The 850386-nt window shown below is 36.8% G+C and overlaps 2 protein-coding genes, 1 non-coding gene and 1 pseudogene across 3 annotated transcripts; 2 read left to right on the forward strand and 2 right to left on the reverse strand.

The window, feature by feature from the left end:
- The first annotated feature begins 158764 nt into the window (after window positions 1–158764).
- Window positions 158765–660482, forward strand: KCND2 (potassium voltage-gated channel subfamily D member 2). The gene is made up of 6 exons (XM_053553873.1): window positions 158765–161438; window positions 640728–640890; window positions 651915–652010; window positions 652873–652965; window positions 656123–656367; window positions 657829–660482. Exons 1-6 carry the CDS (start codon window positions 160324–160326, stop codon window positions 658004–658006), a joined length of 1890 nt encoding a protein of 629 aa, XP_053409848.1. The 5' UTR covers window positions 158765–160323; the 3' UTR covers window positions 658007–660482.
- LOC128560234 (tetraspanin-7-like) lies at window positions 341654–342447 on the reverse strand (annotated as a pseudogene).
- Window positions 579601–579703, forward strand: LOC128560567 (U6 spliceosomal RNA). Its single transcript, XR_008373060.1, has one exon. It is a non-coding gene; the product is annotated as a U6 spliceosomal RNA (small nuclear RNA).
- A 55251-nt stretch (window positions 660483–715733) lies between the features above and the next one.
- TSPAN12 (tetraspanin 12) lies at window positions 715734–781873 on the reverse strand. The gene is made up of 9 exons (XM_053608579.1): window positions 781736–781873; window positions 781322–781488; window positions 780194–780329; window positions 768268–768350; window positions 767042–767177; window positions 747444–747518; window positions 743654–743761; window positions 739016–739159; window positions 715734–717291 (listed from the first exon to the last, which is right to left on the reverse strand). The coding sequence occupies exons 3-9, from the start codon at window positions 780257–780259 to the stop codon at window positions 716986–716988; spliced, it is 918 nt and encodes a 305-aa protein (XP_053464554.1). The 5' UTR covers window positions 780260–780329; window positions 781322–781488; window positions 781736–781873; the 3' UTR covers window positions 715734–716985.
- Between the last annotated feature and the right edge of the window lie 68513 nt (window positions 781874–850386).

Here is an 850386-nt window from a genome sequence, read left to right on the forward strand (position 1 = left end):
CCTAACCACTGAGCAATGGGTGCTGGGCCAGCTAACACTATTTTAAACAGAAAAATATAGCAAGAAGAATCACTCTACCTGATGTAAAGGGATGACACAGAGTGACATAGTCAGGACAATTTGATATTGATGTCCTTCTTAGGCCAGAAGGATAGACACATACAGCACAGAACAGAATGAAGAAACAGAAACAGAAATACAAGTATGTCCAATGATTTTGTTAACGGTGCAACGTAATTCAACGAAGAAAAGGCAGACTTTTTTTTTTTTTTTTTTTTTTTATTGTTGGGGATTCTTTGAGGGTACAATAAGCCAGGTTACACTGATTGCAATTGTTAGGTAAAGCCCCTCTTGCAATCAACAAGTGGTGCTGGATAGTTATCCTAAGACAAAAATAAAGAAATTTGTCCTAAGTTTTACACATATAAAATTAAGTCAAAATGGACCTAGATTTATATGTAAAATGCAAAACAATAAACTGTTAGAAAAAATATGTAGTGGAAATTTCAGGAGATCTAGGGTTATGAGGAGAATCTCAGACATAACACTATAAGTTTTCAGATTATTTTTAATGCTTCTTGCACTGGCTTGTAACATCTTCATTTCTTGTCAGCCTATAGTATCACTTTATAATATAATTATTATTTTTAAAATGGTTTCCAAACTAAAAATATATTTAGGAACAAAGTGTCACAAAATCAAAAAGGTGGATTTTCCTCTCATCAACAATGGCTTGGGTAGTTTCCCTGGGGACGAATGGGCTCTGATGCTGCCGCAGCTCCAGCTATCCCCAGTGTAAGTCAGTTATTAGTTATTAGCTGGCAGCTTTTTAACATAAGCACATAGCTGGGGGGAAGGGGCAGACCTTGTCCCTCTGTCTAGCCATAGAGAACGAAGGAGCAAGACAGGCAGAGCTCACTTCCTCTGGAAGGGAATGGGGCAACCTGGTATTTTCCCAGTACCTTGAATATATTTCAACTCATGGTAACAATGTTACTATTACCTCCCTCCAGTTGTGTTCATGTGTGGACTCTGAGATCTAACACTTGCTCAGTCCTCATTACCCAAGATGAGCTTCAACCCCACAAGAGAAGTCTTCTGACAAAAGGTTTTGTGACGCTATCTTTACTTTTCTTTTTTTTTTTTTTTAAATCATAGCTGTGTACATTAATGCGATCATGGGGCACCATACCCTGGTTTCATAGACCGTTTGACACATGTTCATCACACTGGTTCACATAGCCTTCCCGGCATTTTCTTAGTTATTGTGCTCAGACGTTTACATTCCACCTTTACTCAGCTTCACATGTACCCCGTAAGATGCCCCGCAGGTTGAGTGATGAATTACTGTATGTCTTGCCTTCTAACTCTTATCTCCATACATTAAATACCCTCCATACTCTGTGCATGCTATTCCTTCTCCTGGAAATTCCAAACTTCAACCTTCTCTCATCTCTTCTCCATCGATCCAAATCTGTCATCTTTCAACACATTTCCCGACCACAAGCTCCAAGAGACCTTCCCTGAAGACTTCCAACATAACTCCGTGTCCCCTCTGATACCCTGTAACCACATGTGTGTCTCACATGTCACAGACTGCTTTCACCGAGCTTAGTTTCTCTTATGTCTAACCTCTACTAGACTTTTTTAACAAACTCCATCAATTTGAGCCTATTATCAGTGTAATATTGACTATTACAATTTCCGATTAGATAGGTACACATGTGTGTGTCTATACATACACACAGATCCATGCAGTGCTCTGACATTTTTGTGAAATCCGTTTGGATAAAAGTTCTTCTCAGTAACTTTGGATTCACACACCCGAATGTTTGCTTTTGGTTTAATGTAATCCATCGTTGCTAGAGGATGCTGTAATACAGTAGGTTGTTGGGAAGGATTATAAGCGTGTACATCTGTGTTTATGTGTGTTATGTGACTTTGTAGAAGTTTGACCCTAGAAATCCTGGTGGAACCTGTGGTGCACTGTGGTACGGTGTTTTTGTAGCTTGGGTAAATCATAAACTGTGTGATTTAGCACTTCACATGATTACTGTGATTCACACATATTTGAATTCACGCTGACGCTTGATGCTAAATTCAGTTAGATGCCAAGATTTAGAATTTGGGTGCATCCACAATATTTTTCTCTTTTCTGTTTATCTGCTTGTTGTGATTGGTGATTACCAGCAGCTGCTGTGCACATTTGTTGATAATGAGAGATGTTTAGTGTTCTGTTTTCCAGTTTCTCTTGCTTCAAACCCTCCATGATAATCAGCTTATCTGCATTTGGCTTTGGCACGATAAGATTATCTTTACCCGTGTGGGTTTAGTCCTTCCATCATAGCTACAAATCTTTGTGATTGGGCACACAGCAATGTTGGCTAGAGAACAGACAAGACTAGGCATTCTGGCTCATTCTGGTTTAGAAACAGCAATCAGCCCCTAGTCCCGGAAGAAAATACTTAGCTTGGTCATCAGACATGCTGGTCTGCATGTCCCCTCCTGTTAACTGATCCCTGGAGCCAGAGGACTTAACAGTATTTCTGGGAAGAAGGCCCCCACAATCACCCAGAATTGCGTAAAGAGATACAGAGAGATCACTCATATTCGGAGGTTAACGTGAGCGTGAGGCTGCCGGGAATGTTTCACAGCCGCTGAGCAGACATCCTTCTCTCTCATTTGCACAGTTCACTCATAGTATGGTGTATTCCACAAGGGTGTATCTGGAAGCAGAGCCTAAACACCCCCATGCTGTGCTAATGTCCCCATCCTTGTTGTGTCTTTTGTCAGAGTACAGTACAGTTACAGTGCGGTGCAGTAAGGCTGAGGTAGAAAAAGACAAATCCACTGATTGAGTGTGTTCTTCATTCTTCTTAAGGACCATCTCGTCTTTAATGAAACACACACATCATTTAGTTAAGCAGCGTGAAAAATGGTTCGTGGGCATTAAATTAAAATTTGGGTATTAAATTATTTATCTATGTAAGGAGCGTCCACTCAGTACTCTGAAATACATCAAATGTTTCTAAAGCAATCTTTGGTTAACTATGGTAAAGTGAGTTTTATTGCACTGATTTCCGCTGAAAGAGGGATACTTACTAATAAAGCATTTGTCGACTTGAGAATGATTAGTTAATTATTAATTCTTAAAATTTCTGTGTATTTTTCTGCATATTTCTTACCACGTGGGAAGCTTTGGACACTCCTATTTCCCAGGTTCCATTACCACTCCAACTAAACCATAATCCTGAAAATGGGGCCCAGGCATCAATGAGTCTTCTTCTTACAGGTAGTTAGAATGAGCAGTCACGTGTGAGAACTAGTGATTAATTAATCCTCTCAGTTATTCATATCAAAATAATCATCTCTTCAGGTTTATTGGGGTAGTTAGTTTCTGATTTTTTGTTCATCTTTAGCATATATACCATATTATATTATTATATTATATATATATATATATATATTACTACTTACTGCTTCCTTTTAACCCTTGTAAGCATTCATCTTTCGGTTAAGGTGTAAAAATAAAATACATTTTCCTCAAATCTCCTATTTCTATATCTTAATCTATCTCAATAAAACTCATGATTTCTTTTTTTCAGTTAGCTTTAAGTGTTGAGAGCACTTGGTACTCTGTTAACTGACCAATGAGACTGCCTCCCATAACAATGATATCCAAATTACAGTGATGGAAATGTGCCCAGGGTTTGTAATTTGATGGGATCACAGGGTATAATACTACTTACTATATACTGAACAAGATGATTTGTCAAGGTACTTCAGAGACATTTTCCCAGATCTGCCATACAATATCCGACACTCAATGCTCAGGTTTTATAGTGTCTTTGTGCATGTCTTTCTGTTACGCCTTTTGTCTGTTTCCTAGTACAAATGGAAGTATCCAGCTGGATGAAATAAAAATTTCTATCTGCCTCTTATTGTTTCTTGTCACAGTTGTAAATTAATAGTAATGTGTATTCGTGTGGTGTAGACACATCCTAATTTGAAGGTTTCATTTCAGGCACATATCTCTGAGATGTGAACACCGGCTGTCACACAGGAAACATTGAAAAGAGCTCTCATTTCGACACTTTATTTCACCTGTGGTCGGTTATTATTATTACCATTTTGTTGTTGATTTTGCAAAATACCTATTAAATGAATGTGTGTGGCAAGCCCAAACTGTAAGGAAGGGTTTTTATCAAGAAGCAAAGGCCTCTTCTTCATTCCTTCAAAGTTTTACTCGCTTCTGAGATATAACTTTTGAAAACAACAATATGAATTCATTGAAAATTGAAACTATAGCTACTACAATCATAAATAAACACACCTACATGCCTATGTAAGCATGAAAGATAAATACACCTGTATGCTTGTGTACGTATGACTCTTTATGTGCAGAGTTGTATAAATGCACATGTTAGTGTGCAAAGATATTGGGGAAAAACAAAGTTTTTTATCCTCCTCACTCTATTTTCACAGTCACTCACTGTAGCACAGAATGCTTTCAGCTCCAGGTGTGTGGTTTTCCTCCATAAGCAGTTCTGCAGTAGTCCCCAGCCGGCTATCCTCTAATTCAGTTCAATTCTGATGCTGTCTACCTGGACATAGGGTCAGATCCCACAGGCTTAGAGCTCAGTTACACAGCACTGGCTCCCACTTCAAATTCTTCCTGAAAGCACAGGTTATGATTTGTGCTTCTGACCCATGCCTTGGATATGATTAATTTGCTAGAACAATTCACAGAACTCAGAGAAACACTGTGTTTGTTGGTTTGTTGTAAAGGATTTTACCAAGGGTGCAGATGAGCAGCCTGACGCACAGGGCCAGGTATGTAGGTAGTGGTGTGGGGCTTCCATGACCTCCCAGGCTGTGCCCCTCTCTGGGTCTATTTACTTGTTCAACTAACGAGAAGCTCCAGTTCTTAGAATTCTTTTTGGAAGCTTCTTTACATAGGCAAGACTGATTGGATAGTTAGCCACTGGTGGTAAGCTTCACCTTCATCCCTCTTTTCACCCAGGAGACAGGGATGGGGCTGAAAGTTCCAACCCTCTAATCAAGCTTTAGTGTTTCTGGAGTCCAGTCTACATCCTGAAGCTCTCCAGAAATCCCCAGCCACCAATCATTTAACTAGCATAATAAGACACTTTTTATGTCCTTGGGATCTAGAGATTTCAAGAGTTTTAACAGCTATATGCCAGGAAATGGGAACTAAGAAAATCATCATGATTATATAGATAGATAGATATAGATATTTAATATTCTTATATTTTTAATAATATAATATATATTTTATATATTCTTATATATTTTTATATTAAATATATAATATTTGATATATATCATGTTAAATATATATTCTTACATATAAATATATATATATCCCAAAGTATCACAGTTTGTGTTTTAAATTGGATTGTGTTTTAAACAGGCATTGTTGTCTGAAACTTACATCTTTCTAACAGTATTGAAGACGCTTTCTTACAAGTAATTACTGTTTGCCTATCCAGTATTTCATTTTTTCTGAGTTATAATTACACACATTAAATGTACAGATCACAGTTCGATGACCGTTGGCAAATGTGCCCACTGTCTATATTAAAATATGGAATATTCTAGTGTTCTGATACACATGCACATGTACCCTGCATTTAATGACAGCATGATATTGGTTTGTGTGGAGATACTTATGACTTTGTTTACTGGTGTCTCCTTGATAAGCGTTTGTGCTCTTCCCGTTTTCTGCATTATAAAAATTAAAACCTAATGTCCACAGGCATATATATCTGTGCATGTGCTAAAGTCCTTCTTCAGGGTAGATACCCAAAGTACAAATGTTCACGCAAAACACCTGTACATATTTTCTTCTGATAATACCCCAACATTACCTCAGATTGTATTGCTTTGGATGGCAGGCCAGTTTTCCTTCACATTATAGAAAGACAGAGTCAGATGAAAAACCCTGTAATGATCAAACTGAGAATAATTTTACTTGGCATATAAATACTGTGGTGGGTTTCAGTCTGAGGTGGACGGACTTCCCTCCATTCTGTTACTCCTCCAGATGTATTGTGAAAATCTAGAGTTAGTTTAAGTCCCGCTGCTCTGTTTTTGTCTCAAATCCCAATAATCATGAAAGAAATTTTCAAGGCTTCCAGTTTAGGAGTTTGCCTGGAAGTAATTCAGCACTCCTCTAACCTTAAGTATCTATTTCTCAAGCAGTTCTTCAGTTAAGTACTCATGTGGTCTTGCCACAGCTCACTCTTCTGGGATTCTAAATGTGGAGTTTCTCAGTGACTTCTATGGTAAAGTTTGTTCTCACCCGTGTGACAATTTCATTTTGTACTTTTTTTCTTTTGCTTTCTTTTCTCAGCTATGATCTTATCTATTGTTTAATCTTCTAGAAAGTCCTCATTTGCATTAGTGTTCTTTCCTTTACTATGCCTTGTTCTATCACTACTGTATATTTAAAACAGATGTTTGTTCTGCTTATTCTATAAAATTAAGTTGAAAGTAGGTGGGAAGAAGAGATCAAGGCAATGCTCAGTCTGTTACCTGGAAACAGAATCTGTTTTGCTTCCAAAACACATTACTGCCTCACCTAGTTTCCGACTATGGTAACCCACAGTATGTTGTCTTGTCTTTATTCTCTTCCTGAAGATAATAGTTAATTATTATACCTATGTCGATTGTTACACCTTATCTTTGACACAGATAAAGGCGGTAACAGTTAATAAGAGAAAATACTCTTGATGGACTGAAGATTGAAATTGTCTGCTAATTGTTTAAAATTTGTATCTGAGCATGTTGAGTTGTTTATATGTGTATATGCATGAATGTTATATAAACATATGTTTCTTGGGGAGTGTGGTTCAGTTTCACATGGAGGTAGCAATTGACTCAGAGTTATTCACCTGGAGTGGATAAAGGATGGTTGAGTCCAGGGAGCAGATTATGAAAACACACACAGCTTTCTCTCCTCCTCTGAGATTCTTATAGCTATCTTTTCTGAATTAAAAAAAAAAAAAATAGCTTTGAGATTCTGAGATGTACCTGCAAATGCCAACACTTTTTATCCTAATTCTAGTTCAAGATAAGCTGTCTTACTTGGTTTCCATTAAAGTTGGCTTAGATGAGTTACAACAAGTTGCACTAAACAAGTAACAAGTGACAAGAGAAAAACAATAGAACATACTTCATATGAAGGCTATTTTCCATTTTCAAATTCTACTTCAAGCTAAATGAGGTGAAAATGATTTCTTTTTGCAGGGAACTGAACCTTTATTAAAGATCCCTTTGATAGAAGGCCCCCATCAAGAATTTTTGTGAACTTCCTTTCGTCTTTTTTGCTTCTCCATACAAAAAATAAGGTAATGAAACAGAAAGTAACTTGCTTCAGCTTATATAATGAAAACCCTCAGGACGTTGTCACGTGCAGAGCTTTAGACCACAGGCTGCCTGAAACTTTGACCTTGACTATCCATGGCATAACATAAACCGTCTGATAAATCAGAGCTCCTCCAGGAATCTTGGAAAATTCTTACAACTTTAGAGCCATGACTAGTATTAATAATCTTCCAATAAAGGGCAAAGATATTTTAATAGGATATATTTTTATAGCTTATTAATAGGTTTTACATTTTCAAATATTTAAAATTTTCTGTAAAATAATAACTGTACTTCAGAAGAAAGCACTTAAGTCCAGAATATCATATAAAATTCATTGAAACAGAAAAGAGAAAATTTAAGGTTCAAATTAGATTATTATCATTGGAATCAAAATTGAAGGGTTATAGAGAAATATTTTAAGAACCCGATTTAATGTTTAAAATATACAATGAGGAATAGTAGGGCACTTCAACCAAAATGAAGTCCTTTAAAGGAACTCTCCATTAAAATAAAACATTTTTTTCTTGAATTAAGAATACTATTACTGGTACTTATAGGTTTTTTACTTGCTTAAGTTCAAAATATCATTAGCTATAAAGCAAAACTCAATATACTATGTTTAATGGACTAATTTTTGATCTTATCAAAGCTGTTTCTTGATCTAGAGAAAAATGAATCATATTAACAGGCTACACATTATTTACCTTAATATAACATGTTACGTAAGTGACAATTTTGAGATTTTTATATCAGTTAACTTAAGCTGCCATAACAAACATTTTTAATGTTTAACAAAATGTTAAAGACTTAAGAAAAACAATATGTTTTTCTCCTAATTAATAATCCAGGGCAGGTATTACAGGTCAGTGAGAACAGATGTGTTTATGTGTGGTTGGGAGGGGTAAGGATGAGATGACGTTCTAGACTCAGGCAGTCAGGTGGAGTCTCACGCTAATAGTAACTCTTCCACCTTCAATACGTGGCTTCCAAGATCATGTTGGCTAATGTCATTCTGGGCAACAAGACTGGGGGAAGAGGAGAGAGGAATATACACACAGACCACCAAAGTAAAAGATCTGCATGTACAACATTGTAGCTAAATTAAAGATAATTAAATAACAATGAATATAGGCAAAGTAAAATTTCAAGTAAAAGATATTTAAAAAGAAAGCAATTTTGTATGTATTTAGAGAAGTTAAATTTTTAAGTAAAAATCAATTTGCTTTTCTATTTTGAGCCCAAGACTTTAAAACTAACAGTTCTCTTCAGAAGACTGGGTTGATACATTAACCAGTTTAAAATTACCAGCAAACTATTTAAATTAATATTTAATAGGATGATCTTAACTTTATCACATTATAACTAAGCAAACATGCACATTCCCAAGAACTCACATCTTGACAGAGCATGCGCCTGTCAAGTATTTTTGAAAAGGCTATCAAAATAACGGAGAAACTATTTTTTATGGAGGATATAATGGAAACTCAGAAATGCATTAGAACATCCTCTGCATATTCCATAGCTTAATAACCAAACTCATCTTCATTCAGCATTAAGGATTGAAGTAATTCTAAAACCAGCTTTCATACAAACACAATGTATCTCTTCAAATGATGAGAGCTGTCAAAATGCAAATGTAATATATTATATTACCTGAGCAAAACATAAGCCCCTTAACTTTGATGTCTCTTCACAGGTTTACCTTTGAAATGTATTGCCAGTGCAAAATCAGCTAAATGTTTGAAATCTTTTTTTTTTCTTTTATAGTGGAAGTGCAAAAAATCTAGCAATAACTAAAATTATATAAAGTTAAATAAAACAAAGCTTTATTATAAACAAAATGAGACATCTTTTCTTATAAATCTGTTTATTGGATACAGGTAACATCTTGTTAAATTCTCTCACTCTTTCTGTTTGTTTTGATCCTTCTCTTAGGGATAAAAATATCATTGACCTTGAGATACTGAAGAATCAAATGTTACCATGTCAAATTGGAAATGATAAAAGTAATATGTTTATCCAGTAATCAGGAACGTCTACTAATAGAGCAAAAAGTTTTTATTGGATAACAAACCCCTCAATTTTATATTTTTCGTTTATAAATAAGTCACCTGGCACTGCAAACTTTGCTTCATGTATCTTTCTCAGGGTTTAAAATGTCACTTTTAATAAGCAAATGACTCATAATTTACCTCTGGACATTATGAATTTTGAGTTATTTTCAGTAGCCACAATGATTTTCTACCAACTGATCTGTGTCTTTTCACTAGTCACCTCTGTTATAAATATCTTTATTTGATGGATTAGGTTTGAGTTAGTGACTTTTTATTTTTATTTTAAACACAACACTTTTAGTTTTCTTACATTGTCAACCCATTTTAAACGAAGTATCATAGGACATCTATATACTAACCTACATGAAGAGGTGATAAGTTGCATTTCAATTTTAGGATTTGGGTTTCTCTCTTGTCTAAGCAGTTTACAACCATTTCCCCCCAACACTTTTTCTACTTCTTTTAGTAAGATAATGAACTGGAGGTATTGAAGTTGGCAAACTCTTCCCTCCTGACTAGTCTAATATGGGTTGCCATCCTGATTTTCCCTGTTCAACAATCTATTCAATTCTGCAATTGTGATAATGATGTGTTGTCTTACAGAGCTATTGTGCTACCTAATTAATGTTTGTTACCTACCTAGAGATACTTGGAAAATAGATGATATTCCAATGCCAAGTGCATTATTATTCCATTAAAATTAATGCTTAGATGAAACCTAATGTGGAAGGTGTTGGCCTGGAAAGTGTTACCTATTACCGAGTGGAAGGGATATATTTGTTTGGCAGCTTTCTAGATACAGTGTAAGGACATGGCCATTACCAAACTGATACATAGAAGAGAAATACTTCATGCAGGCGATTTAGATTTTAATGAATTATAAATAAAGAACAAATATTCTGAGTTTATTTTTCTGGGTGTATCAATTACTTTGTAAGAGAAAAAAGGAAAACTACAAGAAGAAAATAGAGCTTCAAATTGGATTTGCCAAGAGGCTTACTTTACAGAGCAGTTTAGTGTACTGAAAAAGTATGAGCCTTAACTCGAAGAAGTTGGACCTGAAGTCAGGTCCATCAATGTTGAAATTCCTCTACTGTAGCTACAGGAGAGATTTCTATGGTGCTTTGTTGTGTTTTAGGCATATAAAATAATCCTGAACATGCACCAGTGACTCATAACTATTTTTAAATTAATAAAGAAGTTTGTGACCTTGGGCAAACCAAGTAATCATGCTAATATTAATGTGATATATGTCCTAAATATTAATAAAATATGCTCTTATTTTAAAACCTTTTGATATCACACATTTGCCACAAGACTTAAAATGAACAAATATGCTTTAATTAAGGATGTTTTTGTTGACTCTCTCCGGATTCAATTCTCTCCTTTCAGTTTCCACTCAAGGTCTGACAGATCTGTACATTCTGATACAGCAATAAAAACATGAATTAGCGCAGGTTAATTTAAAAAATGTTCATTGTAAAATTATGTGGCATGATAATATTCATAATTTAAAATAGATAAAATATGGTAAAAGATAAAGAATATATTTTGAAATAATTCCAATTAATATTACTATTTGGAGATAACATTTAAATATATTTCTTTACTGTGGCTTACAGACACTCAGACATTTACACATGGATGCTGTTTTCATTTCATTTTGTGAATCATTAAATATTCTTAAAAACACAATTTTGAGTGGCAGCTAAGTATACTTTACATCACTATTTAAAAATTAGTAATTAACTGAATTAAGTTTTCTAATATTTGATTAAAATAAATAATAGTGATGAAATGCATGTATGAAAAATGTGCAGTCATGTTTTTATTTCTTTAACATATATCACTTGAAGAATTATTTAAAGAGTGTGAATAATAACTTTGAGGCTCTTGATGCAAAATGTAAAATAGACCTCAAGATTGTAAGAATTAACACTGTCACCAGTGGTCCATCTGCTGATTAATGCCTATTTATATTTAATTTGTTGTAACATAGGTGTCCATATTCTTTGCCTATTTTTGACTATTGTGCTTGATTGTTTTTCTTTGGTATATAGTCAATTCTATGTAAATATAATACAATTTTACATATAATAAAAGTGTTAATTGTTTGTCATATATTTTCTCATTTAGAGCAAAAGCTCTTAGGGAAAAAACATGCCCAATGTGTTAGGAAAGCAGAAAAGTGATGACTCAACGTAGGGAGAAATGAAGAAAATAGTATTAAGAGAGGATAACATTTATAATCTACACTTAATAGTAAATGAGGTGAAGGCTATATTAATCAGTTTGATGTAAGTATTCCAAATTGTATATAAAATCAGTACATTGTACCCCATAAATGCATTAATGTATATGTTTATATATTTATGATTTAATAAAAATAAAAAAGGAGGGCGGTGCCTGTGGCTCAAAGGAGTAGGGCGCCTGCCCCATTTGCCCGAGGTGGCAGGTTCAAACCCAGCCCGGGCCAGAAACTGCAAAAAAATAAAATAAAATAAAATAGGATAAATAAATAAATAAACAAATAAGGAAAAAAAGAAAATGCTGCACCATTTGGGGACAGATATTTTTTAAAAAGAGAGAGATGATGACTCTGGTGGGGTATTTAGGCCAATGAGTCTTGCAAGACAAAGTGAAATCATTGGGATGAACTTGGAATGAAATTGGGAGTTGTTACATGGTTTTGAAGAGAGAAATCACCTGATCGCACTTAGGTTTTTAGAGGATTACTTTACTGTAGCTGCTGTCTTGAATACAGACTATAAAGAGGCAAGGTAAAGTGGCAAGGGAAGATACAAAGTGTTACAGAAATTAGAGGAGATGGGCGGCACTTGTGGCTCAAAGGAGTAAGGTGCCGGCCCCATATACCGGAGGTGGTGGGTTCAAACCCAGCCCCTGCTAAAAACTGCAAAAAAAAAAAAAAAAAAAGAAAAGAAAAGAAATGAGAGGAGAGTAATATAGTCTTTGTTCTGGTAGGACAGTGGTAAAGATGGTAAGAAATGGGCAAATTCTGGGTATGCTTTAAAGGTATTGCTAAGGAAGTATTGATTAGACATGCTTTCTGCTATGGTAAGTTGGAAACTGTATATACGAGTCCAGATTTCAGGAGAAAGTTCTGAGCTGGAGACGATGTCTCAGAATTGCTGACGCAGAGATGTGCAGTACTTAATGTGCTGGGATTGAATGAGATCTCCAAAAATGGGAAAGTAGGGAAGAAGAAGATGCCCTGAACGCTGGTCCACTTCAGGAATAAGCAGTAAAAAACAAACGGCTACAAAGAGGTGCAAAGTGAGATAGGAGCAAACCAGGAAAGGTTGAAGAATATGAATGAAGGAAAAAAGTGTAACCCGTAACCAGCTATAAGGAATGCTGGTGCTAGGTCAAGTACGGGGATGATTTGACAACACTAAGGTCATGAACAGAGTGTCTGTGGGGCAAAAGCCAATGGGGTTTGAGAGAGGATAGAAAAGTCGTTCAAGGATTATTGCTACAAAATAGGAGGAGAGTATGCAGAGAACTTGGCAGGGAGAGTGGATTTGAGAGAAACTTTTATATTTGATTTTACACTTAAAATAGGAGGAATAATAGCATAATGAAATGGTCTAGTAGAGAACAAAAATTTGAAAGTACTTGAGTACTATGCGGAGGAATCACTAGAGCAAAGTTGTTGAGTAGAAAAGAGGGGATGAAACTTGGTGCAGGAATAGAATTTGGTTTAACATAGGAGCAAGAAAAATTAATCTTTGAGGCATGAAATCAGGTGCAGCTGCTCTAGGTGTGTTCCGGGGAAATGAATATATAAAAATTACGTTCTCACCGTCTCTGGTCCTCATTTCACCTCATTTATATTTTTTTCTTGACTAAACACTTTGATTTTTCATGGTGTTAACTTCATCTATCTTTTCCTTTAGGATCTGTAGTTTTTCTGTCTTTCATTAAAGAGACTTCCCTTACTTGATGTGTTTAACATTTTCCCCTATACTACATTCTTCCCTAAGTTTTTATGTAGTCTTTTAATCCACTTGAGTTACTTATTTTGTTTTTGGAGTAAAACTAATAAAAAGTAGGAGAACATAATAGTTTAATATAAAATTTCAAAAATTAAAGATATATTTAGAGGTAGTAACATACTACTATTTTATATCGTAATAATGTGTACCTTTCCATTTTTAATTTAATACCATTTATTATGTTTTCCTGCACATATTTTGTTAGAGCTATTATAGGTCTTAAGACTTATTACATAAGACTGTAAGTGGTATACTTTATAAAAAGTAATTTAAGATATCTGATTAGGGCGGTGCCTGTGGCTCAAGGAGTAGGGCGCCGGTCCCATATGCCGGAGGTGGCGGGTTCAAACCTAGCCCCAGCCAAAAAAAATAAAAATAAATAAAAAATAAAAAAAAAAATAAAAAATAAAAAAAAAAAGATATCTGATTAAATGTTCCAAACTCAGAATAGTACAATCAAGGAATGTCTATATTTTATTCAAGGACTGTCCTTAAATTGTTTAATTTCCTTTGTTCTTCCTTCCTGAATGATTCCTAAGACAGAAGCCATCACTTTCAGTTGCAGAAACAAATTTATCTCAGTAATTACAACTCACTTTCGGGTATTAAAATAATGTATCCAAACAGAGTCCAATTTAAAATTTAAATCTCACTTCCTGTTCATGGATTTTCTCTTTTTCTAGGTCAAAGCTTACTTATTGCTTGGAGACTGGATTAAGAGATTCTTTCCCTGTCTCTTCCTTGTTCATTACTTTCCCATCCTCTCTGCAGCTTCGGGGTTTCTCTTCCTTCTGCAATGTGTGTGGTGTCCCAGCAAAAACTGAACCAGCCAAAGTTAAATAGACAAGAAAGACTATTCAAGACAGAGTGAGAGGGGCCAGAATTCAATCGGAGTTCAACACTACCAACTAAAAGGCGAGGTAGTTTTTAAGAATTGGGGGCGGGGGTCTTAGGTAATTGGTGCTTGTTATTGGCTTTACCCCCAAGGAAAAGTGAACTTTCTCTTATCTTCATGATAAGCAGTAGGTTCACAGTAGGAGCAAGGCTCCAACCGCAGTAGGAGCAAGACTCCCACAGAAACTGAGAGGTTGGGGCACTAAGGCCCTTGAGAATTACAGGTCATGGGGTAGGTCCTTAAGAAAGGCATTTGGTGGTTGTGAAACTGGTGAAAGGCTTTTTAAAAGATTTATATTTCAAAGGTGCAAAGAAAAAAATTTACACTTACAAACTTCTGAATTAAGTGCCCTAGGTCAAGCGAAGTAATGAGTCCTGGAGTCAGGAAAAAGCCTATGTCAAGTTTAGTCCATGGAGGGGCCTAGTAAGGGCCTGTTAGCCAGCGGGTCTGCGTTTCTTACTGTCTTGTCCTTGTACCTTAACTAAAATTTAGAAAACAGGAAAATCCCTTTTTTTCCATCTTAACTATTTCTAACAGTTTATGCTAGTGTTTAGGAACATGATTGATATGTAAATATTGACTTTTGTGCTTTTCCAGCAAGTTTGTGGAACTCATTTTTTCAATTATATTAATTTATCATGTATTATCACAGATATATGCAAGCAATTGTCTTGTCAGCAAATTATGATAGTTATGTTTCTTTTTTAATTCTACATCTTTTTTTTTGGTCATATTTTACTTCCTGTGTTCAGCAGAACTTCCCCTAAAAGGTTTAATACAAGAAATAATGGAACGCATTCATTTCTCTCCCTGATTTTAAAAGGAATATTTCACCATTAAGGATGAAACCTAATGAAAGTTTTGGGAAGAAGTCTGTCAGAAAAAGACAATACATTTATGTTCATATTTTACTGAAAATTTTTACCTAAGGACTGAATTTTTAAAGCTTTCTTTCCCCCTTTCTAAGGAGTTTAGAAATATAAATTTAATGTAGACAAGCAATGCTTTCCTTGTGTGTTTTTTTCTCTTAGCTATTTATGCATTTGCCATTCTAGGATGAGATGCAAGCTAGTATTTTTTAAATGTTACTTTTTGGATTTAAATATTTCATGGGTCTGGAATTAATGTTGATGACTGCTGTGTCATAGGTTCTATTAATTTCTTGATTTGAAGTTTCCTTTGGATCCTTTGTAACATTTGGTTTTATGGTGCGATCAGTTTGGGGGCCCTGTTGTTTATGATATAGTAATGATTATCACAGGCTCTCATACCAAACCCAGATTCTCTACCTTCGTTTCTGTCCTTGGTGAGTATTGAACCACTTGCTACCTAGTTTACTCATCTGTAAAACTGAAGTAAGAATAGTACTGTGGCTGGGAATTCTAAAGATGTCTCTAGGACATTCTCACCCCTGATTATTCAATCAAAAACTAACCTAAATCCTGCTGTGAGAGGACTTTACAAATGGAAATAAGGTTAAATTATCAGCTGACATTCAGGTAAGGAGATTATTCTGGATTATGTAAGTGGGTTTGAAGTCATTACAAGTACTCAAAAAAGCAGGAGAGAATGGTAGAAGAATTAAAGAGATTTGACTGAAGAAGGAAGCAGAAGAGAGATGTTGTGATAAAAAAAAAAAAGTCACAGAGGTAGCGTAGGTAAGAAGGTCTTGACTCCATGGTTGCTGGGTTTAAGATGGAGAAATAGTACTTCTTACGGAAAATGGGCAGTGTCTAAAAGCTGAGAATGATGCCTGGCTGGTAGATGGAAAAGAAATGATGACGGGAGAGAAGGGAACACTTTTACACTGCTGGTGGGACTGCAAACTAGTACAACCTTTCTGGAAGGAAGTATGGAGAAACTTCAAAGCACTCAAGCTAGACCTCCCATTTGATCCTGCAATCCCATTACTGGGCATCTACCCAGAAGGAAAGAAATCCTTTTATCATAAGGACACTTGTACTAGACTGTTTATTGCAGCTCAATTTACAATCGCCAAAATGTGGAAACAGCCTAAATGCCCACCAACCCAGGAATGGATTAACAAGCTGTGGTATGTGTATACCATGGAATACTATTCAGCCATTAAAAAAAATGGAGACTTTACATCCTTCGTATTAACCTGGATGGAAGTGGAAGACATTATTCTTAGTAAAGCATCACAAGAATGGAGAAGCATGAATCCTATGTACTCAATTTTGATATGAGGACAATTAATGACAATTAAGGTTATGTGGGGGGAAGCAGAAAGAGGGATGGAGGGAGGGGGGTAGGGCCTTGGTGTGTGTCACACTTTATGGGGGCAAGACATGATTGCAAGAGGGACTTTACGTAACAATTGCAATCAGTGTAACCTGGCTTATTGTACCCTCAATGAATCCCCAACAATAAAAAAAAAAAGAAAAAGAAAGAAGTAAATGAATTCCACCAACAATCTGATGGGGCTTAAAAGTAAATTTCTTCCCAGGCCTCCGGTAAGGAACACAGCTCTGAAAATACCTTGATTTTAGGCTGGCAAAAACGTTGGTGGACATAACAGCTACAGAAAATAGTGAAATAGTGAGTTTGTTTTGTTCTAAGCCACTAAATTTGAAGTAATTTGGCAAGATAGTAATATAAAAGGAAGACAAAGGCATACATAAAAGGATCGTTATGCACAGTAAATGAGTTTATTTGTGTAAAACACTATCTACCGACAGTACCCAGCAAGTATTAAGTGATAAATAAACTCTTACTTTGGCTACTCCCTATATTATTTCACCCAAATAACAACTTACTTATTATGATTTTATAGTTCATATCAGTATTTTTATGCCAATGTTTTCTCTAATTCATTGTCTTGGTTATCTAGACTGAGAGACAGTCCTATAGTTTCCATCTACATCACTGGTTCTATTTTAATTCATAAATGGGCATGAGATTTTAAGAACTTTTTAATTGTCCTTCTATCATAATGTTGTCATATCCTAAATAGCTCTTTCTCTGCCTCTCATAATCTTCCTCATCTTCATTTTTCCAAATAACTTTTCATTTGAATATATTATATCATCTTATCTTTCATGTATGTTTTAAGGTCAGTATTTCCTTAAATTTTTTAGACTATATGAGAATATATATATTTGTTATTTATTTCTATTGCTCTTTCAATTCTTATATTGATTATGTTTCGCTGGTTTTAATATAAAATTCCGTTACTATTCATTTGTTAATCCTAAAAGTGAAAGAGATGAGGATTGGTTTAGGCTTTGACACAGAGTGGGTAAATTATTACTGCTATTGTAATTCTTTGAATCAAAAATGAATCTGGATTGTAATATATGCATGCTTAAATCTCTGTTAAGGTTCATTTATCTAAGATGAATTTTGCTGAAATTAAAAGGCTTTCTTTTCTCAGTGATGGACATTTTTCAATGAAATATTAGAATAAGTCTGCAGTCTGTCCTTTTGAGAAACAGTATGTGAGCCACTGTAACCCTCAACGTATCAACATTTTCATCTCTTCTTTTCTCTGTAATGAACAGCACTTCCAAACACATCCCTGAATGCCCAGGTAAGACCTGAAGTGGAAATGAATAGAAACTAGAGTGCACAATGCTGTCACATTCATGAAAGAAATGTCAGCAATCTACTCCTGTAAGGTGTGTGCATTCATGTTTTGAGTGGAGGAAAAAAAAAACTAGATATTTCCCCTTTCTAGTCAGAGAAGATGCTTTTTCTCTGACAATGGGTGGAAATCTACCATCTTCTTTTAACAACTTTTTGTTTTTTGCTTTGTATTCTATCCCTGCTGTGGTTAGTGACATTTCTATCGGAAGCCAGTAGCCTGAAATAGCAGTCACTATCTCAAGTTGTAAGAAGACTTTCTTTAATTTTGCTATATATTTCATCAAACCAATAAGTAGCCAAAAATCATCTAAGATTCTGGCAATAGATTGACTGCTGGCCTTTCCTTTGGATGCTGAAAGTTTTGGAATTATTTTCTATTTTTCACTTGTATTTAAATAATTTTGTGAAAACTAGAAAATGCTACGTCTGGTGACATCTTAAATTCTAATTTTCACATTTTCATTTTTATGATCACCAAATATACCAACTAACCTTTCCATGTATTTTCAATTACTTGGTCATATGGAGAAGTCATTTTTGAAAAACTGTTGTGTGGAGTTACACTTTTTAGGGTATAAGTTTCCTAGTGAATAAAACAGCATAACCGGACAGCTAATAACATGGAGATATACAGACTGTCTTATTTTGGCAATTTTTTTCTCAGTGCAATGCAATCATGTCTAGAGAATTCTGTATGCAGACTGGAAGACTACATGTTATTAAACCCATTTTGCACATCGACATCAAGAAGACTTAAATGTTTGGGGCTTATTTTAAGCAAGTCACAAAGATATTTCTTACTCCTCAGCTCTGGTTATTGTTTTTCCATCTTATTCTTCTGAAAATAATTGACTTTCATGCATCCTTTCATCTTTTTAAAAGCTCAAGGAAGGCCTTGGAGCAGAAGCAAACTAGGCAAAAAAAAAAGGCTTCAAAGGGAAACTGAAACACAATTTGAAACTGTTTTGCAGAGCTGGGAGCTGCTGAAACAGAGTGTGCTCAGACTTTTGGACAGCAACCTGGAATGCAGCCTGACTTCAGGGATTGCCCCGGGGCGAGCTGTAAGCAGCAAAGCACTCACTAGGTCAACCCAGAGAAGTGTGGAGATCTATCTCTGTTAGTGCAGAGCTATAATTTGGTTAGCCATCACCCCCTTTCACTAAGACCTCTTATGTATACAGTTACTTTCCTTGTTTAGCATTGTTCCTCTCTCTAAACCCAAGAACAAAGAAACAGACAGTACATCAGAGGTTTGATAGGGAGAAACTGTGCAGTGCTATCCACATCTCTTTCCTCAGCTCATAGCTAATCTAGTCAAAACCACAGCTGAAATTTTATATATAGATATGAAAGTGTTATTAATAATATGATGAATTAATGTGCATTAATTATAGAAATTATTAGACAGCTAAGCGGATTCTCTCATGCCCATAGAACATGATCTTTTTATCTGTTGATAAGCTACAAACTACTGAATACAGTGTTTTAAACAGTAGCCATTTTCATCTGTCTCACTGTTTTGGAGTCATTATGAGAGCTGGGCTTGACTGGGTGACGCTTCTCTTCCTTGCAGCATCAGCTCCCCAGTAGTGGTATGTAGCTGCCTCTAGACTGATCTGGATGATTCACGAAGGCTTTGTGCAACATTATGTCTGGCACCTTAGGTGAGAAAGACTGGAGGGAAGTTCAACTGGACATCTTTTCTTCTCTAATTTAGGGCCTCTCATTCTGGTCTCTCCAGCAAAACAGCTAGAAAACTTACATGGTAACTCAGAGTTTCCAGAGGCTATAATGGAAGTTGCTAGACTTCTTAAAGCTTAACAGAGTGTTACATTTATTGGCTAAAGTAGTCTTGAGTCAGCATGAATTCTAGGGGAAGAGGAATATACTCTTCCTTGCAATGAAAGGGGAATATATTTTCACTGCTTAATAACAATATGTGGACTATTTAATGTCCTTCAATTGAGTTTCCGTAGGTGCATTAATCTCAATAGTACTTATCACAATGCCACTTGCAGGCAGGAATTCACATTTTGATGTAGTTACGACCATCCCCTCTCCTGTGTGCCTGCGCGCATGAGCAAGCATGTTTCTATCATCTATCCCTCTTTTACTGTTTATCTCTGTATCCATATCATTTATGTTAAAGAATGTATTTGAGGGTCCGTGTCCGTAGCTTAGTGGTTAGGGCACCAGCCACATGCACTGGGGCTGGCAGGTTCAAGACCGGCCTGCTAAACAACAATGACGACGACAACAACAACAACAAATAGCTGGACATTGTGGCAGGCGCTTGTAGTCCCAGCTACTTGGGGGACTGAGGCAAGAGAATTGCTTAAGCCCAAGAGTTTGAGGTTGCCGTGAGCTATGATGTCACAGCACTCTACCAAAGGCGACATGGTGAGACTCTGCCCCTCTCCCCGTGCGGAAAAAAAAAAATAAAAGTAATGTAGTTGAGGCAGCTAGTCTCCATTTGCGAAGTATATTAAAGTGGTATGTGGTAAGGGTTGAAAATAAGCATGAATTGAAGAAAATAACTTTTCTCTCTAGAAAACAATGAAGGATAAGGAGCTACCTATGCAGGCGTGGGTTAACCAAGTTTTTTTATTATTATTATGATTTGTTTGTTTCTAGAAATATAAATAAAAAACATACTGCCACAATGAGTGAAAAACTGAGACCCAATTTATCTAACCCATCATTTGTTTTATCCTAAGCATAAGACATTCAAGGGGAAGGATGGCAAAATAAGAGGTAGAGATTGGAATTGAAAGCAGTAGGTCAAGGTAAAGAAAGGACAGTTGAATGGTATTCCTATGTGTTTATACCTGATTACCATCAGAATAGAGTCACACAAAGGGAGGACGGAGGGAGGGAGGCAGGGAAGAATGCAAGAAAAAGAAAAAGGAAATTTAACAAAAGAAAATGAGAAATAAAGAGGTGGAAGAAGGAAACTCTTATCCATGTTACTTTCTTCATTTCAGACAAGAATTATTTGTTTCATACCAATTATGCAGCAACCCAAAATAAGCCTTTATTTCTGGGTAATTATTTTAAGTTATTTTTAACTACTAGCAGAAATGAATGGGGGGGGTCATTTCATCACTTTTTAGTACTTGACTCAATGTTGGGAACTGTGCCTTTATTAAACCCAGGTTAAATTAAAATATATATATATATACTTATTCTAAATATTTAAACAGGTTGGGATGCAATGAATAGATTACATACATTGACTGTCTCTCTCTCTCTACATATATCTGTATCTATATATGCATTTGTAGACATCTTCTAAGTAAAGAGTTGAAATTTTAATATAATTAGATTTGAGTGACTGGTAATAAAAGTACTTTTGACTGTCTCAAGAACTAATTACAAACTTGGTTGACAGGAAGGTTACCTGATGAATATCATGCCTATTTAGAATTAGTAATTTTTCACAATGCAGTTTCTCATATTCAACACAATGTTCGAAGCCACCATTGCCTGACAGCCTAATCCTGCCCATTTATGTAGCGTGCATTGTGACTTGCTTCCAAACCTTGTTTTTAGGAATCTATAGTGAGAATGCCATAATTAAAAAAGGCTGTTTTCTAAAATAGACCATATAATGTAAACATGTAGAGATACATTTTAGGTACACACCTTTCAGAATTTCATGCAAATCTAAAAATGCAACTTCACAAAGATTATGTGTAAGACTGTGTGAATGACTAACAGACATGATTTCTGGAAGGCAATTATCACATTCCCATGACCATGACTTTTTATTTCTTTTATGTCAGTTTCTGCAATTGGTTATAGTTTTAATATAAATATTTAAATAGCCCATATTTAAAACTATCACATTATAATAGCTCTATACAAATGTTATTAGTTACTGCAGCATTTTAATTTATGTGTGTCTGTGTGAGTGCGTATATATGTAATACTTAGTGTATATCTATGCATATATGTATGTATGTTTTTACAGTTCACCCTTGAGCAACATGGGTTTGACGTGTATGGCTCCACTTGTACATGTCTTTTTTCAATAAATATACTTGAGCATCTGTATCCTCGGGTTCCACAATCAAAAGCAGATAATAAATACGTTGCCCTTGAAGTGTGAAACCCGGGTCTGGTGAGGGCCAACTCATCACATACCCTGCTTTTACAGGGTGGACTGCAGGATTTGAGCAGACGTCTTTTCTGGTATACGTGGGAAGTCCTGGGACAAATCCCAAAGAATAACCACATATATGTACACGTGTGTGCACATGTCACTATACGTGCATACATTTGTAATTGTCAAAAGTTCCTTGAGAGGCCTGAAGATTTATTAGTGCTGTGTTATTACATGCATATCAGCCTAACGCAATCTGTATCACATATAGTGAAGAACACAAAACAAATGAGACTTTATTCATACAGCTTTTTCGTTCTATTAAAGCCATTCCTGGAGAGCAAGGTTTCTGCTTCATTATGACTCATTATTACTTAGAAACTTCTGATTTTTTAATTTTTTTTGCTAGTTCAGACAAAAATAAATTAATCTTCCCCTCAATTCCCTGGTACTAGAATACAGGAAATAAACTTTATATAGGATATTTTAGAAACCATTTGGGCATGCTCATCACCACCAACCACTAATTACAAAAGAGATTGAATATCACTGTATTCAAAGCTTTGCTACAACAGCATCTATGGCAGAACATTCTCAATTAAATTTTAGGATAATTGAACTTCTTTTCATTCCTCTTACTTTAACGTCTATAGCTAACTTTCAAAATTTAAATATATGTGGGAGAAAAGATATGCAGATTGCTTTATTACAAATAAACATGGAAATTAAAATTGTCATATAATAAAAATTTCAAGCTATTTAGATTAGTGTTTAAAATAAATCCATGCATATATACTTTGACAGATAACATAGTGCTTTTAACCATTTGTATTCATTTTGTGCATTTTATAGTTCAAGTGCTATACTGGGCCAGGGCTAAGAGTTCAATATTTAACATATACACTCAGTACAAACAGTTTATACGATTTCCTGCAAGAAAAAGTAAAATGCCTGTATTCCTAGAACTCTCAGAGGCCCAAGCAGGTGGTTTGCATAAGGTTGGGAGTTCAAGACCAGACTGAGCAAGAATGAAACTCCATCTATACTAAATCACAGAAGTATTAGCTGGGTATGGTGGGGCATATCTGTAGAGCTACATGGGAGGTTGAGGCAGGTGGATCTCTTGAGCCCAGGAGTTCGAGGTTGCAGTGAGCTAAGATGACGCCACTACTCCTCCACCCAGGGTGACAGAGTGAGACTGTGTTTCAGAAAATAAAAAGTAAATCATAATTTAGATCAAAGCATGCTCTTTTGTGAAGAAAAAATTTTCAAATATTATTTTTTAGTTCCAAAACATGCTATACATGTCTACAGGTTAAATCAAATATCAAATCAAAAATGTTTTAAATGCCTCAGTAATTCTCTCAAAATCAGAAAATATTTTAATTATCCTTTAATCAAATATCAAGTATAATGCACAAATCACTACATTATTCTTAACACATAAAAATCCAATTATTAATCCAAGCGGCAGTCCATTTCAGACCCTTCAGGTGTCTACCTGGCTAATTCTTACTTATACAATGAACTGAAACCAGTTGCTTATCATACTCAGATGCTTCGGGTGGGAAGATTCCAGTAATACAATTTTTTTATCTCTCTCACATTCAGGTAATCATTTTATTATTATTATTAATTATTAGGGGTACATAATTCTTAAAAAGATGTATATCTTTATAGAGTACATGTGATGTTTGGATGCAGGCATACAATGTGAATTAATTAAATTAGGGTAATTGTTGTATCCATCATTTCAAGCGTTTATCATTTTTTCGTGTTTGGAACACACCAATTCCATACCGTAGTTTTTGAAATTCTACCCTAACTTATTATTGATTATAGTCACTTTGTTGTGCTGTCGGATATTGTTCATTCTATCCAACTAACTACATTCTTTCACCCATTGACCAGCCTTCCTTCTTTGGTCCTTCCACGCTACCCTTCCCAGCCTCTGGTAACCATCATTCTCCTCTCTGTCTCCATAAAATCAATGTTCTTAATATTTAGCTCTCACGTATGAATGAAAACATGTAATATTGGTCTTTCTATGCTTGACTTGTTTCACTTAACATCACGTTCTGTAGTTCTGTCCATGTTGTTGCAATTTTTGTGGCTATAAAATATTTATTACGAATATGTACCACCATTTCTTTCCTCATTCATTCATTGAGAAATCTAACAGCAATTCTATCTACACTTAACTACAGCCCCCTCTGCTTTTAAACATTTTGTTGTTTCCATGTGTATTTTTTTATTCTATCTATCCCTTGAAAAGTTGTAGTTGTTTTTGATAGGTTCATCTTTTAGTCTTCCTACTCGGGATATAAGTGGTTTGCCTACTGCCACTAGAGCAATAGATCATTCTGGATTTGTGTCCTCACTGTTCCTCGTGAGTTGCAAACCTTCAGATGAACTCCCGTTGTTCTTGAACATCCTTTACTTTCAGATTTAAGAACTTCTTTTAGCATTTCTTGAATGACATGCCTGGTGTTGATGAAATCGCTTGGCTTTTATTTGTCTGAGAAAGTCAGACACCTTCATATCTGAAGATATTTTTGCAGGATATAATATTCTAGAGTTGAGGTTTTCTTCAGCCCATTGAATATGACATGCCGCTGTCTCCTGGCCTGTAAGTTTTCAACTGCTGCCAGACATCATGGGACTCACATGTTTGTTTTGTTTTGCTTTTTCGTTTCGCTTAAAACTGTCTTTTATCTGTGAGCTTCAGGAGCTTTATTATCAAATGCCTTGAGGTAATCGTATTTGCGTTATATCTGCTCAGTATTCTGTGAGCTTTTTGTGCCTGAATAGTGATATCTTTCTCTAGGTTTGGGAAGACTCTGTTATTATTTAGTAGAATAAACCTTATAACCAGATCTCTTTCTACCTGCTCTTTAAAGACAATAACTCTTAGATTTTCCCTTTTGAGGCTATTTCTAGAACTTGTGGTGTGCGTTGTTCTTTTTTGTCCATGTTTCTTTTTCTCTTTGTGTATTTTCAAATAATCTGTCTTCAAGTGAATTCCTTCTTCTGCTTGGTGAATTCTGCTGCTGTGAGACTCTGATGCATTTCTCAATTTGTCAAATGAATTTCTGCTTGATTTTTTTTAGTATTTCAATCTCTTTGTTGATTTCTAACAGGCTTATGACTTTCTTCTCTATGTTATTTTGAAGTTCACTAAGCTTCTATAGGACAGTTATTTTGAATCCTGGTCTGAAAGATCACATATCTCCATCACCCTTGGATTGGTCACTTATTTTGTTTCATGATGTCATGTTTTCCCGGATGCTCTTATTGCTTGTGGATGTTTGTCAATGTCGGAGCATTAAAGAGTTAGGTATTTATTGCAATCCCCTCAGTCTGAGCTTCTGTGAACCTATATTTCATGAGAAGACTTTCCAGATATTCAAAAGGATTGAGTGTTGTGGTCTAAGTCTTTGGTCACTATAGCTGTATCAGCACTGGAGTTCCCCAAACTCAGTAATTCTTTGATTCTCAAAGACTCCTGTTGGTACGGTTTATGTGAGATTGTGTAAGATACAGGAGAATTCCCTGGATTACCTGGCATTTTTTCTTATTTTCTTCCTTCACTCTTTGTGCTGGGCTGCTGGAGTTAGGTAAAGAATAATGTGGGCCCTCTCTCTTGGCCACCAGTGCCAGACCATGCCTGGAGCCAACTCAGTCTCACCAAAACCTGTTGACTATTATCTGGCTACCTGTGGTGTTTAATCAAAGCCCAAGGTTCTTTAGTCAGCAGGTGGCTAATTCTGCCAGAACTGGGTTCTTCCCTTTGGAACAGCAAGTTTCCTTCTGGCCTAAGGTGTGTCTAGAAATGCTGTCTAAATACTAACATCTGGACTCAAGGGCCTCAGGATTCTGCTTGATTCTTTATTTTGGTATAGTTGAGGTGGTACCCAAGTTGAAAAACAAAATCCTCTGACCTATTCACTTTCCTTTCTTCAGGTGGAAGATGACTTTCACTGAGCTGCACTGCCTGGACTTGGGGGACGGATGACACAGGTACCAGCTTGGCCAGCACTGCTGGTGTCTCACTGGGCCACATGTATCCCAAGTGCACTGGCTCTGATCCAGCACAGCCATAGAAATTACCCAAGGTTACTTTTTGTTATGCTTTGATAGGGTTAGCCATAACTTGAGTTTCAAGGGATAGGACTTCCCTCTGGTAGGACGGGTCTAAATGCTCCTTTTGTGGGCACCAGCATTATTCTGCCCTGTGTGCTGTGCTCTCCTGTGTGAGAGGCAGCCCTGAGTGCCAGTGCAAAGTCCCACAGTCACTTCAATTCCCTCCCATGGGCACACAGATTCTCTCCACTTGGCATGCTGGTGTGACTCTGCCCGGGGGTAGGGAAGGGGTGGTGTACACAATGCAAGTTTGTCTTTTCTACCCCCTTCAGTGCCTCTTTCCTTGATTTAATGGTGCAACCAGACACTGTGATCACTAACCTGGTATTTTTGGTTCTTCAAAAGCTTCTTGCTTGCCTGGAGAGTTATTGATTAGTGTTAATAAAGAAGGACAATCACTGGAGGTTTCTATTCAGCTATCTTGTTTTTGTTTGTTTGTTTTTTGTTTTTTAATTTGTCTCCTTCGCTGGACTAAAATTTCCACAAAGGTGGAGATTTTGTTTTGTCAACTGCTATTTTTGAAGTATTTATAACTGATCTTCCCCCCAAAAAATTGTCCCGTAAGTATTGGCGCATAGATGAACAAATACAGTCTAATAGACACAATGTAGGGTGTGGCGGATGCTGTTGACTAATCAGCACGATAGCCTTGGGATACCTGATTTCATAGGGAGCTACAGACAGTTTCGAACTTGCTGACTGCTTCATAACTTAAAGTTCTACATCTGTCTCTCTTTTCTGCCCAAGGTCTTTCTCCATCACCAAGTGAACTTACTCTCTCCACTGTAAGATGTAAGGCTACTAGTGGTGTGGTCAAGTAGCGGCTCCTCGGGGCAACCCTCAACAATACAAGAGTTAGTAGATAACTTGCACTCTGGTAAGACAATCCTGGGGTTTGCTCCAAGGCTTTCTTAGAAAGCCCTCAGGTCACAGAAAGACTGAGCCTCATTTATCCTCAGGTATAACTTGTACAGTTTTGTATTGTCTTTTCCCTGCCCCCCTGTCCACTATTCCTTACTTAAGCTTCTCAGTGCTGCACTTGGAAGAAACCTCCACTATGAACATGCAGGTCATCACGGATGATATTCCTTTGAGGGAATGCTTATTATTATATCAATTTGATTTTAATAGGCAGTTACATAAGAATTAATTTTCCTTATTTTGTAACATATCTAAAAAAAAATTTTGGAGTCATCAAAAATACACATTAAAATGGGTTTACTTCACCAATACTTAAAAGCATGAATAAACTTCAAATATATTTTGTACATAAATATCTAGTTCTCCTTATGCTCTACATCAGTGATTATAACTCTGATAGTTCCAATCGCCCTCCTAATTTTAATCTGGAGAGCACAATGCATCATATATACACATTTTAGGTTAATGATTTCATAGTTGATAATGGCCTTTGGAAAATGATATAGTATTTTAACACATTTCAAGATAAATATCTAAAACATAAAGAGTGAGGCTTTTAATCTTGCATGTTTCTTAGAAACAAAATTTTCAGACTTTTTTGTATGAAGCTGCCAAATATTATGTTGAGTATCCCTTGTTTTCCAATAAATTTTCAACTACATTCCATTTTTAAAGCACCTCTTCTGGAAAGGATAACATTTAAAAATGAAGATTAAATTTTGAATAACTCATTTTATCTTGGAAGAAGTTCAAAACTGGCCTATGTTTTTACATTATTCATAACTTAGTGGTCCATTTTGATGCTGATATATTTATTTTGTGTGATTTTTATAACAGAATGTAAAAGGGATCTGTACTTCTTATTATTTAAAAGTATTATTAGATAACCCATCTGATGAAAAAGTGAAAAAAAGAGAGATTCTACATTTGACAAGAGGCTTCTGTCCAAATGTAGGCATGTGCTATATACAACTGTATTATAAAAAGCACTATGCCTGGGTGGCTCCTGTGGCTCAAAGGAGTAGGGTGCCAGCCCCATACGCCAGAAGTGGCAGGTTCAAACCCAGCCCTGGCCAAAAACTGAAAAAAAAAAAAAAAAAATCACTACGCCTTGTGGCTAAATCAAACTGCCAAAATGTGTTTATTGGTGTTAATGTAAAATTTCACACAACATTGCTTGAAAAAAAAAGTTTATTTCATTTTTACATAATAGGTGTACATTAATAATCAATGTTTATAAGACAACTCTGTTCTACATGGACATTCAAAGACTGATTTCTTCTATCATGTTGCAACCACATCCTATAAAACATCCTCATTGTCTCAAGGATTGTAGTGAAATCAGTGTGGAGTCTAACTATTCTGTCCGTGGAAAGGTGTAAGACCACCATGGTAAGTAATAAACACAGAAGTGAGAAATATTCTGCTCACATTTCATTGACAATCACTTCATCATACAGAGGCATCTCAATGTAAGGGGGTGGGAAATAGATTAGCAGAAAGAAGGGAAGATGAAGTTTGGGGGAACACTGGCTATTCACTACACAAATCTTAGGGCTTAATCAATAATAGGCACAAAAGCATTTAATTTCAGAAATATTGAGATTGGCGTATGTTTAAAGGACTATACACACACACACACACACACACACACAGTTCATCCCCATCATGCTTTCTTAAATTTGACCAGCTTTTCTTTGAACAAAAATTGTGATTCTTAATATAAACAAATCAAATCTAGTACATGGCATATTTTATCAAATATTTATGTAAATCAATTGGAAACCTGTTGCTAGGGTTTGAATGGGTCCCTTCTAAAATCCAGAAGTTGAATATTAAAGGCTGCCAGATAGCATTAACAGGTGTAACCTGTAAGAGGTGATTAGGTCATGAGGCCTCCTCCTGTTAAATGGGAGGAAGGTCTTTATAAGAGGTACTTTAGGCAGGCTTCAGCTCTCTTGCTCTTCTGCCTTTAGCCATGTGGAGAGAGAGTCCCTCACTCTGGAAGATGCAGCAGCAAGACGCCATTTTGGAAGGAGAGAACTGGCCTCACCAGAAAACCAACCTGTTGGTGACTTGATCTTGAACTTCCCAACCTCCAGAATGGTGAGAAAAGTAATTTCTATTTTTTATAAATTACCCAGCTTTAGATATTTTGTATAGCAGCACAGACTAAGATACCTGCCGTATTTAAAGAAATTTAAAGTATTCCATGGAAGGAAGTCAAAGAACTGCATGAGCATGGATTTATTTCAGAGTTATTAGAGACTATTTTTGATTCAGAACATTGCTATGTGTTTGCAAAAGCTGAAGTGTAAAGATTAGAATTATGGCACACATTCTTTCCTGGTGGTAAAATTATAGGCAGAATGACACTGAGCACATGGGCAAAGATCACTTCATTTAGCAGTGAGCTTATGTGTACATTAGTAACTAACAAGCAAATAAAAATGCCCAGACTCTCACAATTACTAGCAGTGATTTGAGTTGAAAATATCAGCCTTTGTATTTTCTAACACAATGTATAGTTTGAGAAATTGATTATCAAAACACAGCTTCAATTTTGTTAGAAACATCTACTTGGTTTAGTCATTTCATACTCTTTAAATATTTCTCTATAATTATTATTGAATAATCGTTGCCTCAGTCTTTAGTTTCTGAAAGATAAAGCTTTTTTACATTGTTCTATTATACAGAGATTAAACTATATGTTTAAAGGGATGATTTGTGAATGAGATGACAGCATTAATTTTACAAAACAGAAAGCCACAGTTAGTTAACTCGATAATAGTTTTACCAGTTTGGTGAAATAATTGCAACAGTACTGATTTTTCAAATAAAGCAGGCTGCTGACAATAACATAAAAAATGTGAGGATGTTTATCTAGTTGATTCACTGTAGGCTGTATTATTATTATTTCTTTCTCTTCTGTATTATTTATTCATGATTCTTCTTTTTTTTTTTTCTTTTTCTCTTCATGGTTTTGTGTGGAGGGGGTATGTGGGGTGGGTTTGGAATCTTCTTTCCACTGACTTTTTCCTTGGCTGGGTAACTTTTTGACCAGTGGTATGTGGGCAGAATTTGTCAGGACTATGCAAAGATTTTCAGAGACATTGTAAAGTTCCACTTGTCACTCCTATTTTTTTCTATCTTCTAAAAAGAGAACAAGTGTCATGTAAGATATTCCCCCTTCACCCTGGTTCCCAATGTGGGCTTTAATCTCTGTCAAAGCTACAGCAAACCCTTAAATACTGAAGCAACAAGTAAATGCAAAGTGTTGTAACCCACAGTTTGGTGAGTGAATATTATGCAGATTTTTTACATAATTCGACTAATATAGGAATGGGTGCCAGATGTGGGATGCTGCCACAACCAAACCTAACATATGCGGCAGTGATACTGGTGATGTGTGCTTGTCCAAAATTAGGCTGTTGTTATACAGTAAAAAAAAAAAAAAAAATTCAACCTATGTTTAATAGTAGAACAAAATTTGATCAAATAGTAAATTGAAATAACTTGGGGATAGAAATTTCCTAATAATTCCTAAATTGAGCTGAAGTGATATGTGGTAGTTCTGAGCAGAAACATTAAGAGGCATTGCATGTTTATCTTTACCTCTTGCATTCTTCCCTCTTTGATGATTCTCTCCCAGATGAGAGCTGCTCCCTTAATCCCAGAATGAGGAGACATGTGTAACCTATTTAATCTTAACACTCAGCTTGAGACCAATCACCGCTGAAGTTAGCAGATAGAACCTCAGTATATCACAGTATCATGAGATAGAAAAGAAGCCAAAAATGCATACATCTATGAGCAACGAATAAACATTAGTTTCTGTAGCCCACTAAGTTTCAGTGTTATCTGTCATGCAGCACTATAACAACAAAACCTGTTGAAAATTTTACCCAGGCACCCTCACTAGTTAATTTCTACAGTATTATTAGTCAAGTCCTTATTTTTACTTTATTTTGGACTTTTAAAAAAGAAATAAAATCACATTGTTTCCTGACAATATTTGATCTTATACAAAAATGATTACAAGGAATTTTCATGAACAGTGCCTTTTAACATGAATAACGTTGCTTGAAAATAGGATAGAACTCTACAGAGAACTCCATTATACTCCTTAAGTTCTTTTGCCTGATTCTAAAGTGTGTGTTAAATTAAAACAATCTCAAGTGATCTGTATTAAGTAGTCTTGGGTGTTCTAATTATACATTTAAATTTTTGAATAATTTCATGCGTAACTTTAAATACTCAATCTTTCTGGTTATCGTTTCAAATTTAGAAACTTGATATTTAGACAAGGACATAAGTGAAATACAAATCATACATAAAGAAAGCTGAGAGACATTATGAGAATCATATAGACAATTAGATGCACTAGAATATTAGATAATTTTAGTAAAATATGCGAGACTGGTAATTTACTTAATGTAATATGAAAGAAAATACATAAAACTAGATTTTTGTTTTTTGACAATTTTATCATTACCATTCTTGTTTAAACTAGAAATCTTTGAAACTGTCGTTTTTGACCACAAGGAATATTAGGTATTACACATTGTTTATAGAGAAGAAATTTACTGCACCATTTTGGAAAAAATCAGAGCACTGTCTCATACAGACTTGGGCCAAAGTAATACAGCAAAGATCTAAAGAAAACCTGGGAAGTTTGCCTTTAACTTAAAGCTTACCACCATTATAGAATATTTTATTACATAAAAATCACTTGGCGGATATAATTAGATAATTAAATTTTCTCTTTTAGAGTCAGAAATGTATTAATTGTGTCATTAAAATATTGTAAAAAATGTTTTTGTCATTTTGTTTACTGTTTTATTAAAATATTAACAAAATGATTGTATTAATAGTCTAATGGAAATGTTCATCACTTTATAATTTTACATTTATACTGCTGCCCTATATTTTAGGGAGGATTGATAAAGAAACATAAACCTTTTTTAAAGTACAATTTTACCTAATAGGTGTTATGTTACACGTCTCAGATTATCACTTCAGATTCTTTAAAAGGAAAGTAAGTTACAATTTTCCAGTAGTGATTGAAGCAATTTTTTAAAGAAGCTTTTAAATTGTCTGAATTACATGCACTATCATATTCTCACACCGATAATTTACCTAAAGATAATGTTTTAGCAGGGAATGTTTAAAAGACTCAAGACCAGCGGTTCTCAGCCTGTGGGTCGTGACCCCTTTGTAACAATGAAAATATATTGCGGCATGAGGAAGGTTGAGAACCACTGCTCTAGACCAATGAATTATAAAAATCATTCCCCAAATCAGTCATTATATATAAAAGATCCCTTCAATAATTTTCTATTTTCAGATTTTAGATTGGTAATTGCAAGGTTTAAAAAGCTACCATAATCAGCTCTATGCCTACTGTATTTCTAACTAGAAATATTGAATACTAAATCACACTTTTCAAGATAGTTAAAAGGATAAACGTTTCAAAAACAAATGTGCTAATAGATAAAATGCAGAATTTGATGTAAATTTCAGGCAACAAAAAAGAAAGTTGCTAATAAGGAAAGGAAAATATGATGCTTTCAACTCCTTGTAGCGTGATTCCTAAAGTAACCTCTGTATCTATTTTGAGTAACCTGGTTTTCTCACAGATGGTTTTGTCTTTGTGTCAACCTTATATTGGGTCAATTCAGTATTACATAATATTAGGTTTAAATCTGAATCTCTTACTTAACTGTGCTAAACATAAGTGGATAGTATTAATACATATAGCTGTTGTTAGTAAACGTATTTAATACAAAGCAGAGTATCTGGTATATAATAGGTGTACTGCAAATATTTGTGCACTTCCATTTCACTAGAAAACCCCCATTTCGTCTCTATGTAATGACCACCATTGTTTCCCAAAGTCATACTTGTCAGCAAAAATAGTTTGTTCTTCAGACCTTAGTACTGCCTATGGGAAGTCAGCAAAATAGCCCAAAAGTGTCTTATGCAAGAGATCCATATGTATTTGTACCCATACCAGTGCTAATTATCAACAGGTTTATCATGATATATATGCAGCTGTATTCTTAGAAAAATGTATATGGCTATTTCCGCGTAGGTGGTTGTGTGTGTGTGTGTAAAACATATATTATTTGAAAGGATAGAGTATATAATTTGCAACAGGCAATACAGGCTCTGTGGAGTACAAGTGATAATGAAATAACAGTAGTCCTGTGTAGCGTTTGATTCAGGTGTTTTGTTGTTGTTTAGTTTCTGATATTTTGTTTTTTGAGACAGACTTTAACTCTTCACTCAGGCAAGAATAGAGTAGCAGGATCATAGCTCCCTAGAATCTCAAACTCCTGGCTCAAGCTAGCCTCCTGCCTCAGCCTCCTGAGTAGATATGATTACAGCCGCCACCACGCCCAGATTTTTTTTCTTGAGATAGTGTCTATGTTTGCCTCGGCTGGTTTCAAAAAATTTGGAGCATGCCATCCTTTGAACCAGCACTATATTTGAAGCCTGCTGTTCATGGAAGACTAGTGAACTAATGATTCCAAAAGTCAAAAGTGGTTTTTTTGTTTTTTATTAAATCATAGCTGTGTACATTGATATAATCATGGGGCATCATTCACTAGCTTCACAGACCGTTTACCAAGTTTCACATATACCCTTGTAAGATGCACCGCTGGTGTAATCCCACCAATCCTCCTTCCCTCTCCCCTTCCCTCTCCCCCCTCCCTCCCCTCCCTTTCCCCCTTCCCCCTATTCTTAGGTTGTAACTGGGTTATAGCTTTCATGTGAAAACCCTAAATTAGTTTCATAGTAGGGCTGAGTACATTGGGTACTTTTTCTTCCATTCTTGAGATACTTTACTAAGAAGAATAAGTTCCAGCTCCATCCATGTAAACATGAAAGAGGTAAAGTCTCCATCTTTCTTTAAGGCTGCATAATATTCCATGGTGTACATATACCACAATTTATTAATCCATTCGTGGATCTTTAGAACAACCTTATGGTTTCTTTAGAAATAAAATTTCTTCCCAGATTTAGTAGGCTCCATTTCTGCTTCCAATCATTTCATTCACCACCAAACCCATCCAAAATTCCCTCCCAATCATAGTTCTCAGATCTGCGTTATTTTTTGTTGCTTTGCTCCCATGTGTCCCCCAACTCAATATTGTGCTTTCTTGTTCTCCCTCCATCTCCTGTTCCTTCGGTAAATCTCTCTCCCACCTGGTGAAACTAAGATATTTTACCAGAACTTTGATTTGCATAGCCCATTGTTTGACAATTGAAATAATAGTTTTTTAACTCCAAAAGATTCTTTATTCTTTCACTTCTGACTGCGGACCGGCTGTTTTGTTCATGAATTCATCGACCACCTATGGTATGTTGTCTACATCCAGACCATAAACTAATACTCTGTCACAAGGTTTTGTATTCTAGTCTTGTTTTCTAGCCTCATTCCCTAGTCTGGCTGACTTGACAAACACATTATTTTCTTTATTATTGCAGATGATAATTAATAAATCATTTGCCGTTGCACACATGGATTATGATTTTCTTTAATCTCCACCGTAAGTTTTCTTGCTTCCTGTCATCCACTGTAGGTCAAGTCCACGTATTTTTAGGTTTTATTACAACAGCTTCCCATTTCGAGAGACACTTTGATATAGACCAGGGGTCCTCAAACTGCGGCCCGCGGGCCACATGAGGCGGTGTGATTGTATTTGTTCCCGTTTTGTTTTTTTATTTCAAAATAAGATATGTGCAGTGTGCATAGGAATTTGTTCACAGTTTTTTGGGTTTTTTTTTAAACTGTAGTCCGGCCCTCCAACGGTCTGAGGGACAGTGAATTGGCCCCCTGTTTAAAAAGTTTAAACTATGAAATCTCAGTTGCCAGATACAATGAAGACATTTTATAAAGCTCATGTCACCACCTAGTGAGGGTCAGGCAGTACTCTTTGGTGGCTCTGTCCTAAGCATTGGCCCAGCGGTCTCACCCCCTTTCTTTTTCCAGTGTCACCATCTTTAATGTGGGTCCTCCAAGGACCCCATGAAAAAAATAATTTCTAAATTATCATGGAGGGAAATCTGGCTAGGCCAGAAAGGAATAAGGATAATCCAGGCTAACTGCCAAAGAGTTTGAAAATTGTGGACTTCTTATGCATCCAAGGAAGACTAAAATAAAACTAGCCTGTTGAAGACAAAAAATTGTCTCTGCAAAGTCACATACCACTAGCATAAACATTTTCATAGTTCATATATTGCACCCAGTACAGTGAAATATATGAACAATACAGTATATATTCAATATATTTTAGTTATTTTGTTGCTGTAATAATCATTTTAAAATACTGAATGCATGAGTACTATTGGGAATTTATTCTTAGATTGTATTCAAACTTCATTTTAATTCATTTTTATGAATGTTAGTATAATTTAAAAATGAATGCAACATATTTTATTTCTAAGCTATGTATAATTTTTAATGAATGTATATACTAATATCTGTCCTTCCTAGACTCAAAACTCAATAATCTTTGACTTCCCTATAGTTAATACATTTCACAGCCACTCGTTTGCCAAACTCTACATGCATTTTACCCACACAATATTATGCTAATTCATTCTCAATTTCCAGGTCCCTTATTAATGTTTTTGAGACAGTTCCAGTAATATCTCTCCTCTTTGTCTATATATTTCTACTCTGTCTTTCTGAAATTCTACACTTTGTGGATAGGTGACTTTTCCTAAGTACAGCTGTGATCACATTACCACCTTCCTCAAAAACATACCGGTTTCCCACTGCCTATTAATTTTGACTTCATAATTCAAGTATTCGAAGTCTTTATAAGATAGCTGTAACCTTCTACCTACATTTTCCTTCCAGGATTTCTAGGAACAATGTGTTAAGAAAATGCAGTTCCTTTAACCTTCAGAGTATTTAATCTTTCTTCCTCTGCTCCTGCAGGTTCCTCAGAACATCACGCCCTGTTATATTGTCACATCTTTAATTCATCAGTTCTGACTTATCTTTGAAGCTGCTTACAAAAAGTTCATTGTCTGTGTTCACAGTAGTCCCATCATAGCTACTAGTGCAGACATACTGCTTTTCTTAGGGAGTGGGGGTGATCCTAGATATAATGAGACAATCCTCTTATCAAATAAATGATTTATTCATGATTTATTCACTTGTGAAACAGTTTTGCAAAACACCAGGAGGGCAGAGACGGCAATAAAGGGCATCTTGGGAAAGGTGCTTCAAGATTAGTGTGTCAAAATATAAGTACTTACCTATTGTTTATGTTGTATAAGAAAAAGTAGAAAATATTTTTTCTTGCATTGGTCATAGTAATTAACTATGTAATCTAACTAACCACACAAAAATCCCACAAGCTCAATATAATAAAGCTCGATTTTCCACATGTATTATATTCCAGTGGGGTCAGGTGACTCTTCTGAGAAGATGTCTTAAAAGTGAAATAGAAAAAGACTTCTCTCATCTTCTGGCTATGTTATCTGAAATACATATATCCTAAGGTATCCAAGGAGAAGAATGTATTCTAGGAGGGGAAGAAAGAGCTGAAAGATTGTGTAATATGATTTTAAGTATCAAGGCTGCGGTTGGGTTATATAACCACAGCTCACATTCCATGCCCAGAACTAGTCAAATGGATCTAAATGAATGAATTACACAGGTACAAGAGATTTTGGAAAATATGATGATGCTACTATCCCAGGAAAAGACAACTGTCTTTTGCAAAGAATGTTCTTCATCAACTCTGCCAGGGTCCTTAAATTCATGATTCTTAAATTCATATTCTTATTAATATTTTAGTTATAGCCAAAATGTATTTTTTGAAATGAAACTTTCTCACTATCTTAATCCTAATGCTTTCAAAAATTCAAGATAGAAAATTTGATGGCTTTGAAAGAACAGCAGAATTAGAGATTTAAAATTCAATACTCACGGGCGGCGCCTGTGGCTCAGTCGGTAAGGCGCCGGCCCCATATAACGAGGGTGGCGGGTTCAAACCCGGCCCCGGCCAAAACTGCAACCAAAAAATAGCCGGGCGTTGTGGCAGGCGCCTGTAGTCCCAGCTACTCGGGAGGCTGAGGCAAGAGAATCGCTGAAGCCCAGGAGTTGGAGGTTGCTGTGAGCTGTGTGAGGCCACGGCACTCTACCAAGGGCCATAAAGTGAGACTCTGTCTCTACAAAAAAAAAAAAAAAAAAATTCAATACTCACTCACATACACAAACATAGCTGTGTGCCCTAAAAATCACTAAAATTAAAATTATTATTATTGATTCAGGTCCATTGGTGGTACAAAGAATTAGGTTACACTGTTTGCACTTAAGTCCTTCTTATACTGTGTCTCGTCCCCAGAGGTGTGTCATACACCATAACCCCCATCCCTCTTTTTCCTCTCCCTCCCCCATTTCTCTGCCCCCCCACCTTGAATTAATGTGAGTTTTTCTCTTATGTGGGTATGTATAAGATTATCTACATGAAAAGAAACTATATTAAAAAGGAAAGGACTATACTTAATAATGAGAAACTATTCATCAAATAGCCTCCATGACAGTATTTCAATGAAGTCAAAAACAATATTCAAGAAATGAATTACGTTATAATAAATATGGAGAAAAGGCAAAATATAAAAAGTAGCACAAGAAGTAATGGGGATGAAAATATGATGAAGGTGATAGCTCCTTAAAAAAGAGAAATAAAAAAATAAAGATCTTTTTTTTTGAAAATTCCTTCATTGCATTCTTTCAAGAGTTTATATTTTTATATCTTTTTTTTGGTTCACAACAAAATTGAAAGTCCATAAATATCTCATGTGCCTCCTTCCCCTTGCATGCATACCCTCCACCATTATAAACATTCCTAACAGAGTGATACATTACAATGGCCGAAACTACATTGATGCATAATAATTACCCAGAATTCAAGTTCACAAGGTTGATTCTTGGTGTTGCATATTTAAGGAGTTTGGGAAAGTGTAAAATGATATGTACTTATGATTATAGTAACATACAAAATTTTTTACTGCCCTAAATATGCTGTATGCCCAGTGTATTTATCTACACTTCTCTCCTTCCACCCTACTTACTCTTGGCAACCACTGATCTCCATAGTTTTTCATTTTTCTGCGTGCATTATGTTTGGGATTATATAGTATGTAGCCTTTTCACATTAGCTTCTTTCACTTGATAATATGCATTTAAGATTCTCCAGTGTGTTTTCATAGCTTGATAATGCCTTTCTTTTTAGTGCTTAATAATATTTCATTATCTGGATTACCACAATTTATCCATTCACCTACCAAAGGACATCTGGGTTGCTTCCAAGTCTGGGCAATTATAAATAAAGCTGCCATAAATATCTGCATGTAGGTTTTTGTTTAGCCATATGCCTTGGACTCCTTTGGGTAGTTTCCAGAGTATGATTGATAGACTGTATGGTGAGAGTATGTTTAGGTTTGTAAAAAAACTGTGAAACTCTTTTCCAAAGAGACTGTACTATTTTACAATCTCCGAAGCATAAATGGAGTTCCTGTTACTCCTAATTCTCATCAACATCTGGAATTGTCAGCATTCTGAATTTTGGCAATTATCATGGGTATGTAGTGATATCTCTTTTTCTTTTTCTTTCTTTCTTTTTTTTTTTTTTTGAGACAGAGTCTCACTACGTTAGCCTTGGTAGAGTGCCCTGGAGTCACAGCTCACAACAAACTCAAACTCTTGGGCTTAGGCGATTCTCTTGCCTCCGCCTCCCAAGTAGCTGGGACTACAGGCGCCCATCAACAAGGCCCAGCTATTTTTTGGTTGCAGTTGTCATAGTTGTTTAGCAGGCCCGGACTGGGCTCAATCCTGCCATTCTCAGTGTATGTGGCTGGCGCTCTACTCACTGAGCTACGGGCACTGAGCCTCATTCTGGTTTTAATTTATATTTCCATGATGAGATATGATAGAGAGTATCTTTTCACATGCTAATTTATCATCTATATATTTTCTTTGGGGAAGTGGCTGTTAAGGTCTTCACATTTTTCAATCTAGTTGCATATTTTATTATTGTTAAAGTTTAAGAGTTCTTTGTATGCTTTGAATAAAACTTCTTCATTACATACAACTTGTTGCAAATGTATTTTCCCATTCTCTGGCTTATCTTCTCATTCTTTTGACCTTGTCTTTTTTGCAGAACAGATATTTTTAATTTTAATGAATTTCACCTCATCAATTATTTCTTTCATGGGCCATCCCTTTGTTGTTGCACTGCATTAAAAATACCAGTGCTTATGCATATATAACTAAATCTTCCTCCAGGTATCAAAGAAAAATGAAAACCGTCAAATAAAACAAGGAAATAATTTGTTTTTACTTTTGAGCCAACATTTTCACACAATCCTGACATTTTAGGACTGTAGTAAGTTACACAGAAGTTATTTAGAAATACCTTGTGATACTGATACCCTTTGAATCCGATAAGGATACTCAGTAAAAATTACCTTTAGATTAGTATTCGTATACACATGTATAACAAAAGATTAAAGACATCCAAGGCATTATGCAAGGTGGGGAGAAAGGCACAGTTGAGAGAGGATTTCTGAAACATAAATAGAAGTGTGGGGGAAATAACTCTGTTAAAGAAATGAACTTCAAAAAATTGATTTCTGCTAATGATAATAAATAGAAATGCTCTCAGGAAAGCAAGTTCAAAAGGTAAATGAGTCCCGGAAATCACACTAAAATCACTGTGCTACTTTCAGAAATAATTCTGGTTGTGTTTTCTAAGTGTTTAAACAGAAAAAGCACAAAAATAGACCATCTAAACTCAGAGGTACATAATGATGTGAAATGTATGTAAATCTGCTAACATAAGAACAGGAAACTAACAAAGGCCAAAAGTAGTTCAAAGATGCACTTCTCATGGAATAAAAATGATAAAAACATCTTTTAAAATTCATTTTGCATTTACTAAAAGGAGATTAAAATAAAGCAATGATACTTGATTTGAAGTAGATGAAATAATTACAAGTGATAGAAATTAAAGTTTATAGTTCTATTTATGTTTTAATTACATTTTATTTAATTTTCCATTGGTACTGAATACAATAGGGAGAAGCTAACTCAACTTTACCCCACCCCAGCTTCTCTTTATTTTCCCAGAGACAACCACTTTGCCTATCCTTGGTAGTGCTTTTGATGACAATCTCCAAGATAGTTTAGACACATATAAGCTCGTATACATATATGTCATTTATGCACATATACGTATTTGTTAGACAAATGTAGTTCACCATACACAATAGTCGATACAATTATTTATTTAATTAGCAATATATTCTGACGTTTTTGTATGATTGTGTACACAGATTTTCTATTCTTTTTAAAAGGTACATTTATAGGACTACATATATACAACGGAGTATAGCCGTGGCACATTTAAATATTGTCAAATCTTATATTTTTTAAATAACACAATTGCTATGTCAAAAGGTATGTGAAATATCAATTTTTTTTGTGGGTGGGGCATGAACCCACCACCTCTGGTATATGGGGCCAGAGACCTACTACTTGAGCCACAGGCGCCGCCCTGATACATCAATTTTGATAAATATTTCTAGCTTTATTGTAGTCGAACTCTAAAACATCAAGTAAGACGATGCTTATTTTCCTACTCCCTTTAAGGGTATATTATCAAAGTTTAGTTGTCACCTGCATAGACTGTGATAAATTTAAGTTAGCACATGACTTTAATATGATTTTTAAAAATTATAACTGAGAATTATACATTTTTATATATTTGGAAAGTATTTGTGTTGACTATAAATTAAATTGACTGTTCATATTCTTTGTGTTTTTTTATTGATCACCTTTCAAATATATTTAGTGATTGGAGAATTTAGCCCTTTTAATGTGTTATAATATTTCTGCTGCTACTGGGTCTTTTTTTTTTTTAATTGTTGGGGGTTCATTAAGGGTACAAAGAACCAGGTTACACTGATTGCATTTGTTAGGTAATGTTCCTCTTATAATTGAGTTCCCCCAAAAGGTGTGCCACACACTGTGACCCCCACCCTCCTCCCTCCTTTCCTCTTTCTGCTCTTCCCTTCTCCCATCTCCTCCCCCTTCCCTCTCTATACTCTCCTCTTCTCCCACCTCCCTCCCTCCTTCCTTCTTTCTACTCTCCCCTTCCCTTACCCCCTACCATGTACTAGGCCATCAACTGTCCTCATATAAGAATTGATTACATAGGATTCTTGATTATCCATTCTTGTGATGCTTTACTAAAAATAATTGTTCCACTTCCATCCAGGTTAATACAAAGGACATAAAGTCTCCATCTATTTTAATGGCTGAATATTATTCCATGGTGGCTGCATATTGATCAGACTGGTAGTTACAGAAGGTTGACCAGAAAACAAAAAGAGTTTTCACATCCGCTGACTCTTCCTTTCAAGGAAGATTTCTCTGTAGCATGTGATGTTATTTGAAAGCATTTTATCAACATTAGAACTTCTTTCAAAATTGGAGTCCATCCTCTCTAATGCCACCCCTACTATTTCAACTAAATTAATGAAACACTATAAATTCTTTGTTATCATTTCAACAATGCTTACAGCACCATCACCAAGAGTAGTTTCTGTCTCAAGAAACCTCTTTCTTTGCTTATTCATGAGAAGCGACTACTCATGCATTAAAATTTCATAGTGATATTGTAGTAATTGTGTCACCCCTTTATCTTTCTCTTGGTATTTACACCACATCCACAGTTACTTCCTCCACTAAAGTGTTGAATACCCTCAAAGTCATCTCTGAGGGTTGAAATCTTCCAAATTCCTATTAATGACTCCAATGAATCATGAATGTTCTTATTGGTATTTAAGATGGTGAATCTTGTTCAGCATATTTCAATTTACTTTGATCACATCCATGAATCCATAGCAGGTTCAGCATTAAAAAATTATTTCTTAAATAATATTTGTAAATCAAAAATTTTCTTGATCCTTTGGCTAAAGAATAGATGCTGTGTAAGCAGGCAGGAAGAAAACATTCTTCTTGTACATCTCCACCACAGGTCTTCGGTGACCAGGTACATGGCCAATAATCAATAATATCTCAAAAGGAATCTTTTTCTGAGCAGTAGGTCTCAACAGTGGGATTAAAATATTCAGTAAAGCATGCTGTAAATGTGCTTTCATCCAGGTTTTATTTTTGTATTTATAGAACATAGCAGACTAGATTTAGTGTAATTTTTAAGAGTGCTAGGATGTCCAGAACAGTATATAAGCACTGCCTTCAACTTATAGGTACCATCTGCATTAGCCCCTAACAAAAGTGCCATCCTGTTCTTTGAAGCTTTAAAGCCAGGCATTGACTTATCCTCTCTAGCTATTAAAGTCCTAGGAGGTATGTCTTCCAATAGAAGTGGGGGAGGAAAAGCAGAGAGAGGGAGGGAGGGAGGGGGGTGGGGCCTTGGTGTGTGCCACACCTTCTGGGGGCAAGACATGATTGCAAGAGGGACTTTACCTAACGAATGCAATCAGTGTAGCCTGGCTTATTGTACCCTCAATGAATCCCCAACAATAAAAAAAAAAAAAAGAAGGCTGTTTCATCTACACTGAAAATTTGTTGCCTAGTATAGCCACCTTTATCAATGATTTTAGCTAGACTTCTGGATAACTGGCTGCAGCCTCTATATCAGCACTTGAGTCTTCACCTTGGATTTTTATGTTATGAAGATGGTTTCTCTTTCAAAACCTCATGAAATAACCTCTACTAGCTTAATTATTTTCTTCCTCAGCTTCTTCATTTCTCTGTCCTCATAAAATTTAAGAGAGTTAGGGCTTTGGTCTGCCTCAGGCTTTGGCTTAAGGTAATGTGGCTTGTCTGATCTTCTATTCAGACTACTAAAACATTTTCCATACCCCAGTGAGGCCGTTTCACGTTCTTACTATTAATGAGATGACTGGACTAACACTTTTAATTTCCTTCAAGAACTTTTCCTTTGCATTCACAATTTGGCTAAGTGTAAGTTGCAAAAGGCCTAGCTCTCAGCCTATCTCAGCTTTCAAAATGCCTTTATCACCAAGCTTAAGCATTTCTAGATTTTGATTTAATGTGAAGATGTTCAATTTATCTTTTGACTTGAAAACATAGAGACCATCATAGAGTTACCAGTTGACCTAATTTTAATATTTCTTTTTTGAGCAATAGGGAGCCCCAAGGAGAGGAAAAAAGAGGGGGAAACAGCAGGTCTGTGGATCAGTCAGAATTCACACATTTATCAATTAAATTCACTGTCTTATGTAAGTGCAGTTCATAGCACCCCCCCCAAATAATTATAATAGTAACATCAAAGATCACTAAGATAGCCTTTCCAGCGTTATCTCAGTTACTGTGCCAAAACATTTACATTCTACATTTACCAAGTTTCGCAAATACCTCTGTAAGATGCAAGGCTATGTTAACCACTGTGATAAAAATGTGTCAAATGGTTTATGAAGTGAGTGTATGATGTCCCATGATCATATCAATGTATACAGTTATGATTTAATAAAAAAAAAGATCACTAAGATCACTGGTGACAGATCATAATCAACATATACAAGAATAATGAAAATGTTTGAAGTATGATGAGAATTATCAAAATGTGATGCAGAGACATGAAATGAGTGCACACTGTTGGAAAAATGATGCACAAAACTTCTTCAATAATGGTTGAAACAAACCTTCAATTTGTAAAGAAAAGCAATCTTTGTGAAGCAAAGACAAAAAATGTAATAAAACAAAGTATGCCTGTATAAAATTTTGGGATTCTTTTTCTGTTCCTTCCTGTAATAATTCCCTGAAAATATTCAATTTAGTGTGTAATAGTATTGTGTATGTATTTTGTTTGACAATTTGGAAGCCTTGCTCTTTTTATTCTTTCATTTCCCTCTAATCTTTGACTGTGTTTTTTTTTGACTTCTAATTTGTGAATAAGAAGGGCACATTCTACTTCTTTGATCCTGTTTCAAATACATTTGGATTGTCATTTTTTAATCAGACTTTATTTTTAATAATTTTGATTAATGAAAAATTTCAAAGGTAATACCCCTATAGTTTCAATACCCTTTTCCCTAGTTTTCCCTTTTATTAACCTATTACATTTGTATGGTGATTTTTTACAATTAATGAGCCAATTTTGATATATCAATCTTAACTCTTGACTACACTGTAGTCAGTATAATGTTTTTTAAAATCTAAAAATTATTTTGCTGCTTTAGAGTATCATAGAGGATACCACACTACATTTACTCATTGTAGCTCTTTACTGTTGGCTGTGATAGTCTTTTACTGTCCTCATTTTTAGTAATCTTGACTGTTTTGAGGAGTCTAGGTAAATATGTGGAAGGAATCTCTGTTGGCATTTATCTGATGTTTTCTCATGATTAGACTAGAGTTATGGTTTGGGGAAGGAAGACTATAATGACAAAGCTCAATTTTCATTATATCATATCAAGAATACATCCAGGCAATATGATTTACCACTGCAGATGTTGCCTGTGATCCACTTGCAAGGTAATAGTTGCCACGCTTATCCCATATAAAGTTATCTCTTTTTAACCTACTTTCCATATTGCAGTTTTTGGAAGGAAGTTACTATGTGAAACCTATGCTTACAGTGTGGGGATTTATGCCTCCCACTATACTTGAAAATGGAATATTTATATAAATTATTTGAAATTATTTTAAAAGAGAGATGCCTCTTCTGTTTCATTTATCATTTGTTCGATTGCTTAACTGTATTAGTATACATTCATGTACATTAATTTTATACTTTTGGTTATAATTCCATGCTAATATACACATTTATTTTATTGTTTAAATGGTTTCTGATTGCGTGGTTCTTGGGAGCCAGTGAAAGTGCTTTCATGTGGCTCCTGTGTCCCTTGACCTTCAGCAATAAACTTTTTTTTTTTTTTTAGCATTTCCTTACTTTCTTACACTGCAATATGTTCCAGGCTGATCTTATATATTTTCTGCCACAATCCTAGAATCCACCATTTTTCCAAGGAGACCTAGTTCCTTTTCTTGAAGAATGGTATCAAAAAACAAGATCTAGAAACTACACGTGCTTGTCAAGGTCAGAGTCGTTGTTACGAGGATCTCTCAGCTGACAGGGCACAATATACCTCTGTATAATAACCTAGGGACAGTTATAAATAATTCTATCTCTAATTATCTGTGTTTATTTTTTTATTTTTTAGATTCCACATATACATGATATCACACCACATGTTCTTTCTCTGTCTGGCTTATTTCACACAAACTAATGCCCTCCGATTTTATTCATGTGGCAAATGGCAGGATCTCATTCTTTTATAAGTTTATTTAATCACCAAATATGTGGAAATGTTTTAGCTTTTTGTTATTGATTTTTAGTTTAATTTTATTGTGCGGGATATCCTTTGGATTATTTCTATTCTTTTCAATTTAATAAGCTGTTTTATGGCCCAGAATGTGGTCAGTCATAATAAATATTCCGTAGGAACGTGAGAATGATGAGTGTTCTGCTGTTGTTGGATGGTGCTCTCTTCAAGTGCTATGTTCTGGATAGCAGCAATTTTTCTTATGAATGAGTTCTTTTATTTTTTGATTTCTTCTAGTCAACCAAGATCAGCAACTCTACGACTACTTATTCTGGAGTCTCTTTCGTTATTCCTGTCTTCTTGCCTCAATGAAAAAGTGATTGCTTGCAGATCCCTTATCTGTGTAATTCTCCAATAAACATCATCTCCTTTGCTTATCTTTGGGGACTTTTGAAATCAAATGTAATTATGCCAATATGCACACGCACACACAGAAGCACATACAATCTATACGATTTCAAAGATAATACAGTATGTTTGTTTAAAAAGAGAACTTACCCTTTTAGAGAAATTGCTTTTACAGTGATAAGTAGGTCAATATGCTGTGGTTAGCCACAGAGATATTTCCAACAGTTTTATCAGGCAGAGGCACTTAATAATATGAGAGTTGCTTGACATTACCCTAATAGGAGTAATCTAAACTATGTCCTGAAGTAAATACACTTGAAAAAGATTCTATTTTTAATAAATAGTGTATCTACATAATACATATAATGAAACTTAGATAAAATGTGTTCATAAATTGTAGGGAGCAGTGTAAGTACTTAGAAAAGCAACAAAACCAATAATTTAAGTTGCTCATTGAATATTTTGCCTGAAATGTTTATTGTAATGAATATAATGAAATACAGAACATGGATAAGGCAATGGAGGGTACGTGATCTCAACATTCTTTCTCTTAAACCGACAGTGCTCTACAACTATTTACGGTATGTAATTATTAACCTCCTAGAAGCTAAAACTGTGGCAGAAAATGATAAATGTCATAGACATTCAAGCAGTTGCTCCTGGCACTGAAATCTATATTATTTTAACTGAGTGTTATTTACTTAATAATCTATAAAAAAAAAAAAATTTGACTACTGCATAGATTTTTCTCATGCCAAAACCTATTAGAGTCTTTGCAGTGAAATATTAAACCCGTAAGTTACAAAACTTACATATGAGCCATTACTATCAATTAGTTCAGTACAGGTGCTATGTATGGGACATCTTTTGGCTAAAATGGCTTATAATATTTCACAGATAAAAATATCAATCCTATATAGCAATGATTTACTATGAAAAGAAGATACCATGAAATAACATACTTATTTTCCTTAAACAATGGTAAGATGTTAAAAAAAAATTAATTTTTAAACATTTTTAAAAGCAGTATATTACAAAATATATTCTGCAGTAATGAAATTTTTATAATGACTTGTATGTATAGATTATTCAAGTTTTATTGTAATTTATTCCCAGTGATGCCAGAGCAGGACTGGAGGTGTTATCTTAATTTATACCTATGGCTACATGACCAGCTCAAGAATAAAAACGGAAAATGAACAATTTTGTGAAGTGTGAAAAGCACAGAACTTTGGGTTCAGAAATCCTGATTGTAACTAAGCTTTGCTTCTAACCGTCTGTGTTATCTAGGCAAGGCATTTGACTTGTTGTATCGTCAGTCTTGCTATCTCTTAAACAAGGATTTTAGAATGTGATTTCTAAGGACAATCCTTGGGATATATTAAGTCCTCAATTATGACGTTCCCATTTTAAAAAACTGAATTTCAAGTTCAAAGAACTTCTTTATAAAAAAAAAAAAAGTACATCGATGTTTACAATGTCTAAATCTACCAGTAGTCTCAAACTAAGAAGGATCCCTAGCTAAACAATAGAGAGAAAACATCCATGTCCTCTTGGCTGATGCAGCAAGGATGAACACGTGTGTCGTACCCTGTGTATGTGCACGTGTCTACAAACATTTCATACGTACGTTTGCGTCTGTGCCTATATTTAGCTAATTTTGAGTTCATACTAATGTCTTCATTTTTTATCATTTATACATGGATCATTTCAGACATACCTTATTGCTTATTTGTAACCTCCCCTCTAAAACTAAAAAAAAACTGTCTCCCTCTATCTGCCATTCATAAGTCAATTTTAGTATACATGTAGGGTGATCTCAGAATTTCTATCAAATATCCCATGGGAACAGCTTTATTCACTAGACTGCGGTTCTTATGTGTAGTCCCTTTCAGTCTTACTGTCTCTATTCTTTTCTAAGGTGACTGAGGTCAGCACCTCTTTCTCTGACCCCATTAGATAAGGTTATTATATACACATGTACATTCTTTTTGTAGTGTGTATTCTATCCTGAGATCTCTTGACTACATAAATATTTTTTTCGTATTTGAATACATTAAGGTTCACTCTATGTTTGATGATATGTAATACAAACATACAGCGCCATATATTCTCCATTACAGTCCTATATAAAATAGCTCCACAACACTAACAAATCTCCTGTGGTTCCCCTATTCAGCTACTCTCTGCCCTGGGCCCCCTGGCTGGAAGTGATATGTTACCATCAGTTTATCCGTGCTTTTTCAGTGTGTCATCTACTTTGTTGAATGTTTCTATCTCCTCAAAATTCTATTTTGAAACCCTAACCTGCAAGAAATGGCATCAGGATGTGGGGCCTTTGGGAGCTGATAAGGCTCTTTCATAAATGAAATTAATGGTTTTATCAGAGAGATCTCTCTCTTCCTACGCCATGTGAAGACACTCCAAACAGACTGTCATCTGTGAATCGTGAAGTGGGCTCTCACCTGTGTCTGCTGGCAAGGTCTTGAATTTCTCAGCTTCCAGAACTATGAGAAATTTCTGCTTTTTATAGGTTACCCAGTTTATGGTATTTTTTTATAGTAGTCTGAATGAACTAAAAATATTTATAAGTGAAATCTTACAATATGTACCCTTTTCAGACTGTATTCTTACTTTAAGCCACATTCAAGATTTTTCCAGGTTTCTGCGCACCTTACTAGCTCATTTCCTTGTATGATTGTTCCACAGTTTGTTTGCTCATTCATCTATTGGGCATATCTTGGTTGCTTTCCAGGCTTAATGATTATGAAAAGGATCCTTTTAACATCCATGTGAAGGTTATTGTGGGGACATATATATCTAGGTCAGTTGGGCTAATAAGTAGGGGTTCAATTATTAGATTCCAATGTATGACAATGTGTAGCTTCGTAAGCAGAGGCCAGGCCACCTTCCAGCGTGTCTGTGCCATTTTCCATTTCCAATAGAAGTGAATGAGCATTCTTTCAGTATCCTCAGGTGCTATTGATGTTGACAGGGTTTTAAAATTTTGTTTTTAGCCATTTTAATAGGGAGGGAGTGGTACTTCACTGCTGTTTTGATTTGCAAGTCCCTAGTGACAAATGTGGCTGTGAGTGGAAAAAGCACAAACTGTTTAGTTTCTGTTTTCTCATCACAACAATCAACACAGGTGTCTATGACCACACGTGCAAGCAATCAGCTCTGCAGCAGACCCAAGCTAGAGGTCTTCCAATTCAATTCAGCTCTGACACTATCTGCCTGCAATAGTATCTCACAGGCTGCGGGCTCAGTCTTCAACCTTGCCTTCCACTTTAGATGACAACCTCAAGCCTCAGGTCGTTTTACCCGTGCTCTGAGCAACTGGCTATAAATTGGGAATCCCACAACACCCCCTTAGATTCCATTAAATTGCTAAAGTAACTCAGAGGCCTCAGGGAAACTATATACTTATGCCTACTGGTTTCTGACAAAGGATATTACAAAGAATACAGATACAGAGACGCATAGGGTGTGTTTTAGGAAGAAGTGTGAGGTTCCCACACCCTCTCCTGGCACACCATCCTCCAGGAAGCTTCACGTGTTTAGCAGTTCCAAAGTTCTCCAAATCCTGTCCTCTTACTGATTCATTAAACTCATCACCACTAGTGACCAACTAAACCTTCAGCCCCATTCCCTTTCCTGGAAGTTGTGGATATGGCGGAAAGTTCCCAAATCTCTAATCCTACCTTGATCTTTCTGGTGACCACCCCTCTCCTGAAGCCACCTGAAACTGCCAGCCACAGTCAGCTCATTAGAATACAAAAGACATCATTCTGGAGATTCAACGGATTTCAGAAGAATGTCAGGAAATGGGGTAAAAGGTCATATATATATATACAGGGTGGCTATAAAGTTCGTGTGCCATTTTAAATTGCACACTGTTTTAAACTGCACACAAACTTTATGGCCACTCTGTATATTAACAATGTCACAGAAGAATAGGAACTTTATTTCATATTTTTATCCAACTATATATGTTTTAGTAAAATATCTTTTCAGATCTTTTGTCCATTTTAAAATTGGATTGTTTGTTTTCTTACTTTGAGTTTAAAAGTTTTGCCTATTTTGGATGCAATTCTATATAAGATATATAATTTTTGAATATATCTCCCAGTCCGTGGTGTCTTGCCTTTTGTGTTGTGACAGTATCTTTTACAGAGTGAAAATATGGCATTTTAATAAAGTATAACTTATTTATTTCTACTTTCATGAATTGTGTTTGTGGTTCTTTTTATAATATATATATAATCTTATATAATATATAAGAAAGATGTGAAGTCTGTTTCTAGGTTTTGCGTGTTATTGATGAATATCCAATTGTTTCAGCACTATTAGTTGAAAAGAGCACTGAGTTATTTCACTGGCAGCATTCTTTTGCCAATATTGTGATGTCTTAGATGCCGAGCTTAATACTAATTCTTAAAATCAAATAGTGTGAGCTGTCCAACTGGGTTCTTCTTCTACGAAGAATTGTTTATATTTGTTAGCTTTGCTAGAATGTGTATTTTACCACATGAACTTCAGAATCAATTTGTCAGTATCTATAATTTATTTAGCTGGTATTCTAGTTCATCTTGCACTGGATGTACAGATCAAACTGTTAAGAACTGTAATGTTATTAGCACTGAATGTTCTGGTCTATGAACATGGCATATCTCTCCATTTATTTATATTTTTATTTCTTTCATCACAGATGTGTAGGTTTCCACATATATATTCTGTTGTATATATTCTAACAATACATGTTGTTTTAGACCAGGTATGCTGCTATAGCAAAGTACCTCAGACTGCGCAATTTATTGAATGAAATAAAAACTATTTAAGTATGTCCTTGACATACTTTGAGATAGCCACTCAGAAGGATTTTAAACACAAGAACACTCTGAAAAGTAGGTCTTTTATTGGGGAGATTTGCATCTATATAGGAAACAAAGCAAAGTAAATAATAGCAGAACCAAACAGGCTTTTCTGAGGTCCCCTTTTGTCTGGTTTTAGGAAAGATTAAGTGAGAGTCTGACAGCTTTGAATGTCCTTCAGACAAACTTTTACCACTGGCTATCATCTGTTACTTCTGAGCACTGCTACCTGTGATGTTTTATCTGCATAACAAGACTGTCTTTCTTTTAACTCTTTCCCATAATTTGCCTTGCCATGCACAAAGCTCTTATTCTTTCTGTAACTTATAAAAGCATCAACCATTCGGCTCTTCTTTTAGTTTTCGTATTTCATGTGACTTCTATGTTCATGTACACATGTTAATAAATTTTTATTCCTTTTTTTTCCTCTTAATATGTCATTACCAGTTTGTTTCATCAACTCAAATGATCAACTTTGGGGAGAAATTTTAAACTTTTATTCAACATAAATAATATTTTATTTCTGACAATTCTGAAGGCTGGGAAGTCTAAGATCAAGGCACGAGCAAATTCAGTAACTGATGAGGGCTGCTTTCTGCTTCCAAATGGTGGCATGAATGATACGTTCTTACACGTTAGAGGAGCAAAAGGGGCAAAAAAGGCGTAGTTACCTCCAGCCTTTTCCTAATGTCACCAATATTCATTTATGAAGGCAGAGACGTCATGGCCTAATTACCTCTTAAAGGCCTTGCCTTTAATATTGTTGCATTGCAATTAAGTTTTTAACATGAATCTCAAAGGGAATGCAATCAAACCATAGCCTTCTTCCCTGCTCTTCCTGCCCCATTTGTGTTCTTATTCGGTCACGGTTCAGGTGTTTGTCTAGGTTCTTGGTTCTTGGTGTACTCTTGGGTGAAGAATGACCAAGACACCCCAAAGTAAGGCAACCAGGAAACAAAGTTAATTGAGAATGAGAAAGATAGGTTTACAGAGGAACAAAAAGATACAGACTTACAGAGAAAGATACATTCACCTCTGACAATGAACTCTGTCCCCATCACGACAAAAAGGTCTTGGCTATAGTCTGGGGTCCTGTTTTATATCATCTGGATTGAGGTCACCCAGGGGTTTAGGTGTTACCTTGGATCTACTGAGTCTCACTGTATATGCAGACCTCCCATAAGCCTCTCTGAAACCCCAATGGGGATGGGAGGGATGGACTGCAAAGTAGACTGAAACTAACAACATAGTAGTTCACCTTGCAGTTATTCCAGATCACTGTCTATACTACCATACCTGCACTGCTTGGCCCGTGGGCTGGGGAGTCCTCTGCGTTCTTCTGCAGTTGGGATGATAAGTTTTGACTGAGAGATTGGTAGGACATTCCCACCTACCCTAGGTGTGATCAGTTTCTCTGGGCAAGAGTACGGTTGGGTAAAACCAGTCAGGGTTCCCACCCTTTGTCCCCCAGGGGGACCCAGATCGCCTCACTGTCTACTTAAGCTTCTATTCCAATAGTAGCTCCAAAAGTCTTACCTTGTTTCAGCACCAGCTCAGAAGTCCAGCATCTCATCTGCATCAGAAATGGGTGAACCTGATGGTACAATTGGTCCTGAGTAAATTTCCCTGTAGCTGTGAATGTATCGAGTCAAACAAATTATTGCCTCCGATTACAAGGATGGGTCAATCAGAAAACAAACATTCCTTTTCCAGAAGGGAGAAAAAAGCAAAAAGAAATAGATAACAGGCCACAAGTAAATCCAAAACCCAATAAGGAAAGAATACTAAATTTGGAGTCTTGAAATCAATCTTCTGTGACTCTATGTTCTGCCTTCTGGAACCACTGAGGTGAAGGTTTCGCCCCAAAAGACACAGGAAGCCCCATCCCCATGGCTTTGCTGCTCATGAAGCATCTGTCCAGTTTGATTCCAGTGTACCCGTGGCTGTCCCAGGTGGGCTTCATATTGTTGCAGGACAGGGAGAAAGAGCACCCAAACACCACGTTTATAAGAGGAAGGGCTTTATTCACCAGCCAGGAGCTTACAGCATAGAAGAATTCCAAATGGCCATACTCCCCGACTGGTTTGGTCTTTCCCTTTTTATTGACAGGCAAAAATTTCCACCCCACAGGTACCCTTCTCAGTGGCCAGTTTGAATCAAGTGGGAGATGCTATTCCAGCTCCTACAGAACTACAGGATTTCACAGAACTTGGAAATTTCCAAGTTTTAGGAAGTTAAATTTACAAATTCCTAAGAGCTGAGTCACCATGGAGAGGACCCTGCAGGTGTATCCTTGTGATCTCCTTGAAGAGACCTGTTCTCCTAGATATCAAACTTCTCAGGTTTCCTCTCTCAATATATCAGTGTCTCTATTGTCTCAAGGTTTTAGAAGTGACTCCAACCCCACAGTTCCACTGGGCATTGCACTAGCAGGGCTCTCTACATTGGCCCCATCCCTGTGGAGGTTATTTTCCTAGACATGAAGGGTCTCCTAAGCATCCCTTAAGCAGCCATGACTCCACAGCTTGTGCACCCTGTTAGCACCATGTGGGTGCTGCCAAAATATACAGCTTCTACTCTTTGGAGCAGTGGCCTGAGTTGCACCTGGGCCAAGTTGATCCATAGCTATGCAACCAGAGAGCACAGTGCTGGAATAGCAGGAATCTGAGGCAGAGCTGAGGAACTCAAAGGTACAAAAGGCATTGCCTTTGAAACCATTTTGCCAGCACGGCGGCCCTAGCATTCTTGGCCTTTGAGGGAAGTGGCACCCTCAAAGATCTTCAAAATGCCTTCAGGGTCATTCTTTCCTTATCCTGATGAATAGTATCTATCTTCTATCCATGCTAATCTCCTTACCAAACTTTTACTTAATCGCACCCTTGGTATTCTTTCTCTCCAGAACAAGCTTATTACTTTTTATGTGGTCATGCTGAGGATTTTCCAGATTGTTAAGTTCTGCTTCCCTTCTGGTCATAAATTTTGTCTTTCTTTCTCTCTTCTCAAATTTTATTGTAGTCAAGAAAAGCCCTATAGTACCTACAATTCTTGGCTTAGTTTGCAGTTTGCCAGGTCCCCTGGTTTTCCCTAAGGTCATTCTAGGTCACCTACCAGACTTGTACATCTGCCTTCTATAAAGCAGTAGGTCACAGATACAATTCAGCCACATTCTTTGCCCCCGTATAGCAAGGATGGCCTTTCCTCCAGTTTCCAATTAGATATTCCTTATTTCTGACTGCAACCTCATCGGAATGGCCTTTACTGCCCGTATGTCTATTAAGATCAAAACTCTGTCTACAGCTTGCCTCTTCTTCAGAGATCTCATCAGCATTTCCCTTAATGTATCATTTATAGCACTCAGGGTTTTTCTCGTGTCAACCTAAAAGGAAGAATCTGAGGTAAAAGTAATATAAATAGTTTATTTGGGGCACGCTTGAGGATTGCAACCTGGGAGTATGGATTCAAATTGCCCTGAATATATACCCCCATTAGCAAGAGTTACAAATAGGTATTTAAGGAAAATAAAAGACAATTCTTAAGTTTTTTACAAAGAATATACATGAAAATAATATAAGCTATTGATTGAATATACCTTGTTCTTTGTATCTTTGTGTGACAAATCCTGGGAATATGAAGATAATGGTAGAGGCAGATAAATCATGAACAAAACGACTTTAAACAATTGCCCAGGGTTTAGTGAGGGTGAGTGAGAGATGGGGTGGTATGACCGAAGTTCCATACTGTTGTCTCCCTGAGTCTGATAAATTTTGCCGGCTCCACATAGTTCAGACTGCTCTGAGTTGTTTTTCTTTTCTCACTAGCATACATCTCCAAATTCTTCCTGTCAGGGGTCTCCGACTCCCTTGAGCTGTTGGGTACACTTAGCCCAATTCACTCAGCAACACTAGTAAATTTGGCTGAGTCAAAGTGAAAGTGATGTATTGGGGAATGGAAAATAAAGCAGCCAGGACACTCTGGTGTGGCAGAATGGAAGGAAAGTTTATTTAAAGTAAAGAAAAAAGAGTACAGGTTATTTAGAGTAAAGCAGAGATAAGAATAGGCTTTTCTAGAGATATTGGAAAAGGGTCCTCCTCATGAGTGAGAGGAGACATGACACAAAGACAGTACACAAGAGTAAATATCTTAGTTCCCCCTATAATTATGTATAAGAGCCTCTCATTGGTCCCCCAGGTCTTTAGGTATTCTTGTCTACTTCTCCTTGGTCACAGATGGCCTCAGTTCCACGTGTGCCCATTTTCCTTCTCTTTTTGGCTATAATTGCTACTTGCTATTTTCCTGTCAATTTTATGTCCATTAGTCTTATGATGTTTGTGACATTGGATATGCACATTGTTCAGTAATAATGACTGTCACTCTTCTGTGATACTTTGTGATACAAGCTAGAGACTGGATTTCGTGGCGAGCAGGACATACTTGATCAACTAAGACACAAAGTTCCTGACACTCGTGGTTTGATTCAGGGCCCCTTTTCACTTTCTCGTCTAGGAGCCCAGGCTTGCCTCATCCTTCCCTGGAGCCCCTCTCTATATCAGATCACATCCACTCTCTACCCATTACCCAGTGCTAGAGACACTTCCACAGTTTTAGGTATGTGTTATAGTGACACTCCCTTGCTGGTACCATTTTTTTTTTTTTTGTCTCTGTCTATTTGTGCTTCTGCAATAAAAGATGACAAACAAGGTAGTTTATGAAGAATAGAACTTCTTTCTCACAGTTTTGGAGTTCTGGTATTGATTTTTTTTTAATCTGGTTGATCTATCAAATGCTGAATAATCATGACTAAAGCCTACAACTAAAATAGCAGATTTGTCATTTTTCTTTGAAAGCTATCAGTTTGCTTCATGAGTTTGAATGTCCTTTTGTTTGGTTCATGTACATTTATAATTTTTATCTTCCTACATGAGCTATTTATCATTATTGAATGTATCTCATTACTCAATGATCTTCTTTGTTCATCAGTTTGCTTTACCCCAGCATGATATTGTTAGATAGTGAGGACCTCCAGCTGTTCTAGGGACAGAGGTGGGCACCCTATCTTCTTGTTGCCTTGAGCAATTGCCACCTGTGGGGAAGAACAATAAGACAGGCACCCTACCTTGATCTTGCCCCACATTTATACCACCAGGAGAAATAGCTACAGCTGAATGAAGGAGAATGGCCAGTATTCCACAAAAGAATGCAGAAAATCCCTCAGCCCACTGGCCAGCTAGCCCAAATACAATAGTTGTCTAGAAAGTGACTTGGTATAACCTAAGACCTAGGATGGCTATGAACAAGGCACCAACACAAAATCATAAACTTACTGAAAACATCGTGAGGTTATTTTGTGATTTTTTGGGGGGGGTTTGTTTTTGTGTGTGTATGTAGAACTCAGTAGCACAGTTCTTAAGTATGAACTTCGTAGATGGAAACACTGCCACTGCATCGCAATGTCATGCAAACAGACATAAGCTCTTTGTATTTGTATACATCTGTGGGTACAATTATACAGACCAGTGTGGCCCCTGGTGAGCTACCTTCCATGTGTAGATAGTTAGATTAACACTATCAGATGCTACATGTGCTAGTACTTGGAGAGGCAGCAATTATCAAATCTATTCCAACCTACCATTTTAATGTTAGGTGTTTAATGTTACTTAGAAGTCAGGTATGAATTCTTATTTAACTATTAAGAGCAATGCCATACCTTGGTGATGCCATACACATCACCTGCCATGTTTTACAATCAGCCCTCCAGCTAGCCCTGGATCAGCGGCTGAGATGTGGAAGTCCCCAACCTTGCTTTCTATTTTCCTGTCAATTGATTTTCGTAATAAAAGTAAATATAGTCCCTTATCTATTATTCTTTTAATCTCAGAATGGCTTTTCAATGTCTCAGACAGAACCCCCAAAAGGAAAAATTACAGATAAAGGAAGATCGTTCAATGAAAATTAGATAGATGGCTACTTTTATTGTTGAGGCAAACAGAAAGATATTCTGCTTATTTTGTAGGGAATTCATGTAAGTCTTCAAAGACCACAATTTAAACAGGTATTATATACGAAAACATGCTGCCAAATTCACTGCATATGAAGGATTGTATTGTGAGGACAAAATAGTGAAACTGAAAAAATGTCTGTCTTCTCAAAATATTTTTTTAAAGTGGCAACTCAGATTCCATGTAAAAGTTAGTTATGTAGTAGCATAACTACTTTGCATTGCTTTGTTGTTGTTGTTGTTGCTGTTGTTGAGACAAAGTCCCACCCTATACCCCGAGCAGAGTGCAGTGGTGTCATAGCTCACTGCAACCTTGGGCTGTGGGCATCCCTCTGCGTCAGCCTCCAGAAGCTGCTGGGATTATAGGCACTCGCCACAGCTCCCAGCTGGGTTTTTCCATTTTTTCAGGAGTCGGGGTATCACTCTTGCTCAGGCAAGTCTCGAACTCTTAGCTCAAGCAATTCTTCCTCCTCAGCCTCCTACAGTGCTGGGATTACAAGCATGAGCCACTGCGCCTGGCACATATATATATATATATATATATATATTTTTTTTTTTTTTGTAGTAGCATATTTAATGGCAAGAAAATAAAAACCGTTTACTGATGGTGATTTTATTAAGCAATGTATGGAAAGCATAGCAGATACAATTTGCCCTGAAAAAGGGGGGAATATTTCTAAATTTAGTTTGTCTCCCCAGCCTAGGCACATTAAAGAAATTGGAAAATCTTGTAAAATTAATAGAAGATGATATAACTGTCCCCAAACATAAGTTTGATGAAGTATCAGTGCATACTACATCAAGAAAATTTATATACAAAAATGGATAACCTCATGTAAATATCGTCATCAAGACTGTGAATTGCATAAGGGCAAGTGATTGAATCATCTCCAATTCCTGGAATTCGTTAAAAGTATTGATACTGATGATGAAAATATCATTTATTTTTCAGAAGAGGGCTAAGTTAAGCCAAATGTTGAAAAGATTTTATGATTTGTGACATGTTTTCAAATCATTTATGGTAGCAAATCAAATTTGTGCCAAAATTTGATGATGGAGACTTGCTTATAGATATAGCATTTTTAGAGGATTAAACCACTCAATTAAATGAGTTAAACATGAATCTTCAAGGTGAAAACCAACTTATCAATACAATGTTCCAAATCATAACAGCATTCCAAATTAAATGAAATTATGGCAAGCTCAAATTAAGGCAAACTATTTTATGCATTTCCACACATCAGTTAAACACATTCCTGTGAACAGAGAAAAATTTGAAGCCTTGCTTTTTTATTTGATACAAGAATTTGAAAACAGATTTTAAGATTTGGGGGAAACTAATATTCGGTCTATTTATCACTCCAATTCAGTTGACATAAATAAGTTACCTGCCAATTTTAAAGTGGAATGCACATAGAGCTGCACTCTGACATTCAGCCTAAAAAAAAAAAAAAAAATCATGTCTCTTTATGGGACTTTTTAGGTCCTATCTTTCCAGTGAAAAATATCCCTTGCTTCACAATCACGCCTTATCCATGTCATTGCTTTTTTGAAGTCACTGCTACATTTTCAAGCAATTATTTTCAGGAATGAAGCATTTTAAGGGTAAAATTGAATCAAAATATTTGATGATCACCTTGAAAACTAATGCACTGAGAAGGTCCATCTACTTCCAGTGAACCAGATATTGATGCATTAGTTTCCCAAATATGTCAAATATTCCACTACTGTCATATTGCCCACTTTACTTTTACATTTATAATAAAAACATCAAAAAAGACATTTAACACTATTGGTAGGACTACGAACTAATAGAGCCTCTTTAGAAAGAAGTATGGAGAATCCTCAAAGAACTCAAATTAGATCTCCCATTCGAGCAATCGCATTGCTAGGCATCTACCCAAAAGAAAAAAAATCATTTTATCATAAGGACATTTGCACTGGATTGTTTATCGCTGTTCATTTTATAATCGCCAAGATGTGGAAACAACATAAATGTCCAGAAATGGATTAAAAGACTGTGTTATATGTATACCATGGAGTAGTATTCAGCCATAAAAAGATGGAGACTTTGCATCTTTTGTATTAACCTGAATGGAGGTGGAACACATTCTTCTTAGTAAAATATCACAAGAATGGAAAAGCAGATATCCAGTGTACTCAATACTTATATGAAGCCAGTAGATAATCTAATATATGCCCACATAAGAAAAAAAATCTCATTTCCTTTCAAGTTGGAGGGAAGGAGGAATAAGAGAGGGAGGAGGGAGAGGGATGGGTGTACTCTCACTTAATGGGCACAACGTAAGGGTTTATGGCACACCTCTTGGGTGTGGGACCCTACTACAAGAAGGACTCTAAATAACAAATGCAAACATTGTAACCGAGTTGTTCTTACTCTCACATTAATCTGACATTTTTAAAAGAAGGTATTTTATTACTTAGATATGTACACTTTTTATAGTAGCGATCACAAACTTGGAACCTGCTGAACGATTTTAAAAGACTCTCTGAATGAGCCACTGCATAACTAGGTGAGAACTCTTCTGCTTATTTGTTGTGATGGATATCATAAAAATTATGCACAAACCTTTTTTCTGGTATTTATTTTTAGTTTAGTTTTGTTTTTTCATCAGCTTTTGTTAGCGTTTGTGTATTTAATGTGTGGCCCAAGACAACTCTTGTTCTTCCAGTGTGGTCCGGAGAAGCCATAGGTTAGACACCCTTGATCTACACAGTACAAAACAGACCATCACCAGAACCTCTTGTTACAAAAGGGAGTCCATTCTTTGGTCTGTGCAAATGTATCTTGCTCTTGCTGTATAAACCTATCTTGCCTTTCCTTAATGAACTTGGTTTCCTTCTTGCCTTCTTTCAGTGTGTATGGTCATTCTTCAGCTGAGAGGACACAAAGAACAAAGAATACACCACAATCCCAAAAATGTAACTAACCCAAGTGTATTTTAATTAGTAGTACGTGGTGTATATTTCTCTTTCCCTTTGTTACCCATCTATCTATGTCCTTGAATTTAGTTAGTTACTTTCAGGCAACTTAGATCTTGCTTTCTTAATCAACCCTGACAATATGCTTTTTAATTGGTGCATTTAGATTACTCACATTTAAAGTAATTATTGATGTAGTTGGGAAAATATATACAATATTTGTTTCTGTCTGTTACACTTTCTTTTTCCTTATTTTTCTCTATTCTAACTTTTCTGGTTTCTTGTGTTTTTTTAACTGAGCATTTTATGAGATATCATATCTTAGCATACCAATTATGCTGCTTTAAAAAAGTTATTGGTTGCTCTAGAGCTTTTGACACACACATTTAATTGTTCTTTTATTAAAATTACTTTTTATTAAATCATAACTTTGCACATTGATGCATTTATGAGGTTCAGAGTACTGCTTCAATATACAATGTGAAATACTTACATTGAGCTAAGTAACACATCCATCACAATTATACTTATTTCTTAATAGTTTTGAAATGTACCATTGCATCATGTACATTAGGTAAAGTCCCCCCAAATATCCTTCCTTCCTTCCTTCCTTCCAATTATCCCTCCCCTCCCCTCTCCTCCTTCCCCTCCCTTCTCCTCCCTCCCCCTCTCTCTCCTCTTCCCTTCTACTTTCTGGACTATAGTTACGTTTTGCCATTCATATGAAGGGTGGGTGATTATATATTGATTTCATAGTAGTATTGAGTACATTGGATACCTTTTTTCCCATTCTTGAGATATTTTACTAAGAAGAATATGTTTCAGCTCCATCAGGTAAACATAAAAGATGTGAAGTCTCCATCCTTTTTATGGCTCCATAGTATTCCATGGTGTACATATACCACTACTGTTAATACATTCAAGAGTTGATGGAAACTTGGGCTGTTTCCATGTCTTGGCTATTATGAATTGGGCTACAATAAACATTCTGGTGCAAATGTCTTTGTTGTAAAATAATTTTTGATCACCTGTGTACATACCTAGTAGAGGAATTGCAGGATTGAATGGTAGGTTTACTTTTAGTTCCTTGAGTGTTCTCCAAACTTCTTTCCAAAAAGGTCATATTAGCTTGCATTCCCACCAGCAGTGTAGAAGTGTTCCCTTCTCTCTGCATCCACACCAACATCTGTAATTTTTGGGTTTTGTGATGTGGACTAATCTTACTAGAGTTAGATGATATCTCAAAGTGGTTTTGATTTGCATTTCTCTGATGATTAAGGATAATGAGCATTTTTTCATGTGTTTGTAGGCCATGCGCCTGTCTTCATCAGAGAAGTTTTGATGAGATATCATATCTCATAAGAAACTCTTGCACACAAAGAAATGGGGTTGTTATTTTCTTATTGAATAGTTTGAGTTCTCTGTAGATTCTAGTTATCAGACCTTAGTTGGAGGCATAACCTACAAAATTTTTCTCCCATTCTGAAGGTTGTCTGTTTGCTTCACTTACTGTGTTCTTGTCTGTGCAAAAGCTTTTTAGTTTGATTAGGTCTCAGTAATGTATTTTTGGTGTTGTTTCAATTGCCCAGGGGGTCCTCCTCATAAAATATCTCCCAGCCCAATTTCTTCAAGTGTTTTCCCTGCACTCTCTTCTAGTATTTTTATAGTTTCGTGTCTTAAGTTTAAATCTTTTATCCAGAGAGAATTGATTTTTGTTAATGGTGAAAGGTGGGGATCAAATTTCAGTCTTCTACAGGTCACCAGCTAGTTCACCCAGAACTATTTGTTAAATAGGGAGTCTTTCCCCCACTGAATATTTTTGATAGGGTTGTCGAAGATCAAATGACAATAAGTGGCTGGGTTCATCTCTTGGTTCTCTATCCTTTTCCATAAATCTACCACTCTGTTTTTGTGCCAGTACCATGCTGTTTTGATCACCATAAATTTATAATATATCCTGAGGTCTGATAACATGATACCTCCTGATTTGTTCTTATTTCTGAGTAATGTATTTGCTATTCAAGGTTTTTTCTGATTCCATAAAACAAAGTACTATTTTTTCCGGTTATTTAAAGTATGAAAATGGTGCTTTAATAGGGATTGCATTAAATTTGTAGATTGCTTTGGATAGTATGGACATTTTAACAATGTTGATTCTTCCCAGCCAGGAGCATGTATGTTTTTCCATTTGTTAACCTCTTCAGCTATTTTGTTTCTGAGTTTCATAGTTCTCTTTATAGAGATCTTTCACGTCCTAACAAAGGAATATTTGTTTGAATATTTTCCCAGATATTTCCTCTTCTTTGGCACTACTGTAAAAGAAATAGTCCTTGACTATATATTCAGCTTGACTATGGTTGGAATACATAAAAGCTACTGATTTGTAAGTATTGATTTGTATCCTGAGATGCTGCTGTATTCCTTGATTACTTCTAAGAGTTTTGAAGTTTAATCCCTGAGATTTTCTAGGTATAGGATCATATCCTCAGGGAAGGTGAGAGTTTGACCTCCTCTGACCCTATTTGGATACCCTTGATCGCCTTCTCTTGCCTGATAGCTAGGGCTAAGACTTCCATTACTATGTTGAATAGCAGTGGAGACAGTGGGCATCCTTGCCTCATTCCTGATCTGAGTGGAAATGTTTTCAATTTTACACCACTCAATATGATATTGGGTGAAGGTTTGCTGTAGATGGCCTCTATCTGTTTAAGAAATGTGCCTTCTATGCCTATCTTCTTAAGTGTTCTGATCATAAAAGGATGCTGTATATTATCAAAGGCCTTTTCTGTATCAATTGAGAGAATTATATGGTCTTTGTTTTATATTTTATTGATGCGATGTATTATATTTATAGATTTGCTCATGTTGAATCAACTCTGTATCCCTGGAATAAAACCAACTTGATCATGGTATATGATATTTTGATGTGTTGTTGAATTCTGTTTGCTATGATCTTATTGAATATTTTTGCATTGATATTCATTGATGGTATTGGTCTATAATTTTCTTTCTTTGGATTCTTTTCTGGTTTGGGGATCAGGGTGATATTTGTTTCATAGAATGTATTGGGAAGTATTCCTTTTTTTTATGCTTTGGAAAAGGTTGTATAATATAGGTACTAGTTCCTCTTGAAAGGTTTGACAGAATTCAGATGTGAAGCTGTCTGGTCCTGGACTTTTCTTTTTTGGGAGATATCATATTGTTGATGCTATTTCAGTGATTGATATAGTACTAGTCAAGATTTCTAATTCTTTCTGGTTGAGTCTAGGAAGATGGCGTGCTTCCAGGTATCAGTCCATTTCCTTCAGATTTTCATATTTCTGGGAAGAGATTTTTGTAGTAATCATTGAGGATTTTTTTGAATTTCTGAGGTGTCTGTTATTATTTCTCTTTTATTGTTTCTGATAGATGATATTAGACATTTTACTTTCCTGTTTCTGGTCAGGTTGGCCAAAGGTTTAACAATATTGTTATTCTTTTCAAAAAACAAACTTTTTGCTTTGTTGATCTTCTGAATGATTCTTTTGTTTTCAATTTCATTTAATTCTGCACTAATTTTAATTATTTCTTTTCTTCTGCTGGGTTTGGGGTTGGACTAGTCTTCCTTTTCCAGTTGCTTGAGATGTTCCATTAAATCATTGGCTTCCTCTCTTTCTCTTTACTTGATGAAGGCTTCCAATGCTATAAATTTCCCTGTTAGGAGTGCCTTTGCTATATCCCACAGGTTTTGATAATTTTTGTGTCTTCATTATCATTTTGTTCTAAAAATTTGGTAATTTCCTTCTTAATCCTGTCTTTGACCCAGTTATTATTCAGCCTAAGATTTAGTTTCCATGACTTTGTTTGAGTACGAAGATTCCTGTTGCTGTTGAATTCAACTTTTATTCCATGGTGGTCCGAGAAGATACAAGGAATAATTTCTATTCTTTTAAATTTGCTGAGGATAGACTTGTGACCTAGGATATGATCTATTTTGGAGGATTATCCATTGGCTGACAATTCAGTTTTATCAGGGTGAAGTGTTCTGTAGAGGTCTGTAAAGTTCATTTGTTCTAGGGTCAAGTTTAAGTTTTGACCCTTTAATATTTCCTTGTTTAGATTCTTCTTGGAGGATCTATCCAAAACTGTCAGAGGGGTGTTAAAATCTCCAAATATTGTAGTGCAGGAAGGTATCAAATTGTTCATATCCATTAGGGTTTGCTTTATAAATTGAGGAGAATTCTGGTAGGGTGCATAAATGTTAATTATTGAAATCACTTCATGTTGGGTGTTTCCCTTGACAAATATGTAGTGACCTTCCTTATCTTTCTTTATCTTTGTTGGTTTAAAGTCAATTGTATCTGCAGCTAAAATTGCAACTCTTGCTTTTTTCTGGTTTCCATTTGCCTGTAATATACAAGTCCATCCCTTCCCTGAGTCTATTTTTATCTTTTAAGATAAGATGAGATTCTTGCAGACAGCAGATATCCACTCTGAGTTTATGTATCCAGTCAGCCAGCCTGTGCCTCTTTAGAGGACAATTTAAACCATTCACATTAACTGAGAGAATTGATAAGCCTGGTTGTGTTTGGAATATCATGATTTTCAGATGTCCGGTGGACATTTTTAATCCTTTCACCACTGTGGAAGTTGGGTTTTGTTCAAAAATTTCTGGGTGAGTTTACTTTGGAGGTAGAGCATTGTTTTGGTCATTGTGGAGGATGGGTCTGAGAATATCCTGGAGAGCTGGTTTAGTAATGGCAAATTTCTTCAATATTCGTATGTCATTAAAGTATTTGATTTCTCCATCACAAATGAAAGTCAGTTTAGCTGGATACAGGATCCTGGGCTGGAAGTTATTTTGTTTTAGGAGATAGATGGTTGATGACTATCCTCTTCTGGCTTAAAATGTTTCAGCTGAGAAATCTGCAGTCATTCTGATATTTCTTCCTTTGTAGGTGATGCTTTTCTTACATCTGGCTGCTTGCAGAATTTTCTCCTGAGTCTTAACTTTGGCAAAGTTAATCACAGTATGTCTAGGAGATACTTTATTTGGATTGAGTCTTGCTGAGGTTCTGAAACTGTCTACCATCTGAAGTTCTGTATCTCTTGCAATGCTTGGGAAATTCTCCTCCAAGATCTCTTGGAATAGAGCATCTGTACCTTTAGATTTCCTTCAGAAATTCCTGTAAGATGAATGTTTGATTTTTTGGATTGATCCCACAACTCTCTGAGGGAATGATCAGTTTTTGCTCTCCATTTGTCTGCCTCTTTGAGCATTTAGGAATGTTCAAAAGCTTTGTTTTCAGTTTCAGAGATCCTTCTTCTGTCTGGTCAACTCTATTACTGAGGGATTCTACTGTATTTCAGAGGTTCTCAACTACCTTTTCATTTCCTTGAGCTCTGCTATCTCTTTTCTCATTATGTCCATATCTTTGGTGAATTTGTCTTTGAATCATTAATTTCTTGAGACAATCTTTGGCATTCAATTTCTATTTTTTCTTCCATTCTATTTATCTTATTTGCCATCCATATTCTGAATTCAATTTCTGACATTGGTGCCATTTGTCTATGCATGACATCTTCAGTTGTATCTCCTTTTTCAATTCTTGGGGTGGGGTGGGGGGTTGATCTACTCTGGTTATTTGTGTTGCCAGAGTTCTTCTATTGGGTCTACACCATGTTTATTTTCCACTGTTTGGTTATTAGAACTGGTAGGGTGAGATTGAATTAGGGTTCCCACTTAGTAGAGATAGCCCCTTACCAAAGTGCTAGGCTTTATAATTGTGGTTTATTTCCTACAACCTTACAAAGGCCCCTTTCAGAATTTTGATCAGAGACTCTGAGGACCTTCTTGATGAAATAGTGCAAGCTAGCTCTGTTTTGATATCAGCCAACCTCTACCGTATCCTAAGAAGGCACCGCATTAGGTTTAAATTTCAACTGTGAAGAGATACAAACAGCTGCAGTGCCTACCCCCACCCTTCATTTCTTTTCTGCTACAGAACTTTAAAGTTCAGCCTCAGAATGTCCCTGAGTGGACAACCCCAGACACGAGTTCCAATTAAATTGTCTCAGGCAATGCAAACCCTGCTCAGCAGAGAGGGTCCGGGGGTCTCCAATAGCACAATTTGAGCCAGGGATTGATACCCCCACCCACCAACTCAGTCCACACTGTCGTCCACTTCTCTGCTCACAGGCCCAGTTGGAGCCAGGAGCCACACTCCTTCCCACAGGTCTCAGTCCACACCCAGCTAGCCTCTGCCTGCCAGACCAGTTGGAGGCAGGGTACCATGCCCCCGCTCGCCAGTCTCAGTCCACTGCCTGGCAATCCTCTGATCACAGGCTCTGTTGGAGTTATGGCACCACACACTGTCCACAGGTCTCAGTCCTTCCCTGGTAAGCCTCTGCACACTGGCCCACTGGAGACTGGGGACCACGCCCTTGCCTTCACGTCTTGGTTCACACCCAGTAAGCCTCTGATTCCAGGGTTCTGTTAGAGTCAGGGGACCACAACCTTGACCTCAGGTCTCAGTCCATGCCTGGTAAGCCTCTGCTCACAGGCCCAGTAGGGGCTAGGGACCAGTCCCGTCTGCCAAACTCAGTCCACACAGGGCAACTACTCTCCCACTGTAGGTGCCATGAGAGCCAGAGGTTCTGCATCCCGTCCCACCAGACAGCCCGACCCAAGGGTCAACACCACCCCTGGCCAGGCAAAGTCATAACCAAGGGACTGCTCATCCTCCTGCTGAGCATCCCTTTCTTCCTGCACCTCTTTCTTCCCCATTAGTCACAAATTCCATCCTGATGGTTGACAGTCCACACTATGCCCAGATCTCTCAGGAAAAGACCAAACAGTCTGTGCTCTGCAGGGGGCAGAACTTCAGACTGTCATGCAAAGGGGAAAGGGTGGAATGTGAGTTTGGACTTGTGGGGGAAATTATCTGTTCAATTTTATCCCCGGCGAAGTGGTGGTTCATAAGTGGGACCTTCTTGGAGAAAGAGACCTGGTGGTTAGTGGCTCTCTCCAGCAAGGTAAAATGAGAGGTCTTTTGTTCCCTGCTTGCTCACAGATAGCCTGCTTTGGGCCTCCTGCTTGGGGGGAGGGGTCTCCCATCCTCTAGTCAGTAAGCTTTGTACCTGTAATTTATTTCTTGAATGCTCTTCCTTAGAGTTACAGCCTGTCAACCTTCATTCTTGGCTTAGCTCCCCACCTTTGGCTTAATAGAGTCCGGTTCCATCCAGTTTTTCTCCCTCTGGTCAGGAGCCTCTGCTGAGGGTTGCTACCAATCAGCCACCTTCCCAGAATCCCCTGTCCATTTAACTATTCTTAGTCCTTCTTCAAATAATATTATACTATTTTATGTGTAGTACAGATACATTATAACAGAGTTCCCAAATCCTCTTATTCCTTTTTATACTGATTTCATTTATTTTATTGATCCACATAGAATAATTCTCAAAACATTTTTAATAGTATTAATTTAAGAAAGGAGGTAGCATTAAGATCAATTAACATAATTGATAATTTATTTCTTCTTTGTGCTTTCTCTCATTATTTTGATTCACATTTCTGACCTATATCTTTCTTTCTGCCATAGAATATTGCCTAAGATTTTTTTTCAGGGAATGTCTGATTGGTAATGAATACATTCAAGTTTTTGTTTGTAAATGTTTTTTATTTAGTTTTTACTTTTGAAGAATAATTTTAATTGATATAAAATTTGTAATACTCTATACTTAAATGTATTTGGATATTTTGCTCTACTTTAGTCTTCCTTTTATGGTTTCAGGTGAGGTGTCTGTCTACTATAAATCTTATATCTATTCATCAATAGGTGAGATGACCTTTTTTCCCTCTGGCTTGAAGGATTCTTTGTTTCTTTTGTCTAAGAATTCTTTGTTTCTGGTATTATGCAGTTTAAATAGGATATGTATAGCTAAAGTTTATTTTTTGTAAGTAGTTTTTCTGTTTGGTGTTGTCTGAGTTGCCTAGATCTGAGTTTTGGTCTTTATTTCAGACATTATTACTCAATATATTTTATCTGTTCATTTTTCTTTTTCTGCTCCATGTGATATTACAGTTACATTTATTTTACACTTTTGAAATTGTCTCAAAGTTCTATATATTCTGTTTTTCTGTATTTTTCTCTTTTATTTATTCTATTTTCATTTCACTTTGATGGGTTAATGAGATTTGGGGAAGGAGAACATTCTATAATCTTCCAGTTAAATCTCATTATTTTAGTGGCCTGTTTTTCAGAGCCATGACTTTCACAATTGTTTCTCCAGTAATATAGCTTTTTATTATACTTTCCTCTGTTATCTATTTCCTTTCCCAGCTACACAGATCCAGAGCTCTGTTGTCTCTGTTTTTCTTTCCCCTTAGTGGAAACAGGAAAGCCATAAAGGACAAGTATTAGATTTCTTTAAGATTTGTGGTCTGTCATAGTCCCTCCCAGGAAAGTATGCCTTTATAGTGGTCAAGCTTATGGGAATATCGCTTAATGATCTCTGTTTTCCTCTTCCTATCAGAAACAGGAAGCCATCTTTGGATCCTCACTATGCCAAACTGGTGGTGCTCCTGGTCGTAATGTCCATGAAATCATTGTAGTGCTAAAGACTGTTCCTGAGGACTTTCTTACTCTCCAACTAGTCCCCACTCAACAATTCATCAGCATTACTCTTAGAATAATAAGTCTATGGCTCTAGTGACACTAAGTCCAAGTAAACCTTTCTTGATTGCTATCTCTCTGTGTGTACCTGTCTTTTCAGATTTGGGGTTCTGCAACTTCTTTTCTTCTGTAGGTCCTAGAAATCTTTGATTCTCAGCTTTTCCAGCTTTTTCTTATTTAAGGATGGTGTAATTATTTCCAAGATCTTCACAAGTAAGAAATGAAATCCAAATGTAATTGAACATTTTTAACTATAAAATCTTAACCAGTGGTGCCTGTGGGTTTGTTTGTTGGTTTGTTTCTTTGTTTTTTTTGAAAAATAGGAAGCTTCTTAGGAAAAAGAGATCTTTAGAGATTCTGCAAAGAGATCTTTCATATCTCTGAAGTGCCATGATCCAGACATCATTATTTTCAAGCTCCTTGATGATTCTTTTTACAACCAGGTTGTAGAAACTAATACTCTAGAAAATAGAAGTAATTTTTGCTAGAGTTATTGTCTTAGATAATTCAAGCTTCTATAATAAAATACCATCAACTAAGTGGATTATAAACACAAGAATTTATTTCTCATAATTTCAGAGCTGAGAAGTCCAAGATCAAGGCACTGATGAATTTGAAGTCTGGTCAAGAGCTCTCTTCCTTGTTTAAAGATGACAACTCCTGTCTGTATCCTCACATAATGAACATAGCAAGGAAGCTCTCTGGGGCCTCTTCCATGAGGAAATCAATCTTATCCTCTAATACCATCACAATGATAATTAGGTTTCCATATATGACTTTTAGGAGGATACATTCAGATTTTAGTGTTTATTAATTCATTATTGTCTATTTTGCACTTCTTTTAAGGTCTAAATATAACCTAACTTATTTTAAGGCAGTAAAAAAATATTCCATTGTTTTTATTTCTTCAAGAATTTTGTCCCACAGAATGCTATAATCAAAATTTAGGTATCATCGTTGTTCTTAAGTCTAAGATAGCACGTTGGATCACATTTGACTGGAAGGAAGGTAGCTATTAAAATTACAGAAAGATTCCCCAAAGATGATCCATGGAAGCATTAATCAGGTCCCTTAAAATGATAGAAGCAATCAATTTAGATCATTGGCAGGAAGGGAATACTAAAAGACACATTTAAAATTCTATAGAAGAAAATGGCTAAAATTAATTAGTCAGATATTAGGGGGCTGGAAAATTGGATATGTAAAATTCAAGTTGGAGATCATGCTTAACATTCTATTAATATAAAAATTAATTCAGAGACTGGGGTAGAATTGACCTACCTCTATACAATGCAAAGTTAAACACATAAATTGAACTCTAGAGTGATGAAATAAATTTATTATCTCAGAACTGGGCAATATTAGAGCAGGACAATTTGGGTATAGGTTTTTGTTTTTATCATAAACAATATATGATTGTGTGCGTGTATGTGTGTCTGTCTGTATATGGGTACTCACATGTCAACTTGTATATTTTTTTCATTAGAATAACAAGAAGAAAGATTAAAGGCAGGGGCAAGAGGAATGAAAGTGACTTATAAAATTATGTAAGTGAAGAATCTGGCTTTTATTTTCTTCTAGGTAATAGATGAGGAACATGGGAAGCATGCTATATCTTCTTTGGGATCTGAAGTTGTTAGTCCCACAGAGACTATCCATCTCAAGACTTTGAAATGAACAAAAAGGAAAAGTTAAAATTAAAGTTCCATATTACTAAAAATACTAATATCCCAAGTTTCAGAGAAGCCTGAGCAAAACATGATGTCACTGAACTAAACTCTGTGAAATATCTTAGCAACACTGGAGAATCTATTGATACAGCTAGGCCACCAGGGAGGACCTGCCTTGCTGTCTGTGTGGCAGTCCTGGGGATGTTGTTGAGGTGGGATGTGGGGAAGTCAGCGGTTGAGAACCAAGTGCAACATAGAGGGGTGAGTACTACTGATGCCTGCAGTTCCCTTGGAAGATGAGGGAGACCATGGCACAGCCTGTGCTGCTGCCCATGCCAACCCCAGAATCTCCCTTGGACCTAGAGAGCCTTCCTTTGGCTGTGCTACTGTCCTGTAAACATGTCATAGGCCTAAAGGTGATACAGGGTTTCAACCATTCAGGAATGAACAGGGACCCCCATTTCCTTGACCTGGACAATTTCATGTAAGTTTTCCAGCCCTGGACAATTTCATGAAGGTAATATTCATTCACCTTGCCCCTAGGGAAGGGACTATATCCATTTATTAATGCACTCATTCACCTTGCCAGAGCAGCAGGCACTGTATCCATTCATTTGTAAGGCTAAATATAACACTAGACAAAGGACCCAGGTGGAGATTTTTCAACTTGGGTCTTTCCCTCTGCCAGAAGCTCTGATGCTTTTTCCGCATTCTTTTTTGTATAATAAAACCTGTCTTCCCACTGATCTGTGGTCTGTGGGATCATTCTTCCAATCTCCAAGACCAAGGACCTACTGAAAAGAGAAATTCCAGTAACCCTATGACAGCAATAACTGTTTTGTATCCAAAGATGACAAGTATATAATGGTGGTAGCCTAAGTTAAAATTGTAGGGACTCTTATACTATACAGAGTGCCTAAAACATAAGCGAAATATATTGCTATTGACACATTGACATACTTCCTAGCCAGCATTTCTGAAATGAGAAAGTTAGGAGACAACATGATCAAGAGTCAAAAATACAATGATAACAATAATTCCCCCCCATCCTCTTCTCTAAATTTTAGTTCAAAGTTTTATTTTGAATTTACCAACACATGGCAAATTTGAATTGGTCCTCATCAATCTTTGGCTTCCCTCCCCCAACCAAAAATTAAATGTGTTTTACCACTGAGTGAGATAGAGGAGAGAAAATAAAATCATGTTTAATTATGTACAAAATGATATACTGAGGTTTGTGTGGTTTACTGCCTAACAATTACAATACCAACAATGAAAGTAAAACAGGACACGAATCGAGCAGCATGCTTATGATTGTAAACTAACAGCACTGAGCAGATACTTCACTAGTCCCATAGGGTAGATGCAAGCTCATTTAAAGTCAGCTTAACTAGCAAGTTGTCTTTATAGTATATAATAAGATTTCCGGTACCCAGGATAAGACTAAGGAGCTACCAACCTAAATCATACTACATGACACTTCAAAAGGTTTTTTATCTCACCTAATTTAAGATGCATAACTAAAGCCAGACTATGATTTTATTCTGACATTTCATCTGCTTAGCATAAGGAAGAGTCATCATGACCTCAGAATCTGAGCCAGCCACAGTCATTCAGCAATCTAATTTTATACTCAGTGGGCTGGAATATTTTCCATCATTCTGGAAATGTTCTGGTTCATCTAGGAAACATTGGTTCTTGCTTTTTATCTTCTAAAATAGATAATGGTGTAGTAGTGATCATGCAGATTAAGGGGATGTGTTTTAAAATGTAGATTTAAAAAATCTTGTTAATGAGAATAAACCTCTTCACTTATTTTACCAGCTGTTTGATAACAACTGTTCTCCTAGTGCAATTTATACTGACATATTTGCTTCTTGAAGTTTTCCTGATTAAGGGAATCAGAAGTACTTAGGATACAATTTACAGTTCTCTAATTTCAGAATAATCTTCAATGCAGATTGAATTAGAGTTAACTATTAAAAATGTTCATGTTTTCTTTTTCAAATATTTATATACTTAATATCTCCCCTTGGTGACTTTGTTTTAACCTGATGCAATTCTATGTAGCATATACAAACTGGTGCAGAATGGATAATCTATAAATTTTTAGAAGATTTATTGTACACATATCAGGACTCTAGCCCTTCTGCAGATAACAAATACATTTTGAATACAGTGATGAAGCCTGCTAAAATCTAGATAAAAATTGAGGCCCATTTATAATCAACTAAAACACTAACATACTTTGAATGAGGGCTTTGAGCAGGAGATCATGATAATAAAAGCTGTAGTCAGTGAGTTGGGTATATACCATATAAGATTTCTAAAGAGAAGCAAAATGGGAGAAATACTTGATTAAATAAAAATTTCTGCCAAGATTTACATAGATGTGAAATAATGCAGTTTCTTTTAAAATATTTTTTAACTTACCTTCTACAAACCTTCAAAGCAGGATACTATGGCTGAAGCAGAAACCTGGGAAGGAGCATCTGCCCCATCATCTGTTCCTTTTCCCTTCACTGTAGCCCCAGAAAAATCTCCAAAAAACCCCATAACCTTCTTGGTGACAGAATTAAGTAACTTTCACTTTTTAAAAATATATTTTATAAGCTGATTTGCAGTAGTTTTTTTCTAATTGCTTTTTTTAATATTATGCCTCTCAGCAGTGCTTTAAGAAGTGTCTCTTAAAGATGATGAGGTCAAAGACAGTCATGACATTTATTAATACTATGTAAAAGGTCAAAACCATAGTGCATGTGAAGCATGAAATAAAATAGCCTTCTATGGGTAGCTATAGTAATGCCTTAGCGTTCAGAGGGGAGTTGGAATAACCATGTCATCACTGAGGCTACAGGTATAAAAAGACATGGAGACTCACAGGCATGCACTGAACAGGATTAATAGTTCTGCAAATGTAATTTACAGGAAACTGGTTGTCCCCAAGGACATTGCAGGTTGTCTGCCAGCTTAGGTCTCTCTGTTAAATTAGTTTATATTATTTAGTTTGTTTATATCCTGCCTAATTCCAAAAGTGATTTGTACTTAAAATACATGCAAGAGGAATAATTGAGTAAATGAGCAAATTAGAGCTAAGATCCAAAAATAAGGCAAAGTATGATCTATCCATGGAGATGCTATTGGTTGATTGTACCATTCTCCAAGATCAACAAACAGAAGGACTGTGTTTCAAGGAAGTAGAGATGAGTTACATTTTAACAAATACAGCTTGGACTGCTTAAGAAAAATATAATTTATCTCTGGATTAAGAACCAGGCTGATTTTTCCCTGTGTTGTCTTTAAGAAAAGGCAGTTTAAGATAACACAGTAAGCAACATCTTCAAAACATCTTCACAGTAGATAACAAACCAAATTTCTTAGATCATTTAGTATATATTTCTCTACGTGGTCCAAAAATATTAAAATAAAGTTAAGTACAAGCAAATTTAAAGGTTTCCAAAAGCGGCTCGTGCAGCTTTTTTTTTTTTTTTTTAATACAGTGTATTTCTTTTACTGTTTTCCAAATCCCATTATTTCTTCTCTTTAAACAGGGCTCAAAAACTCAAAATTAATGAGAGCTGACCCCAATTCAATAAAAATCTATAGATACAAAGGATTGGGTTGTGGATAACTTTCTTCTTAAATTCTTTGGGTTATTATAATGGACAATTCTTCCTTTTGGGAATTATTGGGAAAACTATTTCTACCTCTGCCTTCACCTTTGTTAAGTACCTCTACCTGGGAGGAGCAGTTCATTTGATTGGTAGAATGATAAGAATCTCCTGGTGATGGTGCTATTTCTTCTATTAAATGTAGATGTGGTGAAGATGACTGTGTACAGTCTTCAGTTTTACTTTTAGGATAAAATAAATACATCCGAGTTGAGCCCAAGACTGGACTCAGACATTTCTACCTTTTAGAAGCTGGTTTTAGTTCTAGACTAATTTATCCTGACTTGGAGGGCAAGACAATTATAAAACAGGTATATCTTTAGGCTGAGTAATTGTCCAAACTGCTGACCAAACTTCTTTTCATGGGTCTTGGACCATGATTTTGTAAAAAAAAAAAAAAAGACAGAAATCCTTAATTTTTTCTGCAGATACAAGTTTTTATCTAATTTTGTTTTCTTCAGAAAAGAAAACTGATATTTTATTGTCAATCTGATATTTGCATCTATATTTGATAGATGACACACCTCTTCAAGGTGGGACATAATTATAGGACGGACTTTACCTAACAAATGCAGACATTGTAAGCTAATTCCTTGTACCCTCAATTTAAAAAAAGAATCTGTAGTTTTAGGAGTACATCTTGATCACACCGAAAAGAATCCAGAAGCAATTTCTGACTGGGATGAATTTGGTGTCCTTAGGAGGATGAATGACATACATTACACTCAAGCAGATCTATAGTGGCATTTTGTGAGTATTTCTCAATTATTATGGTACTTAGATTTTGCTAGAGAAATACTGGAAATGCATATTTTCCCAATTTCTAATCACATAAATTCAAACAAAATGTATCTGGAATAGAATCCAGTTTGTATCTTTTACCAGAATTACAAAATACTCAGATTTAGATATCCGTGAACCTTGTTTAAGAGACAACTATTTTCAGTTTGGGATCAGCATAGTGTATCTCTCACTCAAGCTTTTGTTAAATATGCATCTTGCAGTCTAAAACTTCACCTCGCCTTACAACTACCTTGAAAAATAACCTCCCCCAACCACTATGAATTGAAACAATATTGTCACTTGACCCAAAATTGATGGCTACCTATATTAAGAATTGAAATTATGAATAGGGCTGCAATAAATATTCATAATTTCAATTCTTAATATAGGTAGCCATCAATTTTGGGTCATGGAAAAAGCCCAAGTGCCCATCAATCCACGAATGGATCAATAAATTGTGGGATATGTACACCATGGAATATTATGCAGCCTTAAAGAAAGATGGAGACTTTACCTCTTTCATGTTTACATGGATGGAGCTGGAACATATTCTTCTTAGTAAAGTGTCTCAAGAATGGAAGAAAAAGTACCCAATGTACTCACCTTTATTATGAAACTAATGTAAGACCTTCACATGAAAGCTATAACCCAGTTACAACCTAAGAATAGGGAGAAAGGGGAAAGGGAGGGAAGGGGGGGAGGGAGGGGAAGGAGGGGGATTAATGGGATTACACCTGCGGTGCATCTTACAAGGGTATATGTGAATCCTAGTAAATGTGGAATGTAAAGGTCTTAGCAAAATAACTAAGAAAATGCTACAAAAGCTATGTTAACTAATGTGATGAAAATGTGTCAAACGATCTATGAACAAAGTGTATGGTGCCCCACGATCATACTAATGTACACAGCTATGGTTTAATAAAAATAAATAAAAAAAAATAATTAAAAAAAAAGAAAAGAAGTTAAAGAAGACCTAAATAAATACAAAGAAAAAAAAAGAATTGAAATTAAAAGGTAAGGGGGAAAAGAAATATTATTCTCTTAATAATCTGAAGTAGGAAACACAAAGAGAACAGTGAGCAATAGGATCAAAAGCCAAAAAAGTCATAATGTAGAGAAAAGCTTGGGTGTTTATTATCTTTCAATTAAGCGTTTGGGGAGCAATATACATATATTTATAAAACTGTAAAATGATTACAGAGAATAAACCCATTAGTAATAGTGCAAAAAGTCATAAAAGAAGTCATGTAAGAAGTCATGTCCAAGTTCAGTGATGCCAAAGCTACAGCCAAAATCCAGCCTACAGTTCTCATCTTAATGCTTGTGTATCTGTGCGTTAGAGAGAGAGAGAGATCTGTGGCCTATTAATCATCACAGTAAATTTATTGTTACTTTGGGTAAGTATTGTTTCTTTTTTTCTTAATGTCAAAACAGAAAAGGTGCCTGTACTGAGCATCATTTCATAGGTTTCTAATCCAGAGATCATTGATTTTATTCATTTATAGTTTTTATTTATAGTAAGTGATTTCATATAAAGAAGAAATAATCTTTTAAAATTATTTAATTATAAGTTATCTGATCAGCTAAAAACATCATTGCAGTATTCCCTTGTTATTTAATTTTTATAAATCACATCCACAACTCTCAGCTTTCTCTGATGCCTACTGTCTGACCTGAAGTGAAGTCCACTCACAGTGAACTGTGGTAAATGCAATTTGCAGAATCCCAGCAACAGAATCAGAGTGGAGTATAAAAGATTTCATTTGGCACTGAGAAATAATAATCTTTGTTTAGAAACTTAATCTTCTTTATATACTGAGGTTGTATACTGTACTTATAAAATATGCTTATTATTACAGTGATTCATTTTCCTTTGTGTTTGTCTACATGTTTTCATTTTAAGAGCTTTAGAATCATTGAGACAGTGTATAATGCATACATTATCAATAAAATTGTGATTATTGATAAAAAGAATAATCTTACATGAAAATGAAACTCTTCAACATGTAGGTCCTCATAATGCTTTGTTCTTTCTTCTTCCCCGATACATGCATTCAAAGCTATCAATCCCTCTGTATCCTCTGCATTCACCGCATCCCAAAAATTTTGAAAAGTTGCATTATTTATTCAGTTCAAACTATTTTATAATTTTATTGCGATTTTTGACCCATGTAATTATTATAAAATGGGATTAACTTATAAACATTTAAGGATTTTAAAATGCTATTCTGTTTTTGCTTTCTGTCCACTTTGATCAGTAACCCCTTCTGTTATTATGTCAATACTTTGAAATGTGCTTATGCTTGTTTAAGTGTCTAACATACAGTTCACATTGGGTAGTTTTCCATCTTTACTCACAAATGATGTGCATTCTACTCCTCTTGTGTATTCTGTGAATGTCAAATGAGAAAAGCTGGTTAATTGTGTTGCTCCAACATTATATATCCTTTCTGATTTTATGTGCTTAACAGTTGCTAAGATTTCAGTTCAAATTCCATCTGTGACTATAAATTGGTTTCCTGTACATATCTTCATATTTCTGCTTTTTGCATTTTGAGGCAAAGTTATTAACTATATGTAAACTTAGACTTATTAGGCTTTCACATTTATAAAGACCATTTATCCATATAAGATATCTTCCCTCAGCTCTAATGTTTCCTACATTGAAGGTTAGGTGTTTATATTACTATGGTTACATCATATTTCTTTTAATTAGTATCTGTGCATTTTCCTGGTTGCTTTCTTTCAATATATGTTTTCATTTAAGGTATGATTCTTGTAAAAGGAAAATGGGGCGTTCAATGCTTTATGCTTTATGAAAATATTTGTCATTGAATAAGGTTTTATATCTAATTGCTTATATAGATAGATTAAAATCTACCATCTTGCTATTTATTTTCAAAATTTTCCCTGTATTATCTCTTTATTCTTCTTTCCTAGTCTTCTCTAGAATAATCAACTATCTTTTATAATCAGATATTTATTTCCTTTATTCGTGTGTTATTTATACATCTTTGTATTATTATTTTAGTACTCAGCTTGAATTATGGAAGTGAAAATATGCAGTCTCGGCTGCTTATAGTCTATCTTAAATAAATACTTTTACCATTTCTCAAGCAACATGAAGACCTTACCGATTTAGCTCTATTTGACCCCTTCCTAACCTTTATGCTACTCTTTTTATGGGCATTGTTACTTTATTTGCTTTAAAACCCACAAATCATAGTTTACTATTCTTTCCTTCTGAATATAAAAATATATTCTTTTTTTATTTAGTTTGCATTTGTGAAACTCTTCATTTCTTTGTGCATCATGGATTTTTCATTCGGAATCATTTCCCTTCTGTACATAAATAAATATCGAAGAGGAACAAGAAGCCCCCCCCCCCCAGAGGTTTCCTGCAAGCCTTGCCTCTACAGATCTTTGGCCACCCTGTTCTCCCAGGAAGGATATGCAAAGTATAACCATTAGTAACTTGCAGTATCCTCCAAAAAAGTTGGGCAACCAGACACAGAAGAAGGTCAAACAGAAAATCTCAAATACAAAGAAAGAGCTAGCTAGATTTAACAAGCATATGAGGAAAGACAATAATATAACAGTTTATAGCAACAAACCAAAGTACAATTTCATAAAATATTATGAAGGTCTAACAAAAACAGAGTGAAATTCATCCCCTGGATAGCATAAATCCCAAATTTCAATTTGGAACTTTTATCTTGACGCTATGTCCTAACACCTCTGCACTAATTTTTATTATTTTTGTCATAATATTTAGCACACAGGAAAAAGCCAAATGCATTTGTTTTTCTTCACCAGAGGCATAGATACATTTTTGTTTTTAATGAACTCATGTTGACAACTATAAATCTCATAAAAAAATGACCTATCAGATTCAAATTTAAATTACATATAAATGATATTATAATCAAGATGGAAGTTCATTAAGGAAACTTCCATCAAATAAAAAATAAATGAGCCTTGTTAACCTATTTTTATACGTAATTCTTATGGGTACATAATAGTTGTATATATTTATAGGGTACATGTGATGTTTGATACAAGCAAACAATGTGGATTAATTATATCAGGATAATTGAGGTACACATCGTCCCTGACATTTATCATTTCCTTGTGTTGGGAATATTACAATTCCACTCTTTTAGTAATTTTAAATATGTACCAACTTATTGTTGGATATGATCACTGTGTTGCACTATTAAATAGTGTTGATTCTATCTGTCTATATTTTTGTGTTCATTGATCATCCCCATTTTAGATATCTCTCCCTGCTACACTCCCCAGCCTCTGGCAATCATCCTTCGACACCCTATCTCCATGAGATCAATTACTCTTAATTTACCCTCCACATATGAGTGAGAACATGTGAGATTTGCCATTCTGTACTTGGCTTATTTCACTCGACATGATGTTTTCCAGTTCTATCCATGTCATTGCAAATGGCATGATTTTTGTCTTTCTTTTCTTTTTTTGGTGGGGCTATATAATATTCCACTGTATATATGTACTGTGTTTCTTATCTATTAGTCTGTTGATGGACATGGAGTTGATTCCAAATCATGGCTAGAGTGCATAGTGCTGTGATAAACATGAGAGTGCAGATATCTTTTTGATATACTTAAGGTCCTTCCCTTCATGAATAGTTATTGAATTAGTTCTTTGTATGGAGGGAATGTTGCTCAAGGTTTCTATTCAGCCATCTTGCTCTATGACCTCTTATAAGTTCTTAATAAGAAAATTCCCAAAACATAAAGAAAATGTGATTCAAGAGAGAGAATTTGGTTTCAAGAAATATGAGCAAAGAAATTAGTCAGACTAAAAATTAAATATAAATATATATGTATAAAGGAGAAAAGTTAATCTAGAAATAAGTTGACAGACAAAATTAATATGAGAGGTAAAGGCTGGTTGTAAGAAACTGACAGACTCTTTCTGACCAAATATTATGGCAGATTAGCTACAGAAATCACAAACAAGATTAGATATTTGTTTTTCTCAGACATAGAATATAGATGCCGATTAATTATATAAATACTTGGAAAACATGAGATTTCTGATTCCTGAAGGCTACTGGGGGCAGAAAAAAGGCTCCTCTCCTATACAAATACCCTTGAATTACCACAAAACATACTTTTTAAACTATTTCTAGGCTTATAGGAAAGAAAGAGAAATCACGAAAAGAACAAACTAAACAAACAAATATATATAAACTAAGCTCAGAACTTTTAAATAAATTTCACCGATTATTTTACCTTGGGGCAAAGTCAACAGAAAGGCTAAATTCTAGAAATGGATCTTTCTGGGACAGTAAGGTGTGAGCACATAATGGTAGACGTTTTAAAGGGATTAACGTAGTTCCAGATAAGTAGCATCTTTGGCTCCTAGCAAAAGAAAATGAAAATGAAGATATCTCATCTAAACTCAGGCTCAATATATACCTCTAACTCAACTATTCCTTGGTCAAAACAAAACAAAAGACTCAGCAGCCACAGTAATGTTGTTTTACAAGAGGGAAAGTCTGAAGAAGTAAAAATCAGTCTAGAAAGAAGTAATGACTAAGGATCATGTACCTTCTTCTACTTGAAAATTTGCCAAAATATCAGAAAAACATCGCTAGAACACGTATTCTTAGAAAAGGCACTTTGCTTTTACAGAGGACCACTCAAGCTGGGAGCCATACAAAGTAAATTTCTCTAGCTCACAGTTAATCTGTTTCTGTTGCCTTGTTCTCATGCCTACACTCCACATATATCTTCCAACCATATATCCTTGAAGTAGCCCAAGAAATGCAGCATTACAATGGCAGTGGAGGATACTAGGCACATTAATCATTAGTTTGTCAAGATACATAAGAAAATGCCACAATACTACCATAACACAAATGATGCTTATTTTAATTTATTGTCCATGCCTTGCAACCACTTTCACTTCTGAAACAGAATACTAAGACCAGGCTAGAAAGAATAAAAAAAAGAAACTTTAACTCAAACAGAGGTAGAAACATGCCTATAAATCTTCATAGCTTACTTAGTTATTTTTCACAGACTACAATGACAAAATATGAGAAAGTTTATATACTTTGAATGACCCAATCTCCTATAAAAATGTTAGAATAATACCTAGATTAGGAAAAAGAATTGACTTAGAATGTAATGTCTATTTACATACTTATTTTCTTAGGTAAGCAATCTATTTTTGCTGAAACTTTTATTTTTATCGAAAGAAAAAAAACTGAAGAAAACACTAGGAAATACAGCTGGTTACAAAAAATGGAGAAATCTATAGTACAAATACTCTCATAAACAATTTGGTCTTAAAAATTTCAGGAGTACTACATGCATACATTGTTTGTTTAATAGTGATGGAAATAGAGATTGCACAGTAGAGAACTTGTTACGAGCTGTAACAATGTAATAAGGTACCTACTAAAATAAATTAGAAACAACAAGGAAGAAAGTCATTGCTGAAATCTGTATTGTCACTTTAGACACAGAGGAGAAGGACAAAGAGATTAAAGTGATGGGAATGAGATAATAGGTACAAAGAGACTGATGATCCAATGTAAGTTTCCTAAAATGGAGAAAGCATCAACTCTACCTGAAAAATGTATTCAGAGAAATGACACAGCAAAATTTTCCTGGAATAAAAATTGCATCAGTAGATTAAAATACGCCAATTATACCAAAATGAATTAGAAGATAAAAATCAACATCGGGTTATACACTGGATGTTATGAAGGTCAAGTGTCTTGAAAGTATGCTCTCTTCATCTACGTCAGAAAGGAAGCACCTGCAAAGAGCAAATCTGAACTCGACTCAGTCACAAAACCAGAAGCACTAAAATATATGAGGAAATATTGTCACCAAGAAAATTATATTCAACCTAATTCTCATTCCAGTATAAACACAAACGGAAAATATTCTCAAACACGTGGAAACTTGGAGAAGACAACATCAGGAGGCTTTTCTTAAAAAACTATCGAAATTTTGCTAACCAAAAGATAGTCAAAATCGAATATTCAGAAATGGAGAAGTCATTTAAAGGGGCTGGTGTTATTACTGAAATTATATAAATATAAAACTAATATTTCAAAACAAGGAGAATTGTAGTTGCAGACCAGAAATTTAAGTCTTAAAAGCTCTCACCAGGTAAAAATACATTCTAAAAAATAAGTTGTAGAAAGGGAGAAATTGGATTGAGGGTTATAGTGCTAATAGCTTTATCTTTTATAGATGAGAGTTAATTATAATAAAATTAACTAGTATAAAGTAGAAATATAGAATAGAATTGATATAAAAATAATGGCATGATAATCATATAAAATAGAAATAAAATTTTAAAAGGAAAATAAATGACTTTACTATTTCCCATTTGAGAAAAACTTTGAAAATGTCCGTGCTCACTATCTGTATTTCTCTCTTGAACTTGAAACCGATTGTCCACTACCCCTGCTGACCACAGAAACTGCCCTTATTGACATCACCAATGAACTTCCTATGCCTGCCCTTGTTAACATGACCAGTGAACTTTATATTATCACACCTTCTGGTCAATTCTCAGCCTGCATCTTATTTTCTTTATCTGAAGCAATTAACATTTTTATTACTACTTTCTCCTGACAAGACTTACTTTCCTTGGATAGGACATCATGGAACGTATCCCAATTTTCCTTTGACCTCATGGCTTGCACTTCTTTTTTTTTCTTTCTTTTTTTAAATTAATCCTTCTCAGACTAGTAGCTATAAATATTACAGTACTCCTAGATTTATTTCTGGAACTTCTTTTCTATCTATACTAACTTCTTTGTGAATCACATGTAGTCTCATTATACATAAAATGAATTGACAAAATCCATATGCTGTCAATTTTTAAACTTCTGTAGCCAGTTTAAACCTCTCCTTCCATTCTAGTCTCAACTATCCAACTACTTCCTTGATATCTCATTTTCAATGTCTCATAGACATTTCAAATTAATGTCTAACAAGTTCATACCAACCTCCAATCCTTTTTCTTTTCTTGATTTATTTATTTATTTTAAGTGAGACAGAGTCTCACTTGGTCACCCTTGGTAGAGTGCCTTGGCATCTTAGCTTACAGCAATCTCTAACACTTGGGCTCAAGCAATCCTCTTGCCTCAGCCTCCAAAGTAGTTGGGACTATAGGTGCCCGCTACAACACCCGGCTATTTTTCAGAGACAGGGTCTCGCTCTTGCTCAGGCTGGTCTGGAACTTGTGAGCTCAGGCAATCCACCTGCCTCAATCTCCCAAGTGCTGGGATTGCAGGTGTGAGCCACCACGCCCAGCTCCAATCCCATTTTTTATCCTGCTAAGTATCTGGCCTTCCTCCTATTGGTAGATGGTAACTTTGTCTTTCTGTTGCCTCCTTTTTTTTTTTTTTTTCCTCATATCTCATGGTGAATTACTCAGAAAATCCTGTTGGCTCCACCTTGAAAAAATGTGCTATTTTTTACTGTACAAATCACTATTGGTACAATCCCCTATTATCTGTCAAATGAATCATTTCGGTAGCTTGCTTACTGGTTTCCCTGCTTGTTTATAGTATGTACTCCTAGCAGAGCATCCACACTGTGTCTTTTAAAAATTCAATCTTATCAATTTACTATGTTGTTGAAAGTTCACTCATATATTCATGCCTGTCTCATAGTAAAATATTAATAATAGCACTAATAGTAACAATTATGACTTCTATTACTTTCTTTTGCCTGATTCTTATTCCCCCTCAAGATTATAGGGAATAACCTTTGGTTACCTAGAATTAAGTTTGTTGAGGACAAGACTTTGAAAGACCACTAAGTCAGTATCATAGTAAAATTAATTATATGTGATAAGGAGTAATCCAAGAAAGTTTTGGCAGGTTGTTTGTAAACATGCTGAACATTTTGAGAATGAACTATAAACATGAAATCCAAAACTCTCAGTTCAAAATCTAACCAGAAGATGAGAAATTCCCCTTGTTATAATAAGAGAATCAGTGGTAACCATACAATTTAATCTCCTTTTTATCAAAATACATTGGCTGAATTCATAGCTTTGACCAAACTCACATATGAAAAGAAAAGAGCCTGTGGAAAGGAACAACAGAGGAATAAGATTTGTCCTTGGAAATAGAAAAAAATCTTCTCTTATTTTGTGAGGCAGTTGGTAACCTTCCTTAAAGATCTTACGGTGATATCACTGAAAGCATTTTATTGACAAAGGGAAGCAAATTTTTTCGTTACTTACAAACACCCCCAAGGACTTTAGAGGGGGTCCAGTATGTCTCAAAAGAACAACATACATTTAAACTCCAAAATATAAAAACTGAAATTCCAGAATGTTGATACTATACATAGAAAACAACATGGGGACTATGCGGTGATGGATTCTATGATAATAGACCAGAAGGCAAAGTTTATTAATTTGGATGTGAGTATCAGCAATTCTGAATTCAAAAGGCTTGTAGGGCTTAATTTGTAGGGGTTGTTAGTTGACTAATACACAGACTGAGTCAGTCACCTGAGCTACAAGTAAATTCCCAGAATTTCTTAGTATGCCAAGTATGGTATACTTGGTTTCTAAATATGTCCAAATCAATATATTCCATCTCATATGCTCTTCTTGTGATTTTGACATTTCTCTGCCAAGAGGTCTGGGCCTGTGGTCTTTCCTCTTGAAATCCGGACAAACCTGTGACTATGTCAGAAGTAACATCTTGCAACCGAATCCTCGTGGGATACTTGCCCTTGGAATGCAGCCACCAAACTATGCTTATGCCAAGCAGCCACGTGGAAAGGCCAGATAGAACTGTTCCAGGCACAGCCTCAGCTGAGGTCCCCGTTGATAACCAGAATCAAGCACCAGCCAAGTGAGTAAGCAAAATGTCAAATGAGTCCAGATCACCCCAGCTGACACTGAGTGGAGGACGCCCTGCAAAACTGCCTTACTTATGAGCACAGTGTACATTGTCATTGTTTAAAGTTACTGGGTTTTGGTATTTTATATTACTCTGCAGTGGATAAAAGGACATTTGGTATAACGTATCATTTCTTGGCCTGTTTGAGCTCAGATCTAGTCCTCAGCTATATTCCCTGCTCTACTCTGCTCTGCTGCAGCAGGTATGAGTCCTGCAAACTGCAATAATTCTAGGCCCTGCAACTTGACTTGTCACTTAGCTCATGGCAAGCAAGAGGAACTAGAGATAGTTTAGAAGGGGGAGGAAGGGACATGACAGAATATTTAACTTACACATTCTCTGCAGCACACAGAGTCCTTCAGGATCCTTTTCCACTGATCTGGATTCCAGCACATAGTCCTGCTGTGGTCTTAGCTTCTTCTTCTTCACTCTGTGATCCTTGGCTTCTAGCAAAACTTCTTCCTTTCTCTTTCAACCAAGCTGATAGATTTTAACAGCAACAGCAAGAAGTTGGATTCTTATCATTTATTACATTATTTGGATTCTCAAATATTCCATTGCTTATTTAACAAATGGCATGTATTAAATTCTCTCCATTTTAAATAGTGAAACTGGTTTACTTCATGTTTCTCTTGTTCTGCTTGGCTTGATACTCATATAACTAATAGAATCCAAATAGAGACAGAGCTAGGACATTTAGAGTTGATACATCACGTGTGAGCTTCTTATTCATTTCCTAACCAAAGTACAGAGAGAGCATCACTGATGAGCTGAATTTTGTTATAGTGCAATTCCTACATGACTCAGCTGACCCTAAGTCTTGTGGGAGGCAGACTGGCTGAATTCCTTACGGACCTTCCAACTCAGGGTAAGGTGCCCAGTCAGTGGAACATCTACGTGACTATCCCTGCAAAGGGAAATCAGCAGTGCAGGCAGCTGAGACCATCAACCGGTAGCTTACATGAGAGAAGCTGAGATGTCTGCCTGAGGAGATGAGACTTGCTCTCTCCCCTTCTCTTCTCATTGGACCATTATCTGGGCTCTTCAGATGTTCACCACCCTATGCCCCTGTTTACCTTTTACAAAACCTTCCTGTAATCTCCCCTCTCTCCCATTTTAACCTTGACTCCTGACTACTAACTGCTGTGCATCCCTGCACATGTACTCTGTTCTGTACCCACTAAAAAGATTCTAGGAAACAGGTCAAGGGGCTTTATTGTTCTCATGATCCCACCAGGCACATGAAATAGTGTATGCCCTTACAGGCTTCCAGATTTATGCACTACATTTTGTGTAAGTTTCATGTTTTCCTCAGCACTGTCTCCCTTGCCGATTACTGTCCCAGGTTGGGGTCCACTAAATGTTCTTCAGAGGATAGTTGAATAGATTCATTTACCAACTCTGAGTATATGTAACTAAATTTGTATGAGGAGAAAAATGGCTCTCCTACTACTACTCAAAATAATAAATCTAAAAGAACTTTTCATCCTAGTAGAAAATTCTCAGATGATACTATCACATTCCCATTCATTTATTTATTTAAGATTAATATAATGGTACATATGATTAGGTTACATTGTTTGCATTAGAAAAAGTCAGAGTTGTATTTGAGTCCTGCACGCAGGAGGACTACCCCTAAATTGTACCCTTCGGGTGGGAGCTTACTGAGCCCTTTCTTCTCTTTCCTTCTTCCCTCTTCTTGAATTTAATTGTGTTTTTCCTCTTGTGTTGGCCTGTAGTTGTTCATCTATAGTTTCAAATTAGGACTGAGTATCTGGGATGCTTGATTGTCCATTCTTGAGATACTTTACTAAGGGGAATGTTCTTTGGAGAATGTTCTTTAACTCCATCCAGGTAAATACAAAAGATTTAAAGTCTCCATCTTTTTTATGGCTAAAAAGTATTCCATGGTATTCAGTTTATTAATCCTTTCATAAGTTGATGGATTGTTTCCATCAACTTGGATTATTTCCATGTTTTTTGGTGAATTGAGCTGTTATAAAGTACCTCAAGAATGGAAGAAAAAGTATCCAATGTACTCAGCCCTACTATGAAACTAATTTAGCTTTCATAGGAAAGCTATAACCCAATTATAACCTAAGAATATGGGGAAGGGGGAGAGGGAGGGGAGGGGGGAGGGTGGGTAGAGAGAGGGTGATTAGTGGGACCACACCTACGGTGCATCTTACAAGGGTACATGTGAAACTTAATAATGTAGAATGTAAATGTCTCAACATAATAGCTAAGAAAATGCCAGGAAGGCAATATTAACCAATATGATGAAAATATGTCAAATGGTCTATAAAACCAGTGTATGGTGCCCCATGATTGCATTAATGTACACAGCTATGATTTAATAATAAATAAAAAATAAAAACAACAACATTCTAGTGCAAGTGTCCTGATGGCAAAATGATTTATTTTTTTTTCTTCTTGGCACATACACAGTTATGAGCTGTAAGATCAAATGAAGATCTACTTTTGATTGTTTGAAAATTCTCCATACTTCTTTCAAAAGAGTCTGCATTACTTTTCTTTTTTATTATTAATATTAAATCATAGCTGTGTACATTAATGCGATCATGGGGCACCATACATTGGTTTTATAAACAGTTTGATACATTTTCATCACACTGGTTAATATAGCCTTCCTGGCATTTTCTTAGTTATTGTGTTAAGACAATTATATTCTACATTTACTAAGTTTCACATGTACCCTTGTAAGATGCACTGCAGGTGTAATCCCTCCCTCTATCCTCCCCTCTCCCTCCCCTCCCTTCCCTCCCTCCACCTATCCTCCCCTCTCCCTCCCCTCCCTCTCCCCATTCCCCGTATTCTTAGGTTATAACTGGGTTATAGCTTTCATATGAAAGCCAAAAATTAGTTTCATAGTAGGGCTGAGTACATTAGTTTTCAATCCCACCAACAGTGTATAAGTGTTCTTTGATCTCTGAATCTACAACTTTGGGACTTTGTGATGCAGGCTAGTCTCACTGGGGTTAGGCGATGTCTCACTATAGTTTTGATTTGCATTTCTTTGATGCTTGGGGACAATGAACTTTTTTTTACATGTTTCTTGGCCACTCTTCTATCTTCTTAGAAGAATGTTCTGTTCATTTTTCTTGCTCAGTGGTTAATTGACTTGTTGGCTCTTGTTGATTTGCTTGAGTTTTCTATAGATTCTGGTTGTTAGCCCTTTGTCAGATTTTCAACAGGTGAATGTCTTCTCTCATTCTGAAAGTTATCTATTTGCTTTATTTATTGTGTCTTTATCTGTGCAGAGGTTTTGGAACTTGATCAGGTCCCATTTGTTTTTGATGTTCTTGCAATTTTCAATGAGGTCTTGTTCTCAAATCTTTTCTAGGGCCTATATTATTAAGCATTTCCCCCCTGCTTTCTTCTGGAGTTCTGATTATTTTGTATCTTATATTTAAATCTTTTATCCAACATGGGTCTATTTTTATAAGTGGTGAGAGGTGTAGGCCCACTTTCAGTCTTTTATGTGTGGCTAACCAGTTCTCCCAGCACCAAATAGATGCTCTTTTCCCTATGCATGCTTTTATTTGGTTTATCAGAGATCAGATAGGGTGGTGGTGCCTGTGGCTCAAAGAAGTAGGGCCCCCAGCCAAAAACTGCAAAAAAAAAAAAAAAAAATTAGATGGGAATATGAAGTTGGTTTCATCTCTAGGTTTTCTGTTCTATCCCATAGATCTATGTCTCTATTTTTATGCCAGTACCATGCTGTTTTGTTCACTACAGACTTGTATTACAACCTGAAGTCTGGCAATGTGATCCTTTCAGATTTGTTTTTATTTCTTAGAATTCCATTAGCTACCCAGGGTTTACACTGCTTGTTTGGCCCGTAGAAAATAGTGCTGTTGATATAAATGTGATCTTTTAACTTGAGCAAATTATACAATCCCTTAGTCTGTTATGCATCCACTGACCTTATGAATCTGTATTTATTTTCCAATAAGAAAATAATACTAGACAGAGTCTGCTTTTACCAAGCAGGGACAAGAGTATGTCCTCTTCTTATCCAAATGTACATAAAATTTCTAGCTATTTACCATGAGTTAGTTCAAATCAATCTTAAATATGGTGGCATCATCACTAAACTTCAAAATTGTGCAGTATATTGATGGCATAATACTAGCATGTTCTCATGAATAAGACACAGAGGGTTGGTATGGTGCATGGATAGCAGTTGTAGGAAATAATTCCCATGAAATTATAGGTTTCTGTCATTTCAGTGGCTTTTCTAGTAGATCAAGGGCTATAGGATGTATCATGACAATTATTCCAAACTGAAAAGTACATTTAAACTCATTACACTAGTTACTGCTAAAAAAAAAAAAAAAAAAAAAGACTCAATGCTTAGTAGGCCTATTCCACTACCGAAGAAAACATATACAATACTTGGGTACTTATTCTACATTCTTTCAAAGAGGCAAATTATTTAAAAAAAAAAAAAAAGAAAAGAAAAGAAAAGAAGGGCTGATCTCTAGTTATGCTAGGCTGCAGTTAAAGCTATTCTACCTCTTGGCCTTTTCATTTCCCATTAAAGCCACCATGCTGCTAAATAGTCCTGAAGTACATCATGGTAACACATGGAGTCTCGTTCAGCTTTCATGTTATAACACTGAGAAGACCTTTTAAGTTTTGAAACAAAACCTTCAGAAAAGTAACTATTCTCTACCTTATATCTATTAAGTTGCTATTAAACCTTAATAAATTGATTCCCTGACCAGTGAATTTGAGAAGTCTTTGTGAATGGCTACCCTCTATAAATTAGGTATCATCTGATCCACCTAGTCAAAATGTCCAGTCCTCACAGCATCTCTTGTCAATAGGAGAGGCAATTATAGGACTGGGATCCAACAATTTCTGACCATCTCCCCACCTCAGATAAAAAACCGTTGCATCTACATATGATTATACTTATATACTATTCCTGCTATGTCGCTACATCTGCCTGAAAGCACATTGATAGCCTCATGAATACTGCCTATTACTATTAACCTTTTACAGTACTGCCTACCATGTCCTACTACAATATTCTCAGGAACAACAAAACTATATTGTTTGACAAATGCTCCTGAGGATAGGCTTAGATCTACTGTATTATTGCGATCTTATTCAGGTGTAGGCAGAATGAAAGCGATACCAAGGGGTATAAATCCAACCGATTCTCATAACCACCTTTGCCAGAAAAAGAGAAGCATGAATTCAAGGACAATATATAAGAGTATGACCAGATGTTTAGAGATTAGAAGGAATATCACTAAGGGATCAGTGGCATGGATTATCTATTAGTATATTCACATTACAAGAAAGGTTTGTCTCATTAAAACTCACCAAATTCCCTTCCAAACACCCCCCTGGTGATTGAAGCAACACGCAATATATTATTGGGATCTGATCAAACTAAAAAGCTTCTACACAGCCAAGAGCACAGTAAATAAAGCAGACAGACAGTCTTCAGAATGGGAGAAGATATTTGTAGGTTGTGTTTCTAACGAAGGTCTGATAACTAGAATCCTCAAACTAATAAGGAAAGAACAAATAACCCATTTCTTTGTGCGCAAGAGACTTGAACAGAAGAAGACAGGCACATGGCCTACAAACACATGAAAAAATGCTCATCATCTTTAATCGTCAGAGAAATGCAAATCAAAACCACTTCGAGATATCACTTAACTCCAGTAAGATCATCCCACATCACAAGATCCTAAAACCATAGATGTTGGTGTGGATATTGAAAGAAGAGAACACTTGTACACTGCTGGTGGGAATGCAAGGTAACACGGCCTTTTTGGAAAGAAGTTTGGAGAATACTCAAGGAACTAAAAGTAAACCTACCTTTCAATCCTGCAATTCCTCTACTTGGTATATACCCAAATGATCAAAAATCATTTTACAACAAAGAAATTTGCACCAAAATGTTTATTGCAGCTCAATTGATAATTGCCAAGTCATGGAAGCAGCCCATGTGCTCATCAACCCATGAATGGATTAACAGTTGTGATATATGTACACCAGGGAATACTACGCAGCCATAAAAATGGGTGGAGACTTTACATCTTTTATGTTTACATGGATGGAACTGAAACATATTCTTTTTATTAAAGTATTTCAACAATGGAAAAAAAGTATCCAGTACACTCAATACTATTATAAAACCAATATATAAGCACCTACACATTCATACAAATGATAAAACACAACTATAGCCCAGAATGAAGGAGGGAAGAGGAGGGAGAGGAGAAGGGAAGGGAGGACAGGAGGGGGGGAAGGTATTTCGTGGGACCTCACTTACTGTGCTCAATGCAATGGAACATTTCAAAACTATTAAGGGTAGAGTATAAATGTCTTACCACAACAAATAAGTAAGTGAGGTGATGGTTATGTTAATCAGTTTGGTGTAAGCATTCCACATTGTGTATTAAATCAGCACACTGTACCCTATAGATGTACACAGTTACGATTTAATAAAAAAGAAATGAGTATCTCAATAATGGCATGTACAAAATGATCCACTTTATGTCAATCAGCCAATATTTATTTATTTTTTTATTATTTCAAACAGAGTCTTACTAATATCACCCTCAGTAGAGTGCTGGGGCATCACAGCTCACAGAAACCTCAAACTCTTGGGCTTAAGCGATTCTCTTGCACCAGCCTCCCGAGTACCTGGGACTACAGGCACCTGCCAAAACACCCAGCTATTTTCTTGTTGCACTTGTCATTGTTTAGCAGGCCCAGGCTGGGTTCGAACCTGCCATCCCTGGTGCATGTGGCCAGTACCATTACCACTATGCTATGGGCGCCGAGCCCATCAGCCAATTTTTTCAGGCATACCAGTGTTATTCCATTAAGTTTGAAATTATCGTATATAAAAAAAAAAAAAGAAAGAAATTATCGTATATACTTTTACTTTGACATGGAATTCTCATGTCACTAAGGTTTAACTGGGAACCTCTGTCATCTATTAGGAATTCAATACATTTCACATTAGCACTCAAGTCTGAGATTTAAGTATAGTACCATACTCAGAACCACCAGGAAGCCCAGTGATGATGTGAAGATCCTACAGACTCCTTTCATCTGCGGAGGCAATAACTTTCCATCAATGGAATAGGTTTTTTTCCCTGAACTTAGGTTTCCCCTCATTTTTTCACTATTCTTTTTAACAGCATTATCTGTGAGGTTCTTACTATCTTCCATTCTAATGAAGGATTCCATAGAATATCATTCTGACCGAGAATCTATAACAAGAAAGACAATTGTCTGATTCTTAACAGATTTTCTAGTCTTTTGCCATGTGTACCATCATCCAGAACTAACTAGCCTTACAGAATGGATAAATAGCAATTTATGAGAAAAAAAAAGAAATACTGTGCTATTAATCCACTGTCCTGTAACATGCACTGCATATTTGGCATAGCAACCAATATAGGTGCTGTTCTCTTAAATCAAAATTCATGGATCAGTATAACAAAGCATGGAAGTAGGAGTTACATCTGTATGTTTAATTTTAGTGTCCTTGCACTGATTTTTGCTTTATGTTCCCATGATTTTGAGTCATGTTTGTTTAAGATCTTACTACACAAGGGAGGATTATTTCCACCCTTGAATACAAACTTTCCAATGAATTAAAAGTTCAAATTACCGTAGGCTGTTGTTAGAGCTGTAAAGATGCTGTAAAAATAAGCCAAAGTCCGGGGAGGGAGTTCTGATAATATGGTTTGGTGATTAATCATAATTCTTAAAGGGAAATTAACAGTAATCATAATTTAAGGAAAGGAAGGATTTTTTTTTAAAACTGGGAAATGAGAGAGTCCTTTGTGCTTGTCTGCTGCCCTGACCTCCCACAAATTTAATGCAGGACTACGGGGACTCGCAGAAATGTAGCTGTAATCCTTAGCTACTTTAAGAATAAATTTTTTGCTTTGTTTTGTTTGTTGTATTTTATCATTATCATTATTGAGTTGAGTTATAATTTACATATAGTGAAAGGGAAGATTATCAGCATACAGTTTAGTAAGTTTTGGCAAATGTATACAACTGCGTTAACTATCACCCAATCAACGTACATCATATTTCCTTCACTCCCTTCATGTACTTCCCAGTGAAACTTCCTCACCCCAAGTGTGATCACTATCACCATCCATTAGTATTTCCTGTTGTTGAATTTCATGTATGTGGCATCACAGAGCATACGCTCTTTTGTATCTGACTTCTTTTACTCAACTTTTTTTTGAGATTCAATGATGTTTTGTGTATGGTCTAATAGATTATTCTTTTCTTTTTGCTGTGTTGTATTCACTTGTATGGTTAAATTACAAACTGTGCGTTCACGCTTCTGTCAATGTCATCTGAGTTGTCTGTAGTTTTTTGCACATGTGAATAAAGCTACCAGGGATATTCTTGCACATGTATTCTTGCAAGCATATGGTTACAGTTCTTTTGAAGAATCACTAAATTGTGGCAATTTTATGTCACAGAAAAGATGAAAGTTTAACTTGATAGGAAACTGCTGAAAAGAAAATTCCAGGTGTTCCAGTTTTGATCCTAGCAATTCTTATGACTATAAAGTAGTATTTCATTATAGTTTTAACTTGAATTCCCCTAATGCCTAATGATATTAAGCCCCATTTCATGAGCTTAGGTCCATTCATGTAATATTTTTTGAAGTATCTTTTCAAGTATTCTGCCATTTTTAAATCAGTTGTTTGTCTAGTAGAAAGTCATTTAGATTTAGTACAATCTTGATCAGAACTTAGCAATCATTTTTGTATAAATGGGCAAGTCATTTCTAAAATGCATATGAAAATTCATTCAAAGGACGTAGAATAGCTAAAACAATCTCGAAAAGGAACATATTTGGAAGATTTATATTATTTCATCTCAAGACTTACCATAAAATCAAGATTGTGGTAAAAGTTTAAGTATAAACAAATAAATCAATGCCAAGAATAGAATGAGTAGAAATAGACCTGTATATACATGGTCAATTAAATTTTGACTAGGTTCAAAGCAATTTGATGGTAGAGTCTTACAACAGATGGTGCTGAAATAGTCAGATACCTATATGGGAAATTAATGCAACTCAACTACTACCTTATGCCACAAGAAAAAATAATTTGAGCAGCATCACAGACCGAGATCTAAAAGATAAAATAGTAATGTTATAGGAGAAAATTTGATGAGTATAATTGCAATTTTGAGGAATATAAAGAGATGTATTAGTACACAAAAAAATACTAAACACATAGGAAATGATTGATAAATATAGCCTCATCAAAATTAAAATTTTCTGCTTATCAAAAAAAAAACATTAAGAAAATAGATAAGCAAACCACAGATTAAGAGAAAAATATTCCCAGGGCAAAAGTCTGACAAGTAACTTGTATGAGACAATATTTTAAAAATCCTAAAACTTAAGAAAAAAAATGTTGGTCTGATTGAACAAGATTGCATTTGTAAGTCCTCCCATTGAAAGGAGGTAGCTGATACTGTGACTGCTACTGGTTGGTAAAATGCAGCACAATGTGTGGTGCACCATCTCCATGCTCACATACCAGGCAATCTTACAGGCTTCTTTCTTAGGGAATCCTAAGAATTCCTGTGCAAATAAGGTCAGGTTAGCCTGTTGGGACTGAGAGAGCCCTTGGAAAAGAGACAACTTTACCTCAATGAATCCATCTTCAACCAGCGTAGCTTCAGCCAATAAGTAGCTGACTGTAATTGCCTGCATGAACTCAACTAAGACAAAAAATTCACCCATCAGAGCTCAGCACACCTGTTGTTTTAAACCACCAATTTTTTTTTTGTAGAGACAGAGTCTCACTTTATACCCCTCGGTAGAGTGTCGTGGCCTCACCCAGCTCACAGCAACCTCCAACTCCTGGGCTTAAGCGATTGTCTTGCCTCAGCCTCCCGAGTAGCTGGGACTACAGGCGCCTGCCACAACGCCCGGCTAAAAACCACCAATTTTTATAAAACTCTTTCTTCTCAAAGGTTTACTCCTTTTTTGTGCGTTTTTCTTTAAATGTATGTAGAATCCACCAGTGAAGCTATTTGGCCTTTGACTTTTCTTTGTCATAGCAGGTGCTATCCTTTCATTGTGCCCCCCCTTATACTCAGTAGTTAAAGCAGAGTATACTGAATAAAAGGTTTGGGGATCAATTAAAGTCCAAGCAGATAATGGATAACACACTCAATTTAGAATAATTTAAGAAATGTTTAGTGATGGAAAACTTACTAGGTGGTATCAGGAGAGCTGATCACGAAGGATATTTTTGTACTGTGGGGCTAGCAACATGGAGGCCTTATCACGCTGATAGCCAAGGATCAAAAAGCACAGAGTGGTTACTAGGATCCAGAGGAAAAGAGATGTATACTTTTTGGGATACACCCAGCTCAAGCAAAGCTCACGGGAGGAGCTTCAGCTTTCCTTTCCTTCCTCTCTCTGTTCTTTTGTTCAGGCCTTTAAGTTTGAACCTAGCTGGAAGCCAAAAGTTAAAGGAGTCCATGCAGTTAAGCAGGTAATCCTTCTGGGACAGAGAACGGGATATAGAAGCATGTATGATTTACCTGGAAAATAAAAAGTTGTTATACCTGGTAAGGCACTCAATAATATGTATGTGTATATGGTTAATAAATGAATTAACAAATGGACAATGTAAAGGACGATATAATGATAATTATCTAATGAATGGAAACAAACCAGCTAAATGTTCTATTTCTACTAAGTTCCCACCAGTGTTAAACACAATGCTTTTGCATTTTTTAATAAACTACCATATAAATAACAGAATTAGTATTCAAGGTACTATCATGTTAGATATTTTAAACAAGTTATAAATGCATTATTCTCCATAATAAACACTTTCTTAGCACAGGTAGTTTAAAATGATAGGCATGGGGTTGGTGTGGTGGCTCATGCCTGTAATTCCAGCACTTTGGGAGGCTAAGGCAGCAGGACTTGTTGAGGCCAGAACTTTGAGAACAGACTGGACAATAGAAAGACCCCGTTTTGTGAAAAATATAAAATAAAATAATAATTAGCCTGGCACCGTGGTATGCTTTGTCATCCCAGCTACTTAGGAACGTGAGGCAGGAGAACTGCGTAAGCCCATAAGTTTGAGATTGCAGTGAGCTATGATGGCACCACTGCACTTCAGCCCAGTGTCTCTGTCTCTCTGTGTCTTTTTGTTTTTTTTCTGTTTTTCTCTCTCCCACACACACATACACACAAGAGAGGTGTTACTACTTGATATCTCAGCGAACAAATTAATGCAACTTAAATATAGTATATTTAAGTAATACAATCTGAGTAGAGAATAAAGATGCCATTTTCTTGTTAATTATACAAAATAAATCATATGAAAGTATAATCATAATGATAATTGCATAAACTTTACTTTTTTATTAATATTCTCAGTGAAGACAACTCTAGTTGTCTTCATCTGTTCAGGCTTCTGTAACGAAATGCAATAGACTTGGTAACTTCTAAACAACAGATATTTAGCTCTCACAGTTCTGGAGGCTGGGAAGTCCAAGATCCAGATGCCACCAGATTTGGTGGCTGGTGAGGACCTGCTTCCTCATAAATGGTGTTTTCTAACAAGGTAGAAGTAGCAGGGCAACTTTCTAGGGCCTCTTTTATAAAAGGACTAATCCCATTCATGTGGAGGCCACCCACGTGGTCTAGCTACCTCCCAAAGGTCCTACCTGCTAATGTCATCAGATTGGCGAGTAACATTTCAATACTTCAAGGGGTACACAGAGGTTGCAGTGAGCTATTAGGGAACCATTGCACTTGGCTATGATCCTTGGCTATCAGTGTGATAACATAGCTGTAGCTCATAACAGTAGTTCAATAGTAAATTGACACCAAATTATAGCAGGTGTTCTGCTGTTTTTCAATTATTCATCCTCCATATATAGGTAGAAAAAGTAATTCATGAAGTGACATATGGGCTACAAAAGGACAATTTATAACATAAATGAGATTATGTGATTTTTTTTCTCTTTCTTTCTCTCTCTATTTTTTGTTGTTGTTGTTGTTGTTGCAGTTTGGCCAGGGCTGGACTTGAACCCACCTCTGGTGTATGAGGCCAGTGCCCTACTCCTTTGAGACACAGGCACCACCTAATTATGTGTTTCTTTCTTTTTTTTTTTTTTTTACATATTCAACTACTCTCAACTTGATCAGTTCACCTTTCGGCATTTCTTGGAATAATGTATTTCTGATATATATGGAATAGGTCATATTTTATATTTACAAAATTATACAAAGACCTACAATTTCCTAATCAATTATTATAGCTCATTCCTTTAATTATAAAAGTATAAGTCTACCCATGACATATTTGTTACCATCAACAGCTAATTACTTAAAGAACATTCTATAACTTTGTAACTTTGAGCAATAAGCATCAATTTGAACTATTCTAAATAGTTCTTTTTGCTGCTGAAATATCTTCTCAAGAATACAGAACTTTTTTTCTCCCTTTTTACTGAACTAACTTTAGCTGCTACTGAAGTAGTAATTTTGTTATATATTACACGTATATTGGAATCTTGCCATATCCAAACTAATTTCAGTATAGTATACAAAAGCAGTTGTTTTTGATGCTTTTCATAGTTTTTATTACAGAAAGTATCAGATGGAAATGTTGTATCTATAAAATTACTGGGGTATGACTTTTTGTAAATGGTTATATTTAATCTGCTTACAGATAACCAAAATCATAAAGTAAGTCTGCAAAACACACATGAAATACAAAAAGTGTTTCCCTTTCAGACACAAAATAGTAAGACTATGAATGGTAAGGCTGTAACACCTGTATTTCCTACAAAAAATGAACCTTCTTGTCTCCATAATTATTTGATCACATACTTTTGTAAACAGAACATCCTAGTTCATAGTTTATTTTCTATGCATATACAATTTTTTTGCAAAAGACCAAAGTTTAATGAATTTCATTTACTATTTTAAAACCTGTCATATATCACTGTAGCCCACCCTTACCACAGCAGCAGACTTTAAAAATTGGAAAGGATATATTCATACCCCTTGCTGTTCTCTAACCATTTCATATTTCCCCAGACAGCAATGAAAAGGTGTGTATCTTGTCAGACTCTTTAAAAACGTGGGTCAGAGAATAAAGTCAAGTTTTCAAGAATTTTATAAAGTAAATATAAGAATATTAAAGTTTTTCTTCTCATTCAAACACACTGTTTTAAAAGTCATATAGGAATAAACAAAAGTACAAATCTAGGAGGTAATTCAGATGCAACTGTTCTTTAATTTCTAAAACATAATGAAAGTACCAAAAATTCCTTCCTAAGTCTGGATTAAGTATTACTAGAATGGAAAAAAAAGAATATGGTCAGCATCAAGGTGTTAAATTCAATCACATGGCATCAAACATCAACGTTGGGTCTGGTTAGACTGGTCAGAATGGGGACTTAGGCAGAAAATCATAATCAGTGCAGGTATGATAGGGACTGAATAGATTAACTGGGATGTTATGGTCTAGAGGTCTTCAGAAAAAATCAGATACAGTGGCTGGCCTAACAACTGGCCCAAGCCAGAGGAAATGTCCAGTTTAATCCAGTGGAACACGACTGCAAACAGAGCAATATGCAATGCTAAGTCAGACCTTGGTAGATCACTTGCAGTTTCCTTTTCAGGACACACCAAGTCTTCATTCCACACAAACAAAAATGAACATTAACTGCATTAGTGATGTTTGATTCTTCCCTGGAAGAGAAGTTCAAGGTCTCAGAAAATGAGGAGTTATAGTAAAATCCTGACAACATCTTCTCAGGTCGATACTTGGGACAACAAGGCTTATTCTCCCATTCCGAAGACAGGGATTTACTTACAAATTATTTCTCTCATAGAAAATATGTTATTTACATTCTCCTAGTATGCAGAATCAGTCAAAATTACTTTATAATGTTACATTAACCTTGACAAAATACCACTTCTTTGTCTCTGGGTATATTTGCAATGGTGTCTCTTCCTTTAGAGCAGTGGTTCTCAACCATAAAATAATTTTATGGTTAGGGGTCACCACAACATGAGGGACGGTATCAAAGGGTCGTGGCATTAGGAAGGTTGAGAACCACTGCTTTAGAGATACAGATGTTAAAAAGGGAAGAGATAACATGTACTAGCCCTTGCTCAGGTTCAAACAGGCAGTTGACCTGACTTCTCCTAATGTGTCTATTAACTGGATTTTACAAAAAGCAGTAGATCACCAACTGGCCCAAGGTTACAATAATTTGAATATAGGTCTATCAATGGTTTTTCTTTTTTCTAATAAATAACAATTTCTAGTAAAATAATATATATACATATAAATTCAAATAAAAACATGTTGAAATTATGAAAGTTTACTTAAACCACAAATAAGGCTGTGTAAAGATGACCTTGTTTAGAAACGAGGTGGGTGAAGATACGTTTATATATTTTCTATACAAGATCAGGCCTTCCAGGATTAAAATTGACCCTATATATTATAACTGGTGTCCTTATAGGAAGTCCTATGAAGATACGGAGAGGGGAAAAGGGCCACATGAAAATAGAGGCAAAAATTGGAGTTATATAGCCACGAGTCAAAGAATATCAAAGATTGCCAGCAACGTTCAGAAGGATGGCCCCATAGATACCTTGATTATCAACTTCTTGCCTCCAGAATAATGAGAGTAAATTTCTGTTGTTTTATACCACAAAGTTTGTGACCTTTGGAGAAAACCTTTTGACATATCACTAAGAAACCAACACAAAGATGGCTTAACAAAGAAAATATTTGCATCCCACACTACTATTGGAAGTAATCTTTTAGAAGATGCTTTCAGAGCTTGTTTTTCTTCAAAATGATTAAAATCAGTAATTCCCAATCACAGTGTTATTATTTATTGGATTACATGTTGTCTATCGCTGTGTTGAACTCCCTGGATTCCTTCTATATAGCCAAATCCAAGTATTCATCCTTGCACATTCTCGGTGCTCAAATATTTGTTGGACAAATGATTTTAAAAAGGGCTGTGAGAACTCATCGTTGACACCTACAGGGTAGACGTGTGGAAAAGCTGATGGGTCAAAAATCTTAATAACATTTTTGAGAAAACATTAAAAAAAAATGAGACAATATCACTGACTTTTCCTCTTACGTATACACAAAACATTTAAGTGTGATAAAATAGTGAAAACAACTTCCATCATTTTTACAATTTGAGAAAAATAATTCTGAGTGGGCCATCTCAGTAAAAAGGAAATTATTTGCAAGAAATATTTAGACACAACAGGGACCATTTCCCTAGAAGCTGGAAAATCTCAATAACAATAAAAATTGGAAAAGTAAACCCATTCAAATAGAAATTGCTATAATCCTGCAGATTAATATGTGAACCATAAATGATTTCAAAGAGACAGAATCATTCGAAATTGTGATCTACCTGGAAAAAAGTAAACGGATTTGAAATTGGCTTATTAGGAGAAAATTAGCGAATTTCAAAAATAAAAAGAATTCTGGACAGGACCAAGATAGAAGAGATCTCAAATGCCCTTAGTGAAGACAGCTTGGTAATTAATTATACAAGTAGACTGTGTGTGTGTGTGTGTGTGTGTGTGTGTGTAAATGTGAGTATATTTATACACACATATTTTTGTCTTTTATATTTATATTTAGTCATTTGTTCAGATAGTGTGTTTTCTACCATGCATCCTTTCTGTAGTCACTAAAACTGTTGTCTCCCTAGGCAGGAGGAAATAAAACTCACAATTCCAACACAGAAAAAAGAAATAAGTTCCTAAAGCTCATTTCTTCGGTGCTGCTGTGTGGTAAAAAGGAAATAAAATCCCTTCCTCCATTTATATATTGAATTTTTGCACTGTCCATCAGCTCTGTAAATTTATCACTTTAATCAAGCTCAAATAAAAGAACTCTGGCACAATTGGAAGCATTATCTAATAGCCTAAATTATCTTTGGTTAAAATCAATAGTTACCACGGCACCTCTGAATTTAGAAGCTGAGTCCAAGGAAGTACTAAGTGTGGTTGGGTTCATGTCTCCTGAATATCTAGAGCATCCCTGATGTTAACACCACAGGACAAGACAGATCTATCTTTATACACAGTGCACATCTCCACAGGGACAGCTCATTTTCTTTTGTTTTCTACATGCTACAAAACATATTTTCCTACAACTCAATGTTTAAAAAACAATATTATGTTGTAAGCAGTTGGAAATTGCTATAAACTCTGCTTATAGATTCATTGAACTTGATTACATCCATTCAAGAGTTCCAGTGTCTTTGACAATTTAAATAAGAATTACTAAATGGGTAAATTTTTCATCTGTTTTGACACATCACATTATGTAAGTACTTCCACAATGAAGATAAAATATCATATGCAAACATTGCTCATAAGATAAATCCTTGTGTAGACAATGTATTAAACTAGCAACCCCAATCTGAATTAACAATAATGTATAAGAACAGGACACTGAACCAGAAGCAGGCTCAGATTCTACTCCTTGCACCATTCTTAAAAATGTAACCACATGTGAGGAATTTAACCTCCCTGAGGTGCAAACTCCTATCTGAAAAGTGTGAATAAGACGAAATATTAGTTTGGACTAATAATTGTTTTATTAAGAGAGTTTAACAGGCTGTATAAAAAAAAAGCAATATGAAATAAGTGGATCCTTAAAATAGTTATCATTATTTTACTTCAAAAATGATTGTCTAATTTTTTTTTTTAACTAATTGAAGAATGTATTTGGATTTCACCAGTTTCTTCACCAAACTCTTTTTTCTATTTTAGGATCCCATATTGAGTTTAGGAATGTCATCATTTTTTATTTTTCTAAATTCCATATAGAATATACACAGAGAAACGTTATAGTTTTTACTTGGATTAGTCACACTGAATGCTGAGTAAGATTTATAAAGTCGGTCTACTTATACATGTGTAAGGAAACATTTCCTTATAAATTGTATGACAATTACAACATGAAAGTGAAGGGTACATAAAACGTGGAATAACACAGGGTACGTAAGTATGGAGAACTGTGGATCAGTCTCTTTTTCTTTAATGCTATGTTTTACTGTGATTCTTTTAATTTTGACAAAGAAATGTTAAATGCCTGAGGAGACAGATACCTCAGGTACCCTGATTGGATTAATTCATATGGTATGCTTGTATCAAAACATCACATATACCTTATAATGAAATATAATTATTATATACCTACAATTTAAAATATTCTAAATAATAATGTATGCCTTTAAAATACTGAGTCATGTTAAAAGACACATGTAAAAATAGTAATGTCTTTCTCCACAATTCTCTACCCCTAGTCACACTATATATCTCTAAATAATATACTTTTACCATTATTTTTCTACTTATAAATATCATAGAATATTTACTGGTATCCTGGTACAAGTACACTTTTGAATCTTCTAGTCTACTCTATATCCCAAACCTTTTCTTATTGTTGGATAGCTGCATTATTATTGATGTAATGTTTGAAGATTGGGTTCTTATTTTTATTAAATTTTTTATCTGAAGTTATTAATTTCCCATTTTGATTATCTGCAAGATCTGACAACTAAGTTCTTGAACTCATCATTGTGCACCTATGTCAGCAGCACTGTGCAAGTCGGTGAGGTTTCATAACCTTGGTATATCAGTGCCTCGCAGTTGCATTTGTGTTGGTGTGTAGCTGTGTCTTGCTGAGTGGTGTTGACTATTGTTATTATGTGTTTTTGTGTGCCATCACAACAACTCAACAGAGCTTGAGTTACAGGAACAAATAAATATTTGTAAATTTCTTGTTAAACTTTGTGAGAGAGGAAGTGAAATCAGGAACATGTTAGTCCAAGTTTGTGGAGATAATGCAAGAAAGGAGGTCAGGGCAGCCAGTAAAGAGCAGAATTGACCCCAAAATTGCAAAAATTCTTGTAATTGTGTGTCAAAATCATTGACTGGCTATAAGAAGCACAGCAGACCAAGTATACATTGATAGAGAAACAGGAAAGTCTTGACTGAAAGTCTTGACCAACACCTCATGGCACTTACATCACAATAGTGCGCCAGCTCACACACACTGGCTGTGAGGGAGTTGTTAGCATGTAAACAAATGACAGTATTGAAGCACCCTCCATAGTCACCTGCTCTGGACCCCAGTGACTTTTTCTTTAATGAACGTAAGGAAATATTGAAAGGAAGACATTTTAATGACATTCAGAACATCAGGGGTAATACAATGACAGCTCTGATGGCCAATCCAGGAAAAGAGTTCTTAAATTGCTTTGAAGAGAGGACTAGGCACTGGTTTTGGTACCTACCTTCCCAAGGGGAGTACTTCAAAGGTGACTGTTGCGATGTACTGCAATGAGGTTTGTAGCACTTTGTCTAGGATGAGTTCGTGAACTTAATTGTAGACCTTCATATATCTTTATCGTTATTTTTCATATATTCCCTCTGTCAAACACAATAATTATTCCAAATGCCTAGGTACGTCAGGTGCCTCCTCTGCCCCTGGATGGCACCATTCCACAGCTCTCTATCTTTTTACTCTAATTTTGACTGTACAGCTGTTGGTAGTGGGAATTCCTGCCAAGACTCAAGTTGTGTGAATTTTTTATTTCCTGTATACTATCTCCTTTTTAATGTTTTTTCCTTAGCATATTTTCCAGTATCTTCTCCCTAATATATACTTTCATTCCTTGCATGATTAAAAATGTCATAATGCATTCTCTCAACTGAGTGAATTTGATCAAGTAGAGATATCTCTCTCTCTCCACATTCAATGGATGGGCTACTGCATCCGAAGCTATAGGGGAAAGGGGCCTACAGAGTGCTACAGTCCTAATTCAATTGTCAAGTACACCCAAAGGCAAGAAATCCAATGTCTTCCAGCATAAAACCTGTCCTTGCAGGATACAGGTAAGTAGGACTAACAAAGCAATGTTACTCTACTAACTAGGACAAACATAAGATCACCAATCTCCACGCAGAAGATGAATTTACTTCCTACGGTTTAAAATTAAGGTCCTTGAGGTGATTACTGCACTGTCTTCTAGAACTCAGGATTGTTGTTCAGAAGTTTGATGGCTTTGAGATTCCCAGTTAGGATGTTTTTTCATTGTTATAAGGGTGGCCTTTCCCAAACAAAAGGCAGATATTCAGAAGTTTCAAAACCCACAAGCTGGAACTGATATAAGCAAGTATTCTTATGGTTTTAGCTTTTGACTTCTCACCTAACTCTCCATCCAATAACATGAGATCTGCTCGCTTCTCCTACCATATCGGCCTCCTTACATATGCTGAACGAGCTGGGTTTTAGGCTGTAGCTCTGCTTCTACACTTACTTCCTATTACATGATGTACCTCTTCAAATCTTTGCAGATAAACAGAACAACCTTTCCTTGACAACTTTTAGTCAACAGTTGGTATTAAATGGAATCCATCTGTTTTTTCTCTACTGTTTGTACTCTGACTTCTTTAATGCAAATCATTTTTTCTTCAGATTGATAGTGTGCTTATAAAAACCATTTTCATTTGAATTTGTTTAGTATATTTTATTGCCAATTTTACTCATCAATTTACTTCCTACAGTATAAAATTAAGGGATTTGAAGTCGTTACTCCCCTGTCTTCTAGAACTCAGGACTGTTGCTGGGAAGTTTGATGGCTTTCAGATTCCCAGTTAGGATGTTTGTTCATTGTTATCAGCATGGCCTTTACCAAACAAAAGGCGGATATTAATAGTAAGCTGCTCTTTCTCTATGGTCCAGAAACTTCAGGGCAGAAGGGTGTAATACATACAACATTCAGAAACAAAAATATCTTTGCAAAAAGACCTGGGGTTTCAATTACTTCACCTATTTTTGCATTCTCAAAGTTTAATTTCTGTGGGTGTAACAGGAAATAAACTTCATAAACCACACACACAAATATGGAGATGCTTACCAAAAAAACAAACAAAACATCTCTGGTAGCTAAAGTATCTTTATTATACTATAAATTAAACATGTAATACTTAGCAAATAACAATGTATTATTTATCTTTAAAACATAAAATGCCCAAAATTCAATTTAAATTGAAACAGATATCAAGATTCAGTTACTGGCCATTTTCATGCTCCATAGTAATTGACTCTTGATATTTTTTTCTTTTTTAAATCTACCTCAAAGAGATCTATGACCCTAAGGCTATCTTAAACAATGAGGAGAGTGGAAAATTATCAAACAGATACTAAAAATAAATATATGATCATGAATAAGTACCAAATTTTAAAAAGACAGAAGTACACATCCAAAATTTCATACATATTGGTCATCTGTACAATCTTAACTCACCAGGTAATTGTCAGCATTTGACCTCATTTTTCAACACATTTTATGGAGTAATAGTGAGAGTAAGAGAAATTTCCAAGTTCCTGTCCTTTCTGATCCATTGATTTGTTCTATGACCTTCTGTCTTGACACTGTTGGACCTCAATTTCACAATCTATAAAACCATTCCTGCTAGATTTACTACTGGATCCATTACTCTAGTCTGTAGGATACTTTAGATTAAAAAAGGAATGACACAGATCTATCTCGTCCTTTTGTAATATGCAGTTCAGAGATACAGTTCTATATTACTTGTATCGCCTTATAATTAGATGTTTTACTGATTGTATTTTTAATTATTTTCATGTTTTATACAAGTTTAAAAGTTTATGTTACTGGTGATTTTAAAAAGGAATCATTTTCAATCTAAATGTAAGTAATTAGAATACAGCTGGAAAACTGCAGAAAGTATCATAGAATATATGATGGCAAAAATAATTTTTCTAAAATAAAATTTTAAAATGTTTTTCCCAGGGGAGGGGAATGTTCTCTTCTGACGGCACAGAAGAAATAAATAATATCTAGAATTTCCTCTACAAAATACAACTACCCTGGACCCCTTATATAAATTTAATGTGCTATTCTCCTCTTTACATAATAGATAGAAGTATTTTCAGTTATTTAACATATGGGTTTTTAAACAGAGAAAGGGAAAACAAAAATTGCCTATAATGAACATTGGGGTTTTCCCACAAAACACATGGTAAAGACTTTACATATAGTTGGTTGGAAAATCTGTCTAGCTATACATGTATCTCATCTCATCAATTTTTTTTTTTTTTGAGACTGAGTCTGACTTTGTCACCCTCAGTAGAGTGCCATGATGTCACAGCTCACAGCAACCTCAAACTCTTGGGCTTAAGCGATTCTCTTGCCTCAGCCTCCCAAGTAGGTGGGACCACAGGTGCTGACCCACAACACCCTGCTAGGCTTTTTTTTTTTGGTTATAGTTGTCATTGTTGTTTGGCAGGCCCAGGCTGGATTTCAACCCGCCAGCTCCGGTGTATGTGGCTGGCTCTCTAAATTCTTGAGCTACAGACACCAAGCCTACTTCATCAATCTTTATACCTTTAGATGGTATTCACAAACATCATAATGAAGATTCCTAGAATATTTCCCAAACATTCTTTGTTCTTTATTTTCCCTTCTTAAATATTGAACATTATCATAATAAAATAGCAATATTATGACAGGATTGGTTGTTTTGACTTTTGCTGAAACTTCATAGAAATTTTAGAGGGAAAATAATACTTTAACAGCAAAACGTCCTATGCTCAACTAGCTATCAAAAAGAAATAAATAATGTTCTTTTTCCTTAATGACTATTGCTGACACCAAGATTCCAGTTTGTATCAACATAAAATTGTGTAAACAATATTTAATCTGGGCTATACTGGTATACAGAATTATTTGTTGGCTAGATTATAAAACATCCCTTCCTTCGAAAACATGTACACGTGAACACACACACACATTCATAAGCAAAATCCTATTATACATGCAATACATCTGAAATCCACATTGGAGATAGTAAAAAACAAAATAATACTTCCTAGATATGTTAATCAAGGACATGAAGAACAATTTTCAACATCGCCAACATAGAGATAGAAATCAAGCAAAATAAAATACAGGGATTCCAGAAAGAATGGGTAGGAAAATAACTAAAATATAAATAAGAGAAACTATAAATAACCAAAGATTTGAAGAAATTTCAAAAGAGGAAACACAAAGGGAAAAATACAACCTCTATGCATTTTAAAGCAGCTCACTATGCTTATGTACCATTGATGGAAGATTTATATAAATAGATCTCAGTAAAAGTTTTGAATTACAAAGATTAAAAAAAAAAGAAGGCCCAAGAGCATAAAGACAGGGAAAAGAGTCAGATTGTTTACACAGTTAAAGGAAATCATGACCGTCTCTCCTGTCTATGGGCAGTAAATATAAAACAGTATTATAGATGTAAACATCAATTTTATGACATAAACAATTTAAATATTAAACTTAACATTTAATATAAAATTAATAATGCTTAAAAACTTTAGTATCAAAATATACATTTGGTTTGAAAATATATATAAAACTACCATTAATATATTTTTATACGTCACAGACATTTATAATAAATGAGTGGGCAGAGATATTTAAGCAAATGCAAATAGAAAACATAAGAGGCAATACATTAATATGAAATCAAAGAAAAATATTTAAATAACATTAAAGTTGAGCATTTCTCAATACATGAATCATGATTACACACAACCAAAGAAACCAGTCAGAATTTGACAGATTAAGTATACAAACAAAGCTAGGTGCTGTGTGGTGTGAGCATGTGCTCTGAGCTATTCAGGAGGCAAGATAACCATTTAATGCTAGGAATTTGAATCCAGCTCGAATGTCCATCTCTAAATTAATTACTTAAAATAAGTAAAATACCCACACGTGGAAATAATTTACACATAAAATAATAAGCAATTTAAATGTACATATGAAATTTTTACTCCAAAACAAGAACTTACTATCAAATACCTAAAGTAAAAGTTGTACCCCAAGTTCTAAAACTTGACATAAGCCACAGTTTCTGAACTTAATGTAGCAAGCTTGGAAATGAACACTAAAAGGATGAGTTAAATCAATTTCTTAACTAATTCTCTAAAAACAAACCAAAACAGGGCGGCGCCTGTGGCTCAGTGAGTAGGGCGCCGGCCCCATATGCCGAGAGTGGTGGGTTCAGACCCAGCCCCGGCCAAACTGCAACAGAAAAATAGCCGGGCGTTGTGGCGCGCGCCTGTAGTCCCAGCTGCTCGGGAGGCTGAGGCAAGAGAATCGCGTAAGCCCAAGAGCTAGAAGTTGCTGTGAGCCGTGTGATGCCACGGCACTCTACCCGAGGGCAGTACAGTGAGACTCTGTCTCTACAAAAAAAACAAAACAAAACAAAAACAGCCTTCTGAAAAAACCATTTGGCAACTGTGATTTGAAAAAAAAATGGCATTAATATGCAGCTTTCAGTAATTGTTAAAAATGGATAAAAGAAAGAGAAAGAAGCTATAAAATATTTTCAGAAAATTTTATGTAATACTACATTAGTAAAATGTAAGTATATAAAATATATAAACACAAGATATTATGAAAAATCTTAATTTTGAACATTTAGGGAAAAATGTTAAAACATTAAATCTAAAAATGTTGCAAATACAAATGGTTTATAAGTAAGTTCTTGTAGAATTTCAAAATGATTTTTAAAATCTATCATGTTCCTCAGTATATAGAAAAAAAATGGACACCTATCACATTCATGATCTTAATTGAGCATAACTAAAAGTTGTATGCCAACGTCAAGCTCAACACAAAAGTTTTTTGTAGATTAGAAAAATGGTCAAAGGAAAGAAACATATAGTTTTTAAATTAAGAACTGTAAAAGTCCTTTGTAGTAGTATTTAATATTACCTTTACTCAAGCACATTGAAAGTTTATTATTTTGCCTTTCATCTTGAAAAATGCTCTTCAGAAGTATAATGTTATGTATTCCTGAATTGTAAAATGGGTGACTTCACAAATTTAATTTTAAATTGAGAAATAAATATTGTATATATTTATTAGGTACATCATAATGTTTTGATATATGTATACACTGTGGAATTACTAAATCAGACTAATTAACATATGCATTACCCTAGATACTTATTCTTTTCCTGTGTTTGGTAAGAACATTTAAATTCTACTTTCTTAGCAGTTTTCAAGTGCACAATACAGAATTATTAACTATAGTCACCACAATGTTCAATAGATCTCTCAAGCTTTTTTCTTTTATCTGCTAAAATTGTGTATGCTTTCAGACATCTCCTGAACAATATTTAAAAACTATGTTTTAGACTATATATGTAATAATATGTCAAATAGACCTTTATCTGTTCTCCCTAAACTGATAAATGGGCTTGAAAGCTGATATAAGGTCAATATGTATCACATATCAATCAGTTGGTGATAGCAGATGGAGAGAAGAAAGGCAGAATAGACCTGTAAAATACAATAGGACATGGCTGGGCCAAAACTACTATTCCAATCTTTTCCTCTTTCTAATCTTTTCCTTTAGCAAGCCTAAATATGTACAACTATAGTATGATGTCAGCGTTTTTCCCTTTCCAACATTGAGCCAAGTAAAGGAGCTCTCTTCAAGGCAAATGAAATAGGGGTAGGTGGTGCTTACCTAAGGATCTTACTTCACATCTTTTCGTGTAGTAGACTTGACTTTGCCTCCTGCACTCATTTGTACAAATGTTGCGGGGACTCTGGGAAAAACAGTAGGTCAGGGAAGCTGGGATGGATGAAGCTGCAATATCCCCATTGATAAAATAGGAAATGACTGTGGGTGAAGGAAAGGGTGCTGTGGTAGCCGGAGAGGTGGAGTGCAGGGCAAAGAAGCCTCCTCATAGAAAATTTGCAAAGATAGTGAACTGTGCAGTGGAGGTCCTCTGTGGTCCTCCCATAACAATCACACATGTAATTCAGCATTTGGAAACGGAAATGTGCCACACAGAGTATAGTGTCTGATGATCAGTGTCAGTGAAAAAAATCCTCTGCCATTCCTGGTCTCCATCACAGCTTACTGCAGGCATAGATACAAGAAGAAGAAGCATGAAGGCATGTGACTATTTTAGAGGGTGACTTCTTCATACTCACGTCATTGTGAGCCCACGTCTGAACAGGGTATGGATGAACCTAATGAGGTCACAGAACTCTTACCTAAATGTGGGACTGACACTTTTAAATAGACTAGACTACAGTGAAATTTATTAAAATTGAAAGAAATTAACATCTATGAATTTTCAAAAGACATCATATAAAAAAGAAAAGGGGGGCGGCACCTGTGGCTCAAAGGAGTAGGGCGCTGGCCCCATATGCAGGAGGTGGCGGGTTCAAACCCAGCCCTGGACAAAAACTGCAAAAAAAAAAAAAAAAAAAAAGAAAGGAAAAAGGAGAAATTCACCATCATGGTAAAGGCAATGGCTGGAGAAAACTAACCTATTTTTTCAGTAAAACTGATTACAAATTATTTTAAAAATTAGTTAACAGTAATTGCTTGACAAGAAAATGAGTAACAAAATATAGGCTATTATTATCACTTGTCAAACTTTACATAATAATTTTGATTATAGTCTTGGACAGGAACTATACTACGTAATTTTATTCAAATAGGTCAATTATTCAAAAACCTAAAAAATGGGGATGAAATTCTTTAAAACTAACATTTTATGGTGGCCTTAAGTTGGTTGGCTTAATACATCTTTATTTTAATTAAACTAGCTTATGTGTAATAGCCTTGGAATTTTGAAAAGTGAATTGCCTATTAAATCTGTGACATGGAAATTGAGAGTTTCAGCTAATTATCTGAATAAATATAAAGGTACCTTTTAAGAATAGTTTTGGCTTAGTCCATAGGTCCTCTAGAAACAATTCTTCAGGTTGAGGGGTGATGACACTTCCTGGAAGCAAATGCAGGCTCCTGACTTTATGACTTCATTCATTTGCTTCTGGGAAAGCACAGGGATCACCCATCAATCAATAACCAGGACAGGAACTTACCCAGGTCCTAGTGATTCGTTATAGCACAGTAATCTGAAGCAATAGTGTTAGAGCCAGACTGGGATTAAATTCCAACTCTGTCCTTTTTTGGCTGGGTGACTTTGGGCAAGTTATGCGATTGTGCCTCAATTTATTCATTTTTCTAAAAAAGAGCTAAAAGCTGTTTCACACCATAGGGTTATCATTAAAGTGAAAAAAAATGTACAAAAATCATTCTGTGTATCAATATTAACCAAGATATTGATTTTGAGAGTTATGGCTATAAGAATTCTTGACCAAAAAGTAAAACTATCAGTATGTGAGAAAGACTTTTAAAGAGTGATAAAGCATAAATTTTCCTAACTTTTTCTAAGTTTTCTATTTCACCTTCTGTTTTCACCTTCATATCAGAACCATATTACTTTCCCATTGTGACCTTTTTCTGGATTATACTTCAAAACTCATATAGCTCAGTATAAGAAATGGATAATAAAGGAGATTGCATGGGCCTGTTCTTTATATAAAATATACATAAGACGTCTATAATTGAATAGCAGTAAAATTATTCTTCCTCTTCTAACAAAAGTACATTTCCTTTCATCATGCAGTAAAGATAATATTCATTTTTTTTTTAGTTTTACATATGGGAAACAGAACATTGATAGTGAAACCATATTAAACTAGAATTTTTGTATAATAATTTTCAAATATTTTAACATTTTATTATTGCAATTAGAGAAGCTTAAGTTAACTCAAATCCTGTGTTGAAGCAGGAGGATTTTAAATTATGAAATTAATTTAGAGGATTATGTGTAAATTATGATCGAACTAAACTCCCATCCCATAGAACTATCATTTCTCTGCAGAGTGAAATGAAGTCAATTAGCATTTACCAGTAATATGTATAAAGAGCAGGGAATAATAGCTAATGCAATTTGCCTGTGATAAAAATCCAGCTATATCCTCTATTCTTGGTAGCTTGGATAGAGAAACAGAAAAAACAAAAAAAAACAAAAGAAAGTTTGAGACAGATAAAAATTAGAAAAAGAGGGGAAGATAGGAAGGGAGGGGTGGGGGAGAAAGAGAGCTAGAGAGATTGGGTTAGTTTAATTATTGATGCAAACATCATAGACCATAGAGTCACAACCACAGTCATTTATGGACTAGGGTTTAGAGGGAACAAGTCTTCCATGTATCTTGTAATGGTTTAACCACTATCAAGAATGGGGAAAACTTTATGCTACTTTTAATTGGGATAACACAGTTATCCATGGATTTACTGATGCACAATGCATGATTTCCAGAAGGAAAAAAATACATATACATACATATTTTACTTTGTTCAATACATTTTTTTTTTTTTTTGAGACAGAGTCTCACTATGTCGCCCTCCACAGAGTGCCTTGGCGTCAACAGCTCACAGCAGCCCCAAATTCGTGGGCTCAAAGCAATTCTCCTGCCTCAGCCTCCCAAGGAGCTGGGACTACAGGCGCCGCCGCAACACCCAGCTATTTTGTTGTTGTTGTTACAGTTGTCATTGTTGTCTAGCTGGCCGGTCTGGGTTGGCACCCGCCAGCCTGGGTGCATGTGGCTGGCGCCCTACACACTGAGTTACCCGTGCACCCTGTTCACCACATTAAACACAAACCCTTTGCATTACACAACAGCATACTCAATTTCAGTGTGTGCTGAGTTGAAAATTAGAAAGAAGATTCACAAAACATAACATGTACCCAGTTTAACATACACAAATGACATAACATGGAATTTATCCAAATAGTAATTGCATCAGGAGTCCATGCAACATCTCAAGTACAGCTGCTAGGCCCTTTGCCTCTGGACAAGCATTCAAGAACGAAATTAAAACACTATGACATAGACCAATACAATTTAGGAAAGATGCCACTCTCATTTGGCACTTAAATTTTATACTATTTCAAGGATCCTGTCTTGGAGAATATGCCAATCGAGTAAACCTACCAAACAAAGGTTTAATAACAATTATGATACCTGAGTAAAATTTACTTGATTCGGCATGAGCTAAGAACTCCACTATTATTCTAACACAGTACTTTTTAAAAGGTAGATATGCAAGAAGATAAATTTATAATTATATTGCCAGATCTCCCTGGATTTGGTGTAAGAATTCAGGAGATATGAATGAAACGCTGACAACTAAATTTTCTTAAGCATGTAAACATCATCTACAAATTTATTAAAACTCTCCAGACATTTTAAATTTGTGAGTTTATATGAGTGCTTTTGAACATTTCAAACATCCTAAATAGCAAATAAAACACATAGCAGAAATAAATAATACAAAAAGAATTAAAATGTTATATCACTTACATTATTTTTAAATGTCACCATGGAAAATATCTGTCTTTGCTATATCTCATATTTTCTTCCTAACTTTGTTTACAGGTTTCATTATTTTGATATTAATTTTGTTTTTTGAGACAGAGCCTCAAGCTGTTGCCCTGGGTAGAGTCCTGTGGCATCACAACTCACAGCAATCTCCAACTCCTGGGCTCAAGCAATTCTCCTGCCTCCGCCTCCCAAGTAGCTGGGACCACAGGCACCCACCACAACACCAGCTATTTTTTGGTTGCAGCCATCATTGTTGTTTGGCAGGCTTTGGTTGGATTCGAACCCACCAGCTCAGGTGTATGTGGCTGGTGCTTTAGCCACTTGAGCCACAGGTGCCAAGCCTATTTTGATCTTTATGGCTCTGGTAACATACACTTGTTCAGAGGGTTGCAGTATTCTAAATAGAAGTAAGCCTCAAAGTAGAACAAACCAAACTAGCCAGGATTGTCAGATCTGAGCTTCCACCTATTAATTATTGATCAAGATACAGTATTAGGATTATTTTTCTTTGGAAAGTCAAATCTGAGACACTTGCCATCTGGCTGACATTCATTTTAAAGTTAAAATTACTAAAAAGCAAATACAGGAACCCCTTTCATATCCCATACCCAAAAAATAGAGTCTGACAACCAGTAATGCTCAATAAATAAACAAATATTTGTCAATTTAATTAATGTGTTAATTAGAGGTTTTGTTTAATCATCCATACTGGTTTTACATTTTTAAACTTAATTTGAATCCCCAAATATATGCCGTTCATTTAAAATCTTGTGTTACCAACATTGCAAAATCCATTGTCCTAAAATCATTAGATGAGGTGGGACAAATAAGTTAGTTGAACTCATCTTAGAAAAAGTGCTACATATCTCGTGGCTGAATATCACTAAAGTCACCTTCAAAGTATTCCCCTTGGGAAGCTATGCACCAATATTAGTACCTAGTCAACTCTTCAAAGCAATTTTTTTATTTGTTTGTTTTGTTATGTTTTTTTTTTCTTTTTGAGACAGAGTCTCACTTTGTCACCCTGGGTAGAGTGCTGTAGCATCATAGCTCATAGCAACCTCCAACTCTTGGGCTCAAGTGGTCCTCTTGCCTCAGCCTCCTGCATAGCTAAGACTACAGGTGCCCGCCACAATGCCTGGCTATTTTTAGAGACCGGTCTTCCTCTTGCTCAGGCTGGTCTCCAACTCATGAGCTCAAGCAGTCCTCCCAGTTTGGCCTCCCAGAGTGCTAGGATTACAGGTGTAAGCCACTATGCCCAGCCTTCAAAACAATTTTGGAACTCTATTTCTGGAACAGCTGTTAGAGCTGTCATAGCAGGAGTTCTGACAATAAATCACATACTCATCTTTAAAAAAAAAAAAGTGCTTTGAAGGATGGACGAGGCACTGGTGCCGTGCACAGCTTCCCAAGGGGGTAACTGTAGTGATGTTCAGCAGTGAGGTGTGTAGCACTTTTTCTATACTAAGTTTGTGAACTTAACCACCTGGCCTTGTAGGCTGACCTTTCCTACCAGTCCTGTAAAAAATGTATGCATCCCTCATGAGTATTTTATGAAAATCAATAGTGTCATAGAAAATTATTCTAGGAGAAAAATGACTTACATATTTTCTATCAGTTCTTCCTGTTTAAGGTATTTGGCTAAAGAAACACTTTGATCATAACAAACAAATATTTTTCTATTTGTTTTTGACAACCAGTGCTGATTAACCATGGACCCTCTCACAGCCTGTTGCTGTTATTAGCAGTACTCATTAGATTCTTCCCTTCCCAATTAGTTATTGTTTCTAAAGCAACTAATGTTATAGTCAGTTCCCAGTATTTACTGGTTCCAATCTATACCTTATATATTTTTAATAACTTATTTTGTACCATAATTACTTTGATGATTTTCTATTATCTATTTTGGGCATGTACTACTACTCAGAGTGAGCAATGTTAGCTATGTAATATCCAGCCCTGAAACCTCAGAGGATTAACTATACAAATCTTCATTCCTTATTTATGCCAAAGAACAGAATGGTCCCCAGTGATGGCAAGGTATGGTTACAATTGGTGTAGTAATTCAGAGACCCAGTATAACTGAAGCTTTGCCATCTGTAATTCATGGCTTCAAATTCAAAGTGGTAACATCTAGTCAAGAGAGCAGGGAAACAGATTGAGGCGCAGCTCTTAACTGCCCCATTTTGTTCACAATTCATTGGTGGGAATGAGTCATATGACCCCACCTATAATAAAAAGGGCTAGAAAACAAATTTTTACTCAAGCCAAGGAAAAATTTGATGAATCCAATTGAATCTTGGAAACAAATTTCACATAAATGCTTAGATTTTACAGACTCAACTTGTTACAAATAATCATTGATTATTATTATCATCTTGATACAAAAATTGGTGTAACATTTCCCATATGAGCTTTCCACAGTTTCCAGGAACGATGTTAAATCTGTAAATATCCTTTCATTCTAGACAATATAAAGATAGAAGAGGGTCTTCTTGATCTTTTCTTCATCCAAGACAGGGATTCAACTAAGCTCCTAATTCCCTTTTTAAACAGAGGAGTAGTAAAACCAAACACAAGGGCTCTAGGGGCCAAGATTGCTGCAGGTGCTGGGTGAGTTTTAGCTGTTCCATAATGGAAGACAAACATATGCAGGGAGCGCCAAAAAAATGTATACACATGTTAAGGGAAAAAAGTACTAAAATTGTAATACTCAGGTTACTTTTGAGTTCTGCAATTATGAGAGACACAATATACCAGATAACAAACATTACCAGTATATGTTATTACAATCTTAATATAATACAGTTTGTCCTTGCTTAAACTGTGTATACATATTTTGGTATGTGTGTGTATCATCTTTAAGATTACGAACCAAAGATACTATATATCTTTCAGTTCAATATGTTATTATACTCTCTATGTACTTTTATTTTAAGTAGTGGTGTTTTATTAATAGCTAATTCTGTCTATATGACATGAACAACATTGACCTTGGATATCACCTAAAGCCCCTTTAGGATTAATTGAAAGTCTAATCAAAGTATTTCTGAGGGAATGGTGTTCAGTGATGTACAGAAATCTTCAGGCATTTCTCAAACACCTTTTCACTTATGACGGAAACCAAAAAGCCTTTCTGACTTCTATAACTAATAGCTAAAAATTATCTTTTAAAAATAAATGGTAAATTGCCCTAAAGATATACTATATTATCTCCTAGGAAGATTTCACCTTGCCGTTTGCTGTCACAAATTGTGATAAAACTCTTGAAAACTTTATGTAACTAAATTTCAGGTTTTCTTTTCCCCTTCGCACTTTAAATGGAAAGGCATCATCACTTATTTTTATTACTGAAGGCTAGAATTCTAAAAGTTATTTTGTCTGTTTCATTTGCTGGCCCTTTTCTATTCCCAAGTTCATTCATATGCAGAATTACCCATGATATTCTGAAGAAAACAGGATGTCATTCTCTAAATGAAACACTTGGAAAGAGGATTATTTCTATTTCAAGCCTCCAGTTTATTTTAATTTATTTGCTGATGGAGCCAAGATCTGCAAGGAACCAGTTCCACATTCTCCTGCTGATTCTAAGTGCAAAAATCCACATCATGGCCTTTGTATTAAAGGACATAATATATCTTTCAAAATAGAGTGTTCTAGCCATATGTGCCAGGGCGCTACTGGCTTCAAATCCAGACAGACAACATTACTACAGGAAAGCTTTAGTCTTGAGAAGACAGGCTTTCACATAAATGAATGAGAATTTAAGAAAAAAGGAAAAAGAAAAAAAGAATGGGCTGAACTTAAAATACATTGTCAGGGTACCAGAGTCCAAAATAGAGCGAAAATGTACGCCTCAACCTAAGCAGTTTTTGTCTGCCACTCATTTCATGGTTTATAATCTCACGCAAGTGAATATTGTCAAGAGGGTGCTTTTGTTGCTCAGAATTTATTTCGCCTGGGTGCTCCCCTGTGTGATCATGAGCAATTCTCAGACTAGCTCCAGAAGGAGGCCGAGTTTGCTACTGACATTGGGGCTACACAAGCTCCTAAGACGGGTTCAAATCAGTGATTTAAGAGCCTTGCCCTCTGCTCATGCTCCCTCTTCTCACTCTTCTAAGACCACAGAACAAGGTAAATAATCACTGGCACATTTGGAATAAACTAGAATTATTCAAAAGAAGTGAATAGCTGGTGTTTTGTTAGGATATATAGGTTGTCACTAATATATCCCTGGAGGTGACATGATTACTTAAAACGAGAAGGAACTGCTGAAATCATTGAGCATGTGGCTAGGAGGGAACTGAAGAGGCTTTTTTTTTTTTTTTATTAAATCATAGCTGTGTACATTAATGTGATCATGGGGCACCATACACTAGTTTCATAGATGCGTTTGACACATTTTCTTTTTTTTTTAAACATTTTTTTTTTTTTATTTTTTTTTGTAGAGACAGAGTCTCACCGTACCGCCCTCAGGAGAGTGCCGTGGTGTCACACGGCTCACAGCAACCTCCAGCTCTTGGGCTTACGCGATTCTCTTGCCTCAGCCTCCCGAGCAGCTGGGACTACAGGCGCCCGCCACAACACCCGGCTATTTTTGTTGTTGCAGTTTGGCCGGGGCTGGGTTTGAACCCGCCACCCTTGGCATATGGGGCCGGCGCCCTACTCACTGAGCCACAGGCGCCACCTATCGTTTGACACATTTTCATCACACTGGTTAACATAGCCTTCCTGGCATTTTCTTAATTATTGTGCTAAGACATTTATATTCCACATTTACTAAGTTTCACATATACCCTTGTAAGATGCACCGCAGGTGTAATCCCACCAATCCTCCTCTCACTGCCCCCCTCCCAGCTCCCTCTCCCCCTTCCCCCTATTCTTAGGTTGTAACTGGGTTATAGCTTTCATGTGAAAGCCATAAATTAGTTTCATAGTAGGGCTGAGTACATTGGATACTTTTTCTTCCATTCTTGGGTTACTTTACTAAGAAGAATATGTTACAGCTCCATCCATGTAAACATGAAAGAGGTAAAGTCTCCATCTTTCTTTAAGGCTGCATAATATTCCATGGTGAGGCTCTTAAAGGAATTGGCAACCTTGACATTTTCCTCACAGGACAGAGAAGGAGATCTCGAGTACAGTATCAATTAACAGTGCACAGCATTGTAGTTTACTACAGGCGAATGATTTCATTCGGTTCTCAACCTGTGGGTCGTGACCCCTTTGTAACAATGAAAATACATCCTGCATATTAGATATTTACATTCATAACAGTTGCAAAATTACAGTTATGAAGTAGCAACAAAAATAATTTTATGGTTACCACAACATGAGGAACTGTATTAAAAGGTTGCAGCATGAGGAGGCATTAGGAAGGTTGAGAACCACTGATTTAATACATTAACTTTTTGAGTTAGATGACATTTGTGTTATATACAATTTTCAGCTAAAGAAATGACAATTTGAGGAATTTAAATGATTTAACCTGTCTTAGTGTTAGCACGTGCTGGAGTGAGCATATTATTTTATAACTCTGACCCCTTGATTGTATCTCTGGAAAGGAACTCCAAGAACCACTGTAAGGGGGACATGGGCAGCAGAAGCAATTAGGCATATGGATAGCATCCTGCCTTACATCCATCAAAGCAGCTTCATTTTCTATTGGTTGTTTACAGCAGGATTTCATGTAAGATTACATTTAAAAATTTAAAAATAGCCCCTTTCCTTTATGACAAGACCCTGGCTTTTGGCCACAGATGATTTCATTAAGGTCGACATATAACCCAATCTGAGCCAATTTCATTATCTACTACACATAAAACATAGATAGGTAGGGCAAGTCAAAGTTGGATTTGATCTGAAAGTCTATACCTAAATATAGATATATATATAAACTTCAGATAAATCCAACTTTGACTTGCCCTACCTATCTGTGTTTTATGTGTAGTAGATAATGAAATTGGCTCAAGTTGGGTTATATGTCAACCTTAATTATATATGTCTAAATATATAAAGACACAGATATATATAAACTATGTATGTACATAGATATACATCTTCCTTTGATTCCTTTACATTCTCCTTTTATTGCTTATGTTAGCTTAAGGGTTTTTTTTTTTTTCTTCTCTTTTCATTTAACCACATCTCAAGAGAGCCATAGTTTTAAAAAGTAATTCTGAAGACAATTGTGTTTTGTAATCAGAAGTGTATTTTATCTTTCTATCCTATCCCATTAATTAATTAAAGGAAAGAATTTAATTCATATTATGTTAAGTCCAAATGCCATCAATAATTGAGAAATAAGAAAAACATTTTTACTATATTATTATAAAAAATACAAATGATCCAAATACAGGTAAAATTTGATCCCTATAAATCCTTTTAAATAAATCAATTGCAATGGTTTCCAGATATTAAATTCAATTTCTTTTTCCTTAATTTCTATCTCTAATTCTGAAAATTCACATTATATTTGAAGACTCTTCACTTTTTCTATGGTTATTCTACTTATTTCAAAGCACAGTAATTTTACAATACTGTCTCAAGTATGATCCTTATTGCATATGGCATTACATCTAAGTCCATACGTTAAAATAAAACTATTCTGAAGTGTTCAACATATAAAGTAAAATCCTGATTTATATCACACTCTGTTAGATGAAATATAAATTGTACAAAGAGAATAATGGTATAATTGTATTAAAATAGGACACCTAACACAACTTTAGCACCCATCAACATTTGATTGAATAGACTATTTGGAAAATAACATTCTCACACTAAATTGCTGAATTGGTTAACTCTGAAAGTTTTTTACTTCTGAAAGTTTCAGTTTTTTTTCTTATCAATCGTAGGTTATTGCCTCATATTTCCTTTGTTTAGGTATACATGCACTCAGTTTATTACAATAATCTCTCAACTCTGCCATAGCTCTGGCTCTTCTTTTCTTTCCATTGCAAGTCCAATTCAATGTATACCCAATCCATAAAATATTCCTCAAAAAAACTACATTCACCTTCCATTGTCTTATTAAGAAACAAACACCACCACAAACAAAAATACCATTTTTAGAAAAGAAATTAGTACTTTGGGAGGGTATTCAAGTTGATCTGATCTGGCCCAACACAAACTACTGTCATAAAGGCAGGTATCTTTAATGTATATATTTTAATATTCATGTGTTAAGACCATTTAGTTACTCCAGTTTTACACCTGAAGTAGCAGAGGCTCAGAGAATTTAATTGATTTTCCAAAGTTATGTAGCTAATAAGTAGACTTTGAAATACAGTCTGTTAGGATTTCATAAAATACTGCATGAGAAATAGGTTTCAATGTGAAATAAGTTTAGGACAATAATATATCATATATATCCATCATGGAAACTTAAAGAAATCGAAGAGTCCTACAATAACAAATGTGTCTTAATTAGATTAGTACTGTATTTCTCAAGAAAATTGGACCTCACTCCCTCTTTCCTGTTCCACTAATATTATCACTAGTAGACTATTATAGAAATATTTCTTCTCTGTCAAAGACACATGTGCGTGTCTTTTTTCTTGGCTTTACTGGTAACTTCTTCCTGCTATGTGTGACCAGTGTCATATTATCAATCGTACAACTGCCTTTCCCATCACATGGTTAGACACATTATTCCATTGGTTCAATAAGTGTAGCACAGACCCTGGACATAGTAATCGTTTCAAATCACTCCCATGATCTAAGCAAAACAAACTAGAGCCTTTCTTGCCTGTGTGACCTCTACATAGGCATCGTTATATCATGTGAATGTGGAATAAAGTCAGACAAAGTCAAGAGATGGAGAGTAAGGCACTGAGACCGAACTCTTAGGCCCATCTCTGTCTAAGGTAAACTTTGCCCTTGAAACACACAGGCCAAATATTTTCTTTCAAACTATGTTCATTTGAATTGTGGTTCTGTCACTTGCAACCAAAAATAGTCCTGACATAAAAACTTGGGAAGTTTGTGTACTATGCAATGCACAGTTTCAAAAACTACACAGATCTATGCTAAAAGTTGCACTTAATTGCCTTTTTGATATTGTAGATCCTGATAAGTAACTCCCCTCCCCCGACTACGTCTTTTCCACTATAATTTCTCTTGATGACATGCATATTTTACTACACACCAAAAGCCACCAAGGTTTTTTCTTATTGTTGTTGATCATTATGTTTACCCATAAAGACCTTGAATTATATTAGTATTTAGCTAGTTACAACCCAATCGTAGGTCAGATTTCCTAGAAGCTTGAGCCTGGATAAGGATTATTGTGCTAGTGACTCACAAAGGTACTACTGTTAGGTGAAAACAGAAGATAGTGAGAAAAACAGGAGAGGGGAAGAAAGCTAAAAGATGTACATGCAGATAAAATCTAGCCTCTGTGGCATCTCTTATGGAGTTTCAGCCCAGGAATGTCATTTTCCAAGGGTACATGTCAAATCTATTAAGTGTAGAGTATAAATGTCTTAACACAATAATTAAGAAAGTTGGGTGAAAGTTATGTTAACAAGTTTGATGTAAGCATTCCAAATTGTATATAAAATCAGCAAATTGTACCCCATAAATGCATTAATGTATACAACTATGATTTCATTAAAAAAAAAAAGTTTCTCCCCTTCCTGATGGCTATTCTGAGAAGAGCATAACTGCAACTGTCAGCGGCCCACACTCACAGACTCTGGGAGATGGGTGATCTCAGTCCAGGAAAGGTATCATGGCAAAGCAAAGAAAAAAAAAGCTGCCTCCAGACCGTCCTTGAAATAGCCTTAAGAAACTGTACAGAATAATCTACAAAGAACTCAGTTATAATGAGATTGATCCAGGTTAAATTCCAGTTCTGAAATTTAATTTTTGGGTTAACTTGGACCAGTTGTCTCACGTCTATTGGCACAGGAATAAGAATACATTTCTTTCCTTTATGATGATTAGAGGTAAAATATTTAAAGCTTTTGCCTCTACTAGGCACTCAACTAGAAGTGTAATGATGCATATAAAATTAAGCAGCTGGTTGATTTTTCTAATCTCATTACTAGCTAAAAGAACATTTATTATGTGATATAAAAAGTAATTTAAAAGTAACATTTTATTGAAGCTTTCCTCTCAAAAAAATAAGAAATAAAAAGCCAACAAGGATTATATACCTAATACATGTCAAACTATTTACAACTCTTCATTCTTCAACTCTGTTTTAAAGTCTACACTGCAAGGCAGCTGTGTGGAACGTCTTCAGTTCTTCTTCATTCTAGGCTCCCTGAAATTATATCCCACCCAAGAATGTAATGTATATTAGATTATCTTGCATTTTTTTCCTGCGTTAGTTTGCTAAGTCTGTACTAACCAAGTACTACAGAGTAACTGACATTAATAATAGAAACTTATTTTCTTATAATTCTGCAGGCTGGAAATCTGTGATGAGGATAAGGACAGGGTTAATTTCTTCTGAGATCACTCTCCTTGTCAAGGGCTGTCTCCCCCTGTGTCTTCCCATGGTGTCCCTTCTGTGTTTGTCTGTGTCTTAATCTCTTCCTAGGAAGACACCAGTAATATTGAATTAGAGTCTACCCTAATGATCTCATTTTAACTTAATTACCTCCTTTAAGGATCTTCAAATATGGTAATATTCTGAGGCATTAGGAGTTGAGACTTTAAAATATGAGTTTTGGGGAAAACACAATTCAACCCATAACAGCCTTATTTGTCCTACGGCTAACATTTATCAAGCACCCTCTGTTTATTCCAGTGTAAATCCCATTGGCCTTTCTGGCTTCCATTAGTTCAGCTTGGGCAGGTGAGAGGAGGCAAATATGAAGGGCCAGGACCTAAGATTTTTCCTGTCACATTTTATAATGAAATAGATTTAAAATTTTAAAAATGGATCTTGTAGAAAAAATATTTCACTGGGACTCAATCAATATTGGACATGTTAAAACAGGCAGTGACCATCTTACAAGGGGGTTAGGGGGAGATGAAACTAACTTAATTTTAAACCTGTGAGTATGAGTTGAGAAAAGGATGACTGTTTTGCCTTTTCTTTCATTGTTTTGGCTTTAATTCTAATCCAGAGTGGAAAATAGGCTGAACTCTTACAGAGATGGTGTTTATAAAATGTAAGACTCTCGCAAACAGATACAATTACTAGAACAGAAATTGCTAGATCCTGATTATTTTGTGTACATGTACATCGTGTTTAGGTTCTAGGCAGCATTGTGTTATGTTTACCTGTAACTATTGCTTGAAAGCAGAGTTGGAGATGGGCAGACTCAGGTTATCTGAGGCAGGGAGGGTCTCTGTAGTGGGAAGTCAATAGTCGGCCGCCTACCAGAAGAATGAAGTCATTTGTCTGGGAAAAGTTGCCTCTTCCAACTCAGAGTGGAATTCATTGTTAAAAAGGAAACACTGTAAGAGTCAAAATCCAAATCCAAATAATGAGGTGATAAAAAGTACAGACTATCAATTTACAAATTCCTAAACACTAAAACAGAGGAGAGAGAAAAACCAAGTCCTGTTATTGATGTTCTTATTTAAATTAACTCTCATTTCTTTTCATTTTATAAGCAATTTTCCAGTGTCTGCATGATTATTACTAAATAATCCAGAGCTTCCTATTCCTTTATTTCTTTCCAGTATGAATTTTTTAAAATGAGTTCAATAGCTCAGACTCTTCAGAATCATCATTAACTTACCAGTCATTTATTTATTCATGTTCCATTCTTACATCTTGTGCTCCCTTTTCTCTAAAGTATTTGTAAAATTCTATTCTTTTAAAACCCTTTGGCTACCATGAATTATTTCTGTCTTTTTTCTTGCATTGAAAACCACAAATAATGTTGCATGTCTTTGTTACATTTCTTTTTTCCATTTTCAATATCAGGTTACATTATAATAACAATTAGAACCACAATTATATTTTTATAAATTTATATTAATGATTTATATATTACAATTGGTCATAATTATCTATGTAATTATATGTAAATATTATATATGTAATATTTCTAGGATATTTGAAAATATGCATAAGACCCATCTAACTTATGCTGGATTGTTTCTCCACATACAAGTTCATATATAAAAGCACTTCTTATGTTTCTGGTGATATTATATACTAATACTAGCAACATACACTAGGTAATTGACAAGGGGTAATCTTATTTATGTTATGTTAATCTCACTTAAAATGTATGTGTCCTTATTGCAGTAGTTGGGTATGTTATCTAGATTGCCCTTCTAGACTGAGGCACTCCTCCCAGCTGCTGGGATTATTGGCTACTGATGGCTTTTAGATGGTTTCCTTTCAGGAAATTGTTTGCAGCTTAAAAGAATATCCTTTTCTAAGGTCACATCTCTCTCCTGAAGTCAGCAGGCATCCAGTGACTAATGGGTATAGAGATATAATCACCCAGTGATTTTGCCCCAAGTTGGAGCAATTCTGAAGCATTGTCCAATCTCAAGAGCTCCTACAGGATAAACTGACACCTTTATGTTGCTGCATAATAGTTGGATTCCTCACTCTGTCCAATCCTACTTCCTTCACTTCTCCACAGATGTTGATCTTCAGGGTAGCTTCTAATCCATTTTCAACATCAAAATCTCTGCCTCAAAATTTGTTTCGCAGGCTAGCTATCATTAAATTGTTAATGTCATTAATGGTATAAGGAAGGTTCTCCAACAGGATTTTGGAATTGGACAACCTCAAACCCTCATACAAAATAAGACCCATTGGTTATAGAATGCTGCAATGCAACTGTTAAATATTACCAGTGGCAAACTGAGATAATGTAGATTGCAGCAGCAAGTATAATATTTTGGGCTTTTAACAGGTTCCTTGGAAGTGCAAATTATAAGAACAATAGTATCCTGATAACTCTTGCTGGGTGCCATTTATGTACCAGCAGAAGACAATAAAAAGTAGGTGATTAATCACTGAATTATATAAAAGGGAGAAATCTTCTTTGGTAGCATAAAAAGAGACTCTTATCTTTTACAGCCAGAGGGCAAAAAAATCTGAAGAAGAAGTTCTTGACTTAATTATAAAGAGTACCAGAGTTCCAGGCAAGAGAGGGCAAAGAAATCTAATGAGTAAGACCTAGTTATATGAGTTGCAAAGTTCAGTGAAGATTTATTCTTAGCCCCTTCTAAGTGCCCAGAGGTCTCTCTGCCAAGCCCTGCTTGGGAAAGAATAGGTTTTTGAAACTTGGCGTGGGGATATCTGTTTTTTCATACTCAGAAAAAAAAAATCTTGAAACTTCAGAACTCACTGAATTGACTAGCCGAACGCTCTGCCTTTTAACATGTGTACCCTTGAGGATCAATCCACATCTCATCTCATAGTCAACCCCATATGTTTATGTCAAAACTGACATAAAAGGGCTCCAGTTATAGGCTAGGGCATATGCACCGCACCTTGAGGTCTACATCTTAGCAGATTTCAAGATGTTAGAGAGTAAGGGATGGGTAATATACAGTGTGGACTTTGTGTCACACTTCAATAGGAAAATCACAACGTAAAGTTCTGGAATAAGGCAAAACCACCTGGTATTGAGAATTATAGACTATTTTAAAAACAACCCCTAGCATTTCACCAAGTCTGACTGGGATAAAGCTCTTGGCTATAGGACAAGAAATGACCATGTTGCTAGAACTACTCATCCTTCGTGAGCTGGGTCTGCCAGAACCACCAAATCATGATTGACAGAGTGCAGCAGCCATTCTTTGTAAGATGAATGTGGTTCAACTAGGATCAGGAAAAAACAGAGACAGAGGCACGAGAAAGTGTCACGAGCATGTATTCTCAATCTCCACTGCATTTACCACCGTGAGACTGTTGCCCCTTCACTTCCCACCTGTTGCCGCATGGAGTGAGGGGAGGTGTATCACCAGGTGAAAGAAGAAAAGAAAGAATAAGCTTTGTTAACAGGTAGATTATCTCAGTATGTGAACGCAAGCTAAAAAAGATCTGGGATATTTCAGCCCCATGGAAAGACAGCAGGAAGGGGAATTCTCTCAATCGGCCACGCTTTAGGTGGCATGCTTAGTTATCACTTCATGTAAAAGGAGAAGTACCTCAAAGTAAGAATATAATACAGATACGTTCAGTGACAAATGGCTTGGCTGATTAGTCTAGGGTCTAAAAAGAGAAAAAATTGAAGACCAATAATAAGTCTAGGAAAAAGGCAAGTGGAAGGCATTATGGAAAGGACCAGTTGAGGGTCAATTCTTTGCCTTGTTCATTAACTCCCACCAGAGAGTAGCCACTACTGAATAGGAACTCAATAACTAGGAAAGCAGAGCTACTTGACTGCTGATTCTGACTTAGCCAGCCAGCCACTGTCATTGCATACCCCATAGCAGGCACAATAAATTCACAGAGGAACCCTGGTGGAAAGGTTAAAAGATATGCAGAGACCAACTGCATATGTTCCACCTGAGTGAAGCTGATTTAGTTACTCCTGTTGCTAAACAACCAAATGCCTGACACAAAGACAACAAGTCTGGATATAGCATCTTGTCTGAAGAAAATACATGGCCATAGGAAAATACATGGCCAATACTTTTGCAATTGGAAATAGACAACTATTTTAAATTGCACATGAACTCTATGGCCACCGTATAAATTAGCTACTCGGTGACATGTTGATTACATCAGACTCCTTTCTACCCTAGGGGTAAGACATGATTGCAAGAGGGACTTTCTCTTACAATTGCAATCAGTGTAACCTGGCTTATTGTACCCTCAATGAATCCCCAACAATAAAAACAAAAAAAGTCCAAAGGTTAATTCTGAATGGAAATAATGTATATCTCAGATATAAGTTTGCTTTTTAAACAACATCTAAAGTATTGCACAAACAGTTTAAGAGCTTAAAAACCATTTGATTCACAAACACAGACCGAACATGACTTTGCTCCTGAACCACATTATAGCAAAGAGGGTGCAGCAGGAGGCACATGACCTTTGAATACTCTGGTCTTATTAGATGCTGCAGTTCCCAGCAGCCATTCACATGCTTTGTCCTCAAGGAATAGGATGAGTATGTATGGAAATCTTGGCTGCCAGAAGCAGTGAATAAAACCTATACAAAAGCTCATAAATGTGCTTGTATGATTATTTTAAAAAAGGATTATGTAATTTTCCCTTGTTGAAACACCTACAAAAAAAAAAAAAAAGAATGAGAATTTCAACCTTGATCTCTTTCCACTATGAATCATTGCCTTTCCATATTTGCATCTAAAGTATTGCACAAACAGGAAAAACAGCAGGAAAAAAATAGTCTTTCCAGAATAGGTGACCAAGATTGCAGTTTAATGCCTCATTGATACATAAAAATGTTCACTTTTGTCTTAATTTTGTCAAACTGGAATCAATCTAAATCTTCATCAATAGGGAAATGGTAATATAAAATATAATGCATAAACATCATGGATAAGCGTGCGACCATTTAAAAATCTTATTTTTTGAGGCTGGGCATGGTTGCTCATTCCTGTAACCTCAGCACTTGGGAGGCCAAGGCAGGTGGATTGTCTGAGCTTACCAGTTCAAGACCAGCCTGAGCCAGAGGGAGACCTTGTATCTAAAAATAACCAGGCGTTGTGGTGGGCACCTGTAGTCCCAGCTACTTGGGAGGCTGAGGGAAGAGAATCACTTAAGCCCAGGAGTTTGAGGTTGCTGTGAGCCAGGACAGCACGGCACTCTACCAAAGCTGACAAAGTGAGACTGTTTAAAAAAACAAAAATCTTATTTTTTGTTGATTGATGTGCCTACTTAGTAAATAGTAGAGTCTAGCCTAAGACACACAAGGCACTCTCCCATCACCAATGCATTTAAGAACAACTCCAAATTGTGTGTTTTATTATATTTGTATATATTTTACATTGAAAAATGCAATCAAGACATAATTAGTAATCATTTTATGTGGGTATGATTCAAAAATAAGTTTTATTTCTTCCAGTGTTTTCATTCTTTTTTTTTTTTTTGTGGTTTTTTGGCCGGGGCTGGGTTTGAACCTGCCACCTCTGGCATATGGGACTGACGCCCTACTCCCTGAGCCACAGGCGCCACCCTATTTCTTCCAGTGTTAAAACCTACTTCCTCTCTCTTTCATTTTTTACCCTCTCTATCTCTTTGTCTCTTTCTTGTTTTTATTTCTCTTTTGATTATTTTCTCTAAAGGCTGAAAATTAAGTTAGGTTCTTGTATTTTGCATGCTTAAAAAAAATTAACTCCAATAATACATCTACAGTGACAGCAGTGAAATAAAGTTATACTGATACCAGAGTTTCAGGTTCTTGGTCTCCACAATTCGAAGAATGAATCGAAGGACCACAGATCAGTGGTAAGATAGGATTTATTCCCAGAAACAAATACAAAATCTTACAAAAACCAAAGGTCCTGGCAGAGAGAACCCAGGAGGGGAACAAGCTCTCCTGCTCCCTCTTAATGTCTGTCCCGGAGCTCTCTGCTCAGGGGTCTATACAGTCGCAGGGGGCTGTTTTGCCCAACTCAATGTTGACTTTTAGGGCATGGGTCTTTCTCAGTTACAGCCAGTTCATCCAATCAGCAGCAAAGTGCCAGAATCCTCAGTCCCTGGAAACTCACACTAGGAGACAGCAAGGTGCCAGTGTCTCCCCAACAGGTGTCCAGCCCTTCCAGCAAGCCGGCCACTGCAGCATCACCACTGCCAGGGCCAAGGCGGCAGGTGGTGGTGCCACCTGTCCTGCATCAATATGATCCAAGAACAGATGCTGCGAGTGACAAGAGAACTCTAATTTTGATATTACCACTAAGCAAATTTTAGCTTTTTAATATTTTTCAAAATTTTCAATAATTACTACTTTAAAGGAAGTATTGTTTAGACAAAAATGCTTTGAGCTGTTCATTAAAGATGAATATTTGTCACACCATTTTTTTACTATCAAGAAGTTAACATTCTAATATGCATAATGAGAAGTAAATAAGAACTTAAATCACACAATTTATGACTTAGAAACCATTGTGGTTTCTAACTTTCTTTTTGTGTTCTACCCAGGGACTGCAGCTACACTGGAGATAGAGCTCCTTCCTACAATTTTAGAACAATACATAAACAAATAAATGACCAGGATGCAGCATAATAATGTGTATCTTCCTTTTATGCAGCATAATTTCATAGTAGCTATGTCCAGGGGCCCAGTCATTTTGTGTTTTCCCTAACAATGTGCATGTAGTTAATTACCATAGTTGCTTTGCTCATTTGTGTAGTTGACAAATCTTGATATGCTAATAAACTCTATTTGTTACCTGAATAACCCCATTACATTTCAGGATAGCTTTGAAATTACTACCCATACTAAAATAAGCCCTAAAATCAGAAGGCAAGAAAATGGTTATTTAGTATCCAATATAGTTAATCATCTTCTACCATACCAGGCAGGGTTCCAAGAGATATCCATTAACACACTGAAAGTAGAATACTCGGGAGTGTTTGTTTATTGAATAGTTGTTTACAAAGTGGATACCAAGAAAAGGAACCAAGGAAGGAAGAGAAACCCTAGTCACTAAAATCTGGGAAGAAAGCGTTTTATAGAATTGAAAGTCTTGGAGGACAGTAGTCTTTGACTGAAGGGCAACACCCAACCTAGGGCATCCAAGCAGGGCGGAGCCAGATCACTTTCCCCCCACCTCTCTGGTTTCCTGCTATGGTTTTGAGTTTCTAAAACCCAATCTAAATCCAGAAGGCATGGAACTCCTTGATATAACCTACAAATTTCTTCTTTCTTCTGCCAGAGAAGAGATCAAGGGGAAAATGATGACATGTACATCAAGAGCAACAAAGACAGACACAGGATGAATTTTTCTCCTTTAACTTGAACATAAAAATGCATAACAATAACAATAAATTTACATCTGAAGAGAGCCTTGGTTGACTTTTATCTAATATGTACCTAATTCAATCTGATATGGTATCAAGAGTAGAATTTGGTTTTCTGGGGACTCACCAATAAAAATCTCTTAGATTTCCAGGAATAAAGATAGTAAAAAGATGCTTGCTTGGTATTTTACATTTGTTTAACCAGTAAAGAAAAGTCTGTATTTTTAAGTGTTTTCAAAATTATACAGGCTCTTCTGATTAATAAGTCAATTATGTAAATTTTTCTGTGATAATATAATTGTTCCCACCTGTACTTTCTTCATTTATCTTTTCAAATCAATTATCTTCAACTCTTTTGGAATTTATTCTTTTATCTTTGTATTCCTACATGACATTTTTGTATTCGGATTTTTTGATTGTTCAGTTTCAGGTATGCTATTAGTTTGCTAGGGCCGCCATAACAAAATACCTCGGACTGGGTGGCTTACACAACCGATGTGCATTTACTCACAGGTCTGAACCTGGAAGTCCAAGCTGAAAGTGCCAGAGGGTTATATTTTATCCCCAGAGGTCTCTCTCCTTGCCTTGCTGATAGCTAGCTTCTCCCTAGGCCATCACATAGTCGCCCTTAGTTCTGTATATTGCCTGTGTACTAGTCTCCTCTTCTTGTAAGGCCACCAGTCCTTCCGGGTTGGGTCCTGCCATCTGACTCACTTGATCTCAATTAACTCCATAAAGGCCCTATCTCCCCAAAAAGTGATGAAAGTGATGGCAAATGCATTTCCTATTCATGTTTCCTTATTTCTCCTGTTCTTAGTATATGATTTGTGTGCTCCATTGCGAAGGACATTCTGTCTTTTCAAAATAGGTATTATTGCTTACATTTGAGGTTTACAGTATGATGTTATTAGATAGACATGCATAGATAGTAAAAAAGTTAAAACAGTGAATTCAGTAAACATAGCTATCAAGTCCTAGATACTTTGGTGTGTCACAAGAGCAGCTAAAATGTTTTATTTGACAATTTCTAACCTACATATATATTATTTTGTATCCTTTGATCTACATCTTCCCATATCTTCCTCCCTGCCCCCAACAACCCCTCTTCTAGGTATACAAGTTCAGACAGTTAAGTTCGCGAACTCATCCTAGAAAAAGTACTACCTACCTCATTGTTGAATATCACTATGGTCACCTTTAAATTACTTGCCTTGGCCATCTGTTGACCACAATGATATTTGGCCATGAGGTATGCAGCACTTTTTTTAGAATGAGTTCAAGAACTTAATTGTCCAACCTCATATAACCAAAGGAGATGAAACCACCACTTACTAAAACTACCCTCCCATGTTCATCATGTCATTATTCCCCATAGCCAAGATATGGAGGCAGCACCTAAGGCTCAAAGGAGTAGGACGCTGGCCCCACATGCTGGAGGTGGCGGGTTCAAACCCATCCCTGGCCAAAAATGGCAAAAAAAAAAAAAAAAAAAACATATTATATATATGGAACCAACCTAAATGCTATTGATAAATGAAAGGATAAAAAAAATATAGTACAGTTGTTCCTTCCCTGTATCCAAGGGTTCTTCATCTGGGGGAATTCACTCAACCACAGATAGACAATAATCAAAACATAAACAATTGTGTTAGATATTACAGGTAATCTAGACCATATAAAGATTACACATATGCAAGTATTATGGTGTTTATGTAAGGGATTTGAATATCATCAGATTCTGGCATATGGGGGGGTGCTTTGTTAAAAGGATGGACTAACTCTGCTTTCTGCTTAGTAATTCACCAAAATGACAAACTCAAAGGGAAAGAGGAGAGGCACCCGATACACATTCTGCAGGCCTTTTAGAAAACATAGAGTTGTTCCTTTGGCCACATATATGCAAATCTACAAGAAAGGTGACATTGTAGACATCAAGGGAATTGGGTACTGTTCAAAAAGGCATGCCACACAGATGTCACCATGGCAAAACTGGAAGAGTCTACAGTGTCACCCGGCACGCTGTTGCCCTTGTTGTAAACAAACTAGTTAAGGGCAAGCTTCTTGCCAAGAGGATTGATGTTCATATTGAGCATATTAAGCTCTAAGAGCTGAGATAGCTTCCTGAAATGTGTGAAGAAAAATAATCAGAAAAAGAAGGAAGCCAAAGAGAAAGTTACCTGGGTTCAACTGAGGTGCCAGCCTGCTCCACCCAGAGAAGCTCACTTTGTGAGAACCAAGGGCAAGGAGCCTGAGCTCCTGGAACCTAAGCTTGCTATGCCTATTGTGCCATGAATTGAAAGGAAAGCTTCGTCACATTCAATGGAAAGGCCTCTCTGTGACCTACTGGAACCTTTTTCCTATGAATTCATGGCATAATGGGTACTAAAAATAAAGGACTACTGTAAAAAAAAAAAAAAAAGAAGAAGGACAAACTATGTATGTAGTATATACAGTAAAATATAATTCAGCCTTAAAAATGAGGAAGATCATAACATTCATAACATGGTTGGATTGGTGGACATTATGCTAAATATGATAAGATAGACATGAAAACAAACAAACAAAAAAATAAGATAGACATGGAAAGAAAAATATCGCATCATCTTCTATGGGAATATAGAAAACGAACCCCAGAGGTACTTCTGTCTGCTCTTCTGCTGCTCTCTGTGGTCTGGGAGAGGAAGTCTCGTAGGTGTGATAAATCCAGGCATACACATGGAGCTGACTGCTTATGAAACAGACTTAGAGGAATCTACTGATTTCAAACCTCTCTCGTTTTTGGAGATAGCCATGAGTGACAATGTCTAGAGTTTGGGGGATTATGTAATATAAATTTTACTATTTCTTGGCATTCCCTCATTACTACTTTAAATCGCACTTTCAATAGGAATGTTGTATAAAGACTTCTTTGCTTTTTTCCTGACCTCGTGAATCTATGTCCTAGAAATTTATCCTTTTATTGTTTAGTGGATTTTCTGGAGAAAGCAAAAGGGTAGGTGTATCCATAATCAGCCACTGCCTAAAAATAAATATTTCCATATCTACACTCATCTTCCTCCCCCAGACACGTGTCTTTCTCCTATTCCTCAATTTTCTGTTTAAAAATTATCACATCTGTGATTGGTCTCCTGCTGCCTCCTTCATCATTCGCCTTAGCTAACCCGCCAGTACATCTTACTACTTCTTCCTTTAAATAATGACTTAAGATTTCCACTTTCTTTGCTTTATCGATATCTCTATTCTGGTTCATCTGCATCCCTTTCAAATTCCAGCTTAGTATTAAAAAAAAAAAAGTTCAATAAATTTGGGTCAGATTACCAAATGATAGATTTTGCACACTCAATAATCCCTTCAGAAATGAATGCTGGCAATGTTAAATATCAAATTAAGGTAAAATCTGCTTATTCTAACTTAATCTATGTAACGCAATTTATTGTTATCTTAAAGGAGAAAGAGAAGAAATAAAAATCAAGTAAATAAATACTCATTGTTTTATTATATCTTCAGTTTAATTCAAATATCCTTTGGAAAACAGTTTTGCCAAATTTATTTTAAGCCCAATTGTTAGTAAAATAAAAGCATATTAAGAATTACTTACTGTTTTTTTATTATTAAATCATAGCTGTGTACATTGATATAATCATGGGGCATCATTCACTAGCTTCACAGACCGTTTACCAAGTTTCACCTAGAATTACTTACTATTGATTCAATATTTATTCAATCCTATTTTTTCAGTAACTACAGCGAGTCAGTTATGTCCTTGGGTTCAGTTGTGCTTAGAAGAGGACAGACATTTAAATATCAAAATTTTCATGTGACTACTTAATGTTCCGAGTCTAGTAGGAATAACAAGCTTTACCAACAGGAGAAAATTTGGTATGCCCAGTGTTATTACGAAGGTAGAAAGAAGGGAGTTGGGGAACATGAAGAGTATAATTTCAAGCTCCATCCACCAAGGCTATGGGGTAAAGGAAGGCTTCTCAGAGGAAGAAACAGCTGAAATTAGTATGGTAATATGGTAGAAGACATTTAAAGCAAAAGCATCAGCTAATGAGACAGGGTGACATATTCAAACAGCTATTTTGCTTACTTATTTATAAGTTATCTTTGTATTGTCATCACCTGGGACAGATCACAGCTCATATTATATACTTAAAATATTATTATTTTCATGACATTGCATGTATAGAAATTAATGCACCATACACTATGATTTCTTAAACATGATACAAAAATAAATTCCACAAGGTAGAGTTGGTCTTTCAGTACATTTATCTTTATTCTTGGAATTATACTCAGGGCATTGTAGTCCCTGCCCTCAGAATGACGAATAGCCCTGTTGGAGAAGACCGAGACTTGTGCACATAGACCATAATGGAATAATATGTCCAGTGTGTATGCAAAGCGGGAGGTTTTACTGTCAGGGTTGTGAAGCAGAAACCAGGAGAGCTAGGTTTCATACTGAGACTTCTTAATGAGCTGTGTGACCTTTTTAGAATCAATTATCATTTCTGTGTCCCATATTTTTAATGTAAAAGAGTGACTTATACCATATAACTTCTACATTTCCTTGCAGCTTTTAAGTTGTACCTATGTGTCAGTAAAATGATAAATGAACAATTTCTCTGTTTCTATTCCATCATAATTATGTCTGGCAAGGTTTGACCTTTGTTTCAAAGGTTGCCTCAGAAGCCAACTAGTCTCTCTTCTGAACTCCTCTGGGATGGTATTGCCAGTTCCCTGGGCGTTTAGTGTAGAATAAGATACAGAATTCAGGTTTTGGTTCCATTCTGCTTGGTTTTATTATATGACTTTGCTACTAAGTTATTAGTTAATTGTATGATCTGAGAAGAGTCTTCTAATCAATCTGTTTATTTCTTCATCTATTTAGTGGGCATTCTAATAATATCTACTTCATATAAAGTGTTTGTGATGCTTAGAAGGGCGAATGCTCTCCAAGTGTTTAGAAGAGGAGTTGGCAAAAAAAATGTGTTCAATGAATAATTATTATTTAAGATGTTTCCATTTTCAGTGGCAACTCAGCCTCATGCTTTGCAAAAAGAATTAGTAGGAGATAAGATAAATAAAAAGCTGAACCCTTTTGCAAGTGTAGAAGGGCAGAGGTGAAGTCTTACTTTCTCTCCCTCTATAGCACAAATACGTTTATTCTACTTAAATATCTTGAATGTTTGTCAAATTTCTCTACTTTACAACTATTCTTTAGATAGGATCAAGATGGCCAATGAGACAAATGTAGAAATGTGTCAGATCAGTAGATGAATTCTCACATTTTGAACAGATTGTTCAGAGAGAATACTAGGAAGCACCAAAAGTAAGAAACGGGTTTAGGGCAACTTGCCTGAGCAGAGGTGAGCTAAGAGCCCAGGAGAAGCTCTTGGATGCAGAGAAGCAGAAGAGAAGTTTATGGTACTCTACTTACTGAGATGAGCTTTTATAATCTCAGCTACAAGAGAAACCTCCAGCTCACATTGGTTTGGCGCCTAACATAGGGAGTTGCTTAGACATTTCACAGTGACATCTATCCAGAAAGGGAGGCATCTGAGCCTAAAGGAGCTGGAGATGGGTTTCATTCTGACAGCAAAGATACTGGGGAACTGCAGGGGTTCCTGTCGTCACTGTGCACCTGCAAGGAGAGAGAGAGACACTGAGGAGCTGTCATGCACTGCTAGGAAGGCGTCTACCACCTTGCTGTGGGCTGTAGGCAAAACTGAGACTTGCAGGAATTATTTTCCACAGTTCGTCACTCACACTGCCTGCCTGGGTGAAGCCCCAGCCTTTCCTGTCACAGATCCAGGAGGCCATTTTCATAGTAGATATTGGGCAGTGACCTGCCCTCAGGCTGAGTTTAGGTTCAATGCAGCTGCAGCCCCTGCCTGGCTGGGGAGGAGTAGAGAAATCTGACTGTCCAGAATGCATGGTGGGGCATCTTACAACCAGCTGCTATAGAATCAAACCTCAGGCAAGTTACAGTTCCCACAGTTTCCTTCCAGCACAATCTGTGTGAGAAGGGCCTCACTTTCTCCGGCTACAAGACCAGGGTGCCATTTTGGAAGTTCAAAGCTGGGTAGCACCCCGACTTGGGCTGAATTCAGACTGATGCAGAGCTGGCTAACTGAGAAGGGACAAGGAAGCCCAAGCTCTTCGACCTACTGTGAGGACAAGTACCACTGCCCTGCTACCAGCTTTAGTGAGACAGAGATGAGAGGGACTGGCACCCCACCCCCTAGCCCGCGCCAGCATCTTGTCCACACGCTTCACCTGTGAAAGCCCACACCACCTTTGGTCACAGGCCCAAGGCACTATTTTGAGAGTCTAAAGCTGGGCATTCCTGGAAGGAGTGTACAGGCAGAGACCTCCCCTCCTCCACACACCCAGTGCTGCGGACATAGCCACCTCTGGCCTCAAGCATAAGCTTCTGGTACAGGTGAATTGCTGGACAACCAGTCCTAAGCTGGCAGGAAGGTTTCCAATAGTCCTCTGCTCACCACACCCCAGTTTTGCATGAAGAGTGTGGCTCGCTTCCCTCCCTTCATGAACAGGCAATGTTTGTGTAGCTGTTCCAACTCAGGAATCACTCCACATTGCAGGGCCCACAACCAACACTCCTCAGCACACCCTCAGACCACAGCAGCCTGTGGGACCTGCAAGTCCCAAGGGAAACTGTGGGTTTCCCAGAGCCTGGAAATTAAGGTCAGGCCACTTCCAGCTGAGAGGAGAGTATAGCATGGCAGACTTCTCCTTCAGACAAAAGGAACAAAGAGGCACAATCTCCCCTCCTTTAGAGTCTCTCTTCTCCTCCCAAGGATCCGTGGCTGCTACTTGGGCCTGGTGAGGGCTCCACAGAGCAAAATTAAGCCACTTGAGAACAGCTGCCCTGCCTCTTCTAGAGCACTTACCACACTCAAGTTTCCATGAGCTTAGGATGTGCTCCCCAAGCAGAAGAAAGAATTTCAGAGCTTGAAGATAAGGTTTTTGAAATAATCCATCCAGTCAGATTTATATAAAAAATAATCAAGAGATAAAGAAAATCCCCCCAAAATATAAGATTATGTGAAACATCTGAACATCAGGATCATGGATTACTCAAGGGTGAAAAAGATAAAGCAAAAAAAAAAGAAAATGTGACCCATGACTAAGAGAAAAATCAGTCAATAAAAAAGGTACAGAAGAGTTCCCAAGTGAAATTCAAATTAAAAAATTAAACAATATGTTACCAAGATAAGACAAATCATATTATCATTTCAAAAGACACAGAAAAATTATTTCACAAATGGAAAATCCATTAATTTTAAAATATCTCAGCACATTAAGAATAAAAGGGAATTTCCTCAACCTGATGCTAATCAAGGACAAATACAGTGCTGCCATCACATGTAAGGGTGAAAGACCAAATGTTTTTTCTTCAAGTTCACCAACATAAAAAGAATGTCCATTTTTACCACTTCAGCTGAACATTGTGCTAGAGATTCAAGACACTGCCAAAATGTGAGTAAAATAAACAGGTCTTCTGATATATTTATAGGTAGATAACTGGAATATGTACATTAAAAATCCAAATGTATACAGCATGCATATATATATGTAAATGTATATTTATGTAGCCCAGTAACTACAAAAAACCTACTAAACTAGTAAATCAATTTAGCAAGACTGCATAATACAAAGTCAACAAAAATTTGTTTATATTTAAACTAGTAAGAAATGATCAGAAATGGAAATTTTGAATAAACCTTTACGAATGCATTCAATAATATAATTAGGTTCAAATTCAAAAACATACTCTGTAAATTATGAAATACAGCTGAGATAAATTAATACCCAAATAAATGGAGCTTGAAGTTCATTTATCATATACTAAAAATTGTCCTCAACGGATGTATAAATTTATTCTACTTTCAATCTAAACTTCCACAGGCATTTTATGTTGAAATTATAAGATGATTCTGAAATTTGTATGGAAATACAAAGTGCCTTGTGTAAACAAAATTATCTTGAAATTATGATCACATTTGGAAAACTGGGTTACCTGCTTTTAGAATGTATTATCTATTATAAAGCTAATATTGTAATGAAAAGTATAGTACAGATATAAGGATATAGTTATAAGATATAACTATAAGATATAAGGATATAGTTCAAAATAAATGAAATATACCCACTCATTAACTTTATTTCAAAAGGATTTAGGGACCTTTTGTGCATATGACCTTAAATTAAGTCAACGCAACCATCTCAAAAGTTACCACATCCTTTCGTATTCTGTGGTGTGAGCTCTACAAAGCCCAACCCTGAGAATGAGCCAGACTTCCTAGCCCCATTTTCAAATAACTTTTTCTTTACCAAAATTTTAAGATACCCCATAACGGAAGCTTCAGATTCCGCGGAGGGGAAATCCCATGTGTTCTCAGCATTTCTGGCCTCATGTTTCTACCAACAGTAAATTTGCTGATGGAAGCTTCAGTAGAGAAGAAGATACTCTCTTCATGGCATCCATGCATTTTACTGTATTTCAAATGAGGATTATGTGTTTGAATGTGAAAACAAATACAGAAAGATACAACTTTATAAGTTATTCCATCCAATCATAAATATATTGTCATGGGGATTTAAAAACATTCATCAAGGAATGTTAACAAAAATGTAAATTTAAGTTTCAGTTGCTTCCAAATGTTTGCCTCTCCTCCTTTTCCTACAAATTACTACTTTTTCTGAGTTCATAAGCACTGAATTAATCATGAGTCAGTAACTATGACAATGTAATCGAGACTAGACAAACCATATAATTATTATTCCTGTGTAAAACATTAACTTTTACTTTATTTCCATCAAGTTAAAGATATCATAGTAGTTTTTAATAATCACATTTTCTCTTATTAAAAGTATTTGCACATTGTTGTAAAAGTCAAATCTCAGGTTAGTTTTACTGATACCTCATCATAAAATGATTTAGGGACTACAGCAGAGCATAATTTTTATCTCACAAAGTGAAAACCATATATTGTGAGGAGCTACTGGCTTCACCCATTAACGAATGTGTTGACCAGACTATCTGTTATTCTCAGTTGAATGATACATACGTTAAAACGATCTTATTGGACTGAATGACTTATAATTTGCTGTATTTGTTTGTACATACAATTTAAAAACCTTTAGTAAGTTGAAAATTAATCGCTATATTTTGGTACAGATTTTTAAAATATGCATTTAGAATTCAGTGTAGTACCCACATGTTCAATTTTCAAGCTCCAGTATTATAGTTTTGGGTGGTGTACATTGTTTGCAAATTTCTTTGTTTTGCTCAAGTAAGAACAAAATTGTATGTAGGTGAATATATTCCTACAGGCTCAAGCACTGAATATAATCCTTCTGAAGAGTATAAGAGTCTGCCTAGAATAAAAATTCAATGATGAGTATGATTTGTAAAATGAAATTGATGAGGGAATAAATCTGTGTAGAGTCTAGACACTTTGAAGTTTGTGACTTGAAGTCAAATTGTATTTTCCTTTCCTAAAACATATTTGTGTGTAAGCGTAAATTCACTCACAATATTCTATTTATGGCAAAGAGTAATGCTACCAAGGTGTTGAAAAAAGAGAAGTGCATGACTCCGATGCATTTGGAAACGTCAAGCATCATTTACTATCCTTAATTCCAGCTCTAAGTAACTTGGCTAATTACCTAGCAGAAATACATATATAAGCAATGTTTTTTTTTTGAACTTATACCAGTAAATTATTTTTATAGAGCATTTAGGTCTCTCAATCAATTCTACAATCTCTCATTAATATCTCTGCCTATAAACATGACTTTAAAATGATGGATAGAGTCAAAGTTTTCTTAAGACAATGTTTTATTACCTTTTTGTAACTTAGCTTGTTTCAAATTATGTTTAGTCACTTGATAAATGTTTCTCATGGTTCCCTTTTCTTAAGAGGTAATGTGGCGTGAAGCTTTAAAAAGCACTACTTTTAGGGTCAGAAGCAAGCGCCTGCACTGTCAGATGAGATGAAAAGACAAATTAAACATCATTCCATCCTTGAAGAATTTAAAACATGGTAAATAGAATGATAGAGATGTAAAATTCTATGAGAGGAAGCAAGCAAGGTAGAGATCAGACAAAAGAGGAAAAAAGAAAGAAAATTAAGGAGTGAGCTATGTTTGAGTAGGAAATTGCCAGATAGAGAAGGAGAAAAATAGCTTTAAAATCAGAGGAAAGATCCATAACATTTTCAAAGAAACAACAAGAAGAAAAATACTAAAATTTGTAGTGTTATGACACGGCTATATTATGGTATGTACATATTAGTGGTGGTTTTGGGTGGGGGTGGGGGGTGCACCGTCCCAGAAAAGGAAATGCAACCACAGCAAAGACTACTAGAACTATGCTCCAGGTAGCAGTGAGCTCAGTAAAGGAGTGAAGTAAATCCTTTTTATTTATTTATTTTTTTATTTTATTATTATTATTTTTTTCTGCTGGGGCTGGGTTTGAACCCGCCACCTCCGACATATGGGACTGGCGCCCTACTCCTTGAGCCACAGGCACCGCCCAGTAAATCCTTTTTATTTTGAATTTCCAAATTATGACAATGCACTTTAGACCTTAACTGGGAGGAAAGGAAAGGAAATTTCTTTCAAGAAGGCCAATATCAGGATGCTGTGGCCACAGGCCACATGGAAGAAGGTTTCTAGAATGGTAGCAATGAAGAGAAATGAAGAGATTTGATCCTAATTGTATACATTGTTATACCACTTTACCTTTACTTAAAAAAGTAGCTACTCAGGGCGGCGCCTGTGGTTCAGTGGGGAGGGCGCCGGCCCCACATGCGGAGAGTGGTGGGTTCAAGCCCAGCCCCGGCCAAACTGCAACAAAAAAATAGCCGGGCGTTGTGGCGGGCGCCTGTAGTCCCAGCTGCTCTGGAGGCTGAGGCAACAGAATCGCGTAAGCCCAAGAGTTAGAGGTTGCTGTGAGCCGTGTGACGCCACGGCACTCTACTGAGGGCGGTACAGTGAGACTCTGTCTCTACAAAAAAAAAAAAAAGTAGCTACTCAAATTTCCATGACCTAAAATACAGAAGACATCTTAGTTTAAATTCTTACTTTATCTTACTCAATTTAACTTTTTCAAACATCCAATATCCACACTCTTACTGCTGGAAGAAATGCCACTGTTTTCCTCACTCCAGGTTTTCCACTCACTTTTATCATGATCTAAAAGTGGCTCATTTTGCTAGGATCATTCAGATCCTAACACTCAGATTTTAATAGATAAGATGCTTTTTTTCCATCTTCCCACCTAGGTCAGAATTCATTTTTCCTGCTTCTATTATTTCCATGCTGTATTGCTTATGTCTTCCATTCTAACCTTTATTTTTATTTTTTTGCTACTTTTAGCATATTATAGGTAGATACCCTGCAATAGTTGATAATCTGTGCCACACTTTCCCCAATCATAAACATGAAATAAATGTATGGAAAAAAAAGAAAATTAATTGATTCAAACTCAACCACAATCTAGATAATATTATCTCCAAGTAATAAGAAAATGCCGAATAATATCTGAGGTAGGATATACTATAGAAGCCCCAATTGTATAATTTTTATGGGTATATTCATCTTCACCATGTTTACATATAAAAGATAAACCTGGTTTTAAATCTCGCCCATACATTTTAGAGTTAACACTTGTTCTGAGATGCATTAATATAAAATCTCTCATATTCTGTTATAATTTTATCTCTAAAGTTTTATTATAATATCTTTCAGGTTGACTTATTCAAGTTACTATTTCTACTAATCATAAAATACTAGTCATATAGAATTTGCTGCAATTAAACAATCATATGCTTTCAATGACTAAAATGGAACATAGGGATGAAAGTTCATATTTCATTATTCCACAGTTTATTAATAAGTATTTGAGTAATGAGTTCTGATATATAAATTTAAATTTACCTCCATTATAAAGGCTATTTTGATATGAGACCTTGTTTTTCTTTTTTAGAAACTCAAGTCTTTAGTGCCTGTTCTCTCACTATTTCATAAACATTACACAAATTTATACCAAAAAATATGGTAATATTTTCCCATGCATTACACTAGTGATAGATAGTAGTTTTCAAACGTAGCTACAATATTTCCAATTCCACATGATCTTCTAGCTAGAATCTTGTCACTTTGCAATTCCCTCCCCTTGACCTTGAACATGCCTGTTCAGACAATAATAAAGTGGTAGTGACATTATGTGACAGCCAAGCTTAGTCTTTTGCTCTTGGATGTGTGCCCTTGGAAACAGGCCATCATGTTTTGAGGAAGCCCTGACCACAGGGAAAGGAACTGCAGCCTCTGGCCCTCAGTCTTGCCTAAGCTCCCAGGTCATGAACACCACCCTCAACTTTCTATGTTTATGCCATGTGACTTCCTCGCCACACCCTAACCACATTACAGAATAATGAACAAAATGAAATGACTTCTGTTATTTTAGGACACATAGTATGGGAGGGTGTTAAAAAGTAATAGTAATCTGAATAAAAGTAAATAAAAGCATTCGTTAGAGGCACATCTTGCATTATACAGCATTTCCTTGTAAGGTCTATGAATTCCTTGAATGTGAGCTCTAGGACAGCCAAGTTTGTTCTGCGTGGTTGACTTCTGTACTCTCAGTGTTTGGAACAAGGCTCAGCCCAAAGTATGGACTCAGCACATAAAATCATAGTGAATTGATAATGAGAAATATATATAAATCAGAGATAAAGGATAATAAAGGCTTTTTAAAAACATAAGTAAGCAGGGCGGTGCCTGTGGCACAAGGAGTAGGGCGCTGGTCCCATATGCCAGAGGTGGCAGGTTCAAACCCAGCCCTGGCCAAAAACCAAAATAAATAAATAAATAAGTAAGCAGAAATTTTGCAAACAAAAATTACTCAGAATATTATGTAAATTTATGAAAATGATAATACACATTACAATTAAAAAATTTGTGCATTTAAAATTATAAGAATCTTAAATGATATATATTGCTTTCACATTCAATTAATGTTTATTACTTATGCTGGCCCTCAACAGTGTATATAACTTTACATTTAATTGTATGTATCTGTTCACTTAATATTTTACTAGTACCTAAGATAGGAATTTCAATATCTCAAGTATATATTTTCATCATTTTTCAAATATCATGTAACACTTATAATTTAGATTCAAACAGTACTATGTTATTTTTACCAAAGCAACTATTCTCCTGATTTCTTTATTCATAATAAAAGTTGCAAGGTAGGATGTGTCTTTCTTAATGTTTTCTTCTACATGAAAAGGTCCTCGTAGACAATATCAATCCACAGATTCAGATTCAAGCATGTGTTTTTCCACTTGAGTTACTTGAAGCAAAGCATATCTTTTCTAAGGAACCCATAACATTTGGGGGGCAAATTCCATAACTATGAAAACTGTTCATTATTTACTCTGAATGGTGATGCAGAGCTCATTCCAAATGATTAACAAGAATACATGTTAGCTAAAGAGAGGCATGTACAAACCAGTGTGAGAAAAATTGAAGGATAAGACACTGAAAATGAAATTATTAGCCATTTGATATTTCTGTAATACAAATTTATCTGACATAACTCTTAAAAACTCCTGCAAGAATTTCATTCATATCTTAAAAATCAGCAAAAACTGTTTATTTATTGATTCATGTGATTTATAATCACTGGGCTTAATAAATTCAGAAGAAATAGTGCAGATTAATATTTTTGAAACAAATCTATTTGTAGCATCAAAATATCATCCTATTTATAGAAATTGAGACATAAATCCTATCTTGGACAAAAAATATGAAATGGCAGAAAATTATTTTATTGAATAATTTTTTCTATTTTATTTTACTCAAATAGATACAACAAATGCCTTAAAATTCATCGAAAGAGAAGATGTATCCCAAGTATATTATATATGCTCTATAGTTAATTTAAATTCAGTTAGCAATGTTTTCACTTTTAAATTATCTCCTGTGGGAAGTTTTTGACATTAAAAAAACAGAATAAAAGAACAACAAACCCCACGACTTATGAATTTAGTTCTAACCTATTGCTCTTAATCTTTATTTCCTAAGGTGGTTTAGTAAAGAATGAAGATGAAAAGCTTTGTTTTTCAAAGGCAAATGTTTAACAGCCTCATTCATAGAGACTTATATTTTAAGTTCTTGACATAGTTTTTCATTTTGTATATGTGTTATATATTGAAATACGGAATATTGTTAAAGTGCTAAACTGACAGATAAACACCCTAAAACATAAAAAAAACAAAATGCTAATCTCACTGAGTAAAGAATGACTAATATATTGCCTCTTCTGATATTTATCAAAATTTATAAATAGGATAAAAATTGTATCATCATGTATTGCAAGAAGCTGTCAAGTTGAAGAGAACATGTATGTATGATTCTACTTTTGAAAATGTAAAATACCAAATAGCTACACGATTAATGATCTTCCAGACTATCAAGAGTTTAAAAATACTAAATAATAGCATAAGTAATTTTGCTGAAAAGTTATGTTAAAAATGTATAATTTTATTCTTATGCTTTCCCAAATATCCATTGAATCTCTTTATTTTACTTATTCCTAATCCAGAATGTATTTTAAAGTATTGAGTAAAAACACTTCTCAGGAACTGAGGATTGCCATTTGCTTATATTTTCTGATACATTTCTTTAATTCAGAAATAATGAATTAATTATTTGTGGATCCATCTGTCCTCAACGGCAAGTAGATTACTATTTCCATGCTTTTGCTTATGTTATGTCTTCCGCCATTTCTGGGCTGATTTCTGCCCTGAATATTTTCTTTGCTGACAAAATTTGACTTAGTTTTAAAATCTTAGTGTAAGAGTGTATTGGGTGTCTCCAAGGTGATCCCCATAACCAGAGGTTCACTAGAAAAGCTCAGGCAGGCACTTTCTGCTTAGAATTTACCAATCCTCCAAACTCCCGGAAGGAAAGGAGAAGTTCAGTATAAACCAGTCGGGACACAGTGAACTACCTTGGTCAGTTAATTATTAAGTGAGGACCAAATTTCTAGCTGTCAGCTGAGGGCCAACCTTTCAAGCAGCCTTTCTGAAGATAGCAGTCCCAGGTCTGCTTTGCCAGTTCCTTTCTACGCAAGAAGTAATCCCTTAAATGACTACTTCTGATTCCTGGAAAGTTAGCTGCTGTTGTTCAGTGTTCACAAGGCTAACTGTCTTAAGTATTTCCTACTTTGAAGTATCACTACCAATTTATTGTGCCTTCTCTCCCATATTGCTCCTGAATTATCTTTCATGTGGAACTTGAACAATTGAAAGCACTTGGAGAAAAGTTTGTTGAAAATGAAATAATGGATCATTAAGTGTTATTTCTACCTGAAGTGTGTATAGCTCATTATCTTTCCTATCCTTTTCCCTTTCTGAGCAATTCAGTGGAGATGTCATTACATAATTTATCTTCTTTGCCACTGTTCTTACTATATGCAAGTGCATGTCAAGGTGTGAGGTAGAGAGAAAGTAGGTTGAGTTGTGGTGCTCTGAACCCAGATGTTAGAACTGAGTCAAGGAAGGAGAAATTCCATAGGGGAGGGCCAGACCAGCACAGCATGATGGAATCTCATCAGGGTGAGGAAGGTATCCCCTTTGGGAAGCAACTCAGCATGTTGTGTCACAGTCTGGTAGTGTGGGGAGGGCATCTAAGCACAGAGAGGCCCAAAGCAAGATTGTGGATCTTGGGATAGGGAAATAAGGGTGTCTACACAGGGGTGGGACAGTGGTAACAGCAATGGCAGAGAGTATTAGATGCTAAGTATGAGGAAGAGTGGCAGCAATAAGTTATTGGTTGCATGAAGGAAAATCAACGAATATATGTAAACATATTTAGGATAAGGTATAGGACTCTCATTATCTGATAAGGGCACTACAATTATGGAAGGGAAATAAACAATTAGGTTGGGAGGATCAGTATTAACTCATGGTTTTTAAGATGGGGAGAGGGGGAGAGAGACAAGTGCAAATTTATATAATATTATATGCATAAAATATTGCATATATTATTTTTTCCATCTCCTAAAAAGGTTTGGAGTTTTTATATGTTTTCTGTAAGTTTTGAAAATGTTATATGTGTAATTAGAGAGATAAATATATACATATATTTACATGAATATACTTAAATTTTATATTTATATCATTTAAAATACTACATAGTATACATATTTCTATTCTGTGGCCTAAGATATGTTAAAATAAAATATTTTTATTTTTTTAACCAAATATGACACTGGTTATTTTTTATTAGAATGCACATCTCAGTTATTAAGTAAATGGTATATGAATACCAGTCAAATGTATTACTGCTCTTAACCTCAAACATTTCTTTAAAGACACCCACCCCATTTCAAGATTAATTCACTCCATCTAAGAGGACTGGAAATGAATTGGAGATCTAGAACAGGATACTAATTTCCAAAATTCTATTTTTTATTTTATTTCAAATTAATATGAGGGTACAAATGCTTAGGATACATTATTTTTAATTCTAAGGTAAAGTTCAAGTTGCAGTTGAGCCCTTCACCCAGGGGGCGCTCTGAACACCCTCACACTGTGCACATTAGGTGAGATCTAGTCAAATGTCCTCCCTTCCACCAATCGTGCTCTCCCTCCCACCTCGCTTCTTGGCTCCTCCTCTATAGACTATACTAGTGTTTTTCTTTTGTGGGGGCATGTAGTTGTTTGCATATTAGTTTCATATTAGTACTGAGTACATTGTAATTTTTTTCCATTCTTGAGATACTTTACTGAAAAGAATGTGTTTCAACTCTATCAAGGTAAACACAAAAGACGTAAAGTCTCCATCTTTTCTTATGGCTAAATAATACTCCAGGGTATACATATACCACAGTTTGTTAATCCATTCATGGGTTGATGGGCATTTGGGTTGCATCTATGATTTGGTAGTTGTAAATTGAGCTGCAATAAACAGTAAAGGAATTGCAAGATCAAATGGAAAGTCCACTTTGAGTTCTTCAAGAATTCGCCTTACTTCAATCCTTTCAATACTTCTTAATAAAGATCGTATTGGTTTACAGTCCCATCAGCAGTATAAAAGAATTCCCTTTCTCCATGTCCACACCAGCATCTGTGGTTTTGGGACTTTGTGATGTGGGCTAATCTCAGTGGAGTTAGGTGATATCTCAGAGTGGTTTTGATTTGCATTTCTCTGATGATTAGAGATAATAAAATAAATACATACATATATTTGTATGAATACATTTACCTTATACATACATTATATATATAATTTAAAAACCTATATAGGATACATGTTTCTATTCTCTGAGGTCCTAAGATATAAGTACAACAGAATTATTTTCATATTCTTTAAACAAATATGGCACTGTTTATTTTTTTGAGAATGTACTTCTCATTTTTAAGTAAATGGTATGAGTGCCAGTAAAATGTATTATTGCTCTTGACTTTAAACTTTTCCTTAAAGACCCTCCTCCCCATTTCAAGATTAATTCACTCCATCTAAGAGGACTGGAAATGAAACTGGAGATGTAGAACAGGATTCTAATTTCCAAAGATTTAACATAACAAAAAACGAATCTCTAAAAGATACAGAAATCTAAGCTCATGTCTTCCATTAAACCATTCTATTTCCTATATTTAAAGCCTACTGCTATCTTACCATGTCAGTTATGGAAGACAGCGTCTTCTTTCCCAAAATAAATTTTCCTTCTATTTTCCTGTTTCTTATAATAATTCTCCCAGTCACTGGCCTCAAAATCTGTCACCTATCCTTTTCTTCTTAGCCATCCATTCTCAACATTCACGTAATGACATATCCTAAAATTTTCTTACATTTTCTCTTATCTCCATCCATCATTTACTTTGTTATTGATTGCACCCTTCATTTTAAGTGTCTTCTCTTCTCATTTAGATTTGTCCTGAACAGAGATATAATAAACTGAAGCATATTTGTTACTTTTCTCATTAAATCAGTTATAGAAATAAACACAAAGAGTGAATAGGAAGAACGTTAGAATATCTTTTCTCTTTTCTTCTCTAACTTTGTAATTTCTTTTTCCAGGTAAACAATACCTGCTATCCCTACAGTATCGTCAACTCACATTACACATTGTCCAAGCTTATTTTTTTCATATTTTGAGAGTTTTAAATATATATCTTATAACATAATTTTAAAATATTCTTTCTGTACCCTTTGGTCTATGCAGTCCTTTGCTAGGAGAGAAAAGCTATGCTCTCCAAATGTCTTCATTTAGAAAAAAATTCATATTTCAAAAAACATATTGAAAATTAGACACCTATGGACCAAGAACATAAAAGACAATTACTTAATAAGCATTCCAAGCTTGTGTTCTCCCCAAATCCTTATGCCGAGAGCTCTTTAAAGTCAATGGGAGTTCTGCCCCCATAAAGCTTTTACACAAGGTGAAAGGAATAAGAAAGCTCTCTCAGTAAGTATTTACCTGAGGGAATGAAACAGCTGCAATGTAAAAACATGTTTAATAACTCACCATTAAATAATTTTCTTTATTTAAATTAAAATGCAATACACACAAAGTCATAAACAAATAAGATTTACATAGTATCACGTTCTAAAAGTGGGGTAATACAGGGATCCTCTATTAACCTATTATTTTTAAGTATTGTAGTATTCTGCTGTTCTTTAAAGTCTACTACTTTGAGTAATTTACGAAAGCCAACCATATAATTGTGTCATCGAAATAATGAATTTAATATACTTTGTATATCAAAGTAGCTTGCCGGAGCATATTAAATAGTTTTAAAGAAAGTAAACAAGAAAATTAATTGCCAATTTTCTCACACAATGTGGCTTCTTAAATGATGTAAACTTTGTAAGACTTCTTCAAGGTTTTCAATGGCCGTAAACTATTTGGAAGTAATTTATCTTCTTTGCCATTGTTCCTACCATATGCAAGAATTTGCTTTTCTCCAGTTTTAGAAAAATAAAACTTTTGTCTCTTCAGAACTCTTGCTGCTTCTTTCTCATTTATAGTCACAATTCTCAGTTTATGGCACTGGAATTATTCCATAGCAATTAATCCCAAAGTTATAAGTATGATAATGAGTCCAAGAAGAAAATTTATGTGTTCCTTCTCATCTTTCCTCTTTCTCCATCTCTGACAAAAAAAAATGGTTCCTTAGAGGATGAAACACTTAGAGAAAAGATTCTGAAATTTGACTCATAAGCAATATTACCTCTGGATTAAAACACATGTTCATCCTCGGTCTCTCTCTCTTTCATTTCAGATTTCAACTTCCTTTAGGAAAGGTTGATGTTGAATAATTTGTGTCATTCTAATATTCAACTTAGTTCTTTGCACATTGTGAGTTATCAGTAATAACAATGTGTTAGAAACTGACTTTTCCTTATAATTTATCCCCTACTTTCTTAGGTCACAGGAACAACTACATCATCATTCATAACACTAAGAATATTGTAAAAACAAAAATATTCTTTTTAGCAGCTTTATTGAGGTATAATTGACATACAAACAGCGGCTCATATTTAATGTGTGAAATCGGATAAGTTTGAACACTGTAACTCATCCTCACAGTCAAGGTAACAGACATACCCAATACCTCCCAAAGCATCATCATGTTTCCCTTCACCACGGTTTTGTGGTAAGAAACTTAATGTGAGATCTACCTTCTCAACAAAAATATGCTTTATGTTAAAATAACCACTGAATTCTTTCAAAACGACAACGATATCATAGGCAGAGTTGAGGCTGAAATATAATGGTTAGATTTTGCACATCTATTTAAGGAATGTATTAGACTTACTGAGTTCTAATCACACTGACTGTGACACATTCTCTGAATAGCATGGTGGAAAGGCTATGTTAACCACTGTGATAAAAATGTGTCAAATGGTTTATGAAGTGAGTGTATGATGCCCCATAATCATATCATTGTATACAGTTATGATTTAATAAAAAAATTAAAAAAAAAAAAAAGAAAGTTGAGTCCATTTAATTATATAAAGTATATTTTAGATTTTCTACATATTAGGAATAAAGTCCCTGAAAATGGATTATTTTTAATAGGAAATGTTCAAGGTTTAAAACCTGAAAAGTAGAAGATCTTTTGAAAAGGATTTTGCAAGAGTTTGAAAGTATTAACAAAGGGGGAAAAAGAACTTGAGTTCAGTTGTCTTTTTAATAGGTGGTCCAAAGAAAGACACAGGGTCGCTGCCCTTTCCCTGAAAACTGTATTTTGGGGATATTGTAAAGTTTTTGAAATCTCAAATGAGTTTTAAGTATTGAACTAGCCTTAACTATGCTGTGACTTTCACATGTCCCCCTTAACTTACTAGTATATCAGATTTTATTTCCTACGGTGACAGAGGGTAGAAAAAGGGGAGAGAGAGCATATGTATATCTTCCAATAAATAAAGATTAAAAAAATACCTTAGGCTAAAGCACCTTGCCAAACTCAAAATAATACAGAACCCAGAAAATGAATAGAAATAATCTATATACTTTTTCTATAGAATGACAGTTGTTATGAAGTGTTTGCAATTTGTAATCAAATACTTTGAGGTAAAATGTTGATTTTTTCCCTTGATATTTAATGGTATAAACAAAGATGGTATTTTAAGAAAAAAATTTGTATATAAAACCTTAAGTTACTAGACTTTAATCAAAATTCAATATACATAATTTCAATTATTGGTTAAAGGTTTCATTCATTTTACAGACTGATAGAATTTCTTTCTTGACCCAGTGCTATTCTATTTAAAAAGAAAGGTAATACTATGTTTAAATTACCTAATATAGAATCAGTCATAAAAAAGTTGTCTGGAAAGAGGTTCTACAAATGTAGTCAGATATACTAAATTTATCTAAATAAATGTTTAAATTCATCTCTCTGGGGCATTAGCATAACTGGTTAAAATATGGGGTGAACAGATACAGGGCTACCCTTCCCCATGGTCACAGACTGATTTCCTACCCTGTCCAGAGACCTCACAGAGATGAGCCCCGGGGGGAAAACTAAAACAGTTTGTACCTATCTGTGCAAGTGAATCAGTAGGACTGAAAACAACACCACACCATGAAGAGACTTTACATACTGCAGATACTGGTGTATTTATATAGTTACAAGAAAATACGCTTTATGGTCAGAAGGACTGCAATGTAATCCTGGAAAATCATTTAATCTCTTTGAGCTTTGTTTCCTTTTGGGCAAAATAAACAGGAATACTCACCTCAGGAGGTTCTTTTGAGACTCAACTGCAGTGAATTGAAAAAAGCACTTTTTACAGAGTCATACACACGTACCTCATTTATTTCATTGGTAGGGTAAATTTTTTCCCAATGTCCATCTTGGTAGTAAGTCAACTTTATTTTCTATGATCATTTTGGGGAGTTACAATAAAATTCTATAATGCATAAGGTATATAATTAACTATCTAATTAAACTACTCATTCATTCATTCAACATTCCCTGTATTTCTACTATGTGCCAAGTAGAGTAACAGATACTTAAGAACAGAAATAAAAGACCAGTACTTTCCCTCAAAAAGGTTAAAGTGTAGTGGCTAAGAAACAAAAGACATACAAATATCCTCTAAGCCAGCAGTTCTCAAGATACGGGTCACGACCCACACGAACTATCTTAAAGGGTTGCAGCATTAGGAATGTTGAGAACCACTGCTCTAAGCTATTACATTCTCTGAGAAGCACATGAACTGGACATCACTTTGAAGAGGTTAGGCAATAATTCTTGGAGAATGTGACTTTTGAGCTGAATAGTTGATAATCGCAGGACAAAGGGGCATATACCAAGACCCAACATCAAGGTAAAACACACTAAATTCTGCAAACTAAAAATAGCTGAGCAAAACTATGAAGTAGACGAATGTTTAAAGGTGGTGAGATGAAGTTTATAGGGTAGAGGAAGTTGAGATCCCAAACAGTTCTGTATTCCCTTCTATGAATTGATATTTGAAAAATGGAGAGCTATTGATGGTGGTTGTGACATGATTATAAGTTAATAAACAATTCTCTAAATAAAATGATATACAGGTTGCAAAAGAAGAAATGAAATAGACTCTATTTGTAGGTGGAATAATTATATACATAGAAAATCCAAGAACTAATAAAGTTCAACACAATTGCAGGATACAAGATAAATACACAAAAATCAATTGCATTTCTATATGGTAACAATGAATATATGGAAGTTGAAATTTAAAAAAACCACAATACTATTTACAACTGGTCCAAAGGTAATACAATTTGATACACATGAAATAAAAACTTGTTCAGTGTCTTGAAAATTACAAAATGTCAATAAATTTTTTAAAAGACCTAAATAAACAGAGAAACATACCATGGTCATGGATTGAAAGACTCAACATAGTAAACAGGCTGAGCCTCCTCAAATTGATTTATAAGTGTACTATGACATCTACAAAATACCAGTCATGTTTTAGTAGATATAGGCAAGCTTACTCCAAAATTTTTATGGCAATGATATTTAATACTATTTTGAAAAAATCATAAAGTAGAAGGCATTGTTTTATTTGATAAGTTACTATTAATATATAACTTTAGCAATGAAGAAAGGGTAATGTTAGTAGGGATACAGATACATAGATCAATGGAGTAGAATAGAAAAAAACATAAATAAATCCACAAAAATATGTCTGATTGATTTCTGACAAAGGTGTGAAAGCAATCAATATAGAAAGAATAACCTTTTCAACAAATACTGCTGAAATAGGTGGATATATACAGCCAAAAAAAGAGAAACCAGAAGTAAACATTGTGCTTTATACAAAAAAATTAAAATAGATCATGGGACGTAAAACATTTAGGGAAAAAATAGAGAAAATTTTGGGACTTTAGGCTAAAAGAGTTATTAGACTTGACAACAACTGCAAGTTTCATAAAAGGAAACATTGAGAAATTGAACCTCACTAGAATTAAAGTTTTTGCTTTGTCAGGGACCCTGTTAAAAGGATGAGAAGACAAGCTACAGTCTGGGGAAAATATTTGCAAACATTGCATCTAAAAAAGGACAATTATTTAGAATATATAAAGAGCTCTCAAAAGTCAACAGCAGAAAAGCAAACAACTCAAATTAAAAAAAAGACAAAAAACAGGAACACACATTTTACTGAAGAGTATATACAGATGGCAAATATGCACATAAAAATATGTTCAACAAAATTAGTCATTAGAGAAATGCAAATAAAACCACAATGAGAGATCACTACTGTCAAAGATAAACAAAGCTAGATGGAAACTGGTTAAAGTGGTAAGGTCAGGTTTTAATCAGTAATATGCTATTGCAATAGAAAAAAGAGTTCAGCATGAACTGAACTCAAGTTTAATGTGTACGGAGGTGACTGGGCACTTTAAAGGGATAATAAGGAAATAGGTAGAGGGGTAAACAAAGACTCAGTAGAATCAGAGAAGTGGAAAATTATAAAAATGGAAAGAGCGGTTGATCCACGTGAAACCCATTTGGGTTTGTCATTGGTGATTTTTGAAGTTGGCTCCTACCTTCCCATAGAGACTGGGAGACAGGGGCCCTATCTTCAAATGTTGGCAGGAACAAACCAATTCTTTCAGCAGCCTTGACTTTTCTCATGCAAAGCAGTCTTAAAAAGGTTAAATATGGCTTGACACCCATAGCTAAGTGGTTAGGGCACCAGCTACATGTATCAGGGCTGGTGGGTGAGAACCTGGCCAGGGCCTGCCAAACAACCACAAAATAGGCAGGTGTTGTGGCTTTGGCGGGTGCCTACAGTCCCAGCTACTGGGAGGTTGAGGCAAGAGAAGAACTTAAGCCCAAGAATTTGAGGTTGTTGTGAGCTGTGACACCATGACACTCTACTTAGGGTGACATAGACTCTGTCTCAAAAAAAAAAAAAAGTTATATATGACATGATTCCTTTTAGATAACATTCTTGAACTGACAAATTATAGAGAAGGAGAACAAAGTAGTGGTTGACAGCAGTTAGGGAAGGGGGAAGGAGAAAGTCTTCTGTAGCTATAGAAGAGGATCCTGTAATGGGAATGCTCTATATGGTCACTGTGATGGTGGTCATACAAATGCACAGTTTCAGTCATGCAGACGCACATGTGTGATGACATTGCACAGAATTAAATACAAACAAAAATGGTTGTAATGCTGATGTTTTTGTTTGTATTTAGTGCTGTCCAATTTTATCACACAGGAGTATTTGCATGACTAAAACTAATGAAATATAAGATTAATGGATTGTAGTTGCTATGATCTGAATGTGACCCCAGCACACTCATATGTGGAAACCTATTCACCAATGTGATGGAACCAGGAGCTAGGATCCTTGGAAGTGACTAGGTCATGAGGATGATGATCTAGTCAGAGCTCTCATGATTGGGATCGCCTTCATTGTAAAAGAGGTGCCTGAAATCTGCCTCCTCCTCATATCACGTGACACAGCTAGAAGTAAGCCCTTACCAAACACCAAATTAACTTTGGAGTCGTCTGCCTCTGTAATGGTGACAAATACATTTCTGTTGCTTATGCCCCACCCGTTTTGTGGTATTTGATTATAGTCATTTGAATGGACTAAGAAAGTATCAATGTTGATTTGCTGTGTGTGATTGTATAATACAATATGCAACATTTCACTGTTAGGGAAACAAGGAATATGTAAGGGACTGCTATTATTTCTCACAACTCATGTGAAACTATAATCATCTAAGAATTTTTTTTTTAAATCACTCTAGGTACAGATAAGGACAGACTGGTAATGAGGGTGGAATATATGAGACTTATTGGGTCCTTGGCTGAGTGTATGTGATTGCTGGGGAGAAGTAGTGAATCACGAGATGAGCACCTTTCCTAGACTTCACTGACCAGGAGTTGAAAACCAAGGAAGTAAATTGTTGGAGAAGAGTGATTAATTCAATTTTGAGCTTGCTGAATTTATTTTTCCATGTAATCAAACAAGCAGAGTCCATAAATGAAAAGACAAGAGGAAAGAGCAAGAATACTTGTGCAAGGGAGACATGTATAGTTCTCTGTTGGATTTTGTAAATCTACTCTGCACACGCATGAATACATAGTAAAATGTCTGAATCAAGATATACAAGAAGAAGGGAATTTAGGAATTCAGAAGAGAAAATGCATCCATACACCTAATCACATTTCGGTCAAGGACAGAGCACACATCAGATGGTGGTCCCAGATATAGTGGAGCTGAAAAACTATCACCTCATGATGCCCTAGTCATTGAAACATCTTTGCATAATGCTTCAGTTTTGTGTCTGTGGTGATACTGGTGTAAACAAACCTACTGTGCTGCTAGCCATACAAAGGTTTAGAACATAGATTAGATACAGTGCATAATACATGATAATGATAATAAACAGCTATGTTACTGATTCATGTATTTACTATACATACCTTTCATCATTATTCCCATTACTGGGCATCTACCCAGAAGGAAAAAAATCCTTTTATCATAAGGACACTTGTAATAGACTGTTTATTGCAGCTCAATTTACAATCACCAAAATGTGGAAACAGTCTAAATGCCCACCAACCCAGGAATGGATTAATAAGCTGTGGTATATGTACACCATGGAAAACTATTCAGCTATTAAAAAAAAATGGAGACTTCACATCCTTCGTATTAACCTGGATGGAAGTGGAAGACATTATTCTTAGTAAAGCATCACAAGAATGGAGAAGCATGAATCCTATGTACTCAATTTTGATATGAGGACAATTAATGACAATTAAGGTTATGGGGGGGAGGAAAAGCAGAAAGAGAGACAGAGGGAGGGGGGTGGGGCCTTGGTGTGTGTCACACTTTATGGGGGCAAGACATGATTGCAAGAGGGACTTTACCTAACAATTGCAATCAGTGTAACCTGGCTTATTGTACCCTCAATGAATCCCCAACAATAAAAAAAATAATAATAAAATAAAATAAAAGTGCACTTCTACTTATATAAAAAAAAAAAGTTTACTGAAAAATAGCCCACGACAGTTCTTCAGTAGGTAGAACTGTTATCATAGGATGTGATGGCTCCACGAGTGTTACTGTACCTTCAGACCTTTCAGTGAAACAAGATATGAAGGTGGAAGAGTGATATTCATGACCCTGACCCTTTGTAGAATTAGGCTAATTATGTGTGGTGGTAAAAAGTGTTTTAAAAAGTGTAAAGTTTTAAAAGTGTAAAAAGTGAAAAAATATTAAAAATAGAGAACAGCCTATATAGTAAGTATTTAAAAGAAAACATTTTGTGCAGCTATACAATGTGTATGTTTGTGTTTTAAAGTGTTTTGGCAAAAGACTCAAAAGTTAAGAATTAAAAATTTTATAAAGTTATAAATGTTTCAGCAAACTAAGGTTAATTTAATATTGACTAAAAAACACGTTATTCTTTTTTTTTTTTTTTTTTACAAATTTAGTGTATCCTAAGTATACAGTGTTTTTCTTTTCGATTTTTTGTTTTGAGCCATTTTCTGTAGAAAAGCATGTACAGTTTTCAACGTCTACAGAAGTGTATAGTACATGTCCTAAACCTTCACATTCAATCACTACTGACTCACTAGACCAACTTCTAGCCCTGCTAGCTTTATTCATGGTAAGTGCCCTACGCAATTGTTACCATTTTTAATCTTTTCTATAAAAATTTTACTACTCTTTTTCGATGTTGAGGTATATAAATATTTACCATTGTGTTACAATTGCTTACAGTATTGAGTATAATGACATACTATACAGGTTTACAGCCCGGGAGCAACAGGTTATTCCAAGTACCCTTGGTGTAAAAGAGGTTAAATCATCGAGGTTTGAGTAAGTGGACTATGATGTTTTCACATCCAGAAAATCACCTACAGACACAGTTCTTAGGATATATTCCAATTATTAAGTGATGCATGACTTTATATGGAAGCATTTATGGGAATTCCAAATACAGGCTGGATAAAATACATTAGCATTATGTTTTAAAATAACTGAAAAAAGAACTAATATCGAATATCTTTAATGTGCTAAATACTACATTATTACTCTGTTTAATCCTCATGACAGACCTAAAAAGTTAAGTTTCGTTATCTGAAATTTCTAATCATAGAGGTTAAATAGCTTGCCAAATGAAACAAAGTAAGCTATTTCCTAGGCTAGAATTTGAATTAATTTATGTTTAAGTTCTTAGCTCATATTCTTTCCATTATATCAAGAAGCCTGTTGGTGGGGTGGGGGAGAGTAAACATTTTAAAAACTATCCATATTATGCTCTTTCTTATTTGAGGATTTTTGTGGATTTAAACTGCTACTTTCATCTTTGTAAGTTTTCGGTTTCCTACAGAGAGGTTTTAAAGGTTCTAACTGAGGTCACTTGCCACATCTTTACAGGATGGCATGCCAGTTGTGGCATTAATAGAAAATTCACAGCTCTCCATTCTCTGGATTCCATGTCCCTTACCTGTCACGGTGCCACCTTATTATCTGGATTAGGAAGGGGTTAATTTTCTCACATCAATTGGTAGGTAATTCTCTCACTTATATTTTCCAGATAACACGTCTGTTTGTTTCTTTTCAGGTATGCAAACTACATAGTTTTGTTAACAAGCATCTTTCACTTCAACGAATTCTAATAGATAAACAACAAGAGTCTTCAGTTGCGTGTCCTCAACCTTACACGGTGCATTAGCTCGTTAAACACTAACACAGGATTCTCTACACATCCAGATCTGTAAACAAATTAATGCTGTATTTCCATCTCTGCAAAAAAACAAAACAAAACAAAACAAAACAAAAAAACCCTGCACATTGTAGGGTTTCTTGTTCTTCTCATCTGGTCATTTTCTATTCCCTACTTTTAGTTTGTATGTTTTCTTTGACAGCATCCCATTTAAGATTATTAAGGTCGAGATATCATGATTATGATGTCTAGGGTTTAAAATCAATGTCTGTACAGTACGTCACAGTCCACTTACTTTATAAACCAAGGGCAGTCAAGTCAAGCCTCGAAAAGCAATTTTCAGGTAGAAATTAGGCTTCTCTACTTAACTGACATAGATGAAGCCTTACTATTTCCAAATCTCTTAATTCTTATGATTATGATTCAGTAATCTAGATTTAACTTTCTCATCCCACATCTACTAAAATGCAGACTCAAGCCTAAATTGTGTATCTCTTTCGGTGTATATACACCAAAAAGGTGAGTGGCAGGAGGAGTTAACCATGTTTGTATGATCCGATTCTCTGTTGGATCTGATAATTTTGATCTTTCACCTTTCTAAAGCATCCAAACCTTAGGTGCAGATTTAACTTCTCGCCATTCACGCCATCTAGTGGCTATAGATGTTATGTTTGGCTTTAAGGAAGATTCCTAATGACTGGGGGGCGGGTATACGAAAAACAAAACGGTTGGCTGTGACAATTTTCCAGTCTCTCTCCGCATCACTTACACCTCACACCGACACCTTTAGCTACTTTAACCATTTTAGAAATGTGGAGCGAAGCGCAGAGGGGATGAGGGGGACGCAGAGGCTCGGAGACGCACGCCCCTTGACGCTGACATTTAGAGAAGGGTTCCAAATCCCCTGTCATTCCTAAAGGACGGGAAAGGAGTTGTGGCAAGACCTACACCGAGGACACTGCCTGACTTTTCGGCAAGTTGGACAGATGACATATTAACCCCTGCAACGTTAACGTCTGGTTTGAATTAAAAAAAAAAAAAAAAAAGGCAGTGAGAAACCCTGCCGCGGGGCTCTGCGGGTCCTGCTACCCCGTGGCCCGGAGCAGACAACCAATTCCCGGGCGTTCCGCTCCCCCACCCTCCTTCCTGGCTCCTGTCGCTCCTTCTCCCCTTAGTCCCACGCTCGCCTTGAACCGAGACTCAGGAGGCAGAAGCGAGGCAGCGGTCCCCTTCCTCCTCTCCTCCTCCAAACACCGCAGCCGAGCGCGTGAAGCCTCCCTTTGTTCCTCCGAGGCTCGCTCTTCTCCCCCGGCAGATCCACCTGGATACTCTCGCTGGGTGACATTTTGCGCCGGGGCTGGTGGGTGGCTGGGGTGGAGCGAGAGAAGCTCGAGGGGGCGGGGGCGGAGAAAGGTCAAGCCGAGGGAAAGGCAGGAGACGCCTCTCCTAACCTGCGTGGCGGGGCGTGCGCGCGGTTATTTATTTATTTTCTCCTTATTTATTGATCTCACAAGCAGAGCAGCGCGGGGAGCCGGGGGAGATGCAGGACCACCCACTGGCTGGGAAGCAGCGAGCAGCTCTCCCGCGCCCCCGCGCCACCGAGCGCCTTCTGCCTCCGCGCTCGGACGAGAGCCGGTGCCCACCCGGGCCCCGGCCCCGCGGCGCCGCCGCCGCCCGCCCCGCAGCCCCGCGGCCCCGCTGCCCTGCCGCCTCGAGCCGCGCTGGCCGGGTCCCCTCCACAGGGGCCGCTCTGTAACTTGGCAGCAGCGAGTCCCCTCGGTTCTCGCCTCCCCCGCACCTTTTGAACTTGTTGCTGCCGCTCGCTCGCTTGCGCCCGGCTTTCGGAAGGTGAAAAGGAGGAGGGAGGCACGGAGGGATGGGGGAAGGGGAAGAAGAGCTGGCTTGAGCTTTATTTATGCTCCCTCGGTGCTTCGGATTCGGCTGCTCGCTAGCTGCTTTCTCTGCTTTTCCCTTTCCGGGGACACGGCGGGGAGAAAGTCTCTCTCTATGCAACTCAGCCCCGGCGCGCACTTTGCCAGGTATGTACCGCGGGCGAGGCGCGTTCTACGCGGAGGCAGATGCTGCAGCCGCCACGGCGGCGGCGGCTGCCAGCTCCTGGGCTCTGTAACTGTCACACTGCACCTGAGCTGAACTTGAGAGCGAAGGGACGATTGGGCGAACGCTTTTGGCAGACGGAGAGGGTGCTTGTAGACGAGCTGGAGGAAGACCTATTTTAACGCCCCCCACTGTGCCCACTGCCCATCATCTCTCTCTCTGCAAATAGAGGAGTAGAGGTGGCAACCGGACCCCAAAGAGAGACGGGGGCAGCGGCTGTGGCCACCTCTCCTAAGCCACAACAGGTCTTCCCCCCCCCACCCCTTTTTGAGACTCCTTTGGCGGGAATGGCTACTTGGAAAGGGAATGTTTGAAAGAGTGAAAAGAGAAGGTGAAAGGGTTCCCTGAGTCGTCGGAAGATACTACTGGGTGACTCTTCTTGGTCCTTTCTATCCTCCACTCCGTTGACTGACCCCATATAATCCAGACTGTGTCAGGGGAGAAAGCAAAGACACCTGTGTGAGGAAGATCCTGCTCATCTGAAATCACCTGTGTGCTTATCGGTGCCCGTGGGTGGCTTGGTCCATCCGCTGGAAGATGTTTGCTTAGATTCTATTGGGAGTGATTTTTAGGACAGTCTTTTTTTTTTTTTTTTTTGGATGGTGTTGGTTGTTATTATTCTAAATACCTGTCTTGAGGGAGACTTGCTCTTCAGAGAACTGTGACTTCACGTGGAGCCCTACCTTGAAGAGTGACACCTCTGGGACAAATTTTCCAGAAGTAGTTTGTTGGAGGAGAAGAAGTGGGTGATTCTGCTGCTTTGGTTGACCCTCTGTAGGAGCCTGGTTGCCCTTCTTTCCTCCACTTCCAGGAACCATGGCGGCAGGGGTGGCAGCGTGGCTGCCCTTTGCCAGGGCAGCGGCCATCGGGTGGATGCCCGTGGCCTCGGGGCCCATGCCCGCTCCCCCGAGACAGGAGAGGAAAAGGACTCAAGATTCTCTGATTGTGCTTAATGTGAGCGGCACGCGTTTCCAGACGTGGCAGGACACCCTGGAACGTTACCCGGACACTCTGCTGGGCAGTTCCGAGAGGGACTTCTTCTACCACCCGGAGACGCAGCAGTATTTCTTTGATCGGGACCCAGACATCTTCCGCCACATCCTGAATTTCTACCGCACTGGAAAGCTCCACTATCCGCGCCACGAATGCATCTCTGCTTATGATGAAGAATTGGCCTTCTTTGGCCTCATCCCAGAGATTATTGGCGACTGCTGTTATGAGGAGTACAAGGACCGCAGGCGCGAGAACGCGGAGCGTCTGCAGGACGACGCGGACACTGACACCACGGGCGAGAGCGCGCTGCCCACCATGACCGCCAGGCAGAGGGTCTGGCGGGCCTTTGAGAACCCCCACACCAGCACCATGGCCCTGGTCTTCTACTATGTGACAGGGTTCTTCATCGCCGTCTCGGTCATCGCTAACGTGGTGGAGACGGTGCCGTGCGGGTCGAGCCCTGGTCACGTTAAAGAGCTGCCCTGCGGGGAGCGGTACGCCGTGGCCTTCTTCTGCCTGGACACAGCCTGCGTCATGATCTTCACGGTGGAGTACCTACTGCGCCTGGCTGCCGCGCCCAGTCGGTACCGTTTTGTGCGCAGTGTCATGAGTATCATCGATGTGGTGGCCATCCTACCTTACTATATTGGGCTGGTGATGACAGACAATGAGGATGTCAGCGGGGCCTTCGTGACCCTGCGAGTGTTCCGGGTCTTCAGGATCTTTAAGTTTTCCCGCCACTCTCAAGGCCTGCGCATCCTGGGGTACACGCTGAAGAGTTGTGCCTCAGAACTGGGCTTCTTGCTCTTCTCTCTCACCATGGCAATCATCATTTTCGCGACGGTAATGTTCTACGCAGAGAAAGGGTCTTCAGCCAGCAAGTTCACGAGCATCCCCGCAGCCTTCTGGTACACCATCGTCACCATGACAACACTAGGGTAGGTCCCCAAAGGGAAGTCGGGTGGAGGTTGGTCATGGGTGAGGCGGTTGTGGACCCATTACGGTTACGTGATAATTCAGAGGAATTAATATTTTTCTCCTTCCTAAGTAGTTTTAGAAAAGCTTTGTCTAAATGCTTTGGCATAACTCTGAGTCTGTGAAATGGGTATGATACAGAGAACTAGGGAGTTGCTGGCAAATGTTGAGTATTGGTGAGTGAAAGTGATAAAATATATAACGTTTAGGATTCCCCCCTACAGGAAAATATTGCTACATATCTGTAGGAAAACATAACATATTATAACAACGAAAAACAATATTTGTGTCCTAATCAAGATATGAACATGTACAATGTATGACGGAATATCTAGAAAGTGCTTCAGTGCATTCAAATGGAAAGTTTCCCTGTATGTGTGAAGTATTATTTTCATACAGATAGATACTTACAGTGTACATTTTCCCTGTAAGAACTAGAATTCTTATTTTACAACATTGCAAAGCATAGATTGTAAGTATAATTAAGAAAGAATTTATAATATACATGCACTTCTAACTGTGGCTGACAGGTTATAGGTTATGCAGTGTTTCAGACTATCGGGACTGAAACTAATCAACTTTACAATGTGTAGTGGAATGATATTTGCAACTATTTAAAACACTAGGTTCATAATTTCAAAAAAAGAAGCAAATGACTGTCATCCACACATTTTTTTTTTTTTTTAGAAGCTACTGATCCCATCAGGCAACGGGCCCAGGCCCGTTAAATACACATAGAAGATAGAGCGGTGTCTGGTAAGACTGATGGTCACCAAAGGCTTGTCCGACTATAAAATGTTGGGTCGTAATTTCCTTCTAGAACTCTTCTGTAAATTCTTTTATTTGGGGGTAATGGCATTTTGCAACATAAGGGGCATATTCTGAATTCATGTTTTTAAAAATAGACTTCTCCAGCTAGAATTAAAGATTTTTTATACGATAGGCAAAAAGAAAGGTATTGAATGTTTAATAATGTTAATCAAACTCAGAAAGGTAGCAGCATTTTACATATGAGAGAGTCTAATAAAAAGAAGTGGTTAGAGTCTTTTACTTTTATGAGTTCTTAGATAAGCTGGGGAGTAATCTTAGTCCCTTTTCTTCAGGTTTATGTTGCTATTCTTGACTAGGTAATCAGTTCAATAGGATGGGGTAATGACTGTAAGAAAAAAAGTTATTCCCAAGGCTACTCTTTAAGTTATGTGTTTCTGGCTAATTTAATTGGCTCTTTTAAGTGACACGGTAGTTAAAGTCAACTTAATTTTATTAGATATATATGGTGTTCAGGATTTGTCATGTTGTCATTTGGCCAACTAAAGGAATATTTTCTAGGTGAAGAATTTTTGGCTAAGTTAATTAAGAAAGTATAGTAAAGTGAAATACAATGATATATGATTTTGATATATTCTCAAATATTTTGAAGATGTACTGCTCCAGTTTAATGAATAAATTAGTGAAAATCCATATTCTGCTTTTATTTCCCTTTTATCCTGTTGGGTAATTTTGTGATGGATTAAAACAGTGCAGTATACCTTAATAGAATAGGTGCTTATTCCTTATCCAAGAGGTTTTATTTGTTGCTTTTTTTGTATTATTACCTTTTCATCATTTGACATCATTATAAAGGACAATTCGGTAGTGTAAATCACTGTCATGACTTTAAATTGGAATGCAAATGAGGATTCTATGTTAAGAGGAAATAGAAGAAATGTTAAAAGGAAATACACTTTAAAATATTGTATATGGCATTGATTTTCATGAGATACAAGTGAGTAATTTTAATGTTGATATGCTGTCTATATGATTAGATACAGATTTTATGATGAACATTAATGAGATGCTGATTTCATTTAGCTAAAAGTTCTATACTACACTTGAGAAGTTAGTATTATTTCAAAATGATTCCTGAAATGACTTTCCATATTTTTAGTTTATTTTGAAGTTTATTTTTGTTTTCAGGAATAAAATGAGTAAATGTTAATCATTAATGCCAATTTTTATTATATAAATAAAATCCTTAAAGTAATTTACTTTTTGAAATCTTTTAGGAAACTGAATCATAATGTCCTAGTAAATTCATTCAGTGTATTTATTTCACATGTTTCATAAGTACGTGGATTAGAAGGAGTGAATACACATAGTTTCTCACAACTTAGAAGTAAATGGGAATTTACTTCTGAATTCTGAAATGTAGAGATGTTGATGCCATCAAAATGATGCTATGTAAGGATATTTAACAAAACATATACTTTATAATATGGCAAAGTTTCTTAGGAGAATGTCTTTAATTTCTCATAAAAATATACTCGTAATATATTTTCACTCCCTGGAGAAACAGATTCTTATAAAGGTTGCCTTTTGGTTGTCTTATCTTTGGTTTTATTGTGGCTCAACAGCATTATTTAAAAATAGAAAGTATTCTATAAAAGTTGTTTCCTAACTTTATGTTTTACACTATGGCTTTATACTTAGAGGATGAATTATGATATATACACTTTCTGGAAAATATGTAGTAGTTGGAACTAATACCAATCAAGCTGTATCTTAAAGACAATCAAGAATTTTTCACTTTAATTTCTGACCTTTTTTTATATGGTTGTTATTTTTTGTGGCGTTAATGTTCATCAATTACTGATAATGGAAATGAAAACGTGATCATAGATAGTAGTTACCGAAAATTCCAGCTCCTATCAACATTATCTACGTGAGATAAATAACCAAGAGCTTTGTCATTCAGGACTTGTGGATCTGCAGCGATGCTGGTCGTTTTAGACTATATTCAGCTAGTTTTTTTTTTTTTTTTTTTATTGTAGGGGATTCATTGAGGGTACAATAAGCCAGGTTACACTGATTGCAATTGTTAGGTAAAGTCCCTCTTGCAATCATGTCTTGCCCCCATAAAGTGTGACACACACCAAGGCCCCACCCCCCTCCCTCCGTCCCTCTTTCTGCTTCCCCCCCATAACCTTAATTGTCATTAATTGTCCTCATATCAAAATTGAGTACATAGGATTCATGCTTCTCCATTCTTGTGATGCTTTACTAAGAATAATGTCTTCCACTTCCATCCAGGTTAATACGAAGGATGTGAAGTCTCCATTTTTTTTAATAGCTGAATAGTATTCCATGGTATACATATACCACAGCTTGTTAATCCATTCCTGGGTTGGTGGGCATTTAGGCTGTTTCCACATTTTGGCGATTGTAAATTGTTTTTTTATCTGAAGAACTCAGCAGGTCTATCATAGATCTATGGTGATTCATCTAGTTTTTTGTTCCCTGAAATATGTATATCAACTATATCATTAGACTATACCTTGACCTTGCTTACTATGTAAGTAATTAATCAGCCAGCAAAATGAATACTTTAAAATATGGTGTAAAGACTGTCCCATTTCCTATTCATTAAAGTAGGAAACATCAAAAGTACAGATTTTAAAAAATCAATGAAAAGAAATGTGAGAAAGATTATAAAACAACAACATTTAGTGAGAGTGGTCAGGTAGATCTGGCTTCTCAATTTTATTCTTTCTTTATGACCTGTGCAGGGCCTTAAAATATCCTTTTACTCCTCTGGCTTCCCTTTCCATAACGTAAGCCTTAATTACTGTCTTAAACTGCGTAGGAAAAGAACCTGGAACTCTCCTCTTTCGTCCTAAAGCCTTTTGGAAGATGGTATCTAATTGTTATTTTCATTTAGATGGTAGAACTTAAACATTGCCAAAATTAGGAAATAAACAAATATTCATCAAAAATCAAAAACTATTTTGTAAAAATATATTCAACAGGGTGGAACTCCAGTTACTATGGTATCTTAGGCACGTGACTTGGGAGCTAGTGGTAGTGCCATGTGGCATATTAAATAATTTGAAGAGTTGTTATGTTAGGCAATATTTGCATTCTTGGTCATGATTACTAAACATTTGGAGAGTTTTTCCAAGGAAGACATTCTATGACTACTACAATAAAACTTAAGGACTTCGGAAATATATCTGTGGCCTGTACCACTTCTTTTTAACTTTAAAACACTGTTGTTTCCATCGAAATTTTCAATATGGGAAAGAAAGTTGCATAGATGGCATGTCTGTGATGTTTATAATGAAATTTTGTGATTTTAACTATATAAAACATACTTTGATTTCTAAAGAAATTTTGGAAAACAAAAAGTTAATTTATATTATATATTCATCTGAAATAAATACAATAGAACTACATCTTTGCTCCCAGAAAACAGTGTTATTGTCTGTTTAATAAGACCCTCCAACCTAGCTCTTTTATTTTTTCAATTTTTATAGGTTTTGGGAATTACTATTTTAAGAAACTAAAAAAAGCAAAATAATGTTTCACAGTAGTTTTCCCAACAATGTACTAGGGAAATACCTTTTTTTAGAGTGGCATAATTGGAGAGAATTTATTATGTACATATATATTTTTGTATCTATGATCAATGAGAATATTATGTTAGAAATAGTATTATTTAAAAAGAAGGATAAACTTGTAAGCAACAGTCTTCTGTTATGTATAACTATTATGATTACATAGCTTTGGGGTTGTAGGGAGTATATCCTCAGAATCATTTATGTGGAGATTTTCAGTGTACCCAGCTATTAGTGAAAATGGATGGAATTCTTTTTTTATTTCTCTATTGCTAATTTAATCTTCAAAGTGTGGGAAGCATCACCTAAAGTATTTTTTTTTTTTTCTGCTGAGGAGCTATACTGTGAGGTAACATCCATTTTTATTTTGACATACTACAAAACATTAGTGCAAAGTTCTTCATAGAAAATGTTAGTTGGGCTCAGTGCCTGTAGCACCAGCCACATACACCAGGTTTGAATCCAGCCCGGGCCTGCCAAACAACAATAGCAACTATAAGGAAAAAAATAGCTAGGTGTTGTGGTAGGTGCCTGTAGTCCCAGCTACTTGGGAGGCTAAGGCAAGAGAATCGCTTAAGCCCAAGAGTTTAAGGTTGCTGTGATCTGTGACGTCACAGCACTCTACTGAGGGCGACAATTTGAGACTCTGTCTCAAAAACAACAACAACAAAAAAAGAAAATGTTAGTTGATGAGAGTTGAAATGGAACTTCTAAAGAATGTAGAGAAATATGTTGGTATATATTCCTCTTAGCATTACAAGTAACCAACTCTTAAGTGTTTTCAGTGTGTTTTAGTCATCATTTGAATAAGAGATAATATTTGACCTAATATTTTAAAAATATGTATATTTTCTCAGCTTCTATATTAGTTGCCAGACAGAGAGGTTTTTTTAGAAAGAGATAATACGTGTTTTCCCAATGCGGTATCCTAGAGAAAGGGCCATTTGCTAATTTTTCATGAATCTGTTGTCTTATTATTTTTTTCTTTTCAGAGTTTTCCATTAGATTACGGATGTATTTTATTTTAGTTTTATAATTATATCATTTAATTCTGAATTTTCCTCCTAATTATACTCATCTTTGAAAGTAACTTAGTGAAGTTTAAATTTCTCATTACTTGCTCTCTTAATTCCTGGTGCAAGAAAATTGATTTTGTTATTTATTTAAATTCATATCACACATACAAAAATTTTGTGGCTTACCATGGTTATATAACTAAATAGCAGAAGTATTTTCTGAAATTTTATTTTTTACTCATTTTTAGCTGCAGGTCTTACATGTACAACATTATCTAGAAATGTGCTTTAATAATTATCAGGGTGTTGCTGCTAACGCTACCCAGTAAGACAGTGAATGGGTTGGCTATTTATTCCATGAATAGAGTTCATTTCTTTTCTTGTTCTGTTGTCTGTGACTCACTATTTCCACATTCTTCAGTATCACTACTGCATTGGTACTTAATCACACACCACTAGGGTTTATCCTGATGGCACCCAACTAATAGAGAAAAACCTTATGTCCTCATCCAGTGATCTTTCAGGTCATTCGGAGGCAAGCTACTCAATGGTGATTATGTTATCCCACCCAAAGGAAATATAAGAAAATCAGTTGTTTTGTCCTAATTGCCTAAATGAATTGGCCTCTGAGTCATTAGAAATGTATAATTTAACTTCCCTTGCATTGAAAGAATGAGTATGATGAAAAGCATATTCACTGGAAAGGGAGCATAATTTTTCCTTCAGAACTATAATAATAAATTGATACTACTCTCCGATATGCCTTACATTGTTTTATGAGCATAGAGATATTTATGTGTCTGAGTGTGTGTTTTAAAGTATTGTCTTCTGAGACTAGCTTCAGTAGTTAGATTTGATGTTATGCGATGTTGTCTAGTCCTGAAAGAAACCAGGGGTAAAACACCATTTCTGTGCACGTATACACTGCTCTTGACTTTCGTAGATTCCATTTGTATGTTTTGTCCTGTAGTTTTCTTCTTTAAGAATCAATCTTTACCTTGACATTCTCCATGAAAAATTCTCAACTTCCCAAGCACACATTTTCTATAGATGGAATTACCCTTGCCGTGTTAAATATAATTTATGGTTTTAATCTTGACCTTCCTAACTGCGCGGAAAAGTTTTTGAGGTTTGAGTTTATACCTTTTGGGAACTCATTACTTCGTCCAGTGTTGAAATGTAGAAAAATGTCTCTGTTAATATGTTGCTGATCATGGTGTGAGATGATACCTGCACACCACAGAGAGCTAGCTGCTTAGCAGAGCAGCTGGGCCATCTCAACATTAGCAATAATATACTAATCTAAGCCAATTAATTTCCCGTTGTTCAGTGGTAAAAGTATTTAAACTTACTAATTGGGGTGGCGCCTGTGGCTCAAAGTGATAGGGCGCCAGTCTCATATGCTGGAGGTGGTGGGTTCAAACCCAGCCTCAGCCAAAAACACACACACACACACACACACAAAAACTTATTAATTAAACATTTTGTCTTCTTATGTACTACACCCTTTTTGTTTTCCTCTTATAACTGCAAAGGATTATTAGACCTCCACTTTTTCACCCGTAACTGACTTTTCTGCACAGTTGGGAATTAATCAGCTGTTTGTGGCTCTTTTTTAAATCAATTTGCTTTCTGGTGAAGGCTAGGTAAATTGCAGATGCCTCTGAAAAGCATATGGAGATACTTCATGACAAGCGAATCAGCACAGAAATATACTTCTTTCTCTTATAAGCTTAATTCGCTATCTAAAGATGAGCAACTCAGGGAGCCCATGGGCCAAAAATGTACTTTGATGACACTTCATCTCTAGAAAGGCATTCTATTTCTTGCACAGTAACACTCATTTATGCATAAAATAGAATTGTTTAAAAATAGTGAACTATTATCTATAAATGACATGTGAGAGATGTAATATCTGTCAGAAAGAAGTTCACGTTCTAAGGGATTAAAAGGCAGGTGCAAAAAATGTAAATATAAATGTAGGTACATATTCTGACATAGCACAATCCATTTTGCTTTGGGAATTTTGACAAGTTTATTATGTAAAGATGATCCAAATCATAAAAGGTGTGGGGGGAAGTAGGGAGTGACTTATCAGAAGTTAGTAATGAGAAAAAAAATAACATTGAAGAAGTTGGATGACAGTTAAGTTAATGTCAAATAGAATGGTAAAGTGTTGTTCTAAAATTAAAAGATACCATCTTTTTAGATTTTCTGTGGACCTAATTCATCCATTTATTTCATTTTCTTCACTTTTAAGCATACCAGGAATAGTGCTATTTGAAACCAAAAGTAATGTGGTAACGTACTCTCAGGAAATCAAAACATGACTCGCAAGGTTCAATTCAATTTACCAGACTTTAGCTGAACGCTTGTGACCTGTCATTGACCATGGGAGTAAACGTTATGGCCAACTTTCCAACCTTAAGAACCATGGAGAACTATAATAGTGGGAGAAGCAGAAAATGAATGTTTAAATATACATATGATGCCAGGTAGAAATGGGTAAATCTGAGTAAGAAGCTATGTGGGATAGGGCATAGACAAGACCTTTCCAAGGGAGTGGCCTTTGAGCTGATGGTAATTGAAATGATGTATGAATGAAGAACTTTGGTGAAAGAAAGAAAAGAAATATAGTCTTCAGGGTGGGAGAAAGTTTGGTGTATTCCACCTAATGTCCCAAAGGAAGAAGGGGCTTAGTGGCAAATGAAATTTGAGAGGAAATTAGGAAGAAATGATGTGAGACATTCCAAGTCCTAGTAAAGACTTCTGTTTTTATTCAGGATGAAAAGTCTACATTAAAGATCTGTGAACATGGTAGGGGTGGGATATGAATTTCCATATTCAAAGCAGCAAACATGTAAAACATTTTTAAATGGTCATGTTAAAGTTAGCTTCGTTACCACATATAAATTTTCATCCTTCATTAGATTTGTTATACTTAACGTTAGCTTAAAATTTATATCAAATTATTCATGAGATTGTACAAAAATGAAATATTTTATAATATATAATTAAATTATTCCTCCCTAACAAAAATAAAACCAATTCAAATTAAAAAGTGAATTCTACCTTTTAGCTGAAAAGAATAAAATCTGGTGCTCCATACATAATGGAGGTGTTTGGGAACTGACTGTGGATAATTATTTATTTTGAATATAGATTTGCATACTTAGAACTGTCAATTCTAATATTAGTGTCAACAATAGCATATAAATTGGAATTCTATTTAAAGGATTTTCTTTCATTTTATTCTCCTTTTTTTCCCCTTTTTCACGTTGTAGTAGGTACATATTTATATCCTCTCAAAGTGTTTTGTAATTTTTGTGAGTTTGAAAGAAAGAAAGCTTATGCGTCTTCAAATCTATGATAATTTCCATAAGATGTGCATTTTCAATAAATCAAATTGGGACTATGCATACAGAAGATATATATTGAAAACTTGCAGAGTCAGTATTTTAATAATCATGATGTAGAGAATGAAACATAATCAGGAATGGATAATTGGGGGGATGGGTTTAGGAGAACAGATTGAGACTACAGTCAGCTATGTTCGTGCCATGGCACTTGTATGCAGGCAACAAAAGAAGACACTGTCTCAAAAAAAAAAGTGAAAAAATAATTCCTGAATATAAAAGAATCCCCTGTGTCTTCTTACTTTGGCCTGCTGTTTCCATGAAAACATCTCCCCTCCAGATGATTCTGCATCCTTCCCAGAAGTTCCCTCCATAGGTTTGTTCCCTGATTAAGCAAGCTAGGATTCATGAGGAGCATTGCAAAGGAAAACATCCTGGAATTCCCTGTCCTTTGCATGTAATAAAACTGGAAAATAATAGTTACACTCTCCTAATTACTCTTATTTGTCTGCTTTGAATGAGAAATCAGTTTACTTTCATCATGCTACAGAAATTTTAAGGCATCTAACCCTATATCCTCTTAATGCATTTTGGGAAAAGGAAATTCTTAAGCATATGTTGTAGATAGCACTTTGAAACTTATAAAAATATTTCCATTTCTCACCAAAGTGGTGTTTTTGGAATGAAAAATAAGCACGCAGTATTGTATACTTCTTAAATTAAATCAATCTACAAGTACTGTACTTTAGACACATTTTGCATCATAAAAGAACGAGCCGTGTAGATGTTCCCTAGAGTTTGATTTTCTGTTTTCTGTACTAGAATCTTGGAATTTTGACGTATAGGGCTCATTAGATATCATTTTGTATAACTTCTCAATTCAAACTTGAAGACACTTACAGAAGATATATGAAAACTTAGTAGAAGAAATTGAATTGATATGTAGTCATGAACTTTATATAAAATTCAGAATAAGTTAGGGGAAGAACCTAAGCTAGATTTCAGGGGGATCACTTATAGTCTAATGTTTTATACAGCACAGTATTCTGGAATGTTATTTCTCCCCCAATGTTTCTTTCTCTGCTTTACACTTATCTCCATAATCAAAGAAAATACTAAAAACATATCAAAACAATAATACTTCATAGTGTGTATGTAAGTCTAAAAGTTTCCCCATAATATAATTAAAATTCTGGTAATGATTCACACTTAATACATAATTTTAATCTAATGGGAGACTATTAACTAGTAATATAGATAAACAAATTCATGTTGTGATAAGAAATTAAGAATATTGCTCTCATGCTATTGCTTTGATCTTTTCGAGATGAGAAATAAATGTAAGTGTAGCAACTATAACTTGTATTTTATTAAACTCCATGATTTGTATTTGAACTCTTTTTTTTTTTTTTTTTTTTTGCAGTTTTTGGCCAGGGCTGGGTTTAGAACCCGCCACCTCCGGCATATGGGGCCAGCGCCCTACTCCGTTGAGCCACAGGCGCTGCCCTGTATTTGAACTCTTTACTTTTTCAGCCTGAAAATATATTAACTCTGATAAATGCTGCATTCATATTTTCACAATGTGAACTATTTTATTAGTGTCAACTGTGTTGTATTCAAGGGTAAACCTATACAAGCTAATAATAGGAAACATCAAACTTAAAAATAATTCTTAAGGCTTTGATTTACTTATTCTTGTGAAATTAAGAATGAATATTGTAATGTATATTCAATTTTTTTGATAATTTGTTATATGTTTTAAATGTTATATATATATTTGCAAAGATATACAGGCAAGAAAATGCTCACATTCTTTCCAGTAATATTGTCTACTTTATCAGAACATTGCTATAGTTAGAAAAAATGGGCTAATTTGAAAACATCTCATAGGCATTCAGAAAGGGATCCATCACTGCGAAATAGGATGTAAGGATAAATGTCAAAAGGGAATTACTTCAGTTTCAGTAAATTCTTAAAATGAGTATTATTTTTGATCTTTCACAATTTTTTCAGGCTTGTAATAAATGGCCGTTAGTTTGAATGAATGTGGAGTGTACGCATGTTCATCTGTTGTCTGTTTTTCTTCAGTAATACAGCATTTCTGCTTTTGGCTTAAAATTTCATGAATTTGATAATACAAAATGTCAGAATATAACACAGTCAATGTCCTATTACAAGGAAAAAGAATGTAATTTAGAAAAAGGCTACAAACTCTTTTTTATGGAAATAGGACACTTGACTCGGGGTTGGCATGGTCCTCGATTAGTGATAAGGAAAGTGCCTGTCAACTTTTTGAAAAGAACTTTATTATTTTCACAGAAAGAGTCCAAATGCATGCATAAGCAACGAAATGAAAAGGAAGATTGTTTTATTTTAAAAGAAGTTAGAGGGAGACATTTTTTTCAGTCAAATTGCAAATGTTGGCAATATGTTCTGAAATACACTATTTTAAGCCAAACTCTGAATAGATTTAAGAAATCACTTTACAGACCACTCAACAGTCCTCATTATTTTTCACATTATTCGGTGCCCAAATTTTGGATCTGCACATATTGTTTGAAGGTTATTAAAATATGTGTGAATGTGTAATGTACATTCAAATATACATATTAGAAAACACAGTCACAAATGTACATCAATACAAAATGTGTAGGTATGTAAATAAATATTACTTACACGTATATATGTTTATACACACATACGCACACACACATGCATGCTTTCCTTATTTTTGTGGAAAATTGCAAAATAAACTGTTGATGATGATAGGCATGAGTGAAAAACCGTTCGAAATTTTGTATTTTATATTTTGTGTTTTTTTAACATTAGCCTATAAAACTTCTGTTAAAGGAGGGCTCACTGGTAAGACTTGGGGCCTTTTTGCTTTATATTTTTCTCTATGAAAAGCTTATCAGATATTATTTAAAATTATCTATCCCTTCTCCTAAAATAATTCTTTGATAATTTGCTCAAAAATATCGTACATAAATAGGGTAATAAATTAAGAGACTGCCTAGATTTAAATATCAGCTCTCCAATATGCCAGCACAAGGATGTTGATCAAGTTACTTAAACTCTGTTTTGCCTAAGATTAAAAATAGGTTAAGATTTTTATGAAAATCAAATGTAAATATGTTAATTATTTGAACATTACTTTGCACATAGGTTCTATCAGAGGAGTTGTTATTATATTGTTATTATTGAACATATATTATAAAATACAGTGTCAAAGATAGTACATATTTCTCTTCCATATGAAAAACTCTGCAGTGGGTCATACCAGTAAACAGTAACTGATTGTGAAGAGTTCTTGATTGATGACATACCATAAATCAAGAGGCATTTCCCAGTTAGAAATGGGAATTTTGAGTCACCATACAAAGCTTTTTTTAGGTTGAAATGTCAGCATTTAATATATTTGGGTTACAAATTATAAAAATTCTATGTCTCTGACAAACTTGCTTTAAAATTATGTATGTAAGTGTTCCTTCATTATGTTTTACAGTGCCCATTTCAAAGATTTGAAACAGTTTACTGTCAAATAAACCAAAATGATTAAATAAGCAATGCCAGGTATTAAAGATGAAGGAAAAATGATGGAGAACACAACTTATTTATAACATATAACGTATTTAATAGATGATGTTTAATAAAGTATTACTGAGCATAAAATAATCTCTGAATTTCCTGGCAGCCAAAGAAAGGAAAGAGGATGTTTTATTTCATAAAGAGTTTTGTTTTTTTTTTTACAGTAAAGTCTAAGAGAAATTTGTGATGTAGATTGCAAATTTTTTAAATTAAATCATAGCTGTGTACATTAATGCAGTCATGGGGTACAATGTGCTGGTTTTATATACAATTTGAAATATTTTCATTGAACTGGTTAACATAGCCTTCATGACATTTTTTTGATTGCAAATTTTTTTTTCTAATTTTTTATTTTCTTTTCCCTCTCTTCTTCCCTCCCTTCCTTTTTTTTTTTTTTTTTCTTAAGACTTCACTCAATTGCCCAGGCTAGAGTGCTTTAGTGTCAATCTATCTCTCAGCAACTTCAAACTCCTGGGATCAGGTGATTCTCCTGCCTCAATCTCCTGAGTAGCTAGGAGTACCATGCCCAGCTGGATTTTTTTTTTTATTTTTTTTATTTTTTAGTAGAAACAGGGTCTTACTCTTACTTGGGCTGGTCATGAACTCCTGATATCAAGTGATCCTACCCCTTTGGCCTCCAACAATGGATTATAGGTGTGAACCACCACACCTGGCCCAGTAATATAGATCTTTATAAACAGGTTATTTACCAACACAGTGAACTATAGCTGCACCATTGGTTTCACAAAATATTTAAAACTCTTTCCGATTTGGTCATATCACATGAATTTTTGTCAAGAAAAGTAATAATATTGTTAGAATATAAAGATGTAATAGGAAATACAAATAAATTGATCATACCTTCTCAAAATTGAGAGATTATAGAGTTTAGCAAATCGAGAGTGGTGTTTCTTAGTGTAGGATTAAGGACCACCAGGATTCAGATCATCTGAGGTACTTATTAAAAATAGATGTGCTGGGGTTTCACCTAAAACAATTTAGTCTCTGGAGGTGAGACTAGGACCTCATTATTTTCACTTCTCACATCAAATCTGTGGTTCTGGAACCACTGATCTGGAAAATGCGTGTTCACAAAATCTCTAATATTATCATTTTATATTGACTTGAGCTGGGGAAGTTTGAAAAAAGGTAAAAATAAGGCATTTAAAGCTATAATCTAGAAAAAGGAGGTAAAATGCTAGTTTTCAGTTTTATTTATTAAACATGGATAGAAAATCTGAAGTCTTAAATATAGAAAATAAACCGATACCGGGCGGCGCATGTGGCTCAGTCGGTAAGGCGCTGGCCCCATATACCGAGGGTGACGGGTTCAAACCCGGCCCCGGCCAAACTGCAACCAAAAAATAGCCGGGCGTTGTGGCGGGCGCCTGTAGTCCCAGCTACTCAGGAGGCTGAGGCAAGAGAATCGCTTAAGCCCAGGTGTTGGAGGTTGCTGTGAGCTGTGTGAGGCCACGGCACTCTACTGAGGGCCATAAAAGTGAGATTCTGTCTCTACAAAAAAAAAAAAGAAAAAGAAAATAAACTGATACCTTATTGTAAAATCCATACCCTATCATGTGTTTAGGATTAAGTTTCATGGTTAATGGTTACAACAACCATTAGTCCTAGTCTTCTGGGGACCAACAGCCCTAAAGAAAGTGCTACAGCTTCCACTTGGGAATTTAAGCTTGGGAGATCTTAAAATTACTGATTTCCTATCATGGTCCGGAATAGGTGGACTGAACTATTTTTAATGGTGACACAGATAATGGACCAATGGACCACAGTGAAAATGAAGAACATTAGTTAGATTGAAGAAGCCTCTTAGAAAGCAAGGTGCTTATGAAAAATAAAATACCACAAAGTATATAGACACAATAAATATCATGAGATTAGAATTTCTTATGGTAAATTTTGGGCTTTTTTCTTTTACTGTTTTTTTTTTCTTTTCAAAAGCAGAAAGTGGATTTGAAAGGAATTATTGTCCAAAGAAAATTTTTAATCACATGTAATGGATAACATATGTAGGACCTAAAGCTAGAAACTAATTACTGGTTGTTTCTTAGATTATCATTGAGAATAAGGGAAGTTTTCTGTAAAACTCCGCTGAATGCTGATTTGATGTTGAGATTTTTAATAGGCTTTTCATGGATGTCAGCCTTCCAAAAGGACTTCATGTTCTCTCCAGCTACAGATTTATGGAAGTATAAAATAAACCTTTTTTTCATGATGTCCAGGTGCAAGAAGAACTGTTTTGTGAAAGGCTGATTGTAGATTAATAGGTCCAGAAATTTAAACTCATTTTCTTCATTGGAGGATGCTGTCTGATTAGCTGTGGTTTCAGGATTTTTGAACATCAGGTTTGCTAATAAAAGGGAAAGCTATAGTCAAAAGGTATGATGCATCTAGTAAATATAATCTTATGCACACCCAAATATTACATCATACCTGGCATGATGTTTCGAAATCTCAATTTGAAGTGAGGTTAGTTAGATCACATAGCTTTATCCAAGTCAGATAAATAGGGAAGGGAATATTGTAAGCACTATGTGATGCCTCTCTTCCTGAATGGGGTATATGTGGAGAAAGGAAAGGGAAGAGAGAGAAAAGAAGGGAAGAGAAAGAAAAACAGAGGGAGAGTTGGGGAGAGGAGAAGAGGGGAAGGAAAGAGAGAGGGAGAGGTGAAAGGGAACTGGAACAAGGAAAAGAGCATGCATTTATTGGGCCCCTGTTCTGCAGTGAGCACCACTCTGTGGACATATTTTTCATGCTATTATCCACTGATTGTTTTGCTACATGTGATTCCCATTAATAGGAGGTATGAATGCAAATAAGTTAAATAATTACTCAAAAGAAATGGAACCAAGTAAAATGAAATCAAAATAAGATCACTCCATTAAAAACATGTTTTTTTTGGTATGTACTGTTTTAATTTTTATTTAAAAACATGTAAACCTAAACTCAGACAATTGCTGTGTTCTTGTATCTGTTTTGGAGAAGAAATTCTAAGGACTTAGGTGAAAACTGTCAAAATACCAGTTCATCAGAAACTGTAGATTTTGTGTTCTAAAGTTAGGTAAATAATGATTTAAAAAGAGGAAATTAAATATTAGGAATCATAGAAATCTCTCCCTCAAAGAAGAAGGACCTCCCTTGAGTCTTTAATGTTGCTCATTAGCAATTATAAAAAAATACATCAAGGTCAGATAAACTGCACAACCTCTAAAGGAAAACATTGAGGGAATTAATGGGTAATTTTCACAGCTTCACTGTAAAGTCCAAGATCAAAAAGATAGTTATCTTTTCTAAGCCGTCCATAGATACACAAATAATGCATGCCCTTGTGGTTACTCTTCCAACTACTACCACAATCCCAGAGATTTCCTCATCAAGGAGCTCCATTAACTCAATGGTTCTACTTTTTCTTCTCCCTCTGAGAACAAATACTTTCCTAGCGGGATGGCTCTTTTCCAGCTTCCCTAAGAAGCAGATGGGCTGGTGGATGGACTGACTAAATGCTGGCATTGATGCACAACTTGGGTGACTCCATTACATCTACCCTGATGTGACACCAAAACCGTGGAAGGCAAGAAACACAAAGGGGCCACTAAAAACATGTTTAAGTTCAAATAGCCACAGCTAGCAAAAAAATCCAGAAAACACTTTTAGGTAATAAAAAAAGAACCTAAAGTTAAAAAAAAAAAAAGGAGAAGGAGAGTGTCTGAGAAACATCTGAGATTTGATATATGAAGCTTTTATGGGAGAATATCAGAGAAGGTTCAACAAAAAGTTCAAGTACTTAATCTCATGTCCCTGATTAGTTATCCAATAGGAGCACCTTATTCTTCTGGCAAAGACTTAAGCTTTAACCCACAAAATAAACAAGTCCTCTTATTCTTCTGCAGAAAAGATCAGTGCTTTTGCCAAGAAGAGCAGCTGTCCTTTCCCTGCACCTTAGGCCAGACAAAAACATCAGCCAAATACTGCATGACCATGTTTGAAAGTTCTAACCTGCAATTTAAATCTGAAATATTAAAAACAAAATGGCTTCCAACTGTTACTTTGAGATCTATTCTGATTTGATCTAGGATTCTTGTTCATCTTTATTTTAGTTGATGTAGACAAATCTGTTTCACTTAAGAGGTACACATATAATTAAATTTTAATAAGTTGTTTATTAGTTCATATTGTATTTCTGTTTATTTGTAGTATCCCTAGGAACTAAATAAGAAAAACGAATCTAATGTTTTATAATGCTTTCTGTAGAACCTGATTCTGTTTGAGATGCCTGCTGACAAAGTTCTCTTTTCAAAGAACCTCAGACTTTAGTTGAAATTTCCCCCACAGGTTTTATAACAATGCTGAGAACATTGCTTTGTGGATCATAGACACTGAATAAAGATTTTTTTTTCCTTTTACTGTAGAGTTAAAAGTCCACTTAATTTTAGGAATTTATATCACTTATAACACTTTCTAGTTACTTCTCCTTTAGCTACACATCCTCTGACACACAAATATCTATATCCAGAAAATAAATGTCCACAGATGTAAACTCTTTAGCACAACATACATTAAAAGTATTATATGTGAAATAAACTTTTAGAATTTTGAAACTTTTTTAAAATGTTGATTCATTCTTCCATGAAACTATTTTTTTCAAATATTTATTCATTCCCTTCAACCACTGAAAGAAACCCCCTACATTTCTGTGCTGCTTCTCTCTTATCTGTGCTGTTGGTTCATAGCTATACGTATCTGCCCTGGACCATTCTTCTTAGCTTCACATAAGAATTTCCAGATTTATGTCAGCAGGAAACGTTATGCCCTGGGCTTTTATGGACAAACAGCAGAAGAAATGGCCATATGGAGGATATTTCCAAATCTATTGAAAATCCATTGGGTGTAGAATGTTGTATAGCTCACACATTTCTGATTATTCCATACATTAACAGCTACACGTAACTGGGAACACACACACACACACACACACACACACACACACACACACACGTATTCTTGTATGCCAAGTCTATTTGTATGCTTTTGACATGACTGATGAGAAGAATTCTCAGGAATATCCAGAGTCACCAGGAATGGGTGCCATGATCAATTAGTGCTGTCAGTCATAGGTGGGGGGTGTATGAAGGAGAATTTCCTTATCTGACATAAGCAAAATGTCAGCGGAGTATATTCTGGGCAGAGTTAGTAGATTTATTTGGCACTCAAATATCTGTTGAATATTGATTGAACAAAAACATGGACATATTTGCCATTTTTTAATCTTACAGATTTTATCGTGAATAAAATATAGCATAAATAATAGCATAAATAATAATCCCTTAATTTATAAATTATATTTGTACTTCTTTTTTTTTTGTAGAGACAGAGTCTCACTTTATGGCCCTTGGTAGAGTGCCATGGCATCACACAGCTCACAGCAACCTCCTGTACTTCTATTTGTATTTTTGTCTTATATGTTTTTCCCATCATAAATGATCAATACATGTTCATGGAATAAATGAAAGAATAAAAAAATCTTGAGTATATAAAAATTCAATTTATTTATGATGGTAGACAAACATAATTCTATCAGGAAAATGGAACAGATTGCATTCAATGATATTTGAACCTTGTTTTATGGTCTTAACATGAGTCCTCCAAGTAGTGTGTGATATATGACATGGCATTACTTTATCTCTGTAGTATTGTTATCTATACCTGTCTCTCACCATCATTTTAAGATGATTATGGACAAATAATCTGTGGAATTCATATGAAATAAGTGTTGTATATAATTGAACACCCCGAACACTACTGTTTAGCAGCAACAAACATGATGCTCAAAAATACAGAAAAATAAATGCACAATCTTATACAAAACTTAGCAAGTAAAAACAGAATCCAGATTTCAGTTAATTCAATTTACTGACTACTCCAATGTGCCAGACATTATACTTAGCACTATGAAATAAACATAGCAGTAGGAGAGATTAAGTTGTGTGCAGACCTGGGATTTTCAAACAAAGAACTATGACTTCAAATTCTTGCTCTTACTGGTTGCTGATTCTACAGAGTCTGGACGTAGTTGAAAAATATGTTTACATTTGTATTATATAAAATTTGTAAAGAGCTGTTTAGTGCTCTGCAAAGACCAATTGCTAGCCTGAGTTAAAAGAATAAAAGTCAACCATCAATTGTTATGGTCAAGTTAGAGTTGACAGAAGACAGGAAATTGCAAAGATATTTGATCATGATTTTTCTTCTATCAGAGTCTCCTTTCCTTCTGTTAGTCCAGTCCTAGTAAATGGGGAATATATTGCTAGGATGCATGTAAACTAAATTTTGAACCATTGTCTACATGTGTTCTCTCTCTCTCTCTTTGCTAAAACATAAATAATCAGTGTTTTTTTCCCAGGTGGTTTAAGATTCTATCGGTTTTAGTTTCAATGATGGACAACACAAATTGACAAATAATGGAATCTTACCATTGAGAACATCACAAGGTCTGATAATTAACATCGCAATCTTATCCTGGGAAGAGTGCTAAATACCTCATTGCTCAGTATCACTATGGTCACCTTCAAAGTACTTGCCTTGGGAAGCTATACACCAATGCCAGCACCTTGCTCACCTTTCAAAGCAGTTTTGGAACTCTTCTTCTGGAATGACCATCAGCACTGTCATCATAGAACACACAAAAACTCCCAACAACAATGATTAATGCCACTCATCAAGACACCGCCACATGTCAACACGAACACAGCTGTGACACATGATATACTAAGGTTATAAAATCTTACCTAATTGTTTTTACCATGCTGCCAATGTAAGCACACAACAGCAAGTTTACAAACTTAATTGTCAGACCTCTCCTATGAGAACTCTATCAGAATGAATCGTATTTGTTATAAGTCTGACATTTTATAGGTAATTACATTGAAATACGTAGTTAACTGTAAATGTTCTAGTTATATTTCAAAAGAAAAATTTCTGTGATAAGAAATTAATCCAAATTGTTTTAAGTATTATTTATCATTTTTTTGTTTTTTTTTTTCTTTTGAGACAGAGTCTCACTTTGCTACCCTGCCTAGAGAGCTATGGCATCATAGCCCACAGCAACCTCCAACTCTTGGGCTTAGAAATTCTCTTGCCTCAGCCTCCCAAGTAGCTGGGACTACAGGCGCCCATCACAATGCCTGGCTATTTTTAGAGATGGGGTCTCACTCTGGCTCAGACTGGTCTGGAACCACGAGCTCAGGCAATCACCCACCTTGGCTTCCCAGAGTGCTAGGATTACTTATAATTTAGTGAAACAATTACTTCAAAAATTTCTTTGCTCTCTTTGTCTTAATTAACTTCCTTTCATTTACAATAAAAATCCCTTTTGATTTCATCTTGGTGTAGTAAATCATCCGATTTTATGATGTTATATAGATTTAATGATGTGTTTCATAGATACATAGATCTTAAGTAAGATTCTTCAAATGGGTAGTTTTTATATTCATAGAATTTCATAATCTTGAGACTGAAAGTTTCCTTGCAGGCCACCTAGTTCAAACTTCTGCCCATTTAAATCATCACTCTTTTGGTAGAGTGTGATGGTTCATTCCTGTAATTCTAGCAGTTTGGGAGGTGAAGGCAGTTCACCTAGAGTTCAGGAATTCTAGACCAGCCTAAGACCCCATCTCTACTAAAGAAATACAAAATTAGCTGGCTTCATGGCTCATGCCTGTAGTCCAGCTATGTGGGAGGCTGGCAAGAGGATCCCTTGACCCTAGGAGTTTGAGGTTGCTGTTTGTTATGACGCTATGGCTCTCTACCCAGGGCAACAGAGTGAGACACTGTCTCAAATCAAAAACAACAAAACAAACTCAAAACAAACAAACACCCCCAAAATTGAAAAACTAAAATCTCTCTTTCTACTCCATTCTCTACGTTTATATGACCTTCTATAAACTTTTCAAATAGACTGTGTAATTAGAATCTTAGGACAGCCCATTTCCTTCTACACCTCAAAATTTTTATGAAGTTTAAAAAAAAATGAGCTAAAAGATACAAATACAATTCCAACCTTACCCATTTATTCTAATTAGTTATTATGAGGTTAAACTGAAAATGTCATGTTCACATTCTTTCCAGGGTGGTACTTGGAAAAAGCTATCATTTTTCACCTTAGGCTTTCCTTTGCTGAGGTTAACTTCCTTCCCTAAGCCATTCAGACTTGTGCTGTATAATGTGATTTCTTGACCCCCTCATTAAGTTTATCGCATGTCCTCTGAACTGATCTAACTAGAAGAAAATACAGTGGAATCATCACCTGCCCTGACACCAACACTGTGTCTCTCTGAATAGATCCTGAGCACATTCACTTGTATCAATCTTGGGATAAAATAACCTATCCTTTATTTTTACTTGAAATGCTGTAAAACCTTTTTCTTTTTCCCTTATACTTTTGATTTATCTTACTTCAGGATAAACTCTACCATATTAAAAAAGTATTATTACATTTCCTTCTATGAGTTAATAAAAAAATGTATTATTTGTGTGTTACCTAGCTACATGGCTCAAATGTCTAAATTAGTCTAATTATATTATCAAAATTAAATGAAACACACAATAGCAGTATTCTTCTGGGAAAGCTATAAAGGAGTCTCCTCATCAGAGGAAGTGTTCCTTCCAGATCATTGTACCGGAAAGCATCTACCCAGTGCTACCAAACATTTAAAATTCAGTAGGGGAAAAGAAAAGGGAGAGTACTATTCTGCAAATTCTAATTGAATTGTTCTGGCCCCCATGGGTTATTCTGGTTCCCTTTGACAAGATGCTAAGTTTTGTTCAGGTTTCTGAAGATTTTCCCTTCACTTTCTAGGAAGCTCATTAAAAATGAGCCTATTGAGATAATTGGGAGGGATAAAGGACATGGGTCAGAGCTGCACAACTTTCCTGTTCTGTTTTTATTTTATTTTTTTCAGTTTTTGGCCAGGGCTGGGTTTGAACCAGCCACCTCTGGTATATGGTGCCGGCGCCCTACTCATTTGAGCCACAGGTGCCGCCTTGTTTTTCTGTGTTTGATCAAATTCATTCGAAGGGATGAAATGGCCATTATCTTCACTATCATTGTTATATCATGATCGCCATCACAGAAGTTCTCATTTAATAAGAAATTACCTAGAATCTGCATTATAACAGCTCTGCCTTTATGCATTCTTTGGTGACATGCGAATCTATAACATAGGTGTTAACTCTATTTCACAGGTAAACAAATGCGACTCAGAAATGATTGATGTTAGCTCTGTCTCCAAAATGTGCATTATCTGCAGAAACACATAGGCACAGAACTTTATATAGTTGTCTAAAAATTAGTAGTTGCAATCTCAACTGTCAGTTTAGAGGTGGAAATGCGACAGAGCAGGCTTCGTTCAAAGTATGTCAGGACCAGCAATGACAAAACCAACTCTGCTGCTCCTGAAGTGCATTTAGAGACAGTCACGATAAAGCATTCTAGCCACAGGGTCATTTGTGATTTACAAAGTTGAAGATTCCTAAATTAAGTCTTTTCAACAATGAAAAATAAATTCTCAATACAGCCATTTTAAAATAGTTTAGTGAATAGGTGGATAGAACTTGGAGTCTTGTTTGTCTTATCACAGAAGGAAAAGGACTAGATAAAATACATCTTTATTATGGCAGGGAGAATTTGCTATATTACCACTTTAGTAATGGTGATTATATTTAGTATAAGAAGTTATTTTTAGATTCTTACCTGACTTTCTTCTTGGTCATGTCAGCAATAATGGACATCCACTATGTATATTAAGTCTGATAATGTCAGCTTACCCTTGATAATGGACAAACAACATTTTTTAACAACCTAATTCTTTTCTAGAAATTGTACTGTTATAATATCTTTCATTTATAGAATTACTAGATTTGATAATAATTAGTGTCATATACGATAAAAAGTTATGGTTACAAAATACATGTTCATAAAGAATTTGTATATAACCTAAAATTTAGAGAAAACAGACATATAGTTTATAGCAGACATCTTAGAATGGTTTTAGAGTTTATGGAACATAGTTAGGGCTGGATTAAAAAATATTGTTACAATGAGAGCATTTTAAAAAAATCATTAATATGATGAAGATTATAAGAAAAATACACTTGTTAGGTAAACACTTTATCCTGTTATTGTATATTTACCTTGTCTACATTTCTTATCTATATTTCTATACATACACGAGAGACACACACACACATATATATATATCATATATATAGTGTATTTGCCATGCATCTGTGTTTATATATCTTATACTCTCTCCTATGTTACAAACTTTTAAAGATCAGGACCTGTATCTCACTTAATTTGTTCTACTATTCTGGGCATTGAATACATTCTTTTGTGGAGCTTTATGTTAGTTTTGATGAAAATACACAGTATTATATTTATAAAGGGGGATTATCTTCACTTGCAGATAATGATTTTCAATATGTAGTAAGAATTCCTATTGATGCCAAGGAGCAAACTCAATAAAACATCAGTGTAGTTTAGCTTTGCCTGCAAGAATATTATAATGTTCTGTTTCAGTAGCTATTAGAAAGTATCAAGATTCTCGTCTTTTCTTTATTCAGCAAATATTTGAGTGCCTACACTGGGCCATGTTCTTGCTAAGTGTTAAGGATACAAAACTTAATAAGGAATATTTTCTGCATTCAAAGAATATGCCATAGAGTAGCCTCTCTCTCTCTCTCTCTCTCACACACACACACACACACACACACACACACACACACACACACACATTATACGTTACCAGGCAAAGAGAGTGGTAATAAAGTTATGTCAGGAAATTCTGAAGCTCAGGGAGAGACACCTATTCTAGTATTATGTATGTAATACATACTATGTCCTAACAAGTACTAACCTTTGTAATGGAGTCTATAGTTGTCCAACATTTTTTCTTTTCTGCCTCACATTGGAAGAATAAGAGCGTCTTGGGCCACATATTAAAAACACAGATATGAACAAAAGCTGATTAGAAAAAAAATGAAAAGAAATTTCACAGGCTTGCTTATGGTAAGTCCTGAATATACTATGTAAGGGTGAAGATGAGCTATCAACAAGGATGGGGATGGAGGTTGAGAAGAATATTCCAGATGGGCAAAAGAGAATAAACAAAAGGGTAGGTAGACTATTACAGCAATAATATAAGTATTAGGTATCATGTGTTGAGTACTTACTGTATCCTAGCAACCGTACTAACCTTTGTAATGGATTCTATAGTTCCAGGGGTGTCCAAACTTTTTCCTTTTCTGTTGCACATCGGAAAAATAAGAGTCATCTAGGGCCACACATTAAATACACAAACACTAACAAAACTGATTAACAAAAAAGGTCCATGTATCCCTTTTGTGATATCCTGTACAACAAATAAGAGAAAGCATCCTCACAAAATAAGCAGGCAGTCATCAGGCCACAGGTTGGATACCCCTGGATGTTCAGATTTTTTCACTACTTTGCAGACAAAGTAATACAAACTCATGGTCCAAATGTAGGGGAAGCTGAGGCTCCAATGCAGGCAGTCTGACTATTAAGTCTCTCTGTACTGTCTTGTCATTTTGACATGGGAGATCTTAACAATACTGCGTGGCTATAAATTGTTTCCCAAGAAAGGACTCACAGATAAGCTGGAGTCCCACAGCAAATGTTAATGGAGATTTTTGAAGTAAACACTGAATACTTAAGTATAACCTACAATTTGAGTACTTTTCTAATGTATAGCATTAAAAATTTAAATCTGTTTTCAGCATTGAAAAGGTTAGTATATCTCTTTTTACTGCAGGAATATTTATATATGTGGTCTTTTAGTCTCGGTTTGGGAAGGTCAGGATCGCATTCACGTGCAGTATATAAGAAATTTAGCGCGGTGCCTGTGGCTCAAAGGAGTAGGGCACTGGCCCTATGTACCGGAAGTGGCGGGTTCAAACCCGGCCCCAGCCAAAAACAGCAAAAAAAAAAAGAAAAAAGAAAGAAATGTAAGTACTGCATTTGTGGTTGACATTCTTTCAACTTCGGAAAATGTTGTTTTACATGTCATGTTTTTCCAACTGACATGTTTAAGGTCATATTTCTAGTGGTGGTTTTTGTCATAAAATTTTCACAAAGATTCAAAGTGCTGGATCTCATTAAGTTTAATTTCTAGCACCATGGAGAGAGGAAATCTCTATTTCAATTTAATCTCATAAAAATGAATTTTCTATTTCAAATAATTCTCCTGAGAAAGACTTAGTGCTAATAATGAGTTTCACAGTGTCTTTCATTTTTAAAAGGCTAAACTCAATATATGCTTATAGTATGATCATATGGGAGTACTAATTGTTTATTTGAGAAAGCCTTTGTAATCTGTAGTAAAATAGTCTAAGATTAAATTCTTCATTGCTATGCTAATTATTTGAGGTGCTAGGTATTGCATTGAAAGAACACTTTAAATGCAGTGCTGTACTATACATATGTAGCTGCTGAAGGAAGTGGTTTTCCCAATGTGTAGAGAAATGAAGCGTCAAACATTTGAAATTGTCTTTGGATCTGTTGGCTGGGGTGGAAGAAACCTGAGCCAGACCTGGAAATGAGGCATCAGTTTTAAAAAGCCAAGAATAAACAACTAGAATGCCCAAACCCTAAGCCTTTTATCCATTTAGCAATTATTTTCTAAGGATTATTTAAGTTCTTTATTTTTTTAAGACACAATTTTGATACGAAAGGAGACATGATTCCTTTGCTCTTTTTATTACTTGGAAGACCTAACTGGATGTACTTTTATGGTGGCATTTTCAAATCAAATTAAAAATAAAAAACCCTTTCAGCATCATTATCATATTTTTCATAAACTTGATTTTAAAAACCATTTCTTTTTTCTTTTCTTTCTTTTTTTTTTTTTTTTGAGACAGAGTCTTACTATGTTGCTCTCGGTAGAATGCTGTGGCATCACAGCTCACAGCAACCTCAAACTCCTCGGCTTAAGCAATTCTCTTGCCTCAGCCTCCCAAGTAGCTGGGACTACAGGTGCCACAGTGCCCAGCTATTTTTTGGTTGTAGTTGTCATTGTTGTTTAACAGGCCTGGGTCAGGCTTGAACCCGCCAGCCTCGGTGTATGTGGCCGGTGCCTGGTACACTGAGCTACGGGCACCGAGCCAAAACCATTTATATTTATGTAAACTTCAGTTAGGTTTACCTTCTGTTAAAATCTACTTCTGTTTTATGAATGGCTATTAATTCTCATGGATTTTCAAGCCTCATATGCTATCACTGAAATACCTCAGAGACTTTCTTTTAATTTTATGTTTGACTTTTTGAGTAAAAGTCATTGTAAATAACATTAACTTTGAATTTCTAAATTGGTGCTCTTTCAAAGCGTGTCAATACGTGAAAATCTCGTCCAGCACTGTCCAGTAGAACATTCCGTGATGGTGGAAATAGTCTCTTCTGCGTTCTGCTTAGTACAATAGGCATTACCTACATGTAGCTAGTGAGCATTTTAAACGTGGTGGGGTGAATGAGGAACTGACTTTTTAGTGTTATTTAATATTAGTTATTTTAAATTTAAATGGTTACATGCCTAGCAGCCATTAATTGGATAGATCAGTTCTTATTACTCTATTTTAGTAATGTGCTTAGTAAAGTCCTGTGTCTCTAAAGATGCATAATTGAGATGCCTTACACTGGCATGCACGTCATGGGAAAAGTCTCTACAAATAGGTAGCATGGGCTTCTAAATGGGATAGCCCCCCTCTAGGTCAACAGTTCTCAACCTTCCTAATGCCGCGAACCTTTAATACAGTTCTTCATGTTGTGGTGACCCCCAGCCATAAAATTATTTTCATTGTTACTTCATCACTGTAATTTTGCTACTGTTATGAATCATAATGTAAATATATGATATGCAGGATGGTCTTAGGCAACCCCTGTGAAAGGGCCTTTCAACCCCTAAAGGGGTCGCAACCCACAGGTTGAGAACCGCTGCTCTAGGTGATCTCTTTGTAAAATTGGAACAGTCACCAAAATGGAATTCATTTAACTAGAACATCCCAATCCTATTACTGTGCCATGATGATATTGAAAACAAAAATAAGTTTTCACATGGAGAACAACCAGAAATATAAAATATGCCAGCCCGATTTTCTGGGTGCTTAGACTTTCGGTCTAGCTATTTAGTGATTGATGAGTTCTTGATTTTTAATTGAATATTCCATGGGACTTAGATGATGGATGATTGGAAGTCCTTCCTTGTGTAGCCATACATTTCTGGTGTCCCTGCTAATGACCTCCAAAAATAAGTGTTGAGAATGAGTCACAGAAGTTTTCTGTGATAGTGACATTGATTTAAGCATTCCCTTCAGTTTCTTCTTTATTAATTCAGCACATGTATGTTAAAGTAAGAAATATTTCTCTCAAGGCCTGATCTTTGTAAAACTACATAGAGCGTTTCTTATTTTTCTTCTGCATTTTCTAGTTAGTAATAACAGAGCAGTCATGTTAGAAAGTGTAGTTGTTACTACGTGTTTCCTGCAGCTGTGGGCTCTTGCTGAACCCTCAATGCAAATAAAAAGTTTGAGGATGGATTGACTCGTTAATACAAGATATATTAGGTAGGCTTACCTGTTATTATTTTGTCTTGTTACCTTATTAACATTTTGTATTGTAAAAGAAAGCAATAGGAAAATGTTAGTTACAAACAAAAAAAATGTATTATAATTAGTGAGTTAAGAGCTTAGCAAGGAGTGTGACTGTCAGGAGTCTTTGACCATTCTGCATGTGTATGTTATAATTCGTGTGTGAAAATTTTCCTGCTTAGTTGAGCTTTTCACTTTCTTATTATTTTAATAATATTCACTCATTTTCCAGCATAACATCTAGATAGTTTAGAGTTAGATTCAGCTATAAGTAAAAGAAAACCTGATATAAACATTGCTTAAACAAGAGAGACGTTTCTCGAATAGTCGGTAGTCCAGAACTGCTTTGCTGTTTCTTCATCAGGGACACAGGCTCCTTTTATCAAATTCTCTGCCAAATTCAACACATGGCTTCCACCTCATGGTCATGGTGGCTAATTAAGCTCTAGATATCACATTTGCATTGTAGAGAGTAGAAAGAAGAAAAGAGGCAAAGTCCTATGCTAGCTGTCATTAAAGAGATTTGTTGGTAGCCAAACAAAACTGTTTTGTTTTGTTTTTTTCCAAAGCTAAATATGGCCATGCCTACCCACAGGGTAGCTGACCCAGGCTTTTTTGACAGAAAAGATGAAACCTTTATGTCATAACAGTAAGGTTTCCTTTTGAAGATTAATGTTGAACTAGAATGATTTCCTGTCCTTATTGTAAAAATGGAATATTATTTTGGCACATATTAGAACTATTTATGGGATATACAGACAGAGATATGCAAGTAAAAGTACAGAACTTGCCGAGGGTATATGCCCTAGGTTGTAGCAAAATTAGCAATAACACAGAGCCACTGCACAAGGGTTCGGTGCCATTGAAAGGGAGTAATGAGACTAGGCCTTCGTAAAACTATGCTTGATGAAGGACAGACATTTTTAAGCCTCATTTGGAAAAATTCACTCCACTAGGTTGACTTCACATAGAATGGACTAACTCATTTTAGTGGGATATTTATAATTTTATAATTCCATTTTGTTGTATCCAGAAAATGCAAGTGGTAAAGAAAGCAAACACGATGAACTCCCTGCCACAAAAGGTGAAAGAACGAAGTGGTATGTCCAGAGAAATGGATCATAAATTTATATGCTAGCCCTGAACCCTGGATTTGGGTTCTGATTGCCAATTTGCAGAAAACTTTACAATATAAAGTGAGACCATTTGGATTAATTCTTAGGAACACTAATAATTATTGTTTTCATTTCAAATCATCGGAAGCATAGTTTTTTCTTCAAAATATATAGTGAACATGGATATTACTCACAGGAGAAATGGCAAGTAGTGAACATATGGTAAATTTATTATGTTTGGGCTAAGTTATTTTTATAGTGATTGATGCATTGTAAAATAGTCTCATTAATAAAACAAACTAATTATACTTACAGTGAAAGTTTTTATTGTCATCTATAAATTTAAAATCCAGTCTCTTCCATAAACTCCAAGTTCACCAAGATTGTGATATTCCCAGGCCAACTTCACCATTAAGCACAATAGGCACAGTGCTTGTGGCACGCATTACCTTTAGGGGGCTCATGAAAATAGCTGTTATTTAACTTTTAAAATAAGGAAAAATGAATTTTTAGCTCAGAGAATTCAGTATTTAATATTGAATACTAACCCTGTATTAGGTACTAACCTCTGTAAGTTGACTATACAAGAGACTACAACAAACTGGTCCATACACAGAGATGGTAAACATGAGAAATTAGGCCTGCCATCCTGCTAACACATGGGAGGCGTGTCTGGATTGTGAAAATTAGGTCAACGTAAGGAGGTAGTCAGTGTAGGGATGTGGTCAACTTTACAGGTTTTATTGTATTTATATTTATGTTAAGACAGTTATAAAATATAATTTTTAATTATTTAAGGGAGGAAGAGGCTCATAAAAGCAAAAATCCCTCAGGCCCACAAAAATCATACTGCAAAGTTATAATGCCAACCCTGGATAGCCAAAAAAGGATCTAGAGATACCTCCATTTGGCATGATGAATTATACACAACAATCAAGCAAAAACATAACAAACAATGATTAAAATTTAATGATTAAAATTTGTATAATATTAACAATGGCCAAATATTGCTTTAAACATTACACATATTAACTAAGAAAATGCCACGAAAGCTATGTTAACTAGTGTGATGAAAATGTGTCAAACGGTCTATGAACCAAGTGTATGGTGCCCCATGATCATATTAATGTACACAGCTATGATTTAATTAAAAAAAAAAAAATAGGGTGGCGCCTGTGGCTCAGTGAGTAGGGCGCCGGCCCCATATACCGAGGGTGGCGGGTTCAAACCCAGCCCCCGGCTGAACTGCAATCAAAAAATAGCCGGGCGTTGTGGTGGGCGCCTGTAGTCCCAGCTGCTTGGGAGGCTGAGGCAGGAGAATCGCTGAAGCCCAAGAGCTAGAGGTTGCTGTGAGTCCTGTGACATCATAGCACTCTACTGAAGGTGGTAAAGTGAGACTCTGTCGCTACAAAAAATAAATAAATAAATAAATAAATAAAAAATAAATAAACATTACACATAAATTGCCTATTTGTTACAAGCTTCTGAGGCAGGTATTATTATTATTATTATCATCATCATTCCCCTTTTATATGTAGTCTGACTTGTAGGTGACATCACACACAACCTACTTGCAGATATTAGCATCTGGTTTTGAGCAGTAAACATAAAAATGGTGCAACTGTTGGTATTATCCCCTCAGTAAACAAACGAAGCAGAATTAGTCATCAGAGGAATGTTCAGGTTTCCTGCCACACTTACAGAAGTTTCATTTTTGGTACCCCACTATCTAAAACCTTTACTAGGCTTTAAGCGTTATGGGGTTTGTTTTTTCAATCTTAATAAAATGTTAGAATTATTTTTGACAATTTTTTTAATCCTACAATTGCCTACATCCTTTTAAAATAAATACTATGAATATTGCCACCTTGTTGGGCCCAGCTCCATGGTAGCACAGTTTTGTCAGAGGAATAGTATATGGCAAATTGTGAAATTTTATTATTCCCAACATACCTTTTTGGATATAGTAACTGAACTTTTTCAACTTAAGAATTTTGCTTCAACTATGCATATAAAGGTGGCATTTGTATAAGGTAAGATTCAAGTAGAGAATATAAGTTGACTATGCCTTAAAATAATTAACTAGTTAATTAACCCAAGGATGAAAAAATATGCACAGCCGTCATTATGCATGACTCCTGTAATGCTTGCCTGGGTGGGAGGAGGCAGAGATCTGAAACAGGTAACCACGTGAGTTCTTTCTACCAAAAGCATGTCTGGGTATATGATTTCAATATTCCTGCATATGTCGTCCCTCTTTATCCTTTAGTTTACTTGTTAGAAGACAGAATACCAAGTTCCAGACAAATTAGTATTTTGGTATATTACTATAAGATTCTTTTGATCTATCATATATATATATGTGTGTCTGTATATATATGTATGTCTTCTCTATTTGTATATACAACATAGGCTACAAAGGACTATTTACCCAGTTAAATCATCCACAATAATCAATACTAGTAGTGAAGATTCCCTAAAAGCTCAACTAGTTCTGTAACCATGTATGTAGTTACACTATGACTTTGTAGTCATATGAGTGAATTATTGCTTGAATGATGCACTTTAAGTACTAGTAAATAATACACTAAATATACTATTAAAAGGGGGGGTCTGAACATGTGTTATATGCAATTGAAATGTTTGAATCATAAAAGAGTGATATAAAACAGCTTATTTATTTTGTTTATATCATGGAATAGAAGGTTCTTCGTGTTACAAATCATGTACAAACTGTGTTGGAAAGCACATTTCTGGAGTTGGAACCTTTTCAGGGGCCTTATCTGATTTCCTCTTAAGGCACAGCCATCCCAGGACCTCAGCCAGTTTATTAGAATGAATCATGAAGTTGGAGAGCCTGAGTAAATTTTAGAGGTTACCTGGTCTAATGTTCTTATTTTATGTGTGGAAAAAAAAATGAAGGTCCCCAAAATGTATATTTATTTGAAGACAGGAAAAGTGTATTCAAATTATGATACTACATACTGATAAAAAATGATGAATACAGCTCATGTTGAGCACCTCTTGTAATTGCAGAAATCAAACAGCTTTAGTGTTACAAATTGAATACGTGTTTTTTCCTTTCTTAAAATGTGTATGCATTTTTTTGCACCTTTGTTGTAAATGTGAAGTGATCTGAGGTCCCACAGCTGTTCAGAGACAGTATGGAACTAATACAAGGTCTTACAGTCTTTGTGTTCCCATCCTTTACACTGCTACACCTTACACATTTTGAAGTCCTATTACTAATAAATACTACTAGGCTTGGCAGACAATTGTTATAAAGAAAAGAATGAGAGATGGATATTTGGCAATAACATTTCCATGGATTTCAGCAGAGAGAGATGATGAAACAATTACTTCATGAAGAAAAAGGGTGCAGAGTTTGAGAAAGACTAGGTTTATCTCTAGAGATACAGGACCAAACTTACCTATAATTGTGAAAATACAGTTGTCTTACCTCTACATACTATGAAGCAAAGAATTTGTGATCTTTGGACATAGAAGTATACTTCTATTTCCAAACAGAGCTACAATTTTCCTTTTTTGAAAAAAGAGGTCTAAGAGGTTAAAGATCATTAAATGCCTGCCTTGAAAACCCAGAAATGAAGGCATTATATAGCTTAGGTGCTTTCTTCTAAATATATTGCCCTTAATCATCTTTAGCCTCCAAAGTAAAATTTAGAAAATAAGTTTGATTATTGCTTTTCAGTATTCTGGCAAGGACAAATTTTTTATCCTGGCAAGATTAGGGGAAAATCCTTTTAAAACTGGACATTCCAGTATTTAGAACTTTTTTCAGGGATGTTTCGAGCAGAAGGTGAGTTTAGTCTCTGCTCTCCTAAGCATCTTAGATAGGTGAAAGAGAGCATGTACCTCTGTGCTCTCTCTCTGAATGTTTGTGCCTATCTTTCTTCTTTGTACTAATGTTTCTTTTAAAATAATGACTGTAAAGAAAATAACCGTAAGAGGATTGATCTGACTGATAAAAAGCACAATGGGATCCTTTCTGTTCTCTTTAGGCTTTGAGGAGGATACCTAACAACAGGTAAAGCCATTAGTCATGTGCCTAGCACAGAATTAGTGCTCAGTTTCACTTGGTATTAATTGTGGTTGCAATGATAACTTTAGTGGTGTGTTAAGAAATCCTTTGACTCAGAGTGTGAAATGGTATTCTGAAACAACTAGATCAAAGTATACTTGTGCCAGTAATGAATGAGAATACCTGTTGATCATTAGATCTTTTGGGCCAGTCTGCCACTGCCACTACCCAGTAGATGGGCATTGTTCTAAAAGGCTTTTTGCTTTTAGCACCTCATATAAGTGACAAAATATAGAGCACATCTGTTTTGTCATAGCAAAAATATTAAAGTAATAACAATTGTGACTAATGTGTAAGAGAAAAGGTAATGACCTTTGGAAAGACAGTTATTGAGTCAATTTTCTTAATAATGTAAAGAGCAAACTGAATGGCATCAGATTTTTCTTGGTAAGACTCCACGTAGACAGAGACCTGTGCTCAAAGTGTGGTCTCTAGACCAGCAATATTGGCTGCACTTGGAAACTTGTTAGAAATGCTCCCAGGCCCAGATCGATTTCATCACAAGCTCTACTGGTGGAGACCAGGAGTCTGTGTTTTAACAAGCACGTCAGCTTATTCTGATGCAAAGTCAGGTTCCAAAGCACTGAAATACAAACTAGTAACTCTCTGGCTCCCTCTCTGTGTCAGCCGCCCCCTTCATTTCTCTCTCTCCTTCTTCTCCTCCTCTTTCCCACCCGGTCTCCCTCCATCTCTCTTTCTTCTCCTTCTCTCTCTGTCCCTCCCTTTGTGTTTTTTCTTTCCTCCCTCTACTATGAATTGGTCGTTGAAATTAGTCAGTGCGTTATTGTTAAATTAGAGAAATTGCCTCACTGGATCCGAGTCAGCTGGTTACTAAGGCAGCCGAGGCAGGGGTAGCAGTACATCTCTCTTCATCTCCAGCCCAGCCTTACTTTTCCTGCACGGCGCTCCGCTAATAGGTTTAAATGCTCTTGAAGAAAACGTCTCCTATTGTCGATATTATTGTCCTTGGAGACACTGTCTCTCTGAATACAGTAGACTTTCAAAGCTTGCTGATTAAATCTTTCATGCTTTAAATCCAGACACTGTTCTATTCTAGGTGAAAGATTGCTGTTTCTTTATTATTAAAGGAAGAATTGTGTCTATCTATAATTAGTTGTATCAGCCTTCATATCAAGAGGATAGTAATTTTCTGAACCGGAGCTTTCCAAAGTAGCAAGAAAATAATTTTACAAGTGTGTTTTTCAAGAGAATGAATATTATGAGGCTGTAGGTTCAAACTATTCTGTTGAAAATGTACCCAAGTTAAGCCAGACATAAATTCCTAGTCTTTCTATTTTTTTGTCTTGCGGCCCTATGTTGCTACGACATTTTAGCTCACCTAAAGTCCTCATGAGGAGACAGCTAGATACAAGGTAAAGTAACAAAGTGGACAATCTTCAATAAGATAAATTAAGTAGATGACATATCTTCAATTCAGAGGCAACAGGGAATTGCTTCTTCAGTCTCAGTGGAGCAATGAAAAAGCTGCACCTCATTGCTTCCCACTTCAGTCCTCTTTATACTCAGCCATGAGCTTGTTTCTCAAAGCATGTTTCCATTCACATTTTCCTCCTGAAAATCCTGTGTGGCTTTGCAGAGTTTATAGATGCTTCACTCTATCCCCAGCTCTCCAAAAGAGTGCCTCCTTTGAGTTCGATCCTTTAAAGCCATGACTCTGCTGTTATAAATGAAACCAAACTTGTCTCTGCTAGGTGTAGCCCAAGTTGTCCCAGAGAATACTGTAGAATTGCAGTATTGATATACTTTGGGTAACAAACTTTGTTATTAGTGACTGAACTTTGATTTGGTGAATGAGGTCTCACCATTCTGACTTTCAATGCCTTTCAAGGTCTGACCGCTGGTGGCAGGCTGGTCGGTGAAGACTGCTTCACACTTACGTGGATTCCACCCTTCGCAAGGTTCTTAACATCTACAGAGTATTAGAATGGTTTTCACCTTAAATGCTTTTTGCTACAGTTGTTGGGAATTTATTGAAATAGTGTACATAAAATGTCTAGCATATAATAGGCATAGAGTCAGTGGTAAATGTTATTGTTTCTTGAATTCATGACTTTCTCAAGTTAGGTTCTTTATCAAAAATTTTGTGTCCCTTCCTTTAATATCAAAAATATGTGTTGCTTCATGGTCTATCTCAATGCCACCTACTCCATGAAGTGTCACTCAGACGTACCTTCACAAAATTTATAGATCTTTTACGACCATATTTCACTTTATTTATTGGTTTTCAACTGTGTTCTTTTTTCAAACTGAAGCTAGGGTTTTTCCTTAAAAATTTATGTTTTTGAACAATTTTTTTTTTAACTCTTTATGGTCCCTTGTTCACAAAAATATATTCAGTAATATCTGATGAATTAAATGTTTTAATTTAAAAAATAGACAAAATAGCAAAGTTTAGAAGGCAGTAAAACCGAACAAGTTGAGATAACACAAAATTATTCTTGTCACATTTTTTATATAATAGTATTTAACATCACATAGTTTCTTCTCAGTATTGTTAAAAAAAGTCTTTTCAGAAAATGTCTCAAGTTTTCTGAGGCTATGTTTTCAATTAATTATTCCACAAAAACTTTCTCTGTTAAATCTTCATGTTTATGTACATGTGAATGTAGAACTTCTTCAAATACTGACTTCCATACCTTGTATTTATTTCATTTCTCCTTCAAACCCAGTATTTTTTACTTCTAGTAACTTAAAAAAAATATGGTGAGGCATGAAAAATCATCAAGAGTAGCTGGAGACAGAGAAGAGGAAAACATAAAATCATAAGAGTAGGATAAAGCCAAGAAATAAAGAATATTTATAGCACTATTTATATTGGTAATTTAACACTTTACCTTCCGGGGCATCTTATTATCATAGAGTAACCTTCAGATTAATAAAAGTGAATAGAATGTGAACGTATTCACAAAGACATAAAAATATTAAATCACAAATCATGTATGAGTAGCAACTATTAAATTAAAAAATATGTATGCATATGAATTTAAAATAATATTTTATAGATTAAAATTTTCCTGTTGAATTGGTAATAACCATGTCAGACAGCGAGGACCAAACTCTCACAATAAAAGCACTAATATTCTGCCCAAATAAGAGCTCACTGAAGTAGTTCCCGGCAGTTCTTGGGCTTGGAATACCCCTCCGATATTTGTACCCCAAGACTAAGAATCTTTCAGATCCTGATATTCTCGATATTTGAGATAGAGTACGCTGAGAGATCAAGAAGACAATTTCAAACATTTTTTAAATGGATCAAGGGACTTTAATCATGTTAATTGTCAATGATCTAAATGTAAATTGGGACTCTGAAAAACATGAAATAATATCTTGTAATATGTAAGCCATTTTATACAAAATTGTTAGGTATAATTACTAGCTGAATTTCAAAATAAGTGAATGTGACTGAATATTTCTATGAAAAAAACCAACACTAAGTACACAGAAATATTAACACCCTTGGTGAAGGTCTTAGTTAAAAATTCTCTTTTCTTTATATCTACTAATAAGATGTATGCATTATCACAATTGTCTAAATGTATGGTTACTACTATTAAAATAACATGAAGGCCATGGTACATTTCCTATGTAATTGACTAAATATTATTTTAGAAGTATGAACATGACCTGATTATATATTAATAGGATTGAATAATTTTTAGAAATCTAAGAGAATATTACTAGTTCAAAAGTAATATCCATTATCAAAATTAATGAAGCACTGATCTCTTTAACTATCTACAGAGTTTTTCACTATAATCTGTCATAAAAATTAGGAATCCAAGAAACTATCTTACCCTGACCCTAAATTATTCTAATAAGACTATGGCAAAAGATATTTACTCTTTGAGGAAATTAGGCTGCATTTTATGTTGTGGGGGGGAGGAAGAATCTTCAGGCGTAAGCACCATTTGGTTACTTATGTTTTACATTAAAGTTGTTGACTCATAGATTTGCTTTTAAAACCCATGCTGCATTTAAGATTAGAAGTAGAATTTCATGTCTGATGTTTCTTCCTACTCTATTTTTTTTTTCAAAATCTGATGCTATGTTTCTTCTACCCTAATGGGTATAATCCCTGAGAGGCAGCGTCCCTGTTATAGAGAAAGTGACGCCTTCGCAGCAGATACGGGGAGTGTACAATATTACAACAGGTCTGCCTAGTATTTATTTCTTTTTTTTTTTCTTCAGGGAGGGGAATTATCAGCACAAAGTGAGCATTTTTTAGAACATGGCATGTGATAAATATTTTTCTTACTGTTTTTAAGGTGGAAAAATGTAAAAATTGGGGAATAATGATGTATCTACCTACTCTGCATTAGCTTATTGGTTCCTTGAAACTTACACCAAATTTATACCCAAACATTTGTGAACATAGTACATTCATAGCGTTATGATAATTAGTTCAGAACTGTAATAAGCAAGGCTTTTTCCCCTTCCTCCTTGAAAATCATTTCAAGAACCAAAAGGCCTGTATCTATCTCATTGCTGAAACAGGGTTCTCAGTAATAGAAAAATGTTGAACAAGCAGAGAAAAGTGTTTAGATGTGCACGTGTGTGGTCATATATATGTTACACCGCAGCTTCCATTACTCATGTTGCATAATCTATTCAGAAAACATGCCTCAGTCACCTGAGTGGAACATATCAATGTGTAAAAATTGGAGTTTGCTCTTTAGAACTGAAGCCAGCTTTAATAGATGCTGCGCAAGCTTCTGAGACCAGACACCATGAAGATTCTCTGGGCTATTTCATTAACAAATTGTATCTCTGCAGCCAGCATTTCTCTATGTATTTATTGAACAGATAATAGGAAATAACTACTTTCTTTGTGAAGTTGTAAATAATGTGGCAGAAGGATATTAAATGCACTGAGATGTGACAGAAGAGCTAAAATTTGTGGGTTTTAGAATTTTATGATGCAAGCCTTTTCTTTCCATGAGTACGTGTAAAGTAAACAGCTATATTTGAGTTGTTTATGCGGACAATTATCAATTTAACATTGCAGCTGCTAAAATGAAACTCTCCCAAACCCAGAACTTCTCCTTGTACTTTTTTCTGAAATACCACTTGCTGAAGGGCTTTACTAAAAAGAGAGAGGGGGGGAAAAAACTCTCTTAGCCTTATCCATAGTGTAGCTTCAAATGATGAAAAACCTTTCATGATTCTAAAGGTGGTTTTATGTTCCTGCTTCTCATAATCACTGTATGGCTCCCATAAAGGTGACAGGAGGGCACCAGCTTTTCTAGTCTAACATAGCTATCCTGTTTACTGAAATAGTTCCAAGCAGTGCCATGCCGAGATGATACATTCCCAAGCTCACTGCTGTCAGCACGAAAGCTCTTTTGGGTTGTCTTTTGAGGACTTAGTAGGATTTTACAACTATTTTTTAACAGTAAGTGAAGAAAAACTCAAATAGAGAGAACATTACAGAATTAAGGTTTCAAGTGGCATGGATATTGCATTTGCTTTTTCTTATCACAGAAAACTAACCTCCAATTATACTGGCCCCGATAACTTGCTGATTTAAATATTGATTTCAGTTGTTGCTGCTGAAAAATGGCTGTCCTAGATGTGATGATTTTGATCTTCTCATCAAGAGGTCGTATTTGTACTGTTCAAAGAAGTGTGGAGGCAGTTGTATCTAGAATTAATTGTGTCCATGGCCAATTGTCAGCTGTATAAATGGCAAATTGTTTTAAGTTTTCCGAGTCCCAGTTTCCTTACCTAAATAAAGTAAGGGGTTTAAAACAAGAGGACTCAAACACATTTATCTCTGCCCCTTTCTGGTATCCCACTAAACTGAAAGCAAAAGCATTTTGAAATGCATGATTTTGTAAGAGAGACTAGGGTAGGAGGTGACCACTTACGGTGTTAATCCTAAATTTTGATGGATGGGTTGGGAAATACGTGGGCAGTAGTTAGTGACTCCGTAGGTTAGGTAAGCTGAGACCTGAGTGCGTTGTACCAGGGATGCCAACACAGACAAGGCACTGTGCTTCACAAAGCCAGAAAGGCCTGAGACATGGAGGTGCTTGTGATTTTGGAACACGCAAGGGAGGAATAAGATAAAGGTCTTTATAGAGGGCAAGTTAGACCTCGAGATGCCAGTGTCTCACTCTGTACATCTCAGCAATTACTCCTCTCACACTCTGGCAAATGGTAAGATACTAAGCCTCCTGGGGAAAATCCAACAAAGGCTTTGGAGGAAAAGAGGCTCAGTACTGCAGAGAACGGGGCAAAGGAACCCTATTGTAAGCAGGAGTGTTTAAGATCTACATATTTTCTATGTAACCGAATACATTTCTAGAAAAACAAGAAAGTAATGTGCATGCAAATGAATTTATCCAGGGAATAGCTAAAATATAATAGAAAGTATTTATTTATTTATTCATTTATTTACTTAATTCTGACACAGCTCATTATGTGCCAAGCTCTGTCTCAGTACTGCAGAGAACGGGGCAAAGGAACCCTATTGTAAGCAGGAGTGTTTAAGATCTACATATTTTCTATGTAACCGAATACATTTCTAGAAAAACAAGAAAGTAATGTGCATGCAAATGAATTTATCCAGGGAATAGCTAAAATATAATAGAAAGTATTTATTTATTTATTCATTTATTTACTTAATTCTGACACAGCTCATTATGTGCCAAGCTCTGTCCTAAGTACTCTGCAAATATTAATTCGCCTAAGGCCCATTACCACCTCCAGAGTGAGGTAGTGGCATTAATTGGTCTTCTGCCTCCAAATTCACCCAACTCTTCTAATCCAGTCTCGGATTTCCTCACACTGTATGTAGTTCAAAACATTTTAGTAACAACTCTACGTATACAATAAAACTGAAACTTTTTATTTTGGTGTGCAGGAACTTTCATTGTCTACACACCAGTTATAGGAGGTTCTTGCTACAGGCCAAATCCTCTCATATTTATTTGCCTTTACACATATTGTCCTTTTTGTCTTTTACCCTTTAAAACTTTGTGCACGTCTCCGGTTTAGGCTGTTGCTCTGATTCTGAGTCATTACTACTTCTGTGATTCCTTTTCTGATTTTCCTAAGAGGAACCATTGAGTACCTCACTCCTGTGCTTGCAGACCTAGGTAAGACCTGTCTCTACTACAGCGCTGATGACACTATCACTGTACTCATGATGGAGGAGGTTGGGAGGGGGAGAGAGATAGAAAGAGAAGAACATTAGTGGCACAATGTTCCTCTTAGGATGAAGTGCTTTAAAATACGTGAATAGGAGCTAAGTAATTTTTATTAACCTAAAATTTTAGAAATTACGAATGTCAACAAATAAATAAATTCACACAACTGGTAATTATATTTTAGTAGCACACCATGTTATTTATAGTTTCTAGAAATGAGAACAATTTAACTTTGTTTATACTCCATCATGTTTTTGTTTTTGTTTTTTAAAGTATTTTTCTTATATAAAGACTATTGATGCTTTTCAACTGTTATCTGCAAAACACTGATATACATAGCTGGCTTACAACATGCAGCGTGACACAGTCAGAAGATTTGGTCTGTTTCTCTGCCTTTGTTTCATACTATTGAATTACTAGTAAATGTAATTCTGTTTAAATGATTTGTATTATAGAAAACTATGTAGTCCAGGTGAGGTGGCTCATGCCTGTAATCCTAGAGTTCTGGGGGGTCAAGGTGGGAGGATCCCTTGAGATCAGGAGTTTGACACCCACATGAAACAAGCAAGACTCCATCTCTACTAAATAATAATAATAATCATAAAGGAATAAAGGAAAATTTTCCTGGTATGGTGGTGCCTGCTTGTAGTCCTAGTGACTCGGGAGGTTGAGGCTGAAAGATGTCTTTGAGGTCAGGAGTTTGAGGTTACTATTAGACAGGCTGAGACCGTGGCCCTCTAGCCTGGACAACAGAATGAGACTCTTGTCTCAAAAAAAAAAAGCTATATATTACATATTATCTTATTATTTCTATTTTATGTATATATACTTATGTGTCTGTGTCTATCTATGTATGTACACTTACATATGTGTGTATTTATAATAGGAAAATATATGAGAGCTGTTTGGAAGATATTCGGCCATGCAACATGGGGGGAAATGATATTAATAATGGCCGAATACCTTCTGGGCAGTCTTTGTACATTGCAGCTTTTATTTTGTTTGGTTGGTGAGTATCTTAAACTCATTGGGTTCTCAGTTTCATGACTTGTAAGGTTTATTTCCTTTTCTTTCTCTACGTTTCTGATAATTAGAACATAGACACTTGCTGCATCTTCTTTTTATTTATTATTAGTATTTTTTTTTTTGCAGTTTTTGGCCGGGGCTGGGTTTGAACCCCCCACCCCCAGCATATGGGGCTGGCGCCCTACTCCTCTGAGCCATAGGCACCGCCCTGCATCTTCTTTTTAGCAAAAAAAGAAGTACTCTGGGAACTTTGCTGATACAAACAGAATTTTTGATGGAAGTTTTAAGAAATCAAGTGACATTTTGATAAACAAGTATACTTTAAAGAAACTTTTGCAATTTTATAAGTAATTATTCATGTTGTGTTTGTCAGAGGAAAAAATTAGAGTAAAAGGACCAATACAAACATATTAAACACTTGGCAACATTTCCCATTACAATGATAATAAGAGTTTTATAAGTATACAGGCATTTGGGAGAAAATGGGAGGTTGAAGAAATAAAATTAATTTGAGCAAGACTTGAGAATGAGTCCAAAGTTTCTAAATGGGCTTCTTTTAGTAATAGCAATGACTAACATTTATTGACTAACTGTAATATTACAGTAACTATTAGGAATGGATTTTCATCTTATATTCTTAGAACAATACACAACAGGTAATTTTTACCCTATTTTTGTATCTGTGTTGCAAGATCTCCACATTTTTTGAGAGGAGGAAACTGACAGAAAATTGCCAGGTACTTGCTAAGTTTATGCAGCTAGAGAGCAATTGTATAGATGTTTGGAAGGAATATTTGATATTTGTGCTTAAAAATTCACATTTATAGGTAAAACAACAAGGACCTATACATCCGGTCTCACAGAATTGCTTAAATAAACTCTGTGCTAATTTTCCCACTCCCTGTTTACTGCCTCCCCCTTCAATAATAGTGCTAGCTCAGGCTTGAGTGAGCAATCATGCAGAAGCGTTATCATCAGTAGAGTTACAGAAAATAAACTCTCAACCCATCGATATTGGGAGTTAGTAATAATAACAACAAAATAAAATTGGATTTGGATGTATGGATGATGAACTGTGTCATTGGTCTGCTGTCCACCAACTGTTTTAAGATGATCAGAAGGAAGATCTTTTGGTGTTTAAAAAAGTTACTAATGAGATCCTTCCCAACTCTCCTCACGGATGTCAGACTTCCAGCTACAATCGGCATTACGCAGTCCAGGAGCATCTTGAGTGCCACTAGGCAGTGAACGACATTCTGAGGGCTTTTCATCACATAAATATGAAAAAGCAGATGTAGTATGGGCATTTGTTGACCCGTGTGGCACTTTATTAACCAACGGTTGTCTGATAATTGCACGCTTTAATTTTTCTCTGTATCACATGACAATTTTTCTAGGAATTTTATCTGGTCTGGAGCAAGAGTTGGATTGAAGCATAATGGATACGAGATGAGTGGAATAGAAATTTAGAAATTTAGAAATTTGTTGCTACTAAGAAAATTATAAATAAATTGATTGATATAGTTGTTCATCCTTTTATCATACTAGATAAAATATTTCTATTCTATGTGTGTATAAATCTATAAAACATGAAATTTAAATAGTGGTCAGCTTGTTTGATTATTAAGGCAAAGACTTTTGGGGCTAGAAAATGTTTATTGTTTAATGCCTTCCTTTGGAAAAAATTATATTACAAAATGTTTTAAAGTACATCGAAATAATTTTAAATGTAGGAGGCATATTCGTGGTTGACATACACCACGTTTTCTGTCCCTCCTTTCCATTCAATTTGTAATTCCAAGAGCTGAATGGCAGGATGAGAGCAGCTGGGCCTGTGTAGGATGCCATGGGCTTCCAAACTGTTCCTAGGTCTGTCACTGCCGGTGGAGTACCCAAGCTCCGTTGTTCTTTAGAAAGCTCTCCTCAAGATGTCTTCTGGGAATATTTTTTTTAAATTGAAAGAACAGTGTCCTTCTTTGGAAACATGCAATATTTTTAGAATCCTGTGATATTCTACTGTAAGACACAAGCCAACAGTTTATGCATCCCTGTCCAGGAAGATGAATAATAAGTAATCCTAGGGATTTAAACCACTCTTTTAAACCCTTTAAAGACATTTTTATTTCTTCTGTATAAAATAACAACAAAAATAAAAATAGACCGAGCTTCCATTCACTTGAAAAAGAGTTCTATACTAGGGTTGAGAAAGTAAACAAATGCAGGACAAAAGACAACTATTTAGATTCATTGAATATATTTCTTACTTTGTGAAATGTTTTTTTTGTATGGCAGAAAAGAAGTTATGTATTTATTTTCCAAGTGCATTTTTTCTTTTCGTTGTTTGAGTAAGGTCAAATGAATACTCAGAAAGACAATGTGGACCTCTTCAATTTTCTAACTTTTGGCTTAAAAGATAAATGAGTAAAATAGATAATTTAGGGAATGTATGCAGTAATAAATGCCTAATTAAATTTTTGCTTTGTAATTCTTGGGGATTTCATATGTTTTATTCTGATTATCAAACAATACACTAAAGAAGAGATTATAAATTTATTTTGGGCATAGGGAAATAGACATTAGAAGCTTGACTGGTCATTCATAACACAGCTGTGTCATGGCTGACATAAGAAATGGCTATATTTACACCATAAAATATAGATAAATAATTACAGATTTGTTATCTATAGTAGGGTATTATAATGCAAAGCAGTGCATAATTGTAACCAGTTGCCAAGATATAGATTGTGCAGCTTGAAGTCTCTACATAAATGTGGAGAAGTCCACACAAAATATGAAAAAAAAAAATATTAGGACTAAAATGTTATTTAAAAATTGAGTATGTTAAATTGCATCTTGTTATTAATAACATTGGAAGTGTAAATCATAGAGCTCTTTAGTTGCTGAAATAATGCCTTTGTTATCATCATTGAAACTTCTTAAGGGAAAGTGTGCGCACACACACGAACACGTGATCTATGGAGTATATAAAACATATAATTATTGCAAGATATATGGAATTAAATTATAAATTGATTAATTGATTAATGCTTACTCCTACATAAGTTGCTTTGCAAAGGGAAGCAGCATCTATTAACATGATTTATTTCAGATCCATGAAGCTTGAAAGAATTCAAGCCTTGTGCTAGAGATTCTGGTGCCTTCTGCTTTCCCCAGCAAAACACATCCCAATATCCACAGGATTGACTCCCAAGCACCATAGGGGAGTTTGAACAGAGCTGGGAATTTTCTGTGGAGTCTGGTGTGTTCACAGGGTCTGAGTTCACATTTACCGTACTTTAATCTGGAAAACTTTTGTGTTGCATCCATAAGGTACTTCTCAGGGTCCCTGGAAGTTTTAAGTCTTTTCAGAGTGTATTTTTCAGGTGACACAGTGGGACCAGTAATAGTGAAACCTTGACTTTTCCCAAGTGGAGTGAAAGGCAGAATGATATCAAAATTTGTCTACTTCTCTAATGAATCTCAGAGTTCAATTATTTTGCCAGACATATAAAATAACACACTTACTGTATTTTATTGTATATAAAATTATTGTATTTTATTGTATATAAAATATTAGGCCTTCTTCTGTGATAGTCCCTAAAGAAACTAGAATGTCAGAGTCCCTCTACATATGTCCCCTCTAGCAGCATATGGTACATTTCATAGTCATAAACCACCGTTGTGAATGTCAGGAAAATCAAGCATTGAGACTCAGAGGTTTTTCATGAGCACTGCATATGTGTGTGTGTGTGTGTGTGTGTGTGTGTAAATACGTGTGCTTAAGGCATAAGATTTTGAAGACTTGGTCACATGGACTAAAAAATTTATCCATTGAAAACTGATGGAATTTGAAGATGACTAAATCATTAGGTAACATTGCCACAGCGTGGTTTTGAAGATGTGTCAAAATCCCAGCCATCTGGAAGAAGGACATACACCTTGAAACACGAAGAAAAGTCTACAAAGACAAGTGTGTTGTTACATCAAACATAGGTTTATGGTGCTCAGAGGTGGAAAAGTTGGAAATATTGTTTGTTTATTCCAAAAATTTGAATACATTCGTGGTTCGTAATAGATCATTTTAAAAATCCTAAAATTTAGTGTTTGTCTTCAGTCTTAAAAACTTAAAAGATAAAACCATATTATTTTTTTATCTGCCTTACTGTGTCTTACAAGAGATGGGAATCCAGGTGCTCTGGTTTCCATGCCACTTTTCTTTGCACCTATTAAAATTCTAATTTGGCTTTGAGAGAAGGAAAAATGATTTTACTTACTAGGATTATTTAGCTAGCTATGTGATGCAGAGGCAATTTTCAGATTTACATTCTTATCACCGCTTCTGTAAGCTCAATTATTTTAACAAGGTCTTTCCAATTTCCCCTAATGTTTTTCATAACTACCTCGAGCTTACATTTAAATCAAACTCATTTCTGAAATAACTCATTTCTCCTAGACTTTTGAAGCTTTCAGTATCATACTTGTACAGAGTTCTGTTTCTGTGTGTGAAGTTTGCAATAAAGATTTTTCTTTTTCTTCCAGTGGATTTAGGAAGCTTTAGTCAAAGCCATTAAAGCAAATTTGAGGTTTGCATTTTTATCAGGTTGTTTTCAAATTATGTTGCCATATTGGCCACTTACTCCGATTAGTAAGAAAAAGTACTAACTAAACCTTTAGAACAAGTTAATCAGAAATGCCATGTGTAATGCTTTTCATTTGGTAAAGAAAAGGTACAGATTTTTATTGTACTCAATTATTAGGCTTGATGTTAAGGATAAACTAATCAGATTATTACATCCTAATGTAGGTAGTGTTTATAAGTTATTTACATATTCAATGCTTTATTGAACAGATGTATTATACATATAAAACTTCTGCAAGAAATTGTTAGGAACATTTTAGTTTGATCTGTTTTAATGATGAATTTCAAATATTCTAAAAACAAAACCATAGCACCAAATTCTTGAACATATGTGTTAATGGTAAATTAGATAACTTTTATATTGATATTTCATTAACCTTTACAATATTTCAACCTTGATGTACGTGTATACATGTCATACCTAACTCATAGTAAATTTGGCCTTAATTATCATTACATTCTTCTCCAAAAAAGGAGTGCATTATGCTTTTTGTTCCTGCAGTTAGCTGTACATAGTCTACATTGTCTATCTTTTGCCAAGACGTTCTCACTCTAATTAAAAGTACTTATTTACATCATTTAATTCTAATAAGACTGAGGAGTCGCAAAATTTAAAGATAGGCTTGGAGTACTGCAAAGTGAAACAAATTGGTTTTCATCCTCACATTTCATCCCCTTTTGATTTGTGTGAATCTATGATGTGGCTGAGATTATAGTACACGCTTTCAGAAATTAAATTGTCTGTAGAGATTATTGCTACTGTGCATGTGTAATTAAGTGTACTTGTTATTGTCTATAAAGCTGTAAAAACCTGCCGTTTTATGGGAAGGATATAAAGCCGATGATTTCAAGTCAATCAGTTGGAGAGAGTTCTGAGATGTTCCAACCATTAGTTTTGTGGAAAACTTTTAAGATATACAATCTTTCTGCAGAGAGCCTAGATGGATAAAGTAGTAAAAGCTCTGCCGTATTAATTAAACAAGCATTCATTAAGCACCTGCTGTGTATTTCCTGCCATGGACTCTAAAGTATGAGGACTGAAATGAGAGATGTCAGAGGGTTATGAACTGTTGGATTTGGAAAGAATGGAGAAAAATGTTAGCCACTTGTCCTTGTTTACTGTTAAGACCTGGAAAATGCAAGGGACTTAACTTCCCACATCTAAAATTAGCATCCGAGTATATCAGGAAAGAAAAAGCAAGCATCATGTACGCAGTATCAATCTGAAAATTGCAGATCAGCAACCTCAGGCCCACGCAAGAGAAAAATAATTAAATTCAGGAAGTGGGGGAGGGGCCTCAGTAAGTTAGCACTTACGGGGTGCACTATCCCAGCACATGTCCTGGGTGGAGGACTCAGCTGCACCCCACCAGTGCCAGTAGTTCAGCTGAGCTCATCATATGTTCCCTCACAATAACCCCAATTTTTTTAAAAAGGGAACAATAAATAAAATTTGCATCACTACTAGAATTAGAATGCACAAGAGAAAACAACTAAAAAGAGTGAACCCGAGAGTCAGAGGAGCTGTTGAGTTAATCAAAGATGGTAATGTGTTAACTGTACAAATGTCATAGTGATGCCAAAGTCAAAAATGATTAAATGTAAAATTTGATCTTATTGTTACTTCTAGATCAGAAGCCTCATCTTTACAGAAATGTCAAACATTTTCATTGATTCTAAATGAAAGATGAACAGAATTTTCTGTTCTTTGTGGTTGCTCATAATGACCAAAACTGTGTTGAATTAACTCATTTATAATATTTTATGATATCAGTCATGATACATATGTATAGGAGTTATTTATTTGCTTTAATAACAATGCTTACTGCTCATTTGGCTTGGAAACTTCTTTGAAATAATTTCTTGATGATCTAAATTCAGAGGATGGATACCAAATAAAAGCTGATGAGAAAGTCATTTCTTCAACGGTATATTTAACGTTTGAATTCCAGGTCTCATGTCATGAAGATCAAGGGAGGACTTTTTGCCAATTTAAACAAGTAAAATTCATGGCCCATTGCTATCATATCAGATTAAAAGATGGATTTCAACATAGATGTACTGCTCTTTGGAACAACGAATTAAATATTTATAATTAAATAAGTAGAATATCATTCACATGTCATAGCAGTCTGAAGATTAAGCAAACTAACTTTATGGTAGACTTCAAATTTTTGTATTTTAAATTATTTACATTCATGATAGAGATTTACATACATTTCAACAGATTATCTGAGTTTTTCTTTCACCTACTACTTTTCACTTTTTTCCTTCCCTGTAGCATTACTGCATGGAAGCATCAGAGCATGTAATTTTATATTTTCTGAGCCATTGTTTCTTCCCATTAACCAAGTTAATAGAGATCATTCTAATACCTTTCTTCCTGAGTGAACCCTAGTTTGCTATTTGGTCTTTTTCTTATTTCTTTAAGGCTCTAAGAATAATCTTAGGCATCCCTCCAAAATCACCACGGAGTAACAAGGGTGTAGCTAGAAAGCTACCTTTTTTTATTTTTGAATAATAAAATGTAGAATGAATTATACTTTAAAAAAAAATTGAAGTCAAAAATAGGAGGCCGAGTTTGTAGTCGCTATTCTACAGACTTCCTGTTTTACAGTACACTTTCTTATTAACATTAGGCACAGATGCTAGGCATTTACATTTCTTCACAAAGCAGTTAATCTTTTCAAAAATATGAGCTATGAAATAGAAGGAGAATGGGATACAGTAATACTGAAACAACTTTCTCTGCTTCTAAACATAGGTCAGAATAAATAACATTCTTTCACATTTATCTAAAATGTGCCATGTTTTTACATCTTCTTAATTTAAGCCATTGAAACAACATAGTCATTTGAGAGTCATTTCAAAAATATGCTTAAGGTAGCTAGGTAGCCAAGAAAATATTTTAAGGTATGTCAAGAAACTAAAGTTATGATTTAATGGAGTTGTATTTTTTTTTCATTAAATCTTGATATAAACCCTTTGTCTTCCATTCAACCTAAGGGAAGTCATTTAATCAATGTAACACTTCATGTTTCTACATATTCTAATTAGTACCAAATTACTTCTCAAACTGTGAGGTAGTTTCTTAACATGAAGGCTTTGGTTGGTCAGCAGTAAATGTTAGAGCACATATATTAATTTTGGTCTATGAAAATGCAAAAATACAAAATTATTATTTTTTATTTTGACAAATATTCTGACATTAAAGTTGACTGAGTTAATCAGTATACCTGAGTGATTCTGCCCTATCTCAAGTAGCTTTGTTAGGTGGTACCACTTGTACGGTAATAAACATTGAGAAAATTTTGAATTGTACATGCCATAGTTGATCAGGGAAGACTGACCTGTGGTGTACCAAGTATAATAATGAACAGTATAGAAGAACGGAGGTGTTACAAAGCAAATCGTCACCACGTCTACAGAGGAAAGTTAAGGAAAGATGCATGTAGAAAGTGCCACTTTAGTCTGGCCTGGCAGAAGAGACTCAGCCCCTACAGTGTCTAAGATCGGAATGGACACACTGGGACTGGCAGATGCAAAACCCCCAAGTGTGAGAATTTGGTGTGTCTAAATTATCACAAGTGACTCCGTGTTTGTGAAGCTGACAGTGCAGCCAGGGTGAAGAGATGTACCCAGCAAAGTGGGGAAAAGGCTCTCCACGCCACAAAAGGACTTTCAGTTTATCCTGTCAAAGATGGGACTTCAAGGAATTTCACTAAGGAATTTCAAGACAAGAAGTAAGACGGCAGCTGTACTTTGGAAAATTGAAGTGGGTTGACATTGAAAGCAGAAAGCCAATTGAAAGTGTATTGCAGTGGCTTCCAAGGAGGATCGTGAGAGGGCAGATGTAGTACGGCTAAAGGTACATTTAAGCGACTAAATGAAAAGGGGATTTAGGAGGAGGGAGGTGATTGCTTTTTCTCCAACCTGATTGCTTTTTCTCTAACCTGGTTGGTAAAGTTAGGGCTTAAACAATTATCAAGAAAAAAGTATGTCAGAAGAGCAGGTTTGTTGATGAAGATAAGTTTATCTTTGTTGTATTAAGACAAAAGGATCTGTGAAGATACATGGTTCCTACAAGAAAATATTTTAAAGTGCGTGAGGATTCTGCAGTGGGCCTATGTTTCCATGCTCAGAATCCAGGTGAGAAGGGAGTGTTTGAAAATGTCTAATCCGCATACCTGCCCATTATCAAGTGCTGTTATTTTCATTTTTGTAGTTAGGCACTCACTGATGAATGCTTTCAAGAGATTTTTGTAGATTTCCCTCTAGGCACTGGCAATGCATCAGAAAAGAACACAGTTTCAGATCTCCATGATTTTAATTTAGCAAGGGATACTGAGAAGTAAACTAATAATCCCAACACCACGTCAAAAGTTGCAGATTTCCTGTTTAATTTGCTTTTATTTGATTATTAGGGAGGACAGACACTTAAATAATTACTTTGTAGTTGCATTTGTATCTGTGTGTGTGTTTTTTTTTTTTGAGACAGAGTCTCACTATGTCGCCCTCTGTAGAGTGCTGTAACATCACAGCAACTTTAAACTCTTGCCTCAGCCTCCCAAGTAGCTGGGACTACAGGAACCTGCCACAGTGCCTGGCTATTTTGTTGTTGTTGTCATTATTTGGCAGGCCCGGTATGGATTCGAACCCTCCAGCTCTGGTGTATGTGGCTGGTACCTAAGCCACTGAGCTGTGGGTTTTTATGTACATCTGTGGACTGTTGATTTCTTAGAGAATTAATGATTTTAAACATAATGTGTCTAACAGGTTTTTTAATATTAAGAAGCTTTGTTTATTGAAAAATTTATTGTCTCCTTACATTCAAATATTATTTGTTGTTTTTATTTATTATTCCCTAATTATAGTGATTATTTTAGTAAAATTATAGTAGTTATTTTATTACTGTAGCCATGTGTTTAAACTTTTAATTGAAAAAATATCTCAGACTAGAGATAGAGATTATTTATGTGAAATCACATTGTATTGTTCCTAAGAAAGAATATACACACTTACATCCTTGTTGGTTGTTTCTTCACTTTAATGTCTGCTATTCTTTTTTATGTCCAACTATGCATGTTCTTCCATATTTATGATTATGTTTTTGAAAGAAGAAATCAAGTATTGGATGTCTTTCTGTTCTAACTCTATTCACAGTTAATCATTTACACAACAAGCATTTATTCAATACTCAGAGTGTAACATTCAGAAAATTCTAAGAAACATAAAATATGCCCCAAGTGCACAACTCAGAAGAAGCTCAGAAGAAATGACATTTATACTAATAAGAAAATATGAGTAAGAAATTTCTATAAAAATATCAATAAAAAGTGGTAATGATATTATGAGTAGAAAGAACAAGTTAAAGGCAAGAATAAGTTAATGTTCATAGGCATTAATTAATAAGTGTATTTTTTAAAATTCAGGAACAATTTTTTTGTTGTTGGTTTTGGTGGAAACTGTCTCCCTCTGTCGCCTGTGCTCAAGTGTGATGGCTTCAGCCCAGCTCACAGCAACCTCAAACTCCTGGGCCCTAGCCATCCTCTTGTCTCCGCCTCTAAAGATGCTGGGACTACAGGTGCCTGGCACCACACTAGGCACACTTTTTGTATCTTTAGTACAGACAGGGTCTCACTCTTGCTCAAGTTTTAGTTTATTGTAAGAATAAAAGAGGGCTCTTCACGCTCTCTGTTATCAAGCTGCTAGTATTCTCTGTGTCTTGAGTAAAAGTCAATAATATTATTGGTGTGATACATTGCAGCTTTGCCTTTGATAACAATTCGTTCCAATACAGGGCTTTATGTGTTAGATTAGTCAATTAGTGACTCTTTGCCTAGTGTTATTAAATGAAAAATTTAAACTAAATTCTGGATATTATTAAAACTGATCCTTTATTATAAATATAATTTTCTGATGTGTTATTTAAAAAGTTTTAAAACAAGGTCATTGATCAACACCTGGGCTTTCTGAAAAAAAAAAAAAAAACTAAAGTAATAATATTATGTTTTAAAAATAGAATCAGCCATTTGGAAAGAATGGTGTTGGTTTGGGATGGGATCAATGGCAATTATTATTGCTGCAGCAGGGAGATTGATAGATGCAGTGATGTAGAGATGATCTTTGGTCAAAAAGGAGCCTTGTACTTACAACAGAAGAAGAAAGCTGGCATCAAAGGGCAAGCAGAAGAAGAAGAGTTCAATTACCAGTGAAATGAGGAACCTTGGTTTTTAAAGTTTTCCTGAATTGTACAAATTGATTTTTTTAAAGACACGAGCTAAATAAATGACATGTGGTTGGGCTCACATTAAGAACCTACAAATGGGCCCGGCATGGTGGCTCACACCTATAATCGTAGACCTCTGGGAAGCCAAGGTAGCTCAGGGGTTTGAGACCAGCCTGGACAAAAGTGAGACCCCTGTCTCTACTAACAATAGAAAAACTAGCCAGGTGTTGTGGGAGTGCCTATAGTTCTACCTATTCAGGAGGCTGAGGCAAGAGGATTGCTCAAGCCTAAGAGTTTGAGGTTGCAGTGAGCTATGATGTCACGGCACTCTGTCCAGGACAACAGAGTGAGACTCTGTCAGAAAAAAAAAAGAAAGACAGAACTTACAAAGAAACTTATAAAGGAAAGCATCTCTGGAAACATTCTGTTTCTCTAATATATTACTAAAATATGATTGTATATACATTTGAATACTTATGCTGGTAAATATATGAGTGTTTATATATTAAGTATGCACTGGATGGGAAAGATAGGTATATCCTGCACCTGCACAGCTGTTGCCTATTCTTCTTCTGGACTGCCTACAAAGAAGACTGGCAAATTCAAGGAAGCCTTTTAAATACAGTTTAATAATGAAAGTTGATTACCTTTATGACAGAGAGTAGAAAAGAGAAATGACAATTGTTTTATACTTTGTTCATTGACAGCTGGTCAAAAAAAAAAAAAGCAAAGACATCTGAATTAATTCCAAAAAAATTCAAAAGAAAAAGTGATGTCTAATATTCACATTAATATATTTCCTTAAGTGACTTTTTTAATTACAACAAAAAGCATGAGTGTGCATAAACATCAATGCATATTTGTGGATATAGAAGTAAAATCAAGAATAATGGGTAGCCTATGGTTGAAGGGAAAACATATTTTATAATTCTCAAAATAGAAAATTATAAGAGCTCTTCAAAAAAGTTATGGAGATAATCATATTCTATCATAATATGGACATAAAATGTTTGATCAAATATTTGTTCATTTTTCTCTTTCACATGTCTGCAAATATGTATCAAGAGCCTATTTTCTTATGTTTTGGCCGTAGAGATGTGAACTATGGGAAAGCAGCAGCATAGTCTGTCTTGTTGACAGCAGCAAACCTTTCTTTACTAACAGTGCTAGTCCTTAGTAGGCAATCAGTAAACAGCGATCAGCCAATGAGTGCCAGATACTGAACTAGGTGATATATGTTCACTTGTGACCAGAGCAAGCTACTTTCATGTCTAATGGTGGGGGTGTGGATAAAAAATAAAACACTTAAAGCAGTAACTACAGTAGAAGCTCCATGGTTGACCACCTCCCTACTTTGACACCTCATTAAATTGACCTAATTTTTGTAGACCAGATATGCACCACATGTATGTCAGCAGTAAGCCTAGTTCCTTATCTTGACCACCTTTGAATGTTGCCTTGTTTGTTACAGTCCCTTGGGTGGTAAATTTGCAGGGGTTCTGCTATATTGAGTTAAAAATCGTTAAATGACATGTAGAAAAAATGCCATTTTTTTCATATTTAAAAATGTTACTCTTTGTTGATAAATCTTACACATTGTAAGATTTCTTTCTAGTAATTTATAGTCTAGAGGTAAGAGTGTGAGTTTGAAAATAGTTACTTTTAATGATCTAGGGTGTCCCAAAACTCATCCCTAGAGTCTCCCTACACAGGGAAAAAGTGGGAAATTGTAGCTAAATCTACCTTTATTTATAAAATATTTGTTAAAATGTTTTAAAGAGAAGTGGCCAATACAGAGTGAATATCTGTATACCTTTTGTACAATTTTGTAATGACTGCTTGTAAATAAAGGCACATTTAGCTACAATTTCCCATTTTCACTATCTGTCGTGACTTTAGGGGTGACTTTTGGGACACTCTCTATTAGCATAAAAGGTCTTTATAGATTGCATATGATAGAACACTGGAGCTACACTAAACCTTACAGATGCAGGTGTCCCATTCCTAGGAGGAAATATTAATTATCTCTAGACTAGGGATGTGTTTGTAAATGTTTTAATGTCCATGTTTATCTAAAACATTTCTTATAAGGACGAGTTAACATTTAGAATTTCGTGTTCTTCTTCACCTATATCAAGAGTTACTCTACCCAAACTGTAAGCAAGAGGATTCACTATTTCAAGACCATAGACAAAACCTTGCTAGAGATCAATCCTGAATCGTGTCATAGTAACTAGTTTATGAATTAATAAAATTATAGTAAATAATTCTAAAAGGTGCACAATATGCTATTGTTATAGCTCCCTGTGTATTTGTTTAACTCTGTTCCATCAGAAGGGAATGGAAAAATATGAAAACTCAGAATTTTGAAATAACTACATTACAGAGACAATCATTCTCACTGTAGAAAGTGACTTCTAGGAAAATTTTCATTTCCTAAAATTCTAGGAAATTTTAAACATAATCTTCTCTTAAAAAGCAAACTGTTTCAGATCACTTAAACGTTTTTGGAATTTAAAAAACATTGAGTTTTATGGAAAACCAAGTGAAAATATCTACTGTAAAGTGTACCACATCCCGCTGAGACCTTTCTTCTCGGGCTGAGTTTGAGAGTGTGCCAGCACAACTGTAAACTGAACTCATGTCTGTAAATCTACAGATCCAGTGTTGTCCCAGATCTCACAGAGCACTTACTGTGATCTGTAGCACCTAATCACCTACCAAGAACGTTATGTTAATTTCTTCCTGCTGTAGCCTATATGTTCCTTTGTACTTCATGATAAAATGTCAGGGCGCTCCCAACTTGGACCTGGGGTAGTATCTCTTAAAATCTCAGTCTTTACTAACAGAGTTTGTTTGCTTAGTACACAGGATGCTATACAGCTCTTGTGAGCTATTGTTATAATAAAATTCCCAAATGTTTAGTAATCATATGCATTATTAATTCCTTACTCAATACTTTATATTAGTTATTGCATAGTAACTTTGTGCTAGGTTCTATAAATTTTCTCACTTAATTATTAGAATAACTTTATTGGAATAGATACTATCACATTACCCTCCTCGTATAGATGAGGAACCTGGTAGTTAGATAAAATTGTTTACCGATAGCTATGCAGTTAGTTAATAGCAGCAAAGCTTGACTCTAACTTGGATAGTCTGTTTCCAATGTAAGCAGGCATAAGGACTATACTATGAATATAAGTTCAAGAAATTTAGTTTGCAAACTGATCCTAGAAAAAATGCCACATTCCTCATGGTTGAATAGCCTCTAGTCATCTATGAGATATTCCCCCCAGGAAGCTATGCACCGATACCAGCACCTACTTCACCCTTCAAATCAGTTGTGGAACTCTTTTCATGGATTGGCCACCATGGTATGAGGTCTGACAATTAAGTTCACAATCTCATGCTAGAAAAATGCCTTAAAGGGTGTCGTCGGCACGTAGCTTCTCAAGGGAAGTACTTGGAAGATGGCGGTAGTGGTATTCAGTAATGTTCTGTTTTTTTCCAGGATGACTTCATGAATTTAGTTGTCTGACCTTATGGATGGACATGTTGAATTATAGCCTCAAGAGAAAACAGTAAATCTTTTTTTTTTGTTTGTTTTTTTTTGTAGAGACAGAGTCTCACTTTATGGCCCTCGGTAGAGTGCCGTGGCCTCACACAGCTCACAGCAACCTCTAACTCCTGGGCTTAAGCGATTCTCTTGCCTCAGCCTCCCGAGTCGCTGGGACTACAGGCGCCCGCCACAACGCCCGGCTATTTTTTGGTTGCAGTTTGGCAGGGGCCGGGTTTGAACCCACCACCCTCGGTATATGGGGCCGGCGCCTTACCGACTGAGCCACAGGCGCCGCCCAGAAAACAGTAAATCTTAAATAATGAATGAGTGAATGAATTAGTACATACCATCAGGGCAAGAGAAGGAAATAAAGGGCATCCAAATGGGAGCGGAGGTCAAACATTCCCTGTTCACTGATAATATGATCTTTTACTTAGAGAACCCCAAAGACTCAACCACAAGACTCCTGGAAGTGATCAAAAAATATAGTAATGTCTCAGGATAGAAAATCAAAGTCCACAAGTCAGTAGCTTTTGTATATGCCAATAACGAGAAGTTAATTAAGGACACAATCCCTTTCACAATAGCTTCAGGAAGATGAAATACCTAGGAATATGCCTTACAAAAGAGGTGAAGGACGTACAATGTATCTTAATACCAAAGAAAGACATAAAAAACCTAACAAGATATGGTAGTTAATTTATGATCTATGGGTAGCTTCTCTTTTATTTTCATATTTGTTCTTAGCTTCAAAATAGGAAAGTAATCAGAAGCATGGTCATATGCAATCTTTATGTCCTCTTCAGTATTGAGATTTTAAATACATGTTCAAAATTGTCTTAGTTATGTAGTCTTTATCATGTAAATTATGCTGCTTCACAGATGATATTTCAATAAATATTCATCTAAAAATGTGAAACTCTGTTTTCAGTACCATTTAACACATGATGTTTTAATCTCACTGAAATCTTCTGGGAAAATCCGTAAGTTTATCTTACTATAAATGTTCAGTTGATTACTTACTTGCTTGCGTTAATTCAGTTCTGAATCCCCTTAATCTAGATAATATGTAGCTAAGCAATCTTCTGTCATGGAAATAAAATAGTATCATGTAGTAAGATAAAACTTCAAGACAATGAAAATATAACAAACTTAGTATGTATTTAAACCCATGCAGACTTTCTGATTCAGAACCTTAATAGGAATTTTTCTTGCCATTTCAAAATTAAGTTAAATCTCCCAAAAGTTTATTCTGAAGCTATTTTTATGAAATTGAGAAATTTAATAAATTTTAAAGAAAAACTGACTGCTTTTCTTGATAAAAAATGGAGGTTTTTATTTTTTTTTTCCACTCACATGAGGGCTTATATATCTTTTTCTGGTCATTTTGTCTTTTTTGAACTGACATTCCTGCTTTTTCGAGTGCTTTTTGGCAATGAATGAACTATTCTGAGCTCCAAAATTTGAAATGGTTTGATAAAAATCCTTCAAATTGTCCTTCAAGTGGCCATTTTAGGTGCCAAATAATTGATGTAGTGTAGGCAGTGAAGGAAGTATTTTCTGCTATTATCCATACAATTAAGAGTTTCATAGAGTTCAGTGAATTTCTGAATTTAGACAAATGTAGAAAACATTTGCTGAATGTACTGCATACTAATCTAGGACCTGTGTTGTTTAATTATTCACAACTTTAAATGTCTGATCCATAATAATTTTGCATCCATACATCCATAGATTATTAATAGAATGCCCCTTTAATAGGATTTTCATAACTGACAAGTGTGTTTTATTTGGCAGAGGCAGTATAAAGCAATCAGTCCAACCTCTGGTCTAGAGTGATACTGCCTGGGTTGACACCTGCTCTCCATATGTGAATGTTGGGCAAGTTGTTTAAACTTGTAAAATGAGGGTCATTTACTTACTTTAGGTGAGTGTTGTGAGGAAAAAATGAGTTCATCTATGTTAAAAACTCAAGTGCCTGATACATTAAAAAGAAAAGTCAGAATATTAGCAAATATTAGCTGCCATTACTATTCTCAGCACCAATTTTTTTTTTTTTTTGAGACAGGGTCTAACTTTGTCCCCCCAGATTGAGTGTCCTGGTGTCATAGCTCAAGCAACCTCAAACTCCTGGGTTCAAGCGATCCTCTTGCCTCATCCTGCCACGTAGCTGGGACTAAGGGCACCCCCCACAACACCTGCCTGTTTTTTCAGAGATAAGGTCTTGAGGTCTTGCTCTGGCTCAGGTTGGTCTTCAACTCATATGCTCAGGCAGTCTACTAGCTTCGGCCTCCCAGAGTGCTAGAATTATAGGAGGAAGCCACAGTGCCTGGCTAGTATATTCCTTTTCAAGCTCAAAGAAAAGCTGTTGTATTAAGAAATAGCATTGGAAACTCATTCTTATATCAAAGGTGAGGGATGAGCACCATTTTAGAATGTGAAAAGGCATGGGAGCAATCGTGCAGGTGCAGAGCAATTAATATATATAGATATTTGGCTATTTCATTGTCTTTATTCTACTGCTTCTAAGAAAAAAAAAATGTGATGCTTTCACAGCCCAGAATGGATTTGAAAAATAGTTTACAGACCATCAATGTTGTTAACTGTGTAAAATCCTCCTATATACACCTAACTGAAATTGAAATGAGGAAAGAAATGAGTTTCAAACTGATCTGAAGATGAACATAAATAGAAAATTTAGTTGGAAATAATCTTTTAAAAAAATTGTACTTGTGTGACTTTTTTGTTTCTTAATCATTTCATAAAATTTCAAGCATCTTATTTTCTTGCGTTTTAACCTGTTACACTCGTAGAGTCTAAACAGGTGTAATGGCGTGACACATTTGAGGAAGCCATGTTTTTCCAAATTCATGTTTTAATCATAGGTGCCATTATTTCTTCATTTTCATTATAGATGGTATAATAAAAGGTATTATCCCAACGGCCAGAGTGGGCAGAGAGGCAAAACCGGGGGCAAAGAGCTCCGCCCGCAGCAGCTGCATGATCTTGGGCAAGTTGCTTAGCTTCCCTGATGCTCGATGTCCTCACCTATAAAAATACACCTGGCATGAGACACACATAGGTGTTTAATCAGATGTGCCAGTAGTTCCTCGTTTTCATTATAGATAGCATAATACAGTATTGGAGATGATTAATGGTATCAATTTCTATTAACTGATAATAAATATAGTAATTGTCAAGCAAAGTAACATTCTTTAGTTATAATTTAGTCATTTTTTAGGATTTTAATGTGTAATGGAAAAAGATGAAAGACCTTTCCTTTTCCTTCTTTTCTCATCCTTAAAAAAAAAAAAAAAAGATCCTGTTTATAACATGGTAGTTTCCAAACTTATTGTCTCCTTAACCTGAGATCCCAGGGTGCTTTTTCATTAGGTGTGACAGAGCAGAGAGAAAAAGAGAGAGAGAGAGACTTGTGTAAAGTTGAGGGAGGCATGTACCATATTAACAGAAAGGATGAGTTGAGGGTTTTCATTTTCCCCTTTCATAACCACACAAGTAATTGAGGAAATTAACAGGGATTGTAAATTAGTAACTGTACTTACAATGTATCTTCTGGAACACGTGGCAACTTTTCCTATTAAAAGAAAGGTAACATAATGATTTGCCTTTTGGCCTGGTTGAAATAAGTGAAAAAATGCAAAGAACTCTCAAAAATTACCCTGATGCCTTGGATGTATATTAAGTGTCATACCCAGTACGTGGTATCCTCAGCCCTTTAAATATCTTCTTTATTTTATACATTCTTTCTGGCTTTAGCTTCCTCCTTTTTATGCTTCTTTTTTAAAAATTTCATTTGTGCTCATTCTCCTATTTTATTTTTAATTTCTTCACCCTATTACCACCTCCCGTTAGGGAAGGGGATGTTTTAGAAGCCCTCCCTTTTCGACAAAGACCCTACCTGGTCTTTCTGTCACCTTTAAAAATATCGGTGTCCAGCCCTCTCCTGCAACCTCACTTAATAGAAATTGGCATCATTAATTACCTCAGAAATGATATTAATAGAAAGAAAGTTAAGCAAATTAGCATCAGAAGCAGGGCTTTAATTATTTTTACCAAATTAAAATAATAATAACAATGATTATACCTTATAAGACCAGAGAAAGGCAAATATCTACTTGTTGAATCATTTAAAAAAATTTTCCTAACTTTAAGCCAATTATCCATTCCTATTGTAGCATATTAAAGTTGATTTTTCAGCAGCTTCAAACCTGAGATATAAGCCAGTATATTTTATATATTTTATTCATGTTTTAAAAATCAATGATAACATTTACAAAACAGGTTTGAGATGACTAATTATGTCAAGTAAGAAAAAGTAGGTAGATGTGGCTGACATTTCTTGGACGCTTCTTCATTCAATATAAGAAACCCAAATGTAGTTTTAGCTTTTCATTTAATCAAGTAGTGTTTCCAGTATAAATGAATGGCTATTGAAGCCTTTATATGCTGTACTTTTTCTTAAATGCTTCACTGAATGTTTAATACCCTGGCATCTCAGTTTGGAGCTTCTTTTAAAGGAGTCTTTCATAAAACTTTGGACAGAAACCTGCTCTATACAACCACATGGGGAACTGTACAAAAGAGAAAAAAAATTATAAAAGCTCAGTGTTACTTTGTTGCCTAAAAATGTTTCTCCTCTTTTTATAAAAAAATAGATTAATCTCTGACCTACTTTTGCTCATGGAACCCAAATAGTTGACAATTTATATAAAGGTTTTTATAAAATAATTTTATAAGTGAAAAGAGATTTAGACAAGTCTTTTTAAGTTAAGCAAACTCTTAGTTGAGATAATAAACTTACTTACTACATTAAAAATCATTTCATCTCACATACTATTTAGAATTATTTAGATCCATGCACTCATCCAGAGCTGTTGTGAATAGTCTTTTTTTTTTTTTTTGTAGAGACAGAGTCTCACTTTATGGCCCTTGGTAGAGTGCCGTGGCCTCACACAGCTCACAGCAACCTTCAACTGATGGGCTTAAGCGATTCTCTTGCCTCAAGCCTCCCAAGTAGCTGCGACTACAGGCGCCCACCACAATGCCCGGCTATTTTTTTTTTGGTTGCAGTTTGGCCAGGGCTGGGTTTGAACCCGCCACCCTCGGCATATGGGGCCGGCGCCTTACCGACTGAGCCACAGGCACCGCCCTGTTGTGAATAGTCTTAACGATCTACGGTATCTTCATGGTATTCTGTGAAGCATTATCTGATAATTGGAAGAATATGGGGCTGAACTAAGACCTGGTTTCATTCTGCTCCAGCCACTTCATGTTCTTTGGATGTGTTAAGAAAACTAAGGTGTACCAGGGATAAGTTATTTGCAGAAGGGAATTATTTATAGGTTTATTATAAGGGTCAAATGAAATGTTGTTAGTTTTTCAAATTGCAACAGGTTTATAATAGTCAAATATAACTGCATATTAATGAAGGTAATTATGAGTTTTTGCTACTTGGCTTCATCCCACACAGAGAGTTAGTGTCTCCCTATGCTCCGGTTGGCTGTCTTGCAGATGGTTACACTCAATCACCAGAAGAAAAAGAAGATATCACGTGGATAGATTCTTAGAAATTTAATTACATTTGTTGGAAAGAGACCTAAACCAGCAAACCCAGGTTATAATACAGCCTCTTAGGATTTTTGCCATGATGTCAAAATTTGAAGGGTAAAGAATAAAAAATTATGGAAAGAATTTTAATGTAGCTTCTTTCAGAATATAATCCACTGACTGGATACATTTTGACACTCTAAAATTTAATTGATTATATTATAATTATTTTCTGTTGATCAAAACAGATATTTAACTAGCCAGTTCTTCCATAGCAACATTTACCTCCTGGATTCAATAAGATTAGTTATTAGCATTAATTAAAATAAATGATGTTTGCCAGAATTTACATTGCTGCATGTATTTGTAGAGGGTCTCTGAGGGCTATCTTCCAATATATTTTTCAAAATATCTTTTGACATTTTAGATCTTAACAACATGTTAATAAGATTTTTTGGGTTTTTTTGGATGGCAATGTGGCCGAGGCTTTATTTTGGAAAAAACAATCAAATTGGTTTTTAGTTGGGGTCATGGGTGAGAGGGGATACAGCAGGCAGTAAACTCACTCACCCCAAGGGTGGGCTGAGGGATGGGGCCAGGTCTCTTAGGTGGGTCTCCTGTTCTGTGCGCTCCAGGGCACAGCTGCCTCCTCTCACAGGCTCTGCAGCAGCTGTGTGAGGGGATGGACTACAGGGGCCATCCCCTCACACAGCTTAAAAAATATATTTTTAAATGTTGTATAAAAATAATCATTTTGATTTTATATGAATGAATTTTAATCAAATTTGTTTGCTACATTGTAAGGGTAGAAAGACATTTGGGTTCTTGGGAGTATACATTTGCTTATGTTTTCTTTCTTTCTTTTTTTTGTTGAGTTGGTGTTTCACTCAGTCACCTCGGTTATAGTACAGTGGAATGATCATAGCTCCCTGCAGCCTAGAACATGTGGGCTCAAGTGATCCTTCTGCCAAAAACTCCCCAGTAGCTTGGACTACAGGCTTGTGTGTCATTAACTTCCTAGTTTTTATTTATTTATTTATTTATTTATTTATTTATTTATTTATTTATTTATTTATTTATTTTGAGAGATGGGACCTTGCTGTATCCCTCAGGCTGTTCTCAAACTGCTGGGCTCAAGCCATCCTTTTGCCTTGGCCTCCCAACATTCTCTCTGGGACTACAGACATAAGCCATGATGATTTTTAATCTCCAAAGATTTTTAAGCAAGTTTTATTTTGTTTTTCTGTTGTAGTGGCCATCTCTCTAGAAGGGGTATAAGAAAATCTGAGTGTGCTTTGGAGAAGTAAAGGGGAGTCTTGAACCCATGCCATATGAATGTTTAAAAGAGTAAAATCATTATGGTTTCTTAGCCTAAATAATAGAATATTTAATTATCAAAATAGAAACATTGAGATATTTGAGTGGATGCCATTTTGGACAGTTATTCTACTTGCTGTACATATTATAAAGGCTAGCACAAACATAACTTGGTGATTTTAGGAACACTAATGTGTCTTCAATGAAGTAATGGATTTTCTAACAATTTCAGTCCTACAACTATAGAATTTGTTGCTTTATTCTTATGATGATTCTCATTTATTTGGGAAGTGTCTCCTATGTTTCTACAATAAATTATGTGTCCTTACTAAAGAGATGGTAACTGTTCCCGTTTGAAGAACTTTCATTTCAATAAGCTTAGGAGTAAAAATTCCCTTCTGAGATACTGCAGACAGACTACTCCGTGACACTTAGTAAAACCACGTTCTCTATATTCTGTGGTTTGTCTAAGAGTCTACACAGCATAGATGGTGTGCAGAGATTCCACTGTGGTCAAAGGAGTGTGTACCTCACTTTCCTAAATTCTAACAGAGTACTCAGTTCAGCAGTAGAAACGGTTTGTTTGCATCACCCCTAGGACCTACCATGGGGAAATATTCTGAGATTTCCTAGGATGTGAGCAATCCAGGCATAGGATTTTAAGTGGAGTTTATGGTAAATAGAGAAAAACTATCTTTTCCCTTTTCTCCACCTCTTTCCCTCCAGAGTAGGGCAATGTTGTGTGTCAGGAATCCATCCTCTGAGATGGATGTGACAAGCAGGAGATGTGATGATTACTTGAAGACTGACTATAGCTTGACCAAGCTAAGTTTGCGAAAGTCATGCTCCCTTCCCATTGAAGAGGCAAAATCTGGAAGAGTAAAATTGGATTGTAAGAAGTAATCCAGCAGGAAGGCTTACAAAGGCTCTGATAGCAGGCCAGGCTTTGTCCATGGAAAGACATTTCTTCCTTCTTTTCCTTGGCAACAAGAAGATGGGATTGCCACTTAAAGGTGAAACTTCCTCAATGTTGCTACTTTAGAAGCACAGATTAATTACTAGATTCTTTTAGATCATGGGTTTCTTTCTCTTTGGCTCAAATACTTAATCACACTTAAACACAAAAGAAACAATATCACATCTAATATGGCTAATAAGTAAAATCTTATTCCAATGCAAAAGCTCAAAACCATCCTAATTATTTTTTTGCTAACCATTATTATTTAAGGTGGGATAAACATACAGTTACATGTTTTTAAAATGATCCATCCCATTTATTTGTCATAGAAATTAATAAATCAGAAATGATTAACCCCCTGGTCAAGAATGTGTGGGATTCATTTAAGGACAGGAGAATAGTTAAATTTGGTAATGTCTATTTATATACATTTCCAAATCTGAACACCTGTGGTTCTGTTAATGATCACCTTTTCACCACTTGCCCTTGGGTTTTTTCCCCCAGTTATATATGTTTTAGATTGAGGTCTTTCCATGTCCGTGGACATATTCTGTCACGTGCTTATATATATGACTTATTCCCTGGGGAGACATTTTTTATCATAGCAGGTTCCATGAATGGTAGAAATCCATTTTATTAGTGTTTGTTAGTTCAGAGATATAGATGGTAGCCATAATATTCATTTTAGAAACGAGTAAATAATTATAAAAACCATAAGGGTTTTAAGTTTTTTTTCTCTAAAAAATAAGAAAATAACAAAAATGAATTGTGAAGCTTTAAATGAGAGTTAATCACCTTTGGTTTAATTATTTGCATGAGTATGGCTTTGGATATATTGAATTTTAAAATTATTATTATGGCATAAGAATTTTTCTTTATTACTTAGCACAGATGGTCCCAAGTCTAGACATGATTGAGTGTAAAGGAGATGAGATGAGGTGGCGCTGGCTGGCTAAAGTGCAGTTGGCTCTGAGACTGTCCTCAAGTTCATTTTGCTGTACATCCAGTGTCCAGTTCAGGTCCCTCCTCTTATTGAACAGTCAACAAGGAGTGTTTCCCCATTATAAGTAATAAAATCACTTCCCATCATGTATATATTCAAGTACTTTGTGAGGGCAGTATGTGAAAGTGAGAGGAAAGTTCCCCTTTCCACTGAAAGTTCCCTGAAAGATCAAGGGGGCAATTCAGGCAGGTTAGTAAGAGGAACAGGTTTATTCACCATGAACAAGGGAGAATCATAGTGATCACCTTAAGTCCCAACGGGATCCAGATATTTTAATTTCTCCCTTTTACAGGGAAGGAAGAGATGAGTTTTTAAGTTTTTAAGTTTTAAGTTTTTAAGTTTTAAGTTTTAATCAAGCCAATAAAATCCTTCTTCATGCAGAGGTGGTTAGGAGTTCTTCCAGGTCTTCTCTGAGGGAGTACTGTTCTGAAATAATCAGTTGTGCTAATGTTAGAAGGCCAAACGGATGAGGGAAAATTCCCAGTAAGTGTCCAGAGACATCCCCTACATACGCATCAGTTAGGATATGTGTTAAAATCTCCAAGTAGGTGGAGTGGTACATGAGATTGATGAGGGAGCCTAGACCAGTGTGTTTAGGAGGAGCTCATGGATGTAACTCTCACTAACACTAAAACACTAAATTGAAACATCTTAAAAACTGCTCTGAGAAATTATTTTCTCCCTAGCAAAGATTCATTTATAGTCCAAACTCTGTATCACTGGCCCCGAAGGGAAGATTGACTGTGCAACACATTTAGTTAACATTTGGTTTGACTTATTTTTCTTTTCCTTGTTGAATTCACATGACAAGGAAAATTAGAAACTGTGGAATGCTAGAAAGAACGCTGCCATCATAGTCAGGAAAATCAGATAGAGTTAATGAGTTTTTTGATGTCTTTCACTTCTGTTTCTTCATCAGTAAAATGAAGAGATTAAAATAAATTGTCAGTAAATTCTTTTCCCAGTCTCAGTTTAAATCTCTGTACCTTCAACTTTCTAGACCCAAGAAACTAATAGGTACACAGTTATAAAAGTTCATGTAATAGGCTCGGTTATAAAAGTTCGTGTAATAGGCTCAGTGCCCATATCTCAGTGGTTAAGATATTGGCCATGTGCACCAACTGGGGCTGGCAGGTTCTAACCTGGCCCAGGCTTGCTAAACAACAATGACAACTATGTAAAAAAAAAAATAGCCAAGCATCGTGGCTGGCACTTGTAATCCCAACTACTTGGGAGGCTGAGGCAAGCGGATTGCTTAAGCCCAAGATTTTTTTTTTTTTTGTAATTTATTTATTAAATCATAACTGTGTACTCTGATGCATTTATGGGGTTCAGTGTACTGATTTGATATACAATGTGAAATGTTCACATAGAACTACTGATTAACACAACCATCACCTCACTGAGTTATTTGTTGTGGTAAGACAATTATACACTTTTCTTAAGTTTTGGAATGTGCCATTGCATTATGCACATTAAGTGAGGTCCCCCCCAAATACCCTACCTCCTCCTGACCTTCCCCCTTCCCTCTCCTCTTTCTGCTCTTCCCTCTTACTTTCTGGATTATAGTTATGTTTTACCATTTGTATGCATGTGTAGGTGATTATATATTGGTTTCATAGTAGTGTTGAGTATATTGGATACTTTTTTCCCCCATTATTGAGATACTTTACTAAGAAGAATATGTTCCACTTGGAACATAAGCCCAAGAGTTAGAGGTTTCTGTGAGCTGTGATGCTACAGCACTCTACCCCAAGGGCGACATAATGAAACTCTCTCTCTCAAATTAAAAAAAAAAGGTTCATGTAATAACTCCATGTAAATAAAGTATCCATGTAATGTAAAATGAGATCACAAGTGTAGAAATCCTCTGGAGGAAAAGTAGTCAGGGAGTATAAGTTTATAAAAGTTTTAACTTTTTATTTATTTTATTGTTTATTGTTTGTAAAAGAACCCCTTTTGATATTTTGTTAAATAGTATCAATAACTTGATCCTTCTGAGAAATGATTCTAAGACATTGTGTTCTTTTGAAGTTTAAGAAGTTTTTATTGAGCTTCACAGAATAAAGTCCATTTGAACATGATATGCCAACATGGTGAATCAAAAATGTCAAGCTGTTTTATATTTCAGAGTTTCACAGTAATAAAAATTGTCCTTTTATCTATTAAAAGTAACACCTTTACACAAGAGAGCCCTGATAAGAAACTCTTTAGAAATTTGAATAGTTTAATGATATCATTGAGTACTTAGAGTTTGTTATTTGTGATTGCTGTGCTGTCTTTAGGCATCTTAATTATGGATATTACATTGTCTGATAATTTTATTACTTTTTTATTCATTTATATCATAGTGTGGTACACTGAGCACAGGTCCAACACATAATTAAAATATGAAAACCCTTCACAGTACAGACATAGTGTTTGAGTTTTATTTGTATTCAGTCCTTTTTTTTTTAATTGTTGGGGATTCATTGAGGGTACAATAAACCAGATTCCACTGATTGTATTTGTTAGGCGAAGTCCCTCTTACAATCATTCAGTCCGTTTTTTAAAATTATTTTTTATTATTTTTTTATTAAATCATAGCTGTATACATTAATGCAATTGTGGGGTACAATGTGCTGGTTTTATATACAATTTGAAATATTTTCTTTTTTTTCTTTTTTTTTTTTTTTTTTTTTGCTATTCTCTCCTCTCCCACAGCTCACAGCAACCTCCAACTCCTGGGCTTAAGTGATTCTCTTGCCTCAGCCTCCCGAGTAGCTGGGACTACAGGCAACCGCCACAACACCTGGCTATTTTTTGGTTGCAGTTTGGCCAGGGCCGGGTTTGAAACCGCCACCCTCGGTATATGGGGCCGGCGCCTTACTGAAATATTTTCATCAAGCTGGTTAACATAGCCTTCACCGCATTTTCTTAGTTATTGTGCTGGCCCAGCTGGGTTCGAACCCACCACCCTCGGCATATGTGGCTGGCGTTGTAATGACTGTGCTATGGGTGCCAGCCGTGTTTTCAGTACTTTTTCTACTCACCAGGTAGTAGAAAGTACAGTGACTTTTCTAAGTTATGTAGTCAGTCTTTGCCCAAATTATTTGAGAGGGAAACTTTTTGAGGGCTTTCTTTCTTATCCAATTTTTGTCTAGTTTTGCTTTCATTCTTACGATTTCTAATGTGAAGATGGATATTTTTAGAGCATAGTGTAGTGGAGTTTTGAAGTTACCTATAGAACTCGCCACCTGTTTATTGGGTTAATTTTCTCTCTATAAGTCTTGTATTTCTTGGTAATATAATTTTATCAACCTTATTTCTTTGTAATGAGAAAACTTATAAAATGATTGCAAGTTTTATATTATTTATCACACATTTTGAAGTTTGTCTTTATAATGTTTTTAAAATAGATTCACTTGTATAAATATTTTTAAATTTTCATCAAATAAGTAGTTATTCAGTTTATTCAGTAAGCATATATTTTGCATTCACTTACATTGTCCTGTACTCCATTGGGTGTGGTAGGTAAGGTATGTGGTTTCTAATTCTAACCTTGCTACTTTCTTTAATTGCTATACAATTGTAGGCAACATCAAATAACCTTGACTTTCATTATTTTCATCCCTCATTACTGTAAGGGATGCACAGACTAGAAAATTAATATGAAAAAACATGTAGAAAAATATAAATATTATATGCATGACTGGATTATGCAATCTCTAAGGTTTCTCTAAGACCTTATTATTCCATATATAGGATTATTAATTATCTTTCAGATATAGATTATCACATTTAAATGTTGAGTACCAGTTTCCAGTTATCTTTAGAGGCATGTGTGAATGTGTGTGTTTGTATGTGTGTGTGTCTGTGTGTGTTTGTGTGCTGGTGAATAGGATATAGGTTTGACCACGTTAATACTTCACTAAGTTCTACAGAAAATATTTATTGAGCCATTTGTGTGGACCTGTTCTAGGTAGTTGGGTTACATAAGGAAAATACACATATGTTTGCACACACAAATTATTTAGATGGTAGAAAGTGACAAGTAATATTGAAAATAGCCCAAGAAAAAAAAGGGGATTGGATTGCATTTTTTAAACTAGATAGTCAAAGTTGCCTCATTGAAAAGATGTAATCTGAATAAAGACTTGAAGGAGTTCAGGGGGATAATGAAGCAGGTATTTGGAGGACATTATTATAAGCAGCATTAATACTAGTGCAAGCCTGCAGTGCATGAGCACACCTGGTGTGTTCCCTGAATTGCAAGGAGATGAAGTGACTGAAGGAGAGAGGAGATCATGAAGTCAGAAAGATAGTGGAATCTCATTTACTGTAGTGCCTCATTGGCTGTGATGACTTGAGATTTACTCTGAGGTGAGAAACTATTAGAGGATGGAGAGGAGAGAAGAGACTTGTCTGACTTACATTTCGTAAGAATCACTCTGCTTGCTGTGTTGAAAATAGTTGACACATACAGAGGAGAAGAAAAACCAGTTAGGAGGTGGTTAGAGTAGGCCAGACGAGTGATAATTATGATGTGGCATCCAGGGGGTAGCAATGCAAATTTTGAGAAATAGATTCTGCATGTATGTTAGTTACAACAGGATTTCCAACAATTTGGACATGGGTGTGAAAAGAGGCAAAAAAAAAAAAAAAAAAAAAACAAGTTGTTGTTGTTGTTGTTTTTTATCAACTGAAAGGATAGAAAAAGTATCCAATGTACTCAGCCCTACTATGAAACTAATTTATGGCTTTCACATGAAAGCTATAACCCAGTTATGACCGAAGAATAGGAGGAAGGGGGAAAGGGAGGTGAGGGAGGGGGGAGGTTGGCGGAGGGAGGGTGATTGGTGGGATGACACCTGCCGTGCATCTTACAAGGGTACATGTGAAACTTAGTAAATGTAGAATGTAAATGTCTTAACACAATAACTAAGAAAATGCCAGGAAGGCTATGTTAACCAGTGTGATGAAAATGTGTCAAACGGTCTATAAAACCAGTGTATGGTGCCCCATGATCACATTAATGTACAGAGCTATAATTTAATAAAAAAAAGCAAAAAAAAAAAAAAAAGAGGATAGAGTAGCTATTCACTTAAATAAGAAAGGAGAAAGATTTGTACTAAAATATGTTTGTAGGGGGGAAGAAAATGAGTAGTTCAATTTTGGTATACCATTTTTGAAATATCTATTTGACATTTTAATGGATTTATCAGATAATCAGTTACCTATCTGATTTTGCTGTTCAGAAGATATATCTGGGAAAGAAATATAAATATAGGCTACATGGTCATATAGCCATTATTAAAAGTCATGTAATGATTTAGGGCACAGATAAGTGTATGTAGATAGAGATAAAAAGAGGCCAAAGGACCGAAATCTAGGGAACACCAACATTGAGCTGTCTGAAAGAGGAATGTAAACCAACAAAAGAAATTGTGCTGGGGTCGGGTCGTGGTAGCTCATGCCTGAGTGCTTTGAGAGGCTCGGAAAGGAGGTTTGTTTGAGATTAAGAGAAAGTATTAGTGTGTATGAGAAGGTTTCAGGAAGCAGTAAAGATTATTTATTTACAAAAAACCATTAGAGGAACAGACTATGTGGGTTCAGTAGTGGTTAGACATGTGGCTGTGAGATTTTTCTGGAGATTCTCTCTGCTTCAGTTTTCTCAATGGAAAAATAAGCAAAGTCATCAGCTAGGAGTGAATATTACTATAGGGGTGATGGAAATTTAAGAAGAAAGGAGAAGGTCTGAAATACTTCCCCAAGACAGTGGGAAGTACATGGAGTCATGAAATATGATATATTTGGTGCAGCTTTTGGAGTCCTCTAACAGTTTGTCAAATTGAATTTAAAGTGAGATCATTTAGAGTTGTGTTTCTGTGTGTTTCTCGAGTTGCACAGGTGCAGATATTGAAGAGGCAGAGCATTAGATTTATGTAGGTTGTAATTTTATCTAGTAAAAGGACTTGAGGGACCTTGGAAAGGTAAGAACAATTTATTGAAGGTCCTGATGGGACCACGTGATTGTTAGAGTTGAGATACTAGATCAAATGACCTGGAGAGATAGAAGATAATGATTATAGAGCCAGATGATTAAAACAGAGGTTATGGAAATAGGGGCATTACTTATAATTAATAGGTCTAGAAATGACTTGGAGATGATCAGCTGAAATAAGGCATAGGGCAAGGTGTTTAAAGGAAAGAAGATCAAGGAATTAAGAGGCCATAATTTTTAGGAAGGATCATATATGCATATATTGAAATTGTTCATAATTAAATAGAGAGTCATGTGGGAGAGAGTGGCAGTTAGGCAGGTACTAAAATAGTTGGCAAACAGGAAGAATTTAATTGGAAGGTCATTAAATGATTGCAGTAGTGAAGGTAATGATCAATATAATCTGATGACGGGAGATGGAAAGTTGGGATTAACAGAAAGGAGGGAAGGAAAGTGGTGTAGAAACATTGGATAGTAACAATGGAAGTGGCCGTCTGTTAATGTAACTTGATAATAGGTCATCCCTTGTGTGATTTTTAAGACTTCTGTTGTTTTCCCTGATATAGGAACTCATTAAATAGTGGTATCCATTTGACTCCTGTGTTGATATTTAGAATTGGGTAGTAAAGTAGTTCAAACATGAGGTGGTGTAAAGAAGGGCATGGATGAGATGTCTTAGAGAGAATTATGCATCAAAGAGAGTTTGTTTAAAAATTAAAGCAGATGTGGGTTCTAATGATGGCTCCGCTATTTATGAATTGAGTTCTTCATTAAGCTTAATTGAGTTCTTCATCTCTGAAATGGAGATAAAAATATAAAAGAAAACCTCACAGAGTTGCGAGGGATGAGTACAATGATGTATGTAAAGCACCTGGCACAGAATAAGCATTTGGTTAATGTTAGTTCGCTCCCTCAAAGTAGAGATTCAAATATTGAATGCATATACAGGGTACTGTAACAAAGATAGATTTCTAAGGTAAATAATTTCTATTTCTATCACCACTGATAAATGATTCATGAACTCATTCATACACCAACTGTGTGTTATTTCAGTGACTTGAGAATGTGTTTGTGGACTCTTTAGAGATTTTTCTCTTTCAATTTATGGCTCTATATTGCTTATTGCAATACCTATCAGGTATAATATGCAGAAAAAAATCTAGACATTATCATTCTCTTCTATAATGAATACTAAAGTAAAATGCACAAAAATAATCATATATTTAGATTACCTTATGAAAAATAGAATGATATGACAAGTTAAAAGATAATATGCATTTTCTAGAAATAATATACTCATGTTTAATTAATGTTATTAAAAAATGGTAGTTGCTTATATAAATAATTTGAAAAACCATTGGAATAAATTCCCAGTATTGCATGACTGATGAGAGAAGTTGAAAAATAATCTAAGAAAAAAAAAAGAATATGATAGAAATTGGTATATTGGGGTGGAAAAGGTAGCTTCATTCCATAAAGTTAATGGCACTTAGGACCTCTGCCATCCCCTGGAATCTTTTCGTTTTTGTTGAATCCTCTGTATGTGGCAATTAGGAATGTACTAAGAAGTCTGTGAAGGATTTAAAAAGATTTCAGGCTAAGGTCTCAAAGTGGTGACATCACATTGGCCCACATGCAGATGGCTAAAACTAGTTATGTGGCCTATCCAGATGCAGAGAAAGTAAGGTCTGAACATCTGATTTAATATCTAGGAATACATTGACTATGGAATAGGCTACCTGGTTCATCCATAAGTATGCATGCTCTTTCTTCACACACATTTAGACTGCAATCCCCAGACTCTTTGTATCTGGATAGAACTTTTTTTATTATATCAGAATAATATTACAGAAGTACAAATGTTTTAATTACTTGCATTGCTTTTTTAATCTACTATAAGGGCACATTTGTAACCTCAAGTCAGAGTTATAAGTGTGCCTTTCACCCAGATGGTGTTCCTTGTATCCTTTAGGTATGATTTCAACCATCCCCTCCTCCCAGCTCTCTGCTGCATGATTTCTATTGCAGTTTACTTCCCATCTGAGTGCTGATTGGTTAGTTTCAATTCCACAGTGGTGTTTGTTTTACCATTCTTTAGATACTTCACTTAGGATAATGGTCTTAGGTGCCATCCAAATTGTTGCCAAAAGGATTGTCATATTTCTTCATAGTTAAGTAGTATTCTATGTATACACATCACATTTTGTTAATACACTCATTAATTGATGGACACTTAGTTTGATTCCATATCTTTGGGATTGTAAATGGTGCTGCAATAAACACTTGAGTATAAATGTCTTTTAGATAAAATCACTTCTTTTCCTTTGGGTACAGACCCAGTAGTAGGATTGTTGGATCAAATGGTAGGTCTACTTTTAGTTCTTGGAGGATTCTCCATACTGCTTTCCATAGAGGTTGTATGAGTTTGAAGTCCTCACAGCAGTGTACCACTATTGCTTTCTCTTTGCATCTGTACCAGCATCTTTTGTTGGGGACTCTGACAAAACCTAGTCTCACTGCGGTTAGGTGATAGCTCATTGTGCTTTTGGTTTGCGTTTCCCTGATGATGAGTGATTTTGAGCATTTTTCATATGTTTATTGACCATTAATCTGTCTTCTTTTGAAAAGCTATTGTTCGTGTTTTTTTCCCTTTTTTAATGGGGTTGTTTGATTTTTTTCTTGCTTACTTGCTTGGGTTCTTTAGATTTGCACTATTAGCCTTTTACAAGATGTATAGCATGTGAATATATATTTTTTCCACTCTGTAGGCTTTTTTTTCTGTTGATTGTTTCTGTGACTTTGCAGAAGATTTTCAATTTCATCAAGTTCCATTTATGTATTTTTGTAGTTTCTGTGATTGCCACTGGGGTCTTCTTCATTAATACTTTGCCTAGGCTAATATCTAGAAGAGTTTTTAGAACATGTTCTCTGAGAATTCCTATGGTTTTATGCCTTAGATTTAGGCCTGTTATCCATCATGAATTAATTTTTTCTTGTGACTGATACGGATCTTGTTTCAATCTTCTATATGTGGCTAGCCAATTTTTACAGCATTATTTATTGATGAGGGATTATTTTCCCCCACTGTATATTGTTGTCTACCTAGTCAAAGATTAGTTTCCATAACATGGATGGCTTTATATATGGGTGCTTTGGTCTGTACCATTGGTCTTTGTCTCTATTTTTTACCAGTACGATGCTGTTTTGGTTGCTCTATCTTTGTAGTATAGCTTAAAGTCTGGTGAAGTGATACCTCCAGGTTTTTTCCTTTTGCCTAAAACTGTTTTGGCTATTCAAGCTATTTTCCGATTCCAAACAAAGCATAGAATTATTTTTTCTAGATTTCTGAAAAATGATGCTGGCATTTTAGTGGGGATTGCCTTGAATCTGTAAATCACTTTGGGCAGTATAGACATTTTAACAATGTTAATTCTGCTAATCCATGAACATGGTATGTTTTTCCATATGTTTACATTATCTGCAAATTTTTCTCTCAGTGATTCATGATTCTCTCTGTAGAAATCTTTCACCTTCTTGTTTAAGTGTATTCCCAGGTATTTTATTTTCTTTGTAGCTTTTGTGAATGTTATTGAGTCTTTGATTTGATTCTCAGCTTGCCTATTGTTGGTGGATAGGAATGCTAATGATTTGTGTATATTGATTTTGTAACCTAAGACTTTGCTAAAGTTATTTATCAAATCCAGGAGTCATTTGGTGGAATCTTTGTGGTTTCCTAAATATGAGATCATATCATCAGCAAAGAACAAAGTTTGACCTCTTCTTTCCCAACTTGGATGCCCTTTGTGTCTTCGTCTTGCCTTGTTGCTTTGGCTAGGACTTTCAGCACTCTGATGAAAGAATTGGTAACAGACAACCTTGTCGTGTTTCAGTTTTAAGTGGGAATGCTTTTGACTTTCCCCCATTCTGTATGATGTTGGCTATGAGTCTGTTTTAAATGTCTTTTATACTTTTGAGGTATGTTCCATGTATGCCTGTTTTGTTCTATAAGAGTTTCTATCATAAAAGGGTGAGGCATTTTGTTGAATGCTTTTTCTCCATCTATTGAAATAATCACAATAATTTTTATTTTTGCATCTATTTATGTGGTGAATTACACGTATTTTTTCTATGTGTTGAACCATCTTTGTATCCCTGGGATAAAGCCCACTAAGTTATGGTGGATTATTGTTTTGGTATACTGTGGAATTCAGTTGGCTATAATTTTATTAGGGATTTTTGCATCTATGATCATATGGGATATTGGTCTATAGATTCCTTTCTCATGTGTCCTTTCCTGGCTTTTGTATCGAGGTGTTACTGGCTTCATAGAGCAAGTTGGGAAGGAGTCAGTACTTATTGATGGTATGAAATAATTTCTCCAGTATGGGTACCAGTTCTTCCTTGTAGATCTAATGAAATACAAGTGTAAAATCAATTGTCCTAGGGCTTTTATATGTTGGAAGATATATATATATATATATTTATTACTGCTTCAACTCCATTGCTTGTTATTGGTATGTTTAGGAGTTTACTTCTTCCTGATTGAGTCTTGAGAGGTTGTGTATTTCTAGGAATTTGTCCAATTTCCTCGACATTTTCAAGTTGCATAGATATTTTTTATTTTTCTAGTGTTCAAAGATGATGTTTTTGTATTTCTGTGATATCATATATGATATCTCCTTCTTCATTTCTGATTGACCTTATTTAGGTCCTTCCTTTTTTATTTCTGGTTAATCTATTGAGAGATGTATCAATTTTATTTATCTTTTCAAAGAACTGACTTTTTGTTTCATTATCTTCTGTATTGTTTTCTTGTTTGATTTAGTTCTACACTGACCTTTGTTATTTCTTTTCTTCTGCTGTGTTTACATTTGGTTTGTTCTTCCTTTCTCTGTTCCTTACGACAATTTCTTAGATTGTTGATTTCTGATCTGTTTTTTTGAAGTAGGCATTTCAGGCTATTAATTTTCTACATAAAACTGCTATAGATTTTGATAATTTGTTTCATCTTTGTCATTTTGTTCAAGATGTCTTGTGATTTTCATCTTAATTTCATCCATAATCTAATGATCATGCAGCAGATGTTTTTTGATTTGAACAACTTTGTGTAGTATTTAGTGTTTCTGTTTGAGTTGATTTCTTATTTTATTCCACAGTGATCTGGGAAGATACAGGGTATAAATTCTATTTTCAGAATTTGTTGAAATATGTTTTTGGGGCCTATGATGTAGACACTACTGATAGATCTTTGAGGTCTTTGGTATGGAAAGAAACTTTTGACATAATGTAGTCCTAAGTACTATAATGATTTTTCCATGGAATCAAAGTCAATTTTAAGTCTAAATCTAAATATACCTGTCTCCTAAATTCTGAGATTCAAAATTGTTAATAAGGAAATTATAGTACATACAGAAAGGGTCTTGAATAGAAGAGTAACTTATTTTATTTTATTCTTACTTTGAAATGTAGCTTATTTTGGCCACTATTTAAGATAAAAAGAGTAATATGTCATACAAGTGGATATGGATTAGAAAACAAATTACAAATTAGAAAACAAAATAAAGAATAGATTATACCATCTCCTCAGAACTGAACCAAACAAAATGACATATATAAGAACAAATACTGTAGTAATGCAACCGCAGCTGCTTAAAATTCTACTGAAATGTATGAAACATTATTCATGGTACAAAGAAAGACAACTAAAGAGAACAACGTTAAAGCAACACCTTCATATTTAGACTCATATTGCATATTTTACATGTTTTAATCATATCCCACTTCCTTCCAAAATAGGCTTGAGGCTGTTTATAATAAGATAATGTTACAATAGCACAGATGCAAGGATAGGACAGGGTAGGTTGGTGGTGGAATAATACCAGATTACTCAGACTAGATCACTAACAACATGGGTAAACTTTTATTTAGGACAAACTCTTGACCTTTGGCTTCTGGACTCCCAAGTCAACAAAGGAAAATAAAATTATACCTCATATGATTTGGTAAGAAGAAAGGGTACATGGGCTCTGTTTTTCATAGCTCCGATCTCTGAGAGGAACTTATTTTACAATTCTCTCTAATAAGGCAGTTTTACAAGACATGACTGTAACATCATCTCCTCAGTAAATACTGAACTTTTCTTTCTTGCTTTGATCTCTGCTAAGTTCTTGGGAAACACAGATGAATAAGAAGCATCCTTACCCCAAGGAGTGCGCAGCTAATATAAACCTAACTGGGCAATAAAAGCAATAAATAACTTAATTGCAAGTCAAACTAATGGCCCAAAGAAAAAAGTAGTCAGCATGGTCAAAGAAAGAAGCCCTCAAGGAGGAATGAATATTGAATATTAAATAAATGAGTAGATCAAGGTTGAGAAGAGGAACAAGCAGAACTTTCTCTTATCTTAAAACAACAAAACAAAACCATAATGTGTCAATTTATGCAGATATTTGTAAGGGAATTCCTTTGGATAACCAAAACAGGATAGTCCAGGTGCCTAAAATTTAGAACTTGTTTGATAGAAAGTCCTAAAATTTTAGAAATTAGTAGCTAATTTTTCCCTTTATCCCCATTTAAACATAATTCCTCATATGGTGTCCCTTGTGGTATGTTAGTCCACAATATAAGTAATAAGATTGACACTTTTGTCAAAAAGCAAATTTGTTATCCAAAGTCTGAGTTTTACAAAATCTGAGGTAAATTACATATAGCATAAAATTTACCATTTTAGCCATTTTAGGTGTGCGTTTTACTCTTTAAGATATTCATATTTTTTGTGCAATCAATCTGCAGAACTTTGTCATCTTGAAGAACTCAAATTCTGTACTTATTAAGCAAGTCCTCATTCCCCCCTCCATCAGCCCTTGATAACCAACATTCTATTGTCTGTTTTTTCTAATAGATTTCTCAGATAGGCAGACTAGCTTATTTCAATTAATATAATGTCCTCAAGGATCATCCATGTTCAACCAAGTGTCAGAATTTCCTTCCTTTTCCAGATTGAATAGTATTATGTGTCTATTCTTTTTTGCTTATCTGTTCATTTATTTCTCGAGGTTCTGGAAGCTGCAAGTCTGAGATCAGGGTGCCAGCTCAGGAGAGTTCTGCAAGGGACCTCTTCTGAGTTACAGACAGCTGACTTCTCAGTTTATTTTCACTGTAATGGAAGGAGAGCAAGAGCTCTCTGGGGTCCCTTTTATAAAGGCATTAATCTCATTTGTTTGGGCTCCACTTTCATAACCTAATTTCCTTCCAAAGGCCTTGCCACCTAATTCCATCACATTTGGGGTTAGCATTTCAACATATGAATTATGGCAGGACACATTCCATCCACTGCAAATATACACAGGGAATTATTAGATACACTGTAATGCTCTCTCTGACTTCAAATATGATAGAAATTTCTCTTATATCCTACACACACCATCATTTGATAGTATAAAGTTATGGGTCCAGATGAGTCTGGCCACCGTTTTCCTTCCTAAGTGAGCTAATAGAGGCATGTTCTGGGGCTGCTGACTTCCCACAAAGGCCTTTCATTGATAAAACTTCCAGAAGTCATTCTTCATTCTGTTGTTAAAGCCTTTCATGACTGTTTCTTGTTTGAATGATAATAAACAATTGAAAGTCTATAGATAAGAATGATGATGGGCACAAAGATAGTACTTACTCTGATCATGTAAGGTTGCTAAGAAATAGTGCCTCTGAAATGAACTGATTAGAGCAGCCGTCCTTCTCTGTCTTCATGAGATCAGACTGAAACATACCTTATAACTTCACTGTGAGGAAATGCATTCTTCTAAGTCCATCACTCTCTTTACCATGTGACACTGGTAGTCCAGGTGCCTAAAATTTAGAACTTGACCAAAGGGAAAGCTATCAGCTCACTGTCATTTAGTCATTACAGGAGACATGTATAGGGATTATTCATACCTTTCTTTTTTAAGAAATATAAGACTGCATATTTCTAATAATGTCTTACTATTATTAGTTAATTCCTGTCGTTTATTATAATGTCTTTAGAAGGCAGGAGGCATGCCTTCTTCATTAGTATTGCATTGGCTGTGGAATAGGATTTGAACATAGGGCGCCTCCTAGCGAGCTCATAGTAAAGTACCAATAATAAATATTTGCTGAATGTGGAGGAAGATGTTCACATACATATCTGTGGTACAGTTTCCTAGGAATAATTTCAGTTGGCCCACTGTAGAACTAGTACCATTACACTCCACCAATACCTCACCTTGCCTCCTGTTGATAGTAGGTTTATACTACTTGCTATTGCCTCTTCTTTGTCCTCCAAAGAAATGAAATTAACTTTTGTTCTACATTGACCTAAAGAAGTCTCATTGTGCTTTTCTGATGCCTTTCATGTGACTAGATGGGCATCGGAAGTACTGAGGGAAATAAAAGACAACCACATTTAATCTGCTACACACACACCTTTCCTAGGAAACAATTTCAGCAATCTCTTTCTGGAATTAATGTGGTCATCTTTGTTGTTTAACCCAGTGAGGCAAATATCTAATAAATTGTCCTGAAGTATCACTGCTGGATTTTCTGATAATATCCTGGGATGGATTTTCATTGCAGACTGCATTCAATTTTGGAGGGTCTTTTCTTTTTTCATGGAGTAAGTAGCCTTTATGTCGCTTACTCATATTTGACCTGCCCCTAAACCTTTCTCAAGGAACCTCATTATCAGAGGAAGCTTTGGAACTTTTTATGTTACTGAAGATACCATGCAAATTCACTCATTCCAGAAATGTTTTTTGAGCGGCTATTGTATCTCAGATATCTTTTATGTATCACTGAATAAAATATAAAAGAGCTCTGGCCTCCATGGAACTTTAATTTTATGATTTATCTTTTTTTGTTTTTACTGTCTGTTATTTCCTTTACTCTATAATCCATTACAGACAGCATAAGAACAACGAAATCCCAATGATATTTACTACTCATTCTATCTAGTACCTTTTCAGTTCCTTTATAAATCAATGAATAGTATTTGAATTAATTATATTAGATATACATTAATACTGAATATTAAATGAGTTTGTCTATATTATTTAATAAGAATTTTGACAACTTTATGTAACATAAATAAGGTTTCACATAATTTTTTAGGCATATGTAGTATCATTTTTTGAAAATTTATCAGTATTTATAAAAACTACTAAATCATTAAAGTTTTCATCTGCTGAGTTTAAGTCAGGTGTTATAAGTGCTCTATTCAAGAAAACAGGCATAATTTTTATTGAGTGAGTATAGTTCATTTTCTCAGCCAGTTTATTTTATTAAATTGCAGAATCTTATGCTAATACAGTATTAAGATTGCAAATTTTAACCTTCATAACTCCAGAAAGTGAAAAGTTGGGGTTTTCATAATAACATTATTTTTCCTATGTTTCTTATGCCTTGTAATGAAGTGTACATTTAGAACACTAACCAGCAATCCAAGAATTACATGTAATCAATGTTGGACAAGTTAATGTTACTAAGAGGATCTTAACTTTCATATTCTCTGATTTGTTTTTAAATTTACAGCTTTATCAGTGCATAGATGGAAGGAGTTTGCATTTAATTTTCTGATTTTTGCGATTAGAACAGATAATAAAGATAGAAAAGTTGATAAGTATTATTTCAGAATGATTACTGTTTCACTCAGCAATTTAGAGGAAACCTTGTGAGTTTTTAATCAGTATTTTTGATTTCAGAATGCTTACGCTTTTAATACATCCATATTATTTCTACCTCAGCTCTTCAATCAATTTTAACCTAAGGATAGATATTTGTTCCCATAATAGGTTGTAGCAGAACACTTGTTAATATCCATTGCAAATAAATCAATTGCAAAGTTTTCAAATGTGGTTTCAATCATACTTCTTTTCTAATAAATAGTGATTTAAGAAAAATATACCCAGGACCAGTATTTTAAAAGTACCGATTTAATTACTATGGTATATACTCAGGTTCACTGGATATTAGTTAACATGAAATTAGTTTTCATGAAATTTATGAAATTATAAACTAAAACAATACAAAAATGAGTCCAAAGAAGAATCTCCCTTAAACTACTATATCTCTATGGAGTTGTAAAAAGAGTGAAATGTAATTATTGAAATATAATATTTCAATAATATTATTTCAATTTTTATTATATTTTATTTTATATTATATATTATATAATTTTTATATTATATTATAAATTATATATTATAATATATATTTATATATATTATATATTATATTTTATTTTTTATTATTTCAATATTTCAATTAATATTTCAATAATATTGAATGCCTTTTTTATTATTGACGGAGAAGAATGGCATTTTTCTTTTTCTTTTTTTTTTTGTGGCTTTTGGCTGGCGCTGGGTTTGAACCAACCACCTCCGGCATATGGGACCAGTGCCCTGCTCCTTGAGCCACAGGTGCTGCCCCAGAAGAATGGCGTTTTTCAATAGATATTTCTTTCTAACATTTTATAGAATTATTATTTACGATAAATATGGAAATATTTATGCAATAAATTATATGCAATAATTATGCAATATTATTTACGATAAATATACCTTACTACTACTAAACTTGCAAATTTTTAGAAAACATTATTACATATTCCATATTATACATATATACATCATATAAAACTTCATTATATAATTTATATTAAAGTTTATATTTTATATCCTATGATATCTAATACATATAGGATATATATTATGTATTATACGTAAGTTTTAAAAATATGTAGTGATTCATTTAATTTGGATCATCTCAAAAAACCCAGGAAAATGCATACACATAAAAATCCCCCAAATTCAAGGTTATGATCCTCACAGGTTTTCTCTAAGTTCCCAGGAGCGATGGCAACAAACACAAGGTACACTGCGAAAAGGCAGGTAGTAAAACCGGCACTGTGATTTAATGATTTCAGTTCCTGGCTCTTGTTCAGAGGTCAGACGCTTGGGCTCAGAGTTGTGAACTTCATATAATTTATTTTCAAAGTTTATAGAAATGTAGACCTGGTAGGCAGTTGCCTGCATTCTGTGATTTGATGTGTTCCCAAAATTCCCATGCTGAAAATATATCTCCTTGAGTCTTTCATGGACCCTGCCAACTCCTGCCACTATGTATTCTGCCATTTCCTATAACAGTGGTTATTAACCTTGTCTGTGTCACAGATACCTTTGGAGAATCTGAAGAACAAAATATATATTTCCCCTCCAAATATATATATATATATATGATGTTCATTTAAAATTGAATATAATTTCACAAGTTTTATAGACTACCTCTCCACCTCTACCCTTTCTCAAGCCAGATCATGGTCAGAGTGAGTCTTTTGCTATGTTCTTTTTTTTATTATTAATATTAAATCATAGCTGTGTACATTAATGCAATCATGGGGCACCATACTCTGCTTTTATAAACAGTTTGGCACATTTTCATCGCACTGGTTAACATAGCTTTCCTGGCATTTTCTTAGTTATTGTGTTAAGACAATTATATTCTACATTTATTAAGTTTCACATGTACCCTTGCTATGATGGGACTTTAGAAGAAATGTGTTTTAAAAATGTACTTTGAATATTGCCAGTGCCAACCTGCTAAGGATAGCCCTATCATACAATTTAGCCCCATTATACAATTTAGATAATAGATACGTTTTAATCTGGTAATTAGGTAGGATTTTAGATAACTGAGATATATGATTGAAAAAATGCAAATAGTAATAAAATTAAGTAAGTCTATGTTTGTAGATAATTCAGAGAAAACTTTTTATTTATTCATTGATAAATATCAACTTTATTTCAGCTGCTGATATAAACAAATATAAGTTAAAGTTTCTAAATTCAAAGAGCTCGTAGTCTAGAAGTGAGAAAGACATGCCAGACAATGGTTACAATAAAACTGGGAGAATTTTAAAGAAGGAATTGACAAAATAATAATCACTCACAGTTATTACTAACCTGCTAGATGCCAGGCTATATGTATTAATACTCTACGAATTCAAGATAATATTTTATATGAATTTTCTCATTCTATCTTTATAACTATATGTGACAAATATTTTGATTATTATTATTATTTTATTTTTAGAAGCCATCAGGATAACACACAGCCTAAGTAATTGCCAAGGTCAGTGATCTGAGAAGTGGCAAAGGAAGGAATCCAGAGCATGACTTTGGGAAATAGCATCTGAGCATCTGTCTCTCAAGATTGCATAATCTTTAGAGTCCACAGGGTGTTTCAAGAGTCACCATATATAGAGGAAGTGGGAAATTATTGGCAAATATTCCTTTGTTTACAGAATATTCATTACAAAATTTTGCAAAATATTCTTTACGTGTTGGGCACCTCTTTCTACACATACCTCTCATGTCTTTTATCCCACTAAAGGTGAAGCATCCAAGATATCTTTAAGATATCCAAGATATCTGTTTTTATAATTTTTCCTATGTATGGATATATGACAGCTTTGGGGCTATCCTGTAGCTAATGCAATATTGAGAGATCTTGCTTCTTCCAAAGTTAAGACCTTGGAAAAAGCTAGTTCTCAGGCTGTGTGTGTGTATTTTGTAGGCTTTTTAATAACTCAACCTCAATAGTGTTAGATATAACCATATATAAAGGATTATATTACGTGACTAATTAGACCTAAGACTTTATGGAGGAAGATCAATCAATAGTGAATATCAGATTTTTGGCTTGAATGACATTGAAGATGATGGTGTCTGAGATAGGAAATGAACAAATAACAGTTTGGGGAAAGACAGAAATATGACTGATAATGAACCAAGATTCTTAAAATAACAGTGCATAAGAACAGCTAGCAGGCCATTGAGCATATGGTCTTAGTTCAGGAAATGGTGGAGGGGCTCAAATTGTAAGCCGCAGATCCCTAGGATTCTATGAGATACGTTTAGGGAATCTGAAGGTCAAACTATTTAAATCATATTTTAAAACATTATTTGACTTTTTGACTCTTTCAATTTTATTGATATTTGCACGGATGCCAGAAAGCAAGAGCTGATAAAGATGCCTTACACAATTGAAAACAGTGACAACAGACTGACCTATTCTTCATCCCCAGATACTCACTGTTTTCAAAATAAAAATCTAGTTTTACTTAAATATGGGAAGGCAGCAAAAGTTATTTATTTTCTTCAGTCTAAACCTGTCATATTTCTAATACTTTAAGATTTTATGATGAAATAGGAAATATGCACAGAGCACTTCTGCATCAAAGGAAAGTACTTTGGATGTCTCAGGAAGGAAACACTTGTTGCCCTTATTCAAGTGGCAAACTGAGCTAGCTGCTTTTTGTAATGCAATACATTTTTTTGAAAGAACAACTGACATGCCAACTTTGGTTACTCAGATGTGGGTATTTGTCAGACATTTTCTCAAAAGTAATTGAAATGAGACTGTTACAACAGCTACTGTGAATTCTACAGTTTCCCAAAACTTTGACTTTTCTGTTAAGATTAGTGGTGACGTTGAAAATGTGTTTTTTTTATGCATTATATAAGGAAATGTGTCAACATTTCCAAAATTAGTATAAATTAGGTAACCAATATTTTACAGATATCCAATGTAAGTAGCAGCCCATATAGCCTATGGCTAGGAGTGAGAGTTATAAGAAATACCTGTATAGCTCAATAATGGAACACCTTGGTGGAAAGGGCATGGAGAGGGATTTAGCTCTCCTAACAAACATGAGAGCTGGTGAGATGAGAGCAATGGTGAATTGGCAGTCTCTACACCTGTGGTGTTGAGAGGCAGGATATCAGCCTATATGAGACTGGAGGAGCAGGCAGTCGACAGCATGAGCATTCTATCATGGACTCGCTTACTCTGACTCTGTCTCCTCTCCTGCCTGCAGAACGCCAGCATGGTGGCTGTCTGCTGAAGATCACTAAACTCTGCTAAAGACTAAGATCCATCTATTCTAAGAAGACTGTTTTACTCTCTCTAAGACACACTGTCTCTCTCTTTCTCTCTCTCTAGCTAAAGTAGATAGAGCTCAGGCATCTAAGAGACCTGAGCAAGGTAACTTAGCGGTCTGTGTCTGGAACCTAGTTAAGCTGGGCCCGACATGAAACCTGGCCAGTCCTGGGCCCTGACAAGTGGTGTCAGAAGTGGGATATGACAGTAAGATGTTACAAAATTGTGCAGATTCCTTCAAAACGTGAGATAAAGGAATGGATTATAATGCGAAGGTATGGAAAATTCATTGCTATGGTTTCAAATTCCACTGTATAATTACACTTTTAGAAATATCCACTTATCTACATTTGGTATACTATCAAAGAAGAGTATCTATAATTGTCCAAATATGTTATAAATCTATACCACCTTTTCCCAACTATGCAGCTGTGTGAGGCAGAATTTTCTACATATTTCAACCAAAATGACATATTTCAATAGATTGTATACAGAACACACATGAGATTCCGGCTCTTTTATGTTAAGTACATCATTAAAATTCTTGCAAAAATGCAAAACAATACCATTCTTCTAATTTTTTTTTTCTAGAAAATACAGTTATTTCCATGCCAAAGGTGCTATTTATGTGAACAAATAGTGGGTCTATCACAATCTTTTAAAATTAACTAATAATACAATTTCAAACAAAAATATCAATTATGATGATTGATCTAGAAGTGGCTTCAGCCTTATTTCTAAGTGAGAGATCAAGTTCAGCAATTTCCCATTCACGGAGGTTTATTTGAGATAATCTTGGGGACTTTTGCAGAAGTTAATTGTGTGAATGTGTGTACATGCACATAATTGTAACTCTAAGGAGAACTTTACTTGATAGACAAATACTTTTAAGATTTTTTTTCCTTTAGTAACTTTAATTTGAAATTCACCCCCCAAAACTAACATTTATCAGATACATTATATAAACTATAAAACTCTTCAAGTTAGATAAATATCCAAAAAATATGTTCAAGTGAATAATAAAATATTAAAACACTTTATTTTGGAAGGAATTTCATCGGATCATAAGATCAGTATCTTGGTAAACTTCTTAAACTAAAGCTGTCCAAACAACCAAGAAGTAATCATACTATACCCCCTCATTTGCCTTTGGTTGAATCTTTCTAATATACACGTACAGTGTTCCTTGACTTAAAAGGGGTTATATCTTGATAAACCCATTGTAACTTGAAAATATTTTATATCAAAGATGCATTTAATACATGTGACCTATTGAAAATAACAGTTTAGCCTAGCCTACCTTAAATGTACTTCGAGTACTTTTAGTACAGTATTCAAGAAATTACATGAGATATTCGATATTTTATTATAAAATAGTCTTTGTGTTACTTGATTTGACCCAGCATTATGAAAAAATATGTGTATATTGCTAATGTGGGAAAAGATCAAAATTCAAAGTACATTGCCTACTGGATGAGTATCACTTTAACATTATCGTAAAATCAAAAAATCAAAAGTTGAAGCATTGTAAGTATGGGATTGTCTGTATCCTCTACAAGGAAATTTATGCAGTGAGAACCATATCTACATGAAATTTTATTGTTCACTATTTTTGAGGGTCTTCCACTTGTTATAATTTCTAAATACTCATGTAAATTCCTTGTAAACTATATACTTCTATTACCTGAGGAAATTTACATAATTAATTTATAATGAAATAGAGAACATTGAATGCGATTTTGTTTTCTTAAATTCTTATTGTAAAGGACATTTAAAATGTTATATTTTAGAGGCAAGAGCTCCTAGGATATAAAATAACTCATTTAGATGAGGAAAAGATATTAGAAAGGACAAACCAGTCTCGATGGGAGTATGAATTTTGTGATTCTTGTGAGTTAACCTTGAACTGAGGGAGGGCACCTAATTCTTTATGCCAACCCCATATGACTAAAGGTGAAATGGAAAACTACTGAGATGTTATATGTTCCCTGAGTAAAAGGAATGCCATCCCTGGTGATTATATAATTATAACATTTTTTACAAAGCCATGAAATAATGGGTGCTCCCCTAGGTATGCCTTTATCATAATAAAATCTATAATCACACTGCTGAGAATACTGCTGCTTTAAGGATAATAGCAAGTAGCAGGCTGTTCTTTATAAACATAAAATCTAGAGACATTGTAAGAGGAACTCTAAATCATAGGTAAGTATTTTGAATGACCACATGTACTACAGTAGTATATCGTGACAAGGGATGAGAAATGAGATAATCATAAAATTGCAATCCTGTTGTCCATACTTAATTGAAAACATGGGTGATCAGGCTAGAGGACCCTATCAGCCTTGCTGTTAGGGCATAATCATGTGTGAAATTTCAGGAAGCCAAAGTATCGGTCAAGGCAAGGAAAAACAGTAAAATGGGAGCATGAAAATTATCCGAATTTCTGTTTTCTCATCCTGTCTTGTAGTCAGCAACTTCTTGGCTTTTCTTATTCACTGGCATGAAACAAGGATCTAATCTTTCACAGAAATTCTCATTGGCATTCTAATTCTTCCCTTTTTTTTTTTTTTTTAGTATACCCTCCAGACTAATCTCAAGCTCCATGTGAATCTAGTCATTCTCTCTTTTTTCTTATTTCCATGCAGTTAGCCCTGCTGGGAAAAAAAAAATAATAACACATGACCATGTGGATAAATAATGGTTAAAAATTAGGGTTCCAGACTAAGCTGTGCTTTTTAGTATTGCTTTGCGATCCTTTTACCACAGTAGGGGCTTTATTTTTCCATCCTCTGTGTTTTACCAGCTTCTCCTAAAACTCTAATATTTACCCCCTTTTTCAGATTTACTATATTCACTAATTTATTCTTTTCATAAACAAACTACTTAAGATTATTAAAACAATAAACATTTATTAAGCAAGCAGAACCAGAAATTAGAATCAGTGCTTAATGGTCTCTTTTACCTCGAATAATACTGAAAGTTAAGTATTAATAAGTAAATTTTTTAAAGGATGAAAACAAACTTTAGTGAGCACAGTTACTAATTGAAGCAGGCTTCAAATTCAGGATTTTATATTTAATAACTCCCAAGTCAAATCATTTCTATTACTATGTGCTCTTCCAGTTTTATACTGGTATGCTTAAGTGATTTTTTTTCTCTCCTATTCCATCAGTAGTTTAAATCCTCCTAAAGAACCTGTTAGAAGAATATGAAATGGATTCATTCATTCATGCATATGAACATAAAACCATCTAACATTACTGCAACAAATAAAATAGTCCAAGTATTATAAGAGATTTCTTTAAAAATTAGGTAATTTTGCTTCTGTCCTCCAGAGAATCAAATAAGGGAGAAAAGGCAGAAAATAAAAGAGGTGTATTATTTCCCCATAGCAAACCTCATGACTCAAATAAGAAAAAAATGTATTTCTCACAGGTCTGGGGACTGGAAGTCCAAGATCAAGGTTCTAGTAGGTCTGGTTTCTCCTGAGGCATCTCTCCTTACCTTGCAGTCATCCCCAAGTGTACTCCTGTTGTCCTTCCTCTTCTTATTAAGGACACTAGTTCTATTTGATTAGGGCCCCACCCTTATGACCTCATTTGACCTTTAAAGGCTCCATCTCTTTGAAGGCTCTATCCTTAAATACATGAGCAATTAGGGATAAAACATAAATTTTAGAGGGATTCTGTTCACTCTGTAATTAAACAAATAAGATCATTGTCTTTGGTGAGTGTTATTGATTGTCAATTTTTTTTGTATTATGAAAAAATATGACTTTCACATTTTCTGCTCTTTGTAATTTATTAAGATGTTTTTGAACACTAATTTTTATGTCACTTTAGGGAAGTATTCTATAGCCATTTATATGTGGGTTAAGTTTGATTTATAACTGCACTTTAAAACTTTACATTAGTCAACTCTTGTAAGTTTGTATTTGAATATTGTTAACTAAGGAAGAGATATCAATTAAATTTTTTATCATATTTGTGTCAAGCTAAGGTCAAATGTCTAATAAATTTTTCTAAATATGGTTTGGTCCTATATTATTTAGAACATTAAAGCTTATACTTATTTTAGTTAGTGTATTATGCTTGTTATTAATATAAATTTACCTTCTTTGAAAAAATTATTATTGGTGAGTTTAAATAATTATTACAACTATTTAGAAAATTGAGAGCTAAGTATAATGCAGCAGGTGGAGATGATTCTCATATGTAAGCTAGAAAAAAGAAGTTATAAACTAGAACTTAATGGATGGTGATAATCTGCAAAAATTTTGACACAGGGTACAGAATATTCTGATGGAAATTGACTATAAGAACAAAGGTACTTACATAGGAAATAGTGATGTGTGTAAAACATGCTAAGAACATTTGTTGGACTAGGTGGGATGGCCTTGAAATATCTTCTCAGACTTGTTTTTGTGATACACTTTGAAGTTATAAGTACATTTCTCCTCCTTCAACCATGGCAGGATCTAATGGAGATTTAGGGCTTTGTTTTGAATTTAAGTATGTCTATCTGGACTGGATTGATTCAAATTAAAATAGTCTGCTGGTGTTAGATGGGATAAGCAATTATTATTGTCTCTTGTACTGATTTCGGTGGCTTTAATGACTTCAATTTCAGGTTTTCTTTTCCTGTCTAACCTTTTCTCTTCCTTTCTCTCAGCATGAAACCCATGTTTCTACCAGCTCAATATCAGTGGTATCCCTGATGTATAGAAAGTACCTAGGTCTACCCTTATGCATTTGATCTCAAATTTATCTTTCCTGAAAAACTCTACCCAACTTCTCTTCAGTAATCCAATTGTTTTTTTAAAGTATACCTTTATGCCCAACAGCGGTAAGTCAGCCTTGCCTCAGGTTTGTAACCAGTGAATTTCTAACTAGGTGCAGACTGTACTCTTCTGCAAAACACTTGATAAGATGCTATCTGGTATAGATCTTTGGATACTTCACGCAGGTAAATTTTGTCTGCACGATTAGAGGTAAAGATTTCATTTGCTACCTCCTACATAGCTTAGCACTGCATTGTGCATATACTAGATGCATTGTAAATTTTTATTGACTACAACAGCAGATGCTATTATGTGGCATAGGTCAGACAGAGAGAGAGAGAGAGACTCTCACAAGCAACAGGTGGCTTTCATAGATCTTTAGCCTTTAGTCCTTCCCATTGTACTTCATGAGGGATTAATAATAGTGATATTTCACAAAATGGAATAAATCGGGGGAGCATGTTTAGCACTTTCCAAAACGGGAACAGACTGAGCTCTATCCAAAGCCTACCTTATAAATGGCAACTTATGGAAAGATTTTATACCCTAGGCATAAATATTTTCCTCAATTTCCTGCCATGGAATGTATTTCCTCTCAATATGAACACCCATTCTGTAAATTAGAGTTAATCAAAATAATGTATGAGGGAAGAAATGGTTGTCAATTTGCCAGTATTCTTTGTCTCTAAAACATTCACTTTGACTAATTATTCTAAATAAATATATTTTTAAATTTCAAGTTAATATGAAGGGCATATATGTATACTATGAAGTACTTATTCAGCCATAAGAAAAACTGGAGACTTTACAGCTTTTATGTTTACCTGGATGGAGTTGATACAAATTCTTCTAAATAAAGTTTTAATTAAGCATCTGCTTCAGATTATTTAGGACAGAGTGAGGTTGTTGTTTTAGGTTTTTATCCAATCCTTGACTTTTTTCTATGTTATCTCTGTATTTAAAATAAAAAAAAAGTATGATTTGGAGACAGCTCCTGTGGCTCAGTGGGTAGGGCGCCAACCCCATATACTGAGGCTGGTGGGTTCAATCCTGGCCCTGGCCAAACTGCAACAAAAAATAGCTGGGAATTATGGCTATTTTTTGAGTCCCAGCTACTCAGGAGGCTGAGGCAAGAGAATCGCCTAAGCCCAGGAGTTGGAGGTTGTTGTGAGCAGTGTGACACCAGGGCACTCTACCAAGGGCGATAAAGTGAGACTCTGTCTCTAAAAAAAAAAAAAAAAAGTATGATTTGATCCTTACTTCTAAATCTCTCTGCCAGTATTATATACTTTTTTTTATTTAAAAACACCATAATTCAAAATTGTAGATATAGCAGAACAATTGATGTAAGACTCAAACAAACTTGGAGCTTTAAAAAAACAAAAATAGCTTTTTACTTACTTTACTTCATCACAGACTTAAACTTATGTGATTATTTTTGTTTTTGTTTTTCTGCTTTGTGTTATTTATGAGCCTGTTATCTGTAAGCAACAGATAAGCTTTTTTTAAAGAGACTTGTGCAGGCAATATCTTGTATATCTTTGTTTAAATCAAATTAAGCTCAGATCAAACACCCACCTTCTCTGTGTACACACACATAGGGTAAGACTGTCAGTATTGATCACTCCTTGTGGCCAGAGAACCTATGCTTGTAGGTGTGGCACTACACAGGGTGCTGGTGCTTAAGCCATTCCAAAAGTAGTCTAGCTGTTTGTGTGAGCAGCCTTTACTCCTGCAGTGCACAAATTACTGTGTAACCCAAGGATATGAGTTATAATTCCAGACCTAAACCCTGAACCAAGAACTGCTTAGTGAGTTAACCTTAGCTCATTCTACCCTAAAAATCCTCCTTTCAAGTTCTAAAAAACAAAAACAAATCTGTCTCCCACTCCTTGTTACAAGCATAGCTCAGTCCTTAGGAACAATTTCTTATTTTATTCTTGGAGATGAGACAATTTCTCCTTTTTTTTTCCTAATGAGATAAAGCTTAGAAATAAAACATAAGTCAATTTCTCAGTAGATTCTCTGCCTGAATTAAATTTTCAATAAATCACCTTCCTGTACTTAGAGGGGCAATTTGTAAAAGCCACTGATTCATGGATGGAGAGTTGGGATTTGAGGCGGTCAGACTGGTGAGAAGAATGAGCAGCTGTGGCACGTGGTGAGTGAGTTGCATGTTAAGCACGCGGAATGAAAAGGAAAAGGCCAGGACAGCGTTTGAAAGCAGAAAGGCAAAGCCAGGAGTGTTTAAAAACACAGCTTCCACAGCTTCACAGACTGATTCACTGTCATCGCCATTAATCCTTCTTGGGCTTTGTAATGTAATGCAAGAACCTGGTTGAAAGTAGGTTCCAAAGTAAGTTCTAATTCTATTTAAAGATTATTGTACAGATGATTATTTAATTACCTAAAAGAAGTCTAGGCTATTTCTGTACTTTCAGAATTGAATAGAAGAAGGACTTATATCTCCCCATGAATCTATTGCTTTTTCTGGTGACCCAATAAGCATCATGGTCTTGAAAACATTTTCTGAAGAAGATGTAGAAAACACAGCTAAAAATTATAACCAAATCCATAACCTTCCATGTTGTATAGCTGTAGAATGTTATAATTAAAGCTATTCCGTCTTCTCTCCCTGGGTGGGCTTGTATATATTGTTCTCATTTGATCTCAGGTTTTTCAGTATAAAATTGCAGTTAAACCTGAAGTAGAAGAAAGTATTGGTGCAAAATCTTAAGATTTTCTTTATGATTGTCCTCATTCAATATTCTCTTGTCATCCTTTTTATATAGCCCAACTTTACTCATTTAAATGTCTTTTAAAACTTAAAAGTTATGTGTTCTCTGGTTCAAATCCCAGACTGTCTTATTGGTGTAAATCATTTATCTGCCTGACATTTTATAATCTGTAGTTCTATTCTCAAAGGACAGCTAATTAGAAAAGGAAGGAAAAAACAAAGTTTTGTTTTCAAGGCCAGGGAAGCCAGGGAAGTGGTGACTGTGTGCTAAAAGTCTGGCATTTAATTGTATTTCCAAATAAAAATATGGAAATAGACTGTGGATGCTGCAGCACATGAATTATAGCAGAAGCAGGAAATCGGCTGAGAGGCAGCATGCTCTAATAGGTTGCAGGAGCCCTGGGTTCTAGCTCCAGTCTGTAATAACAAGATGACTGACCTTTTGAAAGTCATTTATCCTTCCTGGGATTCAGCTTCCACAATGTACTATAAAAGGCTGCTGTAGATTCTGCCTAAGATTCCTAAAAATTTGTAACTCTGTGACATAGGCTGTGCATTATGGCTTCCTTTCAGAATCAGTTCAACAATGAAATATATTTTATCTTTGGCAGATGCACAGTATATTTTCTGTTTTTCTATTGAGCACCACTGTGGTTTGGACCAAGGGTTTAAAAGATCCAGGAAGAATCAAGCAGAAGATTTTCCACAGGATAATATTAACAGGAGGTGGGGGTGGGGAGAGAATAACTGGGAAAGGAGGAGGAGAAATGAGATGAGAGAGCGATTTGTCTGTTAGGGGTGACTCTGGTATAAATCCTCAGATGTCTAAGAAATTTCTCAAACTACATATGCACAGAACTAAACTTCTGATTTTCTTCTTAAAACCTCATCTAACCACATCTTAGCTTTCTCAGGGAATAGAAACCTCATCCTTCCAATTTCCAGGAGAAACACCTTGCAGCCATCCTTGATTCTAAGCCCTTCCTCAGTCGCCACACATAATCTATGACAGCATATTCAAAGTATATCCAGAGACCTGCCACTTCCCTTTGCTATCACATTTGTCAAAGCTATTGTGATCTCTCTCCTGTGCTACTGCACCAGCACCAGCCAGAGCCCTGTGCAGTCCTGGCCTCAATTCAACAGCCAGAGTGATCCTGTCATGCCTAAAGTGATGGTGTTGCTCCTATTCTCAGAGCCATGTCATAGCTTCCAGTTTTATACAAAATAAACACCAAAATCTTCGCAGTGGTCAAGAGGGCCCTACCTGATTTTGTCCCACCCTGGCATTCTTATCTGGCAGCTCCTTAAATTTCTGCTGCTCTGATCTCTCCCAACTGCTTGTCTTGTTCACTTTGCCCAGGTGTCATTGACCTTCCTGCTGTTTTCCTTATTCCTGGAGCAAAGGGCAGGCCACTGCACTCAGATGCCTTTGCCTGGAATATTTTTTCCAGGTATGTGCTTTGAAATTAATCTCATCCTTTAAAATTTCTGCATTATTATGCCATTGACTCCTGCGCTTTTGACTGTGTTGTTCAAGAGGCATCCCAAGCACCGAATACAGTGCCTGGTACATAATAGATAGGTCATGTTTGTTGAATGTATTAATCTGAGGTTCTGTATTTTTATACCACTGTGAGTTTTCTTACTTTCACAGTTTTTAATATCATCATAGTGTGTCTAGTTTATAGATTTAACCCTGACATCAACTTTGTGCTTCATTTTGCCAAGTTCCTGAGGTGGGCCTCACCATCACCCTGTATGCCACAAACCACACCGTACTAAGTGTTCTCCAGAAGGAAGGCTGAAGTAGTAAATGGAAGTGTTTTTGATGCTCTTAACTCCAGAGAAAATCAGCGGAAAGGGGATTAGGTCAGTTTTCAAAGCAAAACCATTCATAGACTAAGGACAGATGTTATGGATGCGGTAAGCTAAGACGATGGCAGGAGGAGAGTTAAAGAAAAAATCCAGTGATAGCTGTTAAAGCAAGTTAAAGATTGTGTTAAGACCACTGTGATAGTTATAGGGACCACAGAGGCTTGCAGTGAAGGAGAGAGATTGGGTTGAATTCCCAATATAACATGAGCAAGTGGGAATTTATAGGCAAGGATCAGGGTAGAGGTCAGTGGATGGAAAATGACTAAGGGGAAACTTCAGGAGTAAGGGAGCATCTGGTTAAACCAACCTAACAGAATTCTTGCTGAAGAAGGCCAGGGTGATCAAACATCATCTGGAAGAAGGTGTGAGATGAAGAACCCAATTAGATATCAAGAATGATCAGAAGTTGAGGGTGGAGGGGGTTTTACTAAACTGACTTAGCATCTTTAGTAAATTGGATTTTGCAAGGAAGTACACAATGGGCCCAGGAGACAAGCCTGACCGAAGTTTAGCCAAACACAGGATCTTTGTCAGGAGAACAAAGACTGTAAGAAACAAGACAGAGAAGTTGTGAACTACAGAAAGAAAATCTTGGAATACAAAATTGATACTGCAGACAGAGGTATGAAAAGAAGCATTTAAAGATATAACAAGATGGTAAATGTTTTTAAAAAGCCAAAGTAAAGTTCCCAACTGTCATTTCTCTGTATTTGGCCTGGAAATGAAAGGAAGGAAGAAAAAAGGAGGAATGGATGGAAGGAAGGAGTGACAGAAAGAGGGAAGAATAGAACGAATGACGGAAGAAGGGAAGGAAGGAAAGAAAGAAGGAAGGAGGGAAGAAGGGACTAATTCAAGGGTACTAACTGAGGAAGCCGGATTTGGAGATGTGTCCTGAGCTGAGGAGTTACTGTTAGGCCTTGGCAGCAAGAGTGCAAGGTTAGGCAGAAGTGAAGACCAAGAATCGCGTAAGGAAGTGCAGTATGAACCAGAAAGCTTCATACTGGCTCAAGACTTGAGACACTAAGGTGGCTGGAAGGCTGTGAAGGTGCAGGTCAGAGGCCGGTGGAGCAACTAGAGCTGTCCTTCCTCTTCTCAATCCCTGTTGAGTGAAGATAAAAGAGGCAGATATGTGTTTGCATTTATTGCAGACAATGGTTTAGACAATACCCTTAACGATCCTGTCTGCTCCTGATTAAGGTAAGGGCAGAGGTGCTGGGCCTATGGGGAATGAAAGCAGAGATGCGAAACACACAGGGCTGTCAACTATACAATTCGTAATACTTTGTGACGTGCGTGGTTAAGGCTATAGGAAAGAAGGAAATTGAAAAATGCACCTACAGGAAAAGATAAATGAGATTTTTCAAACAAGATGCACATGTCCTAAATAGAAACTCTACAGATAGTATTAACATAAAATTCTCAAGTATGAAAAATGGATGTTTAAGGGTAAATAACCAAAATAACATAAGTGGAGTTGAAAAATGTAAAATGCTGAGACTTTGCACTAATTTAAATAAGAATAAAATAATAATATTTAACAGAAGCTTAAGATTATCATTATAAAACGTATTTAAAATGTTCAGATGTAGAAATAACTTCAGCTGTGTTGCTAAAGGTGCCTATAAGTGATTTAAACAACTGTGAATTAAAGTAGATATGATTCCAGTTAGCAAGTGACATTGCACCAAATCACAGGGTCCTAGAGAAAAATAAGCTTTATCTTTTTTTTTTTTTGTTAAGATTTATCTTGATAGTTGAGAAAACAAAACAATGAGTTAGGTCACTAAACACGAGCAGGGTAATGTGTATAAGAAACATCAGGCTAAGACTCAAGAACAATTTTATTTAGACTCCACTATAGTTTTTGAGGGAGAGAAACTATGAGATGATGGACCTATTAAATTTTTTCTCTACCGTCTAACTAACTTTTCAATTTCTTTTTCATGTGATTTTTCTGCAGCAAATCCGAACTTCCAAAACTGTCTCAGTCACTTGCTGTCCTGAAGTTAAACTTTGCTACTGACAATTTACAACATAATTACTATAATCAGACGCATTACTTTGAGCCAGGACAGATAACCTTATGCCTTCAAGATATTGTCTTTTAAAATCCTTTTTCAATGAAGCAGCAAGTTCATCAGTATGGACATAGCCCTGGGATGGGAAAGGTTGGGAGTACTTATCTCTATGGAAACAGAGGCAAAACATGTAAGTGGAACAAATAGTGGGACCAAAGAAAGAAAAGTGATTAGAGAAGGCACTTGGCCTGAGTCCCCACTGTGCAGTCAGGGTGTTCAGGAGCTTATAGCAAATAAGCTGGGTCCTCCAGTCAGCCAATGATGTGTGATAAGGACACCTGAAAAGCAGTGACTATTTTTAAAAATTAATTTTATATGGAATATTTCAAAATAAATCTTAAAAGTATTGCCACAGGTAAAGTTAGAACTCTTTTGGTCTTCCTAGCTTTGTTTTCTGTTTAGAACTGTTCAGTTGTGTTGTATTATAAAAGGTGTCTGTGTTGGGGGTTATTCATATAATCGTTTTTTTCTTTCCCAATTGTTATGGCCTGTGATATAGTACTGGGTATGAATGTGGAAAATAGTCAGGGCTTGGGATTTGGGGAGAAGCTCCTGAAGAACAGTGCGAATACTTCTTCCTAGAGGCTTTCAGTAGAATAGATCCTCTCTGGGCTGTACCACCCTTGCTTCCTTTTGCAACCCAATGAGTGAGGAAATATGACATGTGGTTAGAAGACCGCTGTGCTTAAAAAAATAAAAAGGGCATACCACTATACTTTCTCACTTGAAGTTCTCTAAACTTTTGTCTGTTCACTTGTTCAAAGAAACAAATTGGACCAAAATATTTCCAGAGTCTGAATTTTTGGCATTACTGTTACTGTGGGACCTTGGGTGGAATACCAACTTTTTTTGCCATGTTTTATCACCTATTAAATTGTTTGGTAGGATAATAGTTGTCAGAATAATCTATCTATTTTTTCCTTCCTTCCTGCTTCCTTCCCGCACTCTCTTCTTTCCTTCCTTCTTTCCTAGAATCGAATGAGATAATACATATAAAACACTTTGAAGTTTGAAAACTTGGTGCAGAGCCACGGGCATTATTACAATATATAAGGAATACCGGTTTATAGTATTGAGAGCATATTATGTGCCAAGCATAGTGTTTTGTGCTTATAATGCAGGTTGCCTTAAAGATTCGTACATCTGTAAGGTGGTTACCCTACTCCTATATATGAGAAACCTGGAATTCATGAAAGTAAAGGCACTTATTTAAGTTCAAAACATAAAGTGCAAAATTTAGGATTCGAACTAGGTCTGCCTGATTATTTTCTATGGTTTTAAGAGAAGCAGAGTCATGAGGTGAACCTGAAGGATCTAAGCGGCTTGTGTTCTGATCAGAATGTAATGATTACTTTTCTATTTTCTTGGAAAAATAAACCAAAAGGGTCTGAATAGCTGCAACTATGGTGTGGACCATGGAGATAATTTTGGAAACTGCGTTCCTTTTCTCTTAGGATATTTACATCATTGCCGTATTTCATTACTAGACCCTGAAGTTTTAATAAAGATTACAAAGTGGGTTTTGAGGAGGGAGTGCCTAGATGTGGAATTTCAGGAAATGCGTAGGTCGAAAACAACCATGATGATTTAAACAGGCCCTCCTCCCAAAAGGATCTTCTGTGGTTAAAGGTTTATTGACAATAACAACAACAAAGAAAGATTTTTTTTTTGGTGCAAAATGGTAGAAATGTCATACAAATTACTCAATAGCTTTGTGCTTGCTTCTTAGAAGAAAGCCAGGAGATTCAGCTTGTCGTGTCAATGAGTGTCAAAAAATAGTGACTAATTAATTTTATAATCATTTTCAAAAGGAAAAGTAGCAAGGAAGACACTGCTGATAACAGCTAAATCTTTCTGTTTCATTGTCTTATCAAGGTGACTGGGGAAGGGCTACATCCATCCTGACAAATATGTACTTTCAAGGTTTCAGTTCCTCTGGGATCCTTCTTGCCTGCGTGTAAAAGGCCTGGGATACTTGTTTTATATGATACTAATTCAGCCAGGCAAGCCATAACCAGGAGTGTCACATCTAAATGTCTGGACACACTGGTCATCTTCCCTCCATGATTGGTCTCAGATTATAGTACCATGTCAAGGTTCATTTCAGCCAAAGCATTTCAGCATCAGCTCTGACCTCCCCCTAGCTTTAATGAAAGAAATTTCTAGAAAGTAAAAGTCAAGGATTTCTTAGCCTTTAATATTATTATAGCATTATGATACTATTAAAGCATTATATTATTCTTCACATTTTTTTTGCAGATCCACAGATAATTTTTTTCTTTAGTGGTGAAACTGCTAGATGTTAGTTAGGCTAGGAGGCAGAGTTTAAATGTTTAGTGGAAGTTTCTCGGGTTTTAAAGTTTTCTTTATTTAAGTATTTTTTTTTTTTATTTTTGCAAAAGCAAAACTACTACATTGAAAGAAACCAATACAGATATCCTCAGTATAGATTTTAAAAATTGATGTAAGGTACTTTTTATTAAACATGGAAATAGCCAGCCATCTTTTTTCATTCTAAGAGTAGCTTTTCTCTGCCAGTGTGAATTTGATGTACGTTAAAAAACACTCAAAGCCATTGTATTTGAGAATAAAATTTACAAATTTAACCTATTCCAAGGGCATGAGCTCCCTTTAAGTTTTTAGGAGCCTTCAGTTTTATTGATTCTTCTTTATCATTTGGTTGATAATATTAAGATGTTTATAGGAAATTTGACTATACGCCAAATCTCTTGGAAATAGTTATTGCTATTCACAAATAATTTAAAGGTGAAAAAAGGAAAGAAGACTACAATAAAGAAACAGAAAGTCTTCATGGAAGATAAAGGACAAAGTTTAAATCAAAGCACACTCTGAGGGGAAATTAAAACACTACATTTTACTTCAAACATTTTTGCTTCTTCAGATTTTATTTATTCATCATCCTTAAAATAACACTATATTTTCTGTGAACGACTTACAGCTGATCCTTTCCCATACTAAAGAGAAGATACTAATTGGATACACCTGATTATGTTGACAAGCGGGTTGCTGTAGTAGAAATGGTAGGTGCTAGTTTTCTTTGATCATTCTTAGGATAAATGCATATGAGCTAGGATTTGAGTTGACGGTTTGGGGGGATTTGAAAAAAATTCATTAAAATAGAAAGGGATTTTGAAAGGCATAATAATTTCAAATTAATATTTTATCGGGATCAACTCAAAATATCAAAATGTGCACCAATCAGCTTTGTTGTCCTAAAAAAAAACCTGCAAAGCATGTGGCTAATTAGTTGTCTTTCATATTTTGCTTCAGTTTATTTTCAGCTCTGTGAAGTTAAAAAGATGTCCCACCAGTGACTTGTTTTATGAGGAAAAAAGGTACTATTTTAATCTTCAAAAAACAACAGCTGGCAGGGTCAGTCTTTTAAAGTGCATGCTTCACTGGTTGCAATTATTAATCAGTTTCCTTCAGGAAATATATGAAATTAAATATTAAAGTAGAGATCTAAACAGTCCCACAGTCTCAGGGCTTCTGAGGGCATGATTTCCGTATTAGCCTGAAATAGCTGACCTTCCTCACCAAATGTGGCATCTGCATGAATATGAAATCCCTCATTTTGTCCCTCTATCCCATCATTTAGGCTTTATTTACCTTTTAGCATTTTATTTCTTTTCATAGCCGCAGTCTCATAGAAGCTAACTTTCCACAATGGCAGAGCGAACTGCTAAACAAAGGTTTTGTTTATCAGAAGGAGACTTTGGCAATTACACTCAGTTTGTTCCTTCATTCAGCCAACATTATTTATGTACCACCTATCATGTTGCAGGCCCTGCCTAATTACTTGGGATCAGTATCAAAACAAAGGACCCTTCCCTCATAAAGCTTTCATTTGGGGGACAGATACAAGATATTAATAATAAACATGGATCATAAGCACATCATGCAGTGTGTGAAAAGGTGACAAACTGCTGTGCCAAAGTTAAAAAAGGAAAGTTAGATGTGAGTCATTAAGGCCCAAATGTGCAGGTGTTAGGGGGAAGGGGAAGAAGAGTTGTAATTCATGATAATAATAATAATAATAATAATAAAGGATGATGTCTTTTTGCCTTACTAAGAAGATGACACATTTGGACAAAGACATGAAAGTGAGGACTTGGCAGTGGTGTTACCTGGAAGAAGAGCATCAGGGCAAAGGGATGAGCTGGAGGAGAGCTGCAGAAAAGTAATAGCATTTCCTGCAAGGTTTAAGGAAGAGCAAGGACAGGTCCCTGGAGTAAAGTGGGGGCAGGGGCGGACAGGAGACACAAGGCCACGATGGGCTGTTTTGGCTATTGTGTTTCACTGAGATTTAAAAAAAGAAAAAATTGCTGTTGAAAAGTTTTGAGCGTAGACTGTGGTACCATCTGATACATCTGCATTGTGGATAGATTTTGAATGTGGAGTCAACAGGATTTTTCTTTTTTTTTTTTTTTTTTGTAGAGACAGAGTTTCACTTTATTGCCCTCAGTAGAGTGCCGTGGCGTCACACAGCTCACAGCAACCTCCAACTCCTGGGCTTAGACGATTCTCCTGCCTCAGCCTCCCGAGTAGCTGGGACTACAGGCACCCGCCACAATGCCCAGCTATCAACAGGATTTTTCTAATAGATAAGAACTGATGTCAGAAAGACACATAATTAGTGTTTTACCTATGGAAGCCATAGGTTAAAAACTTGGTAAAAAGTATCATAGCAAATAAGAATAGTGAGATTAATGATAAATTATATCATCCATGGCCTTGCCATATGCCAGATACTTCTCTGTTTTACAAGTGCTAATTCGGTTAATTCCTAAAACATCCTGTGGGGGGTACATCATTATTATTTCTGTTTTATAGAGGAGGCCTGTGAGACACAGAAAATTGGGTTCCTGCACAAGATCACACAGCCAGAAAAGAGACAGAATCAGATTTAAATTTGGTCATTACAGGGTGTGTGCTCATAACCTGCACTGTTCATGTATTGAAACAAAGATTACACTAAAGCCCCAAACGGGAGAAGGTAACAAATATCTCTTACTTTAGAATGGACTTTCTTTTTCCTTCTTTATAGGGAAAAAAATAATAGAGCTTGGAAGTAGGGACAGCACTGAAAGTGAGTGATTTTATTCCTTCAGATAGGTTAGCTTATGCTGTGGGAACAACCAGTCTCTCCGCGAAGGTTTATTTCTCCCTGGTGTCACAAGTCTCTCAAGAGCCTGTTGCAGCTCATTTTCTACTACCTTGACTATGGGACCCATTTTTATGTTTAGCCATTCTCTGCAGAAAACCGTGTGCACTCTTTCTAAAGTCTACAGTAGCAAGTATGGTACATGTCCTAGCCCTTCACACTCACTCAACACTGACTCAGCCAGACAAACTTCTAGCCCTGCAAGCTTCATCCAATAAATGCCCTATACAGGAGTGCCTTTTCTTAAAATCTTTGTATGCGGTATTTTTACTGTACCTTTTTTAGTTTAGATATAAGTGCATACATAAATACCTACCATTGTCACAATTGTCTGCAGTGTTTATTTTATTTATTTTATTTTATTTTTTAGTCTCATTTTGTCGCCCTTGGTAGAATGCCATAGTGTCACAGCTCACAGCAACCTCCAGCTCTTGGGCTTAGGTGATTCTCTTGCCTCAGCCTCCTGAGTAGCTGGGACTATAGGTGCCCGGCACAATGCCCGTTGCAGTTTGGCCGGGACTGGTGTCTGCAGTGTTTAATACAGGAACATGCTGCGCAGGACCGTAGCTGGAGCCATAGCTGGACTGTAGCTGTTCCCATACAGCCCAGGTGTGCAGCAGCTGTATGGTCTAGGTTGCTGCCTAGACCTAGAACATCTGCCACGATGTTCGCAGAATGACAAAATCCCCTAAAGACACATTTCTCAGAATTTATTTCTGGCATTAAGTGATACATGATTATATACCTCGTTTTCTTATCCTTTCATCCATTTATGGACATACAGGCTAATTCCACACCTTTTCTGTTGTCAATAGTGCTGCAGCAAGCATAGGAGTGCTGGTATCTCATGGACCTACTAATTCTATTTCTTTTGGATATGGACCCCTTAATGGGATGGCTGAACCTCTAGTATTATTTTAGATCTAAGGTATAAGCTATGTGATGGAAATTTTCTTGGGGCTTAGGATAATTTTATGATAGTCTTATAAAGTCATTTAGTCTCTTTATTTCTTAAAGTACTCATTTTGCTAAAGATTGTTCAGTGTGTAAGGCAGGCGTCCTCAAACTGCGGCCCGCGGGCCACATGAAGCAGTGTGAATTGTATTTGTTCCTGTTTTGTATTTTACTTCAAAATAAGATATGTGCAGTGTGCATAGGAATTTGTTCATAGTTGTTTTTTTTTTTTTGAAACTATAGTCCGGCCCTCCAACGGTCTGAGGGACAGTGAGTTGGCCCCCTGAAAGTTTGAGGACGCCTGGTGTAAGGTATACACTTTAATATCTCTTTTATTTAACCAGATGCACCCCCTTCCATTTTTCTTATAGGTTGAGAAGTGGCATAAAGCCAATTGATCTGAAAATGGCAACGTGTGGTATTCTCTGAGAAACAGTTGTTTTTAAAATTCTGTACTACTATTGTTATTCCACTAGGCAATGAGCAAATTTTATTTCTTAAATCTGAATTTATTTTCTCTTTGCAAAGCATTCACTTCAATAGGTGGGACCATTCCTATGGTTCATATTACAAGGGTACATGTCAATTCTATTAAGTATAGAGAATAAATGTTTTAACACAATAATTAAGTAAATGAGGTGAAGACTATATTAACTAGTTTGATGTAAGCATTCCAAATTGTATTTAAAATCAGCACATTATACCCCATAAATGCATGAATGTCTACATGATCTACGTGTTTATGACTCAATAAAAAAATGATAAAAGCATATTCGTAGTTCTCATAATTTGTAGACCTCCTGGGGGGAAAATTCAAACAATTTGGAAAGATTTTGAATTGTTTACAAATAAAGACATGTTTTATTAAATTGTAGGCTCATCATTAACAACTCTTCTTTTCCTTTTTTTGAAATAATAATAATGCTATAACTTTTGCACAAATGATCAAAACTGTGAATAGAAATTTGCTATTGTATGTTATGATGAGCTTCTTTCTTGCCTGATCGGTTTCTTTCTCCCTAGAGAAACAGGACTGCTAAATTTAGCACTGTCAAATAACTCCCGGATCAAAACTCTCTGGTGAGTCCCCAAAATGGAATAGCTGCCACCAGCCTTTCAACTCCAGGTCTTTATGAACCTGGACTTTTTAGACTGAAGTTAGAAGTCTGTGAATTGAATTCCCTTTATAAAGTTTTACTTCAGCTATGTGCCCTTAGCTTCATTTCCCCACAGGGATCCTTTAACCTTGCTAGAATATTCTGTAGAAAATGATGCCTTTCGGTGACTTATGCCTAAGTTCTTTCAAAATTTTTGTATTAGTTGCCAATGCACCAAGACTTCCTTCTGAGTGTGATTCATTGTTAAGTTCAGGATATAATTTATTTTATTTTCATGGAGATTATTTCTCTCCTGGCCTTTTCTCATCTTGTTTTCACTCTCTCTGATCTAGGGCTAGGTTTTTGAATTCTTCTGTAATGAAGATGGAATACAAACCTGTTCTTTTTGCTAGTTGTAGAACGAAACAGCACATAGGCCTTGGTTTATTTCTAACTGATATTAACTGGCAAAGCTTAATCCAGAATAACCAATATGCATTCATCATCTTACATCAGAGAGCAGGAAACTCTTTTATAAGAAGTGATTCATATGCAAATCTGAAAAGCTCCTTACCTATTCCTTGGAACTGACTTAGCTCTAAATTGCTCTTCATTTTTGAGAATAATAATTAACTTAATTGTTCTTCTGGAACATCTCTGTGCTATTGTATGGAGGAAACTTCCATAATTTTAGGATGTGTCCAAGAGTGATCTTCTCATAGGGACAAAAGTGGTCATGAATATAAACACTTAAATCTTTAAATACCCAATACCTTTATAATTTGAATATATAGACCCATATATAATTTGAATATATAGACTAGATAGCGGATGTTGACAAAATTAATCTGTTTAGATGTTAATGTAACTTGTTTGGCTGACTGTCATAGACCATTTCATTGTTATAAAGGAATACCTGAGGCTGGGTAACTTATAAAGGAAAGAGGTTTATCTGATTCATGGTTCTGCTGGCAGGACAAGTAGCATGTGTCAGCATCTACTTTGGGGGAGGCCCTCAGGCTACTTCCCATGCTGGCAGGGAAGGGCAGCTATCCCTGTGCTGATCATGTGGTCAGAGAGAAGCAAGAAGGAAGGGGGAGGGAAGTGCTAACCCCCAGTTCTCTTTGTAACCCCCAGTTCTCCTGTGAACTAATGCAGTGAGAACTTTCTCAGTGACAAGCCTTTCATGAGGGATCCCCCCCTAAAGACCCAAATACCTAACATTAGGCCCCACCTCCAATGTCAGAGATCACATTTCAACTTGAGGTTCGGAGGGGGAAATAACCAAATTATATCTTTTTTTTAAAAAAATGACTATTTTTATGTTTAAGAGTATTAAATTTGAGTTCAAATAATACCTTCAGAAATAGTCGACAGAATTTCCTATCCATTATTGAAGAATTGTGGCATTACTGTTCAAATAACACAAGTGGATAGTTTACCTATCTCCATTGTAAATTGTTCAAAAAGTTCTGAAATGACATGAAAATCCAGTATCTACAGTAATCGTGTGTACATGTGTGTGGAGACAGAAGGAATGCAATTAAATGTAGATTTTGGTACTTATCCACATGATTATATTATTTTAAACCTTTATTTATTTGTATCTTTTTTTGATAGTTATTCATTTGAATATGTTTTAGGAAAATACATAATTAGCACATCAAATCTAAGATTTCATGAATATCTCTGCTTAGAGTGAAACTGATGTAATAACAATGTTAGACCTTAGATCACCTCAAGAAAAATACTGAGTAAAGAGTACAGGAGGGCAATTTGGAAGTATCTATTAAAAACAAATATATAGATATCCTATGACTCAGCAATTCCACTTTTAGCAATCCATGTTAGGTAAAATTTTACACACCCACTTTCACACAGACATAGGGATGCTCCTGTGTAGTATTTTGTAATAGCAAGAAACTGAGAACAGTCTTAATGTCCATCACTAGAGAGATGAGTAAAATGTGGTAGTCATATGACGGCAATCCATACAGCCTTTATAGAGGATGGACTGATCTACATTTAATGCTTACTACAATGTTTATCCCTTCCCAGATATTCAGGTAACAAATGTCGAAACAAAACTTTACAGGGAACAAGAGTTATGTATTTGTAGCCAATCATAACAACCTCGAACTCTTGAGCTCAAGTGATCCTCCTAAGTACAAAAGTGCCCACACAGTGGGAACTGTAGGTGCCCACCACAACGCCTGGCTACTTTCTTCTATTTTAGTGGAGTCAGGGTTTTACTCTTGCGCAGGCTGGTGTCTGAATCTTGAACTCAGGTGATCCACCCACCTCAACTTCCCAGATTGCTCGGTCACAGGTGTGAACCACCAGGTTTCACCTTCTATGATTATTTTAAGATATTTCTTAGCTGCATTACTGCAAATTTCTCCCTAAGAGTCTCTCTCTGTCTCTTTCTCTCCTTTGCTCTTTATCAGTTTCATTTTTCAAACTGCCAACCAGGTAAACTTCCTAATATATAATTTGATCTCAAGTAAAAAACTTTAACTATTTCTTATCGATTATTCAGATAAAATTTAAACTCTTTAATGGACAATGCAAGTCCTTTCTCCCATGGTTTTGCCTTTTCCTTCAGCCTCATAGTTTGTATGGCAAGTCCTAAATTACCGAAGCATTTTTTCTTTTTCCCAAACACACTTTGCCTTCGGGCATTTTCTTTACACATTGCATTTTTTCTGCTTGTGTGTGCACACTTTTCTTCATTCACTCTACTAAATTTTAATAATCCTTTAAGATGTATGTCTGATTTTTTTATGAGCTTCACCAATCCTCATTTTGGCCAAACCACTCTCTGTTCTCGGTGTTAAAAGAGCCCCGGCCCCTCTTGGTAAAGGAACTTGTCATCTCTTTGCCATGCCATCAACTCTCCATTGGAACCTGAGCTCCTTTGAGACAGAATTCTCTTGCTTCATGCCCAGGAGCTGGCATATTACCAGGAGCATAGTAGGTATGCAATGCCTGGGTTTGTTTTGTTTTTCATTTATTCATTTTGTTGTCGCTGCTTGGTAAGTATTCCACAACCACCAAATTGAAATCCCTCAAGTCTCTTAGACTTTAGAATTTATGACTTGTGTAGGTATTGCTTGTTTCTAGTAGAGTGTACATTTTTGAAGGAGTAAGTGAAATGGCTACCTTTGAGGGGATCATAAAACAGTATAAAAAGTATCAGTTTACTGAGGTCTCTGTCCAGGCCACTTGGCAGCACAATACACTTGGAAATTTACATTCCTTTCCATCTCCTCCATGTAAATGCCGGGTGGCATAATGCTTATTATGTACCATATAAATTCTTTTTAGATCAAAGAATCATTGTTCTGTCCTATTCCATGTCAGTTTAAATGTACCATAACAGTGGAAATATGCCTTCTCAATATGCTGCATTAATTTATATCAAGATTTGATAACTGAACTGTCAGAAATCCTAAATTCATCAGAGATTGCATTATTTTTATGTAGATAAAAAGATATGGTTCTACAGTTTATTACATGAATTGTCATCATAATATTACAGTTAAAACTAATGAACCATTCTCTGGCATTTGAAAAGCCAGTTAACGTAGCATTTTCCTGACGAAGCTCAAGTTTATAAATGAATTAGGTTCGTTTGTGTGGGTGTTATAGTGATCATGAAATTATTCCTACACATTATAAGGTAACCCCTTGCTGCCCTCAATTAAGGCCAGAAGGACCAAAAAAAAAAAAAGAAAAAAAATTATATTCATTTAATCAAGATATGTAGGGCTTTGAGGAGGAAATAATAAAATAGAGAAAATTAGTTGAATTAGCAAGTATTTCTTATTAAAATCTGGGTTGTACATTGGGCTTAAATAGTTATTAAATCTCAACCAAGCACAGTCACTACCATCTACCTTGATATATCTCTGCTATAAAGACATTCGTGTTTAATATGCTTTTCTTGTGTCTCAGTCAAGACACTATTTAACTATCAAGAAAAATTCCCAGTGAATTTTGTTTCTATCCTGCTGTTTTGGAAATTTCTTTAAATTTTAAATGAATCCTGGTTATGATAAGAAGGACTGTATTGAGTGAGGGGGAGATCACACTTACACTGCAAGCCAAGAACTGAGTTACAAGTTGGCAATGCTTACAGGAATCTTTTGGCAACATTCAGAGACCTAATTTCAGGTTTTCCTTGCCTTATTAAGAAAGTAATGAAAACCTCAAATATGTTCACTTATTGGTATTGTCTACCTATTATTGTTAGGTTGTTTAAAAGACATTCATTTATTTTTTACATAAACATTAAATATATGTAAATACAAAATATGATACATAACATGAATATGAACCTATATATATGTATTTATAACATATAAAAATACATTTGCATTCTTGTAGAATCCCTAATCCTGAACTTACGCTCTTTGAAATATTGAACTGAGTGGTGATATTTAGTTTTAGTCAATGCCAGTTGACTCCTTTTATTCAATGTATTGGCTAATTCTACCTCACAAGAATCATGAAAAACTTCAGGCTCCATCAGTATCTCAGTTGGATACTAGAATGACAGTATTAAAAAAATTACTTATTCTGAATTCTTAAAATTTCTAATGTTAATCATTGACTTTAAAATATTCACATGACTCACTAATTTTTTTATATTGGCTCAGCTGTTCTGTTGTTGTATTGGCAAAGTCCATAGATCAGGTTTTTTCTCTCACATAGAAAGGCTTTTTAATTGTCTTCTCTGTTCACACAGTGTCTCTCAATGTTTCGACTCAAGTTGAAGTTAGAATGTGTTAAAACAAGAATTTGAAATTTTGTTTAGCGTTAGCTGTGATATTGAACAAAGTGATGAATTGATTCCACATCTTGGCAATTGTGAATTGAGCTGCGATAAACATTCTTGTGCAAATGTCCTTATAGTAAAATGATTTTTTTTTCTGCTGGGTAGATACCTAATGATGGGATTGTGGGATCAAATGGAATGTCTACCTGTATTTCTTTGAGGATTCTCTACACTTTTTTCCAAAGAGGCTGTATTAGCTTACAGTCCCACTAAAATTGTAAATGTGTCCCCTTCTCTCCACAACCATCCCAGCATCTGCAGCTACTCATGGCTGGATTAATAAACTGTGTTATGTGTATACCATGGAATAGTATTCAACCATAAAAATTCTGGAGACTTTATATCTTTTGTATCATCCTGGATGGAGTTGAAGAACATTCTCCATAGTAAAGTATCACAAGAAGGGAAAAGCAAGTATGCAATGTACTCAAAACTAATATGAAACCAGTAGATAAACAACTACACATCCACATGAGAGAACAACACAATTAAATTCAAATGGGAGAAGGGAGATGGAGGGATTAGTAAACTTTCACCTAATTGGCATGATACAGGGGTATACGGCACACTCCTGGCTGAAGGACTCAACTACAACTTGGACTTTGCCTAACAAATGCACGTAATGTAAGCTAATTGTTTGTGCCCTCATATTAATCTGAAATTTAAAAAAATTGAAATCTGCAAAATTGGGTTCATGTTTTGACTCAGCCATAAATCAGCTGTGTGATTTCAGATAGATCACTTCACTTCTATAAAAGTTAATTTTGTCTTCCGAAAGCTGAAAGTAAGAACGCTGACTTCACTCCCTCTGTGGAGTTTTAGAAGATCAGAGAAATAGAGAATGTAGATTTATTTTTAAAAGCAAATTACAATATATAGATGCAGCAGTTATCTCAGAATGTTATAGTTTGTTCCTTCACTGAGTGCATGAAAAATGTATCTAGAGAAGTCACGGAACCAGAAGTATAGACGGCTGAAGGTTTCACAGCCAGAAAGGGTTTGCGATGGCATCAAAAGGGGGTTTCCTTACCTCCTGACAGCTTTTCCAAAATATATGCTATTTAATCATTGAGTAGTATTGTTAGAAGTTTTATTAGCTAGGATACATTTTTAAATGTTTTGATTTTGCATATAACTGTCGTTTCTCCTTTCCCTCAGACCCCCCCACCCAAGGAATGTAGAAAGTTCAGGTAGTGATCTATAGAGTCACACAGACATAATTTTATATTTAGGCCTGACGCTTAGATTCATGAATTCTCTAAGCTTATTTTTATTTGCAAGAATGGGAACCAGTATTTATTTTGTGTTATTCTTTTAAATGGCAAGTACGCTAGGAACTGGCTGTGTTGTTACCATATTTCCATGGATGTGGACTGCTGTCCCTTCTGCATGGAATGGTCTTACCCAATCTGTCACCTAGGAAACCTCTGTCCATCCCTTCAGCTTGCCCTGAGAAGCTGTGATGTCCCCAATAACACCCTCTGTGGTATAGTTTGCCAACTTATGGTTCACTCTTCTTATGTTCACACTGTGATTCCCCTATTAAGACTATTAAATTATTGGTTCCTAATGATTGTTCTTGTCCCAACTAAGGCTGTCAGAGGAAAGGCAATGATGCATAGAGGTATTGAATAAATACTTAGTGTCTGAACGAACATAGGAAGGAACTAATCCTATCACTTAGGGCAAAGAAAAAAATAATGTATCTTTTCCTCTCCCCGTCTCTCCCTGTGTATGTAAATTATGTATGTGTGTATATGCATAATTTTTAAATATTAACAAGTATAATTTTAAAGTATTTATAATGCAATATTTTAAAATTTACCTTATGATTGCCACATGCCTTGTCAACATTTTGAGGGAGAAGGAGTTGACTTATTAAACTGGCAGAATTAATTAAACACCAACTATTATATTGCTTTCTTCCAATAGGTACAGATTCTAATAAGGACATTCGGAAAGCAAAGTTTACTCACACCAACTGAACTGAAAGTTTTTCCCCATTAAATATTTTGTGGGATTGGGAATAAGTTACAGGATTCCTTTAGTAGCCACTATATTTTCCCCGTGACACATACTGCACAGGACTTTAAATGAAGACTTAATTGAATACAATAATTATATTGATAGAAAAGTCTTTTGTGAACCATATCGGATACTGGAAATAATAGACATTTTTGAACTAATAGGCATTGTTATTACAATGCCACTGCATGTGAAACATGTTTATGACAATGTGATTTTTTACTAGATTACCTACCCACGTAAATCATGAGTGATAATGTTTGCTTTCAGCATAACTTTAAAATTCATTGTTGAGTAACAAAGTCTCAAGAATGTGGCAAGAAGAAAAAAAACAAGAAAAAAGAGAATGTGACAAGAATATTTACTTTTTTGTTTAAGACACTTTCTTTCTTTTAAAATATGGAATCTCATATGCTAGAAATATTCTAAGTACTGAGAGGGTGATAAAATCTTAGTTGTAATATTACTTTTCTCAGTAGCAAATGGCTCATGTCTTCTACTTTAATCTATGCTTGAAATTTAGATGCGTGTTTAAAAGAAGAACTCATTTGTAACTGAAAATACAATAAAACTTAAATAAGTAGCCAGAAAATTTTAATAGTCATTTAAAGGCAGAAAGATATCTACCCATGCAAATTTTCTGTATAACAAATGTTTAATGTGATTTTTATCCAATGTTAACTCTTCTTTAGGAATGGAATGAAAGGATTCTTCCATAGCAGAGATCGGGGAAGTAAGACATTGTAGTTTCTATGCACCATAGAATTTCTAAACTTGTAGAGATGAGTTAGAAAATATGACTGATGATGTTTTGGTAACGGGCGTGCAGACGCAGAAGAAAGATTTCATCCCTATGTAGTAGCATAGACCAGGGAAATAGTAATGATTACTGAATTGTAATTATTGGGAGTACTTGATGCAACAGTGGCAAAGAATAATTAGATAATGTGTCATGTTTAAGGACACAACTTACCAATTTCAGTTTAAATGTTATGACCCTAGCTTTTCTACAAGTTGACTACACTGCTTTGAGAAATCATACGTTAATTTTTTATTTCAATAAAACACATGCAACATGTACATAAATATCTGTAGGTGACTGCAAAGGAAATTTCAAATTTTTCTTTCTTGAAGTCATTCTTAAAATTTCCCATTTATAACTCATTAATATCTGTGATCCATCAATCTATTTTTTTTCTTTGTTAGAAATTTGATCCTTATTCCTCCTTGTTACATATAGTGAAACTAGACTTTACAGAGATCTTGAGTTAGCCTACATAATGGCTGCCTAATTTGTTTGGGAAAAATATGTGTGGCTCCCAGAAAAAGGGCAAGGAACACCTTAACCCTGATATCAAGTCCTTCTCTCCCCTTTTTCAGGCAAACAGAAACACTCTTGTCTAGATGGCAAAGCCACAATGTCAACCCAGCATGGATCGCTGAGTCTTTCTATTTACAAAGATTCCCAGTGGGGGTGGTAGGCACAAAATATACCAATGAAATGTAAATTTCCCATTCCTATTAATTATATTGCTCTTCTGACCTAGCACTGAGCTTCAGGGTTTGTTCATTGCCACACTATAACCCACTCTATCCTGACTTGTACAGCCTTCTTTTTTTAACATCATCTAGTTTTGTGCAATGTATCACTATTTTTTTCCAAAGGAAGTATTACTTATGCAATAAAATTCAATTAACAAATGATCTAACATCTGAAAATATGACTTTATAAGAGAATAAACTTATAGCAAGCATCATAAATCCAGTTCAAATTTTATGGAACTTTAGAAATACCGGCTGCATGAGGAAAAGTACATTATGGTCATCACTAATTGACATGGGAATATTAGAAAACCTTGCCAGAATTACTTTACTAACATAATCATTAATAATGCTCAGAATAGAACCAATGTGAACTGCTTTTATGTGACTTTCTATGTGTTGTAGGATGTCACTTTGTCCATTCCTCTGTGCCTTTTCTTTTTTCATTATAAAGCGCTGTGTTTGTTCTGAAGCAATTTGAGTCCCTGGGTCAGGGAGTGTGTAGATGACGAATTGGATCCTGACAACTGGGCACCCGCAGTGGCTTCTGATACAGCACAAATTCCAAAGTAGTATGACTTCGAGAAATGACAAAAACAAAGGACAATACGTAGCAATTCAGAGTCAGGTAACAGCTTTTTAAACCTAACTCATTCCACGGACATTATTTCATAAATTTCGATCCTTTTTGTACATAGCGTTGCTTTTTTTGTGTGTGATGTAGCGTTTCAGGGCTACCAACTTCCCAATGTTGTCACATTAAATATTTTTGTAAAGAAATTATTGAGTTATCATATAAATGTCAACTACTTTAGGGATGGTCATGGCCTCTGTGTGTGTGTGTGTGTATAAAACTCTGTCAAAAAAGATAAGTCTTTCCCCAAACCCAAACGAAGATAGAGTCCTACCCTATATACATAATCAACAATGCAAATGTAAGTATACATATTTGTGCCTTATTAAAAATAGTCTTAGATACATTTGCCTCACACAGACAACTTTTCAACAATAGTCAATTAGTTAAGTAAATTATTTTAAATTCACAAAAATGATTTAAGGAGTTGTCCAAAAACATCGAAGATATTTCTTACAAAGATTTTAAAGTATAAAAACTTTCCACAACATAGTGCTTAAAAAATAGGTAACAAAATAATACATATAATAAACTTTTTTCTGAAAAATAATTACTGCAAATATTTTTGCTCAAAAAAGTGATTTCAAATTTTATTGATAATAATATGGAACACAATAAAAATAGCACATGGCCAATTTGTTTATTTTTACATTCTGGCAAATGTTTTATTATCTGATATAATATGATTGATGAAAAAAGGCTTTTGACACTATGTGGGAAAATAAAAATAAATTTTGGGGGTAGAGAGTTACCTAGAAATGACACTTATAACTTCTGTTGTACATAAGAAAGGCTCTATTATCCTTAGAGGTAATATCACCCAAATATTAGTGAAAAATGATGGTTAAAAATATGAATAAAAAAAGTATGCCAAAATTATGAGCAAATGGTTTCTACGATATATAATTATTATATGATCACATTCAACTGATATTTTTTCTGACAAAAGGATTTTTAAATATGTAAACACAATTATGTTTAAATATGACTTATGCCACTCAAATTTAAGAAAAGAATTGTATATTTCTCATTAGGATTAATAGGAAACAATTCAAAAAATGATAAAACCCAAATGTCAAATCCGTTATTTTTGTACTTCTAGAGATAAGAATTAGCACAGTCAGTAGTTTTATACAATTTATTTACTTAATAGTTCTGTATATAATTCAATCAAGTTTGTCATGGTGAACACATTTTTTTACCCTTGAGGATTTTGAAAACGTATATCTGATTAGGAAACATATTCCAACCAAGAGAAAGTAAGTGTTATTTTCCTTTATTTATTTATTTAATGTAATCCTTTATTTTTTTTTAACTCAGGAAAGTAAGGGAAAGTTTTTAGAATCTAAAAATATTAAGTTTTCTTCTACTCACATAATCTTCCCACTGTCTAAAGTCTGAATATGAGACCAAGATTTTAATTAGTCACACCTTGATTAGGACACATAAGAGCACAAAGATAAAAATTTTATATAGCATAGACCCATGTTCTGAGCAACAGTATGGCAAATTTTGCTAAGCTACTGGCAGAATGTAAGTATAGAAAAGCATTCCATTTATTATAGAATAATTTTAATACATTTTCATCCCAAATGAACTAATAATGTTTACTTTTACTAGACTTGAAATATATAATTTAATGACTTGGTGATTTTTAAAAAGCTTACTACCACATATTGCTAAAAGTTTCCACTTTAGAATTGAACAGAATGTCTGCTATGTAATTCCTGTTAATACCTTACCTTTGGCAACTCTGTAATGATCAGCATTAACAAAATGTTCATAAATGTCTTCCCTTTAGTGTATTTTGTTATACTATCTTTCATATAATTAAAAATTTCTTTAGCTACATAATACTCAGAATTGAACTATATTGTCATACAATGAATACTTTGGGGGAAAACTTGCTAAAAAAATATCCCTTGCAGCAATTCCAAAGATTACTTTTATGCTTTTACACGACTTCTCTGGGTTTTTAAAAGAGCATATTTTGGTTTTGATAAGTGGCTTATGTTAATCTATTTTCCTTCCTCCTTCTTCAGCGTTTTAAATTAGCAGTAAATGTCTCTCAGTGGCTGTATTAGCTAGAGCCCAGAGTCACAATCACATCATTCATGTTGTCTTAAATGGCATTACCCTCCCGACTACTAGTTACATCTAAATTTGCAACTCTGACCTGTGACCCATATGAGTCTGAGGCCACCTGAAGACCTTGTTTTTTTGTGAAGAAAATATTTCTATGTGAGTTAAAGATTTAGATGAAGTATAATTGTTCTGTAATTAATTCTGACTGATACCTTCCCATACTCCCCTATTTAAAGAAATAACTCCTCCCTCCAGATACTCAGTGCATTATCTAAACCACCACGTCCTCTCGTCCTTGTCCCTCTTTGTCATTGGCCATATTTTCTCTCTGTCTTGTCTACTGTGTTGGGCAACATCACCAAGGCTGCAAAGATTGCCTTTCACATTTATTCTAAATTGCCTCATATTCTTTTTGGCACATTATGGTTATTATATTTTTAAACAGTTTACGTAATTAGGAGAGAAACACTATCTTGGAATAATATTAAAATTAAGATTTTTTAAAACCTTTTTAGCTAAAAAATAACTATTATTTAACCTATCTAAGACTTAAACATGAGCAACCAACAGTGAGCTTGCCAAGTTTAGCACTAAAGTGCGCTAAAGTTTAGTAAAAAATTATCCATCTGTTGACAAATAATTATAGAATGAGTGACAGGACTGGATTTTAGTAAAACACTGTTGAATGTGTAAATATTGACAAGAGACATTGGACCCCACATTTGACGTTTGTGTATGTACGTATGCAAATATGTTGTTATACAGGCACATGGACATGTATGTGAACCAAGTTACTGCTTTACATCTTAACTCAGAAGCAAAATTACAATGCAAAGCTTAACTGAAGGACATTCTCTTACAGTATCAAATAAGATCACTTTGCACTTCGTCTTGTACTAACCTTCTTAGCAGAATGCTTGCTTATAGGTGTACATAAGGAAAACTATTAGTGAGACAAGATTATCTGCATTATCAATTTATTTAAATTACATGTAGCAAATGTAACAAGGATTGTATATGTCCAAAGTTATATATTTAGTCCACCATTGGTATCAACAGGATATCAATGTGTTTCTGGGACCCTCACAGATACCAAAATCTGCAAATGTTCAGATCACTGATAGAAAATGGGATGGTATCTGCATATAACTTTTGTACATCTTTCCATATACTTTAAATCATGGCAAATTACTTATAATACCTAATGCAATGTAAGTGCTATGTAATTAGTTTATAGTTATAGTGTACTGCTTATTATTAATATTGATAATTTGTTGTGTTTTTAATTTTTTGCCCAAATACTGTCCATCTGTGGTTGGTTGAATCTGCAGATGTAGAACTTAGCTATAGAGGACTGATTGTAGCTTATATATAAGAAGTTTTATATATATATATATATATATCATCTAAATTATATATTATAACTTTCCCAAATAAATGTAACCAGGAAGCAAAAGATTGTCAAAGAAATTTATATTAAATGAAGTTACTGTATGAGTTCCTCCTAAATTATCAGTACACACTACACTGTGCCCTGTATCAGTGACACATGGCTCTGTATGTGTATATTGGTGACAAAAAATATGCCTTCAGCATACGTCTTAAGCTCCTATGTCTGAACAATACACTATATAGTTTTAAAATGAGTTTCTGTGGGACCGTTATAATAATACAGCATATTATATACTCTTGAAACAATACCTTTGTAACTGTAACCCCTATATTACTCTACCTAAATATCTATTACACAGAACACACATAATCTTTTTAGAATTTTGATTTTCCTTCCCAGAAGACATGATACAGCATATAGGTAATAGGCCAGGTGAATCCTTATTTGAAAATAACACTCCTAGCTATTTTGAAGTAAAAATTCAGAGCTGGCTCATATAACTGCCACTCACATTCTACTGATCCAAATTTAATCACATGTCCATACCTAGCTGCTAAGAAGGCTAGTAATACTGCCTTAAGCAAATGGAACTTCTGCCTAGCCCCAAATCTGTTCTTATAAAGAAAAAAAGAATGGAGGGAAGACTAGTATTATTTCGTACTTCCCTGTTTGGTTTCTCTTTCTTTTGTGTAAGCAAAACCATTTCTATACATCTTTAAAGCTTAGGGCCTGAATTTGCTGAAGGCATAGTTCCTGTATCTCTCAATACCCCATGCAAAAAAAAGTGCACTTAATAAATATGGTCAATAAATGTTTGTTGAAAAGAAGCCTTTTCAATTTTAAAAATATCCAAATCATATTTACCTACAACTTAAATAAACATTAGCAAATATTAATAAATGATTTGGCATAAGAAAAAAGTTACTCGGTGCTACTAAACTCTTGGTCAGTAAGAGGCAGTCATCAAAGCCAGTAACTTATGTAGAAAAACAAAAACAAATTCTCACTGTTCCAAAAGGCATGCTGTTTTCATTTGTAGTTTCATTAATGTTTTAGAAATAGACAAACTATGAGCCATACTTAGTTCAAGACAACATTAAAGGCTTCTAGGAAAGAACCATTTTGATATAAACAGCTCTTTCTGTCACATACCAGTATTTCATATAATTTTCCTTTTTTTTTTTTTTTACAATTATAGTTCAGTTGGCTTATGCACTGGTTTCCATTCTGCATCAAGCTATTTTCATTCTAGCACATAGTTATTTTCAGTCTCAAGTGGAAATGAGTTCAGTGACCACCTGATGATACTGATTCCATCTAGACTTCTTTGTATTTGAAGATTGAATTATTTTTGGCTTGACACTTTTTCATAGAGATCCTGAGAGCTCTATGCAAGGCTCAACTTTTTTGTCTAGCTTCAGGTGCTGTCAAATGACATGGCCATTAAATTGTAGGTTTGATTATAGGACAGACTAAAGTTGGAAGCATTTGTAGAGCGTATCGTTTACCTAAGGAGTCATTGTATTTTGGTATCAACTTGGAAGAAGATAATAGAATATGTTGAGATAAGGAAACATTTCTCAAGAATAAAAATTGTACTGATTTTCAACCTTATTCACGTCATTTTGTGATATTTACTCTAAGTAATCTTTTTGTGTGTGATTTTGTGTGATTGGTGCATAGTTCTCTTGGAAACACATCTCTTCTCTGATGGTTTACCACCTTTTGCCTCTCCCCCTTCATTGGCGCTTCCAAGCACAGGGTTACCTTGGAAGTCAACAAAAATCTCTTGGCTGACTGAGAACCACAGCAAGTGTCCCTGAACAAGTCCCCCATGAAGGACCCAAGAATAAAGAGTAAATGTACTTCTGTATTCTTTGGTAATCAACTAAGCAGGACTTGTCAAACAGCCAAAGGAGTTAGAATTAGGGCATCATTTTCTTTCATATTTAAGATTCAGAAATACTTACACAGTCCTGTCTTCTTTAGTTTTTTTTAAATGAAAAAAATAAACACTATTCACATATGCATTTTATTGATAAATGCTGACAATTCTGTCGGTGTCGCTCGACCGCCGACCAGCAGGGACAAACACACCAACGCAAAACAGCTTTCAGCAAGTTTATTATCGGGGGCAAGCAGCTTGTCCGGGGAGAGCAGGATGGAAAAGCCCTAACCTTGTCCGGGGAGAGCAGGATGGAAAAGCTCTCTCTAACCTTGTCCGGGGAGAGCAGGATGGAAAAGCCCTCTCTAACCTTGTTTACAGCACTCTGTATATATACTCTAGGACACTTCCTGCTGTCAGTTTCTTGACTTAGATATCTCTCCAATGAGCGCAAAGGGCACGGGGCGGCAAGGTTGTTGCCAGGGCGCAGCCTGCAAGCAGGTTTCCTAAAGTATGCCTCCACCATCCCGTTTTTGTGCCTGATCGATACATTGTATAAGGGCCCTCCACAAATTCTACCCATTTCACTGATAATATGGAATATTTAATCACTCTTCACTTGTCTTTATTGTCTCAATTTTCTTTACATTAAAGCTACTTTCCAGAAATTTTCTTAAAGGAAATGGAGGGGAAAAATTGTATTATGCTTAACATTATTTTAACAAATAGTGGCAATCAAAATATGACTAGGGTTAAAAGATGTTTCTGTCCTTACCGACTTTCATTCTTTACTCCATCATTCCAGTGAGACCACACTGTCTAAATTAACTAAACCACCATGCCCATCATCATTTGCTTTATGTTTCTTCACTGTTTAGCATACTAAATGCTTCATTTGTTAAATCCCCTATAGCTAGAACTCTGTCTGCCATACAGTAGATGCTCAATAAATACTTATTATGTGAATAACTAAATGACACGGTGAATCAATATGCATGTGCTATCTATTTAAAGTATCATGTTATGAAATTTTTCCAAATTATTGTCAAAATATTTTGGTATGAATCAAAGTTAGTGTAACTCTATTTTATCTGTTAGAGGAAGTAAAAATGATGGCTTTAAAAGACAGCCAAAAATGGCAAAGATTATAATACTTCCTTTTCTAATTAATAACTTAATGAAGAGTATTTATTTTTTAATCATGTTCACACTTGAGTGACTATACTTTTGCCTATATGTGATCTCATAACCAAATAAGGACCTTTACACTGAATTTCTGAGCACATGGTATTCCTGATAGCTGCTCCCCGTGTCTTCTCATTATGGAAGCTATTAAGAGAGCAGCATGAAATCCAAACTGAATGTTATAAATTGATTAGGAAAGTAATTCTTCAAAATGTCCTTTTGTGAATGACAGAGATAGGAAAAGCTTGATGACTACATTCCTTAAATGGTCATTCTTCCTTACCTCTTTTTTTTTTTTTTTTTTTTAATAATTGAAGATTTATATTTTAAGTAAGCCGTGAAACTTCTTCAATATTATTGTGGAAAAATACACCACAAGTGAATCAGTGTTTTATTCCTTCTTAGTAGGATGCTGTGATAATAGATTATTATTTTAAAATATATTAGTCTTGGCAGCACCTGTGGCTCAGTGGGTAGGGCGCCAGCACCATATACATAGGGTGGCGGGTTCGAGCCTGGCCCCAACCAAACTGCAACAAAAAAGTAGCCAGGCGTTGTGGCGGGCACCTGTAGTCCCAGCTGCTCAGGAGGCTGAGGCAAGAGAATCACCTAAGCCCAGGAGTTCAGGAGTTGGAGTTTGCTGGGAGCTGTGTGACACCATGGCGCTCTACCGAGGGCAGTAGAGTAAGACTCTGTCTCTACAAAAAATATATATATGTGTGTGTGTGTGTGCGTGTGTGTGTATGTATATATATATTAGTCTTGCTACAACCAATGAAGATTTTACAATGTTTCCTTCTTATCATTCCAAATAAAGTCATTAAGATATTTATATAATCAAAGAAAGTGTCAGAGGTCCTGAGGCTAAAACTCTGATGTAATTGTATTAACTGACTTTTGCCTGTTTTCCATAGAAATCATATTTGTAAATGTGTCATATTTTTAAAATTCGAATGGAGTTAATCGTTGTATTGAATGGATTTTTGTGTGAAAATTTACTAATTCTTTCTGGAGAAAAAAAAAAGAAAGTGTAAAGAACATTCAGCATCTAACATCTCCTTCCATTGGTGATAGAGAAAACTCTACAGTGATATAGAATTAACTTACTCCGCTTAGAACATACTTTTTATATAATTTAGAAATAACTCAGATACCAGTGTGCATATTGTATATTGCTAGCACGGCACCAGGCTCATTGAAAGCACCTTGAATATCGGTTCCTTTTAACTAATTATCCCTGAGAAATCATTCAAAATTCTTTACTTTCAACTCCAAACTTAGATTTTTTGAAAAGATAATTTCTTAATACAATGACTTCACATTTTTCTTTGGCAGGTGAAATGTGTGTGAACCGTTTAAAGTTCTCATGTGAAGTTTCTAATGTTGTATATACTTTCTTTCTCCTTCATCATAATCTTCATAAACTATAACTGATTTAAGCATCATGTATCCTATGCTACCTGAATATGGAAATGTATGAAGATTGGCGATTTAGAAATCTCAAGCTTAGCACTTTGCCTCAGTATTTGGGTTACTTAGAAATTGTTTCATGTAACAAATGATTTTCTCACTTCTTTTTTTTTTTTTTTTGGCTAGGGCTGGGTTTGAACCCGCCACCTCCGGCATATGGGGCTGGTGCCCTACTCCTTTGAGCCACAGGTGCCGCCCACAAATGATTTTCTCAATTTCTCACTGAACTATCTCCAGATAGTACCAGCAAACAACAGTGCTCAATAAAGCCCATTACTTTATATTTTTAACTTTTGAAAATTATTATGAGAAAAATTCTTACAATGTGATTGCATGTAGCAAACAAAAGATAAAATTCTCTAATCAGCGTGGTCTTCAAAATATGAAATTTTTGGAAGCAAAGCAATTTTTTAAACTCTTCAACAAAACATATGATCTTATAAGAGAGAGAAAATATGATAAATTAAAATGGACAGTTACTAATTTTCCAGGACATAAATAATAGTTTTAAGAGTATACCATAATAAATTTATGTTAAAAATAATCAGAAATGGAGGAGTCTTGTAGCGACTATACATTTGACCTTCTTGTTTTCAAGTAACCAAAATTAAACCATCTAAATCAAAGAAATAGCCATCTCTGTGTGAAGATTATTAGTGTTGTTTTAACTGTCTTTGGATGAATGAGAGGAAAAAAAGAATTTCCTTTAGCTTTGCAGGGAACAAAAGATATTTCTCTAAATGTCATATGTTCTTCTATACCATTCAAATTAATTATGCCAAGTTTAGACTCCCTAACATTTAAACTCTCTTATAAGAACTCCCCAAACATTTATACACTTGTTATTTAGCTAGGCAGAAGTTTGTTCTGGAAAATTTCTAGTTTTCCCTATCAATGGAGAACAGAAACATTGCTTCTGCAATAATCTGTCTTTGTTTTGTATCTTTTAGAAATCTTCAATGTAATAAATTTTAAAAGTATACTCCATCTTCTTTAGTTGTGATTTTACACTCTATATAGTACACATATTTGGGGAAGTTTTTCGTAACTATTATTTGATTTCAAACTCACAATGTAAGCGTATGTTAGTTATATATATGTTTCCATAACTAACTCCAGGTTTTTTACTTTACGTTTTATTTTCAAGGTAGGAAAATTAACATTGGCCTGGAGTATTAAAGAAGCAATTTTTCCAATGACTTTAGAAAATGCAGTTTTTCTTCTCTCACTACAGTCACTCAAATGTTGTACTGTAATGTGACTAAACTGTCTATTTTACCTGGGGCTACATTTTATCTTCACTTAGAACTTCTGGCAGAGCAAATCCCAGAAGTTCAGCCATATGTTGAGGTAAATAGATTGCACAAATTTATTAGCTGAACTTTCAAATAATTCAGATTAATAAGTGCAAGTCCAGGGTTTGATGTGGTCACGTGCTTGCCGTTGCCTGTATAATTTGATCTATGTGGATGGCCAAGTTGGTCAATGTCAAACCCAATATACACTCTTTAACTTAATGTGCATACTATGTTGGTCAAATTAATACTGAGACCAGTTGCTTGTTCTTATAATTGTTGAAGATGTTATGTGAGACTGTAGAGTTTCACAGAATCAAGTGACCTGAGATTATGGTTTCTTGAATTAGATCCTCAGGGTCAAGGGGCATATTTTAGGAGAGATGCCCCTGGCACACTTCTGACTTAGTTGGCAACAATTCCAAATGATTTCACTCTTTGGATTGGGTGTAATCGTTGTGTTTTAACATCAGTAAGACTTAATTGTATGATTTCTTTTCCTGTAGAACATTAGCCAACTGCCTTGAATTTGAAGTTTTTACTGGGTATGCATCTTTAACTAGATATATTAGCTATTATTATTTGTGAGTTTCTATTAACATCAGAAAACACTGTGACTTGTGGCCAGCTCAGAGATAAGTGTTCAGTACTAATGAGTTTAATTTAGAGTGTGTGTGTGTTAGTGTGTATACACACGTGTTATGCTGTGACCTAAATGAGTTCTCTCTGTTTAGCAATGTGAGTCACTGCTCTTAGGAAAACAATGGCAGTAGCAAGAACCCTCCAAGTTCATGCTCATGACCATGTTACACCAGACCAGACACTCGTACGATTTTGTTGTTATTTTAATTGAATGACTTGAATCTTGCTAAGTGACTTTACTATCTTATTTTATCAGTATTTAGGCTGATAAAACATCCCTCTAGGCTTTGGGAAGTCACGCTATCCACATTTAATTATTTTCAATTTTCTGTAAGTTAATCTTCCAGACTTGTTCCTGCATGGCTTATCTGATTTTCTTTCTTAGTTTATCTACATGATCATAGGAATGAAGGCCTATATCTGTGAAAACACTGAATTCCCTGTAGAGTAAATGCTGAAATATTACCTTAACCCTCAGCTAGGATGAAAGAGACTGAAACCAGCTAATGTGAGTGTCTATGTAATTTAAACAGTTAATACTAGCAAAATTCAAGTTCAGTGTAGTGCTTCTCTTCAAACTCATTCACCAAAGTAGAAAATGTCACTTTAATAAGATATAAAATATACCCGAGAATATTCCTACAGTTACTGGTAAATGTGACTCCATATTTTCAACAGTTTCTTCATGCGTCCGGTCAGTAGTTGGTGCTGCCTTCACATACATACTCCACTGATATAACGCAGGTCTTTTGACCACAACCACAAAATAAAAAGTAAAAGTTAGGAATCATAAAGATTATGTTTCTTTCTTCTATGTAATGGTCCTTCCAAAGTTATTGATTTTTAAGTATTGTAGGTAGTTTCTACGTTTTGCTAAATTTAAGAGTGCTATTCATTTCTTTTTAAAAATATTTTCTTTAATGTGCTAATTGACAGCTAAATCATAACTTTCATCCATCTATTTCCTTGGTGATCAAGATCACAGTACAGTGAAAATGGGATACATTTGTAGATATTCAGGTTGTAGATGTAGCGTTTCTGTTAGGTGGATTCAACTAAATCATCATAATGTCCTAGTAATTTGCATTTCTGAGGATTTCAGGTAAAGTATAAAGTACTTTGTAGATACCCATTCGTTTTTTTGTTTAACTGGATATAAATATATCTCAAATAAGCCAAGGTGGTTTATAGAAAAATTGAAATATAGAAATAGAATAAACGACATACAGAATTGATCATTTACAAAATACTTTTAAGTTGGGGAAACATCAGTAAAGATGAAGTAAGCACGAATTTCAATATTAGATGTAAATTTAATTCTAAAACCTTTTGTTTACGGACAGAAATTTGTAGATTTAACAGTTAAATGTTTCCAGTGCTCCTTATATCTTATTGATAAAATGTTCATCCAAATATTTGCTTTAATTTATAACATGTTAGGTACATTTGGGCCTTCACATGTAATTGATAAAAGAGAATAATTCCTTTATCCTCCATTTTTTCTTTTATGAAATTATGTAATGATGTTAAAGAAAACATGTAAAGCATGACCTAATACCTCAGGATTTTTTATATCATGGAACTCTTGGTGTTTATATTTCTTTGATCCCTGTAAGAAAACATCTACTCACAGTGATCTTAAATTAATTTTATTGTTAAATATGTAAATTATAAGCAACACATATAATCTTTAATTATTTCATGTATCTTACTGTTTAAATATTTTTCTTTTTCTTAAGTTTTCTGACTTGTTTTTCAATGTTTTATCTGTTTAAACATCTTCCTAGACTTGGCTCTGAGTGTGTCAGTCAAGTGTCTATCCTTCCTAGTATCTGTACTGTTTTGTAGCCCCCCATTCACATGACAAATGTAATTAACATATCTCTTATGTGATTAAAAAGCTCCTATATCGTCACACTGAAAAAAAATGTTTCACCTGTTTTGCCTTTAGACTTATTTAAAAATATTGCTATAGGGCGGCGCCTGTGGCTCAGTGAGTAGGGTGCCGGCCCCATATGCCGAGGGTGGCGGGTTCAAACCCAGCCCCGGCCAAACTGCAACAACAACAACAAAAAAAAATAGCCTGGCGTTGTGGCGGGCGCCTGTAGTCCCAGCTGCTCAGGAGGCTGAGGCAAGAGAATCGCGTAAGCCCAAGAGTTAGAGGTTGCTGTGAGCCGTGTGATGCCACGGCACTCTCCCGAGGGCGGTACGGTGAGACTCTGTCTCTACAAAAAAAATAATAATAATAAATAAATAAATAAATAAAAAATAAAAATATTGCTATAGAGGTAAAAACTAAATAAATAGAATTATTTACTGTGAAGAAATTCCTAACAATTGAATTGGTATTTTCAAGAATTTGTGCAGCTTTGAAGTATATATTGCTCTTTTGCCAAATATGTTGTAGGTAATTATATCTCCACCAGCTGGTTGTAAAGTTAGCTATTTTTTGATTGCATATCTGCTGGTAGGCATCTATATTTGTGTGTATATGTATATATACACACACACGTATACACACACATATACACCCACAAAATAAAATGATGACAATGATATCACAGAAGTGATCATTGAAATTAAGCACTAATAAAGTTTTAAATGAAAAGTAGAAAAAAAAGTATTGAGAATTGTCTTGGGATTCATATGACACTTCTCTTCTGTGACCTTTCATCCATTCCTTGATTCGTTTTTTCAAAAGAGTTATTTACTGAGCACCTAGTATCTTCCAGACACTGTGCTAGATGACCGGGATATAAACATAAATAAGCCATGAACTCAGCTTTGTACCTGTGCAAAATGTATTTACTATAAAACAGATTCATTTCTGTAAAATGGCTGCATGAGATGCCTGAATACAGTGTCGCTAGAGAAAGTGAGTGAGGAAGTGGCGGAAGCTTCACAGAGAAGATATAGTCAAGGTAGCTCTAATAGTATGAGTACAAATTTATCAAACTGCAAAGAAATACATTCCAGATTTTTAGTTTATTTTATTTTTAATGGAATGAGGTAGCAGGCACTCGTGTGCTTTGAGTCCACCTTGAATATGAGCAGTCCTTCACTTGCTAAGAAGTTTAGTAATTCATGCGAAAGTGAGCAAAAAAAGTTTTAAAATAGCAAATGGTTTACATATGGATAAGAAGAGTACTGCTGACATTGTAGAGAATGATGGACCAAAGTAGAGGAGAAACTGGTCACAAGAAAACAATGAGGAAACTTACCATGTAACACAGGATAGAGACCACATCTCAGTAAAGTGGAAATGAAGAGGAACTAAGTGTGGTGCCTGCTGGATGTGCTGGTTTAAGAGGAGAGAATAAAGGGAGGGTTTGGAGTTGCAAACAAATCATATTTCAGAATAAACTTCTTTCTCAATTTACTGCCGGTGTTCTCATAGACCATTCTCTGTTCCGACAGACCTCCGAAAATCTCCTGGACTCAAGTGATCCTCCTGCCTCAGCCTCCCAAGTAGCTGGCACCACAGGCAGGTGCCACCACTCCTGGCTAATTTTCAAATTGTTTTGTAGAGGTGGGGCCTTGCTATGTTACTCAGGCTGGCCTTGAACTCCAGGCCTCAAGCGATCCTCTTACTTTGACCTCCAAAGGTGCTAGGATTATTTTTTCTTTCATGTGGATTAATTTGAGTTCTCTATAGATCCTAGTTATCAAGCTTTTGTCTGATTCAAAATATGCAAATATCCTTTCCCATTATGTAGGTTGTCTATTTGCTTTGCTTGTTGTCTCCTTAGCTGTACAGAACTTTTCAGTTTAATTAAGTCCCATTTGTTTATTGTTTTTGTTGTTGCAATTGCCACAAAAGTCTTCTTCATAAAATCTTTCCCTAGACCGATATCTTCCAGTGTTTTTCCTATGCTTTCTCTGAGGATTTTTATCATTTAGGTCTTTTGTCTATCTTGAATCAATTTTTGTGAGTGGAAAAAGTGTGGGTCCAATTTCAGTCTTTTACATGTGGATATCCAGTTTTCCCAGCACCATTTATTGAATAGCGATTTTTTTCCCCCAGTGTATGTTCTTGTTTGGTTTATTGAAAATTAAGTGGCTATACAATGTTAGTTTCATTTCCTGGTTTTCTATTTGATTCCAAATGTCTGTGTCTCTATTTTTGTGCCAGTACCATGCTGTTTTGACCACTATGGCCTTGTAGTATAGCCTAAAGTCTGGTATGCTGATGCCCCTGGCTTTTGTTTTTATTACTAAGAACTGCCTTAGCTATATGGGTTTTTTTTTCTGGTTCTGTAAAAAATGAATTATTTTTTCCAAGTCTTGAAAGTGCGATGTTGGTATTTTAATGGGATGGCATTGAATCTGTAGATTGCTTTGGAAAGTATGGACATAGGATTACAGGTGTTAGCCACCATGAACCCCAAACTTCTGTAAACTGTAAGCTGCTGCATTTGTAGCCACTTCTCTAGGAATAGACTTCAGGCTTTTCATCCTCAGATCTTCTCAGCTAACAACACACAGTTCGGGACCACTGAACTTTCTGAATTCCCCTTTATTTTCTCAGGTTCTGTTTGCATTTAGGTCCCATCTTTAGGACACGAGTGTGGGACAGTGTGGCAGAAAATACATGGCCTTTATGTCAGAGAGCTTGGAATGTGAACTCTGTAATGACACATGTAGCTTTTGCAAAATTGCTTTATCTCTCTGAACTGTAGTTTCCTCACATGTGAAATGGGGAGGCTGACATCTAGCTCACAGGTAGGGTAGGAAATAAAGTCTAAGTACTCTCGCATCTAGTGAAGTGGCACTAGGTGTGTAACAGAAATAATGAATACTACTGTTAATATCTTTGTAATTAATAAATGGCAGATGTAAGGCTTATCCCAGTTCTCCTTCCCCCAGGAGGGCTTTATTTATCACCCTAGCTAGAGCTGGTCTCGCACGCTTTTGATTCTTTGCTGGTCCTTCCTCTTGAAATCTACCTTTTGTTAATTTAAATCGTAGTTTATACATCGTTGCCGTTGTTCATTTTGTGTTCCTTTAGTGTTTGCTCTGGTACATACTATGCAGGAGAAGGTAATACTTGTAAATATTTTATATCTAATTCAGTTATTAATTTTTAACAGCATATTTAGTCAGTGGTAACTAGCGTACATTCGTCATGGCTTATTGTCTCCCCGACCACACAGTGGACTCTGTGTACAGAGTCTGTGATGTAGTCATGGAGCTTACACTACATTAGAGAATAAAAAAATTATTGTTGGAATGAATGACCATAGACTTCTTGCATCTGAGAAAACTTCTTTTTACTTTTACTCTTTAAAAAGTAAATATTAGGTAGGTTGTCACTTAGCATTATCTAATATAAAACCTTAAACTATTATATATATTGTTTTAGTTGTTATATTAAAAGGTCTCATATTTATAAAAACCTCATCTGAACATCTGGAAAGTTAATAATAAATAATGTATATGTGGTCAAGGATTCATTTTTATAATGTTAGTTTCACATAAAATTTTCATATACATTTTACCAATGGGTAACTTATTTCTAGGTAATTTGATAAATTAAAATTTCCATAAATCAGCATCAATGAAACACCGACATCTCAATTATATTATTTCAAAACATTTTAGAATACCTGACAGAGCAGCAGGAAAACTAGGGGTCAAAGCATACGAACTGTTAACATGGCTTTTTTTGTTTCAGCTATTTTGTTTACATCTGAAAAGAACAGTTTATATATCAACACTTTCCATTTTAAGATGTCTAAATGCAAAAGAGCTACACAGGAAGAAAGAGTACTTTGCACTAGGAACATTCCAGCTCCCCTGGTTTAGTTATTATAAAGTTTACCCTAACTTATCGTTGATTACGGTCACTTTGTTGTTCTATAAAATATTGTTCATTCTATGTATTTGTACCTTTTAGCCATAGGCACCTTACCTCCCGTCTCCTACTACCTTTCCCAGTGTCTGGTAGCCATCATTCTACCTCCACTCCACGAGACACACAAGATTTGTCTGTACTTGGCTTTCTTTACTTAACATAATGTTCTCCAGTTTCATCCAGGGACTTACTAGAATAATTTAAAAGAAATAATTTATGATTTTTAGCATATAAAATAAACAAATAAATGACACATCAGTAAAGCAAAGTGTCATATTTATCAAAGCTTTCAAACAGCTTTCCTGAATCATCCGAGGGCCCCTTCCATGTGCTCGGAGGGCCCTGAGCTTGTCTGTCACTGCCTCCATCGGTCTCTGTTATAGTCGTCCATTGACTTGTCTGTCTTCCCCATTGGAATGTAACACACTCTTTTAGAACCATCTTTATACTCCCTGAGCCTATCAAATATCTGGCACATCGAAAGTAATACATTCTTTATGGGATTAATTAATAAAGTAATGATTTAATTAATTAAACTACCACTATGTTTTCTAGTGATTCTCAAATGTGAATGTGCATAAAAGTTTACCTGCAGAACTTAGTTTTAAGATGCAGATTCCTAATTCTTGCACACATGGATTCTAATTCAGTAGGTTATGAAGAATGTGAATGTGCATCTTAAAAAGGACATGGGTTTTTCCACGTTAGGATTAAAGATCACTCTTTAAAAGCACTGATAACATATCATTTATGTGATTATAAGAACTTGTCTTAAGTCAGGAGAACTTCAGCAAAAGCACTGGGCAATTCATTTTCGTTGAGTGTCAGTCAAGAGGGTCAAAATGAATGAGGACTGGATGTGCCAAGAGCAAAGGCCTGATGTGATGGTGGACACACTCCTGAAAGGCCTGGCTCCCACTTCTCCGATCCTGTGCCTCTTAGATTTCTGAAGTCAGCATGAACAGAAGGTAAAACAAACTTGGCAATGTGGACAGCTTCCAGGCAGCCTAAGGCTGCGGATACAGTTGAGTGTTCTATTTGTACTGCATTTGGGGTCACTATCCAATGATTCAAACCCAGGGAAAACAGGGAGCAAAAATCTAGGGTAGACAATAGGAGAGCATCTCAAGATACAGACCACACAGGCATCTCGATACCAGCAAGATCAGCGTGGCTTCTCATCTCAGGACAGGGCCATCCTTCCACAATTCCTGTGTAGTTACCTTTTTCATGTTAGTGAGTGGGAACTTGTAAAGTATGCACTGTTCCCAGAGCTGGAGAGGCTTCTTGGGCACTGATCATTACGGAAGGTTAGAACCTCTAATATATTCATACCTTCAGAGTCGCGTAGAATCTTTAATAAATACTGTAAAGATTCTTAAAGTCTAGGCTAGTTCTAATAAATTGGTATCTCCAGGGAGCATGCAATAGAAATAGAAAGCTGTAAGCTCTTTAGGTGATTCAGATGATTAGCCATGTGGGGAAACCATGACTTTGAAAAGCCTTTATAGGTATTTCATGAATACAAATTTTTATTGTGTTTGTAAGGAGTCTGTCTTACCCCCACCATCTTCGTCACACATCTCTGCCTCTTGCATACAACTCTTCCCTACCTCTGGTCTCTTAATAGCCTTCTGTCCAAAATTATTTTCTGGTATGCTTGCTTTTTTTAGATACTCTAATCCTCTCAGCATAGTAGAAATTTCCCCTATTCTCTTTTCCCTTAATGTTGAGTCTAAAAAATTACTTTTTCTCCTTTCCCTCTGTATAATTTGTTCCCCAAAGCACAGACCAATTGCATGTTATACGATCATACAGACCCCACCAGACTTTTTAAAAGCACTCACATTAGGTAGTACATCAGCTGTCTGAAATTAAAAAAAAAAAGGGTCAGATAACTCAGTGTGTCTAAATAAGAGACCAAGGTTGTTATTAATCTCAGGATATAAGAAAAATGTGGCAAAAAGGAGAAAGTGTCTTTAAAAAAAGGAAGATGGATTCAGAATGAAGCAGAGTGCCTAAGACATTTCTTGACTTGTTTTAATATAATGCTGCTGCTTTGTAATTCATTTATAGAAGAATTAGAGCTTCCTATTGGCTCCATGCTGCCATTTCCTCAGTTACAGTAAATAATAGCCATCAGCAAAGCTTTTGAAATCTTCAGATGAAAGTAACAGAAGGAAGGAAGCTTCCCATGTGCATCTCTTTCCCACAACAAGGATACTGACTAAACTCGGAAGCCAAACAACAGTGAACACAACATGGGCATCTTAGTAACCCAATGCATATCAGCTTTCGAGAAACATAAATTTTTATTTTCTATGTACTGAGCGTTGTTTTCTTAGTAAATAATTTATCCTTAATTGGGGCAGGCTGTAGTTGTAAGAGATATTGGAGAAGGGAATATCAAGTCAGTTACAGTATGCAGATTAATGGCACAGTAGTTTCTTTCTTTCGTTATTGCAAAGTTGGATGCTATTTTAAGGCTATTAGTCACACGCTTCTGTACCTCAGAGTGAAGTTTTTCATTTCTATCTAAAGATGAATTCATCTTATTACTTATAGGAGAAACTTTGATTATAAATCCTAGTATATTTATTAACGTTCTCAGGGACTTAAAATGCACCTGTGAATATTTTTTATTTGGTAGTAAGTTTTTCATATAGTTTTTGCATAGAGCCTACATATTTTAAATAGATTATTAGACCAAATTAGCTTTCAGTGGGTAAGGTTATAATCTTAACAAAGTATTTTTCAAATTTTATATTAGGACTATTGAGTGATGCGACCAGTATTCACTCTTCTATGCCAAAGGTTTTTAATAGGGCCGAAGCAAAGTTGGAAGCCTAATTTGAATTATAGAATATACTTAGATTGGGTAACAGATTTAAAGAGTAAAAGTTCTTCCCTTTTGCATTTTGGCTTTCTCTCATCTTACATCATCTACATGTCAGGATGATTGAGCCAAAAGTCCCAAGAGTTTACAAAGTCTCCCTTACAGAGATTAACTCAAAGCGAATTATAATATCTTAATCCCAATTGCAAGTTCATGGAAGAATTTGTGCCCATTGGTGTGTGGAAGATAACTTTTCTCTCTGCCAGCTGAGAAGATGACCCCAGAGATGGCAGCCACAGATTGATCCAGATATCTAGCTAGATCACCTCGCTATCATTGTGGAATTCACTTCTCCAATTTTGTGAATATAAGACTTATGGTTGAAAAAATTCTGCATATGAGAAAGAGGGACGGAGGGAGGGGGCTGGGGCCTTGGTGTGTGTCACACTTTATTGGGGCAAGACATGATTGCAAGAGGGACTTTACCTAAGAATTGCAATCAGTGTAACCTGGCTTATTGTACCCTCAATGAATCCCCAACAAAAAAAAAAAAAAAAAAGGAAAAAATTCTGCATATGGAATTGTAAATTCCAGTGTATTTAATATTAAAGTAAAACGTTGGAGGGTTTGGACCTGTTTGCTTTTGTAATAAGGGCACTCTGTTTTACTTTCTGACAAGTTTACTGACAGAGTTTCAGATGCAACTTAACAGTATCTGCACTTAACCTGTCACCCAGGAGTGAGTCACTCCTGAATTTACTGAAAATGACATGATCAACCCAGCACAGTAATGAACCCCGAGGAGGATTTTAAGATAACCACGTGGCACCAGACCTTTCATTAGCGGCATGGGTTTCATTAGTACCTGCCATTTTTCTAACCTTTGCAGCATCACTGGTTGAATACAGCATTTACTTAACATTTCTACATTTGAATCTCTTAATGTCACTTTTTTTTTATTTGAAGAAAAACAAGCTGTTTATAGTTTGTTGGAGTTTTCTAAACATGTTCAAAAGAGGAAGTAGTGTAAAGCAAGGAAAATGGGAAAAATCCATAGACTTTGTAAAAAAGAAAGAAAAAGTATGCTAATACAGTAAAGTGGACATACTCGTTTCCTGCATATCCGAGGGAGGAAGATCCTATCAGGGCCAGAGCCTGTGGTTCAGGCTAGGGGTCTAGAACCAGCTTTGCCGGGGTAATAACCTCTGCTACTCTTCTGTTCATTTCTGACATCAGTGGTAGAGGATAAGAATTCTAAGGTTCCTTTTTATTAGCATTTTTAGGGCACTTTCTGAATTTTTTCTCTCCTATAGCTCTTCTCTCCTCCCTTTTTTCTTCTCTTGCACAAAAGATAAAATCAGATACTTCATTTTCTATATGTGAGGATGAGACATTATTACTACATGAAGTGGATTCATTCACCCCAAATTCGTATTCGAATTTATAGAAAACCCCTTCAGGAATGCGTTTAACAAAGTATCGATGTTGTTTATTTGCAGTTAACAAGATGATGGAAGAACGCTGTCAGATTTGTGATTTAAATACCTCCATCTACATTTCATAAATTATCTCGGGAAAGCAAAGTATTCACATTTTCAAAAGGACCAGAAATAAAAATATCCATTATAGCGTGAGTATTTTAAAAGCTAATGCAAGTAACAAAGGTTGTGTTAAAGCACTTCAGAACATCATTAGTTATTTTCATTTGTAAAGATAACATTTACCAAGTGCTACTTCAAGCCACTTTACAAAGCCTGTCACTGCTGACATATAATATGGTGAATTCCAGTTGAGTTTCTAATGTCTCCACCTGACATTTCTTCAAGAGTGACTGACAGTTCTACAGGTCCATGTATACTGAATAGTCAAGATTAATACTGATAGAAGGAAGGTTTAGAAACAAGAAAGATTTATAGAAAACACATCTTAATAAGAGATAATATCTTACTCTGATGATTTTTTTCTAAAGTACAAAACTATTTTTGTGTGGTATTAGAGAAATAACACATTTCCATATATATTACATAAATATTTCAAGTAAAAATGAGTAAATAAGAACTAAAAGATATCATTCATGTGCACACAGTTATAAGATTACATCTGTTGAATTCATAATACTAGATGTCACATCAAAATCAAAATTAGAAGAGTAGGTATTTTTAAAAACCTGATTTGTCAGGTAGTTACTGAACTGCTTATCTTTATATGACTAATTTGTCTTTAGAAAGGCAGAATCATGATGGATATTGAATGTAGAATGAAGGTAGGAGTACTCAGTACATTTCATGATAGTTGTTTAGACATCAGGAAAACTCCTGGGGAAATTCCATATACTAGTGCTACTATAAATTGCATTAAGTGTTTGTTGGTTTCTGTCATGGCATCATAGGTGTTAGTTAGTGATTTAGAAAAAAGAAGAAAAATCCGTTTTTATTTGTAGCTTTTATTTTTCAGATATGTGATTTCTGGAAGGTGCGTTTGTCTTCTGAAGGTGGGTGTAAAAGAACAACTTTAGAATTCAATTCTAATCATAGGCAAAATATTTCAATGAAATTTACTTCCCCCTCTCCCTTTGGGAGGTATATGCTATCTGCTAAAGTCACTATGGGACATCAGTGGCTTATCATAATGGATATAGTTTTCTTTTGCGTTTTGAATATAGTTCTCTTCCCTGTCAAAAGGATAATTGTTTCAAATAAAATTTGAAGTGGAATCTTTAAAATATGCATCGTTTTCTTCGAGTCATCCCTAAATCCTTCAGTCTGTACAACATGAAAGATGTAAACTCTCCACCATTTGAAATTTTCTTTTACTGCATTAATATTCACTGAAGGTTGCAATTTTAACAAATCTCTTCTGCTTGTTTAGAAGCAGCAACATCATGTCAGCCGTTTATGGTGCACTTTTTATAGTTCTGCCTTGGGTGGCCAAGGGGAGAATTGAGGCATAGATCATAGAGTTTAAAGACTCATTTGAAAAGTGAAATGCCTGCACGCTAAAAGTTTAAATAACCTTGCTAGTCAACAATGGAAATATGTGACAAATCAGTGCATGATTAATAGCAAAGTTAATGGTTTAGGCAATATTTGCTAAAGTTCCTAGAAGAAGATTGCTTCACTGAAGAGGTGAGATGCACATTAATCTAAAGGTGGAAATCGAGCTAAGTCATGAAGGATGGAGGCAGGGCCAGAGAGTTTTTCTAAGATGAAGAAGTGTAAGAAATGCCCAGAGCTAAGGCAGAGAGAGAGAGAAAGTAAAATGATTTCTTCTAGGTAAGAATGAGTATGGCTGTATGCTGTCTCTGCAGTGAGTAAGACTGGAAAATTAGCTTAGAGTCAGGATATGACGGCTTTGGATTGTCCAGCTAAGTCATTTTTGTCTTTATCTTGTAAATCAGTATTTCCCAGAGCACGGTCTTCTACTATAGTTGCACAAGATGTGGTCGCTATTCCTTGAGGTTGATAAGGACATGCGTGAGATTTTCAAGTTCAAATACATTTGGGAAATTCTAAATGAAAAAGACAATCAAACATATTTATTTATGATACATCTTCAAACACCCCTGAATGCAATGTCTTCATGTCCACTGTGAAATTTCAAGATGAAGACATTGACTAGGTGAATTCCCAAACTCATTTGACTATGAAATATGTTTTCTGTGGAGCATCCCACAGCACAGGTGTACGTGGAACCAATTTGGGAAAGACTATTTTTAGTCATTCTTGAGCTTGTAGGGAAAGAAGTTTGATTAAAGTTTATTCAGCTTTATTTCATGCCAACATTATATTACAGTGTAAGAATATACAGACAAATTAGAAATAGACGTTATCTTGAAAGGGCTTACAGTATTGTTAGAAATAACTCTCCCCACAAAAATGTGCGGCATTGCTTGATTAATTCTATAGTAAGACTGCAGAGGGAGAGGTGGGAACACTGTAGTGTTTAGGCACATGGACTTTGTTGTATTGTGTTTTGTATTGTTTTGTTTTTGAGTTGGCGTCTTGCTTTTTTGCCCAGGCTGGCATACAGTGGCATCATCGTAGCTTACTGCAACCCCCAACTCCTGGGCTCAGGCAACCCTCTTGAGTGCTGGGACAGTCACGCAACACAGTGCCTGGCTAATCTTTCTTACTTTTTTCAGAGATGAGGTCTTGCTATGTTTCCTGGTCTGGTCTTGAATTCCCAGCCTCAAGTGGCCCTCTCTTCTAAGTTACCACACCCAACAGAGGCATATGGACTTTGGAACCAAACCACTGGGCTTCGAATTTTGACTCTATCCCTAGCTATGTGTCCTCAGAGAACTTGCTTTTAAACATTAAAACATTTTAAACCTTAAACATTAAAAGCTAATGCATATAAAGCATATTGACAATATACTTGGCTCATAATAAGCACCATGCAAATATTCCCTTATCATAAAATATAAATTATAATGATACTGACTTTTTTTTTCTCCTGGTTGGGTTCTTGATCTTGGGAAGTGAAGAAAGAATTCAAGGACCACGGGCAAGCAGAAACGATAGAGTGGCAGTTTATTAGAAGATAGGAAAGCTTCTAATACAGTGGAAGGGGTCCTCAGGTTGGTCGGCCTTTTATGCCTCGTCTGACCACCCAAACCTGCTGGCAAAAACTAACTACATCCTTCAAACCTAGATGGCTTACACCGATTGGTTTCTTTAAACCTTAATTGGCTGTTTATTTATAGTGGCACACTTTTTCCACCTAATGCCCAGGAGACTTCCTTTGCCTGACATTACCCGGTCTAGCAACAGTCAGTGACCAATGGCTGCCCACGTCATGCAAAAGGAGTCCCACCCTCTTCTCCGTGCCTGTTTCCCAGTCCCCGCTTAAAGCCTGCTAACTCCTGTCAATCACAGTGACACAGAATTCCAAGCTGCCTTTGAGAGAAGAGAAAGGAAGTCAGAGGTGAAGAGGGAGGTATAAAGGGTCAGGCACTGCAGGAAGAAGAGCTCCGCCGCCAGAGGCTCAGGTGTGTGAAATGCCTTCACGTATTCCAGAAACCTCAAATAATTCTATAGTACTGAAAAGTACTATATAAAGAGGTAAAATGTCAACAGTGAGGCTGGAGGATGCAGATGGTATCCTGAAGAGTTTGCACCTGATTATGGAGGTGTGGGAGCCAAGGAAAGGTTCTAGAAAGAGCCGTGTCATGACCAGAGTTGTAATTTTGAAAGGTCATCCTGGTGATCCTTGTCAGCCAAGACACTCCTGTTTCTCTTGTTTAAGAAATCGGAAACCTGGACCAAGGGTGTGGCAGGCAAAATAGAACAGATTTAGCTCAAATATTTAAGGAACGTAACCATAAACCTTGATGATTGATAGGAAGACAAGGGAAGAACTGAGAGTAAATGTTGAGTTTGTAGCTTCAGAAACTTCTTTTATTCCCCTACAATAACATCACTCATAAGGGAAGGAGAATAAAAGAGCAGAACGGGATGAAGGGTAGGAAGAGAACAGAGCAGGAAGACAGAAAGGTCTCCTTGTGGTTGTTTTGGGTTTGACCTCTTGGTGTACACAGGGGATCTCAAACTTAGATCTTCAGCCCTGGTAAGGGATCTCAGCTAGATGTGAAAATTAGCACGTCTCAGTACCGCTACAACACGTGAAGTGATGAGGATAGTGACACGGGCTGTGTAGTGAAGACAGGAAGATCTCCAGCGGCATAATCCGTGAAAAGGGAATAATACAACACAAGGAGATCAAGACTAGAATTATCCGAACAATGGTTTAGAAATGATTGATGTTCTTTCACTGTTCAATTTAAAATAGGGATTCCTTTGTTTCTTCAGGAGCCATTTGTGACCAACACCCCCTCCCTCCTAACACACAGACACACATGTGCACACGCAAACACACGGCTCAGAGACATTGGTGTTCCTGTTTGCTGAGGAACAGAGTTGGATACAGACCATTCTCTTTTCCCTTGACGTTGAATGGATTTGCTTCTTTCAGTGTTCCCCTGGCATGTATTTTAGACCGCTCTTCACCAGACACACTGCCTTTGATATGCAATATGTGGATTCTTCTTTAAATCATGTGACCTGAGTACAAAAACTCAGGAGGAAAAAAAAAAGTTCTAGGGAAAGAAAAAGCGCATATATCTACAGAGTACACGATTCCTGTGAGGGAGAAGACTGGGAGGTGATGCTAGCAGCCAACAGGCATGCTGCTCTCTTAGTGTATGGCTAGGATCATTGCTACATATCTGAACCAAAACCAAAGGGCACACACGATTTACTCCAGTTTAGAAGACAGAGAGCTTCTGGGAGAGTGTGGCAGGGTGGAATGTGACACTATAAATGTGACAATTTATAGCATGGCCCCTTTAACAAGCAAGTGTCTCTATTTCTTCATAGGAAAAATGTTACGAACAATGTCTACTTATGGATTAATTATGATGTTAAAAGACATAGGTATAGCAATTAGAACAGCCCATGATATATTACATTAAGTGATATTTGTCCAACAAATGTATGGCCGCCGAGTGTGCAGCCATGCTGAGGTTAAACTTCAAGCCTTAGGCTCAGTCTATATAGGAACTAGGTGGCTGCAGGTGATGCCTGTTTGGGGCAGCTTGAGCAACCTTGTCCATTTATTTCATTGGAACATACAAATTTTATTTATCAGTATCATGGCATGAAAAGGTAGAAAGCCTAACTAAATAAGTCAAAGATATTCTTTTAAAAGTTATAATAAAGAAGTCAGTAACAGATGGAATAGGTGTTTAATAAATTTAATTTTAATCTGTGTTCATTTTTCCAGTTTTTAGAACAAATACTGTCATGAGTTCTGATGGCTATTGCTACAGAATGTATTAGAATTAATTGTCCTTGGCTAGTTCCTGACCCATAGATTTTTAAAATCAGTTTATTGAGTTACAATTTACAAATAATAACAGGTAGTCTTGTGTCAAATAATATATTGAAATTTGACAAAAATATAGTTTTAACCACGACCATAATCATGAGAGAGAACATTTCCATCTCCTTCGAAGCCACTGTGCTCCTTCTACCAAATCCGAGGAGCCATCAATTAGTTGGCTTTCTGTCATTGCAGCTTTGCATTTTCTAGAATTTAACATGAACAGAATCATACATATATGGTCATCTGGGTTTGGCTTTTTCAACTTAGTATAATGTTTTTAAGGTTCATCCATGTTGTTGTATGTAATTTGTTCCCGTTGTGTGGATAAATCACAAATCGTTTATCTATTCACTATCTGATGGGCATTGGGCTATCACTAATTATATACTGTGGAGGCTGGACATTTGTAAATACACTTTTTTGTCAACATGTGTTTTTATTTTCCATCATAGAATATCTTAAGTTTGGGATTGCTAGATAATACGTGTGTGTTTAGCTGTGTCAGAAGCTGCCAAACTACTTTCCCAATTTTTTGTCCCATTTTGCATTTGTGCCTATGGGATGTGAGCATTTCAGTGACTGTCACATTCTGGACCAAATCTGCTGTCATCAGGCTTTGCAACTTGAGGCTTTCGAATGGATATGTCCTGATCTTTCATTGTGGTTTTTAGTTTGCATTTCTCTACCGACTAATCATTTTAAACATTTTTTTTTTTTGATCATTCAATTTTTTGTCAAAATGGTGTTCAGCGTTTTGCCATTAATTTCATTGCATTGTTTGTCTTGTAATAATCCAGTTTTAGGAGTTTATTATTTATTATTGAGATATAAATTCTTTATTAAATGTTTTCCGAAAGTCTGTGATTTATCTTTTCATTTTAATAGAGTATTTCAAAGAACAAAATTTTGATCAACCACAGTTTATCTTTTGTTTAAAGGTTTTTGCTTTTTATTCTATTTTGGAGACATTTTCCTAATCCGAAATCCTATATATATCATATATTTCTCTAGTAATATTATACTCTTGGCTCTTCAGTTTAAGTTTATATTTCATTTCTAGCTATTCTCATATGGTAGGAGATGAAAACCTAACGTTTATTTATTTATTTTTGCACACACCTGCCCATCCAGTTGTTGTGTTGTCAGTTGTTGAAAACACCACCCTTTCTTATTCAATATATCTTTGCCCTTTGTTGAAAATCATCCGACTAAATGTGTATGGGTCAATTTTTAGACTCCTTATGCTGTTCCATCAATAAATATGGCTGCCTTTTTGCCAATATCACACTAATTTTACATTATAGCATTATATTAAGTCTTTACATGAAATAATATAATTTCTCCATTGTGTTATTATTTTAAATAATTTTTGCTATTGTAGGCTCTTTGGATTTATGTATATTTAAGAATCAATAGGTCACTGTCTACCTAAATTCCTACTGAAATTATGATTGATATTACATTAAATATACAGATCACTTTGGAAAATAATGATACCTTAACAACATTGTCTTTTCTGGCCCCTGAAGATAGTATATCTTTATGTTTATTTATAGTGTATAGTTACATTTGCATTCTTTCAGTAATATTCTGTCTTTTTCAATGTAAAAATCTTATAACTATTTTGATAATTTTACCTCAGTACATTGTACGTTTTTAGAAGCAACCATAAATTGTATTTTGTAACTTACATTTTCAATTGTTCATTATTCTTGAAGATAGTCAAAACATTGCCCACAGGGCAACCTGTGTCAGCTCAACCTGTTTTCTTGCCATGTCTTTTTTCAGGAAATTTACCATAGGCCTAGATATTGGAGGCCTTAATATATTTCAATTCAAATATAACAAAGGTAAAAGAAGTTAAAAAGAAGAAAGATTTCTGTTATAACTACAGTTATCTATTGAGTTAGAAAAACATATTGGAAAAGAGATAATGAGTGCCTGGTTATTTATTATTTAATGTACAGGATATGTTATTTATTATCAGATAGATGGAGAAATGGAGTATGAAAATATACTATCTTTTCCAATATTATTGAAACAGTAAGTGTCAAGTGATATCTCTATATTGGGACCTTGTGAATCCTAGGTTTTCTGACTGTGTCGGTTCCCCCTCAGGTTACCTAGATAAGGCTTTTGCAACTTCTGTAATTTATTGCTTCTTTCAAGAGGTAAAAGCATGAACATAGTTATCCCTCCCTGAGCACCATCTAGCACCCAGAAGGTCAGTAGGTAACCAGAGATTAATGTATTTATTTTCTACAAACAGTATTTTACTATATTTTATTTATTTTCCATCTGGTCCAAAAGGATCTTAAAAAGAATGCTTCACAAAGATCATTCAGTTGTGACATAAATGAAAAGGGATTGGTTTTTAATAATTTAATTCCATGGTGGCTAAAATTTATAACTGAGTCACTGAGAAGTTTACACAAATAGCAATTAAATTTAGAAATATTGAATAGACACGAACTTAGTTTTAACACCATTTTCTCTCTCGCTTGGGAATTTAGAGCGGTTGTCTTGTGGTTGGGCTGTTCTCAGTCCCGCTTTTGGGTTATTCTCAGTCTGTTCTTGAGTTGTAAAAGCCTTAATGTGCCATATTTCTTTTCATATGTGTTGCAGAGAGAGGATAAGGGTCCTTTCCACCAGGCTTTATTAGGCTTGCAGTTAATCCGTTACCAAGGTTTTACTTTCTTATTTGGATTCAGGATCATTATTTCCTCTTTTCTTAATCCTTTAAAAGTGTACATAGTACACGCATTGCATCACTCCTCCTCGTGTCCTACATATTTCCCTTTTCTGTGTTTCTGTTTTTCTTCTGTAAGCCTGAAAATAACTCTGTGGATGACTTTGCTCTATTTCTGAGCTTCTCACACTGTGTGGTCATCAAGCCTCTTTGTAGAGCTAGCCTCCATGAAGGCTGTGCATTCACTGAAGCTGAGAGTTGGAATTATATTCTCCACACAGTTTGGGAGCTGTTAATTTCCTCAGGAAATGCTATCAGTTTTGCTTTCTGGTAAAATATTATCCTGGAATACAAGACCAGACGCCTAGTACTCCCATTTTGAAATATTCAGGCCACACTAAAGCAACCATCTTTGTAGTCAGCTGCTTCCAGGAAGCTTTGCAGGACTCCTTTTCACAAGATCACTTGTTATATGTTCATATATTAAACTCAAATTCCCAGCTTTTAGTTAGTTCTCTTGGAACCTTAACTTAATGGAAAAAAAAAAAAAAAAGCAAACAAACAAACAAAAAAACATGAATATTACCTGCAGTAAAAGTTTTTGATGTTATATCCTGAGGGTAAAAATTGCGACTACTGGCACCATCTTCCCAACATTATAGTTATGAAGAAGCTCATTTAATCAGTGGGATGTTTAAAAAAAATGATTGAAAGCTCACAACACTGATGGAATTGATAGTGGCTAATTAACAGAAATCCCTTGAACCATCCACTGAAACTGTAAAGTACTATTTTACCCTAATGAAACTTTCAAAAATTACTTAGGATTATGGTTAACCTACCCATAGCATCAAACATAAATAATTCATTTAGATAAATGATTTTTCAACTGAAAAATAATATCCAAGTTATCAAATACTAAATAAACCTTAATTTCTTTGTGGTTAATCTGTCTAGCTATGTCCATATTTGCGTATTATCAGAAAAAAAATGTATGGTTTATTTTTCAAAATTTGGATAGTTAGTATCAGTACTTGCACAATTATCCAAAATATGTGCGCGCACACACACACATATATTACATATACACGCAAATAACTAAAGAAAGGATTATCTCAAACTCTTCAGTGTAACATATCTAAATAAACAGTTGTATATTCTCTACGATAGTTTAGTGACAACCTGATCCCTTTTCATGCAAGTTGTCCTTGAAATTCTGAAGCAACATTGTACTAAAGTTTATGATAAAACACCAAAACAGCTCTTCTAGTTGATTAGAAAACAGAAATGCATGTTACTGATTGTTTGTTGACACTTAACACTTGACTATTTTAAATAAATGTTTCATGTAGGTGATTAACATTAACTAGCTAGGGATTTTTTTCTGTGGAAGACTTAGATGAATTAATGTTTCCAGGATGTATTTTTGGCATTACGATATATGGTACTGTTTTATTCTTTAAACTGATTTATTATGTTTCAGATATTTCCTAAGGCAATTTCCTTTTTTTTTCTTTTCAGAACATGTACAGTAAGTTAATCTATTAGGCGGAAGTTCAATTTTTTTTCTCTTGTGCTAAATCTGATGAGGTTATAATTCTCTTCTGCTAAGAGGGAAAAAAAAACAAAACAGGACTCATACAGAATAAAAGCCTCTATTTATGGAAAACTTCTTCACTCTTTATCATTGATGCTTTTTATTTCATGCTGAGAATGGTATAATTGTACCATGATTTCAAAATAATAATAACAAAAAGACTCACTGTGATAGTTAATTTATATAGGAAATATGCTTCTAGAAGCAGAAAATTTGAGATAACCATATCTGAAAATAGTCTGAATGAATTTTACTTTTCACCTAGATAAAAAGCCATTTGGCATTTTTCCAGAAAATTTCCAGCCAGCAGTGACAAAACAATTACCAACTGTCCAATAGCTATTATCCCCATTTGACTATTTTGTTATTGTGGATCATTTAATTAACATTTATTGATTACATTTATTTCAGTTTTCCTCTACAAGGCAATGCCTTCCAGGATCGCTGGTACATGCTCAGCTCAACAGCCCTGACGATACCCTAGTTACTAGAACCTGGGCCTCATTTTGACTTCATCTCTTACAACCTTTTCTGCTACACTTCAGAGCATCAGTCTCACTATATTTATTCCCCCAAGTGATGTCATCTCTGGATATCACTAATTTAAGTATTTTACTTTGGGAGCACAACTTTGAGTGTGGAATACCACCACCCCCCCCATGTGATCATTTTTCCATTTCATGGTCATTGCTGTTTCCGTGGTACCATTGATATTAGCCTCTCTTCAGACCTTGGCTGGATTGTTGATGTATCTCCCTGATTCTTCCTCTGCTCCCTCATGTCAAGGGTACCGTTATGCTACCACCTATCCCAGGCCTTTCTTTATGCATAATCATCTCCCACCCTCCCCTTCTGTTTTCATTTTTCTTCCTAAGCAGCTTAGTTTGCACAGATCATCATGTTAACAAACTCATATCAATACTCAGAATTCCTTTGCTCCTTCCACTCAAGAAAATCACCAAACCCCAATGAAGCCAACTGTCTGCTTTTTCCAACCTGCCTCTGTGCAACCTCCCTCTCAGCTAGGGAAATAACGATGTATGTAAAACTATTGCCACTGTAACTAGTTAGGTTTTTTAACTTTGGGATATCAGCATTGCCATGTAATCCTAATACTTTTTGTCTCTCTCACCCTCCAAAAACATTATTTCAAGCCTGCTCTGTTCTGCACAAAGCTCTACCACCCCTGTTATCCCTTTCATTTGCTGAAGATGACCTGGCCTGGACAAGGGGCAAGGTACAGCTCTTAATTTAAAAGCTTTCAATTTGATGTGGATGATAAGGAGATAAGTTAAATTCATTAAAGCTCTTCAACAGTAATTTTCTTAAATGTTTGGATCATACCTCCACCTGCATCTGCAGGATCCATTCCTTATCTCAGAATGTTATTAAATCTGATAAAAATTTTTGGGTCTTTTGCTGACAAGGCCACACTGTCCTTTTTGCAACACTTTTTTTTTTCTTTTACATCAACATAATTTCTTATTTTTCTGCTACCTCTCTGCACCCACTTATCAATGTCCTCTGCATATTCATTTTCCTCAATTTTTCTGTTAAATATTGGCTTCTTCTAGGTTCAGTCTAGGGCCTCCTTCCCTTTTCATTCTATAGTCAATTCCAGGCTAGCTAACCCAGTGAATGGCATTAGCTCAAAACCAGTCAGTTACGTCAATAACCCAGGATTATATTTCCAGCCTAGTTCTCTCCTGGTTTTCCAAGGAGTATATTGTCTGTCCTTTACACGTCGTCACTTAGATGTTTAGAAACATCTGGTTCAACATTTCCAAATTTCACAATGCTGTACCCTTGCCTTCCTCCCAGGTTCCATTAACCAATTTACAAAACAACAAACCTAGGAGTACTTGTAAACATCTTTCTTTCACATCTTTTATACAATACATTAGCAAGCCTTGTACATTTGGCCTGCAAATATATTGAGCAACTCTGTTTTCTCACATGCCACCATATATGACACCCAAGTACAAGCTACCATCTTCTCCTCCCGAGATTGTTTCAATCTTGTCAATGGTGTGCTCTCAGGCCTGCCTTTATCTTCTCTTAGGGCTGTTTCTTTTATTATATAACAGCCAGAGAGTTTTGAAAGGCATATGTTATAATTAAACTGCTTCTTCAGTTCAGAAAACTCCTTTTTCAGTTCCTTTGATGGGCCATCCCACTCTCTACCTCTGTGCCTCAGGCCCTTTGCACATATTCTTGCCTGTAGTCCACATGTTCCCCACACATACACACATACTCCCACCATCACTACGCTTACCTTTTCATTTTTATGATCTGGACTCAAATACCATTTCCTCCTAAAATCTCTCTTGACAGTCTCTATAAGATTAGTTTCTTGCAGTTAATTTTCACAATGTTCCATAAATGTTTTTCACCAAAGCTGCTTTAATGATTAAGTACACATTTCTTCAATGATATAGTTTCATGAGAAGCAACAAATTGGATTCAGCAAACATTTCCTGAGTACCCACCGTATGCTAGACCCAGTATTTTACTCTCTTCAGTGTATCAGAGACGTAAGCCACATATTTAAAAATAAGAAAGATTATGCTTTCTAGGAAAAATGCAACCTTTATTTCAACTGAATGAAAATTTATTGAGTATTTATCATGTGCAATGCACAAGGAAAAATATACATCGTGTAACGGAGGGACTTAAAGACTTATAAGGAAAACAAGTACATTAAAAATAATTATAATACAGTGAGCTAAATATGATGCAGGTATTTAGAAAGCTTGATGATGAGGAAAAGGTAAAGGTAAAACTGATAAGTAACTGAAAAGTATAAATACTTTCTAAATAGATAGGACATCTTCCTAAATCCAAGTTATCACAGAAAATGATTGTATCCCTCAGGCAAGGAAAAGTTTAGTCTGTGGAAATGAAATTTCAAAGGGACTTATACAAAGTCATACATTTGCTTTTCTTGGTTGTTAGAATATATCTGAGCTAATCATGCCCCATCCCCTCATCCCTCCTAGCTTTTCATTTTTTCAGATGACTGAAAAGATTTATTGAGACCTTACGGCTGTTCACTGCCTAATAAAGTTCTCCCTCAGTCATCCTGCTAATTTGGTTGACTGGTCTATTTTTAAAAATTAGCAGTTTTCAGACACAGCCTCTAGTATTGTGGCTGTGAAAAATCTGTTGAGAAGTAATAAAAAGCTAACACAAAATTGAATACTGTAAGCAAGTATACGTTTTTTGGAATGATATACAATCCTGTGTTGTACCAGTTTGGTCCCTGAGGCAGGAAAGAAAGCAGTCTGGTTTTCTGAAACATTCAAATTTCTCACCTAAGCTCTGCTAAGAATACATCATTATGGAAAGCAGAGTGGAAACTCACCATTTTATCCTTTAATTTACAGTGTCAGTGGGAACAGCACAACACAGAATCCAGAGTTCAAAGAGAAAAAAATACCTGGCTTATGGTGGATATAAACTTAATTTCTTTAAATCAGGAGTCTAGGCCTTGCTATGTAGATTTAACAATGGACATTCTAGGATCATTTTAATGGTCCTTTGTAATATTTCAGAAACGTAATAAAATATTCATGTAAAAAACATTAAGTATCTATTCGCTAAAATCTTATCCAAGAAAATACTATATATTTCTGTTGGATCATCATGTATATTATTTGTTTTTGATAGAACAATGGTTTTAGATTGTCCTTCATTTGATGCAAAAGGTCAATTCTATCTACCTCAGTTGTGATATTAATCTCTCCATTTCTTCCCAAATCCTATTAAGAGAGAGTAGAAGCTCAACTTTATCATCTTAATGCCAAGATCCCATCAAGCATTTATCTAGGTATAAACAAGGAGGCATGCTTTTCAGAAGGTTATATCCTTATGGAGGTAAGGAAGAAAGGGGTCCATATCTTAATTGCAATTATTTCACAAAGCAGAGTAGTTGGTAATCACTCTGTAATATTTTCCCAACCTGGTAAGCAAGAAAACTTAAGATAACTTATTTTATGATAAAAAATGAAGCTTATGGATAGGCTACATTTTAGTAACCCAAGTCTGCCTTGAACTAGACTTAACAGGTATCCACTACCCCAGTGGGTCTCAACCCATCTGTTTGTAGGAATCACCCTGGATATGGGTAGATTTGGAAATATTCAGTCCTCAAATTCACTCCCTCCCTGATACTTAATTAAATGTTTCTGTGCCGGGGCCCTGCCATGAGCATTTTTGATCACATCCTAGGTGATGCCTGTATTGCCAGGTTTCAGGATCACTGGCAAGCTAGACCCCAGGTCACCACCATGTCCATCAAGTGCTCCGAGAATGCCCACAGCCCCTCCTCCACACCCCCTGCACAAGTGACTACACTCTTTTATTTGCTTAATTGTTCCACCAAACAGACCATTTCTAACACAAAGCCTTAATTTATTTAAGCAGGCAGAAAATTCAGTAGAAAAAAAAAATCATGAGTTAATTCACTTGCTTGACTAACCCCACACTTGGCTTCTGCTGAATATTGAGTCAGGTAGCCTTTACCCAAATCCTCTGTTGGTGAAATAATACAGCACTGTACCACTGAATCCCTCTGTCTTTTTAAAAACATATAATTGAATATGAGTGAATCCCTGCACTTACTTCTTCCAAAAAAGTACTGTTCCTGTTGTCAAATTGGAACATATTGTACTTCCTATATATATCACCCACAAGTCATTTTTAAACCTGGATCACTGTCTATCCTGAAATAAAAGGTCTACTACTAGGGAGGGGTGGCTTTATCTTACAGCATCTCTTAAAGCTTCAGATTCCCATCTGCTATGCATTGCTGAAGGGGCTGGTGATGAATTTTCCACTGCCTTTGCATTGTTTATAAAATAAAATTAAGATAATTGGTCAAAGAAAATAAAACCCTTAATCTGTAAGTGATTCATATAAAATTCAAGTTTATTTACAATATAGTCGAATCTCTTTTGTCCTGGCAATGTGTTCAGGCATTTGTACAAACAAATGAGTCTCCCTTTAACCTGGTTAACAAAGCAGCAGGATCTAATATTAAGCTCCTCAGAGATGGGTCCACAGCAACTGGGGCATATCAATAAATTACGTGTATATCTCAATAAATTAGGTGTATGTGTAAATACAAATAAAATCTGGCAAACTAGTATCCCCATATTTCCTCTCCTATAAGGACATAGAAAAAAGAAAAGAAAAAAAACAACACTAAAACATGATTAAAATCTAATAGACACAACTTATAGGAAGAATCTAAAAATAAATTACACTGATCATCTAGGTTTTGAAACCAGATTAAGAAGACTAAACATGGCCGAACCTAAAAAAAATTCACTCCCGCTGTCCCTTGCTGCTTAACAAAAAATACAAAAGAAATAGGAAGATAATTTTTTCATTTTGTTTTTTTTCCTCCTTTCACCCTGATAACTAGACTCTTGTTTCAGAAAAACCCAAACCATGTTTTTGCTCTGCTCTCACACCACAATACTCAACAACACAAAAGACTTCTGTGACCACATTTGAGGTTTACCCCAGACCTGGAGCATAGCATACCAGCTGGGTGTCCTCTAGTTAAGTTCTGACACCATGTGCCTGGAGATGGCCTCAGATCCTACAGGTTAAAGGACTCAGTTCCTAAGACTTTCTCTCTTCCCACTTCTGACACCAGTGACCAGTTCAGGCCTCTGGAACTTCAGAAGGACCTGCTGTAAATTGGGGTTTCCACATCGCATCTTTGGGTCCTCTTCATTTGCTGGAGCAGTTCACAGAACTCAGGAAAACACCTCCATTTACCAGTTTATTGTAAAGGATATTTTAAAGACATGAAAAGATGCATCCGGCTGGGTGTAGGGGGAGGAGCACAGAGCCTCATGCCACCTCTAGGAACCTCCACGTGTGCAGATGTTCTGATGCTGTCAGAAACCTGCCCTTTTGTGCTTTGGGGAAGTTTTATGAGTCTGCATTCCTTCCTCCATGTTATGGGCAGGACCATCTCTGGAATGACAGAATGATGGTTTTATGAGCCACATTCAGAAAGGCAGGAAGGATTAGAGTCTTGCCATGGGGCAGGTGAAAGCAGGGCAGGAGAATGTGAGACAGATTCTATTTCTGGAGGCCATTCCAGAGGCCACAGATACCCAGAGTCATAACAAAAGACTATAACAAGGGCTCTGGGAGTTGTAAGTCAGATATTATGGACACACACACATATATCATAGCACCAAACTCTGGATGGAGGTTCACGTCTACTCTACCAAAGACACGAAAGAGCTGTTCAGTTATTCCATAACAGATTTGAATTTCCTAGCTTGTAAACCTCAGTGTATTTTTTTTAATAGGATGGAAAACATGATCTATATTAGTGCTGCTGTGAAAACTATAGATGATTAGTACATACAAGGCCTTTAGTTAATGCAAAATATTTACTCTAAAATTATTAATGAGTAATACTGCTCTGCAAGAAACATATTTTCATAAGCAGGTATTATACTCATTTTTACATCTATTTAGAGATTGAAATTTTCAGAAAACAGGAGGAAAGAATTTATAAACAGAACCTACTGCATTCTGCAGACAGCAGGCCTGTAGGACTAACTCCATAAACAGTGCCTGACAGGCAGCGGGTGGAATTAATACAGGTCTTGATAGAAGGGAAAGGGGGAAATAAGAATTGGGTGATAGGCTACTTGAAAGAGGGGTTTCCTGGGAACTTGGAGTTCAGCTCAAATAACTAGTTGGGAAACAGTCATACCTCAGTACAACAGGAGATACTAGAGGCTAACTAGTCAAGAACAGTCGTGGTCAAAGGGTACACATCCACTGGAAAAGGAAAAAGAGAGGGAGAGAGAGTTCTACGAGAGGAATCTCACCAACCTGCTAATAGGTGGTGAGGCAGCCAATCTTGTCATCTTCTTCCACGATCACCACAAAGGGCAGGTAAATTTTCATTATCTGAATATAAGTAAAAGGGAAAAAATGAATCAAACTGCTTTATTAAATTATAAAGACTAAGAAAGGAGCACTCTCTTTAAGATGATTGCTGGCAAGATGTATTATCATGAGAATCAGGCATTGAGTATGTCATTTGGCATACCCAAAATCACGATCTTACCTGACAGCAGAGATTCAGAACAAACTAGAGTGTTGAATGATTCTGCTGTAACAATAGTAATATATTGTAATTGTTATGGTAAAAAATGTAGTCCTGGTTATTAATACTGTGATAGGTATTTATATTTGATCCTATCAAAAATTAAATGCATCAATGACAACGGTTATATAAATGAAATACATTTAAAAGTGTGAGATTGTATCCTGATATTTTTAGATTTCCTCGTCAGAGGATGTGGACTTCAGACACCTGCCACGTCTGTTACCGTCGCATCTGACTGAGAGGTGATGCTCCGCTATCAACACAATAATAATGTCAGCTGTCCTTTCTGTGTGTATTGAATACTGGCATCACTATTGTCAGGGCAGTTCTAAATGGAGATAATTACCTGTATGTGGGGAGGTGATGAAGCTCTGGGTCAGAAAGGGTAGGCAGTTTACCTGCAGATGGAAGCACAGGGCAGAGCCCTCTCTGTGGCCAGGATGCTTCTGTGGATTTCCACGAGTGATGTGCACACAGCACCCTCCCTGAAACTCAGTTTTCTGTTTTGAATAGCAGAGACACGAACACGTTCAGCACAGCACTATTTTGAAGACTGAACGAGGAAAGCAATGTGAGAGTGTTTTAAACATTTTACTGTGTAATTGGATCAGACTCCCTGTGATGACACCTAGAAATCTGCATTTTCCAAAGATTCATGGGTGATTGTTAATTTTCAGGCACCCTTTGGAAACGCTTTTTGGAAAGAATCCGGCATGAACCACTCACTCTCACATAACTCCCAGATTTTTATGTATACAGTATTCCTCTTTTTCAGTTATGGGCAGTACAAACATCATTCCTCCTTTTAGGCTGTTTTATATCAAACTTTAAATCGCTTGTCTATTCTAATTGCAGCCTACATAGCAAAATGGGACCCTCCACCCACTGCTTCAGCACAAGCTGGCCGTGTCGGCACAGCTGCTCCCTGCAGGGAAAGTGCTGGTTGCTGGTGGACTCGTGGCCCCTTCTCAGGGAATTGTTTACAGTGGGGTACCTCGTGCCAGAAGTGTGGCTGCTGGGAAATTCACAAGAGACACAGCAGAACCGCACAGGGCGGAAGGCTGCTCAGTACATCTTCTTTACAACATCTTTAAGGAAATCACTAAGTTTATGAAATGCTAAATGTAGAAAAAGAGTGAAGGGGTGGATCCCCTCATCTGGGCTTGACATATGTAGCAGGGTTGAAATTGTACACACGCTAATGCAGATATGCCAAAATCTGTGCCCGCTTGCTGTTCTATAAATGCTATAAATATCCTCATGAGTCTTCCCATTCTGGCTGGTAGAAAAGAATGTAAAGTTCTCAAACATTTCTTTTTTTAAATGTAAAACCTTTTGTTGTTTTTCTCCACAACACTTCCAAAGAGTCTAAAGGCAATTTGTACAGTGGATTCAAACCCCACTCTGTGCTGTTTTTCCCTTTCTTCTTCAGCTGTGCAGTTACGCTGGTGAGATTGGAGAAGGCTTCCTCTTCTCGGGCTGTCTTCTAGGTGTACACTGATTCCACCCTCAGGGGCGCTGGTGGGTCTCGTTTTTTCTGTGGACATGTGGCACGGGTGTCCCCTGGGGCTTTCTGGATGGATTCTGTGGTTGGTGTCAGCAGCTCCTAGAGTTGAAATGATCCACTGGAGAGAACCGCGATGTCTCCATCTTTTCTGCTGAAAATCTAAGGCTCAGACCCTTCTTCCCTCTCCCCACCCCCGTGTTAGGCCTCCTTACCCACAGCCTCATCTGCATAGTTATTCACTCTTTGGGTCAGTAGCTCCATGGAAGCCCTCTGGCCCTCAACATAGACATTTTTCCTGTATCCACTGGGATCTTGCTAGACGTGGGAAATTTCCTCTCTTCCAGGAGTCAAAATAGACTGTCAGAATGAAGCCACTCTGTGGCCGTTTCTCACCTGCTCGGGATGCTCCGTGTTGGCAGGGAGCAGTCTGAGCCAGCCTCATTCTGCTCTGATACTTCTCTCAGACATTTCTCCACTGCTCCTTGGAGCGTCAGAGCACTGCTGAATGACGCTTCTCTAAGGAGCTTATATTGATGTGTGGATTCCACTGTGATATGAATGAAGCAAATCTCCTACCATGAGTTGTCCCAAACCTTCTTTGGGCAGTTTTCACCACCTTAGTGTTTTGACTCCAGATGGAGACCTTGATGTCTGACCTCTGGCTGTACTTCTCTCTCTGCCCTGTCTCCCTCCTGACACTATGAGAGCTTTCACAGTACTTCACCTTCTCGTTTAATCTCATTGTCTTCTCCAAAAGTAGCTTTTGCCCTTCTTTCTGACTCGGGGGCATAACGTTGGAAAGATTGCAGGTAAATATAATTTATTCATCAGTTCAATGCTATCTAATAGGTTTTTCTTTTACATCAGATTTCATGCAAAAAATCTGGGGGAGGCAGTTCTTTGGAGATGTCAGAAATTTATTGTCAGATCCAATCTTTAGCTTTTTCTAAAAAGTAAGAGCATACTGCCCTCATAAAGATCAGTCTCAAAGGTTACACCTAAATTGATGCTGTGATTTTTTTTTTTATTCTCTCATAAAGCTGTATATAAAGTCTCTATATTGTCTGAACACAAGAATCCACCCTGTTTAAGATTGGACACAGTCGGAAGTGAACTAACTTGTCTTCCTTTACCCTCCATGACAGGCGAGAGGTATTTCTCTGTCTGGAAGAACCCATTACACTCATGCCCATGCGTATTACTGGCTCTTGTAGTGAATGATACATTTTATTGCCTTGTTTACTAACCCTTCCTATTCTGGTACACACTGCTGGCATTTTAAAACTCGGCTTTCCATCAAAACAAAACTGCTTCTTTTAGTAGTTTTATTCTTTATTTTGTATCAGAGCATTTTAACCCAACTTTGAACAAAATAAATATAATAATTTTGGATATATACATTCTCACAACCTTTATAAGACACAATTGCTTGTTTCACATTAAGTACAGCTGTAAGACTCTCTAGTTCTTCTAAAAGGATAAAAATATGAAAAAGTTAGCTTATCCTGTAGGCCCCTTAGCAAATGGCTGATTACTTTGTATTTTCTCTCAATCCTGGCTGTAACTGTTTCATTGGCAAGCTGTTATAGCCCGTATTAATATTGACATTGACATATGTGATGCCTATTTCAACATAAATCTGGCTATCCAGTGCATGGTAAGCCCGTGGGTCTGAGAGGCTTTGGGTATGTAAGCCCCAACACCGCCACTCTTTGCGTCCACAATACTGGAAGCACTAACAATGCCTTTAAGATTGCCATCTATAAATTTCACTTAATACTAATCACTTGGACAGAACTGAATGCAAATTACTTCAGATAAAGTAAAGAATCTGACCTAGCATAAGACTTCTATAGAAAGAGTGGCTATGTTATCTAAAGGTTGGTCAGAATACAATTTGTAGCAACTATTTAAGATGGTGGTATCAGCATTACCATGTAAATTAATCAAAACAAATTCAAGTTGTTGAATATTTTGGTCACATGTTACTTATGTTACTTATGTTACTAATCATAAGCCTCATTCTGGAAGCCAAAAACAGAATCCGTAGGAAGAAAGGTGCATTTGATCTGAAGCTACAGAATTTTTTTCAGTGTCTTCTGAAATAGATGCCCTGCTTAATAAACAATGCTTTCCAATACATGGATTTGACCTCATCTTTTATTTCCTAAGGGGAGCCCACCAATTAGCCTCCTTTAAAAAATCTGAACCTAGTTATTTGAGAAGATAATAGGAGGCATAAAAATACATGAAGTTACAAATAAATTAACAACTTACTTGACAATAATATATGTGAAGTCAACTTTAATCTACCCCTTAATCTAAAGGCAAATTAGTAACAGACAATTTTTTCTCCACAGCTTTGACACAGTGTTAACTATTTTGAGGCTTTAGTGTGACATGCATTTTGCTAGTTTATTCTCATAGTTAATATCTGCCACTATCCGAGATTTGGCTTGTGAAAATGCTACACATTCCAAGACAGAATTTTACTAAAAGGGAGAGTAAGTGGATTCACTTTATAGTGAAACTTCAGAATCATTTCTCTCTCCCTGTGCTTTTTCAAAAATGTATCGTGTATTTATATTGTTTTTCCTCTTCCTTGTGTTATTCCTTGTGTTTCCTCTTCCTTGTGTTTTTCCTCTTCCTTGCTGCTATGTTTATATTTATATAGCAGGTGCCAACCGAGCATCGTTTGAGTGGAAAATGCAGTAATTGCTTTCCACCCTCATTTAGGTTACTAGAAATGCAGCTGCTGATTCCCAGTGTCTTCTTTACAGTTTGTATCACGTTGGCTTTGCCTGTGTCAGTGTCATTTTCCTGTTTTGATCACGAGCCGGCATCTGTTAATATTACATACCAATTTATATTGCATATACACTACTGGGGCACTACTGGGTGCCCTTCTGTAAGGACACCCTGGCAGTCTGACTCTGTGGACTGCGCTGCACCACTCAAACATAATTCAACCAGTCAGTACATCTATATGAATTTTAGCATGAACCTTGGACTAACAATTTTTGGTCATTACATGAGAACAATATTCAGACCACGAATATCTGCAAATGGGAAGGCCTCGATTGAGCATGTGGAGATTTCAACCACTCATATAACACCACCAAAGCTTTGGCATCAAGTAGGAAGAATGATGAGTGGACTACTAAAAGCTGACACCAAATATGTGTTTTTCACAGTAAAATAAATATAAAAATCAAGACTATGTAAATATGGGAGAAAAATGTTTATTCGTATTTATAAGATACTTTATGTCAAAGAATTGCTTAACTCTAGTAAAAACATAGCGATTTTTTTCATTAAAAAATCAGAATTCTTGGTTTGCTGCTAATTTTTCACTCTATTGCTGATGTAGCTTTTTTCTCAATACCGATACCACAGTTACCCAATAACTGAGAAAGATGCCCATATCTGTCTCCCTCTCCTTTTAGCCTTGGACATTTCTGAAAGTCTTTCAATATTGTACATTGTTGTGTCAATTGTATACATCTGTTGGATCATAAATTTATCCTACTTTGTATTTTGTACAGCAATGAGTGAAATCTGACAAGATCTAAGCTTGTATATCCAAAATGTATATCCAACTGATATACATCTCATATGAAAGTTTTGGGAATGAAAAGAAATGGTGTGAATATAAAAAAAGTTCCTACTATATTTTTTAAATTTGATTATTACAGACCTTTGAACATTAGTTTAAGCACATTTACCATAATCTATCCACTTGAAATTTGATAAGACATTTGTCAGCTTATTTTTTTTTTTTTAAAGAGACCCGGCCTTACTGTGTTGCCCAGACGGTATCATAGCTCTAGTTATGCAATCATGGGTCCCTGAATCACTGAAGTTCAGGGTCATGTGATCCTCCTCCTTCAACAACCCAAGTAGTTGGAATTATACGCACATACCACCACACTAAGGTAATTTAATTTTTTTTCCCTAGATATGGAGTCTTGCTGTATTGCCCAGGCTGATCTTGAACTCCTGGCCTCAAGAATTCCTCTTGCTTAGGCCTCCTAAAGTGATAGGATTACAGGCTTAAACCATCTTGCCTAGCCTGTCAACTCATTCTTTAGAAATCTACTCTATAAATAAGACTCTGTAAAATCAAGTCAACAAGTAACTACCTTAATCAATTATGATTATTAATTGTACTTACTCTCCTTTTGCTTAAGATTTAACAGGGCCAAATGCAATGTTAGAATCAATTCTGATATAGTACAATAAAAGCCATGATTTAAAGAAGGTGCAGGTGCTATGGAAACAGATTTAGAAGATGATGAAAACTTACCTAGAATGAAATTTTAACATGCTTTTAGAAAAGAAAAATAAGAATGTTCCACTCAAAATAGTTAACATATATGATGACTAGGAGTTTGGAGAGAAAGATCATATGTAAGAAAATAAAGGTTTATTTGATTTTAGTGTAAATTTGATGGGGGGAGACAGATGGCAAAAGGCTGAAGAGTAAAAGTTGGGTCAAATGGAAAACCTTAACCCATGATAAGGCTTCGTGGACTTTTTGCTAAGAACAGTGGAGAGCTACTGAAGAATTGAAAGTGTATCAGTGATCTCTGGCTCTGAGAGAAGGAAAGGAGACAAGGCCCACACAATGCACAGTAGGTAGCTATTTATTGGCATAATCAAGTTTAGAGATGTTTTCTGAACTAAGTAGAGGCGATGGTCATGGCTTTTCAGCCAAAAGAAAAAATCAAAATCAATTTAAAATTTAGTTTCCTTCCTTTAATTTTCCTTTCCTTCCTTTACGGAAAACCCTTTCAATATCACTTTGAAGTCCTCTGTTTTTGCCCCTGTTAATTGTTACCGTTGATGTTCCTGCTGATTCTCCATCACTAAACCCATGGACAGAGAATTGAAATGTTGCTTTATGTCCATCCTAAGGTTCATGGTGATAATTACCATGAGATGGGAAGAAGGGAAAGTCCTAGAGAGGTGCAGTCCTAGTTCAGTGTCAGATCTTTTGAATGTGAAGTTTCACAGTCAAGACTCACGGTATGGTCCACAGAGCTCAATGGGGTCTCTAGGTAATTTCAGGGAGTCTATAAGATGAATTGAATTCCATAATATTACTAAGGTGTTATTTTCCACAGGGTTGCTCTTTTTATTGATGGTTCTAAAGGAGTGGTTAGTGAAACTATTGGCAGTGGTTTCACTAACCAAAAATGGTTCATCAAAATTTAACAATTAGCACTTGTAGCCGTTGTATTCTTCACTTACAATAAGAAATAAATAAATAAAGTCCATGTCACTTAGCAATGTTCTTGATAAAGCAATTACTAACTTTATTAAATTTGAGCCCCTGAGCACCTATCTTTTTAATGAACATAGGACCAAAAATAGCATGCCCAGCATACAGACTACCTCCGGGAAAAAGAAGAAACGTAAGAAAAAGAGAACACGTCATATGGTTGTCTCATTTGCAAGTTGAAATAGCCAGTATTTTCATGGAATACCATTATCACCTCAAAGAACAAAGAGACAGAAAAACTATGGTTACTCAGATTTGCTTATTTGGCAGACACATCAGTAGTGAATAAAATGAGCCTCACACTTGACAGAAAACCATCGACATTATTTATTGTCAATGATACAATTTAAATTTTCAAGTAAAAATGAGAAATTTGGAAAACTAGTTTCTGCTAGTAGTAAGCTTGACATCTAACACAGATTTTCTTGATGAGATTGGAATGACATTTTTAAAAATAAGACTTTTTGATTTAGTCTAATACAATATGTTAACATATGGAAGATCTGCATAACTCTGTATGTTAGTAAGTTCCATGCACGCATGCATGATGATGCATTGATAAAAGACTCATTCAAGGTGCATTTTTGTGTTACAGAGTTAAGAATTCTTTGTATTAGTTTTATAGGGCTTCCATAATGAAATACCACAGACTGAATGGCTTAAACAACAGAAGTTTATTTTCTCATGGTTCTGAGGGCTAGACTTTTGAGATCAAGGTGCTGGCAGGTTCAGCGTCTCCCGAGGCCTCTCTCCGTGACTTGCAGATGGTCGTCTTCTCTCTGTGTCCTCATATGGCCTTTTCTCTGCATACTCATCCCTGGTGTCTCTCCCTTTTCATATAAAGATACCAGTCCTACTAGATTAGATCCATACTGCTATGACCTCATTTAACCTGAATTTCCTCTTTTCCTCCCCTGTCTCTAGAGATCATCTCTAGATACAGCCACATTTGAGGATAAAACTTTAACATATGAAATTGTGAAGGGACACAAGTCGGTCCATTACAATCTGATTTCAGATACCACATTGAAATCAACTTTTGAGCCTTAACATTTGCCATTATTCTATAACGTCAAAGAATATACTGTATTTACCTAGTTAAACTACTGAAATAATTCTCCTTCTCCAAGCCGTGTGTCTTTGTAAAACCGTACATTCTTCATGTGTGTCAACCAAAATAGCTCATCATAGACAAATTCAATACAGAAGCAGATATGAGTATATAGCTGTCTTGTATTAAGCCACACATTTAACAAATTTACAAAAATTTGCACCTGTGCCACTATTCTTTTTTTTGTTTATTTCCAAAGAGACAGTGATTTATCATAAAAATATGATTTTTTAATGGAACTTTCATTCTTAATATTAATGAATGAGTCAATAATTTTCTGTATTAATATCTAACATGGTGAATATCAATAAATAAGTTACACTTATACAAAAGCTTTTTGGGGTCCTCCATAATTTCTTTGTCCAAAGGGTTACTAAGACTGCAAAGTTTAATATATGCAGCTTTAAAATATCAGCATGAAAGTTGGAAATGTGGGTTTAGAACGTGTGGCCATCCTGAAAATGGTCCATCCAATTCAAAGAACAAGTAAGAAGACAGAAGTAACTGATAAAGGAGGCTGAAGAATATCTATATTATTATTATTTTTGAGACAGTCTGGTTTTGTTGTACAGTGGCTCAATTATAGTTTCTGTAGCCTCCAACTTTGGGGTTCAAGTAATGCCTCCTGCCTCAGCCTCCCAAGTATCTGGGATTACAGGTGTGTGCCCCCACACCCATTTTTCTTTGAATGCCTGTTTAAAGGAAAGAAGGAAAGAAAGGAGAATGAACAAATAAGAATGACAAGGAAAGAATTCAATTAGACAGGAATAGAAAAGTATTCCCTTATGCTATGGCATCAAGGAGTTTGATTATGTTCAGCTTATTGGAAGCAATATTAGAGGAAAGGCTGAGAGCTAGGAATAAATGTGGGTTTGCTTCAGCGTCTGCCTTTTCAGCATTCAGATGAGAAAGCAGGACTAGGCAGAGACTTTCTACAAAGCAAAACTTCTGGATAACTGAGCCCCAATATTATTTTTCATTGTCCATGCCCGTGAGGTTCATATCAACCAAGAATAACTAGGGCTTCTCTTTTGACATTGTCTGGGCTACGTTTGAATGATGTATATTAACAAATACTAAAGTTCTTTCACTTTAACTGCCTCTTACGTACAACTCCTCCTCCCCACACACAGAGACTCAACATTCACACGTACATACACACACACAAGAGTCCATACCTGCTTCTGAGAGCTCAGATAAGTGCAATGCTAGGAGGGTCATTGTTTGTGTAACAACATGAATCACTTGTGATCAGTTCTAAGTCCTAAAACATGGCCTGAGGGTGAATGCACATTCAACTCCATTAAATTTATGTGCGCTTATCCTAGATATGTCTTCTGAATCAATCAGAACATTAGTATTTTCACTGTGACAGACCTTCAAATATTTGAAGACAGTCATTACACGATCTTTTTAGTATTTGGCCCACCAAGGTAAATATCACCAATTATTTCAAGTAATTCTCAGGTGACAAGATTTTCATTACTTCATCCACCCTGATAACTCCCTTCAGGACATATCATGGTGTCTTAATATCTCTGTAAATATTACCCCAGTTTTCAGGTGTGTTTGCATTAGCGCACGTACACTGGGACTACTGTGCTTCCCGGCAGAGGCACCACACTGCTTCAATAACCTAAGAAAGCATCTTACCACTGTATAATTTGTCTGGCATGGCATGGAGAATTCTCCATTTTGGAGATGCATGTTGTGACACAGGATACTTATTGGTACATTTTCTCTCTCTCTCTCTCTCTCTCTCTCTCAGTATACCAGGATACATAACATTTTTTAGAAAAATAACTTGAAAATGGCCTTTAGGAGAGAAGAAAATAGTCATAACTTTTTACCCAAGTGGCACTACTCCAGGTAATTATGCAGATAATTTGTAATAAAAAGGAACCCTGCTTGTGGTCGCCTCACTTGGACATCACTATCTTTCTGTGGACAATTCTTCTTCTCATCTGTAGTCCTCCTCTTTTACTACATTACTTTCAGACCTATTATTGTAAGTCCAAATCTAATTACTTGTCTGAGCTACTTCAAAACCTTCCGGAATACCCATCAATTGCAGGGCCAAATCTAAGCTTCTAACCTGACATCCACGGCCATTCACAGTCTGGGTCCTGCTGGCGATTTCCTCCAAGCTTCAATCACACAGAATTGGGTGGGGTGGGGGGATCCTCACACCTCTGGCTATAACTTTTCAGATGTACAGGAAGGAGATTTGGGCAAGCTGAGAATGGGCTAATAATCCATATCATCTGGAGGTTTTTCAAATGTAATCCGCCCTTCTCCTTCTTCTGAGATTTCCTGTTCCCATCGTGAATGTGACCGCAGTAATAAGTCACTTTTGATACTGGGATGGTGCCATGGCCACTGGTTGTATTAAAAAAGGTAAACAGTGGAGCATCATTTCTCTCCCTATCTATGTGTTTTATAAAAATCAAAATCATCTTTTAGAATTCTGCTCAAAAGTTACATTTTTTTATGAAGCCCTCTGTGTTTCTTATCATCTTTATAGCACACTGAAGTGGGTCGAACTGTGTTGTATTTTAGATGACTATTGTTTTGCCTTCCAGAAATTCAGTGTAATATGCTTCCATCAACTGGTGATTCATAAGCACACATCTCACTGCATTTTAATCCTTTGCTTTTAAGTCTGTCTCAGACTTAGACTGGTATGTCTTGGGGTGTAGAGAACATATTGTATCCCTGACGTCCAGCACTATTGTCTGGCATGTAGCAAATGTTCAGTAAATAAGTATTGAACAAAATGATGGTACTTTCTGTTAGAAAAATTTAAACGTAACATTCAGTAATAGTAGAAAAATTCTATTTTGCATCCATCAAGATAAAGTTTACCATAAAAACATGAGCGAACAGAGTAGAACTTGCAGAATAACAATGACAAGGTTACAAAAAATGTAAGCATGGTTGATGCCAATAGAAGATGAAAAAGATGAAATATGAGTGTTAAGGTGAGTGATAGGATTAGGATTATTTTTCTAATTTGAAAATATGTTTCTTAACTTAATATTTTAAAAAGAAGTACCTTTTAAAGATTGTGTTAATTACATGGTAAGTATGTGTCATACTATTCACTTACTATGGAGGGAATAGAATATCGTAAGTCTTTGCAAAGTCTCCCTATATTTTGCACAGTATTTGTGTTTTATAGATGATCAGTAGCTATCTGTTCAATGAATGAAAATTCTAAGTAGCCAAGTGACATAAGGGAAATAATAGCCAGAAAATAATTTTGTTAAGGAACTGCCACAAGCTAAAATCAAACTTGTTTCAGTGAATTGAGAAGCTCTGGTAAAATGGGCCCTATACTGTTTGATGTCTTATTTCTATAGCCCCCCGACCTGTGTCTTGTGGGTGCTTGTAAGGCCACACCTCTTGGGACAGTTTGACTAAACCACAGGAAGGATCTATGAGAGGGAAGATAGCAAGTTATTGATTTTGCTTTTTGACTTTTTTTTTCTTTTTGTGTCTTGAGTGAAATAATTAAAAGAATAAAAGCAGATGTGCCCATGTCTGGAATTTCTGTCTCTTTGAGTGCTGCCGGAGTTGAGTTTCCATAGATATCCAGGGCAGCTGGAGAATCCAGCTTTGACCCCTGGTTGTGAGCACTGTTTCTGAAGTAGAGCGGTTTGATTAGTACTCAGGTCTGAGTAGAGGTTATGGTTCTAGAAAAGCCACTTTCTTTTCTTGTGTCTCTTTCCTTTTTTTTCTTCTTTTTCATCCCTCTATACCAATCTTCTCCCCTATGAAAACTACATGAATTGAATTCACTGAAACACAGTGGCAACTACGCGGTAAGAAGAAGTGGTTAAATCAAGAGCTCTTATTCTGGGTGGAGTGCATGGCTTGCTTGCCTTTGGACAGTGGTCCCTTGTGGGAACACAACTGAGAGAAATTGTCATAGCTCACGGGTCCCAATGTGATGCTTTGACCTAATTAGTTTATTTTCACTGCTGTGTAAAAAGATCCTGGAGAAAAAAATAGACCTTTCCAGGTGTGAGCTATTACCCTAAAATAGCACTTCCCACCTGCAGTCGTCTGCAATCATTGTCCATTAGTAGATGTCAGAGGACACATTGTCTTCTATCTGAGACTCAGAGGACGGGCAGACATTATTTGGAAAAAGGAACGTGATATATTTGTCTGATAGAAACTATGTCTATCTAATCTCTATGGAAAAACATGAATAATTTATCTTGCAAATTTTAAAATTAGCATCTAGAATATCAAACAATAAAAACTAGCTACCCATGCCCCTCTATTCCTGTTAGTTCACATTATGTTTTAGAAAGCCAGTGTGTCTTAAAATTTTAAAGTAATCCAGTGCAGAGTAAGAAAATCATTTAATTTTTTTAATTAATAGAAAACAGTATAGGGTAATATGTAATGATAGTTATAACAAATAACATTTGGTACAAAATTATAGTGCATTCCTACAACTGGGAATCAATCAAAACCCATATTTGACATGAATCATATAAGAAAAAAATAGAATTCAAAGGGGGACTAAACCACCAGACTGAATAGTAATTCTTTCTGGCTCGTTAACTCAATGGATTCATGTCTTGCCAGCCTCATTGGAGGCCATCGTGTCTTTCTTTTCCTAGTCTCCATTGCAACAGAGCATGTATGTTTGCTTGAGTGTTTGGTCAATTAATATGTTTTCCCAGTTTCCCTAGCAGAGCTTACTATACTATTTAGCCACCCTACAATATTAAGGAGAATTACAGCCTAGAATTTAGAATCTGCAGCAATGTCTATGTGTGTTTTAATCAGATTAAAATGTTAGGAAATTGGTCTTAGAGTATGAGGGCTGAAATGTTGGACATAACCAATTACAGATGACAAGAAGTTTAGTTTACTGCTAGAAACCAGACTAGAGTCATTGTCAGCAAGTAAGGGGAGACGGTGGAACTTTATTTTGCCTCTGAGATTTATAACCTGTCATTGCTATTGTATTTAAAGATAATGTATTCTTTTCAGTAAAAATGGTGGTCATAATCATCATTGCAAAATTAAGAAAAATATTTTTTAAAATAAGAAAGAATCATAGGATGGAGAAAACAAATATTCTCGGCATGGACTTTAATATTGATGTATACCATGATTAAGACATAAAGGGTAATCTCTAAATACAATGATTATGATGTAGTAGTTTAAATAGTTAAAATATAGGAAGTTAGTAGTAAATAAAACAATGAGGTATGTATGTCAATATAATAATTAGAATGCAGTATTTTTTTAATGAGTTGTCCTATATGTAATTCATAAGCTTGCAGCAGAGAGAAATCTCAGTGTATGGCTCAGGAGCTCAAGTGTGTAAGAAACACAGTTTTTTGTTTGTTTGTTTGTTTTTTATTTATTTTTGTCTTGCTAACTTAATTTATATTCTGGGCCCCAGTTCTATCAAGTGGCAGAAACTCAGTCTCAATCAGCCGTAACTGACTGTCCTGCAGGACTGTGTCTCCAAAATACCAGGTGGGGGGCCATCTGGCCCCCAGTGTTAATCAGCTCTTCCTGCTGGTACCCACTGAGGCTTCCTCCTTCTTGTCTGCTCTGTGGTCACTGGTCCTTGCACGTTGATGCTGCCATCTCCTTGTCTTCCTTCCAAGGACACGTTAGGGCTGCTGGCTCTCTGTGTTCTTTTCACTGGAGCAATTTTGTTTCTCCTGTATTGCTCCAGGCTAAGGTAACTGAGCTGCCCTCAGCCTACCAGCCAAGTCAGACTTTGCTCTTCACGAGTCTCAGGTCATCAGAGGCTTTTGTCATTCTCTTTCAATACCAGGACTTACTCTGTGGGTACCACTCAAGCAAGAAGTTTTACTTTTAAAACACAACTGTTTCTTATTGATATCACACATTTCTAGGCTCTTCTTTTTTACCCCTCATTTTCTTCCTCTTCCAAGCCTCTGGAATTTTGCCCAGGAGAGAGAGCAGACATGGCAGGAACAACTTCTTTACTCACTATGCATTCGTCTCAATCATTTAGGATTTTGAAACTCAAAATCTAGTAGGTAAATCTTATTTCTTTTGAATTCTAATGTGTCACCTACTACTTGAGACAATGAACACAAAACATTCTCCCATTGAATTAGGGGCAGGCGCACAAGGAAAAAGACAATACTAGAAATAGAAGTCACACGGGCAATACAATAATAGACTAACCCCATAGAGATAACTTTCAGGTAATCAGGTTTAAAATTAATTAAACCTATGTTTATACATTTACACATAGGATACTGAACAACATACAGATGTTTCACCTCTATCCATGTTGGATAGTGGATGATGTAGGAAATATATTTCTAGATTGGAAAATGTTTATTCTTGTAGTAACCATTGGAAACACACCGACAGCATACCATTAGAATGCAGCTCTGTGTCGACAAAGTGTGAATGGCTAACCAGACGTAATCTTGCTTTATCCAATAATACATTTTGAAGTACCTCTGGGAATGCATGCGTCTTAGATAATGCTCCCTAAAACCACGTCTCTGACCTGAAGACTTAGAAGTTGATGAGCAGAGATTCTGGATTGTGCTACATGAGGAAGATCTGGAAGATTTGGCTTTATTTTAGTCATAGTATTTAAAGCAAATGATTTGGAAAGTAGAAGAGCAGCTGTCATGTTTGGAAGCTCCTTATGAAACCGAAGAGATTTTACAGAGGAGCAGCCCACTTCCAGATAATAGCATCCATAAGTAGCCTCATCATTTTTCCAAAAGAGAATTTTAGTTATGTGGCAGTATGTGACTGCCTTAATTTAGTACCAGAATCTCATAACATAGATAATAGCAGTAATTGAGAAAAATTTCTTCTAAGTTACTATTAGGAGTTGGCCATAATGCTGGAATAATTTTCATTGTGCTCCCCTGGAACATTTCAGTACTCACTAGTAAGACTGTAGGTAAATACACTTGATAATAATATACTCATTTAGTTCATCCTTAAATGGAGTAATTCCATAGAAGGTCAATTGGTTAACATTTGCCAAAGATAAAGACAATAATTATGTGTAGAATAGTTACACTAGCTGGATAAGTAATAGTTACATAAATAGATGATGAATGGATGGACGGATGGATGGATAGATGGGACTAGATGGGGATATTTACACCTTCAGGAAAGAATTGAATGGGCACTAAAACCAGTTTTTTGTTGTGGCCACTTCACGATTATCATCATAATAAATCCATATGTGATGCATAACAAGAATGCCTGCATGCTAATTAAGTCTACAATGACTTGAAATCATAAAGTCATACATTAAAAAATACTTTATGGGAAGGGAAGGGAAGTGGCTGCCAGGATGTCATCTACTCTGCCTTGATCCCTGTGGTACCAATATTCAGATTTTATTGTGCTCAAACAGCTTGTTTCTGTTCATTTTTAATTCATTTATATATAATCATTGAAATTATAAAACATGTTATATTATTTTATGAAGCTTTTTCACAACACCGATGAATTAATTCACAAATATTTTTAACCTTGTTGATATCAGAACTGTGTTCTAGGAACCTAAATCTTGTTCAGCATGTCTGGATCTTAGTTCAATAAGATCAGTCTTGTAATAGCCAGGCCTGATGTTCCTTTGCTTCATGAATGAAAAATTTGGCTAAGACAATCAAGCCTACACTTTATTAAGAAAGCAGTCATATTTTAAAGAGACTGAACTTTTCAATGCCTTTTAGGAAATTAGGGTGCTTCAAATATGTATTGTTGAGATCATGTTTAAGAAAATAATAAGTAGAAATATTTTAATTAGTTCTGAGTCAGATCTTCAGCGAGAGTTGTTTTGGAATATTTAATGAAAATGTGATTTTAGAAGAAATAATGGAGTTCCAAACACAGATTTTTTTTCTTTCATTTTAGTTGAAATGTAATAATTATACAAATTTAGGGGGTGCATGTGATACGTGTCTACAATATGTAAGAATCCAATCAGGGTACTTAGCATAAACGTACTTCAAACATTTATGATTTCTTTGTGTTGAAACCATTCAGAAATTTCTCTTTTAATTATTTGCAAATATAAAACAAATTATTTTTACTCTATAGATGTGTTTAACACTAGAACTTATACCTTTCATCTATCCATAATTTTCTTTACCAACATCTCTCTATTCTCCTATCCCCCACCCTTACCAGACTCTAATGCCACTTGTCCTACTTGCTATTTCTATGTGCTCAACTATTCTAACTCATACATAGGAGTCAGAACTGTGGTATTTATCTCTCTGTGTCTGACTTGTTTTTTACATGATGTCCTCCAGGCTCATCCACCTTGCCATGAATGACAGGATTTCATTCCTTTTTTATGACTGTATAGTATTTTATTACATATGTGTGTATAAATGTGTGTGTGTATACATACATAACACACTTCCTTAATTCATTCATCTGTGGATGGACATTCTGGTTGAGTCCTATTTCAGCTATTGCGAACAGTGCTACAATAAACATGGGAGTGCAGATTATCTCTTCTAGGCAATGCTTTCATTTCCTTTGGATAAATAGCCTGTAGTGGAATTGCTAGATCACATGGAAGTTCTATTTTTAGGCTTTTGGGAGACACCTAGCCTTTTTTTAAATGGCTATATTAATTTACACTGTGTAAGAGTGCTCATTTCTTCACATCCTCGCCAACATTTGTTATTTTTTTCTTATTTATAACTAAGGTGAGGTGATATCTCATTGTCTTCTGATTTTCATTTCTCTGATGATTAGTGATGTTCAGTATTCTTTCATATACCTGTTGGCCATTTTTATGCCTTCTTTTGAAAATATCTATTCATATCTTCTGCCCATTATTTTATTTATTTATTTATTTAGAGACAGAGTCTCACTTTATCACCCTTGGTAGAGTGCTATGATGTCACAGCTCACAACAACCTTCAACTCCTGGGTTTAGACAATTCTCTTGCCTCAGCCTCCCAAGTAGCTGGGACTACAGGCACCTGCCACAATGCCAAGCTATTTTTTTTGTTGTTGCAGTTTGGCCGGGGCTGGGTTTGAACCCGTCACCATCAGTATATAGGGCCGGCGCCCTGCTCACTGAGTCACAAGCACTGCCCTTTTGCCCATTATTTTTAATCTTTTTTATTTTTATTTTGCTCTTGAGTTGTTTGAGTTCTTAATATATTCTGGTATCATCCTAACATCAAATGTACAGTTTGCAAATAGTTTCTCTCATTTTGTAGGGTATCTCTTCATTCTGCTGGGTTTTTCCCCTTGCTGTATAGAAGCTGTTTAGTCTCAGCTAGTCCCAGTTGTCTATTTTTGCTTTTGTCTTTTGTCTGTGCTTTTGAGCTCTTATCCAAAAAGTCTTTTCCTAGAACAGTGTCATGAAGTGTTTCCCCAACATTTTCTTGTAGTAATTTCATGGTTTTGAGTTTACTGTTAAGTCTCTTAATTCATTTTGAGTTGATTTTTGTATATGGTGAGATATAGGGGTCTAGTTCTATATTTCTGCATGTACACAGTTTTTAAAGCAGCATATATTGAAGAGTCTGTTCTTTCCCAATGACCGAGCTTTTATAGATTCTTGGTTTACAATTTTCCAGAATTTCCCTTCTCTGAAGATATTTCTAATTATTTTATTAACACAGAAGAATCTCTCAAATATCAAGGATTGTTTGTCAATAAGCAAGTATTCAGAAATGCTCAAAATAACTGGGTTATAGCTTTCATGTGAAAGCCATAAATTAGTTTCATAATAAGGCTGAGTACATTGGATACTTTTTCTTCCATTCTTGAGATACTTTACTAAGAAGAATATGTTCCAGCTCCATCCATGTAAATGTGAAAGACGTAAAGTCTCCATTTTTCTTTAAGGCTGCATAGTATTCCATGGTGTACACATACCGCAATTTATTAATCCATTCGTGGATCGACAGGCACTTGGGCTTTTTTCTATGACTTAGCAATTATGAATTGGGCTGCAGTAAAGATTCTGGTACAAATATCTTTGTTCTGATGTGATTTTTGGTCTTCTGGGTATATACCTAGTAGAGGAATTATAGGATTGAATGGCAGATCTATTTTTAGATCTCTAAGTGTTCTCTAAACATCTCTCCAACAGGAATGTATTAATTTGCATTCCCACCAGCAGTGTAGAAGTGTTCCCTTTTCTCCACATCCACACTAACATCTCTGGTCTTGGGATTTTGTGATATGGGCTAATCTTACTGGAGTTAGATGATATCTCAAAGTAGTTTTGATTTGCAATTCTCTGATGATTAAGGATGATGAGCATTTTTTCATATGTCTGTAGGCTGTGCACCTGTCTTCTTCAGAGAAGTTCCTCTTCAAGTCCCTTGCCCAGCCTGAGATGGGATCACTCGTTCTTTTCTTGCTAATGCATTTGAGTACTCTGTGGATTCTACTTATTAAACCTTTGTCAGAGACATAACCTGCAAATATCTTCTCCCATTCTGAGGGCTGTCTGCTTGCTTTAATTACTGTCTTCATGGCTGTGCAGAAGCTTTTTAGTTTGATCAGGTCCCAGTAGTATATTTTTTAAGCTGCTTCAATTGCCCTTCATAAACTACTCGCCCAGACTGATTTCTTTAAGGGTTTTCCCTGCACTCTCTTCTAGTATTTTTATAGTTTCATGTATTAAGTTTAAATCTTTAATCCCGTGAGAGTCCATCTTAGTAATGGTGAAAGTTGGGGGTCCAGTTTCAGTCTTTTACAGGTTGCCAGCCAGTTCACCCAGCACCATTTGTTAAATAGGGAATCTTTTCCCCACTGAATGTTTTTAATTGGCTTGTCAAAGATCAAATAACAGTAAGTAGCTGGATTCATCTCTTGGTTCTCTATTCTGTTCCAGACATCTACTTCTCTGTTTTTGTGCCAGTACCATGCCGTTTTTATCACTAACGATTTATAGTATAGTCTGAGGTCTGGTGGCATGATTGCTCCTGCTTTGTTTTTATTTCTGAGTAATGTCTTGGCTATTCAAAGTTTTTTCTGATTCCATATAAAACGAAGTATTATTTTTTCAAATCTTTAAAGTATGACAGTGGAGCTTTAATAGGGATTGCATTAAAATTGTATATTGCTTTGGGTAGTATGGACATTTTAACATTGTTGATTCTTACCAGCCATGAACATAGTATGTTTTTCCATTTGTTAACATTTTCAGTTATTTCTTTTCTTAGAGTTTCATAGTTCTCTTTATAGAGATCTTTCACATCCTTTGTCAGATAAACTCCCAAATATTTCATCTTCTTTGGCACTACTGTGAATGGAATAGAGTCCTTAATGGTTTTTTCAGCTTGACTATTGTTGGTATATATAAAGGCTACCGATTTATGGATGTTGATTTTGTAACCTGAGACGCTGCTGTATTCCTTGATCACTTCTAAGAGTTTAGTAGTAGAATCCCTGGTGTTTTCCAGATATACAATCATATCATCTGCGAAGAGTGAAAGTTTGATTTCTTCTGACCCTAGATGGATACCCTTGATCGCCTTTTCTTCCCTAATTGGAATGGCTAAAACTTCCATTACAATGTTAAAGAGCAGTGGAGACAATGGGCAGCCTTGTCTGGTTTCTGATCTGAGTGGACATGATTTCAGTTTAACTCCATTGAATATGATATTGGCTGTGGGTTTTCTGTAGATGGCCTCTACCAGTTTAAGAAATGTCTCTTCTATACCAATTTTCTTAAGTGTTCTGATCATGAAGGATGCTGGATATTATCAAAAGCTTTTTCTGCATCAATTGAGAGAATCATGTGGTCTTTGTTTTTTAATTTGTTTATGTGCTGAATTATACTTATAGATTTACGGATATTGAACCAGCCTTGAGACCCTGGGATAAAACCAACTTGGTCATGATGTATAATTTGTTTTTCATGTGTTGCTGGATTCTGTTTGTTAGCATCTTGTTCAATATTTTTGCATCTATATTCATTAGTGATATTGGTCTATAATTTTTTTTTTCTTGTTAGGTCTTTTCCTGGTTTGGGGATCAGGGTGATGTTTGCTTCATAGAACGTGTTGGGTAGTCTTCCTTCTTTTTCATTTTGGAACAAGTTGAGTAATATAGGTACTAGTTCCTCTTTAAAGGTTTGGTAGAATTCTGACATGAAGCCATCTAGTCCTGGGCTTTTCTTTTTAGGGATATTTTGTATGATTGATGCTATTTCAGAACTTGATATTGGCCTGTTCAACATTTGCACTTGATTCTGGCTAAGTCTTGGAAGGTGACATGCTTTCAAGTATTGGTCAATTTCCTTCAGATTTTCATATTTCTGAGAATAAAGTTTCTTGTAATATTGATTTAGGATTTTTTTAATTTCTGAGGAGTCTGTTGTTATTTTGTCTTTGTCATGTCTGATTGATGAGATTAGAGATTTTACTGTTTTTTTCCTCGTTAGGTTAGCCTTTTATGACACACACACACTTGTTCATTTATCACAGTCCCCCCTGCAACCTATTGTCTTAAATTTGTGGATTTAAGTTTGTGACTCCTGATGTGGAACAACCTTTTTTTGAGAAGGAAAATAATAGAGACTTTAGAGAATTCTATAAAATACAAAATGACATGCAAAGATAAGTGGGAACCTAAAACTTAACAGAGTGAAAAAAGAAAATAGTAAATCATTTTTGAAGAAGTGTATAATTAATGTATTGCACGTTGTGATTTACGGAGTTGGAGAGCAATTAGTTGCTGGGTGCATTTAACACTATGCACATGGAATGATTTTTATAGACACTCATCTGAGAAGTCACACAAGTATTTTCAAGAACACAAAATGGCTTTGTGACTGGGTCCACCAGCGTGTGTGATGTAAGTCATTGATGCTCTTCATACGAAGGCAGCCAGTGTGGCTGGCCATGTGTGTCCATCATGTCCTCCTCCTGCTTTAAAGCAAACTTAGGAAGGAACAATTAGCCTTACACTACTTGGATTTTAGATCAAAGTAGATTAAATTTATAGAATAAATTTAAGAACTACAAACTTGCTCAGAATTACTAATGGCTATTCGCTTTACTTTGTTCTGGGAGACAGAGTGACAGAGTGTGCATGTGGGTGTGTGCCTGAATCTGTCTGTATGGTGTGTCTCACTTACTCCATCACTTCCAAGTATTTCTAGGTGATGGGCTCTTAGTCACGAAGACCTGAAGAACTGGAGTGGTGTCAGGTTTGACAGAGGACTTCAGGTGTTTTTATAGCTAATCCTGGTGAGTTGTGCTACTGAAATTGCATTTCTGGCCTTTTCCTTTCTAACTCTGTCCCTCAAGGCAACATTACTGTGACAGACTAAAGACAGGGTAGGAGGAGAAGTCTGGCTTTGAAAGATTAGATAAGGTTTTCCTGTTTCTCAGATCGTAAACCCTCAGAAAAACTTGGAAGTTTTACTGGTTCACCATGTCCAAGAGAAAAAAACATTTTTTTAAAATAAATGATAAGAAGATGGGGAAGATATTTGAGGGTCTGAGTCTCTTTCCATGGAAAAGTTGTCATTGCCATCATTCCCTTCCTATTTATTCTCCCTAGCTATAAATCCCTCCTCACTGATTTGCCCACTGCCAGTTTTCTTCCAACTTAATTACTTCACCAATGAATGCCAAATTCATCATCTTGAATGATATTCCTTATTCTCAATACGTTCAAAGATAGATCATGTCATTACTCAATTTTAAAACTTTCCTAGATTCTGTATGCATACAGTTAACAGGCACTTATCTGCATGGCATTCGATGCCCAACATCCAACCTCATTTCTCACTGATTCCTTTAATAGCTGTACCCTAATTCTTTTCTCTACTGGAGTGCTTTTTTGGAAGGACAGTATTTTGTTGTATGGCCATGATCACAGAATTATTAGCTTTCTTGGCAGCAGTGCAATAACTGCCAACAGCACGTCTCACTCACTGAGACAACCAAACCACCCCTTTCCAAACCCCTCGCCCACAATACTTCCTATTCAAGACATGCTATGAACTTCCCTTGCCTTGCTGCCTTTGTTCCTTGTTCATGTTGCTTTCTTTTCTTGAAATGTCCTTCCCTCACATCACCATTTCCTTGTCCATGATGAATCTAGTTCAAAGAAATTTCTCCTTCCTTTTGAAAACACCAGAGGTGATCTGAGTGCCTACTGCATGTCAGGCTGCCATGTTCAGAGCTGTCTGTGTGCTATTTTTACATAACACTGGGCTTCCTTGCTTACAACCAGCTATGTTGAAAATTGCTTGCTTGAAAAGGAAAACACCTGTGCACCTCAACTATCTTCCTCCCTTTCCCCATGGAAGGTGACTGGTAAAATACTAGCTCTCTAATAGTATTAGACCTTGAGCTTTCAACTGTTTCTACCGGAGCATATAAAGCAACTTCCACTAATTTTCATAAAGTCAGTGTATGGATGTAGTTGCTGCCTAGACCTGTCATTTTCTTTTCTCAATAACACCTTTAAGTCAACACCTGCTTCTGAGTTTTTTTTAAGACCCCAGCAGAGTACACTGGGCTCTCAAATATGCCATATTTTTTTTTTCTGTAAAAACATGGAGATACAATGACTACTGTATTCTAATTTTAGGTGCTTATTTTAATTCCAGAACAACTTTAGGGGTTCAGGTCTAGAATAGTAGAATTTAGGTTGCAGAGGTGGGTGGCAAAGGTTGGGTGAGAACATCTTAAAACATTAAAAGTAAAGATAATTAAGTTAACTAAAGGTTTTTTTATTATTTCAAGTTAATATGAGGGTACAAACAACGAGGTCACGATTTTTGAATTTGTCATGTAGTCGTGTCCTGCACTTAAAAGATGTGCCATACACCCTGACCTCGTGCCCTTTAAGTAGAAGCACCACAATCTCCCTTTCTCGATTCCCCCTCACTTGTTCCCTCTCCCCCTAACTTGAATAAAGTTTTTCTCCTACTTGGGGGCATATGTTAGACTTCATTAGAAAATTGAGTACATTGGATACTTGCATTTCAATTCTTGTGATACTTTACAAAGAAGAATGTGTTTCAGCTCCATTCAAGTTAATACAAAAGTTTTAAAGTCTCCATCTCTTCTTACAGCTGAATAGTACTCCACGGTATACATATACCACAGCTTGTTAGTTCATTACTGAGTTGATGGGCATTTATGTTGTTTCCACATCTTGGTAATAGTAAAGTTAGCTGTGATAAACATTCTAGTACAAATGTCTTTATGATAAAATGATTTTCTTTTCTTCTGGGTGGATGCCTAGTCGTGGAATTTGCAGGTCGAATGGAAGGTCTAATTTTAGTTCACTGAGGATTCTCCATACTTCTTTCCAAAGAGCTGTACGAGTTTGCAGTCTCACCAACATTGTAAAAATGGGCCACTCTCTCTATATCTGCACCAGTATCAGCAATTCTAGGACTTTGAGATGTGGGCTATTCTCACTGGGGTTAAGTGATATCTCAGGATGGTTTTGATTTGCATTTCTCTGATGATTAGGGATGATGAGCATTTATTCACATGTTTGTTAGCCATTCATCTGTCTTCCTCAGAAAAGGTTCTGTTTATGTCTCTTACCCAGTAATAGATGGGATACTTTGCTGGGTTTGTTGTTGTTGTTGTTGATTAATTTGACTTCGCTATAGACCCTAGTTATCAAGCCTTTGTTAGATTCATAATATGCAGATATCTTTTCCCATTCTGAAGGTTGTCTATTTGCTTTAACTGTTGTGTCCTTAACTGTTCAGAAGCTTCTCAATTTAATTAAGTCCCATTTTCTTACTTTTGTGTTGTTGTGATTGCTGTTATGGTCTTCTTCATAAAATTTTTCCCCAGTCCAATATCCTTAAGAGTTTTTCCCACACTTTCTTCTAGGATATTTATCATTTCATGTCTTAGATTTAAATCTTTTATCCATTTTGAATCAAGTTTTGTAAGTGATGAAAGGTACATGTCCAGTTCAAGACTTTTACATGTGGTTGTTCAGTTTCTCCAGCACCATTTGTTGAATGGGGATGCTTTTACATACCAGTGTATGCTCTTGTTTGGTTTATTAAATATCAGATAGCTATAAGAGATTGGTTTAATCTTTTGGTTTTCTATTCAGTTCCAAATGTCTACATCTCTATTTTTGTGCCAATACAATGCAGTTTTGATCACTTTGGGCTTGTAATATAGCCTGAAGTCTGGTAGAGTGATACCTCCAGTGCTGTTTTTACTACTAAGAATTGCATTGGCTATATGGGTTTTTTTTCTAGTTCCATACAAAAATAAGAACTATTTTTTCCAGTTCTTCAAGATGTGATGTTGGTATTTTAATGGAAATTGCATTGACTCTGTAGGTTGCTTCAGGTAGAATTGACATTTTAAGAATGTCAATTCTACCCACTGAAGAGAACATTGTATGTTCTTCCATTTGTTGATGTCTTCTGCTATTTCTTTTCTCAAAATTTCCTAGTTCTGTTTGTAGAAATCCTTCACATCTTTTGTTGGGTATGTTCCTAAATATTGCATTTTCTTTGAAGCTACTGTGAAGGAAATTGTATCTTTGATTACTTTCTTGACTTCATTGTTGTTGGTAGATACTAAAGCTACTGACTTGTGAACATTGATTTTATACCCTGAGACATTATTGTACTTCTTGACCTGTGGTCTGAGAAGATACAAGGTATATTTTCATTTCTTTTAATTTTGTTGAGGTTCGATTTATCACCTAGGATATGATCTAGTTTGGAGGATGTTCCATGGGCTGACAAGTACAACATATATTCCTTAGCTTTAGGATAGTGTGTTCTGTATATGTCTATTGAGCACATTTGTTCTAGGTTTGCATTTAAGTCCCTTGTATCTTTGTTCAGCTTCTGTTTAGATACAGAAGCTAGGTATAGTTTAGGTACAGCTCAACCAGAGGGGTATTAAAGTCCCCAGCTGTTATGGTGTTATAGGATATCATATTGCTTAGATCAATCAATGTCCTTTTCATAAAATGGGGAACATATAAGTTGGGTGCATAAATATTTAGAATTGCAATGTTCTCTTTATATATTGTTCCCGTGACCAGGAGAAAGTGACCATTGTCTTTCTTAACTTTAATTGCTTTGAATCCACATGTATCTGATATTAAGATTGTGACCTCTACTTTCTTCTGTTTTCCATTTGCCTGAAATATTGTTTTCTAACTCTTTACCATGTTTTATCTTCCAAGGTTGGGTGTTTTTCCTGGAGACAGCATATGGATGTCTTGTGCTTTTTTATCAAATTGGAGAGTCTGTGCTTCTTCAGTGGGAAATTCAATCCATTAACATTTATTGAGAAAATTGATATGTATGGTGGAGTTTTATTCATCTGATTTTGTGAAGTTCCGTTGGTTAGTTTTATCTTTACACCATTATGGAAGCTAAGTTTTGTCCTTTAGTTTGTGGTTGTTTACTTTGTTGGTGGTCCATTATAATGTTCGGTGTTGGAAATAGGTCTAAGTATTTCCTATAGAACTAGTCCTGTTGTGGTGAATTTCCTCAGTGTTTGCATGTCAATAAAGGATTTTATTTCTCTGTTGAGTTTGAAGCTTAGTTTAGCAAGATACAAAATTATAGGCTGAAAATTTTTTTGTTTACGAAGTTAAAGATAGCTTGACTATTCTCTTCTTTCTTGGAAAGTTTTACTGAAAAATTTACTGTCACTCTGATGGTTCCACCATCAGACCCATGGAGGTCAATTGGTGGTTATTCCTGACTGCTTTCAGAATTTTCTCTTTGTCTTGAGTTTGGGCAGTTTCATTACAATGTGTCTTGGAGATGCTCTATTTGTGTTACGATTATCTGGAGTTTGATATCCCTCTAAAAGCAATGTTTCAGAAACTTTAGTGATACTTGGGAAGTTTTCATTAATGATATCCTCAAGTTGAGCTTCGATTCCTTTGCAACATTCTAATTCCCCATCAGGAATATCTATCATTCATATATTTGAATGCTTCGTCAAGTGCCATAATTCTCTGAGTGAATATTTTGCTTTTTCCACTTCTTTTCTGCCTTTTAAATTTCCTTGGTTAGCTTAAGAACTTTATCCTCTAGCTTTGAGATTCTTCCTTCTCCATGATCTTATCTGTTATTGATATTTACTACTGAATCTTTAAGTTCCCTAATTGATTCCTTTAGGTCCTTAAGCTCTGCCACATCCTTTCTATATTCTGCATATCTTTCATCCATTTTTTAGTTCTGTTTTTCACTTTCTCATCAATTTCCTGGGGAAACCAATCTAGCAGGTCCCTCTAAGTCAGGAGCTATTTACCAGGCTGGGCAAGAGCAAGACCCCACCTCTGCCAAACATAGAAAGAAATCAGTAGTACATGACAGTAGGGACTTACCAATACCTTCTTTCCAAGACTAAAATGAGAGGGACACTCAAGACCATTAATTTTTGGCCTCCTTGAGCCAGATAAATGCTGTGACCCCCACCCAGCCCTCAGAAATGTGAAAAAAAAATAGATTTAAAAAATTAAAATATAATTATGTTAAGATAAAAAGCGATATCTTATGTGCTATGTGAAAACATTATTTGGCAAAGATGAGAAAAGAAGAAAAAAATCTCTGCCCAAAGAGAGAAAAAAGAAATTAAAAAGAAAAAAGTCTAAAGGTGGCTGAAAATCTGTAACAATAATGGAGGAGCCCTTGTTATTGCAAAAAGTAAAAGTGGAAAAATACAAATACAATCAAACCAAAAAAAGAAAAGAAAAAAAAGTAGGGGAAATATAGAAAAAATTTGCAAAAAATGTAAGACAATTTGTGGTGTGTGTGTGTGTTGAACTATATGCCCTGTACACTAGACAACACTGTGGTGTTAAGAGTTGGAGAACACACACTGGATTTACTGTATATGATGAAAGATCAGAAGCCACTCTCTAGTTGCAAAGGAACCAGATCTTGTCTTCCTGACTTCTTCGTCCTCAATCTGGGCCTGTTCACTTCATCAGCATTCAGTCCGTATGGGACTGGGATCCAAAGCTCTCACCAGACTTCCCTAGAGTCCCATCAGACACTGTCCCTTGATGACAAAACACCCCTCCTGGGGGGTGCAAGTGTGCTCAGCTCATTCAAAGGATAGCCACTGGAGCTCTGCCGAGGCACCAGAGCTGCCAGGCACTAGGACCTCACAGACTGCTCCTCTCCACATAGTAGTCTTCCCACAATGACAACATCTCTTCTGCAGCTAAACTTGATAGGAAGACCACCCTACCAGGCATTCAACTCTGACCACCGTATGCTGTTCAAGTCTACTTGCTGTTCCAGTGAGCAGCCCAGTCCAAAATCAAAATACTGCAGGACATCCCTTTCCTGTCTCCATCTCTCTCTGGGAGAGCTGGGCAATCGGGCAGCCTCTGTAAAAAGCACCTGCCTTCCACATTGCTATTCCTCAACTCTAGATATCCTTTGGCTCCTGAAGTCTCCTGCTACTTCACTGTGATCCTGGAATGATGTTTCAGTGCAGATTCCTCCAGCCAGAGGTAACTGACGTCCACTTTCTTCTGTCTCATCACAAATAGCCCGCAAGGAAAAATCTCCAGTCTGACATCTTGCTCCTCCCCCTAAAACTTTTTAAACAAATACATAGCAATGTTATACTACAAACGTAGCATAAAATGCCAGGAAAAGTGTAATATTTTCAGGATGTTAAGGGGTGACAATTCAAAGCACATAAAGAAGGGCAGTTGCACTATTCCTTTTAAAATCCTTGAAACTCATATGGTAAAATTCATATTTACCTCAGTGGAGGCATGACCTCAACTGTCATTGGACATGTTACTTTTTATGGTGTGTGATTTTCTCCCCTAATTTGAGGCAATTTAGTTTTCTGCCCTCTTCACAAAGAAATGTCAGATTGAATGACTAGAGCATTGCTGTTGAACATCTTTCTTCACACGTTGTATTTAGCACAAAACTGATTCTGTTACCCTTGCTATCACTAAATAAAGACAAAAACTGCAATATTCTTTGTGTGTGTGTGTGTGTGTGTATGTGTGTGTGTGTGTGTAGAGAGACACATAGACATATACTCACTTTTGAAAATAATTTGAACTTAAAGGACAGTCATACTTATAAAACACCTTAATAGTAATGTGAAATTTTAAAAGTAAGTTTCAGTGAACAAGTAAGAAAAGATTTATTGTAGAATAATAATATTATATGTATTCCTATAGCATTTCATAATGAACTATACAGAAATTAAACAAGAATGAATACTTCAATTCTGTTTTAATTTTTGTAAATCTCATGCAAAATAATGGTTAAAAGGACAGTTTCCGAACTGTACTGTTCACAGATAGGCTCTGCTGGTTACCACCACCTGTGTCATTTTAGGAAAGTTACTTCACGTTGTTGGGCCTAAGTTCCTTACTGATTATTTGAAAATACTGGAATTAGTCCTTAATAATATTGTTGTGAGATTAAAATGAATTAATAAATTTAAAGCACTTTTAGGAGTACTTAGCCTATGATGAATGCAAAATAAATTTTCATTATAAATATTGTCTTACTACAAGTATGATGGAGAATTTATTGGAAAAAACTAAAATCGATTCTCACATTGGCTTTACTATTATGTTTCATCTAAATGTATTTGACATGATTATTCTATTTTACTGTATATTTGAAGAGGAGCATATCAACATAAATGTATGATATTATTTTAGAGAATATGATTTATAAATTTTAATGAATAACCAGGAATGGCACCTATTCACGAATATGTATGAAACTATCTATCTACCTACTGTTCTCTTAAACCAGCACAGCTGTTTAATCAAGCTGTTTAGAACAAGGACCATTTCATACCAGAGTCCACATGCTTAACACCTAATACTGGCTAGGCACTAGTAGGCACTCAGTAAATATTTGTTTAATCTATTAACATTCCTCAAAACAAATATTCCACTTTATTCATACATACCTCCATTTAACCAGCACACCCCACCATCTCTAACCATGCCCTAGACCCCTGTGTTCTTTTTTTTTCTTTTTGTTTTTTTCATCTGGGTTGCAGCTTGAGCTTCATCACCTCCTGATTTCTTTATGGTGCTTCAAGGTGACCCTATTCTCTGCCTCCTCAAAATTCGCTTAACCCAGTTCAGTGCAATAGAGTTTAACACTATCTTGATTTACATGTATATTGCATGTGAACTTCAACTGGGTCATAGGCATCTTCAACTAGATTGAAGGCAGAGATGCATTTGGTGCTTCTTTTATCACATCTTGCAGTTGGTCCTTAACAAATAATTATTGATAACAGCCAAAAATCAAACCAATGTTTCTTCATACTTGCTGGGTTAATCTCTTTTTTTATTCCAGTATTGAAGTGGAATTGTCCCAACATTAAAGAAGGGTGGATTTGCCATATTGCATTTTATATATATGAAGACTGTCTGGAAAGTATCCAGCTACATATATCTCTGTTTTTAATATTACACATTCACACACTCACACACATATATATTAGTGTGGGCGGGGTGGGGGGCATTGGGGAATTGGAACAGGATTCTAACTTCTAACTCACGAACAATAAATGAGTGCTCAAAGGGCAACTGGATTGGCTGGCCCAGTAGTCAGTTTCTAGTGTTATGCCGGAAAAGGGACGGTGGAGCAAATACTTTGGAGTTCTCTATGAGTGTAACACAGCTAGTGATCTGTTACAGAGATTATTAAGATGGAATTGATGTAATTTCACTTGCCATTCTAACCTGACAATTTGCATTTCTAAAAACTCGATTTACCTATTTTTAAACCTCTAAAGAATTAACTTAAAGAGATTCGAACTTTTTGCAGAGTTAATGAAACAATGCAGTGTTTTACCATATAAATTATAACCAAGTATTTTATAATAAAAATAGCTGACATGAATTTAAGGAAAACCTATTTCATCCCCATTTTATTAATAAGGAAACTGAAACTCTAAGAAGTTAGATAATTACTCAAAATCACATAGTTTAAAAATTGGTAAGCCAGGACTGGAACCTAGGAAGTTTAGTTCCAAAACCCACAGTCTAAGCTATCACACATTACAACTGCTGACAGTATTGTAGACATTGTTGCCTAAACAAGAATCATGCCGCTCACTTCCTTTCTGAGAACCCATCTGTGTGATACTCATGTTCCTAGTCTGTCTGAAGGCAAGAATGGCCATTTAAACTAGTTCTGGCCAATATAATTGGAACAAATGCCTTCTGAATCTTTCATTTTCTACTCTGGCTTTAAGAAAAAGAAAAAAAAGTCTTGTTACAAGAATCCCAGTTTTTCCCCTAATTTTAGGCATTGATGTGTGAGGATGGTTGAAGCTTCTGTAGCTATATTGCAACTAAAAAGAAGGTCAAGAGAATTATAAAAGACTAAAAGGCTGTGTATTTTTAAGCATCTAAACCAACCCTGTATCTCTTTTCTTATAATAGTCTTCTATGTAAGGAAAATGAACGTTATTATTAGTTATTTTTATCAAATATTTTTACCTGCAGCTCAAAATCGCCTACCAGATGAAAATATGAATTTCTGATTTCAAAGATTTGTGTTTGTAAATTCTCAGGTCCTAAAACAAAATGACATTTTATTTCTTATAATAAACAAAATTAGTATTTTTTGTAATTATTGTATTTATTAATACACGTATCACAAATGTTCATTCTTGTTGGCATGCTAGACAGAGGCAATATTTTTGAAGATCTTTTAAAAATATGTTGATTTGTGTTCCTCCTTCACACTCTTTTTTTTTTGAGACAGTCTCAAGCTATCCTCCTGGGTAGAGTCTTGCAGTGTTAGAGCTCACAGCACCCTCCAACTCTTAGGCTCAAGCCATCCTCTTGCCTCAGTTTTTCCATTTATGGTAGAGATGGGGTCTCACTTTTTGCTCAGACTGGTCTTGAACTCCTTGAGCTTAAACAATCCACCTGCCTCGGCCTCCCAGAATGCTAGTTTTATAGGCGTGAGCCACCGCCCATGTTTAAATTGATCTGTTGGGGTCTTCAATGTCTGTAATGTCAATGCAAGAAAAAGATGCAGAAAGAAAAAGAAATAAAACAGCACAAGAGAAATTAATTGGGAACAAACAAAAGTAATGTCATTGCCTTCGTGATAAGCAACAGCACAGCTTTGTAACAGGATTAAACAGGTTTCAACTGAGAGGCAAAGGTGCACTAAGCTGCCTGCCCGTACCCAGGTATGTGATAACGAGCAGGGAGGCCACCTGAAGCTCAACAGTAATTTCCTTCATGTGTGACACATGCTTTTTTCTACTCATGGACAATTACTGATGTGTCTCTTTACATGTCTGAGGCAGCCTGAAGAAGGTAGGAAAGAGCCTTAGGGCGGCGCCTGTGGCTCAGTCGGTAAGGTGCCGGCCCCATATACCGAGGGTGGCGGGTTCAAACCCGGCCCCGGCCGAACTGCAACCAAAAAATAGCCGGGTGTTGTGGCGGGCGCCTGTAGTTCCAGCTACTCGGGAGGCTGAGGCAAGAGAATCGCTTCAGCCCAGGAGTTGGAGGTTGCTGTGAGCTGTGTGAGGCCACGGCACTCTACCGAGGGCGATAAAGTGAGACTCTGTCTCTACAAAAAAAAAAAAAAAAAAAGAGCCTTAGAAAAGGGAAAATTAAGCCAAAAGAACAGATAACTATCATCCGCTTATCTACTTAAAGGTGTGTGGCATTTATGGACCACAGTGAGGAGCTAACAGGAACCTCCCACACTACATTCAGGGCCCAGAGGGACCAGCGGTGGTGTGACAGCCAGTTGGGCCAAGTGGAAGTGGAGGAACTGGCACATGTGGGGCCCCTGGGTAGAGCTCACCAGGACTGGCTGCATGGGGGACCTGGCTACACTCTGTGCCACAACAGGGTTTCACAAAATGGACACTACACATGACACGGGCTGAAAGGTGGAGCAGAGCCTGGGTAGGAGTTAACTCCTGTGGGGGAGTTAAGAGATAGAGGGGAGCAAGGCAGGTGTATTATGTACTGTGCTCGAATATTCTTTGGAATTTTTTCAAAAATTGCTGCAGTTCCTTTTTAAAACAGGACTCTTATTTTGCTGTCGTTCTGGAAAGACTTCTCCTTACACCGTCTCCTACTGATTGGCTGTGATGAACGAGGACAGACAGCAGGCCAGCAGCATGCCAATCGGCTGGGAAAATGCGATTCCCAATGCCACTCCAGGGATGATTCCCATGTTAGTCTACATGAAACTGGTCACCAGACCATAACAACACTTCTGGTTAACTTTGGTGGCGGCAGTGGTCAGATTGTGTAGACCCTGGGGATTATAATTGGTTTTGTTTGTGCAGCAACTGGGGGATGCTGTGCTCCAGGAGCAGGGGCTGGTGCTCCAGTTGGTGCAGTTTGGCACGCCACAGCAGCTCAGGCTGCGCTGCACATGGTCTACTGCCCGGCTCTTGTCATCACTGCCGTTGTAATTCTGCATGGCATCTGTGTAAGTCCTCAGGAAGGTGTTCTTGATCTCATGATGAAACACAAGCCCTGAAATGCCAGCTAAAAACTCAGTGAGGAACACGGCATCCAGCTTCAGCCTTGTTGGGCTACCACGGCCCATAGCAAAACATCCAAATAGGAAAAGGACAACAGTAGTGGTGCCAGTTCCTATGAGCACATAGGGAGCATTTGTGGAATTCTCGGCAATAAGGGAGATGTAGGTGCCCAGAGTAAGCTTGCCCCAGCCTCCAGCAGCCAGCAGGATCACCCCAGTGGTCTCCTCCATGGAAGCAGCTTGAGCTATCCTATCTTTCTAAATGACTACACTGGATGGCTCTGAATAAAAACAAACACCACTCCAAAGCTCAGAGGTTTATTTTCCAAGAGAATTTTCTGAAGAGAATCCATGCAACCTAGTTGTATGTGAAAATTAGTATTCTTTCTCTTTTTTTTTTGTAGAGACAGAGTCTCACTTTATGGCCCTCGGTAGAGTGCCATGGCCTCACACAGCTCACAGCAACCTCCAACTCCTGGGCTTAAGCGATTCTCTTGCCTCAGCCTCCCGAGTAGCTGGGACTACAGGCGCCCGCCACAACGCCCGGCTATTTTTTGGTTGCAGTTCAGCTGGGGCCGGGTTTGAACCCACCACCTTCGGTATATGGGGCTGGCGCCTTCCGACTGAGCCACAGGCGCCGCCAGAAAATTAGTATTCTTAACTGAATATTTCTAAATATCTTAATTTTTTTCATGATTTCATATGAATATGGTGATATTTGTGAGACTAATTGGGGGGGTGTTTTTATTATTCTATATATAAGTATGTTACATACTATTTTTCTTGGTTAGCCATGAAATAAATACAATATTTTTTAACATTTAGTTTTTAGTAATTTTTTTTTTGAAATCAGATCACCTTGAGTTATGAATTATTACTTTGAAAAACTATTTTCTAGCATTCTAGGAGGCCAAGGCAGGAGGATCCTGTGAGTGTGGGAGTTGGAGACAAACTGAGCAAGAGTCAGACGGCATATCTACTAAAAATAGGAAAAACTCTGCTGGGCATTGTGGCAGGTGTCTATAGTCCCAGCTACTCTGAAGCTGAGGCAGAGAGATGACTTAAACCCAGGAATCTGAGGTTGTTGTGAGTAGAGCAAACACTACAGGACTCTACTTTGGCAATAGAGTAATACTGTGCCTTAAAAAAAAAAAAAGAAAAAAAGAAAAAGTAATAGAAAAAGAGAAGTATATTAAATTTCATTGATAAATTGGATTTAAAAAATGTGGTATTTTAAAATTTGGAACAATTGAAGTTATTTTGACCATTTTATGTCAATAATAATCACTGTTAGGTAAATGAAAGTATATTTCAGTTTAAAGGCAGTGACGACTCCCTACCTTATATTTAAATAGAACCTAAATTAAAATTAGATTAGTAAAAAAAAAAAATTAGATTAGTAAGTCAGTATCTGTCATATAGACTTCACCAGCTCCCTCTCACTGCAACAGTCACACCCCAAAAAGTAGAAATCTTTTCCAGAGCCTTTGCCTTTGAATAACCCCATTCTTTGCCACATTGCCTTACTGGTCTTCCCCTTATCAGATTGAAGATGAGGATGAAAACCATTCAAGGGAATTTTAGAGTCTATATAAGAGAGGGTACTACATTCCCAGGTGGTTTTCATTTTTGTTTCTTCTTATAAGACATTGGTTCATCAGAAGGTAAACAATTTTAATATTTGAAAAATGCCTCTTCATTTAAATTACCTATTGGGTACCATGTACACTATTCTGGTGGGAGATACACTAAAAAGACTTGACTTCACCCGCATACAATTCATCCATGTAGCAAAAATCACTTGTACCCTCTAAATCTATTGAAATAATAATAATTAAAAAAGCAAAATAAGAAATGAAGCTGAGAAGTTGATTTCATTGTGGTAAGCTGAGATGTGAAGGGTCGGATTTATTAACATTAGTGGAAACAAATACATAATTTCTAAACAATTAAGATAAAAAGAATTATCTTTTCCAGAGAATTTCAATTGATGGAAAAAGAACAAAACCCTCTTAGTTAACTGAGCCTGACACTCACTCTATGATTTACCTCCAGTGCCTAACTCTCTGTGATGTGAATATATATAACACTAAAGCCTGCTGAGCCTCTTTCAGATCTGACTTCGTAATGACAAAATGTTCCTCTCAGCCTTCTATGAATGAAAACAATAAGCAAAACTCAGAGGTTTGGATATATCACTGCAATCTATATACTATGAAATTTTGAAGAGAAAAAATTGGTAAGAACACTTAAAATATGGCACCATACAATGTCCTCTGAAGATTTAAAAAAATACTTAAATATACTTAAATATGTGTGTTTGACTTAAGTAAAGAAAGCATCCAGGCAGCACCTGTGGCTCAAAGGAGTAGGGCGCCGTCCCCATGTGCCAGAGGTGGCGGGTTCAAATCCAGCCCTGGCCAAAAACTGCAAAAAAAAAAAGAAAGCAAGCATTCATGCTCCAGCTAAGTATCTAAAGGGGATTAAGTAATCGTTTACTGATTTGAATTGCCAAGGGTGGGAGAGGAAAAAAGAGGAAATGGGGAAAGACAGGTGCATAAGGGGAAAGTAGTTGCAGAAAGAGGACTAAGTGGAGAAATGCTCCATGGACGTATGTTGGACAGACACGAACAGCTATCCATGTACCACAGCCAGAATTCTGTATTCAGCTGCAAGGTGCATTCTGAAGTCTGTGCCACCTGATCTGATTTGAAAGTATTAAGGGAAGACAAAGGAAATGTGATTTGGGTCGGAGTAACTATAAAACCTGTACAGTAGAAGGCTGTGGGCCTTGTTAGGGCATCATTTCCTCTGTCTCTTATTTCCATAAAGAAAAGAGACCTCAGACCCACAAACCAAGAGGGAACATATTAAAGTGAATACTTCTGATTCCCTTTTTACTCAGCCTTCTCTTTAAGAGGAAGTGGAGGGATATACCTATTGTTGAGATAAAGGAATCCATTGAGCCATGTCACAAGAATCACAGGAGTTTCTTCTGACGGAAAGTAGAAAGCAGTTCTCTCTAATTCTTGCTGTCATCCTTGTTCTTTTTCCTTCTCTTCTCATTCCCTCTTTCCTTCTTTTTCTTGCTGTTTTCTTGCCTTTTAGAATGTGTTACTATCAAAGAGAGAAGATGGGCTCAGCGCCTGTAGCTCAGCGGCTAAGGGCACCAGCCACATACACCAGACCTGGTGGGTTTGAACCCAGCCCAGGCCTGCCAAACAACAGTGACAACTATAACCAAAAAATAGCTCAGCATTGTGGCAGGTGCCAATAGTCCCACTACTTGGGAGGCTGAGACAAGAGAATCACTTAAGCCCAAGAGTTTGAGATTGCTGTGAGCTGTGATGCCATAGCACTCTACCAAGGGTGACACAGTGGAACTCTGACTCAAAAAAAAAAAAAGAGAGAGATGATGTCAAAGCATTTGATCTCATTAAAATTTCATGAAAAGACTGTCTGTGCTTCTTGTTATGTGCAATTTTTCATGGAGAGGATCTAAACTATTTACCAGGTCCTCAACACATTAGTCACATCAAAAAATCAGAAATTATTTCCATTGCTTCTCATCTCATCTGCTTCCTTTCAAGTTCCTCCTGACTTGTGGACTTTCCCTTTACATGATTCTCTATATTTTGCAAGTGAAGAATGCCAAGTTAGAGGTGGGGATTACAAGCCCCTTTCTTCTATTCAAGCTCAATATAATGGATATGCATATCCAACGTATCATTAAATGATTATTGGGTAATAAGTTGGTAAGGGTGCTTTATTTAAAGGGACAAAGCCAAGTATGGCTTATTTAAGCTGAAAGGGACATTATGAAAGGTTGTTAAGTAAATCACAGAATAATTGAAAAGTTTGGAAAATCAAGCATGGGCCTAAACAGCCAAGGAATATAATCAAAATTATCAACACAGCAGTGATCTGATGCAGAAAGTGCTATCTCAACAGAGGGAAGGAAAGGCTGCCTCCTGCATCTTGTATTCTAACTTTCCCTATTATATTCTTTGTGTACATCTTTGGAAGGAGAACCGTAGATTCAAACTTTGGCACAGGGAAGCTAAGTAACCAAGTATTTAACACTTACTTTCTGTGAGGCAGTCTTTGATAGTAACCCATGCAGAAGCGAAGACTTTCCACAGTTAGAAAGGGATTCAGATGGCCAAAATTCAGATGGCCAAAAATCATTACATGTCCACCAGAACCAAACACAAGGGGTCAGGTCCTGCACCAACCATGAGAAAATGAAAATCAAGAGTCTCAGTAGGATGATGGTCAAATGGAAAACCAAAATCTTGTCGATTAGGAGCTATGAAAACAACAAGAGAACTCAAGACTGAGAGAATAAAATTATGTGAGAAATTTTTGAGACTTGTTCAGTTAACTTTCAGTGAAGAAACTAGAGCATTCTTCTGACAGAGAAAATCCTTGGAGTCACTCTTAACTCTTCTATTTCTCTCAGACCTCGTGAGTGAACCAACAGCAAATCCTGCTAACTCTTCTTTGAGTGTGTTTACAGGATATTGTGACTGATATCACTTCCTAGCTGGTCTCTTACTGTGACTTTACATAACATTTCACCCAAAATGAAGCATTGAAAATGAAAGTGGAAGCATGTCCTTGGGAACCTCCCAATAGCTCTCAAATTCTCCCAGAAAAGAGCCCAAAGATTCACCAGGGCCTGGAAGGCCCTTCAAAATCCAGCTCTGTTACCTCCACCTCTACTGTTCTGGGTAATTCCTCCCTCGCTCCCTGAATTCCGGCCACACCTGGCTTTGCTCCAGTTCTCTTCCAGTGTAGGAGCTGTGCTCCTACCTTGGGGTGTTTGTTCTTAGTTCTTAATTTGTTCTTGCTTGTTCACTCTGCTTAGATGCTCTTCCCCCAGTCAGCTGCACAGAGTTTCTTCACCTCCGTTGTCCTTACTCAGTTACAGTTTGTCAGTGAGCCTTTCCCTGAACACCATGTTTCATACCTGACTGGCTGCCTCCACCCACAGCATGACATTTGCCATCCCACTTCCTTGCTTTACATTTTTTTCCCTAAGTTATCACTTTTTAGGCTTTTATATCATTTTTCCATTTTGTCTGTATATCTCCTTTCCTAGAATGTAAGCTCCGTATGCACAAAGATTTTTGTCCGTTTGGTTGGTGAGTTTAGTGTCTACAATGCTTAAAACTGGTTTCTGGTATAGGGTAAATACTCATAAGCATTTGTTAAATGAATGATTGAATAATAGGTGCATACCCATTTTGTGAACAGACCCCACTTGAAAGGTAAAATTATGGAGATTGCCTGTTCTGCTTTACTTTTTCTTTTTGTGCCTCAGAATTTATTGTCCTAGTAATTATTTTTCTTTTTTTATCTTTGTCCTAGTAATTTTAGCAGCTAGTGTGTGAACATCGTATTTCCATCCTCACCTCTGTGAACTCACAGTCCAAGAATTCTTCTCCTTCTTCACAACATAAATGCCAGTATAAAGACACTTTTCTTGTCCCCCAAAAAACAGAGAAAACGGCACAAGGAAATATCACAATTAATAAACTGAGACCAGTTCTTTTTTTTTTATTGTTAAATCATAGCTGTGTAGTTAGTGCAATCAAGGGGTACAATGTGCTGGTTTCATATACAATCTGAAATATTCTCATCAAACTGTTCAGCATAGTTTTCATGGCGTTTTCTTAGTTATTGTATGTAGACATTTGTATTCTGCCTTTAGTAAGTTTCGCCCGTACCCATTCTAAGATGCACCGTAGGTGTGGCCCCACCCATTGCCCTCCCTCCACCCTAACCTCCCCCTCCCTTTCACTACCTTGGCCCTTTCCTCCTAGTCTTGTGCTATAGTTGGGTTATAGCCTTCATGTGAAAGCTATAATTTAGCTTCATAGTTCTTAATGCTTCTTCTCAGAGCCTCCTTCCCTTGGCTTCTTTCTGCTAATGATTCTCATCTTAGAATTTATGCTCAGCAGGAACATAACTGCTCCTAATTAGAAAGAAATATTTCCCTTGTTCAAACTTGGAAAGAGGGGGATCCTTTTCCTGAGTGTGTCCTAGGCTACCAACTTCCTCTGTAACTAAGCATATCATCATTATCTCTGTGTAGACTTCGTTGAACTCCCCTTAGAGAATTTTATTCAATATTAAATGTGTACTATAGACCAGGCACTCTTTAGGAGCTTTCAAAGCTGTAATGTAATTTAATTCAAACAACAATATTAGAGCTCTAAATTATGATTCCTGTATTGCAATTTAGAAAACTGAAGTTGGAACAAAAACAGGCAGTGTGCCCAAGTCATCTGTCTAGTGATGGAGCCTGTATCCAAACTCACGTCAGCCTGACTCAAAAAATGCTTCTTTGTCCATTCTGTGTATCCTGATCACAAATACCTCTTGAAGCATAGTGTTTTCTTTCAACATTCTGGCTTTGTCCTCAGCCCCCAAAGGCATCCTTAGGTTACTAAAACCTTAGGAGAATTTGATTTACCACAAGACATTCCTTTTTTTACATTTGCAACTAGAATTTAGAATATAAACCACAGAAACAATCACCCATTTATTTTGAACCTGTGTAGGGAGGTAAGTTACAAAAAGAGCTAAAAACAGCTTAGGAAAGTATCAGAGGCATTTGCATACTGATGCTTTTTTTGTTTTACCAGCTACAGAGAAACTAGAGGTGGTCACCCTAATTTGAGGGTTCAGCCTGCTTCTGATCACTTTCTCTCAATCTGAACAAAAAGAAATGCAAAGATGACAAAAAGATTTAAGAGCTTTGGTGCTCTTCCTTTCAAACTCAACCAACACAAGTAATTCTTCTTCTTATAGACCATTAGAAAAAATTAATACCCTCCCAGATAGTTAAGGGAACCATTTTTTTGTTGTTGTTGCTTTGAGACATTACTTGGAAAAAAAAAAAAAGAAACTATGTCCCTTGTTTCTAATTCATGCTTTTTTGTTAAACCGGTGCCAGCCTTCTATTCTGCTGTCACCCACTACCTTGGTGGCTCCTATGTGCCAAAATTCACATAAGGCAATGAGCTGCTTATTGTTAAACCTTGGCTCCCTGGTTGTGGCTACCGTGTCATTAGCACCTTCACCCTCTTGGCTCAGAAAAGTTTCTGTTGCAGCCTCTAGCTCCAACAGTGTTACGTACCTAGTGACAGGATCACAGCTAATTAGCCTTGGTGGCTTGTCAACTGTCACTGAGACCACTCTGTTGCTTTGTGAAAAATATCCACAACATATCACTTTTATATCCACTGTTTTTCTCAGATAAATGAAGCATTTCTCCAATTGCTGTTGTGTCTTCAAGCAGCTTGAACTAACACTGTTTCAGATATTTTGCTCTCCACCCCCCAACCCTACTGTTTCATTTTTTGAGACTCGTAGATTCTTATATCAATGTCCCATGCAAACCTACATGGTATGTCGTTTTCCCTTCTCATTCACTTTTTTTTTTTCATCATATGCATGATTTTAGATATTTGGGGATGGTCCTAAATGTTTGAGCTGCTATTTGAAATGATGTAATTGACAGAGACGTCTACTGTCAGTTTTCTAAGAGGTTCAGGATGCTTTTTCAAAGAACACTATAACTATGTATGTAGAATAATGGAAATTGTGTTATTTTTGCAATATAGAATGCTATTTTTGTTTTAAAAAACAAGATTTCTGCTCTCATTGAATTCTGTTTTTGTCACCTTTCTAAAATCATAATCTTCCCACTCTGTACTTGTAGTTTTCCATTGCAGATCTCACAAATCAGTGGGTATGCTTAGTAAACTCAAGAAATTTTAAAATACACTAGAGAAAGTTGGATCCTTACATTTGTTCCTATTTAAAAATAACAAAAACAATTATTTTCATCTATCTGAATGGAAATTAAGGTACATAAATGTAAGATATGTCAAAAATAAAATCATAACATTAACTCTTCACTCAGTGCCATGGAGCGGGAGCACACCACGATTTTTAATACTCAAATATTTCATTAGTGTTACTTCCTTAGCATCCTTCGAAATATATTGTCCAAAAAAACTCAGGAAAAAGTGGATTTTTTGCAAGATTATGTAATGATCTAAACGTTTAAGACCTTCAATGTTTACCTAAAATTCGATATCTGAAGTAGAATACTGTAAGAAAGGTTATTAAACTTGAAAAAAATTAATACAAATGAAATATCTTCCTTTAAAAGAAGAAAGTCCATTATGAATTCTTGCTATTTTCTGTTATAAAATCTAGATTTTGAGAATCATTCAAATGTTCTTATTGAGAATAAACTTTCAGGTAATAGCATGTTAAAGAGCACAGGCAGAGAAAACCATAACAACAATGGATCACTGGCCAAAATTAGTAAAAACATTACTATTTTTAATAATGATCCTTCAGGAGAATGATATTTATGAATATCTAAACCTTTCTAGCAATTTTGAAAATATGTTATTAAATAGGATAGTATAATCTCTACTCTGAGTAGTTTTTATTGGTCCTTCAGGAGAATAACATTTATGAATATCTAAACCTCTCTAGCAATTTTGAAAATACGTTATTAAATAGGATAGTATAATCTCTACTCTGAGTAGTTTTTCTTGATTAATCATTTGCCTTATTATATTATCCTGTATTAAAAGATAATTTCTATTTTTCATACAAGTCATAGACCCTTCCCATGAAAAGAAAACAAGAGTATAACTGCTGGGTGATAGTTAGACTCTTGTAGTCATACTCAGTAGTTATACAGTATACTGTGGCTCAGTGAGTAAGGGTACCAATACCACCTACTGAGGGTGGTAGGTTCAAACCTAGCCCCGGCCAAACTGCAACAAAAAATAGCTGGGCTTTGTGGCAGCGCCTGTAGTCCCAGCTACTCGGGAGGCCGAGGCAAGAAAATCACCTAAGCCCAGGAGTTGGAGGTTGCTGCTGTGAGCTGTGACACCAAGGCACTCTACCGAGGGTGACAAAGTGAGACTCTGTCTAAAAAAAAAAAAAAGTATAACTACTATAAATACATAAGCGATGAAAAATAATATTTAAAAAATGTAAATTATAAAGCAAAACTATACCACTATAGTTGATGTTCATGTTTTCGATGAAATGTACAAATAGTAAATATAAAAAACCAATAACTGAGAGTGCTACTTGTGTTTGGCTTTACCTAATCCTGTATTCTATAATTCTAAATTTCACCAAAATTTACTTTCTTACTATGTATATGTCAAGCAAAGGTAGGCCATACTTTAGTTACAAATTACAAAATCATAAAGCTCAGCCAGTATAAGCTTCTTTATTCTGTTTTGAAGTCCCATAGAGATTAGCGAAGGTAGCATGTAACTTCTGAGTTTGTTCTAGTGTTCACTTTTTTAAATGTAATTCTTTCTCATAAAACCAAGATGATTGCATCATGACTTAATTTTAATCTTTAGCACATATATGACTATATTGCACATATGTGTTAAAGGAATTATGTCTTTTTCAATTTTGATAATATAGTATGGAAGAATATAATAATTACATCTCAAATTAAACTGATGCCGTTTTTCCCAAGTTGTTTTAAGAATTTTTATTTTTCATATATGTAATTTATAAAATCATACACCGAGGTATGCAAGCAAACATTGAATTTTATTTATTTCTGTGAATCACTTTGTATTGAAAAGCACTGCCAGCAGTTCACTACGGCAGGCGGAATTCTTCTATATATTTGATTCTCTCACACTTTGATGTCATTTTTTCTAAAAAAAAGAGCCATATTCTTTTAACTAAAATGCCTAATTTGTATAGTAAAAACAAAATCATTCAGCTGTCAGTCTCCTCTCTTTACTCTCGGGTTGCAAATTATAGGTTGAATTTTACCAGCAGCCATCGTGTTTGAGTTGAAGAAAGAAAGCAAGGAGACATTTTTGATTGCCACCCTTTTACCACTTATATCTTGCTTTATCACAATTGAAAGTGACATTGCTGATTAGACATATTACTCCTAGAAAAAGACTTCTAGTTGGAAAAGTCATGAGTTGTTTGGAATACGGAATACTATGCCAGTGCCCTGCCAAGGCGAAGAGTTGATGCTCACGTACAGTAGCCGACTACCCTGACTAGACACAGTGGATGAGGCAAGTGTTTAGTTTAAGGAGATAGAGTGTACAGCCACCTGATAGCATGTCCCAAGGCGGCCTGGTTTCCCGCTGCTGTCAATCAGACCATCCTGCTGTCTCAGATTCTGTTGTCAGGGGTTCTGCTGTTGCCTGAGTCTTGTCTTGCAGGTTAGTTGGCTATTTTCATGTGACTGGCCAGGGATATAAAACTTTCATTTTCAGGAAGCCAAACCAGTAGTATGACTGATACATTTTTCAAATCTTATCTGTTTATTTATTCTTTCAGGGGTCCTGAAACTATGGCCCACGGGCCACATGAGGCGGTGTGACTGTATTTGTTCCTGTTTTGTTTTTTTACTTCAACATAAGATATGTGCAGTGTGCATAGGGATATGTTCATGTTTTTTGGGTTTTTTTTAAACTATAGTCCAGCCCTGCAACGGTCTGAGGGACAGTGAACTGGCCCCCTGTTTAAAAAGTTTCAGGACCCCTTCTTTAGATATTATGTGCATAATACAGTATCTACCTTTTGCGGCTTAAAAGCTAGTGGTTGGGGAAGCAGATACTTGTAGAAATAATTACGGCTGTATGAACTGTCAAAGTGATTCATCTGCTCAGGTAGAAGCAGACACGGAACGTGCTTAGCGTAGTAGATTTTTATTGCTACCAAATATATTAACATAGAATTAGAAGCTTGCGTACAATAATCATATTATCTCACAGTCCTGTGTGTCCTAAGTCTATGTGAGTCTGAGCAGTTGATTGAATTTTCTGCTCTGGGTCTCACAAGGCAGAAATCAAAATGTTAGCAAAATTCAGGTTGTATCTAGAGGCTCTGAGGAAAACTTTCCAAGCTCAGTCAGGCTGTTGGCAGAATCTGGTTCTTTGTGGCTGCTGCTCGGAGACCCCCATTTCCTTGTGGCCACTCTGTGCTCCCGGAAGTCACTCCTTTCTTTCTCATGTGGCTCCTCCATCTTCAAAATTAACAATGACACTTGGAGCCCTCATGCTCCCTGGGTCTCTGACTTCTGCTACCAACCAGAGAAAACTCTGTCTTTAAAGGGATTATGTGATTAGATGAGACCGACCTCGATTATCTTTTTATTAAGGCCAACTGGTTGGTAACCTTAATCAAAAGAGTAAAATCCCTTTTGCCATTCTAGATAACCTAATCATTGGAGTAACTCCGGGGACAAAAGTCCATGAAGACTTTCTGAAGTTCTGGATACTGCACTTAGTCAGGGAAGATATTTTACGGAGGTAAGGTCGAACCCCAGATTTGGAGAGAAAGGACAGAGACCATGATGCTTAGAAACTTACGTTACGTTGTGAAAGAAGTTGGGAAAGTCCAGTGTGTTTGTATCAAAGCCGGCAAGTGAATACCCATCACGGGTTCCTAAGCAGTTTCCTTGACTTTCATTTCTATGCAGCTAAGAGTTAATTGGAAAATTGTGTAATTAATGTATCAGAGGACCATAGAGATCACAGGACTATGGAGAATGAGCAGAGAGAAAAGACATCGATCTGATTCAGCGCTCAGCAGTTGAAGGTATCAGGAGCAGTTTCTATGAAGAAACTTGAACTGAATTTTAAAGACTTAGACGTAGGAGAACACTTAGAGATCTAAAAATAGATCTGCCATTCAATCCTGTAATCCCTGTACTGGGCATATACCCAGAAGACCAAAAATCACATCATAACAAAGATATTTGTACCAGAATATTTATTGCAGTCCAATTCACAATTGCTAAGTCATGGAAGAAGCCCAAGTGCCCATCGATCCACAAATGGATTAATAAATTGTGGTATATGTATACCATGGAATATTATGCAGCCTTAAAGAAAGATGGAGACTTTACCTCTTTCGTGTTTACATGGATGGAGCTGGAACATATTCTTCTTAGTAAAGTATCTCAAGAATGGAAGAAAAAGTACCCAATGTACTCAGCCCTACTATGAAACTAATTTAGGGTTTTCACATGAAAGCTGTAACCCAGTTACAACCTAAGAATAGGGGGAAGGGGGAAAGGGAGAGGAGGGAGGGGGGAGGTGGGTAGAGGGAAGGGGATTGGTGGGATTACACCAGCGGTGCATCTTACAAGGGTACATGTGAAACTTGGTAAATGGTCTGTGAAGCTAGTGAATGATGCCTCATGAATATATCAATGTACACAGCTATGATGCAATAAAAAAATAAATAAATAAATAAAGACTTAGACATATTTGCCAAGTAAGCTGGTGAAGACTAATGGATGGACCATGAAGGAAAAAAAAAAAAAAAAAACATCAAACACTTGAGGAATTTAGAGGGAAAGAAAGTGGCAAATGAAAGAAGAGGAGTTAGTTTCAGTGATAAACTGATGAGATTAATTTGTACATGTTCGGTGTGAGACAGGTGTTTGAAACAAAGACATGGAGAGCCTAGCAGTCAGTTAGCACTAACTGCCTGAAGCACTCACAGGTAAAGCCGCCTAAATGTATATTAAATTAGATTAAACTAAATTAAATGATGTTAGCCGTACTTGTGCATTGGCAGTATTTAAAGTCCCCACAGGAGAGCATAAGGATGTAAGAGCAGAAATAAGCTTGCTGTAGTAAACGAGTGCTGGGAAATAAAAGAGCAGAAAATACAGATGGAGAAAACTTTTTCAACATAGGGAAGTGAGTAATAGCTTAGCTTTAAAATTACATAAACTCTAGAAAAGAGTTTCTCAACAGCCCACAGCAGCATTATTGGCATTTGGGTCTGGATTAGTTATTTGCTATATGGAATTGTCAAGGCATGGTAAGTACTTAGCAACCATCCCTGAGCCCTACTCCTTAGAGGCCAGTAGCATTCTCTACTCTCAAGTTGAGTGTCTCCAAACATTGCCCAAATGTCTTCTGTGAGTGTGGGGAGGGGTGGGGATCAATCATGATTGAGATCCACAGCGGTAGAAAGTTTTTTTTAATTGGGCAGTCAATAAAGATAACTATAATTAGATGAAGAGACAAAACTGAATATTGAAAGATCCATTAGAAAATGAAGCTGTCTGTTGCTGGGATCACTGAGAAGACAAGCAGTCAAAGAAGGAAGAAACAAACCTAGGAAAAGATGGAAGAATGTTGGTCGCAGGGTTTTAAGGAAACCTAAAAGGGGTTAACAGCCCATGATAGCATAGCCATTGATACTCTTATCATTAGAGATCAAGAAATGAAGGTAGGGGGGCCCAGCACCTGTAGCTAAGCGGTTAGGGCACCAGCCACATACAGCAGGGCTGACAGGTTCAAACCTGGCCGGGGCCTGCTAAACAACGACAACTATAACAACAACAAAAAAAATAGCCAGGCGTTGTGGTAGGCACCTGTAGTCCTGGCTACTCGGGAGGCCGAGGCAAGAGAATCTCTGAAGCCCAAGAGTTTGAGGTTGCTGTGAGCTGTGATCTCATGGCACTCTACCGAGGGCGACATACTGAGACTTTGCCTCATTTAAAAAAAAAAAAAAAAAACAGAAAGAAAGAAATGAAGGTAGGCATTTCTCTTCCTAACTGAGGGCTATCCTTCCATGTGTGTCTTGCATCTCAGCTTATCTCACCTTCTCAAGATCATCTCTCCAGAATTCTTCCTTTTCTCTATCTCATTGGCAAATTGTGCCTCTCTGCGGATCATGCCTGTAGTAAAATAATTCAAGATTCTGGGAAACCAGTTCTTGTACCCACAGACCCCAAAGGTGTGTACATTATATTTCCATTGCTGCCGTATTAAATTATCCCAAGCAGAGTGCTTAAAACAACAGGATTTATTGTCTGACAGTTACGGAGGACAAAAGTCTGAAGTGAGTCCTGTGGGGCTAAAATCAAGGTACCCGGAAGTCCCGCGCTCGCCCGTTCTCTTGACTTTTCTAACTTCTAACTGCTTCCTACATTGCTTGGCTTGTGGTTCCTTATCCGTCTTCAAAGCACATCATTTCAGCCTCTGTTCCCATCAGCTCATCTCCCTCTTACACTGTTTCCATCTTAGAAGGACTTTGGTGATCCCATTGAGCCCACCTAAAGAATCCAGAATAACCTTCCTATTTCTAAAAGAGAGATAGGAAGATATCTCATATTTGCAAAGTTTCTTTTGCCATGTAAGGCAACATATTCACAGGTTCCAGGATTAGGATAGGAACATCTTTGTGGAGCCATTATTAAGCCTATCACTGTATAGTGAATAGAAAACTATGACAATATGATGAGAATGATGTGGGTTAGAGATGCAGGGTTGAGGAAGAAGAGTTAGGGTTGGACATTTTGACTGAAAATAAGCCAAATGCTGTTGATGATTTATGAAATCAGAGAGACTGGCCTACCTATCAGTTCTTTGATTCTCAAACCTAAACTATAATAGATTCAGTGTCCTTAAGAAAAGGGAAATGTGCTGTGATAGCTGCTATACACTTCCATTTTATTCTCATTTTTAACAAGCTAGTAGAAAATCTAGCAGTTTAATTTCTCGTGCATTTGGAGGCCATCAGGTGTTCTTTAAATGCAGCCTCTCAAGAAAATAAAGTTTCATCAGAGCCATCTGGCAAGTCTGCATTCACAAGGGAACAGGGTGGCAGACCCAACCTGCTTGGGATACATATTTTATGCAATATAGTGTCAGGTTAGGCACAAATGCTACTAATCTCTCATTTGAAAACGGTCAATAGAGGTCACTTTATTGCTGTGCCTTCTGTTCTTAGTCATGTTACATTTGCAGTATGTTTACTCCTTTTGTGATCTGTGATCAGTTTCATAATAAGCTACATACAACACGTGTTCTACTAAGCACTGACTTCTACTAAGCACTGAGGCAGGAAAGCAAATGATTGTAACCAGAAGTGGGTGTTGATGCCTCGTACATGTAAATGTAGCAAGAAACCATTAGACAACGAAAGTTAGCTCCCAGATGGTACTACCATCTGGAACATAAATCCATGAAGGTGCTTCTCTAGTATTTTTGCATTGAAAAATCAGGCCTTACTGAGAACTTTTAATGGCCACTTACAAAGTTCACTGTTAACATTAGTGTTGACAAATGACATTAGTGTTGATAAATGACAATTAGTATGAGTGTATCCATACACACACACACACACACACACACACACACAAAGTTGCGTTCATCAAGGTAGGCTCTGAAAGTATCAAGGATCTGTTGAAGGCAGTGTATTATAAACTAATTGGTCTCTGGGAGAATGTTTGCAGCTGGTTTTGTAATTGGGATGTGAAAAATTTTAATTCCATGTAGTTTAGAAAATGACCTTCTTCTATTAAAACTTTTCTCTGGGTTTTCCATCTTAAGTCCCTCACACGTATTAAATAAGTACTTTCCTTATGTCTCTTTACATTCTTATTGCACAGCTAGATTGAATAAGAGAAAGAGAATTAGTGATTTACTTTCAGCTTTAAAGTAAATAACAAATGGGGTCCCTCTGCTGTAATATGATTTTCTCTAAAGCAGATTGGAAAATGAGAATGGCTTTGTGTGCACATCATCAAAAAAGGTGTCTTTTTTAATGTCATTATCTTACCCATAATGCAGACCTGAGGCATTCCCTAGACAGTATGGTAGTAATTATTTTCTCAACTGATAATTTTCACAAAACTCCCAAATTTATACTTGTAACATTCCGTTTGGAAACAATTCAAGTGACATCTACTTAGAAACTTATTTTCCATAGGGTAGTTTTAGAAAATTGTATTTTTTTATGGATATTTAAAAGGCCATAGCAACCACAAACCTATCTATATGCTACGATTTTATTTACGTATTTATTTTTTAACAGTGAATTGGTTCCACTGTGGCTGTTTTCTATGGAACGAGAATTGAAGAACTTAAAGGCTGAATTTTAATGTGATCTGAGGAATGTGTAATGAACAGCAGACAGATTGATTTCCTAGAAACCTGTCATAATGTGATCGCATAGGATAGAGGCCCAGCTTCAGGCTTATTCTTCATTGATTTCCCAACTGAAAGAAGGGATGTTGCAGACCATGAAATCCTTCTTGTTTCCATAGTAGAGCTCACTTAGGTAACCTGGCCCCTGGCGCAGAGAGATTCTGGAAAGATTCTTGTGAATATGGTGTGTACACACACACACACACACACACACACACACACACCAGTGCCTCTTATCCTCAGAGTGCCACTCTCTGCCTTTGAGTCCCTATATTTGAAAATTAATTTGAAAACTTACCAACTTTCGATCCATTATGCATTTTATTGGTATAAATTCCTCAAAGGTCAAGCATGAGTGATTCACAAAACACAGATGAATTGGATCCCCTTATTTGTGAAGCTCAGCACTTCATCTTTGTCATACCTCTGTAATGGAAGAGGTTTAGTTATTAGCTGAATGTAATTTTATAAAGACGTGTATTTGAAAGTAAAATGGAATTCATGATTTCGTCCATGAGTGGCATATTTAAATTCTGCTCACAGTAAAGTGCTACATATAATTTCATTTTGGAATTTTAAATGTCTTTAGTGGATGCTCAGCTTTTTAGCATTAAATATGTCCTGTGTTCATTCTTTCTTCTCTCCAGTGCCAGAAAACTTCAACAGAAGGCTATGAGAGAGGGTAACAGCGCTAATGTTGTTAGAGAAATCGGCATTAGTGTATGCTCTGTTTCAGTAGCTGAGGTTTGGAAGCTCAAGAACTAGTTCTGTTTCTGCCTGTTTTTATTTGCCAGATGTATAGGAAATGTCCCCGGAAAAGTTTAGTGGGATATGACAGAGTCAAAATCAAATTAGGATCCCTAGATTGTGGCTGTGAACTTGGGTGAAATAGATCAGCACAAATTTTCCCCATCTTCCCTGTTAGAACAATTGTGCTTTTCTGATTTCAATTATGATTGACATAATTATAAATTAGAATGAGTAAGCTAAATAGAAAACTACTACACTGGCTGCACACTACTAGTGTCGGTATTACTCAAATGAGAGGCTAAAAACGTTATCTTCCAATTCATAATAAAATATAAAAAGACGGAAATTTCAACTCTAATTAGTAGCATAAAAATAACATATCGTGTGTTGTTTCAGTATATAGATTAAGAATAACAGTTGAATATTTGTCTGAGATTTGAGATTATGGATAATAGTTTATCCCCGATGGTGAGAGGAACAGTGAAATTTCATTTTTTTACTTAATGTTGAGCACAGATTCCCAGAATGACATGATAATCTAAAAGCGTTTCCTTTCTATTATAACAATATTTATATTCCTTATATACTTGCATATGGAAATTGTTCCACTTAGTTTCTCTATTCCCCAGACACACTCATGCAGTAACAAATTAATAAAGCTCAAACCTTCATAGCAATTTTTACCACCACCACTATAACCACTCAAAACAAAGAGAAAAAATGCATTTAAATGTTAAATGAGTTGTATACTATTCAATGTCTGCCGACTGGAGCGTCCCTGAGTCTGCTGCGTTGTCTTACTTTTTTCAGGCTCCCTTCCATTCCCCCTCTACTGTTAGCAGGTTAGCATAAGTGCACCCCACCTTCTTCTCCAGTTGAGTTAGTGTCACCCTCTTCTTTTATGCATATTAACATGTTTTACTTAGATCTAATCTAGTAATAATGTTTCAAACTTACCCCTGCAAAAGATGTTCTCGTCTCAAAGTTCCACCTTCAATTTTCATAAACTTTTTTCTGAGACAGTCTTACTTTGCCACTGTGGGTAGAGGGCTGTGGCGTCATAGCTCACAGCAACCTCAAACTCTTGGGCTCAAGCAATCCTCTTGCCTCAGCCTCCCTAGTAGCTGGGACTACAGGTCCCACCACTATGCCTGGCTATTTTTAGAGATGGGGACTCGCTCTTGCTCAAGCTGGTCTCAAACTCCCGAGCTCAAACGATCCACCTGGCTCTGCCTCCCAGAGTGGTAGGATTACAGGCTTGAGCCACCACACCCGGCCTTTCTTAAACTTTTTAACTAGAGGATGTATTTTGTTGTTGTTTTTGCTTTCTGAGAAAATGGTATACAGATATGAGGAAGGAACTAGGTGGCCTTTAACTTTCCTTCCAAAGCTTAGAGAATATAGGATTCTATAAGAATTAATAATTTTTTCATAAAAGGTATAGAATTGGAGCCATAATAGACAAGAGGAAAGAGAAAACGATAGATGTCATGGTAACTTTATTTATTAAATATCAAGTATGTAATGTTACATGGCATTATATAAAATATATACCGATAAAATGCATCTCGTTTTTATTTATGGATTGGATTAGTTTTCTTGTAATGCCTCATGGTTAACCTAGTGGGTAAATTTATCAGCACTTAATAATTTCCCATATACATCTGAGTAACTCATGTAAGAAAAAAAATTGTTCTCTGTGTAGGGATAATATTAAAACCATTAGGTGTTATATGCAAGCAATTTGTAGACGTAGAGTAGACCTGGGTTGGTTAATATGCTGATAGAAATTCCACATAATGAGTCATCACACCAAATTCTATAAAAAATACACTTAACATATAAATAAGAAAATTCTTAAGTGAGCTACTACTTTGGTATCTTAGGAAAGACTGCATTTCTCCTTTCTCATTATTGCTTTTTTCCCATTTATTACTTCTTGGAGGTCAACTGGCAACTTAAGTTATTATCTTTGTCATCCACCTGTCCTTAAATTGACATTTTCATTAATTTTTTCATATACGATATTAATTCTCAAAATAAAGTTAATTCATTATGGTGATGTCCAAATAGCAATTTCTGGTTGGTTTGACTGGAATATGAATTATACATTTCCCCAAATGTATAATTTGAGGAAAAGATTTTTTAAGACATCTCCAAATTATCTCCAAATACTAAATACTTACATTTGATACTACAAGGCAAGGTATACCTGTTTTGACTTGTCGAGCATGTTAATAACGAGTGGATAGAAGTTTGAGCTCAGTGTCACTGTCAGCTCCTTTCATTGGCTGTTTAATCTCTCTCAGTCTTTACTGTCACCTCACAATCACTGTCCTCGGGGTCTCTGTCATAAGGAGACAGATAATGACAAGATAACATTACTCCTTTGAAAACTAACTCTGTTGAGCAGAATCCTGAATTCTACCCTTAATTACAAAGTATTAGAATCAACATGAATTATGTTTAACAATACTTTTTTTTTTTTTTTTCTTTTTTTGTAGAGACAGAGTCTCACTTTATCACCCTGGATAGAGTGCCGTGGTGTCACACAGCTCACAGCAACCTCCAACTCCTGGGCTTAGGCGATTCTCTTGCCTCCGCCTCCTGAGTAGCTGGGACTACAGGCACAATACTTTTTGATACTTACTATTGTAAAGTGTTGGAGCAAATTGTAATACTATGGTAATTTTCATAAAAGCAAAATTTAGGAAAGGAAATGATTATCTTCAGAGGGGTAGTGAGATCATGAATGGCAAACCTCAAAAAGCTGCTGCCCAATAACAGCCAGAGTATAAGAACATTTAAGTTGGGTGCAGTGGCTCATGCCTATAATCCCAGCATGTTGGGAGGTGGAGGTGGAGGTGGGAGGACCACTTGAAGCCAGGAGTTTGTGATCAACCTGAGCAACAGAGAGACCCCATCTCTATAAAAAATAAAAGTAAAAAAGATATTAGTTGGGCATGGTGGCCATGCCTGTAGTCGGAGCTACTTGGGAGACTGACGCACGAAGATCATTTAAGCGCAGGAGTTCAAAGGTATAGTGAGCTACATTCCCCAGTCTGGGCAACAGAGCATGACACTGTCTCTACGTAAACCATTTCTTTTTTAAAAAGAATATTTGTTATGTGTCGAATATTACCTCCATTAATTATCACTTAAACTATTAGCATTATTGTTGTCTGCCTCATAGAAATAAAGAAAACACGATCAAGAAAGGTGATGCAATTTACCCTAGGTTATACTGCTACTCAGTGTTGGGGAAATGGGATAATGTAAACTCCGGAATGGGTGAAGAGCAGACCAGGAAAAGTGCCAGATGAGAGAGTTCCTGCAGTTAGAGTTCATTGTGCCACAGTGGACAGTTCATGGCTGGAGAATAACATTGTTCTAGTAGTGAACCTCCATCATCCGCTTATTTCATCAAGACCCACGATCTTGTACAATGTGATTATATATATATATATATATATTTTTTTTTTTTTTTTTTGCTAAAGATCGTTGTGAAACTTGAAACAACATACAGTTTTCTTGCTTGTTCTTGTTGGTTGATCCATTGATTTTTTTTTTTTTTTTCACTTTATGGAGGGAGCCTGAAGATGTGTAAAAAGTTCAAGCTTTGCTACAGATGGAACTAGACTCACTGAGCTAGTCTCTTGAAACTTAGTAAGCCCAGGATGCGGAATGGTGTGAGCTGTGGGAAATCCAGAGCTGGTAGAATTGCAAATTTGTGAAGACATATGGTGACACCAGGGAAGACATTCGGGAACAGCTCCAGCCATAAACCTGCAATCAGCATGAAGCTGAATCCACAAGAAGGAGAAAGTCAAGGACCACAGACAATCGTGAAGAGTTAAGAAACAGGGACTCAGAACAAAAAATAAAATAAAATTCCTTTATCAAAAGGTAGAGCATGGCAGTTGGGAGTTCGCTGACAGCAAGATGGCTAGAGGCTGACCCTAGAAGGTGGGATTTTGAAGTCATGACTGACCCGAAAAGACCGTCTGGGCCAGCAGAGCATCCCGGGTTTGGGTGTGGAAGCACAATGCCAAGCTCAGCTGTACTTGGCACATGGAGGCCACTGGCTCTCAGGTGGACGTGAGAGGGCAGGCTGGAGCTTGCGATTGCACTGCTGATTTACAGACTGTGATCCAAAGCAGCACTGCTTATGCTTAATGTAACAAATTTAACCTGGGAGCTTGTGGTCAGGATCACAGGGAAGAATGTATCTCACAACAGCGACCAAAAGCATCACTGTACACTGTGAGAGGCCGAGGCGGGTGGATTGGTTGAGCTCAGGAGTTCGAGACCAGCCTGAGCAATAGCAAGACCCCATCTCTACTAAAAATAGAAAAACTGAGGTAGGAGGATGGCTTAAACCATGAACGTGAGGTTGCTATGAGCTATGATAATGCCATGGCACTCTAATCAGAGTGTGGCAGTGAGACTCTGGCTCAACTATAATAACAACAAAAATCACTATAGGGAGGGATCTAGTTCAGATTTTGTGGCTCAGAGACTCTGCGCTTTCTCTGATTAAAAATCTTTCTTCCACGATCATTTGGCCAAGACGTTCTAATCATTCAAAATGCTGCCCAAGTGTCGTGTCATCTCCTCGAAAGGCCTCATCTGATCATTCTCCCTAATACTACCTCTTCCTCCATCCCTGATTATTTTCGTGTCAGAACAGCGAATTTCACTCTAACACAAACTCATGCTTAAAAGCAGTGTAATTTCTTCATCATGTCTATAATTAACCAGGCCTCCTCTGTACATACTCTGTGCACTGGGTGATGAGAAATAATAAATAAAATAAGCTTTTAATCCAACCCAAAGTCTTTATTTTTTATTTTTTGATTCAGTAATTGTAACAACGTGTAGGAGTTTTCAGCTTTCATGGATATAAATATGCAGTCTCTTTGCTAACCCCGCTTCCCTCCCTAAGCTAGTCACTGGTTACACTGGGAGAGGGAGGAGGACGTGAGGCCTGAGGGAGACTCAGGCGGCATGGGCGGAGTCCTCGTCTCACTGTGCCTGCAAGGCAGCCTTCTTTTTTTTTTTTTTTTTTTTTATTGTTGGGGATTCATTGAGGGTACAATAAGCCAGTTACACTGATTACAATTGTTAGGTAAAGTCCCTCTTGCAATCATGTCTTGCCCCCATAAAGTGTAATACACACCAAGGCCCCACCCCCCTCCCTCCTTCCCTCTTTCTGTTCCCCCCCCATAACCTTAATTGTCATTAATTGTCCTCATATCAAATTTGAGTACATAGGATTCATGCTTCTCCATTCTTGTGATGCTTTACTAAGAATAATGTCTTAACAAGCTGTGGTACATGTATACCATGGAATACTATTCAGCCATTAAAAAAAATGGAGACTTTACATCCTTTGTATTAACTTGGATGGAAGTGGAAGGCGGCCTTCTTTATCCAGCTCCTCCCTTGCGACTTGCCTTGTTGTCATTCTTGACGGAGATCTGCAGTCATGGAACTTGCGATGTGACCTACTGGTCCCCGTTGCAGGAGCCCGACTGCCCTCCGCTGTCACTTCACTGTGGCACTCTGCGGTCTTGGTCTGCTTCCTTGTCAGCCCAGCGTAGGCAAAGCACTGTCCTTTCTACCTACAGTACCCAAGCTCCTCTAGGACACCCTCCTCCTGTGGACTCCTCAGCCACAGCTCGGAGGTAGATAGGTGCTGTGGACTCCACATGGCCGTTCAGGCCTCCTACTGCCTGGCTGGTCTGTTGTACTGAGCTGAAGGTCAACAAGAAGGTCATCAGACTGATGGCTTCTGTCGAGAGTTGTTACTAAGGAGCCGATGCAGCAGTGCTCTCTGCCCTTCCTGTTTCCCTCGCCGATCCAATCCCCCCGACCCCTGTCCTCCTACCTCAGCTCCAGTTTCTCCAAGAAAGAGCACTGTCGGGTGTCAAAGTCATTTGCTTCTCTACACATCCTCATTCCAGGCTTTGCTAATCAGAACCTTGATTATCTGGTCACCTAAAGGCCATCAATTTTAACCATCAAGGACCTGTGTTTAGATTCCAAAGCTGAGCATTGAACACATCACTCTTTGTGAATTATTACTAAAAGAAATCCTGATCCCTTTCAGAATATTTTTGTTCAGAAATGTCTTATGTTCAGAAAGGCAAAAGGGAAAACAGGGGAATTTGAAAAATGCATCATCTTTCAAAGATAAATGCTCACTGTCATAACCACCAAAAAAAATTTTTCTTAATTCTGTTAGGAAAGAATGTATCACTTTTTAATAAGATAGTTGCTTTATAAATGATTCTGTGATCCATGCACAGAATCTGGGGGCAACTGAAGCTGGCCCAGATCCTAACACCAAAATTCCCTAGATGTGTGACCACAGGCAAGTGACTTCACCTTCCAATACCTTAGTTTTCTCTTCTGTGTTATTAATTCCTGTCTGCTGGGATGATTGTAAGGCTTGAAACACATAAATCAACTTAAGAAGTGCCTGGCACAGAGCAAGCACTTTTTAGCTATTACTGGAATGTAAGCTACTAAAAGCAGAAATTTCTGTTTTTATTCACAAATATAACTCCAGAGTCCCTAACAGTGCTTGGCCTACAAGGGAACTTTCGAATACATGCCAATAAATTGAATTCCTATTATTTAATCAAATAAGCATAGTAGACATTGCGGAGTTTACCAGCCATGCCATTGTATTCACATCATGAGTACTATAAGTCAATTAATATGGTACATTTAACCTGTCCTTATTCATATTAAATTGTTGTTTTTCCACTAACTGGTGTGTGTTCATGTGGGGTGGGGAAAAAAGGAAGGGAGGCAGGTCGCAAATACTGCTTTTATACATAACCTTACTAGTTTCATCTCTACTCTTTTTACAATACACATTATAATCTGTCTTTTCAAAAGATATTTGTATTGACTTATATTAGAGGACAACGCAACCTGATAAAATGGAAATAGAAAATTCTAACCAATAAAAGAAAAGAAATAACTAAACCATGAGAGTTGCCACTGCCTTTGAGCACCCCAATTAACTAAGCTTTTGCAAAGCCCTTAACCTTTCCAAATGCCAGCTAACAGAGCTGGCCTCATCTTTTAACTGAAGTGGTAAATTAGGTAGCTATCACCGTGGAAAATTTTCTAGAGGTAGTTAGAGTTTTCTCCAACACCAGCATATTTCTCCCTTTTGCCTAGCATCGGTGTGTAAATGTTAACGTACAAATATGTAAGACAGCAGTGACACAACAGCTTGGGTTGTTTAGAAGTGTTCTTACTATATATTACTACTTTACTATATGCTAACTAGCCCGCTACACAAGAAATAGCTTAGAGTGGCATTCTGAGCAATGACACACTGCCATTTAATTTTAGAAGACAGAGAAATGTTCCCAAGTAAACTCTAATATAGACTTTGGATGCAAACGATGTGTCAATATAGGTACAGAAGTGATAACAAATATACCACTGTGGGGCTCCCTGTTCATTGTGGGGGAGTTTGGGTGGGGGAACAGAAGATATGTGGGACTCTGTGCTTTCTGCCCAATTTTGGTGTGAACTTCAAGCTGCTTTAAAAATTAAAGTTTATCAATCTGAAAAAAGCAGGAAAAAAAATCTAAGTGATTTACAAAAGATGTGGGGGAAAATACAGAGGGAAGACTCATCGCATTACCTTTGTTGTGAGTATAATTGTAATTGCCCTTTTAGTTTGCATGCCACTGAGGTTTAGCAAATTTAACTAGTAAAGAGTAATTGGCTAAAAATAAATAAATAAAAGAAAAGAATAAAAAGAGAAAGAAAATTATAAGTAACTACTTACTGTCTAAGGCAGTTGGTGGAGGTGAGGCACTTCTGTCAAGTGTTCAGTTAAGTAGAGTGACGGGGCCAGCTGAATAATTCAGCAGCACTGGTTGGATGTTGGACTCCAGGCTTGTAAAGTAAGAGCAGCATGGCTATCTATAATTATTACAAGGCACATAAATGCAAGTCAAAACTGGTAAGAGGTGCTTTCCTTCTCAAAAGTCTAGCCACAAATCTCTTAATTTATTTCTCATTACCAACTTTTCAAAATTCTGAGAATGCATTCTTGCCATTTTGTAAGAATGCCAACAATATAATAATAATAATGACTTTTCATCATTCATTCATCATGCATTATACATGAATTCAATGGCAATCTGGAGGAAATATATATAGGAAATAGACTTTGTAAGACCAATTTTACTTATAATTTCTATGCTAGGTCTTAGGAGTGCCCCTAAATCTAGCCCAAATTAGAACTGTGTTCTAAAACATTTCCATTAAATTATACTACAAACATAGAAGATAGGGTATTACCATGTAGTTTATGACACTTTTAAGTTGTCCTTTATCACCCATAAATTTTCACTTCTGTCACACATGTAAATTGGTCTGACACCACCCATAAATTATCACTTAGTCATACTAGCTACAGTATCCATGTCAATAATAAGTTCTGCCAATTTTAGGTTAAAAAAAAGAAAAAAAACTTGTCAATGAAGTAGCATTTTTACTTTTGTGGAACTGCTCCCGAAACCAAATACTGCTACTGTCCTCATCTTTTCTTTACGCCAGAGTCCCATGGAAAGAGTGGAAATTAATTTATCCTAAATGGAGGCAATGAATCATGGAAAAAGACTTATTTCCTGGGATACTATGAAAAATTAAGAGCTTCTAAAAAATGTGAACCTCTAATGAGCTGAATGAAGATCTGCATAAATATTTTTAAATAATGTAATTACAGCTACAAGAAAAACAATGATTTGGGATAAAAGTCCTGCTAACAATGGATACCCCAGATGCCGAAATGGTTTCTTTTCCTAGCCTGTGGCTACAATGTTTTCTATCAGACTGGAGAAACAGGGTCTTTTGTCTCTTTTTCAGACAAGCTGGAAACATTACTATCCTGGAGATTTTATAATTATATGCAAATAAAATAGAGAGCTTGATTTTCTCTAATAATGTATTAAACCATTAGTATTTTCTTCTTTGTTATGCGGTTTTCTAGGAAGGACAGCACCTTAGGGTGTTCTCCTCGGTTCAAATAATAAAATTCATTTCAATTTGATACTAACCAGGGAAATCCGTGTTTTTTGCTTCTTTGCTGTAGGAAATATTTGAAACAAATGTATTGAAATTCATGACCCACACTTGACTACAGGCAATATCAACTTAAAATTCAAGGTTGTAGTGTGGAAGACGTGTTGTGGCCCTTCATGCATACGATTTCATCAACTGGAAACAAAAGAAAAGCAAAACCTCATATACTTTTTTTTTTTTTTTTTAGCAAGAAGCTTATAATGTATTTGTTTAATACACAGGTATGTAGGAATTTGTTATAAGAAAAATATAAATATACACTACAGATTTCCAGGTGTTTTTTTTTTTTAACATTTCAAATGTGTTATATACTCTTAGAGTTTAAAAATGTAATATTTTCTCATTAATTGCAAGTTTAAGAGATCATTTTTTCTTCTATGCCAACATACTATTGTATGTATTTGATTCAAATATTTATCACATATTTCTATATGACAATAAAGTTAAGGTGAAAATTTCTTATATACAAAATTGGCCTAATATTTTAAAAAATATATATATTATTAAACATCCACATCTTTGGATTTTTAACCAACTCATAGATATAAAATGGTGTCTTCTTTAGATTGATTTGGAAGTACGTTTAACTTTTAGTGAGTTTTTGAACTGAAAGGACAAGAAAAAGGTATAAATGTATAGATTTACAAAGGAACCAGAAGTATTTAACTACAAAGAAATTCTACTCCTTAAAAGGAACTGACACCCTCAAAATAGGCTTCATTATTTTAACAGCTGTTATTTTTTTATGAAAGAGGAATGTCAACAAAGATATGTAAAATACATTCTAGAAATTTCTAAAATTTTTATTTTGAGAGTTCCCAATAGGAATTTTCTATTTGACTTGCATAACTTCTCACTCTAATAGAAGAAAGAAGTAGGATTTTCAAGTATAGAAGGGTCCTTGTAATACTTGTAATAACTAAATGTTATTACATGGAAGCAATGGGAGGGTGGCAAAGGCTGATACCCGCCCCAAAGAGAAATTTGTATATTCATTTGCCAGGAATTTTATTCATAAAAAGACTTTAAAGTTTAAACTAACAAAATTACCATGTCTTAGAATACATTATTCTTTGACCGCAGAGATCAACTCTCACATTGTGATTAGATGAGTCAATTGAATATTGACTACATAGCTCCGTGCGTGTGCTGGATTGTTATTCTTCCACCATACTGAGGATTTTGTAACACTAAGAACCGTGGATGACTACCACATAGAAAAAGCAACATCATACGTATTACAAAACATTTGTAAATGCAAAGTGTTCTTACTTTTTGATAAAGGTTATCGTTGAGGACTCTTGGCATACAATGCCAACCTCTAGGAGGCACACTGCAGAAATATATTGTCAGTATATAATTGAATACTATTTTGAAAAAGTTATTTTTGGTAAAATGGCATAACGTATGAATATACGTTAAATACTTCAGAAAAAATAGAGACTAGATAAACCAAATGAGGCAGAATTATGAAAACTGTTGAATCTGTTTGAAAGTTTTATAAGGGTTTGAAAGTTTTATAAGGATATGGTTTGTTTTTCTCTATATTTTTGTATGTTTAATTTTATTCATAACAGGAATTTTCTTAATATATTGTACATTGACTATTATAATTTATAAATTAGTAATACTCAGTCATTTGCCTTATTTAAGACCAGATTTAATTCTCTTATCTCTGTGCCAATTCATAACATTCCTAACTTTAGAATTACATGAGGAAAATACATCTTAATTTTTTTCTGGTCATTAACATAAATGTTTTGTGACATTTTATAGATACATAAAAATAGAGCCTCAAAAGCTTTTAGAAACATATAAGCCAAAATCTTTTATTTTTACTTTTAAAAGCCAAATTGATTTTTTTTACATTTACATGTATTTCTTATTTCACATAATATTGAAATTTTGTAGCCCATGAATGACTCAGTTGAGTTCTAAATGTGAATCTAGAAAGGCTTAAGATCAGACTCTTAGGTTTTACAAATTTAGCTATAAATTTATCTATGAATGCTTTTCTCCTAGAGGTAATCAGGAAATAGATTAATTATACTAATTAAACTTCTAACTGATAAAATTAAAACTAATTGAAAACTATCATAAGTCCTTGAGGCAGAGAAGCTTAATTGTCTACTCCAATATCCATACTTTTTTGTTCTCACTGTATTCAAGTGGCCTTGCATCCAACTAAAAATGCATTTCACTGATGTCTTTTTAGCTGTATTTTAAAGAATAAGTCAGACAAATTTCAGAAAGTTTTTTAAAGGAAAGATGTCCATTTATTTATTTACTCTCTGCTTTTTCTAAAGGTGGCGAGAATGTCTTCAGTTCAAACTGCCGTTTGGAACATGCACTGCACTTGCTAAAGTTCAAACATGTCCCCCATAGTTCATGTGTTGAAAACTTAATGCTCCATGCCACAGTTGAGGGGTATTATCTTTAAGAAATGATTAGCTCTTAGGGCTCTGCCCTCATGAATGAATTAAGGCTGTTATTGAAAGAATGGATTAGTTATCTTAGGAGTGGGCTCCTGATTAAAAAAGTAACTTTGGCTTTAATTATTTTGTCATGTGTTATCACCTCTGCCTCTTCCATAGGATGACCATTGTCAGACTCCAGCACAATGTTCTTGGACTTCCCAGCCTCTAGAACTGTGAGCCAAATAAATTGTTCTCTATAAACTGGAGCAGAAGTCTTGGATGAATTGTGACCATGCTTGAGGGCTTTATGGAATGTGGTACTTAAAGCTGATGAACTGGCAGCTGTGCATTTATACTGTTGCATAAATGCTTTTAACTGCATACGGTGAGATACAAATAGAGAGGAATGGCTTAAAGGAAGATTAGAATTAAAAGAGAAGCAGAGTAGAAAAATTTGGACAATATTCAGCCTCTGTATAGTTCAAAAACCTCTTTGGAAAAGAATCCTAAAGGTGCATCCAAGTGACCCTTCCCTGAAGAAATTACTCTAGATTGGTGGGTAGTAGTGCAAAAAGGCCTTAAAAGCATTCCACAAACCTTCTAAACTGCCCTTCCCATCACAGGCTCAGATTCTAGGAGCGCCAAGTAGTTTGGGGAACAGACCCTGTTATCCTCTCTGGGCTCATTGCCACAGACCGCCTTGGGATTCTTCTTGCACTATTTCTGTGTTCTTTGGCTGTCCCATCTATGACCCAAGTGGCCCTTAATGCAATTTAACTCACAACTTCAAAACATACCGGCTATAAATTTGTTGGTGTCTACATGGTGCTAATTCTGTGGGTATGCAGAATTAACATGTCTACCTCTACCTAGATTTCAAAGGATATTGGAGATGGCCTGGGAACCCAGGCAAGAAGCCTGTCATACTGCCCCTGTTCCTACCATAGAAGGTCCCCACTGGGGAGAGGTTCTGTGGAGCTGTCGGAAGAGGGTGGCTAGGAGAACACAGCACTGATGTTCTGCCATCAGGCCACTCCAACCCAGGAGATAGATTAAGCCCAAAAAAGTCAAAGGGGCAGGGATCCCTGAGGCCTTGGGGGCCCACTGACAGCCCGAGTGTGTTCAGAATAGGCAACATGGAGTCAAAGGAGATTATTCTCCAACATTAAGGCTTAATGGTATTTTCTTTGATGGATTTTGGACTTATTTTCAATGTTACTTTCTTTTTTCTTGCCTATTTATCCCTTTGGTAATGGTAAAGTCTGTCCTGCATTTGTCCTACAATTGTATTTTGGAAATAGGTAACATATTTTTATTTCACACATTCACAGCTGACGGGAATTAGCCTCAGGATAAGTAGTGCCTTTAGTTTCACTCATATCTGGTTTAGATGAGACTTCGAACTGTTGACTTGGTGCTGTAGTTAGTTAAGACTTTGGGGCTATTGGGTAGAAAGGAATCTATGTTGTGTTTTGAAGAGGACATGAATTGTGGAGGACAGGGAAAGGATGCTGTGGTTTGGATTTGTCCTCCTAATTTCATGTGATGGAAACTTAATCTCCTATGCAATAGTGTTGTGAGGTGAAGCTTTTGCCAGGTGATAAATTCTGTTATAAGAGCTCTATCCTCAAGAATGGATTGATGCTGTTATTGCACGGCTGAATTAGTTATCTCAAGAGAGGGCTCCTGAGAAAAAGAAGAAGTTAGCCTCCATTTTCCCTCCGTCCTATGCACTTGTTTCCAACTCTCAGCTTCGACCATAGGTTGACCCTTTCCAGATGCTGGCATCATGCTCTTGTCACACCAGCCTCTCCATCTGTGAGCAAATAAACTTCTATTTTTTATAAGTCACCCAGTCTATGGTATACCTAGAAAGAAATACTCAACAATTTTATTTTTTAAATCCTTTATTAAATCATAACTACACATTAATTCATTTATGAGGTACAATGTGCTGATTTGATATACAATGAGGAATGCTTACATCTAACTAACATAACCCTCTTCCTGCATACTGATCTGTTGTGGTAAGACATTCATACTCTATTCTTAATAGTTTAGAAGTGTATCATTGCCTTATGCACATTAGGTGAGGTTCCCCCAAAATAGCCTCCCTCCTCCCAACTTCCTCCTCCCCTCCCTTCACTCTCCTTCCTTTTCCCTCCTTCTTTCTGGACTATTTATGTTTTACCATTCCTATGAATGTATGGGTGATTATATACTGATTTCATAGTAGAATTGAATACATTGGATACTTTTTTTTCCATTCTTCAGGTAATTTACTAAGAAGAATATGTTCCAGCTTCATCCAGGTAAACATAAAAGATGTGAAGTCTCCATCTTTTTATAGCTGCATAGTATTCCATGGTATACATATATCACAATTTGTTAATCCATTCATGGGTTGATGGGCACTTGGGCTGCTTCGACATGGCAAATAACCCCATTTCTGTATGGGCAAGAGACTTGAACAGAAACTTCTCTGAAGATGACAGGCACATGGCCTACAAACACATAAAAAAAATGCTCAACATCTTTAATCATCAGAGAAATGTAAATCGAAACCACTTTGAGATATCATCTAACTACAGTAAGATTAGCCCACATAGGGCGGCAGTGGTGGCTCAAAGGAGTAGGGTGCCAGCCCCATATGCCAGAGGACCCAGCCCCAGCCAAAAACTTAAAAAAAAAAAAAAATGAGCCCACATAACAAAATCCCCAAACTACAGATGTTGGCTGGATACAGAGAGCAGGGAATGCTTTGGCACTGCTGTGGGAATGGAAGCTAATATGACCTTTATGAAAGAAGTCTGGAGAATGCTCAAGGAACTAAAAGTGGACCTACCGATTGATCCTGTAATCCCTCTATTAGGTGTCTACCCAGATGATCAAAAATCATTTTACAACAAAGACATCTGCACCAGAATGTTTATTGCAGCCCAATTCATAATTTATTTTGTTTTTAATAATTATTATTGGTTTCACTTATTAAGTATTTATGGTCTGAAAACAATCATAAATCACTCATAATTAACTGTGTTCCTTATTACTCATGACCCTATTATTATGTTTAAATTATAGGTGAGGAAGCTAAGGCTTGGAAATGTTAAGTGACTTGAAAAAGTTCAGAAAAATTCCTAAAAGTTATTGCCGGGATCCAAACCCAGGGAAGCCTGATGGGAAATCTTAGATTCATTACCACTGTTCTGTAAGGCTTTTTAAGATAAAGGCTTTAGGCTTTATTAAGGACTGAACTTCAATTAGCCTTTATTAATGACACTATTGGAGGCTTTAAGAAGAATGAAGCCTTTATACTAGGTCTTGAAAGGTATGTGGCTTTTCACAAAGGAAATGTTTAGGGAAGAAACACAAACAAAGGAAGCATGGTGATTTAGAGTTTGTACATGTCAAGTTTGGGATTCCAGAATGACAACCCGGAGGAAAAGCTCAGAAGACAACTCAGTTCCCAACTGATGGGAACCTGGATCCCTCAGCATTTGAAAGGTCAGAGCTAGACGTATAGATCTGTGAGTTATTTGCATGGAAGTGATAGGTAAAACAGTAGAAATATCTGAGATCTTCTGCAAAGAGCTATAGGAAGCTAAAAAAATAACTAGGGAAAGATTCTTGAAAATATCTGCATTTAGAGAGAGACGGAAATAGAGACTGCAGCAATGGTAACCGACATGATTCATCCAAGGGAGAGGAGGAAAATTAGAAACCTGTCAGTGTCACCAAGAGTAGAAACAGTGACACAAAGAAACGGTAGCAGAAAATGCTACAGAGACATTCAGCGGGGCAGATTCAGATTTTCAAAATTAGAAAGATACTGTTACGTTTCACAAAAGAAATTTCCATCAACTAGTAAAATAGAAGGACTATGTTGGATTAACACAACAAGATGAAGAATTAGATATGCCAAATATTGATCATTGTTTCTAGAATTTTGACAAGAAAGGGAATGAGCACGTGCAGGTTATATGAGTAGAAAGAAGTCTCTGAAAAAGACAAATTTGTTGTTATTGTTTTGGTTTACTTGCTAAAATTTATATTACCAGGAAGAAATTTGTGTATGTGATGGTTGAAGAATAATACTGCTGCCCCCCCCCCAAAAAAGAATGTGAAAAAACATAAAATACAAAAGAGATTCATGAGGAACAAGATGCGGAAAGATGCTGGGAAAGGCTCAGTAGAGAGTAGGGACAGTGAGCTTTCAAACTGGGAAGCTGTGCTGCCTTGAAGATAGGAGATGACAGCAAGGCACGCGAGGATAAAGAACGTGTTGACATGACTCCTAGGACTCTATTTCCTTCTGAGCAGTTAGGATCATCTAACCTTAATTTCAACCTCTAGATTTAGAAAGAATGTATAGATGTCCTAAGATTTCAGGAGACAGACAAGGTGCCACCAACTGTGGAGTTCTTTGCCATAATTCTAAACAGGCTTTACATCTTTTTTATTCAGATATTGAATCTCTGTTATTATTAACATATAAAAGGAGAAATGGCCATCTCCAAAAAGCAAGTAATTTCTAATATGAAGTGCATTTCTATAAGTAATTGTGTTTTTAACCTTTAGAAGTCCTTCCCGAAACCTCTGGTCAAACTTGCCTATTATACTTTTCCATTCAAAGTGCTTTTATTTTTTTCTTTTGTATAGCACATAGAATGCACACACATACGGTTATAAAAGAAGTATCTACATTTTAAGAGATGTTATCTATGTATGACTTTTAAAATTGAATCGAAGGTACCATTCCTAGTCAAGCATACTTACACATGCTACACACATCCATTTTATCTGTAATCCATATACTTCAGGGGAATGACTGATTTTACTTTCAACAAGATCTCTTGCAATGTGTATATTTTTGGGCGTCTCTTATGTATGTGCGTGTTTGAATGTGCATACACACACATATTTTTATATGAATGAGTTATGACAATAAAGTTTGTGCGAATTCATCCTAGAGAAAGTGTTATATACTTTGTTGCTGAATAACATTTACTGAATAACATTACAGTCGCCTTCAATGTGCTCCAGCTGGGAAGCTATTCACCAAGACCAGCCCCCTTTTCACACTTCAGAGCAACTTTGGAACTCTTTTCTGGAATGGTCATTAGAGCTGCCATTGTACCAAGTCTGACAATTATGGGTTAATTTCTTAAACCCATCCCAGAAAAGGTTCTCCTGGATCCTCCAACTGAGAAATGGAGCCTGCCATATTGGTTGCCCATCATTTTAGTTAAAAAAAAAAAAGAAGGTTAAGATCTTAGTGTGACAACAAAAAGTATACCAAAATAATTTTGAGGAATTTTTCTTCATAAAGAAATTTATCATAAGGTAAATTATATGAACACACACACATTCATACATATTTATTTCCTTTTTTTTTTTTTTTTTTGGCAGTTTTTGGCTGGGGCTGGTTTTGAACCCGCCACCTCTGGTATATGGGGCCGACGCCCTACTCCTTTGAGCCACAGGCACCATCCATATCTATTTCCTTTTTAACAGAGAAACACATTAAATTGCCTAAGAAATCATTCAGCAAAAACTAATTAAAAGTAAGATTTTTATATTTCAGTCAACACTGTGAAAACTTTCAATGTTAATACTATTTGTAATTTTAGATGATGTGGGAAATAATCTTTTATATAATGTGACATTTGCAGCATTAACATCTTGTTATAATAACTGGTGTGTTCAGTATAATAATGATGATTAAATTACCGGGTTTGTATTCTGGAAATTATTTCTTCAACTAATAAAACTCTCACCTAGACAGCAAGTTTTAAAATGTCCAGAGTTAATTATGATGAAGTAGGAAAAAATCTCAATCGTCCACTGAAATAATGCCAAGAAGGGATCAATTCCATGGCAACATTTCAAAGTGTAGATGGTGCCTACACTTCTACAAGAACCTGGATATATCACCATAGTTTTCAGCAAATCGGACAGCAGAATTGTTTTTGATTTGCATGGACAAAAAGGGGACTTCAAGGTGTTTGCCAGAAGATTGGCCTCTCAGGATTCCCGATGAACAAAAACTATATATTGTGTGGGTAACAGCAGAAAAAAAAATGTTTAAATCAAACTGGACTATAAGGAAGAAAATTCAAAACAGATGCCACCCAAATCCATAGTGATCAAAACAGCATGGTACTGGTACAAAAGCAGAGAAGTAGATGTCTGCAACAGAATAGAGAACTAAGAGATGGATCCAGCTACTTACCGTTATTTGATCTTTGACAAGCCAATTAAAAACATTCAGTGGGGAAAAGATTCCCTATTTAACAAATGGTGCTGGGTAAACTGGCTGGCAACCTGTAGAAGATTGAAACTGGACCCACATCTTTCACCATTAACTAAGATAGACTCTCCCTGGATAAAAGATTTAAACTTAAGACATGAAACTATAAAAATACTTGAAGAAAGTGCAGGGAAAACTCTTGAAGGAATCGGCCTGGGTGAATATTTTATGAGGAGGACTCCCCAGGCAATTGAAGCAGTATCAAAAATACACTACTGGGACTTGATCAAACTAAAAAGCTTCTGTACAGCCAAGAACATAGTAAGTAAAGCAAGCAGACAGCCCTTAGAATGGGAGAAAATATTTGCAGGTTATACCTTTGATAAAGGTCTAATAACCAGAATCCACAGAGAACCCAAACGTATTAACAAGAAAAGAACATGTAACCCCATCTCAGGGTGGGCAAGGGACTTGAAGAGAAACTTCTCTAAAGAAGATGGACGCACAATCTACAAACACATGAAAAAAAGCTCATTATCCTTAATCATCAGAGAAATGGAAATCAAAACTGCTCTGAGATATCACCTAACCCCAGTAAGAGTAGCCCACATAACAAAATCCCAAAACCAGAAATGTTGGCGTGGATGTGGAGGAAAGGGCACACTTCTACACTGCTGGTGGGAATGCACACTAATACGTTTCTTCTGGAAGGATATTTGGAGAATACTTAGAGACCTAAAAATAGACCTGCCATTCGATCCTATAATTCCTGTACTAGGTTTATACCCAGAAGACCAAAAGTCACAATATAACAAAGACATCTGTACCAGAATGTTTATTGCAGCCCAATTCATAATTGCTAAGTCATGGAAGAAGCCCAAGTGCCCACTGACCCACGAATGGACTAGCAAATTGTGGTACATGTATACCATGGAATACTATGCAGCCTTAAAGAAAGGTGGAGACTTTACCTCGTTCATGTTTACATGGATGGAGCTGGAACATATTCTTCTTAGCAAAGTATCTCAGGAATGGAAGAAAAAGTATCCAATGTACTCAGCCCTCCTATAAAGCTAAATTATAGTTTTCACATGAAGGCTATAACCCAACTATAGCACAAGACTATGGGGAAAGGGCCAAGGAAGGGGAAGGGAGGGAGGAGGTTTTGGTGGAGGGAGGGTAATGGGTGGGGCCACACCTATGGTGCATCTTAGAATGGGTACAGGCGATTGCACTAATGTACACAGCTACGATTTAACAATAAAAAAAAAAAAAGAAAAAAAATAGCCTGGTGTGTTTTTTCCTTCTATAATATCGACATTCAGATGTTTTCCAATAAGTCTTATTTATTATTCTTCTGAGGTTGGTTATGACCGCACACACTCTTGCTTCTTTTGTTTTATACTTTCTATCTCCTTTCTCTAGAAAGTAACATACATGACAGAAGGGACTTTGCTGGTGTTTACTGCTAGACAGCCAGTATAGAAAATGTGCTTGATAAATATTTTTAAATGCATAAATAAATACATGAAGATTTCTACACTCTTTAGAATTTATTCTCCCAAGAATTAATGTGTTTTGATGTACATACATATATATCGTAACATTATAATTTGTGAAAAGCTGACTCTTAAATATAAGCTATTTGATGATGTAAACTATAATATATTTAAATACTATACATGTGACCATTAAGATAGGACACTGGGTCACAATATGCAGATTAAGACTAGAAATTTTTGGTAAAAATGAAGGTATACGTTTAGCTCTACTTTATCCAGAAGGTCCACCAAGATTATAATAAATAAAAAAAGGTATAAAACCAAGGAGACCAAAGAGAATGGGATGAGAAATGGTGATGAGAAGATAGAAGTTTTGAGAGCTGAAAATGATTAAAATGATTAAACCTGAGTCTGCAGGACTTGGGGGCCAAGAGGATATAAAGAGATGCTGCAGGACCTTAGAAAAACTTAGGAATCATAGCTACCAAATTCTTCTGAGGGTGAAAACGTACGTAAGATAGGGAGCAGTTAGCCAGCCAACTGGGGTACAGAGAAGAGTTGAGTACCCACGGTTTTCTTTCCACAAAGGTGAAGTCACAAAGCCGGTATCCAGATTCATGGGCTCCAGACTCAGGTAGGGAGTTAAAGTTTCTGTGTGAATGGTGAAATACTTCAGGCCTCTTTTCTTGTTCACTTTTATTTTATTTTATCTTCTAGTTTGTATAGCTCACCCCGTGAGTCAGTTACAGTAATCGAGATAATGCAGAAGGAATTTGTAAAACACTGCAATCGACCCAATCCGTCCTCTTAAACATATGTATAATAAGCCACAAATATATGGGATTAGAGTTTGAGGAATGCTAGAGACCAAAAAGGAAAATCAATGTTAGCTTTCAATTCCGATTTAAATGAATTGGACTATTAAAAAATCAGAGCTACAAAGGAAACACGCTGCCATGGGACCATTTCAGTGTTCTTGACTGACATAAGCAAATTGGAACGATACGCAGGATCAAGGCTGCAAATGGTTTTGAAAGCCATAAATTGTAAAATCAATATGCTAAGCTACTGGAAGCCAGTGTGAAAGCACTGCTCAGGAGCACTTGAGATCCCGCCTGGCTCCCACCCGTGCCTGGCACGCATGTTCTATAAATTACACTTCAACAGGCTTGGCTTTCTTGCCAAAAAGGTCTACAGCTCTTACTAGAAGTGAGGGATATTCTCCAAAGGAAACATTCCTTTAATAGTCGGGCAAGTAACAGTGTAGCTCTCAGCATCAGACACTCAGCTGAATAATCTGAGTAGGGCTAAGCACCAAAGCCCTAGATAGAAGAAAGTGAACAACTATTTTTAAAATGGAATTTCATAAAAAATGAAGAAAGTGAAAGATAGGAGGTAGAACGGGAATGAGAGACGGAGAGAAGGAGGATGACTGTGGGAAGGAGAATGTCATCAGCTGTGTGTCACTGAATTTCACAGAACCACAGGCTTTTTGTGACTTCGGTGTTTCAGGGTCAATAGTGCCCTGAGCATGGCTGGAATTGCCCTGCTTTTTTGCTTGTCTTTCTACGTATTCGTAGATAGGACACACCTGCAGTTACCGTGTGTGGTCTCCCCAGACCTTACCCTTCCCGGGGAGAGTGAGTCCCTGGGTCAGGCTATTTCAGCATTTGGACAGCATCGCCTTCCCCAAGCCTGATATTCTTGAAAAGGGAAAGGTAATGAAAGACTGAAATCAGACCTCATCTCACCACCTAGGCTTCACCTCAGCTAAGGCTTTCCTTCAGATACTAAGGAAAAGATCAGGAGATTGCACAGAATAAGTGGCAGCCAAATTAAAAATTAGTTATTTATTATGAAAACATCCATAGAAAAGTTAGGCAAAGCTAGTGACAGTGGCTTTGTTTTTGCAGAAGAATGATAATTGTATTGTCCAAATGTTTGTAAGACATTATATTATTTTAAAAGTAGAATTACATTTGGTAAGGTAACATAAAATTGGCTCTGGATTCAGAAAAGAGTAAGAGTTACTCCTGTTCTTTAATTTTTTTCATATTTGTTAATTCTGTATTTTCATATTTGTTAATTTTGTATTTCTGTCTTTTATTTCTTTTGTTTTTTATGAATTGTCTTTTAATCTATTTATATTTGAAAAAAATTCAACAAATTGAAGAACTTTATCATTCCTTAGAATGATAGAAGCAATATAGAAAAACCAGCATAGGGCGGCGCCTGTGGCTGAGTCAGTAAGGCGCCGGCCCCATATACCGAGGGTGGCGGGTTCAAACCTGGCCCCAGCCAAACTGCAACCAAAAAATAGCCGGGCGTTGTGGCGGGCGCCTGTAGTCCCAGCTACTCGGGAGGCTGAGGCAAGAGAATCGCTTAAGCCCAGGAGTTAGAGGTTGCTGTGAGCTGTGTGAGGCCACGGCACTCTACCAAGGACCATAAAGTGAGACTCTGTCTCTACAAAAAAAAAAAAAAAAAGAAAAGAAAAAACCAGCATAATCAATCATGACTTAGTTTGGGCATCTAGCATGCTAATCAAATTCAAAGTACATTTTCTAGATGTTTAAAAAATAAGCCTATTGTCAATAACTTCCTCTAAATCTTTCCAAATTTCTCTAGCATTTGGAAAGTATAGAATGTTAGATCATTAGGATAAATCAACAATTACATGTAAATGTTAACAAGTACCCTGGTTAAAATTACCTCTTTGCTAGAAATAAATTCATTCTTTTTGCATATATATTAATATTCTGTATATTAAACACAGGCAAAGTAATCTGCTATTCCTATTTACAATAGTTTATATTTGTTTAACTAATACATCTAAAACTTGTAGCATAAATAAGAATTAATTCATACATAATACAAATGGCTTATATATCCATCGATTAGCTTGTTATTACAACTTCATGTTATAATTGAGATCGCTTCAATTGATATATGTATGAATGATCTATAAATGCATAAATTACATAAATGCATTCATATTATCTGTGTATAACACTTAAACTTAGAGATTCATGACTAACAGAAAAGTAGCACTATTATTTCATTAATGAATTTTTTCTTTACTTTTAAACATGCTCATTTATGAAGTTGCTGGAGTTATTAAAGTTAAGCCACAGATCTTCAACTAAAATCAAACAATCATCATAATAAACTATAAATAAATAACCTTTACAAATCTTCACATCTATTACAAAAATCTTCTCCCTCTGCGCCGATGGATCATCCAACTTGCCGATGTAGGCATGTTGTATTAATTTGTTTTCCATGTTACTTTTACAATCATTTCCATAGAGATTAAAATTCTTTCATTTCTGTTGCTGTTATTCATTCAGTCACATCCTTGTCAACATCAGTGTTAATCCTGAAGTGGTAATGTTTTATACGGTTAGAGAAAATACTATGGTTCATGCCCCATCCCAGAGGGGCATAGAATGAATATTGGAAGTTTAAAGTAATAAATATGTGTGCCTTGCACACTTAAGAAATTAGTGAAGATCACTGGCATTTCTACTGTGACTGCTCTGTGATAATTCTGGCATAAATAAAGAGAATTTCTGAAAACATTTTGGAAATGTCTAACACCGACCCTTCCAGGTGGGTAAGTCAGATGTGGCAAAAAAGACATTGGAGAATGAGGCAGGTCATTCTGCAACGTTGTAAACAAAGAAGCACCCTTGGTAAATGAGGCTGAAAATCTTGGCTTTGTCAGAGTGGTTTGGAAGCACAATCCTTGGGGAAAGTTGTCAAAGTGGCTCTGTTTGCAAAGCTCCCCTGGACCACAGTGCAATCTGGCCTGGATTTTATTACTCACAAAAATCAAAGATTGTGATAATAATACAATACCTGTGTGAATTTGGATTAAAAACAAAATAATAACTATATTTTCTCCCAAATCTCCTTGATATCTAGCACTTACCCCACTTAAGAATGCAGGTCACGAATACATTGGCATTACCATTCCACTGTGTCATTGTATTGTAGTTGTTGCAAATGTCTTGAAATACCATTCATATTCGTCATTACTTTGTGAGTGAAGCAGTTATTACACTACATCTGAGAACACCTTATACAATTTGTCGATATAAAAGCATGCCAGAATTAGAATGCTTAGTAAATTTGTAATTGAACTTTGGTATTACTGGGGTTTTTTTGTACCCCTGTGTACTTTATTCAGTGGACCATAGAATGTTAGTCGGAGGAATAATGCATAGATTTCATCAAAATACCAAAAGACTACATAGCACACATATAGTAGAAGCTCAAAATGCAGAACACAAGTTAAGCATCAGCATCACATCACATAAAGTCAGAGGAGAGGGTAAATTTTATGCTGTAACTCTGTGGTTCTTGTCAGTGCCTTCAGCTCTCCCCAGAAGATTGCAAAAGTGCTAATCAGGAAGGTATTGGGTGTGATTGGGTGAAACAGCTACTTACATAAAACATACATGGATAGCTCAGGAAATAGTATTTCACTCCCTATTCAGCATTACTCATCAGCACCTGGTGCAAAACTTCTGCTAAATCATGTAAATCTGTCATCTCATTGCTCAAGTTGTATTAATACTCAGGTCCAAGAATGCCTGAAGAAAGTACTTGCCCAGGAGGCCACCCTGTCAAACCAAGTCGTGTGACCCAGTCAATGTTTAGTGAATGCTGAAGGCCCCGTGGCTGATAGGCTATTACTGTGCCTTCACATTACTGAGACATGGGAGAGAAAACCTGTCACCCTGATTCCGATATGGTTGTAATTAAATACCCCAAATTCTCAAAAATAAACAGAGAATTTTCATCAGATGCATTTATCACAGATTCGGAATCACATTTAAGAAACACAAACATGTATCACGTACCAGTTTGGGTTGAAGATGCTTTGAAGAACAAGAAAACGGAGGAAGCTGCAGCCTCAAGACCACATGTGAGGCCCCAACTGGTGGCCCTTAACTGAATCCAAACTTCAAAGAACAAACACTTTTACTTAAAAAAAAATATATTCTTTAAATTTTGGATTCAGTCAAAAAGGCTGCACTCAAGGATCCGGAAGGCCATATGTGGCCCCACAGTCATGGGTCCCCTACACCTGTGTGACAGGTAGTTACTGAGTACCCACTACGGGAAAGTTACTAATGTGTTACTATTCCTGTAGCAATAGTGTATGTGTATTATTACAGGCCACCTAATTTCATAAAGAAAGGTTTTATAGATGTTTTTCTTCCTTTTGAGATGATTACACATTATAGTTGGTTGACAATCATTCATAATCAAAAGGTAATTTTCTTTAGTGGAACTATGACTAGGGTAAAAGAGTTTACCCTAGGCTTGTGAAGATGCTAGTCTACATTCCTGATGTATAACAGAGCAAATTCTGTGCAGACATTCACAAGTATTAGTATAATGTTCTTAAGCGTTAAAGACATAGTAATAATATCAAATCTTAGAAAAATATGTGTGAGTTTAAGTGCTATAAACACAACTCATTTTTTTCAAATGAATTCTTAGAATTATGCAGTCTTTTAGTTTTCTTTTAATTCTCATTTCTTGTATTTGAATTTTATAAGCATTTAGAGGACGTCTGAAAGTGCTATTATCTATTTATGTGATTAGTGAAATTAGGTAATTAATGTAAATAATTAACAATCTAGTAATTATATTTTTTATGTTTTTAATAAAATACCTAGAATGTTAAAGAGATTTAATGTAAATAGGATTTTTAATTTAAATCTTTGACTATTTAATGCATGTCTAATCAAACTTTCCTCACTAGTGGTATATAAACTGGCAGTTATAATTCCTTGTTTTGAAGTGAAAAAAATGTTTTATTTGTGCCTTAGAAAAGCAGAGAGAGGGGTGGGGCCTTGGTGTGTGCCACACCTTCTGGGGGCAAGACATAATTGCAAGAGAGACTTTACCTAACAAATGCAATTAGTGTAACCTGGCTTATTGTACCCTCAATGAATCCCCAACAATAAAAAAAAAGAAAAGTTGATTCCAGACGTTAGGATTTGCCTTACTCCACTATTTCATAGCTATCAATCAAAAAGGAAGTAATTATTTTCTCTAGATCTTGGAACATTTCAATTTCTATCTCTACTCATTCTTATGGCATGAGAATCTAGTAAAAAGTGAAGCATGCACACACACTTCTATTCTCTGTGGTAACATACAATCATAGTGTAGTATTTAAAAAGAAAGTTTGAAGGTAGGTGAATTTCTAGAAGTCATTTAATAGCCAAGCTTTGATATTATCTTTCTCCTGAACCGTTGTCACTTGTGTATGTATGCATATAGGTATAACATATATACAACCGTTGTGTGTATGTATGCATATAGGTATAATTATATACGTGTGCCTACATATATGCACATGCAGACATACATGAAAATACGTTTATGTCTAGTACATTCAAGCTATTATAATAACATACATGAAAATATGTGTATGTCTACTTCATTCAAGCTATTATAACAAAAATACCATAATATGAGTAGCTTATGAACAACAGAATTTTATTTCTCACAATGCTAGAGGCTGGGAAGTCCAAGATCAAGCAAGACACTGGCACATTCAATGTCTGGCAAGGACTGCTTTTTGGTTCATAGATGACGCCTTGTAGCTGTATTTTCACATGGTGGAAGGGCCAAGGAAGATTTCTGGAGCCTATTTTACAAAGGAACTACACATGCCTCTTGACTTATGATTGGGTTATATACTGATAAGCCCATCAAAGTTGAAAATATCATAGATTGAAATACATTTAATACTAACCTACTCAACATTATAGCTTGCCTTAGCTCAGAAAACTTACATTAGCCTACGGTTAGGAAAAGTTACCTAAGACAAACCCAATTCTATAATAAAATGTTGAAGAACTTACGTAATTTATTAAATACTGTGCTAAAAGTGAAGAAACAAAATGGCAGTATGGGTCCTTGAGGTATGGTTTCTGCTGAATGCTTACCCATTTCACAGCATTATAAAGATGAAAAGTTGTAGAGGAAACCATTATACTTTGTAATGCCCTTCATGAGGACCCCACCTCCAAAGGTTTTACCTCCTAATGCCATTATTTTGGTTAATACCATCACCTGGGAAGGTTTGAATTTTTGGTGGACACAAGCATTTAGACCATAGCAATATATGTGAATATGTGTGTATGTTTGTGTGTTACGTATTCTGAAGTTATTGTTCTCATCCCACAATATTTCCCTATTTCATCATCCCTTAAGCACCCTGTCAAACTATGCCTAATACTTTCATTCTTTTCTTAATGGTTTAAGAAGAAATTTTACGCTCGGTGCCCATACCTCAATGAGTAGGATGCTGGCCACATATATCAAGGCTGGCGGGTTCAAGCCCGGCCTGGGACTACTAAACCACAATGACAACTGCTACAAAAAATGGCCAGGTGTTGTGGTGGGCACATGTAGTCCCAGCTACTTGGGAGGCTGAGGCAAGAGGGGTTGGAGGTTGTTGTGAGCTGTGATGCCACAACACTCTACCAAGGGTGACATAGTGAGACTCTGTCCAAAAAAAAAGAAGAAATTTTAGCAAAAGGAGAATGCCACTATCTGCAAAAGAAAGAACTGTATAAATTGAAACCTGATGCTCTTCATTGGAGATACTGACAATAAGAGAGATAAAGTCCTTACCCCATTGAACTTGAAGTAAGGGATAAAGATGTGAAGAGATAATGTACAATTTCATGAAGAACGCTTGCAAAGAAAAAATTAAAAAGCATATAACCAAATTTTAAAAATTGACAATGGATATAAATAGGCATTTCCTTTTCACATAAAAATAAACACAAAGAGCCAGAAACCTACAAAAAGATATGCAATGCTGTCAGTACTAAGATAATACAAATTAAGACCCTTATATGACAAGGTATAACACCAACTAGATTTGCAAAACTTAAGAATTTTATCAAGGCCAAGTATTGAAGGTCTGAACAATACAAATTCGTATATTGCCCATGGGAGTGGAAATTGGCTTTTGACACTCTTGTACGTTTCTGTTGGACGATGTGTTCAAGAGTGTTCACAGAGCATAGTCCAGAACAGAGTTACACTGGAAGCAGCTCAAATATCTCATTGGTAAATAAATGACAATATATTTACATAACAGAGTTTTAAGTAAACAGTAAAAATTACTGACCTACAGCTAATTATATTCAAATGAATGAATCTTATAAAACAGTAAAACTATAAATAAATAAAAATGTGTCACTGACTGCATATATAATAATATTATTTATGGGAAGTTTAAAAACAAGCAAACTAAACATTATATTGTTTAGGGAAACATGCTTCTGTAATACAAATTCCGTTTTAAAGCAACAATAGAAGAAAAAGAATTTAACACAGCTGTTTCCTCTGGTGGATCTGGAAGATGCAACCACATGGCTTTAAGGAACGGTGATTTCTAGGTATTAAGTCAGATGAGTTTTCTGGTCTATTCTTTATCATTATGCCTTCCAGCTTTTGTGCCATTACATATTTTCTACATATTATGACATTATATTCAAAAATAGTGCAGATGAGATTTATGTCACATGAAAATATGTTACTAAAAGAGTTATACTGGGAAAGCATTATAGAAGTGTAGCAGTTATAGTCTAGCAGAGAGAAATCACTAGAAAAATGCTACATTTAGATCAGACTAACCTAAAAGATAATAACAATTAGGTAAATCCTGGGTCAATATGGGAAGACATCGCTCATCTTATGGACACATATTTTTTTTTACCTTAAAAAAACAATTTAAGCAATTCTAAAAATGTTCAGATTCCCTATTAGATAGCCCTGCTGTGGAATCCCAATTACATTTTAATTTCCTAAAATATGGCTGGAGATGTATTCTAATGCAAACTAAATTCTGCAGAAATTTATGTGCATGGCATGCTGTTTTATTTTTTTCAGTGCTCTGAACTAATGCCTTTATGGGAAATGATTATATCACAGCATTTTAAAGTGGATAACATGTTTGGAAATAGTCACAATATATGTAAATCAGTAGATCAAGTCGGACCTAATGGAACCATTTAAACAGGCTTGTTGAAGGCTGACCCATAATTGTGATTATACCAGGGTGTTGTCAATTTTACTTCCCACTGCTAGTTGATCACCAGAGGACATAAATAACCATGGAGTGTATAATTGGTGCTATGTTGCCACAAGTAGGTATTTAAATTCAGCTTCTTTCTACTCCCCTGAAATCATGTGCATTAGTAATAATAAAGCTGCTGAAATAAGTAGATGCTTTGGAAATACAATGAAATCTTTGAAAGATGTTAGTTTTTTTTTTCTTTTTCTTCCCTCTGGAACTATACCAACTTGTACACATTTTGTGTTTACATTTTGTAAAGCTAACATTTAAGCCTATTTTACAGGCAGCAGTAGATAGTTTGGGTTGTTTTTAAGTACACCATTGTTTTAATGGTTAATGAGATCAAACATTTCATTAAAAAAATAAGGTATTAACAACACATTCTTGGATATTTTGAAGTAAGGTAGAAGGACAGTTTTTTAACCCCAATTCAATATGATCCAGCTTTATGATGAGACCCACTTCATCATTGTGAAATAAGAAACAAGCCTGTTTGTTGAACCAATTTGCCAAGGTCATTGTGTCCCTTTCAATCAAGAACATTGTGGCTGTAATGTCACTGACCCAGAACTATGCAGGTTGCCTATTAGCATAATGGTTCATCAGGCTAATGCATTTTAATGCCATTAACTTTTCCCAATGACCAGGAAGAGAAAGAAAATGCAGAAAGTTACAATTTCAGATTCACCACGGGTAGCTCCTCAGTTGAGATGATCTTTTTCCTGAATTCTACAGACCAAAAGTCAAAGACGCTGCATTCACCAATTCTGGTGGAGATAAAGATTGGGAAATCTGGAAAGGAAGGTGATGAGTAAATCTACTAAGTGTAGAGTTTAAATGTCTTTTTCTTTTTCTTTTTTTTTTTTTTTAATTGTTGGAGATTCATTGAGGGTACAATAAGCCAGGTTACACTGATTGCAATTGTTAGGTAAAGTCCCTCTTGCAATCATGTCTTGCCCCCATAAAGCGTGACACACACCAAGGCCCCACTCCCCTCCCTCCATCCCTCTTTCTGCTTCCCGCCCCCATAACCTTAATTGTCATGAATTGTCCTCATATCAAAATTGAGTACATAGGATTCATGCTTCTCCATTCTTGTGATGCTTTACTAAGAATAATGTCTTCCGTGTCCATCCAGGTTAATACGAAGGATGTAAAGTCTCCATTTTTTTATTTTTTATTTATTTATTTATTTATTTATTTTTATTAAATCATAGCTGTGTACATCAATATGATCATGGGGCATCATACACTTGTTTCATAGAATATTTGACACATTTTCATCTCATTAGTTGACATAGCCCTCCTGGTATCATCCTAGTTACTTTGTCAAGACATTTACATTCCACATTTGCCAAGGCTCACATGTACCTTTGTAAGATGCACCACATGTGTGATCCTTTCAATCCCCCTCCCTTTACCCACCTCCCGCCTCCCTCCCCACACTTTCCCCCTTCCCTCTGTTCTTAGGTTAAAACTTGGTTATAGCTTCATGTAAAGGTCCTAAGTTAGTTTCATAGTAGGGGTGAATACATTGGATATTTTTTCTTCCATGCTTGAGACACTTTACTGAGAAGAATATGTTCCAGCTCCATCCATGTAAACATGAAGGAGGTGAGGTCTCCATCTTTCTTTAAGGCTGCATAGTATTCCATGGTGTACATATACCACAATTTATTAATCCATTCGTGGATCAATGGGCACTTGGGTTTCTTCCATGACTTAGCAATTATGAATAGGGCTGCAATAAAGATTCTGGTACAAATATCTTTGTTATGATGTGGTTTTTGGTCTTCTGGGTATATGTCCAGCAGAGGAATTACAGGATTGAATGGGAGATCTATTTTTAGATCTCTAAGTGTTCTCCATATATCTTTCCAAAAGGAATGTATTAGTTTGCATTCCCACCAGCAGTGCAAAAGTGTTCCCTTTTCTCCACATCCACGCCAACATTTCTGGTCTTGAGATTTTGTGATATAGGCTAGTCTCACTGGAGTTAGATGATATCTCAGAGTAGTTTTGATTTGCATTTCTCTGATGATTAAAGATGATGAGCATTTTTTCATATGTCTGAAGGCTGCTCGCCTTTCTTCTTCGGAGAAGTTTCTTTTCAATTCTCTTGCCCAGCCTGTGATGGGATCCCTTGTTCTTTTCTTGCTAATGCGTTTGAGTTCTCTGTGGATTCTGGTTATTAAACCTTCAAAAATACACTTTTGGGACTTGATCAAACTAAAAAGTTTCTGCACAGCCAAGAACACAGTAAGTAAAGCAAGAAAACAGCCCACAGAATGGGAGAAGATATTTGCTGGTTATGTCTCCATTTTTTTAATGGCTGAATAGTATTCTATGGTATACATATACCATAGCTTGTTAATCCATTCCTGGGTTGGTGGGCATTTAGGCTGTTTCCACATTTTGGCGATTGTAAATTGAGCTGCAATAAACAGTCTAGTACAAGTGTCCTTCTGATAAAAGGATTTTTTTCCTTCTGGGTAGATGCCCAGTAATGGGATTGAAAAATACGGTGAAGGCTGTGTTAACCAGTTTGATGAAAATATTTCAAGTTGTATATAAAACCAGCACATTGTACCCCATAATTGCATTAATGTACACAGCTATGATTTAATTAAAAAAAATATTTCACCTATTGCCTGCTCCACTTACCTCAGAAAAGGTGTCTATAGTAAGACAACAGTAAGTTCTCAAAAATAGTAATTTTGCCTTTAAGGCAGCCAAAACGGTTAACAATTTCCTAGGCTTTGAAGAAATAAAATGTTTATTTACCACATTCTAGGAACCAGCAGCAGGTATGTGACTTAGTTTAATAAATGCTGGAAGGCAGTAGGCCTGACTCCAGAAATAGCAAAGTCTCATAAAAACAGGCCGCTACAGACAGCAAATTCAGAATTAATGCATGCAAGATGAGTCATTAGCAAAGGTTTTAGAATCAAGAGGCAAGACTAATGAAGCAATAATTTAGTAAGAGGAGGTAAAGAATCCAACTCTGATTCTGAAATCTTTCTAGCCAAGGGCTGTCCTGCAGTCTCCTCCCTGAAGAAGTCGCCTTGGTAGACTCTAAGGCTGGAGGACTTGGATCTCACTTGGTGCATTCTGACCTCTCCTTGTGCTCTGCTTGTGTCCATCTTGGCTCAAGGAAGGCCATGGTTAGAGTCAAGTGAGAAGGCTCCATATTCTAACCGAATTCCAGGGTACAGCAGTGTGCTACCTACTTGTTGAAGATTTTCCCAGTTTCTGGTCACTGACTCTAACCTTTCTCTTCTCCACATCTTTTGTGCTGCATAGCAAGTATTATGCTCCAGTTTGTGTTTTGGTTGCTTTTGCTTTACCTTCCCTAAAGATGCTAATCTCTCTAAGAGTTGAAACTACAGGTAATTTGTATACACACTTGGCACTACCTAGTACGGTGGCTTGTTGTGCTGAATAAAATTCATTACTGAATGCTGTGAAAAGATATTAATCCAGCTTAAGGATGCTGATGATGATGGCATTTGAATTTGTCTAGGTTATTTTAAGATAATTTAAAAGAACTGTCATATGTTGAGACTACAATCACATCCTTTCCTTCTAAGCATGTAAAAATATGGAGTGGTCATTCTCCTTTTAACTAGTCTGAAATGTGACATCATCTTTGCCCTTAAAAATCTTTTGGAGAGTCAATATGGCCACTACTGAAAAATAAAATAGTCATAGAGGAACATACATTGAGTCGCTCAATCTTAACAGACTTTCTGAAAGAGGTGAGTCCTTGGAACATTTATCAAGATAAGAATTAAAAAATTGTATTTCATAAGATTATTCTCACATGTTTATTTAAGTTAGGATTATACTAACAAACTTAGAAAGATAGACATTTATACTTTCCTCATGACCAAGGACAAGTATGGCCCTGCAGTGGGCACCTCCCCAGTGTGCACCTTCCAGCCCTCACCTGGCCACGCCTGGGCATAGACACTGTTCTCATGTTACCATGTGTTAAATGTGACTCCAGCCATTACACTCAAGATCTATTCAGCAGGACAGGGAAAAGGACGAGAAAAAAAAATCAGCAAAGGTTAGAGCACTACCATGGCTTAAGGCAGGGTCCCACAAGATGCACAGGACATTTCCAATCACATTTTATTGATCTAAATTAGTCACATGGTTACACCTAGCACAAAACAGCCTGGGGAAAATAGTTTCACTTCAGGTAGTTTCGAGTAAAACTCAGGTGTTTACTTTCCTATTATGGAAGAAGAGGAATATGAATGTTAGGGGATACCTAGCTTCTGTTGCAACATGGTACAGATTAAAAAGAAAGCATTTATTTATTTATTTTTGTTTATTTGTTGCAGCTGGGCCTGGGCTGGGTTCGATTCCTCCACCCTCAGTATATGGGGCCAGCAACCTACCCACTGATTTAAAGATGTGAATTAGGGGAGCACAAGTCCTTAATAACTTTTGCAATGTCTCATACCCTTCTTTGATATCACTTCAAAGAGGTCTCCATTTACCAGCATCTTTAAAAGTATAAGGTAACACTTAGATTGAAATAGGCATTTTATAAGGAATAGTAGCTCCCAAGGACTATTGGAAGAACCTTTAACAAACTAAATGACAGCAACATATTAAAAGGCACTGTGGAAACCCATGTGTGTCAGTGTTCACACAGAAAATAAATGTTGTCCCTGAGAATTATTAGGCTGACTAGTGTATAAAATTTTTGTGTTTTGTTAATCATTTTTAAAGAGGGAAAATAACTTGCTCTGGATACCGTTTTCAGCACAGTCCCTGGAAGGTGTAAGTAAAAGTATTAACATATTATACTATTCAGTTCATACGAAATTTTTCTACTGGACTAGCGTAAGAAATCTGTGACTCTACTTGCATTCAAAATTATGGGCAGGAAGTAGTTCATCGGTATGAGCCTTGTATCATAAATTATATTCTAATTGCCTAACCTGTCAAGTTTCTATACTGCTAAATATTCAAAGGAAGCAAAGGGAAGAAAACCTCATTATATACTGAGCTGTATTTAAATGAATTCTCTGATGAAGGAAATCACAAAGCCAGCTCCTACAGACTTACGGAAATTAATGAGTGTGCAAAAATACGTTGGTGTATTTTGTTGCAAATAAATTATAGCTCAATTAAAAAACAAATAATAAATCATTTGTATTAGAGCATAATTTTATCTTAAACTCCAAATTCCGAAACAAAGGAGAAAACTATGTAGATTTCCCTTATTTTCATCATCAGTAGCAAAAAGACATTTTATTTATGCTTTCTATGTTATGCTTGGGATCCGTACAAAGTACATTAGAAGGGGAGGAGCCTTATTTGGCAAGACATTAATATTATTTTTAAGTACTACTGTATTAACTTTCATCATAGATGTTCTAACAAGTGTTCCGGACCTTTTGCTCATATTCTTTTATCTAAAATGCCCTTCTTCAATGTGCTTCAGTATCTTTTTCTTCTGTACCACCCGTGACACAATCCCTGCTTTTAAAGCAATTAAAGCAATTCCTACATAACTGTCAAGACCCAGCTTGTCTGTTATTGCCAAAATTCCTTATGGTGTCCTTACCTGGATGCCCTCTCTGCCTCTTTTTCCCCTATATGTACTCATCTGGTTTATTATATAGCATAATTTTTTGTGTTATACTGCAGTTTCTTACTTCTTGTTATCTTTCCTAGCCAATGACTCATTTCTTAAGCACCATGCCCCTATCTGATTCATTTTGGTGCCACCACTGTCACAGAGGACCTATCACACAGTGAACGTTCAAAACTGAAAGGCAGTTATCAGAGGTTAAAAAAAAAGCACTTAAATCAATACTGTATTACATTAGCATTTCCATAAAATTACATTTTACATGGACTTTTTGAGTGTCAAATATGGCATTTGCCTCGTGTATTACCTTATAATCATTCCCTACATTTAGAGACTGCTCTCAGAGGCCTGATATTGCGTCTAATCTGAAATTTTAGTAATTTGTGGTGTGAATCAAGATTTGATTAGGACTAAGAGCATAGTCCAGAAATGGGAAGTGATGAGTTCTGCTGTGGTTTCCCAAGCTTCAACAAGGAAAGGCATTTCTACCAATTATCTTTTATATAATTAATGTTCATGTTCATTAAACCCTTTGTATTTTCATAATTATTTTAATCATGCCTATTGCTTTATTTTATTATCAGGTAATAAAGTGTAAGGTGTTTTCTGGGGTGATCTAACTTGATACTGTGTTTTCACTATTGGGGCATGCTTGTAAAATTCTTGAGTATCATCACAATTTTCCGTGTTATATATTCCCAGGTACTTACACTTTTTATAAATTCTTCTAAAGAACACTTTGGAAGGTATTTTAAAACTTTAAATTAAAAAAAAAAAACCAACCATTACAACAAACAATAACAGCAGCAAAATAAAACTAAAATTATGTATACAACATTCCAAAGAAAAGCAAAATTTCATCAAGTTAATTAACTTAATATTCTTCTTCCTTTCATTGATAAACTTTGATTTTCTAAAATATTTGTCCATTTGGGGTTAAGAACAATATGGGTTTAAATACTACTGAGAATGTTCTGCCTATAACTCCAAAGGCTGTGAGTAAACAGTATGACTTTCAATTCGCTCTGCAGAATTCTGTTGTGCCACAAATGTTAAATCTTATACTTGACTTTTTGTTAGAATTTATTCTTTTTGTTAGAATTTATTCTTTTGTTTATTCTTAACATTTGCATGAAAAATGCAATGTTAAATTCCATAGGCTTCATAGGCACCCCTCAAATGTTATCTTGTACTCCAAAGCTGTCTTTTAAGGATTTATATGTTTAAGTAAGATTACTTAGTCTAGAATCTGTTAGTCTGCGTTCTTGGTTTCCTCATTGTGCTGGTCTTTATACAATGACATAGGGCGTCTGGAGCAGCAGACTCACAGCACAGTAATCACCTTGTTGCCAAGAACCAAGAGGTGTCTTAGAGAATTATAATTTCTTGTAACTCCATCCATGTGATTGCTGTGTAAAACAGAACTTGTTCAGCAATGATGAATGGCAATGCTGCAGGTATTGACTGATCTTTAGCAATATTTATATGACAGGTCTTTACGGTTTTGTACATTGTAGGAGCGGATAACTGCATACAGAAGAGAAATGCGTGTGATTCAGGTTATTGAGCAATGCACTTAATTATCATATTTCTTCCATGTCCAGGCTGAAACCTGAACATTTGCCAGTGCAGCAGCAATAGTGGCACTTGAATAAGTGACCTCTGCCCTTTCAGAGCATCACCTTCACAGGAAAATAACTATGATTTTGAAAAACCCTGAAATTATTTGAAAAAGTGAAGAATATATATATATATATATTTTAGAATATACATATTTTTAAGCAATCTACTTGAATTATTTTGCTTATAAACTCGACTTTTTTTTTTTTAATAGATTTCTAGTCTGGGAATCACAGACAGGCTCAGACACTCATACACGAGGAACTCAATAAGGCTATCCTGACAATTCTACTTTGTTTATAAAATTCTAACTCTTGCCCCAGGGGATCGTATATTTTCTTCTGTGGTGTTTCGTACTCCCTTGGAGGTTTCAGAGTTTTTTTTTTTTAATCATCACCTTTAAAATTTAATTTTCCATTAAATATTCGCTTTGGGTGACTAGAAGAAAAATGTCTTGTGTACGTTCAAGTTTTTCTGGAGCATATACTTTGAAAATGTTTCCTCAGATCAATTAAGCAAAGCGTATTCACAGAAAAACAATCTAAAAAAGGAATATGGTGTTTGTAAGCAGTTCTTTGAGTTAGCTGGACAAAGAAATGAAGTCAGAAAGCTTATTTATTTTTGTTCCTGTTGCCTCTTTAAAATTTACTCAGTGGAAAACATTCTTTAGCCAAGGGTTGAGAACGTGGAAATCCCATAATGGATACTTGTTTAAATTGCAAACTGAGTTCCATTTAATGAGTTCTGCAAAACAATCCAACCTCTGATTGAAGGAGAATGATTTTTGCCTTTCAAAACTAGGGTCTGCTAAATGCTGGCTGTGGCTTGGAGAGCCCAAGAGCTCGTCTTTCCTTCCCCAATTTCAAGCTTTTACTCTTTCTTCCACCTTGTCCACCAAGATTTCTGGCCTTGCCAGGGTTGCAGAAGAATGGAGAGGAGCATTCTGGGCTTAGCAGGTGGTTGTGCTCTCTGACCAGCCACCTTTAAGTGGGGACTGTCACCTAAGTTCTCTCAGCCCAGGTGAAAGTTTGTCTATTCGAGTTGGTTACTTAGTCTTCAGCAGCAGCTAAGAATTCACCAATCAGCTGGCAGCTTTGGCGTGGGAAGTGTCCATTGCCCCTTCGAGTGGTGCTATCAAATGGGACTCTGTTTCTTTTCTTGAGCAAACCGTGGCGATGCAAATTAATTGCCACAGAGGAGCCATTCTGCAGCTAATAGCAAGCTTCTTTCTTATTAGGTGTCCTGGGTAGGTGCTGGACTCTAATTCTTTGTATTACTCAACTTTGAAGGCGTAAGAGTTCCTTCTAGGCCTTACTGTCGGACGTTGTCTCTGGTGACATGAAGGCCAGGGGGAGGTTCCCTCCCTTCCTTCCCGGTGGGAGCAGTTCAGGCTCACAGCACTATTCTGTCCTGGAAATCTTTTCTACAAACCTTGCACCTCAGATTTACTTTCCCATCCATTTTCTATGCTTAAGTGAGGAAAAACTGGTGTTTCAGTTGTTATCAATTTTGAAATTCATGTGGGGAATAACCTCTTCCTTATCCATTGCTGAAACACCCATTTTAAAATCTTATTAAAGCAAATATAATCTATTGAACTTAAGTTACCTGAAAGTTCTTTTGGAAAGCATCTTAATATGGGTCAAATTCAAGGCAAAAGAGAAGGAAGAGGAAGAGGGGTTCGTGTGTTGGAAGCATGCTGTGTGATTTTTTTTTTTTTTTTTACAATTTCTATTTTTTTTGTATGAAATACAAATCAATTGACATTTAAATTTGGCATTCAACTCCATAGTTGGGATAAGTTGGGATTAACCCATACTAGTATTTCAGAGTTTACATTTTAAAATTTAGATTACAAATTAGTCTCCAGGTCGCACCTGTGGCTCAGTGAGTAGGGCATCGGCCCCATATACTGAGGGTGGCAGGTCCAAACCCGGCCTCGGCCAAACTGCAACAAAAAAATAGCTGGGCGTTGTGGCGGGCGCTGTAGTCCCAGCTACTTGGGAAGCTGAGTCAAGAGAATTGCTTAAGCCCAAGAGTTTAAGGTTGCTGTGAGCTGTGACGCCACAGCATTCTACCAAAGGCGACAAGTAAGACTCTGTCTCTACAAACAAACAAACAAAAAATAAATAAATTAGTCTCCAAAGTAAGAGAGTTGACAACTGTGGCTGGGAAAGTAGGAACTAACGTGGTAATACCTGAGTGTCTGCTTTCAGTTACTTTCTAAGACTCAGATTCTTTTCAACGTAAGTTTTTCAAACTTTCTGTTCTCCCTTTCTAACTTCCTTACTCATAATCTCTTCCATTTTTCCACTTTTCCTACCCTCATTCCTGCACCATTCTGCTTTCTTTCTTTACTTCTCTATTTACAAAAATGAGGAAAACTTGCCCACAGTTTTGCTCATAATTTCTCAGTATTCTCATATGTATTTAGTTCCTTCTCCCTCCCAGGGCTGGGGCTCTTTACATAAAACGAAAAAGGCACCAGGTGTTCATATGCACACACTGGTGGCCCCACCTTCTATGAAGCCTGCAGCTGATACAGTTTGGGGAGAGTTAGTGTTAGAATACAAAATAATGAATATGAAAGTAAGTTCACGCTCTTGGAAAGGGCCCTTGTAAGCAAAGGGCCCTAGAGTTTTATTAGCTCCACAGCAAATCCGCCTCCGCATCCGTATATAAAAAGCCTTGAAAATTCTTTTACTCCTTTCTTCTATCCTAAAACAGTCATAATGAGATGGCTGCCTCGCTGTCTTTCCCCTAGGTTATATAAGAATAAATAATGAAAGAGGCTTGTTAGTTCAGATCTTGAAGATCTGACTCTTAAGTGGGTGTTAAATATAAAAGCTACATCACAGTAATTAACTCTTTTTGGTATGCACAAATATATTATAGTGTACAAAAACATAATTTTGGCTCATTCAACACCCTCACGCTTATGTAACTAATAATGATGCCAAAGTGATATTACTATGTCTCTTAAAATAATTCTTTAGTGCAAAACATGCAATAAATAGAATAATTTTTTGTGTTCTTAGACAGTCTCTTATTATGCTAACAAAATTACTTCACAACGAAGTGTGAGACATGTTGACTTTCTTTTGTTTCGTGGTTATTTTGCACGAACCTTAAAATTATAACCTCAAATATATGAATCTATTTTTATCATTCATTGAAAAAAGCTTTTATATTGCTTCTTATTGTAAATAACTAAATTTACAATGTTTGTCCCTCAAGTTATATTCAATGGCAGTTAATTGTTAGTTGATTTTAATTATACATCATAGTCTTTGTTCTGGAGACAGTCCAAAGAGTAGATCATCTTGGTGTGTAATTTATTGAAACAGTTTCTAGGCAGCCTGCCATATGAAAGACCATGTGGTACAATTGTCATTAAAATTAGAAAAATATTGGTATACATGTTTGAATTAAGGATTAGGGGATGGTTCTATAAATTATGGAAAGCTCTGAAAAGTATTACTAAGGTTCGAATTCAGCCAAAGGCCCATTTTCCAAATATCACTGTGATACATAGATGCAACTTCATACCTGTTGTCAGATTTTGGTGAATGCTGCTTCTGCTAATAGAATTTGCGATCTCTCGTGAATAGTGAAGTGTTCTTTTTTAGCAGATGAGTAGGCAGGTAAATATAGTGTCTAGATATTGGATAAGACACTAAAAATATTACAAAATATAGAGCACTTTTGCATTTTAAAATAAAGGGCCCAAACTCCATTTTCTTCAGTTACAGGTAACATTTTACTCAATTTAAAAAATAGTAAAAATGCTCAGGCAGTATTTAAAGTCATAAATGTGTTCTCATGATATAGAAATGTTCACTAGCTGCCATTGAAGAGCATCATTAAACACTATTATTTTATTATTATATTTTTGAAACTCAGTAGAAGTATGTCGGGTGAAGACTAGCATGAGGTGGCCAAAGATAACACTCTGGAACCTTTTTTGGTAAAAGACTCATCCCCCTTCTCCTTCTTTCCTTTAATAGCTATCTTAGGAATCTTCAGAAGCAAATCTCAGGGCAGAGTGCAAAAGCAACGAAACAGATCAGAGAAGCAGAACTTGTGTTTGCTGAAATAAAACATTCAGTGCTAAATGCAACACTCAAAGTCTCATTAATTTTTATTTATTTGAAGAGTTAGGTTTACTATATTTTTGCATAGGAAAATATCTTTAAAAACACGTGTTGGTAATAAAATAACAACCCAAACCAAGTATTTTTGTCTTTTCTAAAATCGAGTTTTATTATGTTAATCAAACAATCTAAGTTTCAGAGGTCACTCACCGTGATGTCTTGCCCATGTGCCCAGGTTAGCTGACGCACTCTCGGACATCAGCAGGTACCTCCAGGCCTCGCTACGCCCAGAGAGATACTACGATAAGCTATGAATAGTAGGGCAGTCAGAAAAGTTGTGGACTCAGAATCAATGGAACACATATATGAGAAAAAAGCACTCTTAGAGATTAGCAGGGTCTTAAGCCCTGACCTGCTGGCTCCTGTGTAATTTGACCCACCATTAAGTGGCCGGGTGCTGCTTGCCCTTCTAACATCTAACCCCTTGTTTAATTTTTTTGAAAACAGCACATTTGACGTTGAAATATATTTTCTTAAAAGTATATTCATTATTTGCTTCCAGTTAATTTAAACTGTGAGTTTTAAACCCCCAAAGGAAAAATGAAATTTTGCCTTCTGTTTTAAAACCAGGGGTAATGGCAAAGTATGGTTGTTATAATTTTTTTCCTCTAAAATGTCTGAGAGGAAACACATGAAGAGAACAGATAATTTTAAAAAGTCAGTAGTATGAGACCATAGGTTTCTTTAATAAATATTGAGCTCAATCCAAGTGCTGAGAAATGTGCTAGATTCTGGGTACAGAATCATTAATAAGATTCATACCCTTGAACAGCACATAGCCAAAGGCAGTGACTGATTAATTGGATTAGAGCACCATAGGAAATGATGCTAAGATCATAGATTCCACTTACAGACCAATTAGCTAACTTGTCTTTATTCTATGACCATCAATTGCATGAAGATTAGATACTTGCGTGGTTTTGTGCATTTGTGTGCTGTCTCTTGCCAAAAAGAATTTGAGAGAGCATGCAGCTAAGCGAACATAGTACAGAAACTTAGTGCAAGTTACCAGAAATGGCTTAGACACCATATTTTATAAGATTGTTAAAAGCTACATACTTTTCTCCATGTTAGCCTACAAAAGACATTGAAACTGATACATACTGATTCATTCAGTAATCCAAAAAATATTTAAAACTATAAAGTGGCTTTTGTAAAGAAATGTAGCATCCCATATTGTCTAGCAACGGGAAAAAAATTAAAAGGAGATTTAACAATTCCTTCATTGATTTATTAGGAACCAAGTCTTAAATATGAAATCTATATTTAGTATGACAGATACAATTGTACAAAGGTAATGATTTGCAGAATAGTGATTTCTTAGATGTAGCTAAACCGTTGACAGATTTTCCACAGTAGAATTTTCAGTGAAGTCCTCTCTATTTTTTTCTAATTTAATTACTATCTACATTATTTGCTTAAAGCCTTAATTGGTAGTGGAATTATAATTATCATCATTTTATTCATGTGCTGAAATAAGCCCCAAAACAAGACGGAGGTAAGGACAACCCTTCTGACTAAATTTCAAAGGCTGTACTTATGCAGCTACATATGCAGCACTTATTACAAGTGTATTGTTTTATGATAAATTAACCAGTTAATTCAGTAGAACATCTATTCAAAATGTTCCTCAAATCATTTAGAAAGAACATACAAGATCATTGGCCATATTCTTCATACTTTAGTCACTATATTAAACATTTGGGGGAAATAGTTTTTCTTTTTTTTTTGTAGAGACAGAGTCTCACTTTATGGCCCTCGGTAGAGTGCCATGGCCTCACACAGCTCACAGCAACGTCCAACTCCTGGGCTTAAGCGATTCTCCTGCCTCAGCCTCCGGAGTAACTGGGACTACAGGTGCCCACCACAACGCCCGGCTATTTTTTGGTTGCAGTTCAGCTGGGGCCAGGTTTGAACCCGCCACCCTCAGTATATGGGGCCAGGTTTGAACCCGCCACCCTCGGTATATGGGGCCGGCGCCTTACCGACTGAGCCACAGGCGCTGCCCATGGGGGAAATAGTTTTTCTTGATCTTACTCTTCAAGAGCAAGTACTTGAAAAGGATCACAGGTTGGAGAAGTTGGCTATATGACATATCTTTTCATGAAAAGGATTTATAATTATTTATCAAATTTTTGGAGAATGGAGACATCTGTTGATTTACCTATACTAACATAGGTGGCAGAGAATCCTGTTTATTCTAAATATTTGTCCACTTCTTCATTAGTAATACTGCCATAATTTTTAGCGGGGCATAGACCCACATAGACTAAAGACTACCTCTTTGGCTTGGCACCTGTAACACAGTGGTTACAGTGCCAGCCACATACACCGAGGCTGGCGGGTTTGAAACCAGCCTGGGCCAGCTAAACAACAATGACAACTGCAACAAAAGAAAAATAGCCAGGTGTTGTGGTGGGTGCTTGTCATTCCAGCTACTCAGGAGGCTGAGGCAAGAGAATTGCGTAAGCCCAAGAGGTCGAGGTTGCTATCAGCTGTGACATCACAGATCTCTACTGGGGGTGACATAGTGAGACTCTGTCTCAAAGAAAAAAAAAAGAGAGTCTACCTTTTAGCCTTCCTTGTAGTTGGGTGTGACCAAAAGATGGAATCTGGCTTATGATTCCATAAAAGGAAAAGTCTTGAGTGTGAAGTTTATAATTTCCCACATAGATGACACATGGGAACATGTCCATGTGTCTTTCCTCTCCTCTGTTGGTTGGAAAGGAAATCTGATTACTCACACTTCACCAGCTGCCTTGCAATGTGAGGTCACCTTGTGAAGAGAAGACTACTTGTTAATAGCGTTTGAAGACGGGAGGTGTCTGGGTTTCCTGTATCACCAGGTTTCTACTAGCCCTGTGCCTCCTAATTGTGGCCTTTGTGTGAAAAAGAAGTACCTTCATTTCTTACATAAGACACTAGCGTATTATTTTTTATTTTAGATTTTGTAAAAAGCTTGCATTCAAAACTTACAATTAAACAACGTGTGAAAAAGCGTTTTTGACATAATGTGACGGTGTTATTATATAATATGTTCACCTTGATTCTCATGGCTGCGTTTCATGAACGTAAATTCATGGGAGGCAAACTTCCAAACAGGAAGGCTATATTTTCATTAATTTGATGATAAGCTTATGCCTGTCAGAGTTTTTCAGATGTCTTAAGCGTCTATATTGCTACTTTGATCATTTTGTTTTCTTATTAGCTGCCATGCCAACTAAGGCACATTTGCAAGATTGTAATTAGTGTGTTATTGAGAAATAAAAATAATCAACAGAAAGAATTAGATGCTTTTATCTCTCTTTTTAAATTCATTTCTTAATAGCTTTTAGAACAAATAAAAAATTTCTTATAATTAAAAAGATCACTCTATAATGAACATCATGTCCTCTGCTTGTGTTTAACAGTTAACATTCTATTAGAAAGCTGCTTTTAGAAAACCAATTGTGAGGTATATCTCTTATCTTTGGGGTTATATAATGGATATGGATATTTAATTTTTTCCAAATCTCCATTTTTTTAAACATTCCTGGTAAAGTGGTATATTTTTCAAGTTTCATACTCAAAGGAAGCGACTAGAAAGATGGTTTCAAGGAAAGTAGCCGCAGACATAATTCTCTCATTCATTCTGCCCTCTGGCTACAGCACACTACTTATTCATATTCTTATGAAAAGAAAGTGTGTTTTAAAAATTAAATTATATCTTCTAATATCTTCTAGAATTATTCCTGCAGTATCTTTTACTAATGGTGAAAGGAGTCAAAGTCAAAATTAATAGAAAGATACCAGTTTCAAAATGCCTGTTAGAATTCTTTTCTGGGTTCTGTTAATTACTCAAAACTCAGTTCCAATAATGTGTAAAATCATTGTTTCAGATTATAGAAAGCCTATTCTGCCACTAGAATGGTACAGACTTTCTGGCGACAGTGTGGCATCTACCAACTTTGTCTCACGTGTCTTCTTTGGTATATATGCTAGATTGGACGTTGCCTTCTATGATATATTTTTTCCTTTAACATCCCTTTTAAGGAAAGGAGTGGTGAAGAGGATGTGCTGTGCCTTCAGCGCCATCGTTTGCAGAGACTGGTGCTGATATAACAGGAGAAACAAAATACATCCATGAGTGCGCCTGTGTCCTAAACTGGCAAAACAGGAAGGAAGCATTTCTTCCACAGGTTTCCAGACAGCATAAGGAATGTATCAGTTCGAAATGTGATTTGACTTGTAATTATATTTATAATTTAAAAGTTTTATGAAGACTGTCACAACCAAGAGGAGTCTAAGCGGAAATTATTACTAAATCTAACATGGTGTCCTGGATGGGATCTTGGAACAGACAAAGAACATTAGGCAAAAACTTCAGAAATCTAAATACAGTATGGGCTTCAGTTAATAATAGCATATCAGTATTACTTCATTAATTATAGCAAATGTGCCACGCTAAGGTAAGATGTTAATAAAAGGGAAACTGGGTGTGTGGTATGCTTGGAAACTCTCTGTACTCTGCGATTTTTCAGTAAATATGAAAAAGTTCTAAAACGAAAAGTGCATCAAACAAATACTTTAATATGGCATTATCTATAGATGTATATTCAAAAGTAATCTCTTACCCAGGGTGTTAGCACCATTTAAATTTACTAGCTTCACAAAGGTCAAACATTTTACCTCTTTTGGCCAAACAGGGTGGGCTTATTTGTCCTTTTAACAGACAAATGGCATCTTAGTTTTGTTTTTTAAAATGGACATTTATTGTATTTGTGCATGGAAGAAGAGGTGTGCTTCAACATATTAATAAATTGCTGCAATGATTAGTTTTATGTTATTTACCTCAAAGCAACTTAAAAACAATTTTCATTTGCAAAATTATGTGTCAGCTTATTTATATTCATCTGCTTAAAATGTGTTTTGCTTTTATTGAGAAAATAATTCCCATAATTTCTTCAATAAGGAATAGGATACCTAGAAATCAGTGTTTTGAAACCGTGTAAGATAAGCTTTGATTCTTCCACCAAACACTTCCCAAATAAAGCTGTGAGACAGCTGTGGTGAAAATTCTCTCTTACTTTGGGCCATCTACTTACAAGACCCTACAGGAAGCTGGTCACTTTCTTTCTATTCTTTCAGGTGCTTCAGTAAATGAAGCTTGCCATCCATGCTTCCCTATGTGACACAGATCCCCAGCTCATGCATTCCCAGCATTAATACTCTGGCTAAGGTGCCTTAAATCTTTCCTAACCTCAGAGATCCTCCTTTCAGTTAAATAGGCTGATAGAAGCATATTAAATGGAACACATTCTAGCTGTCAGAGATACTAGGTACAGTTCTAAGCACTCTACATGTAGTAAAGTTCACGTTTAACAAACGTTCTTGACATTAACGCTATTATTACCTTAATTTTAGAGAAGAAGAAACTGATGCGAGAGGTTCTAATGTGCATGCTCAAGATCACCAGTTAATAAGCAGTGGAGTCTGATTTTTAGCCCAGATAGTCTAAAATGTTGCTTCCCAGCATCTTGTCAGTGTACAAAAATGTAGAGGAAAGACTGGTTTGGTGAACTTAAAAGACCTAAATTCAAATCCAACCTTAGTTAAAATTTTTAAAATAATTCTGTATTAATGTATTCATTAATAAATGTGAAACAATTGAACTAAATGCCAGTTTTCCAAAGCTTGGTTAGGGAGAAAGGGTTATTTGATATCATATCTTCATACAACTCTATAAATTATGAGAATGCTCTACCAAATAAGCAAGAAATTCTTTCCTACATTCAAAATTATTTCATGACAGTACTTGTAGCTATATTGATTTTTAGAAGGTTTTAGGATGTCAGGAATACTTTCTGAATCTCAGCCTCTGCTCCCCTGTATCAATTCTCTATATAACAGCTGGCAAGTCTGTAAACCAGAGCCACTTCGCCATTCCTCTACCTCTGCCTTCCAGTGGCTTCACTTTGCAGAGCAAAACACAAAGTCTAAAATATTCTCCAACGCTTCACTTGATTTGACACGCTGTCTTTCTTCCCCCCACCCCATTCTCACTCTTCTGACTCCCATGTACACTTCTGACCAGCCCCTCTTCTTGCTATTTTGTGAACATGTCAGAACACTCCAGCTCAGGGCTTCATGGGGTTGTTCCCTGGAACATTTCCTCACCTGGGTAGCTCATTGGCTAGCCTTCACTTCCTCAAATCCCCTCTTAACAAATCTTCTTACCAAGGAGAACTTCCCACATCTTCCCTCACTCAACCCACGTAAATTCTCCTTACTGTGCTTTATTTTTCCCCCCAAAATTTAACACCACATAATATTACTGAATACCTAATTGTTCATTTGTGCTTTTTATCTGTTCTGTTTCCCAAGAAGGTGATGTTGAAGAAAGAGACTAATTTTGTTTACTCTGTATCTCCAGCACCTGGCCTACAGTAGTCCTTCAACCAGTATTTGTTGAATGAATAAATGAATGAATATATCTAAATAACACGGTATAATTTATGCAGAGTCTAAGGGGACACTTAATATATCTTTTTCCTTGGTAATTTAAACCTTCTAAATGATTTTTATATTATTTGAACATAGTAAATCGTTACTATCTCATTTTCTGCAGAGCAGAGAGATATGCATTTAAATTCTATATCACTTTTTTTTTTTTTAGAGACAGAGTTTCACTTTATTGCCCTCGGTAGAGTGCCATGGCGTCACACAGCTCACAGCAACCTCCAACTCCTGGGCTTAGGCGATTCTCCTGCCTCAGCCTCCCGAGTAGCTGGGACTATATCTCACTTTTTATCAGTGGCAATATGCATAATTCTTTTTTTTTTTACCTTTTTGAGATTGTTTCCCTGTGTATAATTTGTGGATAATAGCACCCATCTTGCAGATTTCAGTGTGGATTAAAAAAAGCTAGAAGATAATTATGTAGAGTTATAAAGAAGTAACATGCTAGCCAGGTATGGCTCACACTTGTAATGCTAGTACTTTGGGAAGCTAAAATGTAAGGGGTGCTTGAGTTTAACACTTCAAGACCAACCTGAGCCAAGAATGAAACTCTTGTCTCTAAAAAATATGGAAAACTTAGCCAGGCATGGTGGTACATAGCTGTAGTCCCAGCTACCCCTGAGGCTGAAGCAGGAAGATCTCTTGAGGTCAAGAGTTTGAGGTTGCCATGAGCTGCAGTGATACCACGGCACTCTAGACTGGGTGATGGAGTGAGATGCTATTCCCTGTCTCAAAAAAAAAAGAAAAAAGAAAAAATAGCAGGCTAATATGTAGGTCTTCATCATTGAGAGCATTTATGCCCCTACCAGAATGGAATCCCAGCCCAATTAACATTATTTAATAACAGCCCAACTCCCACCACTTCCCAAAGCTGGCACAAATGGAATTAACTACATTTATGCTGCCTTTCATTCAGAAGTTGGAGCAACTTGAGATAAATTGCCTTTGCCCTAACCCAGATGTGTGAATTACCAACTAGCATTATTTATTCATTCCAATGCTTCTCTCATTGACATTGAATAATTGAGAGTTGATTGTGTTTAGGAAAATCAACAATCCCATGGCTCAGTTCACTTTTGAGAGCACAGAACCCACCAACCTTCAAGAGAATAAAGAATTAATGTATTTCAAGAAACACAATGCAAGTGCAAAATTTTTATTTGTTGAAAACTTATAATAATTTTAATGAAAAATCTAGATTAAAAATAAAGAACTGATAGTTGTAAGTAATAAATATTTGTGAACATATGTATACTTTATTGTAAATATTATATATTAACATTAATTAAATATAAAAATTCTTAGTAGATATTATGGTCATGTTTTTGAAATTTCTTTTTTATTTGTTAGCAAACAAAAATATTTCATTGAATCTATTGGGCCACATTAACATCACATTAACTTCTTCTAACCTTTAGAAATTAGGAAAAGGTAGCAATTATATGCTTAACAATTCACTTTAGAATCAACTAATTAATCATTCATTGCCCATGGCACTAATAAGTCATTAGTCTTGTGAAGGCTCATTATAAGGAGAAATATGTAGACAGGTTTATTTAGGTGATCCTTTCTGAATGCTGATAAGGTTATTTGTAGATGATACATGCATGTTAGGATCAATTATAACAAATTAGAGAGGGTTATTTTTTCTCCTTTCATAAAGGCAGGATGGATAGATGCTGTTTAACCCAGCTAAGAATTACAGTTTCAGGATGTCTGTGAGGTTTCTTCATAAGTAAAGAAAGAAAGAATGGAGTAATTTTCTGATGAAACCCAATTTGTATATCTTAACTAATTAATTTGAGAAGCTCACAAAATTCTGACTATGCATAAACATTCTTAAGCAGGTTTTAGGAAATGCATATTTAGAAGTTTATAACCTTACAAAACTTTGAATCCAGCTAATAAAGGCAATCAATAACAAAATTACATCACTATTTTTTTTCACAAGGAAAAAAAAGCATGTTGTTAAATTACTTAATTTGTTTAGCTTTTTAATGGTCTGCCCCACTTCTTTTTTTTTGAGGGGGGAGACACAGTCTCACTATGTCATCCTCAGTAGAGTGCTCTGGCGTCACAGATCACAGCAACCTCAACTCTTGGGCTTAAGTGATTCTCTTGCCTCAGCCTCCCAGATTGATGAGGTTATTTGTTATACTTATACTTTGCATTTTTTGCACACCAAAAGTGACATGTAGATATGAGTCACTTCACTCTTCCTGTTTAGTTGACCATCCAAATTGGCCTATTCATTTCCCCTCTAAATGCTTCTGCTTTTCTAACTATGCCCCCTCCTGTAGCTGAATCTATAGGCACCTGCCACAATGCCCGACTATTTTTTGATGCAGTTGTCATTGTTTTAGCTGGCCCAGGGCCAGGCTCGAACTCACCAGCCTTGGCGTATGTGCCTGGTGCTGTAACCACTGGGCAATGGATGCCAAGCCCTCTATCCCACTTCTGCTACAAGTTTAGGTTGCAGCTATGTAAGATCTAAAAATTTATATTGACTAGGGTCGGACAGAGACCAGCTGAAAACAAGACAGAACCACTTAGCCCCACCACACCAAGCAGATCCCCAGTTTCTCAAGGCCATAGCACTGTATGGGTCCTTGACAAAGCTCCAGGGGAAAAATCAAATGGTATAAAACAAACATGGGGCGGAATCAGCGGAAAAACTCTGGTAACATGAATAACCAGAATAGATCAACCCCACCCAAGGAAAGATATGGCAGATGTAACTGAAGATCCCATTCATAAACAGCTGGCCAAGATGTCAGAAATCGAATTCAGAATTTGGATTGCAAACAAGATTAATAGAATGGAAGAAAATTTGGAATTAGAAATTTGAGGAGCAATTCAAAAGGCGGAATAAGAAATTCGAGGAGAAATTCAAAAGTTGACTAAAGAATTTAAAAAATTTAAAGACAAAACCACCAAAGATTTTGATGCACTGAAGCAAGAATCTGCAGCCCTCAAAGATCTGAAAAATACAGTAGAATCCCTCAGTAACAGAGTGGAGCAAGCAGAAGAAAGAATTTCTGACATTGAAGACAAAGCCTTTGAATGCTCCCAAACTCTCAAAGAGGAAGAGAAATGGAGAGCAAAAAAGGATCATTCTCTAAGACAGCTCTGGGATAATTCGAAGAAGGCTAATACCTGCCTCATTGGAATCCCTGAAAGTGATGAAGTGGCCTCACAAGGCACAGAGGCTCTTCTCCATGAAATTACGAAAAAGAATTTTCCATATATGCCAAGAGATTCTGAAATTCAGGTATCAGACAGTTTCAGAACCCCAGTATGACTCAATCAGAAGAAGACATCCCCCAGGCATATCATAATTAATTTCACTAAAGTTAATATGAAGGAGAAAATTCTGAAAGCCAGACATAAGAAATCCATTACCTACAAAGGGAAGACTATTAGAATGACTGCAGATCTCTGCTGAAACTTTTCAAGCCAGAAGTGGGTGGTCATCAACTTTTAATCTCCTAAAGCAAAATAACTTTCAACCCCAATCCTGTATCCAGCTAAACTGAGTTTCATTTATGATGGAGAGATTAATGATATTCACATGTTGAAGAAATTTGCCATATTCAGGATATTCTCAGACCTATCCTCCGCAATGACCAGCCCAATCCTCTACCACAAAAGTAAACTCACTCAGAATCTTTTGATCAAACTCCAACTTCCACAGTGGCGAAAGGATTAAAAATGTCCACTGGGCTTTCAAAAAACTTGATACCCAAAATTGTACCAGACTTATCAATATTCTTCATTAATGTGAATGGCTTAAACTGTCCTCTAAAGAGGCACAGGTTAGCTGACTGGATACAAAAACTCAGGCCAGATATTTGCTGCATACAAGAGTTACATCTTACCTTAAAAGATAAATATAGACTCAGGGTGAAAGGATGGTCGTCCATATTTCAGGCAAATGGTAATCAGAAAAAAGCAGGTGTTGCAATTCTATTTGCATACACAATAGGCTTTGAACCAACAAAAGTAAGGAAGGATAAGAATGGTCACTTCATATTTGTTAAGGGTAATAGTCAATATGATGAGATTTCAATTATTAATATTTATGTACCCAACCAGAATGCACCAAAATTTATAAGAGAAACTCTAATAGACATGAGCAACTCAATTTACTCCAGCTCCATAATCGTCGGAGATTTCAACACTCCTTTGGCAGTGTTGGATAGATCCTCCAATAAAAAGCTAAGCAAAGAAATTTTAGATTTAAACCTAACCATCCAACATTTCAATTTAGCAGACATCTACAGAACATTTCATCCCAACAAAACTGAATATACATACTTCTCATCAGCTTACAGAACATACTCCAAAATTGATCACATCTTAGGTCCCAATCTAACCTCAGTAAATTTAAAGGAATAGAAATTATTCCTTGCATCTTCTCAGACCACCATGGAATAAAAGTTGAACTCAGTAACAAAAGGAAGCTGTATACTCATACAAAAACATGTGGGTTAAATAACCTTATGCTGAATAAATAAATAAATAAATAAAAATTTATATATTTATGCACTCAGATACTTGATTTATAAAAAATTATAGGATTGATTTATTTCACCAAAGTGACTGTCCAGTTTCATCAGATTAATGGAACTGGCCGGTTATTTTGGTTTAGAAGGAAAAGATTTAAGTAGGTGAGTATTAATCATGGAGAGATTTTATTCTACTTTAAGTAGTTATGTAACACTTGGGAGTTTTTAACTTTGCTAATCACAGACTTTTGGGTTTTTACACGTGAGTATAGCAGTATGTATCATTAAGATTCCAATTCATATTTAATTTGAAAAAATGTATTTTACAAAACCAACAAAGTGCTTTAAAATATCCATCCAAAGGTCCTACAATTAAAACTACTGTATACTTCAGGAATTATTTTGAAGACAATTCGATTTAAGCTGTGCCACTAACTCTAGCCAAAACATACAGACTAACATTTAATGTGTTGCTACTAACAATTTAAACCCACTAATGAGCATTTAAATGTGACTCCATTAACAATAATGGCCCAAACTTTGCCCTTGGATGCCCCCATGTTGTTTCCATTGAGGTCACACTGAACATATTCTGGAAGGACTAAGCAATTGATACAATGATTTATTTTTTAACTACTCATATTCATAGAAAATATGTTGTGATCTAAATAATGACAAAACCCGATTTTCACATTCAAAAACTGATGTGATTGAAAGCTTTGCTCATGATCAGTGGCCTGCTCATCCTCCCACCTGAACACCCCAGAAACACAGAAGGCATAGAATACTTGGTAACTGTCAAAAATACGAAAAAAAAAAAACTGTCACAAATACATAGAATTAATTGTGAAGCAGAAGTCATGGTTCAGTTTCCTCAAAGACAGTATATAAATTGCAAACATCCCATAACAAACACCCCACAAATACAAGTTTACTCAGGGGATTCACATCCAGATTCTTATGGTTTAAACCAAATATTATATTTAATCAATTATAATTTATATCCTCCATGTAATATGAGCATTTATAAGCTACTTTTAAAGAGGACATTTCAGTACCCAATCGCATATGGCTCTTATTTTTACTTATTTATAAAGTAGCTTATTTTTATAGCAAAAAATTAAATAGTGAACATATACTACTGTATATGTATTATTTATGTCAGGAAGTTCACTCTGACTTAAAATGCATTTTTATTTCACTGCAGTTCTTAAACATTTTGTTGTATTATAATGTTATTTGATAAGGTTGAAGTCCCCCAACTTATACTTGGCGTTTTTTTGCACACCAAAAGTGACAGATAGGTATGAGTGACTGCACTCTTCCTGTTTAGTTGACCATCCGAATTGGCCTATTCATTCTCCCTATAAATGCTTCCACTTTTCTACCTCTGCCTCTTCCTCTTCCATTGCATTTGCCTTCCATGTCACCTCACAGTGAAGTATTCCTTCATGGCCCAACGGAAACACATTTATTTAGTGAAGCCCTTCCTTCGTTCTCCATCAAGAAGGGAACACTCTTATCTCTTGAGCTGTTATTGCTCTATCAGTCAGGATCCAATCAGAAAAACAGAATCCACATGAGTTGTTTTGCCAGAGAGAATTTATATGAGAAATTATTTAAATAGATATGGGAAGGAAAAAACTGAAAGAGGAGAACTCTAAGGTTCTGATGAGATCGTAACTGTAAGAAGGAGCTAGCACCCCTAGGGCTGAGACAATGGAAGTGGCCGGGATTATTAGAATCTATACGCATTAAAGAAGGTCCCTCTGGTGGTGGAACCCGTATTTTCAGGAAGGTGCATGTGCCTCAGGAACTAAGAGGCCTCCATGGAATTGAGACTTATACCCCAAAAGATGGCATTCTAGCTGGCTGGGCTGTGTGTGCCTCAGGGATTGAGAGGGAAATGAACCAGAGAGATAACCGATCCTGTGAAGGTGAAGAGCTATTTGCTGGGGCAATGCTGATAGGACAGGAAGCCAAGCAGTAAACTGGCACATCCTTTCCCCTTTGCCTCAGCTGTATCCTCGCTGAATTGGAGAAAACTAACTGCAAGCCAGCTGGCAAAAAAAATAAAAGCTAGGTCTAACATCACAAAACAAAGCATAGAAGGGTGAATTTGACAGAGAGATAAGAACTTAATAACCAGCACCTTAGCACTGTAATTATACCTCCTTTCAGACACGTAGCATTTTCTTTTATCTAATGTAGTATTTTGTATTATCTTCTCTCCTATCAATCTCTAAGATCCTTGAAAATAACCATCTGGAGATTGTTCATATCTTGATCTTCCAGTTTCAGTTAATATTGTTCAATAATGGCATATACGAATTTCTTTCCAAATTAAAAACCTCTCCTTTGCAAATATAAGTACTGAATGTTTTATTGTAAAAGATCATTAGAAAATTCGTTTTTCTTTTATTTGACACTTCAAATAACTTTCCTAGGATTTTATTGAATGTACTTAATATAACACATGTATCCAAATAAATACAAAAAAGAGTGTTTTTTTTAATTAATCTTTCAGTAGTCTATATCATTATACAATTATTGCTTCAGTTTCCCCAAAGATTATTGTTTCCCAGCCCAGTCTTACTTTTTTCTTTCTTCTCCACTAAGGACAGTGACAGCAGAATCAGAAAGATATACTGGTGGTCTTCCAAAGCTGAAGCAAATGGAGGAAGAGGCTCTGTAGGCTAGGGCAGGAAAAGTCAGGAGAGAATACCAAAGTTCAAAGTGAAGATCTTTATGCCACACACATCCAGAAATGACTTACTGGCACATGTCTGTGTATATACAGCCTGACTCTCCAGTTGCTGTAAGTTGATCATGTGGATGAACTGGCTGAACTCCATTAATATTAATAATCTGAATTTCATCTCATAGACAATGGGAATTCGGCTGTTTACCCACAAATAAACATTTATATGTATGAAAATACACATTCATAGTTTCAATCATGTGGGCCCTTATGTTATGCTCTTGAGCTTTGTAATGGTAGGATTTTTTTTTAATGGATAGAAATATTTTACAATGAACTCTTTATATAACAACCAATTTGAAAAGGCCCGAGGGAAGTGTTGTGTAAAACTCTATATAAAACTCTTAAGGTCCTAAGGTTGTCCTGAGAGGTATGAAATCAGCATTAAGATGTGTTGTTAAAATTTTATTTTCTCCAAAGGAAACCATTTGTTGCAGTAAAATAATTTTATGTACAGCATGTCAAATTTTATTTTACAAAACAATGTTAAACTTGGAATTGATTATTCATTTTGCAAATTATTGACTACACAGTTACTTTTCTTAATGTAATTTTGTTGTATATGTAAAAAGCAATTCCATTTGTCAAAATTGGATTTGCACATAATTTTATAGTTAGCGATTTTGGGGGGAATTTATCTCTATTGCAGAAAGTATGATAATAGTTAAAACTGATGAGAGTTAGACTTTGTTAATGATATACTTCGTATCCTGTTTGAAGAAAATAAGGTCCATGTTATTCTCAGTATAGTTGTTGAGTCAGAATCTCATCTCTATAACTATTTCTGTTACTATAGGCCATGGATACTATCCACAGCTGAAGTTCAGTTTATAGTTAATATCAGTAAGCTGTGAAGGATCAGCAAAGTCACTATTGAGTATCTGATTGTTAAAAGAAGCAGTTCATCATAAAGGTAAAAAAAGCACAAGATTTGGGTTAAAACGAAGTGTTTTTTACTTATAAGCCTTGCAATCTTAGGTAAATTTATCTGAGCCTCTCAATGTACAAAAATAAAGACACTAGTAATCATCTCTTAAATTTGTTAGGCAGATTAAAAAAGATTAGTAAGACCAAGTGTTTAGCACATAATTACAATAAAGGGTAGCTATAATATTATGAATTTCATTGCTATTCTCAGGTTTAACCATGTTTGTTTTTACTCTATCTTCATTATATAGATGTACATGAGTTTTATTAGGGTTTCATTTTAGGGGTACACTTATATATAAAACCTGGTGTTTCATCGCCAGCTTTCAATCTGATACTACTCTCCTCACCTGAAACCATGATGTACTAGCAAATAACACAATTGTTTTAAATTTTACATGACATTGTGCTGTGTATCTTCTTCTAACCCATGCATTTTGTTCCCAGCATACTGTACAGTTATACTTTCTGGCGCACACCACTGTCAGTCACTTATTAATAGTGTATTCTATAAGCTCCACATGGCTGGAGAGTACACAGCCATCTATACCTGAACAAAGAGTTGTTAAATGGGGATCTATGGTCATATCTCTATCAATAAGTGAGCATTCCTTCTAAGGAATTTTAAAAAGATAGGGAATCACTTGTGTAGCATTATACTAGAGCCTTATAGATGTTATCTCATCATCAGAATTTATTATTCTACTATAAAATGTTTTTTGAAGTCAAATCCATATACTATTTTCTCCATCCAGAGATATTTTCTGATGAGTCAGCAAAAGAGTTTGATAATGTTAAGTCACAATAACTTTCATTATAGAAATCTTTAAAATTTTAATTGAGACATTGAGATAAATAAATGTTCACTCTTTAAAAATGAAGTGACCTAATGCAGATATACATATGGGTACTTAAGGGAAGAGTCATATTTAGATGTGCTTGCATTGCTAGTAATAATGATTCAATAAGCTTAAGACCAGTATTCAATTATGAGTTAGAAATAGGTTAGGAATTCAATTAAGAAAATGATTGCCGATGATGGGCAAAAGGGAACAGAGACAGGACAGAAGTGTATCAAAATGCACTGCTGAAGGCCTAGCCCCTTTAAGACTCTAGAGACTGTCCTGCTGAAACTTCACCCTTCCTCTAGCATGACTCAGCTGCAGAGGTCACTGCAGGGAGAGTGAATGCTTTGGGGGAGCTAGGGAATGCAGAATGCTTAAACCTCAATAAAGACAACAAGAGTTGCTCTGGACTAAATAAGGAAAAAAAATATCTCCTTTCTTCTGTCTCCTTAGTTATGATCAGAAGTGTAGCTCTGTCTGAGCACAAACCTTTTTGAGTGTTAATTGTCACTCTATGATTTGTGTGGGTGGCCTAATTGGGGTCTTCTCTCATGTCCTGCTCCTGGATTGTGCTCTCAGTCCCATGTTCTGTTTGTGTTAAGATCATAAATACCTTAGACTAATAAAATTAAAAATAAATCAGTCCAATTAATGTAGTTAGTTAAAGAAATAGTTTAGTTAAGAAATGCAAATGCAGCAAGGACCACATTGTAATTTGTTTGCTTGTCTTCACTACATTGATGATTAAAACAATGGTGTATGAAATAAAAACAGAGCTAGCCTGGAGCAAGGAGCTGTTTTGATGTCCTCACTATGAAAAGCAAAATGGTCTCCTGACCCAGCTTAAAAACTTCCTCTTGTGTCTTGTGTTTTCTTTTTTCCCTCATCCTCTTGTCTCTGTCAACCACTACAAAGGCATTCTTGGCATAGTTTGGGGCTGGTCCCTGACACCTCCCAAAAAAAAAAGGAAGCAAATTATTTAGGTCTCAAACAAAAGATAAAATGTTAAATCAACAAGTTCTTATAATTTTTCCTCTTGAATCTTCTGAAAAAATGGGAAACGTATTTTGTTCAGTAGATTTTCCTTAAAACTTATCAATATAGTAAATCATCTGCTGTAATAAAGTTCAAGAAAAAAGTTATGTTAACAGATTATATTCACTCTAATAAGCGTTTGGATATAAACCAGAAAGTATTGCTGGAATGAATATAAATTTCATTAATTTACCCTACAGATGAGAAATGTAGAATCTGAGCTAAAGAAATAAAAACTGAAGAATTGAAACAAAAGTTTGTTTCAGTGTAATAGAACTTTGCCATAGAATTTCCCAAACAGTCACACGCTAATTCCTGGCACTTGTGGATGTGTTTATTTTCCTTATTTTTTTTTCTTTTTAATTTTTGAGACAGGGTCTCGCTCTGTTGCCTGGACTAATGTGCAGTGTTGTCATCATAGCTCAGTAGTTCACTGCAATCTCAAACTCTTTGGCTTAAGTGATCCTCCTGCTTCAGTCTTTGGAGTCGCTATACCTATCACAAGAATGAGCCACCACACGTGGCTAATTTTTCTATTTTTTGTAGAGATGGAGGGCATGTCTCTCTAAATCACTCAGTTTGGTCTTGAACTTCTGGCCTCAAGCAATCCTCCTTCCTCAACCTCTCAAAATGTTAGGACTACAGGCATGAGCTACCACACCCTGCCGTGGATATAGTTTTTTTTGTTTGCTTGTTTGTTTGTTCTTTTACATGGCAAAAGGAACTTTGCATATGTAATTAAGGTTAGGGAGGTTAAATGGGGGTTATTATTACGAAATACCTAGATTGACCCAATATAGTAACATGAACCTGTAAAAGCAGAGAACTTTCTCTGATTTAAAGAGGAGATGACACTGAAGAGAAAGTCTGTGAGACTGAAGCATGAGGCCTGGGCACACTATTGCAGGTTTGAACATGGAGGGGCAATGTGGCAAGTAGTACAGTGAGCTTCATTAGCTTAAGAATAGATTTTGTCTGAAAGCCTGCAAGGAAACAGGCACCGCAACCCTACGATATGAACGAATTCTGTAAACAGACTAAATGAGCCTAGGAAGGTATGCGACTCTAGAATCTTACCTGATAATTCCACATAATGTCCAGGCTGACTGACACCTCGGTTTCAGTTTTGTGAGAACAAGAGCAGAGGAACTATCTGATTTCATCTGTACTCCCAACTGAGAGAACAGAGAGATAATAAATTTGTGTTGTTTTGAGCCACTGACTCTGGTAATTTGTTATGATAGCAGTAGAAAACTGATAGAATATAAAATTTTCCCTAATTCCCTTTCTAACGAAAGTGTTGTTTCATTAATACATCCATCAGGATTTAATGGGTATTTTCCAAAAGACAAAATGAAGCTTTCAAAACAAACTAAAATCTATTTTTGTATAGTTGGGGTTTTTACACTCAAGCCTGCTCCGTTTCCTTCATATTTATTTAAAATAGTTTCTAAAATTCTTATGTGATTGAAGCTAATGTAATATTTATGCAATCAAAGTTAAAGTTGAGGCATATAATGATTTAAAGAGGTAAGCCATGAATATAAATTGCAAATTATCATAATTATTAAAGATCATAATATTTGCACAGAGAAAATATTTTTTTCTGAAGTAATAGTTTCTTTCATTAATTTGGTGAGTATATTTTCACAATGAGTAAACTAATAGTAGATTTTTATAATGAATACGTGATAATGGTCACATAATATAGGGATAAAAATAATCACAACATGATCGGAAAGTGCTTATTTAAATGGTGGTGTCTACTATTTTTGCATAATATGACTTAACAGAAATAAGTATTTAACAATAAGTATTTAAAGAATAATATAATTTCAGTAATCCAATTCTAAGAATCTATTTTATAGAAATACTTCTAAATATGAAAAATGTTACACATAAGGATATTTACTGCAGTATCATTTGTGATAGTAAAAATGTAGAAGTGAATTAGGCAATAGAGAAATAGTTACCCAAATTTTAGAATATAAACAGACTTAATGAAATGTGGTCACCTATATCAAAGATAGTTATTAGTACATAGTAAGTCATAAGCATGATTTTAAGTAATAAATAAAAAATCTAAAAATCAATTTTCATTAAAATTAAAACTATTTAAAATTGTAATATTTTAAAGAGAAAAGAATACTCACAAATATTAATAGTTCTTTTAAATAATGGAATTATGGTGACAGTTCTTTTGTTTGTATTTTTGAATAATTTTATGATGTATTATTTGCATGATTTACCGACATGTTAAAATAGATACTGGATTACTATGCTGATTTCCTACACTTTACTAGTCTGATTGGAGTCTGTCTTCTCATGTATTCAATTGCTTGATGATCAATAAGCTTAGACAGGAACGGATGTCACATCATGTTAACAATTATGTAGCTACTAAAATTTTGAGAAAAAAAATTGACCCTTGAGATTTTGCTCAAAGGAATGTCTAAAACTTCTCTTCTTTTCAACTTCTTACCAATCCCAGTTCAGCTTGCTTCACTTCTCCTCTGAGCTATGGCTATAGACACCCAGTCTTCCTTTGATCTATTCAGATTCCCATCCAAATGAGGGATTTCAGGAGGCAGTCTTACAATGTCACATTTCCAATAGCTCTCTTTTAACTATGAGCTAAAAAGGTAAAATTCATAACTTGTTTAACAGGGCTGAGCAGGTCTATGACCTGGAGACCTTCCAGACTCTTCACAACCTCACTCTTCTTCAGCTTCACTGACCCTCTGTCACCTTCCTAAGTACGGGATGTATTTCTTCTTGCTTGTCCCTTCACCCTCCCATGTTGGTAGTGTTAGCACCCAGTCTTCCTTCAATTATCAGCCCCAACATCTTAGCAATTGTTCAGAGTCGATTTATGCTGCATATATTTATTAGTGCATTCCTTTGAATTACTTATTTAAATCACTTGATAATGTATGTTAATTTTTGTGATTATTTGGTCATCAGTTTCCATTAACAGATTATAAACTCTAGGAGAACCAGACCAAGGATTCTTTGATATGTGGTCTTAAAACAGTGACATATAACGATACTCAATATTTCTGAATGAGTGAAAGAATAAAAGAAAATTATACTGTAAATTAAGTCACAGGTTAAAAACCAAAGCACCTTTACATAAATATAAAATTTCTATTTCTATAATAATACAGGAAATGAATGTGCCAATGCACTTTAAGTATTTGCTTTCATTGGAAAAATTAGCACCATTGAAGAAATGGGCCCATCACTGTACCTCAGTCTAATCCATTAAACATTTGAATCAACAAGTTGTTACCTCTTCATGTTTTTCTTCCAATAAACATTCCATTATAAGTTGGCTTTCAAAGTGATTAGGTCTATACTAATAATATGGTGGTTATAAAAATGGAAATTTTTATGCTGGTTCAATGATCAGTTTTGCTACTTTTTTATGATTATGCATAAAATCTTATATATTGATTTTTATAAATTTAGCCCTAAAAGATAGAGCCCATTCAATATGGTAACAAAATTAAGCTTTGGGGCTTGCTGGAGTTAGACATGACCCAGAAATGTGGAAAATTTACCAAACAAAAGTGCATTTCAACTTTCAGTGGAGGTAGATGATCAGCTGTCCAAACAATAGTGATTTATAAGGTAGCTTTTAATTCAATATGTACATACTCATTGGCTGCTGCAAAGGGTGAGCAAAAAAGAACCCGCCATTCCTATATGTATGAGAATAGAAATCTTCATTACACCAGTGTTTTTTGAAGAGAATCCTTGACCTTCAGAAGATTAGAGGAAATACACAAGAGAACTGATATTTCTCTTGTGAGAGAGAAAAAAGAAAGGGAAGTAGAAGAAAAAAAGCCAACCATGGAAGAACAGTTTAAGAGTTCAAGGATGCTCCTGAATGAGAATCCAGAATGTATGATAGAGGCAGGAGAATGCGTCTGAGTGAAGAAGTGTGACGGTCTGCAGTCTAGTGCTTGAGGCAAGAAGCATACTAGTCAAATGATAGCCAGACCAATGATGTGATGAATTTTTAGTTGGCACTAGGTTGCTAGTAAATAAAGGAAATGAAGCAATGTAGAATGCAGAACATCCTTTTTAAAAAAAATAGAAGCAAAAGAAAGAGAAAGAGGGAGAGAGAGAGTTTGAATATGTGCATTAGTGTAAACTTAGCTGTTGTAACTAATAATCCCCACATTTTTAGTGGATGAACACAATAGAAGTTTATTCAGCCCTCATGTGTCAAGAGGAGTGGCTTCTTCCTCCTGGTGATTCAGGAAGACAGGTTCCATCCATCTGTGGCTCTGCCATCCTCAGCATTTAGGTAGCTAATGAGAAAAAAAAGAGAACGGACAAAGAATACTCACTTGCTTAACAATCTTTACATATTCCTGCAGTGGGAAATAGTTACAGGGCCAACTCTGGATGCAGGGATGACTAGAAATTATAGTGTACAGACTACACTATAGGAAGAGTCATTACATGACTGTAGTTGTCACAAGTTAAGCTCTGTGAAAGTCACATTGATGCATTTGCAAGCAAAATCTATAGTCTTAGCATTATAACATCGGAATACCATAAAGGTAGTGAGAGGAAAACACATGTTTTCTAATTTAAAATAACGTCACACTAAAATGTAAAATTTTCAGTTTCTCGGAGTCATGAAACATAACAGCTTTGCCCTCACAGTGTTATGACTAATTTCATGGTCAGTTAGGGTCATATTACAAGCACTTCCTTTAATTTTCATTGTCTATGAATTATGAAATTGGGAAAATACTAAATTAATTGTACATGTATCTTTTACCTACACCAGATTTATTTTATAAGCATAATCAGTATTCAATTTATGAAGTATTTTATTCCTCCTTGGGCTTTCAAACTTTTTAATGCATTTTTGATTAAATATTGAATATATTTATATCTAGGTATTGAGTCACATTCAGAAAAGGAATAGATAAAATTGAATTCTTAAAAAAATTCAACTAACATTTCGAGACATCTTTCTCCAATCTCTAACTGGAGCATAATAATATATTTCCCACTTATACTATAGGGTTGTTATGAGACTCAAATGAAGAAAATGTATGAAAGTTGCTAGGACATAAAAACTGCTTTATAAATACAATTCTCTCTTGATATATTTTATATATATGTGGGTGTATGTGTGCATGTGCACGGATGTATGTGGTATATATATATACAAACATATAGACATGCATGCATACCTAAAGTGCTTGTAGGGTTGCAGCAAACAGCAGAATAATCTATTGGGTAAGTTGGAAGAAAGGCCCATTTTTTGGTAAGGAGAGAGTTAGCAGGTCTTCATCCTATTCTTTTGGTAATGAGAGTTGACATAGCTCCATCAGCTATTTAGTTGCCTAAAGACAAGCACCTCCCACTCCGCCACCCCCCAGACTCTAAGGTTGCTGTCTACACTCTATCAGTCTATGAAAAAGTAAGACCATAATGGTATGGAATTGCATTTCAAATACCAAGCTGCAACAGCTCACCCTTTTAGTCTCAGCTTCTAAATTGACTTTTTCAGCTGTGGCTCTGGGCTTCCACTTAAGCTATTTCCTACTCTTCTATTCACCCTCTTCTGCAGCTCCATTTGTCCTTCTTGTTCTCAGCCTGTTGTTAGGAAGTGAAATTATTTTCTGCTGCCTCCTCTGTGTGAGCTCTCACTCGTGCTTTTTAGAAAAGTTCTTGTGTAAGCACTATTCAAAAATCCAAGTTAATCTACCCAGTTGGACACAGAGTACAGTATTAGAACAGAATGCACAAAGACAGATTTCTCAACCCGAGGGCTTATGGCACGGCTCTGAATGAATCATCTAATCTTCTGGGGCTTTCCCTAAGGGAATTTCCTTAGTTACTTATTCCAAGAAAGATATTAAAAGATCAAAGGGGTAATACATGTAAAATGGTCTTTGGAAGGAAGCAGACGGATAAACAAGACTTCTTTACATCTCCTTGTTACTTTTAGAAATAAGTTGTCAATCTATTGTGCTTTTATAATTGTCATTTAAGTTCACTTTTAAGCATTGTTACCAGTCCTCGGAGGGAAAAATAATTGTTCAGTGTAAGTTATAATAACAATTCTGATCATCATCACTGATGGACCAGAAAGGGTAAATAAAAGTCACAAATACCCAAGTTTTTTATATTCTGAATCTCCAATTTGATGGAGCAGCTTTATGACCTTAGAAAAATTAGACACAGTCCCAGGTTCTGTGTCTCTGAAACATGGTAAATTTAGTGCTGGTTTCATGAATAATAAATTGAATCTCTGTAAAGTGCCCATTTTATGGAAATGCTAAATAATAAAGAGATTCCTTACATTCTGCCAATTTTTGGCAATACCTATTGCCTTCATTACTTAGACATACCTTTTTATTGTTATTCCAAATCTGTAGTATTTTTTTTCTTAGCGTAAATAAAGGGAGCACCCAGAGATAGAAGACCCAGGTGAACAAGATGACGAGGTGGGTAAAAGTTTTCAGTTAATCGGATTCTGTCATGCCAGGAAATGTCCTTTTAACTCAGGCTGTGTACAAAAATGGGCCTAAAGCATAAAATCAAAACTGAGAGAAGCCAGAGGGCCCTCACCCTAACTTGGCAAGAGCAACGATGCTATGAGCCATCAGATAAATCTGAAACATTTTCACAAAGTAGTATGTCAGATTGGGCTATGAAAAATCGATTTATTAGCAGGGACAATGCAAGGGGTAAGACTGGCTCCTGACTGTCTTCAGGATGGTACAAACAGTAGTAAATCTTAAAACAGAGAAGCAGTTCAGAAGGTTTGCTGCTGTACGTCTACACCGGTACAGTTAGTAAGGATCACAAACCTGATCATTTATGTTCATTTATTTCACCTGCCTGAACAGCTATACTTTTCTAAGTCTTGAAAAAAGAATGAGATTTGAGCATGTATAAATTTCACAGAGCTGCTGGTCTAAGCAAGAATACTGTGCTATTCAACTATATCTTTAAGTCTTATTGAACCTTTATTTTTCATCACTTTAAGATGTAAATTTCTTTTGTACTTTCTAACATCACACTGATTTTTAAACATTGTAAGTAACCAATAGGATTGGTAAGTTATCCTTATGTGAAACTTTTCACTACTTGAACTACCAGGTACAAAGAATGTAGATCCGAAATGTAAATTTTATTCAAGGTCACCTCTGATGTCAGACATTGCATAAAGCCTTTTCTGATTCATGGGGGAGTGGGGGAAGGCCTGCTTGGAGGCCATTGTTCTCCGGTGAAACAAACTGTTTTCCATCTCCTCACACAGTTATTGTGTTCACATCTTATTTCTTCTTCCACCAGTCAATAAAATTCTAAAAGTTCAAAGCTATGATTCATTCATTTTTGTCTTTCAGATAGACCCAAATTTTGCTTTCTGATGCATGTAGAATAACAATCAAATCTTTACAATGACTTGTAATGTAAGTAGAAAGGACAGAGCGTTTATCTCACTTTTTGAGTGAAATGAGGCACTGTCACTTTTGTGACAATAGGATAAATGGCTCAACTGCATAAATTGTCCAGGGCAAACTGAGATATGTGGTCATTGTACTTAAACAGGACTCTTTATGATTTGAGTACTGCTTGGTTCCCTGCCTCATTCCCCATCACATTCCAATCCATGTACTGAACTATAGTCATGCTAAACTATTTGCAGTGCCCACAGAGATGATGATCCTTCTCATGTCTAGACCTCGGAAAAGCTCAGCCATATGGTAGTTCTCCATACTCTCTTCTGCAACTCTCAGAGAGAGCAAAGCCAAATTACCCTACCAATCACGGTGCCTAATATATTGTAATAATCTTTTCTACAAATGTCTTTCTACCTCACAATCAGTCCTGCAGCACTTGGTGCAAGTTCTACATCTTTGTTTTTCCCATCACAAATAGAGTTTTTGACTTATTTTAAAAATAACTTAATTGTGGTATTCAGTGAAATAATTATTTTTAAAATTGATTGTAACCAAAACTGGACCCAAATATTTTGTTCTGGTGTAAACACTGGAACAAAACCATAAAATTGCAGAGCATCAAACTGGGCTTCAAATTTTACATCTTAAAGATGACCTGTGTATGACCTTTCTACATGGACCCAATAACTTATTAGCTATGGAATACTTGTAGCGGGTCACCACCTGCCCTTTCAACTGAGCCCATCCTAGTACAGGGTGGTAAACCATGTTGCAATTGTGTTGGTTCTGGTATCTACGTTTAGGGACTAACTTCAGTTACTAGAAGCTTTGTCCTTTACCATTAACATTCATATTCTAATGGTGCTTGCTTTTCTGACATCAAAGATTATTGGACAGATATACACGGAGACAAAATTATGTGTGTGTTTTTAATAATGATACATATTTCCAGATGTCTCAGAACAAAAATTAGTTTTATTTTATTAAAACATTATATTTTAAAATATTAAAATTTTATTTCAGTATTTTAGTGCTCTGTGAATTTAGGTTTTTTTAATAGGGACTAGCAAGTTGGCTTAGTGTCTCTCTCCATTCCTCTCTCTCTCTCTCTCTCTCTAAATATATATATACACACACACACATATACACATATAAATTGGCATTATTTTTACATAAAAATAACCACAAGTATATCAGTTTAATATTTTGAACCACTTCAACAAGAAGTAGAAAGCCAGAAAATTTTATTAAATAAAGAAGCGTGACTAAAACCTATTTATTTTATTAAATAAAGAAAAAGTATAGACAGTTAAAGAGAAAATCTGTTAAAATCAATGTTTTTTAAATACAAAAATTAGAGTCACTTAATGTCTCAGAAAAGCCAAAATCAAGAAGAACTGAAGAAATGTACTAAGAATAATAAGGTAACGGAAGCTGAAAAATAGGAGTATAGATTGACAATAAAATAAAATGTGTAACTATTACATTACTTTGGAAAACCTTTGTTTCAATTCCATTTTAGTTTTTAAAAATATATCCTTAAATGCTTTTTCTTTGACATTTAGTTTTCAGGCAGTACTAAATCCAAATACAGCCTTTATTTGTTTAGAAATGTGATTTCATGTCCCATAATTACCCTTGTAACTACTATTACCTTAGAGCCTTATTAATTCACACTTATGACAGGGAGACAATTGCTGGATTTCGAAAAGTACTAAGTATGTGAAAAAATGTAATATAATTCGTGGATATTTTATCTCAAGACTCAGGATATACTTTGTTCATTTATTTTGACAATTTTAGCTTAGCTTTCAATTATTCTGAAAATACTAGGACTAGTCAGTATATTAATGCACAGTCTGTGAAACTTAAAATACTCAGGAGAGAGACTTCCTTGCAAAAAATTCTAAGTACTTTCAAAGTGCTTTTTCTAGAATGAATTCATGAACTTAATTGTCCGATCTCCTATGACAACAGCTCTGATGGCCATTCCAGATAGTTTCAAAATTGCTTTGAAAGGTGGACTAGGTGCTTCATTGGTCCGTCGCTCCCCGAGGGAAGTAAAGATGACTGTAATGATATTCAACAATAAAGTATGTAGCACTTTTTCTAGAATGAGTTCGTGAATTGAATTGTCTAACTTTATATGTATCTTTTTCAGTACTTAAAATCTCAGTTTATTCCCCATTCAAACTTTGCTCCTTTAGTCATTCTAAATTACTGAGGTATTTTTATGATTTATTTTGAACTATGTTTTAGCCTAAATATCTTCTCTTTTAAGTTAGTTTCTATCAGTCCTTCTGTCATTGTTTTAGATGGAATAAAATATATTCCCAGGGTCCAGGATGCCCACTAACTCCTTTTCCGAAAGATTGCTATTCTGTTCAAATATAAGTTGCCAATCACTTGAAAAATCTTAATTATATCTGTAAACCATGGTAAGGGAAGAGGTTCTAAAGTTTAGTGCTCCAGAATGAAAATTGAGATGTTTAGATTCTAAACCTAAGTAGAAAGCGTACCAGGGCAGGAGACCCCCTTTGGACCTCCTGAATTTAATTAGTTTCTGAATTCGTATCTTACTTTCTGGGAATGCTTCTTATTTTATTTCAGGGGACTTACTTCTATTCACAAGGCTGTGACTGTACAGTCTTAAATCAGCATAATGGAAGCCAGTATAAGTGAAACAAATTCAAAATTCCTGCTTACAATTCTGAGGGCCCAATTAAGTATCTGGCAGGAAATCTCACTCTTTTTCCCAGGTGGCCATATACTTGGTGGATTCTGGCCTTTGTAAGGTTTGAATTGACTCACAAATCTCAGAACCCTTCATATAATTCTCCAACAAAAATATTATTATTATTATTACTAAGTTATTACTAAGTACTAAGTATTATTATTACTAAGTTATTACTATTACTAAGGCAAGCAAACACCACGTGCCTAGTGTAAAGCCATATATTCATTCAATAATCACTTGCTAAATGAATGAGAGAAGACTAATCATACATGCCAAGTTGATCCACCTCACCTAATTGAAGCCAAATTGAGATTTCCTACATTTGCTTTTAAGCACCCAACCTATACAAATTTCTCTTTAGAAATATTTTCACCCTTCTCATGTGAGTAACTAACCTAATCATAACCTAAGTGCTTTTACTGTGTTAGTGCAATACTCTGTGTTTGCTTGCTGTTTTCCATCTTTCCTTCTCCCTTAGCAAATGATAATCATCCCTGATAAGCAGCGAGTTTTCTCTGGTCTCTAAAGCTTTTTCTATAGCTTAAGAGAAGTCACTGCCTTTTATCTTGACTCAGTGTGCTCTGCCCAAATCAGGCTCTTTAGCATGCTGACATATGACTGTGATCTATCCATTCTCTTTTATGAATTCTTAGATACAAGTCACCAACCTAACCTGATTCTGATTCAATTCAGAATTCAATCAATATTGATTATACATTCCAGAAAAACAGCAGAATGTAAAAGAAGGAGAAATAGATCTTAAATCAAAGAAAGGATTTGGGATGAATCCCAGCTGTGAAATTTATGTGGCTTTGGGGACAAACAATTTTATTAAACTCTTCTGAAGTTGTCTCTTTACACACAGAAGAAAAATTATACTTAAAGGTAAAAATAAATGTAAGTCGGGAGCTTTATCTTATAATTAACTTCTTAGGAAAAGTCCTTTTTACCTTTTTTGTTCTGATTGTACCTAATAAAGGATTTTAAATACAGTGATTGGTATTCCATACACCCCCCTCAAATAGATCGAATTAGTTTCAGACACTTGATACAAAGAGCCTGATAGCCCGATATGCCATTTAATTATTTTTTTAAACTTTACATGTCCAATAACTTAATAAAATAACTGACTCAGAAATGAAACTGATTGTAAAGGGGGGGAATTGATTCAATTCTTAAATACCAAGTTCTGATACTTATTGTAGGAAAATGTGTGTTTAGATTTATAATTGTTCTACTTATTTTTTAAATACTATGACAGGGATGCTGAACACTCTTCTTTATTTTTTCCATATAAGGAGTTCACTTCTTATTAACCTATTTGTATTGACATGTCATTCGATGGCAGAATGATAGGCTTAATTCCCAAGTAACTATCCAGAATCAACTATGATAAGAAGATAATGTGCATTTTCTATACCTGAGAGCACATAACATATTTGATATTAATTCAATAATAACAACAATGGATTGTTTTAACTTTCATCTCCAATAGAGCATGTGAGAATTTATGGAAATGCATCAGAGGCATTGAGTAATTATGATGGCACTTTATCAGATCTGCAGAGAGACCTGGCCGAGGAGTCATATTGATATATTTACCTTCATTTATATTATTACACAATCTATAATAAATTTTCTATTTTATGGTCTTCTGAGAACTGAAGGAAATGGTTCAATTAGCAAGAACATGCGAACTGAGGGAAATTAAATCAACTTTAATAAAAACATCTATAAAACATGTGGCAAGCTAAGTATAGTGGTCATTAGGGGCCTCATTCCTGGAAATCAATAAAACATTTCAAGGGTCAGATTTTTATAGCTTCTTCTTGACTGTTAGTTGGACATCATACAAGAGCATCCTGAAAACTGCCGAACACCCGGGACTCCTGACTTCAGTGCTCCGTGTCCCTGACGAGGTTGTTAAGTATGCATTAGCCCTCTATATGGAACCTGGCCTGAGAAAGCGTCACAGCAAGTGATGTGTGACTTCAACACCTCTTCCTTAGGTGATGCATGCAGAAAGGAGAACTGGGAAAGATTTTGCTTTCCCTGAGTACCCAAGGATTCCTTAATCAGAAATCCTTTTCACCCATTTTTACCGATCTAGATCCTGCCGCTCATTCACAATTGTGGGAGTGTGGATAGTTTCTGTTGCTTCTTTTCATACATTAGTGATGTATTTCTAAAATAATGATGTATTTTAAGTGCTATTACAAAACAAATAAATTCATATATATTTTAAACAAAGCAAAAATGTAAATGTAAAGTCTTCCTTCAGAGCCTCCTCCTTTCTCCCAACTCTGTTTTCAGTTTCACTATTAATCCTCTCAGTTAATTGCTGTTTACACTTTGTCATGTGTTGTTCCAGAAACAGGTCTCTTATGTATCTATAAAATGTACGTGTTCCATATCTCCACATAGATATCATCATATTACATATGTTCCATATCTCCACATAGATATTACCATATTACATATGTTCCGTATCTCCACATAGATACCACCATATTACATATGTTCCGTATCTCCACATAGACACCACCACATTACATATGTTCTGTATCTCCACATAGACACCACCATATTACATATGTTCCGTATCTCCACATAGACACCACCATATTACATATGTTCCGTATCTCCACATAGACACCACCATATTGCATATGTTCCGTATCTCCACATAGACACCACCATATTACATATGTTCCGTATCTCCACATAGACACCACCATATTGCATATGTTCCGTATCTCCACATAGACACCACCATATTGCATATGTTCCGTATCTCCACATAGACACCACCATATTACATATGTTCCGTATCTCCACATAGATACCACCATATTACATATGTTCCGTATCTCCACATAGATACCATCACATTACATATGTTCCGTATCTCCACATAGATACCATCACATTACATATGTTCCGTATCTCCACATAGACACCACCATATTACATATGTTCCGTATCTCCACATAGATACCATCACATTACATATGTTCCGTATCTCCACATAGATACCACCATATTACATATGTTCCGTATCTCCACATAGATACCATCACATTACATATGTTCCGTATCTCCACATAGACACCACCACATTACATATGTTCCGTATCTCCACATAGACACCACCACATTACATATGTTCCGTATCTCCACATAGACACCACCACATTACATATGTTCCGTATCTCCACATAGACACCACCATATTACATATGTTCCGTATCTCCACATAGATACCACCATATTACATATGTTCCGTATCTCCACATAGACACCACCATATTACATATGTTCCATATCTCCACATAGATACCATCATATTGCATATGTTCCACATCTCCACATAGATATCATCATATTACATATGTTCCGTATCTCCACATAGACACCACCATATTACATATGTTCCATATCTCCACATAGATACCACCATATTACATATGTTCCGTATCTCCACATAGACACCACCATATTACATATGTTCCGTATCTCCACATAGACATTACCATATTACATATGTTCCGTATCTCCACATAGACACCACCATATTACATATGTTCCGTATCTCCACATAGATACCATCACATTACATATGTTCCGTATCTCCACATAGACACCACCATATTACATATGTTCCGTATCTCCACATAGACACCACCATATTACATATGTTCCGTATCTCCACATAGACACCACCATATTGCATATGTTCCATATCTCCACATAGACACCATCATATTGCATATGTTCCGTATCTCCACATAGATATCATCATATTATATATAGTTCTGATTTTTTTTACTTAATAATGTAAGCATATCTTGTTTTTAATATAAGACCCATTGCATTGCCTATAATGAATATACTATGATTAATTTAATCACTATTCTTCGTGATTGATTTTTTTCTATCTCAAGATTGTACATCATTTCCTATATTTCCCTACTGGATTTATTGATTATTCTTTTAAGTTTATAATGTTAATAATTAATTGGGGGGGCGCACACACACAATGAGGTTGCCTGGGTAGTAGCCTAGTTTCACATTCTAATACATTCTAATTAGCAATTCAGAAAAAAAGCTCATAATCCTTTTTCTCTACCAACTGCCCTCCACCTCACCTCCTCCTCTAGGCTGTGATTACTTAGTTTTCTTCAAAAGGACTCTCTTCTACTGGGGGTCATGTCTTCCCCTTGTGTGGAGTTGTAGATCCTTAACTTTGATGGACTTTGTAACCATTTCTTCCTACTTACATCATATCTTTTGAAACCTCCTCTCAGTGTTACTCTTTTGAATGTGTATGTTCCCTTATCCTAAATAAATGAGGAAGAAACTAGCTAACCCAGTTCAGTTAATGAATAGAGATAAACAGTCCATATAAAGACTTATTTTTATATTTCTTCTACCACTTCAAAAAGATGATAAGAGTGAAAAGGGAAATTTTACCAGGCATTTTGAACAGTGACTTGTATTACCTCTGTAATCAATATGAGTCTTAACAATTTTAAAAGGTTCTGTGCACTTTTGGGGGACAATTTAGGGAGCCAGCTTCCTCTTAAAGAATTTTTTTGATCTTCCTCCAGTGAAATTTACTTCCTTATTTGTTTTTTTCATAATTGTTTGCTTATACCTTTCTGCAGCATCCATTGCACTCTCGTGTTTTTTAATTGTATCTGAGTCTTTTTCTCTGCACTAGAATCATATCCAGATCAGGAAAATGACTAATTCATCTTTATTTTAACAGTGACAATAGTATAAGGAAGTAAACTTAAAAAGGATAAGGAAAGTATATAGGGAAGTATAAGGATATATTTTTAAATGAATAAATGGATAAATGTGCACATATTTTTCTAAATCAGGCTAAGGAAAAGACAAATTTGTAAAGTGAGGATATTTATCCTCCTGTTTTGTTCCAAGGAGCTGTTGTGACCTAATTGTGAAAAGTGATAAAGTAAATACATTTTTAAAAAGTAGTTGTTATTTTTGTTATTGTGCTGTACAATAAAGTATTACAACAATTCAGAGGTGCTTACTTTTTCTCTGTGATTTTATTACTTTTCTGCTACAAAGACAAACATTGTTCCAATACGCTCAGGCCCTCAGGGAAGAAAGAATGATTTTCACAGCAGTTTATATAAACACTGATCTTTCAATTGGATCAAAAAACCTTCTTCAAAAATGACAGCAGTCATAGACTTTAGACTCTGTATTGTAATACAAAATTAAATTTTAAGTTTTTCCTAGCTGTGAGGAATGATTTAGTGGTTAGCTTGGGAAGGAGAAGAACTTGTTACATATGTAGAAAGAGGTTTTTAAAGTGATTCATTATTGAAAAACAAGTTGATGAAGGTTGCTTAGCAATGAACTTTTCTAGTTTGGAGTTATTAAATCAGTCCAGTTAAATATATACTTTAGATAAAATATTAATTTATGGCCATGAAAGGTATTATATCTCATTCAAGAGTAAACAAAATTGAGGTAGACTCAATATCTTCTATTTTTTGGACTCTGTCCTTTTTAATGTATTCAGACTGGCTAGCAACTTCTAGAACATGGGGCAGAAATGAACTAATTCAATAGGGATAACTTAAAGCAAGTACATGAAACACAAATAATACGAACATTCCTGCCATGATACACTCTTCTACATAACCATGGCTCCATTATAAAAATTTTTCCTCTCCAGGGCGGCGCCTGTGGCTCAGGGGGTAGGGCGCCAGCCCCATATGCCGAGGGTGGTGGGTTCAAACCCAGCCCCGGCCAAACTGCAACAAAAAAATAGCCGGGCGTTGTGGTGGGCGCCTGTAGTCCCAGCTACTCGGGAGGCTGAGGCAAGAGAATCTCCTAAGCCCAAGGATTTGGAGGTTGCTGTGAGCTGTGTGACGCCACGGCACTCTACCAAGGGCAATAAGGTGAGACTCTGTCTCTACAAAAAAAAAAAAAAAAATTTTTCCTCTCCATCCAGGGCCAGCTCTTTCCAAGTAATGCGTAATGATAATGCTGCCTCCACTCCATCCACTTTCTCAGATTCTGTCTCTTGTCTTCAAGGCATTGACCAAGGAGACACCCAAGAGAATAAAGATACAGGATTTTTTGAGACCTTCAACTTGACAAACATGCCTATAAACCCTTCTAGGTGATTGGTTCCTGTAATTTTTTTTTTTTTCTACTACCAACGATAGACATTCTGAGTTAGTGTCTGGTAAAAAAGACTGGAACAAATTCCCCAGTGAATTTCCCCCCGCATTGGCTGTTGGTAGCTTTCACTACAACCAAGGAATTTCACTGAAGGTAGAGTACAGCAAATTTGTGGCGCAAATGGTCCTCTAGGAACATCTTGTTCCATTGGAACCTAAGAGTGGGACATTGTTTTGTCTCCTTTCTTGCCTGTCGCTCATGATGGTGCCACAGTCTCAGTTGTGTTAGGTTTTGAGATTAGATGGTATTTAAATCTGAGCTTCAGTGAGAAAAATGTTCTCCTAGTAGCTTATTCAGCAATAAAACAGAGTATTCTGAATTATTGGAATGTAAAAGATGCCAAGATTTCATATGTACTTGGGCCATTTCACCTTCACCCTGTTCTTCTCTTCTAGAAAGCTTTTCCTGGCAGCGCTCCAGCTCTGTTTCAGTTAAATTTGAAATGTCCTTTTACCTTGGCTAAATTTCAACTGTGTCAGTAAAATCCCAAAGAGCAATCAAGCTAGCAGCAAAAGTGCCTTCCTTAAATAAGCAGACCACTGACCCCCAAATAGGAGGAGGGACACAAGTGCCATCAGAATTACTTCATAGTTGGTTTTAATGAATACAGTTATTTTTTGTGCATAGCCTTTCACTTGTTAACTCGAGTTGGAACTCAGCTTAAACTAGCTACCTGTCTCCTTGGACTGCGCACAATTTACAGCACCCTGTGCTCCAGTATGACCAGTGCAACCAGATTTGCCACCAAAAAAATTCCAGAGATGAGCCTCAAAAGGGATGTTTTCCCATCCATGTTTTCCTAAGAAATGATCAGGACTGATTGTGCTCACTTGCTTCAGGTTCTCTAAGACACCCGTTTCTTCCTTTCCTCAAATGGGTTATTCAAAGCATATGATTTCTAATATTCACACCCACTGTCCTTCTTTGAAGTAGATATCTAAACTTATATTTACTCCCAAAGATATAATTCATTGAAAATTTAACACCTGCCCTGCTCTATCATGATTCTCGGCATGTTCATGAAGGTCTTCCATATAACATTAGATCTTTGATCATTTCTTCTAAGGAGCTTGTCTTTTGCCCCACCTCGTCGTATATCAGTTCCCCAGGTCTCCCTAGGCCTGGTCAATATCAACCACCTTAGCCAACCCTTAAAACATGACTTTTTCCATATTCCACTGTCTAACCAAACCGGGTCTCATTACCTCTCCCCCTGCTTCCTCTGTTCCTCTACTGACCAGTCTTCAGTCAATAATAAAATAATGTCAACCATTATTCCATCCCACAGTTACTTGCCCCTTTTCTACTATCCCTTGCGGCTCTTACCCTTACTCACTGCCCTTTCACATGGTTAGATCACATGACTCATCATTACGATACACGCAGCATACGCCCTCGTGTTCTTTGCCTGTTTTTCTCTTATCAAACTCACCTGTCAAATCCCAACTTTGGTTAAATCCATTTCTCCTCCTACTACCAGCCTACATCTGAACATCTGAACGTTGTTGTAGCAAACAGACATGTTAAATTTATGGCCACAGATTTATAGTTCAGCATTGCCTAGAAATTCTACGGCATTTTTCTTGTGACTTTGTGCACCTAAACTCTGAAATAACTCCTGATGCTTTATCTTCTCTCCTCAAACTTCAAGCGTCTCTTCTTCCATCCTAATTTGCTCGGTTGATTGCCTTGATTTTGATTTTCCTTGATTTTGATTTTCCTTGAAAAAGGGCAATTAGATTATAACTTTATAATTCTCCCACCACCAAATGTACCAGCCTTTACCCACACACAATTCTTTATTCCTGTTTCAATAGATGAACTTTCCTAATACTATTGAAATGCATAAACTAAAACTTCATCCCCTCTGTTTCATGTACTCACAATACTTGCACTTACAATTAATTTTATCTTTCTCTGGTACCAATAATAGTTTCTTTTTTTTTTTAATTTGGATTAATTTAAAGGTACATAAGACTCCAACTAATACTTGTTATCAGCAAACAACTTTCTGTAATACTCCCCATCTTACAAAAGACCTCCTTTGATTAAATATCCCTCTCCAACTGCCACTCTTTATAGAAAAGCTCTTTCTATTTTTATTACTGTTTCTATTATCTTTTGTCTTGATATTTTTACAGTCAGGCTTTCAAGCCCACTCTCCTCTTCAAAGTTCTTTTTTCTGGGTCACTGGTGACATCAGTGCTGCTCACTCCAGTGGCCAAGTCTGAAGCTTCATCTTAGTTCACATTTCACTTTTATTTGACATAGATAATTACTCCTTTACAAAAGACTCTGTATACTTGGCTTCTGTCACTTCACTTTTCTGGGTTTTGCCCTATTTGTCTGGATACTTTTTTAGTTTCATTTCTTGGTTTCTCTTTTCCTTTCCAAGAAACTTCCTGGTTCTGCAATGACGTGACCTTGGACCTCTTCTCTCTTTAATCCACATTTACTCTGTAGGTGATCTTCTGCAGCCTTGTGGCTTTAAAGATTACTGTGTATCCCGGGTCTTCAGCTTCAAATTCTCATTTGCATTACCCTGGGCATGTCAAACAGAACTGTGAGGTATGAGATGGAGGGATAAAGTTATATTTTAAAAATTATCCTAAAAGCCAAAAGCAAATAAGAAATGGTGATTCTTGCTGAATTTATGCAATGGTCATACCATTGTCATTAACATCATATTCTAAAATGTCTTCAGTTTCAATACATCATTTTTTCTTTGGCATCCTCCTGATCTTTGGAGATTGTTCTCTCCATAGATTTTCACAGTATTTTCCATATTGTTCATCAAGCATTAGGCTTAGGATTCCTGGCATAGTATTTTATTTCATAATTATATGCCCTATTGTATGATTAAGGAAACAGAACAAATATGCTATGTGTAGTTTGGAGCTCCACATGCAAAACCCATCACGACTTTGGTATTGCTCTTAATAATGATGATATGCATGGAAAATAACATACACCCATACTTATGTTTGAAAATAATTGCCATTAGGCCTGTTTTATCTCAGACAACTTTGAAATGCATGGGTTTTATGGCAGTTACTATAGGTCATATTAATCAGGTAACTGGATCAACCCTTTTTCTTCCTGTCCAGATCTGACATGGCCCCCTCTGTCTTGGCATGGAGATGATTCCACAACTTCTCCTCATGGTCCTTCCTTTACCTATAAAGGAAGCTAAGAGCTTGTATATCTGTTGCATAAGATTATCTTGGTTAAATAATACTTGGTGCAGAGGCCGAGATGGGTGAATTGCTTGAGCTCACGTGTTTGAAACAGCCTGAGCAAAAGTGAAACCCTATCTCTACTAAAAATAGAAGAAATGAGGCAAGAGGATCACTTGAACCCAGGAGTTGGAGGTTGCTGTGAGCTGTGATGCTAGGGCACTCTAACCAGGGGAACTGAATGAGACTATGTCTCAAAATAATAATAATAATGATAATGATACCTGGTGCAGAATAAGTAATTGTCTTCTCTTGAAAGTGACCAGTTTAAAGAAATTTAAAGACAGTTATCCCATAAAAGTGGAACGGTGAGGTCAAGAAAAAAATTTTTTTTTTCTCCCTGAGGCACTATGGCATTCATAACAGAAAGATTCTGAAAAAACTCTTGTTTTGTTTAGCAACATTTAGTCAGAGTCTAGAAAATGAATATAAGTAGTCCCTGGGTTATAAATGAGATACATTCTGTATGTTTGTTCTAAAGTTGAACTTGTGTGGAAGTTGGAACAGGTGCTTTTACCTATTATTACCTGCAATAGCCTCTGTACGTAAATGCAAGCTGTACATCAGTTAGATGTTTGTAACTCAAGAACTGCCTGAATTAGAAATGTCTCTAACAAATCTCCTGTACGGAGGAGTTCCAAATAATTTGTGTGGATACTCACCACTCAAAGAGGTGAAGTTTTACTCTCACCGTTTGAGTGCAGATTGTGCTTGGTTAGTTGGTTCCCAAGAGTAGAGTCTGTTAAGAGAGATGAATAATTTTACAGCAGAGAAACCAGAAAAACACTCTTTCAGCTCAGGGTTAACATCATTGAGTAATGTTCATAGCTTGCACCACTGCATGATGTTATAAGAATGATGCTTTACCTCTGTGGTCATTCCTTATCCTATCCTAAACCACAATCTAATCACAAAAAAAGCAGGAGACAAACTCACACTGAGGGACATTCTGCAAAATCTAATGAATGTTCATCAAAACACAGAAGGTCATCTAAAGAACAACAAAAATCTGAGAATCCCCCACCCCCACGTGTAGAGGAAACTAAAGATACATAAAAGCTAAATGTAATGTGGTATCCTGAATGGGATCCTGGAAGAGAAAATGGGCATGGAGAGGGGAGTAATTAAACCTGAACAAAGTGTGGACTATTAGTTAATAGCAACGAACCAACGTTTGCTTTGTAATTATGACAGTGTGCTGCAGTAATACAAGATGTTACTAATCAGCAAAACAGGGTGAGTGGTTTATTGGAATTCTCTCTGCTATCATTGCAACTTTTCTGCAAATCTAAATACCATAAAATTAAAAGGTTATTTAAACTTAACAATGGTTCCTGTATTATCCTCCATAAAATACTATCTAATGTTCATAGGGAATAATGCACATAGCACATCAAGTAGAGTGATAAAAGAAATAATTGTTGATCTTTTTTTTTTTTTCTTTTTTGTAGAGACAAGAGTCTCACGGTACTGCCCTCGGGTACAGTGCCGTGGCGTCACATGGCTCACAGCAACCTCCACTCTCGGGCTTACGCGATTCTCTTGCCTCAGCCTCCCCAGCAGCTGGGACTACAGGCGCCCGCCACAATGCCCGGCTATTTTTTGTTGTTGTTGTTGTTGCAGTTTGGCCGGGGCAGGGTTTGAACCCGCCACCCTCGGCATATGGGGCCAGCGCCCTACTCACTGAGCCACAGGCACCGCCCAATTGTTGATCTTTTAAGTGAAAAATATGCTAGTTAAAGAAGAATGTATTCTAGAGAGTCATCCTATCACCCCAGCAGGATTGTTTTTATGTATAGCCTTTGGTTTTAAAGAGTTGTATCTGCTGCAAATATAGTTGAAAAACATATCAATAAATAAGAGAGAAAGTAGATGAATCGCAATAAAACCTGACTATTATAGTAATCTTCTGGAAAATTATGGGCTGTTCTGTATCCATTGGCTATCTGCATTCTGTTGTAGTTAAAGGATGACTTACTTCCATCATTATTCTTTCTTACAAATAACAATATATACATGTTGTGTGTGCATTGCTTATTTGACATGCACAACTCCAAAGTGTAAGAGTTCTTCCTCTTATTTGTACACTTTTAGTCATAAATGTTTGAATATTATTTTCCTATCTGCCCTTCTGTTACACTTTCTAGTTTCTTTGAAAAAAGAATTGTTGGTAGGCTGTCTTACAGATCTTTATTTAGAAGGTGTTTTGCGCAATATTTAGATGAGAACATGTCATTTATGTCTTGTAAAGTTCATTTTGGAGTGAGAAGGCAACATGGAGTTCACCTACAATAAAATCTTCGTTTTGTAAAGAAAAAATTGATGTACAGAAGGGGAAGTCACTTACCTAAGGGGACATGTCTGGCTGAAAAACAGGTATGGCAGACATGACTTCTACTGTCACGCTGTCATGCACTCCTCACAGAGTAGCATTCACAACAATAATTTTCCAAAGGTTTTGGATTTTAATAAGACTATTTAAATTTCTAATTCTTATAATTTCCAAAAGCAATGCATTGATATTTTGACAAATGGGACAGCTGTTCTAAAAATTATAGCCAGTGTCATTTGTGGTTGACAACTGGAAATAAATGAATGTTCTATCTACAGCAGGTTGAAGGGATCCACCTGGAGATAGGCCATGAAGCTCAAAAGACCCTTTAACATTTTAAATTATTACATTTAACATGTAATAATTCTACATTGTTTCTGAGTATGTATGTGTGTGGGTGTGGCAGAGTTGCAATATAATTAAAAAGAAAATACAGGCCACTAATTTTTGTCTTTTATTCAGTTTTTGGCTAGACTTTCCTAGATACTGTGGCTACTAGTTAAGCCAGTCATTCGTTTAAATCATTTCTGAAACAAATAATTACAGTCATATCTTATGGATGGATACTGTGTTCAGTTCCCACACTCCAAAATAGAGCAAATAATATAACAAAGTTTCCAAGTGCACATAAAAGTTATGTTCATGCTATAATTTAGTCTATTAAGTGTGCAATAATGTAATGTCTAAAATATGTACATATCTTAATGGAAGAAAAATACTTCATAGCTTTAATTACAACTTGAATTTCCTTGTCGCATCAGAGCTTTTTGGTGACCAGGACCACTGTCACTGAGCAGCAACATTTTGAAAAGATTGTTTTATTCTGAGCCACAGGTCTCAATTGTGGGCTTTAAACATTCAGTAAACTATGCTGTAAACAGTTTTGTTTTCCTTTTTTTCTTTTTTTTTATTGTTAAATCTTAGCTGTGTACATTAATGCAATCATGGGGCACCATAAACTGGTTTTATACACTGGTTAACATAGCCTTCCTGGCATTTTCTTAGTTATTGTGTTAAGACGTTTATATTCTAAATTTAGTAAGTTTCACATGTACCCTTCTAAGATGCACCATAGGTGCGATTCCACCAATCAACCTCCTTCTACCCATACTCTCCCCTCCCCTCCCTTTCCCCCTTCCCCATATTCTTAGGTTATAATTGGGTTATAGCTTTCATATGAATCCCCTAAATTAGTTTCATAGTAGGGCTGAGTACATTGGATACTTTTTCTTCCATTCTTGAGATACTTTACTACGAAGAATATGTTTCAGAAATGGCTGGGCATTGTGGCGGGCGCCGGTAGTCCCAGCTGCTCGGGAGGCTGAGGCAGGAGAATTGCGTAAGCCCAAAGAGTTAGAGGTTGCTGTGAGCCGAGTGACACCATGGCACTCTACCGAGGGCAGTACAGTGGGACTCTGTCTCTACAAAAAAAAAAAAAAAAAGAATATGTTTCAGCTCCATTCATGTAAACATTAAAGAGGTAAAGTCTCCATCTTTCATTAAGGCTGCATAATATTCTATGGTGTGCATATACCACAATTTATTAATCCATTCGTGGATCTATGGGCACTTGGGCTTTTTCCATGACTTAGCAATTATGAATTGGGCTGCAATAAACATTCTGGTACAAATATCTTTGTTATAATGTGATTTTTGGTCTTCTGAATATATACCCAGTAGAGGAATTATAGGATCGAATGGCTGGTCTATTTTTAGATCTCTAAGTGTTCTCCAAACATCTTTCCAAAAGGAATGTATTAATTTGCATTCCCACCAGCAGTGTAGAAGTGTTCTCTTATCTCCACATCCACTCCAATGTCTCTGGTCTTGGGCTTTTGTGATATGGCCTAATCTTACAGGAGTTAGATGGTATCACAAGGTAGTTTTGATTTGCATTTCTCTGATGATTAAAGATGATGAGCATTTTTTCATATGTCCGCAGGCTGTACACCTGTCTTTTTCAGAGAAGTTTCTCTTCAAGTCCCTTTCCCAGCCTGGGATGGGATCACTCGTTCTATTCTTGCTAATACATTTGAGTTCTCTGTGGATTCTACTTATTAAACCTTTGTCGGAGACATAACCTGCAAATATCTTCTCCCATTCTGAGGGCTGTCTGCTTGCTTTACTTACTGTGTTCTTGGCTGTGTGGAAGATTTTTAGTTTGATCAGATCCCAGTAGTGTATTTTTGAAGCTGCTTCAATTGCCCGGGGAGGTCCTCGTCATAAAATACTCGCCCATACCTATTTCTTCAAGGGTTTTCCCTGCACACTCTTCTAGTATTTTTATAGTTTCATGTCTTAAGTTTAAATATTTAATCCAGTGAGAGTCTATCTTAGTTAATGGTGAAAGGTGTGGGTCCAGTTTCAGTCTTCTAGAGGTTGCCAGCCAGTTCACCCAGTACCATCTATTGAATAGGGAATCTTTTCCCCACTCAATGTTTTTAATTGGCTCGTCAAAGATCAAATAATGGTAAGTACCTGGGTTCATCTCTTGGTTCTCTATTCTGTTGCATACATCCACCTCTCTGTTTTTGTGCCAGTACGGTTGGCACAAAACATGCTGTTTTGATCACTATCGATTTATAGTATAGTCTAAGGTCTGGTAGCATGATTTCCCATGCATTGTTTTTATTTCTGAGTAGTATCTTGGCTATTCAAGTTTTTTTCTGATTCCATATAAAAAGAAGTATTATTTTTTCAAGATCTTTAAAGTATGACAGCAGAGCTTTAATAGGGATTGCATTAAAATTATATATTGCTTTGGGTAGTATGGACATTTTAACAATGTTGATTCTTCCCAGCCATGAGCATGGTATGTTTTTCCATTTGTTAACATCTTCAGCTATTTCTTTTCTCAGAGTTTCATAGTTCTCTTTATAGAGATCTTTCACATCCTTTTTTAGATAAAATCCCAAATATTTCATCTTCTTTGACAGTACTGTGAATGGAATAGAGTCCTTGACTGTTTTTCCAGCTTGACTATTGTTGGTATATTTAAAGGCTACCTATTTATGGATGTTGATTTTGTAACCTGAAATGCTGCTGTATTCCTTGATCACTTCTAAGAGTTTGGTAGTAGAATCCCTGGTGTTTTCCAGATATACCATCATATCATCTGTGAAGAACAAGTTTAATCTCTTCTGACTCTGTAAGGATACCCTGGATCACCTTTTCATCCCTAATTGCGATGGCTAAAACTTCCATTATAATGTTAAAAAGCAATGGAGACAATGGGCAACCTTGCCTGGTTCCTGATCTGAGTGGAAATGATTTCAATTTAACTCCATTCAATATGATATTGGCTGTGGGTTTTCTGTAGATGGCCTCTATCAGTTAAAGAAATGTCCCTTCCATATCAATTTTCTTAAGTGTTCTGATCATGAATGGATGCTGGATATTATCAAAAGCTTTTTGTGCATTATTTGAGAGAATCATGTGGTCTTTGTTTTTTAATTTGTTTATGTGCTAAACTATATTTATAGATTTATGTATATTGAACCAGCCTTGAGACCCTGGGATAACACCGACTTGGTCATGATGTATAATTTGTTTGATGTGTTCCTGGATTCTGTTTGTTAGCATCTTGTTGAATATTTTTGCTTCTATATTAATTAGTGATATTGGTCTATAATATTCTTTTCTTGTTGAGTTTTTTCCTGGTTTGGGGATCAGGGTGATGTTTGCTTCAGAGAATATGTTGGGTGATATTCCTTCTTTTTCTACATTTTGGAACAGGTTGAGTATTATAGGTACTAGTTCCTCTTTAAAGATTTAGTAGAATTCTGACGTGAAGCCATATGGTCCCGTGTTTTTCTTTTTATGGAGATTTTGTATGGTTGATGCTATTTCAGAACTTGATATTGGCCTGTTCAACATTTCCACTTGATTCTGGCTAAGTCTTGGAAGGTGACGTGCTTCCAAGTATTGGTCAATTTCCTTCAGATTTTCATATTTCTGAGAATAAAGTTTCTTGTAATATTCATTAAGGATTTTTAGAATTTCTGAGGAGTCTATTGTTATTTTGTCTTTGTCATTTCTGATTGATGAAATTAGAGATTTTACTCTTTTTTTCCTGGTTAGGTTATCCAAAGGTTTATCTATTTTACTGACCTTTTCCAAAAAACAATTTTTTGATTTATTGATCTGTTGTATAATTCTTTTGTTTTAATTTCATTTAATTCTGCTCTAATTTTGGTTAACTCTTTTCTTCTACTGGGTTTGAGGTTGAAATGTTCTTCCTTTTCCAGTTGCTTGAGATGTGCCATTAGGTTATTAACTTCATCTCTTTCTATTCTCTTGAGGAAGGCTTGCAGTGCTATAAATTTCCCTCTTGGAACTGCCTTTGCTGTATTCCGGAGGTTCTGATAATTCATGTCTTCATTGTCATTTTGTTCCAAAAATTTAGCAATATCCTTCTTATCTCATCTATGACCAAGCTATCATTCAGCATAAGGTTATTTAACATCAATGTTTTTGTATGAGTATGCATATTCCTGTTGTTACTGAGTTCAACTTTATTCCATGCTGGTCTAAGAAGATGCGAGGAATAATTTCTATTCCTTTAAATTTACTGAATTAGACTTGTGACTTAATATGTGATCGATTTTGGAGTATGTTCCGTGGGCTGATGAGAAGTATGTGTATTCAGTTTTGCTGGGATGAAATGTTCTGTAGCTGTCTGTTAAATCCAAATGTTGGATGGTTAGGTTTAAATCTAAAATTTCTTTGCTCAGCTTCTTTTTGGAGGATCTATCCAACACTGCCAAATAAGTGTTAAAATCTCCGACTATTATGGAGCTGGAGGAAATCAAGTTGCTCATGTCTGTTAGAGTTTCTCTTATAAATTGAGGCACATTTTGGTTGGGTGCATAAATATTAATAATTGAATTCTCATCATATTGAGTATTGCCCTTAACAAATATGAACTGACCATTCTTATCCTTCCTTATTTTTGTTGGTTTAAAGCCTATTGTATCTGCAAATAGATTGCAACACCTGCTTTTTTCTGATTACCATTTGCCTGAAATATGGACGACCATCCTTTCACCCTGAGTCTATGTTTATCTTCTAAGGTAAGATGTGACTCTTGTATGCAGCAAATATCTGGCCTGAGTTTTTGTATCCAGTCAGCTAACCTGTGCCTCTTAGAGGACAGTTTAAGCTGTTCACATTAATGGAGAATATTGATAAGTCTGGTACAATTGTAGGTACTGAGTTTTTCAAAATTCCAGTGGACATTTTTAATCCTTTTGCCACTGTGGAAGTTAGAGTTTGATTAAAAGTTTCTGAGTGAGTTTACTTTTGTGGTAGAGGATTGTGCTGGTCATTATGGAGGGTAGGTCTGAGAACATCCTGAAGAGCTGGTTTGGTTATGGCAAATTTCTTCAACATGTGAATTTCATTAAAGTATTTAATCTCTCCGTCATAAATGAAACTCAATTTAGCTGGATACAGGATCCGGGGTTGAAAGTTATTTTGTTTTAGGCAATTAAAAGTCAATGAGCATCCTCTTATGGCTTGCAAGGTTTCGCAGAGAGATCTGCCGTCATTCTAATATTCTTCCCTTTGTAGGTAATGGATTTCTTATGTCTGGCTGCTTTTAGAATTTTCTCCTTCATATTAACTTTAGTGAAGTTAATTTTGATGTGCCTGGGGATGTCTTATTCGGGTTGAGTCATGCTGAGGTTCTGAAACTCTCTACTATCTGAATTGCAGAATCTCTTGGCATTTCTGGAAAATTCTCTTTCATAATTTCATGGAGAAGGGCCTCTGTGCCTTGCGATGCCACTTCATCGCTTTCAGGGATTCCAATGATGTAGATATTAGCCTTCTTCGAATTATACCAGAGCTCTCTGAGAAAATGATCTGTTTTTGCTCTCCATTTCTCTTCCTCTTTGAGAGTTTGGGAGCATTCAAAAGCTTTGTCTTCAGTGTCAGGAATCTTTTCTTCTGCTTGGTCCGCTCTGTTACTAAGGGATTCTACTGCAATTTTCAGATCTTTGAGGGCTGCAAATTCTTGCTTCAATGTGTCAAAATCTTTGGTAATCTTGTCTTTTAATTCATTGAATTCTTGAGACAACTTTTGAATTTCTCCTCGAATTTCCAATTCCCACTTTTTCTCCATTCTATTAATCTTGTTTGCAATCCAAACTCTGAACTTTATTTCTGACATCTCGGCCGTCTGTTTATGATTGGGATCTTCAGTTATGTTTGCCATATCTTTCCTTGGGGAGGTTGATCTACTCTGGTTATTCATGTTACCAGGGTTTTTCTGCTGATTTCACCCCATGATTATTTTATACCATTTGACTAGATGAGTGTATAAAGAAAAGTTGGCCGGGCGTGGTGGCTCACGCCTGTAGTCCCAGCGCTGTGGGAGGCCGAGGCGGGTGGATTGCCTGAGCTCAGAGGTTCAAAACCCATATGAGCAGCAGTCAGCCAGAGTAAGACCCCGTCTCTACCAACAACATCAAAAACAGCCAGCACCGCAGGAGAATAGAAGAAAGTCAACAAAAAAGGAGTACTTCAAACAAACATGAACAAGCACACTGAAATTAAAAATAAAAAAAAAAAAAATTAAAAAAAAAAAAAAGAAAAGAAAAGTTGGGTTCGAGGCTCCAGGAGTAGTGATTAACCAGCCCTTTGCCCAAAAGCTGGGACTGGTGTCTGTACCTTTTCCCCTGGAGCTTTGCCAAGTATTCATACAGTGCTGCAGCCTGAGAGACTAGGGACCTGTTTGGTGTGGTGGGGATAAGTGGCTCTGTCTTGTTTTCAGCAGGTCTCTGTCTGACCCTAGTGAATCAGTTACTCTGGGTTGAAGTCTCAGCTGTGGATAAATACTAGCAATTAAGTCACCCTGCCCCCCACAGGCAACAATTGGAAAAGGAAAATCAAACCTTCCTATAACCACACACCCAGCATATCACTTGGATAGTTCTCAGGCAATTGGCCCAGTTCAAGAGGTTCAAATCAATTGTCTCAGTCAGCACCTGTCTCAGGTGGGAGAGTTTAAAAGGTCTCTGGCAACTAGATCGCAGGGGTCTGCTGACAGCTAAAATATGACTTGCTCTGGTACTCCCTGAGGTCAGGAGGACGCACCCAACAAATAGATTGGTCTGGGAAGGTTGATGCCTCCTTCCCCACCATGCACCTCTGACACACCCAGTCACTGATACCCCTGCAGGGCTGTGACCCAGTTGCCTCCAATGAGCAGATACTCCAGGGTGTTACACCTGCCTGAATCACAGGGAGATCTATGTCTCCTCAGCCAGGCCGCTGCTCTCTGCCACTATCTGGCAGGGGGAGGTGAGGCCTGACAACCTCAGGCACTTGATGGAGGCTGGGGCTGTTCACTCAGTTCCAGCCCCACCCCTGATTGATGTTACTGACAGAACAGAACAACTTTGTGGAATTTGTTTCTGTCCCAGCTAAATTCCCCTGCAGAAGAGAAGCTGTTTTGAGTTCATAGAACCTGAGCCTCAGGCCCGGTCTTTGATGCTGTCAGTAGTTTGTATTTGCAACACCGTTAGCTGTCAGTTCTAGCCACCTGCCCTCCTTTGTCTAGGGTGATGATCCCCTGAGGGCCGGGTGCATCTTAGGCTCAGTAAAGTGGTCCTCTGGGTCAGCCCTACCCTGAGAATCTGCCGGCCCTGCACGTGCGTTTTCTAGTCCCCGCACTCCACCCAGGCCGGTACCGCCTCAGGCAAACCCTTTACTCACAGGGCCTGGGTTTCTGTCCCAGATCTTTTCTGCCAGAGGCTGCCACTGGAGAAGATGCCCAGCCTCCTCTGGTTGCCTGGGAGACAAAGGGTGTCACTCCAGAATATCCGGGGGTGAGCCCTATTGTTGCCACAAACAGCTGCTGCTCTGTACCTCGGGTCACCGCCGCTCCGGTGTGGTTCCCTCTCAGCCAACCGTCCTCTCCTCACTCCCGTGCCACAGAATCAGCACTGGCCAGCCGCAGTCCATGCCTTGTCTGCACCTCTTGAGATAATACCCAAGAATCTGGACTCCTGGGGGACAGGCTTCCAGACCTCAGAGTGAGAGTGAGAGTGGAGGGGAGTATTGGGAGCTCAGAATTGCAGGTTAAGAATATATACAGTTTTTCACAGTTTTATGCCTGGCAGGTGAGTGCCATGGCACCGTAGTAGAGGAAGTAGGTCCAGTTTTTAGAGGGTCTCTCCTGTGGAGTATAATGGAGGACTTTTGAACTCTGCTCATTTGTTTATAGGGTACACAGAGCCGTTCTCATGGGGGAGGGGGTCTCCCATCCACTTGGTAATGGATTTTGTACATTTTATTTGTATCCTTGTGGTTGCAGCTCGCCTCAGCAGGGTTGATGTGTGTTCTTCAACCTTCTCTCTTGGTGCAACTCTATTCTACCAGGTTACTTGCAAATTTCTCTCCTTTAACTCTCCTTCTGCACGGGAGGCTCTGTGGAAAGCTGGCTTTAGTCACCATCTTGTCTCCACCCCCTAACAGGTGTGCTTTCATCCAGTTTGTTGTACTATTTCTAGAGCAGGTAGGGCAGATTCAGTATAATTTGTAAGGACCCTAGGATTTTCAGAAAGGTAAATGAGCATTGGCTTCAACTCAAAGTCAGCAGCTACCTTAGCCCCTAACAAGGCGCTCAGCCTGTCGTTCCAAGTTTTGTGAGTTTTTTTTTTCCTAGTCAACCATATCCTTTGAAGTTTTTAAGCCAGGCAGTGACTTCTCTCCAGCTATGAAAATCTTAAATAGCATCTTCTTTCAATAGAAGAGTGTTTATCTGCAGAGGAAATCTGTTGGTTAGTGCAGTCACCTTCATCCATGATCTTAGCCTCTTCTGGATCGTGCTACAACATCTGTATCAGCACTTGCTGCTCCGCCATACACTGTCATGTACTGGAGATGGCTTCTTTCCTTAAACTTCATGAACCAATGTCTCCTAGCCTAAAAGTTGTCTTCTCCAGCTTTCTCACCACCCTTAGCCCTCACAGAATTGAGGAGAGCCAGAGCCTTGCTCTGGACTAGACTTTGGTTCAAGGAAATGCAGATTTGAGCTTCTATCCACACCACTAAAACTTTTTTCACATCAGCAACAAGGTCATTTTGCTTTCTTATCATTCATGAATTCACTGGAGTGTCAGTTTTCATTTTTCTTTAAGAACTTTTTCACATCTACAACTTGGTGCTTTGCACAAAGTCCTAGCTCAGGGCCTCTCTCAGCTTTTGACATGCTTTGCTCACTAAGCTGAATCATTTCCAACTTTTGATTTTAAATGAGAGTCCTATATGTCTTCATCGTTCTTGAACACTTGGAGGCCGTTGGAGGATTATTAAATGTCATAATTTAAATATTATTTTGTCTCAGGGAACAGGAGGAGCAGAAGAGGGGGGAACAGCTGATCAGTGGAGCAGTCAGAACACCCACATCATTTATCAGCTAAGTTTGTTGTCTTATACGGGCCTGGTTTGTGACACTCTGAACAAGTTATATTAATACCCTGTTTCCCCGAAAATAAGACAGTGTCTTATTTTAAGGTGTGCTCCCAAAGATGTGCTAGGTCTTATTTTCAGGGGATGTCTTATCTTTCCTGTAAGTAGGTCTTATTTTCGGAGGATGTCTTATTTTCAGGGAAACGGGGTAGTAACATCAAAGATTACTGATCACAGGTCACCATACAGATATTACAGTAATGAAAAAGTTTTAAATAATGGGAGAGTCACCCGTACGTGACCTGACGTGAGCACAGAGGGAGTGCATGCTACTGAACCAGTGCTGCTAATAAACTTGCTGGCTGCAGAATTGCCACAAACCTTAAATCTGTGAAATATCTGCTAAACACAATAAAGCAAAGCAAAATGAAATGAGATTTACACAATATAAAAATATATTGTTTATTAATTATAAAAAATATATGTAAGCTATAAGTAATATATATCAATTATGTATAGTATAGGTTATCATAGTTAAATACAGATATACCTTATGGGCAAAGATAAGAATAAGAGATTATAACCAAAACCCAAATAGTTATCCAACTGATAAATAAATATTATAAGTAAATATACATTTATCTTTAGACTTTCTCTTGAGCAGCTAAATCCCACTATTACTATCTATTGGTTTGCATAGTGCCCTGAGAGTTCAGAGACATCTCTAGCAGCCATCTGGATTTGGCTGCCAGAAGTCTTCAAGCTAATCAATTCAAAGTCACCTCTGAACATCAAGCAGAAGGTAGTGGGGAGGTGGGCAGATTTACACCTGTGGGGTGCAGGGCACACTATCAACAGTGCATCACTGTTGGGTGAAGGGCACTCATATATCTTTGACTCAATCTGTACCCTCTAATATTCTGAAAATTTTTTTTAAATATATACAAAATAAACTGGGCATCTACGCTAATTCTGGATTGTTAATATCACAACTCAGTGAAAGCTGTCATGCCAGAGATGAAGAAGGCTTCCTAAAAATAAGGAAAAGGGAGGGTTTGATTCTCCTTGAAGAAAATTTTGTTCAGCAAGAAGGATGAGCCTCCACTATGGTAAAGCTGAAAGGATGGGAGGTTGGAAATGAAATAGCTAGTGAATCAAATGAAATCAAGTGTATTTGTAACATTTTTCAGCAGCATGTGTTATATAACAAGTAAAATGGTATTTGAGTTTATCTATAATACAAAATTGTCAAAATCTCTTTAAAGCTATAAATTCATCTCTACTAATTGTCCTGTTTGACAAGGATATGTAGACCTTGAGAGAACTCTAAATTTATGATGTATTTTTCATGTAGACTTTGAGTTTCACATCCCAGTATGGTTAAATATTATCCAGCTGGTTTGAAAAGATCCACATACAGTAACTTTTTATTGTATCCTGTTGATATACTAGTTCTGACTGTGTTTTTAAAACATGTCAAAATTTAGGAGTGACATTACAATTTTTCTTAATTAGTACCTCATACATTTGGATGATGCCAATGGCTTAGATAAATATTTATATATGGAGTAATAATCACGTTTCACACACTTCTCTAAGCAGGTGAACTACAAGAGAAGTTGTACCCAAGGAACTTGCCTCTGAGAAGTATGGCTGTGTGTACACAGGCAGCTTTCAGCAACTGTAACGGATAAGTCAATCAAAGTCATAATGAAAACCATCAAAATAATGCGTTGACTTTCTTGACTGATTTTCTTGAAGGGGACTGACTCTTTCTCTGAAAAATATATAACAATTCTAATTGATCTTAATGTCTCTTTTCTGTCTATATAGCTAAGAAATATTCTCTAAGATCATGATGTAAACTTACTGGCTTCATTGTTTCAGAATGAGCCAACTATTTCTTTTTAACCTCTCTTTAATTGATAGGAAATTATTTCATTCTTGTATTAAACTTAATTCAGGGTATTAAAACCTAGACAATATTGTTCATTTATCTTCTTCCCTCTCCAGCCTATGCTGTATTTTAGATATTTCCCCGAGCACTTTTATAGAATGAAGTGAAATAGATGCTAGAAAAAAAAAAACAATGACATAAAATGCTGCCTAGTAGTGTTTTCAAAAGTCATAAAATCACCCATCAAATTGATGGATGTTTTTTAAATCTTGGCTCTCAATTCCTATTGTTCTTTCAACTTAAACAGAGGGGTGGGAGAATACAACTGCTATTCACTAATAGATCCATTGTTCCCTAACTTTGCTGTCATCAGAGTCGACACTGGGGAAGCTTTATAAAAGAGAAGTGTTCTGATTGACTGAATTTACTCACATATGAAGAGGGGATCTGGAATACATCTTTAGTATGAATCTTAGCATCTACCTGTATAAAGACCCACACTAAAAGTAGATGCAAAAGGACCTCATGAAAAATAGAAAGACCAGAGTGCTTACTAGTTCAAACTTCAGAATCCTCAACCTGGAGGAGGATTTTCTGAGCTTGTGCATAAGGAGGCTTGTGTTTTCTAAGCAAGTGAGGTCTTGCAGTTGGCTGCCACCAAGACAGACCATGGTCAAATCACTTTCTAGCTGCATGTCCGGCAACACCAGATGACCTGAAAGCAGGGGGAAAATGTTGGCCTCTGGATTGCCTGAGCATGGTGTGACAGTCCTTCTGGTTAGGAGTAGAGAAATGGGCCGTATTATATCATTAATCATCAAAATTGGATATGCATGTGTATGTTTGATAATAAATTCATAGGGATACAGGGAAGTACCTTTGAAAGTATTTCATAACCCATGTCATACTGAGTGACAGTGGTCTATTAAACATCTACTAAGCATCTGTCCTATGATGCAGGGATACTCCACTGTAATGTTTTGAATAGTTATCTTAAACATATAAACCACTTATCAATCATTAATTGGTTTAATGTGATGTTTCTATGACTTATTTTATTAAATATTTTTAAATGTTCCAATATCAGGAACATGCATGAAATATTTTCTTAAGATGAGTGGATAAGTTAATGAAGCAAAAAAAAAAGAATGAGAAATTATAGATCCCAGGACTAAACTGTTCAGTTTGAGAAACAATGAAATTGAAGACAGTGTCAGTGTCAGTTACCAAACACCAATGTCAGTATGTTGGATTAGACTCAAATTCATTGCAGTATGTGCTTACCATACATTGTGCAATTTGATTTCATTTCCAAGTGGTAAACACTTTTTAAGTGATTTAAAAAGTGATTTTATAACTGGCTTTGGGACAAACAGTCATGAATAATTTTTGTGACTTGAATAATTTTTGTGTCATCTTATTAGAGTGCATCAGTTTTAAAAGATATTAATTCATTTTATTGATCCCAAATAACATGGAATTTCTAATGTATTGACCCTGAATAACTGTGAGTATAAAATTACTCTGATAAATCTTCTAAATTCTAACACAGCCAAAGCATTGACCTCAACCTGATGCTAAAGTTATTCTAACTGAAATGCGCCTACCGTTCATCTGTGTTATTTTCAGTTTGCTTCAGCATGGTTCTCTTTTTATTATGAAATGTGTCCTGTTGGTGGTTGACCTCTCAGGGAGCTAGTGGGATACTTTTATCTCTAAACAATAGTAGAGGCACGTTCACCCTTTGCAGTGTTCTATTGATAGCACCTGATGCAACTCGGAAGCCTGAAGTGCATGGCTTAGAAGACGTGGCTAATTCCGAAATAATGTCAGTTGTGACAGCTCCTTGCATTAGGATGCAGCAAGTAGCTACTGTTTATGGCTGACAGGCTCTGGGTCAGGCAATGCAACAAATAATTTTAACTGTGATAGAAGCCCAGCAGTTAAGAACTATCCTTTACTAACGGGGCCCATAGACCCTACTTGCTCTTGACGAGTCAATTTTGATAATTTTGAATTCAGAAAAAAATATACACATTCAGACACACCACACACATGAAGCACTTGTATGGTATTAAAGAATATCATCTATGCGCAGTAAAGCTTTCTTGGAGACTATCGGTGGTTCCCATTGCTTGTGTCACAAAAATTCTTTGTAACAATTCTAAGCAATGAAACCTCACAACAAAATCTACCCCGTGTTCTCATACACCCTCTTTCTTTGATCTGCAAACATCAGTCTCCCTGATTTTGCTCTTTTCTATTCACTTCCTCTCTGACCCGTTCTCCTGTTTCCTCTTACTCCAGGTTCATGACCTCTGGGGTTTTCCTATTTTTTTTTTTTTTTTTAATTTTTCCAACAGAGAAAGCCTTTTTTGGTTTTTGTTTGTTGGTTGGTTGGTTGATTATCCTCTTATTACATGTCATTTTCCAATTCAGCAAAAGACTAGCAACTTTCCACCTTGAGAGACAGGGAAAAAAGAGCAGATGACATTCTAGTATTTCAGAATTCTTTTCTGTCACATTCTAATATTTCAGAATTCTTGTCTGTCATAATCAAGTTAACTATGAGAGTCTGATAGGTGAAGTAGCTTGCTCAACTGCCTAAGTACTTGGCAGTTGGTATTTTAATTAGAATTTGGTATTTTGGTATTAAATGGTATTTGGTATTAAATGGTATTTTAATTAGAATTTAAAGAAGACGATTAGATTCCAAATTTTGTTGTTCTTTTCTACCATGTCACACTGGCATACTGTGGTGGAAAACAGATCTAAATCTATTAGTTTTAAAAACCAAAGACAGTTGTCTTATATATGTGATATTCTTTTATTTTAAACCCCCACTCATTCTCAAACTCAGTTCGTTATTTTGATCTTTCTGGTGACGTGCAGGGTGCATTGCACTTCTCAATGTCTGACTTGCAAATGTGCTTGGTTTGTTTTCAGTGAATCTGCCTTCTGGTTAGTGGATATTATTGGACACAGCAAACTAACATACCTTTTAGGAAATTATCACCTCTGTCTTAAAAAATAAATCAATAAACATATGTCACTTTCTATAAGTTTTTTAATCATGTGCATAATTGGGATAAACCACTTTCCTGATCAGCTGATCTGGAAAATGGACAGAGAGCAGACAACGAGGAGATGACCTCATGATTCCTGGGCAAGGAAACAGGGATGATTGCTGTCTACCTCCATGACCCATTTGAATTGTGGAGTTTGACAACAACAACAAAAATTAGATTAATTTTGATTATTCAGGAAATGAGATTAATTTGTTAATTCCTCTCTGAACCTCAAAAAAAAAAAAAGTTTTGATTGAGGCAAGCATATTGTAGAAAACAACTTTCATAAAAGGCTCAATGTTATATGTTAAAACAAATTACAACATTTAAAGAGCAGTAAGAAATAGGAAAAAACAATTACAGCTGAGAAAATTAACATAAATTCTTGGGAAAGTTTCATGTCTGTAAGAAATGCAACCTTACCTGGTACATAATTATGAGCAAGGATATCTTTTTTTTTTTTTTTTTTTTGGCCAGGGCTTGGTTTGAACCCGCCATCTCAGGCATATGGGGCCAGTGCCCTATTCCTTTGAGCCACAGCCGATGCCAGATATCATTTAATTTTGATCTGTACATGAAGATTTTTTTTTCCTCACAGTGTGGTTACGAGAAGTACTACCATAACTAAAATATCTATTTGTTTTGTTCAAATTGGAAATTATTCAGGAAAAGATTTTAAAACCTGTAACCACTTATAAATTAATAATCACTATGGAACCACAAGATTATGGAATTGTATTCATAAAGGATTAGAATCCACCTAAAATTAGCAGTGGTCTCTTGACGTTCACTTTGCAATTGGTTGATTCTTAAAAATGTACGAATCGTGGCTCCAACTGCAACATCTTTCAACCAGGATCAAATTCTTAAGGCAAATTTTGCTCTTTTCCATTTCTGAACTTGGTAATAATCACACATTTCCTCACAAGTTCATTCTCAATGATTTTCCTCATTTCTTAATTTCTTAGTGACTAAAAAAGCTAATTCAAACAAAGTTGGAGTTCACGATCACCTGGGTTTCATGGGAAGTCAAGTGATAAAAGGTGATGAGAACCACTGGGTCTGAGATTGCTAAGAACTAACTTAAGTTACCCAGGAAATAAGTGCCAGACTGAATATCAAAAAATAGAGGTAACGCCTACTTAGACAAAACCTCTGTGACTATTCAGAACTTGTAGTTCCTTCATGGCTCTGAAAACTACAATAGAGATTTTTTTTCATACTTGTACGAACTCCTTCTCTCTTTTCTTTTCTTCTCTTATATATTTAACCAAACACTGCCACAGGTGTAAATATTTAGATTTTTATTTTAAAACATGTTTTTCAAAGGAATTGTGCCCTGCAAAAGTAATTTGGTTCATGCTGTCATTGTGTGACATAGATGGGCTCTGAGAATAAGATGCTACTTTCAAACAAGGCAGAAACCTGCTTTCCTAGTCTGCTTTCATTGACGTTAAGCCGCATCCAATAGAAAATACTGTAGAGCCTCAACTAATATGAAGTTATATGAACACTTGAGCATTAAAACAGGTCTTACAGGTGTTATAGAAATAACAAAATGAAAAATAAATATCTAGAGAAGGAGTTTCATTATGTAAATGCAGGAGTAAAACCTTCTTTACTAATTCTGAAATGCTTTATTCTTTAATGTGAACTATACCCCAAGTCCTTAAGGGGAAAGAATTGAAATAATTTCTGTGACACATTAGTATCATAAACACAAATATCATTTTGGACTTTTAAATGTTCTCATTGACCTGATTCACATTTCGGGTAAAATCTATGTAGAGTCTTTTCACCTCTTGTTGCAGAGAGCAGGTCAGCCAGCACAGGGTTGATACACTGGAAATGAGATACAGGGTCTAGCAAGCGTGACTTTTGAAAACAAGATAGATGTTATTGGTGTTGAAGCAATTTAAAAATACACTTAGAGTTACAAAAAAAGTGATATTCTGAAAACAAATGAAGAACATGTCTTAACCTCTTATTCGGGAACTGCTGTTACCAAAAAACAACAACAAACAAACAAACAAAAACAAAGAAAAAAATCAAATTTGAAATAAATTTGCTCCAACTTAATAGGCACAATGTTAGGGTGTATGGCACACCTCTTGGGGATAGGACACAATTATAAGAGGGACTTTACCTAACAAATGCAAACATTGTAACCTAATTCTTTGTACCCTCAATTAACCTAAAAGAAATCTTCCATAGAGTAACAAGCCATTGGAATTCAAAGGTCATTGCATTGATTGCTGAGTCCAGGGGCAGCTTCTCAACTGAACTGACCCTAAACCAAGACATATACTCAAAGAAGAAAAACAAATCATGCTTTATAAGGAGAGATTGCTCAAGAAATTAAAGAACACAAAACTAAAATATAAAATAGCATGATATATATATATATATATACATATATATGCATTTAACTTTCTTCCAGATATTTTGAAAAGATAAATACCATATGGTGATCATTTGACCACGATTGGTAGGCTTCTGTTTTTGCCTCCCAATGGGACACAAAATTGAGGAAAGTAAAGATCTTTTCTATTTTTGAAAATCAGATTTTTTAGTGGGTCTCAATATTTATTGAGCACATTGTGTTCCTGTTTTTGCAACAGTGTATATGAGGTCAGAAGGAAGAAATGGTCAGATTAGGAACGTTAGCCTAACGTTCTTCTTTCTTTGAATTTTAGAGAAAGGATCTACTTACTAATATGAGAGAACTAATGTATCTAATTTTCAAAGTGACTCATTCATTATCTCATGGGCTTCGTGATTTTCTCAGGATCACAGGACTGAATGTTAGATGATTCAACACTAGAACCCATCATGTTCTTCTGCCTGTACATCCAGGTCCTTTTTAATATTTTTTTTATTCTTTTGCCTCCTAGAAAATACCTCCTCCACAAGATCATCCTGATAGTGCAAAAACCGTGAGTTGGAGAGTTGGGTTTACAAACTCTTGGACAATAAATAATTCATTAAGTACCCAAAAGATAATTGTCTATTTGGCTAGGAATTTAAAAACACAATACAAATTTTAAGTTATATTGGGCATGTAAAAGAAACTATCCATTATATACATTAGTATCTTGTATAACAGATATTTCATCCTATCTACAGAGCAGTCTTTTTATCTTTTTATTTTTTGAGGCGGAGTCTCACTCCATTGCCCTGGGTAGAGTGCCATGACATCATAGCTGACAGCAACCTCAAACTCTTGGGCTGAAACCATCCTCTTGTCTCAGCCTCCCAAGTAGTTCGGACTATTGGCACCCACCACAATGCCCAACTAGATGGCTAGGTTTTTTTTTCTTTTCTTTTTTCTGTTTTTATTAGAGAGGGGGAGAAGGGGATGGGAAGGTGTCTAGCTCTTGCTCAGGCTGATATGGAATTGCAGAGTTCAAGCAATCCACCCTCCTCCACCATCCAAAGGATTATAGGCATAAACCACCGCACCTGGCCAACAGCACAGTCTTAAATATGATGTCATTAAAAATTCCTTGTACTCGACTTGGCACCTGTGGCTCAAGTAGCTAAGGTGCAAGCCACATACACCTGAGCTGATGGGTTTGAATCCAGCCCAGGCTGCCAAACAATGACGGCTGCAACCAAAAAATAGCCAGGTGTTGTGGCAGGTGCCTGTAGTCCCAGCTACTTGAGAGGTGGAGGCAGGAGAATAGCTTGAGCCCAAGAGTTGGAGGTTGCTGTGAGCTGTGATGCCCCAGCACTTTACCCAGGGCGACAGCTTGAGGCTCTGTCTCAAAAAAAAAAAAAAAAAAAAAAGAATTCCTTGTACTTTCATCTTGTGGATGATCAGTCAACCTAAAATAGTATTTGTTTTTTATCCCCATTTTTCTCTTCTGTCTCTTTTCCCAGGAGATCTAGATTCTGTTATCAAAATAAGAAATGATAACAGCTGTCTTACAACCAATGTTCTTAAGTAAGTATAAGCTATAAACACAGGCACTTAGATCAATACATTTAATTTAAAACAAAGTATAAAACAAATGTGGGATTAAAAGAAATCTACCTTTGCTAAGACATTTACATTCCACATTTACCAAGCCTCACATATACCCTTGTAAGATGCACCACAGGTGTGATCCTTTCAATGCCCCTCCCTCTACCCACCTCCCCCCTCCCTCTCCCCCCTTTCCCCTTTCCCCCTATTCTTAGGTTGTAACTGGGTTATAGCTTTCATGTGAAGGTCCTATATTAGTTTCATAGTAGGGGTGAGTACATTGGATACTTTTTCTTCCATTCTCGAGACACTTTACTGAGAAGAATATGTCAGGAGGGCTATGTCAACTAATGTGATGAAAATGTGTCAAATGGTCTATGAACCAAGTGTATGGTGCCCCATGATCATACTGATGTACACAGCTATGATTTAATGAAAAAAATAATAAAAAAATAAAATAAATCTACCTAATTGCTCTATATTTACTTATATTTAGGTAGAGGATCAAATTATGAATGAATCAGATTTAGTGAGATGAGTTACTGGACCAAACCCCCTTGGGCTCACATCACGAATTTCAATAAAAGCTTCATGACTGAAATCTTTCTCCTTTCAACCTGCTGTTAACTGAAGAAGTCCTGCTTCTGATTCCCTTTCTGTAAAAGTCAGTTTTTCTAGGTCATTTTGTCCCTGTGCCTCCATTTTCTTTTTGGTCCTGTGAAAAAATTCTTCACTTCTTCTGGGTCTGGCAAAACGATCAGCAGTCTCGTGAATTTGCTAGCTGAAGTTCCACAGAAGCTGTTAGAACTCTCTACTGCCTCTAATTTCTCTGTTGTTGCTGTTAAAGGGTCCAGTACATCTCACAGTGATACAGTTTTCACAGTCAGCCTGAGGACATGAATAAATTATTCACCCATCATAAAAAAAAAGGGCTTTACTTAATATAACTGAAGGCAATTGAGAATTATACTTTCTTCTTTGTTTAATTTTAAGTGCAGAAAAGACTTAACAGGTGGTTTCTGGATGTGCCTTGTATTTTTAGTGATACAGAGGGTCATCACATGATTAATGTTGCTTTAGTGCTGACTTGAGACTTGAGCAATGTATTAAGAATGTGAGGCAGTAGGCTTTGTCACTTTTATGCATCTTGAGAGATTTCTAGATAGGATCTTTCTCAGATTGGAGAGAAGCAGCAGGGTTTCAGAAACAGAGCTCTGGGCTCAGACCGTGTCACAGATACACTGCAGGACAGTGACCGAGAGACCTAAATTCTCAGGACAGTTTCTCCATTTCTGTATTGAAGTACTTGTTCTAAATGTCTGACCTTTAAAGAATTGTCTCCATTCTACAAAGAAAAAATGTTTTCTTAGCCAGTAACTGAGTGCTCCAGAGAACTGGCTGAAGGACGTGGCCAGTAGGATTTCCAACAAAGCATTTGTTCACGTGGGCAATCAGATCCACTTCAGGAGGAAGCTAGCGACTTCTCCAAAACAGCCGAAGTTTTGTAGAACTTCACAGTTTGCCTTACTTTGTGTTTCAGAACGGAAGTGACCCAAATCACAATATTGGGTGGAGGAGAAGGAATAGAGGGAGATAACCTCATTTCTGATGAGCTGAACCCATCCGAGGTATTTCTGAAACCATCCCCTTCTTCACCTTCTTCTGCTACTGTGGGAGTCAGCAGGGTGCTCCTGAGTTTAAATGGCCTTGTCAGTTTCTACCTGGGAGAGATTCCTTAAGAAAATAGAAAAGCTCTGACTCTTCAAACATGGCCTGCCCTATGCTTTACCTTTACTCTCCTGTCAGCCCAGAATCCCCAAAGAAATTTATTCCTTCTGCACAAAACAAGGGAGGCCATTACCTCCAAAAGCTCTCAGTGGGAAAGGAGGATTCTGCAACAACAGCCTAACAGCCCGTGCTCATTAAATATTTGTCCAATGAATTAATTAAAAAGAAGTGAAAGAATAGGGATGTTAAAGCTTTCCCAGGGGGAGGATATTATCACAGTCAGTTGTCTCACCAAACCCTGATGAAGGGAAGTGATATACAAGTTGCATTTTAGTGAGTCAGGGCAGGAAAACGGCATGTTCATAGCAAGCAGATCAGGACTTTAGAAAGGGCAAGATGAGAAAGGCCAGCAAGGCAGATGCACAGGGGTGTGAAGGAGGGAGAGAGAAGGACACGTTTTAGAGGATGGACCCAAGAGACGCATCTAGCCCAGGGACGCTGTGGCAACATTTTGTTTCAATGACCATTCTGTCTGATAGTAGCATTTAGAAGTCATCTTTTTACTGGACTTTGGATTCAAAAGAAGCACTCTGTGGTAGGAATTGAATCTTAACAAGATTGGTATCTGAGTGAAAACTGACCCCACATCCATTAAGATGTCAGAAGCCAGAGAAACAAGGGCTGACCCTTTTGAAGTGAAACCAGAAGCTGCACATCAGTTTCAGACATGGAAACTCTTAAAAGAAGGCAGAATTCAATCAGGTTATAATTGAGCAGTGCTGGAAATTAGCAAGCATATCATTTTAGAAAGGACCTTTATCCTGTTATTGGATTTAATAAAACATCGTTTTCTGCTCTGTGGATCAGTCATGATGATTTATACAAATTAGCCATTTTCTATTGTTCTCGTAGGTGAAATATGTAGAAGGGTTTTAACAGGAGGGGGAAGTAGAAAGACGGAAAAGAGGATCCCTTTCTCGGAGCATGGTAACACATTCTGTCAAGGCTCCAGCCTTTGCACACTTGCTGTTTGTGTGCCGATTAACACCATTATAATTTCATCTGTTATTCCTTAACTGACGTGTTGCTGCAAATCATAGCTAAAGCACGGTGGTGGGCTACCCATACAAATAACATTTAAAATAATTCCTTTCCTTTACACCTAGAGGAACTATGAACGCAACAGCAGGTTTCCCCTTTACTCCAAAAGCATCCATCCTGTTAACTGAGTAAAATAGCTGTATTTCAGTTCATGCTGAGTTTTAAATGCAATGTGCGATAAGGTGTTTATTCTCTCACCGATTAGCTCCCATTAGCACTAATGGGAGTTACCTGAACAAGTACTCCATGAAATCTTGAAAATATCATCTTCGCAGGATGCTTTTTTAGGAAATGTTTTATTTCAGAGAAAATTCCTTTCTTAGCCTTAGCTATTATAAATGTCGCATCATTTTTTGTACTGTCAGGTGTTTTTAGTACTATTGGCAAACGAAATAGAAATAGCCATCAAAAATGATTATAATACACACAGAGGGCAGAGAGACAAAGGACAGTTAGGTACAGCAGATCAAAACATGGGTGATTTAGCAAGCTCCCTCGCATGCCGAGAGAATTCACTCGTGCCTGGAGTGAGGAGCGGCCTCTGTAGAGAGATTTTAGGTCTGTTCAGCATCATCTCACCTCCCTTCACCTCGTAAGTAACAATTACAAGTTCTACTTGCTCTAATGCCTTTTTTTGGTATAAAACCGGAGTTAATTTTCTCTTCTTTTTTAAAGTTTGAATATCCCTAAAAGCACAATGTTTCTATCAGGATGGCTCAGTGAGGCACGCAGTGAATAGAACTGTGATTCTCATTTTAAAAAGAGCAAAAAAATATATGAAGTAACACAAGATTCAAGGGCATGTCAGAAACTAACCAGGGATTGTTGTATCTCAGCACAGGGATCAGAATAAAAGTGGGGGAGGGAATTGTCCATCACCCCACTTCATGTTTTGTTTTAAATAGGAAGATCCAAAAGACGTGGACAAAGGAAAGATACAAAACTAATAACGTTCAATTGATCAGATGCCATCGTGGGCTGGTATGTCCACAGATTTTCTCAATGGTTCATGACTTTACTTGATTCTGTTTTATGTTAAGAGAAAGGAGATGGTTTTGCAACCGAGCACCCTGTAGTCAAGCACAGGAGGCTGAGGCTATTATTTGCATTCACTTATGCTCTTCCTGGTCTCCTGGGAACCATTTCAGGATAAAACATGGCCTCCTTATTCCCTGCCTCTAGAGCAAGAACAATTTGGTTTTATTTTTTGAAATCTTCCTATCAGTTTGAGAGAGAAGAAATTCTAATTTTCATACATACTTTCCCAGTCAAATAAACACATGAATGGGGTTGGGAAAGCAGATTTTAAGTAGCATTTCTCAAATGGAAACACCTCATTTTAAATAATTAAATTGGGATGTTCCCATCTGGACACGTTCTGAGAGGATTGTGTTATGGTGGATACCCACAACAAAAGAAGAGTAAAGAATAAAGAGAATTTGAAATTATTTGTTGTAGAGAACCAAAGATTGAAAAATGCCAATCAAAATATAAATACAATAAAGCCTCATAAGTTTCTTTACTATTCATTCAGAATTTTTAATAAACTTGCCGAACTCTAATAAAGTTCCTTTTTAAACCATTTTCTAGAGATAGACTCCAGGGAATAAAGGGAATAGAGTAACTTGGAAATAGTTGAACGATTTAAGAAAGAATGATTTCCACCATCTTTAAGCATTAAAAAATTCTCTACTTCAATAAATTGTTATATTTTGGTAAACCATGCCTATGTAGTAAAATCAGTTTCGTAAGAACTCGGAGTAGTTAACAGCTCAACATAGGGATATATAATTCACAGTTTTCCTTTATTTGTTCATATGAATATACTCAGGCATTGATCTGAAGTTTCCATACACCATTCTTGCGTCAAGCACAGTAGTAGACATTGGAGATCCAGTGTTGAATCATGCAAAGTGAGTGGAGAATATTTGAAATTTCATTTCCACCTGGTGATGACATTGTAGCTGTGAGTCAGGGTTTTTCATAGACGGAACTCACCAAATATTCTCAGTGTACAGAAAGACATTCTTTCGCACTTGTTTCATTGTTAGCTTTCATACTTTAAAATAATTGCCACAAAATGCATTGGAAAAGTCACATGACTCCTCATTAGCTAACCCAGGAGAGGTAATGACTTATTCAGACAGTCTTACTTTTTCTTCTTTCAACCTGTGTCTACTTTAAAAAGGAAAGTGTGATAGCTTGTGACCTGCATGCCTAATCATTCATTCATCTAATATTCATTGAATGTTCATTACGTGCCAGCCACTCACTGTGCCCAGGGACTGAAAAAATGAAGATAAATGCGCCAAAAACCTTGCCCCCAAGTAGCTTCTGGAATTATAGCACTTTCTGGAGGTCATCAGATCACCAGGAGACAGAACACTGGAGCTTCTTGTTAGAAGGAATTTTTCTGTTAACTTCTTCAGGCAGCAGGAAGGCCTAGTGTGACAAGGGTTACAAATCAGAAACAAAATGGTTTAGACAAGATGCACTGCAATAAATATCTCCCCCCGAGAGAAATAAAAGTTTTGTGTGAGGATATGCAAGTCCTCACAGGTAATTTTTCCTATAATCCCATATTCATTTATGTGAATTATAGTGAGATCTAAATATATTAAAATTGTCATTATACTGCACCAAAAGAATATACAAAAGGTACTTTCTGTTAGATTAAGGAAATGACCATTGTATTTATTCACTGTATGTTAACAAGTAACTAATTGTGAGAAAAGATTTCTAAAATGCATACTTTTCCAAGTTCTTATGACATTTTCCCTCCACTTATTCCTGTACAAAAGGGAGAAAAAAAAACTTTCTATTCTCTGGGTTCTTTGCTGGGGCTCTGTAACAAAATACAGATTAACAAGAAGAAAGTACAAATCTATTTATTGTGAATTTTATGTGACATGGGGACCTTAGTAGACCTAAGGAGACACTTAATCTTGAACTCTTTTATATTAAATTTCAGGAAAAACAGAAATCCCTGTGAAAATGTGATAATATTAAAGGACATAAGCTAAGAGTAGTAAACTAGGGGAAACTTAGCAAGGCCCATTCATTTGTATTCCTCTTGGTTTCCCTCCATGCTCAGAGATAAGGGTGGTCCTTTCCTCCCAGGCAGGGAAGACGCCTTTCCCATGACCTGCTTCAGGGAAAGTCAGAGTGTCTTGAAGGCGTCTGCAGTTCCTTAAATGTTTTCAGCTTGAAATTCTCAATACACCAGGTACCATATTTGGGGGTAGTATGTTCCGAACCCATCACCACTCCTTTGAACACTTTACCCTTATGTCTGTAAATTTTAAATTTTTAAAAATTTTTCCAAGCTTTATTGAAATGCAAATGACAAAATTTTGAAAACTTAAGCTGTACAACATGATGTTCTTCTCTGCATGTACACTGTGTAAGTGATGACCACAATCAAGCTGATTAACACATCCATGAACTCACGTAGTTACCCCTTTTTTTGTAGGACACTTAATATATAATTTCTTAGCAAATTTCAAGTATACACTTATCATTAACTGTAATCACCAAGCTGTACATTACTCCTCCAAAACTTATTAATCTTATAACTAAAAGTTTGTACACTTTGACCAAAATATCGCCCTTTCCTCTGCCTCCATGATACCAGAGTTTCAGGTTCTTGGTCTCAGCTATTTGAAGAATAAATCCGCAGACCACAGATCAGTGGTAAGTCAGAATTTATTTACAGAAAAGAATATAAAAACACTAAATCTCCCAGCACGGAGAGAAAACTCAAGGCGGAGAGAAAAGCTCTCTCTGTCTCTCTTTCCCTTCTCTCTCCCTCTCAGATATATATATAGGTGCATGGGTTCCTTCTATATGAGGCCAGGAAATGAATGGACACAGTCACTTCTGCTGGTGCACAGGGAATGAATGTATTAATAAATGGACACAGCCCCTTCCGCTGGTGCACAGGGAATGAATGTATTAATGAATGGACACATCCCCTTCCGCTGGCACGAGGTGAATGAATGTATTAATGAATGGACACAGCCCCTTCCCCTGGGGCGAGGTGAATGAATGTATTAATGAATGGACACATCCCCTTCCGCTGGCGCGAGGTGAATGAATGTATTAATGAATGGACCCAGCCCCTTCCGCTGGTGCACAGGGAATGAATGTATTAATGAATGGACACAGCCCCTTCTGCTGAGGCGAGGTGAATGAATGCATTAATGAATGGACACAGCCCCTTCCGCTGGTGCACAGGGAATGAATGTATTAATGAATGGACACAGCCCCTTCCCCTGGGGCGAGGTGAATGAATGTATTAATGAATGGACACATCCCCTTCCGCTGGCGCGAGGTGAATGAATGTATTAATGAATGGACCCAGCCCCTTCCGCTGGTGCACAGGGAATGAATGTATTAATGAATGGACACAGCCCCTTCTGCTGAGGCGAGGTGAATGAATGCATTAATGAATGGACACAGCCCCTTCCGCTGGTGCACAGGGAATGAATGTATTAATGAATGGACACAGCCCCTTCCGCTGGGGCGAGGTGAACGGATGTATTAATGAATGGACACAGCACCTTCCGCTGGTGCACAGGGAATGAATTTATTAATGAATGGACACAGTCCCTTCCGCTGGGGCGAGGTGAATGGTGTATTAATGAATGGACACAGTCCCTTCCCCTGGGGCAGGTGAATGGTGTATTAATGAATGGACGCAGCCCCTTCCCCTGGGGCGAGGTGAACGGATGTATTAACGAATGGACACAGTCCCTTCCGCTGGGGCGAGGTGAACTGATGTATTAAGGAATGGACACAGTCCTGTCCGCTGGGGCGAGGTGAACGAATGTATTAATGAATGGACACAGTCCATTCACGAAATTGAGGCCTAGGAAACTTACATGAAATTGACTTAGGCATAGGAAATGGGGGTTCTGTATTCAGTCATAAGTGCAAAGAGAGAGACACCAAACCAAGGCGCTGGTGTCTCCCCAGCAATTATCCAGCTCCTTTGGCTATTAGATCCTCTGGTGAGGGTGGGAGGCCTTCCCCCGTTGCCTACCCTCCAGCCTGCTGTTTCCTCTGCCAGCTGCCGCTGCACCAAAACGGCAGAGGCGGAGGTGGCAGGTCCGCCAGCTCAGTTCGGCTGAGCTAGCGGGGGCACCACTGCACCACCTGTCCTGTATCACCCACACTGATCCTGGCAACTACTAATCTCTTTCTATGAGTTTTGCTACTCTATATTTCAGATATAAATGAGATCCGTCAGTATTTGTCTTTCTGTGTCTAGCTTATTTCACTTTGCATAATGACGCATAGGTTCACCCACATTGTCTCAAAGGGCAGGATTTCCTTTTTAAGGCTGAGTAATGTTTCATTGTATCTGTTTCAAGATAGATACATGGATAAGGACATTTTCTTTACTCATTCATCTATTGATGGATACTTAGTTATTTCTCCATCTTGGCAATTGTGAATAATGTAAATTAAATGCTACTTTGTTTTACAGATAGCTTGTAGGTCCTTTCACTTCATGGCACCTGAACCTATTGTAATACCTTCTGTATACTAGGCACTCAGTTGACAGTTTCTGGCAATACAGCTACTAACGAAGTTGATAAATTAGCATCTCAGTCCATTTCTAAATAGAGAAGTGGTTGCTTCTGTTGGGATGATTGTAGGTCATCCTGTGCATACAGAGAGTACAGCCCACAGCAAATGAAAATGATTCTCATTTTTGACAATGAAGTGAGATTTTAAAGAGATGAATGGAAGTATATACGGGAAAAAAGGCGATTTTTAGCAGGCTTTTGCAGCCACATCATATGGCTCCAAAACTATCATTGGGTTTCCATGCTAGGCACTGTTAATTTTTTTCTCTCCTCCAATAAAAAGTTCATCATGCAGATTATTTAGATAAAACTTGGAGGTGTCTTGGCATCATTTCTTCCTGTGGCTTCTTGATCTTGGTAAGCAATTCACATCCTCACAGGCCTACACATTCAATGCCCACCACCTGGAAATTGCTAGGGTGTTGTCATTACTCCCAATAGGGCTAGCCTACTTTCCCCCTGAGCTAGAAAAGATTCCAAGTCTTGGCCACAAATAAACATCAAGGAGTAAAGAGGGAGCTCAGGACCCAAGAGGACACATATACTATCTTAGAAATTTAACATAGATCTTTTAGTGTAAATATGATGACGTCCTTCCTACTCTCCCCGGCCAGTTTCACACCTTCCAACTGTAGGTTACAGTGGTGGCTCTCAGACATTAATTTGCATCACATTCATCAGGAGGGCTGGAGATTGCTGGAGCCCAGCCCCGGACATTCTGGTTAGGAGTTCTGGGTAGTGTTAACAATTACATTTCCAACAGATTTCCAGGAGATGGTAATGTTTCTGGTCTGGAGAATACACGGTGAGAAACTTGGGATTAGAGAAAGAGCTCATGGATCTGTGGCGTTGGCAACAGATTGAAACCTAGTGAGCTGCAGCTTCCTACGTAGCAGGTCCTGCCTTTCCTTCTTTGCAGGTACCTGGGCTTTTAAAATTTCTCCTAATCCTCTCCCTTCATTTCTATACGGAAAGGCAGTAGATGTAAGAAGAGAATGTTGAAAATCCATGAAGTCCTCCCTGGTCCTACACTTATCTCGATGGCCCTCTTCTTTTACTATGATTTGAAGGCACATTTAAGCTTGTCCTAGGGAACAGCTTTGCTCTAACCCCACCCAGAGATCTGCAGGTGCTTCAGTTTCTGCTTCCCTGCCCGGAGCCAAGGTCCTACTATCCCCGGTGTCTGCTGACCCCTAGTGGCAGGTGATGTCCTCCACGCCTAGATTTTTTTCCTTTTTTTTTTTAAATGATAAACTAGGAGAGGATTTTAGTTTGCGATGATTCTAAAAGTGGATAATTCACAATATTAACCATCATAGTCAATTGGGGGATGAAACATGGACATATTGTTGCCTTAAATATTCTTAATATCATGTAACAGTTGATGTATGAAAATAAAATCTGTCCAGTCAACTTCTTACAAATTCAACACAGTGAGTTCCCTCTAAAATTCAACGATTTATTCAGAATTTAATTTTATATAAATGTACAGATTAAAATATTGGTGTAAAAGAAGGCTATATGTGGTTCCAAAAAATAATATAAGGCATATTTAAATAGGTATACTGTGTAAACCAAATGCAAAGATAATGGCAGTTATTTCAGGGAACATTTAAGTCAGATTAAGTTTCCATCTGAGCTGCTCTGTATTTGAACATGAACAGATACGCCAGAAATTTTTCTGGTTTTATGACACTCCATGGTTGTTAAATCAGTACAACACCAATAAACAAAATTCAGAGATATTGTTTCTTTGGAGGGTAAAAAATGGTTCAAAGAAAACAGCCTAAATTGTACTAAATATGCCATATTGCGCATACTCAAAAAATCTAGTGTCTTTTTTCTTTCTGGAGATATTTTCTTGCTCTGTCACCCAGGCTGGATGCAGTGGCACCATCATAGCTCACTGCAGTCTTGAACTTCTGGGCTCAAGTGATCCTCCTGGCTCAGCTTACTGAGGATCTGGCTCTGCAGGCACATGCCCAGCTAATATTGTTTTAATTGTTTTTGTTGAGACAGAGCCATGCTGTGTTGCCCAGGCTTGTCTCCAATTCCAGAGCTCAAATGATCCTCCTGCTTCCCAAAGTGCTGGGACTATAAGCATGAACCATCACACCTGGTTTAAAAAAAATCATAACTATTAATGTTTAAAACAAAGTGGAAGATGCTAGGCATGATAGCTCATGGCTGTAATCCTATCATTTGGGGTAGACCAGCCTGAACATGAAAGAGACCAAATCTCTACTAAAAAAATAAATAAATAGAAAAATTAGCAGGGCATTGTAGCGGGCACCTATAGTCTCAGCTACTTAGGAGGCTGTGGCAGGAGGAGTTTGAGTTCCTGTGAGCTAAGCTGAGACCACAGCCATTCTAGCTTGGGCAACTGAGTGAAATTCTGTCTATAAATAAATAAATGGTGGATTTTAAAACTGAAAAGAAAATGGTATAGGCAACCTGTGGCCTTAAGATAAAATGTGTCCTTGTAGGTCCTTAAATGCTGTCTTTTGCATGAATCCAAATTTTGCAGAACTAATCTTTTATTAAAAGGGCGACAAAGAAAGATGAAGCTTTTCTTGCCTCCTTTGATACTTAACAAATTCAGAAGGACACAGGTTCCCCACCACTAACTGGTGAGTGATAGAAAATAAATCTTCTTCACCACGAATAATCTTTGCATCAAGTGTTGGCCTGGTGGCCCAGGGTAACCCAGAGAGACTCAGACTGCCTACCAATTGAAGGGAGGAAACTATTCTGCATGCCTAATTAGAAAGCTACGGGGGTTAGAGAGCTGGAGGATCACTTGAGCTCAAGAGTTAGAGGTTTCTGTGAGCTATGACGCCACAGTGCTGCTCTACCACGGAACACTGGGTAAGACTCTGCCCCCCCACCAAAAAAAATAACAAACAACAATAACAACAACAAAAAAAAGAAGAGAACTCGATTGATAGCCTTCCCTCAAATGCCACGAGAGAAGTCTTCTCAGAGAAAGCGGAGAGTCCTGCGTGTGCATGATCACAGCATTTAAGGATCTCCCATTCAGCAGATAAATCACCAGCTGGGAATTTTCTCCCCTTTTATTTCGAAGTCTTGGTCTGGTGAGTTCTTTTAGGATCTCCTCAGATATGTCACTGTAGTGCTTTATCCACTGTGACATTTTACTTTATTGGGATGCAAAATGAGGACTTGATACTAAAGCACTGATTTTAAAGAGAGAGGATTTATTGCACTTTTGCAGAGAGAAACAGTATTACCGGAAAAAATATGTACCAGCGAATGACCTAGACGTACAATATTAATAAAACAGATTTACCTGTATGATAGACGTGACATATCAATCTCTCGAAGGAAGTTGTGACATATTAGCATTCCATAAAGCAGGGCTACCTTGGGTGGAGAGGTGTCTCTCTAGTATTTTCATCCTAGGTGCGATGTTATTACTAAGGTTTTTCAAGTATTTTTGCACATATTCATAAATTGCCAAGTGTGCTATTCTATACATTCCCAACTCCTAAAGCTCGGAACCCAGGATTCATTTCTGAATTTTGCACTATGGCTACGAGTCCTTCGTTTTTCTTATCTCCATCCACTTGCTTTCCGGAATATTTTGTGTTAAATTAAAAAAATATATATAAACAATTATTTTTATTGAAACATAATAAATACTTCAGGAATGCATGTGACATTTTTATACATTCATATAATGTGTATAGGTCAAATCAGGGCAATCCCCTTCTGTGGTTTTCTCTTTATTCTGGGAATATTTGAATATTTTTCTTCTAGCTATTTTAAAATATACAATTGATTATTTATAACTGTAGTCTACTGAACTATTGAACACTAGTTTTCAAATGTACATTAGGTAAAAGGGATAAGACCTCGTGTTATCACAGTGTTAGATAGATACCTTTAAAATCTTATTCAAAGTGATGGTTTAAAACAATTTATATGATTAACATCTCAGTGTCATTTTCCTACCTCTCATCATGCTGTTGAAATAGCCTTTCTTCCCATACCTAGTACAAAGTTCAAGTTCAACTTTTCCAAGTTGTTCTTCAACCTTTTGACATCTGTATTTTGCTTGTTTTTATGCCTAATAACATATTTATTGTTTGTGCCTCTGACTTTCCCATTAAATTATATCTGTATTGCTAATGATTTGCAGGTCATTCCATGTGTACCCTAAGCTCCTTGAAAAGTTCAGAACTTTGTTGCCTGTGGTTCGTGGTTCGTGAATTCTAACTAGTGGTGGCAACACTTACTAAGTGCTCAGTAAAAGCTTTTGCATTACACTGAATTCAACACCTGGCATCATCCTCATTCATCTGGCAGCTGTAGAGGCATCTAAGAAATAATGAGCAATTAAAAGAGAATGATTCTTGTATTGTGGTTTCCAAATACCAAACTCCTGAAGAAATTAGGCTTGAAATTTGCAACTGTCCTAATTGACTACCTTTCTGCAACCTGGTTGAGAAAATTTGCAATATTTTAATATAAATTTTGACCCATGTTTCCCTCTGATACCTTCATTATTAACAACTTTTTTGTAGTTCTCTCATTTTTTTGCAGGGGACTTTGCAAAAATGTTACACAGATTTTTGTGACCTGATTAGTTATGTTTTATGCACTTTGGAACCAAATAACAGTGTATACCTCTAACCAATTATAATGTGATTGTTTTGAGATAAAACTTTATTCCAGGCTTAGATAAAAGTAACTAGAAGTCTCTTCAAAGGAGGGAATATAAATGGCCCTGGTGAATCACAAAGGGAGAGGCGTTGCAATTATAAGAGGTGGGATAAGATAGTCACAGAGGGGCAACCATACACCCTTAAATTACAGCATTCCTGGGGACATAAACAGCTCTGAAAACCTCTTCCTCCTACACAGAAACACATCCTCACTCTAAGTGTTCACCCCAATAATGGAGGGAAGCATTAATACTTTATTTTCAGCTCAGATTTAAATTAATTTCATCTATCTGTGCATAACTTGTGACTCTGGGAAGAACTAAATGGGATCTGTAGGATGTATGTGAACAACTCATTAGCCACCCTGTTTCTTATAATACCTTCACTTGAATGATTCCTTCATTGAAAATAATGGTTTACGTCCTAGGGTGAAACAGATTGAGTCAGCTGTTCTCTGAGCTTCTCAAGTGATGAGCTGATGAATTTGTCCTTTATAGGCAGGATAATCTGGGCTTTAAATTTCTTTTTTACAGTTATCTGTTCCATTGAAATATCTATTCCTTTTGCTTATATAGACTCAACCTAGTCTGGTTAGAAGCAAACTAAAATATCTAGGACAGTATTATACCTAATAGGACACAATAGTATATAAAGAGCAGGCTAATGCATAGTATCTTTGGTTTGGTTTATAAATTATATGAACATATAAATGATTGATAAGTAATAAAGCTAGAGTTCACCGAATAAAAATTTTGTTTATGTGTGTTGGTTATTGACAAGTAGACCTGAGCAGTAGTCGAAAAAAATGAAAATGTTAATATATTACTTTTACATGAGAATATGATCAGCTCCAAATGCATAACTTTATTCTGTGATGAAATTATAATCAAGCTGCTACCCTAAGCAAAAGTATGTATTTTCTTTTTTTTTTTGTAGAGACAGAGTCTCACTGTACCGCCCTCAGGTAGAGTGCCGTGGCGTCACACGGCTCACAGCAACCTCTAACTCTTGGGCTTACGCGATTCTCTTGCCTCAGCCTCCCGAGCAGCTGGGACTACAGGCGCCCGCCACAACGCCCGGCTATTTTTTGGTTGCAGTTTGGCCGGGGCTGGGTTTGAACCTGCCACCCTCGGCATATGGGGCTGGCGCCCTACTCACTGAGCCATAGGCGCCGCCCAAAATTATGTATTTTCTAATGATGTTTTAAAATTTCAGTTTCATAATGCTAACCATTCTACTCGTACTAAAGATAAGAACTAGAATTAGCCAAATTACACGTACTTTCTATCTGCCAGGCACTTTGCACATAGCCGCTCACATTTGACCTGCCAAACAGTCCCAAGTGGTCAGCACCACACTTGTACAATAGTCAGGATTTCCAGTCTATAGATGAGAACAAAAGCCTTCCACAGATCAGGGAACCTTCTGAAGATCATCCAGGTAGAATGTAGACAAACAGGGACTCAGGCCTGAGTATTAGCCACCACTCTGAAAGATAGGATTTATGCCTGAGGCTATTATTTTATACTTTTGTATGATCTAGTATTGGCAATATTTTATGAATGATAAAAAGTAACACCAATAGTCTGATAGGAACCCAAATTTTTAGTCAAGAAAAAAAAAATGAAATAGTGTATTTCCAATTTTAATTCTGTTGGATGATTATTAAAATAGGAAGGTTTGTGCCTGGAGCATATGGCAGATACTAGTCTATGTGATACAGTGAGTTGCCATAAAGTTGACTTTAAGTAAATGTGATCTTTGAGATTTGATATATTTATTAATCTTCTACATCAAAACACGAGTTTATGAATTAATTTTCTGATGATACCTGTCATTAAATTAAGCAAGGCCCTAATAAATAGTTAACTTTTATCTCCTAAGGACATATTATGAAATATCCATAGACTTTTGGAGGGGAAAGTTCTCAGATGAAGGACAATGCTAACGTAAAATAGATGATTTCATGTTACAGTCAAAATGACTTTCCCATGACAGAGCTGTAATGGCTTTCCTATTTCTTTACTGAAATCATAATATGACTGTATTTCATAACATAATAATTTTAAGCAAACAGAGCAAGCGGGTCAAAATTGTCGGGTCATTCTCAGTGAAAAATTAGCATGAATATGGCTAACTCATAAATAATTCAACATTGACATAAACACTGTTTAGTTTTGCAGGAAAATTTTCCTCCCAGGTCCCAGAAATCATTTTTGCAGTCCGTTTTTATTACACAAAAGCTTGCCATAGATTAATCAGCAGAAGAAATTTTAGGTATTCAGTAGTTTTAAAAGGCAACATTTAAAAGACTTGCTACTTGAAGTGGAACGATGAATTGAATCCGATTTAAAATATTTTGCTTTTAAAAATACCTCCAATCAAATAATCAGAGAAAAAAGTGACAATATAATGTTGGAACTTGTCATTTTTAAAAGCCAATCACTCCTAAATGATGTGGATTCAGTTTCTGTGGAGCCCTGCTCAGGCTCAAGGTCAAAACTTTAATGTGGTAATCAGCTTAAACTAAATTTTTTTGCAGTTTTTGGATAGAAGGTTTTGGAGTTTGAAATAGATGCAAATGAATGCTAAGACAGGGATATCTTGCAGAATTAAATTTAGAAAGCTACTTTCTAGAAAATTCTATCAGCTCGTCTTACTGTCACTGTCCCAGCAATGGACCGGGAAACCAGGGTTATCAGTTTGGTTCCCCTACCTGAAATGCTTTACTTGATGTGTTCTTCTTAATGTCTTGTATTTTCAGTGTTAAATAGTAGAATTATAAATGTTAAAGGATTATCGAGTTAATTCTAATGCAGCCTACTACTTTCAGAGAAGAAAATAGAACACAAACAAGCTGTTTGTGACTCACCCAAAGCTACAAAAATAGTAGGTACCCAAATGTTTGTTACACAAACATTGATTAGCCTGTAAGCTAGCCATTGGTCCTGTACCATCCCAGTAATTTGCAAACAGTAAGACTGATTAACAAATATACCAGTAAATGTGTGTTGAGATGATCAGTCATTTGTAAGTTACCTTACGAGGATATAAAAACTTTCCAGATATTACCAGAAAGATTTTTGGAGTCCCCTTTGAAGAACCAGGTCTTATGATGTTGATAATTTATTTAATATTTAACAGCTATTGACAGCCTCCTGTGCATTGGGTATTGCAAAAAAAGGGGGGAGGGGGAGATAAAAGACAGTCTGTCCTTATTCTCAAAGACAACAGTAAAAGTGAAGACAAGATAAAAGGAGAAGTAAAGAGAAACTGAAATTAATAAGACTGGAAGATTGATTGGAGCTGAGCTGTGCAAGGAAAGGCAGAGAAGGTGAAGGCGCTTAGCCTTCTTGGAGCATTTCTCTGCAAATGCTCTTAGCATTATTGAAGACTAATCCTCAAACCAAGCCGAGGAGATATAGCTATTGTCAGCTTTATTTTATGGATGAGGAAACAGAGACCCAGGAGAATTTAATAACATGCCCAAATCACAGGGCTATGACACGAACCCAGGAAGTTCAGCGAAAGAGTCCACATTCTGAAACATTACACTGGTTGGTTTTTATAGAAGACTTTTGATGGCTTGAGTGCCTGTGCAGATGACCATACTTCTAAAATAAATTGAGCATGAAGGGGTAGGAAATAAGTTTATGAAAAGGAAGAAACATGGTCAATTTCTTTATTTAGACAAATTCAAGGAATCTGTCTGGGAGTCAGCCTTTGTACATATTGGTGGGGACTTCAGACATTTCTTTGGAAATAATGAGCACAAAGGTAGCAGTTGAAAATATGAGTTGGCCAACTTTGCCTAGGGAGTGAGCAATGGGGTTCCTTGAGGTACAAAACTGACTTTTACTATACATTGCTTACAAAATATAGTAAAAAATAAACCAGCAAAATTGATTGAGATGAAAAAATCACAAGGAAGAAGGGCTAACATGTGGCAATATAGTACTAAGAATGAGGGACTGTTCCAGAATGTTGGCCTCGAGGTTAAAGAAGAAAAGGACTAAAAATGATCACTGTAGGTTTTCCTGTGATAAAGCCATTTGGTGATACGTGGAGGCTCAAATTAGAGGTGGGCAAGAGTTAGTGACAAGGTAACATCTTTGTAAAGAAACTTCATTAAAAGGCAAACTAATAGCATGAGGGGAAGCAAAAGATTTTTCCCCTGTAAAATCACATCTTCACTTTTATATAAAAGAGACTTCATCAAGTTAATCTCACACTTTGAAATGACAGACATAATTGCATTCAAAAATAAAATAGTCTCTTAAAGGATGATTATTTGCCATCCTTTGAGACATTAAAAAATGTGTGTTACAAACTCTGTGATTAATTTCATAAAAGGAAACTCAGATTCACATCTGGGTATACCTATAATCCCAGAGCTTTGAGAGACAGCGGCGTGAAGATTGCTTAAGCCCCAGAGTTCAAAGCCGTGGTGAGCTGGGGTTGTGCCACTGCACCCCAGTCTGGGAAGTACAGTAAGACCCTGTCTCTAAAGGGGAAGGAAGAGAAAATTCAGATATTTTAGTTATTAGGCACAGCACTGAGGGGCACTGCATATGGCCCCAAAGATCAAGGCCAGCGGTTCTCAACCTGTGGGTCCCGACCCCTTTGTAACAATGAAAATACATTACAGCATCAGGGAGGTTGAGAACCACTGATCTAGGCAAATAGAGACACAGCCATAAATGAATTTTTGGTAAACAAAAAGAAATATACCAAATAACGACAAGCTAATGAAGGGTACTAAGTAGATGCAATGAGGTAAAATACCTTTGTGTAAAGATATTTGGCAGCTGCAACAATATTCAAGAAAAAACGTATCTGTAATCCAAACAAATTTGAATCTGAACTATCATGCAACATGAAATGTATATATTCTTGGTTGATTTTATGCCCCAATTAAACCTCTTCTTGTTTACCATAATTAGAGATTCTGATGTTACTAATGTTTCTTAAAACATAGAATTCTCACATGTCTGTTGGAAGAAAGCTCCATATAAGTTATGTTCACTAGTATCTGAAAGAAATGTTACGCTATTCTCCTTCATAAGAAAAGGCTACTTCAAGAGTTGACAGGTCATGAAGGACACACGTGAGATGACAGAGAACGAAATAAAAGGAGTGATGCCCGGCTGCGTGAGCTGGGTCAAGAGCTGGCTGAAGAAAGCTGTGTGGTGTGTCACAGACAGGTCTCTATTAGAGATATGTGTATAGTTAAACATCTCCCCCTTTCCATTATTACAAAGAACAGGCACTCAGTAAAATTCAAGAATAATTTAGAAACAAATATTGAAATAGTTAAGGACACATAAAACCCTTCCTCAGATTGAAATGCGCTTCACTTAGTTGCCCCGCCTAGGAGATACCCCTTACACTCCTCATTTCCCTGATACACACATGAATTGCTAAGTTCCTCCAGTCCCACTCCATTCCTGTACATTAAGCCTAGCTATTGTCTAGATTTGAGTTGCCATTTTTTTTTTATTATTTTTTTATTTTTGGCCAGGGCTGGGTTTGAACCCACCACCTCCGGCATATGGGGCCAGTGCCCTACTCCTTGAGCCACAGGTGCCGCCCATGAGTTGCCATTTTTTAAGCCTTTGAACTGGTGAGGCGGCTCCTTCTCAATCCATTCTCCACACACGTAGGAATCACACTAAAACGTAAACATAGTACTTCAATGTCTTGAGACCGTCAACAGATCCAACTGCAAGATACTCAGTGTAATGCATAAAATCCTTAGTTTGTATCCATCTCTACATTCAGGCCAAACTGAACTATCCACAGTATTTCAAATACTTCAGGCACATTTCTATCAAGGCCTTTACAGAAACTGGTCCCTGTGTATGGAAAAACCTCTCGCCCATTTCTCCAGCATCTTTCCCTGGCTGACTCCTACATCGGTGTCTTCTCCTTCAGGAATCCTCCCACATTGCTCCCAGATTGAATCAGGTGTCTCTCCTAACTGTTCCCCTTGCAGCCTGCCCTGAACCCATTCCGTCATTTAAAAAACTACATTGCAATTCCCTCTTTTTGTATTTATCTTTTTCTCGAGGCTGCCTAAAGACAAAGAATGTGTCTTCTTTACTTTTAGGAATATCCCAGAAGAAGAATAAATGAATGAAAACCTCACTTCTGTCTATAATGTACCAATAAATTTGGACAAACACATTTTTCTCTGAAAGCATCTGTTTACACATCTGTAAAAGTATAGGATTACAGAAAAAATCAAAAGATGGAATAGAGCTAAAACCATTGATAATAAAAAGGCAAGTTGATATCGTGTGCTGTATTGCTGTAGTTTTGTTGTTGTTGTTAACTATTCCTTGTGAAAGCAATGCCATAGACACAGAATCTTTTACAAGCAGCTTGAAACCACAACACCGTCATAGTTGTCTCCTGCACGAGTCCATTTCGCAGATCTGAGCTATTCCATCCACATCTTGACAGAGCCCCTCAGCCGAAGGATTCCCTGAAAAATCACAATAGTAGCTAAAGAACTAAAGACTGGTTACTAACAGTTTGTTTTAATAGGTTAGAGCTATTTAATTAATAAACATTTTACTCAAAAATACATACATTCATATATATGTATATATATATATATATATATTTTTTTTTTTTTTTTTGTAGTTTTTGGCCAGGGTTGGGTTTGAACCCACCACCTCTGGTATAGGGGGCTGGCGCCCCACTCCTTTGAGCCACAGGTGCCACCACACATATATATATATGTATTTTTTTTAATAGACTATCACCCTAGCTAGAGCGTAGTGGCATCATCATAACTTACTGCAACCTTAAACTCCTGGGCTCAATTCCTGACACATCCTCTTGAGTAGTTGGGACTACAGACTTGTACCACCATGCCAGGCTAGTTTTTCTATTTTTAGTTAGAGACACAGTCTTGTTCTTGCTCAGTCTGGTTTGGAACTCCATAGTTGAAGCAGTCCTCCTGCCTTAACCTCCCAGAGGGCTAGGATTACTGGCGTGAGCCTATATCTATGTCATGACAGAAAAGATAATAACATTTACTCAACAATGGAACAGCTCTTCAATCTGCATCTTTAGTAAAAGAAATGATGGTAAGGTCTTATCAGATTTTCATTCAGTAGATGAAAGTATTAATCCATAATCTAATTGTGTTAACAAATTTTCTGTGAAAAGCCTAGCTTGGATCTAGTTATGGGTGATTTGGGGAAATTCCATATGTAAGAATAATTCTGTTTAGGCGTGAAGTCACAGACCTTTCTCTGGACATGGAGATTACATGATTTTAAAAATTAAGTTCATGTCTATTAAGTCAATAAAACAAAAGCCATAAGAATTATCTTTCTACAGTGTTCATTCTTTGAATAATAAAAATGTAATTGTATATCTTTGATGTGTATAAGGGGTTTACAGCTGTGTATAAGACTCTGCTGCTATCCTAGACTTAAAATATCCAAATATGAGTTGCTGATAAATATTTTAACTTTCAAAAGTCCCATTAAGGTGAGAATGATTAGTCAGTTTTCCAATTATCCAACAGTAGGATTATATAATTATTCTCTCATTCCAGAGTCTACAATTTATCCTGCTTTTTCAAACAAAATTTAAGAGGACTCACAGACCACAGCTATGTTCAGGGATAGCTGAAGGTTGTCATGAACAGAAGGACCCCTGGAAGCTTCTGGAATCAAAAAGATGTACTTGCTCAAGGACTTGTAGGGCTTTTTTCCCTATTACTTGCATATGTATTTCAAGAGTAGCATGGTGGCATTAGGAATCTTTCATCATGAAGTAGCATAGTTGTTTATGTACTGGGGAAAGATGAGGAATGTATTGGGAAAAGAGACCTTGCTCTCCTCATCAATCTAAACTGTTTTGCCAGTAGTCTAAGTATTAGTACATCTTTGAAAATACTTTTGTCCCCTCTTTAGCAACAACTCCCATTACTGTGTTTCTAAGAGTCACTAAGGCTCAGAGAAGTTAAACAAATTAGCATTGGTGGCACCTGTGGCTCAAAGTGGTAGGGCACCAATCCCATATGCTGGAGGTGGTGGGTTCAAACCCAGCCTTTGCCAAACCCCCCCCCACCACCACACACACACACACACTAAATAAATAAAATAAATAATCAATTAAAAAAAATTAGCATGACAGAACAGAATACACACACTCACCTCTGTGTGTGTGTGTGTGTGTGTGTGTATATATATATATATATATAATCATTTTTATGGTTTCCAAGACTCATTCCCATATATACCTGGAATCCCATATATACACATTTTAAGAGATGTTATCTTTATATTACTTTTCAAAGTTGAACTGTATTATGGTAGCAATATGTAGTATGAAGTTGGCTCAAAAGATGCTATTAAAAAACTAAAGGTTGGTGTCCCCATGAGCCAGGCATGAATAGGATAGCTTTTTCTATTAAAATATGTATAGTTTTCATGGCACCCTCTGTATTTTTAATTTTTATTATTAAATTATTACTTCTTTTTAATGTTTAATTTATTCATTGCTCTTCAACACATGATTTTAATGGAGAACTTTATACAAATATATTTAAATGCATTTCCATTTATACCTATCCCTCTGGCAATGAGCTAAGGTGCTGGCTTATCTGTGACATTCATGATTATGCTTTACAAAGGAGTAAGTGGAAAAATGGCAAACATTTTGCTGGTATAGAAACCCTATCTTTCACTTTTAGAAATGGAAAATTATTTTCCATCAGAACATCTATTATCAGACATTTCTTTGAAGGAAAGAAAATCTTGGAAAAGAATCCCCATGTTCCTGTTCCTGTTGTGCTTCAAGGCTCATTGAAACCAATGCTTGTATTTTCTCTTCAGCGATGAAATGATTGTTGTGCTTTTGCATTGAAATATAAATGTTCTTTATACAAAAAATCTATGATAAATATTGCCATACTCTCAGTAGGTAGCCATATGTAATTACATATACTCAATATAATTTCTAGTAATCCAAAATCTCAATAGAGATATGGTATTCGGTTTATATTTATTGCAATATCTCCCTCCCCTTAATACAGATCACTGCCCCAGGTGTCTCTATGGTTTTGAAATCCATGTTTCTGTCATCTGAAAAAGAGCCCAGCCAGGATCAGAGATAAACATAAATTTCTCACCATTTAGATCTCAAAAGTTAATTTTATTTCATGTGGGCTTACAAAGCTTAAGCTACAGGTCTTTATTTGAAAGAGCAATGTGGTGGAACACTTTTAGAATTTCAGCTACCGAAGTGAGGACATCCCATAAACATATGTTACCACCCGTCTTTATATGTTTTTAGACAATCACAAATATCTACAATGAGAAAATGCTTTTATCCTCCAAGTATAAAGCATTACTTATAATTGCTTCCTGGCTTATTAATATGCAGTATAATACTTTCATTAGGCCATGTATTTCTGCCTGCAAAGCTAGTTACATATTTTAAATCTTTCACACTGACATCATGGGTGTGATCGTGCCAGTAAAGGAAACCAGTGCTTAGCGAATAACATTAGATATTTGTAGATATGATGATCACTGTCGGTAGTATTAAACCAGGAAAGGACATAATACTTTCATCTTTCTCTCCAGAATTAGGAATTCTGTGCATCTATGATTCATGTAATATTCTTGAATTTAACTAATTTATGCACCAAGTATTAATTTAACACTTCCCTCTGTATTTTCTTGGTAATAGAATTACAAAAAACATGGTTGACTCGAATCAGTTTCCTATTTAAAGTACTGAAAAATATATATATACAAGAACATTTAAATTATCCTTTTCTTAACATAAGTAGAAAACCTAAGTTTAACAACTTTGAGACAAGCTATAAGTAAACCATTTTCTAACTATGAAGATTAATATTCCAGTAAATTCAGTGGAGTTGAATGAAGATTGCTATATATTACCCTGAAAATATCAGGCTTAAAGCTCCCTAAGTATTTTATGATGAATTAAAAGGCACTAGGCTCTAGAACTACTAAGTTTCTAATGAGACTGACCAGATTTCTATTTATTCTTAGCAAAACGTTCATTTTCTTTAATAAGATAAAAGGCTAATAAAGGAAAAAAGTCTTCTTGAACTTTAAATAATTTAAATGACTATAACGGAATGAGAAATTAAGGGATTATATTTTCTTTCAAAATAACATTTATCTTTTACTTTAGGGCAAAAGTTTTATTAAAATGAAACCCCAGGACTTGCAAAAGAGTTATTTAAGATATGTGGCAAATATTTCAATCATGGAAATATTGCTTTATGTACAATTGACAATCAGGCTTAGAACACCTGGAGTTCTTGTTGGGAGGTGGATTAGTACATGAATTCTGGGTGAAGCTGCTAATCTGTAACTTTCCTTCATTTGTTACCATTGGTAGATTACTAAACCTCTCTCAGTCTTTAATCCACTTATCAATAAGATGGACCTTGTAGGATTGTTTTGGAGATAAAATAAGTCAATTTATTTATAAACTGTTCTATAAGTGTTTGCTGTGTAAAGATGGTGAAAATAATTATTAATTATTTGGCATTTTGGAACTGTTTACTCATCTACTCCATGAGGGCAGGGCAGGAGTATGTCTAGTTGGGTTTTTTTGTTGTTGTTGTTTGTTTGTTTGTTCTATTTTGTTTTGTTTGTTTTATTTTAATTTTATTTCTCCCTGCAATTCCTAGAATAAATTTTCAATAATTTTAACTGAGGAAATGAATCAGTCTTTTAATCCTGGTCACCCTAGTTCTCACTAACACTACCAGCACCTGGAAATAGTGAACAAAAACTAGTGTAAAATGAAAATGTTAACTTTGAGACTAGGTTCTGATTTCAAACTGGGCTGTGCCCTTTCCTTCTGTGTTAAGATATTTCTGAGGTAACTGCATTATACCTGCTAATTGTCAACTTCCTCAACTTGCTATTACTAAAGACTCTTTACAAATAACCGAAGGCTCTAGTTGGAGACTTCCTTGATTAATGACAAAAGCAAAATATCATCCATTGCTATACTCCTAACAAGACAATTTCTAGTGGTTAAATGTTACCTCTGAAAATTATCTAATTATCTCCTGATTGCACCTTCTACTTACATAAAATAAAACTTAACATCCTGTTTTATGTATCTCACTTTGGAAGATTGTATTATTAATACAAGTAAAAATTAAGAACTCAGGAGTAAAGAAGCTTTTAGCCTTCTGCCTGTTCACAAGTTTCTCACCTCCCCAGCGCCCCACTCCTCCACACACTCAATACTCCTACATCACCAAAAAGAGATACAATCAACAGTTTAAACAACAAAACTGACCTTAAAACAATATAAATACAAAATACTGTCATGGGGAAAAATTTCTGGGTCTTTCAACTATGCCTAGCGGGTGTTACTTAAAGAAGACCAGAGTTGGAGACTAGGAAAAATAAAATAAGCAAGTATTTTTAGCTTAAATTATCTTTTCAGAAAAGCACTAAGATGCTTCTGTAAGCTTTTAAATTGAGATTCTAAGACAGGGGACAGTTGAGGCTGATTTGTAACTGATTAGCAGCTTGCACAGGGCCACCAGAGTGACAGCTTGATGGAGTTGTAATGGAGACAGGGGACCTTTCAGACGGGGACTCATCTTTATTTGACAAATGCTAATGATGCTCAGGGAAAGGTGACTGAAACACTCCAAGCACTGTCTCTGTTAGGGAGTACATGAAGCATATTTAGAGAAGTGTCAGTGTCCCTCTGTGTGTAAGTACTTGTTTTTATTGATGTTCCTCCTACTTCTTAGTATTTTGTAACTAACGTGTTTTGGAGCATAACATCAGAATATCTGCATAATATAAAGAAATTAGATGTTTGCAAATGGACGGTTGAACACTGGTGATATGTGAGGTTTTTCCCTTCCTCTCATTTTTCTATTTTAGATAAAAAAATGTAATTCTTGCATTTTCCTTTTTTTCTCTCTCAATAGCAATTTTTTAAACCAAATGTCATGACATCCTCTTCTATATCCATATATAAATAACATACTCTCTTTCTCACTAAAGATGCTTCTTAATTGAAAACTCGACTCCTTTGGTTAATAAAGGTTTGTTTCTATTATGGTTTCCTCACAGCATTACTTTTATCTTCAGATTTCTTAAAATTCCCTTCACCAAGCAGTATGTATCTCAAAAATATAACACCATCCCTGTTCTTAAAGCTAAAGATAACCTTTCTCTTCCTGGCTAATACTCAAAGTGAAATAAACATTTGGTATTGTTTCTTCAATATGTCTTGATTTAGTAATGCTAAAAATATTTAAAAATTAAAGCTTATTTGTGAAACACATAGTTCTTCAAGCTTGTCTAGACTAAGTCTGTGCACCCTGCATAGATCTGTACCTTCTGACCATTTCTGTGGATACAGCCATGGCCTGGGTGACCTCTGGCACCCACACCTAATCCCCTATTGGCTTCACTAAAACAGATCTTTTAAGTACCTCTGGACTGCCACTCACATCCTGACAGTTATGACAGTGCTTGATATATGCACTCTGTATCTCAAACGTCTTTTCCTACCTCAGCATTTACTGTAGTGGGCTTTTATTTGTGACAAATAAGTCTATCTGGCTTTAAAGTTTTTAATGGAAGGGATAAGCTGAAATTTAAATAAACGAGAGGGTAGGATAGAAAGAAAATGTTATTAGGTCTAATAAATAAATTAAACTGAAGTAAAAAATTAATACGAGTTGGGCTTACAGGTTCATACCTACAATCCCTTCACTTTGGGAAGCTGAGATGGGAGGGTCATTTAAGGCCAGGAGTTAAAGACCAGCCTGAGTAACATAGCAAGACTCTGTCTCTACAAAAAGACATTGGCCAGGTCTATAGCCAATGGTGCATATATGGTGCATCTATAGGCCCAGCTACTCGGGGGGCTGAAGCAGAAGGATTGCTTTGGCCCAGGAGTGTAAGTCTGCAGTGAGCTATGATTGTGCCACTGCGCTCCATTCTGGGTGACCTGGGTAAAAAAGTGAAACCCTGTCTCAAATAAATAAAAATAATTAATATGGAGGCTCAGCAAGTTCCATACCTTGCACAAGACAGTTATTTCAATATGAGCTTATAGAAGGGATGGGGGGAGGGAGAAGAAAAAAAGGCAGAAGCTTAGCCTGTCCTGGAACCAGTTCCTAGATTGAAGAAATCTTAGCTTTCTATGCCCCTCTCTCTCTATTCTAGGAAAACAGGGCAGGCAACAATTTAGGTGTAGATTTTTATTTTACATAAAGCATCATGACAAGAAACTACTCCTTGGGGTCCCTTTGCATGTTTAACATCTGTCTTCTCTTTCAAAGCTACATAATTCTTTCCCAATGAACCATCTTCCCCAATATACATCACCTCAACATCTGGCTAAGTAAAACCAATTATACTATTAAAACTAAATGAAGATTTGCCAACAATATGATCCACTAATTTAGTCTCCCTCAAAGTCAGATATTGATACTTCAGCCACAGTTGTGTGGATTTTTTTACTGGTTGAATTTTTCACCTAGAATATTTTTCCTCTTTTTTCCTACCATGTAATGTATATTCTCTCAAAACCTGACTGAAAGGGTAAGACTAGGAATAGTGACAGAAAATGCAACAATAGTCATCAAAAATGCCTAGCTTCCCTGGAATTTGTCCAGCTGTATCTTGCTGGCCGTTCCCTTGTTGATATTGTTTATCTCATATACTTTCATCAGCATATATCAGCTGGTTAAATGAAACGAATGATTTCCTCAATTCTTTTTTTTTATTTTTATTTTATTTTTTTGTGTTGTTGTTGTTATTTTTTCTCTTTTTTTTATTGTTGGGGATTCATTGAGGGTACAATAAGCCAGGTTACACTGATTGCATTTGTTAGGTAAAGTCCCTCTTGCAATCATGTCTTGCCTCCAGAAGGTGTGGCAGGTACCAAGGCCCCGCCCCCCTCCCTCCTTCCCTCTCTCTGCTTTTCCTTCCCCCCCCCAATGACCTTAACTGTCATTGATTGTCCTCATATCAAAATTGAGTACATAGGATTCATGCTTCTCCATGCTTGTGATGCTTTACTAAGAATAATGTCTTCCACTTCCATCCAGGTTAATACGAAGGATGTAAAGTCTCCATTTTTTTTTTAATAGCTGAATAGTATTCCATGGTATACATATACCACAGCTTGTTAATCCATTCCTGGGTTGGTGGGCATTTAGGCTGTTTCCACATTTTGGCGATTGTAAATTGAGCTGCAATAAACAGTCTAGTACAAGTGTCCTTATGATAAAAGGATTTTTTTCCTTCTGGGTAGATGCCCAGAAATGGGATTGCAGAATCAAATGGGAGGTCTAGCTTGAGTGCTTTCTTACCACATAGGTTTAGGCAGAAGTCTGGTATGGAGCTAATGCTTGAATTTTTCCATCAGAACAGTGGCTGCTTTTTTTTTTTTTCCAAGTAAATTAAAATACAGTCCATTGATTGCTTAAACGTTGTGCAAAGGCCATCTGTTCCAAAAATATTTTCCTACATTAATGTGGAAGCAGTACATGTGCAGGTTGATAGGTTGCGGTATTGGATTGAAGAGAGACTTCAAAGACATTGTGTAGCATCTTCATTCTATAGTATCCCTGTTTACAAAAACAACGCAGAGGGGTACAGTTCCTATACAGGTGGTTTTTCTGTGATTTATTGCTTATCCAAATGTCTATAGACATGTCAGGCAGGGCATTTTCTTACTCATTGTGACATATTGTGATGATTTGTCACAGTTTAGTAGCCTGGGAAAGTGCGGACATAATCAATATTAACCATTTTAATAAAATTCTTTGAAGGGAAGACTAAGGAGACAGATTAATAATTGCATACATACGCATACACAAATACACACGATCTTTTCTTTTCAGAAATGCTATTTTTCTTTCAATTTATAAAGTATTTACTTGTTTAACGTGAAATACTTCTTGATTTTGATAAGGTAGGGGTTATTAGATGGTAAGAATCCTTCTCAGATTTTCAGACACTTAGATTTGCAGGCATCCAATCTGGAATATTATGGTGTTTTCCCAATTACAGCTTTTTAAAATCTATCTTAAAAATTCTGCTAACACAGCAAAATTTGAGAATGTTCATCTCCCATTGCAGTTAAATTTACACAAAGAAGCAAAATCACTATGTGTCAGTCATTTTAAAATACTTCACTTTTCCCCCATATTTTTTGTTTTAAGGGATATGCTCCCAAGCAGACTAAGGATACAACTATAAAATGCACACTAGAGGCCGGCGCCTTTGGCTCAAGGAGTAGGGCACCAGCCCCATACACAGGGGGTGACAGGTTCACGTTCAGCCCCGGCCAACACTGCAAAAAAAAAAAAAAAAAAAAATACATACTAGAAACTAGGAGCCAGGATTGTTCTAAGGCTTGACTAAAATGTAGAAATTCTCTACCAAAAATGTGGGAAGAAAGGAATGTCCAAGCTCAGCCAGTCAGAATTCCCCTAGCATTGCTGAATGAAATGAGGCATTTTCCTGAAACAAATGTTCTGCCATTTGTGTTTTCCCCTTATTTGAAAACTCCTGCCTCTGTGTAGCTAAAGTCTCCTAGTAGTCTAGAACATCTGATAACAGTTCTCATACATGAAAGGAAAAGGTTCAGAAAATGCATCTTCACTTGTCATTTGGAGGGAAATTTTGTTTATTAAAAAATAGAGAAAGGTATTTGGTGCCATCAGTTTAACAGTTTGGTAAATGGAAGAAGCCAACAGGTACATGTCGCTCTATCAGAAAAGGAGAGGCATTTGCCTACCACATCCAGTCACAAGATCTTAACTTTAATATGCAGTCAAGCTCTTTACAAACTTAAATTCAGGCATTAAAATACTCATATGCCATTTTAACAATGAAATCTCTGCAGTTTTGTCCTTATGCTAGCATTAGGCACTTAAAAGTAGGCTAAGTTAAAGATCCCTTTAGGATGAGGAAAAAACTGAACTAATTTAAATGAATCCTAGGACATGTTAACATTCAAGATGCTTATTTTTTTCTTGTTCTTTCACTACATAGGCAGGGAAAAGTATTTGTATTTTTCTATGATAGAAGTTGATCTAGATTCTAGAATGTGAGAAAAAATGACATTGATGACAATTGGTTGTAATGCAATTTAATGTATTCATTTTTAAAAGCTGAAGGACTACCTTTTAATCAATTCTAACATGATTTGATGTGGGGTCTACATTGACCATGGAGCTTAATCTCCTATCACTATCCAGTGTCTTTGACCATGCAATGAACTGAAATATTTGTCAACAGCCATGTTTTATGTATTGTATGTGGGAAATGATTGAACATAGCAATGGCAATCCTTGAGAAGGGGCATATGAAAGAAAAAATAGTTCAGAAGGAGCAGTACAGGTGGGGGTGTCGGGGGGGGGGAGAAAGCAAAAATAGCCTTAGATATGCCCAGTAATGCCTTTGGCCACAATATCTGATAACGAACCTATAGACTGAAAAGAAAGTGAGAACCTTCATATATTTAGTAAGAGGCTATTGTACAAAGAAAAAGTGCTCAGCGGGTAGGGCGTCGGTCCCATATGCCGGAGGTGGCGGGTTCAAACCCAGCCCCGGCCAAATTAAAAAAAAAAAAAAAAAAAGAACTAAAATATATTAATGAAAACTTTTAGACTGGTGGTTTTCAAATGGAACTGTACTTTGAAATTACCTGGGGGAGATTAAAGGACATACCAGTGCCCAAATGCTACTTTCAGAGATTTGTTTGTATTGGACTGAGTTGCAGCCTCGGTGTTGGGAAATTTTAGCTTGCTGGTGATTCTAATATGCCACAGGGTTAAAAACTCAGTTCTAGACAGTTTTCTCTCTTAGCTCCCTCAACCCCTGTCTTTCTCCAGTCAGCTTTTACAACTTCAATGAAACAAATAGCTATAGTTTGAACTTGGGGGCAACCAAATACAATGGTTTTCTTTGGCCATTTTCATATGAACAAAATTTCCTTACTTATAAATAGATCTGATCTTTACTGTGAGATAGTTTCCATTCGTTGCATTTACAAAGAGATCTAATAAACAAATAAATAACTACTCATACAGAGTCTCCTTGCAAACTCATTCTGGCTACCCAGAATCTGCACATCTGCCTGTATGATGTTCAGAAACGGCTCATTTCAGTAGCTGATTGAAGTCGTGGGGACTTACAACAAATCAAGTAAATGGGCTTTTATTTTGTCCTGAATCTCTGGCTGTGATTGGTTGGAATAAAAGTGAGGTGGTAATTCTATCACTGTATGGGTAAAAACACTCCTAACTCACAAGGCTTCTGGAGGAATCTTTTCCCTCTCTTTACCTCAGCTTTAAATAAATGAGATGGACAAAATCATATCTTAAGTTCTTAAAAATTCTCAGGTCATAGCCAGGCATTCTGGCAGATGCCTGTAGTCCCAGCTATTGGGGAGGGAATCGCCTAAGAGTTGGAGGTTGCTGTGAGCTGTGATGCAACAGTACTCTACTGTGGGTGATAAAGTGGGACTGTCTCAAAAAAAAAGAAAAAGAAAAAAAATTCTGAGGTCATACACTTTTTTTTTCACCTGTTAGTAAATATCTTTTTATATATATATGCATATAAAGGTATACAATGCTCTGCTGCAAAACTAAGTTTATAATGTAAACTAAGTTTTACCTCCTGATTCACCTTTAACTTTATGTCATAGCTGGTTGTGAAAGAGTTATGCATAATGTGTAAAATAAAAACAAGTTACGAAAAAATTCAGTAATCATACTATCTCACCAAACTTTATTTTGTCATACTTTTTTTCCGGAAACCTTCTACAGAGGTAGCTAGATTTTACATACATAAACACACACACACAACATCTAAAATCTATTGTTCATAGTAACAAAGTTGGATAAAAATGAAAAAAATGTAATGAATCAATAAATAAAATAAATAATCCTACCATTGGCAATGGAATGTTTTGTACAATTTCTCTTCTTTAAAGAAAAATACATTACAATATCATACAATTTAGAAATGTATTTTAATTGATGAAAAATGTTTCATCTTACAAATTTAGTTAGTTCCTGCTCTATGCTAAACATTTAGATTACTTTTCATTTATTGTATTTTATAAGTGATGTGATAAGGAACAACTATCGTGCTTCTGATTACCTCTGATTATTTCCTTGGGCTAGGATCTATGGGATTATGACCTCAGACAGTATTAAAATCTTTGAAGATTTAATTTATGCTGCCAAACAGGTTTTCAAAAATTTTTACAAATTTAAATTTCCTCTAGCAGAATGTTCAAAACCCTACACTCACCAAAACTCAGTATTTTTTTTTTCAGTTATATAAGAGAATGAAGGATTTACTACTATTATAAATCTTTTTTCTTTGTTCTCCCAGGAAACCCATATCCTCCACCCTTAGGGTAATACATGAAGATAAGAAGAATCCACAGATAATTACAGTCTGATAAAGACTGGCATGCTTATTTCATACTGTTTTACTATTTTTTTATTATTAAATCATAGCTGTGTACATTAATGCAATCATGGGGCACCATACACTGGTTTTATGGACTATTTGACACATTTTCATCACACTGATTAACATAGCCTTCCTAGCATTTTCTTAGTTATTGTGTTAAGACATTTATATTCTATATTTACTAAGTTTCACATGTACCCTTGTAAGATGCACCTCAGGTGTAATCCCACAAATCACTCTCCCTCCACTCATCCTCCCCCCCTTCCCTATATTCTAAGGTTATAACTGGGTTATAGTTTTCATATGAAAGCCATAAATTAGTTTCATAGTAGGGCTGAGTACATTGGATACTTTTTCTTCCATTCTTGAGATACTCTACTAAGAAGACTATGTTCCAGCTCCATCCATGTAAACATGAAAGAGGTAAAGTCACCATCTTTCTTTAAGGCTGCATAATATTCCATGGTGTACATATACCACAATTTATTAATCCATTCGCGGATCAATGGGCACTTGGGCTTTTTCCATGACTTAGCAATTATGAATTGGGCTGCAATAAACATTCTGGTACAAATATCTTTGTTATAATGTGATTTTTGGTCTTCTGGTAGAGGAATTATAGGATTGAATGGCAGATCTATTTTTAGATCTCTAAGTGTTCTCCAAACATCTTTCCAAAAGGAATGTATTAATAATGTTTTACTATTTTAAAGAATCTTAGTTGCAAAATCCTTATGATGATATATGAAATTGTAAAACTTACTTAGACTTTAAATGGTCAGTTTAACATGTTCAGAAAAAAGCTAAGAGAAAAAAGAATAACACTAGTGGAGTCAGAAGACCATTTTTACTTTTCCTTTTGGATGTATGTAAGCTTTATCCGTAACTTATTATGAGCATAGCAATTGTGGAATGTGTCTTTCCTCCAACAGCCATCATTTCTGTAATGATATTAAGTAACGTTCTCAGGCCAGCACACATAAGAAGGAAAATCCCTCTGCCAGCTATTTCAGCCTATGCAAAGAGAAACTAAGTACAAGTCGAACAACAAAAACAACAAAAATTAGTATTTTTTTCTTTTATTCATTTTATTTCAGAATATTACAGGCATACAAACATTTTGGTTACATAAATTGCTTTTGTTCCATTTGAATGAAAGTTACAAGCGTGGCCATCACCTAGTTTGCATTGTACCCCATAGGCGTGAATTTACCTCTGTGCTGAGTATTCTAGAGCTAAAGAAAAGTCAAGCACGGAGAGACCTCTGGAGAAGATTTGCTGGATGGAGAATGAGCTGGAAATCCAGCGGTGCCTTTTAGTTATCTCAGGCTGAGCATCTTAGATCCATTTCTGGCGCTGAGAAGCGTGTGGTTGAGGATTATCTCAGATACACCAGAGTCCTCTTGATTATACGTACTCACACCTATGGACATGATTTCAAATGCAAATCTCAGTCTCTATCTCATCTCTTAAAATATTAATTAATTGTGCTATGTAAGCCAGGGTTTACATGCCAATAGAGCGTAACCCTTCTTAGTAGAGCAAGGCAAACCCAAGTAAGAAAAGCAGAGTGTGAGATGGTAGAGGAAACAGGTAAACTGTCCCTCCTCTTCCTCCCCTTCCTCCTTCGCCCCTCCCACCCTCCTCCTTCTGCAAAACCCGCCTACAACTTGAAAGCCAGCAGAATCCACTAATCAGAATGAAGGCACTCCATCCACTAAGTGATATTCAGACAGACCCATGTGGTTACAAACACCTGACCCCGTTCCAAATCTCTAATGTCATCTTTTGATTCGTGGACACATTTGCAATTCACCTTTTCTTAGAACTTGTATTCTGTTAATAAGAAAGATATGTTTTTCTTTTATGCTACAAGAAGACTGTTTTTAGTTTGACAAAGCTGCTTTAATATCTACATTCTCTGCTTTGTAATGTGTAGCAGTATCTTAAAAAGAGTAACTTTCATAACTTCAGTGTCTAGGCTTGTTTTTATTATGGCACAGTGATGAATCTAAAAGGTAGCAAGCTCCCCGTTCCTAAGAGTACTCAGAAAGGCCAAATGATCTTCACATAAGAATAGCTGAGCATGGATTTGTAAATTGGGTACAAAACTGGACTGAACGGTTTTTCAGTCCAGAAAACTCAACTCCAAGAATTCATGTTTGATACCTATTTCAAAAATTATTTGAGAAGACTTTCAGTAAAATATATACTGTAGGTTTGCTCACGTGGAATTTAAAACATAAATTAAAATAATTTCTAATGTCTTATTAGAAGATGTAGTAATGAAGAATTCCTAGCTAAGGGGAGCTAAGCTTATTCATACTGTTCTGAACAAATTTGCTAAATACAACTTGTGGTAAAAAACTATAATTTTTAGAGCCAGGCAAAAACAAAAAGAATGTTTCTCTTTCTAAAAGCAAGTTTAGTTTCTTTCTCACATACTTATGGAAACCTTACTGAAATATTCTGTGTCTGAGTTTGATAAAGTATCATAACATATAAACTCTTCATCCCCAACTGTGTCTTGCACCCAGTAAATAATATTAAAACTGTATGGATTAAATTGAATAGCCTAAGACAGAAAGCCCTTACCCAATCCGGTCTTAAAATGTCTCTTCTCTTTCTGAGGAACTATGAATCCTGTTGGAGTCCTAATGAGATTATAGAAGAGGAGTAAAATATAACAATAACGAGGGGGGAAAGCAACAATTCAGTTCCTCTCTGGAGACAAGCAATTCTCCACCTACGTTTCTTCCTTACAGAAGAAAAATGCGCTTTGTAAGTTTTAAAGCTCAACAGAGATTAGGGAAGATGATCAAGTGGTAAGCTATTCGTCTGGAATCCAAAATTGGTAGATCTTAACAATTTATCAAAGTGTAAAAGAGAAGGAAGCCCTGGATTTTCTTAGTATTTCAGGATAATCAATATCACTCATCATCTAGAACATGCAATATAATTGCTCCGATCTTTTCTCGTTTGGTTGTTCAGCTCCTTGTTCTGTGGCCTTTCCACACCTCTGTTCCACAGCAGTGTTAATCGTGGCCTTGCTGCTGCCCCTCAAAGATCCAAAGACCTCTCCATCGTGATTTTAAAAAAAGTCATACGACCTTTTCCTACTAGCTTCTCTTCTATTTTTCTTCTTTCTTGAAAATCTAAACTTCTCAGCTGAGTTTTCTTCTTTACTTCCCCCCTTTTAGCTGTCACACATACTCTCCTCCTCCTTAATATTCTGCAAGCTTCTGTCTTCATTGTGTGCTGATGCTGTTTTAAAGACACAGTGAGCATCTGCTCATCAGATCAGTGTGTTTTCCTACCCCTTTCTGCTGCATTTTCTTCGCTTGGGCACCCCGGCTTCTCCCACGCCGTAGATTTTGTCTGCGGCAAAGTCTTCATTCTCTTGGAAGCTCTCTGAGCATTTCTCTATCTTGCCAGTCCATAAAGTGGGCTTTTTCCCCCCAAAATATTAACCCAGGCAAATCATTTTTAAAAGTTATAAAAATATAAATACACTAAAATATATTATATATATTTTATATATATGGTGGTAGTTTGCTAAAGGTACCATAAAGTACTACAGGTGACCCAAAACACCAGAAATTCATTTTCCCACACTTCTAGAGAAATCCAGAGACGTCCAAGATGAAGGTGCCGTGACAGCAGGCTTATCACGGGGTCTCTCTCTCTGGCTTGTAGATGGCTGTCTTCTCTCTGTGTCTTCACACAGCCTTCCCTCTGTACCTACCTGGGTCTAAATTTCCTCTTCCTATAAAGGTATCAATCCTATTGGATTACAGCCATCCTGACGACCTCATTTTCACTTAATTACCTCTGTAAAAATTCTCCAGTATCCCCAAATAATCACATTCTGAGCTTAGGAATTCAACATGTGAATTGTGATAGTGTGCAGGTGGGAGCAATTCAGCTCATAATATTTATAGGTAGGTAGGTAGATAGATAGATAGATAGAAATATCCAGTGAAGTAAATTTGAGGAGAAAAATAATTGTGTGAAAACAAGAAACAATATAAAGAGACGGTATTAAGCTTTGAAGAAGGAAAGGATGAAACACCAAAAAATTAATCAATCATCCAGACTATTTTCGAAGAATTCAGCAGAGACGGTGTCAACCACAGGACATAAAGGAGGTCACAGGATTCAACACTGTCACCTCAGTGAAGAAAAGAAAACAGCTAATACATCCAGTGAGATTTCAAAAGGTGTTAATCATATCCATTTTCATTCCCTTGAGGAATTCTCGTGGAACTGAGGTAAACATCTGGAATGTGCAATTGACAGAGACATATGGAGCATACACTTTAATAATACAAATAAGCTTTCTGTCCTCTTCAGGGGCATAAGTTACATTTTGAATTACCTCATAGCACATATGCTGCCCTTGTGTAGCAACAGCTTAGCATTCTATGCAGATTCAAAACTGTCCCTAGAGCTGGCTCATTTATTGTGTTCAAGTTCTGTTTTTACTGATCATTTTTAGTTTCACGTTCAGGTGGCTCTTTCGGCACACTTTAAAGTTTCCTTGTTGGTACCCCTGCTGTTATTTCTTAGGTAACTCATGTTGTAATTTTCCAAACTGACTCTCTTCCCAGTCAGAGGGAAAGCTTTCACACAGCTAAGATGGATTTTATGTTCAATATCATTCTAAAGGATCAGTGAAAAAGGTTGAACAGGTTAGTGTTTGAAACAGGTACACCTGGAACAATATGAAGAGGCCCATTTAAGACTTTGCTGCCTGCAGAACATCTACATGCCAGAAAGCCTTGCTTCAGCTTTCCCTGAACTGTACAGAAGTAGAATGTGGCTCTCTGCAATGCTAGTCCTCAGTGGAAACCGTAAACACACGGACCCACTTCCTTCTGCATCACTGTATACGGCATTCTGCACACGCACACGTTGGGGGAAAGCTGAAGTACTATGTAAAAGAGTTGAAATTGTGCAATGGTCTTGGGTTTATAAAAGAAGAATGCCTTATTATGATTGGCATTGAAATAAAAAAAAAATGCAATGGTCAAAAAAGAAGAGAACCAATGAGAGATAGAACTCGTTCATAATGTTTGGATTGCTAGAGTAGGGTCTTTTTCACAGGGTGATCACACTCTCTTCCGGAGAGTGGCATATGAGAATATTTGGGCAAGGCAGGGCTCTTTCAATTTCTGCAAGCACCTCAGCATTCCCAATACACTCTCAGGTTGCCTCCCTTCGTGGGGAATCACCAAGGGTGATGCTCCCTTTTTGTGTGGATATGAGGGCTGGGAACATAAAAAAAAAAATGTGCTGGGAAACATTATAATCGTATAAAATTTGCCACAGTGAAGATATGTCCTTTGGATGCTTCATAAGGAAACATGGATGGAAAAACTTAGGTAGATGATCTAATACAAGGTGGGGGAGAGGGGAATGAGGGAGTGGGGAGAGTGGAGGAGGGAGGGGAATGGGGATCACGGTGTATGGCACACCTCTGGAGGGCGGGACACAATTATCTGAGGGACTTTACCTAACAAATGCAATTAGTGTAACCTAATTCTTTGTACCCTCATTGAATTCTAAACACTAAAAAAAAAAAAGAAGGAAAGACTTGGGATGAGGGGGGAACAGTGATAATGAAAGTAAGCAAAATCATCTTGGTTGCCAAAGGGATTTGACGTGGTCTGATTTCAAATTCTTTAAATAGATGACAAAAAGAAAATTTAGGAATTTGCACAGTTTCTAGGCATGCCATGGGCACACAGAATAGAGAAAAGAATGCAGAGGAAGAGATTGTGCTAGAACTTGGTAGAGAAAGCCAGGGTCTGAAATTCATACTGAGGAAAAGGAGCAGTTTGCACATACGTTAAGTAGGTCAGAGACCATGCATCCGGCACCAAGGGGAGAAAGACCAGCAGGAAATAAGAAGACGGCAGGTGCTATCCAAAAAAGGAGGTAGAGATGGAATCCAGGAAGCAGGCTAGGGACCAAGAATCCGGGCCAGGGCGCTAAAGACAAAACATAGTCAATCACACATTGAAAAGTAATATTTGAAAGCAATGGTAATGAATCTTAAACCTGTAAATATTCATCCCTCGGAAATTATATGATCTTTCCTAGAATCTATGAGCCACCATTGACTATTCATTTAATCCTCATTAATGAGAATATTCCCCAGGTTTCACCATGAAAAATTGGCATCTTTTTAAAGATTGATCCCTTAAGAGTTATATGGCTCAGTCCAGCTTGATCTATAAATGCTGAATTCATTCTTAAAATGCTGTGTTCAAGAAAAATGCTCAAGGCTACTCTATTTTATTTTTAGGTAAGATTTTTTTCCTATATAGGAATTATGTCATGAGATTCCTAAAAATACAATAGAAAACATACAATATACAAACACAGAGGCATAAGGTGCAGGCAGTTACAGCAGGATGGCATTGTACCTTCTTTTTATGAACATCGCACCTGTATATCCTAAAGCTAAACTAGTAACATCTCATTTCCTCCATTTAAATACTGAAATTCTCATCATTTCCAGGGTTTTAGGGGTGTTCTTGCCCAAGGGCAAAAAAAGATCTTCAAGCACACTTAAAATTCCCCAAAGTCTTTGTTCACGATCAAACTTGTAAGGTACGGTGTTGTTGCCAAAACTACTACAGACAAATCCTGTATTCTATAATTGATACTATATCAGAAAGTTGCAGGCACAAATGAAGATTTTTTTTCTGTCACATTTAAGCAGATTAACTCTCCCTTTTCTGTACTGTATCCGTCTGTACTATTGTGCATTTTGTGGACTGCCGTATAGGCAAAGATACATCATTAGTGATTTGCAGCTTTTTATTGTTAAGATTTTCTCTGCTTTCTCAGTGGTTTCCTGACTTTCAGAGGATTTTCTTCTTCTTTTCCTCATTTCTCACCAGTGTAGCATTTTAAGTAGGTGTTATAAATCTCTGCCAAAGGCACATTCATAGCCTGGCTTGAATGGCTTCATTTAGACTAGCACTACCCTTGCTTTTCAAGTCTGTTCAATATCTTTATTATGGTGAAATAACATTTTGTTTTCATTAAAGGATAAAGCACAGCTTCCTAAAAAGCCCACAAAATACCTAAATATAGAAGATTTCTTTGATTTTTTGGAGGAGATTCAATATTAGTCCACATTATTAAACTAATTTTATGTCTACTTGAAATCAAAACAGAGATTGTAAGTTATTTTTTAAGGGGACAAGTGAATTCTTGGTGAATATATTTTAAATACACCCACTGTTTTAGTTCTATAAATGAAATACTCGATATCTGAATGCTGTAAAATTTTTCCCCAAGGGCACACAGAATGCTGTCTTTTTTTTTGCAGTTTTAGTCAAATATGTTCTAATAGACTAGAGATGAGTGCATTTTTCCCTAATCCAAGACTTTTAATTCAGGCCACAAAATTCAGGCACATTAATCCAAAATGCATCACCAAATCCAGCAGAGAAATATAATGAGTTGGAGAGTTAGAAAGGAAATAGTGGAGATAGAAATCGTTCACAAATTCCATCTCTAAGTTAGTCAAGTAGACACCAAGAATACTAATTTCTTCAAAGGTGTCATAATGTTTCAGAAGTTTAGCCGGAAGGCAGCTATATACTATTCTTCTTGATCTGTGTCATGATCAGAAAGAATGGTTATGAGTGACCAGGGAATGCATCTTCTAATGATGCATTACAGGATTTTTTTTTCCAGATGAATAGATTCCCTAACAGATATATCTTTTGGTGGGAAAAAAGTCAAGTGTATCAGGGATAAGATGACCTTTCTCTTTCATCATTTCTTTTGTAACACCATTCACTCTGTTCGCTTCAGATAATGGTGAAAAACCACCACTTTCAGTTTTATAAAAGCTTCCTCTTCACAATGGTCCTTCATTATAAAGCGTTACTCTGCCTTTGTAATAAGCCAGGTGGTGCATGTTACAGCTCCTCGTGTGTGCTGTGGCACTGATTATTTTCACTTTTTTTTTTTTTTTTAGGGTTTCAAATAATAGGAAAAAAATAATGTAGTAGCCTTCCCAACTTCTAATCTATAGACATCCCCTATAGGTTTTATGGTAGACACTAAGATTACCCAAAGCCGGGACCCCATGTTTAGAATCCCAGCGTAGTTTGTAGACATAGTACTTGATGAACATGTGTATTCAGTCAAGTGTGGTGACTCATGCCTGTAATCCGAGTATTTTGGGAGCTTGAAGCGAGAGGATTACTTGAGTCCAGGAGTTCGATATCAGCCTGGTGTGACAGAGCGAGACTTTGTCTCTTAAAAAAATCAAACAAACAGAAATAATTTTGTATAGATCATATTGAAAAATAAGAAAAAATATGTTTATATTCATTTTTACTTGTGGGGACTGAATGTCAGGCAGAGAGAATGTCTCTTCACCCATTAAATAGCAAAACTATCTTTTTTTATTTTTATCTCTTCATCTCAGCTGAATATTTTTTCAGTTATAATTTGTAAGACATGGTTCTATGGTTCTTAAGTTATAAAAATTTACATTATATGCGATTAGACTTTTCCCCAAGTAAAGGAAATAATTAGTGGTATTGCTGGCTTAAAGTGCTTTTTTCCTATCGTTTTATTATACTCTAACAAGTGTGTGGAAAGTATAAAGTCCCTATTTTGTTGTAACTGACATTTTGTAACCCTAAATTCCAGAAATAAAATACTATAGAGTGAGTTTTTTGGTCCTCCTTAGGATCATTGATTTATATTGCAGCTAAAAATAATCACAGATGGAGGAAACTCTCTGCTATACATGAGCAAATAGGTCACTCAGACTGGAATCTCAGATCAAAACTTTGGAGACCACCTGCTTTGCACTCATAATCTTGACATTGAATCTAATAGGAAGCTGCTTGTAGAAAACACAGCAGTGCACTATTCACACCACTATTTATTGGGGAGGATGGAACTTGATTCTGTTTCCCAGCTGCATTTACTCCCACCTCCTCCTGACATCTGTGGGCTAAGGGAATACAAGCTTCTGAAAAAAACTGCATTCAGCCACCAATTACAATGAAAACGTTAAAAGGGGGTAGAGAAAGGAATGGAAAAATAGACAGGAACAGGAAGAGGACTGAATTAATTTTAAAGCATTGTTAAATGTATATTTTTAAATTTGCTTTATCCAGTTTCTTTAGGTTTGGGACATAGTTAATTATCCACCTGCCTGTCTGACAGTAGTTTATTCAATACATGCCTCATAGAATAATGTCTTGTGGCTTCAGAGAATTATCTCTTGTACTAAGTTAGAAAAAAACAAAATCGCTCCTTACCATGGTAATGTGCGTTCTCTTAAAGCAAAGCAATAAAACATTTAATCAAAAACCACCCTCACATAAGCCAACCCAGAAAAAATTTTTCTCCGGACACAGATCAAAGCTGACAAACGTTATTTAACCCTTGAATTAGGAGCTAGCTCACAGGCATATTAAATGTTTATTTTTACAAAGCTGAACTCATTCATGCCATAGCTAGAGAATCTTTATACTTAGGAAGGTTAGAAAGTAAGTTAACATAAATAAGTGAGAGCTTACATAGACAATAAAATTAGAAGTGTGTACTAGAATAAATGTGTACTAAGTATGATAAATTTATGATGTGAAATAAATATGTGAGGTCGTTTATAAGTATGCAAGGCATAAGAATAAATAGATATTTAGGCCTTGAAGTTTCATTTATCCTTCCTTATCAAAATGTATATTTAAAACAGAATATAATATATGTAAATATGTTAAAGAATTTGTTATTTTGTGAGGTAAGGGGTAGATACTCTTTTTCTTTTGCAGTTTTTGGCCGGGGCCGGGCTTGAACCTGCCACCTCTGGTATAGGGGCCGGCACCCTACCCCTTTGAGCCACAGGTGCTGCCCAGGTAGGTATTCTTTAAACCTTAAGATCAAGAAGATTTGACATCCTCTTAGTGCAAGTGTGAAGTGACATTAGGAGACACACAGAGTCACTACTGAAGTCCTTTCCAGCTCACTGAGCCTGAAATCCTTACTTAACTTCTAGGTTACAGAAACAGGCAGAAAAATAAATGTCATGATCATTACTGTTTTTTCCTTTAATGTCCATTTTAATATACAGATTTTGTCTTTTATAAATTTATTTTTAAACAATTTATTCTGTAGGAAAAATAAATTTATTCTGTAGGAAAAATAAATGCCATTTTTCTTTCAAGTGGAAAACTGAAGTATTTTATTCTAGAGAAATTCTATTCATTGGCTTCTATGTCTGGTCTCAGACTTTGGGCAAGGTACCCCCCTCACTAAGCCTCAGTTTATTTCTATGTAAAATGGAGGGAAGGGTAGTACCAACTTCATAACATTGGGAGGGAAAGAGTGGGAACATCTAAATGCTCAATAAATGGTGATGATGATGATTGCCATTTTATGCACTTCTAGTCAGAGATAGGCCTGTAAAGTTCATGTCTTAGCTGTATTCTTTATTTTTTTTATTTTTATTTTTTTGTAGAGACAGAGTCTCACAAAAAAAGTCTCTCCACCTTTATGGCCCTCGGTGGAGTGCCGTGGCCTCACACAGCTCACAGCAACCTCCAACTCCTGGGCCCAAGCGATTCTCTTGCCTCGGCCTCCCGAGTAGCTGGGACTACAGCGCCCACCACAACACCCGGCTATTTTTTGGTTGCAGTTCATCCGGGGCAGGGTTTGAACCCACCACCCTCGGTATATGGGGCCGGCGCCTTACCGACTGAGCCACAGGTGCCACCCAGTATTCTTTAATTTTTTAAGGCTTTCAATTTCACCCTGTCCACGGTGGATCACCATCTCTCTTTCACCAGCCATAAAAAAGACCTAGGTTCTCACCAGAGGTCACATCCTTCAGACCCCTGCTGTTTGTTAATCCTTACCAAAAGCCTGGTTGTGGCAGATAATATCAATGACACATTAAAACTATCCGTTATTTTCTGTCTTTATACGAAGGATTCTAGATGTGAGTAATGTGCGTCTGTGAGTAAAACTGCCGCTGGATTTTTCAGTTTTATGTATTTTTTTTTCATTAAATATATCGCAACCCTAATTTCATGTCAGTATTTTTGGAGAAAAGTTCTAATCAGAGCTTTCATCTGGCTCAAAAAATATGTAGCCCAAAACCACATATTTTTGTGAAATCTTCTGAATATTCTAATTTTACTTTAGCATCAATCCAGGCCCTTGGAAAATTACACATGTAGATTGTTCTAGTTTGGTCTTTTGTGGAATTTTTTTCTGAATTAAACCTCAGTGCTCTGGCATTTTCCTCTAGTTTCAATTGTGTTTATTATATAGCTTGTTGTCTAGAATAATCTTTATAATAATCACGTTACGAAAACTTGATTAAAAGAATGTTATTTATGTTTCAGTGTAGGAAAATGTTCTCAGAAACTGTCTTGTTATTGTTTATCTTCTAGATAGACAGGTGAGGTTTTTTTTCTTTGCTAGGAAATCTATACTGCACCTCATACGCAGGATTTCCATGTTAAACTTATTCTGGAAATTATTTTCCTACCGAGATATTGCTTCACTTGAATTTACTGCAAATTTTCTTTGGAAAAGTCAAAAACAAGCAGCTCTTTCCCCAGTATATACCACCAGCCATGTTCAACTCTTTTTGGTGAAGTTATGCTTCAGCTGTCTACCTACATAATTAACATTACAAATGAAACCCTTCTCTACAAGTTTGGAGAAGGCTTATGAGATAATAAGAGATTTTAGATTAAAATAGTATGCACCCAGTATCCACAGTTTTGCTATATTCTGAATTATTGTTCACTGAATATCATCATTAGCAAAAGAATGGATTAGACTACAGAGAAAGACTGCCTTCATGGGAAGTGCCTTGTTCTTGGTATCAGAAGACTGGTTCTAGAACAGATTCTTCAGCTTCAGGAAAAAGTTTAGTCTCTCCAAAAGCAGAAGACAATAGAACCACAAATCCTATACACCTCACAAGACTGTATTAGGATAAATAAAATAGTTCAGTGGAAAGTGCTGTGAAAAGCACTGTAGAAATACAAAATATTGATATAGCCCTTAATTTGAAGTGCATTTACTCAGCTGCCTTGCTTTATACGGCATCATAACCATGCTCAATTTTATACTCGTAAGCTCTGGTTACAGAGCTCTCAGACAGTATAGATTTATTCAGCCTTAATTTACTCTCCCTTCACCATCTATCAGCTCTATGATCTTGGGCAAGTCTGGGAGCCTGCCTGTCCCTCCTCCCCGCAGAGTGGCTTAGAGGAATGAATGAGGTAATGCAAATAAAACCCTTAGTGCCGTACTTACCATTACGTGCGAAGTTCAATAAATCTTAGCCATTATGATTAATATTAATTCCTTAAAGTTAATAGGTATTACCAAGTGAAAATCCATTTCATTCTGTGAAAATATATACGCTGTGTTTAAAGACTAGTGACTGGTGGCCAACAAGATTTTATAAATAATAATTAATGAAATTTTAAGCATGGATTAAAATGTAATGGGAAAAAATACTAATATAAAAATTGCCATTTTAAGTTTCATGGTCACCCCGTTTTCCTTTAAGGAAGGGGCTATCGCTGACCGCCTCTAATGCAGCCTTCACAGACATGATTGCACCATCAGGGATGTATGGTCACCAGGTCCACAATCCAGCTCCAGGAACAATTCTGACAAAACGCCCTCCTGTAACAACAGAGCCTTGGTTCCTTACTTATGTAAAGAAGCAAATAAGAGTGGAATGTTCTATCAAGCTGGCGTAGTTATAATTAATTTCGCAGTTTTTGAAAAAGTCGATCAAGTTCCTTCTAAAGTAAAAAAGGCACATTTCCTTTCTTCGTCAGGCTTTAGCACACGTGTCTCCGCCTTTGTTCACAGAGGTCCTGCTGCACGTTTGATTTGGTTGAAAACAGTTTTACAGACTGTTAAGACAAGTAAATATCAGTGGATCTTGGTTCATTTTTATCTGAGGAAAATTAAGACACCCTTAGCATGCTCACAGCACTACTCAAAATTTTTTTCATGGGTATTCATTTTTTTTTTTTTTTTTTTTTTTTTGTAGAGACAGAGTCTCACTTTATTGCCCTCGGTAGAGTGCCATGGCATCACACAGCTCACAGCAACCTCCAACTCCTGGGCTTAAGCGATTCTCTTGCCTCAGTCTCCCAAGTAGCTGGGACTATGGGTGCCCGCCACAACACCGGCTATTTTTTGGTTGCAGTTTGGCCAGGGCCAGGTTTGAACCCGCCACCCTAGGTATATGGGGCCGGCATCTTACTGACTGAGCCACAGGCGCCGCCCATGGGTATTCATTTTTAATAAATGTATCTCTTGGAGATGTTTAAGAATTTTAAAAGGAGAGGAAAATGTCTATTGGGATTACAACATAATCCTAATAAGCACCCTTGATGCTCATGTTTTCTAGGAGAGTAGGGAGAGATCTACTGTCAAAACTCACTGAGAAATACCAAATGCCACATCCATAGGCAGTTTTTATTAAGATGTTCACCATAAATGGCCAACTCAAATACCAGCAAAAGAGTTTGACTCTATAAGAACAAATGCAAAATTTTCTGGAAAGACTGTGCAAATCCTATTTATTTTAGCTCAGCACTAAGACAGTGTGAAAGAAAATCCTCTACCTATCCAATATTTCTGCCCAGAGTAGGCATTGGAACCCAAATAAGATGCAGTCCGTGACAGCTGATCCAATCTCATACTAATTTACTCTTCCTTGTTCCTAAGGAGTACTTCATTTGAGGGACAACAGCCTCCTGATTGATTCACTCCGCAGAATTGACTTCAAAATGCACATTCGAGGAGCCAAGAAAATTTCCCTCCAGATGAGGTCCATGGGCACTGTCCCTATGTATATATAAGAGAAGAAGAATGTATCACAGAAGCGTTTCAAGTACAAGCTCCCTGTCATTCCCCACTGTGATTACAACCAGGCCAGGTAGTTGACTGTGACAGGACAGCCACCTCCTAACCACAAACCTTCTCACCACTACTCCAGATAAGAACAACTCATCCAAACTATTTTGGCAGCAAGCGATCCCACATCATAGGCTTTATTAGTGACTGCTCTATAGTAATAGATTTGTTAAATAGCAGAATGGAAGGATGCTGGAAAACATATATCTCCCCAGGCATAATGAAAACATGGGGTAACCAGACCATCATTCACACTCAAGAGTGCAACTGTTGGCCCCACAGATCAACTCTTGGTTCCCTAATCCCTTGTCCACCTCATTAGAAAGAAATTAAGCCTAGGGCGGTGCCTGTGGCTCAGTCGGTAGGGCGCCGGCCCCATATACCAAGGGTGGCAGGTTCAAACCCGGCCCCGGCTGAACTGCAACCAAAAAATAGCCGGGCATTGTGGTGGGCGCCTGTAGTCCCAGCTACTCAGGAGGCTGAGGCAAGAGAATCGCTTAAGCCCAGGAGTTGGAGGTTGCTGTGAGCTGTGTGATGCCATGGCACTCTACCGAGGGCCATAAAGTGAGACTCCGTCTCTACAAAAAAGAAAAAAAAAAGAAAGAAATCAAGCCTATGCCTGAACTTTAGCCCCTCTTCCCAATTATTTCTCAAAGAGGGAGAAGGAACATTGCTCTCATATTATCAAAACAACGCAGTCCCTCCACTCAGGTATCCCCTTGACCACCACTGCCAGCTGCTGCTGCTCAGCTGCCCACACCTGTACCAGCCTTGGGCAACCTACCAGCTTTAATGAGCATCAGCGACTCACACTGCCTCTCACAACCAGATTAGTCAAGAGGCAGAGCTCCTAGAACTCTGAAACCTAAGGGTGGAGTCACAGGGGGTTTCCAAACTTCATTGAACATCAGGATCATCAGGTAAACTCTGCAAAATAGATGTTCAGCCAACACAGATATAAAGTACTAATGAATGGATATAATGAAATCTGTATCTTTAACAGTACTGGCATACATTAAAGCACAACACATAGTTAAAAAATTAATTCCTAAGCAGATAGTAAAACCCCAGTGTCTATGTCAGTTAGAACTGCTTTAATGAATTACCATAGACTGGGTGACTTGACACACGTTTATTACTCACAGTTCTGGAAGTGTGAGATCAGAGTGTCAGTGTGCTCAGCATTGTGTGAAGGCCCCCTTTCAGATTGCTGTCTGCCAACCTGTTACTGCGTCCTCACATGCTGGGAAGAGGACAGAGTGTTGTCTGGGTCCTCTCTCATATGAGCTCTGATCTCATTCATTGGGACTCCATTCTAATGACTAACTTACCACCCAAAGGACTCATTTTCTAGTACCATCACATACAGGTTTAAGAGTTCAAGGTATGAATTTTGGTGGGACACAATCTTCAGTCCATAGCACCCAGCATACTGACCAGCATTTAGAAATCACAGTTTATACCAAATTCCCCCATCCCTTTTTTAGTAGAATACCTACTTCATTTCCCCAATGCTCTGAGACAGTTAAAGAAGTCCTTAAACATTCGATTAGTAGCCATATCAGTGTATCAGAAGTACACAGCACCGCTCTAGGGAGAGACACTGCCTGAGTCTCCCCCACTGCCCCCTCCAATCTCACTAAAACCCATACAGAAATCAGAACTTTGAAATAAGTCATGCCATTATTGCTAGTATCTCAGGTACTATGTTGGGTTTAGGTAACTAAATTCGGACAATCTCAGTGAAATTTTTTAATCCCATTTTTGAGAGGCCACCGTGTAAAAATAACCGAACTTCAAAGGGATCAACTGAGTTTTTCTTAAAACTCTGTGAATTCCTTAAAAGGAAGAGCTTTTTATCAATAGCACCCAGCACATAAAAGACACTCAAATAATATGATCTGAAAGGAAGGAAGGAAAAAAAGGAAGGAAGGAGGGAAGACAGGAAGGGAGAGAGGGAAAGGAGAAAAAATTGGGAGCCAAGGGAGAAGGATCAAGAGAGGAATCTGAACAAACAAATGAATCAGTGACTTTCTTCATTAGACCTTATGTTTGCCTTTTTGTTAATCTTTATGAAATAAGAACCTAAATTTTTCACTCTCTTAATTATTATAATGATAACTGAATTTTTCCAAACAGTGTACATTTTCCTTTCATTTACTTAGTTTCACTGTATTCCTCAAGAATGTGAGGCAGGATATATTCTATTTTCCCTGAAGAACTCTTTCATATTAAAGTTTGAGCCTTTAAAAATGAATTAAGTATTAGCCAAGCTATTGCCAAATTGTTGCTCATGCATGAAAATTCTGTTACCAGCCAATGTATGCTTAGAAAGTAATAAAGCAGAAGTCCACGAGGGACCAGCATATGTACTTGTAGTAGGAAGTTATATGTTACAGGAAAACCTAACATTACATAAAGTTAGTAAAAGTTACGTAAAACTGTTTTGTAGTGATTGTTCTGCTGAATTTTATGAAAGGGAAGAGGCACAGAAAAGTTCTAAACCTCCATAAATCCCCCCAATCAATTGTATGTGTCAAAGCCAGAAGTTGAACTCAGTGTGTTTGAATTCAAAGCTTCTGCTCTTTCCAAATAAATATGACTAGGAATCTGAACCAGTACTGAGAAGGATATTCACAAATGGTTGGTGAATAACATTAATGTAATACGACCTAAGAAATATTTATTGCACCCTACTGTGTTTATGATGTTGTTAGTTTCTGTGCAATTGCTGTATGTACAAAAACCACTAAGATCCAATATGTACCCCCAAAGAAGTTCATGTTCTATGTGGAAAGATAAAACAAGTGCACAAGCGATTATCCTACGTTGTGTCAAGACCTGAGAGAGAGGTAAATTCTGTATACCAGGCACTGTGCTAAGGACCTCAGAGGAAACTCAGAAAACTGAGACTTAAGTCTTCAGTCTAAAATCATGACACTAAGCAACTTATCCATGACTCAAGTTCAAAACTAAGCTGACTATTTCTGGCACACTTACATGTCATAACTGTTGTATATTTTTTCCTAGCTTAGAATGTGAAGGACAGACTGGAATAAGAGAGATTAGTTAGGTTACTCTAATCATCTGCATGAAAAATGATACGGAAATGAATTGGAAAAGAGATCCTTGAGAGAGAGAAATGAGAGCACTTGCGGTCTGACCTGATGTGGAGGAACCAAGGAGGGATATTGACAAGAGATAGGGAGGAGGCACAGATCAAGGGCTCGAGCCCAAACCAAGAGAAAACTAGTATGTCCTTTTGATACTGGAATTTCAACCTCAGTAGGTTCTTGGTCTCCCCCATTCTTCAGTGATTTGAAGAATGAATGCACGGACCACAGATCAGTGGTAAGACAGGATTCATTTTATAGACAAGAATACAGAAACACCAGAGCTCCCGGCAGAGAGAAACAACCCAAGTCAGGGAGAAAAGCTCTCTCTCTCTCTGTCTGTCTCTCGCTCTGCCTAGGTTCTTTGTCTAGTGGTGTATATGTGTGTGTGTGTGTGTGTGTGTGTGTGTGTAGTCCCATGGGTCTTTTGTAGTTACATTAGGCCAGGACTTGGTAACAAACGAATGGGCACAGTCCCTTCCACTGGGGCAAGGTGAATGAATGCATTGATAAATGTACACAGTCCATTCATGAAATTGGCCAGGCCTAGGAAATTTGAGGGTTCCCTATTCATCCACAAGTGTAAGGGTAAGGAGATACTAAGGTGTCTCCCCAGCAATTGTCTGGGCCTGCTGGCTACTGGAGTCTCCTGCTGGGCACTCCCCTGCTTACCCTTCAGCCCACTGGCCCTGGCTCCTCTGCTGGCTCCTGCTGCACCAACACCGCCAGGATGGAGGTGACAGGTCTGCCCCTCCACTCCCTGAAGCTGGCTGGGGGCCACCCGCTCTGTATCACTTTAACAAGAATATGCTACCTAGAGAGATTTCTAGGGAAGAGAGATGGGTTTAACTTTTTGATGTATATAGTTTAAATATAAGATTTCACATATACGGTAAGATTCATAATCAGTTAAGACTCGGAAATAAAAATAACCCAGGACATATTGGGGTGGAAAGTCCACTAATACAAATGCTCTCTATCAGGTATTGAAAAACACAGATGTAGTTTTTACCAGTGAAATGTGGAATCATTAATTAGAGCACATTCCTTACTGGGGCCGCACACCCTCGGGGGTGCACAATTCCTTGACCATAAAGGACTCTGTAAGTCTAATTACATGGAGACCAACAGAGATCTGGGAAACTTTTAGGAAAATGAGACAACCTGATGATTTCCATCCTAACAATTCTGGGAGAGTATCCACAAACCCAACATTCTTTTTGTTTAAACTTTTCTCCTGAAGAGGGCTATTTGGGAAATATAAGTACTAATAAACTTCAGGAAATTCAGGAATCTGGACCAGTACTGAACAGGATATTCACAAATGGTTGGTAAATAAAATTCATGTAATGTGACCTAAGAAATATTTATCGCACCCTCCTGTGTTTACTATGTTGTTAGTTTCAACCAATCTTGTCAGTCCTTTCCAGAGTTGACATGTCCCCTGTGCTGCATTGCCACATCTGTGATTTAGACACGGAAGCATCTGCTTCTGTCCCTGTGGGACTCTTCTCTAGGTCAAAAGGACTATCTGGGCTTGGAGTGTAAGATGTGTTTGCTGATTCTAAAAATTGCCTCCAGAAAAGGGTTTAGCACCCCTGAAGAACACGTTCCTCTCATCAACCCCGAATGACCACTTCGGCGCTTGCAGTTCTGCTTAATTTATTTATGTTTCTTCTTTCTTTTGTAATTATCTGGAGAAAAATTAAGAACAAAAATTATGAAGAATAATTAAGAATAGTTCATTGTTCTATTGGAGAGCAATTAAGTAGTTCCATTGTGGAAATATAAACTTTGTGACATACACACCAATATTATTTTTTATAAGAAATCGAGAGTATCGTTAGGAATACAAGCTCTAAGTCTACACAGCAGTTTCTTTTACTACTGAATAATAGAATTATCTTACTCCTAGATAGGTTTAATGCACTTAAGTGGCAACTCCGTATCTGTTTTGTTAAATTATCATATCACCATTTTGTCTAGGTTTCTATTCTATGAATTCATTATTCATTTATTGTCAGATTTGTGAATTTTTTTATTATCCAAGGTTATATATTATAGGTTTAATTCTACCATTTTTATAGTTTTAAATTTTATATTTCAGTTTCTGGATTATTTTGAGGCAATTTCTACATATGGTGTGAGGTATGTATTATATATATTTATGGGATGAAATCAAATTTTAACCATTTGGTGCCACTTCATACACCATTATTTGTATACAATGAGCACACAGATACCAAAAAACTTACTTAGTCTCAGTAAACTCTAAAAAGGTTCATCCCAGTATTAAAGCATTATTCATTTAGTTGTCCTGTTTCAAGTCTAAATTTCAGAATAGTAAAATTAAATGTAGGCACATCAACTTTTAGAGTTATAAGATGTGTGAAATATTCCAACGTATTCCATTGGAATGAGTTCTACTGAAATACAACCTCTGTGGCGACAGTATTAGATATTTCAGAATGCCACATTTCCAAATGGACCTCAAACTTCATTAGCTTTTAATTTCAGATAATCTGCTATGTATTCATTCAAAAGAAAACCCGCAGACTGTGAAAGTGAATTGTAAATTGACTTTTCAAAAGAGAGTGGACTAACAATGATTTGTCTAATTATCAGATGAGCATCCTTGCTTTTATTAAGGCATCATTTGCCATCATTTATTAGAGAGCGGGGAAAATTTGTTGTAAATTTCCTTTGCTCATAATTCTAAATAATTTCATACATGATTTTCAAAATTTGGTGTAATATGAAGACATGGGGAAATATCTTCACGTGGCTTATGTGTTATTTCAGCAGTCCCCAACCTTTGGCACAGGGACCGGTTTCATGGCAGAAAATTTCTCCACAGATGAAGGTTGGTGGGGTTGACAGAGTGTCGGAGGTGGGAGAAGATGGGATGGGAGGAGGAGGGCAGGCTGTGACGCGAGGTTAGAAGCAGCTGTCAATATAGATGAATGTTTACCAGCTTGGCTGTCACTCACCTTCTGCTGTGCAGCCCAATTCCTAACAGGCCACAGGCAAGAACCTTTTTGACACCAGGGACCTGGTTTCATGGAAAACAACTTTTCTATGGACAGTGAAGCAGTCCATGCCTGGGGGTTGGGGACTTCAGTATTATCTCAATCAATGTTTGTTGCATGAACAACTGAATGAATCGATGAGTCATATATCCTTTTTTTGGCTGATTAATATGTAAATACCCCATTATTTAGCATTCCCTAATTTTTTTAGGTTTTCATATTTCTATATTTTTTATTAATATTCTTTTCATCTGATAAGTCAGATAAATATGTTTTTAGTAACATAATCAACAAGCCTTTTACACAGGTCATTTTCTTCTGTGTAAACTCTTGTGCAAGGTATTGAAATTCAAAGATAAATGAAACATAGAATTTACATTCTTGAGGTTCATACGTCATTCAAGTGAGTGGGTGAGACGCATAAATAAAGTATAATATTAATAATCCCATAGGAGTCAAGACTACATTGTATTTAGTCATATTTGTGGTCATTGTATTAAACCAGTGCTGGTCACATAGCACGCACTGACACACCAATGCTTCTGCAATTGAATTCTTAAAAAAATGTGAAGGGTTCCCGAGGAGCTGATGACCAATCCTTCTTAGAGAAGGTCCCTTCTCTTCAGAGGGAATGAGATTTGAACTGAATACCAGAGGCAGAAGAAGGAAAGAAAAGACATCCAACGTAGAATGGTTTTAGTTAGGGTGTTTTTGTGCTGACCCTACCATGTAGGATAGTGGTTTTAGAAACTGGCCATTGTCAGCAAGAGTTTATCTGTGGATAACAAAGGGAGATGTGACCTTGCTGCTTAGTATCCACTTATCTGCAGAGTGCAGGTGATAGCTAAAGAAGTCCCACTCTAAGTCATTTGCTTATTATATAACATGTTAAATTAGCCACATGATTCTGTCATAATCCTTTAGAACCACAAAAGCACCCAAACCAATCCTTTCTTCCTTCTCCCAATAGAAAAAAATTTCTATTCAGTAGTCAACTAAAAGCATTAACACTCCTCACCAACACTGAACTATAGGGTCCATTAGAATGTATAACCCTAATCTTACTGGAGTTGGATGATATCTCAAAGTGGTTTTGATTGGCATTTCTCTTATGATTAAGGATGATGAGCATTTTTTCAGCTGCTGATGGGTATGCAAACTAATACATTCCTTTTGGAAAGATGTTTGGAGATCACTTAGGGATTAAAACTAAACCTGCCATTTGATCCTACAATTCCTCTACTACCCTGTTTCCCCGAAAATAAGACATCCTCCAAAAATAAGACCTACTTACAGGAAAGGTAAGACGTCCCCTGAAAATAAGACTTAGCACATCTTTGGGAGCACACCTTAAAATAAGACACTGTCTTATTTTCGGGGAAACAGGGTAGGTATATATCCAGAAGACCAAAAATCACTTTATAAAAAAGATATTTGCACCAGAATTTTTATTGCAGCCCAATTCATAATTGCTAAGTCATGGAAAAAGCCCAAGTGCCCATGGATCCACGAATGGATTAATAAATTGTGGTATATGTACACCATGGAATATTATGCAGCCTTTAAAAAGATGGAGACGTTACCTCTTTTATGTTTACATTGTGGTATATGTACACCATGGAATATTATGCAGCCTTTAAAAAGATGGAGACGTTACCTCTTTTATGTTTACATTGTGGTATATGTACACCATGGAATATTATGCAGCCTTTAAAAAGATGGAGACGTTACTCTTTTATGTTTACATGGATGGAGCTGGAACATATTCTTCTTAGGAAAGTATCTCAAGAATGGAAGAAAAAGTATCCAATGTACTCAGCCCTACTATGAAACCACTTTATAAGCACCCACACATTCATATGAAAGCTATAACCCAACTACAGCCCAAGATGGAGGGGAAGGATGAGGGGAGGAGGGAAGCTGGATGGAGAGAGGGTGATTGGTGGGAGCACACCTATGGTGCATTTTACACCAAGGGTACATGTCAAATCTACTAAGTGTAGAATGAAAGTATTTCAAATTGTGTATAAAACCATCACATTGTACCCATAATTGCATTAATGTACACAGTTAGGATTTAATTAAAAAAAGATGTATCACCCCTTCTCACTTAGCTAATTCATGGATCCACTTGTTTACATGTGAGGCCGATGTAGAATTCCATTCAGTGTTTTTTCTGATTTTTATCAGCTTGAAGAGGTGATTAAGGGATTTCTTCAAATATAAAACTGTACAGTAAAGATAAAAGCATGTAACAGAGGACTGGCAGCAGCAGACAGCATTAGTTATTGCTCTTCCTACACACGGAACAAAAGCAACGGTGCTCCCCGCCTAGTGAACCGTGACTGTCTCCACGCCAAGCCTTTGTGCTGCAGGTGTAAATAATAAAGTCATGCAAATAGCAATGAGGGAAAATTTCAACAGCTTCTCCATTTATCGGATTTCCTCATTTCAGACTAGCCATGGATATTAAATGTGTTATCATGAAAAATGTTGCTTCTCAATGATCATCGAAGTGTGGCAGATCCTCTGGTGTTGGGATTCATCTGTCACCTCTTTTTTCCTATGAATACCCCACTGAGTTTTAGTGTGCATTGTTCTTGCTTGCTTTCATCTTTGTCATCCTGTTTCACTTGCATGGGCGTTTTGCAATCATTTATTCAATGTGCCTGGACAGAGATCTGTGGTATCCAATATTCCTTGACCCAACCTCAGCATTAACAGGTAGGTTATGGAGATGCTGAGCAGACAGGGGGATTCATGCAGGTAACATAGGCAAAGCCACGCCCTTTTGGTCACAATAATAAAATTATAATGTTTTATAGTCTTTGGAATTTTTCATTAAAATTATAGAATATGCATTTATAATCTAAAACAGGAGAAACGCGAAGAGAATCCCCTTTAGAAATGCAATCTGCCGCAAAAAATAGCCACCTCAAATCTCTTGAGAAATGAATGTCCAAAATTTAGAAAGACATCCACTGAGAATGTTACGCAGCTCAGCACCTTCTTCTCCAGTTGTTTCTATGGAAACATTTTAAACAAATTCTTAAAATAAAGTAGAGAAAATAGAAATAAAGACTCAGATGACTCAGATGCAGAAGTAGTTTGTCAGAGTAAATATTTGTTCTTAGAAATCTATTGAAATGTTTCCATCTATTCCTGGGATAAAGATGAGAAAGACTTCAACACAAATTATTACAGGGATTCAGTTATTAAACCAAATGAAAATATTTTAACACAGCACCAAAGTTCCTGGGGAAAAAAAAATTATGCAATCCACATGTGGGGACTGATATAACAGAAGTATGGAATAATATGGAAATAAAAAGGCCTACCTTATCCCAGTCACTGACATGGGACCTATCAGATGCTACTTAAAATCTCTGATTCTTCAGTTGTAAATGATATCATAATAGGAGCTGATTTGCTATGGTGTGCTCAGATGAAATAACACACATGGAAGCGGCCATTACAGACCCTCAACCTGGAAAGAATCTGTAAGGAGTGCCCCTCCTAAGAAACACTTTTTCCTGTCTCCCAAGTAGGTGGCATGGTGTCCCAGACCAGATGATTCCCTAGAGGTAAGCTTTCCCCTCTTCTGAACACTAGGCAGATGCCTTCCTGAGTCCTGTGTAGACTCATACTCTGCACACAGTTGGGGTCTGAGCTGGCGTCCAGCCCTGTGCGTTACTGTGTTATTTGTTTTACAGTCCTCTGAGCAGAAGCAAGGTACCATACAAAAGAGCCAGTTGTCAGCAGTGAGGTAGACGTAGGCTCAGATTCTGACCCCACACTTACTAAGCGTCTCTAGCTTTGACCTCCACTCCTGATTCTTGGGGCAGAGCCAGATATCATAGCCCAGCCTTCTCCACCCACCACAAATTCCAGTACTAAAAGTTGCTGTGGTCCCTGTCATATGAAAATGTGTTTTTGCAGGAGGCCCACCAGAGTGATATTTATCTACTGTCACAGATGGCATTGAAAATAAATGTGATCCAAATTAGACCCTTTGTTCCACATTGGTTCTTCTTAAGTTTTAAGAATTAAAAAAAAACGTGGCAAGTTGGTGATATAATGCGTGAGCTTTGCAATTACATAGGTCTAGAATTAGAACTGAATCTCATCACTTGTTCCTGCATGTCCTCAATCTTATTAAACCTCAGTTTCCTTAGCTATAAAATAGAAACGATCTCTTGAACCATACCTAATAGGATCATATAGAAATTAAATGTAATTTAACACAGGAAGTGCAGGGCCTGACACAGAACAAATTCTAAGGTGCTAGTGATTACTATTACTCTGTAAGTGAGCTTTAATAAGGGAGCACTACCTTTTCAGACTTTTTTCTTTGGTACTATGAAATTAAGGTGGTGTCTCTTCTCTTAGAGAATCCAATTTAGATTCAGTGTTCTCTCTGGCAGTTAAAATGGAAACAGGTGCTCCTGCACTGTCTTGTCTTGAATATGCAAATGTTTGATTTATTTTTATTTATATAATTACACTTTAATCATTGTAGAAAACAGACTGAATATTTTTTCAGTACTCTGTAACAGAGTTTACAGAATGTAATAAGAAAAGTATCTCCTTTGTGGTACATCGTTTTCCTCTAAGAATTATAAAAAGGAAAGCATTCATAAATATGACCTGTTCATTATTCTAGTGTACCTTTGTTGTGAGTAGAATATTACAACCCATTTTTTTATATAAGAAAATTATGTTGCTGATTATTCCTACCCAATCCAATCGTAATTTACTCCTTTCCTGAACTGCAAGCAATCTTTCAAACAAACATCAACGCATTTTTTATTCGACATCTTTTCAAATGATTATCATTATTATTTATTAATACATCTTTAAGACCTTTACATACACACGTATGTGTGTGTGTATACGTATATGTGTATATATATGTGTGTGTGTGTATGTGTGTGCAACAGTGGTTTTCAGAGGGGCTATTTTGACCCACATGCTACATTTGGCAATGTTTAGTGAAACTTACACAACTCTGATCACTACCTAATTCCAGAATGTCTTTATCACCTCAGAAAGAAACCCCATACCTGTTAGCAGTCATTCTTTATTTTCCCGTCCTCCAATCCTTTGGAAGACACTATTGTACCTTCTGTCTTTTTTAATTTGCCTGTTGTGGACGTTCATGTAAATGGAGTTATAATACTTGCTTCCACGTAGCATTGTTCTCCTAGCATAATGTTTTCAGTTTATTCCTGTTACAGCTTTATAATATGTCATTCACTGGTGTGGATTAATAATATTTTCCTTTATGGATATAATGCATTTTGCTTATTTATTCATTGATTGACAGACAGTTGGGTTGTTTCTATTGGAGAGCTTTATGATGAATTCTGCTATTAATATTAATTTCTAAGATTTTGTGTGAACATGTATTTTCAATTCTCTTTAGTAATCCCTAGGAGTGGAAATGATAGGTCATATGGTGACTCAATGTTTAATTTTTTGAGTTACTGCCAAATATTTTGAGAATTGTCTGCAATGTTTTATCTATCAATGAGTGAATATTCCAATTCCACAAACCCTCTCCAACACGTGTGCTTACCTATGTTTTTGATTACATTCATCCTACTGGGTGTGAAGCAGTATTTCATTATGGTTTTGACTTTCACGTTCCTTAAGACTAACAATGTTGAGCCTCTTTTCACACGCTTACTGACCACTTGTATATTCCTTATGGGGGGAAATGTCTACTCAGATTCTTTGCCCATTTTAAATTGGTTTACTTGTCTTTGTAGTGTTGCATAGTAAGAGTTCTCTATCTTCTAGTTACAAATCCCTTATGAGAGATGCAATTTGAAGATGTTTTCTCCCATTCTTTTAGCTGTCTTCTTACATCTTTGTCCTTTGAATCACAAAAATTTTAACTTTAGTGAAGTCCCATTTATTTACTTTCCTTCTGTTGATTGTGCTTTTTGTGTTGTATCTAAGAAATCACAGTTTAATCAAACATCATGAAGAGTTTTACCTATATTTCTTCTATGAATTTTCGAGTTGCAACTCTTACATTTAGGTATTTGATCCACATAGAGTTAATTTTTAGATACCGAGTGCAGAAGTGATCCGACTTCATTCTTGTGCATGTGGAACATACTGTACTCATTGAAAAGACTATCCTTTCCCAACCAGTTTGTCTTGGAACCCTTGTCAAAAACCAATCAACTATAAATGTTATGGTTTAATTCTTGAGACTCTTAATGCTGTTCTGCATATCTACAGCTCTACATATATCTACCTATGCTAATATCACACTGTCGTGGTTGCTATATATTTACAAGAGAATTTAACATTGAAAAGTGTGGTTCCTACAATTTTGTTCTTGATTTTCAAGATTTTTTGGCTGTCCTGACTTTCTTAAATTTTCACTATAATTTTTAAATCAGCTGGTCAATTTCGTCAAAAAAAAAAAAGCCAGTTAAGATTTTGATAGGGATGGCATTGAATCTGTAGATTATTTTATTTATATTCATTGATATTATATATTAAGTGATTAGTTTTTATATATTGTTAAATTAAACCTGCATTCTTGCTAGGGTTTCATTCTGGCTTTCATTCTGGTTTGGAACTACAGGTTTTGAATGGGAACAGGCTACGTTAGAACACCACAAAATTTACTTATAGAGATTCAGACATTTCTTTTTTGAATAAATGCTGCCCAGATTGATGCAAGCCTTTGGTTAATTTCCAGACTTCTGAAAAAGTCTATTTTGACATGACATTTTCAATCAGAGTTCTCACTGCTTTTATGAAGGGGAGGATTTCAGATGGCCTACCTCCCATCCCCACTGATGTCATACCATTAATACCATTTTAATGAGGACCTTGAATATTCCTGAACATTCTGTTGAAAACCTTTGTAAGGTAAGATCGGTAGATTTCCCATTACATTTTTTGGTGCTACCCACTCTCTCATAAGGAATAGTACTATTTATTTTTGTTTGCTTCTTTATTTTAAATAAGTATTCATTTATTACACTTATGTTAACAAATATTCTTTCAGTTGCTTCTGTGCTTAAGGCATTGTGGTAGCTTTTGTAAGCAGATGCAAAATTAATAAGTACATAATATTCTGAATATGTTAAATAAGATATATCTGTCTAAAATACAAATTATAAACTTCATAAATATCAGAAAAAAGGCACAGATAATAGGGTTTCCAAAAAGGGGAAAGAAAATATACTCTTGGGATTTTGTGATACGGGCTAATCTTACTGGAGTTAGATGATACCTCAAAGTAGTTTTGATTTGCATTTCTCTGATGATTAAAGATGATGAGCATTTTTTCATATGCTGCCCATATCACAAAATCCCAAGACCAGAGAAGCTGGCGTGGATGTGGAGAAAAGGGAACACTTCTACACTGCTAGTGGGAATGCAAATTAATACATTCCTTTTGGAAAGATGTTTGGAGAAAACGTAGAGATCTAAAAATAGATCTGCCAGTCAATCCTATAATTCCTCTTCTAGGTATACACCCAGAAGACCAAAAATCACATTATAGCAAAGATATTTGTACCAGAATCTTTATTGCAGCCCAATTCATAATTGCTAAGTCATGGAAAAAGCCCAAGTGCCCATAGATCCACAAATGGATTAATAAATTGTGGTATATGTACACCATGGAATATTATGCAGCCTTAAAGAAAGATGGAGACTTTACCTCTTGCATGTTTACATGGATGGAGCTGGAACATATTCTTCTTAGTAAAGTATCTCAAGAATAGAAGAAAAAGTATCCAATGTACTCAGCCCTACTATGAAACTAATTTATGGCTTTCACATGAAAGCTATAACCCAGTTATAACCTAAGAATATGGGTAAGGGGGAGAGGAAGGGGAGGGAGGGGGCAGGGGGTGGAGGGAGGGTGATTGGTGGGATTACACCTGCGGTGCATCTTACAAGGGTACATGTGAAACTTAGTAAATGTAGAATGTAAATGTCTTAACATAATAACTAAAAAAATGCCAGGAAGGCTATGTTAACCAGTGTTATGAAAATGTGTCAAACGGTCTATAAAACCAGTGTATGGTGCCCCATGATCACATTAATGTACACAGCTATGATTTAACAATAAAAAAAGAAAGAAAAATAAAAAAAAGAAATATTACTCTTTCCTTGGAGAGTAAGTAGAAGAAGCTACAAAGAGTGTGATGTATGTTGTAGACACAGCATGAGCAGAATTAGAATATGCAAGAGGGAGAGCATTTCAGACAAAGGAACAACAGTAACGAGGGCGGGTGTGGACATTAAAAGCAAACATGAGTCCTAACCAGCAACGGGGAAGGGGAAGGCAGGCCTGATGGTAGTAGCTTAGAGTACTGAGAAGTGGCAAACAGCTTAAAGATTAGACCAAGAACTGCATCCAGCCCCAGTCTGAGGAATGTATTTTCTTTTTCTCTAGGTGGTTGAGGACCACAGCACATTACATGATTAGACCAGCACTCCAGAAAAGTTAATCTTCATATGTGTATAAATATTTGAGAAATTTAAATGAGGTTTATACCATGATCAAATGTAATGTAGTAACAGGATAAAAGACAGCAGTAAAAAAATATGGAAAAGTATAAATTAAAATCCAAACTAGCACAGATGGCAGGATGGAAAAGAAATGGAGGCACTGCCTCCTGACCATTTTAAGACTTCCTGGTTTCAGATTTACTTGTTTTTCAGATGTTCTTGGAACAGTGATCTTATAGTACACGTACAAACACAACTGAAAGTCCCAGGGAATAGGAATATAGGCAGAGATGTAATTATCCAGGCATGCTTCTCACTTGCAACAGTATAGAAAAAAAATATTATTGCCTCACTTTCTACGTATTGGTTATGTGACCTCCCTCCAGTTTTTCCAGCCGTATTTGTAGTTCGTCTGATCCCAGCACCAAGATTATTTTGTCACTCATTCTTGGATCAGGAAGTCCAATGCTGAATTTCAATATAATATTTAAAGTACACTTTCTTTGTTTTCTTCATATGTGCTACTTTAGCTACTTGGGATTCTTGTAGTCATTTATTCTTTACAACCAACTCTGTGGTGTCCAGAGCTTTCTTTACCCAAACACAGTAGCAAGAAGGCTAGGAATCTTTGACAGAGTCAAATATGGCCACCAACTCCTCAAAACACCTGCTGTTGAAAAATTTCTTCAATGTTTGGCCTAGAGGCTGATACTGCAGTTAATCTACCAGTCTTCCAAACACTGGGTTGGTGTTTATAATTAAATTGGCTTCTTAAAAATGAAAGAAACAGAAACCCCAAGTGACTAACTAGTTAAAGGGTCTAACAGGTTCCATTTACACAACTCAGTTGTCTGTAACACAAGGAAATCTAGTTTTTCTTGGGATTTTTCTCTACTTAGGCTGGGATATAACCTTGGTTTTCAGTATGTTAATCATCTGCCCAGCCCTCTGCTGAAAAGCAGTTCATAATACTATGATTTTTTTCCCTTCACAGTTAAGAATACAGTAATACAGCTGCTACTAAATCACTACCTCCCAGCCTTTGAGAACGTCCATAGCTTACTAAACTGAGGGAGACTCAGGTCGTATAATTTAAAAAAAAAAAAAACAAAAAACTTCTATTTCCCTGGTAATATCTTTGAGTATTGATTAACTGAAATGATTACCCATAATTTCTCACTTCATTGATGAGCAGGGGAGGGTTGTACAGCACTCTGTCAGCCTTGGCACACTAATTTGGAGTGGCTCTGGGAAACTTATTAAATTGTCCTTGGTTGTCGGAGCTCCCGACGCTTTACTAGGACCTGATGCACTGATACGTGGTCCAACCAACTTTGAGGAAGCTTAATGCTTATAGCACAGCCGTCTTTACATTTCCCACTTTACTCTGATAATTGGTGTGCCACACAACGTTTTGTATGTGAGTTGTTGGCAAATTTTGAAACTTGACGACACTGTTAATTTTGCAGCATAAAAAAAAACCATTTGTGCAGAATGCGCCCATCTAAAGTACTTGGAGTGATGAAACTAAAGGATGGGATATCTGGTGGGGTTGAAGACCTGGACCTCCAGGTCTCTTTCACTCAGGTCCACATACGGAATTTTCAAAATAAAAATGATGGGTTCCTGCATAAAAAATATCTTGATATTTCAAGAAAACAACAGTTGAGTTTGAAAACAAGTGTTAGCCCATCCTAAATGCAGGGCCCACTACAGCCAAACATGTCACGTGCCCGTCAAGCGCCCCTTTCTTCCATAAACTCTTTAACAGTAAATGAAGAACAGTATGAAAACCATCCACCTGGAACTTCTGGAATCCACATCCTGCTCGTTTAAGCAAAAATACTGAGAATCATGTTAGCACATGGTGCTATGTTTCAATGACGTGGAAAGAGAACAGTGATTATCCCGCAAGTAATAAATACCTGGGTGAGTGCCTACCACATGCTGAGTGTTTCAACATGTTTTATATTTACCCCTTTAAAACCCCAATATTCAATGGCATGTGTGACAAACTATATTGCCCTTAACTTGGAGCCACAGGAAGGCTGATGAAAACCGGCAGGGCAGGCCTCCTTCACACCTCTTAGATCAGCAAGCCACACTCCATCCTGCTCCGGCTCCCGGCGGATCATGGGGCATCACAGAAACATTTTAAGTAGAAGTAGCCAGATATCCCTGCTCAATAACTGGGAAGTCCCCAGGGCTGTGACTCAGTATTCTATGTAGGGTGGGGGGTTTCCCCACAGTTATTCCAGCATGAAGGAGAAATGCAGAATCTTCTGGACTAGTGCTGTCCAACTCTAGTATGCATAGGGGTCATTTGAGGGGGAAGCTCTCAATAAAATGCAGATTCTGATTGCTGCGTGGGGCCGGACTTGAGATTCTGAATTTCTAACAAGTTTTCCTGGGATCCGTGTATCGCAGACTCCACTGGAGAGGCCAGGCCCTGGAGGACACAAAGAAATTACCTGCCCTGAAATAGACACAGAGTGACCGTCTGATGCAGTCATCATTCATGTGGAAATTCATCCCACGCGGAGCTTTGTTTGGATAGATATTCACGGTTATATCATTTCTAAGAAGCTTCATTCTGTCTTTTAAAAACTGTGTGTCTTCATCCCAAACGGGTCCCTGGCAGGGTGCTCTCGCGTGTTCCCCTCGTTCTCAGCAAGGTAGACAAACGTGGGTTTTCAGGATTCAAAAGGAAGTCTGTCCCTTTGTTTGCTTCACCCACTCAGCTGCTGTTCTTAGGAGAAGGCCAGCTTCACATCTACAAAAGCCATTTCTCGCATCAGTTCTGAAAATGCTCATCTGTGCTGTCCCAGAGAAATCACAATGGCGGTAAATTTACGTTTTGCCTCTGTGGTCAAAGGAGGATAATTTCTTACTCAACACCACAGCTCGCAGCCTACAGAAGCCTCCTGGAAGTATCGAACTGGGCCATTAAATGAAAATTGGTAACAGAGGAGACCAGCCTGATGACTAATGTCTGTGTTCCTCTCAGCTTTGTTCTTTGATAAACCCTGACAGTTGGAAGATATTGTTTAATTATTACATATTTGCCAAGGTGTCTTTTTTGTGTGTCTTTTCTAAAATGTGAAGCCACAGCTTCATTATAAATTCAAAACTTCATGTTGGGAAGCCGATTTGTAAAGAAAGCTCAGATGGTAGGACGTGACCTTTCAAAGGTAATCTGCAGCAGTCCGCACACTTCATCCGGCCCAGCCACCGAAGGTTTTGTGATTTGGTGCCCTACATTTTCAAAGGGCGTAGGTTCGCATAGAAATGAACTTTTGCTGTCAGGATGGGAATAGGTTTTATGATTTTTATTTGCTTAGAGATGGGATGAAGGGTGTAAAAACAAAAGTGGAGTAGATTGTTCTTAAAACTCTGGTCTGTGTCCAGAAAACCCTGATGGAATTGGTGAGATGAGATAGGACCCAGGCATCAGGATGCAGAGACTAAAACCTGAGAGGCACCAGGACGAAAGGATTTCATTTTGTGTTCTCCACAATAAAGTGAAAACAGACTTCATTCCAAGGTGAGTCTCCTGATAACATGACCTTTTCAGACTTCCTTTTAACGATATTTAAAATATCGTGAAAGGTTACAAAACCCTGGAATCGTCACAGGGCGCTTGCCTGTGCTTCTCTGCAGAAACCACTAACAGATGTTAGAAGAGAAATGAATGTTTCTCAGGAAGAAATCTTTGGCCTGCAGTGTTCAGTCACCACGGGTAGCACTCTGCAGTAAGAGCTCTGTCGAATTTTCTGTTACCAGAAAAAGCGTGTTTCAGCACAATCACCATTCTGGGTTCTTCAGCTCTGAAATGCACCTCATCCAAAAAGAATGCCGAGACTTGGTTTGTACAACTCTCCCAATCGACCTTGCAGCACATTTAGCCAGTGGTACTCTGCCCAAGATATGACATTTGTGAATTGCTTACTACTAATGAGCAGACAGAGAGCTATTGCGCCATTGCTAATTTGCCTCTGAATTTGTATATAAGGCGTTGGTAAACAACTCAGGCTGAATTTAAACAAGCAACTATGTCTGAAAAAAAATACCATCACTCATCTTTAAAACCCCCTGTGCCCACACACTTAAACATATAGCTCATGAAATAAAGAGCTAATGTTGTACTTTGGTTACATAACTCTGTCTCTTCACAGCACTTTCCTTTTATGTAAAGTGGAGTTTCCCATTAAATAAAGTAATTAAGAATCTTTCATCAGTGAAGGAAATAACACATAAGGTGTGCTGCCAATGTACTAAATAAATGATGGAAGATAAAATAGCCATGTCTGTTTTAAAACATTTCAGTGAGATTTGCTTGTTTTACAATTTTTTCGCATTACTTTTCAAATTAAGTTTTATCTTTTTTATAATGTTACATCAAAAACTCAGATTTACACACAAAAACTCACATGTACACACTAAAATCCAGGTATCCAAAATTCATGGGCAAACCATAAGTCTTAAGCTACATGCACTTATTTCAATCATGGGGTTAAACTTGGATCCCCCCTCTGCTGCTAGGGCTCTGTTCTCCCTCTTTTGTTTGCCTGCTTTTTGCTCATCTTGCTTATCAAATTTTGTCTTTGTCAATAAACTCTATCCTGTTGCTAAAAAAAAAGAAATGGAATTTAGTTACTGAAAAAATAAGGTACTTTTTATTGAATACTTACTGAGTTTTGGTTATTAGCCCTTATGATATTTAAATTTACTAAGAAAATTGATAAAGTCATGATTACTATAAAAACATAGGTCTCATGAAGTTATCTTTTAAGGCATTTTAAGGAAGATGATAAAATAATTGAATTTCTATTGATGAATTGGAAAAGGGTTGAACGCGAGTCCCATATCTTGTTCATTAACCATTCCATAAATTCAAATAGTAACATACGAGAAATCCCAAATGAACTGCTTATTATAGATGAACATATGAATTCAGAAATAGCACACAGAAAGCTATAGAATTTGGGAGAAGAATTCAGTACTTTGGACAGGAGAAAACTGATCTTTTTTAGCTTTTTTCTAGTATTTCTGGGGTTATGGGACATCCACTAGCTATTACACAGTGATTCAGAAAAACAGCCTACTATAGAAACTCAAAAGGTAGTTGGCCTGACTCCCCGCCTGTAGATAACTGAATAACCAAAATCTCAAGAGAAAAGATAGCAACTTTTTCACAGTTAAAGACACTTACATTCAGTGTTTGTTTCTTTTTCTCCTTTAGAATGAACAAATTTGTATTTCTTGAATTGTCCCTTACACTGTGTCATTCTGCAATTCCTGACGTAGGAGGAGATTCTGGCTGGGAAGGAGGGGCCTTCACCTTCCACGTGAGGTCCTCTGTCATTCATAGGAGTGGAATACAATTCTCTCTATATTTTCAGGATCATTAAAAGTCCTAAAGGCAGCTCCGACTTCCTTACAAAATTACTAACCAGTGTTGAATTTCACCTTTTCTTTTTCAGTACATACACCTATTAACTGTTTGTTTGGGGGTCTTTTTGTTTATTTTGTTTGTTTGTTTGTTTGTTTTGCCAAAGCTCTCGCTTTGACAAAACTATGAATTACAGACCGATAAAGCTTTGGGGGGTCTACAAATTGTTTATATATAAAATGACTTTTAGGTAAGCACCTAAAAAATATTTTTAAAATGTATTCCCCAATACCAGCATACCAGCAGCAGAATCTAACAAAATATTTTAACCTTTGTTGGAATAATTTAAAAGATTAGACATAAATGCTCAATGCCTTAAGTAGTTGGCACAAAGTGCTCCCATGGAGAATGATTTTGCTTGGTTTGACCTCGCCTGTCCTTCCACTGTAATAAAGTCTATAGAACTGAAAATCCATCTCATCTAGTTTTATTTGAAGTTGTAGAATTCCACTGCTTCTTTAAATTCCTTTGCCAACAATCTTTCAGATTCACCTCCCAAGATTGCCTCCTCTTACACACACCTATTCCTTCCTCACATATGTTTACGTGTTCCCCAGCTAAACCCAATTAAAATGCAATCAGCATTGGACTGAGACTTCATGTACTAACCTGATGTGTGCCAGGAAATACTCAACATCACAGGATAAGAATATGACAAGTGTTTTGCATTGATATTTTCCTAATGTTGAGTCATTTTAAGCATTACTCAGTATTTAAATGAACAAGTATACCTTACAGAGTAAAATGCAACATTTGCATAATTTTTAAGATGAAGAAAGAGACTTCAAAGAAATTTCTAGAAGGAGATATTTACCAGCCAGGGGAAAATTTAGTGGAAAACTTTTTGATAAGTAGTAAGCTTACCGTGTCATCCCATGAGATTTTCTTTTCAAACATCATACGCTAACAATTTAAAAGCATTTCACGTAGACTCGAAGAATTCAAAGTAGGAAAGGACTCATAGATAGTCTGAAATAGCCTTAATCTACAGAGGAGGAAGGGGCGGTGCTAAAATCTTGAGTGGTATTTTTTAAACAAGGTATGTAGCTTCAATAACAAACAATATGAGGACGTACAGCATTAAATCAAATTCCTCTTTTTTTCAACTGCACCACACTGCTTCCTGGAAATGTTCCCTGTTCTTTGCTTTTGCTTCAGCGATTTGTAAAAAAAAGAACAAACTGGAGTTAACAGTTAGGGCATTCTCGTTGATAGTTCCCCACTGGAACCTGGCTTTGAGAACCTTTATGAACCAAATTTGAGCTGGGGGATACTTTGTAAACCCTAATAAAGGTATCCATTTTCAGAGGCCAAATGTCCTAATTATAAGATATTCCTATGAATAAAGTGTTCCCCAGCCTAGCCCAGGGAGATAGTACTAGTCATAAGGTCAAATTATATTATTCTTTTAAAGGACAAATAAATGATGAGAAGCGTTCTATTTTCCAAGGCAATATGCTCTTTGCCCTCTTGGAAGCTAACACTTGTTCTGGCCTTCCAGGGATGCATCCTTATTTGATAAGGGGCAACCTCACTTCAGAGTGACAAGTCTCAGAGTGACCTAAAGCAATGCTGTTTTTCCCAATGGCCAAGATTGTCTCTACATTGTTTATTGTTGTTTTGTTCAGCATTTCTCGGGTAAATCCCGCCTGTGGTCACCAGAAGTCAGTTCTCTATAAATCACCTTCTTTACTGCTCTGCTACTGTATGAGAAAATGGGAAGGAGTAAAATGTAGCAAATAATTACTTCTCTGGGGCGTGGGTTTTCTGATACAGTTTCATGGCTGATCTGAAATGGAGTCAAACTACATGGACGCCCTGACTAAAGAAACCATTTTCCGGGAGTTTCATGGTCAACTTGTGTCTATGTCTGCTTTTCTGACTTTTAAGGATCTGAAATGTCCCTCCATCTTCGCTTCTGTTGACGCTTCACCAGACCGTGAAGGATACCAGGGAAGTGTTAGAAACGTTTCTATGTGTGGCACAGAGAGGACAGGAATGCAGCTTTCTGTCAGAAGGAAGGAAGGAAAGAGAGGAAGGGAGGGAGGAAGGAGTTGGTTTATTGGATTTCCAGGCTTAAAACGAAACAGTTTTGGAGTCAAACTACATGTATTAATACCTAGTTGCCATTTACTTACTAGGTCATCTATGGAAAAATTATTTTCTTACATTGAGCATTAATTTACTCAACTAGAAAATTGAAATGCATTTTGTAACAACGTAAAGAGGCCACTGTGAGGACGAAGTGAGTAGCACACATAACGTTGGTATAACGCTAGGTTCTCTGGGCTGCTCTCACTGTAAATAGCTCTCTGTGGATTATTTAGCTTTTGTTATTTTGAAAGGATGTCATGAATCCGTTTCGGAATCTGATGGAAATGAATCATCACCTCAAATCATTTCATAGCCTTAACCCCATGCATGAACTCCTTATTAAGCACAGCTCATTGTAACTAGTCACTTTTTTCTCCAGCTACATATCAGGGCCTGCTAGCCCAGTGAAATCTACTTACTTTGTTAGGAGCAATAATATTTTGTAATGCAAGTAAATAGAATAGATTATATTTGCTTATCGTTTAGTTAGGATAAATAAAGGTAAAATTTTTTTGAAATTTTGTTCTGGATGCGTGTGTGCCTGTGTGTCTGTGTGTGCACTTGTGTGTCTGTGTGTGCGCTTGTGTGTCCGTGTGTGTGCCTGTGTGTGTGCACTTGTGTGTCTGTGTGTGTGTCTGTGTATCTGTGTGTCTGTGTGTGTGCCTGTGTGTCTTTGTGTGCACTTGTGTGTCTGTGTGTGTGTCTGTGTGTGTGTGCCTGTGTGTGTGCACTTGTGTGTCTGTGTGTGTGCACTTGTGTGTCTGTGTGTGTGTGTCTGTGTGTGTGTGCCTGTGTGTCTTTGTGTGCACTTGTGTGTCTGTGTGTGTGCCTGTGTGTCTGTGTGTGTGCCTGTGTGTCTGTGTGTGTGTCTGTGTATCTGTGTGTCTGTGTGTGTGCCTGTGTGTCTTTGTGTGCACTTGTGTGTCTGTGTGTGTGTCTGTGTGTGTGTGTGCCTGTTTGTGTGCACTTGTGTGTCTGTGTGTGCCTGTGTGTGTGCACTTGTGTGTGTGTGTCTGTGTGTGTGCCTGTGTGTCTTTGTGTGCACTTGTGTGTCTGTGTGTGTGCCTGTGTGTCTGTGTGTGTGCCTGTGTGTCTTTGTGTGCCTGTGTGTCTGTGTGTGTGCCTGTGTGTCTTTGTGTGCACTTGTGTGTCTGTGTGTGTGCCTGTGTGTCTGTGTGTCTATGTGTGCACTTGTGTGTGTGTGTCTGTGTGCCTGTGTGTTTGTGTGTGCCTATGTGCGTGCCTGTGCGGTCTGTGTGTGCGCTTGTGTGTCTGTGTGTCTGTGTGTGTGCCTGTGTGTGTGTGTGCCTGTGTGCGTGCCTGTGTGTCTGTGTGTGCGCTTGTGTGTCTGTCTGTGTATGTGCCTGGTTACAATGTAATTTGCGTTTATCAAGATGGTTCACACTTGAGATCTTTTAGACCCTACTGCCTAAGTATCTTCATAGCCCTTCATGTTCTTAGTTCCACCCTGTTTCTTTGATTTCCGGAAACATCTAAGCCCAACAGAGACAGGTGCACATACAACTGATCATAGAGGTCACAGTCATAAAAATAAATGGATTAACTAACCCAAGAGATCACATTAATCACAAGTTCAGGAGACAAGATGTATGCCTCCAAATTCCGGGTGTTCTACATGGATGCCTTATATTCCAGAGTTTCTTAGGCTATGCCCTGAGAGCATGCTACCCCTGAAATAGGCATGGCAAGGTTCTTCTAATCATTACATTCTTCTGAGTGACATATGAAATACAAGTTCTAGGCCAAACTTTGTGTTACAGCCTTTTCTTACAGTGAAATTATAGCAAATATGTGTTCCCGATATTTTTAATGAAACTGCGTTAAATCAATTTATTTTGTTAACTGGAAACCAGAATCAAAATACAAGTCAAGAGAGTCTCCTATAAAAAGCATAACTCCATACCTACATATAAAATATTTCCTAAGTAAATTTTGGATACCAAAGACTATGTTCACAAAAGCCTGAAAATTCTATAGATGACCTGGACACTGAACTCTCAACCCAGTGGCATTAATCTAATTGTCTTCTTCCCAAAATAATGTTTCTTCAAAAAGTATAGTTTGTCACACAATTTCTAAACTGAAATTCACCTGCACTAATTTCACGGTCCCTTGTTACATTCTTACTTCTTGCAGAGCAGTGGTTCTCAACCTGTTGGTCACAATCCCTTTGGGGGTCGAACGGCCCTTTCACAGACGTCACCTAAGACCATCCTGCATACCAGATATTTACAGTATGATTCATAAGAGTAGCAAAATTACAATTATGAAGTATCAACAAAAATAATTTTATGGTTGGTGTCACCACAACATGAGAAAACTGTATTAAAGGGTTGGGGCATTAGAAAAGTTGAGAACCACTGTCATAGAGGTTTTTCAATTATTAATATAATTAACATATATTTTTTATTTTTTTTTTGTAAGACTGCCATTATTTCAAAAGGAAAAGACATAAAATTATTTTAGGAGGAAAGCAAGGTTTTCTGGTTTCCTCCAGCTGTATATTTTCTCTAATTATTACATCAGTGTTTGATTTACACTGAACTAGGAAAGACTTTTTCAGTTATAGTTCAATTTAGTGTAAACTAACTTTATTCAGCAAAATTTTGCTCTATTTCAGGCTAGACACATCAGTTAAAATAGCACATAAACAAAGTCTTATTATTCTTTTTTTTCCTTTTGGATGTCCCATATCCTAACATTAGAGGTTTTGGGGAGATTTGCATAATGAATTCGAGAGGTTAAAAGTCATTATTTATTTACTTTCTTTTCCAAGGGATGTTTTCAAAGTTTAATGTGTAGGCTGATCTTAAATGCTTGTTGAATGAAGAATGAATTGTTTTGTTATGAAATTAAAACAATGTCTAAAATTTTTATTCAATCAGACTCTAGCCTAATGATGAATAGACATTGAATGAGAGTAAACATCTTTAATAAGCTTTTACACATCAATGTTCAACATTTGTAACTTTGCACTGTGCTACGTATATGAACAGGTGAAATGATGTAATCAGCCGTCCATGTAGGAACTGTAAGACACGAGAAAACCAGCTACACGAGAAAACCAGTGTTTTGTGCTTTCAAACTTAGAAAACATAATTTGCAACAATGACAACAGAAACTGAACAAGCAAAACCTAGTCACACAACATGTTTCGTTAAAGAGCATTAACCCAGCGGCCAAGAAGCTTTAATTTTATTTTTTCTTATTGTCAGGACTGTTTCAGGCTTCTGATTTTTTGAAAAGTGATCATCTAATTTTGCACATACAAGACTGAAGTACAAACACAATTTTTGTATTAGCCCTTCTCAAGAGAATATGTGGATAAGAAGAGCTCAAAAGGATTTGTTTTACAAATAAGATGCTCAAGTGGTAGTTTGATTCACAAAGCTAATATCTGGACAATGTGAGTATCTTAATGTCCTTAAAATTAATATCTTCATTCTAATGATATCACAAAAGTTGTTTCCATTACCTAAAATGAGATTCTTCAGGATAATTTTATAAGTGCAAAAATGTCTATTCATTATGAAAAGAAAAGAATCACAATTAGGTAATGTTTAAAACTTAGTATTATGAGTTTTTCATTTAAATGCTACCATTCATTCTCTGAAAACAGATAGAATTCTCTCAGAAAAAGAAAACCCTTAAGAGCAGCTGGCCATTCTCATCCATTTACAGGCAGTCCAAGAATATCGTTTGGAGTTGAGAGTAAACACTGATCCCAGAGACCATGTAGATCTTGTTCACCACTTTGTTTATACCATAGTACCTACATCCAGTAGGATGAATGTGTACAGAAACAAAATTAGATCAAAGAAAACTAAACATGGTAAAAGATGATTTTTAGGATTATGGGCACACGCCTGTAAGCCTAGCATTCTGGGAGGTGCAGGAGGGTGGATTGCCTGAGCTCACAGGTTCCAGACCTGCATTAGCTAGAGCGAGAACTCATCTTTAAAAAATAATAGCTGGACATTGTGGTGGGTGCCTGTAGTCCCAGCTACTCAGGAGGCTGAGGCAAGAGAATCACGTAAGCCCAAGAGTTAGAGGTTCCTGTGAGCTATAACACCACTGCACTCTACTGAGGAGAACGAAGTGAGCCTCTTTCTCAAATAAATAAAATAAGGCGCTTTTGTTTTTCACAAGGAGATTATAGCTTCCTACTAGCCATTTCCCTTGGGAATATCCTAATAAAAAAGACTTTGAGAAAAGTAAATTTTTATCAATTTATTGTCAAGGAATTTGGAAAGACTCATGATTTTAGGAATTAGACTAATTCTCTCCACTATAAGAATAATTGATGTGCTAAGTAATAATGTCTTGATGCAAATATGTTGAATGATCTTGGGCAAGTAAAATTCCTTAGTATGCTAACTTCTGGGTCCTGGGCAAACTTCAACTCATCTTGGTGTGAAATAGAAAAGTGATTTTTAACATACTGCAATGTATTGTAACCCAGGGCCTCCCTCCTGTTCTCCCAGTCTACCCCATAGCCTTCCACTTGTACTTTTATTAAACACGTTGGAGGATGAGCAACCAATTTTTGCAGTACACTCAGGGGATGAGGCCCCTGTCTGCACTGTTTAACTCGGGAGTTGCCAAACACAGGTGAATACATTCTGAAGTCTGTGAAACATATATTCCTTATCCTGGGGGGACAGAATTATACAATATCATCCATGAAGTGAGCTTTTCAATAAAGTATTGCATCTTCAATTTTAAGTTTTACTCATTATGACAAAGTATCTAAAAATAAAGATAGTATTAAGTACTCTGTTGTTTTTTCCAAAAGTAGATAAACTTTTGCTGTCACCAAGTACAAACAATTCAAAACTGTGGACAGTTGGTAATAGAAAAACACGTTCTGAGGCTGGATAAAAAGGAGAAAATAGAAAACATTGCATGTGCAAGAAGAAAACAAGATTAAAGGAGCACATGTCCGTGTCCCCACTTCCTAGTGTCATTGACTGATGAAGGGAGAAAGTCCAGGGGCCCTGTGAATGGAGTTCACTTCCTCCGTATTCATCTTTTTGAAAGAATCCAGCTACTCCTGATACATCTGTGAAAAATGGCATTCAACTATGTAAAAAATGAAAGGAGGTCCTTATTTATTTTTAGAATGAAACTAGCCTTGTTTCTCAAAGGCGCTTTTCTTTTTACATTAATTCCTTATGACCTAAGTTATGACGGAAAGTCTTACAATATACTGTGTCTGTTGCATGAGGTTATAAGAAAAATAAAAATACCACTTACTCCAAAATAAACACTCCTGTACTTAAGCAAATGGTTTATTACCAGGTTATATGGAGATTTAGGTAAGCTAGAACTGCTGTAGCTAGGTCTGTTTTTAAAAGAACTCAGCGTGTGTTAAACCCCACTACACAATGGTTTAATTATTAAGACATCAACTTCAAAGTTCAGAGATGCATGAAGACCTATATTTGCATTCATAGGATTTTCTTGTGCTAGAGGGAGTCTAATGCCACTTCAGAATAAGTAAGACAGGTTTTCTGGGAGACCAGTGAATGGGGGGGAGTTTTTAACCCCCAGATTACTTGTCCTAAGATTATTAGTTATTAATTAGCCATGTAAAACTGTTATACTACAGTCTTATGATTTTTTTTAATAAGTAAACAAATAAATAAATAAATACAGGTGTCCATAAAGGTCTATTTTAAACTGCACATGAACTTTATGGCCACCCCGTATATAAAATATTTTCTTAACTCCCCACTGCATTCTGAGGGTTACAGCAGAATCATGGAATCCTCAAGCTAATGTCATTGCCATAGTCTCTCAGGCTTTAAAGTACCTCTTCTCTTTCCTCACACACACATAGAGACACACAGGTACACATTTTAGACCTCCTTCCTTGATATCTATAGATTTCTGGGTAAGCCAAAACACTCTATGTCCTTCACCACCAAACTTAAAAAAATTTCTTCTTTGGGGGATTGTTAATTTTCAGATATCAATGAAATATTTATTTAGTGCCTTCGATCAGTCTGTAGTAGAATCAAATAATCAGAAAACAGGGTTGAAGGGTTAAAAGGCTTTACATTTCTCTTTTTGGGAGAAATTTCACATTTGCAAGGGAAGTGTAATATATGAGTACTGATATAAAAGAAAAATTGGGGTGAGGGAATGCTTAAAAGTTTAAGCAACTGAGATAATAAACAAAGTTTAAATCCTGACCTGGACACTAGCTAGCTGGTGTTTAACCTTTTGTTCTCTATTTTTCTGATATATGAAATGAAAACACCGTAGTAACGATGTACCATGGTCTGTCTGAAGATTGGAAATAAACCACACTGAATGCCTAACATTGGACCAAGTACCCACACTAGAATTAGTAGATAAGTTTTATCATTTTAGTGATATATTATGACATTAGTCGTTATTATACCGTCATATTTGGTGGTGATATTTTTTCCCTTGAGCATCCTCCACGCCTTAGACTTGGTTTATACTTGTCTCACGACCTCTGCCTTGGTTGTTAAATCCCTGCTGTTAATTGGTGACCTGTGTGGCAGCAAGTATTATGATTTGCTTGTGTTCGTGTTCTCCAAAGTAGGGCTTCTCCAACTTATCACCTAGGGATCTTGTTACCATGAATATTCAATATTCGATAAGTAGGCCTAGGTGAGGTTGCAAGATCGTGCACTTTCATCTGTGCTTCTTGTTCTTCTGAGTAGGCTTTGAGGATGAAGGCCCAATAACCCTTAGCTCAATACCTTGGATTTGGAAGACATTTGATAACATTTATTGAATTAAAAATATAACACGAAACATAGGATGTAAATTGTAAAACTGATGACAGAAACCACGATCTTTTAATGTATTTGGAGACAGGAGCTACAGAAAGCTTTATGATGCGAGTCCTGAAGAATACAAAAATATGAATGGTTGGAGTGGAGGGAGAGAGCAATGCTAAACTTATAAAATAATTAAAGCCAATTATAAATAGAGGAAAGGACAAGCATTGTTCAGGGAGGGATTAGTCCAGCCACTGGGCCCAAAACATGATATTTAAGTTCAATTAAAAATAAGCTTGAAAATATTGATTGATGCCAATGATTGTCTGACAAGCAATGAACAAATGTAAAAAGGTTTTAAGCATAGTCTGTGATTGATAGTTATGTTTCTAGAAAAGTTATTCTGATGGTGAAGAGAACAAAAGGAAAATGGGTGGTCTAATGAAGTCTTAATATTAGATGCGAACTGTGTATTCAATGAAGCTTTCAAGATTTGACACCAAATATACACCATCCTTACATTTCCCTCCTTTTGTTAGGTTAATCACATTGTAAGTAAGCCTGAAAACAATTAAAAGGAATTGTCAGTGTATTTTGCTTTCAAAATAAATTTCTTCATCGATTCTGCTACTGATAGAACACATTAAAAACACATAGCTTTCTTAGATAGACCCATCTCTAAACTTCTCAGATTTCTACCAACTTTACTTACGGCATTATTTTGGAAGACACATATTTAGCACATATTCTTATTATTTTTAATATATAATAATATTGCAATGAAACAACAAATACACCAAATTATTAATAACCCAGTGTTGTGCAGAATAGAAGTAAGCCACTTAGACATGTTTTTGGAAAGTAGTTTTGATTGTATTGTAAAAGAATTGACACAGATTTTTATCATAAATGTGTGAAGTTCACGGCTGAGAAAAATTGCTCACTATTGAATATCTCAACGTATGTAATTGCCAGTTTTCCTATTATGTGGTTCATTGCCAGTGGGGAAATAGAAGGAAACTTGGCCCATATTGTAGGGTATTAACATCTAAGTATAGTATTTAGCTACCATAAAATTAGCAGAGGAGTAGCCCTCAGAAGTGAAGTCTGAGATCAAGTGATTTCGAGTATTGCATCACTTAGAGGCAAGGAAGCACAGAGTAAGTAATTGCCAGGACAAAAATTTAAAAACATAGTAAAAGAGCAAAGCCAGGCTGCTGCCACTAACAGAGAAATATACTGATCTCATTAGACATTGCACACCGTCTCCATTCCAATTTTCACATCTCTAGAGTTTTCTATAAACTTGGCAAAAATATTATTTACTATGACATAATTTTAACTTTAATTCAAATGTGAACTAAGAATATATTTTAGGTCTTTATTATAAGTCTAATACTTACATCGCAGTTTTTTTAATGCAATGTCCAATAGTTTATTTGATTTCTTGCATTTCCTTTTCTAATAGTTACAGTAATGCATTTTGTCCTAATAGGAAAATCCTTAGAGTCCATTAATTCATACTATCTATGTAGGAGAAGCAAATTTATTTTACTTGTGGACAACTCAACAGAAATCATGGAAAAATTCAAAAGATTATTGAAATAAGGGACATTTAGAAATGTATCTCAGCTTTTTTTTTTTTTTTTTTTTTTGCAGTTTTTGGCCAGGGTTGGATTTGAACCCACCACCTCTGGTATAGGGGGCCAGTGCCCTACTCCTTTGAGCCACAGGCACCACCCTGTATCTCAACTTAAAAGATATGGCTTAAAAGTTTACGGGAGTGACTTTCTTATGAGAACACTGAGATCATGAATGTGCCAGACGAAAAAAGAACAACAAAAATAGGAAACTTGAAGATTTTTTCATTGATTGGCCATACGGGCTTTATCGTTCACTGTAACTAGCTAAGATACATGCTTGATATTTGTCCTAATTTTGAAAATTCAGAAAGTGAAGGTTTAAAGTACCTTCCTAAAATTTCCTGGAGAGAAATTAATTTTAAATACATAGGCAAGGAAATATGAAAGGACAATGGCATGCTCTAAATTTTGTGACATTTTGCAATGAACATCAATAACCCATTTGCAACTCTTCTAACAAGTGTACATTTTACAGCATTTGTTTTAAATTCAAGGTTACTATTAAGAATGTGTACTTTCCATTAATATTTAATCATTAGTTTTCTTGCATTTTCTGTTTTATGGCTTCATAAATAAAGTCTTTACATTTTCTTGGCCCTTTTTATACCTACATAGAAAATCAGACTGCAAGAAGAGTAAGTTAATGTTCTAGATAATCAATAAAAACATTTATTGAAAACTCATTTTGTCATTAAACATTCTGAAGAAGTACAAATACAAGAGAAAGCATCATATACTCTTTTGAGTGTAGCAATGACTCATAAATGTCAATGCCGGCTCTCCTAGTGTTGTATGTTTCTAATGAAAAATGTGACGCAATAGTGATCATAGTTAGGTGGGTACTGCCCAAGATGATTCCCGAGCTTCGTGAGTTTTGCATTGAGGTCATGGATATGTCACTGTAGGATAAGTACCATAGTCAATCAACATATCTCTACATCAGTCCTTAATTAATGGCACCAATCCCTCTAGAATATTATAATTAATTTGAAAATAAATGTTACAGTATTCTGCCATTGCACATCAAGATACAATTATATTCAAGATCCAAATCTGATTTACTGTAGGACATTGGACAAACATTGCCCTACAGAAAGCAAATATCTGCCCTACAGGAACCTTTCTTCTAGCTGAAGAGAAAGGTAAATTAATATATAATAAGATCTTATGTTCAATGTTATCGTTTTAAAAATAGATAATGAGAAATGTTTATTCATGTTATCAAAGAGCTATTTGATTTAAAGGGTCGCCACTGGATTCATAAAAGAAGTTACAATTTATTATTTGATTTCATTCAAAGTATTGATTAATGTCAGTTTTTCAAATCAATGCCCATTTGGAAAAGTAAAGTTTAAATGTTACCCACTTTAGTTTTCTTTTCTTTTTTCTGTCCTGAAATAATAGTTTTAATGTATTTGCTGATGCCCTCATAACAGTCGTATTTATAAGCTTTCTGATGCGCTAGCCTCTTCTATTGAATTAAAGTGATATGTTTTGGTCTGCACCCCGGTTTATGGCAAGAAGATTATGGCACTGGCCCAAAAGTTTAATCAAGATTTTCATGCTTATAGAATTGTATATAGCATTTTAATGGATTGTATATAAAATAAATAAATTATATGGCATATAAATTCAGGTTAATTTATAAAAAGTTATATGTAATGTTTGAACTGTCTATTAATTTATTATAAAGCAGAGATGAAACCATTCATTTATTTGCAGACACATAATGATTCTTTTTTTTTTATTAAATCATAACTGTATACATTGATATGATCATGGGGCATCATACACTCGCTTCATAGACCATTTGACACATTTTTATCACAATGGTTAACATAGCCTTTCCAGCGTTATCTCAGTTACTGTGCCAAAACATTTACATTCTACATTTACCAAGTTTCGCAAATACCCCTGTAAGATGCACCACAGGTGTGATCCCACCGATCCCCCTCCCTCTACCCACCACCCCCCCCTTTCCCACTTCCCCCTATTGTTAGGTTGTAACTGGGTTATAGCTTTCATGTGAGAGCCCAAAATTAGTTTCATAGTAGGGCTGAGTACATTGGGTACTTTCTCTTCCATTCTTGAGATACTTTACTAAGAAGAATATGTTCCAGCTCCATCCATGTAAACATGAAAGAGGTAAAGTCTCCATCTTTCTTTAAGGCTGCATAATATTCCATGGTGTACATATACCACAATTTATTAATCTATTCGTGGATCCATGGGCACTTGGGCTTTTTCCATGACTTAGCAATTATGAATTGGGCTGCAATAAACATTCTGATACAAATATCTTTGTTATGTTGTGATTTTTGGTCTTCTGGGTATATGCCCAGCAGAGGGATTATAGGATTGAATGGCAGATCTATTTTTAGATCTCTGAGGGTTCTCCATATATCTTTCCAAAAGGAATGTATTAATTTGCATTCCCACCAGCAGTGCAGAAGTGTTCCCTTTTCTCCGCATCCACGCCAACATCTCTGGTCTTGAGATTTTGTGATATAGGCTAGTCTCAGTGGAGTTAGATGATATCTCAAAGTAGTTTTGATTTCATTTCTCTGATGATTAAAGATGATGAGCATTTTTTCATATGTCTGAAGGCCGCGTGCCTGTCTTCTTCAGAGAAGTTTCTCTTCAAATCCCTTGCCCAGCCTGCGATGGGATCCCTTGTTTTTTTCTTGCTGATGCGTTTGACTTCTCTGTGGATTCTGGTTACTAAACCTTTGTCAGAGATATACCCTGCAAATATCTTCTCCCATTCTGAGGGCTGTTTGCTTGCTTTACTTACAGTGTTCTTAGCTGTGCAGAAGCTTTTTAGTTTGATCAAATCCCAGTAGTGTATTTTTGAAGCTGCTTCAATTGCCCGGGGGGTTCTCCTCAGAAAAATACTGAAATACTGAAATACTCACCCAGACCAATTTCTTCAAGGGTTTTCCCTGCATTCTCCTCTAGTATTTTTATAGTTTCATGTCTTAAGTTTAAATCTTTAATCCAATGAGAGTCTATCTTAGTTAATGGTGAAAGGTGTGGGTCCAATTTCAGTCTTCTGCAGGTTGCCAGCCAGTTCACCCAGCACCATTTGTTAAATAGGGAATCTTTTCCCCACTGAATGTTTTTAATTGGCTTGTCAAAAATCAAATAGCGGTAAGTAGCTGGATTCATCTCTTGGTTCTCTATTCTGTTCCAGATATCTACTTCTCTGTTTTTGTGCCAATACCATGCTGTTTTGATCACTATCGATTTGTAGTAAAGTCTGAGGTCTGGTAGTGTGATTCCTCCTGTTTTGTTTTTATTTCTGAGTAATGTCTTGGCTATTCGAGGTTTTTTCTGATTCCATATAAAACGAAGTATTGTTTTTTCAAGATCTTTAAAATATGACAGTGGAACTTTAATAGGGAGTGCGTTGAAATTATATATTGCTTTGGGTAGTATGGACATTTTGACAATGTTGATTCTTCCCAGCCATGAGCATGGTATGTTTTTCCATTTGTTAACATTTTCAGCTATTTCTTTTCTTAGAGTTTCATAGTTCTCTTTATAGAGATCTTTCACGTCTTTTGTTAGGTAAATTCCCAAATATTTCATCTTCTTTGGCACTACTGTGAATGGGATAGAGTCCTTAACTGCTTTTTCAACTTGACTGTTGTTGGTGTATAGAAAGGCTACTGGTTTATGGATGTTGATTTTGTAACCTGAGACGCTGCTGTATTCCTTGATCACTTCTAGGAGTTTTGTAGTAGAGTCCCTAGTGTTTTCCAGATACACAATCATATCATCTGCGAAGAGCGAGAGTTTGATCTCTTCTGACCCTATACGGATACCCTTGATCGCCTTTTCTTCCCTAATTGCGGTGGCTAAAACTTCCATTACAATGTTGAAAAGCAATGGAGACAATGGGCAGCCTTGTCTGGTTCCTGATCTGAGTGGAAATGATTCCAATTTAACTCCATTCAATATGATATTGGCTGTGGGTTTGCTGTAGATGGCCTCTATCAGTTTAAGAAAAGTCCCTTCTAGACCAATTTTCTTGAGTGTTCTGATCATGAAGGGATGCTGGATATTATCAAAAGCTTTTTCTGCATCAATTGAGAGAATCATATGGTCTTTGTTTTTTAATTTGTTTATGTACTGAATTACATTTATAGATTTACATATATTGAACCAGCCTTGACACCCTGGGATAAAACCAACTTGGTCATGATGTATAATTTGTTTGATGTGTTGCTGGATTCTGTTAGTTAGGATCTTGTTGAATATTTTTGCATCTATATTCATTAGTGATATTGGTCTATAATTTTCTTTTCTTGTTGGGTCTTTTCCTGGTTTGGGGATCAGGGTGATGTTTGCTTCATAGAACGTGTTAGGTAGTCTTCCTTCTTTTTCTACATTTTGGAACAGGTTGAGTAATATAGGTACTAATTCCTCTTTAAAGGTTTGGTAGAATTCTGACGTGAAACCATCTGGTCCCGGGCTTTTCTTTTTTGGGAGGTTTTGTATAGTTGATGCTATTTCTGAACTTGATATGGGTCTGTTCAACATTTCCACTTGATTCTGGTTAAGTCTTGGAAGGTGGCGTGCTTCCAAGTATCGGTCAATTTCCTTCAGATTTTCATATTTCTGAGAATAAAGATTCTTGTAATATTCATTAAGGATTTTTTGGATTTCTGATGAGTCTGTTATTGTTTCGTCTTTGTTGTTTCTGATTGATGAGATTAGAGATTTTACTCTTTTTTTCCTGATTAGGTTGGCCAGAGGTTTATCTATTTTATTGACCTTTTCAAAAAACCACCTTTTTGATTTATTGATCTGTTGTATTATTCTTTTGTTTTCAATTTCATTTAATTCTGCTCTAATTTTGGTTATTTCTTTTCTTCTACTGGGTTTGGGGTTGGAATGTTCTTCCTTTTCCAGTTGCTTGAGATGTCCCATTAAGTTGTTAACTTCCTCTCTTTCCGTTCTCTTGGGGAAGGCTTGCAGTGCTATAAATTTCCCTCTTAAAACTGCCTGTGTGGTGTCCCAGAGGTTCTGATAGTTTGTGTCTTCATTGTCATTTTGTTCCCAAAAATTGGCGATTTCTTTCCTAATCTCATTTCTGACCCAGCTATCATTCAGCATAAGGTTATTTAACTTCCATGTTTTTGTATGAGTATGCAGATTCCTGTTGTTACTCAATTCAAGTTTTATTCTATGATGGTCCGAGAAGATGCATGGAATAATTTCTATTCCTTTAAATTTACTGAGGTTAGACTTGTGACCTAAAATGTGGTCAATTTTGGAGTAAGTTCCGTGGGCTGATGAGAAGTATGTGTATTCAGTTTTGTTGGGATGAAATGTTCTGTAGATGTCTGCTAAATCTAAATATTGGATAGTTAGGTTTAAATCTAAGATTTCTTTGCTCAGCTTCTTGCTGGAGGATCGATCCAACACTGCCAAAGGAGTGTGGAAATCTCCGACGATTATAGAGCTGGAGGAAATCAAGTTACTCATGTCTGTTAGAGTTTCTCTTATAAATTGAGGTGCATTATGGTTGGGTGCATAGATATTAATAATTGAGATCTCATCATGTTGAGTATTACCCTTAACAAATATGAAGTGACCATACTTGTCCTTCCTTACTTTTGATGGTTTAAAGCCTACTGTATCTGCAAATAAAATTGCAACACCTGCTTTTTTCTGATTACCATTTGCCTGAAATATGGATGACCATCTTTTCACCCTGAGTCTGTATTTGTCTTTTATGTTAAGATGTGACTCTTGTATGCAACAAATATCTGGCTTGAGTTTTTGTATCCAGTCAGCTAACCTATGCCTCTTTAGAGGATAGTTTAAGCCATTCACATTGATGGAGAGTATTGATAAGTCTGGTGGAATTTTGGGTATCGAGTTTTTCAAAGGTCCAGTGGACATTTTTAATCCTTTCGCCAGTGTGGAAGTTGGAGTTTGATCTGAAGTTTCTGAGTGAGTTTACTTTTGTGGTATAGGATTGGGTTGGTCATTGTGGAGAATAGGTCTGAGAATATCCTGAAGAGCTGGTTTACTTATGGCAAATTTTTTCAACATATGAATGTCATTGAAGTATTTAATTTCTCCATCATAGATGAAACTCAGTTTAGCTGGATACAGGATCCTGGGTTGAAAGTTATTTTGCTTTAGGAGATTAAAAGTTGATGACCACTCTCTTCTGGCTTGAAAAGTTTCAGCAGAGAGATCTGCAGTTATTCTAATATTCTTACCTTTGTACATAATAGTTTTCTTTCGCCGGGCTGCTTTGAGAATCTTCTCTTTCATGTTAACTTTAGTGAAGCTAATTATGATATGTCTGGGGTATGACTTATTGGGATTGAATCGTGCTGGGGTTCTGAAGCTGTCTGCTATCTGAATTTCAGATTCTCTAGGCATGTCTGGAAAATTTTCTTTCATAATTTCATGCAGAAGGGCCTCTGTGCCCTTGGAGGCCACTTCATCATTCTCAGAAATCCCAATAATTCGTATATTGCTTTTTTTCAAATTATCTGAGAGCTCTCTGAGTGAGTGATCCATTTTTGCTCTCCATTTCTCTTCCTCTTTGAGAGATTGGGAGCGTTCGAAGACTTTATCTTCAATGTCAGAAATCCTTTCTTCTGCTTGCTCCATTCTGTTGCTGAGGGATTCTACTGTATTTTTCATATCTTTGAGGGCTGTAAATTCTTGCTTCAGTGTGTCCAAGTCTTTGGTGGTTTTGTCTTTAAATTCGTTAAATTCTTGAGACAACTTTTGAATTTCTCCTCGAATTCCTCATTCCATTCTATTAATCTTGTCTGCAATCCAAATTCTGAATTCGATTTCTGACATCTCAGCCAGTTGTTTATGAATGGGATCTTCAATCACATCTGCCGTATCTTTTCTTGGGGGGGGTTGATCTATTCTGGTTATTCATGTTACCAGAGTTTTTCCGCTGATTCCGCCCCATGGTTATTTTACTCCCTTTGATTTTTCCCCTGGGGCTTTATCAAGGGCCCGTACAGTGTTGTGGCCTGAGAAACTGGGGCCCTGTCTTGTGAGGTGGAGCTAAGTGGTTCTGTCTTGTTTTCAGCTGGTTTCTGTTCGATCCTATTGCAACTTCTACTCTGGCTTGAAGTCTCAGCTGTGTGGAAAAATCAGCAATTAAGTCACCCCGCCTGCCCACCTCTGGCCCCAGTTGGAAAAGGAGAATCAAACCTTCCTACAACTGCACACCCAGGGCACCGCCTGAAAAATCCTCAGTCTATTAGCCCAGTTCAAAAGGTCCAAATCAACTATCTCAATCAGCACCTGTCTCGGGTGGGAGAGTTCAAGAGGTCTCTGGGAACTGGATCACAGGGGCCTGGTGGCTCCTCTGACATGGCTCATCCCAGTGCAGCGTGGAGTCAGGAGGAGCCACCCAGCAAACAGAGCAGTCTGGGAAGGTTGACGTCTCCTTCCCCACTTTGCCCCTCCGTCGGACCCAGTCACTGGTATCTCTGCAGATGGCTAACCCAGTTGCCTGCAGTGAACAGACACTCCAGGGGTTTGCACCTGCCTGAATCGCAAGGAAGTCTGCCAGGCCCCCGCAGACTGCCGCAGCAGGAGAGATGGGGCCTGACATCTTTGAGTGCTTGATGCAGGTGATGGGAAGGAGGTGTTCACTCAGGCTTAGCCCCGTCCCTGATGGGTGCTGTTAACAGAACAGAACAAACAGACAACTTTGCAGGGTTCTGTCTCTGTTCCTGCCGAAATCGCCTACAGAAGACGGGCTGTTCTGAGTTCAAACGTCTTTGCTGCTGGAGGTTTCACCTCTCTGGGTCGGCCCCGCCCTGGAAGCTTCCCGGGTTTGTGAGCAGTTTCAGGAAATCCCCCGCTCACCGGTGGCCTCCTCTGGTTGCCCAGGGAGACAGGGGGTGTGGCCTCAGAATATCCAGAAGTGAGCCGTTCTGCCGTTAAACAAAAAACGGCTGTTGCTCTGCCTCCAGGGAACTGCCGCTCTGGTGTGGGCACTCAGCCGACCCTTTTCTCCTCTGTCTCGCGCCCCAGAGTCAGCACTGAGCAGCCGCAGTTTATGCTGGGTCCACATCCCTCGAAAGATCCCCCAAGAATCCGAACTCTTGGGGGATTGGCCCCCAGACCCCGAGTGGGAGGGGGGGAAGCTAGAGTTTCATTCAGTTTTATGCCCGGCTGTACTGTTGCCTGCCCGGGGAGGGCTGCTGCACCGCACCGCAGGGAAGTGCCGCTGAGGCGTGACTCCCCCTCAGCCCGGTGCCCTCTCCTCGCTCGCATGTCTCAGAGTCAGCGCTGACCAGTCGCGGCTCAGGCACTGTGCCCTTCCCTCGAGAAATCACCCAAGGATCCGAACTCCTGGGGGACAGGCCCCCAGACCCCAAGTGAGAGTGGGGGGGAAGCTAGAGTTTCATTCAGTTTTATGCCTGGCCATATTGATGCACGGGGAGGGCTGCTGCACCGCACCACAGGGAAGTGCCGCCGAGGCATGACTCCCCCTCAGCCCGGTGCCCTCTCCTCATGTGCGTGCCTCAGAGTCAATACTGACCAGTCGCAACTCGGGGACTGTCCACTCCCCTTGAGAAATCACTCAAGAATCCGAACTCCTGGGGGACAGGCCTCCAGACCTCAGTGGGCAGGAGGGGAGTGTTGGGGATTCAGGGTTGCCGGCAAAGGATTTTTAAAGTTTTATTCAGTTTTATGCCCAGCAGGAGAATGCCACGGCACCCCAGTAGGGGAGGTAGGTCCAGTTTTTAGAAGGTCTCTCCCGTGGAGTGTAGTGGGAGGGCCTTTAATTTCTGCCCGTTTGTTTAATTGTGGGGCTCTTGAGCCGGTCTCATGGAGGAGGGGGACTCCCGTCCGCTTGGTGGTGGATTTTGTACCTTTTGTTTGCGTCCTTGTGATCACAGCTTGCCTCAGTGGTGTTGATGTGCGTTCTTCAACCTTCTCTCTTGGTGTGGCTCAAGTCCACCAGGATACTTACTAAATTCCTGTCCCTTAACTCTCCTTCTGGACGGGAGCCTCTGTTGAAAGCTGGCTTCAGTCCGCCATCTTGTCTCCCTCTACATAATGATTCTTATTGCCATCACCTTTCCTGGGGAGGCCTTAAGGAATCTAACATTAGCACATCAATTAATCTACATTAAAAAAATTAAAAATACTCCGCTAGACCAGGTTCCTTCAGCTCCAAGGAAATATAATAGCTTTTTAAAAATCTAGGCAGCACTGATGGCTATGAATATACAAAAATATGGAAAGCGGGAAAACAAGATCATAAGACACCAAGCATCATAAAGAAATAAAGATTCAATTAAGTCAGAGATTTTAAGTCAGTCTCCTTTTGTGTTTTGTGGGCAATGAGAACAAACTAAAGATATAAAAAATATGACTTACCCCTGTAATCCTAGCACTCTGGGAGGCCAAGGTGTGTGGATAGTTTGAGCTCAACGAGTTCAAGACTAGCCTGAGCAAAAGCGAGATCCCTTCTCTACCAGTAGAGAAAAACTGAGGGAAGAGGATCGTTTGAGCCCAAGAGTTGGAGGTTACTATGAGCTATGATGCCACACCACTCTACCCAGAGCAACAGCTTGAGACTCCATCTCAAAAAAAAAAAAAAAAAAAATACCTATGCAAGCTCAGGTTCTTTTTTTCTGAGCACCCAGGTTACCTTTGAGGGGAAGCCTAGTTATTCTTAAAGTTATAGCATCAGACACAAATTGGGCCTATCAACATAGGCATTTCACAGTTCAAGGTTCACAGGAATATATACATGGCTAAACACTGAGGGAGAGGTGGCTGTGATCTGTGATGCTGCCAGTCGACTCTGAGTATCCTCAAAGCAGATCTGTGCTGAGATAATCCTAACTTTTTAATGATTACCACTCCATATGAATAATTCAGAATTTAAGGGGAAGTTCAGCATGTAATTGAATAAACTAAGAATGTTATTTATCTTAGCATATTATCTGTCGTAAAAAAGACTATATTAGTGAAATTAGAACTAGCCAACTAACCATGTGCCTAGATGGGAAAATTCTTTTCCTTATAAATCTAGGAATTCTAGAAGTTGTTGAAGGAACACATCCATTAAGCTGAAGTGGCCAGTTCCAGCTGCCACGTAAATGGATAGCACCCCAGGAGACTTCAGTAACATGTTTGCCATGTTCTTTGTACCATCCTTTTGTGTGGCTTTTGTGAATGGATTCAATAAATTTTTAGTGCGTTCCTACTCTGTGCTAGGTACTGTTCATATGAACTAATGGAACCACAGTAAAGAAACAAAGTCAGCCAGGCATGGCGGCTCATGCCTACAATCCTAGCACCTCGGGGCTAAGGTAGAAGGCGTGCTTGAGCCTAGGAAGTTAAGTCTGTAGGGTGCTATGATCAGACCACTGCACTCCAGCCTCGGCAGCACAGCAAGACCCCATCTCTTTAAAGGAGAAAAGGAAAAGCCAAGTCAAAAACACAAGGATTTATATTCAAGCTGGAGGAAGAATGCAATAAATAAATGATTAATAATACAACGAATGCTATTAAAAGAAAAGAACGGGATAAGAAAACGCATAATATAGGGTCTCGTGGAAGAACGTTCTAATAGGGTGTCATTTCAGGAATGTCTTTAAAAAATTAAAACTAAAAGAATGCACCACACCCAAATATGTGGGAAGAATTTCAAAGTATCTGAAACAAGTTCAAGGGCCCTGAGAGAGAAATGACTCAGCCTATGTGAGTATCAGAATAAGGAGTAAGAGATGATTCTAAAGTTTTTAATCCAAACAAATGAAATAATGGAGTTATACTGGAACAGATGGGTGGAAATTAAAAGTTTAGTTTTGAGCTTGAGGTGTCATTTTAGCAACTAAGTGAAATATTAAGTAGCTAGTTGAATACACAAGTCTGGCATAAAGGGGAGAAGTTGAGGCTAGAGACATAAATTTTGGAATCATTTATGTAGACATCATAATCAAAGACCTAGGAGTGAGTGCACCAAAATAAAGAAGTCCCAGGACTGAAACCAATGGATGGTGTACAAGATAGGCGTACAATTTTGGCATTCCTCTCATTAAGGAGTAAGTTCTCAAGAGACAGTAAACCCACTTGTCTTACAGTGCTCAGCATCAAATCATATATAAGTAAGTAGTTAGAGCAGGCGTCCTCAAACTTTTTAAACAGGGGGCCAGTTCACTGTCCCTCAGACCGTTGGAGGGCCGGACTATTTAAAAAAAAAAAAATCTATAAACAAATTCCTATGCACACTGCACATATCTTATTTTGAAGTAAAAAAAAAAAATGGGAACAAATACAATCACATGGCCTCATGTGGCCCGCGGGCTGCAGTTTGAGGACCCCTGAGTTAGAGAGTCAGGTGCAGAATGATGTTGTTCATGTAAACAGTCTTGACCTCAGTATAATGAGGCAGTCATACCTGGACCCGTGCAAATTCATTAATGTTTTGGAATTGACCAAGACACTTTAATATCCTACAGAAAGAAATATGAGACCGAATCTTAGTGCACAGTGATTTGAAGAGCCAAAGGTGCTGTTGCATTTCTTGAATGTGCAAAAGGTCTCCTTTTTTTCACCAAAATCATTCAAAATTTTAGATGTCAATTTCTACTGCTATAGTTATAGAAATATTCAGCTATAATTAAACCAAATCCTTTCCTTTAGACATGTATGGTAGAGAAATCACTATAGCAAAAATCTCAGACATTTTTTATTTCATAACAATTTATTAATTTTAATAAAGGAACTATTAGGAAAACATAGAAAAGAAAAATATCTGTATAATTGCAATACAGTTTCTTCGGATTGTTTGCATCATTAGGGGATTCCCACCCTGTTGGAGGAAGGACAGAATTGCAGTGTCTTGCTTAACGGCTGTTGAGTCATATACTTTTCACAATATTGCTTTCTAATGCGTCACATAAGTTTTAAAACATCCAAGTTAAAGATTTGCATTTTCATTTGTTGCTGTGTTACTATGAAAATTATTCTTGCCAGAAGCATATTACAACAATCTTTTAAAGAAGAAATTGAAATTAGGTATATGTGCCTGTTAATGTTATGAGAATAGTGCTAACTGCATCTGCTAACTAAATCCGTAAATTAGAAAATCCTTGGTTTAGTGATCACATCAGCCTTCAGGAGCTGCAGTTTAAAAGAGATTACATGTACTTCTAACAACTGCTTCCAAAGCTGTTGATAGCAAAGGAAATGAGCACCTATTATCTTGGAAAAATGTCTGAAAATTTTACGCAGGTAATATTTTGATCTTTTTTAAAGTTCATGTGGCATTAAATCAAATATGGGGTATCAAACATACTACTTTTCTAAGATTAAATAGTATCATTACAATCTTTGTCTACTGAGTTGTTATCAATCCAAATATTTTTCGGAAATGCCTTTGTATTTATCCAGACCTCAAACATGAATAGGCTGCATGAAGTGGCCCAGGGTTCAGACAGTCACAGAATTTCAGGTGGAAGCTCAGTGATTTCAAAAATCCAAATGATGTCTGAAGTTATTAAAATAGTAATTAATATATTTTCAACATACGGTTTTTGGAACTCATCACGTTGCGCGGTCTTAAAATATTGCAAATGTGAAAGACCACATTAAGAATGCAAGCTTTTATACCCGCATTTTTCACTTTTAGGAGGATACACAAAGAAATTAACAACGGAGTTTTCCTCTGGCAAGAAATAAAATTGCATATTCTACTTGATGCAATGTTTTCTAAAACAGCATATTTGACTGTTTTATAAAGTTAGGATTCTGGATGATACAGAAAAAAAATGAATATTGTTTGAACTATATACCCCTATGCATAGATTTCCCTTTTTATCCATAAATCAAAAATGTGAAGTAACTTTACATATGTACAATTTACATCAGCTTGCAGTGAGACCATCAAGTACAAATAGTTCACTGTTCTCAATTTAACCTAGCAATGAGGATTATAAATTCTCATGCAAATGTGCAAATTCTACTTTGAAAAATTCTTATAAAGTATAACAGAGAAAGACTAAAATGACGGACATTCTGTGGAAAGCATTGTCCTAGTTTTATACAGGCACTTGGTGCATTCTGTCTTCACAAAATGAGATCATTAGGATTCCGTCTCAATTTATGATATCAGGGCCCCCAACTCAATTTCAGGTTCTTGTCATTCCTCTAAGACCTCAATTTCCTAGGAGGATAAATGGATTTCTATATATTTTTATAACCTCTCCAGGATATAACAAGCTTTCTATATGATTAGAGAAGAACAATTCCAGTAAATTGTATTCATAATTCTGCATCTGCTATTAAAGCTTCTCCATTTTCTATTTCGAAAAAACCGATAGTACAGAATATCTCATAATTCTGCAATTTGCTATCATTAGGATATAATTTCAGCAGTATATATGCACACGTGCTGAACAGTGGGAAACAAGGGCATAATTCCAGAAACTAAATAATTCTGTCTTGCATTTGTTTATACCTTGCAACTAAGAAATTGAAAGTAGTTAAAGTAAATGAATTTTTAAAGCCAGAGACAACAACCTGTAAATTATAGTTACTACTTTCTTCAGAGAGGTGAAGTACACAACGGAGAAAATAAGAAATGATTCTCTCTGGAGTTGTTTGGAAAATGAGAGACGCTTTCTGAATAGATCTAGAGAGCGCTGTGAATGTACAATGGTCTTTATTTTTCAAAGCAGGTGAGGAAAAAAAGGTTATACCTGGAAAAAATATCCTACACTATGTTCATTTTATTTTGTGCATTTTATTTTACTAAATAATAATAAACACAACTTATTGTTCTGTATATCATAGATAGTAGTTTACATGAATTAACCCACTAAACTCTCACAGTGCCACAGGCATTATTTACCATTTTGCAACTGAAGAAATGGGCATCTTGCCTCAGATCACAAGGTGAAGAGCTGGGATTAAAATCTTTCTCTGCAACATTTCGAAGTAGCTTTTGAGCTTACCAGGATGCCATGGTAGATAGGTCAACATCTACTCATTAACCATGTGGAGTTTATTTGCAAAGATACATGAAGAATCTGGAATCTGGCCAAGATTCAAGGTTCTCTTACCGAATTAAGATGAATTTCCAATCTTGGCATAAGGAGAGGTTTGAAAACCCTCCGCAATTCTTCTTTTATCGGTCAAGCTACAAGAGAAATAGTTCCACTGTTAACAGCACATTTGCAGGCTTGATTACCCACTGTTAATCTCACGTGTAAAAATCTTGAATCATTGCCATTTCAGGTATTGGGAGAAATGTCTCTTTTCCTTCTCAGAGGAGGTCGGAACACAGAGGCGGTAGGGCTAAAGATGTCTGTCTTTCATTTGAGACTAATAGCCAATATAATCCCTACTGCTTTTAAAACTGATTGCTCTTTCATGAGGGCTGTTTAAAGGACCGGATATAAAGTTTCTATTTAGGCAAACTTGGCAGGAAGGTCCAAAGAGACATAGTCCATTTGAAGAGGCTGTTTATCAATGCAATGAAAATCACATTTCCATCATGGACTGTAATAGAGAGGCACAATCTGAATCAACAATGTGTTTGTAGGGAAGGAAACCAGTTTAAGACTCGCACTTAAAGGGGGGTCAAGGAAAAGCAATGAACATTTGTAAGAAGAAAACGCACTATTTCCTGTGACATTAAAGAACAGACCATGAGGGCCCATCCAGATAGAGCCAAATTTAAACATGTATTTATCAGGATTTTCTCATTTAAGTGTCCCCACAAAACCCATAAATGTTATTATTTCCCATTTTACAGAGGAGAAAACTGGAGTTAAGAAAGCTTAAGTACTTCATCAAAATTGTTTGCAAACTGTGAGCCCAAAATTAGAACCATGAGGATTCAATTCTGTAGCACATGTTTTCAACCATTCTGCTCCTCTGAATTTGTCATGTATTAGTAAAGGAGAAAACATAGTAGCAACTTATGATTTATTATAATATAGAAATATTTTCAAGAAGTAAATTTATAAAAAATCCTGAGAGAAAACCAGGATCTTACGTTGTTTAGAGAATGCATTAAATTTTTTTTTTTTTTTTGTGGAGACAGAGTCTCAATGTACCGCCCTCGGGTAGAGTGCCGTGGCGTCACACGGCTCACAGCAACCTCTAACTCTTGGGCTTACGCGATTCTCCTGCCTCAGCCTCCCCAGCAGCTGGGACTACAGGTGCCCGCCACAACGCCCGGCTATTTTTTGGTTGCAGTTTGGCCAGGGCTGGGTTTGAACCCGCCACCCTCAGCATATGGGGCCGGCGCCCTACTCACTGAGCCACAGGCGCCGCCCAAGAATGCATTAAATTTTAAATTGGTTAGGACAGCAGGGATTTTAAATCTGAGAACCTGGCAAATATTTTGAAGCTACTTGAAGTATAAGTAAAACAAATTTAACCACGCATATGAAAGATGTGGTCAGAAGATGCTGTTAACAGTTCTGGATACTATCCAACATCAGCATGACCTAAAGGCCATTTGTAGAATTTTTACATTCTCAACAGTATGATACTGATCTAATCAATGGGGTATAGTATTTGGAACCACAGATTCTAGGCGTCATCCCTCAGCTCCCTTGCCACATCCTGCCGTCCCCAGGCTGTCAACTGTGTCCTAGTTGGTGGCATGCCTAATGCCACATTAATTTTTGTCTGACCCTTGCAGTGACTCCTAAGCAACCCCTCGTGTTTCTTCTTGTCCACCATCTTTCTGTCCTCCACTTTGACCACTGTCAGTCATGGTATCCTGTAAAATACTTATCCCTCAATACGTTTTTTTTTTTTTTTTTTTTTAAACTAAGTGATGTTCTTTTTTTTTTTTTTTGTAGTTTTTGGCCAGGGCTGGGTTTGAACCTGCCACCTCCGGCATATGGGGCCTGGGCCCTACTCCTTTGAGCCACAGTGATGTTCTTGATAGCTTACTTCACAGATCTTCACAGATACTTTAGTGCTTCCTTTTACATCATTGTAATAACTGAGTTTGCGAAAACAAAAGTGGAAAAGTAATGAAACTGAATTTTTTGGTGAGTCCTAAACGCTCCGAGAGCAATTCTTAAAGCATTTCAAAAACATTCAAAGCCATTGAATAGAAAGATTTCAAATGACAAATTCATTTTTTTTCCCCAGGGATAGAAACGTTTACATGAACATTCATCCCTGCACTGTGGGTCCTGAAGCTTACAGCTGAAACACAACTGTGGCCTTCCCACGCTATAAGCTCTGTCTTGTGTTAGAAAAACATTCCTGGAACTTTAATTCCCTAGCTATTCCCTAGATGGATGGGTTTATTTGTTCATTCATTTATTCGCGCTCTGATTCATTTATTGTTTGATGTAATAAATATATAGTGATAAAAAGTTATGTGTTAGAGAAGGTATATATAACAATGCCCTAAAACAGAAAAAAAAAAAACTTACTCTGAGGGGTTCGTGTCAGGGCAAGATCCTGGATTATAACCACAGACAGCAGAGATCACGTTGTGTAAAAGCATTCTGAGAGTTTATTTAAAAGAAGAATTCAGCTAGCTGCAAAATTCTCATTGCTATTATAATAAGAACACTTCCTCATTATGAAATATTTATGTTTGTGCTAAAGAGTCTAGAGAATGTTTCTTTGTATTTTAATAATGCTTCATGGGCTATGTTTGCTGGGGATGCTACTATTTTTTGCATAATTAAGTGATGAAGCAATTAGCACAGCAGGCACATGTCAACTAGAGAGTGGTTACAATTTGTGATTAACTAGAATTTTTTGCTGTGTTTGCCAATATTCTACTTATTACCAAGTGAAGCTGTCCTTTTTTCATGACAAAGCGATTGGATTGCCACATATTTGAAGCTTTACCTATATATTAATGTTACTACATGAGTCTTAGCAAAATGTCTCAATGATGTAAAAGTAAGCACTGAAGAACTGTCTGTGAAGATTCCTGATGTAAACTACCAAGAACGTCATTTAGGTAAAACAAAACCATATTGAGGGATAAGAATTTTGCAGGATATTTCAATTGATTGGCAGATTTCCTCTCTACAATTTACCATGTAAAGTCATGGCTCTTCAACGGTCAGACAATTTGCTTATGTATCTTCTGATAAATGTACGACAAATTAGGGACTTGCAGAACTACTAACAGGAAAATCGGTCCTTATAAATTCCAACTATATGGCTTCACTAAGTAGACAAACTGGAGAGAAGGAAATTCATCCAGACTCAAGATACATATGAAATCTTATTCCACAAGTGTCCACTGTGTACTTGTTCTGTGCCGTACTTTGCACTTCATTCTGCACCAAAGATGAGTAAGAAGTAGTGTCTGCCCTTGAGGAATGTACAGTCTTTAGACTAAGTGGGTAACTACATTTTATTTACAGTTAAATCACATTTCCAAACATAATATGTGCCAGAAATGTTTTCTAAATCTGGATGAGTCTCTGGAGTTCTCAAATTGCATCTCTATAACCTGGAATCTAGAATTTTTTTCACAGATTTCTAAAGGAGGGAGAATTAAAATAGAAACTATTGAAGATATTTTTAAAAGCCCAGACATGAACTCCAAAGATCGAATTCCTCCTTTGCCTCTTCCTTGCTGGGTAAATCCAAAACTACTTTGATACCCATGGATGACACCAATCCCTGTGCTGCCAAGGCATAGGGTTGTAACTACATTTAAAATAGATATGGATTTTTAAAGTATTGTTCTTTGCTTATTTGTTTGTGTTTAATTTTGGGGGGTTCATTGAGGGTACAAAGAATTAGGTTACACTGATTGTATTGGTTAGGTAAAGTCCTCTTTAAAATTGTGTCCCACCCCCAAGAGGTGTGCCATACACTGTAATCCCATCCGCCTCCCTCCTCCCAATCAAATGTTTTTCTTTAAAATGAGTTCATTTTTCAGCTACTGGGAAACACAATCATCCATTTGAAGAATATGAAATAACTCTAGTGTAACTCTGTCATTGACATCAGCAAGGCTATATAAACATAGAAAAGATTTCATTTCTATCCAACAACTTCAGCTGGCTTTATCAGTTCTATCCATTTCTTATATAAGCATTAACTTAAGGCCATAATTTCTCTATCCGTTCCAGTGCCTGTTTCCTATTGGATAAGTAGATTAACTTGATTAAATCACTCTTTTGGTGAAGAAAGAAATCCATCTATGGTGAATTTTTACTAAGTCAGCACTGGGAAATGTGTCCTTCAAATTTCGTAAAGAGATTGAAGAGTGTGAGGTGTCTTAATCCCTATCTGTAGTCCGGCGAGTATGATAAACATCACAGAGGTCTACTGCCTCGTCTGAGGAGATTGGCTCCTGTGTGACCTCTGCTGAGAGTTTGAAGATGAAGACCCAGTGGAAGGTCTACCTCAAAGCTACAGTAAAGTATAAAGAAGCCAACACTGGAAGATAACCATTCTGCAAAAGCACAAACACAGCTAACTGATACAGTAAACGGGGAGGACAAACCAGAAAAAAATGCATTAAAATTGAGATCTTAAGATTCTATTGGCCTCAATGGCACAGGGGAATAAAGTGACTGCAGTAAAGTGAGGGTCACAGCAAAAAGTGTGGCAGGTAAATGTAGGATTCAACTCTCCCCTCAGAATTTCTTAGACTTACGCTCATAAAGAAGATATCCCCTACATCCTCATGAGATTTTTTTTTTTTACATATATTTCTGATTTTACTGCCTCTGCAAAGTCCAAACAAAGTAATGGAGAGCTGTAAAATGTCTGCAGCGTGGATGTCCATGAGTCACTGTACCCGAGGCTCCTGGGATTTAGTGCCTCTGTGACACAGTGATTCACAAGCCAATTGGGGGATGATGCCTTTGGGGTTTAAGTTTAAGATAACCCCAAACTGTATCTCTAGGGATGCTACCATAGCAGGAACTAATTTGCAAAAAGTTATAATTTTCTCTGCCATCTTGGGAGATATTTGGATGCTTTACCTAATAACCAGTTGCTTTCCTAACTTTTAAGTTTATTCTCTCAAAGGTTAAATTTCATGTGAATGCTAAAATAATCCCTTGGACAGAATATAATAACATGCCTCAGGAGAGGAGTGGAGATGCTGTATGTATGGTTTTCAGTTTGATGACAAATTATTTCTTCCCTGAGATTTTGGGAATAAGAGGTCCCATGTGTAAATAGTGCTTATGTACTGAGGAGGGTTACATACACACCTTCCTCTCCACTTCAAGATGGCAAGTTCTCCCTGAAACTCAAAAGAGTGTTTCATCCAGCAGGTACTTCATACCTATATGGAAATGGAAAGGACATCAAAGGTGAATATTAAAGGTTAATCATGTATAGATTATTCAAATTCATACCCATCATTGGGGGAGTGGACTGATGTGTGTGTGTGTCTGTGGAGAAAGAGAGAAAGGGAGAAATTTATGAAAGAAAATCAAAAATATATACGTCATCACTTTGCTGAATTCCTCTTTACTGACATTCTGCTGAGAGCGTTTTAAAGCTCATTTACCCAAAATGATTTTATAGAATGGTTTTCCCTTTGGTGCCTTATATATACCAGAAAGAATTTCAAATGCTAGAGCGCACACACACCTTGGCATTACTGAGTAAAGCCCGGAGAAAAGAAGCTACAACAGCTTTGATGGCATCTATTTGAGGAAAAGGTCTCCTTTTTGGCAGCAGAAGATAGAAAATTCTATCTTTTTTTTTTTTTTTTAACTTTAGTCACACAGCAAGTGAAAGTGAAAAAGAAGAGCTCTGGAAGAACACAGAATCGGGAGGTCTTATATTGTGGTATGTTAGGAAACTTCTCCTTTCAACAGGATTCATTTTTAAGTACCAGAGAACAAAGCTTAAGAAATAGTACAGCTCCTCTTTCGAAGTGAATAAAATGATTTCTTCCTCTGTAAGACAGAGGGCTCCCAACAACAATGGGCCTCTGTCCCTTCATTTTAAAATATGGTACTCCCATTTCTAGCAGAGAGCAGTGACACTCTGCCACCTCCGGGAAAGCGGAATGCCCCTCTTTCGGCTCACTGCTGTTGCTCACCTACCACAGCATGGACACAGTGGCTTTTTTACAGATTCATGTCAATACTTGTCTCTCATGCTGAAATATGAGACGTACAAAAACAGTTCAAACTTGGGATAAGAAAAATGCAGGAAAACTTCATTTAAACCTTCATAGCACATAAGAGTATTGAATATGTTGAATCCAACTCACCCATTCTTAAAGCAGAAAAGTTGGTCTGTCCTGCCTTGGTAGGTGTCTGAGCCATGGGGGGAATTACTCTATGCCAGCGAGCGATGCAGTGACAGAAACTAACAAAAGCTTCATGCAAAAAATGTGTTCTACCTTCCAGGGGTAGAGTCAGTGTCAAAGCCTTAGAATTACTAACATCCCATTCTATTTTTTTAAAAATATTTTTGATTACCTAATAATCTCAATACTGAAAAATAGGAGGAAAGGCAACTGTTCTACACAACTCTCATATTTATACATCTGTATCACGCTACTTCAGACACATTCGTGTTTTAGACTTATGGATATTTTAAATGTAGCTTTTTAAAATAACATTGAATGCTTTCAAAGATTGATTATTGAGCAGTATTTCTTCCTTCCCTCTGTGGTTTTAGTCTACCTTGTGGAGTATGTTGATGAAAAGCCTTGTAATATATGGAGCCTTCACTGAAATTTATTGTCCATTTCAGATGACATATATGAATATCCTAAATGAAACCACCATCGAAGTACTAAAATATGCCATCATTCCTCTCCAGCAATTTCGTATTTTACCTGTGTTTGATGTTAATGTGAATGTTATATTCAGGCTTAATAAATAGTATATAGTAGGAAGAAAAGCAAATGTCAACAGGCTTCTTGAACCCTTTCATTAAATGGTTGCGTTCCATGAAAATACATCATAAACATAAGAGGTATTGTAAATCTTGTTTATCAACATTCTATAGTTCCATGTATTTAAATGATTTATATCTGCATAAATGTTTATTCCCGTTGAGTCCAGGCTATAGCTCCAATATAAATTTCTCAAACATGTCTTGTAAGAGTAATAATTTTATGTCAGTCGTTTGTGGCTCTGGTTACCTTGAAATACTTCCTGGTGCAAGTCCTTGATTTGGCTTCTTGCTCTGTAAGTTACTGACCAGCCACGGAGGATAATCTTTCTGAGGACGATGTTAGTCTTCCAATGTGCATTTTTTGCTGTGTGAGATAGATTTCTCATAGAAAGATTTTAGAATGAAGACAAGGGACGGAGAAACAGCTGAGGAATGCTATTTCTGCAACTAACACAGGCTATCTAATTATCCAGAGAATTAAAAGAGAATCTGATTGAAGGCCTCCAGGCTCCATGGAGGCCAGCTGCTTTAGTTAACCCAGCAGATCCAATTACCCAGATTCTGTGTAGACTGGTAGCGGCTCATTCAGGGGCTGTCATTTTGGCAGCCCCCAGCTAATCCTGTAATGTTGAACCAGAGAGGGACGCAGGGGGGAAATGAAAAAAGATGATCTTTCTGAAATGGCTGTTTTAAAAGGCCCGGTGCCCTCCGGAGTCCCTGGAGACAGGCAGGCAAGATTTCCAGCCAAGCCTTCCCCACACTGGTATGCTTTTACAGACTAAACTACTCTGTGACCTTGTGTAAATCACATGTAATGGACATTTTCTCAAATCTCTGCCTCTCTAGCCCTCTGGGTGCCTGGCTCCCACAGACTTTAATTGGAATTCAGTGTGGGCTTCGGGAAGCGCCCCAGGAGAAGTGCTCCCCCAAGATGCAATGGGCTGATGGATAAAACTTCAAAGTGTCACTGCTTAATATCCATGCAATGACATGAAGTAAAGTTTGGGAACTATTAATGACATATTACATCACTGATTGGGCTTTTAAATGTTGAGTATTCCTTTTTTAGTGAGAAACTTATTAAAACTGTTCTGAGCGTTTCTTTCTTTCTTTTTTATTTTTGCCCATTGGATACTGAAAAATCCAATTACGAAAATTTCCTGGAAAGAATAACCAGTGTTCTGTGTTATGAGGCATAAAAGAATGAATGAAAGAAAAACACAGCACTTTCAAATCCACCTACTAACACATAGCCTGAGAAACCACCCATTGTCATTCCCTAACAAGATGAGAGCTTGTAGAACTTTCTTGTTCTTCTGATTGCTGGGATTTTGATGCTTAACTTAAATTCATATAACAAATACTCCTGAATAAGAATCTAGTTGAAATGTTTCTTGATGTTTGCTGCTGAAATGCTCTTTCTACAATGGGTTATTTTCTTTGTATCCTTATGCACGCTATCACCAGATCCTTTAAATCACAAATACATTCCAGAATCAAAGTTATTGCTCTTGCACTCAAAAAGTAATCTACATTCAGATCTGAGCTCTACATTGCATTCAATGTATAGATTAATTTTTATTATAATAAACTATCCTATATCAATATAATTCATACTTTATATAAATCTAATTAAATACAGAAATACATTTCAGTGCAATATGGAAGGTTTTTTTCCTTCTATGAGATGTTTCACATCCTTGAGACAGAAACCATGTTTTATAAGAACAATGAACATTTATAAACTACCTAAGAGTTTACAAAGCATTTCACAAACATTATCTCATTTAAATAAATATCACTATTTCTCTCTGAAGCAAACTCTGAAGATTACAAAATTGAGTCTCAAACATATTAATTGATTTGCCAAGATTTCCACATCTGAAAGGCCAAACAACTAGAACTTTAATTTTGTTTTATGAAGCCAAATTTCATGCTTTTTTTCACAACATGTATCAGGATTTGTATAATAAAATTTTCAGGGCAGTGTCTGTGGATCAATGAGTAGGGTGCCGGCCCCATATACCCGAGGTGGCAGGTTCAGAACCCGGCCCGGCGAAAAACTGCCAAAAAAAATTTTTTTTTTTTCAGCTCTACAACCATACTTGTGCTGTTTAGCACTTTTCAGTTTCCAGAGCATGTTATTTCTTAAAATTTTTTGCTAAACCCTGCCACATGCAACAGTATTGAACTTTGCACATGGTAAGTGTGAAAAATGTTTGCTAATTAATACCAACCATTCATACTGGCATCTTTCGCAGAACAGGGCACTATTTTTTAAAGCCATTTTGTATTCCACATATAAGTATTTCTTTGTGCCTAAGTGAGGAAACAAGAATATTAACCATGAAGAATGGTGATTTAATCTCGAGTGGTGTCAACATAATATAAATAAAATGTAACAGCAGGATATATGTGATAGGCTGAAATTTCTGAATGTAACAGAGAATAAGAAATATTTTAATTTATGAAGTTAAATTTATCATATATTATTGAAAACTTCCATATACTTTTCAAAACAATTGCTCTCTTGCTACAAGTGTGTGTTACTTAATAAAAGTAACAGAATTTTATATCTTAAACTAGAGAATGTTTTATTTTGAATGTCTATGAGGGATTTTAGGAAATAAATTATACACTGTGTCTGACTTTGGGGAAGTCATTTCAACATATTAGAAGCCAAAGTTCTTTTAATTAAAGATCAGTCCTTTCTTGGAAGACAGATAAATAGTTATCACAATAACTTATTTCAAAAAATTATTTTTAATGTACTTCCTATTCTGTATTATCTACACATAAAATACTATCAAATATTGTTGTACAAAAATCTTTTTGGAAGAATTTAAAGTATTTTAATTATGAGTGAAACAGAAAAATAGTTGCTACCTGTTTTCAAAAAATAGAGAATGTTCACATGGCATATTCATCTTTAAATATGTGAATTCAAGAAATATTTATAATAATTTTTTTCATGTTACAATATTAATATAATACTTTTATATGTTATTATTAGCCATTTTTAGAGCATAGCTGACTTGGCTTGGCAGCCATAGCACAGTGGTTATGGTGCCAGCCACATTGGGCCAGCTAAACAACAATGACAACTGCCACAAAAAAATAGCTGGACATTGTGGCAGGTGCCTGTAGTCCCAGCTACTTGGGAGGCTGAGGCAAGAGAATCTCTTAAGCCCAAGAGTTGGAGAGTGCTGTGAGCTGTGACGCTCTGGCACTCTACCAAGGGCAACATAGTAAGACTCTGTCTCAGAAAAAAAAAAGCTTAGCTGACTTAAATCCTAGTTCTTAAGAAATTGAATGAAATCTCTATAGGGGCAAAAATGACCAGGTTTGAGAGTTTAGGGTAATATTAAAGACTAGATAGGAATTTTAGAACATTATAGAAAGGGAAAAATAGAATGATAAGAGTGTCAGATGGCGGGCAGTGCCTGTGGCTCAAAGGAGTAAGGCGCTGGCTTACTTAGGAGTAGGATGCTGGTTTGAACCCACCTCCTGGGTTCAAAAACTGGGTTCAGACCCAACCAAAACTGCAAAATAAAAAAAAAAAACAAAAATAGCTGGGCATTGTGGCGGGCGCCTGTAGTCCCAGGGGAGGCTGAGGCAAGAGAATCGCGTAAGCCCAGGAGTTGGAGGTTGCTGTGAGCTGTGTGTGAGGCCACGGCACTCTATCGAGGGCCATAAAGTGAGACCCTGTCTCTACAAAAAAAAATGGGAGAGCCATCTATTTCAGGGACATTCCTGTTTTCAACTGTCCTGGAAAATGCATTAGTCTCATACTAGAACTCAGTTCCATTTCAGAGATCCAATATTCCAGCCAGACTATACTACCAAGTAAGGTCTGACATATCTAGAAAGGTAGATGCTATAAATTATACCTGTTCACTATACTAAGGAAACTGACAGGATAAATTATTTAAAAATCAATTTCCAAACTCCTAGAAAAGAGCAGGAAATGGCCATATTTAATTTCTATAATACTAAATTATGCCATCATGAAATATATCAAAGAAATCACCAGCAGGGATTTTTGTTCCTGGTCAAGATGACATCATCCACTGGTGTCTCGACTCACTTCAGCGCTCCCTATGGGTGGAAAATTTTTGTCGTCTCCACAAAGACAGGGATGTACACCTCACAAAATTCAATTCATTATTTTATGATATTTCAGATTCTGTTTGTTAGTAAACTAGCTATCAGAAGCCAGGTCCTATCTTTCAACATGAAGAATATACTTCCTAAGGATCAAGGCACCCTACGTAAGCTATATGTGTTTTTATTATTTATCTCTCCTAATATATCCTGGATTGGAAATAGCATTTGTCGATGATTCCTCTAAACATTCATACTTTTGTTTGTTGGCTGGGATTGAGTCCTGTCTAAATACAGGGACTAGAATAAGACCCTGGTTTGGCTACATTTGTACTTGTAGTTGTGGATGGTATCTCGACCATGGCAGACAATGATTATTGATTGAATGAATTCACAGTAATTCCATTTTGTGTGTTGCTGGGTTTTTTTCCTGTGAAGTTTCTCCCTTCTGCTTCTCTGTAAACTTTTGCTTCTTATATCTGCTTTTAATGTCTCTCTGTGTCTACTACAATGATTTGCATTCAGAGGGCTTTTGTTACATGTTGTTAAATGACTCAGTGTAAATTGGTTTAGTAAAACACAGATAAGTTTAGAAGTAGGTGCACAGTCCTCACAACAAATTCAAAAGATTGAACAGAACTGTAACCCCGGCCCCCTTGCTGGAAAATCCTGCCTATCTATCAGCTGGCCACATAAATGGCATGCTAACCTAGGATTATGTGCCCAACCGCAAAATATCTTAATGTTCATTTAGTTAAAGCCGTGAACTAAGTGGACCCTTAGCAAGGTGGTTTTTTTTCTCTTTTTTAGGAAGAATTAGAAGCCCTCACACTTAGCATGGTGATAAAATAAATCCCACCTTGTAAACATTCACCACCAGGATATGGTTGTGTTGTTTATAACTATCCAGATCATGATATCATTTCTCTTCAGCAGGATAAAAATCTGGCCCTAGGAAATTAAACTGAAGTCTGCGGGGATTATTTTGTGATCTGGACATTACAACTATGACAATCTGTCCTAAAGTTTTCTTCCTACAATTACGTGGCCCATTAAACAGGCCCAGTTCTGAATGAACAATGAAGAGAATTTAGAAAAGCATTGCCCTCCCCGACCACCACGCAGTGGCATGTACCTCCACGTGGTCTGCCTCCTTCCTCGTTCTGCGCCTTTTCTCTTTCCCCAATAGCTTAGATTTGTTTCAACCCGTTGGTGTCATCATGCCCCAAGATGTCTTTTTTTTTTTCTCCTTCAGTAAGTATTTATTGAGTGTAGGCTACGTTCTACTATTAGTGATTTTATTGATTGTGATTTACTTAAAATTAGATATTTGTTTTTAATTTTTTTTTTGAGACAGTCTCAGTATGTTCCCCTTTGTAGAGTGCTGTGACATCACAGCTCACAGCAACCTCCAACTCCTGGGCTTAAGCAATTCTCTTGCCTCAGCCTCCTGAGTAGCTGGAACTACAGGTGCCCGCCACAATGCCCGGCTATTTGTTGTTGTTGTCTTTGCTGTTTGGCAGGCCTGGTCTGGATTTGAATCTGCCAGCTCCAGGGTTTGTCGCTGGAGCCCTAGCTGTATGGAGTAGAGTGATTTCTTTTCCAATCAACTCTCACATTTGTGTTTATTTTGCGGGTTTTGCCAATGGAACCATGGCAGGGAAAGCCTTTTCCATTCTAACATTAAATAATATGTATAGCCACATGGCTTTCATTTTGGAAAATAAAAGAAGGAAAGGGGGTATAAAGATTAGTTTCTAAATAAAGAAGGTAGTTTAAACCAAATGTAAGTTAATTTACTGTTACCACACCAGTTAGGGGGATGAATTTACCGTGTTTTTCATCTCAGCGGAGATTCAATAGTGAATTAGTACAAATCGTATTCCTTTAGAGAGAAAATTTAAAAAGTATGCCTTCAGCTAACGAAAATAGAAGCCTCACTTTGTTTTTGAAACTTCACTTTTATTTTTTTTTCTTGAAACAGAGTCTTAAGCTGTTGCCCTGGGTAGAGTGCTATGATGTCATAGCTCACAACAACCTCTAGCTCTTGGCTCCCAGGATCCGGTTGCCTCAGTTTTTCTATTTTTAGTAGAGACAGGGTCTCACTTTGCTCAGGCTGTTCTTGAACTCATGAGCTCAAGCTATCCAGAGTGCTAGGATTACAGATGTGAGCCACCATGCCTGGCCTAAAACTTCCCTCTTCAATTTATTTACTCAGATATGTTTTATTTACTCAGAAAGTAAATAAACCATTGAAAATAAGGTTCTTTTTGTTTCAAGTTGAGATAGCAAAATTTTATTGACAGATGTGGTTGTGTAAAGAAAGGCTAATTATTTTCATTTACATGAATGGCTTACTGTTTTTGCCTGATTACTGTTGAGTACAATACTATCAATGCAATTCCTTAGCTATTTGCCAAATTAACTTTGTTGTAAATTTTCATTAGTTTTAACATTCAATTCTGAGTGTATGTGTATGTATATATATTTATAGTTTCATGCTCATTTAACATAGAAATCCTACACACAGCTTTAAATAAGTATAGGATCAACATTGAACAGAATACATAGATTTATTCCCGCATATATGGTACATACATAGACTTACGTAAGTAAGTCACCTGGTTTTTTTGTTGCATCTAGATGTGTACAATAAGCCCCTCTTGCTTGCAGGGATATCCAAGTATATTAACAATTATAGTTGCTTTTTTTCCTCATGGACTGAATAAGTAGAAGAAAGATTCCTGCTTCTCAAAGGGATAAGATAAAATCCTTTTTTTCTTCTTTCCACAACTCTCTGTTTTGTTCTCTAAAATTCCATCCCCCTGGAGAGAGACAGAAACACCTCCTGGCACATCGTAGAGGTGCAGTAGAGACTTGACAATAGAAGAAAAAATAAGTAAAATGGTTGGGGATCTCAGATTGGAATGAATGAGTTTATAGACTGTAGATAAGACAGAAGAGAAATGAAAGAGGTCATAAAGAGACGTGGGTGCTCAGCTAGGAGGTACCATGGCAATGGGGTGGGGGAACTAAGGAGAACAAAAGTGAAGTAATCTATGCTACCAGAAAGACAGCAAACTAAAGGAGTGTAAGAAGGCAAGTAAGAAGGCCAGAAACAAGCAAACACAGTCAACAAGATGGAGTGAGAACAATAAGGGGGGCTCTGGTAAAGCGCAGCCAGAGAAAGGGAAGGCACAGGCGGAGAGAAATTTAGAAGGCAGGAAAACAAGATCCCTCATCAGAAGAGGGAAGGAAGCGGGCCAGTGGGTCGGCTCTGTGCCTCCAGTGTGTTCTAATGACTTCTGGTTGATTTTAGCCTTCAAATTTGACACTGTCCTTAGCCTTTTAAAATAGTGAAACATTCCCGAGGATTAGTAGGCCTAAAATCCCTAAACAATTAGTTTCCACGGAGACTGCATACACATACAGCAACCCACTAGCCTAACTCACGGGTGTCTTCCAGCTGGAGGAGGATTGCGTATAAATGGCTAATGTGATTCTTATAACTTAACTCTCTTAGTAATACTACAAAGTCACAGGAAACTGTGTTCTAATTTTGCAAAAGTCAATTTTTATTAGAGGACTTAATATTAAGGAAAAATTAATGATCCATCTAATCACATTAATGGAATTTTTACATAGTACATTGAAGTCTATCTTATGTAAAAAAAAAAAAAAAAAGTTGATTCATAAACTCATGGACACAGGAAGCAAGATCTTTAAGGCAGACTAACCCTAACTCCTCATTTGAATGTTGAGGAAAATGAGCCCAGAATTATTAAGAGACTTTCCCAAGGACACATAACTAATTACTGGCAGAATTTGAGACTAGACCTGAAAACAAGACTTTTTTTCTCAATTACAATCAAGATATGTAGACTTATATGTATATATGTTTTTCATTTTGGTCTAGGCTATTATCTATGAAATGCATCATAACTCACACATTAGCACTGATGGGATTTTTTAAAAATTCTATGGCTGTTTTTTTTTGGAAAATGAATATAGTTAAAATTGAAATTCATTGCAGTGAAGAAAACTATCTTCTAAGATAAGTAAGATAATAATGTCCATAAGATAAAGAACAGCAAAGTCCAAGAATGCCTACTTATGGTAAATACACCTGTGAATTTTTTAACATGATATTGACATGTATGAATTATGTATTCAAAATTAATTAAATAGTGCGGCATCTGTGGCTCAAGGGGTAGGGCGCCAGCCCCATATGCTAGAGGTGGCGGGTTCAAACCCAGCCCTGGCCAAAAACTGCAAAAAAAAAAAAAAAAAAAAAAATTAAATATATCTTAAAAAGATAACCCTAATACACAGAATATGCTCCCAGTCATATTTGTAATAGTTATCTTATAGGAAAATGTTTCTATAAATTCACAAGAGTTATACGTATTAATTCATTTTGATATCTACGTAAAGAAAAGTTTGAAATTCCTCTAAAGGGAAAATATCTTTAAATCATTTTCCTCCAGTAAGTAAATAAACTTTAATTACTTACTCCAAAAGAGGCAGCATCCACTACAAAAAAAAAAAAAAAAGATGAATCCTCTATTTGATAACATAAAATAAAGCATAATAATCAAAGGAAAAACTTTTGTAAAGAGGAAAATGTGAGCTACTGTATCTTTGGGACAGCAGCAGTAATTTACACACCATTATTTATTCAGGGTTGCATTCCTAATTACTTCTTGGGGAAAAAAAAGATAATTATTATACTGTAGTGATTACTTCTTTCATCACACAGAAGAAACCATGCTGATATAGGCATATCTTAAAGAACTAGAACTCAAGTTTGTAGATAAAATTATTTACATACAATATTTTAAGGAGAATATATTAATAGCAAAAATGCATTTCTTAAAGGAACATTGAGCTTTCCAGTGAACGCTGGTGCTGAAGTATTTCTAGAAAAGCACACATAAACTAAGTCAGTTAAAACGTGTTCTAACTTGTTTATGACCTACTAGCTTTCTCACAGACATGTGTGAAAATGCCTTAAAAAACCAATGGAAGTAACACCCCTGAACTTTACACTGAAAAAAAACTTAAAAGAGGAAGAGAAATTGCCTCTTGAGTGTGTATATCCACATTCAAGCTGTAAAAATTCTAAAACACACCTTGGCTCGGTGCCTGTAGTTTAGTGATTAGGGCGCCAGCCACATACACCGTGGGGCTTGTGGGTTCAAACCCAGCCCTGGCCTGGCAAACAACGTTGACAACTACAACTACAACAATAACAACAAAAAACATCCGGGCATTGTTGCGGGCACCTGTAGTCCCACCCAGTTGGGAGGCTGAGGCAAGAGACTTGCTTAAAAGCAGCCCGAGAGTTTGAGGTTGCTGTGAACTGTGACACCAGCACTCTACCCAGGGCAACATAGTGAGAGTTTGTCTCAAAAAAAAAAAAGAAAAATCTAAAACACCGGAACTATTACATGCCTACAATAATAATTGAGATTATCTGTCTATAGTTATATATTTAATCAATATAATCAAATAGAGCAAAATTCAAGAAGAAATTATGCCTTGATTGCCTATAGTCAAACTGAAAACATTGTTTCATCAGTTGTTTAAAATTATATTTAGTCCATGCTTTTATACAAGTAAGTAAACAAATGGAGACATTTTAAATACTCTACCAACTCTTCCTTATTCACTTATAAATTATCCATATTCTCTATTTAGTACTAAAAGGAATTCTATACTAGCACACTATCTGTTTTCATGGCTGGATTAACTTTCCTGGCCATGAGTTGTAAAATATTTATAAATACAAAGTTTTTTTTAGCATTCTAAGTTAAGCAAACTTTAGAAAGTAGAACATACAGGAAATCCTCAAGGATGGATTCTAGAATCAAACGTGTTTTCATGCTTTGTAGATTACGTATGACCCCGCCTCTCTGCACTACTGTGGACTTGGCTCTTATCTATCACATCCAATGAACTATGGGAGATTATTTCCTTTCATAATTTGTCACTTAAAGCAAATGTCTAAATTTGAAATGGAAAAAATAGATTTTTCATTATCTTTTCAAATGCACAGAGCATGCTGAGATTAAGTATTTAGAATTCATATCCAAGTGCATCTATAATGTGTTTTAATGAGGTCATGAATAATGAAGTAATTTTACACAATGTGGAAAAGCTGTGAAGTGTAGCATTCAAGTGATATTTATCTACGAGGTGTATCCACTTTATGGTTCTCTTTTCATAAATTTCATTTCCACTTGTGGAGTTGTGTCATACGCACACTAATTAATATGACTTATCCCGTGGCAAAGCAGGAATGTTTTTCACTTTTCCTTTATCCTTTCACCTTGTGCAAAATTATTATTCCCCTCAACACCTCATTTATCTCTCGCATTCACCCTAGGGAGTCCCTCGTGCAGAACAACTAGGAGGTGTATAAAGGGGAACAACAGTCTGGCAGCTTCATCATAAAATGTGATCTGTTTGCTGTTTCTCCTTCCGAGGGACCTGTCCAGCTCAGACTGCAGGAGACCTCTGAGCCACGCATGCAAATGCAGGAAACTCACATCTCCAGAAAACTTTTTTACAAAAAGGCAAAGAGAAAGAGCTTTATAACAGAGTTTCTCAGAGGGGGAAAAAAAAAAATTATTCTGCTTTTGGAGAGTTTTTCCTAAAAAATAAAAAGCTATAGCCATGTGACAAGAAGAGACATTGTTACTGGACTAGAATGAATAGAAATGAGTTCAGTTCCATATGTTTTCCTGCTGATTCTGGGAAGACTGTTCATCTCTAATACACAAAAGCCATTTTGAAAAACTGAGTCAAAAACAATAGAGAATTTTTTTTTTTTTGAGACAAACTCTCACTATGTTGCCCTCGGTAGAGTGCTGTGATGTCACAGCTCACAGCACACACCTCAAACTCTTGGGCTTAAGTGATTCTCTTGCCTCAGTCTCCCAAGTAGCAGAAACTGTAGGCGCCCACCACAATACCCAGCTGTTTTTTTGTTGCAGTTGTCATTGTTGGTTCAAACCCGCCAGCCCTGTGTATGTGGCCGGTGCCCTAACCACTGAGCTATGGGCGCCGAGCCAGTAGAAAATAATTTGAAGTATCTTATTAGAAACAGGCACATTATATTTGGTTTTAACAGGCAAAAAGGCATTGATAAATGTGTATCAGATGTTCTCTCGTTTGGGTGTATAACTTGGCTGGCTCGCTAGCAAGATTTTGCTGTTAATTTATTTCTGATGGGCGTATGCTTTACCGCTTTACCTTATGACTGGTTTCAGTAGTGAACAGATTTATGCAGACTTATATTACTGGGTTCATTCTTCACCAATAAAACATATTCTGAAAGATTTTGCTAATATTCATACATAAGCTTGTTATAGAACTAAGAGAAGTCCATTGGCCTGGAAATTTCCACTAGAATTTTATCAATACATATAATCAACCTCACTTGAAGAAAAATGGACATGGCTCAGGATATTTTAGACAGGAGGTAAAATTTTCTAAGAGTAAGAGTTAATAGTAACGCTTGTAATCTCCAAACAAGTGGGAAACTAAACCTGTCTCATTTCTTCTATATCTCTGACATCTAGAAAAATCCCTCCTTTGGTACTCTTTCATGAGCTAGAGCAGACCAACACATGGAATAAACCCTAAAACATGAAAACAGAAGAGAGATTTCATTGTTTTAATCAAACTAGTGTGTCAAGTATATATCATAAACTTGTCTACTGGGCAACACAAGGTTTAGGTACAAATTGTAAGCAGTTCACAAACATGATGGAAATGAACGTTCTTTTAAAGAACCAAACTTGTGTGTTTGCTTTTAATTTTTCTCCCTTCATTTGACCAGTTTTCTGGGCTTTACTTTCAGCTGTGACTCTTTTCCATGATCGTATGTAAAAACGAAGTCGTCATCTCCATCAGCAGTGCCGTACACTCCAACATTCACACCTTGGGAAAAAAGGTCCCTGTGAGTTACCTCCCAACAGCATGAAAGTTACAGCCATGAAATCCAACCAACTGGAAAGAAATAAGAGGTCATAATATACAGGGCTAGTAGCTTGTCAAGTGGTAACAAGCTACTAGCCCCAGCACGCCAGGGACTGGTGTTTCCTTTAGTCCAGCATTCACATTCTTACTCGTTATGATAATCAGCTCACTTCCTTACATTTGAACACTGTCACAAGTCCCTGGAATGCTTTAACGGGAGGTCAAGTGAAACACATGGCAGACAGCATGGGACAGATCTGCACCCTCTTGACTTTGGTGGGATCTGAGAAAACAAAGATGAGTGAAACTTCCTTCAATCGTAAACGCTAGCGAGAGAGGTCAAGGATATACAGGGATTGGAAATTTCCTAACTTTGTATGAAATAATTCCCAATACATGACTAATCAAATAAGTAATTTTTCTAGTATTAAGAGGTTTGGAAAACAGGAACGTCTGGGGTGCCTCAAACCCAGAGGTTAAGAGAGAAGATGCACCTGTGTCACCGGAGGAGGGTGAGGGAGCAGAGAGAGCTCCCTGAAACTTGAGAGGTACAGTTGGCCCCTGGCCCTCATATCTTCATCAGTGTGAAGATGTGTATACCATGTGTCTTGGGCTACACCTTTAGGATAAATGAATCTGGGCCACCACATACCCACAACTGAGCTGAAGGGGAGAGCGCCCTCTTCCAAACTCTTCATTCACCTTGACTCTGAGTCATAACTTCTGCTGCAGATGACACAGATGTGTGCCAGACACCTTAGTGTAACAAAACATGGCAGTATCAGACACACTGTCTGGAACAAAGTATTCCCATGTGGAGAATTATGTAACACATTTAAATTCTGTAGGTACAATAGCAAAAGAATGGCTGGCCAACCTGTGGTTGCCTCTTACATTTATTTACAGTGCAATTCTGTAAGTCTTTTTTGATTAAGATGTTGCAGTGTTGATTGTATACCATCAGAAAAAAAAAGGCAAGGAAATTTGCAACTGTCCTTGTACTTTAATCTAACAAGTCATGTATATTCAAATATAAAACGATAGTGGTCCCTCAGAATACCACAAGGGATTGGTTCCAGGACTGTCGAGTGTGTCAAAATCCAGAAGTATTTAAGTCCTGCAGTTGGTGCTAAGGACTCTAATAGAAAATACCTATAGGAAAAGTCAACCTCCCTTATAGGAGAGTTTCAAATCTTTCAAATATGTATTTTTGATCACTGCATTTAGCTGAAATGGACCTGTACAGTCAAAATCCATGTTGGTCAAGGATCAAATGCAATTTCTACAAGGAAAATATAACAAAGACACTACCTTTAGATTTTCTAATTGAAACAGAAACCAGTAAGAAAAATCATCACTCTCCACAGATTATGTGGTTTTGGTGTGGGTGAGGCATTATGGGTAGTATACTATGTTACCAACAACTTATTAGCACATTTTTGTTGTAGACATTTTCCCACTATTGCAACACATGAGCATGACATTCTGCTAATTTTAATATGTTATTTAGATTCTACCACTTCTTTTTAAACTTGGTCATTGATGTCCAAGAAGAAAGCAAGTTTTGACTCCCATCAGTTCTGAAGACTTTCTTTCAATGAAAGGACCATCGTAGATTCTGTATTCTGACTAAAAGGTACACATCCTTTCTTTCATAATTTTCTTTTTTTTAAAGACAGAGTCTTACTCTGCCATCCTCAGTAGAGTGCAGTGGTGTCACAGCTCACAGAAACCTCCAGCTCCTGGGCTTAGGCGATTCTCTTGCCTCAGCCTCCCAAGGAGCTGGGACCATAGTAGCCCGCCACAACACCCAGCTATTTTTTTGTTGTAGTTTGGCCAGGGCCAGGTTCAAACCTGCCACCCTCGGTACACAGGGCTGGCGCCCTACTCACTAAGCTACAGGTGCCTCCCTTTCCTAATTTTCAAAAGAGAGACAGTAGCTTAATAAGGCAAAATGTCTTTTCTCTAAGTAAAACAAAAGTGAATATGGAAAGGAATCTTCAATTAAGGATGGATCATTTATTTCCCCTGTATATTATGACCTCTTATTTCTTTCCATTTGGTTGAATTTCAATAGCTGTAAGTTTCATGCTGGTTTGTTTAGCCTTAATTTGCTATGAAAACATAACCTATGCCATTTTTATTGATTAGAATAGGGCTGCCAGAAGGGCCCTGTAAAACTATTTTATTCAAATGTGTGAACACGGATCATGACATGAATTATGCCCTGTTTTCACACAAAAGTATCAATGGTATTAGGATGAAGTATTAAAGATTTTTAGGATGAATATGTTATAACATGCCCTATACGTTCGCTCAATCTTGGACTTGATTTAATGATTTAGCTATAGAAAAATATATTTCTATTTATAGTTCTTCCCCCACCCACTGTACTTCAACATTTAAAAGTGAACCATCCAATAGGTCTTTTCCTAGAAATTGAGAGACGTAATAGAGTATTAGACATCACTTTCTTTACATCCTATCTAATATGGAAACTTTCTCAAATGATGTTCAGATGTGGCGTTTAAACTTTAATACAGCTGAGGATTAAACGTTGAGTAGGCTCAAGGTCTCTGAACCTACGTAACGATGTAGGAGAAGAAGTTCAGCAGTGATAACTCTTCTGAGGCCCGAATCAAGACATCTGCACTGCTCCTAGATGCTGAGACAAAAACTGCTGTTTCTCTAGCACTTTGCAGCCCAGAAACAGTTTAGCTATTATGTCTATAAAACACCAAACTCGAGGCATTTGTTTTTTGTAATGATACTGACGGTCATAAGCTTCTCGAGCTTAGAGGGTGAACTTTTACCTCAGTCAAAGAAGAAAGGAGAGGCTACAAGATACGCTCAAGCTTTCAATGGATAGCACTAAACAGATAACCTGAGAAAAATAAGTAACACGATAAAGGTTCTCATAATGACAACCTATTCTGTAGGTAGAATTTAGTCTTTTGACCATTGTTAGGACAGAGTGTTAGAGGGCTGCAAAACACCTCATCCCAAATGATGCCTTTGGGGCATAAGGACTATTTTGAGCTACAGACACTTATGAAAACAGGAGATGCCCCGTGACCCTCCACTTTCCCCCCTGAAAGCAGGAGCCGAAACCCCCAGATGGGAGATGCCCTCCCTGCCCAACAAAGGAAGGAATGTTCTTATCATTAAGGATGGGAAGTTGAGACAGAATATTCCAAACAAACAGAACTTCTTAAAATAATCCTAATCCTCCTTTAGCCTCACATAAATTAACCTCGCATATTAACACATAGGTTAACACCGTCCCACAACTGGTTATAAAAATATTTAGGTTTTACTCCTTTGGGGGTCTTCATTACCATGTGAGGGCTCTCATGTTACACAAAACTTATGTTGAATAAATGTGTTTGTTTTTCTCCTATTCCTATCTTATACGTGTTTTAAACTTGTCTAAAACATGTCTTAGACTCAGGCCTGGAGAAAAACCCTAAGATGTTAGAGGTAAAATTTTGCCTCCCTGCAATGTTCATCATCCCGTTACTACACAGTGTTTGCCAAAGAGAGGGTGGGTAGGTCCTCCATACATATGTTTTCACTAAAATTAAAATTTAATCGACCAAGCATCATCGCCATCCTCTAAATGCCTGCAAGTGTTTAGAATAGTGTTGTTTTTAATCAGGTAAAAGTCTCATTACAAGGATTATCACTTTTATGATCAGAAAGTTCTGTGTAACTAAACCCTATCTATGTCCTGGTATATCTCCCAAATGCATAATGCTTCGTTATTACGCTCCGTTCTTTATGACACAATTCACATTTCTCCATCGCACGTCCCTGCCACAGCCGTGCTTTACAAAGAAAACAAAATGTATGTGCTAGTCCTGATGTTGTGAGAAGTAAATTGAACTTACATAAGAAATTGAAATACTTGGTCTTTGGGGTTTCATTTGGTTCTTAAATGAAAACAAAATTATTCTTCAAATTCTCTGCACCTCTCTCACTTCAAGGAACTCAACCACCTAAATAAAATGGGGCTTATGCACCAAATCATCCACTGAAGCAAATGAACCATAGAAAGAGACTCAAAACTAGAAGGTAAGAGCGGAACAAATATCTGAGACTGACCCTGAGTCTGATGCCCACTCATTTCTTCAGCAGGCCCCAGGGACTCTTCACTCACTGAGTGATTGCCAACACATCGACCGGGCCAGTGAACACTCTCAGGTTAGGATGAAGGTTAAACAGAAGCCCCACCTTTCTTTGTCTATAAGGATCACTAACCAGAACTAGAACTAGAACTATTTATCGATAATCAGCGATCCTTTGAAACTCTCCAAACCCTGTGGGTTTGACCTCAGTGACAGTGACTGTGACAGGACAGGTTCCTCTAAACAAACTTCTGACGTTTTGTATGATTTTAGAGGGTAAATTTGTACTTTGTAAATTTGATGGTAGGTTAGAAGTAATTTAATTCCTTCCTCTACCTCATGCAGCACTTTCTAAGCATTTGTCCTGGAGAATTAAATACATATTTGCTTTTCTTCCTACCAGAATCCACTTTCACTCCACTTCAAACCTGATTAACCAAAAAGAGAGGTTGTGTGCAAGAGCAATTTGTGAGGAAATTTCACCCAACAGCAGTAAAAAGAGCAAAATAATAATGATGCAGTGATTTTTTTTTAAGAAGTGATTTTTATACATCCTTACTTGCTTGATCTTTTTTTTTTTTTTTTTTTGTAGAGACTGAGTCTCACTTTATGGCCCTCGGTAGAGTGCCGTGGCCTCACACAGCTCACAGCAACCTCCAGCTCCTGGGCTTAAGCGATTCTCTTGCCTCAGCCTCCCGAGTAGCTGGGACTACAGGCACCCGCCACACGCCCGGCTATTTTTTGGTTGCAGTTTGGCCGGGGCTGGGTTTGAACCCGTTACCCTCGGTATATGGGGCCGGCATCTCACCGACTGAGCCACAGGCGCCGCCCTACTTGCTTGATCTTTATTTTAATTTTTATGAAATTAAATGTATAAAAACAAGACAACTCATGAAAGTTTTCTCATTTTACCATGATTTTGCTATGATAAAACTTTAAGAAGAATAGCCAAAAATATTTTTACCTTTTACATTTTTTATTTACTGAATTGTTTCATTGCAAGAGCAAAACATGCAAGGCACAACTATAAAAATTATAGGTATAAAAACTAATGACTCCTTTTATTCTACTTCAATTTCACTTCTCTGAAATAACCAGTAGTAATTTCTCTATATTTATATTCCCCACCACTTTTCTCTTTGCTTACAATTGTTTACAGAGGATTATTTTTCTATAACGTGACATTTGTTTCTCATTTGATACCACGCCAAGTATAAAATTCCAGGCTAATATCACCATAAAAAAGGTTGTAGTGAAAACACATACTTTGCGGGCGGCGCCTGTGGCTCAGTGAGTAGGGCGCCGGCCCCATATGCAGAGGGTGGCGGGTTCAAACCCAGCCCCGGCCAAACTACAACAAAAAAATAGCCGGGCGTTGTGGCGGGTGCCTGTAGTCCCAGCTGCTTAGGAGGTTGAGGCAAGAGAATCGCTCTAAGCCCAAGAGTTAGAGGTTGCTGTGAGCCGTGTGACGCCACGGCACTCTACCGAGGGTGGTACAGTGAGACTCTGTCTCTACAAAAAAAAAAAAAAAACAAAACATACTTTGCAATGTCTCCTAACCTTCAGGTGAAGCTTCTTTCAAGAATCAGCAATTAGTTTTTCCTTGCCATCATATGCCACAGTTTAAACTTTTACAGCACTTACAGCACTTGTGCTCACTGGTCCAATTATAGTTCAGAGTATTTGCATAATAGAATATAAATTTTTTAAGCATGTGAGTTAATGTCTCTCTGACCTTTCATGACGTAGTGGGGACACTTTCCTTTCCAGTACCACTCCCCCATTTTCAGTACAGACACTTTTGCTTAAATCACATATATACATGTGCACATGCGTGAACACGCATGCGTGAATTGACGCCTGGTTAGTAAATCTTAGGCGATTTCTACTATTGCATTAGTGTTTTGGTTTTGTTGGTTGTTTGGTTGATCTTTCAGCCTTGGTGCTATCGCGAATATCTGTTGCTTTAGAAACAAATACTTTGCTTACTCAGCACAATCATTCATTTTTCTTGCCTTAGTGAAAACACTATAAATTAACAGCTTTGAATATAGTCGTTATTCATATGCCTTAAATCTTCACAACAGGGGTCTATATTTGTTTCTTTTTATTTTAAATGTAATATGCCAATATACTCGTGGTATAATTTTATTTTAATTTCAGAATATCACAGGAGTACAAATGTCCTGGTTACATGGATTTCTTTTATGCTTGAATCAAAGTTATAGGTGTGGCCTATCACCCAGAGAGTGTACACTTTACCTCTTAGGTGTGATTACCTGTCCTCTCCTTCCCCTCCCACCTACTTCATTTCCATTGAGTTTGATTTTCATCTGTTCACCTAAGTGCTGATCAGTTAGTTCTAGTCTAAGAGTGAGGACATGAGGTGTGTGTTTTTCCATTGCTGTGATGCTTCACTTAAGAGAATGGTCTATAGTTCATCCAGACTGTTGTAAAAGGTGTTAATTCTTTTCTCATGGTTGGGTAGTACTCCAGGTTATTTATATATTTATTTATATATATATATTACATTTTATTAATCCAATCATGAATGGATAGACACTTGGGTTAATTCCACATCTCTGTGATTGTGAATTGTGCTGCAATAAACATGTGAGTGCAAGTGTCTTCTTGATAAAATGACTTCTATTTTCTTTTTGGCAAATACCTGCTAGTGGGATTGTGGGATCAAATATCAGGTCTACATTTAGTTCTTTGAAGAATCTCCATATTATTTTCCATAGAGGTAGTACTAGTTTGCAGTCCTGCCAACAATGTGTGTTTCTTTTTCTCTGCATCCCTGCCAGCATCTATTGTTTTGGGATTTTTTGATAAAAGCCATTCTCACTGAGGTTAAGTGATATTTCATCATGGTTCGAATTTACATTTCCCTGATAATTAGTGATATTGAGCATTTTCTCATACGTGTATCAGCCATTAGTCTTATCTTCATTTGAACAGAATGTACATATTAGCTTATTTAATAGGTGGGAAGGAAGGAAGAGAAGGAAGGAGGGAAAGAGGGAGAGACAGAAAGATGAGAGAAAAGACTATAAGAAAGGCATACTTAGCATCAACTTTTAATGATTGCCTAATTATCACTGGCCAAGAACAAATTTGCCCCTATTTTGAGATAGTAAGTTTCTTTTCATTATATATTTTCAAACACAAGTACACTTACAAGGACAATTATGCAAAGGAATGAACCCCTGGTTTTCCTCCATCCCTAAAGCTTTGATTCAGTGTTTCATCAATGGCTTTCCAGATGCCTCGGCTGTCCCATAAGGGATTCAGTGATTAATCGAAGCTAAGAAATCTGTAGGCAAGATCTTTGGAGGTAGGGAAATTTAGCCACAATGCTCAAACCAAATAGTAGAAGAGAATTTACCAAATTCACATCTTAGAGACCCAGACTTCATCTTGAGAAAAATGAAATATAAGGCTATCTATCTTCAGAGATACTGAGTATGATATTTAATTATAATTTGTTCTGGCTTATTGCTTTTTGTTTTATAAGATCCATGATGCCATCGTTTAATTAATCAGATTTTAAAGCCCAGGGGCCCAAAATGCTGATAATCTTTCCAGAAAAGTTGAGTTTTATGTGGATGGCAGTAGAACATTAATTTATAAACCTAATTACCTCTTGCTATTCAAGTTATAGTACAAACAAGTGGATATTTAAGGGAATGATGAAGTGGAAAAAGAGAACCTTTGTAATTGCTGAAATGTATGATTTTGCTTATGAGTCAGTTGGTTGATGAGTTGATAATTGTGTCTTTCTATAGTTCCACACATAAAAATACATCAGATATTTAAGTTGAGTGTGACACACTTAACCTTTCTGCTAAGCAATACCCAACCTTAATTTGTTTTACAAATATAACTTTACTTGTTATATCAATGCACTTTTCAGCAACTTAAATTGAGCTAATTCCTCATTAACTAGTTTTATTTTACTGAGTTGCATGCCTGTATAGCACAAAAACAGATTCAACTCCTTTATTTTCTTCCAAATGTTGTCAACAGCTTTTATCCCTTCTGGGTATGAAGGAAAGGTGTTATGTATGCCTGCAGACTTGGTAGCAATAAAGCCAACATAAAATTAGTTAAGGAGGAAGAAGGGGAATTGGAAGGTTTTGTTTGCTGCTTTTACTAATCTAAAAGAAATTGCTGGAGTCATTTACTCTCCATTCTCTTTGTGATAATTGGGTCACACAATCCATCTTTTTTTTTTTTTTCAAATACTTTTTCAGTGATAAAACTAGATTGGATAGTTGTGTCTGGTCATTACAAGATCTGTAATTCAAATAACAAATGGAAAAGTCATCCACAAACATGCATAACCACACAGGTATAAATCTGTGCTTGTTACATCATCAATTACAGATAATATTTCAAATATGGTCATCCATATTTCCACAAACAACTTAGTAGACTAAATACTAAGTTCTTGATTAGACAAATAAAGCTTTAAATCAGTCAGAAAATGATACTAGAGAAAAGAACAGAATTATTAATTAAAAAAAAAGAAAACTGTGACCCATGGTACAGAAAATTAGGAATAAACAGAAAGATCACAGTCAGCAAAGGAAATCACAAATCCCTCCCACACAGAGGGAGAAATGTTGTTGCCAGCTTCGAACATCTACTATATGTCAGGTACTCAGTTTCTAAAATTACTAAGGTAAAAGATGCCATTCTTTTACCTAAAGAATATATAGTTGAGTAGGAAAATTTTAGTAATACAATTCTGATAAAAACTGAGCCACAGAATATAAATGATAACTTAGGCCACCCTTGGGAGCTTCAAATTAGAAGTTTACTCCTTGTTTCCTGAAGGATAAATCAGCGTACATGCAATTAAGGACATTCTCATTTCCTTGTTCCTTGTCCAAATTGTGAGACCTGCCTAGGCTCATGTAGGAGGGTCCCTCACGCCTGCTGTGTGGACCCCTCCCAAAGTTTGGCAGGCTAAGTCAGCACAGTTAGCCTAACTTCTAACCACTGGGTTTCTCTGCCAAAATGACCAATTCCATCAAAGATAGTGCATCTATCTCTGTCTTTTACTTTCCACCCAAGTTGGTTTTCTAGGTCATTCAAGAATAAACAAACAAAAATAAAATATAAAACCCAAACCTCAATATTCAGAAAATTAGAGGAAATTTTAGGGCCAAATTTCATCAATGTAACTCAATTCTCAAATTCATTCTTTATAGCTACATAGAGGGAGACGCAAAGAACAAGTGAGGAAAAAGTGAGAGGAGAGAGAGAGAGACAGAAAGAGAAAGAAAAAAGACAGCATATTATGCAAAAGACATCATAAGGAGGAAATACATAACAAGCTGAACTTCAATCAACAATCTACTTGAGTACAGAACTGATTTTAAGCTCAGCCTCTTTTTCCCCTGGTGCAACAAGACTCTTATTATAGAAAAGGATACAGGAAAAGCAATATGGCTGCCAAAGAGCTATGGTCCCTTTACAAAGATTTGTAACTTTCAGTGACATTGAAGATTCTGGCAAAAGCTGTGTACCCCACAAAACTTCAGCCACATATACTCATAAAGTTTTTTGTATATGGCTTCAAAATCCATGCAATAACTTATAGATCCAGGTTTGAGTTAACATGCCACCTCTACCGTATCTTCATCTCCATTGAATTAAAGTAATGAGAAAGAGTAAAAATATGAATTTGATACTGTATGTATGTAAAAATCTAAGAAGCAGCATCCTGCTTCTTATGCATATCAGGGTTCAATCAATGCAGCCATGTCATAAGACTCTAAGAAAAACCATATTGGTTCTCTTTTTATCTAAAAATTTAGAGTTCTTCACACAAATATATATATAAAACATTCTTACAGTAATCCAATTTCTATCACTACTCAACAGATACAAATTTACCCAAATTTATACAATTACAAATTTATAATTCTCTTTATTAGATTTTAGAAAAAAGAAAACAGTAAAAATAGAAAGATAACAAGCAGACGTCTGGGCCAGACATGTCGCTCTGTTCTGATCTCAGCTTCTTTCCCTCCCTAAAACCACAAATTCATTTCTCAGGGATGTGAAGGTAAAGATGACATGTAATACCAAACTAAACTCATTTTACACTGACAGCCCCAACTAGAAGGAAAAGGGAGTACATTTACATATCCCATTAACTAACAAGTTTATTACTTTACCTGAGTAACCCAGAGGAAGCATATACACATTAAAATATGTGCATCTCATAACTCTAAAATAAAATCAAAATTCACTGAAGCACTATCAAATAAGGGCTTACTAGAGAAAAAAATGTGTTAAGAATAAATTTTTCATGGGACAAGGTTGTGCATTTAACCGATGTGCCTGTATTATCAAAATGAATGGATTTTCTTTCTTCAAAAATTTCATGCATCGATGGTAACATAAAGTTCAGTAATTATCTTCTATGTCTTATCTTTCTAACACCGTGTGATGCAGTAATTCTTCTATGTCAAGATGTAAAGCAGCTGGGGATTGAACAAAATTAAAACACATTTCACATAGGTCATGAGCTGAGAGTATCTTTTTTGCTCAAGTGAAAGCATTACGAAAAGAGAAGAGAGATTCGCTGAGAAAGGGAAGACTTTGTAACAACAGGTCTTCGAAATAGTTATCCCCGTGATAAAAATGCCAAAAGAATTCTAATAAATGCTCATTGTCTTTTAAATTTTTTTTTTTTAAATGTTCTTCAGACAAAACAGTCAAAATGGTTGGATAGTAAAATACATTGCATCAGTTTCAGGATATTAGCTCAAGTCTAATAAAATTTTAATAGAAATATGTTTAATGACTTTAACTTACTGCTGAATGAATAGTTCTCTGCAGGATTTGATAGTATATGACTCAAGAAAAGATTATTAAGAAGACATATAATGCACTTTTGTAAAAGATATTTGCAGGAAACCATTAAATGATACAGAAAATCAATAATGCCCTAGTGCCAATTTCGGCAACATTAAAATTACAGAGCTCGTTGATATTTATGATGATAGAGCTACCAAATCATTTCATTTTTATCTTTCACTACATTGGCATTTTTCTTTGTTATCTAGGACCAGTTGCAAAATTTGATCAGTTCCTTTTAAAAGTGTTTTATAGGTGAGCCTGTTTCTAAACAGCTCTTCTCAAGAAAGAACTTTGAAGTTTATTCTTTATACTTGAGTGTATAAATGGATTGGTAAAGTTCTTTCCTTTTAGGGAAGGCATAATAATTGTAAAATATTATGACATTCAAACTGTATCCTAGTAGAGCCAAGTAAATGGGACTTAATAAACAGAGTTGGTCTGTTTGCTCTACTTCTAGAGAAAAAAAAAAAAAAAGCAATGATGGTCCAGCCACATTATTTCACATGTTTAAAACTGAGTCCAAGTAGGAATGAACTGTCTAAAAGTAAAATTTTATGTAGAGTACAAATAAATACCTTGAGTTTCATCCACATCCTTCTCCAAGGTCACCTACATTATCATGCAAACAGGAATATAGACTCTGCATTGATTTGGCTTCTGTAGCAAACCTATAATTTTTTTAACCTGCTATAATATTATCACCGATGGAATTTACATAAACTGGTAGAATTAGAAGAGAAAATAATGGATGGCGAGATATAGTTTCTAACATTTTTTTGACTTGGTGCTCTGGATATAAGGAAAGTGACGCTATTTAACTCGGTATCTCATGTAAGCAGACTTCTCCACACGTAAGGAGACACAAAAAGATACCCCACTGAAAGACTGTTTATAAATGCTGTCTCCAACCTGAAAAGGACAGGAAAAAGTTTAATGATTCCCAAAGCCTGAGCTTCCTGAATTATAGAATATAGAAATAGCAACTGCCAGAGGCAAAGTCATCTTATTGGTGGCTTCCATGAAGTGCAAAGTCTGTGGCAGTGAAAAGAGGCTGGGAGAAAACTTTCAGATCTTAACCTGGACTAAAATTCTTATGACTCATGCTTTTTCCAGACTAACCAGTCTGGTACATTTTTAAGCTTTCAATTTATATTGGTCTAACAGATGCAATAACAACAACTGCAGTGGAAGGCTAGGTGAAAAGTTCACATCCACTTCTGATGGAATCTTGTTTTAAAGAATGGGTCAACTGGCTACGTATTTAATAGATAAAGATGTGTTAAGTATATAGAAGGCTATCTGCAGGGCCACAGTCTTCTTGAACTTGGAAAGTGATGGATAATACCTCATTTTGACTAAAAAAATGTTTTCAACTTGCTCTTCTATCCAGACCAGTGTATCATTTTCCATAATGATATAGAATTTCCCGGACATCATATTCTAAATCAATGCTGAGAGCCAAATATAAAGATGTAAAATATGTGCTAATCTTTTCTACTCATATTTTCTGCTAGTTGATAGTTATTTTTTATTTTTATATATCATTTCTTAGATAATGTTAAAACAGACATTGGCAACTTCCCAAAGATGGAGAAGAGGCACATTTTCAGCCTGTCATAGGCCCATAGGTTTGTCGCTAACTAGATCCTCACTGCCACCACCCGAGCCAGAACCACCACCAAATTTCCCAAAAGTCTAATTTATCCCTAGTGAAATCAGAAATTAGCTACAAAACAATGCCCTTTCTTCTCCCCCAGCTTTCCTGTGATCTGAAATTCTAAAACAGATGTGTACAAAACATTGGTGTTACCACCTCTGGAAAGATCACCAGTCTTTGTACTAGGCTTTAATATGTTAGTTTGAACTTTGAACCATCTTCCAACTGCATAAATTTCCCTATTCCAACTTTCATAAATGTTTGTATATGTGAATTTATTTACTTTCAGTGTGATAACGATAGGTTCCTTTTGAATTTGTTTACCAAACATGCTTGCCATTAAATTATGTGTAAGTGCCACTGATGACCTACCTGAGAGCTAGGTCCAGGTGGCACTGGATATGTAGTTCTCACATTAAATAAGGAAACCAACTCTCTGCACAACCACCAAGTGACTTCCTAGGCAGTTAGACCATTCAACAACCATGATTTCTGGCCTCTTCTCCTTGCCACCCTTCTCATACCCAGGAAACTCCTTGGTGTATCAGATCTTACCATCAGTCCAAAAGATTACAGCATCTGTGTCTATGACCCATTCAACAATTAAAACTGGTTGACTTTCTTAATTCCTACAACCATTTCTTCTGCTCCTCTGTAGTCATCCACTTATAATTGCCTCAACTTGGAACTTATGATCACTTGAAAACATACCGTCTTATATCTTAAATCCCATTTATCAAATTCTGCTTGAACTTTTCTCCTTTTCCTCCAGTTATCTCAGCCCCCTCTTTAACCACCTGACTTGACTTCATTAATTTTTCCAGTGCCCTAACTCACAAGTTTGTTCTAAAATCATTCTTCCCTTCAAAGCTTCACCTAATCCTGCCCAGCTCATACCCAGTGTTGCAGCCTTCCTACCACTATCACGCCAGCATTTTCTGTGAGTTGACCTGGCTGCCTCCTCCAACCTGAATCATCCTGACACGCTCCTTCTCTACTCCAGTTCCTCTGAATACAGGTGGAAATACAGTCACACAGTCATGGTCTCATGATTTGGTTATTTCTCATTCCACAAAATATGTTAGCCAGAACTACTCAACTTTCTCCTCAATATCTGCAAAGTTATCTCACCTAAACCCTTATCCTTTGGTCTTCGTATCTTCAGTGACCAGTTCCTTATCTGCTTATTTTCATCTCCCACTGCCTCCCCAAGGACTTTACATTATGAATCACCCCTTTTCTAGAGTGTGTTCATCCTGCTTCTCTCTAGTGGTGTGAATATGTTTCTATATCCACTTAGAAAACTCTTTCTTTGAGTCCTGATACTTCTTTCTGAGATAGAAAAAAAAATTCATAAAGGAAAAGTTCACACTACTCAAAGGAAAAATTTCTATTTCCCACCATTCATTTATTGAAAATTTTTTTTTTTGTAGAGACAGAGTCTTACTTTATGGCCCTCGGTAGAGTGCCGTGGCCTCACACAGCTCACAGCAACCTCCAACTCCTGGGCTTAGGCGATTCTCTTGCCTCAGCCTCCCGAGTAGCTGGGACTACAGGCACCCGCCACAACGCCCGGCTATTTTTTGGTTGCAGTTTGGCTGGGGATGGGCTTGAACCTGCCACCCTCGGTATATGGGGCCGGCGCCTTCCCGACTGAGCCACAGAGCTCCTCCAAATGCCACTCTTCTAAAATTATCAATATACTCTTTGTTGGTATAGCCAATGGATACATTTTAGACGTGATGGTGGTACGTTCTGAGTAATTAAAACTACCGGCCACTCCTCCTTGTTGGAATGCCTATTAGCTTTTATAGCACAGTTCTTCCCTGAGTATCCTGCTGCTCTGACCCCTCTGAAGTAGAGGGCTGTGTGAATTCCTCTCTCGGACTCTACAGTAATATTTCATGGGTTCCTTTTCAGCCACACTTCCCCCTAATGTTTATATTCTCCCTGACTGATAGCATCTATCACAATACTTTTTCAATTGCCATTTATAGGCAATGAGTCAGATCTATCTGCAAATGAGATCTGTTATCAGCTGGTTTGTGTCCTCACAAAATTCATATGTGAAGCCCTAAATTCCAGTACCTTCAACTGTGGCTACATTTGGAGATGGAACCTTCATAGAAGTGATCAACTTAAAAGAAGGCCATTAGGGTGAGTTCAAATCTCTTCGGACTGGTGTCCTTATAAGAAGTGGGAACCTGTGCTAGTTTTGGTACATGTACTAAACTCAGAAGGATATAGAAAAGATTAGCTTGGCCCTGAACAAGGATGACACAAAAGTTCATAAGCATTTCACATTTTATTTTTGCTGTTTTATTTTTTATTTCATTTTATTTTTTTGTTAAATCATAGCTGTGTACATTAATATGATCAAGGGGCACCATACACTGGTTTTATAGACCATTTGACATATTTTCATCACACTGGTTAACATAGCCTTCTGGCATTTTCTTAGTTATTGTGTTAAGACATTTATATTCTACATTTACTAAGTTTCACATGTACCCTTGTAAGATGCACCGCAGGTGTAATCCCACCAATCACCCTCCCTCTGCCTATTCTCCCTCCTCCCTCATCTCCCTTTCCCCCTTCCCCCTATTCTTAGTTTATAACTGGGTTATAACTTTCATATGAAAGCCATAAATTAGTTTCATAGTAGGGCTGAGTACATTGGATACTTGTTCTTCCATTCTTGAGATACTTTGCTAAGAAGAATATGTTCCAGCTCCATCCATGTAAACATGAAAGAGGTAAAGTCTCCATCTTTCTTTAAGGCTGCATAATATTCCATGGTGTACATATACCACTATTTATTAATCCATTCATGGATCGATGGGCACTTGGGCTTTTTCTATGACTTAGCAATTATGAATTGGGCTGCAATAAACATTCTGGTACAAATATCTTTGTTATAATATGATTTTTGGTCTTCTGGGTATATACCTAGAAGAGGAATTATAGGATCGAAAGGCAGGTCTATTTTTAGATCTCTAAGTGTTCTCCAAACATCTTTCCAGAAGGAATGTATTAATTTGTAATCCACCAGCAGTGTAGGAGTGTTCCCTTTTCTCCACATCCACACCATATTTTGTGATATGGGCTAATCTTACTGGAGTTAGATGTTATCTCAAAGTAGTTTTGATTTGCATTTCTCTGATGATTAAGGATGATGGGCATTTTTTCATATCTTTGTAGGCCGTGTGCCTTTCTTCTTCAGAGAAGTTTCTCTTCAAGTCCCTTGCCCAGCCTGCGATGGGATCACTTTTCTTTTCTTGCTTATACATTTGGGTTCTCTGTGGATTCTGGTTATTAAACCTTTGTCAGAAACATAACCTGTGGATCTTCTCCCATTCTGAGGGCTGTCTGCTTGCTTTACTTACTGTGTTTTTGGCTGTGTAGAAGCATTTTAGTTTGATCAGGTGCCAGTAGTGTATTTTTGAAGCTGCTTCAATTGCCAGGGGGTCCTCCTCATAAAATACTTGCCCAGACCGATTTCTTCAAGGGTTTTCCATGCACTCTTTTCCAGTATTTTTATAGTTTCATGTCTTAAGTTCAAATCTTTAATCCAGAGAGAGTCTATCTTAGTTAATGGTGAAAGGTGTGGGTCCAGTTTCTGTCTTCTACAGGTTGCCAGCCAGTTCCCCCAGCACCATTTGTTAAATAGGGAATCTTTTCCCCACTGAATGTTTTTAATTGGCTTGTCAAAGATCAAATAGCGGTAAGTAGCTGGATTCATCTCTTGGTTCTTTATTCTGTTCCATACATCTACCTCTCTAGTACGATGCTGTTTTTATCACTAGTGATTTATAGTATAGTCTGAGGTCTGGTGGCGTGATTGCTCCTGCTTTGTTTTTATTTCTGAGTAATGTCTTGGCTATTCGAGGTTTTTTCTGATTCCATATAAAACAAAGTATTATTTTTTCAAGATCTTTAAAGTATGACAGTGGAGCTTTAATAGGGATTGCATTAAAATTGTATATTGCTTTGGGTAGTATGGACATTTTAACAATGTTGATTCTTCCCAGCCATGAGCATAGTATGTTTTTCCATTTGTTAACATTTTCAGCTATTTCTTTTCTTGGAGTTTCATAGTTCTCTTTATAGAGATCTTTCACATCCTTTGTTAGATAAACTCCCAAATATTTCATCTTCTTTGGCACTACTGTTAACGGAATAGAGTCCTTAACTGTTTTTCAGCTTGACTATTGTTGGTATATATAAACACTACCAATTTATGGATGTTGATTTTGTAACCTGAGACACTGCTGTATTCTATGATCACGTCTAAGAGTTTTGTAGTAGAATCCCTGGTGTTTTCCAGATATACAATCATATCATCTGTGAAAAGTGAAAGTTTGATCTCTTCTGGACCCTATATAAATACCCTTGATCACCTTTTCTTCCCTAATTGCGAAGGCTGAAACGTTCATTACAATGTTAAAGAGCAGTGGAGACAATGGGCCATCTTGCCTGGTTCCTGATCTAAGTGGAAATGATTTCAATTTAACTCCACTCAATATGATATTGGCTATGGGTTTGCTGTAGATGGCCTCTATCAGTTTAAGAAATGTCCCTTCTATACTTAAGTTTTCTTAAGTGTTCTGATCATGAAGGGATGCTGGATATTATCAAAAGCTTTTTCTGCATCAATTGAGAGAATCATATGGTCCTTGTTATTTAATTTGTTTATGTGCTGAATTATATTTATAGATTTATGTATATTGAAGCAGCCCGAGACCCTGGGATAAAACCAACTTGGTCATGAAGTATAATTTATTTGATGTGTTGCTGGACTCTGCTTGTTAGGATCTTATTGAATATTTTTGCATCTAAATTCATTAGTGATAGTGGTCTATAATTTTCTTTTCTTGTTGCGTTTTTTCCTGGTTTGGGGATCAGAGTGATGTTTGCTTCATAGAACATGTTAGGTAGTATTTCTTCTTTTTCTATACTTTGGACCAGGTTGAGTAATCTAGGTACTAGTTCCTCTTTAAAGGTTTGGTAGAATTCTGACGTGAAACCATCTGGTCCCGGGCTTTTCTTTTTAGGGAGATTTTGTATGGTTGATGCTATTTCAGAACTTGATATAGTCCTGTTCAACATTTTCACTTAATTCTGGCTAAGTCTTGGAAGGTGACGTGCTTCCAAGTATTGGTCAATTTCCTTCATATTTTCATATTTCTGAGAATAAAGTTTCTTGTAATATTCATTAAGGATTTTTTGAATTTCTGAGGAGTCTGTTGTTATTTGGTCTTTGTCATTTCTGATTGATGAAATTAGATATTTTACTCTTTCTTTCCTGCTTAGGTTAGCCAAAGGTTTATCTATTTTATTGACCTTTTCAAAAAACCAACTTTTTGTTTTATTGATCTGTTGTATAATTCATCTTCAATTTCATTTAATTCTGCTCTAATTTTGTTATTTCTTTCCTTCTACTGGGTTTAGGGTTGGAATGTTCTTCCTTTTCCAGTTGCTTGAGATGTCCCATTAAGTTGTTAACTTCCTCTCTTTCCGTTCTCTTGAGGAAGGCTTGCAGTGCTATAAATTTCCCTCTTAGCACTGCCTTTGTGGTGTCCCAGAGGTTTTGATAATTCGTGTCTTCATTGTCGTTTTGTTCCAAAAATTTGGCAATTTCCTTCTTAACCTCGTCTCTGACTCAGCTGACATTCAGCATAAGGTTATTTAACTTCCATATTTTTGTATGAGTATGCAGATTCCTGTTGTTACTGAGTTCGACTTTTATTCCATGGTGGTCCAAGAAGATGCAAGGAATAATTTCTATTTTTTTTTAATTTACTGAGTTTAGACTTGTGACCTAAGATGTGATCAATTTTGGAGTATGTTCTGTGGGCTGATGAGAAGTATGTGTATTCAGTTTTGTTGGGATGAAATGTTCTATAGATGTCTGCTAAATCCAAATGTTGTATGGTTAGGATTAAATCTAAAATTTCTTTGTTCAGCTTCTTATTGGAGGATCTACCAACACTGCCAAAGGAGTGTTAAAATCTCTGACTATTATGGAGCTGGAGGAAATCAAGTTGCTCATGTCTGTTAGATTTTTCTCTTGTAAATTGAGGTGCATTCTGGTTGGGTGCATAAATATTAATAATTGAAATCTCATCATACTGAGTATTACCCTTAACAAATTTGAAGTGACCATTCTTATCTTTTCTTACATTTGTTGGTTTAAAACCTATTGTATCTGCAAATAGAATTGCAACCCCTGCTTTTTTCTGATTTCCATTTGCCGGAAATATGGACGACTATCGTTTCACCCTGAGTCTATATTTATCTTTTAAGGTAAGATGAGATTCTTGTATGCAGCAAATATCTGGCCTGAGTTTTTGTATCCAGTCAGCCAATCTGTGCCTCTTTATAGGATAGTTTAAGCCATTCACATTAATGGAGAATATTGACAAGTCTGGTAAAATTTGGGGTATTGAGTTTTTCAAAAGTCCAGTGGACATTTTTAATCCTTTCTCCACTTTGGAAGTTAGAGTTTGATCAAAAGTTTTTTAGTGAGTTTACTTTTGTGGTAGAGTATTTGGGTGGTCATTATGGAGGACAGGTCTGAGAATATCCTGAAGAGCTGGTTTGGTTATGGCAAATTTCTTCAACATGTGAATGTCATTAAAGTATTTAATTTCTCCATCATAAATGAAACTCAGTATAGCTGGATACAGGATCGGGGTTGAAAGTTATTTTGTTTTAGGAGATTAAAAGTTGATGACCACCCTCTTCTGTCTTGAAATGTTTCAGCAGAAAGATCTGCAGTCATTCTAATATTCTTCCCTTTGTAGGTTATGGTTTTCTTATGTCTGGCTGCTTTCAGAATTTTCTCCTTCATATTAACTTTAGTGTAGTTAATTATGATGTGCCTGGGGGATGTCTTTTTCAGGTTGAGTCATGCTGGGGTTATGAAACTGTCGGCTATCTGAATTTCTGAATCTCTTGGCATGTCTGGAAAATTCTCTTTCATAATTTCATGGAGAAGAGCCTCTGTGCCTTGTGAAGACACTTCATCATTTTCAGAGATTCTAATGAGACGGATATTAGCCTTCTTCGAATTATCCCAGAGCTCTCTTAGAGAATGATTCATTTTTGCTCTCCATTCTCTTCCTCTCTGAGAGTTTGAGAGCGTTCAAAAGCTTTGTCTTCAATGTCAGAAATCCTTTCTTCTGGTTGCTCCACTCTGTTATTGAGGGATTCTACTGTATATTTCAGATCTTTGCGGGCTGCAAATTCTTGCTTCAATGTGTCAAAATCTTTGGTGGTTTTATCTTTAAATTTGTTGAATGCTTGAGACAACTTTTGAATTGCTCCTCGAATTTCTAATTCCAAGTTTTGAATTGCTCCTCAAATTTCTAATTCCAACTTTTCCTTCATTCTGTTAATCTTGTTTGTGATCCAAATTCTGAATTCGATTTCTGACATCTTGGCCATCTGTTTATGAATGGGATCTTCGGTTACATCTGCTATATCTTTCCTTGGGGGGGGTTGATCTACTCTGGTTATTCATGTTACCAGAGTTTTTTTCACCAATTCCGCTCCATGATTATTTTACACCATTTGACTAAATGAGTGGATAAAGAAAGGTTGGGTTCAGGGCTCTAGGAGTAGTGATTAACCAGACATTTGCCCAAAAGCTGGGACTGTTGTCTGTACCTTTTCCCCTGGAGCTTTGCTGAGGACTGGTACAGTTCTACGGCCTGTGAAACTGGGGCCCTGCTTGGTGTGGTGGAGCTAAGTGGCTCTGTCTTGTTTTCAGCTGATCTCTGTCCGACCCTAGTGAAACAGTTACTCTGGGTTGAAGTCTCAGGGGGCCTACGTTTCCATCCCAGATCTGTTCTGCCAGTGGTTGTCACCTGAGAAGATGCCCAGCCTCATCTGGTTGCCCAGAGAGGGTGTGTGACTCTGGAATATCCAGGAGTGAGCCCTATTGTTGCCAAAAATGGCTGCTAATCTGCGCCTTGGGGCACTGCCACTCCAGTGTGGTTCCCTCTCAGCTGACCGCCCTCTCCTCACTCCCATGCTGCAGAATCAGCACTGGGCAGCAGTAGTCCATGCCCTTTTGTTTGTATCCCTGGGTCGCAACTTGCCTCAGCAGGGTTGATGTGCATTCTTCAACCTTCTCTCTTGGCGTCACTTCAATCTGCCAGGTTACTTGCAAAATTTCTGTCCTTTAACTCTCCTTCTGGATGGGAGCCTCTGTGGAAAGCTGGCTTCAGTCAGCCATCTTGTCTCCTCCCCATCAACACACTGTTTTCTCGATAGTGATCCACCCTTGCTCTTCTTCTGTTTCCTTCTGCTTCACTGCAAAACTTCCAGCTTCACTTGCTATGATGGTGACAATTTGCTTCTCTTTAAATCTCTTACTACAGCTGGATAGTTGCCCATGAGAAATCTGAGAATTGTTACTGCTACATTCAGTTTCTTCAGCCATCATGCTTATTGGTTTACCAAACTTTGTTGATTCTACAAATCTCAAATCTATCCTGTCTCTCCATATCATTACTTATCATTTAAATGTTTTATCAACTGTCTTACTGGTCTCCTATCTTATTGTGGCCAGATGAGATTACTAAAATGCAAAACTTATTATGTTGTTCCCATAATATAAATTTTTCGGTGGTTTCTCACAGAACAGAAAATAAATTCTGAGTCCTTATTGTGGCATAAAATTCCCTCCATGACCTAGTTACAGCATCTAGCATCATCTGTTCCCTCCGTCTATAGTCCAGGTATGCTGAATCATGTGGACTTTTTGAAAGTTAAATGCTCTTTCCTCAATGCCTTCATATAGTCTTCCCCTTTCTACTTGCCTGACTCTTACTTTTTTCTTTTGAAAGTCAACACAGAAAACATTTGCAGAAAGCCTTACTTAAATGACCTGCCACAGGCCAGCCTGATGTAGACACCCCACCAAAAAGAGCCAAAGGGTTTGGGGGTCTATGAATCCCACATCAGACTAGTATTGGAACCAACTCTTTACCTTTGAGTTTAAGGCACTATATTTAATGTCTTTGAAAAAGTATATCTTTGTATCATGAAGTTCTGGTATGAATTCAATAAATGTAAACTGATGGAAGAATAAGTGAATGAATGAATATGTGCATGCAAATGTAAGTACATTAAATTCCATATGGAATTTCCTGAGGGATAAGCCATTAGTCAATGCAGCTATATTCTGAGTCTGACAACAGCCAGATGGGATTAGGACTTGCTCAAATGACCTTAGACAAATATATTCGGATAAACACCCTAATCCCTCCAGTTATTAAATGTTCCCAACTCTTATTAAAAGAATACAGCCATATCTAAAGGTGGCTTACTGGCCTGTCCTCTTAGTTCTACAGTTTCAAAAACATTTTCTAGATTCATGATCACATGTGCCCATAGGGCCATAGTTACCATTACTATATTTAACTCACATTCCATCAAGAGTGTGTAGGTGGGAGGGGAAGAATTCTTATTTTCTCAAAAAAGTAAAATAGATAGTATACCTTGATAATAAAATTGATTTCAAAATAAATCTGTTCTCAGCTGCTTTTCTCTCACCAATGTAGAATTTTCTTTGATTTGGTGGGGGGGGAAATGTCGTGGAGTGGGGATATAGGTTTTGTTTTTTGTTACATGCTTCCCTTTTATTTTTGCAAATTAATGAATTTTTATCATTGATAAAAATCCCATTCTGGATGTATTTCACTTGTTTACTTGCCATTTAGATATCACTTACTCCCACATGTTCTGCTCTTTATCATTCAGTTTAATTACACCCAACTTATTTCCTGGTTGTCTTAAACCATCTGTGTTGTTAGTCTTTCTAGCTTGTAGAGACACGTGTGTAACTATTTCTCAGTCTGGCTTAACAGCATATTCATACATTGTAGAATATAGGAATTCTATATTAGCCACAAGCTCACACTTCTTTACTAATGTATGGATTATTATAATCTGATTCATTTTAAGATAGATGTACTTCAAGATATCAAAGATGAGTTAAGAAGTGAAAAAAAAATCATGATCAATGATTTATGTCCTCTGGGGAAATACCATACATCTATTTGCCATGGTAACCAGGCTTATTTTCTTACATTATTTCTTTTCCTTTGCTTCTCTGGCCTATTTCAAAATACATGACCAAAATGCTTACAAATTCAACTGTAATATTTGATGATGCAGGATAGAAAGAAAAAAAAAGGCATATGGGTAGCTATAATCTACAGAAATACCAAGAATGGTACTTTCTTCTAAAGGACTTACCTGATGTAATCAAATTTGCTGTGTTGTTGAAGACCAGAAGCCTGAGATCATAAAATCATAACTAATGAAGCTTAGTCCTGATGAGACAAGATCTCTGAAAATCCAACATATAATTACTGTGGAAAAATCAAGCAAATGTGTGATCATAGTGAGTTTAAGACCCTGGTAGTGATCAGGGTGTCAGGATTTAAGAACAGAGGGTGACTACCACAAAGTCTTTGGAACAGAATGAAGTCAGGACCCACAGGTAGATGGCCCAGTGGAATTTAGAAACAGCACAGTAGAGACAATGCTTACTCCAAAAGGCATCTGGAGTCAATAGAAATGTAAAATATTTATATGACTGACAGCAGAGGATAGCTAGGCACCTTAGAATGAGTCTGTTACAGGGCAGATAAACCAATAAGCCAAGAAATGGATGAGAACCAGGGAAGAGTGATGACAATAAGATGAGAAACACACTTTTTGTGAGCCCTAAAGGCTTCACGTCCACCTAGTTTTTGTGAAATAGTTAAGGATAGAAGTGAGTCTGCTGTTGAGTTTCTGGGACCATTTATGTGATGAGAACAAAAGTGTATAAAGAGGCAAAGCAAAAAATAAAAATTAGCTGGGCATGGTGTGCTTGTGCACCTTAGTCCCAGGTCCTGGGAAGGCTGAGGCAGGAGCATCTCAGGATGATCTATATCTTAGCTCTGTAGATCCTAGTACTACAAAAAGCATCCTGATCCTAGGAATTTGAGGTTGCAGTGAGCTATTGCATTATGACAATGCCTTTTACATATTAGCCTGGCAGCAGAGTGAGATTCTGTCTCAAAAAAGAAAAAAAAAATCCAATGCTAATGTAAATGTTACTTTCAATTAGAGAAATCTGAATATTCAGATGTTAGAACATAGGTTTCCCTCCTCCTGGAGACATAAAGAGAATCAAAATCAGATGACTGTCAGTCTCTAAGACATCACCTCTGATAGTTATAGGTGGTGTTAATACTTTCATTTTTGCTTTCAAAATGCTAAGGTACTTCAAAGACTAGCTTCTGTAGAAGAAGATTGTAATATGAATGAGTTCTTTAATTCTTAAGTTGCCTAATGTAGGCTTATGTTTTAAAAGAAGATTTAAGCTTATTTCTGGGTCAGCAAGAATATGGATAGCAAGTATTAGTTTAGGGTTTATAAAACTAATCAGTAGTCCATATAGTTTAATCAATGTTCAATCTACATCCTTTGTTGGGAACATACTCACTAATTTGTGGGCCATTTTTGTTACACTGTCAGTGAAATAGATGGCTTTTATGAATTGTGACTTAAGCTGATCCTTCACTTCATGTATTAGAAGCAATAGCCTTATCGCCACAGAACACATGCACTGTGTTACATTTAAACTTAATTATGGGTCTTGAATATAAACTCTGAGATGGTTAGGAGGATCTGACTTTAGTAAGAACATCATTTACATTTATACCAGCATCTAAATAAGAATTACGCATTTCCAGTTCCCTGTCAGCATCTATTATATGGATCTTAGTACTACAAAAATATATGTATGTTTTTTTATTCCATGGAACTCTTCTAATAGAGATATATGATTTTATATAGAAATATTTCATTTGTGTATACCATAGACATTGGCAGCCCATATACATATATACCTTTCAACGGGGGCCTATTGTAAATAGAAAAATCCAATTTGGGGGATGTGTATATGTATTTTAGTTCCTAACATAAATACTTCTGAAGTTTGACCCCATTGTACTTGACTCTAGAGTTACACTTATAAGGTAACGGTACTTTCTAAAGCATTTATATTACTCATAAACATTAAACTCTTGGAGCAAACGAATAATAATATATACAGACAACATGATTAGGCTTCCATAACAGCTTCCATAAACGGTGAAGTTTCCGTATTTGTTTATATTTTCATTGTGTGTATATTATTCCATCTGGTAGCCTCCCCTGGGGCTTTATTTTCTCTCTCTACTTGTCCCATAAAGTTTCTTGGGATTTTTATTGAAGGAAACCATGAAAATGCTAATTAGTTATATTTTTCATCATAATCTTCTTTTATACTAAAGGATCTTTCTCCGTTTTTGTTCCTGCTCTATACACTTCTTTCAATGAGTTTCATTGCCCCAAAGCTATCATTTTTAGGCTTCTAATATTGTTTTCTGTTCACAGGGCTTAATAACTGCTTTTTAATGGATTCTGTTTACCTCGGAGGCAGGCATTTTGGAGAATTCAGCTTATATGAGGGAAGAATTAAAAACTTCTATGTGGCTTTGGGGGCTTCTTCCCTCAGAAAATTAAAATGGTTTAATCTTTTGACTGAAAGAGGAACTGAAATGATTCCTTTTAAAATGAGACACTTGGGACTTGAAAAGGATCACACTAGAAGACAATACTGCATGTGTTTAAATCCATAGAGAGCATATTTTATGAACATGATAATTTTGGTTCTTTTCGTCATTTTTTTTTTTAACCTGGCTAAGGGAAAAAAGTCGACCTAACCAAGTACTAGAATGGAGGTTCTATTGCTCTGATAAAAATAACCAGGGAGTCTTACGTTGCACATTCTTCTTGAAAGCTTGTTTTTAAACTTAAAATTTTCTGCATTTCTCTGTTCCCTTAGTCATGAAAAGTCCATTCCATAGCTGAATTAAATAATGCTAAATTTAGAACCCAGAAAGAGGTTCTCTAATCTATTCATTGGCCCATTGAAACATTCGTTGCTCCATGCCCCTAACACCTGCAGAGATTGACGGGAAGGTGCAGAGTCACCTTTTAATAGTGGGGATATTGATAGAATAAGGGGGAATGAAGTCTGGGAGGGTTTAGACTTGGATAGACGTAGATAAGAGAATTAAAAGGGGAAGCTGCATTTGGTTTTTAGACATGATTAATTTACATGAGAATAATTGTCTCCTACAGGACAATTTAAAGAAAGCAGTCACTGATTTAAGATACAATAGTCATCATCCAGCCCAAATTTTCTTAGCCCAAACAAGGCACAAATAGGACAGCATTGTGCTGGAAGTTGGGATGCAAAGAGGAAAAATATATGGTCTCCGCCCCCCTCATGTCTTGCTGTGAAGACAAGATTAATACTAAAGAGCCTTCTCTTCACTTCCTCTCCATCTTCTCACTCCCTGGCCCCTTATCAATATTTCTCTTCAACACTTAACCACTGCCTGCCTTGTTTTCATTATTACTGCCTAAACGTGTTATATTTCTCATACTAGACCGTGAACTCCATGAGGGCAACAACTGTTTCATCTCCATGTAAATAAAACCAGGCAGCATGCCATACAACTGAGGGCACATAACAAATATTTGGAGAATGAATAAAACACATGACACGGCAAACTAACGCACCCTAACTGTGACCTAGGTGGGAACTGGGGCCAAATTTCTTGTCAGAGTGGCCTTCTCTCCCCAGTGCTGCACCATGTTCCTGGGCCCGTCATCTCTCTGCCTGCTTGCTCTGCTTTATTTGCAAAGTTCTTATTTCTGCCTTTCATTATATGAAATATTAACTTATTTTCAGCTTAATTCAATATATGTAAGCTTTTTGGGAGAAGGGAATTTGTTTTATCTGCCACTAGGAAAATCTCTTCATCTCAGAGTGATACTTGATACAAAATAGCACTCAATAAATATTTGTTGAAGAAAGAAAGAAAGAAATAAGTTTATAGGGAATCATGAAAAGATTAATTTGAGAACATTGGCTTAAGGCATCCAGATGCATTTAATTAATATTGAATCACTACATCAGATGTTTAAATTTAGAGAAGTTGGGTTTAAGATATCCAGATATATTTAATGAATATCTAAATACTACATTAGAAGAGACAGGTCCTCTGTGGTCTTGGGGCCCCTGAGTGATGTGCTTATGATACATATATATTGTCATGGGTATTGGATTGTCAGTAATTTCAAGCTGGCTAGTGATTTAAGGTGAAATCCTATAGTTTATATCCAAGGAGTGAGATTATTTCCAGTTTTTGAACAATGTATCCACATGAGGTCCATCTAAAGCTATAAAAACAAGGAATTCTCTGACGGGGACTTATTTCAAATGGCATTTGGATGAGATGGTCCCTAAGGCATTGACACTGCCCAGAGACATTCATTTCAGAGTGCAGGGCTGAGATCAGGGTTCCAGGACCTCTACTGCTCATAAATGGCTGAGGAGCCTTGAATTTCTCCATGTCCCAATTCTTTCTCATTGGAAAGGAGTGTGGGGAGCATTGAGGTGGCAGAGGTGAATTTTTAAGTGGATGGATTTTTAAATCCTTTATAGCTGCAATGATTCCAGAATCTGTTGTAAGGAAGATTTTGATGGAGGAATGGGGAAGATGAGGAAAAGGAGCAGAATGATCACATTCTAATTAAACACACCCAATTTATTACCTATGCCAATGTCTACTGACATGTCTGTTAAAAATATTTAAAATGCATCCATAACAAATAAATAAGTTCCACATCCACCTCCACAAAATGAAGAGGTAGGCATTATAGTTCTAGTAGAAAGTTACTAAACTTCTTTCTACTAAATTTTTACATACATAAATGAGTTTGGGGCTTCATAATTTCTACCTTTTGATCATAACCATGCACATTTTCATTTTATTATAGAATGCTAAAATCCTGTTTATCAGCAGAATTGCTAAGAACAAGCAGGTGGACTATGTGAATCCTGGTTTTATACCAGAAATTGAAGATTATTGTAACATAATACAGCAAATAACTTTTTCTAGGCATTCATATGAAATAGCTTTTTAAAGCTTTATTAATATCATAATTGGGCTAACTAAGCAGCTAATGCCAACTAAAAGATAATTAAGTGAAACTCTCAAAAAGGCACTGTTGAACTCTAAGTAGATAATAGTGCAATAGAAAATATACTGTTGAAAAGAAAATGATAAAATCCTGCATATTGTAATGAATACAAATTAGCTTTAATTATAGTTTATTGTCTCATTTTCAAAAACACAATTTCATACTCTGATAGAACATAAGTTGTCATAGCTTGAACCTATCAATTTCATCAACGCAATAGGAAGCTTCTGTCATTTTCCTTTTTCTAAGTTAAGGAACATAAACATAATTTCACAAGATTTCTATGTTTTGTGTAAGATTGTTTTCATTACATCAATTATCTCCCTCAGAGATTTGCAGAAGAATGAAAGATAATATTAAGACATATAAGAGTATTATATATCTTAATAATTTCTATTTCAGTAATTTCTGTTATCAAGACATTTAAAAATTAGGAATCAACAGTCTTTTAGATATATTTTCAGTAATTGCCACATTTTGTAATTGATAAAATACAGAGTAAATTAAAATGCAGGACTGGGAATTTACAAAGAATATAAAACATGTTAAGATTCCTTAACTGCTCTTCTAATGCCATGAAGGTATGTTAACTAGTTTGATGAAAATATTTCAAATTGTATATAAAACCAGCACATTGTACCCCATGATTGCATTACTGTACACAGCTATGATTTAATAAAAAAACAAAGAAAAAAAATATATACACACACACACACACATATATATACACCCCCAAAGCACACTCTATGAAACTAGAAAAAATTATTCTTGGCTGTCCACTGATAGAGTATAAAATGGTCTTACTTTCCAGTCATTTTAATAATTATTTAAAGATAGTCATTTTTTTTACAACGTTATACAGTAAAAGCTGAAAAAAGACTCCAGAGGTGAAAAGCAAGGACTTGAGATTATTTGAATGGACAACATGGTTGTATTATACATCAGATAAGACTCTTCAGCTGAATGTAACCCAATGCCCAGGTAAAATTATTTTAATAAATATTGATAGCTATTTATCGTCTCTCTTAACAAAACTCGCAAGTTTCAGATTAATAAGGCTTGTTCCGCCTTTCCCCTCTGCCATCATTTGCTGTGCTTTTATCCCTACTTAGGGTTTAAAGGAAGCCACAGCAGCTGTAAGCATGATGTGTTCCTAGAAAAACTTCCAAATGAAAAAGACAGGTCAGCCTCCCTGGCTGTCAGGGACTTCTAGCAGATACTCCAGCTAATCTGCCAGCTAAAACAGCTTTATCTATCCATCCTTAAATCAATCATTGCCAAAGACAAATGAAATTGGCACGACTGACCGAGAGAAGATGTTGGTTTATCTCATGAAACCCTGGTTGGAGGCCACTTTGCCAGTGGCCTCTGAGTGTATGTTTTTCCAAGTTCATGGTAATCATCAAGGAAAGTTTAGGGTGTACCATGTAAGATAAGCAAACCAAGTGGGAGTTTCAATTTTTCTTTTGAAAGCAAAAGTACACTCTCAGGAGGGAGAGCAGGCAGGCTTAAAAAGAGCAGCTGCACCAGAAGGAGCGGGCTGTGGTCATTTGAAGTCTTACTAACTGAGGGGAGGAAGATTCTAGGCTAAGGGGGTGGCTTTTAATAAGAATTTGGGTAGTAATTGTTACAACTGGGTTCTTTCCCATGTTTATGCCTTATATGCTTGTCTTGGAACTGTTACAGGGAGATATCAAAGGCAAAGAAATTTTAAAACCACAACATAAATGATGTCTGATTAGCCAGAGTTCATGTAAGGTGACAGAGGCAGCTGACGAACTGGTTGAAGCTGGTTCCTGCCTGCAGCTACCAGCAGGCACCCTTAGTTAGCTTCTCCCGAGGGGCTGTTTACTATAACACCTGTACCCAGTCTCCAAGGCCCTGCATCCCTGTCAGCCCTGTCTCCTAGGCTCCTACTCTAACAACTTTTGTCAGAGAAAAGTATTAGCCCATACATGAGCACAGCTGGACTTCTTTAGGAAAGACAAGGGTATGACTGTGGAAAAAGAAAACAGCAGTATCTGCCACAAAAAAAAAAAAAAATTCCGACTTTCAACGCATTCCAAAAGCCAAGAGACTGACTGAGGAAATGAGCCCCTTTCCTGAAGGGTCTGAGCCCCGAGGATGAGGATTGTGCTTGTCATCGGTGCATATTTGATGAATACTCAAAGAAATCCTACGTTTTATTTGCTTTCCCTAACAATGACGTGGTAAATTCAGAGGAAGGAGGCACTCCAGTGTACTGTGGCCTTACTAGCTGACATTTCTTAAACACGTCAGCAAGAGCACACAATAATAATAACAAATGTTCTAGAGACCCTGGAGTGGCCAGTGTTGAAAGATGTCAGCAGCGCGCAGAAATGATTTATCCTCTGGAAGATGGTATCACAATGAGAGAAGCAATTGAAAAGGTGCTATTGGTGGGCAGCGCCTGTGGCTCAAAGGAGTAGGGCACTGGCCCCATATACCAGAGGTGGTGGGTTCAAACCCAGCCCCAGCCAAAAACTGCAAAAAAAAGATGCTACTGGAATATCCACAGGTATAGTCACTGCAAGAAACAGCCATCCAACACAAAAACTCAGAGTCTCAGCAAAAGTAATAATTAAAGAATGTAAATAATATTATAACTGGTATTTCATGTATATACAATTTGAATCCGAAACATGGTTAGAAGTACAAGGTGGAGGGTAGGGGAAGAGGGATGGGTGAGGGGAGGTGGGAGGGGGCTGAGGGGTCACAGCGTACGGGGGACATACATTATAAGAGGGACTTTATCCTACAAACACAATTGATGTAACCTGAGTCTTTGTAGCCTCTATGAATGCCAAACCAAAAAGGAGAAAGCAAACGTGGTTAGGGCATTCTATGCATAGGAAGAAAAATGATTAAGGAGCCTGAAAATTTGAGACCAGATCAGATTAACATAGTCACGACAAAGAAATGTTGTAATACACAAATATTAATAAAATAGAAGCTGGGAATCATCTATACACTGAAGGATCAAAAAATTAAATCCCATCAATTTTTCTTTGAGAAAAGAAAAGGAAATTATAAGTGGAAATAGCATTTCAGAGATTCAACAGACTTGAGGTCTTAGAGCTTAAATATATGGGGAGTAACAGTGAGAACGGTGCAGCAAACACAGAGGCTCCATTGAAGCTTGCAGCAAACAGCTTTATTCCTTTTATTTTCTTTTATAATAATTCCCTGGCTTCTTACCTAAGCCATTGGGATTATAAAGGGCATCTCCAAATAGAGCCTTTATTTAGTAAATTAGTTGTAATAAGAAAATGGAGTACTTCATCATCACTTGAAAGCAAAGGAGATACTGCTGATTACATGGAAAGCCTCTGTCATAACAAGGCCTTGTTCTGTACAAGCGTGAACTCTGTGTACAGGCTAGCATGGGGTAGCCTTATTCCTGGGGCCTTCGGAAACAAGTTCATCTCTGCTGAAATATGTTTTATGAAATTCAAGTGAGCACACTGTATTTCAGTGCCTTAGCCTTCATGGTTTAAGCTGCTACATTTAAGTAGAAACTATTTTCAAGGGGGCCAAAATTAATCAAAAGGAAAAAAGTACAAGATGTACTCCTGGAATATTATAGCAGAATATGTAAGTTTCCTTCTTAGCAGTAACTGCAATAAGTTGGTTACTATATTCCAACCTATTTTCACCAGTTTTCATTTGAAGAAGTCAGAGGATTTTGCAATACAAGCAACTATTTGCTGCGCATACTCTGGGTAGACCTTACACGTCTCTGTATAGTCACTTTGAACAGCCTCTAGTAGACTGAAAGGTATAACTTCAGACTCAGAAGCAATTTACAGCAAGGCCCAGAGGTAGCAACATAGAGGAAGGCTGATGAAATTAGAGACCTCGTGCATGTCTAAACCAAGACTAGGAGAGGGATGAAACTCCCTCTCTCCAGTACAAGAACTATCACCCTGTTGTTGTTATTCATTGGACAGTTACGTGTGCAGCAAGATCACGTAGGCTGGAGGATTCCTCAGAGTCATTAGAATGTCATGGTCTCATACACACAACCAGGGCATGAGTCTGTGCAAGTCTCCATAAATACTTCCTTCTTGTCTGGACACATGGACAGAGGCATCCATTTGATGATGGAAGCAGAGCCCTGTGACACCGGGGGGCTGACATGGCACTGTGATACTAGGGGGCTGATACGATGATATCGGATGCAACAATGTCTTCTGGCAGAATTTGGTGCTCTGAGATAAATACACAGCTGAAGACAGAAACATCCAAATTCAGGTGTAGCCAGCAGCTGTTTTATGAGCTATATGTCACATAGCAACTGGTTTTCTTCATCAGTATGGCAGTGTCAATGCCGTATCTGCTGTCATGAAAGCAGCTTCACTGGAATCCTGATAAAATATGTTTCTTGCACATAAGGAAGAAGGGTCTTTGAAAAAACAGTTTCTGAGGAACATTCTGACCAAGGCAAAATATTTTAGAATTCCTCCTAGAGAGAATAGGTAAAAAGCAGTACTGTTCTGATAGGAAGAAAACCACTTTCTTCCTGTCCCCTGGTGGGTAGCGGGCTATCCTTTGAAATCTGATTTTTCCTTTAGTCTAAGTCCCTTAGATAGAAGAGAAGCAAAAACTCCCACATCTCAGAAAACACGTTAAAAGATCACTCTTTCCCACACACACTTAGAGTAAACAGAATGCAGTTTTAAAACTTTCTCTCTGGCAAAAGCAGACATTATTCCTGGAAGGGATGTAGCCTACAGCACCTTTATATGGAATATGTTTGTCTTTCTGGAGCTCCACATAAAAGTATCTGGCTTCTAAATTAAGATTAAATAGTTAGTAGATACTTTAGGCTGTTTCCATAGTTTGGCTATTGTGAATAATACTGTTACGAGCGTGGGAGAACAGCTATCTCTTAGAGATCCTGAATTCAATACTTTTAGGGAGATATGTTGTATATATTGTATGCACACACATACATACAAACACATGCTCAGAAATGGGATTGCTGGATCCTAAGATCATTCTATTTTTAATTTTTAGAGAAACCTTTATAATGTTTTCCATAGTGGCTGCACCATTTTACAATCCCATAATCGCGCAACAAAATGCTATTTAGCCTTGAAAAAGAAGGACATTTTGCCATATGTAACAACACAGATGAACCTGGAAGACATTCCACTAAGGAAATAAGCCAGTCAGAGAGCACAACCACTGCAGGATTCCCTTTCCCTTTCCCCCAGCCTCTGACAACTACTGGATTCTAAATAGCCAAACTCATAGAAGCAAAGGGTAGAACCGTGGTTCCCAGGGGTTGAGAGGGAGAACTAGGGAGTTGTTGAAATGGTAAATGACCTAGTGGTCTGCTGTGCAACATAGCCTCCAGTTAACAGTGCCGTGTTATACACTTAATAATTTGTTAATAGGGTAAATCTCAACTTAAAGGTTCTTACCACGATAAAAACATTAAAATAACTGAGATAACACATTTGTTAATTATCCATTCTGCAGTGCACACATATTTCAAAACATCATTTTGTACATAAGAAATATACACAACTTTTGTGTGTCAGTCATTTTTTAAAGTAGTAAACCATAATCCATAATAGGCAATGTTCAAATCGAGGTGTTTATATAAGCATAAGATCACATAAACACGAACTCGTTATAGTTAGTGAAATAGGGATTGAAGTCTATGTTTTAAAGCAGACCCTTCCTTCAAAACTCTCGCTTTTGTTATTGAAGTCCAGCTATTTAATTATACTTTTGATAATAAAATAACAGTATGCAAGTGAATAGTAAGTAAGAAAGGTAGGGAAAGCTTTCAGTATCTAGTTTTGACTGTGAGGCCGAATTCCTCCTGCAGACCGTTCCTCAGTCTCAGGTTCAGTCAAGCACATGAGTAAATGTGCCTTTCTTAGAAGTCAGAGCCCCAAAACTAAAGCTATAGTATGCACAAATAAAGTTATCTCGAGTTAATACTGCAAATGACTTGAGTATATATTTTAGGGAAGAATTATGTAAATCATGAGCTATACCAGAGGTCTGGTACTACTTTTTTTGTAAAGTACCAGACCCAATATTCTCACCTCTGCAGGGCGCACTGTGTTGAAATTACTCAGCTAGGCTGCTGTAGCATAAAGGCTGTCAGAATACATACAAACAGATTAACATGTCTGAGTTCCAATAAAATTTTATTTATAAACACTAACATTTAAATGTCATTTCATGTCCACATATCAGCCATTTAAAGTTTTAAGAACCATTCTTAGCTCATGTACAGAAACATGAGGGGACTCAAATTCACCCATGGTCTGAAATTTGCTACTCTGTTGCGTAGAGGAGATCCTCCCAGGCCCTGGGGACCCCAGGACACTCAAAGATTAATTCATGGTCCTGATCTCCTGTGATGTTTCTGAAACAGCTTCTGAAGCTCCCTCTGACTGGTTAGTGTTGATCATCTGACCACGAAACTCTTGACTGGTGGAGCTGAGGGAAAACGCTGACCGTGTTTTTCATCTTGTTCAAGATTCCTCCATCTGGATTCTCTAATAGAATCCTGCAAGAGAAAGAGGTTGAAAGAACAAGGTGCAAGCCCAGTCAGGATTACAAAAACGGGGACACCTGTCCCAATATGAGAACATATTTGTGTATATTTTTCCAGATGTTAAGAGCTTCTAAAACCGAGCTCCATTTCTAAGACTGAACAAGAGGAAGGAAAGTCTTATCTCGCGTATGCCAAATGTAGACCCTGAAAATGAAGATAAGGTTGTTTGCAGATGACATAACTGATGGATTCCAAAGTAGACTCCATATGCCCAATTCTGTCTTCCAGCTGGCACCCTGTCTGCTTCACCTTTCTCCAGCAGTTTAGCGCCTAATAATGATGGTTATGATACACACAGTGTCACCGTTCCATAGAGCCTTATCGTAAGAGAAACAAAACTATGAGTGGAAGAACATACAGCAGTGGGCTGAGTTCAGATACTCACTTCCAGTATCACATTGCACCTTTACTTTCTAGGTAAGAATAATGCAGCACAGAACACAAAATAGAAATATTCTACAAGCATAACACAGAATACCAGGAAACACTGCCATTGTTTTCTTTTTGATGGCCATCAATTTTGAATTACAATTAATTACACCACAATAAAAAGTTTTCCTGTTGTAAAATGTTTGTGCATTAGATACATACTTTGTAACAGGTGCTTCATTTTTGTCTTTGGGCTAAAGTATTTCTAGCTGATTTCATGAGGTGCTCTTGTTATTGTTTATAAAGAGTATGAATCTAAACTTAAGGTCACTATCTTTATAATTTATACCTAATAAGTACTTGAAATATATCTAACAAACCCCTAGGCATGAAATTTATGATGCAGGTTGCCCTTCGTTTTATTTCTGGATCAATATTCTGGTTTAGTAATTATGATTTATATAACAGCTTAGACATAAATCATCACCATCTCTCTCTATAAAACTACTTAAGTAATGCACTCACACATTGAAATAATGTGCTTCTTTGTAGAATGGAATGTGCAGAAGTCAAGTTCCTTTTGCAGCCCCGTATTTTCTCCTTTTAAAGAGAAGTCATGTTATCTACTGAAGAGGGAAATTGGGGTAAGAGGCTAAGCAACTGTTTGCTTTGGGGATATTCTCCATTTAATAATCCCCCAGAGCATCCTTTAGCTAAACAGCAGGCCTGTAGGTCCTATGCAGCAGCGTTGGCAATTGGAACAATTAGGGATATTTACTATTGCCCTAGCTCTTCAACCCTTTTGCCATTTGTAGAGGGGTGTGTAGAAGTTCTACTCCAATCAGTGGTATTGCTGGACCCTTTTGATCTTCTTCAAAATCACAGCACAACTCTTTCTACATGATTTGGCCATTAGGAAATCTTTCCTTTTTTCTTTTTTTATTAAATCATAGCTGTGTACATCAATGCAATCATGGGGTACAATGTGCTAGTTTTATATACAATTTGAACTATTTTCATCAAACTGGTTAACACAGCCTTCACGGCATTTTCTTAGCTATTGTGTTAAGACGTTTATATTCTACATTTAGTAAATTTCACATGAACCCTTGTAAGGTGCACCTTAGGTGTGCTCCCACCGATTACCCTCCCTCCACCCAGCCTCCCCTCTCCTGGCTCCTCCCGCTCCCCTTTCCCTATATTCTTTGGACCATTTTTATTAAAAAAGGGAAATATTATCTATTTTCAATGACAGACATGACATAAACCTATATATGCCCTGGTTCTCGTCCATGATTAACTCATATATGGTGCAAGGGCGAGGCATACAGAAAAAAATGCCTTCTTTAGAATGGCTTTTAATTTTGCTTTGTTAATTTTTAAATGAAAATACACCTACACACAAGGATAGTTCTATTACTATTTCATTTAATATTTCTTATAAAGGAAGTAAGTCCATAAATGACTTCAGAGGAGTCCAAGGGTCACTACCTGAGTGACAGCATAAGGGCAGAGGAAAGAGCCGCATGCTTGCAGGCATGCTGAGAGAGTTAGCAGAGGCTCCAGAGCTACCTCCATGCAGGGAGTCAACCTGTTTGCACCACCGACATCTTCATCTTTGCCTAGTCCCCTCACTGGGGAACAGTGCAGGCCAAGCAGATGGGAAGAGGGAGTAACATAGAAACACCTCAAGCAAGGTGGGGATGAATTTTAGAGTCACAAAGAACAAATTATATTTCTGATAATCAAGCTTAACCAATGGAGAAATATTTACTGACCGCCTCTGTGTGCCAAGCACTATTCTAAGCCAAGAGGCTGCAGCAGTGGATAAAAGAAACAAAAACCTTCTCCCTCATGGAACGGACCTTCCATTCTGGTGGGAGAGAGGAGGGAGGACAGATGTGTGCAAAATGAAAAGGTGACATGCATAGTGTGTTAGAGGGTGAGGTGTGTGATACAGGAAAAGAAAACCAGGATGAGGATAAGGAGTGTGGGGGAGGGGTGTGGATGCTGAAATTTTAAATTGTGTGGTCAGGAAATCTGTAGTAAAAAGATGATATTTAAATAAATACCTAAAGGCAGTGAGAGATGAGCATCTGGATATGCAGGGAAAGGTGAGTCTGGGCACATGCAAAGGCCCTGAGGCAGGAGGCCCTGGGGTCTAAGAGGAATAGCAAGCCCCCAGGGAGCAGTGCTGGGTATATAGTGGGACGGGATGTGGACTAAAGATCGGATAGTATATGGCCTTGTAAAACATTCCAATTACTTTGGCTTTACCTACAATGAGATTGGAAGCCAATGGAGGGTATGAAACAGAGAAGTAACGGCTACGTGTAACATCTGTTTTAACAGGATCTCTCTGGCTACTAGGCTAAACTAGACTGAGGGATAAGGTGGAAGTAGGGAGAGAAATCAGGAAGCCGTTACAATAACTCAGATGACTGAAGATGATAAGTTTGAACTATGGTCTTCCAGAGGAAATATAGGGAAGAGATTGGACAGTAAATACATTTTAAAGGTTGAACTGACATGGTGTTTTTCACATATTGGACAGTGAATGTAAGAGAAAGAAATCTAGAATAACTCTCATGTTTTGGGCCTGAGAAACTTAAGGGATGGAGCTAACTTTAACCCAGGACAGACAGAAAAGAACAGAATCGGAGGGGTTATTAGGAGTGGAGTTTTAGATAGGTTAATCTTGAGATGCCTACTACACATCAAAGGGAGATACCACATAGGCAATTGGGGGCATGAGCCTGGAATCCAAGAACGAGGCCTCGCCTGCACATGCACATCTAGGCATTGTCCAGGTATAAATGTGATGAAGCCAGTGACTGGATATGAGGGCAGGAGTGTGAATATTACAGGGAGGTGGAGTCGGTGCTGACAGCTGGATCACTCTCAGTGCAAAGGAGTTGAGGTGATGGGGGGACTGCAGGGCAGAGGCCAGTTAGACAGGAGGACAATAGGGGAATGCAGAGCCCTAAAGCCAAGTGCAGAAAGAAAAAGTTCTGATGAGGAGCATGGGGGTCACTGGTGTCAAACGGTCAAGTTAGTTAAACGGTGTGAATGAACCTTCATATTTAGCAATTTAGGGGACAGTGTTGGTGAAGTGGTAGGGAAGACGTTCTCATTGGAACGCAGTAGAAAGGCAATGGAAGGGGGTGTGCTAGGATAGCAGTTGTTCAAGGAATGTTGCTGTAAAGGAAAAGAGCAAAATGAAAAGGTCCTGGGGAAGGAAGTGGAGTCAAAAGAAGTTGTTTATTTGTTTGGCGATGGGCAGTTGGAAGAGATATAGCACGTGTGTGTTATATATTCCGTGAAGACCAGCCCCCCTCCTGGTACAACGGAGATCGTTGTGGCTGCACAACCTGCACCAGGACAACTTTCGAAATGAAGATCCTTAACTATGATGCTGGTGGATCGGTTGATTCAGAATTCCCTTACGCATATTTTTGGGTTGCTATCTATTATTTTGCTCCTCCAAGTGTGTCCTTAAAATCATTACTTACTATCATGAGAGAAACTGTTACACTAGATTATATTTATGTGTCATAAACACACCAACAGGACTCAAATCCCCCAGCCTTGACAGACAGGGTAAGAAAAAGAGGTTTCCCAGGCATAGTTCTTTAATAAAAAGTTAATCTTATCCTAGACTCCGAGGCACCCTGCAAAGAACCTATCCCTTCTAGGGTTAGCAAGAAAAGAATTATTATTCAATAAGAAAGTATCCTGCTGTTAGGGACTGCTGACTTCTGTCACTTTGTGGCAAGAGCTTTTATGGAGAGGAAGACTCTGAGTTCTACATTCTCTCCAAGCCAGAGGGCCTGGGGGAGGATTCAGCCCCCAGTGGGGGGCATTGGATCCCGTGAAGCTGCCTCACCTTAGTTCCTTAAGATGAGACTCCCATGAGGAAGAAGGTTTGTTTGCTATTGAGTGGCTGTAATGCGATTGAACTTGGAGTTTCTGGGCAACCCACTGCTTTGAACTCCAAAGTACATTTTTCCCCTCCAAGGAACAAAGGAATTACTACTCATTTAATCAAGGGAGGAATAAACCTATTGAAGCCTACCAAAACAACTACTCATAAAAAATAGTGAGCAAAAAAAAGCGTAAAGAAAAAACATGAAGTAAAAATCTGTTAGGTTGTGATGTCTCTTATTCAACTTTCTGATTCGAAGAATCTCAAAGCACAAGAAGTACTTCTCGGAACATTCGTAGATTGTCAGGCTCAGTCAGTCCACCAATACATAAACATTTACATTTTCTATTAATTTTCTGAGTTCTACTCCACCAGGTTTTGGGTTTATACTTATTGAAATGGAAAAAGAAATAGATATAAATAATCCTGTTGTTCACCCTCATGGCAGCACAGACGTCTGCTTTATCCTGAAAAGGCATCAGTTTTTTGGGGGTTTTTGTTGTTTTTTTTTTTTTTTAATTTTTTTATTAAATCATAACTGTATACAATGATATGATTATGGGGCATCATACACTCACTTCATAAACCATTTGACACATTTTTATCACAGTGGTTAACATAGCCTTTCCGGCGTTATCTCAGTTACTGTGCCAAAACATTTACATTCTACATTTACCAAGTTTTTGTTTTTTTTTTTGTAGAGACAGAGTCTCATTGTACCGCCCTAGGTAGAGTGCCGTGGCGTCACACAGCTCACAGCAACCTCTAACTCTTGGGCTTACGCGATTCTCTTGCCTCAGCCTCCCGAGCAGCTAGGACTACAGGCGCGCGCCACAAAGCCCGGCTATTTTTTGGTTGCAGTTTGGCCGGGGCTGGGTTTGAACCCGCCACCCTCGGCATATGGGGCTGGCGCCCTACTCACTGAGCCACAGGTGCCGCCCAAAGGCATCAGTCTTTACATTCAGTCCCGTGCTGCCGTGACTGCCACGTGGCTCTCCTATTAGGCAGTAAGCTGATGAGGGCAGGGATTATTCTTCCTCTTCAAGCACCACTTTATTCTTCATGCCAAACATAGGACCTGCCAAATGGGAAGTGGTCAAAAAATATTTTAAAATAGATAATCAAAAATGAGAGGAAGGAGGCAAAGAAAAGGAGATGATAGAGAAAAGAACAAGTGAGGTGGGGGAGAAGGAGGAAGCAAGGAAATAGAGAAATGAACCAGCTTCCAATACGGGATCATTGCAGATCTATCGCTCTGCTATTTTATGTGCAATGTTCCAGCGGCACAGCTGACCAGTCACAGCTGGCACACAGCTCCTTCTGACTCTCCAGTGCACCTGTCTTCCTTTCTACTGTGCTGGGGCAGCAGAAGCAGCAGTATGGCAGAGAAAGGCTGGAAAAGAGATGAAAAATGTAAACACTCAAAATAGCACAAAAGGATCTCTCCTGTCTGCTTTGCAGGAATTGGACTCGGAACCAACCCTCGGCCACCTGTGTGGAGGCCTCCTTTCCCAAGCTCATTGGAGCCCAGTGCCTCCAGCCTGATGCAATAACTGTGTACATACCCCAAAGCTTTCAAACACTTTGGCTCTGATTTTTTTAATCCACACAATGTAGTGGAGTCAAGTTCTTCCCAGCTTGATATTTTCGGAAACAATCTCTCGTGTCGGACACCCATACCTAGGCATAGATGGTTTTTACAAGATAGTGTCATGTGCATATAACCTGAGTCGTCTGAAACCTGCCTTTAATTAAGACAGGCACAATTAGTAAATAAATAATCATGACTTAGAAATTCTTTTTTTATTTCTGACCCAAGTTTGGAGACAATGATTTCTTCTTATATGAGCCAAGCCAGATATAATGACAAGTCCAAACTAAGCCACCCTCGATTCCAGTGGGGCTGTAGATATTTTTTTTTTCCATAGCAATGCTATCCCCACCTTCAGCTGTGAAAAAGACTAAATCTAAAAAGTGTTAGCAGAACCACCATTATGCTATTTCACATTGGTATTACTAGACAGGATAATGTCTACAATGCTCTAAGATATTTGCCCTTGGTCCTGTGTTTGTAAATTTGCTACTGGGAAGTTAACCCCCAGATTGGGCATGCACAGAAGTCCCCTGACTTTTTTTTGTATGGCCTAGACTACCAACACTCCCCCAAACCATCACCTGCCTGTGCAGTTATCTCAGTCCACCCATGTGGGCTCTGTTTCTCTACCCTAGCTCCATTCTGGAATACTGGTTAATCTGCCATCTCTGCCAGTCCCTACCTAACTTTCAACATCCGGTTTCTATCTGACTCCCTTCCACAGACTGACCTTTGCACTTCGGTCTTTTTCCCTGGCCCCATACCCAGAACTCCTTAACACACACATTTTAACACTTATTATAAACTAGCTTGATGACTGGGTACTTGCTTCCCAACAAAGTTTGCAAGTTCCTAAGGGATTTAGTTCTTATTCTATTACTGAGTTGTCCATGATGCTGAGCACACGTGAAGCATAATTTTCTTTTGTAACAATCAATACAGAAAAAAATAAGCTAGTTCAGACCATGTACCCCCTTGTCTTTTTGGTCCACTTTCATTTCAGAAACCACAACCAAATGCAGAAAAAATGTGTTTGTCCTTAATTATAAAGACAGGAATATTTGGCAATGGAAAATATGCTAAGTTTACCATTTTATGTTTTCTCTGATGATAAGGCTGAGATTTCCCACTTCATGTGAGACATATTTTGTGACAGAGTGCCAGTAGATTGTTACATAAACTGGTAGTCCACCCCAGTATCTGCTGCTTTTTAAGGAGAGGAGTTAGGCTGGACTTGATTTAGTACTTTTCTTTTATAATTCTCAAATGTATATGTCTTCAAGGGAAACCATCATGAGAAGAGACAGAAAACGGCAAGTGCATATGTGAACTTAGTAAATACATTTATTGATGATGACAATGATGAAGATAATGATGGTAGAAACGGTAATTTCATTTTCTTCTGCTTATACACACAATTTTTCACGTCTTCCCATCTACATTTAAAGCCCTGTTTCATTTCTTTTTAGTAAGGTTTGTGATGACATAAGATTAGTCAGAATACATACAAAGTATCTCAAAGTACCCTGCATAGTTTATAGATGGAAATTGATTGATCACACTGCCATGAGTTGATTTCAAAAAGAGGTGTAAAATAAAATGCCAAAACAAATCCAAGAGTCAACTAATCCTTATACAAGGAGCACAGCTGACTTGAATTCCATATCACATCAATCCTTTTATTTAATAGCCTCAATGGAAACCACTTCCAGGAGTATCAAAGAAGGCAACCAGCCAGAAATGTCATTATCTGAAGCAACACTTCCATTGCATAAAGCCACCCAACACAAAATAGAATTCATTTTTAGAAAAGTCTGATTTTATTTTTCTTGGAAAACCCAACATGATATTATTTTCCACATAGGTTGAACATTCTTTGTTGGTAGTGAATGAATAGAAGGAAGTCATTTCACTGTATTACAACGCTATTTATTTATTTATTTTCTCAATAGAAAAATTTGGGCTGAGCTGAAGGTTCAATTAGCATTTTGCAATGAATACCAGGGCCAAGTTTACTTTAGCCACTCCAGTTACTATAATAATTAGGAGGGGCCTACAAAGACTCCACCCAACATATATTTCTTTAAGGAAGCATTTTGTGTGATTCCTCGTTTTTCCACATTGACGTCAACTATATTATAAAAGTGTATAGACTGAACCTACTAAATTGTATTTCTTGATCAGTGCTGTGGTTTGAATGTGTTCTCCAAAGTTCATGTTTGGAGACTTAATCCTCAATGCACCCATGTTGGGAGGTAGAACTTAATAAGAGGTGATTAGGTCATAAGAGCTCCTCCTTTGTAAGTGGATTAATATTGTTATCATGGGAGTGTGTTAGCTATCTCCAGAGTAGGCTGGTTATAAAAGCAAATTCTTGGGCCACCTCTTTTTCTTGCCCTCACCCTCTCTTGCCCCTCTTCTGCCTTTCACCGCAGGATGACGCAGGATGAATGCCTTCCTTAGATGGCAGCACCCTGCCCCGAGACTTCCCAGCCTCCAGAACCATGAGCCAAATACACTTGTCATTTATAAATTACCCAGGCTCAGGTATTGTGTTATAGCAACACAAAATGGACTAAAACTATAAATAAGAGGATTATAGATTATCATATACATGTAATTAAATATTTTGAAAATCTAGAATTCAGTACATTCTCATATAGTAACTTTTTTAAACACATCTTGAGGACATTCTGTTTTACACAGCTTTGGAACTGCTGAATCACTAAAACTGTTATCATTTTTCACACAAGAAGAGAGTCCGTTGAGGGGATCAATCTTCCCTAAGCACTGATAAATGAGTGAGTTTGCATTCTAATGACAGATACAGCTTATGTGTTTTCTCTTTTCAAATGTGATTGCTTGAAGTAAAGTAATCAGAGGATAACTTTTTACACTGCAACTGATCATTTTTGTGGTACTTAACTAAGCATCTTTCCAGTGTTGATTTCTCAAATGCCAACAACTTAAAAGTTAGTATTATTTTCTTCTGATGTGGGCAAAAGAATTCCCTTTTAGACTTATCTGGGCATGTGAGTAATTTTATTTTAATTATTTGTTTTAGAAGCTAAAGTAGAGCTCAAGGGTATTTAGAAGAACACCAAAATGCCTCAGAATGAAGAGTCCCTAGTCTGATGTGCTAAACAAGATGTAACAGCTTTGCAGAGTATAAATTTTGCTGTATACTTTAATATGTGAGTCATGCATGTGGTGATACACAGATTATCCTTCAGAAATAGTAAAACAGAAGTTTATAAGAGAATGAAAAGTAGAAATTAAGGCACTAGTGCCAGAACAATGGTAAGAAAATCAATTAACAAAGTCATGACATATACTTGAAGGGGAAGCACCTACCTGCCACCACACAATAAAATATAGTCAACAGGGCCTGAAATTGAAGAAACGTTTTGAAAATCATCTATCAACCACTCTCAAATAAAATTACTGGACATTTTAGAAAATAATAAAGAGACACTATTGTTCATCTGCTTGTGATCTAGATTTCAAAATATCACTATAGTTCTGGGAAAAAATGTCAGGAAGTAATTATTTAGATTACCCATAACCCTCATATTTCAGGAACCACATTTGGATACCTAGATTTACTCTTTTTCTATATTTGGAGCTCCTTTGTCTATCGCAAAGCCACTATAGCAAATATTTTAAAAGCATGCATGCTAGACAGGTTGCTGGGGTTAAGTTTCACCTCCACTGCTTTCTAATGATTTGATTCTGGACAATTTTATAAAATCATGTATATCTTAGTTTCTCAATTTGTTGACTACAAATACTAACAATCATGATGGTGTTGATGTTTGCTTTATAAGGTTGTTCTAGGATTAAATGAGGTAACATATAAAACAGTAAGAAACAGGACCTGGTGTGCGCTGTGCTCCCGTCAGGTCAGCTTCCTTGTTACTGGGAGGTGTGAGCAAGATCACATTCTGTCTCAACGTGAAATCATGGAGGAAGTCGCTCATGCAGAAACCCATTCAACAAATATTCAGTGAGCACCTACCCATCCTGGGCTGTGTCATTTATTGGGAGACGGTAGAGTCAGTCCTAATACCAGACTTAAAATGTAGACCACCTTTCCAAATACAATCGCCCTATAAAAGGAACTCGGTACAGGATTCTGATATGTATTTCTCCTTCACCACCAAGAAGAGGATTCTGTTTGGGGGTGCAAAAGATGAGAAAATAAAAAAGAATACTATGATTCTTCTAAAATTCTTTTCTATACACTTAGGTATGGAAAAATTCTGTAATCTAAAAAAGTCTTTTTACATTAAAATGTAAATCTAAATGAAAAATGTAATCTAAAAAGTCTTTTTCGATTCTGTTTGGGGGTTCAAAAGATGAGAAAATAAAAAATAAGACTATGATTCTTCTAAAATTCTTTTCTATACACTTAGGTATAGAAAAATTCTGTAATCTAAAAAAGTCTTTCAATTAATAGGAATTTAACTTATTTTAAAAAGAAAACGACTTGAGTTCTCCTTATCTCTAACTCTGTGACCCTGAACAACACTACACCTTATGGAAGCCTGTGTGAGACATTATCCCCAGTGAGTGAAAGTCTGTTCAATTACAGAGCCACAATTTCTGAGCACTTAAAAAAAAAAAAAAAAAACAGAAAAATTGATTAAAGTTAAAACGATTTTAATCAGCTAAGAAAATCAGCTAGGTGTAATACAAGCTATTCTTAGATAGTTGAGATTTCTGTATTCAATAACTATTTATAAAATATAAAAAAGTATAGTGGTTTCTAAAGAGCAGTGAAGGGAAAGACAATAGCTAATCAATGTTATGTTTAAAAAAATCCTCTTAAAATTCCATGTGCTTCCCATCTACAGTACTTTGGGCGATGAAACCTAAGTAAGATAGAAGCATATACGACTCTTACATCAAGGGAGGGGAAAGGTAGGAAGCAGACGGCTGAGATGGTGACTGCACAAAACCTTGAGAGATCCAGGCTCTCTCTACATCACTTCTTTCCTCTCCTCAGAGGGTGGCTCCTGGTCACACCTGGTTGAGCTAATATCTAGGTGAATGGCTGTAATACTTCACTGAACAGTCAGGGTTCTAGATCTGTTACTAAAGAAAATATCTGTTAGCTTTATTGGGAGGTGAGTAGCAATTTCTGCCATATGGTTCCATTTACAATGAAAATTTAGAGATTCCAAAGCTCCTCATTCCAAAGCTCCTCCTGCTTGCTGGGGAGACTGGAACAAGAAAAAAAATGAAATAGGTTCAAGGTGAATGTAGGGTAAATATTAGGGTAGCTAAACGGTCACTGTGGCATGCACTGTGCTGTACAAAGGAGGCTCATCTTTCTTAACAAGTTGCCTAGGAAGTTGCGTCATTGTCTTCACTGTTTACATAATTTCGACATGCCCATGAAACGAATAGAAAATAGCCTCCAATGGGGGATGTGTAATCGGGATGTCCTCCATGTTCCAGTGCTTCAAGAGCTAATTTGGCACTATTTACCTGAATGGCTGCTGTCAAGGAGAGAGAGCATCTGAACATGAATCACGTTTTCACATGCGCTTTCCCTGACACATTGGCCTAAGATTCTGCAATCAACTCCCTGTTAAATTAATGACAAAAATCATAGCTGCGCCTACCTGTCATCAGCAACTTCCTTTAGGAATTATCCAAGGTCAGTGCTCTTCCATTCCTGCTGCCTATGACAGGAGTAAGCATTTAGTCACCACCTTCCAGATGGTGATGCTCAGGACCTTGGCAAACTGCCTTTCAGGGCTGTGAACCCTCTCCGGGAATCATTATCTGGATTTTGAACTGATATTTTTTCACACTTCATAGTTAAGGTAATTGGAAGCAATATGGCGATGTTGGCAGAGCGTTTGGCTTGCCAGTTTCTCCTTTTAGATAACTACAAGTGGAAAAATGACGTGAGTTGGCTCATCTGCAGTAACACTGAAAACAGAGAGTTACCACGCAGCACTAGAACCTGAACGGGGGCCCGAAGTTCAAGAAGAGGAGAAAATGAAGTGCATGCCCAGAGTGAGGAAGTGGATATTTATTAGAGGGATGAGGCACTGTGGGAGGAAAAGTGCTGATTTCATGCCGGTGGCAGTGGCCACACTGCGATGTCAGCAATGTCACCTCAGCAGGGCAGGTCAGATTTCCACAGTAATCGACAAGGGCACTGACCTGGCTGGCACAGAGCCAGATGGAGAACCAAATCCCATCTCACAGCTACATAAAGATGATTTTTTTTTTTTTACAACTAGCCTCACACATTCAGATGTCTCATGAAACATTTGACAAAATGCTATTTTCATTTTAGGAAGTCATCCACAATTCTGATGGCTTCCCTGGCATCTTCCTATGGCCAACAATAAAAATAGCAATAGCCTAACACGTTGAGCTTTTACTATATGCCAGTCACGATGCTAAATTTATATTCATTTTATCTCACATAATAATGGCTATTGGCCAAACACTATCCAGCTCTGTCTACTTTCCTTCTAATAGAATCTTGAGTGAAAAAAAGTCTAGATAAAGAGTATTACCTTTATAACCTCTATCTGTTTATGCAACAGGACGAAAATCAGTGTCAGTCGCATCAGCCATAACATAGCCAAGGCTCAGTTTAGACAGACACATTTCTAAAATATCAGAATTTCATAATAAATTCAGGCTTATTCTTGGATGATATATTTAGTATGTCCATATTTCCAGGATATATTTTTTTTCCTCCAGGCTTAAGTAAATCTTCTAAATCCTTGAACTCCAGCTTAAAATACAGAAATGATTTTTAAATCTTAAAGTTCTGGTCAGCTGAGTTGTTTTTCTTATAATAATCTTTTCAAAGATTATTCAAAGATTCAAAGGCTATTCCTGCTCACTGGGAAAATTCACAGCCTCTAAATATTTATGAACCAAGATTTCTATTCACGGAAGACTATTGACCAGATCACTGATTTCAATGGCAAGCCATAAGCATTTCACAGATAGTAAGAAAAGAAATACCAAATAACAAGGGCATAATATAAGCCATGTCTAAATGTGAATGAACATTTTGAATTTTCTTGCCATCTGTATTCAGTAAGACCTGGGTTAAAAAAAATCCTGTTCTGCCCCTCATCATTTGGGTGACCCTTTGTAAATTACTCAATTTATCTAAGTCTCATTGTCCATGCAAATATGTTGTATTTGATTAGAAATAAAGTATGTAAGGCACAACAGGTATTTGACAAATGACAGCAAGTAGTGTCACTTTTCTAGTTCTTAAATAAACTGAATAAAGAATAAGCCCTTTAAAATGAGCCCCGCAAGCTTCTGCTGTGCTGCTGTGCTAGAAAAAAAAAACTCTTTAAAATGAATAAACACATGGAATGCAATTTAAATGCTTTTGAAAGGAATTTGTATTTTAGTTCCTTTAATTTTTCCTAGTAATGTTCTCTTTTGGAATAAAACATATGAATTATTAGATACAAGTTTACCAGAAACAAATACTTTATATTCAAGAAAAAACAGTATTAGGCAATGTTTAGGATTCTCTCACACCATCAGGATTGGTAGAATTTAGGGAAAGGAAGCCAGGAGACCCAAGTTCCTAGCTCTGCTCTGACACTTAACTCTGAATACTTGAGCTGCATTTTTTCTAGGACCTCAATGACCTTCATGTAAAAATGAGGGATTGAATTTGATGATCTCTTGACTTTTTCCTGTTCCAACATTCAATAACCATGTGCTCAATATTATGTATACAATTCCATCAGCAGAAATTAATTTCCTTGGCTTTAGACAGTGACAGACAGCATGATAAATGGAAGTATCACATAGTTTGAAGTCAGACTAAGGTGAGTTTCAATCTGGCTTCACTTTCCAGTTTTATAGCCTTTAGCAAGTCACTGTCCTTTTCTTAGACATTTTTCTCACTTGTAAAATATTGATAATAATAGCTATCTGCTGGGGATATTATAAAGATTAGAGAAGTTGTCAATAATCGGGCTGGCATTCAATTAATCATAGGTATTATTTTCCAGAGTATTCAAATAAAATGCAAATTCATCAAGAAGGATGATCTTGGGGAACTTTACTAATTGCCAAGAATGGAGAGCCACTCAAAATTCAACTAAGTAAGTGAGAGGTATGAAGCATTGGTGTTAATGAGATTATAGGCCAAGTGCAGTGGCTCATGCCTGTAATCTCAGCACTTTGGGAGGCAGAGGCAGGAGGATCTTTTAAAGTCAGGAGTTTGACACCAGCTTGGGCAATACAGTGAGACCCTATCTCTACAAAAAAATTAAAAATTAGGCATTCATGTTGGCATGCACCTATATACTCAGGAGGCTGAGGCAGGAGGATCACTTGAACCCACAAGTTGGAAGTTAAAGCGAAGTATGACCATGCCACTGTACTCGGCTTGAGTGACAGAACAAGGCCCCATGTCAAAAAAGGAAAAAGAGAGCTATCATTCCATGGATCTCAAGACTGAGAGAATGAGAGTATTTGGAATTGAAAAGGAACTGAATTCTCTCTCTGCCCGTGTCATGTGCCCCTTCTATCGATGCCTCTGCTCTTTTCTTGTCCCTTTATTGTCTTATTCCATCCCTAACACCTGCTACCTCCCTGAACATCCTCTGTCTTTCTTATCCCCACAAAGGGTCCTTTACTGGCTATCTTCTATTTCACCTTAAGCAGTGGGACAGGACAACCAGAGGGTACACCATACAGTTCACTGTCCATTTCTTAGGGTTTGGCCATAATAACACTCTGGATGGTTACATGGGATAGGTTAGTACCGCAACATAAAACTAACACGAAGGGTCATGAGAACTGTTTTTAGAAATTACAATTAATTTTCTGATGATAAGGTGTATACAGTTGGAGTCAAAGATGGATACAGCTTTATGGGACTTGAAGATTTATGGGACTTCAAATTTAAGGACTCTCTTTTAGACGAAAACATAAAGTTATTGTATTAAGCCATTTTGTGTGCCTATAGCATAATATCACAAACAGGGTAATGCATAAAGAACAGAAATTTATTTCTCACAGTGCCGTAGACTGTGAAGTCCAAGATCAGTGCACTGCAGGTTTACTTGTTTAGTGAGGGCTACATACTCTGGAGGGGAGGAGCACTGTATCCTCACATGGCAGTAGGCAGAAGGGCAAGCCAGCCAAGTGCTTCATGAAGCCTCTTTTATTCTTTTTTATTGAGTCATAAACACATAGATCCTATATACATTAACGCATATGAGGTACAATGTGCTGATTTTAAAAACAATTTGGAATGCTTGCATCAAACTAGTTAATATAGCCTTTACCTCATTTAATTACTGTGTTAAGACATTTATATGCTATACTTAATAGAATTGACATGTACCCTTGCAATATGAACCATAGGAATAGTCCCACCATTAACTGTCCTTCCATCAAATCTCCCCCTCCCTTCCCATTCCCCACCTCTTCCCTTCTTCATCCTGGATTATAGTTGTGATTTATCTTTCATATGAAAGTGTGAGTGATTATAAATTGGTTTCATAATAGTACTGAGTACATTGGATATTTTTCTTCCATTCCTGAGATAGTTTACTAAGAAGAATATTTTCCAGCTCCATGCATGTAAACATAAAAGAGGTAAAGTCTCCATATTTTTTAATGCTGCATAGTATTCCATGGTATACATATACCACAGTTTGTTAATCCATTCATGGGTCGATGGGCACTTGGCTTCTTCCATGACTTAACAATTATGAATTGAGCTGCAATGAACAATCTGGTGCAAATATCTTGGTTTTGAAGTGATTTTTGGTCTTTTTGATATACGCCTAGTAGAGGAATTGCAGGGTCGAATGGCAGGTCTACTTTTAGATCGCTAAGTGTTCTCCAAACTTCTTTCCAAAAGGAATGTATTAGTTTGCATTCCCACCAGCAGTGCAGAAGTGTTCCCTTTTCTCCACATCCACACCAATATCTGTAGTTTGGGGATTCTGTTATGTGGGCTACTCTTACTGGAGTTAGATCATATCTCAAAGTGGTTTTGATTTGCATTTCTCTGATGATTAAAAATGATGAGGAATTTTTCATGTGTCTGTAGACCATGTGCCTGTCTTCTTCAGAGAAACTTCTGTTCAAGTCTCTTGCCCACGATGAAATGGCCTCTTTCAAAAGGGCCCATTCACCAGCTCTTGTAGCCCTCACATGACCAGCTCTGATAGCCTAACCAGCTCATAAAGGACCCACCTTTACTACTATCACATTGTCAACACCTGAATTTTGGAGAAAACATATTCAAATCATAGAAGTTATAAATATAGAATATCACAGAAATCTGATTTGTCCAAAAATGAGAAAAGAAAGTCCAATTAATTTTTTAAAAGTTTATTGTAAGGAAGTTGAAAAGTAACACAAATGTCAAAAAATCTAGAAAATAATATGTCTGTGAATTACTTGATTAACATATATCTATATTACTTCTTTCCTACATTTTTAGGATACATACTTGGTGCTCACCACTTTTTGTAACAATTTTTCTAAGATTTTCTATAGAGAGAATAGAAAGATATTTTGGCTTTGTCTCTAGCATGGTTGATCAAAATTTATTTTTGCCTTATTGATGGCTGAGATTCATAAAACAGGCATATTCATTATTTGTTACAGGTTTATTTACTAAAACACAAAAATTACAATCAGTTCTACTTTACAGTTTCATAAAATTTGCATAATGCAGCAACAGTACCCTGTTTTATCAATTCTATCACTGACAGGAGAGAAATTTTCCTTTAATTAGAACTGGATCTTTGGCTTACCAGTTCATGCATCTAATGATTGGAAGACTTTTCTGCAGACTAGCTTCAGGGGAATCTAGGTACTTCTAAGTGCCAAGGTTTAGAACACATTTACAGAATCATAGGGATTCTAGCCTTTGTACCTTTGTGTCAAATATGGAGAGTATAGTGTAGGAGAGGGTAGATGTCTTACTGGAAATGTATAATTCCTACAGCAGGAAAACTATACCAGTAAGAACTCTTCAGGGTGAAATCACATAAACTTAGCCCACTAACCTCAAGTTAAATGTATGCCCAACTGAACCCCTGACCCAGATCCCACAATGTTCCAACATTATCTGTCCATGGGGGATATAAGGAGAGAAAATTGAAGTAGGAACAAGTACCAACTTCCAGCTTCATTATTTTGGAGAAATAAACAAATACAGAGGGTGCCAAAAAGTGTATACAGATTTTAAGAGATGTTTTCTACAACTTTTTTAAGTTGCCTTGTAGGTACTCTTGCTGGCCAAGTGTACCTGGACGTTCTCCATGCATACATTTTGCCTACAATTTATACACTATTGGGGAATGATCAACTTTACTTCCAACAAGATTGCTTAAGATGTGTCTACATATTGTTGACACCCCCCGTACGTATATGACACTGGGAACACATTGCTAGCCTCCCTTGGGGCCTTGAAGCTTAAGCTTTTGTTAACTTCACCGTAAATCTGCCTCCGGTTAGGCTAGATGAGAGACCATGATAGATTAAGTACTCAGGGTCCTGCAGAGGGAAGCCAAGTCAGGCTGAAGTAGAGGGACATTATTCCCAAGAGGTCAGCCCGAGGGCTCTGGGTGATCCAGGAATGAAGGATGTAGGGGGAGCCACTGATGAGCTGCTCCAAGTGACAGAGTGACCGACTTCACTTTCTCTAACCATTTGCCCACAGATAATTCTACATTTTCTAGCTTTTGCCAGATGCCTGGGCTTCAGCAAGAAACCAGCTAATCTGACCTCAGAACTGGAACTCTTACCAGGCAAGGTGATACTTGGGGTTGTTTCCGACAAAAGAGGCATATCGGGGACACCAATAGAAAGAGGGAGACCAAAGTGACAACTCACAGAGCAGAAAGACATTTGTAAAAAAATGTTCAAACAGTAGTTAAAATCAGCGAGAAGGAAAGGAAAATGAAAGACAGAAAAGAAAAACCTTCGCTGGATTCCTGTAATTGGAAAGCTATTGCACCCAGGGGCAGGTGTCCAGACACAGTGCAGTGAAACATGACTAAGCGAGACAGTGCGTGAACTCGTGGACTCGGGCCAGAAGTTATGGCCCCGGGTAAATTCATAAACAACTGATACCTGTGCGTGAGAAATGGCTAAACAAGGAGAGAGAGTCAGTAGAGTAGAATTGCATTATGTATTGATAGGTCAGCTAAATACCATTAAATGAGTAAGTGTCTTGATAATGAACTATCTAGGAAAAAGTTAATATTTATGCAGACGTTGTATAATGTGGACGGATCGTGAAGACATGACAAAAAAAAACAAAAACAAAAAACCTCTCTAACTCCCCTTAAAGAGTTACAAAGGATGTTATATATCAGCCTTCCAAATCATGTATTCTCTGTTTCCTGCAGCTGGGATAGTGCTAATGTTTTCTAGACTTGTCATATAATTATTCAGGGTGGCCGTAAAGTTCATGTGCAATTTAAAATAGTGTGCACTTAAAATTGCACACACACACAAACTTTATGCCACCCTGTATAATTCTTCATAAACACCTTGTGAGACGCATATTTTTATTTCTTCTCTGCCTGTTTTCTTCTTCCCCAGTTACCTCCTGTGTATCTTCTACGTCTCAATTTATTTCACCACCCAAAATAAACAAGGTCTCAACATCCTCCTAACTCGCTTTCTCAAAACATGCTGGTGTCATAATGTGTCATGAAGCATTTATTCTTTGTTTATTGGTTTAATTTCTATTCGTTGCTCTACCACATAAGCTCCATGAGATAGAGAGCCCATTCTTTGTATACCCAGTAGGCTCAATAAGTATAGATTGGTTAAATAAACAAAAAATGAGAAAATCTGAGGCTTAGAAGCATCAACTAAGGCCCTCACCAAGTGGGGAAACGTGATAAAATCGTATTCTTGGTGTGTCAAAATCATGGGCATTAACTACCTAGGCTACATAATTCATAGACCTAGAAAACAGAAATGAGAAAATAAAAATGTGAACCCCAGGGTGGAGCCTGTGGCTCAAAGGAGAAGAGCACTGGCCCCATATGCTGGAGGTGCCGGGTCAAACCCAGCCCCGGCCAAAAACCCTGCAAAAATCAGTGTAACTGGCTTATTGTACCCTCAATGAATCCCCAACAATAAAAAAAAAACCTGCAAAAAAAATAAATAAATAAACCTGCCAAAAACCCTGCAAAATAAATAAATAAACCTGCCAAAAACCCTGCAAAAATCAGTGTAACTGGCTTATTGTACCCTCAATGAATCCCCAACAATAAAAAAAAAACCTGCAAAAAAAATAAATAAATAAACCTGCTTTTGAATGAGCCCCCATTCAAAAAGCAGGACAAAGTATCATTAAAGTTTCTAATATATAAACCTGTTTTCTTTCTTTGACAGTTTCTTTTGATTTGATATAGTTTATTTGCTACTTAATGTGGTTCTAAATAAAGGAAACTTAAAAAATTTTAATTATTACCATGCATTTTACCATTCATCCTTGTGGTGTGCAATACCAGTTTTAAATGCAAATGAGAGTATTTAATTTGTATGCAGAGTCACCAAAATGACACATTACGTATTTCATAACTCATATACACTTATGTATTTCATTCTTACCAACTACTGGAAACTGTGCAAAAGCAACTCCACTGTTTTTATGTCACTTCTGTCTCACGCACACATCACACTGCCATTGTCTACCTTCACCTTGGCTGATGAGGAAGAAAGGGTTGAAAGACAAAGGGGCTGAGCTGTGCCCTTTCCTTGCTTTCTCTCCGTAGTCATCATCTCAGCATAAGTAGTTCGTTAACAGAGGAGAGTAACCAGAGTGAGAGAGGATGTCGTATGGGTTCTTTGACTGTTTGAGTTTCAGAGATTAATGCCATTTCTTTTTTCTGTGTTCCACGCAAATTCTGGTCCGGAAGGAAGCGTGGCTTTCCGGGCTGTCAGCCCACCACTTGGCCTCCACACACTCAGGGTTGTGGTAATACAGTTACCTTGTCCTGGCTCAGAGTCTTCATAGACTCTTCCATATGAGAGGCCTGCCTGTATTCTGTGCCCTTGGGACATCATGAGAACTAATGAGCAAGGGCATGTGCCATACACCTTGCATACTCCTTTAATCTAAGCATCTTACTGCTCTGTACCTGGTCACACTATACCCAAATTCCTGCACTAGTGAATCACAGTTTACTAAGATAATGATACCTGATTTCAGTGCCCTCTGAAGACAGCAAAGAGTGACAAAGAATTCTCAAGTCCCTCTTCTAACTTCTGTCGTCAGTAGCAAAAGGGGCAGATACATACATTTGCACATCAAGAATAAGGAAATATTTTTATTTGCACACATTTATAATTGCTTTGCCATGGATTGAGCTATTGAATATACAAATCTGAGCAGGATGATTTTGCGTAGCTGTATTTACTTCTCATCTTCATTATTGAAATGGAACAAACGTTTAACTATACGGGAATAACAGTTGTAAATATTATAGCTGGGAAGATGTCTCACTCTTCAGCCTCTTTTGAAGAGAAAGACAATCATAAGCAAGTCAACTATCTGCACAACTCTTTGGATCTGTTTTGATATTTGCATTTTCCCTAGTTTCTTTTGACGCGATCCCAGTTGAGAGGACACGTGTTCTAACAGCCACACCAAAGGCATGTGTGTCATTATGCACCATCACAAATTGGGGCTGTCTTGCCTAAAGTCCCGTTCTAAGATTGATATTTACACTGTATCAGTAAAATTAAATAGGCTTTCGGGTCTATTCCACAGAGGAGAAAACTGAGTCTCCTAAAAGTTAAGTAACTCAAGCAGTTGAGAAATAAATGGTAGCATTAAAGTTACATCCAGGGCTCACGGAACATACATTCTTACCCAGTTCATTTTCAGTCAGCTTACTACAGCCAAAGCTACAGTAATGATAACATCTGTATGCTTTACCAAGCTAGCACTACTGTGCATTTTTTCTCCTGTGTTTTTTTTTTTTTAATTTATATCTGTCAGTCTGCTCTGTTATGTTAAGCACTGCAGTACATGGTTTTAGTCTGTCTATACTGTTTCTCACATATTTTCCAATTATCTGCTATTATTTCTTTGAAGGCATAAGATATATAAGTGGGGCTGGGCACAGTGCCTGATGCCTGTAATACCAGCACTCTGATGGGCCAAGGTAGAAGGATTGAGCACAAGAGTTTGACATCAGCCTGGGCAACATAAGTTGCTCCTTTCTTTACAAAAACATAAATTTAAAAAATTAGATGGGCATGGTTATGTCTGACTGTCATCCTAACTACTAGAGGAGGTAAGACAGGAGGATTGCTTGAACCCAGGAGTTCAAGGCAGCAGTGAACTGTGATCATGTCACAGCACTCCATCCTGGGCAACAGAGAGAGATCCTTTCTCTAAAAAAAATAATAATAATAATGTATTTACTTAAACTGCATTAGAATTAGAATTATTTACCTAAACTACATTAGAATTAGAATTATTTCATGCATATGATACAAAACTATTAAATATAAATATGTATTTATATACCTTTATATATTACATAATATAAAAATTATTAAATAAAATATGAAATAGAGTTGTGAATTGTCTGAGAGCTGCCATATCCTCACATCAAAGACACAGACTTTAGCATTTGATCAAAGATCCAAAGATACAGACTTCCTGTGAATATTTACATCACTGTATTTCTGTTGGATATCCTGTATAACATTTATTATTTATCAATAAAACTGAAGGTTAGTATACGCCAGCAGTGAATTCAACATTGCATTTGCAAGGTTTGCACTGTCTTTACACAGATGCCTAAAGCAGTTTCATATCTGGTAGCTATGAAAATGTCCATTTTCAAACTTAATTTAAGGAATTTAAGAGGCAAGCTAAAGTGAACATTAAAAAAATAAACTTTATGAAAACAAGTAGAATTAAAAAGGCCACAGCGAGTGTCAAACCAGGAAAAGGGACTCAAAGGCTTCCCTACATTACATCACACAAGAAAATAGCATTTCTTGTGATTCAGGATTTTACATGAATTGTTTGTGTTTTTTTAAAAGCAAGTGAAAGACTTCAGTTTTTGTGTTTTATAAAACTTCTACTCAGATTTAGTTCATAAAATATTCTGATTCTATTTTTTGAGGCTTTTCGTTTCAGGGCAAACAGTTCATAAATGATTTTTAGGAGTGAGTTAATGTTTTTTTAAATCATTATTTAGGTTCATTTTAATATAAGGGCTAACCAAAGTTTATATTTATAGTTAGATTCATTATTTAGTTTACTTAAATATCAGGTGATAATCAAGTCAATAAATGAACAAATCAAAATTTGCAAGCTAAAGTGGACAGTAAAAGAGCTTATTGTATAACAAAGTCTCTAAATAATTTTAAGGAGAGTGAAGATGACTTAGTTTTATGGTCCACTTAATGGCTAATGTCCCAGGTGCTTCCTCCCAATTTAAAAGGCTAAGTAAGAGAGGCTGATGTGATCAGGCTTGGCTGATGCTCTTGCTGGACCTCTGAGAGTATGTGATCTTAACAGGACTGAGAAGAGAAAGTTATTCATTTTTGGTCTGGTAGGCCTAATTTGTATTTATATATGAGGAGCCTATTTAATTCTCTAAAATTTTTGCTTTGTGTATTTTCTTTGAATTTTGGATTTCTGATTTATTGTTTGACTTAGCTGGTATAATATAAAAAGAATGTAAGTGAAGAAAAAATAGATATGGAAAACAAACAAAAGTCCATAATGAAAAGTACAAAACGGTTCCACCTAGGAAAAGACATTTTATTTGGTTTTAAAATAGAATGAAACTAAAAGAAATAGTAATCTTGAATTGGAAGTTTAAACATCAGTTCCAAGTCCCTGAAGTGATGGCTCAGTTTAAATTTATGGAAGAAATTTAGAATCCATCCCTGTTTGTATCTCAAAAAGCTTTTGTTTTATCTGAAAGATTCAGGATACATGAGATGCGGATTTCGGCTCTACCAATAACAAGCACGCATAACATCTATATGCATAGTCTCATTTATAAATAGGGTCATAAGCCTGCATGTGAGAAGTCTTTAAGAATGTGAGGCAAGGCCCACTGAGTCCCTATCACCTCTCCTGTGATTATCCTTGCTGGAATTTAACCTTTCTAATTCTTCTTTCTCTGACTTTAGGTAAAATAGAAGTGATAATACCTGTTTCATTGTGGAGTTATGGACTTATTATAAATGTGTTATTCTACGTGAGGTTCTTATGCAACATCTAATACTTGTTACTTCTTGTTTAGCCAAGGAAGACCCTTTGTAAGGGAAGCTCCTTGGGAGTCTATGAGCCTCCATGCACCAATGCAGCCTTCAGCAGCAAAGTTTCCACCTGGATAAGAGTATTCAAGTAATAATCTCTATCACAAACCAGGAAGTAGAAAGTGAATGTTCTCACCCCCACAATTTACAGATAGGGGAACAGTCTCGTAGAGGTTAGATTGTTGAGTACAATGTCACATAGTTAGAAGGAGACAGGGCTGAACTTGACATAGGTCCTCTGATGTCCTGTTTTGCCAGAGGAGAATAACTAACAGTCTTGTTGCTTCAAACAAAATGCTGTCAATGCTATCAATTTGAAACAGTGACAAGGGCAAAATACTCGAGTGTTTGAAAATTAGTAACAGTAGGTTCTTCTATCTGCAAAATCCATGTAGGGTACAAATCTTAGCAAATTTGCCATCACAGACGGATATGGATGGTGACAAGTGCCTTCACATTCAGATGATCCTGTTATCGCCTGCTAATTTGAGATTTAATTGTACCAGATTTTTCTGAAACAAACTAAAGTGACAACTGGCGCTTGCAGACCTCTTTGTCATTGAGAGGTTTTGCTGTCATTATATTAGTTATGTAAGCGGCATAGTCTTAAATGTGCGGGTGAGCACTTTGGGAGATGTGAATCGTGGTGAACCAAACAACTATTCTTGTTTTGGTTTGCTTTAATTTCTCTGGAATACCAGAAGCAAATTCAGACATGGGCAATATAAACAAGCTCATTAATAATACTGTCTTGGTGATAAGCATTTCCCTCTTTGCAATAACTTATTTGGAGAGCTAATGAGTTAAAAAATATTTTGCCCATATCTGAGGGACCATAGACCTTTTACAATGCTCATTTGAGCACATCATTATTATTTAATCTCCATGATTATAATAGACATACAATTAATACAAGAAAAGCAAGCATTTGCTATGTAATTCTGAATTCTACAGTGTTTCGACCTCCCTTACTAAACTCACTTATTTTCTTCCAAAGTAGTCATTCTATATATGTCCACTGAGAATGATACTAATATGTTCAATCATTGAGGATTTTAATTTACTGGCTCAAGTCGGTCAGAAAAAAACGTCCCTTAGTTGATAAGCAAGTTTTGACAAAGAAAATAAATTACTGTTTTTATCTGATGATTCAAGTAAAATCGTGTGGTGATTGTATAGAACACAATGTTACTAACACATTCGAAGTGTTCGGCCACAATTCATAGAGTGGCTTGAGCTAGAACACAGGATGAGCCAACATTGTGCTTGCAAATATCTATCCATGGAAACAACTAATCTTTGAACTCTTGTTCCCAACATTATATTAATCCGGAATAATAAAAGTTTAACGATATTCAGATATCTGTTCTTTCCGTATCGCCTCTTTGCTCACATTTAATATTTATGGCATTTTCCTTGTCCTAGGAGGACCACGGCATAATGAAATAGAACATAAAAATGGAAAGTCTTTTTACAGTAGCCATTCCTAGCCTTTGGAATTAATTCTTCTCTTGTTTTCATTTAATGACATGTAGCCATTATTAATTAGAGAACAGGATACCATCTGTTCTGTGTATATAGGCGTATACATATATGTGTTTTATATACATATGCACACCCAGTAAATACATAAAAATTAAAGTACAAAAAAACTCTTATGATAATTAAAGATATCTTAGGATATTAGAAATCCATGATTGAAAATTAAGAATTAAAGTCTAAAGATAGTGCAAACCTAATATCCCAGATACACCTCTCTCCCATTTCTCCGGCTTGCATTGACATCCACCTTCCGGAGCAGTAGAGGCAGATCACAGCCATACCTCGTCAAAATGGATTGACGAGACCTTGGCTGCTAGGGGCAATCTCTGTGGAAGATTCACGCGTAGCCTACAGCAGGAATTGGGCACAGTTTTTAGAATATTTTTAAAAATATTAAGATGAATTTTACAAAAAAGAAAAAGAGAAATGATAGCTGTGTAACCAGGTAGGGTAGGAAAAGTCCCACCCCTCTAAAAGCACTTAGTCTTTAAGGATCCAATTTATGAAAGAGTAGGAAATGTTGCTACACTGACTTAATTGCTTCTAGTCAATAACCCTGGACTGCAGGCTGTTCTTCTTACCTGAGCCCGTGACTCCAGGAGTACAAGCTACTCCTGCTCTCAGAAGGCATCACCATGTGCAGGGTGGAGGTACTGAATATAATGGCCTGGACACAGCTAAAACAAAATCATTCCATTTATTTTCAAAGTTAATTACACTGTTAGGACCCTAGAATTACTGCAAAATTGCTTTTGTTTTCAAGTAAGAAATTTGAGAAGAAATTAAAACAACATATACAACTCATGAGAAGGGAATGTAAAGCTTAAAATGAACACACACCGCTATGGTCTCACATCCTCTCTCATCAATGACACCTTCTTTTGGTAGGTACAGAGTACACTTTAGAGGAACAAAAATATTTTCAGACTTGATATTAATTTAAAGCCAACATGTAACTTTCCAATATGAGTTCTCTACTCTCTTTCCTGAAAACCAATTGTAGACTTGTTTGACTTGTATCATTAATTACAAATGAGGAAGTTGAATGTGTATCCATACCTGATCAATCAAGTTAATGATTGATCTTTTTTTAATGTAAAATTTGTTTGAGTTCACTCTGACAAATAATTAGCTGACTAAGAGAACGTCTTACTGCTTTACTTACTTAGTAGGCCTACACAAAATTCTACTCAAGGTTATCCTGTTTCTAAGCTAGCCAGAGCTCATCATTATCTAGGTTCACTCTTATGTCAAATCTTCCATAATCTTTTGGGATGTTTCCATAAGAAAGCCTATCTAAGATGAAAGAAAGCATTTTTTTCACATTTATTCCTTTTTAAATGTAAAAAAGCTGGCACTATATTTTATATAAGCAGTAATTTTAAAAAATGAATAAAGTTAGAAAGTCATGTAAAAAATGCTTTTTTTTTTCTGATTTCATTTTATAAAGTTTGACTTAAGGAAAACAAAAAAATATTTTGGCTACATCCCTTGTTGACATCTTTACATTAATCTGTTCATTAGGCTCCTCGCTGTCCTCTCCACCCAGGTGGAAGTTTCATGAACGCATGTTGCTGTGTCCACCATGGGCTTCCGTGGAGGGAGAATTAACCCCACAATGTGTAGCAGTCAAGTCCTGTTTAGCCGTTTGTCTGCTAAGATCAGTACAGGGTCTCTGAGGCATAATGGCTGGTTCCATTCACTCCTGCTAGACAAACAAATACCCTTTTAAAAGTCAGTTTTTGGAATAAAGAGAGAGAGAGAGAGAGAAAAAAAAAAGCTTTTTCTATGTATTAATACAACCAGCCCTGGCTACTAACACTTTTAAACCGCCCAAGTTTGGATTGCTGTGCCCCAGCCTTCATGGCTAGATGCTTACCTTCTTTGGTTGGATGTGACTTCTTCTCCATCTCTCCCGATTAAAACCTGCCTCCTAGAAATAATTTGATATACAGATTTAATCTCAAAGAGATGCACCTATGAATTAAAAGGTTTAATATGCTACCATTCTCAGGAATACAACAGTTCCCCCCCATCTGCAGAAGATGCATTCCAGGACCCCCAGTGGATGGCTGAAACCAACGACTGTACTGAGCCCTGTCTGTGCTGTTTATTTTCCTACACCTACATTATCGTTGATAAAATTTAATGAGTACATTGGGCACAGGAAGAGATTAATAACAATAATCGATCATAAAATAGAGCAATTCTAACAATATGTTATAACGGAAGTTGTGTGAATGTTGGTGTGAGAGAGAGTGAGCAAGAGCTGCGCTCACCCTTCTTGTGATAATGTGAGATGATGAAATGCCTGCGTGATGTGGTGAGTGGCGTGAGGGACGGAGGCATTGTGAGCCGCTGTTAGGCGACTGCCCACCTTCTGACGACCACCAGGAGGAGGCTCCTCTGCTTCAGGTGAGCCTGAATCATCAATCCACAGTGATGTCTGTGGTTGGATGCCAGGTGCAGACGATGTTGATGACTGGCAGGCAGGGAGCGTATACAATGTGGGTGCACTGGTCCAAAGGATAATTCATGACCCAGGCAGGGCAAGGGGGACAGCACAGCACTCTATTCTGCAGGGCATGCACTTTAAAACATATGAATTGTTAATTTTGGAATTTTCCATTTAATATCTTGGGACCATGGTTGACTCTGAGTAACTGAAACCAAAAGTGTAGACAGATGGCAACCACTATAATCAAATGATAACAGGACAAGAGTTCTTAGGCATGGCTGGTCTCTGACTTGTGGAACTTATGTAAGTGCAAGGAGGCATTTGAGACATGGAGTTGAAAGCAAGCCGTCTCCTCATAGACAGCAAATGAGTCCACCTTCTCAGAAGACCTTCCTGCTGCTGGGAGCTGCCTGGAAGGCTCCTTCAGTCACTGGATGACTAATTCATTTTTATTCTTCTGGATTCATTTCACATCTTGTCTCTTCGTGGAATTATTTCCCAAGTTCACTCAACTCCTGAGGACTCCCACAATCATTTCTAGTATAGCACTTACTACTCTCAATTGCTATTTGCTATGTTGCCTCTCTCCCTACTGGAGAGAGGTTGGGAGAGAGGCAAAAACACCAACCACAACAATGCCGCTGTTAATCTCTGCTTCCCACACTTAGCACAGGGTTTGGAGCATAATATCTCCTCCCCACTCTCTGCAGAAATACTGCGTAAGTGGTAGACAGCAACCAGGACGATCGGCTCATGTCCCCTCTCATCTCCCATAAGCCTGTCAACAAAAGGCGTCCAGTGAAGGTGGAGAGGGTGGTAATGACGAAGAGGCAGATGTTAGGATTCAGAGGTCCCTCTTTCTACTTCCCCAGAAGGTACATTTCCTGAAGTCAAAAAACACAAAATGTTTGGAGAAAAGTGTTCTATAGAATTGAAGTAATGTTTTGTTGAATGGCTTCAAATTCTTCCAGAAGAAACAGCCCTCTCTGAAGTGAATTGATAACACAAAAAATTGTTCATTCCAAGTTAGAGTGGGGCCAACGGTGGCCCACAGGTCAAATGCAGGCCTTCTCTTGGGTTAGAATACTTTTTCTGTGTTTAAATGCAAAAAAAGCAAAAGAAGGATAATATTTCTTGACGTGTAAAATTAATATGAACTTCAAATTTCAGTGACTATAAATGAAATTTTCTTGGATCATAGACACCTTCACTCATTTATCTAGGGTTGTTTTTGCACTAAAACCACAAAGTTGAGTAGCTGTAACAGACACAATGTGTCCTGCAAGGCCTATAACATTTGCCAGCTTGCCCTTTACAAAAAGAATGTTCAGATGGGTATATTAGGAAGAACTTAGGTAACCTAATGACATTATTTACATCACTTAAAAAGCATAGTTTATGGGCAATTGAGATTGAGAAAAACAGATTTCACTTAGGCTGAAAAGAGTAAGGCATTGGGGCATTCCCCTTCAGGGCGAACAGCAGAGGTGTAAGTGAGATGATCAACAATTGTTTTTGGTAAAGGTTAGATCAATCAGAGAACCATGGAATGCAAACAATAACCTTAGGCATCTGGCAGGTAGGAGAGAAAAGTCTATTAATTGTTCATTGTTCCTTTTTCCTTAATTGGGAGATCTTTGGGGGGCAAAAAAGAACCAAGTGTTCAATTTATCGTAAGTACCTTACTTACTATAAGAACTAGATAAATTTTTGAGGAAGGAAGGGAGGGAGAGAAGAAGAAAAGAAGGAAGAAAAACATTTTTAGAGAAAGATCTGCTTTTAGCTTTTATCATTTGCTTTAACTTATTTTTCTTTTTTATATATGGAAGTTCACTAACTTAAGTGCTTTTATGTAAGCAGACGATTTTATTTGTATTTATGAAACTACTAACAAGTGTTTCATGGAATGCACTTCTGCCGTTTCAGATTTTAGTCTTGTTTTCTCCTAATGAAAATCAACCACCATTAATCACAGAATGACTGGTCTCAGAGGTTAGTGAAGTCGTGAAACCTCCAACAGGCTTTACCCTGCAACCGTAAATAAACCATTATCATAACCCCTCATTAGGGGGAGAAACATCAAGTTGTCAACTTCTGAGAGTATTCTAGCCGTTCATGTTAATGGCACCTATTATAGAATCACTATGTTCATTCTCGTTTTTAATTTAAAGCACAAAGCACATATATATTTCTATTTTATTGCCAAACTCTCATCTGTAATCTTTATACTATGCATTCTCCTTTATACCTGAGAGTATTTTTTCGTTATTTAAATTTATTACTAACAGCCGGGCTCTGACATGTTTAGCTACAGACTTTCATTACTGTGATCACAAAGCAGCAAAAATAACAATAGCCAAAACAAAAATCCTGCAAAAAAACAAAACAAAACTCTTGAGTAACTAAACTAACTGTAGAACTCCATTCCTTTTTAGAGGCAACTTGGTTTTACATATTTTCACCTACCCTTAAAATGTGGCTTTAATTTATTACTGATGGCATTTTCAGGGATCTGTTGAAAGATTCTACTCAGCACTGGTTTATTCTAATTAAGAGCCTCTTGCCAACACTCAGTCACTATGAGGCCTGGAAGCCCCGGAACCAGCTTTCATTACACGTTCTGCCCATTTCATACAAGTCAAGCCTTTTACAATCATCAGATCTAATTTACATCTTTTTAATGTTGCTTCATGTTTGGCGTTTTTTTCACACTGTCAAAAAAGATTATTTTGGTTTTTTACCACGTACTCGGGTCTGCAGTGAATTGAAATGCACATCTTTTGACAGAAATTGAAAAGCCTGGAGCCTACCCTAGAAGAAAGTCCAACTTAATGTTAGTTCTTAGAGCACTAAGGCTGATTTGCTTGTGATCATTCAAAATCAGGGGGAGATTACACACGCGGCGTGCTACACAGAGAGGTCCTGTCAGTCTCTCTACGGGGATTCCAGTTGTGGAAAAATGTGATTTCTGCCTTTCGTGGGGAAGGCTAGAGATAGTCAACAACACCAAGACAGCTCTCCAGCTGCTTCTGAACACGGTGGAACCAGAAGGGACCTTTGCAGTCAGCTCTGGGGAGGGAGGCAGAGCACAGCTTTGGTGGGGTGGAGCCCCCGGTTCTGGTTATATCTCTCACTGGCTCTCCACATGCCAGTGGGCTGTGTTTCTCCCCAGCCTGGCTTGTCACCTGATTTGCTGTCAGTTGCGTCAGTGAAAAGCTCTGGCAGGAGTTTGGAAGGGGGCTGGGGAGAAGCCAGTGTATTTCTCACCCTCATTTTTAGTTTCTAAGGTGGTTGCTCACCCACTTTTGTGGCTCTTGTTCCTTCTGTATTAAAAGCCCGGTAAGGACCCAGCTTCCATTGGACACTGATCTTGGGCTCAAGTAAACTTTCCTCCCTCTCTGCTGTTCAACTCCAGGGTTATCTCCTGCCATCTCAGCTCCCCCGTCGTCCTATGTGATAAGAACTCCCTCCAGGAAGCCCATTCTGTTGTAAATACTTGAAGTGATTTCTGTTTTCCTACTTAAACTCTCAAGAGAAACAATGCTAGTATTTTAAAAGTAAGGCATCATGCTTATAATCTAATCTCATTTTTAGAAAATCAAATGTAGATAAGAACATACAAAACATGTAAGAAATTATTAGTTTAATGGGATTGGAATGTGGGATACATACTGGGAAGTTTTTTAATTTTAATTCCCAGTTTCTTCTTATTTTTACATAATTTATTTCCTCCTTCTCCTTAAAACAAAACCTGAAGACAATACTTTTTTATAGAAAGTTCTTTTTAGTTTGCTGATATTGAAGCAGGTGCCCCTCATGTTTCATTTTTATGTTTTTGTTTTGCGATATTGAGTTGCATCTCTAACTTGATACATCAGAATGTAACCACAGGAGCATCTGCACATAGAATTCTGATGGATTGGAGCTGTAGAGGTAGAGCCATGACTGCACTTTAGACCCCCTCATGCACCTGTTCTCCTCCATAGGCCTAATTTACATAGTTAATAGAAGACTAACCATTCCATCAGTGCTTTAATCTCCTAAGAAGAAGTAAATGAATCTAAATACGAAATGCAGTTAGTCTATTCATTTAATTGTAGGCAAAAACTTTGTCTCACATTGATCGGAATAGAATTGTTCTCCTAAAACATACCTGTGTAAATATAAGGCCTTGGAGTCTCATCAAAACAAAGTTTGTTTAAGGATATAGAAACTTTCTAGGTTAAATTGAATACTAGAGGTTTAGTGGAAATGCCTGCCTGTCTTTGGGAGGTTAAATCACATTTTCTCTGATCTCCTCTCCTTTTATATTTAAACAGCTATGACTATTTACATGAAGCATCATCATATTAAATTATTTATACTTAAATAATGTGGAAATTTTTATCAGGGAGCACGTCCCTGGTCAATGACTAGGAGAAGGATGCAGGGAGGAGGAACACAGTGGGCCTGGGACCTGGATGTGTGACTCATGAGGAACCAGTGCTCTGTGGGGTCAGCTCCACACCCGACCAGCAGCCCACCTGCAGACAGGAGGAGCCCAGGTCCCTCCCAGAGAGGTCGGCTGAATGAGGGCCACCAGGCCGTTCATGGGGTTGCCCTCACATCATGTCAGGTGTTTGGAAACAGGAAGAATATGGGCATGGCCAGATCCAGCAGGAGAGACGCTGCTTCTCCGACCATTTTCTTGGTCCAGACCCTGCTGCTTCTAAAATGGCCTATTTCTCGGCCCCACCAGAGAGCCAAGTCTCAGGCAGTTAGAATTTTGTGCATTCTCTTCTGGAACACTTAGATAATAGATGATGGGTGGCAAATTGTAAGGTTTTCCTGGACAAAATTAGCCATAGGAGATGTGGTAGGTCATTAATGGATAATTCATACATAATTTTTAAAGTACAGTCGAAAATAAAATAGGCAAATACAACAAAGGTGTCATGAGGCCTATCACAGTTTGTGTAAACTCAGGTGAGGAAAAATGACAACATTCACAAAAAATAGCTCCCTTCTTTGCTTTCAAGCCACTTAATAAACATTGTCCTCTGAGGCTGGCAGTGCAGGCATAAGCCTGGAGATCAGTTCTTCTTTTCTGTGGCAAAGGCAGTCAGGAGTCTGAATGAATTGTAAGTGATGAGCAGTTCTGGTGGTGTCCACAAGTAAGAGAGGGATCTGGTTATAATGAAACAGACTGAAGAGCAATGTCAAAATGGCACAGGGCTGGGCTCCTTGGAAGGAGCTGCGGGGTGGCCACAGTGAGTGGAGCCCTGTGCAGTGGGGCGTTTTGTCCAACAGAGTTTCCTTTCAAAGGCCAGGGAGAGACTGGAGCAGCAGCGGCAGGGACTGAAGGAAGTCCCAAGGTGAGAGCCCCCTATGTGTTGAAGATGAAACTCTTTGGGTTACAAAACCAAAATATGCATCTTTGGGAAGTTGGTGCCATCAGTGCAAAGTCAAAATGACCGGGCATTCCCAGGGCCTCTGATATGCTCAATAATTTTTTTTTTTTTTCTGTTGGAAGATAAGCATGCACACACCTGCTCCAGTATACTCTCAGGGTATAGATACAGAGGACCTAGGGCACCGGCTACTCACACGAGGGGATAGCATGTTCAGACCCTGCCCGGGCCTGCTAAACAATGACAACTACAACTACAACAACAAAAATAACCAGGCGTTGTGGCGGGTGCCTGTAGTCCCAGCGACTTGGGAGGCTGAGGCAAGAGAATTACTTAAATACAGGAGTTTGAGGTTGCTGTGAGCTGTGTTGCCATGGGCATCTGTGAGACTCTGTTTCTCTCTCCCAATCAATCAATCAATGAATAAAAGTGTATACCACACAATTGAATTGGCTGAGAATTGCCAGTGTGCACTATTTAACCTGACTAGCAACCATGATGATAGAGGGGTGCAGAAAAACCTGGCCCTTTCCCAGGATGATGTGTGAGATTCAAATAACAAGGAGTCAGTGTTCATTCAAATCCTTGGGCATTTGAGATTACACTATCTGTCAAATTTGGAGTGATTTATATTTCAAAATTCTGGCTAGATTCATTTCTCTTAAATATGTGACAATAATGGAAAACAGGTAGGAACTGGAAAACTATAAGATCTTTTAACTTCTGTTTTCATTTAAATTTCTTCAAGTTAAAAATGATTTCTCTAAGTACAAAAAGTAAGATGTATTAATAGTACAGAAGCAAGTAATGCTCGGCATTTCATCTGAGTATCGGTGAAAGCATTGAGGAGGTGACATTCTAGGCCTGAGAAAAGGGTAAGAAAGCTGGTTAAGAGAAAAAGGGCAGTAGACGTGTATCCCCCTCCCTCCCTGTATTGTTTATAATCAGACCTTTCCCTGAAGGATTTACTTAAGCAACAAACATTTATTGTGTTCCAACCATTTGCTCAGCACTGGACAAGATTTGTGCTGAACCTGGGTTTATAATTGACCTCATGGACCTCATGATTCAGCAAGAAGAGACAGGCCAGAAAAAGCTAATTGTACTCTATCAGTTGCAAGCAGCATTAGAGTCGTAGAAAAAGGACAGTGGATATTCTTATTGGGTAGAGATAAAATAGTTAAGAAACTCTTTACTTGGGAATGAATGCTTGGGCTCTATCAATGTCAATTGCATTTTGCCCAAAGATTTTATGCAGTGGAATGCAAAGAGGAATAACAGTGTTACAAGGCATAGAGGAACGGAAGGACAGAGGAAATTCCAGTGATAGAAAGTTATTAGTTCCCATGAGAAGATAGGGGATGCGTGGGTGAGCCACGGAGGATGAGGCAGCGAGGCGTGAAGAGCTGTATATGTCATGGGAAGGAGCCTGAGTGTTTTCCTGCAGGTGATGGAGAGACAAGGAAGGCTTTCATGCAGGAGGATGACATGACCAGACTCAAAGATCTGTGAGAGTGAAAGGATAGCTCCAGGCAACAAAGACTAGGAACCCAGAGCAGAGGGAAACATTTCCGGTGGTCTCGTAGCTCTGAAAGCCATTCCCTCGCTGGGGCTTTGAGTTTGTTTTTAGGGTGTACTTTACAGTAGTCAATTGTACACAATTTTTAAAAAAATGAAGAGACATTCAGGTTTCTCTTTAAATGATAAAAAAACTTTTACTAAAAAATGAAGAAGGAAGTGTTAACAACATGGCCTCTGAAAAGCATACTTTGAAAATTAAAAAAAAAAATTCTTTGAAGAGGCCATATAGTCATTTACCGATGGCATCATTTAGGTAAAGAACATTTCATGGGTGTGTTAGTTTCTATTCATAACCTTTAAAGCCTTCTCTTAATCATGTAATGTGCTAAAAAGCATGAGAAAATATAGAAAAGAAAAAAGAATTTCTTTTTCAAAAAGCACAAGCTAAAGAGAAATCTAATGGTGAGGGTTTGGTGTATAAATAAAACATCTTAGTCCTTCTTTTGATTTTATCTCCTTTCTGTCCACAAACCCAATCCTTTAATGTTGCCTAATTTTCACACTAAGGATCTTGGCTAAGCTTCCTTATTTAAAATTATGTTTCCGTGATATCTTACATTATAGAAAATTATTTCTCTTTCTAAAGGAAATGCAAAGTGCTGTCAGAATAGTTTTGCATCATTTTTGGAAACACCTTGAAAATAGATAATGTATGAAATGTTTGGGGTTTTGTCTTGTTCAACTATTGCCATAGGGATAAGATACCCAAAATATATCCTAAATATTGAATGTGTGCAGGTAAAGATAAGGAATCGGTACAGACAATTTACTGGAAATAGTTTTTTCACTCTCAGCTCCTGAAAAAAACAGAAAAGACCTGGTTTGTTTCCAAACTTTCATTTAGGCTTTTATGCCCCCTAGTGGTTATTTGGTATATCTGCACTTGTAAAATAATGCTGGTGTTTTCACAGCATTTTCTTTGCACAATGTGAGTTCAGAGTCTTTATATTGACAATATATAAAATTAATTCTGCCTTAAGTATGCAAATAAGAAATTTTAAACATTATTTTGGACATAACACTTTTAAGGATTTAATAAAAGCTGTGATAACTCTTTTCAGGGAAATGCATATGAGAATGAAGTATCAAGGAGTTCGCTGATCCACTCCAATTAATTCATGAATTCTTGGAGAGTCCTTGGACTCCCAGCCACAAAGCTCTAATTAGGGCGTGTGATCCTCTGGCCTCCTCTTTCACTTAGTACACACTAAGATTATTAATGCTGTGAAGAGTGGAAGAAGTTTTTAAAACATACACTGTTAAAAGAACAGTAGCTCATAATTTGGCTGAAGCAGGAGATAACACAGAATGCTTCAAATAACTTTGCATGTTAGGTGATCCCAAAAAATTCTCAAGCTTTCCAACAGAGCTAGGATAATATAATGACAGATCCTTCAGGCTAATGCTGGAAACAAGTTTTAGGTAGCTTTTTAGGTAAACATTGATTTCAAAATGTCAAAGAAAAACCTGTTGTCGAAATAATACCAAAGTCCTTCTGGCAAACAAGTTCTGTACCACAAACAGGTGTAACACAGCAACACACACACACACACAAAGTTGTTTGCTGTTTGCAAACATTACAACCACTATAAAAATCATCTATCACATTGTGATCCTTTTGTCATACCAAGCTGATGGCAGAAAATCCATAAATAAAATAGATACTGAGGCCCTACAGGGCAGAATTAGTAGTTAAGAAGTGATCCAGCTTCCAGGTAGGAAGAAATTGTTTCTTAGACCTCTCAGACTAGCACTCAGGTCAAAGAGAAAAAATCAAAGACAGAATCAATAATTAAAATGCACACACACGTGCACATAACTGGCTAGTGGCTTTCAAAGGGATAATATACATATCACTTACTTTCATCTTTTTAAAGGATACCTATTGTTCAACTACTTATACTTCCAAAGACTGATTTGTGCCCCATGTGAGGGCTTTGTTTTTAATTAAACTATTGTGATAGCTTAAAACCACTGTTTTTTTTTGTTGTATTTTTGATATAGCACCTGTCTTATACAATGTACTGGGGGCCCCGGGACTTCCGAGCACCTGCACAGGAGCCTTCCATTAATTTACTCTATTGCTTGTACCCAGTAATTTACAACTTTTCATTGTAATAAAGGAAAAGAGAACATGAGAGATTGACTTAGAGTAGTCATCAAGGTTTACAGGAAAATCAGAATTTCCTTTTGCCTTATGAGGATCTCTCCCACCTTCATAAATGTTTATGAATTACCTGATTTGTGTTTTTTCAGCATGCATGGGAAAGAGGTTCAGAGATGGAGAGTCATGCATTAGCTGAGGAGATTTGCATTATATTACATTACTCCTTCATCAAATGAACCTACATATGTACTCCTCAAATAAGAAGAGAAGAAAAAATAAAACCCATAGGAATAGGAATAGGAAGCTAACAGAACTGTGTTTGAAGATTATATAGGAAATTCAAGGAAATATTTCTCCACTTGAGATCTAAAGACAGCACTCCATCCACCATAACCTCCCCCCTCCCTTCCAAAAAAAATAAAGTACTTTGTAAATTAAATTTAAAAAAAATTTTAAAAAGACAGCCATACTCTAGCCATGCAATTTCTGGACAAATGCCAAATAGGGGAAAGTTACTAAATAGTATTTAGTATTAATAAAATTCGGTTTACAATAAATTATGTTTAAAAATAATGCACATGTTCAACCTATTTCAATACTACTTGATAAACCAGGGAAATAGATAAATAGATGATGGATAGATTCATTTGTCTACCTGAATTAACCAGATTTAACCACCATTTTTGGCATTATGTAAGTAAAGTTTGTCTAGAATTCAATAACTTTGCTTAAAACTTTGGTAACACTTGAAAGTAAAATCTTCAATAATAAAAAATTAAATCTTTTCTGAGAAACTAGTCCTTCACCTAATACAATAAATCACCAATATGTGGTAAAATATAGTATGTAATTTTAGTAAGGTATTTTTGGGAAGTATGTGCAAATTTAGAATTAAAATTTTTTTATGTTAAGGATACCTCCATATTGTATCTGTTTTACTGATGGGAGGAGACAACGTGAAGTCTGGCAGATGTTCAGATTATAAAAGGAGCGGAAAGAAACTGGGATGGCTCTACTAATAAGGTGAATACAGGGGAAAGATGGGACTCCTAGAAGAAGCAGGGGAGATTGGGAGTAGAGAAAAGCTTCCTTTCAATTATCAAATTCAAATTTCTCTGTTATGTGAAACCCTTTAGTATTCTCTTATATTAAGTTTACCCTCCTTTATTTTCTTTGATTTTTTTGAGAATTTATTATATACCTTATTTTACTATAGGGGGCTTCTTGCAGTCAACCAATTTTCTTAAAATACAGAAAAAAAATTCTGTATGAAAATAAATACTACATCTACGCAATGTTTTAGTTTAACTTTTCTGCGGAAATGGAATTCTGAAGACTAGAGATATAATATTAAATTCTAAAGGAAAGCAGAAAAATAAAATATATAATCCTTCTGGGCTTAACATAAAATTAAGTATAAGGAGTCAGGGAAAAATGAGATGTGTTTTTATCTTGAATATAAAGAAGAAAGTACCAGCAGGTAACCAAGTTGCTGAGGATAGAAATAATCATTAAAAGATGGCAGTGTCTTAGGAGCATTTAAACTTTAAATGATCATTTCTCCAAGAGAAGTGTGTCACTTCTCATTATAAGCTTTGTGTTCTAAGCCCTTCCTCCAGTGAGTTTCAGAGGGATATGATTCCTGAGGTGTATAATGCTATTTTGCTTCTTCCTATGCATTTGAATACTAGTTAAAAGATCCTTTGTTAAACAAAGAAAAGCAGCTGGTTTTGCCAGAGACATTTTCCATCCCTAACAGATTCTATGCCCAATTACAAGTTTGCAGACAGGAATTACCCATTGCCACTTCTCGAGGCCATTCCTAAATGGGAAGAAGGACAAAATGGACAGTGTAAAAAGAGATATGAATCATACCATGATTTTTTTGTTATTCTCCAGTATATTCAAATAATGAAATATGTTCAAAAGATTACAAATATCAACTGCAATCCAGCCTCAAGCAGGGGAAGAGAGTCGGGGGAAGAACAGAAAGAGCGCCCAGGACAAGGGGCACGTGGAGGGTGGCAGCTGGTGCTCCTGTGAACCGGCCAAGGGCCAGGGCTGTTCTTAGGAGAAGAATCACAGGACAACCTGGACTGTCTGAGCACCCCTGCCTGACCTTCTTCCTTCCTCTCTCACCATCTCCCTCTGCTTTATCTCACCATAGCAGAGCATCGGGGACCATCTTAACTGGCTGTGAGAAGGGAGCGTTCTGTCCCTCTGGCATAAAGATGAGAGAAGATGTACCCGACTCTGAACACTTCTTCCCCTTCTACTCCCCCCCATAGCCACTGCGGTACTGCTCAATCCTCTCCAGTGTTCACCCATGCTTTCTTAATCATGAAAGAATTTCATATAGCAAAAAAAAAAAACATAGTGGAGATGAATAAGTATCATCTTATTTGATGCAGATTAGCGTAGCTTTCTCACACTAACCACCCCTATGTATCTGTCACCGCCTTTTCCTTATGAATCCTTCTAGACCACAAATTTTCTGCCTTTCAGAAAATTGGATAGGAAGACTAGATTTAACCACCTTTTTGGTTGTGCCTTTCAAAACATTGGATCATATCATTGTGTTTTTTTGGTTCTGCCTTTCAGAAAATTGGATCATCTCATTAATTTTCTCTAATTCTTAGAGGTATATCATGGTTACCTACCCTATAACACAGTGATCCTAGAATACAAAAGTAGTTTAATAAATACTAATTTTTAAAAATCACTTAGGGGCAGGGAAAACTGTATGATGGACTCAGCTACTTTATTTTATATATTTATATTTTAAAAGGCTTACTTTTATGACATGGATTAAATACTTCTTTGGCCATAAAGAATTGAGCTTTATTCACTTTCCCTTTTGAAAAACGTTTTCTAGACTTCAGTGATGGGTGTTAAAATGAAACTTCTTTTCCTAAAGCTTCACACACATGTGTGGGGGGCGTTAGCCTTCTCTGGGACCTACTGCATACTCAGTGCAAAATGAAAGAGGATATTTATAAAACGTGGTTGGGCAGATACAGAAATCAGCTCCCATGTGCACAGCATTGTACAAAAAAGGAGTTGAGCTTCGAATCCCACTGTCGCATCTTTATAGTAAGAACAGCCTCAAACCTTTCTAAACTCATCCTCTAAGTCCCTTTACCTTCGACTATTCCTTCACTAACATATTTAGACTATAATTTAAGTTGCCAAATAGATTACAGCTAGGAATCCTGTTTCATATCGACATAGCATTCTGGTTCTTGGATTATTTATATACTTTTTTTTTACTATAAATTAATAGTCCTTTGGGTGCCAAAACCTTGAGGGAATTTTAGACATGATAAGTTAGTCTAACTCTTGGTCACCCAAAATACCAAGAAGAATGAGTAACTGAGTCTCTGAAGCAGAGGACCAGAGCTTAGAGCGGGCTCCTCAAATGTGGTACCTTGATGGATCATCTTTTGTGACTGATGACAACTTTTTCTCAGTCAATTCCACTGCAACTTCCATCTCCACATCAACACACAAATGTTTCCCAACAAAAACAATATGAATTAGAGTGATTATTTCTTGGGCCACTTCTCAAAATATAACATGGCTCCAACTTCCTAAACCCACTTGAGTCTGGATTTCAGGATGAGTTCTGAGCTCTGTCTCTAAGGTTATATTCTCAGAGCTCAGAGCATCCCACGTCCCTAAAGTGAACAGGGAATACTTAGACTTCCACAGACAGAGTTGGGTAACTTTAGCAATAGTATGAGCACAAGTCCTCCCTATCTGTCCCCCTTCCCTGACCTCTTAGACAAACTGTCAGTAAAGAAAAGATATTCAACTAATACATTATAGAGAATGATTAGGGGACAGAAGACACCCCTGGATAAGGTGGCCAGCAAATGGCTTGAATGAAGATGTTTAAGCAGCAGCCTGAATAATCACCATCTGGGAACTAGACGCACAACAGATGGCCAGTGTGGCCGGAGGCCAGTGAGCTCGGCGGAAGTTGATGTGAAATATAGGCAGGAACTAAACCAAACTATAGGCAAAAGTGATGATTTTGGATTTGTTTCAGTTAAAAGTCCATTAGAGAATGTAAGCAAAGTAGCAATTCTCTAATTTCCATTTATAAAACCACAACTCTGGTTGCTTTGTTGGCGTGAATTATGGAGTGGCAGTTGTGGAAAGGAGAATTTGGTAAGAAGCTATGCCTATGGCTGTGGGTAGAAATGGCAATAGTTTGGTTTGTTCCTGGAAAAATATTCAAATGGGATACAATTTGGTTTAGCCAGAAACAAGACCAGTTAAAATATGACATGTGGATACTGGAGTAACGGGGGGGGGGGGGGGGGGGGGGAAGGGTCTTTCAGTTTTGGTATGAGAAACTGAGGGGTTTGTTGTTCCATTTATTTATTGGTGCCGGCGTGCGGAAGAACAGATTTGAGAGGAACAGAGGAAGCTAGAGAAGTAAAAGTTACAGTTTGGGTAATTTAAATGTCAATGGCCTCTTAGGCATCAGGAGTAGAAGTAATCAGAACAGACCACTACAGATACGAATCTGACTTTCAGGAGAGAGATATGAGGGCTGACAATGGAAATTAGAGCTTCAGCTGCATGTAGATGGTTTTAAACTGGAGGCTGAATGAAATCATACAGAAAGAGGGTTTATCTGAAGAGCATAAAAGGACTTGAGACTGAGACTTGGATTACGCTAAGATTCAAAATCAGATAAGGGGAAAGGAGCCAGAAAAGAAGATGGAAAGTGGTAGCCAACAACCAAAGGGATTTTGAATACTGAAGTCAAGAACTAAAAACATTTCAAGGAGAGACGAGTCAACTAGGCAAGGAAAACAAGAGACTGAGTAAGATCATCCTGGAAAAATGGCCAATGCGTTTTACAAGTGAAGGTTAACGTGGATCTCAAAAAGTTTATTTTTTTAAGTGATTATAACTGATGAAAATATGATGTGCTACTTTTCTGTGTGAATTTCATAACCAATCCAAAAATATTAAGTAGTAAAGTGTGTTATTTGGCCTATAAATTGCAGAATACAAATATTGACTTAAGTAAATGTAAAGAACCTTGCCGTATCATGTAAAGGACAAATTGAAAGCCATCATTACATCATCTGGCTTAAAATATTTTCTAATCAAAGAGAGAGACTTCTGAATGTTAGGATCATTTTTCATAAGGCTGAAAGGCAATTTTTATAGCCAGATATTCATAATTTTAGGCTTATTAAAGTCTAAAGCTGTGTACATTGTGGTCACGAAGTAGAAATAGGTATGTCCAAAAATTCATTTGACTTAAAAACAAATTATTTGTACCAGGTATAAATGTTTTTCTGTGTCTTAAAACAACATGTATATTTTTTTTCTCTAACCAGATATGGTGACATGGTACCAAAAACCATAGCGGGGAAGATTTTTGGTTCCATCTGTTCGCTGAGTGGGGTCTTGGTCATTGCTCTACCGGTCCCCGTGATTGTGTCCAACTTCAGTCGGATCTACCACCAAAATCAACGAGCAGACAAACGAAGGGCACAAAAGGTGTGTATTTGGCTCTGTGCAACCATGACTTAGCACCTTCCACTTTTTATAATGTGCTTTAAAATCCCTTACTGGCTTTTCAGTGTTCTAGCTTAGTTACCAGCGGCATCAATCAGGACCAGTTAATCTACACCAAAAAGAAACTTAACGTCTCTGTGGCTTAAAACAATAAGGAATATTTTTTAGTCAGACTACAAGTCCAGAGGTGGAAACTATCTTGACAATGCACTTGTCCAGTCATGTCAGCAGGAGGAAAGGACATGGTGAATCACACACTGCCTCCAAAAGCTCCTCCTGGAAGTGACTCCAGTCACTTTGATCTCTGTCGCATTAGCCAAAGCAAGTTACATAGCCATGTCTAACTTCCAAGTGGGCAGAGAAATATAATCTTACCATGGGGCCAGAAGCCGAAGGTAAGAAATATTTGGTGAACAGCATGAAAGACAGAAGTAAAATCAAAGACGGATTCTTGACACATTATATTAAAATCAAGTTTCCATTAATAGATCTGATTTGCCGAGAGTCTATCAGGGATCAAAATGGTTCCAGTAAGCGAGGGTTATGGAAGGGCACCAAATATGTCTCAGATATTTTCCATGATTGACACAGGAAGTAGGAGAAAGATGATCATTTGTAGCCGAGTTTTATTTCTGGCCTGGCAGTTTACTATTTCTTTGAACTTCATGCCAGTTAATTAATCCTGCTAAGAGTAAGCACAACGTATACTCAATTATACAATGGGGAAAACAAGGTGTTAAAATTATATGTAACTGTATATAAACCTACATAAACACATCATAATATTAACACTACTTAATGATTTTTAATTTTTTATTTCAAAATATTAAAGGGGTACATGAATTGCTTTTCTTCTGCTTGAGACAAAGTTATAAGTGTGCCCATCACCCAGACAGTGTACATTGTACCCATTATGTGTGATTTCACCCATCCCCTCTTTACCCTTCCCACCTGCTTGATTTCTGTTGAATTTTACTTCCATCTGTGGACTTGACTGTTATTTAGTTAGTTCCAATTTAGTAGTGAATATGCGAGGTGTTTGTTTTTTCATTCTTATGATACTTCATTAAGAATGGTCTCCAGTTGCATTAGGATTGTTACAGAAGGAATTAATTCATTTCTTTAATAGCTGAGAATAACTCCATGATATCCACATACTACATTTTATTAATACATTCATGAATTGATAGGAACTTGGGTTCCACATCTTGGCAGTGGTGAACTGCGCTGCATTAAACATTCGAGTGCAAGTATCTTGTTGATAAAATGACTGTTTTTCCATTGGGTAAATGCCCAGGAGCGGGATTGCTAAATCAAAGAGTAGGTCTACTTTTAATTATTTGAGGAATTTCCATACTATTTTCCATAGACGTTGAACCAGTTTGCAGTACCACCGACAGTATATTAGTGTCCCTTCCCCACCACATCCAGGTCAGCATCTATTGTTTGGGAACTTTTTGAAGGGAACCTCATTCTTACTGAGGTTAAGTGATACCTCACTGAGGTTATAATTTGCATTTCCCTGATGATTAGTGACATTGAGCATTTTTTTCATGTTTATTGGACATTAGTCTAACTTCTTTTGAAAAGCTTCTGTTCATATCTTTTGCCCACTTTTTAATGGGGTTGTTTGATTTTTTTTCTTGCTGATTTGCTTGAGTTCTTTGCAGATTCTAATTATTATTATTAGTCCTTTATCAGATGTACAGCATGCAAACATTTTCTCCCATTCTGAATGTTACTACTCATTCTACAGATTGTTTCCTTACCTGTGCAGAAGCCTTTTGATTTCATCAAATCCCATTGTCGTCGTTGTTCTTGTTGTTGCTGTGATTGTCTTTGGGGTCTTCTTTATAAATTCTTTGCCTAGGCTGGATACCTAGAAGAGTTTTTCCAACATTTTTTTCTGGAAGTCTAATGGTTTCATGTCTTAGGTTCAATTCTGCCATCCATCTTGAATTAATTTGAGTGACTATTGAGAGGAATGGATCTTGTTTCAATCTTCCACATGTGGCTGCCCAATATTCCCAGCACTATTTATTGACTAGGGATTCTTTTCCTCAGTGTGTACTGTTGTCTGCTTTGTTAAAGATCAAATGGCAGTAGGGGGATGATTTTGTATATAGGGTCTGTATTCTATCCCATTTGTCTGTGTCTCTATTTTTGTGCCACCATGTTGTTTTGGTTACTGTAGACTTGTAGTACAGTTTAAAGTCTGGTAAAGTGATACATCCAAATTTGTTCCTTTGCTGAAGGTTACTTTGGCTATTCAGGCTCTTTTCAGATTCCAAGCCAAGTGTAGAGTTTTTTTCTATATCCGTGAAAAATGATGGGTATATTTATGTGGCTTTCAATGAATGTGTGGATCACTTTCATGAACATTTTAACACTGTTGATTTTGTTGATCCATGAGCATAATATGTTTTTCCATTTGTTTACAACATCTGCACTTTCCTTCCTCACTGTTTCATAATTCTCTTTTTAGAGATTTTTTATCTCCTTGGTAAATATATTACTGGGTATATTATTTTCTTTGTAGCTATTGTGAAAAGGAATTGGGTTTTTGATGTAATTCTCTGTTTGACTGTTGGTGTATAGAAATGCTACTGGTTTTTAGATATTAATTTTGTAACCTGAGACTGCTGAATTTGTTTATCAATTCCAGGAGTCTCTTGGTGGAGTCCTGGGGGTGTTCTAGGTATAATATCACATAACACCTAGAAGGAAGGAATTCTCACAAATTTGTTTTATGAAGCCAGTATCACCTTGATACGAAAGCCAGGAGAGAACACAACAAAAAAAGAAAACTACGGAACAATATTTGTTGTGAACATATACACAAAAAATTTCAATAAAATTCTAACAAAATGAATTCAGCATATCAAAAACATAACCCACCACAATCAAGTGGGCATCATCCCACAAATGCAAGAACAGGTCAACATTTGCAAATTCATACATGTGATTTACCACCTAAACAAAAGCGAAAACAAAAACCATAGAATCATCTCAATAGATGCAGAAAGACTTTAACAATATTCAACACCTTTTTATAATAAAGACTCTTAACAAAATAGGCATAGATGTAACTTATCTCAAAATTATAAAAACCGTGTGACAAACCCACAGCCAACATCATACTGAATGGGTCAACATGGAAAGCATTTCCACGTAGACCAGGAAAAAGAAAATGATGCCCTCTGTCACCACTTCTATTCAACATAGTACTGGAAATCATAGCCAGAGCAATCAGGCAAGACAGGGGAATAACGGTCCTTCAAATGGAGAAAGAGAAAGTTAATGTTACTGATGTCTTAGTCTGTGCCAGGCATTGATATAATGTTTTTCAAAATATAATTATATGGCCTTCAAAATAGCTCTAGGAGTTAGTTTCCATTAGCATTCTAACTTTATATATGGGAATCCTCAGGTACCCAGAAATTAAGCAATCCTAAAATCACATACCTGTTAAGTTAGAGAGGCACTCTTTAATCCAAGCCAGTCTGGCACTTTGGTCCATACACTTAAACACTATGATAGGAGGCCTCAAAAAAAAAAAAGACTAAGTAAATGTTACATAGATCCCTTCCCTATTCTTCGTCAAAATAGTCACCTTGAGAGGGAGAGGCAGGGCCCTGTTGCTTAGAAATAATCATACAGGGTTCCGGAGGTCAGTGGTTAGAGCATCAGCACTGCACACCAGGGGTGATAGGTTCAAACGTTGCCTGGAAAAAAAAATGAAAGAAAGAAATAATCTTGAAAATCTTTTTTGTGTTGCCTTAGGGCTGATGGTACTATATTGGCAGTATTCTTCACGCTCTCTGTATCTTTGCCCTTTAAGGATTTATTTTTTAAATACTAAAAAAAAAAAAAAAAATTATAACCATGGCTGAAGTGGATATGTACTTTGGGTAATGTGGTGTAACTGTAAAATATCATTAGAGAATTTGTTGTTCTTCATTACTGGCTTTGTAGGTTATTTCAGAATCATATTTTAAATATTTTTCCAAAGAATATATACCTCTTTAGTAAAGGATAAAATCTCATGGAGTAACTCTTTGTAAAGTTCAAGTTAATCAATATTGTCACACAGCATATTATCCAGAGAGCTCATTCATCTCCACTGTCAGAGATCCTCTTCCTTTAACAAAGAATCAATCTTTCAGCCTTGTGGCTGCTTGCTGTATGGATGAATATCTAGCCTTTAACTATTACAGAGAAGAATAAGAAGTAATCCAGTTAATATGAACGTAGAGAACTGATAATATAGTGAGTTGGGAGGGTTAGGAAAATGCATCCCTGGGCAATGATGGTCTCAGACGTAGCAGAGTCAGAGGGATTTCAGCCACAACAGGTGCCTCCCCAGGAATCTTCAAGCACCACAACTGGGGCTCTGCCCAAATACTACAAGCCCTGAACTGGGCATATATGCATATTGTGTAAAGTAACAGAAATCCTACAAAAAACTTAACCCCATACCAGCCATACATCTTCATTCTAGAAAGCTCTTCTTTAATATCCAGAGCTACCTATATGAAAACAGTAAGAAGTGAAAATATTATTTTCAAACAAGATTGTAAAAATGTTTGTATTTTTCAGAACTTGTCATTTTCAACAAGCAAATCAATACATTTTTAGAGTATTTTGGAAGTCCTTTGGCCTAAATAAATTTACAAAGCAAAAATAAATGTCACGCCAGTAGAGGACCTAATACATGCCACAAAAGAGGAAAAATTCAATTCAAGTTGTGGGGGAAGGGGATCAAAGGAGGGGGAGGAGGAAGGGAGATAGGTGTGCTCTCACTTAATGGGCACAATGTAGGGGTGTATGGGACACCTTTGGGGTGTGCGACACAACCACATGAGGAATGCAAACATTGTAACCTAGTTGTTTGTGCCCTCACATTAACCTGGAAATAAATAAATGAAGGAATGAATGAATAAATAAATAAGATGTTATAAAAGTACACTAATTAAAAAGTATGTTTTATGAATGCTTTTGGTGTCTTGAAAATATCTACTATATTTAAGTTTCTGCCCTAATCCAGTGAATTTTGCATATCAGTACAACTAAAAAAGTTGGCATAATAAGGTCAAATATAATAACCTAAAATAATATGTTCAGTAAATAATCTGTGACCAATAAACCGAACATAGTCATTTGAGAAGGAACAGTGGATATGGAACTAAATAAGTTACCAAGGGAAAGTTTCTATTTTCCTTCCCCGGAGATTAAAAAAATGCATTGCAAACACCCGTTAGACTACGATTGTTTAAATTTATCTGGGACCAGATGATTCACCCAATATTAAAATTATGCAAAAGTAAGCAGCTAATTCAGTCAAGAGAGCAGTCAGCTCCGTAAAAACATTAGCCAACCTGACTAATAAAAGTAATATTCCAGAATGTTTTCTTCTATACCATACTTTTTGGCGTTTAGTCTAATTGCCAATTCCGAACTCAAATAAAAGCATGAAATAGACACAGCATGGATTTGAGAAAATTCTCATTGTCACTGCGAAGGATACTCTCCTTCTAGACTCTTCTTGCTCTCTGTTCCCACACTTCCTTTTTTAGGGAATACGTCATTTACCACATTTCTCTCAGTCCTTGATTAATTCTTAGGTAAACACAGATACACTTGTGGGTGAATACAGGCCTAAACCATGATGTCTTTCCCCCACTCTCACCATTGGTAATTTTATTTTCATAGATTCATTTATTCTCTCTATTATCCAATAAATATTTATTCAGTAGAATGCATTTGCCAAAATGAAGCTAGATTAATGCAATGTCAGGTGGCAAGTTTGATACTCTGAAGCAGGTGTTTTAAAATACAGATCACATCACCTCATTATCTGCATACTCACAAGGCTAAGATGTGAGTAATTATATAATAATCATAATAAAAAGTATAGTTTTAATTTAATAACACTATTAGCAACAACAACAACCCTCTCTCGAGTTTCTATAATGTCCTTAGTGCTGTATATCTGCTATTTATAATATCTATTATTAACTTGCAAAATAAATCGATTATTTCCATTTTACAGAAAACATCTTGTTCACATACTTGGTTATTGAAGTCCAAAACAAAAATAAAGTAGTGTTATTTGAAATACGAACTCTTTGGGATTTTTTTGTGTAGATAAATCTGAATACAGTGAGAAGTTTAGAATCTTTAAGCCAATGTACAGAGTAAATATATATTTTTTTACTTTCATGTGAAAATTTTGACATTGATTCAAAAAGATGTTACCAATAATCAATTTGTCATTTATCACACTCTGTGTAGTTTTCAAACTTCAGATTCATTGGAATCACCTGGAAAGCCTATTAAAAAACAGTTGCTGGGCTCCACCCCCAGAGCATCTCATCCTGAAATTTTGCATTTCTAACAAATGCCCAGGTGATGCTGAAGCTGCTGCTCTAGGGACCACACTTTGGGAGCCACTGCCTATTACATTAAGCAATGTCCAAATAAAAGAATATTTTTGCAGCATCTTAGAATAATAAAAAAGCAAGAAATAACTCTTTATTAGAGCCTGGTAATGGTCTCTGAGATTATCTACTTTTAAAAAGAAAACTACCTTGATCCTAACTCTTCCCAAACATGAATTTGTTTCTGATACTCTGCTCCATCGTCTTTCAGTTGTCACCTGTTCTCTTATGGCCTTCTCACTTCTTAGCCTTTACCCCTGACCACAATCCTAGGACGGATGGCTTTGCCCAGCTCTGCCATCTCCAGGATTAACCAAGCTCAAGAGCCGGGAATATTGCACTGTCTGCCGTTGACTTCCTTCTATCTTATTATTGGGTGTTGTGCTAACTTGGCTTATTTCTAGGGCAGCTATATTCCTTAGGAAATGAAAAGATTTCAGTAAGTTCCTTAAATGTTTAAAATCTGATAAAGTTCAATATGATACCTGCATATGAGCCATTTTATTGAACCTTAATGAAAGAAACAACTGTAAGTATAATTTCCAGAATACCTGGTGCAGGGAGTAGGTGGGTTAATATTTGAAGATTAAGAAATTGCCTCAAATTACCAAAAAGAGATATCTTCCCTAGCTCACTTTTAAGGCTCTCAAGGATGTCCTGATTTTTCAAAAAGGTTGTAAAAATTTTGTGATTTTGTAACAAGATGGTCCAATAACTTCCCTCCATCTACCTCATACCTTGTGTAGAAGATGGTTGTCCATTGAAGGTGCTTTGCTTACACAGCTTTCTCTGATTTTCAGCCACTATTCTAGAAAATGCACTGTAAAGTTTATACATGCATACTGCCATTTGGAGTAACTAACAAACAATCCACTTGTTAGAAACCTTTGTGTTCCACTGTGTACTAGATTCTGAATGCTCCACAATAAAAGAGTCCCATGTCAAATTAGTTTGAAAAAAACTGCACACTGTATCCCCTCTTAGCCTCACACTGAAGGTCTGCAGTAGGGTATGTTGTGAGGAACCCCAGAGCAAAGAAACGTGTTTGATATCTCAGCATTTCCCTTTATCTTCCTGAGCACAAAACTAGTTGTTTGCTTTGTCGGGGTGGTCCGGATTTTACCCATTACCACTTGGGAATTCCATGGAACCAACTTTGAGAAACTCTGCTCAGATTAGACAATTAGACAAAACTGTGCTGATGAAGAATTGAGATAAGTAAGAAAAATGTGCTTGTTAGACGAATAATTTTTCCAAACACAATCAGCATTTAAGGCAAATAAAAAGTTCAAAAAGAACTTCAAAGCACTATTTTTTTCAATTGACCATGTAAACCTTACTTTTCATTAAAATTTTGGGAGCACCCTACTTTCCATACAGGCTAAGGTAAAGTATTTACTGAAACCTTACTCTAATTTCCATACTAGTTGCCGGTACTTTGCCAAGAAGTTCTACTTCCTGCAGTGTGGAGGGGAGGGATGGAAGGAAGACATTTCCTCCTCAGCGGGGGATACTTTCTTTTAACCTCCCAGTGCTTTGTCAGAGTTTCTGAGGTTGTCATTCTGAGTGGGTACAAAATAAAGAGATTTTCTGAAATATCTCTATCAAATAATTTCTCTCAATTACCTGCTGGAATGCAGGATGTCACCACAGGTCATAAAGGCTAGCATTCAACAGGCATTTGCTGTGATTTTTCACAAGACCAATTGAACCAATGAACTCATATATGTAGAATTGTGGTAAAAGGAAAGGAAAGCCATGATTGAAATTGAGGAGGAATGTTCTTTCTCTAACAGTCCATGACTCAGCAAAAAATAGTTACTCTGGCTCTAAAACATCTTCTTTTTCCCTAAGAATGACGTCTGTGCTGGTGGCTGACACCATACGCAGACCTTCCATGTTATGAAGAGAGACTCAAACCATGTACTGTGCTGGGCAGTCCCCTGGGTTAATGCATGTGTCTTATTAATGAAAGTAACTGCTATTTCCCAATGCTGCTGCTAAGTCCTTGAAGAAGAACAGAGCTGAAACCCGAAACTGTAAGGAGGGCAATATTATTACAGACAGTAATTAAAAATGAAAGAAAGAGAAATGCAGAAAGGAAAAGAGGGAGGAGGAAAGAGAGGGGAACCAATGAGAGAAATGAATGATTCGGATCAAAGAAACTTTAGGACTGAAATTTCAACAATAGCCCCTTTTTAGAAATTAGTATGAAAATTGCTTATTCCTGAATTATTAGGCCAATTTTAGGTAATTTCCAAATGTCACTTGCGATTGTTTTATTGAATTTGGCCTGAATTCCTGCATTGGCAGCACAGCCTTTGAAGTTCACATTTCCCTGCCTTCCTACTTCATCTCTAGTATTGTTTCGGTATTTTGCGTGATATAAACATGAGATTGCCAAACAAGAATTAGATTCATCTATTTTTCCCATCACTTATACATATGATCTTTATACAAAGTATTATTTCAACCTGGACTCAGCACACAGGAAGAATAAATTTAGGAAGGAAGAGAGAAGGGGTGGAGTTCAAGCCAGATGATATCTCAAGGCTATTTTGAGAGCTTTAAACATCTCAGTGCTACTCTCAAATGACGTGGATGAAAGGGCATCTTGATACAACAAGTTTGTACCAAGAGAAATTTGGTAAAACCTATTAAACATAACACACACACATATACATACGCACACACTTTGATCCAGGAATAACTCTGCTTCCAGTAATCTGTCACGCAGAAAGTTCATAATGATGTTCAAAGCAGGCAGCATTGCTTATAATAGCAAAAGATTCTTTAAAAGTTACTTGGTAGTTGGCCTGCTAAATAAATGATACTTCACCATTCAGTGGTTTATTATGCATCCATAAAAATGAGGTGGATGTATACGTGAATATATGGAAAGAGTTCCATGAGTTAATAAATGGAAACAACTAAATTCAGAAACATATGAGGAGTATTTGCCTGAGTAATAATATATATGTACTTGGTTTTTTATGCTTAGAAAATATATATGTAATAATATATATGTACTTGGTTTATATGTAATAATATATATGTACTTGGTTTTTTGTTTGTTTGTTTGTTTGTTTTGCAGTTGTTTTTTTTGGCCGGGGCTGGGTTTGAACCTGCCACCTCTGGCATATGGGGCCGGCACCCTACCACTTTGAGCCATAGGCACCGCCCTGTACCTGATTTTTTTATGCTTAGAAAATTTCTGAGAGGATTCCCTAGACGTAGGACCAGAGGTTGACTCTGAAGCATGAAAGTGGGGTGGCTCCAGGGCCAGATGGACTTTTTTGCATGCACTTCGGTGGAATTAAAATTGTAGTCATGTATAAAAATGTACCACAATGTATAAATGACCACAATTTTAATTTCACCGAAGTGCTAAATATATATATATTCCACCGAATATATATATGTATTCATTTTCCATTTTAAAAATCTGGATCACTTTACATTTTTTATTAAAAAGAGCATTCTAAGAGTTGAGATTAAAAATAGCACTTATCTGGATTGTTTAAAAAGGGCAAAGAAGGAGTCTCTGTAGGATAAGCTTACAAGAACTTCTTATGAAAGCCTGTTGCTAATATACATAATACAGATAGAATGGTCACAGTCCTGTTCTTTAGCAAGTGTGAGGCATACCTATTCCATGACAGTCTAAGGCCAAACATGTCACAGCTGTTATAAAGTAAAATAATAGAATATCAGGAATCTGGCTAAACACTGCTTAGTACTGGCTTTGACTGTCTCACTATAGTGGAACAATTGAACTGACCACCTAAACCATTTAAACTGAATGACATTCTCTGTATAAAAAAATGCATTAAAAATAAAAATAATGTGAAAATCTCACTGGATAGGCTCCCTATGTTCTTCACTTCAACTAAGTCAAGAATGAAATAGAAATCAGGTGAATATACAGTTGTGTGGACCTGTGTCAGTAAACAAAACAGACAAATTCAGGAATGATTTCAGAGAACTCATATGGTTAGTCTGGAGTCTATGTTGGGTAAGTGAACAAGGTAATTGCAGAAATAAAATTTTATATTGGAGGCTGCAAGATACAGATGAATGGTCGTTCTTTTGTAAAAAGAAAGAAAAAGAAAAGAAAAGGCAAATGGTTCCTGGATCTTAGTTACTAATTTTAAAAACGACATTGATTTAAATGAAAAGGAGTGGGCAGCTGGTCTGCTGGGCTACTGGCCTTCATTTCATTAAGTTCCTCAGACCAGGAAAGATGAAAATATAAGTAAAGCAATAAAGTTATTTTTCTCTTGACGCAATTGAGAGAAACAATAATGGAATAGTTTGATCTTTAAAGGTTTAATTACAATTCTTAAATGCAAAATCCAGCTCAAAGGTAGTTAATTGATCTTACTAATAAGTGTTAACTAAAATAAAGTACTTAAAAAGGGTACAGGAGTAATTTTCAGTAGTTATGTGTAAAAAGCTGATTGGCTTAAATGTATGCTGACATTAGGATCGCTTGAGAGGGCAATCACTGTTTTATGAAAATAATTCATGAGTATAAACAGGACATTCATTTTTCTTCTCCTATAGAAAGCCAGACTTGCCAGGATCCGGGCTGCCAAGAGCGGAAGTGCAAATGCTTATATGCAGAGCAAACGGAATGGCTTACTCAGTAACCAGCTGCAGGTACAGTCAGGCACTGTGCCTTTTTTGTTGTTTGTTTTGTTTTATGTTCCATTAATTGATGTAATATTGATTTAGTTCTGTTTAACCAGGTGATTTTATTGTGGATAATTATGACAATAGCTATCAAAACAACAAAGTGTCAATTTTTTTTTTTTTGTAGCTTCACCCTACACAATCCAGTTGTCTATAGCAGGTTAGAAACTGGGCTGTGACATATCCCCAGTGAATCATGATGCTTACTCACAATCAGGCAATATTCATGCACTGTTTTGTATCCACATGGGAAAGGTAGAAAATGCTCAGTAATTTAAATTCCTAATTCTTTTTCATTTCAATACTACTTGAGTTCCTTAAAGTTCATTTGGGTGGGAGGTTTGCGTGGGTGGGTGATATAACGTCTTGTTTTACTTTTTAGTGGAAAAGGAACACCATTCAGCGTTAGGAAGGTCTCACAGCCTGAAACACAATCGTCTTTCCTTACAAAATGGCTTTTATGTAAGGTGAACATGATAGTGGTTTCAGGATTTTCTAAGAACTGGGTTAAATTTTATCATCCAAAGATAATGGCTCCCTGGTTTACAAAAGGTAGTTGGTAGTTGAATGAGTAAAAGAGATTTAAATTTTCAATTCAGGGAGGCATGTCTAAAAGACTAGACTGCTAATTTGAGGAAAAGGTAAATGTTGATCATCCAACTTAAAAAGCAAGTGCACGTTTGTTTCTTTTTAGTTTTTTTTTTTTTTTTTTTAAAGTTGCCATTTAATCTCAGAAAATAGGCCAGATCTCTCTGTGGAAATGTGTAGCTGAGGTTCTTGTTGTTTGCAAATAAAATAAAAAGCTCTTCTGTCTTCTCTTTGTTAAAAGTCCTCAGAGGATGAGCAGGCCTTTGTCAGCAAATCCATCTCTAGCTTTGAAACCCAGCACCACCACCTGCTTCACTGCTTGGAAAAAACCACGGTAAGGAGACGGCCTGGCTGACAGTCATTCCATTGCTTTTGTGCATACTCAATGTCTCCAAGCGTGATTTCACTGTCTGCATTACTGGAAAATACGCTAAAATACAAACAAGCAGAAAACCCACACTATCTGAAATTACTTTGAAAGACTACAGTGACATTTCAACTCGGAAAGTATTTGAGTCTTGTTTAAGATGTTTTACCCTTAACTCCAGTTTAAAGTACCAGTTAAACACACACGGAAATGTGTCTCCTAATAGTAAGTTCTGTAAAATATCATTTTTTTCCTGATTCTTAAAATACTGATTAAGAAAGAAAAAGGAGGGTGGCGCCTGTGGCTCAAGGAGTAGGGCACCAGTCCCATATGCCGGAGGTGGCAGGTTCAAACCCAGCCCCGGCCAAAAAACCACAAAAAAAAAAGAAAGAAAAAGGAATGAAAAATGAAGAAGTTCAAGTGTTCTTGACATCTGGATAAAGACATTAACAATAACAAAAAAAAATAGAGAATAAAGAAATATAAGAATTGCTTTCATTCACAGGTATATGAAACACAGATAGATAATAAAAAATACCTGTTCTCATAAGAAAAATAACACATGTCATCAGTGGTGCACTCCTGGGTGCTGAAAAGTGAATCTGCATTGCTCCACTTCCAAGTTCTCAGGTTCACTTGCCTTTAGCAAAGGCATCCATTTCTCAGCTAATTTCTCAATGTGGGTTGCAAGCTGTGGTGATCACAGAGCAGAGCAAAACTTTTGCCATGTATAATCAGTTCAGCTCACTCACTTAGCAGAGTTGCACCATTTATATTATCAAGTCTAATATATTGCCCAACCTTTTTATTTATCAACAGTCATTCAACAAATATCTATTACTGCCTACTCTGTGGCCACCAATGAGTCAGATACAAGATATACCATGAAAAGAAGTGTGGTTTCTGCCCACATCAAGCCTCCGTTTATGTAGCAAAACACACAACAGGGATGTTACTAGAGAAGGAGTTGGTGGGTGGGGCAAAGAGGGCAGAACCAGGAGGAGACCAGCCAGGCGAGGCTTCCTAGAGGCACTAGAGTTGAAACCTGCAGGGAGACTTAGACTAAGAGATTAAAGGTCCCGCAGATGATAAAGTACTTGGAGAGGGCAAGGACGTGGCCTCAGAGAAAGTGAAAGAACACAAGGGTGAGAGGAAGGAGAGAGGGTAGCATGGCACACAGGAGACAGAGAGAAAGTTAGGCTTTGGGGGCAGGGGACAATTTTTATTTTATTTTCCTTTTTTTAGATTGAGTCTCTCTCTGTCACTCTGAGTACAGTGCCTTGGAGTAATAGCTCGCAGCAACCTCATACTCTTAGGCGCAAGCAACTATTCTCTTGCCTCAGCTTTCCAAGTAGCTGGGACTACAGGCACCTGCCACAACCCTTGGCTAGTTTTTCTGTTTTGGGTAGAGATGGGGGTCCCGCTCTTGCTCAGGCTGGTCTCCAACTCCTGAGCTCAGCTTCCTAGAGTGCTAGGATGATAGGTGTGAGCCACCACACCTGGTCCAACAATTTTGATCTTTATCTCACAGAAATTACTTATGAGTTTTAAACAGGGCAGTTGTATGATTATGTTTGCATTTTCAAATTAAGATACGGGCAGGTATATAACCTATTAAGGTAACTCTTTGAAAGTGGAATAGTACATTAATGATAGAATGTTCTTATTTCTATCTTTTTCTTTTATTTCCCCTTTTTTTACTATTTTACCATTCAGGGCCTTTTTTTAAATTCAAAAATACTCAACATCAAAGAATATAGTTTAAATCGATTAGATTAGATTAAATTATGTTACCACATTCCTACAAAAGTATGTGGTAATCAATAACAGAATGACTTCTACGCTTCCACTCACTGATGAGATAAATTAGAATCTCATGCATTATAACTTACATTATGTATGTGTATGCACATTGTAAGAGAAGGAAACAGATCGTGAATCCTTTGTACACTGCATTTTTCTCTAAAATTTAATGCTTAACATGAAATTTTGGTTTATCTGATTATATTATTCTCTGGACTTGAAACAGTAGAATGTTAAGTTTTATTTACTTCAAAATGCTTATCTCAGCAAAGAATGACAAAATGAGTAATAAAACAATCTACTTCTTATTAGCCGTTGAATTGTTTCAACTGTTTTACTAATATTTTAGGATGAGTGATGGTTAAGGGGAATTTAGTATGTGCAAAGCCTTCCATTATACACATGTAAGACTATTGCCACTCTCACAACAACAACAACAAAATAGTAATTGAAGTCATTCTCTAGTAATTCGGACCAAAATGTTTCCCCTTATACTTCTGAGGTAAAATTTATGCCTAGGTATTTTAGGGGGAAGCTCTTCACTAAACATTTTAAAAGCAAAATTTGTACTGTGTATCTATAAAAGATGGTATGTGAAATGACTCCCATTACTGTTTGCTACTGGGCTACAGTTAGAAAATAGGGGCAGAAGAACCCTGTGTCATGAAGGAAAAGGCCACAAAAGTTGGGCGTAACCCCCTTCAGGTTAAACCTAAAGGGACACATTTTGCAGATAATTGTATTTACCTTGTTTAACTCATATTTTTCTATATACTGAGGATTTTAGAGGAGCATCTAAACACATGAATAGTTTCTTAGGTGTCTCGTTTTCTAATATAAAAAAAAAATGTTTTAAATCCCATGTGAAAATATTTGCTGGTACACAACAGATGATCTAACTTGGGACATTCTTTTAAATTAGTCTCTTTTTCATAACTTCAACTTGTTTAAAAAAAATAAAGTCAGTATGAATGTGCACATTCCTGTGGTTTTTTATATTCATTTTTAAGAGATTTATTTAGTTTATGACTTTCAGATTTTATGTTTAAATTAATAAATTATATTTCAGGGTAAAGTTAGTCTACAAATGACAGTAAATCAGCCTGCAAAGGCCAATCTTTAGGTCCAACTGGAGAGATTTTATTTCTACACAAGTGACAAAAAGAGGTGGTTTTGATATTCTAATCTCCACGAAAATGTTCAAATCTAAGCATACCCAGGCATATTTGAATTTTAAAAATAAACCATGTATTTCCCTTTTTAAAATGAAAAAAATGTGTTTCTCTGCTTTCTTCCCATTTTTCTTACAACTGTGGAACAGAATCACGAATTTGTGGATGAACAAGTCTTTGAAGAAAGCTGCATGGAAGTTGCGACTGTTAATCGTCCTTCAAGTCATAGCCCCTCTCTCTCTTCACAAGGAGTCACCAGCACTTGCTGTTCACGGCGACACAAAAAAACTTTCCGCATCCCAAATGCCAACGTCTCAGGCAGCCATCGAGGCAGTGTGCAGGAGCTCAGTACAATTCAGATCCGGTGTGTGGAGAGAACACCTCTGTCTAACAGGTACCGAGATGAACCTGTGCTCCTTCCCAGGGCATGTCCCCTAGGGTCATGTCACTTCTACTAACGTCTAAGCCCCAGCTCCCAGATAGAAAGAGATAAAACTTACACTGTAGCAAGTTGGAAAATAGATTGACTGACATATCCATTAAGAAAAGATGATCAGGCACACACGTTTTTATTTCTTCAACTCCACCACTTCTGTGAGCAAGGTCTTCTGTACTCAAGAGCCTCTGTGTAAACTCAAATACCCTGCAAAGATGATCAACACCAGTAAAACAGACGTACAGAATTGAGACTAATACAATTGAAAATTACTACACAGCAGCTAAAAATAGATCAACACGTTCAATGCAACAATGAACATTAAAATTCTACCTACACAAACCATTTTTAGCTGTATACCATTTTGATCATAAGGGATTTTTTAAATCACAGCAAATACCAAAAATGCAATATAAAAATAGATAAGTGGAATACTAAAATTATTTACCTCTGGTTAGTTTATGAACAATTTAAGCAAAATTTTCATATTGATATTTTTCCTTTGCTTGTCTTTACTTACTTTTTTTCTACCACAAACACGTGTAATAAAAAGTAGTGCATTTAAATTATATCAGTCCTTAAAAAGATTAATTTCTACCAAAATAATTTTACTTTCCTTTTCAAATTGGAGAGCATAAATTTTTAGAGTGGTGGTCTGTAAATTCAGTATGATTTTTTTTATTGGCATCCAATAATCTTTGTTGAAAACTTTGTTGAGATTCTGAATTTAGGCTCTGTGAATTTATATAAACTAGATGTCTATGGAACAAAAATATTAAATTAAGTTTTCCGTGAAAAAATTAATTAGCTTTAATCTTTATTCTTTATACCATTTTTTTCTCCTTTCTCCTTCCTCCCCTTCCACATATAAAGTATAAAATTCAACCATAGAGTATAAAATTTACCACTTAGAAAAAAGTATTAAATAATAACAGCTCACTTTCTGGTTTCTTAACATGTGGTCAGCACTTGGGTAAGAGCTTTAGGGAATTATATATCCCAAAAACAAGAAAATAAAAAGAATCACGTGTTCAAAAAAAAATTATAAATCCATACATTACAACCCTCTTGTAATTGTTTCTCAAACCTCTCAGAGATTCTGGGTTAAAACTATTTTACTTTGCTCTACTCAGGCTGTCCAAATATTATGTAATCTTCTTTCTTTCTTGCATTTTTGTACAATATGCTTTGGGAAACAACTGAACCAAATTAAGCTGGCTTTTAGACATATATTTAATACTAACTTACTAATGTTCACCTTAATATATATTAGTGTTTGACACTTAATTTTTTTAACTATAGTACATTTTCTTAGATAATTCAAATGTTATTTAGAAGCATTAAAACATGCATTTTTCAGCTGTATGAAAAAAATAGGTTAATAACTTGCTTTCTTAAATCTTACTTTTTTTCCATCAGCCGATCCAGTTTAAATGCCAAAATGGAAGAGTGTGTTAAACTAAACTGTGAACAACCTTATGTGACTACAGCAATAATAAGCATCCCAACACCTCCAGTAACCACGCCGGAAGGAGATGACAGGCCAGAGTCTCCCGAGTACTCAGGAGGAAATATCGTCAGAGTGTCTGCTTTGTAAGACAGTCGGAATCAAATCTAAGAAAATGTGAGCCCTGCCTGTGGAAAGAATTTCAATTTGGAAGAAAGAAGAAACAATAAGCCCTTTGCAGATTAAGGCAGCAAAACAAGAAGGTTGATAGTGAAACAAAACAAAACAAAACTTCCACACTTGAGGATGTGAACCAAACCACCACATGGCATTTCTAGACGGAGTCTGACCCGTGGTCCAGAGGAATATTCTGAGGCCCTTTGACTTTGCGAATGAGCACAATGAAATGCCGCCTATTGATGCTTCTTGTGATCAGAACTCTTTTTTAATAAAATAAAATAAATCTTTGAACATAATGTTCCAGTTGAATGCAAAACAAAAAAAAATATGGCAAACATTTTGATAAAAATTTTTCCTGTTAAAACCATGAACATTGGCTGTGACGAAGAGTATTACATATGAAAACAAAAAACTCATGCAACACATTTGTATCGACTGAAGGAAACCATCGTAATGCATGCTAGAATTCTTTGGAGCAGTGATCTCAGTTTCCTTATGTTGTCTTCAGACTAGGCATGATAAACTATAATTGTAGAAAGGGGGAATTTCTATGCACTTACCAAAAGCTGATCGTTCATGTTCCATGTTGGGCTGTGCAAACAAACTCCTTTAGAACTGCCGTATTTCTCCTGGGGATGCTTATTAGTAAATCTAAAGTGTTCAGATAGTTCAGTATTAATTATTGTTTAACCTTGCACCTAGATACTGTTACAACTGCAATAATTCATTGTATACTTGTTGTACCAGGATTCAGGATTTTTTGTTATTGTACTTTCCAGATCTTTATAGATACAGTAAGAGCTGCACTCATAGAAAAACTTCTAGTGTGGCCAAGTTTTAGATAAATTTTTAATCCAAAACTATTGTGCCATAATGTTGTTCAGTACTATTCTTTGTTCCAGTGTATTCCCGTGACTCAGTGCGTTATCTGTTCCTGTATTTCTACAGCACCTTTCTATTGGTTTATCGTCATCAATGTTTACTGTAGTTCAAATGAGTTTCCCACTTTTGTATTCCCCAACAGATTATCTTGTAAGTAGATTATCAGCAATCCCCTCATCAAAATCTAGGAAAAAAAAAAAAAGGAGTTGACATCTGTGAATTATCTCCAACGTCTTTGTTGTTTATGGAAAAGCTCAGATACTGGATATATCACTCTGTGTTTCATGAAAAGAGTTGACTGGGACTAAAATCACAGGATCAATGATCTCAGAATCTTACTTGATGTACTATTTATTTTGTTTTAGATCTTGAATACATTTTGAGAATAACTAATGTGAATTGAAAAGTAGAGATTAACTGGAGTGCTTCGTGTAGCAATATTTGTTGAAAGCACGCTTTCAACTCCATTCCAGAAGGCAGCACAAATTTATCTCAGAAAGGTTCCTGTGTATTGCAAGGTGCAATTTTCTCCACTAAATAGGAAGGACAGGAGTTTGATGATGCAAAATTGATCTCTTTGTACATTTAAGTGAAAAGTTTTTATACCTTTTCACCCTTAAAATATTATCGACAGACGTGTCTGCACGTGACAGTGTAAAAAAAGTTCAATGTCAAGTGCAAAGTTTTTGTTCATTCCAAGTCACCACTGTAAGGAAAAAAGCTTAGCTTCTATACATGAAAAAGTTAATAATTATCCCTCCATCATAGAGATTTTAAAATGCTTGTCATAATTTATCATGAAAAAGGATTAATCCAAACATTTTCAAGTTAAGCCAGAAATTCTTGCTTCCCATTTCTAGAATAGCTTCCAGAACAGTGCTGTGCACACAGTAGATCTTAATCAACATTTGCCGAGTGAAAGTAAGATAAGCTCAATTATCTCTTGGGAAGAACTGGCTTAAACCTAGTATGTCTCTTTAAAAGTTACTGATCTTCCCACAGCATAAATATTAACGGTTATATTAACACCTGTCTCATGTCACTTTATGCTTCTAGAGCAAATGTCTAGTGAAACTTCTTTGATGGCATTTATTGAAAACTTTTTCAAAAGTAGATTAAGGGAACTGCAATCAGGAATACTTACATAGTTTGATTCCCAATGAGAAGTTCTATTTTTCATATTCTTAATATTACATAAGAGAAAATGCAGTTAGGTTATTTTGGTTGACAGCTCTGCCTCCTCTTTTGATTTATCTCTTATCCCAAACCATTAATTTCTTTAGACTTTTGGGAAAAAATAAACTTTTTGATGTTTTAGGTGATTTAAAAATATACTGTGTTGGTGGTGAATGATTATCGATGACTGTGTTAAGTGCATCTGTAATGTAAGTGAAGTGTAATTCTTTCTGTGTACCATATGGAGTAACTAAGGTCATTGTTTTTGACAATTTTGTTTAAAATTCATATATCTTATTTCAAAGGATAGCATAATACCTGCATTATGCTGGAAAAAAATAGACCTTTGGAGAATACTTAAATAAAACATGTGCATGCTTGAACAGGACAGCATGGTTGACTGTTGCTCTATTTCCTTAGACTTCCTTTCTTTCCAGAATCTAGGATGTGCCATTCTCATGGTAGACATGTGCGAGAACCCTGTAACCTGTACAACTGAACACTTAAATCTTGTCTAACTGGGGGGAGACAATAGCTTTCTGCCAACAGTGGGAATCTCTGCAGAGACTTTTAACAGAAAAGTTAATATCATTTGAGCAAGGCCAGTCCCTGATTTCCTATACTTCTTTATTTTATTATTATTATTAAATCATAGCTGTGTACATTAACGTGATCATGGGGCACCATACACTGGTTTTATAGATCGTTTGACACATTTTCATCACACTGGTTAACATAGTCTTCCTGGAATTTTCCTAGTTATTATGTTAAGACATTTATATTCTACATTTACTAAGTTTCACATGTATCCATGTAAGATGCACTGCAGGTGTAGTCCCACCAATCACCCTTCCTCCACCCATCCTCCCCCCTCCCTCCCCTCTCTTTCCCCCTTCCCCATATTCTCAGGTTATAACCGGGTCATGTGAAAGCCATAAATTAGTTTCATAGTAGGGCTGAGTACATTGGATACTTTTTCTTCTGTTCCTGAGATACTTTACTAAGAAGAATATGTTCCAGCTCCATCCATGTAAACATGAACGAGGTAAAGTCTCCATCTTTCTTTAAGGCTGCATAATATTCCATGGTGTGCATATACCACAATTTGCTAGTCCATTTGTGGGTCAGTGGGCACTTGGGGTTCTTCCATGACTTAGCAATTATGAATTGGGCTGCAATAAACATTCTGGTACAGATGTTTTTGTTATATTGTGATTTTTGGTCTTCTGGGTATAAACCTAGTAAAGGAATTACAGGATCGAATGGCGGGTTTATTTTTAGGTCTCTAAGTATTCTCCAAACATGCTTCCAGAAGGAACATATTAGTGCATTCCCACCAGCAGTGTAGAAGTGTGCCCTTTTCTCCACATCCACACCAACATCTCTGGTTTTGAGATTTTGTGATATGGGCTAATCTTACCGGAGTTAAATGATATCTCAAAGTAGTTTTGATTTGCATTTCTCTGATGATTAAAGATGATGAGCATTTTTTCATATTTCTGTAGGCCATGCATCTGTCTTCTTCAGAGAAGTTTCTCTTCAAGTCCCTTGCCCAGTCTGCAATGGGATCACTTGTTCTTTTCTTGCTTATATGTTTGAGTTCTCTATGGATTGTGGTTATTAAACCTTTGTCGGAGACATAACCTGCAAATATCTTCTCCCATTCTGAGGCTGTTTGCTTGCTTTACTTACTGTGTTCTTGGCTGTGCAGAAGCTTTTTAGTTTGATAGGTCTCAGTAGTATATTTTTGAAGCTGCTTCAATTGCCCAAGGGGGTCCTCCTCATAAAATACTCGCCCAGATCGATTTCTTCAAGGGTTTTCCCTGCACTCTCTTCTAGAATTTTTATAGTTTCATGTCTTAAGTTTAAATCTTTAATCCAGAGAGGGTCTATCTTAGTTAATGGTGAAAGGTGTGGGTCCAGTTTCAGTCTTCTACAGGTTGCCAGCCAGTTCACCCAGCACCATTTGTTAAATAGGGAATCTTTTCCTCACTGAATGTTTTTAATTAGCTTGTCAAAGATCAACTAATGGTAAACAGCTGGATTCATCTCTTGGTTCTCTATTCTGTTCCAGACATCTACTTCTCTGTTTTTGTGCCAGTACCATGCTGTTTTGATCACTATCGATTTATAGTATAGTCTGAGGTCTGGTAGCGTGATTCCTCCTGCTTTGTTTTTATTTCTCAGTAATGTCTTGGCTATTTTAGCTTTTTTCTGATTCCATATAAAACGAATTTTTCAAGATCTTTGAAGTATGACAGTGGAGCTTTAATAGGTATTGCATTAAAATTGCAATAGTAGTATGGACATTTTAGCAATGTTGATTCTTCCCAGCCATGAGCATGGTATGTTTTTCCATTTGTTAACATTTTCAGGTATTTCTTTTCTTAGAGTTTCATAGTTCTCTTTATAGAGATCTTTCACGTCCTTTGTCAGATAAACTCCCAAATATTTCATCTTCTTTGGCACTACTGTGAATGGAGCAGAGTCCTTAACTGTTTTTTCAGCTTGACTATTATTGGTATATATAAAGGCTACTGATTTATGAATGTTAATTTTGTAACTCAAGACACTGTTGTATCCCTCCATCACTTCTAAGAGTTTTGTAGTAGAATCCCTGGTGTTTTCCAGATATACAATCATATGATCTGCGAAGAGAGAAAGTTTGATCTCTTCTGACCCTATATGAATACCCTTGATCGCCTTTTCTTCCCTAATTGTGGTGACTAAAACTTCCTTTACAATGTTAAAGAGCAGTGGAGACAACAGGCAGCCTTGTCTGGTTCCTGATCTGAGTGGAAATGATTTCGATTTAACTCCATTCAATATGATATTGGCTGTGGGTTTGCTGTAGATGGCCTCTATCAGTTTAAGAAATGTCCCTTCTATACCAATTTTCTTAAGTGTTCTGATCATGAAGGGATGCTGGATATTATCAAAAGCTTTTTCTGCATCAATTGAGAGAATCATATGGTCTTTGGTTTTTAATTTGTTTATGTGCTGAATTATACTTATAGATTTACGTATATTGAACCAGCCTTGAGACCCTGGGATAAAACCGACTTGGTCATGATGTATAATTTATTTGATGTGTTGCTGGATTCTGTTTGTTAGGATCTTATTGAATATTTTTGAATCTATATTGATTAGTGATATTGGTCTATAATTTTCTTTTCTTGTTGGGTCTTTTCCTGGTTTGGGGATCAGGGTGATGTTTGCTTCATAGAACGTGTTGGGCAGTCTTCTTTCTTTTTCTAGATTTTGGAACAGGTTGAGTAATATAGGTACTAATTCCTCTTTAAAAGTTTGGTAGAATTCTGACGTGAAACCATCTGGTCCCGGGCTTTTCTTTTTAGGGAGGTTTTGTATGGTTGATGCTATTTCCAAACTTGATATGGGCCTGTTCAACATTTCCACTTGATTCTGGCTAAGTCTTGGAAGGTGACATGCTTCCAAGTATTGGTCAATTTCCTTCAGATTTTCATATTTCTGAGAATAAAGTTTCTTGTAATATTCATTAAGGATTTTTTGAATTTCTGAGGAGTCTGTTGTTATTTTGTCTTTGTCATTTCTGATTGATGAGATTAGAGATTTCACTCTTTTTTTCCTGGTTAGGTTAGCCAAAGGTTTATCTATTTTATTGACCTTTTCAAAAAACCACCTTTTTGATTTATTGATCTGTTGTATAATTCTTTTGTTTTCAATTTCATTTAATTCTGCTCTGATTTTGTTATTTCTTTCCTTCTACTGGGTTTAGGGTTGGAATGTTCTTCCTTTTCCAGTTGCTTGAGATGTCCCATTAAGTTGTTAACTTCCTCTCTTTCCGTTCTCTTGAGGAATGCTTGCAGTGCTATAAATTTCCCTCTTAGGACTGCCTTTGCGGTATCCCACAGGTTCTGATAATTTGTGTCTTCACTGTTGTTTTGTTCCAAAAATTTGGTAATTTCCTTCTTAATCTCATCTCTGACCCAGCTATCATTCAGCATAAGGTTATTTAACTTCCATGTTTTTGTATGAGTATGCAGATTTCTGTTGTTACTCAGCTCAACTTTTATTCCATGGTGGTCTAAGAAGATGCAAGGAATAATTTCTATTCCTTTAAATTTACTGAGGTTAGACTTGTGACCTAAGATGTGATCGATTTTGGAGTATGTTCCGTGGGCTGATGAGAAGTATGTGTATTCAGTTTTGTTGGGATGAAATGTTTTGTAGATGTCTGCTAAATCCAAATGTTGGATGGTTAGGTTTAAATCTAAAATTTCTTTGCTCAGCTTCTTATTGGAGGATCGATCCAACACTGCCAAAGGAGTGTTGAAATCTCCAACTATTATGGAGCTGGAGGAAATTAAGTTGCTCATGTCTGTTAGAGTTTTTCTTATAAATTCAGGTGCATTCTGGTTGAGTATATAAATATTCATATTTGAAATCTCATCATATTGAGTATTACCCTTAACAAACATGAAGTGACCATTCTTATCCTTCCTTACTTTTCTTGGTTTAAAGCCTTTTGTGTCTGCAAATAGAATTGCAACACCTGCTTTTTTCTGATTACCATTTGCCTGAAATATGGACGACCATCCTTTCACCCTGAGTCTATATTTATCTTTTAAGGTAAGATGTAACTCTTGTATGCAGCAAATATCTGGCCTGAGTTTTTGTATCCAGTCAGCCAACCTGTGCCTCTTTAGAGGACAGTTTAAGCCATTCATGTTAATGGAGAATATTGATAAGTCTGCCCCACCCCTGATTGATGTTACTGACAGAACAGAACAGAACAACTTTGCAGGAATTTGTTTCTGTCCCTGCTAAATTACCCTGCAGAAGAGAAGCTGTTTTGAGTTCCCAGAGCCTGTGCCTCAGGCCCTGTCTCTGCTCCCCTGCTGTCAGTTTTAGCCTCCTGTCTTCCTTTGTCTATAGGCTGACGATCCCCTGAGGGCCAGGTGCCATCTTAGGCTCAGTAGAGTGGTCCTCTGGGTCAGCCCCGACCTGGGAACTTCCTGGCTCTGCGCATGCATTTCTAGTCCTGCACTCCACCCAAGCCGGTACTGCCTCAGGCAAACCCTTTACTCATGGGGCCTGCATTTCAGTCCCAGATCTGTTCTGTGGTGGTTGCCACCTGAGTACATGCCGGGCCTCCTCTGGTTGCCCAGGGAGAATATCTGGGAGTGAGCCCTATTGTTGCCAAAAGATGGCTGCTGCTCTGTGCGTTGGGGCACCACTGCTCCAGTGTGGTTCCCTCTCAGCTGACCATCCTCTCTTCACTCCCGTGCCACAGAGTCAGAACTGACCAGCTGCAGTTTAGGCCCTGTCCACACCCCACTCCTGGGGGACTGGCCTCCAGACCTCAGAGTGAGAGTGGAGGGGAGTTCTGGGAGGTCAGAGTTGCAGGTAGAGAATATATACAGTTTTATATAGTTTTATGCCTGGCAGGAGAACACCGTGGCACCCTAGTAGGGGAGGTAGGTCCAGTTTTTAGAGGGACTCTCCCGTGGAGTGTAGTGGGAGGACCTTTGAACTCTGCTGGTTTGTTTGTGGGGCACTCTGAGCCGTTCTCATGGCGGAGGGGACTCCCATCTGCTTGGTGATGGATTTTGTACCTTTTGTTGGTATCCTTTGGGTCGCAGCTCATCTCAGCGTTGATGTGCGTTCTTCAACCTTCTCTTGGTGCAGCTCTAATCCACCAGGTTACTTACTAAATTTCTGTCCTTTAACTTTCCTTCTGGACAGGAGCCTCTTTGGAAAGCTGGCTTTAGTCAGCCATCTTGTCTCTGCCTCCCTTACTATACTTCTTAAGTACCACTACTTACATTAAGTAGAAAGAAACTTTGAGGTCATAGCTTTGGTCAGAAGAAAATTAAATTCTCAACCAAAGGCTTATATCTATCTAGAAAAACAGGGTGATTTATTTGTTTTACTATAGGTGTGCATGCATGTGTATTTATATGCACACATACATGGTCTCTATATTTTCTTATTAATTATTTGTATTTATAGCCCTAGATTTATTGAGGTGTCAATCCTGCATTAAAAAATACAGCACACGGTGGCTCCTGTGGCTCAAAGGAGTAGGGCGCTGGCCCCATATGCTGTAGGTGGCAGGTTCAAACCCAGCCCCGGCCAAAAACTGCAGAAAAAAACAAACAAACAAAAAATACAGCATGCTTTCCTATTCCTTCAAATTAATCACAAGTTTGGCTTAGAAATAGCCTCGGGAGGGTTACTATGGTGTCTGCCAGTAACATTGCTCAAAAGGACAAGAAGGGGTTCTTAAAATCCCTTTGATAACTCCTCAGAGTTTGAGGGGAAAGACATCTCCTCTTCCCTGCAGTGTTATTGAGGTGTTTGTTCTACTAACTCAGAGGTACAGGAATGGTTATTTCTCTTCACTGTCTGTACTTCACCAGAGATTTCAATATTATTGTCTAGATACACAATAGTATTGAATGAAGGTTTAAATTATATCTATATCGGCTGGTTATGTTTGGATAATAAAACATTCTTAAAAGAATTTTACTTTTTACAAGCAATTATTAGTTTTGAACATCAAGTTTGCCTATGACAATTAGGAAATATATTTATTGGAAGAAATTTTTCTTTGAAAATAATATTTGATACATATCATACATTTTTTTTTTTGAGACTGAGTCTCATTATATTGCCCTGAGTAGAGTACCATGGCATCAAAGCTCACAGCAATCTCAAACTCTTGGGATAAAGCAGTTCTCCTGCCTCAGCCTCCCAAGTAGCCATATCATACATTTTAATCATCTTTACTGTCTGTCTTGTCTTTTTCCTCCTTTTTCTTCAAGCACTAATTATTATTTAGCAAATTACTCTCTCCCTTTCCCTAAATACTTGTTTCTCTGCTTATTCTGTGGAAATCCAGTAGGTAACTATATATTCATTCTACCAATTACTCAACTTAGTGTGCACATATTATGGACCAGACATGGTGAGAGGTGATAGGGAAATAGAGATCGCGAAACAAGATAAAATCTTCCTTAAGGAATTATATAGTAGAAAATAGCTCAAAATATTCTAAAAAGAAGAAAAGGAAAAGAAGCTATTCTTTTTTTATAGAATGAGAATATACCAGATGTATATATAGAGAGAATTAAAAAAAAAAAAACACATAACTTTGGGCCAGCCTCAGTGGCTCACACCTGTAATTCTAGCATATTTGGAGGCCACAGCAGGAGGATCACTTGAGGTCAAGTGTTTAAGACCAGCTTTGGCAAAATAGTGAGACCCTGTCTGAAAAGAAACAAAAAAGTAAAAAACAAAAAACTGCATGGCTACGGCCAGAAATTAAGACCTCTTTTAACATACAACCTGACTTGTAGAAAGCAAGCTGGGTACATGGTCAGCAAGTCTTCCCATCAGGAAAGCTGGAGGACAAGACCTCTTAGGCCAGCATGCTGAAATCTTTGGTCTAAGGAAGTCCTGAAGACAGAAAATTTACATATTTGTAAGAGGCCATCTAATGTCTTGAAAAGGCCCTGGGACCTGAATAAAGAATAATTCCTAATAAAGTTGACTTAGCCAGACTTGAGACTGGCTAAATAGTGCAACGTACCAGATAGAAATGGGATAGATTTATTGCAATTCAAGTACAATGAGGTTTCACCAAATATAAGGTTTCTCAAAATCACAGGCTTTGTCTCAAATGGCCAATGGAGCTAGTTTTCCAAAGGAAATTTTTTCAAAAGTGTTTGAATCTATGTATCTGTCCCAAATTTGGCCTCAGGCTGCTACTCAGGATCTCATACTCCAAGTTTTCTCCTTTCTGCTATCCTGTCACTTCTACTTCAATCTCTTGAACACATCCCTTCAACCCAGGTTACATAAATACATTGTTCTTTAAAGTCATTCCTAAAATGTTTTTGTCACATAATACAAATTGTCCTTCTGTAGACAATGGTTTCCTTTCTATGGGGGTGAGCAGGGACAGGTGCACAAGTGCCTAGCTTCTTGGTGAAAGGAAAAGAAATAAATCAAGATAAAACCAAAAGGAGGCATGCTATGGTTTGATCATGGTTAAAATCCATCAGAAAGCCTAACCTTCCCCCATGCCTCCACTCTACCTCCCCTGTTACAGTTTCAGGGAAGGTGAAGAACACTGCAGGAAGAGGAACCCACAATGCTGCTATGATTCTTACCTCACATCTTAGCTTAGCTCATCTGATTTGTCCTATGAAAGATCTGAGAAGATGGAACAAAAGAGCCCTGCATCCAAAAAGGCAGGTGTATCCTCAGGAGAACTCACCAAACAATGGACTGGGTTGGCATGTAAGAATCCCAAAGCTTGGGGATGGCTGAAAATCCATATTGAGTGGGTGGTAACAACAATTTGGAGAGAAATTGGAAGGAACCCTGGAAGACAAGAGTAGAGACTTCACAAGGACTACAAGGTCATAGAGGGGCATCTTTGGGGCTTTGATTCTAACTGACTATCCAGCAATTTTAAGTTTGGTTTAGATCAATTCAATTTCTTTGTTAAAGCTATAAGTTGCAATACCAAAAGGCTGTATATTCATCATAACCTGCTAACAGTTGTTAATAGTTTAGGCACCTGCAGATTGCTCAGAGATCTATAATCCTCCACAACAGAAAGGGAACACTTGAAATAGCAGAATAAGCAAGTGTTACTGAGAAGTGTGAAAGGGAGTTGAAAGACCAGGGTTGAATGGACCTTGAATTGGGTAGATGGATTTCTTAAATTTCCCAAAGACACCTTCTTGGAGATGCAGATTTTCTATCAAAGGACATAATTTCAAAAATAACAATGTCATGTGCATCACCATTTTACATAGGAATCAATCTGGACTTGTATTATTATTTTTTTTATTGTTGAGAATTCATTGCGAGAACAATAAACCAGGTTACACTGATTGCATTTGTTAGGCAAAGTTCCCTTTGCAATCCTGTCTTGCCCCAAAAAGGTGTGGCATACACCAAGGCTCCACCCCTCTCCTTCCTTCCCTCACTCTGCTCTTCCTTTCCCAACACTTCCCTCCTTTTTTCTCTCTCTGCTCTCCCCTTCCCCCACCCCCACCATGACCTTAATTATCATTAATTGTCCTTATATCAAAATTGAGTACATAGGATTCATGCTTCTCCATTCTTGTGATGCTTTACTAAGAATAATGTCTTCCAATTCCATCCAGGTTAATACAAAGGATGTAAAGTCTCTATTTTTTACAGGTTAATACAAAGGATGTAAAGTCTCCATTTTTTATAATGGCTGAATAGTATTCCATGTTGTACATACACCACAACTTGTTAATCCATTCCTGGGTTGGTGGGCATTTAGGCTGTTCCCATATTTTGACGATTGTACATTGAGCTGCAATAAACAGTCTAGTACAAGTGTCCTTGTGATAAAAGGATTTTTTTCTTTCTGGGTAGATGCCCAGTAATGGGATTGCAGGATCAAATGGGAGGTCTAGCTTGAGTGCTTTGAGGTTTCTCCATACTTCTTTCCAGAAAGGTTGTACTAGTTTGCAGTCCCACCAGCAGTATTAAAGCGTTCCCTTCTCTCCACATCCAGGCCAGCATCTGCAGCTTTGAGATTTTGTGATGTGGGCCATTTTCACTGGGGTTAGATGGTATCTCAGGGTGGTTTTGAGCATTTCTCAAATAGATAGGGATGATGAACATTTTTGCATATGTTTGTTAGCCATTCATCTGTCTTCTTTAGAGAAGGTTCTATTCATGTCTGTTGCCCATTGATACATGAGATTGTTGGCTTTTTTCATGTGGATTAATTTGAGTTCTCTATAGATCCTACTTATTAAGCTTTTGTCTGATTCAAAATATGCAAATAACCTTTCCAATTGTGTAGGTTGTCTATTTGCTTTGGTTGTTGTCTCCTTAGCTGTACAGAAGCTTTTCAGTTTAATCACTCCCATTTGTTTATTTTTGTTGTTGTTGCAATTGCCATGGCAGTCTTCTTCATGAAGTCTTTCCCCAGGCCAATGTCTTCCAGTGTTTTTCCTATGCTTTCTTTGAGGATTTTTATTGTTTCATGCCTTAAATTTAAGTCCTATATCCATCTTGAATTAATTTTTGTGAGTGGGGAAAGGTGTGGGTCCAGTTTCAGTCTTTTGCATGTGGATTCCAGTTCTCCTAACACCATTTATTGAATAGGGAGTCTTTCCCCCAAGGTATGTTCTTGTTTGGTTTATCGAAGATTAGGTGGTTGTAAGATGTTAGTTTCATTTCTTGGTTTTCAATTTGATTCCAAGTGTCTATGTCTCTGTTTTTGTGCCAGTACCATGCTGTCTTGACCACTATGGCTTTGTAGTACAGACTAAGATCTGGTATGCTGATGCCCCCAGCTTTATTTTTATTACTAAGAACTGCCTTTGCTATAAGGGTTTTTTTCCAGTTCCATACAAAACGCAGAATCATTTTCTCCAAATCTTGAAAGTATGATGTTGGTATTTTGATAGGAATGGCATTGAATAGGTAGATTGCTTTGGGAAGTATAGACATTTTAACAATGTTGATTCTTCCCATCCATGAGCATGGTATGTTTTTCCATTTGTTAATATCCTCTGCTATTTCCTTTCTGAGGATTTCATAATTTTCTTTATAGAGGTCCTTCACCTCCTTCGTTAGGTATACTCCTAGGTATTTCATTTTCTTTGAAACTATGGTGAAGGGAGTTGTGTCCTTAATTAGCTTCTCATCTTGACTGTTATTGGTGTACACAAAGGCTACTGACTTGTGGACATTGATTTTATATCCTGAAACATTACTGTATTTTTTGATGACTTCTAGGAGTCTTGTGGTTGAATCTTTGGGGTTCCCTAAATATAAGATCATGTTGTCAGCAAAGAGGGAGAGTTTGACCTCCTCTGCTCCCATTTGGATTCCCTTTATTTCCTTCTCTTGCCTAATTGTATTGGCTAGAACTTTCAGCACTATGTTGAATAGTAAAGGTGACAGAGGACAACCTCGTCTGGTCCCAGTTCTAAGAGGAAAAGCTTTCAGTTTTACTCTATTCAGTAAAATATTACCTGTGCGTTTGTCTTAGATAGCTTCAATCAGTTTTAGAAATGTGCCACCTATGCCTATACTCTTCAGTGTTCTAATTAGAAAAGGATGCTGGATTTTATCGAATGCTTTTTCTGCATCTATTGAGAAGATCATATGGTCTTTATTTTTGCTTCTGTTCACATGGTGGATAACGTTTATGCACTTACGTATGTTAAACCAGCCTTGCATCCCTGGGATGAAACCTACTTGATCATGATATATGACTTTTTTGATGATAAGCTGTAATCTATTGACTAAAATTTTGTTGAGAATTTTTGCATCTATATTCATGAGTGAAATTGGCCTGAAATTCTCCTTGGTAGTTGGGTCTTTTCCTGGTTTTGCTATCAGGGTGATGTTTGTTTCATAGAATGTGTTGGGGAAGATTCCTTCTTCCTCAATTTTTTGGAATAATTTCTGCAGTACATGAATAAGCTCTTCTTTGAAGGTTTGATAGAATTCTAGTGTGAAGCCATCTGGACCATGGCATTTTTTTGTTGGAAGCCTTTTTATTGTTTCTTTAATCTCAGTGCTTGAAATTGGTCTGTTCAGGAGCTCTATTTCTTCCTGGCTAAGTCTAGGGAGAGGGTGTGATTCTAAATATTGATCCATTTCCTTCACATTGTCAAATTTCTGGGCATAGAGTTTCTGTTAGTATTCAGAAATGATCTCTTGTATTTCTGTTGCATCAGTTGTTATTTCCCCTTTGTGATTTCTGATTGAGGGTACTAGAGATTTTACTTTTCTATTCCTCGTTAGTCTGGCCAATGGTTTATCTATTTTATTTATTTTTTTCAAAAAACCAACTCCTTGTTTCATTAATTTTCTGAATGATTCTTTTGTTTTCAATTTCATTGATCTCTGATTTGATTTTGGTTATTTCTTTTCTTCTACTGAGTTTAGGCTTAGATTGTTCTTCTTTTTCCAATTCCATAAGATCTCTTGTGAGATTGTTGATGTGCTCTCTTTCTGTTTTTCGAATGGCATCTAAAGCAATGAATTTTCCTCTCAAAACTGCTTTTGCAGTATCCCACAGGTTTTGGTAGCTTGTGTCTTCATTGTTGTTATGCTCAAGGAAGTTAATGATTTCCTGTTTTATTTCTTCCTGCACCCATCTGTTATTCAACAGAAGATTGTTTAATTTCCATGCCTTTGGGTGGGGTCGAGCATTTTTGTTAAAGTTGAGTTCCACCTTTTGTGCCTTATGGTCTGAGAAGATACAAGGTAAAATTTCAATTCTTTTGATTCTGTTGATATTTGTTTTGTGTCCCAGGATATGATCAATTTTGGAGAATGTTCCATGGGGTGATGAGAAGAATGTATATTCTTTATCTTTGGGATGGAGTGTTCTATATACGTCTGTCAAGCACAGTTGTTCTAGGGTCTCATTTAAATCTCTTATATCCTTGTTTAATTTCTGTTTAGAGGATCTGTCCAGCTCTGTAAGAGGAGTGTTAAGGTCCCTTGTTATTATGGTATTATCAGATATCATATCGCTCAGACTGAGTAAGTTCTGTTTCAAGAATCTGGGAGCATTTAAATTGGGTGCATAGATATTTAGAATTGAAATGTCTTCTTGTTGTATTTTTCCCTTGACCAATATAAAGTGACCATCTTTGTCTTTTTTGACTTTAGTTGCTTTAAATCCACATGTATCTGAAAATAAGATTGCAACTCCTCTTTTCTTCTGAATTCCATTTGCCTGAAAAATTGTCTTCCAACCCTTGACTCGGAGCTTTAATTTGTCTTTTGAAGCCAGGTGTGTTTCTTGCAGACAGCAAATGGATGGCTTGTGTTTTTTAATCCAGTCAACCAATCTATGTCTCTTCAGTGGGGAATTCAAGCCATTAACATTTATTGAGATAATTGATAAGTGTGGTAGTATTCTATTCGTCTTATTTGGTGAGAGTCCATTGCTTAGTTTTATCTTTTGCGTCAGTGTGGAGGTTTGGTTCTGTCCTTTAATTTCTGAATTCTTACTTTGCTGCTGATCCATTGTGGTGGTCAGTGTGCAGAACAGGTTGAAGTATTTCCTGTAGAGCTGGTCTTGTTGTGGCGAATTTCCTCAATGTTTGTATATCCGTAAATGATTTGATTTCTCCGTCAATTTTGAAGCTTAGCTTAGCAGGGTACAGAATTCTGGGCTGGAAATTGTTCTGTTTAAGTAGATTAAAGGTAGATGACCATTGTCTTCTTGCTTGGAAAGTTTCATTAGAGAAGTCTGCAGTCACTCTGATGGATTTGCCCCTGTAGGTTAACTGGCGCTTACTCCTGGCAGCTTGCAGAATCTTTTCTTTTGTCTTGACTTTGGACAGGTTCATCACAATGTGTCTTGGAGAAGCTCGGTTAGAATTGAGGCGACCTGGGGTCCGATATCCCTCTGAAAGCAGTGTGTCAGAATCTTTGGTGATATTTGGGAAATTTTCTTTTATAATATTCTCTAGTATGGCTTCCATTCCTCTGGGGCATTCTTCTTCCCCTTCTGGAATTCCTATAACTCGTATGTTGGAACGCTTCATAAAGTCCCATAATTCTGACAGTGAACGTTCTGCTTTCTCTCTCTTCTTTTCTGCCTCTTTTACTATCTGAGTTATCTCAAAAACTTTGTCTTCTACCTCTGAAATTCTTTCTTCTGCGTGGTCTAACCTGTTGCTGATACTTTCCATTGCATCTTTAATTTCCCTGATTGACTGTTTCAGTTCCTTCAGCTCTGCTATATCCTTTTTATATTCTTCATATCATTCATCTCTTATTTGATTCTGTTTTTGAATTTCCTTTTGGTTATTTTCTACTTTATTAGCAGTTTCCTTCATCGTTTCCATCATTTCTTTCATAGTTTTCAACATGTGTATTCTAAATTCCCTTTCTGTCATTCCTAACATTTCTTTATAGGTGGAATCCTCTGCAGTAGCTACCTCATGGTCTCTTGGCAGGGTTGTTCTGGACTGGTTCTTCATGTTGCCTGGAGTTTTCTGCTGATTCTTTCTCATGAGTGATTTCTTTTATCTGTTTCCTTGCCCTAATTTTCTTTTCACTTCCTCTTGCTCTTTAAGTTCTCATGCCTGTGGACTGCAGCACGGCCCGGGCTCCAAAACTGGCTGCGGCCATCCGCACTCTTCCTCTTGCTCTTTAAGTTGCCGTGCCATGTTCAGTTGCACGGAAGCTGTTACTCAGCCGCCATCTTGCTCAGATCAATCCAGGACTTGTATTATTTTTGTTCCCAGCTAAGCTGATAAAAAAAACAATGTAAATCCACAGAAGTAAAATCTTAATGCATGCTTTTCAATATATAGCTTCTTTCCTCAATAGATTCAGTGAGTGCTAAGTAATAATGCTTATGCTATGTAACAACCAAATAAAGATAACATTAATAATGACTGAAATTTCATTGGGTCTGGTCTTAAATAGTGCAGACACTGTGCTAATGACCAGACCTGTACCAATCCCTGGTAATTGTATTAGCCATATTTTCTATTGAAAAAACTTTAACACTGAGAACTTACAAGTCTGGATTTTCCCAATTTAGATAATACAACATTTTAAATTAAATCATGTATTTCTGTGGTAGAATTCTATTGTGTATAATATTGATACTGTTTCTTCTTTTAGAGTAAAAGAGAAATTAACGGAAATGGGGAAGGGAGTGCAGAGGAAAGCCTGCTTGAGTCCATACTCCATTTTTTACAGCACCATGATCAAAGACTATCTATCTTCCTATTTTCCTTGGTCCAACATTTTTTCTGATCTTGAAGAGTGTGCCAATAATAATTGCTTCCTGATTGATTGACTATTGGCAAGTTAAAATTCAGTGAAACCTAGCAAGGAAATATATGACCATCATAATTGGAAAAGATCTTTCCAACAACTCCACATTGGTACAGCATGCACTTTTGGTTAATTTTCCAGTAACAGAGATAATTATGTGTTATAACATCTACTATTTCTCATCTGCTCCCATTTTTTGAAAAAGTTCTGCCAAAATTTTCAAGGTTGTTTTTCAGGGCAGTAGTTATAGACTGCAGCACATAACTGGCCCACATGGTCCAAGTCCTGGAGGCTGATGATAATGAAACAGAAGTATTTTGGAATTAATACCAATAACCACAATTCCCACCCTTCAATATCTTTTGATTCAGAGAGATTCAGGTAGGCAAAACAATTGCATAATTCAGTACCCCAAATTAATATCATGCAATTAAAAATATTCTTGGATTTTTCCATTGTCACAAAAAAATTCCAAAATTTTTCTGTAAGTCATTGATTTTTTTTTTATTTCTTCCTAGTAAAATAAAAAAGCTTCAATAAAGGTATAAACATACACATTTGATTTATTCAGAACTGTAGAAAATTTAATGTACCATTTAAAATGGTCCTTGGGATATAACTACTTGGCATAAAACTTCTTTGGGTTTTATCCCTGCTTGTTTTATGTTCCAAAATAACACAGGCCTATTAATAATATCTTTTTACCTTCCACTTCAATCTTTTCCTTCCTTTTTCTCAAGTGGTAAATATATTATTCATTGCAAGTATTAATATTGTGTCCAAAACTTTCTTTACATGAAAAATTAAGGTGCAATCTTAAAAGACATGTATGGGAAATTAATGTTGTATATGGCTTACTATTGTCAAACTCTGATAACAACTTATACAATTTTGGTGTGACAAATTCTAAAATTACAAAAGTTATATTATAAAATAAGAAAACCTCCCCCAAATTGTCATGGAGAAGGATAAAAAATTCTAAAAGATTAAAAAACTGATAAAAATTTGGTCCATGATGGATACATCTTCAGGAGAGTGATCCCATGAGATTATAACACTGTATGTTTATTATACTTTTTCTGTTTAGATATGTTTAAGTGCATAAATACTTAACATTGTATTACAATTGCCTCCAATATTCAGTACAGTAACATGCTGTACTTTTAGCCTAGCACAATAGGCTGTACTTACATTAGCTATATAGTGCGCCATACCATCTATGTTTGTGTAGGTGCACTCTATGATTTTAACAAACTGGGAAATCACCTAAGTTAAGAAAGGACCACTTTATTAAGCAGTGCATGGCTCATGTGTGTGTGTGATCAGACACCTCTGCTAATGTCTAAAGTGAAGTGCATTTATTCATTCAAATGTGTAGAAGTCCACCTAATGAGACACTAAAGAGAGAAACAGAGCAGTGAGTGACTGGACGAACCTGAAACCATATGGCATTTGGAAAACACAGAGTTTGGAAGACCAGAAAAAGATGAATCATATCAGTGTTTCTGGTTACCTTGCCTAGAATTCAGTTCATTGGCAAAGATTCTGAGAATTTAGTTAAATTGTGCTGTAATTCTTTGCTATCAGATGTAGACATGAATGGTGTAGGATTATCTGAAATTGATTCAGATCATTTGTCCCATCACCTATATCCTCAAATTATAATTAGCATCTCAACACAAATTTAGACTGAATGCTAAAATGATGATAATAAGCTCATTTTAGACTAAGATTAAAACCAGAAGTCAGAAAGGGAGAGTATAAATCCCTCAGTTTCTGTGTCTGAGGATTTCTGATTCTGGTTAAATGTTCCTGTTGTTATTCCTGCTGTAGTCAAGATTTAAATACAAATGAACCTTAGAATGAATTGACTACTGTGTATTTCCAACCAGTGCACTTCTCCTCTCCGTTTAGTCTCATAACTGAGTAAAATACATTCAATGCCCAAAATGTACCCCAAAAACACAGCCTCAACAGATGTTTTTCTACAGTGTAAGAGAAAGCTAAACAAAGACACTAACTTGGGCATGCACTGCATTCTTCATAGTAGAATCATATAAAGTATAATGATATAATAAATATAGAAGTTCTCAGGAAATTGCTCCTATGCTCATTATTAATTATAGATTATCATGTAATTTATGTAGATGCTTTGTTATGAAATTCCCTTCTCACTGATAAAGTTCAGGAAAGAAAACATTGGAGGAAATGACAACACACACACAAATCCCACAGGTAGAATGTGGATTATTTATTTTACTATCTAATAGAAATACAATTTTAATGAACTTAGAAGAAAAATTTTTCCTGTCATAATCATTATCCTTTTTATTTTTTCTTTGTCAATTGTAGAAAATTATAATGGCTTTTAAATGAATCTTCCTACAAATTATCACAGTAGCATTCTTAACATTAGTAAATGGTGCTTTCTTTTTTCAAAACCATACATATTTGAGAATATTTGATCCTGCTTTAGTTAGTACAAGGAAGAAATAAGACTGCAGTGATTTCCACTCCTTATGTGAAAAGGAAAAACTCATTGTTTTCTAACTCTTAAATATATTGAGAATCTATGCTTTTTTAGGTTGCTCTTTAAGTAAAGCAAGAGATATGTTATCTTCAAATGTAATAAATTTCTTAAATACATTTGCCTTAAACTTTGAGGTAAACGTATCTGATAGTGGAGTTGTAGAGAAGAAAACCATCTATTTTAACAGCATGAAATTAAAGAGTACACCAGAATTTCAAATTCTTGCTTATGAAACATGTGTATGAGTTTCTTTTTTTATTAAATCATAAACACATAGATCATGTATACATTAATGCATTTATGGAGTACAATGTGCTGATTTCATATAGAATTAGGAATGCTTACATCACACTGGTTAATATCTACCTCATCTCCTTTACTTATTATGTTAAGACATTTACAGTCTATGCTAATAGATCCGACATGTACCCTTGCATTATGCCCCATTGGTGTGATCCCACCATTCACCCTCCCTTGATCTGACCTCCCCCCTCCCTTCTGATCCCCCCTCCTTCCTCCTTCATCTTGGGCCATAGTTGTGATCTATTCTTCATATGAAAGTGTGAGTGATTGTAAATTGGTTTCATAATAGTATTGAGTACATAGGATATTTTTTCTTCCATACTTGAGATATTTTACTAAGAAGGATATGTTCCAGCTTCATTCATGTAATCGTAAAAATGGTAAAGTCTCCATCTTTTTTAAGGCTGCGTAATATTCCATGGTGTACATAATACGAGTTTCTACTCCACTGTCCTCCCTGTTTCTCAAGGAGCCAAGCCACTTTCTTTTGATTTTGTAATATATCAGGGTCACAATTGTGTACATATGAGCACATCTTCTAGGCCCTTCTAATCATTTATGTGGCTCTATATAGAGAAATAGGAACACACCAAGAGGAAGAAGGCAACACCCTTCACACGGAGGGAATCCTAAATGGATTCTACATATTAAATACATGATGTTGAACTCAGATAGTTGCTATAAATGGACAGATAATTAGTACAGCTTAAAATTACATGAATTTCAAGAGATTTCCTAAACACAAGATCTTTTAAAGAGGTGACTCTCGCATTATACTCTAGATATGACTACTACAGTATACTAAAGAGGGATAATGAAACTCAGGCTATGTGGCCAGCCTATTTATGCACATTTTTTGTGAGTACATTACATAATCCAAGCAACATGTTTGGTGCCAAGAATGGAACAAGATCCTGCCCTTAGGGGTATTTGTAGTTTACTTGTTGACTTGAGCACAAAACAGGTAAAAGTATAACTGAACAACCTAAGTTCAGAGAGATGCACTCTATAAAAAACACATAGTTGCTCAGATCAGCAATAAAATGGTGGTGGGATGCTGAATGTGGTGTTGAAGGAAAAGGCTCTAAGAAAAGATGAATGAGAACTGAAAAAGGAAAAGACAGCAAAGCAAACAGCCTTCCAGATCAGGGAAGCACATGTGCATTTAGAAACAATCTATTTGATTTCAGTAAAATGCATGGGTTTTAACTTTTTCCCTTCTACTGCCTGCTATGTCGGGCATTTATGTAATTTGAGCATCAAAAAATTTTTCAATATATTAAATGAATGAATGGTTTCTCGTTCTTGATTCCTATTTATTTTCCTTTATCTGCCAAAATAAAGGTCTCTTCAGTGAAAATTACAGCTCACATTTATTTATTAGGCAGCCAACATGAGTCAGTCACTTCATTCTAATTTTCTTCAACAATCATACATGTTGGTATTGGCATATCCATTTACCAAGAAAAAGAACTGAAGCCCAGGAAGTTTGGCAACAATCATACATGTTGGTATTGGCATATCTATTTACCAAGAAAAAGAACTGAAGCCCAGGAAGTTTGGCAACTTGTCCAAGACCACACCACTGGTGAATGATTACAGTAAAATTCAGTAATCATTCAGTAAAATTCAAACCCAGATCTGACTGCAAATCTGTGCACTTTTCCCACTAACATAATCTTTCATTTTGCTAACAATACTATTAAATCATATTGAAGCTGTGTACAGCCCACAGAATTTCATCATTTTAAAGCAAAAAGTGTATGAACGTCTTGTGACTTACATACATCATAGTTAAAGAACTAATTGTTTTTTTATCACTTAATGACTAGTAAGTATTTATACTATACATCAACCACAGTTCATTCATTCACTTGATTAATTCAACAAATATTGATTAAGCACCGTATTTGAGCCAGATGTTCTGTTAGACATTTGAGATAAAACAATTAACAAGACAGATATGACCCCTGTCATTATAGTGCTTGCATCTGGTTAGAAAGACTATCAGTAAGCAAATAAACACACCGATAATATATAATTGCTCGTTGTGGTAAGTGCTATAATGTAAAATAGTGAGATGCCACAAAAGGGACAACAGAAGGATTTTTAGTTAAAATTCATGGTTCAAAAAAATTATATTTGAAGGATGCCATTTATTGGGGCCCAGAGGAGTGGGACTTACCCAAAGGGACAGAGAAGCATTCTAGACATATTTTAGAGCCAAAATTGTGATCCATCAGACAGTAAAGGTCTTATAACCCTTGAGAACCTGTTACAAGAGCTGTTTGGTTGAGTCATCACGAATGAGGGGGCGATTAGAACATGGGCAGGGTCAAGGCCATGTATGAATTCACAGACACTGCCACATAATGATACCAGACTTTGTTCTCTGTCCAACAAGAAACCATACAGAATTTCAAGCAGAGAAGTGATGTGATCTAATTTCTGCTTTTAAAATATCATTCTAGCACTATGTACGAAAGAATGAGTTGGGGAAAGGGCACAAGTGGAAGCAAGGAGACCAATTTGGAAACCATTAGAGTAACTCAAGTGTGAATCAAGGTATAGCTGGCTCAGAGCAGGCACTGAGAACTGGATGATTTAAGGGACGTGTTGGAGTTAAAGTCAGGGAGACTGGGTAATGATTGGTGTCAGTGTGGGAGAGACCTAAGGAAGCTGTCAATTTCTGATTTAAGCAGCTGAGTGGAGGAAAGTGTCATTTGCAAAAATGATCAGAAGTTCTGCTATGAATATGTCTACAAATCATCGAAGAGGAAAGGGCAAAAAGTACCAGTGATGGTAAGAACCCATAAATACATATTAAGTGCTTCCTATATGCTAGAGTGGTTTATTAAGTGATTTAAATGTATTAATTCACTTGTTATCAGAAACATCATATGATATATATGCTGATTTAAAGATGAAGAAACAGAAGCATAGAAATGTCACATGAGTTACCTAGAGTCACACAGTCAATACATTGCAATGTTGGGACTGAGCGGCATGTTTCTGGGTGAGACTCCAAAGCCTGCCAGCATAACCACTCTGGAATTCTCTCTTTTGTCTTTAAGTAAGCAGTTGGGTACAGAAATACTCTGCACAGAAGAGGATTCCAAAGTTATTCAATTATGAATTAGCAACATAAAGGAAGTATTTAAATTTAGGGTAATGGAATAAAATGTAGAAGAAGAGAGGGGTCCCTAGAATGATCCACCAGGAACTACCTACAAAGAAGTCTGAGAAAGAGCGCCAGAAAGGTGAGAGGAAGCCAGGGAAAAAAGAGGAAGGGTAAACGTATGGAAGGCTGTGGAAATGTCTCATATGCTATGACCTGAAAGCTTGGGAGGGATATGGCACCCAAGTGGTCATTGTTCAACTGCAAAAGCACATGATGTAAGGTGGGGCCCGGTGGCTCACACTGGTGATCCCAGCACTCTGAGAGGCTGAGGCAGGTGATTGCCTAAGCTCAGGAGTTTGAGACCAGCCTGAGCAAGAGCGAGACCCCATCTCTAAAAATAGCCTGGCGTTCTGGCGGGTGCCTGTAGTCCCAGGTAGTAGGGAGGCTGAGGCAAGAGTTTCCCTTGAGCCCAGGAGTTTAAGGTTGCTCTGAGCTGGGACGCCATGGCGCTCTACCAAGATGACAAAGAGAGACTCTGTCTCAAAAAAAGAAAGAGAAAGAAAGAAAAAGGAAAAAGAAAAGCGAAAAGCGCACCATGTGATGTGGACACAAAATGCAGCCTGGATTACAGGCGTGGAGTGCAGTAAACATCCCTGAGCTGCCTGATTCCAAAGGCAGGTTTCTAAAGGGAAATCTGGGGCGGAAGGAGTTGGATATTCTATGTTCTCAATTGAATGAGATTATAAGCAGGCGTGTTCAAATCTTGATGAGAAAGATCTAGTAGCTAGAAAAGGAAAGGATGACATTGCAAAAGCGGGGAGAGATACCCAGTGAAGTCTGAGAGAGGGAGGGCGTGGAGACCTGGCGTGGAGCGCCCCCTGCGGCGAGGGGCGCCACTTCCTGGGGCACTCGGGACCCCTCTCTGCCGGCGGTCCTGTGTGGCTGTGTGTGACAGTGCATGAAATGGCACCCTGAGTGCGCTTCTCTGCTGTCCTCCGTTGGGTTCACCGAGGGGTGACTGTGTCTACGGGGAACAAGTTTGCCCTTTCACTGTTCTTCTTAAAAGGAGGAATGACCTCAAATCTAAAGAGCCCCAGAAACCTCTGAAGCACGAAACCACAGCAGACAAGTAAGCTGGTCAACAACATTTTGGAACAATGACTTTTTTCATTCCCCGTTGTTGCCCAGTCCTATGGACAGCAGGGCAGCAGCGGGTTGGGGGGTGAGGAGGGAGCTTCTTGTGATCTAAGAAGATAGTGGAGGGTGCGACATCAGCCAGCAGGCCCCTCCCACAACCCGAGTGCCTCCCAGTTTCCTTTTCTGAGACCCTTCCTGTCATTCTTTCCTCTGATTGTTGTCAGAAAGTGCCAGGAAGAGCCCAAGCTAATCCTAACAGCTCATGCAAGGATACAGATGACTACGCGACTCCCAGGATATTTTCAATTGATAGGAGACCATTTAAACTAAATCAATCTCTATGGAAATAAATATTGAGAGAGTATATATCTGCAGTTTCTGAGAATTCTCAAGGGAGCTGTCTATTCTGCCCATTCTGGCTAATCTGCCTAACAGGATGGCCCAGGGCACACAGGCCACACCAGACACACACACACACACACACACACACACACACACACACACACACACACGGAGGCACACACTCAGATACATTCCCAGACACACTAACACATCGATGCACTCAGTATGCGCATCAAGACACAAACACACCCAGATATGCACGTGCACACGTTTTTGTGGTAATATAACTAAGCACCACATATGGTACAGACCAGTGTGGCTGGCTAGTGGGCAGAGACAAGAATATGTAAAAAATTCTAAGTCAGTGCAAGAAGTTTGGATTTATTGTTCTCAGTGAAATAAAGAGCCATACGGAGTTTTAAATGGAACAGTGACAAGAATTGATTTCCTCTTCAAATTGCCACCATGGTTGTAGTGGAGAAAAGTTACCAGAGAAGAAGTCAGGATCCTCCTGGGAGGCTATGACAGGGCTCCAGGTGAGAAATTCATGTAGAGGTGGGTTGGAGTAGAGTGATAGCAGTGGACGTGGTGGAAGTTTGGTATATCCAGGTAAAGTATTTATTTTATTTTATTTATTTATTTATTTTTATTATTATTATTTTTTTTTTTGCAGTTCTTGCCAGGGGCTGGGTTTAAACCTGCCACCTCTGGTATATGAGACTCGCGCCCTACTCCGTGAGGCACAGGCACTGCCCCAATTCAGGTACAGTATTAAAGCAAGTGCTGACAGGACTTGTACAGGGATTAGATAAGGGATAAGGAAGCATTTAAACCAGCGGGTGGATTTACTAAGGAAAGGGACACTGGGCCAGAGGAGGGGTGAATCATGAGTTCCGTTTCAGCTGTGCTCCATTTTAAATTCATGTGATTTATGGGTCAATGCCAAGGAGCTGGATATATAAAACTGGAATTGCAAGGGCTGGTCAGAGTTGAAGCTAGAAGTAGTAGAATTATGAGAATGGGGATGGAATATAAAGAACGGTATTGGGGAAAGTGAACATGAAGTGGAGGCCTGAAGCAGCCGGTCTCTCCAGCATTCTGGGGCATACAGAGGAGATTCTGCAAAGGGGATGGAAGGAATCTCAGCAAAGATGAGAAATAGCAAGAAAGCTCCCACCAGCCTTTGTCAGTTCCACTAGTATATGAACCAGTATGGGAAAGGAAACAAATTTATTTCATGAGTTTTCTATTTCAAAAGCTGAGAATCTGGTCAAAGCAAGGTTCTAAAAATATGTCCACAAAATCTTTGGTACTCCTCCTTCTGAGAAGTGGAGCTTGATTCCCCTTCCCCTGTGTGTGGGCTACATTTAATGATTTCCTTCTAACTGAATGTGGCAGTAGTGATGGCATATCACTTTGAAATTAGATTGAAAAGACTATGGCTTCCATCTTGAGTCCTTTTTCCTACTGTCTCATGCTGCCGATGGGATCACGTGCTCCAAGGTGACCAGCTGTGTGCAGTGAGGGACCCATGTAGAAAGAAACAGAGAGTCTCACCCAACAGCCAGCATTCACTTACCCACCATCTGAGTAAACCAACCTGCAGGGGGATCTTCCAGCCCCAGTTGAACTTCCATATACCCATCCTTATCCACTATCTTGCTTACACCCTCATTCAAGACCCAAAACAGTGCCTAATTAATGTTTTCATTTGAAGCCATTAAGTTTTAGAGTAATATGTGAGTAAACAATATATAACAAACTCATCAGCATATGAGAAAATGCTATGTAAGTATGTATCATAAACTTTCCCCCCGACATTTTTTATTGCTTTACTTCTAAGAAAATTAAAATCAAATCTGTAAGAGCATTTGGAGAGGATGGAATTGGTATCATCTCTCCACGCAGAAATGAGGTCTTCTGGGGTGGATCTGGGTGTGGGTAACATCCTCCATCTTCAGCTATTTTGAACAAAGCACTATCTACCTTGAATGGTATTACTGATAATGAAACATCACCCCTAGAGGTCAGTTTTAATTCATTATGGGTTTTGAAAAGTATTCCCAAAGTGGGTTATTTTAAGCCCTCCACTGTCTCTCTGAAATTGTAAGGTCAAGAGCAAGAGAAGAGATAGAGAATAAAGAGGCATTGCGGTGTAAAGGAAAGGCCCAGAAGTTCAGGCTCTACCACTGTCTCACTGTGAGATCTTAGAAATGTACCTAGTCTTTTGAGCCTCAAGGTCCACATCTTTAAACGAATTTATTCCCAGCTCACAGGTGGATCGGAGGGTTAAAGCAAAGCAAAGCATGTGAAAATCCCTTTTAAATTACAAGGTTCTAGATCAATCACACGAGCCAACTCTGACTTTTTATTTTGCTATTGGTATATTGGATGAGACAGGAGACCAGTGGTTCAGTTTGAAGCCAGAATACATAAATATAAACTCAGGTCACCCTAAATACCTCTCTCAAAGTGCACAGCCACTGTACAACCTCAGTACATCTTACCCGAAAGTGCACATTTCTACCTGAGAGTTTTCATACCGCCACAAAACCTGTATTGGGCTATTCTTATGTTTTACTTTGCTAAGTGGTTGTAAAAGTCTTTTTTTTCTTTTGGATACATTTTAGTGTGAGTTCTTTGAATGAAAACTTCAGAGAATATCTATACAATCTGAATCAGGGTAGCTAGTATTTGAGACATCAATTTCTACTCTAATTTCTCTCTATTGAAATCATCGAAAAGAACAATACTAATTTTTCTTAGTCTGTTTATGCTGCTAAAATAAAATACCTGAGATGGGGTAATTTATAAACAACAGAAATTTATGTCTTACAGTTCTGGAAGCTGCGAGGTTCAAGGTCAGCGTCCGGCAGTCCACTGTCTGGTGAGGGCTGCACTCTGCTCTCAGGATGGTGCATTTCATGCTGTGTCTTCATGCGGCTGAAGGTGGAAGAGCAAAAGGAACCACGCCAGTTTCTTCCAGCTGTTTTATAAGGTTACGAATCTCTACTCGGAGGGTTCTGCCCTCACAACTTAATCACCGTCTAAAGGCCCTACCTCTTAATGTTCTATACTAGTACATTGGCGATTAAGTTTCCATGTATCAATGTCAGGGAGTGTTCAGGCCACAGAGTAATCACAGTGGCCAATTTTAAGAAAATAACCAGATTTCAATGACTTCCTCACCTTGAGAAACTCTCCATAAATGAAAAGTGTATAAACACACTGTGTAAGATCATTGTGACTGAGATGTGTGTGGTATCAGATTTAAGTTTTTCATTTATTTTACTTCTTCCTCTCCTAACTTTTAATATAAAAGAGGAGAGAAACATCCCTAAAGAAATCTGTGACTCTCCAAGAAGAAAAGAATAAAAGCATCATAATGGCAGGACTGATACAATTAACTAGTCAAAGAAATGTGCATAATTAGCATCTCCTTTTAAGAAAGTGAAATTGGAAACAAATTTCATTTATTCATTCTCTTTTGCCCTTGTCTTATTAGAAGATTTTTTTTTCAAATCAATTTTTTTTTTTTTTTTTTGTAGAGACAGAGTCTCACTTTATGGCCCTTGGTAGAGTGCCGTGGTGTCACACAGCTCACAGCAACCTCCAACTCCTGGGCTTAGGCGATTCTCCTGCCTCAGCCTCCCAAGTAACTGGGACTACGGGCACCTGCCACAACTCCTGGCTATTTTTTGGTTGCAGTTTGGCTGGGGCCGGGTTTGAACCCGCCACCCTCGGTATATGGGGCCGGCGCCCTGCTCACTGAGCCACAGACGCTGCCCTCAAATCAATTATTTTGAAGGGCTTTATTTTAAAAATCACTTTTTCTGGCTTCAGCAATTTTTTGCTGTGTACTAAAAACATATTTAGTTACACTGCTAGCTTCATCTCAATTGTTCAAGATTTTTAAATATTTTAATATGAAATACTATGGAAATGCTTGAAAATAGAATAAAGAAACATTTGCTCTTATAACACTAAGATCCAACAAACAATATCTTGCCTTATTTTAGAAATTTCTATTTTTTAAAAAATGAAGGATCACATTTAGAAGTGAAACTTCTCTGGCTCCAGTTCCCTTTTTCCCTTCCACCCACAAATCTTGCCCCCAAATTTATGTGTTACATTGTTCAGAATTGTTCTATATATTTATGTATGCAAATTAAATAAGGTTGAAATGCCGGAATATCTTCAGTATATTATAGATGAAAGAATTTAAAGGTTCAGGGGAACAGGAACTGCAGGTGAATTTTTCATGTCTTTGGAGTGAATTTATCATGAGAAGTCATTTTAAAAATACACTTTTTTTGGTTCTCACACACCACAGAACTCTTTGCTCTGGTCACCAATTTTGGTGAGGATTTCTCCACACATAGAACCAAGCAGTTCTCAAGTGGACACCAACTGGGTATTCTGCCGTTTAACTCAATAATGATACTGTCTACCTGGAGTTAGCATCAGATCCCACAGTATAGGGCCTTAGTCCCACAAGACCATCCCCACTTCGGATGCCAAACTGGAAGAAGCCCCAGGTTGTGACCATGCTACTGTCCATCCGTAGCTGCCTATAACTCAGAGTTTCACACAACCCCTTCCCTACTTCCAATTAATTTGCTAAAACAACTCACAGACCTCAGGAAGAAGCACCTTGTTTATATTTACCTATTTATTATAGATTGTGTTACAAAGGATATAGAAGACCAGCAAGATGGAAGGTCAGGCAAGGTGTGGGGAAAGGGTCCAGAGCTCCCATGCTCTCTCTGGGTATGCAGCCTCCCAGGCATCTGTACTTATTAGCATTCTGGAAGCTCTTTGAACTCATTCTTTTTGGATTTTATAGAGGCTTCATTACATCGGTATGATTGTTTAAATCATTGGCCCTTGGAGATTATTTAAACCTTCAGCCCTGCTCCTCTCCTTGGAGGTTGTGGGTACATGGTACTGAAAGTTCCAACCCTCTAGACTAGTAGTTCTCAACCTTCCTAATGCCATGACCCTTTAAAACAGTTGAGAACCGCTGCTCTACATACATAGTAGGGTCTCCTAGCTACCAGGCCTGTCCTGATGCTATCCAGGAGCCCCCAGCTAGCAGTCATTTCATTAGCACCAAGACACATCACTTTGGAGATCCCAAGGGTTTTAAGAGATGTGTGCCAGGAACCAGGGCCAAACACCAAATATTAGAGCAAAAGCTTCTCCTAATGCCCCCATCTATGAAGGCTTCAGGACAGTAGTTCTCAACCTGTGGGTTGAGACCCCTTTTTAACAATGAAAATACATTGTGGCATTAGGAAAAGTTGAGAACCACTGCTTTAGGAGCTCTGACTCAGGAGCCAGGTTTGTGTGTGTATATACATATGTGTGTGTACATATGTATGTGTGTGTATATATATTTCTTATATATATATTTATCCACTCACACCTACTAACACTGCTCTGAAGGAGTGCCCAGGGAATACTGCTGTCGCCAATGCATTGAGAAACGCACAGATAAGAAAAGAACCAACACGTATAAAAGTTTAGTGTGCTTCAGGATATTGATGATGTTGGGAGATGATCCCTTTGAAACGGGCTCCCCAACTTCCAGTCTTAAGGGACACTTGTAGGTAATTACCTGAATGCCATTGGTAGTAGCTGATGTATTATGATGTTCTTATAATAACTATAGATACAGTAGAACCTTTGTAGTTGGCCACCTCCTTGAGTTGACCTAATTTTCATAGACAGGACATGCACCACATGTACGTGTTAGTACAGGAGGCCTAGTTCCTTATATGACCACCTCTGTATGTTGACGGTTTGTTACAGTCCCTTAGGTGGTCAACTTTCAGAGATTCTACTATATTTGGACTGTCTATAATGTAAGAAACAATATTTTAAACTCTTGTCCTTTCAAATAGAGTTCTGATTTAATCAACACAATAGATAATTACTTCTCATTCAGTTCTCGGACTTAAGCCAGGTCACAGATACAAGTCCTTTCAATGAAAAGAGGACCAGGTGTGCTCAATTAAACTTTGTGCCATTCTTCCACAGGAAAGGTGAATAAAACTTTCTTAAGTTCCTCTGAAGACACCTGAACTCATTTCCTAGTGTGGCTATGCATTGGGGAAAGAGAAATACACAGATTCTTAAGAGGTTATTGGACTGACCCAGAGCTAACACAAATTCCCATTAATCTCATATCGGTGTGGTCCATAGTCAGAGTGGAAGCTGATGGAGGTCAAAGGCCTGTCCTGAGTTAACTGGAGCTGAGAAGACTCTTTGTTGTGACACAGAGGAAGAAATGCAAAAGTCAGAGTCCGTCCATGCTTTAAACTACTAGTTTCTGAATGCAAACTGTACACTCAACAACAGAAAGTATGCTGTCCTTAGCTCTTTGGAGTAAGGACTATGGGTAGGAAGCCAGAAATGAAAGTGGCTGGAGTAGCTCCTCCCATTGAAAGTAGAAAGCTACAAATAATATTCCAGAGATGACTGTCATTATCAAATTTGAAAGACTAAGCAGAAGACATCTCTTCCGTTTTCCCATTTAACTCACCTGTGTGGGCTATGCCAAAAATAGGTGGACCTTATAGAATTATGTAAATTATCATAAATGTTTTCAGGTGGCTTCGCCATTCACACAGTTATTCAAGATATGATCTTCCACTGGAAACGTGTACACCGCTATTAGATCTGGTAAACTATTTTTCTCTAGACAAATTACTTCAGGACAAGAGAAGCAATTTGCTTTACCTGGCAGAAACAATACTGTGGATTTCCTATATTAATGCAGGAGCATTGGCAACTCTCTGGCTTTGTCATAACCTAGTTCAGGGGTCCAGATCACCTCCCCATTCACCAAACTACATCTTGGCCCACTATTTTGGTAATATCATTCTAACTGCCACTGGAATTAAGCATGTAGGAATGTCATTAGAATAAAGCTGAGTTTGGACAAACCATCCCTCACCCTAATAAATATCATACCTTGCTCTCAGTACATAGTCTTCTTTTCTCCGTTTTGTCCCTTTGCCTGAAAGAAAAAAAAAAAAATCTCTGGCCTCACAATTTTTCCTTGTATATTCTTAAATTTTTACACCATTTCTTGTTTGTGTCTTTTACTGATTTTATTTTTTCTCCAACCCACACACGCACCCACACACATGTGCACACACATGTAGCTCAATCTCAGTCATTGTTCGTATTCTTTTTATGCAGAACGTGCTTTTATCTCAGGTTTCATGATGCAAGTGGACTGGGCTGAAGGAAGAAAAGTTAGCTCAGAAAGTGGCCCGAAATCTAAAAGTGAAAGCTCCCTGGGGTGAAGGGAGGCCACCGTGGGAGGAAGTCAGAGTGTAGCTGCCGCAGGAAGAGGAAGAGCGAGCCATCTGAATCCACAAATGCTCCTCTCTTTGGGATAATCTACCCTGAAACCACAAAGGATGAAAACGTCTGAGGAACTAATTCCAAGATTCTTTTCTATGAAACACAGGAAAGTGAGGGAACAGTCAAGGACACTGCTGAAGTGACAAAAGACAGCCCAAGTGTTTCCAAGACTCTAACCCTACTACCATAGGATCACCAGCCCCAGTCTGAGTCACTCTCTTTAAAAACCGCATCATCCTGACTCTGGCAAGATAACCTCAATCTCAGATCCACAGTAAAATCATCCTTACAGTGGTCTGCGTTCTATTTTTTTTTTTTTCTGTCACTGGATGTGTATTCTCTTGGGTCTTTGACTTATAAATCAAATGGGCAAACTTGTTTTCTTCTCCTTCATCATCTGTGAGCTTCGGTGTTTCCTTCTTTCCACAGTTGGCTTCCTCCTCTCACCCATGCTGCGACCATAATACTGCAAGTTACCATCACCCGATTCATATATTTGTATATTCAGATCTTTCTACCTATTTCTCTCAGTCTATCCTGGGTGCACTGCAAGCTTAGATTCAAAAATATGACTCTGCTAATAAAAACCATATGGGGTCTCCATGTCCTCAGATTTAAGTTCAAAATTTTCATGAGGACTGCCATTATCTGCTCCTACACACACAATAAATAAATAAAAATAAAAATAAATAATAAGTAATAAACAAATAAATAAAGAAGAAAAATTAGCTTGGCATGATGGCATGTGCCTATAGTCCCCACTACTTGGGAAGCTGAGGTAGGATGAGCACTTGACCCTGGAGTTTGAGGCTATGGTGAGCCAGGAGCTGTGATTGTGCCACTGCAAGCCAGACTGGATGACAGAGAAAAACCTAGTTTCTAAAAACAAAACAAAACAACCACCCCCAGCAAAAAACCTGCAATCTCAACTGCAATCCTTTTGTGACCTGCCAAAACTTCAGCCTACTTTCATGTCTTGCTTTCTCTGAAATCCTATATCTGTATCACGTACTTTTGCATGTAGCCTTAAATTATGTTTCATTGTTGTTTAATCTAATTTACCCATTTATAAGTACCTTCGCTATGCCAGAAACTGTACAGGTTCTTAACTAATCAATGTCCATTGGCCCAATTGCTCCAGCCAAACCATGAGTTCCTAAAGGCATGGTTTATATTATATTTTACACTTTTCTTCTGATCTCCACAGTAGCTAGCCCAGCTTATTTTACACAGCATAGAAGATGCGCAATAGATCTTACTAAATCAAGTTGAATTTGCCTTAACTTTGTCAAGAGAAAATAAGATGAATTCCAAGGAAAGCTAGGAAAGAATAGAAAGGAATTAGGAGTCATTGTTAGACATCTGATTGTCAGATTTATTCATATGAAACCTTAAGCAGAATAATGGCACATCCTTCACCGCAGCAATTTTGTTCAAATTTTGCCAGAGCACAGTTTTGCAGACAGAAATAGATTTTTAAGCTGTGCATGTGTGGAGAACTTAACCACACAAGGTTGGTAAAATTCTCACATACTTAGTCCACAATATATAAAAAGTAACAGCTCAAGCTTCATTCTGAATTCTGGAAAATACATCTATTATTTTTCCCCTAACTGTTCCACCTCCAGGACCATGCCCTTTGACAAGTTGTGAACAATGAATTATAAAAGAGAGAGAACTTTCTCCGGCTCCAGTGAGTAATAGATGCGGTTTTTCTCAGTAGATCTAGTATAATTATTTACAAGGCTATTTTGTTAATCTCCTCCTTTAAAGGAGATGACCTTGGAACCTATTAGAGACTCCCTGGTTGGAACAGAACGAATTAAATCCTTGAACAATGGAAGAGGCGCTGCGTCTGACTGCCTAGCTTGCTTGATCTTTGAAAAACTAAAAATCAGCCTCAGCATTTGATTTGTTCAAATCTGTCCAGGTGAAATCACTTTAAGTTAAAACTGGAGGAAAAAGTTAAGTTCTAATAAAGTATTAACTACTAGAAACTGAGATTAATCAATTACTCAAATTATTACCAAAGTAGGGATATCAGAAATGTTCAGGGCAGCACTGAGAACATTGTGCTAAAGCAGGAACACAGGCAGTGAATCAAAGTCAAAGTAGGCTAGTGAGAACCTGGTCTATAAGAGAATAGAGTTCAAACACCATCAAATGTTGAGATCTCTCTTAAATGATGCAGCATCCTCATGACAGCCTGGATTTGTTTTTCCCTATTCATTTACCTTTAGATAGGTATTTGCTCAAAATGATAAAAGAAAGTTGTTTCTGAATTCTGAGGAAGGTTATAAAATAAATACAGATAACTTACTCCAATATCCAGATTAAAGTGATTAAAAAACAAAGAAGTTTATTTTTGATGTTGTTGCAATTGCCATGGCAGTCTTCTTCATGAAGTCTTCCCCCAGGCCAATATCTTCCAGTGTTTTTCCTATGCTTTCTTTGAGGATTTTTATTGTTTCATGCCTTAAATTTAAGTCCTTTATCCATCTTGAATCAATTTTTGTGAGTGGGGAAAGGTGTGGGTCCAGTTTCAGTCTTTTACATGTAGACATCCAGTTCTCCCAACACCATTTATTGAATAGTTTCATTTCTTGGTGTTCAATTCGATTCCAAGTGTCTATGTCTCTGTTTTTGTGCCAGTACCATGCTGTCTTGAGCACTATGGCTTTGTAGTACAGACTAAAATCTGGTATGCTGACGCCCCCACCTTTATTTTTGTTACTAAGAACTGCCTTAGCTATACGGGGTTTTTTCCGGTTCCATACAAAACGCAGAATCATTTTTTCCAAATCTTGAAAGTACGATGTAGGTACTTTGATAGGAATGGCATTGAATAGGTAGATAGCTTTGGGAAGTATAGACATTTTAACAATGTTGATTCTTCCCATCCATGAGCATGGTATGTTCTTCCATTTGTTAATATCCTCTGCTATTTCCTTTCTGAGGCTGTTTCCACATTTTGGCAATGGTAAATTGAGCTGCCATAAACAGTCTAGTACAAGTGTCCTTATGATAAAAGGATTTTTTTCCTTCTGGGTAGATGCCCAGTAATGGGATTGCAGGATCGAATGGGAGGTCTAGGTTGAGTGCTTTGAGGTTTCTCCATACTTCCTTCCAGAAAGGTTGTACTAGTTTGCAGTCCCACCAGCAGTGTAAAAGTGTTCCCTTCTCTCCACATCCACGCCAGCATCTGCAGTTTTGAGATTTTGTGATGTGGGCCATTCTCACTGGGGTTAGATGATATCTGAGGGTTGTTTTGATTTGCATTTCTCTAATATATAGAGATGATGAACATTTTTTCATATGTTTGTTAGCCATTCGTCTGTCATCTTTAGAGAAAGTTCTATTCATGTCTCTTGCCCATTGATATAAGGGATTGTTGGCTTTTTTCATGTGGATTAATTTGAGTTCTCTATAGATCCTGGTTATCAAGCTTTTGTCTGATTGAAAATATGCAAATATCCTTTCCCATTGTGTAGGTTGTCTCTTTGCTTTGGTTATTGTGTCCTTAGCTGTACAGAAGCTTTTCAGGAATGGATTAACAAGCTGTGGTATATGTATACCATGGAATACTATTCAGCTATTAAAAAAAATGGAGACTTTACATCCTTCGTATTAACCTGGATGGAAGTGGAAGACATTATTCTTAGTAAAGCATCACAAGAATGGAGAAGCATGAATCCTATGTACTCAATCTTGATATGAGGACAATTAATGACAATTAAGTTTATGGGGGGGGGGAAGCAGAAAGAGGGATGGAGGGAGGAGGGTGGGGCCTTAGTGTGTGTCACACTTTATGGGGGCAAGACATGATTGCAAGAGGGACTTTACCTAACAATTGCAATCAGTGTAACTGATTTATTGTACCCTCAATGAATCCCCAACAATAAAAAAAAAAAAAAAAAAAAAAAAAAACAAAGAAGTTATGGCAGATGACATTTTCCAAAGTTGGCTGCATCTCCTATTTCATAGGCTTTTCTGGAGTAATTCGCCACCACCTCCTGCCATCAGAGGCAGAGTCTAATCCCTCTTCTTTGTGACTTCTGTGTAACCAGGAGAATGCAGTGGAAGAGACGTTGACTCTCAAGCCTAGGTTGTAAAAGGAGGTACAACTTCAACCTGACGTGATCTGGAACGTCAGTGTTAGATGTTAACACCATCTACAGGGCTTAGAGAGAAAATGCTTATGACTAAAGAAAGTTGTCATCATGAATGACATAACTTAAAAAACACACACATATAAATTTTAGAGATAGTGACTGTTGCCCACCATGCCCAGCTAATGAATTAATTTATTGTGGAGATAGGATCATATTGCCCAACCTGGTCTCAAATACCTAGCCACCAATGATTCCCCTGCCTCAGCCTCCCAAAGTGCTGGGATTACAGGCATGAGCCACCATGCCCAGCCTCAAAGGTACTGTACTTTTAAATGGGCAGCATAGAACTGAGCCATCCATATATTCTTTCTCAAAAAATTGCTCAAATTGTCCCTGGGAAAGTGCTATTAAAATGGCAGTGACCATTTAAACTAGTTCAGTAGCAAATTTAGTCTAAATTAATATTATTAATAAGTTAAAAAGAAAAATGCAAATAATCGTTCTTATCTATGTATATATCAAATACTCATTTTTCATTGAAATATTTATTAATAAACTAGGCATAAAACTCTGAATTATACCAACAAAATCTAGGACGTTGAATGGGGAATTTGTAAAAGTGTGATGATTTCTTCATTGTGCATTGGGAAAACTGCTCAGTAAATATTCTCCAATTTTGAAACTTTGTTTACAGACAAAACGAAAACTTTTAATATGTACAACTTGAAAAGTTTTTGACATATGTATAAAGCCATAAAATCGTCATCACAATCAAAATAATAGAAACAATCAACAGTCCCAAGAGTTTCCTCATGTTCTTTAATCCTTTCCTCCTTTTCCTCCCTGAAGCAACCAGTGATGTTTTAGTTACTATAGATTAATTTGAATTTCAAAAGTTTTATATAAATAAAATAATGTAATACTCACTATTTATTATTTGGCTTCTTTCATGCAGCATACTTCTTTTGACTTTTACTCATATTGTTTTATATATTAATAGATCATTCCTTTTTGCTGCTAAACATTTTTCACTAAGCATAGCTATTTTAAAGTTTATCCACACTGTTGCATGTATCAATAGCCCTACCTTTTTAGTATTAAGTAATTGTTCCATTATATGATGTAACAATTTCTGTATCCATTCACCTGCTCATGACCTTGAGTTTGTTTTTGGTTTGGGGATATTGCTAATAAAGCTGTTAAAAACATTCATGTACAAGCCTTTGTGTGGAAAGATACTTTGCGTTCTCTTGGATAAATCCCGTAGGTTGGCTGAGTCATCTTTTAAGCATATGTTTAACAATGTAAGAAACTGTCAAACTGTTTTTCAAAGTGGATGTGCCATTTTACATTCACACCAATGGTGTATGAGAATTTCAGTTTCTTCAGATCTTTACTAACACTTGTATCGTCAGACTTTTTATTTTTAGTCATTCTGGTGGTACATGGTGGTTGTAATTTAAATTTCCATAACAAATAAGAAGGTTGAGCATTTTCTTGTTTGCCTATTTTCCAACTGTCTATCTTCATTGTGAAGTGTCTGTTCAAATCTTTTACCATTATTAATTGGAATGAGTTTTTATATTATTAAGGGTTGAGAGTCCTTCATGTATTCTGATATAAGAGCTTGATCAGATAGATGTTTTATAAATATTTTCTCCCACTCAGTTGTTTGCCTTTTTATTTTCTTAATGAAGAAAATAATTTTTATTTTAATTTAATTTTTTAATTAATTTTTAATTAAAATCATAACTATATACATTTAGGGGGTCAATGTGATGATTTAATATACAATGTGGAATGCTTAAATCAAACTGATTAACATAGCCATCACCTCACTTACATATTTTTTGTAGTAAGATATTTAAAATTAATTCTAAGTTATTTTGAAATATACTCTTGCACTGTGCAAATTAGGTGAGATGCCACCAAATGTCTCCCTTCCTCCCACCATCCTCCCCTCCCCCACCCTCTTTACCCCTTTGCCTTGCTGGACTATATTTGTGTTTTATCATTCATATGAGTGTGTGTTTATATATTGCCTTCATAATAGTATTGAGTACATTGGATATACTTTTTTTTCCATTCTTGAGATACTTTCTAAGAAGAATGTGATCCAGCTCCATCCAGGTAAACATAAAAGATGTGAAGTCTCCATCTTTTTTGTGGCTGAATGGTATTCCATGGTATACATATACCACAATTTGTTACTCCATTCATGGGTTGATGGGCATTTTGGGTTGCTTCCACAATTTGGCAATTATGAGTTGGGCTGCAGTAAAATTTCTGGTGCAGATGTCTTTGTGGCAAAATGGTTTTTGTTTTTCTGGGTAGATACCTAGTCCTGGAATTGTGGGATCAAATGGAATGTCAACTTTTAGTATTTGAGGATTCTCCATACTTGTTTCCATAAAGGCTGTTTTAGTTTGCAGTCCCATCAGCAGTGTAGAAGTGCTCTTCATATCTACGCCATTATCTGTAGTTTGGGAACTCTGTGATATGGGCTAATCTTACTGGACTTAGGTGATATCTCAAAGTGGTTTTGATTTGTATTTCTCTGATGATTAAAGACGATGAGCATTTTTCCATGTGTTTGTTTGCCATTTGTCTGTCATCTTCAGAGAAGTTTCTGTTCAAGTCCTTGCCCACAAAGAAATAGTGTTGTTTGCTTCTTTCTTATTGTTTAATTTGAGTTCTCTGTAGTTGCTAGTTATTAGACCTTTGTCGGAATCATAACATGCAAAAGTCTCCCATTCTAAAGGCTGTCTGTTTGCTTTAGTTGTAGTGCCCTTAGCTGTGCAAAAGCTTTTTAGCTTGATCAATTTCCAGTTATTTATTTTTAGTGTTGCTGCAATTGCCAGGAGGGTATTCCTCGTAAAGTATTTTCCCAGGCCAATATCTTCAGGCATTTTCCCTGTACTATCTTTTAGTATTTTTATAGGTTCGTGTCTTAAGTTTAAATCTTTCATACAGAGAGAATCAATTTTTGTTAGTGATGAAAAGTGTAGGTCCAATTTCAGTTTTCTACAGGTTGCTAACAAGTTCTCCCAGCACCACTTCTTAAATAGAGATTATTTTCCCCAATGCATGCTTTTGTTAGGCTTATCAAAGATCAAATGATGATATGTGGCTGGGTTCATCTCTAGATTCTCTATTCTATTCCATACATCTACATTTCTATTTTTGTGCCAGTACCATGCTGTTTTCATCACTATAGACTTGTAATATAACCTGAAGTCTGGTAGTGTGCTGCCTCCAGATTCGTTTTTATTTCTAAGAACTGTATTGGCTCAGAAATATGAAAATGTGGAGGAGCTGGACCAATACCTGGAAGCATGCAAATTTCTATACTCAACCAGAAAGAATTAGAAATTTTGAATAGATCTATATAAAAGCACCAAAATATCATCAACTGTACAAAATTTCTCAAGAAAGAAAAGCCTAGGACCACATGGTTTTACATCAGAATTCTACCAAACCTTCAAAGAGGAAATAGTACCAATATTATATAATCTATTCCAAAACATAGAAAAGGAAGGAACCCTCCCCAACACATTCTATAAGTAAATATCACTCTGATCCCCAAACCAAAAGAAGAACCAACAAAGAAAGAAAACTTTAGACCAATATCATGAATGAATATCAATGCAAAAATATTCAATAAGATCCTAGCAAACAGAATTGAACTACACATCAAAAACATTAGACATCAGGCCAGGCACGGTGTCTCACACCCGCAATCCTAGCATGCTGGGAGGCTGAGGCAGGTGGATTACTTGGGCTCATAGGTTCAAGACCAGCCTGAGCCAGAATGAGACCTAGTCTCTAAAAATATCTGGACATTGTGGCGAACACCTGTAGTCCCAGCTACTTGGGAGTCTGAGGCAAGAAAATCACTTGAACCCAAGAGTTTGAGGTTGCTGTGAGTTATGATGCTATGGCACTCTACCACGGGTGACAAAGTGAGACTCTGTCTCAAAAAAAAAAAAAGTGATAAATCATGATCAAAGTGATTTTATCCCAGGGTTACATAGTTGGTTTCACATATCTATAAATATAATACACTACATAATTAAAATAAAAAACAAAGACTATATGATTCTCTCAATTGATGCAAAAAAGTCTTTTGATAATATCCAGCATCCTTTCATGATTAGAACACTTAAGAAAATAGGCTTAGATGGAACATTTCTTAAACTGATAGAGTCCATCTACAGCAAACCCATAGCCAATATCATATTGAATGGAGTCAAATTGAAAACACCCCACTCATTTGGAATAGACAAGGATGCCCATTGGCACCACTGCTATTCAACATACTATTAGACGTCCTAGCCATCTCAATCAGGCAAGAGAAGGAGGGTTTTCAAATGGAGATAGGAGGTCAAACTCTTACTCTTTATGAATGACATTATCTTAAACCTGGAAAACACTAGGGACTCAACTACAAAGCTCTTAGAAGTGATCATAGCTCTTAGCAGTGTCTTAGGATACAAAATCAATACCTACAAATCAGTAGCCTTTATATATACTAACAATAGCCAAACCAAGAATACAATCAAAGACTCTATTCCTCTTATGGTAGTGCTTTCAAAAAAAGAAGAAATACCTGGGAATATATCTAACAAAGGACGTGAAAGATTATTATAAAGAGAACAATGAAACCCTGAGAAAAGAAATAGCATATGTTAACAAATGGAAAAACATACCATGCTGTGATTGGGAAGAATCAACATTGTTACAATGTCCATACTACTGCTACTAAACTTTCTTTCTTCAGTAGGTCCTTGGTCTTAGGGATTCAAAAAATGAACCCACATTCCACAGATCATTGGTAAGATAGGATTTTATTAGACTGAAAATAATTCAGAGGGAGTAAAAAAACACCAGAGCTTCTGGCAAAGAGGAAGACCCAAGTCAGAAGTCTCCCACATGGCTCCTTTTTCTAGGGGTATATATTAACAAGTGAATAAATGAAATTTCTCAGCTTAGGGCAAGGTTATTAGATCTTTGCAGCTCTTTTCTCAGGGAAGAGATTAGGGTGTGTGCTCCTACTCAAGGTGGAACCACCTGCAAAGTTTCAGGCTGCTTTGTTCATGACCTTGCTAGAGCCCAGAGGGTGTGGCCTGGAAAGGGCAGCCTGTTTGTGCCTAGAAATGGGGTCTGATTTCTGAACTCACCTGGGCCTAAAGAATGGAGATGTCTCTGTCCAGCCCTGAGTGGGGGAACCCTTTATCACTACCCAAAGCAATCTACAGATTTAATGTGATCCCCACCAAAGCGCCAATGTCGTACTTTAAAGATCTTGAAAAAATAGTACTTTGTTTTATATGGAATCAGAAATAACTCTAAATAGCCAATACAATTCTTAGAAATGGTATCTTTTAGTGAGCTTCTCTTTTAATTGTCAGAAGTATAATTTATCAATTTTTTTTTTATTTTAAGGATTTTGTTTGTTTGCCAGGATGCCCAAAAAATCTTTGCTTAAATTGAAGTCATGAAGATTTTCTCTTTTCTTCTAAAACAATTACAAATTAAGTTCTACACTTAGGTCTGTGATTCATTTTGAATTACTTTTTTATTCATGACATCATATACAAAGTCCTTCTTAATTTTTTTATAAAATATTAAACATTATTCCAGATAAACATGCACAATAAAAATGACTGCTATTTTACCTCGTATTTCATTCTTTGACAATAACTTTTATTTATCACATACACAGGCAACCAAACCATAATGACACTCGACTTCCTTTTTTAAAAAAAATTGTTTGTGTGATTGTTTCCATTGTTAGTCAGTTTTGTTCCATTTTAAAAAATAGCTTTTGGGTTATCTTTAGCATTCCTTGGTAATTTTTTTTTATTATTTCAAAATAGCATAGTGGTACAAGCATTTTTGGTTATGTGGATCACTTTTGTTATGCTTCAGTTAGGGTTGTAAGTGTGCCCATAACCCAGGTAATGTTCATTTTACCCATTAGGTAGGATTTTGTCCATCCCTTCTTCCCCTCTCCCCCTGCTGGATTGCCACTGAGTTTTGCTTCCCTCTGTACATGGGTGGTCATGAATTAGTTCCAATTTACTGGGGAAAAGAATCTCTATTCCATAAATGGAATAAATGGTGTTGGAAAAATGGTATAGCCACACGCAGAAGAATGAAACAGTATCCATATTTCTCACTATTCATAAAAACTAACTCAAGATGAAATAAAAAACTTAAATGTAAGGTATGAAACCATAGAAGTGGTAAAAGAAAATGTTGGAAAAATTCTAGAAATTGGCCTAGGCAAAGAATTAATGACAAATACCTCAATGGCAAACACAACAACAACAAAATGGTAGTTAATTAAACTAAAAAGCCTCTGCACAGCTAAGGAAATAATCAAAAGAGAAAATAGACAACATACAGAATGGGGGGAAATATTCACAAGCAATACATCCAATAGAGGACTAATAACCAGAATCTGTAATAAACTAAAGCAAATTGGCAAGAAATAAACTAAAAAGTAGTCAAACGATATTAGCAGACTTCTCAAAGGAAGATAAAAGGCAAATGAACATGAAAACAGGCTCAATGTCACTAATCATCAGGGAAATGCAAATTAAAGCCACAGCGAGATATCATCTTACTCCAGTTAAAATGGTTTTTATTAAAAATTCCAAAAATTATAGATGCTGGCATGGATGCAGAAAGAAAAGGATACATTGGGCGGCACCTGTGGCTCAAAGGAGTAGAGCACGGGTCCCATATGCCGAAGGTGGCGGGTTCAAACCCAGCCCCGGCCAAAAAAAAAAAAAAAAAAAGAAAAGGATACATTGTTGGTGGGGTTGCAAATTAGTACCATCTCTATAGAAAACAGTATGGAGAGTCCTCAAAGAACTAAAAGTAGACCTATCACTTGATCCAGCAATCTCACTGCTGGGTTTTCACCCAGAGAAAAAGAGTCATTTTATCTAGAAGACTGCAATTGAATGTTTATGGCAGCACAATCACAAAGATGTGGACTCAACCCAAGTTTCCATCAACTTGTGAGTGGATTAACAAAATGTGGTATATGTACACTATAGAATACTACTGTGGCTCAGTGGGTAAGGCGCCGGCCCCATATACGGAGGGTGGCAGGTTCAAACCTGGCCCCAGCTGAACTGCAACCAAAAAATAGCCGGGCGTTGTGGCAGACACCTGTAGTCCCAGCTACTTGGGAGGCTGAGGCAAGAGAATTGCTTAAGCCCAGGAGTTGGAGGTTTCTGTGAGCTGTATGATGCCATGGCACTCTACCAAGGGCCATAAAGTGAAACTCTGCCTCTGCAAAAAAAAAAAAAAAAAAAAAAGAATACTACTCAGCCAGGAGGAAGGGTGAATTAGGGCTTTTCAACACTTTGGATAGAACTGGAGACCATTGTCCTGCGTGAAGTATTTAAAGAATAGAAAATTCCCACATGTACTTTCTATTAAAAAAGGGTCTTTAAAAAATTTTTTTTGCAAGTGGATATCTAATTGTTCCACATGATTATTGAAAGGACTATTGTTTAACCACCAAATTGTCTTTATATCTTTGTCAGAAATTTGTTCATATACATGAATGTATTTATGGGCTCTCTATTCTGTTTCATTTATCTATTTGTCTATCTTGACACCAATACTGCACATTCTTGATAGAATCATCATACATTTTGAAATACATTAGTATTATTCCGTTACCTTTTTTCTATTTTTCCAACTAATTTATTTATCTTACTATTTTAGGTTTTTAGCATTTTCCCTATGCATTTTAGAATTATATTGTCCACTTCCACAAAGATTTATGCTGGGATTTTGAGTGGGATTACATTGACTCTAAAGATTAATTTTGGGCAAATTATCACCTTAATAGTATTAAGTATTACAGTTCATGAACATGCTAAATAAGGGCTCTCTGGAACGTATCCAGCCGTGTAATATGAATTAGAGATATAGATGGCTGAATGCTTTCCGGTTAGCCCTTGTCTATGTATATTTACTTAGGTATCCCTTAATTTCTCTCAGCAACATTTTATAATTTTTAATGTACAAGGTCTTGCGCATATTTTCCCCCCTGGAATATCCCTTAGTGTTTAATATTTTTGATGTTACTGTAAGTAATACTGTTTCATTTGATTTCATTTCTAATATACACAATAGCAACTTATTTTTGCATATAGGCTTTGGATATTGTGTCCTTGCTAAAATCACTTATTTAGTTCTAGTAGTAATTTTGTAGATTATATTAAATTTTATACATAGAAGATCATGATGTTTGCAAAAATATACATGTATGTATGTATATGTTTATGGATGCCTTTTATGTCTTTTCCTTGTCCTATGTAAAAATAAAACAGTCATGTATATTTGCCCATTTAGTGGTAATTTCCAGTGCTCTTCATCCTGTTTTGTAAACATGTATTTTCATCTGTTGTCATTTTCCACATTTCTTGTAATACAGTCTACAACTTAAAATTTCTTCAGTTTTTGTGTGTGAAAAAAGGTTTTCTTTCTAATTTTTATTAGAATTGTCTTTTTGCTGGGTAGAGAATTCTAGGTTGACAATTTTTTTCTTCAATAGAAGATGTTAGGTTTCATATGCTGCTTTTGTTAAGAAATCAACTGGCATCCTCATGTTTGTTCCTCTGTATGTAGTATGACTGTTTTCCTCTCTCTGCTTTATAGGTTTTATATGTATCACTGGTTTTGAGCAAATTAATATATTGTGTTTTGGTGCAGTTTTCTTCACGTTTCTTGAAATTAAGATCTGATTTTCTTGGATCCTTTAAAATCAAATATGGAAAAATTTTTAACATTAGTTCTTCAATATTTCCTCTGCTTCACTCCCACATATATTTGACCATTTAGAGTTGTCACAGCCCTTTTTAATATTCTCTGTTTTTCTCTTTCTTTCCTTTTGTATAATTTATATTGCTATGTATAAAAGCTTGTTAATCTTATCTTCTTCCATGGCTAATCTACTTTTAATTGTAGCCAGCACACATTCTATGTGACATCATAGTTTTAATTTCTAAAAGTTTGGTTTTAAGTATTTTTAAAAATACCTGACCTATCTCTACTTAATTTTTTGAACACACAGAATACTTCTTCAATAACTTTTTAATGGTACTGTCTGCTAATTTTAGGATCTATGTTAATCCTTGGTCTATTTCAATTGATGATCTTCCTCTAATTATGAGTCACATTTTCCTAATTTTTAGCATACTTGGCAATTTTTGATTGAATATTAAACATTAAGAAAAATTCCTTGTTGACTATAGGATATATATGTCGATAAATATTCTTGAGCCATTTTCTGGATGCAGTTAAATTACACGGAAACGGTATAATAATCTAAGGTCTTGCTTTTACAATTCCTTAAGTGCCAGTAGAGTTATATTTATTCTAAGGCTAATTATTCTCCATTACCGAGATGCGACTTTTATGAGTATTCCACCCAATTATGAGGTTTTTCAGTCTGGCTGGTGAAAACAGGCTCTACCCTTGCTCTTTGTGATCGGAGGAGTTTTCCTCTAATTCTTTTGGGTGTGCAGTGTTTTGCTGAATACTCAAAGAAGTCACTACCTACCTGTGAGATACTTTATGCATCTCTTCGCTCTCCACTACTCTGTCCTTCAAACTCTAACTGCCATTGTCTCTGGCATTCTCAGCTCTGCCTCTTCTATTAATGAAGTTTTGTAGGCTCTACCTATGTTCTTCCTTCACTACTTCCCACAAGCTTTGACAAGGGGAGAAGTTGGAGTAACCATACGGTTCACCTCATTTCTTACCAGTTTCTGAAAGATCACTGTCCTTTATTGCCTGATGTCCAGTGTTTTAAAAATCATATTTGGAGTATGTGTGGGATTTTTGTCCCTGTTATTCCATCTTGGTGGGAATGGAATTCCTATTTTGGTATTCTTAATGTTGATCAATGGGTTCAAGATTTATTTTTATGTTACAGAATTAAAGTTGGAATATATACCTTCCAAAATCTTAGAATGAAATTAAAAAGAAACTAAATATAGTTATAGGACTCTAGCTAGTCCTTAATACAATATCTATCAAAAAATGAATGACAAAAAATAATTAAAGAAATGAAAAGTTTAAAAATTCCATGTACAAACAATGGAGAGAGATGTGTATTCTGCCTTTGGGAAAGAAAGATAGGACAATAGTTACAGCATCATGACATATAATCTTTTTTTTACAAATACATGTGTTTATTTGGTTTCCACTTTTTGCCTTTGCAAGATTAAAAAGGTTTAAAATTTAATAATAATCACAATGTTTATGATAAGGACTAGAAACAAAAACCTCGTAAAGAATGAACGAAGATAAATACATTCAGAAAAGAAATCAGACGATTGCTGCAACGAAATATTGAGCAAGGGCTTGAGTCAGGGTTGTAAATCCACTGGTCATGTGAATAGTGTTCATTGTACCTGTTAGGTGGGTTTTTGTCTCACCCCTTCACACTCTTCTCCTTGCTTGATTACCTATGATTTTTTTACTTACCTCTGTGCAGTTGTGTTCCTATCAGTTAGTTCCAATTTATTAGAGAGTACATGTGGTGTTCATTTTTCTATTATTGAAATACTTTTCTTAGAATGATGGTCTCTAGTTCCTCCCAAATTGCTACAAAAGGTATTATTTCATTCTTTTCTTATAGTTGAGTAGTACTCCATGTTTTCTTTATACATTTATAAATTTACAGGCACTTGGGCAATTCCACATTTTTGCAATTGTGAATTGTGCTGCCATTAACCAATTATATAGCCACAGTTTGGGAGAAAATATTCACAATCCACACATCTGACAAACTGCTTATATCCAGAAGCTACAAACTCAAAAAAAAAAAAAAAAATCAGCAAGAAAAAAATAATCCCATTAAGAAGTAGGTAAAAGATATGAACAGAAGTTTTCCAAAGAAGATAGAGATATGCCTATATGAAAATGTTTCATTGACACTAATCATGAGGGAAAAGCAAATTAAAACCATGATAAAATACCATCTTATTCCTATCAGAATGACTTTTATTAAAAAGTCCAAACACAACAGATGCTGGTGTGGATGCAGAGAGAAAGGAATGCTTATCCACTGTTGGTGGACTGCAAATTAGTGCAATCCATATGGAAAGCAGTATGGAGATGTCTCAAAGAATATAAAGTAGACCTATCATTTGATCCAGCAATCTCACTCCTGGGTATTTACTCAAAGGAAAAAGAAGGAATTTCAGCAAAAAGACACATGCACTTGAATGTTTATTGTTTCTTTAAATTCTGAAGTCTTTGCTTTGTCTTTCTTTTTTCCAGAGCGGGGTACATATAAATCATTAATTTACATTAGTTGAATGATGAATTATTTGAAAATTTAAGGTATCAAAAATCAAAGGTAAAAAAAGTAAAAAAAAATAAATGACACAGATAGAACAAATGAATACGATTTCTAAAGAAATACTAGTTAGCAAAATGCAGCCTTATATTAAACATAATAATACATCATGATCACAAAATTAAGAATAATTTAGAAAAAATATAAATACAGTAGCTCTCTGATAAAATAATTAAGAGAACACACTTGGAATGTAGACAAACCTGGTTAAAGTTACAGCAATATCACTTACCTCCTATGCAATTTTCTGAACATCCCTATTCACAGGTATTTTGTTTTTATTGCAAAATTGACCTCACTGGGATTATGAAAAGAATAAATGAAGCACTATTTGATGCACTTGCACAGAAATTTTGGATGTCACCTATTTTTCTGAAGTTACTTTCTACAATTGCATAGAAATAATAAAGTTAGCAGGGATTGGCTTCAATCTCTCAGTCTCCAGGGATTTCTTCAAAGATGTGCACTCTGCTTCTAATCAGTACACTACCAAATAAATGTGTATTTTAAAGCTAAAAGATTTGGGGTTAAGAATGAAAGCATTTTATAAACCTAAAATACTATTATATTATTAGACTACAAGTACAATTTGATAGTTCACTCAGACATTTATAAGACTTGACTGAGCTCTAAATGCTTTCTGCAGATCCCATCTACATCCATTTATAGTCAAATGAGTACTTATCCCATGACAATCCAGTGTCCTCTATCCCAGTCAAAAAGAACAGATGGCCTCCCCTATAGTAGTTTCTCCTTGTTGGAATCATTTTATACAAAGGCTTTTGATGTATTTAACTGACTCATAATTCATGCGTATATTAATTTACACACAGTGAACAGACGCAATTGATTCATGAGAAATATTACCTAAGCCTGTGAAAAATGCTGAGTGGGAAAAATACAGCATAATATTTACTCTCAAGAGAAACCAGACATACAAGAAACGAAAAAAAAGTTAAAACAATGTAAGTGAAAAGTAATATTATAAAATAGAAAACACAATGGCCAAATTAGATATTATGATAGCAAAAAATAAAATGCTGAGCTTAAGAGAAGTGTGGGCTGGAGTAGTCGGGAAATCCTCATGTAAGGCTGCTGAGTATGAAGTGGAATCTTCGGCAATGAGTCTATGTCTATGTAAGTACCATGATGTGAGCAAGATCAAAGATGCACAGAATACACAGGATGTTAGAGGCAATGCGTGGACCACGACTCACCCAACTAGCTGGTGTATAGTGACCTGTAGGAAAGTACTGTGGGGATAAGTTTGAAAAAATAGGCTGTTGTGAAAGATATCAGGCGTCCTCAAACTTTTTAAACAGGGGGCCAGTTCACTCCCGTTTGAGAGCCGGGACCATAGTTTAAAAAAAATACAACTATGAAAAAAATTCCTATGCACACTACACATATCTTATTTTGAAGTAAAAAAACAAAACGGGAACAAATACAATCACACCGCCTCATGTGGCCCACGGGCTGCAGTTTGAGGATCCTGGATTATACTATGCAGGTATTGAGGATTGTGGCAGAGATTTATTAGTTTACACCAATACCCGTTTCCCTCTCTTTCTGTGTCAGAACTTCTTGGTTTAATTAGATACATAGCTATCTGGGTCAGAGTGTTTGCAACCCTGCCTTATAGCCATTCAATATGAATGAAAGTGATGTCTGCTTCTGGGTATGCTCTGGAGGGAATGGACTGGCTTCTTTCCCTGTAACCTTTCCTTTGGGCCAACTTGTTGGCTGAACTGTGGAAGGAGAGTGGGCTGCCTGGAACCACTTGAGCAAGGGAAGCACTTTAGCACAGGAAAGTAGCAGGAGAGAAAAGCCCAAGTCCTGGATGCCGTTGGGGAAACACACTTAGGGCTGCTCACATGTGCGTTTTATGAAATATAAATTTACTTCTAACTTCTTAAGCCACCATCTTTTGAATCTCTGCTGTAGCAGTCAAAAGTGTGTTCGAGCTATTGCTTCCATGTAGTCCTCGGTAGCCGGGCAAGGCCTAGGAGAGCTAACGTGCTGTGTAAATAACACATATACCAACAGGTTGGGCAGCTCTGTCTTACTTAAAACAAGGAGATGCCTGGAAGTGTTTGGGTAAACTAGCGACGTGGTAAAAAATGTGTTTTGGAAGAATTAATTTGAGTGATATTTAGCAGATCAGTGTTGTCTGGGGTTAGGAGTCAGAAATGAAGGATTTAGAGCAAAAGGCAAGAGGGAACATTTTGAAGTGATGAAAATGTTTTATATCTTGATTATAGTTGTGGTTACAAGAGGGTATATGTATATATACATATTATACATATTTTTTCATTAAGAGGATACAAATGTTTTTATTACATGGATAAGTTATATTAATATAATGCTGAAGGCAGGACTTTTGGTGTGCCTGTCACCGGAATAGTGTTCATTGTGTCTGATAGGTCAGTTTTTATCCCTCTCCCTCCTTTGACCTCCCTCTTTCTCGATATTAAATGTCATTTACTTCTCTTTGTGCCCATGGTTAAGCTCCCACTTACTAGTGAGAACATGTGGTGTTTGCTTTTCCATGTGTAAGCTACTTCACATAGCATAATGGACTCCAGTTCAAGTTAGTGCCTAACACAGTATTGCATTCCTATTTTGGGCTGAGTAGTACTTCACGGTGTGTATGTATATACCACTTTTTTTTTTTTAATCACCTCAGTAGAGCTCACAGCAACCTCCAACTCTTGGGCTCAGACAATTCTCTTGCCTCAGGCTCCCGAGTAGCCACAACGACCGGCTGTTTTTTTGGTTGCAGTTTGGATGGGGCCGGGTTCAAACCTTCCACCCTGGGTATATGGGGTTGATGCCCTACCCACTGAGCCACAGATGCCGCCCTATACCACATCTTCTTTATCCACTCATGAATTAACAGGCACTTAGGTTGACTCTGTGTCTTTGTAACTGTGAATTCTGCCTTGATAAACATTTGAGTGCAGATCTCTTTTTAATCAAAATGACTTCTTTTCCTTTACCCACTAGTGGGATTGCCGGGTTGAATGGTAAGTCTACTTTTATTTCTTTAAGGAATCTCCCTGCTGACTTCCAGAGGTTGTACTAACTTGTACTCCCACCAACAGTATAGAACCTTTCCTTTTACTCGGCATCCACATCGCTTCCGTTCGTGTCTTTTGCCCACTTTTTGATGGGGTTGTTTGCTTTGTTCTTGCTGATTTGTTTGAGGTTTATAGATTCTAAATATTTGCCCTTTGTTAGATGTATAGTTTGCTTTTATTTTCTCCTATTCTGTAGGTTGTCTATTTACTCTATTGATTATTTCCTTTGCTGAGCAGAAGCTTTTTAATTTAATTAAGTCTCATTTATTTATTTTTGCTGTTGCTGTGTTTTGGGGAGGTCTTAGTCATAAATTTGTTGCCTAGGCTGATATCTAGAAGAGCTTTTCTTATGTTTTCTTCTATAATTTGTGTGGCCCCATGCTTTACATTTAAGTCTGTTATCCATCGTTAGTTAACTTTTGTATGTGGAGAGAGACAGGAGTCCTGCTTCCTTCTTCTGAATTTGGCTTTCCAATACCCCCAGCACCATTTATAAAACAGGGCTTCCTTTCCCCAGTGTATGTTGCTGTCTGCTTTGTTGAAGATCAGTTGGTTGTAGCTATGATTTTAGTTCTTGGTTCTCCAATCTGTTCCATTGGTCTACATCTCTACTTTTATACCAAAATAATGCTGTTTGGTTACTATAGCTTTGTAGCATAATTTGAAATCATATTAGTGAAGCTTCCAGATTTGTTCTTTTTTTCTTAAGATTGAATTGGTTATGCAGGCTCCTTTTAGGTTGCAAATGAAGCTTAGAATCGTTTTTTTCCAGATCAGTGAAATATGACATTAGCTTTTTGATGAGGATTGTGTTGACTGAAATCACTTTGGACAGTATGGACATCTTAATTATCTTAACAGTATTTAGTCTATCAATCCATGTCCATGGGATATTTCTTTTTTTCTCTTCATTTTTGTCATCTGTAAGTTTTTTCACCAGTGTTTGTAGCTCTCCTTGTAGAGCTCTTTCACCTCCTTGTTTAAGTGTATTCCTGGGTATTATATCCTTGATTTGACCTCTGATTGCTGTTAGTATACACAAATGCTACTGATTTGCCTACATTGGTTTGGTAATTGTAACCTAAAATAAGTTTTACTGAATTTATTTATCAGTTGTAGGAGTCTTTTGGTGGGTCTTTAGGGCTTTCTATATGCAAGATCATATTGTCAACAAACAGAGATAGTTTGCCTTTCTCTTTCCCAATTTGGAAGCCCCCTCCCCCCTTTTTTCTCTCTCTCTTGCCTGATTGCTCCAGCCAGGAGAGTTTCCCCACTTCCAGCAACAGTGGGGACCCTTATTTTGTCCAAGTTCTTGTGGGGAATGCTTTTAACTTTTCCACATTCGATATGATGTTGGCTATGAGCTTATCATCTGCAGCTTTTATAATTTTGAGATATGTTCCTTCTATGCCTAGTTTGTTGAGGATTTCATGAAAGAGTGCTGGATTTTACAAAATGCTTTTTCTGCATCTATTGAAAGGAACCTATGGTCTTTGTTTTTGCTTCTGTTTATGTGGTGAATCAAGATAGTGATTTGCATATGTCAAACTGCCCTTGTATCCCTGGGTTACATTCACTTGCTCATGGTGAATTGTCTTTTTGACTTGCCATTGAGTTCAGTGTGCTAGTATTTTGTGAATGATTTTTGCATTTCTGTTCCTAAGGGGCACTGGGTGCAGTTTTCTTTTTTGTTGTGTCCTTTCCTGGCTTTAATTTTAAGGTGATACTGGCTTCGTAGAATGAGTCTGGAAGAATTCCCTTCTTATTACTGTTATGGAATAATTTATGTCTGTGAATCTGTCTAGTACAGGTTATTACTTTGTTTGGAGAGTCTTTCATTGTTTCTTCAATTCTTGTCCCTCATTGCTGGTCTGTTCAGGATTTCTATTTGTTCTGGATTCAGGCTTGGGAGGTTGTGTGTTTCCAGGAATTTTTTCCATTTCCTTTAAGTTTTCTAGTTAGTGTGCATAGAGTTTTGATGGTGCTCACATATGATATTTTGTATTTCTATGGTACCGGTTGTAATGTCTCCTTTTTTCACTTCTAATTAAGCCTATTTGAGTCCTTTCTCTTCTGTTTCTTGTTAATCTGGCTACCGGTGTATCAATTTTGTTTATTTTTTTCAAGAAACCTATCTTTTGTTTTGTTGATCCTTGTATTGTTTATTTGCTCATTAATTTATTTATTTTCATTTGAATTTTATTTAGTTCTTCTCTAAGCTTTGTTATTTTTCTGTGGCTGCTTACTTTGGGTTTGGTTTATTCCTCTTTTTCTAGTTGCTTGAGCTGTAACAGGAGGTTTTTAATTTGTGATGTTTCTGCCTTTTTGATGTAAGCATTTAAGGCTATGTAGTTTCCCCTGAGCACCACATTTATGTATCCCGTAGATTTTTGAGAGCCTATGTCCCCTTTGTTCTTGAATTTGAAGAATGCTTTGATTTCCACCCCAATTTCATTGTTGACTCAAGGATTATGCAGCAGCAGGTTGCTTAAATTCTCATAATTTGTGTAAATTTAAGAGTTTCTCTTAAAGTTAATTTTTAATTTTATTCTACTGTGGTTATTAAAATATTTCTGTGTTTTTGTGGCCTAAAATTTGATCCATCTTGGAAAATTTCCTTGTGCTGATGTGAAGAATGTATATTTGGTAATTTGGGGGTAGAATGTTCTGTAAATGTCTGTTTGGTTTATTTGTTCTAGAGTTCCATTTAAGTCCAGTTCTTTTTTGATTTTCTGCTTTGATGATCGGTCCAGTTCTGTCCGTAGGGTATTGAAGTCCTTGGCAATTATGACGCTACTGTTTATTTCTTTGCTTAAGTCTAGTAGTATTTGTTTTAAGAATCTGGGAGCTTCTGTGCTGGGTGTATATATATTTAAGGCTGTTATGTCTTCTTGCTGAATTTTTCCCTTTACCATGATCTAATGACCATTTTTTCTCTTTTTGCCATTGTTGTTTTAAAGACTATTTTATCTAGTATGAGAGTGGCTACATCTGCTCACTTTTTTTTTCCGTTTGTATGGACTTTTTTTCCTATTCCATTACCTCAAGTCTGTGCAAGTCCTTGTAATTTAGATGGGTTTTTGTAGACAGCACATTCTCTTGTTGTGGTTTTTCATCCATGCAGCCAGTCTGTTCTTTTAAGTGGGGCATCAGGACCATTCACGTGCAGTGTTAATATTGATATGTGAGTAACTGTTTTGTTCATATTTTCTTTTCTCTCTTGTGCTACTAATTGATAAATGCTGTGAGCTTTAACTTTTTTTTTTTTTAATTTCAGGTTAACATGAGGGTACAAACAACCAGGTCACAATATTTGAATTTTTTAGGTAGAGTCCACCTTGTTGTTGTGTCCCACACCCAAAAGCTGGGCCATACACCCCTACATGGTGCCCATTAAGTGGGAGCACACCAATCCCCTCTTCCTCCTCTCTCTCCGCTTCCTAGCCCCCCCACCTAAACTTGAATTGAGTTGAGTTTTACTTCTATGTGGGCATTAATTAGATTATCTAAGGCTGTTAATTATTACAGTTCAAATTTGGGCTGGAGGACTTTCATGTGGAGTGATGAATTGTTCCCTAAGCCACTGCTGGAAGCTTGGGCAGGGCATTGGATGAGTCCTTTTTCACAGAAGCAGGAATTGTGGGAGGCTGCTATGCCTGTTTCTCTTATATCAATGGCCATGGCAGCTGGGCAGTGCTATCTAGGCAGTAGCCATGGGTGTTAGGGCTGCAGGTGTCAGCTCCATCCAGGTCCAAGTGCAATAGTGGCATGTAGAATGCAGGTCTGCAGCAGAGTGTTGGATCATGGGAGTGGCGGGTAGGTCCTGCCAAATGGCACACAGAAGCTAGGTGGGTCAAACCATTGGGCCAGGCAACAGAAGAGCCACCATTGTGGGACCAGGGAGCCCAGATGTCTGACAGCCGGGGCTGTCTCCCTGTGCAGGTCCTGCTGAGGCAGTAATTTCGGGGTTCTCAAGTGGCAATACCTACTGTGCTCAATTTCCGCAGCCTGTGGCTGATTCTTTACATACAAGAGCCGGATTCTCCTTCCACTGCATCAGCAGCACCAAATCCAATTATGGGGCTCAGCTCCCAGTTATGGGGCATACAAGAGTTTCTCCTCTCGCTGCTTTCCCTTTGGCCCGGCAGGGGTGACATGGAAGGGTTATAGCAAAATCAAGTTCTATAAAGACATGCGAGACCCAAGAGCTCAGAACAGCATCAGTTGCAGTGACCTGGGAATGGGAGGGAGCCAGCAGATCACCACTGTGCCCACTGTGCTCTCCAGCACGGTGTCACTGCATAGTCTCCAAGCAGCTCCCTGATAATCCGGAGGTGTGCACCGTTTAGGTTGCAGTGTCCATAGGGTGGAGCATGGAGCCCCAGGCTTCTCTCCTCTTGCCTCCCCCAGGTATCCTGAATCTTGCTGGTTGATCACCCCTCCTCTCCTCCCCTCATTCTGTCTCCTGTCACTTCTCTGGTGATTTACAATTGTTTATCTGTAGGCAGGAATTACCTGCAACTGTCGATCCTGTTCTTCGGAGTGTGTGTCTACTCTTCTAGTCCACCGTCTTGGCCACTCCCTCCGTGTATACACACACACACACACACGTGTGTGTGTGTGTGTATATATATATATTGCCCTGTATGTGCACAGGTAGATCAGTGGGAGGAAACAAGAGATGGGGAGAACAGAGAGCAATATACGGCTTCAGTCTAAGCTTGAGATAACTTGGATTTGTAATAAGGGACTAATAGGAGGACTGAAATTAGAGAGACAAAAGCATCACACTGAAGGAAGGTATAATAGAATTTGGAGGCCAATTGCACCTGGAGCTGCTGATGCAGAGGAAGGAGAATCTGCTTTTGTATGTAAGGAATCAGCTGATCTTTGCCACAGGCTGGTGAAGATGTTCTGCCACACAGTGGAGCGGGAAGGAGAGCTCTGTGAAGCACTAACATACTACATTTTCTCAATCGCCCTGAGTCCCTCTTCTTCATTTGTAGAATGGAGTTATTGATCCCTACAAAGTGCAATAAAGAGCAGAGAAAATATGTGTGAAGCATCTCATACCTTGTATGTGCCTATGAAAGCACGCGATAAGTGACTGTAATTAATATCTCAAAAAGAGCTTTCAAGATGATATCAAAAATTTTCTCATATATGTTTCTAGGATGTACTTGCACATGAGGAAATAAGAACTCAGTTCATAAAACATACAAATCTACTCGTAAATCACCGGATGATAATAGGAAGGGGGAGCGGGTGGGAAGCAGCACAGTAATTGGTAATATATTTAGAAAAGGGGCAGCTCCTTTTGCCCCTGGAGCTGTCCATAGGGTAGTCATTTCTTATTTTTTTTCTTTTACCTCCCTTGACTCCATCTGCAGGAGTGGCAATTCAGACAAAAGGATGTTCTTGCAGCAATCTGTTTAAGATTCTGCTCATACACGATTTGGTTCTCAGCCCATTTTCTGTCAGGCTTCCTGAGATGGGAAAGCAATGCATAAAAATTCTCAGGCTCGACAGCAAATTCTCCTGAGCTCCAGGCTGGAATTTCCAGCTGCCTGTAGACATCTCCATCTGCATGTCCTGCAGGCATCTCCAGCTAACTGGGTCCCACACCAAATTCATTACCCTCCCACATACCCGTTCCTCTCCAGTCTTCTAAGTTAATGCCATGGTCAATTTACCAGGCATGGAAGCTAAAAATTGCAGATCTTTTACTTTTGGTCCCACACTCCCCAAGGTCCATCTGCTGCCAATTTTTGTGGCTTCACCCTGTTGTAATCTGTTTTATGCCCTTCGTTTTTAGACTTCCTCTGTCTTGGTAAGGATCTTTCTCTCCCTCCAGGACCACAGTGTTAGCAATCTATCTGCAGTGTGTACAAATCTACAGAGCTTCACTTATCCAGACGAAGGTCAATGGCAGGCCACCTCCGGGGTAGTTAATGTGTGTTCTTGTCTCTCTGCACCCTCTTTTTCACTTGGCGAATCCAGTTAATGAAACATGTATCACTGCTCTTTCTGAAGAAACTTCAGCGATTCTCCATTGAACCTACAGAACAAAGCCCCCAACACCAAATTTCAACCACTTCTTTTCCCTGTGGTGTCTAAGCACACAGAACTACAGGTCGTGCCTCCAAAACAACAGACACATTTTAAGCTCAGCATCGTGGTCCCCAGAATGTTCTGGTAAGTCAGCTACACTCCACTTCTTCTGTATGACCCGGTGTGGCAGTCACCTCCTTGGCGTAGCTGCCTTAATTCTACTCTCCTCTGTCTCCTGCTCCTAAACGCAGCCCTACTCACTCCAGATTCCTTTGTTATTTACCTGTTGTGAACACCAGAGTCTCTAACCCAGATTTCAGAGTGCTAAAGGATAGACACCATCTCTTATTGCCATCTTAAGTCTCCAGGGCACTTTGAATGGACTGTTAACCAGTCTAAAAATAATCTTAATTTTTTACTTTAAAAATGGTGGTTTTTAGTAGAGAAAGCTTTTACAAATTCCCAAGGAAACAGTTAACAATTTTGTTTGCAATGTACCCAAAAGTGAACTCTCTCAGCTCAACTGCACTAAATACACATTTTAAAGTCCCTTGCAGTTTTATTATTCCAGGTGCACTGCTACCATAAGAGGCCTTTGTGGACCGCTGCTATAAATGTCATTTGTTCCCATTAAGCAAGTGTATTATATATAAGACGATTGTCTAAATTTATGTTGAGTGTTCGCAAGGGCAGTATATCAGGTAATATATCAAAATACCTGAAGCCTAAAAATGTAAAAGTCAACTTTTATTTTATAATTTGAAGACTATTTTTATTTTACTGAGATCAACAAAATATATGCCTGTTCCTTCCAGGACTGTGAAACACATAAAAAAGAAAGCAGCCAATATTTGACCATCGCCCAAATAATTCAAACAAAATTCATAGCTGTCCAGTTACTTGGGTATTTAAGGTGAAATTATTGGAAGTTGGGATGTTGAGACAATTTTAATGAGATGTTTTGGGTTATGTTTGAACAAGTAATTTATTTCATTTTCACTTAAATCTATAAAAGGTTTTGAATAGGGCAGTTAATTTCAAGTATTATATTCCTTAAACTCATTTTCTTTTAAACATTAATGACAGCTATAAAAAACTGTGATATGAAAACATTGAGAAGATAAATTAATACAAACAGGTATATGCAAACAACTATATACATTATTTATCACTTAGCTATAAAGTAAGCTTGAAAAATAAATAGGCATCTTTTTTTTTACTCTTTTCAGTGAGGGTACATACTTTTATAGTTTAGTTCCAAAGTTTGGAAATCAATATAAACACTTTATTCAATCATTCTTTCTTCTATTTTTCTCCCCTTGATAATTTTTTCAGGGTAAAGTGCTTGTAATATATTTAAAAATAGGTACAGACAAATCATTACTCTCTAGAAAACATTTATTGACATGTTTTAATTTTTTCCATATTCTGAGAAATAAACATAATGCACAAAATACAGTAAAATGCACTTTCCCCATTTCAAATAAATATACTTTACTCTTGTAAAAAATTTAATAATATGTGTAATTAACCACGGCATATTAGTCAGTGAAGTAAAGCAAAAATAATCTCTACCTAAATTGTCACTTATTTTAATGATTCTCGCAAGCATTTTCCTGGAGAAAGAGAACATTATTCTCTGTAGAATTATACTGACTTGGAAATTGTTGCTTCTTGTTTGGAGAAGGCAAAGATAAGCTCTTTTAAAAAGTGTTTAATGTCAAAAATAGTCTCAGTGTAGGAGAAAAATAGTATCAAGTCTTTACTGAATCAACTAAGTATAAATTTTCTTGTTAATACATCTTAGAGAACAGACTACATTCTGAATAATAATGATCCTTATGTATCACACTGGTAATTTTCAAAATTAGTGGTTAAGTATTTAAATTAACAATTATGTATGTGATATAAACCCCAGACAGAATTTTAAATCTCTATTAACAGAAAAGTCTAAACATAATGGTGCTATACAGGACTAATTTATCCTTTTCATATATGTTATTCTTAACATTATAAGAACTGAAATCTACTTAATTATACACAGACTTATATACACATAGATCCCTGATCACTTTAAGACAATGTGTTAGTTTGCTCTTGTTAGTGGTAAGGATATCCTAGTAACCAGTAAAAAAATCACATTTAGGTAGTCACCAATCTTGAAAGTTTTCTAGGTATAATTTATTCACCCTCAAAGGATTATATCACTGAGAAGTAAAAGTCATTAGTCATGTAAGCAGTTAATTGGTACTTTACATACTAGCTGGTAGAATTAAATCAACCTTTATTGTAGTTCCAATCCCTACATGTATGGCTCCTTTCTATAGATGTAGAAAGGCTGATCAAACTATGCTACATCAAAACTTAACTGTGTTCAGTAAAAATCCTACACAAGCTGTAAAGTTGGTATTAGATCTGTCCTCAGCATTATAAAGGACACCAATTATCATCCAGGTGGTGACTTACACCATGAAACTTTTCCCTCTTCATTTTAAAGTGTAGAAAACTATATGCCTAGGCATTAATTAATGGCACCATTTTTATTCTGATATATTTCTGAAACAGGTAAGCGTGTGCTCAAAAATGCAGACATCCAATAAAACAAGTTTGTGGTTTCTTTCTGGGACCTTATTTATAATTCCTCCATCTCAAAGTGTGTATTAAAGCTGTTTGCCATGGATGTATGTTCAAAGATCCTTGACAGGCTTGGCTTCAACAGTTCTACTGAGTGACACGGCAGGTGCTGAGAGTTGTCATTTTTCAGGGACATCATTGGGTCTGTCCCAGGCTCCCTTCTATCGTAATACAGAGCCCAGAGCAGTGTGATTGTGAGAATCATGGCCAGGATTTGTGTCACTCCAATGGAGATCCCCAGAAATCTCAGCACCTGTAGTTGTTTGGTTCCTCTCAAAAAGGAATACATTTTCTTCCCACAACCCTGTAAAAGAAATAACATGGTCAATGTTACCTTGATATATTGCAGAGAGTAAAAATAATTCATGAAAAAAAAATCTACATCAGTTAATAGAAACAATGTGGCAGTATACCCTCACATCTGTCTTTCAAGAAATTGATATAAAATAGCTTTGAATCATGTTTAGCTAATTCCTTACCAAGGTTCTCAGAAGTCTCTGTGCATTCGTTAACTAACCACTAGGGTAACTGAGCACAGACTTCAGTGGCACACATGACAAAGAATATGCACTTTCCAGAATTCATTTAGAAAAGTCATCAAAGCAACAAATAAGAACAACAAACTGTAGAGAGGTGGAAGATTTCCATAGTTGTCACATTATATTTAAAATGACCCATTTTCTACCAAAAGAAAAAAATATTACAAGACATGCAAAGAAACAAAGTCTGGCTCATGCACAGGGAAGAACGCGATCAATGAAATTGCACTTCTAATGAGAGGAACTCCTTGTCTCATTGGACTGTCCTTTCCATATTAGAACACTAACAGACAACATGCATTCTTCTGTTGGAACCTGCCTTCTTAACAAGGATGTGTTGGTTCTAGTTCTGCTCCCAGCCCTTCCCTTTTCCATAAAGTAGGAAGTCATATCTGAGGAATCACCAATTAACATTCAGCTATTCTCTCCTGCCGAAATATTCCTAGTTCCTTCAAATTGTCCAAATATACGTACTTCATCATCCCAATGATACTTTTCTAGGTTGTGGTGATTTTCTTAATGATTCTTTGAAAATGATATGGATTTTTACTTGAAAAAAAAAAACAGAAATGCAATAAAATGTTAAGACAATCAAGGCTATTCTAAGTAGGTTTGGATCCCGGTGACAAAACAGCTTATGGGATCCCCAGAAGAGTGGCCGTGGGATTGCATTAGTATGCCAGATAGTTGAGGAGCGTCTTCCTTCCGGGCTCCATGACCCTGAAGATTATCTCCAGGCTGAGACGAGCAAGTACACTTTATTCAAAGCAAAGGTCTCAGTTAGACCAAGTGATTTTTATAGTAAAATCTCAGTCTTACCACTTCATTTAGCTTTAAAAGTATATAAATAATCCTTCAAGCAAGATAATTCTAGTCTTTAACTTTGTTGTTAGAATGCACTAAATTAAACCTTATGCTTCTCTATCAATAAAATGAGTTTCTTTTACTCATGTGTGTAAAAATAAATTTTACAAAAATATTTAATTTTAATAATCTACATATTATTAAAAAATAAATGAAATCAACTAACATCTGCATACTTGAATTCACATCCAGCCCACCAAAATGTATCAATAGGCAATATATAAACCCATACCCTCATATATGATTCTCCACTGAGGTACATTTTAACTGTATGTACTAAAAAATGCCATAAGAAACTGCTAAAATTTGTGAAAAATGATACTGAAGATATTTCTCTTGATAGCTTAGAGTAATAGATACAAAATCCTAATCTTGAAAAAGATTAGAATTTTGCTCCCTATGAAAAATTAAAATATTTGCTCTCTTGACATTAGAATTACACCGATAACTGGGTCTCCTTTTCACCCGGGCTGTCAGAAAGCTGAGAGAGAAACAAGGAACTTACAGCAACTGTATGTGCCTTGATATAAGTCTGCTTACTCTTTCCCTGAACCCTGACTTTCCAATCCTATTTATATTTTATTATTAACTCATTATATCTGTTTTGTTGTATACTGTATTAAATTCTTCAATAAATTTAATTTTAAAAATACGTATAATAAATATATAAGTAAGAGCACAGATTTCTCTATAGTACACCCAATTTACCATTGATGACTTAGAAGGTGTTGTGGACACTGGCAGCACACAGGTATCAACGCTAAATGAATCGTGAATCATTTACACAAGTCCTTGAAGGTGAAGACTAGCTTTCCAAACAATTATTTCTGTTCTTGAGAATACAGTATTTTTCCAGATTTCCCTGTGTAACAACTGTTCTCCTTTATTCTCTTAAATTCTTCATAGGAATATCTCTATGGTTTACTGTCTACTTGGTATGATTCTTATTGAAGTAATTCAACCTGAACATAACCCTGAGTATATTTTGAGTCAGTCAAGTAATTAAGCTTCAGGTCAAAATTTTGAGTATAAACTTGGACACCTTTGTGGAAAAGAAAGACACTAAGTCTAGAGAAAAAAAACATAGATGTGTTTGTATGCAATTTATTCTACTAGCCACAAATATTGAGTTGTGTACACAAACATGTTTATAGAGGGAATGAAACAAAGAAACAGAAATGTTAGAATGCAAAACTGCATTCCACTTCACAAAGGATATTTTACTGAGAATAGGAAATAATAGAATTGTACTTATTTGTTTTTCTCAAAATAAAATACTCTGAGTTGACTTTACAGGAGTATTTTCTTCCTAAATAAAGTTATGTCAGCCCCACGTTAATAACCTCAGGTAATTCAAAGGTATGAATAAGACATGTTGGCTAACCTGCTTTACTGGCTGCAATATTAAAATCCCAGTCAACTATTGACTGTAAATAATAACACTGCCTTTATCAGAGAAAAAAAATCTCCAATTCCTGCATTTCCCTGGAATCTATTTGAAGACATGTCAGGATGCTTCATTTCACTTGAGGAAATTATACACTTGAAATTATTCTCTGATCTATCTCCAGAATGAGTTTCTAAAATTGGAAGAACACCCAGGGCTTTTCAGTACTCAGGATTCACAGGCCACATCAAAAAGTCAGGCAGCTTTTTAATGCACTTAAGAAGTTAAAGCATAAATAAAATCTAGGTACCAATACTTATCAGTATTAACATTTTTGTAAATAAACATGAGTCTCAAGTTTGCAATAACTGTGTTAATTATCAGATAACAAATATATAATCTTCAATCCTCTTCTAGAATTGAAGAAATGAATGATAGTTCTTAAGCTCATAAAGATTGGATCAAAAGTTCTCTACTTAAAATCTTAAGCTCTACAGGCAGACAAATGCTTCCTTATTAAAAAAAGTTAAACAGCAAGCAACAAAATTCCTGCATAACTCTGTTCTCTTATGAACAGAAAGGTAATTAAACCCATGCATGGCAAGAGAAGAAGAAAAAGTCATCTTATTATTTTTTAATATATGTCAGGTCCTCATACCTTACTTAATGCTTACAATATTCCCCTTAGATGGGCAGAATAATCAAAATTAAAAAACTGTATTTACTAAACATTTTCCATTTTACCAAAAAAAAAAAAAAAAAAAATGGAGCTACACAGAGACTAGAGTCAGAAAACCCAGAAGGCTACACATTTACTAGTGAAGCCAGTTCTCGCAGCAGGAGGCGTCCCTTGCCTGACTGAGCAGAAGAGTTGACTCAACAAACCCCACATGCAAACATTATTTCTCGTCCAGGTTTTTTTTGTGCACCCTAAAAGCTCATTTCTAAGAAGCTAAAGGGTGTTAAAAGATGCAAAGTAAGAAACTGGACTCACTCCCAAAAACCCTCGCCTTAAAAATCTCAGCTAGCACAAATACATATAACCAGATAATGCATACTTTCCTGTCATTGCAAGCAAAACTGGGGGGATTCAGCTAGTTAAAAATCAAATCACAGATCAGTACATTTCTGTGTACTTCAAGAAATGCCTTAATAAATTACTGTTCTTATTGTTATTACTAACAACCACTGTGCAATGAAGACTTACGTTTATTATGTGCCAAGTGGTGTGCCAAGAGTCTCTCATGCAGTGTCTCAATTTACCTTTGCAAGGTTACAGTGGGGTAGGCACTATTAATACCTTATTTAAAAGACAAGAGAACTGAGGTTTTGAAGAGGAAGAAAACTCTACACTCAGCTTTCTCCTTACCATGTATTCCAAATCTCAAAATTTTCGTGTCTAAAAGCGTAGACGTCGGAATCAAACAGATGCAAGTTCAATCACGGACTAGCTCTATGACATTGGGCTAAGGTGATTAGCTTCTTTGTGCCTCACTTACTTTATTTGTGAAAAAGGAGATAATAATACTGTACCTTCCCTATATAACTGTAGGTTTAAATGAGGTAATACAGGTAAAATACTTACCCACAGAGCTGTATAAATATATATACTATTTGAAAACTCCAGTATGCGCTTGTTAATCCCTGCTTTACTTGAACTGGTAGCTAGCTATTACTGATAGTATTACATGCTACCAGAACAGGAGGGCTCTAACTATGTTAATTCATTTAACACTCCAAGAAATCCTATGAGATGGGGTACTCTAGTTAGCCCTGACTTGCAGGAGAGAAAACTAAAGCACAGGGAGGTTACAAATTTGCCCAAGTTTACACAGCTAGTAAGGAACACATCAAAGATTTAACCCAAAGAGTCAGGCTTCGGCTTTGAAGCCTACTCTTAACCTATAAACTGTGCTCCCTCACCAAGGAAAACTCATTCCTAAAAACCTCTCCTTCCTTGACGTGCAGGACACTGTTTTCCATTTCTTCTCTGCCTGTAACGGATAGGCATAGATGTCTACTCCTCTGCCCTTCAGTGGTGGCATTCCCCAGAGGGCTGCTGCATATATTATGGCTTTCATTGTGTGGCTGCACTTCTCCCCAGGCCACCAATGCCTCCTGGACACTGGTAACACCTGTGTGAACAGTCAGCTCATCCTACCCAAATGGTCTGTTCCCCACTGCTTCCATGGCAATTCATGTTGTATGTGAGAACACAGCTTTCTAGCCAGACCACATCCCCCAGCCTCCCTTGCAGCTAAGAAGAGCCATGTGAATCCTTCCAGTGGAATCTGAGGAGAAGTGATGAGTATAGACCTCCATGGACTGGGTGTTCCCCTAAATGCTCCCCTTTCTTCTCCCCATGACTGGAACTCGAAAAAACAGGACCAACTTTGGAAGACGGATACTAACAAGGGCAAAGTTATCTCACGATTCTTTTCCCTGGATGAGCCTGTTCAACAGAGCTGCCTGGCAGTCTAAACTAACAGGTTGGTCCGTGAAAAACAAACTCCCATCTTACTCAAGCCATTGTATTTTGAGTTAGCCCTCTTTTTAATAAGTACACACAAAATGCACTGCTTCAGTTGAGTTCTGTTTCCTGAGCAACATATCTCCTATTGTGTTTATCGAAATGAAATACCTAAAAAGAAACTTAAATTCAATATTGCCAAAATGGAATTGATCAAATCCAACCTCTCCCCCCAAAAAATGGCTTCTCCATCTACTCAGTGTCCAGGTCTAAGTCAAGTGTATTTGCAACTTCCCTGTCACTCCCGCCAGCTAATTCATCCCCCTGTCCTGTTCATTCTGCCTCTTAAATATCTTCGACGTCCATCCCCTCCTCTCCATCCTCAAGGCTACAACTGGAGTTCTACATGAATTGCCTGGTACAGGCTCTTAGCTGATTTCCCTGCCTCAGCATTCAATCTCCACCACACTCCCTCACTTTCGCTCACTCTCACTCTCATGCCAATTCCATGACGTTTAAGTGCAAATCTAAAATTGGTACTCTGTAATGTGTCAAAATATTAGAACGGCTTTCACAACCCCTGCATTTTAAGAGAAAAAATCGCAAGTCTCTACTAATAAAGTCCATGAGCAAAAGTCATTTGATTGAAAAGGAAAAGAAAACAGGAAACTTGCAATGGAACTATGTGCAGAAACAGAGTGAAAGGAAAGACGAATGCATTTGTACACCTGAAACAAAACCAGCAGAATAGTTCAAAGTCCGATTAGATCAAGCAAAGCCTGAATGTAAAAAGGGATCTTCTCCCCTACCAAGCCCAAAGGGATCCTGCAGAGCTCTGAATGACAAAACGGATACCACCCCAGGTCAGAGTCAACCTGATCTGCCCGCAGTCTGGAGGAGATAATGAAGTCAGCAGAGAGGCAGGCGGGAGCGTCTTTGATTTTATATAAAAGAACCCTGAGAATGGAGATTCTTGGGGATATTCCATCTAAATAACCACTGAGCCAGAAAGCTGAAAGCTGCCTACCGTTTACTATCTGGGCAGTAGGCTTTATCTAGATCTGAGAATAAAAAGTCATTATTAATAAATCAGAGTCCTGCAGCTACTTTGTCCTAAGCCTTTTTTTCATAATAATGCCTCAAATTTGTGACCGTGTTTCCATTTTTACTCAGCAACTACCACAGACTTCAAATATCTATGTGCTAGTAGGACAGACAGGGCCACCTGTCTCTTCCCACCCCAGCCGTTGTTGTCCTGGGCATCCTGTAAATGTGGCCCTCCTCACACTCTGTGCTCCTGCTGTGCTCTCTTGCTTCCCACGCTAACTCTGCACCATTGCCTCTTGGCTGGAAATGCCTTTTCTAGCACCATGCCACCCAAACATCACCTGCACCTGGCTCGCACCTACTTATTCTTTAAGATTGGAACCCCAGTGGGTTACCAACTGCCCCGTGCTCCCATTGTACATCTTGGTTATGAAAAGAATGGCAATTAAGAATTGCCTTCTCTGTGTCAGGCTGCTTTTTGCGTGCCACTTCAAGATTATCTGACTCCGACTCTTATTCTAGCCACTAACGTGGGGAATCTGTTTTATGCAGCTTTATTTGACCAACTTCTACATTGGTATAACTGGCCAGTACCTGGCTGGAGGTCTAAGCTATTACATTTAGTTCCCTGCCTGGAACTTTTCTTTCTTTCTTTTCTATCTTTTTTTTTTTTTTTTTGAGACAGAGTCTCACTGTCACCCTCAGTAGAGTATCGTGGCATCACAGCTCACAGCTCACAGCAACCTCAAACACTTGGGCTCAAATGATTCTCTTGCCTCAGACTCCTGAGCAGCTAGGACTATAGGCACTCACCTCAAACCTCAGATATTTTTTTTTTACAGACAGGGTCTCACTCTTGCTCAGGCTGGTCTCGAACTCCTGAGCTCAAGCCATCCACCCACCTTGGCCTCTCAGAGTGCTAGGATTACAGATGTGACCCACTACGCCTCTTTTAATACTTGCCCCTACTTTTGTTTTGTTTTAGGGCACAGTTCATTGGGAGAAAAATAATTTGTCTTTTGCTCTACCTATGACTAGGTAGAGCTTGCCAGCAGGCCACATTCTCTTCCCACCATGGCCTTTTATACCCACAATCCATTGCCATGTCTCTACCTCTGGCTCAGAAGTACTGAAAAAATACTTATGATAATTGGATTTGTGTGTGAAAATTATAAAATAAAATTTAATTCTGTTATTCAAAACAAATAGACATATAGTACGGGGTCACCTTTTAATAGTTCAAAGATGTTAAAAAATGAGGAGTGCTAACAAAAAGTTGAAAACTGAGATGTTGCGGGGGTGGGGGGTATACTGATTATAAAACAAACATCATTTGCCAAGGACAGCAGGGTACAAAGGAGATGGGCAAGACAGTACCTCCAACCTGGATCAGGAGTGGGAGTGGGAATTCATGACTTTTAGCTCATACATCATATAACACTCAACTGAGAGAATAAAACCCACAAACAGCCCATCCCACATGCTTCACCAATGACATTTCTCTCCATGACCAAACTCTACTCAGTCTCCACCGAGCTCTTTTTGAATTAGATATTGATTTTTAGACTGTAATGTTTGTCTTTGTCTAGTCCAATTTTTTCAAGAATCATACTAAATTGGTTTAGCTAGAATTCCCCATTCTTCATATCTAATCAGTTTTAATATTTAATTGGCTTCCTCAATCTCCACCATCTCCCAGATGATGTCTGATCTCCTTGGCCTGCCTTTAGCAAGAACCCTGTTAGGTTAGTTTAGCCACACACCCACACACTCAACCCGCAATGTTTTCTCTTAGTAATGTTCTATCCACTGACTCCCCATGCTCCACCCTGTTCCTTGGTTATAAATTCCCACTTGTCTGTGCTGTATTTGGAGTTGAGCTCAATTGGTCAATCTGTTTCCCCCACTGCAAGACTCTCTTGTAGTGGTCCTTCAGCCAACCCAATTGTCCCCCTGGAATAAAGTCTTCCTTATTGCCTTTAACATGTGTCACTGAATGATCTTTTGCTTTAACACCATGAGCTGCCCCCACCTTCAAGCTGAAGGAGCACCTCTACTAGTCTATGTACCTCCTGAATATGGGAACAGACAACACTTGTCATTCAGTTTCTTTGTCCTGCAAGCCAAGACTCAGAGAGAAAGGTCACTTCCTTTATTTTTCACACCCCCTCTCTTTCACAATCTCCTTCATAGGTAGATGTTTCCTGCTGTTGGGAAAAGAAATAAGCAACCATCTACAGAGGAGCAAGTGATTCATTTCTCCCAAAGGAAATTTATATTAAGAGTAGATAAAATTCAAACCCAACACTTGGACCACAGTCTAAGGGTCTAAGCAGTGGTTTCCAACCCTTTTGGCACCAGGAGCTGGTTTTATGGAATTCATTTTTTCCATGGACAGGGAAGGGGGGTAGTTTCAGGATGATTCAAGTTTATTACAATTATTGTGCACTTTATTTCTATTATCATTACATTATAATATATAATAAAATAATTATATAACTCACCATAATGCAAAATGAATGGGGGCCTTAAACCTGTTTTCCTGCAACCAGATGGTCCAAACAATAGCATCACCACCTCAGCTCCACCTCAGATCATTAGGTATTAGATTCTCATAAGGAGCACATGACCTAGACCGCTTGTGTGTGTAGTTTACAGTAGGGTTCACGCTCCTATGAGAATCTAATGCCACTGCCGATCTGACCGGAAGTGGAGCACAGGTGGCAGGAAGTTTCCCTCTGGCCTGCTGCTCACCTCCTGCTGTACAGCCCAGTTCCTAACAGGCCACGGACCAGTACTGGCTCATAGCCTAGGGACTGGGGACTGTCTGTCTAAAGGAAAAGTATCCCGAAGGTATATAGCTTGTGAAGGACAAGTCCAAGCCTTACATAAATCTTTGGGAATACTACTTATCTAAATATAAAACAAAGAAATGTGTGTCTAGAAGTACATTTTACTTGACTTTCTGTCCTTCTTTGTTTTACATTTTGAGCTGGTCTACTTGAGGTAGGGCCTGTTGTGAGTCTGTTTGCTTCCACTTATTTTTCTTAGGATGGCTCACAGAGAAGCAAAATGCCATTTCCGTCCTTTTGAGGGGAGGCTTATGCTTCATTTCCAATCTGAGAGAGTAAGCACTGTCAGCTCTTCCCTCCAACTGTGGCTCTTCATGCTTTAAGGTTGGAATCCCAAGAAATATTTAAAAAATGCATATAAAATATTGAAAACAATTTCAGCAGTCTCACTCTTCCCTTGAAACCCATCCAAGAAGAGCCCAGGTCCATGAGAAAGAGGTTGGAGGTCCCTACTTTATAAAGATTTAGTTTCTACATAACTCTTCCATTTTATTTTTTTGTCTCTGTGCTTCTTCATATAAGTCTAGACATAGCACTTTAGTAACTGATATGATGGAAAACTTAGCAGGCTAGAGAGAAAGAGTCACACTACAGCCCTGTATTTTACGAATTCTGAGTCTGCCATTTCTTCTGAGGCCAAGTCTTCTGCCTCCCATTTAGAGATTGGAGTCACCCAGACAATTCCAAAGAACAGGGAAGCAGGTAGGCAGTAATCATGGGCCCAGACTTCCAAGGGTAGGTCTTTCACATATGTACTTCCCGAGCCAAAAATACTCTTCCCCAGGTCTTAGCATGGCTGACTCTTTCTCATCTACTGGTTGCAGTTCAAATATCACCTCCTAAGAAGTGCATTCCTAACGATCTCTCTTCAGTAACTCCCTCACCAACAAAGCCTTTCTCTAGTACATTGTGCCGTTTAGAGTCTTCAAAGTACTTGCACCACCTGAAATTATTTTTCATTATATTTTTTTCTTGTTAAATATCTGTATCCCTAACTAGAATAAAAATCATATGAGAGGAGAGATTTTTGTCTGCAACATTCTCCACTATATCCCCAGCATTTAGAATAGTATATGAAATCTAGTAGGCAATCACAGAACATTCGAATGAATGAATATGATGGAACCAAAGTGAGGGTCAGAGATGCTTTCATCTGAGATTTTTAAACCTATAGTTTTATACAAGTGTGTAGCTTATTACAGATATTTGAGGAGCTGTGTGCCAAACCTAATACCTCTGACGGAAATGTTTCTAAAATGTCTAATTTTTGCTGTATTTCTGCTTTTTCACAGGTTTCAAAATGTGTCATAAAATATTATTGGGTCAGGGACCATACAGGCCACCAGATGGTAGAGAATGATTTATTTCCTTGATTTCAGACTACTGAAGAAAGATTGCAGAAAGAAATCTAGTTCTTATTTCAGAGCTTACAGAATATGAAAGATAAAAGGGACCTTGAAGTTCATTGAGTCCAGATTCATTTTCAATTTAAAACCACCAATGACATGGTTATCTGACCTCAACTTTAATATTTTTAGTGATGAGACACTCATTATTTTACAAGATAACCTGTCTCACACAACTGGACAGATTTTGATGAGCAAAGCCTTCCTTCTATTGATTCAAAATTTCCTTCCTGTAACTTCTGGCCCTTGAAGCAACAATGAATAAGTCTAGTTCCTGTTCTGCATAATGAACTTTAAAATATTTGAAGACATCTAAACTATCTACACTCCAGTGCTTTCAACTTCAAAATAAACATCCCAAACACCTCTAGCTGTTACTCACTTATTTCTCCTTCTAAATCTCTTTTTCCTAGTATATGGTCTCTGGACACGCTGCAATTAGGAAACATATGTTCTCCAGGGCAAAGTGAAATTAAGTCCTATTTTTAATTATGAATGTAATTGTGCTTATGTCATAAACTACTGAATGATCCCCTTTTGTAAATTAACTATGCATATAATTATGTACTATATCATTACCAATATCAGCATCTGTTATTAATTGTAAAATGCAAAAGCAGATGACTCTAATATAATGAACCTTCTTCTCAGCCAGAAATCTGTGTCTAAGGAATGTTTCTTAAGTGACAATGGGAGTTTACTGTTAAAAGCTTTTTGATGAAAATATGAAAAAACTTTCAAAATAACCTGGGTAATCAGTTCGCATATGCACAATTGTATGCCTTCTTTCAAAATTAAAATTCTTGAATCAAGCAATTATAGGGACGGTTAAAGTAAAGTAATCCATTATAAATTAGTCATCTTAGAGAAAATAATACAAGACTAAATATCAGAAATGAATTGTGGGCCTAATGGCTAACCAGAGTCACCAACTGCCACAGTATCTCAGTCAGAAGGAGAAATTTTAGATGAAAACGAAAAAATGGGCAAACAGATAAACATAGATCGGGTGTGGTTCTGAGGGAAGGGTGCCAGAACCTTCAGGAGACTCCATGGGAAGAAGTTGTAGAGCAGAACACAAAGGAACGAGGTATTAGCAGAGATCAACCCCTGAGAGGCGTGGAGTCCAGTAAGAAGGGCAGGGGGAGTGGTGTGTTTCTCCCTCCCTTACATCCTGAGAGTCAGCAAATTTTGAGCTGCTGGAAAAACCTTCTACCCACATAAGTCTAGAGATTGCTGCTGCCAGTGAGCTGGGAGCTTCTCATGGACAGAGCACCAGGCTCTGAGCAAAGCCACTAGGTGAGCTGGCACAGCAGACACCATATTGCTACCCATCTTGCACCTTTGTCATCCCCGGGGGTCTCAAACTACTCAGAGGTCATCTTTTTCATTCCCAGACAGACATTTCCTACTCTGGCCCAGACTGTAGGAGCCAAAGTGTGGGTATCAGGCAATCAGTGTGATTCCAGTGCCTGAACATTCTGGGAGGGCAACCACCCAGACAGGGAGGCAGACACGTCCAGAGTGTCAGCTTTCCTTGATCTAGACTCTTTTTCTCCCCTTTTCTTCCTCCACCCATGGCTGATGAGGGAGGCAATTTGGCCTCCATGCCAAAGCTTACACAGGAGGTGGACCTCGTACCTTTCCTTTACGGGTTCTTCAGAGGGCTGAGCAGTGCTCCAGCTGTAAACTCCCTGCCAGCTGGTCCTCCCTGGTGCTACTTCCCCAGCAACTCCATCAGAGTGGGACACACCACAAGACAGAGGGACATCAAACCTCCTTGGGCACCCTGTGGGCAACTCAGAACCAGCACACTTCTCTCTAGCATTGTCAGGGATTGATCTTTAGGTACCTGGGGAGAGGCCCACAGGCCACATCCCATATCCCCAAGTCTTTATTGCATTGCTCAGGGGGCACAGAGGGAGATTTGGGAATTAGTCTCAGAGGGGAGGGTGCCATGTAGGCAGAACGAGGGGGGGAATATAGAGTGGTTCTGCCCAAAGCGTGTTCAAAGACACTTTATGGGGGCAAGACATGATTGCAAGAGGGACTTTACCTAACAATTGCAATCAGTGTAACTGGCTTATTGTACCCTCAATGAATCCCCAACAATAAAAAAAAAAAAAAGTTCAACTTCAAAAAAAAAAAAAAAAAAAAGATCACCTCTCACCCCAAAAGAGGGCCATGCTGTCAGCTCAGGCTAGAATTCTGGGCCTACAACCTCCCAGCCTACATCACAATTGTGAGGGGAAGGAGCAAGGTCTGCTCCAGCCTGCCAGATTGTGAATCTCAGAAGGCACTGCATCCACAGGCAGTCTTTCTCGTTGGGTGAGGCCACTTCAGCCCTTCCCTGGCAGCATTGCCTAGAAAATGGGAGCAGATTTTGACCCCCGGTGAAACAGAAATGTTGCCAGCTTTGGCAGAACCTGACAGCAAGCTCACCCAACCCAGCCCTGCCCAGCTGCACTCCTCCACCCACCTCTGATGTAGTAGAGCATAAAGATTCACCTGAAGTTCCAGGGCCCTGCCAATGACCTGGGATAATCAAGTGCTTTGGCTGAGGGTCTAGAGCCAGTCACAGTACCCTAAAAGAATACTGTAGCTTGTTTCTTCTGGTAAGCACCATCTACTGACAGAGGGGGCAATTTTCCCACATCCTTTATAGCATTTACTGACTCAATCTTATAGAGTGTGGTTGAGTGTCACCCAAAGCACCACCTACTTTCTTAGAGATTAAACCAAAAATAAGATGAGAAGCTGTTCCAGATGAGAAGGAATCAGTGAAAGGATTCCAGAAACAAAAAATTAGTGTGAGAGAATACCCTCAAAAGAAAATAAGAACTGTATAGCAATGAAAACCAACTAAAATGAGAATATTGAAATGACTGATAAAGAATGTCAAATATGGATGGCAAGGAATCTCAATGGAATACAAGATAAAACAGAGGCCAACACAAACCACAAAAACAATGCAGGAAATGAATGAAAAATTCACTACAGAGATGAAATTATTAAAAAAATTAAGCAGAACTTCTGAAAATGAAAAATTCATTCAAGGAAATACAGAACATAGTGTGGAAAGCTTTTAAGAATAGGCTAGATCAGGTAAAAGAAAGATTCTTGGATCTAGAAAACAACATCTTTCAATTAAACCAGTCAGTCAAAGAGAAAGAACAAAGAAGAGAAACAAAGAATGCCTACAAGAAATGGGATTTTGGAAAGAGGCCTAACACATAAACAACCCTGAAGGTGAATAGGAAAAGGGATGTTTTCCACAAGGGCTGGAAAACCTATTTGTGGGAATATGTGAGGAAAACCTTCAAGGTCTTACTAGAAATCTGGACATTCAGGTTCTTGAAGCTCAATGAACTCCTGGGAGAATCATTACCAAGAGGCAATCACTGGCAATATAGTCATCAGATTGGTCAAAGTTAACATGAAAGAGGGACTCCTATTAACCATAAGGTGATAAGGCAAAAGGATCAGGTAACTTACAAAGGAAAACCCTAAAGTCTAACTCTAGACTTCTCAAGTGGACCCTATAAGCCAGAAAGGACTGGAGCTCCATCCTCAGTTTTCTCAAAGAGACTAATGCCTAGAATTTTGTATCCTACAAAAGTCAATTTCTTATGTGAAGGAGAAATAAAAGACTTTCTCAGACAAGCAAATGTTGAGGGGATTGGTGAAAACCAGAAATATTCAGATCTGCCTTATATACTGATCTGCACAATAGGTACCAACCAGTGTAAAATAATCCAAATGCTAAAGTTCAAAGCCCAGACAGTACAGGATTTCGAGAGGTAAAACAAAGCAATAAAGTTTTACTTAACAGGATGAACAGAAATATTCCACACTTATCAATTTTTTCAATGAATGTGAATGGATTGAAGTCTCCTCTCAAGGGACACAGGCCAGCTGAATGGATAGAAAAATAGAGGCCAAGTATCTGTCATCACTAGGAAAAGACATCTAATCCACAAGAACTCATTCAGACTCAAAGTAAAGGGATAAAAAACAATATTTCATGCAAATATAAACCAAAAGAAATCTAGGGTAGCCATTCTCATATCAGAGAACATAAGACTTCAAACCATCAAAAATAATTAAAGACGAAGATGGTCATTATATAATAATAAAGGGAACAATTCAACAAGAAGACATAATAATTCTAAGTATTTATGCAGCTAAATATATGCACCCAGATTAATAAAGTAAACCCTACTATATCTAAACAAAGTGGTTAACAGCAACACTGTAATAGCTAGGGATTTTAATATACCACTATTAGAATTGAACAGATTCTTCAAGCAGAAATAAATAAAGAAATATAGGACTTAAATGAGACACTACAGCAAATGAGCCTAACACACATTTATAGAACATTCTATTCCTAAACTATAGAATATACATTCGCCCCATCAATACACAGAACACTCTTAAAAACTGATCTCATTTTAGGCCACAAAACATGTCTCAAAAATGCAAAAAAATTGAAATGATACCATGCATCCTCTCAGACACAGTGGAATAAAATTAGATATCCATGCCAACAGAAACACTCAATTCTACACAAAGTCATGTGAGTTAAACAACCTGTGCTGAATGATTATTGGGTCAAAGAGGAAAATAAGATGAAAATCTTTAGATTCTTTGAACTAAATGGCAAGTAGGACACATGTTATCAAAATCTGTTGGATTCATCCAAAGCAGTCCTAGGAGGAAAATTCATGGCCTTAAATGCCTACATCAAAAAAAAAGAAAGATGACAAATTAATAATCTAATTAATCATCTCTATTAATTAGAAAAGAAAGAGCAAGCCAATCCCAATCCTATCAAAAGAAAAGAAATAACTAAGGTCAGAGAAGAACTAAATGAAATTGATAACAAAAGAATTTTACAGATTAATGAAACAAAAAGTTTGTTGTTTGAAAAGATAAAATTTCAGTCCTCTTGCTAAATTAAGCAAAAACAGGAAAGAAAGGACCTTAATAAGCTCAATCAAAAATGAAAAAGTAGATGTAACAACCGATACCATAGAAATACTAAATATCATCTCTGAATACTATATAAGGTTTCTATGCACATAAACTGGAAAACATTAAGGAAGTGGATAAATTCTTGGAAACATATAACCTCCCCAGGCTCAATCAGGAAGACAGAGAACTCCTAAACAGACCAATAACAAATAAAAAAAATTGAAGCAGCAATAAAATATCTTCTAACAGAAAAGTCCCAGACCAAATGGTCTCACAGGCTTCATTTTTCTATACCTACGAAGAGGAACTGGTACCTATACTGCAGAAATTATTTCATAACATCGAAAAGTAAGGAATCCTCCCCAGCTGTTTCTAAAAGCCCTATATCATTTTGAAAGCAAAGTTAGGAAAGGACACACACACACACACAAAGACAACTACAGGCCAATATCCCTATGAACATAGATGCAAAAATTCTCAGTAAAGTTCTAGCTAACCAAATTCAGAAACACATCAAAAAAATAATTCACCACAAACAAGTGTGCTTTATCCCAGAGATACACAAATTGTTCAACATTTGTAAATAAATAAATGTGAATCACTACATAAACAGAAGGGAAAACAAAGCCCATTTGATTCTCTCAATAGGTGCAGAAGAAAGCATTCAACAAAGTTCAGCATCCTTTTATCATAAGAACTCTTAACAAAATTTGCATAGATGGAACATACCTAAAAATGATAGAAGCCATATACAACAAGCCCACAGCAAGCCTCATACTGAATGGTAGAAAAATCTGAAAGCATTCCTGCTTAGTTCTGGAACTAAAGTTGTCCACTGTCATCACGTCTGTTCAATATAGTGCTGGGAGTCCAAGCTAGAGCAATCAGACAAGAGAAGGAAATCAGGGTATCCAAATGGGGACAAAGAGGTCAAACTATCACTCTTTGCCAAAGATATGATCTTATATCTATTAAAAAATGCCAAAGATTCCATCTCCCCAGAAGGAAAAAAATCCTTTTATCATAAGGACACTTGTACTAGACTGTTTATTGCAGCTCAATTTACAATTGCCAAAATGTGGAAACAGCCTAAATGCCCACCAACCCAGGAATGGATTAACAAGCTGTGGTATATGTATACCATGGAATACTATTCAGCCATTAAAAAAAATGGAGACTTTACATCCTTCGTATTAACCTGGACGGACGTGGAAGACATTATTCTTAGTAAAGCATCACAAGAATGGAGAAGCATGAATCCTATGTACTCAATTTTGATATGAGGACAATTAATGACAATTATGGTTATGGGGGGGAACAGAAAGAGGGAAGGAGGGAGGTGGGTGGGGCCTTGGTGTGTGTCACACTTTATGGGGGCAAGACATGATTGCAAGAGGGACTTTACCTAACAATTGCAATCAGTGTAACCTGGCTTATTGTACCCTCAATGAATCCCCAACAATAAAAAAAAAAAAAAAGAAAGAAAAAAAAATGCCAAAGATTCTTCCAAGAGACTCCTGAAATTGACAAATTTAACAAGGTCTCAGGTTACAAAATCAATGCACACAAATCAATAGCATTCCTATATACCAATAACAGTCAAGCTGAAAATCAAATCAAAGAGTCAATACCTTTTACAATAGTAACAAGGAAAATAAAGTACCTAGGAATGTATTTAATCAAGGAGGTAAAAGAACTCTACAGGAAGAACTATGAGTTACTGAGGAAGGATACCATAGAGAATGTGAACAAATGCAAAATATATCACGCTCATGAAATGCCAGAATCAACATTGTTAAAATGTCTATACTACCCAGAGTGATCTACAGATTCAATGCAATCCCCATTAAAATACCAATGTCATTATTCACAGATCTAGAAAATGTAATTCTATGCTTCATACAGAATTAGAAAAGAGCACAAAAAGCCAAAACAACCTTAAGCAAAAGGGATAAATCAGGAGCTATCTTTTATGAGACTTCAAGCTACGAGGCTATAGTAATCAAAACAGCATGGTACTGACACAAGAACAGAGATGTAGATGTATGGATGTGAACAGAAAACTCAATACGAAACCATCCTCATATGGTCATCTGATCCTTGACAAAGCAGGCAATAACATACACCAGGGGAAAGAATCCATACTTAATAAAGGGTGCTGGAAAATTTGGATAGCTACTTACAGAAGACCGAAACAGGATCCTCACCTCTCACCCCTCACTCAGACTGAAGCCTAAACCAAGAAATTAAAAGAATTCTAGGGTGGTGTCCATGGCTCAAAGGATAGGGCACCGGCCCCATATACCAGAGGTGTCAGTTCAAACCCAGCCCTGGCCAAAAACTGCCAAAAAAAAAAAAAGAAAAAAAAAGAATTCTAGAAGAAAATGTTGGGAAAACTCTGATAGACATTGGCCTAGGCAAAGAATTTATGAAGAAGACCCCAAAGGCAATCACAAATGGCAAAAACAAATGGTACCTGATTAAATTAAAAATTCTGTGCAGACATGGAGACAATCAACAGAGCAAATGGACAACCTCAGAATGGGAAGAAAATATTTGCAGACCACACATCCGATTAATAGCTAATAACCAGAATCTACAAATTATTCAAGCAAATTAGCAAGAAAAACATCAAATTACCTCATTAAAAAGTGGGCAAAGGCATGAAAAGAAGTTTTTCAAAAGAAGATAGACTAACAATAAACATTAAAAAATGCTTAGTGGTTCTAATCATCAGGGAAATACAAATCAAAACCAACATGAAGTATCGCCTAACTCCAATGAAAATGGCTTTTGTAAACAAGGCCCTAAACGACAGATGCTGGTGTGGATACAGAGAGACAGGAACTTTTATATAAACTGTTGGTGGGACTGTAAACTAGTATAAACTCTCCGGTAAGTCTTATGGAGGTACTTCAAGGAACTAAAAGTAGACCTACCATTGGCTCCAGCAATCCCACAAGGGGGCATTGAACCAAAGTGGGGGGAAAAGTCATTTCATCAAAAAGACACCTGCGCTGGAGTATCTACTGCAGCGAATCTATAATTGCAAAGATGTGGAATCAACTCCAGTGCCCACCAGTGACTGAGTGGGTTAATAAAATGTGATATATGTATACCTCACAGTACCATTCAACCATTAAATAATAGTGAACTAATACCTTTTGTAACCACATGGATGGAACTGGAGACCGTTCTTCTAAGTGAAGTATCTCAAGAATGGAAAAACAAACACATGTACTCACTATTACATTGGAACTAATTGTTCGACACCATGTGCACATTTGGTAGTAAAACTCTACGGAAAGCTGACAGGTGGGAGAGGCAAATTCACACCTCATGGATACAATGCACACTATCTGGGTGATGGGCACACTTAACAACTTTGACTCAAACTGTGCAAAAGTCACTCCTGTAACCAAAACGTTGGTATGCATGTAATACTCTGAAACGTTAAAAAAAAAAAAAAGGAAGCATTCAGTCTTTCATCACTAAATGTGATTGTTCCCTCCAGGATTTCCAGGTGCCCTTTCAGATTAAGGAAGTTTCCTTCTGTTGCTTATTTAATGAGAGTTTCTGTCATGAACAGGTGTTGAATTTTTCCAAATTCTTTTTCCACATCTATTCAAAGGATTATTTTTTCTTTTATCTTGTTAACATGGCAAATTACATAGCTAGACTATTGGATGTTGAACTGACCTTCGGATGAACCCCACTTGGGTTCACTGACCCCACTTGGTCAGGATGTATTACTGTTTTATATATATTACTTAATTTTGATTGCTAATATTTTATTAAAGATTTTTGCCATTATGTTCATGAGGAATATGAATTGTATTTTTATAAAAATTATGTTGAAGTTATTTGAACAATTTTTAGCTACATAGTAAAATTGAAGACAATTTGTCTATATTCAGACATTGTGAGATTATCTGGTAAACTGGTTCATGTTTTGTCATTTTTGTGATAAATATTAGTTATAATAATTCTGTCAATATTAATCAGTAATCAGGTAGAAACTGTTATACTGTGGTGCTGTATGTAGCCAGATAATTTTCCATATTGACTTGCTACTGCCCAAAACTAACAAATAGATTAAATTCACCTTAGGAAAATTGATAAGTTGCAATTCACATGTCTACAATTATATTTATACTATAATCATCTGCTTTCTTTTAATGTCTAATAGTGACATAATGTATTTGAATTTCCATAAATATGTTTGGTCCAATACCATCTCAGAAATATTATACACTGTTTTCTGTTTTATGGAATTAATAGGACTTGTTGCGTTTGTTACATTTGACTATTCCTACTACAAACACTAGCCAATGTTCACCCAGTGAACAAAAGGTGTAGCACTACAGAACCTAGAGACACTGACCCAACAAGTTTGTGTTCAATGAACTATACTTTGCATATTCCTTTTCAGCCAAATTACAAACCATATTATGTTTAAAATCATGGCATCTAAACTCAATGCTTCTCAGTAGTAGTCATTTTTAAGGTTACAAAATGTATTTTGATTATCTTAAAATAAATAACCTGAATTGTTCAGTTGTTCCAATAATTCTTGCAGTGGGTTAGATTGTGTCCTCCCCAAATTCACATGTTAATGTCCTCACCACAGTTCTTCAGAATGTGATCTTATTTGTAAACTGGATTGTCGCAGATGTAATTCAGATGAGATCATACTGGAGAAAAGTAAGCCCACCGTTCAACATGACGAATGTTCTTATAAAGTAGGGAAATTTGGAGACATGCACAAAGAGAACACCGTGAAGGCACAGATCCAGGTGATATTTCTATAAGACGAGGAACGGGAAAAGTTGTTGGCAAACCATCAGAAGCTAAGGGAGAGGAATGAGATATCATACATTCTTCTTTGTGGCCCTCAGAAGGAGCAAACTCTGCTGACACCTTGACCTTGAACTTCCAGCTTCCAAAACCGTGAGGTAATGAATTTCTGTTGTTTAAGCCATTCAGTTTGTGTTACTCTGTTACAGAAGCTCTAGGAAACTAATAGAATTCTAAAACTCTTAAAAAACATTTGGCACTTTTCTTTGGGAGATGCCTTCATAGCCCACATCATTTTATTTTGACTATCCTTACGTGTGGCACATTCTTATCCTCTAAGAGGAATTTATTAAGCAGCCACAGTTATTGATATCTAAGATATGAATGCAAAGGATCACTTGTACAGGTAATACGGCATTGCTTTAATTAATTAGTTACACATCCACATTAATTAATTTATAATACAAATTAGCTGTACGTCTTTACAACTAACTTCAGTTGGTAATCTAAAAGGTATTTTGAAAAAGTAATTCTAGGATAAAATGTATAACCTCCTAACATATAAAAACACATGTTTTACAAATCCTGATGTGTTTCATTTTAAATTTTCCTTCTTTATAGCCATACTGTGTGCATGTATTTATATGAGTTACATTACAAATAGTGTAAACAGTTTCTTAATGCTAAGCCAGAGGTTTTCAACGGGGCTTTTTGATACCAGACACTTGACCAGGGATGTATCTGGAGAAAGAACCAGCTTTTCAGTCTGAGCAGATTCCCTTCTGTTTAGTTTACATTTTGAGTTTCAATTTGAGATGGAGACCCCTCAGTAAAACTTTCTGTAATGATGCAAATGTCCCATATGTGCATTACCATTACAGAAGCCGCAGTCACAAGGGGCAGTCAAGTGCTTGAAATGTGGCCAGCGCAACTGAGAGACGAAATTTTAATTCATCTTAACCTTAATTAATTTTTACTTAAATGACCAATTGGCTATTTTAGTGGACAATGTAGTTCTAGAATTTGAGAAGGGGATATCGCTGCTCACAAAGTTTGAAACTCACTACTACAAATGATCATATATGATACGATCAGGAAAACTTCCGCTAAGAAGGAATAATGGATGATTCTGATCAATTCTCCCTGAAATCACAAATACACAAGTCTCTTGGGCACAGGAGGACTGATTTTAACCCTACCGAGTATAAAAACTTAATAAGCAAACTAAAACTGACCATCACTGATCTTCAGCCAGCAGGGGGACCTGAAGAGTAGCACCAAGTTGTTTTGTTTTTTTTCCCCTGAATATGCATTGGTCTATGTGGAGGCCCTAAAATACACACTCTGCTCAGGAACTCCAAACCTGTATTTCCTGAATATTCGCAGTTACCTACAGACTCTATGCCTCTCCACCTTTCAAGGAGGTGGCAACAGAACTTGTCCCTAGACAATACAGTTCAAAATCCAGTTAATTATAAAACCTGATTTTTCCCACTTTCTTTTTTCACAATGTAATTAGTCTTCAGATTTTTAGCTTTATCCCAGTTCTCCACAGACCAGAGAAAAATATTAAGAACCTTTATATTTAGACATATAAGGAAAATTTCAGTGGCACATTGTTGATTCTTTATTTAAAAGTTATTATAAGAAAACTTTTATCCATGATAAGTTAACCACATATGGCCTTACCTCTTGATAAAGGTCACTGAGATCTTCTTGGTGGGCCTGTTTGGAACATCCTGGAAATTCCCTAACACAGCAGGAATCTGGAGGCCAGTCCACCTCTGTCATTTCCAACCAATCAGTGAAATACACCACTCCACAGCACTTAAACTGCAAAAGAATCACTGGTCAGGCTCAGAAACTATAAAAATATTTATATTTTTTTATAGGAGACTAAACGTTAGATTTCTCAGATTTTTGTACCCCAAGCTAAACTCACTTCCATCATCAGCTCATGAAATGTGTACATGCGATGTTGCTGACAGAAATGTATTAAAGGAACACGTTAGCTAACCACTGCATAATAAAGCAATGCTGAACAATAATGCCGATAGCACATGCAACACAAATCAGGCATGATTATGTGTCACTCTCCAACTGGGAGATCCTCTATAAGCCATTTAACAGATTTAACATACACACCAGTAACAGACCAAAGAGGCCGACATCGTATCTATCATTAAACCTCCAGCCACTAAAGACTAGTCAGTCAGTCAGTCTGTTGCTTAACACAGCAAGTGTCAAACCAAAAGTTGAGTAATCTCTGTAGAAAAATATGTTGCCCAAAACCCACATCACAAAGGTCACCAGATTTGGATTCTTCAACCAGGAAAATGCCCCAAAACTTTGAGAAATAAACATAGGTCCAATTCATGTTTATTCATTGGAATGAGATTTTGAAACTATCGTTCTATTACAATAATCTCAGAAGTGATGAACATTTAGCTTGAATAAAGTAGAATTTAAGAAAAATTATAGTGTTTTTTTCTTTATCACACTACTCCAAAAATTAGCAAAATATTTCTTTAGTCAAGGTTTAGAAACACTGTCTAAGGATATACATAGATTATATTCAGAACAATTAACTGTGATAGAAAATTTTCTGCCCTTCAGTAAAGAGGGTTGCTCTTTCCTCTCTAGTCAGAAACAAGAAATGTGGGCAGTCCCTGAGAAGACCTTTGCCAAGAGAGACTGGTTACACAAATAACGTTGCCCAACAGGGCAATCAGTATTCAAGAGTAACGTTGTATCACAAAATATCTCAATCTACCACTATTTCAAAATTTCACTAAAATAAATTTTGCAGAAATCTGAACTTCTCACGCAAAAGGAAGCAAGGAAAATGTAAAAATTATTATTTTTTACTTGCTTAAATATCTAAGTTTAAAACAGAAAAACATCCTCTTCGGCATATTATAAATAATAAATTACTGAAAGCTATGAGTAATACTATAATTTGATAAACTTTTTTATATTTAGTATTTTCCTTTTATAAACTTGCTCTAAAAGTTATGAATAATACTATAAACATCACAAATTAAGTCAAATACAATTTGACATCACATATATTTTATAATTCATTAAATATTCTTCAAAAAACATATGCTGCATAAAGACTTCACTTTCTAAAAATTATGAACTACTGCATTCCCAAGTAAGTATTTTTAAGTCCTTGCCCTCAGGAAGAATCCATTTCTCTCCCTTCCTAATGACATAAATCCTTTCTGTGCTGATGACAGAGGGACATTCTTGGAACACTCTTAACTGCATCCAGAATGGGACAGCCCATTTACTTGGTTTATCTGGAAATGACAATGTCATATTCAGTGCCAAACTTTTTTTATTTTATTAAGTCTGGAAACATAGTCATCTTTCTTTTTCTTCAATAGAAGATACTGAATTTGTACCAAAACTTTTCCTAAAAACTCCCTTCAGGAAACCCAATATTATACCAAGACATTCCCATGGTCTATATCTCCTTGCCATTTTCTTGTCTCCTGTCATAGCCCATTATAAGACAGTAACCTTTCTGCTAACCTTATGTCAAGCTCTAGAACATATTATCACCATTTTTCATATGAATAAACTGAGGCCTTCGATGAGTCAAGTAACTGGCCAGGGTCACAAGCCAGTGTGTGGCAGAGACTATTTATTCCAAAGCCTGTGCTCCAACGACGGTGTTAAAATAAATAAGTATATTTTTTAAGGATTTTTTTTTTTTTGTAGAGACAGAGTCTCACTGTACCGCCCTGGGGTAGAGTGCCGCGGTGTCACACGGCTCACAGCAACCTCTAACTCTTGGGCTTACGCGATTCTCTTGCCTCAGCCTCCTGAGCAGCTGGGACTACAGGTGCCCGCCACAACGCCCAGCTATTTTTTTGTTGCAGTTTGGCCGGGGCTGGGTTTGAACCCGCCACCCTTGGCATATGGGGCGGGCGCCCTTCTCACTGAGCCACAAGCGCTGCCCATTTTTTAAGGGTTTTTTTATTTTATTTTTTTATTTTCAGGTGTTAAATGTCACTGAGGCTTAACCCAGAGTCCACCATGTTGAGGCACGTGCACAGAATCGCCCTGAATGAGCAGTGAGGAAAACTAGAACCTGATGCTACTATGTCTGCTCTGTAAGTTATTGGGAAGTGGGGTGTTATGGGCTGAACTGTGTCTCCCTGAAATTCATATGCTGAAATTCATAACCCCCAGTACCTCAAAATGTGACTGTATTTGGAGACAGGGTCTTTATAGAGGTCATTAAGTTAAAATAAAATCATCAAGGTGGGCCTAATCCAATATGAGTGACGTTCTTACAAGAAGAGCAAATCTGAACACAGACACACAGAGAAGGAAGGAACGTGAAGACACAGGGAGAAGCCAGCCAGAGAGAAAGACCTCAGGACAAAACAGCCCTGCCCACACCTTCACCTCGAACTGCCAGCCTGCAGGATGTGTGAAAATAAATTTCTATTATAGTTTGTGGTACATTGTTATGGAAGTCATAGCAAAAAAGGGGCTTTTACATATGCTTTCATATGCCCAGGGGTCTTTACCATGGCCTTTTATGTAAAATAAGCTTGTGATATGAAGAAAGGCTCTTCCCACAAGACAAATCTAAAGATAAGTGTGCTATCATTTGCAGCTTGTACACTGGCCCAGATGGAGACCCCATCAGAATAAAACTCACTTCAGTTTTTAACCTGGATTATCAAGGTCCACATGACAAATTCCAGAATATAAAGAGCGCTGGGCAGCTCTTCCCAGGGACAGCAGCTGAACACAGCTTACTATAAATTCCCTAATGCTTCACTTATTTTCCCTTTGTGTTGTTTTAGTACAAGTGCATAGTAAACAAACAAAGTCAGGAAGCATTGAAATAAATAGGAAATCTGTGTTACAATGACAATTTTCACCATCTCAACAACAGTAACACAGATAGCCAGATTTGGAGATCTGTCCTGGACTTGAACCTTGGCTCATATCCAGGACTGAGTAACTGAGCAGAGAGCTGGCTACTTATCACGTAAGGCGCTGAATCTCAAATGCTTTGTGGCCCAGGGATAAGTAAGATAAGTTAAAAGAAAATTGAGATAACTTAATCGTCTGGGAGTATCACTCTAACTGCAAGGAAGCTGCTTGGGAAAACAGTTTGAAGCATGGTTACCTTCAAGTCACCATATTTTGAACAACTATGGTGCACATTTAGGAAGATGGTGGGGGCTTGGCGCCCAGAGCACAGTGGTTATGGAGACAGCCACACATACCCAGGCTGGCGGGTTCATTCCTGGCCCAGGCCAGCTAAACAACAATGACAACTGCAATCAAAAAATAGCTGGGCGTTGTGGTGGGTGCCTGTAGTCCCAGCTACTTGGGAAGACTGAGGCAAGAGAATCGCTTAAGCTCAAGAGTTTGAGGTTGCTGTGAGCTGTGACACCATGGCACTCTACCCAGGGTGACATAGTAAGACTCTATCTCAAAAAAATAAAAATAAAAATAAAAAACAAAAAAGAAGATGGTGGGGTGCAGTGCAGTTACCATTAGGTAACCCAGGCCGAAAGCACCTACGCTTTATAGTGTTATTGCTAATAAGCAGAAGATAAATGAGAATAAGCTTAAATCATTTAATCTTCTAAACAATCTTCATTATCTCTACAGGTGAGGAAACTGAGGTTTCAGAAGGTTGTGCAATAACTAAGAAAATGCTGTGAAGGCTGTGTTTACTAGTTTGATGTAAATATTTCAAATTGTATATAAAACCAGCACATTGTACCCCATGACTGCATTAATGTACACAGCTATGATTTAATTTAAAAAAGGAAAGAAGGTTGTGCAAATTATAGAAGTTCACTTAACAGTAAGCAGCATAGCTGGGACTTACACCAAGTGTTTTCTGATTAGAAAAATCATGCCATCCATGTCCCAAGTGAGAATGCTCAGTTAGAAAACTAAAATGATGTTTAAAATACCTGCAGCTCTAAAAGTCATGAAATATCTATTCAAATGAAATCGAATTATCTATAGTGAATGAAACATCTATTCAAATCAAAATTGGTTGTTTATAAAGCAAGGAATCCTCACAGTTGTCTAGGAAAATGGCTTTTAAGAAGTTCTTAAATTGCTGTGAACCCTATAAAATGAAGAGGATGGGTATGTGGGGAGAAAAGCAGAGCATGGAGTTACTTATTTCTCAATAAAGCATTGCACCAGAGGTAACAGAATCATAGTCTTAATTTTTCAACATGGACAAAATTACCAAAGCCAAAGCTTTGAATATCTGGTTGGAAAGTGTGCCACTTACTCCATATGCTCTGCCTTAGAAATTGTGTCACTTACCTCTCGCTGAAAAAAATTCCAAGCATGAGTAAGCCACCGGTATCTAGGTAAGCCATAATTTGTCATTCTGGCTTTCAAAGTGACCATATCCGACCACTGTACTGGAACCTGGAGATAAAAGGAAGATGTCAACAAGTATAACGCATGAACACAGATTTACTCACACATTCAGAAACACAGGAACTCCACACACACACTCACACATACTGGGAATGTAATATACTTGACAAATAACTACTTCAAATTTGCCTTTGCTTGTGGCCTAAACTAAGCTCAGTGTTATGAGATATTTATTGGACAATCTCTATGTATTTATTTTTGTACTAAATGAGGAGGTACATTATAGTAAGTGAAAGAATAAGAAATCACTACAATGCTCAAGGAAATGACAAAACATGCCGTTAACTGTATATCCTGCAGCTCCGCCTGAAGAGCTCTTCATAACACGATGTCTGCAAAGAAATGCCCTTTAAGCTGTCCTTCTTTGAACGAACTGCAGATAATGGTACTAAAATAAAGGGAAAAGAAGTAGGAAGGGAAGCAATCCTAGCTCAAGTCAAGTCTCAACTCTGGGATAATTTTGTGAACACCTTTCCAAAAGTTGGATTTTGAAGACATGCTAGCATTTTAGAAAGAACTGTTCTCAAAGTAAAGCATATTTTTATGCTTCCGTTCTCAAGGTCAGGTCTATTCCAGAGCATTTAATCACAGCAGAACTTTAGGGAAGCAACATGACAGATGACCGGAAATAATGGTCTACGTAACAAACAAGGTATGCTTTATTTGCAAGTCCAGGAGAAAGAAGGCAAACCCTAGTCTCGCCACTTGTGTAGTATTAATGCAACTCTTGAGAACTAGATAAGGCACCCACATCTGATCTGTTCAGTAACACAGACCAAGCTTAGTGATACAGTGTGATGTTCAATAAAGGCCAAAAATGGTGGAGAGTTCAGATAGAGAAAGGAGAGAGATGAGTAAATAAAGTTCCAGTAGAACTCCAGATTACGATTATTTTTAAAATCTAATTTCTAAAGATACTGATAGCAATAGAAATAGTTTAAAAATTTCTGGCCATAGAAATTCTTTCTTTTTTGTAATTTTTTTATTACTTGAAAATACACAATACGAAAGAAAATACCAAATCACTTGGGAATGCATTCTTTGTTCCCTAAATAATGGACTGAATGGGTGTATTGTATTCATATGGCTGCCATAAAGTTTAGGATTAGTCAAAGTTCAAGTTAGTCACTGTAGGTTATTGCAATCTCATATCCTCTTGGACATAAAATAAATGGAAGCGAAATAACTTCTCTGGAAATGTATAATCTAATTAATATGATTGACAGATTTTATTTAGAAGGAATAACGAATAGGGGGTGAACATGTGTAAAAAGCAGAAACGATGGGGATACAGACTGATACCAAGTTCTTAATTTAATTAATACAAATTTTTTAAAAACTTTTTACCCTCCAAAATAAATACAGGCTGTTTCCTCATTGTGACCACCATCAGTCTGAGACCAAATGCGGTAAGAAAACAGAGAAGACCATTGAGGTTCTAGCACAAAATACTGGGATCTGGCCATAAAGTAACACACACATTGATTGGTTCCTTGCATGGAACAGCTAAAAGCACAAAGCCCACTCTATATAAAGGTTGAGTTCTGCAAAATTTGGCAGATAATAAACTTTAATGGCACTTTTCATTCACACTGCTATTAGTGCAAAAGCAATAAAAAAACCTGACAAACTTTTTTTCTTTTTTAAGGACCACTTTCCACATTCTACATTTAAACAGCCCTTGCTCTATCCTGATGATGTAATGGGAAAGATTTAAACAAGCAAAACAGTGATGTATACCCTCAGCTGAAATCGCAGTGGGCACCGGGTTAGTACTGCAATACTCAGGAGCTATTCACAGACCGACCCACGAAAGAAGAGAAGAAAGTATCTAAACAAGTATAAATTTCTTCTGGTTTCCTCCTGTTTAAATTACGTTTGAATCAAAATAGTTCCTTTTCAACATCTTCAATTAATCCACTTTGGACTTGTTATACCTTAGGAGGTTTATCAAATAGTATGAAATATACACTCTATGACCCATTTGAAAAATTCATGAGAAAGTAAACTCATTTGTTAAAACCTTTTATTACCAAACAGAACAGTCAGGAGCTGAGTTAAGGGGATTGAAAACGAATTAGAAGACTTACTGTCTATTGCTTGTATGTCAAGGAGATAAATTCATCATTTGAAAACAGAAGACATTAAGAGAGACAATCTCTTTACCAATAAAACGTAGAAACCACGCCCTTGAACTCAACCCTTTTTCACTCCCCTCAATATTCAAAATAAGATTCTCAAGGACAGCAAGAGAATTCCTATTTAAATGGGAGATTTTTCTTTTGGAGAGTTCTTAACTTTACATTAAGCTAGTTAGAACGTGCGGTGAGTTTTCAATTTTTTTGTAAATTCCTCTTCTTCCTGAGAGTCATCATACACCAGAAGCACAACTGTCTTCACAGGGGATCATACATGTGAGCCCCAAGCACCATGTACATGTAAATTGGAGTATGCAGCAAAGCCACTGATCTGTGGTTACTAGTGTTCAAAACAGCCTCACAGTACAGTAGCAGATTCACCACAGAATCTCTAATAACCGCATCAGTGCCAGAAACAACTTTATTGCCTGACCACCAAATGCCTTGCTTCTCTCTGAAACAGACAGTATATAATCTCCCTCTCTTTTTAAGAGTTCTTAAATTGTAGATGTTTAAGGCATACAGGGAACTTGTCAGAAATTCAAATGCCTATTCCTTACCCTTTCCTCCTCTGGCTTTCCTTCCATTCTGATTTAGTACCTCTGGGCTGGAACCCGAAAATGAACATTTTTAAGAATCACCCTGCGTGACTCTTCCGGCAGATGGTCCAAGAACTATCATACATGTTGAAAAATGCCATTTTACTAAAACAGAATTACTCCATGATAGTCACGGTGGAAAATCTGGCCTGCTTCCACGACAACAGCCAGCATTCAAAGACAAACCTGCTCAACCTCACTAGCAATAAATGCACTAATTTTCACCAGTGAAATCCTAGTGAGCAAATGCGAAATAAGTACTAAAACCCAATGCAAGCAAGGGTAAAGTACGAGAGGTAAGCCAGACATGACTGGGAAAATCTTCAGATGGAAAATCTATCCTCATCCCTTCCATCACAGCTATAAAAGTTGTTCCAGTGATTTTGATTGCTGAAATAAAAGAGAGAATTTGATGGAGAACTGTTTTCAAGTAGCCAAGTGTCAAACTTTGAGAGTGTTTCTAGACTGTGCTAAACGCACAGCAACTCTTCAATACACTTCTTAAAACAGGAGCTGGTTCAGCTTGCTGCAACAGGAGAGGCAGGCTTCCTCATCACCCCTGCACTGTCGCCCTGGGCCTTGGATAAGGTTTCACATGGAGGTGTTCGAGCATTCTCAAATGAATCTTGCTACGGATGTGAATCTTTCCTATTCTTAAATCGAAAGTTGGTAAAGTTATTTTCTACAACTGTGGGATTAAAGACATTGTCATGATATACCCAATAAAATATTACAAGGTATGGTTTGAACATGTGCTATCTCAGACACACGAAAGAAGATGCTATTTTTCATTAATATTGGAATTATTCATTGTTGCCATGTAGTATAAACACTCAAGTTAATAATCATGTGCCTTAATTATTCTAAAGTATCTAATTTAAAAGGTCAATGCCTATTGTTTTAGATTGTGGTGACATCACGTTCTGAACTCACCATAAGTTCCTGTTCATATGTCCAAACACCACAAGCCAGTTCTACACAGAAAATGACAAGTAAACTTCCAAAGTACTGTAGAAAAACAGAAAAGTATGCTTTTAGTAGAGAATCAAAATAAAAAGTATGATCATCAAACTAAATATTATTCAGTATGACATTCATCTAAAGGAAGAGAAAACGCTCCTTTAGGACGCTCCTTGGGAACAGAAGTAGAAAATTTCAGCAAATTTAGAAACATCTACATATAGCATTTAATACTCACCTCAGTGGAACATTGTTTACGAGTCACATCCTGAGACAAATCGTTCACAAATGCCAGTACCTTCATTAGGTTAAATAAGAATTGGCATATCCTAGTTCAATAAGCTATAACCAGGTTCTCTAAGAAACTGGACTTCATTTCTTTCAAAGTAGTTGAAGTAAGGTCAACAAGTTCAGTGCTCTGCTAATAAGTAAATTTTAACTCAGATTTTAACTCAGCCCTCATTCTTAGAAAAAATACATCATGGGACAAAATTTTAACAGCCTGTATCCCCAACAATAAAAAAAAACAAAACTCAAATACATAAAAATTAAAAAAATATATACATATATACGTATTTAAAATAGATAGTAGGTTCCTAATTAGGGGAAGGCACCTAGAAATATGAAAGATATGAAAAATTCTGATAAGGCATGGTTAGGAAAATAAATAACATAAATCTGGATACAATGGAACAACAGAAATGAAGATAAAAATTCAGGAATCATATGAAATGGGTAAAATATCATGCAGCTTACCAAAAAGTAAAGAAGTTTGAGACAAAGAGGAGAAGAGAGACTATTAGGCAAATAAAAACCACAAACCAATGTGCAGAGTCAGCTGGAAAGTCAAGCAAAGGGTCAGGGACCAGGAAACATCCATTCACAGTGAGGTGGTCAGAATGAAGAAAAAACAGGTACGGTGAACTATAAATAATTAGCTAATGGATTTTAAATCCATTGGGGAGGCAATAAGGTAGCATCTTTCAAAGTTTCTGAACAGGGAAAAGACAAACAGAACACTGACATGGTACTAAATGATTTGGAAGAAAAAGGCTGAGGAGGAATGGTGAAGATCTCAGAGGCAGCAAAGAGGAGCTGGACTTAGATGACAGCTTTGCAAACAGGCTGGAAAGAATAATTTCAAGCAATGTAACCAAAGAAAACTGTCAAGGCATTGAACTGATTGCATTAGAAACTGAGATGGGGGAGAGACATATCTCACCAAAGTAAACAAATTTGAAGGGGCCACTGTTCTGTGAGATGAAAATTTTCATTTTATTTGATCAACATAGAAATGTTTATCCAATTACTAGAAATAGTAAATTCAGAGCTCAGGGACCCAAGGGTGGAATCGGAAATCATTACTATGATTAGAAAACAAAACAAACAAAAAAAACCCAACAACTTTTGGGTAATGCTCTATTTGTCAAGTACTTTCATAATTAATTCACACAAGAGCCTTTTGAAATTGACACTACTATCCTATTTGCAAGTGATAAAATCAATGCAAAAAGTGGATAATGTGCAGAGTAAACTCGGGAGGCCTGGACCATTGTAGCAGTGTACTGCAGCCAGTCGTCGGGACTTCACAGAGGCAAGTGGTAAGTGTCTAGGAAACAGGTTCCCTGCACCCCCTTCACTAATTCCAGCAGGGGTAAAACATCATTGCACTCATGGTGTTCTACTCTATTACGGTGGGGTTCAGGGTGGGGTCCCAGGTAGTGGTGATTATTGATTATCTTCCCTCACTGAAATGAAAGCTCCAGTAAAAGCAAGCACTCTATTGCTTTCCTCATCACGTAACAGGTGCTCAGTAAGTATCTGTCACACAAAATAATAAATAAAAACAAAGCAGAGGGCTATGACAGTGAGTGACCGGGTGCTCCCTTGGATGAAGTGATGAGGAAGGGGCACTTTATGAAGCCACTCTCAGATAAGTCAGTGAGGACGAGAAGGAGGCAATGCTGTTAAGATCTGAGCAAAAGCAATTCAGGAATAGAAAATATCAAGTGTAACACCACCTAGGAATGAGCTAGCTAGTGAAAAACTCAGTGGTAGGCTGGGCGCAGTGGCTCACACCTGTAATCCTAGCACTCTGGGAGGCGGAGGTGAGTGGATCACCTGAGCTCACAAGTTCAAGACCAGCCTGAGCAAGAGCAAGACCCAGCTCTACAAGAAATAGAAAAATGAGCCAGGTGTTGGGGAGGGCACCTGTAGTCCCAGCTACTCAGGAGGCTGAGGCAAGAGGATCCCTTGCACCCAAGAATTTGAGGTTGCTATGAGTTATGATGCCACAGCATCAGATTGCTGATGTTGCCCAGGGCAACAGATTCTGTCTTAAAAAACAAACTAACTAACTAACTAACTAATCTCAATGGTAACTGGAGCACAGAAGCAAGAGGAATGAGCCACAGTGGACGTCGCTGATAGGAACAAAGAACCAGACCATTGTGAGCCATGGCGAGGATTTTGAATTTTATTTCAAGAATAACATAATCCATAGCAGATGTAATCCGATGTACATTATAAAAACATAATTTTGGCTATTTTATAAAAAAATGACCTGAAGAAAAGCAAGGTGTGATAAGTCAAATCGAAGATTGTTGAAGTAGGATGGTAACAGGGAAATAGGAAAAGTTAACTTGATTTAGGATTGTGAGACAACAGGATTTAAACTTTTAGTTTTTTGCTCATAATTTTTGCAAGAAAGGGTGGAGGAGTGAAATCAAAAATATAGAATATGGGGATATTTTATACTACTTCTGTGACAACTGCTCTTAGTTTTAATTTGTTTTCTTCATATTTTTATATAAAAATAAAGAATACAGAACTGCATAATTTCTCAGACAATGGCACAGCCTGATAATAATTGATTCGAAAAGTAATGTGCTATTTTGTTAAGAGGATCCCATTTTACAAGCTACTTTTATTTTCAGCATATGTAGTACTCATGGTTACTTCCAATCTATTGAGATGTCATTTCCAAGTATTGTTATTTCTAGTCCTTACTTAAAGATTCCAGCCTTGAAATGATGATTAGAAGAAATTTTGTGAACAAAGTATTCCAAGCCAGTTTTACTCCAAGCTCTCTTTAATGTTTTACTTAAGTGATTTCTGGACTTAAAAATACATTATAATTGCCTTTTCTGTTAAAAAGACACCACATGTTCATTAACTATATGCTTGACCATGATTTTTATCTTTGGTAAGAAAAGACACAGAAGACACTGAAACTACAGAGAAAAATTGCCAAGACCAAGGATAGCTCTGCTCTCTCTGATCCTTAACCTAAATTCTTTTCAAATTTGATCTGGTTATAACGTAAACCAAAGCAGCCTTACTTGATAAAGTAAGATATGCTTAAAGAATAAACAAGGACATGATGGTAATTATAAAGAGAATAAGAGATACCCTGACTTTGCCTTGGGCATAATCATACAGATTGCTAGACTGATTTTGTAACCTTTAAATCCCACTGGAGTCACCTCTCTCATTTTCCTGGAGTAGCTGATCAGTTTGCAAATGCCACCAGCACTGCTCCATCTGCAAGACCCCAGCACAGAGCCATGGGCAAGTGGCCAGTATATGCAATGTATGAGCAGCTCTGCCAAGCCTATGGATTCCAAATACAGGCAGATTATAACAGGAGGCATGACATCACCTTTGACTTCCAGAAATCAGCATTGCAATAGGCTAGCAAAACCGTAACTTAGGAATCCACAGGAAGGCGTATAGCGAGCATATGTATCTAAAATCATCTTGAATTCCAAGTTCAAAACGAAGATTACCAAGCATGGGAGGAAGGGGGTAAGTTTCCTATGACTTGGACACTCTTGTAACTCCGGAAAAAGTCCAAATAATCCTATATTTTATAGTTCCAATGATTTCATTTGATGCAAATCCTCCCATACCAAACAATTCCTCTGCCTTTACTCCACTAACACTTAAGAACAATGATTTATTTAACCATAAGGTTGAAAATACAAGTTTCACTAACATAACTTTCTTGGAACACATTTAATTTATAATTTAATTCAAATAAAATATTTTTTACAAATGATGTTGCAACTTCTTGCTCAGCTATCTTGGTTTTGTTATTGCGGTAGCCTGAAACATGCCTTCTCCCAAAACAGGCGGTCTCCCAATTCCAAGGAAAACGCCAAATGTCAATGCAATATACGCAGACCAAATGCGTCCACCCCTAAATTTTCTTTTGTGGTGAGATCTGAGTCCTTGATAAAATCATTCTCATGCTGATTACTGCACAGAGAATCATTCGGCCATTATTTTAAGGGATAGGTTTAAATTAAGGGCTTTATGTAAAACATAGTATTAATCCATAGTTTCAATAGTAAGAAACCAGGAAACAATGAAGCCACAGCTCTCGCTGAGCTTTGTCATGGTATGAAGTACATGTTCGTATCACAGTTCACTACACAAGCATCCTTTCCTCAGCATTGCCGGGAACGTGTGTACATCTCCCGTGATGTGTCAGCACGTGTCTCTCGAGCTTCTTACTTTCCCAGAGCATGTGGTTTGATAAAATGATCTGTACCAGTCAACTCACCCTCTCTCTCCTTGTATTCAAACCCAACTCGGAGAGACACTGTGACCTTTGGCAAATCATTTAACTTCCTTGACGTCAGTTTGATCATCTATATAATGAAGACAAAATCTCCACAGATTGATGTGAAAATGTTTTGGAAAATGTATAGCCTTATGCTAATGCTGTTCTATACTACTTTGTGGAACAGAGCCAGGAGCAACTTCTCTCTTCCCATACGTAGCCTTCATTCCCTGCAATGCGCCACTGTTTCTTCCTCATCCTTGTTTTTGAGTGTTTCACCTGCTGTTCATGACCATGCTCCTTTTCTCCTTCCCTCTGTGCCTCAGGGTTCCCTTGTCCTGTACTTCAGGCCTCAGATGCTTCGGCTTCCAAACCACTTGGCTGCCTTGTCCACAAGTCACAGCGCTGGCTCGACTGCCAGACTATCAGTTCTGGTTGGCAAAGATCTTGTTCTTACCCATCACTTTGTCTCAGTGCCTAAGTAGTACTTGTCACAGAGCAGGTACTCAATGGAAAGTTGGTGGAAATAATGACCTGTTTGCCAACTAAAAAGACCCATTTTGGTATTTCCTTGGTTTTCTCTAATGTGAACCCTGAGTGTCTTATTAACATTTGGCTGCCCTTGACTTTTTCCTACACATTTCTATTTTAAACATTGCCTATCTGCTTTACCAGTGTCTTTACCAGTGTCTTTTCTGTGGAGTATACTATGACAATCCAGTATGTCTTTAAATATTTAAGACAATTCACATATATAAAGAAAGGAAGCAATGTGCAGACTCTCCCCATCTCTCCCAAGCTACTATCAATCAAACATTTTAAACAAATAAAGAATGAGAAAATGTGTGTTTATACAAGGACATTAGAATGTAATTATTTTTATTAAAAGCTACTTTATTTGCTTTGAAAAATTATTCAATACAAAGTTCCTTAAAATAGCTCCTCTCCTATAATTAAATTAAAATGTGTGTTCCACAAATGTTCATGGAAAAAAAAAACTGCATCTAATTAAGCACTGATAATAGGACATATCCCAAAATGATGCTTAATTAGAGATTTATTTTTTGCCAAACTACCAAACTGAGAAAAAACAGGTTTCAGTTCAAAAATGAGTGCCCTCACTAGGTTAGGTCATAGTAGATTAGATAAAACAATGTATATGAAATCGCTTTGTTGAATTTTTTTTAAGTTGCACAAAGGGAAGAATATAGTCTTTGAAATAAAATAAAAATGGCTTCCTGCTCAGGTTATTCTTCATATACACTGGATGGCCTAGGAAAAATCACTAAGCCTCAGTTTCCTCATTAACAAAACAAGAATGTTAAAATTGTCTTACAATGCTATGCCAAGTATTCCCAGGACCTAAATGATAGCTATTATTAATCATATAATAGTATCTATCAAAAGACAAACTCCATGTGGCCTAGAGATATCGTGGTGTTTTAAATACCTAACACACTGTCTGGCACACAGCAGGTACATGAGAGATACTTCCTAAATAGATGTCCTATGATTAGAGAGTGATGGTGTGCAAAATTGTTTATCCTCCTGAACTATCAGTATTGCTCCAACTAAAGGACATACATTCCCAACTGGAATCTGCTAAAATCTTCAGTAAAAATCCCTGTCCAGTGAGAATAGAGCTGGTATTTTTCAAAACATCTTTATTAGAAAACTAAAGCAGGATGGGTGTGGAGGGTGGGGACTTTCTAAAGAAGTACTGAAATCAATTCATCTGTTATCTTAAACTAACCAGGGTTGGCAAAAGAATGGCCAGATGACACAGGTTACCAATCCTTGTGCACTTGAAGTATTTAAGGAGTAAGGGAAGGGCATGACATCTCACCTTCCTATTTAAGCCCTGGGGGATGTGCAGGCACATGAATCTCCTAATAGAAGAAAAGAGAACTCATTGCCCCCATGAAAGGCTATTCTGCTACTTTATATGTATATAGATAAAAATAATGAAAATCTCAAGGAAGGATTTTTTCTTAAAGAAACTTTCGTTTAGGGCGGCGCCTGTGGCTCAGTGAGCAGGGCGCCGGCCCCATATGCCGAGGGTGGTGGGTTCAAACCCAGCCCTGGCCAAACTGCAACAACAAAAAAAAATAGCTGGGCCTTGTGGCGGGTGCCTGTAGTCCCAGCTGCTCGGGAGGCTGAGGCAAGAGAATCGCTTAAGCCCAAGAGTTAGAGGTTGCTGTGAGCCGTGTGACGCCACGGCACTCTACCCAAGGGCGGTACAGTGAGACTCTGTCTCTAAAAAAAAAAAAAAAAAAAAAGAAACTTTCGTTTATAAAAAATAATCTGATACCATTACCCTAGAATTTCCCCTTGAAGAAAGCAGATTCAACACAGACCCTTGTCTGTTCCTCTTGAAACCTCACTAAAACAACAATAAAGGGCTATTTTTTAAGGCTTAATCCTGTTGGTGGGGGAAGAAAATGAGAGAACAGCAAGTATATTTGGTAAAAGTGCAAAGTGGATAGAAAAGTAGAAAATTTCTCATTCGTTCCCCAAAAGCTGAATGCTAAACTGATGGTGGGAAAAGTTGGGAATAATCCTATTCGCAAGAGAGATCCCCCAAATACTCAAGCCCTGGCAGCTCTGGGTACTTCTGGAGGTGGATAAAGAAGCAACTAAAAAGAGGAAGATTTGATGAAAATCATTTAGATGATAAGAGAATCCCTCCTCCCCCAGACCCCCATCCACGGCCCCAGGTACCTTCCCACACACTGTGCAGCCAGGTGACTATCCCGCCTCTTCCATTAGAGAAGGTTGAAGAATTGGAGGTGCTAAAACAAAGAGACGGGACTGGGGACAGCAGGTACAGTAGAAGATACAGTACAGCATTAAAGATCAAATTTACATACCTTTCCTACAGAGGTGTACAACTCAAATCAAACTTAAATAGCACTGGCCTTCATGTTTTTTTTTTTTAGAGACAGAGTCTCACTTTGTCGCCCTCAGTAGAGTGCTATGGCGTCACAGCTCACAGCAACCTCCAGCTCTTGGGCTTAGGCAATTCTCTCGCCTCAGCCTCCCAAGTAGTTGGAACTACAGGCCCCTGCCACAAAGCCCAGCTATTTTTTTGTTGCAGTTTGGCCAAGGCCGGGTTTGAACCTGCCACCCTTGGTTATGGGGCCGGCGCCCTACTCAGTGAGCCACAGGCGCCGCCCCAGCACTGGCCTTAATAGAGTATAGGAAGCAAGAGGACAGTGGAAGAATGTCTTCAAAGTACTGAGGGAAAACTGAATTCCCACCGAATTCTATAGCCATCAAAAGTAATGCGTAAGGACGTTTAGAGCCATTTTCAGGCATATAGGCTTTTAAAAATTTCTTTTTGTGTGCCTTTTCAGGAACCTACTGGAAGATGTGCTTCCTAAAATGAGAGAATAAACAGAGAAAGACAATGACTTGGAATCCAGGAAACAGGATTTAAAACAAAAGGGAGGCACAGGAAATCCCAGAATGGTAGTGAGAGGATATCCCATGGTAGCGCGACAGCCTCAGCACGCCTAGACTGGGGCAGCTCGGGAAGGCGCTGAGAGATTTTATTTTTTAAATATTATCAATGAGAGGTCCACTATAGTTGAATATATACAGACAAAACTTACACCAGGGGAAGTAATTTAGAGTCAAATTAAGTACAAATACATAAAAACTAAGCAAACAAACAAGGAAACTTGTTAATTCCAAGAAAAACAACATGTCATTGCAGAAAGGAAACCCAGCTGTGAACAGCATTTGCGTAGACATAGTCATGTTAACACTTATCTAACCAAAATTATGATAGTCTCAGTTGAGGTGAGATAGGAAATGCAGGGAAGGGCAGAGCAGAAAGAGTGCCCATTCTTCATCTTCCAGAAGGAGAAGACATTGGGCAGTCTCTAACACTAAAAGCTAAAAAAATAAGGAAAGTTACAAAAATATGTGATTTAGAGATAGGGAAGTGAATTCCAAAAGAATCTGCTAAAACCAAGTTGAAAGGAATTGCCTCTTGGGTCTGGAAAATGGCAGGGGTGAATGACCACTATGCTTCCTAATAAACCTTTTAGAACTAAGTCCATGTCTAAAGCATGTGCTTGGAGCCAGCTTTGATAAAAGTAAGAACAAAATTAAAATAAACCATAGCCCCTCCCGTACCACCCCATCCCAGGCCTTGACATCCAAGAGAAATGGCTTGGTAACTGAAGGATGTTAACTACGTTTTATGTAGAAAAGTAATCCTAAAAAAAAAAATCCTAAACGGTTAAAAATTATAAGTAGCCCAATTACACTTCAGGGTTATTGGAGTCAACAGGGGTGAGTGGTGATTGGAAACTTTCTAAATGCTTGAGTAACATTTTCCTTTCCCTGTATGTATCTTCAGCACTTCAAATTCGGAGTGGCATAACAAAAATATAAAAAGTGTATACTTAAATGTGATTCATGGAGTCCACCCAGACGAGACTTTGCCTGGAAATTTGGGTATCTTCCGATATGTTGCTCATTAAATAGATAAATACAGTTTCCCCAAATCAGTGTGAGTTGAATTATATTCCATGACAGTTCAATTCAGTCACAAAATTATGGAGCTTAGAATTCTATGTTATTAGTGATTTCGTTTTACGGAGAAGTCCTGGATTTAGTTTACTTGCTGAGGAGCTATACTACATATATATAAGTGTATATATCTAAGCACTGTGTGTATATAACAGGCGAAAGGTCCAGTGTATGTATATATGTGTGTACCAATGTGCGCCTGTGGGTGTGTGTACACACCCTTGAGTACATGTAAAGATCATTTACTGTGCCGGAGATTTACATATATGAATATAATCCGCTCCTTAAAAAATTTTTAAAAACACAATTAGCTCCATGTTTTCAAAAAGGGAAAAACAGAGCTGGGTACAAGTCATCCATGACTGAGCAGCTTTTACAGCCCTGCGGTTTTCAGGCACAGGCTCAAGGGCCCAGCCTCTTAGAGCTCTACCACCAGTTAGTTGGGCAAATCACTTGACTTCTCTGTGACTCAGCGCCCTTATCTGTAAAACTGGGAAACGATAAGGTGAATCTAGTGAGTCCATACATGTACAGCCACATAAAAATAGTGGCTGGTACATAGGGTATATTAGAGATATTGGGAGAAATCTCTCATTAATCAAACTTCTGAACACACATGCACAGAAGTATACTGCAAAGTATTTTGGAAAGTACTAAACTTGGTAATCAGGTGAGAAACAGTGGAAATGACAGTTTCAATTACTAAGGGCATTTTTAGAAAATATATATTTCAGCAAAATAAAACTTAACTTCCATTCCATCCAACTTTAAGGAGAGAGGACTTTGTAAAGAAAACATAAAATCCCTATATATAACTCTCCACAGACAAGACAAGTGTTTTCCAAACTGTTTCTCTATATAAATTTCAACTGGGAAAGAGTTTTCACATTCAAGCAACACCGTCATGTTTTCCTTGAACACTCTTCATGTAAGTTTCTTTGAGAAAACAAGCATATCATCAACCAACTATCTCAGAACCCCTTCCATAAGAAAATGCTAGACCGAGAGAAAAGTAAAAAGCACAAACACCACAGAAGTTATTTTAACCTACTACTCTCTTAGTGTACAACCAAAAACTTAGACAGTGTTTTCATAAGTAAACATTCAATATAATCTAAAACTACAGAAGTCAGATTTGCTTATCTTGAAAAATGAATACAAATGAAATTCATCTCCCCCAAATAAAAACTATTTCAAAATATACCTTACTGGACATTTGAATATTTTAAGAATACAGTGCCCTTTGACTCTCATCTACATGCTACCTAGCCAACATTCTTAATAAACAAAATGTTTGATTAAAGACCTGCATTCACTAAATGATAAATGATAAACTCCAGTCTCCGTCTTGTCAAATACTAAACTCTGCAAGCTTTCAGTGCTAAGTATCTTTATGTCAGTTGTTTATTTTTCCTTTCCTGGTGATTGGAGGTTTAAAAATATTATATTACGTACAGTTAGTAAATAAGGGAATTCCACTTCCAAATATTTGTACAAGATAATGGAACAGCCACCCTTCTGTTAAGAATCTCTGGGGACTAAAATGCTAACAGTCCAAGAGTAGTGGCTGCCCAAAACACAAATACACACATGCCCTCTGTTTTAGCCAATTTTCAAAACACTGTCACAACATACACAGCCTTGGTAATTTCTGAAGGCCAATAATTCACCAAGTCTAACATGTCTCTATAAATTTTTAAAAGAAAAGATAACATTAAACATCTTTTCCTTTAAGAATCATAAGTAGAATGAGGTCAGCCAAATTTAGGAAAAATAGATTAAAACTATAGTCCAAGTTTTGGTGGCACCTGTGGCTCAAGGAGTAGGGCGCTGGCCCCATATACCGGACATAGTGGGTTCAAACCTAGCCCCGGCCAAAAACAAAACAAAAAACAAACAAACAAACAAATAAGACTATAGTCCAAGTTTTGAAGAAATAGTCTTTTAACTACTCAGTATCTGCAGAAATTTAAGCTTAGGTAAGAAAGTACTGGCATATTATGACCTTTGGTTCATGCCTATACTTTAGTAAATATAGAAAATTATTTCCAAAAATAGGTACCTTAATTTACTCCTCTTTTTAATTTTATTTACATTGGTAATTGCTGAGCTAACTTCCTCATTCAAGATGTTGCTAAGTTCAAAGTAGTATATGTTTTCTTCACCTGCTGTTTAAACTACTAGATAGGGAAGTGAATTATGCCAGGATCTTCAGGTCTAGCTGATGGCTGTGTGTTACCAGGGTCAGTGATCTATCTCCTGAGAGGTAAGGCATTAAGGATAAGTCAATAAAACAGCTAAACATGTTAGAGAGGTCACAGGGCATATGGCTTCTGTTGCCTCATAAGCAAGGTCAGCTAAAGTGTGCAAGCTCAGCCCTAGCTCAAAAGATTTACAGGTCTTACTGGTTTCTGGAGAGACTATCTCTATGGAATATTGGGTTATTACTCACAATATGAGACAGGGACCCCATTACCAAAATCTTTACATAAAAATGCAAATAGGAAGGTGCCTTAGGATAGAAAATATCCTAAGCAGCACAGCCAAAACAATATTAATACTAGACTCAATTAAAATGTAAACTATGCCTTTCACTCAGACCTAACCAAATGTGTCCAGAACCTTCTCAAACATGAGAGATGAGAATTCATCATAGAAAGCATCCTTATGACAACACTTTGTATAAGACTATAAGTTAGGAATTTAAAAAGATAATGTTTGATTAGGCAGAAAGAAAACACATATGTACTATAAAATGTCAATAACGTGTGAACCTATCTGTCCCCTTCCAAATATATTCTTTTCATTGTTTCACTTTGATTTTCAGATGAGGTAGGCACTTTAACTTATTTTTGTATATTCTCCAGGATACTCACAAACCCTATTTGTTAAAAATAATATTAAAGAAAAGTTTCCTTTAAACTTTACAAATGCACATATATAAATATTGTTCTTTTCTTTTCTTTTTTTCCTTTTTTTTGGATAAACATATCCAAGCAAATATACTTTCTTCCTGAACCAAAAATATTTTTTTCCAAAGAAAAAAGTGTAAGAACACTATTGATTGTGAATGCTATACTGTGATTCATAGCCATGCTCAAAAAGAAAGCCATGGCCATATGTGAATAATGATAAATGATGAATTTGTTATAAAATGGATAAACCTGGAGCACATTTTGTTACATGAAAAGAGGCAGGCAGAAAGATAAATGCCATGTAGTCCCACCATGAATGTGAAAATTTAAAAATGTGAAATCTAAAGAAGTTGAACTCATACAAATAGAGAGGAGAATGGTGGTTACCAGAGGCTGGGGAGAGGAAAGTGGAAAAACAGGGAGATGTTAAGAGGAATAAATTTTAGTGATCTACTGTATAACATGGTGAATATAGTTAAAATAATGTACTGCATATTTCAAAGTTGCTAAAACAGTAGATTTTTCATATTCTTAATCACCACAAAAGGTAGATATTGTGATGTTTATGTGCATTATCATGGTTTAATAATTCTACAGTGTACACTTGTATCGTTTAAACATCAAATTGTATCCTGTAAATATATATAATTATTTGAAAATTACAAATAAAAAGTTTTATACCATAGTTTTTAAAGTATTCTAATAAGTCAAAATAAAATGCATGTATTGGAGAGATGTGTTTCTACTATATGAAAAACATATAAATATCAAATAATTCCTATATGTCCTGATGTCAAATAATACAAACATGACTACCACATAAATGTTTTATCCATACTTCTACCTCAGAAAGGTCTATTGATTTCATCCACCTTCCTGCAGCTCACAAAATCTTAGTTCATTCCCCATCCATAGCTTCTGGAGACTATAGTGTAATCACTAACGAGACTTGCTGCTGTCTCCTGTCCTAAATGTGAATTACCACTTTGTCCCAAGCTGGAAGCGCCCATTGTTTCTCTATAGCCAAGGGACTCTCCTAAAAAGACCTTCACAATCGGAATTACTTTGTGTTCTCACTGGGCACAAACACCACAGCCATACAGAATTTCTACATTTTGCTTAACTTGCCAGCGTCCCTCACTCTGTGTTGACACACGCTCTTCGTGTTGCTCCAAGTCCTCATCCTGCCCTTTCCCCACCAGGAAACCCTGGTGCATTTTCAATATCCAGCTCAAGTACAGACTCTCCTGGGAAACCGTCTGAAGGCTGCCATCACTCCTCATTCTGAGTTAAGTAATTCACTTACACGTTTAATATTATATTTTGTTTTGTTATTTTCTTTGTATTCATTCCTTTCATCTTTGAAAGAAAAAGAGTATAAAAATCAGAAAGGAAGAAAGGAAAGGAGAAACTGGTTGACCCTTTGATGGAATATGAGAGAATGGTGACTATGGTAGAATTTTTAGAGTTCTTGTTATAATAAAGATATAAAAAGATTATATTTTTAAAAATTAAACAACGACAGAGTGCCTTGGAGAAATAAATGAATCATAATTAATCTTACAAACATGAGGGCAGTGATATAAGGGCAGTGTGGTGCAGTGAAACATTCCTGGCTTTTGAGAACAGAATGCATTTGAACGCTAATGACAGCAACTACCAGCTGTGGATCTTTGGGCACCAGTACTTTTCTTCATTTGTAAAATAAGTCTAGCACGGAGAACAAAGGTGAAACACGGAGCAAATACTGTGTATGGTAAAGGATATGATGGATCCTCATTTAGAAATAAAGTTGTTAGGCTACCAACCAAAGATATAAATGAAATAATAAGGAGAGTCTACCCAATAGTTTAATTTTAACTTAATGACTTAAGACTAGCTATGTAATTATAAAATTTATAACCATACAAGAGAAGGCCTTCAACAGAGAGTCTGTAGAAAATGAATTACTATTTAAAGATTATTTCGTTTTGCATTATGATTTTACACACCAAAAATTAAGGAGAAAAAAATTTCTCCATCGCCATTAAAAATTTATGGGATTTCCATTTAGGAAATCAGCCAAGTCTGGTTCAATCACTTTTCATTTTGACAAAGTTTTAAAAACACTTCCACACAATCAATAGCTATATGCAAATTCGCTGAAATAATAAAACTGAGGGATGGAAAATCTTCTCCTTTAAGTAAAATCAGGACTCTTAAACATGTAAGCTGCGTTCAGCTTAATTTCTGACTGGTGCTTGACTAGTTGTGGTTTGCTGGCAGTTGAGCATAGATTAACATCACATTCTGACAAATGATGATCTCCTGATGATGACATTCAGCTGTTGTCGACATCGTAAACATGTCTGTTCAATCTGTTTACATTCCCCCTGAGCTGGCACGGCTTTCCTAATGCCTGTGTTAAAAGCAAGGTGGAATGCAATAACAAATGAATTTCATTTAGTCTACAGCTAAAGCCTTGGGAAGTAACCATCTAAGGCTTAAAATCAATTTCGATCAAGCTTTAATTTCTCTTATAAAGAGAAGGAATTTCTGCTACTGAAATTACTTTCAAAGTCTTGATATATTACAGTGTCTTTTCCTAGTCATTTTTGGTTTGTTTTCCCATTACAATTAGAACTTAATTGTTCTTAATCTCCTCATATAAATATATAAAAGTTTCTGTTCTATGACAATTTCACACTTATTAAAAACAAATCTAATGACAGTAGGGTTGCCAGATTCAGCAAATAAAAATACAGGATGCCCATTTAAGGTTTACCTTCAGATCAACAGTGAAGACTGTTTTAGTATATGCATATCCTTGGTACTGCAGAGGATTTACTCACACTAACACATTATTCATTTCTTATCTGAAATTCAATTTAATTGGGCTACATTTTGGGGGGAATCTTAAATTTGAATATTTTAACAACTTATATCTATAAACCTATAATTCAAAGAAGGCTGAAATTCATGACCAAAGTTCATTAGGAATATTTTGAATAGGTTGTCTCTTAACTTGCAGAGGTTTCTTGTTACCACTTTGGAGGGAAGTTGCTTATAAAGATCTATTTTGAGGGAGGCTCTCTCTCTTTTTCTTGACCCGTCTGATGAATAATGGCATTTTTACTTTTAAGTGAACAACACAACAGTTCAGCTGCCAGCTCTTTTTAAAATAATCATTCCAGAGATATTGCAACTCTTAGAGATACCAATGGTCTTTAAAAATAAAAAACGGCTTTCTCAAACTAATCTGATTTATAGGTCTCCAAAGTGAAAAAAGACCTTGAATACAGGAAAACAGACAAGATGAATGCATTCTGTTTGGTTAAACATGTACATATAATATAGAAGCAACTTCCTAAAACATGTTTTTAATCAGGATGAAATGCTATAGAGTCCAAAAGAAAAGAAAAGCTATGAGAGACACTTTGCAAATATTTGCCAAAGACATAACATCATGTCACATTCTACATTAATTTTCACCTCCCTTAGTAGGTCATTTCCCCAAATCGAAATCTTTCCAATATCAGAAAATTTCCATTAAAATTTCACTCTGGTCATCCCTCTCCAAGTACCACCCTCAATCTGATGTATTTGTCATTCCTATTCTCACTGTTCTTATTTTGTCTCCATTGTTTAATTTATTTTATTAAAGCAATGACCAAGGCAAATGTTTCATGTTAACAAGCTGCTCATAGTCTAGTAGTATGGGTTGAGTATACAAAAGGAAATTTGTAATAGGGCCATACACTGGACTTCATAGATTGCAGAGAGTTTATTAGAGAAATCAGTAAAGGCCAAGTGAGACTGGCTTGGCAATCAGAAACTCTAAGGTCTGAATCCAAGCTCTATCCGCTTCTTGATGAGTGACTTTGGACATTTACTGACCTTCCTGAATCTCATGTAATAATTAACGATCTCAGATGTTTGTTGTTGGATTTAAAATGAAAAATATATATGTAAAATGTTTTCTACAACGCAAAACACACTGGTATGCATTTAGGAAAAGTCTACAGTTATAGAGTAAAATAGCCAAATTGTTACAAAAAACTGACTGCCATGGTCTGAGTACCAGATCCTCCTCTACTAGCTGTGCTGACTCAGGCAAATCACTTCTCCCCTCTGTGCTTCATTTCCTCATGTATTTTAAGTGAATAACAATAATAGTAGTGATCTCAGGAGCATCATGGAGAGGATAAAATCGATTAATTTATGTAAAACTCTTCGTGTAAAAAAACTTGTGTAAAACTATGGTGTCTGGCACTATAAACACTTGAGAAATGTTAACTACTTGAATTATCATCATCATAATCGTCATTATTAGTTCAAAAGGTAGCATTTCAGATAGGTCTTAACAGTACTACGATTTTAACAGAAGTACTAAGAAGATAGTCCCATCTAAAAAGATAGAATAAAAGCAGGGAAGAATAAAGCAAGAAAAATTTGTTCAGTGATCAGAAAATATAGTTGGACTAGACAACAATGAAGTGGGCAGGAAAGCTAAAAATAGCGATGAAGCCTTGATTGTGCAGGGCTTGCGGCAAGTTTGAGGTATCTGTAAATACTTCATTACCTGCTGAGGGAGTATTTTGAGTTCTCCAAACAGAGGAGAAATGCGACCTTGGTTGCGTTAGATTAACCTGGCAGCACTGGTTTGGAGTAAAGGAGAAAGAGATAATAGAGGCAGCAAAGTTAGTTAGGGGGCTCTGCATCTCTTTGACCAAAAGTTAGGAAGGTCTGAACTTGGGCATCCCAAATGAGAATAGAAAAGAGCAATTTCCCAAGATTGTAGCTTCAGAACTGACAGGACTCTGCAGCTGTTTAGAGGAGGGAGCTATGCAGAAGAAACCAAAGAAAAAACTGCCTGAGAATCAGGCCAGAAGCCGATTGGTTGTGAGTGTTACTAAGTGGGAGTGGACATCGCAAGGTGTAATGTAGCAGGGGAGAAGCTCTGGTGGGTCTAGAACAGTGATTTTTCCACCAGTGTGCTGGGAGGGGATCTTAGGTGTACTACAGAAATTTTTCAAGATCATTAATTAAATTATTTTTGAAAGAAGTTCAAAGCACAGTAAGTATATTCTTTTTTTCCTCTTTTTTTTGATCAAAATAATTTAAGTGTGTTTCAGAAGTTTAATTATACGTTCCATTGTGTTGTGAGACAAAAAGGTTGAAAACACTGGTCTAGACAGAGTAAGGATCTAGAAACTTGCCAGGAGAAGAGAGGCAGCCCAGTAAGAATAGAGAATGAACTGCACAGGCAGTAAGTAGTCCATGGGAAATAGCGATCAGGAGGTAGATGGCTGCCATGGACATCGTTACAGCAATTCACATAATGCTGCTCCATGAAAGAGAGTGATGTCCAACAAGGAAAGGTGGGGTAGAAACAGGCAGCATCGATCTCTGCTCATCAGCCTCCCAGAGGCAGCACTGATCCCTTAGAGTTAAGCTTGGAGTTCTAGCCTCAGAGCCCCTGGTGTAAACCCTACTAGGGGTTTTATCAAAGAGTAATGGAATTATCTTTCTATCATACATGCTGGTCCGATGGCAAAAACTGGTAGTATATAGAGGGTACCCAAAAAGTATACTCATTTTAATAAAGGAAAAAATTGTATTAAATTTTTAATACTCAAGACATGTTTGACTTCTACAACTACAAGAGGTACTCAATGTGACTTGTACTCGTCTTTCGTTATCAGTATATTCTGAGAATGACAATTTTAATAAAGTTTTTGCTTTCTTAAAACTATATACTTTTTTTGCAAACCTCTGTATCTGAGCTCAGTAGGTGTTCGAAGAATGAATAAATGGATAAGTTAATGGCACTTAGAAATTTAGTCTTCCAATGTTACTTTTGCATTATAAGACTCATTCCCATATCACAAACAAGACTCTCATTCACAAGTCTAGGATTTGTCCCAGTTCAAGTAGCAGGACAAATTACTCTTTTTCCCAACTTGTTTTAGTAACATTTGAGCAGACAAAGGGAATACATAAATGGCTTTCAAAATGTGTTCCCAAAAGCTTATGTAGTTCCATGAAATACGTGACCCCATCCGAAAACATCTCTCTGCACAGGGCGCATCCAGAATAAACATTGGAAGGAGAGAGAAATGGCAGTCACACTTAAATTAGTTAGTAGAAGTGAGACATCACTGTAAGACTGTGGTTTGGAAAAAGAATTCTAAGAACTTTTATTTAAAGTTTGAAATACATTACACATCTCTCAAATACAGATGATTTGTATAAAGTAGGTCCTTGAATTTATGTTTAAATTATTGCCCAAATATCTTAAATTGCAAAATAAGATTGCAAACCTTCCACCATTCCCCTTTTCACTGCATATATACCTATGTCAAGGGAAGTAAGGCAGTAGGCAAGATTCCCCTTCCTGACCATGGTTTATTTTCTACAGTATTTTCTGTTTTCTAGCCATTGACCTGAAGAGTTATCCTCCGAGAAGCCAAGAAATACATTAACACAGGTTGCTTCTGTGAAATTCAAAGCTTTAGTTCAGCTTGACACTAAGATTCTGTTTTAATTGGCTTGGCACAGGAGCTAGTCAAGCACGAGTGCCTGGGAGCTCGCTCCTAAGAGCCAATTTGTGCTCATCTGTCCCCAACTCCACATTCAATGATTTCATGTTGGTAACTTGAAATCAACCATGCTGGGAGAATGGACCCCATGGAAATCCTCAATGCTAAAAATCAAGGCCTTTTCTGCCCAGAGAGCCAGTTTACCAACACACCACTCAAGTTTTTTTTAAGTTCCCTACATGAAATTAATGCACAGCCAGTGTTGAGACCTACTACAAAGAAAGGAAGATACTGAACGAATTAAGTTTTCAGACTGCAATTATAGGTTAGTAGTCTCACCACTTGATGCCACAGTAGACAGTATTTTGTATACTCAATGTGCTTCTAAAAATCTAAATACAAATTGTACTTTTAACGGATTCAAATTTTTAATGATGTTAAAAATATTCTAATTTTTGAATTAAAAGAATCTGATCATAGAATTTGAACGATGAAACGAATTTCAGAAGTAATCTAGTTCCTATACTTTCAGAGTTTACAAAAACAACAACTACGATTATGGAAACTGAGACTTGCTTTTGTCCACTAGACTATGTAAAGGCAGGGCCGAGATTGTAACCTTTGTCTCCTACCTCACTACTTGAATTCCCAAGTGAGTTTCCATGGGGAGCTTGGTTTTAAAAAGAAGAAGAAGAAGAAAACCAGCTCCATTATGACTTCTCAGATCTAGTTCCACAGGGCCTTTGGGAATATTAATAAGGTCAGTGACACTAGAAGGAACTCACCATCCAATGAAAATGTCAACACACGGCCAGTGTGAACTATCAATGGGGTATGTTTCCAGGCCTTGTCTTACAAGTACGGTGAACACTGCACTGAAATTGTCTCTCACAGGAAGAAAGCTTCCCTTCTGACAGGACATCATTACTTCTATCACTCTGCCCTAATCTTGTGCACTGATGAAAAAACAATACATTTCTGATTGGTCTTTTTAACTATAATAAAGAGAAGATATAAACGCCATACCCAGGCAAGGAGCAACAGATTTCTTTTCACCGTTCCACAATATCCTAACATTCCCACAATGATAAGTAAACAGCAGACAGCGATCATGACTGGATGAACCACAGGAAAGTAAGTCAAGATGACTGCCTCCTCCACCCTGAAAACGGAAAAATTAAGTCATATTATAAACAAATATAATCAAAATGTACCCAAGACACAACTGTGATTTATGTTAATAATTCTTGAAATCACAATGCCTCAAAACTAGCGACCATATTGCTATTTTCAAAATCACTGCACTGTTGTTTTTTTGTTGTTGTTATTTGCTTGCTTGCTTCATTTTTGTTTTTGCTTTGCTTAGCTTTGTGTATATATACACAAGTGGCAGAAATTCTATCCCAACTCATTTAAAATGTAATATAGATGACCTCCATAACGTCTGAAGGCTTAGCCTAAGTAAACCAAACCGGTCCCTTTGCTATTTATTTCCCAGCTGGGAGGAATCTCTCCTGTTCTGCAATCTTTGACTCCATGTGTACCACTTTCCTTCTTCCCCACAACTGATCTTCCCTCAAAATGTGAAAGACTGCTACGCAAAGGAAAATCAATCTATATTCCAAGGAAGAAGAAAGTAGGGATGATTTTTGCTGGAACACTAAGAAAACTTCATTAACCAGAACCAGTAATAATAATAATAATGATAATAAAAATGAACGATTACCAAGCTCCCCTGTGTTAGGGACTTTACAGAAATCTGTCTCATTTAATCCTTACCACAATTCAGATGGCATCTATTACAATCTCCATTCAAAGATGAGGGAGTTAAAAGTAACTTATCACTTCTGAGGTTAGCAGGCAATGCTTGAAATTTGAGAAGAAAATGGCATTGTAGGATTTTGTTTTCATTAGCCCAAAGGTAAGAAGAAGCTCATGGTGATTTTCGTAGAAAAAAGTATCTATGCTCCTTTATTTATAAATATGATATGGCTGAGGCACTGTCAGGAGGACAGGTGACAAGTTTCGCCATACCCAGAAATGTCCATATAAACAGAATGCTGCCCTCTGATCCCCTCTAGAATCAGTGGTCTACCATACCAAGAATGCTAGAAAAATGCCAGTGTCTACAGCAAAGGTTGCTGTGAGCAGGAAAAACTTCTAAAAGACAGTGGAAGAGCACTACCATATAAACAACTAAGGGATCTAGGAAGATCCGATGAAAGAATTTAGTCACTAATTATAAACCCTACCTTGTTTCTGCAGTTAAAGTCAGAACATTGCTTAGGTAGTCCCTCATCCAGGCAGAAACCGCCAATACACTGATGGACATTAGCTAGGGAGGAAAAAAAACAACGCAAAGTGGTTACAAATGATTTATGCAACATTCTCTGCAGGATTAAGGTTTTAATTTTTAAAAATAACTTGGCAGGTCCCAGGTTCAGAGCAGAAATGGCCCAAGGAGAAGAGGCCATAGAACAACGAACTTTTCAAACATGCAAGTTCAGCCTAAAGCATGCTGTTACGCTGAAGAGCAAGGAAGCAACCAAAAACTACTACTGAAACAGATGAACACTGTCAACAAAAGTCACAGGGCCTAACTTAGCATGTCTTCTATTGGCTACAAGTCAAACAACTTGAGCATTAAAATAATGGCAATAATAAATGCAAGTGTTTGAAACAAATGTATTACAATTCTATAAATTCATAATACTTGCACAAAGCTCACTGGCCACTTTTGTAGAACGTTGGATTACTCAACTTGGTATTCACTATTTATATCTATCCTGTTTCCTGTACAAACTGAAAGGAGAGCCAAAGCTACATGAAAGTTGTTCTAGAAGAATTTCTGCAATATGTGCAGAAAGCAGGCTAGAGCATCACCATTTAACAGCCCCCTACTAAATAAGGGATCTCTAGGGAAAGATCCTCAGCAGATGCCAAATTGTCCAGGTCAGTGGTTCTCAGTCCTGTCTGTACATTAGAATTGCCTAAGACTCAAAAACTTACTGAGCTCAGGTCTACCTTGGACCCATTCTTAGGAGTGGGGCTTGGGCATCAGTAATTAAGCGCCCCAGAGATGTTCTACTATGCAGGCAGGGTGGCGTGAAAGGGTGATGGAGACTTTTAGCATGGAGATATCTGGCTGACAAAAACACACCCCACTGATCAATGTCAATATCACAAAAAGACACAACCAGGTATGATGTGTCCTCAACAAGATGCTATCAGAAGAACACAGAAATTCCATGAAAATATTTTTACCCCAAGTTAAACTTAACCTAATCAAGCCTTCAGCACTATTAGTTTGAAGGAAATAAAGGGGATAGATTTATGCTTGTTAAAAAGCCACCATGGGATCTGATCAGCACAATCAAGAATATGAGAAATTTTACAAGACAAATCATCTGGTTTCTTCAATTAGAAATACTGGGAAGTAGAAAAAGAAAAGGAGAGAAGGAGAAATTATTATAGATTAAAGGAGATTTAGGAGATTACCCAATGCAATCTACTGACCTGGTTTGGATCCTGATTCAAACAAATTAATTGCAAAGACAACTGGGGAAATTTTAAAACTGATAGATGTTTGAAAACATGAAGAAATTATTTGTATTATGCTAAGTATGATAATGGAATAAGCTTATTTTTTTTAAAGATCCTTATGTTCTAAAGATATATACTGAAGTAATTATAAATGAAATATGATGATGTCTGGGATATGGTTTAATAAATAACCTTGACTGGTAGGGGTCAGATGAGAAGTAGAGGAGGGCATGTTGGTTAATTGTTGAAACCGGGTAGTGAGCATTTGGGGATTAATTACACTGTGCTTTGTCTTTTCATGTATGTTTTCAATACTTAATAATTCAAAAGTGAAAAAAGAAACTAAAACACATTGAGACTAAGTCTTTCTGGGAAGCTATTCTAAGACACATGCTAAACCCTAAGTTCTGGAAGTCTTTCCTATTTTGATGGACGTCTTTTCAAATTGAGCCTTGTACTTATCTTCTTAAGCACAATTAGCAAAATAACAACTTCTGGGAACTTAATGAGCATCAATTACCATTGTGTGCTACAGCTTTAGCATTAAATGGATATAATGACTATGTAAGATAGGAACAAATCTGTGCTGACTCGAGCAGTGGCCATGATCCATGCTTTCTGGAGAAAGTCGGCAAGGTAAGGAGGACGGTAGGGACCTGAGGCCTCGTGAACAGGGAAGTAATATGGCTATCTGCTAGAGGGCAGACTCTTCCATTATTTATCACAAATATTTACTCAACACCTACTACATGCCTTACCCGCAAGATTCAGAGACTCACAGTGAAATAAGGCCAATAAGAATACAAAAGGAGATAATTACATAGACTGTAAAAAGTTCCATGAAGCACAGAAAGGTGAAGTAACCCGTTGAAGCTCTCACAGAACCTACGTGGCAGAGCTGGGATTCAAATTCAACCCCTTGGGCTTTGGAGCTCCAGGCTGAGTCATTAAGTGGCTCCCACGCCGTAGGCAGACTCGGTCTAAATATCTGAACTACATTTTTTGGGGAACAGGGGCTCAGTGTTTCCTGACCTATAAACACAACTGTATTTCAACACAGTTAATTTCTTTTGTAAACCAATACATTTTATTCTGGTCATTAAAATATACTTATTCTGAGAACGGGTCCAAGTGTTTCAGAAGGTTGCTAAAGGAGTCAATGGCCTGAGACAGGTTAGGAACCCTGAGACCACAGTTCAGAGAAGAAGTAGGCCAGATATTATCATTCTCATTTCTGTTGAACAGATTGTAAAGCTCATAAAAGTCACCAGATGGGTCAGCCACAGTGTATTAGTCCTGTTCCCAGCTTCTGTAAGCCGTGATGCTTTAACATCTGTTCTACATGCATACGCTGGACACATTTTCCTCGGGAGAACCCGATAATATGCTTCTTTGACCTGGTCTTGGCCTCCTGCTTCCCTCATTGCTCACTCTTTTCTCTGAAGGAGACATTCTCCCAGGGGAGAGCTTTTCAAATATAAACCTACCAACCTACAGTTAACATCCAAGGCACCTCCCTTATCACGGTCTTACACTCAGGTCACTATACGCCTGCCCTAATCACCCAGGGCCAATTACTCAAACAGCAATGCTACGCCTTCTCACAGTGCCTCACTCATTTCTTCTCACAGAAATCACAATAAAAGAATTGCCCACAGTTCCTGTCCCTCTGTCTGCCTGGTGATCAGGACAGTGCTTTCCCCTGGTCACCCACAGTGAGGTGTGTACTGCCTTGCTTGAGAACTCTGAGTACAACCAACTCTCTTTTCAAAAACCATCATCTGATTTAACGCCTTAGCATACCTAACAGTAGAACCTTAAAACACACAGGGCTACCAGAGGACCAAGGGGTCATTTGCTGAATCTGTAGTTCTGTGTCCTCCCTCTGCTTAGCTCTATGTGGTTCATTAAATACCTTGTGTCACTGGGGCAGAAAAGTCCATTAATATGATATTTTACTCCTTATCTCAAATTATTTTGCAGTTATAAATAATTCTCTTCTCTCTTTTAGCACTCCTCAAAGTAACGACTCTGTTGATTTCTCCATCTAATTTCTTAGAGGCTGTTTAGCCAAAGTTTCGATGTGATAGTTCTGAGTCAGTGTGTCAATAAATTACCTGATTCTTCAATGTGTGTAATCTATTACCCATGGTGGTCATTATCTACAGTTCTTCCATTTGTAATAAAAATGAGTATTTCTTTTAAATAGTATGTTCCAGAACATTTCTGTGTGATAGGATTAAAAGCCTGGGCTCTGAAGTCATTCTCCCATTTAAAAAATACGTATTGCTCACCTGCTCTTTGCCAGGTATTGTGCTATGTGCTAGAGAGGCAATGATCAGCAGGAACAGACACTGTCTCTACTGTGCAATTAACTAAAAAAAGAGGACACACATGTTCATCAACTCACCAGAGAGATATATGTATAACCACGAACCCTAACAAGTGCTGGGAAGAAATCGTGCAGTTGCTGTGAGAATTCCTTTTGGAGTGCCTGACCTATTCCTCAGGGTCAAAGGGACTTCTCTAAGATCCAAAGGATAATTATCAAGTTAATTAGGAAATGAACAGCTGAAAAGAACATTCTCAGAAAGAAGAGCAAAGGCCTCGAGGGAAGGCAGCAGGATAGGTTTAAGAGAAATTGGCACTTGGTGTTAATGGAAGAGCAGGCAGGATTCAGAGCACAGGGAGGCTTCAAGGCCATGTTGAGGTGTTTGGTATTGACCATAATGACGAAGGGAAGCCACTGAATTCTGAATTACAGCCAGGAATTCCAGCTCTACTCCTTTTTCCCTACATGACCTTGGGCATGCTCTTAGACTATTCTAGGCCTCAGTTTTCTTACCTATAAAATGTTATCAAAATAAGTTCTACTTCATAGAGGATCTTTATAATGAGAAAAAAGGACAGGAGTAAGACTTACATTCATTATGTATTATTATTGCAAGTCCCTTTTGACCTAACAGCTTTCTCTTACCCTTCGTTAGTCAGTTTGAAAGATTTGACTACTGTTCAATCAGCACAGAAATGGAATCTCCAGACTTTTAAAGGTCTGCCAAATAGATGGGGGAGAAAGCTCTGTAATAAAGCTACCAACTAGACTTACCATGGCCAGCTACAATTTCAGCATCTCTAAAACTCAACTCATCTCCATTCCTGACAAAACCTGCATGTCCTTCTCACGGTTTCTCCTGTTTCAGTAAATGCTATAATCAATCCTTCAATCACATAAACCGGCAACTTGGCAGGCAGCCTGAACCTCTCCCTCTTCCTCAGCCCTACATCTAATTAGTCTCAAGTCCTTCACAGTGTTCCCGTACAGCGGCTGCTGAATTCCTCCCCCTTTCCTGATGCTTCTGGCTAGTTCAGGCCTTCAACCTCTCTAGCCAAGCAGTTATACTTACTTTATGGTGGAACTCTCCAGCTCCCAGAGTCCACATCTAATTCTCCCGGCAGTTACCTTTATAGAAAATAGATGAAGTCGTCTACTTATAGCGGCCCTTTATGGCTCCTGCCCGATTCGCATTCCCTAACCTCTTGAGCAGAGCACACCAGGTCCTCTTCAGCCACCCTTTACCTATCTCCTCAATGTTCTTTCCTGCCAGGTCCTTCCCACACACAATTTGTACATGGACAACAAGAATAGTGCTCACGGGTCTCCAAAACATACCACACAGATAGCCTGATGCTTCTACATCATCATCTATGCAGTTCCCTCTGCCTGGAATGCTACCCACTGCCAGACTTCCTTTGTCATCAGCTGAGCAATGTCCACTTCTCCTCCAAGGCCTGCTCCAACACCAGCTACAGGGCAAAGATTTTCTTCTAACTCCCTCCTTCCCACACACCTCCTCCCTCTCAGTCCTCTGATCCTCTTTTTCTACCTCTCTCACCCAGCAGTGGGCACAAACCATTGCTTCTCTCCCCATCACATAGCAAAGTAGAAGGGCCTCATGTACGTTAGGTGAATGAATGGCAAAATGAAGGAAGGGAGATGTTTTCAATTTGCTAGGTAAGCACCCGGAGATCTTTAACACAATCAGAGATGTCTTAACAAGAACTAAACTTTCTATCACTGGAAACTTTCTGGCAGAGAGATGATTGCCAAGTGACAAACTCAAAAGATTTATACATTGTTAGAAGTTGGTGAAGGGGTTCTCAAAAGGCCTTTAAAATACACACTTTGCATTTTATTCCACTATGCTGCCTTTTGTTTTTAATATATATATAAATATATATTATTTTATATATATAAAATATATATATTTTAATATATATAAATATATATATAAAAGAGTGTGGCCAAGCACTGCAGCTGTGCATAGAACATTAGGCAAAATAAGTAATGGCAACACCAAGACTTATCCCATAGTAAACAAGCAAGTCTTTTTTTTTTTTAATACATTAATTACAGCTCCATTAAATGTCTCAGCTCATAGAGTGATTATACTCACTGGACCTGAGAAAATAATGATAGCAACAACAAATATGTGCACGCTTAGGGCAAGAAACTAAACTAAACTGAGACCAGGTCACCTCAATAACTAATGCTGATGTTATGAAGTCTAGAAGCGAGACTTATGTGAGCAAATTCAGAACTCCTTACTAACAACAGTATTTTCTGATGATCGGTTGTCATTGTAGGTATCACGTGTAATTAGGCTACTAGCTCCTTACATTTTTCTCTAGTATTACAACCTTCATGGGAAGCCCAAGGAAATACTTAGTAAATAACACAAGTATTATTTTATAGAAATAGATTTAATGTTACTTGCCAGGACATTTGCTATGTCCTATCTTGTAAAATGCTTTTACAATGCTAGCTCCTAACAAATATTTAGAAATTTTAAATATTTAGAGATATAAAATTCACAGTATTGGGGACAAGGCTTTGCTTGAATCTCATTATATAAAAACAGGTCTTGAATCAAGTTGTTTTCTGAATGAGAACGGCATGTGTATGCACATCCCCTAAATTTATTATGAAATGTACACCTATACTTTCCACAAAATAGTAAAGTCACAGTCAAAAAACAGGCTTGTAAATCCTTCAACTGTCTGCCGTATGTAACATATAGTCTCATGTAAGATGACAGCGACACAAATAATGTCTGCTCAAGGGTCGACAGCTGTCTAAGACCACCTACCTGAACTTTTATTAAAACGTCAAATCTGTTAGCAAGGAGCAGCATGAAAAAGAGAGATCTGGATCTTAGTTACAGTTTTGTCTCCACAAAGAGAACTTGGACAAATAATTCAAACTTTCAGAGCCTTTGTTTGCTCCTCTCAAAAATGACAAAATTGGGCTAAAAGCATTCCTTCCTAAAAAAAAAAAAAAAAAGATAGGTCTTAAGTTCTTATTTATTACTATGTAAAAGTATGATCAATTCTTGATTATTTGGAGGCTGGCAGCGCAAGGTAAGTGCAGCCCCGTCACCCGTCTGGTTCGTGTTGCTCCTCTCTGCCTGTTGTCAGCTGTGCCTTCCTGGCTTCTGTCTACCAGGGGCTGGGCCGAAGAAAGGAGAGCAAACAGACAACTCCATTTGCTATTGCTGTGAAATAACAGGCAACACAAATGATAGTTAACAGAAAGTTAGGAGATTACTTGTGGGTATCATTTAGGCAAGAACGTCAATTAATTAAAGTTGAATAAATTAGTAGCTCCCTGGGGCCCTGACTGGTAGTTTTTATAGACCATCCTGTTTCCCTGTAGACAGGGGCGCTGTGCAATCTGCTCTGACTGGGAGAGAGCCACATTGAGCCTCTGTTGTTCGGGCAAAACAACACTTCACTCTATAGGCATGACAAATAAAAGAGTAAAATGGCTCCTTCTTCATGACCCTATGGGTGTAGTGCAAAGGCAGCCAAATCCTCTTCCCCAATATCCCAGCTCAGGATTAGTCTCTGAGCAGAACTGATGACCGAGGAGCCCGTTGCTTGTCTTCTGCAGGACACGCTGCAAAGAATCTTGCATGGACTTCTCAAAAAAGCATCCCTTGAGAAGCATACAGGGTGTGGTTCAAGCTTTTGCTCAGCTCAGCCACAACATATTAAAAAAGTGTATCCACTTTGCCCCGAGACTAAAGGGATTTTTCATGGTTAAACTTTATTTTACAAGAGCACAAATAGTTATTGAAGGGCTCTCCGATATCCTTAGGAAGAGTTAAGAAAACTCGAAGTAAAAATAATTCATGCCCTTGATCCATTGTGGAGAAAATGTGAATCAAAGTTTCAAAAGAGCTCTCTCGGGGCAGTTCACCTACCTTTACTGTCTCCTGTGTGTCCCTTCCCATTACAAATCCACAATACTCACAGCAAACCTAGAAGCCCAATATCCCTCTGCCAATGCCAGTACAACTCTACCAGAGTCTTACATCCCAGAAGGGAGAAGAGACACTCGACAGATGGCCAATCAAAGTCACTGGATCCCAACAATAAAGAGAATACAGCACATCTGTGATCTTCAATGTTCTGTGGATTTTTTGTTCTTAGACACATCTATGTCTTACACTTAAAAACACAAACACTCAGCATATACTTTTTTGCTTAAAAAAAAAAAAAATCTCAGTTTGATTTTCAACTCCTAGAACAGTAAACAAAATTGTATGGGGTCTCAGTGTTTTCTTCTTTAAGATTAATTTTTCTCTTTCCTATAATCCTAATGGAGTAGAGAAGGGGAGAGGATAGCAAGATAATAAAACAGACAAAAATAAGTCTATTTAAAGGGGTGAGTGAAGAGGAAAAGGCTACAACTTTTGAGCCCATGGGTAACGAGGGAAGGTTTCTCAATCTTGCAAACCAGAGGGAACAAGCTCTTTCTCCATAGTCAGGGTGTGTATGAGTCTGATTTGAGAAGTGGCATTCAAATACCACCCTAGTTTGTTCAACTTGTCATTCCAGTATGACAGCCGGTATGGAAGCCTTGCTCGCCAAGATGTGGCACTCAGACCAGCTGCATCAGCCTCACAGAGAGGCTTGGTCAAATGCAGGCTCTCAGAGAAAACCCAAGGCGTAGTAAATGTGAATCTGCATTTTAACAAGATGCCCAGGTGATTCCCTTGCACAAATGGGAGGTTTCAGAAGCACTGTTATATAGAACTTGGAATGAGCAGGTAGACACCCAATCCCTTCCTACTGAGCGTACTTAACTTCTCTGCTGCAAATAAATTCACCCCTGTTCCCAGCAGTAAACTTCTCTTGGGTAAAAAATAAAATTGGACTTTTGATTCCTGTTCTGCTTCTTACTAGCTAGTTACTGAACTCCTCTGAGCACCAGTTTCTTCACCTACAAAAAAAAAAAAGAATAAGAAAGAAAACTATTTTATAGGCTGTTATGGGAATCTGATGAGGGTAATGTTAAGGTTGCTCAGGAATATGCCCAGCAAAAGGCTTTGAACTTGTAAGTAAAATACAGGATCTAGGGCGGCACCTGTGGCTCAGTCGGTAGGGCGCTGGCCCCATATACCCAGGGTGGCAGGTTCAAGCCCGGCCCCGGCTGAACTGCAACCAAAAAATATCCGGGCATTGTGGCGGGCGCCTGTAGTCCCAGCTACTCGGGAGGCTGAGGCAGGAGAATCGCTTGGGCCCAGGAGTTGGAAGTTGCTGTGAGCTGTGTGATACCATTGCACTCTACCAACAAGGGCCATAAAGTGAAAGTCTGTCTCTAAAAAACAAAAAAAAGAACAGGATCTACAAACATTGCTTTAACATTTAAAAAATAATGCCAGCTTACCTAGCGTTACCATATGACACTATTTATAAAAACATAACAAAAATCCCAATAGATAGTTTTAACTGGATACAATAATCTGATAGTTCATATGGAAAAAGAAACCCAACCAAGAAATGCAGATGCTTTGAAAAACAAAGAATATAAAAGAACATGTAACATTCTGTACAGAATTATATTTAAAGGAACCTATGAAAAGTTAACTATTTTATAGCAACAGATTAACATGAAGGAAATCAGCACTCAAAATGATAGGCCAAACCTAGATGATAAATATAAAATACATACCAGTGATGAATATGAAATGAAATGGATATATGTCAAAAAATATATAAAATGCTGCTCATGCTTACTGGTAGTAGAAAAGGCATAAAACAAAGTAAAAGTGAGATACTACTTCAAACTTGTCAGATTGGCAAAAATTAAAAAGTTCCATAACATCACCAGCAAGATGGCAACAGATATTGTTGTGCACATAAATAGGGTATATCAGTGCTTTTATTTCTAAGAGATAGAGTCCCAGGACAAGATTGTCCCATCAGAGGAATCATAGTAATGGTAGCAGAAGTAGCAATATTCCTCCTAACAATAGCACTTACTACCATGAGTAAAAGATAACAAAAACAATAGCAGTCCACCTCTTGGTAGTCTACTAGAGCCAATCGTTATCATGGTAACTGTAGCACAATAGTAAGAGCAAGCCCAATATACCAATAGTCAGTGCTATCTGTGCAGTACAGATAGTTCTGCTGCTGCACAGGTAGCACTTACTACCTACCACTATTCCAAGAGCTTTACATATATTAACTCTAATCATTCCCAAAACAACTCTACAGAATAGAAACTATTATTTCTATTTTACAGACCAGGAAACTGAAACATTGAATGTTCCTGGCAAACATGGTAAGAACCACATCATAGTTATTTTGTGTGCTAACTAGATATGTTAGCTGTTTTGTGTGTGTGTGGCTGTTGACATCATATTTTTTTTTTGACATAGCAATCCTATTGCTATGATTCTAACCCAGATGATAAAATAATTTAACAACAAAAATCATCAACGTCCATGTATATAAAAGAGTGGATATGAGTAAATCTATCTTTGTATGAAAAAAATTACAGGCTTGCTTTGTTGAAAAGGTGGCATTGGGAGAAGAGGAGGGATGGACAAAGAGGAAAGTAATCCAAATAAATCAGTAAATCAGAACACACACATACACACACTTAGAAAGTTTGAAAGCTAAAGTGCAGGGTAAAAACAAAGAAATAATGTTTTATATTCTCTGGTGACACAGAAACACCTAAAAGAATTTAAGAAAAATAAGTATTTTTAAGTAAATTTTATTTTTCAGAAGAGTAATACTTTTGTTAAATTATTTGTATTTTTTTATCCCTGTACAATGCAAATTATTCAGAAATTTTCCAGAGCCTTATTCTTCATTGAACAATAAAAATATCTCAGTAATTCCAAGGTTCAAAACTTAACAAGGTGAAATTAAAGACACTATCTAGGGGCAAGGAATCTGAATTCTGTTCCTGGAACAGCCATCAGGAGACTATTTGACCTTTGGTGGGAGTCACTTAACCTACCCTTAATTTCCTCACTTAAAAAGGGAGGAAATTCAACCAGACCATCTTTAAAGATCCTTTTGGTAGAAGAATGTGATGATTCTATAATCAAAAAGCATAACATAGAAAGTGCAAATCACATAAGAGTGATAATTATTACACGAAGAAAGTATTCAAAATATTGACACCTGATAGCTAAGCAGGTAGGTAATTTAATGATCCACTTTAAAAATGTGCCTTTTAAGTATAAAAGACTATAATACGATCAACTAGTGAGTTTCCATTTCTAAATGGTGAACTTATGGAAACTGCTCCAGGCTTTAATTTTCATGTTGATAAAAAAGAATGCTGCCATTTTCAGTATCTTTCAGATTACTCATCGAAGTTACCATGACACCCATAAAAAGTAGTCCTACCAAACTTCATCCTCCAGAGACCACATGGGAGAGCCAGCCTGGTCAATGCCAACCAGTCAGCCGAACAAATAAATTGCATATTAAAGTTTCTCACAGAAAAATTTACATAGAATTACTGAAAAAAAATTTTTTTTAATTTGCTTAACCGTGACAACCTCATGGAGCAACATTTTCATGGTTTTAGCTTTTATATTTTTCTAAGAGTTATAAATAATAATATAATTATTTAACAACTTATGGAAATTTATGCCTGGATATAAAGCATAAAAAGTCACTAACTCATAGGGCATAAAGATTTCCATGAGCTTGTTAAATTTTATGTATTTTATTTCCTTAAACGGTTATGGGATTTTCCAGAAAGCATATACAAAATCCTTAAGCTTTGCCAATTTAGAAATGGTTATGTGAAAATCACCTTTCAGACTATATGAAAGCCCCTAGAAAACTCTACTTAGTTTTTTGATACAATATCTGGGTAGGAATTCCCACAAAAACAAACAAACAAACAAAAAACATATTCAGACTTGCCCCAACTAGATTTGATAGACTAGGTTGATGTAAAGAAACAATTTATGGCTTGCCCGGTTATCTAAAATTCCTCCAAATAACCAGTTCCTTAAGTAGTATGTCATAATTTTCTTATCTATGAGCACAAGCACGTGCATTTATTTATATCCCTAGAGTAACTTCGAGTCTAATTTTACTGCCACTAGTATCCAGGAGCTGATTTTTTTCTAATGACAAATGGAACTTGAGCTAGATCAAAGGCATTTTAAGAAGCTGGAATTTTACTTCTCTGAAAAATAGACGGTGTTATCCCAGGTAATTAATTAATGCTTAGCCATGCCTTTTGGCACATTATCTGGTGGCTGAGGGAGCCAGCCGTTCCCACCTGTTGGTGCAAAGAATTGTTTAACTTACCCAAAAAAGTAGATTGAGGGCGTAGAGCAGGCAGCGCAGACACTTTACAGAATCTTCTCTTGCCATTGTGAGCCCCAGAGGGGAGAAGCCCCATCCTTTCACCACATCCTACCCTCCAGGACAAAACAGCTGCAATCTGCAGGAGGCAGAGGGCACAGGAGACTTCTCACCGTCGCGCTCCCCACGCCCGACCAGCCCTCCTCCGCCTGCCCCTAGCCGGGTGGAGAGGGTCCCGAGGATTCGTTCATTCGAGACATCGCTTCATCAAAACTCATTTGTTAAAGTCATAATAGTAACTAACTCATTGGTTGAAGCCATAATAGTAACTAAATTCCCAAAAGTTCCAAACCGGCTTCAGATAACACCTGCTGGGAAAGAAAACATTGATTGACTCTCCGGATGAATGAAAACGCACAGGGGACTGGCTGCGGGGGCGCCCCTGCATTCTGATGAGATGCTCTTGAAAACCTCCCTCAATCCACTCCCCTTCTCCGGGACAACTCTGCTAGGAAATGCCCTGAAGGTTTAAAAGCACAACCCCCTCTCCCCCCCACCAGAAGTCACAGGCGCCACCAGGGCGTCCGAGGGTGCGAGTGTCTTTCCCCTTAGGACCCCACCTCCTCCTTCTCCCTACCGGGTCCCGCAGCTCGGGTGTGAAGCGAGCGACTGGAGGGGGCGCAGCGCGGAGCTGGGCTTCTGCCCCGCGACCAGGGTTTCTTGGGGAGAACGTGAGAAATGATGTTTTCAGCCCCAGGATGATGAATTTTCCTGGGGCGGTGGAGGGGGGGCGGAGTGGGAGCGCCAGGGAATTAGGGCCGGTGCAGCTGTGCAGACGCGGGGTCAGTCAGTCACAGCCCCTTCCCCCGGCCCGGCGGCTGCCGCGACCCTGCTCTGTGAGCCGCCCGCGGAGCACAAAGCGAGCGCGGTCCCCGGCGCAGCCACCGCGTGCGCGCGCCCCCGGCAGGGCGCGCGGGGAAGCGCCGGCGGCCGGAGCCCGGAGCCCGGAGCCGGGAGCCGGGACCGGAGCCCGGAGCCAGCCGCTAAGTAGTTTAGTACACTGCGCCGAGGGCAGCCGCCGGCGGGCTGGCGGGACACTGGCAGGAAAGAAGAGAGAGCGCGACCACTCACCGTCGGCGCGGGGCTCCGCGTCCCACTCCCGCACCGGGAGAGTCGGGGACGCACAGCGGGGGCTCATCGGGCTAGGGACGCTCTTCCTGAAGAGCAGCCGGGCTGCATCGGCTCAAGCTAGAGACGCTTCTCTTTTCCTCTCCCCCCGCCACCGCCGTCGCCGCCTCCTGGGGGAGAAAAAAAAAAAAAAAAAAAAGAGTCCTGGGCAGCAGTTGCTGGAAAGTCTCCGCTAAGTCACCTCCCAGCGCCGCTGTCCCTCCCCAAGTCCTCGCCAAGTCCGGACGAGGCAGCGGCGGCAGCCAGGGCCAGCTGCACAAACTTTCAGCGCATGCTCGAGCCGCGGGCTGCCCGGGTTGGGTCCTAGCGGGTGTTTCTTGTCCCCCTCACTCGGCGTGGGTCCCCAGAGGTACCCACCTCGACCAGGCACGGTCCAAAAAGAGAAAAAGCCTGGGAACTCTGGCGAAGTCCCCGCAGTAAACCCCTTGAAAATGGTGGTGTCGGAAGAATGGAGGCTGGGTTATAACCATAGGGAAACAGGCTTTTATTATATGAAAATATTTGTGTTTGAGAAGGGGGGTGAAGGGGTGGCCCAACCCAATTCCTGCAATGAGAAACTAGTTTTCACAACCTTTATGGAGCCACCTCCTGTGATTTGTCATTAATATGGTGCCCTATGATCCTTCTTACCGCTTTGTTGCTTTCCCTGCTTTAAGAAAAACAGTTCTTCCCCACTTTGGCACTGCACAAGCATTTACGGAAACATCAGAGTAGTTGCGTCCAGGCTGACATCTAGACTGGGAAGAACGAAGATTTTTAAGGCTTAAAAAAGTTACCCAAACTTTCCAAAATTTCTCCCAAAAAATTATTTTGCGTTTTAACTGGGTGATTTATATTAAAATACGTACACAATAGTAGGTCTTTGGAAAACTGCAATTTTTTTTTTAACTAGAAATTCACAAAGTTACAAGAGAATTTCCTTATAAAAGTATCTTCTTCCCTTTTGGTAAATAAGAAGTTTCATGCTTAAAAGTTAAAAAAAAAAAATACCCACTGGATCATATTCTCCACATAACCCTTTTTATCTTCTGTGCCTCTCAGTGTTGTGCATTTCTGTAATTACTTTTGTGTACAGTGTACGCCAAATAAAACTTCACCAACAAATATGAATTACCTGAAATACAAGCAACACCTTTGAGAAAATCTAATAATTGCAGTCCTTCTTAAATTTCCTTGCAGGAAAAAAGAAAACTGGGGTTCTATGTCCGTCACTGCCTGTCTGGGGTCAGTTGCTGCGTGACCAGAGTGACAATGAGACAAGGAGCCTCATTTGGGATGAAGTCAAAACCATGAGACAAGATGAGTGTCGTGGGTGAGGCTAGGAAAGTTCTTGGTAAGCAAGTCGCTTAGCCTTATGGAAGACACCAACTCAAAAGAATGTAGAGAAGTATAGACTTGCACACAAAGTACCAAGAAAAATGTCTAGATATTCTCACAGTGACTCCAATGCTGATAACAAAGCAGCTTCTAGAATCGTGAAGAAAAGCAGAGAAACCCACTGTTAGCCTCTGTCAGTTTCATATTAGAGTGTGTACTTTTGGTAGCTGAGGACTGCTGAAACAACCAGCCCTACAAATACTCTTAGTGACACACATTCCTCTAGGAGAGACGAACATGCCTACTTTGAGGGGAGCCTATGACTGCCATTAGAACTGAGAAAAAAGGCAGCCTTGGTGGCTCACACCTGTAATCCCAGTATTTTGGAAGCCCAAGGCAGGAGGATCACTTGAGGCCATTACTTTGAGACCAGCCTGGGCAATGTAACAAGAGCCTGTCTCTACAAAAAATTAGAAGAAATTGCCACACGTGGTGATGTAGGCCTGTCATCCCCAGCTGTTCAGGAGGATGAGGTAGGAGGATCACTTCAGACCAGGCGTGAAATCAGAAACAAAACAAACAGAAAATAAGTGCCAACAATTCACTTGTCTTGGGGAAGAGATCCTCTCCTGTTTCTACAAGGTGGTGAGGTTCATTTTCTTTCATTCGTAAATCTCTGAGGGTCAACTGCCCTAGAATAATATAATTTTAGGGCAGCATATGTATTTCTCCTCTTCCTGGTAAAAGAAGACTATGGGACCAAGAGAAGGTAAAGATGTTGCTCGACGTTACATCTATAGTCCAACCAGATTCCAAATGAAAATCTAGAATTATGGCTATCTAACTAGTACACTAGTTTATTGGAACTCAAAATTAGAATCATTAGAAAAAAATCCTAATGTTCTGGCATACCCCACACCACTTAAATCAGAATCTCTGCAGGTGTGGCCTAAGCATATAGGTTTTTTAAAGCTCCCAAGGTAATTCTAGTCTGCAGCAAAGTTTGAAAACCACTGCAACTGGGGCTTTATAGCTGCCTAAAATCTAGCAAAAGAGTCTCTTTAGAATTAGTTGGATGGAATTCACTCTCCTGTGAGTTGATAAATTGGGATTAATATCCCCAGTTTACAAATTAAGAAGAAAACAGAGCTATAGTTACTGCTCTATTATTCCTGATAAATGGTCATCAGAGACTGTGAATCAAAATATTTCAGCACAGGAGACCTCACCATGTTTGAGGCGTTGCAGTCCTGGGCAGTTGCGATTGTTTAAACTTGACCTTACCTCCTTCAATTTCTGCCCCTCCATGCTAGATCTGCCCTTTGGAGTCCATAGCATGAGCAAGGGCCTTTCTCTTCTATGACAGCCCTTCAAACTACTTGGAGACAGCTGCTCTTCCTTCCCTCTCCGATTCTTCTCTCCCCTGGGTTATAGAAGTACAGTAAGACTTGACATCACAGCTGTCACTCTGCAGGCTTTATAGTTTTCCCTATGAGAACAGCTTTTTTGAGCACAAAAGGAGGATAAAAATATCACAATATGCGTATACAAACTTGAAGGGTGGATAGCCCGTAGGTAGACTGTATTGTGCACTCACTGCTCATGAGGCAGGAACCCGATTCTATGGCCATGTGTGCTTCATTCACGTATAAGGCACCTACTGTGCCTCATGCTGAGGATACTGAGACAAGTTCTTACCCTCCAAGAAAAGACAAAATTGTTTTTCCTGTTTATATAATAATAATATCAATAATAATAAGGTAAATGATTACAAGCAATTGCATATGTATCAATCCCAGAATCAGGAGTAAAACTCAGCTATGTTGGAAGGTTTTGCAAGTTCATCACTCCATAAAAATCACCTCATTTGTCCATATCTTGTTCTACTCTTCCTGTTCGAGTCGTGGAGAGGGAAAGAGCCGCATAGATGTGTGGTTAGATGGATGAGCTTTTCAGTACTTACAAGTTCGTGTAAACCCATTGTTCACAATTAATACAGGAAAGAAAGACATGTTAACACATTTACTAAGCTGTATGTGCCTGACATGACAGATGCTTCTCACAATGGATCTTCTTAGTTCTTCATAACCACATGGTGAGATACTAACACTCAGATAGTTGATTTCTGCCAAGGCCACACAGATAGTAAACAAAGAAACTGAGATTCTTATTAAAATCTGTCTAACTCTTTCCACTGTTAATCTGCATTACAATAAAATTTCAAATGGGGTGGGCCCCCATTGACAAGCTTCAAGAAGAAAAATATTCTAGGTCTTTCTAATTAGTTCTTGAGCTTATGGAGCTGAATTTAAAATATGCACAAACTATGATTGGTAAATCTACTTTTACTTTACTTCTGGAAGAGTATACCCGACAGGACCTGAGAAGATCCTTTCATTACTGAATTAAGTAGACTGCACTCTACCGCAAGCTCAAGGTTGCCATATAAAATACAGGATGCCTCACTAGATTTGAATTTCAGATAACCAACAAATAATTTTGGTATAAGCGCATTCCAAATGTTACATGGAAAAAAATACTGCATTGGAAATGCATGTACTATAAAATTATTTGATGTCTACTTGAAATTCAAATTTCACTGCACATCCTACACTTTTTATTTGCTAAATCTGGCCACCCTGTGCAAACTAACAAATGCCACTCAGAGTGCCACAGCGAAAAGTAAATGTAACGTTGCATGTCACAGTAAGTCCAGAAAGAGTAACGCATCTGCTCCCTCAGTAAGGATGTGAAGGAGTTAATTCCTCACCCTTCTCTCTCTCCTAACCATACACGATGTGTCATTATACTATCTTGGGCTACCTCCTCTCTTGTTCAAAAGATGGCTATGCAAACCCAGGCCCTGCATTCAGTTACCACTACTTCTAGAAGAGGAAGAAACTATTTTCTCCTATGGGTCTCTCTCAGCATAAAATAAGTCTCTCAGGACTTTTGTAGCAAGTTATCCCCTTTGATTCATGAGTTAAAACCCTGTCACGTGCTCACCTATGAACAAATTATTGGCATGAAGTATGGTTCTACAATGACTGGTTTTAAACAAGGCAGGATGTATTCCCTGTGCAGGGGGCAACCCTTCTCCAAAACACATGGCCAAACAGAGGAGGGTAGACGACTGAATGCAAATTTTTGTTTGAACTGGGAGATAAAGAATGGAATGGATGCTTCTGTCCTCTCTCCTGCTCACTTCTATTTTTAAAAAACTTTATTCAAATTAATATGAAGGCACAAGTTTTAGGTTACCTTGTTCTTACTTCCAGAGTAAAGTTCCATTTGTAGAAGAGCCCCTCATTGTCCTCACTTTTAAAACAACCCAGCTCTCAGCCAACCATGTACATGGCACCATTTAGAAAAGGTTCTTAGTTAGAGAACCACTGAAGTAGGAGCATGTTGGCATTAGCAGAGAGCCCCAGGAAAAGTCAGATCCCATCATTTCCATCCCATGCCATAAGCCTTTTCACGTAATACCCCCATTTGCATTTATATACCACACTACTGTTTAAAAAGAATTGCCCGAACCAGCACCCTCACATAAACTCCTAGAACATTTTCCTCTTAAAGTTTATCTAAACTCAGTCTCCACGCAAAGAGTAGGGATTTGGCTTCATTTTATCCACAGACATGGATACAAATAACTCAGTGGTAGTCAATAAATGTTTGAATTTTTGCTATGAACTCTGATCTGTGCTAGGAGATACCAAAAATTCTACCCTAATTTTGACTTTCAAAAATATATATAATTTAATTAACATACTTCCTCTTCAGAAAAGCAAAACTTGTAGTACTTAAGAATTCTTTCCCTTTGTGTGAAGTCTTAATCTACAGTTCTTTGAAACAAGCTGTAAAGGAAAGGAAAGACTACAAACAGCTGCCAAATTCTGCTTTTCTTAGAAAGACCCCAAAGAATCATTACTTATACCACAACATCAGCTCCTTGTCATACACGGCACAACTACAGAAAGATACACAGATAGTTGCTATGACCATGAGACGTTCGTCTTCACTTACTGCTCCTTCAATTTTCCTGCTGTTTTAAAACTTACTGATTACGTCAACACCGTACTAAATACAACATTTACGTACACTAGATGATAATATTATTTTCAGTAGGCTAATACAAACGTACAAGTGTCCTTATCTCAGCGTGTCTTATAAACCATTTTATGGAACCAAAACAATTGTGATTTTGTGGTTTGAATTCAGCCATTATAGAAGTTTTATCATTGAAACGTAGAAGGTCCCTTCGCACATTATTTTTTGTGTGTATGTGTAACTGGCCAAAACCACGTATGGTGAGCCAGAGGTGCTGTGAATTCAAGTTCTGTGCATAAATGATTAATGGATGGGAAGGAAGGAAAGTCGGTGTCTTTGCTTCCTTTCAATGATGATGGAATATTTGTTTTCACTGTAAAGAAGAAACATCATGTGTAACAATTACCATTATGTTCCATTAGCTCTGTATGTTCTGTTTTTTTTCTTTGATAGCGACATTGACTGATTACTAATCCCTGGGGGAAAAAAGGAAGACATATCATGACAGGGACATAAGAAACCCATAGATAACTCATACAGTTGGTTTTAATAAATCACAGGTATTTCTATTACCTTTCTTGGCTTTATCGGTAATATTATTTGCTATAAATGAAGAAAAGACTAGGTATTTGATTTAGGACTCTCATACATATTTTCCAAAATTAAATTAAATTATATATCTTTTGTTGTGAGTTTTATGTGGTTGGTATTTTATGAGTCACTGTCACCTCGGCACTGGATCACAGGGAAGACTCTTTCCCACTCTTCCAATGTGGAGAGAAGCAGGTTCTGACTCTGAAGAAGGAGCCTAAAAAGTAACCTTCTTCAAAAGCCAGCTTGGGGTGCAAGGCCTATGATCATAAGTCGACTTAGTGAACTAGGTTTCAATAGCCACTCCTTGGGTTAGATATAAAAACTGAGACTTTAGCAGATAAAAACGTGTATTATTTAAGTCTACTCTCCTTCTAAATCTCTTCTTCCTTCAGTTTACACAAACACAAACAACATTACAAATCATTCCCCTTTTCCTTCTCTCTACAACCTTCATTCTATTCAGGCCAGCATTCCCAACTATCCCATGCACTTATCATGTTTGTTACACACCCAGGTTTTCATAAACGTGCTTCATTCAGTTGTGGGAATGGTATGGAGGGCCAGAACCTAAAAACAACGCCAATCAATTAGGGTGTGACTGGAACGTGAGTGAAGACCCATCAGAAGGCAATGTAAATTCAGGCAGTTGAGCGGAACCAAGTATGAGGGGAATGCGTTGGCAGGCACTAGGTGGAGATCTCAGCAGGAAGACAGATGGCAGGGACAGACAGGCCCAGCAAATGGCAACAGAACTCAGTGTCACAGGAGGCAGGAAGCAAAAAAAAAAAAAAAAACACGAAAAGTGTCACACAAGCAAGCAAATACCCCTAACCTCCCTCCCCCAACCCAATCCCATGTCAAGGTGACTTAGCCACTCTGCCAAGGACCAATCAGGGAAGTTCATCCAGAAAGATGAAGTCTGGCCTATAGAAAAGCAAGGTTCAAACACAAGAAACAAAGTCTCAGAGAAATTCCTCTACACCTTTGTTTTAAGAGTACTAATGCTAAAATTTTAAGTTTGTGCTTTCCAGGTTATGAAGGATCTTAAAGGCTTGGCTGAGGATCAAAAGGCCTTGCTGTTTGTTCAGAGGCAGTGACAGACACTGAAGCCTTTTGTTACAGCAGAAGAAATAGGTAACAAACAACCGCAGAAGTTTGAAGTCAGACCTGGATTGAAATGCTGGCTTTCCCCCTTGTTAGGAATGGAATCACAAGCAAATGATCTCACCTCCATGAGCCTCAGTTTCCTTATCTGTGTATCTACCACCTATCATGGTCATGAGTATTATGGAGTATTGTAATTATGAGCCTACATGTAGGTAGGTTCACACTGTCCTTTGAGGTTTCAGGGGTCCTCAAACTACAGCCCATGGGCCACATGAGGCAGTGTGATTGTATTTGTTCCTGTTTTGTTTTTTTACTTCAAAATATGTGCAGTGTGCATAGGAATTTGTTGATAGTTTTTTTTTAAACTATAGTCCAGCCCTCCAACGGTCTGAGGGACAGTGAACTGGCCCCTTGTTTAAAAAGTTTGAGGACCCCTGGGTGAGCCTCTTTCCCACAAGCATGGGTAAAAATGATTTGCACCTGCAATCGCTCTGGGCCCTCTAGGGACTGGGAAAGAAGGCGGAAACACTCCTAGAGGCCTGAGTCCTTTCAGGAGTTACCTGCCAACTTGTGCATGTTGTTCTTTTCTATGAAGAGTGAAAGGAAGAAAAGGTTTCTTCCCTCTCAAAATATGGCCAGCACAAACCTACATTCATAGCTGCCTTTGACTGAAGTCACTACAAGTCGGAAGGAATTACAGCATACAACTCAAAATCAAACATTAGAAATCCTCTGTTCTCCTTATTTCTTCACAGTTGCTTTTCCCTTGCAGTCCCCATGTTGACCCTTCTGTTCTCCCATCTCTCTCTTACACCCTAGCTCCACATTCCTGGTTAAGTTCTCACGCAGACAACACAGTTATCTTTTTTTGTTTCATAGTCTTCTTTCAGCCTATGTCCTAGAAGCCTCAGTTTTCACACAATTCTCTCCCTAGGAGAAATTCTTGTGCAAAAAAACAAAAGAAAAAAACAAACAACAACAAATAAAACCGAACACTAGCAAATACTTTAATAGTGTTTACTATATGCCAGAAACTATTATAAGTGCTATACAAATATTAAAAATTTATTCTCAACACCACCCATCTCATATATGAGAAAATTAAGACAGGCCATGTAGTTAGAAAGGTCACAGCCAAAATCCGATACTGGGCAGTTTGGCTTCAGGGTCTCTAGGTGGCTGATAGCACCCAACAGCATACCTAGAAATAGTTATATGATGGTTAGGATGGTTACTCTGATAGCAATATGTAGGATATTCTGGAGACAGGGGGACCGGTAGAGAGATAATTATTTGGCAGTATTTAACAAAGAATATTCTGGGCAGCACATGTGGCTCAGTGATAGGGTGCCAGCCCCATATACCGAGGGTGGCGGGTTCAAACCTGGCCCCGGCCAAACTGCAACAACAAAAAAATAGCCGGGTGTTGTGACGGGTGCCTGTAGTCCCAGCTACTCGGGAGGCTGAGGCAAGAGAATCACCTAAGCCCAGGAGTTGGAGGTTGCTGTGAGCTGTGATGCCACAACACTCTACGGAGGGTGACAAAGTGAGACTCTGTCTCTAAAAAAACAAAAAAGAATATTCAGAATATTCTGTGTGGCACTAATGTTTGAAGCCTTCTGTGAATAAATTCCTTTAGGAAATCCTAACTATTGTATTGGCCTCACAGGATACTTGCAAACTCTGTAGCATATTCGAATTTCTGAGAACCCCTATAGGAAAGTAATTCTTTACTTTTTTTTTAATTGAGACAGAGTCTCACTTTGTCAACCCTGGCAGAGTGCTATGGCATCATGGTTCACAGCAACCTCAAACTCTTGAGCTCCAATGATCCTCTTACTTCAGCTTCCCGAGTAGCTGAGACCATAGGTGCCGCCACAGCACCCAACTATTTTTAGAGACCATGTCTTGCTCTAGCTCAGCCTGGTCTTGAACACCCGAATTCAGACAATCCACCTGCGTCAGCCTCCCAGAGTGCTAGGATTACAGATGAGCCACTGTCCCCAGACTAAATTTATTTTGCTTTGTATAACCCAACTCTTCCTAAATATCTGTGGTCAATTAATATATCTCTCTCTCTCTTTCTCTCTGTGTTTGCGAGAAAGAGAGAGACAGTAAGATAATCTTATTAATATTGGATAGGCTGAATATTCATTTGGACATACTTTGAGAAATATCAATTTCTATAGATAAAAACTGAAGCACAAAAATATAGAAACATGCGGAATATAAAGAACATAAGTTTGACCACAGCACTGAAATGTCCTCCCCATGTCTATAGTGCCCTGCCTGGGAACCCCAGGTTGTCTATTCACTGAATGGAAGAATCAGCAACATTATCAAAGGCTGTATAACGCACATGTAATTGACACCACTCTCCTCATTTCTCCATTCCATTAGAAGCCTGAAGAAAGCAGGCACCCCACAGGAGTTGGGCATTTGTTCTGAGGAAACTTTGCAGCCAGCTCTTCAAGTTCTGATACTGTTCAAATTCCAGTTTCCTTGCCTCTGTCTTGGGTATTTGTCTTTCTCTTCACTTCTGTTCATTTTTGGACTTGACAGGAGGCCAGTTCCCTAACAACAAGCTGGATTCCTCCCATCAGTCATTGTGTCAGTCTCCCCCTCCCCCAGCCCTCGTAAGTGACCACCTTTCCTCGTTTGGGCCATCCCAGGATCCCCCAAGTTCATCATTTCTCCCCTACTAGTCCTCAGTGGTGTCGCATCAGACTCACCTTAGAAGCTCATGTGACACCAGCCACAGAGCAAAGCTGCACACGCAGGAAATAATACTCTTATTTGCAAGAATATGATGGAAGGTGATAGAAAGAGCTAAACTAAGAGAGAGATATACCTGGACAACATTACATCTACTTTGGCAAGGCTAAAGATCTCATAGAAAGCCTCATCTTCACTGGGCTTAAGAGTATTTTCACAAATGTCATACACTGTAAAGATGGAATTAGGGAATCAGGAACATCTCTGAGGCTGTATATGCTCAAATTGCCCAAAAGAATCCTTTAAAAAAGCAAATCCTTTCCCAGTGGCTTGACAAGAAGTAATCAGAGCATGTTTTTTCCTCTTTTCTCAGAACCTTCTCCTCTTCATACCAATGACATCTTATTACCTTTCCCTTTGTCATTCAGACTCACCCAATCCTTGAGGGTGGCACAGTCTGCATTCCAGGCCCTCATCGCCTTGACCCAGCTCACAAGGTGGTGGATCAATGCTAAGAGAAGCAAGGCAAGGGGACCTCAGGCAGCTGCCCCCACCTGATCACTCAGCTGCTAGTGGGGGAATGTCACTCAGAGAAGTTTGCCATTTTCCCATCCCGGTCTTCAGAGCTCTATCTCAGAGATTTTACCTAGGCGCAGAAGAAAAACATAAATCAGATAGCCTTTAATATCTTCCCAAAGCACATGGAGAAATGTATGAAAACAGCCAGTCACGTGGCAAGAGTGAGGCACCTTGAAATGAAACTGACGTGAAGACGGGGTTTGAATCCTTCATACCAAGGCGTTCTGCAGCAAGGTCTTTAAACAATACCCATAGCACAGATAACACCTCTGAGTGAGTTTCAGCAACAAAGTCTGAGGCACGGCACGTGTTCACCAGAAGAGCTTGCTATGTAAAGGATACTTTCTAGCTGGTGGACGCAGGGATCCAAGACATGGCTTCTGTTCCTATGTCTGTATTAGATATTTTCTGCTGGGAAACTGGACTTCTCAGCCTCCTTCTTCAGCTTTTCTCCCTTGGCCTTTGACGATAGGTTTGCATATTCTTACCTATCACAGAACAGGAGTTTAAGCTGATGAGTACCCTCAAAAGCAGTAGAGATTGTGATGAGTGGCAATTCACGTATCTAATGCAGACACAGCCTGTGTGGTAGACAAGTGGTTTATAGGAGAGACCGTGGGTCTCAGACACCTGGGAGGAGTCATTCTGGGGTCAGAATAGCAAACAACAACTCAGAAAATATTCTTTTGAAGATGTCACATTTTGATTGAATTATTTTGTAGGGCAATATATTCCTGGGGCATTGTTGAAAACTATAACAATCCTCAGGCACTCTTTTTTTTTCTTTTCTTTTTTTTTTCTTTTGAGACAGAATCTCACTATGTTGTTCTTGATAGAGTGCTGTGGCATCACAGCTCACAGCAACCTCAAACTCCTGGGCTCAAGCGATTCTCTTGCCTCAGCCTCCCAAGTAGCTGGGACCACAGGCACCTGCCACAATGCGTGGTTCAAACCCACCACCTTTGGTGTATGTGGCTGGCACTGTAACCACTGTGCTATGGGCACTGATTCACAGGCAATCATTTTTTAAGAGATAAAGTCTTACTATCCTGCCCCAGCTGGATAGCAGTGGCTATTCACAGGTAAAATCTTAGTACATAGAGCCTCTAACTCCGAGTCTCCAACTCCTGGTTTCAAGTGATCTTCCCACTTCAGCCTCCTGAGTAGCTGACACTACAGTCATGCAACACTATACCTCACTAATTAGTGGTGTTTTCCTGTGGTCAGGTAAAGATAGAAGAGAACACGGCTACCAAGACCATTGTCATGGCAGGGTGACAATGAGCAAAACTAAATCTGTGCTTCCCAGAAGAGCAACTTCAGAGGCTTAACAGTGTAGGGGAAAGAAGATCTCACTTAAATAATCCAGCCAGTCACTAAACACAGAGAGAAATAGATGACAGTAAAATCACTGCTGAAGTAGACACTGAAAAATTATGAGACCTAATAAGAATTATCCACAGAGAAAAAAGAAAACAAAACAGATAAAGAAAACTGCCTGTGACAGTGACTTGAGGTTAGGTTGAACAGAAAAACATTTCCATGAAGTCATGATAAATATATTCACAGACAAAGGAACCATGAACAAAGAACAGAGGAAAGTACTATTAAAGAAGAAAGGGAAGGCATTATGGCCATTCCTCACCAAATAGAGAATTTCTATAAAGAGATTAAAAATGATGAGAAAGAACTAAATGAAAATTCTATAGTAAATAAAGTGCAATAAGTGAAATTTTAAAAATTCACTAGAAGGACTCAAAGGTAAATTTGGCCTGGCACAAAAACTACAACACTTGAATATATAAGAGTTGTACAGCTAAAGAACAAGGAATGAAGAAAAATAAACAATACCTCAGAAATATATTGGGCCCCATAAGGTGCAATAACATATATAATGAAAGTAGCAGGAGAACAGGGAAGAGAAAGAAGATTTAAAAAGTATTCAAAGAAACAATGACTGAAAACTCCCCAAATACATGTTGAGAGGCTGAGTGCATTGCTTGAGCTTAGGAGTTCAAGACTAGATGAAGCAAGAGTGAGACTCTATCTCTACTAAAAATTAAAAAATGAGCTGGGCATTACAGTGGGGACCTGTAGTCACAGCTACTGTGGAGGCTGAGGCAGGAGGATCACTTGAATCCAAGAATTTTAGGTTGCTACGAGCCATAATGATGGCCCAGCACTCAACCCAGGGTGAAAGAGTACGACTCTGTCTAAATAAATAAAGTAGATAAATAAGTAAACAAACTACATCTCCAAAAAGCTCAATGAATTCCAAAAAGGACAAATGCAAAGAGACCCACAAACAGACACAGCATGATAGACGCCCTAAACATCAAAGACATGGGGAAAATCTTGAAAGCAGCAACAGAGAAATGACATGTCCCTTACAAGAAAACCCCAGTAAGATAACAACTGATTCCTCACAGGAAACAATGTCAGCTAGAATCAGTGGGATAGTATGTTCAAAAAATGATCAACCAAGAATCTTTATTTCAAATGGCTGAGCAGTACTATATGGTATTACTCAGCTATAAAACAAAAAAGAAAAGAAAACAAACAAACAAACAAAAAAAAAAAAACAACGGTAAGCCAATACCTCTTGTATTATCCTGGGTGGAACTGGAGACCATTCTTCCAAAGGAAATACCACAAGAATGGAAAAACAAACACCATATTAACTCACTATTAAATTGGAATTAATCAATCAATCAACACTTATGTGCACGTATAGAGTAACATTCATCAAAAATCAAGTAGGTGGGAGGGGAGGGGGAAGGTAAATTCTCATCTAATGAGTATAATGCACACTATCTGGGTGATTGGCGCACCTATAACTTTGATCTAAAATACAAAAGCAATGTATGTAATGAAAATGTTTGTGTACCCCTGTAATATTCTCAAAATAAAAAATTTAATTTAATTAAAAACTCATGTACCCACTAAACCTACATTTCAAAAGTATAAGTGAAATAAATATTTTCCCAGATAAACAAACAAACAAAAAATACTGAATTTATTGCTAGCAGACCCTACTTAAAAGAAATACTAAAGAAGATTCTTTAGGCTGAAGACGAACACAAATAGTAATTCACATTCATTCAAAGAGCACAATAAAGTAATATTGTGTAAATGACACTTTAAATATGTATTTTTCTCTGTTCTTCTCTTAATTGATTTAAAAGGAATTATACTAAATTCTATCTGTATCTATCTATCTATAGAGAGAGAAAGGGAGAACTGTTAGGCTAATAAAACATAGAAATACAATATATGTAAATATATTTGCCAAGACCAGAATAAAATAGGAACAAAGCTATAATAGGCTGAGGAAATGGCTACAAATGATAAATAAAAAGAGAGAGATAAAGAAAAGAAGGAAGGGAAGAAAGTAGGAAGGGAGGGAGAAGAAGGGAAGAGAAGGTAAAAGAAAGGAAACAAACAAAACAAAAAAAAAAAGGAAAAAAAAGAAAAAAATTACCCTTGCCCACTTCATCAATGATGCCAGCCCTTATCTTCCTCAGCAATCACTTGCTAAGTTTCTGATACCCTTTCTTCTACACACTCAGCCCCACACTAGTGCTGTTAAAACGCTGATGTTCCAAATGATATAACAGAAAGGAAAAGTCTGCTTGCTGCCGGGGGTTCCCAGAATCCCTTTATCTCCCAGTTGTGGCTCATCCCTATTGGCCAAACACTAATTATGGGTTCCTGCCTCTGCTTTCCCTACCTAACATTCCAATTTAGGGTCCTGTTTGGAATCAGAAATCCTTCCCCAAATCATTGCTGGGCTAGGCCTTTCTCCTATCTTTAATATCTCCCTCTAAAGGCTAGGTCTTGCTTCCTAAAATTCAGTTGCTTTCTTTTTTTGCAGGGAACTCTTGAGAATAGACCTTTAAAGCCCTGTAATGTTGCCTCTTAACAAGAGATTTTCTGAATGCTGTGTACCATTAGCCTCCACCACCTTGACCACTTTCTAACGTGTGTGCACGCACACACAAGCACACTCAGTGTTGAACCTCCCTGGACACTAAAACCTGCAAGAAGTCAGGGTCAGCCCCCACCTTTCTGACATGTCCCTCATCTGGGAAGCTGGGCACTTTCCCTTCCCAGCTCTTGCTCATATACACCCATAGAGATTAATGTGGTTTTGTATTCTTGTTTTTATTTTTGTTTTTCCTAAATGTGCTTGAGTTTCAATGGTGTTACATTAAACTCCCTTTTCAACACTGGGCGTAAGCAAATTATTAGCTTTTCTACTAAGTGAATTTATAACATTTTCTGTATCCTCACTGTCAGGTTGGTGTTGCTGATTTATTATTTTCTTTTATTTCAGATTAATATACGGGTACAAACGATTAGGTTACATTGCTTGCATTTGTTAAGTAGTTTTTGGTGATGGTAGTGTGCTTGCTTCAAGTTACATAGATCTCATCTTCCTTATCCCCTTCTCTATTTCTTGTCAAAAGAAAAAGGATGGGTCTACTTTGGACAGAAAATTAGGAGAACCCAGATAATAGAATAGAACTCAAAATCAGAGGAAATATACTCTTAATGAGAATCAAGAAAAGTTCATGAGCTTGGGTGTGTGTTTTCACTCATATATGTTTTGTGTACTTAAGGTTCTAAAATAAATGGTTTCTGATCCTGAAAGAATTACTGCACTAACCTTTTGAAAAAAGACTGTGAGGAAATATTTCCAAAGAATTCTACTTTTAGCAGATCATTTTATTTCCGAGTTTCATTTTGTATCTGAGACACTTCAAGTTTATCTAAATGGGTGAAATGACCAGTGATCCATGAAAAAAATGGAGGTTCTCATGCAGCTTTTTCCGGAGCCGGGAAACCTGGAGCCAGAGTGCGGTTTAATAGCTCTCCATCCAGAGGGATTAGAGCTGTTCATTTCTAACATTCTACTAATTTTAATTTTGATATTATAGTTTCAACATCAAGAAATTAGATGACATATTTAAAATTTTGTCCTTTCTAGTTGGAATTGATAATTTTTAGAGCAATTTTGGAGTGTCATTTTCATTTTTTTTTTTAAGAGGCAAAATACCTGGGACCTAACATCCTTTACTTGAATCTAAATGCTGAGTGCTGAAATGGAAATTGTCCTCTAATCCTATTGATAACAATAGTTTAGTGTTCTGAAAAAGACAAAGCACATCTTCACATTTAAGGTTCAAAGGTAGGTTGATCATATGAGTTTATACATTTTCTTTAGTCAAAAATAAATGAAAATAACCCCCTGTATCTACGAGAGATTTAGAAACGGTTTATGTGTTACATAAATCAAGTACTCCTGCTTCTCTGGATGAACCTAAGCATTCGTGAGTGTTGAATTTGCTTTCTTTCTCATTTTTCTCTGGTTTTTCAAGTTTGAATATGACCGTGATAAAAACATACAATTGTGTTGTAAGCCCCTGTCCTACTTGGTGCTATATATTTTGTACTTTGAACATTCATTGTGGGCACGATTGTACTCTACAAATCTGTGCTAATTAGTAGCTACTCATGTCCTCTGTTAATTCAGATTCAAACCCATAAATTATGATGTATTTAACATATTAGTGTTTTAGTGACAGGTTAAAAATAACATTATGTGACGTTTATGACTTGATACTCATCACAAAATAGTTAGCATGTCAGTAATCAATAATAACTCAGTACAAGCATTCTTGCAATTGTCAGTTAAATAGATTCTATAAAAGGTGTTATTTTCAAAAAGACATATTTTCTACTAAAACTAACAGTCGTGCCAAATGTTGTTGAAATTTTTGTTATGCAGATAATAAAACTGCAATGAATTAAACTAGAAACAGCAAACTCATTTCAAATTGGCTGGCTCATTCTTAAGAGTCACAGTCACCAGTTTGCACTGTGTATTCTCCACATGAATACTGCAAAAGAAACATTTTACACACTCGGATGAATGTAACAATTATAACACAAAAGAAATCATTAATGCATCAGAACAGAAGAGTATGGTCTGTTAGCATCTAATTAGGCTTCTGCTGTAATTTTCCTCCATTTGAGAAATTTTCTTAATGTAAAAATGATAAAGCAAATCATGGGTATTCACTTAGTTTAATTAGTTAGCAACACTAAAGACAGATTTCGTTTAATCTGTCCCCTTTTATGTGTTTTTTTCTAACGATCTTAACTATAGAAAAGCTGAATATTTTAACATTTAAACTATTTTACAATATCCGCTTTATAAAATGTTTCCTGTACACCCTTATCTCCTATTCCCACAAAATGCTCCCAAATTTCCAACATTGTGCTTAGTTGTATTTGCTGAAGCATTGAAGAGGAGAGAAAGGATTAAGGAAAAGCAGAGGAGAGGAGTTGAAAGAGAGGAGAAAGGAGGAATCAGAAAGGGAACAGTTAAGGAGATGGCGGGAAGGGAGGGGCAGCAGGAACCCTGTCTTGTACCCCATCACGCACAGGGTACCAAGACCGATCTGTACAAGAGTCTCTAGCTTACCCAGATGGCGACCTACCTAACCACCTGTCTATCTAGAAGTGAAAGTTGTTCTCGTTTGTTTAATTGTTCTCTCTTGGGAAAAAGCATGTGAAGGAGAACTAAATTCTGCCTATCATCCTCCAAAAGAGAAAGTGTTCTAAGTCCCCTAATAATTTTTCCCTTTCTTCTGTAACCAGGGGAGCTTTGAGCCATCCAGTTAGACTGAGCCAGTGCATGGCTTGGTTCCCAGAATCACAAGCCCTTGTTGCCCCTTGGAATAGGTGGTCCTTGATCACCAAGGGGGTTGTAGGAGGGTCGGAGCAAACTTCACTGTGCTGCTAGGAAGCCACTAATGTGCACAGTCTATTTTAGATGGCAGGATAGCTGCTCCATCCACACATGCCAGACAGAACTGTAAATGAGGTCCATTCAGGAACCAGGGCATCAACCTCATATCTTCCGACTTATTCATAACAATGGCAAAACAAAAAAAATAATAATTTTTTCTCTTGGTAATTTACAGTTAGCAAAGTTTATTTGCTATTCTGATTGCCTTTTTTAGTACCATGCTTGGAAAGTCTGTATAAATGAGTTCCTCCCAAATCTTTATGTATAATGCTCCTAAGGTATTTCAAATGCATGTATATATTAAAATGTTTCGATACCTAAATGGAATCTTGATTGGGGCCTATAAGATCCATATGACAATAACTCAGCTTTCATTTATGGATCTGAAGTATAAAGGAGGTAGTAATTCTAAAATCTTTCCTACCATCAAAATTAATGTTATTAAAATACATACCTGATGAATGATCAAGGATATATGATGAAACACATCGAACTAAAACATAAAAAATACACTGCACACCATTGATTCCAGTTTTTAAGAAGGAAGGAGCATTTGGGAACTGCTATCTAATTTTTTCAGAACTTATATTCATCTGGCAAGCATTGACGTGATCTAATGGTCATTAAATATTGAATTCTTCTGAACTGTTTGGGAAATAGTTGCTGCCCTGATCCCCTTGACTCCCTCCCCCGCCTTCTCAAAATCTTTTTACCGTCTAAATAATAAAGCATTAATGTTGGGACAGCACATATCTTCCAGGATCTTTTCTAAGACTTTGATATGGCCATTCTGATTTGTTGGCATTAAATATGTTTAATGTAACCCCTGAATGTATTTATTGTGCCAACATGAAAGAATATATTTGCAGGGGTGAAGGGGTGACATCATAACTGTAAGTTTTGGTTTGTTTGTTTTTAAACTACAAGGTTTTATGTCCTTCTTTCCTTCAGTAAGGCTCAGCCTAACTCACCCAGATTTCAAGAACCATCAGAGCTTCGTTCTGCAGACCCAGGCCTCAAAAAATAGTGACTGGGCTTCCAGTGCCTCTGTGATCTCCCTTTCAGTATTCTGTTGCTCCTGGTGATGCAGGCAAATGGAGGCGTTGTGCCTCTTTCTTTCTATGGGCTTTCCAACCTCTCTCCGTGGAAAAGCATTTTTAAATCCAATATATGGTCTCTGGCTATAAGTAGTCAAGAATTTTTTGTTTTTTTTTTCTGGTCTAATACAGTACACTCACCTTAGTTTAAAGAGTATGGCTAATTATTTAGTTCACTTTGATTTGAAGTACATATATAACCTGTCCAATCCAATAGGAGTTATCTTCTCTTTCCTCTGATATTTTTGAAGATTTTCTTATTTCTGTCGTATCAAATAACATTCAATATTTCTATGTTGAACATATTGGCATCATACTGGCATCAAATAATATTCAATATTCTATTTCATTCTACCATAAAGATTTGCCGGTGTGTTAACTAACAGACTGGTCATTTTGTTTTGGTTTGGTTTTGGTTTGTAATAAGGAGCAATTCATAAAACAATTCGTGTTGAAAATCCAGAATGTTTCTCTCTTATTTAACATAGAAGAAAATTGTCCTGAATACATACTGTATGTGTGCGTGCGTGGTTTTATACTTAAAGCACAAAATCATGTTTGTTTAGATTTCCTTAATGAATTTTAATATATTTTTTTTTCTTGATAGCACTTCTTTTCATAGCTTCATAAACGGAAAGGCTGGGGAGCCCATTTTTTTCCTGTACAAATTTTGGATGTGAATTCATTTAGTTTTCTGGGGCAACCTCCCTTTGGAGCTGGGTTAAAGGTATCGCAACTGGCAGAAATCAACCTTCCTGACTAACGATTCCTTTCCCAGCTCTCACAGTGAATACCTGTACCGGTCCCTTTTCAGTTTGAGTCCCCTTGAACCAGGACCACTATTGAGAGAAATCCTTCTCTGCTCTAGAGCTTCATCCCCAAAGCTTCAGTGTCAATGCGTTGAATCATCACACATCTTCCAGAAGGTAAACAAAGTCTTTGCAGCACCACATTTGGCTAAACCTGGTGACGTCCAAGAAATGCAAAGCCAGTTCCATCTCCACCGTTGACACACAGTGGAACTGACCACAGTGATACACCTCCTTCCTCCATCTTCCTGATTTCATTTAACATATTCTTTCTGGTCATTATCCTTTATTATTTCATCTCAGCCAGAAACATATCTAAAATAATTGAGTGAGTTTATATTTTATATGAAAAAGTATGGAGATACTACATAAAATAACACCACCTCTCTCCCTTTTTTGCATTTTGTGAAAAGAAAAAATATTTTGCTGATGTAACTTCTCATTTCCAATGTATTACTTTGTTACCTCTGGCTTCTTTGAGTTAAAAGGGCTTCAGGTGAGAAGTGATGAAACATTGAGATGTCATATGAAACTTTCCCTGTTCCCACTCAGCACTAAGGAAAATATTTGCCTTCTACTTAACTAACAGGTCTTTTCTTTCAAACTTGCTGAACTTGTTTTTTAACTTAGTAGCTTCAGTGCAGACCATAAGAGGGATGTTTTAGATTTTCACCTCTTTCATGCCTTAGGAAAAAAGAAAGAAAGAAAAAAAAAAAGTCCCTAAGCTTACGGGCTAAATAAGGAGAACGAAGAAAGTTTCTTAGTTCATAAAAAATTCATTTTAAAACTATCATTGGCTTATTAAATCGTTTCTTTCCAGTAAATATCAACCCCAAATCACTTACTATCACAGGCATAAAACGCATAAACTATCAGTATAATTTTTACTTTAATAACAATGTGTAAAGCATGAATACAAAACATTCATCATTAACAGATTCAGAGTACTTTAGAATTTTAATAGTGGTATGTGATCATTAGGCTAATTCAAACTGAAGCATATGGTGTATCCAAATTTTTTATACCTTAAAAACATTTCAATTCTATCTGAAAATACCTTTCTGTGAATCTACTCATGCAGTTAAAAAACATGGTAAGACGAACAGGTACACACAGCTCAGTGTCAGAATATTTTAAACTGTTTCCTGTACTCAACAAAAACTATTCCAGTGAAACTACATAAATAGTCATCAAATTACTACCCAGAAGAGTCAGCAGCTGCTTCTATTTAAGGCTTTCATACATGTCTCTACTGTCCCCTCCCTATTCCACCAAATTAACCCAGGATTAATTTCCAGAGCTCTTTCTCCCTGCAGGGCACTGGGAGAAGATGGAGCAGCTGCATTTTCTAAGCTGTTTTGTCCCTTCCAGTTATTTTCATTCCTTTTCTTTCTCTCCACCGTCGCTCCCTTCACTTGTACAATTGCAATTAGTTCTCAAGCTTTAAATTGCATTTACTGTGTGTCCTAATAGTGACTCCTAAATGAACGTCTCTCTGGCCCAAACTCCCTCTACTGGGAATTCTAGGTTTCGTAGCCAACCAGCTACAAGACATCTCAAGCTTGACGCACTATGGGACCTTGTGGGTGGAACATGGTACCACTTTTCAGTGGGTCACGAAGGGCCTCACCTTTCATTCACACCATTTCTTCCACCGGAGATGTAGGTTGTATCCCTGATTCCTCCTTATCTCTTATTGCTACGCCGAGCTCACTCTAATGGAATGTTCTATCAGTTCTACTGCCAAACATGCCTCAAGTTCATTGCATTCTGTCTCCATTGCCATGAGACTAGTCAAGAAAACTGACATCTCTCCGCTGGTCTACTTCCACAGCCTGTGCCATATCAATACCTGCTCCCCTCAATGTATCCTCTGTAGAAAAGTAGAGTAATATCAATAAAATACAAATAAAATCAGGAAGTTTTTGTACTTACACACGGAAATACCTTTTGATTGTATTTAGAATAAAATGCAAATGCCTTACCATGGTTATTAAGCCCTGAATGAAATTGCTCCTTCATATCTCCCCCTTCTTCCCGGGGCCACCATGCTAGCGCCCAGCTGTTCTAGGCTTGGTTTCTCAAACACATCGACTTTTGTCTTGCCTAGACCTTTGAACTGCTGGTTTTTTTGGTTGGAATGTTCTGGCTCCTGAACTTCCCATGACCAGGTACTTCTAATTATTGAATCTTCCTCCAAGACATCTTGCACACTGACCCTACCTTAAAAGAGGTCCCTTTCTAACCAACTCTCACGGCTCTTCTTTATCTCAACTTTTATTTATTTTTTCCTAGTAAACAATTTTTACTTTTTTTTTGCATGAATTATCTTATTTTATCCACTCTAAGCACCATGTGCAATAGGCATTATTGTCCCCATTTCACATATAAGAAAACAGGTTCCTAATGGAAAAACAACTCTGTCCAAGGTTGCATGCCAATAAATGATGGAGCTGGAGATTTTAACCAAATGAACCAGCTCAAAGGGTAAACAATTTATCCCATTTCATACAACTAGAAAATGGATCTGGCTAGTTCAATTTGAGTTCTACGCTGCTACCCTATATTTAAAAATATAATGTCCCCCATATTAAAATGGAACAGAAAACACACACACACACACACGTTCTCTATGTATTTTTGTTGTTGTTGCTGCTGTTGTCACTGCTGTTTTTTAGCTGGCTGGGGCCGGGTTCGAACCCACCACCCTCAGTGTATGGGACTGGCGCCCTACTCTCTGAGCCAGGTGCCACCCCTCTACGTACTGTTGATAATATCAACATGGTAAGAAATTCAGTGAGGAAAAAGCAGGAGAGAGGTAAAGTTATAAGTAATTTTATTTTCTTGTCCATAATTTTCTGCATTTTCCAAATTTACTACTAAAACATATACCTGTCATAATAAGAAAATCACAATAGGTTTTAAACATGTCTGACTATAACTAAAATATATAACTAAATATACGACATTAAATGGAAACATTTAACCTCTTTATATTAATTTTATAACAAATTTTTCATTACTTTCATATTTTTCTTAATTTCTTCAATTTTCATTCATTTTATAGATTATAAGTCAAAAAGCTCTATACAACTATGATTAGAAGCTATAATCTTCAGGCAGCACCTGTGGCTCAGTTGGTAAAGCGCCAGCCCCATATACTGAGGGTGGCAGGTTCAAACCCGGCCCCAGCCAAACTGCAACCCAAAATAGCCGGGCGTTGTGGCGGGTGCCTGTAGTCCCAGCTACTCGGGAGGCTGAGGCAAGAGAATCGCTTAAGCCCAGGAGTTGGAGGTTGCTGTGAGCTGTGTGAGGCCACGGCACTCTACTGAGGGCCATAAAGTGAGACTCTGTCTCTACAAAAAAAAAAAAGAAGAAGCTATAATCTTCTAATTTTCCTCTGTGTATTTTTCTGACCAAGTCATCATCAAAACTTTTTTATTAATTCCCAAGTCACCATAAATACTAATTAATATTTATATTTAAACTGTATTTTTATGTATACTTGAAATTAATTATAAGAAATAGCTCATCATTTAGACATGAGGGACAAATATTACTCAGAGGCATTTTATTTTTCTATAGTTATGAAGACTCCCTAGAGTTCCATCAGAGCCTTCACTCACTCTGGAATTGCAGCACAATCAGTCCAGCTTCTTCCTGACAACTAACTGGCATTTTCAACACAATAAGCCTAAATTAAAACTCTTTAAGAGGCCAAGCTAAATGAACTGTGGCTCACTGATGCTCTTATAACACCCTATGTAAACCTCTTTTAGCCTATAAATTGTGTATCGTAAACATTTGTTGGCATATTCCTCACCAGACCGTAACCTCCTTAAAGGAAACCTCTGTTTATCTCCTTAGTGTCTACCAACGTCCGATAGGCACTCTGCAAATATATTGTTTGAATTTAAAGAATAACTTCTTTATTGTAGTATAATAAAAACTAACAGTTTTACTCAATCAAAATTTATGCCAGAAGAATTATAACTAATCCTTGAAGGCAGAATTTTGGGAGGCCAAGGAAGTAGGATCCTTTGAGGCCTAGAGTTCATGACTAGTCTGGACAACATAGCGAGACCCTGTATCTATAAAAAAATAATAAAACTGGCTCAGTGCCTGTTGCTCAAGTGGCTAAGGGACCAACCACACACACCTGGTTCGAATCCAGCCCGGGCCCGCCAAACAACAATGACAGCTGCAACCAAAAAATAGCCAGGCATTGTGGCAGGCACCTGTAGTCCCAGATACTTGGGAGGCAGAGGCAGGAGAATCACTTGAGCCCAGGAGTTGGAGGTTGCTGTGAGCTGTGATGCCACAGCACTCTACCCAGGGCGACAGCTTGAGGCTCTGTCTCAAAAAAAAAAAATAATATTAATAATAATAAAACTAGCCAGGTGTAGTGGTGTGCCCCTCAGTCCCAGCTACCCAGGAGGCTGAGGCAAGAGGATTGGGTAAGCCTACGAGTTTGTGATTGCTGTGAGCTATGATCACGCTGCCATACTTCTCCAGACTGAGCAATAGAAGGAGAATTTACTTTGACTCATAAATAAATAAATAAACAAACATGCAAACACATAAAGTGAGTCAACCAACATACATTTTATGCCTTAAAGTTTCAGTTTCCTTTAGGCCAGATTGGAAAAGTACAAGGAAATAGTTTATCAACTGGAAAATTTTAGCTTCTGGCACACGAAACAGAAGCTATCCACAAAGTGTTTTGGGGATGACAGTCAAGTATTTGATGTCGGTGCCTTTTACTTGGTAGAACTGGTGTCGGTTTTCTTCTGCTATTCAGTGATTCTATCTCCATTATTCCACTTAAAAAGTGTTGTTAAGTGTACAAAGACTTCCCTGAAAAATAATAAATTTCATCAAGGCAGGAGATATCTTCCCCCCATATACAGCTCTCTTTAAAAAAAGCCTCACTCTTTTTTGCATCCAAATCTTGTTAGCATCTTTGATTGATTGATCTCTCTCTCCTCCCCCACCCCCATCAATTCTACATCAGCCTATTTCAGCCTAGGAATGTTGTTTAAGGTTACGCCTGATAGAAATTGCCACTTTCAGATCTCATGAAACACAACAGTATGTAGAAGATCATCTTTTTTACAGTTTCCACAAAAGAGATTCAAATAATCATGAGTGGTGGGAAAGACGAGCTTCTGCTGACTGTGAACAAAGCTAACACCTGAGCGCACGGCTGAGGGATGAAGGAGAGTCTAAGAAATTAAGTGGACAGCCCACAATCCGTAGGGACATTTGTGTGACTTAGGAACAAAGGATACATGATCTCTGGGAGACTGCAGGAGGTCAGAGCTTCATCTCAACAAAGTCAAGGTTCAAGTTCTGGCAGGCGGTCATTCATATAATACTGTTCATGGCCTAACATTGCAGAATGACTTGGAACCTCCATCTGCCAGCAGGGTAAGAGTCACAGCAGCAGCACATTGTCAAGGCAGCTGGTCTTTCAACCACGCACATGTGCCGAAACCTCTGCAGAAAATAACCCCTCCTTGCCTAGCACGCATGAAATTGTTTTCTTCACTATTTATAAGAGTCACATCTATTATCCACTGAGGTCCAGTTGTGTAACAATTCTCTTCATACAGTACTTCTAAGCTTTAGAACAACCGTATAAGTATCATTATCCCCGTTTAGAAAGGTAGGAGGGTAAATATCCTGCCTAAGTTTTCAAAACTAGCTCAAGGCTGAACTGGGATTGGCTGGTACCCAAACTCTCATGCCACTGATAACTAGTGATTTATTCAAGCAAGTGCAAAGGCCTATAATCCGAAAGCAAGTGCAAAGGCCTTTTGAAGTGCCAACTCATGAAAAGTCATTAAGTTAGATAAAATTACATTATAGCAGTTACAAGCCTATCTTTATTATTATCAGAGCTGACTTGCTGGAGAAGAACCTGTGACTATCACTTCAAGTATATGTTTTAATCTCAATCATATGTTGTACTTTTAAATATTCAGGTATTTAATAAAATAATGTATTTTAATAAGGCATTAAAAATGTAGACATTTCTAAAAGGAAGGGAATCAGTAATAATGTGGTCAGAATGCAGCAGGTTAAAGCCTGTCTCTCCAGAGTCACCCTAGGTTGGCATTACTTCAGTGAATTTCCCATGCCTTAATCTAGACATTGGCCTCAATTGTTTTATTCCAGAAACTTGATTTGTCTGCATGTTAAAAGTAGTTTGTATTAAACGAGAGTTTTGTTTCTATCAGACGAATTTTTTATGTGGAAAAAAATTACTGAGCTGGTTAATTTTTTAATGTTCAATTTATTAATCTCATAAATAAAATAGATCAATTCTTCTTATGGTTTTCAGTTTGCCTTTTATATAAACTTAATATTTCACTTATAAATATAGCAAATTTTCAACCACTTTAAAGGAGGCCTTTAATAAAGTTATATCTGGACCCAGTTACAAACCTTGTTAACTAAACTCCTTTTACATTTTAAACTGTATGCATACCTTCATGTAACCAATTTCTTTCTATGCATACATAAATGTATCTAATGAACTTTCTCACATATTAAGAAAACCAAAAGAATTAATAAATGAAATTTTAAAATTGGTTTCTTTTAATTTTTCATGCATATACTTAATTATATTCAGTCTAGATGCACAATTCTAAATCAACCCTCAATAAGGCATTTTAATTGGTGTTATAAGCTTGACCTGTTATTCTAACATACAAAAATCTCTTAGACATCATAGATACTTAATATAGCAAATGCATATACATTAATTAATGTAAAAATATTAATATTGCATTTTGGTTACCTTAAACCTGGCTCCTGTTAATTCAGATATGAAATGAAAAACCCTTTTCCACAAAGGAAACATATCATCTCACAAAACTTTAGGGTTATGTCTCAGCATAATTTCTGGAGCTGCCATCTCACCCTCTCAGTGATTTGAAGACAGTTTAGGGTCAAGCTTAGATCTTGTCTATGATATGGATAGAACATACTAAACCATAAGTAGTAGTTTATAATAACGACTTCAAAAGTGAAAGTAAAATGTCATATGGCTTGTACACATTAGAGGTGACTCACATTATTATCTAATTTTCAAGTCAGGTCTCTAATTTTCACCTACATGGCCCCACCTCTAACATAGATTTAATTTTCCTTAGTTCTTACACCAAGGGGTAAAGACCTTTGGGTATAAGGCAAGCCTACAAGCTTGTATTTTCTCACACTAATTAAACCACACAACTCTTCCTAATATTAAAAGCGCATTGGATGAAATTCCAAAATCTCTTGAAGTTTTATCTATTTTTGCTGAAGGATTTCAAGGTCATTCAAATGAACAATCTATCTCTTAAAAGCAGTTGCATATTAATCAGTTTCAAAAAATTATTCCCCCAAAATGCCAATATATTCATTTACAAGGAGAAATCTAATTACCAAGGAGGTCAGGCACTTAAAAATATTTTAGTGCACACATTATTTTCCTATAAACAAGCTTCATAAAGTGGCAAAGTGTTTTCTGAAGGCTGCTTGATGAGTATGGAATCAAAACAAGGGGAGTTAAGTATATTATTTGAATAATTAACGACATCAGTACCAGATAATCTGATATATCTGCCAGGATTTAGAGGACCCTCTTAGACAGCGACCTGGCCTTCCCTGCCAAGTTTGGTACCAACTAAAAGGCAAATGTGGAGTCAAATATGTGGAACTCAAAAAGTTAAAGTAATAGCTTCATTACTGACAAAGGATAGATTACAGATACAGCTTTAGCCATACAACTAAGTAAACCTGGTAACATTTTCTTCAATAATTAGACCAACCAGCTCTGCCACGGTATAACTGTTCATTCCCAGTTACTGGCACAGCCAGGACCCTGACCACAGGGCAGTAGAGAAGACCAAAAGGGGAGGGTTTAAAGGAGAGGGGTGAGAAAGAGAAGAGGGGTTGAATGAAAGAGAGAGAGAGACAAGAATGCTACCTTCCTTTCACTTGCCACATAAGACATTTCTCCTCCTGTGGGAAGGAGTAAGTAGGAAAAAGAGGAGTTAAGACTGTTCTCTTAGGAAATACTTCCCCATAAGGAATGAGAAATAAGTGTCCTCTAAGAACTAGCAACATCTATCTTCACGTGAAGGATTTGTCTGCCAAAGGACCAGGAAAGAGTGTGCACTTGGACCAGAATTGCCTCTACTCCACAAGGGAGTCAAGATGAGCATTGCCAGTGTATGTCTCCATGATTCTCGTCTTTCCATGCTTCACCCTCGATCAATGCCTTTTCTCGTTTGTAGTTTTTCTGTTTGTTTGTTTGTTTGTTTTTTAGTTTTGTTAATGCATTACGTAGGGTTGAACTATCCGGCCTCTCTATATGCTCTTTGCATGTCTCTTCTCTGATCCATCATCTATATCTCAATCTAAATTCCCTCAATTCAAATTCATGAAGGATGGGTTCCTGTAAACTCCCCCAAACACCCAGAGCAGAATTATAAAACCTTAACATAGAGAATAATATATCTGAGGGGAGTGAAAATATGATCAACGGCTGATCATTCAAGTGTTGACCTAACTTGTAGTCTAACCATATGTCTAATTTCTTTTCCACTTCCTTCTATGCAGGCATTTTAACTGATTGTCACTAGACTGTGCTTCTACAACAACAGAATACTGGACACAAGAAACAATTTTAGGTGTTTCCTATAAAAATTGCTTTTCAAAGATGTCTTTTATATAAATTATATTATCTCTATTCTTAATGACAGAAACTCCCTATGTTGGATTTATTGAACTCGCCTTGACATGTGGAATTCCACAGCACACATTTAATTCCTGGGTGCTTTCTACTTTCTACTCTGACACCTATTCCTGGATAAAGGAAACAAGAAAAGTAGATTAAAAAAATAAGTGTTCTCTATTCTCATTCCCATTCAACATCAATTTATGTATGACATTTGAACCTACTTTGAAATCCTAATTTAAAATAATAACACAAATGAGGATTGTATATGACATTGTGCCTCTCAAAGGGAGTTCTACTGAACTCTAGTCTAGGGACTAGAATGTGTTATGTAAAAAACAATTCCATGATCAAATAGATTTGGGAAGATGAATAAATTTATTTATGCTTTGCTTTACAAGACTTAACATCACCTTTAATGTACCATTAACAAATTCTGTATTTCATCTACTCTACCTTCCTATTGATTGTAAGACAAAGCACTAATTTATATTCTATTAATAAATATAAAATACTGCCAGTTAACATATGACAGTTATATAATGGCATTCTCAAAGATGAGGGTTTCTTAAATTTCAGCATTTTTTATTTTATGCTTTCTAAAAGTTTGTCTCCTTAGATTTGTTTAGACAAAAGTTTCCACCATGTATCTTTTCTGTACTGACATTAAAAGGAAAATAAAACACGAATGACATTACTTACACTGATGACCCATGAACATGTTGGCCAGAAACCCTGCTGATAACACGAATATTCAATTAACACATATTTTGTATGTTGTGTGTATTATATACTATATTCTTAGAACAAAGATGGAGAAAATAAAATGTTATTAAGAAAATAATAAGAAGAGAATAAAGATATTCCCTATATGTTAAATTGGACTGGATCATCATGAAGGTCTTGTTTAACCTCTCTGTCTTCATGTTGAGCAGACTGAAGAGGAAGAGGAGACTGGTCTTGCTGTTTCAGGGTGGCAGACGGGAGAAGAGGCAGAGAAGATGGAAGGAGTGAAGGAGAGGCAGGCACACTAAGTATAAATGAACAGAAATATATCACATTTTCTGTTTGACATTTTTGCTGTTTCTTTTCTCTGAGAAAAATATTTCTACTATGCCAATCCTTCTTCCATCATTCCCTTGAATTTCAGCACCCTGGTCTATGCCGTAAAAGAAGGCCAAACCAGTCTTCAGTGCTTGGAAATCTCCTACCAGTTGTCCGATGCTAATCTGGTTTCTGGTGCTCTTCTACCTCTTCTTCCTCGTTGCCTGGCACTGGTTTGAAAGCACTGATCTCGATCAGGTCATCATCTGTTAAGAACTCTAGGGTGGTTCCTATTAGCTCTTGAATTTCTCCAAGATCCATGTCTTGCTACCCCTCACCACCACCACCACCTTTTGCCATATCCACAATGTCTTTCATGATGTTCTTGATTAGCTCTGCCTTAAATCCTGGGACATTATACACAGCATCTGAATACAATTTTCTCCAGCCGGAATTTATTCGTTCAAACATGATGGCTTTCACAGCTTTTTCTGTAACGACAATGGCATGATGGTCTGTCTGTCAGTTCTCTTTAATAGCATTCCTTCCACAGTGTACTATGTGTAGTAAACCTTAGAGGTCCTTACAATTCACTGACCTGGAAGCTAAATTAGAGACATTGTGTTTGAAGGCAAGTAGACACTTCCGCACCTTTGGTGTTGAACTCATGCAGTCCTGGGTGGCCAGTAACATTGTTCAATATGAAAAGAACCTTGAGAGACAATCCATTCCTGGCAAAGGTACTTCCTGACTTCAGGGACAAGACATCAATGGAACCAGTCCACAAAAAGGATCCTTGTTGTCCAGGCCTTATTGTTATACAACCAAAAGCCTGGCTGCTGGTGTTTACCTTTCCCTTCAAGGGTCAGGGGTCAGTAGCTTTGGAGATAAGGGCAACATTGATCATAAACCTGACACAAAACAATAGAGCTAGCCAATCCCTTTCTACCTTAAATCCTGGTGGTCACTTCTCTTCCTTACCAATAAACATCCTTCGCAGAGATTTTCCCCCTAGAATAGGACACTTCTGTTTGCATTAAAACCTGTTTGGGCAGAGATCTTTTTTTTTTTTTTTTTTTTTTGTAGAGACAGAGTCTCACTGTACCGCCCTCGGTAGAGTGCCGTGGCGTCACAGGACTCACAGCAACCTCTAACGCTTGGGCTTACGCGATTCTCTTGCCTCAGCCTCAGCCTCCCGAGCAGCTGGGACTACAGGCGCCCGCCACAACGCCCGGCTGTTTTTCTTTTTGTTGCAGTTTGGCCAGGGCTGGGTTTGAACCCGCCACCCTCGGCACATGGGGCCGGCACCCCACTCACTGAGCCACAGGCGCCACCCGGGCAGAGATCTTTTTTCCTCAGTGATTTTCTTCATGGTGTCTGGGAACTTGCCTGCTGACTCTTGGTCAGAAGAAGGCGGTTCACCTTTTATCTTGACATTTTTAAAGCCAAATATCTTTATAAAATTATCAAACCATCCTTTGTTGGAATCAAATTCTCCAGCTTTAGATCCTTTGCCTTCCTTTTGCTTTAAGTTGTTGTATAAGGACTTCACCTTTCCCCAAATCATATTAGAGTCTATGGGTAGGCCTTTCTTATAGCAACCCTTCACCCACAGAAAAGCTGAATTTTCAATATGAGATAAAAAGATATTTCTCTCTCTCTCTCTCTCTCTCTCTCTCTCACACACACACACACACACACACGGCAATGTTTGTGCACCTGCAGCCATAGCGGCAGCCATGGCTGGCCTCACAAATTTTCTTTTTTTCTCTATTAAATCATAACCATGTACATTGATGGATTTATGGAGTACAGTGTACTGATTTGATATACAAGGCAAAAGGCTTATATTGAACTGATTAACACAACCATTACCTTGCTTATTTACTTGTTGTGGTAAGACATTTATACTCTCTTCTTAATAGTTTTGAACTGTACCATTGCATCATGCACATTAGGTGAGGTCCCCCAAATACCCTCCCTCCTCCCGGCTTCTCCCCTCCCCTTCCCTCAGCTCTTCCTTCTCTTCCCTACTTTCTGAACTTTAGTTATGTTTTACCATTCGTACGAATGTGTAGGTGATTATATATCCATTTCATAGTAGTATTGAGTACATTGGAAACTTTTTTCCATTCTTGAGACACTTTACTAAGAAGAATCTGTTTTTCTTTCTTTTTTCTAAACAATGGTCCATATTGCTGGATTCATGTGCAGTTGCAGACATCAATCTATAGTACATTACAATAAGCAAGTACAAGTAATTCAACTTTTTCTTGTACTGTTGTAATTTTTTTCTACTTCTGAGCACGTCTAGCATCACTAGTAGTGCTTTCATGGATTCCCTGGTGTTACTCAAGGTCTATGAATTTGCATTAAACACAATGAAGAATACTCCAAACTAGGAGAATTCACTTTTTACTGGGATAGGCAATTCACTGGAAAGAGGAGCTACGGATGCATGTGGAGATAATTAGTGTTATGTGGTGTTTTAAGCAGATACTTGCAACACTTAACCTCACTGGTAGAAGTAAAAAGAGGTGGCTACAAAATTATTACATCAGTGCAGTATGTACTTAAATTAATTTTACACAGTTATGATTTAATATTGTATCTTTAAGTTTGTTTACATTTCTCTGGAGTGTGAATGGTGTCATTGTCTGCATTTTGTACATAAATTATGTTAAATTTTAACTACTTATAATGGATTTTTATATATTTTATGATAGCAAAATGATAACTAGTACCTACATATATTTTATGCATTCACGACATACCTTTATCTTAATTTTTTTCAATATTTCTAAGCCACGCAGTTTGTTGTTTTCAAATCATTGCAAATGTCTGAACAATTTCCCAAAGGATTTATTGAAAGAAAAAAAAAATCCACATATATCACATATAAGTGGACCCACACAAGTTAAACTCATGTTGTTCAAAGATCAATTGTACTATGTTACATTCAAAGTCATTTTTGGCCCAGAGTCATTGATTTACATGTTCTTTCACAAATAGTGCCCTCTGTGCTATCCATTGTTTTGAGACTGCAGCATTTTAAAGAAATAATCCAGGATTTTTCCCAACTAATGGACATCTTTCTCCATGTTTTGATGATAGCACATTCTTGACTTTGCTAAAACATGTCAACAGCATGTTGTTAGACAGCCATCAGGAGTCATTTCCTGATTTATTGATTTGATGACTGATTGATGACTGTCCTTGGATGATTTGGTAACTGACACATTTATGGATGTGAGTTATCACTATGCCAGCAGGAATAACAAGCAAGTTCAAGCATATGTAGGTAATGAATGGTAAGCCCTGACTGCTATCCAGTTGACATTGATGCCACTATGCATAACTTAATGGTGACAAAATATAAAAAGTCTTATTACTGATAAAATACAATGTGTACTAAGCACTGCTCTTCTCTAGGCATTATTCTAAGTGGTGGGGGAGCATAGTAACGAGGAAAAAGTGGTCTTTGCCTTCTTAGAATTTTAGGCATTTCCTGAATGGAAAATTATAAGAAATATTGGTAGAGTGTTGTAGAGTTTACAAAAGTCCTTCCCCCGCATACTCTCATCTGTAAATGTACAAATGATAGAAAATCTGGGAAGTACAAAAAGGACTATGAGAGATGATCCTCAGTGATTTACTTAATGGCATCTTGGAACTCATTTACTGAGCCTTGGTCAGGAGAAGATGCTTTTGCTTCTCCTATTACCTTAACATTTAAGCAAAACCTCTGTAAAAAAATTCACCCATAGTCTAAATCCATAGAGGCAATTTGTATTAAGATTTGATATATTTCATTCCCGTCTTTCCACTCACTCCCACCCTGTGTGTCTCTGGAAATAGCTAAATTTATCACTTAAATGCTAAAAATTTCTTCTCTCTTTTTCTACAGGAAAACAGTTCGGGATTTCTATGACATGTCTGCAGGTTTGGGGGAAGAAGGGAATGATAACATATAGTCTATTTTCTACACCTGATAAAAGAAAGTCAATACTTGAAAGACCAGTGGGCTGCAATTTAAATGGAAGAACACGGGTATTTAATTTTGCTGTCCCCTTCACACCTCATCAAAGCACACATCAGGAAAAAAACAATTAGGAAAGCAAATGCGTGAGTAGGAACTGATTTAGTAAACCAGAGGAAGACAAATCTCAAACAATAAGAAAAGCTGAAAATGCCACAATTTACATTGCTGAGTGCTTAAAAATACAAGATCTAGCAAGACCAAGTACCTGGGGTACTGTTGGTAAAATAAGATAAAATTTCCAAGATACAGATTAATGTCAGCTATTTGAGCTGCCCCAGTCCCTAGTTCACTCTCTAGTTACGGCCCTATTTCCTACCACTGAGATGCTGCTCCGCCGACATCCAAACTAAAGAGTTATTTTCTGGAGAGGCACAGTTAATAGAGTGGGTCCTTCACCCAAACACGATGATTAAGAGGCCGTAATACAGCTAAGTCTTGCATACAAAGGCCCCACCCCTCTCCCAGCATCTTTCCTTCTCCAGGCCCCCAGAATGCTTACCCAAGAATCCCAGGGAGGCCATTGGGAGATTACTCTCCAGGGAATCTGTCCAGTCCAAGAGAAAAGACTAAAGATAATGTCATGAATGATTTCTCAAAAATTTGTCCAAAATACATGAATACACGTGTAATCCATATCAGCAAACCTATATGTGCTGAGAGTTTTCAACTATATTTGTAGTCACTCAATCTTAATTAAGGTAACAAAACTGTATGTAAGGGCTGCTAAATTTAGCAAATAAAAGCACAGAATGCTCAGTCAAATTTAACTTTTGGATAAACAAAGAAGTTTTTAAATTTTAAATGTGTCCCATGCAATACGTGGGACCTATTTATAATTAAAGAGTATTTATTAGGCTGGATGTGGTGCTTCACGCCTGTAATTCTGGCACTCTGGGAGGCCAAGGTGGGTGGATTGCCTGAGTTTAGAAGTTAGAGACCAGCCTGAGCCAGAGCAAGACCCATCTCTAAAAATAGGTATTGTGGTTAGCAGTCCCAGCTAATCAGGAGGCTGAGGTAAGAGAATCACTTGAGCCCAAGAGTTTGAGATTGTCCAGAGCTATGATGCCATAGCACTCTACTGAGGGCAACAAAGTGAGATTTTGCCTCAAAGAAAAAAAAAGTATTTCTTGTTTATCAGAAATTCAAATTCAGGTGGGCATTTCCTATATTTTATCTGGCAACATTACATACAGGATATCCAAGGGTGTTATCAAAATTCTGGTGAAAAAATTGATACCAGTCTAGTGTTCTAGACTGACATATCAGTTCAGTATGAGGATAGAATATTTTGAGTCTCCATCAAATCATCAAAATATTAACATCAGGTGTATCAAGATAGCAATGTTTCAAATGGTTCAAGCATATTTTGGCTTGTTTTCCTTTACGTCTCAATGTTCATATATTATTTATATAATCCGAAAAACAAAGCTATTTCATTTATGAACCAAAAAGAAACGTAACTCCTACCCATGAAAGTTGTTAAATTAAAGTGTCTGATATAGGTAGCATTATTTATAAAGTGTGTTGCATTCCTACACATTTTTTTCTAATTAGAGAAAAGTTAATACTTGTTATATCGTATGCTGTTATCAATTCAAACTTCAATCATGGTATCAAAATCTGTACTGTTGCAACAAAAGTGGCTTAAAACAACAACACAGATGCATTATCTTATAATTCTGGAGGTCAGAAGACAAACACAGGTCTCACTGGCTGGAAATCAAGATGCCTGCAAGGCTTCATGCATTCTTGGAAGTTCTAGGCCATGATCTATGTCTTTGTCTTTTTCAGTTTGCAGAAGTCATCCATTCTCATTGGTTTATGGCCCCTTCTTCCACCTCTCTGACCATTTTCCTGTCTGATTTTCTCCTTATCTAGAAATTCATGTGAATAGGTTGGGTTGACCTGGATAATTGCAGGATCATCTCCCCATTTTAGGGGACTATCCACATCTTCAAAGTCCCATTATCCATGTAAGGTAACATATTCACAAGTTCCAAGAATTAGAACAGGGATATCTTTGGATGGTCATCAGTCTTGGCTTATAAATATAGAAATACAATTCTGCATTTGTCTATACATAATTTTCCTCTAATTTTTAAAAAGTAAAGATGTACATTTTAAACTTCGAGAAATATATTACCAAATGGTAATGTGTTTGAATAAGACACAGAGTAAGTTTTAAACGAAAATGAAAAACACTGTAATAATGACTGAGGCAAAAAACGTAGGTACATTTTTAAATTGTCAAAGAAAAATACAATCACATAGATACTGAAAGACTAGAGTTCATAGATAATTTGGGGTTTTGTAAAGATAGAACTTTTTTCAACAAATTAAAAAAAAACTATAAAATTAGAATGCCCCAAAGATGGAGTAGCAAATACTCTAAATATTATGTGTATTCCTGAACCAGGATCAGTTTCCTAAACCAGACGAAATGAATGCCCGTTCCTGCACACCATTCAGCCCACCGATTAACTGTGCTGAAAGTTCTTCCAACAGAGATTCTTTTCTTTGGATTCAAATCCTCTATTAAAATGCCAGTTCCCAGAATATTAGCTCAATATTGGCAAAATCCTTGGCCTGGATTTATTAAACACTAAGATAAAACTTGACATTTGAAGGAGGAAGTACATCAGAAGAAAGCTACCAGAAACTAGTAGCCGGTCAATGAGATAGCAAAGACAATCATCTAACTTTCCCGTATTTTTCATTTTTTTGATGCATTACCCTTTACCTTAATAAGACACGTAATGCCATCCTGCTAAAGAAAGATAAAATGTATGGATACAGAGGCATTTTTATTAAATTTAAAAAATTTAATGTCCTGGCCAGGGAGAAAATTGACAAAGGATTCTTGATGAAATCATATGAAAGCTAGATGTAATTTTAAAGAAATAGAGAAGCATGCACTCTATCTTAAATCATTCATCAAATTCATGCCTCGTATTTCATAACATTTTCCCTAGAGTGCCCATTGTTTATTCATATTCATAAAAAATTACCTGAAATTAGTGCCAAAAGCCCTATGAAAATATTACAAAGCAAGGACATTACCTACAAGATGACTTCTGCTTCTGCTCAGAAGAGTCTGAAAGCTTTCTGTCATCAGAGGTATAGTTCATCCTAGGCAGCCTCACGTACTTTCATCTCTGTGCTATGTATAGCAAGCTGAACTATCTTCCTAAGATCAAAGGGAAACTCGCAGTACTTTATTTACAAAGGCAAATTTAAGGCGTAACCAGGGTACTTATTTGACTAAACTGACTGGTCCCTTTGAACTACTATCGTCCCTCATCCGTAGACCATGCTCTAAATGTGCAGAAGACTTCCTTGACTCTGGAAAATGTTCTTAGCCTACTGGGGCCCTCTCTTTGAACTAGATGCCATGGGTTTTACTACACTGTGAGTGCACAGGGGAGGTTGCTTGAGGACATGTGAGTGCTAAAATCCTTTAGAAAACCAAATCCAAAACAAATAAAAAATATAACCAACTCTGCAAAATTGAAAATATTTTCTCTCAATATCCATAATGTATAATGAATAATTCATCTTTTTTAGTTCAATCAAAGTTATAAGTGTGCATGTAACCAATACAGTTGTACCCCTGTAATATTCTGAGCTTTAAAAATGAAAATGTTAACAAAAATGAATAAAAACATAATTATAAAGATTAACCCAAATCAATGTATATAATTATGATATTAGTAGTTTTTACACTTATTTGTATCTATATGACTATGAAATAAGTTATGATGCTCTCATCTACATGGATGTACCTGTGTGTCACCTTAATACAAATGTGAAAAGGAATATAAGGATATGTGAAGTGATATGATGCAATGGAAGGAACGTAGATTTGGAGACTTAATATTCCAATACGCTATAAATGAACAGTGTGATTTTGCCTCTCAATCTCCCAGATTCCTCATCTTCAAGGTAGAAGGTCACCTTTTGTGACAGACATCAGTGCTGTTAACCAGTATTTCTGGCTGTCATGCTTTGGGACACATGAACAAATTACATGCTTTCCCCATTGAGTTGTTGTATAACACTCCAACTTGTTTTGACCAAGGGGATGTGAGTGGAAGTAACATGTTATTTCTCGGAAGAAGCATTAGTCACCACTGTAACTTTACATAAATTCTTTCTTTTCTGTGACAGTCTTGGAAGTATGCGTTAATATCATATGAGGTTGTGAGGATATGTCATCAGTGAAGGTAAGTGCCTATGACAGTCACCTGAATCTGCATATATTGCTAATTTAAGCCACTGAAATTTGTTGCCACAGGATAATCTACCCTATCTTGACCAAATATCATTGTACGATTAATGAATGATTACAATAAATAACGTATACAAGGTTGGACAATTAAGTTCACGAACACATCCTAGAAAAAGGGCTGCATACCTCATTGCTGAACATCACTTATAGTATTAACCTTGGAAGTTTGGCTTGCCTCACTCTTAATCAATTCTCAGTATCCTCACATACGATTATTGTCTCTGATTAAACAATTCTATAAGTTGTCAAGCCATATGAGTTATTCAGTTACATAAGCAGACCAGTCTAAATTGGTTACATGTATACCAAGCTGCAAATCAGAGGTAATAAAATAAAATAAAAGGTAATACTTTTTTCTCTTTGTCATCTAGGGCTCAAGTAGCAATCATTTGTTTATTATGCTTTTAGGTTATTTGAAGAAAATATTTACAAGGAGATTTTTTAAACCATATTTGTTGAGTTATTAACTATGATTGCATAGAAGAAAGACGTCTTACCAAGAATATGTATGAAACACAGAGATCTGATCATTGCTTCACAAAACTCAGGTCAGAAAGGGGAATAGTTGAAATGAATTCTAAATTTCATTGTTGTTTTGGTTAGCTATGGCCACCTGATGTGAAGGGGGAAGAGAAAAATAGGGAGAGGGTGGGGCCTTGGTGTGTGCCACACCTTTTGGGCGCAAGACACGATTGTAAAAGGGACTTTACCTAACAAATGCAATCAGTGTAACCTGGTTTCTTGTACCCTCAATGAATCCCCAACAATAAAAAATAAAAAAATAAAAAATAATAAATACATTTGTACTCTCCTTTGTGGAATATTTAAATTTAATTCCCCATTCAAGTTCATTGAAATTGCTATGAAACATTATCTCTAGTGCCTTCTTTTCTCTTTCCTTTCTGAAGAGAAAAGAAAAAATAAAAAGATAGACATTACCTTAATTATTAATTTCCTCTGGGCAGTGCCTGTGGCTCAAAGGAGTAGGGTGCTGACCCCATCTGTTGGAGGTTGTAGGTTCAAACCCAACCCCGGCCAATAACTCCAAAAAAGAAAAAAAATTTCTCAAACATATTTTTTGTATAAGGAGGCTGCTCAGAGTGCTTCTGAAGTTCTGAGGTAAAGATATTACATATAAAGAAATGAGAGTTCAGAAAGACAGGATCAAGAATAAAATGAATAGTTATAAATGAAGTTTTTCAAATTGGCAAACAATATTGTTTTAAAATGGCAACTAGCTTCATCATTTCACCCTATCCTCTTTAATTCCACCTCAATTTGTATATACATGTTTTTGCACATATACATACAATGAATGAGGGATTCTCCATTTTAACATATGTATAAAAATCAATGTACTCTGTTATATTAACTCTATTTCATTTCCAACATTAATAAGTCACAACCATTTGACTTACTAAATATTCTTGTTTTTGTTTTTGTTTTTTCTTTTTTAGATTTTTATTTTGGGTATTACTTTAATTATTTTACACCTCTTTTGGTTAAGATGCTGATCAGTTTTGTGTCTTTTTTTTTTCTTTTTGGCTTTCCATTTCTTCAGGTCAATATTTCAGTGCCAGGATTGTAACACTGATTCTTTTTTAAAATGGGTAGATGAAAACTTTTCCTGATAATGAATTTCTTCAGCCCTTATGATCAATAGCACGCAATCTATCACTTGACACATGACGTGTGACTATAACATCTCAGAAAGATTTTAGCACACATGCTGTAGCTCAAAATATATCTGATATATTTTGTTAAATGCAGATACAACTGGGATTTACATAGACTGCCATATTTGGAATACCTCCAATCTCCTCACTTTGTTTTAATATCTGATATTGATAGAAATGTATCACATTGCCACCAATCTTCCTCTGAATGGATTCCTGCCATTTGCAAAAAAAAAGTAGATCCATCTTAATACTTGTAATCATTGAGTGTTTGCCTTTCTTCTTTCCTTCCTTTTTCACCTGACTATGGCAGTCACTCCCCTAGGTGTTGGTGAGATAAAGTTCCTATCCTCAATGTGTCCATAGTTTAATAAGGGGAGGAAAAGCCTATGTGTTCAGAGGGGGAATCCATGTGAACATGTGCAAGTGGGGCAAAGCCTGAAAAACCTGGGCTATTTCTCCTTTGATCACTATATCTGTACTTATGGACTGGTGAAACCCGGGCAAATTTGGGGATATCATAACTTATTTACTAAATATTCTTGTTTCCAAATTAATTCTCCATCCTCTAATTCTTCAAACATATAATATGTCTGAGAACAAGTGATGTATTAAATTAAAAAACTTTAAAATGCTTTCTGATAAGTTGATAATTTTGGAAAAGTTCTTTCACAGTGAAAGAAAAACACAATTAAAAGAATGATACACAGAATAATGATAGAAGTAACTTATAAATGAGACAGAGTTGCAAAACCCTATGACACTTTGTGCGATTTAAGATGTGCAATTTATCTTCCTTTTGAACCTAAAGCTGGTATTTAGTTATCATTAATGAAAAATTATTTTTCTACTAAATTAATGTTGAATAAATATTGAAAGGGGAGCCAAATAATACACACACATGGTATAACACGTGCCCTAATGTGGCTTTGCTTTAGACAAATTGGTCACTAAGGGAACTGCTGATAGGCACATTAGCTCTAAAGGTATGGGTTCCAAGGAGCTGAGATTACTACTGGCAATATTTGTTATAATACTTTAATATATAATTTTTGATATTATATATTACATAGTTATTAGGCTGAGTTTCAAGTGGATGTAGAATTATATTCGAGGCCTAAGCCACAGTGGTAAATATTTTCTAGAAGACAAAGATATCAGACAACAAATGTGTATCATCATAGGTGATATTTTGTTTTGTCAGGAATATATACCCAAAAGACATAGACGGTATTGCTTTGATTGGAGTACATTTTTATCTTCTTCCCAGCCTCATGAATTCATCCTTCATCTAAATGAATGTTTCAGAATAAATAAGGCGAAAGCTATGTTGATTAGTAGGATGTAAGCACTCCAATTTGTATAAATAATCAACACATTGAATCCCATAATGGCATAAATGCATTTATTATCTATGTATAAAAAATGATTTAATAAAAAGTCACAGAATATAGGATAAATAAAATAATCTTTATTTTAAAATACTTTATACAATTTCACTTCTGCCATGACAGTGTAAACCCAGAATAAGCAACCCTTCCCAATGACAACTCAAAAACTCTGGACAAAACACTACCTGAAGACCCTGCATAGTAAACATCAGTGGGCATATTATGGAGAAAACTAATATTTGCTGGAGCAAATCAAACTGGATAGGTGGTGAGTTTCCCCACATTTGTTCCTTTTTTCGTGATACAGAAAAATATACATTCATTAATTTCTCAGCAGAAACCATGGGGGCCAAAAAACAGCGAAAGAACATGTGTAAGGTGCTGAAAGAAAAGAATTGTCAACCCCAAATTTCTTACCCAGGGAAACTCTTCTTCAGTAAGATAAATACAGAAATTTTCACATGAAAAAAAAACAAACCCACAGAATTCTCTCCCAGCAGATGTGTCGTAATGAACTGCTAAATGAAATGTTTGCAATTGTAGAGAAAGGGTACAAGAAGAAACTTGGATATCTGGGCATGAAGAAAGAGTAAGAGAAAGGGCAAATACATTGGTAAATACAAAAGACAGCTGTTTTCCTTCAATTCCACAAAATACGTACAAAATAAAATGATGACATCGTTTGATAGGGTTTTCAGTGTATGTAGTTATAAGATATATGACAACTACAACATAAAAGTCTATGAGTGTGTGATACCAAGACCTGTGTAGTTGCAGATCTTTTACATTCTATTTGAAGTACTAAAAGATTGATTCCAATTATATTGCAAAATGGAGTTATGTTTGTTATAATCCCTAGAGCGACCAATAAAACATAATGCGAATAGATAGACCTAAAAATCCAATGGACAGATTAAAATGAAGAGCCAAACAATATTAAAAGAATCCAATAAAAGCTGGTAAAGTGGAAGAGAGTCTCTAAGACAGAAGGGACAAACAAAGCAAATGATGTAATGGTAGATTTCAACCATATTACTTACTGAGTTAAACAGAATAGTAAACACATACAAACTAAAACAAAGACTGTGAATTAAACAAAAACAATATACATCAATGTGTGTTTATAGAAACCTGCTTTAAGTATGTAAATATAAATAATATTGATGTAAAAGAAAGCTACAATGATTAAATTCATTTCACACCAAGTAGATTTCCAACAAGGACTATTGCCAGGGATAAAGAGGAAAGTTACATACCAGTAAAGGTTATGTTATTTATTGACGTATGTTAACTGCACTTATTAACTGTGTGCACTTAATTACAGAGTTTCAGATTAGATGAAACAAAAACAGAAAGGACTGAAAGGTAAAGAGAATACCAGGAAGCATATAGAAAATCTAAACAACTTTAACAATCAACCTGATATAAGTGGAATTAATAGAATACTTTACAATAGCTCAATTGTACATATAGAACATTCACCAAAGGCATCCATTTCCTCATTGGGGAAAAAAAAATTTTAAAAGTGAAATTGTACAATTCTTACTGTAATAGAATTAAAGTAGAAATAAATAACAGAAAGATATCTGGAAAACAAGTGTGTGGAAATTAAACAACACACTTCCAAATAACCAATAAATGAAAGAAGTCACAAGGAAAATTAGAAAATATGAATTGACTGAACATGAAAATATGGCATTTCAAATATTTGGGATATACTAACAGTTGTGCGTAAAGGGAATTTATGGCATTAATACATATATTATGAAAGACAAAGAGCTGCAAATCTAGGATCTAAGCATAAATATTAGAAAATTAATTAAAATAGAACAAATTAAATCAATTTTGTCACGATGTATTATCAATTATTTATATTGTGGAATACAAATTGTGAATTTTTAATCTAAGTTCATGGGGAGTATGGATCTGTAGTTTTCTTTGTTGTGATGTCTTCAGTGGATTTATTATGCCCTGCCCTCTTGCTAAGTTCATTTATTTGTACAATACACAAAATCAATTATATGTCAATATACAAACAAGCAATGAAGGGTCTTTTTGCCAAAAAACACAAAACAAGGATGAGAGAAGGGAGAAATATACCATGTTCATTAAATTGGAAAACTCAATATTATTAAGTTGTCTGTTTTCACTTATACTGCTCCATACATTCAATGGAGTCTAACTCAAAATTCCAGCAAAATTCTTTTTGTTAAAATTGATAAGTTCGGGTGGCGCCTGTGGCTCAAGGAGTAGGGTGCTGGTCCCATATGCCGGAGGTGGTGGGTTCAAACCCAGCCCTGGCCAAAAACCACAAAAAAAAAAAAATAAATAAAATAAAATTGATAAGTTGATTTTATGATTTACATGGAAAGACAAAGGAACTAGAATTACCAAAAGAGTTTGGAGAAAACAAAAGTTGGAGGACACATATTGCCTGATTTTAAGGAATCAACACATCATGATATTGGTAAGACTTATAGATTAATGGAATGAATTTGAGAGCTTAGCAACAGACCCACACATACATGGTCAATTGATTTCAATGAAAATGCAGAAATTGAATGGAGAAAAGGCAATCCTTCAGCAAATGGTGTTAGAACAACTTGATATCAATATGTAAGAAGGAAAACCGTGATTCATACCTTATATCTTATAAAATGGTTAAACAAAAGTGTCAAAAGATAAAACCAAGGGGGAAAGAAGAGAACCTTTATGAGTTTGGAAAAGACAAAGGTCTCCTAGACATGACATCAAAGCACTACACATAAAAAGAAAAATTTCTTAAACTTAAGACTTTCAAAACCATCTGCTTTATGAAAAACACTCTGAAGAGAACTAAAAAAAAAAGCCACAGAGTAGGAGAAAATATTTGCAAAACACTTGCCTAACAATTTCTATCACGAATATATTAAAAACTTACAAGACTCAATAATTTTTTTAAATGACCATAGAGTTGATAGGTGTGTCATCAAAGAAGACATGGGATGATATATGAACTCATGAGATGATAGTTGACATTATCAATCATTAAGAAAATGCCAATTAGGGGCAGTGCCTGTGGCTCAAAGGAGTAGGGTGCCGGCCCCATATGCCGGAGGTGGCGGGTTCAAACCCAGCCCTGGCCAAAAAAAAGAGAAAGAAAGAAAATGCCAATTGAACTCACAATGAGATACACTGCCCACTTATTAGAATGGCTTAAAAAATTAAATATTAAAATAACAATACTAAGGCCAGAATGTGGAGCAAATGGAGCTTTCATGTAGTGATGGAGAAAATAAAAAATGATACAGCCATTCTGAAACATATTGACCGCTTTTATACAGTTAAACATACACTTACCACACAATCCAGGAATCCCAATCCTAGCAATCACCCAAAACAGAGACTAGTGAATGTTTATAGAAGTTTTGTGTAAAATAATCTACATGGCTTTTTAGCTAATGAATGGATTAATAACTAATACATCCATCAGTGGAGTATTTATCAGCTATTAAAAGGGATATACTCTTGATACGCATAGAACATTGAAGAATATCAAAGATATCAAGCAAATGATCTGACTTTAAAAGTTGCATAATGTCTGACTTCATCTACATGACATCCTGAAAATGGCAAAACGATAGGGGCAGAAAACAAATCAGTCATGGGCTGAGTATGCCAGAGGCTGGTTATGGAGAGGACAAAAAGGGGTAAAAACGAATTTGGGAGAATAATGATTCTGTGGTACATTTTTCCAAAACATGAAAAGAAAAACTTGCATTGTATGTAAGTATGCAACATATTGCAGCTAAATGGAATACATTAACTCTATCAAAACCTGATGCATCCACTCTCATGGATTCCCCTCAGGGATAAGACACAGCCACAGTTTGGAGCAGAACTTTTTGTCATTCAATTTATAAATACCTACGTAAATATGATATAAGGCCCATATGTCTGCCTCTTAAAAATGTATGCTTTGTGTGGCATAAGCAGGAGGTTGAATAGATGGCTTGGCAGCTGTTAGCATTTGTTCAGTTTTCATTATTTGACATACATGGAAAATAAATCTTTTCTTTTGCCAGAAGTAGCAAAAAAAAATGCCAGTTTTACTAAATAAATATACTTTATATCATATTTTTCAAACTGAAAAGACCAGGCAAAGTTGTCTTGCAATTTTTTAAATAAGGGAATTTATTAAAAATTATACTTAAACTAAGTATATATGACAATTTCAATAACATAAAATTTAATCCTTCAGAAGAAATTAATATAAAATACAAATAATTTCTGTAAGATATATAAGATAGCTATATGATGGTACTCACTTTATAAAACTACAACATTTGGAAAATAGAGGCATCATTTTAGAAAGAAGAGGTAGAATGGAACGAGCCCCTTGCGGACAGACATTCATTAGATTTCTGAAATTTTTGATACCTAATTTCCTTCCTAAACTGACTATGTGTGACCCATTGTCAGCCAGGGCCTCAATCCACAAAAATACAGACCAGACAATATCAAATCCTATTCTATATAACATTTTTCTACCAAAGTACCCTTTAAAATACTTTAATGACTTCTCATAGTGATATTATTAAGAATAACACAAAGGCATGTACTCATCGGTTTCTTTTCCGAACATATTCTTCAGAAATGTACAATGAATTAACTTGGTGAAATAAAATATTCCTAGTATATAGATACGGTTATTATTTATTTCATAATTTATTGCAAATGATTATAGATCACGTTAAATTGCCATCAATACATTTTTACAATAGCAAATTGATCCTAAGAAAACGACACCAAAACCTAGGATATATGATAAGATGCAAATTTTTATTAAAATTCTTTTCAAAAATTGAACTGATTCATGAGATTTTTTATTTCTCTGAAAATAAATGTATAAAGAATGTTAATTCTTATTTTATGACTTTTTAAGCCTACATTTATTTATCTTTACTTAGCAACAATCTTTTACTTGACAAAAGAGAATATGATCTATGCAATGATAGGGAATAAATCTTAAGGAGACAGCTGGGAATGTTAGCTGATATATTCTGTACTGTGTAACTGTTTTAAGTTCAACAACATAGTGGAAGTAGCATATATGTAAGTGATGAATAAGGGACCCCCAAACACCATGTTAATCACAGAGAAGATCTCTTATTAAGTGGTGTCTGAAAATAAAATCTGAGTAACTTACGCCTCACTTAAGTAGGTGGAGTTTGTGGAATGTCTCAGCCCCTTAATGCTATGCAGGTCATAATATGGTCATGAAAGCCTGTCTCCAACACAGGATGTGAGGGGAAGATGCTCATATTCCAAATGCCACCCCTCAGATTTAGCCCTCACATTCAAACCCTATTCAATTTAAGCAGAATTGCATGGCTGCAAACTCTTGCAAGGGATAGAAACTACGATGCAAGTCAGCAAAATTACGTGTAACAATATGCTATGGACCTCTGAATGACAAGGCTCTCTGCTGGGTGGGGGGATGGAAGTTGTAAGTATCTGTACTAGTGGCATTTATTTTTCTTCTCAGAAATATCACATGCACACAGGAAATTTGAAATGAGGGGAAATGGAGGTGTGAATCTGATGGAGAGGAAAGAGTTCCTTGGAAAGAAAAGCCAGAGAGACCCACTCTCACTGGAGGAGTGACCAAAGAATGAGAGACCACGCAGCTGTTCAGCTGGGCAGAGGTGTCCCCCGCCTGATGAGTGTTCTCTTGAGCGTTCAGGCTGTGCACTCTCAAGAGGGAAGAGGAGAATCATTTGTGACTGCGTTAGCTCTCCCTCACCAAAGTTTGTAAAACTAAAATCTAGGTGCTGGAGTGATACCTTATGCCAACAAAGGGAGCAGTTCCCTGCCTCCACCCAACAATGATAAGAACCCCAAACTAGAACTTTATCCAAAGCTACTTCACACATTCTTAATCCTGGAAGTCAAAAATTATCTTCCTAAAAGATATTTTTAATTACAATTAGGGCTGAAACAAAAGGTTACATTTTTGAGGGTTTGTTAGTGAGTAAAATGGAACTGAAGTTGTGGAATGTATCTTGGGGAAATTTATTCATAGGGACGACTGTGAGACCTCCCATGGAGAATTAGGGATTTCAGTGTAAACAGGCTCTTGTCAGAGAGTAGAGAGTTCATCTTGGCTGAGTAGTCCATGCTTTAGAGATGCAGAAACTTGGGTGAACAGGGCTTTTTCGGTACTTCTTGGTTGGTCTCTCCAGCTTCAGATAAAGTTCAATTGCATAAGAGGACTGAAGGAAGACATTTTTCAGAACAAATTATGTTATCACAAGACGCATTAAGACAATTTGGGAAAACTTTAATATTTATTATCTAAAGCCCAAAGGAAACTTAATAGAGGTTTACTTTAGGTTTGGGACTAATACAAAAGCAAACTCTAGAGCTATCTTTTATATTTACCCCTTTGAACCACATACTTGGGTTGTACAATAAGGATACAGATGCAGGTAACCTGCCCAGGTTATACCATCTCTACATCTAGCTTATGGAAAAGCTGCTGCATTCCAGACGTTGCTGTTGGAGAACCCACCTGCAAATAATCCTGTGCTGGACAGAATCAGGCACTCTCCCAAAGAGTCACCTCTCCAGCACGGCTCACCCAATGCTAATTAATGTTGTAGCTCCTCTGTAGCATTTTATGCCGTGGAAAGTCTTCATAAATTTTAGATTCAATTGTCCATAAATATAGGCTCTTCAGCCAGGTCTGTTATCAAACTTACTCAGCTCAGGCTGTAGTAATATTACAGCTGCATTTTGCAGGACACCTACGCCTTTATTAACTATATTTTAAACCACAGGATCTTTCTTGTAATGGCTAAAACTATGAGTCTGGAAGAAGAATTGCCATCCACTCTTCAGCTTTGGACAAGGGAAATGCATTATTTATTATCTTTCTTACTGTCACTTTTGTAGCTGTGCCAATAAATAAGCCTTAAACTGTGAGTGTGTTTGTGTGTCTGTGTGTGAGTGAGACAGAGAGAGAAGCTGAGACAAAGGTGGGGGTAACTGGGACAGGGGAGGGCTATGATTGTGTGTCTGCACGCCGCCTGCCTAATTGTATGTTGATATGTCTGTGCATCTCAAAACTATTTATGCAAGAAGGGAAGAAACTGTAGTTGGATAGTTGAGTTGAAAAGAGTTTTTGAAAAGTTCAATTTTTGAATCTGTAACAGTAACTTCCTAACTGTACAGGTCACATCTTTGACAGTTCTTGTGTAGAATTTATAGTTGAGGAAAAAATAGAATGAAATGATTGCAATAAAAAATTAATCAATTGGGTGACGCCTGTGGCTCAAGGAGTAGGGCGGTCCCATATGCCAGAGGTGGCGGGTTCAAACCCAGCCCTGGCCAAAAACCACCAAAAAAAAAAAAAAAGAATCAATTAAAGCTTTTATACTTTTATGTTTAGCATGCAAAGCAGAAAAGAAATTACTACCACTAAAGACAAGATCAGCAAGTAATAATTTGTTCTCTGCTATTGTTTTTTATATGTATATACACTCCCCGAAGTCTCTCTTCAGGTTCACTTCCCTGTAGTCTCCGCAAGATGCACGCACATCTGCCGGGTCCGGTTGAAGATTATGTACAAGTTAATGTCATGTTTACAGAATCAGAGTCCATGAGGACCAGGGTCAAATCAGCAGTGCAGGCAGACACAACAACCAAAGAAATAATTTTAAAATAGCTTTAGCTCTTCGTGGGTATTTTTTAAATAGGTGTCTTCCAGGAAGAAGACTATTACTTACTTAAAAGCTTCTTGTTCTCTCATCAGCTTCTCTCTCTTAGGGTAACTTCTGTGCCTCTCCCTTCAACATTCCTCCAAAACTTCCATGGAAGATTTAGTCCTTAAACTTCTCTAGTACACAAATTGTTCTCTCACGGCTCCCATTCCTTCTTCTAACTGTGTGTCATGAAAGCCCCAAAGGCCAGTCAAACGAGACAGGACCTTTTAGTGGGGGAACGTTTGACTAGATAAAGCCAGAACTTATTTTAGTAGTAAGAGAAGTGGGGAAAGATTAAGTATTATTTATTGTTTAATAAATTTTCCATCTCACACTCATACATTATTTTCCTGTTTCGTTATCTGAGTTCTCAGGGCTGGGCTAATTTGATGACACAGAGAGGCTAACATCTACACGCCAATCTCTACCTTCCAACTTCCATGTCCCCATATCTCTACTTCATTACCTTCAGTATTTTTGTACATGATCCAGCTCACTCAGGCCTCTTTTAAGGACTAAATTCTCTTCTTTATCATCTTCAAGTCTTAAGTGAAAAAGAAAGTATTCTTTCTTTACTATTTACTTCCTTTTTCTATTCCAAATCCTACTTCTTTCTTGTTTAATAGTCAATAAGAGTGATTTGAAAAAGTTTGTATCATACAATTCCAAATTGAACAACAACACAAACATACAGAAAGATAAATTAACAAATTCTCCAGTTTAACCAAGGGATAACTTTTTATTGGAAAAAGTCCACTATATTTCCAAGCTTGCCTCAGCTTGCTTATACAAGTAAACGGTTTACCAGGAAGATCACGTTTTGTGGAAGGCATTCTGCATTACTTGAATTTGGGGAGTGCAGTTTGCTATGTGTTTCCCTTGCCCGCTGATTGCAAACGTACCCTTCTACTTTACTGCAACAGCTGCTTCCACATCCTGTTCACAGTGGTGTTGGGTTGCAGCAGGGATCACTGAAATGCCAGAAGACTGGCTGTGAGCCAGGATCTTGGTGGTGGTGATGTTATCTGGTCATTTTACATTAAGTATGGCTTCCACTCATGGTGATGAAATGTATTCTGACTAGAATGCAGTAATTATGACAGATAAGATCTCAAGAATATGCAACACGCTATAATCTGCCACTGTTCTTTAAACCTTAGATTGGTTAGGAATCTTGAAGCCAATGTTATAGACTACTCCGCTTTGCAACCTAGTCGATTGTGATTTACTGTTTCAGCGCATTCTTTCAGAAGGTGTGCTGCCTAAGTGATCATGTAGTGGCAGCCTTAATTCTAGTTTGGCTGATGTAAATGTGATATATCCATAGCTTAATAGGCAAAGTTACCCCTTCAAGGCATTTGTTTAATGCTGAATGAAATAGCCAGAACTAGTTTTTGCATGATGGTTGCTGTGCTGTGTTTCACATGTGCCTGGAAAACTGGCCAAAACATGTGAGAGCATGCACAGATCAATGCCTGACGCAGAAGACCCGGCCCAGCTCCTTCTGTAACTCCAGAGATTAGAGAAGCGGTAGTTTACGTAGAGAATGACTGATCACCTGACTCTTTTTGTGAGAATATCAATGTGTCAGAGAAGCTGCAGTTTGTTTAAATAAATAAAAGAAAGAAAGAAAAAGAAAGAAAGAAAGAAACAGACATAGGTGCTGTAGATGTAATAAAAGACAAAACACTGGGAAGAAGAGGATCACGGAGTCAAAGTTCAGAGAAAGACTTAGGTAGAAGCAGGAAGAAATAAGGAGGTGCCGCCAATCAACGTTCCTTTGACTGGGATCCCAGGGCATGACAATTTAAATCCAATACAATTAAATGATGGATTTTATGTCACAAATCACACTGATCATGCAATTTCTGTGGTGTTGATTTATGCAAAGTGTCTCTTTTTTCCAAGTAATAAAGAAATTGGTAAAACTCTAGAATGCTCTTTAAAGTATTTATAGACCATTTGCCATATTTTTGTGATAAAATATGTGTAACCTAAAATTTGCCATTTGAACTATTTTTAAGTGTACAATTTAGTGGCATTAAGTGCATTCACAATACTGTGCAAACTAAAGAGGGACAGGGCAGAGGGGGACACGATGGATTAGAATAACCTCCTCCCCATAATTTTTATTGTTTTACAACCAAGATTGTTGCTACAGGAAAGATTTAAAGCAGTCACTTCAAAAAAAATGTTTGTGGTTACAAGCCACTTGGCCTGTGGCCTATTCTTATCAAACCAAATATTAAATTTATTTTAGGGGCCTAAATAACTATACTGGAAAATGTGGTTATTATTCAAAACAGTTTAATTCATAAATGTTCTAACTGCATATAAATGTGTACGTATATGTGGGTCACAGTTTCTAATGCATTTTCGATCTTAAATGCTCTTTATATTGACAAGACTCATTAACCAGTTTGTCACTGATGTTTATATAAATTTCATCCTTCTTCCATTACATTTGTTTTGCTTCAAGTGGGATACTTCCTGCCAATAGGATTTGAATTTTGGTGGGATCAACAGTTCTGACAAAGAGAAATAAAATTAATATAAAATTAAGACAAAAGGCATTTTTTTTATTCAATCATAACTGTGTCCATTAATGCATTCATGGGGTAGAATGTGCTAATTTGATATACAATGTGGAACGCTTACATCAAACCGATCGATATAGCCATCACCTCACTTACTTATTTGTTGTGGTAAGACATTTATACTCTACTCTTAATAGTTTTGAAATGTACCATTGCATCGTATACATCAGGTGAGGTCCCAACAAATACTCTCCCTCCTCCAGGTCTTCCCCCCTCCTCTCCTCCCCCCCCTTCCCTTCTCCTTTCCAGACTATAGTTGTGTTTTATCATTCATATGAATGGGTAGGTGATTATGTATTGATTTCATAATAGTAAAGGCACTTTTACATTTCCATTGCATTCTACTGAGGAATGTAAGTTTGTGATTAAATTAATACTACACACACTAACTTATTAATGGGCATTGGGAAGAGTTTTGTCACTGTAATTAGTATTTTTTCATGTTATTTTACTGAGTGGATAGCAATTTGCATATTTAGGTTTTAAAAGCCAGCCTTCTTCAGTTTATTTTATAGCAGATATACTAAAATACAATCAAATAGATTTGAAAGCATAAAATGTGTGACTTCACACACAGTTTACACTAATTGCTTGTAACACCACTAAAATTTGGTGCCCCACAAACATAATAATTTTTATAAATGGCATTGATGCATCTCTAGATTGAAAAAATATACATTATGCATTTGTAATTCTACATGTTTTATTATCAAGCATAGTGTTAATAAGAGAGGGGCTTTTTTGGCAAGTCTTTGATGAGAACTGAATCTTTTGTTCTTACACATGAAAGCATTGGAAGATGTTTCCACATACTTCCTGGTCCATACTGTTAAGCCCCCTTCTCTCTACCCTCTTCCCTTTGTTTGACCCATATAGCACAGGCTCATTGCTGTAGCTTACATACATAGGATGATATGGGCATGACTCTGCACCTTTGTGTAAGTCGGTATAGTGGGCACAAAACTGTTCCTAGAAGCCAATTCTACGAACTACATAAATGTATCTTTCTAGACTCACACTAAATTTATGTACAACTCAGATTTCCATCAGATCCCCAACTTGCTCCGGACAACTTTAAAGCCCCCCCAAGCCAAAGGTTAAGTGTGACAAAGAGACTACTGAAATGGAAGGAGATGTAAATCTTAACCAAATGCACTGAAAACATCATTCTTCTGCAAATTTCAGAAAAAATATATAACCACATGTAGTGGTTAAAAGGCAGTCCCCCCAAAGGTTTGTGGATGTCATTGCCCCCCAGACCTGTGAATCTGACCTTGTTTGGGAAAAGTCTTTGCACGTGTAATCAAGAAGAGAACCTGGAGAAGAGAGTATCCTGGAGAAGAGAGGTAATCAGTGTCCTGGATCCAGTGACAAGCACCCTCATGAAAAAGAGAAGAGACAGAGCAGCGCCTGTGGCTCAAAGGGGTAGGGCATCAGCCCCATATGCAGGAGGTGGTGAGTTCAAACCCAGCCCCGGGCAAAAACTGCAAAAAAGCAAAAAAAGAGAAGAGATAGACACAGAAGAAAAGGCCATGTGAAGACAAAGGGAGGCAGCCACAAGAAATGCCTCCAACTACCAGATGCTGGAGGTGGCAGGGAAGCTTTCTCCCTCACACCTCCAGAGGGAGGGCTGCCCTGTAACTCTTTGGTTTTGGATCTCTGGCTTCCAGAATGTGAAGAAATTCCTGTTGTTTTAAGTCACCAAATATTTGGTAATTTGTTACGGCACCCCTGGGAAATGAATAAACCATAGCATCACTAAAGTCCTTTCTGGGGGAACCTTGTTCAGAGGGATGTAGGTCAATAAGGGGCTCTCAGCTTGAAGCTTCCTTAGCTCTACAGTAGATTTCCTCTGCCTGAATAAAAATAGGAAAGCCAAGATTTTCTTTTATGATGTTACATCTTGAAATAATTTCAAATTTATTCTTTACCCAGATTCCCCAACTGTTAATATTTAATGAAATTTTGATATGTGCATGTATATAATCAATAATTCAAAAAAAGTGTTCAGAAAAACAAATTTCTCTGATCTTTAAAAAAAAATGTGTATTTGTAGAGTACTTACAGACATGATTCCCTCTGCTCCAAATACTTATTATGCATGCAATTTCTAAGAAGAAACGTAACTTCCTTATATGTTTACGGTATGACCAAAAAATCAGGAAATTAACAATGACTCAGTATCACATTTCATTTAATGACATTGTTCATTTTTTCCTATTTGTTCCAATAACGTTCTTAAAGAAAAATCCAATCCATAATGTAAATTAAGGATCATACAACATGCTCTTTAGTCTCCTTTAATCTACAAATGTTCCTCTTTTTATTTTTTATGGCTTATGATTTTAGAAGAACATTGGCCAGTTATTTTAAAGAATAGCCCCTAATTTGGGTTTGTCTGATATTCTTTCATGATTAGATTCAGGTTACATATTTTTAAAAATGTTTAAACTTTATTTATTTATTTATTTATTTATGGAGATGGGAGTCTCACTATATTGCCCAGGCTGTTCTCAAACTCTTAACCTCAGAAGATCCTCCCACCTCAGCTTCTGAAAGTGCTGGGATTACAGGCATGAGCCATTATGCCTGGTCATTTTTGTATGCTACTATTTTTCTATGTCCTATATTTCTATAGGACACCACAATAGTAATGTTAGGTTCCTCCAGAGCATCACATTAGGAGGCACATGATACTGTTTTGCCAAATTATTGTTGATGTTAAACATTAGTCACCTGTGTTTAGGTAAATGCCAGCTTTCTCCCTTGTAAAATCACTATGTATCCCTTTCAATTAATGAACAATTTTTGAAGAGATACTTCAATACTATGTACATATCCTACCTATTTCTTATCACATTTTTACTCACTTGTTCTAGCATCTGTTAATGATTCTTCTCTGAACTTACTATTACTATGATTATTGCCAAATGGGGATTTTTCCAACTCCATCATTCCTTCAACATTTAATAATTGACATTCCACTTAAGAAAAAGATTTCCCGGGCGGCGCCTGTGGCTCAGTCGGTAAGGCGCCGGCCCTATTACCGAGGGTAGTGGGTTCAAACCTGGCCCCGGCTGAACTGCAACCAAAAAATAGCTGGGCGTTGTGGCAGGCGCCTGTAGTCCCAGCTACTTGGGAGGCTGAGGCAGGAGAATCGCTTAAGCCCAGGAGTTGGAGGTTGCTGTGAGCTGTGTGACGTCACAGCACTCTACCAAGGGCCATAAAGTGAGACTCTGTCTCTACAAAAAAAAAAAGAAAGAAAAAGAAAAAGATTTCCCGTCTTTGTCATTTATCTGCCCCAGTTTTGGCCAGTAAAAGAGCTCCTTTAAATTGATTCCTAAGGACACCATAAACATTTTATGGGGTCTAACAGGAAGGACCTGAGTGGGTAGGTACAGTGCAATAAAAAATGTGCTTAGTCAACACAGGGCTCCTAAAACCCTTAGGATTTCCTGGGTGGTAGAAGTGGTCTTTTGTTACTCCATATTGAGCCCCTTTCGACCACACCTTAGTTTACGTTAATGAGGACACACCTTATGTTCTTAGTTGGACTTGGTGGATGTGTGATTTATACCCAAAATAGAGCCAGAGATTGCTTTTTCCAGTTTTAATTCTACGAACTTCGAAAGTACTTTACTGGAAATTGCCAGAAGTAAACTTATATGGCTTGCTCAATGAACTGTTTCAGTAATTTTTAATAGAAAATGCTGTCTCCTGTGAATTTAACTGAGTCACTGATATATAGTTTAATGATATCTTCTAAGTATTCCAACTTTAAAGCAGGACTCTATTTCTTAAAGAATTTTTCCCTTGCACTTTATTGTGTATTCAAAGAGTTTAACTGAATGTTTACTAAATAAAATTAATTATAAAAATCAATTTGTGTGGGTGGTGCTGTGGCTGAAAGGAGTAGGGTGCCAGCTCCATATACGGGAGGTGGTGGGTTCAAACCCAGCCCCAGCCAAAAACCGCCAAAAAAAAAAAAAAAAATCAATTTATGCTAGCTATATTTATATTAGAATATTCATTTAGAACAATTTTAGGTTATTAATTACTATTTAGTCAGGTTTCAAATTTTAATATATACTCAATGATATTACAAATTCAAAAACCAACATAGGGCGGTGCCTGTGGCTCAAAGGAGTAGGGTGCAGGCCCCATATACTGGAGGTGGTGGGTTCAAACTTGGCCCTGGCCAAAAACTGCAAAAAAAAAAAACCCCAATAATTATATATATATTATATATATATATAGTTCATTTACACACCCTGCCTTTCATTATTGTTTTGCCTGAGAGAATTTAAAAAATATGTATGTTTTGTTCTAATGGTAATATGCATTACCACATTCTTTGTATAAATACCTCTGCTTAGAGAATTCTGTCATTAATCATGATACCCATTGATCAAATCAGTTGCACAATTACCATTTTACCACATTCTAGTATAAATACCTTGGCTTATAGAGCTGTGCGCCATTAATCATTACACCGGTAGGTAAAATTGCTTCTCATAGAGGAAAACTCATACTTGGATCACTAAGAGTAATAAAAACCTTACTTTTAACCAAAGGAAACTATAATCTACTCCATGTAAAACTTGCTTTCTAGAGCAAGCCTGGGTTGGAGAATCACAAGCTATAACACACCCACAATGATATTTTTGAAGAAAACCAGCACAAAAGTGCAGCATGAAAAAATGAAAAGCTTCATTCTTATAGTGAACCAAACAACACACATTGCAGTGAAGGTGATGTTCTTTGACCTATGCCCGTGCATATTTTCTCCAAGAGAAGGGAATTATATAAAACTCCAATTACTATGAAAGGCTTACATGGACTAGTACAGTGCTACTAAACTTACACTTAATTACTGAGGTTTAGTTAATTTATTGAGATATGACAAAAAATAAACAATGTGTAGTGCAATCATTATTAAAACAGTGAAGAGGCAAACAAAAGAAATCAGGAAATTCAATGTTTGAAGCATATGTTGCTATGATATTGGTGCAGATCTGTGGCACAGGTCAGAGTTACATCAGCAGCAAGAATTGTGAGGAACAAGTGCTTAAATACATCCTAAGGAGACCCTAGTGCTTTGACCAGAGGGGGAGTGAAAATACACGTGAGAGACAAGTGGCCCAATTTATATAGAGAGAAGAGATATAAGGCTGGAAATAAGTCATAACCGTAAGAACCTTCTTTATTTATTTATTTTTGCAGTTTTGGGCCAGGGCTGGGTTTGAACCTGCCACCTTCAGCATATGGGGCCAGCACCCTACTCCGTTGAGCCACAGGCACCACCCCTGTAAGAACCTTCTTGATATGTATATAGTATAAGTTTGAATGTGAATCATTCTCCTCTTGGTTTTTTGGATAGAACTTTAATTTATGTGATTTCTGTGAGTCATGTTCCTATTTCTACTGACCTTTAGTCCTGAATTTGTGTTTTTATTCCAAGAGTTTATTTTTAGCCATTGTGAAACAGGGACTGTTTTAAAGTTATGGTTTTTTGATCTGTAAATTATTAGCAAAATGTTACAATATTTCTTAAAGTATGGTGAATTACTTTTATTCCAACTATGTTTTCAAAATATAAGTATTTATAAAAATAGTGACTTTTGTGTTTTAAATTTAAAGATAATTACACCTAAAAACTTTTCAAAGATTTTTATGTTCTGAGATTTCTGGGGCTCAAAAGTCAACTGGAATTTTGAAATCTCTTCATTCTGTTCTTCCTTAAAAAACCTTATAATATTCTATTTCTCACTTAGCTGGTAAGAGGTAATGACTAAACCAGTTTATGATAAACACTGCTTTTTGATAACTCTCAAGAAACAGGCTTTTTTTTTTTTTTATCAAGAACAATACCTTCAAATGGTGGCTTATTTGTAGAGAAACTACTTTTAGAAGGAGGACCCTCCCACCCAGACACTTGCCAACCCAGCAAGAACCCAGGCCTGGGTATCCAGATCAGCATCTAATTATTTTGTGGATAAATGAGGACATTTAAAACCAAATGAGCTTCAGAGTAAGAAAAGATTGAACAGAGCTTTGTTAATTCAAGTCAAAGTGATTTTCATTCTTGTCTACGCAACAGACTGGCAATTAAGGGGAAGATGTTCCTTTCCAGACCTGTAAGTGCTGGCTGGGCCAGGGAGGTGGCTCAGTCCTGTAATCCTAGCACTCTGGGAGGTGGAGGTGGAAGGATCTCTTGAGGTCAGAAGTTTGAGACCAGCCTGAGCTCTAAGCAAGATTGAAATCCTCTTCATTTTAGTAGGTCGGATCAGAATGCAATTGTCTTACTAAAAATAGAAAAAAATAGCAATTAGGCGTGGTGGTGGGCATCTGTAGATTTCACACGGAAAGAGGCCTTCTGGGGGTTACTGTCTCTACCAAAAATAGAAGAAATTAGCATCTCTACCAAATATAGAAAAAATTAGCTAGGCGTGATGGTGGGCACCTGTAGGCCGACCTACTCAGAAGACAGAAGCAGGAGGATTGTTCAAGCCCAAGAGGTGGAGGCTGCAGTGAGCTATGATGATACCACTGGGGAGACAGAATGACACTGTGTCTCCCCCCTCCAAAAAATGCCATTGACTATAAGCTACTTTGCTTTTTGTTATTATTTCTTTTTATCGCTCCTCACCTTAACACTAAACCTTATTGTGTGGTTTCTGTCGAAAGTATTTAAAAGTCTTTCTAAAATATATTTGGATAATTGTTGGAGATTTCAACACTCCCTTGGCAGTGTTGGATCGATCCTCCAGAAAGAAGCTGAGCAAAGAAATCTTAGATTTAAACCTAACCATCCAATATTTAGATTTAGCAGACATCTACAGAACATTTCATCCCAACAAAACTGAATACACATACTTCTCATCAGCCCACGGAACTTACTCCAAAATTGATCACATTTTAGGTCACAAGTCTAACCTCAGTAAATTTAAAGGAATAGAAATTATTCCGTGCATCTTCTCGGACCATCATGGAATAAAACTTGAATTGAGTAACAACAGGAATCTGCATACCCATACAAAAACATGGAAGTTAAATAACCTTATGCTGAATGATAGCTGGGTCAGAGATGAGATTAAGAAAGAAATCACCAATTTTTTGGAACAAAATGACAATGAAGACACAAGCTATCAGAACCTCTGGGACACTGCAAAGGCAGTTCTAAGAGGGAAATTTATAGCACTGCAAGCCTTCCTCAAGAGAACGGAAAGAGAGGAAGTTAACAACTTAATGGGACATCTCACGCAACTGGAAAAGGAAGAACATTCCAACCCCAAACCCAGTAGAAGAAAAGAAATAACCAAAATTAGAGCAGAATTAAATGAAATTGAAAACAAAAGAATAATACAACAGATCAATAAATCAAAAAGCTGGTTTTTTGAAAAGGTCAATAAAATAGATAAACCTCTGGCCAACCTAATCAGGAAAAAAAGAGTAAAATCTCTAATATCATCAATCAGAAACAACAAAGACAAAATAACCACAGACTCATCAGAAATCCAAAAAACCCTTAATGAATATTACAAGAAACTTTATTCTCAGAAATATGAAAATCTGAAGGAAATAGACCGATACTGGGAAGCACGCCACCTTCCAAGACTTAACCAGAATCAAGTGGAAATGTTGAACAGACCCATATCAAGTTCAGAAATAGCATCAACTATACAAAACCTCCCTAAAAAGAAAAGCCCGGGACCAGATGGTTTCACGTCAGAATTCTACCAAACCTTTAAAGAGGAATTAGTACCTATATTACTCAACCTGTTCCAAAATGTAGAAAAAGAAGGAAGACTACCCAACACGTTCTATGAAGCAAATATCACCCTGATCCCCAAACCAGGAAAAGACCCAACAAGAAAAGAAAATTATAGACCAATATCACTAATGAATATAGATGCAAAAATATTCAACAAGATCCTAACAAACAGAATCCAGCAACACATCAAACAAATTATACATCATGACCAAGTTGGTTTTATCCCAGGGTCTCAAGGCTGGTTCAATATACGTAAATCTATAAATGTAATTCAGCACATAAACAAATTAAAAAACAAAGACCATATGATTCTCTCAATTGATGCAGAAAAAGCTTTTGATAATATCCAGCATCCCTTCATGATCAGAACACTCAAGAAAATTGGTCTAGAAGGGACTTTTCTTAAACTGATAGAGGCTATCTACAGCAAACCCACAGCCAATATCATATTGAATGGAGTTAAATTGGAATCATTTCCACTCAGATCAGGAACCAGACAAGGCTGCCCATTGTCTCCATTGCTTTTCAACATTGTAATGGAAGTTTTAGCCACCGCAATTAGGGAAGAAAAGGCGATCAAGGGTATCCATATAGGGTCAGAAGAGATCAAACTCTCGCTCTTCGCAGATGATATGATTGTGTATCTGGAAAACACTAGGGACTCTACTACAAAACTCCTAGAAGTGATCAAGGAATACAGCAGCGTCTCAGGTTACAAAATCAACATTCATAAATCGGTAGCCTTTATATACACCAACAACAGTCAAATTGAAAAAGCAGTTAAGGACTCTATCCCATTCACAGTAGTGCCAAAGAAGATGAAATATTTGGGAATTTACCTAACAAAAGACGTGAAAGATCTCTATAAAGAGAACTATGAAACTCTAAGAAAAGAAATAGCTGAAAATGTTAACAAATGGAAAAACATACCATGCTCATGGCTAGGAAGAATCAACATTATCAAAATGTCCATACTACCCAAAGCAATATATACTTTCAACGCACTCCCTATTAAAGCTCCACTGTCATATTTTAAAGATCTTGAAAAAACATTACTTCGTTTTATATGGAATCAGAAAAAACCTCGAATAGCCAAGACATTACTCAGAAATAAAAACAAAACAGGAGGAATCACACTACCAGACCTCAGACTTTACTACAAATCGATAGTGATCAAAACAGCATGGTATTGGCACAAAAACAGAGAAGTAGATATCTGGAATAGAATAGAGAACCAAGAGATGAATCCAGCTACTTACCGCTATTTGATTTTTGACAAGCCAATTAAAAACATTCAGTGGGGAAAAGATTCCCTATTTAACAAATGGTGCTGGGTGAACTGGCTGGCAACCTGCAGAAGACTGAAATTAGACCCACACCTTTCACCATTAACTAAGATAGACTCTCATTGGATTAAAGATTTAAACTTAAGACATGAAACTATAAAAATACTAGAGGAGAATGCAGGGAAAACCCTTGAAGAAATTGGTCTGGGTGAGTATTTCATGAGGAGAACCCCCCGGGCAATTGAAGCAGCTTCAAAAATACACTACTGGGACTTGATCAAACTAAAAAGCTTCTGCACAGCTAAGAACACAGTAAGCAGAGCAAGCAGACAGCCCTCAGAATGGGAGAAGATATTTGCAGGGTATAACTCTGACAAAGGTTTAATAACCAGAATCCACAGAGAACTCAAACGCATCAGCAAGAAAAAAACAAGGGATCCCATCGCAGGCTGGGCAAGGGATTTGAAGAGAAACTTCTCTGAAGAAGACAGGCGCACGGCCTTCAGACATATGAAAAAATGCTCATCATCTTTAATCATCAGAGAAATGCAAATCAAAACTACTTTGAGATATCATCTAACTCCAATGAGACTAGCCTATATCACAAAATCTCAAGACCAGAGATGTTGGCGTGGATGCGGAGAAAAGGGAACACTTCTGCACTGCTGGTGGGAATGCAAATTAATACATTCCTTTTGGAGGGATATATGGAGAACACTCAGAGATCTAAAAATAGATCTGCCATTCAATCCTGTAATTCCTCTGCTGGGCATATACCCAGAAGACCAAAAATCACAACATAACAAAGATATTTGTACCAGAATGTTTATTGCAGCCCAATTCATAATTGCTAAGTCATGGAAAAAGCCGAAGTGCCCATCGATCCACGAATGGATTAATAAATTGTGGTATATGTATACCATGGAATACTATGCAGCCTTAAAGAAAGATGGAGACTTTACCTCTTTCATGTTTACATGGATGGAGCTGGAACATATTCTTCTTAGTAAAGTATCCCAAGAATGGAAGAAAAAATATCCAATGTACACAGCCCTACTATGAAACTAATTTGGGACTCTCACATGAAAGCTATAACCCAGCTACAACTTAACAATAGGGGGAAGTGGGAAAGGGGGGAGTGGGTAGAGGGAGGGGAATCGGTGGGATCACACCTGTGGTGCATATTACAGGGGTATTTGCGAAACTTGGTAAATGTATAATATAAATGTTTTGGCACAGTAACTGAGATAACGCCGGAAAGGCTATGTTAACCACTGGGATAAAAATGTGTCAAATGGTTTATGAAGTGAGTGTATGATGCCCCATAATCATATCATTGTATACACTTATGATTTAATAAAAAAATTAAAAAAAAAAAAAAAAAAAAGAAAGGAAAAAAAAAAAAAAATAAAATATATTTGGAATTTCTGGGTTCCATTAACTGAGTGCTTACTACACAGCAGATATTATACTGAGTCTTTTTTAACTTCTGTGCTCTACTAAACACAATGAAATGAGTATGTATTATTACCCTCATTTACCAGATGGAGAAGATGGAGTTTGGAGGAGAGAGTGAATAAATTACTTGCCCGTGCCAAAATGACAGTTGTAATAGAACTGGGATTAGTACCCTGATCTGGCCAGCCCCAGTGGCCAGAATTTTAACCACTTCCATTATTATAATACTTCCAAAGTCAGACTGTCTTCTAAGACTTTTACATATATTTACTCTTTTAATATTTACAATAATCATGTGAATTAAGAACTACAGTATTATCATCCCTATGTACAAATCAGAAAATGAGGCAGGAGAGGTTAGAGACAGACAGTGAGTTATGGAGAAGGCATGTAATTCCGTGTTGTCCAACTCCTGAGCATGTGCTACTGACCATTATAGCAACAGAAATGCCGTGGTAAAGCGCAGGTGCATTTGGAAGAAGCAATACAAAGAGTTTAAGATAAAAGTCAAAATTTTTCTCTAACATTGCTATAGCATTGAAAAGAATAAAGTGAATTTAATCAAAAATTTTGTATAAGAGTCAGTCTTTGGTGGCATTTCAATATTTTAATGAACCTCAAACAATCTTTTAAATGTATAATTTAATTCATATAGACAATTGCAAAGATGGTCCTTTAAAACATTCTTTTTTACTGCACACACTAATAAAATGTAAAAAACGTCTTTTAACTTTTGCTTATCTAAAGCTTAATGAATTTTAAAATTGTTTTGTGCTAACAGGAGATAATGAAAATTTAAATTAACTCAAAAGAATTTTGAGGAAACAGAATGCAAATAGTTAAGAGCTGATGATGTGTTTGCAGACTGTAACAAAACAAAAAGGAAATTATAACTAATTCAGCTGCATATGAAATTAACTAAAAGGGAAGGTGTGTATTTGTCTAAATCTGGGCTAAAAGTCAAGTTTGAAATTCCATTTTCCTGTTGATGAATCCAGTAAATTAATGATCTTGATCTTGAAATACATGTTATTAACCATAATTTACTTACTTGAAAATATGTATGTAGTTCAAAGTAAAAATTTCCATAAGAATGACATGTCCATGGTAAAGCATCATTTATTCAACATTTATCAACATCAAATTTCATTTATTAACAAAACTATCTCTAAGAGTTTACAATGAAGATGAATAGCATTGATAGCTTGCTTTTGAGAAAGGACTGTGTGAGGGCATCATCCTGAAAGCCATGCTGTCTGTGAGTGTGTATGTACGATGCAGACCAGGAAGAGAGGAGAGGGGGAGAAAAGAGAACCATAGTCCCTATTAGAGGTAAGCTTATGTAAGTGCTAAGTTTTTAAGAGGAATTTAAAGATTTTCTTAAATAAATGAATGAGCTTTAAAGTCAATGTTTTAAAAGAAATTTTTAAAGAAATGGGAATGAAGAGCCATTCAAACAAAGAATTCTTTTTTCAAAATTCAGGAAAAGACAGCTCTGAAAGTTGTGGACGTGTACAGGTCCCATGAACTCTGTTTCTACGTGGCTTTAAAGTAAAAAGCTTTGTAAATGGGAGAGAGGAAGAAAGCAGTTCCTCCCATGCACCGAAGTTAGTTGGAAGCCCTCACAAGAAAAAATAATGTATTGTGTTTGACATATACCAATTGGCAGAAATTTATCCAAACGGCTAAGTCAAAAGCTGGAGGTTGAAATCCAGTGAGATTATATCTGATTGTGGGGGTTTTACATTAATAAAGTCTCACAGTGAGTATTCTCCTTAATTTAGAAAACAAAGCCAGAATTAGTTTTAAAAGTAATTATTGCAACTGATGACCAGGGAGGAAACAAACTTGTAAATATTTTATGCTTCTTTAAATTGTGCCCTAAATATGTCTTTTTTGGCAAGTCAGAGAAAACATATTAAATGCTAATAGCAGAAAACAATACGAGCTGAGATCTTAATCAACATAATTATCATATTATAAGTGAAATGCAATACATTAATCTATTAATTTAGCTGTAAAATAATAAGCAACCAGAGACATGAGACATATTTAAATGAATCAGAGAAGTGTGAAAATAAAGGGCAAAGTAATACTAACCATGTGAACAAAGTTGTCTTTGTAATATTAGTATCAAGTAATTATAAAATCAAAGCAAAAGGCATTAAAGAAAAAAAAAATGGATGCTTTAAAATGATAAAGAATGAAATCCAGGGCTGTGACCGTGGCTCAAAGGAGTAAGGTGCCGGCCCCATATGCCGGAGGTGGTGAGTTCAAACCCAGCCCCGGCCAAAAAATAAAACTGCAAAAAAGCCCCCCCAAAAATGAAATCCATAATAAATATCTCTTAAGGATCTTCATGCATCAAATAATGGCTTCACAATTCAGAAAACCAAAGCTGAAGAAAGCACAAGTAAATACAGAACAACGATGATACCCAGCTCAGCACACAATAGATCAAACAGATAGAAAAATAAGGATAGAAAGACCCCAAGTATCAATACGATACAACTTGTAGACACATTGAATTCAGTATCCTCAAAACAGAACAACTTTCAAAAATTCCTCTGAGTATTTACAACAATTCACTGTAAGTTAAGCCACAAAAATACAATAAACCCTGAAACCCAGAAATAACACAGAACACATTATTCAATAACAAACCAATAAGTTGAAATAATTAGAAAAAGTCCTCACCTTCATCTAGAAATTCATCTAGTTAGGCAATTGTGGATGAAAGAATATTAAAACCAAAAATTTTACAACATTTGGAACATATGAGGTCAGATAATTAAGTTTATGCGCTTATTCTTGAAAAAGTGCTACATACTTTATTGCTGAATGTCACTATGGTCATCTTCGAAATACTCCTGTTGGCCAGCTGGTGACTATTGTGATAGTCACCAATGACTGACGTAGGTAGCACTTTTTCTGGGATGAGTTCACGAACTTAACTGTCCTACTTCATATAGTAATGAAAAAACAAAATAATGCTTAACAGAAGTTTTTAGCCTTGTAGACATGCATAATTACATAGGAATTAATGAAAATAAAATAAATGAAACATATACTGAACTAAATAATTTTTAAAAGAACAGCAAATCAATATGAAAAAGAAATAATTGTTTCAATAAAGTTTTTCTGAAACCAGATTCCATGTATTACGAATTCAGGCAATTAATAAATTCAGCAGAAGACTTTAGGAAGCTCATCAGTACTCCAGCAGGACCCATAACCAGGCTTAGCAGCTCCACAATCAAGAACAACATTTTAAAAAAATCACAGTATTCAACTGAACCTAGTAGGGAAACTTAAGTATGGAAGCTGCAGCTTGTACCATCAGCTCTGCTCTGCATGTGGGCACCGCTACCTTTATAATGAATTCCTCATGGTGCCAGCTCCATCATCAGTTTCTCACTTGGTCTTCTGTAGCTCCATCTGAATGGCAGAGCTGAGGTCACACGCTGTGCTGTGATGTGAAGTCTGTATCTCCCTCAGAGCCATAGAGTGAAATCTATCTCCAATGCAATAACATTAAGAGTAGTTCTTCGAGGGGTGATTAGGTCATGACTGTGGTACCCTCATGAGATTAGTGCCTTTATAAAGAGCACCAAAGAAGACCAAAAGAGCTTATTTGCCCATTCTGCTATGTAAGGATCTGCTGGCACTTTGATCTTGGAACTTTCAAGCCTCTAGAACTATACATAGTAGTTGAAATATATTTATAAAATACATATTTTATAAACTATAAAATATGTTCCTGTTGTTTATAAATTCCTCGTTCTAAGGTATTTTGTTATGGCAGCCTGAATGGACTAAGACATGCTGTAAGGAAATCTGGGAAGGCAACCATCTATGTGTTTATTCCCATAAGACATAGAATTCTCCAAACATAGTACATTGAATGACAGTTCAAAAGTGTAACAAACATTCTCCACACCCCACTGTATTTACTGCCCAGAGTTAACATACGCCTTTTCCAAAACTGAACTTCTAAAATCTGTATCAATAAAAACAACTTAATGTAATGCAACATTATGTCACTATTCTTCATACAATAAAAGCAAGTTCACCCAGAACCGAAAGAGAGACAATTTAAGATCTCACAAGTTACCACATCTAAACTTAGCAGAGTCACAGAGTTGGAAACCAAATATTTGAGAAGTGTATCACTCTCATTTGAATTCTTACATTCTAGAACTCATATTTTCTGGGTGCTGGAGAAGCAGTATTACATATTGGTCCCTGTTTTAAAACACATAGTGCATTCAATAAGACAATATTCCAACCTGACAAAGGGTCTCCCAAGTAGCACCAAATCTAAGCTTTCCATTGACCATTCTACCAAAGGACAGAGCAGATTCTTTGGGGATTATCATATAGTAAGACTGAGAATCCCACAAACATCACTTCATTACTTGACTTATTTCACTGTGAAATGAATTTTTGAATAATAAAATAACTATAATTAGATATTTAGTCAATCATAGGTGGTGGCAGGGAAAATCAATCAAAACTGTCTTTGTTTCACTAAGGAAAATGTAATTGCTCCTTCTGACTTGGAAGGTTTGCAATAAATTCACAGACTGACCGGTCATAATTGGTTGCTACTGCTATCAAATTTGACACATAGTAGTGGCACCACCAAGTCAGTCTGGAAGAGGAAACTTCTTCTAGTTGGTCCCAAGCAAAATCTCTGCTCTTCCCACGTGGTCACTGAGCAAGCCTCAGGGTTCAATAGGGAAAGTAACCGACGGACATCTACAGACTTGGGCATGTTTCTTGCTTGGTTATGCAAAACCTGTTTTGCTGTAGAAGTGTTTTTGTGAACATTCATATAAGCTAGAAATATTCTCACACATGGAGTATATTACAAATCATTTTCCCCAAGATTCATGGTATTACTCTTCTAAAGTTTCTTTTCTCATGTTCCACGTTATTTGGTCAAATCATTAACCATATCCATGTATTGGTATATCTAATTCCTTATCTCCAATCATTTCACTCCACAATTCTTATAATTAGCATTCTTTCATTCTGCCTAGTCTCTACAGCCATAGCCCATCCTAATGTTTCACCTTCCATCTGACTTTATCACAGGAGAAAGTCTCCGTAATCTCGATGGTAATTTATGACAGGTTCACTACCATACCACTTAGGGCCCTCAGCCCGGTTATTAATCAGCTCCAATTTCTGTCACAAGGAATTCTCATTAGGGTTATATCTTGTACCACCTATTTTAGCCTGCATTCCCCAGAAAAGAGGGTATGGCTTATTTAAAATTACACAATTAGAAAATAAAATACAAAGAAGCAGAGGTAAGAGAAAAAAATAATGTGAGGGAAGAAGGGAGATTTAATAAGAGGATGTGTTTTCACTAGGGCACTGTGTGGTGCTATTGCTTTTTTATGATAAGTGTACAAAGTGCCTTTCCCGGGAATCACCCAGGGGTCTAGGAGGTGGAGAAGCTCATCGGTTGCCATCCTGCAACAGTCAGAGATTCTCTCAATCGCATGTTAACTTCTCAGCAATTCTGGAGTGTGCATGTGTAGGTGTGAACATGGAGCAGAAGCAGGAGGCGCAGGCCAGAGGTAAGAATTGCCTGGGATGAGTAGAAGGTAAGAAGCACACCATTTTAAAAGAATGCAAGGTACCCACCTATTTGTGGCTAGGTGACATGAGTCAGAGCTCAAGAAGCTTGGAACAAGAAGTAAGGGATGCTAGCAGCTCCAACACACTTCATTAAATGTGTTTGATACACAAAGACTCTAAATTATCTGGAACTTTTTGATTTTCAGTCCTGGCAGCAATTTTTCACTATAGCACAGCAAGCCAGCCTAATGTGAGACAATCATGTTCCTGACAGATTAAGCTGTGGCAAGGATTTAAAGCAAGATAGTGGAGGTGCAGGTGCACTCATGTTCCTTCTATAGGAAAGATAGCTTCTTTTGATGTTTATTGTGATATAGAAAAAAAATAACATTCTGCCAATCAAATGTTGCATGCCAGGTGCTAAAGGATAACTGACTTGCTCCTGCAAATAGACTACATCTAAAACAAAAGTGGTAGTTTGTATCATCTTATAACTCAACTTTAAAAACCTTCCTTCATTCTTGCAACCAACTATGTCTTTGGTTAAAGACATACTGGTAAGAACTATCACAACACTAAGTATCTCAGGGTTCCACAATAAATAATTATGAGACTATTTCTATATCCTGGATAATGGAGTTTGCATTCTGGTTTGTAAAAGAAAAAAATCCAAATAAAAAATACATACACATACACACACAGACATACGTATAGTCATGCACCTCATAATGACATTTTGGTCAATGATGGACCACACACACAATGGTAGTTCCCTAAGATTATAGTAGAGTAACAATTTTCTGTTACTTGGTGATTTTTGCTACAATTCCTACACTATTCACTACAGTAACTTGCTGTATGGGTTTGTAGCCCAGGAGCAATAATCTATGCCCTATAGTCTAGGTATATATCAGGCCACACCGTCTAGGTTTGTGCACGTGAGCTCTGATGTTCCCACAGCAACTAAGTCACCTGACCGTGCATTTTTCAGAACGTGTCCCCATTGTTAAGCAATTGTTCTGAAGAGGAGAAAGAAGGAATACCTGGTTGGAGCAGGGTTTGTGGGAAGGTGTTGAAATTTTAAATGGAATAGCTAGACACTCAGAAGGATATAATTTGACATCCAGAGTTGTGCATGAGGAAGCAAGTCATGTGGGAAAATTTCTGAGAAAGCAGTTGACAGGCCCTCTGGTAGACATTTGAATGGTGGGTTCAAGAAACAGAACACTTCATGACGACAGGATGGTGTGTGAGGTGAAGCAGCAGTGAATGACAACAGAAAGGTGACAGAAAGTCAAACAATGTGGGGTCTTGTAGGCCATTGTAAGGATTTGGATTTTCCTGCAACTGAAATGGTAAACCACTGGATGGTTTCAAGCAGAGGTGAAAAATCATTTGATGTATTTTTCCAGAGATAACTTTGCCAGGCATGTAGCGAATGGATTGTGGAGAGGTTGGGGGAACCAAGGAGGCCAAGGAGACACTATGAGAATAATAGCAATGAGATGACTGTATAGTGTCCAGAGTGGACTAAGAAAACCATCCAGTGTTTAACGGGGCAGCATTAATCTCTCTGGTATTCATGGAATGTGTTATCACTTTGGAGAATTGGATAGTTGGGAGAATAAATTACTTTCCACTTGATGTTGCCTGCCCTTGTTCCAAAGATCCTCCCCATTGTTCAATGTATCTATCCCAGTTCTTATATTAAAAAACTGGATAAATTATGACAGACTGAGTTCACCAAATAGCGGTGGGGACACTATGATAGAATCTACTGAAAACTATATTAACACATGAATCCTACCAGCACCTGTTTTAATTTGTGGACCTAGAATTCTCTGTACTCAGGGGTCAACAATTAATTGAAAGCAGTATCCCAACGGTCTCAGAAAAGCAAGATGTATTTAACTTAAGTGAAAATTGTCACTTTGGGGAAGGATAGAAGGAAAATTGGTGGCATGTCCATAAAAAGATGAAAGGACATTCTCACTGTACCAATCTCCCTTTCATTAAAGGGGATCTAGGTAAGTAAACTAACTCAGGTCGCAGAGTTAATATGGTGGTTCAAATCAAGCTCCTGTTCCCTTAGACCTTTGAGTTTTGGTTAGAGAGTATAAATAGAACCTTAGTGTGTTGTCCATGTATTAACTGACAGGGACTTGATTAAAATTTAGCTATCACTAAACATAACTGTGGTTATACCATTCAGATTGCCACTCAGTGATGATTAAGAGGACCAAACCATTCTTCCCTTGGTTGTTAAATGTTGCTATTTGGCCCATGCTACCTTGATCTT

The sequence above is a fragment of the Nycticebus coucang genome, chromosome 11 (assembly GCF_027406575.1).
Source record: "Nycticebus coucang isolate mNycCou1 chromosome 11, mNycCou1.pri, whole genome shotgun sequence".
Taxonomy (NCBI): domain Eukaryota; kingdom Metazoa; phylum Chordata; class Mammalia; order Primates; family Lorisidae; genus Nycticebus; species Nycticebus coucang.

What these genes read in the sequence shown, in the direction of transcription:
- KCND2 (XM_053553873.1), top strand. Translation starts at nt 160,324, where the DNA reads ATGGCGGCAGGGGTGGCAGCGTGGCTGCCCTTTGCCAGGGCAGCGGCC. An exon ending in GTCACCATGACAACACTAGG is followed by an intron (nt 161,439 to 640,727) that starts GTAGGTCCCCAA and finishes TTCTCTAACCAG; the next exon opens with ATATGGTGACATGGTACCAA. An exon ending in AGAACACCTCTGTCTAACAG is followed by an intron (nt 656,368 to 657,828) that starts GTACCGAGATGA and finishes TTTTTCCATCAG; the next exon opens with CCGATCCAGTTTAAATGCCA.
- TSPAN12 (XM_053608579.1), bottom strand. Translation starts at nt 780,259, where the DNA reads ATGGCAAGAGAAGATTCTGTAAAGTGTCTGCGCTGCCTGCTCTACGCC. An exon ending in CATATGAACAGGAACTTATG is followed by an intron (nt 743,762 to 747,443) that starts GTGAGTTCAGAA and finishes TTTTATCTCCAG; the next exon opens with GTTCCAGTACAGTGGTCGGA. An exon ending in TCAGTGACCTTTATCAAGAG is followed by an intron (nt 717,292 to 739,015) that starts GTAAGGCCATAT and finishes TTTCTTTTACAG; the next exon opens with GGTTGTGGGAAGAAAATGTA.